Source organism: Myiozetetes cayanensis, unplaced genomic scaffold, assembly GCF_022539395.1.
Source record: "Myiozetetes cayanensis isolate MyiCay16 unplaced genomic scaffold, myiCay2020 scf5-8, whole genome shotgun sequence".
NCBI classification, from domain to species: Eukaryota; Metazoa; Chordata; class Aves; order Passeriformes; family Tyrannidae; genus Myiozetetes; species Myiozetetes cayanensis.
The window spans coordinates 38,206,652-39,165,336 of NW_026087742.1; the positions used below are offsets into that span (position 1 = coordinate 38,206,652).

The window sequence follows — 958,685 nt, forward strand, 5'->3', positions numbered from 1 at the left end:
GAAACAACTATTTACAAGTGGAGTTTAACTGAATGGAAAAATGAGGTGGACTTGATAATAATTTCTAAACATGAAATAATAGAATAATTTAGTTTTGAAAAGACCTCTAAGATCATTGAGTCCAACTGTTAACTCAGCACCACCATGTTCACCACTAAACCAACGTCCCTAAGTGCCACATTCACAAGTTTTTTAAAATTTCCAGGGATGGTGACTCCACTTCTACTCTGGACAGTCTGTTCCAACCCCTGACCACTCTTTTTCAGTGAAGAATTTTTTCCTGTTATCCAACCTAAACCTCCTCTGGCACAACTAGAGACCATTTCATCTGGTCCTGTCACTTGTTACGTGGGAGAAGAGGCTTACTCCCACCTTGCTACAACCTCGTTTCAGTTTTAGAGAGTGATAAGGTCCCCCCTCAGCCTCCTTTTCTTCAGAAATAGAATTATTTCAGACATATCAAATTTATTACAGAAGATAACTGCTTTTAAAATTGTCATGCTGAAAGAATTTTTACAGTTTCCTTGCACATTTAGCAAGTTTATTGTATAAATAAATAAATAAAACTTTTGTTTTAAGACGTATTGTCACAGTGGTAGAATAAGCTCATGGCAAAAGAAAGTTCTTTCTGTACTAGGATTTGCTATAGAATGCTTTATTTTGGGAGTTTAATGCAGTACACATGCATGTACCTATGCATATACATTTGAGTTCTTTGAATGTCTAGGACCTGGTTCCAGGAACCCTGAAAACAATAGAAACAATGATTTTGGTGGTGAACTCAAATAAGAGACCAAGTAAATCTCTGGTCGAGTAATCTATCCTCAAAATAATTTGGCTCAGAAATTACTGGAACCCTTTAGGAATACTGAGTCTCTTTTATTTCCTCAGAAATGACAAGGTGAGTAGGCATCTCTCTGAGCTTTCTAAAGATGAGTGGATCTAAAAAAGCTATTTCAGAGTGCAACATTTAAAGCTGACCTTCCTAGAACCCACTGGTGCCTTAAGGCTATAAAGGTTTAAAAAATCAAGTGTATATTTTAGTGGTAAAAGATTTTGCATTGAAATCAGGTATACCAAAGTTTTCATCTTTGAAACATTTTTCAAATATGAGCTAGTTAATACCTGTGGTGTTGTGCTAAAATGGATAAGTGGCACATTCAGCTTTATTTGAGAATGTGAATGTAAGGAAGAGAACTGATCCACCCAAGTCAAAATGTAAATCTGTGAAAGTCTAACTACGTATAAATTCAGACTAAGCTATCTCAGTGGTGTTTAATAGACTTAAACGTCTCAGGGTACTTTGCAATCATCACCTAGTCACACCAGAAAAATTTCAGCATCTGAGCATACAGTGGAAGAATAACCATGTTTTAAGTCTGTATGTTCAGTTTTATAATTTCCTTACAGCGACTGTACATTTTATCAATTCCTGGTGAGTTTTGGGGACTCACACATCTCAGAAAATATGTAATGTTTTCAAGGTCAAACTCTTCAAAGGCTGAAATTTGCCAGTGCAGATCATTGACTGACCACTCACATAAATATTTTAATGTACTGATTCTGTGTTAGATGAAAAAGTAGTAGATGAACAAGATATGGAGGCTGTAGAAGATGAGGCTGTTAGTGAGAGACACTAACAATAGAACTACAATATTTTATATAAACAGTAGGAAATACATGAGTGACAAGTTGGCCTTATTAAAATAAATGTAAATGTCTTCCTTCCTGAGAAGATACATACAGAAACATTTACCTTCTTTTATTTAACCAAGAAAAATATATGTATACACATTTCTTATTCATTTTTATGACAGAAGTTTATATTACTAAATGTTTCTTTCAGTGAAACAAGACATGTACAATTGGTTAAGCAATTTCATTATACAAGGAAAAGAAGCATAGTCATCCAAGGAAATTATCTCATTTGGAGATTTTACTTATGATGCTGTTTCAGTACATTAACATATAAAAGCAGCTTTTGCACTGTGTTGCTTAGAGTAAAAATGTTGGTCTTGTTTTTGGTCTCAATCTAAAAGTATTGGATTTTTTCACACACATAATTTAGAAAATTTCTATGAAGAAGCACAGTTCATCTCATAGTTGAGAAAGAAAGAGATGTGTGATAATAGCAATAACATAGAAAAACATGTCTCTAGGCTATAATAAAAAATTCACCATTTCTTTTTTTAAGATTTCATGATGTTTATATAAAATAATAGGTATTTTCCATGGTCATAACAACAAAAAAATTAAAATCCATGTCTCCTTTTCTAGAGACTTTTCAGTGTTTTTTAAATTATTATTCCTTCTGACTTTATATAGAGTATAATGCATTATCTAGTGCCTCTACATTCACCTTGTTGCAGTAATTGCGTGGGACTGACAGAGCTATAAACACAGATTCTTAGAATTCATATTATCGTCTCCTAGACCGCTTCTGAGAATTCAGATATTATTCTCCATGAATGATTAAAATAGATGAAAAGGGTCATGTTTGTAATCACTGTGACAAAAGATGTAGCATTCTTGATGCTTCAAACATATTGTCATGGGAAGTCATCTTAAAGAGAGGGAGGAAAAAAACCTTTCTGCATTATCACATATGCAGTAGACGTAAATATCAAACTGTACTTCAAAAGGCAAAACAGCAAAATACCCCACAACATGCTTAACATCTTTTTTTTCAATAATAGATTTAACAAGGATCCCAGGGGAAGGATTTTAGAGTCTGGGAAAAATGATGGTCATGCTTTCAATGCCTATGACAGCTGGGACTTGTTTTCATTTATGAAATAGGTTTTCGTAAATGTTGAAATTGAGAGAAATGTGGGTGGGGGTGGGGGGTGAGAAAAAGATGAAGAGCAGAAGGGACTTCAGAACAGAAGGGATGTCAGCATACAAAGCACATAACACTTATAAAAACTGGGTAGCAAGCAGGTCCTTATGCCAATCCTAAAATAGGAAACATGAAATTTCCCTTTACTATCCAGGTACTGGGCCAAAACAAGACATAACAAAAATTATTAAAATTGCTCCTTTAGATGTTCTTAAGAAATTACACCTTTTTTAATGTCCAGGAAAGTGTGTAGAGCATAAAAGAGATAATTGCTTAATAAAGTTTTCATAAGTGTAGGGGAAGCCCTAATACGCAAGATACAGACCTGTCATCTAGCAATTATAGTTTGATAACTTTATATTTGCTGTGCTATCTATGTCTATGTGACCCATTTGCTGCGCTATCTATGCTATCTGTATCTGGGCATTTAATCTATGACAAATGCAAGGAACATAATTTCTTCCAGCCCACAACAAAAAAAGTCTTGTAAGTTTGCCTTTGTATTTGCGTGCCTTATGTCCAAAGCATACACAAGGGCAGTTATCCGACAATGTAGTTTCTTTTCCACACTGCTTTGGTAATTTCACTGTAAAGCTGAGCCTTTAAACAAGGTTTTTGCAAAATGAAGCATCTTCTTTGTGTTTCAAAAGTTCAGGTTTTGCCCCATAATCAGAAATGTGGACAAACTGAGCCCTACCGACTCCTAACCCTTTCCCCCCACACTCCATCCCCTGAAGAGTAACAGAAAGAGATACAGAGTTATCAGAAAGATGAAATATACATTTAAAATTATCAAAAGGTAGTCATCTTCCCTGACAACTATAGCCTGAACTGTTTTCCTCAGTCAGCTATGAGGAACTTTTAACGTTCTTCAATGCTTTGTTTTTGAGTATCTATGTCCTCGAAAGCTATCTTGTCTCAGGTTGATTGCTTGTGTTAGACAGCATAGGATGGTTTTCCCAGAGCTATACATGCTCTTAAAGGCTTAGAATTAAAGTTTCTTCCTTTCCTGCATTTATGATAATCACCGTTATTCCTATTTGGTTTAATTTCTTTCCTAAGAATATAATTTCTTCTATCTAAAAGAGAGAATCTTTTTGAAAATCTTATCTCTTTGTAATTATATCATTATTGCTGAAATTGGTTTACATGTTCCCATAGTGTCCTGTAGTAAGACCATGAAACTGCTCAGGTACTATGTATTATGGCTAAAGAGTTCCAGTATTCCTCTTACATGCTAATTTAATTCATCAAAATAAATATATTCTAATCTAAATTTTGACATGCTCTGTGCTATGAACAGAGTCTCCACACCACATCTTGGAAGATCTGGGTTCAAGAAAGTCAGCTAATCTCCTGAGGCTAGATTCACAGTGGGAATTAAGGTTTACCATTCCAAAATTTAAGTTTTAGACTTCCTGTTGATTAAAGGTTTTCTTAACCCCAAGTATTAGCCCTGGATCTCATAAGGAATGTAAGAATTTTAACATACCTTCAGGCAAGTGTTCCCCAGGGTGTACTTCAAACCCCTAAACTAAGCAATTAAATTTTTTTACATTGTGCATGTTACAGAGATAGAATCCAAGGAATTGGACTTAGTACAATGACTGTAGACTTTATCTAACCTATCTTAAAAAAAAAGGAAGGCAGAAAATAAATATATCAAAGGAAAATGTGGTAGAAGTGGGATTTACATCCAAATATTCACTAGAACATTGTGACAAGAGAAATGAATTTAAAATTTTTCATAGACTTTGCTAGTATGATAGTTTAGCAAACAGTGAAATGGTACATCTAAACCCCTATGTCAATTATTTATATACATTGTTTAATTCAAAGATAGATTGGTGTATAAATTGTTCTTCTCTTCAATTTATTTTTATACCTGAAAAAGTTGAAAAAACAAACAAGTACCTGGCTACACCGAAGAGGGTTGGAAGACAGATTGTATTTGTTTGCAAGCTTGTCTGTTTTACCTAGCTGTGTCAATAGCCTAATAAAAGATACTTCCTTTATTATGAACCTAGCATGTTTATATCACTTGATCATCATGATTACAGCAGCTCTAAAAAGTTCAAATAGTTGTTATTAATGAGCAACACAGTCAAGTTCCAAAATTCCTTATTTTCTGTAACATAATTACAGAATTTATGCCATATACCAGATAAATTTTGTAAGATGCTGAACACTTTGGGAACAAAGATCATTCAGATTTCTGCAGCCTGACCTGATTAGAGAGACTTATCAGACATAAGTTATTATACTGTTACTTTAGTTTCTATGGTGCTGCATTTTCCCAACCATTTCAACTTTCTTATCTATTGACTTTATGCTTGTATTACCTTTGCATTGAATATTTCTCTTGGAAAAAGAAATTGAGTCATTATACTGGGTCTGTACAATGCTGGCACAGTAATGAGGTTTTCTTTTCCTAATTCTGCCCATAGTGAGTAGGCTGCTGGTGAACAGTGAGTTGGGAGGGGACACAGCCAAGATAGCTGACCTGAAACACTCACAGGGATGTGGTTGTACACTATGACATCCTATTCATCAGTAAAAGCCCAGGGAAATGAGGAGGAAGCAGGAGTATCTGTGGTTATGGTGTTTATCTTTCCAAGCTACTGTCAAGTGTGCTGAGGCCCTGATTTCCAGGAATTGGCTGGACTTCTGCCTGCCAATGGGAAATAAAAAGAAAAAAAAAATCCTCTTTTCACTTTGCTTATGTGCTCAGATTTTCTTCACTTATAAAACTTTATCTTGACCCATGAATTTTCAGTTTTCACTTCTTCAATTCTCTTCAGCACACCACAGTTGGGGAACAGAGCAAGCAGCTTGGTGGGTGATCAGCTTCCAGCCAGGGTCAACCCACCACAGTGATTCTTTAAAATTCTCAATAATAAAGAACTAAGTCATACATACATTCAATGTTAACTACATAGGAGCTAGAAAAAAAACAAAAATAACAACATGAACAAAAACCCCCACCAAAAATCAACCAATAAACCTTAAACAAAAAAACAAACCCTCCAAAAAACAACTGACCAAGGAAAAAAAAAAAACGAAAATGAAAACAAAACCAAAAAAACCCCCTCCAGGTCTGCATAAGAAAACCTTGTCAAAATCACTGGTAATGTCACAGATTCTATTAGGCAACAGGTAACTTCTCCTGCAGGATGGAAAAAGCCTGCTAGAGGATGATATAATATCACATGTAAATGCTACATGACTTTGAAAAGTTACGAGCAAGGACAGGTTCTAAAAACAATGGACAATTCAACTTGTTTAATCATTTGAGAACTTTATTGATTAAGGTACAAAGACAAGTCGGACACTTCTGAAGAAAAGTGACCCATATATTTGTACAGGTCTGTCGGATGCTGAGCTCTTTGCTTGTATTTATCTCATTCTATTGAAGACTCATAAATGATTCCCACTGTGTATGGCCAAAACCACTTGTCACAGACTTAGATTAGCTAAACAAATATAATCTAAAAGGTGTTTTTCATTTATGTGTTTGACTACATCAATAAATCCAAAATGCACTAGAACACTCCAGAGGTATTTAAATCACAGTATTTTTCCTTTCCTAAAGATATCTATCTCTAGAGGGTGATTTACCTCAACTTAAAATGACCATCTAGGATAGGTGGATTAAAGAGACCTCTAAAAATGTGAAAGTATAGACTTCTCTTTTGTGACTACAAGGGAGACTGCCAAAGGAGGAAACTAACTTCTCTGCTTTGTTTCTCCTGCTGTAAATAATTCCTGCAGGAAACATTTGAAGATTTCCCAAAGGACCATCCTCCAACCAAGTTTGTTGTTCCATAAGCATCGAAATTTCCTCCAGGAGTTTGATGATTTTGCTGAAATATGTATTGAAATTAAAAAAACAAAACAAAACCAATAAATGTTTCAAAAACAACAGCAAAGTTTCATTTCTTAATTGAAGGGGAACATTTTGATTTCTCATTTCTTCAAACCAAAACTTTGTGCTTTTCTTTCACATTATAAATTAGAGAATCATAGGATCACAGTATAATACAGGCTGGAAGGGACCTCAGGACATTTATAGAACAACCTTTTGTTCAACTGCTATCCCCAAGAGACCTGACCAAGTTTCTCACAGCTTCATATAGATAAGACCTAAAAACCTCCAGAGGTGGGGACTACACAGCCTCTCTGCGTTACCAGTGGCAGTGCTCAGCTGTCCTCGTGGGGAAAATATTTCTAGAGTTTATACCTCTATTGCTTCTTTTTCTACCCGTTGTCTCTTCTCCCCAGTGCTGTGAAGAGCTCAGCTACAGCTCCTAGAGAGCTTCCCCTCACTCACTGAGGGCTGCTTTTAGGTCCTTCCAAAACTGTCTCTGTTCTGGGCTGAACAAACCCAGCTTTCCCAGCTTGTCCTGACAAGTGTGCCTGTTCCCATCATCTTCATGTCCTCCACTGAACTCTCTCCAGTTTTATAGTGCCTTCTTTATAGTGCAGAACCCCATATTGGGCACTGTGTCTATGACCCAATAAGTGTGGGATAGAGAATAGTTCCTTCCCTGTATCTCCTGGCTCTGCACTGTTATTACAGTCCAGGTTGTTGCTAACTCCTTTGCTTCCAGGTGACCCTATGGGCCCATGTTCAGCCCGGATGCCCAGCAGGACCCTCAAAGGTTGTCCTGAACAGTTGCTTTCCAGGTAGTCAGTGGCCAGCCTGTGTTGTTGCAGGGGTTTGTCCTGCCCAGGTGAGAAACTCCTATTTTGTCTTTATTGATCTTCTTTAGGTTCCTGCTCTCTCACTCCTCCAGTAGGTCTTGGATCCTTTTGAATGGCACTGGAGCCCTGGAGTCCCTCTACTAGTCCTGCTAGAGCAATGTCATCTGCAAATTTGATGGGAATGCACTCTGATCCTTCACAAAGATATTAAATAGGATGTCCTAAGACAAAGCTCTGTGGTACTGCACCTGTTATCAAGCTCCAGGTAGAGAATGTCCCATTAATCACCAACCTCTGAACATGATCATAAAATAATTTTTTTAACTGATCAGACTGTAAAAGCACAAATTGGAAATAGGAATATTTTGGGATACACTATCGAATCACCTCCTTCTCCTTAATTTTTCCAGAAATCATAATATATACTTCAGAAGACAAAAACAGAAAGATTTTGACTTTTTCAAATAATAGTATTTTTCTACAGTTCAAAATGTTTCTATCTTTAAATTTCACGTAAAACTGACAATATTTGCACACTAAATTGGAAATCAATTCTAGGTTTCAACCAGACACACTTAATACTGATGTCTTTGCTGCTCTGTGGGACAGTTATAATTGCCCAGGTAACGTACACTGGGAAATCTTTATTTCTTTCTAACAATGTGTCATCAACAAAGCCCAGATTGCAATATTATTACTTGTAATGGAGTTTTACTCATATCAATGAATGGTTTGATTAATTTTATTGTTCCAATTTTTCATTTCTGAATTGCTGCCATTCTCAGTAAGATTGGGCATATCCGGGCTCTGACCACTAATTTCCTCTGCATTATAGATGAGGCAATAAATGGTGGGACTATAAAGTATTTAGGACGCTACCCCCCTTACTTGCCTTTCCATGTAAATTATTTACCATTTTACAGTGTGGTGGCAGATGCTCACGCACTCATGCTGTGTACCTTGCACATAGGAATAATTGCTATTTAGTAACTCTGCTGAGACCTGATGCCTTCTTTACAGAGCCTTCAAAACTTGTGTTTTGAAGAACACAAGTCCCTGCAGTGTAAATAGTTAAGGCTGGTGCTCTTGAAAGAGTAGTAGCCATTAGCCAGGCAGACTGTGGTTTATGACACAGAGCATTGATTATTAACATTACTAAAACTTTTTGTCAAGTATCTTAAAGGTTTCAAAGACACATAAAATCCTACAGACTTCAGGGTAAGTTGATATCTGTTTGAAATACCTGTGAAATAAGTAAATGTGTTAGCTATTCAATACAAGGTGGATGAGTTGAAGGAGTTGTACACAGATGAAGGTGCAGCCATGTCCACCCATAATGAAATGTGTGAAGTTGTTGAACCAAACACTGGTTGGAAAAAAAAAGCAAATATACTCCATGGCTGTACTGAACTTCAGGGCTGCCCTGGGGCAGACACTGGACCAAGAATTTCTCCACTGTCTAATATAACTTGAACTTCTTTTTTCACTTCTTCGTTTCACTAGTCACTAAATATTTAAATATTGTTTTAGCATAACAACAGCAGGAGATGGAGCACAGCTCAGAGAAGGCTGGTTTCAGAATCAGAGTTAGTAAAAGCACACTAGAGGAGTTCTGATGTTATTTAACCTTGCTGAGGGCCAGCACTGGATCACAGCTCGACTTTATCCTGTCTGGATCTCTCTGAGGATACAGGCCCCTCTATCCTCTATGTTTTGTGCTCTTGTGGAGTACTCCTTCAAGTGCAAGTTCAGGGATATGTTGCAGTGTGCACAGTATTCACAATAAGCAGCATCCTTTCAAACTAATTTATTAGGTTGGGGGAGCTGTTGTTTATCACTGGCCACTGCTGGCCTCTTGTTTGTAATTCAAAGGTGGCTGAGCTGATAGGTTGGTAAACTCTTTATTTCTCTGACTGATCTTGGTTCTGCAAAGGTCAAGACATAGTCTTTTTGTAGGCTCATATCACTTTACCTGCACTGGATAAAAGCAGATTGTACAACGATTCAAATACTGATTTGCCATCAAGTCATGTAGTTTCTGAAGATACTTGCTGTTTATTTAGTTTCTTCAAGTCAACAAATGGATCCTGTTAGGGAATGCAAATATCCTCACCTCTCAGGTATTCTTATCAGGGAAAAAAATATATATGTCTTACTCCTTTTAGAGTTCAGGTTCTTTAATTAGCATGTTTGTGGGACACCAAAACCCTTGAGTTCTGCCTAAACCCTGTGCTCCAAACTTTAGTGTTCTCTCTATGGGTTAAGGATAAATTTGATGAAAGCTCTGGTGAGTTCTGATCATCAGTGTTAGTGGGTCTGCAAAGGGATTTTACTTTTAGAAGTGAAGAATGTAACTTTGCACACTAGTGATATGCTCTGCTGATTTCTCATATTCCTCTTGTAATTTTCTTCCTAACAATGTTTACTTCCTTCTGAAGTTAAAGGCTTTGGGGAATTTTCTGAAACTGTGAAATCCCATTCTTTTGTCAGAAGCATTTCTTTTATAACGATAAACGTTATTTATCCATTGCTTCAATACATGTTTATTTCAGTTTTATCTGTTTGGACTATATTTTCTATTTATTAGACCAGACAATTAAATTAATGTAAATCCTTTTATAGTTAGATTAATAGTTAATTTCTTCTTCTCCAGTTCCTGCCTATTCAACACTGTCAGCACAATCTTGCTTTCACTTACAAGCTACTGACAAATATGCTAAGAACTGGCAATGCCACACTCAGCAGAACTAGCAGAGGAAAAGAAAAACATCAGAAAATTTCCTTGCAAGATTTACAAGTCACTAATTTCCCCCTAGGAAATAAACTTTACAAGGATATTCTTTTTTTTTTTTTTTTTTTTTTTGTCTTAGATTAAGCTGAGTTAAACTGTGTTTCCTAAATTTTTTAAAACTTTTACTTCTGGGAAAAAAATAAGAAAATATTTACCTCATAGATATGCCTCATAGACTTTCTGTAGAAAAGAGAAAAAGGAAATAGAAAGAAAAAGGGAAAATAAAAATATAAATAAATTTAAAAAGAAAAAAAGAGAAAGAAAAAGAAAAATATTTCCATAAACTATATGCAAAGCAGTTAATGGTTTACTTAACAAAGGAACATCCTGACTTCAAAAAAGCCTGAAATCTTGTGATTAGTGATTTAATCATCTTGGAAAATGAAAGATGTGGATTTAAGTTCTCTGGCCTTCTGTACAAGTGACACATAAAGATGTCTTTGTGAATATGATAGGACTTCAACTTCCTTTAAAACAAAACAAAACTTCCTTTAAAGAAAAACATTTTTCTAGAAAGGGCTTAACCAAATGGCCTTTTGGGACCTTTAGGCTTCTTGTCATTATCTGAGTTACAGCTAAGTCTAAAGGCTATATACAATCAAGTAAAGGTGTAGAGTTTCAGAGACAACTTGTTCTCAGCATTCCTTGTAGAAACATAGGTTAAATAACTCAGGCTCTGCCTGATGGACCACAGGCCCACCACAGTAGATTGTTTTTCTAGGAGATGAGAGATGGGTTAGCAACTTTACCATCAACATCACAGGAACACTGTACACCAGCCAAGTAATGTTTTTATGGCTTTTTCTACAACTTCAGAGATGCTTCACATCACAGGATGAGGCAAGAGCATCAGAGCCCAGGCCTGTCCTGACCATGGCTACTTATTTAACCCTTAAAAAAAGTCCTACTCATACTTCATGCTGTTGTTGCAAAGTATGACTGTTGAAATAACTAGCAGTGACCCAGATGTTCACAAAGATAAACAAGGGCAAGACTGACTGTCATCTATCATTCCTTGTGACTCCATGTTGGTTTTAAATTTTTTTGAGGATGCAGACATGACTAAGCAACTTTAATGAGTGTGATCAAATGTTTATTTTTTTTGCAGAAGTTAGTGGTTGTTTTTGAGTTGTTTCCTGGTTTGAATATTCTTTCTGCTTACTTTTTAATATCCGATTTAGGGGTCTAATTAGGATCTAACTGCCTCCTCTGAACACCCTTTATCATCTATAGGAAAAAAGTAGATGGCTCATCCTGGATTAATTCCATGTAACTAGGGCAGCTTAATTGCTGGATTTGCAATCTTTTGAACAGTGAGAGAGACAGAGCTAAGCTGTGCCTTCAGCAGGCTCTCTCTCTGGAAGTATCAATCTTCCTTTACTGAAGGACAAAAGGAGCTTGAGGGGACTGGCCTCTGAAGACACCTAAATTTGACTTTCCTTAATTTAGTCAATGTGATTAAATCTGATCATGTATGAGTTTTCTTTTCATTTGGACTTCTAGTACAACTTTTGTTTTATTTATTCAGAACTGGTTCCTTGGGAAAACATTTTGGTTTTGTGCTGTTTTGAACACTATGCTGTCCTAAAGCCTGCCCACCAAGGACTCCACACATTTACCTTTACCATTAACAGAGGTGCAAAAAGAGGGGTCAGAGCATCTCTGAGAGGTCCTGGGAGTGACAACCCAAACAGTTATCCTGGGCACAATCAAAAATTAAAATTTAGCACGGAGCTGGGCTGGGAGGACTATAACTTCTCCATCACTCTGTTAGAAATTGCTGTTCTTCACATAAATTGTTTTTGTCACGGAGTATTTCTGAAGTGCAGTTGGAATGCACATACAGTTGAATGCAATTACCTCAGAAGTCAAATACTTAAAAATTTATCCCTTGGGAAGATACTCCCAGACTTACCTGTTTATGATGAGAAGCTAGACCCTAATTCTCTCCATCCTTACACACACTCACACACATCTAGGTTAAAACTCCAGTTCTTTTGATGTCTACTGAAGGTCATTTTAGCAGTTTAGGTTGTTGATACAGCAGTCTTTACAGTCCCACTAATATCCTAAAACTCAACATCCAGCCCTGGTAGTCTGGAACTCCCCCCAAAAAACTGAGTTTTGGGGCAAAGCTTTCATTTCTGTTTGCAGCGAATGTAAACCAGACAAATTGTTCACTGCCATTATGGTGCAGAGAAATGTATTCAGGATAGCTGTGAGGAGCCATGTGCCTGTGTGGTGGCTGCTCTCATCAGATTCCCAGCACTGGTTTCTATACTATGTCACAGTCATAGGCAGCCTCCATCCTTCAGTCTGCTGTGTCCACCCACCAAATTTATCCCTCCTCTGTTTCATTTTCAGGGACAAACATGGAATGAATGTTAAGTGGATTTTGTAAGTGATGTCATCTTCCTTTGTACTTGTGAGAACATTTCTTCTCTACAGCTCAATTCAAATATGTTACTTTCAAGATCAAGGAGTGCCCTTATGTTTGGGGCACAGAAATGATCATCATTTCAAGAGCTGTTCAGAAAGGGAAATGATTGTACTGCCTTGGAAAAATTTTCAGCACGCAACATTTTCCCTTTAATTCTATCTTTCAACCTCCATCTTTACCTATATCTCTATCGCTAGCTCTGCCTCTATGTGTCTTTATGCCTTTGCCTCTTTACTTCTCTCAAGAAAATATATAGAAATGTATATGTATATTTGCCAACTGGTAATTAAAAGAAGATTCTAGATCAGGTGTAGTCATGCCACCAAATTCTTTAGTTATTTTTCTAGTTGTTTTTATAATCTATATTTTTTAAATGGGCTATGCATTTTGCAACTAAGAATTTTTTTGTTTTCAAAAATATTAAAAAAGATATTTGAAGGTTTTTTCGTTACTTAGAGGTTTTTTAACTGGAAATTTATCGAGTCCATTTATGACCTTAAAAATATTGTATTCAATGAAATGACAGTTTTCAACCAGAAAAAACTTTTCTCGAAAGTATCACCAGTAGTTCTATAGGTTTTTTTCAAGAAAAAGTTGTAGAAGACCCTGGTAGATTGGTCATGGTGTATCCTAGTAAATCTTCCAGAATATCTGCATAACCACAAATGTGACAAGAATAGGAATTTCTATTGCACCAGTCTTAGAGAAGCTGAGATTGCAACCCAGCTACTGATATGAGGGTGACACTTTTCTATCTAGATCTTCTTTCTTTTAAGGAGAATAAGCTGTATTTTTTGTCTTTGTTGTGTTTGTTTACTAAGACGAGGCTCTGTTGCATTAGTCTATTATCTGCAAATGGAAGAAAACTGTTTCTTCATATACATGATGTAAATATATTAGAGTTATTTTTTTTAGATGAAGAATATCGTGTGGCAAGTTTTGTATTGCTGTAATTGTTTTATAAATATGATAATAAAAAATAGTTTTAGATCAAATGAGGAAAATACCTCTCTTTCTGGTACAAACTGGAAGCAAGAAAGAAAAAATTACATGTTACTTGACAACTCTGGTCATAATGAGAACTAGTCTTGTATTAAAAGCTCATCATCTTGACTTAAATTTGATTTGCAGCTTTCATAATGCTTTCCTTTACTCATATCTTCATTCCTTTCCTTCTTCCCTTTTTTTTGTTTTATTTTTCTTCCCTGGGGATTTGCAGTTCTATATTACACTCTTGGGTTCTGTCATGCTGTTCCTAAGGCTTATCGTTGCAGACCTTCATCTTTCCTTCCTTTAACTTTTGCCTCTCTTAATACTAAGGAAGTTGCAGCTTGTTTATTAATTTTATCATGCATGTTGCCTAAATAGCTGTGGGGAAAAAAAGACTCCAAGCCAAATTAGGTAGGAGATAAGATAAGGATACAAAGGCTTTAATGAGCCCCCAGGCTTTCCGGAATATCCCCCAACACGCACCCCCAAATACAGGTGTTCACAGTTTTTATAATGATTTACACCCAATCCCCATCCAGCCACCACCCAGGTTCTGCCCCCACCACGCCTCTTGGGAATTGGGTCTGGGGATGTTTTGGGACCTCCTCTTCTTCATCTTCATCTTCCTCAGAGCACGTAATGTCCTTGGAGGTCTTCCAGAGTCCTAGGCCTGAAGGTTGTTGCATCTGTGGCTATATTTTCTTGCGTAGATTTTAGGGTGTTCTCTGCAATTCTACCTTGAAAATGAGACTAAACAGGTCAGTGGAACTTAGGGGAATTGATATGGGAATGGGTAACAGGGTTTGCTATGTGTGGTTGTTGTGTTAAAGGGTAAAGGGATAATATGCTGCTACTCTAAAATCTACATTTACTACATAACTACTTCTAAGATCTACAAAAATTAAAAAATCAAAACTCCAAAGTGTCATATAAAGACACTTCATCCAATCAGCACAAAGACTGAGTATCCTGTTGGAGAGGATAATATTTCTAAGAGAGGATACATAATCCCTCAAACATACAATACATTGTAAAAGAAATGTTCAGGGGGACAGCTAGAAGGAAGTATGTGGTGTTTCAGAGCTGCCCTGAAGAGTGGCTCTTCAGTGTACTCTGAACTCATGTTCTATGTCCAAGTTTTGGGAAAAGGTAAAGAAAGTGGTTAAATCTAATGTAATTGGAGGTTTGAACTCCAAATGGTCTCTGAAAAGAAGGGAAAAAGGAAACATACTGAGTTCTTTTTTATAGGAAGTGAACTGCTTTGCAGAAATAATCAAGCTGAGAGCTGTGTGGTTCAAAGGCAATTTTAGTCACTCATAAGCAATATTCTCTGTAGTAACTGAGTGATAGTGAAGAATGAACTTCTTAGTGTGTGGTCATGACAAGCAAAGTACACACAGGAAAAGAGAGTTAACGATAGCCAACTGATTAAGAAACCTATGTTTAATTAAAAAAAATTAACTCTTTGCTTGCTAAGTACTGAGGTAAACTGAGAGTATAGGAACATAACTTCAAAGAAAGTTCTGGGCATATTTTACTCAGTAAAGACAAGGTGTGTAACTTTTGTCTACCTTGTCCCATTGTAAGTCTTAGGTCAGTGAGGTTACACTGTTATAAATGTGGTAACATCAAGAGCTCTCTCCCTTGCATTTCCACATGACATTCTTATTAAAATCTAGATTTTATGATATAAGTTTCAGAAGCAAGGTGTTTTATGAGAACTGAATCTGATTTTATGCTGATTCTCACCTGTATAAGTCCTGAGATCCTCATAGTGTACCTGACTTTGTGTAACACCTGATGCTTAATAGGAAGAAAAGGAAAATCACATATAAATAACTCTGGATAGAGATGAATGGTCACCCTGAAATGGAGACTGATTCTTAGCAATTTAAACCCAGATATTTTTGCTGGCTATTGCTTCTGCCTGAAGATCCATGTCTCTATATCCTCATTTTACTTAATCAGGATAGAGAGGATATGAATACACTGCATTTATTCATTTAACTGTTTAGACACAGACATTCCTGAATTGTATTTGGATTTTAAACTGATCTGATTAGTTTTTTAATTACTTTATGCCTTCAGCATGGTGCTTAATCACAATGGTTCCAATCAAATGTTAAAGAAATTCCTGGAAGTTAACCTCTCTATTATTAGAAATACAAAATCATGATGTTAGGATGCACTTCAATCAGAAGTGAAGTCACAGCACAACGTTTCTATGAAAACAAAACATTTTGTGTAATAAATAAATAGAAACTTTCCTTTTATATTTACCAGTGGAGTTTAACCATGTAGATTTTAGGCACTGTTTTAAAAGGGAACTAACATCATATTTAAAAGGGATCTTAGAGCTACTCAATAATGTGACAGGTTGTGATGGATTTAACTACAAATTCAAGCTTTAGAACAATAAACTGCAAAGCTACCCATATTAGCTGGGAAGGGCATATGTATCCATGATGTGTTCATAATTACTCTAGACCTTCAATTTGTACTCATTTTCTTAGAACAGTGTTGTCCTTTCAGGTTTTTTACTAGGACATAAACAGAGGTGCCAAAACATCAGAAGAAACTTTATACCTGAATTCCAGATCTGATCTGCACTTGTGTTTTAAAATTGGCTTATAAACCTCCCTTATGCTACAAAGAGTCCTGTCTTTCCTGTGGGCTGATCACTAAAGTTTTGCAACTGCCTTTTCTTGACAATAATGGAAGATAATAAGGATGCTATTAGAAGAGTCCCTGAAGTTATAAATAGCAAAAAGCACGGAAGCCTGAAAAGATGGCAACATAAGCAATATAAAACAGTATTGTGGTGTGAATAGCCCTCAAATGTCAGACTGTGCGACTTTGTGCTGAAAACAACAAAATTCAAACTAGGAGAAATACTCCTTCTGCAGATATCACATCTTGAAAGGTTTTCCAATATCAGAAAACAAAAAAATCACAGTTAAGAGAAAAAGATGCTATATTTGTCTGTACTCTCAAGAATGTTCATTTAGGTAGATACATTTTGTTGCAGTGATGATAATCTTTGTGGCAGGTATTAAGCTACTATGGCCAGGTCTGTATTCAACAAAAAAAAAGAGATGAGGTCTTAATTTTTTTCAAAGTAACAGCACTAGCATCCAGGAAGCAGTAGTCATTGGGGCTGGTAATTCAAAGCCCAAGGGCACAGTCAAACATAACATAACTCCAGATGTGGCAAATAAAAAATAATTAAAAAATATATATCTGGACATAAGGGGTTCTTTTATCTCTTTGACTATCTGTTCACCAGATAAAGCTGAAACAGCAGTGTAAGGAGATTGTATACTACAAGAACCATAGAGGTGTTTTGTGATAAAACAGTGTTTCACTGGAAAATATGAATTGGATGAATTGGTGGAGCATAAAATATTTCACTGAAAACCTCCTGAGCTTTTAGTGAGCAAACGTTCACCAAAAGCACAGTAAAGCTCCACACAACTCTGTCCAGATTCCTGGTGTATTATTCCTTGTATAGCAGTTCTGGGACACCTAATACACTAATGCTAAGCACACTGCCTGTGTTCTCAACATTGCTGGCTCTACCTGGCATTAAACCTATTATGTTTGGGGAACAAACCCAATTCTGACAATAAAGTCAGTTCCTGTCATGGAACCTGAAAATATCCGATTTACAGTTTAGAGTTAGCCTGAACGCAAGTTTTCTTTCAAATTGTGGACCAGAAGAATTGTGGATACCTCTGTACCCTGTGTGATGCACGCTTCCTGAAGTGCAGGCTCAAGAGGATGACTTTCGGGACAGGCAGCCACTGCAAAGGGCAGAAACAGAAGTCCTGGGACTTGCAGCAATACCCAGATATCAATTATGGCCCTGTGGAAGGGATGCTCTGAAAAGACCAATGAAGCAACAGTAATTTAGGGTAAACAGTCCCTAAGGGTTTGTTATTTAGGACTAAGGCATTCAGCTTTGGCAGTATGACTGCATCTTGTAATAGTTCTCGGAGGTAGAGGGCTGGCTCCTCTGGAGAGCCATGAAGCTATTTGCCGGTGCTGGTTTAGGCTGGGATAGGGTTACTTTTCCTGACAGTAGCTAGTACATGGATGTGTTTTGGATTTGTGCTGGAAACAGTGTTGCTAATGCAGAGACCTTTCCTTACTGCTGAGCAGTGCTTACAGAGCATCAAGACCTTTTCTGCTCTTCACCCTACTCTATTGCAAGCAAGCTGGAGTTGCATGAGGAGTTGGGAGGGAGCACAGCTGACCCCAATTGACTCAAGGAATATTGCAGACCATATGGCATCATGATCAGCAATAAAAAGCTGGGCGAAGAGAGAGAAGGGAGGGATGTTGGGAATTAAGTCATTGGTCTTCCCAAGTAACATGTGATGGAGCCCTGCTTTCCTGGGGATGGCTAAACACCTGCCTGGGAAACAGTGAATTAATTCCTCGTTTTGCTTGACTTGTGCATGGAGCTTTTACTTTACCTATTAAACTGTCTTTATGTCAATCCAGGAATTTTCTCACTTTTACTTTTCAAGTTCTTTCTGCCGTTCCATCAGGGGCGGTGAGTGAGCAGGTGTGTGGGGCTGAGCAGCTGGCTGGGGTTAAATCCCATGAAAGCCCCTCATGTTCACATTTGTTTAACACTACGTCTAGTTGCTTACTTCTAACTGTATTCTTCAGCAGAATAAATAATGTTTGAGTTCCTCAGGTTAAAAAATAAAGCAAGCGGTTTTCCTGTCAACTACACTTGTCACATGTTTGCTATAGGGTAATAAGTATTCTTACATCTCAGACTCCATCTAGCACTCCTAGAAAAATACTTCACAAATATAAAATTCTTCTGGCAAACACAAGTTACAGGCACAGCTCTATCTTTCTCTGCCTTTGTCTATGCATGAGTTTTGTGCTGAGGTTGATTGCATAGAAACAGATCAGATTAAATCAGCTCAATCCTACTATCCTGAATGAAAAGGAGTTTTATTCTCGAAAACCAATCTATTACCTACCCTTATTATAAGTTTGATATCACCTAACTTCAGCTATTTAAAATAATGTGGCAGATGTAGTATAAACTTACTTTCTGGGGTCCATCTAGAGGTTATATTACAAGCTTAGGCTGGCCATTTTTTCTTTCAAACATTTTAGGCCTATCCTTAAGAACAGGCTTGTTGTCTTTGTTTTAAAATTTAATATCTCATGGAATATTCATGAGTTCATTGGACAGTCAAGAAGCAAAGCAGCATGCAGTACTAAGCAGAGGAGGACCATGTAGAGGAACTTGCTCCCACTAAGCTTTGTCTAAGCCCTGCTGTGTGGACTGGTGGGGAGCTTCCTCAGTGGGTCATCTTTGCATTATTACTCTGTCCAGGGCTGAGAACAATTCCTGGAGAATTTTCTGCTGAACACACAGCTGGAAATACAATTTTCATTCTGTACAAGTTTGCTTTTCCAAGGTATTTCATTAATTTTTTCTGTTGTTTTCTGCACTATCACCTCTCTGCAGCTTGTATCAATTATAGTGATTCACATGAAAAGCTTTGTGCAGTTCCAAGCAGGACATGTGCTCTTACAAGAGATTTAGAGCAGGGTTTCTCTGATAACTGTAGTTCCCTGTTGACATAATTGAGATTTAAAGTTAGATAGGAGTATACCAAGTGAATGATGAAAATTAATAGATTTGTTCAATAGCTTGCCTCTTATATCAAGAAATTAATAATATTTAATTTTTACTTGGAATTCTGTTTCAGCATAATTCTCCTGCAAAAGAACATATTCTTCAGCAAATATTGTGACCTGGGAATCTGAATATCAGCAAGTACTAAACAATGTATGATAGTGATCCCTTTTGCCTTCATTTTAGGTGCTATGCAAAAATATATGTAACACATAATAGAACAGGAAGTTGTTTATTTACTTTAAGGGTTCATTGTGGAGGGTTGCATTACACATCATAGAATCAATAACAGCCAGTTCTGCAGAGCTAAGCATGGTACGCAATTTAAGATAATCATACATGATCAAATGAAATATTCTTGTAGGCTATTTATATAAAATTTCCTTTATATAATGGAAAGGGACTTAAATGTTTGAAAGTTTTCCAAGAGCAGATAAATTATGTTTTTCTGGGATTAGGCAAAGTATCATTAAACCTCATAATCAATAATTCAATTTACCATTTCTCAGAATTAATCCTTTTCTTAATGGCTTTTTCCCCTTTGCAGTGATATGGAGTCTAGACTGCAAAGTCAAAGAAATATGTTGTTTCCATACTGTAAATGATAATGTGAAAATAATTCAGACTGACTGAAGTCAGAGCTGCTACCACAAACTGGGGCAGTCCTTGGCTACCTTAATTATTTTTAAATACTCTTTCTTTGGTGTCAGGGAACAAAGAGAGAGCACACCAGCAGTTAAATTTCCATACAGTGGTTTAGTGATCTTTTGATGAGGAAGAAATTCTGGATAAAACAGATTTGTTGGTTCTGCATGAGACTACTGAGAATTCTTACAGTTGAAAGTAAATCTATGTGCAAAGAAATTTATAGTCACTATCTCAATTTTGGTAAGACAGAGTAGGAAAGGGGTGTTTTGCCACATAAAAGCTTCAGAGAAGATCTGTATATTGGGCAGCATTAGTCCTTGCTTTGGAATCAGCTATCGGGTTCCTCAAAGCTCTGAGCACAGTGCTGGCATAGTTTGTGTTACACATCTAGAGATGAGATGAGCACTGAATGACAGTTGCCATGTAAGCACAGATAAATGGGTTGGTTTGTTTGGTGTCTTGTTTGTGGATTTTTTAGGATCTTCATAAAAGCAAGAAAAATATCAGGTACCTACATGGATCTAGATCATTGCTACTGAAAGTAACAAGAAACCCCAATAACAAAACCAGAAACAAACAAACAAAAAAACCCCAAACAAAAAACCCCCAAAAAACCTACCAAAAAAACCCCAAAGAATTAAACTCTCAATTCCCTGATAGGGGAGTACTACCTTGAAAAGCTCAGGGGAACAGAAAGACAGGAAAAAAAAAATCAAGATTTTTTTTTTTTATTTAACAGATATTTACAATATTAGTAGCTTAAAAAAAAAAAAAATAGAATCCTGCTTCTGTAAAGGCTCTTTGTCTTCTGTCCACAGAGACAGGTATATTTTTTAATTATTGGCAATTTGGTCCCCAAACTAATTTTAGAGTGATATAAATTACTAGGACATTTATGAGAAAAATGGGTTTTCAAATTTTGTAAATATACCTCTTTTTTTTTTTATTTTAATAACCAGAGTCCAAACATCTTATTCTGACAATTATAATACAATATTTTAAGTTTGTTTAGACATGTGATTTTTAAGTTTTTAAATTGAAAGAAAGCAATTTCCCACCATTTCCAAGACAAATGAATTAACAACTTCAGACTGATCCAGCAGCAGTTTATTTTTGCTTATTTTATTTCAGAATTATGTGAATAAACTACATTCCCCCACTCAAAATGATATATAAATTGCATTTCATTTTGAGCAAAGTCAATTTATTTTTTTGTGATATTTCAGCTACTGGAATTCTCAGGAATTGCTGCCTTGGCCCAGCGTCCCCTCACTTTTCAAGGTTCCAGACTGCAAAAAATGGAAGTACATTCCAGTGAAACACAGCTATTAGCTCAGCAGAAGTTTGCTGAACTTAAGTTGTTTTGAATTAATTTTATTTGGCAGGCAAAACTCTAATTTCACCACCTTTGGGACTACTCTTCGATACCAGTTTTTACAAGAGAAGGCTGCTTGTAAATCTTTCTGTCAGCAAAGGAAAAGTCTAGTATCATTTCCTTTTAAAATGTAGAGAATTTAAGTGTTGCTTTAAGTTAATCTTGCACACTTTTTTCCTCACTTTTTTAAAGGTATGATGGAACAACTCCTCCAAACAGCATTTCATGGATGAAAAATCAGCAGCACAAGAATCATTAGGTAATTAAGGGTAGAGAGATCTTTGACCCTTGCACAAAACCTGGCTATTTTTCATTAAAAATGAAAAGTAGTCAATGTTCTTTGCATGCTCTACCATGGAGCCTCTCCAAAGAAGTAATTAAGCCTCAGTGGTATTTTTGTCGAATCTTCCCCATTTATGACAGCTTGTTTTATGTATCTGGTTATAGGAAAAGGATTTTGTCTCACTTGCTTTAATGGACTTTTAGCATTTTTAAACACTAATGTATTTTTCCCATTGTGCACCAGTCCTTCCTAAGTAATGTGAGTACTATAGAAATGAAAGCGTATAATCATGTGGATGTTCATGAGCTAAAGTTTCACCAGCTGCTAGATTTGACGTATACTGTATTAGATAGCTGCCTGCTAATTAAGTTCGTTCATTGAGTGTGAGAAATCAGACAAAGCAAATAACTAAATTTTTCAGTGATTTATTTGACATCTTATATGGGTCGTTTTTACTGCTGGCATTCTCCCTGTTTATTTTGGTTTTCACACATCTGAGACAGTAAAGAAAACATTTAAAGTAAATCCAAAATAGAAGGTACAACTTAAACAGGAGTTCTTGCATCTGTAAACATGAGACATCTGGTAGTCTCACATTTAAGGTAAGACTGGGGTGGAAGAGATCTTGGCTTAGTTTCTATTTGCACCACAGGCTCTTATTGTATATGCCAGGTTTTCCCACTGCAGCCTTTCTGCTAGATTTTGATTGGCAGCAACAAACTTGAGGAGAATAATACAAAAACTCCTGAGTGAGTTATACTAAATTTCTTGGTGTCCTGGGAGATAATTTTTCGGACTCACAAAGGTGAATAAAGTAGATTAAAAAGCATTTTTAATTAAAGAGGTAAAGGAAACACAACATAGATGAACATGGTAATGTTATACAGTTCTTGAAGCATGATATTTGAAAGTGTCTTCTCTACAGGAACTCTTACATGGTTTAGTTTGCTCATCAGTCTTTTTTTTTCTCTTTCTCCTTTACTCCTCCAGATATCAACAGAATGATCTTTGCTTCCTGCACATCCCACCCCCAGATTTTTGGGTGAAGGCTTGTATCAGTTTCACTTTCTGTTTATGCTCAACATCAGCAGTATACACGCTCTTCTGCCTTAACCTTACACAGGTGGTTGATCTGGATACTTTGGTTGCCAACAAAACAGCTCAATTTTACTCAGAGTTGCTGGATTTCACTTGTTCTTTGTGAAGGAGAGTACAGTGATTTGAGTTTTTACATACAGTAAAGGGAGGAGGAGGAAAATCAATGGTGAGATGAGGCTACTCGTGAAGGGGTTTCATCCTTTAGATAGCTTGCTGTTTCTGAACTGTGGTATTGTTATTCATATTTCTCATTGACTACAATGAATGTACAATCAGCTTAGAACAAAATCAGATCTCCTCAGCTCCGGACCTTTTGCAAGACAGAGGCCATTGCTGATCAAACTTTAGTCTTCTTGCCATGGCATAGGGTTAAGGTATTTTGTTACTTTTCTAGGGAATCACTGTGGTGTTTTTTTTTTTAGGATAACTGCCAATAACTTCCTCATTCTCTTGTTCAGATAGGTTTTGATAACCATCTTTAGCATCCTGGATTTTTAAATTCTCAGAAAATGCAAGAACCAGGGCAATTTTACTGCTGAAAGAGTCTGGACTTGCCTAGTTCCAGCAGTCAGTTAGACAGGAAAGCAAAAGACCCTTTAAAACGAAGAGGCTCAGGATGTAACAGAGCCACAATTCTGGGAGGACTGGCACAGATGAAGCATAAGAAGAGTGGAGGGAGAAACTTTGTTATGAGTTTAGGAGAAGTACTGTGTTTAAAGAAAAATATTGAGCTTTGGGCTAATGGGTATTTTAAGTAGACTAGGGGAGTGGGATGGTTCAGCTCTTTCCACTATGCAGGGCAAAGATCTAAGAGCATACCTCAAGTTGTCCTACATCTCTCTTCATGAAGGGCCACGCACCTTCATTCTTCCTCATCTTCATTCAAAATCAGAAAAATGATTGCACCTTCAGGAATCGATTTCTCTACATCTTAATTCCACTTCTGTATTCCTCAGGGTTTCTGCCTGTTAACACTGCAGATGTTCTGGACAGAGCGTGATCCTTGTTATGTGATGTACAGAATTTTCATAATAACCAAGACTTCCATTGTTGCATTCCTATTTATTGCCAACAATCCAAGCGCTGGATTATGTCAACTATTTATTGCCAACCCAATTTAATGTTAGTTTGACCTGTGTATATGTTATTTTGTTCTACTTTTTGTTAATGAAATTCACCCTATTTTCAGATGTATTCTGACTCCAACTCTTAGACCTTTTATTTGTCTTATTCTCACTTTTATTTTTTCGGCCTTATGTGTTAAATATTTATGCATTTCATCTTTATGTATGATTCATAATAATCTATCAGTATTTCTCTGTGTGCTGAATTTAAATTAACCTGCATAAGTAATATATGGCAGTGGCAAAATCTAGAACTGTGACTTGACATCCAGTAGGAGAATGGACAAATGAAAAGTTACCATTCTAAACCTTCATTATCTCAATGAGTACATCCCAGATGAACCAAATAAAAAGAGCCTTAACTCCTTCATTTGTTGCAGCCCATCACTGACAGTATGGAAGGCCAGAAAATAAAAAAAAAAAATCTGCAAAATTTCAGAGGGTTTGTTGTTGTTTACATTTGTTTGTGGAAAGAAAACAAATGTAAACATTTGCTTAGATTTTGTGGGTTTGGGATTCGTTAAAATCAGAAATAAATGAGAATATTTTGTTTACAATTAGCTAACATATATAATCAGTGGTTGGGATTTCTATGGATCCTGAAAGGTCCATATTCATGTTCTTTCTGGTCTCTAATCATAGGAACTCTCTGAATGTATTCAAATGATAAAAGTAGAAAAATAACTAAAAATTGGTTTTACATATAAGGAAATGCCTTTTCTCACAGGAGGACTGAGCATTGTATAGCACACAAAACCTCCAGGTTCAAATCCCACAACAAAGTCAAAAGAACAAGAATTTAAATCTTATCTACTTAATGCTGAGAGAAACCCTCCACTATTGAGCTAGTTCTGCTTTTTGAAAAAAATATCTTTTGTTGTTTTCCAAGAAAAAAAAAGTACTTGGAACTGTTGTTACTTATTCAAAACTAGTTTATTATAAACAAACTGGTTTTATATTGTGTTAACCACCCAAGAAACATTAATAAATCTCAACGTGCTAAAAACAAGGAAAGGTTTTCTAGTTTTATCAGCTCTCAGACAGCTGCAATGGATATTGCAAACTACCTGCTGCTTGACTATATGGAAAGAAAATATCACTACCTTATTGATACAAGTCCCATTTCTGGGAAAACCAAAACTCTAATCCCAAACACAAATGTACTAGCAGCTGCCATTTTTATGATTTTCAACATAGAATAAGTTTTTAGAAGGAAACAATTCTTCCTTACTTCAAGGAAGATTTCTACCTAAAAAAATATAACCCCAGGATTTTTGACATGATATAAATAATGAGTACTTGATTTTCATCTAAGATAAGCTGATTAATGTTATCATAATTTTCAGAAGTGCATGTGCACGAATTGGACTGACAGAATTTATTTTATATACATTTTCATTAGTAGATGGTTTAATGTGTCATTAATGTAAAACAAGAGAAAGTTCCTGACACACTAAAAGTATAAATAAAAGAAAATATAAGATTAAAATGTATCTATGGCCTCATTACCACATTAAAAAAAATCTTCTCAACAGCATGCTGGATTATGTCAACTGAAAGCTATTTTCTAGTACCTGAAGAACAAAGTTATGATCTATGAAGATAATAATTACATCTGAAAAGATCTATAACAATTATCTTTTTGTTTGAAGTTATAAACAGAATTTAATCTTTCTTTGTTGCAGAAAAGAAACACTTTTATTGAGTGGGAAAATCTAAGGAATAAAATCCTTAGAAACAGGGTTATACAAAAAAGAAATATATTTCATCAGAAAAACATTATTTCATCTAAATCAGAATATTATATGGGTCAGAAACTTATCTGTATCAAGACTGAACTCTGAAACCTTTTTACTTGGAAGACTATTTATTGTGTATAAACTAGATTTGGATTTAGTTTATGTCTGAACAAATAATTTTTTCTGAACAAATCATTAATGTTGGCACTTAGGGTATGGTTTAGTGATGAACATGGCAGTAGTATTTGAGGTCTTTTCCAACCTTAACAATTCCATGATTGTATGCTTAAAAAACAGTATTGGATCAGGGATAATGTTTTGATTGAGCTTAAATGAAACAGTTTTAAAAAATTCCTTTGTTAGTATATTAAAATAAATAAATGTTCCAGTACACAGTGAAACAGTTTTTCCTGGAAAGTTGATGTCTCATAGTAAGTGTAAACTCTAATATTCAGCCAGTTCTTCTCCGTATATTTGCATAGGTGTCTACTTACAATCCAGCAATAAATATCACAGGATATGTAAGTGCTTGCAAATGATAGACTACAGCAGATGAAATGCACTCTACCTTTAGAGTGTAACCTCTTTGGATAAAGGGACACACCTCTTCTTATGCAGGGCAAGTAAAGCACTTGCTACTTCATAAAAACAACCTGATCCATCCCCATACTGAGCTGGAAAGAACCATCTGGAAGCACTAAACATGGGAAAGGGGTCTCTGTTTTCCTGTATATTCTCAGATGGGACAAACTTTTAAGGCTACAGAGATGCTTGAAGTCTTCTCAAGAGTGTAATGTCCAATTGCTTTGCATTAGGTAAGTGACTACTGTTACTCTCCTTATGAACTGTGTTTGAGTGGTGATAAGAAGGTCATGATTTTGAATTGGAGACATACTTGATTGAAAGAGCAACAAATTCTCCCAGTTTTCCTGATTTTTTTCTGGTGACTAGAATATTTGGTGTAGAAGAAGATAAGGATCTTAAACGTTTTTTAGTTGAAGGAAATCGGGAGTACAAGCTCGGGAGTACACAGGATGTGCTATGAAAATAGCCAGATCACTGAGCTAATGGTGAAGTGTTTAATATCCCAGTTTGGCTTCTCCTTTAGCAATCACCTCATTTGGAAAAAAAGGCCAAACCAGCCAACCAAGCATTAGCAACATCATAACCAAGGATGATCCTGTTATCACTTTCTTTGCTGAAGTTCAACAGACTTGTTAGAAGCTGTTTACCTTGTGAAAACACCAACTCACACTGACCACAAGAAGTACAGATTTGACTGGAAGGATAAAAAGAACATTTTGGAGGACTTCCCACAGAAGTAAAACATGCTGTGGAATAAATGGTGGGGATAGTTGAAAAATGTTACATTGCAATAATGTGTTGTTTCTTAATGATTAGATTTCCAATCTTGACACTCGACTTTCAACAATCTAATCTTTACAATATTGCTATTTTTAATTGTCTTTCACAGAACAAGTCTACTTTCATAAGGCAGACTACTTCTTACATGCATTTGTAAGTATACTCTTTAAATGGCAAACATACTTTTAATCGTTGTGGATTGGATATTGTCTGGTAAGAGAACAAAATGTATTTGAGAAGCTCTAGGCCAAGACACAGTTTGATTCAAAAATATATCTTTCTTTTCAGAAGAAACATAAAGGTTTCTTTTAATACATGATTTCTTTGTATGAATAATTCCTGTTACAGATCAGAAATTCACAGACACAAGATAAGAACACAATCTCCATTCAAAAGAATTTAATATCAAAATAGTGGCTTAGTAACTAAATCAGGTAATTACAGCTTATCAAGTTGCACATCTCTGTCTACATATTCCTTTTTTCTTCACAGAGTGGTGTAAAACAGACCTCAATTCCACCTCTTACACACACCTACCTGCTTTTACAAGCTAATTCAAAGGATCTATTAAAATTCAAAAAGTTAAGAAGCAGCTGTGTAAGTATTTGCAGGGTCAAGCCCTTGTAGTTTAAATTGTTACTACATGTGTATCCAGAACCTAGCAATGGGGGGCCTTGAAGGCTTATTTGCATCTCCTTGGCAGAAAGCTGAGAGCAATTCTTTTGCAATGCTCCAAACTCTACCTTAGAAACACTTTGAGGAAAAGAAAAAAAGAAGGGTACAAGCCTTCCTGGAAAGAGAACATTTTTACTGTTGAGCTATATGGAAACTATTTCAAAAGAGCTTTTCAAGTAGTAAGTCTTTTACACTCTACCATTCAAAATACATTTCTTAGTTTGGTATTCATAGGGAAATTTTGGATTCTCCGTGTATAAATTTTCCTTTAATTGATATGAACTCATTTAAGATGATATTTTTTCCTCTTATTTTTTACTATGTATTTGTAAGCCAAATTAATTTTGCTAGCAGATGACAGCATATTTACATTTCATTAGTATTTTTTATCACTGTATTTTACTAGAAATGTATCTACAGGATTGTAGGCTATGCAGAAACTAAGTAAATCCATGAAGATCCCCAAGAATCTGTGTGGAGGAGCAGCTGAGAAAAGGCTGGGGTTATGTACCAGTTGCAGGGACTCGGCTCTGAAAATATGTAATTTGGGAATTACTCAACTGCTGTCATTCAGAAATCTTTTCAATCAGAATTTTTTTTAAATGGATTTTTTTAACTGAATTTCCTTTCTTATCATTGATAGATAGACATTTGCCTTTTATTCTCTGGTATTTTAAACCTAAGTTATAGGTAGAAATAGGAAAAAGTGTATGTTTTTCCTTGTAGTAAATCTGACAATGCAACTTCTTCTCTCAATACAAAATCAAGATGAAAATTTTAACTGATGACTGTTTCACATAAATTTAGAAATTGACTCAGAAATATACTACTTTCTGTAGATATTTTAGAAGTAAATAAATTTTTTTCCCAAATCTGTAGTTCTTCTGACTCACGGTTAGGACATCATATGGGCTAGAGCAGCTCCCTGTGGACCAAGGTGACGACCCCAACCACAGTCATCAGGCATCTCCATGGGGACAGGAATAGGATAGGGCTCAGTCAGGACATCATCCCATGCATTGGCACCTGGAACAACAGAACCATCACAAGCCCCAGGCATGGCTGCATCATGATGGGGATTTTGCACTGGTGTGGTCTCCCATGCGCCGTCTACATGGTTGTGATCTCTCCAAAGAATGTTGAGAACCTCACAAGTGGTCACCAGGAGCTACTGCAGACTTGTGATGCATCTCACCTTGTCAATTATTGTAGGGACATCCTTGTAGTAAAGAAAGTTACTGTCTGTCTTCATGGTTTCCTATGTTCTACCTCAGCATGTATTTGGTCCATTCAATCCATCACTTTTTCAAACAATTTCCAGTCACCCCATGATACGTAAAATACCTCAGAGCTCACACTCAATAAAGAGTTTGCATGCAGCCTACCTTGGGAGTGAAAGAATTTGCTACTACAACTATGTGGATCTTTATTGGTTGTCCTCAATGCCCAGGAACAATCCTGGTCATAATTTATTTAATGGGCATGGGTGTAGTCCCTGAAACTTATGTTTGTTCTAAAAGCCCCCACTGGATCATGGGGGCAAGTGAGCATTACATTATGGGGAAATGCAATCTCTGAGGTTGTCTAGAATATGATGAAGGCACTAGGTATCTGCCATAAGGCAAGGCAGCAGTGGAGATAAGTAACGCAGTATTTTACTGAACTAATTCAATATGAACTATTTGACATTCTCAAAAAAAAAAAAAAAAAGATATTATACTTTGTATTGATTTTTGAATCCAGTTCTGGCTTGGAGCATGAACTTCAGAATTTACCAGTTACCTCTTATATCAGTGTTCAGGTAATTCTAACCTAAGACACATGGGTCTTTCGTTACAGCTCTTTTATTCTGTTTTAATAAACTATTTGTTTTAATATAGACTCATAGGCTGTGTTAAAGGTACTTCTCCAAATTCTCTTTAGTAATCATCAAGGCATAATAGCCCCAATAGACCCTGTTAAATGACATCACTCTTTATATTTTAATAGTAGTGGTAGTCATACCTTTCAGCAATATACAGTGTGGTATGTTTACATTGCTCAGCTTCTCATTTATATATTAATAACTCTCAAATGCATTTATTTGATTAGCATTTATTATTTTCTATTGAATTTAGGTAAGGTTACCTCATCAGATAATACCATTCTTTTATTTACTTCTGGTCAATCCTAGTAATGGTAATATTGTAATTAGGCATGTTGACAAAAAAAATTAGGGGAAAAAAAATTGAACTTGTTGAAGGTACATAATTGGTCCAGAGAGAAATCATAAAGTATATCAGAAGAACTGAATTATTGAAATACTAAAAGCTGTATGTGTGCTACAGTACCGAGTGTGAGATTATCTACTTGGGAACTAATAAGAAGAATTTCTGATACAAATGGTGATATCTTAGTTGGAAATTAGAAAAGAAGAAAATCATATGTTGGAATGAGTTAACCGTACATTGTATGTATAAATAGGGCACCAACAATCTCACCTGTGACATGGTCAGTAGAAGTTAAGAATTACTAAAGCTGTTGCATGAAGCACCACCAAATGTCATTTGCAGGATAGTTGTAGTTTTGATCCTATTCACTAAGCAGAAGTATTTGATCCCATTCACTAAGTAGAACAGATAAGGTCATTAGGAGGAGAAGACAAGTGGGGTGCCTCCTTTATGAGACAGAATGCAATTGATTTAGTTGTTTTGTTAAACTGAATGAGAAATGTGAAGAGGGTATTGTCAGTGTCTGTCAAGAAGGTGACTATGTGACAAGAGAAATAAATAAAACACCAATATTTCCAGAATTTACCATAGTTTCTCTGCCTTACTGTAACATTACTTGAGTACTACCAAGTCCTTCACTGGACAAATATTCTGTGATGACAATAAGGGAGATTTTTGAGTTATGTGACTTGTATTGACACTTTATACTACTCATTATGTGACATTTCGATGAGGGAGAGAAAGGAGAAAGATGGGAGTGACAAACAAAGGTGCAAGAAGAACCTGTTGAGAAATGAGGTGTGGTCACAGAGACCACAGGTCAGATCTTTTGCTAGGGATAAGTGTACGTGGTTATATGTGAAGATATGTATGGCGATGGCATGTTTGTCATACTTCAAATGCCTCTGTAATTAAACTGTGTGACTTCCACCAGAAGAAGAAAAAGAGTTGTTGTTCATACAACCTATAAGATGCAATTTTCAAAAAAACAAATACACACATAAATTCAGGCTAAAAATCTAAAGAAATTCTCTGGCCTCTCTAGAATTGAGAACCCAAACCTCTTCCCAGAGAAGCATGAGAGAAAAAGTATTTTCATAAAGAAATATACCAATTTATCAGAGGGATTATATAATATGTTTATCCTCAATAGCAGATGATGGGAGTGAGACTTGGGTATCCACTCTCTTGTTCTCTTCCATAATGCTTCAGGTTGCTATTAATCCATCTTTCTGTACCAAAAGGTCACATACCACATAATCTAATTACTTTAACAATCTTAATGCAAATGCTACTATTTAAAAAAAAAAAAAAAAAGGTAGAGTGACAAGGTATCACAAAGTGGCTGGGAGGTTCATAATGCAAAACTAAGCAGAAAAGAACAACATTTTCTACCCAAAAAGTGATATTCCTGAAGTTAAAAACATTCCATTATTCAAATAAGAATGCTTAAAGCTAACAAGTTCTGGTGGTTTCTGTGGAAACAGGGTCAAAAAGCTGTAGGTAGTCAGCGTGCTGCTATTAGCTGAGAAGGAGATCTCTCACTTGCAGATTTCAGGAGCTGCCTGCCTGCTGGGAAATATATACAAAAAATCAGGGTCCAAAAGTATTCTGCAGGGTTTCAGACTGGTGGAAAGAATGGAAAGGTTAAAAAAAAAGGAGGTAATAGTATAAAACCTATGAAAAATTATATACATATATAAAAATCTATATTAAAAGTATCAAATAATACTAAAATATAATAATTTTACTTTATAAAATGTAGAATTTTTAGCTTGCTGTGTTAATGAGTGGAGATTTCAGATAATTTGGTATTTTTGTGAGAAATTTAATTGTCACAGCTGCAACTTCGAAGGAATCTGCAGATAACTATACAAGCTGTAAACTAATCAGCTGTGGTGCTAATACAGAACTAGTCAGAGGCAAGATAAAAATTTAAAAAGAACCCATGGTGGGTTTTGGATACAGGGATTTCTTTAAGAGTTAATGAGAAGAGGGCTTTTATCCTATTTGTCTGCCTCACATACTCACTTGCTCACTCTCCTTGGTGCTGTGTTCACTAGGTCTCAACTTCCCCTCCCACAAGAGCATCACTGCTGGTCTGGGAGGGTCAGTCAGAAAGTCAAGTCAGTCCACACTCATCATTCAGTCACAAGGAGTCCTTGTCATCCTGTGCATCCATATTGTTCCTCTCCATGCATCTCCCACATCTCCAGGATCCCATTACTTCTAGGATCTTTCCTCTAAACAGCATCTTCACCTTTTTCTTTCCTTGTCCCTTTCCTCCTTTTAAGATCACTTTTTTTTTTGGGAATCCTTCTTTTCTACCATTAGTCCTTAGTTTTTCTCACCTAAGTAGTCTGGGTGCAGAAGCACAACATGTGATCAGTTGACTCTGTCTTACGTCTTTTCATCAACTGGAGGGTTCAGGACTTGCCACTTTTGTTCAGAGCAGGAATTGATAAAAGTTACAACTAACCCATATCAGCTGTTGCTAGCAAGTAGCAGGCTTCTGCTTCAGAGTTCAAAAGTTCAGATTTTTTATCACACAATATACACATAGACCCCAATTATCTTCTGGCATTCACAGTTTAAGTCATTTTTTCACCTACAGCAGTATCACAAACAACACATAGTAGCACATTCATTAATGCATATTCTCTCTAAGACAAATTCAAGTAAGAACTGATTTTGAGAAGACGTTGTCTTCATGTATGCTGTAAAACAAGTTAGGGGGTCAAAAAGAAAAGAACCTCCAAATTCTGCTGAATTTTTAAGAACTCAAAGGAGTGGAGGAAAATTAATAAAATGTCTGAAAAGGAAATTTAAAGTGAACAGTCAGCATCCCTTGACATTTCCCTCAGTTCATTGCATTTCCCACCTATCACATGTAGAAAAAAAGTTGGGTTTATTTTTTCTTTTTTTTCCCCAAATTGAAAACTCACACCAATGAAAACAGCTCTGAATGTTACAGCTGAGGTTAAAGGAAAAAACAAAACAAAACAAAAACAAACAAACAAAAAAGAAAATCAGAATTGCTTTGTCTTTTTCTTTCAGTGTTCACACTTTGGCATGGAGAAATTTCTCATGAAGGTGTTTGATGGGGTAGCATCAACTTTCTTGGTAAAATAAGGAAATGGAAAGCAATGACAGCAGACAGAAGAATTTTGTGGTGGGTCAGGACATAAGGATTTGCTCCCATATGATCTTTCACAGAAGGAAACTACTCTGTTCCTGCCTTGCAGCTTCTAGTTGAAGACACATTGGAAGCTCTCTAGGCATGTGAATGCAGTGATGGGCTCAAGAAAATGTGCTGTCCTTTAGAAAAGGAGAAACCAGCTTCCTTTGCAATTTTTTTAACCAATCCTGAACAAATCCTGTTTTGCTTTATAACCAATCCTGTTTTGCTTTATAACAAAACAATATTTTGATTTGCCCAGGTTTGAAAATGCAACAGTTGTAAGCAACATCTTCTTAAAACACTGTGTTCTTCTTTATTGCCTCCTTTCCTATCACTTGCTGTTCAAAGACCACTCTGATGCAGGAACTTGTCTAACTGATTGCTCTATGCTGCTCTATTTAAACTCTCCCTCTTTTTCTGTGACCTTTATTCCCGTGAGTATTTTTAATGTTGCTCTCCTCTGAGTCCTGGCCTCCTTGATATTCATCTTGAATACTAGTATCACTGCAGCTTTTCCTTGGCCTTTTACATAGTGAAAGGGGGAATGAATCACAAGAGGCCTGAAAATGAGAGATGCTAAAAGGTGTGATAAGCGCACAGAGAGAGCTCTCTTTTCCTTTTCACCCCTACTTATGTATTTTCTCTGTTCCTTGCAGGTTTTATGCAGGTATATTTTTCAGGGTAGTCAGACCTGCTGAGATGTAAAATAAAGCAGTGATAAAAGTAGAGAGATGCATAAAAAATGAGATGGTGACACTGTGTTTAAGGTGCTTCTGTCAGAAGCAGCTCTGTGAAGATTACCCTTTCAGCACTATTTGATGCCTAAGTGTTTTGTTTTTCCTTAAATCTCCCAGAATCCCATAATTACTAGGGAATTTAGTCATTAAAAAGAGATGCACGAGAATAAGAAGTAATTTTTTCATCCACATACCTGCTAAGAAGATCTTGTCGAATATAACCTCCTCTACAACCTTAAAAATGGATTGCATTTTGAAATATGTCAGGATTTTGTAGTCAATCTTTTTTTGTAGGTAGAATAAATTGCTGATCAGGAGTACCTGAAATGGAAAATCTCCTCACTAAAGAGTAGATAGCAATGAGTATCTCAGTGTGTCTTAGAAGTTTAAATGCTGTCCAGCTAGTCCAGGATTTTTTTTTTTTTTACAGTATAATATTTTATCTATCAGAAAAAAAGTTTATCAAGCTGCAGTGTTTTTAAAACATATAAGTGAAAATTTTTTTATTGAAGTATTCATGTAGAGATATTATTCTCAATAAAATGGAACATTCAGCCATGAAAATGGAGTTCTATTTTCAAATTGGGCAAAGAAGAGGCTTAGGTCAAGGGATTTTTTTCCATGGTCCCAACTTTGTTACTTGCTTCTTAATATGTTCATGTGGGGTTGATAAACTCTGAATGTTAGGAATTTCATTCTGATGAGTAGCACAACCCAAATATACAGGCTCCACAACGTTTCAAGTGCCTGGAACAGGAAGCTGAATGAGAAACTGTTGCTAAATACATTTCTCCAGTATCCAAGACAACATAAATGTTATCTTAAAACAGTTGCTTTTGCCCTGAACTTGCAATACTTCATCCAGTATATTAGCAACTTCTATATGACAAGTAAAATTGCACAGGGTACAAAATTTTTCCTTATTCCTCTTCACAATAGTCTTTTGTTTTGACTGGGGAAAAAGTTATTTCTCACTGTTACAACTATAAATTTCCTGATTTCCTAGTGATACTTTCAGAAAATACAATGCGAAATCCCATTCAGAATCTCGATACCTACTACAATCTAAGACAATAATTAAATTTGGTCTTCTAATTTTTGCAATTTCATTGTCTGATTCAGAAATTCCATCACTTTACATTATACAGAAATCACACAGTAGTTGTGTTGTGATGATTTTAAAATATGTGTGTTCTATTATATTTTGGATGTGTCAAGAATATAAATATCTCAGTACTTAGCAAAGTCAAAGCCTGGGAAATGCAAATCAAGCCAAGTTTGATATTTAAATGACCTTTGATAAATACATGTGACATTTTGGTAAAATAAATGATTTTGAATACATATGTCAGAGTTAGTAGGGGTTTAGTAAAAGGTTGTTTATACATGTCTATAGGCACACACATAGGCATATGCACACATAGCTATGCATATATACATAAAATTAAATAAAAGTACAGAAATTGTCGCTACTCTTAGGATTTCTGGCAACAACAAAACTTCAGAATTCTACCTGGAAGTATTCTGCTGTGCCATTACTAATAATATTAAACTCTGAGGAATTATGAATGACATCCACTAAGGAATAAATAAACTACCTTATGCTTGGCAGTAATCAAAACAATGAAAGCCACTAGGCCACAGTGAGGCTAAATGGAAATGTTAAGTTGAAGGCTTAAGAACATAACTTTGTGCAGCCTTATGACTTCATAATTGACCTAGAAGTGGGGAAAGACAAAAAGCTGACAAGAGTAACATTTGTTGTGTTACCTAAGTTGTTGGCAACTACCAGAGATAATTCAAGAGTTCTGACCAAAAAGATCATCTGGAATATATGAAGCAAAGGAGTATAATCTGACCCATATGCAAGCAGCGCCTTTGCAACTGCTGCTGAAGTTTCTTGTTCACACAGACGAGAGGCTCATTCTGTCTTCCTGCAATTTCCTCCCTCTATGCCACCCTTAAGTTTTCTTTTGATGAATAAACCCTGTGCAATAGGGCCACAAGCAGGTTTCAGGCATAGGAACAAGTAAATACTTCTGAATCTTCCACCAGGCATGCATCCACATTGCTCAGAGGAGCCGACCTCTTTCTACGTAGGTAATATGGCATCAACACACTTGCTATTGACATAATTTCATGTAATCTGCCTGTCATGTTATCTAATTGCTGACAAAGAGGGCAGGGAGAGGGAAGGGAAAGGACACGAAAAGAAAAAAGAAGCAATAATACCCTTAAAGCTACTGTGGAAAAACTGAACACAGTCGTGGGAGAAGGGATATAAATAGCAAAAAAGTTATTTTGTACCGTAGTTGATGCATTTTCTTATTTCTATTTAGCTAACCTTGTGGCAAAGATCAGCTAACTAAAGGTACGCACTAATCTTGCCACTCACTGCACAGCTTTCTTGCATATATTAAGCCCAATTTCAAGTCAAAAGACCATATTTGATACAGCAGTTTCTGGACTTAGAAACTGTTTGTTTCTAGTCAATAAAGCATAGAATGAGATCTGCCCTGTAAAAATATGTGTGGGATGAAGTGAAAAAGCTCACAGGATGTGACAAAGCCAAAGATGTGTAGAGTTTTCATCTGTAGCAGTCTAATGTGTTCTTTAACCTTTCAATGAATTTTGGGAAGAAAATATACTGTTATGTATCAGAAAGTTCCCTTCATTTCAGCTGCATTTAAAAAAAAAAAGATACCTCAATATTTATCAATTCCTAAATATCTTTTCAAAAATTGATACTTGCACTTGCAGAGGACCTTTGATCACAGATGATCAAAGAACTTTAGAAATGTTGCTGAGTTCACAGCTGAAATACCACTGTAAAGTAAAAAAAATTATTTTCTCACCTAACCCCCCCAAAAAAAGTAAAAAACCCACCCCCCCAAAAAACTAAAAAAACAACACAACCAAACAAACAAAATCCAAACAAACCAAACCACAAAAATGCCAGAAAAAAACACCACACTTTTGCAAATCATAAGACACATCTCACAAAACTGGGATTGGATCGGAATGCAATGAATTTCTTCCTCTGTTAATTGTGGACCAAATGTACTAACTAATTTTAAATTCTTCATCTCCATACAGACTTCTTCATTATATATATATACCTGAAAACTTGTCTTCTTTTTTTTTCTAGCCATGTACTTTGGTCAGATGAAATACCCTCCATGGTCTCTCAAACCTCACTGTGATCATATACCTTGCCTTACTTGATTACAGGACCTACAAATAACAGGTGTGTCATGTAAAAATTGTAAAACCACTATTAAGAAATTTTCATCAACCAGTGTGATTGGGACAGGTGCCTGCACATGGGAGGAAAGCAAACATCTGGTCTAAACTGCCATGATACACTTCTACAATCAAATTACTGGACTAGTAGATGCATGGATAGCAGTGATACTATCTATTTAGTTTACAGCAAGGGAGTCACTGTCTCCCTACGATCAACAGGGACAAGCTGTTGATGTATAGGCTGGATGAGAAGACAATGACATGAACTGAAAACTACCTGAATGGTTGGGCCGAGAGTGATGATCAGCAGTGCAAAGTCTGCTTGAAGGTCATTAACCAGCCTTGTATCCCATGGGTCAATACTAGGTCCACTCCTGTTTAACACCTTCATTAATAATTTGTACTATGGTGCACCCACATCAAATTTGTAGGTGACACAAAAGCAGGAGCAGCTGATACACCAGCAGGTCATGCTGTCATCCATGCAGACCTAAACAGGATCAGAGAATCAGAATGGTTTGGGCTGGAAGGGACTTTTAAAAGTCATCTAGTTCAACCCCCCTGCAATGATCAGGGAGAACCTTGACTAGAGCAAGTTGCTTAAAACCCTGCCCAACCTGACCTTTCCAGGGATGTGTCATCTACAGACTCGGTGTTTCACCACTCTTCTTTTAAAAGTTTTTACCTATGTCTACCCTGAATCAACTCTCCTTTAGTTTAAAATTATTATCCCTTGTCCAGTTGCCACAGGCCCTGTTAAATAGTCTGTGACCAACTTTCTTATAAACTCCCTTTAAGTATTGAAAAGCCTCAATTAGGTCTCTCCAGAGCCTTTTCTTCTCCAGGCAGAATACTCCTAACTCTGTCAACCTTTTCTTATAGGAGAGGTGCTCCATCCTTCTATCATTTTTGTACTTTCCTCTGTCATTCCTGTACTAGGGACTCCAAGAGCTGGAGTTACCTTACCTAGGAGGAAAGGCTAAGAGAGCTCAGACTGTTTAGCCTGGAGAAGTGAAGGGTCACGACAGATCTTATCAATATCTATAAATATCTGAAAGGAAGGTGTAAAGAAGATGCCCAGGAGGTGCAGAGTCTCTGTCCTTGGAGACCTTCAAAAGTTATCTTGACATAGTCCTGGACAACCAGCTCTAGGTGGTCTTGTTTGATCATGGGTGTTGAACAAGGTGACCTCCAGGGGTCCCTTCCAACCTCAGCCATTCTGTGATTCTTCAATTCTCTGATATGGTTTGAGTGCCATGGTAACAACCCTTCTGCAGCTCTAGATAGGACAGAGCTGAAAATCTATATTAAAACACAGACATCAGTGAAGAATTTTCGGTGTTTCATAATGTATAATCTTTATAATTCTTGTTAGTGCACTTAAAATGCCCTTAATTGTAAAAATAAAATGAACCTCTCAAGGAAACTACAACAACAACAAAAAAAAGTGTAAAAACCCCCAACAAAATGACAAACCTCTGAATACCTGCCCCTACAAAGGAAATTCTGTTGCTACAACTTCTCTAAGGATTCTGAGGGCACTAACAGGACTTAATGGTCCTGGTCTTCCTCACTGGGATCCCTTGCCCACATCTTGCCCATGGACTTAGGTCCCCTGATTCAGTGTAGGCCTTGGTAGACCTGTCTTGAGCCATGCTTTAGTTATGTCATCTCTGGTCCTGTCTCCTGCTGCACTGAGGGGGTTTCCTGTGAACATCCTGACTCCAATTCTCTTTGATAGGTAATTACAGGGCAACCAATACAAGACGTTAGCACACCAGCAGGTACCACACTTTGCTGCTGGGAGCTCCATCACTGGGGCTACTGCCCATGCAAGGGTCACTCTAGGCTCCTGGCTCTCCCTCACTCATGGGTAAGTACTACTTTACTGCTGGATAGCTGGGGAGCCTATATGATTTCTCTACTTTTCCTGTTACTGATGACATTCTTTCACTCTCTCAAGACAGATTTTTTTCCATAAACCTTTCTGTATCTTTGGATTTTTAACTATTTTCCCCTTTAGGGAGTAACTCATTTTTTAATTATTGCCATGTCTGATCAATACCCAAGCCAAGTCCTCATAAAATCTAGAATACTATTTTGTGTTCAGAATAAACTCTCTCTTATATGATACTCTTTAAAGAGCTTTTTATCTCTTACCACAAAGCTCTAAAACCTTGCTGCTGACATTTGCCCAGAATTAAAAATATAGTTGAAATGTTAAACATCTTTTTTTCCCAATTAGAAATGAGCAGAATAGTAAAAGAGATAAAGACATTGAATGTGTGCTACATAAAAAAGAAATTATACATGTTTCATGTATGTAACCCATGTATGTAATTATTTTTTGACATGAAAAAAAATCTGAGAGCAACGTAAGTATTGGTAGGAAGACCCAGATTCTGAGTCTGGAAAGAATGTGCAGTGTGAGTTACATCACACCTGTCTAGCTTCTATATATGTTTATATTGTTTATTGTTTGAGAATAATAGTAACAAAACTAAGCTAAACATAGTCACTGCTCATCATGGAACAGAATTATGAAAAGCCAAGATTTCAAGATTATATCCTATAACCATTTCTAGATAATAACAATATAGTGAACTATACCTAAACTGGGTATGTTTTAGAATATAGTGGGAACATGAGCCATTCATGAATCATAATCTCTTCATGCAGAAATCTTCCAGTGAAAACCCATTGAGATACAAGTAATCACAGCCAATAATACTTAATATTCTCCTTTGAGCAATTAATTTTCTGTATCCCAAAGTCAGAACACCATTCCTTTTCACCTGAGTTTCATTTCTTAAACACATTTCAAGAAATCCCCATTGAATTCCTCACAATGGATTCCCCACAAGCTTCGTAGAGATCAGTTGCTTTCTTCCTAATTTTTAACTGTTTAATCTGAAATACTTCCAATTTCATCCTTAGACAAAGAGCCAGTAAAAAAAAAAAAAAAAAAAAACAAACCAAAAAAATTTTCAATAATACAAGAGACACTTAAGATTAAGCGGTTTGAGTAGAATTGCACCTTGCCAAATATATAGCAACATGGTGTTTAATATTTTAATAGTAGAAACTGTTGGTTTGCCAGTTATTGATGGTGTTTGTGCTGCTCAGAAGAACAATTGCATTACCTTGTTCTTTAACTGATCAATAGGTTGCTTATAACAGAAAGATAAAATTTTCCTTATCAACTTCTCGTAAAGCTTCTGACCATATGATGCTACATATGAGAGTAACAGTGTGTTTTACATATATTCATAAATTATTTTTACAGTGAAAAGTAGCAGTTTGATATTAATCACGTCCAATTTTTACAGTGTTGCTTCTTTGCTAGAGTTGTCAACAGAATGAGAGCACTGAAGCAGAATTCAATTCCCCAGTATGATATAGAAAAGCAACTCTTTCCTGTACTTCTAGATTCTAATCCAATAATTACCTCTGCAAGGAACTACATCCATCAATTACATCCATTATATTACACGTGCCTTGGCAATGCTGGTGACTTATAACCATGTAATTCAGTTGCAGAACTCAGCTCACAATGAACTCAGGCTGTGCATCTTTTTATTAACCTTGGAAATCTAAGACTATCCCTGGTCACCAAATAACATCAGTGTATTACGCTAAATTTTTACACATATCTCAAAGCACACATTAAGCCTGTTCTGACAGACTGTGTGAGAAAGTGTGCAGAATTGAATACTTACAAATTTATCTCCTACCACAACCAAGAGTTTTTTACTTCTTAAAGGTAATCATTACTTAAATTAAAATGTAGAAACAAAAATTGCTAGGATAATAAGCATAGAATTTTGGAAATCATACTCTTCATGGGTAATGTAAAAGTAAATTTTTTATAAATAGTGAAACTTCTTGTTATTCTCTAACTCTTTTATCCTTTGTAATATAGTTAGAAAATTTAAATGAATAGAGGTATGAATAAATAGATGGTTATAATGTCATTATAAGACATCTATAAGCAGGACAGTAAATGAATGGATTTAACACCTCTTGGTAGGTACCTTCCCTAAAACTCCTTGTTATCTGTGAATAGAGAAATAAGACTGTATTATTATCGATATTGACTGCTATATTGAACTGATTATTAAAGTTGTTGTACTGTTATTACTGTTCTTTTAAAGAATCCATGAATGGTCGTTATAGTATTTTCTTCATGCTCTAGAGACCACTGAAGTTAATTTTGGGTACTAACCCATCTGGATTACAATCAGCATGCCCATACTCAAAACACTAAAACAGTTGCAGGATTTTCATGGAAAGTAAGTGTATAATTTGGCTATTTTTTTTTTATTTGTTGTTAAGATATTTAATGGTTTGAACATCATTTTACAACAATTTTAATACCATAGAAGTTTTGGTTTAATGTCTGTAACCATTTCTGTACCATGTCTGTAACCATGCTGTACCATTTCTGCCTAGGTGGCACTGACAACCTTCCCATAAGTTGTGCCTTAAGATGGGCAAAGGCCTGTGCTCTGAATACTGTTCAGTTTCTCATCAGCTCCATTAAAATTCTAATGCCAGAAACTCAACAAGTATAGATCAATCTAATTCCCTTGCATCAGCAGAGGATTGAATTAGCAATACACTTTCACAATACGCTTTCACTAGAACTGCACTAAGTGCATCAAAACCATATAATGTTATCTATAAATGCATCTGCTTTTTTTTTTTTATTTTTTATGTATATACCTGCCTTTGTTTTGTTTGTTTATTTGAGGTTTTTTTGGTTCTGGGTTTCAGGGATTTTTTTGGTAATTGAGTTTCATTACTATGTCTTTAATGCACACTTTTTCTAGTAAGTTATTCTGTTTCCTCTCTTTGGTTTTTTCATGATTCACATACACTTTCAGATTAAATGACACACACTACTATGGAACACAAGTGACGCAAACATACAAACAACACAGATGGATAACAGCACTGAATAAAGAAATCTTTTAACAGTTATTTTAATTTGCACCACATAAATTAGGTACAGAGATCTAAAAGTTAATTTAAAATGTTGAATGTTGAAACTAAGAGTAATAATTAAGCTATCTTTCATGGGTGGCCTAGTTAAGACATTTTGCTGAAATGATTTCCACTACTTTATGTGTAAAGATGTATTGTAGCATGCACATCACTTGAAAGCAAATGTTAGTGAACTGCAAAAATGAGGGTTATGTAATCCTTACTTTATAACTTTAAGATTTATAAGCACTATAGACAAGTATGACTATTTACTCAACCCACTAATAAACAGTTCTGAACTGTTATTATGCAAAGTGTGTTATGGTACCTTCAGCATTTTAAGAAAGAGAATATCTGCATTCTATCATAGAAAAAAAGGCAAAATTCTGTAATGTCCTATATACTTTCAAATGGTGATGAAATAATCACATTAATTAATAATACGGTGCCTGTCTTCAATGCCTCTGCTCTGCTTTGCTCAGTTCCAAGCTGTTTTTATTTTCAGAAGATATTATCACAAGGTAGACAAATATTTCCACATAAAGAACCCCTCCCCTTTTTTTTTTAATTTGGGCTTATGTTAAGAATATATTTCTCATTAAATTAGAGCTCTCAACTTATTAACAGCTATTATGAGCAACTTGTAGAATGTGCCAGAAGCACTGATTTTTCCCAAAGATGATTTTCATTTCTCCTTTTTCTTTAATTCTTTTTAGAACTAAATGTAGTATCTTCAAATTTTTGGATCAAGTCCGTAAAGTGTTAAGTAACCTGAGTGTTAACATGCAAAGTCTCTATAGAAAAACAACATCTCTGTAAAAAAAAAAAACCAACAAGTAATAATGAAACCAATCAATCAGAACCATAGAAATCTTAAGCCAACCTAGTGATCACACTATGTAATTAAAAAGAAATATCTACTATAAAATGTTGTACTCTGTTTAATTTAAATTCTGGGGTCTTGCAGAGTTTGTTATGCACCTTAATTAAAAGACCTTCAACCAAACTCCCTAATAGAAAAATGCAGATTTCAGACTATGTTTGGATCCTAATGGTCCAGCTGTGCTGATCGAAAATGATGAATTGTTTATCCAAGCATGACTCCTTTCTGAGAGTTAAAAAAATGTGGAGATATTTATTCCTTCTTTAAACACTTTTTAATGATGTGTGCCATGTTTCTCAAAGGCTTCCCTTTCCGTCTGCCCTGGAGCCAGGGAAAAATATCAAGTGTAATTCTTACAGGATTTACTACGATGACACATTCCCCATGACCAGCCTTATGAAAAAATATAAAGTTCCCTAGGTAAATCAGACTCACAGAAGGGTATACTCTCACCCTAGTAATCCTGTTTTGGCCAGAGTTCCTTCACATAATCCGCTTCTGCTGTAATTGTGCAAGCATGAATGAAATGCAGGTTTTGAATAGTCTAAAGAAAACTTATGTAATTTATGCAGCTTTGCTTCAGAAAGTGACAATCCCTTTTCTTTACATTTTCTTTTCTTCCCAAAATCTTAACAAAATAACTCTTACAATAACAAGGTGTCCAAGAAGATCATTTGTTTTGGAGTAATTTATAGGGTAAGACTAATACTGATAGGTTGTTATTTCTCCACAGTGTAAGAGTTAACTTGTTATTAGTACAATGCAGTGACAGATCCTGTTTAACTGGAGTATAAATGCAGAAATTTAAAGAACTAAAGCATCACTGAGTGCCATCCTTATTCAAACACATTAATTTGCTTGAGTAATTGTTACAGTATATAAGCAATCATTCACTGAATGAAATGTTTTGGCCTAAGAACAATGTGATTTACAAACGTGCTTATAATACAATATTTAAATGGCAAAGAAAAATTAAGCCAATAGGAGGCTAATTAAATTGAGACTATCAAGACGAGGTTTCAAAATGTGCTCAGTAAGTATCTGAAAGAGAAGATGAGGAGATTATATTAAAGAGTATTTTTGTCCTTCTGCAGCATCATCAAGTATCAGATTGTCAACTGATAGGACAATCCAGCCACTTAATTTTATTACTTCATATGATACACAGATCAGTTTCTTGAATTAGAAAATCATAAGAACATAGCATGGTTTGGCTTGGAAGGGACCTCAAAGATCATCTAGTTCCAACCCTCCTGCCCTGGGCAGGGATATTTTCCACTAGACCAGGTATCTCAAAGCTGCATCCACCCTGACATTCCAGGAATGGGGCATCCACAGCTTCTCTGGGCAACCTGTGTCAGTTTCTCAACATCTTCACAGTTAAGAATTTCTCTATTGGCCAAATCAGAGACAACATACCAGCAGACTTTGATCTCCAAATTTTACTCAAAAACATCTGAAAATAACAGACTGCAAACAACATAATTTGTTCTCTGCTAGGTTGCTGTTTAACTTTTTAATATACACAAACAGCAGACTAGTGGACAAAGCTTAGAAGCTTTCTGAAAGCGAAAATAGAGAGTGTTCTAGTCTGTAGTTTTCTCAAACGCTTTTTCCTTCCCCTCCACCTTGAAATAATTAATTAGCAAACCCTACTTTCAGAGAAGAACTTATATCCCCAGTGATGGGTCAGTGTTTTGAGTCTTGCATAATTAAATTGCTGTGAGGACTGACTATGAGTGTTTCAGATGTAGTTTCTCTCTTTGATTTAGGCAATATGAAAAATTTTGATGTGTATGAATGACAAAAATGGCAAAGTAGATGGATGTTCTGTGTTCTTTTAATGGTCAAGTACTAGACCTACCTCTTGTCCCAGTGAATTTAGATGAGAACCACTGAGAACAAAGTCTTACAGAAGTCTGAACTTAGTAAATAATAAGAAAAAAGGAAATACTTACTTTATCATAAAAAGTATAAATCTAAAAAAAAGTTATTTTCTTACTGTTATGCTAAATATCATTGAATCTAAAAGTACTTATAACTACAAGAGAAAAAAATTATCTTTGTCTAAGGTCACTGGATGTCATATTTTGCTATGGTTTCTTTCGTATTAGGTAAAAGAAAAAAAAAAAGAAAGCCTTGAACTTAAAGTTCTCACATAGCTAAGATTAAATAACACAGAATCAACACTATCTTATATAAAGAATACATAAATAAATAAGCCACTGGGTCTTCTTTACAAAACATACAGAATCAGTAAAGGGCTCATGCAAAGGAATTTTTCCCCTTTGAAGTTCACATTTAATGTATCCACTTTTCCAAACTTGTGTGTCCCTACTGTATTTAGCTATTTGATCTTGAAGAAAAAAATTCTATTCAGCACACAGATATTAGTCATGCCACAGAATGCTTCACTAGAAGTTTCTTGGATATTACTTAGTGAGTAGTGCAGTCACTAAGCTACATAAACTAAAATTAATTTTGATCTTTATAAACTGTCAACAAGAGTGCAGTTTTCTCCAGAGTATTCATTGCATAGTGATTTCAATGAAACAATATTTTTCACAGATAAAGCCAGTACATGGCTCTATGACTAACTGCTTGCTAGTTTTTTTTGTCTACAGTGCAGTAGCTTGTAGTAGATAGCTCAGAATACGTGATAAGACTTCCTGTCATAATGCAATCAAGGTTGCAGATAACTAAGTTGCACACTTCGAAAAGGTAAATTAGACAGGACATTGGTTCACACTAATTTTACTCATTTCCATACTAATTCTTCCACAACCATTGTGATCCCCTGTATATGTACAAAATACCTAGACAAACCTAACTGTTACAGTGTATATTGGTACTACTAATGCATTTGGAACTTTAAAGTTCATTCTGCTCCTGTAGTTCATACCACCATTGTGTCAAACCTTAGCTAGTTGAGGACAACTATTTCTTGTCACAAAGTAGACAAATATTTCCACATAAAGAACCCCCTGGAAAGTTTATTTTGCTTTTTCACTTCAATTAATAGTCTTATTTTTCCAGTTTACTGAGCTAAAAGCTGGTATGATATTAAAGACATCTCTTTTAAAGTTTGAAAGCTATAATGAACTTCGACTTCTAGCAGATATCAATTTTTCTTATCATATGTGCTAATAAGAATTCTTCCTTATGTTTAAGCATGTAAACAGCTTTTAGTGTACTTGTAACAACATGACACATTGTTAAGTGCATGGTTACTTTTGCCAATGAGCTGAGGAGGGTTCTAGAAAATAAAAATAAAATATCTCTAGAAAATTAAAAAAATCTAGGAAATAAAAATCTATCTAAAAATAGATAGAGTGTAAATATACACAAAAGTATGATGGACAATTTGATTCACCTAGAACATGTAAGATAACCTCAAATGGAATGGTTAATTGATGACATGTTATGTAGTGGAGATCCACCACAATCAATCTTTAATCAAAACTATGCTTGTAATCAAAACCCTATTCATCACTGAATAATTTTAATGGAGCTAAAACAAATGTAGTCATTAGGGGACATTTCAAATTTTCTTAAAACTGGTTCACTCAAAGGTAGCTAATTGAACTCATTTATAGAGTTATTTTCAGACTAACTCTTTGGTTTTAATCTGCCACTGTGAAATTTTTGTTAGTTTTGTTTTTCTTCATGTCCATTATCAATCTTCTCTGACACATATAACCTTGTAATGCCCTTGAAGACTTTCTTACAATCTTCTATATCAAACCAGTTTATTGTGACCGTATAACACTGTTAAATCCTAATGATTTTAATATTAAAAATTTATTTTCTGTTCCATTATTTTTTTACAAAAGGAAGGCAAGTTGTTTTTTTTTTTTTTTTCAGAAATATCAATCAAGTGGTACAGACAGTAAGTAGACAAAAACTGCAACTCTGTTTCTTCCTATCCCATCAAGACTTGGGTTGGTATACCTAACATCATAGAGTAGTAGATCTGAAACCTACTCAAGTACTAGAAATGAAATAGAAAGAAACTAAATTTAAAACGTCAAGCATGGAAATGTTAATTTTCTATCTAATGAACAAGAATACCTGTTAAAATATCTCTGTGGAGCTTACACCAAACCTGAATTTCCTGATTGTCAGGATTTTCTATACTCCAATGGGTCAATACACAATTTTTTTACCTTCAAAACCATCAGGTATTACTTTGGACTCTCTGGTGCTACTGAAATTGTTGCTTGCACCCATGAGCTGACTCATTTGAGAGGCTAAGAATGCAAAATGTTCCAGGGAAATAAACACATTTCCCCAGGAAAACATAGAGCAAAACTTAGTCATCTGGGCAGGGCTGTACTAGGGATCTTACATTTTCAATTATCCTACTGCCCTTGACTGATAGGCAAACAAAGAAGTTTGTTTAGTCCCCAGGTCAGCCAAATGACACCTTTCATATAACAAAAATATATTTTTTGTGAATACTGCTAAGTAGTGTTTTAAATCCATTTGTCTAGTGTAAGCAGTATCAGTTTAGAAATCAGATATTATTTCATTAAGAAATAAATGCACTTTAAATGCTCAGTTTTACTTAACTATAGATCATAACTTCTTTGTAAACACCACAATGGTAGCAGTTATTCCAGACTTTTCTTTGCTATGAAGAAGCAGCAAAACATTTTCATGCATCTATTTTATGACCCTCATGCAACAGAATGAAAAACCATTTTATCAATACTATGTTGACATAAGAATCCCCATAAAATCTTGAAATGCAGTAACAGGTCTAGTAAAAGTGAAAAATGTAACTGCATAGATGAGTCGTAATAAATCATGTTATGTGTTATATGCTGAGATGAGCTAATGGATTTCTGCATGTTTTGTGACCCATTAAAGTAAGCTGAAATTTTGTTGCCACTGTAGTGATGTTCACAGTAATTTTTTTTTACAAAGAAGTGCTATCTTCAAATTTTCTTGTTCAAGTTTACTTTGAGGATATTTCCTCATAAAATAATGTCAGACCTAGTCTAAAGATATTTTTTCATTTACTATAGAAACTTTTAAATTAATTGTATTATTCCTTTACATTTTATATATTTTTACTAGAAACTTTCCTTGAAAGAAAAATTTTAAGGGCTTTTTTAATCATGCTATTAAGTGTGAAAGTAAAGGTTATAACTCATTTTCTTTCTGAAGCCATTATATGTTACCCTCACAGAACTCAGTGTCTCTCGTTATATCATGGAATCATAGAACCATAAAATCGCTAAGGTTGGAAAAGGTCTCTAAGATCACCAAGTCCAACCATTAACCTCACACCATTGTGTTCCCAGATTATTTTAAACGTGAGAATGTAACAGAAAAATGTTATAATTTCTGAAAGTGTTTGTTTTGGGTCTTTGTTTGTGCGGTTTTTTCTTGGTTTGTATAGTTTTATTTTTTTTCAGAACTACCTGTCAATTTTTCTTGTCTACAGGGAAAGCAACATTGTATGGAATGAGCATTGGAAGAGCATTGACTGGCAGGCAGGAGGGCTGCCCCTGCTCTCACCCTGTCAGTTCCTTGCTGTAGAGGTCTGAGAGGATACCTACCACTCTCTTCTATCTTCCATACTTGTTTGTATTGTCTGTTGACATTTGGCTTTTTAGGGTGTGTAAAGGGTGAAAACTAGTTACATGACTCCAAACCAAGCTATCTGAAATCAGATTGCTGGCAGACACACTGTCGTGTTTAAAGTTATGTGAATCCTTGCAAGTTAAGTCTGAAAGAGCTATATGGCCTTCACTAGTGGATCTTACTGGTCTGAGCATCCTGTTTCCCCATCTAGGATACTGTTTATGCATCCACACTGCCCTACTCTTGACCAGGATTTCCTGCCACATCGAGTTACCTATCTCAGGTTACACCTTAAAGCATTCTTTAATGCCAACAAACAGTAGTCACAGTTGATAAAGTATTATACAACTGGGTAAAAGAATATGTCATATTCTGAGGTGATATTAAATAATTATATGAAAGTCCTTTTTGTTCTGGCTGTGAATAGATGCAACAGTATTAGTTTAGGTGAAGGAAGGATTGGTATAAAGGACACAATGGATGGCATGTAAAAATGTCAAAAGGCATAGTTACTCCATATGGGTTCAACAAAGGAAATATTTTTTTTCCCTCTCTTGTGTATACTTGATTTTCAGTTTTAGGTGAAGAGACAGTATAAATTCTCTTACTGATTCTTCATATAACTTGTATATGCATGGTTTCCTAATTCCATATAATGTTTATATTCAATTATATGACATAGAAAATTGACTGTGTTGTTTCATGTATTTTAACAGTGAAGTATTTACTGTTTGTGGTCAATATTTTTTTTTCCAACAGGGAATTATCTGAGTGTTAGCTAGAAAGATAGAATAAAATGGATATATTTTTTCTCATGTAAGAGGACTTTTAAATTTACTTCTTTGAATTTATGACATGCAAAGCCTAGAAATCACTAGCTGTGACCTCTTCCAGATACTTATTTTAAACACGGACACTATGTTCCCTTATTAACACTTTGCATTGCTCATGAATATCAATATCTTTTATTGAAAAACATTTCTTCTTCCTAATGTCATTTATTGAAGCCCTAACCACAGTGGTAGTGGATCAAGGGTTGGACTTGATGATCTCAGAGATCCTTTCCAACCTGGCTGATTCTGTGATTCTGTGATTTACAATGCCTCTATAGATAATTTATCAAATTTAACATTATGTTATCAAAATTTAGGAATAAGCAATTGACATATATACGATATTATTTATCTAGTTTCAATTTATCTACCTCAACATGGTCTGGTAACAAGTATCTGCATAACAATTATCAAATACAAAGCTTGCAACTCAGAAGTCTGTAACTCAGGCTAAAATTCTGACAACACTAAATTTATCAGTCATATATCTAACTGAAATAAAAAATATTTAAACATATCAACATATTTATTGTCTCTGACTGTTTCAGTTTACACATCCTTCACTTTTACTCTTCTTACTAGGAGTTTAAGCCCAATAAATGAGTTGGTCCTGAAATTAGTAAACTATTTGAAATAACTGGGAGAATAGCCATGACATTGAATAGAAGCTCAGAAATGCATACTGTGCAGAAGAACATTATTTCTGTGAATGGGGGTCATTCAAAACTGGAATTCAAAATGAGTGTTGCAATTCCCATGAATTCATATCAGTGATTATATCTTTCATATATTTAAAAAAATCATATCATTCAATATCTTTCATAGTAATGAGAACATACCACATGAAACTTGAAGTGGCTCCCAGACTTCTTCATGATACACCGGATCATCAGGATATAATCCAATATATTGCCCAGCAAGCAGTGGCAACAACATCTGATTGAGGCATGCTAGAAAGTCACCAAGTGAAGTTGCTACCAATATTTGGAAAATTATTTACTCACACTACTTCACATTTGTTGCACAATATTTTTGTGCTAAAAACCCATCTTTTTGAAAAAGCATCCAATTTGTGACTTGTGCACATGGAAGGCTGAACACAAAATAACCTAAAACCCATGAACAGTGACATGATAATTATTATCTGTATGGATATAACATTGGACATAACACCTGCAAATCTACGGCGAGTAGTTGTACTGTCATGGGTTACATCACATGCTGATAACTCAACATGTGGGTCAGACAACTGGAGTCACAGCACTCAAGATAATTAGTGTCGGAGCAAATATTTACTCATTCCTCATCTGGAAACGTGATGACTAGGGTGTCAGAAAAGGCCTTATTCTTCCTTGTGCATTATCTTCCTTCATACGTGCATTTCTCTGTGTCAATGTGTGCGTGTGCAGTTCCCAAAGTTAAAAAGAAATTATGATAGTAATAATTAGTGCTACATTGTAAAAACAAGCACATCCACCACTACAACAAATGTTCCTACTAATGCCAATGGAAGTAGAATTGAATAGCTAATCTCCATCAAATATTTATATTTCTTTAAAAATATGTCATACATTGCTAGCAATCCTAAACAGAGGGATAAATGTTGTCAAGATCATCATTATTATACTAATGCATGGCAATGTGACAACATGCATTGTTACAGCAAATCAAGTATGTTATATAACGTTACTTGAAGCACAAGTCTTACGAGAAGCAGCCGGGGAAGTTTGTTTAGCCTGGAGAAAAGGAAACGGAGGTGAGGCATTATGGCTCTCTACAACTACCTCACAGGAGGCTGTAGACAGGTGGGGGTCAGTCTTTTCTCCCATGTAACAAGCAATAGGACAAGAGGAAATGGTCTCAAGTCGTGCCAGGGGAACTTTAGATTGGACATTAGGAAAAATTTCTTCACTGAGAGGCTGGGCAAGTATTGGAACAGGCTACCCAGGGAAGTGTTGGAATTGCTGTCCCTGGAACTGGTCAAAAGGCATGTAGATGTGGTGCTTAGGGACATGGCTTACTGGTGGACCTGGCAGTGCTGGGTTAACAGTTGGGCTTGATGATCTTAGAGGTCTTTTCCAAGCTTAATGATTCTATTAATTTATGTCCATTCATTTGGTAAATACCAAATCCATTTAGCATGTTCTGCTACATATATAGATTATCTATCAAGACTACCTAGCTATCAGACTCTGAATTATAGTTGGCTGAGCATTTGTCTATAAGTAGCCTTAAGACAAATGTAGACATGCTACTTTATAAATGGTATATCACATATGGTTAGACAAATGCTTAACCCTTCCCAGTACACCATTACTAAATGCATTCAAACTGCAGCAGGGCTGGTTTAGTATGATCTAAATGTTTCTGCCTCTGTGTTATATAAAATTCTCTTTAACCCAGCACTATTAGAATCTATATCTTAACTACCTCCAACCCCCTACACCATAAAGAATGTGGTGAACAAGCTGCTACCTAAAACAATCTGCCCCTGTTTAAGCTGCTTTCTGAATGCTTCAGTATCTCAAGTTTCCCCACCTAACCTTTTCTTTCTCTACATTGAAGTGCTGGCCCTTCCATATGAAAAGCAATTTTCACACTGGGGAAAAAAAAAAAAACCAGAGAAAAAAAAGTCAGAAATGTTAACTTTTGCTTGAGTTTTTCTTGCTAGGGTACAGTGTAATTTTCTGAACAGGTTTCAGTATGTAAACACTTTCAAATATGTAGTATTTATAAGCATGTTGAACACTAGCTCCAATTTATAAGCATGTTGAACACTAGCTCTAATTAACTGCACCTAGAAATACAAGCTAAAAATTTTGTGCTGCAGATGTCAATTAGGATCAATTTACATTTACATTAAAAATAGTATTATTATTCTTCTCACTGATATATAGTGAGTCAGATGACCAAGGGGAAAAAAATTCTGGTAGGCAGATGTGAACATGAGCAGTCAAGAAAAAAAACAAACCAACACCACAAGTTTTTTTTTTTTTTAATGGGTAGCTACCCTTGTTAGCACCTGCTAAGTGATACTGTAGAGAGCAAATGATTTCCCCATCCTGGGAACTGAACTCTGCCAGTCAGAATAGAATCTTGTTGGTTTAGACACAAGGAACCAATTTTGTTATCCCTTATGGTGTTGCAAAAGATGCAAATGGAATTTCTAATGAAAGAAAAAAGCCCAACCCTAGTACACATGACTTTCCTAAAGATTAGATTCCTGTATCTTGATGTTAATAGGTTAATGATAAAACTAAGGTTCCTTGGAGCATGATGTTCCTTTTATCTATCTACGTGAATGGATTTGTGAACAAGGAGTTAAAAGTTTCTCCTTAGCAGAAAAACAGTGTATTTTTTTAATATCTCTACACATCTGTAATTCTTCTGGGGAGAGAACTGAAACCATTTCAGTATGAACATTAAAATCAGTAGGTTTTCATAGTTATGAGAAGAAACAGGCCTTGTTAAAACTTATCACATGAATGTCTCAGACAAAAAAAGAATATAAAGTGCATTTTTTGTATTAATTATTAAAGACAAAAAGAATTTTATTTTTTATTTTCTTAATTTCCCAATAAACAGTCATTCACTCCATTTCAGATCCACTTTGTGGAGAAATTAGCTATTTGAGTGATGTTTTGAAAGGTCTAAATCTTTTTACTGCAATGATAATAAAAAAGGTGTAAAAGCTGGAGTACAGTATGCTGAAATCTTCAGTGAAACATGTCTCTTACTTCCTTATCCTCAACAAACACTCATTTGCTTTTTTCCCATCTTTTCTTAACTATGTCTTAACACTGAGTTGTCTAACAGTGCCATTTTGTGGTACAATAACACAAAATAAGCATGAAATTTGTGTTTCCATTTCAAAAATGCCTTCTTAAAAATGAATTTGTGAACTTTGCATCTTACCAAATTCAAAGTTGATCAAATAAAACAGTAATAAATCCAAGCACTGACCTAAAAATAAATGTCCTGCCTGAGTGGTAGTAAAATGGACTTCATGGGAGTAGGACAGTAAAAAAATCAGATGATTGCTGTAATTCTCTTAGCTTTGTCTACATTAGGTTTACTAAAGCCCAATAAAAACCTACACTGGAAAGGAAAAAGTTTAATATGTGCCATGATTCTTTTTTTCTACTTTAGAGTTAGATTTTCCACTAGGCTGATTAGATGTTCATCATTTCTCTCTAGTCTTCCATCCTTCATCATTTATGAGGACTTCTTATAGATGATGTGAGAAAGAAGAAGGCTGGAGAGTAAAAAGTAAGTTCCAAAACAAAAATCAAACCAACTTCTGAACTTTTCTGCTACTTCACCTGTGTTAAAACAGAAAACAGATTTGGTTCCTGAGATGAAATTAAGAAGTTTGTCTATATACAGGTTATGAATTCTATGGTTTTGGATCAATTAAACTTGCCTTTGTGATGCAGTTGAAAATTAAATCATCTTGGTATAAAAAGTCTATTTGTAGATCATACATGTCAGCTGGTTTTCTAAGCTCCCAATGTAGTTATTGATGATTAACCATTACAGGTAATTTCTAAATGAGTTTGCCAGGCACTAAGTGTGGGAATCGTCTGCTTCATAATTACCTAGAAATAACTACCTGTGATATAACAGAGATCTAACTCCCAAACAAAAGCATTCGGAGGCTAATAGTTATTCTCCATAGCTAGATATTTACATTTTGGCATATTAATAATCCCTTTCTCAGTGTCTCATTTAATGTGGCCTGAAGTACTCTTGAGGCTCTACTGGCACTACAGACCAGAAATTAAATCCACTTTTCTCTACACAAATGTTTATTGTCACTTAAGACAGACTTGTTCAACTTGCAACTACTATTTCATAGGAGTACTGGTTGTCCCTAGGCTCTGTGCCATACCTTCTTGTTCTATGAGGAAGTCTTGGATAATTTAGAGCCTTTTTTGACTGTATTTTAATACCTTCTGCATTCTTTTTACACCAGGAAACAAAGGAAAGCCATCTATAAAACTACATTATTGCAAGGTGTTTGAGAAAAACTATAAACTACAGAATAAATCTGGAACACGCAGGTTTGTGGGGTAACTGAAGGGTGAAGCCTGGATATCATCTGATTTCTTTGATTTGTAAGTTTTATTGTAGAGAACTAGTGGAAGGGGGTGAAATATTCTCAAAAAGGGAGATCAAAGCACTTTTTTGATTATTACTACTAAACTTAACAGGTCCCTACAGGAAACACAAAGGTGTTGACATGAGGGGAAATGCCTTTTTTGTATCACAGAGGTCTGTGCAACCATTGCTGAGGAAATGAAAAAATAAAAGCATATGACTGAGAAAGACAGAAACCTGAACTCCAGAAACTACTTGCAGGAGAAAACGCATTCTAAGAAGCTTCAAGTTACAGTCTTTGCAACATGCTGTGTGCACTGAGGTAGGGAAATACATATCTTGGGTTATACACAAGATTTTATATAGCTTTATAAGTCTCATCAGCTGAAGTGAAAAACAGAAAAAGCTACCTAAAACTCACTGACACCCCCATCTGCTTATTCGCTTTTCATCCCCACAAGCCTGGGGCATCCACAAAGATAGAGGGCTGAGACAGGCATCAGCACCTGTTCTGTGGGATGAGGCCACCTGCTCCACATAATCATTTTTTTGGTGGCAAGAGAGCAAAAGCATATGTGATATGAATATGTCAGAAAAACTCCCAGACCAAGGGAAGCACAGGAACATGTGCATGTACAGTAGTAAGAGACAAATACAGCAGCCAACAGTGTCCAGCTGAGTGAGCAGTAGGGTAGTCTAGCAGGACTGTACTATAACTGCAGTAGTTCTGCAAGGTCTCTTTCAGTGTCTGCATAGATAATTGTTTAATTTGACTCATTGCCCTACTTATCACAGCATAATTTTCTCTGATGTGTGAACCTTTCATCTTTCTTTACAGATAAAATCTGTCTGATCTGAAGTGAGCTATCTTATTCTCAGGAAATAGGATTGGATTTCTTTGCTTGAATTTCAGTGTGGAGCCTATCAAGAACATGTTATTTTTATGAATAGTGTATAACAATCTGCTAACTTGAAGAGTGTGTTGTAGTTTTTTATATGGTTTTAATTTAATAGTTTTAATTGCTCTGGAGCCTGACTTGCCTATACAGAAAACAGGTAATCACTGTAATTCTTCTTCTGAAACTCTGTTGGAAGATTGATACTGACTCATATGCTGAAAAAATAGGGAGAGGTGAACTGTTTAGGGCTTGTGAGAGGTTAGAGTGCCTCTAAACATGATAAAATGACAGCCTGTGGAATTCATCAGGGAATTTTCAGTGATTTTTACAGATTCGGACATAGTTCAGCTGTACATTTGCTTTTCTACCTTCTTTCCCTGACAGATTCAGGCTTTAATGTTTCTGAATAAGCTTATATGTACCCTATGAAGCTCAAGTGCAATAATAATATATATATTGGCCTTCTGTGTTTTTAACCTTCCCTCTTTATCTTTGTTGTGAGAGGTATTTGGGGGGAGAGGTTGTTTTGGTTTGATTTGTGTTTTTTTTGTTTTTGTTGTTGTTGTGTTTGTTTGTTTGTTTGTTTTTGTTTGGTTTTTTGTTTTTTGGTGGGTTTTTTGGTGTTTTTGGTTTGGTTTGGCTCGGTTTTTTTGTTTTGTTTTTGTTTTTGTTTTGTTTTGTTTTGATTTGATTTTTTGGTGGTTTGTTTGTTTGTTTGTTTTTGTTTTTTTTTTTTAAGTGGGTCTTTTTATTGTTTAGTTGGTTTAGTGTTTGTTTTAATAGATTGTTCTCCTTCACAGGCCTTTTGCAGAATCCTGAGATGGCCAGTCCAAGTGATGGAAGAATCTGCTTCATCCTAGAGTAGAGGCAGAGCTGATAAGCTGGTACCATACAAGTGGTCTGGGAATACAGAGCATGAGGACGAACTGAAGAGCTTCACTTAAGAGAACTCTGGGGAAAAAATCTGTCATTTGGAAAGAGTTCCCATAACATCTCATTGCCATCCCAATGGATGATACAGGCTAATGAAAGGTGCAGACCAAAGAACAAACTGAGATTTCATAGTAAATGCTTACAAATGACGTCTGTGTGATGCTGATGCCTTGAAATCAAGGGATGACAAGGGAAGTCATATGAGAAAAAAACCAACACTCTTATTATGAAAAGATGGGTGGCTGCTGATGCTACAATGCCTGGAACAGGCACTGACACAGCAATACTGGGATGCTCAATTCACCCATCTGTATACTCTCTTACTGGAGAGGTAGATCCAGTGGCCAAATGCCCATCCCAAACACACTGAATGCAGATACAGGGTGAACCCTGTTTCAGGGTTCAGGCTAGAGGGCTTGTTTTCTTGTCCCAGTATAGGAACTGTGAGATAGAACAGCTCTCCCAGTAGGCCCTTCCATACACCACCCTCACAACAGTTCTGTACCTAAGAGGCCATTTCCCCTTCTTGGTCTTCCTTTTTACAATACTTGTATCTAACTTTCTCCTCTCAGTTTCCCCCAGGTAAACAGTTGAACCCATAATTTCTTTTCCCAGTTAGTACTAGTTTTGTTAACAAATATGTTATTTCTGATCCTGTTACCTAGGCAATCTTGGCGTTATATGGTATTACTGATGGTTATCTGGGTGCTATTTTCCTTAAAATATTACACTCCTGCAAAGGTTCCCAATACTCCCCTCTAATTAGCTGTGGAGCTTGGCATTTTCTCACATAACTCCCACTTAACCACCTGTGAGACTCAGCCATCTCTCACAACTCTGACTTTTGCTTGCTTCCCACACAGGTACTTACGCTCAGCAGCTTCTGGTGTCCTGTCCAGAAGATTTTCACTTCCTGCTCCATCATTTACTCTGAGTCAGATCCACAGTGCAGTCACTGTGCAGACACCCCACATGTGGGCTGTCCTGTTCTAGTCCATTTCCCATTGTTTGAAGAATACACCTAGTTGTGATGAGCTGGGATGGTGGCTTGCTGAAATCCTGCAGAAACTTTCTTCCATTTCAGCCCCCAGGTTAAGCATGCATCCTTGCAAAGAAGTTGATGATTGGAAATCCATCTCATCACCTCCTTAGTTTAAGAAAGCAATTGTAAAACAACTTTTTATATCAATGCGCTTATTAGTTCTTGACTTCTCAAAAGGTTGGTAGATGGGTTTGTAACCTTCATGTCTCCTGAAGGCTGGACTGCCACATTCATCTCCTTGTGATTGAAGCTGTGAAGTTCTGATATCCCCTGCAGTCATATACATCTTCAAGACAGAAAGACCACAATGCCTTCCACATATTTATGATGAACCTTAGTGAAAACCCTATCTGTTTGCAGAGGAAACAAAACAAGTGTGTAAAATACATAAGTTTAGTTCTATCCCTACTTTGCAGCAATAAGTAAAAAGGCAGAAGGTATGTATTTATGGCTGATATCAATGCAGTTACCAAAATAGGATATTTTTGTTTTAATTTAAAAATCCCTCTACACTTCCCACTCATTGCTTCTGGTTGCACAGGCCTCCTGTGAAATATAGTTAAACAACACTTATCACTGAGGCTAATATTCTCAGGTGAACACCTTTCAACAACTTGCATGCTCTTGAAACATATTTTTCCTTAATACTCCAGAAAATTGAGATAGCTAGTGAAAAGTACATTCTCCTTAACAGTTAAAAAAGGTCCATATAGAGAAATTAAAATTATGAAGTGACAAAAGCTGTACTTAATGGTGAAGGAGATCCTCCCAGATCTTTGGTATGGCCTTGTACTGTAGCAATGCTGGTAAGAAGCTGTGTAGCAAGTCAATGGCATGGGCATTTATACTGATTTCCCTTTACTAATTCAGATATCTGATACAATATTATAATTCTTTTTATCTCAGTAGTTTAATTTTTAAGGAACGATGGCTAAACAAACATTGCTGCATCCCTTATTCTCAGGCTTGTCTCTTCCTTGTCTCAGTGCACTGTTCTGTGCCTTAGATAAATATTCCAGCCTCTCTTGTATCCTTGTAAGACATAATATAAACACTCAGTAGAGATATCTCTGAATCTCCAGTGACGAATGTTGAAGGTGGATAGGGAAGGGGGGACCCCAGGCAAGGGGCTTTTCCTTTTACCCCTTGCTCCAGGGGGGAGTGGTGCTCCCTCCCTTCCCCCTACCCACGTGGAGTCCCATGGCCCCCAGAGAGACCACAGGACACCAACAGCTGGCAGGGAGAGCAGGCAGAGAGAGAGCTTTATTGTCCTGGTCACTGTTTTAATAGCTCTTGGGGGGATTACAGTGTAACCAGTGGGAGTCCAGAAGGTCTTACAAACCAACCAATTACAAGAAAGGGTTAACAACCAATAGATGAGCTTTCAGTTATCTCTCAGGACATTCCAAAGATACAGATAAGAGTGAGGAATCTTGGGAAGGAGAAAGGTTTGCACAAAGAGTTACAACACCATTTTGGAAGCACATTCACTTTAAACAACATTAAAACTTCTGCATTCTTTTATACACCAAAAGCATATTGCAACACTCCAGAGTATTCAAACATCTGGAATCAGGATGATTAATTCAAAGAGTGCTGTATCCTCAAGTCAAATCATGAAATCTGTCATTTTAGCCATTAAGCTCTTAGAGAGCATCCAAAGGAGGGCCATGAAGATGGTGAAGGGTCTGGAGGAGAAGCCTGAAGAGGAGTGGCTGAGGTAGCTTGGATTGTTCAGTCTGGAGAAGAAGAGGCTGAGAGGAGACCTTGCTGCTGTCTGCAACATCCTCACAAGGGGAAGTGCAGTGGCAAGTACCAATCTCTTCGCTCCTTTGACCAGTGACAGGACTTGAGAAAATGGCATGAAGCTGAGTCAAGGGAGGTTTAGGGCAGCTATCAGGAAGAGGTTTTTCACCCAGAGGGCAAACAGACACTGGAACAGGCTGTCTGAACCTGTCTGAGTTCGAGAAGTGTTTGGACAGTGCTCTCAGGCACATAGTGTGATTCTTGGGGTGTCCTATGCAGGGCCAGGAGTTGGACTTATGATCCTGGTGGGTCCCTTTCAACTCACCATATCTATGATTCTGTGATTCTATTAAAATGGCTCATGAATCATGTGAGAAAAACTGCATTAGTTATGCTAAAATTGTCTAACCCACAGACAGATTTTCAAAATTTCCCTCCCCCCCCCAAAAAAACCAAAACCCAACAAAAAAACCCATCCTCATCTGCCTGTCTTATCTGCCTTACACTGAACTCCACAAAGAACATGATATATGAAACTTCCCCTTCATCACTCACAGAACACTCCACACCCAACCTTCCTGGAGGGCTTGCTGGCCCTATGGCTTGACTTAAGCCCACATTTTCTTCTTCCCAGTTTTTTCTTCTGTATGGACACACAGTTCCGTGTGAGCAGTCAGAGAAATCTACACTTGTAAACTCTGTATCCTTCTTAACCTTTAAACACATCAGAAGAAGTGGCATAACAGAAATAAATAAATTGCTCCCTGTGCTCAGCAAAGATAGGGCAAAAAGCAATAGGGTTATAATACAGCAAAAGATATTTAAGATTCTGACAGGCTTGTGGAAGAAGATTAAAATCAGACATCTAGTTTTCATTTAGCTTAATATACTGAACTGAATGCTGTGATAAGTCAAGAGGTGATCACTTGTGCTATCAGGCATGCCTGCATTAATGGACAGGGAAAGAGACAAACACTTTAGAGTTTTAACAGCTTCATCTATCTGATTTTGTCTGCCAAGGCAAATCTACCACAGCCCCTAGTTTAACCATTAAAATAAGACTTGTTAGTATTAAGTGCAGTCCAACTTTGCAATAATTTGTGAAAAGATATTGGTAGAAAATATATTTTAAGCCTCTGTAAGAAATAGCTTAGGTAAACATCACTTAGGAGTCTTTGATCCTACGTGTGATACAGGCAGAGGAAGAAAGGGTTTGTCTCAATGAACTCATAGACTCCTTTCCCCTTCTGCTCCCTGCAGTTTTTTGAGCAAAACAAATAATTTTGAAAAATTATCATAAATGATCTGAGCCACCAGAGGTCTGTAGCACTTTGGGACCAACAGATAGCCAGTTAATTCTAGATGTCTTCTTACATAAAGGGAACTCTTCTGCTTTGCCTATTCACAATTACCAACATGTAACCAATGAAATGTTTGTCACACTTGTATATATACTATGTATAGTATATTTAGCTTAGTTCATAGTATTGTTTTGAAAAGTGTCAAGTTTTATTTTTTTAGCTGTTTAAGATGAATAGTGTAGGCAGAAGATAAGGGGTTTACCAAGCTGATACACTTCAACTCAGTGCATTCATTGCCAGTGCTACTAAAGCAAATAGTGCAGTACAAACTAAAACATTAGAAGCAATCTCTACATATATGCCCAAAATTCTGTAAAAAATATCACATAATTAATAATTATCCAAATGTACAATTTGTTTTGTGACTTATGCAAAATAGTTCTTCCTGACATTTCAGTTTATTGCTTCAGCCTGAATTTCTCTGCTGAAATTTGTGGTTGTATATCTCTATGGTAACCCTGGAGGAGGGAATGGAAGGATGCCCAGGGAAAAGAAAGGAAGGATGCTGCAAGAAGGAAAACAACATGAAACTGAGAAAAACACTCAATGGAAAAAAAAAAAAAAAGAAAAGAAAAAAAACCTAAACCAGAACCAAAAATCCCAATAAAAAATGAATTGCAACAGATTTTGTAGGGGACTAGACCCACACAACAAAGCACTCTGTGGCCAAATAAGAAAAATAAATTAAACACATATTTTGAATGAAAGCTCTGAAGACCCTTGTGCTGAAAAAGTCAATGAACATCTAATCTGGGGACAGTGGAAGGAAAAGAAGGAAAAGATGATGGGCTCATTAAGTAACCTAATATTTATATCTATGCTCCCTGTATAATTTACAGTGAATTAAAAGTTTTATCTGACTTTTTACAGCTGAGTAAAGACACCTAGGTTTTGAATATTGTCCTATATAGCTAAGAAAAATACTGTCAGCTTCAAAAAGTGGTTTCATCCTATCAGAGATGTGTCCATTTCTGACACTGACTGTAACAGGTGATTGACCCTTAATTCAGGTTTGTGAGAAAGACATTGAAAATTGACTTTTTTATTATTATTATTATTCTAGTGGGAAAATAATAATCCTGTGCCACTATCTGAATGAATCAGTTTGTTCCTAACATCTATCTACTATTTTAAGATAACTTAATCATCCAAACTTTTTATTATATGTTGATGTAATTTAGGGTGCAGAAAAATTAAAGAGAAAAGAAAGAAAATGTTTTGATGTAGATCAAGCTGTCCATTTGAGCACTGAAGAACTTAGGACATATTGTAGAATCTCAGCATGGTACCAGATAGTTAAAACTCACTGGTTGCTTCCAAAGGAAGGAGTATGTTGACAAAAGTGGGTTCCCTGTTTCAAACCTCTTTCTACACAGTTAGTGTCAAACAGGGGCTATGGCCCCGTTTGACACACTGTGACAAATTGAGATAATTTAACTTGTGCACTTTATAGGCCATCACAGCTCATCACCTCCACGTTATTTAACTGCTAGACGTTCATGAGGCATGAGGATAATAGAAGGCAAGTATTAGTCAACATCTTTAAAGTAGGGTAAGTAATTTAAAAAAAAAAAAGAATTTACATCTGTCCTGCTCTGATTAATTTTACCTTTTTCCTCCCATGACTATTATCTCAGTTTGGGTATCTGTATTTTTCTGCTAGATGTAGGAGATCATCAGGTGATGTCACACAAGAGGAATTCTAACAATAATGATACCTTCAAAAGTATCAGATACCCCTTTCTGATCCTCTATCATTTCAACTTTTTCGCAATGAATAATTTAAATGAATTTGTTTTTCCACTGTTAATTAAATTGACTGGTGATGTTTTACTTTTTAGAAAGACAGAACTTACAGTTTTGAGAACAATAAAGACTCTGGTAGCATCTGCCTTCTTCCTAATCTCAAAGTCATTGCTTATGTGAATAAATGCTACATTAAAATGTGTAAAGAGCTGGAACTAGGTCTTAAATCACTGTCATCCATCAACACCACTACCTGACTACTTGTTTTTTCATTATCTTGTGTATAAAATCCCAATGACTATGAGGTAGGGTGGAAGGGAGGAAGAGTGCATTAAACTTCTCTATATTACCCATTTCATGAGAAAACGAAAGTGGAAAATAGAGACAAATGAGTTCCAAAGTTATTTAGAACAGATTTCTCAATAAATAAAAAAAAAAAAATAAAAAGAATCCTGAAAGCAAGTTTTATACTTTAAGTGCCCATACTAATTATCTTTTGGTTCTTCATCAGACACAAAGGACATAGGCATATTTTCTGCTTGAATGCCTGACTTTGTAGTTTTATGGAAAAAAATTAAACAAGGTTTCCAAGACAATAGTACAGTTTGCACATCTCCTTTAAACAGATTAAAAAATGTCTACTAAATATGACTATATCTCACATCACCCACTAGCCCACAAAATCTGTATGGATCGTTGTGCACAAAAGCATTCAAGTGTGTTAAGAACACTTGGTCAGTAGAGTAAGAGAATGTACAAAACTATAGATGCCATCTTTCAAGTCAAGTTCTTAAGTAAAAAGGTCATCTATTCTCTTCTGTTCTTTTCATAAACATCTACAGGACAAAAACATACACAGAAAACCTGGTTGCTTATTTGTTATCATCAGGAAAGGAAAAGAAAAGCGGAAACCAAAGGCAGACATAATGGTATCAAATTACTGAAATATTTTTTTATTAAAAAAAAAAAATCATAGTCACATCAGTGGTTTAAGGTGAACATATGCAGGAATTCTTCCTAAAAATGCCAAGGCAGTGGAAGGATTGGAAAAAAAGGTTTATTTCTGATGCAAGGACCACTTTTTTAGGACGCAGTGCATCGGACCTGCAGGGGTAAAAAGGCAAGTTCCAGCCTCCTCAGGGCCCCTTTTAATCCTCTCTGTTTCTCCCACACCTTCCCAAGGCCTCTGTGCATGTCTGTTAGGGTTGCCTCTCTCCTCTCACATACCAGAGAGCAAAGCTAGGAACTTCTCTTGATATGCAGGGGGGAGAAAGCATTGAAACTGCCTTTGAGAAAGAGTTGCTATTTAGGCAGAAAGCCTTTGTAACGAAAACTAAGTTTCTAACTTTTCATTAAAAATTCTTCCAGAATCGTATCTATCCCTACAGTAGTACAGCCTACTTTTCTGTCACATCTCCACCTCTGTGGAGGAGAACTGCAGTGTTCTTTCATGTTCTCTTGCTCCCTTTCACATGTACTCTTGACCTCCTACAACCGCCAAGTTTCCAAGTAATTTACAGTACCTGTAAGAGAGAAGCAGAAACACATGGGTCAGGGTTTCCCAGTTGATGATCTCTCAGTCATTAATGGTCTGGTAGGTTGGGTAACTGGGCTTCCATATCACAGAATCAGAGCCTCAAAGGGAGCTCACTGGATGACATATTTCTGCTGCTATCCAGCATCAGTATCTTTGCCTTTCATTTCTGGAACGTGATGTTTGACGCATCATACATGTCAGTAGCAACAAAGTATCTGTAGACTTTGTATCTACTCTGCTATTTCTGTCATGAGCACTTTCATGTGAGTTACCAGAAAAATTTTTAATTAAATTTCAGTGACTAAGCCACCATACATACTCCTGTTATACCATTCTGCAATCTATACTCTTGTTCTTTTTAAAGTATATCCAATTTAAAAGGTATGTTTCTATCCCTCTAAAACAGTTAGCTTTTTTTGGATGCTTTCATGTTATGGAACTTTTTGTTTTCACTGATCATACTATACATTACTCACAAGGGCATAAGAGCAGTGCACAGAAAATATAAAGTAGAAAGTGACGGATGCAGTTCTGTTGATAACATTTTGATGGAATACCAACACTCAAAATAAAACACATACTCAGCTCAACAGTGACTCATACATTTGAAAGTGAATTGGAAATTTGGGTAGGCAGAAAGTAGTGATTAATGTGGGAATTTTACAGCAGGAAGAAACTTTATAGTCATACTTAAAGTCTGAAAAGGCTTTCAAAAGTTGTGGGAGTTGTGAAAGTAAATTATATTCTTCCACTTTTTCATTGTTAATAGAAAGGGAGGGTAATTAGCATCCTGTTGCTTTTATCCAGTTGCGGAAACTGACATTTTCATCAAGTGGCAAGATAGAAAGTACTAGCAGGAGAAACAGTAAATATATCATTGATTCCAAGACTGCGTCCAATCCTTGAATTTCTGATGGCCTATGTCATCATACAAACAGATCACAGGGCATCCAGAACATGATTAAAGAGGAGCTCGCAGTTGGTCAATCTCTGCACTGACTGTGGTTCAGAACAACAGCCTATGATCAACAGTATTGAGGTCATAACATATCAGAGGCCACTACACTGTGCTTTTACTTGGGTCCTGGCATGCCACTTAAGTTCACAGCATGCACTCCTCTTTTTCTCAAAATACATGATAATGATTGTTCAGAGGGGATTCTGCCCCTCTGCTCTGCTCTCATGAAGCCTCACCTGCAGTGCTGCATCCTGCTCTGGGGTCCTCAGCACAGGAAGGATGTGAACCTGTTGTAGTGAGTCCAGAGGATGGTCACAAAGATTTAAAAAAAGGGATAGAGCACCCTTTCTATGAAGGCAGTCTGAAAGAGTTGGGGTTGTTCAGCCTGGAGAAGAGGAGGTTCCAGGGAGACATTACAGAACCTGAAGAGTCTACAAGAAAGCTAGAGAGGGACTTTTGACAGGCCCCATCCCTGGAGGTGTTCAAAACCAGGTTGGATGAGACTTTGAGCCAGCTGGTCTAGTGGAAAATGTATGTCCCTGCCCATGGCAGGGGGGTAGGAACTAGATGATCTTAAAGGTCTCTTCCAATGTAAACCATTCTAGGATTCCAAAAAACCGCCACTCAAATCCAAAATCAAACAAATAAGAACTAAAAATAACAACAAACAAACAAACAAAAACCAACCTCACAAAACAACCCAGTAACCATTTCATTACACTGAAGATTCTAGATTTAAAATTCTTATTTCAAGCTTTGATAAGAAAATCAAAATATTTTGAAAACAGAATTTATGAGAATACTTTTCAAATGCAAATTAATCTAATAAACAAACTACTGATGTTTGACTATTTTTAGGTTTCACTCTCTGAGTTCAATGCATTGAAACATTTTCTAGCCTAATGATAAATTAAGAGGAGAGGTAAAAATATTTGCCATTTAAATTCATTTAGGGAAGTGGAGTCCCATCTGGTAAAATCTACATTAGGGAATAAAATTTCCTTGTGTATTTTTCACTTCCACAGAGTTTTTTTACTGGCATACAAAAATTCAGAGATTAGAGAAAGGACATGGGGAAGGCTTCTTCAATGCAACTGGGTTTAGATCTTGTCAAGCATGAAGATGTTCTAACATAAAAGTAAAGGAACTCTGGAAAATTAATGTTCAAAATGGGAATGAGACAGTGAGACTGCATCTCTCTGAATTCTTTTATCCTACCATAAAAATAAAAAGAAGAACAAAATAAAAGTGTTTACAAAACAAACTTCAGTAATGTTTTCTGCCTTTTTTAGTGGATAATTGTAGTCAGAGTTGTAACTGTCAGTAGAATACCCACAAAGTCTGATCAACATAGGTAGGCAAGGATAGAAGGATTTGTTTGGTCCTTTAATTCTCTTTTCATGAAATATTAACGATACAAAGAGAACTTTGTTATAAACTCAGTGGTGTAAGTCCCTGCAATAACAAGAAAATTATTTGCAATAAAAATCAAGATTTTTTTTTTTTCAACAGAACATCTAAGACAAAGGAAAAGCCTATGATGAGGACCTGCTAACAGAACTTCTGGGAATCATGTATTGTGTTTATATGTTATCTTGTAACAGATTTCTGAAGGTCACCTGGATTTTCTGAAGGTAACCTGATCCAGCCTCCCACTCAGAGATTGTAGGTCAACCTCCAATCTATATCTAGTTTCAGCTTTAGATCATGGTCAAGCGTTGAATGTTTCTGACCTCTCAGCAATTTGTTGCAGTCTTTGACCACTCACATCATGAATTTTTTTTCCTAAAATCTATTTACAATTTCCCTTGTTGCAGCTCATGTTCATGACCTCTAATATCTTCACTGTTCACCTCTGAGAAGAATCTGACTCTATCTTTTCTGCACTTGCCTTCTGGGTTCTTGAAAATATATTTTCATTTTGTCTTTTCCATACTGTCAAAATCAATTCCCTTTGTCTTTCCTCCTCTTTCCTTGAATATGTTGTGCTCCAGACCCCTAAACCCCTTGGTGGCCTTGCACTGACTAGTTCCTTAAAGTCAATGTTTCTTGAGTATGGGGAAGACCAAAACTGTCCATGATACTTTGGATGCTGCATTAGTGCCAAACAAGGAAGAATGACTGGCCTGCTGGCTGCACTCTTTCTCATATAGCCCAACAAGGAGTTATTCTTCATTTCTACAAGAACACGTTCCTGAATCAGGTTTGCCTTGTCCACTGGGATGTCTCAACCCCTTTTTGTTAAGCTGCTTGCTAGACAGTATGTCACCAACCTTTGTAGGATGTTGCATTCAGCTTTGTTCAACTTCATAAAATTTCTGCCAGCTTTCCCCAGTTTGATACCACCTGCATATGTCTGAAGGTACACTTCAACCCATTATACAGGCCAGCAACAATGACATTAAACAACATCAGCCTCAATATCAGCCCTTGAAAATGACTGAGATTCATTTATTTTACCAAACTTGAATATTACCATACCCCACATGTGGGATGAGGATATACTGTGACTGTGTTGGTGCTTCAAGATGAAAATAAAGATATGCACTGTAAAACTTATTATTTTATATGAAATCATTGAATATATGCAGAGCAGTTACTACTTTGGTCTCTAACTTGTACCTGCTATGTCAAATATAAATTTTCTTTGTACTATTAAAAATCCTACTACCAACAGGAAATTACTACCAACTCTCTTGCACTGTTTTCAGGAGATTGATGCTAAAGTGTTTTATATTCCTGTTTTTGACAAGGTTCAAGGACTCAGAACTACTCACTCTCTGGATTAGCCAATATACTCAACCAAGTGTAATAATTATCCTTTCATAAGAAATTTTACCATATGGAATATGGGAAGACAGTAGTCTGTGTTGTATTCATATTCCAAGAATAAATAAGCATCCTGTACCTTCAGTTTGTGCTGAAGAAAAGGCAGCAAAATGATAAGTCTGAGCTAATAAATATCCACTAATGGTGTTACAAAGGTTTGGGATATCTCAGTTTGAAGGTGGAGTACTTTTGGGGTTTTTTTAAGTTATGTATGTATGATTTTTACAGTCTAGACTGGTTAAACCATGGTCTTCATCTCGATTTCCATCTTTATGTATCATTTTCTAGACAAGCCATGACTTTGAGTATAGAATTTCTAATTAGAATTAGGAATGCTTCCTCATGTGGAAAATTACTGCAGTGTGTCAGAAAACACTCATGACAAAATTATGGTGTTGTTGGTAAAATAAAATGACTCCTCAGATGCAGAATAAGCTACATGTATGAAAATACACTTCATCAGTATGACTGGAATGTCACTAGAAACTTCTGCTGAATTAACTGTGTAAATTATAAGGAACAATGTAGGGTTGGCCTTAGAGACACATTTTAGCCTTATGTAACTTGCTGACTTTTTATGTTTGTGGGAACATATGTGAGTGTCTTATTCAGAGCAATATTGTATTGTTTAGTATTTGTGAATTAGAATAAGATTCTGAAAACAAAACTGTTAAATTAGAAAGTGCCTTCAGCATGGCCTATCATAGTCATAGCAATTACAAGTCCAGGTCAAGCATGGAAAATTCCCATAATTGCAGTATGTAACAAATTTTTAAGGTGAAGAATTTTTTAAAATTAATCTTAACTGATACTTAAGTAAGAAACTGTATTATAATTACAAAAATATAGAACCTTTTTCCCTCCTCCTTTTGTTCTCTGAACTCCAATTTGTTATATTTTGTGGCCTATTTCATTGCTGTGTCTGCTTACTTCAGTCATGTTTCATTACTCTATTGACATGGCAGAACATAATATTACTGATACAACTGAATGTGTCAGAACAAAAATATGGTGCAGTAGCCCAGGAAATTATGAAAGATTATTTTTTTTCTTTCATGTTCAAAAAAACTTCAAAAAAATTCAGTTAAAATTATATTTAAAACTTTAAAATTGTAATCTGCTATGGTTCATGTGTAAAACATTACGTATCTAGGTAAACACAGAGTAAATGTGCAGATTCTGCTTTGTTTTTAATAAGGGAAGTAGCCACACAGCAGTCTGGCACACTGCCCATTTTTGGGAATATGCAACTAAAATCTGCTCCATTCAACATCCACTAAGTCATGCAACTCCATGTGATTGCAAAGGGCAGAGAATTGCCACTTCACACAAAAATCTACCTCAGCTGCTCTGACTTTGAGGCAGATGTGCAGAATGAGCTGCATGCAAAATTTAAGGAAAATAAAGAAATTATGGCACTGTAGGGATATAATGATTTAAAATAATGCCCAAAATGGTAAATCTTTACTGCTGCCTATGTTGTGGAAGGTTCTTTGTCCTTTCTTATCTTCACAAAAAGTTGAAGAGCTGGAGAAACAGGGGAGATGGTTAATTACTTTCTTAATGGCAGCACAACAATGAATAAAATGGAAACTGTTTTATTAAGTACACAATATTTGGTTTTCATAGAAATGGATATTCAGGAGTTTTCTCTCTTTTCTTTCTGTCCAACTATTTTTAGATTTCTGAGAGATAAGTAAAAAGTATACTGATGACTGTGGAAGAAACACTTACTATAGTAAACCTCCAAGAGGAAAAATGTACCAAAGGTGGCAGAGTCACAGTAATACACGTTGCATTTTCTGGTGTGACTGTAAAGTGACCTTATACACGCGGAAGTTTAGATGGACAATACTACTGAAAAGCTGCTGTTGTTTCTATTTTCATTCTGTCTTCAACCTTTCATTGTCTTTCATTCATAAGTCTTCAACCTAAGGTGCATTTGACTTAAAAATTATATCTTAACAATGTTTTTACTATGTTTAAGATGCTATCCTAATCAGATCTTTTTGGTTAGCACTTTGGAAGCTAATGAAACAGCAGAAATTCATTCAGATTGTTTTCTCATTTCAATTGTACTTATTATACTTAGCTGACGTTAATGGTACTCTACTATTTGCAGTTTTTACTCCATCTTTTCTTTTGGAAACAAACAAACAAGCAACAACCCTCATATATTTTACCAAAGAGTGAACAAATTAATTTTTCTACTAAATACTCTGTGACAAGACTTGGTTTTCTTCTTCTGTTCTATAGTACAACCAATGCTGGAGTTACAACCAACACTGGTGTTTTGCTGAAGATTCCCCAGGAACAATACTTCTTCACAAGTTATTGACTTGTACTTGTGAGTAATTCTACCAATTCCAAGAGAGCTTATTGCCTGGGACTCCTCCTGTGGAGCTTACACTGTCAAAATTCTGGTTTAATATGGGTGTCATAAAAAATTAAAACTTTGAAGAATACGATTCTTTCATAAATGCCAAGGTAACATTACTTGAAAGATACTGGCTCTAAGATGTAATGACAGTCTAGAAGACTTTTGTCTCAATAAACTAATTATATCAGCCAAATGCTGTGAAAATAATGGGACAAAGTATTCTGAAAAGACAGAAAAAATGTACAACAGAGGCTGTTGTATGATTTGTCCATATGGCATTTTCAATAAAACTGTGAAACCTGGTCCAAAGTTGATACTAATTCATTTGTGTCCCATGGACAGAGATATTACCTTCGCTCTCCAAAATGTGCATTTATTGAGACTACAGTGGACAAGCATGTATAGTTACCAACTAAATACTGGTATTCTAACTATAATAAGAAGCTCCATTATAAAAATCACAAGGTTAATTGGATTTCCAGACCATTATTTTAAACTAATTTTTTTTTGTGCTCAGGTTATCTACAATCCAACTATGTTGGCAGATGGGTTAGGGGAAGGTAACTAAATTATAAAAATGGTGCTCTTTTAGCTAAGGAGTCAAATCTGGACCATTATTTGGCAACAATCTTCATGTTATCTAAAATATGTTACAAAGATATTGCTCAAGAGCAAGATTATATTGTTGACTACCTGTATATATCACTGCTTATGTTAAAAAATGGGATATAATAAACTTATAAAAAAACAAGTGAATAAACTGTTCTAGAAAGTCACATAAAGACTGTTGAGCTCAAAGTTGGTTTATGGTAAGTATACAGATGCAAAAGGCAATATCCTTTCATGAAATGACACTGGCCTGCTTGCGGTCAGCGAACAACAAAGGAACAAGAAATAAATTTTATCAGCAACTTCCACAAAAACTGTGCAGTCATCAGATCCAGAAGTAGAATATTAAGAAGCAATAGATCAGATGGGCTATGAAATGGGCTGAGCAAAGCCATACTGTGATTCATATCCAGGAGACAAGATAAAGCTAGGCAGCCTTGTGAAGCAGGTCTAGACCACAAAAGTGATAACACCCTCTGATCATGTCTAGGTTCCCCTGCTCTTTTCCATAAAATTTCCAAAATTGAACTACTAAAGTCTCTTCTGAAGTGAAACTTAAATTCTTATTATTTGCAGGTGAAATTTGGAAAGATTCGATCTAACTCAATTGAGGAACAAAATATTCTTTGTTTTTAAATCTGAGGGGTTTACTTTATATAAGCCTTTTTAAAAAAATTTACATTTTGGCACTCTTTTAATCTCAAGGATGACTGTGTTCACAGTAGTCTAGCACAATCCACAGTGAATTCAGTTCTTATTCCAGTACTCTCCCTCCCCTTATTAATGTAAGAAGTCCCCATTAGATGTATAGAGTATAAATGTTAGGTTGGATCACTCTTTTGTTCCTTGTGATTTATAAGAAAGTCTAACATCCTGATGTTACAACCTGGCTGTGGAGATGAGGGTTCTTAATAGGTCCCTTGGGGTGGATTAGAGTGAAATGACACTGAATGACTGGTGTTTACATATGTTTATATAGTTGGTTTATTTTAGAAAAACTTGGTTGCAATGGAAAGAAGGCATGTAGCCATTTTGGTTATTATCTATAGAAATATAGAAATATAATATAAAAATATTGCTTAAGAAAATATATAAACAAAAAGAGAAAGAGAAAAAAAGAGTAGATAGTGGAGAGGAAAGATATCATCCCCTGTTGATCCATCAATGAGACTTGATTGTTACAATTTAAACGTCTGTTGTTCAAAGTGGTAGTCACAGTCTTGATCCATCAGGGGTGGGGGAAGCCCACAAAACCCAGAGTTCAATATATGATCAGGTTGAGGTGAGAACACCCAGGTACCTCCCCTAGAGGGGGAGTTTAACACTGTCTTTTGCAACCATGTGTATCATGTTCAGGCCTCTGGTGGAAGGCCCCAGAAATAACTCTGGGAGAGGGCAGGAGGAACTTTACATCTTAGCCAGTTATATAAGGGAGGACATTGACATGACAAAACATATTATTCCATGTCCCCAGGACATGCTTCCGTTGGGGTTTTCCCCTTGCCTACCTAAAAACCCAGCTTGCTGCCAAACAAGGTCTGGTGGTGGGTGGACACTCAGTCTGTCATATTCAGATCAGAGGTTTGGCCACCACACACAAAAAACTCTCCTCCTCCCCTTTGGCTGGGGGATGCAAACCTGGCCTCCACAAAGTACCTGCTACTTTTTCAAATGGCAAATTGTTTGAGTCATTAAGCACTAGTATTTCAGTCTCTCACACCTGACAGACCTCAGAATAGAGTATACCCACTCAGTTTCAGTATGGTGATTATAGCTGGACACTGATTATAGCTGGGCACATACTGTGGACATGGCATATCCTACTCAACCATCTTCCATTTTTTTACTAAGAAACAGGAAATGAAACAGATTAAGGATAAACCGTGCCATAACAAGACTGCCATCCAACTCTCAGTAGGTACAAAAAGTTATTCAGAAACCATACACCAAAGAACTCTGTCCCTCCACTATCTCTTAAATAATTTTTCTACAATTAATTGACAGGTATTGCTTTATTATTTGAATTAATTTAGCTCATTATTCTTCAGTTAATTGGATATTCATCTGAAATCAATTTGGCTGGAAACAAAATACTTTTGCTAACAAAATAGTAGATAATTTATTATCTTGCATTAAAAAGTCTATAATGGATGACCCTGCTCATTACAGGCCAAGAAAAATTTTATAATCTGAGTTGGATGCAAGCCGTTCACCCTGTTGTTTCAAATTTAATTACAAATTAAATTACAAATTGGTCATGACAGCATTTTTGCTGTCATTTTTGCTCAGTCAATTTTGAATAGATAGTACAAGGGTGTGAATAAGCAAAGCTTGACTTTTCATCCACATATTGCCTATTTTAAAGTATTTTTCAGAAGTCTTAGCTGAAGGATTTCAAGGCTAGCTGAAGGATTTCAAGGCTATATATTGTTTGTAATGTGCTTTTGCGGATCAGTTGTGATATATACTGGTTACCTGTATGAGCTTCTTTTGTCCCTGCATTCTTCTCAGACAAATGATGCTTTTTAAACTATTAAATAATAAAAACAAATAAAATAGTAATACTCAGATTCTGCTCTTCAGAGAAGTCTGCAATAACAATAACCATATTGAGGAAGAAGAAAGTCCTAACATCTTTCCTGTCTTCATTGCTTAAAGCACTGAGATCTCCTTAGTTTTTGGGAAGCTGTGTCATTTCCCCACCTTGGCTTTTGTAGACCAGTATATTCATAAAAAGCGGAACATAGTATTTGCAGAATTTTATTGTGATTAATTTTAACTGCTTTCAATTTACAAAGCTCTTGATGTAAATATTGTTTAATTATTTTTGAAATTTACATGAACTTCTTCAAACCTAATTGACAAGGTAAAAACCTCACGAGCAGAAGAAACATCACATCAGGGTTTAAACAAGTGAATATGCAACCAGCCAAGAGACAGAAAGCAGCCACTTACGGAAAAGAACAAGGCATCAAACAGAGTGTTGAAGGTAACAAGTTACACAAGAGCTAAATCCACAGTAGAGATGCAGGGCAATCTCAGTGTGGTACAACTCAGTATGGCTACGTCGCTTTGTCAAAAGCCTTTAAGGGCTGCAAAGAGCAATGCCACTTAAGATGAGCCTAAAAAATATGAAGAGGAATTAAGGGGAATAATTTCTTGTCCTCTATCCCATCCTATGTAATGACAATCACAATGTTAAAATGTACATGTCTCATATTTTTGCATGTGAGTATGAAAATTGTGAGTGATGAAACAGTGAGTGAAAATTCAGTATTTTGTAAGATAAATATAATCTTATTCCTTCTATATTATCTTTAAATTTAGTTCATTATTTACACACACACACAGTATCAGATTGATAAACCTGAAGAGTTATGATTTTTTACATTGTCCTCACTGAGTTTTCAGATTCTCAATCAGATTCAATGATTGTCACATTCTCAGAGGAATTTACTTGTACTTTAACCGCACTAGAAAAAAAAAATGCATTCAGTCCTTGCTTATCTGGACTGTCAAGAGAGAAAAACAACTCCATGACAGGAAGAGGACAATGCTTAAAACACAGTTTCTCACCCCATGTAAGAAGATTTGATAGAAAAGTGGAGTTTTTTTACTTATAGTTTCAACTCAATACAGAACTCAAATGCCCATGTACAGTGACTAACTTAATAAACTGTTTATAATGGCTCTTAATTTTCTGAGTAATTCATTTTTCTATAATCAAAAGACATGTCTAAATATTAAATTTTTAAAGTTGTGTGCATTTAATTGTTTAGGGAAAAAATGAATCAAATCTAAAAGCTGTTTAACACTGAGAGGCCAGAGGACTTTTCCTTATAACATAAATTGTTCAATCAGATGATCTACAGAGGGTTTTAAGTGCTCTTTTTAAGCATCATCTGTAGGCTATGGTCAGAGAAAAAATACCATATTAGAAAGATCTCTGGTCTTTCAGGTAATGTAATTGTGTTTCATATGCTCTTTCTGTCTTGATATTTGGTACTATTTTTCCTCATACCAACAGCAATATCAGTGTTTCTCCTTTCAGGAAAGTTTACCTGTTTCTTATTCTGCAGTGATGCACCTTTCTGCTATGGAATTAATTCCTTAAAAATGTAAACCTACAAAACAGTTATTACATGAATCTTATAACTGATACAGGACTCCCAGGGAAAAAAAAAGATACTAAAGAACAGGAAAAAGCTCTGATGATATAAAGATGATCAGAAATAGAAATATCCATACTTACGAGTGTTTTTATATCTTTTTATGACTTTAACAGAAACTCACAGAGTGTTATGAATTACAGATTTAAAAAGCAGAGGAATCTCAGTTTACTGCCACAGATGATACATTAGTAAAAAATCCTCTGAAGAAGGTACATAGCTCAATTTTTCGGTATTTTCCAAGTTATTTGTGAAATTCTTACTCATTAAAGAACATATTTGACAAACAAAAATGACCTGGTCTACTTCAATAACACAGCAGCAAAGTCATTGGATCTGCATCCACATAATAAAGAATTTTGACCAAATATATTCATAAGATTTCTTATTCCTAAAAGTTCTGTCATCTTTTTTACAAAAATATGGTTAGTATCTTTATTTCATTATATTCATAGTAGTAATTTAAAAATGTGCAAGAATATTTCTTCAAGTATTGCTGCAATGGAGCTTTCACTCAATGTGTGATAAATAGCTTTATAAATCTCTCAACACACTCAAGGAAATAAAAGTTCTTCAGAGACCTTTTCTGACAAGCATTGCTGCCACATCTAGCAGGACAGCAATGGATGTTTGGTGTGACTCAACAAAATTTATATGACATCTCCTAACAGGAAGTGCATAAAACCACCTTTTGTGAATGACGAAGCTGAAAGTATTTAAGATATTGTCAGAACAGCAAGAGCTGTTTTTCACTGAAATTACATGAGATAAAACCTTACACAAAGTGGATCAGAACCTCTAGTGTCTGACACATCTTGATTCAAAGGCGCGATTCCAAGTTGGCAATATCATAAAATGAAAACAGCTATGAATAATGCAGACAACGAGTGAACAATTAACATGCATTTTATATTTATTAATCCCTGCTCTGACACATCTTTAGAGATACTACCAAGCTTTTATCTTTTGATTTTACAAAACCTTGCCAGAAAATGTGTTCCTTGGGAAGTTCTCATCTTGAGAATCTGCTTTTGGAACATCTACACAACCCATAATGCAAAATCAGCATCTCCTCCTCAGCCAGCTTTACTCTGAATATTCTTCAGGATTGGTACATCAGACCTTCTCATGTCATTCACCCCATCTCTCCCATTTAAGCTTCCAGTTTCTGTGGACTGGTGCATCCTCCTAAATGACCTATTTAATCCCTGCTGTTTCCTACCTTAGTCTACCTTCATTCCTATCTTTTAACGTCAGTCTATTATCACAGCATTACTTTTTTTTACAAAGTTTTTGCCGAGCTTCGGGTCTGTTCTACCTTCTGAACTGCTCTCTTCACCAGCACAACCACAAAGGCATTGGATGGCCTTTGATCTTCCTGCTTTGTAAAGATAATTTCAACATTAAGCGTATTTGTATTTTAAACCCACAAACTGAAAACTTATGAGATAACTGTACTGATTACAGTGGAATTTCTGCTAGCTTTTTTTAAGATGCACTTCCTCACAATGTTTAAAGTTCTCACCAAAATTCCTACTGAATTCATTATCAGAGGTTTTAAAGAATTTGACCTCATTTGACTGTTCCTAAAGAAATTAAAAGGAAATACTAATCCCTGAGAAAAATATTCAATATGTATCATATTCTGCAGAATGCATTTACTGTTACACATTTTTGATAAAAATATAAACCTGCTGTTAGTTCATCTGAAAGTCATCAGGATCAGTAATGCAAATGCTTCACAGTTCCTATAAATCTCTTGAAACGTGAGTAAGGCCTAAAGAATTAACTGAAATATCTTGCTCGGCTGAGAGACACCCCTCCATACCTGCTCTGCCTAAATTGCTAAAGAAAAATTTGTTCTGTTCCGTTCCTTGGACCTAATCTTAAGAGGAATGCTAGAAACATTATACAGTAGGTCTGTAGGCCATAAATTAAGGCAAAGTAAGCCAAGGTAGACATTTGAACAGGAGAAATAGGCCTTAAGCCAAGGCTTTTTCCAAGCTTCAGTGAGTGGGGCAAAAACAATAGAAGGGTAGAGAGGTCATATTGAGGAAGGCTACAGAGACCCCAGCCCCACAGGATGAAGGACCGGAGGTACCACCAAGAACGGGGACCAAGAAAGGGCTCTGCCCGGACTCCACCCAGACTCCTCCTGTTATCAATATGTATGATTAGATGTTGCAATCATATGAATATGTATGTTAAGATGTTGTAATCATAGAAGTTAGACTGTATAAATTACCCTCTTTTGCACCAAAACCTTTGAGCAAGAGCTCTGTGGTGCGAATCACGCTTGGTCCTGACACCAACAAATAAATACCTTCGCTGCTAAAAAGACCCAAAGGCTTCTGAGCGGTTTCTTTATCAGATTTCTTGGATTCACTTTAAGTTGCCAAGGGGCTTCTGCAATACACAGAAAACTTATTGACCCTCACAAAGCAAACACTTTACCAATCAGTTTCAAGTCACAACCTGTAAATATAGCCAAATATGTAGCTCTTATAATAATCAGTTTTAATATTTAAGCATTTAAAAATTTATGCCCAAAGAACAGAGTAAAGCTGACCAATAAAGCCGTTAATGTATGACAGAAAAGTACAAACCTACTGATAATGACACAAATATTCACATTATTCATCATATTCTTAGACAGACAAATTCTGACACTACACTTTCAGTTGTTTTAGCAAAGTCTCATGGATAGGAAGAGTAAAGTATAAGAAGGTAGTGACTGGAGAGAAAACTGTGGATGTACATCCACAAAAGAGAAAACTCTGAAAGGAAACAGTCCTCAGCCATAGTACTGCTCTGGACTGTGTGGTGTGTTCTGGGTCCTTGTCCTGCTGTCTGTCACAGCCTATCATCATTTCACTAGGATTTTTGTTGCATCCAACACTAGAGGAACATCTTTTCATCTGGTAGACTCCTTGTTTTTCAAGGAGAGCACAATGTGACTGAAGGTGGCTTCAGCTTTCTATTTCCTCTTAACAAGCATTATCTCCACACAACTTATACAGAATACTTTGGTATTTGATATCTTCTGTCACTGGAGCTACCTCTCTCTACACTGATATCGGGTTTTGTCCCCTGTCTTCTCTTTCAGCTATAATTCCTATATAATTTTCAACCCCTTCCACCTTTTTGCAGTATCTTTTGCAACTAATAGCAACCTACTCTAGTGGAAGGTTCCCTACCCATGGCAGTGGGATTGGAACTACATGATCTTTAAGGTCCCTTCCAACACAAAACATTCTATGATTCTATGATTTACATTTATGACAATTCCACAGAAATCTGTTTTGTTATTTTCAGAGACAGAGAGCTCAATTTTAGCAAGACATATAACTTTTGTTCAGATCAGTACTCAGGAGATCTATCAGAGACCATTGTGTGTTTATTCAGATTTCCTGCATTTTATGAGCTAGCACTTTATGATCTGGTCTTCTGAGATTGTCGTTAAAATAATAATGCTTTATTGATCCCATGATTACTTTATTTACCTTGCTGTTTCCTGTTTTTAATTACAACAATTGAGAAACCGTCTGAAGTGTTTTGTTTGTCAGACTAAATAATGCCAGCTGCTTGGAATTAAAACATGCAGGAGATAGGTGGATTAGACTACACTTAGATAAAAACTGTAGCCTAATGTTTTTCCACCAAATGTTTCCAGTAGATCAAGACCTTATATTGACAATTACTATTAAAAAAAACCAACACCAAACAAAACCTAAAGCAAAATAAATAAAATAAACCAGAAACCAAACAAACATCTAAATAATGCTTATGAAAGGAAACATGCAATATAATTTCAGAGGAACCATTTATGATTGAGCCATATTTTCCAGAGTACAGAGAGGGTAATCTGTACAGGCATTGGAATGGGCTGCCCAGGGAAGTGATGAATTCTCTGTCCCTGGAGGTATTTAAGAAGAGACTGGATGTGGCACTTAGTGCCATAGTCTAGTAACTGTGGTGGTAGTGGATCAAGGGTTAGGCTTGATGATCTCAGAGGTCCTTTCCAACCCATCTGATTCTGTGGTTCTATGATTCTATGATTCTATGATTCTATGATTCTATGATTCTATGATTCTATGATAGAATGCTATTTTTGTTTTCACCTTTCAGTGTGGCATCCTGACACTGCAATTTCTCCTGTTGCTGTCTCATTTCATGTCATTGCTTTTACTATGGCCTCTGGTGCGACTGTCACTTCTGCATTATAGGTGGTGATGAGGGTAGCAGCAATGGCACCTGCAAGAATAAGAAAAGAAATCAAGAGTAAAGGAACAACAGAGATTTCAGCAGGCATTGGATTAACCTCATTGCTTTTTCAGGCAAGAGTTTTTTTTGACAATGATCAATTATACACAAGAAATTATGATAAATCTGTCATCTCTTTTCCTTTCATTTCCCCCTTCTTCACTTCACAGTGACAGAAAACAGGGAGCTGCTTTAAACTTCAAGAGGGTGCAGCTGGCAGATAGCTGAATGAAATATTTCTGGAGAGTTGCTTATTTGCTGAACAATAGACTCAGGTCAACTGAAATTACTTACATTTATCTAAAAAAAAAGAGACTTTAAAAATTCCAAGATAATTAATTTGCAAAAATTCCAAATGGGTTGAAATAATGAAGAACTGTTGCAGTACTGTGTTCTGATAGTTCCCTTTTGAAATGTTCCTGAATTAAATTTGTAAGATGGGGTTGGGAGGGGGAGGGAAGAATTGATCTAAGTTATTTTTATTTATTTATTTAAACTGTAAAAGCATGCCATTTGATTTGGTTGGGTTTTATTTAAACAAATAACTGAATAATAATTATTCATTAGGCTCTATAATGGTTTGAGCAAAACCCATAGGAGTGAGGAGACATATGAGAGAGGGAAAAGCTGGCATTAAGTTGCTCCTGAGAAGAACCTACAGCTCACCAGGCCAGTAGTGAGCAAAGGAAAGGGTGTAAGGTGCTCAGAGAGGACTTAGCTACAGATGTTCTGTTCCCTGTGCTTTCAAAAACATCCCATATGACTTTGGGTAAATTGTCATGGAGCCAGTTTTTCCAAATTACTTCAGTGACAGAGTAAAATATTTGTCTTCAAAACCTTTGCAGTTGTAGTTTTAAAAACTGGTACCTAAGTTTGCTTTTTGTCTTATTATGTTTTTCTGTGCAATGGAGTCCCATAGGTTTTGGCACCCTGACACTGGTAGTTTTAGTCACAGGGGAACAACACAAACCCATTTCGTGCTGAGTCCTTTAATGTACTCAGCAAGGTATGCATTCATCTTGCACAATACATTCTTTTTTTCCTTAAAGTTGTTAAATATTCTTTTACCTCTCTGGAGAGTATCTTACTCATGGGGCTAGAGCCAGAAACTATTTTGGGTACACTGAACCATCCTACCAAAATTGACCCCCGATCATGGAATTCCTAAAGATTGACTAGGCTAAACAGAATTGCCAAAGACAACATGACTCTTGGTTCAGTAATCAGCACTTTCACTTAGATGGAAGAATCAGGGATTAATTGGCTAATCTAATGACTTTATCCGAGTATGGGAACCAGTTACTGCATCAACATTCCTTAGTGAAAAGCATGGAAATGGAGATCCTTCTCTTTTGGTAGGACACAAGAAACACTTGTCAGCCTTTTCAGTTGATTCTTATTTAACACAATATTTTTTTTAATCTCTCTCTGAGTAGTACTGTCCTTATAGCTCATGTTATAGGGAACACTGGTGTGTCACCCAGTACTGTGGATTCATCCAGGCAAGTAGGCTCCAATCAAACAGCTCTGACCTGTGCTATTGATCATGATAATGTTCCTCCTGTTAATTCAACGGTCTCCAAATGTTCACAGGTTTTTTATGCATTTATCTTATTTAATTGTGGTTTCTTCTAAGTGACTTAGGTCTACATAATTCCCACTGAAATAGATGCTCATAAAGGGTTCCCTTCAAACCAACTTTTTTTCTGAATCTGTTATCTATCAAAAAAAAAAGTGAAAGAGTTGTTTGAAAGTCAAGGCATTTGGGGGGGGGGAGGGGAAAGCTGATTAGTATGCAAAAAACCTAGTTTTTTCGTATGTAATTATTTGAAACAGTTAAAGTGCAAGAAAACATCTCAGTTACACCATGACGGATCTCTTCAACACGATTGTATGGTATTAGTCGCAGCATGGATCAACACTAAAAACTTGAAATCTTCTTTGTGCCTTCATTTCAGCCTTTATTATTTCTTATGAAAGGTAGACTCTCCCTAGACTCAACCCATTAAAGAAAATTATGCATGGATTTCCTCCATCCCTTTCAATCAACTATGCTGAAACATCAATGTTGAAACAGCAAATTAGTTTTATAGTACAAGGGTAATGATATGATAACTGTTATGAACATATAACCTCAAAAGTTACAATAATAGGGGAATCTCTGCGTTCCTAAAACTAATTTTATGTCACCTTTTTCCTGGCAAACGTTACTGTTATCCAATGTAGCACAATACTTCTTTTGTTGAAACATGTTTTCTCATACCATTAGCCGTAATGTCCTTAGTTCCCATGAAGATTTTCAGTTTATTGCAAGCTTTAAATTTATAATTCCCTCTGAATATTCAATAGGTTTTTTCTTGGAATGATATAAGCAAACTTTATATAAAATATTTTCATGCTTTTTCTTGGTTTATCTTTCCTTTAATCAATGCAACATATTATTTTTTTTTTAATTTATCCTTACATTTTAGAAAAGACACTGAATGGAAGTTAATTAATAACAAAGATGAACATTTGAACCACTTATTAGTCTACATATACCCTTTTTTCCCTGACAAATTAGATTTATGTATTTTGATCTAATGGTTTTTAAGCTACACATCTACACATTTAATCTGAATCTTAAAAGATATATTTTGGATTTCCAAAAGTAGGTAAATAAAATGTCTTTTTTTTTCTCAATACACCAAGCAACAACAGTATGGTTTTTAAAAAGAGGGGTGGAAAAAAGCCTGAGAAAAAAGCCTTTTTTAAATTTTTAAATGAAAAAAATATTGTTCCCATTTTTTACAATGTACAAAATTAATGTAGTCACAGTGTTTGGTAGAGTTACTACTCTTGCCTGTGAACAGGAGTGTAGCTACATAGGGGTAATGTTTTTTCATATAACTAAGTTCTATTCATATAACTAAGTTCTATTTGAGCCAGTCAGAATGAACCAACATGAAAGTGTTATAATTTGCATCTGTCTACTTTAGAATTTAATAATAATAAAAATAAAAGCCAAATCTGTAGTTCAGAAAATGCAGTTGTCTGTTCCTCAAATCTTCACAGAATCCTAGATAATTTAAATAACTCTGTTTGCTTATCCTTACTACATTATTAATCAGTTTGTCTCAAATCAAGAAGTATCAGTTGATGTTAAGTAAATTGTATATAACAGTATTTTTTATACACTGGATAATATCTTTAGTACTATTGAAATAGCATGACAGGATCCACGTCTCAAAATCAAAGAATTTCAGGAAAAAGAAGATGAGTTCTTCCTCAAACAGCAAAATACAGTGACATGTTAGTAACACAGGCAAAAAGAACAGCTGACACACTTAGTCCTCTATTACCAACCACTGACATTGTATGTTGAGTATCTTATTAAAAAACTTGGAAGACTCTAAAAGCAAAGAGAAAAAACAAAGCATTTTAAATATCCTCTCCTAGCTGTTGTTCTGTAGTCAAGACCATGTGAATAGTTTACCATGGGACAGTTGAACAGCGTAATGATGTTGTTTGCATTTGAACCTCAACAAATACAGAAAGTGAACTGCTGTGAATGATGAAACATTTAATAGGAAAAAAAAAAAAGAAAGCCAAAAAACAACCAAACAAGAAAACCCAAACAAAAACAAAAAAACCAACCAACCAAAAAAATCCAAAAACCCTAAAACAAAACCAAAAACTTTCCCTGTAGTACCTTTCTCAGATATAAGACTTCCATGACAGAAAAATAGAGGTTACTTCAGAAATCAATGAAGACTTGAGAAAGGGAGATCTCTATGATGAATAACTGCTTGTTTCAAAATAGTAATTATTTTTGAAAACTCTTTTTTTTGCAGTTCAGTTGGAGTTTTAAACAACTTTTGTCTTGCTTCAAAGAGCTTGTATTCAATTTTTTGTGTTATGCTTATCCATATTATAGAAAAATATTTTTTACTAGTATGTATTCAACAGAGAAAAAGAATACTCAAATCTATGCATTTTTAGCTTCTTTTTTAGTTTGTACTAAAGCACACAACATATTTAATACTCCTTAGAAAAGTCAGTTAACTCTTCAGTGCACTTCTGGAATCTTGATCAAATATGAAACTCACAATTATGCAGAAAATATGAAAATACTATTAGAATGACAACTGATAATGTCATCTACAAGTATTGATATTACTTATGTAACATTTCCATGTTGCATTTTAACAGTGCAAATACCATTTTAAATAACCAGAAGGATTCATGTATACCACAGAAGATGAACATCCTGTCTGCCTTTCTAATAGGAAAGGAACGTAAGATTTGACCTGTATCCTAAACAGGGAGCATATCTTTAATGCCATTAAAGAAAATATAATGAATACAAGTCTGGTGTCTATTTCTAGTAAAGTGTTAAATCAGATGAGCAAAGTAATCAAATATGCTCTAGGTATTCCCTAGAATGTTAGTACTGAATTTTTCAGCAGCTTATTGTGTGTGTTAATACTGAAATAATCAAGAAAGAGTTAATCAGGAATTCTTTGGAGATAATGCTTAGGGTTTAATCTTCTTTTATATCTACTAAGGAATAGAAAAAGATCTAAAGTCAAACTTCCACATCATCTACAGGTTTAGAGACACGGGATGAGGTAGAAAACTCCAGTTATTAGATTCCTAACAGATATCCATGTTCTGATTGGTGGAAATTTTCATTCATTACCAGGAATTAATTGATTTTCAAGTGTATATACTCCACTGTCCTTCATCTTCTAACATTTAAAAAAAAAAAATTCTTGCTGTATAAATCAAAATAGCAATAATTTTCTGAAAACTGTATTAACTATAATCAACTATTACATTGTTAAAGTATATATATAGAAATAAATACTATAGATATATAAATATTGCATTGCTAAAGTGAAAATGTGAGTTTAAAAAGTCAATAAGCAGTGATCAATTTACTTTATTTAGAAAGCTAAAGGTTAAATTTTCTTGAGTGTACTAAAACTAGTCAAAGACTGTATAGATGTATTTAGCATACAGAATACTCTCAGAGTATCTATTTTTCCTGCTGAAGGAAAAAGATCTTGCCACACCTCTTCATTGTTCAGTTTTATTAGTGATGCATAGATGGAAAGAAAATAAATCCAAGCCATTAAAAAATTGGTTGCATCTATATCATTCACAGAACACTACTCCAGTAGCCAACAAGGCAATGTAATTTTTGAAATCTTAGGCCAGGCATTTAGGTACTTGAGGATGGAGGAAGGATCCTACTACATTTTCGAGGAGCCCAAACATCAGTTTCCCACAAGTCAATGATATTTAGTATTTTTCATGGTTTTGAAATACTAGTATGTATTAATTTACATGTTTGAAAAAAACCCTGCTGGCCTATCATTCCTTCTTGAAGTAGAGAAGAGTAGCCTAATGTTATGGTCTCAGGCCCACAGGAAAAGTTATTCTAAAACAATGGAGATGGGCATACATGGTGTTTCAGTTATATTGTGCGAAATGCCAACATGAGACTTTTTACTCCACAGTCAATTGTGAAATATCTTAACACAGAGATGCCCATAAATCATTCTATATTCTCCATACACATGAACAGATGCTGAGAACTGCAGTGGGTAACAATTTTTATTAATTTTTTTTATTTTAATACTGAGTATTAGGGAGATTGGTTATAGACTATGTTAATAAACACAGCACTCAGCTTCAGACACGTAAAAAGCAGATTCAGGTATTAAATATAAGTTTATTGAATGACCACACTGTTCCATAAATAGCTCCAGGAAATCAAAAATAGCCCTTTTTACTCTTGATATAGAAAGACAGCAAAATCAAATCACATATGGTCTCCAAAGTGCTCGGTTTCTTCCTGCCCAATTTAATCTAGCCATTTAATACCTTTTTTCCTACCCTGTCTGTCTGATCACAAACAATGGTTGCACAGCATTCAAATGGAACTTCTGTGCAGCTGGGCAAATGGCATTTTAAAGGTAGTCTCAGTCCTCTGCTCCTTGCCTATAGGCAAAATCTTAAATTGCCATTCATTTCACTGCATTCCAGACATCTTCTAAAATATGATGCAATTGTCTTTCTTCCATGAAGAATTAGATGCTATGTGGAGAGTCAGATTGTAAAAGAGACTCTCCGGTAAAAAAAATCTCCTAGGAATCTTAAAATTCCTATTCTTCCATAAACTCGAAGTATTTTTTTTTTTCTGCGGCAAAATAATCCTGAAAGTGTAGTGAAAATATTTGGTATTCTAGTGGCATTTTATACTTTTTTTAATGGGTAGTAGTAGTGATAGGATGGAAATTAAAGCAAAAACTGAAAGGTGTAATAACCATATAGTTTATTTCCTAGATAATGTTTGTACTTGGATGTTCTAAAAAAAACCAAAACCAACCTATTAATAAGTAGCTCCATTTTCATATACAATACTCTTATAATACAGTCCATTTGCTTTTGTAAACATACCATGAAGTTTTGGATGACAGGTAATTCACAGCTTCAATATCCTACACTAATTGAACCCGGATGAAATAGGGAGAACACTAATCAGAACTGATTTCAAATGCTGCTCACTTGAAGGAGTGAAAATGGTATCTTCTCCCAAGAGGAAATGTTGATACTGCATTAAACAGACAAGCCCTGTGATATCCCATGTCTCTCAGGAGAAACAGGAGTCTAATAAACTGCAAAGTATTTCCCTATTGAGTTAGAACACCAGGAATAAGGAGAAAATTTTAATGAAACTACTTGACTGCAGATATGCAGGATGATGGCTACCTTCCCATAGCACTCAAGTCCATTCTCCAAAACTTATTTCTGTTCCCACTACAGAAAGGCTCGTTGTCCATATTTACTTAGTTTGATAAAGGCTGAGTTAGGTGCTTCCAGTCAGAGTCTATAAAAACAAGTCTCCAACTTTATTGCAGAGATATTTTTTTAGATCAGATCTTTCTTTGTTATAAAACTGTGACAGAGTCTTTAGGAGAACTTTTTATTTAGCAATAGAGGAGAACTGTATATTTATCAATACATAAATATATAAATATATAAATCATAGACATTATTATTTCTAGAATGACTGGAAAGGTATATTTACCAAGGAGCAGAATCTATTTGAAAGAACAGAGAGTAACAGTTCAAAGAGAGACAAAAGTGAAGATACTAATACATTTTTGGAGGCAGATGTAAAGAAGTGACAGTAAAGGTGAGGAACAAACCAGAGAGCAGTCAATGAGTTTGCAGCTTTGAGACTTCCGTTTGGAAGGCAGAGATGCATTCCACACCCAGAAAGAGTGAAAACTCTTGCAAAACAAACAAAAAGAAATGTGTCAATTGCAAAACATTATGTTTTTTTCACAAAAAAATGAATAAGATCGAGACGTAACATGAAGCCCTGAAATTTGTTCAGGAAGCAAAACCAAAAATAGTGAACTAACAGGAATAAAATAAAAAAATCTTTCTTTGGAGTTTTCTAGCTAAAAAAAAGGTCATCTCTTTCAGATAATTAGGAAAAATTCAACACATATCAGCAGATATTATGGCAAAATTGTAATAGTTCTTTATACATCAGTGGTGTGACTTCAGTGCTAGATAATAGCAGGTGGGATTCAGCCTGAGATTAACAGATTGAAACTGAACTGCTATTCCACTGAAGATTAAGATACTTAGACTTATTGTTCTTTAAAAATGACTCCATTGTGACTAAGGTACGTAAACTGTCTTCATAGCCAATGGACATCAAGGAAGGGTTCAGATCCATAAGTATTAATTTATTTTCTTTTCTCAAGATATCCAAGATGTTTACACGGGACTAGTATATAAACCCAGAATGGGATACTGGATCTGTGGAAGACCAGGATAACTTCTGGAATATTACATGAAGATCAAATTCCTTTGAGAAGTAAGTACTTGACTTCTGACCCCTAATCAGCAGTCACTAGAACTTAGATAAAGATCCAACTCAACAACAAATAATATGCTAATATGTTTTGTCTTTAGCTGAAAAGCTGTTGTCTCTGATAGCTTCTAAATTAATTTCACCAACCAGATACCTTGAATATCATGGTACAACCAAATCACCATTGAACACTGATGCTTAGAAGTTCATGAACTCAGCACAAGTTATCTTTCTATTTTAGAGACTGGAAATAATTTTCTGGACTCCATTGTTGTCTTTAACTTGATTTCCATGGACTATGCACTTAGTCCACATAATGGTATTTACATATTTCTACCTGAATTTGAGCATACTAATCTATAAATGTATTTTAGTCTACTGTCTTAGTAATGTCACTGCAGATGCTGAGCACTAGATAGAATTACTTTCACTATGTCAGTGGTAGATTATGTACAGCTTCATAAAGACAGAGCAAGTGAAAATGAAGACTAATCAGTGGAGCTACAGAGCTCTTCCTTTCTGGCACACTGCAATAGTGTTTGGAGACGTAACTCAATTAGTGGTCACATTTTCCATTTTATTTTTTTATGTAATAACAACATAGTTCTTTTAAATGGACCAAAAAACCCAAAAATACTCCAGAAAGTACTATGAAATTCTTTCAGTCAAATTGTCAACACTTTCAGCAGCCAAAGAAAGGTGAATTGTATCCCTATAAAATAAATTCCAAGAAAATATTATAATAAAATTAATCAAATTCTAATTACCCCTACATGCATTAGTTTAATTAACAAAATTAAAACACTATGTCTTACATTCCATTAACAATTTATCTTTAAAGAATGGTTTTGCTATGTTCCCTGACACTCATAACACTCTTCACAGTCACTCAGTTCAATATGCATTTTCTTTAGAAAGCTGACAAACAGTTTAAAAAGAGGTCTTGAATTTCATTCTTCTGTGAACACTGTTACCAAAAGAAACAGTTCATTCTTATTATTTATTATTATCAATAGATATTGTTAAGGTCTATAACTACTAGCTGTAATTTCATGGTATTTGGATACTTTAGCCTAAACAAGGAATGCACTGGCCTAGGCCAGGGCCTATTTCACATCATTGACCGTGGTGACAAAGTCAGATCTCGACGCTGACATTTCAAAAAAGTAAATGTCAGGAAATGTCTTTTCTGGGAATGAATATAAGGAAAGGTGTAAATTTCCTTAGAGAGACAGTTCATCTTAAACTTACAAGAGTCATTTCAATGATACTTCTCTCATTTATTTGTGATTTCTTTTTCTTATTATTTTAATTTCAACTTTTCTAATTGTATTGATATAGACTGACCTTGTTGTGTACAGCAAGGAAGAATCTGTTACTTTTGCATAATTTTGAAGACAATTGCCATTGCAACTCATAGATAAACTTTTTAAAAGTATTAAAGAGAAATGGTCACAAATGCTACACCACTTGTTTTTAGTCTGTAGTACACAAAGATAAACAGGGAATCTATCCATAGTCACCCGAAGTAAACAGTATACTATTTTGCTTTCTTCATGAGCTGACTGGAGTATCTGATGTGTACAAAGTAACAATGAAAATTTTTGGTTGCATAATTTCTTTTTCACTGAAGAGATAGTTTTGTTCTGGGCACTCATTAGAAGGCATTGAATTCATCTTTGAACAGTGACTTTTTGAGAAAAAAACCTTAGTTGTTCAGAGGATTTATTTACCAAAAAACTTTTTGTGCTTGGAAAGTTTTAGTATAGTCTTGCACTGACAGATTCTGAGAAGATTTACTGGTTGAAAATTGTATCAATCTTGGAAGTTTATGTAGAATACAAAACAAATAATTTGCTATTTATGTACTTCCTTTTAATTCACATGCATAGTTTAAAAAGTTCAGATCTACATGATAGGTATTCATAAGAAAATTGCAGTACTTATGCAATTCTTATTAATGACAGGACTAAAAATATCCACAAATGCCCTAAACCACCCTAAAATCCTTCCACAGACAATGGGAAATGTACTTCTCTACTGTCTGATGTAAGCTGCTTATTACAATAATTTCAGCAGCTGTGTAGGTTGTCAGGGCACAGACTGACTTCGTTCTACTTCCTTGAAGTTCTTAACATGAGATACTCTTATAAAGTAGAAATTATTATTACATTTTACATAATAGTAATAATAAAAATTACTTCTAAAATGAAACTTCATAGGAACTGTGGGGCATGTGACATTCAGAGAAGAGTAAATGATCTCAAAAACACCTGGACCAAGCCATTTGAGGACTCAGGATTGTTGGTTACGTGATCAAACCATCTTACTGACAAAATTGCTTCTCACCATGTTCTATTACATTCTTGTGTGCTTTTTTTCCCCTGCAGATGAATAGCATATCTCACTAAACACCCCTCTCTTGCTTTCACTTTCCAGGTATCTCAGCTTTTATAAATCTAATCTCGTTAACACAGAAGGAAATGTAAACAATTTTAAGGCAGTGTAAGTGCAGTAAGGCTAATTAAAGTAAGGCTAATTTATATCAATTTTATGCTACTTCTAAACTGGAATTCAGTATGTTATATGATACCTTGGAGTTTCCACTGGGCTCACTACTATTACACCAATGATCCATTTCTAAACCATGGTAATTTTTTTTCTCATTTTCTAATTTTCATTCCAAGTAGAGCAAATGGGAAATATTTGTACATCTGTCTTTGAGACTATCTTTACCGGCTGGATTCAAACTTTATACACAATCCAGAGAACGATGAGAAATATTCCAGGAGCAGCTCAGAAGTCACTGTAAGACAGAAAGAAAATACTTGCTGTGCCTGTTTTTTGTTTTCAGGGTGCTTGTTGGGGTAATAAATTAATTACAGCCTAATATAGCTTTCATTTTCTTAGGGGAAGACTTATCAAGCAAACATAGAATGTATTTTCTTTGCTCACAAAAGAAAAGTTCTTCACTTTTTGCATAGCACTGTTTTGATGGCACAACTAGATCCAAGACCAGAAAGTCTGTACAGTTGGGTGAACGCATTTCTTTCTTCTCTGAGAAGAAGTAGACAAATATTTCAACTCAGATCTCTGCCAGTTATTTCATCCCTGACATGCAATTATCATTATTTCCAGATCTGGACTTCAATTAAAAAAAAAAGGAAAAAAACCCACAAACCAAACAAACAAACAAACAAACCAAACGAACTAAACAAACAAAAAAAACCCCACAACAAAAAAAAAGTATGTAAGTCACCATGACCAGAAGAGATCTGATCTTCACAAAGTGTCAACAATTGTGTGATTTTGGCTCATATCAGTCAAATTTCTGCATTGGAACTCGGCCAAAGCCATGATACAAGAAAATTGCAAAAAGCAACATCGATAATACTGTAAGCTGATAATTTCAAGATAATACACTGCACTTGAAATCACAGATAATACAGTGATTTACCTGCCAAAATGATTCTCAAGAATGTTCACATTAATCTAGAATGGAGAAACAACTGAGCTTAAGCAGAAGTGTTTACAGCTGGGAAAGATTACTGGGTTTTTGTTGCTGTCTTCCATCACTTTGTTACCATGTTATTTCACTTATGAGTCATTTTATCTCAGGAGAATGAAATCCATGAAGAAATATGCCTAATCTCAGTAAAAGTCTGCAGAATCCAGTGAGGAAATTTATATCTATTTTTAAGGCATTCATGCAGGAGCAGAAATAAGTTTGGTAAATCAACCTTCACTGGTGTGAGAGACTGGAAAAAAGTTATTACTGGCTCGAAACATCTCTGTGTGTGTGGGAGGGGGCACCTTTAATAAATCTGTTGGGTGGGTTTTGAGGCCTTACATCTTTTTAGGGTAAAACCCCTTCAATGAGCTCTTGGGGCAAGCCTGGAGTCTTACATCTGGCCACCAGGTGCCCACCAAGGCTCTCCATCACTTCTCCTCCTCAGTGCAACAAGGGGAGAAAGTAAGATGAAAAAAACACATGGAGCAAGATAAGGACAGGGAGATGACTCACCAGTGGTTATAATGGGTAAAATAAGCTTGACTTTAGGGGAATTTATTTAATGTATTACCAATAAATAGCAGAGTAGGATAGTTAGAAATAAGAACAAAAGAAAAACCACCTTCCCTTCATTCCTCACTTCTTCCCAAGCTGAACTTCACTCATAATTCTTTTTCCCTGTCCCTCACCCATTGGTGTGCAGTCCTTCATGAATGGGCTCCACTGTGGGTCCCTCCTAGGACAGAGCTCCTGCTAGAAAATCTAGTTTTTGCATGAGCTCTTCCCCACAGGTTGCAAGGTTCTGCCAGGAGTCTGCTCCTATTTGAGCTCTGCTCCTTTTTGAGCTCTTCACAGGTCACAACTTCTTTCATGGCATGGCCACCTGCTGTGGTGTGTGATCCTCCATGGGCTACATGGGGGATATCTGAGACTGTGGTCTTCCATGGGCTAATGGAAGTGAGGAACCTCTGCTCTAGAGTCTGGCACGCCTCCTCCCTCTCTCTTTTTCTCTAACCTTGGTGTCTTCAGGGTTTTATTTCTCCACTATTTTTTTCAGTCCTCTCTCTCACAGGTGTTTCTCCATGTTTTTCACCCTTTCTTAAATATATTATCACAGAGGTCACCAACATCTCTTATGGGCTCAGCTTTGGGCAGTGGTGGGCCAGATATGGAGCCTGATGGAATTGGTTCTATCAGAACACGGGGGTTACCCCTTGTGTCTTCTCACAGAGGTCAACCCTACAGCGCTACCCAACTACCAAAATCTTGCTGAATAAAACACATCTCTCTTCAGTTTAATATTCCATTAATTTAAATAGCAAAGGGTTTTCAAATCTGACGTATTTCATTACTAGCAATGAATAAACAGATGAAGTCGATAATTTTCCTGGCAACCACATAGGTAAACCTGTTTTGAAGAGTAAAAGCCAAGTTTCTACCTCAGTTAGACCTGTTATTCTGCCCCATGAATTCTATTCCTGGATTTCCATTCTTGGCTTTTTATTTCTGTATGACCTTGAAGAAGTCACTTGTCTTCTCTCTGCTTAGTGCTTGACAGAAGTTCTTCTGAGGTTAAAAACATTAGTTAGTACACGCTAAGATCCTTATGTGGAAGGTCTCTGCATAAGAATCACAACAACAAAAGAGCTTCCAGTAGTTGTTTTTCCTCATTATTTTATACAAGTTTGCAGTTTGAAATGAAATTGAATTTTTCAATATTAAATAATACAATGAATATTATTTTATGCATGATTAAGAGAAAGTTATCTTGATATACTTGGCTGGTGGAGTAAAATTTGATGAAGCATTCCAGTGAAATATACAGATCCACATACATTCACCTGCTACCTGTTTCACTGTTAAAGAAGAAGCTTTTGCCAGAGAATTCTCATACTATTCAAGGAGTGACACACATACCATATGAATCTTTAACTTCTAGGACCAGAGTCCCTTCATAGCAGGTGACTCCAGTGAGTTCCAGTAAGCCAATGGATGTACCTTTCATCTCCTTGCTCACACACACATTCCACTCATGGTCATACTTCCTTCTTCTTTGAACTTGACCTTAGGCTTCCCATAGCACAGTTTCAGGTATTGGATTTATAAAAATAAATAATTAAATAGAGTGCTACAGGAGCAGGTCAGCTCAAGCTGGGTGCCTCCAGAGAGGAAGACAGAACAAAGAAATTCCCAGGCAATTATATCCTCATGAATTATGCACTCACCTCTCATGCACTCTTCACATGCCTTGTACACTTTTCTTGGTGCAATGGTGATTCTTGATCTGTTGTCTTCTAACAACTTCTTGGATTCTTTGTCTATGAAGGTAAGTTGTTCACTGTTCTTATGTTGTGGAGTTGCAGCTTCTGCTGATGGCTGTTGTCTCCTTATCTTCTTGTTTGCATTTCTGGTACACCTGCCCTCTGGTAAATAGGGGAAACAAAAAAATACCCGGACCTGGTATAAACACTACTTATCAACAACCAAACCATCAGTGTGCTATAAATATTATTCTCATACCAAATGCAACACTTTACTAACTATTAGGAAAATTACTATGAAAATTAATTCTATTGCAGACAAAACCATATCTAGGTATAAGTTCACAGCTTGCAGCCTAAGAAGGCTTCAGCAAACCCATCTACTAATGCTAAGGAAGCAAAACTATGACAAACAGCATGTTAAATCACACAGTATTTTAACTCCGTGCAACTCATTTTACATAAAATATGTTTGTTTAAACTAAGCAACTAATATGTCTCAACATTCACTACTTGATTTTTGCATATTCCTCTCATTCATTTCTCAATTAATCCATTGCAGCCAGTGAACAAATATCAGGTGACTTCAACAGAAAAGGGTTTTTGTTGTTTTTCTAGCACGTGAATGTGGTTTGCAGAGCTACAGCACATATCCTGGAATTTGCTTAGCCAGAAGGCTGGAACAGTCTGTCTACCTTTTCACTCTTAATTTAGAGCTTATCCATTTGCACACTGCCCCATAGTCACATAGTTTTACTGGACTAGCTGCGGTAGCATCACAGAATGCTTATGAGATAATATTTTGAAAGTTCTTAACTTGCTCTGAGCAAAATAGAGTTGATGATTTTTTTTTTTTTTTTTTCTGTGCATAGGAAGATGCACATTTGATTTGGCTTCCATTTCTAGCAAGCAGTATTTAGGAACAGGTGCATTAGGAACAGGAAAGATACCATGTGTTAGCTGTACATACTTTCATGTTTCTTTGGTTGTACATACTTTCAATGCAGTGGTAAGAATCATAAGAAAGCAGACTTTTACACAAACATGTTCAAAATAGAAGTCAAGACCAAAGGGCTGTAAGATAAATCCCATTCTTTGGAGTATGTTTGGAATAGTTTGTTCCACCAGTATATTAGCTTGAATGGATCTGAGGTGGTTTTGTTTATATGTGTCATTAATCCACCTATATTCAGGCTTCACTTCTCAGAGATATCCTTCACATTTCCCCGACTGCCCAACTTTTTTTGCTTGCAAACCTTAACATTGTTCTATTTATAACAGAGTTGATGTAAACTTAGTCACTGTATTCAATGGACTGCCAGCCCAAACATCACTGACCTCACTGCTGACATCAGAGGCTCAAACAGCTGCTCAGTTTCCTCACACCTCTTGTAAAATGGTGCATTTTGTTTACAGATTTAAGAGATACACACTACAGCCACATCACCTGCAATATTATACAGTTGGTTGTGTGATTGCTGCATTGTTCCAAATATGGATTTAGACTGGTGGTATTAAGGTTTGAAAAAATGCATTATCAGACATTATTTGCCAGAAGAGAGATATACAGGAGATTCCTACTATAAATCCTTTTTTGAGCTTGTATTGATTGTTATTGGAAGTAAAAAATTGGCTAGATTTACCTCCTTACTGCACCATCTGATGGGAAACTGCATCTTCACTTGCACAGATGCTAAAGGGAATAAACAAACAGCTGAGAGGCAGAAAGAGAGTCATGGCACTCAAAATGCAGATAGAAGACATAGCTGTTTAACTATGCATGACAATACTGTAAGACAGTTGTTGTAAGCATGGGTAGAGCGCCTCTCAAATCTCCGTTCGCAAAGCCTAGCCATGATGATGATGTTGACAAAAAGGAGAAAAATAAGAACACGAATAAAAAAGGGTAATTTAAATGTGTGAGGACAGGTTATCATTACTTGGGAAGGAATTTAATCAGAAGTCATTAGAATTTGTCAGTTTTTGCTAAAATTGTCACCATCTGTCAATAATACACTTGTTTAGGAACTTATTTTATTTACTCTTTTTATTATAAAGACAGTAGTAACTTTGGAGAAAACTGACCAGATGAAATCTTATCCTCACTGAGTTTTATGTGTATCTTTTCCTCTTCTGTACTAGGATTTCAGCTGTTGTGCCCTCTATTTGGAGGTCTTTCATTCGTGCACTAACCAGCTATTTCATTGGTGAGATCTAATGTAAGTTGTATCTGTACACTTCATTAAAGAAAAAAAATCTAATAGCCTAATAGTACCAGCAAAACTGTATAAGTCATCATTTCTTTAGTTATGGTATTCATGTGCCAGTAAAACTAACTTAAAATAAAAACAAGCCCTTTGTGTACCCTGGGTCGAGAGCCTAAAAATCAAAGTAATATACTGTCATCCAAATTTTCTTGCTGAATGAATAACGCATTGAAAAATAATTTTATATTGATTTAATTAAAAAATGAATTAAAAAAATCCACCTTCAATACTGAATTAGCAGCTGTCAGTCTTTTCCACTACCCCGTGTTGGTGTGGAGGTTCTAATGCAATATTGTTACCTACAGATCTAATACCCTCAAACCAGAGCAGAACCAGCCTGTTCAATGCTAAGAAGGCTGTAACCCCGAGGAAAGACTAATGAAGGTGACATTTGTTTTCATCTGTAGTGAAGGTTAAATTTGTTTTTGTGCACTGGGAGCATCTATTGAACAGAAACAATGACTTCAGGAAATAGATATGTAAACCCTTGGGTCAGCTGATGCAACACAGTAACTTACATGGCTTTAACTTTCAGTACAGCAAGGACATATATGTGTATGCTTGCTTCCTGAAGCAGTCCTCTGCAAAATGTCTCTTTCTATCCCAAATGTTAATCTACATTAATTTTTTCTATTCTAAAGAAGTATGTTTTTGGAAAAAGTTGCTGATTACATTACTTCTAATTATTTCATTCATATATATATATATATTGGAAAAGGATGACTAGAAAATATTACAGTAGCCTGAAGTCTGCAGTAGTTTATGAAGTAACTTATGTTTAAAATGAGTGATGTAAAAAATTGGGTTTTAATAACCTCTCCTCTAGGGAGACTTTTGAATTTTTGCAATGTATCTACATGACGAAGTAATGTAAATACCTGTGACGTGAGTAAAATTAATCTACTGGAGTTCAATATCAGAACTCAACTGTAACTAATAAAGATTGATGGCAAAGTGAAATTTTTTGATTCATCTAATGAGCTTATTGGTGCATTTAGAACTATTCATCTGGCAAGCCTTTTAACATTTACATTGGAATATTTCTATTTGCAAACAGCAATTTTGATGTTTACATTTGCAATTAAACATGTTTTAGATATATGGATTTTGTTCTGCAAGTTCTGTCATTTGATTAAAAGAGTCTGCTTGGTTTTCATTATGATTTTATTTTCTTTTTGCCTAAATTGTTGTTTACTTAAATAGGTGATGATAATGGTAAAACATATATTTAAAGACATAATTATTTTAGAAAACCCAAAAACTTTTCTGCTAACTTTATGTGATTTATTTTAGTATGTTACAGAGAAATTGAGATATGCCCTTTGCATGTTTAACTGAAGAACAGAGCATGAGTTGCACACCTATTGTTTTCTTATGCTTAAGTGTGATTGGACCCGAACATGCTCAATGGCAGCAGAAATATGCCTGTGTATACTGAGCTGGTAGATGTGGTAAACATCTTTATCATGTCAATATGTGATAAGATGTCAGGTATCTGGCAAAATCTGATTTTGATGGGTTTTTTTCTGAGCTGAAAGACAAGAATTTGTAGTAAAAACTTCTTTAGCAAACCATTAGTGTCAGGAGGACAGATGGAGGAGGGGGAAGCACTTAAGGAAATGACCAAAGATGGTAGGACTCTGAGGAGACAGAAGTTGCACCAGAGAATAGACATTTTAAGAACCAGACGTTAACACAAAAAAATAAAATAGGGATCAAAGCTCTTCTTGAAGCAGTAGTTGCCTACAGGTGAAAACTCCTGTTAAAGTCAATGGATATAAGACATGCAGAAGGCCTTAATTCATCTTATCAAATGTAAGGATTTAGTTCTTGTTCTCAAAGATAAGCAGCAGAGTATTTCAGACATCCTATGGTAACTGGGACATCTGCAGAGAGGTGGCAACTGTGACCCTGGTTTAAGCCTTCCAGGCTGGCAGCTGAAGGCCGGGCAGGCAAGGTAGTCTTGGCAAATAAGATGATCTCTCTCTGTCTAACCCAAAGTAATTTTTCCATTTTTTTTGCAAGTTTCAGATTCCTTCTACACATTAAAGCACAATGACTGTTTAAAAGTTGTTCTTTTACAAAAAAATCCTGTGAAATGCATGGGTTGCCCCTGGCTGGATGTCTGATGCCCACCAAAGCTGCTTCATCACTCCCCTCCCCAGCTGGGCAGAGGAGAGAAAATATAAAAAAGGGTTAGTAGATTGAGATAAGGAAAAGGAGAAATCCATTGGAGGAAAAATAGACTTGACTTGGGGAAATTAATTTAATTTCTTACAAATCAAATCAGAGTAGGATGAGAAATAAAACCAAGTCTTAAAATAACTTCTCCCCAACTCTCTCTCCTTCCTAAGCACAACTTTACTGTTGATTTCTCTACCTCCTCCCCTTGCCCAGAAGCTCAGGGGGACAGGAAATGGGGGCTGCAGTCAGCTGATAACATGCTGTCTCTCCTGCTCCTTTCTCCTCAAGAGAGGATTCCCCATACTTTTCCCCTGCTCCAGCCTGGGGTCCCTGCCTTGGGAAACAGTCCTCCAAGAACTTCAAAACTCAAGAATAAGTCCTTCCCGAAGGCAGTCCTCCCCCCAGTACTTCATGAAGTTCAAGAAGTACTTCACTGTAGGTCCACTCATGCAGTCACAAGTTAGGAACCTGCCCTAGGGTTTCCCACGAGGTCACAGCCTCCTTCTGGCATCTGCCTGCTTCAGTGTGGGGTCCTCTAGGGCCTTCAGGGTGACAGCCTGCCTCATCATGGTCTGTACCATGGCTTATGCTGGAACACCTCCTTCCCTCACTCCTTTTTCAATGACCTCGGTGTCTGTTTTCTGTCACTGACTTTGGCAGGGTTGTTTCTTTCACACATTCTCACTCCACTTTTCTGAGTGCTGTTACACAGTGTTGTTTTCCCACATTTTTAAATGCATTATCCCAGAGGCACTACTACTGTCACTGATGTGGTCAGCCTTGCCCAGTGGCGGGTCTATCCTGGAGCCAACTGGAATTGACTGTGTTAACATGGGGGAAGCTTCCAGCAGCTTCTCAGAGAAGCCACCCCTGTAGCCTGATCACTACCAAAACCTTGTCATGCAAACCTTGTCAGAACAGCCCTGAACTTTCACCAAGTTCAATTTTGTCATTTAGCCTTAAAATTATAAAATCAAATGTAATCTATAGACTACGAAATGATTTATTTCCATGTGAAAGCATAAATATAAGGTGTTTATAAAAGAATTCACAAATAATGAATTCTAGCTAATAAAGGAAATCTTACCTTTTTTTAATACTCCATTTAAAATTCACACAGTCATTTCAATTGCATAGACTTATGTTTATTACATTTGGAACTAATTCTGTTCAATCCCATATCTGTGCAGACAAAAAGCAGAACTCTGACAGCCAACAAGAACAGGCCTACAATATCACTGGCTTATTTGTATTCCCACATTACATCTCCATCTTGTCAACAGTGAAATCTGGCCCTGAATTTAAAATTAAAGCCAAAATAGTCAGAAGCTATCTTTTTTGTTATTCAGGGCTCAGATGTTTTTCATATTTTGAAACAATGCATTAAATTTTCAGGGTGCTTGGTGCCTTTGAAAAAATCTTTAAAGAGTAAGCTCTCACATGCAATTATTGAGCTTTCAATGTACAATAATTCAAACAATAATACAAAGTCATGACTATGAAAGCAAAGTTTTAAGCTTTAAAAGAATAGATGCTTCAGATGTATAGTTATCCACAAAAAATGTTTCAAAGAAATACTGTAAAAATAAAAATGTAATGTAAGGATTTTTTTTTTTAAGATGAGAGATGAGATCTCCCAGCTACATTTTCAAGGAACTAGAGAGAATAGAATTAGGTGAGAATCTTAGGAGAGAAGATTTAATGATCACATAACCAAGATTTGACAGCATCTTACTGTTATTAGTTTGTTCACCATCTATATCAGTAGTTTAAAAATAAGGATCAGGCTCAGATTTTTTTTTTTGTAAATGTAGAACTAAAAACATCCTCACAAAATACTTCAGCTGACTGATGACTGTCACTATTTTCTTTATTATTCTTCTGAAGTGGACTCAGAAATTATGTTTTCTTTTTCAACCTCACATCATGTGACATGTGATATGTTTTGACATGTTAGTAGAAAAACAGAACAAATAAAAATCCAGACTTAGCAATTCGCAAATTGAAAAGATCCTCTTGAAACTACTACTTGTTCTAAAAGGACTGCTTTCACTTGTTAAACATTTCTAGTTAGAATAAGGAAAGGAATAGTTTCTGTGTTGCTTTCATTGCAGATTCAGCAACAGTACAAAGCTGTGTATACAAAAGTATACATATATACACAGAAATGAGAGAGATTGATAGATGATAGATTAGATAGATAGATTAGATAGATAGACAGATAGATAATGTGTGTACATTTGTGCATTTCAATGCCTTACTCTCATCTCATTCCTATATTTCTCTTGACAATCAAACCTTAGAAGTGTTTCTTCCCCTTCATCCCACTACTTTAAGAAATATGTTCAGCATTTTACCTTGCACAATGGCAATGAAGAGTCATGAGCCTACTGTAATCAGAAATATGATTGCAGCAATGGGTAGCTGAATCCAAACTAGCTAAGGTACTAAGTGCATGATTGTATGGACTAACCCCAAACCTAACTACATTAGGGGTTATGCAGTCTGCAGGGACAATGTGGCCCATGCAGGTCATCACAGCTGCCATGTGGATTTAGCTGACCAAAGCTGGCTTGAGAACTTGTACAAAAACACAGAGGTACTACATCTCACCTGGCCAAAAGTTCTCCACGGCCTCTGGTTTGTTCTCTAATGCAGCAACGTGGAAAGAGAGCAATAGGTCCTAGACCAAAGCCATTGATGCTGCTCTTTCTTTCCACTGTTTTATCTGAAAGAAGAACCTTTACTTTGAAGAAAATATACTGTAGTGCATGTGGTGTTTACCTCCCTGTTTACCTCACTCACTTTCTCATTTCTTTAAATAAGAATTTGCATATAAATTGTTTGGAAAAATATATTAGCAACTAAGGATGGTGGAAAAAGAAATTTGAATGAACTGTAAATCCACATGAGTTTTTTTCCAGACTTGGAAGTTTATCTATCAAATTAAATCTCTCCACAAAACACAGTTCCTTTAAGTTGCCAGCACTACTGCTTTTGAAAGTTATGTCACCAAACTAAAATAAAATAAAAATACCACTGAAAGGAGCATAGTTAGTAAAACAGGAGAAGTTCTTCTCCTCATACCGACTTGGAAGTTCACTATTTATAAACATAGTAGTTACTGAAGGGTAAAGCAGATTGTTGCCATATTGATTCAGTTTTAAAAACTTCAGAGTGGAAAAGCAGTATGCAATGGCAAAATGTTGAGAAAAAAAATGAAATTAGGTTAAGAGAGAATCTAAGGAGAAATCTAAACTGAGGAAGCGCAGTCTGAGGGAAAGACAACCATTTTGAGGCAAATCTTTTCTGTTTTTCATATATATAAGGGCAAATCAAAATTGTTAAAAGAAATTTTAGATGGATATATAGAGTGAGACAGAGATAAAAACTTCCAGATAATTTTCCATAGTCTCTGTTCAGGCAATTGGTGAAGAAAGCCGTAGAAGTGACACATAGATTAGCAGCAGCGACAAAAAAATGCATGTTTTACAAAAAAACAGATGAAGAGAGGAGAAAGACATGTTTTATAAGGTCTTAATCTTTATTTCATATACTCATGTATTTGATTGACGTCTTAAAATATATATATAATATCTATAAAATATATTGACAATAGATGCTTTTTATTTATTTTTTAAAAGATATTACAAGATATGTCTATCTATATAAAAATAAATAGATACTTCCTAGCTTTCTTTGTTGCTTTTTTGCCTTTTTGATATTTGGGGATGCATTTGAAAATCCATAGTTGAGTACTGGTCCATTGGAAGACCTGGAACCCTTTCTTTAAATGAAATTCAAACATCTCCACTAATTATATATATCCACATGCTTAAAAATTAAATAGAAAAAACCCTTTTCATTGTGAAAAGCTGAATGAAAAGTGAGAATACGGAGTGTGTTCTATTTAATTAGAAGAAGACAAAGATGTGTTACCTGGATAATTACAGTCTTGTTAGCCAGCATTAATCAGAGGTCAATAGCCGACCTGGACCTGATTACTAAAGAAGTAAAGGAAACAAAAAACTAAAACCAAAACCAAACAAAAATAAGACAAACAAAACAAAACAAAACAAACAAAAAACCCCACAACACATGTAAAATGGATTATGACAAAATAGATTTATGTACTGCTTTCTCTTTCAACCTTTTTTGAAAGAGACTAAACATTGCTTGGAAAAGGTAATGGCGTTTACAAAATGTAGGAGGAACTGCAGGACGTTTGGTTTGGGACCACAAAATATTTTCGTTATATGGTGTATATTTCTAGTTACAATCATCATGCATAAAAATTATTTTTTTGACTAGAAATTCTTAAGCAAGAAGATCTCTAGTTGATCATTTCAGGGCCTGATTGTATTTGCCTGAGCATTTTTATACATATCTGGAAAAATCCCAGTACATGTATCAGTACAAAGAATCATGCCTTGGCAGCACTATGTTATTCCTGATGGGAAGTAGGTTTCCTTCACTGGAATGTAAAGAGGAAGGATAAATTTTACTGAATAATATCCTATGGGTAGGAATAAAGCACACCACTAACTCTATCTCTTCTCTTCAAGAAGGCTGAAGAGGGATTGTTTATGAGGCCATGCAGTGATAGGAGAAGGGGTAGTGGCTTTAAGCTGGTGGAGTGTAGGTTTAGACTAGATATTAGGAAGAAATTCTCTACTGTGGGTGGTGAGGCGCTGGCACAGGTAGCCTAGAAAAGTTGTAGATGTCCCATCCCTGGAGTAGTTCAAGACCATATTGGATGGTGCTCTGAGAAACCTGGTCTAATGAAAGGTGTCTCTGCCCATGGTAGGCAGTTAGAACTAGATGATCTTTAAGGTCCCTTGCAATCCAAACCAATCTATTATTTTAAGATTCACACTCTGGTCAATATGTTGGTATCATAAAGGAAAGCAAGCACAAATTCTTTTTGATTGGGGACTTCTCTAGTGGAATATCATTTATGGTAACCTTATTATCAAAAATGTGATCTTGATTTAGTACAGCATTCAACAGACAAGATCCGATTACTGAGGAGATCATAAATTGTATGGTTGACATGGCAAACACACTTGTAAATTTATCAAAGTTTGGAAAATTACAGAGTAAGTGTACATGTATTAAGTAGATCAGACAAAGAAAATAATCAAAAGGCAGCACTGAGTATGTTGAGATTAGATGGTTGTGAAGAGCAATCAACCAAAAGCTATGAAAATTCCTGTTGGAGATTGAGGATTTTCATTACGCTTTCTTTCTGTGAAGCAGTCCATTGTAGCAGGTAAGAATGTGGTAGTTCTACTGGTTACTTTTGAGATACTTTTTCTATTTGGTAAGACAATCAAAGATAAATTCAAAGAGAAAATAAGAAACAGTAGGAAATATAGAGGACATAAAAGAACATATGTATTTATGTTTATATCCTCAGACTACCAGGCTCTTTATGAGAGGTGGTCAACAGATTTCGCTTTTGTACTTTGGTTCCTCCTCCATTTTCTTCAATATGAGGTATTCTGTTTGGGCTTGTTTCTTTTATAGTGAGAAAGAGTCTATCTACTCCTGTGCTGCTGGTTAAACAAGCAGAATTTACTTTTTTTCTTAGTGAGGAAGAAAGAGAAGAACAGAAAAGGATTCACAAGTGGAGCAAGGGTATAGTAGATCTCACATGACTCTCAGCAGGGCTTCAATTAGTTCAGCACTGCTTTATGTTGCCCATTTTTACTCCTGCTAGAGCACCAAACTTGTGGTCATGGAGGTCGTTAAATCATAAAGTTAGAATCTGCAGAGAAAAGCAGAAACCTAATAACCTGCCTCCTCTCAGAAGCATTTTTCAAAAATTTTCTGTGCACATCTAACTGCCCTTTTATCAATCTCTTTAAGAGGTCAAGGATAGAGAAATCAACTCCATTACTATATTTTCCATTAACTGTACCTGATTTCAGAAGAACACTTTTTGTCTATTAAGTTCTGACCTTACTTTTTTTTAACCAGACATTAACCTCAAACTTCTATTATAGTTGTAGATTTGTGTCCTACAATTGTGCCAGCTGATGTAGTCCGTTACCTTTCTTTTGCATCTTCTCTACATCCTTTCATTGTTGCATTGTTGTCACAATTGTGTAGAACATTTTATATGAAAGAATTTATAATCTTTTGTTTAGTTTCTTCCTCTGTCCATATTAAATTAGTTTTTGGCATAGGCTCAGCCTCAATAAAAGGCATTTCTGTATTCTGTGCAAGAATAACTCTCTGGTTCTGAGAGTTACTCTTGTTGGACCTTGTTGGCAGGAAGGAAGAGACTTTCTGCACTGATGGGCTGCATGATCTCCTACATAATGAAAATGCAGCAAATGTGTTTGTAATGAAAGGAAATGAAGAATGACAATAGGGGTTCTGTTATGTAAAATCCTCAGCTTTTGAAATGTCACTTTTAGTTGTCATGATGAAACTCTGAATAAAGGAGGTAGTAAACAAAAGACCTCTAACAAGGGCTTACAGAAAAAATTACACATTTGGAGTGGGCCTCTGCAGAGTGTTGATGCCACGGTCCAGTATCAGAAGTTCAGTTGCACTGCTGGGAGGTGTTATCCTTCAGATAAGATATTAAAATGATGTCCCATCTGTTTATCTCTAACACTACTTTGAGCTGATAAAGATCTCATGATACAGGCTCAAGAGATATGATGATGGTGGTGTTTGGGAGGATAGGGAATAGAGAAAAACTTTGCTTCCAGCTGGAAATCACCCTTTGTTAAATATTATCATTACAAATGAATTGGCAATGCTACAAACATTCATGCATGCAAGATGTTATGCAAGGCTGACTGGTGACCATTCTGGTCTATCTAATAGTATTCACTAAAGCTGTTTTATTGTGCAGTTACCCATGAAAGTGAAAAAAAAAAAGTTGATATACTTGCAGAAGCAACTTTCATTAAGCACACTTCTGCTTGTTTTAACAACAAATTCTACATAAAATCAGATTAAGTTTAAGAAAAGAAAAAAAAAGTTTTGAAGACAAGGTGTGTATTTAAATTCCTAAGGGTGGACTTAATACCAGGCAGATATTTTGGTCATCTGCTTTTTTAATATATTTCACTAAAAAGATACCATTTCAACATTTGAGCTGTATCTCACAAGTATGAGGTGCAGTAACTGCAACAGAAATACAATGAATCACAGTTCCAAAAAAATTATTTCCATGGTTATGAATTTTATCTGCCATCTGTAGACACAGTCCAGTGGGTAGGTGGTGAGACAGCAAGGCAAAACTCCCCACAGTGTTGTTTAGGCACAGGCTCTGAGTCAGCAAGGGTACACCAATGTTTTGATTATTCTGCATGGAAAGGCATATGCTCCCTTTCAAAACCCAAGTCAAAAAAGCCCCATTCTCTGTCCCAAAGTTCAGGGGAGAGAAAGAGAGAAGAGGGAACATGCAGTAGACACCGTGAGAGGAGGAACCAGAATCAGATGACATGGAAGTACACAGGGAGGCTGTAATATGCAAAGGGAGACAGGAAGCAAGAACCAGTCATCATATGCTGGAAACAGGAGAGCAGCTAGAAGTTGCAACAGTGTAATAATTGCTAATTCATTATTTTCTTCTGTTGGAATTCAAGCAAGTGTTTCAAGTTAGTACTAATACTTTTTCTAATTCAGTTAACAGCTTCACTTTTAGTTTACTGCTTTTAAAAAACAAGAAAGTTAGAGAAAAGGTGCATTAAGCGTGTCCAAAGAAGAGAAGGTAGGTTGTTCAAATGTAATCTTTTACAGATTTTGATTGCTAAAGGAAGGTTTTTATGTTTTGATTTTGCATATTTGAGGTGAGTTTTAGTAATGTTGCTATTATATCAGTATATATATACCTGTATAGAGTATAAACACACACTTATACATTGTGTAGTGAAAACAATTAAAATCTAATTACACAGTGGTCTAAGTATTTATTAAAAATCATTGTTTTAAACTGTTGCCTATTATAACATCAGGTTATTAATTGTACTTACTAAATTTTGACAAATACAATTAGTTAGATATGATACATAATCCATAGCTGTATTAGTTTTAAAGGATATTCCTTGCAAATCACCAAAATAATCACATAAAATGAGTCCTTAGAGGTAAAAATATTCTTATTACTTCCATAAGAGTTTGTATGTTGATTGAACTACAACTTTATAAACTCTATTCATATTATCTTCCTTCATACTGTGAAAGATCCATGGGTAAGTTATTAATATGTTCCTCAAACAAATTATTTGAATAATTTAATTTCAGACTGTAAATGTAAATATTGGTTTGTAGGCCCATGAAATATAATGTTTATGTGACAGCCACTTTTTAAACAGTAAAAGCCTCAAAAATATTAATCAAAACATAGAACAAAACCAAAATTCACTACTTCTATAGATCTCAAGTGACCAATGAAGACTTTATCTTTAATCTCAGAAACATACAAGATTTAAGAGTTTATTCTAGTAAGTAAAGGGCATTGTTAGTTAAGGTAAGCATTTGAAGTAGAAGCTGATCTCCTACTAAACCCTTGAAAACCTGAATCAATATTTGAGAAAATGTATCAAATGAATAAAAGTGTTGATTCTATCTTTAACTAGATTCTGAAATACTCAGAGAGATAATTACCAGAATGCAAATAAAATTATTATCAAAAACCTGAAGATGTAAAATTTTCTGTGCATGCACAGAATCTGCAAGATTTAATATTCAAAATGTCACTGTTAGCCACGAAATATTAATAGCAGCTGAAACATGAATCTATCCAAATGTATGATTATGAAAGAAAGGATTCATAGGATCACAGAAGATCCAGAGTTGGAAGGGACTCAAGAGTTTTTAAATCCAACTCAGAACTCCACACAGGGAAACCTCAAAGTGAAAACTTATATCTGAGAGTGTTGTCCAAACACTTCTTGAAGAGTGACAGGCTAGGGGACATGACTACTTCCCTGGGTAGGTTTTTTTTTTTTCTGATGGTTGCCCATGCTTTCAGTGGAGAACGTTTTCTTAATTCCAATTTGAAGTTTTCCTGACACATTTTTCAGCCTTGTGACCTGTCACCAAACACCAGAGAGGAGAACAGCATCTCCCTTTCCACTCTCTTTCATGTTGTACTTATGTACAGCAAAGAGGTGACTCTCAGTTTTCTCTCTTCTAAACTGAACAAATCTGTATCCTCATCCACTCCTCATAAGTCAACCTTTAATTTAATCTTCATAGCACAGTAAATACCAGTAACAAGCCTTCTAAGTAAGAGTCCAAAACAATAAAGAATCTACCAACTGTTGAGAAAAAATGAGCATCTCTAATAGGACAGGGAAGGACTTTAGTCTCCTGTTAACCAGAAACAGTTTAGTGCTGTTAATTACCTAACGAGACTATTTTTGCAATTCATTGACCTCATAACATCATAAGTTTAATGTCTAACATGAACTTTTGGAGTAAATTAAAACTTAATTTATCCAGATTAAGTTGTAGGAATCATAGAACTTCATCTAGCAACCCCTACATTAAGCTCCTTATTTGAATGAACCCTAGATCTCTTGGAAAACCCACCCATATCACTTACAAAAGAGAGGGATTCTCTTATCACCAAATCACATTTAATTTTCAATAATGGTAGTGTTAAGTATGTACCTAAAAACTGCTTTTAATATCTAAACTAAGAAAAAAAAAAAAAAAAGGAAAATGGAGCCAGACTACATTAAGAGCTACACAGTTGAAAGATGAGAAGCAATGGCTTTAAGCTGCAGGAACTTTCAGTTGGACATAAGAACAAAAATTGCAGAGTAAATGGTTAAGGACTGGAACACACTGCATAACAAGACCGTGAAATCTCCATCCTCAGGGACTTTCAAATCTGAGTGTTCAGAGCCTTGTTCAAAGTGATCTAACTTTCAGGTTAGTACTGCTTTGAGCAGATTAGTCTAGATAACCTCTAGAGGTCCCTTCCAACCTAAATGATTACATGAATCCATGATTTTAAGAGGTGCTTCTTGTTTTTATGCTGAATTAGCATTTTAATGCATTCAGGCTCTGTCTCCTATAAAAATTGTTCTTTTTCCTTCATGAGCTTGTAGACAATGATTTCATAATCTTATTTTGTGTATACTTTGGTAGTTTCCAAAATCTTGAGCTGCCCTTGTAATTTTTTTCCATCATATTTTTAATATTCAATATCTTTTTTAAAGACAATCACCTAAAAATGCATATAGGGGCCCTAGTAAAAGTCTCTCAAGTGCTGCACACAAATACAGCCTCTTCACTCCTATTTAATATTTTCTACTTGTACATTTAAAAAATATTTTCACCTACTTAGCTATAGTATTGCTCAGGGAGCTCATGTTCACTTAATTAGCTACTATTTCCTCTACGTCCATCAGTGTCACTGAAGACCAGGACACCATTTCCCATCCTGCGAGTGTGACCTACATAGTTTGTTCCTTGAGGTATACCCTTTCATTTGGCTTTGTTAAAACATATGCTGTCCAAAGAAAAGTAATTTTCTTAAGAACATAATTTAGTTTAGTTGGTCTTTCCCCAATATTTATTACTCACTAGTTATCCATTATTAGCAAATTCTACCAGATCATTAATGAAGTGGTTGAAAAGGAAGAACTAACTTTTCAGAGTCATCTGGTTATACATCCTGTTGACACTGATACTTCATTTATAATTACTTTCTGAAACATTTCTCATAGATGATATTTAAGCTTCATTGATTTTGCATAGCAGTATTTTCATCAGAAAGAAGAAAGACAAGGATAACTGCTTTATAGGAGTTTGACTGCATTATGTCAATGCAATTATCTGCTGCAGTTATCAACTAAACTTGTGTAAAAAGATATCACATTTCTTTGACAAGGTATATTCTCCATAAATCCATGCTGAATGCCATTTTAATCTTCACATACAAAATCCCTTATCGCCCACCGTGTCATCACTGTGAAAAAAACCCCAGCTTAAAACCTATTTACCCTATGAATATTGCCAGACCAGGTATACAGTTTAAAAAGAAAAAAGCCATCTCAGGGACTGTTAACAAAGTTAAATAAGGAGACATTATTCTCATAAACATGAACTTTCTTTACATTCTTTTGATACTATGTAATATTTTTAAACTATGAATAAGCAAAAGAGCATTTTTTGTACTTCCTAAAATGTAGTGTCTTCATAAGCACGTCTGTAAGGGTGATCCTATTTATGTGTTTTGTCCTTTTTGTGTGTAGCTTTTGAGAAAAAAAAAAGGCTGAATTAAGAGTATAAACTGTTATTGATGCCCTTTTCAATAAGGGATAATTTGGATGAGTTGTTGAACTGGTGTACTAGGACACAACCAAACTGGATAGCAGCCAGCTGACCTCCTGAGAAGTCATGTAATAGTATACATTACTAAATGTATACTAAATGTAACTAAAACAGTTACCAGATATATTATCCCAAAGCCTCTTTAAGCTCTTAACACTGGGGCTGCTGAAAACATGTAGCCAAAAATCAGACTAGCATTGTCAGGAATCTACCTGGAATTTCAATTGAAATCTTGCTGGAGTGTTCCTGGTTCTTTATTCTTAAGTGTGTGTTGTTTTTTTGGTTTGGGTTGGTTTTTTTTTTTTTTTTTTTTCTGTTTTTGATTTTTTGTTTGTTGTTGTTGTTGTTGTTTTGTGTTTTGTTTGTTTGGTTTTAAATTTTATTGTTGTTGTTGTTATCTTTTATCTATATATATTATATTAGTCTAACCTCATAGAAAAGATGATACTGAAACTTTCTGGCCAACTTAGTAAACAACCAGCAAAAGGCAGTTATACTGGTAATTTGATAGCCAAGGGACAAAGAACATGTTAGAGTTCTGTTATTAATTTGTTTTATATGTGTTCAATACTGTATAAAACATGGTTCTACTTCAGAGATATTCATAATCTGAATAGACTAACATAGCAATCAAATCCAATGCCGTATTCCAAATTAGAGACCTTACTGGAGTTACTTCTGCGAATATGCCTTATTTGAAACAAACTAATAACACAGGGTCAGTGTCATGGTATAATCCCAGTAGGCAGCTGTCCTGATTTTAACTAAGATAGAGTTAGTTTTCTTCCTAGTAGCTGGTACAAAGTTATGTTTTGTATTTAGTATGAGAATAATGAGATAACACACTGATGTGTTGTTGCTGAACAATGCTTACCTGAAGTCAAGGACTTTTCAGTGCTCTGCCAGTGAGGACAGGAAGGTGGGAAGAAGCATGATCTTGACAACTGACCCAAACTGGCTAATGGGATATTCCACATCATAGAATGTCATGTTCAGTTTTTTAAACTGGAGGGAGTTGGCCAGGAGACACTGATCACTGTTGAGGATGGGTTGGACATCAGTCAGCAGGTGTTAAACAACTGTATTGTACATCACTCCATTTTCTTATGTTTTATTTATCTCTCCTTTTCATTGCAAATATTATTATTATTAATATTAGTATTATGGTATTTCACATTGTTTTAATTATTAAACTGTTCTTTGACTTTTTTCAACCTATGGCTTTTACTTTTTTCCCCTGATTCTCCTCTACATCCCACCAGAGAAGGGAAGAAGAGAGTAAGGAGCTGCATGGTTCTTAGTTCCCAACCGAGTGAAAACATGGCAGCACCTAACCCATACACAACCACTCACTTGCTCCCTCACAGACGGATGGGAGGAGAATTGGAAGGGTAAAAGTGAGAAAACGTGTGGTTTAAGATCATAAAGACAGTTAATTTTCTTTTTTTTTTTTTTTTAATGGAATGAAAAAAAGACAACAAAGAGAGGGGGAAGGGAGGAAACTACAAAGAAAATTGGTGATGCAAAAGAAAACAATTGCTCAGCACTGATCCATCAGACAGGCTCAGAGCAAGTCCGCTGGCAATGGCAGCCTTGGGCAACCTCCAGCCACCAGTTTTATTACTGAGCACAATGTCATACAGTATGGGACATCCCTTTGATAAACTGAAGTCAGCTGTGTCCCCTCCCAGCTCCTTGTGCACCCCTGGACTCCTCATCGGTGGGGTGGGGCGAGCAGAAGAAAAAGCTTTTAATCTGTGTGAGCCTTGCTCAGCAGGACTGAAAATATCCCTCTGTTATCAACAAACTGTTTCCAGCACAAATCATAGCTCCGTATCAGCTACAATTAATATACTTAACTGTGTTCCAGTCAAAACCAGCACAGTCACTAAGTAATTTAAAAGTGAAATACTATTTAGGTGTTCACTATTAGTAAGAACCATTATACTGATAGTTTCCAAGGAAGAATGCCAGCGATAATGAGATAAGAAAGAAAAGCTGTACTGAAATATGATTTTTTGTTGCATTAAAAAAAACCCCACAACACAGCTTGCTCAAGCAAGAGAAATTTTACCTTTTCGTTTCTAATCTACAAGCCAGGATTGTGATGCTCTACTATTAAATCCCACTCAGTTCAAACCTGTCTTCAGGAACTGCACATTTGTAATTAAAAGGAGATTAAGGTAATTTACTACTCTTGTCTGCTGCCCACTAATTTTCTTTCAAAAGGAATATCAGTGCACTTCAGGGATCCAAGCACACTAACCACTTAGAGGTAGTAAGACCCTAGTAAATAATATAAGTGGACATTATCACATCTTTCTGTACTAATCTAGTAATTGGATTGATCTGCTTCTTCTTAACAGTGACAAGGTAGTGAAAGCTTTCTGAGATTAGAGTTTCTCTGAGTTACCTTTTCAATCAATAAGAGGATCCAGATTGCCAATTCCATATTATTTTAAACAGGCACTTTTCATTTATTCGCAAAAAGTCTGGGATTCATCTGACGATATATGTCTGTATCTGAGCTGTGCCCTAAACTCATACCGCAGAGCAATAAGTATTTAAACAGGCAGTTCACTAGACAGAGCATAGCAATATAAATCATACCCTAATACATTTTTTGTCTTCTTTCTTCCATGAATAGTGAAACAGGATGACTAGCTCAAGTGCAGATGTCTACACTGTGGTCATCTAGATCAACATCAATAAGCTGATAGCTCTGTATGGCATGCAAGCTGCCTTAGGACACTTAAGGCATTTACATAAGGCTCACAAACATGATACAAGGTCTATGGGAGATTCACGTTATTCTCTAGTGATGGATGAAGGTTACAGGGGGAAGTGACCTTGACTTTGTATAAAACCCCCAACTGACTAAGTCTGGTAGTCAACTTCCACCCTTAGACGTGATGAATCCCAGAGAAGTGAATGAATGTGTCATATTCTGAGTAATTCTCCTCTCTCTTCAGTATTTCATGGCTCCTGCTACTCATTAAACCACAAAGCTGAAAGACACTGATTCAGTAATGGCCATAAGTAAATACTATGGATTAGGGGCTGGTATGGCATAGTAGCAGGATTGTTGTTTCACTTTTCAAAAAAATTAATTTTCTCATTCAAACAAACTGTTGAACTTTGAGGTTTATTCACTGTGAATTTGCTCAAAACAGTGTAACATTGTTACTATTTCTTCATCAGGAAGGTTGTATGTAATTTTGTGTGACACTGACAGAATCTGTGGGATAAATATTTTGCTTTTCCATTGGGATGTATCAGCTACTTAACAGCTGAAACAATAGGAAGTTCATGCTTATTGTTCAGCCTATTGGATAAATGAGTGTATCTCCTAAAACCTGTTAAAAAATTAATTACTTTTAGGATGCACAAGACAATACTAGCTTCAGTAATGCATGCATTTCTTTGGCATAGAATTACTGCATAATGTTTAAAGACAGCTGTTTCTCCAAAAGCCAGAGATGGTAGGACAGATGGATAGGCAGAGGGGTGGCCAATTCCTCAGAGGGCTTTCTCAACTGCTTGCCATATTCAAAAGGTGGAAGATAATGATTTACAGTGTAGCAGAGCTTAGTAACTGTAAATAGTTTGACTTGGTTTTTTAATACTTGCATTAATACACTTGCTGTTCCCTTCTGCTGAGGGAACTCATTTCAATATATATGCTTTGTAACGTCTGAAAAAAACTATTTCCAGGGCACCAGCCTTCTTGTCTACAATAAAAAGCAATCAAATAATCATTAAAAGCAATCCACATGACAGTACAAGACAATGTAAATAACAAAAATTCCATTTAATATCCTTTCATATCACTGCTATTGCTGCCCACATGTAAAATATTTTGAAATCTATCAGTTGCTATTTGTGCCATTATATGAAGTTGAAGAATGAATGGGCCAAGCTTTTGAAACCCCAAATGCTGGGGTTTCAATATAAAATTATAGTTTATGAACAAGAAAATATGCAAATGTGATACTCTGTAAAATCACCGACTATTTATTTGTGACATAAATTTAGTATTTTGCACCTTAATACAAAATAGGTACTTCTCTATTCACCGTCTCCTTATTAAAGCCACTCTATATGATCTCTCTCTTACTTAAACCATGATTCATGAAGTCACACTAGTTACTGCATAGAGGTAAATAAAGCTGTGCGCAGAGGATATAAACTGCAAAGCACACAAAAAGTATCCAAACAATAGAGTGTAAATGCACATTACCACATGACTGAGCTAGCACAGTGTCCCAGCACTCACAAGTGTTTAAAATAACTGTGGCTTTCTTTAAAAAGCAAGCTATTTGAGACTAAATATAGACCTTGCATGGTGCGATGCCAATTCAGTCTCAAAAAAACCATTCAGTTTTACTCAACATTTCCCTCAGCATTTACACCTAAGAACAGTTACCCAAGAAATATTTATATTCCTTAAAACATGGATAAAAAAACTCTATCATATTTTTAAAATTATTCAGTTACATGATTTCTTTAGAAATTGTGAGAGTTAAGATTTAGTTACTTGTCAGTTATTGATTCAGTGTTGCAGCTATCTAACCCATGTTCACTCCTGGGGTATTTGTGGCAGGATTTTCATTATATCCCTTCAAACAAAGGATCTGTAAATATGTTTTAAAATAAAAGCTAAGAATTCTCTTTCATTTAGATGATTCCAGGGACTAATGACTAAAAACTATGACAAGACTCCTCCTTTTGCAAGAATTATCAATATTGAGATAGGAAAATCTGACCTTGGGGCAGAAAGAAGAAACCTATGTATATTTTGAAATAGAGGTGCAAGAAGCAAGTATGAATGAAGATACTCTCCGAAAGGCTAAAAATAATTTTATTTTAAAGCCATTTCATACTTTTGGTGAATGTGAGAAGGAACTCAGAGTTCTTCAGCACTGGTAGTTGGCAGTTGCAGAGTACAGCTAAAAGATTCCAAATACCCTTTGAGACACAGAGCAGTTAATGTAGCTTGGAATGAGGACACAGAGTAAAAAGAAACACTAAGAAAGAGGAAAGAAGAACAACAGATGGCATAGCTGAAGTATAGTCAGCAGCATAAACTGTAAGGGAAACAAACAAATCCCAAAGGCTGCGAGTAATAAATTTGCACAGTGGGGAACACACTGTTCTGGAGAAACTTCAGTCAGAAAATAAACTGTGCATCAATCCAAAGCTTTCTGTTTAGTGCTAGTTGTTCTAGTTGATTTTCAACAAGCTTGAGGAATTTTTCCTCCTACAAGTCTGTTTTGAGATTGCAAGGACCTGCAGGAGAAAGAGACTTTCCCTGAAGCACCTGAGGTGCCCTTGCATAACTGTTCTAATGCTCTGCGGCCTGAAGAAGAAAGACCCACCACAACAGGAGAGACACTGGTGCTGAGTAAGGCAGCCCCATCTGCTCCCTGTAGAACACCAGTGTAAGGAGAAAAGGCAGCAGGTGATATTACCAACACACCCATTTGATGACCTGATGTGCCTTCTAGAAAAGTGAGCTGCTTACTGCGGACTCATATCAGGGATGTCATTGAGAGACTACCAAGCCTCCCACAGTCCATTGACTACTACCTGTAGCTGTTGTTTCACACGGACACCAGTGATACAGCCAGGAGTAGTGTCAGGAGTATCAAGAAGGATTACAGAGCAATGGGAGCAGTGGAAAAGGACTTGATTTTCATCAATCTTCTTTGTCAAAGGGAATAATTTTGAAAGGGCCAGTCAAATCTGATGAATCAACAAGTGTTTACAGGACTGGTGCCACAGGCAGGAATTTGGCTACTTAGACCATAGGACTTGCTTTAAAACCCGGATCCACCATGGGCCATTAGAGGCTGGGGGGAGAATGGAGGAGAGATCATGGTGTGTTGGTTGACAAGAAACTCAACATAACCCAGCAATGTGTGCTTATACAGCCCAGAAAACCAATTTTAACCTGGGTTGTACCAAAGCAAGGGTGGCCAGCAAGAAGGTGATTCTGCCCCTCTCCTCTGCTCTGGTGAGACCCCACCCAGAAAACTATATATAGCTCTGGAGACCTCAGCACAAGAAATACGTGGACCTGTTGAGTGAGTCCAGGGAAGTGCGACAAAGATATTTAGAAGGTTGGGGCATACGAAGGCAGACTGAGAAATTTGGGTTTGTTCAACCTGGAGAAGGACTATTCAAGGAAGACCTTAAAGAACCTTCTAGTATCTAAGAGGGGGCTACAAGAAAGACAGAAAGAGACTTTTTACAAGGACCTGTAGTGATAGGACAACGGGTAACTGCAAGTGACAGAGACATATTCACAGACAAAATTTAGGCCCTGATCGTGGAGCTACTGAATAAAATGACCACATCTCTGTCACCTCGTGCTCATAACATGATTAGGAAAGGTGCCTCAGAAATAAAAGAACATTGCTACTGAGGCATATATTATTTGGAGTTTGAGATCTCCCTTCTGAGGTTAACTAAAAGTATGCCTGGAGCATGACATAGCTCAGCTAGAAAAGAAACTAACCACTCAAAAGTCCTGCATTAATTTGGCTTCACTGAGCAGATTAATATAAACAAATCCAAAAATGTATTAAAAGGAAACAAAGAAGGAGTAAATGGCTAGGCCATTAAGAGACAAAGCACAGACTTGGGCAATGGAAACAAAAAGTTGGTATCATAACTAATTTTGGGCTCACAAATAAGACTAGAATTCATTTGTTTCCTTTCAGATAAACAATTTGCAGAAGAATAGCTTGGCTACATTGTCCTCCAGTAAGTACAGTGTGGATTTGCTAGACTATCCAATACACTTGCACAAGAGTTGCACTTTGAAGCACACGACCTGAAAGAGACCAGGAACTTCTGGATCAGCTTATGATGGTCAAATAAGATTCCCTAATGACTCTTCAATTTGCAGTACATGAATCTACTATTTGAGCCCAAATGTCTACTTCAAGGTGAGCTGAACCTCCACTCCAGCCTTTGTCATGTTATTTTAACTTCACCCCAGCTGATGGGTGCAGTTTAGACTATGTTACATACACACATCTGCAAGTAGAAACCTAGATATCTTAACATGGAACTGAAAACAGCCCTGTAGGAGATACTTACCTCATCTCAGAGACGTGAGTAGGAGTATGATTCAATTCTAACACATCCATCTAGGGCTGCTGAGGCATCACAGAGTAGTTGAGCCATTTGTAAGGTGGTTACATATGACAAAGTAGATGAGATTTGCACTGTTCTGGACTACCAGCTGCAGACCAGGCGAATGCCTTGGGACATCCCATTTGGTACTAGATACCTATTTGGATAACTAAATTGACTGTGAGGGTCTATGTCATTGAAACCTCTATCTCATCTAATCTGAAAGATTGCCCTTGTGAACCGATAGTAAACCAAGAGCCTGACACTTCTCAAATAAAATCCATTCTTCTGAAGCAGTGTCTAAATTAGGTCATTGTTGTGATCTATGAAGGTCTATACATTTCTACTGACTATAAAGTAAATTAAGATGATTTAATGTAAAAGTAGGTATTGAAAAAGAGATTAGCTGATTCATAAGTTTTTAACCCTGACTACAAACAACAGCCTTACTAAAACTTAAGAAGAAACGAGATATTTAGGGTCTGACTTCTGCATTGTTAAAACCAATAAAGTTTTGGACATTTACTTTAACGAGAACAAAACTAGAGTCTTATTTTAACTCAATAGGACAAGCTTCACCAAAACCACAAATAGTAAAACTGTTCTTTAAATGCAAACATATGTATATCAAGAAGATTATAACAAATAAATTGAGATTATTCACTTTTAATATCTTTGCAAAACAGGACTGAATAACAACAGCATGAGCTATGAGCTGAAATTTCTGACAGTAGATGACGTGTAAAAGCTCACTGACTGGCAGAAAAAGCCCTTAATAGCCACAAATAGCCAATGTACTGCAATTATCTAGAGATGAAAAAAACAAGCATAGTGGGAAACTACACGCTGTTTCACTTAGCTCCAAAAATTGCAGTAAATTACTTTTAGTGTTCAAGAGGATTTCTAGAAAATCTACACAGGAAAACACAAAAGGACCAAAGTACCACAACTTTGCAGAAAAATTGTCTTTCGTGAATAGGGAAGTGGAATATTCGCAGTTCCATCTGTCCAGGGGCATAGAATTGAGATATAGTAAATGCCATCCAGGTTAACTTTGCAGTAAGTATTTATATCAAATAGCATTATGTTGCATTTGGAACATCTCCATAAATAGGATATCTTATCTCAGAGGATATCAATCAACAATCAAAATACTCCTCAAAATAATTGATTCATGGACTTTCAATGCAAAAGTACTCTGTTAAAAATAGGTGACTTTTATACTTAGGAGTTCAGCACAAAGGTTATGTTTCCCGGTGCTGTGTGTACTCTTTGGAATAATTAACATTAAAGTTTTTCAACATTATATTTTGAAATCTTTCTAACTACTGGATCTCACTTCTTTAATGTATAGCCTCAATTTTAGTTTGTTTAATTGCACTTCTTTTTGCTCTTTGAATAATTTTCAAAAACCTGAATCAGAATAAAGTACTTTTCCTCTTGAATATAATGTTATATATTCCAGATAACTTGGAAGGATCTATAAAAAGTCTACCTCCAATTTAGAACTGAAGAACGTATCCAAAGCTAAGAGTATGATTTTGGCTAATCATCTGACAGTAAATATAGACTGATAATGAATGCTGTAGCAGTGAAGTGGACCAAACTGGAATAACTGTGTAATGACAGGAACCTGTTTTTCATTGTTTTTCATCCTGGAGTACTGTGTTGATCTCTGGGGCTTCCAACATAAGAAGTACATGGATCTCTTAGAGTGGGTCCAGAGGAGGGCCACAAAGATGATCAGAGGGATATAGCACCTCTCCTATGGAGACAGGCTGAGAGAGTTGATGTTATTCAGCCTGGAGAAGAAAAGGCTCAGGGGAGACTTTATAGCACCCTCCAGAACCTAATGGGAGGCTACAGGAAAGATGGAATGGAATTTTTACAAGGGCATGTAGTGACAGGACAAGGGGTAATAGCTTTAAACTGAAAGAGGGTAGGGTTAGATTAGATATTTGGAAGAAATTCTTTAATGTGAGTGTGATGAGGTACTGGAACAGGTTGTCCATAGAAGTTGTGTAAGCCCAATCCCTGGATGTGTTCAAGCCCAGGCTGAATGGGGGTTGGAGCAACTTGGTCTGGTGGAAGGTCTCCCTAGCTCTGTGTGTGTGTGTGGGTGGAACGAGTTAGTCTTTGAGGTCCCTTCCAACCCAAAATATTCTGTGATTCTATACTATTAAAGTTAATTTGTTTAAATTCAAGATCAACTAATCAAAAACCACAAATATATATAAAAGAGTATAGATATCATATGCCATTTAGAGCTGGTCCACCATTCTCCATTAAACCTTTTTTTGACTGAAATTAGAATTTTGACTAAAACAAAATAAATGCTCGAAAGTCTCTTTTTCCTTGAAATACTTAGGAAAACAAAATTATCAAAACTGTAATGTGGGATTCATCTCACTTAACTTTAAGTGTATAGCATAGACATTTTCACCAACGCTAACAGCCTTTGTCTTCCCTTTTAATAAATTTTAGACATCTGCTGTAGAAGGAGATGAAGTGTACCCAAGAAATACCTGTTTTTCTTTATTATTCAGTTAAAGGCAGCATATGGCAGGCTCAGATATAGAATTACACTGTTTATATATGCACCTGATAAAATTAATCCCATTCCAAACTTCTTAAAAACAAACAAACAAACAAAAGATAATCCTGAAACATTTTAAAACTCTGGTCCACTGGTCTCCCATGGTTCTATGTCTGACATTCCCTTATTAGGTTCCCTGCTTCTCTGTCTCTATGCAATCTCCAGATGTGCTGCTTCTCCTTTCCAAAAGGGAGAACAGAACTTACAATTGACAGTACAAAGTGACTTTCAAGACTGGTCTTTAAAGGGTAGAAGATAAAGAGGCAACTATTCTTCCCAAACTCCAAGGCCTGAACTGACAGTTGAGAATCTAGGCATTAATCTTTTTCTCCAATAACTCCACATTTTTCCCTTGGGAGGAACATATTTTCTGCCTCAGTTTAACTGCCCATGTTTCTGTTCAGAATTTTTCACTTTCTTAGCAGGATTTTGTATTTCTGTGTAATTCCATTGCTCAGTATGAGGAATAAAAAAAACCCAACTCCAAATCCTTCCTTCCTTGCATTCCTAAAATCGGAGCTATCCCTATTAGAAACATCCATTCTTGGAAGTGTTAGTGCTACTGCTGAGTTGCTTTTCAACACATAAAACAATTTGAGAGTGGAAAATGAGATCTTGAAAGGTACAGACCTTCCCTGAGTCACAAGAAGCAGAAATAGTTGTCTCTGAGATAAATATACTGAAACTTTCATGGAAGTGTCAGAAATTACTTTTTCTTCAGTCACTGTTGTTCAGTCAAAAGAAGGAGTCTGTATAAGACTCTGAAGAGAAACATACCCTATGGTCCCTTGGGATGTTGTGACATACGTGTATGGGAATGAGTAAAGGAGAGACAAACTTTTATAACAAATATGCCTATCATTTACAGATGTATTTTGACTTTCTCTTTGACTCCAGTCAAAATCTGGAGAAACCTGCAAAACTCATTTACAAACACGTAGCACCATCGCTATCTACTTTCTCACCATTAAATGGAACATCTGACAGCAGAGACACCATACTCCCAAGAATACAGTTAATTGTCAGAAGCTACTTCACATGCCTATTTCCACCATTAGACTTCTGTGTGTAAACAGCAGAGGAAAATAACTCTCTAACGCATATAAACACCTGTGCAGTAATGGTAAAAGTGGAAGGTAGTCTTTCTAAATGTGTACTGAAGAAATTTCTGATACCTTTTCTGAAGTGCACTTTTTCGTTTTCAAAAATACATGTTTGAATGCATTTTGTAGTTTAGAAAGGTACTGCCAATGAGCATTTCTCATAGGTATTCTTGGTGTCACTCATTTAATGATCTGAAATCTCAAACTGTTCAAATGAAAACTGTCTCTGGTATTGTAGAATTGTGCCAAGTAAATGGGCACTCTTTTTCTTTACTATCTGTCTATAGAATTTTGTATCTCCCATAATAATCTGGCCAAGTCACCTTAGTTAGCTGAAAATCTATGGCTTGATGTTAAAACGTAGGGACACAAGTAAAGTTTAAGAACTATAATTTCAAGGTAATATATAATTCAGATGCTATAGCAGTCTATAAAATTTTACCAAGGATTGAAAGTGACTGAAGGAAGCTAAAGTAAAGGCATTGCGATCTATTTACAGTTACAATCCTTGCTACTGGACTTAGAGTAATACCATTTCAGTCTTTTTTTCGTTTTTGAGCATGGTTAATTAGAATTAATTTATTAAATTTCACTAAAAAAACACAAAAAACCAAAAAATTACATCAATCAGCTGTTGGATATCACAAGAAGGAAAGCACTGAATGGAAGTTCATTTTTACAATTAATCAGACCGAAGTTGTGATGCTTTAGCAGCCTCTAGATTCAGATCTTACAAAAACTTACAACTGAGTTTGCAATATGAGTTCCTCTTCTTTTTAATTAAGCCTACTTTCAGGGATAAAAGGCTGTATCAAATACAGCAAAGAAGCATATTTATTAAATCAGTGTGTCTTAGAATTAACTGTTATGAATAACCTGACAGCGGTAATATGTGTATAATTTGTGATGTTACTATTGTTTTCCATTCAAAACTATAACATTTTAAACACTGAAAGCCAAAATATTCCACCGTATTGAAATGCAACTTCACAGAAAATAAATATTTTCCTAAACTAGCAAGAAAAAGAAAAAAACTCAAGAAAACATAAATAACCTTTAGCAACTGAAACTCCTTCCCAGAAACTCTGCAAACCCAGCTCCAAATTTAGCCCACCAACATTTGTTCTTAAAAGAAAAAACTATATGAAGACTGTAGTCACTTTATACTTCCTCTGTTGCTAAATCAAAGCAATTAAAACCTATCCATATATATAGAAGGCCTCCAGCAAGATCTTTCTCTTACCATAATGTCACGTTATAGGACTGCATTTCTAGTCGAGGCACCTTGTTACATGTTTAAATTTTGTTGGGATGAAATTAATGTTCAAAAGAGAGATTCTGCAGCAGATACTTTGGTCTGCATTATGCAGCTGTAAATTTGATTTTGAGATCCATTTACCTGTGTGGGTACATCACCCTTTCAGAGAACTCCCCATTTTTACCTTGCACTGTTGTGCATCAGGGAACTAAAATTTATTGTATATCATACAAGTTGTCTATTTTGGCCATGTCAATGAATGAACATGAGCAATGTGGCATCTCCCTTTCAGCACCCTGCAGGTAGGACCATAGAATATGATAAAATATCAGGTATTTCCTGATAAGGAGATACCATGAGACCAGTAAATGTTTCCCTGTAATGAAGCCTGTCCCCAGGTATAGGGAGAAGCAAGGCAGCACTGCTGGAAGGTTGATTGCAATGGGCTACACAGGAGCAGTGCTATGCAAGAAAGTAACAGAATCACTACGGAGTGTTTGATAACTCTCAGCTGTAAAATATGCAGTGATTTCTTCTCTTAACCTTTCTCAATGGATGCCTTGTAGATGCTGCCTACTGGAAGATGTTGGGGAGTGTTGTGCTCTTGTCACACAAGAGCCTGAGATTAACACTGATTGGAGAAAGTTCAAGCCTGCAGGGAGTATGGCAGTCCACTTGGCTTGACTGCACCAACTCACTGAAGTGCTAATTGGAGCATGTCTCTGTTAATCGTGTTTGGGTGGGAACGTATGAAAATCTTGTGCTGACATGGCCTACCCACCAATTGCTCATTTTACCAAACAGAACATTTCATTGTCATGTTATTTGGTGCTCTATTCCCTCCACTAGATCATGAAACTTAATGTTAACCTAGAAATAACTTAGACTTTTTTTGGTGGAATATTTACCATTATGCTCAGTGGTAGTGTAACCCAGAAAACATCTTGAATATCTGATAAATAGCAAACAGTCTATGCCTAGGACCATTTCCTTTTCTGTGCTAAATTAGGAAAAATATTTTTCCCCCTTCTTTTAAGAGAGATAATAAGGCCTATCCACTATAAAAGCTAAATACCCTCTTAAATACTCTGAGAGCTAAAAATTACTCATTGAAACTGTATTTCTTTGCTATCCCATAGGTAATATGAAAGATGAAAGGAAGAAGAATGAAAGAGGATGACTATTTAAATCTTACATCCTTCCCAAGGAGGAACTTAAAGTTAGGAAGAGCTTAAGTGCCATAAAATGGAAAAAACAATTGAGTGGGCATTTCAAACTCTGAAATGGGTTTATGTTCCTTTGAGACAGAGTAGTGAGTAGAGCAACTGAAGAGGAATAAGGAAGCCTGACTTCCCCACAAAAAAAGGCTGTATGCCTGTGAACATATAACTTTGGTTATAATAATACTTCTGTATGATTTCTTATATAATGAAGATAAAAATACTCCTCTACATTTTTCCAGTTGATCGGTGTAGAGTAAAAGACAGAAGACAAAGGATAAATTTTACTACAATTTTTATGAATATCTGTGAGTCTTTATGCATCTTTAAATATACTGTGTAGCTTTAGAAAGTGGATAGTTAACCCATACTAATAGGTGACAAGGTGAGACAAATACAAAAGGAATGTGGGACAAACTTGTAAATTGCATCCCAAATCTAGCAATGTTACTAAAAAATAAGTCCTGGAAGAATTTGATCATCTGCCTTTCAGTGGTAGAAGGTAAAGCACATCTACTAGGTTCAACTGTCATGAAAACAGCATTTACAATTATGAAAGATACTTAGATGTCCTCTACCACCTTGGATTTAATTTGTAAGACCAGAAAATTCAATTAATATTGTAGTGCCTTGGTTTACTATTCTGTAACCCTACATCTTCTTTTATATTGAAATTATATCACATATGACAATACAGTTATTTCTCTGAGAAAAACTCATACATTTGGCTAGTCAGCAGTGGATTTGGCCTGCACAGGTAATGAAGAAAGCTTTCACAGCTATTTGAAAAAGTGTACCAAGAAGAGCCCATTTATTTGAATTCATTAGACTGTAGCTCACCTTCTTTTGATCTCAAATTATCTCCAGCTAATTACATTTCATATTTTGGAGACCTGTAAAGTTCCATGATTTGCTGTTTCTGTTTCTTGAATCACCAATAATCTGAGCCTATTCTTTTCTTCCTGCTTGATGGTGGTCTAATTATGGTTTTAAAAGTGCGTTCATTTAGATGGAAGATTCCTTTGGATAAAACAAGATCTTTTTGTTCCTCTCAGAGGTTTTACAAACTTTTCATTATGCAGTAATAAAGAAATGAGTTTCTGTCTTGAGGGAGGTTTGAGAAATATTCACCTGTATCTATTACCAATGTTACTGGAGCATGGCCAGATAATTCTGTATTATTGTGGTTGAAAGATTAGTAACAAATTCAGAGTGTGTGATCTGAAATACGGATATGTTTTCCCACTTGAGACATATCCCTCATGGGCTAGATTCTGTGTAGAGTTGGATTAGCATTGACATTCCTTCTGGAGCAGTTTAAAGTCTGAGATATCTGATCATATTTGATCGGTCTAAATTCATGGAAATACAGATCTGCATTTACCCCAGCTCCTCAGCTGCGGTAAACGCTTCAGCAGGGCCACTGTACTCTCAGCACAGTCTTTCCAGTGTCCTTGAGTGGCTGGGATGAGTAGCAAGGCAACTCTAAAGCAAATGCAGCTCTATGTTTTGATTAGGATATGAGTCTTCGTGGTATTGTAGGACAAATTCAAATTGGCTTCAGTGGGAGTACTGTGTAGCAAAGGTAAACATTGCAGCCAAATAATGCTGCAGTGCTAGTAAATTCCTCACAGAAAGAACTGAAATGCAGCAAAACTGAGAAGTGGCCTTACTGATGCTCAGAGTTCTAGTGTGGAGGATGTTGTACCTCTTCAGTTCAGGGTCCATGTCCAGAGAAGCTGAAGCCTTTGCAAGGTGGGTTTCTAGAAGGAACACATAGAGTAGAGGTACACCAAGCAAAGCAAGTAAGCTCATGAGTCTGGTAAATTCTGACCTTTATCTTTTATTAAACTTAATGCTATGCTGGCTTAACATTTTCCTCTTAAAAATTTAATTGGAGATTAAATGTTCACAGTTGGAAATATTTCCTTATTCAACAGAACTTCAATCATTATTTATTTACTATATGTCTGACCCAGGCTGCAAAGTCTTGCTTTGAGTTTGGAGAGAATCAGCTGTAGCCTAGCAAAAATAATTGCTGCTTCATCATATTCTCTGGTCTTAAAGATTTTCTTTTCAGTTGTTTTAATATAGCTATGTTAAAATATTTGTCATGCTTCCAGTAGTGTGTGCTGTACTCCAAGGATTACTTAGGCATCATAAAAGTTGTCTTTTGTGTTTATTATTGAAATGAGGTTATGTTGACAACACGCTAAATCTTGGGTTTGAGTTATTCCACATGCACCACATGAGGAAAAAGATACTGACTTAAAAAACCTGAAACCATTACTTATATGTTAAATAGCACTTAATGTTTAAAAATGTTTTATGTGTATTTCTATTATGAAGTTACTAAGGAGTTTTTAGTGCATTAAGCTTGAGGTCATGACAAATTCTTAACTAGACTCTGTAGTATAAGCATATATAAAGAAATAATTAAGGACCAGAGAAAAAACCAGAAATGTAATAACAAAGGTCAGTCTGATACTACTGAATTTAGGTATTTAAGTTAAGCATAAATTCTTCCCGTGTATTATAGATGAAAAGCAAAGAGAGAGAGTACTTGTCCAGGACAATTCAAGCTCTTCCAGTGAATGGGGCAGCTTTCTGCACATCACTGTTTCTCTCCACCGTCACTAAAATGAGCTATAAGAATCAGACTCTGTTAGATGCTGAATGTCAAGTTTGGCAAATGTGGTTTGATGTCTCAAACTGTCATTTGGGAGAGAAGGGGGTAAAGTTGATATGAGAACTGGAGGAGTCCTCTAGAGCTTATGTTCTTTCTGCTGTTTCAGTTGGCTGCAGAAAACATAAATGGGTAGACTCCATCTTAACAATAGCTCATATTCTGTATGCCTACTTGTAGCTGTCAGAAAGCTATTCTGGACCTAACATCTGGTTGAAAAACATATCCTGATTTGGAGCCTAAATTCATTCAAGGATATTTAAACAAGCTTGTTCTTGTGCCAACAATGTCCTTTAGCTTAAACAGTTTGGTGTTTGTTTTTTTTTTTTTCTTCTTTGGCGTTTATCTCCCTCATATACTTCCAGCAAGCAATCATATGCCTCTTGACCTCTGTTTTGCTAGAACAAATAAATCAGATTCTTTTGGGACCTACCCACATCACAAATCACAGTGCAGTGCAGATCGCTGCACTTCCAGCAAACTGAGTAGCTCTGGGCCAGGAGACACATAGTACAGAACAATGTACACATAGTACCCAAGGCAATTATTCTGCTTCTTCCAGATCTGACTCAAATTACTACAATGCTACTGGAAACCACATAGGTTTTGTCATTTAGAAATGTCAGCTCATGCTATTACAGCACTCAAGCATGATGCTCCAAATAGTTTCACTTAAATTTTGTCATAAAATAGGGTCCCACTTGTCTGGCACATCTTTGTAGACCATCTTATACTTGTTCTACTGTGAATGGATCAGTGTTGAACAAATGCAATTAAAAGTTTTATATGTGGTTTGGGCATGATTAAATATTTGCTGTCATGTTCTTATGATTATTGATCTAGAATTGTAAGGCATCCTAATGTTAAAAATATTTTTCTCATGGGAAAAATAAGAAATAAACTTGAAGGGCATTATCACTTTTTGACTTTCTATTAAGAACTTCAATATCTGTAGTAAGAAATGTCTTCCAGCATCCCTGATTCCTGTTATTCATATCAGAAGTTCATTATAGATTTATGTGGTTTTTTCTGCTTCAGTTGAACAAAAAGGTTTAGACTGATTTGTCTAGTATTTCAAAATTACATGAAAATTACTCCACCTTTACTACATTTAGGAACATATATACATTCTTGTTAGGTATTGTAGTATAACTTCTCTATTTCAATGTATGGAAGTAACTATTTGTGTGTAATATTGTGTGAAGCACCAATATGCACACACACACATACACCCTGCCCAAACCAGTGATTTTCTCCAAGAATTAAAAGAAAAACCCAAAATGTAGCAATAAAAAGACCATGGCAACATAATCCTCTTAAAGTAACAAAGACTTAAAGATAGGAAAATGACACATTCTCAGCAGCAAGCACTGGAGACAATCTCAATCACAATGATTAAAATGTTTGATGCGAAAGAAGTGACCTCTTGCACTAATCTCTAGAGGAAGATGATTCTCTGTAGTTAAATGAATTAACTCTAGTGAATTTGAATTTGAGAAAGAGTGCATAGTGCACTGCGGCATTCAAACATAAATGGTTTTCTGACTACAGAGACAGTATATTATCAGCTCTACACCCTAAACAGGAGAAGCAAAATATTACACACAGTATATTATCAGCTCTACACCCTAAACAGGAGAAGCAAAATATTACACACAAGTAGTTACTTCCATACATTGAAATAGAGAAGTTATACTAGACAAATAAGATGCATATTTTAGTTACTAAGCAAAAATAAGCCACACCAGTTGAAGAGTATATTTCATTGTCTGTTAAAAAGTATAGATGGCTGATATGTGAAAGCATGCTTGCAGGGTTTTGTTTTGTCCACATATCTATTAATCTAAACAAGATCTTATGGCACTATTGATGCCAGAACTGCACCTCCAAAGCATGTTATTTCTAGAAGTGTAAAGCAGTCATTCAACCTATTCCCGAAACCCTAAAGCATTTTAAAAGTCTTCTTAAGCAGGACACTCCAGAAGCGGAGTAATTAAGAGCTATATTTGAAAATATAAGTTTAAATTCTTGCAGTTATGTTTTTTAATACTTTTATAGAAAAATTGGGACTGGGTTTGAAAAGGTGATGGCAGGTTGCCCAATGCTAAGATGTGTGCAAAGGGATGTCAGCATTTGCCAAGTTCCTCCATGGTTTGGGGGTTGAACCAAACCAGAGGAAGTGCCAAGACCTCAGCTGTTTTTGCCCTTCATACTCCTGGACTTTTGCACCACATTCTTACAGCTTTGCTGTCACTGAATTCAGCTAGGTATGTATTTTTTATTCTGTTGACACAAATATGCTACAATGTGACCTGCACATATGGTAGACACAGGAAGGTGCTTATGCTCTCAAAAAGAATAGGCACGTGAAGTTTAATATAAATGATTTCCAACTTTAAAAAAGTTGAATAGTAATTAACCCTAGATTTGAGAAGTTGAATAGAAACCTAAAGATCTTATAGCTAGCAGATATGTAAATAGCTTTAAAATGCTGCTAAAGATAAAATTTGGAAAGGTAAAATTTAAAAGTGAGTATCTAATCCAAATAGTTCTTACTTTATACTGGCAATAGCCCACTGAGATTTTAAAAGAAAAAGGGTCTTCTTGAAAAAAAAAAAAAAACCAAAAAAAATACCCCTTAACGTATGAAGAGCAAGCTTTCAGACTTGACAGGCAGTGATATCTGATATGCTAATACCTAAGCATGGCTACCACTGGCTCTGCACACAGTTCTTTGGCATGAGTAGGAGACCGCCAGATAGGCTATTACCAAACTCTGCAAAACTTCTTGAGCATAAAAAATTTCTGACTTCTTCCTGCTTGCCTACGGATTTCCTTCCTGTTAAATTAAAATAATGTTTAAACACAATATTGGTGTTCTAAGATTCCCAAGAACTTTAAACTTAAATATCAAGGAAACAACTGTTTGAGCATGTGGTAACACTAATTGGTACTATTATGCTTTATTCTTTTATTTGCCTCATCTAAAGTACTAGCAAAAGTAATAGGTGTTCATTCAGCCAGTTAAATTCAATAATATAATTTCTTTTTGAACAACAATTTTACTTTTAAAGAGAACATCTTGTTAATAGTCTTCACTGATACTATTTTATGAGTATTGTTAAGTTTATTTGGCTAGTGCCAATGTGTATTTTTGGCATTTAGGAATATCTTTAAAACTATATTATCATTAGAACACACCTATGTTTCTTACTTTAATTTTATTCTGCCATGAGAACAAATTGACAATGCATTAATTTAAGTATCCAATTTAAACCAGTTGAAAATTAATGTATTCAAACTAGTAAAAACAAAGACAACAACAGGCTTAATGATTATGGAAATTGAAATACTATAAAGCAATCTGAACAATTCTGGTGGTACTGCAGCTCTTTCTAAATATTCTGATTGCAACAATTAATTAATATTATTATTATTAGCATAGTAGATATTTCCTGCTTTGCTGATCACTAAAGAGCTATGTAAACTTTTAAGGACTTGGTTTAGAAGTGCATATTTACAGCTTCTCATTTTTGAATGAACAGTACATGTGATTTCAATAGCACTACAATACAATAATAAAGCTAAAGATGTAAAAGAAATTAAAAATGTCACATTTTATTCTGAATTGTGTATGTACTTCTCTTGAAAATAATTACCTAATAACAATATTTTACTTAGATTTTAGGAACTGTTGGGTGCTTCAAGTGACAACCCTTACAGAAAATTCAGAAAGAATTCAGAAAGATGCAGGGAGGGAGGTGGGAGTAGGGAAGCGTATGAGAAATATCTAGAATTCTCCTTTGGCACAAGAAAAGTAAGCAGATGTGGAGAGCAGCATACAATCAAGGGCAGGAAAACAACCACAAGCCTGCTGCCTAGTTTATTTATGCCAGAGTCCTGAAAACCCAGGATCTCAGAGACTGCTGCTAATGAGGCAAGAGCTCAGTCTCTGCACCTGTCACTATGGCAGGCAAGGGAGAGAGGTACGATGATGCTCCAGCACTGTTATTTTGGCTTACTATCCTAGTTTACCTCTCTCTCATGGTTAGGATAAAAATAATTTTTCTCAACATTTCTTAGGATGCTTAGAGTCCCCTACGATGCCCTCACCCTCAAAACATGGTGAAAAACTGATGTTTGCCCTATATTAGTACATTTATGATAGTAACATTTCCAGGGAGAAAAACAAACAAGCAAACCGGTAATCTTTTCTAATTTCTATTAAAGTGCAGTTAAAAAGGATATGTACAACTTTTTGAATGTCATACCCTTTCTCTTGTGCTCATCTTTCTTTTCTTTTTTTACACAAGGTTGTCACAATCCAAAGTCCCTCACTGGGAGTAGTATGATATTGAAGGTGATGGGTTCTTTCTCTTTGGATGCTGTTGGTGTTTTTATAAAATTTCAAATGATAAATTGCTAATTTTTGCTAATGCTTCTTTCCCAATTGTTCCTTACAGTCAGTTACCAGTAAACACTTTTTAGTTTGTATGAGTTTTAGGGTAAAACTTTGCAATTCCAAAAAAACCTAAAATAATACTAAAACAAATCACATATTTATCACCTCACAGGTAAAAAGTTATCTATTTCAGATAAGATGGTCTGTAATAAACTCAAGACCATATAAGTCCAGACAGGGATCAGCAATTTCTGAGACATGGATTGTTAAATTAATACATTTTCTTGTCACTAAAGTGATAACCATATATTTTGTGTATTTAAGGATTACATGTGAATCCTTACTTAACATGTGTAGCAACAAAATAGAATTTAGCAACATACAATTCATGAGAATAAAGAAATCATGTTCCTAAATCAAGTCAGAATTAACTAGAATTATAGTAACTACACGGATAAACTATAAAATCATATTTGTGACTGTTGAAGATTTTTTCATTATGGTCTTATTTTTTCAGAGGGAGATGTAAATATTATTTAAGAAGCTCACACATTATAAATAGATGCCAGCATCAGAAAGACTCACAATGAACAGAGTAGCAAGACTAATAACAGAAGTGAGTTATAGAAGATTTTTTTGTGGAGTATTGTGAATCTACATCACCTTTTCAAATTATTTTTTCACTGGACTATATAAGGGTTTGTGTTAAACTTGGGGAAGGAATTGGAAAAAAAAATATCCAAACATAGAGTTGTACTAAATTGTGTAACTTTGCTATGTTCTTCAGTTATTATAATTGTTCACTCACATTCATGTAAACAAAGTCTATGTTAAAAGGCAACAAATAGCAAAGATTTGCAGACATTTTAAATTTAAAAAGAGAAATAACAAAGCCCATTCCACATAAAATGCATTTTTTGATGGATATGACTAGTTAGGGATAGTAAAAGCAATCTGTGAGAGTTCTATGTGTCATTACCAGTAGTAACAGCTGATATTAAAGACAGAAAAAATACTATATTTGAAGAGAACTACTTACCAGTAATAGATTTAAAATTCAAAACTTTTCAAGGGAAATATTCAAACTCTGTCACTTGAGACATTTATAATGAGAATAGATAGCATACAAGAAATAGTGTAAATAACAATCCTGTGTTTGTCCCCAGCGTTTGAAATACATGAATTGATAGAACTTCTACAGTTATAATTCCTTTGATCTATGGTCAAGGGAGAAGTAAAAGGTGAATCAAACTCAAAAGACTGATATTTCTGATTTAGATGCAAAATAAAGGTATGATAACAAAAAATATGTATATATACATACACATACATATATAAAATTATTCATGTTTAATTATAAACATACACATTCTCACATACAATTTTTTTTTCTGAAATATTAAGCAGATATTCAAAACATTCATAAGAAGGAACTCATTGTGTAGACCCAGATAAAAAAAAAAACCAGTTCATATACAGAGATAATAAACTGAGTCAAAAGTTGTTAAAAGTTCTCTGTCATCCTGAAAGAACTGATAAACACTTTTACCCTCTGTTGTGGCTCAGAGAAAAGTATCAGTTGAGAAATTCCTAGATGATCCAGCATAGAAGCTTAAGGCTCACTCTACACATAAGGATAAAATCTTAAGTGCAATATTCTAGTTAGTTCACATCCACCTTGTTATTTAAAAAATTATTATACACTGATTTGCATGAATGAATCTGATCCAAAGCTTTTATTAGACATTTAATGAATTTTAAATTGTGTTATATATTTAAGCATTCCTTATAGTACTTATTCATATGTCTTAATGGACATATTTTTAGACATATAACTACAAATTTTTTTATAATTTATATATAAGGTAACTAGATGAAATTGATTGACATACAGAATGGAAAATGTAGACACAACTGTGAAAAATACAAATGTGCATTTCATTTAATATTTAGATAATAAAATGCATGTTGTATTTACATTAATATATTATTGTACTGATAGTAACTTCAAAAGGACATTAATGAAGACACTGGACTTTGCTAAAAGCAAGACCTAAGAGTTAGATTTCTTAGTGTCGTGACAATATTGTGTGTGGAGTACAGTGTTGTTGCTATGAAGTGGAAGTGATATTAGAAAAAGATATGCAGGTCTATTTCTTACACATAATTGACTTGATCATGACATCACACAAAAAGCTTTTATGTCATTATTTTAAGAAATAATCGAATAGAAAATCATCAGTGATATTCCTGTAAACACAAATCTGATTTTTTTTTATTTATATATTTTTTGAGACATTTCATTTATTTTCACTGTCCACTGAGACTGATCTATCCTAAACTCACTTTCAAAAGCACAAAAATCCAACCAGCACAAGAGAAGTGATCATTTTCTTGTATTCAGCCCTGGTGAGGCTACACCTTGAATCCTGTGTTCAGTTTTGGGTCTCTGACTTCAAGAAAGACTTCGAGGTCTTGAAGGGTGTCCAGAGAAGGGCAATGGAGATGAGGAAGGGTTTGGAGCACAAGTCTAATGAGGAGCAGCTGAGAGAACTAAGGTTGCTTAGTCTGGAAAAAAGGAGGCTTGGGGTAGATCTTATTACCTTCTACAACTACCTGAAAGGAGATTGTAGTGAGGTGGGTGTTTGTCTTTTCTCCCAGGTAACAAGTGACAGGACAAGAGGAAAGACAATTCCCACCTGGTGTTCTTCTCTTAGGACAAATCACACTGCCCATCAAAGACAATCAAAAGAGAGAGAAAGTGTGTATGAGGGGAAGGATGAACTTGAAGACCTGACTATCTTTCTTTGGAAATGGATGAGCTAATAAAACTTATATTTGAAAACACATCTGACACTCCAGCAGGAAACCCTGGAAGGTTTTACACTGATTTCTAGGTCCTTTGAGACAATAAGAAAGAAATGACTCATTTTAAGATTTGTTCTTCTCACATTAGCTCCCAATTTGCTTCCTAAATTTTATATGTATATTGGATGTCTTGACTGCACAGATGAATATTTTTAAAAAACCCCAAACTTCTGGCTTCTAGAATGAGCCTAAAGAAACCTTCTTCATGTAACCTGTGGAACCTGAAAATTCACATATGACTGTTGGAAGAAAGAATGGAAGACAGAGTGAACACATATAAGTCTGAATATAGATATTCAATATAATTGCAACTAATAACAAGATTATGGCAAAGACATTGCATCTTGATCTGGCAGTAAGACATTTCTTAGCTATTAGAGAACACGAATAGCCTTATTGCTGGGGCAAAACTCATATCTATCAGCTGGGAAGTCCTAATGTCTCTGCCAAACAGTGGAGGAAATTGAATTTTGGACTCATCCAGTTTGTGGCTCATAAGATTTACTAGGAAATTTAGAAAACCTTTTACTGTCAAACACAGGTACTACCAAGTTTTATCACTTTTGTATGAGTGAATACTAAAAAGAATTTCAGTTCTCACTTTAGTTTAATTATCATCATAATATTTGATATGACCAAGGAACTTGGCTGGCGCTCTGAGGATTACGTGATTAGAGAGATTAATGAAAAGGAAAATCTTCTTGATGAATACTTGATGATTCTTAATTCAACTTGTTAATTAGGTCAGTAGTATTTGAGTTGGGGATACAATTTAATCTACTGCAGTTTTAGTTTCACGTGTTTCTGAAATTTACTTCACATGCTAGAACACATCCTGCTATTATAAGCATGCATGAAAAGAATTTCTTTCAATGTCTTCATGGCAGAGTGAAAACAAAGAATTAGAGGGCATGTTAAGTTAGCTTGTATTCTTTTAGTGCACGTATTTTTAGTTCTATTCATTGAGAGAAGGAATACCTAAAAATCAGCAATTGCAATGCTCTCAGTTCCCTTTCAATTATTTAAAGTTGGAAACTAGGAGAGAAGCGCAAATCCACTTGTCTACCTTTCAAATTGTAGCACATTTTCTTGCCCTTATACCTCTACCTTCCTGTGTCTGATCAAAGATCGCATTATTACAAATGCAATTGAAATGTTATCTAGTATGTATATGTGGTTTTAAGAGAAGTTTTTGATTTATATACACTTGTAATGCATAAATTTTCTATGAGCAAGCCAATCTTCCTCTTCTATAAGCAAAGATATGTAAATAAAAATTACAAATAAAAATGCATGTTTCTGCCAAAAATATAATTATTGTGGCTTTATGTAATGACTGATTATATTATCAAATCAGGTTCACGACGCAGTAAGATGGTTCCCTGTAATACGCTCTCAATAATGCATTGTTCACCACTTCTACTAAGAAGTTTCTTCAAAGTTTAATATTAGGGGAAATCAGTTTGGACCCAACAGCTTGAAAGAGGTGAAGTGCACCAGCTCCTTGCCCTCAGGTTCAAGTAAAACTGAGCATGTATTCCAAGTAGTCACACAGAGAGAGAGAGAGAGAGCAGTTGTATCCACTACACACACTTATGTATATACATACATGTATACCCACATGTATATACACCCAGTTGGCCACACGGACTGCAGACAGAAAATAGTACTAAAAAAAAAGGAAACAGCACCAAAAACCTTATCCTTCTCCCTTCTCTGGTTGAGCAGGATGGAGGTACACTAGTAAACATGCGTATGTATATTCATATCTATAAGATATATACACATACGCACAATATGAATGCTTCCAGGCAGCCAGTTTGTCCAGTAACTGCCCCCAGCCCACTGTTGATGGTACCTGGGCATATGAGACTTGAGGGCCACAGCCCCACTCCAGCTGCAGGTGCTGACTGTCTTGGTTACACACAGAGAATTGGCCAGAACTCTTCTGACTCCACAGTGGGTGACTCCCCACTACAGGAGAAACATGGATAAGTTGGAGAGGTTTCAGCAGAGGCCTCTGAGATGGTGGGGACTAGAGTACTTACCCTGTGAGGAGAAGCTGGAGTAGCTGGGCTCAGTCAGTCTAGAGCAGAGATGGTTTTAGGGGGAAACTAACTGCAGCCGCAGTGCCAATGGGAGGTCACTGATGAGACAGAGTTGGACTCTGCACAGCTGTGCAGGGCACCAGAGAGGCAACAGGCACAAGCTGAAACAAGAGTTCAGATTGGATATAAGGATAAGGATTTTCCCCTATAAGGACAGTAGGGCAGTGGTACAGGTGGCCCAGATGTGTTGTACAGTCTGCATCCTTGGAGACTTTTGAGTGCTGACCCAATGCAAAGCTGAGAAACCTGGTACCATCACCTGTGTGACCCTGTTGGGAGCAGGAGATTGGACTTGTCTCAAGTTCCCCAAAGTCTCTTCCAAGGGAAACTATCCTGTGATCCTAAAAGCTTCTGTTTAATCAGGGCCTAGAATATTCACTGTTTCGTTGTTTCTCTCATGCCCCCACCCCCTGAATTTCATTTTGTTTAATTATAATACTAAATAAAAGTCAGACTATGTTTCTACTTCAAAGAAAAACCAACATGAATCCATTTAGAAAAAACAGGAATCGACTTAAAATTCCAGAAACTTTAGTAGACTCCACTGAATAGGCCCGTAATATACAACCTATTCTTCCATAAACTGAAGAATACAGGGCTTTCTGCATTCACCTGTGAAGGGTCAGACTATTCTGCTTAACCTATAACACATACACTGTCAGTAAAAATGGAAATCTAGTAAGATTTACAATTTCTTAATTTCTAATTTCTAGTTTCTAATTAAGAAGTTTTATGCATTTTCCAAAGCACACTACCACCCTAATATCTGAAAGGTCCCCAGGTTTAATTTTTTATTTAGGCCTCTGATTAATAATTTTGACCTTAGTACTGAAGGGGATAGGTTTCTGAAAACTGACACTCTCAGGGTTGTTCACAGGATAACAGTTATGTAAAGGTGACTGTACCATCAAGGAAAATGTCTAAAGATAGAGTGCTATCTCAATTCATGAAAATATTTGCATAATATGGTATTATTTTGTCAGAGCTAGAGAAGCAGAATCAAGTTCTGTCAACAGTGGACAAATGCATTCCCAGTTGACACAGGTGTGCCAGTGGAAGTGCTTACTTCCAGTTCTTCACTGTTTCCAGGAGAACAGCAAATGTCTTTCATTTGCTTCAGGCAAAAATCAGACAGGCTTCCCTAAACAGTGTATAATAGTGGTTCCAGCTTGTCTGAGTGCTATTGCCTGAAGCGTATTAAAAGATATACTTATGAACCAAGCTCCTGACAGATCAGTGGTGGCATTAATTTCCAGCAGAGAACTGGGAGATAGCAGCTAGAATAATGACTTACTTGAACAGCTTGGTCCAGAAGAAACCATCCTTGCATTGATTAGATTCTAAGTTAATGAATTAAAAATTTCCTTTTCTTGAAATGTGAGTTATTTTGTAATTTGGGTTTTTTCCTCCATAATATTCTCCTAGTTATGTTTTAATCCTTCAAATACTGTAGGGAAAGACTATCAGATTAATTTTTATTTTAAAGCTTCCTCTGGAATTGTTCCACACTGTAAAAAGTGAAAAAATCCCAACCTCCAAAGAACAATAGAAAACCCTTGTACATCTGCCTGGCTCACCTCACTTAACTCTTAAACCTCAAGAGTGTTACTGTCAGGAAAACTATTTTGTAAAGTTGTAAATTGTCTTCTAATGTTATCACTCGTCTAAATTCCCATGCTGATATCACTGCATGAACATCTATTCATCTGTGTCATCTTGGATTCCATTGTAATTTACTTTCTAAGATTAGATATTGCTTCCAAAATGTATAATCCCAAGATTGTTTTAATGATTCTTTGCTTATCTATTTGTAACATGGGCAAACTTTGTCAAATGTTTTGCTATCTCTCAGATAACAAAAAAACGCAAACCCAACCTGGTCTTTTTTTTTTTTTTTTTTTTTTTCCTTTTAGAACAGTATGTGAAAGCAAAAAGCAAAATTTTTAGACAGATATAGTCAAAAAAGCCTCAGAGAAGGAATTCACAAGTGTGTAGATTAGTCTGTTGTTTTGTGAAATACTCAATACCATTTTATAACTGAAGTAACTCTAGTCCTTCTTCATGACAAAGTATCAAGAGAGGACAAGAGATGCTGAGGGGCTGGTATAAGACACCCAAAAGATGGAGTCAGTAAAGAGAAAAATCTAAGCTGAGAGGGGTGAAAATGAACATCTAAGTACAGTGATTATGTCTTCCTGTGACTTCTGATCTTGCTTGGACCTGCAAAACACATATCTATTTTAAGTACAGGTTAAATCACACCAGTCTTAGATGCTGGAACAGTACTCCATGCAGCACAGCAGTGTTAAATATCATTACTAGGGGGGAGATCTTCATGCACAGTCAGATCCTCAGGCAAAAGTGTTACGCAGATTAAGACTACCAAATAGACTCTTTGAATTTGTTTTTAACTATTGTTGTGGTTTTGCCCAGAAAAATGTGACTACTTGCAAATTCTTGTTCTCTGGCCCTTCACTGTGATCGGGGTTCCCCATCTGAAGTGCTTGTCTGGATGATGCTGATGATGGTAATGTATTAAAGAGTATCTCGTGATGTATCTTTCTTAATCACTATAGACACTCCTTGAAGTAATGATTAGGTGCATTGCTAAGCTTATCCTTTTGTAATTCTTTGCTTATTTTGTAATTCTTTGCTGTTTTGCACTATAGTAAATTTATACACTTGTTCTTTAAAATTGGCATCTGTGTTTTCTTGTTCTGACCCTCATCCCCTGGCAAAACAGTCATAAATATTTTTTTTTTCAGCATTTTGACCAGTTAAGGAATTGGCAAGATCAGTAACTGCACATCTGGGATGTGGATTCTCTTTCTCCTGGTTTATTTTAACTCCTGGAATTTTTTCTACTTCATATGATTAAGCACAGGGTAGAGCAAACCCTGTATGTTTCCATCTCCCAGCTATTTGGGACTGACTTCATCATGAGATGAAAACTTCTGAAAAACTACATCTGGGAAAGGTGACCCAGAGAAAAATAAACTTGAATCAGACACCTAATTATTATCTAAAATGGAAATGTAAGCTGTTTCTAAAAGGTCTTGTCAGTTGTGACAAAACATATAGCTCTGATTCAGAAGATAAGAGAGCAATCCAGGGAGCTACAGAGCCAGGGAATGGTGTGATCTGAGCACTGACAAAGGAAAATTATTTTAGTGACAGTTGCTGGATGAAGGTGAGAGCTGCAATAACAGAAACAAAAGGTTAGAAAGTGGCTGCAGTAGTCAAGGTAACCAAATTCAACATGCCCAGAAATTTACCCAGCATACTGAAGCATCGTATTTACCCATAAAAGAGGAAAAAAAAAAAAAAAAAAAAAAAAAGGAAAAAAAAAAAAAAAAAAAGAGGTGTATGTCAGGGAAGAAAATCATAACCCAATCACTCATGGTAACCTTCCACCTGTATGTGTCTGTTAATCTCTGATAAAAGCTGTAGAGCTGGTACAATCTGGTCAGTCTTATAAAAAGCTTTTTATTCAGTACTGGTGAACTATTTCTAAAAGACTGAATGCTATGAGAATTAATGATTCTTGAAAGAACTAGTGTGGATCTCATTTGATAGACAGAAAATCTATTCTGACTAGGAACTTGTATCCAAATAATCTTCTGTCACAGCTATTAGAGAATTGCCTCTAATTCTCTCCTATAAATACTCCTGTTATTCCTCAGCACTCTCCAGCCAGCTAACCAGAAGGATAGCCAAAATAACTTTCATAACTAGTGGTGAATCCCGTTCCTATCTTTTCTTAAAAATAAACAAGAATTTCCCCTCTTCCATAAGAAAATTGTAAACCAAATACAGAAGTTAATTCAGTCAGACACCTAATGTGCTTTCCATAACAGCAAACCTGAAGTGGGTGCCTCTCGTATCAAATTCTACAGTATTTGATAACTGTAGTATACAACTTTTGAATATTCACAGAATAATGAGCTTTGAACTAAGGCTGTAGCTATCTTATGAAACTGAGGGGTTAGGTGAGACCAGAAAATGCTTGATCCACTATGGAACAGTATTATCTTTTATTGTCCCAAGCTCAGTTATTGCCTAAAGAAGACTCATAAGGGTTTAGGCTTCAAGACTCTTCAATATTTTTTTAAAGAGTAATTTCAGAACGATTTTAGAGAAGAAAAAAAGAAAAGGGTATGCTATTGATGTTATAATCATTATTTCTATAGTATCGACCAGCAAAAGACTTATACAGGCTTATATGAAGGTATCTCAAACCCCTATTCAATTAAAAAAAAAACCCAAACAGCTCTTAATTGCCTTTTTAATGTCAAGTTTGCATTCAAGCAGCTTGGATTCTTAAAAAAAAAGGTTTCACTTTTTCTTGAATCCATAGGCACCAGTGGTACCTACTGATATTTCATTTTTTCATATTTCAATATTCTGCTACCGTAGTATATAAAAAGCCTTTCCCATGTTATCAGATATTTCAGTGAAGTAGTGTTTCTTTCTCCACTCACCACATATTGGTCCAATTCTAAATGCAATTCACAACCTCCTCCTGTACAAACCTACCATATTTGTGCCAAGGGAGGGTTCTTGTGCTTGGTACATTACTTTCTAATACAGACATATTCTGTATTGCCATATCCCTGTGGCATGATTAAGGTGCAATTCACTAATCAAATCATGGTTTATTGTTGTTTCAAAGTATTCCAAAGTCAGCTTGCAAAGACAACCCAATCTCCTCAGGTGCTGGGCCAAGCCCATTTTGAAGTGTCATCAGCATTTAGATAACACCTGGTATCCAGGCTGGAACTGCATCTGCAACTATCACTGGTGGAAAATCTATGTGTGTAGAGGAGAAGGAACAAAGACAATAGGCCAAATGACTTATGATTTTTCATTTGCATGGTAAATCAGTTGAAGTTAATTTGATATTGTAAATTACAATCTATTTCTTAGCAATTCTTCCTATCACTGAAAATTCACTAATAGTTAGTGTAGAACAATTATGGTCCAAAATGCCTTTCTGGATAACCTGCAAGGATTATTCATGTATTCATGCAGAAGTAATAAGAGATGGATTCTGAGATACTTGAAGAAAGTCCAATCAACTCTTTTATAATTAACTGAGGCTTGATTTTTTACTCACTTGCCTGGTTCATGTTTAGCTTTTTTAATACTAGGCTTAATAACCTATCATTTCATCCAAGATGACAACCTCTGATATTGGGTTCTGTGAGCCCACGTAAGTTAAAGACTCCTCAGCAGTGATCAGACTGGCTGCTGTAACTCAAGTCTGGGATTTTTGGAGAAATTCACTGGGAGACTGAGCATATAGCAGCTGGCTCTTAAGAATACGCATCTGAAGAGGAAGAAAATAAAGTATACCAGATGGCAGTGGAGGCTCCACAGCCAGAGAGACAGAAAATGAATTTTGATGAGACAAGGACTTATCATTGCTCAGTTCCCTCTGTGACTGAAATAGAAACAATGTTTGTTTTCAGACAAATTCAAGATGCATAACTCCATTTTAATGCAATCCATAACTCTTTAGGAACCATTAGTTACTGCAGACCCATATTTATTTCCACCATAGCTGATACATATTAGGTACCAGACTCTGCAGAGTAAAACCTATTACTCTATTTAAAAGGAATATACATGCTGGTGTATCGATCTCTCCTTCAACTTTATCTTGGTGACAGCTCTCCAAAATGGTATCAAGGATCTGATCTCAATTTCTTTAAGTCTCATCTTTGCAGAGCATGGTGCAGTGACGTACGAGGTCACAAAGCACACTGCAATCCTCTGCAAGACACACCTCTAATGAAGAAAACACATGAGGAAGGAAATAGATTTAAGTTTCAACTTCATAAAAAAACTTTACACATCTAGATATAAATATAGGATATAAATTTGGATATAAAACAAGGTGAGAGAAAACCAAATAATGTAAGCTTATTGTATAAATCCTCGGATAAGTGTGGTCATAAAGCAACTTTGCTGTTTATGTTCTAGGTTCTATGTTATGGAAAGTAATAATTACTGATGGATTTCTATGAAGACATAGCTGAAGTACTCAGGGTTCTTGTCTAAATCATTTTGACAGCAGTGGAACACATAAGGATGAAATTCTGCCTTGTTCTTACCACTAACAAAGCCCCTATTCCATTGCAAAGTACATTTCATCTTGGATGTAAAATACTCCCTTAATTATCCATAATTTTACTTGGTAATTGAGCCCAGTTTCTAAATCAATCTAACATGTTTTCAATTAGCACCTTTTCAGTTACATAAAAACACTGTTGGTTGAATAATCAGCAGGTTTTTTCTCTATTTTTGCCATGAAAGCAGACCTTCTAAAAGTAAGTCTTATGTTTTTCTGTCAGTAACAGACACAGAGACTTAAATTTATTGACAGTAACTAAAAAATGACAGTAATAAATAGGTAATCAACAAAAGGTAACCAGACCTCTAAGGCAATGGGATCAATGTAATACTTGTCTGGTTTATAATACATCGGATAAATCTGGGTTAAATGCTTTTGGGTCAAAACATTTAAAAAACTGACAGCATTCCTTGTTGTTATTATTGTTCTAATTATTTTTTAAAGAGATCTGGCCCAGTGAAACATATTGTAAAAAATCCAAATCCATATGGTTGGGGTTTTGAAGACAGTTTATAAAGAAAAATGTACTCAGCCAGTACAAGCTGCTTTATGTGTTTTAGAAATGTTTTAATTTTAAGAAATGTTATATAGCTCAATGTTAATTACAAATGTGACAAATAAGCAAAGGAATTAAGGTTTGCATCTGCATATTTTGTGTTGTTTACTCCAACTTTTGAAATATCAACTGCCAGTTCTAATCTTATTAACCCTTTCAGAGTGCAAAATACACAACTTTGAAATTTTTGCTTTGTGTTTTTCATTCTGCCCTCCTTATTATCGTACAAACCAATCTGGGGATGAGACATCCCCAGACCATCCCTGGAGTCAGGTTGCCCTTGTTAAAAATATATACCATTGAGTCTAGACTGTACCTGTGTGCTTGCAGAACCCATGTTCACAACAGATATCATGGGATCCTATTTGCAGGTCAACTTCTGCTTGTGGGGAAGGATCCACCTTTCTATTTTTGTCAATGGCATGTCCGATCTCACTAGGAGGGCTTTGTAAGAATAACGGGCAGGTGGAGAGAGTAACCAGAAGTCCTGTGAAAGAGTGACAAACCAGATGATAGAATCACAGAGCAGCCCAGATTTCAAGGGACCTAGAAATATCATCTACTCCAACCTTTCATGGAAAATAAGTTTAGATGAGATTATTATCTAGCACCCTGTCCAGCTGTGTCTTGAAAAATCCCAAGTGATGGTGACTCTACCCCATACATGGGAAGGCTGTTCCAATGAATGACTGTTCTCGCTGTAAAATAAACTATTTCTTATATCAATATGAGCAAAGGGCAGGGGTAATATGATGGGATCTCTCAACAAAGAGTATGGAGGAATATGTCAGGAAGGGATGATATAATCAACAAAATGGAGTTTACATGCCAGCGAGGAAGTGTCTACAAGGAACCATTTGGGAGAAATTTGCCAAACCCTCTCCAGCAACTCAGTATACTGAGTGCTTCTCTAAGAGCCTGTACATCAATGCAGATGGGAATAAACACAATGAGTTAAGAGTTATGAGTGTGATGGCAGTGGTCAATCTAAAAGGGGTCATGGATAAATGGTGGGACGGTTCCCATGACTCAAGGGCTGCAGTGGAGGGCTACAGACTCAGGAACGACAGGAAGGGAAGTTGAGGTGGGGGAGTTGTCTTTTATGTGACAGAGCAGCTGGAGGTCACGAAGATCTGTGGATGGATGAGAAGTCAACAAACAGTTACGAGAGAGGATTAAAGAGAAGACAGATATTGGCAACTTTATAGGAAGTGTCTGCTATAGGCCATCTAACCAGGAAGAACAAGTGGATCAGGCCCTCTTCAGACAGATAGTAGCAGCCTCACATTCACAGACCCTCATCCTCATTTCAACCACACTGATATCTGCTGGAGAGACACAACAGGACATCCGGGTTGTTCCTGGAGTCCTTCAGTAACTTCCTCCTCTAAGTGGAAGAGGAACCAACAAGGAATAATGGTCTGCTTGACCTCATACACACCAAGGAAGGGCTTATTAGGGATATGAAAGTCAAAGGCAACCTTGGCTGCAGTGACCATGAGGTGGTGGATTTCAGAAATACGAAGGCTGGGAGGAGGGTGAAAACTAAGCACAAAAAGGAAATATAGAGAGGGGGGAAGCAAGGACAGGTGACTTGGGTGGAATATAGAAACATTGTTCAAGCATCCAGGGATGCAGTTAGGAAAGGTAAAGCCTAAATGGAATTGTGTCTGAGAAAAAATGAGGGGATTCTATTAGCATAGAGGCAGCAAATGGAGGAGTAGGTAAAATGTGGCCCCTTTGCTCAGTGAGACTGGGGACCTGCTTAAACAGGACATGGAAAAGGCTGATATACTGAATGCTGACTTTGCTTCCATCTTTATAGCAAGACCAGCCTTTGGCAATGTCAGATCCCAGAGATCAGAGAGCAAGGCTGAAGCAAAGAAGTTCTAACTTTAGTGGAAGAAGATCAAGTCTGGGAATACTTAGGAAAACTGTACATACATAAGTCCACAGGTGCTGATGGATCACAGAATAGTTTGTGTTGGAAGGGACATTTGAAAGAACTAGTCCAACCCCCTGCTAAGGACAGGGACATCTTTCCTTATATCAGGTTGCTCAAAGACCCAATCAAACTGACCTTGAACACTTCCAGAGATGGGACATTCACAACTTCTCTGGGCAACCAGATCACCATCTTTATTTTAATACCCCTCTAGGTAATGGAAGGCTGCAGCAAGGTCTTCCCAGAGCCTTCCTTTCCCCAGGTTACTCAGCCCCAACTCTCAGCATTTCTGGTCCAGGTTAGAACGGTGTGGAGGCATCAATGTTAGTGCCCTTCCATGATCCCCTAGGCATGCCTTTAACAACCTCAGTGTCCTAGAACCTTGATTTCCCCTAAGTGACTTCCTTCCCCTAAACCTTACCTTGTGGTTCAGATGTGGTAAGATCAATCGCCACTAGTAACTGAGACAGCAGGGCTGTTGAGTACCTCAGGCTTTGCCCTGTTGGTTGTCAATAGATCTCCTGTCTTATTTTTGAAGGGTGATGCAACCTCAAGTGCTGAAGGAACTGATTGATATCACTGTGGGGTCACTCCTGGTAATCTTTGATTGCTCATGGACACTGGGAGAAGTGATCATCAGAGACAAGCTGCTATGTATGGGTTGCATGAACAGATGATACTGAGGTAAATCGAAAACTGACTGAATAGCCACATCCAGAGAGTGGTGAGCAGTAAAAAATGTAGTTGGAGTTCAGTAATTAGCAGTGTGGCAGAGAGGTCTATGCAGGGTCTAGTCCTATTCAAGATCTTCCTCAGTGATCTGGATAATGGGGAAGTGTGTACCCTCAGTGAGACTGCAGAATGCATCAAACTGAGAAGAATGACTTATACACCAGAGGGTCACACTGGCATCCAGAAAGATCAGGTTTTTTATTCATTTGAAGATAGAATGTTATTTCACTTCGGTCTGTAGTCATAAAAATTCCTTCCTTTTATTGCCTTGCCTTAGAAATGCCAAGGTTTGTGACTTTGAGCCAGGCTAGACCGTCTGAGTATCCTCAGAGTGAAAACCATCAGCTGAATACATCTGTGCTCAGTAGATCTTTTTCCTAATAGATCTCAGAGCTTCCTTAATGATTAGCACAGTTTCTTTCCAGTTTTAAGCCCTTTCTATCATAGTTAGCAAGTTATGGAGTTGTCTGCTGGCACAGGGGAGTGTGTAGATTCCAGATGTTAGAAGGAGCGCCTGCTGTTTCAGGACTAAAAATCTATCTTGAAACAATGTAATTTTTCTGAACCATGTTTCACAGACATTTCCCCCCATGTTTCTGCTTTTTTTTTTTTTCCTGCATTTTACTTCATATTGGCACTTCAAAAGGCAAAGCAATGTTTTTCATGAATGGACACTTATTTTGATCTTCTGAACTTATCTGTGAACCCAACTGAAAAAAGAAACCAACCGAAAATGGATTATTTCAAGGATATTCCATGAGAAGAAATCACTAAAATTCAGTTTCTGTAAAGACTTTAACAAATTTTTACAGTGGGAAGCTTGGAGATGAATTATTTTTAAGCTTAAATCCTTCTGGAAACAACAGTAAGCTATACCAAGCCAGAAATATACTATCTTTGTATCCTTTAGCATGTTTTCTAAGGCAAAAAGTTTATATGATCACACTGACTATATCTCTCAGTCCTCCTATACTAGAACTCAAATCATCAGCCAGCTTTCATGTGCATTGATAACAGTAGATAAGGTCTTAAAGAGACAAAATTTCTTCAGGTTTCATGAATACCATTAGTGACGCATTGCCATTTCTTCAATCATCACTATCCGATAAAAGGATAAAAGCAGTTATAACTTATCCCCTCAGCTGCTCCAAGAGTTAGCAGCCATCCAGGCAAGCTAAGAGAGTACTTATTGTGAACCTTTAAATCAGCCAGGGCATATGCTGTTTCTGACCCAGGAAAATAAGGAGATTTGAGAAAGCAACAGGTGCTTTAATTATGGAGACATAGAAAGGAACTGAGAATGGGAGGATGGGAGTAAGCACAGAAGGGAACAAGACTAGTCACATATTGCTAGAAACAGTTCTGTGGGTAGCTAGTTACCATTAATTCTAATTATTTCAGGATCAACTTTATTGTGTTTTTCCCTGTATCTGTAGTTCTTAATCGCCATTAAAGAATAGTTCACCATGTCACTGTTTTTTCTCTATGCTTATTTTAATATGTTTTTATGATTGTAGCAACAAATATGTTGACTAGTTGCAAAGGATTTTTTGATAATATTTATATAAATAAATAATGTTTGAAAAGAGGAAAAACCCACAGTAATTCAGAAGTATGTTTGTCTGCAATTGTGTAGGAGATGAAAAAAGGAGGGAAAGAAAAAGAAGAAAGAAAATGCCTGATGTTTTTAAACTATGCTTAGCAGATGTATCTCTAAATCACTTAATCTTATTAAGTACCTTGTTATCCTCATTTTTTCCCAACATAAAAATCAGTGTCATGGCACCCCTGGTGCAAACCAGCTCCAAATCAAAGACTGACTGCTGAGCTCTGAATGCTGGGCTTTCATGAACAAAGCAGGGTTCTGTTTTCTTTCCTTTCTAAAGGGAAAAGGGATGAATAATATTCATTTTAGCTTCCCTTTACTGTTGGTTAGCTCTGAGTTTACACTGCATGGCACACACAAGCTAAGGCTTCTGAGAGAAACCTAATAGACCTCAGCTGTGTAGTGGAAAAATTCTTATTTTATCTTGCAACATTTGGGGGGAGAGAACTTCAGCTAACCTAAATAAGGAGAGAACCCTTTGAAAAAAAGATCTGCATTTATTATACAGGATGAAATTCAGGGCTGGATGTCTCGCTCTACAGGGGATTAGCATTGCCTACAAAAACTGTTATGATTTTCTTCAGCAAGAGGAGAGTTAAACCAATGTTAAGACCCCCAATGTTAGATACTTCTCCATTTGGCCTTAATCTCATAATATAGCTGACATTCTCAGAACAAAGTCTGTGTGCAGTGTCTGCTCTTCCTACCTGTCCTAGGATTTCGTGCTGCTCTCTATCAGAGTGGTGTGTATAAGGTCTTTACTCTAGTAATAGAAAAGTTTCTAATAGGTGACAAGGTCTCATGGAAGGAAGTGCATCAAAAATTGCACTAGCCAGTATTGTGTTATACCTATTCTGTGCATCAGTGTGTTTAGTGCCCATCAAGTAAAATGTGTTGATGCATCTGGGACATAGGGGATTCAATCTGAATAGAGGATTGGGTTGGAATTTCAAGGTAATAATTTCAGATTAGTAGGAAAAGGCAATAATGGGAGAGTATGTGTTGAAATTTATCTGTTTGCCATTCTCAGTTACCAAACCCTGAAAGATGTAAAAGTGTTCTCCTGCTTCCTTTCTTGAGCTGCATAGAGAACTAGGAAAGGAGAATTTATCCAGTGTGCAAATAAGCTACCTCCATTTTCATCAAACTCTTGATATGAGTATACAAAATTTTTTTTTTATTTCAAAATGCTAAATATTTGTCCAGCAGAAAAAAAATGTAGGATTAAATTAATTACTTTACTGCTGTTCTTCAAACCAGGCTCTTACTCAGTGATTTTACTGGAGGGAAGAAACAGTAGCACTTTTTTCCAACTCTATGTCTGGAAGATATCAGTGTCTTTTTCTTACAAAGAGAGATGGGAAAATTCCCACCTCAGAGCTTCATACTATTGCATTTAATAAGGATCAAGTTTCAAGGTTTTTCTTCTTTGCAATATAAAGAATATCTGAGATTGTGGAACATAACATTGTAATGTGGCCCCAGCTTAGATTCCTCTTAGTTGTATTTCAATTAACTATGAAGGTTATAGTAACCAAAGACTCATCTTATCACCTGCTGTGTTTCTTTAATCTTTTCAGTAAATTTCTGTGCATAAATTTCCTGTGAGAGGAAATGTAAAAAAATTTAGTGTTCCCATCAGTTCTTTAAATTAATTCTAACACTTATACATACACACTTATGAATGTTGTTCCCTTATATCTCTCTCAAGTGTAATGTTCTGTCAAACATTTTAGATTCTTTTGACTGGTGGTAACAGCGTGCAACCCAATGATTGGGTGTATAGATAATGATAATAATAATAATGATAATGATAATAATAATAATAGTAATAGCAGCAATAGTAATAATAACAATAGCTGTTATGTTATTATTACTACTATTAAAATATCCCAAACTGTAAAGATACTTGCTTTTGGACTGTACTTATGACTTATTTCAGCAACATTGTCTTGTCATTCACTAGTATCATATCAATCCAAATAGAAGGAAGAATAAGATTCAGTAGTACATACATAAGTATGGTACTTAGAAATTTACAGCATCAATGTGTGGGCTTTGACACTATTAAGTGTACCAGGTTATTAATATCTTAACATCTTTAGAGGTTTTTCATCTCAACTGTTAGATCCTTCTGAAGTCATATGCATGAGTGGTTTCAATCCTATGGGTTGTAAGTACGCATTTGAAAAATCTTGGCTTCAAAGAACTAAGAATATGTTGTGAGAAGACATTCTGTGTCTGGCAACATGCCATGGACAGTAGTAAGATCTTGCTGCTGGTTTTGGTGTTCTTATGAGTATACTACTACTTTATGCACAAACACCTTTTACTGGTACCTGTGGTTTGCTTGAAATTCCACCATGTCAGAGTTTGGTCTTATTTAGAAAAAATTTTCCAAAGAACAAATGCATATCTACGTTGCTAAATGCATCTATGACACACAATGGTCTTTGGTCCTTAGTGAACACAAGTAGCAGCACAGATCAACAGCCCATGGAACCAGATGCATTTGGGGCAGATGGCCCACAACCATATAGCAATTGTCCTTGGATCTGTGTCATGTGCAACGACCCCCAAATATTTTTTTTTTTTTTTTTATCCTGAGTGCATCTCTGATGTAATGAAAAATCTGTGCTTAGTCCCACTGTGGAGAGGCTTTCATAGCATGAGAATCAGAATGTCTGTTGCTTGCCCCAAGGCATGGCACATGAAGTTGTGCTAATTGTTAAGAATCAGGGTTCACCAGGTAGTGTTGGAGGATGCTACAAAGCAGAAAATACTAATCTAGTGCAGCCTTCATCTGCTCTTTCCATTGAAAACGATCTCTATAGAAAACTCTCTTCTTAAGAACAGATGGATTTTGTGTCATGGGGAACTGATTGATAGTACTCCAATGAAAGCTTAGAAACAAATTAACATTTATTCAGTGTTGAAGACCAAGGGTTCAGAGCTTGGGTTTTAACTTAGCAAGCCAGATTATTTGACAAGACAGACCTCAAGCTAAAACACTGATTTTCAGCCAAGATTATTTGTCAGATCAATACATGCTCTTGCCTAGATTTTGTATATTCACTCCAAATTCATGCAAAGGAGGATTGAAAGTATTCTACTTTGACCTTTGTAAATATTCTGTTTGCTCATGAAACATCTCTAGGAAAAATTTTAATCTTCCCAGGATTTTTTTCTTTTATCACTTTTTTTTCTTTATAAATATCTCCAATATCTGTGCATAAGAAGTATGGTATACATGTTATGTATTATAATAACTCTTCACATGAAAGTTGTCTGTAAAATTTATCTCTTCAGAAAAATATGTTTTGATGGGGGTGTATGTTTGTTTCTTTGCTTTGTATTTTATTTTAGTCCTTGCAATAAAATTGTGACATTCACACTCTAATAAAGATGTGAAATTACATAGGGTGGGGTAGTGGAGGAATGTGAGGGCAAGCCAATGTGAATGTATTTGCCAGACAAATATCTTCCACTAAATCTTTAATCTGCTTAATAATGTTATCAATTAGTGAAGAACATTGATTAGGCAAATCAACACAATTCTTGTTTAACAATCCAGATTTCTTCTCTGGCTATGCCTCAGATGCTGCTGGTATTAAGATGGTACTGACATTTGTTTTTCTAAGAGAATTTTCATTTTCTAAATTAAAAGAAGGGAAACAATGCATTAACATTTCTGATGATATATACTAAAACACTGTGTTTATGACTCATTTAGATATAAAAATATGCTAATCTCAGTCTTTCTCTTAACCTCCCTTTACATTAATTCCTTAATCATACAGAATAATATGTTTATTAGATAGATGTTTGAACAAAGTTGTTAGGTTTCTAGAATGGATGTTTTATTTCTGTTCAGTTGCAGTTTAGGGACACAAATATAAACATCTTTTACACCCTGTAACAATAGCAGGTGTTCAACTGTATGTGTGTGGAAATTATTAGACAACCACTAACTAGATATTCTTATTGTCAATGTTCTGTTCTGCAAGATTTCAGATGTTTCCTGTATAAAATACAAACACATTTTTAAATATTACCCTAGAGTCTTTATGCCTCACCCCAAATAGGGGATATTATTTTGGGGTTTGTTTGTTTGTTTTCCATTCACAAATGAATAAGAACTTGTATTTTCAAACCAAAACTTTTATTTGCAGAGGTCTGTTTTTATTTCTTGCAATAGCAAGGTGTTTATGTATTTTCTATTCCCAGCATTATTTGAAATTTAGTGTAATAGCAGGTGGGACTTTCATCAACTTACCATTTTGCTGTACATCCAAGACTGTCAAAGAGAGTAAGTTTTGTCATTCACTTCAGAGAGGCCAAAGCTGCATGTAAATTTATTAATGAAAATATTAAAATAGGACCTGATCAAACAAGGACCATTCCTCATCAAAACTTGAAACATTGTTTTACAGCCCTGCAGTTAGATCCTGTCATTATGAAAGAGTAATTTTCCCATTTGATTTTAATTAATGTTGAGAGTAAGATCATTTTCTAGCTTTGTAATAACATCAAAAAGCAATCAGACTTGCCTGGCAAGATTTAGTGCTTATAAACCTGTAGTGAAGTGCCTTGAATATTCTCTTACTCCAGGCAGCAGGGACAGGCACATTCTCCTTTTTCACAGTCAACAAGAGTGTTTGTTATGTGCCTTTTCTGGTGGAGTAAAATACTTTCTGTGCTGTGGGAGCTCAGGAGAGAAGTGTTAACAGAAGTCTTCGAGGGACTGACAGCAGAATATCATGGCCTTTCTTTGTCCCTCAAAAGAGGGGCAAATGAGATGGTAATGAAACATGTCAAATTTAAACCACACACTGCACTTCTGCGCAGAATCACGTATCCCTGTCAAGAGATAAATTAGACCTCTCAGAGAACATTATTTTCTGAAGGTTGAGGGAGGTGATCCTTTCCCCCAGCCCTGGTAAGGCCACACCTGGAATGCTGAGGTCTGAGCAAGCCAGACACCAGGTCTGAGCAAGCCAGAGGAAAAGATACATGGAAATTAAATACTTTGATGTAGAATACATTTACATTATTTGAGGTAATTTCAATATATGTCCACAAAATACAGGAAATGTCACTTAGATCCAAGTTAAGCACTTTTACTATGAGGTTGGTCAAACACTGGAACAGGTTACCCAGAGATTCGTCCTTACAGATATATAGAACCCAACAGTATATGGCGGTATTTGGACAGCTGGTGCTACTTGAGCAGCAGAGTTCATCCAGAAGATGTCCAGAGGTTCCTTCCCTTACCAGGCACTCTATGATTATGTTTTTCTGTGAGATGGACATTCACAGATTATGAAAGAAAATGCTGCACTTCTTGAACAAACAGAGTTAAGATATGAGTCATAACATTCATGTGGAAATTATATTTTGTTTTATGTCTTATATTGTGCAAATAATGCATTTCTTTATCAGCCTTTAGGCTGTGTCATTGTCTAAGCAATTGCTTGGCATTAAATACTATTACTGATTATGAAGAAACCATGAATGTCATTTGTTTAATAATATCCCCTTTGAAATCTCAAAAGAGTAGTAAGTGAGACTCCTAAGCACTAGAATGGGATTCTTACAAAGACATTCAGTGTCTTTGTTGTCTACAGTTGGCCACCCTGAACTTTGTTTACAGGATATGAAAAATTCAGGATATGAGTCCCCTGATTAATTTTAGAATGTTACTTTAGGACAAGATGAATTACTGCTTATAAGTGACTCAAGAGACTCCTAGATGCAAACAATCTACATTCTAAAATCATCATATTATCAATAGTACCAAGAGCTCTAGTTTTCAGTGCACAAAACTGAGATTCAGAAACAACACAAAGAATTGAGGTGCTGGTCTCCAGAAGTGTTTATGTATCTTTCATGATCATGATGAGTACATGAAGTTAGCCAAATACCCCTTAATCTCTAACCAAAATGTAATCAAGACTTTTAGATAACAGAAATATGTCAAGTTCTTTGAATTATTGGAGGAATACATATACATATATGTATATGTATATATATATATATGTAAAATCTGGCAATTATTTATTAGTGTCCGTATTTACATAAAATGTTCCAATGGTAATAACTAATCCATCATTTTTGTAGACAGAGATCATATCTTGCATTTTCTCCTTTTGATCTCCCAGATTACACTTCCCCTTTTGCCTACAAGTAATAAGTTTTATAAAATGAATCCTAGTTCTCAGAGTTTTGAATTCTGGTTTCTTTTCTCTTTATGAGTGACTTTTTTTTTTTTTTCTTCTTCATTAGATTCCCTCAGCAAAAGTCATGGTATTCCTTTGATTTCTGAACTCCAGTCTTGGCTTTACATTAGACCACCTCTTTTGAATAGTGTAGAAGGATTACACTTTCTGCTAGCAGAAGGAATTCATTGAAGGATTTGGATATTGCAATGCCTTAAAGTATCCTGAACTCTTGGGATGGAATTCTGAGTTAGGTGATTAGACTCCCTATAGTTTACATGAGGCCTGGGGGATGTTAAGGGAGAGAATAAAATTTTGTGGCACCCAGTGCTATGAGTGGAAGACAGAAATGTGTATTAGAACTCAGCTTTTCCTGAATCTCAAAATCAAACTTCAGGCTGTGGAAAGCCACCTAATATCTTCGTTTGGAATTTGCAGCTCTGAAACAAACTGTGTGATTAGATATGTGAATCTTTAAGAAATGGAAACAAGGATTTTGCTTCTCTTTGAAAACACTGGTATAGCTAGAGAAGGAAAATGGCCCTATGTTTTTAATTTAACAGTATTGCACTTGCTGTAAATGTGAGAGGCCTCGGTTCATCTCCTCTGTGTGAGGACTTTAAGTCACCTCCCTTTCCATCCGCCAAGTAGACAACTGCATTTCAAAGCTAAATGTTTGTGTAATAACAGCTTTAGAATTAAGGAGAGGATGCATTTCTCTTGTTCTAACTGTAATATTTTGTAGGAAGTGTTAAAGATTCATAGCATCAAAAGTAAAAAAGAGCAAGCCTGACTTGATAAGTGCATGTCAAAAGGAAGGAGAAAGGGAAGAGAGCAGCAGAAATGCGGAACTGGATTCCAACATCTCCTCCTAAAACTGTTTATTTATTTAATTTAATAAGCAGTTAATCAATTTCTAGAGTGTTGTAAGTGGTCTGTGTAACTGTAGCTGTGGTTAAGTCCAGTGGAAGATAAATTACTATCATGAGTATTAGTAAAGACTATAAAAGTCACTTATAAAAGTCACTCCTGAAATCAAGTATAGACAAACATAAAATAAAACAAACAAAAATACCAAACAAAACCTTATGTTACAAAACACTTCCTGTCCTTTTCAAAATAATAACTCTCTTTGCATTCAATTCAAGAAACAAAATTTGAGAGAATGTTTCTTCTTGAATGTTTCTGGAAACCTGTAACATTTGTGGAAGGTAAGGTCTCTGAAAGCTTCTGCTCTGCATGATTGCATCCTCACACTTCTGTCACCAAATTAATTGAGTAATCCATTCCTAGAGAAACTGGTCTTATTCTATGCCAGGGCTCTCTTGCAAATTCTATTTCCTTTTTCAAGATCTGCAACCTCAAAATCACCATCAATAGGAGCAGGAGGCTTCTGTCTTTGAGCTTTTGGCACTACCTCATCCTGGTACACAGAATGCAGGAAAAGAGAAATGCTGAAAGTGAGGTAGGAAAGTCAGCTTGAGCTATGGGCGAAAACAAGATGGAAAGAAGGCAGACTGCTCTTGGCAAAAATCTTCACAAAAGCATTATGTGAAAGAAAAGGATTTCCTGAAGTGCTACTTACATTTGTCAACTGCTGGTGTTATTGAATAGCACACTGATAAACAGAAAAGACTGATGGCCAGGACGAGGTTGTCTTCTGCAGACTCAGATCAATATGATGCAAGTAAAATAAAGGATATATATCTAGGAGGCATATATCTAAGTCAAATAAAATGCAACCAGTGAACTCCAAAGGCTCTAACATAATTTTCAACTAAAGAACTGGTACCAAATCCCTGGAAACTTTACACAATTTCCTTGGAAGAATTTAGCCTTGTATGAATAGAATCTATTTTTGTAAAGAAGGCTGTTCTGAGGTAAGACTTTATCCCTTCTAAGGCTTGAATGTAATGTTTTGTGTCTTTTGATGAGGGAAAAATTATATCTACTGGATACAGGCCACTTACTTATATCAAAGATGTTAAAGTTAGCACTTCATCATTTAATGAAAAGTGTTAAACAAAAAGGTTAACTAATCCTGAGTAGGTCATGGAGTTAATAACCTAAGAATACTCATTGAATTAGCTTTCCAAATTTATCATGTCATCCCTTGAGTAAAATTTCAAGTAAAGATAATGAGGCTGTGGGGAAGAATAACAGATGTGGAGTATTAGAAACTAGTAAATTGCATTTCATGCACTCATAGAGTTATAGTATAAAGGGAATATACCATAATACATAATGACTTCCAGATAGCTCTTTATTACAACTAACAACTTGAGGTAGACTACAATCTCAAAATGTTTTTTAAAAATATTCTTTTCTATCTTACAGGATACATGCACACTTGAAGCAACTTCGATTATAAACAAGCTTGTAAAATGGTCAACATCAAGTAGAAAACACCTAATCTTCATTTTACTCTCCTTAGGAATGGAATTTTTCTCATAAAAAGCAGGTTTAAAATTCTGTGGGTCTAAGTTTTGCATTTCTGAGGTAATACCTGTATAGTTATAAACGATGTACAAAAAACTTGCTTCTGAATTTTATTCAACTCTGAATTTCTTCTTTATATGTTCCTTCAGATACTCGTGCCTGAAAAGCATCTGGTGCTGAAAGCTTACAACCAAGGGAGGCCCTTCTATGGTTTTGGTAGATGGCAAAACTTTTATCACAATGAATGAAACTGGAAGATGTAAATTAGTGTAGGACAGCAGTATAGATGCTAACATTTATCATACCATCATAGATAATAACTGATCATAAGATTATAATAAGACTATAAAGCTTAAAAATTAAAGGAAAGACATGGAAGAAGGAAATATTTGATTGGCATGAAAGCTCAAAAACACAGTCCCAAATTACCTTTAAATTGCTGTATGCTTTAAATACAGACAGATAATTTCAGATACTGAATTGTGAGGTGGGACAGTATGAAGAGTAAGAGAAGAACATGTCAAGTAGCTAAGGGCACAAAGAAATGTCATACATACAGCAAAGATATGCAGGTTCAAGAAGGTGAAGACAAACACTGTAATTTAGACTTGATGCGAAAAACAGATAAATGTAAGGGAAAGAACAAGAGGAGCAGGTAAAAACTCATCCCCAGTGACAAAGAAGAAAGTTGGCTAGAATTGGATTGATATTAAAAACAAAGAGTTTTGTTTGTCAGTTTTATTAATTTTATATCATGTAAATGCGTTTTTAGCTTTATTTAGAAGCAACTTTTGTTTTCTATTTTTGTTGTTGGTTTTTTTTTTCCGAAAAGGAAGACATCTGAAACAAACTTGTCCCCAGCAGAAATGTATTTCCTGAACTGTCATGTAAAAAGTATGATTTCTCTGAGAAAACACTCCAGGAATAAAGCTGCAACATGAAAAATATACAGATAACATCTCATTTTCAGATTTGTTTGCTATTAGTAAATAGCTTGCAGTTCTAGCAGTGCTTTTATTATGCTAATTTTTCTTACATTTCTATTTGTCAAGGAAATTAATTTTTTTACTGATTTTTCTAAAATCTAAGACTATGTGAATATTCTTTAAGTCTTATTTAATGCAAGGAGAACATTTCTTCTGACCTTACATGATTTCTGCTTTTTACTACATACTAAAACCTGAGCTCTCTATACAGCCTGTTTCATTCAGAATTTTAAAAGGTGATTATCTAAGGCAGAATTATGCTTAGCAGTAAAAAGCAGAAACTCGAGTAAATTTAGTGAACTATTCTTTTTAGTCATTTGAGAGATGGACATAAATTTCTATCTGTTTATACAAAATGTTCAACTACGTGGCTAAAAAATGTTGGTGCTGGAGATATTGAGAGAAGCTTGTCCTAACTTCTCATATCATCTGAAAATGTCTCAGTTGGATTTTGCTTGAACTTTACAGTCATTTTATACTTTCTAAGGCTACTCTTGGATGGTCCCGGCTGACCCGTTAGGGGTGAACCTTGAGTAAAAAATCTCAAGTGGTCCCTTATAACATAATGATTCTGTGATTCTGTGAAATAGAACAAAAAAAGCATTGAACTGGACATATTCTTCTCATAGAAGTCTGGTAAGGGGAAAGGATTCTGGTGAAGGAAACAAGAGAAGCATCAAGAAAAAAAAAGTGGCAGTGGGGAAGGGTGAAAAGGGTAAATGAACCCAAAGCCAAGACTTTTGCCCAGCAGATGGTCCTTGGAGATTTAGGTTTGGCTTGTGACAATTTATTCCTAAAAGCTGAAGTGCCCCAAACCAACAACCATCACCAACAACAATACTGCAAATAACAGTAACATGGGAAATAAATATAAACTTGATACAAGGTTTTGCTGCTTACAGCACTGTGCCCTTTCACCTCTCAGTTTATATCATTAAGATAAGACTAAATGCCTCTAAATATTTTTTCAGGTCTTATCAATGTTCTTAAACAAGAGGTATTTCTTTCTGTTGAATATTTAAAGTGAGGCTCGTAAGGCACACATAGATTCACATGTTTTTATGGGAAGTAAGAAAAAAATATTATAAATTACAGTGAAACAGAAAATAAAACCCGTAATTTTAGTAAGAAAACACAATTCCCAAAGTAAATCATGTCAGGCCCCATTTTTGACAACTGTCCTCACTTTATTCTCTACAACAAATTGAGTGAGTGGAGAAGAACAAGTCTTTGGACTGCCATGACCACATAAAAATCTGATGAGTTTCTGTGAAGTAAATATTCCAGAGCAGAATAGAAATATATAATGTGCACCTCAAATCCACATGGTGAAAGGAAAAAAAAAAAGAAAAAGAAAAAAAGAAGAAAGGAAAAAATACTGAAGAAAGCATTTACATATGCAATCTCTTTGAAACTGAACAAAAGGTTTGAGTGAACTCCCTGCATTTCTGATGAAAAAATGCAGGCATACAAACCCTTTTCCAACAGTGATGAAAACCACATCTAATGTGGTCTAAAATACAATGAACCCTATTTTCACTTTGCTTTGTTCACTCCCTATATTGTTCAGATTCTTGCTTTTATGTAAAACCTTGCAGTACCTTCTTTGAAATGGTGAAGTATGCTCCTCTGTCAGACATAGATTTCCTTAAAAAATTAAAATTAAAGTATTAGTATTGAGGGATATTTTTTTTTTAATACCCTGGCATAATTTTCCCCTTTGTTTCTAAATTCAACTCCTTAACTTGCCATTTTTATAATGCACATTATTTGGCAGACAGGAACCCACACAGTTAAAAAAATCAAATAAATCCAATGTAAAGATCCAAATAATCAATGTGAACTGGTGCAAATGCCATAGCACTGTGCATATGTTTGAGAGAATCCTGGCATGCCAGTTTAAAATGTTACTTTCCTTAGCTGTCCTCCTTTTACCTCTACCAAATACAGGCACTATCCTGAAGTGGAGCTACAAAGGGAAGAATATGTCTGTCCTAATTAGTGGTTAAATGTATTGCCTTCTACTACCACTAATATAAGGAAGCTTTCTTTGCCTGCAGAAAATTTCCTAGAAAATATCTGTTAAGCTATTAGCTATTTAATCACACTCATTTATGGTAGCCACAGAGAGTTTCAGCCTTGTACCTGCCTCACTAATCACAAGGTTACCACAGGCAGGCTCTGTCTTGCTCAGACTGTCAGAGAGCAAGAGAAAAGGTCTTGACTACTCAAGAATCATCTACCAAGAATGTCAGACACATAAGACTAGAATCAGTTGTCTTAGGTCTCCCTTATATGAAAAGAAAGTATCTATCAGAAATCCATGAAGAAAAAAATTGCAAACAAATAATTTTATATTTGCAAACAAACAAAAAAAATATCTGTTTAACTCCTTGTACTGGAGGTATACACGTGCTGCTTGCACGTTAGCATACAAAGGACTCCTTGTAGTTTCCTTGTTGTCTCTTTAACCATTCAGTCTGGAGATTCTAAAACTTAAGTAATATGGAAGGGTACATGGAGAACAAATATTTGCAGTTTGCACATAAGCACATATCAGAAACAATATTACCAAGCCTGGAAATAAATTTTTTTAGGTTTTGGGGGTCTTTTTGGTGGCTTTCTTTTTTATTATTTTTAAGTTAGCAAGGTATATTTGCATTATTCAGGATTATTGACTATTATTTTTCTGTAAGGACTAACCAGATCAGCTTGAAAGTCTAAAGGAGGAGTTATAGACAACAGTTCACATTGTGAGCATCAAAAGAAATAGGAAAGCACATTTCCTCGAGTCTATAGGACATTACAGACACAGATGAAAAGAATTGCAAAAGATACAGGCAGGAACCTGAACTTCATGCAAGGAGATTTAGACACTACCTGAAGATGAGAAAGTAAGAGACAGACCATAAGGGGAACAGACAGCACCTCCCCAGGACCAGAGGTAACCAAGAAGATGTTTCTGATACTCAGTAATCTTGGTCAATCACGGAAAAAGGTCAGAAGTAAAAATTTGCCTTCCGTGACATAGTGAAAAAAAAGGGAATTTTCATTTGCTTATTTTAAAGTATATCTATACTCAAATGAAATCTGATTTGGTATTTTTTTGTGGTGGGTGTATTTAAAACACTTTGGGTTTTTTTGGAGAACAAAGAGGAGGTTCTAGAAACTTCTGTCTCAAAGCTATGCTGCTGACTCAGGGTCCTATCACAACATATGAATTTACTCTTCCTGTATTCAAAGATATTAATGATGGCATATGGTCCATTCTTCAGTACTATGACAGACTATTTTTCAGATTATGACTTTGCATCAAAGCATTACTTGCATGCTGAGTACAGTACTTGTTATTAACTCATTAATTTGTATAGCTCTGAAACTATCTAGTGCTTTGCATAGCTATTTAGGAAATCCAGCAGTATAATGGCCTTGCATACATCCATTTATTTCCCTTTATTCTGATTTTCAGAAGCACAAGGTAACATTTTCAATGTCTGACTCAAAAAAAAAGCAATCAATTTTTGAGAAAAATATTAGGCTTGTATACTTCCTTTTTCTTTTTTTCTTCCCTGATGAGATCTTACAGAAAAGATGTCATATGGCTCACTCCAGAATAGATCTGTTAAACATCTGAATTCATTGTCATTGCTGCAACACTCATCTACACTGAAAACCAGAACTTGTGTCTCCATCGTTCTTCTATTTCCCAAAAATTTCTTATTCCAGCAATTTTGGAATTTTTGGGGAAAAAAAGCCCAAAAACCAGAAGCTTAACAGCAGAAAAGTCTCAAGGAAGTATCATAAAATAATATAAAACAATATATTTCCGAAAAATGAGAGAAGTTTAAAGGAAGTTTTATGTCAGTGTTTTTACAATTGTGAAAACAATCATGCAAAGCAATAAAAGTTTTTCCTTACAGGGGATAGCAGGTAGTATTCTAAGACTGGTAAAACATGATTATTTCATTTTACAGATGGAATAAAATGTGGTTTTCCTCTTTTTCTTGTCAAATGTCTGAGAATTTCCCATTTAAAAACCATTAAGCACCACTTATTTCTGTCAGAGCTTCTTCTAGAATACAGATGTCCTAATTCCATCTTTGTTGAAAAGTTGGAGACCAAATACTTTGATACACAATTGTATATGATAATTTTTATAGCTACAGTTTTGACAAGTCTTTTTATTTTCATTTAGGCATTCCACCAAGTATTGAAATTAATGATGTGAACATTAAAGTCCTTGAAACAAATATGTCTGGAAGCAGATGTATTACTGATGAATATAAATAAAACTATTTTTCATAGGACTTCCCATCTGGAAAAGGCAATTATTGCATGTTCTATATTATGTCAACATCTACCACAGGCAGAATTTGCTACAAGATAGAGACACTATCTTGTATTAGCTCTTAACATTTCTTTGAGTTTGAGTGCATTATGATTTAAGAATCAATTATGTCCCAATCTGGAAAATCGCTGCACTTATATTACATCTACAGTAAGTTACATTGAAATCTATGGACACCATAAAAATTACTCCCAAAATTGAATCTTTCATTTCTGGCTCTGTCAAATGACAATTCAGAATGCAAAGAAGCTAAACTTTCTAAACACCTCGGAAGTTTATCTTGCTCATGACACTGAGCCTCCACAGACTTAGTGAAAGCATTCTACTTAGACAGATAAAGCAGACCGAACTGAGGTACTTCAGAGAATTGAATAGAGATGCCTTACTGTTCCCTAGTTTCATGACCACTGGAAAGCAGACCAGGTATAGAGTTCTGTATTATCAGGATTAGTAAATTCCTGTTGATATATTAACTTTTATTATAAAATAACTTTATTTTGGTGAGAATTTTTTGGTAATTTTTTCTTTAAATTTTCTGCACATACCATGCCACAGATACAAAGAAGAAAAATTTCTTATTATCTGAACTAACTTCTTGTGGAGATACTGTAACACTGATGGCGAATTATTGAAAATGAAAGGTTACACACTGATGAATTATGTTTTCTAACTCAGTTCAGTGGACTGGATACTTCAGTGATTTAAATTCATGTAGTTTTAGTAAAGTTAGTTTTCAAATGCCTATTTGAAACTTCCTGAATTTTTTATCCTTATTTCCTTGAAACCCACCTATAAGCTTCCCCCTAGTCAGCTCAGGATTTGGATCCATGTGTTTTCAAGATCTAAGGGACAGCTCTGATATAAAGCCGTTGCTTGGCCTTGGCAGCTGAGATAGTGGCTAACCCATGAGACAAAGTCATGTAAAGTCTACAGAAAGATAAAACATGGAAAATTAAGGATGGATAAAATGATGATGAGACAAGTATTTTTAGTGGCTCTGGATTCAAGATGGGAAATATAAACATGACAAAGTTTAAAATCTTAAAAGAAGGAAAAAAAGGAGTCTAGTGAAGATTGTAAGACCTTCAAGTTGAGCCGATTTTTCAGTGCTGATGGAGGATAAGAAGATGGCTGAGAAATCAGTAAAGCAAGCTATGAAGGTGAACTGTTCTTTCCACAAAGTTCTTGCTTGCCAGCCAAAGCCTTCAGGGTGATGAGCACATGGAGCCTAGCAGCTCGTTCAGTCCCAGCTACTCTCTCTGTCTATTAGATAATATGCAATTGATATACACATTTAAACTGACTACGTCCTGCTGGCAGATGTTCCTTACACACAGCTAGAGATTTCTGAACATTTTATGGTACATTGATACCTTTTACTTTGTTGTACCAAGCAAAGGCTCTGCATCATTTACCTCCTTGTCTGGATTAATACTGTACAATGTCTCAGTCAATAGAAAATTATTTTCTAGTCCCTTAGCAATTAACTGTTTTGTGTGTGAAGTACATTTCAACTTCACACCTTCAACTTCAGCATCCAGTCTGAAGCCAAAGTCACTCCGTTGACTATAAAACACATTGTTGCATTACTCTTTTTTATTGATGTCAAAACTCCAAAACTGATACAGAATAAATCCTTATTTCTGGGAGAATTAAAGGACTAACCAGAAAGTCTAAAAGGCTGATACAGAAATAGCAGTGTTGTTTTGGGAAAAGTCTTCTGACCAATGCTGCAATGAGCATATTGAAATTCTACACTAAAGAATACAGGGTGTCCCTGAAAGAATGATGGGGTACCAGATCCTCTTAATATTTCCCAATTAATATTTTAATTTTGTATTTAATGGACCTGAAGAGTCACCATAAAAATTCCAATGAGAGATGAGGGACAAATACCATATAATTAGAAAACTTCTCCAAAATATTATTCACAGATTGGAAAGTGCAGATTTTAAAAAATCATGTTTCTTTTTAAAGTAAAAAGATGTAACAGGGTATGTTAGCTGTTCCACAGCCAGCAAAAAGTTGCTCAGTTAAAAGAGGTAAGAAGATTCTTAGAGGAAGAATATGATAGTTAACCTGCAATTGAGCCTAATAAAATAATAATCCATTGGAATTGTCCATTTCTGCATATGAGATATTTTTCTTTGGGTTTCTTTCTTTCTTTATTTATTTTATTTTATTTCAAATTGCAGTCTAATGAAAGGGGTGGAAAATATGCAGCTGGAGGGAGACTGTTTCATTTGGCTTTGGTTTCCTCTGTGGGTTGTAACCTCCTAAATTACAGTGCCTGAGTTAAGACTTAAATGACAGAAAGCACATCAGCCAACATTGCATGTAGCCTCAGGACAGCTTCAATCCCAACTAATTCTTGAGATCTGTTTGGAAGGTACTTATTTTGTGGACACTAGTTAAAGGGTCCTTACATATTGATCTAACTGGGAATCTTGGAAACAAGAAGCATTTAAACATGCTCCTCCAAGTTTTTGGTGGTGGTCTCTCACTTTTCTCAGACACGTTTGTTTCATTTTCTGTGAAGTTTGTTCCTCTCTTCTGTCATTCCTTTGTTGTTCTCTTATCCTTGACATGTAGTTCTCTCCTGATAAGGTATACAAGTCTCTAGCTTTCTCCATCATGTTGGAATCTTCACTATCACTTTTCAGTACTCATTCACTTTCCCAGTTTTTTCCAGTCCCAAAGTTTCCATTTCCTCTCTGTTCTCTCCCACTGTAGACACTTTGATAATGTATTACTATTCCTGCCCTCTGATTCTTTACTGCCTTTAGCCTAATCAAATAATGTCTTTCCTTTTTTTTTCATGCTACACGGGTTCATGCCCAAGGTTTTCCTTAAAGCTTGATTTGAGCATCTAATGGAGAAATCATATTAACTCACACACTGTTTGTGATTACACTTACCTGGTACTTATATCAGATGATCGTGTTTATCCATAAAGGACAAAGTGTGTATGGGAGAAAGTCAATTTGACAAATTGCCTCTATTCACATCCGCTTTGTCTCCTGCTACATCCCTGTTCTATATTGATTCTTTGTTCACAGGTCAATTTCTTCATGCACTTCTTACTCTCTACTAGTTTTATGCCACTTCTCTCTACCCAGAGGTCTTACTGTCTACCAGTAATGCTTTCAAATATTAGGACCTTTAAAAGAAAAAAACCAAGAGGAAACAATCTGTGAGAATAGACTCTCATAAGCAGGTTAGTGAACCTTTAAATGCCTTTGTGGCTGATGATTTCATTTCTTTGTTTGGACTCATATACTGGCTTATTAGTAGTCCCATCAAAGCATAGGCAAGAACAGCAAACATTTCTAGTGTGAAATTGACAGGATTTTTTTTTTCTGGGCAGAAGCAATACTAGCAGCTTTTTAAACTGATAATGAGAGTGTACATAGTCAAAATATTGTACTTGGATTTTTCAGCAGCTTTTATCAGAACATTCTCTCAGACCTTCACAAGAGGACCATAAAGAAACCATGAATGACTGAAGAAAGGTATTTTGTAGGTCAATTAATGGCTAGAAAGAATAGAAATAAAGAATAGAAATTGATGCCCAATTTTCACAACATGTGAAGGCTTCTGGTAGGATACCATAGGCTCTGGAACATAGGGCGTTAAGTAAATGGTCTGGAAAAGGAGGTACATAATGATGTGATGAATTTTACAGATAATAAAAATTATAGTAAGCTTCAAGATTAAGGATAAACAAATTCTTCTCAAGCTTCTCTCAAAAAAGAGCACTTAAAAACATATTGGAATTGAGTTTAGAAAAGCTTCAGTGCCATTAAGTGTCCCCTGTCTCCCACTCACCTCAGTTTCAAATTTCTTTGGAAATCTCCCTGTATTTTTCTTTAAAAATATTCAATTACTATGATTTTTTACTATATGTAAATGCTAAAATGCACAACAAAGCTCATAATCAGTTGGGTTTACTTCATTAAAAATGTCAAAAGAAGTTTTCTACAGTGCTGCACCTCTGCTAAGAGTTTCAATAGTTATCCTCTGAATGCCTACATGTTAACATTGCTACTGAGATTTTAGGAACCAAAGACCAGTGTTATCATGCCCCATGTAGTTATCTTTTCTCGGGTAGATCAAAGGCAAATTGATGGCATAACACTGTGCTAAATAAAAATGTTTATAGAGTATTGCAGTTAAAACGACTGGGGTTGACGTGACACTTAAAGTTTATTTTCTTCATCTTCTGTTGTGTTTTTTGTTTAATGAAATGATACTAATGGAAAAGAGGAACTTCAATGCCATAAGGACTTTGCACTATCCCTCTGCCTCAGACTGACATGAGTGGAGAAAATACCAGCCAGAGTGGCTCCCACCCTCTCCACCAGGGAGGAAGCTTCGTTAGGCTGACATTGTACATGGGACCAGATGGCAGGTTGCAAGCTGAAGATTACAGGTCCTTAGAATTGAATGACAGGTTTTATTCCCAGTGCCACTACAGTTAAAGAGAGTTTTCAAAGTTCAAAAAGCAGAAGTCACATAACTCGTGACCTCATCTTGCCAATTAGGAGAGAAAACCTTTAAGGGTAATAAGTTTAGGCAGAAAAATGTAGACTTCCAAGGCTAATGGTGATCTTATTATAAAAATTGACATAATTCCCTTATTTTAATTTAAAAAAGAGTAAGTGTATGGTATGTTTTGTTCCCATTTTTTGTTATGAGACATTTCAGCAATATAATATACAAACTTATAATAACAAATGAAGGAAAAAGCAATCCTCCTCATTAAGCATATATTCTTCGTGGTGTCTATCAATGCTCTATAGCTGTAAAGTCACCCACAAAAAATATCTGTATCATGCAAACATTCTTTATGCAATCAGTAAAAAAAAAAAAAAAACAAATCAGAAATGGCTACATTATTTACAAAAATGACAAGGAAAATCAGGTGTATATTGTTTTAATGCAGGTTAATAACATGTTAATGTGCTACAGAAAATTCTGAGGATTTCTTGGATATGTGAAAATGTGGATTCTTTCCTTATACTAAATAGGAAAAAAAAAAGTAATTCACCTGCCTCGTGAAGTACTGCAATTATTACTCCCATGGATCTTTAAACCCTTAGCTGCTGTCACAGTTTTATTCAACCCATTCTGTCAGGATTATTATTTCTCTGTTTAAATCTCACACTGAGAATTTTTATAGTTTCCTTATTATCCTACTTTGGTTTTTACTTCTTTTTCCTAAAAAGACAAATAATTAGTCTGCCCTTTTCACTATAGTCATATGTTCTACCTACTGATATTGTTGACATACTACAGTGTTTATTTATTTGGATGTTTGTAGACTTCTCACAATTCCTTATTAGATATAGGTTTCTTTTTCCTGGCCCTGTAATGTGTCACAGTATTTTATTTTCAGTAGTATTTAGCTGTCTATCTTACTTTTCAGTAATAAGATCCCAGAGCTCACATCTGCATGAAAAATAACAGGTATAATGACCTGAAATGTAGACTTAAAGCTCATCCTTCTCTCTGAGGAATTTCTACAAAGAAAAACCAGTATTTCTATGTACTGCCAGCTTGTTTTTATATTAGATAGAAATAAATGTCATAACTTTTTAATAATAACTTCCTGACTCCTTCAAAATAATGAGAAAGTCTGTCTCTCTCTTTTTTTTTTTTTTTTTACCATTGTCTCAATTTGCTCCAGATGCGATTGTTCACCATGAATGAATTTTTTTCTTTAAACATGCCAAGCTGTTTTCTAAGAGAGGATGACCACTCACCATACCTCCACATCAGCTTGTTCTCTCTGCCCAAGTCTCGATTTGATCCTTGAAGTTGGTGAGAGGTTGTTCCTAGGTCTTCAAATTGAGTATAGAAATACACTCAAATTGGCTTGATGACGACCAAATATATTTGTCATATTTCTTGGTTTATTTTTATGAGTTCTGAACACAGTGTCTCCTATTACTTAATTTATTTCTCTGACCATCTTTATTTTTCTATATTTTTATATATCTTTCAGTAATAAGTCAAATCATGACTATAACAAGATACTTCTCCTTCCTTGGCTACATCAGTAAGTCCTGTAGATTACTAATTTTATGACTTTATACTGAAGTCATAAGCACCAGAAATTTTACTCTGTGTTCGTATTAGACTTTCTGAATACAAATAGAATATTACACTAGCGCAGCAATTTGAAGAGGTACTTATAGCATAGAAATACTATACAGTAATGAACATTCTTGCATTCCATATCCTGTAGTACATGTAAGCTATTCCTTAAAAATGTGTAAAAATTTAAAGATATAAATGGAGCTTACTCCACCATAATTGTATTATATAACTGACCCTCTTTAAGTAAACAAAACTGATTTTTTCTCATTACATTCTCTTCATAAATGGCAATACATATATATTAAAGATTATATTTTGTAAGTTCTATAAATAAGGAGATACCAAACTATCATGTTCATTAGGTTTTATTTTCCACATGGTACACGTGATTTTTGCATTTTTTTGTTTAATTTCTCACACAAAACACTTTTGTAGATTGTCTAAGTTAATTGTCCATACTGTACTAATTCACCATTATAATAGCTCATGCTTTGTTGCTTTGAGTTTGCCTCCTAAGTCACTTCAAAATTTGCATCTGCAGATAGTTCATGCTGAAAATTGCATACCTGAAGTGTAGTACTTTCTGTTCATTTAATAACATACAATTTGGGGAAGGAAAGAGGTGGGACAGTGGAAAATAGAAGTCATTAGAACAGAGCATACTGAATTAATGGCTACCTGGTGGCTGAGAGAAAGAGGGGAAGGAACATGGTGGAAAGGAAAGGAGGAAAAGTGTAAAAGACAGCTAAGTTATCACAGCTCTAGGAACTGGAGTTGCAAGAACAGAGAGGAGACTGAGGAGAGATGGATTGCAACACTTCTTTCACAAAGTCATTGAAACTTTGGCAATTAGTTTAATCAAACCAGCCTTGATTTCTTGTTTATCCAGCTCAGTATTATTATTGAGCTTTTAAATTACTGTTTTGAAGTCAGATTTTTCATTTTTTATTTATTGTTAGATTATTAGGTATCCTGCCATAATGCTCCCAGAATAGTAATTCCTCTGCTTGTTTACATTTTCTACCGAGTGAAACAAAAATTTTCTTTAACAATATTTTACAAAATGTTTGGCTATACCTTTGGTTTTATTATATTTCTCCACCACAGAATGATAAAGGTATAGCCTTATTCTCTGTTATTAAGTGATCAAACCATTCCATATTTCTGGTTCCTTTTCCACAAATGTGACTATTTAATCATATTAGTAATTCTATTTTTCCAGAATTTATTTGAGAGTTTTAAAAATAATGTTTACATTTGTGTTTGTGCTGTAGGGAGAATGTTATGGAATAGTCAGCTGTAAGATGCCACATGGTCACTGTTCTTCAAATTCTCTAACTTATGAGAACCAGCAGCTTAACTTTCAAAGGGATGAGTGTACACAGTGCTTCTTGCGTGCTGAAATCATTACTCCCACATAGCATTCCTACTGCATTCAAAGCAAAAATAATAACAGGAAAGCAAATGAGAAATGAAGTCATTGCTGGTTAATTCACTGAACTCGTTGATTGAATAAAAGGGTTGATTGCAGGTGAAATGCCTTAAAATCTCCTCCAGTTCTTGGTATCAATCCTACTCATGCTGTGTAAGAAAAAAAATACTACTCACTAACAAATTGTCAGATAAGAAGAAATTAACTGACATAATAAATGAGAAATTGTATTTTATGCCAAAATTGTAATTTGGCACATACTATAGGAAAACTTAAAGAAAGTACCTCCCCACATCTGGCATGCCAGCAGGTAGATATTGTTTAAAAATGCTAGTAGGGAATAAACCTGCAGCAGAAAAATCAGTGGCAGAGAATACTAACAAAGTCTGCAGGTTTCAGTGTCAGTCTTGGCATACACACACAGGCACAGCACTGTCAGTGCTGTGGGGTATCATGACCACAACTCACCTCTCTGCTAAAATAGAGCCAGGAGACAAAGAGAAGATTCTATGATTCTATGACTGATCCAGGACTGAAGAGGGTGTACCAGCAGGGCACTCAAAAGCTGCACCTTGACTCTTAGAATGTAAAGCTGTACATATCATGCACAGATCTACTTGTTCTAGAGAATAAAAAGCCTTACGAAGTCTCTGTTAATTTCTGCTGGTGCATTGCCAATGTGCGAAAAGCCTTGGAGAAAGATAGAAATTACCTTAATTGCTTCAACATGCTATCTTCATTGCCTGTCACCTTCAAATAGCTGGTTAGGAATGAAGAAAGATTTATATAAAATAATAGGACCGAGTAGACTTGTGCATCTTCCTCGGAAAGGAAAAAAAATATGGCAATTGTTGCCTTTAGAACAAATATGTCCATACAGCAAATAAGCACAGTAGTGCTTGCATTTATAAATTTTAATCAGCATGGTTGAATTTACAGAGCTGCTGTGGAGGACAATATTTTTAGAAATATACTATATACAAGTTCCAAAATGACTTCATTGAATTTGCACTGCTAGAGTTTTGATCTGTATAGCAAGAAAAGGATGGAGATAAACGTACTTGACTTATTGTCTAAATATAGAATAAAAATGGCAACTTCACAAGAAAAAGATCTTCAACGTCATGGTAGCATAGAGTGAAAAACCCTCAGTCAACTCCATTATGTTCAGTTTTCAAAGCAAGGACCACAAAGGGCCTGAGAACAAACTAAGTAAAAGAAATTTTCAGCTCCACATACTCATTGTCTTGTCAGTGTTTCCAGACATCAGAGAAGAAGCCCCACATGCCTCTCAAGAACATAACAACTAGAGCTTTAGAAGATGAAGAAATAGTGTCAAGAAAACAATAAGCTTTCTAAAAACCATTTTGAAGTATGTAATCTTAGCCAGAAAACCAGAGCCATGGTAAAAATCCACTTGCATGGATTTTTTTTTTCATGTTTAACCCCAGTGGGCAGCTCAGACCCACAGAGCTGTTCACTCATTGCCCATGGTTGGATGGGGAAGAAAATTGTAAGAGTAAAAGTAAAAAAAAACCCTCATGGGCTGAGATAAAGGCAGTTTAATAGGTAAAGTAAAAGTCGTGCATACAAGCAAGGAAAAAAAGGAATTCATTTTCCACTTCTCATGGGCAGGCAGGTGTTCAGACATCTCCAGGAAAGAAAGTGTCCATTAATAGTGTCTTGGGAAAACATAATTTCAAATGTCCCAAATTCATCCTTCTTTTCCCAGAATTTTTTGCTGAGCACAATGTCATAAGGTGTGGGGCTTCCGTGTGGTCAGTTGAGATCAGCTCTCCTGGCTGTGTCCCCTCCCAGCTCCTTGTGCACCCCAGTCTCCTCTCTGGTGGGCAAGACAGCAGCAGCAAAGACATCAACTCTCTGTAAGCACTGCTCATCAATAAATAAAACATCCCTATGTTATCAACACTGTTTCCAGCACAAATCCAAAACATGTCCTCATACCAGCTACTATAAGGACAATTAACTCTGTTCCAGAAAAGAACAGGTCAATGTGTGAGGATAAAAGTGGAAGGTCTGGTCAGTCAATGTCACATGAATGAAAAAATGTGGATCACAGAGAAAAAGATAATGAAAATACTCAGTGTGATTTACAGAGCTTGAAACAAAAGGTTTGGATTTTTTTTAGAAAATGCAGCTTAGAGACTGTTATGCATATACAGTACAATCACTACAGAAAGAGAACACTGTGTTTCATCAAATATGGTGCTGCTTTTTGCTGGGATAACTACGTCACTGATCCTTACTGATTTTTGTATTGTTAAAGGTCTTAATGTGTTCCATCCTGGAGACAGGAGAGCAATGTCATCATTCCCAACTTAATATCTTCTGCATAGAAGCCTCTGGATCCTAAACCCCTTATTTAAGCTAGAACCCTTAACATCATGTTGGAAAGTTCACTGTTTCTCTTTCTTCATCAAACATTTACATTCAGAGCACAGGCAATGCACTAACAGAAATTAGTACAAAAATATAATTGCCATGTTTTGTTAGAAAATATAATGACAGCATGAAAAAATGTGATACACTTTGATCAGGTGACAAAACAACTTGATAAAAGCAATTACTTCAAATAAATCAAAGTTTTTGACATAACACTATATAATACTGTATTCTGAAAGGGCAGGACTGATTATACTGTATATAATCAGTTGGTTGTATGATTTCCTTGGTATTCAAAGGTAGCAAATGCAGGTTAAGGTGGAAAAATCAGTGCTAGGGTCTATGATAGTTGGGAACACTGAGAGTTCTTCAGTTTCTGATAGTACTCAATGTTTTATTCAGTAATCATATTATGTGTATTTGGATGATCAAGTAAGATCTTTGTTGGTATGTTGTATAGGTCAGTGAAAGCATTTAACAGTGGGGAGAAGGTGTTTATCCACAGTGTTCCAGATCTCCCTAGTACAAGGTCATAATTCAGCAAAATACATTTCAGTACAGCACTGAGAGTGTAAATTTTCAAATGTGGTAAGCAGAAAAGACTTCAGCAGCAAAATGAGAGATTTCTTCTTGGAAAGCAGCAACTTGAGGAAAAAAACATTATCAGAGACAACAGTGTCAATGTGGAAGCTCAGTACAATGAGTAGTGAATGTTGTTGCTGAATGTATAAAAGAATATCAAGAAGGGAACCAGATATCCTCAGCATATAGCATTTGTAAGAATCTGAAGATTTCTTTGTCCTGTTTGAGGTCTTCACAGAAGGTTCTTGAGTATAATATATTGAATATATTCTTCAATAATCCTTGAATTCCTTGATTAAGGATTTCAGTCTCCTAGTTTGTTGAAGAGAAAGTGAAGTTACTTGATCATGCTGCATAGATACTTAGTGATAGAAATTATATATGATAGAAAAGGATGTCTTAACCTTGCAGATGAAGATCTATGATGATCTAGTGCATGGAAACTGAATTTACACTTAGTAAGATGCATTGGTGAAGCTAATTAACTATTTAAACATCTTGCCTGAAGCAGCCATGGATTTGCTATTGATTGGAGTCCTTAAAACAGATTAGATCGTTCTCTGAGAAACATATTTTAATCCAGTTTCTGGAAGAAATTCTGCAGCTTATAGAGGCAGAGCACAGGGCCAGATGGTCCTTGCAAAAGAGAGTGCTGGTCCCTTCTGTTCTCAGTGTCCTTGAGCAAGAAAAATGAATCTTTTATTGCTATGTTTTTCAGAGAAGCACTCAGAGTCAGCATTTCTAGGATTAGTGAGCTGGAGGATACTCCCTTGGCAGAGCTGCATTTCCAGTCTCATGCAGTGCCTAAACAGCAGGCAATAAAGTTATCTGCTTGCTCCCAGAAGACCACATTTTGCCTTCAGAACCTCCATTTTGGGAGATGAAGAGAAAAAAAAAGTAGGTTGTAATTTGGTTGCTAAGTCAAGGCCTATGTTGGGAGAAACACAACTTCTACTTTAAAAAAATTACCTTTAGATCGGACATATTTTATTCAGAATATATCAAGCCTTTGCACTGCGAAGGTCTAACAAAACCATTTGTCCAACATATTTTGAGTGGTAGTGTCTACACTTTTTTTACAACTTCCAGATAATTTTTGTTTACAATTTGTAGTATACCAAAGAAGTCACAACAAATATAGAGTTACAAAACTCAAATATACAAATACTCCAATAGCTTATTGACTATTCTTTAAATTATTAATTATTATTAATTGAGGTATTTGATTTTCTACTAAATCCCACATTTAAATTCTTTTTTTTTTTTTTAAATTGAACTGCCATGAGCTAAAAGGAACTCCTGCAGTGTTTCTTGCAGTATTGTGTGTGCCTTTTATCAGACTTCGTTCATCAGCACTGGCAGCACATTATTTAACTCAGCTGTGAATGACTCCCTGCTATTTTACTGGGTTTTCTAATTGTAAAATAAAATAAGGACCAAAAGAATAGATAAAACATTGCTTTTGCAGCTAATAGACAACAGGAAAGTTTTACTCTCATGACAGTCTTTTCAGTGATAGTCTCTCTGTGGATAGTCTCCATATTGTAAATTTTTTATGTCAGGCAGTGGTATCAGTTGGAAGGGGATGATATAAAGCAATACCACCTCATACAGACATAAAATCTCCTAAATGTTGGAAAGTAACCCATTGGTCTGTGATTATTCCCTTTTTGTACTCATCAAATGAAAATTGCTCTCAGAAGCCTGAAAAACAACTCTTAATGGAAGTGTAGCAGAAACTGTGTTGCTACTACTCTTGCCTTTCAATTATTACCATACTACTAAATCTATTTGCCCATGTCACAACACTGACCTATAGCTCAAAATGGAATCAAAGTGCCATCACTGTGGGTTAAGGATACACAAAAAACCCACCACCCTGGTAATCTCTAGGACTAAAAAAAAAGATTCTAAGGAAGTTTTTAAAAGATTTTAGAAAACACTTTGCCCTCTGCAATGCATATCATACTATGTAGTGAATTCTATCACATGTAAGTGAATTCTTAACAGTATCATCGTCGTGTTTTATGTTCTGAAACGCTAGAGTGTTCTCATTATTCTGAAAACTTCCCTCGACTTTTCTTTTTTAAGTTATCTTGCATTTCTTTTTTTACATTTCTTTGTATTTTCTCTCCCCTGTCCAGCTGGGAAGGGGAGTGGTAGAGTGGCTTTGTGGGCACCTGGTTTCCAAACAAAGTCAACCCACCACAAACCCCCATTCTCTGTCTCCCTGCGCCACACAGGGGGAGAGGGTAGATCTTGGGAAGGAGGAAGGTGTGGGGAGAAAGTGTTTTTAAGATTTGGTTTTGCTTCTCATTATTCTACTCTGATTCCGTTAGTAATAAATTCAGTTAACTTCCCCAATTCAAGTCTGTTTTGCCTGTGACAGTATTTGGTGAGTGATCTCTCCTGGTCTTTAACTCATGAACATTTCCTTGTATTTCCTCTCCCCTTTTCCAGTTGCAGAGGGGAATGACAGAGCAGCTATGGTGGGTGCCTGGCATGCAGCCAGGGGCAACCCACTACATATGACAAATTGAAATACCTGTGACTCAAAGATACAATATAAGTTGATGTAGGCAAGAAGCAGTCAAACTTCACAGCAGGAAAAGCTACATTTCTATATCTTAATATTGGTATAAACTGGTACTCTTGAAAAACCTTACAGTCCACAGGAGAAACTCCAGTAGCATCCTCCCCTCCTAAATCACTTGAAGTAGAATTTCACCTGTAAATCCAATCCACCTCTCATTTACTCTACTTTTAAACTGATACAAAAATGCTCTTGGCAATGCTAGCAATTCATCATAAAGAGACATGAAGTATTTTTGTTTGTTTTGGTTTCCACAGTCTTGAGAAGTACAAAAGCAGTTCAACCCACTTGTTTTTCCATTCACAAGTCTGTCATGCAGCATGAAATAGCAAAAAGAAGCTGAATGTGAAAAGTAGCAACTAATTCTCACTTTGCTATGCTGAAAATCTGCTAATTGCCTCACAAAGCTCAGTTATCTCACTTTATTTTTCAGTGAAAACTTGACAGCAGATAACAGGTTTCAGTAAATTAATTGTATTATATTAATTGGAATACTGAGGACTAATTAAACTCTTTGTCATTTTGCGTTGTTTTCCTCAGTGAAAGACAAAGAAATTCAGTATCATAGTTCATACATGGCAAACAGACACTTTTAAACGTAATTAGTTAGAGTCCATTGTACAATGGGAAGCTTAAGGAAAATGTAATCCTCTTGAGCCAATGCCGTTCCTTTAATAAATATGATAGTGAACGCTCACATTATATGTAGTTTCAAACTCTTGTAGGTAACATTTTAAGTTATCTAACATGAGGAATAGTCTTTTAACCCTAAGAATGTGACTTGGAGCTTGTGTATACAGCAATGTGTAAACATTCCAAGATACTTCACTAGGAGAGAATCCATTTAGTTGAAAACCATTTAGAAATAAGGCATATCTCTAACTGATCAACTACAACTTGATTAATCACTATCATTGGGGACATTAGGTCATCGGTTTTTCATATCTTTGCAGATTTTAATATAAGCAACTTACATGAAATAAGTCACATTTTGGTTCTCAGTGTCTGCCCACAGATAGTTGTCAAACTAGTGGGAAATTATTTAATGAATTAAAGATTAGAATAAATTTTTCCAGAATTTTTATATTTTCAGTAATCAGAAAAGGCCTAATTTCTTGAAGTAAGACTTTTTTTTTTTCCCTCAAGGTTTTGATTTAGCTAAGATTTTGATTTGATGCTGAGTGGGACATACTTGAAGTAGTTATTTTCCTTTCTATCATTTCACTTGCTGAGCCTGATGCAGTCAGTGTGCATTCAGACTACTTCAGCCTATACAGAACAAGAGGGGTATATGATCAGTTCCTTCACAAAGTATGTAGAGAGAAAAGACTCAGTCTTCGTCCTCCGAGACTGTTTGAACTTCTTTCTAACAAAGGCTCAGTTCTCATATGCCTGAGATTGAACTTATTTCTTGCGAACAAACTTAGATTGCTGCTCTTTATGGCATTCTAGAGGGAATCGATGAGGTACCTCTTGATCCCTTCTGAAGCAGTCGATCAATTTCACACTAGAAAGGTATGGAATACTTACTTCTAAAAGACTTGGAAAAGCCATCACTTAAGGCCTTCAATTTTGAGGAATCAGAGAATAAATCTTCCTTCCATCACCAGCTCAGAAGAATATTACATTATCAAATGAAAAATGGAATTTCTTCTGTGTTGAAGAGAGACTGAACACTATCATGAGCTGTAACTATCATGATAGTTAGGTCTCTCTCTTCTTTTAAAGAAATAAGTTCTGGTATATACAAATAAAGGAGAAATTTGAAACCAAATTTTATCAGCCATGAAGTAAAATAATTTTTTTGGAAGTATTACCTTTTCACTTTTTAAGATTTGAAGATTTTTTTTTTTAAATCTCGCATGAGAAATTTGGTTCTTTCTTAACTTCAGAATACTATAATTAAATTTATCTTTTGCCACTTATCTTATTGAGAGGCTGAAACCCAGATACACTCTTTTAAGAAGTTATTTTACAATTGTCTCAGTGGAATTGAGTTACCTGTGAATCTCAACTCCTAAGCTGTAATTGTGAGAGATCACTTTCCTCTTTCAAATTAAACTTTTGGCTTGTTTTGAAGCAAGAATACTGAATAGAGATAATCAAATAATTTCACAACTTTCAGAGTAAGTGGGCTAGTGTGCATATATGAAACAATAACACTTTTTTTTTTTTCTGATGGTTTCTTAAAAGTGTGAAAAAATAGCAGTTTTAGGCCTGCTGAAATTAATTTTGCTTTAAGCCAAATGTAGCTGTTACTAGTGAAGTCTAAGCATGGCTTACTGAAAAGAATCTTATGGGAGTTGACAGCCAAAGGACAAATTTCACCTACTGAAAAAGAATTCCTGAGCTGAATCATATCCATATTTTAATGAACCATCACATTTTCAGAGGAATATGTTTGGAGAAGGAGCCTGATGTGCAGAGATCAGTGAGATTATAAAGAGTATGTACATAGGGGGACAGGTGGGAATCGCAGATATATATGTAAATGTCTTTATTTCCATTTTATTCCTCTTTGACATGAAATAAGCAGGAAAAAAATTAGTTCACTGGTTAGTTGAGTGGGCTTTTTGCCACAGGAAAAATGAGAGATCAAAGGATAGGCAATCTGGAATTCCCACTAATTTACAGTATTGTGAAACAGGCTATGCTGAGAATATTACAAATCTGACAACACTGTTGATATTTCCTGTTGGTATTTCTCTCAGCACCCGTAGATACATTTCATTCTACCCATATGCATCATAGTCTTTGTGTTCACTTGCATCACACATATGTGCTGCACAAATATGAAGTAGAAATACTATAAAAGTGATGAGAACAAATGAGAAGCAGTATTTTTAGACCTGAACCTGCAATAATTTTACTGTGGAACTCTGTGTCATACGACAAACTGGGTGCAGTTAGTGTCAGAAATTACGTGGTTCAGGGTTATCACTAATTATCTTAGTTGTTTATCATGAAATACAAGTTATTCTTAAATGTGGTTTTGGGTGTGTTTGTTTAGTGTCTATAACCTTTCAAATGTTCTTTTTTTACATTGAAATTTTTGTTTCTATAAAGGTAATCTGAATAAAAATATTCACCTTAAGAACTATACTTTTGAAATTAAACACATAACTGGGAATCAGTGGTAAGTAATCTATAGTAAAGTCCTTAAGAGATCACCTTCTTGATTCTTTATGGGTTAATATTTTTATCAATAACTCAAACAGACAACATTAAATGGATCCTAACGGAGTTTCAGATGGTATCAAAACCGAAGGAAAAACAAGTAACAGAAAAATCAGGTCTGAATCAATTCATATTCATAATGTGGTAGATGGTAGATTAATGTGTTGTTGCAGAGAAATATAGATATTGCTAACCAATTATGTAGTCCAAAGCTGTAAGATTTTTAGGAACAAATGCCTAGAGAATAGATGATGGACAAGGATGGTTCTGAAGTATCCCAGTTATTAAATAACTGAACATGATATTCCAAGTGTATATTCTGAACAACAGGACTAATATATCATTTGGACATTCAAAGAGTATCTTTAAATATTTTTTTTTCTTTATTTGGTCCTACCTTGACATTCCTGAAATCCATAACCAGTTTTGATGTACATTTTGAAAGTTATTGAAAAATTGAAGTAAGCTCACAGTAGAACCAAAATACATAAGAGATTATAAAGTATACACTCCAATGAAATACTGAGGTAGTTCAGTCTATTACATTATCAAAGAAATGATTATGAATCATATTGTCTGTGAACGCCTTCACTTCCTAATAGAGCAACAACAGGCACTTGCTAATAAAAAGCTAACATTGCAGCTAACTTAAAAATTAAATAACTCCCTTTTTTATTTAAAAAGTTGACAGAATTGATTATTTAATGCGGTGATTCTCTGTTTTTAAATCAGGCCTTTTTTTTTTTTTTTAAGGCAAATAACAATAGATTTTGAACTTCTGACAGGACTTAACTCAGATAATTCTGATAGCATATAGTATTGTGGAGAACAGTGCAGCAACAAAATCTGTCCTTCATTAAGCTTTCCCAGATGGGAAGTTAAACTTGGCAATCAATGCATAGTAATTTAGTTTTCTCATTCTAGAAACCATTTCTAACTCATGATCTCCGGACATCCTCCAATAGCCTGTACATTATCCTAACTGATTCCCAGAAATATGGATTCCTTATAGATTAGAACATTATAAATTTGCTTAAGTCTTATGTCCCACCCTGGTTTTCAAGTGTTGTACTTATAAGTAAACTATATTGTTAGATAAGGATTAGTATTTTTTTTTTATTATGTATTATATCATTGAATAAATATAAATATTTTTTAAAAAAGCCACCAACCAGCAAACAGTATTACTTCCCAGAAGATTTCTATCCTAACCAGGATAATTCAGCATATAATGTCAGAGCTAAATAAAGCTTCTGAACCTCAGGGGACACCATCCATCTTTCTGCCTACCACGGACTATTTTGTCTCCAAAGTTTATGTTGTAAAGGCATTCTCGGTTGAAAGTCTATTCTTTTAACATGCACTGATTCTGCAAAAAGAGGCTTTTCTAGATGAATATTTTCCATGCATCATACAATGAGTTTTCTGTCTGTTTAACCCAGGTTTTTATAGTGTACTCACTCTCATCATATTTGAGGATTTTTATTTGGGTACTCATTCTCATGGTATTGGAAGATTTTAGTTTCTTAAATACAAGCAATAAAGTATAATTAGAGATATATAATATAGAGGTATCTTTAAAGTTACAAGTGAAGATATTTTTAAATACACTTTACTTAAATACGCAGTCAAACTTTGGAAGAACTGGAAATGTTTTCACCCAAATTGTTTCAAAAAGATCCATACAACACAAAAACATATTCTAATTTACCTGATCATTTGTGATTTGTTTTAATTTTTTATCTAAACAAAGAGTCACATTGGTTTTATACAAACACATTCACCTATCTTAAAATTTCCTTTAGAGAGAGAATTATTATTTCAAGGCAGTTCGAAAAAAACATTGTTGATATCCTTTAATATGTTTTATTTCACATATTCTTTTCCTTTTCTACATTGCTAGTATATCTGTCTTGTTCTTTTTCAATACCTCAAAAATTCTGGACAATTCAATTCCAGAACATCTGTTGTAGGTGTTATTTTTATTATAGCACTACCCTTCCCCCATTTTCTAACTTTTTCTAAATTCTCTTTCTTGAAATACAAATGCATTCACTCACATAAGTATCTGCATTCTTTCACCAACCATCTGTTAATCCATCACCAAACACCAAAAAACCCATCTCATTTGTTTTTTAAATTTCACATCCTTTCATGCAGCCTTGACTTTTTCAGAGAGCTGCCAATCTTGAGAAAAAGCCTGGAATACTGGTGAAATTTATCAGTGTAAGTTGTGTTTCTTAAAATATTTCCAGTTTGTCAAAACTTTATAAGAAAATAAAAAGTAGTTGTTTGTGACAACTTCAAAGAATGATAGGATTATACAAAGTTAGACTCACAGAAACATTTATATTTAAAGATCATCGAGTCTGCTCCTCCCTCCCCCAAGGGCAGGGACATCTTTTACTGCAAAAGGTTGCTCAGACTCCTGTCCATTCTCACCTTGAACACTTCCAGTGATGAGATATCCACAAGTCCTCTTGGCAACCTGTTCCAGTGCCTTATCATGCTCATGATAAATAAAATTATTTCTTATATCTCTCCTAAATCTACTTTTTTCAGTTTAAAACCATTGCCCTTAGTTCCATCAGTATAGGTCCTGGTAAAAAAGTCCTCATCATCTTTTTTTAAGTCCCCTTTAAGTATTGAATGGTCACAATAAGGTCTCAGAGCCTTCTCTTCTCCAGGCTGACAAGACCTAGATCTCTCTCACTCTGACTTTACAGGAAAGATACTTTGCCCCCTGATGATCTTTGCAACCTCCTCTGGACCTGCTCCAACAGGTCTATGTCTTGTGTTGAGCCCCCAAAACTGGATGCAGCATTTCAGCTGGGGTCTCACAAGAGTGAACTAGAGGGGGAGAATCACCTCCCTCATCATACTAAGCACACTTTTCTCATGCAATCCAGGATGGAGATGGCTTTCTGGACTTCAAATGCACATTGGCAGCTCCTGTCCAGCTTTTCATTTCTTTACAGGGCTTCCAACCATTTCACCCCTCAATTTGTACTGATACTGGAGCTTGCCCTGACCCATGTGCAGGACCTTGCAATTGGCCTTGTTGATATTGATGAGGTCCACATGTGTCCACTCCTCAAGCCTGTTAAGGTTTCTCTGAATGGCACCCCACTCATCTAGCAAACCAACTGCATTACTCATCCTGGTGTCATCTGCAAACTTGCTCAGAGCGCACTTGATCCCACTATCTGATGAAGATATTATACAGTACTGATTCCTGCTCAAACCCTTGAGGGACAGTACTTATTACTGGTTTCCACATATATGTGAGGCTGTTGACTGTAACTCTTTGGACATAGCCATTCAACCAGTTCCTAGCCCAGACAATATTTCACACATGTTGTGCTTTAACCAGAGCTGGCAATTAAGCACCACACAGCCACTTGCTATCTCCTCCACCAGTGGGATGGGGGAGGGAATTGAAAGGGTAAAAGTGAGAAAAGTCATAGACTGAGATAAGACAGCTTGATAGGTAAAGCAAAAGCCATGAACACAAGCAAAGCAAAACAAGGAATTCATTCAAGACTTCCCATTGGCCTGCAGGTGTTCAGCCATACCCAGGAAAGCAGGGCTTCATCGTGCATAATAGTGACTTGGGAAGACACCCCCACACTGAACATTACTCCCTTCCTCCTTCTTCTCCCCAACTTTATATACTGAGGTTGATGTCTCATGGTCTGAAATATCCCTTTGGCCAGTTGGTGTCACCTGTCCCACCTGTGTCTCCTCCCAGCTTCTTATGTACCCCCAGCCTCTTTGCTAGCGAGGCAGTACAAGGAGCAGAAAAGTCCTTCATGTTCATGCTGTAGCAATTGAACCATATTTAATTAAAACTGCAATTGTCATTAAAAATCAGTATTTTCAACATACTCATGCTTTTACTACCTGTCACTGTGTCTTATGGTGCAAAGTCAATATTTAATTTTATTTTTTTTCTTACCTTTCCACTATATACTGATTCATGTTTCAAAATTCTGTCATGGTAATTTACTATTTTTGGGTGGTCCTCTACTACGTTAATCGCTTGCTATGCTAATCAAACTTTGGATAATATCTTTCTAGTCATTGCCTATATCGAAGTACTCTAGAGGCAAGATCAGAGATGGAGCTTCATTGGGTTTGAAATGTTCTGAGGCCTGATCTCCCATTCAGGTACTAACCTTTCGAAGTTTTGTTTCATGTCAGAACAGTGCACCTGCTTCTGCTCAGGGGCACAGAGCGAATGAAGAACTTACAACCCCCCAGTGAAGCTCATCTACTTTATCAAGCAATCCTATCAGTTTTTCTGCAGAGTCCAACTTCTAGTTATACAATTCCTACATTTCATCTCTCTGGTTCACCAGTGGGTAAACTAATTTCCTACCTAATGGAAGGATTTGTGATAGCTTAAATGTGACATGAGGCTAATGAATTGAACTAGGCTTATTTCAAAACTCATTCCAACAAAAAAGACTTTGTGACCTACCAATTGTTTCCACAGCTACAAGTCATCTTTAAAAATGTATTTAGCTCAGCTCAGAAAAAGACTTTGAAGTGCCCTATCCAAGTCTGAAGTGACTATTTTTATTTTTTTATTCTCTCCCCATCCCTCCATCCTCACTCCCACTGATATCTGGACTGCCTTTCACTGGTTTCCTTTCACACTTTGCAAATATTGTCTTCTTCTGTGCTCCAGCTGGCAGGAATTCAGCAGCTCTCACTGTTCATATTTGGAATCTATCCTGAGAAGATGAGGGACTGGAGGCAAGGAAAGGAGAATTGGACTGTTTTCCCTACATGCTTCTGCAGCTGATCCCACACTTCTCAAACTAATTCAGTTCTTGATTTCTGAAAGTGTCATCGCTAAGTGTGATGACTACAGAGGTGCAAAGGCAGACCATGTGAGCATGTTTCACAATTCCAAGAGATGTCATGGAGGAAATGTTTTCATGGGGAAAATGTTTTCATGGAGAAAAATAGCTACTAGGAAAAACTGCATGTTTGCTCTTACCAAGGTGACAACTACTTTGCTGAGTTTAAGAATGGTGCAATAAAAGCTGTCTGTGAAATCATAATAAAGCTAATAAAAATACAGAACAGTATTAAATATTTCTTGCCAGATGCTCATCTAAAGTCATGTTAGTGTATGCTTTTTCTGTAAAATCACTTTCTGTGGAGAACAGACTAAAATAAAATATAATTACTATTCGTGATAGAAGTTAAATTAAGGATAGGATAAGACAAGGACTTGTCGAGATGCTGGCAGCTGGAGAATTATGGTCAATGGCTCTATGTTGGTGATGAGTGGTACTCCCTGGGGTTCTCTCTTGGAAATGGTGCTCTTTAATATCTTTTTCAATGTCACAGACAGTGGGATTGAGTGCACCCTCAGTAAATTTACAGATGACACAGAGCTGATTGATGAGTAGACACAACAGAAAGAAGAGATGCCATTCAGAGGTGTCTGGACAAGGTTTAAAAGTGAATTCATATGAACCTTATGAAGTTCAACAAGGCCAAGTGCAAGGTGCTACACCTGGGTTAGGGAAATCCCAGAGATGAGTACAGATGAGTACAGACTGAGTGATGAACCCATTGAGAGCAGCCCTGAGGAAAAGGACTTGAGGGTTCTGGTGAATGCAAAGCTGGACAAGATTCAACAGTGTGCACTTGTATCCCAGAAGGCCAGCTGCATCCTGGTCTGCATCAAAATAGGAGTGGACATTATTTCAAGGGAATTGATTCCCCTTCTCCCTTCTACCCTGGTCCTCAGCACAAGAAAGACTTGGACCTGCTGGAGTGGGTCCAGAGGAGGGCCAAAAAGATAATCAGAGGACTGGAGCACCTCTCCTGTAAAGACAGGCTGAGAGAACTGGGGTTGTTCAGTCTGGAGAAGAGAAAGCTCTGGTGACACCTCATTGCAGCCTTTCAGTACTTAAAGCGGCCTTATAAAAAAGATGGAGAGGAACTTTTTATATGGGCAGATAGTGATAGGAAAAGTAAGAATGGTTTTAAACTAAAAAAAAAAGATTTAGATTGGACGGTAGGAAGAAATTCTTTATCATGAAGATGGTGAGGCATTGAAATAGATTGGGCAGGGAAGTTGTGGATGCCCAATTTCTGGAAGTGTTCAAGGCCCTGTTGGATGATCGAGAGGATGGCATCCCTGCCCAGGGAGGGCAGAGGTGTTGGAACTAGATAGTCTTTAAGATCCCTTCCAACCAAAACATTCTATGATAGGGCAAGAAGTCTAAGACTGCAGTTGGTTGACCCCAGTGAGCAGCCAAGTGCCCACAGAGATGCTTGCTTTTTTCCCTCTCCTGAAGGTCAGTGAGAAAATGGAATGAAGGCAAGAAAACTCATGGATTGAGATAAAGGAAGTTTAATTGATGAAGCAGAAGCTATGTTCACAGGAAAAGAAAAAAAACCAATTTACTGCTTCCCATCAGCAGGCACATGTCCAAGCCATTTTTTGTCAAGTAGGACCTTGGCACATGCGACAATTGCTTGGAAAAACAAACAACATGTACCCCATGCCTCTTCCTCTTCCAGAGCTCTTATTGTGGAGACCAATGTCAGAATGTATGGGATATCCCCTTGGTCAGCTCAGGCCAGTTGTCTTGGCCATTCCTCCTTGCAATTTTTTGCTCACTCCCAGCCTACCAATCAGTGAGAAGGAGGATGTAGGGCAGAGTGAGCTAAAAGAAAAAAGTCTTTATGCTGTGCAAGCACTGAACAGCAATAGCTAAAACACTGCTACGTTCTCTGCACTGTTTTAGTCATAAATCTAAAGCACAGCACTTTTCAGGCTTGTATGCACCAAGTTAACTTGTTAACTTCATCCCAGTCAGTCCCAGTACTCAAAGTAAATTTGTTTAGTACTAGATGGGAAAAAAAACAAACAAACAAAAAAAAACATGGGAAAAAACCACTCTTCTGCTCTACTTACTCTACTTAAATTTCCATTGTGATATTAGCAACCTAATCCATTTATTACATACAGGTCTGACAGGTGTAACTACATAAAACTCTGTCACACATTACAAGCTCAATTCTACCCTTTTGGCTGCAATCCGAAGAAAGCACATACTTTACAGAGGATTAGCACATTCCCTCTGAGGTGAAATTCTGGCACAGTTCCCATTCAGTTTAACATATATGTCTGTATTATTTTTGCACCAGGACTTGAGCACTGCTTACTGAGCCAATGAGTGCATCTTGAACAGCATCCACAAAGCAAATGCTACCTCAAACAGATCATGTGCATTCATATTGTGTCCACTTTGACATGAAAGATATCCAGTTCTTCACGCTATGAATGTGAACAGCAAATCTGTCTCACACACACCAGTTGGATGGGATTCAGGCCTAGGTTCAGAAATGTAAAGTAAAATATGTCTATGTACTGAGTGTCTTAATTCCCAGTACAGCCAGTGGAGATTTAGGGATTTATTAATTTGCCTATGAGCATATTATAGGATCATATGAGATGACTACATGTATTTGAAATGCTCTAATGGGACAGGAAGATAAGGACCCAGACACTATGGGAGCTGCATCCTTTAGAGCTGGCAGATGGAGGTCAGCATGAAGCATCCTAGATGTCATGTTTAAGCCACTAAATCTAGTTCCTACCATCAATAGAGACAGGAGAGCTACTCAGTGGTATGGGAACTGATTCATTTCCAAAACATTCATGACTGGAATGCCATTTTTGGTACTCTGGGGTATCTGAAATATCTGGAGTGAGTTGACAGTTTTGACATACAGAGTGATAGATGCAGCAGATAGAATCAAATCTGTGGGAAACACAAGTGCTTCAGTAGCAGAGGCCATACAAAGCACAGAATATCAGATCACTACAGACTGCATCAGCAACTAAATCTAATGCCTGATATTTGTTCATTATATTCAAAATCTTGTAATATGAGAAATGAAACACACATGAAAGTTTACCCAGGACACAGTCAGGGAAGATTTGTAGCATATCAAGTGTGATTACCGGGTTCTCAGGATAATGGTCAAAGGCTTTGGGACTCAGGTGGTTTTTTTCCTTCAGTTGTGCTCGTGAGGGCGAAGGGCTTGACACAGAGCAGATGGAGCCTGATTGTCAACACTGGTGGTGAAAGTGGCACCAAAATCAAAGATTTAGTTCTTACAACCATAGGACCTCCTCTGAGCATTGAGGACTGTTAGGTAACAACAAGACCCTCTTGATCAGGAGGGGTAAAAGCTTCTTTGCAAACAGGGAGGTCAAACTGGTGAAGAGGACTTTAAAACAGGAGCAGTGGAGGAGGGAGATTATGACCCACAATCAAATGAGGAAGTGGTGACCTGAGTTGGAAAGCAAAGGACTTTGGGTAATGTGAATGAGAGAAAACTTGTAATCAAAAGAAGACCCATCTTGAGTGTGTGCAAAAATTTGGAAATGCCAAAAAACCATCATGATGGTGTAGGCACTCACTTTTTTTTTTTTTTTTCTGGGAAATGTGCATGACTATCTGTGTGTCTGTATCTATGTATCTGTATGTCTAAAACATAGATTGTGGGGACAATCAGGAGGAATTAGATGTTTGTTGGCATGGAATGTAGGAGCTCTGCTAGGGATGGATGCAGAACCAAAAAGAGATTTTATGGGTTAAGATTAATGTAACATATGATGGTTTTCACTACAGCTTACGTGATCAGGAAGAATAATCAAATTATATTTTCTTCAGCCAAATGAAAGAAATCTTATGTTTACAGGGACTGGGCTAGATGATCTCCACAAGTCCTTTCTAACATCTACATTTCCATGTTTCTGTGATTCTATGAAAGCAAGAACTTACTGTTAATATAGAAAAAGTCTTTAAAATCTCATCAACAAGCAACAGCTAGTTATCATTATTCTAATTACAGCAATACTAACGGTCCTATTCAAAATTATTTAATTTTTACAGAAAAGCTTTATTAATAATATAGTTAAATCAATGATACATAAAATGTCTTCGTATGTACCCTTTTCCTCTGGTGTTTTGTTCCTCACTCTAATATTTTCTAATTTGAGAGGTCAGTGGAGAGTTTTCTTCAAGAATAAGGGCTGGTGTTATGAAGAGGCACCAACAACTCCAGTCTTTTTCTAAAAGACCAATGATATATGTGATAAGGTGTTTCTTCTTCTCAGTTTACTTATGGATATTACTGTCATGCCCTGAACAAAAAATAATTATGTGGAAATCTCAGCCAGTCCTGGAATTCCTGCAATGCTACACATGCATGGAGTCTAATAGTACCTATACTACTGAGAGAATAAAATTAAAATAAAGCACATTTAAGTTTATATGAGCAGAAATGCATCTCTCTTGATGACTGCTTAGAAGCATTACACACCCTGCCAAAATAATGGATATATCCTTTTCACACATAACAGATCAATAACAAAAAAATATCCTTCCCTATCCTATCTTGCAACACAGATATAAAGCTTTAATCTCTCACATAATAGATAACCAGGTTGTCTTACTTTGAATGGTGTATCTCACTGAATAGACAGTTGTGTCTTTACTGTGTCCCTCTCTACTCCAAACCTGGAAGTCCCTGAGTCATCCCGCACTCTGTAGGGAGCTGCACCTCACCTATTTTTTTTTTTATTCAACCAGATCAGTTCCATTCAGTTTGCACAGGTTTGAAGCAAGCTACTTTTCTTCCTGTTTTGCAGCTGGGAAGTCACTTGTTTAGAGCTCATAATCAATTCAATTATCTATAACATGGGCAAAAAAGACCTGAAACTCTAGAGCAAAGTAAAAAGACATAAGCACCTCATAATAAACAAGCAGATAAGGAGATTAACATTTTATTTAAATTGAAACTTTACTTCAACACAGTATTACTTTTTATTTTGAGTGTTTTTCTACAGTGAGAGTTCTAAAAAGATAGCCATATCAATTGGTGCATACTTTAGGTCTGGTAGCCTAAACCTGGAAATTAACATAGATTGTGATACGTCTCCTGTTGGTTTATTTTTTATTCTTATTCCTCCAATTTTTTGAACATCATCTAAAATTATTCAAACACACCTAGCACTAACAGTCTGTATGTATATGAAGTATATTCTTTAAGTTTTCATCATACCACAAGAAACCTTATACTTACATTGGCCTGAATGAATGTTTGATTCAAATTTTCTGAAAGCTTTCTTTACTCAAAAAGAAAAAATAGTTGAAACTAAATAATTTTTGAAACAGAAAAGTGTGACACTTAGAGATTATTTGTCTTGACCTTTAAAAATTCCCCTTATCCCTCTCTCTATTTTTTTTTTAATCTTTCCAGTTGAAACTATTCCCCTAAGAAAAGACTTCTTGAGCTAACAGTAGATAATGAAGCCACTGCAGTGGAACTGGGAAATATCTTTATCTGACTGAATTACAAATGAAATGTAATTACTGGATAAATTCTTTCCAGTCTTTTTGTCATGAGCTTTCTTACACATAGATAAAAGAAGAATTTCCAGGATTTTGTCAAATCTAAACATGCAAGTTCTGAGATCTGCATTTAAGTCAGTAATTTTATGAATGTGATTTGACCCAAGAGGAAAAATAAACTATTTGTCCTCAGCTTAAGCTATTCTTCAAAATTTGAAGAAGGAACCTCTTTTCGGGGGGCTGAAAATTAAGCTTATAGGGTTTTAGTGTTGATATGCATTTTCACTGTTATTTTTAAGTATTTTGGGGGGGTTGTAGGAGTTGTCTTAATAAATAACTCTTACTATCTCAAACAGGAAATCTATTCAGAAAATGTTTTACTCTGGAGAAAATGAATTTTTAAACATTGAGACATTTGCTAGAAAATTTAAAAATATATTCAAACTAAGGATGGATGATGTTGTATGCAGTGCAAAGTCTGTAATCCCTATGCAGCTTAGGAAATGGAAAACCAAAATATCATGATTATTCTTGATCAGTATATTATTTATGTTGAAAGTTTGAATCAGATTATTCATGATCCAATAGAGTTATGCCGGTATGAGTAACATCTGGTCATTATCATTTAAGTAATTCATGGTACTATCATAAAAAAAAAGTCATGAACTATGTTAAATTTTCAGAGGGTCTTCTTCCTCAGACTGAGCCTGCCCTAAGCAGCTGCCATCACATGGTGGAAGTTTCTGCTTGTCTTGATATAGAGAGAAATTCCACTGATTAGGAAAAGAGGAAGGAAACATTATTTATCTCTAAGCACCTTTTCATTTACCATGGAAAATGGTAAGAACAAAAAGGCCCTGTACCAGTTTTTAAACTTGAGTGGAGTAGCAGAAATACAACAGTAAATCAGAACACAAGGCACAGTTCTACTATTGAAGCCATTCCCTTGTTTCAGAGCTACTGGTATTTAGCAGGGTTTTTTATCTACATTTAAGAATCATAATTTTCCCAAGATATAAGAACATTTCCAATCATTTTTATTTTAGATTATTTCACCTCCCACATACAGCTAACTCCTATCTCATTATTTAAAAGTTTGCAATATGTTCTCCTCCTCCCTCAGTAGCAAAATACTTCTACACCAAAAAGGATAAACTACTTCAGCTTCCTTCAACAATGACTTAGAATTTTCATGTGACTCACTTTACAGAGAGTCAATCATCAGGGAGTGTAGCAAGCGTGGGTAGAACCCTTCCCAAATCTTCGTTCGCTAAGCCTAGCCATGATGATGATGATGATTTAAGTCTGGCCTTAGTTCTAGACTCCAAAAATCCTGAGCTCTTCTTATAAATTCCATAAAAGCTTCATGTATAATTTCTGACTTACCAATTTTACCAATCCTTTATTTTCTCCAAAAATTATGTGACTATATCTGACATTAGTTAAACACTTCATAGCTCCTGTTTTGGTTTTTAAGGTTGTGGGATTTTGTGGGGTTTTGGTTTGGTTTGGTTTTTACCAATTCATTTCTGCTCTGCTCCTACTCTGGCACAAGCTAAAAGTACAAGGGTGGTCATAACTGTCCTTTACACAAAGAAAACAGTTTCCTGCCTTATCCATATTTCAGTGTCTTTTGTTTTTCTGTTTTGGTGCAGATGACATATTCTCCTTTAGAGGGAAAATTAGGCCTTTAGACTCATGTGATGAAACTTGGGGGAATTGTTAAGACATGTCACAGAGCAGATTAAGCCTTCTGTTTGATAAAAGTCAATCTAAAGGTCTTGCCTGCTCAGTCCACTTGGCTCATGATGCTTTGCACTCGTTTTATACTACCAAGAGGGATGCATTATGCTTCCTCAATTAAAGTCTTAATCAAGTGGCCATTTATGGTGTTCACATAATGTTTTAAATTATATCTTAGAAGTGCTTTGTGATCCTTTTTATTTATCTGAATTCCTTTAAGAATGAAAGATTTAAAATGAAAGAGCGAGTGAGGAAAGAAAACCGAGTATATTTTAGGAGTTTTATTCATGTACTAGTTCTCAGTAAAAACAGCTGGAATAATGAAGATACAAATATAAATGCAGATATGTAGGATTTCTTTAAAAAAAGCAATCCAGATGTAATCCATTTGTCTTTGACTTCTCCATTCTCTTTTCTGAAATCTTTTCTTGTTTTGTAAAATGAAAGCCACGCTAATTTGTTTCTTTTATAAATTTCATTACTGTTGGTTGAACAAAGAATAACAGTTCTAATACAGTTCTAATAACATAGACTCTGAAGAACCACAGTGTGAACATGTAGAACAAACAAGCACTGGATGAACAAACACTGGTTTGTAAAGGAGTTCAATTCTCTCCAGGATCTACAAGAATGTGCCATTTTTGCACAGGTACCATGAAAGTCAATAATTTTATGAAATAATAACTGCAGCTAATGAAGAGCAGCCATAACTATACAGAACAATCAGACATTTGTTTTCACTGCTGTTCCTTAACTAATGTCTACATGGAAAACGTTTTCAGTTCTCTTTAGGAAAATGAAATCCACAGAAGCAGTTGGGAACATCAAACATCCTTGAAACAAAAAGCTATAACACTATGGAGGGGACTTATTTTAGAAGTCTTATTAAGTTTCTTTGTCAAAGACTGATAAGATAGTCAGTGATCCTACACAACTTTTATGCCTTAGAAAAAAAAGTTATTACTATCCAAACTTCAGGATGGTGTGGGACATGGTAAGGCCATGGAGACACCTGAAGAATCTCTCGTCATGTCTTTATGTCCTCTCCCAGAAGAATCACCAAAAATCTATCCAATGCAAAGCCACAGCTTTAAATATTGCCTGGGAAAAACAGACTGTGTTGCTTTGAAGACAGCACTTTCAATGTTATCATACTTTCATTATTAGATATCGATTAAATTTTGTTAAATCAGAGGAAGTTTGAAGCTTCTTTTCAAGAAATTTCTCCAATTTCCCTTTTTGAGTTCATTTCTTCTTCAGCTACTGCAGCTAATTACCATGAATTCCTTTGGTATTCATTGTAATAGCACTAATTATAGCAGAATTGTTTGGTATTCCTTATAATATCACTGATCATAATGAAATTATTTGATGTTTACAAGGATGTCACATGTATTTGCTCAATATACAATCATAATTTAGCATCTGTAAGGTACTGGTGAATAGAAACACAGTTAAACTTCAGCTATACCTTGGAAGAACTAAATATGTGCCTACTACAACCAAAGGGGTGGAGGACTCAGTCCAGTTTTTTGGAAGGGATTTTTTTCCATAAACTTATTAAGCCTTAATAAGAAATTCAGACCAATTTTGATCTGTGTTTTGATATCTAGTAAAGGTTTTTATTGCAAAACTCAGATTTTCATAATTCCATGGTCCTCAATTTTCTTTGTACTGCACAAAAGCTGCAACTTTAGAGGCATAAGTTTAACGTATGAATTTAAAGAAGAGTCAGCTTTTTGTTGTTCACTAAGAATTCAGATTCAGGCATTGAAATAAGCCCTTTTAGATGTTTCGAAAGGAGGATTGATTGTGTATACAGAAAGATTTCACAGCTTTTATCTAACAAATGTATAGCAGTTTCAGATCTTTCAGATCTTTTACTTCCATCCAGCTGAAAGTCTCATCACTGAAACTACCAGAATAACATATCATCACTTTTCCATAGTAGTTAAGTGGTGCATATCAAGATAGTTATAATAATTTCTGTAGTAAAAGAGCAATACTAAAACCATATGTATTAATTGATATTGAAATATATTAACAGTACAAAATGCACTTAAATATAATTAAGAAAACCTTAAATATAATTAAGAAAACCTTCTTGATTGTGAGAATAGTCAAACACTGCAACAAGTTTCCCAGAGATGTTGTGATTTCTCCATCCTTAGTGATATTCAAAACCTCACTGGACCCGGACCTGCAAAAACAGCTTGACATGAAGCAGTTTTAGGTAGGCAGGTTAAACTAAAGGTTACAAGATTACTGGGATCCCTAGTAACCACTACAATTTTTATTTTTTTTTTCCAATATGTAGGGTACTGGTAACTTCTCCTGCACATTTTTTTTTTGTTTAATATGGAAATAAAAAGAAACAGGCCTCTTCCAAACTAATTAGCTAAATGAATTATCTGGAACATGCCACATAGTAAGTCATTGTTTTTCCTTTCATGCAAGTTCATGTTGCAAGTCTAGAATCAAGTGCATATTCCTCTCAGTTTGTTTACAGAAGGCAGTATTTTGAAAAGTATACTTATAAAATGATTGAAGGCCTGTTTTAGAGTACTTAATTGATCTTGGAGTATTTCAGAGGTACTCTTATAAGACTGAAGAGGGAAAGGGAATAACATATTGGCAAGGTGCTCACATGAACACCCTCTCATCATTCTTTATTGCGTATCATAGCCAAATATAATATCAGTAATCAGTAGTTCTTAAGGGACCTCAATGGAATAATTTTTACATGTGTAAACAAGGAAATTACTCAATACTCAGGATGTTTATGATGCTGGTAATACAGAAAACTCACACTACAATAACATTTTATGGAAAAACTGATTAGAAGTCATTGACCTATTGGATGAACTGAATATTATTCTAAATTTATCTAGAAAATGAGTGGACAATAATAAGTCTAATCACATATCTGTTTCAAGAAAAAAGAGAAAAAAAGCAAAGGCATCACTTTATCCACGGTGATTTATCTGATGATATTCCAACCTCTACAACAGGGGATGAAATCTGTCTTGTATCCCTGCTAGTATCCCAAGAAGCCTGTAATACTAAATATCAAATGAAACTCCAAAATAAGTTCTTCACCTTTTACATATAGCTCTTCACCTTCCCTGGGATACAGAAGTATCTGTATATTTAAAACCACCTTCAGCAAGCCTGACTTAATAAAAGCATTCAAAGAATCAATAATGGAAATGATGGTACAGTTGTTATTGAATAGTTGTTCTCTCTTAATAGTCAGCATATGATTTCACACAGTGTGACATCCATGTTTTTCATGAAACCATAAGAAAAGATTTTCAGTTCTGGGTTTTCAATGATCAGCTACCCTACCGCTGTCATCAGTGAATCATCGGGCTGAGTACAACCCCTGTTTATGAATTTTGGATGTCAAAAAGCCAGGCATAATCCATGACTCCAAGAAAAAATGTGATTGTCACACATATACTTGAATATTAATTATAATTTTTTTCTTTGCATGCACAAAGATCCCCATATTTCTAGAATATATGAAATCTGTTATGTACATAAAGATCATCTTTGAATATATAGAGGTTTTGAGAAAGCCTAAGGTCATTATTATATTTTCAAATATATTTTCACGTGCGTCTCAATATTAACTTTAGTAATACTGATTCATATGCTGTGCCTTACAGTTTCAACAGTTGAACAACTACAATGGTCACAAGACCATAATGGAGTCACAGTATCAACAAATTTCAATCCTCTAAGTTTTCTAACACATACTCTTTTCTTTTCATACCTGTAGTGGGTTGACTTTGATGGATACCAGTGTCCACTGAGCTGCTCTATCACTCCCCACCTCAGCAGGACAGGGAAGGCAGAAAAAACCCCTCATGGGATAAGATAAAGGCTGTTTAATGAAGCAAAGAAAAATGTCCCATGTAAAAGCAAAGGAAAACAAAAGATTTTATTCTCTACTTCCTATCAGCAGGTGATGTTGGTCACTTTCCAAGAAGCAGGGCTTCAGGACACATAGAGGTTACTCCAGAAGACAACATTGTAAGAACAAATGCCCAGGTTTTCTTCTCCTTTCTTATAGCTTTTATTGCTGAGCAGATGTCATTTGATATGGAATATCCCTTTGATCAAATTGGATCAACCATCCCGGCTATATGACCCCTCAGAGGGCTTTACCCACCCCCAGCCTACTGGTGAGGGGAATGTTGGAGAGACAGTGCTGATGTTGCACCAGCACTGCTCGGCAGCAGCAGCCAAAACACTGGTGTGTTATCAACAGCTTTCCAGGTACCAATGCAAAGCACAGGATTATGGGAGCTGCTATGAGGAAAATGAATTTCATCTCGGTCAGACCCAATACAATGCCCTCTGTTATTGATTTTTCCCTAGTGTTAGTAAGAAAGTGAAATAATCCACATATATGAAAGCAATGTAGTCAGCTATATAATGCTAAAAACAGCACAGGGAAAACAGGGTGCAATTAAAACACAGAATTCCCTGTGCACTGGCAAATGATTAAGAGCTGTGTTGTGGAAAGAACAAAGACAAAGGTATTCCTAAGAAAGAGAGCAAAAGATGATTCTGCATGTTACACTAGAAAATTTTTTATCTGTAAGTAAAGACTATCCTGCTAGTAACGCCATGCTAACAGGGTTGCCTGGTGTTTTTTTAAGCAGTTCCCTAGGAATTGATGTTAGATGTGTGCGATTACAAAAATATTGATCACCTGTCCAAGATTTTGTACTAAAATCTCAAGATGGTGTTTGTTTTTGGAAGGCTTCTTGTTGGCTAGTCAGAAATCAACCCTATTCATTGAAATGGTGTAGTTTTTCATTTAGGATGTGATTCTTGTGATTTGCTCTTAGTGCCTGAAACTCCAGTTTGACATTTAAATGAAAAAATCTGAAGTTAGACATCCAAATTCTCTCAAATATTCTGATTTAATAAATGTGAGCTGTTATGCAGTTCCCTCTTGGATGATGTTGAGGGAAAAGTCTAGCTTCAACCAAACCTTCTTCTATACATTACTATGACATGGAGCCAGACCAAAAGTATTGCTCAGGCATTGAGGTTTCTAACCACACCTGCCCAATTCTACCTTGAAATAAAAAGTTATCCCCCTTCTATGTTCATGTTATTTACTAAATAAAAGCCTAAAATTTATATCACTTAAGTGATTCTATTTTTTTGGCACTGTCTCAGCCTAAGGTTCCCCATAATGTAGATCACAAAGAAATAAACAACTCTCTATATTAACATGCAGTTAACAGTCTTAATATATCAGCTAATTCCTTTGTTAAAGCACAAAGATAAAACCAAACAAATACTTATATTAGAGCATAGTAATAGTAAAATCAGCACCTGAATTTGCAACAGAAAACAAAATGGAAGCCACCATGTAACATGACCATGGGTGAAATCTACACTTCATCCTTAAATTCCACTAAGCCAGCACAAAGCTAGCTATTGTGCACTGGTTAAAAAAATATGATGTGCTCATTGATGTGTACTATATATCTCAGCAATACACTCTGAATTTTCCAAAGGAGGGTATTACTTTCATGAAGTCCACATTTAAAAGAAAGGTCACTTGGATTAGGTGACTGCTTCCTTTGATGGTAGCTTTGAGGACCTCAACCTCATATTTCATAGCTTTTTTCATCTCTGTCATGGGGTCTGGCATACTTTCTAAAACAACAGGTTTCCTAAACATGGGGTTGTAAAATAAAAATATATAAAAAATAATTTTAAAAAGGACAATAGGAAAGAAACAAAATATAAAATTAAGAGAGGACAATGCTACAGTTCAAATCATTGTAAGCCTATCATCTCTGAAAGAATAACTACCACTTTTGCTCACTGCCTTTTCTCAGTGAAAAAGCTTTTTGCCCACTTGCAGTTTGATTACAGTCAGTTTTAGTCTGGGGGAAAAAACCCACTGCATCACAAATCAGGTGTACCTACATGATGCACTTTTAGGGTTTACCAATAATCTGCAGTGACTAAACACAGGTGCTGTAATCCTTACAAGATCTTATTTCAGACTGGCTTCACATATTCAAGCACTTGACAATAACCTAAGAACTTTGGCCGTAGTGATTCCAGTAGGCAACTGTGAAACCATACGAGCATTGACACCAGGCCACTTCTTAGCATAAGAATGAGGTCAACTGCACGTGGGTTTATATACTTAAACCCCCAAAACCCGAAAGTATAGAAATTTCTGTAATTTCAATTTGGATTAGTCCAGTAAAACGTGTCTCTTCAATCATCCTCCATCAGAAGAAAAAGGCTTCCAATATGGGTTGATTTCAGCAGTCTGGGACCTCTAACACCAAAACTGGATGAAGAAACAGCTGTTATGTTTGTATTTGTCACATTGCTAAACTTTTCAAAAACTAAGACATTTAATTATTAACCTTTCCTTCAGCTTATTCTTATGAAAGTTAGTTGAATAAAGGTGTCAATAGTTTAAATGAATCACATTTGGTTTGTGACAATTTGTGTTGTGACTTTGTCAGGCTTGTCATTTTTACACAACATCACAAGACAGCCTAAACTGATACACTTACTTCTTGAGTTTTCCACATTACAAAAGTCTACTCTTCCTTTATAGTCCTCATTTGGAACTAGAGCTAAACTAGAGATTATTTTCAAGTTTTCAATATCTAACATCCAAGGCTGCCCAGTAGCTCTTGTTACGTTAAATAGTGGATGCATCTTAGTGTGTTTTGAGAAATTGTACCTCATACTTTTGGAACATATTTTTTCTCTTCATGGTACCACTTAGATATGGAAAGATTGTCCATGGAACATAATTCTCATTAGCAATTTATTGTACTATATGCTTGATTCAGTTGTATAAGCAGAGAAGCTTCAAGCCTGCATACAAAGAACATTTTCCCAAATGACTCAGTTGCCTAAACCTGAGCAGCTTAGTGCCTTTCAGATGTATATGGATATACACATTCTTTAATTTCTGCAGACAGTTCAAAAGATTGTAGGTCTCCAGAAGATCTTCTCTCACATCTTCTTATGGGCCCCTTACGGGTATTTCTGTTCTAATCAAACATTGTATTTATATCAGAATATGGCAAAGGTAAAACAGAGAGAATTGGGCTTATATTTCATTTGATACTGAGTGGAAATAATACTCTTCCCTAGCATTTGGAATTTTCAGTGGTTTCATACAATAGATTATATATAAGATATCATGGTCAGGTATCATATTTGTGAGTTTTCCTGTCCATGCTTAACAACGCTGGAATATGCAGAGGGACATCAGGAGACAAATTAAGCTGACTGATTTCTGAAAGAGGGAATATACTATTACGAGCACTTGCTAATATTAAAATGACTGAGAAGGGCACTGAGGGAAGATGGGAAGGCAATAAATAATCATATCTACAACTGAAGGAAAAAATGCAATCTGTGTGGCTAGGAAATACAAGAAGAATTCTCAAAGAAAAATGGCATAGTTCCAGGTTTAGCAATATCTTCAACTTCTGTCTGTGTCTTTTTGAATATTCTTCCAAGTATCATGTCTGGCACCTGCATATCTTCAAATGGTATCACATATTCCATTCCATTTGTAGAAAATGTTTTGTATTTATAGCCTCTCTCTAAAAATTAGTTTCTTCAACCATTTGTTTTTGAAGCTCCTGGAAATTGCAAAGAGTATGAAAAGCAATACCTATAATGTTGGTTGTTTTTTTTTTTTTTCCTAAACTGTATTTATTTCACTATAAGAATATAGCAAATGGAAAGAAATGCTGAAATAAAACATCTACAAAATTGGTATGATTCATGTAGGCATAAGTATTTGAGGAATGCTTTTTATGTTTCCTTAAAATGAATAAATAAAGCATGCACTTTCTGGATATGATCTGTTTTATTTCAGTGTCTATAGTTAGATTAACTGAATGTCACAAACTCAAAACCTTGCACTGCCATGAGATCCCTAACGAGAGCTCACAGCAATACTCCACTTCTTTGCAAATAATATCTTTAATTATCCTTTTCAATCTTTTGTTTTACTTGATTCTATCAGCTACTTTGCCTTCTCAGAAAAGAAAAAAACACACACACATGCACAAAAAAAAGAGTACACATGCAAATAATTATCAGTGCAATAGAGCCTTTAAAAACAAAGTTTAAAAGTTTGCATAAATGACAATACAAATATTCCTAATGAAGGCAGAGTCTTACAGGGAGGTGAATTAATGAATGTAGAAGACTGACAATAAATAAAAGTTCATGTAGTCATTCTGATTTTTTAAGAAAATCCATCCCTTCATGTGGATTTTGAAAGTAGCTATTTAGGGCTTTCCAGATAGTAAATATTTTTAACAACTAAGTTATTTTTTTTACAATGCTATTTAGAAATAATCTTCATCTTTTGTACTGATTCAATGTTTGAACAGTTCATCAAGCATTGATATTTGCTATCGTCTTAGCATTTATAAATGTCTCCCTTTTTCAACTCTTTGTGGTTTATGTACTTCTCATAGGCAACAGTAGCATTCTCTGAAGCTATGATCTCCTCCATTTCTGTGCTCACATAATGGTACAACTGTGTGAAAACCTAAATCTGTTTGTTTTCTGTTGATATTATTATTAAGACTTTCTTAGGAAGGTTAGAATTCAGTAACCAAATAAGCTTTTCATCTAGATGTACACAAAGTATTTTTTGGAGGGAGAAATTTTAAAGTGCTTTCCATTAAAACTAGAAATGTCAAAATGCAATTTATATTTTAAAGTTAGATTTGGACAACCACAGAGCAACTCCATAAAGTAGCACTCTTGGCTTTTAGTCTTCCTGTTGCATACTTAATGCTCCTTCTGAAAGGAAGAGTCAGAGGAATCCAGTCACATATTCCTTGTTCTCAAAGCTTCTAACTTTCAGGTTTGCACTGTCATAATTACACCTAAATGGAACATGGGACTTCACTGAAATCAGAAATAATTTAGGCATTTATGACAGCTGTTTCCCCATAGATGTTGTTGTCCTTCTGCAATTTCCTATACATTGAAACTAGCACATACAAAAAACCCAAACCAAAACCAAAACCCCAAACAAACAAACAAACAAACAAAACCAAAACAAAATAAAACAAAAACAAACATACGAGATTTAGCATATGTCTGTTTATAAACATCCAGACTTTATACCAGATGTTTTACAATGGAATGCCTCAGACCTTATAATGAAATCAAGAAAACTTTACCAAGAAAAAAATAATTTAAATTATAATAACAATCTGGATCTTTATCTTTTCAATACTTTTTTCTCAAACATGGTTAAGCAGAAAAAAAATTGCCACTTATAACAATTAAGATCCAAACTAAGATTCAGTCCACATGAATACTGACATAAGGGAAAGATGATGTTTCTAACACTGCGCAAAACTTAGAAAAAACACAGAATTCAAATAATATTTTTGGCCTTATTGTAAAATATTTTTTTTCTTATGCCTGAAAAAACACAAAAATTATGTTTAGTGATGTATAGTCACATTATATTATGTACACAGACAATGTTCATGCATGAGAAAGGAAAGTTGGAAATGCAAAGCCTCTAAGAGTTGTTTCTTCTAGTATTGATGTGTATATAGTATTAATCAGATTTTGAATTTTCTTTTAATATTTAACAAGCCAGCAAAAGTCATTGAATTTGACACAATTTTGCCAAATTTAAACAAATGCATGAAAGCATCTTCTCTTGTTCTCTGTCATGTAGAAACTAAGAGTCATTTCAAGATTGATATCAAAGTTTTATTTCGAATTTCTTTCACCTATAGCACAAATCCATTATACACTATGGAATCAAAATAACCTAGACCTTGATGGAGATAAAAGAAAATGCAAGAAATTTCTACAAATATAGTTCAAGTTTGAATCATTCACTGCTGCCAATTATTCTGAGTAGGATATTTTGAAGAATAGTAAACTTGAATTCAGTAAGAATATTTAATGTACCCTTTCCACACTGTTTTTTTAGCTTTAGATACTGTGTACATAGCCTCACTTTTTCCATAAATCAATCTTGTTAATCATTATAAAATGGCAATAAAATGTATTATAAACATTCAAAGTTTCTAAGACAAATGAAGAAAACACATTCTCATTTTTCTTTCTAATTCATGAACAAAGTCAATTGCTTAACCAATGGTGTTTCCAAAAAAAAGTCTCTTTTTCCTCTCTTCCTTTTGTTTTTTTCACCTTGAGGTTACTATTTTTGAATAGGAGGCCTGAGAAGTCATGTATAAAATCTGATGCTTGGTTCTGAATTTCCTCAGTGGAGATAACTGAAACATGTACACCAAAGATTTTTTAGAACTTCTGTGAGCAATATTACAATAAAAATAGTGTGAATTTTTTATGACTTCTCCTAATAAGGGCACTCTTCTATAGTGTTGGTATACACAGAACATATTTCTGAGTAGATTTAATCTCTTTTTTTTTCTATTTCTTATAAACCAAGGAGTGAAAATCATCACAGGACTGTTTATTCAGTTCTGAATGGGGGACTCTGACTATGTATGAGTGGATACGTTTGAAGTTTCAGAAGACATAACAATTCTGATTTACGGATGTAACTGCCGTTTAAGGAAATGAAGCTGCTGTCCAAAGTAGGCAGACAAAAGTTTGGGTTCTGGGAAAAAAACAACAAATCATACACACTTCCTTAAATATATCCAATTTATTTTTTAAACTCATTGAAAATAAACCATTATTTTAAAAAATATATATACATATATCGTGAGTACTGGAATTTACTTCTGTAAATAAACTACAGAATTGCACTAAATTACACAATTTTTACTTTAATGAACGGAAGATGCGGACAACTAATTCTACCTGTCTGCCTTGAAGATGAAATGTCAACAATTTTAATGATGAATTTTACAGTTTTTTCCTTTTTGGGACTGAAATAATATCTTCCAAGCATTAACAAGTCTAGGCTATAATACTAGTAAATTTAACTCAAGCAATATGCTGCAAGTTTTAAATACAATGTATTGTAGATAAGACAAACATGATTAAATGTTCCTAGCAATCATTAAAAAGTAACCATTTTTTCAATGTATTGTCAACATCAAAGAAGTATTCTGAATTGTTATGGGTTTTTTTGTAGAATAGTGCAAGCAACTGGAATATTACATAAAAGATTCTAGTGTGACAGGTACATAGTGAATTAATTTTGTATTCTTAAAAATAATTTTACATCCGAATGTCATTCATAGAATTTTTTTCTTTCTGCTTAAATAAGCCACAGGAATCATCTTCATGTCCATGGTTAAGTGCAAGTAGCACACCTCACAGTTGGATCTAAAATTTAAGATAGACAACCTCCAGCAACAGATTTATTCTCTGAATCTTTTTCCGGTCAAGCTCAGTTGGGTCTTAAATATCTGGGAATGTGTAAACTATACATGAAGCAAAGCTCTAAAGTTTAGATTTAGATCAAGCTCTTCTAAATCAATCTCTGCTTGTATTTGTGGTTTTTCTTTCCCAGATCATTTGATGGAGAAGGAAATATGGTTTCAATGGAAATGTAGAATTCTACACAAGCTAGAAGGTTTGTTTCACCTCTTTCCATAGGATGAAAATAAAGACATGAAATATTAACATAAGAAATTAGCATGATTTTCTCTACCTTAAACAAAAAGAGGTACAGGAAAATTTGTGACTACCACAGGATGGAGCCTGCAAATTTAACACTAGCAAATACATTTTTAAATCAGGAATGTAAAAAAAAAAGTCACCTTGGATATGAAGATGTATTCATGATGATTAGAGTTGAGGTGCTTTAACAGCCCTGATGATTTGGATATGAGGTGGTCAAAAGCCCATTGGTTAGCAGCCCTACCATTAATGCTAGTAATGGTATCTGGTATGTATGCTACTTCTGTCCAGCACCATCTAAGAATTTCCTAAATATAAAGCATTCACCAGATATATGCTTTCTGTGAACAATTATAACACAGCATGAGCCCTCAGTCAGAATCTACTCTTGCTTAAAAATCAAAACAAATTAAAAAAAGACACCCTGCCCCACCAAAAAAAGCCAACAATGACCAAAAAGCCCACAGCAACCACCAAACAATTAACTAGGGGAAAGAGTGAATGAGAAATTTGGTGGATTTCTGTTCTTTGTCTAACTGCTACATGTCAAGAAGAATATTGCTTTCCTAAAGTTATTTGCTTTCTAGCTTCCATTTCCTATAAAGACCATTAAAGAAAGATAAATAATTTGCCTAAATAAAGATTCCCAATTCTATACTGGAATAGAAAGCCATAAGCCATTTCAGGAATTACAAGAAAAGATTAGAGCATTTTCTTGGAAACTCTATCATAAAGAAGTGTTCCTAAGTGTTACACATAAATTACTGCAGAATTATGCCAATGATAAAATGTATTTGTAAAAGTGCATGCAATAAGTACTGCATATCTAATGAAACAAATGCTGTTGCATGCAAGTTCTCTGCTTATGACAGTATATTTATTACTCTGCTTATGAAAGCTAAGTGTTCTGGGCATTGATCACTGCAGAGTTTCATTGTCTTGAACAGCTTTCCTCTAAAAACAATTCTGTTTCTTTAAAAGTAAGCATTAATAACAAATGCTAAATGCATGAACAGTCAATAACTGAATAAGACAGCATTGCATATTTGAGAGCAAAATGTTGGTGCAGCTTCTGACTTACAATTGCAACTTAGTAAGAACTATCCTTTTAAGACTTGCTGAAGAATCCTGTGCAAAACATTTCTATGGCAACACTAAGCTCACTTGGGAAAAAATGTGGTCTCACTCAGAGAAAAAAAAACGATTGAACATAATATTTTGTTTAACACAATACTGGCAAAGTATGCATCTCTATAATGAGCAGTTTGGGTTGGACAAGACCTTAAAGATCATCTAACTCCATATCACAGGTCTTTGGTATTAGTGTAAAATGATAAAAACTTGTAGGAAGTGTGTTTATATTGCTTGTAAGCAATAAGAGAAGCCATTTAATGATCAGTTCTGTGCTTATATTGTTATATCACAAATCTCATAAGTATCAGTTTCTGTTTAACTTTTTCTCTAGTTCCAGTTCAGAATTAGATACATGTCCACTGCTTACACAATGAATCCCCCCAAACAATCAAAGAAAATTTAAACCTGATATCTTATTTTCCCCCTGAACAGTATCTATTCTGTGATAATTTACAGTATTATAAGTTCTTTATCATGCATACTCAAAATTCAATGAACTCCTATAACAGTTCATAAATAAGTCTGATACAAATTTTCAACTTTTTACATTATGATTTTTATCAGCCAACTTAGGTAGAAGTATTTTTAATGGCCCACGTGAAATACACACAACCATGAAGAAGTTCATCATATCCAAATGAATAATTATATTTGGAGCCCCAGTATGACAATACATGATCACAAAATGATTCTCCAAAATTACTCTCCTTCTTTTTGTTACCAGTTTATTTCCCACTCAAGGTTAGTAGGACAGAACTCCCTCAGTACAAATATAGTCACTTCTATTGGAGAAAGCTTATGAACTCTGGTAACTTGTGCAAGCATGAACAGTCCTCCTTTAAGTCCAAAATGAGTAACACTTATTTTGGTATTCCTTCACTATGTTGCAAATGTAAGAAAAATAAAAACTTCACAAAGTTTCTTGGATCAGAAAGATTTAATGTCACTTGAAATGAAGAATGATCTAAAATGTTATTGTTTCTTATTTTCATAGTATAATGAGAATATAAAGTTTGCTAGAGGTGCTGCTCTTGCATATGATTAACTCAGTTCTTCCACAACGGTGATAGTAATTTCTTTAATCAGAATCAATCACAGAGTTCCATGCTTAGAAGTAGACATAAACGTCCTGTTTTTCATGTACTGAAATTCCTCAGAATTCAATGGATGTTATGGGTGTGACCTCTTTGAGTCAGGCAATGAAACACATACTTAAGTACCCAACAAAAGGTGACCTTACTCTCATAGGAGGCTGAGCACCCATATTGAAGTTAATGAAGCAGCAGTACTTACTGCATCTGAAAATTAGGTTAAATTTAGTTGCATAACTTTAAATTTAAAAACAAGTCAAATTCTGGTTAACACGGAGAAAATTTTCATCTTCTTGTCCTGTCATTACCCTCTATCTGTCATCCATCTGTCTGCTTTTTTCTCTCTCCTGGGAGTGGATCACAGGTGGTGGGGTGGGTGGGGCAGGTGTTTGTGGATTTTAGGTGTTTTGGGTTTTTTGTCCTTTAAACTTTTTCAGCCTTTCACACTTCTGTAATAGCTTGTCTTTCAGCCTTTTTTTTTTTTTTCTAATAATCCAGAAAGGCAAGTATATTCCTGGCTCCCTGAAATGACCTGGCAGTAGATTTAAACTTAAATTTGGAAAAAGATGGTACATATCACCTCTGATGAGAGTCTGGTCCAACTTTCTGTTTAAAGAAATGTTACCTAGACTAGGTTACTTGAAACTCAAGTTTTGAGTGTCTTTAACAACGGAGGCTCCACAACCATTCTGCACAACCTGTTCCAGTGTTCAATCCCCCTCCCAGATTTTTTTTTCTTTTGCTTATGTTTAAATGGAATATCTTGGATTTCAGTTTGTGCCAATTACATCTTATTTTGTCATTGGATATTTAATGTAAGCATGTTTAAAAATCTGTAAACCAAGGGTTCCATGGAGTATATCACACAATGGATCAAACAATACAAGCAGGTAAAGAAATTCCTGGAAAGATTTCTTAAACAAATGCTTCTAGAGAGCTGTACAAAGGAAAGAAGTTACTTTTGTTTTGAGCTGCTGCTGTGCTTGAGTACCTGAAGTCTCATATTGCGTGTACAAGTTTAAAAGAATTCTTTGATCCTTACCTATTAACTTATACTCATTTTCCCTTTGATCCTTTCCTATGTGATGATCTTAAGAAATCATATTTAAAACTCCACAGTTGACACAAAAAGAAGTGTCTCACCTAAATCTGTAGCTAGATCTTCTCCCTCATACACTATAGATTTATAAATGCTTTCTGGGTGAAGCTTTCCAGAAACATCTAACAGAATTCTGCAGAGTTTTGCTATTCTGTTATATCCCCAGTTTGTATTTTAGTATATTGGGACCACTGTCAAGCACCTAGTGTGTTGGGGTCTAAAGACTTTTCACATGAAATGAAAGCTATTTCTAAGTTAATGTTGATATTTAATTTTAAGAAAATCCATTTTGGGCAGAAAAATCATTTTTCTTTCCCTGTAGCTGTGAAGTTCCCATTTGACAATGAAAAACAGTGCAAAGCTTTCACATTTATTCTTCTGTCTTCCACTCTTTAACATCAATAAGACCTTTAAATTCTACTTCACCTTTTACAGTTAGAGTGTCCCTATGGACCTCCTTAGCCTGCAGAGGCACAGCTGCCTCACTGTGGTCTGCACCGTGGGCTGCAGGGGAATCTCTCCTTCAGTGCCTGGAGCACCTCCTCCCCCTCCTTCTTCACTGACCTGAGTGTCTGCAGGGCTGTTCCTCTCACATATTCTTGCTCCTCTCTTTGACTGCATTTGCAAGGTCTGGGTTTTTTGATTTTTTCCTTCTCTTAAATCTGTTACCTCAAAGGTGCTGCCACCATTTGTAACGGGCTCAGTCCTGGCCAGCAGCAGGTCCGTCTTGGAGCCAGCTGTGGCTCTGTTGAACATAGGGGAGGCTTCTGGCAGCTTCTCACAGAAGCCACCCCTGCAGCCCCTCCCACTACCAAAATCTTGCCATGGGAACCCAGCACATTGTACTTGTCATTTCTTGAATCACATATCTAAGAATTATCATTAAAACCCACATTTATCACACAATATTCATAATTTTTGCAAACTTCACACACATCAACAAAAATAATCTCTAACACCAAAATGAAAATAGCATCATCACAACACCAAGTGAAAGTGGGCAATTTATACACAATATATGCTTAATTTCTTCACTAGATTTACAAGAACCAAAATTTCCCATCATCATTCCGTTCTTCACTCTCTAGCTGTGTTCAGTCAACGTTTTACCCACTGGCTCTTCCAGTTACTATCCTTATCTCAAACTCCTCATGTGCTGCATGAAAAGGACTGTGGTGTACTGACTTCAGCTAGGCACTAGGTGCCCACCAAGCTGGTTTATCACTTTGCCTCCTCAAAAGAAGGAAAACAGAAAATAAGATGAAAAAACTTGTAGGTCAAGATAAAGGCAGTTTTAATAATGCAAAAACAAAGGCTGTTCACAGAATGGATGTTGACTGTAAAAGTAAATAAAGCTCTGTAGCACTCCTTTTCTACAGAATGCTGGAATTATTGTTTCAATTTAAATGTGGATACAACTTCTACAAGTGCTTTGACTCCCTAGGCTGAAGGCACTATACAAGTTAAAGAGTTCAAGGGCACCTGAACCAAATATGTTTCTTTGGTCTATTTTATACCAGAAGAAAATACACTTATCTTGACTTTGCATATATAGACCTGAGAAAGTTCCCTGAGAACATATTTCTCTGAATGTACAATTACCTATTTTCAACTGCAGAGAATAATGTCACATTTTAAATTATGTGTGTCTATATTGCAAGGGGCATAAAAAGGTCATAGCCTGTCCCTCAAGATAAGATGTTCTGTACTTGTGGTACAACCTAAGAAGTGTTATGCCTCTGTATTGTAATTCCACATTGGAGTATTTGCAAGGCAGTTTCCATATTGGCTCCTATGGCTTTTTCCAGTGTTGAATACATTGAAAGCAAGCATGATTTGTATGATATCACAAAGGTCCAAGTTCTCTGAGCATATTTAGTTCAATAATTGGTTTTTTTCTGGTGAAAAAGTTTGGCACCACTCACAACCACCAGTGTTTTTACCCTGTGCTGTCTTTATCATCTTTTATCAGTAAGCTACTGTGAAGGTGACAGCATTGGATCAGGTTTCCAAGAGATCTTGCAGAGTCTCCATATTCAAAAGCCATCTGGAGAGAGTCCTGAAAAACCTTTAGTAGGTTACTCTGCTCAGTCAGGGGGGCTGGACTAAAGATCTTCACATGTCCTTTCCAACGTCAAACATTCTGTGATACTGTGATTCTCTGCTGCTATTGAATTATGCTTCTATTTGCTCATTTGCTTAAGCCTATTGAGAATATGGAGGGCATGTCCATCTGCTCTGTTGTGGGGTCCTACTTGGGCTCAAATGCAAATATCTGCTCTGATATGGTCCTCCACAGGCTGCAGGAGGACAACCTCATCACCATAGTCTTCTCCACAGGATACAGAAGAATCTCTGCTCTTCTACCCAGAGCACCTCCTTCCTTCCTTTTTCAAGAACCTTGGGATCTGCAGGGCTGTTTCTCACATTTTTAGCTACTTCTTTCTCAGATCCTGCACAGCATTTTTCATCATTTCTTAAATATGTTGTCACAGAGAGGGCACTAGCATCACTAATGTGCTCAGCTTTGGTCAGTAGTGATTCTGTTTTGGAGGTATCTGAAAGTGTCTGTGTAGGGCACAGGACAGTCCCTGGTCTCTTCTCATAGAAACCACCTCTGCAGCCTCCTGGCTTTCAAAACTTTGTCACAAAAACCCAGTACAAGGGGGTTATTTTAAATCTACAGATGCTCTTCACTGTAAAAACAATGAGCTTATTTACTTGGACATCACAAGCAGTATCCTGGTTTCTGTCCTGTTTCTGGATATATTAAAGAATGCATAATGATGTGTTTTCCCATCTGATTTCAGTTACTGTTATCAGAAATGCATGTAAAGTCTCTATGCCTTAGGTTAGATAGATTTTAATCTTTTTACTATTTAACCTCTAGTTTATGTGCTAAGTAAAAAAATATTTTCTACTGGATGGCATTTGACCTTCAGTTGGCTCTCTTCTTCTTTGTTGTGGAGCCTGTGGTAGCATGACATTCATGATTTCGTGCAAAGCCTATTTGTTTCTTCAGTTTTGCTTTCACTGTGATGCCACCTAATTAATCTCTACCTTCAAGTCTTATGTGACTTGGGTTTTGTTTTGATTTGTTCCTAAGCAATTGGGCTGAATGCAGGTTCTTTTTTTTTTTTTTTTTTTTTTTTTGGTTATTCCAGATATTGTTTAAGTTTATACCTTGAAAAAATTTTTGCACAACACAAACATTTGGAGAGGGTACAATGAGAAAATTGAGACTTTTTCATATAGGAATGCCAGGGTTTTGAAGTTGTTAACTCACTTGTGTATCATTGGTTCCTGTGTCGCCATAGTTATTATATTGTCTCCTTGCATTGGCTAGCCGAATGGCCAATCCCTCCTTTCCCCAACAGCCCTTATAAACTGCGGGAGATTTGAATAATCTCTCTTCGCTGCTGGATTCCCTGCGTGCTGTGTGGTCTCTGTCTCCTGGCATAGGTGCCTCCACCGCCTGTCCCTGCCATGAGGGACGGGCGGGGGGGTTGATCTCAGCCCTGAAAACTTTCACAGGAGGCCGGTAGTGACCCTCCAGAAACCCCTAAAACTGCAACATAGGAAAGTTTACTATCTTTCAAATACAGCCATTAAAAATTCTCTGTGCAAAGATCTATATACTGTTACATAGGAAGGTGACAGAGTAAATAATTTTGGAAATTCTTTCCAAACATATTAAGGTCAAGAAGGTTGTTAGGAGTAGTTGGCATGGATTTATAAAAGAGAATGAAAGAGAAATTACATTCAACAAACCTGACAGTATTCTAGGATGAAATAAACAACTCAGTGGAAATCAATGCCTTTAGTTATTCTTCCATAACATTTCCACAGTCAAAATTATGAAGTACAGAGCAGATAAATGGAAAGTAATTTATTAGACAGTAGAGAACTGACAGTAGGTTGGACAGCTAAGAGCTGAAAACTGGCTGAATCATTGACTCTAAGGAAGTCAGAGACACAAAGTCCAGCTGGAGGCCAGTTACAAGTGCTTTGTCCCAAGGGTTGATGCTGTAGTCAGCAGCATTTAACATCTTCGCTGATGACCTGGATGATGGGACAGAGTGCACCTTCAGCATATTTGCAGATGATACAGAACTGTATCTTGCTGATGTACCAGAGCAGTATACTGACATTCGCTAGAACCTGCAAAGGTTAGAGACAGGGATCTCATTAAATTCAACAAACAGAAGTACATCTGAGGAAGATCAATTCCAAACACCAGGACAGGCTGGGGTCAATCAGCTGAAAAGCAACTTGGCAGGGAAAGACCTGGGCTGCCAGCAAACTAACCATGAGCCAGCAATGTACCCTTGCAGCAAAAAAAGGCCCTCAGCCCCCAGGGCTGCACCAGGCAGAATGTTGCCCTACCCCAATACTTTACTCAGCCCTGGTAAGAAACATCTGCAGTGCTACACCGAGTGCTGGATGTGATTCTGTGACTCAGTGAGTCACAGTGAGAATTCTGTGATTCTGTGACTTACTGATGTAAATCTAGCACAACACCAGAAAGATGACTAAGAGCTTGGAACATCTAACACACAAGGAAAAGATGAGAGAGCTGGGCATGTTCAAACTGGAGAAGAGAAGGCTAAGGGTGATCTTAGCATTGTGTGCAAATACTTGATGGCATTGGGGAATAAAGAAGATGGAATCAAGCATGTCTCAAAATACACAGTGACAGGGTCAGTGGGAACGGGCATAAACTGAAACATGGGAATTTGCATCTAAACATGAAGAAAAGTTTTTTTTCATGTGACAGTGATTGAGTACAGGAGCAGGTTTCCCAAAGGGGTTCTGGTGTCTCCATCCTTGGAGGTAATGGAAACCTGACTGGACAGGGCTCCAAGCAACCTGCTGTAGGTGACCCTGATTGCACAGGGTGGTTGGAACCAGATGGTCTCCAGAGGTATCTGACAACCTTAGCCATTCTGTGATTCTACACACAAATATTCCTAGTTGTCTAATATTTAGGGCATTGAAAACACTGTGATTGATAGACATTTCCTGTTTACTTTAAAACATCATATGTTCCAATATCTTTGATACAATAGGACTGTTTCCTTTATACAATTGCAAACCACCTTGCCTTACAGACCAGTGCTTTCCTTGAAAGACTGACTTATGCACTAGTATTTTGTTTTGACTTTTTTGATTTTTCAGTTAGCAAAAAACACAAAGGCTGTTATCATTTCACTTAACTCCAGTGTAAGATTTTATACTCTGTTGCTGTAGGCTGTTGCTGGAATAGAAGAACCACTCATAAACAAATAAGGTGAAAGACAAAATGAGAAATAATAATTATCAGTCCCAAGGACAGCCTTAGCTAGGAAAAAAAAATCATCTTTGACACAAACTCAGCAACAGGTCACAACTGATGTCACTATTTCTTCTAAAAGGATCCAGTACTTTTATTGTTAATCTTCTCAGCTCCTTGTTATTAATAATTTCGTCCAACTACTTAAGGCCTAATATCATCATCCTAATGCTGCAGATGTTGTTGATTCTTATTCATCTCTCAAGTTTAGCTACTTGTACAACTCATTTGCACAGAGGCAGCAAATTAGTAATGGTCCACTACAGTAGTTTATTGGAATTTAATGTACTAGTTCCTCTACATTGGTTTCGTGAAACTATTTCAGATAATGTTCAGCAATAGCTTTACTTTTGCAAGTATCAGTCCCTTTGCATCTGTTGTACTTTTCTGTATGGTGTTTCAATAGACATGATTTACTGAAGCTCCATAATGTTTTATTTAAAATCTACTGAAGCAACAATAATTTTCTTTGTGTTTTTGTTTTTTTTTTTTAACTAAATGGCTGTTGCGTTTAATCATACAAACTGACAGAGTTTGTGCTGATTGGTCCTGCACTAGAGCTCACAAGAGATGTTATGATGCCTAACGGCTAGAGAAGGACTGTGAATAAAAATCAAACTTACAGATTTAGACTGCTGAATACTCAGGCAACACTTTGTCTTGTCCAGCTTTTTATGTCCAAATAATTCAAATAATGCGGTATAACTTTATCCTTGACTTATGCTGAAATTAATCCATGACAAACGCTGGCACTTTACATCTTGATTACAGTAATGAACTGATCAGCAATTTTCCTTCAAATTCAATTCCTCGTGTCCCTTTCTTTGAAAGCATGACAAGCTTTTGCAGTTATGCTTGCTGTCAGTGTTGCTTGTTAGTAGATATATCATAGGGTGGATTAATCTCATGTAATATTAGAAATCTGCCACAGAAGCATCCTTATCTATGATTTTCCCTCTAGGCTCTCTTTATAATCAATGGAAAAAATAGTTACCATTTTTCAGAGTATGACTCATCTGACCTATTTTAGTTGTCTACTTTAGATTGAGATGAATCATGAGCTAGAAGTGCTTATTTTCTCATTACTGACCAAACTAGAAATGGAGATATGGATGGGATCAAATGAATTCTTGCAATGTGCTTCATTTAATTTAATTTCTCTTTTACCTGAAATTACTTTACTGCCACTTCGTGACGGTAGGACAATGCAAATCAAAAGATTTTTTTGTTAATGGAGAAGATAGTTCATGCTGGTCATACAACCTTGTGCACAGTCTGTACAGAAATCAGAAATTCCAGTTGAATGTTCAGGATGTATCAAAATCCAACATTTGATAGTTTTATTGTGTTAAACAAATAGTTAACACCTTGAATTTTACGATGGTGGATTTTTACAGTTTAAGAAAACTTCTGAGTTTGATTTTCTAATCATGGAGATCAGACTAGGAAGTTGAAATCTTTTCTCACTTAATTCAGGAAGATGCTATAAGTAGTGGATATTATCACATTTCCTGCTTCAGAGCAAGTTATTAGGAAAGAGAACATGGAGTTTTATTCAAGATGAGAAACAGACTGAGAATAACCCATCAGAGAAATACTGTGAAGAAATATTATATCTTTTAAAAATCCTCATTAATTAAAATACTTTCAAGTCAGTTTTTTCACACTTTTTTTCTGCTTCTACGTCTTAGAAAAACACGCACCTCCTTTTTATTTGAACACAGTCCTTCCCTTATAATGTGTTTTTTCTTGTTAATGATGTGTTTGGGTACAAAAGAACACACACTTCCCTCCCTACAAGATACAAAGAATTTAAAAACCAAATTCCTGTTTTTCTATGTATTTATTTTTTTTTTGTACTTCTCTTTGACAACTGTCTGTCTAAAATAACCTAGCTACCTCCAAACTAGTAACTAAATGTCTTACAATTCAAATATCTTCAAGTTCCTGATATTTACAAAAATATATGTATTTACTCACCTGTTTCCATATTGCACACATACATACACAGCTAAAATATCCCAAACAGAAGTTTACAAGTGATTTATTTTGTTTATTTGTTTTTCTGTGGAATCTGAACTCTCCACAAATAATGAAGTAAAAAAATATATTTGTAAATAAAACTAATCTACTTTGAAATCAGATAAAAAAAATCTGAGATGTGTTAAGAAATAGAATAAGTTCTTGGTATTCTGGCACTTTATCACGATTAAGAGACATATTCAGTTCCTTTCCAGAAGGAATATTAAACAGCATTTTTAAGAAGAATCTTGACTGTTACAGTAGGGATATACAACGGTATCCTTTTCCATTGCTATAGACACTTATCCATCTTAGTCCCAAAAAATCTACTTAAATAATAAAATATTGATGAAAATATTAAATTACTGTCAAAAGGAATATAACTGCATAAACTCTTAAAGGGAGGGAATGCAATTTAGAAATAAAATTGTTCTTAATGTCTGGGGGTAGGAAAGAGTAAATAAAAAAAAAGGGAAAAAGAAGGAAATGCTATCACAAATAAAACAACTAAAAGTTATCCTGATTCTAGTGGTTAGAGCAGTCGTCTGGGAAATTAAATGCTTGTGAACCATTCGTCTGAGTATGAATATTTTTCCAATGGATTTATGTTGAATCTGTGAGAAATTTGGGGTAACCAGATACACATTTTTCAGTGAATTAAGCATTTGTTTCTGACAGGTTTAATGATTGAGAAATCACATTTTATTATAAACTGAGGTATTATTTTTGCCTACATGAATTGAGAGGTTTTAAATTTTTCTGAACCTTAAACAAATAAATTTGTTGAACTTTGAGACCTATCTTCAAAAACTCTTGCCGTCCTCAATGTGAATATTTTTATGACACAGTAAAACACTTCAAGAATTTTTGTATGAATACAAGTTATTTTTGGTGGCTAACTTGAGGTCAAGTTGAATATAGAATTTAGTATAGCTACAATAAAAGTTATTGAAATATTTTTCCTTGTTAGTTCTATGTACAGTATATTTTGACTTTTGCAAAAAAAAAAAAAAAAAAAATCCACATTTTGCATGTTTAAAGAAAGATATCTTACAGTGTAGATTCATCACTATTGTGTCCCAAACAGTGACACCTCTTATTATTTTCTCTTTAAGAGAAGTAAGGTGCTTGGATAAGCATGTCAGAAGATGGCTTTTGAAAGACTGCATTTCCTAACTAAACTTTCTGTTTCAAGTCTTGATCTTCAGTGCAGGATGGGAACTTATGGAATGTGGCCTTAAATTCAATATTAAAGTAAAAATTATCACAAGGGCTTGGATAAATTAGATAATGAAATTTTACTTTTCTGTGAGAGACAGTTTCCCTTCTCAGCCTACATTGTATAGTAGAAAATCCTTCTAAACTACATTAAACATTTTCTCCATAATTAAATCTCACTCCTAACCCGCTTGTTATTAGTGATACATTGTATCTTTTCCAAATGGTTTTATGTAAGACATTTATCCTGAATTCATTGTTCTTTTTTCCTGTTTGTTTTTACAAGTCTGTTTTCCTCATACTTTGATTTTTCCTGAGGAATGAGTTTCAATTTTACTACTTTCAAAAATTCATGTATCTTTCACATCAAGTTAACTCTTTGGTACTTCTAGTTCACTCTTCATGGCTTTATTATTCTAAACTAGAAGATTGTATCTAAAAGTGTGTGAAATTTGTATTATTTTATTTTAGTAGTCCTTCTGTCAAACTCTTGTGTAATTTTAATAAGATTTTCCATGTAGAATTAAAAGAAATGTTGGTACAGGTTGTAATTTCATTCCCGTGTTTCAGATAAGTTTCAAGATGGAGGAGATCAGAGAGAACTCAGATTATATGATGGTTTTGGAGGGATATTCAAGTATTGTTTTCTCAGTGTCACAAGCTGAGTCATGCACTTCACTAGTATGAGAGAAGCAACAATATACTTCATTGTTATAAAAAAGCTCAGTGGTAAACATATGATGAGATTCAATGGCAAATTACACATGAGTATTTACTGGTTAGAGGACAAGATCAGACAGAACTCTGAGCAAGATCCTTCTGTTGAGTCATGAGGTTCAGAAAGGACCCACTTGTTTTAAAATTTCCTTCTCAGAGAAGAGTCTAGGTGCAGCTGGATGCACTCCCAGTTCTAGACTCGTAATGGTTTTTGTGTAAAGGATGATATATGCACAATCTTTCCCTTATATCACTTAGCTAAGATTTCAAAATTTCAGTGTGCTTATTCCCAATTCACTTACTGAGTATCTGATGCAGTAAGGAATCTATCATCTTGAAGGAATAACCTTGAGTGGTGTCCCTACTCAAGACAATATCCTGGCATGCAGCCTGCTGCCATGCAGGAGAGTTAAATGGGCCCTGGGCCCTTACTATTTATGTAATGAGATGATTGACTTATATTTGCATACCAACCATATTTTGTTTGGCACATGATCAAATTAGCCCTTGGTTATAGTGTTGTCATCTGTCTCTCCTGAATACACTTCAAGCGAGATGGAGCCGTCATGACCGGTCACATCCATTACAACTGCCACTGGTAGTAATTACTTGAGCAGGGTTATGGGAAATAAAGGTCAGTCTGGGGAGGGAGCACATCATCACACTCAAGAGGTGTACACTGCGTAAAAAGTCTTTCCAGACTCTGCGAGTCCTGGTCTCATCTTTGAGCCACATCTTCAAAGTGAAAAATGTTGAAGTTTATTTAATAGTTTCTGTAAGCCTTTGATTTACAGAATCTACTGTCACAGCATGACTGCTGAAGAAAAGAGCAAAATCCACCTCACAAGGCATTTCAAGCAAAGAAAAAACATTACCTTTTCCTAAGTTTCTGCACTTCTAAATGAAAAATTAGGTTTGTATCACAAGGAGGGAAAAAATCTCAATTTATTCTGATCTAAAAGAAAATTATAAAAATTGGAGTATGGAAAACAATGATATTTTTTTTCTGCTAAAATATATCTAAAGCAATTCTTTAGTTAAATATGCAAACATTTTTTTATGTAATACTCAAGCCCCCTAATTTTCTTATGGAGCTGTAATGTTTCATGTAGTGCAGATGTATTTTGTTATATCATTGATGTCTTTATAATATTCTCAGAAGGAACACAAAAAAGATACTGGAAAGAAACCATTTTCCTAAAAGTCTGCAGTTGGTTTCTCAGGGGATAAGAGTTGAAGAGAAGTGTAGAAATGGAAGAGACATATGTTTATTGGCTCCTTGTCTTCTCAACCTTGAGTCTTGAAGCAGAGAGCATCATATCCTGATGATTCTAATTTTAAACAACTGTGAGTTTGTTGTTTTTTTTTTTTTTTCTTTAATCTTGAGATTCTCAGTCAATTTTGGAAAAAAGGGTTAGAGAAAGACCTGCTTTGTCTTCTCCCTTTCTGGAGCTACACAGACTGCCTCCATATTCAAACACTGTGCATTATTCTTTATGAAGATTTAAGTATTCTTATAAATCAACTGAATTTTTTTGTTTGTTTTATTTTCTATTTTTAATGCTGATATTTTGCTCTGAAAATTCTCCAAAATCACACACAGAAGCACAAAAGGGAACCCATAGAGCAATAGATCTCTCTAAAATTTGTTTTTCATGGCCTAAAAGTAACAATTTTGGAAGTAAGACTAATTGAGAAATATTCTTTCTTTTAATATGTTGACAGATTCTAATTGGAAATTATTTTCATGTGCTTTTTGAAATGTATCTGCTCAATATTCATGATTGAAGGGAGTTTAAGAACGGTAAGGTTATTTCTTTTCAGAACTTTGTAACTATGTATCGAGTGACACAGGAATGCAAATAAAAGGTAAACTAAAGACTGATTTCCTAGCTTTAAAATCTAACATGCTTGCTACAAGCGCGCTGATGTCTAAAAAGGCCATTGCAAGATAGACAAGTCCAGTTGTAGAAGGTATAGCAGAAAGACTCCCCAGGTGATATCAACGAGACGCGAGCGTAGTAGCAAGCGTGTAGCAAGCGTGGGTAGAGCCCTTCTCAAATCTTCATTAGCGAAGCCTAGCCATGGTGATGATGATGATGAAAATCTAACAAGGAAACTGCTTCATCAAGAAAGATCTGGAACTAAACTAATAAAATCTGAAGAAGGAAGGCAAGGAGGAAACATTCAAAAATTGTCCTGATACATCCCTGAAAAATAAGTAAGTTTGATGATCTTAGTAACTCACAAATTCCTTCTGGATGCATATTGCTCCAGAAGAAAACACAGCAAAATTGAGAGGTAAACTCAAATTTTGAGTGTACTGAGTAGCCTCAAATATATGAAATATCTCACTTCATTGTCATTGTTTCAGGATTCCATTGGCAAAGCTTGGATCTATTGATGTCTCTGCTACCAATGCACTATGAGAAAGAAGGGCCTACAAAGGTATATAGTATCCTCATAACACTAAAAATATGAGAAGCAGTGAGAAATGAAAAGGGATTTTTGTTAAATCTAACCAACCCATTCCAAATTTAGTTAGCTGTGATATTACATTGTATATTTCTGAACTGTTTAGGCTATACATAATGTTCCAGGAGAAAAACAAGCAGGAAAGTGCTAATTAATATTGCAATCAAACAACTTGAAAAAAAAGGATGTAAAGAAGTGGTATAAGCCTCAGAAGCACTGTGGTGCAGCCCTGGACGTCACCGCAATATCCTATTGCAAAGCATCAATATCCAATAGAAGACAAAGGAGGGATGTTCTGGTGTAGCAAAGGTTAGATCCTTTACTCAGTGTCTTATGCAGCACCAGAAGAAGGAGAAAGAAGAAGAAAGCACCCACTGGAAAAAAAAAAAAAAAAAAAAGAAAAAAAAAAGAAAAAAAGGTTATTTTTAAGGTAGGACAGAAATACCTATAAAGAAAATACAAAGGGCTGTAATTTCAGACCTAATCTTATTTTCACTCTTTAGTAGCTTTGTCTCAAAGCTGAATAAGTGGAGGTTTTTTTGGTAGTCACTGATTTTGCTTTAAAGTAAAAACATATTTAAACACTATGTAACAGTAAAACTGACTCATTGAATGATGATCCAGAGATTTAGCATTTATCTTCTACTGATGTGACCAGTAAAATCTAACATACTGATATGTTCGTATGGGGACATTTCCTAAATAATTATATGCATTTCTACTTATGGTCCTGTATCAGTTAGTGACATGAGATAGTGACATGAGATCCTGAAAAGGGAAAAAGTAAAACCCAAAAAACCAAATTGTTTTATTTGTAAAGTGATGGCTACAGAACTTCCATAAAATTAACCAAATAAACTTTGGAAGACAAATCAGAGTGTAGCATTCGTGATAGAAAATGCGTAAGAGGGAGTGAAAAGGGAAAACAAAAGAAAAGGATACTGATGGCAAGAATATCACAACTAATAAAGTTGTTCAATTTTCCTTTTTCCATTTACTTCAGCTCTGCAAGTTAAACTTAAAAATTTAGTTTAAAGGCTTATTTAATTCTTTTTAGCACTGATCAATCTGACTTCATTGTTCCTAATTTTTTACTTGGTTCATAAATGTAAGTTTAATAAAATTCTGTGGTTTTTAAACACTTGTTATTGAGTGTATTACCATCCACTTAATTGTAAGGAAATGTGAAGAGACAGGTATACCAGAAGGTTTTATTAAAGTATCAAAAACCAGCAAGCTATCTACACAAGCCAATTAAATGGCACTGCGTGTCCCCGAAGTAGAAAGCACATAGAGTTACATGTAAGTTGATATTTTATCCAGCAAATAAGTCAACCCTTACACAACATACTCCATAAAGCTAATCAAGCGCAATACACTCCATATGGATTAACATCCCTTCACCTCAGGTATATTAAAAAGCATGTGGAAAGTTACTTTACCACTCTATAAACTAACAATGAAAGATGTTCCTTGGTATTTCCCAATCCAATAAACTGCGTGTACACTAGTAATCACTCACTGAAGCTACTGTGTAATGTACTCAAGCACTTCTTACTTTCCAAGCCTCCCTTGACCATGGATTCACATGATTTCACAGAACACTTTCCAGCTGTATCAATGGGTAAGACACTGATGGATCACATACTTCAACTTTATAGAGCACTGAAGAACACACGTATATTTCATTTCCATATAGACCTGACAAAAATACAGTTTTTATTACACAGGATTTAATTTTTAATTCCATTTTTGTCTATGAATTCTTTATTTTACATCAGATATCTTGCTTGTGAATGTAAACTCCTCCGAATGTCTTCAGGATTCCCAGGTACATAGGCTCTAGAGTGTCATTGGGAGTTCAGGCTGAGTCCTCCCCTTCTTTGGGCTTGGGGAAAGCTCTTGAAACACCAGATGCTTTGAAAGATATATATTGGATATAAAAAGCTAGTATTTTCTTTATCAGACTGTTGCATTCAAGTATATTGTCCAGTCTTATTATAATGAAAGCTATTTTGGTTGCAACTCCAGCTTCAACTGTCTAAATAACCCCTTCACCATCACTCTGCAGCTGGACAGAGGAGAATAGAGTTCTCTGTGGGGCTTTCCATACAGTTATTAGCCATATTAGATAAAGGGAAGAAGGATTCCTTCCTACAAGGAGGAAAACCAAAGATCACAGTAAAACTTTTTAAAGAAAAAATGTCAAAACAGAACATGAACATTCAAAATCTCAGAGCATGGTGATGATGTGTATTGTCAGCATTTTATTTCATTATCAAAAAAAGGGGGTCCACTGCCCCTTCCAACCAAGGAAGATTGATAAATATTCTATTTCTTCAGAGGCAAGAAGGTGCAGACAGATACTGGTTGACACAATGGTTGTAGCCCAGCTTGGAAACCTCACTCCACAAGACAGCATTGTCAGGACTCTGAGGGCACCAACCCTGACTGTCCTACCCTGACCTCTCCCTACCCTGGCCACTTCAGCCCAGTTCCTGGCCCAACCAGACTGTGGGATTTTGGTTCCCAGATCCCCACAGCCCTGTCCTTCCCAGGCAATGGGCCCCACTGTGCCCATCACCACCCCCTGGCTGCCTTGCTCTTGGCCTCTTCACATAGGTGTGCTGGCATCCCACTCACATTGGAGGCAGCATGGTCAAGGAAACCAAGCCTGCATGGACTTGTCAGCTCATGCAGAAGTTTTGGAGCACTGTTGGTCACTGCAAACTTGGCAAATAATATGATTCCATTTATTTATTATTCTGTTTCAGAAACTCTGGAGGTTTCATCAGAAGAGTCTGTTTAATATGCAACTTTGCATGCAGTGTCCTTAGATATTTCAGTAATGACCAGAGGGTCTTCTTTTGAAAAGGTTCACGCACCTCTTCGTACACCATTGACAGCAATGCTTCAGAAAAACAGTTCTTGTTCAATGCACTTGTTCAATTTGGTAGCTCTGATCACTGCTATAGACAAAAAAGTGAACCACAACAGGGGCCAGACAAGGTTCCTGCACTGGTAGGAGTTGAATCAGAGACTCTTTTCCAAGTGTTCTTTGTTTTGTGTGACATTAAAGAGGTCGATTTGCCTTCTTATGTCCTAACACTTGGGCTTGAATACCACTAAGGTCAGTGCAGGCACAGGTCAGCAACACTTGGAAGGTCTAACAGGCAATTTTCCTGCTGTGATTTGATGGGCTGAACTCCAGAGCATAAGGCTCCCTAATGGTACAGTAAATTACTCCCCTTGCCAACTTTTCTCCAGCCAGATTACTGCCTTTTACAGAACATCCTGCTCCAATGACTGAGATTTGCCAAATGTCCCTGCAGCAGAAAGAAAACAGCTTCAGGACACCACTCCATGTACTGACCCTGTATTTTTCCAAGACTGAACTCTTCCATATTTTAGACACAGAAATGCACCTGAAAAGACTAGAATATTCCCAGAACTAGAAGCAGGTAAAGTCAATGTAACAATAAAAGACTTATGCACTTGCATTTTTTCATTAGCCTCCCCTATACTTTGTTTTCATCTATTTTTTCTTAGTAATACACTTGTAGCTTCACCTGACTGAAGAAGGTGGTTGATTAATGGTTGTATTTATTTATATAAATGCAATGCCAAGAGGATGTAGGGCACACAAGGCAGTAGAAGATCAGTAGGCTGGCAGCTTTCGCAAATCATTCTGTCTAGAGTAAAAAACAGGCTTTGTTTCTTCCAGCCTTTAAAGACTGCAGCTTTTGACCATGAGGGTAGGCAGGACCTACTGAAACATGGAGTTTTACAGCAGGATTTACTTGTGCGCTTTGGCAATCACAGGAGCATTATAAAGGAACTGCTGGGATTAAAGCTATGAATACAAAAGAAGCAGATGTGAAGAAAAAAGCATGTAAATGTATGATGGTTCAAGAAATGATAACATGCCTGCATAGGTAAAGGTGCTATAGGAGAAGAAAAATAGTTTATCCTCTGCATGTATTACCCACACTGTGGTGAATTAATCATTCTGTGAGAGCAATGATGCTTCAAGAAACTTGCTTGGCTCTCAACTTGGGATTCCATTTTGGCATAGAAGTTTGAGATGAATATTTGCAAGGTAATTTATATAGACAAGATTGAGTTCCTTTCACTCAAAAACCCCTGCAACAAACCAGCATCTTCTGTACACAGGTTTTACTGCCTGAAAACATGAACAGGAATAAAAATAATACAAAAGTGTAAAAGTGCAGGTTTTTCAGGTTTTACCTAGTTTAGATACCTCATATGTAATTTGATAAACATGCAATGGTCATGCTACTTTAGTCGCTTAATGATAATTAACTTTGCTGAATTGTGTATGCTTCTGAGTTGATGATGTATTCAAACTTATAGTTTAAAACAATTCTTGCCCATCTGCCTAATGTTCAAAATACTCCAATGGATGAAAAAGGCCAGTTTAGGCTATTTCTCGTAATTTTCAGTCTTAGTTGAGCACTACAAATGCTGAGCTTTCTTAAACTACTCAACCTCCTGCATTAAAAATTGTTCTCTTTTTTCTCTCTGTGCTATTCTTTCTCAAACTTTAAAAAAATGGACAGCTGCTCTGTAGTCTAGGAATAAAAGGTTCTGTTTTCATTTCATTGCAGAAATTAGTGGTACCCCTCAAGAAGAGAAGCGAAATGCTTCTTGAGGCTAAGAGGTCTATATTTTATTTTTCTATGACTTATCAGTATGTTCTTATTTATATTGTTATATCAATGCTTCTTTAAAAGTTACAAATTTCAGTATTGCTTTAGCTTACCCAATACAACACTCTTTTCAAAGTGTAATGAGAGTGCCATTTATGTATAGTTGGCAACTCAGTGCTACTGTTTAACATGACATCTTTCTAGCTCTCTGAAAATTGTATGAAAAATAGAGTTGTAAAGATACAAAAAAAAAAAATCTTAGCTATTCCTCTTAGCTAATAATAAAATTTTTACATATTTTAACTTCTCAAGTTAAAAACTTTATTTTTTCCTAAAGAAATAAAATGAATAATAATAATAAATAATAATAGTAATTAATAATAAAAAAAAACTAGAGGAAGTAGAGAAAAAAGAGACTTATCTAGTACAAATGGATTGAATGGATCACAGCAGGATTTTCATGTCTCTCAGCCATGACAAGAATATAAGAAAAGGACCTGTAGAATCCAGGCCAATAATCCAGTGGAAACAGTTGAGGAAACAAATAAAATATCAATGTGTGATGGATCATACTAAGAAAATGTTGTTTTCAAGAGAACAAGGCAAAATAAGGTTCTGTAGGGAAGAAAAAACAACAACCACAATAACAGCAAAAAACCCTTGCTATTATTTCTTAAAATACACAGACACATAGATAGATTAATTATAGGAAAGACAGCAAGATCAAAGGTTTTGTTTAAAATATACTAGATGAAATGTGTTGTCATACAGCTAAAGGAGATGAAGCTTGGAATTTGAAAACAAAAGATAACTATGAAATGGAAAAACACTTAACATATAATTTAAAAAAAATAATCTTTTAGTAGCAGAATAGTTTAGCAGCCATGGTCTTGGGCTAGCTCTTGAAGAAGAGTTAAGTAGAAAGTTCTGCTAAGTTGTCTGCCCAAAACTTTCACGTCTGACTTTCATATTGCAGAACCACATAGTCCCTGACCAGATTTTGGAGTTAAGTTGAAAATAATGTAACTTACAGAAATCTACGTTTTAGGAGTTTATAATAGTCCAGGTAAAATGAAAGACTATTATATACAGTTGTTTACACTAAGCTCATATGTATGATCAGTTGCATTCAGATTAAGAGTTTTTCCTGGTATGACTATTTTGATGACAATAAGCCAATTTTAAATAACCTTTATAGGAATCACTTTTTTGTTACATTTATACTATAAAATACATTTATATTAATGGAATAAGGAATACATATTTCTGTCTGTGTTACTCTTTTTCTATTCTCTTACAGCATACAAATCCATACCACTACATGCTAAGGCTAGCAACTACTCTATACTTCTGAGTTAGTCCCGTTCATACCTTCTCAAAAAGCTTACTGTTTATTGTACAGTGCTTATTTATAAAAGAGATTTTATTGGGTTTTTTTTTTTTTCATTATCAAACTTAGTTCTGATTGAAATGCAGAACCCTGAAAAAGGAGGAACGATTAATAACTCTTTCTATAGTCCTTGTTCTTTTCAGGAATGTTAAATAAATTATGATATACTACAAAATTTAAAGCCCAGCAAGAATCCAAAGCCTTCTATGGTACTTTTAATGTTTCAGTTTAAAGGCAAACAGTTTTGTCTCCGTAGGCAACCCTTTTGAAGCTTCTCATATCAAAGAGAAATTAGCTTTTTAATAGAAAAGACAATTTGTATTATAATATTTTTATCAAACTGAAATAAAAGCAGAGCTTTACAAACTGGCCTCATGTCTGTGTATGCTTATGCTTGGGGAACTGAAAATACAAAACAAACGTAAAAGTTTTTTAAAAGGTAACCATTACATTCGAAGCATATAAGCAAAAATCCCATGACCTATATAATGAAGCTGTCCTGCAGGTCTTCTCTAATTGGGTAAAGGATCTTTTCTTGGGAGAGGGTGTTTTAGTCATGGTTATTTTTTTTTTTGCTGTGTTAGGACTCTAAAATAAAAACTTATGCTAATTACTGAGAACGCTACCATAAGATACAAATCTGTATATTCTTGTAATAGCTTGTGCAAAGAGATCTGGCATTACAGACACTTTCAAACAAAGCCTTTAACATATATTTATTAAGCCTGAAAATACCCTCGTGAAATAAGAAAGTATTCATTCAATTTTTCAAATCTAAAAATCGGAGGAGGAAGGTTTCCTGAAATATATAATCTGGGAGTTTTGTCTAAATCTCTGACCACTGGATACACCACCTAAGTGTAACCACACATAAGTGTTCAAAACATGTGTGGATGTCGGACTTGAGGACATGGTTTAGTGGTAACATGGTAGTGCTGGGATAATAGTTGGCATTTTCCATTTGCTGAACTCCATGACGTTCCTATCTGCTCATTTCCCCAGCCTGCCAATGTCTCTGTGAATATCAACCCTGTGGTACACAAGCCAATCCTCCCAGTTTTATCATCTGTAAATTTGCTGATGAACAACGAAAAGATTACACCCTACTAGTCACAGTATGTACCCTTGGGACAAACCAGGAACAACTGGACTCTAGCTGGACTTTATGTCTCTGATCATAACCATTTGAGTTAACACTTCACCTCACAGTTTTCTTATCTAGTCCATTCATTATTTTTTTCCATGTGGATATGATGGTTTCTCCCAGACACGTTCCTGTGATGTGAAGCTGACCAACCTGTAGTTCCCTAATCACCATTCTTGCCCTTCCTGAATACAGCAGTGATATTTGTTTACTTTCAGCTCCTCAGAGTCTCCCCACTACCTCCTCAACTTCCACTGCCATCACCTATCACTTAGTTATAAAATCTCCAAAATACTAAGAGCTTTTCAGTAAATATTAAAACAAAACAAAACAAACACAACCAAAAAAGAAACAACTCTGGAGTGATAGTTTGTGTAGAATATTTGTCATAAAGTTAAGTGTACTGAACTGTGTTTGATTAGAGTGTAACATATTTTGGAAGATAGAATATAACTGACTACTATTGTTTCCTAAAAGACACCTTAGCATTTAACTAGGATTTACTTAATATTACTTACTGTAAAGCAAACTAGGAGAAACATAAAATAAATCAGATAATGGTACAAAGTCAAGAATTCTGTACAGCAATAGTATGATGACACCAAGCTGTGTGGTGCAGTCAACACGCTGGAGGGAAGGGATGCCATCCAGATGGATGGAACAGTCTTGAGAGGTGGGTCTGTGTGAACCTTCTGAAGTTCAGCAAGGCCAAGTACAAGGTCCTGTACATGGTTTGGGGTAACCTGAAATACAAGTTAGACAGAGAATGGATTGAGAGCAACCCTGAGGAGAAGAATTTACCATTGTTGGACTTTGTCTCAGTAATATGTGCTTGCAGACCAGCAAGCCAGCTGTGTTCCTGGGCTGCATTAAAAGCAGCATGGCCAGCAGGTCGAGGGAGATGATTCTCTCCTTCTACTCTACTCTGGTGAGATCCCACTTGGAATACTGTGTCTAGCTGTGGGGTCCCCAACATAAGAAGGACATGGATCTTTTGGAGTGAGTCCAGAGGAGAGTCACAAAGGTGATCAGAGGGCTGGAGCACCTCTCTTATGAAGACTGGCTGAGACGGTTGAGGTTTTTCAGTTGGGAGAAGACAAGACTCCAGGGAGACCTTACAGAACCTTCCAGTGCCTGAGGGGAACCTACAAGGAAGCTAGAGAGGAACTTTTGACAAGGGCAGTAGTGATAGGACAGGGGGTGATGGCTTTAAATTGAAAGATATTGGGTCAGATATTAGGAAGAAATTCCTTACTGCAATGTTGGTGAAGCACTGGAACAGGTTTACCAGAGAATCTGGGGATGCCCCATCCCTGGAAGTGTTCAAGGCCAGGTTAGATAGGGCTTCAAAGCAACTTGGTTTAGTGGAATGTGTCCCTGCCCATGGCAGTGGGGTTGGAACTAAATGTCCCTTCCAACCCACATTATTCTGTGATTCCTCCAAGGAGATGAGAAGTACTGTAATATATAAAATATAACATAAAAATATATAAAACTGTACTTAAAATATAGAACAACTACTTGCCCAATATCTAAACTCATAGCATAGGGCAAGTCTTCCATTCTTATTCTATTTTAATTCACAAAACATCTTGGAAATACTTACAGGAAGAAAAATATTGAAGAAGGAAGATAAAATAAATTAAGAGTTGAATCATAGATGATTCAAAGTCCAATAATATAAAGGATATTAAACATTGAAAAGATCGTGAATAGGGAATAATATGAACAGAAGTAAAATCAGAGTCCAATGTATCACCTTTACTATGTGCCTACTGAATTTCATGTTTTTAGCTCAATTTTATATGTAAAAGAGAACATAGGGAATTACTACAAAAATCACCAAGAGCAGCTGCAGTTTCCTTGTAGCTTGAATTATTTAAAAATCTCCCCAAATGTGGTGGTTTTTTTTTTTTTTTTATTTATTCCAGTGATTCTTTTTTTCACATGTTGCAGAAGTCAGTAAAATAAATTAAATCTTTTCTTCTCCATGGGAGTGACATCACTAGCTGCATAAAATTTCCCAAGACTAGAAAAATTGTAAAGATCTGTCTCAATAATCTGTTTTTAACTCATAGATACAACATAGTTAAAACAGTTCCAAGAGAGCCATAAGCATGTGTAATATCATAGAAAATGGAGAACTACAACATTGTCAGTGGAGAAAATGAGAACACTGTTATGCAGAGGAGTCAGTGTTTAAGGAGAGACAATTACTTGCAAAGTCACTAATTTGAACTCTGAGTCTTCCTTTAATCCTACTTTAGGCAACCCTTGGATTCTAATGTATATTGAATGAAAATGCCCTTTCTACAATCAAATGACTCTAGTAACAATTATTTTGTGAATACTCTTCCTTATAATTTCTAGTATATCTTTTTCTTCCTGTCACTTGTATCAGGATTTGCAAGGACAGAGGTTATGGGACAAGCAGTTCTCCTTTGGATATTTTCTTCTGCTGGAGAGTCTGTAACTGAGGAGTTCAAGACTAATTCTTCTTCCTTAGAGTAGAATATAGAGTCAGATCTTTGGCTTTTGTGACCAATAGCATATGTGGCAACAAGGGACTGGAGTTTATAATTTCCAAATGTTTACTGCAATTTTATGTCCTTACATGATCACTAAACAATTACTGTCATCACAGTTCCTAATTTAGCTCTTCTCTTAAAGTCATAATGGACTTCCTAAATTTCTCTGGGTGTAGAGTTGCAAGTCCCAATCAATCTTATTTTGATAAAGCTAAAAAAGTAGAGTTTCAACCTTTTTGATGGTATACACTTATCTTATTTTGGTCCTCGATTCAGTTTATGTGACAAGAGAGGTTTACCATGACATGCTGCAAAGTTAACTTGCTAATTGGCCAAAGATTCTAAGTGTGTAAAAACCCCAACAAACAACATTTTGTATGTACATATGCCCCTGGCAAGTTCCATCCAGCTCAGAGACATCATGTTTTGGCCATGTGTCTCTGTTGCTTCTGAACTTAATCTTACACATTCTCACTGACACTTTGAGTAATTCCAGGTCTTTAACATCCTCTTTTATTCCAAACCTGAGTTTTCAGAGCAAGGAATTACGACATAGAGGAGGGAGTTGAACAGTTTTACCTCTCCTATATTACTGGTCCAGTTTCTTTCTCCCTGGGGAGCCTTGCATGTAACAGCTGGTTACATTTCCCTTTTAAAAGGCTCACCCTGATTGCATTTTGAAAATCGAGCATTCTAAACTGAAGCAACTTTGGGGTGTGTAAAAAGGAAAGAAAATGGGGCAGGGGAAGCAGAGATGAGGCAATGTAAAAAATAATGAAAATGTTTTAGCTTGGGGCAATAATGTTATGAAGACTTAGCATAGATTTTTCTGTGAATTTCTCAGGTTTATGGTGTGTGCAATTCACTGCTTAACTACTAAACTGATAGATATTACCTTACTGACACTGATTACCTAATAGTCATTAGCATGATTTATAAACTAACTGTAGTATAGGATTTTTAAGGTCCTAGTACAGTGAATAAGGACTGTGATCAAAATCACAATTTTAATGCTACTGATAATGATGCAGATACATTTAGTGGACTGTCAAATGGGGAAGAGCCTCTTATTTCTGTAGGATGTTATTATCACATTATTGTCTACCCCTGGAAAAGTTTTAATGGTATGTTAATCCTGCAGATCTGTTCCACTATTAAACTTAGATCTGAAAATCCTAACCACAGTTCTGAGGGGCTTCATAAAATGTAACTTCACTTTTTATAAAGAGAGATCATCCTAGGTTCATTAAAGACAGACAACTGACAGAGAGTGATGGAGTACTCCACTGCAGCAGCTCACAATATAAATCCTTGGCAATTTAATCTCAAGAAAGATGGGAGGTTGTTGATAAGTTCAAAGGGGGCAGTTTTTACCGTATGAGAAATAGACCCAAAATTTATGGAATAGATAGAAACTCTTTACTGCAATGTGTAGTGTGAATGAACGACTAGATCTAAACCATTTGCAGTTTTGTACCTCTTGTATCTCTTTGGAATGCAATTCTGCCGCCACAAGGGACTGTGAAAATGGAATAGCCACATGCTTAGTGCTTTATCACTGCATTTACAAGAATGTCAAGCAATGTTTTATTAGTCAATACGAAAATATCTGGTTTACTGAGGATCAGGTGTTAAGTTGATCAGGTCCTAAAGTGTTACGTTTCAAATTATTTTTTTTTTTACTTTTTAGACATTCCTTTGCTTTTCCACAAGGCTTTCAGTTTTGGGGGTTTTTTTTAATTTGTATAAAAAAATAGTTTGTTTCTGTTTTCTAAAAACCTATCCTAGATTTTCCACATTTTCAAACACTGTAATCAATAAATAGATTATTAATGTGCCTTGCAAGGACTTTCTTTTAAATACTAAAGCTTGAAAAAATACAGAAAAAACAACTCCTACATTTTCTGAAAAACAACAGTCACTTCAAATTCATTTGTCAATAAACATCCTTATAAATGTGATGAGAGTTTTAGCTTTTGCTAAAAAATTTCTATTGAAAAAGAAAAGAAAATACACAGAAATGTCAAAATCATCTGAAAGTGGAAATAGAAAGTATACAATAGCATGTCTTTTGATTATCACAGACAAAGTACTCAATATAAATAACATGTTTCCAAACCCAAGTGTAGCTAAAAAGGCTTACTATGTTCTTATTCTCAGATGCTGCTTGCAATCCTTGTGAAAGCTTGGTTCTGTGGCCTTGTCTTCTGCAGCTATGTAGCATGACTCAGTCCTCATCAGAGGTGCATTTGTTTTTAAGACAGAAATATATGTCAGGATAATGTGGCATGCTGCCATATATAATATCTTCAGGAACAATATTATCATACTGTAATTTGTAGTATAAATTGTCAGAAGCGGGAGATAAGCCTTCCCAATTCAACTGTGTAAGACTGTGGTGACAATGATATTTTACTTTTGTGATGAACTAATAAAAAAGATTTTAAAGGGCGTTTTTGAGGTTTTGGTTTGTTTTTTGGTTTTTTTTTTTTGTTTGTTTGTTTGTTTTTTATTTTTTTGTTTGTTTGTTTTTGACATTGTTAACAAACCTGCCACTACTTCAAAACATGAAATACAGAATCAAAAAATTGTTCAGGTTTGAAAAGACCTTTGAGATCATTGAACTGAACTAATACTACCAGGATGACCAATAAACCATGTCCCTAAGCACCACATCTGCAAGTCTTTTAAATTCTTCCAGGAGTGGTAACTTCACCATACTTCCCTGGGCAGCCTGTTTCCACATTTGACAACCCTTTTAGGAGAGAATTTTTTTCTAATATCTAGTCTAAAGCTCCGCTGGCACAACCTGAAGCCATTTCCTCTTGTCCTGTCACTTGGGACATGGGAAAAAAGACCAACCTACACCTGACTACAACTTCCTTTCAGATAGTTGTAGAGAGCAATAAGTTGCCTCTGAGCAACTTCAGCCTAAACTGACACAGCTTCCTCAGCTGTTCCTCATCAGACTTATGCTCCAAACCCTTCCCCAGTGACATTGCCCTTCTCTAGACTTACTCCAGCACCTCAATGTCTTTCTTGTAGTGAGGGGCCCAAAACTGAACACAGAATTTGAGGTGTGGCCTCACCAGTGCCAAGTACAGGGGGACAATCCTGCTGGCCACACTATTTCTGATACAGGCCAGGCTGCCATTGGCCTTCTTGGCCACCTGGGCTCATCCCTAGCTCATGTTCAGCCACTGTTGGCCAGAACCCCCAGGTCCTTTCTCGCCAGGCAGCTTTTCCAACCACTCTGCCCCCAGCCTGTAGTGCTGCGTGAAATTGTTTCGACCCAAGTGTGGAACCCAACTTTGCGTTGTTGAACCACACAGTTGGCCTCAGCCCATCAATCCAGCCTGTCCAGATCCCTCTGTAGAGACTTCCTGCTCTCCAGCAGATCAACAGTCCTGCCCAATTCGGTGTTGTCTCCAAACTGACTAAGGATGCCCTTGCTCCCCTTGTCCAGATCATTGATAAAGATATTAAACAGAACTGGTCTCCAGTACTCAGCACTGGAGAACATCACTATATAGTCTATAGCAAGGGAAGGTGTGTCCTACCTAATCTTATAGGTTATCTTACCTTTTCTTCACTTACCTCTTCTCTTCTGTCTGTGGAACTAAAAAAGTTCCTCTCCTTTCCTTTCAGCAGCTACCATCCAGCAATATTGAACCAGAGGGATCAACCTGAAGGTCAGCTGATTTCAGATTTTTCTACTTTTACAGGCATATTTACTCAAGTTAGTAATGTCAGAGTCTAGACCTCTTCCCTCTTTTACAAAGTAGAAGAGCATGCCTTAAAAGCTGCAGCATTTTAGTTTGAGCTTTTAAAACTGAAAATTTTTTGGTTTGGTTTGGATTTAGGTGTTTTAGTTTTTAAAGCATGAGTCTCTGGACATACATAGAGGTATTGTTCTAAACATGGACAGTAAGCCACCTCTGTCAATACACCCATATTAGAATACACAGGGCTAGGGATGTAAGTCTACCCTATCATTTAATTCTCCACAACCATCAGGTAGAAAGAACACAAACTGGTTCAACTATAGCAAAGGAAGTGTTCAAAAATATCAGCAGAGATTTGTTTGTAAACCAGGGAAAAAGCACAGTGTAATGACTCTGCCTTTAAATGCCATTTTTTTGTCTGAAAGGTTAAAAAGAAATCAAAATTGTTGGGCTTTCTTATTCTTTATCTGAATTAATTTTTTGACCGTTGGGTTATTGCTGTGATTTGCTGCTCTTAGACTGCACTGTATTCTCACACTAGGACTGCTGAGAAAATATCTCCTGTACACTTTAATGAACAGGCTCAGATTGTCCTGTAATATAATACTTATCATTACTTCCCCCTTTATCAACTGAAAGTGGGACCATTAATACATTTAAGATAGGATGAGGAGAACTGCTGGTAACCCAAATGCCTTTAGATCAAACCTCTTCCCCACATTGTATTATTACTGCACACAATATTATTACTGCAGATGAGTAAAATGAAGAACTGTTCTTGCCCTTATTACACGGCTATCTAGTGGTATTCAGTTCAAGGCCCACTGTACCACCCCTGTGAGATTTACAGACTAGGAATGAAACACACCTCAAGAAACAGTGGCTGAAGCTAAATTAATTCAAACTGGAAATGAGACATATATTTTTAATCAAAAGCTATCAGGAAAGACAGACTCCATGTATTACAGTCTTCCAAGAAGGCCCAGACCCTTTACAAAAGAGGTTACTGTTTATTTAAATACCAGTTGTTAGGATAAATGCAGGAATAAGGAATGAAATTTTATGCATACAAGAATATCATATATGATGAACTATTTGAGCCTCTGGCCTTAAAATGTCTGAATGGGAATTTCACTGTGTAGATAGTGGGCAGAAGGGTGAGATTATAATTTCTATTTTACAGATCAGGAAAAAAGACTAAGGAGTCATTGTGTTACAGATTTTTTATTACTTTTATTTTGAGCCAAATAAACTATTTTTCTTTCTTCTACATAATAGTACTTCAGTTAACCCTTTAAAATACATATATACAGCATCTGGGTGTATAAAGGTCACTTACATGTTCCCTTGAACAGTTTTTCATCTCTATGTTATTTGAACATGGCACCTGATAGTAAAGAAGTTGAACTACCACATCTGTGATTTAACCCTTGCTCTTTGTCTTCCCTGATATCTTGTTATTGGTGTTTATTGTCATATCATTACTGTCCGTCTTCTCCTTCCTGTTGCAATAGAATCTCATTTGTTTATGGATTTCACTTACACTGTAGTCAACAGACTTCCTGAGCTCATTCCTTCTTTTTTTTTTTTTTAAGAATTAGTGTCAACATTCCTCCTGGAAAAGAGGCATAATATTCATGTAGAATTGCTCCTGCTGTGCTGAAGATATGTTTACATTTGTTGGAGCCTTCAGCTTAGGAATTTAACAACCATGTGCCTATATTCTGGCCTAATTCCCATTGCCCCTGCCAACACAGTAAGTACAGTCAGCGTCTACAGGCTTACAGCTGTCCAGTAGATAGGATGACACCCTCTGGGTAGCTATTGCACAAGGGATATAACAAGCTGAAACCAGCATTTACAAATAGGTCAGGCAGCTAAAATTTTAGACTCATTCATATATTTTTCTTCCACTGTATTTTTTAAATTAATAAAAAGACCTAAGGTAGTCCTATTTTTCCTGCTACCACACCCTCTGCTGCTTCCCTGAATCATTTAGTGTATAGCTACCACTACTTCCTGAAGGTGTAAAACTGATCTACATTGACCCTTATTATCTTAGAAAGTCTAACAGGATTACAACATAATATCACCTAGCTATTTGCTTACGCTGTGTTAATATATTAGATTGTAGCACAGAACAAAAACTAATCAAGTGTAAGAATTTACTGTTTAACTACAGTAAAAAAAATACTATAAAGAAAGAGAACATCAATGCTAAATCTAATTTAAGACAAAGTCCCAGATGGATCCTTATTGACCTAATTAACAGAAAGACCTAATTTGTAAGCATGATTGCTGAAGGTGCTAGCTGTTTTCAGAGGACAAAGACAAGCATCTCTACTGTGGGTTGAGACCATCTTAATTCTGAATTATCCTGTGGAGGTGCCTTTCTCTCTCCTTAGCTATTAAGTATACTTACATTTCCAATCTAAGTACATCTGTGAGGTACATAAACATATATGAGAAGAAGCAGAGGGGAAAATCTGAATGCAAATAATTGTCTGAAGAACAAGAGCATATGACTATGGTTTCTTTTTTATATATAGTTGATCCTGAAGTTATTGATGATGCTTATCTGAGGTAAGAAATTTCCATTGGCCTCTTCACTGTGTCCTCACTGAGCTTGCTGTAACTATCCATGCAGCTGACTTTCAGGTATTTCAGCAAAACTGAGTCTTCAGTTGGACAGAGATTTTTGAATAAAGGTTTTTTTCCTTTTTTTTCAGACAATGTGAGAGACTGAAATATTAAAGGCTAATGATTCAACCAATGGGTCATTTGCAAAAGCAGCAGGGTGCTTTGCTGAGGCCAAGTTTGCACACCCCTCTAACTGAAGAGGAAGCAGAGAGTTTTTGGGTGTGGGTGGTGAGACCTCTGGTCTGCGTAAGAACAGTCCCGGTGTAGGGTAGAGGTGCACCCGCCACTGGAGGATGACCACAACAAGCCCACCTTTGCTTAGGATCATGATGATTTCTGAGCATACAAGGGAAAAGGCCAATAAGAAGCAGATTCTGCAAGGTGTGATCATGTTTTTATCATGTCAATGTCCTCCCTCCTGATAAAGCTCAGCTTCAAAACTCCCACTTGGAGGAGATATCGAGACATTCACACATATGCCTGAAGATATTTATCCCTTCTGATGAGGCATAACTGTCTCAACTACACAGGTGTGAGAAACAGCTGTCATGTCTTAGAAGGTGTCATAAACCATCAAAGACCTCCAAAGTGTCCCCAGACTCATTTTTGGGGCCTTCCACCACCAGACAACTGTGCATGGTGAAACAGAACGAGGCCCTGAAGGAGTTAACTCAGAATGCATACTTTGCGTAAAGAACTAAAGGAACCAGAATTCAAGGCTAGTGAAAGATAAGACCTGACCAAAGAATGCTAACACACTAGCACAAAGAACATAAAGTAAGAACACAGGGAAGAACACCAAAAATGCTAACACACATACCTAAATAGACATAAGGAAGTGTTCCTTATGGAATAAGTGGCAAAATAGGGGCATGAATCCAAAATCTTGCAAAATTCACCATCAGGAAGATAGCCAACTAAGAAAGTTGAAAAGTTCAAAGTGAGGAAGACTTCTGGAATGAGACCCCCTGAGGATGAAGAAACAGGAATGACCCCCGAAACAGCACCCCAAAAGGACAACTCCACCAGACTCCACCTGCTATGAATATTATAATGAAATGTTGCAATAATATGAATATGAATGTAAAAATGATGTAATCTCTTACAAAAACTGTATAAATACCTGACTTTACACTGATAACTTTGGGCTAGTTTTGTCCAGTGCGAGTTGGCTAGCCCCCAGTGTTGCCTAAAATAAATACCTTTTGCTGCTTAAAGACTCAAAACTGTCTCTGAGCAGTTTTCAATGCGCCTTTTCGGGCATCAATGGTCCCCAGTGTTGCATTGCACAGTACAAAACTCCCCCCACCCAGGGGAGATACCTGGGTATTTTCACCTGAACCTGAACATATACTGAATTTTTTTTGTTTGGTGGGCTCCCCCCCTGCCTGATGGGTCAAGACTGTGACCATCACATTGAACAACAGATGTTTAAATAGTAACAATCAAATCTAGTCCCTGGATCCATGGGTGGTGATGTCTTTCCTCTCTGCTATCCAGTCCTACCCTTTCTTTCCCTCTTTTCCTTATATATTTACTTAAGTGATATTTGTATACTTCTGTATTGTTATATAGATACAGATATAGATATATAGATAATAACCAAAACAGCTGCATACCTCCTTTCCAGTGCAACCAAATTGTTCCAAAATAAACCTGCCATGTATATATATGTTTGTATGCATATATGTGTACAAACCAGTCATTCAATGTCATTTCACTCTAATCTGCCCAAGAGATCTATTAATAAGAACCTCAGTTACCCCACTTCAGAGGTGGGTTGTAACAGAGAATGTACATCCTTTAGAACTGAAAATGCTGGACTTAAGGTTATTTTTGTTACATGGGCCAGTTCTTTGGCTACCCACACTGGGAAAATACAGATGAGGATAAGCCTCAAATTTTCACTTATATGCAGGTTTTCAGGCCTCAGAATTTATGTGTGAGAGAGAAACATCTGCATAACAGTTTGCTTTGGTTTAGGAAATCAGACAGGATTTAAAACAGAGGCCATGTCACACACCAGAAACTCAGCTGTTTACAGTGGCTAACCCATGCAGAGACTATCTTCCAAAAAGAGTATGAGACCGATAAAGAAGCCAACTGAAGATCATACTGTTTGGAGTCTAATAGGAATCCTGTTAAATAGGAAGGCAAGAAAAAAAAAAAAAAAAGAGAGCAAAGTTTCTAGATATGTGGGAATACTGAAACTATTTGAAGGACAAATATCTGTCACATAATATTGATTTTATACAGGTTGTTCGACTAACCTGGATTCCTTATGCTGTGCTCACACATTTTAGATCACAAATGGAGGAATTGTCCTAAGTGGTCCAAAGAGGCAAGTGTCACTTATGCTCCTGCCTGTGAAAACTGCTTTCACTTAACTACGAATTTAATGTTACTTAAACACTTTAATTTTAAGGTTGTTTGAACCTTTTGAGGACTGGTTTCATTTAACTGAAAATTAACTTTACACTTCTAGAAGTTCAAACTGGATAAATTACAGCATCTTAAAATAGCTGAAAATTGTTTCCTTGGAAAACATGCTTTCCTGATCTACCAGCTAACACTAGTGAGAAATTTGAGAAGTAACTAATTGTGAGCTACAGTGCTGAGAGTTGTTTTATGAGCTAACTACATATTAGAGGGAAAAGCCTTATTTTTAACTCAATGTTGGGAAGAGATCCAAGATACCTTTATCTTACATTCCTTCCCCCTTCTATGTTGGTCTGTGGAAGAAAACTCAGAACCATGAGGTAGTCCAAAAAAACCAGGATGCCTCTGAAAGCCTCTGCATAGCTATTTTGACAGGTTACACTGGGAGTCTTCCCTAACTATAGAGAGAATCTCATCACTCAGGTGAAATATGATTCTGGGTCTCCACACACTGGGTGGAAAGCTACTTAGAAGCAGACACTTCAATACATGAAATATAAGAAATGTGTCTGAATAGCTGGTTCAGCTGTCAAAGCTTTGTAGTAGATTCCTCTGACCTCTCAAACTGCAGTTTTCTTTTTTGGGGGTTGTATTTGTTGGTAAACAAATTTGCTGCTTTCCTTTTCATCACAAAGAAACAAATCTTTTTCTACAGGGTGCTTGTGCTTTGCCAAGTCTATTTTTCTGTCTGCCAAGAGCAGGTCCAAGACTACACTCAAGAGCAGAGCCTATAAACACAAAGAATATTATGGTACTATGTAATCAAACATGGGCCAATGATGTTTATTTAGTAAATGAGGTAAAAAACAAAAATCAAAAACTACTCACAAATTGACAAACAAAAAAACTCCAACCCACAGAATTTCAGCACCCTATCGTTTTCTGATTTGAAATAATTGACTCTACAACTTTAAAGTTCTTTCACTGTGTTCATATGTGTAGTGGGAAAGATGTTACATAAATATAGATTATTTTATAAACACACTAAATACAATAAACCAAATGCAAGTTCATGCAAAAGCATCTTTAGCAGAATGTTTTTGCAGTTCACGCAAAACACAAAACCCTATATTTGGATACAAAGCATGTTCTGCTGCAAGTTACACTGTAATTTAGGCAGAACGTAATTTTGTGATTTAGAATTAGGAAATCTATTATAGACTCAAGTACTGAATCTCAAAAATAAATTTTCAGCAATGAAATGCAAGTGATTTGACAGCATTGATCATGTGGTACAGAATGCATTCAGTTGGCTTTTAATAGGCAAAGATATAATTAAAGGAAATTATATACAATCTTTCTGTTTAATATATCTATACATGCACATACACAATAGGCAGTCTGATAACTCTTTAACTTCTAGCTATCTCTAGAAAATTATGGTGCAAACAACTTCCTATTTGCCATATAATGAGAAAAATTTGTGCTTATACAGTGATTTCAATTCCAAAACATTTCTAAACTGTGCCAGCCAGTGCCTCTATTTTAGATCCTTTGTCAAGGATTTTATAAGACACAGAAAGGCTTGAGGTAAGAAGCAAGTAAACACCCCAAAGAAATGTCAGAGGCTGTGACAGAGCCAAGGAGAAAGGAAGTAGTGAAGACATCATCAAGGCAAAGCAAACATCAAACATCTGTCTAGTCACATATGTCTATCAAACTTATAAAAACCTGTCCCCAACACACAGTAGTCTAACTCACTCTTAAATACCTCTAATGACAAGGACTCAACAGACTCCCTAGAAAGCCTTCCTTGTGCTTCCTTGTTCTATCAATTAATTAATTATTCAATCTATTAATTATAGTAACTTTTTCTAGTAATTTAGTAACTGGTTTTATATTATTGTTAATTATATTGCTTAATTTTACTGAAATATCCTTCAGATTTGATGGTCTCCATCAGGCAGTTCAGCTTTTCAAACCATTGTGTACCCTCCATGTGACAATTACTGCTGGGCTGTGTTTCTCTGGAGTTTATGTATGACAGTGCCAAATGGGACTGTGTGAAAATGCTTACTAATGTCAAGATATATCAAATCTTTTTAGCTTTTCCCTTGTCCACTAGGCAATTATCCCGCCACAGGAAGAACTTGGAGTGATTTGATATGACTTTTTTTTTTTTCTCTTGACAAATCCATGTCAGCTATTCCCTATCACCTTATCTGCAGGGTGCATCCAAACTAATTAACAAGCTGTTCCAGAATATTTCTGGTATTGAGGCTAAGCTGATGCACCTAGGTCTTCCCTCTTACCTCTTTTTCAAAAATAGGTGCAATGTCTGTCCTTCCTCATTCCTTAGGGAGTTCACCTCTTCTTCATATGTTTTTTAATCACCAATGTCTCCCAGATTTTGTCTGCTTCTTTGAGTATATAATATGATTGTATCTAACTTACCTTAATATGAATATATCTAACTTACCTTAATATCAGTATGTCTATAATCAGCATTTCCATATCTAGATTTTTTAAAAAACCTGAGTTCAGATATAAAAACCCCACATGTAAATTTTGTATAACAGCCAGAGCACATAGTATCTTTCACAAACCATTGAATGCTCTGGACACTCTCTTCAGCTTTCTTAGTGTTAAGGGAAGTCAGAGCTGGGGGACTTAAAGACCGTGGGCTAGTCCTGCTTGAGGTTCATTAGCAAATCACACACAATAGAGAACCATGTTATACAGAGCCAAGACAGAAACAGAACAGATTGCAACAAAAAGGTACATGGCTTGACCAGCGTAGGGTTTGTATGGCAGTGGTTTGGTAGTGTGGGGGCTGCAGTGGTGGCTCCTGTGAGAAGCTACTGGAAGCTTCCACCACGTCCAACTGAGCCAATGCCAGCCGGCTCCAAGAGGGACGCACTGCTGGCCAGGGCTCAGCCCATCAGTGACAGTGGTAGGGTCTCTGGGATAATGGAGTTAAGAAGGGGGAGAAAAGCATAACTTGCAGTAAGAAAATAGAGGAGCGTGAATCTGTCAAAAAAACATCCCTGCAGACACCCAGAGCAGTGTAGAAGGAGGGCAAGGAGGTGCTGCTGGTGCTGGAGCAGAGATTCCCCTGGAGCCTGGTGAGGCAGGCTGTCCCCTCGCAGGCCATGGAGGTCCATACACAGATCTTCCCACTCACTTTGATCTTTTAATTTCCCTATCTTCATCCCCTCCCCTAATCCTCCCACTGAAAGGTTTATGTTCCCTCAGTTTCCTTTGAATATTCCATAATTTTTATCTTGCCTGTGAACCTCATGATGATCTTGTTTCCTCAGTGTTATCAGCTTCTAGACTGTCCATGGCTGTGTTCCAGCAAACTCTTTACTCATCTGTGGGCTCTGGGATTTGTTATTGTCTCTGTTAACTCCCATTTGTTAAAGTTTCTGCATCTAAGCTATTTCATTTAGTCTTATTCTTCTCTGTGCTGGGGAAGTTAGTTTGTTTGTTTACACTGAATTGTTAAAGATACCCTCAAAAGCCATATGTCCTTCAATTTCAGATATTCATAAATCTTTTACCTTATAAATTTGTATTAATGTAATGCCAGAACTACTAATTCTTCAGGATCTTATTTTTTGGTTCCTCACTCTTTGATGTTTGTATGACCAGCTTTCTTTCTACAAGGACATAATTAGTTCTAGCAGTTAAGACTTTTTATAACTTTAATACGATTATATTAATTATTAAAGATCAGAAATAAATCAAAAATTATATTTGGAAGATTTGGAACAAGACAGCTTGTCTTTTTTTTTAATTAAAACTACATACCTACCTAATTTTACTTATTTTTTATGGTTTCTCCTATAGCTGTCACAGCTACTTTGTTAACTACCATCTTTAAGAGTTTTAAAACACTTTGGAAAACTTGATGTGGACTACCATTTTATTCCCTTCCTATTTATTTCACACTAAGAGTCCTATTCCTCCAGGAGATACCAGATCTCTATTTTGTGTAACTTTACCACAGAAATGGAAAATTTTCAAGCACTTGAAATGAGTAAAATAAATAGAGACAACAACATGTCAGAGCAGATCTGTGAGAAATGCTATTTATCACTAGGATATGGTTTCTCAGACTAAAGGAAGACTAATGATCAGCACTTACGTATGTAACTTCAGCCATCACAGTCAACTGAACAGATTCTATGCATGTCTCTTCAGCACTCTGTCCCTTGGGACATGCCAAAGTGTACTTCCATTATATTAGTTCTACTTGCAGCATATTTTTGGGTAATAAAACCATTTTATAAAGAAATTTTAGGGCCATGTGAAGACCTGTATAGGAGGAAGAATGCATATATGATAGTGTAGCACAGCTTTCTTCTCTCAGACAGAGTCATGCAGTTGAGATAGAGCCAACACCGGACAGAGTTAATGAGGTGCCATAAAAGGCTATAATCCCTATTAGGTATCTTCTTTAGCATCTCATTAGGCATCTTTGAGTTACCAGCTCTGGAGGTATTTAAAAGTCATGTATATATGGCACTTCAGGAAATGGTTTAGTGTGGACTTGGTAGAGTTAGGTTAATAAGTGGACTCAGTGATCTTAAGGGTCTTTTCCAAATGAATTTTTTTCTGTGATTCTATTCTTCCACTCAGAAAGCCTTTTTGAAATATAGTAGCTTTCTTTTAGATGAATAAAAAAAAAAAAATTATAGTCATTGAGGATTCACTACAAAGAAAACATTAATAGATTTGTGATTTCTGGTATCTACAACTGCTCTGATTCATTACATATTAGATACATGAGAGGGCCTGAAATGAGAGTCTTATGGAACTTTTTTGGAACTTCTAATTTCATGTTACTGATAGCTATTCTTTATAAAATTATAATAACCATTTTTACATATCCATACTGAGTGATTCACCCTTTTGATCCAACAGAACTCTGTGTTTAGAGTCAGTATCAAACCTCTGCAATTCGTTATAACTCAAAAAACTCTAGGGATCTTAGGGCAGGATTCAACTTAACTAACATTAACCATCCAGACATTAGGTATCACACCTAAGAGATTTGTTCAGGCTTTCTCAATTGCCAAGGGAAAAAGACAAGTGTGTCCTGAAGACATCTTTCCTATCTATCTCAGACAGAATCTTAGCAATTGATAAATTACTTTCTAGGGGTATCTCTCTCCCTGTATGGGCAGATGGAGTTTTGTCAACTAGCCTACACAAGAAGCTTAACTTTCAGAAGGTTATATTTAGGGAAAATCAATTCAGTCTCTGTGACTAGCAATCCAACATTTTTTTTTTACTGGATTACTTTATTCATTGTGAAATTTGAGGTAACAAGGAGGTTAATTTTAAAAAATATAAATAACCCAGGTAATTATTTTGTTTAATTTTATAACTGGAATGTTATCAAGTTCAGATATTGAAGATATAATAATTACTTTCAAATCTGACAAAATTTAAATGTTTAATATAATAAACCTCTATTACACTAGTTTACATTGTTTTCACAGTTGGGTGCATCATGCAATTAATATTAGTGGTGCTACTGAAAGTGTAAATGAGAACATAATTATTCATAATTTCAGTATCAGAGACAACCAAGGTAATTTTATTCTTGCTCCTTATACTGTCTACTTGGACACTTATTTCCTTATCCTCACTCTTTCCCACTCTTCATGCTTGTCATTCTCATGTGAAGAAACTTACAATTTTTCTCTCACTCAGAAATAAAGAAGAAATTAAGAAGAAATAAAGAAGATTGCAGGAAAAGAAGTTCACTGTTTTGTACTAAGATTTATTTGGTTGTAGTAACTATGACCTAATATTCTTCTCCATGGTCTTCCTTATGCCAAACTCTGTTCAACCCAGCACTGTGGTATTACCATGATATCAGCATTGGCATTTATTGAAGAAGCATCTGACAGTCAAAAGTTTCATTCCTCTGTCTGTGTGGATTTGTTTTAAATGAGAAAGGTATTGTCACTATTCATTCAGTTTGCATTCCTTCTCATCAATCATGGGTTGATTTGAACACATAAGGAGACAGATCAAAACACTTGTTAAATTTTTTTGATTATTCATATCATCACATATAATTTGTATAATTTTTTTGTTTCTATTACTTGGAAAAAATATGCAGAATTAGCTTGGAGGGAATTGTATGAATTTGCCTGATAAGAAACAAAACACACATTACCAGATTCTAAATCCAAGTTATTTGGTTATTCAGTGTTTTGTTAGGGTTGGAATACCTCCCAACTACCATTTTTATCCTTTTAAGAGTATCATGCCTGTTATAACAATCATTTTTCTACACCTTGCCATTGCACATTGCTTGTACTTGCAAATAATGAACCAAATCATCTTACAGTGTAAATGAGAGTGGCTCCACTGAAGTAGAAACATCATTTATAACCTTTAATAAGCATTTAAAGAGAGTTTATGGACTTACAGGACTGAAGTGTGTTCTTAGAGTTGACAAGGTGACTTTAAAAATCTGCTAATTTTCTGTTTCAAGATGGTATAATGTATGATTTTGATGTCATTAAATGATGGTGAAAGGGGATATTATGTATGGACAGTGAACATGTCCAGCCATTGATGGGTACTGGGACATGACTCAGAACTAAACATTACAAATTGTTGAATATTTATTACCAAATGGTCCTTTGGAAATCCTCCTGGGACTGTCTCACAGCAGTGGTCACACTCATCAAAATGAATAATTAATGACTCACCTGTTAGAAAACCTGCATGACTGATAGCCTTGTGAACGTTTTATTTGGGAAGAAAAACAGCCTGAAACTGCAGGCATAGGAAGAAGTACAGGATATCCTAATCAAGGGGGAAAAAACTGTATTAAGTATCTTGCATAATAGCATACAAAAAATGTTTAACTAAATGTTTGTTACTGCAGTTATTCAGAGGATGTTTACCCCTAAAAAACACCTGAGCTGAATCATGGTAGGCCTGAGCAGTTCCAAGTCTAATTCATGCTTTAGTCATATCCGAGTTCATATCCTAAATCTCTGCCTATGTCACCAGCAGGGTTAGTTTCTCTTGTCTTTCTCAGAGAATGCTCAATGTAGTTTGATTCCAGAAGAAAACACAGCTGGAAACATCCTGTCCCTTCCTTGATCAGCTTTTGTCTAGGAATACATGGAAAAAACATTCACCTCTGTTAGGGAGTTAGCTGTTCTGGTCCTGGAATATATGCATCCAAAGTCTGTGTGTTCCCTAATGGCAACACTGAGGTGGCTTCTACAGAAAGGAAGTGCTTTTGATTTTTTTTTTTTGTTTGTTTATCTCCTTAAACTAAAATCATTCCATTTTACATGGGCTTGATGCACATTCATTTAGCACAGAAGACAGAATAAGTGTGATTATAATGGTTGATAGATTCATCTGGGAGACAAAAATGACCAGGTGCTCCACTTTGTGAATACTTTAATATTCAGTATTGATTAGATTAATGAAGGGTCTGCAGGTCTCTCCTGTTCTTCCGAAAGACTTTAACTACTAGGCTCTAGAGTGAGGTTCAACTTTCCAGTTTATAAGTCAAAACAAGAAAGAATTTTAGCTACATGGAATGAGATAATTTCTGCTTCATCCTTCTAAATTCAAGAGTCTTGTGAATGACACATGCTGGTCTTCCAACCCTTATCAGCTAATGACAAATATAAAATTGTGACTTAACCTCTTGAGACAGTCCAGAAATAAGTGTGAATCCCAACTAAAGATGAAGCCCTGCTTCCAAAGATGAAACACTTGCACTTGCAGATGCAATTAAAGACATACTGCTGTTTTCAGGGCTAGCTGTGGTCTAGGTGCTGAGCCTGTTGACCTCCCCAGCATTCAGATGGCTAACTCACAGTATGAGCTTCCTCTGAGATACAAAGGTAGCCAAAACACCTAAATCTATGCTGTCACTAGACACTTGGCTTCAAAAGTAAGCACAACAATAATCAGAGCTGGCCTCTTGATTATCTACTCCAATTTGAACTTTTCAAACAAGGGAGAGGGAACTGTCTCCTGAATTTGATTATAGAATAGGATTTTTTTCTCCTCTTTCTAAATATTTAAGACTTTAATTAATATAAAATCCACTGAAGGCTGTCTTATGATAATCCAATATGTTTTTAAGGTCTCAATAAAAAGAATCACAAAGGAAGTATATCTGACAGGATATAGAAAGCTCAAAACATATTGTTATCAACAGCTATCTTTTCCTGAGCAAGACAGGAAAAGTTATTCCATTGAAAATAGTTTGCCAGATGTAAATTTCAGCTATATCAGCTATATCTTCTAGCAGTTAGATAAGCGAATGGAAAAGGATAATATCCTCAAATATTTGATTTTTACATGGGAAAACAATAATGTTCAGCTTGAGCCCTGAAGTAATTGACTGCAACAATACAAAACAACCACCAGGTGGAGGGAGACAGAACAGAATTACCTAGATGAGTCCTGATATAAAAACAAATTTAAGATTATACAGTATCCCCACTGGATTTTTGTTCTGAAGGAGGAGGCATTGGCTTAGTCAACAATTGTTACATGATGGTTATTGATTTGAATGGATGATTTTGTCTTAAGGCCAGCCTCTGTCAAAAACAAATGCATGGTCTGCTTAAAGAAACTGCTTGGAGCAGGCAATGGCAGCTAGAAATATGCTAACAGGCAGATTTAGCTAAAGAAATGATTAATGGAGACTGCAAAGACCTTGTAAGAAAATAACTTCTAGTTTTAGAAATTCAACAGTTCTTCAAAGAACAAAACAAGTGTCTGTCCTTTTCATTGTATCTAATTTTTCTTTCTTATATTCTTGAAGCACAGAAAATACGTCAAAGACCTTTTATTATTAGAGAAAGGCCAAAAGGTATAAGTTATATAGCTGACTCAGGGCAGTTTAGATCTTCCTTCATATTGGGGGATCTCAAATACAGACTCCTACCCATGCATACTACTGAAATTTTATAAAGCCATTGCCTGCCTCCCTCCCTGCCTCTCCATTTACTGATGCCTAAGAACATGCAGATCCTAATGGAAGTTTTAATTTATTTAATTTATAAACACAGTCAGATATAAGATACGGGTCCATAGAATGCAATGCTTCCTTAGTTCTGATAGCAGAACTTTTTGTTTAATACATGAGTTTGCTTTTCATTGCATATCACTTTGTCATGCTATTACAACGGCAGCTACCACTTAAGAATATCAAAACTATCATTAAACTATCATAGATTTCGCTAAAACCACATGGAATCAGGGTTTTGCAACAAGAAACTCACAGTCCAGCTAAGAAGAAAAGGTATTTAAAACAATATTTTAACACTGAACAAAAAGGAATATACAGAACATCCTAAACCGCTTCAAATGTTACCTTGACATGATCTGTAGGACAGCCACACCTGCATCCTGCATTGACTTTGTTATACTTTCTAATAGAAAGCTCTTTATCTGCCATTGTTGCGATAATAATTCCTTACAATGTTTTTCATTCATCTAAAGCTCAGAAGAACGGTCTTTAAACTAGATCATTGGAAGGAACTAGATCTTAGATTTTTTTCCTAATAAGGTATCACTTTCAATTGCTTGCTTTCTTCAAAAATAAGATCTTAGTAATTTTCAAAAAAATTTCAAAAAATGTTCATCAACTCAGTTACTCAGAGACTGATATCTTTTGAATTTTTACTGGGCAGTATTTGTTATCTGGAGAGTGCTTTCTCTCTTTCAGTGAATTGTATCTATTAGAAATACAAAAAGATTCTATCACCTTTTCAGCTGACCCTGAGAGGAGTGAATTGTTTGAATTTCACTCACGACCTTTTGAATCACTTTGTACAATTAAAATTTACAAATTAGACTGCCTTTGATACTTAGTTCAGTGTTCACTATTTCTAATTGCCAAGTCTTGAAATATACTTGGAGTGTCTTTCTATGTCTAATCACATTCTGGTTGATGTCTGTTTCTACCCAAAGGATATATACAATCATTCCTTTAAAAATCTATCAATATATGAGTGAGGAGAGGATAATGAAAAGTTTCAGGATAGATATTTTCAAACGATTCAGTCCCTCTCTCCTTTCTTTTCTCTTCTCCTTTCCTCCTTTCTCCCATATGTGCAAAGAGCTGTCAGGAAAATTACCTACGGCCAAACTTTTAAAAGCCTGCCATGCCACAGAAAGTGAGCTTGGGCTCCTCCAGGGAAAGAAAATGCTGTTGTTACAGATGTTTCCCTACATCCTTCTGCATTAGCTCTATACACTTTTTTACAGGATAGAACTCAAGGGAGAAGACAAGAAACAAGTTGCTCCCAAACTTGAGGGGTAAGATTGAACTAGGTAAGAAAACAACCTTTCACTTCTTCAACAAATGCTCTTCACATTATTGTCAAAGAGAAAAGAGAGAAAGGATTGGACACGCAGGAAAGACAGAAAGAAAAAGACAAAGGGTTGAGAACATTTTCTGTGCTTTCTCATATTGCTGTATCAAAATATTGATCCTGGGCCCACCACCAAACTAAGTACTAATTTTCTCAGAAAAAAAAGTTTGCAAAAAAGAAGAAAAAAATAAAAATGAAGATAGAGCTCATAACTAAGGTAAAATCCCAGTTTTCTTGGTCTATGCGAGCCTAGGCTTAGTCTTTTTGTAGTAGGGATTGACTCTTAAAGATGTCATGGACTTCTGAAAGATTTCCCTAATGAGCAGATTCCTGTTCTTCAGATAAATCAGATGTCTTCTTCCTAAACAAATGCAGATATACTTTAATGTGCTTTCATTGACTCCCCTTCCAAAGACATTCTAGTTTCAAATAAACCTTCCTTTTTCCAGAGGTTACAAAGTAAAAAGTTACTACTAATCTCATGTTAATGTGGTGTATTACCTAGATATATTTATGTTTAACCACTCACATTTGGAGGTATTTATTGTACCTTTTTTTAGTGTATTATGTGTGTCCATCTCATTACAGCCTTATAAAACTATAAAATGTATGAAACTTATGAAATTATTAATTTTGTTCTAGTCTAGAAACAGAACAAAAGGTTTTGTACCATGGAGGAGACATGATGCAAAAAAAAAAAAAAAGTAATTGAGTATAATCACTTACAGGTATATAACTGAATTACTATAGCACTTTTTATATGTTCACCACATTTAGAAACTAGCTGGTATGTGTCCTGGCAGCAGGGAGCTACTGCAGCAACAGCACATCAAAACAAGTTTCAAATGATTTCAAGATGCAACACAGATTATTTCACTCTAATCTTTCAATGGTTGCATCTGACTCTCTAGTCCTATGCCCCTGTAAAGCTCTCTGGTAAATTCATTGTTCTTTATTCTGTTTTAGATCACATATGTTCAGTATTGTTCTCTGAGCCTCCATTAAGTGAAGCTGTGAAAATTACAACAAAAACAAAAAAATTAAATTTTATTATTTTAATTTTTGTTGTTCAGAGAATGACAAAATCATGTGGACTATGTGCTTGCTTCTTTTACCTTCATGAAAGAGTGAATTTATGACAGTATGAAGAGTGGACTATTTTAGATTCTGTAATTTTTAATTGTTCATAGATGTAAAGCTAAATTGAATTGACATTTCGGGAAGATATTTATGTATGAAAGTGGTTGAACAGCATTCTTTGGTATTGGCATTTGTTAACCTGGATAGCAGGAAAATTCAATTTCCAGTGGCCTTTCCCATGTGTAGCCTTTAGAGACACTGAAGTCCATAAAGAAGAAATTATAGAGTAATTTGGAAATTCAGCTGCAATAGACCAGCTGAACTGGATGATATTTACCAAAGAGTCCAGAAGAAATGCAGAAACTGGTATTTACACAATATAATCTTAAAATCAGAAGTATCCCTAGATGTAGATAGGTCTTTCTAAGCTATCTCTTTCCTAGGAAAAGTAGTCCTAGGAAATGGTAAGGATGGAGGAGCAGAACCTGGATATTTTAGTGTTGTGTTTTCTTGCCTATGTAGATACTATGAGTTACGTGGTACCTGAAAAATCTACTTTCCAGTTATTGTTTAAATTACTCTTCAGTGTGTTCTCTAAATTTGGAGAAAGATACAAAACAATTAATTAGTTGATATTGAAGCAAAAAAAAGGAAAACACTTACTGTTTCCTGTAACTGTGATTTTGAAAATGTGATGATGGGATATGGAAGTGGAGGTCAGTGCATAGGATATATTAGCTGCCTTGCTCTGCACAGACCTGGTAAATAGAGAACCATGAAAAATGGGTAACTGAAGTCCCAACGGTATTTTGCAAAAACTGGACAAATTTAAAGGTAAATACGTAGTCACAATAGCAGAAACACACAGAAAGGTTATTCCACACTTATGCTACGTGGCTCATAGAGTTTTATCTGGATGTGTTTCTGAAAGTGCTTATGGAAACACTGGGGTATCCCAGGGTGGAAAAGGCCTATCTGCTGTAGGCACATTGTATCTGACCCATTAAAAAGCCAGGATACTCATTATCACCAGGGAAAAGATTTGCAGTTTCACTGACCTCTTTCATTTTTCATAGAATTTCACTGGCAAGTAGTTGTTAATATTGAGTGAATGAAGTTGTTCAAGTTGTTGTACTAAATCTTCAAGGCTTTCAGTACACTCTCCTACGGTTTGTAAAACTGCTATAATTCTAATTAGCATCATTGTTGGCACAACTTATCAATGGAGATGCCAGAGATAGACAGCTGGTTCTTACAGAAGACTGGTATAGCAAAGCATTTATATACATGCTTAATTTTAACCACCATAATTTTAACCCTGTGCATGAGTCAAGATCTGTACCAGGAGAAGCTTGCTGGATCAGAGAAAGATTACTAATAGGCTGAAAAATCTGGAAATCTTAATGATTTCAGAGATTTCTCCCTCAGAGAAGAACTCATTCTGATAAGCTATATACATCTGCAGGAAAACTTAAACATCATGTCTATGATTTTTTCTTTTAATTATTATTAGGTAGACCAGTGGTTGTAGAACTTAAGATCTCCTCTTGACTGTAATGGTATTTGGCTTATTTTCTTAAAACAGGTACTCACACTCCCAAGAGCCTCTGATTTGTACAACCACAGATTTATAGGACTTGTGGAGTAAAAGGAATTTTTTTGTTGCTCTTTGCCATTTAGACCACACAGCCTGGGACTGGTCCCATTGTATTGTATGGTTGCTACTGATCTCCTCAGACAGTGTCTGCAATGGCAGCATAACCTAAGGGAAGAATTTAAGTTTCTGATGGTTTATTTATAATTTTGATTGCCCTACCAAAGGCAAGATACCAAAATGCAAGGTTTTTTTTTTGTTCTATTCAGCAAAATCTTATTATTTTTTGATTTCACAAGTATGTGTGAGTGCGGATATTTTCTGAATATTACCACGCTGAAAACTTTCAAAAATAGTTTGATATTGAGAATTCTAATATTAAAGATAGTCTAAAACTGGTAAGATCATCTAAATCCTATAGTGTCTAGGAAGAAATATGTCTAAATTTACAGCCACAATTTTAACACTATTAAATCTAAACTGAAAATCTCATTCCAGGTAATTCTAATTCTTAACTCTAAATTCTAGTTTAAATCTAATTCAGACTTTCCTGATTCATCCATTCTAACATAACCTCTAGAAAGTAAAGAAATAATAAACATTAGTGGATTAATATTGAAAACCTATTAAGAGAGCTGGCTCACACTTAAAAAACAATTTAGTGTTTCATAACTGGAATTGGAATTAGTAATATTTGCCATTGGGAATGAGCTTTTGCTTCTTCAAATCTAATTTCAACATACAAAATATGCAACTCTTTCTATCGCAAATGCAAATAAGTTACACAATTTAAGCTCTGAATATAATGAAAAAGATATTTTGAAGTCTTAATTATAATTATATTCCAGAGCTGCAAATAAAGCTTTGTGCAAAACTTAGACTGATTTTCTGGTCATCAACACTGCTGTTTCTTCATGGGGGAGGGACTTTTTGCCTGTTTGTTTGTTTTACTTCAATATAAAACTCAAACAAGAAATAAATTTGACATTTTGTGTGAAGTCAAAAGTCACTTGAAATGAAAACTTCCTCTGGTTTCTGTTCAAAACAATCCTTCAGTTTATGAGCTTACCCTTCTTTCAAGTGAGACAATTTTGGAAACACAGGTAGTTAGTACTATAAATGCCTGGCCAGATACAGAGATTTGTAAGAAAAAAAACAGTCCACCATTTTCTGACATATTTCTGCTATAGTAGTCCCGTGAACTCACACATATTATTCATAACACATTAAGGCTTTTTAGTGGAGTCTATATTGGTGAGGATAAAGCTATTTTTCAGGCACCAAAGTGATCCCTAAATATTTGGTAGGAAAGCAACCAGGTAATAACTTTTTCTGGTAATTTTGTCTAAAGCTTTGTCTACAAACAAATTCCTGGAGATAAAATCTTGTTATTTTGTGGGGGTTTCTCACTGATTTTGTTTTATGGTTCTATTTTTACTCTTCTCGGATTCTATTTAATTTTAATCTAATGCTGCAGAACCATGGACTGGGACTGCTCTTTTCTACCTACAGGCATTGGCCACTAGGATTTTAGTCAGAATTTCACTCATTCTTTACCATTTCTTCCCTACATGTTATGTACTATATTGGGTTCAAGGCAAAGGAAAATTAGTCCTTGTATGATTTATGCTTGTACAGGGACAGATTGTCCTCTGCTGTAACTCTATGGTTACTGACAGAGAGATGCCAATTTAGCCTGCTGAGGATGTGACTTCCTGCAGTCAGCAAGGAGGTAACTGTAAGCAAGATGACTTTCAGGAAAAATTGTAAGCATTCATCATTTAAGAATGTCTTTGTGAGATTAAAACAGGAAGAATGTATCATTTTATGTTTATGTTTTCTTCAGTCTCTAATATCTGTACTTCTCAAGATTGTCTCTCTGCAAATAAACACCTACCCATGCATTCATATCCAAATATACCTATAAACAAATATCATGTCTGCAATGATCTAAAAATACTGACATGAGTGACAAGCCCAGAGGGAAAATAACAAAGAGACTGAAGAATTCTGTATCCTGAATTTCCATATAATCTCATTATAGTAACCTAGAAAACAGTGATGGAGCATTGTCTCCAGAGAATAAGAGCAGAGTATGAAATGGGCAGGTTATACAGTAAGTTTTTCACTTCTTTAGTGTGCTGCACTGTTTTGGCATCTACACGCTATTTTTCTGATGTGTTTCCTCAAGCAAGTGATTATGTAAAGAATCTATTTTAAAATATCAACAAATGTTGCAGACTATTCTGTATACTAACACAAAGCAACTCATCATTTTATATTACCTTTTACATGTGTAGGGAAAACAAGATGGCCTTAGAAATATGTCTTTTTCCTAATTGTGATTTTAGTTTTTCTCTTTTTTTTAATGCAAGTATTATACACAATAAGAGAGAGACCAAAGAAATTAATAATTTTGATAGCAAAAGAAAGATCAATCACTAGAAAAGGAAAGTTAGGAAAGAAAAAGAGTTTGATGAAGAGGGGTTAGCTCTTCATCTTTCTCTTTTTAGTCTCCATATGAAATAGAAAAAAGAATAAGTCCACTTAAAAGTTTAAATGAATAATTTAGCGACCAAAAAGTAAAATGGCAGAAAGTCTCAAAGTAAATTATAGTAATTGTAAAATGTTAAACAATCACTCTTTTCCTCAGTAAGAAAAAAGGTTTTAAAAAGTTGCAACTCTTTGAGGTATATATGCAAAGTTCCATGCTCAGATTAAATCACAGGATAATGTGAAAAAGTGTTTAATCATTTTAAACAAGTCTAGTAGGCATATGTCGCTTTCATAGAAGGCACACAATAGCTGGCATCCCTTGGTGATTTCTGCTCTGCTAAGAATGAGAACAGTTTGAATGCAGATGAAGATCAAATCAGCCTCACATCTCTAGAAGTGGTGGGTGAAGGTTAGAAAATGTAGACAGAGCAGTGCAGGAGAGCAACAAAGCTGTTGTACGTGCTGCCAGGCAAAGGTTTTATAAGCCCGGTGTGAGACTTATTGGTATTTACTTCACAAGCAAAGTTGTGAATTGCAAAAGAAAGCATGCCCCAGAGATGCTGTAGAGGAAAAATTTCAAACCAGAATATGCCTGGAAAAGAAAAAGTATGATTCAGTGGGAAAAGCACTAAGTTTGATATATCCTATCACAGTTCTGTGTTCAGTCACAGACTTTCTGCTTCATCAGATCAAATATAAGTAATAGATTCTTGAGACAGACATATTTAGATACAAAAATATGGAATCTGAGTATGAAACTTACATTATCCACGTCTCTAACTGGATGTGCATAATGCTGCCTAAATCCTTAGAAGAACTTTTGCATGACTTTGTACCAGCAAATTCTCAAAACTTTTTCCCAACTGGCCTTCATATTCCTCCTGTACCTCCACCCACTCCAAAACACCATCATAGAACACATCACCTTCATTGTCTCCCTGGAGGTCAGAATTTCAGTTTCTTGCTCCTTCCCTTCATGAATGGATGTTCTTTTGACTCTGAGTCGAATGCTTTAGCTAACAAACAGCCTTCTTGTAGCACTAGTGAGAAACCAACACTTATTATGAAGACAATGCTAGGAGTTAAAACACTTTGCTTTAAAAAGGAGATGGAGGAAAGGTGTAAGATTCTGGATGTGAGACAGACAGACTTGGGGTTAGTCTTCACCTTTTCCTGCTGACTCTTTTCCATTTTTAATACACCTCCTTAGAACCAAATAAAAACTTACGATAAGTCTTACATTCATACATTGAATTTTTTCACCTCTCGAAGTATCACTTAGAACTTATGAAGCTTACAACTCAGTTTCATCACAATTTCACTCTGAGGCCCTTCAGACCTTATGTCTCCTGTATATTTTACTCTGTTGTACCCACTAAAAATGTTGGTTTACAATCAAAAAGAAAAAGCAGGTTTCTTCCCACTAATTTTTGAGAGTTTTTTGGGTTTTTTTCCAGTAGGTCTACTGCTGAGATCCATGTGAAGATACCTATCACTATTTAACTTTACTATAGGAATTACTGGATTAGCATCCTTTTCTGAAGGATGTGCTCTCTTCCTGAATATCTCACTTCCTGAAATATCTGTGTGTCCATCAACACGAGTTTTTGTGATCTCAGTTGACATTGTTTTCTTTGGTGAATTTCTGGAATCTTCAAAGCAAGTTACGTCCTTAAATAACTGTGGTAAAGGAACACTTCTATCCAGTTTTTACACACAACTTTCTTGGTAATTGCTGAGTAGCACAGGTAGTGACTTTCTGTAACAACTGTATATGCATTAAATTTAAAATTTAGGGCTATCCAGCTGTGAAAATATATTCCAGAGTAATTCATGTGCACATTCTCCCATTACAGCATTGTAAATTGTACATGTTAAACTGATACTGTCTACAACTTCCTCTTGACGGGAAACTGAGGGGCAGTACAGATCTCTTCTCTTCATGAACTGCAACAGAACCTGGGAAACGGCATGAAGCTGAGTCAGGGGAGGTTCAGGTTAGAAGTAAGGGAAAGCTTTTTCACCCAGAGGGTGGTTGAGCTCTGGAACAGGCTGCCCAGGGAAGTGGTCACAGAACCAAGCCTGACAGAGTTCAAGAAGCACTTGGACAATGCTCTCAGCACATGGTGTGATTCTTGAGGCTGTTCTGTGCAGGGCCAGGAGTTGGGCTTTGATGATTCTAGTGGGTCTCATCCAACTCAGGATATTCTATGATTCTGTGATACAGTGGTACACTAGAATTCTTTTCTTAAAGCAAATACTTGAACTCTGTATGTACACATAATATTTGTAACATTGTGTTTCAATATATGGCAATATTATACTTCAAATCTACACCTGACTCTGCACGGCATTTGATAATTAATATTAAGAAGTTTTGATGTTCCATTGTTGCACTTTTGTTTGAGTTTTGTATCTTTTTTACAATCTCAGGGTTTTTATCAGTGTGTCAGTCTATCAGTTCACACGTAAAGATGTATTTTGTAAACCTATAAAATTGTGAACTAAACCTCTGAAGTTTTTTCAAATAATTTCAGGCTCTCACTCTTTTTTCTGCTTTGTATTAGCCCTATTTTGGTTTTTCATTTGACACTTTTCCCTTCAGTATTAGGGCACATAAAATTCCAACTTGCAATCCAGTTTTTACTCTGCAGTAATTCTGTGCATCGGTGCCCATATCACAAAAGTTTTAAGCATCCAAAGAGATGCAGTAATTATCTAAAGATAGTACACTTTACTAAAGGTCTTTATGCAACACGAAACTCTTATAAATGCAGAGAGCAGGATTTTCTATTACCAAAAAGGGTTTACAACTCTTTTTGTTGTAAAAAGTACCACTTTTGGTAAGGTGCCTACAGCCAGGGTCAGTCTAGGAAATTTTAGACTAAGTCTTCATTTCAGAATTTATACAAGCTGAGATAAGACTCAGTGATAAATCTTGGAATATTCTGGCATAAAAGGAGGGTCTAGACAGGGGAATATAACCATATAAGTAACTAGTCAGGCTGCTTGTAGATAAGCAGTTGCTCTTGACACTAAGCAGATTATAATAATTATGGAATACGTTTATCTCAGTTAAAGAATTTAATTCTGATTGTGCAAAAAAAGTCTATTCTAACTGCTTGCATAGCTTACAATTTCTGTTCAGCGTCTGAATATACTTTGCATCACGTGATTCAAGAATTTTGATTTGTTGCATTTGGTGGGTGTCACAAAGAGGAAGAGCAGTACTTTTCAACTGGAAAAAAACCTTCCCAGAAAAAGAAAAACCACCATGAAATGCTAGCTCTGGTATACGAACTCACCTGTGGAGGAACACCGTAAGGCATTTGAGCTTGCTATGACTGGAATTCAAATTCTCAGATGAAGGTTCTGAGTAATGAAAGGCAGAAGATGTTCTGTGAAAGAAAGAGAGAGCACATCCAGCAGCAAGCTAGGTTAGCTATGGTGCTTATATGGAAGCATCTAACCTAAGAGAGAGATGGATACGACCCAGCTAGAATTCTGGGATCAGGCAATAAGTGCACAGTAATAGCATTATTCCAGCTTTGAAGAACTGCACTGATAAAAATTTTTATGATAGCTATTTCATGTAGAGGCTCACCTAACAAAGCTTACTTACAATTAAGGTAAACTGGAAAAAGAAAATCTGTCAGCCTTTTCAGTCCTGAGTGATATTTAATAACAGAAAGTTGTTATTGCTTTGTGTAAATCTGTACTTCTTTTGTGCTGTCTCACTGGAAAATGAATGATTTTCTCAGTATTTTACCAGCTCTTGGATTTTTAAACTTTTTCTTGCTTCATGGTGCTCACATAATTAAACTATGAATCACACTATCTGCAGCCGTCTGGGATTCTGGGAGGCAATTAATGAAAAATTGAGCAGAGTTTGCGGAGGGTCTTCTGTGAGCTTATCTCCAAAACAATTGCTCTGCTGTCTGAAGCTTTTGGTCCAAGATGATGTGAACTTCCCCATGTCATAAGGGATAAGATTTTTACAAGGTTGGTAGTTCCAAAAATTTGATCCATTTGAGTTATCACAAAGGGGTAATGTTCAATAATATTATTTACAGGAAATAATGGAGAACTACTTCTTTCTTTCTACTATTTTTTTTCTTTTTTCTTTCAATATTTGGGATGTAAAAATTTGAGAACAGGAAATTAGATAATAGCAAAAATCCAGATTGTTATTCCTTAATCTCTTATCAAAATAGTCACATTGAAAGTGTGGGGAGGTTCCACCTCTTATGAAAACATGTCTCACTGAAAAATATCACAATTGAAATATGTCAACCAAATTTGAAAGGCACTGGCTTTTAATCGAACTTAAATTCTACCAGTAGAGACCAGGAGGTATGGAGAATATTAAAAAGCAGAAAAAAAATCAAAACAAAACAAAACAAAAAAGGTAGCTGCTATCACAGGATTAGGGCGCATTGTAATTTTTGAAATCAGAAAGTACTGTTTTAATGGTAATATAGAAATAAAATAAAATATAAGTATTTGGATCAATCTGTGGAGATGTAAACAAAGTTGAAGAAATTAAAATACATGAACAATGTCCTAGAAACATTGTACAAATTCCAGAGGAGTGAACTATCTCTAACACCCTTTGGATCAAAGCCACCTCTGCTATATTTTTGCAAGAGAACAGAAAAATCTGTAATTGAAAGTAATTAACTAGGAAAAATCTCTGCAATAGTCCCTGTTTTGGAGCAATTATGGTTAGCAGATCACTCAGGAAAGCAGGTGTAAACTTGAATTGGTAGGGGATATTTCAGAGTTTTCTTTTCTTGTTAATGAGCAAAAGCCATCACAAATATTTTAAAGGTTTTCAAGATCTAAGTGAAAAGATCCTTGTGATGAGCAGCCACTTCAATTAGACACAGTTGTTCTTTTTTAGTTCTTAATTAACAAAATAATATCTGAATACAGATTCCATTAAGAGAAGCACGTTTCTCACTTTTTAACAGAAACAAGCCAATAAGGCCTTAGAATATTTAGTCTTCCTGGAGGTTGTAATACAGAAAATTTAGGAGTTGTAAGGTTCACCAGTTAAACATGTAGAACATGTTTGTTGGGTTATAAAAATTACCTGATGACCAACTTGTGCTTTAAAATAATGATATTTATTTTTTTGATGTCAAAGCATTCTTGATAACAATTTGCAGACTGCTGCCTCCTGTGTTAAACATAAGAAAAAAATTACTTTGTAGGTAGACAATTATATTTATGACTATCTGTTAATAGACAAGCATTGCTTTAAGTTTTCTGGTGTTTTAAAGGAAGTGCATGTTTGTAAATGCTTTCAATAGTTTTTGTGATTATTCTGCATGTATTATAAATAATGTCACCACTGTATCTTGTACTCCTAAACAGCCGTTGTGACAAGATCAGTTCAAACACTTCCCAACTGCTTTGTATTCTGCCTGTCTGGACAGGGAGCCCAGCACAGCTGAAATGAATGTTTACATTAGTGTTACATTAGTCTGACTTGACTACACCACAAAGCACGGATCTCTTCATTGTCTTTTGTTATGGGCAAAGGTAAAAAGTATTGATTTTAGGTGCCGTGTGGATATTAAAAAACCTTAAACAACATATAAAAATGTTTATTTTAAAATGCTGCATTCAATATAAATTCCTTGGTAATTTGGATTATATTGATTTTTTTTTTCCCTAAAGAGAAGCCTAGTTTTGGCATGAACTTAAAAGCATAGGCAAAAGTAATTGTCTCAAAACCCAAACCTGCTGGATTATTTTTGAAACTACTAAATAGGAAATACACAACTTTCTTTAGTGTTTATTACAAAAAAAGTGGAGTTTGCACTACAGATTATTTAATGAACAAAATAAATTAAATATATTGATCTCGGAGAAGGAAAAGAGTGTATACATATTGTTTGTCAAATTATTATAATTGCCACTTGTTTTTTTACTGCAAATTACCCTTTTCAGAATATAAATAATGCTCTCACAGTTATTCTGACCATGGTAGCAATGTCCATAACGAATGCCAAATCAAGAGCAAATCATTAGATTAATGTTAATGTAAAAATGATACAATGCAAAATTGAACTAGCCGTTAAGTTGTTTATATTTAACACATTCCTAGGGGTAAAAAACCTTTTCTTTTCTTGTTATATCTGCTATGTATACCTCCTAGTTTTCTAGAAATAAAAAAACCCATAACTTTTTAAAATTTATTTTTATACCAAAGGTTAAACATCAACATTTCTGAACAATATAAAAAAAAATTACAAAGTGTTGGGAATTTCAACATTAAGTGCCTTTCATGAACTTAAATTTTGTTTATGTCATTCTCTTTTGTTTGTTTTGTGGGATAGCTTAGAGTAAGTATGAAACTGAACAATGAGGACTAGATAACTTTAGGAAACACTAGATAATTAAAATTATATTTTTCTTTCATGTAATCATACAGGTAAAATCACATTTGGAGAAAATGACTGCCCTCAAATCATGATAATTTCTAGTGTCCACCTAATTGCAATGTAAGGATCAAAAAAAATCAAAATTCAGCCTATAGGGTATATAATTATATTATTTGATCATATGAAGACAATATTCCCTTTCTTTAAATTTCTGTTTTATGTACTTTAAAAACTGGTAGCAAATACCTATCCCTTTTGTAAATTATAATTAATTTCCAAATAAATGGACTGTGATATGCCAAAAACGTCAGGAAATGGGTTGGAAGATTTTCAAGATATAATAAGAACTTTTAAGCCCTGGTTCTGCTGAAGGTAAATATTATGTTAGGCTCTCTGGAGAATACTAGGTATAACTGCATTCCTATGTCTCCACTTACTTATGCAGAGCTGAGTTTTTAAAGCAACTTAGATGAGAATCAGGTGAATTATGGTAGAGATATAGATCAAATATGTCAAATCTTATTTAAAACAAACAAACGAAACCAAAAAAACCTTGGCCACAAGTTTGAGATTTTTCATTGAAGGCTATGAAGGCAAGGTACCCATATAATCAGTGTTGGGTCCCCAGTATATAAAAAACATTGACAGACTGGAGGGAATTCAGGGGAGACCATGAAGACTGTGAGGTCTAGAACATTTTTCCATTGAGGAGAGGCTGGTGGAGCTGGGCTTGGTCAGCCCGGAGCAGGATGGCTTTAGGCAAGATAACAACAGCTCCCACTATACCTACAATGAGTAATCAAGATGTTGGATCCATGCTCTTCAGAAAAGGCAGTGGACACAAGTATACACATGACTGGTCCTGACTGGCTATACAGAGTAGATTGTTCCCCATGAACAGTGTCAAACCATGGCACAGAATGCCAAGAGAGGTAGTGTAGTGTCTCCATCCTTCAAGGTTTTCAGGACATGACTGAATACAAACTGGTCCAAGCTCAGAGCAGACCCTGCTGTGAGAAGGAACTTGAACCAGAGACTTTCTGAGAACCCTTCCGAGCCTGATTTATGCAGTGAGTTTACTGAGCAAACAGATATTTTTTGAATGTATAAAGTACTCTGAAGTGCAGGAAGAATACTGTAAATTAAATTGGCCAGGGTAATTCATGCAACAAAATACAAATAAAATATGTAGCTACTTCCTGCCTTTCTTGATCAAGTCCACAGGCTCTGAAAGACATTTGTCTTAAGAGATTTCAAAATAAGGCATGTCTCCATCTTTAACAGAAGAGGTGACCTTGAAAGGAGTATGCAATAGCCCTAGACATGACCCTTGCTCTGTTCAAGTTAATAACTCCCTGAAGCTATTCCTTTGGACAAGCAATTCCTGATGTCATTTACCATTATGTCTGTGGAATTAATTGAACAAAAAGACTTATGGCCTTGTTCAAAGCTGATTTTTTTTTTTTTTTTAACAGAGTGATATACTGTCATTATCAAGGGTAATGTAATGCAAATTGATTGATCTTTGCTGCAAAGAAAGAATTATGTGGGAATTTAAGGAAAAAAAACCAAAAACAATTTTGCTATTTTTATTCAATGAAGCATGAAAGGGAGCCTGAGAAAGAGCAGATGAATGTATGTTGCTACTGTCTGAAAGCAACAACTTCTATAAAGCTTACATCATGAATAACAGGTGTTATTTGGAAGAGGGAACAGTAGGTTAAGTTTGATACAAGCATGCTAATTACTCACAATAGTATTCAAATATAAACATTTTTAGTCTCCCTCTTTATCATAAAGGGAAAGGGTTTGATAAATGTCTGAACCATGGTATTCAGATAACTTATCTACTTACACTCCAGTCTCTCCATACTTTTTTTTTTCCATTCACCTTTCACCCTAGTGAATTCAGATCACAGAACACTTCGTCTTTTCATAAAGTCATAGAGTCATTGAATATGCTGAGTCATAAGAGGCCCACCAGGATCACTGAGTTGAATTCCTCACTCCACACAGGGCAACCCAAAACAAGCTATATGTCTAAGAGAATTGTCTAAATGCCTCTTGATGCATGTGAGGCCATGGGCCACTTCTTTGGAGAGTGTGTTCAAGTGCTAGACCACCTTCTTAGTGAAGAACTTTTTCCCAGTATCCAGTCTGGACTTCGGCTCACACAGCTTTTAGACACCACTTGTCTCCTGTCATGGGAAAGGAGAGCACCACCTCCATCTTCACTCCTCCTCATTAGCAAGTTGTAGACAGCAACCCATCACTTTCCTCTCGTGTAAGCTGAACAAACCAGTATCCTCAGCTGCTACTCCTAAGTCGGGCCTTCTAGTCCTCTCACCATCTTCCTTGTCCTCTTTTGGACATATACTAATATTTTTATATCTTTATATTATGGAGCCCCAGAGGGCACACAGTGCTGGAGTTGAGGCTAGCACTGCTGAGTGTAGTGGGGCAATCACTTCTTTCCACTAGGTAGCTACACTGTGCCCAATGCATCCCAGGATACTCCCAGCTTATTTGGCTACCAGGGCATATTGTTGTCTCATGTCGAATTTACCATCAACCAAATCTCCCAGATCTCTTCCTGCAGGGCTTCACTCCAGCCTCTCATCCCCCAGTCTGTATGTACATCCAGGATTACACCTTCCCAGGTGCAGAATCTGACATTTGTCCTTAATTTATACCATTGAAGGTATAGATATGTACATAATGTTAAACGCATGTGTAAACATTTTGTGGTGTCATGTACCAAAGAATTTTTTATCTGTTCCATTAAAGCTTTTCTTTGAAACAGATTTCACTCCAGTATCCTTTCATGGAGCTCGTCCCACTGAGTATCTTCTATGATTTTTGCCATTTTGCAAACCTAGTTTTCATTAGCAGCTGAAAGACAAAAAAATCACTATAATTAGTAAGGGACAGGGTTAGGAAATTATACCAAAAATATTGCATTGCAATTACACACACAAAAAATAAATATAGGTGAGTATTAACATTTTCTGTTATACAATTCTACTACAAGCAGCGGAACGTGAGAAAGGCATTAGAGCTTCTGCAGGAAGGAGTATTTGCCTATTTATTCAAAAAGGTAAAAAATACAGGGGAACATGACAAAGGTATAAAAACTGCAGATAGGCTATCAAAAGTAGTACAGTTATTTCTATTTACTCTTTCAAATGATGAGAAAGAAAGAAGCATTGCACTTAGTATAGATTTCTGGGTTTTTTTTCTCTTTCTTAATGCAGCCTATAATTAACAGGAAGATAAGTTTCTCCAATCAAGAGATCTTTGTAACAGTAAAACCTAAAATGTTAGTACCTATAAATTATTTAGGCATCACAATTTCAATCATGTATTGGTAACTGACAAGAACTGGGAAAAATGGAGTTTTCCAAATATGATAACACCAGACACCATTCTGGATAAGATGTGTGGTTTTATGTTGTCCATTACCTTGCTATATCACTCAGTAATTTCAGAAAATCCCTGTAACAGACAGTTAGAGGATAATCACCACTAGGAAGAGTCTCCTTTCTAACTCCAGTTCAGTTTTATTTCCTAAAGAGTCATGTTTCTCCTCCTTTCAAAAGCATTTATCACTGATATAGTTCTTCCAGTTCATGTACATTTCCCACCTTTTTTTGAATCCCACCTCTCTTGTCCTGTTGATATCCTATGGTAAGGAACTCCACAGCCATGTCTTATTTCTTCTGTCTTTTTTTTTTTTTTTCTATTTTCTTGTATACCTCCTCATTTCTGAACTTCACTTTAGGGCATTTTCCATTTCTTTAACAATGTATTACTTCATGTATTTGTCTCATTTATTTGTGCTCAATGGAGTAGCCTCAGAAAGCTAGCTATGAAAAGTCTTTAGAGTTCAACATTCTAATGTTTATATTGTAACAGCTTTCATACCGGTGTAGAATTTTACACTTTTGACAAACAAAACAAAGAGGAAAGCACACTTTGTGCAATCAAATATGTCTGATTAGAATAACACCTCAGCTTTTACCAAAAGAAAAACAATACAATATTATTCTAAAACACAATCTAATTCTCATTTTATATATATATATATAAATTTTTTGCATAGTTTCATTCTTTGGATGATTATCTCACATTTCAAACTGCAACTAAAGCAGAAACTTACCAGTACATGTTTAGGTTGTAGCACAATGGGCCTATACACTACTTAAATTTTCCAAAGACTCTGAAAATAGTAATTACTTGTTGCTCTGATTGGTCCCAGACCTTCACACTGTAAAATTAAAAATCTGAGAATGTAGAAGGTATAATCTCTGACAGCTTTGCTATACTGTAACAGACGGTACAGAGAACATGTTGAGGAAAGTGTGGCATTTTCTCCTAAAATCTTCAAGAAATAGTGATTAAAAAAAAAACCAACAAAAAACAATCAAGAGAAGTATGTGAGAAAAAAGGTGTTGTATATTGATGGAAGGCTTACTTCTGCCCAATAAATTGTAAAAAATGTTCAAGACCAGTTTCTCTTTGAAAAAATATGACCTCCTGTAACTGCTACAGTCAAATAGACCTTTAGTGAACTTCTGAGCAAATAATCATCATGTGAGTTGAAACTGCCTAAGGTTGGTTTTAACTGAAGCACCCAATTTCTCTACGATTTCAAGGGAGATTAAAAAAATAAATTCAGAACACAAATGCTGTAACTGACACATATCATCTAGTTCGTCTCTTTTTCTCTTTTTCCACCTCAACCTTCTCTCTGTCTCTTTATTCTTTTTCTTATTTTGTATATACATATTTAGGTTGCATAGTGGCAGGTTTCCAGGCAAAGAAGAAACTCAGGTTGAAGGGGAAATTTATTCTTCAATTAATTGCAGTAGAATACTATATAGTACCTGTTCTTAAATTCAAAGGCAAGAAAGTCGTTATCTCTGAAGAGAAAAAGCAAAAATATGCTGAGCATGCCTCTCCATGTTAATTATCTTGGTTACATCTACAACCTTGCACATTTGTATGCTCACCTTGTCATTCCATAGAATCTGAACCCCTGATATTGAACAGCAGGTGCATGGGAAAAGAACAAAAGAAAGTTAAATCAAAGATAGGATTGAGGGTCTTGTAGTGATGGCACTAGGAAAACAGGAGATCTAAAGTCAGTTCTTGATGTCACTGTGTGTGCAGGTGAAGAGTAAGTCACATTTCCTTCTGCTAATCTTTATCCATGAAACAAAAATGATATTTTACTGATGACATTCAATGATATTAAAACTTTTTTTTTTTTTTTGTCAGTTTGTCCTTTAGTCTACAAACTTTTAGCAGCGGGAGAGAGAGATGTGTCTTACTGGGGGCTTATGTGGAACTGAGCACAAAGGGACCTGTCAGTTGAGAATTCTCAGCTCTATCAGGATACTGGAAAGCAATAAAAGACAAAGCAGAATAAAGATGTTCTTATTTCGAGTAACAAGTACAGACAGGTATAATATTACTGAATTTAAATGGGCAACTGAAGGGAGAATAATAATCAACACAACAGTAACCACTTTCCATCTTTCAGGGACCTGTAAAACAGAGAAGGTGAGAGAAAGATCTTACAGCTATTACATAACTTCTGACTTTATTTCCTAAGCTTGAAAGCCAGTGCTTAATGAAATATGATTTGGTTGTATTTATGTGATGTACTTCTTATTTTCAAGTTTCTGGGTTTTACTTTCTTATCTATGTGTGTATATATATATACACAAATATATACAAATTTATATAATATATACATGGCATATACATATTTAATTCTGAAGTATGTTTCTATCTAGAACAAGAGGCTTTTCCTTTTAATTTCTTAATGAGGACTCATTAGATGTTATGGGATTAAACAGGTTGATCTGAACAGACTGTCTACAGTTGCTGAATGTGTTGAAAGGTCAGCAAATTCATAACTGCATTTGAGTTTTAATTTTGAGGTCTGTTAAATAGTTTCAGTGGGGTAAAGCTTTAGACTAACTCATTATGAAAGAAAGACATGGTGCATTAACAGTGGCCTGAAAAATACCAAATGCTGGCTTCCTTTATAGCTGATAAAAGTTAAAAGACAGAAACAAATTATCCAGGGTTTCTCCTAGAAAAGAAAAAAATATGCCAAGACAGTACTGCTGCATGACAAATTGTTATTCAATAGGCAGCATGATGAGGGCAGCTTCATAGGTAGCTCAGGGTTAATAATGTTTAATTTTTATAAAATTTTGTCAGGTACCTACAAAGTAATTTTGACATAAAAATAAATAACTCTTATAAAAACAATCTGTTAAAAATGGGTAAATTTAATTCCATGTTAAACTTACTGACATAGAAGTCTGAAACTTTCATATGAAAAGTGCATTGATTTTCTGTAATTCAATATTTGGAAGTCATAAGAGAATGACCCTATTAATCAAATTAATGTTGATTTGGCATCAGTTTTCTGATTGCCTTCTTACTTGACTTCTTTTTCTACTTCTTTTTCTGGTTCTAAGGAGACTAGGAATATGTTTGAGATAGAGCCAGGACTGAGCACAGAGAAGCCCCAGGTATTTTTAATTAGAAATCAGTGCCAGTGGTGGGACTGAGTCTGCAGTTTCCAGTTGTAGACTCTGATTGATTTTGGTCAGTCCCTTCAATGACTGCAGCTGAGAATACCCCAGTGTTGTAAAGAGTGTTCTATATGCTTAACATGGTACATGAGAATTCTGAACATGGTACATGAGAATTTTGTTTTATGCCAAGTTCAGCCTATTCAATATACTTTGAACAAATAAATCATTCAGATCAAAACAAAACAAAATATTCCATTTTTCCTAGTACTTTTTTACTTTATATAAAAATGGAAGGAAAAAAATGAAACAAAGATGTCTCTTTGAAAATTTGCAACATGTTGCTTTTTAAAAAACTTTTATCTTTTGCTTCCCCTGAATTTAAGCAGTTTTGCAAATAGACACATATTTCTAATTTTGTCGTTGTTGCTGTTGCCCGACCATTTATTTTCACTGGAGTTTTTCTTCAAGTCTAGAATTCTTGTGTTTTATTTTTACCAGGATGGAAATTTTTTCCTTAATGAACTTGAAATTCTCCTTCTGCTTCTCTTCCCAATTACATTAGTTTGGTTTTATAATAAAATTTTATTATATATACTCTGTGATTAGTATTATATTGAAAAAAGAAATATATTTACCTCCATAGTACTTTAGTCTTAATATTCTTCTCAAAAGCATCCATTTTTCCTGTTTAAAGACAGTGAAGGCTAGACTTTTAGATGAAGTAGATTTTGTACCCCAAAAAAGTAAAGCTTATGGTAACCACTTCAGCTCAGGTGATATTCTGGACTCTCCCATTGCAATCCCAGGTTCCAGTCCCCATTAACATTTTCTCCTTTTCCCCTTTTCTCCTGAATTACAGGACTTCAGCTCCAGCTGCCTCTCTGCAGTACCTGGAAAGAATATTAGCCAACCCCAACAGAGCAAGACAGGGACAATAAGGATTCTACAGAACAGCTGATTTATTAAAAATTATGTAATAAACCGAGGTCATCAACAAACTTGATGGTGCAGAAGTTTTAATAAATTGCAAAAACAGTCTCATCCCACAATACTTGATGTAACTCTATGCAAGTGTTACCCAGAGATCCCAAGACTGCAGAATTTGACATCTGTCAGTGAGAATTTCAAATACTGGAGTCTGGCAAGGTAACAATTTGAGGTACTGCTATCACACAAATAGGTTTGCATTGTGCTCTAGAAGGATTTTTTTTTTTTTTCCAAAATGTTGATCATCTCTTTTTCACACAAAGAGCACTGAGTTGAAAAACGATGATAGAAAGCCTAAAGAGAGTATGACAGTTTAACTGAAACCTTGGAAGAAAGTCACAGGATAATTTAATAGCTGTTTTCTTTAACAGACTATGTAGAAAATGTCTGTTATTTTATTTACATTTTAAACACTGAATGAGCCTTCTTTCTGCCTTGAAAGGCTCTGTCTGAGAACTGCCAAGGTTGAAATATTGCAAGGAGAAAAAGAATGCAGCTAATAGTAAACCTGAAAACTCCAGTATGTATCAAGGGTACTCTGTCTGCAAGATAAGACAAAGGTCTACAACAATATGTTCTGTTGAGCAGTTAAATCTGTCAATGCTAAAAATAACCAGAGGAAAACGTTTTTACAATTTCTGATGAAGAATTCACAGAAAGGTTCTGTGAATGTCTTCAATATTGCTTAACACAAAACAAACAAACAAAAAAAAGAAAAAAAATCAAACCAGAACAACAGCAACAAATGCACACACACAAAAAGGTAATATCTCAAAATTTAGGCATGTAAATCACCTTAACATGCAGTGATCACAAGAGCAAGGTATAAAATATTTATATTAGAACTAGATATGATATGTTTTTCCCTTCATCTGAAATCATTACAGACATGACATATTTGGTCATTGTGCAGAGGCTAGTGTGCAGAGCAGGGGTAGGATAGAAAACTGCAGATAAGTGAGGAGTGGAGAGGGAAGACTGTTCTACGATCCAAGCACCTACCATGGGAGATGTAGACAGCCTGCTTCAGAACAGAGGAGGACTGGAATGTGGGGTTTCCACATTCTAACTTAATAGCTCAAGCACTCAGATGTCTGTAATAGTAAAGCCAACTTGCCTTTTTCAAGTGACATAAAGTCTCTATAAACTCTAAATCTCCAAGTCTGAAAATATTATAAAAGGATGGTGGTTGGGTTTTGAGAGAGGGGGATGGGGTTGTTTGGTTTTTTCATTTCATTTTTCAAACACTGAATGAAGAGAGAATGTAAATAAAGGAGCTCCTGGAAGTCTTAAGCACCCACTGGAAAAAAAGAAGTCATAAAAATGTAAGGAAATAATTAAGTTTAACTGTTTCAGGTAATCGCTTTGTGTAGAAATCATAGATAGAGACAAGCCATCTCATCATCTCAGCTATGGACAGATCTCTAAGAACAATATCACAGTAGCACAATTTTAGGTAGTACTGTTCCACTTAAACACAACTGGTTTGTGCTGTGTTGAAAATGGAGCTTTTGCCCTGGCTGTGGCACAGCTGGAGAGGATAGGGAACAGCAGAGAGTTGCAGAAAGCAGGAGTAAACTGAGGAGAGGACTGGGACAGAACCAGAGCTCAGCGTGAGGTAACAATTGTTAAATGAAACCCAAATAGCTTGCTAAACTTTTACCTCAGCAATCAATTTAAGTCATTGTCTGGAAATGGAAAGGGAGTAGAGTGGGAGGGAGGAAGGTATAAAAGAAAGAAGAAAAAAGGCAAGTCTCTTCCTCCGTGGTTCCTGAGACCTTAACGGAGTCTTTTCTGCAGCCAAAAATTCAGGGACATGGCATTTACTACACCGGACCTAGGACCAGTCTGATAGCCTACATTAGAAAAGGACTAATTCTAAATGTTTTGTAGAAAGGCAATAGAGGATTAGGTTGTATCTCCAAAGGTCTCATTTTCTCTCCACAAATCTCTGTAGCAAAGCTATTTTCATTACTTAAAGCTAACATCCTCCCAGAAAAACAGAGAGGTTAAAAACTAAGATGGTAATAGCCAATGGTGTGAAGCAAGGCTGCGTTCTTGCACCAACTCTATTCACAGTCTTCTTCAGCATGATGCTCCAAAGGGCCACGGTAGACCTCGATGATGAAAACGGTGTCTACATTCGATATTGTACCGATGTGAGCCTATTCAACCTAAGGTGACTGAAGACCCACACTAAGACCTTAAACTGTCTTGTCCGTGAGCTGCTTTACGCTGATGATGCCGCCCTCGTCGCCCACACAGAAGTAGCTCTGCAGCGCCTAACATCCTGCTTTGCAGAGGCTGCTGAGGTCTTTGGACTGGAAGTCAGCTTGAAGAAAACAGAAGTTTTATATCAGCCTGCACCTCAGGAAGTCTCCCATCATCCCCATATCACCATTGGTGAAACAGAACTCAAATCAGTCCAGCAGTTTAGTTACCTGGGTAGCATCATCTCCTCAGACGGTAAGATTGATGCAGAAATAGACAACAGGTTAGCAAAGGCATACAGAGCTTTCGGTAAACTCCATAAAAGAGTGTGGCAAAACAAACACCTGAAGAAAAGTACAAAGATCAGTGTTTACAGAGCTGTTGTACTGTCTACTCTTTTGTATGGGTCCGAATCATGGGTCATTTACCGGCACCACTTGCGTCTCTTAGAACGCTTCCATCAGCGCTGCCTCTGTACAATCCTAAACATCCACTGGACTGACTATGTGACCAACATGTCTGTCCTTGAACAGGCAGCAGTCACGAGCATTGAGGCCATGCTGCTGAGAACACAGCTGCGCTGGGCAGGGCACGTCTCCAGGATGCAGGACTGCTGCCTCCCTAAGATCGTGCTCTATGGGGAACTTGCCACTGGCTGCCGCAAGAGAGGAGCCCCGAAGAGGAGGTACAAGGACTGCCTGAAACAATCCCTCACCCTTGGCCATATTGATCACCACCATTGGTCTACCCTGGCCTCCAGTCGGGAGGCCTGGAGACAGACACAGCATCTATAACGCTGCTGCTGCTTTTGAGAACACACGCAGGATCACTCTCGAGGAGAAAAGACAACGCAGAAAGAATCGCGTCTCGTCTGTATCACCTGGGGAGTCCTTCTGCTGTGCCTTCTGCAACCGGACTTGTCTATCTCGCATTGGCCTTTTTAGCCACCAGCGCGCTTGTAGCAAGCATGGGTAGAGCCCTTCTCAAATCTTCGTTCGCGAAGCCTAGCCATGATGATGATGATGAATATAAATTGGATTTTTATGCTGGGATTGCAACATGTATCAGAGTCATTATCAGCCTTTTTTAAGAGTGCTGATAATTTTCAGATAATGTACAATTATATGAACTGTGCCAGGAAAAACAAATCATTAAAAAATTAGTAATATGACTGCTGATAGGACTGAATACTCCACCATTCTGAAAAAGGGACATATGTTTCTCTTTAACATCCAGTCCTGTGAGCTAGTGGAGTGGTTAACAATGTCCATGTCACAACATTTTTTCAAACTCACTATAATTTTCTGTCATCCCATGGAGAGTTTCCCATGATGTCTTGGACGAATGCTCAGCCTGGTGCACTATTGTTTTATTCAGGCAGCATGTGAAAACATCTGTCTGAAGCTCCACTGTCATTTTTCAGTACCTACTTTTCTTGGAATATATTCTTATGTCTTTTGGAGTAGAAAATATGGGATTATCAATTCCTGAAAAGCATGATTTTAGAAAGCCAAAATCAGAGAGGTAGTCCAAAAATCTGTTAATAAAAGCCCCTGACCATTCTGCAAGAGAAAGAGGATGCAAAGCCTGATGGGTAATTTGTCAGCTAGAGGAATCCTGTTGAACCTCTGTTTAGGTTCTTGACTGGTAGGTTTTCCAAGGAAAGGATGCTCAGAGAAGCTCATTGACATTAATACAAGGCCCAATATCTTTAGAACAAATGCACTATGTCAGCAAAAAGCATCATTAACAGCGTTTTATATTCTTTAGCTTCAGTGATGGAGCAGAGAGTCCTTTGTACAACTGTCACCTGGGACAGATTAATCACAGATGTCCTTTGGATATTCAGCATATGTTGAGAACAGCCATGCTTCTATCCATGAGCACACACCCCTAAGACCGCATATTTCACATTCCACTGATATTTGCAAAAATGTTGCAGACACTGCATGTGACATCATGGCCTTGACAAAAATTCGTAGGGAAATGATATTTCCATCTGACAAAGCTGTTCCTCTGCAGAAAAAAAAAATGCCAAGACAAAGCTGCAGGCCTATTTTCCAAGTGTTTCCTAAGGCTAGCTTTCAGGTACAGTTGGGAAAGAGAGAGATGTTCCTGATTCTGAACATTTAAAATTGTTTTCTGACTACTTACTTCAACTTTATCCAAGAGCTTCTTTATGGCTATAACCAGTCTACAAGAGAAACATAAGGAGAAAGGAATGAAATCTTGATCGTTTTCCCTGGTAACTTCATACTTTAAATATGGTTGTCTCATAAGAAAATGTGAGCTATTTTTCTAAATTTTCTTTGCCATGGTGCCATTTTTTCAGGTAAATAAAAATCCCATGACTCTTTGTAGTTCTCTGGATTCTCTGTTTTGGACCATTACATCAAGTTTCTAGATTAAGTTTTTAGTTCCAGGTATTCTTCAATTCATAATGCATCTAGTTCTGCTTCTGCTCTATATCTTCGTTCCTGTTTTATTATATGTTAGAACCCCAGATTCTGAAGTAACTGGGCACTGGAAGACAGTAAACATTGTTTAATACCTGATTTTTAACTCAAGTTAATAAATAAATCAAATATTAAAGATTACATTTTAACTGGTAGAAAAACAAATAGTTTCACTGAGAATAGCCCTGGACTAATGTTAAGTGCAACCATGAATGTTTGTAAACCTTTCGTACCTGACCTCCCTTCAAACTAGAAGACCCACAGACTCTCTGTTTGACTCTTCAACTGATCCACCTATCTGCATCAATCTCTTTTATACTGACACACCTGAGATATTTTGTGTGTATGCTTTTTTGTCTGTTTAACAGGATAAATCAAAGCCTATCTTAAATAACATCTCTGCCCTTATTCACTTGGCACGTAGAGATGCTAAAATGTCACATGTTCTTTTAATGGTAGGGGTGCTAAAGAACATCTGACACTATGATATCAAGTTAAACAAGAGTAGGTAAGGGTTTTTCCATCCCTGGAAGATTCTGAAATTTCAAAACATTGAGTAGAGTGCAGTGGGAGGGCCCAGTTCACAAAGTTTCATGAAAAACAAAGCCTTCCAGAATAAAGTTGCAATTCCAGAATTTGACTTTTTGATAGATGCACAAGAATATACTCAGGTATGGATTCTACAAAACTGTTGAGGTGAAAGAGAAGAACACTGGAACAATTGATTCTTCCCACTTCTCTCCAGTGCAGTTTTGTTTGTTTGGTTTTGTGCTGATGTTGAAAGCTGTCAGATTGAAACAAGCAAAAAAAAAAATGCCAAACAAACAAACCAAACCAAAGTCAAACACTGAAACAAATTAGGGCAAAAAGGTCTGCATTGTAAAGCAAGAAGGTTTTCATTGTTTTAAATCTGAGAGAGAAAACTAAATGACCCAAAATGTATTTTAATGCCTTAAGCTTTTCTAACAAAAGAATCCACGCTCTAGAAGACTTAGTTTAGAACATAAATCTTTCTGAAAAAGGTGAAATAGTTTTCTACCAACTGATATTTTGAGGGCAAACTGTAAATGACCTTTGGAGCCTTAGTCAGCACCAAACCATTCAACACAGCAAGGACAAGCCAGCACCTGCAGTCCTCTCAGTCAGCTCTTCCTGTGACCACTTCTAAACTGACCTGCAGCTGTAGGCTGGAGTCTTTTTTCATCCCCAAAGCATAAAGATACAAGATCTGATAAACACCCATCCAACATACATGCCTGCGAAAATCACAGTATGGGGGGAAGGGAGAAGAGGACAACTACTGATATGTCACTGCTGGAGCCCCAGCTTTGTTAGGTACTATTTATGTACTCCTGAAAAGACCGATTTATATCTGGTGCCATAAATACAGGTAGTGAATGCACATGCACACAGAAAAAAAAGGATTTTCCTCCTAAATCACGTCTCTCATCTTTGGTCCAAATGTTAACACTAAATTGCAGCATTAAGTCTTTACTTTAGAATGAATCATACAAGAAAAAAAAAAAAAAAGAGAAAGAAAAGCAAGCGAAACGAAAAAAACCCAAACAAACTATTTTACTGTGAGGGTAGTCATACAAATGGACAGGCGTCCAGAGAAGCTGTGAAACCTTCATCCTTGGACTTCTTCAAAACATACCTGGATATAGCCTTGGGCATCCTGCACTGGAAGACCCTGCTTTGAACAAAGGATTGGTATGCAGCCCTTATCTGAAACAGATGCTTCAGGTATTCATTATCTTGTAGGATCAAGGCTTTTGATCTTCATTTTGCAATTGTGTTTCCTAAAATAAATGTAGAAGATAGATAGACTCATTTTCTTCCTCTGCTTTCTTTGCTGATGATAGTAACTTAGAAAGAAGTACTCCTGACAAACCTGAATGGAAAATACACATGCTGTGCACAAGGAACTATCAACAGTATTTCAAACATATATTGTTGGTAGAAAACAGGATAATTTGAGAACTAGTAATGGTTTTCCTTGATCAGGTATGGGGGAAAAAGGTAAAATTTTATGACAGACTACTGACTAAAGATTCCTGTTTTAAGCCAGCTTAAGTATTAAGCTTTGGTATCCATTGAAGCAGGAGTCAAATAAGAGAATGCAATTAAATGAAAAACTAAACCAAAGTGCACATGCCTCAGGTTAACTACTGGACCACTTTCAACTAATTCCACCTACTTGATTAGGATTAACATTGTGGTCTTTGTGCTCTATTTATTTCTTGGGATTTTTGATTTTTTTCTGTGTTCTGTTATATTTATTAGGACCATGAGCAATCCTTCTCCTGTCCTGAAGGATGCTGCTGACTTTCCACCAAATATTTAATAAAGCCAAACCAGAGAAAAGAGAATGTGCCAAATGTATATACTGCTGTACAGTCTATTTCTGAGGAACTGTGCTACTTAAATGTGAGAGTTAAGCTCTTTTTTATCATGCACATTCCAAGTTTTCTCATATGAACATGAAACTGTTGGAAAGGCATTGGGCACACTTACAAGTACCTACAGATCTGTCATGCATTCTGTCTCTCCAGTGTTCTTATATCAATTTAAAGCAGCACTTGCTTTCACTGCATTTCAAAGAAATCATCACAAGCTTAGTCTCTTCCAGATTTCTATCTCTAATTTGGAACACTGGAGGACTTGTTACCCTTTCGGTTTTCCAGACAATTCCTTAAAAGCTGCATTAATCTGAGAAGATGCAGAATGATCCTAGTAATAATTGCATGGTTTGCCTCTTTAATAGGTACGATAGAGAAACCTATAACCTTCAACACTTTTCATACCTTTGACCATTGAGCAAATAGTAAGATCCGTTTCGCTTTACCCCCTATAATGTTGGATACCTTAGTGCTATATCAATGAAGCTTGAAGTAATAGAGTCTTTTAGAAAGCCAGAGCTCTTTCTTGGAAGTGCTATAGAAATTATTCTCAATTGAAGTCAGAGGAAAAATTAGGAAAACTGTTCAAATCTAGGGGGAAAAATCCCTTGGCAACAGCCACAGGTACTGAAATCAGCAGTCTTTCAAACAAACCATGTAAACAGGCTTCAGATAAGTAGTGGGATCACACTAGCTGAAGCACAGAATTTCAAGTTGTCCAGAGACATAATTTAAAGTGTTTTGGTGTATTGAGCCTGGAAAACACTTTTTCTCAGAGAGGACACTTTTCTCCTGAAAGATTTTCTCTTATTGGTGGGAAACAGAAGGAAGAAAGGACAAGACTCATTGTAGAAGTTTTCCCTTACTATGATGACCTTTTCACTGAAAACAAAAGATGGATACCTGAATTATCCTTGCCTTTTCCAATGCAGTAACAGATACTTTTCTTTCAGCATTTCAGAAAAGATGAGGACACCCAAGAGGTACCATTTCACAGGTCTAAATTTAGAAATCTAAGTGTGTTCTCATGAGTGCCTCACTCGTATTCTTGCCTTCTTCTGCATGTCAACTTTATAAGAAGCTTCTTTTGCCTCAGGAAATAATACTATATGGTATCCATAACCTTTCCATACAACTACTGGAGAAAGAAGGAGGTTTCCAGGGTGTTTTGTCATTTTCTGGAATTTCTGATTACCTATCCTCTAAATAGAGGAACTAAGGAGACACAAGATTAAACTCAACACACAAATCTGGAGAATTTAGTGGAATAAATCCCTCTCTACACATGTATATATACTGTACACACATATATATATAGCCTGTGAGTAATCAGAGACCACCTAAAATATGTATATCAGTAAACGCTATATGGAGTGAAGGAAAGAATAAAACCTTTAGCAAAAGCAGGCCATTTCCAAAAGCAAAACAGCCTGTCACACCCACGCCACCATATTTTTCCTATGAGAGAATGAGTGGCACCAAGATGGGTCAGAATGGAAAAGGCCGTCCATGGTATAGTTACGCATTAAATTGGGTATTTTCAAGGGTTTCTGTCATTCTGAAAATGTCAATCTTATCAAACATAGAGAAATATAAAAATAAATTAAAAGCATTCACAGTAATTTAAAGTAATTTACTGTCACAGTAAATCCCTGTGACAACTTGGCTTGACAATTGATACCTTGCCTGTTTTTGCAGAAATCTGTCAGTACATGTTGCCTCATGTCTATATATAAGATTATTAAAAAAGTTAATCATCACGTCCCCTACCAAAAACCATAATCTTTTATTTGTGATTGAACAATTATTTAACATGGTAATAAATCATATTATTACAGTGTATTGTGAATCTAGGTGAGAAATAAGTGGAAAGAAATGGGATTTCTCAAAGGAAGAAAACAGCCTTTAAAGGTAAAAGGAAAGAAAGAGGAGGCATCTAGGAGGACTGAGAGAATGTAACCAGCATTGTTAGTTTTCTTCCACAAGTGTCACTGATTCATTTTTCTTGTACAGTCCTCTGAAATTTACCTGTTTGTCTTGTTCTTAATCCCACAAAAGGCTGAGATTCTAAGCACAGAACTTAGAGCCACAAAATCATATACAGAGGCCCTTGTACACATATTAATTTACTTATTCAGGTAGTCCCACGAAACATTCTGACACCATTGCTGCCTCATAAACATAAATTTAGAGGGAGAAATAAATCCTTGATTTATTTAATACATGACAGATATTTTACCAGTTGGCATAAATTCTCAGAGATGAAAATTTAAAAAACAAACTGTAGAGATCAATGTACCAAAGAAAATAGTCCTGTGTTAGGTACTTTCCCTCATGTGTGTCTTTTCATGTGTGTCTTTCAATTGTGTTGTGACTCAGGGGCTCATTGTAAGGTCTTTATTGAGGCAACTGGATTCTGGAGGTCCAGTTATTTTCAGGGTTCTGTTTTAGTTTAGTTTTTATTTTATGAGAGTAGGATGTTACTAAAGAGAATATTTTTGAAAACTACTAAATCCAAGTTGTTTTGTGTACTGAATTGATGAACATTAAAAACAAACAAAAAACCCACCCAGAAATGAAAAATCTGTTTAAAAAGATAACAAGCCAAGTCTAGAAGGGAGAGAGAAGGGGAATCAACTCATAGTGCAACACCTGCTTCAGGCTAAAATGGTAAAATTCAATTCATTTTCATACAGCATCTTTCAAACAAAGATTCTCAAAACGTTTTATAGTAAGAGATAAAGTGACAAGATAACTTGTTACAGAAGAGGTTATTGCAACTCTCACACAGAGAGCAAATGAAGGAAACTGTGCAGAAACAGACTGGTCCAGGGGAAAAAAATGGATGCAAATTTAAAGGAGAGAAAAAGTAATATCCTTGCACAATATAACAGAAAGAAGAGATGAATAATAATCATACAAATGAGGATGAGCATTTATATGAGGATGGGGATGAGGATAAGAAAGTTTCTCCTTGTATAAAAACTTATATCTACTATATTTATGTAGTAATTAAATTTCAGAGCCCTGCAGGATAGGTAAATTCATTTTGCAAATGGGAAAACCTATACATAAAAAAAATGCTCTAATAAGACTCTTCTGGGAATAGAGGCAGCTTCTTACTCACAGCAGCTGGAATATGAGAACTGAGACTGCCAGTGCTTACCAAGAAAAGAATACAAAAACTGTCTCTGTTACTTTTATCAAATGCAGTACTTTCTAGTTTTTGGTAGAACAGTGTATGGCATATTTCAGCAGGTCTATGAGTGCTTGAATTCCAGTCTAAATGCTTGAATTATTTATTGAAAGAAAAATTTTTGCATCTCTGAAAATCACAAAAGTCAAGTGTCAGGGACATGGATGTGACTCATGAACCATGCCCAGTGCTGAGCTCCAGGTGCCTGACAGATGGCACCAAAACACAGAAGAAAGGGACAAGGATAGAGACTGGTCTGGGAAAGCCAACTCCCATCCAGATTTGATCACACAATAGCATACAAGGACTGTTTGATGACATAACAATTCTCTGGGATTGAAAGCAAGAGAAAAGAATGCTGGTTTTAGAAAACTATTTTCACTGAAAAGGGAACAATATAGAAACTATGGAAAGGAAAATGAACTCAAAATGTTAGAAACAAAGCATCCTTTTTAAAAAAATTGTTTATGTGCTAAATAATTTTTGACAGACAGTTAGGCACCCTGTGTCTATGCAAGCTTAGGAGATTAGCACTATGTTTGTGTACTCTCTGCCTTTGAACAACTGGGAGAGTACAAATTCTTCATTTTAGTCAGTGTACTTTCCCAGATATTCAGCTTCCGTGGTTTCACTCTATTTTTTTCCTCACTCATTCATCTTGCTTGGTACCATAAGTAATGCATACATGGCTTGAGATCTAGTAATTTGTTGGCATCAGAGACATTCTTGCAAGAGTGTTAACTTCCACACATAGTTGTGCATTTTGAAGAAAATGGATATTTCCCTGTGATTGAGAAATATGGCAGTGCTGACAGGATATTCCCAGAACACGCTATACATGGCAGGGTGCTTGGATCACACCTGCCAAGGATGCAGGCTCAGCGCCAGCATACTGTATGCACTCACAACTTACTGAACTAATATAAACCACCATCCTCATCCTGCAGTTGGCAGCCCTGGGACAGTCTGATTCACCCAGTTACAATTCAGCTGTTTGTCCATATGTCACATCCGTTATGTGACAGACCTATGGTGGCAGGAATGAGACTGATGAGAACAGAGAGGCATTGACATCTAAATATTGTCCTTAAATATATTAGTATATTAACACAACAACATTGACAATAAAGAGTTCTTATTTTATTATATATATTCTTGTTTTATTATATGTGTTCTTTTTATTATATATGCTTACTAGTAAGCATATATAATATAAAATTAGATTTATTATTTGTTTGTTTTATGGCTTTAATATTTTTGTATACTAAAAAAACCCAGTAGATATTGTAAAATTTTACATTTTATTACACCATGTTTTCAGATAACAGAACAGATTACAGCTATGTAGAACTTAAGGTAACATATATTAGACTTTGTAATGTAAAACCACTACCTTGCTTGTTAGAAATGTATCATTATTATACATTTACATAATTATACTTTAAATGTAGTAAAAATATTTCAGTATTCTACTTTTTGTTTTCTGTAGTTTCCACTTGGAAGAAAATAATTATTTCATTTTAAAAGTTGTTTTCTTTTTTTTAAGGCATATTTTAGATAGACAGTAATTCTTTTCATCCTTTCTCTCCATAAAATGGTGATAGATTAGTGAGGTTGGTTTTAATCTACTATGTTTATTTTATTTTTCTATTAACTGCAAGGTGATTCTAAATATACTGTTTAAACTTTCTTGTAGGCTAAAAATTAAGGTTCATAATGCCTTGTGAGTTCATAGTATTTGTGTATTCAGTAGTAAGTCAAAGTGATATAATTGAAATGTCCTCTAGATATGCTCACTATACCCTGTGGTTTGTGTTACTTATATGTGGGAGTAGTAATAAAATAAACTCTAAGTCAGTGTAAATGAGAGTGACAAGAGAAATCCCTCATCGTTGTCTACAGGCCACCACCAGTAGGTATCATACAGGTAGCACTCTTCCAAACCTGAGGATGATAAACTATGTCATGACTAACTCTCTCACTCCTCACAAATGAATTGGGGAAAGGAAGCCTCAGGCAAAGGATATTCAGATTCCTGCAAAAGAAAAGTCTATAAAAAGGAAAACTTAACCTTCCAGATCCATTTATGTTTACTGGGGCTCATGCTGGTCTGTGCAACACACGTTCTCTGGGCTGTGAATAAAGGAACATTTCTGCTATATTTTCAACTGTTCTCAGACACACAATGCCAACCAAGCCTTGTGCCTCATCTGAAGTTGAACATTCCTTTTTCAAATCCCCAGTTTTTCCTTTCCTGACTGTAGAGGTGAAGATTTTTGAACACTTGGGGTTATTTAGTCTGGAGAAAAGAAGGCTCAGGGGAAACCTTATTGCTCTCTATTGCTACCTGAAAGAAGGTTGTAGACGGGGGGGGTGGGTCTCTTCTCCCAAGTAACAAGCAATAGGACAAGAGGAAACACCTTCAAGTTGCACCAGAGGAGGTTCAGATTCCATATTAGAAGAAATTTCTTCCCTAAAAGGGTTATCAAACATTGGAATGGGTTACCCAGGGAAGCAGCGGAGTGACCGTCTCTGGAGGGATTTAAAAGGTGTATAGATGTGATGTGAAGGAACACGGTTTAGTGGTGGACTTGGCAGAGTTGAGTTAATGGTTGGACTCAATGATCTTAAAGATCTTTTCCAACCTAAATTTGGTTGGATTGATTCTAAGATTCTATGTACTGGCCTCTAGGAAGAAAATTAGCTCTTGAAAGGAATCATGTGCCTAAGCCATTCTTTCCCAGCTAGTAGATTTTTGAAATGGCACTGACAGGATTTCTATGGCACCCATTGACAGTAAGGCATAAAGATGGCATCTAAGGAGGAGAAAGAATTGAAAGGCTGTACATTGTATATAAAATTTAGAGATGTTTTACTGTAATTTTCCACATTTTCCCAGCTAGCAGTACATTGTCTGTAGTTTAAACTCCTATTTCATGTTTTTTGTGTATAGTGCCTTCTTCTATCCCCTGCATGTTTTGTCATTGATTTTGAGTCTTATTTTACCAATCACAGCTGGGTGCCCCTGCAGAATGGGTTTAAAGGATACATACAGAGCTTCTACAAGCCCCAGTACTGGCAGATACTTCTGCAGCCACCATCAACCTATCCTAAATGCATGTTGACCAGGCACGTATCACCTTTAAAAATTTAAATGCAGACTTGTCAGCATCTTTCATTGTCCTTCCGGGGGTACAACTGACAGGTATATAAAGACATATTGATAATATATAAATATCAGTTATTTCAATATTAATTCCAGATTTCTCTTTGTGTTAGCATAGTCCATGCCTAACATTGACTTTAATCAGTCAACTTGCTCTATCATTGCAAGGTGACCATTCATGGAAAATAATGTCATGTTTAGCTTCCTTAATCACATACATCTAATTTTTCTGACATTGATTTTTACTTCAGGTTATCCATAGAAGGGTTTATACAGCACATATCTCTAACACCTTTCTGCCCAAGAGATGTTAACAAAGATAATTCAACTTCATTGCAATAATAGCATTCTCTTTACATGAATAAAAATAATGAGCTACATTTCAAGGAGACTTTTTGACTTGTGGTCTGAATGCAGGATTTGGTTTTTTTTTTTTTTTTTTTTAAAACTCTCTCGTGTATTGCAACACCTCAGAGAAACTTTTTAATTTCTCTGTCATGGCATTTCCCTCTGTAAACTTATGTACTGTATCTCACAGAAGTGTCAGGAGAATCAATCCTTGTAAAACTGTAGTGGGGATATCAGTAAAAGAGAAAGGTTTGGAATTCCAAGGGTTTTGGTGTGTTTGCATGGTTGTCTAGATGGACAGGACTGTGGGTTACCCAGACTCCCACAGTATATGCCATGGAGTGAAACCAAGGCACCTTAGGAGCATTCACAGCCACTGAAGTCCCTCATTCCTTCTGCATTACAGAAGGGGAAGAGAAGGAGTATGAAATTAAATTTATTTATTGTTGGCTTCACTCAATCTTCTGAAAACCAGAAAAGGTTCTTTCCCCACTTATCTATTCTTGCCAGAGTTTCTAGTGCCTAGACAAGACACTAAGATGGTAAAATAAATTGTGCACAGTAATTTGACTGGTGCCTGTGGGGGCAACAAAAAATAGTTCAGTCTTCCTCAGAGTCCTCTCCCCCTTTCGCCCCCCTCACACACACCCTCTTCTCTGCAGTTTCTAATGAGCAATTTGATTTGATCTAAAATAAGAACATCAGGGGGGAATTGCAGGAGGAGCTGTCTGTATGTTCACATAATAAATGCATTCTGGAGATGGGAGAGCTGAGATGATTGAGATTGACTTTGGCACACATTGGTCTTCAAAGGGTACAAAATACTGCAGGAGTACCACTGGAGATCAGTGGAACAAACTGATCTCCTGAGCCTGTAGGCAGCTTCCAAGTTGGTCCTCCGCTGGCAGGGAAGCATGCAGAGTGCATCCAGCCCAGAGAGAGGCAACACTCACTTTCGGACAGGAAAGTAAAATTACTAAGATCCAGTCACACATAGAGACAAAATCCTAAAGCAGCACCTTCATAGGTGCTTTGTAATTGCACATTCCGTTAGGTCAAGGACTGTAAAATAAGAAATTTCTAGCCAAACCTTCTTATATTATAACTCTTTAGACCTACTTATATGATATACTGCATAGGCAATATTTAGAAACTGTATTAGCAATAAATCTAATCATAATCATCCACAGTGCCAACATTAAATTTCTGAGAAAATAGGTAAGAACATTTAGATGAACGTACATACTTACACAGCTGTCACTTAATAAGACAACAAATGCTTCAAAAACACCTGAGAAGCAATAACTTGGCAACAAGACACTTCCACATACATTGATTTAGTTTCTGTGATGCAAGACACAAAGGCAGGTCAGGAATGCCACCGGAAAATGCCCAACTCTACTGACAGTCATACACAATTTAAAAAAAAACAGATAGTGGCATTCCTATCCAGTCTGCAGTCATTTAATGTATTTAGTGTTTCAAAAGTGGTGTGATATTGGTTTAATGATGCTATTAGTAATATCTGCAGAGAATGTATGAATATAAGCAATTACTTTTAGGATATTCTTTCTTGGTAGAAAAACATCTAATTCTACTAATTGCCTCTACTTCTGTTTCTGTTAACTGTACACTGTATACATTGCTTATCAGAAGCAATGAATTTTAATTAACATTCATGTTGAGAAATATAATTCAAAACAAACATATCCAATCAGTTTATTTTATTAAATTATTGCATAGTTATTTCCAGAGCTAAAGCATTATTCCTAGGTATGAATTAACAAAGAGATCTACAATTCGCCATGAAAGAAAGTTAAAAAAAACTGTACATGAAACAGACTACACACTATCCCTAACTAATGCCTGAAATCAGACTGTTACATTAAACACTACTATGAATACATAATAGGATTTATTACTACGTAGTCTTTCAACTCAGAAAATATACTGTAGATTCTGATAAATTTAGGAAAAGTATGAAGAACTGAAAAACCAAATCACTGGTCCAAGGCCATCCAAGGACTTTACAGCATGGCAAGAAATTGAATCCAGATCTCATGAAAACTGGTTCAGTACTTTTACTACCAGATGTTAGAGATACGACTGATCAGTCATTGGGATTTTATAGAGACTTGAAATGTGAAGCAGTTTCAGAGTGTAATTTCAGCTTCCTCCCTGCATAAACCCACAGAAACTGGAGGAAGTGGTTCACGGAATTTAGGGAATTAAAGCTATCCTGGAAATCTGAAGTTTCTCTTGTTTTAATTCTCTTAACACCTGTTTTTGTGACTAATACTGATATAAGGATAACAATACACAATTAAGTATTCCTTTGATGTTGTCGTATGTATAAATGTTTGAAAATATACCTGAATTTCACTAACTGATTTATAGGAAGATTGGAGGTTTTGTTTAAAAGCTAGTGACTTTAAGGAAATTCCAATAAGATCCTTGATATGTCCATCACCCATGTCTGTGTACCTGGCTGATTTCCACAATACCTTACATGCTTTTGGAAATGTAACATTCTTCTTTTCAGAACTATTCTTACTCTTCTTTGCAGGTTCTGGAGTAAATCACCCATGAAAGCTCTAGGTACTTCTCAAAACCCAATGTAAATGCCTAAAATTAACCGTCTCCCCATTTGAACCACTAGTGATGTTATATATATTCAAGACTGCATTTACTGTGATGGATTTCACTAAAGAATAAAACTAGATTCAGCACTACTATTTAAAAAAGAACACGAAGTCTCAGGTGTGACTATTTTCCCACTGTCTAGCAAAGGTTTGCTTTTATTGGCACCTTAGTATTCCTGATCAATGTCATTTAATTCCTGACCTGCACACAGCAAACAGAACCAACAATCCTATACATTTCTCTGCTCCTCTTACACATGCGTGAACATAAACTGACAGTGTGGATTCACTGTTGGAACCATGAAACTTCAGTCACACTGACACTCAGAAAGTTGTCATGAACCAGCATATGGAGACAATATGACATTTCTTAAGGTACAAGAGATGACACAAAGTGGCATGCTGCTATTAAATACATTTAACAGCCAAGACACACACCTTTCAGTCACTGTCAGTGTTGCAGTCATTTCAAGTGGGCAATGGCAGCTCTCATATATCATCAAGGAAATTGTCAGTAATCCCTGGAGACCATCTCCGTTATAATTGGCACTGGTAGAGAAGGAGGATGTGTCAGGTAGAAAGATATTCACACACCGTCCTGAGATGACAATAGGGGCAGTTAACACTCCTTCAGACTTTAAAAACTGCTGTGGAAGTCATAGCATTTTTTACAGCTGCTTCTCACAGTATCGTGACATTTAAAGTGTATGCTAAAATCTATCAAGCACATATAAAACATAATTATGCTGTAACATGCATTATAAACCTAATATGAACAGGATTAGTCTATCAGTGTCTTGAATTTGTAATGCAGACAATAGAATATAATGCCTTCAAAAATGCTATTTCTACGTTTATTATTCAATTAGCATGTATACTCTTAAGAAAATAAAACCTTTTGAGGGGCACAAAACATTTTTACTGCACATGTAGAGCATGCAATTTAGTTCTTAACAATTGCTTCTGCCTTTAAATTATGTTATTAGTATGCTAAGAATATTCTTACATGTTGTCATCACTCTTTAAATTTCACTAAAAGGTACTTGCTATACATCTGCCAAAATGTCTCTCACATGTAAAGGGTTTTACTTTCAGTCTGTTCAATTAAAACCAGAAATGTATTTATCTAAACCTTATTCTTATGCTAATACAGATTCTATAGAACAGATTTGAGTTAATTTTTGTAATACTATTACCAATCTTTCCTATGTTAAAGGATTTACACTAACTGGATGATGTTTCAGAACAATAACTGGAATCCTACTGAATACTTACACATCCTTTACCTAGTTTTTCAGACGTAGTTCGGTACTGTATAGAGGTTTTTTTGGTTTGGTTTGGTTTTTTTTGTTTGGTTTTTTGTTTGTTTGTTTGTTTTGATTTTTAAACAAATTTTCTGGGGCATAACCTTAAGATAGAGCTCTGAGGTGGATCTGTCTTCTTAATTCCTTATGTGCGCTCCTAAGACCAGAAGCTGATTTTTTATGGAATAGAAACTAAAAGATAGACTTTTTAAAATAATGGAACCTGACAACAAAATAAAAACAACAACAAAAATCTCTCCATTTACTGTTACGTTCTTACAGAGTGCTGCCTTTTCAACAACAAATCCCAGGCTGACTATAAAAGCTGGCTGCTGTGTCCCTGAGCCCCTTCCTGAGCTTGCTCTCAGAAGCCTGTACCACACTGCAGTTTCCATGCTATCTGTTTCTCTCTGTCCATCCCTTCCCCCACTTTTGACTTGAAGAGACAACTGAAACTTTGTTCATAGTCTTCTCTTCCCTGTCATTTCAATAGCCCCTGGAGACCGGCAGTTCTCCTCTTCAGAGGATCCTGTCTAATTCAGCCTCCAGGGGCAAGAAGCAAGGCAACTATCCATCTATCTGGGTGGCCATTCCTTGTTAAAGGAACATATACTACCGTGCATGAAAAAACTACAGTTATCCAACCTGTCACATCTTTTGCAAAGAAAACTAACATAAGACAGCTATTTTAAAGCCCTTGCATTACATCCTTTATGTTAACACTTTGAAAGGAAAACAGACAGATGCTTAATAATCACTTTCATTGCTAATAATACAACTGATAATTTAATGCAAAAAGATTTTATCATAGATGGAATTGTTAGTGTCTTTGGAGTTATTCTTCCTTACTACTTCTTATTAAAAGATTTCAACTGAAACTCCTTTAAACTTTGTCAAAATTGTACTTCTGGATTGAAATTTTCTCCACTGGGTGTCTGTCAGGGAGATGATTTACTTAGGGTTTTTTTTACAAATGTTTCAGCAAAAAAAGATTCAGTCATTTCTGCACAAAGCTAACACAAAGATACACTTTCACTGATCTTAAATTATAACGAATTCAGCAGTTGCTTTAAGAACATTTTGCAGCAAAGTCTTGACCTTTTAGCAGAATTTGTTTTTAAGCCAGAGGTGTTTCTGAAACCATTCCAGTGATAAAACTGCTTTTTTCCATTCTGGAAACCACTGAAAAATATCCTTCCACAGTAGCTTGGAAAGTTCTAAAGGTTTGACAAATATATTCGTCAGTTTCTGCCTTTCAACTCAGAGCTGTGACTTGTTTGAGCAAGTTTCACACCTGGAAAGTGATGGAGTCTGGTCCAGAACACAGTTACAAAGACCTAGGAAGACTCTTCCTGAATTTCAATGCCACTTAATGTGGTCCATGGGATGTGAACCTGTGAACTAATTAATAGTTTATTTTCCTAGAGTTTTAGGTTATTTCCTCTTTGGTGCTCAAGTGACATGGCAGTGCAGGAAATATGAAAAAAAGCACCACAACATCTGAGTCAAGGACAAAAAACAGATGGCAAGACACAACTGTTGAGGCAAGGAGCAGATTGGGACTAGGAACCTGAGGGAGTGCGAGAAGGTTGAAGATGGGGAAGAGAGTGTAATTAATAAGCAAAGAAATGGACTCTGAGAAGAGGAACATAAGGAACATGGGAATTAGTGCTGTGAAAGCTACACGAGTCATGAATTGTGATCAAAAGACAGGATGAGTCTGAAAGAACAAAATGAGGAAAAAAGGCAGAATAATAATACAAATGTAAGATTTGTCCTGAAAATCTGGAATAGTTATAGAGACAGAGTAGTCTCAACTGTGTAAGAATATAACAAACATTTATGGTAACAGATTGCAATACATGGGACACTGTTAGGTGATACTCAGAGAAGTAGATATAATAGATTAAGTTGACATCCCAATCCAAGGTCTGTAGGAAAACCCAACACTGAAAATACACTGCTGTATAAACGTAATGGAATCACACCTTTCTCGGGTACGATTTTATACACTGTTTGAATTTGTTATTCTTTGTGTGTTAGGAGAGTTTTTGAAGCAGATTTAAAAATCTAATACATTTTCTTTTATGTCTTTATGAATATATGATGGGATTTCTGTGTTTTTTTCTTTTTTTTTTTTTGCATGTGTGTTTCTTTTTTCTTTCTTGAAGATGGAAGTTGCACTTTGAAAAACAGGTTAAAATAACAGAATTGTAGTGTCAAAACACTGAAAACTAAGTGATAGCATAAAAGTTTCCTTCAGTCTCTTCACCCGTTTTTGCTCCAAAGATGAATTCTTGTTTGTTTGGACACATAAGAAGTTTGTGTTTAAGCATGAGAATCGGAAAGAAGCCACCAAGAATTTCTGTTTCTGATTTTCTAGCAAACACAGATGTGTTTAGGAAATTGTCTTGGAGCTTAGCTCATAGCCCTTAAAGTTCCCTCGAAATAGATCAATTCTCTTTAGTAGCATGTGTAAGCATATTGTAGTAGCTGTGATCACAATACTAGTAAGACATCATGTGCTTTAAAACCCAATAGTTTTGAATGTTGCAGATGGCATCAAGACATTAACAAAGTACGGTATGTTCCTTGGTATTGGTTATTGGTGCAGCTGTTAAGTTAATGAAGTCAGTACATATTCAGTTTCAATTGTAGACACATTTTATTTGAGCTTTCATAGAACAGCTGTGAAATAAGTGCTATAATTAATGTTCTGTGGTTTACACTGAAATGTGTATATATAATATATATATGTACAATATATGATAAACTCCATTCAATTTATTTAGTTTCTTGTCCCTAAGAAGAAAGATCATCAGATAATTGCACTTTCTTCAGAAAACATTTAGAAGTTTCAAAGTCATCTTCATTTGTGCTTTCACCTGCCAAGCCATCATCAATAAAATTTACTATTAGATGAAATCAATTTCCTTTATTAAATTAATGCCATCTTTACATACCTAGATTTATCATGTACTCAGCATGCTAATACAGGTTATTCTAGTTGTACTTGAAGAAATAACTTGATTCTAGCTTTCTTTTGTATTAAGTTCATATAGGGTGTTCCAAATTTACTACTCCTAGGAAACTGTCATATAAAGGATAAAGCTCAAAGGGAAAGTCAAATGTTGAATTTAATCCCTTCGCAGGGGCAAGCAGGTAGGTAGACTAGGGAATATTGGGTTTTTTGTTATTTTAATTGCAGCTACTAGAAACCCTCACTTTCAGGCATTCTTGGTCAAATGCTTTCTTCTGCGGGGTAGCATGGTACGGAACTTAACAAAGTAGAATTGTCAACTCTTTTGAGAGACTGAGACTGAGTATAATCTGAGATTTTCTCAGACTCAAGCAAGTGATTTATAGATGTAGTTTTTCTTCCCCTCTCCTTCTGCCCTTTTTCTGTTTTCATTTGGAAAAAGGGTTGTTTGGCTTTTTTGTTTTCAGATGAGTTTCCAAATTCAGTTATATATACTTCACCAAATAAAGACTTCATATTAGTGTCACTCAGGTTTCTTGGGGTTAACATTATTCAGCTTTACTTATGCATTACATTATTTATTGTATTGTCTTGTACATTTTTTTATATTCCATATTTCCCCTTTTCCTTTACATACCTCTTAAATGCTCAAGTGACTATTCCAGAAGGCAACGGAGGTCTGAAAACTACAGGAACTCTTGTCTTAGTATTTTCTTCACAGAGTCACAAATCTTCTGTAACAAAATAGAATGGCATTTCTGCAGGATACATAAGTTGCCTATGTCATAGGTTTCAGACTTTTGTTATTTTCCTCAACAGGAAAATCACCTAGGGATGAAAGCTCATTATTTAAAAATAACGAAAAACTTAATTCACTACTAGTGTAGTTACATGTGTTCTACACTCCTACGAAGGTTTTTAGTGGCAAGGATCCTTCCCACACCAAGCCTCCTCTTTTGGTATATTTCCATTGAACTTAGAGCCAGAGGGAGCTCGGGAAGAAAAAGACCAAACATTTTTTACTGCACACTGAGGACCATGGCAATTCTGCTTCTCTCTTTCTTCATTAACAGGAAAATAAGGACAAAATATTTTCTTTTTTCTTCTTTGGGAGGTACAATGTATCCAAATATTTTACAAAGTAGGTTGCAAAGCTCTGGTCTGTAAGGGTAGAATTATGTCTACCATTGTTAGATACTTAAACAAAAAAGTCTTTTTTTTTCTCTTAAGTAGTAACATAAATCAGAGGAACCAGGAATTGTTCAACACCTTTGAAAAAAATCAGGCCATTCATATTGAGGTATTGAAATATGAGTTAGGACACTAAATTTAGTATCTACCACTGTTTGCATTCAGTAGTCATGGACTATGACCATTCTGTAATTCAACAGAGGACACTCTTTTCATCCTTTTGTACTCATGGCTCTTTGGACATGAGTGTTAGGAAGATACTGTGTTTAATCTTTGTTACTATCGAGTTTTCATTGCTGTTGGAATATTCAGGTATAATTACGGGTTGATTTTTTCAATTCTATGGTCCTCAGAGAACCTCTTATTTCCCTTTTCTTTTCTCTACTTTGAAGATCATGAATCACCACTACCCCTTACTAGTTCTCTATTCAGAAGAGCTCATGATACCATGGGATGGCTGCAGCGGTAAGCAGATCTGGGTTTTTTTTTTCCCATTCTTTACCCCTTTGTGCATTTTGCTCCCATATTTGTAGAAGGTAAAATCAGTCTCCAGGGGACACTAGATCCTTCCTGTACATATGATGAAGATCAACCTGGAAGGAATAAGGAAAATTATGGGTTTGCTTTTTCATAGCATATTAACTAATAGTTGTATCACAACATCAAAAGCAATGCATTGTATCTCATAACAGGTGTTCCAGGCATGTCTCTTCTAAGGTTAGGAAAACCAGGAGAGAATATGAATCTGCAAATCCCTTCTGATCTTTATTCTGCCTCTGAAACTACAAAACTATATTGCACTTGCACAAAGCATGCACAGAAAAGAGGAACCCTCTCTAATGGTCAGTTTATCCTTGTTTCTGTCAGTAGCCAGAAGAGTGACTTTTAGGAACTTGTTCCTCTGGTTTCCTTTAGACCACTTCCTCACAACGCCAGTAGCACTCAGGGGAGCATTAATGTATAAATGGGTTTGGTATAAGGTTAAGATACATCTGTCACTTTCTCATGTCTCTCCCACTGCCAATGACTTCTGCAGAGACAAGGGAGAGTTCAGCCTGTCCCCTTCTGTTAATAATTGAATGCCACAGCATTACTAGTTAGCTCTTTGATGATTATTGTTTTGGTAGAAGTATATTGCCTATACCTGGATATATCAAACTATATAGTACCCAGCCCATTTTCTCTTCAACCAGGCAGCAGTGGAAATTTACACTGGTGGTATTTACCAAGCAGCAGAATGGCCTCATCACCCTTGTGATACTTGATGATCTGCAGTACTGCAGTACAGTTCTGTCATCCTCTCTTACTTAGATCATTGTTCACAGAAACAACACATTCAGTTTACAAGTTTCTCTTACAGAATCAAAAAGACCATTGTGGCAGGCTATAAACCTGTGATATGAAATGTGCTTCATTCTGCTGCTTCAAAACTTTTCCAAATAGGTTAATTTTCTCCCAGTCTTTATGTAGGACCAGATGTCATCTGTCAGCATTTCTGAAAATTTAGGAGTCTAAAGTCCCCAGAGGTTTTTTTTTTTTTAATGCACCAACTTCCTCCCATTGTTAATGTCTCCTGTTTGTTAATTATTTGCTATAACTGAAAGCTTTTATAGTAGGCTCTGAATCTTCTGCTGTTTGCCAAAGGCCTGAAGAATTATGTGTCATATTTATACATAATTCTGTTTCTGCCCCACAAAATTTTCCTATAACTCTAATTATACAGCCATGAGGAGTATATCCAGATGTTCTAGGGGAGGACAAAATATAGTGGTTGCCACTAAAATTATACAGCTATGTACTAAAACAGGGCCAATGTATACCTTTCAAGAGCTAGTGTTTTCAAAAACTGTTCTCCAGGTCCTTCAAAGAAATTCTCATAAATGGGAGGCAAAGAGTAAGAGAAGGTTTTATTATACTCTAAAGCTACACCCCAGTGCTGTTGTAGGCACAGAAGAGAAGGAGAAATTTGTGCAGCCAACTATTTCCTTCAAAATTCACTCTCTATCTTTTACTTATATTCTACAATTGATTAAGAAACAGCAGTGAAATATTCTCCAAAAAATGGTACTGCTCAGATAGCTCTGCATGTGGCAAAGAAAAAGAATATATTATGCTCTGCTTAAAAGAATGGGAGAGATTGAAAAGGAAAGAAGTACAAAACAAATAAGAGACGAGTTCATAAACAACTCGGACTCTGCAGATGTGCTGCATCTGTTTGTTTGTCCACTGGGGACACTGAGATAGAGAGATTAAGACATTTATTCAGAGATGGTTAGACAACTAGACCAGATATGCAAAATGCAGCTAAGTTGACTTAAAGTCCATAGCAATAATAGTACTATAACAAAGGGGTGAATATAATTCACTGTTGATGCATTAAACATGGAACATACATGCCATAAAACAGATCACAATCTTACAGTGGTGGAGTAAAGCAGGAACTCACCTTGCAAAGGATACCCACCATCAAATGAAATTTTAACCCATTTTAAATCTGTGAAAGATAAAATTGGTACTCATACAAATACAGCACCTTCCTAAATATTTTAAAGGAAAAGGTACAAATATCACCTGGTAGAAATATTGCTGATGTGAAGTTAAAAAGAAGGAAGCAAACATTAAAAGCTGTCATCCAAAAGAAATCAGTACTTTGACAATGACTAGTGAAAATGAGCCAAAAGCAAAAATAGTGTGTAACCCAATGGGTATAACATAGGGACCTTAGTATGGTCTTTAAAAATAAACCTAATCTATAAACTTTGTAAAGGAAGATAAAGGCCATAAACTCCAGTCTTTACAACTTAAAAAAAATTTTGTATTCTTTTAATTCTGTCTCTACCTGAAAAACAAGTAACCAATGAAAGTCACATCTTTGCAAGTAATTCCTCGCTATTGTCATAAATGGCTACAGTATGCAAAAAAATACATTTATTAGCAAAAATGCTTCTGGCTTTAATGTTCACTTTGGAAATATTGAGAAATGAAGCCTCATAATTTATTCATAAGATGAGAATTAATGCAGTCACTATTCCTGTCTTCTGATTAAGTGCTGTCTTGTAACCTAGTAGCACTGGAAATAATGACCAGATGATAATTTTCTGCAAATTGAGTCAATGAAGAGAATCTTTGATATGTGCAGTTACAACACTACTTGCCCAATAGAAATCACCTGGAGACCTATTTACAGCTGTGGAGACAATTTTCTTCTGTGTTTGTATGGGACAGTGCATACAGAAAGTCCATCTCTAATGTTGGGCTAATTCTCATTCTTCCACTGTGATAGTTAAGACAGTGGGAGATGGTGATGAAGGAACAAAAATCTACAACCTTAGAATAATGAAAAAAAGGAATTTAAGTTTTTTTCAGCTCATTCTCACTGATAATAGTGGGCAGAATTCATTGAACTGCTGAGCTGTAAATCCTCTGATGGACTTTCACATAGTATACAGGACAACAAAAGTGTATAAAAGTCTCATCACTGGTATCCTATCTTGCTAGAGGCTTCAATATAAAAGACAAGCCAAAGACACACTGGAAAAACTTCTATTACTATTGCCAGTTCAAGACTGGACTTGTGTAAGAACCCTCAGCAGATGAATCCAGAATGAATCCAGAATCCTTTATCATTAATCTAAGAAAAATGCAGGTCAGTTTCTAAAAGCTAGTCAGAAAGTATCTGGGATAGGAAAAATAAATAGGTACAAAGGTAAATTAGTAAAGAAAAATGCACAAACACATACATACATATATGTACAACACAGAGGTTCAGAAAGCATGCACAGTTGAAATGGAGTCACTGAAGCAAAGAAAAATCTCAGAGAATAGGAACTACACAATAGTTACTCAGTTAATGCATTCCACTACTTGTGGAAGGCGAAGGGGAAAAAAATGCAAGGAAGAAAAGCACAGAAGGACAGAAAAGTATTAAATGTTAAAGCAGAAAGTTGCCATTGCCACGGGGTGGGGGGAGAAAAAAAAAAGGGGGTTAGAATCAGCTTGAAACCTGAGGGTAGCCATTAGAGACAGGCAAAGAGTGGAAACCCACTACTTGTGCGGGTAGATGCGAAGCGGACCAGGAAGACGCGGCAGGTTGATGCGGAGCAGCGGCGCCGCCAGCCCTGCCCCGGGGCTCTGCCGGGCGGGTGCTGCGGGGGGCGGCGCTGCGGGGGCGGGCCCGGAGCGCGGGGCGCACCGCCGGGGCCGGGGCGAGGCGGGGCGCTGCCACGGGCTGGGCACAGGGATGCGCTGAACAGCGGGCGGATGATGGGGAAGGGAGCAGGGAGGGAAGGGGCTGCCGGAACCGCGGTGTTGCGGCTGCTGGCCTCGGGCTGGCTGCCCCGGGTGTGCCTCCAGCCAGAGCAGCCGCCGTGTGAAGACGGAGATCGTGCGGTGCGGTGCGGTGCGGTTCGGTTCGGGCAGCAGCCGCGGCTCCCGGCTCCCTGGCTTCGGCTTGCAGAGCGCGGGAGTAGGGAGGATCATCACCACTGGAGAGGAATAAAATGCATTACCAAAAAAAAAAAAAATCTTTAATAAACAATCTACTGGAAGGAGGATGGACAAGGGGATGACGAGAGGATGGGGTCAGAAAGTGGTGGATGGGAAAAACTGGTGGTTTGGATGAGGGGAGTAGGAGATCAGGGGACAGCACTCCCCAACGAATCCTCTTGCCTTCACGCTCCGGGGCAGAGGAGTGAAGAGGAGAAAATGAGGGAGGAAGGTGGAGAGGAGCAGGAGGAGGAGGAGGCAGGGGCGTACTTGCGCGCTTAGGGGTAGGGGCGAGCGGCAAGCAGCGGTGTGAGATGGCACTCGCATGAACACATATCCACATCATCTATACATCCACACGCGTCTGAGTAGGGGCGGGCAGAGCCTCCGCCGCCCCCCTGGGAGCAGCCGGGGGAGGCGCCTCGGTCCCCCCGCCGGGAGGGGGCACGGCAGGGCCGGGAGGGGCTCGCGGGAGCTGCCGGCGCGGATTCCTTCACCTGGGGCTCTCCATCAGTGAACGAGGATAGAAGAGGCGGTCGGGTCTGGAGAACTACCTCTGGATGGTTTAAAAAAAAAAAAAAGAAATAAAAAGAATAAGGAAAAAACCCAACTCTGCAATCCTCTGCTCCCCCAGGCTCAGCACCATAAGGGACTGCTATATTTGAGGCTGTCAGAAGGATGGGAGAGAGAGACTGAGAGTCAGGGCGAGAGAGACGGTGCCACAGCAGCGGTAAGTGTCTCTGCCGTTCCCCCAGCCAGGCAGTGATTTCCCTGGTTAGACTTTGGAGTGTGTGCAGATTATTCTTTTTAATATCATCGCGGCATCTCTGTGAGCAGTCTACTGTGAAGCCGGCAATGGTGAGAGATCCCGGTTTTGGGCTCCTACTGCAGGTTTATGTGTTTAGTGGTTTTTTGCTTTGAATTTTACGTTGAAATTGTTGTCATAATTGAGAAGAAAAGTTGAAGCAGAAATTACTGTGGTCTGCTCTGTGCTTCTTGTCATTTAACTAGCAAAACAGACTACGGCAGTGAATGAGTTGTGAAGAGAGATGTGAGGTTTTTGAAAAAAAATACATACTCCAGAGAATAAATGCCTGTTTCAATGTAGTATTTTTTTATGTTTGGGAGAGCTACCATACCAATGCTTGAGGTTGAATCAGGAAATAACCCAGCATATTGAGTTTATAGTGATTCACTTAAAGTTGTGTTGTTTTGGAGTTCAGAATGATACTTGGATTTGGCATAAACAATTATCTCTAGAATTAGAAAAGTATGGTGCCCGGACCATTATCCTTTGCTGACAGGCAGAAGAGATGAAATTATGTAAAGATGCACTGACTTTTCCTCTCTGATGTGAGGACAGTTGATAAAACTGTGTGGAATGTCCATGAACTGGCTAGAAGATGAACCGAGAGTTATTGGAACACAGAGCATGAAACTGTTTTTAAGATTTTTATATCAGGGAAAAAAAATCATCCATTACTGTATCTGTACTTTAGATGTTTAGTTTAATTCCTCTTGAGCACAGAAAATTCATACAACAGAAGTTACACAAGATAGTGTAATGTGAGGACTAAAGTTTTCTATGTGCTGCAATATTTCAGAAATGTAACAAAGTTTTTGCAAAGTAATTTTTTTTTTAAATTTTGAAAATAATTGTTTTACTTTCAGTTTTTTGGTGTTTGGTTTGTTTGGGGTTTTTTTTGGGTTTTGGTTGCTTTTTTTTTTTATTTATTTCAAATGAAGGACCTGGTGCTATTTTTTTTTCTGAGGAGTTATTCTTCTAGACTTCAGTGAGCTTTTGATGAGACCCTGAAGTTTGAAAGTACATATAAATTCCACACTCACTATTAACCAAAAGCTAAGGAGGGATTCTTGATAAGTAAAATTTCAGTGATATTTTCTAATTAATGAAAGTGCAATTAATTCTTGTAGAGTTATAGTACAACTCCTTCAGAAGTACTTTGTGGCAATCAATATTAACGCAAAATCAGTTCATCATTATTAATGTTGTTACAGTGGATATTGAAAGAATTAGCAATAACTGGACCATTACTTTAAAGAGCTATCAAATTATCTGTTAGAAATTCTAAAAGTATATTTAATAAATGTACTTTAATTATTATAGCACTTAGCTACAAAGTTTCAAAAACCCTTTCTCTCTCTTGTTGTAAGGGAAAACTCTTGTTTACTAATGTGAGGTATGCCAAAAGGAAGACAGAAAACTAAGATGTGAGCTATAGTAACTGAGGAATGTTTCATATACAGAGGCCCTCAGTGGTAATGTACTTTTAACTATGGCAGTGTTTAAGAGATGTGGTTAAGAAAACAAAGTCTAGGACAACAAGAAATATATTATGGAGGGTAAAGTGTTAAGAATCCTTGGAGGTGATAAAACTAAGTAGTTTTAGAAAGGGACTATTCAATATGTAATGCTTCTATTTCATATACTTACAGAGCAAATGCCCATGCAAAAAGTCAGAACTAGCAGAGCATGATATGAAACTGTGAAGATAGCTGTTGATAGTTGGGAGTATAAGAATGTAGATTTTAGTTTTATTGGTCAGTATGAAGCTGAAGGTCCTACTAGGTAAACATGTCAGGGGTAGGGATCTTAATTTCATTTTATAACGAGGGCAGATGTACTAAGAATGAAAACAGAAAATTAAAAAACCTGACTGGCTGAATCGTAGTTGAAAATTTGAAAGAAAGGAGCTTTGAAAACAAGTCTTAAGGAAAGATATCCTAGCAGGTAAGATAAAAGGTATGATTAAAAGCTCTGCTGTTAGGAAATAATAAAGAGCAACTTTAAGAAATGCGTAACTTGGAGGACTGTTAGCACAGATTTAATACAGGAAGGTCATGACTGGTAAATTTGCTTGAGTCCCCTGAATAAGTTGCTGACATGGTAAACTATTGGGGAATACGTGATATGATTTATGGGAGTTTCAGAAAATATCCAGTTCTGTGCTCCACAAAATATTGATTTGGAAAGTCAAATTTTTAAGGGATACTGGAATGAATTCAAACCTGACTTCGACATAGGGACCAGAGGGTGTCAGTAAAGGTAAAGAGCTCTGGATGGAAGGAGGAGGTTAAAAGTATGATGCTTTAAGTGACAGACTAAGATCCAGTTTTCCTTCTTGCTTGTTATAAACCAGGTATGTTCAAAAAGGGTAAATCTGATATGCTAGCAGTACAGAAAAATCTGTCCCACTAAACAGATTCAACACACTGGAAGTTTTCTGATTAGGTTAATGACAGGAATATTTATTTTAAATAATTAGTGCAAGTCTTTACAAAAGGCATCATAGAAAACTATATGTTAAATATATACATACCAAGGCATTGAGACCTCTGAGGTGGTTGGTTCATTGACATTGAAAAAAACCACAGTTCTTCAGAATGATTTTGTCTTTCTACACGTAGCCTGCAACACAGACCTTAGTTCCTCTGAATGCACTGCGTAATTTGCCACTGCTGGTCTGCTCCCTCCATATGCTCCTGCTAACTGCTTCTGCATTGCACTTTCTGTCAGTTTCAGAATAACCTCAATCATTTAAACATCTTCTTGTTCTCTAAAATACTAAACTGAAATCCATCGCAGTTTATACTGCATTTTTAATTTCCTGAGAATCAATGTCAAATAGATATTTGCTTGTTAATATTATATCAGTAGGTGCTTTACAGAATTTATTTTCCTCCTTCTGTGCATGGCTTCTCTGATGCTTTTTTCAGGGTCTGTTACACCCTGGATATCAACTTCTTAGCACTTTACAAGGGAAAAATACTCTTTCTAGAAGTGAGTCCCTACAGATTCTTATCTTCTGAGTGATTTTGATCAATCACACTATATTAGGGGATGGTGTCTTTTCAAAAATTATGAAGTTGTTAAAACTTGGTAAGAAATACTTTCTTATTTTACTTAAAGATTTAAAAGCCTCATACTGTGTATGTATGTATAGATGTGTTTATACACATGTATGAGAGCAATGATTCTGTGTCTTTGTAAGCTGGAATGGAAGCAACAGTAACATTATCTGATTAATGGAAGGAAATGTAATCTGTTTTTATAATTAATTTCTTGGGTGATTTATGAAAATATCATGAAGTGTGTGAACCTTTAGAAAATCTAATCTTTGCTTATGTGCTGCTGCTTTCTAAAAGGAAATTCAGGATGATTCACTGTACTTCATAAAGGCAACAAATCAATTCTAAGATGTTGCAAGTGGATATGTAATAAGGGAAATACAATGTCAGATTCTGTATGTTATGAATATAATAAAACACTAGAATTACCATCCATGATACAGCTGGTCTTCTTGATCACACATGCCTATACTTATTCTATATAGTCATCCACTTGGACTAGCTCCTAAGCTTACAGAGCCATGAGGTTATGTCAGAATAACAGAGTAATACATGCTGTCATGTGCTAGTTAAAACATCATAGCTCACCTCTTTACATCTCCTTCAGGACCAAACTTACACATCAGTCTTGGGAAAAATTGATAACTCCTCTCTGTTCCCATACCTAGAAATAGAAAATACATCAAACTCTTCTCATCCATCAGAAATCTCTTCTGGGAATTTCCTTTTTCAGCATGCTCTTAAAGGTTTTATTGTAAATGGTGTTAAAACATGATGTTATTGTTGGGGAACTTTCTGCTGCTGGAACTAAAAACAGACAAACTTTGATCATCGCAGTTCCTAAGAGGGGTAAAGGATGACAACTTTTCACTCAACATACAGGGACTGTGGCTTCAGCCTCCTTGTGAGTGAGAAACATTCACGTTTTAATAGTTAAAGATTTACTATATATTCAGTGGGACTCCGAGCCTTCAAATAATTTTGATCAAGACTAAAAAGATGACTTTGTAATTGATGTATCAGGCCAGTCTTTTAGGTGTCTTCCTTTACTAAATAGCATCACTTTACAAGAATTCATGAATCCCATTTTATTTTTATCAGTTTTATAGTCTTCATTAAGTACGCAAGGGACATTGTCCTGTGGCTGCAACATTCCTGCTCTAGGTTGTAACCAACTTGCTATAGCAAAGCATTCAACAAAGAAAAAATCAGAGTGTGTGTTTTACATCTTCTTCTGAGATAGTTCTCACAGAGAAAATTTTCCAAAAGTTAAGTATTGTAGACACTCCAAAAAATTGCTCTGGGCATGCTGAAACATTTGTATGATATTGAGCACTGTTGGTCTGATAGAATCATTCAGCTTTGTCAAATTCGTATTACTGGGATGTAATTGGGATTATTCATTTATCTTAATGTTTATTCTTGTGATGGCCTGGACAGAGGACAAAATGTACAGATGGAATCGATGAAATGGATAGAACAGAAAATACTGAAAATTTCATGAACTGTCTTGTTTCCTATACAGGAATTTTAGTATGTCTAGCACAGAAATTCATTTGAATTTCTGGATACAGAAACAAATTAAAATTCCCTTCAATTTGTTTTTCCTATGCTTACTAATATTTTTTCCACAAGCATATATTGCCTGGAGTATTATATTACAACCCGCTTTCTGGACCAAATTAATTATAGTAAACTTTGTATGTAAACTTTCAAAATTGGAATAAAACCATGTATAGTTCCATACCTACTACTTAGGTTACTTTGATGCACAGTTTACCAATTGCATATATAAACTGTAGAATTTCTTTTTTTGGCTTAACTTGTAGGTACATCTATTTACATATATTTAAAAAAAATGCAGATGCCACTTTAAAATGCTTTTGCCTCAGCTGTCCAATTCACATCATAAGTCCATACCAAATATATTTAGATTAGAACTCTGATTTCCATAGAAGATTTTTGGTCGTTGTTTTATGAGCAAGGTCCTTTATTCCATTATAAATCTTAACATCATTGTAGCAGAAGGCATAATAATCATAAATCAAGATTGCATTGTACTAGTGGCTTTAAACACAAAATGGTCCCTGACTCAAAGAACATATGGCTTAACTAAAAAAATTCCGTTTTTTACTATTATTTGTAACCTTTGAAAAGCTTATATCTAAGGGAAGACATCTGTGTTTCACAACCATGCTACCATGATCATGCACAGATTTCTTCAAGATCACCTCCCACACCAGAAAAAAAGCCCAAGATATGATCTGGAACACAATGACATGTGTAATGATCACACATACATGCTATAAAATGCCTTGCAAATTTGTCTGAAGACTCTACCAGCAGTTCACAATTACTTCTGAAATGTGTACTTTTTAGACCTGTTTTCTAAATTCTTATTCTTCAAGTTTCCAAAATCTCATGTAGATTAAATCTTAATAAAAAGAGGTAAATATAATTTCACAAGACATTCTTTTAAAGGTAAGTTCTCCTTATTAAAATTTTTTATTTGTTTTGGTCAATCAAAAAATCATGAATTTAAAAAACAAAACAGAACAAAACAAAAAATTTACTCACCCTTGTGCCATGGCCTTATTATTTGTTTGTTTTTTTTTTTTTTACTTTTGCACATCTTAGGTGATACAAGGTCTTGATTTCTCAACCTCATACTGTGCAAGAAGCTCAAAATATTCTTACTCCTCTGTAACACATGCAATGTCATGTATTGTTACCACTTACATAAAACTCAGCTCAGGGAATGTGGGAATAAAGCCATGACTTCTCTGATGTCATAAAGCCTCTCTGATGTGCTTATGCATATCTTCTCAACTGAAAACCAACTGTGTAGTATTTTCTCTGTCTGGACTTTGGAAGCTATTTCTTGGATATAGAAGTAGCTTCAGACTCAGGAAGACTGCCTTGTTACATGATTTTGATAAGAGGCATAATTGAAAACCTAGATCACATCAGATAACCAGGGAGGATAATTTATTAAGAGGACCATCAGCATACAGAGATAATTTGGAAAGCATGATATATAACTGAAATGTCTGCAGTCTTGTTTTCCCTCTTGCATATCACAATTGACTGATTGCTGAGATCTAAGTATTTATTTGCCTTATCAATCACTTTGTGCCTGAGTCATTCACTGATGGGCATAATCCTCTGTTTGTGACTTCAAAAGGCATCTCTGGAGGAAATTTGAATGTCATCAGCAACGAATTGAGACATTACTGAAAACATCAGGTAGGAGAGAGATGTTTGCACAAGGGGCATATTAATCAACAACTGGAGAAAATAAGCAGTGTCAAAGTAGTGTAATTCAGTTGAATTTGAATTAAATTCTTGCATATTTTCTGCAAAGTAGAAGCAAGACAGACAGATTGACATGCAAAAAGTAAAGCCCATTCCTAGAAAATAAATATAAATTGAGCAAATCAGGAAGCATTAAGTGGATGGGAGTACTAAAGATTCTACCCTTAAAAGGTCATTGTTTAATTTCTGTTATCTCTGTAAGTTTTCCTTAAGTATCCATAAATTGCTATGAAGATTCTTTCTCTGTCAATCTTTTCCAAATACTTCTTTTGAAACAGTATGACTTTAATTGTAAGGGAATGTAAAGGTATTTGCTAAGGATTTCTTTCAAAGCTTACAAAAATATGTTGAAATTATAAACAATATGGGTATTATGAGTATATAGGATTATAGGATTTGTAAACAAGAATAAGGTATGAGAGAGAAAGGAAACAATCATAGTTTTTTGTTATTTTGCTTCAACAGAAAATGATTAGTAGTTCCGTATGTGATATTCTGCATCTAGTAAAAGTTGGCATTTAAGAAAATACAGTCAGTTGAACACTTTTAATGTGTACTGAAGATAATGTCCATATCAACAACTCCATGCTAGTTTCCTGTGTGTTATCTAAGATTTCAGAAAATATAACAGGCTTTTTTTGACGATTGACTTAAAGTCAGAAGAATCTGGATTATGAGAAACCTCTCTAGAAACTGTAATGGACATGTTTGCTCCTTGTAGCTTATAGTAGACTAACCAAGAAGCTTAGGGGATCCGAAGAATTTATCTAAAAACTACCTGTAGAGGGTATAATAAGATCTGGAATTTTTTGCAGTGGAAGAAACAGACTGTAAATAGCTATATAGGAGGCAGTGATTTTGGAATTTTTGTTATTATTTCTGGGTTTATTTTAGTATTATGATGAGGTAACAGCAAACAAATACAAAGGTTTACCTAATTGGACCTAATCTTGTTCTTTGAATTGACTCAGAAAAAATCCATCCATTAACTTAAAAATAAAAATTAAACCAAATAAAATTAACTTCCAGGATCACGGACACTAAATATAGAGTTGTTTTACTTCTTTATAATATGGGACAGATTTTAAGGCACCTCAGAGATATAGGAAGAAATTGTTTTTCCTTGTTTAAGAAAACAGGCTAACTGTTCAGTAGAAGTTTTGGCACATTATAGAGAGAAGGTTCTATTGCAGGAGATGTTTAATGCTTTCTACTAATTTTTATTTTTAATTTATTAGTTATTAGTGTATAAAAATATTACTGGATTTGCTATCTTTAGTTATTATTATTTCCTCTTAGTGTATCCATTTTCATTGGATTTCTTCATCACCTGAGATTTTCCCACATGTTAGCTGTCATGAAATTGGGATTCTTAATTGGGATGCTTGGTTTGCCATTTCTGTAATTTGTATTTTATGGCTAATGTCAGACAAAGAAGAAGGAGATAAGGGGAGTATCAAGAACACAACCCTTCATCAGTTCCCATAGCCACATATAAAGGTAGCAAATAAATGTATTCTGTTTATGCAGTAAAGTCAGAGTCCTTGTGCCTTGAGATACATTAAAGAGACTCTCTAGCACTCCAAGGACTGCCAAATTAGATGATGCTGAGGGAAAAGAAAGAAAAAAGAAACATGAAAAAAGCACTTTCATATAAAATTCACACCTCATTTAACAAGTGTAAGAGAAAAACACTTATCCAAAGTGGAAAGCACAGGTCACTACAGCTTGAGTTTAAGAGCCAGGCTTTCCACTGAGTGGCTGAAAACTCAGGTCAGGTAGTACAGAAATGGTGAAGACCAAGCAGCGATGAATCCCTGTTTCTCTGCTCAGTACTAAGTGAGGGGAAGAAGGGGAAAGCCCACATAAATTATTCATCTACTGTGTCACAGACCTGCACCTGCAAATGGATAATGCCTCTATTAGGGTTGTGGAAGGTCACATAGCACATACATGAAACCCTGTTCTGGGTTATTGAGTTTTTTTGATATACTGGGTAGAAGCTGTCACCTGAGCACCATTGGGACTCAGGTATTGTGCCTACCATCCTGACAAGTTATAGTTTGTCCTAAAAATACCTTAGTTACCCTCACAATATGTTTTGGGTACAGAATAAATTTTTATAGGCATATTTCTTCTCACTCAAAGCATGCATTTAAACATTGTGTCTTTAAATTTAATGAAAGTAAGCACTTGAAGTCCACTGGCCACTAGCACCTGTGACTCCTGTTTTCCTTAACAGCTTGTTTATATCTCTCACACCTCTTCTAGTTCTCTTTTCTCATTGCCATGCTAGGGTCACATCTTTGCTTTATGCCTTGTAGTTGTGATAAGGCTTTTGTGGCTAATCTTTATCCATAAGAACTCAAAACCATCTAGAGCCAAATTCTCAGCTGGCATAAGCAAGTGCAGCAACACTAAATTTGGTGGGATCCTGTCTGCTCATTTTAGGATGGCTGCCCCACCTTGAATTTTCCTGCAATCCTTAACCTCTATCTACTCCCCTATGAAGCAAATTTTGCCACTGGCTGTGACTGACGAATTCTAGGCTGGATTTTAGATCCACTACCAAATGTATTCTGGTTATGCTAGCAACAAGCAAAGCTGCACAAAAATTACCCATTTTTGTTCTGTAAGTGTCCATCTGCAGCAATGATGGTTTTCTGCCTAAATATTTTATTCTTCTGTGAATGTGTAAAAAATGTGATTTTTTTTCCCTCCTGCCAGTTCTGCTGACAAGCAGAACTTTTTCATACAACTCTATAATTAGACTCCAGAGTCCTGTGGAGACACACAACAGAGTCATAGGCTTTATATTCTGCAACACTCAAAAGTTGCAGTTCACAGACATGTGCGCTTACATCTATCCTATCTCTTTGCATGCTATAACTAGCCTCTTACTTTCCCTTTAGGTCTGTCCCCCTGTGTCTAACAAAAATGAGAATTTTGAGTGTTTCTGGTCCAAAACTGCAAATCAGCACTCAACCACTGTGTGAAACTTTCGCAGAACGGAACAGAGTTTCAGGTCATCATTGAAAATACCAGCTCAGGAATCTTGTGTTGGTTCAGCTTATGTAATGAAACTATCAAACTTTGTCTCGAAATATATAACTCTTAGGGGTTTTAACACAGTTCTTTTCAGCATGAATGTGAATTTTTATTGTGGTTTCCATCACATTACAGTGTTCTTGATCACAAAACTCAGTGGTGATGTTCCTATGTGATGTTCCTACAGCAAATATATCTATGTAAGAAACAGATTACTGGTAGAAGTTGTACGTAGATTATTGTGTATTGATGTTGTATGGCCTGTGGGGAAACCATCCATTTTAAGATAACCTTCAAACTAATTTGTGTTAAAGTACCCTATTTTAGAGAACACAAGTCTTTGCTACTTGAGGCCACAGATAGCCACAAACCACCAGTAAATTAGTAACGTGAGTATTACCTCCTAAGGGTGATTAACATCTGAGATTTCACAACTAGTAAGCTTCTATCCAAACCATTTGGAAACACTGACTAATATGATTAGTTTAGTTTTGTATTGGCACAATTTGGAGAAAAATATTTTCATGTTATAATATAGTTAATGAGAACTGCAGCTTAATCTTTAGCACTGTTACCGGTAAGAAGAACATTTACTATCCCTAGCTCATTTTTACCGGTTTACTTAATAATGTAGGCAGTTGAGTCTGCCTGCTTGAACTAAAATAATTAACAGAGAGTAAACAACACTTTATGTTTCAGTTTACGAATGGTGTGATGCCACTTTAAATATTTAATGTTTTGATCTGAATGACCAATTCATGCAAAGTACCAGGTTACAACTACAGTCCAAGTAAGAAAGCTGAGTTTTGAGAAAAGGTGGCTCCTTTAACTGCTTCCAACTAGCAAGGGATACAGGAAAGGGAAGACCTAAAATCAAGGAGGGTATGAAAATGTAGAAGCTGTCAGAAAACATGGTAAAAACATGAGAGAGGAGTGGGAATGGATAGAAAGTTGTTCAATGCAGCTCAGTGACTGAATAGCCAAATGAGGTCTTACAGGAGACAAGCATCTCACACATTTGAATTTCAGGTGGTGACATTTTTTTGTATATTTGGGGCAAGAAAAACAAAAGGATATCCCTCTTAGTCAAATTTACTTGCTTTTCTCATGAATATTGATGGTCTAGGGAAGAGAAGACCCAGAGTGTGCCTGCAAAGTAGTCAAAGCTTAGGTGCTGAACTTGCCGAAACCAGCAGTGACTGTAGTTTTGACTTCAGGACCCATGTACGCATGTTCTGAGCAACTTCATGCACAATCTTAAACTAGGCATACACTTTACCAACTTTGAGTTCAATCTAGTTAATCTTAGGTGAAGTCCTGAACAATACCTTTAAGAAAGAAATAGCTATTTTGTATTTCTATTAGAAACATCTAAAAATATACTCCTTAACCTTAAAAATGTGTTTATTTTTGTAGATTATTATTTCTATATTTCTATTGGTTTTTTCTTTCTTATTTTCAATATTCCAAAAACATTGAATATCTGATAAACACATAACAAAAATTTTAAACAAGCTGTTTGATTCAGTCAAATGTAGTTCACTTTCAAAAGCATAAAATATTCAGAAAAACATGTTTCCACTTGGTTTTTTTTTTTTCTAGAGACTAGATGAAGATGCAGGCAGTGCCATGTAAGGCTAGGGAATAACATTATTTTCTGGCTGATGCACAACTCAAAAAAATGTCCACAAGGGCATTTCTTACTGTACCCACTTCAGTGAATTAGTTCTATTACTGCAGCCTACAATGAGGTTTCTGAGCTGTAACACACAACAGTTTTCCCCTCCAACTCTTTTATTAATCATGATCATACTTAGAAGAGAGCCTTGCCCACTTTTCACGTTTCATACTGAATTTACGGAGTTGACAGAAAACCCACAAAAATATTTGCTAACCTGTTGTGTTTGGTACAAAAACCACTGCACAGTGTTTAATATGGTTCCCTGGTGTGTCATTTGTGCATGGTTGTTTTCTAAAGAAAGATCAAGCTTTGGTTGTATTTTTCAGTAGAGTATGCTGCCTTCAACATTTTAAAGACAGTGCTGCAAGTCCTTCACCATTTGGGTGGGAGAAGTTTCCTGGAACTGTGCTCTGGAGTGGAGGGAGGTTTGATGGAGCACCGATACAGGCTCGTACATGTGGAAAACTGGCTCCATCTCATCCTTGTGCTAGGTTTGGAGGCTTTTCACCTGTCAGTGACACCAATACAGCATTACTGAAACATTAGATGTCTGTGTCACTGTCACTGTTTTTTTGTTTTTTTTTTTTCTCCTTTGGAAACAATCAACAAAACGTCACAGTCATCTGAGAAAAAAGGAGTCTTACAAGAGCTCCCTTATGAAGTGGGACTACTTTTTCTTTATTTATAATAAGCTTTGATGACAGCATTTGGGTGCTTATTTTTTAATGAAAATCCAAAGATAGATGTGAAAAAAAGAACATTTCATTTTGTTCAAATATTTGTTTCTTTCACATTTTATCTTCTCCAGACTAAAAATATTCTTTTGATATATTAAAAATAAAATTCCATTCCCAACTGGGATTTTAGTAGTGGTTGTCATAAAACTGAAAAATCTATTTTTAATCCAGTTCATCTATTAACTAGCACTTGTTCTGAGCAACCAAGGACTTAGTTTTCACACTGTATCTATTCTCCCATCTGTAGAAACTGATGCAAGCATAAGGGAAGAAGTCAGTTACTATTCATCCTCTCTTCATGGCTTTTCTGTGACAGAGAAAACTCTAAAACTGGCAGCAAAGAGCAGTTTGAACAGATCACTTAGTTGCCAAGGTAATAAAATCCATGAAACAAGAATAAGCAGATTTCTTGTATGATACTTAATGTTCATGGCTGACTAAGAAAAAAGGTAACAGCTTTTTGTAGCAGATATGGTGCACATCTTTTGGAATAGCAATTTGCAATATTTGTGCAGTTTGCAGGGCCCGTACTAGATGAGGTGTGAACCAAGACGAGGGAAAAGGGATATTTAACTGCCCAAAATGGCCAAGCCCAATGCATTTATATCCGAAACAGTTAATTCAAATGTATATCTGTATGAGTGTGCAGGGAAAGACGGTGTTGCTTTTTTTCAGAATTTCAAGAAACATTCAAAATATTGTGAATTGTGATTGTCACCTGTGATTTCTGAGATATGTCTTACTGTTCTCAGTAAGGAAGACTCTTCAGCTAGAAAACAGTCTGTTTGCAATCACTCCTCAGTCTCAGCTGGGATTTGGCTTGTGTTGTTTTTAACCTCTGCTACCAGTGTATAAAAATATGACTAAACTTTTGATTAATATGTTTTTTACCACACCATTAAGCTCGTGCAGTTTACTAGCAACATGGGGAAATTCACAAATATAACATTTTTTTCTCCTCTCCAAATACAAATAAAGTAGCTTGTGCAGGCGTCCTCAAGGACCTGTGTTCTCAAATACATTTATGGAAGTTAATGTTCAGAGGATATTTATGGGAAAATTGAAGTAAATCATGTTAAGGCTCATATTACCATTGTACTGAATTGGGGGGAAAAGAATTTATCTTTGCAGAGATAAAATATCCCTCCAACAAGAGAAAGAAGGTACTTCAGAGCTCTGGATTGAACCCACATGCCTTGCCATTCAGATCTCCATGGTTTGTAGCCTGTCCACTCTGGGCTTGTGAGTGAGTTTTCCCCTTGGAACAGAAGTTTTATGAGAGGAATTCACAGCACAGTAAATACTAATGATCTTTGCTAACCCTCATCTGCTTCATTTGTCAAGATGATGAATCTGTATATGCTCAAAGTTTTAAAAGATATGGTTTGCTGTTGGCTTTAATGGGGACTTTTTTTTAATAGCATGGAATTTTTCTGTTCAGAGTGATTTTGTTTCATTATGCTCATTTTTGGTGTAAACGGTGATCTGTTGCCATTTGGTCACATACATGCTGTTTTGCTACAGAAGCTGTTCATCAAAGTGTTGACATTTCATTTTAGGACACATCTGGAAAACAGATATTGCTGCTGGTGGTGATTGTTGTTGTTGCTTTGCTTTGACTTGGGAAATACCATATAGTGTATATGGAAGTTCTATGCACTTGGAGGAGTTTGCCTGAGCTCAAATTCCCAGACACTTTAGAAGGAAAATTAGCCACTTCACCTCAACCTTCTCTCACACCTAAAATGATGTAGGTAGAGTTGAAAACAAACTAAAGGGAGCGCTTCCTCACACAACATGAAGTCAACCTGAGAAGTATAGTCACATATTTCATAAATTTGATTCTTGAAAGGGCTGGATAATTTTATGACCAATAATAACATTTTTAGTATGCATACTAATTGGATTTCCTGCTTCATAGCATCAGCTACAGGGTCACTACATCACTACAGGGGCTGGGAAGGGATTTATTTACACACACACACATATGTTCACACCCATGAGCACTTCTCCTGTGTGCAGCAATGAATTTCAATGATGTGTAGTAGGGAAATTTCTGAATCAGCCAGTATAAGTCACTAGCTATGAATAGTTAAGGCCACATGTCAACAAGAACAGTGCAGAGGAACTGTAATAATTGCATGTGGAACATGCTAAAACTGTGGGCACTTTGTCCGTTTTCCAAATCTCAGCAAGTCTGGACGCAGCTGGGGAGGAATAGAATCTGTTTAAGCCTTAGCTTTAATATTCAAAAGATTTCTGGCAATATGAGAAGTAATGCAAACCTCAGTCAATACCAGTGTGCCACCTGTATACAAGTCACTAAAATGTGATTGAGAGTTTCATTAGCACATCCTTCACTCTCCCATCAGAAATTAACAGGAATAAAAAAGTAAGACAGCATAGCAGGGTTGCAACTTTAAAAGTATTACTGTTTTTTTTTAAATTAATACTATAGGTGAAAATTAAAAATTGATTTGAAAATTCGGAGGATAATTGCTGCAGAGAAAGTCAGGCTATGAGTATGACAAAGTAGCACACTAAGCCTCTTTTTATTTTACTATTTTTCCTAGCATGCTCTATGTTATCTACACTGGAACATGAACCTATGGAAGAATAGGCTAATTAGTAAGGTTACTAAAGTATCATATATCATTATCAGCACTTTCAGCTGGATCTTGAAACCCTTTCTATCACTGAGACTCACTGTGTAGAATAGGAGAAGCATTAGGCAGCAGTTAGAAGCCAAATAAAATCTGTATGTTCAGCATGCAGATGCCTAGAGCATGCCAAAGACAAGGAATGATGACAGGGCAGGTCCTGTATCTCACTGAGGCAGTCACAGTTTGACCTGGTCATTCACAATGCATGTCACCAAACCATTTCTTTAGAAAGTTATGCTTTTAAAATAAAAGTACAACACTCATTCTGTTAAAATGCAAGAGGATAAATTTAATTACTGGACTCTCTGTGGTTAAAGCCACTCCCCAAGTTTGAGTTATGGGCTTAGTTTTGTGAGGAACCAGGGAAGATACAAATGCACACGTACATTACCATAGCATGGTTTGTACTCCCTGATTGTGCAGAAAGGAATTAGCTGCTTGTTGCTGAATGGAGCACATGCTGGAGAATGCTGCTTCATTGCTGCTATTAATTGAATCACTGAGGAGTCCTCAATTCTGCTACCAGGAATGCATCTGCTAAATAGAAAATAATGAAAGAGCCAGCAGTAGATCCAAGCACTCCAACCTGAACCTAAAGTTTTTATGGTCTAACCTAGTTTGATTTAGTTTATCTCTGATTCCTGTTTCATTCCCTTTAGAACTAATACAGAAAGATGTGAACTGCAATTCAACTCTCTAACAAAATAGCCTCTTGAAGATCACCTCATCCCTAGCCAACCTGCTTACACTGTCTTGTAAAGTATGACTGTAAGTAGCACAGTCATAACTGGAAAACTGCAGGTAGAAGCATGCCCTTTTAGTTACAGTCTATCTCCTTAACACAGTCAGCAATTCGTTCATAATTTCACAGTAAACACTAACTACACCAGGAAGCTCAAAGTAATAAAGTACACGTGTTGGGGAGCCCAGCTGGTTCTGGGCTCTCAGTAAACTGAGATACTGCAGATGGAACTTCTTACACCTGACAGAGGGTTAACCACGGACAGTGGGGACTGTAACACAGAGTGGCTTTCCTGTTAGAACGTCAACCTATTGTGTTAGGACATGTGGCTGAATGTCCAATCATAAGTTGTTATGAAGTGGTAAACCAATGCTGTGTGTACATGTGTCACCCCAGAACTGCATAAAGGTAGCTGCACTGTTGCAATAAAAAAGCTGCTGGTATCCTGAAACCCATGTCGCCTCCCCGCCTCGACCGCGACATACACGTGATCTTACATACGCTCGATCTTGCTTAACAATATTAAAAATTCACAGAATCACATAATGGTAAGGTTAGAAGAGACCATAATCTGTCATCCGCTCCAGCCTCAAGAAAATGTAAATTACAAACTGGATCATGCAGGTGATATTTAAATTGTCTCAAAAGTGGTAGAGAAGCAAGGCAGAAGTATAATTATAGAAGAGCGAAAGAGAATTTTATTACCTTGATGAAAAGCAACACCGATAGATTTGACATCAATAATTATTTGACTATACTTTGTGAAACTATTAAAAGTATGTTAAATGGAGAGAAGTAGGTCAGTATATTATTATAATAAGAGAATACTAGGTGAGTCCAGAGGGCAGAGGAAATAAAAAGGGGAAATAATATCTGCGTAATTTTATCTGGGCAAATTCCTGACTACTCACACTGAAAGTGTTGGAGGGTCAAGAGAAAAGCCCTCCTTGTTCTATGAAAGGATACAGCAAAATTGGTCACTGTGTAGATATTTTTACTCATAGAATACAAATCACCTCAAAGAGCATGAAAAATATGGATATTTGTTGGGTAATCCAGAGGAAATTACAGGAAAAGTGAGTAGAAAATTTAATTTTTACCAAGATAGTAATTTTATTCCTTTTGTAGGATTCTGCATCAGGAAGCATGTTGAGGAAAGCGGTCACCATAGTCAAAAAACCCAAACAGACTGGAAAATATGTTGGGAGAATTACTGTGAGAAGACAAAAGGTTTAGATTGCATGCTTTTTATGACAGAAATACAAGGAATTGCATATAGTATTTCAGACTACATGGTCTGAATTCTGTTGAATTCTATTCTGTGTAATCCAGGACTCTCTATTCTTCTTAGAAAATTGGGCCTCCGAATTCAATGTTCTGTTTTCCCCAATTATTACTGAGAGCTAAAGATAAAGCAGAGCATCTGGGATGGTATTATGCAGATTCAAACAAACCGATGAGCTTTCATTCTATTTTAATTTCTGGAAAGACATTATTTAAATAGGAAGGATGAGAGTGGAAAAAACCAATAACATGGAGAAAGCAACAGAGTAATCTAATTTCTTACATTCCTTCAGTTGTAGCTATATACTAGTTTATGCCATCCAATATTTTCACTTATGAGCACTACTAACAGGGAAACAGGTAGTGTGTGTGTGTTTTTACTGGATGTCATTGTAGCAGTGTCATTTTCTGTGTACTGGTGGTCCCGAAGATGATGGCAAATGTGTTATGGAAAGGTTGTGCAACTCATCACAAAGGAAGGAGGAACTGTGTTTCTTTTGGAGACTTTCCTGAACATTTGTTTTTCTCCTCCTTCCTTGCTTTGCTCTTTTAACACTCCAAATGAAAGGTCATTTCAAGTAAAAAATATAAGTTTGTTCTTTGTGTATGGAAAGCATAATTAAATTACTGATACTTTAAAAGATTGAGTTTAGATCCTGTTAAGCAGATTTTTATTTGTATTGATGAATTCATTTGACATCTGTTTACTACCTAAAATATTGCTGCTATCATGTAATGACCAGACATTCTGGCTCCATTCACTAGAAGTGTCATTCAATAGCTGCTCTTTAGCACTAAATGTTGCATTACACAGAATTTATTATATTTTAATTATTTTTCTAATGTCAAGATTGAGTATTATGGAGCAGGTGTTCTAGTAAGAATCAAACAGTGCATTGTCTACAAAGCGGTTTTACTAAAACAGAAATGTTTGTGTCTGAAGTGTCTGAAAGCTTTAAAATTCATGTAGGGATAGTATCCTCTGCCCAGTTGTTTCTATTGAATATGAATTTATGTCGATTTTCATTTCCATGCACACAAGAATGTTTCAAGAGAATATGAGTGTTCCTTAGGTTTTTCTATTTAATTTGCAAACACTGTGCTTTAGCATTCTCTCTGACATTGCTGAATACTAAAAAAAAAATACTATAAATCAGTGGAAACACTGCCAGATGTTGGAATGGCATAAAGCACCACATCTTGCTGGACGCAACATTATTTTTGTGAGGTGTTGGGCAAATCACTGTGCACTGATTACACAGTAAATGAACTGGTCTGCAGATAAACTTCCACTTTTAGATTAAGGAGAAATATACTCAGCAGGAGTAACAGCAATAAATGACTCTTTAAATATGAGGTATACCGAGTTATTCACTAAGTAATTCTATTTGATTTGGGTGATCTAGTCTTTCTTCACATCAGTGTGAGAACATTCCCCTTGACCTTTTGCTTAGAAATGCAAATGACATTATCTTTCATGGAAGAAGGAGGCAAAATTACAACACCCTTACCTTTGAATCAAGGCAAAAGATGGTATCTTTTTCTTTAATGTGCATATGTATAGTGAAATGTTGGGTGGAAGGGAAGGAGGAACTTGGACAGTCCAGAAAAGTGAGGGGTGAGCCTCTGATAAAGATGCTGTCAGAGAACTGTGGGAAAAGGCAAGAGGCCTGAGGAGTGACAGAAGGCTTGCTTGCATATGACTTTGTCTTAGGTAAGTGGTTTCTAAGATTTTGCTTCAGCATTGGCACCATCAGATCTAGGCAAATCATGGAACATGGCACCACTCTTTGCACAATTATTGTAGGAAAGGACAGCAAATAAGGTAATAATATCCATTTTTTATAAATCATGTGGTAAAATAAAGGCAAATTATATAAATTGTTGGAGGAAATGGGAGGCATGTATTTTTCAATTGAATTTATTTAGGATTACTTTATCAAAGAAATTTCATAATTCTGAAAGGTTTAAGGATATTTGGTGAGAACGTATATCTAGGTTCCAAAACCCAAAATTTAGATACTGAATATAAGTGGACTGGCTTTCAGAAAGGTTAAGCTGCCAGTAGTTCCCTCTGTCTTGCTACAGTGGCAGATGATGTGTTTCTGGTTTATGATTTTAAAAGGGTTAGCTGATACAGCACCAAATAATGCACTTCTGAAAATCTAACTTAATTTATTACATCTTTATTATAGTATTTAATTTGACCTACAGCTTGAGAGGGGATGCTATGTCCCAGCATATGTCCTTCACCTAAATTTTATTTCTAAAAGTATAGGCAGGAAAGATACTGAATGAAAGCTATACTGGTCAGTTATGCTGGTGAGGATCTAGAAAATATTTACTTAACCAAACGTAGGCAATTACTATGTTGGTTTTGGTATTTCACCACAACAGCTGTAGCAATTTGCAAACAAATGATGTCTATTCTAGATGTCTTATGTATATCTTTTTTTCTATTAATGTTTCCCTTTAACACCTCATATCTATAGTAAACCCCAGCATGTGTATGTACTTTGCAGCTATCTCCATCAGCCCACTTGTTTGACCCCACACTCAGAAGGACCTCGTACTTCAGGTTAATTATTAATTACTTAAGAGTGGAATTTATACTTGCATAACAGATCTTTTACCAGTAGCCCAGGCTAACCGGGGAGGTCCCAGGTGACTGCAGGCTAGACAATACTACACCCATCTGCAAGAACGGCAGAAAGAGGATTTGAAGAACTACAACCCTGTCAGTCTGACCTCGGTTCTGTGGAAAGCCACGGAAGATCATCTTGAGTACAATCACATGGCATATGCAGGACGAGGGGATCAGGTCCAGACAGGGTGCGTTTATGAAAGGCGGGTCTTGTTTCACTGAACTGATCTCCTTCTATGACAAGGTGACCTACTTAGTGGATGAAGGAAAGGTTCTGGATATAGTCTACCCGGACACTGGAAAGCCTTTGACACCAGTTCCCACAGTGTTCTCCTGTCTACTCATGGCTTGGATGGATGTACTCTTTGTTAGGTAAAGAAGCAGCTGAACAGCCAGGCCCTGAGAGTGGTGGGGAATGGAGTTCCATTCAGCTGGTGGCTGGTCACAAGTGCTGTTCCCCAGGGTTAAGTGCTGAGGTCAGTCCTATTTAATATCTTTATTGACAACTTGAATGGGGGAATCAAAGGGACTCTCAGTTTGCAAATGGCACCAAGTTGAGCTGGGGTGTCAATGTGCTTACAGGCAGGACGGCTCTGCAGAGGGACCTGGACGGGCTGGATTGATGGGACAAGGTGAATTGTATGAGGTTCAACAAGGTCAAGTGGTGGGTTGTGCACTTGGGTCACAACAACCCCAGGCAGTGCTACAGTCTGGGGGCAGAGTGGCTGGAAAGCAGCCCAGCAGAAAAAGACCTGGGGTGCTGGCCAACAGCAGCTGAACATGAGCCAGCAGTGTGCCCAGGTGGCCAAGGCCAATGGCATCCTGGCCTGTATCAGAAATAGTGTGGCCAGCAGGACCAGGGTTACTGATTGTCCCCCTGTACTCAGCACTGGTGAGGCCACATCTTGAATCCTGTGTTTGATTTTCAGTCCCTCACTATAAGAAAGGCACTGAGATGCAGGAGCATGTCCTGAGAAGAGCAACAGAACTGGGAAAGGATCTGGAGCACAAGACTGATGAGGAGCAGCAGAGGGAGCTGGGGGTGTTTTGTCTGGAGAAAAGGAAGCTGAGGGGAGAAATTGCATCTCTCTACAATTACTTGAAAGGAAGTTTGTAGCAGGGAGATTGCCCAACTGAAACCAGTACACTCTTGAGAGTTCAGCAAAACAACATTTATTGCCAAGAAGTAGCAAACAAAACGAGAAACCAAGAGACAGAAAAGAGAAGGAAAACAAGCCTCGAAGACAACGCCCCGCTCACTCAGGCGTTACTTTCAAGGTTGTCTTACCAACCCCAGAATGCTTAGAATTCCCTGTAGCAGAAGCTGCATCCTCAGAATGTCAGCAACAAGATGCTTCCTTCAAGGACGAAGTTCTCCTTTATCAGTGCTTGTTTTTACATAACTTGGCAGGAAAAGAATAGGCTCTTGCAGGTGGCTGGGCCAAACACAAAACCAAAAAGTAACAGCGTCTAATTAAGCATGAATACAAGGTTGTAGCCAGGTGGGAGTCAGTCCCTTGATCCAGGTAACAAGTAGCAGGACAAGAGGAAATGCCCTCAAGTTGCACCAGAGAAGCTTTAGATTGAGTATTAGGAAAAATTTCTTCACCAAAAGTATTATCAAGCACTGGAGCGGGCTGCCCAGGGAGGGACCATGGAGTGACCATCCCTGGAGATATTTAAAAGATGTTTAGATGTGGTTCTCAGGAACATGATTTAGTGGTGGACTTAGAAGTGCTGGGATAACAGTTAGACTTGTGAGTCTTAATAACCTACTCAATTCTGTGATTCTATGATCTGTGGAAAGCAATTGAACAGGTCTTATCACTATTTATCCTCATTTTCTAGGAGGTTTCCTGACAAAGAAATACACATTAAATACTTTTCTCTAAGGTCAGAATAAATACTTTTCAGGAATTCCGCGGCCATTCCTTTTATTCTCAAACAGAGATTTTTTTTTTTTAATTACAGATTAATTTGTTAATTTTCCAATGTTACAGTGGAAACACGGTAGCAAGGGAAGAAGCACGCTACACAGACCAAAGAGAGACTGAGTCTGCAAGGCAGTCCCTGTGGGAATTTGTAAAGCCTCTGAGTCTTAGTCTCAGTACCTGTGAAACAGATATGATAGTTATCCATCTTTAAAATCTCCAGTGACTACAGCTTAAGGAAAGTTTGCATTACTGAACCTGAGCTGGTGATGTTCAAATGCAGGTAGTAACATTAGCTGCTTTCTCAGACAAGCCTAGTGAGATGCACACTAAAATGGACACCAAATGCTCACTGATCTCAATAGAAACCCTCCCAATGTGTTAATCAGGTTTTAATTCAAAATATTAATGCTGAATATTAACATGGGCTACATTTTTAACATTGGCAGTAACGCTGCTTTCTATTCATGAATTCATGTCGAGTGTTGCTTTGTTTGTCAAGGCAGTGCAGTGTTCTGTTTACAGATCAATTTTCTCAAAAGCAGTAAAAAAGTGTTTCACAAAAAGAGAGAATGTTCTGGTTTAAGGTGGTAAACCTTTTCCAATATATTGTTCACTGTATTTCTTTTGAAATTTTATGACATGGATTTCTGTGTTGATTCTAAAGGGTTGAATTCACTATTTGAAATGAAAATATGACTGGTTTGTGGGGTTTTTTTGTCCTGTTATATTTGATTTTGTATTTTACATTTTCAAGTGAATACTTTTACACTGTAAATCTTCCTAATTGAAATCTCGTGGGTTCTGAGATATTTGCAGGGAAAATACCCCCATAGGCAAACAAAAGCCAAATGAAAAATTTCAAATGAAAATGAAGTGAAAACATTTTTTTGCTTTAAAAATATTTTCTTTAGTTTTCATTATAACTACTAAGGGATTTGTTACTTAAATGTAAATGAAAAAGTTTAGGAAAAGAAAATATCACCTTTAAGTATTCAAATAACAGATCTTGACTCCCAGTTTACTTGTCATATGCAATAGAACTAAATCAGCATTTTATTTAAAATTTTAGATTTAGATTTCTAAAAGGTATATTTAGGAAGAATTTCTGTACAGGTTTTTGTGTGTGTGTGTGTATACATATTTATACACATAGTGATTTAGTATACATACACACATAAAAACATAGTCTTTATTTTTGCTTACAATGGTAGGCTCATGAATGACACAGGAATAAGCTGCCATATCTATAATTCAGGAGCATAATAAAATCATGCCTGTAAAGCAATGTTCAGAATAACTCTCTTCAAGTCTTTCATTTTGCCCAAAGCATTTTACAGTCAATGCACAGCTACAACTTGTACTTCCTAAGATGTCAGACTGTTTATACTGGTTCAGAGATTAAATGGGAGATGACCTAAACTACGAAAGGGACCAGATGCTGCAGTGAGTTCCACATATGTAATTTTTATTGTAATAATATGTATTTAACTAAACATGAATTTCAGAATCATGACTATGGGTTTGATATTTGGCCAAAATCCTAATTCAGTGTCTGAATCGTCATCCAGAGTAAGTCTTCCAGTAATGTCATTCCTTGATTAAGGATGTTAAATCTAGCAGAGTCTTGACCACTGGACATTATTTTTACAACTTTATAACATCTCTTATTTCTTCAAATGCCTTAATAAATAACAATCTCAATTATATTCTCTCAGACTTTCAACTGAGAAACAAATTACTGGATCTTGAAAATATTGTGCATCATAGTAAAATGTTTGAGTATTCTTTCATTATTTTGCTTTGTTGACTAAATAAGTAAACATCACATTTCTCAAACAGTAATACTAAAGCTTTGAAATCTTTTATTAGATCAACTTCTCTAATGAGAGAGCATAAAGTTTCTCATGCTCAGAAACATCTTTTCCTTTGTTAAATAATAACCAGCTATTTCCATTACTTCCATAATGTACCAGTGCTTTTTTAGTTACTGAGAGTTTTAAGACTGCACTACAGTTTGCCTTTCAAGATGTTCCATTTATATAACACATACATTATTTGCCTTTAAGAAGAGGAAGAGAGATGGTCAAATATCTTACACAAAAAATATGAAAATAATCATGCTTAAAATATTTAACAAAACTTACTTTAATAGATAAATAATTCTAGGAGTTCAGCAATACAGAATCCTTAAAGAGATAAATACGTATACTGTCAGTAATCAATTAATTACTTTTTCTTTATGAAACTCCGTGAATTCTGTAGCCTAAATTAATTCAAATTCCAATGTAGAATAATAATTAAGAAGAGTAATTAAAGGAATCTGTATGAAAAAAATACTATGCAAAAAACCTCCTAACCATATTAAACTCTTCTTCCATTGCAAACTGTGCAACAATATTCTGTAATTCTGTGATAACCATCTTCAACTGGGGATCTTTTACTATTTCAAATGTTTAACTTAGTGTTTCTAAACAGTCCCTGTTATCACCCTCCCCTTAAATCTGAGACAACACTGCATGCTGAAAAGAACATCAGATGGATGATGGTTTCCCCCTTTCTAGATGGATTTTCTTCCTCTGGCAGGTTATTTATAATGGTTGTTCTGCTTACAACTGACTTGGTAAGACTCCAAAGACCAAAAACCAGATCTTGACTTTTCTGAAGGATAAAGATACTCAATTTTTTCCTATAATAAGAAGTAGCAGTGATGAAATGTATATTCAAGAATATTTATTGAGTACTATGTTACAGAGCAGGCAAAATCAGTCTTATTTTCCTTTAAATGCTGAAGGCAGTACTGAACAAATGGTATAAATGTTAGTAATGAATGAAATCTACATTATATTAACAATTAGATTGTTGATGCTTAAAGCTCTTTTACTCAGTTTCTCTCAACTGACATTTTTTCTAATCAGTTTCAGATGACAAATACATTCTTTTAAAGTGTTTTAATTGGCAGAGCGATGTGTCTTTGCAGAAAAGTGGTTTAGGTAATCTAAATGCTTCCTTATATCTTGACAGATATATGCTTATTGTAATTGCTTGCTTTGTGTCCTGTACATGGAAAGACTCTGAATCTCAGAAATAAAGCACTATGTAATGAATTAACTCTGGTGATGACTACTCTTTTTATTATACAGCAGAGTAAACACCCATTAATTTAAAGCACGTAAATTGGAAAACTGAGAACCATATCACTAGCTGTAGTGGGACATATTCCTACAGAGCATGATTACTTCTATAATTCTTGAATATGTAAGAATTGCCGTGAAGCAGAACAGTCAGATATTCCCATCAAGAGGCATCAACTACTAGCTCATTAAGGGAAAAAAGAATCTGTGGTCATGAAAAGAATCTACAAGTCATTCCATTTCTAAATTAACATCTAAAATTGTTTGAGTATAATGGGAGTAAAGATAAAGGTTTGAAAGCTTATTGCTTCCTGTGAAGAAATAGCACAATCAACATATTTTTGAAAGGGTTGAAATATGACAAACCTCTGTATAGCTCACAAACAGTTGCATCTGACCTCTGAAAAATGGACATGCTTGTAATTGAAGGTAGTCTCTAAGAAAGGAAGGAAAAAAACCACCACCAAAATTGAAACCTGATTCAGTATGTCATAGAAGGATATATACAGTGAAAGAATGCATTTAAAGAGATATTCCTTTTTTCAGATCTTTAGGGTTATTCTAGAGCCTTATGCTATGGTTATCAGTAGCTACCAGTGGGTGTTATAACATTAGATGTTATTTGACTGAACCCAGAGGAATTCCAGGGAGCACAACTCTAAAATCTCTTTTCTTAAACTGTCTTCAGAGCAGTTGCCCACTCTCGGGGTTCTGATCTGTCCTCTGGAGAACTCTGGGGTTCTTCTTTCATTTAACTTCCTTATGAGAATTTTAGGATCCTGATTTAGGAAGTCAGGATTGTGCCACGGGAAAGAAACATCTCTTTTTTAGGTACCAGGATATCTAACTTAGGCAGTCTGTGTATGATCCTGAAAAGCTTCATGCATAGGTTTCATTATTTTCTTGAAAGACAGAGCATTTGCAAAGATTTACTAAGTTTTTTCTCTTTGCAAAACTGCAACTTTAAAAATTCTTTCCAGGTCACTGAAAAATATTTAGTTTTTTTCCTTTAAATTTATGAGCACAGATTATCATATAATATATACTAGTAAGACAAAATAAAACAGATGCAGTTATAGCCTATGTACTGTGCAGAGAAATTCACTTTTGTTAAGTTTAACTGTAGAGTCTGAATATCCCCCCCAAAAAAACAATGACATTTGATGAGACATACATCACATTAGGCAAGCTCTTTAACCAGTCAGTTTTGTTAGCGTAAAGTAATAGCTTGGAATAGCACACTGAAGGATGTAGCTTTAGTTTTGGACTAGCCATGTCGTCTCTCCTGGGTTTTCTCTTACTCTACTCCTTAAGTACGCAGTGCAATGCATTCATTTAAATTCAGTATTTGGTATTGGTCAGGATATAAAAGATGTTCAGTGAAGCTCATTATCAGTGAGGTTCAGTGAAGCTCATTATCAGAGGCTCTAGGATGCAGAGTCCCCTGCTAACTCTTTATTTTCAGGTCCCAGGTCCTGAATGGGTGCTGAAGATATGTCCATCCCAGCTAATTGTTAAGGTCTGAGCAATTCCTACCCTAAAGCTCTCTCCTTTCAAATTTACTGCTGGGGTCTGACCATTTTTTGCCTTCAGGCTCTATTCTTTCAGACTGATCATCAGGGTTTGAATGAATCTTGCCTCTGGGTTGTCTCTTTTCAGTTTCAATTTCTGAGTTGGAGCTCTTGCTGCCCTCAGATTTTCACCTTTCAGTTTCAGTATTTGGGTTTAAAGACCCACTGGCTATAAGAGACTTTCCATTTTAATATTTTCTTGTGTTAGATGTAGTTGCATTGCTCTTATTGATGATGCCTCCCTTTTCACATTTCCCAATATTCACTGAGTTGGTTTGCTCAGGATTTTTATTATTTTCACTTCTACTCTTCACTCTGTGTTGCAATATAGTAAGAATCTTCATTGATTATTTATTTAAGAATTTCTTTAAAACACTTGCAAGTTTTACTTGTGTTTGAACAAGCAAACTCTCATGGGTAGAGAGTATGCTTTCCCTTTTATGAAGAAATGTGTGCACTTACACATTTTAGAATGCCACATCAAACTTGATAGGATTTGTTCATCTCTTTGTGTAATCATACTTTCTCATTCTTTGTGAAGACTTGCATTTCAAAAAAGAAGTTTTCATTACTGAACTTTACATAACAGCACTGTAGTATCTAAATGTGCCTCTCTGTTGTCAAACACAGATTGCACACATGCAAATGTTTGGGATGATGCCTTTATAGTTTACCTGCACTCCCACACAGCAATGATTTCTTCTCAGAAGTTGTTCTTCTATGTTTCTTCTCATAGTTGTTTTCAGAGTGCTTGACTGGTTCAACCCTACTGATTTTCTAGAAAAAGAATTTATTTCTTCCACTGGCTCCTTATCCTTCAACATTCCATGTATACTGTACTCTTATCAAGGCCAAACAGTATGCTGGAGCTTTGGAGCAAGAGAAGCTGAGGTAAGATTATACTCGAGTAGTTCACAGAATCACAGAGAGGCTGAGCAGGGATGTTGTCTCTGGAAATCAACTGGTCCAATTCCCTGCTCAGAGCAGTCACCTACACCAGGATCCCCAACCTGCGTCCAGTTGTGATTTAAATATTTCCAAGGATGAAGACTCCACAGCCCTCTGGGGAACCTATTTTGGTGTTTGACCACCATCACAGTTTAAAAAGGTGAGTCTTTTAGGTTTAAATTCAATTTGTTGTATTTGAATTTGTGCCCATTGTCTCTGATCCTTCCACTGTGCTTTACATAATATTTGTGTTCAAAACACAGTCAATTGCATCTGCTGTGTTTCCCTGCAACACACAGAGAGAGTGCAAAGTACATTGCGCTTAAAGCCTTTCCTTGTCAGAGATGCACAAGCTCAATATTAAAACAGATCAAAAGACTGTCGTGGAAATAAACTAGTGTAAAGTGAATGTGGGCACACACAACCCTTTCAGAAGAATTCTTTTCTGTTTGTTTTTCTCCAGAAGTAATTTATGTATCTGAATACTTGAAGTTTAAATTGCAAAGATACTTGTCTTTGTTCGCCTGGACAAAGACTTGCTGTTTAGACTTTTGAATGTAGGTATCTAATATCAGAAGTTATTTAAATCAGGGCCTATATATTGGAACTATCAACAGCAGTCACAAGAAGCTCACTGTAACTGTTGAGCAAGTTTCAGAGGGACAAGGGTTTTGAAGAACCATATTTATCAAGTCAATAAACATGTTAATAGGATTCTAAACTGATTTAAGGAAATATTCCCTTATCACTTGCATAACTTTGTTTTTTCAAGCTGAGATTCAATAGCTGTAAGGACTGTATGTGACCAGCACAGGAGAATCAGGATGCAGAGAATGGTCCAGACACAGCTCTTTATTATTGTTTAAAATGGATATATGCATACTGCGTGTGTCAAACACACAAGTTCTTTCCGACTGTTTCTTTCATTTTTGTTTTGTTTTGTTTTGTTTTGTTTTTGTTGTTGTTGTTTTTGTTTTGTTTTGTTTTTTTTTTAAACTCTAGTAATATCTTTCTATAGGAGGCAATCTCAAGTGCGTATTTAACCATCTCCAGAATACTTTCATTCCATTCCCCTCTACATGTTTGACATGATAGCAATCCAAACTCTTTTAAATATAGTACTACATTCATATCCACCTTGCAGTAAGAGAATGTTTCTTTTGAGTTTAAGATCACTTGCAACAGCCTCTTGGTGTATTTTGATTAATAGGAGTTCATTGCTTTTATATCCTTTTGTTACAATCACTTTCTCGTACCTTCATTGAAGTAAGGAAGATCCAGGATTTTAACTTCCTTATCTGTTTAAAAAACACAGCCAACCAACCAATCAAAAACCCCTAGACTTGATAGATTTATTATTTATATTTGTTATGCTATTTATATTTTACTCTAGGTAGTTTAAAAGGGTCATGGGATGTGGGCATTCAAGAACTTGAGTTTTGACAAATAAGCAGTTACCAGATAGTAAGTAGTTATTATACATCATGCATTTCACAACAAGTTTCCATGGAAATATGATTTGTATTGCCCATTAAAAGTTCAGTGTCATTGCTCTTCTATTAAAGTAAGCTACATCACATTACATCACATATTGTGTGGGATGCTGTAGGAAAGGAAAGATACTTGGAAAGTAACAGTGAGTAGCTGAAATGCAGTTATTTGTTACCATACTAATATGCAAAAAAATCTTTTCATTCTCAAAAATAGAATTTAAACTCCAATTTATGTATGTGTAGAGGGAAATTCAAGATCTTGTTTATTGTCATTTTCAATAGAACTGAATGGTGCCACAGGAGAAAAAAACCCCAAACTTGAGGTATTCCTAAAATGAATAAATATGTATTTTTGTTGACATATATTAAGCATGTGATGCAATTTTCCTGATTTAGTACACAGCAAAATGCAAAGGTCATTTTTGCCAAAAATAGGTACAACAAGGTCATATGAATCACTTCCAAATTAAAACGAGACTAATTATTATTTCCACTTTGAAGTACAAATAATGTGCATTCAGCAACATGATGTTACCAGTATATAAAAAGATAAATATGAAAAGGCTTTTTTTGTTTGCTTTGTAGGTAAACTAATTTTACAAAAAATATTTTTAAAAGGAGTATGTCTGAAATGTTGATAGGTCTTTGAAAATTCTATTTTGTCTTGCTCAGGATCTGGAATTTGAGAATTCAGGGTTCATTTACGGAATTGCATTTAACCCTTGTTCATTTCTTTTGCACACCACCTTATGTTTATGCATGTTGGATTATGTTGTGTTTTTATTATATTCTTTGGAAATACCTAAATTACCGAGGTCTCCAGGCTTTGACCTCTCAATGAAACCACAGACCATTGTGCTTATTTGTGGTACCCATGTTTTGCAGGTAGTTCCGTACTAATGATCTCTATTCTGTCTTTTTATCAAACCTTTTGAATTTAAACTCCTTTCTACTGACTTTTACTTTATATTCAGTCCTTTTTAATGAAGAAAATACTATTTTGAAATGTTTTTTTGGACTAAGAGTAAATTTTGAGCATTTGATATTGTTTATCAGTGAACCTCTGTTTATCTATTTGTCTTGGTTTAGGAATGGTATTCTTCAGTTTAATAATGGTAAAATATGTGCCACTTCCTCCCACTCTCAGTTGAAGGCACAAAAGGCAAAGATTATAGTTGGAGATAAGAACAGTAATTTTTTAATTAACAATATTAATTAAAAATTTAATTAACAATATTAATTAAAAATATTTACACAGAAAGCCTCCTACTATAACATCTAGACCCTGGTCATGGTCCTTCCCAGCTACTGTAAAAACTTAACCCTTCCTGACTGCAGGCAGGATACTATGACACAACAGATACAATAGACCAATCTACTCTGACATATCAGATTTTATTTTACTTGTCACTATTACACTGGGGAAACACTATGTTAGGACACCAGACTGAAAATTGTTTTGAGTTACTGGCTCAAGATAAGTACTTCTTTGTGTTACAATGCAACTGTCTCATTTTATGGGCAGATCTTTATTTGATGAAAACCAACAAAAGAAAATTTAAATAAATTTTGTTAACAATTAGACAGGAAAATTTTCCACATCTGCCTTTTTTAATGACTAAGAAAGAACAGTTGGATAAAGGCACTCCTGAAGAAATTTATGCTAGAATATACACAACATCTGAGTAATCAAATAAAAGAAAAACAAATTAAAACCTCACTCTTATTAATGTCCCTCACTACTGCTAAATCCACTGATAAAATTCATGCATCAACTACAGAGAAATTAAATTGTTTTCTGTGGGAACAATACATACAGATTTTGACCTGTCGGATTTCATTTATGGCATGTAATTATGATTTGTTTATTTTTATAGTCAGAGCTCCAACAATAATACAATCTTTAATGTTTTATTGCTATTTAGATATGTTGCACTTAAGGATAACCTGTTATGAAATGGGATGAAATTCAATGTGTGGAGTAAGGAGGTGATGGTGTAACTTAAACTATGTTTTTAATATACATTGCTTCAGTAAGAATCCTGCAAAATATTTGTTCTCTTGGTGCATAAACTTACAGAAGAAAATCAAAGCCAGTCAATAGTAACAATGTACTCTCTTGTAATCTATTATTTACTGTTACTTTACACTTCTGAAAAATGATCGTTTTGAAGCTTTTTATCATTTACTTTCATTCTTACAGTAGAACAAATTTGAAAATGCTGCCTTTGTAGACTTCTTTGAATCATGTGGGTATGTTCATCCCTTCAGCAATGAATTATAAAGTCTGACAGTCTTCTCTTACACGTCAGGGGGAAATACTTGTAAGTTTTGTCTAGCACCAATCCAAACTAAGTTTTTGTGTATTACTACTGGGTAATTGGTGTTCATTGTTTTTGAAGCAAGGTACAATGCAACTGATAAAGGCAAGATGTTAAAGCTTATTCTTGGCTACACAAACCAGTACAGATATAGGTGGATATTTTATATGTATCTCAGAGGTAAAATTTTTCTTTTTCTTTTTTCTTTTTTTTTTTTTTTAATTTTATTTTCAGGAACGTCATATAATTTCACTCCATTCTTCTCAAATAGATGAGCCTTTACACTTTTTAAATTTAAATTTAAATTATAATAGAACACAACCTATTGCAGGCAGAAAGAGGATAGTTTATTTATACCTGCACCATTTCTAGGAAGAAAAAGCAATTTTATTTTTCACAGAAGTGACGTTTCTTAAGGAATAGACACTGGAACAAACATAGACTCTTCTCTAGTAAAGGGAGCTAGATTTAAAAATAGTAGATTTTGGTTACACCTGGCACAATCACTGAGATCTATGAGTGAACTTCTGCACTGTAAATATGAAAACTTCTGCATTATAAGTGATATAAAAAATAAATACATTCTTTTCTCAATACCTCATAAGAAAACAGCAGTTTTTCAAAGGTTTAGTACAACACATTGTGTGTTACATTTGCAAATGCTATCTGTGATGATATAGTAATAGAAAACTGAGGGAAAGACAAGTCCTGAATTAAAAGGTCATTTAGTTCTAGCCCTTTATTGCATGAGATCATAATATAAAGTTCAAACTCACAGACTCAAAACTTGTCAGTCTACTTAGTTTCAAAGTGGCATTGATTTCTCCCCATAGCACTTCCATTTTGTCCAACAGTTGTAAGAACCATAGACAAAGAAGATAACAGAAATGGGTAGTATGGAACATTTTTACCATGTAGTCTTGTTAAAAATAAATTAGAATTATCAGGAAGCACAAGCATATATAGTAAGAGTAGTAATGAACTGGTATTGAGCTAAACTTCTGACAAGACTATTTCCCTTTCGACCTCGTCACGAGACTGTGGTAGGAGAGGTAAGGATTTCCATTGTGTCCACTACCTAGAACTGATTCCCTCATTTCCGTGCAGAGTGAACACTGCTATCCTCAGAGGGCAGATTTGCAAGAGCCTTCATATTGAATACCCTAGACATTCTTCTCTCTTTTTTGTTGAAGTGTTTAAAACTTCCTTAGACTGCCATGCCTTCATCATCTGCAAAACAGATCATTCTTTTTTGTCTTTTGCCTTCTACCATAGCAGTTTATGTTATAATGCCTTTGGGAGAAGAGCTTTGCCTTGTTAATCTCACTACATTGTAATTTATCCTTGGAGGGGATGGACCCTATAAAATTAAAACCTGTATTAACTAGGAAAAAAAAATGCTTATCCTCTGAAAATATTGAGGATTAAAGAAACCATTTGAGTGCCAACTTGAAATGATTAGTCATAATAGAAAGCATGAAGAAAAATGAAGTAGGTTAAATGATCAGAATTTCAATACATTATATTTTTCAGACAACTTTAATAGAAATTATAGATTAATCTTTTAGAATGTGCTTTACTAAGCATGGGTTTTAAAAGAAAAAACCCTATTCTGAACAAAGAAAGGCCCATATTATCAATAAAATTATAGAAATATACTACTTGGACAGTTAGGTTTTTTTAAAATTAATTTTTCAAGGCAGTTTATTAATGCTTCATCACAAAGATGTTTGCTTTTTTTCATAATTAAGTGTTTTTCAGGAAACAAATAATTAAATGAAATTTTAAATTGCAAGACTAATAAACTAGTTGACCATAGTAGGATTACCCAGGATTTGTATATCACTAGAGATTGATATTGACTGGTATAGTGACCTTTTGATATATGATTCTGCCTACCTAGCTATGAAATTTCACCCCAAAATTCCCTTTCTGTGTCTGACTTCATGATCTTTTATCTGTGAAAGTGACAGAAGCACTACTTTTCTCCTCTTATTGTCAAACTTTTTGTTCATGAAAAATGCTTCCATATTCTCCTACACCAAATATAATATCATAGAAAACTTACTGTTAAAAAATATGTTTCTTGGTAATGTCATGCTGAAATGTGAACACCCCAAAACTATCTACTTTGAGTAGATATTCCTTCAGGTATTTAGAGTTAACTTCTGACAGTTCTGGGTTATGAATAATTCACATTTCAATCAGCATCTCCAGTAACATATCTACAAACTAAAGAGATTTAGTTTAAGTTTCTCCTATCTTTCATGAAAATCCTTCCTTCTTTGTGGCAATTAGGCAATCTCTAAAACATGTATATGTTTATAATTACATATTTTTGTTCCTTACATGTATGCATATATATTTATAATTTAAAAAAACAAAAACCAAAAACAAAAATTATAGTTGTCTTTACCAGATGGTGCAGCCTTGGAGAATATTTTTACAACAGACTTGAAATAATGTGCATATTTTAAAGTGTTAACATGCATTCTTTGTAGCCTAGAAAAAAAAAATCCAGATTTAACTACCCATCTCCTATGATACAACTTTCCAGTGAATGATCAGCAACTTTTCAATACTTATTAACACAACTGGAAGAAAAACATTTACTAAACTATCATATGGACTGTTGAAGTCTTAATAAGTCAGGAAGTATAACAATAACAAAAGATTAAGATCTATCACAAGGAAAATTAATACTGCTATTTATTTTTTATTTAATACAAAGAAACTCATTAGTATTTTACATAGTTGCTGTATATAAATCTAAAACTTTTCCTTATGCCACACCTGTCTGGTTTAGATATCACAAGAAATTGAGCACTCATCTTGGTGTGGTGTGTGATGGATATACCACATGGCAATTCCTAAAATCCCAGAACTGTGGGAATTCAGCCATTGCACTGATAGATATTCTGTCATCTTCATGCCTTATATCACCATGTTCAGTGCTGTTGAACTCTGAGAAACATGTATTTCATTAGTAAATGATTCAGCAAGCAGAGAGAAGTTTAGAAAGATTTTCTCTATACTGTGTTAGATATGCAGAAAAGCTGATGTGTTTTCTTCTTGAAGCATCTGAGCTTAACTCAGCTTTTCTATGAGCTATGCAGCCCTGGCATTCTTCCTGTGTGTATGCTCAGAGACAAAAAACACAGCCATACCTTTAATTTTTTAGCAAATCACTGCTGAGTTTCCTCTTGATTGTATTTGACCCAAAGGTGGGAGATAAAATGTTGTCTACAACAACATTTTAATTCAAATCAAGAGTGCACGTTTTAACTGAATCTCCTTATCATTCCCCTGACTCTGCTTTGAGTCACACCCCAGAGCAGGCTTGGAAAATACAAACTGATTCCTGTTGGATGAACTAAGCTTGTGCTCCAAGAGCACACCTAATATGGTGTAATAGCTAGGAGGCAATCATAAAGATGGATTTTCTCCCATATGTAACCTAATTTGTAAGAAGTTCTTAAAATTTCTCTCAAACTGTGATTTGTAGTGCAGAGGGCAACGCAAAAGCCGTGCCATAACTAGTAAGTGACACTGCTGCTGCCTATTAGTCCAGCTCTGTTTTCTAAGCCAGGTATTTATTTTTCCTAAAAAGGAAAAAAGCTCCCAGAATTAGAGGTCTTTTCCAACCATAACAATTTAGCATTGTGTTCCTTAAAGTAAGCATCCTCTTGGCCAGTTATTTTAAAGCTGCTGCTGACGATCTTTTCTTTGGGTCCTTACCCTTCCTCATATGCTTATGCTTTCTCCAGTATGCTTGTAATATCACTTATTAGTATCTTAAGAGCATGTCACTTCGTTCAAAAACAACACAATATTTCATTTTGTCAAATCCTTTACATTATTCTACATTTAAAAGAGGAATCAGAGAAATTGTAGAGTGAACTCAGTTGTATAATGAGTTTCATGGATGATCTACCAAGACTGGTGGTATTTGGAATTTTAATTTCATGGAAAAACGTGGCATTTTTATATGAGATAAAGTTCTCAGCAGATTTTTCCACAATTTGTGGAAAAGCTCCAGTGTGGAGCTTTTGATTTTTTTTTGTGTTTCAATAAAGTGATTTGGTATCAGATTACATTATAATATTTATGTAATCTGCATAGTATTGAATACAAGAATTTTTCAGCCATCTGTATTTGAGAGCAAAACTAACAAGAACAAGAAATTTTTTTCCAATTGATGACATAGACTTCACAGAAGCACAGAATATGCTGCATTGCAAGGGACCCACAAGGATTATTGAGTCCAACTCCTGATCCTGACCCTGCACAGGACCATCCCCAAGTGTCCCACCATGAGCCCAAGAGTATTGCCCAAACACTTCGTCCAAACACTTCGTGAACTCTGTCAGGCTTGGTGCTGTGACCACTTCCCTGGAGAACCTAAACATCTGGGTGAGGAAACTTTTTCTAATATCCAGTCTAAACCTCTCTTGAGACAGCTTTAGACCACTCTGTCAGGTCTTGTCACCAGTCACCACAGAGAAGAGATCAGTGCCTGTCCCTCCTCTGCCCCTCATGAGGAAGTTGTAGACTGCAATGAGGTCTCCTCTCAGTCTCCTCTTATCCAGGGTGAACAGACCAAGTGACCTCAACCGCTTCTCACATGGAGCCTCAAGGCCCTTCACCATCTTCATTACCCTTCTTTGGACACTCTCTAATAGCTTAATATTTTTCTGATATTGTCGTGCCCAAAAACTGCACACAAGGTGTGGCCGCACCTGTGCAAAACAGAGCAGGACAATCCCCTCCCTTGACCGCCTGGCGATGTTTTGCTTGATACCCCCAGAACACGGTTGGCCCTCCTGGTTGCCAGGACACTGGTGACTCATGTTCAACTTGCCATCAACCAGGACTCTCAGGTCCCTTTCCATGTCACTGCTTTCCAGCATCTCGTTTCCTAGTCTGTCCATGCATCCAGGGTTGCTCCATCTCAGGTTCAGAATCCAGCACTATCCCTTGTTGAACTTAATATGGTTGATTACTACCCAGTCCTCTAATTTGTCAAGGTCCCTCTGCAGATCCTCCCTGCCTTCAAGGGAGTCAACAGGTCTTCCCAGGTTTTATATCATTTGAATTAATTAATTTACCCCTAAACAAATCCTAGATTTTTACCATGAAATCCTACAGGATCTGTTACCTTGGCTATTTCTTGGTGCCATAGAGTATATCAGTTGTAACTTTATGTATTATTATGGAATTACACAGTGCTGAGTAGGTGAGCTCATAAAAGATGCAAAAGAGCAGGGTTTCTTCATCCTCATTTTCAAGAACTAATTTAGTTGCAATATCTTAATTACAGTTACTTGATGGTTGTACAAATGCCTTAAAAATGAAAACAAATATCCGTTCTACATGCACAGTCACAGTGCAACCAGCTGTGCATTTTAGAAGCTCAGGAAACCTTTTATCCTCTAATACAGTTCTTTACCTTATAAACATTCATCTTTTGTGTATTTTGTAGTTGCATTTTCTCTGCATTCTCAGGAGAAAGTTATCTCTTTTATTTATTTTCCTCTATTCCACAGATTCAGTTATTTTTATTTTTTTTACAGATGTTGCAAGTAAGAATTGAGTGATGCCTAGGCAGTTACAGAGCTACTTGTAACTTACTTTTGTTTCATACTCAGGAGACCTGACCATGAGTATCAGTAGTTTTTATCACATGAAACCAAGAGCTAGGATTTTATTTAGCTTAGAGCTAAGTGTTGAGTGCCTAAAGGTATATGCTAACACTTTGAAAGAGACCAAGATGGAGACTTTGTTGAAGTTTGAATTTTCATGTCATATATTTAACATAACAAAGGGCATGGAATTATAATAAAAGTGTGATGACATGATGCACTGTGGACATGATCCATATCCCACTGAAACTAGAAAGAGATTTGTGATTGATTTAACTGGAAACTAGAACTGGTCTTATCAGTCATCCGTAAGTAGGAGAATTGTACAAGCTTTTAGACGATGACGTTGATATATTTGGTGCTGAGGTGTTCTGCATATTAATGAAAATATGCTGTTGGTGCCATGTCTGCATATATTTTCTGTAACCTGCCTTTTTATTTATATAGAAAACTGTTTCTGAAATTTCCAAAACTTCCTTTTGTGTTGCCAGTCTGAAGAAATAAGCTTATCGTCTTGCATAAATTCCTGCATTCATTGGAATTTACACAATAGCCTGTTCTGAGGATCTTGACTCCTAGAAAAAGTGCATTTTGATTACATAGATAATCTCTTCTTTTTGGTTTTAGGGAGACCATCCATTTCTGATACACCTTACCTCTGGTATCACATCGCTAGTGTTGATAGATTCAATAACAGTTGTCCTAGACTAGTAGTCTGTGTACATGCAATCACAACACATCAGATTTTCCAGGTTGCTGCAAAATCAGAACTAGATCACTACTAAACAGAATTGTCTATCATACAAAGAGCTAAAGTTTGCAACGCTTACATGAGGAGCTCTCAGGAGTCTAACCATGCCACTGAAGGCCAAAATAAATTAACTTCTCCTGGAGCAGTCCTTGAGCTACTTGGAAAGGAGAAGGTGGTACAAAGCTTCACCCTACCTGGATTTCGTGGTATCTATCACTGCTGAGCTAAGAATATTTGAAAAAGTTCACAACAAGGACATGATTTGGATTTCTTCTCTGTCACTTCCTCCTGCTGGCTGTGAAAACACTGACTATATTGTATGCGTATACTGGAGCGAAAGAGGTGGAATGAGAGAAAACAGCACTGAATTCTATCTTATGTCATTAATGACAAATATCCAATGACTGAATAGAAAAAGATGATGCTACCCAGATGTTTTAATACTTTCATAATATTAATGAATGCACCTGAATACTTTTGCTGTTCCTATTGAATGGAAGAAAAAAATGTTATACTATCAAGAAAATTAAAGAAAATAAATCCCTCCACTAACAACAATGTTCTCCATTCCGTTAGTGTTTCCTACGAAGTGTAACACTTTAGAATTGCATGAAACAATAAACATGCTAATGTAACTGAAGGGAATCCTAGTTCAATTAGTGGAAACCAAAGGCATTGCTATAGTAAAGAGGATTTCTTCTTTCACGGTACAGATTTCAGACCATTCCCCAAAATAAATGTTGCTCTTCTTCTCAGTAAATGAGAGAAAAATGTCATCAAGAAAGGTAATGCGTTTTGAAGGAGTTTATTGGTATTGTTGGTATTATGAAGAAAAAAAGTAATTATAAGATCATAGGAGGGTAATAAAAGGCCTCAGGACATCATCTGTTCCAACTTAAATGTAGATATGTATGTATATTTCAAGACAATCTTTGTTGCTAACATCACCAACAGTTTCCGTAGAAGTAATATATAAAGTCTTATATGTTGACTCCCTCTGATACACCCTAAGATCATATATAGACAGCATCACTTGAATATATTTTGGTCTTGGACTATACTATCACTTGTGGGTTTTTACGCTTCACTGAGAAGAAAAACATTTGAATATTTGGTTCAGATTCAGAATCAGAGAAAAAACAGAACTTGTCTGTGAACTGCAATGAGATGAGTTTTCTTCTAGTTTGTCAACATAAAAACAATCTAAAAAATAAAATGCATTTAGAAAAGACTAAACAGTTTGATGCAACTTGAATTCTGTTAAACTCTACTAAAAAGAGAAGGACAGTAAGGAAATGTAGAAGATGAGATAAAAATTCCAAGTGTATTTTAAAAAAACCTATAGAATCATAGAATGGTTTGAGTTAAATATCATCTCATTTCAACCCTCCTGCCATGGGCAGGGAACCTTCCACTAGACCAGGTTACTCAAAGCCCCATCCTACCTGTCCTGGAACACTTCCAGGAATGTGGATATGAGACCATTTGCAGTTTACCAGGATTATTATACTTCTTGATCAGGGATATCTATTACAAAGGAAGAAGACATTTGTAACCAAGTACAAGTAATTTTGGAATCCTTACCCTTTAGCAAAAATGTTTCCAGTTAAAGTTTGCCAGGTGTTAGTTTTCTCAATTTTCTCTCATTCCCCAGTGAACACAATTCCCTTCACTATGCAAAATTATGTTACTGTCATGGATTATGTCAACTTTAACCTTTATTATACACTTTCAGTTATAAGCTTTCATGAATGGAACTGAAAACAAAAGTGGGAGAAAATCTCTGAGCAAGTGTGATAAAAGCCTAGTTATTAAATTGCTGCTTCTCATTCTGTTGAAGTCTCACTTTATTATATTTTCCTCTTTCCTTATTACACTGTATATTCTTTAGTGGCATTTTACAGATGACAAGTTTTGATTTCTAAAATTTTAGCTTTCACTGAAGGAATTTTAAATGCGATATTTTCTTTTTTTCTTTTTCCTTTTTTTTCCCCCCCAGTAAGTATGTCTTCATGGTCATGATCTGCAATATTAAAGCTGTGTGACTGTAGGCTGTAACACTACTGACATTTATTACGAATTTCCAACAAGGAAGTACAGATAAAACTATTGTACAGCGGCACTTTTTATGTGCCAATCCTTTTGACATGTCTTACAACCACAGAAAAGTGTCTGTAAAATGTGATTCAGAGAAAACTACATGAATTTGGCACATCTATCACTGTAAATATTAGATCTGTCTACACTTCCTTGGATTAAAAATGTTTTTAGTAATTGCAATGAATTAAGAACCTAGATTTTTGTAAATTTTATTACGGATAATTAATCTATCTCTTATGGATGTTGACAATATACTCACATTTGATTAATTGACATCTTCCTTGAACTACAGTTGCTTATTAAAACAGTTTTATAGGTAGAGAAAGGCTTCTATTTCTGAAAGGACACAAGGTTATATCTATGACCTCTAATGGTAAAAAAGTATGTTGAAAGGAATTCAATCTGTGCTACATTTCAGTTTTATGTTTCAGGTTACTTAAAGTTTGAAATAATTGATCTTAAATAACTTACTACCCTGTTTTCCTGGAAATATAAAGTGCCTTTGTTTTTGTGATTATATCAAAGAACTGGAACAAGAACAAAATATCACAATTTACTGAATTCACTGAACTTTTAAGTCCGGAAAATCTGCTCTCCATTTCTGCCTTTTTCCATGTCTGAAAATAGTTCCAAGTTTCACTCTTGACCTCCAGTATATGTAAAGGAAGGCCATCCTATGATATCGGTGAAATCATTCTACAGTCTATGACAGAGTCAATCTAATTTTTTTTTTTTTAAAGTAGGAATGACAGTAAGAAAGATACTGATGAATTTAATTCCTTTTTCAAACAAATGGGGACATCTTAAATACCACAAAATGATAATAGAAGAGAAGGATTTTCTACTTAGCAAAAATAACACTAACCTACAAAAGCTCAAAAAAATAATAGAAGCCAATAGTTGGAAACTGAAACTTAACTGATATAAGTAAGAAATGAAACACACATTTTTTGTGTGTAGTGTGTTTCCTTAGAATCTGCCTTACATAAATAGTTCAATACTACTCTCTTTGGAAGCAAGCAACATATTTCAACAGTAACAGCTATTGCTGTTACTATAAAACTGATTGTGCCAATTATCTGGTGTCCTTACTACAGCTATTGAGGGAATTTTACTTTGGACCAGATCTAGTGCAGCCCTGTGAACTGTGTTGGTACCTACCATTCTAAGTCTTCTCACCTGTAGCAAAAGTACCTGCTTGATATGAATGTCTTTGAGTGAAGTTCTTCGATCTGTGTAAAGTAAGAGGTCAGGCGATGCTGGAATTGCTTTCTGGTTCTGAAAACTGAAAATCTGGATCATGTGAATAACTTGTGTGAGTACAATTGGTCTCCTCATATGGGGGGAAGCTGCTGCCATGCCTTATTATTTGCAGGATTAAGACAGATAATAATTGTAAAGAGTAATGTCTTCACTGTAGTCATAGGTGTTTAAATACTTTTCATCATCACTGTAATTATAATATTTATAAATGGAATTGTTAGAAAAACGTGGAAAGCTATATGTGAATTATCACTTTGCAAATTAGTTAATAAAAGCAGAGTAACATGGAAATATTTAAAATTTTTGCAGATATGAAGTAATTTTATAAGCTCTTCCACTTTGAGATATCCCTATGAAACAAATTTCACTTCAAAATTTCTACTATCTTTTAGGAGTTCTCTTTTCCTATATAAAGTAGGAGCTTCAGGAATGTAATTAAATTGACAGCATACTATTGACAGATAAATTAAATGCAGAAGTGAAAGAGGAGGATACCATAACAGCTTGGAAAGACAGTTGTGACTAGCCAATAAGTGGTCAGAAATATGAGCAGATTTTTATTATCACAGTCTGAAGAAGGTAGATAGAAGGTGAGAATAGAGTAGAATAGAATAGAATAGAAGTGAAGTTCTGTTGGAAGGAGCCTACAACAAACTAGTCCTGTTTACAGGACAAAAATAGGAAAACTATAAATAATAAGGACTAAGGACAGATAATTTGAGGGACAAAAAAATCAAAATTGTAGAAAGATTACAATGCTTAGATGTAAAGGATACATCTGTATAGTTTGAAATACAAGGAGGAAGTCATGCAGCGGCATTTCCGCAGTTTAACAGTAGTGATGTTAATAATAAGCTAGTAATAATCTTACAAAGGGGTGCAAAGGAGTAGAGATTGATTTTGTATTACCTTCCTGGTCTTCAGCTAAATGCAATAGAACAAAATAAACAAATATTAAAAATGTCACTGGCAAAAATAAAAGCAAAGGTTCAGACGAGCTGTGACAAATATAGCTACAAAAGAGGTGTTACACCGAATGTAATGAGAGACTGGCTGGAGCAGAAATGTCAAAAATCTGAAGATTAAGAAATATTATCAGAATAGATATGGGATTTGCAGCAGGAAGGGAAGACAGCAGGATCCTGCTGTGCTGTTGTACAAAGAGAAATGGTCATGGGAACACTTAAAGCGTGATCAAAGTGGAAGGAAGAGCAGATGATCATATTAAAGCTGAGGAAAGACAAATAGTAATGTCAACACAAACACTGAGGTAAAAAAAATTAATTATGTTGAACAATGAATTATCCATGTGTTGCCAAATGTTAGTCTGTGTGTCAGTCAGAAAATCTGAGTAAACCAGCTGAATAAGGTGTGTATAAACACTGCTTTTATTTTTTTAAATCCTTCAGGCACTAAATAAAGTATTTTTTTTTCTAAGTCTTCCTCATCTCCTGCCCAGAAAGCTCTTTATATAATTTTGACTTTTTTAAAGCTGTTACTTGTAGGAGCCATGTATATTCAATGTTCCAGCTTTGCATCTGAATCTGTGCAATATGGAAAGTGGGTGAGCTTGCAGACTTAACTAGGAGAGTAAAATCAGAAAATCAAGCCAAAATTACAGGGTCTGGAGCACTTATCCTGTGAGGACAGGCTTGTGGGAGCTGGAATTGTTCAACCTGGAGCAGACACACCTCAGGGGAGGTATAACATCACTTAGCATTGCCCAAGCAAATACTGATCATCAAGGAGATGAAGCTGGGCTCTTCTTAGCTGTACAGGACAGGAAGATAAGAGATAATTGACAAACCCAGAAATTTGAGAGTCATACTGAGCCTAGAAAGAGAACCTTTTCCCCATAGGACAGTTGGGCAGCTGCACAGGTTGACCAGAGAGGTTGTGGTACCTTTGTTCTTGCAGCTTCAAAACCAGTCTGGAGAAAGCACAGTACAACCTGTTCAGACCTCATGGTCGACCCTGCACTGGACAAGAATGTGGACTCCAGCCAGCCCAGAGACCTTCTGAAGACCCTTTGGACCTGAATTATCTTGTATAATTAGTCTATGATTTAGGAAAAAACACACTTAGACTATTGCCAGTAACCAAGTAGTTGCTTGGAAAACTCTTTTCTCTGCCTCAGTGTGAGCTGAATGATTCTTACTACCTGCCTATTTTAAGAGACAATTTCAAGGTAACTGACAATTTTAGGAGTATATTTGAGAGCACTATAAATTTGACTATTACAGCTAGTAAATATGGATTTATTAAAATTACCTAATGTCTTCTATAGAGTAAGACATTAATGTAACACTAAGACATACAAAAATATAGTTGATTTTTTTTTTTTAATTTACATAATTTTCTAAAAGGATTTCCTTAAATTTAATATAACTTTCAGTGGTTTTGATGCAAAATCAATTATTTCTACATATAATATCTACTAATTTATTTTAATGTATCAGATTGTGAAATGAATAATGTGATTAAAAAACATCTTGATGTAAATTTAAGGGCATTGTTTTTGAAAAATAATTTGAGTTGGATAAAAGCCATCGGAATTAGGAAAAAAATGTTGCTTTGAATAAAAACCTGACAATTTCCATGCAAATATGTTGGGTTTTATACGAAGTAGCAGGGATGTGTATTCATTGAAAACATATGAAGTGTCTATTTCAGGCAAAAATGACCCCCAAATATTTAAACTTCTATTAAAAGTTAAGGAAAATGTTCAAACCTTCAACATTTTATTTTTTCAGTTGATTGAAATACTACAGTTAAATAATCTTCTGTTGTAAAATACAAGTTATGAGAAATAAAAATATTTTGTGCAAATGTATCACTTTAACTGAAAATTCATAATTAAAGATACTCATTACAACATTCTTGTTCATTTCCACTTGTTGCTCATTTGTAGAGTTTTCCTAAAAAAAAAAGTTTTTGTAGTATACCGAGTGTATTTTTTAGGAGTTAAAAATATATACATAATAGTAAATATATACATGGAATAAATGAGACTAATGAAGTCAAAAGAGAAGTCTTAGTTCCTTAAGTAGAGTTGATTGATTTGACTTATATTCTGAACTCTTGTCATATTAAATGAGGGTTAAATTCTCTAAAGACTGTGGATTTGAACAGGTGTAAACTGCTAGAGTATCCAACAAAATTTATTAATACCATTCCCAGAACAGATGATTCATATTCCATGTGCTGAACCCCAAATCCTATAAACCATGTGTCTTATTTTCATTCTCATATTCTGGTAATACAAAGAAGTTCTCTGGGGATATGTGTTGTATAACATCAGTTCAGAAAAGATAAAAGATACTGTACCTACTAGGGAGGAATTCTCAAGGAATCTGGAGTATGGTGATAAACAAAATCCATTTTGTGGGTATGGGGCCATGGTTTCTGTTTAATGTAATACTCTCATTGTTTTAAAATATTTTGAAGTTAGTCCATTCCACAGATGAAACAAAAGGTGAATCATTTCTTTCTTATTAGGTGTTCTTCATGAATTCTGAATGAACATCAGTGATTGAAGCTATGATATTTAAGTACAGATAATTTCAATAATTCAACTAGTTTTAAGGAACAGAATAAAAGAAGGTTCAGAGCAGAGCTTGCTAAGTACTATTGGCTGTATTAAAAAAATCTCATTTAATAATGAAAATTAGAAGTAGTATTGTGATTTCTCCAAACTCACAGTATTGTAATAAAAAAACCAGCTTGTAGTTCTTAAACATAAAACAGGAAGAGTATAATGCAAATGTTGGAGTGGTGAGATGTGTTCTACAACATCAAAAAATGAGATGGAGTGTTTTATATGAAAGTACGTGATAAGTGCTGGAGGAAAAGTGGGCGATACAGTACAGAAACAGTAAGCTCAGAGCTTCCACAGATGTTGACACCGCCACAGTCAGTTACATCCAGCTTGTAGGATACACTAGCTTTCCTTCAAATGATCCTCAATATTTGATATGCGACTGCAGTTCAGAAATTTCAAAGATGTAATATCATAGAATAATTGATTAGAATCATGCAACAATTTAGGTTAGAAAAGAATTTTGGAAATTATCTGGTCCAAACCCAAGTCAAAGCTCAGACATCTCCCCACTATGCTGTGAGAAAAATTGATCCTCCATACCTTTCTTCAGGGTTTTATATCTACTCTGTCAATGCACACCTGCAAAGTGCGGAAAGAGCTTTCACCAAACTTGCAAGCTTCTGGCTTTCCTCTTCCTGGTGTTCTGCATCCTCTACTTGTTCAGGGGAAGCTTCCACCTGACACTCCTTCCACATAATGTGGGATTCAGATTCTTCCAAAGGACCCATCAATTCCATATGCATCCTTTCTTAATAGTGTGGTTTGCTTACCTCTTCCTGCAGCCTCTTCAGCTGGTGCCTCAGTGTTTCAATCACAGCATCTCTCCCACAGAGAAAGTGGCTTTTGCCCCAGACTCAGGTAGTTCCACCAGGCACTGGGGAATGGAAGGTTGTACCAGGAGCCATCATTCAAACTGACTCTGCAATGTTGCCCCTGATGTGTCATCAGTACTGTCACACCAGACATGACAGTGTCATGCAATCTGTGGGCGTGTTACCTTCTTTTCTGCTCCCACACTCAGTCCCTCCTTGCTGTCCCTATTCTCTGAATTCTCTGGTTGCTGTTGCTCCAGATAATAAGATGAAGGGTCAAAGTTGAAAATATTGAAATGCACTCAGAAAATACTGTTGATCAGAAGAAGAGGATGTGTCCAGGAAACCACAGAGATGGAGTAAATCATTCCCACAAAAGGAGGAGCTGCTGCCATTGTTGTTCCAGACAGTGTTGAATATACATCAGCCACTAAGGATGCTGGCATCTAAATAATTTTAAAATTAAAAGGTTTAAAAAGCTGATAAATGACTAGAGACAATAATTAAGTCTGTAAGATGTCCTAAGTAAACCCAAGCTAGTACCAGAAATGCTAAATTTGCATTTTCATTTGTATATAGCAGTGGATATAGATATATGTCTATATTTATAACTGTAGATTGCACCAGAGACCAAATGTTTTGACTAGCACACACACTTTCTTGGAATAATTTCACTACTTAAATCTTGCATTGTAAATCTTTCCCTTTCTCATAAAATGTGACCACAGCTCCAAGCTTATCAGCATTTCTGAATATGGAAACATATGTTTTATCCAAAATTATCACATGCAGTAAATATGACCTCTGTGTACACCTTGTAAATGCCTCATAAAAACAACAAAAAAAAATAAAAACAAGATGAAATAGAGAAGAAGAACTTTCCTGTTTTGACAGCTCCTGCAAACTATGAATATGAGCATTCAGAAATATCTAAACATGTGTGTTGGGATCAGCATTTTTCTCCTTTCTTTGATGTTGGAGTTCTTGTTTTTTCAGTTTCTGCTTTAAAAAAAAAAAACCACACCAAGAAACCTAACGTACAGTATTGGTTTGTGTTTGATTTTTAACTCATTTTGAAGTTTCAGTCTCTCCTTAGGGTAATGTTTCTGCTTACTAAATGTAATGCTTATTCTCCTGAAGAGAAATGGAATTTCTGCTTTTTTTTAACTCTCATCCTCAACACTAAACTATGACACACAGAATATGACTCTTGTTTTTCCATTATTTTAACATTTGTGTCACTGATTGCACAAAAACTAGTAACCATTTTTTTAATTAGCTCTTCAGCAGTAACAGTATATTCACTTACATTTTTTTCTTTTCTCAGATCTTAAGGGTACAAGTTTTTCTAATGCACTTTGCCAGAAAGCAGTTGCAATGTTGTGTACTATGCTCTGTTCGTGCCTGCTGAAGTTGGTGTCTCATTTTTGTTAGATCTAAGTGAGGGTAGGAAGAAAAGAAGTGGTAAGATTTTTTTTTCTTCTTTGCTGATTTCTATAAAGAAGTTTATACACTAAGCTCAAAGGTAAAAATTGTCTTTCAACAACATGCTAACAACATTGTTAAGTGGAACACAGAACAATCTTTATGTAATTTTTCGTGTGAATTTGACAGTGGATTTTGTTATCTGCCTCTCAAAGGAGTTCCTGGGTTTTGTCTCTCTTATTACAATTTTAAGAAGATCCAACAATTTTGACTAAAGGAATAGAAAAGTTCTAGGAGTAGCATCCTCACATACAGAGTTATTATCTCTTCTAAATCCCTAGGTTTAAAAAAGTACTCTGCAGTAAAAGATAGGAATAGAAACCCTAGGAGAAAGGCTCTTCTTTTAAAATACAACACAGAAGATGTGCATTTTCAAAAGACCTCTTGAACCACTGCAGTAATGGGGAAAAATATAAAAGAGGAAAATGCCAGCTTTGATTTAAATTAAAAGAGTACCATAGATCAGTTCAAATGTTTTTGAAAACAGGCTTAAAACAGAGCATTAGCTGCAAATATCTGAACAGAATTTCAGTAAGATAAGGATAGAACAGTATGTTTTAATACCAGGGCAGGTAAAATGAAAATCCAAGCAATATACAGCATAATCATCCCATTCCTTTAAAGATGTTTAAATTTAGTACTCTGTCCTCAGTCTTTACATCACAACATTGTATTAATCAAGTAATAGTAGGATCATGTTTTCCCATGATTTCTTTGTTTAATTAAACTTTTATTTGGTTTAAACTTTCCCAGCACCAAAAGCCCCCACCATGCTAAAAAGCATTAACAGTATATGAATAAATATTTTCATGATATAGGGTTTGTCTCAGATTTTTTTCTCTAATACATAATTGCAAACAGGGACTGCACCCCTTTGCTCTGAGTCCAGGTATATTTTGATTTTAAAAATATGACAACACTATCATGGTGTCCAGATGTGAGAGAGTTTGCACTCATTCAAACTTAAGATTTCTGGGGCAGATTCCCTTGCTCAAATGATGAATTATAGTTACATCCCTGTTCTGCACACACTATTCCTATTCTATATATGTAACTACTGTTATGTGATTTTGACCATTGCCATGGACAAATGTAAAGAAGAGCTTCACATCAATCAGTTTTCCTTCTGATCAGAGTTTTTTCCCCCTCCTTTTTTTTTTTATTTCTACTTTTCTTCTAGTCTTCTGCTTCCTAAGATAGAAAGAAAAAGCTACATATCTGAAAGCATGTGTAAGCCTTGGTGGACGCTCTGAAATCCATATTTCCTCTCCCAGATTCCATCATTTTAGTTTCTCTGATTTGCTTCCAGTAGCTTTCCTTCACAGACAAAGGTGAATTGCTGTTTCTCTTTTACTGAGATGAAGGTGAGCTGTTGGCTTCACTTAAAATCCTTTAGGAAGACCACATAACACTGAACAACTCCTTTGAAACCCTGGGTTATGAACATGGAAACACAGCAATCTATTAAATGGTCAATAGAAATAAGACTTATTGAACATTGTGCTTTACCCAGAGCTTGGCAGAGAGCAGAAGAGCATCACTTCAGTGAACTCAGTGGTGATACACACCAGCTGAAGATGCTTACTGTGGCTCTCTGTGCTCATTACTCAGTGAGCAATCATTGTGAAGAGCCTAGACAGTAAATCAGTCATGTTTTTAATAGGTCAGCTCAAATACATTTTTCTATCAAAAAGAAAATTGCCTTGCTGATACACCAAATTTGCTACTTTTTTTTTTTTTTTCTGTACAAAGCCCTTACCATGAAATTTGCCTACAATTAAGTAACAACCAGAAAAAACACAGCGGTTTTTGTTATATTAGAGCTTGAAAATCTTGTAAATCCTGAAACAGATGTTGATATTCTCAAAATTTGAGCTAAATTAATCCAAACTCATTCAAATACTGTCAGTGCTGCAGTCACTTTTTAAAAAGCCTGGATTTGCTTGGGAAGATCCTGGTATTGTCTCATTACCATGTGATCTTTTATCATGGTACTGCACATCCTTTCTGAAAGATTATAAAAGGGAAGGGAGCGTTACCCTTCTGATTCAATTCCTTTTCACAGCTCTAACAGAGAGCTAATATTGGACAAGTTTGCCTTTTAATGCTTTCTCACATTTCCACAGTGGACAGAAATAGCCCTTTTGGGCTTTTATTTTAGGGGGGAAATGACCTTATTTGTGCTGCTGCATATCAGCTGATTCTCCTGGTCATCCTGTATAAGAAAAATGTGATGCAATTCCTAAACTGACGCACAACAATAATAGCAGTCATATTTTTATGTTAAATTAAAAATCTTTAAATCACATTGCTGTAACCACACTTCAGTCAAACAACAAACTAGGCATGATGCAGGTTCCACCATCCTTGTCTGTGTTTGACTGCTAATTTGAAATTTCTAATTGCATTCTTATGATCTTGCTTCCTGTCAGACAGACAGCTACATAACATGTAGGAGGAAAGCTGGATGGAAAGGCTAATTATGAACTAAGGCAGTCAGGAGGGAGAGAGAGAGAGAGAGAAGGATTATTTTACTTTTTAATCAATATTATATTTTCTCTTGCACCACCCCCAGTAGATTGTGTCTTAATGAGATTCAGTCCTAATCAATGCACATCTAGCCAAATTAAAGGTCAGATACTGCCTGTCTAGAGCATGTAAATCACGAGAAAGTCTTTGAGTTGCCTCCTCTATAGAACAGTAAAAGCCAGAAAAAAACAAAATTTCCCTTACTAGAATAGAAGACAGTGTGCTTTTTTTCCTAATTTCCTGAAATGCATATAATTCCAAGCAGTAGAAAGAAGACCAGCTGTGTTCCTTGTTCTGATTTTACTGTGGTTTGCTGACTACCACTTTATCAATATCTAAGGAACTATTCCATATGTTTCTGCTCTTAGCCATGCTCAGTGCATTGATCTTCCAACACAGTTCAACACTACTCACACTGCCCTCATATTTTCATATATTTTTGCATAACCTCCTATCTTACTCTAGGACATAAAACATATATTTAGCATCGTGCTATAGAAGAAATATTCTTGTGGCTCACAATTCATCCTTTGCTGTTCTGCAGACACTTTGAAAACATACATGTACAAAAAGCCCTGATGGTTACATCAGCAAGACTCCAGGAACACCATATGTGGGAGCAGAGTTTACCCAGGTCAGGTTCTATGCGGTAGATAGACCATCTGTTCTAGTGATACAATCCTTAAGAGACTAATACACATATTCTCCATGCAAACTGAATTACTTTATGAGAGAATCTTATTATACTTTACTTTAGGTTCTATATTAACCACACCATAGTAATATTTCATGAGGGTTGTGGGTTTTTGGGGGTTTTTTTTTTGGTTTTTTTTTTTATTTAAAAATTTCAGTAATTTTGAGTTTATAAGCACAAAAATTGAATTACTGGCATCTTGTGTGTTCTTCTGATTTAAAATTGTACACCATAACCTGATTTATCAGGTTCATCTTACTAGAAACCTGCACAACTTGTCCTGATGGTTATAATGAGGCTGGAAATAGGGATGGAGACACGGACTCACAAGTAGAGACAAAAAAGTTTAAGAGTTCTCCCAAACTAAGAATCTATGTAGAAAATGTGTTCAGAAGCAAGTGAGGTTTGTAGCAGAAAACAAATTGCAAAAGGGACAAGAAGTCCAAAGCAGGTGACAGAAATCACAGTTAAGCACACAAGAGAGAAAACTAAGGAAAAAACCACAATGGAACACAAAGTAGTCAATAATGATCCATGTAAGGGGCTTGTACATGCTGTTAAGGGTTTTCCTAGCCCATTTTCCTGATCAATATTGCACCATTTCTGCTGGCTCTATCAACACTTTTGTATCTCAGGTTGGCAGGAGTTTGAATAAGAGGAGGTGGTCCAAATGCACAGCCCCTTTGCTGAACCTACACCTAAAAAAGAACAAGTTTTTCGTTACTGACAATCGTTATATAAATACAATGATCTTTCATGGTTCATTTTTAAATTAGCAGTGAATGATATCAATAAGGCTAAGTTTGGATCCCAAAACAATAAGCTAAGTCTTTAACAGTACAAATCACTTGTTTATTTGGGTCATTCAGAAAATGGCTCCATTTTTATATCAGAAAAATGAGCTGCAGTCCAGTGTTTCCCTTCAGAATATTAAATGGTAAGTAGAAAATGGAAAATAATTCTACTAATATGAGTAAAAAATAAGGACAGTTTAGATGTGAGTTTTCTTGAACTTTAACTAATGAGACAGCTAATGACTACTGCCAGAAAGTGTGCTGAATTTGTTTACTGCAATTTTGCTTAAACTTAGGATCAAGTTCAGGTCTTGCTCAGGAAACAGCACATTAGCTGTGTATAGTGCAAATAGTTCCAGGCACAGGTTTCTATTTTTGTCTCCTATGTTTTTTAACACGTCCATTTGTTCACACTTTACTTATCTTCATTGCCACTTTCTCATCTCCTGAGATCATTCAACATCACAGTTTTGGTGGGACTACAGGGATCAAACAAGCCACAGAAATGAAAGGATGCTACTCCCCAGCCTGCTTTGCTGGATTCTCAGTTGTCTCTGGTTTCACCAGCCAGATACCCATCTGCCCAGACAGGAGTTAATTTACTGGCATCTAAAGTAGAAAGCAACCATCATTATTTCAGAGTTCTATTTAGGGACTGTGAGTACAATGATAAGGGAGCATTACTCCAAACTGGGCAGTGTTACAGATCTCTTCTGAGCAGATGGACTGCAAAACAGCAAACTTTGCATGGACCAGCTGCAGGCTTTCATAACAAATACAAGCTGCTGATAGCAGTCTAGACAGGCACAACAGCTAGAAAACACATTTCCATAATATAATAGCCTGTTGTAGAAATGAAGATTGCTCCTTGGCATTCTCACTTAAATTTATGTGCTTATTAATAGCGCTAGATTGCTATATACTTACATACACTCCTCTACCAGTTTGTGCTGGTTAACTCAGAAACAGATGTAAAATATAACCAAGGTAACTAGCTAGGAATTGAATATTACAAACAAATTTTTTTCTTTTTGCTTATTTGTTTACCCAAAGGAAGCTGCAGTTTTCTCGAATTCAAATTGTTAATGAGGAAAAAAGTCTGAAAAAAAAAAAGTCATACATCAGTCAGTTAAATCCAAGAACATTTAATGGTTTTTAAGTGGTGAAAGCATTTAATTCTGGAATATCAATAATTTTAAGACTGAATTTTCTTATCGGTGTTTTGTCTTATGAAAACTGTGAATCACTTGAAGTTTTGGAATGTTTTCAAATATTCTTTCATTGTTTTATTTTACTTCATATGGCCAGCAGAAATTCTGTATCTCTGAAGTAGAGTTCCTGCTGACAGAAATACAATTTCAGTCCCATTCCATGAGAAATACAACTCTGTATATATTAGCGAAGATGAAAAGTAAGGATATTAGAAATATCATTAGAGATATTTCTCTTACCAGTGTGATATTCAAAATATAGCTTAATAATAAATCTGATTTTAAATGAAATCAGGACAGTTTATTAATTTTGATTCAGAGAACTATGAAATGCTTCAAAGTATATAATGAAATGCTCTGCATCTTTTGAAGCAAGTTTATTCAAAATTACAATTTCTGGGAAAAAATTAACTAAAATTTTAGATTTTTACAGAGTTAGAATGAAAACCAACTTTAAGATTTGGAGTCTCAGAGTTTCACATTCTTGCTATATAAGTCTGATCTAGCAGATTTTTTTCACCCTCTGCAAATCTCTCAATCTCTCATCATGTGTAATTTACACCTAAAGAGAGAACTTACAAGGAGTTTGTATCTCTCTTACAAGTGATTTTTTATTCAGAGGAAAAGTCAACAGAGCTAACTCCTGTCCTGAATATTCTCCAGCACAGAAAAGAGATGTCATGGCTGAAAGAAATCATACCATGGTTGTATAGGAACATGGCTCCTATTTTCTCTAACTCTCTCTATATATATTCAGGTAGTTTGTATCTATTTGGTGATATTTCTGCTAATTGATTTAAGTATTTAAGTAATGCAGAATGACTTAATCATAAACTTCACAGAATCCATGTTTCTTGCATCTAGAAACTTCCCTCACAGCTGCTCATGCCTTTGACTTTGTGCAGTGTGCTGGCTGTGCTTTGTGGCCCCAAGTCATGCAGAGACTTTGGCGTGCGTGGCACAAGGTCAGGCATTTTGGGCTGAATTTCTACACCACCTCACCCTATGTGTTCTGTTCCCTCTCACCCCAGAGGGACAAACCATAATGGTCTGGACCAAAATGTACTTGTATTTCTAGATTTGCTTTACACTAAGATGCTATCTGTATGTACTAGATATGGCATTTGTTAATACAGCTGATCTTTAGTCCAAAGACTATGAAATACAAGAAAAATCAAAGCCTTTGAATCAAAACCTTAGCTCCTGTTTTTAAACTTCAGAGAATCAGTCATTAGTTTTAAGAGTTGAAAAGGCCTGTATATATATTTAGTGATAATATATTGTTATAATAATGAAGCAGCTAATTTTTTTTTTTTTTTTGGCAGAGTTTTCAGTCAAGTTTCAGTGAGTTGTTTTAAGATATTCGGTATTGAAGCACACACAATATAATTTTGTCCATTAAATCAAGGAAGGGAAAGGATAACCAAAAAAAACACAACCCCACATGATACAGTAACATCACCAGAATCTAGATTTCCTCCAGGTCCTATGATGCTGAGACTTAGGATATTTATAAAGCATATTATACAAAAATATTCAAACTTCCTCTCCAGATGTCTAGAAGAAAGAAAAGACTGCTGAGAAAAATACAGTGTGAAACACTGTTTTAAATATGCCAGAATAGAAAAGTAAGGTTGTGCAATCAAAAAGACTTAGCAGTTTTGTAAAATGAGGATAAAGAAATGTGACCAAAAACTGCATTAAAACAAACAAACAAAAACCTCCTATCATAAAGCAAAAGCTCATAAATATGTCACTTCTTTGTTCTCCTTTCTTCAGTAAGTGGTAGCTTTTAAGATTTCCTTCTTGAATTTTTTTTTTTTTTTGCATATAATATTTAACAGATCTGTTCCATGGCTAATAAACTGACAAGAAAAAAAGGACCCTGAAATAAGAAATAAAAAGAAAACTTTTGCAGTCTTTTAGTCTCTTTGGAAGTAAATTAACTGCTACAAAGATCACACAAACAACTTTACATGTAAATAATAAGTTAGTGTTCTGGTAAGGTTACTTGAGACCTGAGTTTTCCTTGTTTGTTTGGGGTTTTTGGTTTGTTTTGGGGTTTTGTTGGTTTTTGTTTGTATGTTTATGTTTTCATGGTTTTGTGTGTTTGTTTGAGGTTTTTATTTGTTTTTTTTTTTTTGCTTGCAGATGTTCTATTCAGATTAATGATTCAGACTAAAAATTATTTGCTGTATGAACTCAACATTATTTTTATTGAGCTTTCCTGTAACAAAGCAAGAATAGTCTTCTGGTACTTCCTAGTTACATAACCAGGGATGAAGTGTTAATTAGGATATAAGTACTTACAATCATTCAGACTTTCATAAGCAAATCTAATAACTCGGTGTTATTAAATATTCTTCTGAAGTGTTCTTCAGCATCAATCAGAGAGAAATAAAAGGGAGGAATATTACTTATTTCAACTTTTAACATTAATATAAATAATGCAATGCAAAGAGTGCAAATAGAAAGCCTCACATGTTCCCTGCCTCTTCCCTCTCCCTTATATAATTTTTTTTCCATATCTCAGCAGAGGAAACTGTCACAAAAAGGAAGTTTCTTACTTGTTTGGAAGCTCATTGAAGTCAAGGGAGAGGCTCCATTGTGACTCAGTGAATTAATTACTTACATGCTATGAGACTGATGTCTGACTTGCAGTTTACATCAGTGTACCTGAAGGAAGGAAAAATATTGTAACAGAAAGGAGAATGAACACCTAAAAAGTGAATTTCCCACCAACATGGGACTTTCAAAGCATGACTTGAACTTCATAATTCTCTCAGTTGGATATACTATCATACTGTAGTCTTTTTCCCATTTTAGATGAAACAACTTTCAGTAAAAGAAGAGAGGCAGAAGGATTCAGGGGAAACACGACTTTTTCCTATTCTGATATGGGCTTCTGTAGTAAAATCACAAGAATAACCACAACTGGCTCTCCAGGAAGGACTTAAATGCCTTTGTTTTGAGGCATTCTGTGTTTAAGTATCCATAGATGCCTTGCTATTATCAAAGCATGGAAAAATGCCTGGGAGTTACGTGACAAACACAGTTAACCTGCCCAAAGTGAATGATTCCTAAAACTCAGTGTAAAAATGAATGCCTTTTCCACTGCTTTGTTTTCTAACAGCTGCTGTTTTTTTAATTGTGTGCTTGACTCTACTTGCTTTAATTAGGCATAACTCTCCGAGTCCCCCAGGTCAGTGTTTTATAGCGAACATTTTTCTGTCATATTGTTGGTTTTCGGCCACTGATGTATCACAGTCAGTTTATTCACATGCAATGCTCATTTGCCATAAGGCAACAATTCAGTTTCATTAACAGATCTTACCCCTGACAAACTAACAGCTGTGGCACTCCTAGTCCTCAAAGCACCTGTGACTGGGTTTCTACATGCCTGGAAATGATTGTACATGTTTTTCCCTTTTAGCACTATAAATACAGTTCTGGCTGGCTATGAGAGTAGCAGCACTGACACATGCATGAATTCACTTGTTTGTAGGACAAGTGCACCATTCTAGGAATGTTTTTCTTGGAAATATGGTTAAGTGACTATGCATAACTATGTACCTTCCTACTCTGAAACATTTCCTGAAAACATACAACTGAATATTCATTTATCAGTTTTGGTATCTTATAAACCAAAAAATACTTTGATGTGCGATGTTTCCTGAATTGATTATGTGTGAGACCATTACAGAAGTCATAGAATCATAGAATGGTTTGGGTTGGAAACGACATTAAAGATTATCTAGTTCCAATCCCCCCTGCCATGGGCAGGGTCACCTTTCATTAGACCAGGTTGCTCAAAGTTTTATCCAACCTGGCCTTGAACGCTTCCAGGGATGGGGCATCCACAACTTTTCTGGGCAACCTGTTCCAGTGCCTCAACACTCTCACAGTAAAGAATTTATTTCTAGTATCTAATCTAAATCTACTCTTTTTCAGTTTATAGCCATTCCCTCTTGTCCTAACACTACATGCCCTTGGAAAAAGTCCCTCTCTAGCTCTCTGGTTAGTCCACTTTAGGTATTGGAAGGTCTCCCTGGAGCCTTCTCTTCCCGGGTTGAATAACGCCAACTCTCTCAGTCTGTCTTCATAAGAGAAATGCTCCAACCCTCTGATAATCTTTGTGGCCTCCTTTGGGCTCGCTCCAGCAGGTCCATGTCATATTTTGTTGAGGAACCCAGAGCTGGACGCAGTACTCCTGGTAGGTTCTCCCGAGAGTGGAGTAGAGAAGAACAGTCACCTTCCTCAACCTGCTGGTCACACTGCTTTTGATGCAGCCTCTTTTGATCCAAGTGTTTGTGACTGAGTGATAGTAGAGTAAATCAGAGGATATGAATCAAGTTGTTATGAGAATAGAAACAGGTGTCTTAGCATCGTGGTCTTTTGGGGGTAGGCTAAAGACTAGATATTTGCTTGAAAAAACAGGAAAAGAATAGTGTGGGAAAGAGGAGAGACAGATCTGTGATTCAGGGAGTGAAGAATATTAACACTAGTGAGACTCTTAGAACATATGAAAGGAAAGAGAAGTAAGAGAAAAGTTTCTGGAAGTTACTTAAGAAGTGATTTTGTATTTTTTGTCTGATTTGATTTAACCGGTAAATAAATATTTTAGATGAGTCAATATAGGATAATTAAAATGTGTCTTTTGAGGGAGCATATGACATTGATGGGTTTACTATAATAACAAAAATCAGTCTTGCACTCAGAAAGGATGTGGAGATGCTCAGTAACTATTGAACTGAAGCTATTCTGAGGTGGGTGGATACTAGTTTGTGATATATCTTAGTTAATAACTTTGTAGTTCTGGTGCCTGTCTGATGTTTAGTTCAGGAAAGAAAAGTCAATATCCTTCACCAGCAATGATGTTAGTCATACTCTTTATTGGTGGAGTTAGTGCTGTGTGGGAGTGGGACCTAAATGAATGTTTATATGTGGAAAAACAATTTTGTTGTTCAAACCTGAAATATGTGCTCTTTCAGATGTGCCAGTTAGAGATGGCATTTTAAAGTATTTTTGTTTTCTACACAAAGCCTCTATGAAACGACATTTATGTGTCAGAGATCATAAAATGGTACCATTTCATTGCAAACACTTTTTTTTCTTAACTATAAAAGCATAGGCCTTTTAGATCAAAGCTTTTAAGAGACACTGTGACAGATAACAGAGAACAAACTTTCTCCCTAATGTCCTATATTTAAAGACACTCCCTGTACAATTTCCTAAAAGACTCAGATTTTTGGGGAAAACTGATTAACTTCATCTTTATTAGACCAGCTTCTAAAGTTTTAAAGTTGAGGTTATAAAGTTGATGTAAATTATGTAAACAACATGAAGTATGCTGACAAAATTATCACCCTCCTCACTACTTGTTTGTCCTCCACAAATATCCAAATTCTATATATCAAGCTGTCTGCTACATCCAAGCACATCTACAATAATCACTTTTGTGAGCAATAAATTAAGGATCACTGCATGTTATACAAAACCTTGCTAATTTTACCTTTGTTTTACTTGTCACACAGTGGGGTTTTGTACAATAATTTTAAAATGTGAAAGAAAACTTCCGAATCTATGTAGTGGAAGGGTTGTAATTACTAGAGTTTACAGTTCTCAGGTTACTTCCATTTAAGAAGCAAGAGAGTTCTTTGGTTTGTTGATTGAATGAAAAGCTAGGCCTTGAAGCAGATACACTTCTATACAAAGTATGGATGACTGAAACAAGACTCTTGGAGAAAGGGATAGTGTACACATCTCTTCTAGAGCCAGTCTGTATGTGGAATGAATTGCAGATGAAGTTTATGATGACTCTACATAAAGGATTTCCTCTTCATTGGAAACTCAGCATTCAGCATATGATTCAAAAAATTAGCTTCTTGTTCAGATTAGAAAAGGCTAAGGGCAGGTCCTGAAGTTACTGTGTTCAGCATCCTTATGACGGATATAGATATGACAAAACCTCAGAGATGAAAGTAAATGGTCAAGAGACCATGGGCACTTGTTGCAACAAGAGAATTTCTGATTAGATGTAAAAGAAAATACTGTTCATAGTGTGAGGTGGTGGTTGAGCACTGAAAGATGTTCCTCAGAAAAGCTGCAGAATCTCTATAATTGAAAATACTTGACATGCATTTTTAACACTGAGAAATCTGCTCAAACTTTGAGGGTGGCACTTCTCTGAGTTGAAGGGTTGGACCAGGTGATGATCAGAGGTCCCTTTCAAATGAAATTTTCATACAAATCTAAAATATTAGGTCTGGGGTATCAGGGACAATTTTCACAGGACATGTTGCCAGTCCTCTCACTGCTAGAGAGGATAGACTATTATATTTATCTGATTCTTTCAACAAGCCATACCTGATTCCTCACTCTTGCAACCCACTGTGCAGAATTCCAGACCTTTAGCACCCAGGACAACCTTAAGAAATCTGACTGTGAACCAGGAACTGAGGAAGTTACTATCACAATCAAATCAGCACTTCCAGCCATACTTACAGCACCTTGGACCATAGCTCCTGACATCAGCCCTGGGAGTGTTCTGCTGTTTGTATCTCATTTGCTCTTGGGGCCATAAGCTGGGGTGCTGGAGAGCTACTGGCGGGAAACAGTAAGTGCCACAGTTATTTACTGCACCAGTGGCAGTCTACGACTCCAAATTTGTTGGAGTGCACTCACCACGTAAGAAAATATTGTCTTGTTTCCAGAAGTCACTGAAGATCACTTGTCCCTCTTTTTGCACAGGCAATCTCTGTCCTTTACTTCTTCACTGAATCCATACTTGTGGAGCCCCTCTCTTTCTCTGATAAGTTTTTCTGATTATTGTCTAAAAAGTATATTTTTCTGCTTTAGTTATCAAACCAACAGCCTGATATCACTAACTTTGCCTTACATATTGCATCTGCAATGAAGGATTCTTTATCTAGAAAGCACACAAAATAATCTTTTATTTCTTTTACTTTTCAGCATGAGTTTCTGTCAGGAGGTCTGATTGCTTAGGACTAGTAAGAGATGGGAAATGCACATGGTGGAAATGGTAATTTCCTGAGATAACATTAACTTTGTTGGGTATTAAATTCTCCAACAAAACCAAAAACCTTCCTGAAACAAGAACATCATTATAAATATATATATATTTTAGGCAGAAAATATTCTCTGACTTCCAGAGAGACTGCATTTAAAAAATGTTAAAGTTTCCTGTATTCTGAAGGGTTTCACATCATATTGAAATTTGGCTTTAGACACTGGAATTTGTTTTGCAGTATAGCTATAGCTTTATCTATCCATGTCTCTTTGGAATTCTGCTACTGCACTAGTTAAGTAACAGACAAGCACAAGAACTCTGTCTTGGCATTTTAGAGTTCACCATAGAGTTAGTCTTAATTGTTCATGAGATTTATTCTGTCCTTGCAAACATAACCTTCCCTGGCACTTTCTGGAGTTAGTACAGAGAAAACTCCCTGTTCTGACATCCTCCAGAGGAGCTTCTCTCTCCACTGATTACATTAAGAACTTGAGGAGATTATCCAGCCTTGGCTAATCTTAGCCTTTACAAACACCTCCATTTATATTCATAAATTAAATTATTCACAGACATCCATTTAAAGAAAAAAAAAAAAGGCAACACATTTTATTATCTCTTGTGACACTGAATAACACGGACTCTGCTAAGCATACGGAGTTGGTCCATACCTGGTTAGCACAGAATTTGCTTATGCATGAACTCGAGGATCTTGTCAAACACTGGGCATGGTGTGGATTGGATTAAAGAATTGTTTAGTTAGAAGATGTCCAGCAAATGGCATCGGGTCCTTGGCTGGGACTGTGAAGGTTAAGTTCAATTCTCTGTCACAGGCTTCATGTGAGAGAATGGTGAGACACAGAGCATGAACGTAGTTTATATCATTTAAGTCTTATAGTACTGAACTATGTAGGCTTCTAAGACTTTCTTTGATGGCTCAGATACTTAGAAGCTAATGTCTTGTTAAACCATTTTTTTAGTACATCTTAGAGGGCTTTATAAAGTTTTGGGCCTATCAAAACAGTAAAATTATTGGAAAAAATCTTAAGAAGATTTTGCTTGCCCAGTTAGTCATAGCATGAGGAATTTCCTATTTCTGTGACTAATGACAACTTACACTGTTAAGTATGGTGGCCTGAATTAGGACAACCATATTAAGAAAAGATAAAACTGTCAAGGTTATCATCAAGAAATATTTGTCTTTTCAGTTCTGTACACAAATATCCACAGCCTTGAAAACTGCTTATAGTTCCAATGGGGAATGCTGTTTACAGAGTTAGGTTTGTCTCTGGACTGTTGAGATGGAACTGACCTTTCTTGTGAAGTTAATATAGTGCAATTAATAAAACAAGAAATATAAGGGAAGGTAAGTAGGATCTGATGCAATAACAAGAAAAATAAGTTATAGGATAGGACAACTGGGGAGGAAGAAATGTCTGGTTTCTGAAGTGAGGAATCCTTCTCCATTTCCTAGGTCATTGCATTTCCCTATAAAAACACTCAATTAACAGTGCACACCTAAATTTTTCATGAATTTGTAAATAACTATTTTATGCTGAGAGCATGCAGGGAGAAATTTAAACACTCCATAATGGCAAATTAGGTAAAAGAAATCACCTTCCAGTGAGGTTTCTCCTTACTATTCAGAACTGCTGTACATCTGTTACTGCTGGCAATAAAATGTCAAGAATGAGAGAGAAACTTGAAAGATCTTTGATTCAATAGGAAAAAAAAGAATTTTTTTAAAAAAGACAATGCTCTGCAGTGTTATAGATCCTAATTATGAACAAACCAGACCTTAAATGAAAGCTGAGACTTTTATCTCACTGTTTGCAGAAGGCATGAGACTACGTTTGTTTTGAGAGATAATGAGTTTGACACAGAAAACTCAAACTGGATACCTTTGAACTCGACAGCATATGGTCTAAAACTCTACTAATGATGTGAAAGCTTAAACTCTCAATTTTATGAACGTGTATGTTCCATCCTTGGCGTAGTCTTGTTTATCCAGCCATCCATGAACACCACTCAACACTGTTGCATGTATCATGTCATTAACAGAGAATGGTAGAATAATTTAATTGAATTTTGAATAACAGACAACTACTAGTATTTTGCCAGTGTAGGAGAGATGTAAACATTCATGCCTATACAGGTTTTTGGCCTCACAAATCAGTTTTTATTTACTAGTCTTCCTCACATATCAACTTAAATATCCTTCTTTGTATGTCTATTTAAATATTACAGACAAATGTGAAGAATAATGGACTCAAAACCAAAATTGACAAATTCTGAATCTTAATCATTCTGATGGAAGAAATACTCTTATAGTCAAATATAAATGTTGAGGTTATAAAATCCTTTTTTTTGTTTGCTGTTTCAAGATAACACTTCATTAATTATTTTTAACATCACAACAGCACTTCATGAGGAAAGCTATGGGTTTATGCTATGCCATGGTTAGGATAATAAATAATCTTTTAGAGTAACGGTGTTGATTTAAATGGAAGCATAACAAAAACAGAATTAAAACTTGTCATAGTTTGTTTTATATTTCCTTTCAATCCTTTGGAGCCTGCACAGGGACTTCTGTGAGCTATACTGTAGTCTCCTGGATTTTCAACATACGATAGCAATGTGACTGTCAAGTCAGTTGAGTCAAATCAAAAAATTTAAGGTTGCCTCATTATCCAGCTAGAAAGAAGTTAATAGTGATTGATTTCTATCATAGTGGGATAATTAACCTTACCACTTACCATATGAAGTTATTCATTAAGAGCATCTCACACCAATTGCCAGAAATTATTAAGACAAACCTCATGATACTTGTAAAGAAAGAATAATTATCCCCACTTTGCAGGTGGAAAAGCTGATTACATACATAAATATGTAGACTATATAAGCTCACAAATACCTTGTATCCATGACATATAGATACTGTTACATAAAAAGAGGGATATATTTTCCTTCAGAAATTCATGTTTGCTTTTGAAAGCGTGAGAAGATGTGTAAAAAAAAACCACAAGAAAGTTCAACAGAACTCTGAATCAAATATTAGGTCTACTTATTTGAATATTGTAGCTGTGCGTTTTATTTTCTAAATGTTCAAGGTGTAGATTAAGGGACTTTGATTAGACATCATTAAGAGTCCAACACTGCCTATCTTTAAATTCTGTCACCTTTATCTTGATTTTCATTTATTTTGTTCATTACATTTTTAACATACGTTATTTCATTAAAAAAAAAAAAAACAAAAAAAAAAAAAAACACCAACAAAAAAACCAAACAACACAAATTTTTTGAGATCTAGTTTAATATCTGTTAATTTGTACAGGAACAGGGTGATGCTCACTACCAGTAGAAAGCAGAGAAGACATGGAGGTCATAGCTGTACTCCTCACTAGCAAAACTCTGTGTTCTCCAGTTCTTGCTGGGGACAGGGAAAAAGAAAACAAACATAGCCCAACCCTGAAAATCCATACCCAGCTGAATAATCATGAAAATCCCTCATCTACACAACTAAACCTTTATAAAGCCCATATGTTTGAAAAACATAATCACTCTCAGTTAAGCTAAGCATGGCAGAGTTCTTACGCACTGAGTGCTACTCTCCTGGTTCCTATAGAGTGAGCCAGGAGAAAACTAGTGAATCTAATTTAACCCAGTCTCCCTTGGCTGCAAATTTTATTCAGTTTTAAAATGGCTATGTTTTTTTGATGCTCGGCGTTTGTGGGGATACTTTGGTAAACTGAAGCAACAGATAAACAAAGAATAACCAGGGAAGAGGACCAGCATGCATATGAGATTTTTTTCTAACAAAAAAAAAAAAAAAAAAAAAAAAAAAAAAAAAAAAAAAAGAGATTTTGATTAACTTTTCAATATTTTTCAGTAATTTTCTATTCTCCCATCCAATTATTTGGCTTAGAAATGTACAGTATACAAAATATGATGTGAACTGAAGACAAGCAACTTGTGAAGAAAATATTTCTTAAGAATACACCCAGGGTCTACCTGATTTAATGATGTAGTGTATTAAATAGGATAGAAACCTTATTGAATATCAGGGCTTAAGTATATTTTCAAGTTCTGTTTGAAATAGTAAGGTATAGTGTGAAAGCAAAATGCTGTGAAGGTGATAGAACATAAAACTAATGATGTGAAGAAATGAAAATGGTCAAATATGGCCATTCTTACTTTTGCTGAGTAAATAGGTGCTTACTTGTCCTGCTGGGATTATTTGCAGAGCACAGTTTCTCAGTAAATAGGTGTGAGAATCATCTGTATTGTGAGTGAAAAAATGTCCTGAATGTGTCTATGAAAACCAAATTGTACTTTTCCTATCCAATCATTCCTTATGAGCTACAAAGTTAGGATCCCTGATTTTATTTGTGGACATCTTGTTATAAGACTTTGTACTGTCTGATGACTAGCAGGTACATCAGAATCACTGATCTCCTTCTCCATAAGGTAATTACAAAACCATTAATAAACAAGATGTCTGGTGTATCTTAAAGGTACCGAAAGTTGGAGGATTGACACATGGTCTCATTATGGCTAATTGGTATCACACTCCCTTGTAAGACCTTGCTTCTTTTAGTGAACCCCTCCCACCCTAGCAGAGGGATGGTTAGGAGCAGGTGAGGACATTAACCTTTTCTTCTATCGCTGCTGGGTCTGGATCTGCAGTTGTGCTCTGAGTACTGCAACCCAGGCTAGCCTGTTTCCAGCAGTAAGCTTTGGACTACCAATGTCACGTTTGGGAGTGGGACTGCAACTCACCTGAGCCTGGAAAGCAGGATGAGTTCCTGTTTGGATTCAGGTTTGACTCAGTACTTATTTTATCAATACTTGTTTGTTCCCATCCTAAAACATTAGCTCTTTCTCTGTGCTTGCGATAAAGTCAGTGTTGCCCTGGTGATTTCAGAGAGAAAGAGCAAAGCCATCAGAGGAGAGAAATGGTTTTGTTAATTGAGTCTGCTACCTCCTAGTCCTTATGTCAATATGAATTCAGTGGTTTGCCAAATTTTTCTAAGGAGATTAATGATTTTGGCTGCCTAATTTAAGAAACCTTTAAAGCCTCTTGAACTTTCGGAAGTGAAAGTTATGTTCCATTAAAGTGCTTCAGGCTGGCTATGTAAAAGCCAAAGCTCTGAAAGTGCACACAACCAAATATGCACATATGTACTTGTACATGCTCTTTTCTTTGCTGCAGTTGTGCGTTTGGCAGAGCATGAGCTTTCTACTTCCTCTCTTTGCTTTACTAAGATAGTCAGAATTGCTAGAAAACTGTATATTCATCCACAGCTTTTATGATTGAAATTAACTAACTTTATTTTTATCCTGTAATAAAAAAGATCCAAGAAGTACTGCCCATGGTAAAACAAATGAACAATCCACCTGCTTGATTTGATTTGGGAAACAAGAAAAATGCTGCAGTTCACATCAGCCCACATAGTTTCACAGATCTGGAAATTTGTACCTTTTTTAGAATTTTCCCTCCATGACAGTTTTCCGTTTTGAGAAGAATTCAGCTTAGAGTTTTTTACTTGCTCTGTAAGCTTTATTCTGTAAAAAAGGTTTATTGCCATTTTTGTTGTGTTTTTTTTTTCCCCCCAAGGTTTATTAAAAAATATTTTGTTTCAATTAAAAACTCAAATAAGAAAATATGTATTGATATTTACTTTCTAAAGCACTAAATACATTTTGTCCTAGATGTTTGCATGTGTAAGTTTTCATGATGTATTCTGATAAGACTGAAAAATTCTGCAAAATAATTTTTCATTATAATTAAAATATTTATTAGTATCATTATAGCTGCAAACAGATCAGTAAGTCTTCAAAGTAATTGAAAATTAAAATTTAGGTTCTCTATTGAGTTATTTGTAGACCAAAAAAATAAAATTGACCATTATTTTGGGTTAAGTATTCTTAATTAAAATAATCTCAATTTGCAAATTCTGTGATTTTTTTTCCTCATAAATTAGTGTCACAGGAAAATTATTCTATTTTGATTCTGTGAACACTTTAATTCTAGGTTTGTGTTAAATCCAATTTATTGTGACAGAACTATTTATGTTCTGCTATCTAGGCAGTGAAATAAGTGCTTGCAGTCAAAGGTCTCTGCAAATCAGTTAGATAAATATATTAATTAGTTAGAAGACAGTCCATAAGAGAGAAAAATCAATAACATGTGGAAGGTAACAAAGTGTCAGCTTTCAGCCATATGACTGACTATGCAAGTTGAAATTTTTCACATCCACTACTTGAGTTTTGAACATGAGCACTGCCTTTCTGTTAACATCTGTCCATAAAAAAATTAAATGCTTGAATAGCAACAGAACACAAATTCTAAATGGTATGAACCCTGTAAAATCAAATGCATTTAAAATATACTTTTATAATTATCCACGTACTCTCTGAGTTCTAATTATCTCTGTCTGAGTTAGGAGTTGCCATTATGATAACATCCCACTCACTGGGTTCAAGTGATTGACATACAACAGAAATATGACTATGTCTGTAAGTCATTATTTAAGCTTAGTTCTATGGAGAATGTAAAGTTTAGGACAGATAAATGCATGTTTATTCTAATACTATCATTCTTCTAATCTGCTATTCCAGCATTTGACTATGCATTACTTGATATTTTTGGTGATAACTTTTGAGACACCAAGTCTTTTGACTTGTTAAACTCTTTATCAATGACTTCTATATAATCAACTTTGTTTCTCCTTCTCAACCTTATTTACTTCTTAATTGGCAATCACCTTAATTTCATGATTTATACTAATGTCACAATGCCTTCTTCCAAACATTGATTATACAATTACTTTAACATTTCATCTAGCACACGCTTTTGGGATTCGACAGGAACTCAGAGTCAACTGACCATCCATGAAGTTGCACAGTTATTAGCCTATAATATAGAATAACCTCAAAATAATGAGATAATATTTAGAAAAATCTATTTGTAATATGCTGATGGAAGATTAACAGATAGGACTTCAGAGATACAAGCCCTATCAACAGAGAGGCTAAGAGGATGGTTGTTTGAATGTGCTACTTTGGCCAGAAAAATTATGCTTCTCTTGTGAGAATAAGTTTATTCAGAAAATCCCCAAACATCCTGCTCATCCCACTTGCATCTGAGGGAAAAAATATAAATATAAGGGGAGGGATCAAAAGAAAACCAAACCTCGTTCTTTTCTGAAAACAACTGCTTTGTCCCTTTAAAGAAATAATGAATAAGAGTGGTGAAAGCATGTGTTCTGCACCATTCTTTGCACTTTTGTCTCTATGTTAAGCCTCCCAAACCTCTTTTTTGTTTTGATTTCTGTGAAAAAATGGTTAAAGACTATGAAAATCTGGATCTCGGTCTGTTTTAAATCTTACATTTAGGAAACTGTCCTAGATCCTTCTGTTTATATATAGCCTGATTAACTTCTGTGGGGCTAAAGTACTGTGTTTTCTGCTTCCGTGCCTCTACTGATCGTGAATTTTCCTCTGCCTCTGCTAAGGCAAGGATGTAGCTTTCATCTTTCAGTGACTTAGACAAATCTTGGCTTCTGGTGTCAACACTGCTATGGAGAAGAGAAATGGCAGGGTGGCTTCTATGAATCAGTGCTTGGGTAGTGTTTATGTTATATTGTGTAATGTGCTAAAATACAAGTTTATATATCTATGTTAATATATATTTTTGTGTATGTGGGTGTATTAAGGATTGACAGACTTGATGATTTCTGCTAAGAAGAGATGGAATGTAGGATCAATATATCTATTTGCAGAGAAATGTCTAAATTGCAAAAATATCTTGGAGTGCCATGGTGAATGAATAATTTTAACTAAATACTTTCTTCAATGATACCACGCTGATTTAAAGGGATCTTGCCCTAAATGTCTTGGAAATCAAGAAAATAGTTGTACAAGAATTAACTACAGTTTTATAATTGCTTTTCATGTTTTCATCTAGGACTTTGTAGTATAATTCTTATATGGGTAATTTCAGCATTTGCTTAATTTTACGTATGAGCTCAAATCCAGTTGTCAGTGGACTGTTCTGCTGAAGATGGCTAGGTTTAAAAATTAAGTATGTGCCTTAGTACTTCATGGATGAATTCTGTAATCTTAGTAGATGCAAACCTCTCAAGAATTCAATTAAATGTCAATTAAGCTTTGATGAAAATTCAAACCTGTGTAAGCAGCTGGGGATCTAGACATCAGAAATTGAACAAGACCTACCCATCTGTTTTCCTCTGACAGTGTTCAGCACAGATTTGCTGTCAAAACTGTGAATACAACTCTTGCTATTTAGAACCCTGTTCAGTGAGATTATTTTCTAATGTCCTGTACACCAAATCTAAAAGTTGTTTTTTTTTTTTTTAAAGTATCATTAACAAGACTATAGACTATACAAAAGCTGAAAGTAGGATTCAAAATGTCTGTTAACTAGGTGGGAATGTATTAACCAAGTGGGAATATATAAGGATCTCAAAGTGTACCTATTTTCCTCAAAGGCAGAAGAAAATTGCCTGTATCCTTAGCTGGGTACTGAATCTCACATATCTGGGACAAAGGGAAAAGAGAACAATTCTGGTGTAGGTTGAAGCAATATTTGGCATCCTTCACATGGTCCTACTGTCTGGACTAATTCTGGATCTGTTGTGTCCTCTTTTATTCACACAGTCACAATTATTGTAACTTCACAGTCAACAAGAAAAGAGTCTAATCATTCCACACGAATCACTGTTGAATACTTTATTTCACCATGATATGCAATGTGTTTTGCTTAGGATATTTATGTTGTCAGTCTAGCTCTTCTGCTCGACCCCTCTGGTAGGACTGTGTGAATGGATAAAGAGTTACATGAGGTACATGTCACAAGTAGTTGGGAATGTTTTGTGAAATTGGCTTCTTAGGCTGAAACGTTTTGTAAGATCGAGTAGGATTTTAATTTTTGAGATTTTTTCTCGAGTAAAAGATGGATGTCCATGAGAGACATGAAAGAAAATACCGCACCGTGAGAACACAGTGTCTTTAACTTTTTCTTTCACACTATAGAGGAATACTTGTTACTTAACACATTTAAGTATTTTTTATTTGGAGGCTTAAAAGGTTAAATTTGGCCCCTCTCTATCTAAAGTGGGGTTAGCCACAAAGTTTGGATTACTTCTAATTTTCTCTGTCTCCCTCTCAAAGCCTGTTCCCCACTCACTCCCTAGATTAACTGTGAGAAAATACAAGGAAAAAAAAAAAAAAAAAAAAAAAAAACAAAACAACAGAAAAACCGAAACAGTGAAGCAATGAAAACATTCTTGTTATTTCATAAAACAGGAAAAACGTTTACAGTTCCTTCTTTGCAATTTTTGACCTTGACACTGTTTCCTCTTGTGATTCCTCCCAAACTTCTTTCTCTTTGCATAAAGTAATGATCAAAAAAATATTGCAAGTTTGGTTTTTGTATTGTTTTCTCATAAAGGAGAAGTAATGATAGAAAAGATAACTTGCCAGTTTTCTTAGACAGTGAGAGTTTGCATGGCTGTAGTATTAGACTTGGGAAGCAAATATCTATTCAGAGATCAATATATGGTTTGGATGACGCATGGTACAAAAGTAAAGGTCATACAGTGAGTGATGAGCATAAAGAAAAAGTGACCAGCTGTTCATTCCCTACATCCTTCTATCCACCACTTCATCTGTTGAATGAAGCAAGGTCTTATAGGAAAAGGGGCAAAAAGAAGCCCAACAACTGAACGGCGGTGTTGTTGAACAGAAGCGAAAATATAATTTGTTAATTCCAAAAATATTGCCTTTGCAACGCAAATGTTTTTTCTGTGATGACTGTCAGAGTTCTGTGCAATAACAAAATAAATGTTTACTGTACCTTTTAAACACTATTCACACATCTCAATGGTGAAACTTTCCTTGAAGAAAGTGAATGCTTTGCCCAATCCAGTTGAAAGGAGAGGTATACGAGTGCATCCTACAGATAAAAGCTCCCTGGGCTCTTCTATCCTTCCTCCCCTCCTGCCTACATTGCCAGCTCCTGGCAGTCACAGCACAAGACTTTGGTCATACTCACTTTTGAACAGAGTGGATATGACTATTTGTTATTTTTCTCCCATGTGCACAATATGGCTTAAAATGTAGCAAAGCAGAAGAAAGGGCAAAGTTTAAATAGTTTGCAACTCACCTGGACAGAAATACATCAGCCAAGAGAACCCATTTCTGTAGCCTAAGGACCAGATTTCATTATTCAGTTATTAGGCAACTTGGAACAAGACAAAAAGATTGCAAAGGTTTCTTGTAGCTACTACGTTTGCTTCTCAGTTTACTTTGCAATTACTGTAGCTTTAGTCTTGATTCCCACAGCAATTAACACATTAGCTCACTTTGACCATTTTTATTTGGGTCTTTTTTTTGGAATCTTTGAAGCAGTCTCAGCAGACAAAACACCCATTGACAAGTGTTTACACCTTTATGGGAATGGTATAATTTGGCTTTCTGTTTCTACAGGTTTTAACTCTTAGTAGTTCTTAGCTCCTTACACATCTGGCTCTTCCAATCTTCTAGCTCTCAGACTCTGCTGAGTTAGTGGGTCTGTGTAGATCATCCTTTAGATCATATGCTTCACAGAGCCAATACACATATATTTCCACTGCTGATTCACTCTGTGCATGTCTGATTTAATGTATTTTATGATTATTTTATTCAGAAGACTGCAGTGATGATTGCCATGTTAATGTTCTCATCCAGATAGTAATACAGCAGGTGACTACTGGTAATTTATCATCATACTCTTTATTCTTTTTATAACAGAGGAACTTTTCAATGCTGTGCAAGAGTCATAAGCTGCACAGCCACAAAATTTGGGAGGATTTGACAGAAATAGCCAAGCTTTTCTAGAAAATTATGTCAAATGTTGAAAGTCTGATCTTAAGAATTTATATGGTCTGAGTGTCCTATCAAGGGTTTTATAGATATAATTCAAAATAAAACTACAGAAAATGTCATGTCAAGGCCCATGCACAGTGGTGTGTCTCACTCTTGATAATTGCTACTCTCTCTTGCATGTAAGTTGCAGTCTTTCAGCTATGTAAACAGATGTTTTCTTTTGGAGGAACTCTGTAAAAGCAGCCATTTTTTACATCTGCGTCTTTAAAGGCCATTATTGCCTGTTCAACCAACGTTTCATAGCACTTAATAAGAGTATTAATGACACAGAGCAGACAGTAATGTCAAGCAGTCAATGTTTGGGCATCCAGCTAATATCTTCTAGTACGCACTGTATGATTAATTTACTATGACTGCAGTTAGGACAAAGTCACAATTACAGTTTTATTTTAAACTTTAGGTAATACAAAACATTTTAGAAATGGCATTTTGCTATGAGAAATTATTATGACTGTATATTGTAGTCAATAGAAACATCTAGAGTAGCTGTGTCTTCCAATACTGTGTCTTCCAATCATCATATTCGTCAATTTGTATTGGTAAAGGAGTCTGAAAGTCTACAGCATCTAAGTTGCTTCCAGAGAATACAGCATCAGGTAAAGTTCAGGATAGCCACTTGACACACCTAATCATTGTTTGCTAGACGTACTAAAGAAAAAAGATTTCTTTTGGGAATACTGAAAAATTAGTGATGATGTACATTTTCATGGTAAGACAATACGAGTTTTCAGTCTTTAAAAACAAAACAAGCAAACAAACAAATAAACATAACCCCCTCCCATTGTAATTGCTAGAAAAACATGTTTGTGCTGATTATGTAGCACATGCATGTTGCTATGCAAACAAGTATTCATATGGGCTTGCAAGGCAGTTTTTTTATCATCTTAAAATTATTTCTTGGAATAAACAATATATTTATTTTTCAACTAGAATACATGAGCTTTTTTTTTTAATTTGCATTTCTGTACTATATTAGAAAATGTAAGTATGTTATCATTAAATACATAATATTGTCTTTGTCCCACTCCTCACAGATTTTGTAGAACTGGTTTTGGTTACTCTTAGGACTGGGAAATTGTAGACACAGAAAAGAAAATTTCTCAGTTGAGCACATTTATCAGTTTACCTTGATGAGGATTGTAATCAGAAGGAAATCCATAGTTTTTATGGTTTTGGACCATTTGATCCTAGCAGATGCTGAGGACCTTGTGATATGGATAGGAATGGAAGTCGAGCTCTTAAGACTCTTATTTTCTTTGTGTCTGTGGTAGGGTTTGATTTACTTCCCTTTGGTTTTAAGGCTAATGAACTTCACTTGACTTTTCTGTGAGAATTTTTGCATGGGGAATCTCTATGGGGAAACTTGGTAGAAAGTTTGGCTAGAAAGTACCAAAGATTGCAGATAGACAGCTAATGAGATTTTCAAAAATGCCACAGCATCTAAATATATTGGAAAATCATACTATGATCCCTGCCTACATTTTAAACCACTTAAATACTTTAAAAGCTAATCTTTAACATCCATGGGTAAAATTAATCTCTCCTTACTTGAAACATTCTTCCTTAATATGGATGTATTCGTCTGAGCTAGATAACATGGTGACTTTTTATAGTCATGGAAGAGAAACAACCACTTGTGGGACATGATTCATCTTATCATGCCTTATAATAGTTCAGATGAACTCTAAAAATGCCTGTCTCCGCTCTCTGTAGGAGGATTCTAGGGTGACAGTCTGAGATAGCTCTGGCTATATTACTGACTTATAAAGTCAGACAGCTAAATGTCTGAAATGCTTTGATTTGGATCAATTTCTTAGAGCCAAACAACTTAAGCAAGTTGTGTCTAAACCTACTTTCCAGAGAAAATATCACATGTGAATCTCTCTCCTCTGCATGTGAGTTTCTGTCTTTGGAAAATGAGTAGATTCATTCCAGATTTCAGTGAGAACATGGAACAGGACATAGGGTACAGATGCATATATGCTTATGGGTTACAATGTGGATTCAAAGTAATGTGCATCACTTCTGTGCTTCAGTTCTAATTGGTGACCTAGATGTTGTAGTTCATTGCCTGTTGTCAGGGATAATGTAGAAATGTGCTAGGGATTGTGATTTATGTGCTGCAGGAAGAAGGTCTACTCTTTAAGGAGTCAAAGTACGGCCCCAGGTGTCAGTGGCATTGCGTAGAATTGTGCCCTACACATACCAGTGTTTTTTTCATGGTGTTTTCACTTGAAAAACTTACTTGAAAAAGTAAGAATTAATATTTCTATTGGTCCTTCTTTCTGACTTCTGGATCCAATAACCCTTGTCTGAAATAGAAAAAGGGTGGCATTTAATGCATGAGATCCTGAGCACTTTTCTCCTGCTTTGCAAGGAATGATATTTTATTTGTCAATTTCTGTAGGTATCAAACTGGGATTGTGATGAATCTTTTCACATTCTTATCTCCTCAATGTCAGTTTTGTTAAAAAAAAAAAAAAAAATTAGATGACATTAGTAGCTAATTGATAGAAAGACGATAATTTTCAAAGATTTGTACAATGTAGAACAGTTAATTTGTTTGAAAGAAAAAATATGGGTGGCTTTTTTTTTTTTCTTTTCTCTAGGTAGGGTAGTTATTTTGTATATTTTTATTGAGTGATGTGAAATCATTTGCCGAACTCCTTGCCAAAAAGACAAGTTGGTCAGTCCCTTGAGACAGACTGGTCTTGGGCCATTTAGTACTAATGCAGTTGTCAGGAAGAATCTGTTACAAACTCTGATGTTGTTCCAAAGTGTTTCTCTGGCTAAAGAAGAAAAAATAGAGATGGTTACCAAGAGAATGATGTGGACACTGGGGGACTAGATGAGGACAAAGTGTATTCAACAGCATAGAAAAATAAATGAGGTCTTAGAGCTGCAGAAACCTACTCTGTACCAAGGCCTTAAGACATCACCTTAAGGCAAATTCTAAGCATAAATATTTCACTCTGCTTATTATCTTCCCTGAACATAGGCTGTGTGCTCTGTGTTTGAAAGCATTAAAGGCAAGGTTTTTTTGAAAAGTGGCCTTGCAATTCAAGATTTATTAATGGCATATGAAAAAAATGCCACTTTGTTATTTTTCAGTCTCTTTCTCTGGACTGTTGAAATGTCTTTCTGTATCTTTGCAAAGGCTTTTACTTTCAGCTCAGTTCTTGCCTACAGATCATGCCGTTTCTTGCACCCACGGTGCAAACCACTTCTGTTTGTGTTACTGTCCTTGAAGAAACCACTTCAGACCTTCATATTTATATAAGTATAAAACACTTTGTTGAGCCACCTATCTTCCAGTAGATCTGCATGATCAGCAGTCTGATGTAGGTGGTATAGTCAGCAATACCAATTCCTATTCTTTGCTAGGATGTCTTCTAGAATGTAACAATTAGTTTATGGTTTTAAAACAGTTGAAAGATCCCAGACTATAATAATGCGTGAACAAACTGCATTATTGTCTTTCTCCTACATTATTTCAAATATGCTTTCTCTGCTGTTTCCTCTATTTAGGAATCTTGCTCAAGTCTTCAATGATCTGTAGATTCTGGCCATATTTATAATTTTCTATCTTATTATTACTTCCCAGTATTTCTGGGCCCATAAATACTTTTTACCTCAATGCCCTGCTGTTCCCTGACTTTCATGACATTACCCTCCCTGGTTCTACTTATTTACTGTGGTGGTTTTTTTTCTGGAGAGGACACTTTTATGTCTCCCAGGTTATTGATCTTTTCTCTAAAACCTACTCCATTATCTCTGTTTTCCACATACAGCATTTCCATTCCCTTGTTGCTAGGTTGTCAATTTTATTTTTCTTTTAATTTGTTTCTTTCGCATCTCCTGTTATCCAAACTGTGATAATATTCTATTGTTTCTTTTTCTCTCAATATTTTTCTATTCAGCACTGTTTTACTTGTCTCAGCTCAGATCAGGTCAAGATTTGATTTCTGCAATCTCAGTCTTGCAAACTCTCACAATTTCATGACAAGTCTTGTGCTATTTAATGTTTTACTTAAAGCTTCAGTTCCTGAAGGCAACTGAGAACAAGGAACTCTAAGCTTTTATCAAAATTACTAAGAGCTTAGCCTTCAGGATTACACAAAAAGCTTGAACACACAAAGGAGCATATTAAGGGCTCATACAAAAAGGCAAATAAAAACTCAGGCTATCCCTCTTTTAACATTTTACTCCTATTTCCATTCTAGCCTCATGCCTGAGAAAATAGCAGAAATCCTTTCTCAGCAATGTTACCAAACCAAATTTAGAGATATATTTACCTGTGGGCAAACAACCCAAACAAACAAACAAAAAACCAACCCGAACAAAAAAACCGCACCAGAAATACTGAAAGTTAACACTGATATAAGGAACTCCTTGCAACCACTTTCACTATAAACATAAAGAACAACAACAAAATGCAATTCTTTTCATATGGATCAGAAAGCATGGTTTACTTCAAAAATCAAATTAAGATTATTCTTAATTGAAGATGAGTGTCTTTATCACACAGGGTAATTTTACTCAAGTGTGTGAAGCTGCTCAGCAAGCCACCTCTAACTCCACACTGCAACTTGGGAAAATAATGTGGACACTGTGAGGCAGCAAAGAAGTTAACAGTATTTCTGCAGTTTTCTAAGAACTGTGTAAACTGGAATCAATTTGTGCATTTGCCTTTATTGATCCTACAAGCTTGTGAACACTGCTACGTATTTTCTTCTGCCAGTAGATGGTGATATTTATATTAACTATTTAAGTAAACAGGAAAATATATACTATTATTTATTTCACTATACATTCCTTATATGCCAGAAAAGTATTAATAACATGAGCTGATTTCAAGTACTTTGGATGTTCATAATAAGTGTAATGTATTGTGCAAACATATAATTGCACAGCTGACTTGGACACCATTGTGCTCACTTTCTTACTCTCATTATCGTATTTTCAACCAGAAGCATTAAACTAGTTCATACATTTGGATTGGCTGAATACTTCTCAGGGCTGTGTGTGAAACTGAAAAGAGCAAGCAGGATTTTGAGAGGCTCCGTTTTCTGTACCACAGACAGTTGCAAATGGAAGCTAATTGCTCATGTATTCAGTAGAGTTAGTTATTTTTTCTTTCTTGCAACTATGCCTGCCTATTTACCTGTAATGAAATTCTCAAAGCATTCTTAAAAGTATTGGAGTTAGAGTTCAAGGATAATTTACAATATATTAATGTATGCTTAAATTAAATTGCCCTTGGTCAGCTCTAACACTTTCCAAAGACAAACTATACATAATTCACTTCAGTACTTGCAAGCCCATCATGGAATATCTCAAAACTTGGGATGGCAGATTTTTTTTTCTCCATTTTTTCTCCATCAGGATGATTTTATTGCAGGTTGATATATTTGGTAAAGTCTTAATATTTTTAATATGCTAAAAAAACACCATATATGTAAGCCTTCATTTAACAAGATATTTTAGAATATATCTCAAATTGTAGCATGAATGTCCTGCTGACTTGAGGGGAATTGTCCACATGATAACATTTTAGCATATGCTTGTGTTTCTTACTTGACTATGATTTGGGATCAAGATTAAATTAAGTAGGTCTGTTATTTTGTTGTTTTAGTTTTTTTTTTCCTTACTAGCTAGATGACAGTGGCAGATATAAAATACAACCAAAATTGCAGTAATTTGAGTTTCCCAAGATACATCAGCATTGCAAGAATTTAACCCTCCAAGGTTGTTACTAAAATTGAAGCCTGGAACTTTTTCTGGAAGTAAGAATGACAAAATTTAGAGCATGAGAAATCATTATCTTTGGTATCAGTTTCCTAAAAACTTGATAGGACTGAAAGCAACAACAAAAGCCTTCTTTCATTTCTATTTCAGTAGTCTATATTGTACTTAAATGTTAAAAGGGAAATAAATATTCCGTTTCCTCAAGTGTCTCTATAATTGGTGTCCATTTTGTTTAAATACACTGTCTTAATAAAAAAATGTAATTAATTAAGGTTAGGTTTTTTTACCTACTTACATATAGCATACATAAAAGCATGTTGTTGGCTGCATTCAATTCCATGAAAACTTGGTTGCTTCAAATAGGCAAAAAGCACACACTATGGATTTAATTTAGCATCACATTTGGGTTTTTAAAACAATTTATAATAAGATTAATATGTCTTCAATGGCCTTGCTTTAGAATTTTTCTGCAAATCTCCTTTTTATTTTTGATTAATCCATACACTGAGTTCAAGAAAGCTTATAAAGCTGGGACTCCATTGAAAAGAAAAGAAATGTGTCCCTGTAGAAAAAAAACCAAAACACAATCAATTTTTTATGCAGATATGTCTAATCATGCAATGAGGAATAAGGAGCCCCAAATTATTAATTTAAATAATATAAATTCTGAAGGATTAAAAGGTTCTTCCTTGTACTAATTTCCTTCCAACTAACAAGCACCTCTGGTTTTCTCTCATGGAATCACCAAGTTAGAAATATAAAACATTATGTCAGTACTAAAAAATGTGATAAAATACATGAGATGGAAATAGTTAATTGCTTCCACATATATTTATCTTTCAGGATGGGCTTCATTAAAACTATTGCTCATCTAAAATGTATGCATCTAATGTACAGCAGTCATCTGGTTGTGTGAGAGAAATGGACTCCTGTTCTTTGACATTTAGTTTAGGATAAGAGCTCCTTAACTGCCCTTTGGTTAAAAGTGCTCAAGTCAGTCCTATTGTCTTGGGATATGCTAAGGACAATATCTGTAGAAGCATCCTTACTGATCAACACCTGATTGATCAGTAAGCCCAACAGACAGTACCTGCACAGCAATTCTCTGAGCATCTTTAGTTTTGTGTATGCTAAAAGGATTATTACAGTATACCACACAGCTCATTGCTGCCCAAACCATTACTTTTCAACTCACTTCACTTTGATACTGTAGGTTGCCAATGATTCATAACTCCTACCAGCTTCATATTAATTTGGGTTATTACTTTGCATAGTTAGCTCAGTAACTTGGGAGACTAAAGCTATCTGAGTTGGAGCTGTGAGAAAACCAATAGCATAAGCCATCAAACAACAGGACTTTGAAAGCAAATGTGTTACTTGGTCAAACTTATTGTTTCAGAAGAATCAGAAAACTGTGAAAAGGGTGAGGAAAAAAAATACTGATGTGACCCATTAGGCCAAGAAGGCAATATTGATTCTGATAAAGAAAGGAGGTAGGATGGTTATGGGAAGAGTGTTGGAAGAAAAGCAGGGCTTTTCATTATTTTTTTTCATTTGGGCAGGAAAATTTGCTCAGTATTCCTCACACTGTTGCAATTTCCTTTTTAATGAGCAGTAAGAAGAAACTGCAAGGTCTCTGAATAACTAGGAACTTTGGGTAACATATATGAAGTCAAAACACTCTTAGAATTTGTCTCCAGGCACAGAGAGAAACCTTAGTTTGGAGAAGGATGTAAACAGGCACCTATCGAACAGATCTAAGAGAGAAGTGTACTTCACGATAATCCAGACTTGATTAGTAAAGCTGTAGAGACAAAGGGGAAGTCAAGACCTGGGGAACTCCAGGCAACTCTTTCAGTTGTTTTGAATCATGATTTTAAGTGAGGGAAGAAAACTTCTGAGCAAAACTGAATGGTCAGCTGAAGAGTGTTTATCATAAACAGTAAATCATCTCTTGAATTTAAACCCTACAAACATATACTCTTTCTAGCCTGGTAAAACAATCCTAACTCAGTAGGTTAGGAAGTTATTGAAACAAAAAGGCAGATGATACTGCCTTTGTGTGATACTCCAAATCATGAAACTGAGTGCAATTGTACCTGAATCTTGTCTAAGATCTATGAAACAGCTGTGGTTTTTTACAGTGGTTGCTGACTCTTATTGACCAGTGAGGTTTTGCTAAACATAAAATAATGGGCACAGTAATACTGATTTAGAATTAAATATGTGGCATATTATCTGCACTTGACAATTGTGAAAATTCTTATTCGGAGATGAGATAGTGATTTTATGTTAAAGGACAAATGAAGAGCACAAGTGAAGTAAAGGAGATTGAATCTCAATAACTGAGGTGATAATCTATTTGGAGACCAATGACAATTGATGAGGAAAGCTTCAAGTGACTGGCTGAAACTTGATTTTTTTATGTAGGCCCAGCAAAGGACTGTAGTTTAGATTGACCAATTTATTGACTGGGACAAGAATGAAGTTCTTAAAAGTTAGAAAGCTTAAAAGGCAGACAAAGAAGAAGAATTTCATAAAGAAAAGGATAAATTTCTTTTTATTTTGTAGGGAAGTTTCCTCTAAGTTTTCTATCATAAGTACTCTTGATATTTTAGGTATAAGTAATATCTAGTAAAAGGTCATAAAAACCCACTTTCTCTGTGAGGATAATTGGAGAAGTTTGGTGTTGATAAAAGAAGTGTAGTCATTAGAAAACTCTATGAAACCTTTTTCTTAGTAGAAGTTCATAATAAATGCAAAGTATTCAAATGACATATCTTTTTTTTTTTTTTTCCTACAGTATTATGTATACTCACATAGAACTGAGATGTACTAATGGAGGTCAGGATCCTGTTCTATCAGAATTTTCACAATGAATTAATATTATTCCCTGCCCTGGAGAACTTAAATTCCAATTATGTAAGATAAATACTAATGAGAATGCAAGGTAAAAAGGCATCTCTTTAAAGTCATGAGCAATTTTGTCCATAACTTCCTGCATTTCTTTGGAGAAGATCCAGATCTCTTGCCTCCCACTTCAATTTGGTGCTTACTGAATGGTCATACAACTACATTTTTCAGAATCAGCAGGTTTTATTTACAGTTATAATATCATAATGCAGAACCTTTCCCCACCATATTAAAAGCAGTACCTGGCTGTCACTGTTTAAAAATGAATCTGAGTGATGTGGAAGATGTATCAACTGCATGTTTAAATTCCTTCATCTAGTTTGTAAGTCTCTTCTTCACTTCTTCTTCAGTTAAATATCTCTCTTGGAAAGACATAAAGATGTCTTCCTCGTTCACCCTCTCACAATTCCAGTCTTTATGGTACTTTGCATTATAGACATAGAAAAACTGTCTCTTAAACACTAAGGTAAGTCAATTTTTGCAGTATAATTCATGCAAAATAAGTGCATAAAATAATGTTAAATATTGCTACAGGTGTAACTTCTCAACTATTAAACAAAACAAATTCAATTAAACAAAAATTCTGAACTTAATATTTTTAAATCTAATCTATGTAAATTGTCTTTCTCAGTGTGAAAATGTTTAAATAATACTTTATGTAATAACTCCTGTATTTTAATCACCTTTCTATTTTATAAATTATTGGCTAAAATAAATAGTGATAAAAATGATGTTTGAATTGTTTTTCTATTTGTATCTTTAAGTCTTATTTTTATATTATATGGCACAGTGAGCAGGTCTGACTATTTACCTGTCTTGTAGTAATTTCTGAGATCCTAGTCAGTTAGTATTAACTTGTGTGGGATGTTGTGATCATTCATACCAAATGGTAGCTTTGCATAATTAGCATAGGCAAAAGCAGGAAGGGGATATTACTATCCCATTTCACAGAAAAATAAAGCAAGGAAAACCTTAAATTAGAATTAATCTCTTACCTCTTGATGCTTACAATGTAGACATACCTATCATTGTTATAACTATTTACTATTTTAATTCTTGAAAGAATTAAATTCTTGACTGGAGATATGTGAAAGGCATGATTTGAACCCCCACATTTAACATTATACATTAGAATGAGATGAACCTCTTACTAACAGTGTCTATTCACTTCTATTAACTGCAGTCCAAGGCTAAGGGGACGCTTCCTACATCTGGTCATTCACTATCACGTGAGATCAAATGAGAAACCTGGTAGATGAGGCAGATGTGAAAAAACACCAGCGTCTTTTAATTTCTAATCCAATATTCTCACTGTTGGCCCCTCCTTTTCCAAAAAGGGCATCGCTAAGGTCTCTTCTTCATGAATCGGAAAGTTTTCTCTTTTAGAAGCATTAACCATACAGCTCTTAGGTTTTTGAGCTCACTTAATGCTGCCTTTCATATCTCCTGGGCCTGCAGAAGGTAACTGGTCCTGAAAGAGACTCATTGCATCTTATGCTAAGGGATGTCTTGAAGAGAGGTACAATAAGGTGAATGATTTACATACAACTGTGCCAGTTGCTGGGCCTAAGTACTCAGGTAGAGGGCACTCATAAGTGGTTCCCTCAAAACACTGAATACATTCAATTTGTCCTTATTTTATCTACAGATTTCTCTGCTATGATAATCACCATGTTGATTTTGAGCACTACTATATATTAATTGACAGGCTTACCATCATAAGCTTTTTATGGTCCACATCTATGTCACATAGATTATAAAAAACAAAGCATATAAAAATATTTTTGAAGCACACTGAAAAATTTTACAAACATCCACACTTAGCATAATTGAATTTTTCGTCATGCAATGTAAATACATTCTGGCTTTACTGTTCTGTTTCTGTGACTCAGAGTTTCTTTTTCTGAAAAGAAATGTGTGTGTGTGTACATATATATATGTGTGTGTATGTATAAGTATCATCTTACATGTGTAGTGAATACATTACAGTACTAAGATGGATATACATAAATAGATAACAGAATGACCACTTAAAAGATCATTGAAGATGATCAACATGAGATCAATATATCCTTGAAGGTGAAGTGTATAATAGGCACAAGTACCCTTTGGACTACAACCATTGGAGGATGATGTTAATAGTCACCAGAGGTCACTACGAGCACACAGAATTTTCCAGGTCCAACCATTTCTCCTGGAGATGGCTGTGGTACCTTCATAAGCCACAAGACACAGGCATGGATCCACTACGCCTTCAATACAGAGTTCCTGTAAAACTCCCCACTGTGAATGGGATGCAGGCTTCAAAATATTTGATTCAGATCCTGTGAGGAAACTGGAATCTACCAGACCTTTTAGGTGGTTTTCTGCTCTTTGTTTTATTTCATTATATTCTTTCTCTCTTCATCCTCAGCATTTTATTCAGACTTCTTTCCTGATGCAGTTCCTTTCTTCAGCAATTTATCTGTCTTTTTTTCTGTATTAGGGTAAGTATAGAGGTTCCCTGATTACATTCGATCTCCTTCCTTCATTTTTTTTAAGTCTAGTTTCAGAACAGGTTCTTATTCTTAATTGAAATTCACATAAATATTTTTTATTATTTATTTATCTGCTCATTTCATGTTCTGGGCTAGGATTCATACCTGTTTTACAAACTTCTTCATTAGTTCATTCTTATAGACTTTAGAAGAATTATGTCTAAGAATAGAAAAATCTTAGAGAGTTGTAGGAAAAATAGAGTTGGAAATGAAAGAGTCCATATTGTATTATTAATATCCTAGGAGGTAAAGATTCATAGCAAATAGTCATTCAAATATTCAAGGTATTTTATGATATATTTTACAAGTGAAAGTAAGAGGGAAAATCTCTGAAATTTATGGAAGAAAACATTAAAATCCTTTGAACACATCAATAGAAATAGGCAAATGCAGCTTTGTGTTTCAATTATTCTAACTGCAGGTAATAAGGCAGATGTGACAGAGCAACTTGAATGCTGGGGTTTTAGGTAACCTTTTTCCTTGATACCTGAACACATTTCCAAACAACTCTGCAATGTAGTGTATACTTTGAAAATTAAAAGGATCTCACTGGAAAAATTAACACCAACAAGACAGAATGTCAAGGCTAGAGTAAGACAGACTAGTCTTGTAGAAGAAGTCAGTTTGCAGGTGAGTGAGAGGCTATCCTGGAGAGGAACCAAACAAACTTCCTGAACAACTGAAAGATGTAAGTGTGCCAGCAGCAACACTCGTGTACATCCTCAGCATCGCTAATATCCAAGATGAACTGTCATGTTCATTTATTTAAAAGTTGAAGCAAAAACATTCTTGGTTTCTATAAAATAAGATATTTTAAAACAAGTAAAACTACCCCAAATGTGTCTATTATCTATTGTGTTATACCTGTAAAGAACACAGTAGAATGTTTATTCACTTGACATATTTTAACCATTCAGAGAAAATAAACAAGTATAAGGATTGTCATCTTGAAGATAATAAAAACAAGACTGAAAAGTTGTTGGCTTTAAATTAGGACAGTATCAAGTCAGTTTTTCTGATTAAGCCACAAAGGCAGAATCTTGTAATGTGCAGTAGCATTGGCCACATGTGACATAGTTTAGTTTAACTTCAGAGTCAAAAATCAGGTACATTAATATTGTTTGCTTTTTCCATTATTACATGCAAAGCAGAGAGAATATGCTTGCAGTGAAACAGAAGAGCATTACTGATGAAAGAAATGTGCAAATCCAACTTCTGGTACAAATAGCCTTGGCATATTTAGTCTCTGCAGGTGGCTTTTTTCTTTTTTCTTTTTTTTTTTTTTTTGATATGGAAATTTAAACTAAAATTCTAATACTCTCCCCTTTTAATAGAACTCTCAGAAAAAAAAAATCAATATTTTCACTTCCTCTTTTCATTCGTGACAATCAATAGAGTATTAAAATTTCTAAACTGATTTTTTATTGTAGTCTGGATTACTCAGCATTTAGCTTTCATCTCAATTTTTATCACTTTTTGATGAATTAATATCTGTAGATTGCCCTGGAAACAATCAGGAATTTACTAGCAAACTAAAAACTGGGAGATCTGTACAAAGTCACTCAAATTTAGACTAATAAAATACAATTTGTAACCCACTTTTTACATTTAAAAAGCTCTGCTGTTATCTAATCCTTGAGTTTTCCAAGACCGGAACTTCTGCCTGTGTTTCCTCTATCAGTGAGGTTTCAAGATTCCTCTATAGCGGCTGACACCCACAGACCCAAAAAATGTTTCTCCATAAAGCTGGTAGCTTCTGGAGTTCAGTGAAATTCAAATTGCTACCCTTGTTTGAATTCAAAGCTCCTGGTTTGAATCCAGTCTCCTATGATAGTCCCTCAGCCACAGTCATGTATTCTGGCTCTGCTTCAAGGCTACATAATTAGTGCATTTCATGGACTATGTCAAGACAATGGTGGCTTTGTCTCCTCAGAAACTGGTTTTCAATATGTAATCAGTGAATATCATTCTTTCTTTAACCACTCATATTGACTAGCATAATGGCTTTTGTGAACCTCTTTCTCAAGTCCTAATTCTTATAAAATCCTCTACAACCATGTTTAGCATGTGAGGCTTGGATGTGACTTCTTCCAAATGAGCCGGACATGCCCATTGACCTTTACTTCATCTTTACTGTCTTAGTTCTACAATGGAATTAATGCTACTCCCTCAGAGATATATTCAAGATGATGAGGTGCTCAAACTCTGCAATGGTGAAATCATGACAATTTCTTAATGAAATTACGAAAGCTCTTTCACCAATTTGAAATATATGTCAATCAAACAACTTCTTAAAATTAAGGCTAACTTGAATCCACAACTGTAAATAATCCCACTGGTTGCACCAATTAGTTATTGTTTTTTTGCAGGGCATTTATCATGGACCTAAATTTAACTCATAATGAATTAGATTAAGTCTCTTTGGTGCTTAAGCACATTCTTGACTTCTTTGCTGAACAGAGGCTTAAAACTGAACAACAAGCAAGCTAAGTATACCCAGCAGGATCATTGGGCTGTTGTTTCATCAGACTGGAAAGCTGACTTTGGCATGAAGACCTGTTTACTTAATTAAATCTCTTAATAAGTAGACCTCCTTTATGACTTTTATATAACTAACAAGCTTAAGTACTACAGATGATTTTTCTTCAATATTATTGAGTAATTAACATTTAATTCTAATTAAATCCTATCATTTCCTGTTATGGTTAGCACAGAGACCCAGTTCCAGAATGCTTGGAGCAAGCTGTCTTGCTTCACTAAACAGGTACTGCAGAAAAGTAATGCTTCCCCAGAAGAATTCTCTGTATATTCAATTAGAATACAAAGTTGCTGACTAATTTACACAAGTAGATATATTTCATATAGAATAAATGAGTTTGGGTGGAACTAGTTATCTGTTTCAATACTTGTATTAAAGACAGAAGGACTAAATGAAGGTGGGGCTGTAATTCCTATTTCTCCTTCTTCACTGACAGTTTAAAATTTAGTAAAAATGTAGTATTTAAACAAAAATAATAAGGTTTCTTTTTATGTGTGATCTTTCACATTAAAAATGAAGATAATGTTTTTGTAACCTGAATTTCTACAACTATTGCTGTGTAAAATATAACATAAACAGATAAGTTTTCAATGAAAGCTACATCTACACTTTTGCTTAATTTATGAAGTGATTAACTGGACTCTAAGTAATCTAAAAGTAATGGATCATTAAGAGACTATTCAATTAGAATTCAACATCCTAATTCAACAGAAATTGGACAAGGTCTTATTTTCCTTATATCTTTCAGGTTTTGTGCAGAATTGATGGTACTTTGGTATTTCTGATATGCTGGCAAGCATTTTGTGAGCTTAGGTAAATGCAAACTAGCCAAGTTTTCAATGAGAAGTTGATAGGATTTGTTGGCAAGATTTGGGGCCAGAATACCTGAATGCTCTGGGCCTGAAGACCTGTAGAAAGTCTTTCCACTAAGAGCGATTCCACAATATAGAGATCCTCAACCTAGTCCTTTTTTCAAGTTCATGATGTAAGAAAACGTGTCTGCAGTGGTAATTTCCCAGGACTGCTGTGGTGGAAGCTCCAGAGTAACCAGCTCTAGAACATGTTACATTTCTTGCCATGAAGAGGCAAACTTTGAAGCCATCATTAATAGAGGTTCAAAATAGATCCAGTAGATCCTTATTTCCACTGCAGGAAATCCAGGTCCTCTAAACAAACTATATTCTTGGACCTTCCATATTCATATTTTGTCAAAAGCCATAGGGATTTGTGTTTGGAGACAGTTGTCAGTGCAGGGCTGTTGGAAGTCTTGGCACCATAGGCTTCAGAGCTACTATTGATGGTTGAGGAATTGAAACCAGTGGCAGTGGTACAACACAGCTGTGCTGTGTGGATGCTGCATTTCATTTCAGAATATTCTGCTCTGATGTACGTTGGCAGTGACATTGGGCACAGGGAAAAGTTATGAGATGTGTCCAGGTGCCCATCCACCCTGCTAGCCACGTGAGCTGCTCATCACAACACCCCCACAGTGCAGCACAGCTCCCAGGTTAGATATGATTACTTCTACCTCAGCAATGCTTTATACAATAGTGCTGATGATTCTTTACCAGAACTCATTAGCAAATACTTCATTAGAGTCCTCTTCTTTGCCTAACCATCCTACATTTTTCTCTTTTTTTCTTCTTTTTTTCCCCTTAAGATTACCTCATTTATTTTCTGAACAGTTGTTCTTGATATCTCTTTTATATCTGTTGCAAATTCTTTGAGACAGGCATTAGTCACTCAACATGTTTTGTAAAGTGATGTGTACACTTACACTTCTCTCTAAGCAAAAAACCCAAAAACAGTGAAAATAACATCTTGAAAAATTTATTGAATAAGGCAATTTCTTCAAAGAAGATAAAATAGTTAACAGTAAAATACTCATTTAATCTGACTAGATCATGGGATAATTCCCATAACTGTGAGATTACTGACACCACTGTGTATATTGCTGTTTTAATTGTTTGCTAATTAGCAGTTCACAGGGAAGACCAAATTGCTGCTTGGCATGCTGCATTGTGGCACAGTTTTGGCCCCCATGTTTCCTACACCCCATCTGTTCTTCCCTCTCCACTTCCACTAGCTGTGAGCAAGGGACTATGCTTACTCATGGACTCAGATGAGAAAGTAAATTTTGCCCAGAAGAAACCTTATTTGGTTTTTCTGGAAATTTAAAGCATAATTGAGGAAGGCTTTCCTCCTCCCCCCCACACCCCATCTTCCCTAAAATAGTATTGCACTAAAAAATAACAATAAAACCCTCTAATCCCTACCTTCAAAGCTTCAGATCAGAGATATATTCTAATAAGTAACATCATGAGAGAAAAAAAAAAAAAGAAAAAAGATTGAAACATCTGAATGTTTCAACTAACAGACTAATTTTCTTTTTTTTCTATAGCCACAAAACTGTATGTACATGAGAAAAAACAAAAATTGCAAAATGCAGACAGCAGCAACTTCTCTGAATAAACATGAAAGATCAATGACATGAAACCATTCCTTACTCCCATTTCATGTCAAGTCACTATTTGAAATGCTAGAATTTTATTTTGAGCTCACAGGTCCCATTATTATTCTCCAAAATCATACCAAAATCTGGCGTAAATGTGTGTATTATGCCTTATACCTCACCTTAAGACAGCATTTCTTAGAAAACTGTAAATAACTTGGCCTGTCAGAGGTGAAACTGTAAAATTAAATGCGTAAAAAGAAGAAAATTAACTCTATTCCAGTTGAAACGAGGACAGTCTCTAATTCAAGTCAATGGCCTTGTCATTAGCCTGACAAGAACCTCCCACTTAGTGAAGAATCATAGAGAAAGAACTGTACAGAGACCTGGAGTCACTCCTCATGCCTCTACAGTGAGCCTCTCAACTAGAGGTGTTACTCTTACGAGCCATGTGAGTTTCAGGTGAAGCTCATGTCTTCAAGGTAAGGCAGAAAGCTATCTTGGGAGGGCAAAAAAGATAATTCAGAATGTCTCTCTGGGTTCCTGGAGATGGAAGAAAACAAGGTGAGCTGTTCAAAAAGTACACCAGATGTAGAATATGATTATTGGATGGTTACGGTTTAATAGTTCCAGAAAAGTTTCAAAGTTGTTTAATAGTTTCTCTACTGTCCTCTATTTTCTCATTATTATCCCATTGAGTTACATCATGGGATCAAAACAAACACTTGGTTACAGATATGAAGCAGTGTAGCTGACATATAGCAGAAGAGGAGTTTACCATTTTATTGTGTTGTTGACTTTGGGAGATTCATACTTTACATAAAATAAAATATACTTTAGACAACCAAGTGGTTGTGACACCATCACTAATAAATTCAGACTGCTGAGTGAGAAATGTATACTTTGGGAAGATTTATTCTTTTGTTAGGGGTTTTGTTAAGTTTGTTTTGGTTTAAACTACAATTTTTTTGAGAATGATTTCACTTTTTCAGGAAGCTGAAACAGATGAGTAGACATGTAACTTAAAAGATGTTTTAGTACACTCTGAGAGCCAGTACAGACATTCTGCACTCACTGGAGCTGATGCTTTGGTAGCCTCTACTTTAATTGCAATGACAATGACAATAGTACCTACCTATCTCCTGCAGCACTTGGCTTATGCCACTTCCCACATTCATTTAATGTTTGATACAGATAGAGAGACATTCTATTTGAGAAATTATGTCTTCCTAGCCAAAGACAGAGAAAAGGTGTCCACACTGTTCCTCCTGCATGTATTCACTGTATGTAGCAATGTCTTCCATGGGATACTGCAATATTATATCAACTATTGAGTAGGATTTGAAAGAACGGATCATGCAAGATTATAGTCCTTTCTCTTAGATAAAACTCAGGTGTGACAATACTGTCAACAAGCAGAATCCTTTTTTTTCCCTGCAGGTGCAAAAGGATAGTGTTTTTTTCTCTTATCTGTTCAACATATGTGTTAAACCAGCAAGCAATATTATAAAATGCTACAGGCTTAAAAGCTTGACATATGCTGATGGTGTACAGCTGTACATATTGTTTTATCGGGGAACAGCAAACAGTGTCAAACAGATTCTCACTGCCTGCAAAAATAAAGCACCAGCCAAATACCAGTGACATAAACTTAATAGAAGGGAGATTAAGATAGAATGAATAGAAAATTTCTTCAAAGTTTCCATAGTTCTAAATGTCTTTCAAAGGCATGAATGCTTTGCATTGGGTAACAACTAGATGTACATAAGCAGTTGAAGGAAAGATGACATTTGAGCACTTCTACCTCACAGGAAACACTAAGTACAACCATGATATATAAAGAAATACTTAACATCGCTTGTCCATATTTTTGACCACTTACCTCTTTAGCTGAGGTGGGGAGGAATGGGGAAACTAGACAGATACAAAATGTTACTCTGACCAGAGATTTTATAATCATGTCTAGTTTGACCCCTAATAGGGCAGAATGACAAACACATCCTTTTTGTAGTTTACTTTCACCAGAGTGTTGATGCTTGGTGCTGAAAGTGGTGCCAAATTTAGTAGTAGTAGATTCAGGCTGCTCTGAGTAACAATGAGCTGCAACGCTTAAAAAAAATGAACAAAAATGTTAATCTTCAACTTATATCAAAGTTATTCAGGTCCTCTATAGTCAGAAGTAGCAAAAGTCCTAAACTGTACTTAGGATGGCTTGGCAGAACTATACATGCAGTTTTCACTAAAACCACTTTACAGTGCTGAGAACTAGGTTATGGATTTATTCAAACAGAAATCCAACAAAGGCTCTGCAGTTTCCCTCAGAGTTTACAGATCTCTTATTCACATTAACCTTTTTATCTGAGAAGACAAACATGCTTCATGAAACTCAAATAAGACCTTTATATCGATCAGAGAATTTAATTCTAACCATTTACCACAGATTAAGAATCGGATTAAGAATGTATTACTGACAATATCCATCTGGAAGGATGTATGTGCAAAACTGGGTCATATCAACAGCTTTGGCCAACGATTATGTAGATAAATGCGATAATCTAAACAAAATACCAGTGTGTAGGTCTTTCCTTAAAAGCTATATTTGGAATAATTGTAATATTGTTGCCTGTTTAATCAACTGTTGTAGCCACTCTGCTAGCCATCTGTCCTAAACACGTGCTGGATAACTGGTGCTTGGATTAGAGAATCTTTGAAGGCTCCAGATTTTACTAGTCTGTAAACAAAATGCATAGATAAAGACTTCATTGGCAACCAAAAGCTAGAATCTTGTTGATTCTGAAGAATCTTGCTTTTGAATACTTTGTGGTATTCAGGTGTTCTGAGCAATTTCAGTATCTCAAAACAAAATTATAATTCTCAGTAGATTTGACTATGTTTTTGCTCACAGACAAAATAGTCTTGACAATGGCTGCTTATTTTGTCCCAGTCAATCTACTTTGTAACTGAAGTGTTTTAAATTAGTTTGGAATTGGTAATATTTCTCAATGATGTTTTTCCTTGTTAATGGACAGCTTCTGATTGAAGACCAGCTTCTTGCAAATACTAAAGGACAGAGAATAGTCAGTCCTGCCTCAAAAAAAGTTGGCGGCTGGGTAACAGTACAGAATACATAAATATAGAATAATTTTCTCTACCAGAGGTCTGAGTACAATGTAGTCAGGAAAGGTAAAATAATATCTTGACTTAATAAAATAAGTTCAACTGTCAAATGTGGGGGAAAAAAAAAAGTTACACTGTCAGATGAAAATGTCCAATATCAATATGTCAACCTGTATAATCAAGTAATAATGTCCTTTTATCTAGAATGGTTTTAAAACTTATAATAGTTTTAAATAGTTTTAAATACTTTTAAAACTTATAAAAGCCCAGGGTTTCTTTTTTTCAGGGTCCCTCTTCGTAGGCACCTGGCTCAAGCTGTTATTTTGTTATTTATTTATTGCACAAAGTAATGGTCTTCATAGACTCAGCCAAACAGAGTAGAAAGAAGAAAAAAATTAGTCACACCATAGGAAATGAAATATTGTTTAATACTGAATAGCTTCTTCTTGCAACTCAGATTTTAAGACATTTACTGTATATGCTAATAATGCAGTCTTTCAGAGCGTCATTTAAAATGGTCTTTTCCATGTTTGTCTTACAGAATTCACTGTTGAGAATGTATGCACACCTTAAAGAGAATCTAAAGTGTTTACTTGCTGCACAATGGAAGATAATGACTCAAAATCGATTATTGGATTCAAATTGCAGTCAATTGTGAAGATTATTTAGGAAATAAAAAGTAAAAAGAAACGTTATAATGACTTATTCAGAGATTTTAAATGCTCCATCAAGAGCTGTAGTTTTATTACCATAAAACAGAAGATAAATTCCATTGCAAATGAAGAAAAAAATCACTCATTTTCTGAAAGAGGAAATAGAGAAAAGAGAGTGGCAGAATAAAGAATCTCTCCAGTGATGGTTATATAGTCAGTGAATCCAATCTGCTCATTTTGCTCACCTATGCAGCCTTTTCTTTAAGCTTTCCTGAGCCTTTCCTAGTTCTAGTCAGGAAGGCTTCTTCACTTTTTTACAAGGTGGCTGCCTAAGTGTTTGTGTTTTAGATTTCTTCACTTTTTCCTTCATAAAAAGTCTTAACTAACTAGCTACATTTTCAGTGCCATACAGATCAGACACACACACATTTGCAGCCCTCTGCTTTGCTGCCTGGATGTGGGAACATATGAGAAGTTTTTCTGAACTGGCTCTGTTACCTTTAGCGGCTGGGGGGGAACTCAGTTTCAGGAGGAAAATGGAGTGTTTCAAAGGATAAAATTATTTTTTTTCCCTACTGTTTTTTTTGTTGTTGTTGTTGTTGTTGGTTGGCTGTTTTTTTTTTGTTTGTGGTTTTTTTTGGAGGGGTTGTGTGTTGGTTTTTTGTTTGGTTGTTTTTTGGGTGGTTTTGGTGGGTTTTTTTAGTGCTTTTTATGTCATAGAGCTGAGAGAAGCAAGGTCTTACCCTGAAGGCATCTCAATTTACTGGAGTGTTAGTATACTATGAGGGATGCTATGAGGCATAAGATCAGGTTGGTTCAGTAACAAAAGTTCAAGTCTGAGTTCAGACTGAGTAGAAGACAGCTTGTTCACAGTACGGTCAACTTTAAGACTTGGTATACTGAAATAGGGCCATTTTCAGTACAATGATGTGAGCCACATGGGCTTAACTTGGACATCTGACTTGGATTGTTGAGGAATACATTCAGTGCAGGTAGCTCGCTGTGCAGCTGCAGTGCCGGCTGCAGACTGAGTTCTGGGTGGTGAAAGCCCTAGTCAAGAGGCGGTGACCTGCTGACCCTTTGCATAACCAAGGGCACAGGGACCTGTGTTGGCCAGAAACAGGTGACTGGACACTTAGAGACACGGCAGAAGTCGATGACCACTCACTTTCACACGTGTAGACTGTAAGGGTTCAAAACCCCAGGGTTTCCTTTTTTCAGGATCCCTCTTCGTAGGCACCCAGCCCGAGCTGTTATTTTGTTATTTATTTATTGCACAAAGATTAAATTATTTTAAGGATCAAGACATCTGAGACTGTGCTATGGGAAACTTGGGGTCAAGCCAGTAAGGAAACCTGATCTAACTGTGTGAATGTGGGGTGTGTAGCTGCAAAGGGACTTTCTGTCCCAGCCCAAGCGGTGTGAGAGTGGCTGCCTGATTGGCTGGTGGGTAGTCAGACAAGGAACTTTTCTTGACATGGAAACATGTATAAGTGGAATCAAAATCAGGTTTAGTTCTACCAAAACAACGAGAAAGACAGGAAGATTGTATAGTAACTCTGTAATTACCTGTCTGCTAGGTTCCTCATAATTCCTTTCTTTGTAATTGAGCAACTTTGGTGTTTTTAATCACTTTGGTGTTTTTGTCTTGTCTTCCTTTTCCCTTTTTAAAGGAGACTAGCTTCATCCATCCAGACTGTAAAATTACTTGGATTTTGTATCTCTGAGAATCTGGAAAGGGTAAGATTCTCTTACCAGACATAAACATACACATCTGATCTATTCACTGAAGTATTAACATCTATACATGGTCTAATAACTGTTTGTTCCCTTGATGGTCCCTTATAAGAAATAATCATTAGTAGATCACAATTCACCTCAATCTAGGATAAGATAAATTATATCCAAAAGGGATTTGGGTATTTATCCAAATGTTTATCTCTTGACTATAAGGGGAAACCAGCTGAGTAGCTCTTCTGTAGACAACTAGCCTGGGTATGTCTAGGAAAAGCTCATATAAATTTGTCCCACAACAATTGAAAAAGGCCATACCTTACTATCTAATGCTTGTAAGAACTTTAACACCTTTTACAGTTACATTGTGCTGATTAAAAAAGCAAATGGGAACCCTGTGGGGAGAGAGGAATAGATGAACAGGGAGAAAAATATGAGGATTTAGAAATATCTGGGGGTCAGAATTAACTACTCTGAATAAATCAGAAGAGAAAGTGATAGAGGAAATTAGTTAGAGGTCATGGCGGAGAAGTGGTATCTTTGTACCCCAGACAATTGAGTAGTCATTTACAGTACTCATTCATCATTTCTATTTAATCACAGCACCTGAAGCATAAAAGTAAATGTCAAAGCAAACTTTAAAGCTGAGTTAAATGCAGATGGCTACATGACCTGTCCCATCACACAGCCTGTGAGGCCAATTAGAACAGATATAAGTTTAATAGATCCATTTACTTAAATGTCTCTATTTAACATAATTCATTGAAAATTACAAGGAAACACTAAAATTCCATATTTTTCATTTTACCTAACAAAATCCTTGCTATCACTGATTTTTGTGCAGCTTTAACAAGAGATACATTCAAGTTAAGAGGGAAATATATTCTGTAAAAGATAGGACAGAAGCTTTTCTCTATGATACTGTTAATTTTTGATGGATAGGGCATTTAAGATTGTAGCTTTCATTTCCCATATTTTCAGTTCAGGTGTTGAAATTCACTGTGGGTACTTATTCAAACAGTTCTGTTGTTCATCACTATTACATTCATGTTAACAGTAACTGCAAATGCAAAGATAGAAATGGGAAGCAGAAGGGAAAATTAAGTTCTTAATGTGGAAGGAGCTATACAAGGGATTGGCATACAGCAAGTGGAAAAGCTGTCTATATGATATAGGGCAGTCTGCCAGTCCTGTAGGTTATCTGATAATCAGGTTCAAAAATTCATATTCAAAACTTAATAGGGCTTGGCAGTGATATTTTGTTCATTGAAATGTTGTGCCACACTGGAATTAGCTCATGAAGTAACTTGTTAACCAGTATCCTCAAGCAATAAACATGAAATTAAAAATGTTCAATAGTCTACATCAATCATAGGCTAAAATTTCTGAAAGAGCAGGCCTGTAAACAAATATAACAACTGTAGTCTAGAATACAGATAGGAAGTGCAAACATGAGGAAAAAGTAACCTTCAAGAGATAAAATATGAAGCAGTATGAAAAGAAAACATGGGAACATACTCATAACTCCTATTATTAAGTGAAGATCAGTGCTTTCAGTATTCAGGCCTGTTAAATTTATTAAAACGAGAAAAAACACATACAATGCTCTTACAAAGGACTGAATTATGAAATTATATTTTATATATTAGAACAGGACAGTAAGATATTCAAAGCCAGTCAGATTAGAAATAGTGAATGTGGTTACCCACTGGATTATTTTTGGTGGGAAAGCTTCAGTATTCCTGTGCACTCACCACGTGTATGCTCACTCACCTTCTCACGAGCAATCATTTCAATGCAGTTATATTGCCAGCTACAGATGTTCTATATACACTAACTCTGAATGAATTCAAGGTTACTAAGTCCCCTCCTCTCTCTCTCCCCAGAAAAGGTAGACAAGAGAGAGACTGCGATGGTCAGGATTTTCTTTGGCTGTTTCCAATGCCCCCCAATTTATATTATAATTACACATTTTGAGATTATTGAGTTGGTCCTAATGAGCCCTTTCACATTTTTTATTTTATTTGAATTCTGCTGCAAACAGATCCTTACCCAAAGCCACACCTTTTTAATGGCAACAAAACTAAACTATGTATGCAGTCAGATATGTGCTAGATCAGAGGTCAAAGATAGTAGTCTCATAGCTACTGGCCATGATCTTATCTTTTCTGGAAAAGTTCTCACTTCAGATGAAGGTACTCTATCACATGATCAAAAATGTGGTAGCTGTTGAGGGTGCAAACCACCATTTATTTAGATTTCTATTCCAAAATCATTTATGATCATAGTACTAATTTTTTTGCAGTTCCTTGATTGCCCAAAGTGCCATGTATCTCTTTTAATATCACTTCAGTTAGAACACTCTATAACTGACCCAACACAGTCTTTGTTGTCAGAGTAGGAGATATACAGTGTATTCACATATATTTTAAATAAATCTTCACTTAATTTTTTTGACGTTGTGAGTTCACTATGAAGTCTAAAAATATAATATCAGTCCAAATTTTTTGTATCACTGAGATAAAGTTATTAGTATTAATCTTGCTAATTAATAAATTATAGAGGTCCTTGATTATCTTTAACCTGTAATTTTAATAAATCATGACAGAAATTAGTGGTTTTGGTATCTTTATTGCTTCTATAGTCTATCACTAAGACTTTTTTTTTTTAATTAGAGAAAAACAAAACTACAAGCTGAGTGAATTAATTTACTCCAAATATTGGCATCTCATAGCATAGGTGAACAAATACCTAAACCCTGCATATTAGTGCTTTTCCTTTTGTAACTGAACTATACATTTTTGAAGGAAATAAGATTACTTTTAATTGGAAAATAACAATTTTGGATTACTTTTTTTTTCGAAAATGCAGTCCAACCTACAACAGATCTTTTGCTACCTGGGAAATAGCTATGTCTATAAGGAGATTCTTTTCTTAATGCAGTAATGTCATTTAGCTTATATCACAGAGGATATTAAAGCAAACAAGCAAGCAAGCAAGCAAGAAAAAAGGCTTTATCACAATTATATTTAAAACAAAAATAGTAATTTATCTTACTCTGTTTGATTTTCATGTATTTATAAAAGATTTATCCCCATCATTATATTGGTATACATGGTTAACTGTAGACAATGTTTCCCTTTGGCAGGGTAACCAGGACAATATGAAAGCAGACCTCAGTAGATTTCTTATTATTGAGAAAATGTCCTCAGCAAACATCTTTTTTTTCATATTATTTTGCATTTCAATAATTTTTTACATGTGTCAAAAATGATAGCTGACTCTTCTCATAAATAAAAAGCAAACTAAAGCAAAATAAACTATATTGCTTTCATTTCAGTCAGTTACTTTCATCTACCTTAGAATAACTATGACATTTAGAATATATGGAGACCATAAAGAAGAATTTTAGATATTTATTTATTTGAGAAGAAAGGTTATATCGAATTTCATGTTGTATTTTTTTCAGTGTGCTGGTTTGGATGATCATAGATTTGCCTTCCAGCCTCAAAATATATGATCTTCTGAGTTTCCTCTTCATCCTCTGTCTCCAGGGTCTTGAGAGAGAACAGATAGCTTATGATGTTATCGTGCTCTTTCAACTTTATTTCAGTACAGCCAAACACATCCTTCAAAGCTTCAGGAAAGAGTTTTATGATTGATTGGGTTTTTGTTGTTTTGAGGGGCCTTGGGGGGGTTGGTTTGTTTGGTTTGGTTTGGTTTGGTTTTGGTTTTTCTCAATGGATGCAAAATTTACTGTGTCTCCTAATTCCTAAAGCTTCTTTCTTCCAAAATAATAGAAGACATTCTTACCTACAAAGAATGAATATGAATTTAATACTCACAGAAAAGTGTGCCTGGATGCTTGTTTGCTGTATTTTGCTAACCTTTCCCAGAATATGGAAGTTTATCTTAGTTTACTCTGCTTAGGTTAAAATTTGCCTAGTAAGATCATCTAGGTTTATATCATCTAATCATCTCACTATTTAAGACTTCAGAGGTGTTTTTCATTTCTTTAGACTTCATAAAGATGCATCAGTGTGAAAGTAATGGCTGTGGAAACACTGGATAAATCTAAAAGATGCTCTCTGTTCTTAAAGGCTTGAACATCCTTATCAGTTTTCCTTTTGGAAGATAAGGAGCAAAGCTAAATGCATATGTGTAAGCTTGTAAGGGCTTCTAAAAGACTTTATTAAAGCAAATCTGAATTATTATACCTGAAAATGAAACATCTAAGTTAAAGCTCTTGCAGAAGACAGTTTTGCAGACAAAGTCCAGGAGCACTTGTTGTTTACATATCTAATTTATTTTTTAATAAATATGTGTGCACTGTGTTTATTATATCCTATTTTGTATTCAAACCTATCAGTTTATGAACTTTATGAAAATTAAAGAGTCTTCTTCTCCAGAAATCCATGGATTAGAGAAGTCAGTGAGTGAGCGTTATGGGATTCAACATATAGGTACAGATCCAGAGGACAGACCAGGCCCCTAAAAATCTTATCCCATGTCCCTGGCTCTGGGAAGGTATGACATGTACACTTCCAGATCAAACTGTGGTCAGCCATGCATCCATTCAGCAGGAGCACTTGAGCTTCACAGCACATGTTGTGTTTTTAGCCCAAGAGAAGATGGTGGTATTATCCTTGCCAAAAGCTTGCTCTGTATGTGTTTTGCAATTGAGATTTTCTGAGGTGCCCAAAATGGTAGCAGTGGATTCAGCATTAATAAATATTAGGTGGGGGGGGGGGAAGGGAAGCATTTTTAATATAAACAAATAAAAATGATCTTTTTTAGAAGTAATTTTTTTCATAGCATCTAGTGCTCCTGTACTAGAATAAGTTGGTGCCAGAAGCTGAAAATGCAATTGGTGACTATTAAACTTCAGTAAGAATGTCATCCCTGGTTACCATATAGCTTTGAAATTTCGATGAATTTTTATATTTATGAACAATTGATATTAGCATGATACTGCAGGAATATTAGTGTAAAAGCATTTTGAAGTAATTTCCCAATGACCTAAGAAAACGTGTGATGTAAATTGTTCCTGGCTTTGTTTCTCTTCCAGTCTTGAGTCTGTCTGTCTGTAGGTTAGGGAAGAAAGAAATCACTGGATATGTAAGACTGATTTTTCCTTTAAGTAGTTAAATATTAGTTAGTTAGTTAGTTAGTTTGTTTGGTTTTGTTTGGTTTTTTTTTACTTATTCACTGAATTAAAAGTCAATTAAAATGAGATTACTAAATTCCAGTTTACATGTGCAGTAAACAGTCAGCTTTATAGGATATAATTTTACTTTTGAAGAAATATTGAAAGAAAACATCTGGTTTTAACGTGAATTAGCACTTGTGGTATTTATACTTTGTATCAAGTAAGTTACTTATAAAATCAATGTCAGTCACAGCATAGTACTTTAGAGTACATATTAAAAAAATGCGCACTCTGGAAAGAAAATTACCTCAATACTATGAAATATGAAAAGGGGTAGTCTTGCTTATTGTCTCTTCCATCACAGATATACATTACAGAATTAAGTTAAAGGCAATATTACAGTGCACCTGTTTCAAACAGATGTATGGTTTTTATCATCAGCACAAAAAAGGAAACAGCAACAAAAATGACCATATCCATAAGCTACTGACACATATCTTTGTCACTTGTATAAGATAAATTATATTGAGTTAACAGGGCATTTTAAAAATAAATGGATTTCAGTTCATATTCTTTTGCTTAGTGTTGTTTTCTGTTTCGTTTCCCACTAATGGGAGTTCACTGCTCTCAAGTGGAAACAGAATTGGAAAAACATAGTAAACTTTTAAAAATTGTTCACTCTTGCAGAAAGTTAACTTTCTGTGTCCCTTTTAGGAGGCTTGGCTTGCAGTGTAGCAAACACTGCTCAATTATATGCACAGCCTGGACAGTCTACCCACTCGCTATGAGTCCTGTCTGTTGTAATGAGTTTGATCAGACTGTAAATTAGGTTTCTACAGTTTTATGCTGATTAAATTATTCCCCTGTGTAGGATTCATGATATAGTAAAACAAGGATTGAGGAAAAAATGCCAGTAACTTCTGCTATCAGTAGAAGTACCAAAGTATCAAATGCATCAAAAAATAACATCAAAAGTTGTTGATAACAGTATTTCCTCCATTCTGTGTCTCTGTTTTGCCTCACTTGGTGTTGGATATTGTCACAGAGTCTGTTTCTGTAGGGATTGATACATGCGCTGGTTTAAGAGTGCTAACACAAGAATAGTTTGCCTAAGGAGCTTGTAGGATTCAGACTGCTGAAGGGTTTTAACAACAGTTTAGATAAACTATTGATTGATACCACACAGCTATACCTAATTCTGCAGGGGGGTGGGGGAGGGGGGATGGAAAGTCAGCTACCTGCAAGACCTAGTTTTCTCTGGTCCTGTGATTCTATGTTTGTAAACTATTAATGGTAACAAAGTCATGGGCGTCCAGCTAAACCCTGCTGACCTCATAAAACTCACCACTCAGAGCCTGACTTTTCCTCCCTTTGTTTGAGCAAAGAGAAGATTCCACGGCTTCCTTGGGTCACTGCTTTCAGCATTTAACTATCTGGATAATTATATAAATTTTCCTAATATCAAACCTAATCTTCTCTGTTAAGCTCATTTATTCATGTCCTGTCCCTAGTGAACATGGAAAATAATTGCTCACAAATTAAAGCCTCCTTATATTAAAATAAGACAAAGTAACAGAATACGATTACTAACAGAGTCCATCTGATGCCCTCAGAGATCCTTCCAGTGGAACTTTCGTTGCAGATTTCATACATTTGGAGAAACACTGCTGTTATTATCAGAGGTGGAAACTCTGTAGTGATTACCTTGAGTGGAAATAGTAATCTTCGAGTGTTTGGGGTTTTTTTTTGCAATATATATTTGCTCCCACAGAATTCATGCTAATAAGATATAGATATGTATTTTATATACAGATACATTAAAAATATATACAATAATTTCCAGCTTGATAAAACTTAACTGTTCATTTTTTTCATGTTTTTATGTATATTGGCTGTCTCACTAAAATAGAGAAAGAATGCATGTTTTCAACACATATTCATATCTTAAAAATCTCTCAGTTTTTGCGAGATATATGCATTCACACACACCAATTGTTAATCTTTGCTTTGTTTTACATAATTTGCTCACTCCCAGTAAAATAGAGGATTCTTTTTTAATCCTTTGCTTGACAATATTTTATAAGTTGGAAGACTGTCTTTATGTCTTCCTGAATTTTCTAAAATAAAAAAAAATCAGTTTCTTCAAGCTTTTCTATTTGACACAGTCTAAACCTTCATTTAACATGCTTGTTTTTCTCTGTCCCTCTTTTCATTTTTTACATCTTAATAAAGTGTCCCCACAATCTAAAATAGTCTTAATTTTGAGGCCTTGCAAGAATCAACTAGAATTTTCATTATTATCTCCCTGCCTTATTATATAAGAAATTTCTATTAGGACAAACCAGATTGAGTTGGTTTTTTTCTGTAACTGTGGGACATTATTGACTCATTCAATTAATGATCCATCACAACTGCCACATCCTTTTGTATCATATAACTACTAACCAGTTATTCTTCCCTTTGCGCATTTTTTCTCCTTTATTTTTTCTTTATTGAATTTTGTATTCTTGGTTTTGAGTTTTTCTTCAATTTATCAAAATCATATTTAAATCTTTTAATGTCCTACAGAGCGCTTACAAGTTCTTATATCTCATATAATCTAAAATGCTCTTAGTGTACTTTAATCATTGCAGTCAATATTTTTTAATAAGTGCCTAGAACAGACAGATAATAGAGTTTCTCCATAAAACATGGATAATAATTCTTTGAAAAAAACAGCCTTTGAAGACAAGTAATGTTTACAAGTCTCAAAAAGGGTCAGTCACTCAGTAACAGAATATCTGTTGTTATCAAAGTTGTTTCTGTCTTGTGAGGAATTTATACTGTCATACTTTCAGATTTCAGCTGATTTCTAGTTACATCAGCTCAGAATGAGAGCTGTAATGTTACACCATTGCCTATCAAAGTCAGGGTTTTTTTCACTTTCTAGATCATTTACTCCTCTTCGCTGTTGAAGGAAGGATATCAAGCTTTATTACTCTTCTGTCTGATTCAGTACTGCAAAATCTAAAATAGAGCTCCACTAAATAAGAGCACAACCTGAGAAAGACAGCAATATAGTGCTGTAGGATTATAGATATCTAACTATGCACAAATCTTGCTTGATGTTAAGTAAATTTTTAGGGAATATTGAGGATTTGGATTGTTTTGTTTGGTTTTTTTTTCAGAGAGAGGTTATTTTGCTTGTAAATGGAGCAGAGCCAATTGGTGTATCATCGAGGGACAAGGGTGGACTACTGAGACACTCTTTGCTGGAGTTACTTTTCAGAAAAAAACTGGTCTCCAAAGCTTTTAGAGATTCTGCTATTGCAGAATATAGATGCTTTTGGAAGGCAAAAAAGTGAATCATGCTGACAGTATGTTAGTTAATGCAGATGTGTGCTGCAATAGTGTCAAGAGAAGTCATGTTTTGGAGGGAGAGAAAATCTCAAAACCACAGGCAACACAACCACTCATTTAATTCCTGCAGGACATTCATGTAACTTGGAATTCAAGAAGGAGCTCTTTCCTTTCTCTTCTCAAGTAAATTTTCAATTTTTCTACTGCTAGTTTGCTCCATTTGACCTCATTTATGATGTTAAAAGTCCCCACATCCCTGGCCTTGTGGAAGGCACATCAAAAAGTAGAAAGAGGAATTTGTTTCCAAGCTACAGAAATGGTCTATGAAACACTAATGAACAAATTACTTCACCCACTGTGTTTCAATTGCTTTTTTTATGTTGTAAAAAGATGAGGGAAGTGTAGACACTAATTCATTCTTAGCCCATTGAAGTGAAGCTCTACTGGCAAAATTGGAACTCCTGTCCTCAATTCAATTATACTAGAGATGGCAGAAGCAGTTGGACTACGAAGAACAGGGTTTACCAAGTAAGCTAAAACGTGACTCTACTGTAGTGAAAACACTTCAGAAGAGATATTTTTTTCCTTGTTGAGTTACTTTAGTTTTGGTTAACATCACGCGGTTTACCCATCAAGTAACTGTGCTATTTTCCATAGACTTAGGAACAACAAATTACTCTTAATACAGTCAGTTAGGAAGAAATCTAAATGCAACTTACCAATATTTAAAAATAACAAATGCTGTATGATGTTGCTAGTTAGGTCATCAGATCTGAGTTGTAAATTCCTGAGACCTATCAGGGTATATTTTCTGGGATTTAATTTCTCACAGCATACTCATGCATTTTCTGTATGGAGCTGACTCATGGCCAGCACTATATTCAAACAGAGAAATGGTACCTTAGAACAGACATAGTGAAACTCTTTCCAGGTTGGGCACTGAAACAACCTTTCTTTGTTAAATTCTTCTGATCACTATAACCATCAGTAGCTGCAAATAGCCCAACTGAAGTTTTCCTCACTTTAATGACCTGGAAGTAATTGAGGTGAATGGCAGTCTATTGGCAAAATTAACCAGCAAAACTTATACGTATATAGAGAAAGACAGAAGGAGTCTGTATGAAGTGATCTTAGAAAAAGTGACAAAATCAGTATAATAGAAAGTATCTGTACACACATCACAGTCATCCATAGCAGTAACTGCGTGCTTTGTACATGCTGTCCAGCAAATTTGTCCAGAATATACAGACATTGAAGGTTGAGATGAGTGTTTAAAATTGAACAGGAGAAAACTGCTTTGTATACTTTTTCCTTGCTTACCAATTAATTAACATATATTTTAAAATATTTTTCATGAGAAATTTTTTTAAGTAGAGATCAAAACCACTAAAAGTGCACATTTTTCCTTAAAAGTTCCAGTATTTCCCTCACACGCTGTGTATGTATATCTGTGGTTCTGCTCCCCTCAGGCTTGAAATCTGTAGTTAAATGATCATTAGTTTTTAATTTTAAAGAAATTGCCTAAAACAGTTTGCATCTACAGAACTTGAGATTGTTGCATTTAGGGAAATTATGTTGAAATCCTTATAAATGTTTTTCATATTCTTTCCACTGCCTTTATGGCCCATTCTTCCACCACTGCTATTTTTAATCCACTCACTGTAGTAAACTCATGAGCATTTGGACAGTCTGTACCTGGCATTCTGATAGGAAGCATGCTTAGAGACCTCCATCAAGCCAGTTAAAGAACAGGCCAACCCAGCGCAAACAATAATCTGTTATAGAACATGCTTGTAGCTTAGATCGTCCTGAAAATCCTTTCTAAAACAGGTATAGGTGTCCATCCTGGCCAGGGAAATTTTTTGTCAACATCATAATGTTCTGGTTAGTACATTTCTTTTGCTACAGTTTTAAAGGGGCCAAGGGATTGCAGTGAACGTCACAAGACACAATAGGAGTTGACTTGCATATTATGAAATATTTGTCCCATATGAATCAATGTAAGTTTATGAGAGCACTGTAGTAAAGATAATGCATTTTCATTCTCAAAGAGTCAGCCTTATATTAATTTCTTCCATGGATTTGAAATAGCGAAACTTTTGAAACATTTAGAGTTTGATAAGCATTAGAATATTTTGTTCTCATTGAAAGAGGTATATTTTTCCCATGGTGAAAGTGTACTTATTATTACTGGAGTCAGGTCGGTAAATAGTTATAAAACCTATGTTGTTAAGAGAAGTAACATTCAGTTTCTTTTTTTTTTTTCCCCCTTCCCTACTGTTCTATGCATGCAAACACAAGTTACACCAAAAATATATTGTTGAATCTCATTGAAATAAGTGGTTACTACTGTAGAATGCTTCAAAATTGAAAATATATGAGAATAAACTCTATAAAGGGGAAGGCATGGAAGAAGATAGTGTGCTCAGAACGAAAACCAGCTTTTAGGAACTTAATCTTATCATTTAGTTCCATCCACTATTTTGTGTTGGACATAAGCACATGAGATTCTTGAAAAGAGTTAGTCTCGTTTGCTTTGCTTCTGTAAGTAAAATTTTTATTGAATTTGGAGAACTGAATGTAACGTAAAGAGGAGTCCACTCTTGATGAAGCTGTAGTCAAAAAATTGTCAAAGCCACTGTATGCAAAAACAAGCAGGGTAGAGAGTAATGGAAGAATGGAGATGAAAATGAGGAAGATCAGACTGTATCCCAAAAATAGATGGTCTTAGAAGACAAGAGTGGACATAATGCTAGTGTATTATTGACTGAAACAGGAAGATGAGAGGTTTTGTTTTCCTTTCTTATTATGTGGGAACATGATAATGTTTTCAATTAAATTAGAATATTCAGTCACTGAAGGTCACTTGGTAAATTGGTGGGCTTTTAATCAGTTTTGAAACATGTAAGTCTCTGAGATACACTGCTTTTGAGTTTTGAGACCACAAATTGAAGATGATTCAACAGGTAAGTAAGTAATTGTATAAATATAAAGGTATCTAATAGAGTAATCATAATTATCACAACTTGGGAAGTATATTAAGGTTTGTATTTCAAAGTTTAAGGCAAACAGAGATCAAGAAGATACCCACAAAGGAACATACTCTGCCATACTCTGATTGTTTTATCTTATTCTGCTTCCTGCAACTAATGTCGCATACTAGATATTAGAATTTGCCAAATTGTGAATCTGAATATTTGTTTTCCTATTAGTTTTGTGAAACTAAATATTTTCACTTCTCTGTTTTCTCATCTGAGAACCTCACAAATCTTTGGAATATGCAGCATTCCTGAGTGTTACTGAAAGTTCTAGATATACAGATAACATTATATCTGTATTATATATACTATATATGTATAATATATATAATATATATATGTTGAGGCTTCAATTTTTGCATACAAAGAGATAAAATTGGAACCAAAATATTGATTAGACTGACTTAAACTTTCTAAATAACAGAAATGAATGAGTTGTCTTTCTGGTTAGGTTATATGCCTCTCTTCAGTCCCCTTAAGTAAATGGCCTGTGGCATATTTCATAGACATGACTGGTGGTATACACAGACTGTGATCTGGCACAACGGTGTTTGACTTTGTCTCATTTTGCTTCAGTATAAAAAGTCTGCTTCAATTTGTCACATAAGGCGTGTTTGAGGAATGTTCAGCCTTTTTTGTCTGAAGAGAGCATTCATTTATTTTAAACTGAGGGTTTGAAAATTACTAATCCAACAGTTAATTCTGTTCACAGCTAGGTATATGACTGACATACTGTAGTGTATTTACATGTACTGAGTGTATTTCAAGATGGATTTGAATTAAATAATCACATGGTTTTTATTATTACTTTTCCTTTAAATTGAGCATCAAATTTTGCTTAAATTTACTATACTTTAAGCATTATAAATTCTGATTCCAATCATAGCTTAAAGGCATTAAGAACTTTCTTTTTTCTTTTGAAAAACTTGAAGGGCAATTGCAGCAAAGCAGTATCTCTCAAGCATGAAAATGTTTTTTATGATTACTTAAGCTCCACCTCACTGTCTTGTAAGAGAAAGTTTGTAGCTGACCAGGCAGCCCTTTGTTGTTTCTATCATATAAGAGATCAGAATTTGGATTTGGCAGTCATTTTATTCAGTGAATATTGAGAAAAAATTAGTTTTAATGCCTTAAGGCCAGAGTTGCTTTTTTAGCAGCTTCTTAAACCAGTGTTTGAAATGGCAGTAATGTGAAATAGGGAGGGATACCAGTGCTTTTGAATCTTTCCAGAGGTGCAGGCTATGTATTGAAATGATACACAAATGAAAGAACCCTGAGGTGAAAGCAGAAACCAGGAATTTATCTCACCTCATCTTAGACATGTACATTGTAGAAATCAATGTCTGAGCCAAGGAGACACTGATAATCAGATTCCCTTTATAGTCAAGGGAGAGAAACAGTTGCTTTTATATCTGGATGCATTTGAAGGAATTTGGGTGTCTTGTTAAGGATGATACAATTCCCACCTAAGAAGTGTCTTTTTCTTTCCATTGACTAAGAAGGAATACAAAAATGACTAGCTTAGGTGCAGACATGTAGATAGCTGAGTTTGGTTAAACAAATGCCACTTTGAAATACTGCAAATGATGGCAAGAACAAATTGTTGACAGGTCTATTTATGACCTTTTTTTTTAATAATAGTCCAAAGTTACTGAAAAAAAAATGTTAAGGTACATCTGTAAATTGTAATTAAAACCTACAATTAGGAAAGGTTATTTCCCTAAACCATGCTTTGCTTTTAAAAAAGAAAATGCTATGCAGTCTTATTACTATCTGCTTTAAAAAATGCCCACAGATCAAAGGGGCTTCTTGCATTCATCAACACAACAATGTTCTGATCTGTAAAAGGAAGGAACAGCTCAGATGTACCATAAAGAACAAATAAGCAGCATTATCAAAAGCTTGTCAGCAGTGGGTAAACCTGAAGGAGCTAGTTTGCAACCTGAGAAGAAAGCAACACAAATCTTTCAAAGCGGTCAGACAAGAAGCTGTGAAATTCCATCCACGCTTATATATAAATCATAAATCATATGATTTATATAAGTCACTTACATAATCCTACAGTGACTTTCATTAATTCCATTCAGTGGTAATAACAGTAATAAGAACAGATGTGTAATTTCAACCAAAGTAATAATATTTATACATTATTTAATTACAATATAAGTATTCTATATTATCACAGTTCTTATCATATTGGTACTTCTATGTACTTCATAGGTACTTCTACTATCATATTGTGCAAGTGCTCTCTGCCTTTAGTTAGTCTCATCCACTTTTCTCTGTGTTCTCTTTCTTCTCTAAGAAGAGGGTCTTATGGCTACTTCAGGTACTATAACCAAATGAGTCTGCAGCATCGATTCATATAGAGATATTAATGTGCTCCATATTTCTCATCATCTTATTTATTTTAAAACATCTTATTCAGTGTCTTTTATTATTACTATTCATTGTTTGCAAAGAGATCTTAACTGCCTTTTCTAAATTGATGTTCAGGTCAATTTCTTCAGTTAAACACTTAGTCTGAAACATTTAGTTTGCCGATTTGCCAGTTTTGTGGAGATGTGAAATCTTTACCAGTTCTCTCAAAAGCTAAGTAATCCTTTCTCACTACAAAATTTCCCATCTTAATTCTCATTTAAGGTAATATAAATATGATCACTTAACATACTTTTTCTCAGACTTTAAGATGCGTACTTTTGACCTTTATCACTGGAAAAAATTATTGTTCAGTTGTAAACTTTGATATTTTTCTCACAGACAGTCTTTAATCCATGACCTTATCACCCAAGCTTAATTAACTCATTTAGTACTTTCTCTGGAAAGATCTTGACAAAGACCACCTGAAAATATTTCTTTTCTATTCTTCACTTTCCCCTTACATACAAAGAAATGTGGCATTGAAATAAGATACTGTAACAGAGAAGGAAATTTGTCAAATTCAAGGTTAACTTCATAGTCAGTAGGAAACATCCCTGCCTTTGAGTTTTCAGTTTTGGAAACCGAATTCATGTTGATTACTTTTACACCTGATTCATATTAATCCAAGTAGGTATAAATTGTTATGAAAAACTTTGACACTAGGATACCAACGGTGGTGGAATAAGTAGACTTTATTTACCAAAGTGGGATTTTATTTTCTTTTCAATTTTATTTTCAAAAAATAATATTAGAGCATTAGTACTTGTTGAGATAACCTGGTTCCAGATTTTTGCTTAAATGTTTTAAATTTTCTTTTCCTTCACAATACATGTTGATTAACCTGTACTTATATCTGCACATATAAAACCAGAATTGTGTTTGAATTTAGATATTTTAAAATATTTTAGAACTTTCTTTCAGGAAGATTTTTTGAAACAAGGATGATTCTTCCTAATTGAAATATAGCAAGACTTCAAAATAATTAAATTCTTCTCAAAGGGGGATCACTGTATTTTGCAGTATTTGAAAGCAATATAAAGTTCTTTCTCATTAGCTGATTGACTTGAAAATATCCTAAAATCTGTTTACTTGGAAAGATGCACAGAAAAATTTTACTGGTGGTGCCATATGGAAACTACAGTGACAGCCCTCAAAGGGGTAAAGCACTAGAATCTGTTTTGTACAGTCGGAGAAGTATATTAATACCCCAAGGATTAACTCACCAAAGTCTGAAGTAATCAGTAAGTGCAATAATTGTATCACAGACACTGAATTTTACCCAGCTAAGCTGTCACTGTCCTTCTGCCACACTGGATTGCTAATGGAATGCTGTCTGATAAGAAGGAGCTGGAACAGGTTAAACATTTGACCATATTCCAAGCGACCATGTTGACACAGGTATCTGATGAGCATAGTATTTTGTATATTTATGTATTGCTTTGTATCAGGCTTTTTGTGGACTTGTGATGAAAATCCTTGTAAGCCTGTGAATGCTTCATAATCTGTTATGACAAAATGAGTTTGTTTGTCATGTAATGGTTTGCCATATAAACACTGGTATTATTTAACCATTCATTTCGTGGTGATTTCAAGCAACGTTCCCAGTGAGTCTGAGGAAAGTAAGAAAACTTTGATCACCCTGTATATGCTAACACTTTGTAACAGAGCATTGTAGCATATGGCTTTGTAAATCCTCACTTTCTTAGGGAGCAACATGTGCTGAAACACATTTAAGCAAGGACAGTGTTCTACACTGCTAAATTCAAGGCTAAAAATAAGCTTGTTATAGCGAGTGTGGCTAGGGTTTTTTATTTATTTATTTATTTTTAATAGTAGGAATGGTCTTTTTAAGGTCATGAAACAATTTTAATTAAAGCTGAGAAAATGTTTGTAGCTAGTTAAGCAGATAGCTTTTTGAAACTTAATATGCAGTATGAAAATTTACATTTTAACAGGATATTGGACTGCAATTTTTAAAATACTGAGTATCAGAGACTATTTTAGTATGAAAATGAACTTTCTGTATGCACACAGAAATTTGCAGAATATATGACCTTGTATAAATAAACAGCAGAGCTAGAGAGCCTGTACTCTTCAAATGATGCAGATGATTCTCTTTCTTTATGTACTAAATGTACATTCTTATGCTATGTACTAGAGCAGTTGCAATAAAACCCTGTACTTACTTTTGCATCAACTAAGCTGCACTGTTTTGAAATAAAGCTATTTTTTGTCTATAGAGACCTTAATTTTGATAAGATATTAAATACAGTGAGATGAATACAGACACTCTGTCTGCTTTATGATAAAGCTAAATTAATACCCAAAAGATTAACCTTCAGTGTACAGTATACTGACTGTTGTTTTAGAAATTAATACTAATTTCGTTTTAAAACATGGCTCCACAAAAAAGGTTGTTAGTGCTGGGGAGGGCAGGAGAGGAGGAAAAACACTTCCAGCCTAACGTGAGTAAAATATTCAAAGTTGGCGTCTTCTTACCACTGCTATATCTGCTTTAACAATTTTGATAAAGTGTTGGAGTCTTTGTTGTTTGCTGTTTTTATCCTCATTTTCTGAAAGGATTTAGTTGCTATTCTCTAACTTTTATATTCTTCATCAGTGCTTTGTTAACAAAAGCAGAAGTCAAATTCTGGTGCCAACTGTACACTAAAAAGTAACATTCTGTAAAACATATCTATCTATCTAAAGAATTATAGTGCTTCAAAATGATCCTTAGTTCATTTAAGTCCTTGCTTTCTTGTCGATTGTTATAGGATGTGCTGACTTCTGCTGTGGTTATGAGCCTGCTGAAGTCAATGAGATGACATTGTGCTAATGTCCTTGGTACATTTAAGCAAGAAAGGACTGTTGGATTTGAGTAGTTTTCCTTGTAAACATATGATGTGCTATCTAAGGATGATTGTTAAATCACTAAGACCTCATTATTTATAAAAGGTCTTGAGCAAATCACAGAAGAACCTCATGACCTGTGCTGTAGACAATTCTAGACAGCCCTTTCTGATCCAATGTTGAAAAACAGTTGCTTAAAATGTGTACAAAACATGTCTTTAGTGAAAGATGATTATCTGAACTTAAAAAACAAATTAAAAAAGTCCTACAGCCTCTAAACTTGCAGAGAAAATATCACAGTCATAAGCCTTCAAATGTACTACATGTCATGTATAGTAAAAATAACCTTTTGCTCTGTACTTAATAAGGGGAATACTGCTAGATTGTTCATGCATCAGTGAAAAAGACTAAGATGGCTATTTCAACAAAGAACTGTTTTTACTGAGGGCCTGTACACAGATTTGAAACACCTGTTTGAAGCCCTCTTAATGTACAATCTGGCTCACAAGTACCTCACTTCTAGGTGAATATATGATAAACTCAAGAAATAATTAAAATGTGTTTACACATAGAAGATACTTTGCTAAACTGAATTACACTTTGGAAACCTAAGAAATGCAATCTATTAGTTATAAAATTTGCTCATACACATATATATTTTCCTTGGGTTTCTGGTCTCAAATAAGTCTGATGTAATTTCACCTTCCTACTTTGGCTTATTGTTTTTCATGTCGTAAAAAGATCTACCTGTACATTATGTACTTTGATAATGATGGCTTAAATTTAATGTAACCTATCTTTCAGGTTGGTCTGTGTGTTTTATTTAAGTATCTGTATGGAATAATTTGTTTTGTCTGATATACTCAAATCCACCATTGTTTTTGAACTGTAGCACCTGTTTTTTGAAAAACCTTAAACTTCAGAAAAAGCTTATATCCACTTCTTGATAAACTTTTCTACAAGTAAAGGGTACTTTGAAAATTCATGTACTGTGTACATGTAGTTCAGTATTTTATATGATATTATAAGCATTTTTTCTTTCTTTTCAGAACATTTTAGTTGTCCTAAGATGTATTGTGGAATCACTGTGGTCAGGGTTATTTGATTCTAATTTTGTCAAGCATCACATAAATTCTGATTATTCTTTATTTTTTCTTAATTTAATAAATCATGCTGACTTTTATACTTCTAGCAGAGAATCCAGTGCACTGGGGACAGTGTGCCTGTGCCATCCATGGGGCTGCTGGTGGCACTGCTCTTTGCTCCCTTTTGGCTGCACAAAGTGGCTATGCACTGACTCAGTAAGTTTGCCCTGACTCTCCTTGGAAGCAATTTAAAAATATACCTCAAAGGCAGTAAATGAAGAAGATTTTGCACATGTTCAAAGCAAAGCATGTGATTTATTTTTATTCTTTAATTCCAGAGCGCCTTATAAAATGCAGGCAAATTATGGGAATTAAAGATAGAAAGGAAATTGCTTAATACAAAGCTCTATACAAACATAGTGGTGTGGGTTTTTTTCCCCAAAGTGCAGAACTAAACTATGTATTATTTTTTAACTTTACCCCTTTCTCCAGAGAACAATTTTTTCAAAGGGACAAAATCTACTACTAGAAGATCTTCAGAATTTTTTTTTAAATCTCAACATTAGGATAAATACCATGTAATAGTATCTAAATATTTGAGAAAAACTTTGCACGGTAAATTTTCTGTACAACACATGTAAATTGTTGGCAAGTATGAACACAGCATGTAGGGACTAAAGCAATTTAATATGCCTCCTTTCTCACATATAATTTTTGTGAGTATCGCTGAGTATTTACAAAGCATGAACTCGCAGTAACTTCATAGCCAAATGCCTTCTAATCCATGTACTCTGCTATGTAGGTGAAAATTGTCCAAACAAAAATAGAGGCACTTGAATGACAATAAATCATGAAACCCAATATTTCTCCCTCATCCTTCTAGAAGTGGCTTTACCTTGGTCCATTCCACACCATTCACATAAAGAATCTCTGAAATGGTCCAGATTTCTTGGTGATCACTGTCAGCAGTGAATATGTAGAGCTTTCCACAGGAAAATAAAACCCACAAACAGATTTGCCAGAGCGGTGATGAAGAGACAGACAAGGAACTGACCTTCTGCCATCACTTCAGTAATTATAATTAGTTATTTTGCTTGTTTTTTAAACTTACCTCACCTGATGCATACCTGTATTTACATGAATCAATTTTCAATTAACTGAAAGCCATCTACACTTTATGAAAAAGCAGTAACCTTCATTAAAAAGAAAAAGAGAATGCTAAGAAATGTTATCACAGAGGATGGTAGCTTTTAAAACTGGATAAAAAGGGAGATAGGGATGAAAAGATAGTGGAGGATTAAAACCAGTAAGATGACTATCTTCTATTGACTTTATAGTTGCACTGGACACAAAAAAATATTACTAAATATCAATAATAGTCCAAAATAAATGAGATGATAAAACAATTACAAATAATGTTGTTTCAGTCTACTGTATCATCCAAGTCTATTTCTGTGTATTACCAAGAAACTATATGAAGGTTGAAAATTGCACTGTTCAAACATTAGGAAGCTAAACACAAAGGGTCTTATAGGGAATAAAAAACCACTTTATCATAAAATTAATAACTCCCATAATGCTTAGTAGAAAGGTATCCTATAAATCTCTTGGATAAAAATAACATTCAAGAAATGTTCTTCATACATTTCCTTTCTCTGTAATTAGGATCTTAAATCTTTGTACATATATACACTGCTAGTGCTCGCTGGTTGTCATAGTGCAACCAAAAACCCTCAGAATCTAACAGCTTAAATGAACAGAGGAGTTTAACTTAGAAAAACTGAAGACAGATAAAACATTAAAGCTAGGTTTGGTCCTTAGACATGAAAACAGACAGAGTATGTGGGATGGTCTCTGAAGAAGCAGGATAAATAAAGGTTTAACAAGAGGAGTTACAGTTTGGAACTATGCCAATGAAAAAAAAACCAACAGAATCTCCTACTTGAAAGATTTTAGATCACATTGCTTATGAAGTTTACGTGAGACCACGCCATACTGAAATGATTTGTGGGACCTATTGAGGAGCTGCATAGTTTTACAAAGTGCAAATGAATTATAGCCTATACGTTTGGCTTTCAGATATATGCTGTTGAGAGCTTTCACAGTTTTCTGGAAGAATTGTGTCATTTAAAGTAATTAGGACACCTAACAACTATGGATGAGAATTTTTTTTCCCTGTAAGTTATGAGCAAAACATAAAAATTTGGTGCAATGGATAAAAATAAAAGTACTTCAACACCGCAGACACAGAAATGGCTAAAGAATGCTATAGATGCGCTTCAGCTTGCTCTGAAGTGACTATTTCAGGTGTGATGGTCATCCCCAAAGACTAAAAAGACTGCAGCTGATGCTATAAAACCCAAGGGTAAATTTGACCCCTGTCAGCTCTGACACTTCAGGACTTCCATACCCCAGTGCAATGCAAAAGGAGAAGCTGATGCTGAATCTGCTGCTCTTGGGAGTGTTGTGGGCATCGATGTGCTCCTCTTAGTGCTCATTTCTCTCCTGAACCTGACATTCATGTAGTGCTGAGAGTTATTGAGCTGAATTCTGTGGGACACACACACTTTTCCAGGAGCTAGAACAAAGGAATTGTTAATGCTTTGTATGTGGTCCCAGAATTACTGAGTAGATATGTCTGTATTCATTTTGTTTTCAAAAACTCAACTAAATGGCAGTATAAGAATCTTAATGTTTCCAGGTAACAAAAGCTCTGATAGTGACCTCTACACTAATTTTATTTTCATGTGTTAAAATGAGTAAGTGATGTTTTTTGATTTTAATTTTTCCAATAATAATAATTTTCATAACACCACAGTGGGGTTGGGCAGGGATTTTTGTCTTACATGAGAAATAAAATATTTTAGGGAGATCATTCTTAGTAAAATTTCTAGTTTGTCTAAGAGAAAACTCAACGCTTCTCAAATGAAAAGAGTATGTCGAGGATTTAAAGAGACTGAAAAACACTCTTTATCATCAAAATATGTCTTAAATGTGTATTGTAGTATAGTAACTATCTTTGGAAAAACGGTCCAGGTGTAACTAACCACTTTTTCTGCTATTTTTCTATATGAATTCCCTTATATTCTTGCAATTATCTTTGTATGGCGCACACTGTATCAGTATCTGAATAGTCGGTCTATTATAATTCCTACAACAACAACAAAAAAATTTGAATTTCTATGCCCAGTAAACGAAAGCAAACAGGATGAGTTCACCAAAACACCTCTTGTGTTTTTTGATAAAAAAATTTCCCACTGCAACACGAGGTTTTGCAACCAAAACTTTTCAGGTTATATGTATTTTGAAACTACTGTATCAGAATACTTTACAGTTCTTTCTCAATATCTGAAATACCCCGTGCAATGTTCCCAGCCTTTACAGTAGACTGTACATGCCTTTAAAAGCTAATGTCAGGAGGTGTGCTATGCCTATTATTATCTGACTTTTTCACTTTAAGCTATTAGTCTCAATAATAAATGCTTTTTGGAAAATAAACAGTACCCCATATTGCTCTCCATGACACAACTGCATTTATTGTCACTTTTTTTTCCTGATTTGCAAAAATGTAACTTAGGAAATAATTACAACCTGCAGTAAATAAAAGGAAGGTGGAGGAGAGCTCTGGTCCTTGGAGGAGCACACTGAGGTTTGAGAATACAAAGGTGTCAAAGAACTGCTTGAAGAACAACATTTTTACCTCAAAAATGAATGTATAATCCCCATGAAATATGAAGCTGAAACTAATTAGGATATGGCAGACTTTGAAAGCTGCAAACAAAATTTACTACCTGGCTAGTGCTGGCAATAGTACTGGCTGTACTAAAACTTTATGACATTCTTTTAAAACTGAATCAAGACATTTTACATTCTGCTTATTTATTAGCTATTTGCATCAGTACAATGGTGAGTAGTTCAGTAGTTTGAAGGGGAATATGTAGCTGATTCAATAATTCATGGGTCTGAATGATAGAACTAATAGAGCAACCTCCTGAAATGTCAGCATGCAGTGAGAAGCCTATTAATAAAAGGTCCTCTTTTTCACAGGGAAGTTAATTATTACTAAGAACAATGGAGTACAAATCTAAACATTTGGAGACAGTCAAGAATTCTTGAAAGACTTTTCTTTTGGTACATCTTAGGAAAATTCATGTTTCCAGTTCAGCAAGTGTTTATCTTAACTCCAGACAATGAGGGGGTGAGATGAGAACCATGATGTCTCTTGTATTGCCATATGGAAACCAAGGGGAGTTGCTAATCATGGATTCTCAATTTCCACTTGGGTTATTAACTAGGAATCAGCAGACTTGGTTATGATCTCATACCTTCTGTTTACCTATGCCCAGGTATCACAAAGCAAAGTTAGTGCTCATGCCCATATCCTAGATACAGTTTTAAAAGAGCATATTTAATTTTGAAAGGATCATAAACCAGAACACTCATATACGTAATGTATATATTTTTGTAACAACTAAAAAAGCTAAAGATCAGGTTTTAGATTTTTTGCAGGTGAAATATGAAAGTAAGCTAGCAGTTGACTGTAACTCCACGAAAAAGTAATAATGGTCATGTTTTGCAAGTCTATTATGATAGACTTGCAAGTCTATCTATTATGATAGACTTGCAAAGTGGACAATAGCAATCGTGAAGCAGTAGAAGAAATGTCAAATAGGCATCTAATCAAGGTATCTCCCTTCGTAGTCTCCGTGGAGTGTTCACATTACCAGTTGTGAGATGGGGGAAATAAATTCTTAATCAGAAAAATGAATCATCTACTTTATGCCAGAAATGAAAATCCCAGTAAGTGTTTAAATTTTTCACAAATAAGTTTAAGTAGCAAATAGACTGTAACTGGCAACAGCTTCATATTCGAAAAGGTCAGATTCCCTGGTATGCTCAGGCTAATGAATCCATATGTGAGGTTTATGGCTGCTTTGAGTCACCAAAGCAGTGCTTTGCAACCAAAACACCTCAGTATCCCTTCCCTGATGCATGGGAAGTGATACTTATTTCACTCTTTTACTACTTGCATCTAATCATAGGCATTTTTTCCCCACATGACTCACGCACCCATTTAGATCACAGCTGCTTTAGCATACTGAATACATTCAGATACACAATTGTTCCAGGCTGAGTTCAACTGAATGTTGTTCCTAAGCTTCCTGAGCAAACTTAATTTTTTTTTTTTTTTTTTTTTTTAATCCTGATTTTGATACCTTTTCTGTTTGGAATCTGTTGTGTTGGGTCTGGTATTTTTTTTCCTAAACAAAAGTAGCTACACCACCTTTATGTAATGGCCTTACCTCGTGTTCTAAATTCCATGTTAATCAGTATAAAACATCTGGATTTGAAGCAGTGGGGTGTAATTCTGCAGATACACAGCATAAGACAGTGTCAGGAACACTTCCTAATAGCTGCTTAAGTGGTAGGAAAACAAAAATTGTTTAAGCAGAATAAGATACTTGATGTTATTTTAAGCACAGCAATAGTTCTTTAAATTGCCATCCATTAACTCCCTGCAAAGTCTAAATCATAATTTAATTGATTTCTCATAAAGCACATAAAATATTACAGTATGAACCAAATACCAAGTTCGTGAATAAGAAAACTCCATGTAAATGAAAAATAAACAAGTATCAACAGAAAAAAAAGTTACATAATTTTAAATACAAGACTTCTTGTTAACTTTTCAGAATATTTTTTTTTTTGCTCATGCAGTTATCTGCAAATCCATCTGGATATGTTTGGAGGATATGAATACTTGGGTGTTCCTATTCAAAATATACTGTAGCATTATGTACAGTACATTTTCATGTGAATTGTTATCCATTTTTAATATTTTCTGAGTAATTGTTAAAGTGTAGGAGATTACTCTCCTACTTCAAATCCTAATATCCATCCCTTCTTGGTTCTTTTAGTTAAATTTTACAATTTCAGGCTTAGTACTAATTAAAATTGGCTTTTTGTTTCTATCCCAAAAAGTTGTGGGTTATTCTTAGCCTAATAAATATAATGGCCAAGATAAATTGCCTCTAGCACCTCTGGCCCAACTCTCCTTCCTCCAGGCCAGGTTAGCCTATCAAGACTGGATGCTGGGACTGGGCTTTATCTTATAGTGCAATAATTGTGCAAATATAGCGAAAGGGTCACTATAAATGAAACCAGTATCCAGAAAATGGATAGATAAGCGAGCATTGCCAGCTCTAATAGTGTTTTTGCTAGGGGTGAGGGTTATGGCACCGATATCTGTCCGTTCTGTCCCACTCAGTTGGGTACTTGGGGTGCTCAGTGGATTTGTCTAAAGACCTCAAAGACAACTCATAGAAAACAAATTCGACAGGAAAGGAACACACAGGATGTGTAAAATCCCACATTTTTCAAGATTTTTGCTGGTCTCAGCCCTGAAGATGAACAAAAATGTGTTGGAGAATAAGTTCATCCTCTCAATGGTTTCCAAAATCTGACGGGCTTTCCGAACTGTCTGTGAAGACAGTCTGTGACTCATGTTCAGGAAACCATGAAAACCTACTAGTGAATTTTCAAACCTGACTTTAACAGTGATGATGCCGTCATGCACAATTAAACATGGAAATTACATTAACATTTTGAGGACTCAAACACATTTTTAAATAGGACTACATAAGATAGAATATTCTGTTATCTGGATATGTCTAAACTGGTAAAATCTTCTCAGATGCTTCAGATGCGTCATTTATCTCACCTAATTTTAGACATAGAGAGTGTAGAAATTTGAGTTCATCTAGACTTTTTCTTGGAGAACTGAAGAAAATAATTGAGAGTAGCACTTTTAGGAAACAAGTCACCTGACTTATTTTATACTTTGAAATAAAAATTTGAAATAATGTATCACTACAGGCATATAAACTAGAGAAATATAAAACCCAGCAAAGATATTAAGCATTTTGATTGATCATTGTACTTTACCTATACTATGCTTATTATAAATATTCCTTCTGAAAGACAGAAAAAGGAAAGGGAAGTGAAGAATAGACAAAGTTATGGAGAACATTTTGAAATATTCTTTTGATATTAAACCACTTCTCTTTTCAGTCAAGAGATTTTGACTGACTTTTCCAGTAATAATTGTGAAATCAATATTGGTTTTCACTGAAAATCTCCAGAAAATAGAAAGTTTTATACTTTTCCTAATTATCCTTCCTGTGCTGAGAATTTTATCCAGTACAATAAAAATTATTCTCATTTGTGATCAGGAAATTTCAATATTGCATTTGGGTTACTTTAACATAAAATAAGACCAAGTGCACAGCTAAATCATGTGGTTTTACTCTGCATTATTATGGATTTTCACTGTTGCTTTTGACAAAACTTGATTAAATGGACTGTATATGAAGAATAATGAGCCAAACCCCAACCTTACATTTTGAAGTTAAGCAGTTGATAAGTATTCCTCAGGTGCAATGAATTATAAATTCATCTGATTTCTAAACAGAATTTCTTCTAAATCCTAAAGAGAAACTATAAAACTAGTATTGATATGGGAAAAAAACCTCAGCAATACACTAATGATCTTGTAACACTGGCCTAATGCACATACAATTTTTGCTCCAGAGGACCTTAACTTCCAAAATGAAAACTTCCTTGCAAGGCAACTTCCAGCTTAATTTATTGATTGTAATAGATTTCCCAAAATGTTTGTGATGCACAATATGTTGTGGCAATACAGAATAAAGGAATGAATGATTTCAGACATAGAAGCTCCTTAAACAGTGTTATTTTTGATTCAGAAACAAAGATAGTCAATATGATTTTAATGCTTTAGTGTATCTAGTATTATTTAGTCTATAGTATGGACCTGACATATAATTTGCTTAAAATGCAAACCCAACTTCTGATTTTAATTAAAAGAGAAAAATACCTGTTATATATTATAAACCACCAGAGTCACGAATCATTATTAACTATGCACTACCAACAGGAAATCTGAGAAAATTAAAACAGTTGCAGCTGCAAATGCTTCTGGGTTTTGGTGGGTGGTGATTTTGTGGCTTTTTGTTTGGCTGGGTTTTTTTTACTCTTATTTATTTATTCAAAGTTTATATTACTGGAGAAAATATTTTGTTTATCTTTTATCATGGAGTAAAAGAATTAAAGTAAGAATTGCATAAACTAACAACATAGGCAGTGCTCAATTGTAAGAGTAATTCATATTGCAGCCAAAACCAATGGAAATGTGAGACAGGATTAAATTGTCTGTAATTTTTTAAGACCTTGGCAAATTTTTTGACAATGCAAGAGCATTGAGAAAGAAAAAAAGTAGATTACTCCTTCTGAAACTGTTACTACACATAGTAATTACTTGAACTGAAATAATTCAGAAAAAAAGTATTTTTTCTTTTACAAAACAAACATTAATTAAAATATTGATCTTAGAAATTTTATCACTAATAGTATATATATATAATGATATATATATATGTTCAAATATATACAAATGTACACATAGGTGTAGACATTATATTTATACAGCAACTCTACATTTTGCAAAAGCCTGCATTAAATAAATAAAACCTCTTATAGGTTGTTATCCTTTTTTTGTTGTTTTCAATGAAGACTTTTTTACAGAGAAATAGTATAGAACAGTTTTCTAAATTTAAAAATTTAGTTTTAACTAAGAGGGCAAAGAGAATTTTAGATTGACTACATTCAATTATCTAAATTGAAGTTTGCTTGATAGGTGTCATAGAAGCTTTTAGGACCTAGGAACTAGGTCCTTAACTACTCTTTGAAAAATGGTGTGTTTTAATTACCTGGATGGTTTAACAAGTCTTAATGCACATACTGTTAAAGCAATTTTCATCCAGTGAGGAGTTACATGAAAGGAACTAGTGTCATGGCTGTGTATTTTTTTTACAAAAGTAAAATCTAATTTTTCACAGTATTACAGAAAAGATTCATGATAGTATGAACATATCCTTCTTTTTGCTTTTTAGTGTTTTTCACCCTAAAGTCTTTACTAAAGTGAACCTTTAGTAAACCTAAATTTGGGTCTGTGAGATAAAGATGTAAATTCTTCTGAAGATGTTGACTTGATATGGTTTAATATCTTCTGCCAAATTTATACTGAAAAAGCCACTCCATGGCTCCCTGGAGTGAAATCTGCTGGCTTTAATGATCAAGGTTTAGTATAAAAGATATACTACAGTTTAGATTACAGGTCTATACATAAACCTTACTTCAGAAAGTTAATTATTTGTGACCAAAAGGTGATGTCTAAATGCCTTTTACGCAAGATGTCTATTTGTTGTATTAATCCACACCAGTCAACCCTGGGAATTGTTCCTGCATGGAATCATTGAGAATAGCTGTTGCTTTTGTTTTTATGCTATAGTTAAATATAGAGTATGAACCCTGATTTCACCCCAGAATGGGGCAACACTGATCTAATTTTTCTAAAATTATTATGTCATAAATATGTAAGCCATTGCCTTTTCCATTGTAGACATTCCAAAAATTGGATGGGAGGAGCCTGTGGAAATCCCAATTGAACAACTAGTAAATTTGGTAGATAATATGTGTCAAAGCCTAGTTTGTGGTTTTAACGTAGTGATGAGTATTCAGTAAATAAAGATATGTTTGAACTCACCCTGAGACAGTTTACAGAGTACTCTTTTCATATTTAGTATAACATCAAACAGATACCTGTTCTAAACTGCATCCATCACTGATGTCCCCTGGCTACAGCAAAAGTTGGCAAGGACTTGAGCTTTAGTAAGAAGTTGTCATGACATTATCCACCTACTTTCTTTCAGAAATTACACCACCATTAACAGCAAAGAGTGTCATTGGAGTTTATGTCATCCTCTACGACATCAGAGAGAAACATAGAAATTATATTGCTACTATTTTATACAGGCACTATGCACTAGTAAGGCATGACAAAATAACTGTTTTGTGTAAAATAGACCATCTGTTTTGAAATTCATTGCATCAAAAGAACACTGTCTCTTTCCTTAACAACTATGTATTTCAGTGTCTGAAATTCAGTGCCTGTATTTTAGGACAAAAATCTCAGGTAGAAAAAACAGGTACTTGAAAAGTTCCCCTTTCATTTAAAGAGGTGTGACCTTTGGCAGTTAGGCACAATCAAAACTATGTTTTTCTGTCAGTCACTGAGTCATGCAAATACAAAGAAATAAAGCCAGGACTTTGTTTTAAATTTTTTTTCTTGCCTCTGACGGGCAACAGATAGTCTCTACTTACCCTGAAGTGTTTTGAAAGGGGGAAGAAATGTTTACCAAAAGGGAAATAGATCCATGACAGTCTAGACTCAGCCTTTCCACCACTTACCTCTATCATAATTTCAAAATCCTAGTCCAGTAAGTCTTTCTATTAATAATAAAATGTAAGATTCATTTTAACGAATGGAAGCACCTACATTGTTAATGTCCAACATAAAAGAAATCTGTTCACTCAAGTGAGTACAACCTCAATCACTCACTCAAGTGAGTACAACCATACTATTTTAGATCTCATTCAGGGAGATAATAGAGCAGTTCTCTTCCTTACATCTGGTTTGAATATACCCTCTTTTAGTTTAAAACCATTACCTAATGTCTTTTGCATTTCTATGAGATACATTATACTCAACTTGAAGTACCTTTTGTTGTCTTCCTCTGAATTATCCCTAGGCAGAAAATACCTCCTTAAATATACCAAATAAATATATTTTCCAGAGAAAGGTAATATTTTTCCCCAGTGAAAATTATGTAATTTTGTGCTTCTAGTGTAATATGACCATTTCACAAGGAAACTAAAATAATAACACTTTTTCAAGAAATGGAAAAAGGAGGTTTTCTATTCAGAAAATAATATTTCTAAACCAAGAATTTTTTTGCTGACTGGACTGAATTTCTGTTTACAGAGTAATAAAGAGTTTCTTATTCCAGCGTTTCTTATCTCAGTATCTATAGTAGGTTTTACAGTTTATCTGCAAAACTGTTTAGACAGACATTTTTATTTTTTCAATGAACATCTCACTGCTTAGAAACATATTGGTAACATTTGGTAAAATATTCCTAAATTAAGTGTTACAAGTTTTGTTATAAATTTATTTTTTGCTTTGGTTTGAGGTTGGGTTTTTTTCAATTTTCTGAACAGAATAAAATGCTTCATTAACCACACCTTGAAGAAAGGTGCCATCCTTGGAAGCAGATAAAAGTAGTCAGATGAGTGTCCCTCTAATCTTGTTTCAGATTCAGAATATTAGGAAGCTGCAAGGATACTTCATTTTTCAAACACAGGTTCAATCTCTCCTGCTCTCCTTTTTATTAATGTTAATTGATTTTTACTGAACTACTGGAAAAACTCCAAGTCTCTAATAATTAAAAAGCTATTACAAATAAAAAACCCAGAAGACTTGCTTAGCATTTTTTCCAGACTCGAAATTTTACTACATAATACCTACTAGTATTGCAAAACTATTGAACAAAGGGAATTTGTTAAAAATGCATTCAACAACAATCTTTTCAGTGCAAAATTTCATTGTCTTGTATCCTGGTTATTCTGGAATTCAGAAGAAAAGAATGAAAGTCTTCAGGGACAGAGGACTAAGAGAAATAAATATATTTTTTAAAATTGTACAGCTTATGTGGTTTTTAAATTTTGTTTCCCAAATATGCATGGCTTCCTAATTGCCACTGATGACTATGTCTAGAACCCTCTGATTTTTAAAAGAATCTTTTCTTTACATACTACCAAAGAAACATTGGCTATTTCCAGAAATATAAGTGCCTGACAGACACTATTTGCTGAGGTTGCACAGGATTCTTCTTGCTCAGAACACAGTAACTGAGGAATAACTGTCCCTGGAACTGGCTGAGCTTCAAAAGTTAAGAATCTGAAGGAGACAAACAGAAGCTAGCCATACTTAGGCACAGAGACAAGATTTTTGTTGAATGTTGAATTAATAAATCATTTAATATGTTTGTTTGGTGATTCCCAGAAATAATAAATTGTAGATGATATTTGTTTTGACTGCAGCTGTAAACTGCTTCTTTTCTGTTTCCTAGAGGAACTAGAAGATATCTACAAGTGCTAAGTGAAAACTAAACATATCTAACACTAAGCGAAATCACAGTGCTTGCTTGCTTATTGATTTCTTTTACAATTTCAGAAAAGAATTTAAAAGTAACATCTGTGATGACAAAAATAATAAAGAATGCAATTTCAGGAAAAAGTTTATTTTAATTTGAATAAAATAGCACATTGATTGTAAACTTTTATATAAACTGGGTATTCCATATGCAGAATTTATTACATTAGCACTAAATATTGAAGTTTTTGGCTAATAGAGACAAAAATATTTTCTTATATGTAAAAACATTGATACAATAAAACTAGGAAAAGCAGTGTTGCTTGGAAATATTGGCATATATACTTGCTGACAAATTAAGCAGTGATCACTTTACCTCACCTCTAATACAATGGTTGTTTCTTGCTTCTCAGAAGAAAACACACCAAACACTCACTTCTGCATTTTTCTTAGCTTGATCTTGTATATGCTGAAGCTGAAGAAGCAAAGAAATCAAATTAAAGTTGAAGTAGCGCTTTGTGCTGTATTGATCATGATAGGAATCTGAGTGCCCCTCAAAGCTGCTCTATCCCTTCCCTCCTCTGCTGGACAGATGAGAGAAAATATAGTTAAAAATTTATGGGTTGTGATAAGGACAGGGAGAGATCACTCACCAGTTACTGCCATAGGCAAAACAGACTCAGTTTGGGAAATTAGCTTAATTTATTACCAATTAAATAGATTAGAGTAATGAGGGGAAAAAAAAAAAAAAACAACACTTAAAACACCTTCCCCTCACCCCTCCCTTCTTCCCAGGCTCAACTTCATTCCTCTGGAGGAGGTTTCTCTACCTCCTCCCCACCAGTGGCACAGGGGAATGGGAAATGAGGGCTGTGACAAGTTCATCACATGTTGTCTCTGCCACTCCTTCCTCCTCAGGGGGAGTACTCCTCTCAGTCTTCCCCTGCTGGGCTCCCTCCTATGGGAGACAGTGCTCCATGGACTTTTCTAACCCACACTTGGGGTGCATCTCTTCACAAACTGCTGCAGCGTGCGTCCCTTCTGTGGGATGCAGCTCTTCAGGAACAGGCTGCTTCAATGTGGGTCCCCCATGGGATCACAGGTCTTGCCAGCAAACCTCCTCCAGTGTGGGCTCCTCTCTCCTCTCTCCAGGACCAAAGGTCCTGCCAGGAGCCTGCTGCAGTGCAGGTTTCCCTTGGGGATTACAGACTCTTCTGGGCATACCATCTGATCTGGTTATGGGGTCCTCCACAGGCTGAAGGTGGATTTCTGCTGCACTGTACACTTCCATGGGCTGCAGAGGCACATCTGCCTTGCTTTGGTCTTTAATCACCATGGGCTACAGAGGAATCTCTGCTCTGGAACCTGGAGCACCTCCTCTCCCTCCTTCTTCACTTCTATTATCCCAGAAAAGCTACCACCATTGCTGATGGGTTCAACATTGGCCAGTGGTGGGTCTCTCTTGGAGCCAGCTGGCATTGGCTCCATCAGACATGGGGAAGCTTCTGGCAGCTTCTCGCAAAAGCCACCCCTGTTGCTCCCCCAATACCAAAACCTTGCCACCCAAACCCAATACACACTTCAGCAGTGCTTTGTTGTAACCATGCTGGCCCCAGCAGGTACAATGTTTGGACAATGAGGTAAAGTTTTTACTACATAAGTTTATAGAATTATACAATGGTTTGGTTTGGAAGGGACCTTGAAGATCTTTTAGTTCCAACCTCCCTGCCATGGGCAGCAATACCTTCCACTAGACCAGCTTGCTCAAAGCCTCAGATCCAATCTGGTCTTGAAGTCTTTTCCCCAATCTTCCTTTTATCACCAACATACCTGTAGAAGCTTTTCTTTTTGCCCTTGACATGTCTGGTCAGTCATAATTCTATCGGGGCTTTAGCTTTCCTAAACTGATCCAAGAAAAAGCACTTGGAGGTGCACTTGAGACAACTATCAAAATCCATTTATGAAATCAGGAGTGAAGGGACGTTATGTAGGAGGTCATCTTGCCACAGATGGCAATTGGACTGTGAAATGATGGAACATTTAAAAAAAAAAAAAAATTGAGATGTCCTGAGTGGTATTAATAGAAGTTTAACTATCCAAGAAAAGAGTGGAACATATAAATGAAAGGAAATAAGACTGAGGGTATGTGTGCAGATGTGGCACACAATTGATTTTTAACTGAATATGTGCATCAACTTAAAGGGAAGGAAATAATAATGGCTTTGGCATGAAGTAATACTGTCAAAGACATACAGTTAACTTTGTACTGCAAATGGATAAAGGGACAGAAATTCAAAGAGGAGAGTATTTGTTCATATTTTTTGTAACTTGAAAGGTAAGAATATCATCACAGTTTTAGGAAAAAAAAATGGAGAAAATTCATTGTTTGTAAGCAAAAATGTCAAGTGTTGACAGAGAGACTCTAGAGAAAAAGGGTAGGGAGGGAGAAACTTTAATGACACTTATCCCAAAATGCCTTCTTACAAAAAAAAAAGTCTGCAGAGTAGAAAACTTTCTTAAAAGCAATGATTCTCTAGTGTGCTTGGGAAGAGATCCCCTTTTTGAAACACTGGAGATCAGAAGCTCAGCCTTCACAAGTCTCCAAATTTGTTTCTGTCTTTCTATCAAAAAGGAGAGTTCCCTGACAGCCAGTAGCTGGTTTGCTCTTTGAGTGGGGAATTAACACTGAAGACCAGTCACTGTAGTACTTTACATTGAGTGAGTTGTTTATTCACTGTCTAGTATGTGTTAGTATATACCTTATTTTGTTCTATTAAGAAAGGTGTGTCTATGGAGAGGAAGGCCAGCTTCTACAAGGATCAAATGAAACCCAGCTATAGGAGACAGGAAATGCTCCTTCCCTGAAAGCATATCAAAATTCACGAGTTACTTGTGGGACTTCTCAAGGTCAAGGTGAGATGTGCAGGAAGAAAAGAGCACAGCAAAAATACAGAGTGAGCAGAGACAGACTGCATAGGCAGTCACAGGGTAACCTTCAAGAAGACTAGGGGGCAGATCTGCACTAAGGTCTTAGTGAGGAAGAAATAGGAAAGAATTCTAGGAATTTAAAGGAGTACAGTGTGGGAGATATGCTCATCCACCTTTTTTATTACTGTGTCACTCTGGAGATCTCATTTTTTCTATTCAGGAACTTTGCACTCCAGTTGTGTCACCATTATTCAATGGTAATGTGTAAGCAGATTCATTTCATCACTTTTTTCAACTGAAATTCCTATTGTACAACTCCTCATAGCATTTTGGGATAAGATTCTAATGAGTATGAATCGGTATATGAACTGAGCTACTGAGGTTGCCTCAAAGGATTTTTTTTGTGTCCATACATTCAAAGGCTCCATAATATTATTTGTCTAAAATATATGAAAGAAAAGTCTACAGGAAGAACCTGGCTATCAATCAATTAGAAGCTGAAAGTCCCTTGTTGCAATGGACTACTCAAAAGTTGACCAACACTGTTTTCTGAGTTTTGACCTTACAAATAGGTTGGATTCATGCCTCTTCATTAATGGATCTGAGAAGATGGTAGGACCACCTTAGTAATGGAGTCAGAATTTTTTTTTTTCTTTTTGTACTTCCACAGAAAGATCTTATCCATTGCACAAAACATTTTATTTGTTGAGGTCTGGGCAATCAAATTAGGTGTGCCTTAATCCAGATTGATTTTTTAAACATTGAGGACCAATGTCAGTTTAGATGACCTGTGACATCTACACATTTTCCTATCAGATGACTGCAGTGGTCATGAAAGTAGTCCATGAAAGTAGTCATGTAGCTATAAATTTATTGCGTGAATATATCTCCCTAACCAAAGGAAATCAAAAACCTCACAAGGACTAAGTTTTTAATACAAACACAGAGATTAAGGCTGAGATTTAAAGAAAAATATAGTAATTGAAATGTGATATTTCTTTAAGATTTTTTTCAGTGAAGTCCAAGACACAAAATTTGCAGGTTTGAGTAACTATCTGATTCTATAGCTCTGCTATTTCTGCTATAGCATTTGTTTAGTTACTTAAAGTTCTGCTACTGTAGATAAAGCAAGAATCTGGCAAGTTAGCTATTCTGCACATATTTCCTCCAAAGCTCATTCACAAATATGTTAGCTCTTAGGTCCTTTGATAGATGCAATATTTGTTATGAGGTCTTTATGTAAAGTTCTTTGAGAGGTCTTACATTCCTATCTCTTACTGGCATAATTAAGTTCACTATCTGACACAGCATCACTACAATATTTATTTATTTAAAGATAATAGAAAAGGCCAAGACATAGACTGTTTATATTTCACCTTAAGTCCAAAGGCAAAATCCCTAAACTACAAAATAAGACTTGAGACTTCAGGGTTTTCTTGAAAGGCAAAATAGCCTCTGAAAGTTTACTACTCCTAGGTTTAGGCACCTTCTTCATCTTTCCTTCAATCTTAAGCTCTGTATGAGAGGCAACAGAAGAGCCTGGAAGACAAAAGGAGGAAAAACAGCTGGAAGCTTGACTTACTAGCTAAGTGGCTAAGAGAGCCAGTTAGTAGACAGCAGACCAAAACATTGGTCTCAACATCAGCTCTTTTCTTTATCCGGTGATCTAATATAAAATGCACAGAGTCCTTGGAAGTTATGCCAGACCTTGGGTTGATTCCTATGGGATGCAAGCTCTGTTAAATAGAGTCAGGAACCATAAGCAGACAGATCACTCAAATGGGTTTTGGTGTTTTGTTTTCATGTGTTCCTTCATCTGTTTAGAGAGACACACAAGCAATTGAGAAAACCAAGACAGAAGACACCACTGACAACAGTTATATAATAAAAGGAATGTCTGCAGTCTGCAGCAAAACTTAATAGGAAATTTTCCCTTTCCCGGTCTCATACAGTACAAGCCAAATAAAAAGATGCATGCAACAATAGAAAATTTTTAAAAATCAAGCAGAAGAGACTTGTATATCAAGAGTGTTCCATTAAGCTGATTTAGTACCAACTATCATCAGTATATAATACTTATCTGTATCAGTTGTCACTTTCACCAAAATTTCACAGAAAATGTGAAACTTATAACTTGCTTTGAACAAGATGAAGCTTGAACCTTCTGTTCATTTGTACTTACTACTGAGGTAGTTAATATGTCCTGCTTAGAGGTAAGGCTCACATGGCTGCAGCCTAAGGTCCCTGCTCACTCATATTGGTTTAAAAAGGATTAATGTCAAGAGCAAGGCAAGAGCATAACAATTATTAAGTAGAGATTGATGTTACTCGCCCATACCAACAACTGTGGGCAAATCTTTCTCTAACCTTTGAGGATTAACCCTGAGTGGTGTCTCCCAACCAAAGGAGCACTCTCCCCCCCATATTCCAGATCCCACACTGTCACATGTCCTATGGCACTCTTACCATGTCTTATCCCTTCTCTTGTTTTCTTTTTCTTCTTCCTTGGGAACAATTTCAACAGAGCAGAAATTCTGACAGATCTCTTCTTCCACTTCTAAGCTGCAAGCTTTGCTGTTCTGTTTCGGGCACGTAGGTTAACTCATCCCCTGGGCCAGATCTAGACTTCTACTTGGACAGATGCACTATGCAGTCAGGTTTCATGAGTAGAACTTGGCTGAATGAGCAGAAGGAAATGATTAGGTTTGGCATCCCAGAAATTGTAATTTCAGCTTCTACCTTTCACTGCAGCACTAAAGATTCAGCTCAGCTCCCACGATAATCAAGCTGACTTAAATTGCAGCTATTATGGAATTCAAGCTAGCATTTTGGGGTGTGTTCGGGAACCAGATTAATGGCACTCTTGAGCAAAACTTTTAACTGAAACTTCAGAACAGACAGAATTTAGAGAAGAATAAAGAGATGATAAAAATAAAAGAAGTTACAAGCAAACAAGAAAAATTATTCACCACACCTTACTCATACAAAGATGCTGGGATATTTATTGAACTGGAGATAAACCCCATGCCTTCAAAGGGAATTCTGAGTCATCATAAGATTAAATATTCAATTTTATATGGATATTTCAAATAACTTGAGTGAGATTTCTAAATCCAGTGTCCATAAGAGATATTGAAATAAATGAAGACTATTTACAGCCTTGAGGTATTTATTCTTCTCCTTTATACTATGGCACGTAAGAATGTTGAGAGGCAATTAAATAAGAACCAGAGCAGTGCCCGACAGGTTTTGGAGTGTTGAACTAAGCCTGAATAGCGTTAGAGGTCATTAGTTGTAATGGGGTCATCAACCCAATACCCTCTGCAGAACTTATTTTCTGTTTAGCAATTGTGTTTTATGTAGAGTCTGTAATGATTACTAGTAATAACCAAATTATTTCCTTCTCTAAATATACTTTCACAGAAGTAATAATAGAGTCCACCAAGCCCTTTTCAAGGGATTTATTTTAACTCTTACTTGAGTGGATAAAATATTTCTGCCATTTTCTGGATGTTTCTCATTGCATGGCCCAAATGTAACGTTATTCTATGAAAATGCACTGCTTAATGTTTTTTAATGCTCTTCAGAGGGTGGAACTTGAAATATATAGGGTTGCTATTATTGACTTAATTCTGACTAGAAAGGCTTTATTTTCTACTTCAGGTCTGGGTAGAGGAAAATCATGGAACTAGTAGAGCAGAAGTAACAGATGCCATTAAATGCACAGAAAGGTTTCTGTTCCTCGGGAAATAGCTGTTTCAGTTGTTCCCAGAATTCTTACTGCACTGTTATCTGTTACTTTAATCCTATCCTGTGAAATAGTCTTCAATACTAAACAGCCTAATGTGAATATTTGTGACTCTTTGTCAGCCCTTGATTATTTCTACACAGTGTAAAGCACATTCTCAGCAGGAATCCCATCAGGGCATGGAGTATTGTACATGTAATTGCTAAATATTGCAATTACCCTCCAGCCATTGGTACCTTATCTAAATATTCACTACTATTCAGTCAAGCGCATTTGCCTCATGGACATGTTTGTCTATAGGGAAAGCATTATAATCAAATGAAATAAAGAAGAGCATAGGTGAAATGTCTATGTAATCAGTAATGTATTGGCACAAAATAATTATTTAATCAAATAAAAAAAAATCCTTAATATTATTAATCCAGTAATTTATTTCCTCACAGGGACTGAATTGTTGGAGTTTTTCTTCCAACCAAAAAGCTACAGATTTAATTTTAGCTGATAATACTAAAAATTTCTGTTCGTGTCAGAGAAGAATGTGCTTACAGAACATTCATGGCACAATTTGAAATGTAGGCACAATAACTCTTTTCTCACTGTGGCATATGATTAAACCTGTTTATACATCTATATTCATTGCATTTCCAACAGACTTTATTGTAGAAATTCCTTTCTTAAAATACCAGATGAGGGCTTACAGGAAAAAAAAAAAAAAAAAAAAAAAAAGCCTGGTAGTAGACTTATTTTGGAGTATCCTATGTCTTTCAATGACACTTTCGATACAAGTTGTACATGCACATTCTGTGTGTGGAGATCTGTATAGTTTATAAACAAATACCTAATGAATCCAGAAAATTATTTATTACAAGCCCTGAATCCATAATCCTAAATCACTATTTTCTAACTGCATTAACACAATTCGAACTACTCCCCACTGCTTGGTTATAATGTCAATTAAATTTTTGTTTGAAAAACTACAGTGTAATTTGAACCTTTTGGTCCAGGAGAGCCAAACCAACATCTGCAAGCCTGTAATTCAGCATGGAAACCTGACTTCAGATATCTCTCTGAAAGATAATAACTTGTTATTCAATTCAAAATGAACAATGGCATTTCATAAATATTTGAGATGGGCCTTTTAAAGTTAGGGAACTGGCACTACGTGCTGAACATGTACATTAAAAACCATATTGTTTTCCCATGGCTCAAGGCATCCATTACCACTAATGCAATACCCATAAGTTGTGAATCTAGGTTGCTTTCACAAAGGCATGACACTTTGAACATTGGTGCTAGAAAATGTTTCAGCCAGAAGTAAAATAAATAAATAAAATCAGATGTTTGCTGAATCATCAGATGTTAACATAGTAACTCACCTGGGGCATATACGTAATCAACTGATTAAAAGAACATCATGATGCAATCTAGTAAACTATCAAACTCAATGCTAATGATGGGGAAAAATCATATGTCATATGGTATCTGAGAAAAAGAGAAAACTATGTAAAATTAGTGCTTGAGCAGACCAATGGAGTAAGCAGACTGTGTTCTAGTTGATGTTGGAGGGGGAAAGAAATAGAGCGTTTGGTTTTTTTGTGATAGATTGTTGCTTTAATTAGAATATGCCATGCTGCAATGATCTTTTCCTAACTGAAGATGTGTAGCTAACCTTGCTAATCCCAGAAATGATACCCTATGAACTGGTTAATAAAGGCTGTATCCATGGAAAAGCAGTTTCAGATTCTTTTATGGTATCAGTTAGTTATGACAGAAAGTTCTACTACTTGCCAAGAAGCACTGACAAATAAATAATAATAATGGCCAGTCTTCACGAGTGAAGATCCGGGGAAGGTCTTTCCACCTTCCAGCCTGCGCATTGGATTTTAGGTGAGACACAGTGTGCGCGGAACTGAGCCCACCCTTTAATCCTAAGGTTCATCTGCTGGGGCCAAGCGAGCTTGGACGGTGGCAGCGAGGTCCTTAGGACGTAGATGGGTTGCCTTTAAGGGCTAACGAGCTCCACCTGCCCGGGAGTGGCCCTGACCGGGAATCGAACCCGGGTCTCGGCGGTGATAGCGCCGCGCCTTTACCACTAGACCACCAGGGGCTTACCACTGACAAATACATCAGTGTTTAATACAGAAAGCAAAAAGAAAAAAATCCAGGGTCTTTAAAAAATAGCCTCAAAAATGGCATAAGTAGCTCACTGGTTGGATTTCATGTAACACTTACATCCTGATTTTTTTCCTGCATTTAAAAGATTGAATCCATCAACTGTGTTGAAGCAACAGTCTATGGTCTTAGTTAACCTCAAATCTAAAAGTACTTAGGTTGACTCTACAGCCTCTCTTCTCAGAAAGGAAGCTGATATTTCCTTCAACCCTATTAAATATGTTTATTTTTTTAGAGGCTCTATAGATATCTGTCAAAATTATTCAATTGCTAAACTGGGAAACAGAACTCAGAAGACACAAATGAGAAGTGACCTGACACCAAGTGGGAAAAAGTTTTTTTAATAAGAATTCTTCTTCGCTGCTAGATCTATACTTGAAAAGTGTCTGCTTGAAATGGACACCTTCTTAATTCCCTAGTTCTCTGAGATCTCTCCCATGCATGAGGAAAGCAGTGCCTTGTCCCATAATACTCTTGTTAATCTTTGTGATGTCATCCTTGCCATGACAGCATCTTTCTGGCTAGCTCTGCCTGATGTGGCTGGCAACGTAATGTGAGTTATTGAAATGGAAGTAGCCGTCAAATAAAAGCATGAAATCCTAATCCTCCAACTACTAAAATAAGTTATGATTGCTCTAGAATAAGTGTAACATGATGTGAATTAAATGCTATGTCACAGAGCATTTATTAGCCAAACAGGTGTTTATCCTTGTAGCAGAACTTGTGTTAATAAGCATGTGTAAAAAGAAAAAAAACCTGTGCTCACCTGTACTGATCCTTGTAGGGGCCCTGACCCTTTCTAAAAGATAGCTGCAACTGGTGGAGCTGACTTTGTAGCTCTCTTATTTCCTTATTTTCAAAAGAAGGGTGTGAGAGGAAAAATATTCTGAAAACTAAAAATCAGAACAGGCAAAGATGCTTTGTATAGCGGAAAACCAAAGAAATTTCCTTTTTTCATGACTGACATCTTGTGACATTGCTGAGGGAAAATGAGAGTGTTTAGGCAGCTGTTATGCAAAAAAACCAAGACTTTCAAAATATTTTATTTTTCAGCATAAGTAAGAATTGCTATAGGAAGGAAACAATTTTCTATGATGTTATAGGATGAAGAAATGTTGGAATTATGTTAAAATAGCTACAGTTATGAACGTTTTTATTATGAGATAACACTAAAACATAATTTTTACCTTTTCTATACAGCAGATTTATGAAAAGCATATTTGGCAAGATGATCACAAGAGTGAGTGTTTTTATAGAATTAAAAGATGTACTACCTTGTTTAGTTTTTAATTTGTAGAGAGATATATATGTTCAAAACAATTCAGAACATTTTAAAAAATTGTGGAAAAACAACAGATTTAGTAATTTTTTTGCCCTTTGTTGACATTAACCTCGAATAAGGTTGGTTTTATACATTTATGATTAAATAATTAAAGATTGAAGGTAAAAAATATTATCTTGTCTAGAATGAACTATATGATACAAGCTCATTAACTCCTCCTTTTGGTCCATTATGTAGAATATAGACTAGAAAATGGAGAAACACAGGAGAATAGTGAGCTTTCTGTTAGAACAGACATTCTGATGTGTTTGTGCACTCTGGGGAAAATTAATAAAGGTACTAGTAAGCAGTTCAGTTCTGCATAAATCCTAAAGTGCCATGTTTTCCAAAACAGTTCATGATATATGTACAGCAATTTATTAATAAAATCAGAAAATCTTTCAAAAGGTGCAAAAGAAGCTGCTTGTCAACACAAAGGTGCTGTAGACAGAAAGAAGTGCTTCATCTTGGCTGTCATCTGCTGCTTGGTGAAGCAACCGGCAAGTTACTAATTCAAAAGTAGATATTCAGTTTGCCCAGAATTTGACTAAATCTGCTTAGGGCATGACAGATCATTCCTTCTGAAAATATGTTACAGACTACTTTATATAATTACTTCTTCTAGGTTTAAAACCCATGCCATAGCTTTTATGATAAGTGACAAAGCATTTAACTCTACATAAGAAAGTCAATAGCTCAGCAGGGTCTATGCAAGAGTTTATGAACTTTTTGTGGATCATGGCCCCTTGCAATACTGTGTTTTAGTAGCAGTTTTAGCTTCTCCACCAAATGGAACAAGTAGGTAACATGAGCTTTTACTCTTACATCCCATGCAGATAGTAATAAAAGGTAAGGAGAATCTTACTATTTGCAAATTTCAAAAAATCTGGATCAAAAATGCTGAGAAGCAACTTTTGTCTTCATAGCCTCCCCAAAAATTCAGTATAGTACACAAATTTCAAAGTAATTTAGTAATTTGTAAAGGGAATTTACATTAGTTTAGCATTATCATTGGTTCAGCATGAATACTCAACTAGTCCCATCAATGTTACATTGATATAACTTTGTGAACAGAGCTGGGATAAGCAATAAGTTTATTTTTGCAGGTTTTGTGGGTTTATTTATTTATTTATTTAGTTAGTTAGTTTATATTTTGTCTTTATATTGTTCCAGAAGCTTATTTACATGTTTTTTTGGAAACTGTAGAAGAATTATACCAGCATAATTTGAACAATTACCCACAGCTGTTGCAATCACCTAAAAATGTTTAGTAAATGTCATTTCTCTGTTGAAAATTTCAATATTTCAGAACTTTTAGATTTCTACTGTATAACAGAATAAAATGTGAAAACTTCAACTCAGCTATGAACCAAACATTTTGTTCATTGAAAAAAATGAACAAAAAACTTTGTTGATTAAATTTTTGATTCAGTTTAAATCATTTGCCTATATGAAATACCATATTGTATATAGTGATATAATATAAAACATTAAATACAAGATACACTTGCATGTGTGGTTTTTTTATCCAATCAACAAACTAACATGTTGATTTTGAAAACAATCCATTTAAAGGAACAAAAAATCTGTTACCCTGGAAAACAATGAATTATCTATTGAGAATTGTAATTTCCATCACAATTTAAAGAAAAAAAAGAAAATACAAAAAGAATCTTATTTTTGTGCTAATGTGTCCAGCACATTAAGAATAACCCTCTGATCTTTGAAAACTATTAATGTAAAAAGAAAACTTAGCACCATGCCTGGCCAATTGGAGGCACTCACTTACATAAGAGATTCTGTAGGTAAAACACATGTGAACTGAACCACTAAGCAATTAAGAAGAATATTTAAGCAGAGGAACCTGCTGATCACTTAGTATGTGGTTTAATTTGCTCAGAAAGGGCATATTTTAGAACAAGGATTTTGAAGATGATTTTTAGTAAATCGTTTTAATAGCTGTTTAGCAGAAAGTTATATAGATTTACCAATGTTAGAATTATTTTAGCCACTAGCAACAAGATGATAATATTGAAAGTTAATTTGGGACTCTGGATCTATTATTTGCTACTCTAATTATGTGCCTTAGTGAGCAAAGCAGCCTGAGGAAAATAAACTGGAATAGCATCACATCAGGAGACTGAAATGATAGAAGCTCCAGGCTAAGTGATCTGAGGTGTTACCACTTTCAGAAAGACTTTGTATTCTAGGTCTTTGCTTAAAGTGTATTTTCTCTTCTGAAGATTTTTTTTAATATCAAAGCCCTGTTTGATTTCATGACATCGTTTTCAATAATTTCCTAGGAATTAAGCTTTTTTTCCATCCCTTTGGCCTCCCTTCTCACCCAGTGATTCAGATTTGAAGAGGTAATAAGAAAAAAGGAAAACTCCCTTTGAAAATATCACTTGAACTGCTTTAATAACTCCTTTGCCCCAGAATGAATATTGAGTTGTGCTGCTCATATGCAGGGAGAAGGGTTCCACCAATTAAATGGAGCCCATTGTTATTCTGCAGTGTCTCATTTTTGTGCAATGATCTTCTAAAGAAATAGGCAAAGAGAGACTGTTTAGTACTAATGATGGTTTCTAAGGAAATAGAAGGATGTCCTTTTACATACTATGTCACTGAAATAGAAAAGATCATGCAGAACATTCCATTTTGTACCAATTCAAAAGAGAAACACATGCCATAATAAATGGGACCACTATGTGTAGCTTTATCTTGATGCGTAGTATGATATAAACTAAAATGTTAATGTATCTGCAGTTTAATTTATGATTTGCTCCTAAAACTGTGCTACAAATATACACAGTAAATACAAAGTAGTCTCTACATGCTCCTTGTCTTCCAGTGCCTTGCTTAAACTATAGAATGGAATTTAATTAAAGCCCCTACTTACTTCAATAAGAGAAGCCTTGTCAGTGTAATTGATTCTTGGTCAAAGTAATATTGATTGGATAAAAGCAAATCCATTTCTTTCCCAACAATTAAAACATTTAAATAGGCTCTGTCTCTCTCTTGATAAAAGGACAAGAAACCACTGTCATCTGTCCCTGTGACTGATGTTGATCATTAGTAAATGAGTTAATGTACATTTATATTAGTACCCATCTTGTTTTATTATAATATTCTACTACATTAATGTCGCTAATATCCATCTATTAAAATGTAGAGAGTCTTATAAAAAGTCCTTACTATATTCTGGTGTTAAAACTGTTTCAAATAAATGTTTTTATTTCTGTATCTGAGTCTATCCTGAGTCCTTTTAGTTCCCACAGTGACTATTAAACTCTGTGAAGGGTGTTGAGCACTTCAGAGTTACTGCTTAGCTAAACAGTTTAAAAATTATTCAAATACTATCTTTCAGAAATCTAATTTATTTGTGCAGAACTATTTTAGCAGTTTTAAAGTCTGAAAAACTTCCCTCTGAACCTTCCACTAAGTGTATCCCAATGAAACTAAGTCTTCTAAGTCTTCTGGAAAAAAACTCACTTTACCTAGCAGAATAAGATAAAAGTGGAGAGTATTACACCTAAGATCCATGTAAGTCTCTATTCTGTCTCCAGTAGCAGCCAATACACATTCAGAAGTGCAATGTAAGAAATAGCACATGTTGAGTGCTACTTCCCACTGCAATATTTTCTCAATGGTCTCTGTTGTGGTCCTCCATGGACTGCAGGGTTACAAACTGCTCCCTCTTTGACTTCTCCACAGGCTGCAGGGGGGTCTCTGCTCTGCTGCCTGGATTGCCTCCTCCTCATGCTTCTTCACCAATCTTGGTGTCTGCAGGGCTGTTTCTCTCATATTTTTCACTTATTTCTCACAGCTGCTGCACAGCATTTTTACTCTTTCTTGAATAAGTTATCACAGAAGTACCAGTGGTGTCCCACTTTAACCAGAGGTGGGTCTGTTGGAACCAGCTGTGTCTGACATGGGGAAAAACACCAGCTGGTGCCTTCTCACAGAGGCCACCTCTGCAGCCACCCCACTACCAAAACATTGCCATGTAAACCTAATATGGACAAATAATTACACCTGTAATTTTCTAATATCTACATGTGTTTGCAAAGCCCTTTCAAGGTAGTGGCACTGGGAGAGGGATACCACTGAAAATATATCCAGTCCTGGGGTTTCCTGCTTCTGGACATGGAAACAAACATATCTGCACTAAAAAGATATAACCACCTTATAACGAAAAACAAATCTGAGAGAAAGGATACCAGAAGCTCTGTAAAGCTCTTTGAGCCCTGTTGGCAGTAGCTTCTGACCCGAGACTGGAAGTTCTGCCAGACTAGAGTCTTCCTTTTGCTGTCAGTTATATATCCTTTAATTTGCTTCTACATCTCTCTGTCATGATATCAGTTTTTAAAACTATTACAGGGAGATAGTGGAATGAAAAAAGATCCTAATAAGAAATAAAAAGTATTTCAATACATTCTTTCTCGTAGTTGAGAACTTGTGACACACTGTTTACCTGCAGAAATACACTACAGTCAGCATGTTTGGGACTGCTGGAGAAAATGTGTCTTTTTCTTGCAGATTCTATTACAGAAAAAAAAAACAAAATGGAATACTTCTGTTTTCATGATTATATTTATGTTTATCCTCCTTCAGGTATGTGCAATCACAAGAAAGTGACTGGGAATGGCCATATCTGTGTGTAACAAAATTTCTGGACATAAACATCACATTGGCAATGTTGTAGAAACTACTAACTTTTTTGGGGTTTTGTTTGTTTGTTGCAATTTTCTGGGTTTTTTTCCTCATTTGTATTACCTTAGGATGATAAAGTAACTAATTTTATTTCTAGTTATCTGTCTGATTGTTATTACATAATAGTGTAATCATAAGGTTTGTGTAAAATAATGCTACAAGCCGTGGGAGAAAGCATGGGCTTGTATTTTAAGTTTACTTTGTATGGTCTAGTTACAATTGTCAGAGATATAAAATACATATTGTGCTTTGATAAAAGGAATCAGCCATTTTTTTCAGTGTTAACACTGGTGTGTTAAATGTCTAGGCTTTTAAAAATTGAAACTTCCTCAGCTACTGTAGTAAATTGTTTGTTCTCTCTAAACAGTTACCTCATCCTATTTGCCTGAATGTCATTGACTTTACAGCTCCATTAGGAATTCTAAAAAAAAAGAAAGCTCAAGTGTGATCATTTTGTTTGCTCTTTCTGATTTACACAACACTCAAGATGATTATATAAAATGAAAATAAAATTTCTTAATTCTAATTTTGTATTTAACATAAAAATTTTTCCTTTACTGTGTTGGTACAAACTACATCAGTTCAAATATTCCACAAATCCTGTACTTCAATCAGTCAGTTGGGATTTTTCTCAGCAAACGAGGTGAAATTGTCAAAAGCTTGGATACAATGGACTTTCATTTTCCATTGTCCTACTGAGTAAGTACAGATAACTCACAAGAAGGAAGTTATATGAAACTATTTTTTCTTAGAATAATTTTATTAATCCCTCCTAGATATTCATGAGTCTTCTAAATTTTAACATTTATGAAGAAAAGTTAAACAGGCCAAATAACTATTACATAGTAAGGTTTCCTAAATATTCCTGAAGTCTTCTAATTAAATCTTTGCTTTGTTTTTATTTCTCTTGGTGTTCTCAGCCTAAAGCAGATATGTCCAGGTCCAGCAGAGAGCAATAAAAAGACACTGTTCTCTGATAGGCAAGAAGTAGAGAATGTGCTAACGAGAATGGTAGGAGACAGTTTCATGATTTTCCCCAGAAATTTATCTGCTAATATTTCCTCATATGCCTAGCAGCCTCTGTTTTTGTTCTTCCAGGTTTGGGTTGTCAGGGCATGAGTCGAGTCAACAGGTTGCATTACTGTATATAGCCTTTTAATTGCTATTAAACTTAGAGCTTAATAAGCTTAGAATTTGTCTGAAATACTCATTGAAACTTGTGGCATTATATTTTTAAAAGCACTAAACAGGGAAAAAAATTATCAAAAGCAGTAATTATCAGTTAGTTAGATCTCTCCTTGCTACTTTTCCTGTAAATCATGGTTCCCTTCAAACCCTATAAAAACATTCAACTCCATTCCAGGACTCTTGACGAAATCAGCAATATGGCATGACCTCAAGGAAGCTCCTTCAAATATAACAAGCCTTTCCCTGTCTTTAACCACTTGAAGAGCTTTTAGGTTTTTTCTCTTTGGTATCTGACAGCTTCATCCTTCCGGAACTTCTGCTCCTGCTGTATAGCAAATAATAAACAGAAATAATAATTTTACCAATGAAAAGTAACTTCTTTCTCCTCCAGATCTTCTCTCCCCACCCCCAGCCTACCAGTGAGGTCTCAACAGCAGAAACATCCTTATCTTTGTTGTCACCATGAAGACAGGACAATTTTCATGAGGAGATAGAGGCAGGACTGTGCTGGAAATATTGTCATTGGAGTAGCAGAACTCTACCACTGGCCTAAATAGAATGGTTTTGGCACAGTGAAGATGTCATTCCAAATAACTGGACCGGTAGCAACACTGACAGTATCAATGGATATTTAAATCATGGGAGAGTAACAGAGTAACCTGATTTCCTTTCTTTATATGTCACTGCTCTCCTGAGAGTTAATTTATTTCCCATTCAGTATGAGGAGATTGGTGTGTATGTCTGTCTCCTGGGAACATCTGTCCACCCATCTGCATGTGTTTGCAACTGATACTTCTTTCTGAGAACTCCAGGCACACAGTGGAGCATGGTGATGTGAGAGGAGGTGGCAGGCTGCATTTCCTCATTTTTTTGTTAGTGTCACATTAAGACAAGGATAAAAGGTTACAGCATGTTCTTTCCTTTCTTACCTTTTAAAACTGTATTAACCTTCTTATGGAGGAAATAAAAGCTTAGCTGTACCATTACAGTCTGACCTGCCCTGTTAAAATTAGGCCTGCTGACACCTCCTGAAAAATATCTAAAAGTGCTCTATCTACTCAGTTTGGGCTGTATAATGTGTATTCTATTGTAGACATCTTCCTCAAAGGAACTGCTAGTTGAATATTTAATTTATCACTCGTCTTTATTTTCTTTTTCTGTTGACACCAATTGTACTTCAGCTCTATTTGTCTTCTGATCAGAGAAGACCAAGACTGAAATTTGGTCAACGATCAAAAAGCCTAAATTGTTACCTTTTATAACTGTATATTACATACGTGCCCTGCATTACAAACAATGCAAATCTAGATCATCACTGCCCACACATATGTGTCTACTATCATCTGACACACTCAGGCTACATATCTCAGACATCTCTGGGGCTGGCAGATATGATGCAGAAAATTGCACCCAAATGCCTGCTGGGAGAGGTGTCTGGAGAGAGAGTCTCTAGATGAAACCAGGTGACAAAAGGTGAGCAGCAGAAACATTCCCAAGGCAACAAAGTCAGTGCTTAGATGATGCTCAGGCACTTGGCTGACCAGTGCTGTCACCTGTTTGCAGAGGAGCTAAATCACTCTCGTTTCTACGCCGGCTGGTATTAGGAACCCAGCCATCTGTGCATGGAGATGCCTACATATACACACCTAAAGCTAGACCTGAATTCCACTGTCAGAGATGTAGAAGGGAACATGTGTTGTCACAGTGGAGATGTTTTAGGCACAGTAGGAAATCTCAAATAGCTGTAGATATTTCTGAGGACTGAATTGAAGCTGAGAGGATCTAAGGCAAAACAATGGTGCATGTGGGTGCTGTCTTACAATGGATTTCACCTAGGTAGTGGCAGCACTCTTTCTCTGTAGATCCACAAATAAGCTTAATACTACACCATAAATGAATGGGGAAAAAAATGTATCTTCATGGAATTGTGTAGTGGGAATCAACTGACAAAATGTCCTGATGGTTGTGTGTGGCAGAGTAGTAAAGAGAAGACTCTCAGTCAGGCATGAGAAACATAACACTGATTATGTGGATGATTACTATTAGATTTATTGCTAGTACAGTATCTAAATATTGCCAATGCATCACAGCTGCCCCTCCTACCCCCCATCCCCTCTCTGGAATGTGGGAATCCAGACAATTCCTCCAGCAATACCCACCTGGCATTCTTATCTTCGAACAAATCACATTGCCCATCAGAGACAGTAAAGGAGAGGGCTGCGCGTGTGGAGGAGTGTGTTGTGGAGAGGAGAGGACTCACAGGAAGACAGGACCATTTTTGTGGAAGTCACAATGTGTCTTCACTCCCACAGATGCTCAAGAGTGCTCATGGTCCACAGAAAGACAAAGGTTTAAATTTGATCTGAAGTTCTTCATTGTTGTGCTTTAACCCCAGCCAGCAACTAAGATTCACACAGCTGTTTGCTCACCCCTGTAGTGGAAGTACAAAATCCAAAACATTGGCTCATACCAAATAGCATGAAGAAAATTAACTCTTTCTCAGCCAAAACCAGCACAATCAGCAAAATTCTGTGATGCAAACCTTGGTCTAAAGATGCGTGTTCAGTGTTTTACTGAATGATTTATGTGTGGCTATGCAGAACAGATAAGTAGAACAGGATTTCAACCTTAAATCAAAGTGCAAGTTCAAGCAGAAATAGTTGAACTGTCAAAAAAAAAAAAAAAAAAAATCCAGTATAAGAAGACTTGTCTTTATACTAGAGATAAGACCTCAGAAATGATGCAGTCATTGGTGGTGCATCCTACTATAGACCTTCATAATTCAATGAAAGATCATTTTCTAAATCCTTTTATCACAGTGGTTCCAATAATCCAGACCTTTTAAAAATAGAGTGTTTCAGAAAATTCTCAGTGACTTTCATTCTTTTTTTGCTGCTCTAAATCTGACAGTAATTCCTAAACACCCTTTTCAATATAGACAACCACAGTCAACCATTTCTTTCTCTCACTCTTTATTACGCTTGTTTACATTTTCCCATTTTTCTGGTGCCCTGTCTCACAGTAATTAGAGTGGTTGCATCTGGTAGTAGACATATCTGCCATGAGTGTCCCTAATTCCTGCCATCACCTAACATCTGCTCAGTTGCATCCTACTCCTCAGTGTCTTAATCTCTAGCTCCATTTATCCTTGGGGTAAACATCTTCAACAAGGTTTCTTTGTCTGCTCTGTTCATATCAGAAGAGTGAATGCTTTTATTAACTATGATTTGATCTGACACATACAGCCAAATCCAACTGTTGTTCTGTGCAGCAGGAAGCATATTTCTTATTCAAGTGTGTTAATTCACTGTGGTGGTCTATATTATTCTTTCATTGAAGACATTTTGATAATGTCATTATAAATTGTGTGTGTCTAATAAGTTGTGCTCAGGGAAATTGCTATATTAAAATAATCCTTTTTAACCTGTACTACGCAATTTTTTTTGAGGAAAAACAGAGCACTGATGCTTTGGCTGGACTCTACTGTGTTTTATAATTTAGTCTATCACTGAGATTTGGTATCTGATATGAAATTATACCAGTCCAGTGAAGCAACTAAAGTTACACCAGTTCATTCTGAGCATACAGCCTTGACTTTTGATTGCAATATCAATAGGCCTTATGTGTCAATGCAGTAAAATTTAAAAGAAATGCATTTTGCCCTTAAAATCTACAGAGTAGAGTAAGACAGCAAAAGAGAAAACAAAAGCCTCCAGCAGCACTGTGTTTCTTCTACTTTCTGAAGACTGAATGAGAATTGTCACTGAGGTTTGTTAGAATAAGAAATACAGCTCATTAACACAAAACCCTGGTAGCTTCATAGCTATACCTTAATGATAATGATTGAGGGTACTGAAAGCTCTTTTGGCTTTGAGGACTTGGTTCAGATGATTGCAGTTATGTGCACAGTTTGAAAACCTAAATAGACTAGAATAAAAGACTGATCTGTAAAATAAAATTTAAAAGAGCCCAAACAGAAGATTTGAAGACCAGTGTTTGTAACCTAAACCCATTTCTTACAGAAACTATTCAGACTAATCTAATCCTGAATCATGGACTGGAACAAATGGAAATCGTAGGGTAAAAATTGACCTGCGCACGTGGAATAGAACCCTTCACAAAGGCAATTTTTTTTATTCTTACATAAGCTTCAAATACTCATAGCAGTCTTCCTGAAATTGTGCAAATACATTCTCTTGTGAAATTTGGCTATGATGGCTCAGAAATAAAAGCTTGACTCCTGACAGTGTTTGGTTTGAAAAATAATATTATATTTATTTTTATCTACATGTATACATGTATATATGTATATTTAAAAAAGGAAAACTTCTCAGGCCTAGGCCTCTATTAGGGGAAAAAGAAAGAAAACACAGTTTATAATTATTTTTACCTTTCAAAACTTAATATCTACATTAATCTGAATGATGGTTTTGCCATTCCAGTGTTCAGTCCTACTATGAAAGTTGGTTTTGTATAAGGAAGTTATGAGATGGTTATGTAATCAGTGAAATATTTGATTTCTATATAAAATTTGCTCACCTTCCTTTAAAAAAGTTAGCAGCTCCAAAGCAGCATAGATTTGGAAAGCAAAGTAACTCTCTTAGCAAGTGCTTCCTCACAAATTAAGGCCAAATTGTGTATTCTAATCCTTTTAGTGCTAATAGGAGCATACTATCAGGACTTGGGGAGGATGAAGATGTAGCAGAAGTGATAGTCTACCTTTACAAATTTACAAAAATCAACATTATCAGTGAGGCACAGACTGAAATCTTATACTACTTCTCATAACCTCTCCCTTAAATGTGTTTCACTGCCAAACAATGTATTGCAAAGACATAATCCAGACATCTAGCAGTATTTTTTTTCTTGTGGAGTCTGGGATTTTTTTCCTTTTTTTCTCCATTTTTCTGATAGATTATACTATGGGCAGTTGACATTGGCAAGCTGCTAAATCCCCACCCAGCCACTTTACCTTCCTCTCTACTATAGGATAGAGGAATGAAAATAAGAAAATAAATCTCTCATAGGTAGAGGCAAAGTCAGGGAAATCCCTTATCAATTACCACCATGGTAGAAACAGCACAGACTTGGAGAAAATGTAATTTATTTCCAATTAAAATAAGTTTGGATTGTAAGAATCAAAGACAAATTAATACTACACCTTCCCTCCACCTGCACTTCCCTTTCCCACAATCAAAATCACTCCTTTGTCTCTGACTCTCTCTACTTGCACTGAGCAGCATGGGGTGATGGGGAATGGGGGCTGCAGTCAATCCGTTCATACTTTTCCCCTGCTCCTCCATGGGCTACAGTTCATTCAATGAATATTCACTTGTTCTGATGTGGGGTTTTCCACAGGCACAGATATCTGCTCCAGAGGATGCAGGGGAATCTCTGCTCTGGTGCTTGGAGACCTCCTCTTTCTCTTCTCCTTCCCTCACCCTGCTCTCTGCAGAACAGTTTCTACCACTTTTTCTTTTCTCATTCCCCCCTCACACTGCTGTGTGGTGGTTTTGTCCTTGCTTAATTATATTGTCCCAGAGGCACTACGATGTTGGCTAAGGGGCTCAGCTGAGTCTGCTCAGGGATGGGTTCATTGGAACCAGCTTCTCAGACAGGAGGAGGTCCATTGGAACCTCTCAAAGGAGCTGCTTCTGCCTCCCTGCCCAGTGCGAGCATCTTGGCAGGGTCACACTTAAATGCAGTGGAAGAAGATAAAATTCAGGTCAGTCTGGAGAGGAGAAAGATTGAAGCAAGGCAGACTAGCACCCTTCGAGTACAAGTTAGACAAATGTTTGTCTGTGAGGGTTAAGGTTGGGTCACTTCAGCCCCAGAGTGTTCCCAGTGAGAATCATGGTGCAGCATCAGCTGTTGGTTTTGAACCATAACCATCATGGTTCACACTCTGAAATTCACAACTTATGAAAGCATGATGTACATTAGCCTATTTTCTATGAAGATTTGTGATTTTTGTGGATTTTTAGGTGAGTCATGAAAGTCATGATGATAAGTATACACCCCAAGTCAGAACTGATCTGGTGTTACAGCTTATGATTTATATATATATGTATTTATACCTTATGATTTTCACATGTGTTTTATAACTGTGATTATGTAAGGGTGGTGAGGCACTGGAGCAGGTTGCCCAGAGAAGTTGAGAGTTTCCCATCTCTGGAGGTGTTTAAGACCAGGAGTCTCTGAGTAACTTGGTCTAGTGGAAGGTATCCCTGCCCATAGCAGGGTGATTGGTTTCTTCCAACCCAAACCATTCCATGATTTCAGTTAGAGGAATGTAACAGTGAATAGTGCATTTTTTACTGTCAGCTGTTAATCAATTGGTCTTAACAAAGATTCTTTTTTTCCTATTCATTTAACAGGCTAATGACCTTATCCAATTACCTGCAATTTTCTTTATAAGAGAGTTTTGAGACGAAGATCTTCTTAACTATTGCCAGTGCAGTGGCCATCTGTATGGTCATCTGGACTTCATGACTTTATAGGGCGATCAAGGAGTAAATTAAATTTTGGGGAAATTAAATTTTTGCAGGGCAAGATTTCAGAGAACAGACTTCATGTTGTTTATTCAGTTGTACATGCTTTGTTGTCATGAGACTTGTCGTAGAACTGAGTGACATTTTATTCTCCCAATTCTCTGACCTATATGACTTTCCCTTTTCCAAGAATGTTGCCAGGTTTAGTAGGAAATAGTTCATATACCATTTGATACAGAAAATTAGAAATATATTTATTTGAAACAGTTATGGGATATGTTGTTTAGTTATAATGTAAAAGCCACCTTTTCTTTTTAATTCAAAACATGATTAATCCTGTCTAGAGTCTAAATGTATTTCAAACTGCTTTCCTTTCTATTACTCTTTCCCTCCCTGTCTACCTATTCATGAGGTTTCATTGACTGTTCAGTCAGTTTTCAGTTTTGCTTTTCCCTATTGTAAAAAATTACATGATAAACTCTACCCAAAATCAGCATCCTATTAGTCATATCTATCATATGTCCATAGCAATAGTGATTACTTGTGAAAATACTGGCTAAGAAGAACAAACAAAGAGCAATAAGATGGTGGGATGGTGGGGGTTTTTTGTTGTTTGTTTTGAGGGTTTTTTTGTGGGTTTGTCTGTTTGCTTGTTTGATTTGTGGATTTTGTTTTTTGTCTCTTTTTTTACTTTTCCTCCTTGCAAAAAAACAAGGCTACTAAAAAAAGGAGCTAATTCCCCATACTGTCACTGTAAAACAAAGCCATAAACTGTCAATTATGGGACACTCTACAAAGTAATGAACATTTAGTAGCTGGCCAGTACCTCACTCACAATCTGAATTTTTTTTTCTGATTTGCATATCTTCACTAGATACCTGATCAAGTCTAGCAGGACATGTGAACATCCTTAAAATTCAGTTGTAAACCAAATTTGCTAGAGCTTTCTGACAACCTCACACTTCTTTGTGACTTTTTCTACTTACTTTATTGTAGGAGTTATTTTACTTTTTAATTTCTCAGCTTATTTTAATGATAACAAAGATATTATATCTGTGATACTTTAATTTTACATTAAAAAATACACAATAAAATAAAGTACTTGTAAGTAGACCCAAAACCAGGATAGATGTGTCAGCATTCTTATGGTAAAAGAAGTTTTCTTTCTTGAATGAGACTGTTTCCTTGGATGGTAAAAATACTGATTCATCAGATTTTACTAGTTACTAGCCATGGCCCCTCCCAGCTACTGAAAAAAAATAACCCTGTCCTGACCAGAACCAGGACACACTGTATTTTGCCAGTACACTAAAATAGTTTGAAACCCCACACATCTGCCTTACATCTACATAATGTTCTGCTTGATTTTTCTGCTTTGCGTACTCCTACTGTGAGAGAGGAGCGAAGATATTTCCATAAATGTCATGCAGCTGCCAGTGTTACAGTAGAGCAGATATTCTAAATCAGAGGTGAATACTTACAGAGCATAATCCCCAAGTTATAAGCAAACCTTCATGTGTGCAACAGAGATAATAGTCACCTATCGTGATTTGTTTTTTCTTTGAATTTTCTTAGGCTCTTCATAAATAAGTCCATCCCCTTGGAGGGGATGCCCTACTCTCCCCTCCTTCCTCAAAGTTCCAGAGACAAAAGCATTTAAAGTCACTATGTTAATCTTATATAAATTATTAACTGTTGAATGATCAATACTTTGCACAGTGTCTAGTTCAGATCCTACTGTAATGGCCTCATTTTTTTCATATAAACTGTATAGTAATTCAGTGGTTCAGTATATCAGCTGTCTCTCTAATCATCTCTCTTTTCTAACCATGCGACTCTAAACTCTACCAGCTACATTTATATTACCTGAAAATTTTATGGTTTTCAATAAATCTTCAGAAACCTGATGCTATCCAACTTGACACAGAAGCTGCTTGTTTGACTCCTGTCTCATCTGAGGAATTGAAATCACCCAAAGTCCATCACAACTTCATATCTATAGTTCCCACATGTTGTTTGTCTCCTCTAGATTTCTACCTGGTATCTCAGTAGTTCTTCCAGAGATCTGGCTAGCTCTCCTGTTACAGTCTGTCTTTACAGTCTATCTTCTATCTCTTATGTGTCTAATGGTCTTTAAACAATGAACAATCTGACTTCAGAACTGCTAACAAACAAACAAACAATCAAAAGAGCCAAGTAATATATTTAAAGAAAACCAATTTCTATCACCAATGCCAAAAAGTTGTTTCTTGTATATTCTTTGATTCATCAGTGTTGATAACCTCACAGTGTTCACATCATGGCCTGTCTAGAGACCAAGCTCTGGCAGTTTCAAAATTTGAATTTGTAGTAAGAGGCCTTGTTTTGTTGGTTTTTATTCCCTAGACTTTCCAAGTTGAAAACTTCTTTCTTTCTTCTATGGATTAATAACATAGATTTATAATGTTCTATGTTTTAAAAGTCTAATTTTAAAAACTGAGTTCTTTACATGTGAAGTGAAGGCCAACTTTACAATGGTCACTTATTTGTTAATTAAATCATAAGGTATGTGTATTTAGAATGTCTGATCTCTACAACAGATTGGCTGAATACATATAGGTCATACGGATCAATAGCTACATAGAGATCTGTGTGTTTCAGGATAGATAAGAAAATTTTTTTTCTTAAAAGTAATGAAAATTTCTCCTCCTGTCTCAGATTACTTCAGGATTAGGAAGACATTGCCTAGCTAGACTCCTTGGCTAGATTCAGCTGTCTGAAATAACATACTTTTGTTCTATAGCCTGTTGTATGGAGCAACTAGAAAACTTTTTGAATCATATATAGGCTTTTCAAGTAGCTGGGGGGGATGGGGGCACGATGCACAAAAGTGTTTTAGCGATACTCAAGGTAATATTTTATTCTATTCTCATCTGAAGTTTCGGAAGTTCATCTACCATTTGCAAATGGGGCTCATTCAAAATTTGCGAAAGCAACAGAATATTACTGAAAAGAGGTTTACATGTTATTTTTCCATATGTCTCTGCTGTAGGATCTTAATATATTAATATCTTCCTTCACAGAGAGAAAAGATAGACACAGTCATATCTATAACTTCTAAAACCCACCCTGGAGTTTCCAATACATAGACTATAGAAAAAGTACCCTGTGAAGACTGGGGGCATTGTCTGCTTCTGCTAAACACACTGGTAAAAATAAACCAAAATCACATCTTGGGTTCACAGAACTATATTGTCAATTCCTTATTCTTTCCTCTGCATTTTTATTCCCTATACTCCATAGGAACAAAAGGTTCTGGAAAGCTTCTATGAGCACAGAAAATTCTTGATGGTTCAGTTTTAACAATATTTGCAGGCATCAAGGAGTTAATCTCAATATGAGACACAGGCTATCAGGGTATATAGCTCTACCTTATTGAAAAAAATTTTCTGGTGGTCAAAATTAGTCAAAGATTTTCCTTGGCAGGAAATTAATAAGGAGAATCCCTCAACTTGAGGCGTTCAAGTGGATTTTGTAATAAGCCCTAAATAACAAGGTCCACAAGCTCTCCTTATGAGCAGGATCTAAGTGCAGGTCAAGAAGGAAGAAGCTGATCCATTTTCTTAAGAGCATTCATTACCATACGTAAGGGGCCTGAAAACACACAGTGTGCCTGAATTACTAGTTCATATAATTTTTCAAATTACTTTTATTGAAATAATAGGCACTTGGAAACAGCAAACAATGATCTGTAGTATCTCTTATACAGAGAGGTTTTCCTTCACTCAAAAATCAGTGCATACTCTTCCTTTGGTGTTGTCCTCAGACGTAAGAGAATAAAGAGATAGTCCCTTGAACCTCTGCAAGAATTACTCTTTTGTAATTGCTTTTCTGACCTTTTTTCTTTTCATGTTTGTATTATTCACTATTGTTAATGTTTCCTTTTTACTTAACCAGCATCTATTTTTTCTTGATATAAGCAAATGAATTTTCAGTGACTCACAAGAGTCATTATAGAAAAAGTGGATTAAAAAACTCCACCAAACATCTTTTAGTTGATTTTAGGGACACTTTAAGTTATAGTATGTATTCTGCAGTCATTTTCTAGTCATTGTGCTTTGGATTATTCTTTTCTTGAATTACTGAACTGAAAATGATCACATCCTGACATCTTTGTTACATTTGTTACTTTGGTTGTTTCTTTACCATAAGGATATTTCAAATGTCTTTTACAGTAACAGCATACCTTCATCATTCTGAAGGAATTTATTTGACATGCTACACAGTGGAGCACATGGGTTTGTTTCTTTCATTAATAATGTTTTGGTTGCTTCTCTACTCATTTCCTTGTTAACATTTGACATTAACATCTATCTGAGATCTATAAATTATCCAGGTTTTTTAAAAAATCGTAATACCGAAGTAAGAAGTTCCACAGGGTGATTCAGAGAAGGTCCAGAGAAGGTACATTTTCTGGAGGTGGCAAACATGTTGATAGTGGTGTGACTAGCTTTCTAAATTATATTGTATGTATACCATTTTTCCATCATAATTATTCAATTAAGATATATAAAAAATGAAGTGTATTTTCAAGTTCCTTAATAAAAGCATGATTGGTGGAAACTGTACCTTTATGGTTGAAATCCCAGATGAAACATATCTTTCTATTTAAAAGCTAATGTAAAGTCATGAAGACATTTAACTATGCTTAGCTGAAAAGATGAAGTATATTTTTGAGGACACAATGTGAACACACGGTATAGAATCCAGTAAATGTTGACTTTCCTGTGTTAATTTCAACACTTCAAAAGCTGGCAAATAACTGAGAACAGAACAGAACCTATAACAAATAATGGAATGTACTGAAAAAATTATATGAGACTGTCCAGTGTTCAGCCGGATGTCTCGGAATCCTTCACAGATATTTTTATTTGAAAACCAATTCTGCCATAATCCACCTCATTTTAGACAATGAAGAATCTTTGACAGACTTCAGTTCGCAGTGAATTAGGTTTCTTATCTATTGTTAAAGTCATGGTAACTATCAGCTTTTTAACACAAGAAATTAGGATATAACGGAAGACTACAAAGTGAAGATCGGTTCAAAGGAAAGGTTCATTAGCACTATCAGCATGGAAATGTTTTAAACACGAGTCAGAATAGTTGTCAAAGTTATGCTCAATGATAGAGTAGAAGTAGAAAATCTGCTTTACTCTTCCACATTCTTATGGTATCTTACAGCTGTAGTATCGCATATTCTGGTGAAGTGAAAATCCATATGACTGATTGCTTTTATTTCCACTTTAGTTCCTAATTTCATTTCATTTTTGGTGATTTTATAGTTATTGCACGTGTTTTGAATGTGATAATATCTGTGCTGGGGTTGTATTTTATTATTATATACGAATATAAAAAAAAAAGAAAAGGTGTTATTGTAATGTGCTAATAGAAAAGGAAGAAAATATGGAAAAATTATATCTTTTGTAAAGACAGACATTTTGAAGTAAGTAGTGGAAAAAAGACTTAAGACCACATTTATGACACTGCAATGAGTAAATGCTGGATATTTAAAGATAACAGTAAATTAAATAAAATTAGGGACAGAATGTTACACCTGATAAATTTTAAGGTTTCCCCCAGCCTTGTGTCTTTGCAGTATATTTTAATGACAAGGAGGGCAACAATATCTGAAAAATCTCAGAAGTTCAGTTTTAACTATTGTTAGTTGAACTGACCTGGGGCTTGCTGAGAGGAGATTTTCACTCTCCCAAAATCTGTTGTTATGATTAACTTCTATGTACCTTCCCCATATACAGAAAAAACTTATTAAAAAAAACAAAACCAAAAAACAAACACCACTTTCCATTAAGTGAACACTAACTCTCTGTAATATTCCCTTCATATCCAGCAGATAAAAGTTTCCCCTCAATATAATAAAGTAGCTCTGCACGTAGAGTTCAGTAATATTAAAAGGATGGAGGGTGTAATAATTATAAAAGATTTATGTTTGAAATATCTACTTATTAATTAACAAATGGAGCAAATTTCTGAACATTTAATTCTGGATTTGTGGAAGTATATGTTAGTGCTTCAGAGTGCTGTGGTCATACCAATGATAACAGAACTGAACATTTCTGTCATTTGTACAAATTCCTGTTAAAATGAAAGCTTTGAAGATATGATTTTGTGAATGGCAAGCATGTAATAATTCCTCCTAATTGCAATTCCAGATGACATTGAATAAATTCCCAATTCTTTGTGCAGACTTTAATCTTCAGAAACTGTGCTAAAACAAAAAAACATCGAACAAAGCACTTCAATGTACTTATGACAGGACCTTTTATGTTTTTTCATTTATTTGAACTTGACAGAACATGCTTAAAAATAACAATCATATATATGGCCTCTGGTCTAATTTTGAAGCAGATCTCAGACTCTCATCAGTCATTATCAATCACAATAGGTCATTCTGTTCCTAGATAGAAGTCAAATCTTCAGTTTCATAAAAAATTATGAGCTTTTGTCATTTCTTTTTCTTCTGCTTGAAAACAAATGTTTTATTGATCTTTTGGTTTGGTTTTGTTTGTTTGTTTGTTTTATTTTTTCTCCAAATTAAATTTTAAAAATTGCTTATTGCTTCCTGCACTTTCAGCCAAAACCATAAATGATTGCAGTCCACATTCACCTTATTAGTCTCGGCGTCTTAACCTCAAATCTATTGACTCTTCTGAAGTAGGAATCTCTGGCTTTCATGGAAATATGATGACATGACAGTGTAGAACACACACAGAGCTAGCTAAACTCTCAGTTTATATCAAATCTAACTCTTTATTGAAAGTATTTTATATATACAGGAAGCTGACTTTTATCAGAAAGCTTTATTTTAAAGAAATCAAATCAAGATATCAATTTTCACACTGCTTCTGAGATACATTTCCATTACAACAGGATATGTGTGAGTTGAGTAAATTAATTGTATTATACTTATGAAATCATTACTTTTCATCTTCAGACTTTTATCAAAATTTTTGTCAATTATAAATTTCATTAATGTGTGTGCATATCTTTTTTTTTTTTGATCTATTTCTTTTTGAATGTATGGTGTCAGATACTTTTAATGGCAGTGAGTTCTTTCATGACATTTAGATAACACGCAGAGTCTAGATATCCTGCTGATAGCATACTGACTCAAAAAAAGAAAAACCTCTTTTATTCTAGATTTCAAATGCAAAGGAGAACATGAAGCATACTCACTACAGTGTTTGAAAAGTTTTTCCTATTAAATCTTTTCTTTATGCTGTTGCACAAATTTATCCCTAAGAAAATAATAGATAACTGTTTTTCTTCTTCCTTAAATACATTCTTTTTATAGCCAGATCATTAGAAGTGGCGAATTTGTGTCTTCCTTTTAGATTCCTCCTAACAGTATGAAAGCTACTTCCTCCTTTATCAGTTAGGGTTGTTCTTTCGTCATAAACTTGTTTGCTTTGTTTCCTGTATATTCATACTATATGAGATGCTTTCTTTGAACCTGTTCATCAAAACAGGTATTTCAACATGGCTGAGATTCTCCCTCTGCCCTCACTTTTTTTCAGTGAACATTCCACATCAGCCAGGGATAAAAAGTAGAGAAATCTACTGAAAATTGTTTTATTTAACTTTTCCATCTCCTTCTTAGCTATCATCACTTTTAAATAACATTACTCTTGTGAATTGTGTCTATGACATACCCTCAACTTTACGTGGATTCAAAAGCTGAATAAGTTATCAGATTTTATATACAAAAGAACCAACTAATTGAAAAGGTTGAGCTTGTTGTCATGCTTTGCATGAATTTATGTTTATGTAGTAAAATGAAAAACACTTTTTTGCAATGTATTCACACATATGGAAAAAGAGCATTAATATAATTATACAAAATATGAAAATTATTTAGCTTTATTTTATGTAGCATAGAATAATCATATTCTACACATAACTAAAATGTAAAAGTTAAAGGTAAGACATAGGAATGGATGTACAAAGAAGTAATAACAGGATATTTCTCAGCATAATAGGCAATCTTTATATTCCATTTTTATTTTGTCTTCTGAATGGGAAATTTCACTCCAGTATTTACTTTACTAACAACATATTTCAATTTAAAAATTAATGATTTAATAAAGAAAAGTCAGTTTCTTTTGTAGTATGGCTCTTGGACTGCTTGAGAAACACAAATATTGATCAGTTGGAAGTACCAATGAGAGCCTTATTTGAAACAAATAATAAAAAGTACATTCCTAACAAAATGTATAAAGTACAATAACAAAAGCCTACCAAAAAAAAAAGTACATTTTGTTTAAAATAAATAATACCATTGCTTCATGTATTTTTTGACAAATGTCTTTTCCTGCTCCCAGGAAGTTCAAGACTTGTTTCTGTGATTTTGGTAGCAATGATTAGTTGCTATGACTAGTTGGATGAAAGCGCTTGAAGCCACTGGCTTTATTTCTCCAATCAGCTGAGGAAATCACTTCTTTTATTCACAGTCAGCTTGGGGTCTCTTAATCAAAGTCTACCATCAATTTTTCCTCATTATATCTAGCACATGGAAATGTGTGGTTGATGATTTGGGCTAATTCTAAAACGTCTGGTTTGTAAACATGAGACCATTCCAGAGAGTGCTGTTTGGTTATGAATAATTCAGTACACCATGGTTTAGTCTGCACATTATCGAGGGATTTTTATAAAGAGAACTTTATAAATCCTAATAGTCAGTAGTCATTTGTAGAGATGAGCAGCAGTTTTTTCTGGAAAACCTTCTCTGGGATCAAACTCTCAAGCTGTTTAAATAAAAGGATCAATTTCAATATGTGCAGAGTCAGGTTAAAAACCATCATCAACAACAACAAGCAGCATTTAAGCAAACCGTAATGAAAGCATACTTATTCATCTAAATTCCACAATCAATAATTCTTTACTTTGCCATACAGCAATGTTGTACAGCATATTTTGCTCCATCATCATATATTTCTCAAAGGTGAGTATGAGAGTTTAATTCAAACTCTTGTAAGTGCAGCAGATATGAGATACAGCCCTTATACCACATAGGTCTATGTCAGGGTGAATCAGGAACTAAAAGACATCTTTGCAATACAAGTCTGGACTGAAATACAATTCCAATGTAGTATGAGAGCTAGAGACAAAAGGACTAAAAGGGGATTCCTAGTACAACAGCTTGTGACTGTGAAGTCCCCAGACATTTCACAATGACGCTTCACAGTGCATCATCTCATTGCTATCTCAGTTTTTGCTTCCTCCAAGAAAAGAAGAAAAAAAGAAACACTGAAAAAGTTGCTTTTGGTCTAGAATACAGTGGCTAAAGGGTAAATTAATTTAACTAGTAAACCTTGTGCTATCATTACTAGTGCTGTCTCCAGTCCCTAAGAATGTAAACTCAGGCCAGGAGTGAAAAGAAATTCCAAGAAAAAGTTGTAATTCTTTGAGCAGCAGGTCTATTTCCTCACAGACTTGAGTCCTGTACAAATTTATGCATGTCTATCTAGGTGTTAACTGAGACTGACAACTCCTCTTGCTTCTGAAACATTTGTAACATCATTGCACACACTGGATTATTTGAAGGACAGTCAAGAAAAACTCCATAACACATTTCCTCCATAGATTCTCTCATTAGGTTCACTGGCAGAGCCTCTGTCTTCTTTTCCCCTAAGGAATTCCAATTTTGACAATAATTGTGAGTTCTTACTAACATCAATATTTTTACTTACTTGTTTTATTTGGTAGATACTGACCATTGGATGGAGGGAAGATGAAACAGGTGTATGAATATGAAATAAACAGAGCCAAATGCAGAAATGCACAAGTGTAAACAATCATTGTATCTATGCAACTTTTAGTAAGAAAACCATACTGAATCTCCTCCCTGCGATACTCTCAGTTAAAATTAGCTTATAACTTGCTACAAGGCAACAGAAAAATAGTCTATGGTCAGCTGAAACTTCCACTAAATATCCTCTGCAGTTCTTTTCTTCTTTGTGAATCTGAGTATTTGAAATAAAATTGAGAATATTTTATATGTTATTTACATTCAAATTGTTTCAAATACTCATTTAATCAATTTCTAAACATAGATATGGACCTATAACTGATCTTCTGATGGTAGCAAAAATAAAAATTACCAAAGATATTTTGATGTTGATGCATATTCATTATACTGCTTCAATGTCGCTTAGACCTTTTGAACCCAAATTTTCTTGTATTGTTTTTAACCTGATTCCAGTTTCTGTAAATTCCATCCTTCCATCTCAAAATCTTCCATACAGAGAAAGGGGGTTATTTGAATGGATAGATGCAGATTTAATATTTTTTCTTTTGATATTTTTGCTGAAAATCTAAGTATTGTTATGTATGTGAGCCACATAATTATGGGCAATTAAGTGGTCAGATATCTGCAGGTAATGGTTCAATACTCATAAGCATTTTTTTGTAAGATTATATTACCACTGAACCACATTTATAGTGTATTAAATGTCTTAGTGAAATTTAGTCAAGCACATTCTTCAACATTTCCCATAGTCATGTTTTCATGGAGAGAAAATAATTAATACAAAAAGACTTTTTAATTTATCCTAGAAACAGTGCAATGAGACAATATCTGGAATTTAAATTCAAAGTAATTCCAATCATAAATATGGCATAACCCTTTAATAATTGATCAGATATCAGGAGTGATAGACTTCTCACCTCTGGAGGGAAAGTCTTGCTTCATAACAGCACAAGCTATTGAATTCACTGCAAGAGCAACTGGATTAAATTACAGTGCCTTGTTACAGATGAGGTCACACTTTATAATTTAATGGTTCTTAGTGGATTCAAAATGAAAACCTCTGTAACACTCAGATATTTTAAATGGTTTCAAACTGCAAAATAATACAGTGGTAGAATGTGTGTGGATACAATAAATAACAACTACCCATTTAATGCACAATAAAAGATCATTCCATTTGTATTCACTGTTTTGCTTAGATGTTTTCCCCATTGGTGTTTGCTCTGCAGAGGGGATACTGAATGCCTTTGTTATATCTTTTTGCCTCTTACAAGTGTAGCAATGTAATTTCTGTTAGTAGAATTAGAATACTGGGGGCTGTGGAAGCACAGCGCTTCAGTCCATGATTAATGCACCATGCTCATTACAATTCTTTTTTTTTTTTTTAGTTTGGGCTCCAGGACTGTCAAATCTCTCACTTTGATCTTCACTAAATTCACTTCAAAAGCTTTCTAAAAGTTCCATTAAAATATTTTTAGCCTATCACAAGAATTTTTTTCAGTAATTACATTAATCCTAGTCAGAATTTGTTTATGCTACTCCTAAATTCAGAAAGATGTCACTTGAAGAAAAATAAATAATTCCCATTTCATTATAATCTAGGTTGTGGGATACCAAAATGGTTAACCCTTAATGGGTGCAGTGAGTTTTTATAGGATATATTACTTAGCAAATCACAAAGCTCAAATGTTTGACCTCTGCACAAATGCACAATGCATCAAACCTAAAAAGATTCTGAAAGTAAGTTATGCAAATTTTTTATTCCCTTCTCTCTATGGCAAGGTAGGATAAGGATTCATCCCCAGGCCTTTTTACTCACAAGCTGTTCTTATAGTTTTTACTTACAAGTTATCTGTTGGTACTGTAGAAAGGTGTACTGTTTTTCAGAGTGCACATCAGTATCCAACAACATCAGCATCTACTGCTTCACTAACACACTATAATTTCTGGATGATATTGAGCTGGTGACTTGAATGGGGCATAAGTGAACTTAACTGTAAACAGAAAGTTGATTCTAAATAAAAAATACATTCTCCAGGTTAGTGTCTTACAATCTGAGAGAAATAATCTTAAAAAATAAATGCAAAGGATGAAAATTAAATTTGGCAGTTTGGAGATGTATTACAGATAAAGCAAAGACTACTATTCCAATCTTTTTGTTTGTTTATGCTATCCTTATATTTATTATTTTTTTAATCCACATTTTTATACTGTATGGATTGTTACATCATGAGTGCTAGTCAGAAATTTTAGTGAAAAATTAATATTACTTAGATCAATGGTGAAGGTACACCATTCATATTATGTATAGAAAGAAAGGATTGCAGAAACTATCTCAGTTCACTCTTGACTCTGTTAAGCTAGCAGGAAGTTTTAACACTTGAAAGTTTATCAGCCTCAGCTGCAGCTAAACACATTCATAAGCTACCATACATGAGTAAGATCTTTGACTAATAGTCTCACTGCATTTCAATAATGTTTCATCTTCAAGATCCGGCTGCTTTAAAATTAATGCTGTTCTCTGACCACAGGATATGAAATTCTAAGTGTGTGGTTTGTGTGTGCATAGCCTTCAAAGAAGTGAACATGATAATAACAAGCCATCTGTAATTAACTTTTGCAGTGAAGGATCTGCAGCGAAAAGGATCTAGTTCTATGCACTGAGTGAATAGTTTCCTTTCTGGTTGATTGTTTAATAATATGATTCAGCAATTCTAGCAGAATAGATTACCCAAACATAAAAGTGCTGTTTTGCTTTAGCAAATATATTTTGACTGAGTGTGGTGGGCTTACACTGAAAATGACAGTGCCTTTTATTGGTTAGGCTTTGCCATCTGTCCTAATGATTTATTCATACTAAGGAAGAGGCAGGTGAAACTACAGAATGGAGATAAATAGCAATAACTATGTGCTGAATTGGGATGTGATTGTGCAAGTAGGTTCAATGTTAACACTAATGTTCAGGCAATTGCTGTCATTCAAGTGACATCCTCACATGCTATTATGTGGTCTTGAGGTGCAAAATATTGAAGATATAATGCAGAAGATCTATTTTTAGACAAGTAATGATTTCCACTCTGCAGATATTCATCCCTTATTATGAATAATATTATAAAATATTTAGACATATTTGGTCTTTCAGACATAGCAAAAATTTAAGGACAAATTTTGATGAAAGATCTCTACATCAGAGATTTCTAGAAGATTTGATGATTTTGCAATAGGTTTACTTTGTTTATGAGTCTGTTGTATTCAGTCATTTTCCTCCAGCTTATTGAACTAGATAGAGCTTTGGCCTCAACCTGTGTATAGTGCTTCCTTGTGGAACTAAAAGTCCTAAAATCAAGGGATGGAACTTTTACGTGAAATTCAGTGTATCCAACTTCATGAATTTTATTTGATTATGCACTGGTTTGGGCTGGAATAGAATTTATATTGGACCGTGTTTTGGATTTGTGCTGAAAGCAGTGTTGATGTCACAGGGATGTCTTAGTTCCTGCTGAGCAGTGCTTACACAGAGTCAAGGCCTTTTCTGCTCCTCACCTCACCCTACCAGCGAGGAGACTGGGGGTGTACAAGGAGTTGTGTCCCAAGGGATATTCCAGACCACAGGGCAACATGTTCAACATAAAAGCTCTGGGAAAGAGGGAAGGGTGGGGCAGGAGAGGTAAGAGGAAGTTCAGAGTGATGGTGTTTATCTTCCCAAGTAAACATTATGAATGATGGAGCCCTGCTTTCCTGGGAATGACTAAATACTGTCTGCCCAGGGAAAGTAATATTGTTGTTGTTTTTACGGATGAATGTCACTGCATATACATAACAAAAGTTTAAAAAAAAAAAAAAAGACATGCAAAAATGAGTAGTCCATCAGTAACTATTCAGAAATTGAAATAACAATACATACTGAGATTTAAAAACTTTCCATGGTGATATTCTAACTCCAATTATAACATGTAAAAGGTAATATCTATTTCTGAGGTAAGGAAATCAAAACATAAGTTAAATATGTTACCTATTCTTTTTGAGGGTGGCATACTAATAAAATAAGCAGCTTGTTTAAAAGTTCTAGGACTCAGATTATATTTAAAAATTATGTTTTTGTGAGTTCATGCTTTCTGCTTAGCACCTGTGGGAGGTAGATGTACTGTCACAAATTGTGTAATGCTCTTCTTTTAAATCGTGATAAACTTTGGTGTCCCATGAGCTTTGGATTTGGAGTTCTTTATATAAGTGTGATATGAGGTAAAAATCAGTTCTATGTCTTCCCAAGAAAAATTACATTTTTAGCAAATATATTACAATCAAAACTTTGATGCATGTGAAAAGGGAAGAATCTTATATATGTAGATAAAAATTTATTTTTCATCTATCTAAAATTTTAATGATCTAACCATAATACAGAAATTAGAATTTTTATTTTTTCCTTTACAGTGATAAACCTTTGTAATTAGTAATATAGTTAAGACTAATACACTAAAACTTCCTAATATCTATCCCCTTTCTCAGATATAATGTTCACCCTCCTAATTTTGCTTTGCATTTTAAGTTTGACAGCTTCAGACTTCCTTAAAAAGGAACTTACAGCACCTCATCAGCATCTTGAGTTTCCATGTAAAGGAGCATGACACTTATAGATCATCTTCCTACAGATTCTTGATTCCTCTTATGTTGCTTTTTAATGCTTTTACAATATAAATTGCTTGTCTTGATCTCCCTTCTTTTACTTCCATCTTAAGTATGACTGTCTTCAGCCATTACCAGCTGAAGTTATATAAAAGACTTCCCCAGCACGGATTAACGTCAATGTAATTATGCTTCCCTGGGCTAAGTTCGTTATTCATTCATGACATGGGTTGGTTTTGGCTTTATTGTATGTGATCTTCACAATTAAAGAAATCAGACAATAGTCACCCGACTACTTGAAAATTGTTGTCCTAGCTAAGACAAGGTAAAATGATCTTAGCCAAAATCAGACAGACGGTTCCAAACTGCCAGGTCAGTTCAAAATCTGTGGGCTTTTATTGGTTACAATGAAATGGTGTTTAATGGGATACAGATGGCTTTTCTAACAAATAATCAACCATTTTTGAAGACTAATTAGTGCCCATAACAAAAGTAATGGGGATTAAATATGTATTAGCATTCCCAGAGATTTTCTTATGGTAATCCTCACCTATTAATATTAACCAGTATTTCAGAGTATGTTTATTAGCACATATTCACTGACAAATTTGTAAAATAGTTTTTAGATTTTTTTCTGGGGTTTGTGGCATTCAGAATGTAATGTTCAAATTCACTAGAATGAGTACATATTTAGTTTTTCAGGGTTTTTGATTGATTGAACCATAACTGTAGCATAATCATATATACTATTTTATACCTCTTCCCAGGAAAATGTAAATGACTCAACGAAACAGCATCTTTAACTTCCCATTAGATACTGATAAGTTGATAATGGATAATATTTAATTCTTGGAAAAATGTCTTCCCTAATAGTTAATGTGCATTTTTCTTTTCCTAAATTCATCTCTTCATCCTAGTTTTAGCTTCTCTCAAAACATACCAAATTAATTAATTATGAACATTTATCATCCTTGAGTATTTTTTATTGTAATTATTACTTCTGACCTATACATTAGTTGTAATTTAGCCACAGTATTAAAGTCACATGACTTGTCATTAATCTACCACATGCTGTAAGTAATAAATGAGAGACAGTAAGTTATGAAAGAAAAATCAAGATTCAAGTATTTCCAAATGTTTTCTCTCTAGATTTGGTCTTCATTTTTTGTTCATTTTAACTCCTTCTTCATTGTTTCTTCTTACTTGATGCTGAAGTGACACCTGTGTTGCTGACTGAAAGTCAACATCTTATTTTCCTTCGTTGTCACAGCTAGCTGAATTACATAAAAGGCAGAGAGGCAAACTTTTTGGGTAAGGAAAGAACTGGACTACTGAAGAAATGTGAGAGCTGATGAGAAAAAGACACCTGATTTACAAAATGAGTTATCCTCTGGAAAACAGACAAGTGACTAGAAAGAAGAAATGAAGAATAGTATCCAAGTAACAAAACTTTACACTTACCTTGAAAAATGTGCAGGATAACAGGAATTAAAAAGAGGGAAGTTAACTTCAGGGTTAAACTGCAGGCAGAAATAAGGTCTATCAAACAAGATCAGAACATAATCTACATGTTCCCAGTCATATTGTTACACACAGAAGAGAGGAAAAGAGAGTCAGGGTAACATTTTATTTGCCTTATTCTAAAACTTACACAGTCAGTGTCAAGAACTAGCAGAATATCATTCCATACTTGGCAGGAATTTCTATTGTTGTTTTTTTTTTTTTTAACCAGGATTGATCTTAAATTTGCCCAGTGCATGCACTGGCAATGTGTTCCAGTGATCAAAATGGAGCCCTGGATGAACATTCAAGGGCTGTGCCAGAAGAGGAGGAGGGGAATGAAGTGCTGTTTAGGCCAGCACTTCTATTGAATAAATTGTTAATCAAGTGCCATAGTTACTGGATTGGATAAAGATCAGTATAATGAAGGCCTGACGGCTGTTTCACCCTACAGGTACGAGGCAATAATATGCATTTTAAAAGAGTAATAGGTATAGAATGTAGAGAGAGAGGTGAGTGAAGACCTTGAATTGACAGTTTCATGTAGCAAAGCAAGAAGTAAATTCCACTAGAAGATAATTGACTCATCAGGGACCTTTATGTGTCAGATTCAATAGTTGCCTGGAAAATTCTGCTGCTTTTTTCAGGTGCAACCAAAAGAAACAGAGTGAAAGACAGATTCTTATAACATGTCCTTTTATTATGAAAAAAAAAAAAAAAATTCAGTAAGATTAAGCTATATTGAACCAGGTGTCCCAGTAGTTTCTCAATTCTCTGTGGCAAAACTAAAACACAAATTGCTGTTCATAACACATAGGACCTTGAGTTCCAGTAAAAGAGTATGGCTTATTAAACAAAGTAAATGCTAGAATAACATAAACAATCAACAACCATAGAGCTGTATTCCTGTACCTTGTCAGCATAATGAAAAAGTGGCAAAATAAAAAATAGACAAGGCAACACTAACTTCAGTATAGAGTTGAAAGTGTACTGAGGCTGCTTCTAAACTGCTGGTAAGATTATGGCACTTTGAGAGTAAAGGTTCCCTGTGAGTCTGTCCCACCATTAGTTTGAGCCCATGCTCGTGATTAGAGCATTGAAGAGCTTGCAGGAGTTTCCTCTGTTGACTGCAGTCTGCATGTAGGGACTGACAGGACTATACAACATGTATCACTCTGCCCCTCTGGGCCTTAAGTTCTGATGCTGTCAATACTTTGGACTCTGCAGGATACCAGGAGAAATTCACCTCTCTTTTTCTTCTACTCCTCTACTTATCTCTTTTATTGGTGCAGAACTTTTCATATCATAGCAAGTTCCAGCAAATAGCATTATTTTCCATTATTTTATAACACAGTTTGTTCTTCTATTTACAATTATTACAATTGCAAAATTAAACTATTATACATATTAATCACTTAAAAATATTAGCAAAGTATTTCCAAGCCCTTAAAAAGTTCAATTTGTCATAGCACAGGGAAATGAAGTTGGAAAAAACTACTCACTGCTGCGTTAACTAATTCCTCTTAAACTATTATAGTAAAACATAAAGAATAATTCCAAATGAAAATAGATCCTAAGAGACATTTCTGGGTTTTTTGAGGTTCTCTCTGACCCAGCAGAAACTTTTTTCCAAGCTCTTTCTGAAGCACTAAAGGTAAAAAATTATTTTCTAGGCTTTTGTAAAATATTTTGTTATTTACAAAAGGTTCAAAAATGATATTTTAAATTTCCCAATGAGTAGGAGTAAATGGCAGGGGTTTATTTGTTTAAAACTAATGTTTTGGGATGATATCTGACATTTTCAATTTGAGGAGGAGGCATTACAAGGTTATTGAAAAAAATAGAGGTCTTTTTTAAAGTGTCTTCCTTTTTTAAATTACATTGCATTGGGATAAATGTGTGGGAGAGAACCACTTTCACAGCAAGACTACCTTCATATAGGCTAAGAAAAACTTTGCAGTTTTGACCAGGTTGACAAAATGAGGCATACTTTTTTAATGGAATGTAAAAATCCTTCTCTTGAATCAGGTTCAACAATTTGCATTCTTTCAAACATGAATTCAATTTAGTCCACCTGAAAGTTCTTTCATGCCACCACCCCACTTCCCAGATGCCCTCTTTGGAAGCTCTGTAACAAGTCTTCCTACAGAGTCTAGGGTAATGGTGTTTCTGTGTTATTCATCTATCCCTTCTGAAATCAATGAAAGAAGCTTCTGTTTGTTGGCCAACAGCTGTAATGTCATTATTAAATTCTCTGCAGTACCCTATTTGAATCAATAAGGGGCCAAGAGGTCTTGACAAGATATATTTTTTCTAATATTGATCTTGATGACCAAGCTGGTGCCCTCAAGTCTAACCATTGATTCTAAGAGGCAGAACTGTCAAGCTGGAGGCCAAATTTGTACTATTAAACATATCAGAATTTGTAATTAAAGAAAATGTCACACTGTCATATTTTTCATAGCAAGCAAAAGGAATCTTTCCACATACATTAAGAATAACATGAAGTGTGCAGAAATACTGGAGATATGTACACTAAATTTAATTACTCTTTCTGTAGACTACATTCAGACCTGAATCAGATAGTCACTAACATTCCACTGCATATGGAAGCTGATGTCCTTCTATTTTCCCTTAATCTAAAAGTTTAAGAAAGTATTTTATTGTGGTTTTTTTTTCTCTTTTGTTCCCTGACCTTATTTGCAATTATATTTTTGGGACTCACAATCAGAATACATTTCTGAACAAATACAACCATTTCAGCCTCTGCTTTATCATTCAAGGGCTAGTGGTTGTTGATATTCCTCTACTCACTTCCTTGTAACATGAGTTAAAACATGCAAATGATGCTCAGAGCTGTTGACCAAAGCATGCGTATCTGAGACAGCAAAAGAATGAGTTACCTAAAACTCAAGAACATTTTTTTCTCACATATCTTGAAGCACTACAGATTTGTTCCCTAAATGGGCCAATATGAATGGCTCTAACTGGAAACCAGTAAAAGTCAGCTGTTGGCTCAGCAAACTTCTTGCTCAAATTTAGGGAGAAAACACAAGTAGGGAAAAGAGCCACAGAGATGTTTAGTAAAGAGTCATGTAAAAAATTAGGAATAAAGAGAGGTCATCTACTCCATTCTCCTCCTCAAATAAAGACTAACCTCAAAGCTGTACAGTTCCATTTTATGAATTAATAGAAAATGCCAGGTATTAATCCAATGAATCTTGAAGTCTGAAGACACAACATACCAGCATTACATGTTGTGCTCTCTGATTCAATAATCTAGCTGGAGAGGACAGGTCCATAGATGTCAGCCCTGTCTTAATTTGCCTGAGGTCACACAGGGCCTCCTTGACAGAACAGGAAATTTAAGATGCAATTCTTACCCCAAAGGTTTGTTTTCCAAAACTCATCATTTGCATTTCAAATTTCAGCTTTCCTTGGCTTAGCTTTAGTAGGAATTACACTGAAATATCTTTGTTTCAGAATTTAGTAGAATGCTTCTATTTCAAATATTTCTGAAGTGTTTTTTAATTACATTGTTTTACAATAGAATATCTTCAAGCTTTCCCTCAGCAGTATTTTGTCTGAAAAGACATATTACAGTGGTATTCTAGGTTATTTCTGAAAATATTAAAAGGAATTAAAGTTCCTTAGGAATCAGTTCATTAGCTGACTCCACAAAAACTTTTATGTTACATTCATTTTATTATGCAATGAATATTTGAGCGATAAAGAGAAAGAGGGAGAGAGGATAGGATAGATACCTATATAAAAGCATGCAAGAAATATACCTGGTTTGCTCTAAGGATTAGCATTACTACAGAAATGCACTGGGACTATATTTAGGTTTTCACAGTTCTCAGTTTTAAACACTGTTACTTTCTGCTTCTACTAGCATTTTCTTTGTCTTTGCAAATTCCTTTGACCTGCAAACTAGCACATTTACTGCCATAGGCAAAGTTTTTCAAAGTTTCAAGAAAATAGAAGAAAATAAGTATTATGAGTTATTAAGATTCTACCTAACTGAAAACCTGAAGTTAGTTAAAGTTCTATAATTTCTTGAAAATCAGAAATGATTTTTTAATTTAATTTTTATGTTTTCCATGGACTTAAACCTCAACATTTATGTTCCGGCATATACACTGAGGTGTCAGCATATAGAAATTGAGCCTGCTCTAAGAATGTTTCCATTTAAAGACTAAAAAGGATCCTACTATTGGTTTCTTCAGTGGTGATAGACTTGTCAGCATATGACACTGTCATCACCTTCAAGTGTATATTAATTTTTAAAATCTCTCATAAAAATCATCAAGTCTGGTTTTTTGGATAACTGGAAAATTAGTTTTTGAAGACTTACCCATTTTTTCTGAAGTGTTTTGAGACTGTACTGAAAAAATATGTAGCACATGTTTCAAACCATCCTTCTACTTAGTTAGTGATCAAAAAGAAGAACTAAGTGTTTACTATGAGTGGTTATGACTGAGGGGTTCAAAACTTAAGAGATTTTAAGTTCTTTTTCTTTACTTTTGACTTTACAAATCAAAAATGCATAAGATATAACTGTCTATATAAAAATGTTATTCAAAATGTATAGAGATGTAAAATTTCATCTCACATTCTTAATATTCTGTGATTAATTATGAAAATTATTACCTAAAAATCAAATAATCAGAAGATATTCTGAAAGAGGAAAAAAGCACAATATTGAATATGTAATGCATATTTCAAATGCTACTGTATGTATTCAACACCTCTCTCCACAATGAATCTAAGGAAGGAGAATTCGTATGAATTCAGACAATTTCATAGGGCAATTGACAGAGTGAAAGATGATCAATATATGTGACAAGACAAAACAAGCCTGCTTTCAAATTAGAACTGGCTTGGTCAAAACAAGATCCATGCTTCAAATCTTACACTTTCTCAGTTCGATCCACAGTTACAAATCGAAGGCTGAAAATGAATCATACCTAAATTAGTTCTATTTACACAAATATATATAATATTATCTCTACAGTAAGTAGAGAAAAAAGCAATTCTTCTAACATTACAAAGGTCACAGTAATCTTAATACAGATTTATGGAGGTAATTTTGACCAAGTCATGTTTTCATCCATTTGTGTTATATTCCACCCAAAGACAGCCCTAACACTGCTTCAGTTCCTGCCTAATCAAAGGATCTTAATTCAGGCAGGGTTAATAGAAGAGAGCAGTACAAAATTTAGATTGCTTTGAAAGGAGTAACAAAATCAATTCCCATTTTAGAATGTATTCAAAATTCTTAACTGCTTCCATTTACCTTCATATGTGCATGTTAAATTGTTGTTATTTGCTAAAATCCATAACCAAAATGTTTTCTTAAGACAAGAAAGAGGTCACCCCTTTATGAACATAGGAACATTCACTGAGTCAGCCCCTAGCTGTTCTTAGCTACCCTGTAACCTGAGTCATACTATAGTTTATGTACTGGTTATTACAATACTGAGAATTCATATAATACTGTGGGATTTTTATTTGTGATAATAAATAGCATATTTATTCAAACAAAAGTGATTTTAGAATAATGCTCATTAAAACAAAGAGTCATGGATACATTTGTTTACATGAAAAGTGTTCACAAAATCAGGTTCATTTTTTTCTGGTGATTAATGATTATTCTGAAGCTTGTAGAAAGACCTGTACAGAAAATCTTTTATTATAAATTTTTTCTTTGGTTTACTATTACTAATTTTCAGTTGAAAAATAGCTATAAGGTTTTTTTTTTAGTTTTGTAACTGCATGAGCATACACCTAAAAAACTTCTATATCTGTTCCCTTTGTAAAAGATATTATCTGTTTTCAACATAAATTCAAATTATTTTAATTTTTCATAAATTCCTTCTTCGTTTAGATACGAGTAAAAGAAATGTGTGCTCATTCTATACAACAACAAGGGATCAAGATCTTTTGAAAATTAAGGACAAGTATGAATATATGGAATAGTAATTTGCTAACATGGATTCCAACAACTCTGTCTAAGGACATTTGCATTCCAGTTTTACATGTCAAAATTAATATGCTGTAAATATTTATATTACTTACGTAATTTTTTTAATGATTCCATCTTTGAGTATTTTCATAAATTTTTTTTCTGCAGTATTTTCTCCAATGTTCTCATGCCAAATTTCAGTAGAAAGTTGCCCAAGAACAATAATCAAGTACATGAAAAGTCAGTTCCCCCACTCCACCCTCAAACACATTCAATACAAAATCTGACTTATTTCTCCATTCTCCTTCCTTATCAAAGGTAAAATAAAAATTTTGCTATTTTTGTGTTTCTGTAGTTAGAGTAACAGGATGACATTTTAAAAAGCAAGTGAGTCTGTCATTCAAAAAAGAGAAATTGATTAAAGACGCAAGTCTTTTCAAGAGGAATTCATCTCAAATTTTGAGTAGATGACCTACTGCTGCTGCTTCAATTCTTTCAACAAATATGTGGACTTTTCATTCCTGTCTGCTAATGAGTCAATTTGTTGCACATGAAAGTGTTATAAATATTGATGATAATTGTTAAACACAGTATAGTATTTCCATGTTAGCAGCTCAGTTACTCAGGAGATAATTCTCTTTCTTGGGAAATGTCAATCAATCATGAGAGGTCCCCTGTTGAGGAGAGGGGAAGGGAAAAGTAGGAGGGGAAATGGAAAACAAAGGGAAGAGGAAGGGAGAAGGAAGGGAACACATCAACATTTTGATTCAAAGGACTTATTCAGGTTTTATGTAAATACCTTGACCTTCCTTCTTCTCTGTGTCTATATTTGATTTACAGTGTGGTTTTGATACATACAAAACAGATTTCAAGAACATAAAATGGGAAATTCCTCTCCAGCAGTGCAGTAAAGGCTCTCCATCTCCTGAAACTAGTTTTATAGTGAGAGAGAGCAGGTTTAGAGTAACTGTTAAGACAAAATTCTTTACTCTGAAGGTGGTGAAACAATGGAACAAGTTGCCCAGAGAGCTGGTAGATGCCTCATCCCTGGAAGTGTTCAAGGCCAGGCTGGATGAGCTCTGAGCAACCTGATCTAGTGACTGGCATCCCTGCCCATGGCAAGGGGACCAGAACTAGATGATCTTTAAGGTCATTTCTAACCCAAACCATTCTATGATTCTATGACTGTTAAGTACAGATGAATCTACCCCATAGTAAACTCCATGGGTCAAATATAGCTACTTATAATTATGTAGGGAACTCATTTAACTCTGATATACTGATCTGGTCATACTCTGTGGAGTGAGTTCCTAATGTAAATTTCTCCCTACTTTGCCTTTGTTAATCATAGGGAAGCCTAAAAAAACTATACTGGGGTGTTGGTACTGCTTTTGGATTGGGATAGAATTAATTTTCTTCACTGTAGCCATTATTGGGCTGTATTTTGTATCTGTGGTGAAAACAGTGTTGATAACACAAGCATGTTTTACTTACTGCTGGGCAGTGCTAACACAGAGTGAAAGATTTTTCTGTTTCTTGTACGGTCTTGCTAGTGAGAAGGCTGGGGGTGCACAAAGAGTCAGGAGGGGACACAACCAGGATGGCTGACCCCAACTCACCACAGGGATATTCCAGACCATACAGCATCATGCTAGGTATATAAAACTGGGGGAAGAAGGAGGAAGGGGATGACATTCAGAGTGACGGTGTTTGCCTTACCAAGTCACCACTAAGCATGCTGGAGCCCTGCTTCCTGGAGATGGCCGAACACCTGCCTGCCCATGGGAAGTGGGGAATGAATTCCTTGTTTTGCTTTGTTTGTGAGCAAAACTTTTGCTTTACCTATTAAACTGCCTTTACCTCAACTCATTATTTTCCTCACTCCTACCCTTCAAATTCTCTCCCCTATCCCACTGGGAGGAGTGTGAGCAAGCAGCTGTGTGGAGCTTAGCTGTATATTGGGGTAAATCATTACATTGATGTTCTTAAGGTTAGATGGTATGGGTTACTCAATTTAGACTAAAAACTTGGCATTTTAATCTCACCTTTTTTTTTTTTTTTTTTTTTAACTGGTAACACAGGAATTGGTTCAGAAGTGAAAGAAATATTTTGCTATCAGTTTAATTTTATGAATATTTGAAGAAAATAATGTAGCATAGGCTAATTCTAAATAAATAATAACAAAATTAAATAATTTCAGAATGCTTGAGTTGGAGAGGATCTCTGGGCCACCTAGACTTGGCTGCCCAGGATCATGTACTGATGAGTTCTGAATTTCTGCAAGGTGGAAGACTCCACAACCTCTCTGGGCAACCTGTTCCACTGCTTAATCTACCTTACAGTAAAAAAGGTTTTACTCATGTTAAGAGGGAAAAGAGCCTGTTTCCATCCTCCTTGCACCCTTTAATCAGGTATTTTTATACATTAATAAAATCCTTCCTGAGCCTTCTCTTGTCTAGGCTAAATAGTCTCTGATCTCCCAACCTTTTCTCATGGGAAGAAAATCCCTTCATCATGTTCATGGCATTTTTGTGGACCCTCTCCAATATGTCCACGTCTTTCTTGCACTGCATATCCCAGAACTGGACACAATCCTTCAACCGTGGCCTCACCAGGGCTGAGTAGAGGGGCAGGATCACCTCCCTCTACCACTTGGCAATAGTTTGCCTAATTCAGTCCAGGACACTGTTGGCCTTCTTTGTGGGGTGTCTACCAGGACCCCCAGGTCCTTTTCTGCAGAACTGCCTTTTCAGTTCGGTGGCTTCCAGTATGTGTTGATGCAGGACTTTTGCACTTCTCCTTGTTGATCTTCATGAGCTTCCTGACAGCCGATTTCTCCAGCCTGTCTTGGTCCTTCTGTATGGCAGCACAACCCTCTGGTGTACAAGTCACTACTGATATTGTGTCTTTTGCAAACTTGCTGAGAATACCATCATAAAAATCATTAATGAAAATATTAAAATAGACTACATACAGTACTGACTCCCAGAGTACACCACCAGTTTCTGGCCTCCCATGAAATATTGCACCATTGATTACCACTGTCTGGGCATAACCATTCTGTCAGTTTTCCGTTCACCTTGACCTCTTTTCATCCAGCCCACACATCAGCAGTTTATCTACAAGGATCTGATGACACACAGTGTGAAATAGTCAGCTATGCTGACTATTCCTGATGAATTTGTGGTCTTTCATGTGCCTGGAAATAGTATCCAGCATTAGCTGTTCTATATCCTTCCCAGACAGGTGAGGCTGATCAGTCTGTAGTTCCCTGAGTAGGCTGTATGTTGTTAGAAGACTGATATTATAAATATTATTATGAATTGTGTCAAAAGATAAGCTGGAGAGATCTTACTTGATAATATTTCTCCATGCACCAGTAAGATGATGACTTTTTCAATAATATATCAAAGCAACACTCAACATTCAAGAGTGCTCCAACACTAATAGAAAGAGTATTATTGATTTGGGAACCATTGAGAGATTAAAATAGAAAAATGGTAAAGCACGAGAAACACATAGACTTGTTGGCATGTGATTGGCTAAGCCATGCAGCTTCATCTGAATCTATAAAGAATTCTTTCCAGATGTAGCAGTGTTCCGCCCTATTTTACTTAAGCCTTTGTCAGAGATGAACTTTTAATGTTAATGGAGAGAAGCAAGGGAAGGGGAGATGGAGGAAGGGATGGAGGGCAGAAAGGAAGGTATTCAGAACTCCAGGAATAGAAGAAAAAAAGGTCTAATGGGTTCTCTGGGACAGACAGTTGCACTAGCTGCAAACTAACTGGGATTTGAGGCACAGGGTAATGTGACAAAGGGAGAAAGAGGACAACTGTGGGCACTTAATAGTCTCAGGGTGATGGAGAGGGCTTCAGTCTTTAGCCCAGTCATTTGGACTCACATTAAGCAATAAAATGAATGTCAGTGTGCAGAGACCTGTGTATGTTGCAATAGCACTGCTAATGCAAGATAATGTCTTCAGTATTCATCCCTTAATAGTTCTAAATCTGGGATCTATTCCAAACCAGCACAGTTTGTCTATCACAATTTCAACATGGCTTTAACTAAACTGATATTTTTAGAAAAGAATTTTTGTATGTTTAAAGCATTCAAAGTACATATTTGCTGCCTGATCATCCCCTTTGTAAACAAAGACGTACTCTACTGATCTTTATTACATTCTTGTATGACTAGCCCTAAAATATATCTCTGATTTTTATCTTGTTTACTCCACTGATATTTTATTTCCATAGAATTGTGGTATCTATGTGTTATTTCCCAGTGTAACTTACTTTCACCATAACTTAGTAAGAAAATGCTCTGAAGAACAGCAAGGCTCTGAGACCACTATTTATCCACTGAGCTCCTTTGTCTGGATGAGAGAACAGTTCTGTTATCTTTTGTCCTCACTGGTTTTTTAGTTACAGGCACTGTGTATTCTCTGATCTTTAGTCCTGCATTACCTATTCTCTTGTAGTGACTTATTAAGTAATGCTATTTTCCTCTCAGCTTTAATAGACCACTCTTCTCTAATTGAAGGAACTCTGCTATCCAAGAAGCAGCATGTTTTCAAAGTAAAGTACAATGACAGGCAGGAGACCTAATTTCTTTTACTGTTTAGATAGTGACTCATTGTTTGACTTCCTGCAAATCACTTAGGAGGTCCAAATTTGCAAGTATCTGCACTAAATTTGGGTGTCTTCCTTTTGTTACCTACCACAGAGTTTTGCTCTGAGAAGTGCTCAATACAGAGAACAGCAGTTAAGGGTGGTGAGAGCTGCAGGTGCTTGATATATTCAACAATTAGAGTAGTATTAAAGCATTTCAAAGTCAACATCTTAAAAAAAAAAAGGCGATTTCAATTTTTTTTTTAATACTGCCTTGAAAAATATTGTTCCTTGTTTTCCCAATCTGCAAATAGAAAATCATAGTCTTCACAAGGCTGTTGATTGGAAATGTTTATAAAACTTTTTAGGATTGCTTATTGTTTCTGTTATATAATGAGACATTTACTCAGCCATGTTAGTATTATTAAGTTGCACATATTGGAAGCATTACAAAAAAGACCAGAGGGAAATAACCCAGCTGAAACTTAGACTCACTTTGTTAGACTGTGGCTGTTCGCCAGGTCCTCTGAAAAACAAGATTCAAGTCAGTCTTCACTGCACACTGATCCACATTATTGGGTGTATTATGAGTAAAAAAAAAAAACCCTTAGTATAATTTGTCTTTCCTCCTAGAAAGTGACATATATCCTTGAAAAATCATCTGTGGTTACAAAGGTGAAAGAAAGCATCACATTAAATAGACTTGAAAACAACCATTTTACCGTAATTAAAAGGAATACAAGCAAACAGATATAACAGAAGTTGAGCTAAGAGGAGTTTACCATGAGACGATTACTTGCACTGACAACCAGCAATGACAGTGGGCTGCTTTCCAAAGGGTATTATTTGACTAATAGTGATGCAGCAGCAGTGCTAGCAGAATCATATGTGTAGAAAGGTGTAGCAACAGGGCCCAATCTGTGAACATGAAGATCCAGTTGAAGTGGCATTTGATAACGGGTTTGGGCAATGAACTCACTCACAGTTTTCTTCCCCTGTCAAAATACCTATTCTTTACTGTGCTGGAACAAGTCTAGTTGCATGATAGGGCACTTGGAGGAGATTGCAGTATGACAAGGCAATATACATGAAAAAAAGGTGATATTAAACTCAATAACAAAGTGCCAGGACCTGTGTATGTGTTTACCATGTATGTACAGAGATTACCACGGTTGGTTTGTAGGATTCTGTAATGCACAAGGAGATGGAGGCTTTTTTCCTCAGAATTTCTCTACATTATTTAACAGTTTCAAAAATACTACAAAAATCACCCCTAGCAAGAATACTACCACAAATATTTTCACTGGCAAGTGTAAAAAGGATTAACAAAGTGAATATATATATGTACTATTAAAAATTACTATTATCAACCAATAATATATTATCAATCAATAGTATGGCAACAGACAATGTTAGGAACAATCAATCATATAACAACAATCGATATAACAACAAACAATAATTATCTATGTTACTGTGAATTTATCATTAGTGAAGGAACTTTTCACCAATATAACTGCAGATACGCTTACAATAGATGACTTATATGTATATAAAATACCAGTATTAATTGAATTAGATTTCAGAAAGGGCCAAACCATCCCACAGGGTAGGACCAGTCACCAAGAGAGACCCAGAGGTATTAAGGACAAACTGAACCAGCTCCAAAAGTGGGCTCAAAGTGGAGAAGGGAAGGGGACAAGGGGACAATGGGATAAGGGAAGGGGATATACCAATAAGATAAGAGACAGTCTCACTTTAAAATGACTGATGTCATGGAGTCCAGAGCCAGTTAGGCATTCCCAATGAGAGTCCAAGATCTCATAGAAAGTTTTTGCAGAATTCAAGTTATTTAGAAAAGTAAAAGTATGTGAAGCAGGTGAATTTCTCAGAGAGAGAGGCTTCATTTTGGATGAAAATTAAGCCCTTTTTTATATTGTAGGGGTATAAGAGGGCATAGGACACACTATTTTGAGCAGCCAGTAGATGTCTATATCTGTTCTATAGAATGTCTGTTCTTCAGCTGGAGTAGCCGGAAGATGAGGATGTTTCTTTTCTTTCAGCCCAAATTTATTTTCCTGAACTGCTTTCATTTTTTCAGATTGCCATTATAGTTTCTTGAGTTCTGAACTTACTGATGATATCTCAGGATATCTGTTTCTAGGTTCCCCTGTATTTTAAAGAGGTCAGCTGTAGTTTTTGAGGATGTTTCTGCTCCCAAGGCCCAGTTCCCAGGCTCACAGCTCCCAGACCTGCAGGAATTTTCTTTTGTTAGTACTTTAACTCTTTTTAAACTTTTTGGCTCCTTATATCAAAAAGTTATAGTATTAGTTATGACTTAGACTAAAATGCCAAACTAAGGCATGCAGCACTGCATACTTTCATCCTCTACAGGCATCTCCCCTGATGCTAGAGAAACAGCAAACAGGATCTAAATGTTATACCACTTACAAATATTTGCAACTTATCTTCTTTTGGAGCTGAATGTGTGTCCTCAAAGTTTCATATATAAGGCCATTCTCCTCCCATAGAATTTTGTTCTTTAAAAATCTATATCTAAGCAATTGAATTCTTCCACTACTGACCTCTATGATTTACTGGAAATGTTCACTAAAACCTTAAATTTTATTGACATTGCCTGATGGTGACTTTTCCCTTGCCAGTTCATGTCTCCCCAGTTTTCCTTCTGGAAAATGAACATTTACTTCTATTGTAAAAAAAAATCATGATACACTGCAGACACCACCAGCGCTAGGTGTTACAGATATTACAGACACAATTATTATTGTTATTATAATGCAGGTGGGGAAAGAAGGACTATTCTGGTATCATGTCTTCCTGTTTATGAAGCTGGTAGATGGAAGGTGTATGCCAGGAGGCAGTACAAAAATAATTGTGAATATCAATGCATCCTTTAAAGATGGACCTGTTGTTACAAATTTGAAGGCTTGAATAACACTCTCCACTTCTGTCTACCAGAATAAAAATACTGTTATAAGTATGCTCTGTGTAATCTTCACATGTGAAGACTTTATCATACCAGAAATAAACTGAAGCAGAGAAGTAGAAGAAAAAGATCCTGAATGAAAAACATTTCACTAAGAATTCAAAAGCAGGTTTAAAACACCCATCCACAGTGGGAATACTTGTTTTTTTTATAGCAAGCATATTCTTCAGTGTAACGTACAGCACAAGGCCTCCCAGAGGACATTTACGAACACAGCTGTCTTTGATCTTAACGGAAACTCTGCTGAGGATGGAGCTGTCTGCCTTGCAGTCACCAGGTAGCCTGATTGCACAGCAAGAACCTCTTGTCTGTAGTACAGACACAGATAGTGAGACCCACTTCATCTGCCTAAGGATGCCTGGAATTTCCTCTAGTTCAGTGTAGGAGGTATTGCATTTTTTAGAGAAGTTTCTTTCTTCCACACAGCTGATGTTGCCATGATACGTTTTTGAAGTAACTAGGGACTAGCCCATTTGACAGAGTAGGAAAGAGGCTAGACTGTGTGGGAGGAAGATCTGACTTGACCGCTTCAGAAAAAAAGTGAAATTACTGAAAAGACAGGTAAGAAAAAAGTAACTCTTTTTCTGAACCATGGTACATCAGAAACAGTAGACTTGTTTAATAAATGCAGAAGGGCAAGTCAATTGCTAGGATATTTTAATCAAAAAAGAAGGATTTGCCTTCATCCCAGAATGAAATTTTAACAGCGCATAACTCTCCTGTGGGAGGTCAAAAGCAGGAGAAAGATCTATATAACTCTCAAGCTCTTTCTAGCTAACTACAGAAGGTCTCAATCAAATGTCTCCCCAAACCTATTACCTCTCTATTTGGCTCTCCTACCTTGCCCTTCCACAATATTTAATAGTTTTATAACTGCTTCCCCTTTCTAACATATAAAAATCCACTGATTCTTAAATGGTCATTAATGAGAATGTAATCTGTCTTGTCTGAGGTTCACTGGGAGATGGTATAGCCCTACAGTGAGCTATTCTTTGCATCTGTCCTGCATAGCCTTTCTGTGGATACTGATTTTACACCTCTCTCCACTCTAATTTCCTGTTCACTCTATAGTATTTCATCTATTAGTCACAGAAAGTTGGAAAGTATAAGACTCTGCAGCTGAAGTACTCTGAGGCTTGCAAATAGCCATAGAAAGGTTCTAGACCTTTGGGTGTAATGGGCTGTAAAAGCAAAAGCTGTGATTTATTGTTTCTTCCAGTTACTGAAACCTAATGTTCAGTCCGCCTTCTGTGGAATTCAGTGGTCTGTAGATGTTTGTATTTAATAAAATGTTTGAATAAATTGTGATTATTTTCCTTTTAATGCACCATAATTCCATGTTAAAGTGCAAGCTTTTTTTACAATTATGTTTTAACATTCAGTTCAAAGCTGCAAATAATACAGATTTATTTTTATTTTTTAAATTATTTTTTAAAATGAAATCTGGACCATTATAGCGAAAACTCAGATGAATTATTCCTGTTACTTCATGTTAAATTAGTCTAAAATAAATATATTGGCATATATCTAAAATAATATATTGGCATTGTATATGGTAATAGGTATATTATACACATCCAGATCATGGATATATATCTCTGTAATTTATGCAAGAGAAAAAACCTCAAAGAAACATCAAAGTCAATTTCAAACTATAGCTAAGGTAAGAGATTTGGCAACATTTCAAAAGACAAGTTATACCTTTGTTTCTAATGTCCACTAAAAAATATAAACCTCAACAGTTACATATATATATATATATATATATATATATATATATGAAAAACCACATGATTCTTAGGGGAACATCTTCCTTTCTCAGGTGTGGCTGTAAACTTCGCAGGCAAATGATTGATCATCTTAATAATATCTAGGAATTAGTTTCAAAAGGTGCTGTGAAAAAGTGGAATTAATGTTCAAGATATTTTTATGGCCTAAAAAGAAACTCATGTTGTATATAAATTCAATAGTTTATTGTTAGTATAATTTAAATTCTGTCTACTTGAAGATTTATCAGATCAGTTCTTATTATTACAGAAAAAAAAAAGAAATAGAAAATAACAAAAATTATACTATCGCATAACAAGCTGAAATTTCCATACACACATTCCTGTTATTTAGTACTTTTATCCTATCAAATTTGATTTTCCAACTCCTAGATCTAAAGGTTGGCTTTGTCATGGGGAGAGAGTGCTGCTAGTTAATGCATCCTTAGTCCTCCACGGGTACTCATGGATATTTTATTCCTTTTCATCTAAGACTCACATAGGGACATTTTTCTATGTTTGCCAACTTACTCATAACTTGCTATCTGTTCACTGCTTTTCAAGTACATGCTTCTTCTGGTATTACTAGTTATGGCGTACTTTACATATGTTAGATACATGCTCTTTGTTCTCTTTGATGCCTGTAAAATTGATTTTACCAGGTTTTTGCCTCCTTTGCTGGCCATTAATGGGTTGTTTATAGCCATTGAGTCTCCATCATCAACCTATGTCCTGTTTCTTTTCATTGTGTATCTACCCCTCTCTACACTTCATCCTGTGTCTCACCATTCGAGGTCAGTTTTGTCATACCATAGCTATATTCCTCTGTGCTATATTGTTTGTTAAAGTCATAAATACTATATTTTATATGGAAAAGCTACATGTTACTACTACATAATGAAAATTTTACTGTAGAAAGATAAGCAGAAGCAAAATGAAATGGACCTAGTTTCTTGGTCATTTCAAAACTTTCTGTTACAGACCAAGCAGCTACAACAAAGTTTAGCTAGGTAAGACAAGTTCAGACAAAGTAAACCTGGCTGTCTTATAGCCTTGCAAAGTTAGTACAAAGATCATGACGTGCTAATAGCAGTGGCAATATCTTACTGTGCTACAAAATCCATTCTACTCAGAGAAGTATCTAGTGCCTTTTCTAACTTTTAGGTAAATGCTTCAATGGCTGAGGTCTGCAATATCCAGGTGCTGACTGGAGAAGCTCATATTTAGTTAATTGAAATGAAGAGTGGTTGTTTTGAAGTGCCTCTGTCAGAGATGGGAACTGAATCTGTGCCTTCTAAACATGAGTAATGGTTTACCTATTTCAATATATGTCTCTAAATGGTTGCTAACAAACTGGTGTTTAAAAGACAGGAGAGAAGTATGATGTAATTTACTAAAAGTGTCAAGGTTGTGCTATGACAGGCAATTCTGAGAGTTTAATAGGTCATGAACTTTTACTGCTTGGTGATTTGGGTAACAAATGGACCAGAGGAGAGTGTATTTGCAGGCTTACTCACATGGATATTTGCTCACACTGATCATTATTATCATTAGTAATTAAAAAACATACAAATACTGTAAGGGATCAGAAAGTCAGACCTAATTCTCTCTCTTCCATATGGTGGCTTCTGTAACTGCTTTTCTGTAATGTTTCTCTTCATAATCTTTATAAATTACCACTGTTTTCTGCGAGGTGAGCCAACTCTAAAAGAAGGATGAGCAGATTGCCTTCCTTTGCTTCACAAATCTAAATGGTTGCTGAACTGCAGACACAGCTTTGAATCATTCAAGCAGTATGGGGTAGAGCTGTAATATCACTTAGGTAAATTCTTATCCATTAGGCTGGGCTACAAAAAGTTAATGAGAACAGCCTCAGAATTTCTCCCTTTTGCTGATTTTTTTTTTTTTTTTAAATATGCAATGTAAGTGAAAGCCACCCTCCAGCCCCTGAATTTATTGCCTTTCCAAAGGCAGGGTCTAGGTAAAATTTTTAGTTCGAACTCTAAGGCTAATACAGTGAGGGAAGATTGTCTGTAATTCTCAAGTGCATTAGCTATGAAACTGGTAGTTAGTTCTACCACAGTGCTTTGGGTAGAATCTTGGACATTTAATACGGTTCCTATCCATGACATAGACAGGTCTGACTAGGACACTTAATTGACTTTTATTTGTTTGCTTCTGTTTGACTACATCCAAAACTATTTAATAGGTATAATTCCTAGCTGCTGACTGTTTTCCGGGAAAATGGGTGAAGTAGAAAGTTATTTGGAAATGAAGACATTCTCCTTATTCTTTTAGTCAGAATCAAAGATTGAGAAAGTCAAAGGAAGAAGTGTTTGAGAACCTTAGTCAGGTTGAGTAAAAGAAAATAAAAAAAAAGAAAAGCTTTAAGATGATATAACTGTGTTAACTGCATAGTAATAAAGACTTCTGTAGGATAAAGACTGGTTTTCAGTCTTCATGTGAAAATTAATCCTCAATTAGTCCTAAAGCTCATGTAACTTCACAGCAGTAGATTTTTGGGATTTTTTTTTTTTTTTAATAGGGGTGAAGTTGGGGGTTTTCTTTACTTTTCTAATTGAGGATGCTAACAATTGTTTGGATTTTTAAAAGTTATGTGATTTCTCCATTATTAATTTAATTTATTGATTGAGTAGTTGAAACAAGTATTACTTTAAGGAAATCTTATGCTGTATTTTTTAGGATAATAAGCTAAATGATGACACCTGCCTCTAGTGTAATAAGTAAATAAGTACTTTGAAAATGAAATATTCAACAAAGTTGTAATTGCATGTTATCTGGAAAAGGTCACTCTAAAAAAATAATACTGTAAGAAAGCATATTTAGAAAAATGCTCATGAGGTGGTTTAAATTCAACAACATATATTCCTCCCATTATAGATGAGTATACATAAACAAAAGAGGCTAATAATGTAAAACTGTAACTTTTCTATTTTTTCCCAGTACTATCCTTTCTTTAAAGGGTAGTAGATAAAAAAGAACTCTTAATTTCTCTTACTTTGTTTTTGTTGTTGTAAGAAATAGAATTTTTTTATGATCTTATGAACAGCAAAAACAAAACACTTTTGAATCCTGTATCCATTCTGGAGCAAGACAAGTATTTCAGATTAAATTCATAAAGCCAGCCAACACTACCATGTCATACAAAGTTCAAGGAATGAAACATAAAGAGCCAAATTATCATATGTCCACATAGAAGGTTTGAGATATCTAAGACTTCAAATACAGTTCTACATATACATGTAACTTCTTTTTTTCTTCACAGATTACTGAAGAGGAATCCTAATATATTGTGATTTACCTCAGCTCCTGAGCCCCATCTGTTTTCACTCATACAGACCTATTCTGTGGAGATCATTTCTGTTTTGAAAGACAACTTCTGTACAGCCAGTTTGGATAGCTGAGGTAGTGTATGTTTAAACTAAATTCCTTTTGGGATATGTTTGTGAACCTTATTGTCTGCCTTTATTAATTTATAGGGTTCAAATCAAACACAGATGCTCTCATCAGCAATTTAAACTGAATAAGCTTACAAGTGGAACACAGATTAAAAAAGTAAATCTAGTTTTATGGATAAAATAGTTGTGTTCTTCATCATAGGTTTATGGAAGGTTTTGTCTCAAAAGTGTCTATCATTCTTTGTGAATGTTTTAAAATAGTCACTGCAGTATATTCTTAACCTGAATGCACTGAATAACTGTTTAAAAATAATTTTTATCCCATGTTTAGTAGCATATAGTTAGCTCTGGAGATCTTTCCAGACAAGACACAAAGTCTATACTGCACTTCTAACCTCTCAGGTATTTCAGTGTGGCCTGGTCTAGGCCTTGAATATGGGGGTTTCTTGCAGGAATCTGAAACCACAGTCACAAGGCAAACCTCATGAAACTCAAGGATAAAGTCCCCTTTTAGAACTCAAAGTTTGTTCTCGACTTATATTAAGTGGTTTGTGTAACTCAGTACATGTTTTGCTAGAGTATTGGAATAAATACAAATCTGTTTTAATGAAACAGTTAAACAAGAAAAGCGGTGTGCTCGTTAAGAGCCTGTTGAGATAGAAACCACAGCAGCTCTAGGTATGAGTAATTTGAATGTGATATTCATTATACAGATGAATGATGGTTATTCACTTTAAATTTATCATGAGTATAGCCACAGATGAAAATAAGATGGAGTGAACGTCTGTGGTTATCTGTTAACTGGTGTGATCTATCATTTCATAGCTGAATGACTTATGATCATGTAGTTCAGAACACCTCTAATTAATTTTTGACTTGACTCTTTATTCTCAACCTCAAACTATGGTTTATTAATGGGTTAACATAAAGAGCTTGCTAAAGTGTAATGTGTGGCAGTAGCATATTTGGAAGCATTACTGGATGTCAGGTGTTTTACCTGCCTATCCAACTAATTAAGAATCATGTCAGAAAATCAGAAAGCCATTGTAATGAATGAGACAGACAGTGACCTCCAAACAGACATAACTGAATTAAAACCGATGAACTTGATACAAGTAGATTCACAGTGTCATTTTAAATATAAAACAGTTTAACTCATTATCTTGCTCCTGAAAATGTATTGCATTCACTAAAAGCATAGGAAAGATTGGCAGGTGATTTTTTTTTTCTTTACAAGCCTTATAAGAGTAGCAGATTTATTGAGGTATATTTCTTATATAAAAGATTTTGGCTCTGACTGCATGCAAAGCAGACATTCTGTAATCTAAGAGGTGTCTTCAATGTCTTGGAGGAGCAAGAGGTGATAGGAGGAGAGGAGAGGGTTTTTTCTCGAGCTATAAACAAAAAATCATTCCTTCTCTTTCTTGCCAAAAACCACAAAATATAAGTTTAAGCCATAATTTTGTTTGAGCATTTAATTTTCCACAGGTTTCTGTTTCTCAAAATAATAACTATTTTTAGTTAAATAATTGTGTATCCTGCATCAGAATTCTGGTTTAGTCTTTAGACTGGAGGCTTGTGCTATTCTAATTTTGACAAATTATCAGGCCCATTTACTCCATCACTCCAAAAGTTCCCCACTTCCTCCTTCCTCACAGCTTTATATGCTAAGTATGGTGCCCTGTGGTATGAAATAGCCCTTTGTCCGATTTGGGTCACCTGTCCTGACTTCTCTCAGTCTCCCACGTACCCCCAGGCCCCTTGACAGCATGGCAGTATTGAAAACAGAAAAGGCCTTGGCTCTGTGTAATTCCTGATGATCAACAATAAAAACAACTCTGTGTTATCAACCCTGTGTTCAGTATAAATTCAAAACACAGACCTATACTAGCCATGGTAAAGAAAATTAACTTTACCCCAGCTGAAACCAGCACAACTTCTATAAATAAGAAAGATGATTAGGTATAGTATTATGCCTAAGCAGGAGTTGCTTATTTAATGGAAAAGGATATGCCCTCAAAACAATATCTTTGGTAGTCCATACCCCCAGTGAAGAGGCTGAGTAAGTACAGAGTGTGAAATAAAGCAGATTTAGGGACAACACTGAGCTTCCATACCTAGAATCCCTTGAATTTTTTTCCTCATCTTTGAGGTCAAGGAATACTTTTATCTCTCATTTCCCAAAATGCAAAATATTTCTTCTTTTCCCGCCCCCCCCCTAAGATTCTGCTAATTTCCCTATTTCTATTTGTTCATTTCTGTGTATTTATCTTTAGTTGGATTTCCTAGGAATAAGGCTTAGATACAAAACTTTAATCAGAATAGCTTGTGCATGTCAAAGTCTCATTCCTCACTTTAAGTTAATCACTCAGGTAGGTGGAGAACAATGCAACAAAGCTTACATAAACAATAAAAATCTCTCTGATGCATATTTTTGAATAGGCTATGTCAGTCTCTTCATAGTATCTTTCTTTACCATGGACCTTGGCATAGTGATTAGATTTAATAGACCTGTTCAAAACTTCTCTTTCTTTTGAGTTTAAATGGAAAAGAATTGCACCAGTCAGGAAAAACAATTCCTAAAATGGGTTGTATGGGGAAGTTTGTATATTGTTATTTTAGACAATCTGAAATTCTGACTGTTGTAACAGTGATGGACAGGAATAAAAGTAGCAGTGATTTGCAAAAATACAAGTCTGCAATGCCTTCCAAATGTGAAGATTTCAATAAGCTGACATACTGAGAGAGTGGAAGGACCTGACACAAATTAGTAATTTTCTCTATGTATAGAATTTAACAATCCTTAAATGGCTCTTTCTAGATAAAAGAAAACTGGAAAAATGACCTTTATCTTTGTCACCACTGCAAATCTTACTGTTCCACTCTTCCAGTGATGCGTAGAGGGGGAGATAACGGAGATGAGTACAATAGACTTTTCCATAGACTGAGTTTTCCAGGTCATTTAATTCTCTCTAGTGTGTTCAGAACCTTTCCAACAGAGCTAATGATAACAGATTGCCACATTATCCCGCTCATGGTGACCTGTTTGGGTACCTGCCAGAAATTCTACTCACTCAAAACAATGGGTAAAAAAACGTGTTTGCTGAATTCACTTCTAATGGTTATTATAATTTATTCAGGGGAAAAAAAATGTTGTATTATTAAGTGCTTCATGTGTTAAGTAATGATTCAATTATTTTGAAAATTGATACTTTAGCTCTGGATTGCTGCTCTGCTGCAAGTGGTTTGGAATTTTCCTTATGGCCTCTGGCCTTCTGCCAGGTTATGTTCCATGGGGATAGTTCTCCCAGTCTAACAAGGTTGTTTTTTCAGCATACAGCCTGCTAAAGCTATCTGCACTCTCTCCTTGCTAAAAAAGAAAGGTGATGAATGTAACATTTTTCCCGGGATTTTTTTTTTGTGACTACTTTTGGGCTCTGTGGTCGTAGAAAAGTGCAAAGGAGACAGTCTCACCACCTGCACATATTGTGGTTTTCAACCTCTTTATAATTTCATGATTTTGATATGATTTTTTTGATCACAAAAACAATCATTTTATATTTTACCCTAATTGTTTGTATCTCTAGCTTTAACGTAATTTTCTGAGAACCAGGAAGCTTGAAGTCACCTACACCATGTGATTTTTACAACGAAAAAAAAAGAGCCTGAATTTAATTATTAGTTAAGAAATTTTGGCTACTTGAATTTCCAGTGTTTCTCCAATCCAATCAGAGCAAATAATTTTCTTAAAGAGATTTTTCCTGGGAGTTCTGCTTTTACATAACTTGCTCTTCGATGTTACCTACCTAATTTTGAAGAACTAAAGGGATCTAAAATTTGAAATGTTTACTGTTTATGCAAACTGATTTCTAGTCTTGTGTATTTGAAACAGATTTGAAAATAAATCTTTTATTTTGGATCGGGTTTTTTCAACTACATTTAAATTCCTTTAGAAATGCTGGAATCATCATAATTGTTCCATATCAATGCAAAAATCATGTTAAGACAATACCAAAGGTTACTTACTATACACCATGACTCAGATTTTCCATGTATAAGTATTTGTTTTCTAACTGAGAACTGTTGTTTAAGCTTTCATTAAGCATGTAAGTCACCTGCATAACTTTACATTGATTATAGAACTAAAATACTAGAGGTGGAAAATGCCATCAAAATTGTTTATATGTAGTTGTTCTTCAGAAAAGGTTTCTTCTGGAGTCTGTTTCACATATGAAGGGCTTAAATTTCAATAATGCATCAAAAGTTTTGCCTTCTGTTTGCAAAGTGTATCAGTTCAGTCACTGCTTTGCTAGCAGCTGAATCATCTCATATGAGTAACAATTTTCTTCTCAAGGTGGGGAGAGCAACATAGGCTAGATAATCATAAGTAATTGGGTTAATAGAATCACACCATTTAAAAAAATAAGGGTTGAAAGGTTTGAGGCTTATATGACTGATTCCTTGTTACCAATATGCTTGGCTGTGCTCTGAGAAAATTAATCTTTTCAAGGCCTGAAATGACTACATTGTTTCTCCCCTTTCCTATTTATGTGTCTGCAATAGAAATAACTAGAATAGCCAAGGCTTTAGAGATTGAACCTGTTTACTTTAAGATTTCAATTGTATATTTTTCCAAATTGATTATTTTAATTTTGTGATGAAGGCTTATATTTTGATGCTGTGTAACTTTACAAAGTTTAAAGCACTGCAAAATTGAGACTTGATGTTAATATATATTTTTTTTAAATATCTTCAGATTAATGTCTGAAGTTCTATTGGACTATAGTCCTGATATTAGTATAGTTTTCAACAATGTTGAGTACATAACTTAATGAATTAAATTGTGATATATATGTATACAGTTTACTATACACTACTGAGAATCTAATATGTAACATATTAATAGTGGTTCACTGCCATCCATTGTAGCAGAATAGGAAAAATAGAAACTAACTGCATGTATGCATGTTTCAGATCTGTTATAGATCTGTCTCCCTACAAGAAACCATTTTTTTATGCACCTCAGTGTGATCTAAAGGAGAAAAAAATTTATTCTAAGGTAGTTACTTTGGCTCAGTTTGGCATTACAGTGAAGCCTAACAAATGACAAATCATTGCAAAAGATGTGGTTCAGTTCTCTCCTTGCTTCCCTCTCCTCCCTGTAGCAGATCTACAGATTGTACAGTCAATACATAGTTGATTGATTCAGTGGAGAAGATTCACTTTTGGTTTGTTTCATTTCATTTTATTTTGGGGCTAAACCAATACACTATATGTGAGGGGAAATTTCAAGGGAGTAAGACTTCTACTTTCTGTGGCAGCTTGCTATCAGATTGGTTTTGCAATCACACTAAGCCACAAAACATACCTTAATTTTTGAAGCAAATAAGATTCCTGCACTGATATAATAGCATCAAAAATCCCAGCATGAAAAGAAGTGAACTGCATGCACAGCCACTCCACTGAGGGTGACACTTCCCCTGCTGAAGGATTAACTATTGCAAAACGAAGTGGGGTAGGGCCAACCCCCCACTTCTGTTCTGATTTGGGGAGGCACCATGCATGTCATGAAAGCAGCAGTGGGTCAAGCCTGTCAAAGCCATTGAGATCCAAGAAGATTTCACTGTTTGTTAAAAATAGGTCTAAAATTTCCATAAAGAACAAAATATGCATACTTTCCACGCGGTGAATATGGAACTCCAGTCTCAAACATGGCTGTGAGACTGTGTCCATTGCACTGCTGTCTCCTAGGAGCTAGGCTGCAAGGCAGCCACTCATTTGCATTGAGGATGGATATGGGAAGATGGAAGCTGGGGAAGTTATCACACAGATGCCCATCCTTTCCTAAGAAATGAGCAGGAGGAAGTCTAACATTGTTAGCCACATGTACTTCGTGAGGAGTGAATGCGAATGTGCAAAGTGACGAGCATCTGAATCATGAAGACAGCTCATTGACCGTGCCTTTCCAGATATTGTATAACTATCACCATCTTAGATGGAACTCAGATATTTGGTTGATAACCAGCTGTGGAAATCCCCAAACTAGAGGTAATTTTGGAAGATGCTTGTATTATTCATTATTTTTTTCAGCATAGAAAACTTAGAAAACTGTTGAATTGAAATTGATAATAAAAGGCCATTGAGAGAGCTAAAGTCTCATGTAGAATTTTCATTATATAATTTATACTGGCATGTTTCAGTATAACTACCTTCATATACCATGCATGTTTCTGTTTTTGTATTATGTTCATATACATTTCAAGTTTTCAGAAGTATTTCTAAAATATATGCCTATAATTTTTGTTCTAGCTCCCTAAATTTGAAAATAAACTTACTAAAATGCTGTAAAGATGCTGCCTTACACGTGACTAGAAGGAGCAATTAAGAGGCTGTCAACATACTTTGATTTTGTCTCATGTTTTCAAACCTGAATCCACATTCATATCTCAATCATAGTAGAGATATGTTGTAGAGAAGAGGTCTTATCAAATGAGATATATTTCTGTCTTTTGCAATGCTTTAAAAAATAGTACCAAAGCCATAGCGTCATACAAGAAGGAAAACTTTACATAGTATAACAGAGACAGTCTAATAATAAGCATAATTAAATATCCCAAATGTGCAGCACAACTCCTTTTTTAGCAGTATTGTTGGGGAAAATTATTACTTCTGTTTTGACAGGATGAGAAGAACCAAAGCTTTGTATTATTTGATGTCACTATACTAATTACTGGTATTTGTTCCTTATAGCAGGAGTATATTTCCTATTTAAATTCCTCAGAATGCAAGCTATTTTTATCTCTTATTCACATATTCAGTGACATTCCCAAAGAAGATTTGTAACTCATTCTTTCAAATTCATATGAACATTTTTATTGTCTTAATCTAATATTTGATACTGATAGAAATGAATGCAAAATATTTAATGACATTTTGCAAGCACTGTCTTATCAAGTTTGTCATTACCACCTGACACAAGCAATTTTAGAAGTCAACAGTCTCATTAGTTAATGAATTTGGCAGAACACACACAATTAGCTTTTACCTCGGTTTTCATGTCTTTTTATTACATTGTGTGGGAGCTCTTTGAAAGTATAGATTTCATATTTATTGACTGTGCAACTGTAGAATTATTTCTTGTAACTGATGTTTGCCGGTATTTTCTATCATATGAAATAAACTACATAATTAACAAATCTGGTAAACTGAAGTAGCTCTGTATAAAATGCAAAGTTCATAAAATCATGGTGTTCAGATAGGATAAGGACCTTGGACAGTCTCGAGTCCCATTTCTTGCTCATGGCAGGTCATCAGACCAAGCTGCTTATGTCTTCGTCCAATTGGGTCTTGAAAGCATCCAAGGATGGAAACTGTATAACCTTCGTTAGGCTGTGCCACTACCTGTCTGTTCTTATGGTGAAACAGCTTCTCCCTGTATTCAGATGACTCTCTCCCATTTCAATTTATCCGTCTTGTCTCTCATCTTTCCAGCATGTGTGGCTTTGAAGAGCCTGGCTATGTGTTCTCAGTAACTTCCCCATGGCACTGGGGTCTGCTGTTAGCTCTCCCCAAGGCCATCTCTGCTCTACACTGAAAAAGCCCAGCTCCTCCAGATTCTCCTCAAGGGGCAAGTGCTCCAGCCTCGCCATCTCGATGACATAGCTTGTATTCCCTCTAGTTAGTTGCTGTCTTTCTTGTACAGAGTGCTCAAAACTGGACACAGTATTCTAGATACGAAAGTTCTCAAAAAGTGGGAAATTGGGCATTTTTATCTTCATAAGAAAAGATTCAGAGAAAGTTTTCTTTCTGAGTTGAGACCAACTTTAATTTATGGGAGCATGAATCAGATGGTTGCTGATGTACCAAAAGCAGACATAGACATCCAAAGGGATACAAATTTTATTTTTTGAAAGAGGATATTATTTAACTTCTCTTAAAAATTCCTGAATTCACAAACATCAGAGGGAGATAAAAGATAAGGTAAGAACATCATTGATCTAATTTGTTTCTGTAGAATAATTCTTCAGTTGCTTCTTCTGGTGATATTTGCGCAGCAACAGTTTCCTCTAAACTTTACATTCTCTATTTGAGAGAGAGAGAGAGCAAAAGAAAACAACTTTCACTGATATGATATCCCTGTTTACTTGCTTTAATATTGGCGGGAACTCTTCCAGTTCCAACTCCAAAATGAAATAGCTAAATAGCTAAATGTTCTACTCATGCAGGTTGTCACCAGGTGCTCATGCACATCTCTGCTTTCCCAGGGAACCAGGCTTTGCTCAGACCAAGAACATGACAGTCACCAAAGTAGCAGCTTTTGAGACAAGGAACTTACTAAAGAATTCCTTAAAAAACTGATAGAAATTAACTTGCTGTGAGTGATTTGGCAAAAGGAAAACATAGTTTTACATATCACTCCCAAGTTAACTATATATTTTTTTTCCTTCTACACCTTTTGATTTTATCCATTTATCTCTCATATGACACATTTAATAATGTATAATTTATTTTTTATTTTTATTTTTGTTGTGCAAATTTTCCTGTTTGTTCACGGTTTTACCTCCTGTTTGATCATTGCATATGGTGGGGCTGTGCTTTCCTGCTTTTAGATTCTAAAAAGTATAGGAGTGTGGGCTGCTCACTGCACTCCTTTTAGTGGTAAGAACAAAAAAGGGTATATATACAGAGGAAAACCATGTATCATCCTAGTGGAAGTATCTGAGAAAGGGAAATATTTATAGGGTGATTTCTCTCAGGTTTATTTCTAGCCAGAAAGGGAGAACAGTGGTGCTTTACGAGAAACAAGTTACAGTCAATAGATCTTCTGAATAAGTGTCTACATTCTTTTTTATTATTATTTTTTAAGGAACTATAAAAGCTTGGACTGTCTCTTTTATGTTAAAAACATAGTGTGTAGTCTTTTTGATTTAAAGTTGAAAGTTTTAGTACACTAATTTTTAAATGAAAGCTGTACTTCACCATTTATTGCAAAGCAAAAAGAGGAAAAGTGAAGTTTTTTAGTACTTGTTTTCTTTTACTTTAAATTCTGTTCAATTAATTCTTAATTTAAAATGAAAGAGGGCCACAGCTTTCCTAAAATATTACTGGGAATTCTAGGATTTAAGTTCTTGAAACACAAAAAGTAAAATTTAATTTTAGTCCTACTACCACAAGCATGTTATAATTGAATATTCATTTAAATATCATCTCAGTTCAGATGCTACATTTAGTGATTTATTTGTTTGTAAATGGCAAGTGAAATTTGGAGTCTGCATTAATTTAAGAAAAAGACCAAGTAAATTGGTTATCACTCAGAATATTCTGGAATACATATGATAAAGAATTAACACCTAGTTAGATAAAAAAATGTTTTGACTACAAGATCTCAACATTAATGCTGAAAGAAATAACTGATTTATTTAATAAATAATGTAATGTGAAAGGAAGCATATAGGAAGGAAGAATAGTCTGGATGGAAATGTTATCTTGTGGGTTCAACAAGTTCTGGATTTCGGCAGAGATTTTCTGTGACTGAATGCAATTAAGTGCTATTCTTGAATGTTGTAAAACAAGGCTTTTGGTAGAGATTCTATCGCCATTGTTGCCAGACTTTTAAAGCCACTGTTCTTCAAGAAAACTCTTTCACAAATGGAAAATGAAAGTAAATCTGAGCATACCTTTTTCATACAGTAAGTGAATAAAAGTTATATGTTAACCTACTTAAAGTACAAGGAATCTTTTACAGAATTTATGCTTCAAAGTGTTTCTTCGGACTATGAAGGCAATGTAAAAATAAATTTAGGTAATCAACTATTTCTAGCAAATAAAATGCAGCAGCTAAACATCATAACAGTAATCCTAGTTAGTGTTTGAGGTGTTTTATGCAGCAAAATTTCATTTCCAGAATTAGGTACTAAAACTCCTTCATCCCAAGTTAGTTAGTTTAAGCTAAAACCTCTTTGTATATTTGTGCAAACATACAAAGTTTCAAGACACCTAAGTATAAGTAGAGGGAGAACAGAATAGTACTGTGAGCGTCAGCAGTTCCATAGCAAAATTTACTTTGAACTGAGAGAAAACTTTGTTTAGTTTTCTGTCTTGAAGGTGAAGCAAACACTTGTTTTATTTTTCCAAAGTGAAAGAAATCTTTTTTTTTTTTGAATTTAAGAAAAGAGAGGTGGTGGAACATCACAATTTCTATTTGTAAACTGGATGCCTGTTCAATAGCATAATTGACTGGACTCTGCAGCATGTGAAAATACATTCTTTTCATCCAAACTCCCTTACCTACTTTCCAATACGGATAACACCCTATTATGGAGAAGTTGCCAAAGATATAAATGGGGTGGATATAGCTCATTCTTCTTTAGGGAAATCTTCATTTTTACTCATAGTTATTCTGGAGATTTAGCAAAGACAAAATTGGCTACGTAGACTTCTGTAAATGTCTCTGAGCTCACTTTCAAGGGTACCCTCTGAGCATTTCTCTTGTACCTGCAGTACTTTGATGTACCTGTATTAGTCCCATCCCTCCGTAATTCATATGTATTCCTATACAAGTTCATTTATAAAATCATTTACTGCCTTTTTTTTTTTTTTTAATATCCTATGACATTTTTATAATTAACATGTACTTATTCAGTTAAAACTTCTTCAGTTTTCAATATATACTGATTCATAGATGCTAGTTAACTATTTTCTATATGAAAATTTTCAAATGTCCTATTATCCATGGATTAATAAAAAAGAATTGCCTTATTGCCTTCTTGAGTTAAAAAATTAAAACTAAGTTGATATTTGGGGTAGAGAATATTCAGTGTTATTTGTTTGATTCACTTTGCCCTTCACTGAACATTGCCATTGTTACTATAGTCAGGAATTGCTTAGTTCACAGACTTGGTGAAAAGTAATTCATAGTATTTATTAAGATAACTACACCAAGTCATAAAATAAAAATAAAATGGGTTTTAGTTAATTAAAAATTTATTTTACTCTCTAAATCATACACAAGAGAAATTTAGCTAACTCTGGGGAGGGGCGGGAAAGAGATTTAGTTCCTCTGAGGAGGACAATAATCCCTGTGCAGAATTCTCTGTTATTCATGTTATGCTATGTCCCATGAGTAGTATTGCTCATTGGAAATCCATATCTATTGCTGAAAAGAAACTCAGAAGATAGTAAGTAATATGGTAAAATAGTGCTATGCTTTTCTCATTAGAGTGTAGCTACAAACCTCTCTTTTAATTGATAAATCAACTGACCTAACTATCCTATTTCAATGACCTATCTGATAAAATGCTTATGAAGAATCTTAAATATTTTGCAGGCTAATTAGATAATTATTTGTAGACACAGAATCTTTGATTCAAACTGTTGGAATAAAAGGAAAGGTAGAACAGGCAATTCAGCTGAAAAATCTGAATCGCTAGTTCTCATGTTGTAAGAGACCTTGAAAGCAGAGTCTATAACTACCAGCTGAAAAACTAGTTCAAATTCCACTGTGGTTAATAGCAAGGCTTCCAGTAGTGCCAAGGGTTGCATATGTCCATGACATTTATAGAAATTTGAAGAGCAGCATACAGCCTGTCTGAGAAGTAGAATCCTATAAAAATTCTATATGTATATTCTTTTCAAAGACAAAATGTCTATTGCTATGAGAGGAAATTTGGAGTGAACACATTAACTTTCAGTAACAAAGCACAATTGTTTTCAAACTTAATTTGAACTGAGTAGAGATATGGATTAACAGAAAGCCAGAAAATGTGAGATAGCAATAAAGAAGGAGCAGTATATCCCTTGTGTTTCTATAGCAAATAAAGTAAACAAACAAATAAACAAACAAAAAACTTTTAAAATTCTACAGTGACTAATCAGTTTGGTAGCTCTTGAGGCATTTTCATGGTACCCCTCAAGGCAAATTAAACATGTTTGTGCATAAATACACATATTAGAAAAAACAATGAACAATACATTACATCGAGTCCTACTGCAATATGTGATTCTGCATGGAGTCTGCAAAGATGAATCACAAGCAGAATCCTTATTTACCTTTATGCCAGCACCAGTCCCAAGAGCATCTGTATGGGCCACTCTTGGGTCTATCCTCCAACCAAGCTACGCTGCCAAACATGACCTCTGACTTTCCTCACCCCAGGATGGCTAGAAGATAACGCTGAGGGTGTCCCTTACCTCAGCACTCAGGGACACTTCACTCGCACTTCACTCCCTTGCAAAGAGGTCTCCTGTCTCTTGTATCCCTGCTTCCAGACAGTAAAACACACTAGAATGGTGCAGGAGGAGCACAAAAGAAAAACAGAAATAGAACAAACAAAGCTGTTGGTTTCTTAAAATTTCATCAACTTATATAAAACCAAACAAACAGAACAAACAAACAAACAAAACCCCCCCAGTCAAACAAAAAAACAAAACCAAAACCAAACAAAAAGAACAAACCCAAACTGAGACACATCTGTAGGTAGACAACTCCAAGGGGCCAACATTGTCCAGTTTTCTGTTTTTAACAGCTAAATATAATCCATAGTATAGATGGTGGTAGTGTAACTGCTGACCAAATAACCATCTATGGATACAGGAAATTTAAGGGACTGTGGGAGAATTGGATTGGATTACTAGGAACTCGACCAACTGCCACTTCTGCCTCTGCTTTTCCTATGGAATATATATTTAAGGAATAGAAGGATAAGAGATTTTTAAAAACTGGTTTCATTACTTATTTTTATCTTCCCTTTTGTAGAAAGAAAAATGAACATATAGCATTATCCTACTGAGATTATATCAAGTCATCATCATTATTAAAACTCCCATGTGTAGATCATAATTTGTACAAGAAACTTGTTTGTGAACATACCAAAAGAGTAGTAATTCAACTGGGGATGAATAATTACTTCATTTTAAACTTAGATGTTTTTCTTTAATAATTTTGTACTTGTATGAAATCTATCAATATAATTTATTTTTGTCTGTATAGATTTTCATGATAAAAAGAAATAAAATATTAATAATTCATAAGAATTTAGTATAAGTAACTATAAAATGACCTTATATGAAAACATGGTAATTGTCATACATAAGTAATCAGTCATGTTTCTAAATTTAAAAATAATTTCGCTTAGATAGAAGAAATGTGTGTTTTTCACTCATAGTGCATTCATTTTCCATAACAAATTAGTGCCCACATAAATTCAGTCTTCCAGACAAATGAATGTTCAGCTATACAAGAATCTGGAATTTGCACATTAAAATAAATGCAACTGTACTGATCTTAGCAGCTGAATTAACAGATGCATACACAGTGGTGTCTCTTTAGCCGATAACATACACATTTTAAATGGTATAAAAAATACACTTTTTTACAAGTGAATGTGCATTTTTCAAATCCAGCTGTACAAGGTTAAGAATGTATGCATGAATTAGAGAGGAGTATGATTTATTTATCTTCAACTTTGCTTATAAAAAACTTGCCATTTGTAAAACAGCCAGTACAAGACAGTAATTTTTAAAAAGATAAACTAAAAAAAGAAGTCACTCTTCTTCCACACACTTTACTGTAGGCCTAAGGCACATTGGCTTTAAGCCTCATTGCTGAGTCTCTGTTTATGATCAGTGAAAAGAACTAACAGAATGTAATTCAGTTCAACCAACAACTAAATCATCCTCAGGGTATCTGTCAATAAAAGGAACCTGAGATGCCTAACTGGGATGAATTGGCCTGGTATTGCGTGTTAAACTTCATTTGGCAACACTCTACAGTGCCATGTTACAGAAGTCACCTCGTTAAGGTTTTTGCAAAACAGAGTATGCAGAGACTATATAATGAGGATTCAACCTGGGTTTAGTGCAAAATAGTATTATTTAGAGTATGTGCTGTTTGTGTTATGCATTCCACGCTTATGTCTTTTACGACATACTGAGCAAAACAGAACTTCGCACTTATTGTAAAAACGTTTTCATGTCACTTGTATTTTCTTCTAAGAGCAGTTGCTCTGAACTGACATACCTCAATCAACTGGCCAAAGCTGAATCCTGTTAGAGCTTTAACATACTTTAAGGGGCTATCCCTGCATGGTCAAGACTATAGTTACTTTCTGACTCAACCATAGTATATACCTATCAATACATAGTTATATTTGCCACTTCTACTGCAATATCCTGATTTCAACAACCTTTACTCAGTCCACTGTTGAAAGTTTCTGCATAGTATTAGGTTACGGAATGTGTTCTCTTTTCTGACTCCAGAATGTTCCTTCTCTGCCATATGTTTAGAGTTTGTTCAAAGACAATGTCAGACAGAAAAACTGCTCAGCTCATGGTGGTTTATATCAAATCTGGTTCAAAATGCTTTATTGATTTATTAATAACATGTAATTAACCAACAATCAATGAACCATATATTCAGGATCAGTATCCACAATATAGAAGAAAAAACACAATGCTGGACATACATAAAATTGTGAGAAACTCCTTCAATTTTCTAAAGAGCCTTTTATAACTAAGTCCCAGAAATGTGAATTTGACAAATTCATGTGCATGCCTGCATGCTCTGGCTTTGCCCGCACCCATATCAGCCCATCCACTGGTGAGACAGCTTCCATGGGTGTACACACAAGGTGTGGGTCTTGCTTTGGGCTCTGATGCATGCGACTCTCAGTGGCCCCAACGGTGAGGATGCTCTACTAGCCCTTAGACAGAGATTGCAAAGGCAACGGTGATTCTGGCATTCTCAAACTGCCATGGTCTTTTTGTACTTCTTTTCAAACTCACTTCCTTGGTAATTGCCCCGTTTACCATTTAATCTATCAGTCATTTGCATCTTCCCCTCTAAGGTTGTCAGCATTGTGGCAAACAGGATTTCGGACTGTGCGGGATAATACACACGACATACAGTCTCATTTCCACTTTTCCAGCTATTGTTACTTGTGGTAAGGGGAACATGCGGGCACCCTGCCTGAGGGCAATCCCACTTGCCTGTTATTGTCTTCTGCTCACACTGTACCAGATTTTACTTTCTAACCTGTAAGGGAGAGAGGAGCCCAGAAAGTCACTGGGCTGCAAGGTGTAGACAGGTTTGTTGGAGGGTTCTGAACCCGCTGGAAGCAAGTGTGGGGGTAATCAGAACACCATAGACAAAAAATAGGAAGCAGTGCATATTGATTTGGGTGCTACAGAATGTTTTAGAACCTCAGAGGAGAAGCTTAAAAGTCTGTTCTGTAAGTGTTTTGACTTAAAGTCAGTCTTAAGCAGCTATGTGTTCACTGGTTTAAGAACAAAGTAGACTGATGTGGATGATGTTATTTATATAAGACAGAGAATTCATTACAGCATATTTACCTTGCAATAACCAATTTGCATTTGTTTATCTTTCCTCTAATTTCTGTGTTCTTTATGCAATTCAGCTAGAGTGATTACCAATATTTGAATAAATGGCAGATTTACTACATCTTGTGAAAAAAATAATTTCTTTAAGTCACCGTGCTAATCAAATATATTTACTCTGGAATGGAATTGGTATTTAATGTAATTTGTGCTTTGAGATGTGAGAGAGCATTTTATTTGTTTTTTGTTTCTTTGTCAGCAATTTTTTTTCCTGTCAAATACTTGTGAAAGTAATTGGATGTAGCTCAAGAATAGACTAATAAATACCTAGCCAATGTTTTCTTTTGAATGATAATAAGTAAAGAATTTTGACCCAACAAGAAATTAAATATGATTCATTGTACAGTTCATTATACAGTTCATTATACAGTTACCAACATACATTTAAAAATTTAAATCCTTATATTTTCAAAGGGAGATTTTAATTTAATTAGAAGAAAAAAAAAAACAAAACAACAGACAATAGATACATGGTCAACTCTAATGGGTATACTAAATTGATACACAATGCTTGTACGTGTATACCTTTTTCAGTTTGTGAAATCTATTGTTTTTGTTTTTAAAAAAGTTCTTTAGCAGCTACAGACTTATAGCATCTTTAAAACACTGCAGATGACTAAAATTACTGTATGTGACTAATATAAACCTCCTTATATCTAAAAGTGCCTTTTAAAAATAAATAAAATATTAATTAAATTACTCTACTTCTGGTTTGAACTGCAAATTAAAACTGTAATAGGTTAATGTCACTAAGAGCACTGAAGAGCAAGTTATGTGTCCAGAGTTTTCTATATTGCTAGAGTTATGTATGAGCTTTTAATATGACAGTGTTTAAAAAAGCAAATGCTTATAAACTTTACTTAGTTTTAACGGTCTTTTATCTTTAGGAAATTTAAGGTCTAGTTGGACTTGTAGAAAGTATCTTTGCTTCATGTCACTCTGGCCTAAATTCTTCTTTAGATACATCAAATAATACCAACTCGGATTAAATAATTGCCAAGTAACATTTATTAAAAAACATTAGATTTTAATTTGGTTCCAGTGAATTTCAGGAGAAGATGAAATCGTGTTCTGGAAAAGAGAGTAAAAGCTTTCATTCCACACTCTGGATTTGTCTTGGTTTCAGAAAGACTTTTTGTATGATTTCTTACACTGATCTGTAAATAAATTGTTCACAACTGTTCTTTGAAGATTTCTTTGAAAAAAATTACATTTGAATTTTGTTAAAAAGAATGAGACAATTCTAACTACAAATTCAGAAAGACAATTTATTGCTTGTCCTTAGAAGATACAAGGATCCTTGTAATGCAAATCTCTCAGTGAAGTTTTACTCTGAGCTTTGGAAAGATCTTGGTAAATGCATATGATCATCATTTTCAGGATTTTTATGAAATCAGCTATCTCATATCTAACAGAGAAGCTGTTTATGTATGAAGCTCAAAAATTCCAGGTATCTGAAGCATGATATAAGCACAGTTGAGGAAAATAGAATGACAGAATGGTTTGGGTTGGAACTGAACCTTAGAAATCAACCCTCCTGCCATGGGCAGGGACAGCTTCCACTAGATCAGGTTGCTCAGTGCCCCATCCAATTTGGCCTTGAGGACTTCCAGGGACAGGGCAGCCACAGTTTCTCTAGGCAACCTATTTCAGTGTCTCACCATCCTCACAGTAAAGAATTTCTTCCTAGTAACTAATCTAATCTACTCTCTTTCAGTTTAAAGCCATTGCCCCTTACTCTATAGCTACAGACCCTTGATAAAACTTCCTCTCCAACCCTCTTGTAAGTCCCCTTTAGGTACTGGAAAGTGCTATAATGTCTCCTCGAAGCCTTCTCTTCTCCAAGCTGAACAACTCTGACTCTCTCATCCTGCCCTCATAGGAGAAGTGCTCCAACCCTGCTCTGGACTCATTTTCCCGTGCTGAAGGTCTCAGAGCAGGACGCAGTGCTTCAGACAGGGTCTCACAAAAACAGAGAGGGAGAGAATCACCTCCCCCAACCTGCCAGCCACACTGCTTTTGATGCAGCCCAGGATGTGGTTGTCTTTCTGGGCTGCAAGTGCACATTGCGCAGTCGTGTCCAGCTTCTCATCCCCCAAGTCCTTCTTCATAGGGCTGTTCTTTGTTTAGTTCACCTTTTCACTTCTAGTTAATCATGGAGTTCATTTCACTCAGTTTATTTAGTTAATGTTTACTTTTTTTCTCTAACATTCTAATTTTAGACAAACACACCACTTCTACTTCACCTCTCCACTCCTGTACACCTCAGAACTCAGAGTTTGGATGTTGTCCAATCTAGAAGACAAATATAGAACAATAACAAGAGTTATGGCCTGATGAAATGAAATGAAATGGTGCCTCCTTCAGGACCCTAACACTGAGTGGCAAAGTTAGACATTTCTGTAGGCTATTTGAATGCTTTATCTATTAAATGAAGACGAAATTCTCCCTACCATGATTGCATTAGTTAAACTAACACATAAAGAGCCTTGCTTTTGGTCAGAAACTGCAAAAGATGTCTCTGCTCTTTTTATGTAATGCATAAAAAGGCTTGGCTTCTGAGCTCTGATGCTATGAAAGTTCTGGGTAAGTGACAGGCATTTAAGTTACACTGATTTATTGCTGTTTTACTGCAAAAAGCAAAATATATGCCTGAGTCATAAGAGATGTTAGTTTACAAGAATGATTCCTCCAGTCCCTTTCTCTTCCTAAAGTAATCCATACATTTATTTCACTTCCTAGAATTAAACATACCTTGATTTATAATTCATCTTAGAAGAGTTTCAAAGGTAGAAGTTACCAGATATCAATTTATGTAGGTGGAAAAGGGAATTCACAGTCCTACATTAGTTCTGGTTGATAATTTTCCATTTCCTGTATTGCTATCTGTTCTGAACAGCTTTGTAACCCCTGCAACACGAGACTGTTTACCCTTGAATTCATGACCACTATTGATTATGTTGGTGAGAAGTAAAATTGCTAGGTATTTCTTGGCATTTGTCACCACAGCTGAGTTAGAGATGCAATATACATCTCTTTTGGGAGTCTTCTTTTTAACAAAACTAATTAAAAAATCATGATACTTTTATTTAAGAAGTTCCATTATTTAGTGCCTTTTGTGCATTTGTTAGAAGTTTAAAAATAAAAAAAGTCTATTTAATATAGTTTTCCAATTAGTTAGCATTGGGAAAATAGAAGTGCCTGGGAGAGCTTAAGATAATAGCTGTGTTTATTTTTAAAGCAAAACATATTGTAACTAACTTGATTTTCTCCTTTGCAAAGGTTAGAAAAATCAATGTGATGCATTTGCACCCACAAACCAGAATCAGCGTTGTGAGACAATAAAACTTGATTTTCACTCTAATGGTATTTTCACTTCTATTTGACGCATTCATGGTGACTGAGGTGTTGTTTGTTCATAGCTGCTACAGTTTCTATAAATCTCAGGTTTTCCATTACGTATATATCAGGTATATGTGACATGAGTAGACTGATCTGTGTCCATGAAGTCTTCTTCCTAGCATTAGAAGACTCCCTGAACTGATTCATCCCTCTGATTACTACCAACAGCAGTGACAAGGTTGAGGAGAGAAGTCCTAGGGCAATCAAAAAGGACTTCATGGTACTGGAATGACTAATTGGAGGCACAGGTGATATTTTCCACAATCACTTCAACAGCAAGGAAGAACGCTAAAAGGAACAGGAAAACCCACCTGATTAACATGTGGCTTAATCTGGTCCATCTGTGGAAATTTGGCTTTTTTGATCACGGAGCAGTTTACATACCACCAGGCCTGCTGGAGACATGAGATTCACTTGTCTAAAAGGGGGAAAAGGATTCTAACCTTTGAGTTGGCTGGGCTGATTGAGACAGTTTTCAACTCAGTTTGAAGGTGGAAGAGGATAAGACCAGGCTTGCTAGAGGTGAGCCACAGGGAGGCACGCCAGTGTTGGTGGTGAAACTATTAGTCCAGCTAAAGTGCATCTACACTAATGCATGCAGTATGGGCAATAAAGAGGAAGAGTTGGAACTCATTGTGCAGCAGGAAAGCTATGACACAATCGCCATCATGGAAATGTGGTGGGATGACTCACCCAAGGGGAAGGCCAGCATGGCAAACATGCAGGTGAGAGTCTGTTACAGACCACCCAACCAGGTTGAAGAGGCAGATAAAATATTCTGTAAGCTGCTGCCTGACATTTCATGATCACTAGCCCCTGTTCTTGTGGAAGATTTTAATTTCCCACATGCGTGTTAGAAACTCAACATATTAGACAGGAGGCACTGTAGGAGGTTCCAGGGGTGTGAAGAATATAACTTCCTTACACAGCTGGTAAGCAAGCCTACCAGAAGTAGTACCCCCCCAAGACCTGCTGTTTATGAACAGAGAAGGGCTGGTGAGAGATGTGGTGATCAGAGACCACCTTGGGCATAGTGACCACAAAATGGTAATTTTTGATTATTGGTGAAATAAGGAGTGGGGTCTACTAAACCTCTCCCTTGGACTTCCAGAGGGTGGACTTTGGCCTGTTCAGGACACTGGTTAAGAAGAGTCCCTTGGGCAATAGTCCTTAGTAGCAAAAGGGTCCAGGAAGGCCAAACATACTTTAAGAAGGAAAACTTGAAGGTGGAGGAGCAGGCCACTCTATATGCCAAAAGATGAGCTGGCAGGAAAGAAGACAGACCTGTATGAACAGGGAGATTTTTCTGTAACTTAGGGGAAAAAGAGAGTTTATCACCCTTTGAAGAAAGGGCAGGCAACTCAGGAAGAGTACAAGGTTGTTCTTGGTCATGTCGAGAGAAAATTAGAAAGGGAAAAGCTCAGCTAGAACTCAATCTGGCCACTGCTGTGACAGGTAGTAAAGAGTGTTTTTATAAGCTCACCAAGCCACTCTCCATCATTTAGCAATATTCCTGGTTAATCAGAGAGGTCTCAAATGACTGGAGTTTGGTCAATGTAGCTCCTACTCACAAGCAGGGTCAGAAGGAGGATCTGAGGAACTACAGGCCTATCATTCTGAACAGTGCTGGGATTATCTTGAGTGTGATCACACAGCAAATACAGGACAACCAGGAAATCAGGCTCAGAAAGTATAGTTTAGGAAATGCACGTCCTGCTTGACCAGCCTGATCTCTTTTTTATGACCAGATAACCTACCTATCAGATGCAGGAAAGGCTGTGGTTACCTTGACTTCAGTAAAGCTGTCTCCCACAACATTCTCCTGGAAAACTTGGTAGACCATGACTTGGACAAGTCCACTCTGCACTAAGTTAAAAACTGGCTGGTTTTTAAAAGTACCGTTTAAAAGCAAATGGTGCTACATCCGGCTGGAGGTGCATTACTAATGGTATTCCCCAGGGCTCAGTGTTGAGATCAGTCCTATTTAATATTGTCACTGATAACCTGGACAAGGGGATCAAGTGCCCCCTCAAACTGTTTGCAGGTGACACTAAGTTGAGTGAGAGCGTTGATCTGCTTGACCACCCTAAAGGTGACTGTTTGGCAAGGACACCCTCCTGCACTGCAGAACCCCAAAACTTTGCCTAAGGAAGTGTTTGTGAAAGTAATGTAGTAAACCTGCAGAATACTAATTTAACAAAATCAAGCAAAACAAGATCCTTAGATTACATGCAGTTGTCCCTAACAGACAAGTTGGTAGTAGTAACCAATTGTTGTTCCATGGCAATTACATATATGATATGATATGATATATGGTATGATATATAATATGATATATGATATAAGATATGATATGATATGCAACTTGTAGAGGCTGATATCCACTATTAAGTGAGGTTTATGTGATAATTCAGACATTTCAAAGTATTTTTGATATACGTATTCAAAAAGCATAGGTATCTCTTTTATATTTCTCTATACTAAAGTGAGACTTGATCAGTGGCATTTCCATAGAGAACATAGTCCATGTAAGAGATTCAACTTATTTTTGGCACTGTAGTTTGATTTTCTTCTTGGAGCAAGAATATTTAGATAGAAAGTGGACTAATAATTCATAGGTATTCTCTCTTAAAAACATGATTCTTCAATAGGCATTTGATTTTGCCCAACTTTTGTTTTTCTTTTAAATATTCGTTATTTTATGTGGGGGAAAAAAAATTAAAAAGATGCTCTACAATCTATTAGAAATGGATATTAACTTTGGGGTTTGATGCAAATGAGAAAAACAAACAAACAAACAAACCCTAAACATGAACTAGAATTAGGGTAGAAACTTTAATATTACTACCATGGTGAAAAACTCCTTTCTGCCCTATACTGAAGCCCATTACACAAAACACTGATGCTTTTGGTCTTTGAAAACAAAGTATTCTGTACACATGTGCATACTCTGGGACTAAATTTTAATATCTCATGCTGTCCTTGAGAGAAGTCACTTCCTTAACATTAAAGATGACAGACCTCCTGGGGAGATTCTGGTTGGACATGAGCAGATTTTTTTTTTTAACAATAAGAACAGTAAACCACAGAATAATCTCTCCAGGGAAGCGATGGATTCCCCAACCTTAAACCTTGGACATCTTAAAGATTCAGCTGGACAGAGTGCTAGGGTATCTTGTCTCAATCATGTTTTTGACAAGAAAGGTTGGACCAGGTGATCCTCGAGGTCCCTTCTGACTGCTATTCTAGGATTCTATGAAAATATTATGAACCATAGGTAACTTAGGTTTCATATCTGTACTGAGTTCACTAATAACTTGGAGACCCTATAATAATTTCATAACAGGACTTCCTAATAACATCATCTTGAAATTACCAAGAATGCCTAATGGACAATTACATGAAGAACAACAAAATTCTTGTTATTGTGGTTATCTTGACAGCTATAAATAATTCCTAATAAGATATAAAATAAACTTCTAATTTAAACTCATACAATTACAAGTATTTTCTATTACTTTCAGAAAATTAATGAGACACTATGTTAAGTAAAATTAATGAGGGGAATTTATTTATCTTTTCTTCTGATTTATGCTAATATGACTTCATCTCTAGTTTGAATTAGACTGTTTAATGCTGTTATGGCCAGGATTAGAATTACTCAAAGGCTTTACATTCTCACATGGTTGCCACTTCTCTTCTGCTATTTTCTCGCTGGTAGTTTTAGCCTGAATGTTAACACTAATTGGAGAACACTAAATAGTTCATTTTAATCTTTAATAAGTTTACATCTATTCAAATTAATGCTTGAAGTGTGAAATTTCTGTTGTCATTGCAGTTTTATGTCTTAGTGTCTCAGGAATTTGAAATGAAGTTTTTTCCTATTGTTTTAGAAGATGATTCAACAACTATTAATATTAGAAAAGACAATGCAATTTCCTTGAATTTAAACACAATTAAAGCTCATAATTTTAATATTAGTGTGTATCTGTGCTGACACTGACTGATTTTGGCAAACATGAGGAGCAGACAAAGTCCAGTGCAGTTTTGTAAATGTCAGTGGATGACATCACCATGGGGAGTTAGCATCCTTCTGTACTGACAGAACAGAGGCTGTAATTAGAAATGAATGACAAGGTGCTATTCATCTTTGATGAGAAAAGATCTTTGTGTCAAAATATCTCAGTGTAGGAACAATTTTTCTCCAAGCATTTCTCGTCCTGAACACATTTTGCATAATAATAGAGGGGGGAGGGCAAAGTTACTGCACGGTGTTGCTAAGTGACAAAATAGCAGATGTTCTGCATTTACAGATAACAAATGTTTGAATGTTATCATATTGTGATATTGACAGATACCACTTAGGCAGACATCATATTCACTATTTGGAAAAAAAAAAAAAAAAAGAAAATTAAGGATATTAAAGTTTTTGAGGCCTTACGTAGACAGCCTTTTAAAATTATTTTACAAAAATAAATATCGACTTCAGAAATGTGTTTTATGGATTTAATCACGTGATATGTAACCACTTAGGAAGACAAGTGACTTGAATTATGTTTTCTTGTTCTTTTAAATAGCAGAACACCTACCTGGTCAGTCTAGTGGAAGTGGTATCAAATGTTATCTGAATTTAGAATGCTTAATAATTGGCCAAGTAAATGGATTTATGGTGATTGCGTAAAAATTAGTATTTAAAGAAATGGTTGTGTTTGCATTACTTGAAGTTAACCATGATCTTTGAAGAACTATAGGAACACTGCAGAAGGCAATATGATGTTGTCAGAGAAGCATATAACTTTGGGAGTGTTATAATCTGAAAGGATGATGTAGGAAAGTAAGCTTAACTTTGATAGATGATTAATTCCTTAAATCTGTATGAAGTAGTCCTGCAGATTTGCAAGACAACTTTAACAGTTTCCAAAAGCTTAGAGAACACTTTCATTCCTCATAGCAAACATATCTGTTAAAAATTATTTAACATATAGGTTGTAACTTAACCTTTCAGAGTTGTAGCTTATTTCTACTGATATTTACCTAAAATGTACCATTAGATGAATGCACAGACAGTAGATACCTTTGCAATTCCTGTCCTCTCTACTTCAATTCTTCACAAATCTCAAAAATATGAAAACGAATTCCAATTCAAGCTATAGCATCTATGCAATTAAAAGAATCTTTCCTTGTATGAAGAAGTTTTCCATTTTAACACTCACATTGACTCTTAAAAAAAATAATGAAAAATGAAGCTTACAAATATTTAGGTCTGGTTAGAGAGCAGGAATGAGTTGAGTATGTGTGCAAATAAACATATAATTTACTAGAAGCAGGAAGAAATTATCAGTTCCCCCCTGCCCCTTGAAACTTCTTTACTGTGCTGCCAGTGGGATTTTTGACATGTTCTTGAATGAAAAAGTGTGAAGTTGCAGTCTCTGAAAACTGATGGTCACCTAATTTCTCTTTTTATCTAGACTCTGAACTTTATTCTCCTTTTCTCTGAAAAAGCCAAAATTTCAGAGAAATCCATGGAAGGTAATGGAACTACATCAATATAGAGATGATATAAATGTAGTGTGAAATTAGGTTATCTTCTGTGTAGATCTTTGCTAAAGAGATAAAATTTAGTTTCAATTTATTTATTAATACTCTTTCATTTTTGGAATTTAAATAAGCAATCTTCACAATGTGCTTGTAAAGCATAAGTACATTAATACAGTGAGTTTAGAATTCTAATATGATTTTCAATGTTTTTATTATCTTGATACAAAGGTGGAGAACATAGTTATGATATAGTGTAAAATCTGAATTATCATTTAAGAATCCCACAAATTATTTTAAAATCTGCATGTATTAAGCATTTGGCTGAAATGAATAAATGAAATTTACTGTCATTGCTTGAACTTGTTTTGGCTGTGTAAGAAGCATCTGCCTGGAAACCATGGGGAAGTTGTTGATCAGCTGTTATCACCATTCTGCCCACTTTAACAGATGGTGGAAATGACCAAATTACAGATAAAGAAGGGTGAGCAATAAAAAAATCTGAAAAAGCAGAGAGAAAATCATGTGAAAATCAAGGGGAGGTCACTTCATAGCATGGAGTCTTTCTATCTCAGTGCCAGATGGAGTGAGGAAAGACACTGGCTTTGTACCTCCACCTTCCTTCTTCATTATAATGCTTGCCAAAAACTTTACAAAGCTCATTGTCACATCCTCCTTCCCTCTCCTGCACTTTTAGGTGTTTTTAGAAGTGCTAAAAGTCTGACAGCGTGCTTTAGGCTTAAGAAATTATTTATTCTTCCTTGTCAGGCTCAAACTGTCAGAGGAATAGAGGAACCTTTTGCCATTCCTTTCATCTTTCTTATACCATCAAATAGGCAAAATTAATTTGAGAAGCAGTTAAACAACAGGTGTTAATGCTCAGATGTGTTTTTAGATGAGTTTTTAGGTTATTTGGAGTGAGTTCTGCCCTTCCCATGTATAGGCAAAGATAAACAAATGTGTTATGGCTTATATAATAGACACCCTGCAGCCTTTGCATTAGATGTAGCGGGAAACAATTTAAAAGCTGTGGTATACCTTTTTAAATCAATCTGATGTCTGTTCTACTGACTATGCCAAACAAAACTAGAGAATATTTCTCTTTGCATTTGCATAGATCACCTTGGCAAAAATGGCACTGGAAAACAGTTTAAGTTTTAGCTCCTCTAGAATTCTTTCTAGCTTTGTTGTAAAATTGGATGATTTATTATGTATTTAGAGCACATATAAGTTGAAAACAATGCTCATTTCCCCAGAAACAAAAACCAGACATTTTAATGCTTTTACCTCTGTATCTGAGCTACTAATTGGTACTGACAGGAAGGTTTGGTACATTGATTTTTTTGCCTTTTTTTCCCCCAAGTTAGAACTTAAGCATTTAGCCCCAAAGGCAAACAAAATATGTCTCTTATAGATACTGCCATACTGTTCCAAACAATACACACTCCAGAAGGCTGACTCCACTCAGACTATAAGGATGATAAGGCAGGAGACCAGTATTGGTCCAACTAAAATACAAGATGGAAATGCGTATGCTGTGGAAGCAGGGATGTATCCTAGGAAGAACATAGGGAAACTGCCTGAGAGTGTAGGGATGGAATCAGAAAAGCTATGGCACAGCTGGAGATAAATTGAAGGAAACTAGGAATCTGTATTTATACAGTCAGAAAAGGAGGACAAAATAAACTGTACCTTCTCAAGAAGTGAGACAGGCTACCTGGTGACAACAGATATGGAGAAGGATGAGGTACTTGTTTCTTTTCTTTTTTTTTCTTTTTTCTTTTTTTTTGCCTTAGCAATTTGTCTTCCCACCTCTCTTGAGTCCCTGAATCTCAAGGCAGGGAATGGGAGAATGAAGTCCCACCCATCATAGGAGAAAGATCAAGTTCTAGACCACCTAAGGAACCTGAACATACACAAGACATGGAAACCCATGAGATGCACCCCAGGGTCCTGATGGAACTGGCTGATACAGTTTCTAATCTACTCTCTAAGGTGTTTGAAAAGTCATAGAAGTCATGCAAAGTCCCAAGTGACTGGAAAAAGGGAAATATCATGGACATTTTAAAAAAAGGTAAAAAGGAGGAGCATGGGAACTACTCACTTGTCATCCTCACCTCTGTGCCTGGGAACATCATGGAATAGATCCTCCTAGAAGACATGTCAAGACATATGGATGAAAGGGACGTGATTAGAGACAAGCAACAAAGGATAAATTGTGCCTAATTTAGAGGTTGTCTACAATGGAGTGACTGCATCGGTGCATAAGAGAAAAGCAACTGATGCCATCTATCTCAGCTTCTGTAAGACTTTTGACATGGTCCCTCACAACCTCCTTGTAGGTAAAAACCCTCATCAAGTTTGCAAGTGACACAAAGCTGAGTGGTGCAGCTGATATGCTTCAGAGAAGGGGTGACATCTAGAGGGACCTCGGCAGGCTTGAGAAGTTGATCCATGTGAAACTCATGGAGCTTATCAAGGCCACATACAAGGTCCTGCATCTGGATCGTGGCAATCGCCAGTATGAATAGACTGGCTAATGAGTGAATTGACAGAAGGTCTCTGGAGAAGGACTTGGTGGATGTAAAATTGGACATGTGCCAGCAATGTGTGCTTGCAGCCCAGAAAGACAAATGCGTATTGAAGGAGGTGTAATGAGCAGGTCGAGGGACAAAATGGTCCTCTTCTACTGTGCCATTGTGAGGCCCCAGCTGTGGTACAGCATCCTATTTTGGTATCCCCATTAAAGGAAAAATGTGAACATGTTAGAGCAGGTCCAGAGAAGGGCCACAACCATGATCAGATGGAATAGCTCTCCTACGAAGAAAGGCTAAGGGAGCTGGGGTTTTTCAGCTTGGAGATGACTCCAGGAAGACCATATTGTGGCCTTTCAACACATCTAGGGGACATATCAGAAAGATGGAGACTTTCTACAAGGGCATGTATTAAGAATACAAGGGGTAATGACTTTAAACTGAGAGAGGGCAGGTTTAGATCAGACTTAAAAAATAAATTCTTTGCTACAGTGATACTCGGGAACAGGTTTCCCAAAGAAGTTGTGGATGCCCCATCACTGGAAGTGTTCAAGGTCAGATCCAATGGGCCTTTGAGAAAATCTATTCTAGTGGAATAGTGTCTAGTGTCCCTGTCCATGTCCCTGTTCATGTCGTCCCAGGGATGTTGGACTAGATGATCTTTAAAAGTCCTTCCAACACAAACCATTCTATGATTCTATGTTTCTGTGATACTGTCCTCAAGTACCTGAACAGTCAAAATTGTATCTATAGTGAAAAATTACTACTGTAACACGGACATGTGTTCAGCACTAAAACTGTGGTGGTGACTGTGTATTATAAACAGAAGGTGGCTAATGAAATTGCTTATATCTCTATCCAGGCGGTTGACTGCAGTCATTTCTACATAATGCTGAAACAGATTAATTTAGTATTTGTTTATGAGTGGGTTTTTGTTGTTTTGTTTTGGTTTTGGTTTTGTGGTTTTTGGTTTGGTTTGGTTTTGGGGGTTTGTTTGTTTTTTTTTTTTTTTTGTTTTTTTGGGTTTTTTTTTTAGTTATCGTTATTTATGTTCATTATTTGTAGAGTCTTATCTTGTCCTACCTGTTCTATACCAGTCCTGTCTAGTCCTGTCTATTCTATAACAAGCAAATCTTTAGCAAACAAAGAATGATTAGTTTTCATAAGAGCTTGACTCCAGAGTCCTTATTCAGAGAACTGTCATTGTTCCAGGCCGTCAGCAAATTTATCTTTACAATGGTTTTCTGAGGAGACATTATTATCCCCACTTCACTAGGGAATTTGGTCACAATTGTCCAAAAGCAGCATGTCTAAAAGTGCTGACCAGTTTTTATGCCTTACTCAAGAAACTAAGAAGAGGACTTTTTTTTCCCAGTTTTCTTAGCACTTTTACAGAAGTTTAATTCAGAGCAAAGCTCCCGCTGATTTCAGTTTCAACTATCAACACTTTGGAGCTCTGCAAATTGAACTTCAGCTGTCTGAAACATATAATCCTGTCTATTTCCAGTACACAGTACCTAAATGAGGCAGGGATCCTGTGGGAAATACTATGTGATCATGTAACTAAAAACTGTATCAGAATGGCTGCATATGGCAGGGTGATTATGGGTTACATATTGTCTGATACATTCCACCTTTTCTCTTTTTTTTTTTTTTTTTCTTTAAACCCTGACATACTTGTGATGCATTTTTGTTTGATTGGAGTTGGCCAGAAGCTGGAGTGGGGTGGACAGTGTTGTTTTTAAATAGTTGAAGATCTTGATTTTATTTTGACAGTAATTTCCTGTTACCTGTTAATTTCCTGTTCAAATTCTGACTGGGATTTCAGCTTGTGTCATATCAAACTCATCCCACTTTAATAGGAAGTGGCACATGAGATTCCTATATAGTAACTCCAATTATCATAAGAGGAAATAATTTCTTCTGAGTAGAATTTTATTAGAAAAACAAGGGGGAAATTTTTTCCATACAAAAATTAACATTCTCAAAATCAGTGATGTTTGCTTTTTGTCTTTCAATGACTCAGTCGATAGAGATGTCAAATTTAATTTACATCATCATTCATGTGCCACCTAGGGTTAGCAGAAGTCAGTCAACAACAGTGGGAGAGTTGATGAAGGTGAAGGGTATTCTGCAATACCAAATAAACAAAAAAGCCAAGACTTCAGAGACACAAAGTAAAACCGTTACATAATTGTTTTTTAATTTTGATGAAATCAGAGAGGGACAGAGAGAGAGAGAGAGAGGGTCCGCACGGATACTTCATTAAGATTGGTCTGAAATAGTTGGGAAGTTGATTGTCACCTCAGTCATAAAGGATAGCTCTGAAAGAGATATTTTGTGCACTTTGGCAGACTAAATCATTGCTGCAGAGCCAAAGAGGTCAATATATCAATTGCCTCAGACTACCATTACTGCTACAAGGCAATAGAAGTGAAATCTTTTGTATAAACTGAATTAGCATTGATATTAAACTTCCTTTAATTTGTAATGTGTTACAGAATAAGTGACATGGGTGTTAAGATGATACTGCCTTGACCATTTTGAAATTATATAGTCTTGTAGAGACTTGGATACATTGCCAAGGAAATATTAGGAAGAGAATGAGTATTTTCTATATTCTCTGTTTACTAATAGAGGAACTAAGTGTATTTCAGCAAATACTGATTCACCCTTGCATTTATGAATTTAAAGCCTGTTATTTTGTCCTGATTAAAAAAATACCAGAGGAACCATTCCCAAAGTTTGGCAAAATTAAGAGCTAGGAGGAATAACAAGAGTCTCTAGAATTCATTTTCACTCCTATGTGGAAACCAGTATCTTGTTAGGGTAAAATATTTTTGTCCACACATATGTTCCATAGATGGAAAAAAATGTTACCCAACCATCATGCTACTCCATAGTACTTAGTAATATTAACCTCAAAGAAAAATTTAATTAGAAGGTATTTTATTAATGATTCTGAGGTGAAATAATAAAAAATGACACTTCTTTTGATTTTTGTGGAGAAAAACTCTGGGTTTAGGAGGGAAAAAAAAAGTCATAGAAGTATTTTTTTCAAAACTAGAACTTCAGCATTTTGTCCAAAAAGACAAATTTAAAAAAACCATTCAGATTTAAAATAGCTTTGTAGTTAATAATAACTTCATTGTACCTCAAAATTTTCAAATGTGTTATGAAAAGTTTTTTTTTCCCCAATCTAAAGTATACATATCCATAATTTCCAAACAGTGTCATTGGCCCTGAATTCTTCTCATCTTACATGAGGCTGTGAAACGCTATATTCCACCACATTTCATTAGCATGTTGTTTTTGTACAGAAATGTGTGCACTCATGTCATTGGGCCAATGGTCTCAACTGACTAAGGGAAAATGTAGCATAAATATGGATAATTGCAAAACAATTAATTCACAGCATTACGTATAATTGTACCTATTTTGTGAAGATGAAAATACAGCTTTCCAAAGTTGATCCTGCAGTGCAGAATGAATGGATAGAATGAATTTAAATGATCGCAGCTCAGGGGATGATATCAGCAAAATATGCTGGCCCTTAATAGGTTGTGAAAGTGTAAAACAGATCAAGAAGTTCCACCCTGCTTTGAAGGTTTCTCTAGCTTTCTCTTAAGACATACTCAAAACTGATCTTGAACTGTTCCATACAATTATAATAATAATTTATTAGCATGTCAATTTAATGTTTGCTTTAAGAAACTCTGGCAATTCAAACAGTCTAAGTAGGAGCCTGTGGGGATTTTTTTCCATGTTAGAGATTTTGAAGACAGCAGATGCATATCATAGACCGGATCTTAAAATATATGTCAGATTGAAGTATGTCTTCCTGGTATGGCAGGACTTCAGGCAAAGCTTAATGCTTCCTGTACATTGAATGACTGGAAGACACTGGTCATATGTGACAGTTTTCCAAACATGCATTTTTTGGATCTTTGTACTCAATAGTGATGCTCTCAAGCCTCCATAGTATTTAAAAACCCATGAAAACCAACCAATCAAAAAACCCAACAACAAAAAACCTCCAAACAAACAAACAAAAACCCTCAAGCCCCCTCCCAAAATAAACCCCAACAACAACAACAAAAAAAATCAAAACAAAAACAAAAAACCAGAATACATTCCAAGACAATTTTACAGTTTTTTGAATTTGTGTGTAAAAGAGGGAAAAAATTATAAATGGCTCTTAAATGATGTTTGCAATTTCTTAAACTTGCAATTCCTTTCTTAAACTTGCCTATGGATCAGCAGTTTTAATAAAACCTCAAGCCAGTCAGTGGTGGAGTTTGTTCAGCAGAATTTATTCAAGTTAAGCATAAATGGTAAGGTTTACTCTTTCTCTCAGTACAATGAATGAGGCTGTAAGACCAGATGAAATTTTGATGAGAAAGTAAACTAAAACCAGCATCAATGCTATGTGCAGATAAGTTTTTTTGTTTAGTCCGCAAAATATTTGTATTCCATGGTGTAGAATATCATCAGGGAGACTTCTGTTTTTATATACGCACTCCACTGTTTCAGAGAAATGACCAGTGAGAACTAAATTTAAATAATAGTATTCTTAAGTAACACCAAAGATACTATTGTGATTACTTAGTTTGATCTCTCTAAATCAGGCAACAGAAATCATAAAATCTCTGAAACTGTAGTAAATACTTGAGGACTAAGAAATCAAGTTTTTAAACACATTTGTTGACATAGATGCTGCAAAAACTATGGTAAAGTTGGTCCTGTTCTTAATCTATTAGAGTATAAAATGTGCAATTATTTCAGCCTAAGAATTTCCGGCTTTAATTTTCAGTTTTAATTTTGTGACAACATGTTGTTAATACATAAGATGCTCTATTGACCGTTCTGTATTCTACAGGTTGTTTACTCCTGGTCAGGCCACTTTTAATGTTTCCATTAGCAAAAGGACTTGAGTTTTTCAGTGGAAGACGTAATTTCCACATTTTTAAATCAATAATGTTTTTCCGAAACTTCTCCAACTCCTTGACATCCACTATGAATTATAAACACAGTGTTGGAGTAGGAGTTGTGTAAGAGAACTGATGTATACACACAATGTTTATTAGTTTAGACACCAGAAATGTTGTTTATTATTATTATTATTGTTATTATTATTATTATTATTGGCATTGGCTTGTAGATATTTCATTTTTAGCTTTTTCAGTCTTTCATCCTAGAAATATGGCCCATGGTCTTGGTACTTAGCAGAGCTATTTTGCCTTTAGTGATATTGAAAAGCAAACAGAGGGTGGGGTCGTGTTGTTATTTTTCTGACCCTCAGGTAATCCAGGATTACTGGTCTGACTATGAGTCATTTAAAAATCTTATTTGTTAGGACTAGAGGTTTTTTAAGGTCACTTTTAGATTATGTGAAATAGTTATTAAGCATGACTAGGTATCTGGGACCCCAGTAGATAACCATCAAATTAATATAGAGTCCTTTTTCTTACATTATCAATTAACCACTGTTTCATTCATTTCAGTGTTCATGATACTTTACATTTTAAATAAAAATGAAAATAATTTAATATGAATAGTGTTGCATTTTTAAAATCTAAGCATACTGTATTGACATTATTGTTTTTATCAATCAAATTTATAACTGCATAAAAAAAAGAAAGATCCTTCCAAGATAGCTAAGATCTAATTAAGATCTACTTTCCATAATTCCATGCTGATTTGGATTAATGACCTTCCTTTAATTATTAAGTACACCATCAGCACTTCTGTATAATTCATGCCATTTAGCATGGCCTTGTCTTTTTTTAGTACTTAAGTCCTACCAGTTATTTTTCAACAGGTTGGCATGTGGTTGATAAATTGGTTATTACTAGGTTCAAACTTTTTACTGCTGCAGCATCAACTGTTTCATGGCCTTTGAGTTTCTAGTATTTCAAGGCTTGAAACAGGATATCAGTAGACCAGACTGCTCCATGGATAACTCTTTAAAAATTGCTGATTTAAAACTGCACATCATAATTACTTTTGTTTATCGATCTCCTTACTTTACAACTGTTGTGCCAAATATGTCTTCATGATCTAAGAAAGGTGAAATATTCATCTAACTTCCTGGAGTTTAAATCTTTCAAGTGTTTCTGATATCACAATTATTTTAACAAAATTTGTATTCCTGAGCAATTTATACAGATAAAAATTTTCCCTTAATGTTATGTCAATTGTAATTGGAAATGTAGTCCATTTTTTTCTCTAAACATTAGCCTCTGATATCTTGGTAAACAACATGATATTTAAGCTTGATCAAGAAATAAATATTGGAAAACTTACTGCAAAATATACAGGTAAAAAGTCCCTTTTCATTAGGTGAAAATATTTTATTTCCTGATACCTGACAGTTGATTTTTTATGGATTTGTTTTGGTTTTTTCTTCCTGAGTTTGTCTGCATATTGCCCTTACAGTCAAATATTACCCTATACTCAAGTATTCAATTCAGAATAGTAATACATTTATAAGATTATGAAAATAAAAAAAGTCAACATAATGTTATTGTACATGACTTCATAGGTGTAGATGACTCTGAAGAGTCGCAGAAGAATCTGCAGAAATCAAATTACTAATCTGCAAAGTAATGACCACATTCCTACTCTGTTCACTGCTGAGTGCTTCATAAGCAAGAAGATAGAAAGATCCTGCTCAAAAAATTGTAACATATTTATGTCATCCTCCTGTGAAAATAGAATCTGAGTGGTAAAAATTTTACATGCAGCTTTCTAAATGGGTGTATCCTTATCCTGTCACTGCTGTTATGACATTTTATGGATTTTTTTTTCACAGAAAACCTTCTCTGAAAAATGTTTCAGTCTCTGCTGCCAAAGGGGGTAAATTTTAGTTTCTGAATCTGCTCTTGAACAAGACTGACAGTTTGGAAGGAGATGTGTCTTCCCCTCTACTTCTTCCATGAGTTCCTCTCAAATGGAAACATCTGCAGTAGCATCTTTTGACAGATAATTTCCAAAGCTGTAAGAGAACATTCAATGGAACATTTTCCAAAAGGAAGCAGTTCCTGTGAAAGCATACCTAAATTACTGTGCTTGCAGGTTATCAGTGCAATCCAACAAATTTAAAATGCGAGACCATTTTTTACTTTTTTTTTTTTTCAGGTGATTTATAGAATTATTAGGCTACAAAACCAATAGAGTGTTCATTCTTGAAACTATGATGTTTCTCAGCAGTATGAATTAATTGGATCATTAGCCTATTTTTAAAACTGGAGGAATTACACAACAAAAACTGTCACATTTCATTTGTTAGATAGTCCTGTGTGTCATGGCTAATATGTTAAAGAAGTAACCTTTCCATCCTGTTATTGTCATGTCAGTCTATCCAGCCTGGACTGGAATTGGTAATGGTGACCCTTTAAAAGAGCATGTAACACTGCTAATGCCAAAATGACAGTCAATACACCAATGGCAATGAAGTAATTATATGGAATTACAGTTACCTCAGCTAGGAAATCAATGAATGTGAGTCTTTCTTAAAGGAAAAAAGAGTGTTTCAAGAGCACTGTGTTTAACGTCGCACACTTGTGAAAAAGTATTTTCTTCAAACATTATTTTAATTCTCTTTAATTGCTCAAATATTTAAGTCAGGATAGTTTAAAACACTAATTTTACTCAGGCAGGCGTTTTCAGATAATTTCTCGGCTTCAAGGCTGTATCTCCAGGAATGGTAAGTGTGATTCTGGAGACCCTGGAGACCTGTCTAAGTACCACAGTTCCCAGGTGTTGGAACTGACCCTTTATCATATATGCTAATTCCTTACATTAAAAACTGAAACACTTAAATTCATTCTTCAGGGAACAATATTATAAGAACAGAGGAGAACTTGGCTTTTTTCTATCAAGTTAATAGGATATTGCTGGATCACAGGTTGTTCCAAGTCATTCTTTCAGTCCCCTTGGCTGAAAAAACTATAAATAGATTAAATTGAGACAAGCTGTCCTTCTTACTCCTTCTTGGAACATTTTGTTTCCTTCTTTTTTATTCTGACATTGTTAGGTTTATTAAGATCTTCGTATGAGGAAAGATACTTCATCTTTGAGGTGAACATGTAATGATTAAATACAAGCATCCTTCTCATTTCTTGAAAAACTCCAGATGCATGTGGACATATTACTACAGAGTAAACAATCCTACTAAAGTAAATTTCAAATTCAGACCTAGAAAGAATTGGTGCATTGGTTTCACTGGTGATACCAAGTAAAATGTCCTCTGCTGAGGAGTTGTTCAGAACTTTTTGGAAAAATTGCCAAAAAACAAGCCTACACATCAAACCCTGTTTTACAGTTAAGAACAGGATTGCTTTTATAGCTGGTATCCTTAAAAGCTGACAAAATTAGGGTGGAGATAATTCATTCTGAGGCTGAAACCCTTCACAACACAGTGTGCTAAATGGATTTGCTCTGGATGAGTTTAGAGCCAGGATGTAGGGAAACATGTTCTGCCTCTGGATATCAACTTTAGTTTTACAGCATTTTGAGATGAGGTAAAAAGAGAGCAGTAAGGCATTATAGATCTGCTTGTGGCAATCTGATCTTAATAGGGAAATAGTTTGTTTGTGTTCAACTATTTTGGAACTGCTGAAAATGAAACAGGCAGTTTACTGAGTGGGAGTAACGAAGATTGCATTAGCAGAGACTGCCACATTCAAATCGTCCATGTTGATATCACCTTGACATAGATGTTCACAGAAATTCCTGAAAATAGAAGCTAAGTTTAGCTCCTTGAACACAGACAGCACTTGAATCAAACGTCAAAGGATTTAGGGGTGGGGTATTTAGAGATAAATCTGAAAAGCTATTTAACCACTCATTTACACAGAGATGAAAGGGTTATGAAGAACTTTAGTGTCATAACCTTGAATTTAAGTGGAAGAGGAGAGAAAAAGTATCCCATACAGCATGTTCTTTGATTTATTATTATTATTATTATTATGCCTTCTTTTGATTTGATTTGTTTTATTTTTCCTGCAGAATATTGCATTATTCTATCATTTTGACATAAGCTGAATGACACTAGGTGAAGAGATGGTGATGATTGTAAGGCATAGTGAAAGGTGTTTGTCCACTGCCTGTGTTTCTAGAATGGCTGGTAAATAAGAGTAAGCTAAAGGCCATTTTGACAATTTTCTAGCTTCAAACTTGTGATGAGTTTGATATGAGCAAGACACAAGATGAAATACCATTACTAAATACTACTATTTTAATATTATTTCATCATATTAACAGTCTCTTGACACTTCGTGATTATCTATCACTGTTCCTATTCTTGTTCTGATGAGTTTAGGCCAGCCTGTCCCATTTCATCTCTAAGGACACTATTTCTTTTTAAACTACGAAGACTTAAATCATAGAAATGTGGGAACTGAAAATGACAGCAAAAGACCACTGCAAATTCCAGTCAATAGACTGAAAGCTTAGTTCAGAAGATCTACAGAAGAATTAATGATGAATTCATTCATAAATAGCAATCAACCAAATACTTTATAAAACTGTATAAAGAATTGGGGAGATAAAGACCATCTTTTATGTGCTAGCAGAAAATTTGTTAGGTAAAGTTGCATATTGCACCTCTGCAAAAGCGATGAGGGTGGTCTCAACAAATCTGACATATGATGCTCATGGAAATATGTCACTTTAATGTTGGGCTTGTTGCCTGAGTAGTGGAGCCAATATCAGCATTAATTTACCAGCCATACATTGGTGAGAATGTGTAAGAAAGCCGAGAAAATCAGTGTTTTGAGATCTTACCCATCTTAAACAGAAATTATTGGCTTTCATCCTTGCCAGTCTTTCTTAACTTGAATTTTATGGCTATTTACCTTGAATATTCTTGTTGTCTGGTGTGATAATATTCCTCAATGAAGATGAAAAAAGTTTGTGCACATCCATGACTATTTATTTGATTAAATTCTAGCTTCTAGTTCCATTTGTAAGAAGCAAACATAATTGTTTCTGTGAAATACTCCCAAATATCTACAGAAAAAAAAACCTTCTGTCAGTCAAATGAGCATACTATAATCACCTGCTTGTGAAAAAACACAAAATGTTATCAAAACATAATTCATTATGAATTTAATGAAAAATATCATTTCAGTTAAGGGATTCTCAAAAAAAAATGCCAAAAAAGTTCTTTTGCATAAATATTTTTTTGAGTTTTTTAACATTTTTGCTAGCTCTATTGCTGATATAGATTAAAAAATATTTCTATAGACATATACTGAAGAATTTCGTATAATTTTAAGTAGTTAGATACCACTGGACAATAATCCTATAAGAACTTAGGTAAGTTTGGCAGATCTACTCTGGAATTTCCTTAATCTTCACTACTTATTTTCTGGCTGTAATCATAAAAATTTTGAATTATGTATCCAATTCTATAACAGCTTTGGCTAGTCCTTCTAAAAAAGCTCAAATACTTCAGAAGGACAAATTTAGTAATAATAATCATTAAACATAGTCACCCTTCATTCCATTAAATTATTACTCCCCTGGAAAGATCTGAAAAATCAGAAATGGGACATATTTAAAAAGAAGCTTGTAGAAGTAGAATGTTCTTCAATGATGTTAAAATGCAAGAAAATATAAATCACAAACTACTTTTTGCCCCTAGGGTTTTCTAAAGATTATGATTAGAAACTGAAATGACTTTTTGCCACTCGTGATGCATGTTCCATTTAGCAATTCCTTCATGATTGCTTAATTTAAAAAAATCACATTTATAAGAACAGTGCCATTCATTCCTTAATCTATCCCAAGAAATCCGATTATTTCTAAAATCAAACTACAGTTTAATTTCAGAAATATTTGGTATAATGTTGCTTAACCCCTAGTGAGTCAAGTTCAACTGATTATTTTTAATTTCAAAAGGCCTCTGAGCAAGGATCCTACTTGATAATTTATCAGGTGAGGAAATACCTGCAGCCAGCAATGACAGGGATATATGAAATTCATGAGAAAAAGCAAGTATCAGGTTTGACACCTTCTGGCAATTACTTTTACAAAATAAGAATCTTTATAGTTATATATTTTTATTATACTTGCAAAAACCTAAACTTAATCTTAAGTCTTGACCTGAGCTAACACTAGTGGATGAAAATTTCGGTAAAATGCTATATTTTATTTGTGTCAGGATACAATTCAAACAAAATTGCAGAAATCTCAGAAAGGTGAATTTTATTGAGGTTCACAGTTGCATTTGGCTACATGTTGATTAGTCCACGGAACTGCTTAAAACTATAGAATTTCCCAGTGGATCTTGTGAAACCACTATTTTATGACAGTTGGGTTTTTTCCCAGTATCAGATAGACAGTTTACATGAAAAGACGGTGTTGAATTGATTTTTCACAGGATTTCAAAATTCTTCTATTCAGGAAGAAAACTATTCAGGAAGAAAATAAAATCTGTAGAGTTCTCAAAAAGCTAAGCTAGTTGTTCTCCTGCAGATCTTCTTTACTTGTAATTGCTGCTTTACAATGTGTAATGAAAGAAATTTTGTACCTAGTAAAAATGACTGAACTTTTTCACAACCATATGCTCAGTGGGTGTAAACTCTCAGTGCACTATAAAATAAAGAAATGGAAAAGAAATTCTGCTGCAACTGTTTCTGAGTTATGTTTATCTTGCAGTAAGGTAGCCAGAAATTACTTTCTCTCTCATGCCTTTTAGCACATACCTGAAAGTTGTCAGTGATGGGTTTGGTTTTCTGTCATTTTTGTTGTTCTACTGCACATTCTTTTCCTAAACCTGTTTCTTAAGCTGGGCATGTGGTAATTCAAGTTAACCAGTAGATCACTGAGAGGTGCCATAGATTTCACATTTGAACACAATCTGATGATAATTAGATGATGTAAACACCTGTTTACATCATTTCTGTCTGAGCAGGTTGCTATGCTGAAGGACAGGACAATTGAAAGAGCACATTTTTGATTAATAATTTCCATTGCATAATTATTTCAGTAACATGATGTCTAAATGGGACATTCAGGATTATTTTTACTGTATTAGAAAGGATTGGTGTTAACAAAGATATACCAAAAAGAGCTAAAAATGTTTCAAAATGTCTAAAAACCTCATTTACAATATGTTAAGAATTTTTTAATTATTGTTTTCAAATTTTTAACATCCTACTATTTCTACACTATTTTATTAATTTTTAATTACCTTTTTTTGTTCTCATATTTAGTTCTGGAGAAAATAAATAAGAGAATAAATAGATGACTTTGAGGACACTTTGGTTTCATTGTGAATTTGTATTTTACTTTGTTTTATTATAATTCCTTTAAATAGACATATTCAATTTGCCCTGGAAATGGAGGGATTCTAATAATTTATTTGCTTGTTTGTTTTCCTCAAATATCTCATAAATTCTTAAAGAAAAAATATTTTAAAGAGTTTAGTTATTAAACACCACATTTCCCACAATGATAATTATGCACCTATGAGCACACAAAGACCTAAAATATTTAGAGAAACTTACAAAAAAAGGAAATAATAAAAAAATTAATATTACAATTTAAAAATGAAAATCTGATTATACAATAATTCATTATACTTTCTGTGAACTCTTTCACTGAATTTTTAATTTGATGCCATAGAATAAATAAAAACCACATAGTAACTTTCAGAATGTACACTCTGCAGATTAGAACACTTGAATAGGTTTCTTTTTCAGAATTATTCCCTGCAACAACATCAGCTAGGTGTCTTTGTCTATTATCCTTCCCATTTTTCATCTTGATTTTGATTGCCTTTCCTCTCTTCCACCTCCACAATCACTACAGAAACTGAAGATCTTCTTTTATTTTTATTTGTTCTATTTAAGAATGCAGGTAATTTTTCCCTTGTTTCACTCAGGGATGACATCTCTGTTAAAATTCAAAGACGTAAAAGTGTAGACAGGTGATACCTCATAGTAAAATAGTTCTGGCATCATATTTGTTTAGCCATTTTAATTTCTGAAATATTCAAAGATGATATGGACAGAAACCTGCCCATAGTGCTCTTTTCCTTTGGGCTAGAATATTGCAACAATCTCTCTTTAGAGCTGTCCTTGAAAGCCCTCAAAAATTTTAAAGGGTGAGGAGTGATGAGGCATAACTCCTTGAGGGCATGTCACTAAAAGAGCTGGAGACATCCATACCCCTCAGGCTTTGCTTGTTCTTCAGAATGACTCAACTTTAATGTAACAGAAGTAAGGAAATTTGCCTTATAGAACTTGGAATCAAGTATCCTGATTCTGGTTTGGTTTTGATATTTTTAATTATACTGTGAACCTTTTTGTAATAGTGATAAAATATTTTCTTTGCATAGATAATCAGCATTCTGTATTGTGCTGAAAGCTCAGGCTTTTATTTATTTACTTATTTTACATTGATATTAGAGATAGTATTTTTTGCATTCTTCTAGAATGTGTTGTAAAATCATTATTCTCTGAATGTATGTGTTTTATTGTCCAATACAAACAGCAACAACAACAGGGGGCTTGTGAAAACCTTGATGTTTTCCTGAGATGAGGCACATGGTCCTGCCAGAAAAAGTAAAGTGATATTTTTATAATTGCAGAGGTCTATTATTTGCTTTGTAGTGGCCTGGTGTAGATTAACACTCCTACATCAAAGAGAGAAAAATAGGTTCTCTACCTTGAGGGGCCTTAATACAGGAAATTGAAGTGATGAAATGAAGTGGGGCAGCAGATTACTAGAGAGGTATCGGCAAGGCCAAAGGGTGAGTTGGTAGAGGGACTCTGCTATAGCAGGTATTTAGAGTTCATGGACCAGAAGTCTACTATACCAGGTACAGCTGGAGAAAAAGGAGAAAAAAAAATTGTGAAAACAGGGAAAGTTTGTTAATGTTCATTGGCTTGATGTACAAAATACCCTACATCAGTAACAAAACATTTTCATTGTCAAGAAGAGCCTAAAACAGACTGTATTTCTCTCATGTTTAAATACATATGGTGAATTCAAAAGGTAGCTCTTTGTAAAATTGAAAATAATCTGTATAGTAAGGTTACAATCCTGCTTAATCAGACCATTGCTGTTTTGAGGCTGTTAAATGGCAGTTGCTATAATCCCTTAATGAAGGTGTTTCTATCTTTGAAAAAATTGTATTACAAGGATATGTGGATGGTAAAAGCTGTGTGGACACCTGAAATATAAGGACATCTGAGTTGTGATGATGTCTGGTTAATGTCAATTCAAGTTTAAAAATAATTATAAAAATCAGGACATTCAATTAAGAGTTAGCAAAGAGTTAAACATCTAGGTATGGAAACTTAAGTGATTAGGAAGTAACAGAAACACTACCAAAGACCAAGAGCCTGAAGAACACTGAAAGGATCAGCAGAGCAATGAAGCCTTGGGGAGCTTCAGCCAGAGCTTCACAACTGCTAAAATGGAGGAAACACAATCAGCAAGGATCTCAAGGGTGAGAGCAAACTCACTATGGCATATTTGAGAGGTTTGTAGGAAAAGCCCTGTTACAGGATGTTTTAAGGGGATTATAAAGAGGGGGATCAAATTGGCAAAATAGGGAGGAGAGGGGTAAAACTGACTGGTCCAGTGTAAGCATACTGCTGGTGCTTACTCTGGCCAAGCCAGGAGAAATTCCTTGGGTCTTGAAGTCCCTCACATTTGGCTTTTCTGCATATATATCACTTAAATGTTTCACTTAACAGGGTCCTCACTTTTCCGTATTATTTCAGTGCATTCCTGTTTATGATAAGCAGATTTAATGCAGACAGAGGTTGTTTACTTTCTTCTCTTTGTTTTCTCTCTGACAGGGAAAAAAGTAGTCTCTTGTTTTTCTTCCCAAATGTAACTGAAGGGTGAGAACCACAAAGAAACTTCATTATAGTGTGGAAAGGTATGACAGTAATATAGAAGACATATGGTAATATGTAGAAAGACAAAATGAATTTTGAGTTTTAGCAGCACTATTTGGAGAATTTCAACAAGACATAAGGTTTATGCAACTTAATCATTTATCTGTGAGGACGTATTCCATACCAGTAATAGCAGAACTCATTAGCCAACTCCAGAGAACTTTGGAAAAATACTCAACATTGCTGTTCATCAAAATTTAGTGAAAAATCTAAGCAGACAAAAAAAATGCTTTACTAGGAGAAATATTCTACATTCTGTTCAGTACATCTGGTGAGCAAACCACTATGTACAGTGATACAGTGAGTACAGAATATGCTTTCTCTTAACCCACACCAATATGTTTGGGATGCTGCAAGAATTGCAGAGGGTACTGTATTTTTGGACATATGGTTGTGAAGACAAAGATAACTAGGCTTTATTCAATTTTCTTCATTTAGAACAAAATTATTTTTTTAGAGATATAGTTTTCTTGGGTTTTGTGGGGTTTTTTACAGAATATTTAAGTGTGCTGTTTATAAGTAGTCTTTTGAATAGTGCTATTTAATTATTTTTTATAATTGCTTTCAATCCAGAAATATCTGTGCATTTTTTTTCTGTGTTGTTATGACTACAACTGACATTCTCTAAACCAGTTGTTATACAAGAAATGGGTATGAAATAAGTATTTTTGAGTTTGCACACAATTCTGCAGTTACATCAGTCTTTTTTTAATGGTGCCTGATGGAATATTTATTTCATTTACCACATCAAGTAAGCAGGTATTTGAAAAGAGAGGATATGCTGTTTATTCTGAATGCAGTTTCTATGTATGTGGATTCAAATATGATGTGGATCTTTTGTAATTTTTACAATACTTGTCAGTGAAAAAAAGGTTATGTCATCATAGAATTTGTAGAATGTCCTCTTTCCCTAAATAATGATATCTGTCCACAAAAATCACATAGTGTTTAAGGAGAAAGTGCACTTTACAATTTTGAAATGTACACAATGACAGATCAGAATTTTAGATATGGCAGTTCTGTACTTATCCTTGATTCCTACTGACTTCTCCGTGAAGAAATTCAAACTAAAAGATGTGAGTAAAACCTCTGTGATGGGAGATGACATCCAGGCATCTGTCTTAGAGGCATTATATATATTTTCCTTATCTTATTGTAAAATGTGAGCATTATCATGCCCTGATGCTGCATTTTCTTAGGCTGAATGTCCCTCAGTGTGGGTCACCCTGTGCTCCAGGCATGCTGAGTTTTCTAATATAATAACCCAGCTGTCTCTGCTGCTGACATCTAGCATACCCTATATCCATACTTTTGGTGACTGCCGTTGCTACACTAAGGTTATGTGGCAGGGAGTATTTTTGGGATCACTGCATATTTATCACTTCTTGCCAGAGACAAGATCCAACAGATGGATACTGGAAAGCACATTTGGGTGTTATAAGGGAGAGGGGAAACCCTAGAGAATATTAGCAGCCATGAGACCTATTAATTCATTAGTCATCGAAGTCTCTTTGGCCATGTAAATCTTAAGTTCATTTTCAGTGCAGCCATAGAAAAGTAAAGCGCCTTTTGTCCTACCTGTGTCCTCTCCTCTGCAGGTATATTGCACTGGAGCCTGGGGCTCCCTTGCAGCCTAAGCTCAGCTTCGAAATTCCTGCCATCCCTCCTCCTTTCCTGCTTATATGCAATATTTCCACCTCCCTTTCAACTCCTCAGCCTTTATCCTGAGGCATTTTAGCACACTAACCTTGCAGAAAACTGCACTTTCAGGTGTCTTTTCTCCATGTTAAGCAAAAGAATAAGATTACTAAAGTCAAATCAATACCAGAATTAATCCAACTGGAGAGGGCACAAACTGTTAAATCGTCCTGAATACATAATATTTGCAGGGAACAGGCTTTTTTTTTATTTTTAATCACACAAATTTGAAGTTGTGTCATTTTTTTAATAGTGTTTGGTAAAATATTTGCTTTGCATATGGGGTCAAAAAGTAGGTGTTTGGAGACAAGCAGAGAACCATACAGATGACAAAGATGAGGAGAGAGACGAGCTTGCCAGGCCATGGTCAGGTGGGCTGCAGGCTATGAGCTGCTCTACAGCTAAAGCCAGACTTCACTGGCTTTCTTAGCTGGCTTCAGAGCAAAAGAAAACAGATTAGTTATAAGCCATGAGTGGTATAAACCAGTGAATTACGTCTGGTAGTCAAATTCCGACTCTCTCCTTCCATTTAGTGCTCACTGCCTGTATTAGCTTCTTCAGATTTAAGCTGAGACTGAATTTGAAGATTAATCTCCTGCTACAGATGGTCTCCCTAGCAAGGAATTAGTGTATTTCTAAGAAGTGTGCTTTTTGTACTGTGCTCCTCCATAATTTCATAAAGGCTATCAGGTTTTAATGCTGGAAATAAAGCTAAAAAAATATGTTAGTTGGTCTTCTGTTTTTCCAAAAAGGGTTGCATGAAATCCCCTCCCTTAGTAAAAACCAGTAAAGTTTTTATTACTAGGAACTTTAAAATGTCTGTTGATCTGCAAAACAGAGCATGAGTGATGTGGACAATACTTATATAATTGGTTTTGTGCATACTACAATCACATACTGGTTTTAAAATATACCCCCTTAGTGTGTTCATTATATCCATCTCTCATCCACTTCTGCAATAGATATTTGCAGTCATTCATCATTGTTTATTATTAGAAAAGCAATGAATAGGGAGCAGCATTATGTATTTTAACAGACTCACATTGCAGTCACAGTATAGAGGGCATGGTCAAAAGTTCACATTTGTCCTATTAACTTCTTAACTTCTACAAACTAAATACATCTAAAATAGTATGTCTTCCTTTTTTGTTTGTTTGTTTTTTGTTTGCTTGTTTTGTCTTCTTTTCTCATCTCTTCTTGTCTCTTCTTGTTTAGAAAGGATCAGAAACAAAATCGTGATTCTTAAAATGTCTGGCTATGTCTGCCGATAATATGATTTATGATATAATTTTTGCTTCTTTTTATATTAACTTGTTCTCATTTATGAACTTTTATCATTTCTAGATGTATGTCTTTTAAGTATTCTACATTTTATATAGATCTTTAAAGGAATATTTAATTGTATAAACCTTTAAAGATTCAGATTAATCTCTTGTAAGGCATATCCGACGTGAGTGGCACCTCCATAATTTAAAGCTGTATATCACAACATGCCATAAAATTTTCTTATCTGCAGTTCAAGGTAATACAAAATTGATAAGTTTGGTGCTACCAGGTAACGTACTCTTTCCTGGAAGTCACCTTATTCTGATTTACCCTTAAACTAGTCTCTTCATGGAGCATGTTGTGCTCTGGACTTATTAATAAACTTTTTGGTGAATTAAAAGCAGTTCATCCATAACCATAATTACTAGAGAATGTTCATGACTAACTTAGTTGTTTAGATTACTCAAGACATCTTGATTACTGTTTGGCAGCAACAAACTGAATATTCAAGTTTATGAATCCATGCAGTATTGGATGCAGCAGCAGATATGTCCAGAGGCCCAGAGCACAACTTGTTTGCTCCAAACTGATAACCTCTTACTGCATTATTTCTCAAAGGGGTCATTTGCTACAGCAGCTCTTTCTATTACCTTTCTGATTGCAAACTAGCTTGCCTCAGTTTGTCAGAGTGATAAGGAAAGAGGAGATCCTCACTGGCAAACTGCAAGAGCTTAGTAGGGATTTGAATAAAAAGGCTATGTGTCATAACATGTTCTTAGGGCAGATGTTGCACACGCTATATATTAATCAGTGCAGACATGCAAGATTCCATCGAGAAGACACCTCACACAACAGCATTTGTGCTGTGGGTGTAATCACTCTGCACAGTCCAGTTAGTGGCAGGCTGCTGCCAAGAAGAATCATTCCACCCCTTTTGAACTTTCCCATGGACAGACAGACAAGTGTTGTCTCTATAATAATAATTTAGCCACATGCGGGTAAGTTCAACCAGCAGATTTTTCTGGAGAAGACCCATTTAACCCACTCAAAATGAAAGCTGCTTTTCAAGTCACCTTAGGTGTCACTTAGATATGCTCTTGGGAAAGCATAGTGAAGAAACTACTGTCCTGCTGCCATCACCAAAGGGCCTGAGTTCTGCTGCAATTTGTTTAAGGTCAAAATTCACCCTGACTTACCCAAACAGAAAGAGATGGGGAGTTTATACCTTTACTGTGTAAAGGAATGTGTAATTTGCCTGTCAAGTATAAGAACTGATCTGGCCTAAGAAGAAATGTGTATTTCTAAGGAAGTGAAAGAAAGCTTATTTGGAATCAGATGAATGGTCAGACTATCAACAGAATGAAGGAGAAGTAAACTGATTTTAGAAAAGCAGATGAAATCCCTCTAGACACATTGGAGGGTTCCAAAATGAAAATTAATTTTAAGCCTAAGTCTGCCTTTCCAAGACAAGATTTCCTTTCAGGGATAATACGTGGGGTACAAGGTAGGGGGAAAAATAAAATCTACAGATGCCAAAGTTCACATTTGTTGGATAAAGGGATTTTTTTATTTAATCATAGGGCAAGTAGATTAAATACTGTTTACCTCTGTTTTTTGTAACTGTACCAGATATTTTAGATGTTTTGAATACCTTAATCTTTTTTTGTGTTTTTTTTTAACCTAGCTTGAGATAAGAATGATTTTAAGATAACCCACTAACAACATGCTTCTCTCTGAAGACTAAGGCAAATCCAGAAATCTGGCCACTTCACCTCCCTAAGTGTGCAGTTCCCTCATGGTCCCTGAAATATCCAAAAGGGACTGGGGAGGTTTGTGAACAAAATCTGTATGACCCTGACAAGGAACTTTCATCTCATTGATCAAGACCAAATAGAAAAGTGTCTACCAGCAGACTATTTAACATCAAGCTAGATAGAGGAAAACATGCCTCAGTTTTTTAGGATCATTATATAGTAAACCAAAATATCTAGAAGAAGGTTTTCTATAGTTAAATCAGAAACTGACAATCATTTAAAAATGGACGGGCTGAAGTTTATTTAGCAACTTGCAAAATTTAATCACAGTAATTATTAAACTAAAGATAATCTGAATAGAAGTCATACATATATCAAAAGTTCTCCAGGTAGATAAATAGTTTTGATGTTTATTTTATTCATATCTGATGCACAAAACCTTTTAATAAAGCACTCTACAGTACATTTCTGCTATTCTCTTCATGGAAAAAGAAAAGTTATTTTATGTATGCACTGACATTGATCACTGAGAATTTCAAGATAGAAACCACTACACAGCTCTAAGTAGTGACAAAAAGCAAAGGGAAACACAAGCAGGACTTTTATGTTTAGTCAGCAGTAAAATAGACTTAAGGAAGGGAACTTTGACTGCACTTTAAACTTTTTGTAACATACAAAGAACAAGAAAGCAGAAAAACCTGTGTTGCAAGACCAAAGCCAGTTGAACTGCACAGTTCATTTTCAGCTATCATTTTCAGGCTGGAAACTCCGTTGTGTCTTTTACTTTGGAAAGTAAAAAATGAATTTTGCAATAGTCAGGGCAAATACTTGCCCCTTTCTGTTCTTACTTTTCTTTTTCCCCACACTTTACTCCCTTTTCCTTTCCCTTCTTTTATTTCAGTGGACTACAGAAAGAAGATGGAGATGATGGTGAAAATTTGAAGATGCTGAAAAAAAATATTTGATTCTTTTAGACTACAAGTTTAAAGAGACACTTTGGTGTGATACACTTGAGATAATAAGAATGCAAATGGTTTGAGAGACTTTAGTGTCCCAGAAGAAGGTTATAGAAAAAATGATAAATTTAAAACTAGTAGGTCAGTGGGACTTGATACTATGCTTCCAAGAATGAAGGGATATAAGATTACAATAGAAATTTCCCAATTTCTAAATTAATTATGCCATGTACGTACTTAATTAACACTATTTCGTGTGACCTTACTGCTGAGATTTATGATGGTCTATTAGCATTAGAATGGCAAGCTTTACATATCTCTCCTGCACTGAAAGGCAAGATTTACAGATGTAGCATATGCAGAACAATAACATTTAATAAAATGTAACAACAGGGTTTTGGCTGATTTTCTGTTAAGATTCCTTTTAATTCAGTGGTAAGTGAGTAAAATGCATTCCGATTCAGCATTCTTTGTTTTATACCTTTTAGGAGGTAGGCATTGCTATGGGAAATGGTCCTTTTTAACCCTTTTAAATCTACTGAATTTTTAATTTTTATATTAGAAATCACATTTATTAATCATATAACTCTGCCTAAAGAAGGTAGAATTTTAGCATGTACAGTGATTACAGTGATTAGAATTCTTACTCAAAATTTCCAGGCAAAGATCAGCATTTAAGATGTACCTTGTAAGTCTGAGGACTTATAAGTCCTCAATAGTCTTAAGGGCAGGCAAATTGTCAGCCTCTCTTAAAACTGGGACATTGTTGTAAGTATTGAAGTATAAATCTCTCATAATAATTTAAAGATTTTATATTCTTTCTCTTCTAGAATTAAACATTTTCCTGCTTAGGGTTGAAGATAAATGAGTTGACTAAACTTAATTTCATGCTGAGCTTCTCCATTTTTCTTTTACTAGTGTATATTTTCCCTATACTTGTGTCCCTACAGCAGGATTTTGGCATGCTTTGGCTGAAGTATCCGTGCTTGTGGCTCTGTCTGTGAATTATACAACTTATATCTATCTGGGGCTTAAATTCCCTTTCCTGGTTTTATGTCATATTCAGTTCTGAGCAGATGGTTGCATGCTGACAGTTGTCACTTATATATTAAAGTAACTTACGATTGACTGTTGCTCTTGCTTTAAAGGGAGTGTTGGATGAAATGGGAAAAGTAGTTGTTCTGCAAACAAATCAAGTTTTTTTGTCATAAATTTGACATACATCACAAATTAATAGAGGCAGTTTCTGTAGCAATAATGTAATCCAGGAAGAACTGCAGCTGTCTATTCAGGTGCATTCAATCTCTCCTTGATGGGAATAATTACCTTCCATCCTTGCTGGATAATTGCCTTTTGATTGAGGTCATCAGAGCAATCAAGACTGAGAAGCAGAAATTATTTCTAGGGTGAAAAAAGAAGGGGGCAGGAGGGTAGAGACAGAACAGATATTTTAGATGAGAGTATTAATAAAGAGAATTTACATGTATTTTACTTTTTTCTTTGTAGTGATATTTCAAATGATGTGATTATGTAAAATTAAATGGCTGCTAAATATGCTAAAGCCCATGTCTACTTACTATATTTTCATCCAAAAGAAGGTTGTTATTCTGTCTGTCCTTGAACACAGAATTTTTTAATTCCAAGCTTTGAAAATGACATCCCTTTGTGGATGTCTGTGTCTGTCTATTCTTATTTATTTATTTATTTTCCTTCACCTGTGTTTGTTAGTTGTTAAACCAATGCCATAGCTTGGATTTTTCCCTTAATCCTAGTGTTGGTCAGTATTGGAAATTGCTTTCACCTGTTTAAAGACTGAACAGCATTACAGATTAGAATGCCATTTATTATTCTAGTATACAACTTTCTAGTTGTTCTTTCAATCTGGCATTGCAATGAAGGCAAAAATTGTCTAGCCCATTAGCTGACAGTTTTAGCATTGTCCCCCTTAGTTGTTCTGAAAATGGATGTTTTACTTTGGTTTTAAAAATTATGGGGAAAGATCATAAGGTATTTATATGCAATTTTTCTTTTTCCTTATATAACAGTATTGAAGCAGACAGGGAAACACTCTGTTGCTTTAAAATATTTTGATGCTTTTCATCCTGAGTGCAAATATTAATGATTTCTGTACATAAAAAAAAGTTATTTTACTATCCAGGTGCACATTAACAAATTTCAGCAAAGGAGAAAGATCGGCAGAGTGATTCACGTTAATTGAGAAGAAACTGTTGCATTGTGTGGTATATAAAATGTATGTATTTTGAATTACAACCTTTGCATTAGTTTTTAAGTAAATCATGATATAGAATACAATGCTTTGACCTGAAAGGATCTTTAAAGGTCATCTAGTCCAATTCCCCTTCAATCAGCAGGGACACCTTTAACTAGAGCAGGTTACTCAGAGCTCCATCCAACTTTCCCTTGAAGTGTCCAGACATGGGGCATCTACCAGATCTATGGATATCCTGTTCCAGGGTGTCACCACCCTCATTGCTAAAGATTTTTCCACTGTATTTAGTCTAAATTTACCCTCTTTTGGTTTAAAAAAATTGCTTCTTGTCCTATCACAACAGACCCTGCTAAAAATCTCATCCCTGGTCTTATAAATCCCCTTTAAGTACTGAAAAGTCATAAAAAGGTCTGTCTCCCCAGAGCCTTCTCTTTTCTATTTTGAACAATTCAAACTCTCTCAGCCTTGAGAGCTTTCATAGGAAAGGTACTCCGTCCTTCTGGTCTTTTTTATGGCTCTCCTCTGGACCTGCTCCAGCAGGTTATAATCATGTCATTCTTGTGCTTAGGACCCCAGAACTAGATGCAACAGTCCAGGTGGGGTCTCATGAAGGTAAGCAGAGGAACAGAATCACCTCCATCAAACTGCTGGCCACACTGCTTTTGATGTGGCTCAGAATACGGTTGACTTTCTGGGCTGCAAGTGCACAATCCCAGGGGATGCCTAGCCTCTCATCCACAGCATCCACAAGCCTTCTCTGCATGGCTGCTCTGAATCCCTTCATCACTGAGCTTGTAATGATGTGAGTCAGGGCTTGTAGATAGGGGGTTGCCCTAACCCAAAACAACAGTTTGCACTTGGCCTTGTTAACTTCATGAGGATCCCATGGGCCCATTTCTCAAGCTTGTCTCAGTCTCTCTGGGTGGCATCCCTTCCCTCAGGCATGCTAACAGCACCACTAAGCTTTGTGTTTTCATACTTCCTGAGGATGCATTCAATCCCACTGTGTCACTGACGAAGATATTAAACAGTATAATATAGGTCTCAATATAGACCACTGAGGAACACCACTTTTCAGCAATATTCATCTGGACATCGAGCCATTGAAGCACTACCCTCTGTATGCTACCATCCAATCTAGTTCTCATCCAACAAACAGTTCACCTTCAAATTCGTATGACTCCAAGTGGGGGACCATGTTAAAGGCATTACAGAAGACCAGATAGATGACGTCCATAGGTCTTTCCTTGTCCAGTGATGCAGTCATTCCAACATAGGCTACTGGGTTGGTCAGACAGTATTTGCCTTACTTGCCTTCGGTGAAGCTGTACTGGCTGTCTTGAATCATCTCCATATCCTCCATGTGTCTTAGCATTGCTTCTATGAGGATCTGTTCCATGATCTTCCTAGACACAGAGGTGAGGCTGACCGGTGGGTAGTTCCCAAGGTCCTCCTTTCAATAATTTTTTAAAGTGAGGGCAATGTTTCTCTTTCCAGTTGTCAAGTGCTTCGACTGACTGCCATGACTTTTTGAATATCATGGCAAGTGGCTTGGCAGCTAGATCAGCCAATTCCGTCAAGACTCTGGGATGCATCTCATCAGGTCCCAGAGACTTATGTATGCTCAGGTGGTCATGAAGCTGATCTTCTCTTATGGTGGGAGGGATTTCGCTCCCCTAGTCCCTGTCTTGCCATACATCCACTCAAGAGGTGTGGGAAGAGTGATTACCATTGGAGACTGAGGACAAAAAATTTGTTAAGTACCTCAGCCTTCTCCTCATCTGCAGTTACCACTTTGCCAGCCCTGCTTATCACAGGTAGTAGACTTTCTTTGACCTTCCTTTTCTGACTGACATACCTGTAGAAGCTCTTCTTACTCTTTGCATCCTTTGCCATGTTCAGCTCCAGCTGTGCCATGCCTTGCCTGACCATGTTCCTACAGAGCTGGGCAGCATCCCTATACTCTGCCCAAGATATCTGTCCCTGCTTCCAAAGCCTGTGTATCTCATTCTTGCCCTTTAGTTTGACCAACAGGCATTGATTCATCCATGCTGGTCTCTTGCCTTCATTGCCTCTTTTTTTGCTCTTGGTGATTGAAAGCTCTTGTACTCTATGGATGGCATCTTCAAAGATCTGCCAGCCCAGGTCTGCTCCAATGTCCCTGGGGGCAGTTCCCCAAGGGGCCCTATTGACTAAATCCTTGAAGAGCTGGAATTCTGGTTTCCTAAAATTAAGGGTCCTGAATTTACTCTTCACAAATACAAATGAGAGATTTATATTCTGTGTAACCTGATGTCTTTATTTCTGACTACTGTAGAGGAAAACACAAATTCTGGCTGTGTTGTTATTTCCCTCATGCATTTAACAGGAATTTGTCCCACAGACAGTAAATGCTGCCCATTCTTTGGCAAATAAGCCTCTGAATATTTCAATTACCATGTATAATCAAGTCAGATAATTCATACTCAGGCTGGTAAATTAGTCGTTCAGTGAAGTTCAGAGGTTAGGGGTTTTTGTGCATAAGTGTATTACATCGCATTTTAAATTGCAAATAAAACTAAGCAATATATATAATGAGCTTGAATTTATAGTAAATATGGACACAGTTCAGAGAAGTTTTTTCTTATGTTGTTTCAGTATGACACTGCATGATAAAGTTTCATGAGCCTCTGTCATGGTTTAACCCCAGTCAGAAACCAAGCCCCATGCAGGCGCTCACTTACTCCCTTACCAGTAGGATCGAGGAGAAAATTGGAAGTTTAAAAGCTAGAAAACTCCTAGATTGGGATAAAGACAGTTTAATAGGGAAAGCAAAAGCCATTCACACAAGCAAAACAAAAAGAGGAATTAATTCACTGCTTCCCAGGCCAGGAAGGTGTTCTACCATCTCCGGGAGAGCAGGGCCCCATCACATGTATTGTTTACTTGGGAAGACAAATGCCATCATTCAAAAAGCTCCCCTCTTCATCCTTCTCCTTCCCACTTTATATATTGAGCTTTACATCATATGGTATGGAATATCCCTTTGGTCAGTTTGGGCCACCTGTCCTGGCTGGTTCTCCTCCCAGTGTCCCATGCACCTCCAACTCCCTTGCCAGCGTGACAGTATGAAAAGCAGAAAAAGCCTAAGCTCTGTGTAAGAACTACTCAGCAATAATAAAAATCTCAGTATTTTCAACCCTGTGTTCAGCACAAATCCAAAACACAGACCCGTACTAGCTACTGTGAAGAAAATTGACTCTACTTTAGCCAAAACCAGCACAGCCTGTTTCAAAGACATATCATGGAGCTTCAGACAAATACAGTGTTTTTGAACCAGTGTTGAATTTGTGTGAGCAGGTGATTTACCATTTCCAGTGACTTCTCAGGAATTGTTGAACAATCAAAATCTGCTTTTGGGAGAGTCATGAAGAAAAACTTGTGCAGCAGTATTTCCTTTGGGTTTAAATGTTCTTATATAAAATGGATATCTTAAGACTGAAAGGACACAGTATTTCAAATGGCGTCATTAGTGGCTACATATTTGTTGCATTAAGCTGCTCTGTTATTTGTAGTGATTCTACTATGCAAATTTTCCTCTTCTAATAGGAAAATTTTTGACTGAGTGATTTCTATTATTCTTACTGAAGAGATGATCTAAAATTTAGAGTCTAAATCTGCAATCCAACATGTTAAACATGTTCGAATATGTGCACTTTTTCACAGAAGAGATTAACAAAAGCTGTCTTAGTACTCATCAGAAAATAGAGTTAAAAGGAACATCACAGAATTGTATTGGTTTGCTGATAATCCTGCTGTATGAAACTAGAATACATATTTTCATTTGCTAATCCTATTTACAGGAGATAAAGTCCCATGCTCCAAAGCATTGCCAACCATGAACTGCTTGGTGTTTGGCACAATAATACTGCTGCCTGAGCAAGTGAAGCATTGTGCTTTGCTCCTTTAAGTAACCCAGTTAAATTGGCTCTGACTACTACATGGGATTATGGAACGCTTCACACTTTCGGGGTAAACACAGAATAATGATGGTGAGAAAATTTCAAGGTACTGCCCAAACTACTGGGAAAAACAGGTGTAAATGAGAGAAAGGCTCTTTGAAGAAGCAAGGTCTGGATTTTTTCTGAGATAGACAGAGCAAGACTGCTGGAGAAGCTATTGGATTTGTCAGAAAAACACAGAAGAGATCATGGTGAGTGACAGTGGGAAGAAAAAACTGTTTGGAAGTTAATGGTGTGGAAATAAGGTAGGTTCACCAAAGCTCTGCATGCAACTGAAAGGAAATTGTTGTTGGTAAACACTAACTGTGGCTGAGTGCACAGGATGCACAGTTGGCTGCAATAAGAGATTTCTTGCTGCTCCTTCAAGGCAGTTAGTGTTAGTTCCTTTTCATTCAAGTGGAGCAGCAACTCTTATAAGACCACCGCAGCATGTACATGGCTCTATCATGTACAAGTGGAAAAAATAAAGTTTTTAGAAATATGAAAGGAAAAATTTGTATTGATAGCTGTTTCATGGGACAGAAACAAATTTCTTTATTAGCCTCCTAAGGAAGATATTACTCCATGTCTCACTCCTATCTTTTACTTTGTCTTCAATAGCTGCTTGAGCTTAATTTATTGGTCTCCATCGGTCTCTCTTGTTGCTGTTTAATTTTCTTGTTTGAAATTAAACCGTGAGTTCTTTGGAACAGGTATGTGTGTGCTTGAACAGTGCCCAGCACAAGTGGTGTGATGTTCTTGTGAGAGTTCTACTGGAATATTAGTCAGAAGCTATACAGCTTTTGAGAAGACTTTGACTTAAGAGCCTCTGTATATCGGCAATATGACTGTAAACTGTATTCCTGTTTTTTGTTTTTGATTATTAAGGAATTAGTCTAGAAATTATATATGTACAGATATATTTTTCTTAACTTCTAGAAATACAGCTTTGATCATGAGATGAAAATGTATGTGAAAACTGTTTTGTCAGCACTTAAGCATAGAAAGAGATTGAAAATTTCAGACATGAAGCTGCCTTACCTCTTAATCCCTCACAGGATGAGGTGAATTACTTGATAGTCAGAGTGGCAGAAAATGTTATAATCCTTTGTCTTGAATTCAGGTAGAAAGTAACTAGGTAAAAAGGTTAACTATGGACATTTTATTCTGAGTCCTGACTGGTTAGCCATAACTGACAGAAATGAAATCTCAGAAATATGAAAAGAAATGTTAATGAAAGAGAATTTATATTTTTTAAGTCCTGAGCTTTACGAACTTATAAATATTTAATAAATCTAGATCAAATATAAATTTGCTCTTGTCTTTAGACTCCAGCTAAAACAAAGAATGAGAATGGAAGATGCAAATTATCATGGGTTTAGGCCTGAAAATTTTGTATGTAGGATATTGTTCAATGTACTTGTTTGTAAAGCAGTATTTCCTGGTTTTATTAGAAATACTGCATAATCGCGGCAGTTACTGTTATCTTGATAGAATCATTGAACTTTTAAATAGTTTCCACCATCTTCTATGCAAATATTTATCTTCAGTAGAAGCCTGAAACATGTTCTTTTTGTTCTTATTGGTAGTATGTGGTAAAATTGGATATTAAGAGCAGAGAACATAGGCATGCTGAAAATAACTCAGTTAATGAGAAGTGTAAAAAGATTCATTGTATGTTTGCATAAAACAGAATATATACCTGACTGCATAACTGAAAAACCTTGATTTTTTTTTTAATCGAACATAAAAAGAATCAGAGAATTATGCTTTTAAAGACCAGTTTAGTCCTATTAAACAGAATAAACTATCTCCTTGGCTTTTTCTGTTAAGAATTATACTAGGACAGGACTTGCTAAGATTTCTCATCCATAACTTTTCTTATTGCTAGGATAATATGTTAAAAGAAGCCTATGGTTTGTATGCTTCCTTCAGAGACTAGGAAGATGGAGGTAGGATGGGAAGAGTACTTGAAGCAAATGCTGAAAGAGGAGTTCTACTTTTACGTTAGAGTTCAGCATGTTCTTCTGTGTGCTTTGCCTGTTCTTGAACAGAGCCATTGATTAACTACATCCTTATGTAGACTATAGTGCATCTTATTAAGCTAAATTCTGCAATATAGGCCAAATTTGGAGACTCTATTGTTCATGATACATAATGGTGTTAGGAACTATAATAGGAATTAGGAATTATAATACATATCAGCATCAAATTCTAAAAATCAGTATTTTTTTCCACTAGAGGCAGTTGTCAGTTAAAAAAAAAAAAATTTGTTGAACTTCTGTTCTCTATTAGAGGCCTTTTTTGTTTTTTACCAGATATATAACAACAGAGCCAGAGAGGGCACCAGTGGAGTCATAAAAGAAAGAAATCTACTGTGCTTCCTAGAATACTATTTGGGAAAACACATTTGAACTATCTCTTACATATCCCAGATGAATATCTGAAACTCCAAAGGAGTAAAAGATGTTATTTAATATAGCTTGATTTGGGAGGTATTTTATAAACTGTAAACTCTTCAGAATTCTAAATCAGCTTCCCATTGAGATGCAGATCTTCAAGTGGGTGATGTCCATTAACCTCACATATAGCTGATGCAGAGATGGCCCAGACTCTACTGGAAGAAAGTTAGTTACATCTAACTTTGTATGAAACTAGGTATTGAGATGAAGTTCAACATCCAGATCAAGTTTTTGAGGATTACAAAATGATCAAGAGTCTGTTTCATTTTAATGCCTCCTGCAGCAATGTAACTTCTGGATACTCCTCATTAAACCAAAGTATTGCTGTGCAGGGATTTTCTTCTACCATGGTAGACCATAATCCATAGGTCCACATCAATTGAAAAACATTCCTTTGCAGGGTGCAATCTGAAAAGCTAGTAACAGTATTTGATATACTTAGGGCCTCCAGTAGTGAACCCTTTTGCTAAGAAGCTAACAATCTCCCTTAATTGAGACAGCTCCTGCAGATTTATCCAGAACCTCAGACAATTCCCTCTGTCAGTCTCTATTACCTCCCACTTGTCTAGCTTACACACATGTCAACTGTCTTTCAGGCATGTCTGAAGCCTCGCTAGACATTTAGAAACCATGGAAACAACACTGAATAGCTGTGTTGAAAAGCAGGTTTTTTGTTACTCCAGCAGGCTCCTCCCTCCAGAACTATTTCATGAAGGAAGAGTATAGTGGAATTCAAGATCTCCATAGTGCATTCAAGATCATGGAAGCATGATTTCTTGCTAACACTGATCTTTAGTCTTGGGCAGTGTTTTGATTGTTGTGACAATGTTATGGCGCATTGTATTACTACGAATAGTACTAAAGGCTGTTGAGGAGAAAAACTTCAAGTTAGAAGTTTTGCTAGAACTTCAGGTTAGTTCGTTGGTTTTGTTTTTTTCACAGACTTTCCTTTGCATGTAATATAAGTCTTTTCCTTCTTTGAGTCTAGAACTAAATAATTTTTCTCCTTTAGTAAGTTTTAAAAAAATACTAAATCCAGTATTTGATAAAACCCAATAATCCTTTTCTTCAACAGAAAACACCATTAGCTTCACTTAGAGTAGTGGTTCAGGATGTTATTGGAGTGAGCAAAAGATCAAGTGTGCTGTGTCATGAAAAATATTCCTCTATACATTGTCTCTAGCACTGACCAAAGAACATGCCTAGAGAAGGACTGGGACAAGACAGGTAGATATTTTTCCCTAAAATCTTTTAGCCAGAAATTACTTTTGGCTCAGAAATCACATTTATCCCAGAAATTTTGTTTTTATCTAGCAACTCTTTGCTCTCAGTTCTCTGCACTAGTGCCCAAAATAAACTTCTCAGATCTTCTACATCCTCTGGAAAACATAGGCAGACTGCCTGGATAAAACATTATCCTTTTTGACCTGGCTCCTGCCGGTTATATTTCATAACTTCTGGCCTATGTTTTTATATGTCTGTTTATGGCCTTCATGATTTTATACAGCATATCTTCTCTTGACCTTCTCTTTTTCAGACTGAATAGTCCTAGTTTACTTAGTCATTGTTCACAGGGAAGATTTTTAATACATCCTTGTTGATTTCCTTTGGATCATTTCCAAATATACTGTATTCTTTTTGAGCTAAAGCATTCATTCACAGACTAAATCTTAGGCGTGGGAAAAGCATGGGATTCTATGAGAGCTTTATGATGTTCTTGGTTCTGTTCTTTACACTGTTTCTATTAGCTAATGTTTGTTTTCCCTTTAGATTTCTGAGTACAGAGCAAATATCTTCAGTGGTCGATCTCAGCCACAAGAGCTCACTCCTGAGTGGTAATGTGGCCATCATATTATGTAGTTAGGATTTATTTTGTTTCTGTGCATCTTTTTATAGTTATATATGGAACAATTTTATCCTAAAAATATGGGGAAAATTTCTGACTCAGATCCTGTGTCTATTGGTGACAAGAGAAGGAACTGTATAGGAATTGCACAAGAGCCTGTCCATGCTGTAGGGTACTTTTTTAGTCTTAATGTAGTAGTTAATTTCTGTAATCCTTTTTTTTCTACTTCGTTATCATTTCTTTAAAGGTATTAAAACACACACCTGTAAACATACATTTTAATATCTATTGCTGGAGATGTTGTCCATTATTTTTTTCTAATTACTGCCTGAACCTGCTTGACATTTTCAGGTCTGGGGAATACCACTGCTGGCTCTTTTCCCCACTGAAAATTGAACTTTACTTCCATATCTTTTAAGGGGATTTCAGTGTGAAAAACGAACCTTCTGCCTAATCCTGTCACAATTTAGATTCTTGAACAGCCTCAGTATTCACATAGCCCAGTAGACTAAAGGTTAAGTAATACTATATTTGTCAATATATTTAAAGAAAAGAAACTCCTAGACTTATTTTACTTGGGTTCTAAAAATCTTTGGAATAAAGGTAACATTGCATGAAGAATTAAATTAGAAAAAGTAAATCTTCATCACAAGAAAAAACTCTGGAATAAATACTCACATTATTTTAAGCTCATGACAGGTAAGAAGGGAATGACTGCCTGCCAGTGGTATCAGTAAGAATAAATTTTGTCATACAAATCTAACTGTAGATTTTATAATCGTTATACAGAATAGTTAAATGTGCCCAGGGATAAAGAGGGAGCATATAGTACAGATTTTGGTTTTCTGCTTCAGTTTGGAATTTCTAAAGGAATCTAAAAAATATCTACATGGGTCCAGGCACTGAATGCAAAAACAGCTAGAAAACTATACTCAAAGAGTAGCTGCCAGCTATTACTAATTATGTAGAAAGAGTTCACTGAGTCTATATTGTTATAATTTGTATATTGTTATAACATGCTTATTCTACTTGCTGCTTTCATTAAGAATCTAATGATGGAACAGAGAACTCCATAGTATATTACAGATAACATCTACCTCACTGAGACTGAAACATATTGGAAGATGCAGTTTGAAATTATCTTGACAAACTAGAGCAATCAACTAAGGGAGAAAAATATATAAATCAACATGAATAAACTCAAAATACTATTTTACATAGGAACAATTAATACACAGTTTTGAGAACAACCTTACCTGCTTTGGTAAGGGCTACGTAGAAAGAGCTGATGAGATCAAAAGATGAAAATTAAGCATAAAAGCCATATTACTGCCCAAACAGGACTCTTCTGAAATGTAAAACCAGGTTTAGGAAGGGAAAGCATATAGTAAACCACTTAAAATAATTTTTATGGTAAACTCTACCATAAAAGAAAAACCTAATGCTCCGTGTGTGACTGATTAAGAAATATGTGCAGCTATAGTGAGTCCAGAGAAGAGCAATGAGAACAATCAGAGGCTAGTGAATTTATCTGTGAAAACAGATTAGCCTATTTAAGGCTGTTTACCTTGAAGAAGATAGAACTCGTATGGGACATAAAAACCTTCTAAAACATAAAAAGCTATAGGACAGAGAAGTAAACACCATTTTTTGATTTTTTGGATATGTAAAGTAGATGAGAAGTTGCAGCTCAAGTTCCAGAGATAAAGAAGTAGATAGTCCAATAAGGAACAGTGTCTAATTGCAGACTGAACAAATTGCAAAATGCAGTTGCAAAGTTTTTATTACCAATGACAGAGACAACAACACATAGGACAAATTATGGAGGTACAATTAATACTGTATTGAGGCAGGCTCTAGGGATTCACTCAGCTGTTTGATACTTTGATTAGAATCTTTAGATTTTAACACAAGGTAAATAGATATTAATAGTGAATAGATATTAATAGACAGATAAGTGAACTGAAAAAGAAATACTGAATAGCTTTCCTGAGGACAAATTAGGTATTTAAATTTAAACTATGAGAAATTTTGCCATTTTCTGTCTCTTAGTTGAAGTTTAGACAACTTAAAACCATTTGTTCTCTCAGATAGAACACAATAGAATAGAAATGTGCGTAATATTTCCGATAATCTTGCAGTCTCGCTGTGACAGCTACAAATCAGCTTAAATGCTGGGTAATTACTTCTTAAGATTATTTATCTTATTAAACAGTAATTCAGATTGAGGTTGAAAAACTACTTAATGTACCAGGAATGAAAATGAACCTACTTAAGAATGAGAAATGATCTATGACAATTGGTACAGAATGATTGCATCAGTAATGGTCTTGTAATTGAGCGTAAAAAAACCCCAGACTACCTCAGGAATCATGCTGGGTCTCAGGTGTTTATTCTGTGCAGAGGCTTTTCACAGTATAGAAATGAATTAGCCGAGCAGTGCCTTTGTTGAAGTAACCTGATGTTACTTCAACAAAGTAAAATCTGGTGATGTGGAGACCTTTAACTTGCCAATACAACCTTTTCTTATTTAGAATGATAGAGATTATAGGTGTGGCAGAAAAATATATGTTTTTATGAAATATTAATATTGTTTATTAACCTAATTTTCTTTGATCTTGCTTTCTGTTTGTTTGTTTTTAACCATGAAACACCATAGCTTTCAAGTTAATAGAGTTTCTAGAGATATAAAGGTTAGTGAAGTGTTATTTTATATGAAAAGCATGTATTTCTGCATCTAAATAATTGAAGCTGGTTTGTTTTGCTCTTTGAGGCTTAATCCCCTATTTCACTAATGTAAATCTTACATTCAATGAATCATACAATACGACCTTTGTTTTTTTCCCTGCTTTTTCATAATTTTTAATCTTTAACCTGAACCTAGGAGTATCAGTGTTCTTTATCTAGATTTCAACAGGCCTCGTGAAGCAATTTAATTTTTTAATTTAAAGGTATATGAAATAATGAATGGAGTGAAAAGATAAAAAATGAAGTATTTAATTTGGTTTTAAATATATTGTTCAGTTGCCACTCAGAACTTTTATGGTTGTAGTTGCTAACTGTGAACTGCGTGTTATCATGTATTTAATGTGAAACAGTTTTTTACTCATTTTTTATTTTATCTTCATTTTAGTAATTGCATCACTTTGAGTCAAACAACTAGTGCAAAATAATATTGATATGATTTATACTTAAACTGAGGAATATTTTTGCAACTTTCTAAGAAACTATATTGGTCTTGTTCTCTGCTGCCTTATTTCTGGCAAAGTTTAACTTGCAACAGATGAGGAGATGTGTCTGTTGGCATCCATATGTCAGTCTCATTTTAAAGTCAGAAGTGAGCATTCTGTACTAATCTGTTCACTGAAAACCAAAAAAGTTACTGACAATGTTCTGAGCCAGCCAATTCCTTGAGCACAGTAAATCTAAAGAGTACCCAACACAGCAAACCCATTATGTAATAAGGACTTGTACTTGCCTTAGATTATATTTTCATAGAACAAAGATTCTGTAAAGGATGCATTTCTGTAATAAGATTTATTTATCTAATGTCTTGCTGCTAGTTGATCATAGAATTTTTCATTGTCATCCTCTTTTTCTTTTTTTAAGTTTTTTATACCAATATCCTTTATTTTTGTTAATATCTGTTCTGAATCCCTAATCCCCTGAAGCAAGTAGTTGACAATTTGAGTTATATTATACAAAATCTAAATATTGGATATGCTTTGACTGAACTGAGTCAGAAATGAGTCAAGGTTAATAATAATTCTTTATTTGTCTAAAAAGTGCAAAAGTTGCACTTGTTTCAGTGCTCAGATGTCTACAGTAGGATCTCTGCTGGTTTAAAATCCACAAACTACTCTAAATTGAACTGGAAAACAGCTTTTATAGTATTGGCTAGTAAAATCAGAAGGATCTGAAATGCATTTTAAGATAGTGTAAGCTCCCATGAACTATTTATATTGTAGCTTTTGTGAACAATAGTCAAAAGTCCAGTTGTTCTTTGAACATCAGGGACAATTGACTTTCAAGTTCCTAATATTATCTAGTTTCAGGAAAGAGAGAACACCCAAGGGAAATAGTGAAGAGAATTATAGAAAGGCTTGTGTTGGAAGGGAGCTTAAAGATCATTTATTTCCAACCCCTTGCAACAGGCGGTGAACTTTCCACTGGAAAAGGTTGCTCAGAGCTCCATCCAGTTTGACCTTGAGCATTTCCAGGGATGGGGCATCCGCAGTTGCTGTGGGCAAACCATTCCCATGCCTTGCCACCCTCACCTTGAAGAATTTCTTCCTAATGTCTAATCTAAATCTACTCTTTTTCAGTTTAAAGCCATTCCCTCTTGTCCTATCGCTGCATGCACTTGTAAATAGTTTCTTTCTTGTAGCTCCCTTCACGTGCTGAAAGGCCACAATTAGATCATCCTGAAATCTTTTCTTTTCCAGGTTGAACAACCCAAATTCTCTCAGCCTTTTATTAAGGGGGAGGTGTTCCATCCCTCTAATCATCTTGGTGCCCTTCTCAGGACTCGCTCCAATTGGTTGATGTCCTTCCTTATGAATTTAGAGCTCAACCCTTGGAAACTAAAGAGGAAATTATCTGTATTAGTAATACACTGACTGGTTTGTGGGCTACCTGTGTGATGTGACTAGTATGATTTTATGTAGTAAGCAAAATATTTTCAGTAGCAATGATGAAATGTTAATGCAGTGTTGTCAGATGCTGTTAAAACCTTGTGTGGAATACTGTGTGTGAGTGGGTGTTTATGTTCAGGAAAGGAAGAGATACAAAGAGCACGTACCAGAGAAAGAAATACTTACGAGTATTTCAGAAAGAAAAAAATAAAAGAACCTGCCAAAACCAGCCAACTAACCAACCAACCAACCAGCAGAAAAAAACCAAAAAAGGATATATGCTATAAAATAACTAATGAGCTGAAACAGTCCTTAGCCGTTCAGGAATGGCAAGACTTTCCAAAAAAAGAAAACTTTGAAAAAAAAATCATATTTGAGAATTAGGCTTGTAAAGCTCAGGAAAATAATACAATAATTTGATTTTCCATAATATTGGGGGATTTAACTAGAATTCCTTTTCACTCTCACACATCGTGCTTTCTACAAAGAAAGTATAATTAAATCAGTGAAAATGGAAATTAAATTGAAATTACTTTCTTAAGAACTATTTAAGGAAAATCATAAGGTAGGTAATAAAGCAGTTCTAAAAAGAATAAAAATCTTCTAAGAAAAGGTACCTGCTAAAATCTTTAAATAATCTGATGAAGACAAAATTAAGTCAGAAATCATAAATTAAGCTGAACTTATGAATTTTGAACTATTTTATCTGACATAGCAGACATGTGTTTAAAATATATAATGTTTGTATTAATCTTAAATGGAAATATTAAAAATGCATTTTACATATTACAGTTATCTTTGGTGGTTAAAAGGATAAAGAATATTATATTAATGGAATTGTTGGAATTTGTTTTATTTGAAACATTTTCTGTCATGATTTTAAGCATGAGCTTCAAGAGACTTAGAATGACACATTTAATTTACCATTGTGACAAAGATCCTCTCTTAAAAATGAAGTCAGTTGCTATCCTTAAAACTGATTGTATTAAGTCTGCCCTTTTATGAATTTCTGCAGAGGAATACAGAGAAAGTTGGAGGACCAACAGAATATTTGAGTATTCTGATGAAAGATGTTTGTGTTTTGCTTTCATACCATCTTTGGCAAAACTGTGCAGTCTACATATTTCTCTGTAAAGATGATAAAAGAAGAAATTAACTATGTTTTTCATTTTACGTGGAAAAGAAGTAATCTAGAAATTATAAGGAACGTACAGCAGGACCAAGTTAATAGAAAACAAACAAATTCCTATGGAATGTATGGAATTTTTTTAATTCTGTTGCCTTGGAATGGCATCAATATTAGGGAAAATTACATGGTGAATGTCTAAATTGACAAATCATAGAATTGGTTATCAGTATGAAATTATTGAAAACTTAGTGCATAAATACATATACAGGGGTTTGTCTTGCATTTCAAAAGTGGTACCAGAATAGACACTGTGTATAAGCACACAATGTTTTCCATGGGAAATATCTTTTGGGAAAGTAAAATGTAATAATTTCTCAGACTCTAAAGAGACTTTTGTTTTAGGCTTTTATTTTCAGATGTACTAACACATTGGTCTGTATCTTGGTCATCCAGAAAACACTGTACATTCTTTGCCATCTTTTCTAAGAAGATTAAAAAATTATTTCCTTTCTTTCTCCTTATCAGTGCTGGCCACCCCTATAATACCAAATGCTTTGCATTTTGATACACATCCTCTAGTGAATCTTGCAAGACTGATGTGACACATCTCTCTCCAGCTCTCCTGCCTTTTCTGTAGCACAGTTTACTGCCTCTGTGGAGGAGGTGAGGAGAAGGAAACATGTTCTAGAATTTTCAGTTTGCATTCTGATGCGTTAAATTAAACAGGTAGCAAAAAGATGAGGTTTGTGTGGTTTTACGAGAACAGAATATGCAGTTCTCACTAAAAGGCTGAAAGCTTCTGGCATTAGACAGGACATTTGCTTTAAGTAATATGCTTAACTGCCCCTACAAGAGGACATTGGTCAGGATTCTTTCATTTTGCCCTGCATCCTTTCTTCTACATTTGCATATCTTCTGCATCTTGGCTAAGCTTGACAGGCTGTGACAGTACTTCTACCATTGAAATAGAACTTCACCGTCCAAGTAGTATGTCAGGAGTAATCTTCCATCCTCCTAAGGCATGTTTCCCTCCTACCAAGCTATTTTAAACTTTAGCCTATTTACTTATTAGGTTTTCATTTTCAGAAGTGCCAAAGATGGCATCATAATGAAAAATCCATTGCATGAAATCATGAGAAATTTTGTGCCCACTTCCAAGTATGTGGAATCTGCACACTTATTTTATTGGATTCCACAGTTCATTTGAAGTGATGATGCATGTCATTGATAGACCTTTAATTTCCCACAAGCCTCTAAGAAAATGCTATCTCAGCAGCATTTTTGCTTAGAATATGCCTTTCCAATTCCAGCTATAAGGCTAAAGTATTCTAAGCAGCAGATGCCATTTATATTTATTTTGTGAAAATTATTTTGCTACAGTTGCTGGTCATTTGCAAGTTTTTATTACACTATGGAAGCATGGTGAGATTCATGTTGATCAAAGTGCTGAGATAAGGAAGTGCTAACATTTCTAAGTGTCCTATCATCATAGATTTCACTATAAGAGAAAAATCTTCTGTTGGTAGAGCTAATAGCTTTTTGCTATGTCATCACTGTGAGGATATATAGTAGTTCAATTTTTCTTCCATAGTCTGTGTTAACGTTTTGTAAAATTTATTCGAAACTACGGAAAAAATACTATTAGTCTAATATTTGTGAGTCAGTCTCTTTTTTGATGAATTCTACATTAGAAAGATAAAACAGGCTATTATCTAAATAAGACTTTTTCTTGACAATACCATTAGATAAATCATTAGGTACTAGTAAGAGCACTTAACCCCCAAAAGAAGAATAAAGTTAGGATATTTAATTATCAACAACCTATTTTCAAAGTTTTAAATTAAACCATCTGTGAAATATTATGCTCACAGTGTATCGAGCTAATTTTTGTGTAAATAGTGTAAGCTTAGAACAAGTGAAGGTTGAACACTTGGTATGACTCTTAGTCAATACTTTTGCAATTTACCACCACATTCTCTCTCTCTCTCACACACACACACACACACACAAACACACTTGCACATGTATAAACATACATACACAGATTTATAGTCTATGATTCAAACACCATGTTTTACCCATCAGAAGGAACTACTATGTTTCTCCTTCATGAATGTAGCTCTAGTATTGGCTACAACTTATAGAACACAAACAAAATGCAGAGAAGTAGGTCTCTAATTGTAATAAGAATATAAAGTATTCAAATCTTATCTCAATATCAAATATTGAGACATGTCAAAAGTGAAACAAAACATTTTAAGTTATTTGAAAGAGTTTAAGAACAGACTTTATTATCACATCATACTTTTAACCATAGAGGAGCTGCTCTTATACAGAAAAAAAAAAAGATATTAAAAATGTCTGCTGCAATGTGAGATCTTGCTGTTGTTTACAACTAAGTTTACTGGTCAAGAGTCAAGAGGCTTCAGCTACATGTTTAGTTCCAATAGACGTCCAATTCCTTGATATTGGCTTTCTTTTCTGGGAGTTTATGCAATGTGGCTGCACAGATTTTGTAGCAGAGAAATTCAGAACTGAATATTTTTGCATATGGTTACAGAAGAAGTTTGTTTGGTTTTTTTATTTTTTGTAATCAAATGCAGATTTTTTGAAATGGATTTAAAAAATAAGTTTTAAACTATTAAAATCTTTATTGGTCTACCAATAACATAAGGTTCACACTGGTAAAATTGCTACATGGAAATGTCATCCAAATTAGACAAATTCATGTCATAAAATATCATTATCAGTTATGGTTAGTAAATCATGACCATGGGCAGAACAGATGACTTGACAGTTCATTAAGAAAGACAGTAATCAGAAAGCAAGACATTTTAATAATCAAAATAACTGATGTTCTAGACAAGTAGTCTTAATACACCAAGGAGGAGAGAGGAAAATCAGAGTTTACCCAACACTCTTGTAAAAGTTGCTACTACAAAAGATTCATTTGGTACACAGGAAGCTATTAGAAAACTTGAATTTATTGGTTGGTTTTTTTTTTTTTTTTTGAGAGAAATAACTGCCTATATTCATGCTGCTAGCACTTAACAGTACTCAAGATAATACATAGTATAAATCAGAACAATCAGGTAATTTCATTCTGAGGCAGAAAGTTGAGAATAAGACAAGACACAGCGATTGGTGGAGGCAGACAACCATTCCTAGCAGGAGGAATGGATGAGTCCTTTCAGCCCCATGAAAAACCTAACTGTTGCCATGCTTTCAGTAATCATGATTGTTTAAGAAGTTTGAGGAGTATTTTGAAAAAAAACAACAACAAAACAAAAAAGGTACAGATCAGATGTCTGTCAGGTATTTGTCCTAAGAATGAGCAACAACATGAGATAAGGCAACAGGCATTAATATCTGCTAGTTAAAATTGTAAGCCACAGATTTCCTCCTGTACTCGGCACTGATGTGGCCACACCTTGGATCCTGTGTTCAGTTTTGGTCTCTGCACTACAAGAAGAACATTGAGATGCTGGAGCATGTCCAGAGAAGAGCAACGGAGCTGGAGAAGGGTTTGGAGCTCTCCTTATGAGGAGCAGCTGAGGGAACTGGGAGTTAGTCTGGAGAAAAGGAGGCTGAGAGAAGAATTTATCACTCCCTATAACTACAGGAGTCTGTCTCTTTTCCCAAGTAACAAGTGACAGCACAAGAGGAAATGGCCTCAAATTGTGCCAGGGAAGGTTTAGATTGGATATTAGGAAAAAATTTCTTCACTCTAAGGGTGTTTAGTCTTTGGCACAGGCTGCCCAGGGAGGTGGTAAAGTCATCAGCCCTGGAAGTGTTAAAGAAATGTGTGGATGTGGCAACTGGGTACATGGTTTAATAGTGAACACAGTGGTCCTAGATTAATGGTTGGACTCATGATCATAGAGGTCTTGTCTAACCTAAAAATTATATAATTCCATTATTGTACTGTGAATCAGGGGTGGATATATTTTCAGTATTGAGATGATGCATGGAATAACAGTCACTGATTTCTGTAATTAAAAGAGGGAGACACAGAAAGGAATAAAAATGCAACTTCAAGTTTGAAAAGGAAAAGAAAATTTAATTGGAATAATATTACCTAGTCCTTCCAAGAAAAAAAAAAAAAAAGGATAGTATAGGATAGCTACGCCTAGTCATTTTCAGAAAAGAAGCTTCAGGTCCTTTTTGAGACACTTACCATACACAGAGCAGATGTTTTTCTTGATTATGCCGAATTACTTTCAGGCTTGTTTCTTTAATTGTTCTTTTAGGAATTTACATTCCATATGAGTAAGTGAAGCTGAACTTTTAAAGCAGGCATTATCTTGCATTTTTAATCACTAAATCTCATCTCCTTTTGTCAGCTCAAATTTAGATTATAAAAATTGGTTTTCTCTAAAATTTAGTTTTAAATCAATACACAAATAGCAGCTGACATATATACAGATGTTCTGTTTATGATTAAACATTCTACTCCATTAGTAACACTGAACACAAAAAAACAAATGGAGAACTTGTGATCTCTCTGCAGTGCTTTAGGATGAACATTGTAAAGCCCATGTTTTTTTGAGTGTAGGCTTCTCAGTACATTGCACCAAGTCTTCCTCATTTTTTACTAGAGACTCTAAAGTTATAACCTAGTTTGAATCTGTCTGTGAATCTATCTGTAAATCTCTCTATAAAGCTGAATCAGATTTGAAAGGTGAGCTTGAGAGGAATAATGAAATTTAGGGCTATTTCTGATTTTTTTTGTTTTATATAAATAATTCCTTCCAATCCTTCGAATTTGAATATATATTCTCTTGTTGACATCTTGGATTCAACTGAAAATAGGTAGTCTTTCATTCAGTGCATACCACAAGCTTTATGTTGGTTTACATATTCCTAAAAATGGAAGGATTAGGTTAATAATACCACTGGATACTGCAGTTATGCTATTTTAATAAAAGACTCTTCCTTTCATATCAGCTGAAGCCTCCATCATCCTTTGAAAGGAAAGGACTAGCCCCTGCTGTGTGCTGTCTTTAGACTGACCACAGGGTACATCTTCACTTTAGTGGAAAATTTCCCTTTTTATTAATACTTCTAGTTATTTTATAATTGCATCAAGGAAGAGATGTCTGATTTTTAAATAAGTTTAATGAGATTTGTTCTTTCAAGGATATATGTGGATGACATTTTAATGTCTTTTACTAGCCTTCACAACTCTAAGCAAGTACTTTTTTGTCCGTGCTTGGTAGGTGTCTATCTTAGTACTATTTCCCAAGGCAGAAGAAACACTCTAAAGCCTCATCTTTGTGGCTTCACTCTGATGAAGGGTCTCCCTGTTTATCTATTCTGACAGCCTGGGTCAAACACATAAAACTCATGGAGTGACCTAGCACTCTTTTTCTTCTGTCCTTCAGGACGAGCATTCTTGGTCCTTGTCAGACTAGTCTGAGTGAAATTTAATTGGGAAGTAACGTTCTCTTTATTCTAACAAGAAGAGAAGATATAAACTGGAAACTCATTACTAATACTGAGAAGAGATGCAAGTAATCGAAATTATTCAGGAAGTATTTGTTTTAGAATTACTAGCAATGTTTATTGCCAACAGACTTGATAACAAACATTGTCTCCTGGGCAATCTCCTCCCCTCATTGCCAGTCACTGTTATTCCCATTGAGTGATACTGCTCACCAGGGGGTTCCTAAAATTCTCAGCCTTCATAATTAATCAAATCAAATTATCATCCTGAAAGAACTTGCTAATGAAATACTGTCAGTGACAATATTGATTCTGGATATGCAAAGGTACTTTACAAACCTTGTCTCAAGGCATCCACAAACAGTTCTGGCAACTTCTTGATGAGTACACAAGTGCCAATGAATGTCTGCGTAAGTTGAAGTAAGTATATTTTCCATAAAGTATAATTCCAATACATCTCAAAAAACAAATATTTTTGCTGTAATAAGGAGCATGGCATATTAATTACTCCCATTTGGAGATTAAACTTGAAAAATAGTAAGGGGAATATATTTATAGGCTTGATGTGTCTGGATATCAGCTGACTATAAGTATGACACAGCAAAGCTGAGGAAGCCTCTTTAGGTAATAGAATAAGATATGGTATTTTAGGATAATAGAAGGTACCCTGAGACAAGGATGAAAGCAAAAGGTGTGAGAAAGACTATAGAGGAAAAAATGTAGAGATAAAGGGGAACTGGAAGTAACAGAGAAGGTGGAAATAAAATTAAGCAGAGACTAGGAAAAGCAAAATGTGAATGGGGGAGATTGTTTTGAGCTGTAGTGATAAGTTTTCTCATCTCACTGGTTTTATGGCACCACATAGATGTCACGGTTTGGTGACAGGGAAAAAGCAAGACCAGCAGGTCCGCAGTAGGACTGCAAGTGATCTTCGAGGTGGCAGAGCCTGCTATAGGTTTAAGCCTGAGCTCACACGCTCTGCCCCTCAGGGTCGAATGTGGTCTCACATAAGAGGGAGATAGCACGCTATTCCCAATAAGGAGACAAGAGACAAAGTGAACTGTAAGCCAGCCAAAGCTGATCTGCTTCATTAAACAAAATGGAGGGTTTATAAGGGACCGGCTAGGGAAGGATCTGGAAAATGGGTGGAGCATGGGAGGAGCATGCAAATCCTCAACAGTGGATAGGGTAGACAGGGGGATGACACAACCAGGGGGTGTAACTTAGCCATGAGGCAACTGGGGAAGAAATTGATTGGTAGCTACCTCATGGTATGCTAACCAATGACAAACTATTGCTATGCCTGTGAGGCAAGGTCCGTAAAAGAACATAACACAAAACAGTGGCTTTAACCTAGCATTAGGTTTCCACCACGAGGTTTGTAACATAGAGTCCATCAAGCAGTCTGGTGAGCTGTACCAGGGTCTTCACTTTCCTTACTAAATTTGTTTCTCCATTCTGTAAATGTGGTTTCCTCCTCAAGCCCATCTCCAACACATAGATGTCCAGTATCTGCTCTCCTATGACCGAGTTGGGTCTTCATTCCCTCTTCACCAAGACTTTTCACACATTTGCAGATGGAGATAGTGTGATGACGCTCTTGGATGGATTTGGCCCCCATGCAGAGAACTCCTTGGCTATTACTGTAAGATCCAGTGTACAAATTTATTCTTATCTACTTAACTTTACCATGAAAAAGTGTGCCTTGTAAAGCAGCATTCCAGAATGGTGGACAGGGAAGAGCCATAGTTTTTGAGCAAGGATGGTTGAGGGACAGATGTCCATAGAAAATAGGTTTATCACTTTGTGAGTTGGCAAAAGCACAGTAAAGCTCTGAGGACAGGAAAAAGTATGCTATCAACTACAAAATCTCACAGCAGGAGTAAGAATCCCTTTTATACACTAGATTCACTTTCTCTTCTGCCAATTTCTAAGTGTGGGTCACACAACCTTCTGTCTCTACAAAGGGAGAACATAGTGATCCATTGCATGGAAGTCAGGGCAAAAGGGAAAACTAAGATCAGTGGGTCATAGGATAGACCCTTTGAGAATAACTAAGCCTTGCCTGAGTCTGAAATAGATAGGAAAAACAAGACTTGAAGCCAGAAATCAAACCAGTAAATGAGACTGGGTAGCAAGCCAGTGCCAATCCTGTTAAAATAAAAATATTTCTGTTTCTGTAAGAAAATGAATGAACTAAAAATGTTATTGCACATAAAAAAAGGATCTATAAGGACAATGTGAAAACTTTTTTATCTCCAAACCATTTACTGTTGTTTACAGTATAAAGTAATTGCATTCTTCACAAGAACAAAGAAAAACAAAGGGGGAAAAACAATACAAAACAAACCTCCCCCTCCCCCCCCAATTATCTCTATCCAAAGATATTCCAATATCCAGTTATTCATAGCACAAAAACTTTGTCAGTTGGACTAAATTTGAATACAAACTGACATGGCTTAGTTTTTACGAGAGGTAATAGAACAAAACTAACTGCATTTTCACAGAGTAGTTACCTGTAAATTTACAAAAGAAATGTGTAAAAAAGTACAGCAGACTGAAAGTTTTCATTTTTGCAGTAGTACAATGCAAAATTCATGTTCTACCATATCAAATGTTAGGGGGCATATAACAAAACTGGATATTTTGTAAGAAATGTTAGGAAAAAAAGAACTCATTTTGCACCATTGCTTTTGTGAAAAGGTGTAAAGAGATAAAAAAGAAATTAAAGAAATATTTGGATTGATATTGAAATTTATAAAAAAACCTTTATCCTTAGAAAGCTCTATTTTAGCTATATAATTTGAGAGAGGAGAGAAAAAGCAGAATGATCTGTAGTGCAAGAACAGACTTCCTGCTGTAATGCCTATGTGGGGCTTATAGAATTTAAAGAACAATCTAGGTGTTTATATTCAAGAGCAAGTCAGAAAGCTTATTTGAAATGAAAAGGCATCACATACTGGACTTTTATATTCCTTTAGCATTTACCTTTCAGTTTCTATAGAATATAATTTAAGAAATGATTTGTCAAAGACCTAGGCTATGTATGCATCAAACTTTCGAAAGCTCATGGCTACAATCCTTTACAAAACAACTTTTAAGACCATAGTGGCATGTATTAAATATATATTTTGCTTTTAAGCTGCAAGTTTTCTCCTTTCTCTTCAGACAACTGTCTTTCATCATAACTCAGGTTTAGTCTTTACTCTGTTAGCATCTTGATATTCTCCCCTTCTGACATTAAACACAAACTGAACAGGATATCTTTTGTTATATTTTTTGATAGTGAGGAGGCAATTCCCTATTGCTGTACTGCAGAATACTACAAAATTTTTGTATCAAACATCCATTGAGTTCAACCCTGAAACAGTTCATAAACAAGGAACTGGAATGCAGAATTCTCACCACTAGAATGGTGGGAGAGATCAGTTCCTCCAATCAATTTTTCTCTGTGTCCAGTGTGATAATTTTGTGTTTCAAAACTGGCTTCAGCATCAGGAATGAGAATCATGTGTGTTATTTTGTGTTGTGGCAATTTAGGAACTGAAGACTGGGAAATATGGCATTGGGATTTTGTAACTGAACTAAGAAAGAATAACTTATTTCCTCTGACAATGTTTAACAATAAATGTAAACTCCAGACACTTTCATACCTTGATGCTCCTAAATAGCAGTGAGCTTTTGGGGGTTTCTACTTGGGATTCTTTCATTGGGAAAGTATTCAGTATCCTAAATTGCATGGATAGAGGCATAACCTTGAATGTCAGGAAAGAAAATCAAGCAAAATGAGAATTTAAAGTATCTCTCTACTTGATATTTCCTTTTGGTTAGCTCTAGGTGACTGTTCTTTGAACAACCATGGGACTGTACCTCCTTGCACGACCCTGACTTTCTATGAAACCCTGACATGCAGGAGTACCCTATCTCAACAGGATGTCTGGAGATGACATTTAGAATAGCAGCTGCTCTTTGCTGAACTATAGCTAATCTACAGAGTCAACAGAAAAGTTCTATCCCTTAAATATAAATTTATATATTGATAGTAATGGAAAAATGACATACCTTCTTCAAATTGGACTGAAATATATCCTTGCTGCTTGCTTGCTCTTTAAATATGTTTAAAAGCAACCACTCACATTTCCTAAGTACCTTCCTGAAAGAATGACTTGATTCAGGACTCCTAAAGATTATGATGAAAGCCATTTTACTCACATTTTTCCTAAATTGGTTTGCCTCAGATAGTCATGAATATAAACATAAGGAGATAAATGGAGTGAGTGTCTTATACCTAAATGCAGAAAGTCATAATTTCCACGTCTTTTCAAAAGCAATGGAGTCAGATGACATTCTGAAATCTCATTTTCATGATATTTAGCTTGCATATTATACTCTGTCAACAACAATAATAAACAGCTCCTTACTTCAAGGCTTTTATTTAAAACTTTTAAATTATTTGTTAGTTAATATATTCTTCTTTAGTTGTCATTTACCTATTCCATAAGTATCTATTTCCTTTTCTTTTGCCTCATTTCTTTCAAGAGGTTGATACTGCCTTGGAGTAGAATGATAATCAGGCTTTATCACTTTGTTGTTCCCTGAAGTAGAGCTACATGGAAACCATAAATGATGCAGGGACTGCAGCACTACAGTAGGAAACAATAAGAATACCAACAAAGTCATGGTAAAAGTAGGGACTGAGTTTGGCAATATTATGGAGCTGATAGTAGGTATACTGTCCAAAAAAGGCAGAGATAAAGGAAAAAATGAACTATATTCAGAATCCTTGCTTTGGAAGAAAATAAATGTGGGTGTGGAAGCCTAGTGGTAAGAAATAACATATGCAAACAATATTATTTTTTTTTTTTTTCCCTGAAGGAAGATACTTTATCATGTCTCAGTTAAAATAACTTATTTTTCCCACGGTAACAGAGTCACACTTTCTGAATAAAAGAGCGGCAAAGTTTAGTGTTATATTTATGCATTGATACAAGCACTTCCAGTGACAGAACAGTTCGTTGATGCGGCAAATGAATTCAAGCAGAGACAGAGTTTGTCCAGGCAGAACTAACTCCCTTACCCTCGTTGGGTCGTGGTTGTCAAAAACTCTCGTAACACATATTACGGCAGGGTCAGCATATATAGACAATGAAGAGTGAGGCTGCACACACCATGATTCAGGTTTCAGGATTCTCCACAGAGTTCTCTCTGCATTTCCCCTTTATTAGGGTTCTATGGTAAACAGCAATTGGTGTTGTCATTCAGTTAACTAGAATTCCCAGGATGTTTTTCAAACTCAGTGTTTTGATTCACACATTCCTTCTCAGCTCCAATGCCAAAGTACTTCCTTTTGATTTTAATTAACTGAATGAAGGTGCTGCTGGCTTAACTTTTTCCCACACATTGACAGACCTAGTGTAAATTAATTGGAAGATAACTTCAAAAGATGAGATATATAAAGCTTGCAGTGGGTTCATGTCAAGAATAGTTTTCCTTCTGTTAAAGTACAGGTGCTGACAATTATGAGGTTCTAATGCCTTCAACTGGGAAACTAAGATTGCAAATGGATGTAGGACTGAAGCTTGGCCATATTGTTAAGCCTGGAGAAAACTCTTGTAACATTTGATATATTTTATATGTATAGATTTTGAGCCTCTGAGCCATGAATGAGAGAGCTCTGAAGAAAGAGTAACAAAGATGGTAAAATGAACTGCTGAATGAGAATGCATCCTGAAGTTTTTTTGTACCCAATCAGAGTAGAATTAGATTTAAAAAAAATCACCTTAAGCATGATTTCCAAACTGACATGTCCATTTGGGATATGCACACCTGTGTGAGTGCAATTTTGATGTGCATGTGCATGTAAAAAAGATACTAACTCTTAAGGGAGGGTTATGAGAGGAGATGACAGCTTTGTAGAGGTGTTGGTGGAATAGCTATGCTTCTACTAAATGTAAAAACACACAAGAGAAGTCAGATCTCACTTGTGTCAGATCTTACTTCTGTCTGAAAATCAGGTCCTGGTAAACTAATGCTGGAGAGGCTAAAATTTTTGCAGATAGTAAGCAGACTAAGTATACAGTTGGAGAAATTCATAACAGTATATTTCATTGCCTTTTGGGATTGATTTGTTGTAGTGAATACTCATTATTATCATGAGGGTAAATCTGGCATTTTGTGGCATCAAAGTACATCATTTGTAGTGGGAAACAGATCCCTTCAGAGTGACATCTAATAAGTTTATGTTCTCCTCCACATAGCCAGTACACTGTAACAATTTTCAAGCTTTACACATGCATTGCTACTTTAAAGTACATGACTCCTACATGTAAAGGCTATTTCAGCTACATTAACAAAGTGGTTTTGCAAGCTAAATCTGACTATGAAAAGTAAGCTAAAGCTTTATCATTTTTGGGAGGGATTAGACTGAAAACACGAGTCGAGCTGTCTCTAGATGCATATTTTTAACATAGACCTTATATGTGGGGGATTTGGGGAATTTGGGTTTGGGTTTTTTTTTTTTTTTTTAATAGAATTAATTTTAGCCTGAAAATTCATGTCAGAAATTCTTGTTACGCACGTTTGTGAACTGATCCTTTCTTTTCTCTCACTAATTTATTTTCTTCTAGACAGTTATGCTTCCTGTACATTAAAATAAATTGATTTTGTAGTTGTGAAATCTTATATGCACTTTAAAATCAAAATATTGGAGTTAACCTCGATACTAGGGGTGTCCACAACATAGAATAAGTACCTAGGAAGGAACATCTAGAAAGGATCAACTAATGCTACAGGAACAAGCTCCTAAGAGCACTTACTCTGGAGATCAATAGAGATTAATTAATTTTCTTTACTTTTGAATATTCTCCTACTTCTGATATTTTGTCAGCAGTTCTGTTTTTCACCTGTGTCACATTCAAGTTAAATGTATTTTAGAGATTCTCCTTAGTCATCTAGTCTGATGCTTAGAAACATTAGTTCTGTTTGTTGCTTGCAGACCAGCATTGCCACTGTTCGCACCAGGTTACAGACCTCTCTTTCTATGCTCTGATCTTATGCCCTCCTTAAGCTTCCACTGGTTATTATTCTTTGGGATAAGAAACAGGAAAACTTTTGGGTGACACAAAGGTACAAAACTTTTAGTTTTTTCTAGTCCGTGTCTGCCCTAGTTTTGTCTTCATTCTTCATCCATGCTTGGATTTATTTATTTTAATTATTTTTAATTAAAGAAGTGATCATTCATAGGAATTTTGTAATATTAGTGGAGGAACACTATTGTTTTTTTTCCTTTAGGATTCATATTTATTTTCATATACATTTCATTTGCTAGTGTGATGCATTACCTTGTCTGGCCACCAGATGTCCATTAAAGCCGCACTATCATTCCTCATTCTCAACAAGATGTGGGGGAGAAAATAAAATTAAAATCAAAATCTTGAGATAAGGACAGGGAGATCACTTACCAATTACTGTCATGGGCAAGACAAACTCAACTTGGGAAAAATTAACTTCATTTATTGTTAATTAATAAGAAGGGTGATAAGAAATAAGAACAAATCTAAATGTACCTTCACTCTGCCCCTTCCTTCTTCCCAAACTTTGCTCCTGATTCTTCTATCTTCTCTCCTTCAAAGTGGCATAAGCAGACAGGGAGTGGCTGTTGTGGTGAGTTTATCACACACTGTTTCCACCACTCCCTCCTCCTCACACCTTCCCTTGCTCCAGAACGGGTTCCCTCCCACAGGAGACGGTCATCCATGAACTTCTCCAATGTGAGACCTTTCCACAGGCTGCAAGTTCTTCATGAACTGCTCCAGCATGTGTCCCTTCCACAGGCTGCAGTCCTTCAGAAAGAGGCTGCTCCAGTGTACGTCACCCGTGGGGTCACAGATCCTGCCACCAAACCTTCTCCAGCACGGGCTTCTCTCTCCACCAGCCACAGATTCTGCCAGAAACCTGCTCCAGTGTAGGCTTCCCAGGGGATCACAGCCTCCTGTGGGCATTCACCTGCTCTGTTATGGGGTTCTCTAGGGACAGTAGGTCAGTCTCTGCTCCTCTATGGACCTGTATGGGTTGCAGGGGCACAGCTGCCTCACCGCAGTCTGCACCACGGGCTTCAGGGAAATGTCTGCTCAGGTGCCTGGAGCACCTGCTCCCCCTCCTTCTGCACTGACACCTTGGGGTCTGCAGGGCTGTTTCTCTCACATATTCTCACTCCTCTCTCCCAGATTCTGTTGCACAGCTTTTTTTACCCTTTCTCAAATATGTTATCATGGAGATACCAACAGTGTCACTGATGGGCTCAGCTTTGGGCAGTGGTATATCCATCTTTGAACAGTCTGGAACTTGCTCTGTTCAACATGTAGACAGTATCTGGCATCTTCTAACAGAAGCCACCCCTGCAGCTCCTCCCCCACTCAACCAACCTCCTTGCCTTTTAAACCCAATACAGGTAGCATTCTGAAACGTGAGTAACCCATCAATGTATACTGCTGCCCAGCCCATGTGAATACCATTTCAAGAACTTTAAACAGCAATGCTCCAAGTTCATATGTGCTAAATTCAAAAGTATTTAGTCCCAATACATAGCACAAGACTTTCTTTAGTCTCACTAATGCAGAATCTCCACATCCATGGAAGCATATGTGCCACAATGGTTCATATCAGCAAGAATCATAACATCCACCTTTTGACATACCCCTGGGTAAATTCTTGCTAAGATAAACACATTCACATACGTTATAGACTATTAATTACATTCAGATTATTTGCTGTAAGTACTTACTATTTATTTACGTTCCTTTATTTACTTTTTTCCATAAGTGAAGAAGCAAGACTTGTACAGTTAGATCTGTTTTCTGGAACACTTCATGTGGTTCACTGAAAGAATTGTAGAAAGCTAATTTACAGTAAAAAAAATACTGAGGCCTTGATAAATAAAATATAAACAGGAATAGGAAGAACAATACTGCAGATCTAATTTGTTTTATTGATTTTGATTTGGCATTGATTTTGTCTTGGTATTGATCTTGTCTTATGTTTCTTTCTTTTCCAAGGCTCTGCCTCTGCAAATAAACTTCTTCATGACACATGTTTATATTGATAGCATAATATGGAGTGCAATATAAAAAAATAGGTTTGTGAGGGAAGTGGCAAGCTTTAACATCTGGATATGTAGACACTTATGTGGCACGGCCTATCTGAGAAGGGATTAGTTCATGTTATATATGATAACTGTCAGATACACTGGAAGAGAAAATTATTAACAGTTTCCATGTTTATATTTCTGCATTTAGTGACTCAGAGAACTAGGATTAAAATTTCCATAACCACTTTTCCTAGCTATGATGTCTTTCATAAAGATACTGCAGAGTTTTATACATCTCTCTGACATCTGAGGTGAGAAAACAACTTTTGAAATGAAAACTTTATTTTCAGACCAATACAATAAAAAAAATATAATACCAATACAATAACCTGCAGAGCTGGTTTCCTACATAATAATTTAAGATTCACAGAACCATCCACACTCTTTTTACCTGACTAGCTATGCTACCAGTAAAACAGAAATACCTACTCTGATCTTAACTTGTAGGTGTCACCTGTAATCCCACTTTTAATATACCTGTGGGTACTTTTAGATAAACACAAACTCGTGAATTGACTTTAGCCTAGAATCCATAACTTCATGCTAGTTTTCCGCTTGGCATAGACTAAATTCATGTCTATTATCACTTGTCTGTGTAGTCATAGTTCATGAAGAAGTGATGGTGTGTTTCTAGAGAGTTGTTTGACAGGTCTCTATTCAAGATATATTTCCTTAGTTTATGCTTATACCACATATCTAAAAGAAGTTCTTAGGCAATGGACACTTTTAGTTCACCACAGTAATAATTTCTTAGGTTAAATAATACTAATCAAATTTTCAACTATATTGAGAAAAAAGTAATTTCACTACAAATTCACTACAAAGCATTACAAAGCATGTCTTTGTTATCAGGTGCTATATAATTATTTTTTTTATTCTAATAATATTTGTATTTATCAGAAAGGAAGGTAATTTTTTCCCCATTCTTGAAGAGATTTAATATCTGAGAGGTGTGTAATATCATGTTTTAAAGAAAAACCTGTTCTACAGAAAGATGACAATCTACCATGTTAGTAACAAGGTGCTTCTTATCCTGCAATAAAAAGAAGATACATTCTGAACTTTCAGTTATAACTGTATTGTAAAATGTTTATTATGAAGCTCTGTCCTAGTTTTGGCTGGAATAGAGTTAATTCTCTTCCTAGTATGATAAAAATGTTGATAACACTGATGTTTTAGTTGTTGCTGAGCAGTGCTTACCCTAAGTCGAGGACTTTTCAGTGTCCAATGTTCTGCAAGTGAGCAAGTGCACAAGAAGCTGGTAGAGAGCATAGCTGGGACAGATGACTCAAATTGGCCAAAGGTGCCAATATATAAGCTGGGACAAGTAGGCCAGTAGGAGCCCATCCCTGCTGGACTACTGGATGGGCATCAGTCAGCAAATGATGAGCAATTGCATTGTGCATCACTTGTGGTTTTGTGAATTTTTTTTCCCTGTATCCCTTTTTTTTAGCTTCCATTTAATAATAATAATAATTAATAATAATAATTAATAATAATAATTATTATTCCCACTATTAACTGTTCCTAATCTTAATTTCAACCAATGGTTTTTACCTTTTTTAAGATTCTTCTCCCCATCCTTCCATGTGGGACAAAGGAGTAAGTGAGCAGCTACATGGTACTTAGCCACTGTCTGGGGTTAAACCACAATAGTTCTCATATCTAATTCTGTAAAATATATCTTTCTGAGGTATTCATGGTCTAACAGACAGAAATTACTCACCTTAAGTACTGCTTCTTTTGTAGTACATAACAATGCCTTTTTCTATTCTTGTTTGGAGAATGCCTGCTAGATTTTATTCATATGCACATATGAAATTTCTGTGTACTGAAAATCCTGTAATAAAAGAACCAAAATTTTTAATTAACAATTTAATGGTCCATCGTTCTAACATTTTTTCTCAGGTATGTACCTGAAAAGGGCATTTTATTGTGGTTGTTAAAGAACAGATTTCTTGTTTTCCTCTTATAGCACTGACCTCCTAGGTTTGTGACTCAAAGAAATCTCGAATCTTCTTTAAGGATAATGTATACTTTATTTGTTAGAGTTGTCTTTTATGTTTAAGGAAAGATTTATTCTCTGAAGCACTGCTCTGTAACAGTAAGGAAAGGAAATTAAGTATTTAAATAACAGTCAGATGGGCAGTTCTTTTTTGTCAGGCACTTGGTTTCAAAAGTTGTCAGGATTGATGTCATCTTTTTAGTCCTAACAGTAATTTCCCATTCCCACAAAGCAAGACTAAAAATCCTGAAACAGTGCATAAGACATGAATTTTGTATTATACTTTATTTCTTTGAGTTATTAAATAGATACCAAATGCTTTTTGCAGGTAACCGAAAATGTTAATCTTGATTTTCTTTCAGGTGCTTATTATGAAAATTGCTCTAGGTGATTGTTCTGTATTAGTAATCAAGTGTTTTGGTGAGGTTGTCTATCAGCCTATCTTTTATGAAAGGAAATCACTTCAACTTTCAGGAAGACGCTTTGGAAAAAAACAACCCATAAAGTTTTCATTTCCCAGTTCAATTATGTTCATTCATCATGAGAATACATATTTGATTCCTTTCAGAAATAATTTTTGATCCACAGGAAACTTTTCAAACACCATCAACTTCTTAGAAAACCTGAATATATTTAAGGGCCAAAATCAAACTTAGAAGAGCAGCGATATGCATACACTAGTGTACTTGTAAACTGAACAGTGCCAGCTTTCATTACAGCATGTAAAAATAAAACTGAATTCTGCAGGAGACAGATGTGAAAGAGAAAAAGTTCTTTTGTCTCTAGAGATGAAAGAAGTAGCAATGTAGTATTAACTTCTCTAAGGTTTGGTTAATTATTCTCTGTTCTTGGAAATGTTTCAATGATTTACTCTTTAGCTTTAATATTACTGGGACTTGGTACATATGGCATCAACTGATTTTCCAAGGCAGTTAATTCCAAGAGTCATCAGGAGTTAGGAAAGGGGCAGTAAATTAATGGGTTAACTAAGCAAGTAAAGTTATTTTCTTTCCACTTCTGCATTTCTGTTGGGCCAGATTGTAAAATACAAATGAAGACTAAAAAATGCTCTAAAAAAGACGAAGTTTTTTGTTTGGGTTTTTTTTCGACTGGTGCTTCTCCATTTTAATGTACTTCTTCATGCTAAATTCAAGTATTTGGAGATCTGCATGCCATAGAAAATCTAGGTACTCAGGACTATAAAACCCTTCTGAAGTTTCTGATATGGAAGTTTAACTTTTAAAATGACTCATCAGGCAATTTTACTATTATCATTATATATTAATAATATATAATGGGATAATCCCATTTTTCTATCCACAATTTTGCATCTAACAGTTGTTCAAGTACATGACTGACAGAGTAATCTCAAATGTTAACCGTTTATCCCTATGAAGTGCTAATGCTCAACATGTGTATGATGCCTTTAAGCCATTACAAAAATTCCCACCCAACATGGATGAAGAAATGGAGCAGTCAGGCAAAGAGCACTTCAAAATGTCTCAGTAAAACTGCTTTAGTAACTATATAAACATCATATTAAAGGGTGAAAAGTTTGGGGAATTTATGATCTGTAGCTTAAAGGCATCAACCAGGTCAGTTTAATGTATGTGCCTCAGTGTGTGTGCACCTATAAAAATATGCTCTTCATTTTGGCTGTAGAATGTTGTTTTTTTGTGACTTTCTGTGGCAGCAAGTTTCACTTCATGTTTGATAGATTGTTCAATACTGACTGTGGAAAAAATAGCAAGCATCATATGTGATTATACCCTCAATTCCTCTTAAGAGACAGGAAAGGGTAATGTTAAAATTGGCTGTATAGTATAATTATCTAAGATTTTTTTTTTTTATATGTGAAAGATAAAGTGACAAGATTTGGGGATTGGATATCAGTAAATATTGGGGGAGGTTTCACAGTGCACATACTTTAAAAAAAATTCTCAGCTCCAGAAACAAATGTAAAGAGAATGAATTTCTGTAGTGTTTTACCAACTTTTATCTCAGTACCCTTGTTTATCCAAAAATCAAAAACTGCAGGATGTGTTTTGTTTATTTAACCTATCACAAGCATGAAGTTATTTTCTGGAAATGATTAATAATATTTGGAACAGTGCCAGTGAGAAGGAATATTGTTTTCTGTCCACTCCCATGCAGAAAAATGAATTTGTGCTCGCACTTTTTAAGGCTGCTCACTAGCCAAGTGCAACTCAGAGAAACCTCTTGAATACAGCAGTGCCAGTTTAATTTAGACATTCTTCTTATCAATGCTTCTGCAGATGCTGTAGGCGGTAAGCCATGTGAGTCACTTACAGAACTTTCCAGATGGCTTTCCATGTCTCAGTGATGAGAGTGAAAGCATTCTTCATGGCCATAGCTCCTCCAAAGCCCTTTGCTGAGACAAGTATAGTTTGTTTTTGAAGCAGACCTATAATGTTACTACTTATAAACCCCAAAAAAGTTGTAGAGAACTCAAAGAAATTTGCTTCCTGCTGCAGTCTGATGGGTGAATAATAAATACCAAATCTGATCTTTACTCCAAGACTAAGATACAAAGTTTCACATCTGTGCCAATGCACAGATTCAGGGAAAAGCAATGAACAAAACTGGATCATTCCACATGTTTCTGCTTGGATTTTACTGTGTAAGAGCTTGAAAAAAGAAGCATGAGGAAATCCTATTTTCTGCCCACTGGAGTTTCCTTGAATTAACTATTGCCATACCATTTTGCTGCAATGACTTTCAGTGTTAGCTGTTAGAGACCCTTCAGTGGAGGACACTGTTTCTGCACAACCTCACATTAGCATTCACCTCAGTTCTTTTGCCCCAACTCACCTCCAGCCTTCTCTGAGCTACTGCAGAAAGGCAACTGAGAACTGATAACTGTAAATTGTAGAGAGATCTGAAAACTACAGGAAGAAGTCTCTCATATCTATTTTTTGACTTCTGTGTGATCTAAGCAATTTCGTTGCGAGGTCTCATTTTGGACAGCAAATTACAAGTAAAGAATACAATTTCATACAGTTTGAGGAAAGTACAATACTGGGTCTCATTTTAGAAATGGATCAATTGTTTCTCTGCAACTTTTACAGTCTAGACAGAAGGGGAGTATTTTTAACACAACCTAAAGATCTTCACACTTCTCTGGTACATGCAGAAAAATGGAAAGGTAGAAAAAAGAAGACCTTACAGCAAAGAAAATGACTAGTGTAACCTTCAAAGAAAGTAATTGTTTGAAGTGTTAGAAATTATTATAGAAATTTAAAGGTGTGTTTACAGCTGGACACTCATATAAACCTTAAAATAGTAGTAAAGCAAAAAAGATTTACCAGCACCACCACAGAGTTCAGAATGGATTGCTGCTTTGACCTAGGAGCATTTACTCAAGATCAAACCTAGATCAAATGTAGTTATGAAGAGTTTGCTTTAACAATATTCAGCTTTCAGTGTTTTAATTTGCTGGTCTGTATCATTGGAACACAGCGCAAATGCAAAATTATTGGCAGTCTATACAACCATCCATATGAGAAGTAATTAAAGGTTTAAAATATCAAAAGCAGTAATTTTTTTAAAATAATCAGATTTTTGATTAATTCTTTGTGACATTTTTCCTATATCCTTTAAAAGCACCATAGGAATCTTTCTTTATAAAAAAATTTTATTTGAAAGCACTATTGTGTCAAGCTTTTAAAATTGCTTTAGATGAAAGACCTGAAAATTGGAGTCTATAACTTTTAGGTCTTCTATATTCTTTTTTGACTTGCCAATTTATTAATTTTTTCATCATAGCTTTGTCTTAACTCTCTGCATGTATAGAACATGTCAAGAACATCTTTTCCTGGATTCTTTATAATTTGGAATCTCCTCTTTTTTTGAAACCTGAAATGGAAAATATATATACATCTAGTAATGAATTAGTTCATGGTTTTCCCTCCCTAAAGTAGAGTATGTAGTTTTAGAAATGGGCACATAGTCTATTCAAAGTGAATGCACTTTTTCGTTTTCCAGATAGTTAAAGAGAGGAGATGACCTGATGACAGTAAATGGAGAGGCAAGACTTACCTAGTTTTCAAGTTCATCCAGTGATGAGTTCTAGAAAATAGATGGAGAAGTAAAAAAGAATCACATAGAGGTTTTTTTAGACAATATTACTAGCAATATATAAATTGAGAATTCATGAGATTATCCTGGAACCCTGAGACCATCTATAAGATAAAAAAAAGAAAAAAATGCCATTTATTTGCAGCATTTCTGCTGGTCATAAGAATTAAGTAATCATCAAGGTGTCTAATCAAACTGAATTCAGTACTCTAAAAGCAATACAAAACTTTAAGTGAAATCTTTAATATTTTACCTCTTTATTCCTCTCAGAGTTAAAACATGTTACAGCTTAATCTGAATGCCTGCTCAAAGGGGCAGTAAAAAATAATCAATGTGTTGAAAAGCAGCAGTACTTTATTTTCACTCTTCAGAGCTGTTCCCAATCAGTCTGTAGATGTCTTCTGAAAAATACAAATATAATGCTTCTATGTATCAGAATGCATCTTCCACTTGAAAACCTGGTACATCATTCTTGTCAAGAAAAAAGAGAAAAAGGAAAGGGGAAATACTTTCATTTCGGCCTTTTCTTAAGGTGTATAAAATGTTTCAGAAGAATTTTAAGGTCAGAATGGAGCAGAATGCAGGTTAAATCGCAGCCAATGTCACAGAGCTTTCTCAAATACACTTATGTCTATCTTAAAACAAAACAATAAAAAGAAAAATTGATTAATCAATCACTCAATATAAATAAATATAAGGTGATATTTAGGGTCTTACAAGTTACAGACACAACAGCTGATGAGTTTTTTATTATAGAGACACTAAAGTCAGTTATATAGAGATTATTTATGGCCTCCAATAATCATGGAATGGCTTAATTTGGAAGGGACCTTAAAGATCATCTAGTTCCAACCCCAGGCAATTCTGGTGACAATTCCATGGAAGGATAAGCATACAGTTAAACCACAGCTGAGGCGACTACCTTGAGTGTCCAGCACTGGCATTTAGAGACATAGATACTCAACACCTAGCTGCCCTACTTTATCCAGAGTCTTTCAAATTCCACTTCTTTTCAAGGCTTAATTCACCTAGATTCAGAGGTTGACTCTACAGTTCCTTTTATTCAAAATGAAACACTACAGCAGCAAATTATGTTATCCACTTATGATAGGTAACACAGAGTGGGATCTCATCTTGTAGCAGCTGGAGTCCATGGGCACAAATTATTAATAATATTTATACTATTTGCATATTTTAATACTTATAGAGTTACACCCTATGTTCTCCTATGAAGTGTCACATCTTATTGGGCGTTACAAATTAGATAATCATGTTATTCCTTTGTTAAACACACATGCAAGCACCAATCATGGACTGCAATCTATTTAGTGCATGCTATGTACCTTGATATGCCATGTCTGAAAAATTTCTACACCTCATGGACAAAATAAAGGATTTATGTAGACATTGGTCAATCTTTTGATGTATGTTGTAATATAAAGTGCTTGTCAGTTGCACCCTACAGCTTTCTGTGGTTCCAATTCCTTCATGGCTACAGCACTTAAATTTGATGTTTCCAGGTCTGTGAAACACCATGATTGCCTGTAGCTGAAATAATCTTGAATGACATAAAACTTATGATTCAGACAATTCGTTTTATTGCTTGAAATGTCTTTGCTATCAGTCTACCTGGAATTTTAAATTCACTCCTTTCTCAGGGAACAATATGACTTTTGTGCAACATAAAAGCAGTGTGAAGGAACATAAATTAAATGTCTTTGTATAATTAGTTTTATATAGAAAAGTTTAAATAATTTAATAACCACTGAAAATAAAAACTGAAATTGGTTTAGAATGCAGTAGCAAAATATTCCATTTTACTCCAAACACTTTTTTTTAAAATTATTATTAGTTTGCAAATAAATTCAAAAGGCTTATTTTAATTTACAGTTCAACTGATCTTTTCAGTGACAGTCATTCCAAAAGGAAGTTCTGCACTGTCAAGTTCTCTTTTGGCAGCTCACATTTTTAACATTTACTGCTGAAAATTGTTGGCAAGGAGTATTTATATCAGTAATATGAAGTATTTCTTTTCCATAACATTTAACTCTCAGCAACAACAAAATAGCTATTTAGCACTCTCTCTGGGCATTTCCACATTTCAAATAATATTGAAAAGGACATGGACGTGTTGGAGTGAGGCCAAAAGAGGATGACAGAGACGATCAGAAGGCTGGAGCACCTCTTCTTTAATGACAGGTTGAGAGTTGGATTTGTTCAGCCTGGAGAGGAGATCTTACAGCACCTTCTAATATGTGAAGGGGGCTACAGGAAAGCTGGAGAGGGACTTTTTACAAGGGCATGTAGTGATAGGACATGGGGAAATGGCTTTAAACTGAAAGAGCCTAGTCTTAGATTAGATATTAGGAAGAAATTCTTTTCTGTGAGGGTGCTGAGGCGCTGGAACAGGTTTTTCAGTGAAGCTGTGGATGTTCCACCCCTGGAAGTGTTCAAGGCCAGGCTAGATGGTGCTCTGAGAATCCTGATCTAGTAGAAGGTGTCCCTGTCCACGGTAGGGGATTTGGAAATAGACGATCTTTAAGGTTCCTTCTAACCCAAACCATTCTCTTCTTTTTGATTAATTGACAGAAGATATGTAAAGTCCCAAACTTTTGTAATAACAATGTAATTATTTTGAATATCCTTCAACATTGACATTTTGAAGTGTTTTAATTGTATCATCTTTTTTTTCAGCTTTTCAGTAACTATGAACTTATTTTCTTTAGGAAAAGTAATATGAAAACACCATTGATCCAAATATAAATAAAAATGATTCCTTTTCCAGATGACTTTTAACTGTAGCAGGGTATTTGATGTCCCTGGCTTTAAATTTTCATGGGGCTTGGCTGTCTGTACTGTAAAAGCTCTCATAAAAACCATTCAGTTGCTGATTTTTTGATGTTGTTTTATTTTTCCAGTTAGATCTACAAACTTTTGGTATCATTTTGCTGTTTTGCCAGTTGTCAGTAACATCTATGTCAGCTGTATCCATAAAAAAGTTGTTTCACAAATGTCTTTATAAATCCCTCATATTTTATTGTAAAAAGGTAGGTCTGGCAGTACATTTTCTGAAATTGGACAGAACTGAAGTGCTCTGAGTATTGCAGTCTTCCACCATAATAATCTGGGTATTTCCTATGGCTGATAGAAATTTCACTGGTGTATTACTCAGCTTCTTACTGGCTTAAAAATAAGTACTAGAAAAGCCCTATTTGCACTGTCATTCATATAAACTCTTGATCTCTTTACTTAGTAATGAAAACACTATAGCACCCTCCAAGGGAATCTAGAATTTTGGTTAGCAATTCTATGGTTCACATATTCTATTTGATAATATAATCCACTCCTATGAAAAAGTGTTGGTTAGAACATATCCTATCTTCAACCACTTTTATTTTAATGGGTGCATGGATGTTTGCAGTGTTGTCCTGTACATTCACTTTTCCTACAGCTTTAATATGTGCTCTTATTTGTCCTGTGTAGGGCTAAGAGTTGGACTCGATGATCATTGTGGGTCCCTTCCAACTCAGCATATTCTGTGAAACTTTAAAAATAATTATAACCCTTTTAATATATTTTACTTTGGAAAACTGGAGTATCTTGATTTTAAAAAAGCAGAAGATTCATGTAAGTGAATTCTGTCATTCAAATCTTTTTACAATTATGACAATATTAAGTGACTAAATCTTCTTTGATCAAAAAAATTCTTGAAAATGTAATATTTTTGTTATTATAAGTGTATAAGTGTTCATGTTGATTATGAAAAGGAAAATACTATCTCCTATAAAGTACTGATACATTTTTAACACTTAGGGAGCGAGAAGAAATTTGTCTCAGTCTTCTTGAATCTCTGCAGACAAAATTCTAGTACATGAAAAGTTAATCCATCTGTTCCTACTTCTTTGAAAAACTACTTAATTTCTGTAATGTTATAGAGATGGCTGTTCACTTCTCTCTCCTAATAATCAGCAGAAAGAAGGCCATTAAATTTCTCCAGAATGCTTTAACAGCCTATTTTTCTCAGACTGAGATGTTGACTGGTCTGGTTTCCCACCTCTTCTGTTGTTCAAATACCAATTAACAGCAGAGGCCTATTACAAATTGGAGGCAGTAATTTGTCATATATCTTATTTCTTTAATAGGCCTTTTCAATAGATCTTCAGTTAAGTAATACAGTGAAATCTGTATTTATTTCTTTAATCTCGTAAAAAAAAAAAAACAGCAAGAAAATTAGTGTCACATACATTAACACAGTCATTATTGCAAAAATAAAGAACTTGGCTTTCCATTTAGAAATTTCTCCATTTAACACAGCTTTCAAGCTGTATTTTCCAGTGTATTATTTGAACAAAGTTCTGATAACAGTAAATAGCTAGTTGTCTTTACAGCTGGCTTTTTTAGTTGCAGTAGATATTTTGGCATTTGCAAATTATCCTCATCTGGTAATCTGCTTTCAGAACAAAATTTAATTTCTATAGATGGATACATCACTTAGGGATTAAATAGCATGTTTAGATTCTGGATCTGTGCTTTATATTTCATACTATAACAAAGATGCAATTCTCATTAGATTTTGCTGCTCTTTAAGGCTGCTGAGCAATATTTTTTGTTTCATGTCATGGTTTTCAGTAGTTTTTAACTTCCCCATAAACTGATGTTGAACTGCAGCTTCTCAAACTTGCTATCAGACAAATATACGTATAGCTTGAAGAAAATCCATACAACTATTTTAGACTCTTCAAAGAGAAAAGAATGTGTCTAATGAGTGCAGATGTATTAGACATATTCAGTTAAAGTATAACACTGTAAGATGTTTAAGAGTGAACTTCTGCAATGTTAATTAATTATTATTAATTATTTAACTAATTAATAATGTTGGATACATTTAGATAGGTGTTTGTTCAGTGTTCGTTCTCACAAATGGATTGTAAAATCCAGAATATTGGTGTCAAAGTGCAGCAAATAAATTATTTTACTTGTCCCTGTAACATGATATATAATACGTCCCTTTGAGGTAGACCCCACACAGAGATGATTTTCCCGGGTTAAAAATCAGCCCTCCACTGGAATTGTGTGAACCAAAGACAGAATCATTTGCAGTTCTGGTACAGGCAGTTAATGTGGCAGCATCAGAAGGTTTCCCAGAGTACATGTACAGCTCATGCCAGCTGCTGTTATGGGTGTTTGAAGTCCTGCAGTGAAAGGTGTGTAGAAGTATAGATATTCACAGATGGTATTGTGTGTGTGCACAGTTATGTAAACTCTTGCTGTCTGTGACTCAATGGTTCTGGACAGAATAGCTAAAGATTCATCATGTTAGGGTTTGTTTCCTTCCAGAAGCTATGTTTACAGCTGGTCTCCTTATGCTTTTTAGTGACAAAAACCCATATAAAGCTGTAGGCAAAAATGACATTTAAAGGTGCCTTATTTACTTTGAATACAGAATTTTCAGGTTTTCTTCTGTTTCTCATTTTTTCTCACTTAATGTGATTTTCATCTCTCTGTAGTTCTAATAAATTATTGCTGCAGGATTAGGAGAGGTTAAAAATCCAGGACAACAGTGAGCATGGATTACAAAACTCAGGTCCTGGTCAACATCAAATTAAATATGAGTCAGCAGTGCCCTCGCAGCCAGGAGGACCAACTGTGTCCTGGGGGGCATCAAACAGCCAGTCGAGAGAGGGGATTGTCCTGATCTGCTCTGCACTGGTGCAGCCTCACCTTGAATACTGTGTGCAGTTTTGGGCACCACAATATAAGTAAGATGTTAGGCTATTGGAAAGTGTCCAAAGGAAGGCAAACAAGTCTCAGGCATGTGGTGTGACTCTTAGGTTTGGTCTTGTGCAGGGCTAAGGTTGATACTCGGTGTTCCTTATGTGTCCCTTCCAACTCAGCCTATTCTGTGATTCTGTGAAAATCTATCTCTGAAACTCCATGACTGCTCTCAATTATGAAAAAAAATTAAAAACTTAATGTACAAATAAGAACAGAAGATAGGACAACATTATGATTTTATATTAATTGTTCTTTAATTTGTTTCTCTTTAGCTGTTCATGTTGAAGTACATGGTTTATGAAATGCTTTTCAAAGTAGGAGCTTGTGTATCAGTATCAGTTTTCTAAGATTTAAGAAACAGATAATTATAGATAACAGAGAAGGGGAGGTGTCCAAATTAGACTTGTTTCTGTTAAGTATGAGAAGATTTGGCCAGAGCAGCCAAAAAAACTGTAAGGTTTATTGCTTATCTATAATACTCCCTATTAAGATCAAAAATAAAGCCCAAATATTTGATAAAATGGAGACAGTTTTAGGGTCTGTAGAAAAGAAGTGGGAAAGATAGCAACCTGTCTAAAGAACAGTATATTCTAGAAAATAAAAATAATAATTTTTAAAGAAGGCTGGACTATTTTTAAGCAAGAGTTTGTTTTGACCTAATAAAAAGAAAAGCCTTGGTATTCTTAATAGAAAAGATATTCAGACAGGGTGATGTGAGTGGGTAGCTAAGATATTTTAAAAAGTTCCAGATCTCAGTCTCATGTTTTAAACATGTTTTAATGGCAGTTTGTCATCACTGTGTGTTAGTGAAGATAATCAATGCAATATGTTCTTCAAGATTATTATGACAGTTAATTCATGAATAAATAGATCATCTGCACAAGAAAGAAGGAGCAGTTTTGGAGCTGGCACCCAATAAAATATTTCATCTATTCTGTCATTTGGTTTTTTGATTGCTTTTTTCTTTTCTTTTTCTCTACTACACCAGAGGTTTTGTGTGATTTTTACAGGTACTTGGACTGTTTAGTGAAGTTATTTAGGTCATAATTTGTTTTATTTTGAACGCCTTATTTTATCACTTCTTTATAACAACTCCAGTAATTTTGTGGTCACTCTTCAGGAGTAATCAAAAAAGCTTGAAACCTAACAGAGAAATAAATAATTAGAAGTTCACCAAGTAATCACAATCTCTTCATGTTTTATTATAGGAAAAGTAAGCCCAGTTCAGCTTCTGGAAAGACTAAACACCTTGAAATCCTAAATGTTAATTGTGTGAGTTTGAATGAGAGCTCTGATGATTATCATGCTGATCACAAAACCTGACCATGATGTGGTCAAGCAGCCACATAGTTGCCAATTAAATTTAAGCTATATATGTCCTTGATTTCACTAAGCATTAGAGCTGCATTGTATATTTTACTGAGTTAATTAAATTGATTTTTAAACTACTCAGTTTGAAACACTTTATACTGCTTTGAGGATGCTCTTAAATGGGCAACTTTACTTGACCTATGTTGGATTCATTTATCTCAGGAAGCAACCAAGCTAGATTAACATTTTATTTTAAAGGGAAGAAATGTATATTTGCACACACAAGTTCGTACTAGCTGAAGAAATGATTCAAAGACTTTTTGTGGGTTTTTGTGCAAGTTCAATTTCTCTATCTGCATGCATTTAATTTATTATTAAACAGATCTTTTTATAGTCCATCCATACTCCCAGTAACTCCAACAAAAAAAAAAAATGTGGGCTCAGAGAAAAATCTATGTTTGAACAGATGCCTTTATTGTTAAACCTGAAAAATCAGACCGGCAATATTAATGTCTTTCATAGAAAGATCTCAACATTACAGTGAAGGTGGAAAATAGCAATAGTGTTTTATTGTTAGTGATAACAGCTGTCACAGGATACACCCAGAGAGTGATAAATATGTGCAGTGACTTTCTGTGGACTGTCTTTTGTAATCAAAATTCCTTCTGAAGAAGCGAGATGAATGATACATCGCTTTTACTCATTCTGTCTCATTTGTTTTCAAAAAGGTTGAATAAGTAGACAGAGGAATTTACTTTATGGAAGGTCATGACTGACAAGTTGAACCACTATTAAACACATTACATTCAAATTCAAGGAAATGTGTTTTAATTGCTTTCTCTTATAGACACAAATTTCCTGCTTTCCTACTTCTTATGACTGTATTTTCATACTAAAACCTTTCTGCTGTTTAGTCTGTCATTCCATATGCTAAAAACACTGATAAACAGCTAAATATTCAAATATATCATTTACCTCCAAGTTTGTCGTAATTGTTCTGATACTTTAGGTTTACATACCTATGTGAAAAGTTGATCTATAAAAAAGTAAAATGTTTAAGTAACTAGACGCAGGGGAAAATAAATATTTTTTTACTTGCATATGATGCTATCTGTTCTTTAATAAACAATTTTTGCTGTTCTGGATTGTTGGTAGAATGTGTTGCTTCAAATATCGATCTCAGAATCGATTTTTAGTAAAATAATTTCCAGAAAATCTTTTTATCAAAGAATTTTGAGAAATTAAATGCAATGTGCTTAATTTAAAAAATGAGATTTAAGTCTTGAAACTATTTTTGACATACCACACAAAAAATAGTATCAGCAGCTGTATTATCCATCAAATCCCTCTGATTAAAAACAAACAAACAAACAAACAAAACCAGACTCTTATTGTTTAGGTAAAACGGAAAACTAAACAAAAACCAAACTCAAAAACTCACCAAACCAAACAAACACACAAACAACCCCAAAACAAAAACAAAAACAAACAAAAAACCCCCACCAACACCCAACCCAAACTTAATGATATGTCTCAGCCAGAAAACTAACGTCTAATGAATTAGGAAAACTAAAGGGCTAAGTAATGTTGAAGGGTGAAAGAACTATGGATTTTATCTTCAGGAGGAGAAAGAGAAGGCAGGGAATGTCATGAATATTCCAGTGCCTGTAGGAGAGAGAGCCTGGTGCCAAAAATCTCTAGGGGTCTGTGGATTTTCTTAACTTATTCTTACATCATTTTAAACTACTCTCTATATATTAAGCACTAAAAAATGGCACATAATCCACTTGTATTTATTATTATACTACAATATAAGTCTGAAATACTGTTTACGTTTTCCATTGCACTGCCAAAAAAACTAAGCCTTTAAATTGTATGAACAATAAAGTCACCTCCTTTTTGTTTGAAAGAAAAGGGTTAAAAAAGAGCATTATTGTTTTTATAATTTTTTTATAATTATTGTTCAAAATGAAAATTGATTTTGTTAGCTTGGAAGTTGTTGCCAATGGCTGTTTGGAGTTGCTTTTAGTAAGCAGCAGCCAAGGGAAGTTGGCTGAAGGAGAGAATTTTAAGTCCTGTCCTTGATCATCTGAGAGAAAGCTCTGATACAAATACTCACAGAAAGGAGAGTGTGAATAGATTCTTTTTCTTTTTTCATTTCTTTCTGTCTTTTTGTATGGTATTTCTTCCTGACGGACTCTTGAAGGTGATAGGGAATGATAAAAATCAAGTGTTTACAGGGAAGAAAAGGATTTCTCCAAATTTTATATTTTCTTTGTGGAAGGGAAAAAAGCAGAGATACTAAACAGTGAGGCAAAAAATAGTGCATTAAACTTCCAGCATATTATATGCAAATAGGAAAGGGCAAAAACTGGCCTGTAGAGGCAGACAAACAAGGACAACTGGGGACAAGACATGCTGCAGCAGTGTATATAGGAAAAGGAGACACAGCAGATTTATTTTTGGATTTGTAGTTATCTTGTAATATTTAATCTGCTTGTGCTCTGAAAACAGAAGATATTTGGAGGTAGAATGTCATCTCAGTCAGTGATGGCAATATACAATTTACACTGTAAAAGAACAGCTGGGAAAAATTGGTAAATTAAAATTTAAAAAAAAAAAGAAGAGTGAAATTGAGCCAACTAATTCATATCTGAAGTTTATAAGTAAGAAAAGATACATTGGCTCTTCTCTGGTCCTTAGGTTGTTTTTCCTTCATAATGTTCCCCCTCCACTGAATTCAGATCATAGATTTGTTTTGTTTTTCTTATCCCCTACTTGGTCTGCAACTCTGAAGATACTGGATGATCATCCTTAAAACTGTGGCACCTTTACTATGTTTAGTGAGTCCTCAAATCATCAGGAGTACAGTGAGATTCCTCACCACTGTCCCCCATGTAAAATAATAATCAGACTAAATTTTGTGACATTGAATGGATAGATGTGAAGAAATGTCCATCTTCTGCCTTTTCAGGGATGTAAAACTCCAGCCCTGGGAGCTGTTGGCTGAGTTATATTTAATATAAAGACATAGGGGTCTTTAATACCTTAAGAAAGCAACAAGAGAATAAGCCACAGGATTGTTCCCGAGGAATTTCTTTATTGATTTAGAGTAAATAAAGGAACTTGGTTAAAGTTCAAAATTACACCACACAAGTGAGACAAAAATGATCCACCACCATACTGACTCAGCATATATTATTAACTGACAACACTTAAGGCAAAATCAGACCAATTCCACAACACTTAAATCAAGATTCAATCCCTCTAGCTCCAAACCACCCCAAGCATCAAGAAAGGAGCAAAGAAAAAGAAGCAGAGGGAGGAAGGACAGAGAGGAAGAAAGAGTGAGAGACAGCTTGTAGAGCTACCACCGAAGACTTGTAGAAGACCAGCTCTGACAAGTTCAGTGGCAGAGCTGCAACAGAAGGCAAACACACACCTGTGGTTTTGTTTGCTCTGGTCCTTATGGCCAGCCCCCTCAGGTGGGGTCCCTGACCCCCCAGCCACTCTGGGGTTCCAGACCAAGGTGAGGGGCAGTGTCCTCACTGTCCCTGCCAATCTGAGCTGGGTGAGGGGCTGCAGGAGGTGTGGTGTGTTTTAGTTTCCCTGGGCTGCTTGTGACTGACAGCTACTCCAGGGCTTTTCCCATGTGGGCTCCAGGGGCCTGCCATTAGGGATAGGATACCTGAAGTTCGACCCATCCCTTCCCACTCCGCACACACACAGTCCCCACAACTTAGTTCTGACCCAATAATAACTTATCTGGTGTCCAACAAGGAAAGCTCTAAATTTCTCATCAGCTGTCCCCTCTTGCTGTGTAATTTTACCCACCTCCCACTTCACCCTAATTTGTTTGGGAACAAGGAATTTAGTGAGTTACTTTATTAAATGGATTAACTGAATAAATTTCAGAAGAGATCTACACACATATGCATGAAGTGAGAAACTGAAATTGTTTTTAATTATTCTTCCACAAATTACATTTTCTGAACTACTAACAAGGTGAAATGTAGATGTGGCAAAACTAGTGTCTATATTTTCAAATCAAAGATTTTTCTGCTGGATGCGTCATGAAATCTTATTTACAGAAAATTTTAAATAATGATATAAGTAAGATGTTTGCCATCCATTTGGTTTGTGTTCTCTCAGGTCTTTTTAGTTTTGAAATTTCCTTAGCTGGGAGGTTATATTTTATTATACACTTTCAGTGGTGAAATGAAGGATCTACAGTTAGAGACTTTATCTATTAGTTTACCAGAATTAATCCAAGCTAATAGGACTGCTTTCCTGTATAATTATCTATGAAGGATTATAATATTTCCAATGTCCCTTTGTCCTTGTTTAAATTTATTAAATCAGTTTAACTTAAAATCAGATTATTTTATTTAACTGTTATATTTAATTAATTAATTTACTACTTTAATTAATAGAAAGGCTTGTCCCTTTAATACATAACTCTATGGCATCAAGGAGTCCCATAAATAGAAACAGAAAGACTTCAACTAATACACTCCTTACACTTTTAAACAATAAAAAAGCACAGACAATACCTGCCTCTCCATTTTCAGTAGTAGTCTACATAATCATATTTAATGACATCCTCATTCTTTTATTTTGAATAATTTTAAAATATTCTGACATAATGTGGATAATGGCAAGGCAAGAAGTGAACGTGCTAGGAGTTATTTTCTCTTTCCAATTGCTCAGATATTTTTGTGGTAAGACCTGTCACAATACTAAGTTGCACAGATAGATCTCAGTAATTTTTATAGATAAACTATTAAAACTAGATTCTAAGGGAACTCTCAAGATAAGAAGAATAGAAAGTATATCACATTTAACAGAAGGCATAATCAGACTAGTTTTGAGAACTTATTTTAAATAAGCCTGTGTCCTCTTGGCATCTTCTCTCCCTGTTTGCTGCTTTGCATGAAACCTGTAGTGCAGAGCAGGAAGGTGACAAGGCATCCTGAGAAAGCATTCATTTTCAGATATAAGTGTCATTCTATTAGCCATCCTGCTGTTCTTTTTTTGCAGCAGGGGTTAGAAATTGAATTGTAAAACACTTATGATTCGAACTAATTATCAGGGAGGGAAGAGAAGCACATACAATTCCTACCTCAATTCCACCTCAGTTCCCTTATAACCACTAATCAGGACTGTACCAAGGGGTTCCTGTCTCTTGGAAGGGAATGGCTGAACTTTTAATAAAAGCAGGCATCACTACACATATCTTCCAGAAGTACAAAAAAAAAAAATCATCTTAAGTAAGTGCAGTGCAGTAAGCCTGATACTTCATTCCTCGTCAAACAAATGTCTTTCATTGTGTCCCAATGAAACCTTTTCTGGATAATTAATAGGATTTGCAAGCACTTGTCCAGCACACACCAGTAACATGTGTGATGCACTAGAAGAATTTCAGCACACTAATTTATAATATTTAGGGAAATATGGGCACTTGCTAGGGAGTGCTAAAGCAGTTGATCTTCATAACTATAAATCCCATTTTAGGATGCCAACAATACAAAAATAATACTAAGACACTTCATCCACTTGACACAGAATGTAGAAATGGTAATAAAAAATGGGAAATAACTTGATCGTTGCAGACTTTCATACAGATCACATGGCAACAGTTTATGCAAAATTAACATTATACTGAATGTGTTGTGTGGGCTGGATAATTACCCAGAAATATGCTCCTATTTGGTCTGGATTATATTTGTGTACAAATATTGAATAGCACAGAGATCTTATATTCGTTAATGTAGTACTCTATGGCTGGAGCCTCTGGGCCTGATTCTGAGCCACTATATATTTCACAGCTTAATTCATGGCCATTGTATTACAGAAGTTTACAGAGGCAAGGAACCATCATAAGTTTTATTTTATTTTCTTTTTTTGATATGTAATGGTAACCTCCAAGGTGATAGTTAACCCAGAATCCTGGCTAAATTCCATTTACATGTGCACCAAACCAGCCTCTGCACTTTCTGGTTATGACATTCTTAATTTTTGAGCCTAAAACTGTCTATTCTGTTGATTCTTCAATACACTACATTTCAATACTCTAAAATGCATTAAAGGAAGGGCTACCAACTTACACAGAAATTTGTGCAAATTAATCTTCCATAAATAAAGGGCTTGCAACCATTATTAGCACACTTTCTTGTGCAAGGTAAAATTTAATTATCTTCCAAAGAATAAATGAATTAGAAAGTGTCAGCACCACCACCTACTAAGTGTTGTGCTAAGGATTGTTCTAGTGATTTCTAGAACTCAGAAATTACAAGGTGTCTGGATAGCACGTATGGGAAGATTTTACAGTAGATCATTTATTTGAATCTATAAAGAAACCTGAAAAGTTCTAGTTGTGAGCTACTGTGATTCTAAACATTTACTGGAGTTTTCCTATAAAGATCAGGAAAATAATCCCCATAAAATATAATGAAAGCAATACTAATATGGAGAGGACTATTTAAAAGACCCAGACAGGATGTCTGCCCTCACACTTTATCACTAATACTGCAGAAGGTTTTACATTGTGGTATCCTGGGCTTCAAATTAAAAGTCAAATTCAATTTGCCACTGAAAACATGAAGTGTGTGACTGCCCTTAGAGGGGTAACCTGACAGCACAATTTCATAATTGGTGTCTGCCCTAATGCTGAGTTAAAATATAAGAAGAGATGATATTTGACTGCAGTCATATCTTACTCTTTAAAAATAAACAATCCACCTCTAGATAGGCTAACATACATTTGGCTGAAATTGGAGTCCTTAGTAAAGTTCACTGGCTTTATTTAAAATCTGTGGGAAAATAATGTTGAATATCATATCATAACAAATAGAAACCTCCCTGATGGGATCATGCCAGCAGTTACCTCTTTATGACTCTGACATTTAGCTCGTAATAAAATGAGATTTGTGAAAGAAAATGAAGAGGTGCTTATTCCACTTAGAGTACTTTATTTTTTTCTTTCTATTCAGACAAGCTTGTGTTTTAATAATGAGATTTCTAATCCACTTTAATATCCTATCATTATATCTTAGTGAACTATCTGCCATATAAGTAATAATAATGACGTATGTTTAAATATAAAAATGCACCCTTAAGCATCTAGACACTTTTAGTACTGGTTGTAATTAGAGACTTAAGAAACATGTGCAATTAAATACACTCATTAAAAAAACAGATACATCTCGGTAGCACCAGTCAATTTGTTGCACCATTAATATTCTTCAGTATGGCAGTTAAAAAATGCACTGCAATGTTTCAAGTAGAAAATAGCTAAGAACAAAATTGTTAACATTTAAACCACCACAACTGTTTCAGAACAACAACTAAGTGTTTAAAGTATCTTCTCCAAACTAATATTGTTTTTACAGATGCATTTTCAAATTGTACATCTTTATCTGTCACTCTAACATCTAAGTTCCAAAGATAAGGTCTTTTACTGTATATTAAATAAACTCTTTATTGCCCTGCAATGTGGCCACTATTAATTATAATGAGATAGTCTATTGAAAACATTTAAATAAAACAAATAGTATTTCTTTCTTTTTTTTTTTTTTAATTAATTTGAATAGTTTGAGATTGAATTTAACTGTGGAGTTTTTAAAATACATTCAGCGTTAAGACTTGTTTTCAAAAGTGTCTAAAGTGACTTCTGCCTCTTAAGCCTAGGAACATTTAGCCTGTCTTGAACTGAAGATATAATCCTTTTGACCTGTTTCATTTTCTCAGAGCATCCTCTCACTTGAGCACATGAACAATAAAGCCTTTGTGCTTATGCAAAATTCTAGTAAAATGTCTTACCTCAGCTTGGAGAACACAAGCTTTATTGCTTCTCAAAAAGTAGTATAAAAATTATGGAAAGACAGCTCATATTTGAAAATCAGAAAAATGTTTTACTTAGAACAGGATGCTCAGGGAAGTACTCAAATGCTCAGTCACCATCCCTGATGGTATTTAGAAGATATGCATATTTGGTCCTTAGGGATAGCTTAGTGGTGGACCTGGTAGTGTTAGGTTTATGGTTGGACTCAATGACCTTAAAGGCTTTTTCATGGAATCACAGATTATAGAAATTTTTGAGCTGGAAGGGGCCTTAAAGATCATTTAGTTCCAACCCCCTGCCATGAACAGAGACACATTTCACTAGATGACATTTCTCAGAGCCCCATCCAACTTGGTCTTGAACACTTCAAGAGATGGGGCATCCACAACTTCTCTGGAAACCAAAATGTTTTCCAACCTAAATGTATCTGTGATTCTAGGATTCTATGATTAGATGGAACTTTTTAGCTAAAAATTTTGTATTTATTTAATCATTTACCATGTTAAAATAAAATATTTGACTGAAATTGGTCTTGTTACCTAAACCTGGGAGTTGAACTAATGCGAAATCTGCCACAATGACTAATCCAGAACTCAAGAATAAGATGTCAAGACAGGTTTTTTTATAGAACTGTCATTTTCCTAACTTATGGATTGGCACTGAGGTAGATGTGCACCACATATGCACCAACGGATTGTTCATGCATGATCTTTTAGCACACTAACCTCTCTTTGTGTCTCCCATCCACTCTACACATGAAACAGCCTCTTCCACTCACGGCATGCAGCCTACATCCTTTTTGGATGAACATCCTTCTGATAGGTTGGCAGCATCATATAAGGCCCATAGGCAGGAGTTGAGCAGGGTATTAAAGGATCTTATTTTTCTTTAACACACTTTTGGGACCCTGCTCTGCACCTGCCTTCTATAGTGAATAGGATCTCACATCCTAGGCACAGAAAATTTATGGATCCTTTTCAAGAGTAGTATTGAACACTCTGGTGCTCAATATACCCTGTTATGCCAGAGCTGATTTGTTTGGAAGTGAGCACAGAATTTGAAGGTCCACAGGGAGATTGTGACCACTCCTTTAGCACAGTGCACACAATCTGCAGGGAGATGAGTGGAGATGCTAGTGTGTGTTATTAAAATGTATAATATTATTAGTCTGGTGGTTACATTAACTGGAATATATATTTTGGCTGATATAATACCAGATGCAAGTGGCAGTCAAGGATATTTATTTAACTGCAGTCATCTTCCCTCTTGGCAGTAGTTGGCTGCTGCAAAAGAGAGGCCAAGATGAGCTGCTTCTCTTAACCTTTAGAGGTAGTTCTACCAAGTACAGATGAGAGACAAAACAAGAGTAGTGCCTTGCTGTTCTTATCATTGTCCTTAATCCACCTCCTTGGCAGAGAAAAGGCCATTTCCAGATGTGATTACACTGACACACCTTACGATCACCCAGAGAAATTTAGAAATAAACAAGCAGACTTGAAAAGACTAGCATGAGAATATGCCTTTTCCCCTGCAATTTTTGGTTGCAAATAAATCAAGTCTAATACAAACAATGCAGATTGAGGGTAGGTCTCCAGCATGACCCGCAATTCTACAGTTGTTTCTCCCTGAACTTCTCCAGTTATCTGAGGGCATCTGCAGGACTTATTATTAAGTTCTTGAATATATTTCCTGATTAATTAAAGCAAAATACTTAGAAATGTCCATCATAGATGAAGGCTGATTTTATTGCAATACCAATGAGATTAGGAGTTAAATGACCAGTTTAGTTCTTCATAGCTTGCTGAAACTTTCATACACACTTGAAAAAAAAAAAAAAGAACTGCTATCACTCAGCTTTAGCCATCTGAAACTTAACTGAATAATTTAGAATAGCTGTTTGGCTTCTGCTGCAATCAGATTTCCATCACAATTAGCAAAAAAAATAAAGTTGTTCATCTCACTCCAAAAGAGCTGTCAAAAATGTTTTGAATTAATTTTCCTTCAGGTTTTGTATTTCTCTTCATTTACTAGCAAGAGAACTTATATACCTAATTTCCAAAGTGTCCAATTATACATAATTTTCCTCTTTATTCTTTTTTCCTATTACACATGAATAATATTGGCAGAACTAAAAAAAATTTGAAGTGAGTGTAATGTCAGCTTGTGGGGCTTTAAGAAATAACTGTTCTTAAATTTCATACAACAAACCAAACAGCTTAACTATGGTACTTGTGAGTAAGTCTATTTTACCCCCAGTCCACACTTTAAGAAACTGGAAAATCACGCTGCTGAGGTGAATCTGTGTTTCAGCACTTATTCACATATCTAAAGTGAGAGAGCAAGGCTTTTTATACTGCTTTATCCCCAGCAGCTGCTTTTTCTCTGAAATGTGAGTTGAATTTTAGAAACTGTCAATCTGATTAGCAAATAGATGGGGAAAAAACGCATCAGAATTAATTCCACTGCTTTCCTTCTCAAAAGGCCTCATCCAACAGGTATTTGTTCACCAGTGAACCTGACCACACCTTGTAGTGGGAACAGCAGTGAAGTGCCTGCAAGTAACACCAGTACCTCAAGGTACATCTCAAATCACTTAGTTGCCTGAGGAGTACTCTAGTTATTTTGCGCATTTTTCAGGTGAATTTTGCCAAATAGCAGCACCTCACTATTGCAGGTTTAGAGAAGCTGAGAACTCTTTCTGCTGTCTTCTCCTTCACCTGAGCACACTGTTGACATTTTATGTGTGATTTACAGTAAGAATGCCTAAGAGAATCTAGCTCCTGTAGCAGGTAACATTGAATGATCCTTGGAATAATTTAGCATAAACCCAGCCTTCTTGGTCAAGTGATTTTGTTAATCTCCACTATACTTATTAATTTCGTTAAAAGAAGTACTATGAAAAACTGGTCAATTGTCTGAAATGTTGGAAAGGGAGACATTCTGCAGCTTATATACAAACACTCTATCTTAAAGATATATGTGCAAATATATTCAAATACAATTGAAAATAATCAATATTTAATACAATATTAATATTACCTTTTTATTTTATGGGTACTGTGCACAGTTTTCCAAACAACTTTAATTCATCTGAATAATTCAGAGTCTCTTGGACTCACAGGCATTTCAAAACACTTATTAAGCACTTGCAATCAAATATTTTTGTTTTTCAGAGCAGTAGTTCAGATTTTCATTTACCGGTATAGAAATTGTGATTGACCGTTATTTCAGAATTAGTCAATTTGATTATTTTGTAGAATAACATTTATGTTTCTTCCTAGAACTGGACTGGTGTCTTTGAAAGCTTTATCAGTATCACAAATTTAAAAACAAAACAAAACAAACAAACAAAAAAACACAAAAAAGCACAACAACAACAAAACCACCACAACAACAATAAACACAATCAACCTTATAAAATATTAACTTAGATATTCTAAGTCTTGGTTGCTTGCCAATAAGAACCTGACAAGGAAAGGTTCCACTGCAGAATATTAACACTATTAGTAAATTAAGTGTTCATAAAACAATTCAGAAGTTATTTTATTTAACTGCTAAAACTTCCCCTTTAATAAATTTTCTTTACAATAGTTTAAGCAATTATTAAAACTTGAAAATAAATTATTTTCCCTCGAGGTGATAATCAATCCTACAAGATGCCTTGCTGTTTACATTGGCTTAATATCATTTCACTTTCATTTGTCCTACAACAAATTCCACTGACAGTTCATTGTAAAAGTGTCTATGCTATGACTTTTATCAAATATTAACCTAATTTTTTTTATTAAATTTAAGCCATTTTGTAAATAGTATTGTCAAAAAGACTTTGGACTGAACAAATTAATTCTTTATTGAAAGCAAGCAGGGACATGAACTCAATCAAGGTTATTTATATTCTCTATAACCAGTGTCTGTAATAATCATGGCCTAATAGTTAACTTTATATGTAAATATATCATCAGGGAGCTCTCAACAGACAAGCTCTTTTCAAAATTTCCAGCCAAGCTACTTCCTCTGTTCATGATGAACTTTGAAATATCTGAGCTTCTGGTTTTCTAAGGCTTCTAATTCTCCATGAACTCATGGGAGCAGGAAGATAGACTGAATTACTGTCTGTGGCAATTCCATTCATATCTTTCAAACCCTGATTGAAGTAAGGACTGTGCAGAGAGGGACAGAAACTTTAGCATTGATTAGAAGGCTTTATTTCAGTATTTTAAATTGGAGCTTCAGTTAGATCTCTGTCTTTTTCCAAAAGTATAACAAGCCTTTTATAGAAAGCCTAGTCAGTGATACTTAGCTTGTTGCAGCTATTGATTTCATGGGTTTGCCACCTTAAGTCAGGAATATTACTAGCATTTACGTTGTACTTTAGGCTAATGTCCTCCACTTACTGAATGTAAAGAAAAGTATTTCCTAGAATACTATCTAAAATCATAAAAGTGTATTTGTTCTTCATATGATATGCTAATCTTTTTCTTTCCATTTGGATGTATGGGTGGCAGTAGCTCAATTTCTAACATTCTTCAGTTCCTGCTTTTCCAGATCCGTGTAGAACATCAGAATTACTTATCACTGTTATTATTCCTTCATTACCTGTGAGCATGCTCCTTTTCTGAAGGGAAAGGGAAAATGAAATAATTTGATATTTCCTCTAATATATTAATATAGGAAAATGAAATATTGCAGAGAAAACTTTTATTTTTTTTTTTTGGTGACAAGTCACATCTGTTCTTCTGAGCAGTATAGTTACTGTAGAGACAAAGATTTATGTTACATTGTTTTGAGAGAGGATGTGGATTTGAACAATCATTCTTTTCATGTTGGTACAGATAAATGGATAAATATGCATATGGTGGAAAAGGGAAATGAGGTAGTGGTAATGGAAGAAAGCACTTTGTTATCAACATCATGGTATCTATGCTAAAGGCTTCACTTCATAAGTTTTTTAATTAAAAAAAGGAACAAGTCCTTTCAGTCGCATTTAAATTTATTATAAGTGCCAGAAAACAAACACTAATGATAGTAAATGTTATTATTATGCTTAGAAAGACCACAGTTTTACTAAATCTAGTTCAAGCCTCTAGCACATTAATGTTGGCAACATTTCATTAGTACTCACACTCTCAGTATTCACAAATTCTAGTAGGAGTCAGAACTATAGGAAAGTATCCACCCTGTCACTACTAGCCAAAGCAATTCATTAAAACATACTAAATGGTGAGTGCTTTAATAAGTTTTCTACAATTAACACACAGAATTAAAACAAATTGCAAAAGTAATTTGGCAGAAATTCTGGGGAAAACAAAGGACTATGGGTAGTACCATCTGGAAATTGAAAATCTCACCTTCTAATTATTTGTGCTGAAATAGAAGTTAGATAAAGTACTTGCTGCACATTATACACATTGACTGTATTTTAGATCACTGTTTTTTTACAAATTGCTATGAGGGAAAATTCATGTCTTTGATTTTAAGGAAAAAAGTTTTCTGAAACTGCATGTATTACAAAAGAAACCAATATGAACAGGACAGCAAAAAAAAAAATCAACAAATGGCATCCTTAATTTAAAAACTAGACTGTAGAACTTTGTCAGTCATGCTATTATATAGAAGAATACAGTATATTCTGGACAACTTATTTTTCTTTTCTTACACTGAATTACCAATAAAGCCAAGAAAGTGTTCCAAACAAGCCAGTTGGATTTTTGTGACATTAAAATTTATATTTGGAAGGAAAATAAACATTCTTCAGTTGCAATGATTTTTAAGTCTTTTTGAGCAACATCTTCAGATGTATTCTCTTGCATTAGTAAGTGACCGTATATTCATTTTTACATTCTTAAGACTCCTCATTCTGGGATAGTAGGAGTGGGGAAAAAAACAAAACAGAAATTAATAAGATTTTCCAGCCAAGAATAACTGTATACTGCTTGTATATATGCCCTTAAATTACTTTTAAAATAAGCAAGTTTTAAATGGGAGATCTTTCTTATGAGATTTAAGAGAATATTCATTAACTTTTTTTACAGCAATAACGCCCTTTCTTTTTTTTTCTTTTTTTTTTAATAAGAAAGAAGATGCTCCTCTTAATGAATTTAGTGCAGCTTTGATCTTTTTGCTATAAGCATAAAGGAATTCTTCAATCACCCAAGTCTGTCTAAAAGTGAGAGCCTAGTCATCTAAAAGATCAGATGACAAGCACTGATACTAAATCTAGGAACACATCCCTTCATTAAATCTAGAGCAGAAATTAGACTATATGCCTATATTGTTAAATATAGCATTTTCATCCTCTTGCCCCTTTTATTTTCTTCAAAGTTCCTATGTCATTATCCCACATGCTACATGGTAGCTCAATAATGCCAGTATCAATGTCTTTGTATGAACTGTACTTCTCCATTCTTAGGTGTTCAATAACCCTACCGTGTTGTTATGCATTCCATTTATCCATGTGGCCAGTAATGTGTTTGCCAAATACCCTTGAAGAAACAAGAAATATGAAAAAAATAAGTAAAGATCCAAAATCCTTTCATTATGATAATAATCCAGATTTCTAGGTAGATTTTTTAAAAGCTATGAAGTGACATATTTTCCCCTTGCTTATTTTGCTAATAATTCTTCTACTGAGATAAGCCACCATATTTACATAATGAATATCCAAATAGGAAGGTAGTGTCCCACATTCATGACTTAAATCAGAGCATCTCCCTATCATTGCACTCTGTTTTACATTTTAATATACTTGTGTAACAGGTTTGAAATTTGCATTACGTTGATAGGATCAAGTTAGGTAGATCACAGTTTAGGGTTGTCATGTAAAAGCTGTTATAGATATTTAGCTATTGACTCCTTATCTAGCACCACTTGTCATAACTCTGTTGTCTTTAATGAAATGTTGATTAAAAATATCCTTTTTCATAGAAAGTTTAAAATCATCATGTTTCAAAATTTCTGAGAAAGCTTAAAATAGTCATGTTTCAAGAATGAAAGTATAAATATGTTTAAGGACATCTTTTATTTTGGTGTTCCCACTGTTTGGCTCCAGTTATTCTTCATCATGTTTCAGGTTTAACCTTAATATTTTTTTTTGATAGTCTTATCCAATAGGCACAATAATACCTAACAGTAATAACAACAATAATAATCTCACACTTTAATGCTGGAAAACTTGGTATATTTCTCCCTGTTCATGCAACAGATAAATCATCAAGTTAAAATAATTTCTGTGTTGCACCATTATAAAAGCAGCTGAAGAGAAGTGAGGAAAAGAGGAAGAAGAAAGAGTAATAAAGTTGCGGGGGGGGTGGGGCGGGAAGGAATCTGTGTTTTACTCTCTTAAACAGATATGGCCATAAGGGAAAAATTTAAATATTAATGAAAATGCTTATTTCCCAAAGGCCTGGCCAGCAAAGGATGCTGAATGAGATAATTCACCAACCAAAGGAACATAGTAACTGAAGAGCAGATTATCACTGAAGTGAAAAACAAAGGCAGCAGACATAAATAATTAACTGAGGATGTTTCCTGTGGAGGTTTAGATGAGCTTCAGGCACTATGTGGAAAGTCAGTTGACTACCAGATTGTTATGTTCTCTTTCAGCATTTCTTACATTAATTTGTACACCCAATATTAAGTTTCTGTGGTCTGAGTAACCTGAAAGGAAGTACAATCCTACATGGCATTTTTTATCTCTGTTGAAAACCATACCTGCTGTGCTCTTTAAATGAAAGCTGACAAGCTACACCTTTAGATTGTTGCAGGAGTAATTACTACCTACCTAAACAGATGTTGTCATCTTGTTCTCACACTGTGTGTCTCCCTATATATGAAGAAAAGACTGTCAAAACTGGTTACAACTAGAGATGCTCAGAGAGCAATTGAAATGGAATAATCTGACAGGAACCTACTATTACATTATGATTTATTTTTGTTTTTAAACTGTGTTGAGCTTTACCTCTGTACTCATAGTGTGAGGGTTCTAACATAAGGAATAGGATCCCCAAAACAGCAATTGTGGCATGTAACTAAACTGATTATAATCTGAAAGAATCATATTATCCCCAAAGTGGGTCTGATAAGGGATCAAAGAAAATTCTCCTTTGTCTCACTATTCTGTCCCCTGGGATTTCTCTTGTAGTTGTGGATCACAGCCTCTACAGACAGAAGATTCCTTGGGCTCCAGTAAGAGGATATCAAAAACTTACTGAAGAGATATGACTAATGAAGTGTAGGAAACTAGTTTTAGGTTTGCAACTTGATGTTTTTCAAGTCAAAGACTAGAAGTATACTCAAGTTCATACGTAAACCAGCTGAAACTTGTCATATGTTGGACTGATTTTTCAGTAATTTGAACGTAAAAACTCTCAAGTTTCATCGTATTAAAGCTACTGACATTGTTAAAGTGATAGCTAAGAAGACAGTGATCAAAGATTTGTAATGTGCCAACATGTATGTAGCAGTCATGAGAGAGATAGGAAACAAAAATCTGCATAGCGATAGAAGGAGATAGGTATGAAAAATATCGTTTGTATAAGTGGTGATTGTTTCAAATGTATTGATAGATTCTTTACACAGTGAGTAAACCTGAAGTAACTGGAATTTATTTCAACACAATTTGCAAGTAGTAAAAATGCCTGAAATTTCCCTAAAACAAATTATTATTTGGGGTGGTGTTAAAATATTGTATACCAAATATCAACATATTGCTTTCAGAAACAGAATCACAGAATCATCGAATGGTTGGGGGTGGAAGGGAAGTCTGGAGATATCTAGTTCAAAGTTTCTTCCAAAGCAGGTTCACCTGGAACAGGTTGCACAGGAGTGCATCTAGGAGGATTTTGAATATTTCCTGAGAAGACTCCACAACCTCTCTGGGCAGCCTGTTCCAGTGCTCTATCACCTCTCTCAGCCTTTTTTTGTAAGAGGGAGTACCCTAATTATCCCCCTCCGATCCCTTAGATTATCTTTTCAGCCCTCTGATCAACCTTCTCCAGTACTTCCTTGTGTTTCTTGGACTGGCAAGCCCAGCATGGGACACAGTACTCCAAATGCAGCCTCACTAGGGCTAAACTGAGGGGCAGGATCACTTCTCTGGACCTGCTGGCAATGTTTTTCCTAACACAACCCAGGATACCATTGGCCTTCCTGGCCATAAGGGCACACTGCTGACTCATGGACAACTTGTTGTCCACCAGAATCCCCAGGTCCTTTTCTGCAGGACTGCTTCCCAGCAGGTCAGCCTCCAGCCTGTGCTGGTATGTGGGGTTATTCTTCCTCAGGTGCAGGATCCTGCATTTGCCTTTGTTGAACTTCAGATGGTTCTTCTCTGCCCATCACTCCAATTTATTGAGGTCCTTCTGAAGGGTGGTACAGACCTCTGGGCTACTGACCGTTCCTCCCAGTTCTGTATCATCAGCAAACTTGCTGGGGGCACACTCTGTCCCTGCGTCCTAACCCCTGGGGAACACCACAAGCTACAGGACTCTAACTAGACTCTGCACTGCTGAGCACAACACTGAGCTCTGCCCTTCAGTGAATTCTCAATTCACCTCGCTGTCCACTGATCTAAGCCACACTTCCAATTGGGCTTTTTGAAATACTTTATACCAAAAATCAACATATTGCTTTCAGGAAAACAGGAACTCATGCCAAGATATGTGTTTTGCTGTAAAAAATATGTGTCTTATCTTCTAAGCTTACCTTTTTGGAAATTCAAGTTTTCAACATGGATATAGCTTGAGGGTGATATCCATATAAACATATGTACCCGAATATATATACCCAAAGCACTGACACAGACATTTGAGTTATTAACACAGGTAACTAGTACAACAAAATGCCTCTGAGTATCTGTCAGTATACCTGTCCCTGTCCATACAGAAATCTTTGGAACTAGAACTTTTAATTGCATTAGGACCAGGTTTGTCTCTTGATTTGTCATATTATTGAGAGATATTTTTAATTTTTCTAACAGAGACCTGTCTTTTCCCACTAGGCTAAGCTTTAATGAAGAAACGTCAGCATTATTAACAACTGCACAAAAAGGGACAGAAGACCTTTGTGACCAAGGATGTGGTTGTCATGGAAACTGTTGCTGTTTCTGTCACTCACTGGCTGTCTTTCAGGTAAATCAAAACAAAACCAAGAAAACTCTGCTTATCATTTCAAGGCTCTTAACCTCAAACAGAAATAGGAAGATGTAAACCCATGCCAGACAAGATCAACATCATTACGAAAATTATTTGCCCGAGTGTAACAACTCAATCTCAAACGGAAGGAAGCATTTAAGATTTGAAAATGTTCCTTGGTCGAAAGGAACAACAAAAGTCAGAGAGTCCGCAAACAATCGGAGAGTTTTATTAGTAAATTACACACTTGGCATGGAAATTGGTATGTTAGTCCCTGACCTACTATATAGGCACATGGTAGTGGTTTTTGGATAAAGTGCCAGGGTGAAGGGAAAAGAGAAATTAAAGAGGTTGATTAAAAAGGGAGAGATGAATTAAAGAAAGGAAAAAAGAGAGGGGAAAAAGGGATCACCAACCACCACTTCGGCATCGATCCAGCTGATGGGATGCCAATGCTGGTTTCAGCGTCAATCCAGCTGATAAGCAGCAATCCAGCTATGTCAGTCCAGCTGATGAGGTGTCCAGGGTCCAGGGGCACTGCCCAGGCCTAGAGGAGTACTTTTTTATGGACAGGTTTCCTTGCCCAAGGGACAAGCTTCTTGCTTTCTATGCTAATTAGTTATCATTCACAGTCCCTTCTTCTAGGCCTTTCTGTAAATGACTCGGAGGGCTTTGGGAATCTTTGGTGGTCCCAGTCCTACCTTATAGTCCACACCCACTTACTACCAATCATTTCTGTGCTTGTACTGTGCTTTGTTGTGGTTCTTTCCCATGGAAAAGTACTGCCCTATCTCCACCTGGCCCCCTTTTTCCAACCGAAACTTGATCTTTCGCATGATGTTTGAATACCAATAGTCCTTACTTATTCCCAACAATTCTCATCAGTTGTTACTTAATAGTCCTTGTTTGACTTCACAGCCATCTGATTACTGGTGTTTGAGACGTACACATCAGCCCCTTGTCTTCTGGGAACTGAAAGTTCAAAAGGATCTTACTTTGGACTCTTGTTTATAGATGTGTTAGAGAGTGGGCTTTAGTACATACCAACCCCTCATAACTGAGAGCTCGAGGGGTCTCAATATCACTGTTTATAGGGTTGCAAGCGAGTGGGCTTTAGTCATAGTAATTTTCCATCCTGGCCACAGTTTAACTCACTAACTGCCTTTGAAGTCTCAGCAACAGAAATATTATTCCCCTTGGTTTGTTACTCAGGCAAGAAAAATAAGTTTCCAAGGCCGTTCATTAAAAAACAGGTGCTCATTAGACAACAGTAGTTCTTGGGGATAGACAGTGTTTCTGATAAGCTGGAGAACAGCTTAGCCCAGGTGCAGTTTGTCAAGGCCAATGAGCACTTCTCAGACCATACTGTGGCTTTAAGGTGGGGATGTAACTAATGTCAGCTTTTCTGGCCTCTACACTGAGTGATGAGATTGTAAAAATTTAGATTCAGGTATTTACAAGTGATGTCCATATGTCATTAATTTGTACCTAAATCTGAATAATGTTTTAAAGAGAGGACAGCTGCACATCTCATTTGAAAAGACAATGACAACTTTTTGGCTAAAAGAACCCAAACTATCACATGTGTAGTAAGTGTATCTTTTTGCAGGTTTTTCATGTGGCATTACCTTAGTTGCTTTTTTTTTGCAAGTAATAAAATGAGTTAACTGATAATCATTTAAGCTTCTCATATGAGAATTTTTGTGATTTTATACCATATTGTCTCCAATCAATCTATTTTGGCTGCCCCATTTTCTTAATGTTGTTCCTTATAATGCCTCTCAACAGTTACTAAGCTATTCTTTTCACACATTCATACAAAACTTATTGGGTTTGTGTCATCACAAGATAAAATTTATTAAAAGCTAATGAAATAAAAATTTTTTGATTTGTAATAATACCGTGGTATTGGACACAGGAATTTAATACTGGAAAGTGCCTGTGGATATCAACATACATGCTTTGAATGCATACATGAAACAGTCTGATCTAATCTGGTATTTCTCATGTAGTTTCGTTATCTTGTGTTATCCAAATCCATTATTTTGAGACAGGGAATATTTTTTTATTTGTGTTGGATTATCAGCCACATTGTTAGTTTTGGTAGGATTTGTATTTTGGTTATTCTAGTAGTGGTACCTTACAACCAGCATTAATGGAATTTTAATTTTTTTTAATTGAAATTCATATTTTTATTGCTAAAAATTCCAAGAACTTTCATGTAAAATTCAAAAGCATTTCAGAAGTTTAAATCTAGAATTCCTTCTTAAGAATTATATCCATTTTGAAATCCTTGAGAGTTTAAAGTCAGTGTCTGGTAGAAGTCATTCGTCCTAGTTACAGGGATGGGAACCAGTTTATCACTTTGTGGGTATAAACAAAACTGTGTATTCTAAACTCTTTTTGTAGTTTTTGATGGACTGGTAATAATGGGTCTTTTGCTGCCTAGGGCACAACTGACACCTCAGGGTAAAAGCTGGGTGTTAAAGAAACCCTGCAAGGGGTGTTTCTTTGTCTTCATACCAATAAGTGTGATAACAGCTGTGATAACTCTCCTTTTGGGGAGGCATTAGCACCTTCACATCCAGCCTGAGGGGTCATCTCTGCTGGTGGGCCATACTGGACTGGTATAATAGGCAGCTGCAATCACCAAAGACCATCAAGGGCTGCAAAAATATCCCGTGACTCACAGAGTTAAATCACCCATTGTGAAACTCTCTGACCCGGGGCGGTACTTTACATTCCCACCTGAACCTGAGTACATATAATCTTGGGGTTTTGGGACTTCGGGTACCACTTCTGGGATCCAGGGGAGGACCAGAACTCCAACAGGACTGCAACTGCCACTCTCCACAAGACTGTGCCTGTTGCTTCAACAGGACTGTGACCATCATCTGGACCAACAGGTTTTCCTTTCCTTTTCCTTTGCACCCAGGGGGGGCACGTGGTGCTCATCACAGGGGTTGACAAACACCGTTCTCTTCTTGTTCCAGGGTGCGGGGTTATACATCTGTCTTTGTGGGTTAAAACCAATTTTTTCCTGTATCATTGTATTTATTGTAATCTTTTTAGTAAACTGAAACTCTGACTTGTAATCTCTCTTGAGCTGGGTTCATTTTTCCCACTGGTTTACTTTTAAACCAGCATAGTATTATACTGTGAAATTAATGTACCTGAGACTGTAGTTGGTTTCACATAGTTAATATCTCTTTAACCTCAACTGCTCTTAAAGAGAATACCTAATTGCTTCAAATAGATTTACCTAACTGTACAACACAACAATATACTGCAAAATCTGAGACACATTTCACATGCTTGCAATTCTGTATCCTAAAATTGCATATACAGGAATGAGTTTCATCTGTTTGTCAGGGAAACTTTTTAGATACATATATTAAAATATCATCTTTCAAAGACTTAAAAGCATTAGCAGTGACTAATACAGCATTAAAATGCATAACTACTTTGGAAGTTAAACTGAATGTCAGTACTTATAGAAGTATTTTATTTAAATAACGTAATATCCTTAAAACTCTTGCCAGTCTTTTGACACTATATTTAAAACCAACTATTCCTCTAATCTGCATATTTTTTCTCATATATGATGGTTTCTAAAACACTCTTTTCATATTTTGTTTCTAATTTGTGATTCTTTAGGATTCTGAAAGGTTTATTCCATATTATTGCAGCAGATTTAACTGTAAGAAATAATTTTTAACCTCAGTGTTTTTTTTCACATGTTGTCAAATGTAATGTGATAACACATACTTTTTGTGTCATGCACAAAGATTATTTTGTAATTTTTTTGTTAATAATAATTTTCCATTAGTAAATTTAATGTTATAAGAGCTATAAGAGCTGAAATTAACCAAATATAACAAAACTGGATTCAAAATTATTTTAAACAGATTATCGGTGTAACTAGAAATTTACTGCATTCATACCTTTCACATTTAATTACATCATCCTGCATTTGGAGATGGTTTTATATTACAACACTGATTAGAAGGTTTGCAACTGCTAAGATTTCATTCCCACAGCTGATGTAATTCAAGGTAGCCTAGTAAGTCTGAATGCAGTGTTCTTAACAATAGAGCAATAGATATTGATGGTGTTCCAGTAAGATAAAGTTCATTTGATTTCTGTTGGTTTAGGCTCTGCTAAAATTCTGTACTTCCTTATCCATTAAATCATCAGATCATGGGATCACTCTTAGCAGCAGGCAGTGTTTGGAAGAGAGTACTATGCTGTTGTATTGATTTTGCTGTGGTGAGGGAAATCATCTAAGAAGAGAAAATAGATGACCTCTCTAGTTTGTGTGATCCCGTTTTTATATCATTTTTATCTTAAAACTGACCCTGGTATTCTGGGTCTTGCTTATGCATGAATGTATGGAAATGTGCTTAAGCTATGAGGAAAATATTTGACTGGAAATAAAAATTATTATTTTCTGAACGCAAGACTGGGGACTGAATTTTGTTTCTTACTCAAGTTATTTTAGCATAAGGAGACGGGTCTGGGAATACAGTTCACAGTTATACAGTTAAATTCTCAAAAACTTCACATTTATGAAATCTTGGTAATTAGCAGATGAAAAGAAAGTTTTAAGATGGATAATATGTTCCTTCTTTTCTTATGGTGTAGTACTGCTCTTCAAGCCAAATTGGAGTTGAAGAAGAATTAAGCTGTCATTTTAGAACTAGGGACTAGTTCACTTCTGAACTGACAGTTGGAAAAAAAACTTGGGTTTTTTTTGAAGGGTTTTGGGTTTTACTTTTTTTTTCTTCTTCCTATGAAGCTTTCCTGTAGGAAAAGACATCAAGCTGTAAGAGGACAGATTACTATGGGAGAACTGTTAATCTGAAATTCAGAGCAGCTTCTAATTTGGTTACAATAATACCCAAAGTGAGTTCAGAGACACCCAGTTTAAATTTAATCCAAGTTCATCAGAATTTAATCTGGGGGGTTATTCCTAGGGTTTTAGTGTCCTGGTTCCACTTTACAGTCTGCTTTTATGTGTATATTAAAGGCTATTTATTTTTGGTTCTCACAAGGAACAGCTAAGCAGAGAACCTTTTCCTCGTTTAGTCTTGCTAAGGTTTTCTTGTACGGATTTCTCAGAGAAGCTGGAATTGAGTATTACTGAAAGACATTACTTTAAAACAGTACTCCCTAACCTTAGGATAAGATAAAAAGGTTTATATCTTTGTGTTTCAGAAAGAAAAGTGGTTTTGAAATGGAATGAAATTACATCAGATTATCAGCTTGTGGTAAATAAAAAAAAAAATTAGACTGTGGCTTTTATTTGCAGAGGTAAGACGTGAAAAAAAGCTAGCTTGAGACTAGGGCTCCTGTCATTCCTTTTAATAATTATTACTGCCTGTGAAACCATGCTTCAAAATTTAAATATATGCTAAAGATAGCATAATAGAGTGAATGGTATTTATAGAGTTCTAATTTTGTTTTAATCTAACACATATTCCATATGCCTTTTTGTTCCCCTGCCCATTTATCTACTTCTGTATTATTACCTGCTGCATGTTAATCGGGTCAAAGTGAAACTCATTTTCTCTGTAAAACTTTATAATTCACGGCATCAATGAAATTATGGATATAATGAAAGTAGTAAGGCTTTGCAAGATAGAGGCAGTACCTCTGAGACTCCACGGTCACTGTTCATAGCATTAAGTGGGTAAACATTTGTCCTTAAACCTCATCTCTATCTATCATTCGTTTCTTTTCACCTAAAATATTCTCACTAGTGAGCAGAAACTCCCTAAAACTGTGCTTTTCTCTGTATCCCTCAGTATGATGCTCAAAGTTAAAACCAGTACGACTTTTTCTGAAAAGTTGTTTGCTGGAATATGATATGAATGGAGACTTACAAAAACCATTCTTAAGTAAGAGAGCATATGTGGAACAAACACAAATGTTCTGTCTAGTTTTGACCTACAGCTGGCAATGATCTGAGGTTCTTCCTGTCTTTTATCATGTCCATCCCTCTCAATCTGGCTACGTGGAGGCTTTTAGGAATTGTCTTTATCATTTGCATTTATGGGCTTACAAAACACATCTCAAACCTGCTCAACATGTGATTTTCAGAATTACAGCAGCCAGTGCCAGGATTAAAATCCATAACCAAAGGTTCATAAACTCATTAACCAAACCATGTAAATATGCATACCACTCTGAGTGCCAAGACTATTTCATGTTTTTATTCTTTCCCTTTTCAGACAGTGTCCTTCCCAAATCAGAATGGAAATGTGGAAATGTGGAATATGAAATGTTGTTTCTCTGTCAAATGAATGATGAACCCATGAATTACCAGTGCTTATCACTGATAAGCACTCAATTACTCAGCATTTCCCCCACCCCCTGGCCATGTATGCTTAGTTATCACCTTTGATAACTAAGCATAAAAGTTTGGAGACAGAGCTGCAGATAAGTACTAGTGCCTGGGGGCTATCATGTTCTCAGTCTTCCAAGTGAAAATGGAAAACACACTTGAACCTTCCATTGTCCATCCTGAAGTACTGCATTTGCAGACAGTGCAAACCAAGAAAACAGGTAGCCACAGTCCTGAAATCCAAGGTAGATTGCTGGCCAGAGCCTCACTCCTGGATCTAGCGCTTACTTGAATCAGGGAAAAAAAACATTTATCTACTGCATTATGCAATTTCTATAATAGTTAATCCAGAAGAAGAATGGAAAGGTATTTTTTTTACTCCTCCCAGAATCCTGAAGCATGTTTGATGTTAAGTATTAAGGATGGAAAAAAGTTTTAGGCATGAAAAGAGACATTTTGAATATGGATATAAAAAAGAATGCTTTTTTGACTGTCTGTGGAGGGTTTTTTCCCTATGTTTAAGAATTTCTGGAATTAGTTATTTAGATTTTTATACCTTGATGGGGTTATTTAATTATAGTCTTATATGCTGTTAGATGGTACTTCAACTTTCAGAAGACCAAATATTAGGCAACCAGCAGATGCCTTTCTTTTAGCAGGTAAGGAATTACTGTGCTAGGCCTTTTCAGGGCTAGGACAATAGAAAATGTGACCAATGGTTAGAATCAGAACAAAAACATTGTCATGTATACAAGAATTAAACTAATGCTTGATATTTAATGAAATAACTGTTGTAACATATCCACTCATATCAGTGGCATACTGGAACATATTTTAATTTCCTATCTAAAATACTTTCTCAGTTTAATACACTTAAGTCTGTTCATTAAAATGTTCCTACCTCCTAACAAGTCTTATGAGTCTTAAATCTAGCAAACTGGTACTTAGATTATCTGCAGTTTGGAACTAGAATGACAAACCTTCTTTCTTCAGAAAAAAATTGTGATGTCCACTGAAAAATAAATGCCAGCCATTCTACTGTCACCACAAATCTAGAGAACCTTTAACCTGCATATCTGTCCTCATTTTTGTGTTCTATCTTATTTGGTGGATAAGTTATAACATGAAAAACTGTTTAGAATCATGAATCATCCTATTGCAGTCTGATGCCTTTATGATACTAAGCCATGTGTATGTTACTGATAAAATTGTAAAAAACTATGATGAAGCAATGTTTTTTGATTAGGATAATGATTTTACCCATCTCTCTGGGACTTCACACAGAAATATCTACTGACTTCAAAATTACACAATAAGATGATACCTCTACTACTTCTCTTCATATTTTTTGAATTATATGGAAGATGACATGCCGTTGGGATTCAATCCCAACATTATACTCCTGGAGTCTCATCTTGACCTGAAGTCAAAATGCCAGTCAGTATTACCACTATATGATGCTTTTGATTAAAGCTTTTGGTCACTCCTCTTGATCTTTGTGGTTAAAATATTAAAGACTAAATCTCTTTTAACTTCAAAACTCCCTCATTTGAGTCTAAGTATGTTCTATGTCTATAGCATTGATGTAACACTTAGCATTTGTATCAGAGTACAATAAGTAATTCTGTTTTACTTGAGGTTTTGTCTGATTTTTTAGTTCTTAGAGATTTCAGGCTGCCTGTGTACTTTTATGGGCTACTAGAATGATAATGGGCTAGTAATAAACCTATTTTGATAAAGCTACAAAAGCATATTTCAAAAGTCCTGCTAGTAGGGAGAAATCTGCTGTGAAGCAGTCACAAAGAGGTGGACAAAACAGCAACCATGCAGTCCCAGGTTCATCTTATCTAACTTGTATGTTTAAACTGAAATATCACAGTTAGGAAATAATTAGTTTCTTTCCTATACAGTCAATGGACAGAGATAGGCACTTGCAAAAGGCATCTGAATCTGCATCTGAATTACTCTCTGGAATTCTGCACTGAAACACACTGGTTTCTAACTTTAAGGATATGACCTCTTTCAATTTTTTTTTGTTATTAAGGAACACAGAGAGAAAGTACATTTCTGAACAGATATTAAATACTCATAACAATGGCAGATATGAAAGAAAAATCTTTCATCCTAAGGTGGTGGAATATACACTATACCTATAAAACTATCCCAGAATAGCAATGAAAGGTTTGACTGAGGAGAAGTTGACATTTCTGAGTGTTGGGACAGTGAGAAGTGCCCAGACTGTGCATAGACATGGATGCTACTTCATCAGGTCATTTCCTCGTACTGGCTGTGAGAAAGCTCAGCATGGTCAGACATATTAGGGAAAAGGCTCCCAGCATGGGGTAATGGGAAGAGAACCCTGACCCCAAGAGGCTTCCTGGCTTCAGGTGTCTTTAGCAATAACAGCAGGTGGTGAATTATGTTATTTGTTAGTGAGTATATTCAGGAACTTTATCTTTACATCCAGCACTTCCAGTCAGGTCCTCGATATGACAAGGCAGTAAATCTCTCTTGTTTCTAAAAGAGACTTGCACAGTTAATATTTAATAGAGCACTTTGGTTACTAGAACAATCAGCTTGTTCTGTTTGATAAATATTGCTTATTTATTTTTAACCCCAAGTAATATTAACACCTGTAGCCACTCTAAACAAGGTCAGAGAGTCTGTGTAGAAACTAACTTAGCATAATCAGTAGAACAAACAATGAAACCTGTCTCTCAGCTACATAGTAAATGTTTACCTTCGGCCAAAAGTTCAGCTGAATGGGACTGTGGGGGACAGCCTTTCAGCTCTTTCCATGTGCAGCACATAGAAAAATGACAGCTGCCCACTAAATGCTGCACTCAGGTTCCAGTGGTTTCAATCATAAAGCCTGCTTCCTATTGCCAGCCAACAAGGTGTTGAAAGTAGTCCTTACTACTTTTCCCTGATATTCCATGTCATACTTTTTCCAACTATTGCAGAGGGTGACACTTCACCTGAAGTCCTCATCCTTAGGAACCTCTGCTGCTATCATTCATATGACTGGGAATTCACCAATTGTGCTATGCGTTGCAATAGTGATAAGGTTTTTGTAGGACTATTTGTAATAGGTTTGGTAGCAAAAGTAATTCATTCTATGAAGTGGTTATCATTTTCCTTAAGTGTGCTTCTAGATCACCACTTCTCATGATCAGAAGAAATAAAAGCAGTAACACTTGGTCTTAATAAGCAACTGAGTCGGTTTTCCCTTTCTTCAAGTGCCAGACATGTACAAGGAGTTATTAGCTCATAATACAGAATAATTTTCAGTTTCAAAGCAGCAGTAACAATATAATAAGTACATAATAAAATAAGTTATTAACTTAATTTCAGAAAGTCATTAGTGGCTAGCAGAATGTTTCTTAAGAATTAGTCTGGTCTTTTCTAATAGGAATGCAATAAAAGACAGTGAAACCTTTGAAATTATGACAAATTCAGCTTTGAAAACAAATACAGTTTTCTAGTAATGAGGGTAAAACAATATTGGAGCAGCTCTACTAGGAGAGCTGGCAGACATGACAGTGCTTCAAGTCAGAAAACAAAATTAAATAACTTTAAAAAAATTAAAGTTTTATCAAGATTCTAATAGAAATTTTACTGAGAATGCGAGTCAATTTGTGTGTGTGTGTGTGTGTTTGTGTCCATACCTGTGCTGAAAGAGAGTAATACCGGATTGCATTAATCCCTATGTTTTCTGCACAAACACACCTCTGGTCTTCCCTTTGGGGATTCATTGAGAGCATAGCGAGCTCTCTAATGCTCACTTTCCTAGGAATCGTCACAAGTTTCTCAATGTGATACCAAATTATCAGGCTAGATGTGTACAGGAATTTTTCTGGCTTTACTGTTCTGCAAGCATAGCAAGATAGAAGAATATCCAAATTGTTGGTTCATGCCCAACCCTCAACATGCCCAACCCTCTTTCGAGGAATAGCACCTTAGCATTTAACCCAAGGAATACCACTCTGTATGTTAAGACGTTAGGAGAAAAAAAACAAACAAATAAAACAACAAACAAACAAAACAAACAAACAAAAAACCCCCAACACAGCAAAAATAACCAGCAACCAAATCCACCTGCAAGTGTATTGTATGCATTTATTTCTCATTCAATTCCAACATGAGATAGCAAACATTGGAAAAGTTCTCTTTGGAAAGACTTAGAGAGTTTACTTTTCTTTGGTTAGAAGTTCCAGTCAGGACTCTTCAAGTGGTATATTGCCAAGTGTTCATGAGGATCTCCTCTGTTTTTACTTAGTATGGTCACATATACTTGGTGGCAACAAGAGACTGAACTGACAAACCACAGATCAAACATTTGGGGGAAAGGAAACCTCCTTACCCTTTCAAATGCAAAATACTGATATAGTGAATAACATCACCAAAACTATATGAGAGAAATCAAATTACTACTATGGACTGAATAGAATTAGATAATAAAAGATGGAAGTAATTCTTTACTTTTGGAAAAAAAAAAACCCCGAATGTATAAAAAACACCTTCAGAAATTATCCAGGGAGCCAAACGCATTGCTGTGCTGGAATAAAAAGTCATATACTTATTAATGTCACAAACTTTCAGCAATTGTATGATTTTTCCTCCCACAGCTAAGGTCCATTGCTACTTTATATATCTGATAATTACCTGTGTTGGAGGTAGTGAAAAGATAGCCTCTTTTCTCTTCTAATTCCTAGGTGTTAACTATCTTTTTCTTTCAGACTTTCCCCTCAGACTAGTGGCAGTAGCTTAAACTCATAGCAATCTGAGCCAATATGAAGCTGATACTTGTTGCCTGTGTCACATTTGAAGAAGTCTTCGTGTGCTAAAAAAAATTATGTGGGTTTTCTTCTGTTTATTTGGTTTTTATCAGTTGATCATATAAAAGGATTTCTTACCGTTTGAAAACATGGCTCATTTTTGGAACCTCAAAAAAATAATTCTCATCCCCAGAGCTGGGAACCTGATTGTCATTTGGAAAAATTACTAAATTATATAAAAATAAAATCTGTCAGGTTCTCCACATAGGAGGCAAGCTGGTGATGTAAAGAGGTCACATATCTTATCAAATAAAGAATAAATACACTTTATATATATGTGACTTCATGACCATAAGTAGCTATGAGTCTCTCAGTGTTCCAGACTTTAAAGATGCACTTGTCAATTCTATATTGCCTTTGCTTAAATTGGTGCTAGCAGTTAAGTGAGAGTAATTTCTTAACTGTACTGTAACTAAATCTCTTTCCTAAACTGAATGAAAATAAAGTGTGAAAAATAAGTCTCTCTCCTGTCAGAAAGTGTGATACATACATACATTGTTTAGTGCTAAGGTGGTGGGAGGCAGCTTACTGAGCTCTGTACAGCACTGTGACTGTTTTGCTCAGTGGACTGCTTTGATAGGTAGCGTTTTCCCTATTAAGTGCAGCAGTGTGAAAATGTTGATAATACTGAAGAACACATCCTGCAATTTTGGCTTTTATTCATCATGGTTATCTGTACTATGTACTGAGGCCACTTCAGTAGTGGTTTTAGTTTACTTTGCTGGATTTATTAACCTTAATGTTAGATATTCAAGCAGAAGGGCTTTTATCTTTGTTAAATACTCCATCAGAGCTGGTTTTTAACTGAAATTTTTCTGTGGTTCTGTGTTGGGGGAGTGAGAAGGTTGTGCAGTTTTTTAATATTTTTATCTTAGCACCACTACACTTAACATAGTTCATGAGCTCAGCGGTTAAACAGTTCCTGTACCATTGATGTCCACTGGGTTGTGAGCCCTGTGGTGAGTGCACCATGGCCTGTGTTTCTAGTGTTTGCCCTTAATATGGTGTGCAACTGTGAAAAGGGAGTGTTGTAGTCATGGCACTTTAGGTAGTGTCAATTTAGCTCAGTACAAAGCTGTAGGTGGTTTGCTATGGCTCACCACACAGCCATTAAGAGTATCATCTTTGCTCAGCACAGAATTGCAAGTGATAGTATTTAAACTCCCTATACCACTGTGAATGATAGTGTTCTCATTTTGTCCAGGAAGAAATGTGAAGATAGGCATTCTGACTAAACCTGTGATTTAAGCAAGTTAGGTAAAAAAAGAATATAGTCTCATCACTTGCAAGAGGATGTGGCATCACTGAAACTTAGCATTGATTTTTAAAGTGATTAAAAAAGAACAATGGATCACAGAGTCAGCCAATTCCAAAAGAAAAAGATGAGCATATTCATAAATATCTCCTGACATTAGCATCACTCTAAGTTAGTAGTTCTGAGCCTCTCCCTTAAGATACTGCTTTTCTCTAAGTCCTGTGGAAACCACTCTTAAATGAGGTGCTTGATCTAGATGACTAAAGCAAGTGGCGTGAATATTGTTCTGTAACTCTTCAACTGCTGTTCACTTGTAATTGAAGCCCTATTCTGTTCAGAAAGTTAAAAGTGAAAAACCTCTCAAGAATTACTTTAGAATGCAAAACATAAAATGTAAAATGAAAATATGCTGAAATCGCAGAGTAGAGAAATGAGTGTTTTTTGCCTTATAGCTAATTTTTGCTAAGATATTACAAAAGTAAGGTTTGTGAATTCAAAGTAGCATATTTTTCTGGGTTTAATGTATTTTTTTCTTTGATGAATTCTTATTTTTTGATGGCCATAGAGTCAAAAAAAATATAGAATTTGTATTTTCCACTTGCTGGGCAGTTCTTAAAACTTCTTAACAGTGTTGGATGTATCACTTTGGTGCGTTTAACATTCATAACAATGGAAAAAATCTTATATAATGAACAATTTGGGCATATGAATGAACAAATATGGACATAGTGAAACGAACAAGAAACTATGACAGATTTTTCATTAAGATAATTTCATCATCAGTTTGCACATTGCATGAATCATTGAGTGAAATGGGGCCTAGTCCTGGACTTAGTGAGTTTAATGTATGATACAGTTGTATAAATTATGATATAGATTGTCTACAAGTAGATTAGCTTGTCTAACAGAACATAGTTCAAGGCAAACAAAAAATTTAAAAGCTGACCAGTTTGTACTTCTAGACTTCTACTGTATTCTTTAGCTTGATGATTGTATCATCATTGTTCAGAGCTTAAGAACTTTTAAACTGCAGTTTGTCAAGGATGTCAAAAGAAATTTTAAATACTTTGTTTGGCAAGAAAGCCTATGTGTGCTCCTTTGCATTTCAGAATTTCACATTAGATTAGATTTAGGAATGAAAAAAGTAATTCTGTTAACACCTGAAAGAAAACAAAATAAATGTCATCTAAAACTGTCTATGTCTTCTGTGTTCCGTTCAGTATGGCATTAAATAATGGTTATAATTTATACTATAATCTGTAGTAGTTAAATTTGCTTGTCTCCCAATTTGCACAGCAGGTTAATGTGTACTGTAGTGCAATCTGACAGTATAGTGGACGTGCCAGACTATTATAAGAAAAAATTAGGTAGGAGATCTAAAGCAAAATATAAGCCTTTTAATTTTGTGTGATATATGGAAAAAGTTTCATTTAGTTCAAACCCTTTCCAAGGAACCCACAAGGTCTTTTTTACTTTTATGTTTCTTCTGATCAGCTGTCCTTATATTTGTTGCTAAGGTATTAAAATACTTGTGATAAGAATCTTTATAACAAGCAAAATACTTTTACAATACAACCCTGATATGACTTAGGAAAATTATGATTTAAAAGTAAAATTGAGTCTCCACTTTGATAAGAAATATTTTGTAATAAATTATAGAGTTCTCTAATGAACTTTACTTAGTTATCCTCATTTTTACATTACTCATGTCAGTGAAAAAGTTCATTTTTAAATAGTAATTAATCTCCCAACTAGAGAGAAAGCATATGCCTTTCTAGAAAGGCTTCTCATTTACAACCTGAGTCTTCCTGGAACACTTTTAATATATCTGTTCTTGTGAACTCTTAAATAAATTTCTTCTTTCCCTCTTTCACTTACACAGTTCCATGAGTTTTCCTTCTAGAACAACTGGTATGGGGAAACCCCACAATATTTCATTCAGCTGCGCAGACAGTGCTTCATAATGTTCCAAAAAGCTCAAAATTCCTAAAATATTTGGAAGTATCAAACAGAGATATTATTCATCTCTGTAAAGGATATAAAGATTTAAGTGATTTATCAGACTGGCTCAAGGGAGAAGAGTCTTACTAAAGGCAGAATTAATCATAGTGGCTTTGGTATTTTCTTGATGTTTAAGAAATGAGAAATTATAAAATAAAAAAGCTAGCTCTAGTCCCAGCATGCTTTAATGAAGATCTTGTGGCATGAAATAAAAGTAAAGGATTAAAAATAGATCTGTGTCCTGTTTCTAAATCCACAAAGAATTTTAATGTATCTGCAGAGAAATTCATCAAAACTACTTTCCAGGGCTCTGATCACAATATTCTCATAATGAATTTCAAAGTAAATTTGTCTAGTATTTGCATAATTTGTCTAGGAGTAATCATTACAAAAGAATTAGTACCAAAAGTATCAGTTGATGAGTTTGCTTCTGGTTGGAAGCCCTGAAACTTACCTTTGCTCTAGTTGTGAAAGCATATCTGCAGTACATTGTGTCTGCCCAGGTTACTACAGTGCTGTAAAAGGATTACCAGATCTTTAAGAGTCTGGATTCTGGGAACTGGTTGGACATAATTTTAAAAGTTCTTGCAGTTGAACCCAGAGAACATGCTTTATTCCTTCCAGAGATATTTTTGTAGAAGTTGTTTTGTTCTTGTGTTCAGTGAAACATGACCACAGCTGGCAGTGATACCAATAGTTTTCCTCCACCCTAAATTTAAATTGCAAATGGATAAATACTCAACTTTGCTTTTAAGCTTTTTTTTATGAATTCCAAGAATCACACAGTTAGAGATGATTGGCCATATGCTACCTTAGATAAACAAACCCTTATGTTCTTGATGTAATACTATTGTAAGATTATAATTCAAATTTTACATTACAACATATTATTATGCCAGCAGGACAAGATTGCTTTAATTAGTTCACAATTAGTCCCTTTTATTTATAATCTCAGAATATTAGATATTGATGGAATTAATAGATAAATTAATAATTTTAATAAATTTAATGGTGTCAAACAGGTTAAAATGCAAATAGAGATTGCTTTAATGGGATTTATTGATTTATGTGCATATGGCTTTTATTCAATTTTGCACTTGACCTACACAATTGCTTTATATTTTAGTTCATGAAAGAAAATGCAGGGACCCCTGGTCATATCAGGAAATAATTAGTTGTTTAAAAACATCTCCACCATGTAACTTTTAGGATTTGTATGTAGACCTGTTTCTGTATGTCACTCATATTCTGCGACCCATTCTCCTAACAGCAAGTCAATATTACTTTATTTCTTGTTTCAAACTGAGGTTAGAAAAAGTAAATTTCAGGGACCATGTTGAAGTATTACGTGCTGAGAAGACTCAGTAAATGAGTATATTGTGCTACTTAGACTACTTAGATATGTTGGTATAACCTATTTCAAGACATCACCATTTACTTCCTAGGAAACATTTAAATGTCACAGATTAATGAATGTCAGAAATAGTTTTATTTGGACTTTTAAAATCAAGCCAGAGAATTTTGATCTGTATCTCCTGCAGCTGCAAAAAGTGTTAGTCAAATCAACCGTTCTGATCTCTGTATGTCCCCAGCCAGGCCCAAGGACCATCCCTGTAATTACCAGGTAGGGCCTGCCAGTGATATTATATCCTCCTTAGATAATGTAGAGGCAGGAGCATGTCTGATCTTCAATTTGCAGGAATATGAATCTCAGGTAACCCTTCTTATCCCTTAATAAAGAAAGAAAATTAAAAAGAGGAAAAACAAACAAACAAAAAGAAAAATAGTTGTTAAATAGATACTGGTCCTTTAGTGGAGTCTGCACTAGAGCTTGGATGAGCTGATTGGCCTTGTGAAAATAGCTCTCTATTGGTGATAGAGTGAGTTTAGTCATAAGTCAAGCATGTTCATTACAGTGTTCATGGTTTTTTTGCAAGATTAAATCAAATCGATCTTATACAAATGCCTTAATACAGATTTCTATAAGATAGATTTGTGCCAAATCACTGCTCAAATCTCATTTCTGTTGCCTCTTCCTGAGCTTTTTAAAACTATAATTTCCTCTCCTGCTGCTCCATCTGCCCTACCCCTTTTGACACCCCCAACTGGCGAGATACACCAAGTAAACCTGATCAAAGTACATTTGCAACTGCAGGAGTGAGAGTTTTTGTCTTGTTAATTTTGTTGGGTCATACATTCCAAACAGTTAAAAAAAAATTTACAACACCCTGCTGTCTTAACAATAAACTAGCTTGCAATGAATTTGCTGTAATGAAATTGAAACCATAGAGTATGACTGGAGAGTAAATCCTTTGGTATTTCCCTGAATTCATAACAGATACAAGTGTAAAAACCCATATAGATCATGTACAAATGTAGATTTTTCAAAACAGTATGGAAATATTTAAAATAGTATATTCTCAGTTAATCACCCAACTACAAAATTTTAATTATCTCATCTGTGAAGATATAGAGATTTCATTTCTAAAAGAAGTTTTGCAGATACATTGTAAGACTGTACTTCTACTATGTTTACTGTAGACAACCAAAGTGAATCAATCTTCCAAACAGAAAGCCTATTCAGAAATTATTCTGACATCTATAGGATTCGTTTACATTTGCTTTCTAACCAAGATGAAGAGACCTATGTTTTTGAGATTTAATTTTTAAAAGCATTGTTATGTCTAAAAAAAAGGATGTAGAGGTGATACAATATTTGTTGCTTCATAAGCCTGGTATACATATATTTGTTTTGCATACCATCTTTCTGCTCAAGAGTTTTGGAAGTATGTGGACATAATTTTACTTCCTATACTAGTAATCTAATTCAGGCACATTAAATAAGGAATCTATCCTCTAGGTATCATCAACAAAGACAGAAATAATACTCCTGAGAGATTATTTTGGACACAGGCTGGAAGCATAATTGATGACTATTTTGACCAATTGATTGTTTCCAAGCTGGATCACTAATCTACCGTGTAAGCGTAATTTGATCTCATCTATAGAATACCAGATTTTCTATATGACAACCACTTACCTATTGTAAAAACAGCCTTTCCAAATAAAAAGGTTTTATAAGTCTAAGGGATAGGTGTGTATCAAAAACTCTTTTTTTTTTTTAATTGTTATTTTCTATACCTTGTAGGTAGAACTAGCAACTGTCACAATGGCTACTTCTTATTTTGACTTCAGTTTAAATTAATAGAGAATGTCTACTTCTTGATTGTATAATTTCATTTATTGTGTTCAAATTTGTGTGTTTCCTTGTCCCAAATCCTTATTAATCTTTCTCACCAGTGTTCCTACAGTGCAGTGCAGTTCTTAGAGTGTATATTCTTCTATAAATCTCTTATTTTTATGGTTCTCACAGTCTTGTTGTACATCAAATAAGAAATTTAGAAACAATCACTTAAAATCAGACAATTTTTAGTCATGAAATATGAAATTTCTCATGTAATGGAAGTGTTAAGACCCTGAGAACACTTATCTAGGTTTTCCCACCTATTTCAATAAGAAAGTATCATCATACTTAAATTAATACAACTTTTTGTCTCTCAAAGCGCATTCCAATGCATATTTAATGCACTGATACTTCTACTTTATTTCATTGTCGAGGCTTAGATAAATAGCATTCTCCTCATCTGTCACTTCCTTTCTAGACAAAACAATAGAAATATTTCACCTCTTTCATTTGAAATTAATAAAAAAAAGAAACTAGAATAGAATTGATTCAACATATTTCTGACAGACAGAATTTAGATAATGGTTAATAAAACTAGAGTTATTAATAACACTTTGAATATACACCTGCTAAAGAATATTTCTCTATATTTTCTCTTGGTATTTTTTTCAAACATTGTAACAACCTTTCCTTATTTAAGAATAATGATGGTATTTACAGTGTTTTATGAGAGAAGGCAAAAACACCATTTCAAATTTTTGCAACTAAAGTTTCACAAGACTCTTTGGATAGATCAAGGATTCAAGTCACTATTCTTTGATAAGGCAGCAAACTAAATTATCTACCAGTGTGTTATAACAGACACTGCCACTCCCACTGTTATTTCACAGTTATTGAGGGTATTTAGGGAAAGCAGAGTATGGGATGTTAGTAGATGTATAGTTTCCAACTACTGTTTCACCTTGTTTCACAGGTTTATTTCTTCTTGTAATTTAGTTAATTCCTGCATTTCTTTTGACATCATCTCTGTAAGTACGAATCCCAAAGTAAGCAGCACAACTGTATGACAAGGACAGAATAAGCAAAGGCTGTTAAATGAGTTGTATTAATAGGAAGGGAGTCTTTCAATCAGATTTTAAGAATTAACTGAAGAGCTTAAAAGCAAGAGCACTCTTCCTTGACCCTTATATTATCATAGGATCATAGGATCATAGAGTCATAGAATCATAGAATGGTTTGGGTTGGAAGGGACTTTAAAGATCACCTAGTTCCAACCCCCCTGCCATGGTCAGGGACACCTTCAACTAGACCAAGTGGCTCAGGGCCCCATTCAACCTAGCCTTGAACACTTTCAAGGATTGGACATCCACATCTCTGCTAGCCCTGGTAAGGCCACACTTGGAGTGCTTTGTCCAGTTCTGGACTCCATAGCACTCTTCAGCCTGCAGAAGAGAAGGCTCAGGTGAATCTGAACAATGGTTACAAGAACGTGAAGGAGGGTGCAAAGAGGATGGAGCCAGGCTCTTTTTTTCCTAGTGCTCAGTGACAGAAGAGATGATGGGTACAAACTGAAACACAGGAGGTTCCCTCTGAACACTGGGAAACACTTTTTTACTTTGAGGATGACTAAGCACAGGTTGACCAGTAGGTTAGAGGTTGTGGGCTCTCTCTCTTTGGAGATATTCAAAAGCTTCCTGTACGTGGTCTTGTGCAACCAACCCTATGTGTCCTTGCTGTAGTATGGGGGTTGAACCAGATGACCTCTGGAAGTCTCCTCCAACCTTAACCTACCTGTGAATTAGTTAATCAGTACTGGAGCAGATTAAGACAGTCAATCTTCAAAAAACCAGTGTAGGCACTGGTGACTTTTCCCAAGAAGTAGAAATTGTATGTCAAAATTATTTTCCTTAACAGAAGGGTGCATGCAATAGACCTGTTTTTCTATGATTTATCTTTCCTTATCCCTCAGGTCTTCTGCTCTAAGAGAAGCCAGCAGATGTTGGGCATTAAGTTTGCTAGTTAGAGAGGCATTACTTCTGCCAAGCAGTGTGAAAACTATTTTCATTTTGTGAGTTGACCTTTAAATATATGGTAGACTAAGTTTATGAACTTTTTACCATTTTCTCCTCTCCTTCTCACTTTTTCCTGTCTTCTATTTTTCATACATTTTCTTCCCATCTCGTTATTAGACAAAACATGCTCCTAAAACTGCTTTACTAGACATTACATTAGTCTACCCATTTGACTTGTTGGTTTCAATGCTTGTAAAGTACCTTACTGACAGTCAAGCAGAATAGTAAAAAGCTTAGTAATTACACAGACTAGAGCTTTGTAGTTATGAATTTTATAATGTATGCCATGGTTATTTTTCCCTGGCTTGCTTTGCGGTCTCTAGGTACTTAGGTTGAGAAAGCAAAAAAGAATCATGTATGAATTTAAAAGTACTATTATGCAGAGTGTTTTAACTGAGGTTTACAACAGTTTGCCATTGTGAAAAAAAATCTTTGGAGATTTGTTGGCACTAAATACAACAGCAGAAATATCACCATCAACATGTTATTTACATTCCCAATGGAACCCTGAGGAACCCTGGCTGCTTTCCTTTCTCATTTACATTTATTTTCAACTTGTTCAGCAGAGTTCAGAAAGAAAAAAAAATTCAATTTGCATATATATCTATGCTGTTCTTGGACCTTTTCTGTAAGCATGGTAAAAATACATGTTGACACTTTGGACATTTTTTTTTTAGCAAAAGGAAATGGAAGGGAAATAAATTCTGTATCTATGGATTGACAAATGTTTATAATTTAGCCTTCTTTTATTCTGCAACCTTTTAAATAAGAAAAATGAGTTGTCATACATTAATCATTTTTTTGCTAGAATTTGAAAGTGTATTTGTGTGCATATGATTTAGTTGTTTTTATTCCATTTTTCTCCATGTTTTAGAGACAGACAAGAATTTCAAACAGTATGTTAAAATAAGAATTGAGCTGTCTCCCTTGTACTGGACCCATTGTACCTTCAGCAAGACAGTTTTTGCAGAACAAATGTCATGAAGTTATCAGGAGTCACACAGATTTATGTGGATGATTTATTGTGATGTTGTGTTTCACGCCCTCTGTAATGACATGATTACCCATCAAAAAGAGATGAAAGTATCAGTACAGTGACATTGCAATGTTACTATACTGATAGGTGTCATACAGTGTCATAACACCATGACAGAGTAATTTCTTGCTGCCAAGGAATTACAGATTTGGTCTTTAATTAATCCATTATTCCTAGTTATAAGAACAGTTTGGATATTTAATCCAGCCCTCTCTACTTAATATTTCCTAGTTGTTCTCTAAAAAAATCCCAACAGCAGTTTTAAAAGCTTTCTTTGACAGTGTTTGTACAAAAAGAAGACTATATTCTGGACTGTAATGCCTTTAGTAGTCTATAAAATATTCCTTAAATGAATGTGCTTGATAGTGCAAAGAATTTTTTCTTAGGAACCTACATAAATAAATAATAAGTTTGGTTTGAATTCCACTTCTTCTATAAGTGTCATTTGCTCTTAGAGTACAATAAAAACATAAATCAATATCATAACTGTTATATCAGTGCTGTACTGATCCATAATAGGTATTCAGAGTTTTCCCAAACCAGCAAGACAATGTGAAGTTTCATCTTACAGACCCTGGTATTTTCTAGATCTATTGCCAAAGGAATTTCCCCAGAATGAGCAGACATGACTATTTAAACCTCTGTGTAAATCCACTGAATATAATCAGTGAATGCACAGAAGCTTATGTTACCAAATGCTGCTCAATTTTAAATGGTAATGACTGAAAAGAAGTCTATATTATCTCCTTGACCTTGCACAATTTCTTAGAAAGTTACAGAGAGGGTTCTGGAGTCAAAATTCTAATCTATTCTAACCATGTTTTCTCTTCTGTTTTCATCCTTTCCAAAACACAGTTTTGCAGAAACAAATGCAATTCCCCTCATCAGGTGATTATCATAGGTCACTGCTAAATGCACGCCATAGAGCTGTGGCCACTTGGAGAACTGCCAGCACAAAGAAGGGCAGTTTTCAAAGTATGACCTCTATGTGACCTCCATTTTTCTGTGGTTTAATTATTTGAATATTGACACCATTAGACCAAGTAACATACTAAGTGTGAGAAAGTTGTTTAGTTACTTTGCCATTAAGTTGGGGGTTTTTTGGTGTAGTTTTTTTGTTTTTTAATTTTATATTACAGCTTACATTCTTTGCTGGCTGGTTGGTTTCTTTGATATCTTTTAAGAAGCTTGATAGTGAAAATGCAGACAGAATAAAACAGTAGAATCATAGAACAACTGAGATTGGATGGGACCTCTGGAGGTCAACTAGTCCACGAATCAGCTCAAATCAGCAGGGTTAATTATATCAAGATGCCTAGTCCAGATTATATGCATTATATTCATTGGAGTCCTGAAGAATTCCAAGTATAGACATCCACCAGTCTTCCTCAGAAACATATTTCAGTATTTGACCATTCTCATATTTGTTTTTTCATGTCTATCCAATACAAATTTCTTATGTTTCAACTTGTTTGTTGCCTCTCCTCCTACCAAGATCTAAAGTTAATGCAATGTCTGTTAATTAATGACTTTATTCGTGCTTTACATTAAGCTGCTTATAGGTGTGAAGAGATGTAACATGAGTGTAATGGTTAAAGTAAGAAAAAAAAGGAAAATTAACACTGTCTGGAGTGGGTGGAGCAATAAGATAATTCTGAGTTTTCAATTTGATGTAGGTGAACCTAGTACACCTGATTATACTCTATTTATTTGATTTTTAGAATAATTCAAAATATTTTGCATTTACAATGTAGGGTAAGTGACATTCTGAAAATCTATTATTGTTCTTCCCTAAAGTACATTACCTTATTTTTTTATGGCATGATTTTCGTTGCTATTGTGTTTATGATTTCATTAAAATGTAGCTTATCTCCAATAAAAATAAGTAGAGTTCGGGGAAACAATATTGGCATGTTATATGGAGGACTGGGTACTTTGCTTTTGCAGTTGGGAGGGAGATATTATTTGACTGAGTTGGAGCAGCCAGGTCTTGGTTTATTAAAAGCAAAGCTGGTTTTAGTGAAAATCATCGTACTTGCTTAAGGGATATTGTAGCTCAGTGAAATAAAAATATTTCTGTGTGAGTCTACTGTCTTCAACATTTCATCAAATGAAGGAAAATGTTCAGTATTTGTTAGGGAATAGCTTGTAAATACTTAATTATTACATGTAATTTTATCTTTTATGACTTAATTGGTCAGTTTAAGATGTTATTACCATATACATGACCTATTAAGGTATTATCTTTCTTTAGATTATTACACTGTTGGTTTTTCTATTTGAATTTATCAATTGAACCACTAAGACATAGTCCCCACGATACAGAGCCAAATTTAGATGATGTTGATGTAAAATTCCCTTCCTTTGGGGCTTGCTGTTACTTAATATTTAATGCTGTTGTGTTGAACTTGGCACTTGAGTCATTTCCTGTGTTACTGTACATTTCCTTTTCTGCAGGAGTACCCTTGAGGTCTTGTAATTTGCAGGCAATAGGGAGTTTCTATCAAGATTTTGACCAGTCTTTAATTATTTACTATGTCAAAGATTCTCTAATGTTTTTATTGCCCCCTCTTGGGCCATTTACTAAAAAGCAATTTGCTGTTTTGGAGATAAATTAGCTTTATTTTTGTTCGTTGTAATACACAGCAAAAGAGCTGTAAATGGGCTTTTTTTTCAGGTCATCAGAGATCCTATTAAATTCTACTGCCCTCATTTTTCACATTCTTTAAAGATCTATTTTTGGCCTTGTTAATAATAACAAACATCTTGACATTTTAATACTGCGGCTGGCTTTTCCTAAAACCAATAGATAAAACACAAGGTGAACTATTACAATTTGTTAGATTGTTAAGCAATTACAGACCTATAGTTTCTCTGAGAGCCAGGTCACAGCTGGACAAAACTGACTGTTGGACTGCCTGTGGCTAATGATCTGTACAACTTTATAACCCCTGTTTGGTCTACCACATGGGACCTGCATTGTGCCACAAAGGAGAAGGGCTTTTGTCTAGGCTAAATCCACAGATGTGGGAGGAAACCAGCTGGGAAAGCTTTTGAACCATGTCATGGGTCTTGTCTTGACATACTCAATGCAATTGCTTGCTGAAATGAGGTGGTGAGTTGTCATCACACAACTGGTCATCAGTGATGCATTACTTCCCTTTTTCACCTCTCCTACATAGTAAAAATCCTGTGAGCCTTATGAAGATTTTGATATGAAGGATCAGGTTTGGTTGCCTTGGCTTAGGCCTCAGTAAATAATGCTGTTCTCTAGAGTGTTTTCTTCTTTCACCTGACTTTAAAGAGAAACGGTAGTTGTCACATTTCTCAAGTGTATCAAGGGGCTGAAGTCAGGTAGGGTGAGTCTGGATAGTAGGACCAGACTGGAGTGCAAAGGAAAGTTGGTTCTAGAAAGTTCATTTAAAAAATTCTCAGTGCATTTACAAATCAAAAAAATAGTGTTGTTTCTGTTGGATTTTCTTCCCTTTACAGCCACCAGAATTAACTGCTTGAAAATCACCTGGAGACTTGCAAAACAAGGCTAGGCTATTCATAGTATTGTGCCTCTTTACCTCATTTTAAATTAGGAAGGTGTTTCATGTAAATGAAATGGAGCTGGTAGATAATTTACTTCTTGAGTCAGTTATTTCCAGTATACCTCTGTTTCAGTGTCACTGTTTGCAATATGTGCAAATATGTGTCTGTATTTATGTATACAAATCAACTCTTCCTTGCATCATGCATATTATGTAAAATAAACTACTTGTATGCAAGTAGATTTGTTTATGATACACAGTGATTAATTTCTTACTCTACTTCCCATGCCACTTTGCAGTTTATGGAATAACTTTGATACTGTCTAGATATTGGTATAAATTTACATTTATATAGGGCATTTCATGATAGAGCATTCTATATGTTGTTAGATACTCAACATGAATATATAAAAAGTACTCAGAGGAATCTTAATTCACTGCTGGAATGTAGCAGCTCTTCATACATACTTGGAATTTCAGTATCTAAGTGTATATATATATATATATATTTACATATACATATACACTCCTATCTTCTGTCTTTGGATGATTCCAACGGGATGAGTTTCAACAAGGCCAAGTGCCGGGTCCTGCACTTTGGCCACAACACCCCTGCAGTGCTACAGGCTGGGCACAGAGTGGCTGGAGAGCAGCCAGGTGGAAAGGGACCTGGGGGTGCTGATTGACAGGAGGCTGAACATGAGCCAGCAGTGTGCCCAGGTGGCCAAGAAGGCCAATGGCATCCTGGCCTGGATCAGGAATGGTGTGGCCAGCAGGACCAGGGAAATGATTCTCCCCCTGTACTCAGCACTGGTGAGGCCACACCTGGAGTGCTGTGTCCAGTTCTGGGCCCCTCAGTTCAGGAAGGATATTGAGGTGCTGGAGCAGGTCCAGAGAAGAGCAACCAGGCTGGTGAAGGGACTCAAGCACAAGTCCTATGAGGAGAGGCTGAGGGAGCTGGGATTGTTTAGCCTGGAGAAGAGGAGGCTCAGGGGTGACCTCATCACTCTCTACAACTCCCTGAGAGGAGGTTGTAGCCAGGTGGAGGTTGGTCTCTTCTCCCAGGCAACGAGAAGTAGGACAAGAGCTGAGCTCTGCCAGGGAAGGTTTAGGTTGGATATTAGGAAGAAATTAGGAAATTAGGAAGAAATTCTTTGCAGAGAGGGTAATCAGGCTTTGGAATGGACTGCCCAGGGAAGTGGTGGATTCTCCATCCCTGGAGGCTTTTAAGAAGAGATGGGATGTGGCACTTAGTGCCATAGTCTAGTAACCACGGTGGTAGTGCATCAAGGGTTGGACTTGATGATCTCAGAGGTCCTTTCCAACCCAGCTGATTCTGTGATTCTATGATTCTATGATTCTGTGATAACATCCTCCACAAACATTATGAAATAGGAGAGTGGAATTCACTTACTATTCTTGTTTTAGCTCATTTAACAAACTAGTTTAACCTTACTGTTTGAAAACCTATTTTCTGGCAAGAAAAAAGTTGTAAAAGGAGAAGAGTATGGAGCCAAAGCCAGCCTGAATAGGTTTCTCTTGTTCTCCAGGCAGCAATTTCCATAGACATTAATTGATAGCAGCCTCCCACCATAATAGACCAAAATCCTTTGGTATAGTTGTAAAAACAAGTATGGATAAATAGGAATTGCAACACGTACAGCATTGAATATAACTACTTGGAACTACTTTTAGAAGGTTTCAGGCAGAAAGTAAATACACATTTTGTTTCAAGAAACTAATTATATTATTTATATTCATATGAAATGTGACAATTCTCTCCTTAGACTCAGTCCTGAGCGTGATGTAGACAGAGAAAGGAATTACATTTAATTAAAATTACTAGTAACATATATTTACACATGCAATAAAATATTTAGAAGAAAGTCTCTATCTTTGTCTCTATAAGAATTTTCATTAGTGTCACCTTTTCAAGGCATGGAGATAAATGTAACAGCCAGCAAAACATAATTCTGAAACAGTCCTAATCACTCTAGATGCCAAATTTCCCTTTTAAAATGTATTTATCTAATCAGTATTTTAGTTCTCATCCATGTCATGATTACTGTGGCTTTTCACTTAAAAAATCAAGAATCATTGTATAACACAAAGAGACCTGAGGAATACATTGTTTTCAACTGAATTTTGCACCATAATTTTTCCTCAGTGGTTTGTTTTGTTTATTTTTTTTTCCACTTGAATACAACAGATGTACATCCTTCTATATGGGTTATATCTCTAGATGTGTTGTTCCTTTCCTTTAGCTGTTCAACCCTCATTTCTGTTGCATTCATTTCCAAACACTAAGCTATTATTAAAATGCTGTTTGGCAGATGATCAGAATGTCTAGAAAAAAGTAGGGGAAAAAGGCAATTATGATCTAGAAAGTAATGGGAAACATTAGTTGCAGCTGCCACACTTGAGCTGTACATTTCAATGCTAGAAGTGGGTATGTGAGGGAGAGGTGTTTTTACATAAGTATTTTGCAGTCTAGGAATGGCCCATTACAAAAAGAAAAGACTGCAAAGAAAACTGATAGGAATACTGGGTACTACAGTCATAGGAATATCATTAATATGTATTTCCTGGATTCTTTTTTTCCCAGAGATTTTGGGCATTCACAGAATTAAGAATATTCTGGGTTGGAAGGGACCTACAAATTCCAACTCCTGACCATCCACATAACAGCCCCAAGAATCACACCATTATCTGCTCTTATTCTTGAAAATTTCTGGGAGGGATTTGTACCTGTAGAGATTGCCAATTTCAAACTGAGGGTCTGAACAGTGAGACAAAAAAACATCCAAGAGTTTGCAGAGCTTGAAATTGGTGTAAGCAAGTAGATAATAAGGCACTAATTGTAAGGAAAATACATTTTTTCATCACTTGGGATTTTGAATATATAGCAATGATGATAAAGGCATGATTATGCCTGATGGTGTTGTTTAGAGGGTGTTTATAATTAGGAGGGCTTGTAGCAAGTGCGCTTGTAGCAAGTGTGGGTAGAGCCCTTCTCAAATCTTCATTTGCAAAGCCTAGCCATGATGTTTATAATTAGACAGAAATTCTTCCAGTGCTTTGTCCTGTCCAATTTGTTCATTTTGATGGAAGAATCAATAGTGCTAGCCACAATAATTGGGTAAATTAGTAGTAACTAATATAACAGAATATGCATGTCCTCCTTGTTATAACCGGTATTTAGGCACAGCCTTAACAGAATGGCAGCACATATGCAAGAGGCTGGAAAATCCACAAACTGACAGCTGTTAAGATTTTGATTATTCTTCAGTTTCAAATACATTCATTGTAGCTGGGAAAACAGATGAGGGGGCAGGGAAACTCTACAAAAGACAATACCTCTGATAAGGATAAATATCTCTGCTAACTGAAAGAATATGTGCATTACTTCTATGAATGCCAGTTTTGTTGTTCATCCCAAGCTGTTACTTACTGAACTGAAGATTTCACTTAACGGCATTCACTTGTACTGTTTAGAAGCACAAAAGCTACAGATGAAAAAATGTCTCAAATGAAAACCTGAAACCCCAAAACAATTTGTCTCTGTTTTGTTTGTATTTTATTTTAGAGAAAGAACTTTTGTTTTACTAGACAACATGAAAAAAAGAGAAATATCTTCAAGAAAATATGAAAAATTGAAACTAAAAATTATTTTTCCTCTTTCTACTTGCTTCTAATTTTAGAAAATAAATAAATGTTGTGGTGATACTGAAACAGGGAGGCATTTGTCTATGTTGACATGGGAGAACCCAAACACAAAAACATACCTAATCCATTAATCATTCCACTGCACAAAAGAATGAGAGGAAGATCTCTGAAGATCCTGCCATGTTATTCTTGTAATATAAATTATTTTTTCTGGAGCCATATACCTCAACATCTATTGATTCATGTGACCATTGCTTTGCTCCCAGCCCATCTAATCAATGAATGACTTTTTATTTTCCAAAGGACAATTTAAAAGGACTGAATGGCTTATCCTAAGTAAAACTTTGTTTCCAAAAGTATTAAGGCCTTAGTTTTTGTTATAAAGCTATGTCAAGGAACAGACAATTTACTGGTTCTTTTTTAGCATTGTCCTGGCATTTGGAGACATGGTGTGACAGAGCAAACAGGAGAGAGGGAACATAAGAACTAAAGACATATTCTGGTAATTCTTGGCCTGTTCTGCCAAAGAAACCAGTACAATATTTATCATATTTTCATGGTGTATTGCTCTATGAAAATTCATAACTGAAATCACTACAAAGGCTGTAGAGCAAGAGCAAGAATTAGAAAAAGTCCTGGAAGCTGCAATATGCACTGGAACTGGTCTAGAAAATTCTCAGAATCAAAAGCAAAAGCTTGATGGGTAACCTCATTCTAAGCTGTATTTCTAGATATTAATTGGGAATGAAATGGTGTATGAACTCCCTCTAGCATGGATTGGCTGAATTGCATCATAGAAGTGATAACAGTTACATAGAATCATGGAATGGTTTGGGCTGCAGGGGAGCTGAAAGATCATCTAGTTCCAAACCCCATGCCATGAGCAGAGACACCTTCTACCAGACCACATTGCTCAGGGCTCCATCCAGCTTGGCTTTGAACACTTCCAGGGATTAGGCACATACAGCTTCTCTGGGCAACTTGTTCCAGTGCCTTAGCAACCTCACAGTAAAGGATTTATTCCTGATATCTAATCTAAATCTACCTTCTTTCAGTTTAAGGCCATTACCCTTTGTTCTATAGCTATATGCCCTTGTGAAAAGTCCCTTTCCAGACTTCTTGTGGCTCTCTAGGTGTTAGAAGGTGTTATTAAGCCTGGAGCCTTCTCTTCTCCAGTCTCAACAACCCCAGCTCTCTTTGCCTGTCTCCATACAAGAGGCATTCCAGTCCTCTGATCATATTTGTGGCCCTTCCTCGGATGTGCTCCCACAGGTCCACATCTGTCTTAATGTGGGGCACCAGAGCTGGATACAGCACTCTGTCTCACAAGAGCTGAGTAGAGGGGCAGAATCACCTCCCTCAACCTGCTGGCCCCACTGCTTTTGATGCAACCCAGGATGTGGTTTGCATTCTGGGCTGGAAATGCACGTTGCTGGGTTATGTTGAGCTTCTTGTTCACCCACTTCCCCAAGACCTTCTCCCCAGGCCGGCTCTTAATCTCTTCTTCACCCAGCCTTATTTGTGTTTGGGGTTGTCCCTCCCATGTGTGGGACCTTGCATTTGGCCTTGTTGAGCTTCATGAGGCTTGCGCAGGGCCACCTCTCAAGCCTATCAAGGTCCCTTCCCTCCAGCATGTCAATGAATCACATGATGTGGTTCTCCTGATGATCAGATTTTGAAAGGAAATATTTTGCGGAATATAATGCTTGTATGCTTCTAAATATATCTTAATATAACAGACAGCACTTAGTGATACCTAGTTAATGGTATTATCTATCATAAGTTTTTAATGTTAAAACTAGTACTGTTATTTTTATTCTCAATTGTCATTACTTCTATAAACACTTCAGTGACATATTCATCTATTGTTTACTTTTCACAAAGGTCCAAGTTCTCCAGAGCATAAGGACTGAAGGAAGAAAAAAGATGTCCTTGGAAGGAGAGGGAATTCTCAGTTCTTTCTATCCATCAACACTATTTAGACTTGCAAATAATGTGAATAAGAATTAGCATCTACATTTGTGGCCATACATGTTAAAATTTTGAAGGAAAATAAATCAGCTGAAATGTCAGTCAGAAGCTGTTTAAGCTGTAGTCTTGAAGAGGATGAAAGAATCTGTTCTAATTTTAATTAAGGCTAGAGGGATAGAAAGCAAAATTTACATTAACATTCTGAGTAATCTTGAACATTCATTGCTTTTTGCCAGTCTTAGTCAGCAGCCTATTTGAATTAGTCAGTCTTAGAAAATTGTATTATGATATATTAGTTTGATCACTTTCCTGAATCTGGAATGCAGCCATCATTTGGTAAACTGCAGAACAAAAGCATCTAAAGTACTTCATAGGGGGGAAAAAAAGAGAGAAGAAAGAGTAAATAAAATATCCCAAAAATTTAAATTTCATAACTATAAGGCAGAAATATAAAGTCATGCCTGAGTGATCAAATGCGGTTTTCAAATTAATATTTGAAATAAGTCCTAAAAGTACCATATATTCTTTAATCCATCTTTGAACAGAAAGTATGTTTTATCATAATAATTAGAATGTACCCGGAAAACTTTATGTTGAGATTCACCTTGAAAGCTGAGTTAGCAAATTGTGTTAAAACATCATAAACAAAAGAAATCATAAGACTACACCTCTTCCCTTATGTATGATCTGATATCTTAAAGGGTTAAAAAGAGCAGAAGAAAAGTTTGCAGAGTAAGTCCAAGTCACTTGTACAATTAATTTGTTTTGCTGAGTCCATTTTTCAGTATTGATTTTTGATCTGTGCAAGACATTTCAAGGAGCTGGAATTTTTGCATCTAAAAGCAGTTGCTTTGTTTTGTTCATTCCAGCCTGGACAGTGTATATCTTCGTACAGTTATAATGTGTGGGTCATTTTTAAAAAGAGGAAGGGATGTGAAATACTTCAGGGTTCACTTCATAGTAGTTTGCTGGTATCCAAAATATAAAAAAAACCCCTGATAATCCCAGGTCAGTTTTTCCCCAGACTTAAACTCTAGTTGCATATAGTTTCTATTAGCTATTCCCCTGGTGTGTGAGTCTGTGCCAGTATATATGCCCTCAGCAACCCACAGTGTGAAACAGAGCAGTGGCATCACTTATTGACATCACAACACTATAAGGACGTCCCAGTGAAGCATTCCCTTGTCTGTGGAGCCAGAGCTGGAAGAGTTCAGACTTGCTTCCCAGACAGATACAGTGCCAGACTGACATGAAGCAGGAAAATTAAAGCTGTTACAATTAAAATTATTAGATAGACTAGAACTGAACTTTTTCCTGTAGTCCTTCCTCCCCAGAGTGATCCCCACCGACTAAACAAGTCAATAAGTGAAAATCCATGGTAGTTGGAGCACAGATTAAAATTTTTTCATTCTGAATGCTTTTTCTACACTGTTTAGGACAGCTCTGTCAGAGGTGATAGGTAAAAGTTCTTGTACTCCCAAAGTTAAAAAGAGATTTGAATAATTCCTAATGAATAAAAGACAGGAATCTATTTCATAAAAAAAATCTGTAAAAAGCTAGTTTTCTTGCAATTGACACAGAAATTTATGGAAAATCTTTAGTACCATTTAATCTAAATAAATTATTAGACTATATTTTATTATTCTATTTTGCTTGACAGCACAAAAGCCTCTATTACAAAGAGATTAAGGCAAAGCAACCAGGTTATTGGGAGAAGAAATAAAAATTTCAGTTTATAACCAATACCATCCATGAAATGGAACAACTCCTAACATCCTAATAGTTTTCAAATTATGGAGGGACAGGAGAAGGCCAAGTCAGAAACTTGGAACACACATCTGGGCTTCCCAAACTTGTGAAAACAGGTATTGTTTAACTTATATAATGGATTACTTTAATGGTGTGATTAGCTGCAGCACAGCCTGCAAAATGTTACTCATTATCTCGCACAGCTCCAAGAAACTCATTTCCCAAAGGAACAGTGACAATAAAACTTTGTCCTTATAGCACTTTGCATTTGTGAGTCTAGAAAAGATTTATAAAATTCACTAATTAAGCCTCACAAACCTCAAGAGAACAAGTAAAGCAATAGTTTACTAATTTTTATGGATGCTGCATACCCAACATGGCTTGCAAAAGGTCACACTAAGTCAGACAGAGACAGAAAGAGATCAAAAGATTGTGTTCTTTCCTAAGGGCCAACGGTATATGAGTGCCCAGCAAATATTTTTCTGTTGCAATTCAGATTGTTACATGCTTGTATCCATTAAAATGTGATGAGAAATCTATGCTACAGTTTTTATCCTCTTTTGCTCTATTTTTTACATTAAAAAAATAGTAACATTCTGTATATTAGCTATAATAAATTAGCCTTTTTGTAGGGTAGTTAGAATAAGTTTGAAATTCTTTAAATATTTGTTTGTATGTGTTTGTAGTGTTGTGAAAGAATATGTAGCTTATTAATCATAAAGAGAAAATAAAGGAAGACTCCATAAATAGAAATTTGTGAACTTAAAATGCATGCTATAGTAAGACAGACTCTTTTAAATAACAGGTATGTATGATACATTAAGAAATGCTTCACACCCCATTTCTACAATCAGGGAAATTTGTATTTTTATATAGCTGCTGGAACAATTTGGGGCATCTACCTGTGGATCACTGAAGAATGCTTGTTAACTCCTAAAATTGCCATGTTACTGAATGCCTCAAGAAGCACTAAGTCCACCACAAACTGATAAATTCTCTAACAGAAATCAATCTACTTGTCTGGATGAAGCTGCAGAACAAAGAGTATCAGCCATTAATCTGACATATTGGCTTTTGGCCAAACAACAGTTCAGCTACGGTGGCCACATGAACTGGGAAAACCTTTAGAGGTGAAAAGAGAGAGAGATCTGGGGTGGAAAATCACTCAGAAAAAAACATGTTTTTCAAGTTACTGGTTCTCAGTTATATCTATAATATATATAGATGGAGAAAAAATAGTGAAGAAAAGCAAAGGAAGGGTTCTGCTTGCTAAAGAGAAGTCCATCTCAATGGAAGTTCACTTAAAAACAACCTTGATGAAGGCATGAGATGTGTAATCCTTGATTTGAAAGAAAAGGCATGTGCAAAAGAATACCCTGAAATTCTAAGGAATGATCTGGCCTACATGTCCCAAACTCTCAAGAGTGTAAGAAGAAATTGATAGGTAAATAGAGACATGTCCATATGTTTGGATGACCATTTTTTGCTAAATAAGAAATTTATAATTTTCTCTAGTAAAAAGCTAAATGTATATTTTTCATTAATTAACTTGACACTTCTGTGACCTTAACACTGAAACTGTGGGAACAAGGTCTCACACTTGTGAAAGGACTAAAGGACAGCTTATGGCTTTTCTGTGATATCTAATTCAACCCATTCAGACAAATTCAAATTTGAGAATAAGTAGGCTGTAGGTCCTATTCCAAGGAAGTAGGCTTGAAAGCTATGTCTAAAATATTACATAAAAGTAAATCAAAGACCACTGGGAGGACAGATGTCAGCAAATGGTCATTTATCCAAAGGTAAATATGGTTAGAAATAGCTCTTTCACCAACATATTTGTTTACTCTGAGTTGGGTTGTCCAAAACCAAGGTAGGATATGAAGGTGTGTGCTCAGAACCTTGAAACTGTGAGCAGTTGAGCAGTGTGAATAATTTAGAAGTAAAAGGATCAAACTCATCTCTTAGTCCCTTTTTTTTTTTGTTTTTGATACATGATATACCCAGAGACAACCACTTGAAAAACATTAGTTCAGTGAGCTTTATCAAAGCTGTGACAACTGCCCCAAAAGATTTGCAGGAATGGGAAAGGAAGGGCTGGAAAGGGCTGGGAAGGGTAAATACACTGTGAATTTTTCAATGATTGCTTTTAATGGGCCAAATTCCTCAGCTTTTTCTCACAGTAAAAAGCACTAAATCACAAGGCCATGTCTCCTGAAGTAATCATCTCAGGATTATAGAAACTGGATTCTAAATTAGATATTGACCTTTTATCCTGATATTGAGAAGACATGTTATTTAGTGGTAGCAGGAAAATGAAAGCAATTTCCTAGCCTCAATCCCTCACTCTTTTCTGTATGTGAGTACACTCTCATATAAAGAATGCAAACCAAAATACTGTAAAGTGTCTGCAAAGTAATTAATCTTAGAGTGAAAAGATGAAAACATGAAGTACTATCAGTACTTTGCCATAAGTAGGTTAGACACTTCCAAATCTGAAATGCTACCTCAAAGGAAGAGAAGGCAAGTAGTCAGCCACTGTCTGTCAACACCAGTGGCTCTGCTGTCTGCTGTAGTATTTTCTGCTCCATCAAAATTATCTTGACATTTGTGCATAAACCAGTCATAAATTATGAATATCTGAGATTATTTATAAATTTTAGCATAGGGATTTTTTGTTTGTAGTTGGACTTGAATCTTTGATATCAAATATAAGCACTGAATTATTGTGTTATATTCAGCAAGACTCTTGATTTCTAGAGTAAAAAGATTTAATAATAATTTATGTAGCCTACTGTTCTAAGGCCTTGGTTTGCCTTCTAAATCACAGGTGCACATTGCCGTTATCTTGTAACATCAGCTCATTCGCATGTGTTAGCGATTTACATGTCCTCTAGATGATAGAACAGATACACCTGCATGCAGAAGAGCTGAGTAAAATCATTAGTCAAGGCTTATGTCAGGCTGCTTTGGGCCTTAATGCACCTTTTGATTGTAAGCACCTTGTTCTTTAGTTGCTTCTGCACTTCTGCTGCCTGAGTTATTCTGCCTCTTTCAGCACAACAACTTCCCTGGAGGGAAGCAGTCAGGTACAGTTTGCTAGGTCACCATCAAGTCAGACAGGAGTCATAAATACCTTTAGAGAAATGAGTATTTGTTCAATAACAGAGGCTTCTTCAGGAAATGAACTTGTCTTGGGGACTTCATTTAAAAACTCTGGCGTTGTCTTATACGCAGTCATAGCCTGGTGCTTCATTGGTGCAGGATAATAATATGCATTTAGTAAACAGTAAATAGATGTAATAATATGTATGTGTACATTAATTATTAATAGATTATAAACAAATATATTACATACTATATAATTTCTATAAATCTATTCATATAAGAATATTTAAATATAGTGTATGTATTTATATAAATATATATTATATTAATGCTAAATACATATTACGTATAATACATGTTTTATAGACACATGTATAATATATGTATTTAGTATGCAGTGAATTCTGGTGATTCTTTGTAGTTAATACATCTGCATTCCAAAAGGAGGCTTCAGAAGAAATATTATGCAGAAGTAGGATGTTAAAACAAGGATTCTCTCTCTCTGTTGTTTACAAAGGAAACAAAAAGTGACAAGAGAAGACATGCTAAATCTAAAATTTTGTCTGTGATAGTATTATGAGTAACACCTGGATATTCAAACAGACATTTTGAGTTTAAATTAAGTGCTGATCCATAAAATCCTCTCTAATAGCTCTGCCATACTAATCCCACTCTTTGTAGAAAGGACAGTGTTTCTGTATCTTCCTAAATTTCCTGTCCAGAAAACAATAATCCACTAACTCTAACCTTTGTTATTCATAGTGATCAGTGATGATGAAAAAAACCCGTAATTTATTATAAAACAACCTATCTTTTCATTATTTATTGAATTGAAAAAAGCTGATGAAAGAATTGATGGGAAAAGAGTTGTTTCTCACTGTCTTTTATTGATTTTAGGGTATTTGAGAGTGCATACATATATATATAAGCAAGATAAATTAAACAAAGGGAGTCTTGGCGAGCAAATTATAAAGAATTCTAAATGTTGCAAGCTTATTTTTACCTTTATTAAAAAGTAGAATAGAGTTTAACTTGTTTGGCATGTTTAGAAGGTACTTTTCCCTTGAGAAACTGTTATTTCAAAAAGTTACTTCCAAGATGCCTCACTCTGATGATGTCACTGCCATAATTGTGTGCCATACAAAGAGCTGAGGACATGCAGTGCAAAGCTGTCTGTCCTGAAAGATGGCTTTTGGAAATTTACTCTATGCAGTTTGATATATCTCACTAAATGTAACATGGAATATTCATGTCTCATTTTTCTAAGTCACATGTAAGAGCTTCCAGCTGCTAACATGCTGTGTTCAATGCAAAATACAAATCAGAGAGACCTAAAATAACTGCTCACACATGTGAACCTGAAGTCAGAACTGAATGTAATGATTTTTGTAGGATTTTTGATCTTTGTTTGAGAATAGTGGATATGAAATATCCTTGTGTCTCTCTATGTGATTTCTGTAGAAATGCATGTAGTATTGAACTGCTAGTTTATGGTCCCATGGAAGGGAGGAAATACTGATCCAGAAAAGCTTCATGCAGCTAACAGGAAGGAAGCTAAACTTTGCATTGCTTAGGAAGGACAGGTTTTGGAGAAGAGCGTAAGAATATGTTAAATGTGTACATTTATCCTATGCCAAAATATAATAGAGAAATAAATGCTAGACTCCTCAAAGTTGCATGCTTGTTCTATCAATCACTGTTTATTGCAAGAATGAGTAATGTGAGAGAAACATCTGTTCGACAGCAGGCAGGCTGTCTGCTCTCTCACCTCTAGAAAGTGTCCCCTTCAAGCTGAAGTATCCCAGGATTTTCAGAGAAGCCTGTGTATGTTAGTCTTGCACTAGCAGTTTAAAAAAAAAAAAAAAGAGCACAAATTAATGTTTTCGGGATATTTTGATATAAGGATAGCTACTGAAATCCTTAAGTCACTTAGCTTGTTTCAGACATCTCAAGATTTTCCACACACATAAAATGGTTCAAGAGCCATACCTAAGGCAAGCATTCCAGATAACAAACATAGTTTGGATACATGGAGCTATAACAGGGAATTTCAAAGAATATTTCTGATGGGCCACATAGAGAAAAAGGAAGCACTGAAAAATATGAAAACTTGAGGACTTAAATTGGGCTCTATCTTACAATGTATTTCAAATAGCTTAATGAAAGAGTAAAAACACTCTGAAAGAATAAAAATTGGTTATTTACTGAGAGAATTCAACTTTTTTGTGGAAAACGTTGCCTTCTTCTCTCTGATTTGTAAAGATGTCTTACTTCTTCAGCAGGCCAGAATGTAGCTACCTTGTAGATACCTTGCTTGGCTGTAACTGAGCTTCAGCTTCAGATAGCTGTTTTTACTTGGATTAGTATCTAAAACTGATATTACTTTTTTGTTTTTAATTTACGTCTGTACTTTCAAATATAGCACAAGATATAAAACCATAAATAGTCATCCAATGCTCACCACACATTTTTCTCTAGGAAGCGATGGTCTCTCTTGGATATCTCTATTCCTTTTGATTTATTTTGATGTCTGTAGGACTAATAACCTGGATCTTTCAGCTGAGGTGATATTTATAATAGTTTAAACTTAGATCACAGCAAGTTGATTTGTTTGTTGTATTAACACTCTATACATAGGATTTCCATGAATTACACAAGTGCATATTGCTAGTACTCAAACTACTCTCCAGGGGTTCAAGCATCACTTTCAAGAGTGGGAGGGATTCAAAAGCATTTTACACATCAAATTTTCTCTGAAATCCACTCAGCCATCTCTGTTTCATTGCTTTATCTTTATAGATGTGAAATGAATGATACAAATATTATTTCATTTGCTCATGTAGGCTCCCAGCAAGCCCTCAAAGATATGGTTGATTTTTATTGAGGTTTGTTCCAAATAATAGGGAAGGGAAATATCTCCTATTATAAATAGAATATAAATTATAGTCCCAATTGTCAGTCATAAGCAGCTCCTTGGTATTTGATGTATATCCTCTGGACACTTGTCTTCTTCCCATACCTCAAAGAATGCTATAGGGCCTGTGTTTATATCCTCACTTCTGCTTAAATCCTGATATGCTGATTACAGCACTCAGACATGATGCTTTTACTAAACCTGTAGCCTTTTTGAATGCCAAGTCTGTAGGAGAATAGAAAAATGGTTTTCTAATAATTTTGTCTTATGACCATCGTAAAAGGGCACGTAGCTTGGTGGTTAATTTATGATAGTATATCTGCTGAGCTACAGGAGCTTGGAAAATCTATCCTGCTAATGGTGTCCTAAACTAAAATTGTTATGCATTCATTAAGTTGCAATAAATAGAAGAAGAGCTAATGCATTAAAGTTAATAGGGCTGCTGGAGATATTTACAGTGAATAACAGTATGGAAAGCACTCAGATAGCTATTAATCTCCCTGGGAAATCCATTTTAGTGTAAAGCTTGTAAAAAGTGAAGATTGAGAAAGCAATGGATTGGTGCTCATGGTAGGCTACTGTAAAAATGTGTTATCTGACAATGAACTCATTTCTGGGTGCATCCATTACGTCTTAAAGCTATTTCTAGATATCTAATTACAGTATCTAATTACAGTATATGTTACTCATTCCTTGTGCTATTGTGCTATTTCTATCACATTTGACAAATCAAGTTTTTTGGTGATTTCGAAAAAAAAAAACCAACCCTAAAATGAAAGTAGTTAAAGATGTTCATAATTTTGTAACAAAGCTGTAGAATGTAATTGCTCTAAGTAATTAGCTTAAAATGGTAACAAAAAGCCCAAATAATGTGTCATCAGGCTTATTAAATGTTTTTTGGATTCTCTTTCACATGCAGTATTGAATGAGTCTCTAACAATAAATTTCTCATCAGTCTGAACTACAATTAATTGAAAGCACTAAGTTTTCAGTTGTTTTGCAGAAAGTGTTCACTAAGGACATATAGCACATTAATTAATCTTTGCACATATATCTTATTCACCTAACCAACCCTCAGCATTAAGAAATAGCTGCTTGTATATATCCCTGTTTTGGTTGTGTGAATTATTCTCTCTCACTCTCTAAGTATTATTAATATATCCATTACACTTTCAGTCCAAAAAAAATGCTTGATAAATAATGAATGCACCTTTCCCCCATCTTTCCATTCTAAATTTCATATCCATATGATTTACAGTACTTTGTTTTCCTCAACTATATCCAAAATACCTCAACATTTGAGATTTAAGATAAGGATTCTCTTATAATTTTCAGGGTTGAGGTAGGAAATGTAATGCACGTAAATGTTAATGCAATCATCCAGAATACCGATCTAACAGAAAACAGTTCTGACTGTAGGGATAAAATTGATAAGCAAGGAAGATTAAATTGAAAATAACAATCATCTTTGTCAGCAACATGGACAGTGAGATTGAGTGCCCTCTTACAAGTTTGATGATGACTCCAAAGTGTGAGGTCCAATTGATATGCTGGAGGGAAGGGATGTCATCCAGAGGGACCTGGATAGATCTGAGAGGCAGGCATGTGTGAGCCTCATGAAATTCAACAAGGGCTGGACCACCTCTCTTATGAAGATAGGCTGAGAAAGCTGGGATTGTTTAGCCTGGAGAAGAGGTGGCCTTGGACAGATCACCCAGCAGCCTTCCAGTATCTAAAGAGAGCCACAAGAAACCTGGAGAAAGACTTTTTACAAGGGCATGTAGTGATAGGACAAGGGGTAATGGCTTCAAACTGAAAGGAGATAAATATAGATCAGATATATGGGCACTGAATCTTTCCACTAGACCAGGTTACTCAGGGCCCCATTGAACCTGACCTTGAACACTTCTGGGGGTGAGACATCCATGATTTCTCTGGGCAAACTGTTCCAGTGTCTCACCACCCTCATCGTAAAAAATGTCTTCCTTTTACATTGTCTCAATCTATCCTCTTCTTGTTTAAAATCAGTACCCCTTGTACTATCTGGGCACTCTGTCAAATTGCTGATGATTTGTTGCTCTGGATTTTTGGGCACTTATACCATTTTTTCTCCTCAAAACTGAGGGCCAGTTTTCTTTTTTCCTCTTTAAGTTAGATGTCTCTGTATTTTGCAACTGAAGTGGTGAGCTTTAGCCCTTGTGACTTTTAACTGTCTAGTTTCTCATGTCACTGCCTACATTTATATCAGATTTTTTTAAAACATGAATTTCCAGTAAGCTGATAAAATACATATGTTCACTCAAACTGTGAATGAAAAAGATGGTGCACATACAATACTTGTACTACAGATCATAGTAGCATAAACTTTATAAAGCTCAAAACATCAACAGAAAGTATTGTGGTTACTTATAATACCTTAACTATAATTTGATCACCTTGCTTTGTCCATGAATATGCACACTTTTCAAAACTCACTTATTTAGCGAATAATGATTATTATTTTCTGGTTGAACATCGTTCTTTACCTTTTCTTCTCTGTCTCTACCAAAAAACCCCCACCAAAACCCCAAACCCTTTTTAGTGTGAAAGTTATCCTTAAGAAACAGACATATTTAATTTAAGTACTACCATCATTAAACCATTTCAACACATTGCTGTCAAGCAGCCCAGGCAAATAATTATCTCCCAAATTATCTCATTTATAATAAGCAGGATACCTGTTAACTGTGCATTAGTCTTTCTTTAAATTGAGATAATGCAATCTATTTTAAAGTCATATAAAGTAGACTTAATATTATAATACAGATCAATCCCTTTAAGATATCAGCTCTTTCTGAAGCTACTATCTTTAAGGAAGTAGAAACATCTCTAGAAATCCCCAAATCTGTTCCCTAAATGGAGGAAAATGCAGCTTTCCTTGCTTGTTTCTCCTCTATGGCACCTCAAAGTTCATAATTTGTGGAGTCCCAAAAATTTCTTTCTCTTAAGGGAAAGATAATTGTCCTTTTTTATTTTGGTCCCAGCCAGATCCATGAATTTCTTTGTGAGGCTGAACTAAGGTTTGCTGAATGGAAAGGCGCTCATGGCTCCCAACACTGCATGTCCTCCAGAGTTTTCTCAGCCAAACATGCAGAGAGTCTCTATCCTTTCTGTTGTATGATATTCCTTCAGTCATTAATCCTTGGTTTAAATGAGGAATATCCAAAAGAATGAAACAAGCTTACCACAGCTGTTTGTGCTGCTCCTTTAGTGGGAGTTCTGCACCGAGCGGGCACTGCATTGCAGCTGTGTTGTAGCCACAGCTGATTGAGATGGTGGTTGCAGGACTGCAGCACACCTGGGACATCTAGACTATTTGTTTTTTTTCCCCCCATGTTCCATTGCTAATAAATCAATATATATACATTTTCATAAAATGGTTCTGACAGAATACAGTGACAGGTGCTTTGATTACTGAAATTATATCAGTAAAGAACAGGAAATCAAACCCTAGTGAAGTGACTTGTATATTTTTTTCTTTCAAGTTTAATTTAGGTACCTTATAAAAATTTTAACCAAAGACCAAGTATTGTATGTGCACTAACTTTGATATTTGCCTTTTTTAGATTTGTTTCACAAGCTTAACATAGGCATGAGTTAAAACTCTTTGATTTCTAAGTCTTGTATATTCCAGTTGCATACAGAACTCCTCATTAATCTATTACTCCCTCTTTTTTTCATCCACACCTGCACTGATTCTATTTAGGGTTTTTTTATTAATCTTTAAATTTTCACTGGTATGTAAGACCACACTTCCTTTTCAGCCTTATTATTTTGTGCTATAAGAAGCACCTGAAGCAAGCATTATAAATTCATTGAATCTTCAGGATCCAGGCATATTTCAAATGAAATACCTGCAGTGTCATAATTTTCGATGGCTTGTTACTTTAATTCAAATATTTTCCCTTCTTTTGACCTAATCCAGAAAGTTCCAAAATTCCCATAGTTCCATGCAAATTTCAGCCAGCTCACACACATATGTGGCAAAGTAGCAGCAGTTTTGGAAGAAGCTGTGTGTGTGTGTGCACGTGTGTGTTTGTGTGTGTATCAGCTGGAAATTTGGAGAATAAAGAGAAACTGAGAGTAATAATAATGTTACAAGCTCAACTGGTGACTTGATTGATGTGACAGAGATTTGTGATGATTCTTATAATGGTAATATTGATACAGATTTATTCTTTTTTTTTTTTTTTTCAGTGGAGACACATAGAAAGAATGGAGAGGAAGTATTGCCCTACATGTCAAAAATGCATGCTGATGTTCTCACGTTTATAAAGTGTGCAGGAAAAGATATATGCTGAATGACTCTATCAAAATTACAGTAGATAAAAACAAAAATTTAATTGAAATGGGCTTCATTAGAGATATCTACCAGGAAGCTTAATGAGGGCTTTTGGTGACTACCTACTAGGACTCTTAGAAGCAAGAGACAATGATTATTATGGAAAAAAGGGGAAAGAACAACAAGCTAATGACAATCTAATGACTAATGACAGTGATCATCACTATGGCATCCTTCAATAAATCCAGAGTTCGAGTCTTAAGAGAAGCAAGTCTGAAGGACTTACAGTGAAGCAAATCCACAAAGACAAAATTATTCTTATGCAGAGAAATAACAGGATGTGCATTTAAACTGTCTTGCTGGCCTGTGAACTTTTCTTCATTGAACTCACACAAAGAGTGCAGAATGTGGAAATGGGCATACTACATTAAAATAAGTATAAAAATGTATATGTGGGGAGAATCAATAAGAATATTGCATAAAATCAGAAAAAAACTAGCAGTGAATAGCAAGTGAAAACAGAAGTAATTCCAAATGTATATAAGCATTAAGAGAAGGAACAAAGAAAATGGAAGTTTTCAATTCAGTGGACAGGAAAAGCAAACCACATTGCTCTATAAAATCTTAAGTGTTTATTATATTTTTTTCATTCAAATGAGAAAATAGAGGTTTCTGAATACTGCAACAAAAAGAGTCTTAAAATAATGAGGTTGGAACTGAACACAATCGGAAGGGGAAGTAGCAGGTATTCTTGTCTCAATTTTGCTCATACCTAGGTATCCATTAATACTGTTCGGATTGCGCTGTTGGATTGCCCTGTCCCTATGTGGCCTTTCCTCTAATAAAGTAGATGGTTGGGTAGGTGTAGGAGTCCTTCAGAAATTCCTTCAGAAAAATCGAAAACTGATCATGATAGTGTGACAGTTACTTGCTCTCATACATGTAGAGGCAGATAGTCCCCAAACTGCCAAGTGTGAGCACTAACACTGTTCGCTAGGTGGGAACTAAACCTTTGCTTCCTGTGTAAGGGTGGAAGATGTGTTGGTGTCAAACACTTTCAAGCACTGTCAGGAATGGTTAGAAGCAGATGAACTTGCTGCAGGGGTGGGGAACTAGCCTAGGTGGTTCACAGACCCCTTTTTTCTGATTATCTAAACAACTTCCATTTATGTAAATCTGTATGTTGTTTGCAATGTAAAGTGGGACTCTACAAAAATTATTCTACCTATGTAAGTATAAAGAGGTACAGCATATGCATGCTGACAAACCTTTACTACAGAAATTATATAAAGATTGTATCAGTTCCTTTTATGTAATTCTCTGACGAGAAAAAATGCAAGCAACAAACTGCTTAGATCAAATGAAGATATGATACAAGGTATTACTGTTTTCATACATGCCATCACTCACAGTACTCTAGTTGTGCTTCAGTTCATTACCATAGTTGTCTAAATAACATCTGAAGTGTCATAACTATTTCATAGTTTCCACGTACCTACTGCTAGACAGAGGGCTGTTCTGAAAAATCTTTAAGACTGATTCCACTCCATATGTGGTGTATTTTAATATTATTTTATATGGATTTATTGTTTTACTAGAAAATGTACATGAACAAAAAAAAGAACATTAAAAAATCTTGGCAGAAGCATTATTCTGCTGTTATTAAAAATGCAGTTAGAGTTCTAACTTTTATGTCTTGTAAGGGAAAAAAATTCTCCTTTACTGTATTTTTAAGCATACTGTAAAAGTCAAATGGTCAAACAGAAACAAAGTTTCTTCATACAAGATGAAGTCAAAACAGACCCACTTTAACAATAAAAAAAATCCCAAAGTTAATAAAGAGTAAGTCTTACTTATTCTTCCCCTTTCATTATTAATAGAATGAATAACTTCCTTTTCTGTTTTCACAGTTTATTGTTCAGAAACCATACTTATTATATTTAATACATTTTAATTCATTTTCATCATGTAATCAAGCATTTGGTTCTATGAATTAAATTATAATTACACATAAGAGAAAGCATAACTTAGACATAATTGCTTTATGATCTCTGTGTACCTTGTTCAGAGTTACTGTCAAAATACTATAAAGGATGGATATGATATCAGAAAAAATATATCTCAAAACGTTCAGTTAAATGTTTTTGGTTTGTTTTGTTTTGGTTTTTTTTTAAATATTAAACCTGGAATGTTAAATAAAATAATTATATTATTTATTTGCAGTATGCCTTCTCTAGAATTTAAAATGTGTGTGTTTTTACATACATATTTTTGTAAACGTGCACTCTTTTATATTATGTAGCTGAATTTTTTCCCTATCTTTAAATATCACTTTTATCCCAATGAAGAAACATACTCGAACCTGTAGACAAATTTAAAAATAAGAGGAGAGAAGAAGTTTTATACATGAGAGGGAAAATAAACCAGTCACTTTGCCACTGTTTCATTATTATTTTATGCAAAATTTAATGTCAGTAGTATCAAAAGACATTACTGGGAAGGTACTCCTACCATGCTCCCAAGAATGTTACTTCATGGGCAACACATCACCTTCATTATTCAAATCACATAGCAGTTGTATTTGCATAGGCTTATTTTCACTTTTTTTTTTTATTCAGATAGTTTCAAAGCTACTGGATTTGTCATGGGCATCCCTAAGAGCACAAGACTTAGATTTGATATACATGGAAAAATATAAACAAGGAAAAGACCCATGGGAGAGCTGTTATACATCAGAATATTTCTGAATTTCCTTTGAAAATCTGTGCAGATATCTGTATCTCTCTTATCTGCATGGAAAGAAGAAAAAATCATCTTCAAAAAGCATTATTAAGTGGAAAATATTTTAATATTTATTGTTAAGAAGTTTATCTCTTATTGTGGCAGAGGCCTGGCAACATTTTTACATATTAAACACTGAAATACTAGTTAGGTACTATGGAAGAATTTCTAATACTTTTTTATATCAGTGTCTGCATTAATGGAAAATAAAATTTTAAACTAAGCTATACAAAACATATAATTTATTTCACTAGTTGCATGTTTTTATATAAGCAAATTAGCTTGTGATATAGCATTTTTCTTCTGCAACAGATAATTGCAAAACACAGGAACTGCCACAGTATAATTTCAGGCTGACTCAAGGTATGAAACACTGGGTATTATCTAATGATGTTCTACAGACTTTCTAGAAAATAGACAGGAAATATCAATTGAAGTGAAGGATGTGTCATTTAGTCCTGCAAACCCAAAGCGTACGTTACTATTGATCAAATATTCAAATAATACTTTTAAGGGATGAAATGCAAACAAAATTATTTTTCCTTGTTTTGAATTAGCAATGTGCATGAAATGCTTGTATACTATACTTTCATTGACTGAAGCAATATTACAGCCTTCATTTTCCAAATGAACAATTTTTCAAGTTAATAAAACTTCACTAAAAAGACACTTAAATTGTCTACATATGATCTGCTGATGGATGAACTATTTTGTTTTAATTTTGAACATCCAGCTTTAAAAAATCATGCTGATATATGAAAAAAAATATCTGTCCATGAAACTTTTACTTACTGAGATGTTTCTGAGAATCCTGAGCTTTAATGTAAAGCAAAGACAGATTTGAAAAAATTACTTTGGATGAACGTTTACACAGAAGTCAAAATCAAACACTTGCTTGGAATGTCTACCTCATCAGTACAGCAGTTATTAGTTTGAGTAAAGGATTCATAGCCATATTGTCACTTTCTTCAAGTAATAGTAATACTTTCATAGAATTACAGATGAGTTGAGTTAGAAGGGACCTCCCCAGGTCATCTGGTCCAGCTCTTCTGCTACAGCAGGGCCATCTGGAGCCAGTTGCCCAAGACCATGTACAAGAGGTTTTGCATATCTCCAAGGTGGGAGACTCTACCACCTCCCTGGGTCACCTGTGCGAGTGCTCAGCCACACTCACAGTAAAAAAGTTTCCTGACGTTCAAAGGGAAACTCCTGTATCTCAGTTTGTGCCCATTGCCTCTGACACTGGGCACCATGAAAGAGTCTGCTTCCATCCTCTTTGCACCTCCCTTCCAGGTATTTACCATCATCAATGGGATCTCCCATGAGCCCTCTCCAGGCTGAACAGTCCGAACTGTTCCTTACAGGAGAAATACCCCAGACCCTTCACACCCTTCACCATTTTTCACGGCACTTTGTAGGATTCTCTCCAGTCTGTTCATGTCTCTCTTGTACAGAGCAGTCCAGAACTGAACACAGTCCTTCAGCTATGGTCTCCCTAGAGCTAAAGAGAGGAGAAGGATTACCTCCCTCTACATGCTGGCTAAGCTCTACCTAGTGCAGTCCAGGATGCCATTGACTCTCCTTGTGGTAAGGGTCCATTGCTGGCCCATGTTCAACCTCATGCTCACTAGGACACCCAGGTCTTTTTTCTTCCAAGCTACTTCCCAGCTGGTTGCCACCAACATATGGAAAAATGGTACTTTAATTGAAAGTCTACATTTCTCAGACCTTCTGAGAATTCAGTAAGGACACACTGACAGATATTAAAACTTAATCACAGAGTATGAACATGTATGCAGAATACTCTGCTTTCAAAGATCAAAAGCATCAGTGTTCTGTGTAATGGGATTTAATATTGGGTAGAAAGGAGTTTTTCACCGTGGTAGTAATATTTAAGTTTCTACCCTGATTCTACTGCATGCTTGTTTAAGTTTTTTTTTGTAATTGCACCAAAACCTAAAGTTAATATCCATTTCCAATAGGTTTTCTTTTCAGGAACAGTGCAATTTCCTGTACATCACACAAATTAATAAATACTTTTGCTGTAAAATCTATGGCAGTGACAGAATCCCTGAAGGACTTGGAGTTGGACTCGGTGATCCTTAAAGGTTCCTTCCAACTTGAGATATTTTACGATTCCATGACTTATACTGTGAACATTAAAACCTTACCAAAACTGGTATAGTCTAGTCCCATTTGATTAGTATGTCATACTGCATTATGTGTTGGTGATCAACTGTTTGTTGGTGTTCCAGGGTTCTGCTTTTTGCTCCTGGTCTCTAGTCATCAGCTGAAAATCAAATGAGAAGGGATGAAATTGGATCATTCTCCTTCATCCTTTCCCTGTTATTATCTGTTATCTGTGGCTATTGCTTCTCCTGATTTGCTTATATCAGCTTCCTTAGTGACCTTTAATGAGGAGAAGTATCCTGGAGAGCTTCAGGAGACATAGCTTAAGCAAGGCAAAACCAATAAAGCAGCACTGGAACCTGTGCTGTAGTACTGAATATCAGATGTGACACTGTAGAGAATTAAAAAATCTATGGTCAGCATGGTATAGCTGACAAACTGGATTAAAACTGATCATTTACTCTTCATGTTACTGCTCTAGTATTTCCCTGGGACATGTACATACACACATACTAGATTTTTCCTTATTCAGAAAATCCTTTAGCAGCAAAGTTATTGACTGATGTTCACATTACTAAAAGCTGAGCATTTTTTTACATTTAAGATAGGACATTTACTAGTAAGTTCCACATGTTCCCATTAATAGTTTAAGCTAAACCATACCTGTCGAAGTAAATGAATTCAGTACAATTCACACTACCTTATTCAGGTATTTCTTTTTTTTGTGTGTGTGTACTTCATTTCTGTTTCAGAAAACTGATCAACCTGTGTGAGGTTTGCTGTAGTTTAAGGGAATGAGCAGAAATATCTGTTATATGGCTCCAGAAGTTACTAGTTTTGCAGCTCGCCCAAGTACAAATTACAAAAATGAAAAACATGAAGAGAAAATCTACACTTTTACATACATTATTTTAAATGTTTTGTTCAGGACTTTGGTCATCTAAAATAATTACCAAATGTAAGCATGTGTTTTCTTTGAAAGAACTCTCTACATTTGGTACTCATATGGGTTTAAAAGTAAAGCAATACTATCTGAACACTCTTCAGTATCTCTGTTGGTTAATAATGACTTCACAGACACGAAAAATCAGGGAAGGAGTGAGTAGGTAAATTATCCAGATATACTGATAGCCTATTAAGGAAGGCCTTGAGCCCAGCCTGCACTGGTTTCTGCACATACCATCCTGTGCTTTCTGCTTCTGTATTACAAATTGGTGTTTTCAGCAATGAAGTAGTTTGGAATATACACTCATGGAACTGTATTAAATGGTACTGTATTAAATGGTTCTCCATTACCTAAAGTTTTCCTGACAGTGCCTCTCTAAAGGCAAACTGGTATCTCATGTAGTGTTGATCTCAATGTAATTTTAGACTCAACTGTAAAATAAAAAGAAAATCACCATTTAAAACCAGTACTGTCCTGAATGAGTATTGCCATGTTTAAACAAAAAAATAAATTTCATACCATCGATTTAAAATAATGACGATGACAGACATTTTAAATCTCATTCCTTATGTTTCTTTGCTCTGTCTGAACTACATAGGATTTTTTTTGTTGTTCTTGGTATTTTATTTTTCTGCTTACAAAATATTCAAATATTTTACTTTGATGATCTGTTCACTGGGCTCACTGACTTAAACAGTCTCCATTCTGACTCCTGTCACAGTAGAGTTTGTGATTTATCTGTTTTCATATCCATAAAGATACAGCCTTAACTAAGTGGTCTCTTGCATAATCAGACTGGCTTGGAATTCACTAAATGTAATCTTACACTGTGTATCTCAATTAATCTTGTAGACTGTGGCTAATCACATCCCCACCAGGCAGGCTCACATATCTCACCAAGCTGGATTATTAAAATCCATATTTCACGTTAACAGCCATGTGTGTGAGATTAGTTTCTAAGTAGTAATGCACCTGCCATAAATACCTCATATCTGGTATCTTCTGAAATACTGCTGCTGTCAAAGATGAAAAAGCATGATGTGCATTCAAAACTAGTTTACATTTCTTTTTTATGGGCAAGTGATTTTTTTCTTGAGTCCTTTGCTTTGTTCTGATACACCAGAAAATCTATAGAGCACAGAATACAATGAAGACAGAACTTGGTAAATTATATATTCTGGAAGGATTGATAGAAGAAACTTTATTCATTTTTTATAATTTCAAGTAAAAGCTTAAGTGAGAAAACCTGCATTAATTTAGGTTCATACCATTAGACATACATTAAGGGCTAAATTCCATTTTACAGTAAAACTTTTTAAATCTGGAGTGACTCCAGTAGGCTCAGTTGTCCTAGAAATTGCTTTAGCATTGTCATTTTGCTAATTACATCCTAAGATAAAACACTTTCCATCTGATCAGTAGTCTATTAGCAGATGATCCACCACTGAATCTTGGAGTTTCAAGTCTCTTGGGTCTGTAAAGGCAAGTGATGCTATTTTTCAAGCTCAATACTTTTAAAAGGCAGAATTATGTTTAACTCCCTGTATCCCTCAATGCAATTGCTGCAGTAATGCCTGGATTTTGCAGTAAAGACCAAGCAGAAATTTTTATCAGAACTTTGCTTAAAAGATGTCTTTGGTTTAATGGGCCATCAGAAGAGTTAAAAGTGTACAGCTAAAAACAAATAGGCTTTGCACAGAATTGCTGAATGTGATGATGCTTTACTTGAAGTACAAGAAATTAACATGTTTATTATTTTCCTAATGCACTGCTACTTAATTTAACTTCTCATTCCTATGGGAGTGTGTCAAGGTCTATCTGCATTCAAACAAGTAGTGATTGTCTCCTAGCCATCTGGTAGAGGCAATTCTGGTTGACTGGTGGGATTGATGGGCACAGGCTCTGCCCTTTCATAACTTTCCAGGCTTTCTGTCAGGTGAATGCTTGAAAAGGCCCTGCTTGGTGCTCACAGATTCTTGACAGATAAAACTGTTTTTCTGGTGATTTACAGCCTGATTGCTCCATCTTTGCTAATGAGCAAAAGCTGGTTTAGAGCAGCAACATTTCACTGGTATCTTCGTTGATCATTCAGCATTGGTTCGTGCTTCTTGGCATTGCAGTGCCCAGAGGAGGTAGTGAGGCAGTGGACAAGCAGAGGGACTAGATACTCCAAGCATAATCTACAGTTTTGTTAAGGACTATATAGTGAATTCATAACTCATTAAAACCATAGGCTGCATAAGTAGATCCTTCAAACTATATATTCAACAGCATAGTTTCAAGGGTACAGTTTAAATATACAGAAATAGTGGACATAAAGGAAAATCTATTAGGAAATGACACTTGCTTATGCATTACAAATTCCCTAGTCAGAAAAAGCAGCTAATTCTACCATATATTGCATATGTGACAGTTACAATTTTGAAGTTGCATTTCACAGTGCGTCTTCCCTGGCACATTGAATTCTGTATAGCAATAGTGCTCCATTTTAAATCTTCCTAGACACTGTTTTAGCTTTACATCACAAGTGCATCACAATCTGAAAGAGTTATTTGGATTTATTGTTGCTTATCTTTTGCAAACCTACATATGAAATCATAACAGTCACAAATTGCTGTTAATGTTCAAAAGCATATCACAGAAAGTGGCAAAATGCATCAAGACAAATCAGATACCATACAGCTGGATAACTGCTGAACACCCTCCAGCCCTCCAGAGACACACAAACAAGAATAAGAAATATGCTCTAAGTCCTGAGGTCAAATGCTTTACCTAAGAAGTACATTAGTCCCCTGGAGAAGTGCTGCTTCGAGAGTTTAATTTCTCTTCAGCAATAGAAATAAAGAAAACAAAAAACCAGCAGAAGCCATCCAGCTCTATGCATCCACTGACATAAAATACCAGGATGTTATAATATTGTCAATAATATAGCAGTGCCTAGGAACCTGTTAAGTTGGGCATTTCAGAACAAATAATTCCTGCAAGGAATTTATCACCCAAAAATCCATAGTCAGCAGGAGAGCAGACCAAATGCCTCATGTAATCAAGAATGAGAACTACACAGGATTTTCAGATCTGGTCATAAGAAACTGAAACCCCAGCTTTAAAAATTTTATACAAATTACTATGAAGTATGGATTTTATGGCCCTCCTAACTAGCTAGTCAGCCCTTCTCATTTATCTATACTATATCCATCAAATGATTATTTGATTGTTTTTTGTATTTAAAAAGTGAAATACTCTGTGGTGATGTTACGAGCTGTCAGGTCTCTGATCAGTGTTGGATTTCAGACTGATTAGGTCACAGCAAAGTAGCTGACCACCTCCAATCACCCAACCAAATATGTGCACATGGTGATATTTGCATAAAGAGCTAGACTGATATCAAGGCTAAACACATTCTTAATCTTAACTGTCATTATATATAATTGTACATAAAGGCGATCATGTTTCCTTTTCTAAAGTCTTTTGGCTGTTTGGTTGCTGAGAGCTGACCATGGCAATCCTTCCTCTAATTGACATCACTCTACCTGCAGAGCATGATAAATTATGTTATTAGTATCAAATCAGTGTTAACTACCATTGGAAGCAGGGACAAAAAGTGCTTTAAAGTTTTAAATTTTAAGAGTTTTAATTATTAAAGGTCTTTTCATACACTGACTTTCTTAATTTGCATGAAAAATGTGAAGACCTTCTAGCACTCACTTCAATTTACTGCATTCATTTACTTCAAATTATATATAAGGCAGCTTAACCAAACTAAACAATCTGCAGAACAATTATATTTCTAAATATATACTATTTAATTGTCAAGCAAACAGAATGCTACATAAGAGGGGACAGTAGTGCCTGGGGAAGAAAGGAATAAATTCAAAGACTGTTTCTTCACCAGCAAAATGCTTTTACTCACAGTATCTTCTGAATGCTTCATAAGTCACTTTCAAGTAACAGTTTTACTTTGGACTTTTAAAATAAAGATCGTCTGGCTTTAGCTGGAGATGGAGGAAAGATGATTTGGTGTACTAAATGTTTGCAACAAGTAAGCAGAAAGAAGTGTAGGGGTAGGCTCCAAAATCACCTACAGTACACTCAGAAACTACCACTCAAATATTTACAGAAAAATAGCTTGTAGCTTGTCCATCATTAGGGATCTTGCAAAGAGAATATAATAGTGCTTATTTTTTCTCTGAAACTTTTAATTTCTGTGAAGAAAAATAATTTCAGAGTTCCATGAATAAGTGAATAATGATGTTTTGAAAAGAATCTTGAGTCCTTCTTTTCCACATTAATGCCATTACCAAGAAGCTTTCTTTTATTTTCTTCTCTGCCTGAAGAATTCTCAGTTAATTAGCTAGAGAAGATTTGATCACAAAACCTGAGCGAACCAATCCTGAGAACAATCTGGGCCTCATGTCTAGGCTGTATGGTCAAATAGAAGGATCACTTTCCAGACTTGGATCTGAATCAGAAATGCAAGAAATTTTAAACTATTCATCATATTCACAGGTAGCTTTGGCTTCTCTCCCAACCCAGAATACTGCTTACCAAAAATTTTCTTAAAGTGTGCCACCAGCCCTGTCCTTTTCTTTACATCACTGCTATCTTAATAGAAGATAATTCAGGTTTTTTTGTAAACATGTTATCTGTTGTCCTTTCCATGTCAGCCTACTAACTACTAATACTGTTTAAAAAGCTGAGTCCATTGAACATGCACCTGCATGATTCCCACTGCTGATTTGCTGTGCCAGTTGTTCTCCTCTCCAGGGATTAAAATATCCAATGCCATGTTATTTTAATAAAAGCTGAGGTGACAAAGCAAGCACCTGTATTTTTATTCACTCCACCTGCTTGCCCTGGTGCTTTGCTGTTTTTTCTCACTGCAGCAGCAAAAGCCATGTGACCACCATTAGTGAAAGTACTGTCTGCTACATACAGCTTTAAATGTTATTCTTTAGTTGAGGAGGAAAAAAAAGTGTTTTCAAGAGCATTGAATCCAGACAGCTGCTTTTACAAATTATTGTTGTATCATAAACAATTTTATACTTGATCCTCCTCTTTCAGATCATGGAAGGATTCCCTACTGGTCTATAAAAAAATATGGTTCAATCTTCGTGACACCAGTAGAAATAACAGACTATAATTAACATAAAATTATTTGGAAAAAACCCAAACAACCCTGCCCCAAATCTCTGAAGACAATAGAATAATTGTTTCCTCCAACACCCTTAAGAACTTGGTTATTTTAAAGAAAGGTTGGAATAACTGCTTAAGAAATGCCCATGTGTAATTTCATCAGTGGCTGTAAATGAATGTGAACAGAAAGCAGATATGTTTCAAAGCATGACTGGTGTTACAGACAATACAGGTAAATATCATCAAATAATCACAGAATCATGGAACCCTTAAGACTGGAAGGGATCTCAGAAATTCTCCAGTTCAACCTCCTGCTCAAAGCAGGGTCAGCCATAGGGACAAACCAGGTTACTTGGGACATTTTATCCAGTCAGGTTTTCACAACCTTCACTGACAGTCACAACCTTGCACTGACTGCACAGCATTTTTGTGCAGCCTGTGTCACTGCTAGACCTTCATCATTGGGAAGAAATTTCTCTTTATATCCACTCTGAACCTCTGTCCTATCGATGTGTGTCTACTTTATTTCACCCTCACACCCTTCAACTCTGTGAAAAAAACAGACTCCATCTCCTCAAGTACCTCCCATAGGCACTTGGTCTCCTACTGGCTCACCCCAAAACCATCTCTGCCCCAGTCTGTAGAAGCCTTCTGTAGAAGCCCAGTTACCCCAGCCTCTATTCACAGGGCAAATGCTCTAACTCCTGTCTTAATACCCCTCTAATTGGTCAATGTCTCTCTTGTAGTGGAAGGTCCAAAACCAGACATAGTTTCTAAATGAATTCTTACAAGTGCCAAGTAGAGGGGGAAAACCACTTCCCTGAGTATCCTGGCTCTACCCCTTTTTCTATAGTCCATTCTGGTTTTGACACACAATTTCTTCCCAATGATGAAGGTCTAACACTGACACAGGCTGCACAAAAATACTGTGCAGTTACTCATTGAAGGTTGTGAAGATCTGACTGCATAAAATGTTCCGAGTAACCTGGTTTTTCCCTATATCTGACCCTACTGTGAGTAGAAGGTTGGACTGGAGAGTTTTTGAGATCCCTCCCAGTCCTAATGATTCCATGATTCTGTGATTATTTGATGATATCTAACTCTTTACTGTCAGGGCTCATTGAAGTCTCATGGTTACCTTGAGGGCTTGTACTGCAGAGCAGCTCCCCAGACTGCAGGTCTGCAGCAACAGCTCTTTTGTAACTAAGATATATCTGTGGAGACTTAAAGAAAAACCCAAAACCTGACTATTTTTTCTCTTCACTTGGAAGTAGAAGCAAGCATTTCAAATAGTAGACTAATAAGACAGTCCTAATTGAAAAAAGGCAAAAAATGCAATCCGTTTTTGTATAAATTGTGATAATAGCATGGTCTTGCTATTTCTGAAACAACTGTAACTCCAGAATATTCTTCTAACGTGACTAAACTTAAGTGTTAGTCTTTCAGTTATACACACTAACAACACAGGAGAATCTACAGACAAAAAATTGCGTGACTCAATTTAATACATGATTGTTAAGGCATGTAAAAGTATGTTTGCATTTAACCCAATATGACCTAAATATTTTAGATATATATGCAGGAATAATAAAGTAAACTCAGCAAGCTTCAATGGAATTACATACACAGAGGTGTCATCCATTTCCATGCCACCCTACATCATTCTTGCTGCGCTCCAGCTTCAAAGGCTTCTGTCACTCCTGCTAAGTGAAACAAAGTTGTCACCTTTTTCTCTCTCTGTGTTACCATTGCCACGCAGAACAATATTGTTCCCTACACTGGTCTTTGAATTCTGTACATTTGAAAAATAAGGTGCTCCTGAAAGACACATCAATAGGATGCAAGTGACCTATGATTCAGTGGAACCTCTCAGGACACTAAAACTTTCTCTCGATCAAGTGTACAACAGAAGTTTTACAAAGGCTATACTTAGGAGATATTGCAGTTTCAGTTAACTAAAGGAGAGCTCTTATCTTCACTGATAGTGTTACATATTATAAAAATAGTTTCACTTGTTTGTTCTGACAAATCTGTTTTTTTAAAGTTCTGTTATATTTTCTTCAGACAGAGCGTTAAAATATTTTGGTCATACAGCACTATGATCTTCCATGTTAAGGTGTATTACTCATGGTTGCAGCATCTAGCAGCTATATATCCCAGGAAGATTCCTGCTGTCTGGCTGCTGGAGCCCAGTCTGGTGCACATGGGAACCTGGGGATCTCTGTCCCACACCTATGGATACAGCTGCTACTTCTCTGCAGGTTCAACCAGTAGCAAGGCTGAACATGTATCACAGAGGCACACACAAACAACAAGGACACACAGAAGATGTTGACAGGGATGGTTACACAGGCTCAATGACATGCAGAAGGCAATGCCATGCAGAAGGCACTAACTTGTACTGCACCCTCATGTAACCTAACAGGACATACAGGGGATGTAAGCCAAGCACTCTTCTTCCTTTTCTGTTGGTCAGAATTGAAGTTCATTGGTGAAGGCACACACAGAGCACTGTAGATTCACAAGTACACACTCACTTGCAGATCCTCAAGTACTGGCATGGTCTTCCTGTCTGTCCAGTCCCTCTGCCCATACCCTGACACTTCTGATCTGCCACACTGGGCAAGTCACTTGCTAGTCCAGTTTGGGGCTTGCTAGCAAACAAGTCCTCATGTTCCTCTTGTTTACTCCTTCTTATCAGCTACAAAATCTAGGTGACCTTCTTCAAAGTTGTGTCCCTGACTGCACTTGTTCATTGCTTACCCCTTTAGATATTATCCTCTTCTGCCATGCAAGGTCCTTGATTGGATGACCTTAATGAAGTTTTCAACTTCCTGTACTATTACACTCTACATTTTACTATGAATACTAAATATGCTATTTGGTTTTATGTGTATTGAAGATATGTATATTTATATAATTATATGTATTTATTTATAAACATATATATATTTATATATATTTTTATATATATTTATAAACATATATATATGAAGTAACATGGCTTATATATTTGGTGCTGATGAACAAATGAGATCTGCTGTGTGCTTCAAGGAACCAAATTTTCAAAGTGTAATACTAGAGACATTTCTTAATCCCCAAAGACCATCTGAATATTTTCTTGTTTATATTTTTCCTGGTCTTTCAGGACCTGTCAAAATGATGTAGTATTATATTAGTCTTGTTATTCTATTGACTTTAATAAAATTCACACTAAGCTCTCCTTTTGCTTTTAAAAAGAACACAAAGTTTACCAAGTGTATTTTAACAAGTTATGCCAATAATATTTTTGATATAATAATTGTTCTGCTTTTTGGACATATCAGTTCTTATTGGTCCATATTAAGATTCTAATGCTGTATTCTCTGGAAACATCAAAATAGTGAGAACTAAAGCATTTTTTTTAATTGATGGAGAGGCAACTTCAGAACTTGCTTCCTTTTATTATCATGGCTAAGTGCATATAATCAGAACACCATAAACTTCACCAGCAGGAATTCTTTTATTAAATTAGAGATAATTATGCCAGTTTATAGAAAAATAAAAACTCAAAGTATTTTTAAAAATCATATCATAAAGACAATTTTAGCTTAGATACCATTTTGGAGCACAGTAGATGTTCTGGAAAAAAAAAGCTCATGTGTTGTTTCTCATTTTAAAACTAGATATATTATATGGGATTTATTTTACCCATCTTTAATTTTCCATTTCTGTACTAATCATCTTCAGTTCTGTTCATATCTTGGGAAAGAAAGGCACTTTAAGAATAGAATTCATCCATTTTAGTGGGAGATTAATTATACTCTTCACCCTAGATATATTTGTTTTCCTTCACTCACTATAAAATGTCTCTGAATGACTTGCATAATGTAGGCACCTGCATTTGATTGCATGAATCCTGTACCTTTTCAGTACAGGAGTGATGTGTTTTCAGTTCAAGTGTTTTTAATATTACTGGGTATGCACTGTTTATCATGTAATGCAGTTTTACGAATACCACACTTATCTATAATTTCCACATTGCAGGTAGTATTTACAGTTCCCTCAAAAGAAACAGATATGAAGATGTTTTTGAGGGTAGAATTTTGATCAAAGAAAATGGTAATGTAGAAAAGTTTGACACTTCCCCTTTTGGAGTTCTTTAATGGGTTTAAAATTAGGATCGCTAATTAGCTATTAGATTTTTCATTTGATAAGCTAATTTTAACTATCTACTTTCTAACCATGACAGTAAGAAAACCTTATGTCATAGCTATGCTTCTTATTTCCTCCCTTAGCTTTTTATAAGGTGAAATTTGAGAATTTTGTACATTTCTCTGGTATTCATATAAGTGGGGCAAGATTTACCAATACTCGATCTGCCATAACACCATAGGAAATCCACTATGTATTTTTACGGTAGCACATTTCTGGATCTGGTCTGGAGACATCATATTTCTGTTCAAACTGTGGTGTGCCAGCAAGTTACATGGTCACCGTACCAGGGCCTGGAACAAAAGACTAAGTAAGTCTGTATATTGATTTTTAAATATTATTGCTATAATTTCATTTATACATATGTACAAAAAATTATTAAAAGACTTTACAAATAAAAATGCTTGTACTGAATATTTTAGTTACCCGTTCAGTTCATCATAGTTACTAGCAAAAGTAAATGAATTAAGCTGTAGGGCAGGGGTTTTTTGACCCCTTTGGTGCTTTCTAATGTTTTCTGAACTGGTAATTAGCTAGAATTTGTTGTTATTTGAAGGTGATGAATTTGAAGGTGGAATCTGGGACCTATTTTCATAAACGGGAGGAAGACTGAAGTGAAGAATATTTTCAGTCTACACTAGGAGAAAAAGTTACTTTTAGAAAAGTGGCAATATGCCAGGTTCACTGATAATGCGTGGTAATTAACTGCTACAGCAGGCTACACACCTGCTTCAGAAGATCTAAGGGTGTAAATCATTATCCCCTGTACTCCCAAGATTTTAGTTTTAATTTTCCTGTTTGAGCCCCCAAAGTCAGCACCACAGGGACAGATGGCTTAGCAGGACTATTCTTCACCAGAGCAGAGTTCTGCAGCTTCTTTGAGAGAGGAAAACATCCCACTGTGAGATGAGGCCAGATTTTCCCCATAGGCCATAAGTTATTCTAAAGCTTATAATAATTGTGCTGATCAGGTCTTTAAGCTGATGTAATGAAAGTAAGCGTACTTCTACAATAAAACCCACTGCAACTCTTTGATATCTATGGAGTATACACAGTGGGTCAAAAATAACATTAAAAAGCCCCCACCTGTGATATAAATGACACTCTTAGCACCTCATTTAGAGCACTCTGTCAGTTTAATGTAAAGATATGTGAAGCTAAAAATTGATAGATATTTAAAAACTTCTGTATTTATGATTGAAATGAAGAGACTGTGTTTCACTCAGTGTTTAAACTGGTCTCAGTAGAGCCCAAAACAGACTAAGCTACATTGGTCTATTTGTGATATTTGTCATGAAGATTAAACATACATTTACTCTCAGTGTGGAAGATATATTTTACTTGTTTTTCCTTGGAGACTAATGGAGTTTAAGACATTTTCTTGTGAAAAACTTGAAGATTATCCCAATATTAAAAATGATGAACCTGAAGCAGAGAAAGACTGATGGATTTTCTTGTCTCTGGAATCAACCATGAAACCTAGTCATTATTTCAGTAGTCACTACCAATCACAGAGTGTATTTAAACAATTTTTTACGAAAACCATTGGCGCTGAAAATTGAAAAAAAGCCATGAAAATTTCTAGAAGGCCAACCTAGAACAATGTTTTGAGTTCTAGTGGGTAATTCTTAAGAAAAAGTTTAATGTTCCTCTGAAACTTATTGCATTTTCCTTTTTTTTAATTCCTCAAAAAAGTGAGGTTGCAGCCTCTTATACTGTTTCTTGTCCATACTCAAACAGTTTGTTAATATTGGGCTAGTATCTTTACCTCAAAAATGGAGAACTAAAGAAAAAAGACTTTAATGTAGTGTGACTAATTTTAGAAACTTTGAAACAAGTTTTGTTTCTTCCTGGTAGGTCTGGGTTATTTCTTCCTTGGATCCTTGGATATTCAAATTCAAAATATGGAGAAATGCGTGAATATGTCGAAGATCATTTATGCTGCTTCATATCTAAAATTAGTCAAATAAGATTTATGCATCTTGCCAAGTGTCTGAAGTTTGAGAAAAAAAGAGGTGCATACTTAGGTGATAAAGTACTGTATTTGGAGTTAAACGTCTTGTTTTTGTTTTGGTTTTGTTTTGTTTTTATTTTTATTAAATAGTCCAGGTTACTCTGTCTTTGTAAATCAGAAACGTTATTTCATGCAAAACACTAAGAAAGTGGAGCGCATAGTGATGCTAATTAAATATGACATAGATACTTGAATTATTCAATAAAATACTTCATTATTCAATAAAAACTTATACTGAAAAATTGAAGGCAAGCTATAAGGGTAATTTCAAAAGAGTCAGCACCTACTATACCCACATATTTAAAATTAATTAAATATAGAATTATATTTGTTGACTGAATACAATTTTAGATGGTTGTTTATTGATGCCCCTAAGCACTGGTAATAGGTATCTGAATAAATATTTAATAATAGTTGTAGTCAGTGTAACATTTTTAACAATTAGGGTGATAAGAAAGGCCTGATAAGAAAGGCTTTCTCACAGCAAGTCTACTTATTGAAAAAATAAATGCATTTCAAAAAAAAAATTATGTGTCTTAAAAATGTAGTTGCTTCCCCTAAAGTACAAAATTGCTTCTCTTGTTTTGCAATTGGCAGTGGCTAAAAAAAAGAAGTAATAAAGTTGGGTTTCATATACTATATGAGCTCATGGTTATTGACATTCTCACTTCTTTTCTCCAATTTCTTTTATTAGCACTTAAAATCCAGATTGATTACTTGCACAGAGAGCTTTTGAAAATCATGTGTATCTGGAAATGCACTTTCTGAACTGCATTCCTCCAGAAATTTCTACACCATTCATCACTGAATCACACCTCAGAACAACTCACTTTTTCTGCACAGTTAGAGATTTAATGAGATGTTCTAGACTTGCATAACCAATTTTCCCTTACATATTACATAACTCACAAATAAAAGTAAGCAGTCAGCTTCTTACAAAGCACTGAGTTCTTGAGAATGGTCATGGATCTCTATGTTCCAATCATAATAAAATAATAGGAAATGATAGCTGTTTTATAAATGCATCTACAGAGCCCCAGACACACTTTTGCATAATACATTATGCAAAAACTACTCAAGTTTTCACTGCAAATATAATGATGATGACTTTCGCAGTTACTTCAAAAGACCCTTTTGTTTTTTAATATGTGACAAGATTCATTATGTAATACTGAAACTTAACAAAACATTACCTTTTTATCTAAATGAAATACTGAAGCCTGCAAACTTGGCCCTGGGAAAATTCATAATAGTATGATGCTAAATAGTCCAGAAAGCAGAATTCTATCTCTATGAAGCACTGTCAAACTTCTGAAATTGTCTGTTTCTGAATCTAGCCAGGGAAAAGAAATATGTATGACTTACCTGATTAGGTCCAGATGAATTATCGCACCTAATGTTCCAAACCCAAAGACCAACGTAAAAAATTGCCTTCTCTTATTCATATTTAAAGAATAAAAAGATCTGAAAAACAAACATAAGAGAAACAATATTTTTTGCAAAGATATTCCAAGACAAAAAGAGGAGTTGCATTGCTCAGTTTAGCAGTGATCTAGGGCAAATTTTTAAACCTACCTATAATATTAGACATCAAATATTACATCAAGTGCAGTCATATTTTATGAAGATCAATCCAACTTTCTCTGCTGGAAAATCCTTGTAAGCCTAGTGGAAGAGTATTGACCCATGAAGAACTTACAAATTCATGAAATATTTCACACTTATGTTAGGTTTATTTTGCAGATTCTTAGTCAAAAAGTACAGTTACGATTTTGAACATAAGCTAGTAAGAAGACACTAATCTAGAGGAGTTATTAAAGAATAACACATCTTTCTTTGAAGTAAATTATATTTTGGACCTTTTTCTGAATAAAATATCAGAATTTACTTTGAAAAAGGTTCCAGGCTGAACAATCCCAGCTCTCCCAGCCTGTCTTCATAGAAGAGGAGCTCCAGTCTTCTGATCATCTTCATGGTCCTCATCTGGACTCACTCCAGAAAGTCCATGTCTTTCTTATATTGGGGTCCTCAGAACTGGATGCAGTACTCCAGATGGGGTCTCAGGAGAACAAAGGAGAAGGGTAGAATGAACCTGTTGGTCATCTTTCTTTTGATGCAATTCAGGATACAATTGGCTTTCTGGGCTGTGACTGCACATTGCTGTGTTACTGAGCTTTTTGTTTACCAACACCCTCAAGTCCTTCTTCAGGGCTGCTCTCAATGCATTCTCTGTCCAGTCTGTACTTGTGCTTGGGATTGCCCTGACCCATGGTGCAGGACCTTGCACTTGGCCTTGTTGAACTTCATGAGGTTCACACATGCCAACCTCTCAAACCTGTCCAGGTCCTTCTGGATGACATCTCTTCCATCCAGTGTGTTGATTGCACCACATAGCTTGGTGTCATCAGCAGACTCACTGAGGGTGCACTCAATCTCACCACCCATGTTGCCAAAAAAGATATTTAACACCACCAGTCCCAATACTGACCCCTGAAGAGTGTCAGTCGTCACTGGTCTCCACCTGGACACTGAGCTGTTGACCACAGGTCTTTGGGAACGACCATATAGCCAATTCCTTATCCACCAAGTGATCCATCCATCAAATCCATGTCTTTCCAGGTTAGAGACAAGAACAACATGTAAGTGTCAAATGTTTGCACAAGTCTAGATAGATGACATTAGAGTCACTCTTTCCACATCCACCACTTCTGTCATAGAAGCCCACTACATTTTTCAGACATTATTTGCCCTTAGCGAGTAATTTATCAAGAATTTGTTAAATCAAAATAGCATGGAAGGTGTTTATTGGCATCCAAAGAAGTGTAGTTGCCAGTTACCCTTGGAAATTAATAAGATTTATTTACTTAATCCTCTGACTAAACCTCTTTTGATATTTTTAGTGTAATCACACAGGTAAAGATCTTAAAGAATCATTGTTTTGGTTTGCAGACTGAAACAGAAATGTACTAGGGCATTTATGCAGTGTCACAGAAAAACAAAACAGTTCTAGACTTGAGAGTAGGTTTTAAGTTGTCCCTGGGTCTAAATTTATCTGGGTTTGCATTCTTATTCACTGTAAAATTTATTAAAAAAATTTCACATAAAAGAGACTCGCAAGTAAAATACAGGTGCTCAAAATGTTTTCTAGATGGATTCTTAGCAGATTTATTTACCTTTTTAAAATAACCACTGAATAATTTTAAACTGTCAGTGAGGAAAGTGACTATCACCTGATGAACAACTGCAATAATTCTAAAATCATCATATTTTTAACTTCCATATCCCTTCACTTGCCTACCTAGCCAAAATATGCTTTTTGACATAATCAAGTACTCTGAAAACAGTTATGAAATATATATATACATTTTTTGCCAGAAGATTCTTCTCTCAAATGCCAGTCTTTTGTCAAATTTACATGAAGAATATACTTTAAAGGCTGATAAAACCTATGTGGGAAGATGCCCATCTCTGTGTGATGTTTCAAATACAGAAGGCTATGCTTAGACAAAGAACCAATACATCTTTTACTTCCTGCCCTAGCATTTTGACATTAGTCCTGGTTTATGCTGCTTGGCTGTCATCACATTCCACTTCAAAGACAATCTCCATTCAGCACTTTCAAAACAAGATTTATCGTTGCATTTTTCAGAAGTGTTATAGAATATTCTTATATGAAGGAAATAATTATAAAAGATAAATAATTTCTAACATGGAGACAGACCACCTGAATCATGACCTGAAATGAAGTATGACATAAACCCACCAATAGACAACAGCTTTGTATTATGAGCTGGTATAGAAAGCCGGGGTTATATTCCCTCTTTCCCTTCCTCTTTCAGTAAGAATTACAGTACAGAAATCCACATTTCAGCGTGAACAGAACTGATTCAGATGAGCTGAGTGTTCAGACTGGTTCACTGAATTTGGCTTCTCCTTAGTTTGTATTGTGAGCATATCAACATGAGAGCTGTTACTGCTGGAAGCTCTGAGAGAGGTTAGGATGGACCCCACAGTTCTGGCAACTTTAATTGAGCTTTGGCTGCACAAGGTTCCTCCCTTACAATAGCAAACAGCAGCATTTCTGTAGTCCTCCCATGTCAATTATACTGCTGAAACAGAGAAGTTTACAAAATCATTTCAAGTCACAAAGGCTAGAAGAAATATATTTTCCTTACATGTAAATAAACGTGATTGAGTGCAATGAATTACTCTCTCTATATATTGTTAAAAGATTTCCCTCATCATTTGCTTATCATTTCATGTAGTGCCTTACAATTTGTATTTATAACATAATGAGCCACCTGGCCTAGGATATTCTTTTCTATTAAACTTATTTTTAAATATGAGTGTTTCTTTAAAACAAAGCATATTTCAAGATTTTATTCTGAAACAGCTCTGAAGTACCTAGTGTAAGATTAGAGTTAGTGGGAGAAATCTATTATAGTGCTAATTCAGCTGATGTTAGAAGGACCATTTCAGTGTAGGAGGATCGCTAGTAGGACAGAAAACAACACTGTGGCTTTATCTCTGCAACAGATACAAAGACGCTGCAAGATCATAAAGCACTAAGCTGAGTGAGGCCTGCTGGTTTTTTTGCATAACAAAGGATAGACTCACCCCAAAGACCTGTATCAAGGATCATTCAGGGACAACCAGCCTTTGTTTCACTGACTTTAAAATGGATTTGCATTTGCATCAGCAAACACTATTACTTGGCCTTCTAATTATAAAGCCTATTTTCAGTTTACACATTGGGATTACCTCTTTAGCGAAAGGTCAATTTCTGTCCTTTGGAACAGAAATTGGAACCCATTTGAAAAGTTGGATGTATTTCATTGTTTAAATAGTATCATGACATCCAATATTTTATCAAACAAATGACACATTGAAACCTAAAAACTCTTAGGCATCCAGCAAAAAGTATTTTCTATTCATACTGTGTGTAATATCAAGCTCTGATAATTGCACTAGGGAAACAGCGCTGCTATGCAATAGATCTCTCAGAAAGTCCTTTCTAAGTAGTTTGTCTATTTATGACATTTAAAATAGGCTACAGTGACTTCAGCACTATTTGTTTGACTTAATAGCACAGAGGTAAATGAGCCATAGGTGCCTCTAGTTATGATTTTGGAAGCTGAGAGAAGTAAATGATTTCCTTTCTTTTTCCAAGAACTGCAAAAATTTTCTGTTTTGAATTGGTTGATTAAAAATCATTAGAGACCTAAGTGCAACTGTGATGTGAAAATTATGTTATGTGAGCATATGATATAATACACTGTGTTGAATTGGGAAATAAGCATTATCTGAGACATTGAGAAAAGTACTTTTTTATAGAGCGGGCTGAAGAAGAAAAAGTGTAAAAAACCATCATAAACTGTATTTTCACAGTTACTACAGGGTGGTTTAGTGGTTATATGTGGTTAGCAGTTAGATGCTATTACCCCTATTGTAACATATCATTATCTTACAAAACCCATATATTTATGTTATTTACATATGTGTATACGATTGAAATTTACAATGATATAGTCAGTAGCACTCTTTATGTGAGATAAATATTTGCTTATTTACATTATATTTTCATTTATCTATATTTCTAAACTAAAATAGTTTAGCACATAACTAGAGTTTTCAAAATGTTCCTTTAAGACAGCATGTTTCAAATTCCTTCAGCTTATCTTTATGGCTGTTAAAACTTCTAGTTCTTGGTGGCTGGAGATTCCTCTTTGCCCTGCAGAGAACGTTATCAACCCAGGAGAGTCAGAAACATGCTGACACGACTCTGACTCTTCCAGAGTGGTGCCATAACCCAGCAGCCTATTATATGAGCTGCAGGCAGAAAAAAAATTACCACATTCAGAAAGCTCTGAAGGGGTTCAGAAGTTCACAGCATATATCCACCTGTTCCTGGTGGAAAGGAAATCACCTCTCCAAAAAAAAGGTACAGTTGGGTAAACACTAGCTTGGTCCTCACTGGGTGTGGATTTCATATACTCTACTACTGCCTATAAAATCTTATGCCACAGGATTATTGTGTAAACATGTACAGTAGCTGCTTGAGATATGATTATTTTCATCCTAAAGTGTGTGTCTGAGTGGAATAAATGCTTTCAGAGACCCTCATTTTGAGAAAGAATGGATTTAAACATTTCTTAGCCATTTTAATATTAAGATAAGAACATGAGCTACCTGACTCTGTTTATGAAAAGCAATCTGAATAAAACCAAGCTGGAAGTCCTGTCTGGTAATATTTGGTAACTCAGTGTTTAAAATGCACATTGAGGATGTGCCACTTAGATTCAGTTTGTGCTTTTCCAGAGTTTGATGGTCTGTCTTTCCAACAACACCAGAATAGTTTATAACTGGACTCTTGGTAGTCTTGGTGTTCCCATTACCTCTTCCATCTCCGTAAACAGCAAAATACAAATAGGAGCATGGCCTTTAACCAACGATTTTTACAGCACAAGGGAATGCTTTCTTCGTTGACCTCTAGAATCAGAATTTTTTATATGCTTAGTAAAGACTTATCTGAAAATTAAAAAGAACAGGATCATGAACGTGTATCTCTCACATCTTATATAAATACCAGATATAGTTAAGCTTCTGAGTATTCTGGGACGCTTTTCATTCTGATTATATCAGTATTTAAGAACTATTTCAGTAGAAAATATTTTCAAATTTATATATTTTTGCAATTTTTTTCACTTTGATGAATAGATATCTTCTAGGAAAGCAATAGTTTTAAAGAAAATAATAAAAAGCCCAGTAAAAACAGATAAACTGTTGGTGGAAAGCTGAGTAATGTGATACAAAAGGAAACTCTTTTTCTTCTAAATGGAACCTGTTATATCCTTTCTTAGGAACAGTTTCTACAGAAAAGTTGACCTCAGTTTTCTATTAACAACTCCTTATGTGATGACAGCCCTACCTGATACAATTCATATGCTGAAAGGAAAAGTTTTAAGATTTATTTACTTCAAGCTATTTTTTTCTTATTTTTTTCTTTTCAAACTTGAACTTTTATTGCCACAGCAAGTTCTTGATATTCTCTTTACAGCATCTAAAACATGACTTGCAGGAACAGTCCAGAGGAAACAAAAAAACACATCCCATAATCTATGAGTTGTTACTCTTCATGAACATTGGTCATACTGACAAACATATAACTTACTAAACCATGATTAATCTGGATTACTATGGATAGAACTGAAGATGTACAGCCTAATTGTAAAAGACAGTCTCTGGTTGCACTTGAACAGAAAAAAAAAAAAATTTAGTTATGTTGTCCTTTTAGCAGGAAGTTTTTCCTTTAACCCACTCAAACTTTAATAGCTATCAGCTGGAATTAACGATCTAAGAAGCTTGTAGTTTCAGAGCAATTAATGATGTCTTCAAATAACTCCTGCTAAAAATGGGACATCTTTCCATAGATTCCTTCCATGTCATCCTGACCCTCAACTATTGTCTGGGATCAGTGCCAAAATCTCCAGTAAAATTAGCACTGATTCTTGGTTCTTCTGGAAGTCTGAGACAGTCAATAATGTCAGGTGTGCATCTTTTTTGGGATCTGCCCATGTGATCAGAAATCCCTTCGGCCTTCTTTGCTCATCTTCTGCATCTAAAATCACAGGATAGTTTGGGTTGGGAGGGACTTTTAAAGCTCATCTACTTTCAATGCTTCTGTCACAGGGTTTCACTGATAAGTGATTTGATACAGAGAAAGGAGATGGCTGAACAAGAAGTGAGGAGAAGATTAGAGGGTTTTTTTGTAGGCTCTACAGAAATAAGTTCCCAGTAAAGGTCATTGTTGGTCATTTGTGCTCTCAGTCAAATCAGTAGCCATGTGGTGGACTTAATCTCATCTTTCTCAGTGTAACTGTAATCATAACCTGGTGCAAAAATCTTTGCAAAGAGATTTTTCAAAGAAAGTGATAGAAAATCTTGCTACAAACATAGAAGAGTACATAGGTAAGAGACTTTGCTTTTCTTCTGCAATCTCTATATGGAAGAATTGGTGTTGTCTTCTAAACAGACAGAAATTTCTGTTTTGAGACCTTTGAACATTTACACAGCCCATAGGTAAATTTCAGAATTGTCACCACAACCCTGTGTATTCAGATTTCAAAATTTTGCAAACTCTCCTAGAACAACGTTTTCACTCAAAGGTCAAGTAATGCTTTAAATTACTAAGCACAAGAGAGTTGGTGCTATTTTTTTAGTCTGAACCCTCTATTTTTAGAGGTTAAAGTAATAGCAGCAGCTGATATTTATTTTTGCTGTGTTAGTGAGTGCTCATCAATAACGTAGTGGGCAGATATGGTTCGACAAAAAACAGATGTTTTGGCCAAGTACCTCACAGTATAGCTGCTGGTGTAGAGTTTTGATAGTTTTTACAATTCTTTATCTCGTCTCTATTTATCGTCTGGGTGCAGTCTTGTCCATATGATCCTTTACTAACTCTAGCAATACTATGCTGGTGACTGTGTATTTTATTCCTGTGTCTGTTGTTACCAGTTATAGAAAAATTACAAATGGAACCAGACAGATTTTAATTGTTATTGCAACTATCAGAAATATATTGTGGTTCTCTTAACTTCTCTGCTTTCACTTTATCAGATTTTCTTATTCTCTTTACACCTTCAATATTCCCTTCTGCTCTACTCTGTTGGCAGGAATAAAGCGATTGTAAATTGCAGAGGTGAGAGACACAACTGAGTCAAATTCATTTTCTTTTTAAGTCTATGTATCTTCCATAACCTGAAATTTGACAGTTTCTCTCCTGTACTTATTTATTCTCTTTCTTTTCCTGATTCCTGTACTGTTTGGTGTCAGTCATCTGTGGGAAATGCAAGTGGATTAAAAAAATAAAAGTAATGTTGGAGTTTAAAATTCTGCAGAGGATTTGCCTTCATATATGGTTCCACTGGCTAATAAAGAACATAAATATAAGAAACTCTCCCATTTTAAAACATTGTGTTTTCAAACCCCTGAGTTTAGGCAGAGTCAAGAACAGTTTTAAGTTTCAAAGGGCTTTCTTGCTTTCTTTTCTTTCGAAGAAATAATGGAGATTGAAATAGTTGGGTAAATGCAGATCTCATTAAACAGCACATGAAATGGATGAACCTTGATTCTGCTGTCCACAACATCAGCCCACAAAGTTTATTCTCACTAACTTTTTGATTTGCAGAAGTTCACTGACAGAAGACAAAGAATGGAGAATGGAGAAATCCAGCATCAGAAGCCCTTCCCTGCTGCCACTTACCATAGCTTTCAGAAGCTCTTTTTGTATTCTATAGTGGCCACTAAAAAGCAGAAGCCTAGAAATATCTGATCCACACAGTTCCCATACAGCAGCGAGGATAAGAGCTTTTGGGAAGCCCCTGCCTCCTTTGAGAAAACCTGTTGGTGTTAAATTGGAAGAAAGGAGACAAAAAGGTCCAGCTTTGGGAAAAATGAGAGAGCCAGCTGTGTGGTCTAAAATATCTTGAGCCATTTCCTCACTTAAATTCCCTCCCTCTAGAGGAGATTACAAATATGTAAACAAATGCATAATAAAATTTCAGTGGTTTTGTTGCTCCTCCTCATGGGAGGCTGTAGGGAGATAATCCTCAGGACCTAGCTCTACTCATTTACACCTAAGGGATGTAAAATTAATACAAAAGACACGAGGAAAAAACATATTCTAATCCTTCCAGATGTGCCTTTATGATATTTCCCTGTAGGACAGGAGGGCCAGCAGCTCAAAAAGAGTTTAAGAATCAAATATTAAAACAGTAGCTGTCAAAAGTGTAAATGTCCTTCAGACAAGAATAGAATTTTGAAAGTATGCCTAGGAATTGTCTGTATGTCTGATGCAAGCCAACTTAGTAATTTAAAGCATTGCTTGACCTTTGAGTGAAAACCTTGTTCTAGGGGAGTTTGAAAATTTTCAAATCTGAGTACACAGAGTGATGGTGACAATTCTGAAATTTACCTATGGGCTGTGTAAATGTTCAAAGGTCTCAAAACAGAAATCCCTCTCTTCTTAGCAAACAACATAAATTCTAAATTACCCACATGTAAGAAGTATGCAGAAGAAACATAGGTTTTTCTTACTCAGATTAGGAGGCCAAAGTGTCAGAATACTGCCCTAGGTTACCACTGTATGCAATATGGTGTAGGTTCTATCATCACAGGTCTGTGGATTCCATTTTGAAGACAAATAAAATAGAGTTACATGAAGTTGACTTTCTTGAATAATGAGGTAAAATAATTCAATCTGCTTTGGAGATAAATAGAGATGGGATATGTTATTGCAAAGGTGAGTTTCCCTTATGCTTCAATAGTAGTTACTGTAGCTTTCCCCCCTCAAGATATTTTCCATCAAAACTGGAGAGAAATATTGTGGCTCTGGAAACCGTGTCTCTGGAAATATATCCCAAAATATGCCCTTCCTACTTGTGACTGATAGGTCTTGTCTGACTTTGTGCTACACCAGCTGAAACCTCTCAGAATAAGTTTCTATGGACTTTATTATTTCAAAGTAAGAGAAATTTCAGGTATGCAAAGAGATTTTCTCTATTATTATGATTGACATTCATTGTCGTTTAGTAATGCAAAACCATAGATGAGAACATAAAACCCTCAGAATGCAAATTTCCTTGAAATGACAAGGCTTATTGATTCAATATCTTTTCTTTATAGAGAGGATTTTGAAATGAAAGCTATAACCTCAGGCTTCAAAACAGTCACACTAACTGTGTTTACAGTAAAGTTCTATATACCAAATAGATGAATTAGAATAAATCTTTCTGTTCTCTGTTATTCATACTTAAAAATTTACCTACATGACAGCAGTAAATTACATTCTAGCAAAAATAACTATTATAAATTCTCCTGAAAAGGTATCTAAATTTTAGGCAGCCTTGATTGATTTCAAATTCTTCTTTATTAAAAAATTCCTGCTTTATTCCACAATATATATGTATTCCACACATTTACAACTACTTTTGAAATGGAAATCAGCAATAAAGCCAAAACAATTCAAGACATGACAAGCCTTTTTTTTTTTTTATTGTTGCCCATGTGTACTCCCATAAATACTTGATGAAATAATGCTACTTTGAAATGTAATTCTGATTGCTTTAGAAAAGTCCTTTGTGGCGACTTCTAAAATCAACTGTTCTGATTTTTCTCTGCTCTATTTTACATTTTCATTGCTTATTCACTTGATGTAAATGTGGAGGCCAAGTTTGTCTGTCATGGTGTTTTGGTGCTGCAATCCCATTACATCTGTTACAGTGACAATGCTTGCAGATGATTTGTTTTTCACATAGGTGTTTCTAATGAATTTACAGGTTTTATTAGAATTCTGCATGAAAATTTATAATGCTGTGTGCTGGGATAATTTTTAGACCTTTTGTTGCTATTAGTAGTATGAAAACATGCTTTTCTTCTACCTTTACAAATATCATATCATATATTTCTTATTGTTAATTCCTAATAATAATTATTCCAGATGACTTTATGAAAAGACAGAAAGGCAAAAAGCCAACTTTTTAAATATTTACCTTCTTGTCTGTTAACAACTCTTCTTAGTCCCTGGAAATTTATATAATACCTTGTCCAGTTTGCTCAAATAGGTTAATCTCTTCATACTATATGTAGAGAGATACATACATACATAAAATAAGTAACAATAATAATTACACATTACCTTTAATATGTATGGCATCTATATGCTATCGACATTTCTGACACCTCTAATATGGATCCTTCCATTTTCTGAAAGTTTTTGGAAAGGTAACGTTATCACAAATAGCCCTAAATCCATAAAACCTATTGCTGAACTTGAAAATTTGTCATTTTTGAAGTTCAGCAAACCAATAAGTAGCTAATTGTTAAACCGCACTTCTTACTTCTTCTGTGTGACAAAACAGTTGTGTTAGGGAACTATCTTAGTATTACCATTGTTATTATAGACTCACACTTTTTTGGAGATCTTATGTACTAAAGGACTGTATGAACAGCTCAAGTCTGGCTTTCCTTTGAATTTTCAAATACTTCATTGAGGGTGCCAGAGTCAACAACAGAGTAGGCTTAGAGCTGGAAATGAACACAGGCGGGCACCAGATCCTGTGGTTAAAACCAATCACTGTGAATGCAGAGTAGAAGAATTAAGAGCCACCTGAAGAGACTCTGGGATATTAGTAGCATGCAGATGTGTTTGTGTTATGGATTTACTCTATGCAAGTACAAATCCCTGCACAGTGCACTCCAATTTATTTCACTGCAAAGACTGGAAGAATTTTGGATGTTTTGAAAAGTTTGTGTCTTCATCTCTATTAGTGTATCTCAGACAAAGAAGACAAGCTTTGGCATGTACCTTTTCATGGTACTGTTGTTTCCAAGCAGGAGGACAGTGGCATAATATCCATCATAACAAGCTGGAGTTTTTTTTAATTCTTTTTTAGTTATTATTGCCTTGAAAACTGTTCAGAAGCAACATAAAATGTTACCTCCCTAATGGTCTGTAGACTTATGTGTCACTTTAAATATTAAAAAATAATTAAGAAATCTTAAGTGTATTTGTCCCGAGTATGAGAAAGAATTTCACTCTATGCGTATAAGAATTGTTTAATTGCTAACAAGAGTTGTTAGCATTTAAAGCACTAGATGTACTGACAGTACATCCAGTGATTAATTCATAGGATTCCTAAGGGAAGACTAAACCACACAAAGGTCTCAAAGAGGCAAGCCAGGGTGGAGAGTGCATTGTAAAATATTTAGCAAACACTAAAGCAAAGCACAGAGAACCACCAAAGGAGCCAAGGGTAGGGAAGAATATATTATCTGTCTCAAAAAAAAAATGCTTTGAACCTGGAGATAGATATTTTGAAAGGGATGAAAGACTGTCTACTTCCACTGAATGCATAAACACACTGAATTGGGATAATATGTAAGTATGTGTATCACAGGGAACAGAAACACATTATCCTAGGTAACCTTTATTTAACTTTGCAGTTCACAGAAAGCTTTACTTTAGCTGTAAATCATAAATGTGTCAGTGCTAATCAAAAGCTTATCTATAAACTTCTATGTTAAAGTAAAATTGATCCTTCTGAAATATTAATGGTATTTGACAAATGTAGTAGATTATTTTATTATTCTGATTAGGCACCATTACAATTTCTTGCTCTTTTACTAATTGCATTGAATGTTAATTTGATCTCTGTTTACTTACGCAGCTTCCAAACTGTGGACAATACCTTAAAATTGAAGAATGTTTTACAAAATTCCTTAAGCAATGTCATACCATGTACAGCTGTTATCCCTGCAAATTAATTTTTTTTTTTGTAGATTATGTGAAGTTTTCAAATTCTAGTTTTTCTGTCTTATTAATATGTGATCCCTCATCAGAAAGCTATATTTGTCTGTCATTACTCCAGGAAACCCTTTCAACTTTATTATTCCTGGTACTCCATACTTTATCCAAAAAATGCCACAGACTCTTTCATCCAAAGATGAAAAGATGTCTACATTTGTCACTATTTATAAAAAGCAATAATATATTCTTAAAATTATTTCCAGTAGTTTCTCTTAAATAAGTGGCTATTTTTTCTGAATTTCCATTTTTTCCATCCATGTAGGTTTGAAGACAGGATAGCTTTTTGTATAGTGATGTCTGGTGAAGTGAGCCTCAAGCAGTAGCCTCCTTTCTTTTCGAATGAACACAGTTTTCATTCCTATATGTAGACACTAATAACTTTTTCTAGGTTTAGTACTTTGTTAATAAATAGGCATTTTAACCTTTTAAAGACCTGATCAGAACAACCTCATGTAGCCCTGCAGGCAGAAAAGGACCTGGAAGAGCTTGTTGACAGCCGGCTAAATATGAGCCAGCAGTGCGCATAGGTGGCCAAGAAGACCAATGGCATCCTGTCTTGTATTGGCAGTGGTGTGGCCAGCAGGACCAGGGCAGTGATTGTCTCCCTGTACTCGGCACTGGTGAGGCTGCACCTTGAATCCTGTGTTCAGTTTTGGGCCCCTCATTACAAGAAAGACATTGAGGTGCTGGAGCATGTCCAGAGAAGGGCAATGGAGCTGGGTGCTTAGCCTGGAGAAAACAAGGCTCAGGAAGGACATTGTCGCTCTCTACAACTACCTGAAAGGAGGTTTTAAAGAGGTAGGGGTCAACCTCTTCTCTCAAGTAACAAGTGGCAGGACAAGATGAAATGCTCTCAAAGTTCACCAAGGCATATTAGGTTGGATATTAGAAAGACTTTCTTCACGGAAAATGTTGTCAAGCATTGGAAGAGGCTGCCCAGAGAAGTGGTGGAGTCACCATTCCTGGAAGGGTTTAAAGGATGTACTTGGGGACATGGTTTAGTGCTGGACTTGGTAGCGCTGGATTGACAGTTGGACTCAATGAACTTATAGGTCTTTTCCAACCTAAATGATTCTGTGATTCTAAGGTCATAGGCTGAATTGTACTTCTGTTTAGAACATATAAAACAGGAGTTATTTGTTGGGGAGCCCAGCTGGTTCTGGGCTCTCAGTAAGCTGAAATACTGCAGATGGAACTTCTTACACCTGGCAGAGGGTTAACCACGGACAGTAGGACTGTAACACAGAGTGGGTTTCCTGTTAGAATGTCAGTCTATTGTGTTAGGACATGTGGCTGAATGTCCAATCATAAGTTGTTATGAAGTGGTAAACCAATGCTGTGTGTACATGTGTCACCCCAGAACTGTATAAAGGTAGCTGCACTGTTGCAATAAAAAGAGAAAGCTGCTGGTATCCTGAAACCCATGTCGCCTCCCTGCCTCGACCGCGACAGTTATTGGCCAGGCTTGAACACAGCTCTCCCATTCTGCCCTGCAACCTGCCAGGCCTCCTCCTGTGCAAACTGAATCCTGCCACAACCCCAAGCTTCCCTGTATCAGTCCCTGTCCTAGTGTCCCTTAAAATAGCCCCATGTTATCCCTAGGCAACTAAACAGCTCCATAACAGATTCATGAGTCCATGTCCATGTCTGCACAGGGTGTGGGGCATACCTTGCTGGGAAGGGGATGGATACCATGGCTCCAAAAGCCCTGCTAGGTTTGAGTGACCCTGCTTGGACTCTCCAGGGCTTCCCCCCATCTGCCATGGCCCAGTGCCCCATTTTAGGTCAGTTACTGCCCCAGTGACACCATAAGGCACTGGTGTGGAGTCAGCACTGCTTCTGCTGGAATATGATCCATGGTTGTAGAGAGTCCTGGTTTTCTGACAGGTAAACATGAAAGCAAAGAAGCAGTTCTTGCTAATAAGATTACTGTGTAAAATAAAACAAAGAAGTCTAACAAGTACACAAGAAATTACAAAACAATAACAACTCCCACACCAGGTATTCATCTGACCTGGATGCACTGACATCACAAAAGCCCATGTTTTCAGGTATAGTTTTGTGGGAATACAATGAGATGGCAATAAAGTTGTCTATGGAAAGCGAATTCTTTTTTTGAGGGGTACAGGAGAAAGAACAAATGTGGCTTTTGAAAGCAAAATCTGGTAGTTTTGAGGCAGTATCAGATATTGCATTTGAGTACCAGAAGACCAACTAGTATTTTCAAATTAGTTTAGGATTTTTTAAAACCTTTCTGAAAAGTGAGCAACATCCTAGGTTGTGTTTATTCTGGCCAAGTAGCTATTTGATCTCTTAAAAAAGCCCATGGTTTTACAAAACAGCAGGTTGTTTCCTTAGCACAATGATTATTAAGATTTTGACTGCATGATTGTGGTGTTAATAATTTAATTCAGTGTTTTGTATTAACAATGTCAGTTACAAATTTCTCCTTTGCTGTAGATTGATCTATTATTTTTCACCTAACATTGATATGCATATTGTTGCAGGAAGGAAGGGATATAAATAAGGATTTCTATCCATCTAATTACTTTAATTGATTTGTGCTGAAATAGTTGACCTTTAGTACCTGGTTCTCCCTTCACATTCAGAATTGTCAGCTCACTCTGATGATCATCAACGAAGGGGAAAAGAAGTTAAGATTTCAATTAAAAGCATGCAGTGTAGGCTAATCTATGAATCTCACATTAGTAATGCTCCATGCTTTCCTGATAGAGAATACGTGTTATGTTTGAGCTAAAAATATTATATGAAAAGTACCTGAAGAAGTACTTCAATGAAGTATATCTAAAAATTTACAAATAAAACCCACTCAGGAATCTTAGAACACTTATTCGTATATGTCTACAAATTACGCCTAGTAAATAGAACCCCTCTTTCAGGCCGAAGATCACAAGATATGTAAAATAAGCTAATTGCTATATTGTCTTTCTTAGGTGGCATGAGAGTTTTGATGCCCTCAGCTACCTACATTGTTTGCACTAAGTGCTATTTTTAGAAAAAAAACTGGCCTAAAACTCCTTTTCATTAGACAAACAGGCAGAAAAATTCAACACATTGGTAAAGTGTCAGACATGCCTGTAGTCTTTAAGATTGCACAAAACAGAAGTAATAAGTGTTAAGCTAGATGAAGTATGGTAATTAATAATGTTATGTTGCTATTGTTTGGATTTAAATTTTCCTTTAGTAAGTTCATTAGAAGAGTTTTCAAAAAGTTTTATATTTTTTACGACTGAAAAGCAGTTTTCATTATGTGACTTCAGGGAATATGAAAACGGTGCAAAGCCCTCACTGAACATAACAACTGTGTTTCAAGCCAATGCTATGGCAGAAACATACCCTAACTGATTGCAATCTGTATATTACATTAGCATGTTTTCAAGGAGAAAACATTAAGTGTTTTGATAGAAAAAATATGACAATAATCTCAAAGCACTTTTCTCAATTCATAGTTACTTTACTTTGGACAAATGGTGGTCCATAATTGGAATAAATTATTACTTTTATTATTTGTGTTACTGCAGTTGGAAGCATTCTGTAACTGAAAGTGTTTTACTTTAAAGTACATTTCGGTTGCTGTGGTGTATGTTGTATGTTGGATGCAAAGTGGGAATAATTGAGCATATATAATAGTAAACTATTTGCTGAATTTCGAGTATGGAATGGAGGTAAGATGAAAAATGATTGTGTTTTTGAGTAGGAAGGGAAGCAATGACTAACTCTACAAAAATATTTTTCTATTATCCAAAGTAATTCCTCATAAAAATTCATGACATTTAAATTAACTCTAACAGTATATTGTTCCAAAGATGTTGGTTGATTGGCTAATAGCCACTGGAAACATTCTTTACTATCTCTCAGCCAATATTTTAAGTTTTCAAATCAACTTCCTCTTTGTTATTTTAAAGGAAAATAAAATACATTCCTAATTATTTTTCCATGTCTGTCTATAATATTCTATGTTCCTAGATTTGGTGCCTAGTATAAGAAAAAGACAAATTCTATAAAGTGAGAAGCTAGTACAGGTTTTCAAATTAAACGATTGTGTTTCTTGAATAGACTATGAAACAATTTTTGGATTGAAGGTTTACCTTTTTTGCCAAAGACCTGGCAAAAATATTTTCTTTTTCCCCAATGAAAGATCATCTTGCACAGATAAATTTTCTCCCTTTCCATGCTATCACATCTGAAATGAAAAAGGTTGATGAAGACCATCAGCATATTTTCCTTGTGAACTTCCAACCTCTAAATCATCCAGCTCTGCTTCTTTGAAAACAATTCAAATCTCTTGATCTTCACTCCTCCACAGAAGAACCAAAAATTTTGAGCATAAAAGACTCAAATGAAGCTTGACTGATTTATGATGAGAGAACTGGAGAAAGGGAGGGTCTGGGTGGACCTTATTTTTTTTTACATGAAAGGCAAGATAGGAGTCGGCCTCTTCTCCCAAACAACTAGTGATTGGACAAGAGACCATAGCCTTGAGCTGCACCAGGGGAGGTTCAGGTTGAACATAATTTCTGGTGGTTTAGCACTGGAACAGGCTGCCCAGGGAGGTGGTGAAATCACCATACCTGGAGATGTTCTAGAAATGACTGGATGTGGTACTTAATGCTGTGGTCTTGTTGACAAGGTGGTGGTCGATCAAAGGTTGGACTCAATGACCTTGGAGATCTTTTCCAACCTTTATGAGTCTATGATTCTCTGACTAAGACAATGGAGAAGTGAACAAGCTGAAATGATGACATATTAGCTATTCATATTACCTTCCTTTAAATTCTGTGGCAAAAGTAGCCATTTATTGAGCCTGTCCATCATATCTCATGCCATATTCCTCTTCCTTTCCACTAACTGTAAAGTGAACCCAGCCTCACTAGATCTCATCCAGATTCCAGACATTTAAAATGAGATTCCCATTGAGGATTCCATCTTGTGGTTTCGTTTGGTTTTGATGATTGCCCACATATGTTGTTGTTTTGTCTTTTGTTTTGAGTAATAATTGGGATATAACAGCATCTTTAGAATAACATAAATGACACATGAAATAAACCACCAGAGTGGGAAATGCACAAAGGAGGATCAGATACACTAACCAGTTGTTGAGAAATCTGCTGGGTTCCACTTTTTCCATTGTTTTTTTTTTTTTTTCTGGGTTTGGGGTGTTTGTGTGTATGTGTGTGTTTGATTGGTTGAGTTTTGGTTTTCTTTTATGGGGGTGTGTGTCTGTTTGTTTGTTTTCTTTTGTTTTGTTTTGGGGAGGTTGTTGCAGTTAATATAATTTCATAAGAAAAAACATAAATTGTTTTGCTGTGTTTTAGTAGTTCTCATAGGAGATGATCTGGATGGACACCTTATCAACACAGCTTCCTGCTGTTCTTGCATCTTTATCTCAGGTTATTGCCAAGCTATATGTCATCAAACAGTTTAAAAGGAAATTTATGCACATGCACAGAACAAGGCAGAAAGCATATTCCTATTTAAAAACTTCAGGAGCAACATTGATACAACCCAGTTTACAGAATGAATGCATGTATTTTCATAAACTTAGAAGAGTGAAAACTTCCACTGAAACAATGTAATTAAGAGTTACAATGAAAAAAATGGGTTCGCATTCTTAGTGACATTTGATTAAATGTGCTAGCTCACAAAAATATACAAATGAAGGTCACATTTGCAAGTATTATAAGACCGACTACATTTTAATTAAATAGCTGAGAAATGTCAATGAGTTAGTAACTGACCAGAAGTCACTTAAGGAAAAAAAAGGAACGAAGAAAACAAAACCTCACCCTAAGAGTCAGAATCCGTTACTCTCCATAGAGTTAAACACTACAAAGACAGTTTTCAAAGAAGTTTTGGGAATGGATTCAGTGACTTTGCCTTGTCACATTTCTCTGTTTAAAGAAAGAATGTATTTTTGATCAAATTACCATGTACTATTGCTTGAGCTATCTTGAACTGTGCCTTTTAAAACAAAACTGACTGATGAAATATAGCAAGGATAGAATTTGTGGTTTATATTTTTACACATAGACTGTACCTAAGGAACTTGTGGAAGCATTTACTGTCCTGTGGAGAAAGGTCCCCTTGCCCTCAGAGCTGGCTTAGTTCTCCCACAGCACACATGAAATGAAGTCAAAGCTATTACAAATTACAGGAATAAACTTCTTTCACTTTATTTTGAAATTCACATTTTTGTTTTTCCCAATAGCAAAACCCCCTCAGTAATCAGTAGAAAACAGTTTCTCATTTACCTGTGGCACTCTTTTTGCTTGTTGTCTTGAACCTGACCAATCTGGTTGAAGACCAATCTGAATTCAGCATGTGCTGGAAATAATAAAAGGTGCATGAATAATTTAATGAGGTGATTCAGATTCATTAAAAATTACCAAAAATATTTCATATCATTATTTACTATTGGAAATCCACTGAGAAAATATACACTGGGAATAAAAAAAAAGTCATCTACCTTAAAAGTGTCATACCACTGTTAAAATTTCTATAAATCTGGTAGTTCTAGTTCAAAGAACTATGAAGGCTAATCCAAGACACTGATTTTATTGTGATTGGTTTATAGTTGCTTAATAACTTTACCATTTGGGCCTATATATTCCCTATTTGTGTCTTCTTGCAGTTGAAGGAAGCTCTGTATATTTCATCCCAGATACTTAACTTATTTCTCAGAATGAGTTTAGGGAAAATATAATTTCATTGTGAAATTCAACAGCATTTTGAGAACTACCCATAGGTCTTTGATGAAATTTCTCAAGATTTTTGAGAGTAGACTGGTAAAGCTAAAAAACACATTAGAGAGTAATATCTACTCTCCAGTAGTTTAACTATGTATTTAAATAATGGAAAATATAAATTTATTCTCCCAAATCTCAGAAGTCTAATCCAAACCAAATTAAAGGAATAATTTTACTGTAAATAGTACTCCAATAAAAATATATTTTAATTAAGCCACTGTAACTAGGCAGTTCAGAAGTCTAAATCTCTGAAGGCAATCGCTTGGATTAGGAAGTAGGTTTTATTTTCAGGTAAGTGTGATTTCTGCTGTAGTTGTCAGTAGCGATCACAGGCTACAGACTTTCAGTAAACAAAACAAGAAATATTTGCTCATGTATAATTTATTAACCATTTCTAGTTATGTTTTACAAGAGAAACCTTACTCAGATACAGCATCCCCACAAGCATGACAGAGCAACTGGAGTCAGGGTGAAATTTCAGTTGAGCACTAATCCCTGCCAAACAAAGCAATCACACCATGAAAGGTCAGAAACCAGAATATATAATACTATCATTATTGCAGGACCTTTTCACCACATGGAGTGACTTTAGTGTCTTCTCTTTCTTCCCATGGCACTTTGCTTTCATGCTGTCTGAGATCTTGCTGATTCCTTCGTTCTTTCAAACCCTGGAGTTATGACTGCAGAAGTAGTTTTCCCCATTCAACTAGATAACAAAGAATTTTAAAAAATATATTTCTTTTTAAGTTGGAGAAGAATCACAGTCTTCTTAACTTGATGAGGTAGCACAGATCAAGTCCATTTCAACAAGCTGCCTACACAAACTATTTCAGAAAAAAAGAAATTGTCGAAACTATTTCAGGATTGTTCAATCCTATTTACTGGAGTAGCTCATTGTATTACATATACAAAAAACCAGGAGAGTCATAGCCTAAAAATGAAAAATGTTACTTTAACAAAAACTGCACTTTGATTCAAACTTCTGCAGAAAGGGAGTCTACATGCCACTGGAGATTTTAGTATGGCTTCTATTTACTTTTGTCTAGCAGACTGATATATTGGCAAAATTACTGGAGTGAGTCCATTGCATTTTCTATTTTTTCCAGTCACACTTCCTGTTTATCCCTCCATGTTTGTCTATCTTCTTCACTTCATGTTTCTGTTCCTACAAGCTGTTCCAGGCACTCACCCTAATGACATAAAGTCTGATCCCAAACTAGGACAGGAGTACTTGTTAGCTCAGAAATTAATAGGAGCTGTTATATGCCTCATCTTGCAAGTTGGCATGTCTTTCCAATTAAAAAGAGTAAAATGATAAAGTATTTCATAGCATAATTTTGAAGGGATTAAAGGTTATTTTTCTCTCCTATATGTGTATAGTGTGCAATTTGTCCTGGTGGTAAATGAATTAAGTGTAATGGAGGATACAATTTTTTATGTGTCTGTTTATAACTTCATATATGTGTACTACTTTTTGTGTTTCTTGCATGCCTGGACAGCAGGGAGGAAGGCTCTTTATGTGTTTAATTGTCTCAATTTGTTTGCTGGGTGATACATCTGGCAGAACCTGGTAGAAGGATGCAAGGTTGTCTGAGGGACCTTTATGGAAGCAGGTGGAGATGACAGAATAAGAGACAGCAAGAAGGAGAGCTGAGTTTCAGATTCACTAGAGGAGTAGGGACTTGTCTGCACTTTATTCTCAGCATGTCATTGTGCTGAAAAAACCAATAATGAAAACAAAAGGAAAAATTACAATATAATATGTTTATGTGGAAACAGGCAGAGTTCTGTGCTTGTTCCACCCACTTTCCAAGCTGACAGTGTGGGACTGTATTAAATAGTCTAAGAATCAGGATTATTAGTATTCAATTTCTTTTGGCTAATCTCCATTTATTTGTGAAGGAAACAATGTACTACTCAGACTAACATGCACAGGGAGCTTGTCTATCTACCCAGTCAAGGGAGACAGTTTCATAACTTTTCCGATGAAATTACACAGGAATAAATATTTGGATTCTCTCAAGGTTGAATAGCTGATATACTCAGAAACATCATCTGAGGAACTATATTGTGCTATCACCAAATGCACTACATAGTTTAAATGGTCTTCAGACATTAGAGTATTACTACTGTTATACATAGGACATATGGTACATTTAACAGCCTAATAATACCTTATTTCAGTATTTATCATTTGCTGAAAAAGTACAGATGTAAAGTTTTCAAATTCTGTGTCCTTTACCACAGGGTAAGTAAAATAATGCTATAATATCGTGCTGAAAAAAAGAAAAGTGTCTGTATCTGCTGAGAGTTCTCAAGAAAAAGTACATTCATTATATATATGTATATATATTTAAAACCTCATTCAGATTTGTTATATTGTGTTGTAAAGTAGGCACCAAAGGCAGATCTGCTTTTTTTTTTTTTTTAATTATAAATTCTATCCAATGTGTATTTCTTCTATGTTTGTGTGCACTCTGAAGGAATGTCTTCCTAACAGTGAACGCCAGTGTTCTCTTTTTTTTTTCCCACCACCTGTAGAAATGGATCCTGTAAAACAGAACATGTACCATTGTTACAACTAGTTTACTTCTCTGTTAAAATATAACCACGGATAGTTCTGTGACACCACACTTTTTAGTTTAACATTTTAACATCCTTGTAGATTAGAGATCATCTGCTCACTGTGAGTTATAGGCAGAAAGTGTATTAAAAAGACAGAGATGTGGTGTCTTTTCAGAACAAGAGTGCTTTGCGCAATACCTTGAGTTCTTGTTACCAGCTACAACCTCACCACATCCCAGATTCATGTGAGAAAAATGGGACCGTGTCCTAATCTGTTTCCAGATTTCCTGCAGCATTTCCATGGGGTGTATAAAAGAATCTGAGCTGTGAGGATCTGAGGAGCTCCACAGTGCCCAAATAATTATCTCTCCTGCCACCAGGACTGCTATGTTCACCACCAAGCATTGCCACCTTCTTATGTAGGCCATGTTAGATAGAGCCTTATCCCTTTCCTGTATCCATATTCCCCAGGGAATGTCTTCCTCCTCTGCTCATGAAGAAAATGTCCATTTTGCATTAAACATTTAATGTGATAAATTTAACCATGAAGATTTCTATTGTAGCTCATTTATCTGAAATTCCATTTGGAAGGATCATAAAATATTTTTGTTCATAAAGTAAATTTGCAGTTGTTGAAAAAAAAAGTAAAAAATATAGAAATTGTTTCAAGTAACCTTAATGACCATGAGAAATTGACCTCGAGGAAATTAGAATTAAAAAAAAAAGTTATTTTAATGAGGATAGATTTTAATATAAATTTTTAAAGTTTTTTTAAATATTCCCCTGGAATTCAAAACATTTTACTTTTCCCTATGGAAAGATTGTATTTACTAAGAACTAAAGTACATCAATGTTACAAAATATTGAAGACATGATCTTAAAAGACAGTCAAAGATATTGTTGTGAAATCATATTTATATTCTAATGATACTTTTTCAAGAGGACCATACTATGTCTTAATTTATCAGGATGGTATTCTATTTTCCTTCTCTTTGTGGGCCAGGAAAGTTGATATTATGCTTATGATATACAAAACAGCATAATGCACATTATAAAGATTATTTGGGAGATAAGGATGAAAAACAAGTTTATTTGTGTCTTTCCTATTTGATTGTCAAAACTTAAATCCAAAATTTGAATGTGATATGGCTTCACAAATACTATATATATTTTGAGTTTGCCTAGGTGAAAATGGTAATTTTAAAATACTGGTCATCATTTGCCAAATTTCAGCTTCTTCTGAGGGGTAAAAGAGGTAAACTTTTAACATCTGATCAGAGACAAATAATGTGCTGAGATGAGCTTTTCTAAAACCTTAAAGACTCTAAGCATGCTCTGTCACTATCTTCATAAAGTAAAATGCATATTTCTCTAATTTTAAACCATTTGGAACATAAAATAGTCCAAAATATACTTATGCTTAGAATAGTTTTGCACAAGCTCTCCACCAAGGCCATGATCTAGTATTTTAGAGATTTTATATCAATTGAGTGTGCTGCTTTTTTGAACACTCATGGTTTCTCATTATTCATGTTATGCCCGTGTGGAGGATGTCCAATTTTAAATATTTATCACCAAATGGAAAATTGATAGAACAATGATCTTTTTTATTCCAGCCACTTCCGCTCATCCTCCAAAAGATCAGTTCCCTCATAAGCACTTTATATGCAGTCTGAATTCCTTTGCTCATCTATATGAATATATTTTTAATTTTTTTTTTTTTCCACCTCCATAAGACTGCTGCATTTTCAGGACAACTGATTTCCATAGTCTGTAATATTCAGCATTACACAGGGACCAAAAACTTAGGTACTGTTCTTTATTTGTAAACACTGAAATTTTAAATACAGGCTGAAAAGGCAAAAAAAGGGAGTTACAGAGACAGAAGAGGAGGTTAATTTAGCATATATATGTTTTTGAGAGAGATATTTGTACACATACAGACTCCTGGCATGCTTAGCTAGCCCACTTGATTTGCAGAGTAGTGCTGAATTCGGGAGCATATTTAGTGGTTTTGCATTGCACATAAAAAGTAATGAAAGGCTGTGAAAGAACGATGATGGCTTGGAATACACATTTCTACTATGTAATAGAAATATAGGCCATAGAAATAGAACTAAAATCATTGAAAACTCAAGTTTCTATAAATAAGAAACTAAATAACCACCTAATTTTTATATTATGATGAAACTGAAGGGGAATTTTCTGATTTAGAGTTCTATGCTGCTACCCAGTAGAAGCTTAGTCCCTCATCAATTCTGGGTTGTTTCTGTCTCTCCTTGTATAGATAATTTGTTTTTACTTTTCTACTGAGTAATTAAATATTCTTTTGAAAAGTGAAGAATTTTGTTTTATTTCACTGTTCATTTCTTGTTGTTTTCTTAGCTTTGGTTCTTTTTTTTCCTCAGAATATTCAGAAGCTGTTCCTGGTCTCCCCACTTCATATGCTGCTATCCTAAGAATCAAATCTGGTAGTTCATCTTTAACTTCATTTAATTCAAAGAATAGACCACGATTAAGCAGTCCTTCATTAGGAAGTGTATCTTCACCAGGCTGGAGAGGAGCTGCACAACATTACCATTCCCCAACAAACCTCTATCACTTTTCAGACACCTTCAAACATGATGGTAAGTCTTATTTACCACTCTGAAACTTTGAAACATTTTTCAAAAACAGCACATTTTTATCAGCTTAATTCAATATTTCTCAGATGTTATTTTGAATTTTATTAAATATCACAAAATGGAAATGAACTTCTTTCCTTTAGGTTCTTCAGATTAGTTTTAGTCACCACTTAAAACATTCTTTCTTAAAAATTTCTGTGCAGAAGAGTTTTATACAAGTGTTGTTACCTGAAAATAACAAACTAATGTTTTGAAATTCCATTATAGCACAATTTCCTCTAGTAGTAAAATCTCAATCACTTTATATATATATTCTCTTTGGAATTTTTCTAATTTAATCATGAATGGTAGTAATGTAAATTAAACATGAAGAGTAAATCTCATAAAACTACTTTTCCCCTAAATTACCTACTCTGTGTAGTCAACTCTGTCTTGCATGCACATGGGCATGCATGCATAGAGAGACATACTGGTGTGATATGGTGTCATTAAGCTTTACATGAAATAATTCATTGTAACAACAGACATTTTCTCGTGTCTGGTTACATTTTAAAAAGCCATATTTCTGATACCATTTCTTTAGTGATAACATTTATCTGAATTACAGTCAAAAGAAGGTAGAAAAACATAAAGAAACAGAGGGAAGGAGAGGGAGGAAGGTAAGGGAAGGAAGGAAGGGAGGAAGGGAGGAAGAGGTTAGAGAGCGTATAAACATTTAGTCTAAGGAGGTAACAGAGAAAAGAATTGTGAGTAATAATATATAGTTCAACGACAGTCACACAGTATCATGAGTGTAATAACAGGTTACTGCTCCTTTCAGCAAAGTCTTTCTCACTGGAAAGTGTCTTGCGTGAATGGAAAGTTAATGGTGTGTGCATGTGGTTTAGTATAGAAAAATGGCTTATATACAGGCATAAATATGTTCCCTGAATTAAGATTGACCTAGAAAGGAAACAATTTGAATCAAGTAAGTAGATAAATTCTGTTTGGTAACATTTCTAGAATTGAGGTATGTTTCTACATTTGTCCTTTCTCTGCAATATTCTTTTAAACAGTGACTAGATTGAACTCAGTTATTGACCATTCACCAGACACTGTTAACTCCTCACAGAAAACCTGATCTGGACAGGTTAAAATCGAAGTCCAGTATTAGAACCATAATTTATTATCTTAATATTTTACAGCATGAATGTCTAGAGACTGAAGGAGAAAGCAAAAAATACAGACTATATGAATAATATAGTACAAGCTAGAACCAGAAATCCTTGGCATCTCCAGTAATCATGGTGAAATCATACCTCAGGTATGATCATCCTACCACAGGTAGGACCTATGATATATGTCAGCAATCATGACTCTTACAGTGTAGAGGCCACATTCCAACCCTGCAGTTGAACCTCTTCCATTTTTAGAAGGAAATGAAAAACCACTGGCTGGAGACAAAATTATAAAAGAGCCAACGAATAGAGTACTTGACTCAGAAGAGAGGAACCTATTTCTGCTCAAGGCTACATAAAATAGTCCTAGAAGAGTTATTCCACCACTTATAGGTCTTGGTACATCGAGCTGTGTAGACAGTTGCAGAAACAGGTAAACCCAAGTCACCTGAATAATGTTTTAAAAGCCCTTGATTATGTGAAGCAGCTGTGTGGCACAAGCAGTGATATGGAACAGGACTTAGAAAAGACCAGCATACTTCAGATGTGGCAGAAGTCCAGCTAGGATAATTTAATCATCTGAGAGGACAAGAATACATTTGCTGTGGCAGCTGAATGCAACTTATTTCTAAACCTCTTAGCTCTGTTAATACCTTTATATCTGAATTAATATCTTTGGTATTTAAAAACCAGAAATAAATCACTACCTCAAACATCTGGCATTACACTTATTTATACTGTTAAATTTCTTGATTTTGATTTGGTCTCAAGGTGTTGGCTTGGTTTTCTTTTAAGTTTTTAGAGTTCTTGAAGGAAAGATATTCTAGTTATTGTCCTACAACTGCTATGTGATGATAAAGTTAAGTGGTCACGTTTATGCACCAGAGCTTCCTAAATAAGGAAATGCTACAGCATCCTGTGCACGTATATGGTAATGAAAGATCACTGCTTCAAGTGAGAGGACATTTTTAGGAGGGAGGAAACATGTTATTACAAGAGAGAATTTGCATTATTAAAACATCTAATATATGGCATAAATTCAGGAGTCAAGTTTGCCAAAGAAAACCCCCAAAAATACTTTTATTAACTGCTTAATTATACAAGTTCTCAAGTGACTTCTCAATTGATTTCCCAGCAGACATACTCAGACACCTGTCAGGGCTTTTAAGAAAGGTTCTTTTATAATGACTTTATACTATTTTGTTTGCACTCTCGATTCAACATGTGTTTCCTGATATATTAAAAGACCTGTGCTTTGGCTCACTGCTGAATTTAAACTATCTTGGATTATTTGGCGTAAACATCCAGTTAAGGTAATGCAGCCTTTCTCTTTAAGCTATGTATCAATGTGTAAAGTCATGACTAAAAAGTGTGAATAGAAAGTATGAATTATTCATTAAACAGTCTTGAAGAATCATAAAACTGCAAACTCTTACATTTTCTTGCTGTTCCAAAAACTTATAGAATTGCTGGAATTGAACTTAACCTTGAACAAGGACTCTTTTTTTTTTTCCTTTCATCTCTGGTTTGATATATTTTAGAAGAAAATAAAAAGAGGGTTTGTGTCACATCTATGTTTGAATAAATGTACCCCAAGATATGTAAGGTCCAAATCTAATTTTTGTTGAATGAAAATTCCTGATTTGCTACTATCTGCCAGATTCAGCATTTACTGGTCTGAATCAAAACCACAAACTACTAAATTTTTTTCCATTGTTAAAAATATTTGGCAACATTAATTCATGTGGCATGAGGTTTATGTATTGTAAAGTAAGTTTAAAACAGATTTATTTGTTTCAGACCACAGAATAGAGAAAGCATTTCAAGCAACAGGAAAAACACATATTTTCTTGCTTAGTACACAAATAAAAATGTTTCAGAAAAGATAAAACTGAAAATACGAGAAAATAATTTAGTCTCCTTTGCAGTGTAAACTTAATTATGCATGTACTGTACACTACTGCAGCATGCAGCATACTAGAATCAATGTACATACCTTGAGGCATGTATATATGCCTGAACTTACTTCAAAAGGAGTCTCCTCAAAGTTTCTTAACTTTTAACTTACAGAAACATAGTTTAGAGATTAAAATGTATTTTTGAAATGCATACATTACAAATATATGTCTGCTTCTATGTATGCAAAACAATTATTGTAAATTTCAGCCACCTTTATTAATGTTAAAATTCATTAAACACAGAATAATCATTGGAACATATTTTGTCATGATGTATTCATGAGTTTCTTTTTCGTTATATTAAAGGAAACTTTATATTTTGACATATGATATTAAAATGTATAGTAATTATTTCTTAGGTGTTGAGTGAAGGATTATATTATAGAACCTAGTTGTAAAATAAATATTGGCACTGAAGTTAATACTTTTCTTTGGTGTTTGAAAAAAGATAGTTTCTAGCTTCTAGTTGAAGAAAGCAGTATGTTTTCTTTGAAATCAGGGTGACTATACATCTAAAATATTTTCTGAATATACTGAACAGGTTAAACTGTCTGTTTCCATGATAACAAAGGCTAATCAGAAGATCTGTTAGATCATGTGGAGTGCATACAACTCCACAGGCATAAATTGGAAACAAAGGTAAAAAAAGGAAATTCAAAAGCAAGATTGATAGTGAGTAGCACTAAAATGTGATGAACCTTTATCAAAAAGTTTCTTTCACTTTGTAGGACCAATTTGAGATAAAACAGCACTGGTTTACTTTAATTAATTCTTATTATATGCATATTTCAGCAGCGTATGTAGCCTTATCAATAACTCCTTCAACTTTCTTAATGTATCCAGTACCTATATATATATATATATATATATATATATATATATATAAAATACCTAGGAGTGACAGATCATTGGATTTGTTCTGTGACGTATCAAGTAGGTACTTTTCTGGGTAGGGCCTGTATGTAGAATCCATTGTGTATTTTAGGATGAAAGATCTGTTAATGATCCTTCATTTTAGGCTGCTTTAGAAGTTCTATCATTTTACATCATCTTTTGTAGCTTCTCTTTAGAAAATTCTTCCATCTCCACAAAATTCTTCCATCTACAATAAGCATTTGAAACGTAGTGGGAAAAAAAATAAAACAATAAGAAAACATTTTTTTCCTGATCCTGTAAAAACTTGTTTTGTTTTGTTTTGTTTTTTTTTCATTTTTCTGAGTTACTCTGCTTTCAAAGAAGAACTACTATCACCCTTGTTCCAACTGCTGTTTGGACATATTTTGTCAGTGTATCAGAATAACAGCTGAAAATAAGTGTTTGATCTGAAGATCTGTCTAGTCCACCTTCAAAGGGATTAGCAAAGTCACCTGCCATTACTATCACCAGCAGTAAAAAAGTGCTTCTAAAGAGACATGAGTAGATGAAGGTGAGAAGACCTGAAGGAATACTTCCTTCCCCCATATTCACAGGCTGCCTGAGCATATTCCTTCACATAACTTGTCCGCTGTTTCTTCCCACCGGTAGCTCAGACTGAGAAGATGGCACCAAAAAGACTATTTAGGCCAGTCATATGGCTTTAATGGTACTGTTGCATTGCAGACAGGGTTCAACTATAATAATGACATTTGATGCATGTGCCCAATGCAGTGTACAATTTGCTACACCTTCTCCTTCTGCAGACTATTATATTGTAGAAATATTATTTAAGAAAACATTTACAATAACCTCATTTCTTTTGTTCTTTAGAAGTACAACACATAGAATTATCAGACACTAAAAATAATACTGCCAATGCAGCTTCAGTGAAGGTGTTTGAACAGGGACATATTTCTTTCCTGCTCACCTCTGTGTTGCCAAGGTTCCAGGAATTAATTCCTTTTCATGCTGTATTTATTGACCTGGAATTATATCAAGAATGACAGCAAGAAAGCTGACTGTTGAGGAATGACATTATTTCAGTTGCTGTAGAATTGAAAGTATAGGAAACTTAATTCTCATCTGCATGCAGCTTGTTCTCATAGTATCAGTATTGCTCAGCAAGAACTAAAGAGCATCTGATTTTTTTTCCATCAGTAGTTGAGGGTGAGAAAAAAAAGTATGTCTGTAGGTAAGAGAGAGAAACCACATTTTGGCAACTGTCCAAATAGCAAGACACACAGATTCCAGTTTTCATTCCCATGAGGATTTAAATGCTTGATACTAAGAAGTCATATAATCCAGTATTTTTTAAGTAGGAAAGTGCTGTAAGTAGAACACTGGTACTAAAAGAATATTTGAGCCTTGCTTTCAATAATATTCTAGAATTTAAAAGAGAAGTTTTACTAATGTTCTGAATGTTTTCCTTATCCTTGCCTTTCTGGACAATACCAGTTTAAATGGTAAATCCTAACAACAGTGTGTAGTGCTTTTGATTGCCTAGATTGAAGATGGCAACTTAAGCCTTGTAAGGAGACCACAAACTAGGTATTCCACTGGTTGGTTGCAGTGTACACCAGTAATCCAAAGACTCACTGGTCTTAAATAAGAGAGCACTTAAAGCAACCGGTCTTCTGTATCTTATTTAATAAAAGCCTGTGTCAGGAAGAGAAATATTCCCCTTGAGAAGTTAAAATAGTAAATTGAAACATACATATGCTAATATGTATGTCAAATAGTCATATTGCGTTATGCTCTTGCTTAAGTTAGAAAGAAAAACCAAGATGTGGATCTCAAATCCTGCAAGGCACACTCACATAGGACTATGTGGTTTAAGAGCATGGGCCACAGTTAGCTAAAACATGGGTACAAAGAAACCTGATGCCTTTGGATCCTTGAAGGCATCAGAAAACATACATGTGTATTAAAATATATGTATGTGTGTAAGTATATGTATAGCTTATATATCCACATATACAATGATATATAAATTAAATAGAATAAGAAAATAAGGGCAATAAGGAGAAGGTCTGGGCTATTTCCCCTGAAAGACCATACAAAGCAGACGAACCAGTCAATGGTTCATGAATCAGAACATTTTATTTCAAGCTCAGACAGAGGGCTTGGGTGACTCCACTGTCCATGGTTTGAGGGAAGTTTCCAGCTGTCTGTGGGACCACCGTGTGTTGTAGACTGGGGCTGGATGTTCTTCCTGGTCTTTAGGTCAATGTCTTTGTCAAAAACTGCAAAAATCTCTGTCTGAGTGGCTGAGAAAGGGGACAAGAGTGTGCCATGGTTGGCTCCTGTCTTTGTGTGAGCTGTCTTATAGTACAATGTCCTATGGGTATTTGTGAAACTGGCAGACAGGACTCATTCATTATTATGTTACTTCAATTATTCTACTACTTATATTATTCCAAATAATCTCTGCCAGTATTTCACACTCCATTTGAAATACAGATAAGCAGCTAACTACATCTTTTAGAAACATGGCTTGCATGCACTGAACTTTCTCTGTTACCTTTTCCTTCACTGTAGGCAGAAGTAAAATCTGATCTTCTCAGTTCACACAGCACAAGCGTCCATTTGGCCACTACGATTAAGAACACAAGCTTCCATCTAAAGAGTTTAGAGTTTATTTTTTTAAAAGAAAAGTGGAATGCAGTACCACTGTTTCAAAACATACAGGTAGAAGTAACACCTGTACTGCTAGTAACACCATGATCTTTTCTTTTCAGTAGTCCTAGACTTTGATCTCCTCTCTCCTAGAGAGGAGATCAAATCATTAGTCTTCATTAATATATTCCCTATCTATATGCCTACTAATCTGCATGAATAACACTTAAATCTAAACCTGTGATTTAGATTTGCTATCATTAATTAAACCTTGGTTTTGCTAAGCTCTAGCTCGATGTAAATTCTGATTATTTACACCTATATTCATTAGTATTTTCTTTTGTGCAATGTAAGAAGCAGGTAGGCAAATTATAAGAAACAATTCATACAATGTTTTTGTATTCACATTTTCCTGGCTCTTAAAATAAGTTTTGCCAGCTACATCCATTGCCCCTGTGATATTTTCAACTGCACTGCTCAAAATTTAATAACTGAGTTAATCTCAACTTCAGTAATATAAGCACATATCAGAAATCACTTGTTGTGGTTGTTTTGATTTTTTAAAATAATGTAGATATTTTTTCCCGAAAATATATTTCTGCCAATAAACCCTACTGAAGTAATGTACCTACACGGTAATGTACATATGCAAAACAGCAATCCACACTTCTTAACACAGTCCTACAAATAAGGTTAATAAACTGGAAAACAGAAACTACTATTTGCTGCTGCTTTTATTTGCTGACTTCACAAACTGTCAGCCTAATTATTTGAATCTATTTCAGTAGAAGTATGCACACATGAAACTAAAGGTGTTTTGAAAATCTGCATTTGAATAGTAGTGTAAAAAGACAAGAACTAAGTGCATAATAAGTGTGTCATCACTAAAAAGAAAGGTTGAATAGCATAATGGGGTTTTATGTGGTCTTTTCTGTATTAGAAGACAATTGAGAAACCCCAAATGTAAGAATTTAAAGATGGAAATTTGCATCTCAAAATCAGCATACTATGACCAATGTTCCCCATGTTTCTCATCCTTTTTCAGACCTCAAGATTTTCTTCTCTGTACCAAGATTCATATTCTCTTTCCCTGTCTACCCAGCTTTTCTGAAAAAGTTAGCTGAACACAAAAAGTTTTAGTTCCCAAAACTGTGAAACCATAACATGTGGTTGAAGTTGTGTGGAGTTGGTATAACATTGCAGTAAATAATTTTTGTAAGTCAGTGACTAAAACCCCAAGTGTTCAGGTGTACCTTTTTTACTTCAGGCTGGTTGGAAAAATATAGCAAGATGTTATAAATTGTTTCATGTGTCATACTGTCCTCAGTATGAACTGGAGGACATCTATGACATGAACACATAAAACCAGAAAAATGACAGAGAAAACCCTGCTCCCTTATGTTTCAGTGCAAGTAGTAGGGAAATGTAACTTTCTCTCCATACTAAAATCACTTGGATAGTGCCCTAAATATGAAGAGCACTGTGGGATTAAATCATCCAAGAGTCTGGAGTAAGTCTAAAATTATTGAAATTCTACAGACTTCTGGTGCTTAGTGAGAATTTTCGTTATTCAGAACTATGTGATCAGGATTGCTCTGCTTGCAACCTTTCACTTTTCTGAAGATTTATACTTCTCACTTCACAATCAGAATGAATTGGAATCATAGATGGATTCTATGGGTCTATCCAGCATTTCTAGTTCAGAAATGTAAGTTCTTATCAAGATATAGGTACATGCCAAAATTAGGGAAGACAGTTGAGGAAAATTAAATGTCAGATTTAGCTATATATTATTTAATAATAGCCACCAGTTGCTGCCATTAATTTTCCAAGTGATTTTTCTTAGCAACTCCTTGACATAAAGGGAAAAAGTGTGTATTACTTTTCTGTGAGATAAGCTGCTACAAGCAGCAGGAAAATTTTTGTTTACCTTGCTCTCTATAAACAGAGTTAACTCCTCTTAATTCTCTTGAGCTTCTCACGAGACTGCAGACGTAATGAGAAAGCCATTCTAAGGCATAATAAACACTTAAACCATACTATGTATTTTATTTTTCACTTAATAGTATTTATTTTTTTTTCTTTTAAATATTGCTTTCTAATACAGCATCTAAAAAAATGGAATATCAGCCTCTTAAAAACAAACATAATTTTGGATACTTTAATCTCACACTATAAAAGCTATAATGTATTTATATGTTTTTCAGGTTTCCTAAACTGTAGTATTTCTTTTTTTCACAGAAAGTGTGGATTATGGGCCAGTGTTTGTACAAGAGCCAGATGATATTATTTTTCCAACTGATTCTGAAGAAAAGAAAGTGTCTCTCAATTGTCAAGCTCGTGGAAACCCTACTCCCACATACAGGTATCTGGTTTAGAAATTTTTTTTTAAATTATTTTTCAGAATGTTAGCCATTGCAATCCTGCTGTGAGAATCAGTGTACTTTGGAGAGCAACAGAACAGAAACAGCTCCTTGACAATGGTTTTCCTGATTGAACATTTTTTTTCTGATCCTGAATAAACAAGAAGCCCAAGTGGTAGTGATTAAAGACAAAGCAATACATGAAGTTTCAAATTATATGCTCTCTTCATCCTATCTATCCATGGGGAGGGACTCCTTTTGTCCACTTTATTGACTTGTGTCTGTACCAACTGACAAGATCAAAATCTTTAATTGTTTGTTGGAGTTTTTTTCCTAATCATCTATAAAGCTGCAAAATATTATCCCATTTTATAGGGAACGCAGCAAAGAACAGGTAGATTAAATGACATGATTATGCACTGCAAGATACTAAAACTGAGACAAATCTCATGTCTTTTCACTCACAAGCCTAGAATTTTATTCCTTTGTAACCATTGCCTGTTGCTTATTTTTCCTTACATACTCCTATCCCACACTTATCCTAGAAAGACCTGTTATGACACACCTGTGAGCCTAAGAGTCCAGTTTATTAATGGTGCCCCACTTACAGGTGGAAACACTATGTTGCAGATCACCTTATCCATTTGTTATATCTGACTCTGATTTGTATTTTATGCAAATTCCAATTGATGTAAGACGGTGGGGGGAACATATACTTGGCTATTTTTGTCCATATACCCTTTATCTTTTCTCATAGATTCATTCTTCAATTACGAAGGGAATAAAAGGACTCTTATTGTTGTGTTTTATCATAGGTGGCAACCATCAATTCACGCATTTTATCTTTTGCCTTTTACATTTATTTGACTTGTGGATTCTTCAGAGTTCTGGATGAATTCTCCTTAGAGTTATTTGAATCACAACACTTGTATTTCTGTAACTGGAAGAGATTCAAAAGCAGTACCATCCTTAAATATCCCCACCAAAACAGCACTCAGTCTGCCTGTTTACAACAGAAGTGACTCATTAAATGGATCTGATGCATGACACAACCTCCCCAAACAGCACAGTCATGACTAAAACATGTAACATGGGATTAGGAATGAGTGGCCAGAAATTCTTCAAATTGGAATAACATGAGTTCCTCACTACTACCTTGCACTCTTCTTTGTTGACATTCCTTGTGTAATTTTTATTACATGCTGGAGATTAGTTGATTAAAAAAAAAAAAAAATTAGTTCCACACACTGTAAAACAGTATCAGTCCATTAACACAGCATGTGACCACGGGGAAAAAGCTCAAATTCCCCCCCTGCCCCCAAGAGAGAGAAACCCTTTGTTCATGTCTCCCAGACAAACCCATTATTCTTGTAGAAATTTTGTCTTTGGAGAACCTATGTAATCAATCTCCTTTCTTTCTTCATCCAACCATTTTTTGCATTTTCCAAGCAGAATGCAATCAATAAATACAGAATTTTTGTCATATTTAAAGAGTGGCTACAAAGAGTGTAGGGGTTCTCTCTTCATAAAGAGACACACGGAGAAGATAAGGGGCAGCAAGGTTTCATACAAGAGAGGTTTCATCTCAGTTTAAGAAATAATTTTTTTACGTCCTCAGGGACACGGCAGAGTCCCCAATCACTGCAGGTTTCCAAGATGCAAATGAACAAGGTGTTTGATAATCTCATCTAGGCTCCATTTTCCATGAAAGCCTTGACCAAATGTTCTTTCAAGGTCCCTTACAACTAGGGCTGTTTTATGATTTTGTTATAATAATTTCTTCAGTTCTTCAGAGATTAATAGGTGTCAGCAGCCTCATAAACAAATTTTCCTGACAACTGTTCCTGCAAGGAGAGCTTTGACCTGAAAGGCCTAATTCAAACAGCACAGTTTAACTTCTCCCTCTGTTGCTGCCACTTGTCTGTACCACATTTGATGTGAACACTACCGTTCGGGGGAAGAGAAAAGAGATACGAATTACTCTGTGGGGAATATACTATTGTCTAGGACTGATGCAGAGAGAATTTAGCCTCAAAAGGTCTGTAGAGAGGCAAAGGTTTGTGTATGCCACTGCACAACTTTTGGTATATGAAATAGTGAGAAGAAGGGATATCTACGTATCACCAAAGACCCTGTTCAGCTACACTGGACAATGGAAATATTTATTGACATGGGCTGTGAGGCCTATGCTGCTAAGAATTACTTTCAGTCAAAAGGAAAGCACAGTATAAAGTTATTTATTTAAAGTTGTATTAAAGGAACATGCAAAGCACTCATAAAAATCAATATTAAGTTCTCTTTCCCTTTTTTTAACCAGTTTCCTCAGTCTGTATAATTTGAGGCATAGTGCTCATAGCCTATTTACAAATTTTTTATTTTTCTAGGACTTTTCTTCATTTTAACAGAATGGAGAATGCTCACATCATTTCAGATGCTGTTCTTCCTTGCAAAGAGCTTTGTTTCCCCTTGTCTAAGCTGTACCCTGAAATAACCATTCTTAATTTTTTCATTTTCAGCCATGAACTTATCTAGATGCACTGGTTTAGGGAATAACTCCCTCAGAAAACCTGATTGTGTTTGCATAGCATTTCTACAAGTCATACTTTAACATCACAAGTCCGGATCTGTACAAGAAAAAACATAACTGAGATCCCTTTGATGAGAAATACAGACATTGACATTTCAAGATCAGTTATTTTCGTATTTTTGTTTCACACATAACATACGAGAATATATGTATAAAAAGTCAGCTTTTATTATGATTTCATTTAAAATATTAAATAATAAATTGTTGAAGATTTGAAATTCCTTTACTTTTTAGCTCTTTATTGTATGAATCTGTTTAAAAATGTAGTGAATCCTACCAATATTTCCCTAATATTCTTTAAAACACAAAGAAATTGTCAATAGTTTTTAATTTCTTACTATAAATGAAGCAGAGATCCTCTGCAATCAGAAGACCAATCATGAAAAGACAGTACAAATAACAGTTTCACAGTTCATCTTAATGCTGACAATTCTGACCTTTGAATTAAGCAATATTCAGAGTTACTTCATCTGAATTCTGCTGTCTGTACCTCATTCACCATGAATGTTAACAAGATAGGGTGAATTGATAATCATTTTGCTTCATTAAAGTTACTTCATTCTGGAGTCTAAATGTTGCCAAGTTCTTCCAGCCTTTGGAAGTTCCTGGAAATTTCCTGAGACAACTTTAAAGTTGCAGAATCATCGTGAACTAGTAATGAAGGAAATACCTGTGCATTATAACTGTACCATGTCTGTTTACACTCTTTATCTCTTCTTTACAGTCTTCTAAGAATTTCATGTTCTATACAGTTTGACACAAAAGCAAATCTAAAAGTCTTCATATGTGGGTGTTATTCTTTAACTGAGATATTGCATACACACACACAAGGTTATTCCAGCCTGTTGGAGTCTATTAATCTACCACACAAGATTTTTACTCTTGCAGCCAACAGACTATTGTATGATTTACTTTTTCAGTCTTCAAGATGAATGAGAGGGGTCAGACTTTTTGCAGAGAATGTCTGGAACAGGAGGGAAACCTAACAAGTAAACCCATTTGCGCAACAAAAAATTATGAGACTCTTAGGTTACTTCTGAAGCCTCAGAAACATAGGTGTTTATTCTGGAATTATTCAAAGTTTTGGCTTGGTTGTGATACTTTCTGACATGTTTCCTACAATCTGGCTTTTTCCATCCTATCTTTACTCCCATTCTTGTCTTTACTGCTCAGGCTTCTTATTTCGCTCCCAAACACCTCCCAGACTCAGCATTCCCTCTGCAGACTCTTTTTTTGATCTTAGTTTCCATTTACCTAGTAGTTACTAGGAATTTTCCTTGGCCATCCACCAGCTAATTCCAGTCTCTTCTGTTCCAGTCTTTTCTGAATTTTGTGTATACTGATCCAGCGGATATTGTCTTTGTCCATTGCCAAAACTCCTTTTTTTCATAATGGCCTATGTACATCAATCTACCTCCCTCCTCTTCACAGGCCTTGCTCTACAGGCTTCTGTACTTATATGAGATTTCTCTGTTTCTTGGGACCAGAGGATCAAATGCTGAAAGAATGGGAAAAAAAGTTTCCCTGTTTTCATGCAGTGCAGACTCAGCTCTGTTAACTGTTAAACTCAGCTGGGCCTAGGGTTTTAATGATAGAATATGAATTGAAACTTTGATTATTGTAGGCACAGTCAACGCCCTATTTTTGACAGAAAGAATGCATCTGCTATTCAGTTTTCAAGTCTGAACCCTTTGTGGACATCAGTATTTTTGGGAGATAAAAAAGAGGGAAAAAAAGAAGACATTATTTTCATTCAGCATAGGCAAAACAAAGAATATCTTTTCTCTTCACAGCTGAAGATCTGGTTTTGCTTGTGTTTTTTTTCAGGAAAACTTAGTTTTTGTCAGACACGTGTTGTGGAATGTCTCCATCCAAAGTTTTGCCAGGGTATTGGTTTCCTGAGGAGGGTATCTTTAAGTAGCTGTCCCCATTACAACTGGACTGTAAATTTCTGTAGACTAAGCTTGATACCTTCATTTCACTATGGAATGCTCAGGTAATTATTTTTTTCTTTTTTCCTTAGATGGCTTCGAAATGGAACTGAAATCGACATTGAAAGTGATTATCGCTTCAGTTTAATAGAAGGAAGTTTGATCATCAACAACCCCAGTGAAATGAAGGATTCTGGACAGTATCAGTGTTTAACTACGAACACATTTGGCAGTATTCTTAGCAGAGAGGCTGTTCTTCAGTTTGCATGTAAGTAACACTTTTTATAACATTGATAAATCAGATGATTACACTACTTGATAAAGTTCTAAATTGTAATTTAACTATGTTATGCAAATCCACTGACTTTGGCCTAGGATCTCAAAATTAGAAACAAAACGCTTAGAGGAAAAGAGCGGTTTTCTGTGGAGTTACTTTTAAAAACGAATCAACTATCAGGGAAAGTAACTCTAGCCCATCTCAAATGCTGTACTTTAATGCTGTACTTGAATACTCTGCAGTGATATACTTCACTCATTGCTAGTTTCCTGAAACGTCTATCATTTTGGTGCACTATCTGAGCAGGAAAAAAAGAGCTGTAAACTTAGGAATAGAATGAAATAAAGTACCTATATATCTTTTGGATAGTCTGCATCTCTAACTATATATGTAAGAATAGTTTTTTATGTATATATGTATACAAATATATATGGTTTATGTCCATGCTTATGCATACATATCACATATACTTTCACACATTATGAAACTGAGGGGAATTTTTGTAGTTGTTAATGGAAACTGAAAACACCTTAGCTTTTGAAATTATTCACTACAATATACTCTCAGAAGCTATCCCCAATTCAAATAAATGCTATGGTCTATCTATAGCATGCTCTTTTTCAAACATACTATCAGGAAAAACAGGGCCAGAATTTCCCTCCAACCCAAGTTTCCCTTCAGCACTTTACAGGAAGATAACCAACATATTTTCAGTGGTTTGTCTAGATGAATCCTACCATGAGTGGTTTTTAAGAATCAGGGATGTAAAAAGAACTCCATCCTAATTTCTTAGATCTTGCTGAAAATAAGACATTACCATGAGACATGTTGCACACATAGCCAGGGCTGGAAAGCAGTGGGTTTAAGGATAGGTTGCCTATCTGCATGTCTACTAACACAGCTGGTGGTGTTGGGAACTCAGCAGATCTATTATGAGGTCTGAGACTCTCCCTTAATCTACACCTCCATTAGAGTCAGACCTCTTAAATCTATTGCTGTACTCTTATCCACTGCAGATCCTGTCAGGATGTTTGGAGATCATGGCACTATTCACCTATTTCTGAGGTGGGAGTAATAATCATATTTGGCAGTTTCCTCATGCCAGGGCAGCATGTTTAAAACACCTAAGCACCACAACTGTGGTCTTATCACAGTATTACTGAACCCCAGTTTTAAACGTAGTTTCTGAGAAAATTCTGCTATATTTTATCTTTGAGAAAAGAAATCTATCATAAAACAATCTCTTGGTTAATGAAACCAACAACTGGTAAATATAAATAGTTCCTGGGCTCTGAACCTGAAATTTCTGTTCCATCTCAGGAGTATGGCTAAAAGATGCCTATTTGACTTCCAGCTGAAAAAAAATACAGAGAAAGTGAGAGCCGAAGCTCAAATAACAGAAGGTCTATGAGGTTTCAGTAGCTACATCCACAGTTCATTCAGGACCTCATGTGCTTATAGTTACAATATCACCTCTTCTAATAAAACAAATTTAGATAAAGCTGTAAAAAACAGAAAAAAGAGACTGGATTTCATGGGTTTATTAGATTTTTAAGTTCATATTACCTTACACACCTGCTTTTGAAGGTATGAAAATTATTAGGTTATTATGTCTGGCATGTGATTCCTGTTCATTAAAGTATTTGGGAATTGTAATGAAAGTTTCTTATGAAAGTTTAATGGAGGAATGTTAGCTGGAAGTGCTGAGGTGTAGCAAATGATGCTGCAGAACTTGAAAGAGAGAAGAGGCTCTTATAAGGACATAGAAATCTTTTAAAAAGTATAGAGTAATGATCGGTTGAAGTTCTTTTAGAAGTTTGTGAGCAACTTTTTCACAGGTGATACCCAAAAAGGCAGATTAAAACTGTTTGGAGACAGAATTTTAAACCTTTAAGCAGTAAGGTATTTATTTGCGACATCGGGGTAGCTTCCAGCTCAGGCTGGACAAAAAGCTCCAAAGTGATTGAGTGAAAACAAACAATTTATACAGTTTCTAACTGTGATTACAACATAATTACATACATATTCATAATATTGCATCATTAGATTATAATGTTCATAGTAGGTGGATTCAGGGTGGAGTTTGAGGTGTGGTCTCTATTTTGAGGAATAAATTAGGGTAGTTCCGGTCTTACCTTCATCCTGGGGTCGCAAATCTACTCCTCATCGTCGGGTGACCTCAGGGACCTTCTGTTCTTTCCATTGTTCTATGTTCTGATCGTCCAGGCTTGAAGAAAACCTTGGCTTCAGGTCTATTTCACCTATTCAAATGTCTACCTTAGCCTATTTGGCTATAATTTATTACCTCTGGGCTCTTTGTGCAATGTATCTGTGGGTTAGGTCTACAGAATTTGTACAGAACAAAATCTCCTTAGAGCAATACAGAAACGGGGGGGGAGATAAGGGGTTCTTACAGTAAAAGTGTTTTCGATTAACTCTTCTAAAGCCTTGTCTTCCTTCACAAGAGCAATTTCAAGTTCAATGTGTATTTGTAGCTCAACTTCTATGTAGCATGACACTCTGTCTTACACTCTTGATTTAAAACTCCTTCAAATCCCTGATATTAAATGGCTGGCGTTGCTGTTGAAACAATGTTTGCATTATGCATCAACTAAACATTTAATATATGGTGTCACCATACTGTGAACTCATAGTAATGTGTTAGAAGTTTGTATCACTGAAAAGTTGTGGTAAGTCAGATCCTAGGGCAATCTTTTCCAGTACCTCACCACATTTATAATGAAGTATTGCTTGTTAACAGCTAGCTTGCATGTCTCCAGTTATTTCAGTCAGACAGAAACTAAAGTATTGGAAAAGATTCTTGTAAGGAAAGTTCCCAACCTTTAAGCAATTAAAGTAATTGGTGTTCTACAGTCTTAGGGGGCTGTAATGGCTTGAAGGGTGATCTATAATCACCAAGGCATTTCTGATTATGAAATACAGAGCTACACATTCCCTTTCCTTACTGAAAATTATGGGTTCCAAAAGCTTGGGAATCTATGACTTTCACAGAGAAAAAAACCCTAACAACCAGACTTAAGTTCATGGACTTGCTTGAATGTATGATTTGTACTGTTTTGGAAAATAGTTACATCTTTGTACCTTGAAGAAATGTTCTCCTAATTAAAGAAAGAAATGCCATACAGCTCAAAAAGAAACAGCAGCGACCATTAAACAAGGGCTTTGACACTATCTTATAGGAAAAAGTGTGTGCTGTGATCAACCTATGCAAAATACAATGAAATCTGAAAAAGGAGAGCATGCTTATTTGCACTGAGTCTTAGTTTTCTCAAAATTCCATGGCTATAAGCCCAGTTGCTATGGTTATTATCATGTAGTTCAGTATTGGTGATACATTGCAAATCTAAATGTTTATGTACTATATAATTTCCAATATGTGTGCACAGTTAAAATAGGACTTTGAAGTACTTATATGATGTCTTTGGATTTGAAAGAGAAAGAGATATAAAGCGAACATTACTCTCTATGTGTAGAGATATAACACTTGAAATAACCTCCTACATCACTGGTTATTTTTATGAAGCAAAATAGAAAGATCAGTTATGTGCAGTTAAAGTTCTGCTTAAAATTTTAAACTACCATAGCAAATATGTATAAATATTTAAACTGAATAAAAGTTCTCTTATTTTTTTAATCTTTGCATTTCCTGTAATGTCTCATGCCAAAGGTCACTCTGGTTTATGCTTTTTTTAGAAAGTAAACAAAAAAAGAAAACACAAGGAGGAGAAAAAATATCCCATGCTGTAAAAGAAATTAGCAGAAGTACACTTTGTCAATAAAAGCAAATATTAACAAGGAAATTATTTTGTCTTCTGTAGAATTTTATGTAGGGAAAAAAGTCTCCAGATAAAATTGACAAAATGTTATTAGAATTTACACTGACAAAAAAAAATCAGAATTCTTTATCAAAAAAATCATAAATTTAAAGTTGCCTTTCAGTTTTATCATAATGGGTTGTTAAAAAGATAAAAACTATCAATTTGCTACAGATTTAAATGCCATTTATACTCTCCAGTCACAAGGAATAGTTCATGTACAAAGTATTTTGTTTTCTTTATAATATTCTAATCAGGACATTAAAATGTAAGAGCATTATCCCATCTTAACGTTAATGAATTTTGTCATTCTGGGTGTGGCTAGCTCTATGGAAGAGTTATTTCAATCCCAAACAAATCTTTAAAGATTCTGCACTTAATGGAAATAATAATAATAATAAAAATAAAAAAAAAAAGGAAGGTTAGTTATTCCAGCCTAAATTTTAATTGTATTATAGGAAGTGTATATATGAAGGAAAAAAACATCAGGCAAGAAAAGTAACCATATTAAAATATAATTTGTGAAAGCAGAAACCTAACTTGTAATTTTAAATAAGTACATAACATCAAAAGTGTTTTGAGGATATGAAACTTAATAAAAAATAAAAGTTTTTTGAAAAAACTTATGCCCTAAACGTTCATACATTGTTAGATTGGTCTCTTATCTCCTCTCATTTCTGTTGTTAGAAATTTATATAACCTAAAGACAGGATTCAAGAATTAAACTTTAATAATAATTTCTCCATGTTGGTTACTTTTACCATGTGTACTTGAGTTAAAAAAGACTAAGTGACTTGAACCTGATGTCATAAAAAAAAATTGGTTTCCTTCATCTGTGGATTATTTAACCAATCAGAAGCCTACCATCTCTGTGATATTTGCAGCCTGGGCTAAAAAGATAAAGGAGTGATGGGGAAAACAACTTCTCACCTGTCATTTGTGGAACTCCTCCCTGCAATTTTATTAATTCAGTTGTCATTGACTTCTTTGTATGATTGTCCTTTTTTTTTTTTTTTTCCCATGAAATCTATTTTCTCCTTTAATCTACAGAGAAGGGTATTGATTAGATAAAATTTAAATGTCATTTTCCAGTGTATGATCTGCCACAACTGTCCAGTGGTGTACAGAATAAGAAGTCAGCCATGTTGCAGACATATAAGTCAATAGTTTCCTGGGGAGACAGCTTGTGTACTGCCCATTCCATCACAGCACACTTCTGTCAGCCTTTTTATTGAATTCACCTACTAAGAAATGAACTTAATGATCTATGTTTTCTTTCTTGCCATCAAGCTCCCTGTATGTCTTGATGGGTATATTTCATATTTTCCTAGTGTTAATTTTTAAAAAGTTGATTTAATTAAACCTTCTTGATGTGAGAAAAACCTTTGTTTCTCATGTTCATTCCAGAAAAACCAGCATAACAAAATGTTTGTTGACACCACAATATCAACATTTTCTTCCAAGACGTACCAAGCTAAACAGTTTTAGGTAATTTATAAAAGAAAGGTGACAACAAGCTGAAGTGGGAAAAGAAATCAAAATGTAACTAATAATACTTTCATTTTCAAAAATGTCCCTGATCATGCTGTAATACAGTGTAAGTTGGACATTGCTTTGCTCAGAAAACATCATATCATTGTGAAGAATGTTACTATGTTGGTTAAGTATAGGTACAGCTACAACAGTGATTTGCACTACAAAACTTTTGGATTATTTTCTGTATAATTTCAATATGCTCTTTTTAAGAAATACGTGGTGAAAAGACAGATGCAAACCATATATATATATGCAAAAAAAAAGTAAATTGTGTATATAACTGGATTAATTTTATTAATAAATACTTTATTAATTGAAGAATATAATTCAGTGAATTGAAATTAATGTGAATTTCCGTCACACTCTACTAACTCTTTCAGATAAATGAAGACTCAGGAAATTATATTATCTTACTGAAGGAAGGGATCTGACTTCTAGTTCAGATGTGATGACTGCTTCTTATCTTGTCAATTATTTATTTGTAGAAGGTGGGGCAATTTCACAAGGGAAGATAGTGAGATCATTCTTACAAACAAAATTTCACAGCTATTGTTTATATTTCTATTGTTTATAGAAATATTCAGCTCATATAACTAAGTTCAATACTGCAAGATGCTAAGAACTTTGGCCCTAGTCTAAAAAGTATTTTATCTTAAAATACTTGCATGATCTTTTAGAAGTTGATGTGCATAAAATTAAGCACATACATAAACTCTGTTGTTAAACATGAGGCTATCTAAAGCAAGGGTTGAAACAATCTGCATAGATTTGTCACTACAGTGTCATCATGACAGACACGATAGGTTTAATTAGGCCTTCTGTCATTTGTTTCTTGATCTTTTCTTCTTAAGGTGAATAAATACCTTAGAATAATAAACTAAATGACTTAAAATATCAGAAATCACTACAGCTCCTTTTAACTAACATTTCTCAAGGAAGTCTTCCTGTTGGAAAAGACTGATGTGGCTTCACCACTGTGGCTATGGTGAATTCTTGAGTAAAATCTGCCGTCATCCTTGCCATAGGTGAATATTTCATCTAAGTCTGAAAGCAAGTCTGGAGAAATGAATAAAATCAGCAGGTCACCTAAAACTCTGATGACAGACTCCATCCTTGCTAAAAGAATGGCAAGATTAATGGATCCTTATCTGTTTATCAAATTAAAAATAATTGTGTTGCCAGATAGTAATTCTTCTGGGAGTTCAACAGTATTCAGGAATAATATCCACCGAAAGCTTTGGGAAAAAAAATACACAACTTGTCTCCTGGAACTCCCACAGTATATCTTCAGAAATGGTCTCCTGACCCTCTTGACAGCGACCTGCCTACAGAGTAGCATAAGATCAGCTCTGGTAGATTTGCTGTGCGTTTCTGTCCCTTAAGTTCCACTTTTCAAGCTGTTTGAAAATTGCAGTCAGTTTCTATTTTTTCTGTTGTTACATCAACGTTTAAAAACCAACTGCCTTGCCTCTCCATTAGATCACTTTGAAGAGCAGAGGAAACCCAGTTGTTTCCTATATACAAAACCAAGAGCTTGCTTTCATGAAGGCAGAAGGAGGGTAAGGAAATTCTTTTACCTTCTCTCTGTTGCCTCAAATCAGTATCTTGTTAGTACCAGTAGGGGCTCTTTGTCTGTGCCAGTAAATAAAGAATTCCCAAGCACTGAGAAAAAATGATATGGAAAGGTCCACATACGTAATTCTAAAGTCTTCTGTCTTCCAAGACATGGAATACTTCTAAACTGTCTTTGAGAATGGCCCCTAGTCGATTCTGCAACCACCCAAAAGAAGACAAGAATTGTCTTGGAGAAGACTGTAGTCCCACCAAAGAATCCCATGGACTCTTCTAACACAGTGACAGTTAAAAAATCCAGTGCAGCAGATTATTTCTTGATACTTTTCACTATACTTGTATAGACAAAGTCTTTGTCTGTAAGGCAAAAATATTAGACTTTAGTTGTTCTCCCAAAAGAAATTGGTTGCTCTGTGTGTTTCCTTACAAACAATTCACTCACAAAAACTTCCTTCACTTCATCCATTTGACCTCTCAGCATAAGAGGGACATTTTGACAAAGCTGAGAACCAAAACTCAGGAAGCTCTAAAGCAGCAATTCTTTTATTCTTGATTCAAATTAATATTTATTCTTTTACATGATAGAACTAGAATGAAAACTACTTGAAAAATTGAGGTTACATCCCTGATTAAAGATTATACATCAATACAGTACAAATTTGATACTCATTAGAATAAGCACCTTCAGAAAAGGGTAGCAATTCTGAATGTACTCCATTGAGTAATATTTATTATCTCATTCCATTTGAATTTCACATTGACATAACTTCAGTCTCATTGATCCTCGTATCCATCAAACATCAAAAAAGTTATTATTATTTCCAAGTAGTCAAATGGAAATGAGATTTATTAATCTTGTCAAGTTCATTTGTTGCTACATAAGTTTTGATACCAAAAAAGTATTCTAAGGTTTAAGTTCTGCTTAGTCTTTTACTGTGAAAATGTACTTTAAACAATACATTCTGTATTTTGTGTTGTGTGGAAGAATTAATAGAAGTCAGTCATGTAGGGAGACACAGTTTGAAATGTAATTATAGTGATCATTTAAAGGTGCACAGTACATCTACTGGCTTCTCATTTTAACACTTTGCATTTCTCTGAATGACTGAAAGGCTGGTGTTTAACCCGTCTATAACCTACTCACCTGTATTTCACAATGTAATCTATCATGCTAATGAATCATTAGTCTTGGCATTTAAAAATAGATGACAGGAATTAAGAATAGCGTTAATAAATAGGAGAAATTTTACAAGGCTGAAAGAGAATTTTGTGCCAAGACCAGACAACACTTTCTAAATTTCCTTCACAATTTCTAGTTCAGATTTACTTTTGGCAATTGCCATGTCACCTGTCTATTTACACCTTACCAGGTGTGCCATATTGTGGTGGGCAGTGCTGTGCCTCCTTTCAAATGAAAGGTGTAGTTTTACTTGAAATTTCTGGTATGCTATCTCGATATCTGCACCACTACCATGACATGCCTGCCTTCATTTTGCTCCCGCTGTTATCCTGACACAGATATATTGTGGCTTTCCTGAGAAGCAGATCAGGCTTCTGATCTCATTGAAAAATAAGCTTGTCTGACAGGTCATCTTTTTGTTGATAAATGCAGGTGCACAGGTACTTGTGATAGTACAAAGGAAAGAGCAGCACAGGTCTGGGAGAGAAGAAGAGAGAGAGGACAAGGCATTTAAACTGACCTACTCAGGAACAACACTATATGAAATGCAGTCACTTTTGATAATACTTTGAAACTCAGGGAGCAAAACTTCTAGGAAATAGCTGAGTTCTAGCTAAGTTAGTAACACTTCAGAAGAGGTATAAGGTTTAAGAAAAGCATACAATAAATAAAAGAGATTGATCATCAAAGAACACAACATGTGGAAGGTTGTGAAACACATGGTTAAAGTGAGAATTAATAGAAGTCAAGCTGAGTTAGCTTAACAAAAGAAATGAAAAGAAATACAGATAAGCTTTTTAGCTAGATTACTAAAAAGTAAAAAGAAAAAATGATAAAATAGAATAAAGTTAATCGATGTATGACCTCAACTTCAGTGGTTACCTTTCTTTGGTTTTCTCTAAGGACAGAATAGCTTATACTTGTTACCATATGGAGCATGAGATACCAGAAACAGAAAGACAGGCATTCAGTTTGGGCATGGGAGAAGACAAGACTGCAAAAGTAAATACACACTTTAAAAGTACTAGTTCCCAAAAGCTGATACTTCTACAACATCCATGAGTTCTATTAATGAAATTTAGTACTTCAATGATATAACTTCAGAGCAGTGTGCAATTACAAGGCCAATTTATCCTTTGTCCTTCTTGGTATTTTCACTAGTGTTCAGAGCACAATAGTTAATTAAATTACCTAAACGTGCAAATAAGGGAAAAATTGTCAACACGTAAGTTGTATTCTCAACTGAATAATTATATATTTTATTTCTAATGTTTTACACTCAAAATCATGAACATGGTAATATAACTGTTGATTTACATGTCATTTCTTGTAATTATTTTGGGAATAAAATTGAAACAAGTTCCAAGAATAATTTCTCACCAGTGACTATGAAAGCATCAGAAGCATCTTTAGTTGACCACCATGCGATGGTAATGTCAAGTACCATAACATGATAGTCCTATATTCATCGAGGTTGGATAGAAAGTGTTATATCTGGCATCAGGCCCCAAAAGTTCATAGTTTCTTCTGTACTGGTTTTGAAAGTCAGATATTAGAAGCTGTTTTCATAGACATTGGTACATATATAAAGAGAAGCAAATCCTCTCTATAAAATGCATTGTAACTTGTCTCCATATGCAAACACACACACACACACACAGATAAACAAAAAATGCCCCAAACAAACCTTTTAATTAGGTTTCAGCCCTATATCTCATCAAGCACGGAAATATGTAAAAATGTCCTCAGGATTCTATAAATATGTAAATGCTGAGCCCACCCACCTACCCAACCCATACACCACACTAATTAAAAGAGAATGTATTAAGTTACATGGTCTGTGTCTAACTGCGCATTAAATGTTACAGTAAATTTTATTAGAGTTGCAAGGTCAAACATTCAAGCTACAGGATGAGGGATTTATCATTTTCTATGAAATCTGAATTTTTCCTTGGATGCAGGCATCCTAAAATACAGATTTGTCACACGATCTCTTTTTTTTTTTTACATTAGACCCACTAGACTCTCTCAGGTCACAGAACAATTACTGCTCACTTACTGAACAGTGTTTATTTCCTATTGTTCAGTGCACAGCCCCTTGCCTTCATTAATTCAGACTATTCAAAATCTACTCTGAAGACGAAATTAATTTCCTCAGAAGCTTTTTATGGTGCTCATCATTACAGCATCTAAGTGTTTCATGAACATTAATACATTTATTTTTATAATGTCCCTGTGAACTGCATAGTTATTACTATCTCCTTTTTATAAGTGGAAAACTAAGACATGAAAGATTAATGTAAAATATCCAGTAATGTGGGACAAGGAGTCACTTTTTGCTAGGACTTAGCAGAGCCAGAACTGATCACTTTCCTATTCATCACTCTAACCAATTATTTTCTCAGTCTTTTTATCAGTCATATCTCAATCCTGCATCTGGTTTCTGATCTCCTACTATCGATTAGGTTACTGATCCCATTTGCAGTTTCCTTATTTACTGAAAGCACCTGTTTGACTAAAAAGGATAGTAGCATCTTGCTGGCTCTGTTTTAGTCTCCATGTACTCATTTTGTTTAATTCCCTGCAGTTCCTCTGTCCCACATTTCCCGCTTCTAGACTCCTAAGCTCTCTTTCACTCCTGGCCCTTATTCAATACCTGCTATGGCATGGTTTCTCCTTCCATAACCTGCCACATCCTTAAGAGAGTAAATGGACATTTAGTTATTTTTTTAACTACATTTAGTTATTTTTTAACTAAAACTGGGAGTAACTGGAACAGGGTCTTCTAATTTAAAAATTTTGCCACCTTAATCACAGCAGTTGCTATCTGTTGTGTTTATAATATGGGATGGATTTCTTCACAGTACAAATATCCATTGGCAGAATGGACTTTTAAAATTAGAAAATTTTTATATATCTTCAGGCTAAATGCCTAAAATTGCTTTCCATTAGCTCTCATAAACAAAGTGGACCAAGTCTTTGAATGACAAACTGTTACCATATGTTGAGTAGGAACTTTTACTGATAATTCAGTGCTTCTCTTTTAAATTTTGCAATCATATACTGCAGAACACAGTATAATGAAACCGGTGCTCCTTGGATAAACTTCTGCCTGAAATGCCATTTACCAACATTTTCTTTACTGTCAGATTTCAAACATCTTCCTCACTCAATAATATAACAGATTGACTGTGACCTGTATTTTGGTTGGTGACTGCAAGATTTTGAGGTTTTAAGTCAGCCTTTATTCACTCATATCTTCTGAATTCCACTCTTTTTCTTGTCCTTGCCTACCATACTCCTTTACATTTTACAAATAAAAGACTATTACTCCATCAAAACTAGAGCATAAGAAATATGGAAAATCTTAGCATATGTTCATCACTAGCCATGACAAACCACAGATGTGAGTAAGAACTCTTTTAAGATTTTTCTTTTTTTCACTACTGTTTATATAAGGTCTGGTAACATGTAGTACTCCGATACTGAGAAGTTGAACCTCTATTAATTTTTGATTAAGTCTTAAAACAGTCATTACCTCATTAAAATCAGATCTGCTAAAAAAAAATGAAAGTATCATAGATAAAATCTGTAAGTGAATGTAAAGGTTGAGTAGGAATATTGGTAAGAAAATCATAGCTAGCCGAACAAAAGACACTAAGTATCCTCAATTCAAGATTGCCTTGTGGCAATCTCAGCAGAGGAGACAGTCCTTTAAGTACTTTATCCTGACAAACACAAATGCCAGCAGTTCATTCTAAGTCACTGGGACAGCATTCAGGATAACCATCTTTGCTGCATATTTTGGTCAAAGTTCTCTGAAATATACAGAGTTTTGTACTAGGTGAAATTATGCAGCTCATCTTTCTAAAACTAATTCTATTTTAAAATAATAATGATTCCTCACATCAGCTGTTTTGTACATCCAATAACTTGCTCTCAGACCTATCTAATAATCTTGCTTTGTAGTCCTTTCGCTTCCTACAACGTTTGAAGATCTGTAAAACACATAACAGTTTTGTTTGGTTTTTTGTTTGTTTTTAAATAACCAAGTTTCCAGATCAGTTACAAAGATTTCTTATCTTCAGACTTTATTAAAGTAGAGCCTAGCACTCTGTGGCAGTGCATTGCAATGAAGGCAGCAGTCTACTTCAGTTAGTCAGGGCTTCCAACTTTTATTCCTCTTTTTTTTATATATATATATTTTAATCTTTTTGAGTACCCTGAAATATGATGAGTTTTCTAGAACATTGCATAGGTGTTCTTGTTTATTCTTATCTCAGTTAATGAAAAACAGTCAAGGCAACTGAGTTAGCCACTGATGCATAAAACCCAAAGCAAGTGCTTTCTAAAAGCAAGAATTACTGTTTGTGATTTAGCAGCTGAAAAATCTGTAAATTATGTCTGCTGTACAGCTCCATGCTTTCACTATAGATACTCTTAAAATGCTTTCATCTACTTTAACTGATACTGTTCCCAGATAGTAATTATGATTGATGTCTTTTAATGAAAGACTACTGATATGTCTGTTGTTGCTATGAAAATGCATGTAAACTAGGTCACTGCTGCAATATGCTGAAAGGTAAGTCTTCATTTTGTAAATGTTTTAGATTCCAGAGGATTTACTTCTGGCTTTGCTCAAATCTACCTTAATACTGAAATGAAATATTTATACTAGAGTTAGTACAATCAGGCGGTAATTTTTTGACAAATTGGGTCACCTTTTAGGGAATTAACAATTTGTGAGCTGCAAACTCATGTGAGATAATGATACACTGCTCATTGTGAGCACCACAGTATTGGCACACATGGGCCAATATTATAACAAACTCACATAGAAGCTGAAAAGCACATTCTCCTGAAACAGAGAGTGTAAAATAGTAGTACTGGACTTTGATACTGAATTTTACTCTCTTCAATGTTAATAATTATTGTTCCCGTGTGAAGGAGAAAGCTGAAACCAGTGACATTGATTTTCAAGATGGAAACCAACAGGCAACATCTTGAAACCTGGTTCCCAAACTAAATTATTTGCAAGGAACTCACATCTCAGTGTGATCTATGTTATCACATCTATGGGACATGCAATCTTTAATTTGTATCCATGGGCTGTTTTGACAGTGGAAGAGTCTTATTAGCTGACTTCATATAAATTGTCTGACGTGCAAACACCAAGGCTGGGAAACATTTACATGGTATGATACTAAAATTGAGTTGAAAGTCATTATAAGAATGGTATTTTTCATATACTCTACAGACATAGCCTACAAATAAAGTACTTGCAGTGAGTAACATTACATTCACTGTTTGAACCTCTCTGATAGAAAAAGTTGCCATAACTAGAAATACCTTTTGTACATTAAGCATAGGCATTTTAAAAAAGGATACACTAAAAGGTTTACAAGTTTCAGTATTTGAATTATAGTGCCTGCAAAGATGATGTTTCCACATCAAATCTTTAAAATACTGCTTGAAATGGAATGCATTTAGGCACTTAAAGTTTGATTTATAAAATTTCTATTTACTTTTATGCACATTCTTTGTGTGGTTTACTTGGTAAAAGTAGAACAGTTTTAGTTTACATAAATCATATTGTTCTTTTCTTTTTTCATGGAAACACTTGTGGATGCTATCCTATTCTCATTTCAAGAATGCACATTAAGATAAAAGGGGGTTGAAAGTGTAAAAGAGCTGTGGTAATCTCAGACTTAATAAGTAGATTGCACTGAAAGATATTTTATTTAAAGACAAATGGTGGAAAAATTTTACAATCACATGCAGAAACTAGAGCTGCCTGGAGAAAGGTAAGACAGACAAAAAAATAGTTCCTCTTTGAAACGGTGTGCTTGGTCTGACCTGGCACTTTCAGGATATTTACTGAACTTCTTGTAGGGGATTCTTCTATCTTCTGTATATGCATTGCTAAACAAAATAGTGCTAAAGTACTACCCAGGACAACTTCTTAGCTGTCTTCTGGTTTTCCAGTGATTGTTACCTGTTAGAGTTTTGAGTAAAATAACAAGGGTCATTGTAGCCCTTTGTAGCATTTATAGCTGAAGTATAAGCAGACAACTGATTACCACTTACATAAGGGATCCCAAATTCTATCATGTTCTAGATTTGAGGCAGATGGAAGAAAATTATTTTATGTTACTATCTTTTCTGTAAGAATAGGCCAAATACAACAAACTGAGAGCCAACTGTTTGAGATAATGCATAAACATGGTAAATGAGACAGTGAATCTGGATCTGGTGAAGTTGGCATAGAGAAAGCTGAGGTTTTACACTGGTAATTTCTCTCATCTGTTGAGTACCTGAATATCTAGATAGGACTAGACATTCAAGGACCTTCACATCCTTCTTAAACTGTGGTATCCAAAACTGCACACAATACTCAAGGTGAAAGTACTGACCAGTATTTATACATCATCTTGATAATTATTTGCAATGTGGGTGAACCCTGAGTTCCTTTGAACTAATCTGATAGTGGTGTGATACCAGCATTCTGCTTTGTAGCCATAGAAAAGAGGAGTTATTCAGGTGTCTTTCTATGTTTTCAAAGTTACGTTATGTGCTGTTCTTGCAAAAATGCAATCCTATTCCTATTTTTTTTTCATCAAAACAAGAAATAGAGAAAAGAATATTGTTAAGGGGTGTTAAGAATGTGGCTGGTTCCTCCAGCTGCTCCAGCCCAGGGCCTTCATGCCCAACTGCTGGAGCCCAGCCTGGTTTCCAGACACACCCAGGACACAGACAAAATTGGTCACACAGGTCACTGCAGACAAGGGGTTGTCTTCAACTGCATCTACAGACAGAAATCACATAAAACAAACTCAGACAAGCAAGTCTTCATCCTCTTCTTCAGCAGGTAGAGGTGTTCACTAGTTCGCTAGTGCTGTCACACACATGATTGTGGTCAGTTTCCAAGCATACTCACATTTTCAGTTCCCCTAACTACCATTACAACCTCTCTGTCCACCCACTCCTGCCCAGATCTCAGACCCCCTTCCCCACTTCATGGGACCCCTACTAGCTATCTGGTTCAGCTTGACGCTCCCTGGCAAGCATGTAACCCTCATGCCCTCATCCCTTAGGCACTGGATACTCACAGTATGGAGTATCTGGGTGAACTGGGATGAACCCTCTGCCCAACAGAGACCCTGGTCCTGAACCAAACAGTCAAGCTTGAATTTTGCTACTGAATACACATTTACGCTCCACGCACATCAGGTTTGAAGAAGATAAAGATGTTTGCCTCCATAAGCCATCACCTGGGACATGGGCTGAGACCAGGATCCCACTTCAGCCACCAGTGCAGAGCCCTTCACTCACTTCATTTGCCACAGTTTCTCCAGCAGCTGGTTTTGGGAACATACACATCCACACCCCACTGCCTTCCCACACACCCTCCATTGCTGCCTCAGTGGCTGGATGTTAAAGACCCCACTGTTTCCAGTAGCTGGCACCAGTTTTCACTAACACACAGAGAGGTCTCACCAGTAGCTGAGAGAGTGAGAGACAGAGGTAGAGAGAGAGAGAGAGAGAGACATAGGGGTTACAGAGCAAGATAGCTATCAGGCACAGGGCTCAGCTAAACAAGCATATTGAGCAGGCATGTTTTATGTGTACCAACCTCTTTTATATCCTTTTCTGTTTACTTTCTCTTTGTTCAGCCCTGTTCCCCCTTCTGCTGCACACTCCCCATGGGTTTGTACAGCTCTATCCTTTCCTGCACCCCTTCCTGTCTGGGTTCTCCTGTTTTACAGTCTTACCTGTTGCAAAGTCCAGGTTGATCTTCCTGGAAGCGGTGCCTGTGGTTTCTTGGTAACCTGTCAATTAATGTAACTGCTGAGGTGTGTTTCCTCTCATTTTCTCCACATTTATTTAGTCAGATGTGTGTCTCTGTAGATGTTTTTTCTGGTTTTCCAGTTGACAAGGTCTGCTATCAGATAACCTTGAAGGAATAAATGTTCTCACAATCTCACTTGCCCTCATCAGTGAGTGTGACTGACCAGCTTTGGTTCTTATAACTGCCCTGTATGTTTTATTTATGATTTACTTCTCTTTTCATTATCCCTTTTTGCATTGATAAAGTTCCTTGACTCCTTAAAAAGCAGCCACTCTCCTTCCACATACTCTTACAAATATGACTAAAGTTGCATTATTTTTTCACCAAGTTATGATTCTTTCACATCTTCTATCATTCTTTTCACTCATATTCAGAAGCATCAGAAAATATAACAGGAAGCTTGAGGCAAAAATGTTTCTAATAACCCAAATAACAACAAAAGCACTATTCTTTCATATTTTTCAGCTGTTCATTCTATCAAGCAATGTCAGTTCAAAATGTGCTTTTCCCCAAGTGTTAAATAAATACAGCAGCATTGGGAGCATTAAAGTAACACTAGGCAGTCTCTTAATGTACTTTGCAGTAATTTTCCTTTCATCCTGAACTGCTATGCATTGTTGTCATAACTATCATGAGAAAGCTCTGCTAGTCATAAGGACTATGAATCCACATTCCATGTGCATGAATTTGCACAACATAATGTTTCGTGGGTTTATATGAGTCGATTTTTTTCCCTGATTTTGAGCTCCATATCTGACAAATTGTTGCTTAAAAGAAAGTAAGTGGATAGTAATCACCTCTCTGTAGTAAACATCTACATATATGTATAGATTTTAAATTTCTGAGTCAATCATTATTCCCAGACTTTTGTACTTAAAGCCACTCTATATAGAACTGGTTTATTTGCCATCTCTTTATGCTATTGAATGCCTCTCTATGTCCACTGGGCCATGTTTGCCCAAGGTTTTATAAGGCAACAGCTGAGCCAGATAATAGGGACAAAAGGTCTGAACCACAGAATTTGCAAAGCATTGTAATGGTCATTGTCTGCTGTTGGTCTCCAAATTTGCTTTTATTGACTTAAATGATTTGTCCTTCTCAAGAAATGTTTGAAGATTACATCTAGAAGTTACTCTGAACTTGCAAGGGACTAGTTCCTCCTACACAAATTTGACCACAAATTTCTTTATTGTCAGAAAATAAATCCTTGATTCTTTCAGAATCTAGACAGAAGAGATCTAAAATGTTATATTCAGTAGACTGTCTCCTGACAGGTTAAATATTATAAGGTCTTTTTTCTATTCCTGTGAGAAGAATGTCAGAAAAAAACACCTATTCTTGCTACACAACAATCTACTTGCTATGTGCCTGACATGATAACTGCTTTTGTTAAGTCTGCTGGAAAACTACAGAAATTACTAAGGAATTGGACTGAAATATATCTTCTACCACCCTACATTAATTCTAAAGGACACAGATCTTCCCAGGAAGTTCAGTTACTCACACAGAGCTCCTTTGGATTTAATAAAGCTAAAAGTTCATGAGAAAAAAATGTTTGTAAGTTTTCAGTAGAAATTTTTTTCTTTTCTATGTCCATCTGTAGTATTTCCCATCTGAGACTTAAAAGGGTCAGGATGTTTGATCTCTTTTGTCTGAAAGAATGAAAGGGATCTTGTATTATTGGCACCTGTTAGCTTGACGTTGCAGTACAGTGTTTCCTGGGGTGGTGGTCTTTGTTGCTCCTTCAAGGGTCACATTACCCTATGGTTCAGCCCTTTGTGACCGTCTGTGTCTCTGTGGCCATGGCACTTCTTTTCTAAGGGAATGATTCTTTTGAGTTATTCCAGATTCCATTTTATCAGAGTTCTTAATCAAAAATCAAAGTTATTCTTTCATATTGATAGTATGAAGATTCCTGGTCTTCCTCTCCATCCTGGAGAGTAAACCCTGAGGCGCAAAGTTAAAAAGGATGCTGATGAATGGGAGAGAATTTGGAGGATTGAGTAGAAAACTAGAATTTGTTCTAAAAATGAGCTGTTTTATTTAGTTCTACAAAGGAAAGTTACTGACACAATGATACACAAACAATAAAAATGCAATTTAGCAGGTGAAACAGCAACAAAATCCAGCATTTGAAACTTAAAGGTAGTGTTTGTTATTGGGAAAAAACAACCTCACAGGGAGCAAAAGTAAGAGGAGGAATAACTTGGCTAGAGTGCAAATTTTTCTTCTTTTTATTTATACATTTTTTAAGAATGTCTCTTTTAAACAATGAACTTAGAGGAATTCTATAGTTCACGTTACACTGGAGTTACAGTAGAAACTGGAACGATAATTTGTATGTTAACTACTTCTTAATATACCTGAAGATGTTTAAAAATGCATTCTGTATCTTTGACTCTTGCATTTCATGTTGGGAAGAACATGGCAGTTATTCATTTGCTGAATACTAGCTGAAGACAGTAAAGGTAAAACTTTCAAAATGATCCTTCATTAGGAGCACTCATGACAGCTTGATTTATTGATATACCTTAGGGTATGTAGTCTGATTAGTTGCTTGACTTTGACATCCCATCTTTTTCCTCACAGGATCTCTGAAATTTATTTTCGCACATTTTCTCTTCTCCAGTCAACTACATATGAGATACCTGATTTATTCTTTCTGACAATCACAGTACTAACCTTGCCATGTCTAACCATATAAAACAAATTCAGGCATTTAGACATGAACTGGTCATTAATGTAACCAAAGTTATTAGCAATTTAGTTTTATTTTCCCTATATTTTAGTACTAAATTCTCTGGCCCCGAGAGGCAGTTTGCTAACTCTATTCTTCTGGTAGAGAGTTTCCTCTCTGACAGAGCAGAACCCATGACACTTGGAGAAATTCCAGACTTGATAAGACATGACAACCTGATCAAGGCTGGTCTTACTTTTAGAAGAGGGTTGTAAATGATCTCCAGGGGTCCCTTCCAACCTAAATTATTCTATGACAGTTTTATGAAAGAGAAAAGAAAATTTTCTTGGCCTAAGTCAAACTCCACTTCCAAGTCTGAATTCAAGGTAATTTGCTATGAGTAGTAGGCTGGATACCTATGACTCAAATTTGGCCATCCACACCTACTGTACTCCAATGAGAAAAACAATGCAAAATATCTTTTTGCTGCATGGGATGTAATTTTTTTATTATGAGTATGAAATAATAAAACATGGAATTGGCTTGAGCTTTTCCTGATAGTTGTACATAGGCATACAGTGGTGAAAACCAGGAAAAAAAGTGATTATAAGTCCCTTTTCCACAGTGGATGGAAGACACTGGTTGGTAGTGTGCTATTTTTGTGAGCATGCAGTATGGAAGGTGGTGACATGTGCAGGGGGAAGCTGGAACCATGTCTTTGCACAAAGTAAAGCTCTTCTGCATTTCTGCCTTCCAAAGGAAAATCTGGAACTAGTGTGTCTTGCAGGTGCATACTGTGCAAAACAGAAACTCCTGAGCTGTTTTCCTCTGTGATGCTAATGCTGATTACATACATTACATACCCACATATTTTAAGCACTGCTCTTGCAACTGTTTCAGTAGAAAAAATTGAATTCCCAGAAATAATTTAGACCAAAAAAAGACAGTAAAATAAATGGATGACTGGCAGGAAGCATGATTTTTGAGGAGATAATATTGATAAAATCCTTGCTGTTATAAATGAGAAAGAGAATCTAAGCTTACAAAGATAGTGCCTTCCTGCCTCTAGTTGGGACCACACAATGACTAGATTAGATAATTTGTCTGATAAAAATTATCTTTTTCGCCCAAGTGTGTTGAATGTCACAGCTGTCCTCTGAGATCCTTATATCTGTAAACATTACAGGGTGCTCATTTAATCAAGTTGTAGAAGCTTGGGCTCGCAGCACTAAGAGATTCTGATTGACTGTCGTAGTACCTAAATTGCATTTTTTTATAAATATTGAGGCAAAGAATTACTTCTATTTCATTTTTTTCAATAATAATTTCAAGGGTTTTTAAAGGTTCTTTAAATAATTAATGTGGTAATATGGTAACATTTCAGAGATGGAAATTAAGAACCTGGATACTTAGCAGATTACAGTCCCTGCTGATAAAATCAATTTTTTCTGTGAGATGATGAATTGATGCTGTGTCCAGTTTCAGGCTGACTAGCAGTGACATTAACAAGCTGAGAAGAATTCAAGGGGAAACCTCCAAGGTGGTGGAGGCTAGAGCACTTGCTCTGTGAAGAGAAGCTGGGGAGCTGGGCTTGTTCATCCTGGGGCAGAGATGGTTTCATGGGATCTAGCCGTATCATCCCAGGGCCTACAGGGAGGTTCACAAGGAGATAGATCTAGACTTTTCAAAGTGGTTATTTCCAGGAGGAAAAGAGAAAACAGTAACAAACTGGAGTGAAAATCATAAGAAGAAATTTTTTTTTCATGAGGACAGCTAGGGAGTAGCACAGGTTCCCCGGAGAGGTTGTGCAATGTCTGGTCTTAGAGATTTTCAAGACCCAACCAGATGAAGTTCCAAGAAACCTGGTATAACCCTCTGGATGACCTTGCTTAAACAGGGGATGTGACCAGCAACCTCCTGAGGCCCCCTCCCCTCTGAATTATTCTCTGTTTCTATGTTTTTTCTGACTTCCAGATCTATGTGTCCCTCCTGCTGTTAAATAAGTTTAACTTTGGTATTGAAATAAATACCACATGTCTATGTTGTTACACTTAAGTGAAATATACTTCAGGGTAGGGCTGTGAAGTGCAGTATTTTCAGTTTATTCAGAAGGCGAATAAAGACATATATTTTCATTTTCTGTGAGACAGGACTGACAGAAAACACTTTGACACCATTTTAGATTACACAGAGAAACTGGAATAAAAAAAAATAGCACCTCTGTGTATTGAATGAAATATAGAAAATTCATTTAAGGATGCCTTAAGTTCTTTACTGTAAGAAGAAAATAAAATAGAATGTTAATCATCTAGCTTTTGATTTTTAAGTTTATTACTAAGAGAATTTTACTGTTAGTTTAGGAATTTCAGCAACTGATATTTGTTTAGGGGAGAAAGTCCAAATAAAACATGAGAACAGTAAGGGATTTTTTCCCCAGTTCTGTGAGCTTCTTGATATGACAAAGTTTATAAATGACAAGCTGTCTCTTCCAGTTCACAAAATTTGGCTGAATGTATAGTTAAGGGGTAGAAGACATAAAGTATCCTCAAGAAATATCAGCTTTAGTTTTAAAACAGTGGGTTTACATGTGCCCCGAAAAAATGAAAGACAGATTTTTAAACTTATATGATACAAGAAAAAGAAACATCTACAAAATGGGACTTGCATCATCTGGTTGTGTGGCACTGTGACATTTGAAGGTCAAATTGCAATGAAAGCTCTGGCTCCATCAGCCACAATTCCTTGTAGGGGGGGAAAAAAGACAAAAGCAGCTCTGCCACTCCATCTGTGCATCTTTTACTAACATAATGCTTACTAGTGGAGATACTGAAGGACATCAATATGACATCAAGTCTCAAGCAGTTATAGTCCTTCTGATTTTCCCCTTCTAAACCTTGATGTCTTTCACTAGGGAGAGCATGTTCTTCCCTGCTTAGCACCTGACCATCATTTCCACATTCCTGCACATGCCATCCTTCACATATGAAATAATATATTCATGTCACAGACAAGATTTGTGGCATTAGAGAACATAGAGGAGAACCTAAAAATAGTATTTGTCTAATGAATCTATTATTTCAGAAGTTAATTACATTAAGATTGTAAAGGAATTGCAAATCTTCCCCCTTTGATACTGTTTCTGTGAATCTACCAGTAACAGATGGTATACCTTTTGGAAACCTTATATGTTGTAATATAAGTGTAGGTAAATTTCTTTGCTGAAGATAGAGTATGGAGAAAATGGCAATTATTTTAGTCCACTGTAGTTAAACTGCTTTTCAAATTTACATTTGTATGCTCAACATGAGTTGCACCTACAGCAGATGTTGTGCTCTTCCTTCTTGACAAATGTTCTACATTCTGTCATTTTTTTGCTGTTCAGAGCTACACTTGAAATTTTTCTCTCAGATCTGAAGACATACTAAACTTGATCTTCCATGGCTAGCTAAGCAGTTAAAGTCCATATATGGGCTAGAATTCATCTGTAAAAAATCTACATTTGGAAGACTCTTGAGAAAGCTTCTGGAATATTATGCCACATAAAAATATTCAAATTGCACAAGCAAATGACTGCTGAATGACAGCTCCTGAGAGGTTGTTTGGCTACTTGCTTTCTGAATGACAGGTCATCATTCCATACTAAATATGTGTGCTGACCACTTATATACTGGAAGTGCACCAGGGATCTTCTCAAAATGCTTGCAAAAACTGTATGCATTCTCTTGTCATTGATATAAATGACTAACGTAGATCTTCATTGTGAAACAGACTGGGAATATATTCTCAAATACATACATATGTATATCCTTGAAGATATCACTTTTTGCTTTCATTTATTTACACAGAAACATAAAAACCAAGGACATGGTAAAGTCTGTGAATCTGCACTGAGAGTTTTCATATGTGAGATAAATAAAGGTGGATGCTTAGGACAAGACTAGCTGAGCAATAGACACTTGCATTTAACCAAAATCTATCCAAATATTGAAACATTTTTTCTCTTTTTTTTTCTTTCCTTTTCTTTCTTTTTTTTTTTTAATGTATACTGTTTTATTTTTCATAAAAGATGACATAAGTTAATGATCCTGGAGACCACATTTTATATTATATAAGAAAAAGGCAGGACAACAGCTCTTTACCAAGGAGTCATTGAGCAGTCTGCTGGAGGCAAGCAGAATTTGCATCCCCTTCATAGACAATGTATTGGACATGCCTTCTCTACAGGCACAGTGCCATGAGCATCTGTGCCAGCTCTGCTAAAAGGCAGTGTCTGTAAGATCTAACAAGACTGACCAGTCACTGCTTCTATCTACAAAATGCTTCAGGAAATGTTCACAAGTCTTCCAGAGAAATTCACTGCAGTAATATAAGACAAAATGACACTTAAGAAAAATTGTAATAGAAAAGAAAACTAGAATTTCATTTATTTTCCCAGTATTCCCAGTGACCAAGAACTCAACCACTAATTTAATTAGAAAACAATAGACTTCAATCAAGGTGGGGATAAACAAAAGTAATGACAAACTAATGAAAAAAATAATTGGTATAAATGGGTGTAGTTTTATTTCAGTGAATGTACTGTTTGTTTTGCTGAAGGACTTAGCCTTATTTATGTTGTGTTCAGATTAATTTTTTCAAGCTAAACTTTTTGAAAGAACTGATTTCTGTTCTCTGATGTCTGTTCTCTGATGTCACTGTGTTACATATTTTCCATTGTCATATTTAAAAATTTTTCCATTTATTTGGTCTTTGGTTTTTTGAATCTGCTGTTTGGTTGTTGGTTTGGTTGTGGGTTTTTTTAATTTTTATTTTAATATTAGTTTTTTCCAAACTTCAGAACATCATTTTTTTCTGTCTCTCAGAAGCTGAGGATCTCAGGACTGTTGGACAGAAATCGGTGTTTACTTCTTTACTTGACAAATGTCTAAAGTATCAGTTAAACAGTTTGGATATTCTTTATCATCTTGGTTGTTGTATCATACCTATTCACCTATTAATTCAAGGAGTAAAAGTGCAAACAGGGGAACAAAACCATTTATTTCTAACATCTGTTAGAATCAGCATTAAGAGTGAGAGAGATTTAAAACTGCTTAACAAGACATTGGAAACTTAAATAATACTACAGTGTAACCTCATGAATTAAATAATAAGATAGCTGAGATGAAATACAAGTGATATCCTTCCACATGCAATAGATTTTACATTATTTGTTTATGATAGGCATGTATATCAACAACTGCTGTTTTTGTAGTTTGATTATAGACACTGAAACGTATGAGTGTATTTACGTTTTCTAGGGTATGCCCAAAACTACTGATTGAATTACAATTCAATAGAGCATGACTATGAAAAATCACTTTGAGAATGTTGGACTTGCTTTTTTCTTCCATCACTCCACTATTTGTATGTTAGAAATTAGTCCTATGAGAAAAAATATTGATCATCCTCCTCCTTCCACTTTTAATTAGAAAACGTTTTTAGCCTTTGTACATATATCCCATCATATGAATCTAATAAGTTCCTTTTCAACTCTAAGAGAACTAAGAAACACTGAAATAACTTGAAAGTGTTTAAATAATGGTGGCATTAAAAAGGAAAAACATAGAAATACTTGAGCTGCATTTGTGAGGATGAGGAGCAGGTTTACATGATAGCAATAGTCTTTTGTGCTGTCTACTTAAAATTCATACCTACCCAAAGGTGTTGTTTCTCTGACATTACAGGTAATTTTAGAGAGGCAAATATTTTCTTAGACTCTTATAAAGTAAACACAATAAAATAGATATGTAACAAAAGCATGTCTTCCTTATTTTGAAAGCCTTTTGCTTCCACTGAAATTAAAAGCAATAAACAGGAAATGCTAGATATTTTAGTGCTTTCTGGATTAAAACTGTGAGTCGTGTTAAATGGACATTTATTACAGCATTATGGTGGTGCCAATTCCATTCCCCTCTTTTCTCCAGTAAGTGTCTTGCCAAGGTCTAGAAGGTCAGAATTTCTAAGTATCAATCAGGCTCAGCAGACTGAGTTGGGGTTTGTCCTGCATATCTATATTATTCAACAAACAGGTAGCCAGAAGATGGAGTCCCTCAAATTGTAAACCAATGTAAAATCCTCTAAAACTTCTAGGTTTTCTATACTGAAAAAAAATATGAAGCACATTAGGTATAAATCCAGGTTGTTTAACATTTGGAGCTGTCTTTGTCCTTCAGGAAGAGTACAATACAATTACTGCCACAATAAGAAAGTCTAGAGGTTAAGAGATGAATTTGCTTTAATTTGGAAATTATTGGAAAAATACTATGCTCATATCCTAATCTCCTATGTACCTTTAAAAAAATTAGTTCACTGCTATACTGACAAGAGTAAGAAACTGTTGCTTCACCTTTTCCTTACAAAGGGCAAACACAATTATGGAAATTTATACTCACTTTTTGTTACTTTTCTATATGTGTTACGTTTCTATATATGAAAGGAATCCTTTACCATCTTCTACTTAGTTTTATCAGGGATTTGTAGAAAAATAATTACATTAAGAAAAGAATCTGAAGATTAATGAAATAGTCGACTGCCTCTAAATGAACTTTATTCATTCTCCTTTAAAGTCAAATGTCTACAGTACAGACAGCTGCAACTGATCTAATTGTTTAAATTTCCTACTTAACCTGTTGTACTACTAAGACGCAATTCATTCATGTCAAGTTGACATCTAAAATAGGTCAACGGAATCAGGCCTTTGAAATGTCTATTTCTTTGCATTGTCTTAAAAGGAAGATTAGGATAACTAGCTCAGAATGTAGCTATCAGTCAACTGAACCCCACACTGAGATTAAAATTTAGCACAAACCAGTACTGCTTTTGTTATAAAGTATTAGAAGGAAAGAACTGATTCCAAGAACATGAATTAATCTCAAATAATAAGGGTAATAATTTAAAATGTTGGATTATTGCATGCAAAATAATTTGCATAAAACTCAATTTAAAAAAAGACTTTCTTAGCATCAACATAGTACTGTTATCTTTAAGTATAATCTTGAACTTCCTTGATTACTAGGATTACTTACTCACTCTACCATTCGTTCTAGATTTGTTTACATTTGATTCATATTTGGTAGACCGTAGACATTTATGATAGGACTACCTGAATCAGTAAGTGTAAATATTCTAACATGATGGTTTTACTTGTAATGAGCTCAATTGCAGGTAATTTTAATCTACAAACTATGCTTGTACTATTAGTTGGAAATACATAATATCTATTAGCAATTGACCTGGATAAAACTAATGTATACTACCACTGAAGTTGTTCTTGTCAATAATTTGCAATTGCACTGATAAAAATCCCATTCATCTCCTTAGAGTAGGAAACATATACAACAGGTTACAATTAATTAAACAAAATAATTTTCATTAAATTACACTGATAGCATGAATGCAATTTTTTCCTTAGGTATCTAGATACCAACTCCTTAAACATCAGTCCTTCAAATGACATTTCATCAATCAATTATCACAGTGATAGCACTGCAATAATCTGGTACCATTTTCCTACACTTTTCCACATCACTGAAAAGCCCTCGTTATTTTTTCTTATTTATCTTTTCTAACAGTATCTCTTAGTTTGTTATTTTTTATATAAAAAATTATGCATTAGATTTATGTTAAAAAACACATTCTACTGTATACAAACATTTATGCACATATTTAATCAGTTGAGTATACCTACTGAGTTCAAGAGGACCATTTCAAGGAGTGACCTCCAACTATCATATAATGTTTATTTGTAGGATCAGTTAAACTCACTAGGAGATTGATTCAGAAGCTCAGACATTTTCTTTCAAGAAAAGGAAATGGTGAAAAAGCTTTTTTTTCTTTTTCTCACCTTTGACTCCACCAGAATATTGAGGTTTTTTTTTTTGTTTAGGCTTTTATCACTGTAAGATGTTTTCTGTAAGGCAAATTAATCTCATAACTTTTCTCTAAAGCTTTTCAGATTTGTCAACCTCTTTTTACAAGTATGGCATTAGAAAACATATCATACTTATGGGACAGAGAGGTTCTCAAAGAACCTGATTTTCAGACAGCAAAATCTCAACACTTTTTGCTAAAAACAGCTACAACTTTCACTGGAGTTAGGGTAAACAAACTATTTTTATAATGCATAATGTTAATCATCTAGAAACCAAGCATTTGAAACTGCTTTAGCCATGATCTCATGAAATTATGAAACCTTCTAAGAAGGTTTAACTTTTCTAATATGATAAATAAATAGTGTGCCATTCATTTGCCACAAATTAGATCATTAAAGGAATGTTCAGACCACTTTCAACAGGCTATTAATTGATGTGCTCCAACTCACAGATTGAAAGGTTAGTGTACATAAACAGTAATTTATAGTTGCTCAGCTGACTAGCGACAATTTATTTATCTTTCATGATTCTTACTTGTTCAATTACAAGCTCAAAAATCCTAAACTATGATTTGCAGTGACTGGTATCACCTGGATATTAAGCAGAATAACATACTCCAATACAAACTGCCATACCAAAAACATTACCTAGCATCGTATGTAACAACCAGCTGCTACTTGGGAAATACTTTGTGTTTGTAAGGCCTTTATTTCCAGTTGAGCTATTCAGCTAAGATGAAGGTCTCACAAATTTACTCCTCGAATGTGTCCAAACACTTAGTTATTTTGTCACAATTGACTTGTAGGTTGTACTGGGCACTACAACTCTTAGAGAAAATCAAATAAGTATTTTCTGGGAGATTATGACCTTATATTTTTCTTTATGACACAGTGGAAATGAAGTATGGAGGCATTTATACTCATTAGTCTAGTGAAAAGTCAGCACTGTGAAGTGACTTGTCAAGAGAGGAGTCAGAATATGATATGCCATACCTCACAGATATGGTGTCTACAAGCCTCCAGCTGTTACTGGAACCTGAATAATCATGCCATTCTCCAAACTTTACATCTGAACAGGAGTTCTCAGATATATTTGTCCTAGTTCATTCATATAACTTGATACTCTGATTGCGAAAAAATGATGAAGTCAGGTAAAAAAAAACCAAAAACAACTGAAATATTATCAAACATCTTACATGTTATCTTCAGAACAGGGACTCTTGTAGAGCAGACTTCTATTTTCTGCAGATTCTTTGTATCACTCCAGCAAGATAGCCTCCAATGCAGAAGCTGTGGAAGTTGTAAAGTTTTTAATTTGGGTGAGCTCAGTGCTATCATTTCTGAACCTGGGAAAGTTTACTTCCTTTTGAGAATAATTTAATTTCTTAGTTCATTTGTACCCTTTCATCTGATAAATTCCAGATTTGGCAAACTCAGATTTGGAACTTAAGACTTGTAGGAAAAAGGTTTATAACATTTTCCTGAACATGTGGAAATGAAGCCATTATGTTATCTTTAGAACTAGAATCCATGAACTAAAATTATTAAATATATGTAAGTAATGTTTTACTTTCCAGTATGATTTTTTACCACACAGAGTGGTAAAAATCCTTTCTCTTTGTTACCATTACAGCCTCCTGTGAACCATAAGACCTATGCAGGGATTTCCAATAAACTATATGGAGGAGATTAGTTGCTGTTAATTTCATGTTACATCATATGATAGGAAACTGTACTGTGTTAGTCATTCCATATTTAATCATGTAAAATCCTAACTGGCTGTGATCTTTTGTCACTAATTAAAGGAAGGAAAAGTCACATCTAGTTGAAGAAAATGAAATGGTGTTTACAGTATGTCCTTGAATGTTTGAAATTAATTTAATTGAAAAAAATGACTCAAGGGGCAACCAAGAAAAAGGGAAGAAACACTCATAAGTAGAAAGGAAAAAATTAAGGATGTTGAATTATCATTATCATGTATACAGAATTTATACAAGTTAGTACACTACTCAGTGTCAGGAAGTTGTATGAAAAATGTTGGAAATGTAAAAGTGTGCTTCTCAACATGCAGGTTACATTATGTAATGCAATGTGTCTATTAAAAAATACATTGCATATATTATTCGAGTGAAAAAATATATTTGCTCACAAGCTCTGGAAATAGTATGATTTAGTGACCCACTTTACTTTGTGATTAAATGTTGGCTTCTGTATTTGAAAATATTTCATTTGTAACTTAAGATTGGTTGTTTATGTCTTTGGTTTTATTGTTTCTCCTGACAGATCACGAAGAGAATAAAAGGATGAAAACCCCTTAACAATAATATTTCCACTTGATTCTGTGTTTTGCCTTGATATTTCAGTATGCAGACGTGAAAGACAGCTGAGAAGTATGCTGAATTAATTCTTGTGAGAATAAATGAAACCTGACAGACACAGAATGATTGTGGTTAATTAATCATAACCATCAACAACTGCAACCACAAACATCCTAGTTATCATGCAATTAACATGCTAAGTTGAATCCTATAGCAGCTCTATAATTTTCAGCATAATCTTGTTATTTTACTCTACATGTAAATATTTCTTCTAATTCACTTGGCTCTAGTACTGCAGGATTTATGAGTGTAGAAAACCTACTGAAGTTCAGGGAGATTTTGGTACCTACAAATTCCCTTTCTTCTTCAAGGCTCTGAGAAGAGAATCAGAATAAGGTAAAACCCGTGGGTCAAGACTTGCTGACAGCTTAACAATTGAAATAAAATAATAAGAATAGCAAGAATAATACTTATGATACTAACAATAGTAATGTTAATTGTAATTAAAAGGGAGAAAACAAGAAAAGAGAGAAAAACAAAATGCAAGAGAAACAAGTGATGCAAAATACAACTGCCCACCACCCACTAACCAATGCCCAGTACATTTTCAGAGAGGAGTCCTAAAGCATTCTCCTATCCTCATTATCATCTTTTGTCAGCACTCCCTGAAAATATCTGTATAACCTGTTCCTTTGCTTAAAACTCTTCTATAATTCTGCAGATATACAGAGACATGAGGTGGTTGTTATGCAGGCTTGAAATAAATGATTTCTTCTCTATATTTTCTCTATTTCTGTTTTTACATAACTCCTTTGAGAAAAAAAATGACCGTTTTCAGGTCGTGTCAGACTGATGATCCCTGAAGGATTCAAAAGTTTTCTGGTAATAAATAATAACAGAAACAATGATAATAAGCATGATACATTCTAAAATATTTGAATCTTGCTCTTATTTTGTCACCTAAAAGTCATATGGTAATGTGGTTTTTGAAAATTCACGATGTATGCTTTTCATATTATCAGTGGTGAGATGATGATTCTGTCATGGCAGAAATCTTTTTGTCTGAGTTTCCCTTCACACCTTTTTTAGTTAATGTTTTAAATATTAAAAGTTATTCTTAGGTCCAATGAGTGACTGTAATAATACAACTCCACCTACTTAATCTGATACTCCTAGCAAATAGGTGTATGCCAATACAAAGTGATCTATCAATTTATTTGAACACTTGGTTATCCTGTGAGTATTATATTTAATTCATCCAATGTAAAAGTTCCCTATGCAATCACTCGTGATATCTTTACAGTACCTACCTTTTGTCCTTCTATAGCTTGTGTTTGTAGGCTATTAAACAGACCATGTACATTTTCCATTGTTTAGAGTGTACATTCAAACCATGTTTTTGATTTAGGTTATAATGGGATTTTGAAAAACATGTTTAAATGGAGTTCTTTTCCTTGTTCTTTTCCCTGTAAATCTTACAATTCCAGCTCAAGGTCTATTTCTTAGTCCTGGCTTTCAAATGCAAGGAGAGGAACACTACCCTCTGTTAGCAACAGTGCAATAAATAAGTTTGTCCTTGGCATGACAGAAGAATCTTACCTTGTGTAGAGCTATTTTTACCTTATTGGAAAGAATATTGCCTGTTTTATACTTATCTTGAGGTGTCTTCAGGATACGTCTTTAAATATTTTAATACATATCATATTATGTCTATTTTAAACTCCATAATAAATTTGCATATAAAATAGTTTAAACTCACAGAACTGAGCTGGCAGAGGACAATGTTCTGCACCAATCTAATTTCTACTTTAAAAGTGAATTGACTGGTTTAAGTCACTGAGAATAAAGCACAGAGCCTTCCACAGCTTCTGTATCAGGTTACCAAGCAGTAATTGCCTACAATAAAAACAAGGTCTGATTTTCACCTTTAATTTGATCCTAATTTCATAGAAATCATCAATGGACTGCTGTCTGGGTCACAAAAATCTGCCCTGTCCCTGTTGCCCCTATTAGCTGCAGCTAACTGATGAACACAGTGAATGAATGATCCCTCTTGTGCATACCTAAAAGGCAAACTACAGTGAAGGTGAATTGGAAGGCTATTAAGTGATAAAAACTGCCCCAATTTTTGTACAGGTCCTTCTGTCAATGGCAGAACATTTCTCTTTTTACTCAGATGTTCATTTTGTTGCTAGACCTACAAAGCTTTTCAGTTGCTTTGACTGCTTTAAGATTTTTCCTCTTTACTTCCTGTTACTCCCTTCACTTTCTGCAGAAGTGTTTTCTTTTCACTTGAGCCTTTTTTAAACTGATACTCTTGTGGTGGTGTCATTTTCCACAATGCCCATCAATACACATGTATGTATGCTGAAAGAAACCCATGCTTCAGCTCCTTTCCAAAGAGTGGGAATAGCCACTGCAGAGAGAGCCACACTACCTGTCAGCTGCTTTGGATAAGAGATCTGGATGGTTTTCTCTAGTTTATAACTTCTCTCAAAGACTTAACTAATTATACCTGCTGTGTAAATAGGACATCCAGAAAGGATTGCACCAAACCCATTGGCACCTACACTAACTCTGTAATTTCTCTACTATTTCCTTTTCACATGAAAGCCACTCCTGTGTCACAAGTTGTACTCTGGTGATTCTATATAAAATTTTTGAATTGAATATTTTTTTTCAGCAGTAAAGACAATTGTGCTACTCCTGCCACACAATCCAGCTAAATGTCCTTTGTAAGTTTTGCATATATATCTTTAATAATGAGTTACATTTGGCATGGTGACTGACACTTAGCTATTTATTTTCAAAGTGGTCAAGGATGTTTCTCATGTTAAAGAGTATGGAAGTTATGTAGCTAAACCCCAGGAACTGCTTTGAAAATAAGAGAGTAGGTGTTATCATCTTTGCCACTAGCACTGAGATAAGAGGAAATTAATCTTTCAGGGCAGAAGATGAACACCTAGGGAGCACAAGAAGGCATTTTCTTATCAGTCAACCATATGCATCATAATAAGATAAAGGACAGATTCATTCTGTGTGGGGCTATCTGACATGTTACATGTGTTACAGGTTTATACTTCAGCAATAATACTGAACCAATGGCCAGCACTACTGTGGGAGAGGTTACAGTTCCCACCTCTAATGTTGGATTCTGTCCATCCTTTCTTTTACTATCTACCTCTTTAGAGTTTTAAAGTAAAATGATAGGGTTTTGTATAAATTTTTAGTAGCTTTCTTCCTTTTTTCAATGGGGATACATATAAAATGGTTAGGATTTATAAGAAATTAATTAAATTTTCCCCCTTTTTTTTTAATTTTTCATTTTGGACTTTTTATTTTAATGTGGAGGAACTGCAAGCATGATCTTTCACCTTTCCTTCCTTTTAAGCTTTCCTACACTTATTTACTTTGCAGCTAAATCCCTTCTTTTATACCTGTTAATCTTTTTTCTTCTGTATGCTAACAAGAAATCCAATTCAGAACTGACAGACAAAAAGAGCTGAAATTCAAAGCCCTTGGTTACTGTCTTCCTTTAGTTTGAAACTAATTGGTTTGAACAAATAGAAACTTGAGTCCTATGTAGTAGTTTTATTTTTAAATAAAAAGAATATCCTTGGTTTTCATTTGGTGAAAAAAAAAATATGTATTTGTCCATCACCATGCACCTTCAAAGTAGGAAATGGAAAAAAAATATCCTGGTATTTCTATAGCTAATTGAAAAATAACATTTAATCACCTGAGGACTTAACTAACAATGGTTTTCATTGCAAGATGTTCTCCCATCCAAACCAACTATATGTAGGCAGGGATACACTAGCCCACCATTTTCTAAACATAAAATAACAATAATTGCTTTTCTGCAGAATATACTATCAAGTAACATGCATTAGGAGACACTTTTAAGTGAAATTACACTGGCACGTATTATAACTCATGCTGTGCTTATTTAAAAATGCAATAAAAATGTTTAATTTTAATTATCTCTTGATTAGCAACATTTTGCAATATATTTTTAATGTAGCCCTATTATTTGTTAAAATTCTACTGGACCCCACCTACCTTTTCTCTATTCAAACATGGTACCTATCGTTGAAATAAAAGCACTGACTTATTTAGGCCAAAGACAGCACAAATCTAGATACATTTAAATTTTAGACTTCTACCTGTGCCCAAGTCATCTGTAAGAAATGTGAAAAATCATTTCGAAAGTGTCTTTCTACTTAAAAATATGCACCTAGTCCCCATTATGAAATATATTAAAAAATGAACTCATATTACTTTTGAAAATCGTTGAACTTTGATTTTATGCTCTATTGGGCATGGAGCAGAATGTTGAGTTTCAGCATCTGACAGAGAACAGCCAACTGAGTGCAGTTAAGACAGCAATAATTCTGTTCTACCTGTTAAAATTGCTTGGTGCTTTCTGGCTTATCCCAGAACCCAAAGCTGTAAGCAGAAATTAAGAGGTTTGACTACAAGTCATTGAATGTTGATGAGATGTTGGCCCCATTGTTTCACATTTTCATTTAGTGCTTGCTGAAGCTTCTGCGTCCTTTTCAAACATATCTTTGGGTACCATTGTTGCTGCTCTCTTCACCCTGATCCACATCAGATAGAAATGTATATAGAAAATCCCTGAGTGAAGAGAGGCTTTAAACACCGTCAGTGGAGCTGAGGAATGGGTGAGACTGATGACAGTCTGATGGCAGAACTGAACTGTTATGTAACTTCTGCTACAAATAAGAATGCTATAGCATAGCTATCCACCCCAAATGTGAGTCCAGGTCCAGTGTTCTGTGTGGTAAATGGAATAATAAGATCTTCTGGTTGAGAGACTTTAAATAAATACAGTGAACTGCTTATAGCAGTACCCTTCAAACATTTTTGTTCCAAAAGTGAAATATTTCTTATTGCCTTTCTGGACAGAATGTTTTGGAGGGAAAAATATATTTACACACAACTGGATTGTGCATATAACACCAGAGAAATCAGAAGGCAAGTATTTAAAAGAGTAAACGTGCTCTTGAGCAGATTTGGGTTTAGAACCAATATGCTAATGATTTTCCCTTCTTGTCATCACAATGTGCTGTGTGCATTGTCCAGGTGATGTCTGCAACATCATCATTCTGGATTTTAGCCGAGGTGTTCTTTCAGTTGTATTTCTTTTCTCACTTCTACTGAGGGAAAAAAACCAAACATGATATGGTAAAAAGAAATAAAATCACTATTAAATGTTTTTGTGAATGCCAAATATATATATATATAGTGTGCTGCTTTTCCTTTGATAGTGCATCCAAGTTTACTAAAAAGAGTAATAAGGTGCTGATGAAACATGGAATTTTTTGTAATGGAAATAGATTTATTTTTCAGGCCCTCGTATTATAGATTAAACTATAAAAAAAGGAACAGTCAGCTTTGCAAGAGGAAATCAAATTTTAGTCACAGTAGCCATAAAATTTAAAACCTTTGGTATGTAACTAAAATGTTCTGTTCTTTTGATAGATTTGGGAAATTTCAGTGGCCGGACAAGAAGTGCTGTCTCTGTACGTGAAGGTCAAGGAGTTGTTCTGATGTGCTCTCCACCACTTCATTCTCCAGGTATAGTAGAAGGCTGAAGCTTGTATGCACCCTACTCCTTCACATTTTGCTCATTATTGAATGATTTTTTTTTAGAGTTTAGAAGCCTTCAGAAATTGCTCCAAATGCTGGTGTCCTGATACTTTTGTTGAATACAAATTGTCTTTTTTTTCAGTAGTCCAACCATGATTTTGGTTACTTCCTTTTGCTTGTATAGGAACCAGTTAAGGTTCTGCAGTGTGTCAAAATAATCACTGAAAGCTGAAAAATTACATTAATATGCAGAGTAAACATAAAATCATATGAATGGGAAGGGGACTTGGCCTCCCTTTCTTTTGTTTGTTATGTAATGCATGTAATGCATTTTTTCAACAAAAGGGTTGTCAATGAGTGGAACAGTCTGCTGAGGGAAGTAGTGAAGTCATCATCCCTGGAGGTATTTAAAAGGTGTGAAGATATGGCTCTTAAGGACATGGTTTACTGATAGACTTGGCAGTGCTGGGTTTATGGTTGGACTCGATGATCTTAGAGGTCTTTTCCAACCTAAATGACTCCATGATTCTATCACATGCAATTTCCTTCTAACTCCTTACTTATGAATTACTTGGGAGCTGTAGGTCCTTGTGGTGCTGCAATGGGACAAATACAAATGGTATGAGTACAATAACTGAAGTCTCCTGGAAAAGGGAAGAGCTATCTCCATTGGCCTGGTGATGTCTCAACAATAAATCATTCCACAAAGCTCTGATAATAAGGTACAAGACATTAGTGAAAATTGACCACCACATCGGAGTCCATTTGTGAAAAATAATTCTGGACAAAAGCTGATCTTTCAGGGGGAGTGTGTAGATTCAGTTCTGAATACGTCAGCAAATATGTAATTAATTTCCATGTAAAAAGATCTTTTGCAGAGCAGAGGTACTTCAAGGATTTGTGTGCAAGAACATCTGAAATATATATATATATATATATATATATATTTTTAAGCATTCAGTTTCTGGGTACTCGATTTTAGTTTCTGTCTCTGGTTTGTAAAGATTGTATTATCTTCTAAATAGTTCTTAGAAATTTTGACCCTTAAAATCACCTGAAAGACAAACTTTCAAGTGAATACTAAGATATTGTAGTGGTTATATGTAAGCTAAATATTATTTAAAGTGTGTTTGCAATGTGTGAACATCTAAAATTAACAAGACCGTGAGTTAAGGGAGTGATTTTGATAATAGAGAATTTTTTCTGGATGAACACTAGACACTTTGCTATATTGATTTATTCACATTGATCAGCACGTTTAGGAATAATTTTAACTTACTTATCACAGGAGATAAATCCATGATACAATATCAAGTCTAATAATTCTCCACATCCTTGTAAGCAATTCATCCTTCAATAGAATCCCATTCCTCAATCTCTAAAATCAATAACTACATATGCACTCACGTAAGAATTTCAAGATTGAGCCTTTTTAGAAAATGACATTATCATTGTAGGAAAACAAAGATGACAGTGAAAGAACACTGTATTAAAAGAAATATGGATTTTAACATGTTTTCAGAAAGAAGATAAGTAAACAATTCTAATTAAATAGTACCTACATTACCTTCTTACAGAATACAGTTCTAGAAAAGTCAGAAAGCCTTTACAAAGCACCACTGACTGAAAAAATACTACACTAATATCTTTTGACAAGAATTTAATCAGAAAACAGTTTTCATGTGTATAGCAGCTTGATTTTTGTTTATTTATTCTGTGAAATGTTATCAAGAGGTAATGCATTAAACAAACAAATGCATGCAAAGTTGTGATATATAGAGATTATTCATGTAGGCTTTCATTACATTGTTGTCCAAATATTTTACAGGGAGAATAAGAGGGAATGGAGGGTGGCAAGCACACTTGTAATAGATTCTGAATATTTGCAGCAGAGATTCCGAATTATCTTTTGAGTATAACAAATGAGCTTCTTAAGTTATTTTCATCTTTGCTGAGAACTAGCTAAGCAGCAAAATGAGGCAGTTTTTGGAGACATTATCCACTCTTTCAGAATGATGGAGGAAAATATGTTCAATGAAAAGGTTTTTATGTCGATTCCTTATGTCAAACAGTCACCAACAGATTCTCACCTCCTGCTTTTTCTGGACCATTTCTCCAAAAAAATGCTGCCTCTACCTGTGTTGGGAATCCTAAATCATTTTGATGTGTCTACTCCAGAAGCTTTCCCACCGGCTCTGTTGTAAATCCTTAACTTGTCCCTTGTGAAATATATTGAATGTGGACAACTTGATCATTCATAAACATAACACTTTGTCTTTTTTTTTTCTTCCCTAAACATATATCTGATTCTTCCCAATTAGTTTTTTTCTCCAAGATGAAATTCCTAGACAGTTAACTCTTGGGTGTCCTTGCAAAGTAAGAGGTTCATTAATCACCAACCGATTAAATAACAACCTTTGTTTGATGTTTCCAATTTAAAAGGCTTCCACTGTTTTCTTTCCATAAACAGGATTATGGTTTCCGTTGTGTTATTCTAAAGGATGTAAATATAGGGTTTTACTCAGTCATTTAATCATCTTAATTACAAGGTTTACTATAGCGAGATTAAAAATGAATGAAAGTTTTCATCCAGATTTACATGTTTCCCTCAGAATTAATACTTTCAGCTGAGCTTTTTAAGGCTTTTATTCAAGGCTTTCAGTATGAGCCTAATGGAGAACGACGACTCCCATTGTTAGAATGAGAACAGTGCTGATGCACGCAGGGGAAGGCAGATGTGTACTCCATCCTGCCTCAAAGGGATGCTGCCATCCGGAGGGAGCACTGCTACGTAATCTTTCCACAGCATGTAACATCTGTACCGATGCTAAACTATAATTTTTTTTTAATCTCTTTCTAAAGGACAAAGCTGATCTTACTCAGTTTGGAATCTGTGCTGTAAACTGCATCTTTTATGCCTCTCCCTTAGTGTTGCAAAACTGTACTTTTCATGAGAAATGTTTCACCAAAGATGATTAATGCCCAGTGCCATGGGGATTACAGTCCTTCTCTTGCATGTTTATTTGGGAAGATACCCATAGTTGTTGCTAAACTAGCAAGCTGCTAAAATAAAGCTCTTTCTGCCAAGGTCCAGGAGTTTTTGTCCTGTCTTTCTGTTATCTACACAGCTCTCCTAGACCTCATATTAATTGGAGAAACACACATCAAGTAATGTTTTTTTAAGTTGTTCTGAGCTCCTATTTGTGTGTACCTCAGACATACACAAAAAAACACTTTAAAAGTAAACACAAACCAATCATTTCTCCCTGCTTAGGGTCTGCAAAATGAATCTGATGGCTGCATTTGCATTAAAATTGCAACTTTGGGCTGCAACTTCACTACTAGTAGAAAAACAAGTCCAACTGAAGTACAATAGCTCTCTAAAACTCCCCTTGTTAGAGCCATACTACACAAATTGTACATAGAATTAACGAGGCAGGCTCTAAATTACTTCATTCATGTATAGAATTGCTGGTAGACTTCTTCAGGTAAATTAGTTATGATAACAAGATTGTTATAGGTGGGTTGGACTGCTCTCAGTATGCTCATTAGATTGTTTACAGGCAATTGGCTCAGGTATCTGCATGCAGGACATAGCAAATTCTATTCTGAAGGTGTTCATGCACCCTCTGGCTCTCCATTTACTAAATGGATTTTGGAAATTCAATTCACAAATGTCTACCTATATGTAGATGAAGGTCACAAGCTTATGATACACTTGAGGATTCAGTTCCAGGATTCAGACACCTAACAGTGGCATTTCAGTGGACAACACTGGAGTATTCTGCTCCTTATCTGCATCTAGAGTTTATCAGTTTCTTCAAAATCATAGGAAGCTTTAGCATAGAAAGCTATATAATTTGCTTCCAGGAGAAGCCAATATGTAGGTGAAAGTAATATTTTTCCTCTCACCTGTAGATCAAGAAGGACTGTTTTGCTAGTGCCTATCAAAGCACTGGTCACTCACAATATTAATAAAACAACAGCTGGATAGGTCATACCTCCAACCATGACTCTCCCATAAACTAAATAGAACTCATTAATCAGTCAGTACCTTCTATCAGGAGTTTTTAGAGGTCAATATATGAAGCTGCTGATGGCAAATAGAGCATTTCACATTCACTGAACATAATTATCAACTCCTCCTAACTGCTAGGCTTGCTGGAAAGGTAGAACTGTCCAGTCCCCCAGTATGTTTCTCCTTCTACTATGAAAAGTGAGATTAAGAGGAACACTGATGTTTGGGCTTTGATTTTTTGGATTGGTTTGTTTGTTTATTTCTCTCCTTAAAACTTGTATTTATGGAATAATGGAAGCCAAATCCTAGTATTTTAGACTTAAGCAATATGTGGCTTGTACTAGGGGGATCTATATGAACACATACAGAACACTCATCTTAACAGTTTGGTTTCTCTCATAATTCCATGCTGTATTTTGTTCTTCACTCATTTTAATCCTTAGTAGGAGCACGATGCTGGGTAACAGACACAGGTCACTTAAGTAACATTATTAGAAAATGATTGCTTATTACACGGGACAGGAAGGTTTATTTAAAAGACAAGATGGCACTTTATCTCTTCTTTACTTGTCTGTAACTTATAAATTATCATAATGTACATATGAAATATTTTGAAACCACTATTTTGAGAGCCACATGTATCAAGTGAATGAGTTAGTGATCATGAGTTGAAGGGTTCCTGCACTCCCTATAAGACTTTACTATAATCTTATGATTATATGACTTTTATGAAACTCTAATAAAGCTCAAATTTTGCTTTTAAAAATGGGAGAAGAAGAAAAAGTGTTAGAAGGCAGGTTCAAAGTCCTTTAAACTCTTTGTTCTTGTCCTAATTCTGGATTAATTTCATGATGTCATCTTGTCTCTTCACCTATCACAGTTTTCCCTGGATGAATTATAAAGCTGTTTCGCTCTTGCATTCCATACTTTGTCAGTTGTACTAGACTGCTTTTGAAACTTTCATGTCTAGTAGTGATAATTCCCGTGTGTGTTATTATTGAAGTGGATGTCCATGAGCCTTGTCAGTGCTCAGTATAGGAATCTGTGTTCTTTATTTGTGCAACTGATTGATGACTATGCCTGTAGTTTTCATTATGGAATGAACAAACACAATTAACTTTTTTTCTTCTATAGTCTTTTCATTACTCAATATATGACCAGTAATTTTGCTACTGACTTCCCTGGAGCACTTTTTAAGGTTTCCTTCCTCAATCTTGTTGAAGGCATGCATCTGAGTATATGAAATTTAGGAGATGGAGAATTATGGAATTTTCTGTAGGGTAGCATTTTAACAAGCTATGTTTACCAGTGAGGAGTTATCTCTAGTATGATGGCAGTGTGTTGATACTAGATTTTAATTACTTTTTAATAATCAAAATGTACCCCAAATTCTAAGCAATGTTTGTATAGTAGGTGTATGGATAAATAATTCTAGATTTTATCTCTTTTGTTTGTTTGGTTTGATTTGTTGTTTGGTTTTGGTTTGTTTGCTTGTTTGTTTGGGGGGGTTGTTTTGGGGTCTTTTTGGTTTGTGGGTTTTCTAAATTTGAAAAGTAATAAATGAACAGAAATTTATTACTGGTCCAACAGTAGTAAATTCTCCCAAGGAGCTCATAATTTGATAGTTTAAAAAAAAAAAAAAGTAGCAAAACAAAAAACACCAAAAAAAAAAAAAAACAACCAAAAAACCACAGCTAAACCAAACAAAAAAAAAATCCAACCAACCAAAAAAAAAATTTTTCCAAACATTACCACACTTGAAAAATCTTCTTCATTCCCTTAAAAACACTAACAATTCTTTCACTATCTTACAGAAGCAAGTGCAAGTTTAAGTCCCTAGACCCACTGGATCACTCATTGGAACTGTTTTTCCCCTCAGGGGCTATGAAAACGTAGTAATAAGATGGTTGACCTTGCCCAATTAAGGTAGCAGACAACCATGGATGAAGGGGCAGCCCTGGCAGGGCTCTGCTTAAGGGACGTGTGCTATAGGTTTGCAGTCACACTATTGTCAACAAATATTACCCCAGCTGCCAATTCAGGAGAAGAAAAGTGAAAGTGGATACTGAGAAAAGAGAGAGGAAGCATGAGAGATTAATTAATTTTAAAAATGCATTGAGTATGTTGGCCCTCAGGCTCAGGCTCTATTGCCTCTCAGGCGCCAGCTGTATGTGACTATTTGTCTGCAGCTTGACAAATGGGACAACAATGATGAAAAGTTGCTGCAGTGGGCAAGCTCTTCTTCCCTCGAGACAAGTTACTAGCCTGTTACTGAGATGTCCCAACAAATTAGACATAACTATCAGGAACCTCTTAGTCTGGGGATTAAATCAGACAACGCTGTCCTGCCAGGTTTAACAGAAATGGACGTTTATGGCATCACATTCACTTCTCTGCAGCTAGTATAGTCAAGTACCAATTAAAGTGTTGCAAAACCACTTTCTGTAGCACTGGTTACATAGTTTCTAAAACAGCGGCAACACAATGCTCATAGATTTAAGAATGCAGTAGTATACAGCAGTTACCATCTCAGAGGTACAGGCCTCTTGCAGAGTTGACCCTCTCATTATAACCTTTCCATTAGAATCTGTTTGTTATTTACTTCTGATGTTTTACTAAGCTGGTGTCTGGAAGAACACCATTTTGCAAATGTGCCACTTAGTTAAATGTCAGAAACATCTTTCTGTTTAAGACAGAAAATTCCTAATTAATCTCAATTACCTCTCTACTTCATATCACAAAAAAGAATAGAGTGTACATGTTAATGATTGTAACTAAGGAGAAGAGGCCAGAAATGCACTGCTGATCAGACAGCTGAAACAAAAGGAAACATGAGAAGGAGAAAGAGATGGGTCTGGATTCTAGGTTTTTCTCTCCGTTACCATTGTGATGAGATCATAAATGATGTTAAAAAAAAAAAAAAAGGATAAAATCTGTGGATTTTTCAAAAAAGCTATTCTTCCATTATTAACTGAATTCAATGCTGATTCTAGTAGTGACGACTCCTTTAAATGTTAGGAGGTCAGTTTTGATTCAGAAGGACAAGGCTTTGGACTGAACTGATCTGAGTTCTGTCAGATTCCATTAAAAAGTTTCCCTACATAATAAAGTCAGTTATTCCTTATTTTGTAAGTATGAAATGAAAGTGAACTTACAACCATTTGAGGTGATACAAAGCTTAATGAGACATAGATTTTCATACAGCCTGATTTAGTCAGTTCAGGAAGATTGTTCCTAAATAAATGAAGCAGTATGAAAACAATTCTTTTTTGGATATTTAGTTTGCATTTTTCTTTCCCAAAGTAGAAACTAGAATTGTTTAGAATTATATCTCTGTGTGTATCAATGGTTTTTATCCTACTAAATACAATTATAACTGGCATGAAGGTAGCTATAACTTAAGAGTAAATATATTAAAGGCAATTGCTTGAATTTTTCAAAGAGAAAATGACTGAATAGGTATAAGCATAATATTGTAAAGTTCAGATAAAAATCTGATTAGAGCTAATCTGAACCCCTGTGCAGAAGCATGTACATCCTTTATCTTCTGACAAAAAAAAAAAAAATGTTTTCCAAAACAATAAAAGTGAAAGAAAAAGTGACTTCTTTTTGACTCCACTTTTTAACTTAGCGTGAGAACACAAGAGACAGAAGTGGGTAATCAAATGACTATGTTTCAATAATTTTAAAATCATTGCTGTTCAGTTCATTAGCAAGTTGATATAATTCCTGTAGTGTTGATGTTACCTACCCTAGAGTGGAGAATCTGCAACCAGAAAATTTCACTTAATTTATTGGTTTATTAAAGCATTAATTTACATGGTATTTTCTTCTTTGTATAATTGCAAGAAAGAAGAAGCACTACCTATTTTACAGAGGATAACAAGAGGATGATCTATGAAGAAAATTTCAAGAAAAGACTAAAATTTCACTGATCTACAGTTCAGATCTTGTGACTTTACAATACCATGATTCATACCTAAATGAAAAAGGGCTTTGAAAAGCGGAATTCTGAAAACTGTGCTCATAGTCAGCACAAGAGGGAGTGAGATTGACTGTTGTTTGCCTTACTTAATTAAGTGTATTTCTTTTAGAATAAACAAACAAACAAAAAATCAGTGAGAGTTGGACAAATGCATTCTTTTTGTGATATGTATATATAATGTGACACATCACATGTATATATAATGTGTCATTTGTACTGCTATTGCTAAGAGTTCAAGGAGGGGAGATATAATCATAGGACATTAGGTTAAAAAAAAAGACAACAGAAGGCTATATATTTTCTCTAAATAACAATTATGTGACAAGTAGAAGATGGATGGAAGCAGCTCACTGGGTTTCCAGTAGTGCAAAGCAGTGTGCACAGGGACTCAACAGTGTATTGTCTGTATGTAGAAACAGGTAATAGCTATATTCTCTACATTGTTAAATTTTAAATGATTTATTGTTGCTGAGCTTATTTGTAGTGATTTATTCCTACAATGTGGTTGAACAGCAATATCAGCATTCTGGGGCAGTTTGCTAATGTGACATATTTCTTCCTCTTCATCTGCACTTTAAGTTATTTTTTAATTAGGGTGGAAAAAAAAATCATCTGTCACTGTCATTCTTATTATGTAAAAATTTTCTTTTGGGGACTATAAAACTGGTTTTATGCTATTCTGTGAAGTATATGTTCACATGTTCTATTGTGTTCAGAGAAATGTAAAGGAGGATCCATTCCTCAGTACATTTAAGCCTAGAAAATATACCAAAAATTAGCTGAGCACTAGACCTTTAGCATCTGGGGAATTATGTGATTTATACTACTATTTTTTTTACCATATTTGAAAATCAAATTCAGAGGGAGGTTGAGGGAGCACCTACCCATCTCCTCTGTTCATCCATACAGCTCCTAAGGATTCATTGACTATCACTCTGTGTGTGTGTGTTTTGGCATTTCTTATAGACATAGGAAGAGCTGGTGAGGACATGAGTGAATATTAAAAATTAAAAGAATTATGAATCAGTACACATATCCTTTTGACTATGGCTTGATTCATGACTGTTGGAAAGTCACTTCCTTCCATCTTCTTCAGTTTTCCCATATAAAACTGGTGATAATGGTAGTGCCCTTGATTTAGGATCTTAGGATAGCAAATACCATTGGAGTAAAGGAACAGGCCCAAGGAAGATTTATCAATCATATTTTGTTATGGCCACGGAGGAATTCACCAAACATTGACCTGCAGATAGACCCAGCATAAGTCTTTAAATTTATATAAAATACCTATCATCAAGAGAATATAAACCAGAGAGGCAGTGGGCTGAATCTTAAGTTCAGTTGTGTGCAGCCATATAAAAGCAACTCCACAGACTCCGAGTACCCAGTTTTTGACAATACAATTCCTATGACAGCAAGTGCATGTAAAGAGTGCTGAAGTCTGCTAGAAAAGAGTGTTTTGAAATATAAATTAGAACTGCAGTTGCCTTTTATTTTCATTTCTATAGCCAGAAGCCTGAAATTTAATCTTGTTAAAGAAACATTTCTGCTACTATTAATCCTTCCTGGCATTAGGAATCAAGGTGACTGAGGTATAAAGGGACAAATTTAAATTGCTTGCTTTCTTGGGAGTACAAAAAAACAAACTGAAACATACACATAAACTGAAAGACTGATACTGTCATAACTGAATTACGAGTGAATATTTCCAGCCAAATTACAGAATTTGCTTGGCAGAGCTTCTGCTAATAAATGATGAGTAGAGGAAAGTTAGGTATGCAGCTATTTTGCCTCTCTCAGATAAAAAAGGGTTAGTTTCATTTTTATACTTGACAAAGTGATATTCTACAAATTTGGATAATCATCATCCTAGTATTACTTTGGGGTTTTTTGTTTCAATGAATGTCCTAGTTATGCCTTCAAAATACATTTTCTATCGGTATCACTGCAGTAGTCATAAAATTAAATTTCTATGTAATGCAATAGCCCCTCCAAGGTGCAGGATTCTGGGGTTCACTCCACAGCTCTGGAGTCTGACTTTTCATTGTACTCACCACTGCAGCAGACTTGCAGAAGAAGTAGAGTGTCCTGAAGTAATTATCAAAAAAGTGCCAGTAAAGTGTAGAGAAAATCGAGTGTGTTAGCACACTCAGAGAACAAGAGAAATGTGAAGTAAGAAAAGGAAAAAAGGAAAAAAAAATTGCTTTTAATTCTGTTGAACATTATGCCAGAGAAAATAATGTCCACAGATATTTTATACAATAATGTGTTTTCCTGAGCATTAAACAACATACTTATTATTTTCTGGTGAGTGCCACACTTTTCATATTAGTACAATAGGTAGTTAACAATTATCACAGAACTCCTATTCATTCAAATTATTAAGAAAAAATCAACCTGCGTTGCTGGAGATTCAACACACTTCCATCATTCAAAAGGTTCTAATAATATTAAGCTGTCCAAATTAGAGTTTACTAGTGACTCTCTAGGCACATTTGCCTTTGCCAAGTTTTGTATTTCCTGTAGATCAGTGATTACAACTGCAAAGGTTTGTTTTTAACTGTTAAAATGGTCAACAGTAGAGGACAAAGAATTCCAGATCCGTTCCTTCTAATCATGCTCTGCGGTCAGTTTTTAATCCTTTCAATGCACAATACATTAATTTTGAGGTTATTCCAATTATTTTATTCAGCATGATCTTTTATAAAACATGAATTTGAATTCTAGGTACATTACAGAAACTTTACGTTCTTTGTCAATAAAAAGAACAATAAAAAACCACTGAGTTAGTTTGCCTAGATATATTTTCTTTCAATATTGTTAATTATATCCCACTTTTTGAACCGGATATTAATCAAGTCTCATATCAGTCACTGAACTATTTCATCTAAGATTGAACCTAATGAATTTATAATGATGTGCATCTTCCTGATTATCCTTTCTAATGCTAGACCAAAATTAACTCTAATTCTTGTCTTTCGAAATTACTAATCATAGAAACATTTACATTGGAAAGACTCTTAAGATTATCAAGTCCAACATTACTATGTGCCATGTCTTATAAGTCTTCTAAATAGCTCCAGGGTTAGTTTGAGGTTCAACCACTTCCCTGCACAGCCTGTTTCAATGCTTCACAACCCCTTTTGCTAAAGAAGTTTTTCCTAATATCCAATCCAAACCTCCCCTGGCACAACCTGAGACCATTTCCTCTCATCCTTTCATCTGTTGCTTGGGAAGAGACTGAAACCCACATTGCTACAACCTCATTTCGGGCAGTTGTAGAGAGCAAGAAGTTCTCCCCTGAGCCTCCTTTTCTCCAGCCCCCTCAACTGTTCCTCATCAGACTTGTGCTCCAGACTCTTTCCCATCTCTGTTGCCCATCTCTGGGGCTCTGTTGCCCACTCCTGCATCTCAATGTCTTTCTTGTAGTGAGAGGCCCAAAACTGAACAAAGGAATCAAGGTTCTGCTTTAACAGTGCTGAGTACAGGGGGGAAATCACTGCCCTATTCCTACTGGCCACAGATGTTTCACTAGTTTTGATAGTGATTCTGTCTTATTACTTATTTACACTCTTTATTGTTTTTCAACATACATTTTTGTTGTGCTTTTCACAGCAAATAGCATTGTGCAGCGACACCTGTATTACCTGGTATGTTATAAATCGTAAAGCAGCAACTTAGATGAAACATTCGGGAATTTTCCACATTAATATTGATTTCAATTCCTACATAATGATAGATGAGTATCAATAGTAGAGCTGTTGTTAAATATCTTCTAGTTGTTTTAAAAAAACTTTAAAACTTCTTATTTGTAGTTTGCTTGCCTTATGTTCAGGGATTTCTCTTCCCAGTGTTTATCTTCCTTAAAAACTATTTTCAATCATAATAAGAAATGTATTTGTTTCTCCCATAAGTTTTTTTTTCCAGAAATTTCTATTATTTAAACATTTTCTTTAATTATATAACACAACATCATTGACAAAATGGCCTTAAATTCTGAACTTATAACATCTAAACATTTCTTTACATGAAAAGGTTACTATGAATATAGCATCTCAAAAATTATTTCAAAGTATGTCAAGAAAATCAAATTGGATGTTCTTGTTTTGTTGCTGTTGACTTTTTGTTTCATTTTGTTTTGTTTTATTTCTTCCATTTTAATAAAGGAGGGCTCATAGTCAGACAGAACATGAGTTCTGCAAAGTTACAAAGTAAAGAAATATTAAACACTGACTTTGTAGGTAATAAGATGATAATGGGTGCTAATAAACACCCAATATGGATCTACCAAGAAGAAATCATATAAAATTTAATTTTATTTTTTGAAAGTGTTATGACTTAGCAGAAAGAAAGGCATATTTAACATTTGAGAATGACTCCTGCAAGAGGTTACAATCAGTGCAGAGCATGGAATGAAAATCCAAAAGGATCAGTGCACTGCAGAAATAATTTTTAATTAATAACGTAAAATTCACCAAAATGCAGATAACTCTATCTACTGAAGATTAAATATACAAATAGAATAAAGGGAAGTAATTAAAGAGTATAGAAAAATACCATCACCAAAAAATAATGGAATACTTAGTAGAATGGTAGAATTAGTAGAATAGTACAATTCTAGGACATAGTAACAGAACTGCTACCTATGAGTGATCATTGTTCCAATTATCAATGGTGGTAATGTCCAACTTTGGGTCCTAAATTATAAAATGTAGAAAAGCAGTAGAGATGAAAATAATAAAACTAAGCAGAGGATTCAAAATCAGGACTTCTAAAGAAAAGCCGAAGACATTTGGCTGAACTACCCTCAACCTTGCAGACAGAAACCTGACATGCACGGAGGTATCAGTTTTCCATTGTAGCTGTAAAAGTTTAATATAGCTCTTCAATAAAGTGTTTTCAGTACTTCCCATATGGTATTTTCTGTAAGTAAGAAACAGTATTAAAAATAAAAAGGAATTATGGGCAGATATTAAGGGAAACTGTCTAATTATCGCAACAAAGAAGAAGTTATTCTGATGATCTAACTTTAGGAATATAATTCACTGGACATTTTTTAAGACCGGGCTGAGAATATCTGATCTTGCCTGAGGGCAAAAGAAGGGCCTGAATAACATGTGGATTTGACAACTTTGTGATACTTTCTGGAACAGGCTTCTTTTTTAATAAAAATCATACCCCTGACAATCAAATATACATGATAATCTAACATCTTTTCAAAGCCACGTTTTTGTTGTATGCTATGTGGTCTCTTTAAAGAGCACTTGTATAAAAAGGACATTTCATCAGTCTTTATATGTTTCAATGACTGGCTACATTTCATGTATGGTAAAGCACAAATGAGACTATATATACACCAGTAATGACAATATAATATTTGTAACCTCCAGTACAAGATCTATCCTGACAGTACATTTACTTCTTCTAACATATTTTTAAGTTATTGGTGGTATGAATGGTTATAAGGGAGAAAATATTTGGAGATTCATCACTGTAATTGAATCTGAAGAAAGGCAAATATATGATTGGTAGAATTGTGTTTCAGGTAAATGAGCAGTAGATATAGAGTTCCTAGAGAAGGACATATGCAATTTCATTGTTAGCTGATAAATTGACAATATCTGTTTGCTTTATATAGATGCATTGTAATGCAACAAATAAAACACCTTCATTAAATATTTTCTTGGAGGATTAATGATTAGTGATAATAAACCACAGTAGCACAAAGAAATGCCCCAAAATTATTTATCTGGTTGTGGAGGGAGGCTGGAGGAACAACTCATTGTTATCATTGATGTTAGCTAAAAAGAAGCCTTTTCCTTTTGAAAGTGAAGTGTTTCCCATCATTAGAGATTGCGTTTTGCATCCTTATTCTGTGGCTAGTAAACAGAATATCCAAACAGCTACTGTGATGAGAAAGGTGAAAACTGGGCTTCATATAAAATAAGACTTTATATTTTCAACAGGAGAGATGCAGAACTATGCTTTCCCTGAAGATTTATTTCATTTAAACTGAATATTTCTAAATGTCATGCAAATTTCATGGTTTATAGCTATGTATAGTAAATTCAGACTGTAATCTTGAGTGTACTTTTTGCTGGTTTTCCTATCAATTTAAAAAAAAAAAAAAAAAAAAGAGGAAGCAACTCTTTCAGAGTTATTAAAACTCCCAGATTATCTGAGATTTTGTCTGTCATCAGACATCAGTACCATTTATTCATCAAGTACTGCCATCTTGTGGAATTAGAGTAATCAAAGGAAATCCTAAATAGAGAAAGAGAAATATATTTTTCTAAAAGGATCTCCCACTGCATCACAAAAAGAAAACTAAAACCAGACCTAATTCTTGTACAAACAAAATAACTCCATAGAAGTGCAATTATGGGATGGTGGCATTTTTTTCCCTTGAATATGCAAAATTAAATCATGTTATGAACTGTACATTTAGGATTTTTGGTGGCCTTAAAAGCCACCAATGAGACCTTTTAGTGACTTTTTGGTGACCTTCTTGATACGTCCTCACTTGCACCACTGATGAAAAGGCTGTCCAGAAGCCTTGTGTTGAAGGGATGAAACAAGCAATTTCTTATGAGAAAAACCCTGAAGCAAATCTGGGAAGCATTCAGGCACTAACAAATACTGGAGTGAATATTTGGTTCTATCTGAATGCTTCCAGCAAATCTCTCTTTGCAATACTTAAGGGGTTATTTCTTACTGACCCACAATGACAGAGAGACTTTTGCATTACCACAGTACTGACATTTTCTGCATCAGAATGATATCTCCAAAAGCACAGTACTGCACTAGCAAAAATGCTGATATGTCAGTATTCCAGCTTCATCCATTATGGGAAGTACATCAAATTGTGACACTTTAGGAGTTAGTGTTAACAGAGAAAATAGAACTGAAAAAATCATTTAAGAAAGATTTCACACTATAAATTAATTCCAGCAGGAAATAGATGCTCTCTTCTTACTACTTTATCACCAAGTGACCCAGATTTTCACATACATAACCTGTTAAAAACTGCTTAATAAAAAACAGAAACAAATTGGATATTGGGAAGGTTTTTCAAATGTTCTTCAGAAAAAAAGATACAAATCTCCTTAGAGACATTCTTCTGTAAACAAGGCTGGTTATTCATAAAAAGAAATATCAGTTTTGCAGTTACCAAAATTACTTATATAATTTTTCACCAAGACTTTGTATGTGACAGAATTTAGAAGCAGAAGAATCCTTCAGCCACAGGAGAACGTCAGTTTACAACTGTTCTATAATTCATAATTTCTCTGTGTTTTTACTCTCTGTTACTTTTGGTTTTGATGAATAGTATCTTTGTAAAAGTTTCTTTTGTGTTGGCAGTCAACTGCAATTTCCAGGAAGGGCTCTACATCATTTTTGTGGTTTTGGCATAGGTGTCACATTAAAATAAAATAGATAGGCATAAAGATAAAAAATAAACTCAGCATATATTCTATAGAAATACTCTAAACTTCTGTATTCTGCAGTATTCAGTTTTCTTCTGTCTCTTAAACTTTTTTTTTCCCTATTGAAAGCAAAATCAGTACAGCACAGAAAAACCATTTACTCAGTCTTTCCTCAAAAGTAGATGACTTCAGAAGGTCCATATCTAAAGTAATTACTTTCTGACTTTACAGTTTTAGTTTGGTTTATTTATATTTTTGTAGCACTGACTTTTGGATTCAAAATCTCTTGAAGGTCATCATTATTAACTTTTCAGGCTTGAGATGAATCTTTGGAGTTCAGCATCCTAATGAAAAGTTAATACCATGACAACTGTATTTGTGCTTAGCCAAATGACAGTTGTTCTAAAATCTTTAATATAAACCACTGTAGGAAAATTCAGGCTTGAAGTTCACTAAAAACTGCCATGAGTTGTGTACAAATAGACCTGGTGTTATCTGTCTAGTCTTAGGCTTCTTGTTCTGAAATTCAGAAGGTTTTACTCAGCACTTTACCACTTCGTAACAGTAGGATTTCAGATGATATTTAAATGCCTCTCTTCTTGTACTTTACATGTACTCCTGTGCTGAACTGCTGTTGGACTTGTGGCATGTAAATACATTCACTGTTGTTTCAGAATGTTTTATTGTTCATGTACTATAGATGACGGACTTGTCTGTAGAGAGACAGCAATGTTTTAAATATTGATTCTCCATTATTGTCTTTAAAAGTTATTTTTTAGATGTCTTTGCTACCATGTGGATATCCTCTTATGCACAATACTGCCAAAAGAAAAGCAAACCAACAAAAGAAAACAAAGCAAACCCTCAGTTTTTGTACCTGGCAAGCCTTTGCTAGCAATTCTGTATTTAATGAACCTTAAATTGTAATTTGGCTGGCATACAAAGTGTGAACAGTCAGATTCACAGAATATGAACACCAATGCTTGTTTCATCCTCTACTATGGCTGCAAGTTTAGAAGTGTGAGATATTTGCACAATGGATCAATGTCAAGGTACACACATTTTCCCTTAATTGCAGTCATTCTGTGAACACCTTTTTGTAAAATCACTTCTGTAAGATCATCCATCTATTTCTGTCAGCTAAAACCTCTGAGGTCCCCAGATCCCAAGCCAGCTGTGGTTGTTTCTGATTGGTCTGCACATCATATGTTAGAAATTGCATAATTTTCCTGAGATATTTCCACTGAAGCCTATGCATACTGTATGGATATAACCCTCAAATTTTATTTAAAAAACTGCTGAACTCATTAACCAGGTCTAACAGGAGAAAAAAAATTTCATAAAATGTGTAAGGGAGTTTTCACCTGCAAAGGAGTTCAAGAATTCCAGATAGATTCCAGATCTGAGCACATACAGATGCTCAGTCTTCGGGTATTTTAAGGTGTATCCCCAGGTTTTTGCTTTTTAGAAATAAAAGATAAGAGTAACCCTTTTAATGTCAATGGGCTGGCAATGATCAAGAAGTCAGCCACTAACACTTTTTTCCTGGGCTTTGGAATCTGAGCTTCTGGCTGGAATATAGATGCTAAAGGTATGCACAAAAAAGAGGCATTAACCACAGCTTTATAGCATAAATTCTTTGAGGTTTATATTTGGCAGTTCTGCTACTTTTTTTTTTTCCACAGGACCCTATCCAAGTACCCATTCATCCATCACTCCATTTTTAACAGCACAAATAATTAAGAAGGCGACAAAATGATGGTATCCCCCTGGATTCAGTACTGGCAAAGACTAAGTATTTATTTCCTTGGAGGCACTAAAATTTATTGTCTGAAATCTTTTACTCAGGATTAATTCTAATTAATAAATGAATAACTGTGTGTGGTTTTAGGCTATATATGGAGAAAATTCTATTCTACATGAACTGCCAATGAACCCACACTGATGACTATTTTGCATTTGGTTTGAACTACTTTTAAATCAGAGCAATTAGTGAGACTGATTGCTTTCCATTTGAATTAGTAACAGGTGTCTTTAGTTAAAGACTGTGCATTTTCCTTGAACTTGTGTATTCATTATCACTTTATAAAATTTTATGCTGCCATGAATCATTTCTTCCAGATAAGACTTCATGGTAAAGTGTGGCAATGAAATTTTCAGAGAAACATATTTGGGGTTAATTAGTATTTTACCTGAAACATAACAGAAGAGGAAGGAAAATTTGAACACTCAGAGAGCTCTCTGAGTGCTCTTAATTCCTCAGGGTCCTCTGTAACCACTCAGAATTACTATTATATCTGAAAGAGATTTTAAGCAAAACTCAATTAGTGCATTTTAATTTCCTATTTTGGCGTGTTCCCCTCCTGTTAGGTAAGTATATTCAGTCTTTTGACATAGCATTTTTTTACTGATACCATCAGTATTTCATGGGAAAATTTTCATCTGACTTTAAAACCAGATTAAACATCTTAAAAATTAATTCAGAAGACAGTGCATCTCTACAATACTGCTTGCATTGTTTGCCTATATTGGTTGAAAAAGCAGTTATCGTGCTTTTCTATTCTTTTCTCACCATCATGTCAGGGACAGTACAACACAAGGATAGAAAGGACAAGTTGGAATTTCTAATGCTTTCTGTAGTGTTATAGTCAAACTGCACACCAGGCTAGGATGTTAATGTATTTCACACTTCTTGTACCAAGAACAGCTGTATCAGTTCCTCTCTTATCATTAGTAGAAAAGCACACAGCAAAATTTAAATTTTCAGATGTTTTCTCTCAACCACTTGACCTATTAATTTTCCAACTAACTTTATATCAAGAAAACCTTTTGACTGTAGTGGGGATAAAAGTATAAGAGAAGCAGACTGACATACTTGAAATTGCTGTCTTCCTGTTGCTGCTGAAGCTGAGAGTAGTCAGCCAAGAAATTTTGGTCTGAAAGCTTGGAACTTGCTATACCAGTGGAGTAGTTTGCATTTTGGAACAGTAATAGGGACTTCATATACCTGGACTAATTTTGGCTTTTCTCATTTTGAAGCCAGTTCTTTGAAGACTATCAAGTGGAGAGATTACAGAAGAAATTGCATCATAGCCAGTGTGCCAGTTTAAGTAGAGAACAATATCTTTTTAAGGTGTGAAGACAGAATGAAACAATGGGAGATAAGACTGAAAGAACAGTGTGTAAAGAAGTATACATAAGGTTAGGGCTTTAAAGTCGGAATTGATGGAACTCCACATGAGTAATTCCCTGCAAGGAATATCCTGCTAAATCAGAATCTCATTAACTTTACTTCTAATATTGAGATATAAATTAACCTAGGTTTTTATTAAATAATGATACAATCTCATACAGAATAATGAAAATAGCCTTTTTTCTCAACCAGTTATTATAAGTATAAAGGGAAAATTATATCATTTTCAAGTAAATAGAATGATTCATGGAGTAAAAATAATATCCAAGGGCTGGATTTAATTGCCATTTTTAAAAACCACTGATTAGTAAGTAGCTTTGTTTTAAGGAATTATTCAATTTTAGGGACTTAAAATGCTTAAAGGAAGGGTTCAGAAATTCTTCACTGAACCATATATAAAAGGTAAAAGTTTAGGGCAGTAACATTGCCTGCAAGGTAGGCTAACGAGTTATTAGAATCTGGTGATTTTAAAAACAGACATTCAGAATAAAACCTGTTTATACACACATTTGCAGAAGTCAACCATAGCTCTACAGGGAGTATCCTGATACATTTCACTGCAAATCTGAACAAGTTGAGAAAAGAATACTTTGTATATTATTTTTGGATTGACCTGAAAGACTATAAAAGAGAATTATGTAATATTTTATTGCTGTTTTCTGAGTCTGATCTCAACTAAATCTGTCTTCCCAGGGAACTTGTGGCTGCAAAGTTTATACCATTTTCAAAATCCCAAGGATTGCAAAAAATTATTCACTTCAATTCTAAAACAACCAAACAAAAAATTTTGAAAATCTTTTGCTTTTTCTCTCTAAACTATTGAAATTAAGCTTGTGAATATTTATTTATTGTATCTGTTAACATGACACAGTATTGTTTCTGTAATTACTTTCTCTTATGTTCTCTCCCTGTTCTTTTAGAGATCATCTATAGCTGGGTATTTAATGAATTCCCATCTTTTGTGGCAGAAGACAGCAGACGCTTTATCTCTCAGGAGACAGGCAATCTCTACATCTCCAAGGTGCAAACATCCGATGTTGGCAGTTATATATGCCTGGTAAAAAACACGGTGACAAATGCCAGAGTTTTGAGTCCTCCTACCCTCTGACACTGAGAAATGATGGTAAGAAAAGCCTTATTTCTAGGTACTACATGAAAGCAAAAATACTGAGCCGAAAATACTCCAATTAAGTTAGGAACCATGATTTAATTGCTTTTCAGTGTATGCACTCATCTACTGTAGCAATTGGCAAAGAAAAGTTTTTCATGCAGGCAGTTTCTTTTAAAACATCCAACAGTTGTGAAAATTTTTAGAACTGTGAAGGCTGAGGTGCAAGCTGACATCTCCTGACGTATTTTGTTTAGAACAGTTACTCCACCTTGCTATTCTGGTGTTCTGCCACTGACGGAGAGAAGCACCATCTCCTTTCTCAGCAGTCTGTTTCCTTAGGGCTCAGTTCAGTTGCCTCCACCCAAGTGGCTGCTGCCACACTGAGATAACCTCAGGCACCTGAGGCATCCACAGGGCACTGGCAAATACCACATGGAGCATACAGGCCAGAAGCAGGATGCCAGGAGATCATTCGTGCATTTGACCACTGTGGTTAAATTAAAAAAAAGTTTATATAAATATACTGACAACAAAAGGAGAGCTAAGGAGGCTCTTCATCCTCTACTGGGTACAGAAGGTAGCAGAGTGTCAGGGGATGATGAAAAGGCTGAAGTACTTAATGTCTTCTTTACCTCAATCCTTAATACTAAAGCCAACTGTCATCAGGACACCCAACTCCCAGAGCTGTAAGATAGTTTTGTAGAGCTAAGTAAGGCCCAGACAATCCAGGAGGGAATGGCTAGTGACCTACTATGCCAATTTGACACCCGTAATTCTATGGACCTGGATGGGATGCACCCAACAGTAATGAGGGAGCTGACAAAAGAGCACACCAAGATACTTTCGATCTTTTAACAGAATCCTGGTTATCCAGAGAAGTCCCAGTTGACTGGAAATTAGCATATATAAGGCCCATGTACAAGAAGGGTTGGAAGGATGATCCAGGGAACCAGAGGCATGTGAGACTGACACACCTGGGAAAGTCATGGAGAAGATCATCCTGATGCCATCACACAGCATGCATAGGACAACCTGATACAAGGGTATCAGACCCAGCCAAAATGGATTTAGGAAAGGCAGGTCCTGCTTGACCAACCTGATCTCCTTCTATGACAAGGTGGCCCAGTTAGTAGATGAAGGAAAGGCTGTAGATGTAGCCTCCCCAGACTTTAGTGAAGTATTCGACACTATCTCCCATGGCATTCTCCTGGAGAAACTGGCAGCTCATATCTTGAATAGGGCATGCTGGGTGAAAATCTGTTTAGATGGTCAGATGCAGAGAGTTGTTGTGACTGGTGCTACCCTGAGTTGGCTGCCAGTCACTAGTGCAGTTTCCCAGGGTTCAGTACTGGGGTTGGTCCTTTTTAATATCTTTATCAATATTTTGGACAAGGCGATCAAGTGCACCCTCAGCCAATTTGCAGATGACACCAAGGTGGGTGGGAATGTTGATCTGCTGAAAGGCAGGAAGGTCCTAAAGAGAAATCTGAACAGGCTGGATATATGGGCTGAGGACATCTGCACAATGTTCAACAAGATCAAGTCCCGGGTTCTGCACTTGGGTCACAACTACCCCAGGCAGTGGTACAGGCTGGAGCAGAGTGGATTGAGAGTTTTCTCTGAAAGCGTGGTTAGACACTGGAATACATTGTCCAGGGAGGTCGTAGAGTCTCAGTCTCTAGAAGAGTTGAAGAAGAGTCTGGATGTGGCACTTGAGGGTATGGTTTAGAGTTGATTATGGTGGTGCTACGTTCAGTTGGACTAGATGATCCTGAAGGTCTCTTCCAACATGGATGATTCTGTGATTCTATGATCTCAGATGACACAAGGCACACATAGTTAGACAACTGAATGAAGGTTGTATTGCTTAAAACTTTACCTGTTGCTGGACTGAAGAGCTGCTATACTTCCAGGCTCCAATTCAACCCATTGATTAAGTACCACCAAGTACAATAGCTTTGACTACTATGATAGTTAGTTACCCAGGTAGTTTTGAATTTCATCAAGGCATATAACCACAGAATTATTTTCTGTAAATAAGTGCCTAAATCTTATTATAAAAAAAATTGGCAAAGGATTTTTTTCCCCAAAGATCAAAAGAAAAAAATTTTCCAATAATACTCTTTATGGAGCGCATGACATTGCAATATAAATGATATGTAGCTCTGATTCTATTGGTATATATCTGCTTATAGAGGCAATTCTGTCATTTGCGCTTTTGAAACAAAAAATATTGCAATTTTTTTACATTATAAATAATTTTTTCTTTTGTTCTCTCTAAAAAAAGTTATTTTGAGAATAATAATTCCATTGGTGCCCATATTTTCTTTTTTCCCAAGATGTTCCACGTTTATTTATGATTTCTGGTTCTTCACAGATACATGTTAACAGTTCAGCATATGTGAATCCATATCTACATAAATCAAAGAGACAAAGAGAAAAAATTTTGAGAGAGGGTGTTCTGTCTTGCTTATCTTTTTGTAGAACTAAGGCTAGTCCTATGCTGGAGACACATTCCAAAAGCTAGATTTAAACACAGATGACTTAGTTTAGTAAAGTGAATTAAAAGCATGTTCACTTAATTAGCATGAAAATAACTAAATGTTTATTAATTGTAGCAAATTTAAATTTTCATTTGCATAGCATGCAGCCTCTTCAGCAAAAAGTTGCATGTTTTACTGTATCACTTCCTATTTGCTTTTGCTGGTTTAATACCTCTCCTAGTTATTGATTTTCAGGTGTTTAATTTTACTGATTTAACATAGTGAACTTGATCTTTTTGATATCAACCTTTCAAAGTTAAAAAATCCAAACACTGACTACCTTTTTAAGCAGTTTGAACTCTGAGAAAAAAAAAATTGTTGTCATATTTATTATTCATATCTTACTCTATTTATTCTTTATGAAATTTCTTCATGCCTTTATTGGATTCTATTTTGTGCAGTAATTAAACAGATTAATTATCCATCTTGCACTAACAATCCATAGGCACACAATACAGTGTAAGAAATGGAGAGATTAAATAAAGATAAAGGCAGCAGTCTACATCACTGAGCTAAGAACCAAAATCTATGAAGGAAAACTGCAGATTTTCTTAAATGTCAAGTGGATAGTGTATACCAGCCTCCAGCAAATTTGTGTTTCATGGGTGGCTGTCACACCACTGTGATAATACAACCTTCTGAACTGTTCTGAAGTATTGGGGAAGCATTTGCACACAGATTAACAGCTCCTACACAATTTCCCCTGTTTCCTGATTCATTTTTTCACAGGAGGGATGGTCCTGTGGAGACCTAAGAATTGGACTAAACAATCCTTATGGATTCCTTCCAACTCAGTGTATTCCATGATTCTGTGAAGGAAGTGAGAAATTAAGAATGGTATTAATACAAACATCCCAGTATCTGAAAATACACGTTATATGATTTTGAATATGGCTTTTTAAGCTTTTTTGTTATAAAATTACTTGAATCATTTTGAACTTTTCAAATATTCACTTAGGTTTAAAAATTATACAGCTTTCTGAGTTCCAGTGGTTGGCATCAGAACTCACATTACCCTGTGCAGTCAGCACATTTACTAGAAACAGCAGGAAGAGCCTGTGGTTTCAAACAGCTTTTACAAATGGAGCTATATAAATAAAATTCTTTATATAGTCTGTATTCTCTAGACATATGCATCATTAACTCAAAAATATTTTAATTGATATATTTATCATAATTCTTGGATTTTGATGTATATACCCAGGGGACTAGACAGCTTGTGACAAAAACCACTCCAGTGACAACATTGATCTCCATTTATCTAGGAGTAAGAAACAGAATAATATTAAGGCATTATGTCAAACTCTGAAAGATTGTAAGAACTTCCTGGGATTTTATTAATCTTTTATTTCTTTTGTGATATGTCTCAAAGGGGAACTTAGCTCCTTGATATGAAGCAAATTAAATAAAAACATCAAGAAATCCTTCAATGGATTCTGAATAAAATGAATACCTCATTTGTTCAGATGTCCTTGACAATCAGTCATTTCATATAATTCAATTTCATATCAAGCTGTGTTATAAAGACACTCTAAAACTCCATCTGAGGAGATAAAAAGTTTTAGCAGGGAAAAAAATTATACATCATTTCATTAACTACCTTTTAATGCATTACAAACTTTGAGGAGTTATTTAATAACTGTTTACAAGTAATAAACAGCATTGTAAAAATGGATCTTTAACGGCTTGGATGCTGATTGGGAGCAGTAAATTATCTTGACTCATAAAAACAACATAAGTCTCTTCAAATTTAGGGAAGAGAAACCTAGGGAGTATAAAATAATTGATGCTTGATAGCATAAGATGCCAGGTTTTTTCCCTTTTTTAACTTCTTTATTTCTCTTGAAAATATGTTAACTTTATTACTGTACAAGAGAGAATTAAGTAATTCTTCATTTTATTTCTGTGTAGATACTATCTATTGGATTTGCTATGGTGACATTTCTAGAAAAAAAAATTTGAGAACCTGTACAATTTCAGACATCAGACGATGCTTTCTACTGTGTTCCAGTAGAGCAAATTAGTTTATCCTCAACAGAGGTCAGTATGTCTGACCAGATGTATTCTCATGTAACTGAATGCAGACCTTGACTTTAGCTTTTTTTTTCCATGTCATCATAGTCTTTGAATTGAATTTTGTCTGTCTTAATTCTATTGAATAATTCAATGTGATTGATAGTCTCCCATTATGATAGAACATATAGTTATCAAGGTATTAAGAATGTTCTTTTGCAATTTTCTGTGAGTAAATATGGTCTGCATATGCTTGTTGAGGTTAAACTCTGGGATATGTTATTTGAACATCACTGGGTTATCTAGCATTATTTTTCCCAGCATTAGGGAAGTTTGGAAGAATCCATAGTAAATTCCCAAAAACCAGAAATTAAGCAACAAAAATGACCAGTACAGAGCAATAAGGTAATAATTAAAGGTGGAACAAAATCAGCATTTTCACAGACATAGACTATGCCCATCCCTGGAGAATGCTGATAGTTGTTAATTAACTGATAATTAGAATTTTAAAAAATTGCTTAAAAATGATCCCTAAGGTTTCTGATCTGTTAGTCTCTCCCTTTCCCGTTTTTTTGGTTTTTTTCTTTTTCCTACTTCTGTTACTAGTTTTGTCTTCTAATGTGCTTATTCATATGGATCTGAATTCTAGAAGACAGCAAAGTATACCTGGATTGCAACAGGGGTTGAAAATACTTTTTCAGCTGTGACTTAATTGTGCCAGGTTTTCTGGAGTTTCTAACCTTGTAGGCTTCCTGTTTCATGTGGATTATACTGCAAGATGGTGCAGTCCCCTCTTGTATTTGAATTCTTCAAGTCCAGAAAAACTGCCTGGAAACTGGGAACTCTTCTTTACTACTCCAGGACAGAACTCAAACCTGAAATGATTCTACTTTGACTTTTTTTCAAGCAGAGCTAAACTGTCTAGGCAAAATCGAGTTTGTCCTTTAGTGGTGTACAAAGACAGATAGCACTGACAAAGACATCAGTGTATGCAAGGTTTGCTTCAGGGAAAGGCTGATAAAATGGCAATGTCCCTGGACAGCCATTACCCTGTAGTAAACATGTTGTTTCTCCCCTAAAATTGTAGTGAGATATTTTAATAATGGGTCACTATGAAAACTGAGAAGAAAAGACCTCCCATAATCTCTGCTTTCCTCTAGTAACAGTACATCCTTCATGAGTTACTGGTATTTTGTACTTTTTGTCTCTTTTATTCTGCTCTTGTGACAAGATCCCTCTACAATGTTGAAAAAAATGGTAGGATGAAAATCGGGGTTAAGAAACTTCAGTGTAGTCATATTTTAATTAACAAAAAAACAAAAACAAACAAAACCCTCACAAAACCCAAACAAACAACAAACCCCCAAACAAACCAAACAAAACAACAACAAAAACAAAAAACAAACAAAAAAAAAAAAAGAAAGAAAGAAAAGAAAAATACATGTGTATATCATGTGTATATAAAAGAATGAGGGAAGGCTGTTGGTTTGGTTGGTTTTTTTTTTTCCAAAAAATAGTAAGATTTCTTTCTATTTAGAAAAGCTGTTACAGTTCTTATCTATAGGTAGGAAAATCTATAAGTAGACAGAGAATTTTATAAAGGGCTCCTACACAATAAACCTTTTACAGAGTGTTTTGTAGGGATTGTAGCACAGTTAAGAACACTATCAAACAGCACACAAAAGTTAAACCACACTATATTGTAAAGGATTTAACCTAAAAAAAGGTATAGAGAAAACAACCTGGGATGGTCTTTTGACAATATAAAAGGGCTCAGCCCAGGAGAGTATTACAGGAAGAAAACTAGGGAAGGTTTGGAAAAGATTCCAGGATTCAATGTAGAGAAAGAACTCTTCCACTGTGAAAGTTTGCTTGAATTTAGTCTACTTGAAAGGAGTTTTAATTGCTAAGTTTTTCCACTAGTTTACAGAAACACTATCTGCTGGAAATGTAGTTCTTGATTTTATTAGCTAAAGTATTTCAAGATTCTAGACACGTATCACCTTGCACATCTGCACTCGTGTTTTTTCTTTCACTTCTCCTGATGATTTATGGAACTTGCACAAACAAAAGAGTTAATTGATCCATACACACAGTATATAAACCATAAAATAAATGAACTTGAGAAAAAATGTCCCTCTAAATTCAGCTCAGGATTAGGAAGGATGTTGCATCAAACTGTAACTTCAGATTTCAGACAGAAGTGTGTTGGTAATATTTTAATTAATGGTGACTGAATTCAAATTTGTGCAAATTGATAACAAAAATGACATTTGCACCTGTGAATGGTTTCAGATTACTAAGAATAGTCACAGTGAATGTTATTTATCTTACTGTCTCAAGATCAGTTTTGACACCTTTGGCATGTAGATGGAAAGGGGATATTTTGTTTTCATTCTGTAAAAGAACTATGCAGATTTCAAGGAAAAAATGAAGCTTAAGGTCATATTTGAAGTACCAGCAATTATGTCATCTATTATAGGAGAAATTAGGTTCTTCAAGAACTGTGAACATGCCATCAGGAAGATAATTAGAAACTCCATGAAAATTAGATCCTCCTAATCATTTAGTTAAATAACATTTCCCAGGTTTTTGAATATCTTTTGTGAGCTTTTCCTGGGTGAACATGAGGCAATTGGAAAAGAGGAAGAGTAAACATTGGCCAGTGATGCCTGAATGAAAGCGAAGCCACATATTTCTTTTTCCAAATTCAACACAAACTCCTTCCCTGTAAAACCAAACTGGAACAAAAAAACCCCAGTGGTAGTTCTTTGTTGACTTATATTCTTAGGCCTCTCAAGCAAATTCTTGTATTGTCTAGTGTAGTGAGTACTGTTTTTTCTTGATATGTATGGCTGCTCAGAAAAATTATCCATTTACACAATTGGTGAAAAAGTTTAGGTTCTCATGTTTCCATACAACTACATATGCACAAATCTTCATACTGGAATGTTGCATACCACCCATTCAGATGCCCTCACTCATCTCTGAATGCCCAAAGGGTGAGTTTGATTTTGTCTGATAGCCAGATGTGCTGGATTTAGAAGAAGAACTTAGATGCCACTTTACATCTGTATGGGAAATTTGATAGATTGTAGTTCAGGTTATGACTCAGTAAAGATTTTCTATGTAGACAAAGACAGCAGCCTTGGTCATAGTTGCTACTTCCAAACATTTTCAAATACAGGTAAACAGAGAACTCTGCAACCAAATCTGTACACCAGAAATTTTGGCCTCTCATTTGAAAAACTACAGAAAGTACCACTGTTTCCCTTTTTGCTTATTCTACTCTTGTGCCTTTAGGGTATGGCCACAGTTCTCATTATTTCAGCCATAACACACCCACTTTCAATTGCAAATGAAGTACTTTCAGTTTTATTCAATATTGAAGAGAGGTAGGAAGTTACTCTGCATGTATGACTTAAATACATGACATTTTATTAATTATAAATAATAAAATATGATTAAGATAGTAATGTTATTTCTAGAAAGGACTTTTTAAACACAGTTTAGAGTGTAACTGCTGAACTAGTGAAACAGAGTACAATTAAAATATGGATTTTAAAGAAGGAATAGAAAAGTTTTGTTTAAACTTCAGTTCATTTTTTTCCAGTTAGATGTGACCTTTTTTTTACCTTTATTGCTCTACAATTAAAAACACATGAACAGCCTATCCCCTAGTTTTAAATTAAAGTTTGTTCCCTTCTTCTGCTGCGTTCATTATGACTTTTGTTCCAGAAACTTAATTACTAAATTTTAGTTATTATTAGGATATATTCCAATAAAGACCTCTTTTCATCCATTGATGTGTGATAGGATTTGCTCTCTAATGTATGAAAACATTAGAGCCCTGTAGTATTCAATGCATTGCAGAATGCAATTTCACAGAGCTTTTTTAGGGCTTCTCAAGTGGTAAATTTATAGCTCAAAACTTGGCAAAGAAACCTCTAAGTGGAAGGAATGTTGTGGACAGTTATCTTAAAACAATCACTCCCACAGTAAATTTTTAGTGACTTACACCAGACACTGGGCCTTCCATTTAGAAAAAGATTAATAGCAGATGAGTCAATAAATTGTTCCCAGTGCATTGAAAATGTCTGCTGCATTCAGGATATAATGCTGGGTTTCATCATTATATTTGAATTAATTCAGTTTTGCTGTCAATTTACTGTCATTGTAAATGTGTGTGTGCAGGGGTCTCTTTCCAAATAAATATCTGGAGACATTTAATGGTGCAGGTCTTCAGGGAAAATGCTAAATATTCATTTGTCACAAAAGTTCCACAACATAGACAACTCTAGTTTTCATCACATATTATTGATGAGAGAAAAATTATATATGATCATTTCCACGGTGTTTTCTTAGCCAAAATTTTCTTGGGCTTCGATACATATTCACGCAACAGATCACTATTACAATCTGGTAGGAAACTCAGCTTCCGATCTGTAAAATTATTAGAAAACTCTTATGTAGCAGGACAAGTTCATCACTCCTGAAGAGGTTTCCCACAAATTGCTAGGAACATTCAGACTAGTAAGAATCCCAAATAATTTTGTTATTAGAACACTGTCCAGGCTGAAAAAAAACTAGATTAACTATTCTACACTATCTGATTAAGATCAGGGACTTCACCCAAAGCTCTCAAACACTCTTAATCACTGAATGGGGGGTGGTATCTTTTACTTATAAAATAATGGCAAGTATCAATCCATCACTAATCGTTCTCCTGAGTATAGGAATTATTTGAGTTTCATTTTATCCCTAGAACTCTGATGATGTTTAGCCAGGAATCTTATACCCTCTTCTAGCTACTGTCTTAAATGCCTAGCAGCCACTCATTCAAGTCTTTCATGTAACCTGTTCCATTGAAAATTAGGTTTCAAAGCAAGTTAAAGACCTATTACTTAAACAGTTTAAAACAAACCCAAACCATTTTAAATGAAATGATTTAAGGAGCCATCATGTTCTGGCAGATTCAAGAGGGTAGTTAAAATCTGAAAGATTAATGAAACAGAAGCATTAGCCTTTACACAGACAGAGTAAGATGACGTGTCGTGATTTCTCAGCAGTCTGATTTTTTTTTCCCCACGAAGGGAAAAATTCTTATCGTATAGATGAAATCATAGGCTCACATTTTTTCTATGGTCTTCATCTAAGGTTGTAAAAGTCACGGAGTGGCAGGCTAGTTGAAGAGGTAAAGTAGTCCTTTTCAAAGTGGTAGTGTCTGATATTCTGTTTGTAGCTCTTTCCCTTGTTCTTAGCTGAAGGTATGGAAAATCAGAAACTGATCTTACTACTTTATTCCATTCTGCATTTCTATTAAATGGTCCACAGGGGATAATATAAAGAATTTTAGCTGTAGTAATATCTGTAAATGTTTGAAAATTACATCTATTCTTGTGATATCTTGTGAGCATCTCACAATCAGCATTTATCACATTATTATGTCATCTCTATTTCTTTCATAGAAAAATGAACTGCAAACATATCTTAGGGTTCATAGGACACTGAGTAGCAGAGATTTGAACTCAGGTCACAGATTCACAGCAAAGTTAGAAGAACAACTTGTTAAATTAAACCACCTCTTAAAAATTAGATTTTCTGATTTTTTTTTTTTTTTACCTGAGTTGGAGAATAATTACTTTGTGATAACTGCATTCTTGTAAAAAATATCTGAAGGAGAGAATAGGAAAATCACCTCTTTTATAAATATTGGGGTCCTTTTCTGTCTGTGTGACTAACAAGCCACTGTTCCTTACAAGGTCAAATTATACTTTTTCCTAGGATATGTTCAGTCATTTGAACCAGTATTTTCTTTGATAATCGGAGACAGAACAGGAGGATTATTAATTTTTAAATCTCCCGTAGCCAAAGAAGACCCTGGCTGAAAGGGCAGAGACCCAGACACTGGGAAACGTTAGATGGAATGATGCATTTCAGAGCAAAGACCAGGGATAAGATTTACTTAAACAAACAAGAAAGTGTGGCTTTTAAACTGTTTTCTAATCCCAGACAAAACTTTAAGATCTGGTAAACTAGATCTATTTTGAGCCATGTGTTTTATACCAATCACAAATTCAGCACTTTCATACCCAGATCTGAACTTAGATGAAAGACACAGCTTCTGAAGTAGGGAGTCTGTAAGGTAAGTAATTAGCCCAAGAAATACTGAGTCTTGGAGGTCAGCTATCGGGAGCTATTTTCATGGGAAGGCAGAGCATGGCAGCACTGAGAATGGCATCCCACTGCTCTATAGTGCTCAGACCACGTGAGCTCCATGATTTGTTAGCCACTTGAAAACCGTGTATTATGTTTTTATTCTGTACTGATCAATTTTATTTATTGTTGTATTTCATGTTTGATAACTGGAAATAAAAAATGACTGAGAGGATTTTTTATGGCCTTACCCAAACCTCTGAAAGAGAGTCGTGTATATAAGCCTGAGAGAGATTGATTCTGCTGTGCATAACTCAAAGCCTCAATATTTCTTAGAAGTTCCTTTTAGCATCTGATACAAATTAACAAAAATCTTTATGAAAATGCAAATGTTGCTTGTTTTACCATTACTAACTCATAGTGACCAAAACAGACTCTGGTAAGACAAAGGCCCTGGAGGTACCACAGACATAGCAAAGCAATTATAGCGTAATGTGAGAAGTTGAGGCCTTGATAGTTCCCTTAATGGCTGTGCAACTGCAATGGCCTCCATAGCCTCAAAGATCATAAATCATAATGATGAAAAATATCCCTTTGCAATAATAGATTTTTGTTTCCTAATTTTCATAGTGACACCAAGGAATTGCTCTGTAACTTTTATACATTTTCTTCCAGTTGCTGCAGGCATGTCACATGCCATTGTAGCAATAACCCAGAAGAACAAGACATGGTATAAAGCATTAGTAGATCACCATTTCATTAAGAATAGGAAATGATGGCATGAATTGCAAAGAGCATTCAGTACACGTACAGATTACATTTACTGAAGGGAGTTAATGTAAATTAAAAATACAAGATCTGAAAGATAATATTGTCCCTCAGATGGGTACAGACATACTGTATTACTTTAAATGCAAGAACAATTTAATCCTATTTTAAGCTGCATATTTTTCAGTGTTTAAAAGGTCAAATGTTAAATAGGATATGACAACTCAACACAATTATTTTCCAGAAAAAAATCTCACACAAAATTAAAACCACCGCTTTTTAAATTAATTGAAGCACAAAACCTTCAGTGAGTATGGACAGTGAGCAGATGCCAGAGATTTAAAAGAAACACCTCAGAAACATAAGGCTGCATCATAAAACATAACTGAACTATTTTCAATAGTGTTCATTACAAGGGGACCTAGGGAGGTTCCCCTATCAAGACTGAAGTTCTCATAATTGAAGTTTTAATATTGACATTATGAATACTAACAAATCATGAAGGCCAGATTTCTGTATGGAAGGAAGCAGGATATATTATTTTCCATCACTGAGTCTCAGGACTAGGAAGAGGGGAAGTAGAAAAGGTCCTTTTGTTCGAAAAAGGGACTCCAAGGAACATCTGAGGAGCTTATTTAGTGAGTCAAAGAATACGTCTAACTTCTGTATCAAGTGTGTTGATAGAAAATACATAGAAAAGTACAATCAGTAGGATTATACTTATACAGTAGTCTTACTACACAGTCATATATCAAGGACAGAGCTTTTTAAAAGGGAAGTCATGCTTCAGTCTGTATACAACTTTCCTGAAGAGTCTGAGAGAATATGAATGGGAATGGTCAAGGTTCTACTGTGTATTTTCATTTCAAATAGTTCTTTACAGGTTACTCATCAAAGGCTGTCAAAGAAATCAACTATTCAGAGAGGCTGCAGGACAGCCCCATTTTTAATTAAAAATAGATAAAAAAATGCCTCTGTCGTAGGAGTATCTGAACAGTTTGGAGGACTGGGGGATTGTCAGTGAAGCCACAGAATACTTTTCTGGGATTTCACCATTCCACACCTAAACTATATAGAAACAAAATAAACTGAGAGGTAGAAAAGATTGTTGATATAAAATTGTTCAGAATAGTTAAAATAAAAAGTAATCCTGGAGAGCTGCAAAATGATATTGTGATAATAGAAAGAGTGAAGAAGCAATAAATATTGTCACTCACTACAAATTTATATAATACTTAAACCTAAAAATATACCTTTATTAGATATTATTAGTAAAGAGATTAGACTGCCATTGTGGATGAACATCAGTTCAAGTGCAAAATAGCAAATAGAGCTGAATTGTAAGGAAAGCAATAAGGAACAAGCAAGGAAGAAAATCCCAAGAAAAAAAAAAAGTGACAGAAAGATCTACAGCCTCACTATTGCTGTGCAGTTCTCAATTTCACATCTCTAAATGATGGAATGGAATTTTAAATGGTGCAACATGTGCACTAAAAATGCTTACAAGTTTATTAAAGATTCATTGTAAGGAAGGATTAACAGTCTGGGTTTTTTGGTCTGTAGAAGACACATCTAGAAGGGGATATGACATATATCTTATTAACCATGTAATTGGTCACAGAATCACAGACTATGCTGAGTTGGAAGGGACCCATAAGGATCATTGAGTCCAACCCTTAGGTCTGCATAGGAACATCAGCAAGAGTCACACCATGTGCCTGAGAGTATCATCCAAATGCCTCTTGAACTCTGGGGGCCTTGGTTCTGTGACCACTTCCCTGGGGAGCCTGTTCCAGTGCCCAGCCACCCTCTGGGTGAAGAGCCTTTCCTGATATCCAACCTAAACCTCCCCTGACATAACTTCAGGCCATTCCCTAGTAACTAGTATTTGTAATCATAAAAGGAATACATAAACCAGTAAAAGAAGTTACAAAGAGTGTAACTAAATTATGAAATTTAGGGACATGGTACAAGCAAGTGGTACAAGCAATCCATAACATTTTTATTACAGATTAGACTAGCAATCATTTTTCAGCCTAGGCTAAAGAAAATTTTAATTGAATACAATTTGGTTGATGCTATGAATTGATTTTAATAACCAGGACACAGATTTTAATTTCCTTTTTTTTCTAATCATAGAGTTGGTTCAAAATTTGCCTTTTCATACAAGGGACAGTATTTCTTCACAAGTCCATAAAGCAATGTCAAAACATTGATTTAATCATATTTTTGAGGAAAATGGGTCACTATTGCTAGCACATGTAATATTGCAGGATTACGTTTTTTAAAAAGAAGTCTGCTGCTACTTATAAAACCACATTATTTATGGAATCACATTATTTGAAATAAAAGCATTTTATGCTTTCTGCTTCTGTCATTTGATTCATATATCAGACACACTTGGATTTTCTTTCCAAATGTAACCCTCTAACAAAATGCTTAAATGCATATATGTTCAGACATTCTCTCAGAATCATGCTGTAGGAACCTGTGGAATAGGAAGAAAAAGGAGAGCACAGCCCCACAGGAAAATCCTGAGCCCCATAAGGAACATTTGAAGGGCTAGAAGTATCTGCTTTATCATTTTGGTCTTACATATTATTTTTTGCTTTTATAGGTTGTGGGTTGCTTTTCCATCTCTCTCTGTCTGCTTGGTCTTCTATCAACTGTAAATCTCATATTCCTCTACTGACATGTTCCTTCTTATGCTCCTTTCATTTCTCTTTCTTGCATAAGAAAGATGTCTCTTTCCTCTCCTTCCTTTTCATCTCTTGTTCCTATTTGCTTACTTTAGAATTATTTGGAGAATCTTGACTGATTTTTACAGATTTAGATTGGACTTGTCTTGTTGCTACTTTGTCAACAAGTCAGATTTTATTCACTTTTTCTAATCTAAAAACCTGAACAATTCTTTCTTTGTTTAATACAGCTTTTTGTTCCTGAGTATTGCCTACCCCCTTAACCCAACTTCTAACCAAACACAACTGTTATATTCTTCTCCTACCATGTTGATTATAACATTTGGTACAAGTTGCATCAAATAAAAACCTCTCACCTTGTCTTATAAAACATACCTCCATTTCCCTACTCATTTCTCATTTCCTAAAATCTTGTGATTCTCCAAAGCTTTCAGTTACTCCACAGCAAATTACAGATAATTCTATTGATTTTCATGTTTATATTTTGCAGACCCCTGAATGTTTTTCAAGTTGTACCTTACAGTACTTAGTGTGTTGTCCTGATAAAAAGAATCATCTCCCAAATTAAAAGGGTTGTTGAAAATGACGTAACTGAATTTTTAATATTTGCTTATCTGTGTTTGTATCTGTGTATACAAATCTTACATAATTTGAGGGGATTTTTTGCTGAACTTGAAAAGTCCTCAGTCAAACACAGCATGATACGTTAATTTATTTACCATAATTTCTATTGTGCTGGTAATAAAAGATTTGGTCTATGAAAATTCTCACTCTTCTTTTGATTGCCCACTTTAATCTTTCAAAACTTAAATATTAACCTGTGTTTGAAGAAAAATAAATCTTTTTTTTTTAAGTTCACTGTTTTACTGCTGGTAACTCTGAAGAGCATTTTGGAATATATATATATTAGACCTGAGCACAACATATCAGATCAAATGAGACTATCTCCATCGATTACCAGCTTTACTGTTGGGCAGATTCAATAGGAAGCCACAGGGTTTTCCTGTAATAGTGGAAAACTCATGTTATCTCATATTTTAAACATTCCTTATGTTCCAGGTGTCATGGGGGAATATGAACCAAAAATTGAAGTCCATTTTCCTTACACAGTTACAGCTGCAAAGGGATCTACTGTTAAGATGGAGTGTTTTGCACTTGGCAAGTAAGTACAGATTCTTTCATAATTAGACATCACTGTATTAAGATGAGACATGCCTAATCTGTGATTTCATTATTGTGCTGGATTTCATTTTCACAGACAGTCCTTACTGAACTCTCAAAACAACCAACTGACTAAGTAGCTAATTATGAACTCCCTGCCCAACCATTTCTGTGGACAGGAATTCATTCTAATTAAAAGACTCTCTGTCAAAATGAAAAGTACTGTTCTCATAAACAAAAAGAGGAAATTTTTTTTTGTTGCAAATTTTACCAGACTCACATCCCTTTATTCACTGTGATACTATAAATCAGTAAGTTAGAGTTTATTCTGTCAAAATGTCATATTTGGAGAATAAACAAAGATTAATAGAGTTGTCTTCCCTCCCCTCAAATGCAAAACTTATGTATGAAGCTAGAAGCTTAATGTCTTAAATACATCCTAACACACTTTGTGGAAGTGCTTATTCTCTAGCTTCTGCCTGAACTAATAGCACTACTAGAGAACAGGTGTTTACTATTTATGTCAAGGAGGTTTATATAGCTTTACTGATAAATGGGTTTGGGGAGAGACAAGTTTGAGAAACTGAAACTACTTCTATATAGTATTCAGATTACAGAATATAGGATGAAATTGATGATATTTCAGTTTTGTGGTGTTAGTTACTATTAGTTACTCAAGTTACTATTATTATTGTTCCCAAGAATAAGATCAGCAAGGGTAGTATATAGCCAGTATATTGCCTAGGAGGTAATTCTAGCCATTCAAGAAATGATTTTTTCTTCTTCACATATATATGTTGCTAACAGGTGTTCCATCAGTGATGTTTCTTTACAGACATATAAAAAATTGTAATGGGAAGGGTTCTTTCCAAAACACTCCATCAAATTCTGTGTGGTGTGTTGAAATAAATCTCACTGTATTGAATTCTTTTCAGTTCCTTTTTACAAAGGTGTTCCTTTTTGATATCTCACCCTCAGAAGTTATGCTGATAAATATCATATATCCATCTTGCTTTTATAGTTCATACCTTATCAAGACACATGTAGGTTTCTTACAGCCTGGCCTTGATTAAGAAATAGAGGAAGGGTTTGCATTTGCAACTCCTGTGAAGGAACTTCACAAAACAATTAATCTGAGATAATACTGTATTTTACATACCAATTCTTTTTACTTTGCCTAAGTAGGAACAAAACCAAAAAAGTTAGGAGTTCTTAGACAACAGTCCTTTTTCCTGAGAATGATGACTCCACTGTGCTTGGCAGGTTTGGTTTTCCAGACCAACCTTGCAAATCCCACCTCTACCACCTGAGAGGACTTTTTAAATGTTTTTCTAGTCATCTTGACCTTCATGTGTCACTGGTCACTGGATTTTTCTGTTTAGATTTTTCTCTTAACTGACTGGATGATGTATGTTTTCATCTCATTCTCTTCTTACCAGTTTTTCCTGTTTGACCAACATCCAGATGCTCTCAGTGAACAGGTCAACAGAACGTATACATATTTAATTACAGAGAAATTCTGACAAAGTATTTTAGTTGTATCTGTTTCGGTCCAGCGAAGTTGATGGAGAAAGAAGACATAGCCAAACAAGTCCAAAAAAACGCTGAGAGACCATAGCCTGCAGAAATGGAACCACTAGACAGTGACAGCAGCTTACAGAAGTTCATTCCCAACATAAATGTAAACTGTAGTTTAGAAAGCAAATGTGAAGCAAGAGGTTCTGTACAGTAAAACACAAATCTTATGTTTTATGCAATAAAGATAAGGAAAGAGATACATGAGAGAGAACAGAAAATGGAGAGATTCCCCAAAATGCTTAACTAAATGAGGAAAAGGGCTGTTCTGTAGAGACAGATGGCTCCAGACTCTCTCCTGTCAGAAACATTGCCAAGTCAATAGTTGGCAGTGAGGTCTTTTTAGACTCTTGGCTATGGCTGAAGCAATAACCAATGCATTACTTCTTATTTTTCTGATTTTGATGGAATTAAATTACAGTTGCTGACAGATTATGAGTCAGCTGTCACTTTGTAGTGAAAAAGAGGTATGACACATTGTCCTTTGCAACCATCAGTGGCAGGCAAGAAACAGCTATTGATACCTTCCATCTTCTGCACCCTGAGATTTAGTAAACTCTCTCAAAAAGAATCAGTCAAACAGGAAGGTGAAGGTTGGCAGGAAAGGCTTCAATTAGCTTATGTCCTCATTCATATTGGTTGTTAACCTTTAATAAACAAACAAAAAACAAACAACCCCCAAACTAAAACAAACAAAAAACAAACCAAACAAAGCAACCCCCCAAACATCTGAATGATCAAGGATTTTAAGGTTATCTAATAAGATAGTTGACCCCATTTGCTGCTATTGTAAGGGACAGCTGTTTTTACCATACACATTCCTTATCTTTGCCCAGCCATTAATGCACAATCAAATCAGCTGAATTGAAATTGCTTTCAACCTGATATGGTAATAATTACATGAATGACATTTCAGGCACCATTTGAAACCTGGAGGCTGAGGTGGGAGGTAAAAATGGATCAAATTTCCAATTAATTTTCATTTCTTGTCCCCATTTCTTATTCCTAATGGCTTGTAGGGGTCTTTTCTTGTTACACTGCCATTGGTCCCCATTACTAAACTGAATCAATAACTAATTATTTTCCTTCTTTATTTAGCGTTCTGAGACTTAGCATTTTGAATTCTTATTGTAAATAACACAGTAGTTATTACAGTCTCAAAACTAATGTGCTTCTGGTTTTCTCATGCTTTACTTTAGCTGTCTGAAATACTCACTCTGCTCTCTCTGCTGTAATTGTGAGAATGACAGGCATTCCAGTGAGATTTCCTGAAGTAGGCATTTGGCAACTATTCCAGAAAAAACCTAGTCTTTAGTTACAGATTAATGATTTATTAATAGTGTTTATTTAGAACTGCCAGTCACTACGGCTGTAAGAATTAAATAAACTGGAGCTATGCAGCTTTTGTCTCCAAACTAAAGTCAAATATCTTAATTGCTTGACAGACAGAAATTCTCTGAGCCGAATTTCATTCTGATCCAAGCAATATGTAGCTGATTCAGTTACAAGTGAAAATACTGTGTTACTAATGCCGCTTACAAACAGACTTTGTAGTTGCTAAAGAATTCAAAGCAATACATGAGTGAAATATCTCAAAATTATCTTACTTGTGTTAGATAATGCTGTTAATAATGAGCATTAGTCATTGCCTAAGAAATCACTGCATATATCAGTGATTTGTTGCTAAGGTATAACTATTTCAAAGTCAAACCTTAGATTTGTTATGCAAATCAGGAAGACAGATCATGACCTTGTTCTTTGGATAAGTTCTGGTGAAGAAGACATCATTTTCCTAGATGACACTCTTGCACAAATCGCAGCATTTCTGGCTTTTCCTGCACCAGAAATGTGATTTCTCAGATATAGTCTTCTGTGACATCAGGTTGCCATCTTAATTTTCCCCAAAATGTTACTGACTTTTCAGCCAAGAACATCTGGAGGCAACTAGTCCACTCCTTAGTTTCTTTCTTAATGTACTTTATTCAAGGAAATGATTCTCATGTCTTCATTTAGCTCCCCATTATAAAGAGATTAAATTAATGGTGCTGATGGGCAAAAGGACTCTAAATCCTGTCCTCATTACATGACATATTCATTAAAGAAGTACTTCAGTGGCAGCGATCCAAGCATTATTTTGCACTTTGAAGCATGCTTCTGTCAGTAGCAGTTTTAACACTATTGTTTTAACATGGCACTTGAAGGCAGGCATAGATGGAAATATACAGGGTTTTTTAAAGGCTCAAAATGAACACATTTTCATAGTTCAAACAAGGATATAGGACTGATTTGTCCAAACTGGTATGTAAAGCTGTATGTTACAATCCTCTTCAATGAACCCAGACACTTGGCCTCAGAGGAAAGCAAGTGAAAAACAAATGTCAGAAATACATCTCTTTTTTCTATTTATTCTTCTTTCTGATTTGTCTATTTGTTTCCATTTGAAATAATTTTATTCTCACTATTTCACACAGATGTTTAAATTTTAAATTGTGTATAATGCACACATCCTGGCCCTCACACTTCAGCCTAAATGCATTTTTGTTGTGCATCGACAAGCTTCTATTTTATTTTCCACATTAAACTCATATTTAAACAAAAAAAAAGAGTTTATATTGTGATAATGCCAGCAGATCATTTTGACTGCATAATAATATTTTATTTCTCATTAAAACAAATTAAAGGATTGCTTTACTAAAAGAAAATAAGTTTTATGCATCCTTTTTTTTTTACTGTGGTTATTTTTTAACTATATAGATCAACACATAGATACTTGAATCAAAAGAATCAATAGAGAACAGTGCTGACAATTTTTTCTTATGACCCATATATTTGTTTTTCTGTATATTTGAGAGACTGTTTTATACTTGTGCTATTTCTGTACAATAGTAACATCAATGTAATATATCAACATTCTCCCTAAATGCTATGTTATTTCACTTTGGTAATGCCTAAACTATGTTTTTGTTGTGAAATATCTTTAGTTAGTTATAAGAATAAATTAGAGATATTTACTTCCTTTTATTACTGAATTATGATGAGACTAGTATGATAGAAGCAGTGTTCATGTTGTTATATTTAATGTTGCTTTAATAATTCTATTGTTAACTTCACTTTGAAGAGATTTATAGTAACCATTCATCCCATCTGTAATATGTATTGCAAGAACACAGTTGATAGTCCGCTTTAAAAACTTGCTTTCTAAATGAAATAAAATAAAAATAAGGTGAAGCTACCTATATTTAGGTCACACAAGTTAACAAAATTCAGTGACTAAGAAATGTTCTGAAATGTTCTAAAATGTTCTCTTGAAACAGTGAACTCTGAATCAATGCTAATTAATAAATATCTCAACCTTTAAAATTCATGAAATATGGGATTTTATCTTCTTCACCTGATTTTCTTTTAACAGACTTTTCTAATTGTTCTTCAAACTTTCATTAAAAATGCCAATTTTTTTAATGTCATTATACACATTGTGGATGCCCTATTCCTGGAAGTGTTCAAAACCAGATTGGATGGGGCTCTGAGCGGCCTGGTCTAGTAGAAAACATCCCTACCCATGACAGTGGGGCAGGAACTAGATGATCTTTAAAATTCCTTGCAACCCAAACCATTCTATTCATCTATGTAGAGAGAGCTTACTTTACATTTTTCAATATGCAGAAATAAAAGCAGAATGTTTGGATAATTGAATATAATATCTAAGCAAAGATCAAGTGTGGTAAAATAAAAAATATTTGTGGTTTGGTGAAGGGCATCTGACTGTAACTGTTGTGAATCACATGAAGTTTCTGAAGAAGTTATTTTTGCTAGTGTGGCTTACTATGAATATGACACAGGGTAATGCCTATGAAGAATGTTTCTAGATATCACAAATCTTTGTGAAGGTTTAAAAAGATAGACTTTGCAAGGCCATGGGCTAAAGGGTTGTTTCAGTGAGGTGTGGTCAGTGCTTGGCAAAAAATATAACAACAAAGAGAATAATTTCAGAAAAGAAGGAAGATTAAAAGCACCTAGCAAGTGTACCTTTAGTCAGATGCTTCATAGTACCTGATTCCTTGCTTTTCTTCCTCTGCCATATGTGATTTTTGCCAAGAACACAAAATTCACAAACAGTAATCCTATAATGAGTCATAGGCCCAGGTTTGACACTTCTCTGCCTAACACATGCAGTTTTACACCTGATCTCTTCACACAGGTGAATAGAAGTTTCCAGCATTGCACCATATTTTTTTCCAAACAACTTCAAATGACAAAACTTCCCCCTCTGTGCTCTTCAAATCTGTAAAATATGGCTTTTTCTTTCAGACTGCCAGTTAAAGTCATTCCCCAAGTCTTCCATATATTTCTCTCTGACTTTTATCCTTCTGTTGACTGATCTTGGGAAAGTAATTATTACCTATTTTATACTGGTCTAGAATGTTTCAGAACTGGTATCCATGTGCTAGCTGTAGATGCCGTGATTCTTCCTGGCTTCAGACACAGCAGGAGGCATCTCCTGCTATAAACTGCTGAGACCAGATAAGAACTTCCTATAACCTCATCTCTTCTTGGTAACCTAATGTGCAAAAAAGGTCTTATGAGGATTTCTATTCTAAGATCAAGTTCTTTTCTAACCTAAAATCTCCTTAATACCAGCATGAATTCACCTCTCACTTCAGCCCTGGTGTAATGCCAAAGAGTAGCAGAGCTAATGCGCTGGTGACATTTTAAAACCAGCTTAAATTTAACCTATGCTAACTGCACTACACTGACTCCCAGGGGCACTGAGATGAGTAAGTGGTAAAGGTGGCAAGCAGCAGATGAGTATTACTGGGTGTAAACATGGGAATATAGCATAAATTTCACTGTTCAAAAAAAACTAAACCAAAATAAACCTCAAAAAAACCACTAACATCTATGATATAAATATATATATAATTGTTTTTAGGAGCAAGTATGACAGTTCTACTGGCCACTTATTTCATGTGTTTGGGATATATTAACAAGATCTTTACTTTTCTCCCATGAGTATAAGCTGTCATTTCCTTGGGGAACTGTGTGAAACTTCTCAGAGAGTGAGTGCCTCTTTGCTAAGGATACAGATAGCCCACAGAATGTCCATTCAGCTCTGGAAGTGTTCCTTTCTGGTATTGTCTTTCAGAAATGATTAAGCTCCTTGTACTTTTCCATGAAAACAAAGCAGTTCTTTCCTCTTCCCACAAAGGTGAAACATAGAAACACCTTTGATATTAAAGATACAGAAATACATGTTTCTAAGTTCCATAGGCCAAAAAATCAAGTTGTTCCATATCCCTTCACACCACTTCTCGCCATAGGAAAAATATTTTGTTAATCCTGTCAGATGCCAAACCTGAAAGTTGTGGAAGCTACTCTTAAAGTTCACTGATAACAAAACAGTCCCAAGAGGGAAATGAAAAGTCTCAGCAGAACATCATTTTTCAGTGTTATAGGTAGGGATGTCCTTTCCCCTAGAGCTAAGCTTGTGGTGAGAGGAAGAAACCTTTTTTAACATGAGCATGGCATCTTCAAGATGACTTTGTTTATATAAGACTCAAATAGATCCAGGATTCTTTTTTCTTTCCTTTTCTTTCCTTTCTTTTTTTTTTTTTTTTTTGTTTGATAACACATATTCTTTATGTCAAATTTTTCTAAGACTTTCATCAATCTAAAGTTCATTTTTAGCTCATACTGAATAAGTATTTATGTCATAAAGTGCTAGAACAGGATCAGATTTTGTTCCTGTTTTTCAGGCTGGATTGATTTCTGCCTTCCTCTAAGTGAACTAATTCTGACATAAACTTTATAATTCTGTAACAAATATTGAAATAATTCATAATAATTTAATAAAGAATGTAATAAAGATTCTTTGGTAAATCTCAAGTACCACTCCCAGGCCTCATTCTGCCTCACTCTGACTAAATGCTTCATATTTGTATTTAAAAAATTTTATTTGATTGCCTTTACCTTAAGGTAAAGCAAAGGGAAAGTAGGGGAAAACCCCTACCAAACTGCAACTCCCTATCAGTAAAATGTCACTCTTGAAGAAGCAATATTACCAATCCTTTTCCGTTCTCTCTCAGGACTATCAAAGAAAACTTGTAAACATCGCTAAAAACTGTGTTCAGTAATCTACACAGCCTTGCTTTTGGTTTAAAGATGGAGGATCATTTTTTCTTTTTGCATTCCAAACTTAAATGTATAGGCTTTCTCTCTGTGTCAGAGTCTGAGAGGATCACAGGAAACATATTGTAGCAATTGTCAATAGCAGGTCCCCAGAGTTACTACTGTAATTTTCTCTTGAGGAAAGAGAAAGTTCAGAAGTTTCTCTTCTCTTTTTCCCACAAAGAAATAAATGCATATAATACTGTGGCGCAAGAGCATTAAATCCAGCTCTTCTGGTCACTGTCTTCAAACTCTCTGGCTGATCAGCAGCTTCAAAGCTGTCTTGCACACCCCAGCCACACTGGATTTATGTTTACATTTACATCATGATTGATGTTAGGGTTGTTGTTCCTAGAATTTCTGGAGTCATTGTAACTAGTCTTCTGGAATGGATCTGTAAACATATACTGGCCATATCTGTACAGAAGAGTTAGTAAATCCTAGATCAATGTGCCAGCTACAGAAATTCTATCTGGACAAAGTTTGGAACAGAGAAAAATGACACAAGAGAAAGTTCAGTTACAAAAATGCTTTAACATGAGGCAAGTAAACACAATTGTACTGTGGTACTGTGGCCCTGAGGATCTGTATGAGCACCTACTAAAAATATGTCATCTTTTCAGGCAAATTTTCTGCTTCAAAACATTTTTCTCCTCTGACTTAAAATTACAGATTCTTCTTGTATTATCCCCTACACAAAAAGATCAGATGTCACAGGTTGCTTTGGATTCTGTTAACAGCTTTGATCAAGTCACAGGCTGAAGATAATTTACCTGTTGTTATGCCTTTAATACTTTTTAGAAAAATGTCCACTTATTTCAGAACACCTATGGCCAGCAAACTGAGGTAGGGTGTGATACATAGACTAGAAAAAGTGGTTACTGAATGGCTGAGATAAAAATAGAGCTTACTTCCATTCTTTTTTTAACAGGTACAATAGCTCAACATCTCCTTAATTCTACAACATGAATAGCATCTGCAATACTATGATGACAAAAGTATAACATGGAATTTTTCAATGTGGACAACAATGAATACACAGGAGGAGATGTTCAGCTCTTTTGAATTAAATTTTTCACATCTAGCTATGCTACTGTGATTTCATTAAGAGTAAACACCATTACCTAACTTTTAAATGCAGACACAAGTGGTTGTAGAATACCTTTTCTACTTTATTCATTATTTGTGAAACCAATACCTTGCCTACTGTGGTTCTTCTATTCTCTTGTTTTATCACACCTTAATCAGGTGACTCTTGTGGTCATCATTCACTTGAATTTAAAAATGTGGACATTTTTTAAAATCGCCAAAAGTGTCAGTTATGTTATCTAACTTTAGCTATGGAACAGCTAAGTTTCAAGACTGAGCCAACAGTTCAGGCTCTGCTCAACCAGCAAAAAGAAACTCTGGAGTACAACTCAGTGCTGTCCTTCCTCTGTACCACAAAGAGAAAGCCAGCAGTGATGGCAAAGCACATCCACATTAGTATATGACACTTATACATATACCAGACCTTTTCAGTACAGTCATGGATGTGTGTTGAAGTGATTTGTAGACCCGTCTTTGTTCCTGCACACAGGCTTCAAACTCATCACCGTTTAATTCTATTCTCTTTTCATTCCTAAATCAGCATGCTCAGTACTGCTATATTTTATGAGTACTAGCTACCTTTTAATAACCAAATGAAAGGAAAAGTGATTGTCCTGTCTCCTAAAACTCTGCAACCCAAACAGATTTATATGGGATATTTTAAAGGTAGAATCATGTGAATGGTTGATCGACATTTCTGGAAAGCATCAGACATAGAGAATTTCATTGTAGTCCTCAACATTTTAATCCTTTATAATTACCCTGTAATTCTAAGATATTTAACACAGTCGCAAGACTGGATGGCATAAGAAAAAAAGGATTTTTTTCTAGTCTCCACAGGCATGTAGTGGTTTTCAAGATATATTATGATGTGAACCCATGGGTTTGAAGGCACAGCTCAGAACAGTGATGCATGGTAAAGAAAAATAGTGTGGAGAGGAATTGAAATTATAGTAGAAGATAAAATATTTCAAAATATCACATCAATCTGCACCAACAGAATACAGATAAAGTAATCTATGTATTCCTATTTATGATATTATTGAAAAACTAGGAGCTGAGCTCCATGGCAAAAGTATTTTAAAATTCAGACATTACTCTATTTCCACCTCACTCCTTTCTTGAAATAAACATGTGCTATAGATAGATATGTAATGAAATACTTTCTCATATAAAATTGAAAGGAAAAAGAATTGCTTCCTATAATTTTTTCAAAACATATTTATTTCTATACTTTATAGAAACTTGTGAAGAATTCCCAAGAAATTCAACAGCACTGTCCCAAATAATAAACCACTGAAAACTGACTCCTATAATATCTTCCAAATGTAAATGTAAAATTTTTACTCATATTTTCTTCAAATTCAAACTGTACAAACCCACACTAATGTCTACTGCAGTCACCAGGGACCCTTTAGAATTTTTATTTCTTTTTAGATTAATGAGAAGTTTAATGATGGTATTTCTGAAATCAAGTAGTTTATTTTTCTTGGTGGTACGAAGGTTTACCCATAGTATTCAGCAGATTTTTTTCCAAAAGCAAGGAGAAATCCATTGTTTTAACTCAGCTGAAACTCAAATCAAGTTACTCATAGGAGCTGAATGTGAACAGGGTTATAATAAACAAGGAAACTGTATTCCCATAGATGTCAGCTGCAACCAAAATAAAAATGGATTATAATGCTTATAAGATTCAACAATTATGCATATTACATTAAACTCATATTAGTGATAGAGGTACTTCTGCATTTACTCCATTTTTTTAAAAACTGTGGATCATTTGAAAAGATGAAAAATATGCATATATCAGTTAACTTTTATAGTGGATTTTATGAGTTTTCTAGAACAGTCACACAATCTTATTCTTTCACCTACTCACTCTGATATATTTCATTTCCTTCTCACAGAAGTCACAGAGGAGAAATAGGTATAGATATATTTTTATTTCAGGTGTAAAAGTCATACTTTGTTTGTAAGTTATGCAAGGAAAATAAGCTTCATTAAACAGAGCTACAAGTTGTCCAGGAATACCAATTTGTAATATGGGAGTACTTTCTTTTGAAATCATTAAATCTGCACAGCTAGAGTAACTTTGTCTCCTTTGAAAAATTCCACTTATTATCTCATACTGATTGAGAAATCAGTACGTTGTTTCAAAATATGTTTCCTAATGACCCAAACAACAAGTTTCCTCTGTGATATCCATGTTATACACATTTGCTTGCTGCAGGATACACAAAAACAAATTTCAAAAAATTAGTTAAATGCAATTTAAAGGAAATTTTCTAAACACATGAATTTAAAAATAATCTCACAGCAACTAAATGAGACAATTTTCATGGTTTATAATCTCCTCACTCTTTCTCAGAAATATACACTAGCAAAAAAAATTCCTTTTACCAGTGCTATTCAGCAGAACCAGTTTTCTTCCATGACAATAGAGTGAAAGCATTTTTGTCATGGATTTTACTGGAAGCAGGGCTGAAGGCCAAATAACTAACAACAAGCAACAAGCATGGCACTCTTATGGTGCCAAATAAAGTGTATCAGCACATCTATTTTGCACTGTATCAACATAAAGTGTTCCTACTGTGGACCTATGTTGTAATTAATAACGAAATCTTTGTCTGGTCATGGTGACTGATTTGCAACCAGCAATCATGACACAATTATATTCCATATAGAAAGAGGATAGACTTACAAAATCTTCATGAAGTCACTCAAGAAAAAGTATAGGTTCGAATATCAAGGTGAATCATGCAATTAGAAATAAATTATGAGAGCTATTGAATGGGATTAAGATTGTTGTTTGTACTACATCTAATAAATATAAATAGCTATTAAAAATATGTAGCTAAGGACATGAAAGGAATATCATAACTGATGGTCTAAGACAAAGTTTTATTAGTACATCAGAAACAAAAAATATCTTATTTATCCTTTGTATTTAGAATTGAACCTCTTGAAGAACTTCAGTCAGATAAGAATGGGAAGTTCTTTTAATCTTCTAACTGAAAGTATGTAAAATAACTTCTAATAGGAAGCAAACTTTATAAATTAGAACCATACAAGTTGCAGAAAAGAGTCCTCAAAACAAACATACAGGACACCAAATTTGAAATCAGTCATCAAGAAAGTAATTTAGGATTAAAAATGAGAAAGCTATCAAGTTCTTATGATGACAGAGAAAAAATAAAGATAATATACAATCTACACCCATCATATGATCCACAAACATCTATAAAAAGAAAATTATATACATAATTGGGGAGCTGAAGAATAAGAGTTAAACCTGTTTTGTTTAGTAAGGAAAAAGAAAAATACTATTTAATTTTCACACAGGTGTTTCTTCTGGGGGGGACAGTGATAAAGGATCATTTTGCAAGAATAGAGAGCTTTTGTGAGGGCCATGTCTCAGAGATGAATACACACACGCTCATAATAAAGTACATTTTGTCAGGTTAAGTAATCAGTGCAGTGAACTGATAAGGGAAGTAATGATACATTCCATATGGGACTATATGTTGGTTTTGTGAAGGTAATTATGTTAACAGGCTCAATGAAATTCAGTGCGATGTGACATTCAGGACAGAAAACTAGAGAGATCTTCTGATATCCAACCACAAGTCTGGGAATTTTCTGAACCTCTATAAAGTACTAGAAATCAGAGCATCTTGTTTGCAAGTTTGAGTATGACTCCAGTAACTCACAGCCTGAGTCTAACTGGCTGAAGAATAACCAAACTTTAGTTGCCATGTCTGTGGTTTTTGTTTCTTAAATTGGACACCCTGAAATACTGAGGAAAATGTGATCTTTTTAATGCAGCTTCGTATAGTTGAAGCAAGTAGAAGTTTAGCAAATCATGGCAGTCATTCATAGCAGTTTTGAATTTGAATCTATATTAGGAAGTACTTTCCCCCTCCTGTCTGTACCCAAAAGCCCAATAGGTGCACAATGACTGATGAGTGTTTGGGCTAAAAAGAAAGCTTTATGAGCGCAACCAATATTTAATCCATTTCTTCCTTGAGTATGAACGTAAATGACCCAGTTTCCACATAGACCTGTGTGGAACAGCAAGCTACAGTGAAAAGCCCTTTTGCTCCTGCAAGCAAACATGTTCTATGAGCCAGAAGCAGCAAGGCCATTAATATATTCTTCTTACACAACTGGTTTTGCAACTTGAAGTATATTGTAACAAAAAAGGTCTCCAAACCTTTGGACACTTTTTAATTTATCCAAGAAAGAGTGGTATTGAAATCCCCCACCTAGACGGACATTATCACTGATCAATCTCCTGAACTGAATTTTCATTGTAGGAAAATTGGGATGTGTTGGAATTTGCTAAATTCACCCAGGTTTTGAAGTTGTTATTTTCTTTGGCCTATTGAGAGGAAGTGTTCAGGAGTAAAGCACAGAGTGCTAAAGAAATTCTAGAGAGAGTATTTTAAGTGATTTACTTGATCTCAATAAAAATTTAGCCTCCCTTGTGGATGAAATAGACACATCCCATGTAGCAATCCATTTATTAAGGGTTCCCTATAGAAAGCTGAGGTATATCAACCATTATATGAACCTTAATTGTGGTTATATTTTATTACTACTTAGATTATTAAGTGTTTAAACTACCAGATAACAGAATCTATATTCTGAGTACTAACAGTAATTTTGCTAAATATTTCAGCCCTGTTCCAACAATCTCTTGGAGGAAAGTTAATGGTCATAATCCAAGCAAAGCCCGCCTGAGAAAATCCCAAGCTGTGCTTGAAATACCAAATGTACAGCTAGAGGATGCGGGAATGTACGAATGTAAGGCTGAAAATTCTCGTGGAAGAAATGTCTTCAGAGGACAGCTACAAGTGTACAGTAAGTATAACTGCACATAATATTATGCAGTATTGCTTTGTCCACACTTTAAGGGTTTAACTACACATGAAGCATTCCAAGGTCCAGTAGAAACAAGATACCTTGATATCAGGTATCAATATACAAAAAACAGTATTGAATTAAGCTATGTATTTTTATTCCTTAGTATTGCATTAAAGTCTGAAATATATAAATAACATTGATTCCCTTAAAGAACTGACTTAAATACAAATTCATATTTGAATGACTATGGAATTTTTTTTATTAAAAACTGTAGCTATAATTTTAAAAGTCTGTTTCTTTTAGTCCTGATATAATAATGACATGCAACCTAAACATGATGCATCTGTTAGAAAACAATGTTAGAAATTTCTTAGGATTTTTATCACACTTTTATTAACATTTCACCTCTGTTGTGTTTGGGTGCTGAATTTTGTCAAGTTCATTGCATGGAGATCAGAGCTGGAGAAGTGTTTCTTTTTTGTAGAAAATTCTCAATCTAAAGATGCACAATTTCCAAAAGTTTTGATTTCAAAAAGTGTTCAACATTTTCTTAGATTAATATTTCTAAAAATTTTTTGAGTGAGCATAAAAAGAAAAAAAAACCCTGAAATTAAAAATAAATCCCATGAATTTTATATAATATTGTTGTTGCATCCTAGAGTCTAGAAACAAAAGCCTGTATAAAACATACTATGAATACTTAAAAGTCAAAATTTTGCATATGTCAAATGTAAGCTTGAGTCTCACCTACTTCTTTTCAGCTAAAGTTATACTGATTTCTATTATTCCATGAATGCTACAACCTTAAATACTTAGCAGGAACAGTCTTCTTCAGGAGATCATGCAACAAATCTTTCAGACTGAATTGTTTTCTGTCTTTAGATATCACAGTCAGTGGACTTCCAATCACTGAAGTTTAGATAGGTCCTTAAGCTAACAGATATGTCTAAGAAAGAGTTTCTTCTGTTCATCAATTTTATTTTCCTTTTCTTGATTTCAGCCCATAGCTCCTAATGCTTCCTCCCCATCACTAACTGTACAGAGCCCTCTGTCTTTGTTATGCACTTTCATCAGATAACTGTAGACTTTAGTTTATTTTCCGCACATGTCAATATTTCTAGGTCCATAATCAATTTGTCTGCCTCCTTCAGCTTTCCAATGCCTTTATCTTAGTTCTTTTCATTTTAGTGAGTATCAGCATATCTCTGGATGATGCTTTTCTTGCTTTTCATTCTCATCCCTCTAGAGCCCAGGGCAGGATTTTGTCTTCAGGTTTTTTTGTATATGCTGGAAAAATGATGTAGTGGTTAAGATGATAGTTTGAACTTTCCATTTCAGACTTGTCATCTAAACTGCACTTGCAGCAAAGTTTTTATAAGACTTTTACTGAAAGCAGCAGTCAAAGCCCAGGACCTACTCTGAGGCTCCTACTGTGCCAATACACCAGTGATATTTCTTTGGTATTACAAATTCTTACTGTAATTCACTTCCATGAAAGTATAGCACCTCCTGCAATGAACCTGAGGGCCAGAGATATTTAGTGGTTTGTCTTTTTCTACAATATCTCTTAAAACGTCTGAAATTAAAAAAAGAAAAAAAATCCTCTGAGCGATAAGGTGTCCCAAATCATACACTTCTAGCTGTTTTCTAGACCTGTGGAAGCACTAGATGCCAAAGTACCTTAGAAAGGTGTTATAATTATCTCCACTTCTCCTTTTCAGAGTTAAGGAAATATAAAAGATGCTATTCAAGAGAGAAATAAAGAAGTTGTAAATTGAAATGATTTGTTCAAGAGCACTGTGTAGATCTGTAACATTGATGTAGTGCTCTACACAACTCTTTCTCTCTCATGAGGTTTTTGCTTTGAGCAGAAATAAAACTGGTACTCAAATACATGGAATACATTTTCAATGTCAGTTTTGTTCTACTTTTCAGAGAGAAATACGAAATTTCACTATTGTCTAAATCATATTTTTAGTGTCACTGCCTTAATGAATAGGCCAATTTTTACTTATTGGTGTTTTTTGCAAAAATATTAGGACAACTTCTTTAACATTAGAGGAAGGGAGTCCACTTCAGATTGTCTTATTCCTCTGATTAAGAGATATGTGAGACTAGTATATTATCAAGTTTCACCTGTCTGCATTAGAAGGGAATGAGGTTACAGAGGGCTACCAGATGGAAAACACTGACAGTGACCTCCAGTACAGCAGGACAAGAAGTACAAACTTTTACTAGACCCTGAGAGTGCCTTTCCTTGGTCTTGACATAAAATACTCCCCATAGAGTCATTCACAGCCTCCAATGCTCCTGCAGACAGCATTAATGTCTCACTGGCCTACAAAACTTGACAACCCCTTCCAGGGGTATAAAAGAATTTGTGTGAGAAAGTTTTTAGAAGAACAAAGTTTAGCCAAGTGTTAATTTACAAAATTCTCACCTTTCTTTCCTAACAGGTGATTTGGCAGGATTTGGGGGATTATTTGAAATGGCATTTCCTGCTGTATGTTTTGTTCATAACAACAGTCAACATGAATTATTTACCTTTCAGCTCACTGTCTTTTCACTAACATCTTATTCCTCCAGGTGACAATTATTTTGGCTCAGAAATTCAGATGTGGGCAGTCATTCCTTACCAGAGGTTTCTTGTAAAATTTCAGAGCAGTCTGTAGGACCAGCTGTCGTACTGAGGTCTCAAAATTTGCATATCTCTGTAGGAACTCACTCACTGTCTGTTTGAATCTTCTTCATTTTGTCAGTTGCATCTGATCTGGGTCGCCACAGAATATTTTGGAGAAAGCCCAGAACACCCAGTCTACCTGCCTAGTCACATTTAATCACAAACTAGTGATTTTTCATTTCTTACCTGATGCTGCAATTCAGATATACCATGACTACCAGATACAGCTGACACTTTGGATGTTGTTCTGAAAGTAGTGTTTTGGATGCTGACAATTCTGTATTATCATAGTCTCAGCACTTAGTGGAAATTCAGTTGTAGGCATTAAAATGATAATTTTTAAAATGCGAGACATCCTCATACGCATTGCAACCTATTTTGGGAGGTGAGATTTTCCCCCAAGTGATCTGCTCATCCTCTAAGTTTCCATGAAATGTTATTGAAGCTCAAATTGATTAATAGAGGGGAGTACAAAAATCAAAATGTGTTGTGGATAATTTTGCCATTAACCTTTTTGTCCCTCCACAAATCCTGACTAGCAGCATTTCCCCAATGGTAAGCACTAGTCTGTGCAATTCCTGCTCCACTCTCACTCTGAGCCTCTTGGGTTTTCTTCTGTGTTACCTACTCACTACTGCCAGGCTCGGCAGGGGGTGGTGATGTGAAGCAGATTACAAAAACACTTTTCTAGCCATTTTTCTTTTGGTTGGATCAATTCCCTCATCCTGCTCACAGCAGTGCCCCATGACCAGCATATGAGGCTTGCCATAGCACAGGAGTGGAACAAACAGCTGAGTGCAGGAAGATTCTGTAATGCAGTGTAACAGACCATCTTGATTTTAAAAAACATTTCATTACTTCCTTATAAAAACTGTATGAAAAAAAAAAAAAGTTCGCTACAGGTAAGACCCATACAGTAAAACTGGGTAGATAAGAGGGGTTTTATTTCAAAACTGTACATTCACTTTAAATGTGCTATCTTGTCTTTCTCACTTATTTTTCTCACTATTCTTTTCCTAGTTTAATCTTCCCAATTGTTCTCATACTCAGGAAAATAATTTTTTCACTCCAAACTCTGAACTCATTCACATTTTAGGACATTATTTAAAGTCATTTCTCTATGCAAAATTTTGTCCTTAATTTTCTTTCAGTCAAAAAGTTGCTTAAAATTTGAGAAAGCTGTTTGAATTTTCTGTACTTTAATTTCATTTTGCACAGAGGATACAAAAACTGACCTGTAAACTTGCAGATTTATTGCCAATTGATGTTTGTAAAACATTTTGACATCCTTGAATAAACAGGTGCAGAAATGTAGCACAAAATAAATCAAGCTTTGGATAGTGATTTTAAAATCTCTGAAGCACTGTGTAAAGCTCTGGTACAATACTCATAAAGACTACTGAGCAATAAAACACATCTTTCTCTTCTTACAGTTACCCCAAAACTCTTCTCTGGACAAATAAAAAACAGGAAGACACCTGTTTTTCCAAGATGAATGTTGCATTTTTAAGCAGGAAAAAAGGACTTGCTAATTTTGAAATCTGTTTAAATGTTTCTTAGAATTTATATTTTGTAATTAAAATAAAGTCTGATTATGGAATTAAGTTTTCTTTGCATACATGTGTATCAGGGTGATGTTACCACACTTTTCCTAAAAAACCCAAAACCAGTACCTTGAATCAAAGGTTGTACATCCAGTTAAATGTTTTAATTTTTAAACTGTTAATAGGATTTTAGAGCAAGTATTATGATTTGATAGAGAGTCAGTCTTGCTAATGAACAGAAAGGGAATTCTCTGTGAAAAAGTAAGGAGTACACTGAGAGAGAAACAGCAGCCAAAAAGTGATGGAAGTATTCCTCTTAATCATGCGTTTAGTTTTATTCCAGCTACATCTACTTATTGTTTTGATACCTTCTTCTCAAAAGGGTGGGAATCTGTCATTGCCTGCACTGATGGCAAGTTCAACAGCTTGAAAAATATTACTCTAAAGGCCATTTAGGCTATGAGGAGAAAATTTAGGATTGAAATAACTAATGAAAAAAGAGTGTTCTTAGAATGAGTCATACCACTGTGGTTTGCAAGCTTGTATTTTTAGAAGAAAACCTGTGCCATGACTGTGTTATCAAGACAGCCACACAGAGAAAGCAGAGTGGCAGCTCTGAAGAGGACACCTTGCCCAGCCAGGCTTGGGGAGACAGTTTTGTTTCGGTGTAAAAATGTTCATCCTTTAATTCTGGTTGCTCTGCTTCATGATAAGCTCAAATTCAACTAAGAAAAATGGGACTAGATATGCTTTGGATCAAGTAATAGAATTCACAGAACAACAAGATAATTAAAATAATTAAATATAAATAGGAACAGATTAGCACCTCTTTGAAACTGCATGGTTTTGCGGTACCACTGTCTGTCTTTAATGACTTTTTAGTTACACATTAACTGTCTCATCTTCCAGAATCATGTTTATGTACTCATTTTCAAAGGAAACAATTGTTTCTCAGAATGATTCTTTCGTTCATACTGTAGCACTCAAAAAGAGAACAACAGTATCAACTATACAATGCAGTTGAATTATATTTTTAGGACAATTAGCAGACACCAAGTGAGCAGGGACTAATGCAAACTATTTCTTACTGAGGATTTTTGCAGAAACTCAAGAAAAAAGTGATTCAGCCAGTGGAGCAAATGTGGAGAATTTCATGTGTTACCTTCACTGTAATAAGAAGAATAAGGACACAGAGGTTTTTAGTTTTCATTTTGAGAGTGAGGTTGGGTCAATCTCTCTCTTTCTCCTCTACCAAAAAGGAAATGAGTGATTCTTCTTCTGATATGTTTCCAGCTTCTGACAACTGTCTGGTCAGGGACTCTGAAGCAGATTATTCCCTTCTTAGGAATGATAGACACCTCATTCACTTTCTTTATCATCCATGCACAGGATGTAAGCTACAAGCAGTTAGTCACCTGTCATGCCTTTTCATATCTTCTCACGTCTTTGATTGGTGGCCTGTCAAATGCCAGCTAGATTCGAAGATTTATTTTTAAACTCAATTCCCCATGTTTAAGTACATCATCAATTATCTGTCGTTTGAAGTCGAGACTGTTGTGACAGATCTGGACTTCTATTCATACCAAGTGGGAGAATTTTACATCCCTTTTGAGCTACTTATTCTTTGCAATTTGGAAAAAAACCCAAACAGTGGCAATAAAAAATAACAGTAAAAAAACACCTGAACAAAAACCAATCCAACATTTATTATCATTAATTTAGTTAATTTCATCTATCATCCTCTGTACCATACAAAATTATATGGCTACAGTGTCAACACCAAAAGTTGGCTTTTAAACACACTTTTTTTTTCTGCATATGAATGCTCAGTTCCTCACTAAATCATACAGTGTTTTCCAAATTATAAGATCCTATGTATAACTATGTGATTGATTACTGCTTTAAAGTTCTACTTTTCTGCAAAAAATATTCCTCACTTTTTAGTGGATTATTTAATGAAATTTACTACTGGTCACATATACACCTAACAATTGTCTGCCTTTAAAAAAAGACTGTTTTGACATTGACTTAGTGTGTAATTTATGTTCCTGATGAATGCTGGAAATCTCATGGGTTCTATGCCTAAAAAAATAAAAGGATTTTCTCCCTTGAAATATGAACTTAACTCAAGACATTTTAACAAAAATATGTGCAAGTACCTTACAAAATTCCCAGTTATTTCTAGCTAAATAAAAACGAGTCTATGACAATTAACCTCTTTACCACACTATGAATAGCTTAGTTCATGTAAATTAGTAAATGCTCTATTGCTACTACCAAACATGAATGCATTAATATATAGTACTGCAATTTAATCCATTGGACCTTACTAAATCAGGCAGATTTCTATTCTTCATCGTGCTACTGCTCATTACCAGTGCCATTACCACATTTCCTTTAAAGTTATGGAGTTTGGTTAGCTTTATTAATGTCTCTTTTTGTTTTGTCTCTTTGTTTAAATATGCTTTGTTTTGAGATTAGGGTAAGCTTAGTAAAAGCTAGAAATTTAAACTTTTTAATTGATTAGGTCTTCACACATCAGCTGGAGACTTAGGAGTTTGTATGCTTTGACTCTAACATGGTATTTTTTTCTTTTAGCCTACCCACACTGGGTGGAGAAACTTAATGATACACAATTAGACAGTGGAGATCAGCTCCGATGGGAATGTAAAGCCACTGGAAAGCCAAGGCCTACATATAGCTGGCTGAAAAATGGAGTTCCTCTCTGGCCACAGGTACAGTTGACAAGGAGTCACCTAGTGTGTTGAATGCTTCTCCTTTCATTATGATAAAATCAGTTAAAGCACTGAAAAGCACTGTTTTCTGTGTTAGTTTCTTAGGTGTTAGTATACAGTATAGACAGGTTTTTTATGCATGTCCCCTCTGAATCACCTCAAGCAATGTAAAACTTGATTCATGAATAGTAATTGTAGTTGAGAATTGTAGTTCAGAAATATTTGAAAGATAGGATCTACTGAGCTATGCCTGTGCTATAGTGTACATCTAAACAATCTCCAATGTGTTCATTTTTTTTGTTTAGATAGTGGTATCATGTTATTTGTATCTATTTTTCTTTCTGTATAAAAAGATGGTAAAAGCTCAGCTGTATTTGCTGAAACAAATTTCTTCATATTTCTCTCAACACTATACTATGCTGTTATGCTATTTAATACATTTAAAAAAAATAATCATGCTCTGCAAATCACTAGCAGGCTAATGTTAAAAGTACAATTACTATTACGTTTTCAACTTCATTTGTTCTCTGCAAGTTACAGAACTTGCCATCAAGACCATTAAAATGGTCCATGTAAGACTCCTAGAATGTAAAGTGTTTAACTACAGTCAGTTGATATATTTTAGAATTAGACATAAATAAGATTCTCTTTTTCTCTCACTGAATCATCAAAGTGTCAGCCCACATGATGCGGGTTTTTGCCTAACACCTTTCCATTTTTATAGTCTCAAATTATCTAGAGTAAAGAAAAGTTTTGTAAATTTATTTAATCTCTTTTTCCATATTAAAATAAAGCTGTTCAATTCTGTGAAAAAATGTCTCCATTTGCAAATGAATTCACAGAGACAATTTAGGAATATAAAAGATGTAATGTCTTTCTTTTCAGCGAATGTCACTTCTATCTGTGAATATCAACCAATTATGCAAACAATGAGAAAGGGAACATAAGCACAGTTTACTTTTGAAGCTGTGAGGCATTGAAAATAAGGTTATATGGCTTTACTTTACCCATTTCTGTCTTTTCAGATGGAACTATTAGTCCTGAAATTGAAACTATTTAAATATCTCTACTTTTTAGGTCTCTGTTTTTCCAAACCATTAGTTTCACCAGGCTCTGAAATTTCAAATTAAATTTCACTTTGAACTGGGTGGGGGCTTACAACAGAGAGAATTTTTATCACAGTTTCCTCTGCATTCCCAAACAACTTATTCCTTATCAATTTTAACCTACAACAAATATTATAACAAAACATAGAGTTGTTTTATAGCAGTTCAAATTATTCATAATAGAGCTTCATGAAGTACACATTTCTAAAAACAGCTATTAATACCCCTTCTTTTCCAGCTGAGGTAATTATTTTCTCCTAGTGGACCTTTGAAATAAGAAATTTGCGCTAATGATGAATGCAATTAGACCCTTTCATTCTTATTCATGCAACCAATCTTTCATATTTACTTATATGAAAATAATACCATGGCTGAAACCAAAATTTGCTAGAGATATGAAGATCATCAGGTATGTTAAACCCACAACTGACTTCTTGCTTTACTAAAATTCTCAGGATGAATTAACCTTACTGCTTTTAAAAAGTGCGTAAGGTTAATAACAAACAAACAAACAAACAAAAGCAAACTTTGGAAATGGTAAACTTGTGCTGACAAATATTTACCTTTAAATATTTTTGGACTTTTTGTTCTTGTGTTTCCTTATATGACAGGAAAAAAAGTAAACCCAAGGAAATTTGTTGCCTAGTTTTATTTCAGGTCTTTTTTTGTCCCTTTGCCTTAAAGTGCACAGCAATTTTCCAGTGCCTTTTTGCTTTTATAGAATGATTTTTAAACTTTTTTTAAATTCTATTACAGAGCAGGATTGAGATGGTTAATGGTGTTCTGATGATCCACAGTGTGAATCTCTCAGATGCTGGAATGTATCAGTGCTTAGCAGAAAATAAGTATGGCACCATTTATGCCAGCGCTGAGCTGAAAATTTTAGGTGAGTATGGAAAAACAACAGACTATTTCTTTTTCCGGCTTTGATAATTACATTTTTCTTAATCTGTTATGATAAAAAGCAGCTTCTACCAGTCTAAACAACAGAGAAGATAAAAATGGTTCCTTTCAATTCTTGTTATTTGTATGTGTGTCCTTTGTTGCTCCAGAGAGTATAGGGCCTTCTGTTAACTGAAAATTATCTTTTGTAAATAACTGACTCAATACATTTTGTACTATTTCTCATATAATGCTATTTCAGTTCAAATAAATGGAAAAATATCTTTGACTCTCTCAAGCATGTGTTCAAGACATGAAACTTAGAGAAAGTAAGTATACTTATTCAGTATTAAAATTAAACTATTATGCCTACATTGGCCGTTATTCAAAGGTAATTATGCATGATCTTAGCGTTAAAGCTATAAAAACTTCCTATGAAGTCACCAAAACTGACTGAACACTAGAAATTACATAACTGGGTGAATATCGCTCATAACAAAGAAATACACTACACAGTGTTACCTGGAAATACAGTAAAAATGTTATTATTCAAAAGCTGAAGTAGGCAATTAATGAAGAAAAACTTGAAGTATGTCTTTTCAACACTCTAGTGTTCCTTAAAGCAAACTCTGGTAACACACAGTGGGACAATAATGATAAGAGCCCATCCATGGGATTAAGTGAGACAGAATTGTAAAAGTCTTATCATCTTTATTAGAGTATGATGTAGTTCGAAGACAGGTGTCTGTCAAAATAATTCAGTGGTTATATCAGAGATTAGAGGCTTCTACACTGCTCAAACCTGGCAAATTTCAAAACCTACACCTGAGAATCAGTCCTGTAAACTCCCAGTCAAATGAATAAGAAAGCTGAAGTTACTGAAATAATTTACAAGGCTTCAGCCAAAATTTGGCTCTTTTGGAGAATAACCTATCTAGTACATCTCCACTATTTTCTTCCTGGAAGACATTAGAATTCCACTGGTAAGTCCTAAAAATATTTCTTTATAACCATAAAGTTAAAAACCAAGGTCAGTTATGGCTCCCTTTCCATCACTTGGCCATTTATGATTCAGTTAGCAAAGAGATCCCTATTGGTTACAACGTTCTTTTGCTCTGTAATGTCAGGTAATTGCACACTTTCTTTGATGTTCTTTAATATCAGAAATAACCACTGTATATTACTGCAGTAAGATTTAGCCTTTCATTTTGTCCCTTGTGAAATTGTACCCCTGATAAATTTTAACCATAACATTATATTAAAGAAGCAGTTGTGTTTAATTTTCTACCTTACTAAAGGGACAAAAATTGAATAAATTGTCCATATAAATATATCTCTTATTGGAAATTAACCAAAATAATGGTAGGAAGTTCCTACATAATTGAGGCAATGGAGTGTAAGTGTAGCTGAGATAGGGGGCTTCGGTTTTGCAAAACTAGTTTAAGAAAAAGACAAACCAATGAGATTACTTGAGAACAATTGTCCTTTCTTGTTATGAAATCACAGTAATTAGTGTCATTTTGTGATGCCTTTATTAGTTTAGCTATTGTTTGTAAGGAATGAGGCTGTTTGAAAAGTGAAATACCAAGAACAAGACCTGGTTAAATATCTTCTATTATGAAATTCTCGCTTTTCAATTCTCACTATTCAGACAAATATAAAAACCAGAAAGCAATATAATTTCTCTGACAGTAATACTTTTTGTGAGAATTAACTCTGGAGAGTGTGTTTTGGATAGTTGTGGAATTTAAACTTCTTTTAATTTTAAACTATTTACTTCTAGCAGGTTTTTCATGAAATTAAAAAAAAATTGGGGAAAGTGTAAAGTAAAACAACTGGATTAATTAACTTCAAAAGCTGTTGCATTTCACAAGCAATCTTACTCTAATATGCTGATGTGAAAGACTTCTCATTAATCCATAACTGGATTAAGTTATAGACCTATCATATAGTCCTGGTTGCTGATTTCAAATATTTTTTAAAATTTCATCTATGGAATAATAATTTCCAAGACACAAATTGAGATGTGATCCCCAAACCCAAATCTATTACTTTCTCCTTCTATTAGAGCGTAATGGAACAGGAAGCTGTGACTGTTTTCTGTAGAGTTAACATACTTCTTCTTAACAGCTTCAGCTCCCACTTTCCCACAAAATCAAATGAGGAAAACAATAATTGTTACCAAAGGTCAAGAAGTTGTCATTGAGTGCAAGCCACAAGCCTCTCCAAAGCCAACTATCACCTGGAAGAAAGGAGACAAAGCATTAAGGGAGAGTAAGAGGTCAGAAGTCTATTCATTAAACTAAATATTGTGTTTTCATGTTGGATTCTGTGATGTGATATGAACATGCAGCAAGTGACAAGAACATGCATATGTTAGCATGTGTATGACATAATTATTTTTTCATATGCTGATTTATTTGACAGTAGTGACTTTATTGGTTCTGCAATATTGAAATGAAAAATCTTTACATTGTTCAGAGATGCAGACAGATGAAAAGGTGTTACTATTTTGGGGAGGTTTGTCTCTGTTTTCTGTTATTAACTTCAAAAGGCTTTCATTTATACTGTAGAGATACTACATATTTAGTGTATGAGAACATCAAAGGCATGGAGGTTGAAGTGGTCAGAACCACATAAAATATCGAATGTGCTTATTCATTTGAAATAATTTTAATAAGGCAGATTTGTAGGTTGATCACAATGGAAGTCTATGTAAGAATAGCTTTAAAATGATTCAGAGAAGGAAAATGAAATTCCATTATAGGATTTAATTATACAAGTAATTTCTGTACTCACCAGCACATCTGTTTAACAGAATATGTTTGATTAAATAAGTGGCATCCAGCTCTGTACAGTAAAAGTAGTTTAAGTACTGCAGGTTAAATGCCAGATGTAATTACACTTTACAAGATTGCTTATCTGTACACGTGAATAGTTTTGTCGCTCTGCACATGGTCTTTAAGTACAAGGAGCAATCTTGTCCTCTTTCTGGTAATGTCTGTGAATGAACCACTTAAACTGACTTGTGTGGCATTAGTCAGGAAGATAAAAGCAAGGCCCTTTTTGTTCATTTCTGCAATACTGATGAGAGCAGGAGAGCGCATCTTTCCTCATTAGCTGCAAAAGCCATTCTATTCAGGTGTGCTGTATTTTCATCTCATGTCATTTGTTTAGTTCTGAGAAGGAAAAATGCCATATTGACTTTTTGAAGAGGGGAGAGCAAAACAGCATTATATACAACATTTTACTAACGTGTGTGAGTTGTATAGTATAAATTGACAATATGACAGCATGACATTACAAAGAAGCTGAATGTATCAAATATTGTGACACTGAAGTCTCCATACTGTACCTACACCATTAACACTTTTTACTGCATAACATTTTCCTCTCATCTCCACAAAACTCACTATGATTTCTCCACATGTAAATCACATTTTAATCCAAGATCAATTACTTCATGTCAGTCCAAACATAGACTAACTTTGAGGTCAAAATCCTATAAAAATAGATCTGGAGCTACATTTTGGTATTTTTATCTTTTGATATTTGCTTGTTTTGACAGAGGCTAGATTAGGAAATGATGAAAAGGAAAATAAAAAGCTAGTTGAACAATTTCAGATCTTTGAAAAAATAGAGTTGTGTACAACTTAATTTTTAGTCAGCTGTTCAGGGATTATATTGTGTCATTTAGAGCAGTTCCCCAGTATCTACTGTTTATAGAGGGATGGGGGTGAGAGGAATATAATTTTCGAGGGAAATCAGTTCTACCTCTGCATACAGTATACTTTAAACAACAATAATACAGTCTGTTTGAAGAGAAGGAGTGGAAGCCCACAGTGATTTGTGAAAGAAAGTCTAAGCCAGTGGAGGTAGTATGTGTGTTTCTTTTTTTTGGAGACTCTGAGAAGGAACCATTGGAAGAAACTCTCTAAAGCATTTTAAAAAAGGAATAAAATAACATAGTAAGCGTGTCCATAGCCATTAAAAATGGGTGTTCTTCATAGTCTGCTGATTTATCCCAGGAAAAAAACCAAAACAATTAGGAACTGTCATGTGATGATTTTGCATAGAGCATTAAGCCAATAGCTATTCAATAATAGTAATTTAAAAATTAAGTAATGAGGAAGGGCAAGGATAGATCAGTAGAATATATTTTCTTCTTTTCTGCCACAGGTTTTCTCCTTCTAAACTGCTTGTTTGAAGTGCACATTGTGGTTTAGTTTTGTGAAATCTGCAAATCCAGAAAAGAAATTTGATCCTTTTAGTCACATCAATAAAAAAAGACCTTCCTCTCTACAAAGAAGAAATTTGACTTGACTAGTGGGTCTGTTTTTATCTGTTCCACCTTTTCCAAGCTATGCTACCCCTTTAGGTGTTTTTTATACAACCAAAGGTGGGTTGACAGAAATATATTCTGTCATCTCAAGTGACATTTCCATTGGTCATTAAGTAGAAGGCTGTTTGTTCCTTTGGGACTCATGGGTACAGTTCTCACAGTGGTGTTTTTATTGATTATAAGCGGGTAAAAACTTTTTCATTAATTTTCTCTGAATTATATAAAAGAATTACAGAACAGTAACAAGTGTCATGGAGCTCTGGATATTAACGGGTCCAAATGTCCAGTCAGAGTAATGTCAGCTAGAACAGGTTGCTCAAGGTCTAGTCATGATTTTAGTATCTCCAAGGATGGAAATACTGCAGACTGTCTGGGATATTTGTTCCTATTCCAGTTAATCACTCCTACAGCAAAGAAAAAAAAAAAAAAGAAGAAGAAGAAGAAGAAGGAGAAAGTTTGGCTCTGTCCATTTTCTTCCTCCCTTCAGTGTGTGTGTTAATTGATCAGTGTGTCAATCAGCTGGGAGGCTCTGATCCATAATAAATATGGCTATATAATGAATTATTAACAATGCTTCTTCCATGACACATAAAATTCTCCATTCAGACCTGTCCCAAATCAACTAGTCCATCAAAATTAATAAAGTGGAGATGTTACTTACTTATACAAAACCTGCCCATTGTATATTGTCATGTTGCAAAGTTACTTTCTGCTTGGCATAGTCTTCATTTACCATGTGATTCATCCAAGGTCAATGGGACTGATTTGCAGCCATAGAGGAGCCTGTAGAAGCTGTACATTGAACAAAAAAGTACCAGATATCAGTCGAAAGTGCTCTGACAGTCAGTACTTTAATATGACAAATAAAATTAGTGGATACTGAAAAAGGGAAGCCATGTATATTTGTGCAGCTCTCAGACATTAAAACCAGGGAGAAATATTAATGAGGAAATTCTGTCTTCATAATAATACGGATATAAAATTCCAAGCCATACATTGACCTATGAAGAACAAGAAAACAATAAACAGTGCTCTTAAGTGAGAATCATCATTTATACATACTAAACTTAGAATAAAGCCACTGGAGGGGGCAAAGTATTCAAGTTGCATGGAACAATACATGAGGGAGTGAATTGAGGCTGTTGACATTTTGTATTTACCTAAGTTTGCACCGTTTTGTTTTCTTTCAGTTATGTTTCACTAACATTCAGCAGCAGAAGAAGTCAGAGAAAAGAAAGAGAAGAAAAGGGTCTTTTATGGGGACATTAAATTCAAAATGCCAATATTAGACAAAGACACAGGGAAGCCTGGTACTATTGATTTTTTCCTGCCTTCAAGTTAATACTGAAGTCTTTGACCTCCTAGAAGCAGTTGCTCTGTATGCCTAGGTCTGTAACACTTTGCTACGCAATTAGTGGAAACACATAGAGCTTAAATCTAAAAATATAATCATTCAAAAACTTAGAAATGGACATATTTTTATAGTCTAGTCTCTCAAACTTCTTCATTTTCAGTTTTGACAGGTTCTTACTACAGTTTTACTCTTCACTCTACTATGTCTAAGGATCTGTCAATGTTTCTATTGTAAGTTCCTATTTTAATAGCTTTTAAGTTTAATTACTATGAAAAAAAATCATAGAAGGAAAAGAAGGCTGTTTCAGAGCAGAAACGAAAAAAGAGTTCACAGGCAAGATTTGTATTCAATTTGTATTCAAAGGGCTTTAGTTAGAACATATGGTGTTATAGTTTTGAATATGAACATGCATTTTTGTGTAACATAGGTATATATTATATGCTTTCTTCATAATCATGGTGGTAGCTTTCCAAAAGAATTTCAGTTCCATCTAACTGTGGTATTCAACATTTGCTTAAACTGAAGACTGTGCACTGTGAAGGCAAAAGCAAGTATATTTATGTAAAATGGATGGAAATTTATGCTGAGACATATTATTATTTTTCAGTTTGCCTACTGGTCCCTGAATTGCACCAGGCTCAACTTGCACCTGACACAAACTTTCCTGCATCTGTGTGATCAACCACACAGATGGGACAGTAGCTCAGTCTGCTACCTTTTCACTTGTCAGTGAAAACATAATATTTTTTTTCCTGGTGTTAAAAAATTATCTTTGGAATTAACCCAACTTTAGGAGCAAATTATTAACCAGTTTGAAGATTTTATTCTGTGCCCCCCCAGTTAAATATCCAACAAAAATGGTCATTCATAAGTTTTAATTAGTTTAAAAGATAATATTTCCCACAATAAATTATGGGTTTATATCCAAGTAAATTGTTATCTACAAGATCCTACATGACTTCTCTAAACTGAAATGTCATTCTTTCTTCCCAGGAATGGTATTCAGGACAATATATATATTTTTTTTCTTCTTAATCCATTGCTTCATATACTCTGCTATAGAGCTACTTAGTCACTTGTTGACTCTTTTTAGGGAAATAAGACTTGGTTTAAATTAGAAGCATGTGTTTAGGTAACAATGCATTGCATTGAAATATGCATTATTTTAGAAAAACTGTCTCCACACATTGGATTGATGTTTGAAGTGTTTCACCACATCTTAGCAATTTTCATTTCAAATTGGATTTATTTGTGTGAAAACAGATACACAGTTCACTACAATAATCCCCACTGTCATCCAGCTTCTTTGGTAGCACAGTGCAAGTCTTGCATAATTACTCTGTAGTATCCATCAGGTATGGGTGTTTTGGATCTCTTCAGGTACCTACAGATTAGACACAAATACTTGGGAAGTTGAGTTCCACCCTGTATGTTCTTGTTTTTTGTTGTTTCCATACCATTTTAAGTTGTTAATAATGAAAGATATTTGATCTGCTGTCTGTACTTTGAATATCCGCTTACATAACTCAGCCAATTATCATTTGAGGAAACAGTTTGTGAATTCTGATTTTAACTATGATTCGTTTTTCTGCTTCTGCTATAAACAGCTGCCTGTTTGTGCACCACATAGGCAAAATATGACAAGTTGTCAGTGACCTAAAGGTATTTCTTTGCTTAAGGCTCTTCACACTATGACTTTCAGTGTAATTTGTCCTTAAAAGAAACTTAATTTAAAAATCTTGGGAACCTAAATTCATGCTAATAGCTGATCCACAGACTCCCAAGTGGCAATTTAATGATCAAAAAGTAGTGAAGAGAGAAAATGTTCAAGACATTAAGAAAGAGAAACTTCATGACAGAAACCCTAATCTTCCTGAGAGAGTTCTGCAAGTCACTTCTTTTAAATTTTTGCATAAATCATGGTCTAATTTAGCTCTGGCAGGCTCATAATGGGAATTAGAGAGCTGGTTATAAAGTAGAAAAGGGAAACAATGATAACCTTGACTAAATAGTAAAAACAAACGGCAAGATCATCCCTTCACAAAAAAGCATCTTTCTCCAAAGCAGCATTGTTTTACTAACTGACCATATTACATGAGTTTTGATAACACAGTGATTTTAGTCACACTCTTAAGCAACTCTCACTCTTCACTTATGTTCTCTTACAGAGAATATGATAAAGGAAACAGCCAGAATCTTTGGGCATTATTACTGAATTAGTTTTATAATCAATAATAACTTCTGTCTGCCTGCCACCATATAGCAATAAACTGTTTAAAGTCTGTAAGCACCAAGTCTATTTTCAAATTAGAAAGAAGTAAAATGTTGAAGAATAAATTCCCAAGGCATTGTGGGAAATTTGTGAAATGAACCCAGAAGATTTAGATTGAGAAATTCTGCCAGAGTCTAGAATATGGGAGTGTACTTCAACCATATCTTTTAATTTATAACATTTTAAAGGACTATCCTACTTTTTAAGTGATTTTCAATATTTTATTAGATCTACTAGTCAGCATCCATGGTCTGTGTGGAGACTACAAAGATCTACACATGGGCTGCCAGAATTCATTTTACACTAGAAAGCCTCCTTTCCAGGGAATATTCTTCCTTATCTGTCATAAATATGAATTAATTAGGCTGGCTTTTCAATGGTTTATCATCTATTGCATCAAGATTTAGTGACCTTTGTAGCTATTATGAAATTTATTATTAAGTTTCAAAATTTAAAACCAATTTGTGATGCTTTTCACATCATCTCTCATATTATATTCTGGTATTCCCCAGTCTGTCAATCTCAAAAATCGATGGACTGTCAGTATTTGTATGCTAATTGCTCCCAGAGAAGAAGAATAAGTCTAGGCATATTTTTAAAAAGCTGGACATGTTTTGAAGAAAATTAAATTGTGTGCAAAAACTTAAACAAGTGATTCATTATCTAGAAAAAGGAAGTATGATGGAGACTGGTTTTCTAATGGGATTAGTAAAATGAATAAAGAATTAAATTAGTCTAGAAAACGATGCTACAATTAATCCACAGAGTCATGATAAAAGATAATGACTCTCTCAAGACAAATGACTTTTTGGCATCTACCTAACTATGAACAGACTTCAATCCATAAATGACCACAAATTTACTATCCCATCAACACTCTCAGTGGTATATTTCTAAGCAATACAGGGCAATTGAACATTATCCAGCAAAAAGATACTTTAGGTCAGAACAAGGGATAACTGTCGTGTTTGCATTTTTGCATATTTTTGAGTACTGTAAAACCTCAGTCATTGCAGTTTTCAAGGGCCAGATTTGCTTCACTGTGAAAAATAGACACCATATTTCCTCATGAAAATTTTATGCCTTTTCTTTATAAGAAAGCCAAAGTATTCCTTTATTTAAGTAATATGGCAATAGTAACACAAATCAGTATCATACTGTTACTTATTACAGGTTATTTTCCTTGTCTTTAACACTATCAATCTCATGTTCTCGTTTGGGCTTGGGCTTAGTTTAAAAGAACTTTAAATGAAATGTTTCTCCCTAGTAAATCATAGAGAGAAGGCAAGGATTTAAAAATATTTATGAAAAAACAAACATTAGTGATCTACCACTGCTTACAAACTACAAATTCACTTACACTGTGAAAGAAACTATTTCTAATATGATCTAGTTGTGTATAACACAATTTTTACCATGGCATATTACCAGCATCAGTGAAAGTCATATTAATCTGATGTTAGTGACTTCCATGGAAGTAGATTTTCTACATATGTATCTGAGATTTCTGTATTTCTCATTTTCTTTTCAGTGGTTGCATACAGCTATTGTCTCTACAGCAAATAAATGAAAGTCAGAGGGAAAAGAATTGTAAATGTAATGCCCAGAGGGAGTTTAAAAATATGCCAAGACTTCCGTTTAGTAGTCTTGAAAAACAAAAAGCGTTCTAGCAAGAGAAAGCAATTGAGGCATTTGATATCTGTGAAGACTTCTAATGAACATTCCTCAACCTTGCCCTTTCCTTCCATTTTCCTCTTGCTAAATCCTTTTAACAAATAATTTCTTTTTTTTTCGAATTTAACAAGTAAGCGCTTCTAGGTTAATTACTATGCTACTTTATTCAGATTGTTAAAAAATATTTAGTAAAATTAGCACCACCTTTAATATCGGTAGCACTTCACTGGACCTAATATACTACTAGGCTTTTTTATTTCCCCTCCTACTGTCATGTCTGTACACTTTTTTTATTATGCTTATTGGCTATTATTTCTTTGCCTATGTTCACAGTAGACATAATCAGCCTAGGGGTGGGAAACATATAATTTAAATTTTACCACAGTGTCATTAAATTAACTGTGCTGAAACCATTCAAACATACTTAAAGAATTAAAAATTTTCAGTTTCTTGTTAAAAACTTGGGAGGATATATGAGAATAGTGTGTTATTTTCATGTGTGGCTTAAGGTTACATTGCATAAAATCCCCTCATTAAACAGTCTGAAAAGTGATTATATGGTATTGTACCAATATAAAAAGGTGATATGGTGTGATAGAAGCATGGTTATGTCAATATCACAACAGGCACATTCTGAAGCTGGTGTTTGATGTAGCTTCCATAAGCTTTCCAGTTTTACAAAAATCTCAAACCATTGAGCAGAAAGGTCTTTCGCTATCCTTTTCTTGTTCTTTTTGCAGGAATGACCTCTTTTAGTGTTCCCAGATCTATGCATTACTGGTCCTTGATAAGGACTACTACTGCTGTTCAAAGGAATCTCTCACACTTTTTATTGTTTCATAACTGTTAATTAATCTTGTCTTTTTATCCTTGTATTTTTGCAATTTCATATCCTTTTCCCTTTCATCCTCAAAATTTTCCTAACTGTTCAATATGTACAGCAGCTACATAACCCCAAGAATATCCTCTGGTGTAGTTCACTAGTCCAAGTGATATATATTTAGTGATTATATATATACATATATATTTAAAGAAACCCTTCTGTCCATGGAACATTGAGTCTTCATTGTTTTTCATTTTAGTACTGAAAAGGTGTTTTGTAGCTTGGCTGAAAAGTTATCACAATTCAAATCTAAGCAGTCTTTCTTTTTGTCTAGCAAATATCAAAAGACAGCTGTCCCCTCACTAAAAATTGTAAAAATAGGTTACAGACTAGAAAAAGCCCAAATAAAACTACAGATAATCTCACCCTATCTTGATAATTTTTAATCCCTCCTATATACAAAGATGAACTTTGCTGTGGTTTAACCCCAGCCAGCAGCCAAGCCCCACACACTCTCGTTCATTCCCCCACCTGTAGGATAGGGGAAAGAATCAGAGGAGTAAAAGCCAGAAAACTTGTGGATTGAGATAAAGAAATTTTAGTAGGGAAAGCAAATCCAAAACATAGGCCCATACTAGCCACTGTGAAGAGAATTAACTGTACTCCAACCAAAACCAGCATATCTGCAAATTTTTTGGACCCATTGACAACTTCTATTTTTCTGATACATTAAAACACAACTTTTAAACACATTTACTTTTTGTGGGTTTTTTGGTCAACAAAAGTTTGTCAGTAGTTTTTTCAAATACGTGAAGACCCTGCACTGCAACAACAGGGACATGCATCACCTTTTCATATACAACTTAATAATGAGTGACTCACTTGTGGTTGTGGTATGGGTCTGCTTATTCTTCTCCATCCCAAAATTTTCCTTTCTGCATAAAATTTACCTTTTCATGAATACCATTTTTGGATTCTAAAGGAATTGAATTGAAGAAATAAGGCCTTTCTTTGAAGGACTTTATTTTCTCTGCAGCACGAACCCTACTATGATTGTTTTAACAATCAAATAATGAATATAATTGATGTTAAAAAAACTTGGTTTTAGAAGCTGTACTGGATAACTCTATCTTTCTTTACAAAAGAAAGGCAGCCTACATTCTCATAGAAAAGTAAAACAAGGTGTAAAAGCCACATTTCTTTGCTGCTAAGAGCGGTATTGAAAGTAGCATACTGTTTTACTCAGACATATGCAGAAACCTCTACAACTCAGAAACTGAAATTGTTTATATTGTAAGCAAACTGTCCACTAAATAAAGCTTAAATATATATATATACATTAATGTACCTTCAATTTATCTTAGATCTTAAGTGGATTTAGGAGAAATTACGCTAAATGATTCAGACTTCATGACTGACATCTCTGTAGCTGCAGACTAATCTTTCTCAGCCTATCTCCTTGTTCTAGGATTTCACCTTATTCCCTTATTCTGATTTCATGCATCACTAAGCTCTGAAAAATCCCTGTCTTTGGAGCACAATATGCACTCATTTGGTCTGACAACCTTGCAATGGGAATTATAATACTAATACATTTTTTTCTAGGTAAAAACAAGGGAAGTAAAAGACCCTCTGTGCTAACATTTTCTGAGTTATATGACAACAGAGATGCTGGTTTTCACTGTTTTGGGTTTAATGGCAATTAGCTATAAACTGCACCATTTATTTTATCTCTGTACTGCATATACTTCAAATGAAAAGCAGTATTTGTGGGGACTTAAAATTCTTAGTACTTCAGGAGCTAAGTGCAGCATTCAGAAAGATAAATCAGTTGAAGTTTTTATCACCATATTCCTCTTAGTGGTGAATTTGTCTCGAATGAGTTTTTCAACACTTCCTCACTTTCTCATGCAAGGAACAGAGTATTGTAGTTGGGTTGTTGTGTTTTGTGTGGCATTTTTATTCTGTGCCTACACAATAGTTCTTTGTTGTCCACTGATTACCCACTCAGCAAAATCTTACATCCTCCTTGATATTCTGTTAATACACGGTGATTCTGAACTCTAAAGTCAGCTTAAAAGACTTGTGCAATTCAGACTGTTGAATTTAAGCACATATGCTTTTGCCTTTAAGACATGATTCCTGCTTGATGTTTGACTTCTGCATTATGGCTCAACTGCACTTTCATGTGACACTGAGATAAAAGCATATACCAGAAAGCATAATCCAGATTTTGTACTGAAGACAATCCCCTGTGTCTAATAAAAATGCCTATAAAAAGAAATACTTGCAACCGCAGCAGTAAATGAATTCCTATTTATTAAAATTCATTTATTCCTTAGCAAAGGACTTCCTGTTCCATTGAATGTGATTTACCCTACAATATTAATGAAAAAAATTGCCACTGTAAAAACATAATATTGAAATGAACTAATTCAGGCAGTTCCAACAGGACCCCAGAGTGTAGAGAACTGTGTAATAAAACTGACTTTACATTTGTTAGATAATAAAACTGGGAGCACTGTTCATTTGCAGGTCATATCCTCATTTTATATTTTAATTTTAATTCTGCAATTAATAAATTTTAATTTAACCCTTTTCTGTCTACTGCGTTTTGCTTATGAGTATGTTGACTTTTGTGTTGGGGTTTTTGGGTGTTTTTGTTTGGTTTTGATTTTTGGTTTTCGTTTGTTTTTGTTTTTTTTTTTTTTACTGTCATCCAGGAATGGGTTATAATTTTAGGAAATAAGATATATTAAAAAAAAAAAAAAAGACTTCTACCAAGTCACTGAAGTTAAACTCAGACATGGGAATTTTTTTAAGGTATTTATATGGCATTTACTTTACTCCCATTAATACAGATTTGTGAACAGATAAAAATCATATTGCCTATATTCATAAGTACTGAACTTGTGTTACCATATTTTCGCCCTGTCATCCATTTGGCCTGAAAATGCTTGATTGCACAAATGGCCTAGCAATAGGTAGCTCTACCTTGCTGGTAGTTCCTCTCCAGGTTAGTGCAGAGAACTCCTATTCTTTTCAGCTCACCAGTGTTATTTTGTAAATGAACTAAAAAAGATGTTTCTATTTACCTTGATGCATCACCTGAATTAATTTTCAGATGACCAGTCTTCAGTTGCTTTGCTCTTCAAGGACAATATATTTCTCTCCAAAGCCCAGGCGTGTTCCTTAGCAGTACATATGGCTACCTTCTCAGTGACGTGAGGGAAACTGAGTAAAACCGAAGGATAACTTTGGGTATTATCACGGGGTATCTATTCAGAGTAACACTCTTTTTATACTTTGTTTCATTCTGTTCATCCTTAACTTAAGAACATTAAGTGAGAAAGGACTGTAGTTTAGAGAGTTCATTTTGTTTCCTTTCAAATGACCCAAACAGCTGTTCATTCTCCCTGTTTTAAATCTCTATGTAAGACATCATTTGGTTTTCAGTGTGTAACAAAATGTGATTTATCTTTCTCTATATTATCTTTCCCTCCATCATAGCATCTTTTCCAATTTTTGTGATAATTTTCAAACTGTTTATTTATCTAGTTTAGTTTTGGAAACCCTTTCCCAGATGTAAGATTTTCCCCTTGCTTGAGAAACAAATTCCTTACAGTTTTTGTATTTTTGACAATAAAAATAATTTTCCCTACATTCCAACCCTTTGTCAAGTGAGTAGCTTCCCTAGGTTTCATCTGCATTCAAGTCACGGAGCTTCTGCCTTTTCTTCCTAGGTCCTGTATCCAGAATGACTATCCAGTGAAAAAATGTTGAAAAAAAAGTCAGCTGTGTATCACGTTCAGGAATAACTGTATTAACCGTGTTTACTATTTATTATTCAATCCACACTATAGTTTCCAACTGTGGCATATCTTAGGAGGCATTTTCTTCTTTAAATATAAAATCTAATATTTTCAGAACTTAAGTATTATTAGAACATAGCATTCACAGTTAAATTACTCTCTGTTTGGGCCTCCTCAGTAGTTCTTAAAGGATCAACTTTCACTATGTTGTGACTACAGTAACAAAGAATCAGACCTTATTCCAGTGAGGACTTCTGCAGGCAGACACTCTGCCCCATCATTCCCATCTGGGAAGTGCTTGGTTGAAAGAAGGGCTGGGGGACAGCTTGGAGAGGAATTTGAAGGGAAGGATACTCTGAAAACAGACAATTATGTCAAAATTCTGCCTAATTTTTATGTGGAAGCCAAAAGAAAATCAGGTAAATACTTTTCTAAGGTAGAGAAAAATATCAAAACTATGTAATTAATTGTACCTCAAAAGCATCTGAAAAAATAAAATTACAAAAGTGCTGTCATCTATTGAACTAGTGGAGCCTTTGCTTTACTCCAAAACTACCAGTTTAATTACAGAAGGAACTGAAACATTTCACTGTTAATATTACAAACATCAAGGTTTGTATTGACATTTCCAAAATACACATTTTAAGTAAAAAATAAGGAAAAGGTATAAGAATTTAGAGATTGGTCAAAAGCAGCTCATCTAACAAAAGAAGTGGCTCTTAGGTGAACACAAAGTGCAGGAAAATGTATTCAGCTTTAAAACTCTTGACTCTGGGCTTTAGAAGCATTTTCCTTTCTCCTTAAATATTGAGGACAGAAACTTCTTGTTGTAGATTGTGGTTTAATGTTCCTTAGTATAATGTTGAAACCTTGCTAGGAAAAAAAGAAATACCTGCCCTGGTTTTAATGCACATTTTGGAAGCTCAGAAATTTTTCTGCATCTGCTTTAATTCTCATAGCAGTGTGATTGAAAAAATGAACCTTGATGCCTCAGGTTCTTAACAACGCTCTGTGGAGCTCTGTGGTAGATTGCTCTGCAGAATTATTACCCATGTGCTGTTAAGTTGAATTTTGCACTTAGCAAGTGGAGAATTTTGTTCAATAGGAGGGATTCTACACAAGGGATTCTGGATAGGCATTAAACCTACCGAAGCAAATAAATGAAGTCTCAAGGAGTCTTGACAAATTACAAGCTGCTGCTCTTGTCACATTCTTAGCAGTAAACTGACTGTGAGCAAAGAACTGCATCAGAAATGGATAAAACGAGAAACTGTTAAAGCACTGCAAGATGGCACTTTTTTAATTTTGTAGGAAATATCAATTTCCCATTAAAAGACTCATAGGTTGAACCCAAAACGTGATGAAGAAACTGAAATTTGTGACTGAATATTATGCAAGATTATTATTTTTAGCATTTAGAACTATCCCAGGGGATTTTTATCCCATGTCTGTATATGTTATATTTCCACAAATGTAAATTATTCAAACTTGTGAGAGAAAGATCAAAGAAGGTGAAAAATTGAATTCAGGTAAAATCAGAGGATCACAAATGTTGAACAGTCACCTTGCTCATCATTTCATGGGTTCATTAGTTTTTAGCCAAAAGGCATTGAAAATAACCTGACTGAACTATATATAGTCCTTTAACTTCATCTGCTAGCATCTGAATTAAGATCAAAAAATTCATAATCCAAACAGAGGCAGAAAATTGAATGAAAGGAACAAATAAAATTGCATTTGTTCTTTCCCAAGTAATCATTTTTAGTTATAACAATTCAACTTTCAAAAATGTGTAAATAACACACTTAATATGAATGTTGTCTTAGCAGCCATTGTGTTAGACACTGCTCAATACGTGCAGTTCCCAAATGAGGATACAGGTTGGTGCAACCTATGATGCTTATGTAAGCAGGTTTCATTCTTTGTGGAAGGAATGCAATTCATTATTTAAAATTCAGAAGTCAAGATGAAAAGCCTATGTTTTCTGTGTAGAAAAGCTGGCACTGGCAGCTTTGTCCCAGGACACATTGCTAGTCATGAGACACAAACAGCGTAATAAGAAACTTTGATGTATTATTAGTGAGATCAGTGAGACTGATATTCAATGTGACACATGAAAGCAATAGTAATATTTTCTCTGATACATACCATAGCTCTCATCAGATCCTCCAAAAATACTGAGCACAGTTCATAAAAGAGTATAGGATTTGATATGACCTTTTTTGAGCGAGATAATATAAATGCATTTGTTGAGTAAATGTACAATTCAGAAAAAGTATATCTTAGTCTCTGTAAGTTATATTTTAATTTTCCACTGCAGGGAAAAAATAACTTCTCCTTGTTTATTAAGTGCAGCTTGAAAAACTGCAGTTACTGAAATGTCCATTGACTGATTTGATCATCCTGCAGTATCCTCATAGGTTGTGATTTATAGACAGGTAAAGGGTCATGCGAAACATCTAACAAATTAATAGCAATATGGTAGAAACTTTGACTTGGTGGACAAGATCTGAGGCCAAATTATGCCTGAGAAACAGATGGTGTATGAATGGGACTTGTGTGAGACAAACTAGTAGAAAAATGAAGCTGTACCACACTGAGACTGTGTGGCACCCAGAATTGAGTCATATAATGTTTCCTCTTTCAAACTAGAAACCTATAAGCAAATGAAATTCATAGATGTTTTACAGTACACAAACCACTAACTTAGCCAGTCATTTTGCTGGTCATAAGGTTTATAGTATTTTTTGTTTCCACTAAATCATTTCAGTGAGATTGCCTACTAGCTGGTATTTTATAATGTTGAGTTGTTGGTCTTTCCTTCCTCATCTCATTTACAGGTTTCTCACATTCTCAGTTGTCTTCCCCTTGTTTTACAAATGTATGTGGTTTTTCTTATGTTACTTGAAAAGGCAGTTCCTTAACTGGGCCTTGATTTTTAGCACAGTCAACTAAAGAAGTTCATTGCTAATAGCTTCCTGACTAACTGCTTTTGATAGCACTCTTTACTACGAATGCACTCTTTTCACCCCTTCTCCTCTTCAAGAGAACATAGGTAACTAAATTTATTGACACTTTTGTCATGACACTTCATGTCTAGTGTATCATGCAGGAAAAGCTGGAAGGAGTCTGCAAACCTATGACATCTCTACACGCAGTTCAGAAACATTTCAAGTTGCCAACACTGTTTTGACCTGCTTTCATGAGCACTGGAGCTGCTGCAGCTGGTGCCACCTCATTTTCCTTGACTCCAATGTCTTTTTCTCTCACCCTCTGCTCCTGCACACAATACAGATTTCCCTCCTCTCCTCTTCATGAAATTCTTTTGGAAACTGATATATTTGACCAAAATTTTTAGTTGGAGAAATCTCCCACTACAGTAAAAACAACATTGCTCTGACTTGTGTCAGGTACATGGCAAGTTCATTGTCCTTGGAATCCTGGGTGTAGAAGCTGACTTTGCCCCACCCTTTTTCTAAAATTTAGGAAAGCACAGAATGTTGTTTTCATTATTGGACTTCTAAAGTTTTGTAGGAATTGTTATCAGACAGTGATTTTCCTGACCTTTGAACTGTTTGATAGGTTTTAAAAATTAATATTTTTAATTACAAGGAGAGTAATACTGAAAAATGTTCGTACACATTTATATAGTATCAATTTTTATATACAGTTTCTAACATTTAGGATCCTTAAATATTTGTTCATACAATTTTTTTCTATGTACTTGCAAGTATAAATCAGTATTTACCTGCACTGAAGTTTTTGTCTGCGCAATACAGGAACAAGGTTATTTTAATGACTGTTAGCTATATTATCTCCAATCTTAAACAGAAAGTATAAATGTCTGATTCAACAAAGATATTTGGTATAAATCCCTTTCTAAAAATGAAGCTTACTTTACTTTGAGAAGAGACCTTCATAGATTTTTGATTTCAGAACTTTGTCCAAACAATGTACAAAATTAATTCTGACATTTATTTTCTGATATTTTTCAACATCTCACTATAAAAAAATATTTTTATTTTGACTTTCTTTCTGCTTTTCTTCACTTATGACAGATAACTAATGCCTGATTTATGGCAATTTATTTTAATTAATTCTGGACACCTGCAACGTGTAATTGATTTGGCACTGGTATAAATTTCCTGACTCAATTCATCTATTAAACTACTTTCAATCATATTCAACTTCTCCTTTAGATATGGTGATTTACCTTAGTATGGAATTAGTTAACTTTGTTGTTGTTGTTTTAGCTTCTTTTCATTTATATACTCTTTCTTTCATTGGTTCAAAGGGCTGTATATAACTACAATATAAAATTATGCTAAAATTTGCACAACCATTATCCTAGTTAATGGGAATTGAATATCTATAGATTGAAACTGGTATAAATGTGTTTATTTAAGGGTTCAGAATACTTCTAGGCACAGAGACAAGTTTATCAACAGAGTCATAAGCTGCTGGACTTCAAAAAAATCTTTTAGTTCAAAATATATTTGATTTTAATTGGTATTTTTTTATAAGGAGAATATTTTGATGGCCCTGCTACCCTCTTCCACTTATCTTCAAATTTCCTTCTGTTTTGCCAGTTTCAGGCTCAATATGTTTAATATCCTAAATTTTCTAAGTAGAATAGGATAGAAGTGTTTCTAAGATGTTGAGCTGTACAGTTCTGATCTTTAGTGTAGGCAACCAGTGATGTGATCCCCATGAGAGTAAGGTCTCTGTAAGATCACTGACCTCAACAATTACTGAAGGTACCTCTGTCAACCACATTCAGGAGAATGACCAAAAAATACAGAACTAATTAAAAGTGCCACAAAACTGTCTTCTAAGGAGTTTAATCTAATACTATATTTATAAGCAATGAAATATATTAAAATATAAAATAAAATATGCATACTAATTTAAATATTCTATGTATATACAGATGCTATGAGTCTAATCACAGGCTTTTATTTCTTGCTACTATAAAAGAGGAGATGTGTGTAAAATTTTTAGGTAAATACCATCAAGTTTTATTTATTCTTTTTTTTCTGTGTAGTTGAATGAGCAATAACACTGAGGATACAGAATAACTACCTGTTTCAGGCAATTCCATGGCTCTTTGCTTGTCTTTATGGTTTATTTTACACTGATTATAACAGCTCTTAAATGGAAACAAAAAACCAAGGTTAATAAAACATAGCTTAGATATTGGTGAAATGCCCCATGCCAATAAGAAAGCATCTACACATGGCAAGAATAACTGAGGTTAATGATATCATAAAGGAGGGGAGAAGGTGTGTACCCTTAAACTATTTTCAGGGATTCTGACACAAAGTCAGCTAAAATTCCAGCAGAATTCCAGCAAAAGAAAATGTCAACTAACTCTGTGTTTCTATGTCTCTCTGAATATTTTCAGGTTGTGGTTTTGGGGTTTTTTTGATGGCTTTGGTGGTTTTTTGTTGGCTTTGGTGGTTTTTTGTTGTGTGGGTTTTTGTGTGTTTTGGTTTGGTTTGATTTGGTTTGATTTTGGTTTTTTTGTTATTGGTTTGGTTTTTTGAACCTTGACATTGCTTATTGTTCAATACATATCATATTCCAAAGGCTTCGGGACAATCACCTGAAAGTCTTAAATTCTTTGAGTTTTATGTAAAACATTCTTAAAATATCAGTGTGTGTTGTTATCTCTCTGAAAGAACAGAGAGGAACTTTGGGGACTGAAATGTGACTTTAAAAAGGACTCCCATTACCCTAAGTCTTTGGACTCCTTATCTTTGACTGGTGTGATGGGAATAATGTTTCTAATTTATTCTGCAGAGACCTTCAGGGTTTATTACTCATATAATCAGAGATTGTAAGGGACTTGTCCTAATCCTGATCAAAGTTGAGTAAACACTGAATCAGACCAGTCTGCCATAATATTTTGGTGTATGTTTGAAAATTACCTTTCAATAACAAGTAATAGCAATCATTTTGTGGGGAAAAAAAAAAGTGTGTCTCAATATTGTGACAGTGCAATAAACTGAGTTAGGAGAGAGCATCATCACAATAAAACTCAATCTTATGTAGTCAGGGAAAAAGACATTCAACTTATCCAGGTGTTCTTGCAGAGTGGCTCTTCCTTCTGAAGTATTTGCTTCTCCACTCAGGTTTGTATCATTGGCAAACAAATCTGATCACAGTTATAGATCAAATCTGATTCAAACTGATGCTTTGATAACCATCATACTAAATGGAAACTAAACCATGACTATTGGAAACATCCTATCATACCAGTACTAATCATACTGTAGTTGCCAACAAAAGTCATCCCTCAAAAGAGTTAATATCACAGTGACCTACTAACTTTATCCTATCTGCATGTTGCCTAAAATTAAATTAAAATAGTATTGTAGGACTAAAGTTAATTTTACTTTATTTAAATAATCAGTTTATCTAAAATTGTGTGCACAAATGGGGTTTCACTTTGATTATGTTTATTACCTTAAAAGAATGTAATTCTTAGTGTCTTATTTTTCTTAGTGCTGCTAGTATCCTGCTTGTCTTCTGAAGTTATTTTCAAGTCAGTAACTGAGAACAGTGTCCTATACATTCTAACTTCCCTTTCCTTCTGTTTACTCTCTCCCTTACCTCTTGTACCAGTGATGATTTGCCCAAGATAACAATATGTATTTTCTTAGAAAAGGTGTATATATATCACATGATGGATACTACTAGACAATGAATGCAATGAAACAACATACAATAAATACAGATAACTGGAAAAGAGGACATGTTCATCCTGAAAATGAAAAATATCTTAATAACTTAAGGTTCCTTGTTGAACTTTGTTGAACAAACCATAAATTCTGCATTATACCAATGGAATCCTTCAAGTCAAATAAATATAGTACTTTCTAAAGGGTTGTTTCAGTGATGTTTGTTTGGGTTTTTTTCTTTTTATGTCAGTAACTTGCGATAGTATATATTGGCTTCTCATTGGTTTGAATTGTCAACAAGGTTAAAGTCTTTTGTTTTTAAAGTACCTTTGAAAAGTAAAGAAAACATTCAGTTGAACAGCTTTCTAGTGTTACGTCTCCTGTCTCTACACATTTTTGTTTCAGTCAGAAGATAACTGGTTCCACTGAGATGGGAATGAAATAAGCTCCATGAATACCTGAATGTATTCTGCCTTTCCTTTAGATGTTACATATGTTCCTACTACCTAAATGTAGAATCTTCCACAATGTCTGTAAGAAACAGGAATAGGCACAACTGTATTATCCTTCTATCAGTCAAAAAACTTGCAAGTGCTTAATCCTGTGGTATCAGACATTAACGTCCATGTCCAGGCCCAGTATAAATATAGCTCCAGTGTCTTCAGTTCCCTCACTCTAAACTCCACAGATTAACCTTCTGCTTTGTTGTTGATGTTGTTGTTGAAGTGACTCTGCTAGTTGTCAAATGTGATTTTCTTTTTCTATTTGTTTTTTGTATACAACCAAATATTACATAGACCATATTAGACTGGGGTGTAACAGCATGTTCAGCAAATTTTGGCATACTATAGGTTTATGAAAGCAGGCAAAACATGCTGACATCAAATCCAGTTACCATGTCGAGTATTACATTGTGATTTTACTGCAAAGATAAATAGAACAAAGAATTTCTATCAGCTCAATCCAAATGTGTTTTACTGGTAATTTGAAGCATTGAACAAATCTTACTGTACTCTACTTTGCAATATATCACAGAGCTATTTACTATACAGATAGATAGCAACTATCAAATCCAAGGTATTATAAATTCTGCTGTCTCAGGACAGGTTCTACAATAGCTTGATACATTCTGAATTGTAAATTCAGAGGCAATAGACAGGCAAGAGTGACCTTCCACATTAATGGAAACATGCAGGAAGCAACTTGTTTTTTAACATACTTTGCATTACTTCGAGGGGATGATCCACTGAGAACAAGAAACTGCATGGTTGGAATGATGTCCCCTTATCACTAAATGTTCTTAATTTTCTAGTCATGAAGTGTGTTGCTTGATGCCAAGCATATACTACTTTGTCAGTGCTAGTGAAAAGAACCAAAAAAGAACACAGTAGTCTGCTCTTCTACTCTATACCATGAAGAAATATTCTAAGGGGAAACCTCATCACAGTCTACAACTTCCCCTTGAGGAAAAAGGAGAGGGGCAGGGACTGATCTCTTCTCTGTGGTGCCCTCTGACAGCACCTGAGGGAATGGCCTGAAGTTGTCTCAGCGGAGATTTAGGTTGGATATTAGAAAGAGATTCACCCAGAAGGTGTTTGGGTGCTGGAACAGGCTCCCCAGGGAAGTAGTCACAACACCAAGACTGACAGAGATCAAGAAGTATCATTTGGATGATACTCTCAGGCACATGGTGTGACTCTTGGGGATGGTCCTGTGCAGAGCTAAGGGTTGGACTTGATGATCCTTATGAGTCCCTTCCAACTCAACATATTTTCCAAGTTTAGAACTGTAATAGGCAGCTAGATGATCTAACCTGGATTGCTTTACACTTCAGGTCCTCCTAATCCCCTGCCAAATAGCATGTTTCATTATAGTATGTCTTTTTATAAAAAGGAACCTAGATTTAATACAATTATAGAAAAAGATAGGGATTGAGTTCTTTCTATTGTTGTTCTGGGGATTTCCTTCCAGTAACTAATTTTCTTTTGTTTGTCTGTGGTTTCCTGCTATTTGCACTTCTAATCTCTTTCCCTTCCAGGTTATGACCTCCACCTTGCTATAGCCTCCTTTCAGGTAGTCCATTGAAAATTATTTAATGGTCAAGTTTTTACTTTTCTTGAATAGTATGCTCCTATAAAAAAAAACAAACCAACAAACCAAAACCAAAAAACCAACACTGAAAACACCCCTCCAAAATCAAACAAAACCTCCTGAAAACCACAGATCATACTGTCAAGTTGGGTACTATGTTCATATGTCTCTGTGTTTGTCTTAACCCTTGTCTAATAAGGGTGAAATAAGATACCAGTAAAATACATTAGCCATGCTCAGCCTCTGCACTGAATGATGGATCTCCAATATCAATCATAGGTAGCAGGGAAACCTCTCCACTCAGGCTCTAAAACACAACAGATGCTACTCTGACAGTTTTCATTATGCTAAAGTAGTGTATCAACAACACTGCTTCTGAATTTTTGAATTTGGTGTTATCAGTTTTCTTAGGAATAATAACCATTGCAGATTTATCTTTTGACATTGAAACATAGCACTGAACAGCCAGCACCTCTGCTATTCTTACATTTAATTGCAAAGTAAGCTAGGGAAAACAGCCTAAATTAAAAATTTAAGGCATTAGGATCTGTCTTACAAGTTGATAGTAAATAACTATTTACAAAACATTCAATAGCAGGGGCTTGAATGAAGTGTAAGCAGTTCTTAAGACTTTAATCTAATGTCCTCAGCTGTACAGTGTTAATGAATGTTTGTAATTACCATGAATTTTAACTACTACTCAGCTTTATTTTTTAATTGATTTGTTTACAAAATGCATGTGTTAGTCACATTAATGTCATATTTTATCATTTTCAAAACTACCTGATGGCAGTTGAGGAACTCTAGATGGAACAGGTTTTTTTCTGTCCTTTTGAATTGCATTATGAGAGGTGATACAGTGAAAAATTAAAGTTCTTATTAATTTGTTCTTCTGAAGAGAGTTCATAACGTATTTTAGCATAATATACTTTCTCAGACCCATCTCATTTCAGTATCTTATGACTGTCATTGAAATTATAACCCTGTAAGCCTTTTATTAAATGTTTCAGAAAGGAAGTTTTAGGCAATGAGCAATTAAGTCTGTTACAAAAAGTTAAATCTTGGCCCTAGGTATATTAAGGGTAATTAAACCACTGATTTCTGTGACTAAAGAAGGTTAGTCTTGAGTTCAGTACGGTAAAATGTGTATTAATATTGCTAACATATACTAAAAAAACTGTTATAATGATAAATATTGAGATTATTAGAAGCCTATTCCCAACATAATTCTTTTCTCGCATCTCTCATTACTTAATTACATAAGTGCATAATTATTTTTTATGTAATTGGCTCTGTTTTGATTCATAGCCCTCTGACACAGTGCAGATAAGGAGATGTCAGTGTGGTACCCTACGGAGCCCCAGTACTGTAGGCATGTAAAAAGGAGGACAAGATCAGGCAGGGTCTTCCAATTTTCTTCTATTATTTGCATGGCCCTTGTCCATGCAAAGCCAAAGCTGTAAAATTACTTTTAAGGGCATTTGCAGTAGTGGCATTTATTTTCAGGATTGTAGTGGTTTATGCAGAACCCACCAAGAGTGCACAATAATATGAGGTGTTGATTTTGCTGTTCAGTGCAACAACTTGGGGCAAAGAGGTAGGCTGAGCTCGGGCTACCTTCATGGGCACAATGGGCATCAGGCTGGCACTGAGACTAGTTAAAGAATTAGTCTAAGAAATAAGAAGACATTCAGAGCATCTTCAAAGCATACGGTTCTCCACCACCTGTTCAGCTGATGCAGCCAGTGAGGATAACATACACTAACACTGATGGAAGTGGAAGATACTGCCTGGTTCTGCTGTCTGAAGTGTTACTTTTTTGTTTTCATTGAGCTTGATTGCAAATCCCTGAGTCTATAATTGAGTTCCATTTAAATATGATTATATTAATCCTTTTACAGGTTTGCTCCTTTGTACCTCTGTGAAGGAATGACTTAATTTTGATAGAGCAGAAATGGAGCTGCTAGACACAGAGCCTGGATTACAAAGGAGTTGGAGCTCCTTTTCCCATAGTGTGCCTTACTTTTAACTGGGAGGTATTTTATGCAAAAGTACTATTCAGTTCTCTCCTCTGTAGACTGGAAGGGAGAAACTAGTGAAATGTTGCACAATCTTTGTCAATTAGTATGAGTGTGGAAGAGCTGGAATTGAGTGGCAGTTTCAGACAGCAAGACAGCACTGAAGCATGCTGCTTTTAAGTTCTCTCAATTCTTTACTTTGGATCAAAACCAAATTCCACTGCAGTCATCTGAGCCTTGGGAGTAGCTGATATCCTTACTAAATGAACTACATAAGCCTTTCTGAAGGTCTGACTCCATGCACCTGTCATTCTTCTGATTTTATTCATCAAGCAATTGCTGTGTTCCTGGAGCATGACAAACAGCAGCAAAATCCACTCCATGACCTTGATAACAAAAGTGGGAAAGTAGAGAAACCTTAAAAAATGCTGGGTTTAGCCATCAGTCTGTTTTAGCAGTTTAATAATTTAGTGTCTAGATAAAACTAACTAAATATGTTTCTTTTTAAGTTTTTGCTGAAAAATAAGGAAAAAATTTCATCTTTCAAAGCAAGAAGTGCATTTTGACTTTTTTTTTTTTATTTGTTTTACTATTGTATACATCTTGGATGAAAATGAATTCTTTCCCTCAGTGACTTATAGAACTGCTCTTAATATTTTATGTTGAAGGAGCAATCAAATTCATAAATAATAAATCTAAAATTTCTAGATGGAATACACAGGAATATAATGAGTTTCTGTGAGAAATCACAGATTTAATGCAATAATGTAGTATTTTAAAGTCAGCTATACTCATTTGCTACAACTGCATGAGAATAAATTATCAGTTATTAATGTATGCATTCAGACGAAGATAATTACTGTATTCTTCACTGATTTTTTTCTACATCACTTAGCAGGAATGCAAACTGTGGAGATCAAAAAATGAACAAGTGTACTGCAGGCAGTGGGGTCAAAATGAACGATGTATGATAAAAGATTTTGTATTATTTCATAAAATCCAATCAGTTAGATTTGAAAGCCAAAGCCATAACCACAGTTAAATAAAATGAGAGGAGCAATTTGATAAACAAATAAAAAATTATCTCAGAATAAAATATTGAAAATAAATGGGGAAAAAAACAGTCATAAAGGAACCAAGCTCAGTAGAAGGGTCTCAAAGGAAGGTGTGTGTAGAGCTCAAAAATAGATGTTTACTAGCACATTCAGGATGAGTTTCAGAAGATCTGAAACACTCTTGTCTTGCGTTGAACAGGGACTAAAAAAAAAGGAAAACATAGGTTCATCTATATCTGTATTCTGCCTGTGTTGTCTGCCTGTGTTCCAGAACTTGCAAAATCTATGGGGCTGAGCCATCCAGATCAAGGAAACAATCTCAAAAGCCAATACTATTTGAGCTCATTAAGACTTTCTGAGTGTGGGAAGAGAACTTTTGTGGCCCAGAGGTTGCTCATATGTTTGCAGCTTTTAAATTGGAGCCACCTTTTTCGCTCTCGCCTTCCTTCCTTAATATGGTGGATGATCTACTCACTTTCCTCACATGGACAGAACTACATTGTAATGAAGTTTAAAACCACAAGCAGACATCTGCAATGACTTTGACTTAAAAGATACCGGGCAAAGATCACTTGACTGAATTAAATAAGCAGGTACTCAAGAAGTCACTAAACATTTAGCTCAATGTTGATAATTTTTTACTTCAGCTGTCAGCTGCCTGGTACTCCTTTGTCAATTGGACTGAGCAGTAAGTGAGCACTAAGGTTTTCATACTTCCATTGTTATTATTTGTAGTGCCAAATTTTATGGATTATCCAGGTTTTTCTCTGAGGAATAGTTAATTACTCAATAAGAATTTTTTTTTTTCCAAAAATCTTACCTTAATTAAATAATGTCTATATCTAATCCCAGCCCAAATATAGATAGTACTTTTTTTTCTTTCAAGTTACAGCAGATCAGGTAGCTGAAGCCACTTCTTTTTTTTTTTTTATTGTCTATTTTGGTTATATTCTATGTACACAGCTCAAATCTAGCTTCAAAATTTTACAGGCTGAGGTGCTGATATATGTCTGGGGCCTAAGACCATCATCTTTTTCATGTTTTGTTGATATGTCACTGGGAAACAACTCAGTGAAGCTGGTACTTACCCCAAGTCTCAAGTCAAGAAATTAAATCCCAGTTTACTTTTGCACATCATGTACTCTTTCTAATGCCATTAGGAAAACAAAAAATAAAAGAGCAAAATTCAATGTCTTATGCAATCTTTTTCTTAGAACAGCAAAAAATATTATTTCTTTTTCTATTTTTTTCACGGAGAGGATTCACACCTTGATAGTACAACATTCATATAACCGTAAATGGCTGGTAAGGGAGGTAATAATACAGTTTGTTTTCTCTTTATCTTTCTTTCTCTATATCTTTCTTTGACTTATCAGAAGTCAAAGAAATTTTGAAGATGTGCCAACACTGAGGTAGTCACATTAGTTGCATGAATGAGCACCAAGTCTGGACATCTGTTCTCAGACTTCTCACGGAGGGCCCCAATCTTTTTTTCCTTTCTTCATATTTACAGGTACATATAGTATAGTACAAATACCAGTCTGCCCATCTGTCTGTCTAATTATCTGTGAACAGTCTTTGGCATGCTTCAAAATTCTTCATTTCAGCCCTTCACCCCTTCCTGAACATTAAACTGACCATTTCTCTCCCCTCTGAAATATTCTTCAACTTACTCCTTATGTTTAAGAAGCCAATACCCATGAATTCAGAGGAAGTGTTAAACCCCTCTAATGGCAGTCAAAAATTAAATAAGTATCAAAAGATTAAGAAGGAACAAACAATAAAGGAGTCAGATTTAGAAATTACTGAAAGTGAAGAAGAGAGAACAACTCTCATTTCTTAATGAACATTTTGTAAAGAGCTAATCTAGAATCAGTAGGTACCTTTTCCAGATGTTTCTGCACCTTTTACTTTCACAGCATGGTGTTCTTCAGCTTCAACCTTTTGAATTCCTGGTCATTTGTTTGGGTTTAGTTCAATTATGTCTAACATAATGACATCTCATCCACTTTGTTGGATATATTTCTTGATGTGCTCTAAGATTTAGTTTGTTCTTCATTACTGCTCAAGATTTATTTGATTTCAGTATGTGACTTATTTGTCATCATTATCTATGCAGTTACAAATACACTGCTCTGTGCCCACAGATTTCTCTGTTATTGAGTTAACTTTATAGAAACAATTTATTTAGTTTACTCAGATGAGTCTGGTAAAATCATCTATGTACCACTGCTGGGAATTTGAATTAGGTCTCTCAGTCTTTGAATATTACTTATATTTTATCTGAAAATAATAAATGAAGGTGACACTTCTATTTTCATGTTTAAGCCTACACTTTATCAATTTCTTAGAGTGACTTTTTTATTTCTTATGCAGTAGTAGAGATCTTACTTATCTGTATACTTCAGACATTAAAATTCTGGATTCTTTTCATCTTGAGCTTGAACTAGACAGCTGCTTTGGAATAAAAATACTTCAGTGCTTTATAAAGATAAAATATATGTTTAATAAATGTAGAAAGTTATTTCTATTTGTATAATCACATCCCATATATCTGCATTAATGACAAATATTTAAAGGTAGGAATGACAGGAAACCCCATCTGTATCTTACTTCTCCTTTTTATAATAAAGTGCAGAAGATTTTTGTTGCTTACAGGAGAAAACAGATGACTTTGTCTGCTACCCTTAATACACTAATTAAAATGAAGCTTTGTAAAAAACCCAATATATTTTTAACAAAGAGTTATGAAATTATTGTGGGGTATTCTTAGTTATTGCATGACTGAATTCTTAATCCAGAATTACTGCAAAATGAAGGTCTAAAGATAGACCCATAATACTGCAAGGGAAAGGATCTTTTTCTAGCAAAATAATACAGATGAAAATGAAAGTTTTGAGATTACTTTCTTCAGATGTTCTAAATCCATAGTCAGCTACTGCAAGAGTTAGATTCATGGGTCTCTGCACATTGATCAGCTGTTGAATTGTTTCAGATTAATAGTTATTACAAGAAGCAATGGTTAAATAGAACCAGCTGCTGCCATAGTTACCAAATGATGGATTACAAAAAATATTTGACTGACATTCACAGGATTCTCTATTTGGTAGAAAGACAGTAATGAACATGAAGATAATAATGTTTTTCCATCAGTAGCTCATTCCAGGCATATGTGCTGAGTTCAGGCTCAAATATCAAGACTGTTAAATAGATATACAATGCCATGCATATGGTCTGTGTGTTACAGATATAATCCTACCAATTTTGAGATAATGGGCAGGGTCAAAGGGGAAATATTTCACATGTGCTCCGAAGAGTGTCATCAAGGAATTTTCTTAGATACAAATTTAAAAAGGAATACTATAGGGGCTCAAGTAAAGATTTATGTAGTACCAAAAATAATCAAGTGTGTATGACAACAACCCAGAAACAGACTTTTATATTCATTAACAGAGTGATTGTCCAGTTCCAAGGAGAGCCACAGAGCAATTTATAGCACTCAGGTAAATGTGTTGCCATTGTGCTTCATTCTGAATGCAACTTCACTGTGCATATTACAGGTGTTTTGCATCTCAAACTTTAAGTTCTCAAAGACCTTATAGTTCTTTTAAAAGAGAACTATAATACTGAACTTGTACTAATGGTGAGAAACTGATGTTATACCAATGGTTTAATTGTCAGTCTTTCACCAGTTTGAAACAGAGGAAGTTTCTCTGTCACAGAAGGTAGGTGAAAGAAAAATTAGAAGCAGTTATTACATTCATGAACTAAAAGATATTTTAGCTATTACTGAGAAGACTTTTCTCCTAATCTTACATAAAATATGAAAAGCATACATTTGGGGAAAACTCCATTAGTATGTTAAACTTAAATATGTTTTTCCTTTTATGTTAAAGTATTGATTTTAAATAATACATGTATACATTCAAATTCCTGTGCTGTGATACAAGAGTAATTTCACTCCCTACATGCACTGAGATCAAATTTATTCTATTAAGATTAGAAAGTCTGTCAAATAGAGAAAGCTTCCCCTGTAGAAACACTGTGTTCTACACTGGTGAAATTTTGTTGCTTTGCAGAGGCTCCTGCTATGGCTGTGACTGACAAGACAGTAAATCCACTTTTAAATTGCTTGTTCTGAACCCAAATATGCTGATGCTATGTAAGAAAACACTGAAGCCAGCACAAAAGCTGATATGCTGATTCAGAACTGTTGGGTTTTTTAAACACAAATCAAGTCTCAGTAAACTTAGTGTGAATTAAGGATTCTGTCCTCCCTTGCCACTGGAAAGAAAGAAAGAAAGAAACAAACAAACAAAACACCAAACCAAAAATATAAGAATGTCATAAATTCTTTAAGTTTTGGCAAATTTGATGGAAATACCTATTCTTCATCTGTCTCAATTTTATGGTGAAAAATGACCAAAAATGATTGTGTAATTACAGAATAAGATCCGGTGACACTAGGAATTAGAAATTGTTGTTTCATCTGCTAAAAAAATACACAGCTCTTCCATAAGTTTCAGAGCTGAAAATAGTAACATTTGGATTAAATATGTCCTTGCTTTGCAAGACATTTTTAGCAATCCAACCTGTTTCCATCTTAAGCAGATCTGTTTTCCAGTGCATTTGTCTATGTCTGAGTTTCTTCAATCAGGTGTAGGAACCTTTAAATTGAATTTTTGCATTTCTGGTTTCATTTTAATGGTTTCATTTTAATAGTTTCATATTAATTAAATCAAATTAAATGAAATCTTATGGCTAGTGTTCCAACATGAAGATCAAGGACTAGTGTAATAACATACAATGAAATTCAAGTCATTACTTAATTGACAAGATATTAATTGTTTAAAAATGGTGATTAATTCATTTGGCATTTACAAAGATGAAAATGCTAATAAAATAATTGGAGAGAGACATATTGCCTTAAATGAAACAAGTCTCAATCTGTAAATCTCAAGGAACACAGGCTTAATTTAAATGGAAATATTTTAAATTCTTTTTATTTAATATTTTCTGATAAAGATGGTGATTTTTGCCCAACAGGCAGCCTTTTGCAAATGAAAATATTGCTCCGATAGCAATTCAGGATTTCTGTTCAAGCTGCAGTGATTTATTTAAACAAATTTTCATACATAAGAATATTGATGTGTAAAATAAGTTATACAGAGTAAAGGTTTGGTATAATTTATTTGGAAGTCAATTTTGTGACTTGCTACAAAGCTTAGTCAGACAAAACCTATCAAATTAATTTTTAAAATCCCTGTCTTTGATCCCAAACTTTATTCTTTTCCATTCATGCTGTCTCATAGTGAGTACTTTGACTGAATGGCTAAATTGTACTTTATTTCTTAGAATGATCCAGAACATAGATATTATACACGTTTTATATGACTAGTGATGTAAAAAGTTGAATATTAAAAACATTTTTTTGAAATATTCCAATCAAAATATGCTCATATTTTTTCAAAGCCCAGGGAATTCTGGAAATCTAGGGGAAGGAAAAATGACATCCTGAAGTAAATTTGAACCTTCCACAACCAAGGCTAACTCTATGGAGTTAGATACCAAAATATTACCTCTAGAATACCTGAATATCATCTAACCATTACTTATCTAGTACAAAATATTATCCTATAATATCACCTTTTTTTTATGTTCTGCAAATTGTCACACATATGGATAGGAAATAGGTATAACTTATATTTTAAACACACATTTGTACCATCACAGCTAAAAAAATGGTGCAAACCAGCATTACATCCAAGAATTTCTTGATGGCCTATATTTTTCTCTTGATTATGAAAAAGTGAGTAGTGGGCTACCAAATACTGATTGAGTTTGAAATTCAGGCAAGACTTCATCCAGTAATTTCCTTCAGAAGGTACCTATCCCTAAAAGGTGAACATAACACATCTCCAGTGGTCTGTTAGGCTTACGTGTTATAAAAAGCTTGAAAAATTTCTATAGTAAAGCAGAATAAAAGCAGAAGGAAAGCTTTTGTCATTGTAGTGTTCTAGCCTTCTCCAAGTATTCTTAGAGTTAAATTATTTCATCTTTAAAGAGAAAAAAATAGAATTACACTAAAGTCAACCTAAAAAAATAGAGAAAATAAAAAACTTGAGTGATCACACAGTTGTAAGAATTAAAGCATAACTGAGCTTAAGATCTCAAACACTGTGTCCTCAATCTCTCAGATGTGAAACCAGATCAGTAAAGTGTCTAACAGGATTAAACATATATCTTGACTCAAAGCCCCTTGCTTTTCTGGTGAGCTTCTGGCTTTGAGTTTACACTGATGTATAATATCAACAACATAAACATTCTCATTTTGAGATGAAAATACCCGTAGAAGATGTGATATTAGCTTGCAGCTATGAGGTTCCTTTATAGTCACAGTGAACATGAATCTTTCATCTCTCCCTTTGGGGTTTTTTTGGGGTTGTGTTCTTTTTTTTTTCTTTATGACAGCATTGCCTAAGGGCTTCAGCGTGTATTGCTTTATTCTTTTAACACTACCTAGCCTTCTTTACTAATTGTGACTTTTGAGTCACAGTGCCCATATTCCAGAGGAGTTCAGAAAAGAGCTGGAATTCCTCCTGAGGGAATAGAGGCTACAAAAAAACCTTAGACATTTTCTCAATCCCAATTTGTCCTTTCCCACTCTTCTCATATCTGTTGTCCTTCCTGTGCAAAACTCATGAAAGTTCTTGGTCCTTGCAAGAAATTACCTAGAAACTAGCAATACAGTTTTCTTGTATCATCACTGTTATTTGCATACCTTTGCAAGGATGGCAGTAATAACCCTCTTCATTCCTTTGTTTAAGAGTCATCAAGCCTGAGGCAAAACGTTCTTAGTAATTTAGACAATCATTATTTTGTTAATTAAATAAATCCAAATGTGGAGAAACAAATTATAAACACAACCAATTCCAGTCTGATGAAGAAAAGCTTCTAGATGCTTCTTTTCTATCCAATTAGGTAGAAAGAGTAGTCTGTGAAAGTTCAGTCAATGGACCATGGTTCATAAATGACTCAGAGGTCTCAAACTCTTAACACAGGTATAGTGATCACTAATGACCTCTTTGCAAGGATAATTACTTCAAATCCATACTTATTTCATGTTTGGCAGTAGGACCAACTGATTAACAAACTGATTTATCTACTGCTCACGTCACTGCTGAACAACCAAAGAGGCAGGCTGTTCATTTGTTCTGCTACAGACTACAGACAGAAAATGTGTCTTCCCTGCTTGGATTGCAAAAGTAGCTACACCCAAATTGCAGAGAAGTGATTCTGCATTCATTGCATCTCCTTTTGTATGAGGCATTGTTATTAATTTAAGTCTATTTTCTTCTTTTCCTCTAACTGTTTGTATTTTCATACATTCCTAGAATAGATTGGGTCTAAAGTGACCTTGAAAGGTCATCTAGTTGCCTCCCTGCAATGACCAGGTATCCCAGGTATCAACTAGAACAGGTTGCTCACAGCCACATGCAACCTGACCCTGAATGTTTCCACAGATGGGGTACCCACCACTTCTCCGGGCAACCTGTTCTTTTACCACCCACATTGTGAAAAATTTCTTCCTTATGTATAGTCCTAAACTAGCTTCTTTCAGTTTAAAACCACAGCATCTTGTCCTATCACTACAGGTCCTATTAAAAAATTTGTCTCCCTCTTTCTTCTAAGCCTGCTTTAAGTACTGAAAGGACACTTTTCTAAGTATGAGGGACAGCTGTGGAAGATTAGTGGTAAAGGACTCACAAAGGTAATGTTACTGCATTATAAAAATGTGCTAATTGACCCAATTTGATTTAGCTCAAATATCTCCTAAATCATACTATCAGTTTGTATTTGAGTCTCATTAGATGCAGTATTTGAAGTTATAAATCAGTGTATCTCCACAATGCAGATAAGCCCAGAGGTTAGAGTGCTTTATAAATGTCCACAAACAAAAGTCCCTCTATGAGCTTGAAACCTGTCAAGCAGCACATTGAATATGCACATTTTTCTCATATTAAACCTTATCAAGGTCAATCCCCACCCTTTATTGTTTAGGCTTTAAACTACACTCCACTCTCAAAGGGATGTTTTTACCTGATCCTTGTAACAAAGACTCTATCTCACTGTGTTTTCTTCCACAGCCCTACTGCTAAATGGTAGCTTAGGTTTCTGCTTTCAATAAAAACAGTAAATAAAATCATCATAAAGATCTTTGGTTTTGCTGACTATGCTATGAAATCTTGAATTAAAAGAAAGTTCATAATCCTATAATCATATCCAAGCAGCTGTGTTAAGAGCACTGCAAAGGTTCTGAGTTCAAACACTCAAAAACTAGGGAAAAAATTATGGTTGAGGTTAAAAGTGTAATCTCGGTTCAGCGGGAATGCAAGTAAGTGTGACAAGAGGATGACTCAAACAGAGTTTTGAGGATTTGTCTGCAATTTTCATCAAAGTGAGCACACTTAAAGCACCAAAAATCTTTGAACCACAGGAGCTATGTTTTCTTAGAAGTGAAATAAAATCAAGGAGCATTTTCCAAATGAAGAAAACTTGTTGACAGAAAGGTGAAGCTATAAACAGATTATCCCTGTCCGCCGTGTCCTTGGAAGGATCATCCTTCCCTTCAAGTTTGTTCTCAGCTCAGCAATCTTTCATCACGTTTCAGTAAACCTACATGTAGTCCTCTCTGTATTCCTAGGAAAAATATCTGTCTTTTCATTACCTTTGATCCCTGATGTGTCTTTTCCCAGACCTCTGAACAAAGAGAAAGAGAGATGCCAACAATTCAAATTGATGGGCAAAACTGCCATCTGTCACTATCTACTCTAAGGACACATTCAGGCTTCTACCTTACATAGCTTAGCCTTGCCAGGTCCCTGGGGAGTAGTCAACTGGTCTAATAGATTCAGAGTACACAAGTAAAGTTAACAAAAAGAAATCAAATTCTTTTAAATGACTAGAAAATAATTCTGTGTGCAAAACTGAGATGTGAATACATAGCAAGCGAAGAGGTCTCTGTCAATTCAGTAATCCTCTTTGTCATCCTGAGAAGGGAGCTTGCTACATCTTTATAAAGTGTGTTTTTATCTGATTATCTATATAATTATAGGACACAACTGATTGTCTGGCAGTGGGTTATCCCCAGTGACTCAGTAACTTTTTCATCCTATTTTCTTTACTCTGTGTTCCTACCTCCATGCCAACATCACTAATCATCCACTTCATACGTAAGGTTAGGGAAGAACAGAAGTGGTGCAACAGTTAAGAATGCCATAACATGCTCTTTTGTGCCAGAAAGGAGATTTAGGGAAGAAAGAATGAGGTGTAAAAAAAACGTTGAAGAAAACAAATAGAATTTATGAAAACAAGGAAGATTATGTCAATGAAGAAGGATTGTGTTCTTTTTTCTGTGCTGGTGAGAGAAGATACATATTTATTGAGCCTGTTGGTATGAAGTGAGACAGTAAGCTTGGATCTGTGTGCTATGTGAATACCCCAGTGCTACTTTGACTCTCAAATAGGGAGAAAGAGTCAGTTTTTAGCATTAGGGTTTCCCATTGCAATTACAACAGCAGAGACCTTTGAATGATTGCACAGCTGCCATGCCACCAGTCTGTAGGTGTGACACAGCTGATGCCACACGACAATTCACTTCTGCCTCTAGACCAATATGGGATCCTCTCCAATGCCTACTGTTAATTGGCCATGTGACACCATGAGGGTTTATATCTTGAAATTAACAATCTCCCACCAATCATCTGTATCATCTGCGAGTATGTGGTCTCACCAGTGGGATATAATGATATGTACCCAGACTTACCATGATAAATAAATATGAGCTCAGGGGTATTATATCGCATCAGAGAGCTTATGGCTGGCAGAAGCAAGATCGACCCAAGAGCCATCCAAATCCTTCAAATGATGGGGGCATCCAATATCACGATATTAACAATCTCATCTTCTCTCCAAGTTCTTCTTGCTGGTTCTTAATGTCTCCCTAGTCTTTCCAGAGCCTGTGACCATTGCAACTTTTCAACACTGCAAAAGCAATACAGACACTGAGAGACAGGATGTAGAGGCTCTGTGTGTGTGGTTTGTGCTTAAAGTAAAATGGGCTTGGCCTGAGGACCTTATTTTTCACATAGAATGTTTCTCTCAAAGAGGTCTAAGACCATTTCATTGTGCATGATGGAGCACCTGATTCTAAAACAAGAACCATCTTTGGAAGCAGCCTGGTGGAGTAGAGTAGATACAGTCACTGATTTTTTTTTTCTTTGCACCATTATTATGCTCTATTGCACATAATTTATGTCACTGCAGGAATTCCATCTGTTCTCTTCCATGCACAGCAATACAGCTGTAGATGGATATGTCAGTTTTAAAAGGAAGTTCTTCCTACTGAACTGTTATTTCAACTTGTAATCAAAATTTTTGAGTTGTGGTTGAAGTGCAAGTTATTCGAAAGTAAACTAGAGATTTTAAGGTTCCAACAACCCTAATCTATAAATTGTTTGTCTAACAACTTTTTACCCTTTTCACCCATAGTAGTAATGTGGTTCTCTGGAGGGAACATGTGTCTTTTTAACTGCCTTTTCTAGTTAATAGACTCTATTTCACCTTGTGACACTAGAATAAAATAGATCTTGTTTTACCTAGTTTTCCAGCCATAGTATCAGATTCCCTCCCAGAATGCAAAATTAACTCAACTGACCTGAAAAGTGGTGTCAGTAAGATCCTAGTCCATTTCGGTCAAAATCCCATTTACAATTTCTACAGTCTAGAGGTACTTTTGTGCTGAACCAATGCTTTTAAACTGTCTATCTGCTAAACTGCTTGTCTCTCCTTCCTGAAAGATGTCTGCATCCACAAGTCAGACTGGTTCTTTCACAAAATGTGAGAAAACTAATGTTGCTCAGTCAGCTTTACAGTTTCATTAGATATATTTTTCTAACCTCCCATAAAATTTTAGGCATTTCAAGACTCTGTAAGTACGATTATTAACTGTGGGTTTACTATCAAAAGAGAAAAGTAATTACAGAGAATTGTCTAATAGAAGAAAGGTAGTTTTCTAGAAAAGCTATCTTCCAGAACAAATGTCCCTGTGATGATTTTGTATGTGTTGCAGAAACAGTACAGCCTTTACTCTGCACTGCTATTTATAATGGAGGCTTCTGAATCCTCAGCTTGCACCAATATCTTGATAAACAATGACTTGTTTCTTTTGAACTTGAGTTTTGGGCACACCACTTGAGTATATAGTCAGGAAGTGTGTTGAATATAAATGATGCAGGAATCTAGATCTATAACACAGAGATGGATTAGGGCTGCATCATGAAACTATAGAGGAAAGGTTGTTCATTATGTGTGCATTTACTCCTCATATCTTTTGTGAAGTCTGTTCTATCCCACATATTTCTCCCTTAAAAGCTCCAGTCTCAAGTAGTGTGAAGTAGCCTGAAGTAAAAATGGAGCCATGAGAGAGCTTTTTTCCTCTATCCTTTGCTTTCTTTCTGGTTGTAGTGACAGATTATTTAGATCTTTCCTGATAGATTTAATTGTCAATGAAGATAAAAGAAAAAAGAAGTGCTGGAAATTCCAAAGGTGATGTCAGAAATATTACAGAACTGAATAAACTGCCCCTTATTGTTCACAGTATGGTAATCTCTGATTTGAATAACTAGAGAGCCAACAGGGACCTCTTACTACAAAGCAGGACCAGTAACACTATTTTGTCATATCTAGCACTATACTAATCTATGCCATTTTTGTTACATACAGTCTACCAAGTTTATCAACATTCAGAATTTCATAAACATCTCAGGAAGGTTATTTTGAGAGCTAAACCAATCTGTGTTTGAATTATTCTTTTCTGATTTTCAGAAGTCACTTTTGTACTTAAAAGTTCTTTTACTCTATCCCTTCTAAACCTGTATCTATTATGAAAACAGTGTGCCAGACTAGGCTGTAGTCCAGCTGAGACCTTATGTTTATTAGACAGGAAGAAAATACAATCATTTCACAGCAGCAACAGTTAGAAGACCAGTCGACCTGTGGAGCATTGCATCTTCTAATAGCATTTCTAAACAATTAGTAGAGAACTTGTAGCTATTGGTCCAGGCAAAATGTACATCATGCTAATGGAATCTCCCCACCAAAGAGTTTCTACGTGGACAAATAGGCAGTAAGTGCAGACTTTGCACACTCTTCCAGAGGCAGCATACTCATGAAAGCAATCACTCTTAATCTTTCAGGGTCTAGACCTACCATATGACAGAAACATAACTAGAGCTTCTCCAGTTGACAAGTGTCAGTTTGATGTGAGGATGGAGCAGACATTATCATATTCATCTCTTCTGTCTTTGAACTACAATTGAGATTACACATATGAGACGGTTGAACCCAAAATTTTGCAAAATACTGTCAAATTAAAAGTAACAAATTAACAGAATTATACATTATTAGCAGCATCAATCATCTATCACCATAAAAATTATTTCAGCCCTCCCATACCATGAGCAGATTAACCTTATTCTCCTGTCTATTTCTAGAAATGTCAGTAAAGAATATGCATATTTTGGGCTATTTTGATGTATTATATCAATGGAACACAGAAATCATGTATTTAAGCACTAATCCTTTTCAAACTTCAGTGCCAACCCTCTTCCTGATTTTATTTTCAACAGTCAACTTCCTTTACAATCATCCAGGTCATCCCTTTGACTGCTGGTCCTTTGCCATCTTACTTGGGATTATAGCATTCAGTTCCCAGTGACACTAATTAACTGATTGCCTATGTATGCCAGGGAGAGAACACCACAAAGTAGAAACCAGCTCTGTCAAGGTGGTCTTAAATAATGCATATTAATTTACTACAAATTACATGGGGGGGGCAGTTTGTTGGTTGGTTTTTTTCTTGAGAACAGGAGTCTAATGCAAAAGTGATTAATTGTTCTCTTCTACCCAACTCTTCTATTCACATGAAAGCAGTAACAGTATCTCTAACAATAATTTTTCAGAGAAGTGGAAAATATTAAATTTTATTGCTGTGTTACATAAAAATACAACTTGCAGTTAATATTCTGGTAGTGTTGTTATAGAACATGAATCAATATTGAAAACCAGGTTCCATCTGACTGGACATTATCAGAGAGCTTACAATAATACTATTAATAGTAGTAATAATGCTTTAGCTGGATGACTTCTGCCCTAGGCATATGAAAACTTCCCATGTAAACATCTAATTAAGAGTCTTCAATTTACAAGAATCTCATTAAATGAAATTAAAGTTTCTGCTGTTCACTTCAAGCATAGTGTAGTTTGGCTGTTTTGAGAGGTGTCTTTATCTAGTACAAGTCAAAATAGAACCATGTAGTTGAATGAAATTATGTTGGTTTACATTGGCTAAAGTTATGACCCCCTTTGAGCATCTGATCTGTTTGAATTTTACCTCTTGCATACCAAGTCTACCTTCAAGTACTATTGTTGCTTTCCTAGGTAACAAGTGAAACATGGAAATATCTTAAAGTAACTAAAGTTTTCCCATGTATTTTTCTTTTTCTGGGGAAACTATGCAGTCTTACAAGTGCTTTATTATTTCTAAAGCTTCTGAGGAAAATAGAATAAGTTAATAATTCATTGCTGTCACTTAGAAACATGGAAAAAATTATGATGATAAAGCTTTTCCTTGAAAAGTAGGAACGTTTTCTAAGTAACAGAATATTTCTGACATTGAAAGAGTGTGTAAAAAAAAGGAATACATTTAATTATTAAAAATATTAAAATATTAAAATAGATATTAAATTTAAATGGGTCAAGAGTATAATATGGATTTTTTTAAAAATAAAAGAATATTTTAATAATTTTAGAGTATTTTCAGCATGTTTAGAGATAAATTGTTCTAAACTCAATGTATTTTATAAATGCTTTTAAGGGAACTCTTGGACTATCATGCAGAGCTTAAAGACCTTAAATGACCTTTACTACCACTTTCTTGAAAGAGTGTTCCTGGAACACTTATTCTGACATATCTTTTGAGTAATACTCCCAGTTTACTTTGTTTGCACAAGATGAAACACATTTTGGGGTAAAATATTTGAGCATGATGGCAAAGTACAAATTGTCAATATGTACCAACAGTTACTTGAGTGTACCAGTAAAAACGTAGGATAATTTAAATGTCTTGTTTGTATAATTTCTGTAGATAATAGATTACTGATCTGAACTTCTGTTACATTTACAGTTAGACTCTGATTCCATTTAATATCTTACAAGATGTTTAAATTTTAGCAACTTTATATCATCCTTGACATTGATGCTATTAAGAGTCATTAAAGCAAACTATGAGTTTAAGTTTTGGTCTGAATAAAGTCACTGTTGAAACAAATGATGACCAGCTGATTCATACAAAGAAGAAAGCACTCCCAGAGACCATGTCAGTTCTGACACATCAGTGGTTTCCAGCCTTTACTGCTCATCAATGCTGCAGAAACCATATTTATTCCCTGTGCTTGAAACAGAAGCTAGGTTTGTAGCAAAAAATTACTTTTCATGTCATCCACTTGAAATTATATTTATATACTTGGACAACATTTGTACCAGTGAAAGCTGTGTATTTTCACAAACAGTGTTCCCGTGCAGCAAACAGCAAGGACAAAATGAGGGGCCTGGTTGTGGCTCCTTTGAAAGAAAATGCCCTAAGACACAATTTGCATAGATTAACTCAACTAGAGCTGGAATTAGTTTCTGGTATATTAATAATAAGTCTTAGCATATTCCAATCACCTGAGATATCACATACAGGAATTGCACCATTATAAATGTTTGAAAATCCAAAATAAAGAAAATTCAAATAATTTTGTGCTTTGCCAAGGGGTTGGGCCAGATATAGTTATGTTTCAATATGTCAACAATATTAAAATTACTCTATCTAGGGTGATATTATTAAAAAATGTATATAACATAGATGGCATTTTGCCTACCTAAGTGATTTTACTATAGCAATAACTCACATCCATTTTCTGTAAGCATTAGAGGCTTGTGCATCTATTATGAAGGAGCAAGAAAAAGCAAGGGGAAACGAGAGAACCCACAGCCATTCATGGAGAAATAAAGATTTCAACTATTTACAAATACTTGTCCTGACTTCTTGTAATCTACATTAAAGGATACTGACAGATCCCAAACCCAAGCTAATGTGAAATGACAGATTTCTCAGATCAAAACACTGTGAGGGGCCACAGGCTAAATGAGTCAGTGCAGCTTCTCTCCATTTGCATCTCTAAAGTCCTTATTTCCAACATGCACACAAACCAATTTCATACTCCTGGTTTTGGATCTCAATGTAAAATGCAGGGGACAACTTTCTAACCACTAATAATTTTCTTTTTCTTTAATCCAGTTACTAGGTTCTAAAGTTCGCAAAGGTTTTAACTAAATGCAGTTAGTTAAAACCAATTGCTGTGATTATTTCTCTAGAGTGCTGTAAAAACTTACCTTTTGACTATAAAGTCAAAAAATAATACCAAAAAATTAATCGAAAACAGAGAAAAATATAAGTGTGTATAGCCTAGTAAAACTGCTAATTGTTAATTCTTCCTCCCACCAAAAATGTCCACAGATTTGACTTCTATATTTTCTTACTCTGGAATTGTTATTTAACGAATATAAACCTTTGTGTATAAACTGCCTGACATTCACATCTATTAAGATCCAGACACTGTGTCCCTGTCTGCAAAAAGTCCTCAGTAAAACTCTGAAGGTTGTGTAGCCATGGTTATGTTTGCTGCCTCAACTGCTCAACTCCTTCAGCACCAAGAAACAATTTCTAGCCACAGTATCAAGACATCTGTTTATGAGAATCTGCTATGAATGATGCAACAGCATGAAAATTAGTTTCCTCTTCTCATTATCTTAATCTTGATGGAAGTCTCTGTTCACTGATTTTATATGTGATAAGGAGAACAAATGCACATCCTGGCCCGAGTGGGTCAAGGTAAAACTGTCCCTGGTGACAAAGAGAGAGGAAAATTTCTAACATCAATTTCCAACATACAACAGTATGTCCTCTACTAACAGGAAATAATATCTGAGAAATTCTATGGTGGGTGGTACGAGATATTAATGAATTAATATTTTTTTTCTGTAAGATAGTGAAACACTAAAAGTATCTACACTATTAATACATTTATTTTATACTCATGAATTAATCAAAGGGAAATTAATACCAACAATATGGTAGGCAGAATAGATCTCCTTTTTTTATACCAAAACAATGATGTCTGTGTTTCATATTTCTGACTCCTTCCCCTCAACATAAGACCAAAGATTATAGTCACTTTCACAAGTTTTCTGCAATTAAAGCATCAGGAAGGAAACAACTTTCTACTCTTTAATCAAAATATTGTAAAATAAAGTATATTTTTAAGAGAAAATCATACAAAACTCCCCATATGAGCAACTCACACATCATGTCCTGCTCACTCCCCTTCTCTAAATCACATCAAACCTAAAGGAACCTGAATTTTGTCATTCCCATTTGTAGGGACCTTCCATTCTGTTAATCTCCATCAGCCCTTTCTCTTACTCTGTCAGTCAGAAGTGATTAAGAGAAGGGATTTCAGATTGCTAAATAAGGGACTTCCAAAAACCATCTACAAGCAAAATCCAACATTTCCTGTGAGCCTAATGTCTATCCATCAGATTCTTAGCAGACAATTCATCTCAGAGAACAACTTTCTTATGCAAACAGCATGGAATTTCAGCCTTCCAGATAAAACAGCACATTCTTTATCAAAGGTCTTACTCCCACTGGTACATGCTTTGTTGGTTAAAGAAGAACAAATTGACAAAATGTCTAATCTGAATGAGCTAATGTATTTTTACCTAGACAAATGTACCAAGAATGTTTCCAGTCAAAAGTATTACTGTTGAGCATAAATATTGAATAGATTGTAAATATTTGTAAAGTGAAAATAGTAAATTGAAAATATTGCCTGAAAACTATAGTTATTGAGCATTTTGCAGCCTTCCAATGTTAAGTACAATCCTGAAGTCTTAAAGAAGGAAATTTACACTCTCACTTATGCTTCTATGGCTTTGTACCAGTTCTGAAGCTAGCTTACTGGATTTTGTTGCCATGAGCAAAATTGATATTATAGGAATGCTACTAATAAGTATGCCCAAACTTGCTGATTTTCTGGACAAGAACACCACAGGTGTTTTAAGATGAGCATCCAACAACTGCGCTACTTCTGATACAATCTGGAAAATTATGATATGCATAAATATAAGATAGACTTTGAAATTCACATTCAATTTCAATTTAGCTCTTTTAATTATTAATTTCTTGGAGACTTTTAGCTTCATGGGCAGTGAAGCTTGCAGTTAATTAATGTCTATGTCTGTGTCTAAGCACTTACATCCTTTCACAGGTCATCTGTCATATTTGTCAGCTCAGTGCAGATGTCTTATGGCTATGAGCAGGTAGCATGGATCAATATAAAAAGCAAAAGGTTGACACTATCCACACTGTCCACTGCCCAAAGTTTCTCTTTGAAAGAACTCTAGTCCCAGTCCACAGACAGATACATATTTATAGCTGAAAAGCAATTCACTCCTCAAGCATCCCTCCCAGTTCAGTATCAACTGAAATTCTTGTGCTCAGACTGTTTTATTTTACAAACCAAAGACACTCCCCCTAAAACTCTCCCTTAGAAAGGCTGATCCTGCTGCATTAAAGAACATATCTTTAATCACATTTTTAGCAGTTTTTTGTATTCTGGTAATTTTGAAAAATAAAATAATAGTACGAAACCCAATTTTTCTTTCAAAAAAAAAAGAAAATTCACTTCTGTTCAATGAATTTCTTTACAATCCTTCAACATATTTAATCAGTCATGAAAATCATGCTTGAAACCTATGGAAGATCAAACTTGAATTTATTTTCTCTAGAAAATATTTCTTATTAAATATCATAAAAATTAATCTCATTCAGTGTACTTTAGTTAAATCATGTTGAATTTTATCTCATAACTATTTGCTGTCATATCTTGATTATTATTTGCAAATAATTACTGCTAAAATATTTGTTGCAATTGATCTTAAGCCAACATGCTTTTTGATATCAAGACATTATCAATCATGTCTTTTTCTCTTCATGTTATTAGACAGAAAACTCTTTTCTACAGAGACACTAATTTCATGCGACACTCTTTTCAGAGTCCTTGTATGGATATCTGTCTCCTTTATGTGATTACAATTAGTAATCACATAATTTTTTCTTAAATACAATAATCTCCAAACTATCATCTTGATCTATCATCCATCCCTTCTCTATTGATTTGTCTATCATCATCTTTCCCTCAGTTCCTGATTAATTAATAATTCAGGGTTGTTTTTTTCCTGAATTATCCTTAACTCTACCCCAACCCCATTCTCCTCTCTTTGTTTCCCTTCTATTTATGAAGTTACAAAACTATTTGCTATGGTATTTTTTATTAAAATATGTAGACATACTACACAGGTGGTCTCTCCATGATTGAGAGATATTGGCAGGGAAGGAGGAGAAGTCTATGTTCCTGCTGTGTGCAGCAAGTGTTATGTGAATAAATAAAGCATTTCAGTTTTCATCGTAACCAGACCTCTGACTTTTTTCCAAAACAGAAAAAAAAAAAAGGAGGACAGATGATTGCTAGGCACTTTGAGGAAAGTATTAATTCCTGAACCAAATAACTCACCAGCAAATGTGTTTGCAATTCCTGTGATTGAACAATTACTCTTTTCCTCATGGAGGGCAACAGGTTTTAGCTAAATAGAAATGTAATCGATAATATACGTAAGATTCATTAGCTAATCTCTTATATGCATCTAACCCTCTTTTCTTCCAATCTCAGAATGAAAAACAGTTTTATATCAGGACTTAAGCTGTGTATAAGCTTTTATAATTTGCGAACACTAAAGGAATGTCCTTTCATTTGTCCGATCCTGACATTTTATTGATGAAAACTATTACTGTTCTGCAAAGCCTATTGTCATACTAATGATAAGATGTCCACAGAGCATTGAACGCCGAACATCTTGATAGGAAAACAAAACTTACACCAGGAGCAAATGAAGGAAACTAGCATTCCTGTCAGTTTCTAAAGCAAGTGTTTCTTCAAAGGTGTGACATATCATAAAATTTCAGGCCTTTTTATTGCTGGAAAAAAAAATCCAAACCCTCAAAACTATGATGCAGAGACATTTGTTAAATATAATTATATTTTCTATAAAATTACCTGTAGACAAATAATGTCACTCAAATAGTGATGTATATTTGTTTAGAGCAAGACAGGATGCATCCTCAGGTTGCACTAGGGAACCTGAGAGTTGACATGTCCTTCTGCTGTCCCATTCACTTTTGAAGCTATTATTTTCTTCTGTCTCTCTGCTGAGAGCAGTGAGTAGTTTCATATCTGAAGTGAACCAAAGCACATTTTTCACTGGAATGAAATTCTGATTTCTTCACCACGATGTTTATAAACCTCAGACGATAAACCACCAATTTTTCACAGAGTCAGAAAACAGGGGATATTATTCTTTTCATGAGGGAAAAAAGAAAAAGAAAAGAAACAAAAAAGAAAAAAGAAGATATGCTGTCTCATATTAGTGATTTAGTCTGAGCACATTACTGAATCTTAAGCCTTTGGTAAATCACTCCTAGTATAAATCAAAGGTAACTCAGCTTTGCACTTTAACACATCCAGCCTAGAAAGAGAAATCCTTCCCTTTCCCAGCTGCTGAAGAGTCCAACCCAGACGTGTTGAAAGAGCCAGGCTCCTGGTTTACTTCTGAAGAGTAAATCACAACTTTGTACCCTCAATGATTTTTGATCATAGACTCAACAGGGGACTCCCAGAAGAATGAGTCAGTCACTACTGAACCAGATAGAAAGTCTTCTCTGGGAAAGTATATCTAAAAAGCCAACCATCACTGGGGAGTAGCCACCCATCTACTTAGACTCTCTAACACAGAAGTCTTACCTTAGTTTTCAAATACAGAAGGAAGTACTCCATCTCCTCCTTCATTTCTATGGGATTTTTGAAAGCATTTACTAAGAATTATCTGTTTTCAGTGTCTGTGGCTCGTGGTGGGTTTCCACCTACATCTCTTAAGACCACTGAGAGAACCATAACCGCTACCTAACCTGGGAAGGGATACACGACACCTGCAAGGGCTTGGCTTAAATGCCATGGAAGAGGTTGTCATCTTCCTTTTAGGCTTGTAGTTCTCTGTCAGGAAAGGAACAATGATTATTTACTTCTCTTCCAGGTCTGCAGCTTTAAGATAGAATAAATTCAGGGTTTTTGTCATTTTAGAATAGCAAAAAAGTGTTAATTTTCACGCAGCTTAATGGACTTTATGATTAGTATTGTGTAAACAAAGCCAGAATTTGAAACTCCTAAATGAGAAAGGTTGAATATTTCTCATGAGTATGCTTCATTAGGGCTACTTGCCAAGAGGTGCAGTGGTGCTGCAATCATACAGACTCAAAGAAAAAAGTAAAAGCCAATCTATAAAAAAAAGAGATAAGCCCCTTTGCTGTATAACAATACCATAAATTATATTTTTAGCAGACACAATTAATTTAATGAGGTTTTTTTCTGACCCTCTTTAGCATTTTGCATTCCATTATTCTCAGATCTGTCTTCTAAGGTCATTTTTTTAATAAATTGAATAGCCTGTGCTTGATATTGAAATGGGATTTGACAATAATATAACGATGAAACTTGAAAGACAAATTATGGAGGATTACCTTTTTTAGCTTTTTACAAAAGTTTTATTAAAATTCATCACTAATAAGTGTCAAAGGATACTAATTCACTGATGCTTCCAAAATGAAAATTTTGAATTAAGGAAGGAGGAGTAAAATGGGTTTATTAAAATCTTTTGAAACAGAAGATAATCCAGTTATCATCTTCATCATGCCTTGCTACAGACGCAGCAGTCCTCAATTCAATTTATTATCTCTCAAAGATACCAGTATGGAATTTGGCTGCTAGGATGGGATATATATACGTATATATATATATTTATCTATTTATCCTTCTCAGGATAACTATTCTTCCACATGGGAGTCTACGAATCCTGAACGCTTCCAAGTCTGATGAAGGACGGTACTTATGCCAAGGTGTAAATGTATTTGGATCTGCAGAAATCATTGCATCAGTATCTGTTAAAGGTATGAAGAAATGATTTGATGATAATGATGATTTGTCTTGACTAATATTTAAATATTAATTAGAATCCCCCAGCCAATCCCCCAGCAACAGGATTGTAGAGGCAGAATAAAAAGGCATTTCCAACACGTTAGGGGGACAAAACTCCATCTGGTCAAAACATTGTATTCCCGCATCAAGTTGCATATTCAGCTGTTATATCATAGATGTGTCAGAAGAATTAGTATCTATATTAAATCACTCAAATTATAAATAATTCTATAAGTAAAGAATCAATATCCTATTTGACATTGTAGCTTTGGGAACTCACTTGTCCCTGCCTTTTTCTATAGGGGAACAAACCTTCAGATTTAAGTGATAATTGTTCTAATATAAAGTCTAAAGAAAGATAGTTCCTTAGAAGAGCAAAAATAATCAAAGCACTGAGTTCAGTCCATTTCTAGGCCTTTTTTAATTTTTTTTTTTCTGCTGAATTCATATACGATAGCAGATTTTGTTTGAAGAGTTTTCTTGTAGGTTTTTTTGACTTCATTTTTCAAGCTTCTTCCTATATTTTGTAATCCAGGAAACACCCTTTTTTATTTTATGTCACAAAACTGAAATTTTCATGTAATCGCAATATTCCAAGTGCTGCAACCTTACAAAAAATTAGTTGTTTTTCCTGAAAATAATGAAATGTATTAATTAATCCACCTCAGGTGTCCTATAGATTGTTGTTTAGGATTCTGCCTTATTGCTTCCATGAAACTGTTTGTACCTTCTGAACCCCACTGTCTCACATCAGTGCACACTAGGAATATAGTTCAGTATTTGTCAGTGTGTATTTGAAACAAGTAGTACTCATTTATATTATTTTGGTCTAGCACTGTAAGTAGACTTCCATTTAAATGCTCCTAATCCTTCTATATTTCAAGAACCTACAAGAATAGAGCTGACTCCTAAGAAGATAGAGTTAACGGTTGGGGAAAGCATTGTCCTCAGTTGCAAAGCCCTTCATGACAGCACACTTGATGTCACTTTCTACTGGACTCTCAATGGGCAGCCAATTGACTTTGAAAAAGAAGGTGGACACTTTGAAAGCATCAAGGCAGTAAGTGACCACGCACTTGTCATCTGTGTGCTGTGAACTGATAGAAATTTGCATGCTTTTATATGTCTCCCATTTAATAAATTCTGGCCAAATTGAAAGATCACTGGTTTCAGTAACACTGGAAAGAAATGTTAGCTAGAAGAGGTGCAAAATGCAGGTCACCAGAATTACTCCAAGTAATTTTTATCAAGGAGATATTAAATTTAAAGTTTTACATCCTAGTATTAGAGATGTATATGATAATATTTGTGAGGGAATCAAAAGGAGTTTTCATCAAATCCTACTTACATTCTTCTGCTGACTTTAATATAGAAAGGATGCTTCTATAAGCATTGATGTCTTTCTCACAGATAACATGGCTGTTGAAATGCTCTTACCTCTCAATGCTTTACTTGCCTAGTGTGTGTTTTAATATCTGAATAGTAAAGACCATATTTTATTTATCAACTCCCCTGTATGCAGTACATTCTAACTGTGCAACCATTATTTAAGTTGATAAGAATCATATGAAAAAATAGGCATACCAAGTTCAAATATTACCACTTGATTCAAAAAGAGTTTCATATAATCAAAGAGTATGATAAAGTAATTCAAACCTGTCTTGTGTAAAATGGTTTGAACTTTTCTTAGTAGAAAGAAATCTTTAATGTGAACAAGTTTGGAAATAAAATCTACAGTCATTTAACTCAGTCTTCTCACTGATGAAATGTAAATCAAATGTCCATGCTATGTTAACAGGGAAAAATGGAGTTCACAAAGGAAAGGTCAGGAAATTTTAAAACTTAATGTATCCAATTTGAGCACAATGTAGCAAAGTTAACTGCATTAAAAATCTTGTCAGCTACAATCAATTTATTCTTCTTCTTACCTTTATGGAAGTCATACTGTATTCTCTTGGTGGTGTGTCGGTTTTTTAAAATTTGACTTTACTCCAATAAGCCTTTTAATTGAACAACATTAGATGTATATCTTAGAGTGAAAGTTATTAGCATAGTTATCTTCATTTGAGGAATTAACAAACAAAATGCAGCACTAAATGTATGGGAAGGAAAACTATTTTTTAAATTGCATTAGTTGATCCTGAAAAAAATGCTTTTTAATGGAGTATGTTTAAGCAAAATAATAACCTTTGTGTGCATGAAGTCATACATCCATTTTTTCTTCACACAGATATTTTGTCAGGTTTGCTTGGGGTTTGTTTATTCATTTTAAAGCCTGACAAATTGAACATTATTTGAATCGGTTCCTGTTCATAACAAAACCACTGTAAACCTCTCATCACTGGTTGCATTACTCATGCTTTCACTGTGGCAGACGCAGGTGTTAAGTATGATGAGCATCCTCATGCTTAATGCAGTGTTATAAAAGCTATCACCAAAGTAACATTTATTTGGGCTGTAGATAAATTTTCGCTCAATAAAATTGCATACTCACTAGCAATTGCAATTAAAAGGAAAAGCTTCTCTTAAGAAATCCATATTACTTTGCTTGTTTTTAAATTATATCTGTAGCTTTTGTACCAAAAAGTAAGTGTTATCATTTTTCATACTGAGAAGTAATTTTTATACAAATTGAAAGTGTTTTTGCTGTTATTTACTGAGCTATCAAGGATTTAGTACCTGTAGCAATTTAGGTACTTCAAGGACTTACCTGGCAAAAAGATAAATGCGGTAAGGATGTCGAGTTGAACAAAGCTGTGCATGAAGGGAATCTTAAGGAAAAGGGATCAACTGAATTCAACTGGACTGACAGCTCAGACTGTAATCTAGGAAAGGAAATAATCCCAAATGTTGTGTATCCATAACTCCACAGTGTATTTGGTAGAAAAACAATAATGCAAGGGGTTGTATAAACCCAGCATCCTTTGGCATCATTAAAGTCTTACTTTTTCCAACAACAGACTCGATAACATTTTAGGCTTTATGAGGAATAATCTGTGTGTTTAATAGAAATTTTGCATGCAAGTCTGAATTTCCAAAATTTCCTTCTAGCAGTACAGTGAGTCCATGAGCACAGAAGATATGGACCTGTCTGTTTTTACTAGGATAACTTTCATTTTCTGTCCATTGTGCCAAATCTAGAGCTCCTGTTCAAAATCCTATTCATAATTTTCTTTTCTAAGATCTCCACTGACCTTAATTTTCTCATGGAGGTATCCATTTTTTGTTTAAAAACACCTGATTTTTTCAGTAGATTTTCATCCAACTATCATCTTTCCAACTCTGTGTTTGAAAGCCAATATTGTTTTTATGGGAGCCAAGTAAAATGATTTACTGTGGTTATTCACAGCCTGGTGAACAGTAGCTTTGCTCGTGTCCCTCACCTTCACCTGCACAAGTACTTTTCAGACTCGGGAAAGTGATTTAGTCTCAATATTTTCTTGGTCTTTGATCTTAACTGAAACTGCCACGATAGGAAGCAATAAGTTCAACTTCTCATGATATATTTTAGAGTGGTCATTTGTTCACATGGAAGTGAGTTGAAATATACTGTTTCATTTAAAGAAGGCCAGATAAAGATAGGACAATGCATTTAAGTACCACCTAGCACTGGAGACTTCAATCTTTTAAACTAGAACCTTTGAAAGTAAATAAATTTGCACCTCTCCTAATATTTTCAAGTCTCTTCTTGGTTTGTTGTAGTACTTTAAGCATATTTTAGAAGTTAAGATTAAAATTACCTAAGCATTTTCTAAAAAGGCAGCGCTAAGTTCTACACTACATGGAATCAATCATAACAGCAGGCTGTTAATAATAATTTCTTTCCTCTTTATCAGACCATAAACCCAAACAAGGCTAATTAAATAGGGGGTTTATTTAATAACCTCCTTCCTCCCCACATGAGAAAAACAGCAATAGTTGTCAGAAGTCTTGTAGAAGGCACGTGTCCTATGTACGGAGAATTTTGTTTAGCTTAGAGAAAAGGAGACTGAGGGAGGACCTTTTTGCCCTCTACAGCTACCTAAAAGGTGTTGTAGCACGGTGGGGATTGGTGTCTTCTACCAGCTCAGTGACAGGACAAGAGGAAATTACCAGGTTACACCAGGGGAGATTTAGATTATATATTAGGAAAAAATTTTTCACTGGAAGGGTGGTCAGGCATTGAAACAGGCTGCCCAAGGAAGCGGTGGAATCATCAATCCTAAAAGTGTTCAAAAGGAGTGTGGATGTTATAGTTGGGGATATAGTGTAGTGGTGAACATAGTGGTGCTGGGTTAATGGTTGGTGATCTCCAAAGTCTTTTTCAACCTTAAAAATTCTATGATGTCCTCTATTTAAGAGATAACCAATCATTTTGGAAAATGTTTGAAATGTTTGAAACATTCCTGAATACCAATTTCTATTAAAAATTATTATAATAAAGAGGTAATGAAATACAGCCAGATAATTTTTACACTGGTTTGTTCTTTTAAGGTATTTTGTACCTTTCCTTGTTTACAAAGAAATGTTCTAATGAAAAAATCTTGGGACAAATAACAGATATTTCATGACAGTCCATTCTTTCCCTGTTTACTTGCAGCTGATAGATCATTTAACTGTTTGCACAGTGTTATCCTGGGCTATAACAGCACAGAGGATTGTTTGAACAACTGATCAATATCAGCCTTCTTAATGCTACAGCCTTCCATTTACAGCTCTGCTACCTGTTTTACACTTGCAGCTCTGCAGCTTTTCTCCCCAGCTGCTGTGGTAGTGGTTTCTGGGGCTTTCCTGGCAGTATTTCTCCCTTGCCGTTCTTACACTGCTAATCCCCTGGTTTTGTTCTTGAGGCCTTGCACCTTCAAACTCCAATCATGTTGTTACAGAGTAGCATCATGAGAAGAAGCTCCCACTGTCCTGAAACTCACCCCTACCTCTCGACCCCTTTCTTTGTCTTTTGTTTTGTAAACCACGTCACAGCATGCAGCGAAGTAGATAATGGTCACATAAATACTTCACAAGTGTTATCCAACAATATATGCAGACAGAAGCTTAGCAATCAATCACTGCTCAACAACTGCTCTTCTTTAACATATTCCAATTTAATATTAACAAATAGGAAGTTTAAGCAGATCCCAAAGAAAAGATTTCAACACTAGGGGAAAAAAAAAAAGGGAAAAAAAGTAATCACCATCATCTCCCTCATTGACACCTACTGAACTGGAGGGAACCTCAAGAGGAGAATATTCCTTCTGGTTGGCCACCAGGAAGAGTCTTACATTTTCCTTTTTCCTTGCTCCTCAATGTGTTTTTTTTTTTAATTTCCCACCTAGTTGGCTTTCTTTGCTAAAGCTGGCATGTGCCACCATCTACAGACCCTGCTAATAAATTTCTGGCCATGTAAGGCTGTCATAACACTTTTTAATGTAGCAGATTAATGAAATCCCAATCACGTGTTTGCTTTTTGTGCTCCTTGTTTTGATGCCTTGTCAAAATAGCACACTTTTCCCATATGGGTTTTGCTTCCATTGATGTAATTTTCTTCATCACTATCACCACCTTTCCACTCCGAGCATATGTGTACCATGATGCTCTCTTTTTCTCCTCTTTCTGCATCTTTGAATAGAAGCTCAGGTACCACATACTATTAGGTCTTTTCTTCCTTTTTCCTCCTGGTAATAACATCTCAGATATAGAACATGGACTTAACAGCAGGAGTGTAGTGGGTCTCTCTGTCCTGAAGCTTGACATTTCATATTCCACCTCTTTTCTCATTCCTTCCCACTCTCAATGCTTTTTTCTGTGTTTTGTTTAATCCCTAGATTTCAAAAAACTACCCCAGTACATGACATACTACCTGAAAACTTATATTCATGTATCTGCATCTGTTTTTCTACCTTCTCTTGATAAAATTAATCACTCATTTTGCTAAATTCAAGCTGCACTTGAGATGCACTTGCAGCATTCTCCCTATCCACTCCCAACATCCCATCACTCTCTGACATCTGCTCAGCCACCAGTGCTCACCCAAAACAACTGTTTTAATAATGCTTGCCTTGTCTATGCAAACTGTTCAAAAATACTGCCACTGGAAAGGTCCAAACTTCCCCTGGATTCCACAATTCCTTATGGATTCACAAACCTGAAAACCATTTTTTTAACTTCTTATAGACAGGGAAAATGTAATTTGTGTTTTATCAGGTGTCCCTCAGTCAATGGTACTAAATAATAGTACCATTATTATGCTACCAAGTACCATTAATCACAACAAAACCAATAAAAATTATTTCATCTTCTTTGCTCCAAATGTGTTTATGATTAAAAGATAGAATTCAGAATATAATTTTCTATTATCACTATATCAACCAAGAAATCTGCTGCTTCTTTGCAGATTAAATTTGTAATCATCATAAGCAGTACACAGACAAGTGGTTGATGTGTTCAAACCTGAGAATTTGCATGAAGTGGCACTTAAATTGTCCTGAATGCGTTATGGACAGAATTTGGCTTGAAGCCAACAATCCATCATAATGTACATATAAATTGTCAGCATAATTTAAAAGGGCTTTATTCTATTGTGGTTTTTCCCTTACTATTAACGGTACAAAGATAACATTGCATGAGGTTATTCTGTAAGATCATTAGTTTCCTTCAGATAAATTCACAAAAAATAAACTTTGTTGCTATTCCAATACGGCAAAAAAATCAACTCTGAAATAATTTTTCAATTTAATCTAACAGAATTTCATTAATAAAGGCTGCCTTGCTTAACCAAATAATGCATGAGTCAGGCATTCACCTAACCCATGTGTTATATACAAAATCATCCATATATTTTAAATAATCATTTAAGTTGAATAAGATACCACTAACAATGCAGGTCATTCTTCTTTAGGATCAAATCTCAGTCCTGTTTGCTTACACGATATTGTTTTACTGCTCTCAGTTTATACAGAATATAACTTTTACAGGCTTTTTGTACCTCCCAAGCATTCTTCTGTATAGAGACCACTTTGTAGGAAACATCCTTACCTCCCACTGTCAAGAAATTTAAATGACAGCCAGCAAGCTTCAATAAACCCCTCTAGTCATAGTAAAGAAATGACTCAAACACCCCTCAGACTTTCATCATAAACTTTTTCCTGCAATGGCAATCAGTGTTTGTCCACTCTTTTTTTCCTGTTGATTTAAGCTTTTGTGGAATCATGATCACTTGTAATAGTCTCACTACTATTTTTAGGCATATTCTTCCTAAGCAAAGAAACAGTATGTTATCCAGGTGGAATTTCCAACCTAAATCCTCTGCACAATAATAGGCAAGACTTTCTTGCCCTCAGACCCTAACAGTGCAGAAGCTCAGTGTTGCAGGTCACCATGTCATCTCTGCTGACTATCCAGTATTATGAACTTCCTTGGCTTTTTGTCCCTCTTTCCAAGATAAATCAGAGCTACATGCAAAGAACTACAGTTGGAGTGTGGAAGGAAGGAATGATTTTCCACAATCAATGTGGAAAATAAGCAGCAAAATGAGCAAAATAAATAAAAGCTGGGATTGATACAATAACAAGAGATTGATAATTCATATGTATTTTCTACATACGGTTCTGTAGTTTGAACATACATGATAAACTGTAATAATCAACTCAAAGTGTAATTCTTCCATGCAAGAGGTAGGGAGAAGGGAACAAGAGACTAACTAAAAGTTAAGAAAGTACTCTAGAGTGTAACTGTGAGCTCCACTTCAAATGAAGGCAGATTAGAGATTGTGTGCAAAGCCTTTGAAAGAAAAGGTTGTATACTGAATGGACCACCTTGGTTTAGAGATGAAAACTCAGCAAATGAATGGACAGATTAACAGAGAGGTTTCCTAGAAACTGACATAGGACAATGAAATCACTCTTATAGGAAGAATAAGTTTAATTCTCTTCACTCGAAGAACTGTACGTAAATGTTCCTTTATTGCAAAGCCACTCCCAAACTCTCAGGGTTTATGAAATGGAAAGGAAAAAAATCCACATACAAATTCCTCTCTGTGGGGATGTGGGATGACTGAAGAAATATTAATTCCCCAACAGTAAATTGTCTGAAAGTGGACTTTTTTTCCTTAGCAAATCCCCAACATTAGGGCAATGGGTGCAAAAGACAAATCGAATGCGATTATTCTTATTGAGTAAGGTATGCATATTACATGTTCCTTGGGGACTTTTTGAGTTTGGGGAAGTATCTCCACATCAAAAGCAAACTTTAATGTATATGTGGCACCAGTTTTTGCAAAAAATTGTTTCAAGCAATACCTTACAGGGAAAGCTAGTTAGATATATTGCAGACATGACTATGACTTCAGATAACAGGCCACACTGGAGCAGAGAGAGCCATAGATTGATGCAACATTCAGCACTGAAGCTACCCAGAACCACATGAATGGGGTGGTTGGGAGCATAATATGAATGATACAATAATTTGTTGTCTTAGAGAGAAACACTGTTCATGACAGATAGCTTTGATATCTGTATTATTATTTATTTGCTGCTTAATGAATACCAGCAGTATGTTCAGTGTTACAGTAGGTCCATAGCTGATTCTGGCCTTGAAGATTACACTTAGCTCTCCTGAAAGTCACTGAAGATTGGTTGTTAAACTTATCTGTTTTCGTTTGTTTTAAGTTTTAGCTTTGGTAAAGTACAACATATATTTCACTGAAGTTTGTACTGAAAAAACGCAAGTACTTTTGGTGTTTGCTTAAATGGTTAATACATGATACTCAGAATACCAAGGAATATGCATTTTTCTAATAAAATACTACTTCTAAATAGTGCACTTCTTGCAAAATATTCCCTGTGACAGAAGAACAAAAAATTGATGAAATAAAAATCAACTTTTAAAAATGTACACCTAATAGGATCAAAATTTAGATGTGGACAAAGAAATTTAAACATCAATAATTTTAGCTTCAAATAAAATTTGGACCACGTGGTTGCTGATACATCAGGCTGTTCTAACTCATTTTAGTCCAGGTGAGAGATCTTTCTACACTGTTTACATCCATATCATGCAGTTTTTGTCTTCCCAAAGGGAAGGGTGTGTCTCTGCTTTTGCCTAAGCATGATGTCTTTTTCCACTGAGAGAAGACTAAAAGTAGACCTTAGATACTTTTCTTAATGGAGTCTCAGCTGCATTCCCACTTAGCAGGTTTTTTTAAAGTGAATTGTAATTGCTCAAGTTTAAGCACCACTGCAATGACAAGGTGCAGAGGTTTGCTCAAGATATAGAAGGCCAGCACATCAGCAGCTTCCTTCAGACCCTGCAACTACTGCCTATAACCTGCCATTACAGGATAAACTACTCAGGAAAACAATCTGTCTTTCAAGACTTGGAAGAGTCTGTAAAAGTAATAAAGACCACTTTATAAATGCCACTGAAGAGCAGTAATGTGGTATTTTTTTAGGGTCCTTGTCAAACATAGCTCCTACTCATCTAAATGTAAACTAAAATGCCTCATTATTTCCCGTGATCAAGAATCTAATGTCTGAGCATATATCTATCTGTATTAAACAAAGTAAGTTTAATATCTTTCCACTCACGCATCCTCAGCAATGCTGGCTGCACATCCTGTTATGCTGCAATAAAAGTGTTTCATGGGGATCTATTGTACTGCACTGCTCTCCACTTGGAGCAATGATTCTTTCAATTGCTGCTTGTCTGCCCAGTTACATAGGTATGCAGATGAAACACACATATTTTTCTTGATAAGAATATTAGGATTCACACTGTCATGAACTCTCTGAACCTAAAGTTAGAGTGACAGCCAAGATTTCTAACAGCTCCTGAGCAATGAAATCAGACATTTGCTATCCATTATGCTATTCCTGCCACTTAACAACAAAACAGACATTAAATGTAAGTTACCCTCAAGAGAGGACAAATGTGGACTGATTCTAGTCTTTTCCTTATAACTAAGGCTCTGTACAAAGATCACTTATTTGAATAGCTAGTATATACTGCTGTGTTATATGACTTAAAAAATATATCCTGAATTTGACTCCAGGTAGAAGGGTATTCTCTTCTTTTGCATTTTGATCTGTAGATAACTCAGATATTCTTCTCCACTGCTGTGATTTCTGATATGCCAGAGCAAGAATATAGGAATTGCATTATGGTCTGACTGGTCTGAGTATCTTCCCTCCAGCAACATCATTATCTAGGCCACTTCAGAAGGCAAAACATTCCCAAAGTAAACATAGATCTACAGGGTTATTAAGCTATAGATCATGCCTATATTCACTCTGGTCTCGGAGGCAGCCTTGATATCCCACCCCTCTTTTCTTTCTTTGCATGTGAATATCCCTCAGTAAAGATTTTACCTTAGTGCTTCATGGAATATTATGTCAATTTTAGTTCCTAAAATGCAAATGAAGTGAAGAATGGCTGAAGAAGTTATGCCAAGATGTGCTGAAAAGGAATTCTTCTGCCTAAGAAGAAAAAACTAAATTATAGAAAATTAAATCTTGAAATTAATTCTATTTACTTATGTCATTAATGACCTTGGCATAAGAGATAAAAGTATGCAAATGACAATTGTACGGTACAAAATTGGACGTCTTAGCAATACAGCAGATGATGAAAATAACAGATGGGAACAGATAAGAAATGTAATATTACAAAGCACAAGGTCATCCACACATGAATGACTGGTTATAAATTGGGAGCTCCTAACTTTCAAATGATTGAGAAGGATAAAGATTTGAGTGTATCTACATGAGCACAGAATAAGTATGTGCCAAAAAAAAAATCAAATATAAAACTAGGTCAGTGACAAATTTCCAACACAGCTAGAGAAGTATCAACACCAACATCCCTAGTAAAACTCTATTTTGAATGCAGGGTACAATTCTACTCATTCAGGATCAAAATTACTGAAATTAGAACCATTGCATGGGACAGAAACATATAATTCAAGGAAAGACTGTCAATCTCTGCTTGGTTAGCAACGTAAACAAAATCTGAAAAGGGAAATGCCTACATTCAATAAATGTTTCTTAGAGTGAAACACTGAGGAGGTGCATATAAACACTGGTATATAACATATCATCTACAATATTACATTATATTACATTGTATTAACTACATACTAAGCAATTCTAATGTGTAATATATAATGTCTAATATACAATATGTCATATATGGTAGTTATAAATCAATATAATAAATTTATTATATGCCTTAGTGTAATATGATTATTGCATTTTATCATATTATATTATTGCATAAAATTTTCTGTAAATGATGCAATATATTCTATACCTCTTCTATATAGACTATTACATAAACTCTAGATAATGTAGTAGTGGATAGTCAAATAATATGAGTGGTTTATATAATGCAATAAAACATATATTTGTATAATATAAATGAAATATTATTTTTATGTTATTATATACGAATTATTTATTATATATTGCAGATTGCATTGCTGTGATAAATATATATTATATATTACATAATTATATCCAAAACATTCATTATATGTAATCTATCAGGAATCTTATACAAACTCTACATTAATGTTGAAAAAACTTAACAAGTGAGGTTCATATATTGTACAAATTAGCAATGCTAAGATAATTTAGAAATATTTGCAAGACATTTTATCTATCCTTGGCTGATACATTAAAAGCATTTCCATTTAACTATTAAGACAAAAAAATTGCTTTAAAATGAACAAAAACACTTCTGCCAATTTGCCAAAATTGTTCATGCTTATATTAATTCGAAAACTTTCAAGGATTTTTAGGGCACATAATTGAGGAAGTAAACTGCAATTACTATAGTATGTGGTCAATGTGACTTTTTTTTTCCCTGAGTAGTAACTGTATTAATCAATAGTATATACGGACTTGGGTTCCCTAAATCTGATGGAGCAACACTCATTGTCTCCAGTAAGTTTGGATATAACAATTTGTTACTTTCAAAATCTCATATTATTGCTTGAATTTATGAAATAATACAGAGCTTTTTAGGAAAAGCCAGAAGTCCACTGTACTTTCATATTTTCTCTTTTCTGCTCATAATTTTGGGACATTGTAATTTGATAGAATTCTTAAAAGTAAATATTTGAACTGGTTCTCCCTTTATATTCTATAGATTTTTACATGTTTCAGATTTAAATACATACAGATTTCAACAGGAAGGATAAGAATCTCTTCATATTTTCTCAATCACATTTAGCATTAACTTCCTCCACATTAATAAAAATCAAACAATATTATCTTTAAAGTTATCTTTATTTCATAAGAGGAAGAAAGTTCTGAAATTCTAATAGGACTTTTTTAATACCAAGGATGGCATCCAAAATACTTCTGTTCATCTCGTTAATGAATTTCTTTGTACTAGTTTGGAATAATTCTCTTTGAATGTGTAAATATGCACAATGTGCTTTAAGGAAAGTCAAAGTTATTAGAAACCTGAAATCCCCTTCTTTAATCCCTATTAATAATTGTATAAATGCAGTGTTCTGATAATCCTCACAAGAGGGTATTAGGGCACATACATTTTGCAAGATGAAAGCTGCATTCAAGAGTTGCTCAAACCTTACAAAAACACCCTTGTGAACTACCTTGAACACAGATTTACTGAGTTTTAAACTGACACTTCATCCCTGTTTCAGCAAGCGTCCTCTGCAGATTTAATGATCAGGAACATCCTCCTGATGCACGCTGGGAGATACGGTTGCAGGGTCCAGACTGCAGCGGATACCGTGTCGGATGAGACGGAGCTGCTTGTCAGGGGTAAGTATGCTTGTGGTGCCCCTCTGAAAACATAATCACTGGACACAGTTGTACCAGGGAACTTAAATATGTGGGCTTCAGGGACACCTCTGCCTAGTCCTAAAATTTTATACTATTGAAGCCATTTGTGATTAACCTACTGCCTTTGAAAGCAATTTCATCTTAAACTGACCTGCAGACATTGCAAAGAGAAACAAAAGGCAGTTGGTTAATGGACATGGTTTTAAGAGAGATAACAGCACAGAAGGTATTCCAGATCAGCTAAAATGCAGACAATTAGCATTCACAGACCTGTGTAAGGTAGGTATAATGAGTTCTGTGCTTTTTTTGTGTGATATCTTTACATTTCATCTTATGGTCAAGCCATTCTCTCAGGTTTAGTGGTTAACAAATATTCATTTATTTTCTAAGAGGAGGGATGATACAACCTTTGGTAAAATTATCGATATGAAAAATGAAAGAAAAACCCATATTATGACAAGAATTTGGGGTTTTTTCACACATGGAATTGTAACCACCAACTGCTGACTTCTACTTTAAACCCAGTACTGTAATCTGTCAAATTGCTTTACCTCTCATTTAACATTCCTGATTATGCATAGGAACAGAGTCCTTTTCCTGCAGTATTGCAGATAATATCAAGGACACCAACTAGTTTAAAATAAAGCAGGGCACTAACACATATGTGCATTCCATTAAGCAGAGTATTTCTGCATTCTGGACCATTTGTGTCTCTGTGTGGGCTTGTGTGTGTTCACACACCACACACACAAGTATGTGCTCCGTGCCTGATGGGGTATGAGAACTCACAGTCCACTTACTGGCATTACAATTGGTGGGTCCTGTAATGTCAAGAGAGATAGATGCCTGCTAGGTAGCACAGCAGGGTAGCCTTACTGTGGATTATACATTTTTTGAAAGAATAAATCAAGGTAGATATTTTATTAATATTTTAAAGTATCCAGATAAAAAAATAAGCAGAACTATTTAGATATTATAATCTTTCAAAAATACTTATTCTATCACACTGCACAACATCTTTCGATTTGATGTGTTCCTATCCATCACTTTTAGGACAAATATATGCTTTAAATGATAAAGAATGTTTCTGGCTGACTGCAGGGCTTTTCACATTTTGATGAAAGTAATTGTTAAATATTTCCATAAAGACACTTTGAGAATTGTCAGATTTCTATGAGCTATGGCGCTATTGGGATGGTGGTATTCAGTTGACTCATCACAGACATGTAATACCATTTTAGCTGCCTTATGAAATCTGATTCATCCTTGTGGGTTATGCAAGACCTTATGTGTCACCTTTGGTCTGTCTCAGACAGGAGCTGGAGGCTCTATGGATAGGCAAGGCAATCTCAACTTTAATGCCAGTGAACTTCATAAGGACAAAAATCTCTTAGTCATTATCTAGGACGGACTGATCACAAAAATGTTTTTTAAGAATACTGGGTTTATAAATGATTTAATTGAATTTGCTCTACAAAGTCAAAGCTTCTCTGAGTAAGGGATTTGAGATATAAAAAAAAAAGGGCACTGTAAGCAATATCAGAATGTATTTATGTGTGTCTCATTACCATGTGACCATGCTGTTGAAATAAAAACAATAACTCCTTTGTAATGGAATTTAAATTCATATATAGTTTGCTTACAATTTTCTCCTTTTCTTGTTTCCATGATGGGATAATTACAGGATAGAGTAAGAAATGTTTACATCACTTTCACAAAATGATTTTTACTGTGTAACAGCTTTTGTCCTGATGTAAAATTCCGGTTTTATGAAATTATAGGATATGTTTGCTCTGCTGAAGTCATTAATTTCCTTAAGATATCTGTAAAATTTATGCAAATGAGGGTAATAAAGTCCTACAGTGTCAGTATTGCTTTCACCAAGAAATGTTTTGTTTTGTATTGCAGGAAAAGTTTAAAGCATATTCAGTGTAGAGTTGGTAATGATTAGTCCTTATAGACTTCAGTAGTTCAAAAATCCAAACTATTTATGAGAATCTAATCTATCTCTCCTTATACCTTTGCAGGAACTTCGTTTTCATTTCAGTATCTCTAATTCCTTTTTCTATCCCTTTCTCAGTCTATAGAGTGCACTCAGGGGTGAGCAATTTTGACACTGGTGATCCCAAACTGCAGCACCTTTCAAACTTCTTTAGGTTTAACTTTTGGTGATACCAGACATTGTTTAGGAGAAGATACCAGCAGATTTTTCAATAATTATTTCAGTAAACTGAAGAATTCCACCTGACAAACGAAGTCATCACCTATGAAGAAAATCCATTGCCACTATGCAGTAAAGTCTGTAATCCAAAGCTGTATTATTCTTTATATTCTGTATTGTCTCAAATTCAAATTTCATTCTGTGCATATTACAAAACATTCTTTTGCTTTAAATTGTACAGCCCGTGGCCAAACTGAAATAGCAGAAGCTTTGTTATGAACTTTTATACACACTGATGTAAGCAAACTTACAGCACATCCTTGTTCTGACCTTGCTCTCTCTCCTTTTCCCCCTGCAGAAAATGCCAGTGTTGAATACTGATAATATGATACCAGCATATAACAGCATTTCAATCATTACTTATATTGTAAGGTTCATCTGGTATTTTTAATATATCATTGTAATTCTTTCTTTAAAAATTTTTCTGCTTACAACATTTCTACAGGAAATAAATTGGACATACAGAATAAATTAGACTAAAATAATCTGATTTTCCCTCCTTTAGATATTTGTGAATATCAGACTTATGCTATTAGCAAACTGACCAAATTTATACTGAATTATGCATTCAACTGGTTCATTATTTTTAATCCAAGGACTGTTTTGCAGAACTTAATGACAAGTGACTTGTTGCAGTCTCCTCAGATAGAGGAAGGAGAAACAAACTCTTTTCAGACTTCTGTTGCTCGTAACTATCATTGTGATCTTAACAGACAGATGTTCGTCACTATATTTTTAAGCAAGTGCAATGTCTCAGTATCTTTTATTGTGGGGAAAGTATGGAGCATCCTTAAACCATATTTATCCTTTTTGAAACTATTTTTGCTAGTTACTCTATTGGAAGTTCCCCTGAATACATTCCAGGGCACTAACTGCGTCATTATTTTTGCCCTTGTTCTCCTCGGCTCTGCATTATACAATGGAAGTTAAATTACAAAAATACCATCCATGAAAGACTATATGGAGAACAGAGAATGAATAGTACCATGTAAATCTCAATTCCTTTGAGTCTAATTACGTACAAGAAGGCAATTAGTGGTGCAAGAAAATTTGTGGATTTACTACATATGTATGCATGTGTGTGTGTGTGCGTGCACACATGTAAGTGTGAAAAACAAATTAAGGTAAGACAGTACCAAGTTTCTGCTCTGCAACTTTCTACAATGTGTTACAAAATTTTTAAACCAAAATATAAATTTTCAAATTCACTACCCCACAGGTCTTGAATTTAGGTGAGTTGCAGTGAAATACATGCCTAATATTATTTCAATAACAATTTTTACCTAGTGAATCTCTTTCAGGAACATTACATGAGTATATGTGAAAAGATATTCTAGATCATGCTTGGACAAAATCAGGATTCAAGTCCCATCAGCACTTACTACTCAAATGTAAATACTTCTTTAAGTGCTTTGAAAATGTGATTAAACTATGTATATCAAAGTAAGAAAAACTTTTAGTATTCCCTAGCAATTTCTTTTTTCTAATGCTACCAATAATGTGAATTGTGGATTTCATTAAGAAGAGGTGTTCTGCTAGCAGCTGGGCCTGTCAGGTAGTACATTAGCTTTCCAGCTTAAATGTCTTGCATTTTAATCTTGGAGTGGGTTGTGAATGAGAAGTATTCTGGTACTCTCATGATAGTCAACAGTAACCTCCAAAGGTAGGCTATCACCTAAGTTGCAAAAGCATTTCCTCTCCAAAGTATAGCTCTGCAATTCATCATCACAAGTTGTTTTTATTATTAGGTACTTAAAAAAAATAAGGTATGATCTTTTATTCATCCATCTGAGATCCAGGATCCCCTCTAGATACACATATTGAATCTGTGGAGGTCTCCAGAGAGGTCCTTTACTCTCTGAATATGGGGAGGATGAGAGAGAGGATTTAGATCAAAGGTCAGAATTGATTTAAGGTAGAAGAGGCAATGCCAATCACTTACAACTTAGCTCAACTGCAATGGTCATCTACAAGGTAGGATACCTCTTTTATTGTGTCTCAAACTCGGACTTAAAATCACAATTTCTCCTTAAGAGCATGCTATACCTGCAGGTAATTGTTAGGTGGGATCAGAGTGTGTTCAAACTCTTTCTGAGGCAGAGGAGCCAGGAGCACAGAAATCAGGTGATAAACAAATGAGCACCTGTGTAGGGCATGTGTAGGATATGTAGGGCACAATTTAGAACATCTCCAGCAACCCAAATATTTGCTTCTTCCACTGAGTTTAGTCCTGTTCTAAAATTAAACAGAGATTTTCTCAGGGAAACCTGTCAATGGCTTCAGCCAACACACTGAACTGTGTACTGGAAAAAGTTAAATTAAAGGTATGCACCCTCTGCACCAGATTTGCCCTCCATCAGGGCAATGACACAGATAGTGTTAAAACCTTGAATGCCACTGCAGTATTTTTCTGGAAGACAATAATCAGAGCCATAACAGCAGAAGAAGGTATTTAAGCAGATACACCTCAAGGGCAACCAGAAGAGAGCACAGAGTCTGGTAACTATTCTGGCACCAGGCCTGTGCAAATGTGCTACTTCAATGCAGTCCTGTATCAAGAATTCTGTATGTCTGATGATCAAAGAAATAGTTTTAGTGGAAATGAATGAATACAACAAAAATCACAGCTGTGGACTTAGATTCCTGACACCTAAGTCATTTCCTGATTTCATTTAATTTATGTCTTCTGTTGTTTATTCACCCAAGGAAATTATCTGCACCATACCTGTTTGCCATGCAAACAAGGATGTTTATAGAAGAATATAGATACTCGCTACACAATCAACAAATGTTTTCCTCAGAACATGAAGTCAAAAGCTATTTAAGAAGCAGAAGTGATTTATGATTTTTATGAATGTCAACCCTGTCCTTGATATCAATCCAAGAATAGTTTTCTCATGTCATATGCTTTGTTTTGTCTGACTTCCAGCCCTTGCTTATCCACCCAGATCTTCAACTTGCAGTGAATATTAAGTAGCAGAGAAGCAGAATAGCAGAATGGTACAGCTTGGCTGGTTTTCTATCTATCATTGGCACACCAGTAAGCTGAGCTGTCTCCGTACTGATTCTTCACAAAAAAAGTGATTACCAAAGCAGAAGGCTCCAATACAGGATAAATATGCATGCCATGTTCTGACACTAATGACATGATCACAAATATGGTTATCAAACACCAAAGTACCAGCCAGGAGACTTGCCTCTCACAGATGTCTCAGGTGATCTTGTAGCCAGCAATGTGTCATCTTTCCTCAAGACAATACCTGCTTGGTGAATTAATTTGTTTTTTAAAGCATGTCTTCCAAAAAAGGACTTATTATATTCTTATTTCCTTACCTATTGAAATCTGAGGCTATCTGCGCTTTCATATTTTCACTACAGATGGAATGAATAGATATCTTCACAATCCTGTGTTTCCACCATGTTTCACTGTAAAGACATTGAGAACACCAAATACTTATATCATAAATAGGTTGACAACATGAAGAGGCTGACCCTTATTACTTGCATCAATCCAATTAGCTACATTTAAAAAGGTCAACAGTATTTTTCGGTTTGACTCATCAGTACAAAAGCTATTACTCATAGTCTGGGAGTTTTTAAAGAACACCAGCAAAAGACATAGAGATAGGAAAAGGTTACTTCTTGCCTATGACAAAGCAGAGCTTCAAATGAGTTCATTATAAACTGTGTGTTTTAAGAGCAAAAGATGGTTTTTTATATCTCTGAAAGCTACAGTGCCTCAATCAATGGCAACAAGATTCCAGTATTTTAATATTTATTTATTAAATGAAAGATTTTTATCACAATAAAATACTTGTTTGGGTAACATTCAATTGTCAAATTAATTCCATCAAGTGTCAACAAAGGTAGAAAAGGTTTACACTACAAGGTAACTAAGTCTAAGAGAGTGTAGCAAGTTTAGTCAAGTTTTGAATTTGAAAAGTTGACTAACAAAATGTGCCATTTTCTATAACAAAAAAAAGATTTCAAATAAGTAAAATATAGAGAAATTATTTATGCATGTTTCCTTCTATTCATCAGTCATCATGTTAAAGATCATTTCAGCACATCTAGTCCTTTTAATAATTTATATGTTTATATGTTTATATATATACACATACCACTCTTTATAACTACCTGAAAGGAGGCTATAGTAAGGTGGGGGTCAGTCTCTTCTCCCATGTAACAAGCATCTGGATGAGAGAAGATAGACTCAAGTTGTGTCAGGAGGTTTAGATTAGATATAAGGAAATATTTCTTTCCTGAAAGGGTGGTCAGGCATTGAAATAGTCTGCCCAGGGAAGAGAAGAAATCACAAGTCCTGGAAACATTAAAAAGCCATATGGATGTGGGATTTGAGGACATGGTTTGGTGGTGAACACAATGGTGTTAACAATTGGACTCAATGATATTAGAGGTCTTTTCAAACCTATATGATTCTGTAATTCTATTATTTTATAAAATTATTTTATGAAAACATTTTATATAATACATATCTATTATAAAATACTTTTTAGGAGAAACTGGAAGATAAACAATTTATTGGTGTCAGCTATATTACAAATACACCTGTACTCTCTAAGTATTAATACACTTAACTTTGTTTCCAGTACTATTTCATTCATCTACACTTAAGGATTCTAGTGGATTCAGATGCCATTTATTTTCTGGGTATCTTAGTAATAGTTTGTTCACTGTTGTTCACTTTATTGCCTTTTCACTCTTACTGCTCAAATTATTTTTTCTATTGTTATGGATGCCAACATTTTTCCAGAGGGGGGGAAAAAAAAAAAGTTCAGTCCTCTGAATTCTCTGCATCAGTGTTGTACACTCTTGGAAAGTTATTAGCATATACAAAGCTAATTAATACAATACAAATATTAGTACAAAAAAAAAACATGCAGGAAGATTCTTTAAAATTTAGTGGAAAATCAGCTTCCTTTTACAATATATAACATGTATTTGAAGACTGTGCCTTGGGAGCTAACTACATACACTATGCATACTTACTGTGAGTAAAATGAGCATTGAGATCAAACAACTACCTGAAGCTGTAAGATCTTGAAATGGAGCAGAGAGCAATCCTGTAGTGTGAAGGGATGAAAGTCTTTGTGACTACAATCTGTGGTATAAGAGTACACATTTTGTGGTCTACAAATAAAATAAAAAGGTTAAAGCTATTAATCTTGTAGACTGGCAAAACTACCAATCAAAGCAACAAATCCATCTCATGCTATATTTTTTTAGAAGCAATGTTTCCTCTGAACTCCACTGACCTGGAGCAAATATCACGCAGGAACTGCTGGTTAGTTTGACCACCCAGCCCCTTTCTGTTGTGATATTGCCAATAAAACTTAAAGACAAGCACTTGGGTTTAAAGGCCTTCAAACACAACATTATTAAATGGAACGTAAACAAGGTCAGCAGATTCTTCCTGGTCCTTGAAATTACATTTGAGCTGTAATAAAGGCCAGGAAGATGCCTTGAGCACAGACCCCATTAATTGGACTCACAGAATACGTCCACAATACAGAACTGCTCCCTGAGGCCAATGGGTACAACAGAGTTCCTATTCACACAGTTGCATTCCCAGTCCCCCCTCCTATCAGGAGAGCATGACAAATTGCCTGTTAGGATCTGCCCCAGTCCACAGTAATCCATTAATTGTGCCAAAGCATTGGTTGGAAAATCATAATTTCACAGGGTTGGCATTGTGATAGGGGCTGGCTGTTACCAGAAGACCGCATAGGATCAGGGCTAGAGCTCAGATCTGTACTTTGGCCCTCTTCAGTGCATCAGCTAAAACATTTACAGCATTGTAAGATAGTAAATTACTGTAATGGAAATAGTATATTACTGTAATGGAACATCAGCCCTTTAGCCCACAGATTCCAGATCAAAATATTTCCAGCAATTTGATCTTGTAACAAGACCCTTTTTTCTATAATATTTTTAATGGTATGAAAGGGAAAGAGATTCATATCTTCAAAACCTTTTTTTTTCAAGAGTTTAAAAAAGATCCTTTGTTCTAAGAAGCTTTTTAAAAACAACAACTTGATTCATACCTGTAACTTCAATGAAAAAACTGCCTGGAAACAAGTACTAAAATACAGATGAGATTTAGTGATGTTTATTAGCTCAGTGCTTGAAAGAGACACATGTAGTCCTGGGAGTGCTGGTACCCACACTAGACTGCAGAGAGTGAAGAAAATAGCCTGGACCAGAACTAGGAGAGCTGGCAAGGGATGCCCTATAGCTCTGAAGGTAGTCTATGCCAAGGAAAGAGACATTTCCAAAAATCAGTCTATTATTGTATTTGGGACCTTCTAGCAATGTCATTCATGATGCAATTCATAGCTTACTAGTGGTTTTACACCTTAAGTGAAATGTGAGTTCCCTGCACTGTCCATACATTTTGTGTCAAGTTACAACTGCCACTACACAAATATATAGCTCAGAGGTTATGGACAGCAGTCTGGAATCTGAGCTCACAACAATCAGCAGCCTCTCATGGTCGTTTCATCAAAATTCACTATTTTTAGGTTAGTGCAAGGCAGAGAATTTATCAGGGCAACGGAACACTGCATGACATAGGTACCACTAAAGAACTTCTCAGGCAGGACACCAGGGATTTCTCTTGACCCTCATCCCTGAAATGAGTTGAGACTATTCAGGCTGAAATAGTCAATCAACACCTTCTCTTTCTTACCTTCCCACCCTGAGTCTAACCTCCCTGTCCATCCTGATGTTGGCTGGGATACAACATCTCCATCTGCCCAGGACCCTTATGTACCTTACAGGAACCACTCAGGTACCCACACACAGAGGGACTGCAGTTATGGATGTATCCACTAAAACCATAGTGTCTATAGTATCTACTACACAACAAAATTTCTCTCCATCCTCTCATTCTCCATCATGTGCAAATACATCATCTGTCATAGCTGGGAATAGCAAAAGGAATTTCTGCTACTTTTATGCACTTCTTCTGCTATTCTGTAGTTACTGCCTCTTACCCTCTTTTTCTTGACCTCTTGTTTTCTTGATAACAAACCAGTGCACCTTGTCATTCAAAAAGCAAAATCTTCGGGTGTCAAGAAATCTGTGTTTGTGAACTGCTATGTATCAGGTTTCTTAGTTGTTTTGTAAAAGTAAGAATTATCCTGGTCAGGTAGCAATGGAGTATATCAGCACATATTCTAGGATTCACAGGAAAGAGCACTGCCTCACTGAATGACTACAGCTATTATTGGTAATTGTTTTTCAAGAACTCTCACATTAACATTGTACCATGGCAAGCAATCTAACAACCTCTCAGGATGATCATTCCAACAATAAAAAGATACATAAAACAAATTTCCAAAATGCAGTCATGCATGTCCTGAAATGAAGTACAATTTATGGAATTGCTCTGAATGGAGATAACTGACTAATGTCCTTGACACTGGGTTTCCAGTGCTCCTAAAGCTGCATAACAGCCTATCACAAATGTCTTCTTTATGAAGGTCAGCTGCACTATAGTGCATTTGTGACCAGTCATTTGCTGTGTAGTTTCCAGATAAGCATTTGAGCAGACCATGCATTTTTTCCTCAATTGGCTATTCTCAGCTAAAAAATTGTTTCAGAGATCCTGAGCAATAACATAGCCCTTGGGAGAAAAGCCTTTCTGTGTTAGCCATGTGACTGACACCATGAATGATTACATCCAAGCATCAGATTTAATGAGATTTCTACAAAAATGAGTGACATCTGCATAGCACTCATATCCTGGCTAACTGTCAAACGTTTGTCATCACTGAGGCTTCTGTCCTTTATTAATCTACTTTCAAAAATGCCTGCTGTTCGAAATGGAAATGTTTTTTAGCAGTCACTCTGCAGACTGTGTTAGGGCACACATCTCCGAAAGCATAATGACACATTGTCATGCCTAGGAATGCATTTTAAAGGCTTAAATAATATAAGAGAACTCTGACAACAAACTATATTGAGAATTTATCAGGCGATGTCTGCATAAACATATTTTACATCCTTTAATATGAGCAAGATTCTTGCTCTTTTTCTATAATACAGTGGTTAGAAACTCTTTAACAACATTCAGAGTGCATGGGAGAAATATTGTTGTAGAGGAAAAGTACTAAAATATTTCTCTTTAATTTTGTTTGTGTTTGGAACCATGATATAATTCTGGGCCTAGGGGTCCAATCCAGTAAAAGCATATGATTGTATCAAAATTCCAGCTTACGTCTCAACTTTCCCTCGTGGCTACAAATAAAAATTTCACTAATATTTTCCTACATCAACAGATAGCCTGAAACAGTAGAGGATAGATATTGAAGAATCACCCTATTTTATTAAATTAGCCCCAGGACTTTCTATTGAGACAAAGATCTGACCTGGTGCTTGCCATCAGAGAACAGGAAACACTTGGCAGGAAGGTAGGAGTGCACAGGACACATCTTTCTGCCATGTTTTCTCCCAGGAAGAAAACAAGACCTTTCCACTGCAAATGAAGATGGGACTCCAGAAGGCCAAGGGTTGCAAGGTGTCCAAGGGGTGGCTCCATCTTATTCCAGTCACTGCTTGCAACTCAATGAAAGACATTGACAGCAGCAAAGTCAAGCCTGGTGAGCAGGGAGAACAAGAGAATAGGAGAGTCCCTCAGCACTGAAGCTGCTCACCACCCATGGAAATGGAAGACACTCTTCTTCCTGTGGCCCAGAGCCATACCCCAGGGTCCTGTGGAGAAGACTGCAGAGCACTGTAGAGACAACATTCTTCCATTATACATCCATAGTACTAAACTTTACTGAATTAAGTAGCTCAAATTTCAAACATTTATTTCTCTCCCTTGTTCCTATTATTTCCAAATGTTATATATTTCCAACACTTTAATGTCAATTAGTTGCTTGTAGATCATTGCCAAGCAAATAGAGGCAAGTGAATAGCGTAAACTGCTTTCTCATTTATAGATTCAATGTCTCTTTCACTCTGAGGATATTGAGTCCAACTATTACAGAACTCTGATCCTACTCCTGTCATAGTCCATGTAAACGTGCTTTTGTTGAAGCCATATCTGAGGAAACATAAAGCTGTTTGCAGCTGCAAATGACAGAAAATCACAAAAACTAAAAATATTTCAGTAAATGGATTTTTTTAGCCTTTGATGTTCAGATAAATTTGTTTCTATTCATGGACTGAGGAATCTAGCCAGTAAAAGATTTGATTGCATGAAATAGCACTAAAATAAAATAATGCTGAGCTCAATAGTGCAGAAATCCTGGCTGCAACTTCCACTTCAAATGGAGGCACCAGACCCCAGTGTTTGCCGTCCTGATCTGCAGGTGCTGAGCTCTGACAGTTCAACAGTTGGGACCACACCACTCACCACAGTTCATGGGATGGAGGTATTCAAAAGTCTCACTCCACTACAGCTGATAATACATGCAAACAGCATTGGGCTCCCTCAAAGTGTAGCAGCAATGACTTTCTATTAATGGAGTTTTGTTTCCATCACCACCCTTCCCGCAGTTCTCTTTTGGGAGAACGGGTCCATTAGTGCATTTCTGATTTCACAGTCCTCCATCTGTGTAGGAGCAGAAGCAAAACATCAGCCTTCAACAACAAAAGGATGGAAAGAATTAGAAGCCTCTTAGATGCCAAAAAAATCAGATTTTTCATAAATAATTATAGATATTAATGATATGAATATTTTACACAAGTATTAAGTCCTATCCTTCAGGACTTATATAAGCTTTTAAGTATAAGAAACCATAAGAGAGCTGTTTGTTTTACATTTATTTGTGACAGAGACTCACACTTCCCCCTAAACTTCTGGTTAAAAGCAACTGTGGAAGAGGATCCTGAACCAGGACAAACTTGCCTCCAATTCAGTTTGGAAAGTGCAAATGAACCATGTTTTCAAACACCAGTAATATCAATTATCAAGTAGAATTAAATAAGAATATTATGGATGGGACTGGGATGTTATAGCCACATTTTTCTTTGCAAAGTCATGTTTGTTGCCAGAGACCTCCCTTATTGCAGCAGTCACATGGCTGATACAAATGATGATTAGCATATTCTCATTTGGTGCAGCGAAGTAGAATAAATAATCCTTTAATTTTCAAAGTAAGAAGTCACAGTGGGGTTTTTTGTTTGTTTGTTTTTAATGGTCCCACAGTAATTTTCAGCTTTCAAAACATTTGGGCTTGGGTTTTTATTTTGGTTTTAATAGTTTTTAATCAAACAGTTAATGGACTTGCAGTATGTTAGTAGCCCAGTCAGCTTCCCTGAATGAGTGAACTTGAGAAAAAGAATGAATGTTGTATTCTTGATTCAGTTATTAGTAATATTATTGTCTTCATGAAGCACGTGCACTTGTGCTTCCTTTTGCTTACTATCTATCTTTCCTGCTGACAAGTCTCACACAAAGAGAAGATGTGATTGTGACTGTTCAGTCTAGCCTGGATGCTTCTTAAAGTTGCCCTTTTTTCCCTCTAATTTTAGGTGCAGAATAATTATGGTGGTTTTGCGGTGTTTTTTAATCTGTTTCTATTTCTAGTTCTTCTGTTGTCACTCTGTCAACTTAATCGACGTTCACCCATGCAGCATTTAAAGCTAGCAACAATTGCAATTTGCCATCAGAAATCGTGGAAATGAGGTATCTCTATGATGTAGCACTGTGCATTGTAACTCTTGTATTTCATGGACATTGAACTCGGACTGGGTCCCCACAGAAAGCATCTCCTGTATTATTACTTCTCATCCATGATGATGGTGTAGTCTGTTTGATTATTCCGCTTTATTTCTAGGTCCTCCTGGTCCCCCAGGGGTTGTAATAGTGGAGGAAATTACAGACACCACAGCAACACTCTCCTGGAGTCCTGGGGCAGACAATCACAGCCCTATCTCCCTCTACAACCTGCAAGCACGCAGTCCATTTTCTCTTGGCTGGCAGAGCGTAAGAACAGGTGAGAGAAAGTTTAAAACAGCACAAGTAGACTGTTCAAAACTCCTGAACGTCACAATAATAACCACTGTCAACTACTGGAACAGATACTCATAAGAGAACAGTGACAAATTAAAAGCACTGATTTTTTGTGTTTTTTTTTTCCTTTTTCTCATTCCTTTCATGTTACTTAGCAACAGCTCTGAAAGGACAGCACAAAGACACCTGCCAAGATGCGTCTGTGAATAAGCAGAAAGCTCTCCCCTAAACTCTTCAATCTGTGTCTTTTCAGGAGTACTACAGTGCCAAAAACCTAGCTGCGATTTCTGACACATTAGATCCTTGATGTCAATCATTTCTAATGACCATGTTGTATCACAAAGTCCACTTACTATTGAGATCCTGCATGTGACCTTCAGATTTCTGAATGACCTTCGCATTTCTTTACTCTCTACAGTTCCAGACCTGATAAGTGGTGACATGGAGTCTGCTATGGCTGTGGAACTGAACCCTTGGGTGGAGTATGAGTTCAGAGTAGTAGCAATGAATAAAATTGGGACTGGAGACCCAAGTGCACCATCGCGAGTGATCAGAACAAATGAAGCAGGTAAGGAAAGGATAAAAAGGTTATTTTTACAGCACTATCAGAAACAAGGACTACTTTAATATAATAATATATCTAATCTCTTCCCACTGGTACACACCTGTGCACTCAGTCATCGCTGTCCCAGGGTGATATTATTTATAATGGGGATCCAGACTATTTTTTAACTTACAGAAATTTCAAATAAAACCATTTCCTGCAGTCTTATTGCATCTGGGCTGCCTTAGTTTTCATCTTCCACGTAAGCCACTGCTGCCTTCCCTCTGATAGACTTCCAGTGCTCTTCAGCTGGAGGCTGCTTGTGTCTTCAAACAACTGCTCCCAAGCAGCCTCTTCCCACACATTTTTCATAAAGGTGCATAGAATTGTTTTAGCATGATAGAAAAGTTATAAAAAGCTGCTTAATTTGAAATACCTTGTGTTCTAGGTGGTTTTTTTGTCATGCACACCATGAACAGTTATTACATTTAAATAAATTTCATTATATTTCTAGGATGGTAGCATGGGAGACCAGAAAAAACTGACATCCTGTTTGGGTCTCTTGAAAATTGCAATGGCCTCATAAGGTTTGCAATCACTGACAGTAACTTAGGCAGAATAAAGGGAGATAAAGAACTGGGAATCTGAGAAAAATCCCCAGGCAGCTAGAAAGACATGTTTTAATAGGCAGAAAGAGATAGAGATAGGATTTAGACAAAACCTCAGAAGAGAACTCCAAGTAAGAGCAACTTCAGATTATTCTTCATTCTGCTTCATTATTTAGGAGGTCTAGATAGATTTTTTTGTTTTGTTTTGTTTTGATGTTTCTTTAGTTGAATAATTTTTAAGTATCTTATTGGTCTTACAGAGTAGAAGAGAGCCAAATTCAAAGATTTACTTGACTTTGAAAGCATAACTGATTGTCTGGTTATAAATATTGTGGACAAATACAGCAATTGTGTTTCACTGAGACTTCATTTAAGGGGAATTATAAGAATTACAAAAATTACAAGTGACAATGCCTTTCTCATTCAGAAAGAAATTGTTACATTCTAAGATATGTTAATATTATACTTCAGCTCCATAGTTAGCCCCTCTGTGTTTATGCCTTCCATAAACATTCACAGAAAAATGTTCAGGCTGATTTTCTTAGACAGAACCACAGAATCAACTGAATCACTGTGGCTGAAGGGATCTTGGAGGTCTCTACTCCAGTCTTCTCCTCAGATCTGGGTAAATTGTCTTCAGAGCAAGCTGCTCAGAATTTTGGCCAGTTCAGTCTTCAAAATCTCCAAGAACAGAGATTACGCATCCTCCCTGGGCAACCTGTGCTGGCAGTTAACTAATCTCATTGTGATTTTTTTTTTCCAATATATACAGTCAGAACTCTTCCAATCTCAGTTTATGCTCATAAACTGTCTCTTGCCCTTCTGCCCTGAACCCCTATGAAGACCTCATCTCTGTCTCCTCAGTGACCTCCCTGCAGGCACTGAGAGCTGTTATTAGGCTTATTACATCTCTGCTCCAGGCTGAACAAGCCCAGCTCCTCCAGACTCTCCTCACAAGCCAAGTTCTCCAGCCCCAGTATCCCAGTGGCATTCCCTGAACTAGTTGATCAATGTCTGCCTCGTTGTGGCACCCAAAATGGGATGCACTATTTCAGATGAAGTCTAACAAACTTATTTTCAGTTCTAATAAGACTTTTTTTTTTTTCTGCTTTAAATGACTGTGTAGTTGCTAGCTGGTATTAAATCTCACTGTGCAACCACAGAACTGTACTGGAGTGATTTTATTCCCATTCTTGCATGTTGAAGGATGTTTCCTTTCCAACTCTCCCCCTCATATTCTTCAAGCTCCCCACAGTGTAAAACTTGATACCCTTATAGCAAAAGCTTCAGATGCTCCGTATTTTTTTCCATTCAGAAAAGGATGAAATGAAAATTAAATAAAAAGGACAAGCTACTTTCATCTCAAATGATTTTCAAAAAAATACGCCTTATTTTGCCACCATTATTCTTTCCTTGATTTTCACTGGCAGTGCAAATTCTGCTGGACTCTAATGTTTGAACAATTTCTCTATTTATTCAGATGATATGTATCAGAGAGGACAAAAAGATTCTGGAGAAAGTTTATCCTATAATAAATTGTACCCCTGGGATTATGCTCTTTCAGATTGACGAACATTTTTCCTGTTTTTGAAAGGATGGTTCAGTATTTTAATCAACCCAATGCATTTAAGCTGTGAACTAATGTTTTTCTGACAAGTTTGAAAATACTCAATTTCATCTAGCTGTCATGTTTTTAAGCTCCTTCTTCTTTCACAGTGTTTACAAAACAAAACCTGTATTTACTAAAGCATATTCTTATATCTCAAGTGAAAGTCTTCTTCATGCACTTCATTCATCCGTTTTCAATATTCCTTTAGACAATCACTGCTACTTTACCTCTGTAAAAATGAATTGATAAATCATGACGCTGATCAGTAAAAAACAAGACTGTGAGAAAGACAAAGCATACAGTGTGCAATGTATTTTCATCCAGTGCTTGGTGTTAATTTCTGGGTAACATTCCACTGTTATTGCCACAGGAAAGAACAGAATCTTTAACTCAGGTGGCAACGATCTGTACTCCAGTGCATGGGGCTCCTTCTGATAAAGAACTCTGGAGCTGATAATAATGCACATCTTCTTGAGCAATAAATTAGCAACGTACTAATTCAAATAATAAGAAGGCCATACTAGATGCTCACTTGCACTTTCACCTTTCCACTTAGGAATACCTTTTTCTGCTACAGCTTCACAAATGTCATGTTAGAAAAGAGTGTTTTGTAGCATGACACTGAAATCCAGATAGCTGCCAGTAAAACAACTGAACAGCTTTCAGAGAAATTGAAGTTGAATTTATTTGGTGTGCCCGCTTGTTATGGTGTAGCATAGCAGAAGCCTATTGCTATTACCTCAATTTTGAAAGATCTTTCTTAAAGAAAAAGTTTGGTTTCTGTTTCAGCTGCAAATGGTTTGGGGGTTTAGAGTGGGATGGGTAATAAAAAAAGATATATGTAGGTTCTGTTTTTTATTCTATAGAAGGAGTGAGGAGATAGAACAAGAAATAATTTTACAAATCATTACAAGCTTCATAGAGTTGTAAAGTTGGAAAAATAATACAATAGACTCTGCTTTAAACAAAGAACTAACTAAATAAAAAAAATCCCTATCTGTTACACATATAATTCTTTGAAATATGGCATGCCTGCTTATAATTTGTATGGCACTCTTGAAATGTCAGAGGCTTCATGATCTGCTTCATTCAGGCAGCCACTTTTTCTCATCTCCAGATATGCCTGAAGTCCCAACCCTGTTACATCTGTATTCTGAAATGCCTTTCACTGATTTTCTGAATTATTATCCTTGGTATAGTTTCCAGATGCTAAAGAGACAGGAAACTAATAATAGTTTTCATTAGGTTAAAACAGGTTACATACGGTTTTTCAAAGTAGTACCTTGTTTCCTATCTTAGTGAACCCAGTGACCCATTATTTTTTGGAATCTCTCTATTACTAACTTTTTACCTGAAATCTTCAGGGAAACTATTAACATGTCTATTAACATGATGTCTACTTCTAGTACCATAGTTCTCAGTTGTTAAAGGACATGTATGTTAAAGAAAATCATATTTCAGAAAGAACATGAAAGAACTCTCTTCTCATGACCCAGACAGAGTAACCTGGCTATTTGGAGTGATGGTAGATGTGGTCCACAAGTATAAGCAGGCAGGTTGCCCCTGCACTAGGTAGGAATGCAGAAATATCCATCTCCCAGCTGAGAAACGAACTGTGACTCCTGTTCACGTAAGAGTTGAGACTCACCAGGCTGAATGTGGATACCTAGATAATTCAAAGAGAGAGAAAATGTGGGATTCTGCTCCCGTTATTTCACACTTAAATAGAAATCTGCATTTGTAATTTAATGGCACCAGAAAATTCGACTGGAGACTAAAGTCTTCGTCTACCCCCACACCTGACCTATTTTATCACTTCTTCCCCAAGATAGTAGCAACATCTTCTATTAGTCCATTATCTAAAAATACCTATGGAAATAATACTTTGGATGGTGTAAAGAATTCAGCAGAATAATAATCAGGTTTCCACTTGTTTTAATTTTTTAATTAAACTAATCTTGTTACTTAGTTCATATTTAGTTAACATGATTGCTTTTCATAGCTACTTTCACTGGAATGGGTAATGCCACAATTTTCTGGCACATCTAACTTATAGCCAGCTGCTGCATCTCTTTCAGTTCTAGCCTTGATACATATTTTACAGGTCCACAAGGTGCAAAGAGCCAATAACACGAATTTAAACATGCCTGGCATTCCACTAAGACAGTCAGGGCATTTGAAGCTGGGGGGCAAAACATCAATTACATTATCTATTCATGGGGAAACATGGGGAGAGAGAAAATTGAGTAGAATCAAAGTTTGACCTGATAATCATGCATGCAAACTTGATTTTATGACATAACATTGTAATGCACTCTATTAGTAGCAGATTGTTTACAGGCTTTATTTGTAACAAGTCCTTATTTTCCATTAAGTTGCCCTTATTTTCAGCTAGAATTTCTTTCTAGCATAACAAGAAATGACTCTGTCTCAGGGAAAAATGTTACCTAGTTTAGACTGTTTTATTTTCAGGATTTTTTTAGTTTCAGTTTTTCCCATTATCATAACAATTTTTGCACAGGAAAAAAAAAAATTGGTATCCTGCTGTATTTGTGACATTTGCAGATGATGGCATGGGCTCCTAAAGCCTTTGTAGAAAATGTGGGTTTCCATGGAGAAAAACAAAAGAGAAAGTAGACTCTAATTATTGACTGCATTGAACACAGGCTACTCAAACATTGGAATGCTGGCTCAAATTAATATTGGCAAAGAATCCCAATGTGTGTGTTACTACAAGATGTATCAGAAAAGCTAATGCATTGGTTCTCTGGAATATATGTATGCCACAACATTTGAGATTTCAGTCCTTTATGTGGAGATTTAGAGACTAATCAGGACGAGACCCGCAGCCACATATGGTCCTCTTGTTAGTGAATAGAACTTAATTCTATCTCCTACATAATTAAAAATATTAATACAGAGGAAATGAGAACAACATTTCAGATCCTGAGACCAGTTGGGTCTCATCCTTGTTTTCCGATAGTTGAATATGTGTGTTGTCCATTTCTGAAGTGCTGGCATGTTTTACATTTCACTCCTGAACAGAGATGTGAGTTGTTTTTCTAGGAGGGTGAGAACTTCAGGGCTGGTCTTTCACACAATGAAAGTGTTTTCACTTAACTCCCTGTGTTTCCTGAAGGAGATATATACAGATACACACATACATACATATAATATATAGAGAGAGTAGAAAGCAACTGAGAATAAAAAAACTGCCAATTGTGTAATAACTTTGATCCTCAACTAAGAGGTTCTGCCAAGCTGAGGACAAACCCACTCTTCCCTACCCATACCTTTTCCACAGTTAAGAAATGCTTCTTTTCAATCTATATCTGTATCTAAAGATATAAAAAGATTTAAAAGAAATAAATAACTGGAACTCTACCTGGAGCAAAGTTACAGGTCCTTTCTTAAGGACTAAGGCCAAGTTTATTAATTTATCTCCCAGAAAAGTGTAGCAATATTCACATTTTGCTTCATTTGCTTTATTTGACAAATGTTTCAGAATTTATACAAAAAATATCCATGTGGAAATTATCTTAAAGAATATGGGATTCAAGCAGAGTAAGAAAGACCTTGTAAATAAAGTGTGGAATTGGGATTTTGGAAACCTGGAGTCAACTGCTTATAAGAAAACTGTAAATTTGGGCCGCTCAGATTAGCATCTCTTGCTCTAAAAACAGGACATTAGTAAGACTCTTATTTCTCTTGGTCTTCCCTAAATCTCACCTATTCCCTATTAAAGTATGGGGACTAAATGTAACTACAGATTTCTAATGCAATCAGTTATACTCAGTTATAATAAGTATAATTTTGGCTGGTAAATACTTTTGTTTTGCACAAAAATTAGGACACACTACAAAATTAAGAAACTGTCATTTCTCTTCATAATAAACAAAACACATAGAATTGAAACAAGACATTTCCTTGGAGAAAAACAAAACAAAACAAAACAAAACAAAAACCACAAACAAACAAACAAAACCCAAAACCAACAAAACAGAAACACTTTAAAATTATTAATTATTAATTTAATAAATTTTTTTTAAATTTCTTTACAAGACTGGAATGTCAAAAAGAACATGATCTGCTTTACAAGTACTTTTAGCTTTTCCAGGTTTGGTGTGATTTTTTTTTTTTCTTTCTATCAGGAAAGAAATCTAGAGCTAGTTTAAAAGGTTTTTTTAGTTCACTCACTGAATTAAAATAGGAACTTTGAAATGTTTTTTAAACAAAATTTTTATTGCTTTTATTTAGTAAAATAGAAGTAAAATAATAATTTTGGATTAAAATTAAAAATCTCTTCAACTCAAGTTGAAATACTCTCATTTGTCTTTCCTGTTTTAATTATTCTATTTTTAAATAAAACTGAAGCAAAATAAAAATTTTACATATTTTCAAAAACAAATGGCTGTGCTTCATTTGTTATATCAAAATGAAATATTTAATAATTTTCAATATTTATCCCAAAAGTGAGCACCAAAAATCTTTGAATAAGTTAATCTTTAAACTCCACCATTTTCATTAAAAAAAAACCAAAAACCAAAAAACATCCCCTCCCAAAAAAAACCAAAAAACCCAAACCAGAAAATCCATCCACCATGCAGACCAAAGAGAGTAGAATTTTAAAACTCTGATTTAACTTCAATTTAATCTTCTTAAAGCACAGAGTAGCCTTCAAAATTTTGGATACAGTCGAAGCCTAGAATGAAAGTGATCATCTACCCCATATGTTTGTGGTTTCATAGCTATGGTATTACCCTGCACTTCAAAAGCTTCTCCAAACTTTACATTTAAATACAGGTTAAAAATATACAGGTGACACTGTCAGCATTTTTCAGCACTTTATAACCACTGCTCCTATACACAAAATCCTCAGCTGCAACAATTCTGTACATACATTTTCTTCTAAATTGAATACCACAGCTTTTCATCCATAGCTTGTAATAAGATATACATGAATTATTAAACAATTGTCCATGGTTTCATGTATAAGCTTTACCTTTCCATATCACCTTTTCTTCATTTATATCTGAAGTATCCTGTCAAATTCTCCATAGGACTGCAAAGGACTACATTGTCCATGACTGCTCTTAGAGAAAATGTTAATGATTTTTTGTTTGGTTTAGAGGAGATGTTTAATTTCACTTTCATTTTCACCATATCACAGTAATTCCATGAAAATAGAAAAGCATAAGAAAAAAATCCTGCTGTTTGTTCAAACAAATCAAACTCCTAGCAAAGTCATTTAAAGATTTGTTTTGTTTGTGTTAAGTGGAGGTTGCAACATCAACTTGTGCTGGCATCCGGCCATTATTTACTGTGAGCTGCAGCTAGTCACCCTGTCTTTCAGAACACAGTTTTTAGTAGTATTTGTTGTTCACATTACCAGAATGATGGAGAGACCTGCCTTTTAACTTCTGACCTTACCAGTGGCTGAAAAAAAAAAAAAAAAAAAGAAGCTGACCTGATCCCAAAGAGCTTACAGTCAAAGGATAAAACAGGAGACAAGTGAAAATAGGTAGCTGGCAAAGGGGCTAATGAGAAGGCGTTGATCAGAATCACAGACATGACAACCAATTCAAGCATGGTCACATTTTATGACCCTGAGGACCAGTCTTAAGCCAAGGAATAATTCAATTTCCAGTAGGCGACATTCTCTCATCTTGCTGTTAAATGAGACACATTAACATAGCAAAGAACTCTTTGCTACTAGTTGGAGTGTATGTATTCAGAAGAAATAATACTGAAATTCTCAGCTTTGATAAACCCCCAAAAAGAGGTCCTAATGTCCTTGTCCCCTAGGTACATGTATCTGGTGTCCAGGAGCCAAGTTGAGGCTTCGTACTTGCGTATTTGGTGCAAGTGCATACCCATGAGTGTCACTGCTGAGAATTAACAACATAAAGATTGGGAAGTCATTAATTAGATGGCAATAAACCTAGGCCATGAGTGAGTAAATTCAGATATAACACCGATATAAAGGTGATGCTGATAAAAGGTTGTCTGATATATAACACCCCCCCCTTGGTACCTGGCAAAAAATGGGTGTTTTTTAATAGCTTTCTTCACTTAATAGTTAGTCATTTCAAAATGTCCCCCTCTCACTGTGTATGCTCTGCTTTTCTTCAGTACAGAGGAAATTTATTCTTTTGACACATTTATTCTTTTAATGGTTATTCATTTGAAAGAGTTTCAGTGTGTGAATGTACATTTTAGTTTGGTGCAAAAGAAATTCATCGTTTTGACAGTTTTATTCTTGTAACGTTTATTCATTTAAATAGGACTGCAGTCTGCAAAGCTGTTAACAAGGAAACTCTAGAAAGAGGACACTGCAGGTTAAATAACTCCATCATGCTGGATGATTCAAAGGAGTACAGCATACTCTTCTACCTCTAATGTGGCACCTACATGAGAACTTCATTTGTCTTTATAACTTATCCAAAAGTACCTTAAAAAAAAAAAAGGAAAGAAAAATGCATGCTAAAAAAGGTTTAAATATACCCTATTAGAGATGGCACCATAATTTTTGCATGGAAGATGATTCTTCATCTGCATTTTCTCATGGTAGAACATTCATCCCAATCTTGCACACTGACTGATTGCATTACTTTTTTCCTTTTCTTTTTTTTTTTTAATCCAGAGGGCAATTCCATTTATGAAAGAAAAACTTCATTATCTTTTTGACATGCAAAGATTAGTACATAATTTAAACACACTGATGTCTCTAGTCAGTAGAATCTCCCTAGTGTTTAGAAAGTTATCCATAGATGAGCTAAGCCCCCACAAAGTTCTGCACTACTGGAGAGGGAGCCCGGACTACAAGGTCAGCCTGATTATCTGGTTTCCCACTAGCTAAAGTTAACCTGCAAAACAATTCAATCATCTGATTATACAGAAATCAAGAGCTTTCAGCAGACAGTGACTACAAAAGACATCATTTTAGCATATGCAAAGGGAGAAGGAAGGAAGGAAAGGAAAGAAGGAAGGAAGGAAGGAAAGGAACGAAGGAAAGGAAGGAAGGAAAGGTACCATGTTTGCCAGATAAACACAGTTTTATTGGAGAGAAACAGATTAGAAATCTCCCTTATAGGTCTGTTAAGAACCACAGATAAAAGGGTTCTTACCTCATTTCCAGTGGTATAAATTAGAAATAAGTAACACACTTTGTAGGTTTGCATCGTTTATGAGGAAATACAGAATTTGGCTTATGTTCTTTAAAGGGAAGTTCAGGGTTCAAAAAGGAAAACAAAGGAATTCATTGAATTTAAATAATTAATTACCAACATAGAAGTGTGTACATTTATTTAAATGTATTTTTCTTTGTATAGTTCAAAGGCAAGTGCTACTGTGCAACTCAACAAATTAACTAAACAACATGCAATAAGGCCTAAACATATGAGTTAATGCCTCATAGTACATTTCTACCAACGACCTGTGTACTGCTGTAAGGAAGCAAAGAATAAGTTTAGAACATATTTAATCAAATAAAGAATGCAAACTTAACTACTTACAGTAAATAAATTCAAGACATTAGTCATTTTAGGAGCTTCATTAGAGGTACTAAGTAAGATAAAAGAAATTACACAATTCCAATGGAACAACTCATATTTCTGGTTTTACAAAATATGACAATCCTATTCACACTGATGATGATTTCTTTTAAAGAAATTAATCCGCTGTTCATATCCTTTAAACTCATAATGATGATCTCAATTTTTCAAGATCTATGGGTTGTACTGCTTCCAGTACTTTGAAGAAATTATGAGGGTTGTTTATGGTTGGTTATTTTAAAATTTCTGAAAACTGGCTCCCTGGTAGAGTAGATTTACAAAAAGTAAAACATTCTAAATCATTAATTACCTGACAAATAAAAGAAACATCATTGTCTATGTCCTAAGATTTGCCTGAAATATGTTTTCTGGCATTTCAAATTTTCTATTAAAAGAATATAAATGTTAACTAGATAATGCCTGTTTTATCTATCAGATGATCCATACTCTGAAATTTTGACTGATCTGTAGAAGGCATAGTGCTTAAGCAGTTTTTTATTCCAGTATTATTTTTATTCACAGCTTATGTTTTGTTTGAGTTTACCAGCTTGAGTGTGCAGTTGTCTGAAATGAAACTTGAGCAAATTTTCTTTATCACAAACTGTTATGTTTTTTATTTCTCTTCTGATTTAATATCTCATGTCTTCTGCAGCAACTTGTTACTATGGGGAAAACTTCAATAACTTGGACATTCTGTTTTATTTTGTCTTATTTTGTTTTTCCTTTTTGTTCACAGTTCCAAAGACACCTCCAGCTAATGTAAGTGGCAGAAGTGGAAGGCGACATGAATTAGTAATAGCATGGGAGGTAAGGGACTTTTCTGATTAAAAGTTTTGTTTCATGTTAACATCTTTGAGGACAAAGTAAAGAGTACTGTACTGGGGTTTCCTTACAGCATATCTTGTCAACACATGAACACAAAATACTGTTCTTAAATATGTTCAAAAATTTCAAAGTACTATGCATTTTCATGTGGTTTGAATAGACAACATTATGGCATCAGCTCCAAAGTTGTGCTAATTCATAAGACTTCCTGACCTACTGCTGGGTTGATTTGATTTTTTTTTTTTTTGATCTTATGTAAACATAAGACCAGATGAAATAGTAGGTAGGGAAAGAAAAGGAAAGCCTTACAACTTTTAACATCAATTTAGAAATAATTATTTTTAATTAAATCATAAAAATATGAAACTAAAAAGATTAAATAGACCTTTATTTTGACAAGATAATTGTGATGCAAGATACAACACAGATGTATGGTCATGCCAGTGGGCAGTTGGAGGAGTGGGAGTTGTGTTCTCTACTAATCATAAAAAACCCAGTAGAACAAAGATTTTTCTTGAGTTTTTAAAACTTCTAGATTCATCATGAAGAGTTTCAGATTCAGAAAATAAGTGTATATATACACATATATATATACCTACACATAAACTCAAGAATTCCATCAGACAAAGACACAGGGTTTTAATGAAAAAGGTCTTAGCTTAGGCAATTTAAAGAGACATTCAGATAGTAAGAGACACACAGAATTCTGATTATCTGTTTCAACTTGCAAATTCTAGGCCGTCTGAAGAGGCTGCTTTCTGTTGGCACATCTGTCTTCTCCAACACAAGCTACCTGAGACAGCTGTGACAGAGTTGATTTCAGTTTGCTTTGTCTATAACTATAAATAGCAGCATCTCTCCTATTCGGAGAGAATTTGTTGAATCCCAAACAAAAATATCACATGGCTAGAACTGTATCTGATATGAACTGGCCTAATCCCAGTCCCTTATATGATATCTTAATATGCAATATTCATGTTGAGTGTCTTTATAGTGTTTCCCATGTGACTGGGGTGGGGAACTACTGGAGTGTGTCATATCTTACTCTCTGTCAAGAGACAAAGTTTTCTTCCAAAAGAAACCACAGACACATGGGTGAGACTAGATTACAAAGTCTGTCTTATTTTTGCATCCTCTGCCCTCGGACTCATGATTTCTTTTTCCTTAGTTGGACAGTGCATAGCTTCAGAAGGATGGGTAGAAAATTGTGTCTGCAAGTGCCTGATGATGACACTAACATGCAATGGGGATGGGAGAGCATTTAGTGTCCCCTGGGCCTCTGCTCTGATTCATTAGCTACAAATCTATGAGGGGCACTTCAAGAGAGGGAGTTTAGGCACCCATTTTTGGACATTTCCCATAGGTGTAAATGCTGACAGCTGTTAAACCTAACCTAATCCCTGAACTAGTTCATTGACTTCATAATAAATGTAAGCTACTGCTAATTTACTAATTAGCACAAGAAGTTCCAATAATTGAGCTGGACATCTAAGTTTTAGCTTTTGCAGTGCTCAGACTCTAAAACAGATAAATCCCTTTTCTAACTGCCTGCTTATGGCAGATGTGTCCCAAATTAAGTGGCTAATTGTATAGGTATTCTGAGGAGAGAAAAGAAAATGAGAGGGGTTTTACACTAAAAAGAATGAAACAGCTGTTTGAGAGTTAAAACAAAGAGAATTATTATATTATATCCTAAGTTGAACCCTGGGTTAAATCCCTAAGATTTAACACCCCATTTGGATACAGGAATTAGATAGGCTGGCACTTACAAACCAAGGAAGTCCCACTGTAGTAGGTGGGACACGCACATCATGTTATTCACAATATGTTGCTCTTTATTTTCAACAAGGTCACTGGTAGAGGCTATTCCACCAATAGACAACAGATTAAAGAATTAACCACAAAGTTAATGAGCCCAAGAACTCATTCAGTCCGAGGACAATGACCTAACCATGGTGATTAGGTGAGAAAACTCTCACCTTCGGTTCTTCTTTGGAAGAAATTGTCCTTATGAGGACAATTTACTTACCAAGTATGGTAACTAAAATCCTATAATGCAACTGTGTCTGCTTTCTAAATTAGTAAAACCATGTCTGATCATTACCTGAACTTAATTTTTCAGCCGGTGTCAGAAGAGTTTCAGAGTGGAGAAGGATTTGGATATATTGTAGCCTTCAGGCCAAATGGAACTCGCGGCTGGAAGGAAAAAATGGTGACATCTTCAGATGCCTCAAAGTTCATCTACAGAGATGAAAGTGTGCCACCTCTGACTCCTTTTGAGGTGAAAGTTGGTGTTTACAACAACAAAGGAGATGGTCCATTCAGCCCTATTGTTGTCATCTGCTCAGCCGAAGGAGGTCAGTTCAACATGAAGTTTTTGCTCCACTTTTTGAATCAGCATTATCAAGTACTCATATTTTTATAAAAACAATTACATTTTAAAGTACAAAAATTGAACAGTACAACTTGGAAATTGTACAGTGGACTTCCCTGTTTCTAAATGTAAATGGATACTGTGAGACAAATGGTGATGTATTTATTTTTTAATGATTTCATATTCTCATCAGAAAGTTCATTGAAAATATGTTTTTGCAAAGGAAGAGGCAAAATCTTTATTTTATTCTCTTTTTAGTAGCAAAAGTTATTTTAGCAAAATCTGAGTGCTGATTAGTAATAAGTGGTCCTTTGCCTGTTATTTGGACAAGACTGGAAACAGAATAATCAGTAACACATAATTTTTTTTTTTCTGGAAATCAACTTTTCTGATTACAATTCAATTACTTGAAAGTACCTACCTGTTAACAGCTTTGCTAATTCAGTCTCTGTGTGTGTCTGCACATTAGACTTTTCCTTGGAAAGAGGAATTCTATGGGTCTAAATACTTTATAAGACATATTTCAGGAAAAATATGGTTTGCTCCGACATTACAGTGCTAAATTAATTTATAAAAAGCTTTTCTCCAGAATAACCCTGGGTGATAAAGTGAAAATTTAAAGGAGTAATGAAACAGTTTATTACAGATAAATTCTGGGCAATATGGAGATTGAGGACAATAGACGTTGCAGTTTGCTATAAAGTGGGAAACTGCTTTTGAAAGAGGTATGGACTGTCATGCTTAAGGAGCTAAAGAACTGAAGGCACCATTTTTCAAGGATTTCTACTGAAGAGTAAATATTAAATAACGATTGACGGTACAATATATTATGGTCTTGGGGCTGATCCAGCAAAACGTTAGCTTACTTGTATTTCATCACGCATTGTGTGCTTTCTGATTGACATTCAGAGCCCATTTGTGGTGGCTCTGAGTGGTTCTTAAACAAGCAGCTTGGCAGATGATGTTGAGCAAGTTCCCCTTAGTGAACACAACAAAATGCCCTCTGATTACATAAAGTGAATCTGACCAAAGCAAAAGGCTTAAAAACATTACCTTCTGAGTAAAAGGACACTGAAAACTTGAGCAAAACACAGCACTTTTTCAGGAGTAAATAGAGTGGCTAATGTTTTCATCTCTATTAATTTAGATCATATAATAGAATCATAGAATGGTTTAGGTTGGAAGGGACCTTAAAGATCATTGAGTTTTGATATACCCTGCCATGGGCAGAGAACCTTCAACTGGACTAGGTTGCTCAAGGCCCCATCTAGCCTAGCCCTGGACACTTTCTCGTATGAGGCATTCACAACATCTCTGGGCAACCTATTCCAGTGTCTCACTACCCTCACAGCAATTAATTTCTTTCTGACAACTAATCTAAATCTCTTCTATTTTAGTTGAAAATTCCCTCTTATCCTGTCACTATCTGCCCTGGTAAAATTGCTCACCGTTTTTTATAAGCTTCCTTTCAGTACTAGAAGACTGCTAGAGAGTCTCCCCAGAGCCTTCTCTTCTCCAGACTAAACAGCCCCAACTGTCACAGCCCATCTTTATAGGAGAGATGCTCCAGCCCTGCGATCAACTTCCTGGCCCTCCTCTGGACCTGCTTCAGCAGGTCCACATCTTTCTTATGCTGAGAACCCAAGAGCTGGATGGAGTACTTCAGGTGTGGTCTCATGAGGGTGCAGGGGGAGAATCCCCTCCCTTAACCTGCTGGCAACACTGTTTTTGATGCAACCCAGGATGTGGTTGCTTCTCTGCACTGCAAGTGCACATTGCTGGCTCATGTCCAGCTTTTCATTCATGAAAGCTCCCAATTTCTTCACCTCCGTGCTGCTCTCAATTAGTTATTTTAGCAGTCTTTATTTGTACTTGAGACTGTCCCAACTCAGGTGTAGGACCTTGCAGTAGATCTTGTTCAATCTCTTGAGGTTCCCATGGGCCCTCTTCTATAGCTTCTCCAGGTCTCTCTGGATGTCACCCCATCCTTCAGGTGTGTCAACTGCACCACTCAGCTTGGTTTCATCTGCAAACTTCCTGAGGGTGCACTTGATCTCTGACTGTTCATGTCATTAATAAAGATATTAAGACAGAGCTCTGAGGGACACCACTTGTCACCAACCTCCACTTGGACATAGAGCCAAAAGATATTTAGAAGACAACATAATGTCAATGGTTACTGAAGCATCAATGATGATGGTAACTGTAGGAAATGAAATGTATGCAGGTAACACCAAGATGACCATGATCCACAGCTGAAATGTAGAGAACAAATTTATACCATCATTTCAGGGACATACATGCATACACTAGCCAAGTCCAGCTTAGCAGGGGCAAAAACATGCCATGCAGGCCTGTGCTTTGTCTTACAAAAGACTGCCACAAGCTGTGTTTTCACAATTCTGAACTCTCTTCTCTCCCTTGCCCTCATGCCTGTGGGAAAGAATGCTTTTAAGTCTTGAACAACATTCTGTTATCTTCTTTGAGAGAATTTCACTTTCAAAAGACAGAACACAACTAAAAGGAAACTCAATATGTGAAATTTCCCCACACTGAAAATATCCTTAACATTTCCCAGCTGCAGAGTCACCTTGAGTGAAACAACAAAAAATATCTCCTCACCAATCTTCCATTTTCAACCCCTTCCTCCAAACAGTAGCCCAAAGCTGAAGAGGGAAGAAAACCTGACTGGTTATAGATGTTTTAAGACTTTTCTTCTCCTTCATCCATCTTTTGGCTTCACAGAAAACATCACCAGGATACAGTTCATGGGAAAGACTCTCCAAGAAGTAAAAGTGAAGATGAGTGTAAGGGAAGAATAGAGAATAGAAAGGAGGTTCAGACAAAAAGGTTGTACAAAACTAGACAGATAACCCATGGACAAAAAAAAGCAAATACATGTGACCCTCTGGAAAAGGTGTCTTAATGCAGTAGGAAAGTTTGAGAGAGGATTCTTTCCTGGAGATCTTAGGAAAGGAAGACAACAAGCAATCAAAGAGAGAAGAATTAAAATAGATGTCAAAGGTAGTGAAGGGAGCCAGGAAGCAGTTCTGGAGAGGGAATGAGGATAATGCACAGAAGACGAAGGATAGAAAAAAGATGCACAATTACCTTCAATAAGAAGGCAGAACAGAAGGACACAGTAAACATGTTCCACCCAGCACCAGGGGAAGACAAGCCTAAATTTTTCATAAAGGTAAACTTTATTAAGAGAAAGAGATATCAGAGCACATGGAGAGCACAGCAAATTAATCTACTTGCCAGGAGAAAGGTTGCAGTGTGTAGGCCTGAGGCTGAAGAGAATAATGATCAGAACAGGGAGAAATCTTCTGACCATACTTTCTGCCAGGAAAATAAGGTATTCATTAGAGAATATACTGAAACAGCACTGAAATTCAGTGCAGGCATAGATTATTTTGATCCACAGAGAAAAAAATTGTAAAGGCAGTAGACAATGAAATAAAACCATGAACAAAAGCGATGTTAGCAACATTTGTTTTAATATGTATGTATTCTTTTTTACTGATGACTACATTCCAGTTCATCCAATACTGAGGGACTAAGAATTCTAAGACTACTCATACAAGCTTTCAGGATAAGGGAAATCATATGCAATCTCTATATGTGGTTTTAATTCACTGGAAAGTAAAAACTGGGAAAATCATAAATATAGCAATGGAGAAGGAAGTAAGAGTGTAAAGGTATGATGGCAAGAAGATGGAAAAGGCTGTACCAGTAAGAGTGATGTCCAAGTTGGCTTTCTTTAACAAGCATGGCTAGACAAAATATGAGATGCACAGGAAAGACAAAAAAAAAGTAAAAGGTTGGATGCCATAACATGCTGATGACGTGATATATCAGAAATACAAAAGCAGTGTTTGGTTAAAACAGAATATCCTTGGTTTCGGTGTAATTTTAGAAAAGGGCAATTAAAGAAGCTGGAGATCAAACTAGAGATCAGTTGCTGATTACCATGATCAATTTGGACTCTGAGAAAGGCCTTCCTAATTGTTGATAAATAATACAGAATGTTGTTATTTATGAGAGAATTCAGTTGCTGAGAGTAGCTTGGACAGTAAAAACTAATTTGTAAGGACTAATGAACTTGTGTTCCAGCTGTGCTAATTAGCAGATTCTTTATCTAGTACTAAGTGAGAAGAAATAATGGTGCAACAGTCTTGTTCTGATGAATAATTAAGACACTGTAGAAAAGCTGATCATAACAACTAACAGTAGTACACATCACCATTAAAGAGTAGGGAATTATTTTATACACTAGAATTAATAGATGAGACTAGAAATGAAAGTGTTTTGAAATGTCTCTTGGCCAAAGTTATTAAATCTATTTGAACTTTATATTGAAAAAAATGGTACATTTTTAAGGCAGTACATCTGAGGATCTATAGATGTACTCACTAGAAAATATTTAGAATAAGTAAAAAGCAAAAAAGCATACATAATACAACCCAGATAATGAAAGTGATAAAAATAATACAAATATAGAAAAAAATTAAGGTTAGGGTTTTTTTAAGTTAAAGAAGTATATAAATCAGAAAAAAAGTGAATTAAACAAGGCATTTATATTAAAGATAATCAAGGAATGGACAACAATAATAAAATACTTTGTTGGTTATTTTAAATAAATAAGATGATATAGAGAGGATAACTAAAAGAATGTGAAAATGCAAATTTTTACATTTGTAATGAAAACTACTGGAATTGCATTTGTCAGAAATTCAACACTTTCCAAATTAAACGTTGCAGAATTTGCTGTTTAAATGTACTATAAATGAAATTTAATCTGTTTTTCTATTCCTGGTTGCCATGGTTGGTTGAGAGCTAGTCTCCAAGCTCAAGAACCTGAGGCAAGATCTTTCCCATCCCAAAATAATGAAGACAATGAACAGTTGGCAAAAATAAATTTTAGCTAAACATTCAAGAAAAAATTAAAAATATTTCTATGTAAGGGCAAAAAACCATACCTTTTACCACCTGACTTGTGAAAGGCTTAGAAGGCTGCTGGCAGAATTTCTTAAGGATCAGTCTTATATCATATGTATTTAATATTCATAATGCTAATAGAAGAACTGGTTATTAAATACAGGGAAGGATCTGACCAATATATAGAAAAATGTGAACTAGAGGACTAGAGGAAAAGCAAGGATATATAAATGCTAGGTCAAGTACATGAGGAGGAGTAATAAGCCAGTCTATTACAAAACTGGAACCTAATAAGTAAAACCTACACACAAGAAAAACTCAAATATTTTAAATTGTGTCACGGCATAATTCTGATAAAAATACCACAGTTTGGGGCAGCACTAATTGCCCTGAGTCAATACTTCACCACAGATTGTGTTAACAATGTAATGCTATGGACAGCTGTATGTCCATGCTCAGGTTGGTGCCTTGTCTCTCTGTCTCCACTTAATTTACAAGCGTAGATGCAGCCTAAAGGCACAAAATTAAATATAAATTAGAGTACTGTCCAGTACAGAAATAGGTGAGAATATACAAGGACATAGAAACAAACATCTGGGAGAAAAAAGTTTGATGGAACCCAAGCGGTTTCAAGATGAGTTAAGTCTTTTACAAAGGTTTTTTTATTAAAGATTGCCACAATGTGTGATAATGATCAGTTCTGTTCATTTCATTATCTAATTCCTCCTTCAGGCACCTGATGGAATCATCTTCACAACAACTGGCAGATCTATAATTTTGATAAACAGAGTAGTGAATACTAGTAAAAATTTCTATATATGACATAGAGAACCCTTAACGGTACAAAACCTGAAGACTCTAATACTCACAGTTTAAAACTTCCTGAGGGACCCCAGATGTGGTTCTGTAATACATACAAGGAACAATGATACTGCACAGAGCTTTTCTTCTTATCTGGTATGGATTTGTGGTATTCACTGAGCCAATGGAGATCCAAAGCTCTCAGTTGTCGGAAAGACAAAGGACTACACCACAGCCCTTGCAATTTTGTTTCTTCATAACTTTTAGGTGATTTGCATCAAGCCAGCTAGTGGATGATGTTATATTAAACAAGCCACTGCAGAGTGAAGGACTGTTCTGCTTATCCCTATCTCCTCTTGTTTTTTGGTGATAGCCCTTACTTAGACAAATTTAGAGCCTTTCCTTTTCATTTAGAGGGAACAATATCCAGTTACACACTTTTAAACACAGCCTTCATGTCTTTAATTAAAATCTTACTTTCATGAAGTAAAGTCCTATGAATCATTTCATAGCTAAAGTTGAGATACTTGGGTTTTAGATGAACATGAAGACTAATAAATTGGTAGATTATGTGTAAACTACAGAGGGTTATTTCCTGTTTCTGCCAGATGATTCATCTGGAGAGATTCTGTAAAAGTTCTAGAGCTGTCTTCAGTGATTTTTTTTTAAACAATCAAATTAAACCCTGACATGCAAGAGTTTATTAAGCAGTCTTCTGGTCAATGCCACTACTACCCATGGAAAGGCAGATGTGCAATCAATCTAATGAGCACATTCCCTCCTCAAATGCTGAAGATAACTCTGACTGCCATGTTAAAACAACATAAACTTGAGTAGGCTCTTGGACTTGTTTTTTAAGATAGACCATGTGGAAATCTTCAAGGATGACTACTATTTCAGAAAAACAGATCAGTTTTGCAAATCATAAACATAGGGGAAAAAACACAATGAGGGCAAGTAATTCTTCTTTCTTTACTTTCCAGTATCAAAATTCAAGATTCCCTCTCTGAACATCAGATCAATGCAATAAGTGTAAATCCATGTCCTGCTGTATTACAGACATCCCAAAGACCTATATATTGATCATGTTTCCTTAAAGCGTGATTGCAACACAAGGAAAGACAGTGTTTCATGGACATTTCACACATCTTTATGAGAATTTTTTGTGTAACAGCTTTAATTCAAAGAGGGAACATCAAAGGGACTATTAAAGCTGTTGGTCCTCTTTCTTTTTTCAAGAGGTATGACCTTAGGCAGACACCTATAGGTGTAGCATAATGACAAGATATGAAGAAAATAATATGATTATAACATCAGTGACCATAATAGAAAAAGCTAATGAACCTGTCAAACTTATCATTAGTTTTAGACACAGCAAATAAAGCATGACATTGGAGTGAACCACAGACTGTATTATATCACCAGAAATTATATGGTCCTCATCTTATCTGAATCAATAAAAAATCCTATTTAGTCTCCAAAAACTTTCAGACAGTCACAATACATCTTCTTCCCAAATATTTAATTTCTATTCTTTTGCTGAGCACTTCTATTCTCAATGTCTAATATCAGGGAAAGTGCAGTGAATTACTTCTAATATGTAAAAAATACATTTCTTCACATAAAAAAGAAATCCAAACTATTTCTGCTCCTTTTGTTGAAAACAATCTTTACAAATACCAGAAAATATTCTATGTTATTATTCCAAGCAATATATGAACCATTCCTAGTGAATGCTATGAAGGGGAAATGATACCTACATTTACAGAAAATGTAAAGGCTGTCAACCAACATTTTGTGTATATCTCAAATTATTTATCCCACTACAATCTTTTCTGACAACAAGGTAATTGCTTCAATAATACAAAAACTAGAAAATAGCTTTTGCCGCACAGATCTTAGTAGAACATAAAATAGAAAGCAGGATGTAACTGTTGAACAGGAAATCATAGTATGAGCAATATATTTCTTCAGAGCACTTCAAAATACTTTAAGTATTGAATTCAAAATATCATATCACTTATTTCTGGAGATTTTTTTCATTTTTTTTGTTACCTGAAAAGTTCCATACATATTTTATAGTTATTACTAATATTTATCATTGGCAAACACTATTTTGCATCACATCAGAATTACTTCTTTTCTTTAGAGGTAAATAAAAAAAAAAGACATCAAAAAAGATCCACAAACATTAAAATTCTGACATCAAAAAGGACAAAAAATATGTATAAGCCATGTCAGTGAAAAAGTGTAGGGCAGCAATGCCAGAAAAACGCCTGCAAATGATCAGAGAAAGGAGGGTAGCTAATGAATTGAGACTGATACTAGGTATCATACGTATTAGGCAGCTTGATCACTGAGAAAATTATATCATTTTAAATCAGGCTGTTCTGTAAGGAAACTCCTTTTCTGTAACCCTGTTAAACGAGTCTCACAAAAACATTTTTAGAAAGCTCTTTGCTGTATCTCCCTATAACATAAAAGTCAAGACCTCTACTTGCCCTTCAGGAGCAGATCAACTCATTAGAAATGTAATAAGGAACATTAGGCCAAGGAAGAAATCGCAGGCTCTGCGAATGCAGGGGAATGTAAATTCACATTTTTGCTGAGCAAGTGAACGACACCAGAAAGGTGAAGAAATGCTGCTACTGTGTGCTTCACCATCTGTGTTCAAGCCTTGTCTTCACAGCTTCTAGTAAGCAAATTTTCAGTAATATTTAGGTAATAAAGCAAAAGATTCAAACGACTTCTTTAAAGAAGTCTCAGTTTCATATGGAACAATTTTTGAACACTCATCACTCCAAGTGTGCTAATGGGTAGTATATTCAATAGCCTGTTATGGCAAATCTCTAGGGACATTTACCCGACTTCCCAGCCACTGAAAGAAGTTAGGTCTCTATAAAGTGTTCAATAATGTGAAACTCTGTTGAGCAGATATGGTATGTAAAGCATCTTACAGACCTACACCTCCAGTGACCACCCTGACCGTGTGCCAGCAGCACCAAAGGACACCCACCCTTTCTGGAGGGCAGGAAGGGTCCTCTGCTCCAGATAGTCAGGAGGCCAGGACACAGAGTGTCCTATGAATACCACAGAGATAGATGCATGGACAGAGGGCCAATGGTAACAACACAGATAATGAGGGGAACAAATCCTAGGTCTTGGTGCCTTTATAAAAATGTGCATCCCAGGCCTAAAACAGTAAATGCCTCACAGTAGAGAGAAGGTGGCACATCTCAAACACTGGTGCCTGTAACTTCAAGGATATAATAACATAATCCTAAAAAAAATTTCTTCTACATACCATTTCACTACAGCCCTGGGTATCACTTTTCACTCAGTATCACCCCGGGGCAGGACTGACTGAGCACCCCAGCAAGGTATTGTTCATTGTGAGCTGACAGAATGGCACTAAAAAACCACAAATAGAATGAATACTCCATCTACTGTTGAAGTAAGGGTGTGTGGAGGTGGGGGACTCACAGACAAATATTAAAGATTTTTTAAAAATCATAGAAAAGATTCTTTCACAGTTTGCTGCACCCATCATCACTGATGATGTATTGATGTAGCATGACACAAATAAAGAAATACAACAATAATAATCTCTTCATCTTGTTCAGTTTTTCATGTTCCCCCTAAGTGTCATACCTTCTTGTGAGTATTAAGGTAGAATAAAGGAACTAAATGACAGTTTCAGATGGAGTGTTTTTGATAAATAAAAGCTGTTACAGTGGAAGTTTATTGTTTCAATTTTTCTTAATACAGAACCCACTGCTGCTCCCATCGATGTCAAAGCTACGAGTTTGTCTGTATCAGAGATTCTTGTTGCGTGGAAACATATTAAAGAAAGTCTAGGAAGACCACAGGGATTTGAGGTATGAACACAGAATATCATAATGAGAAGTCTTGTTGCTTTTGCTAGCATTGCATTCTGTTAACATGTGCAGCAGTGAAACTTCAACAGAAATTATGCTCGTTTTAGCATACATATGACTAGCTGTAGAACAACGGTCACAGTTGTAGCACCAGAACATCTTTTATTTATTTGTGCTTGGAATCTATTCAACACCAGTTCTTATAACATCTCTTTGTCACTTCAGAAAGAGCTGAAAGAATTGCAAGTGACCCAGCATGCATCGTTCACAGGCTGGGAAAAATTAGGTATTGACAGTTTCCAGCTCTAAGCTACCAGTTCAAACCTGTTATTTACTGACAGCAATCAACACAGGGAAAGGAGAGAGCCTCTGTGTCCCTGTATTCTCATCCCACAGTGGCCAAGGGACATCTGATGGGCAGATCATAACAATGGGATGTCAGGAGGGGAAGTAACAGTTGCACCATCCATAAATTAAGTTCTGCTGAGAAACAGCCCTTCCTGACTTGGGAAAGTGAACAGGCCCTAGCAGTGGACCTTCTCCCACTTTTAGATACAATTTACAACCCAAACATCCAGGAACAGATCAGATCTAGATCTAGCAATAAACTTATTTTTCCCTTGGGCCACCATGACTCATCCTGACCCTGTGGATCAGTCTATGCTGACCCTCATGAAATAGTCCAGCTAAACCTAATGTACTTGTTTTGGTATGCAGGTTATTTGGCCTGCTTTAGACCTTCAGAGAGCATTGACTCATTCCTGATTCTCTACAGTAACACTGAAAAGTGAGTAAACATGTAAGTCTGAGGCAGACACCAATCATATGGGTGTCTTAAAACCTCTTGTGACCTACTAGCATAGAGTGTCTTCCTGGCAGCATGTCTGGACAAACCCAGGGACTGGTGACCATCACTAATAGCCTTAGGAATGACATGTAGGTGTCCAGATAGCACCATAGTCAACACATTCTCCATCTCAGCCTCAGGCTGGGCAGTGGTGACCAGGACAGCACATTTACCCCATAGCTTTGACACAACCATTTAACATTTTTTACCTTTTTGCTATGGCCTCTTGATATATCGAATAGCAATATCCATATTGCTATCCAGTGCAGTCCAAACAGGCTGTCACTTTGCCATGTCACCTCAGGTCTTGTATTGCTCAGGTTTCTTTTCTATCTACGTCTCCATGCTCAACCCTGCTAACCCTCTGTCGGTTCTCTTTCATTGTTCTTTATTCCCACTCCTTCATTATGTTAAATATATTTTTACCCCTTTGCACATGGCTTGCTTCAAGCAGCGAAATTTGACCATTTTATCTTTAGACCTGTTATCTATAAAGAGAACAAAACTGTATCTGATAGAGACTATAATCACCTTGCAAGTGCTATCCCTCTCTATGTAGCAAGTGTTCCACTTGCTAACCTAACTGAAATCTCAAGGCCAGTCTGAAATAACTTAATTGCTGCATCCTGTCTTTTTTCTCTTCAGAAAGGGGTTGTTCTGCTACCCTTTCTCAGCTATATTAACATTTTTAAATTATACCTAATGTCTTCACTCTTATTCTGTTGACCACTGATTCTCAAAATGTTCTATTATCTTTGCTTTACATACTTAAAAATATATAAAAAAATATTTTCTTTCTAAAATTGAAAATTATTTCCCTAGAAGTTTGTTCTTTCATAACTTGAATGTATTTTGCATTTACCTGCTTGTCACATAACACTTCCCTTATGTCTCCAGACATGTCCTAGCAATAGATGGTTATTACAGGTGAGCTCTGTATATCAGAGGTGGTCTTCCTCACTTGGAAAATGTTCAGACCTTTGTAGTTTAGTACACTCTGACCCAAAAAGTAATATTTGGCTGCTCTGGGTCTCTCATGGATGTCTCAGATATGAATTTGAAAATGGTTTTATTAATACTTTGGCTCCTCACTGTGCTCTACACCAATTTCAGGATTTTAGCATGAATATTGCAAGTAAATATTTTAGGCCAAGGTTCTACAGTTGACATAATAAAAAAATGGAATAAAAAAATACTTCAGTGCTCCCTTTCTCCATCCATAAAGGAATTAAAGGAGCCTTCTAAGTGATAGTGTCTTTTAAGATACTACATTTATCTGGGGAGAGGAGGGTGCTTTTTTCTCCCCATCCCACCTGTCCCTCACACTGCCTTTTCCCTGTTTGTTCATTTCATCAGAATTTCTCTGCTCATTTTCTGGCAGACAAACCTTTCAGGGAGTGGTTTGCTCTTTTTTGTCTTCTTTCCCAGGAATAATTATAATCAGAACAGCACTTTCTTAATAAACAGAAAAGCAAATGTCGCTCTCCTGCATAATTCAACAGGACAGAATACAATCTGCATATGGCATTGCTAAATCTTTTCAGTTCCATTTTTGGGAAGAATTTAATCATAATGATTTACAGGATCAGTGCAGTGAGTCAATGCATTATAGTATTCACTTTGGAACACTGAGTCCACACTATCAGCCCAGTTTTGCTAACTTACCAAGAATTTCTCTTTCAAGCATCCTCTCAGTGCAAAAAGGAAAGGAGTCTTTATAGCAAGACATTCCACTCCCAAAAAATCCCAAAAGTACAGAACAGCTTCATGCTTTCCATACAATTTTCTTTCTTAGACTTCTGTGAATACTCTTAATTTCAGAACTGATTCTGAAAGTTCATCATATGTACAATGCACTGTAAAACAAAGCCTGTAGTATTCCCTTAATCCACAAACAACAAATAGATAAATTACAGAAATCCAAATGTTAATGAAAGGATGAATGATTTATCTTTTTTTTAAAATCCACGATTATTTCCTAATGTAAAATTATTGTGAACTGCTAGTAAAATGCTGCCTTCAATTTAAATTGAACACAAAACTATCTGACTAGCCACTCTGTTTTCATGTCTCAATTCGTATTCTGCCTGTGGTCACAACGGCAGTGACAAGACTTCTTCATATTTCTGGCCTTTTAACAACAACATTATAAAAGGGGCAGCTATTTTCTTGACAGTTGAATGTTTGGGCTGTAATCAACAAAAGTGACGGGCTATTTACTACATACCGGCAAGTTCGCAGTGACCCACTTTCACTCTGCCCTGTTTGCACTAACTATGGCAAAGTAACTTGTCCAATATCACATCGTCATCCTTGAAAAGCAGTGTCAACCGCTATGTCACACAAGTTTTATGCAAGGTTTGCTGTACTCATTTGCATCTTCCAAAGCACATATTAGTCCTGACTTCGATACAGGTTTGTCGGCTCTCCACCCGACCCTATTAAATATACACCATCTACAGACTGATAAAGTAGAAGTAGCTTGAAAACTTTGTCAGAATTGTAGAAAAATATAGTGTGTCGTTCATACTTATTGTTTGGAATCCTTAACCTGAAGGTTATAAAATCTATTTGAGCCTTAGGCAATGTTTTCTTTATCATTCACTACTGGCAAGGAAGGGAAACAGACAGAATTACTGGCTGGAAGAAGAGATATTTTTGTTTTCCCTTTCCAGAAAGACAAGGTTAATACTTAAGTACAGATCACAAAGCTTATGTCTTTTTCACTGGGATTCCCCAAAGGGGTAGGAGTTTGACTAATGCAATTAAAAGAACAACTTGGAAAAAACCCAAAAAGGACAAAAAATAAAAAATCTTGAGTGCCTTCAGAGAGGATTCTTCAGAGGATCCTTCAGAGAGGATTACCTGACGTAATAACTTGTTTTTACCCTATTATGTCCTTTCAAAGAGAAATAATTAATATTTTACCATTTCTTAAGTGTAATTTATCTATTTATATAATAGAACAGAAAATTATATGTGCATGATACTGGAATTTATTTATTTATTTATTTATTTATTTAGTGATGTAATTTAGAAAGAGCATATGAATGTTTTAACCACAGCCTGGTAAAACAAGACAGAAAAAAAAAAAAAGAGTAATTGGTGGTCCACTAGCCTGAAGACCAATTTACCAGACTTTATGTTTGGAATTAATGAATTTTTCCATACATAAAATTAATGATTCAATTGTTTTATATATGAGTTAATTTTGCCTAGAAAGTCACTCCTATTCTGATTCAAACACCTCTAAAGTCCTGGAGACTAGAAGCAAGAGTTTATAGCAGAGCAGAACTACTGCTTTTCATGCCCTTGAAGTATGGATCACACAGTTGATTCCTCATCAGGGTCCCAAGAGAGCAATACTTTTTCTAATGTCCGTATCTTGAATATTTGTTACCATTATCAATGACTCATGAACTGTTTGGGGGGTTTATTACCTAAAATCAGAAACATAGGTAATTATTCATTTTTCAGGAGAAAATATAACTAGATACCTGATGGTCGTACTCAAGGTTGAGGTACAATATCAGTTTTCATCCCATGGGTCTGCTGTAGACCATGTGGAAGGAGAGTACCCGAGGAAAGAGGTGGAAGATGCAAGCTGCTCCAGAATATAGGAGTGCTGAACAGTTTTCTGTTTCTTCTTTTCAGTCTGCAGTTTTTCTGGTGAGAATGAAAGAATTGAGGCTGACTGACCTTTTTGCAGGAACCTCTCATCCAGTTCTGAAGCACAGTCACACCAATGCCTTAAATGATACAAAAAGCACCTCTTCTCTTGTGCTCACTTATAACATTGCACCAACATTTACATGGTTTTCACCTGTCAGTTCAAGTAACATACAGGTTTTCTGATAATGCTAATTAAAATACTTTTTATGAAATCTGAATCACTGTAAGAACCATTTTTTCAGGGCTAGCAGCAGTTTTTTCAGCTCACAGCTCTTTCTCCCCAAACACTTACCGTACTCTAAGATCTCTTCAAATACATTTTCAGTTACATCAATGCTGTTGATGATGATAAATGCTCAGAGTCCAGGAAAGTTTGTGTGTTTTGTCCACTTTGATTCATTCTACCTAATTTAGGCTCTTGATATGCCTAATTTGTAGCTTAGATTTTCTGGGATCAACAGAAAGAATATCCAGACAATAAATTTAGCAAAAAGGACATGCAATTAGATCAGATTAATTTATAGTAAAGAATGCACATCCTACAGACCAACTTGGAAAAACCAGTAATATTATTTAAAATATTTTTTAACCTAAAACTTCAAGGAAGTGGTCCGCCATTATAGACAGAAATAAATTTTAACATGAAGATTTACTTTTAACCATCGCTTAACCCACGATCAGGGCAAAGGAATTTCCATGTTCCTATATCTCCTCTACTCAGTTAGTTATTTGCTTTCTCCTTAGCTCAAAGAGATGGATTTCTGGGAATCAGGTATCAAAGCTTTCTTTAGCTAAACAAAAATCAATAGAAAGTCCAGCAATAATGTAAAACCTCTCAAACAAGGACACATTAATCAGATCAAATGCTTTCTTTCCCCCTTTTTCTTTCATTTTTCAAATATGGACTACTCTTTTGTGATTTATGCTTTATGCTATCGTCAATATCCAAAATTATCATTAATGAAAGCCTGCTCTGTTTTATAAATCCCCTCTTATAAATATAAATTAATGTTACAGAAAATAATAAGATTTTAAGGAGAACTAATGAATATATGGAAGTATAAATAAACAAACAAAACTTCTGTTTTAAAAAATATGTCCAGCACTTTTAAACATAAGTAGTTCATTTCAGCTCAAATCAATGTAAATTCCTGCACCATCTACCCTACTCAATGATCATTGAAATTCTCTTTTTTTTATAGCCATTTTTTTTTTGTTCTCTTGGTCATCAACAAATGAATGCACATGTTACCAAAAAAAGAAAAAAGAAAAGGAAATTTTGATATCAAAGTCCATACTCATCTGGCAATACTTTAAGGGTAATTTTAAAATCAGGGAACAAACACTTTGAAGTACAGAGGAAACTACCACAGAAGCATTGCTTAATTGCATTTCATGTTTCTGGTTTTTAATTCAGTATATTCATTCCCTCAAGAATATCCTTTTGCCGGGGGGAACACCTTTGCCACGTGTTGCTGCAGAACTGATAGGGAACATCATGATTATTTTTGCAGACTTAACAGGTACAAAATACAATTAGTATCCGAACTGATAATGCCATATAAACAGTGATGTAGAGTAACTCCAAACACATGAAAAATATCAAATAGGACAAACTATGCTCCTGTCTTTCTTGCACCAGATTACTATATCTATGTAGTCCTCACATCAGTGTTTTGAAAATGAGGTTTTCACAACTACTTTATGCTAAAAAAAGAAGATTCAGTGCAAAAGCTGGGGGCTATCTACTATCTTGAACTTTACATTAACATGAGACATAGTGTGTCCTGGGAAAAAATACTGAGACCTCTTGATCTACTTACAATTTTGCTCCCATCTGTCTAGAACAAGAATTTCACTACTTCAGTTGCATCTCCACACCTGCTACCTGCTACTGTCCACCTATGTAAGCTTGATCAAGTCACTTTTCCTTTCTGATGATCTTCATTTTGGATCCTACACTATCAGGTTCATAGCATCTTCCAGGACATGTGGTCTCTCTCACTACCTGTTCATACAGTCCTTAATACTGTGCAGTTCTCATCACTGTAGAGTCAAGTTTGGAGGGATGCATCACAGAGGAAATTAAAGGAATCTGATTGCCCAAGAGATAATAAGCATTGGAGGTTCAATACTAGTGTGTGAATAAATGGTTGTTGATGCTTTTCTTCTTTTCAAAAAAGATGTGACAAGGTGTTATTTCAGGCATCAATAGGTTTGGTCAAGCATTCAGATACCAAAATACCTGATGGTGACTGCAGCTAGTACTGTAGACTGAGATGTAGTTAATCTAAGAATTGAAGCAACAGTGTTTTAATATGAGATAATGCCAGCACACACACACATGTGCACACACAAAAAGACATTTACTTGAATTTTTACAATTGAAAGAATGGACTTTGACTTGGCCCTCAGTCAAAGTTAACAGAGCCACTTTGCTCAAGTGAAGACAGGACCTCAAATGTACATTTTTGCAACCAGATATTTTTTAGTTGTTTTTTTTTATGGCACTCCTGGTGCAATTATAAAAGGTCAGCACTGTATTCATTGGTCTTATTTTCCTATGAGCCCCTTGTTTTTTATAGTTTCTGGGATACATTCACAAAAGTGCTATACTGTCTGTGACCTTTTTCTCAGAGGAAAAATTATCCAGATATAATATGAATAACCTACTAAGAAATAACCAACTTCACATAAAAGGTCAAAACATGCAATAAATGCAAGTAGGTCTCAGTATAAATAACAGTAAGCCGAATATAGATCTTTGAAAGGCACATTAGTAACATGTCCTGTTAGGGAAAGCAGGGCCCCATGAGAATTACCTTACTTGTGTAGGTCACCTATATACATTAAAAAGAAACAGTGTTGCTTTTCTTGTTATGCCCCAAATACTTGGTCCCCAAGGAAAGAGACTGTTAAAATTCCCAGCTCTGCATTATAACCTCTTTGAGATTATGATAAACTTAGCACAGATACCAGAAATAAGAATTAAGAACACCAAAGATCATTTAGGAAATTTATGTCTGAAAAGGAAGGGCACAAACATACTATCAGAATTTCATTTACCAGAAACCTGTTTATATCCAAGAACTAAAACTGAATCCATTTCCTTCATTTTTTTCAGATAAGATTTTTCTGATGATGGAAAGATTTCTTTCATTGTTTTGTCATTACCTATTCATTGCACTGATAAGAAGTCTTGTGGCTCTGAGCTGCACTGGGCCAGGAAGGGCATGTTGTTCACATGTTTAACTGATGTGGCCAGAGTTTTCCAGAGTAAAAGTAAATATTCTGGTGACCTATCAGAGGATAAGCTTTCCTTGAATGTTCTCCTTCAGTGATGAGCTCTCTCTGACAAAGTTCACCTCTGTGAAGGTGCTCTTCTGTCTTGTAGTTACATTTTCTCATGCCAGTACACAGCGATTCAATGTGTTTCAGGTCATAACATGATATTCCAAATCTTAACATTTTGGAGAAGTGAGCACTGCATGGCTTGAGGTTAAGTAGCAAATCCCATATGCTTTATAGGGCTTGATGATCAGAAAAAGGTATAAATGGTAAAAAGACCCTCCGCAGGATAACAAGTACAAACATCTGGAAGCATGAGCTTGCTAGGTGCCTGTATTAAACCTTCATTTGGTCCCTTGTTGTCAGGTTGGATACTGGAAGGACATGGAGAAGGAAGAAGCAGCAGAAAAGGTCAAAACGGAGGGAAATGAGTCATCCATCCTCCTGACAGGACTAGAAGGAAACACGTTATATCATCTAACAGTGAGGGCGTACAACGCTGCAGGGTATGGACCACCTAGCACTGCTGTGCATGCAACAACCAAGAAGTCCCGTAAGTAATCTCAATGTCTTTGCTACAAGGGAGAAGTCAGAGAGCAACCTCTACCCTCTTGTGTTTTCATTTGAGTGTATAATAATCAGGAATCATGTATAGATTTGATTCATGGCTTTGCTTTGATATTTAGACATGAATTCATATGACTTTGCATTCATAATAAGTGTTATTTTCCTAGGAAAAAAAAAGAGATTTTTTACAAAGAAGGGAGAGAAAAGAGTTCAGTTTCATAGGCTTTGTGGAATTTATGGGATGGGATGGGATGGGATGGGATGGGATGGGATGGGATGGGATGGGATGGGATGGGATGGGATGGGATGGGATGGGATGGGATGGGATGGGATGGGATGGGATGGGGTGAATAAATACATAATAATCTACTAAATTACAATACTAGAAAAATCCTAGAAATTCAATCCAGAGTCGTGGGAGCCTGCTAACATAACTGGTTTTAAATGTAATGAAAGATTTAAATACTTTTCTTTTGATTTCAAAGAAACTACCTATAAAAATATATTTATGTTGATGTGGTTTTTTTTCTTCTTAGCTCCCAGCCAAGCTCCAGGCAACATTATGTGGATACAGGATGGCTCACATGTGTCTCTTGGGTGGGAGCCAGTTAGACCTCTAGCTAATGAATCTGATGTAATGGGATACAAGGTCGGTGCTTCCCCTTCCTTACTCACCTTTCTCTTTTCCAAACAACTCCTTCTCTTCTTTGCAGGCTTTTTTCCCTTTCTTGTTTCTCTGTGTAAGTAAAGCATTCTGTACAGAATGTCTCCAATCAGTTTTCACCACCAAAAGCAATAAATAAAATTAAAATGAGAAAAATGTCCCAACATATTTGTGTGTTGTGATTTTCAAATACTGATTATAAACTAAGCTCTATCTGAGGGGATCAGCTCATTATCTCTGAATCAGAAGTGGTTATTAATAGGACAAGCCTGCGATGAAATTCCTAATAACTCCTCAATTCAACTGTGTTTGCAGTAGGATTTAGAGAAATGCGGAATAATGAGGCACCATAAATTGACATTAAAATTAATATTTTTATGGAGCAGAAACACAAACACTTCAGTTTGTTTTATGATCATGTGGGTGATGTTCAACAGTCAGTGACAATAACATTTGGCATTAAAGTTTGAAGTTTTAAAGAGTAAAATACAGATTAACATTTAAATAGCAAGTCATAAAATCCCATAGAATTTACTCCAATATATTAAATCAAAGTAGAATGTTTCCAATGTTTTTACAGAGGTGTGGAGGTTTGGTTTTTTTTGAAGCCTGTATACAATTATTTCTATAGACTAAAATCTGATATTGCCTCTGATACATCAGGAAATATCACCAAGAAAGTGTAAAATGGTTCAAATAAGCCAGAAACTGTTCTAATCTTTATCAGATTAGATCATATTCTGAAATAGTTGAGTTGACTACTCTAGTTTTTTACACTTTTCTAACCCTTTCAATTTTGTCTGGGATCGGAAACTCTTATGCGGAAATATCAAAAAGAAAGCTACGCACTGACTTGCTTTTCCTCCCATAAATTTGTGCTGAATGTCACAGAAGGTGCAGGGACAGATCTCAGCTATTCTCAGTTATCCAGCTAAGGTAAACACAGTAAGGACATTTTCTTTACTTTTGAATTTCAGTTCTTGAGCCAAAAATGTGAATATCAGCACAAATTTGGGGATAAGAATTTGAATCAAAGGGAACTCAAATTGTGTTTTGAAATTTTGGAGGTAAAATTGTGCAACACCTAATGCTGGAGAGGGCAAATGTTCTATCTTTGCTCTGGATCATAATCTATGTTCTTTCACGTTCATTAATTGTTAGTATACTTTTCTATTCCTGTTTCAAAGCCACTGCAGGGAGGGAAGATTAAAAGCAGATGACCATTCAAATGTAATGTCACAAAATCCTTAATGAAAGCATGAAACAGTTAACACTGCAGTGACTGTGTTATCTACACAAAATGTCTGACATCCAGCTTGAATGAACTCTATGACCACTGTCTATTTTATTGACCATAGGTATTATTTCGGCAAGAAGGCCAGAGCAATAGTCAAGTTATAGAAACAGAGAAAACCTCTGCGGTGGTACTTCTTCCTGATGTTGGTGTCTACATCATTGAGGTCTGTGCAGTTAGTGAAGGAGGGGATGGGACTGCAAGTCCCCAGATCAGAGTTCCATCTTTTTCAGGTAAGGTTACACTATATTTGAAAGAGCAGTGATTATAGCAATGCTAATTAACTCTATTATTCTCCATCTGAAAAACAATATTGTCACAATTATTTAGCTATTAGATAAAATTATTAATCTGAGTCCTCAGTTCCATGATGAAACAAAGACATCTAGTGCCATTTGAGATTCTCAAGAGCATCTGAGGCAACCATGTGAGGCTGACAAAGGAGAAGATTTATAGGAAACCTTTCCCTTTCTAGGATGACATTTGAAAACCTGACTGAGCCATAGATGTTTATATGTGAACTAGGTGTCTCAAATAGCAATACAGTCAGCTGAGATGTAATCTATAGGGACCAAGAGTGGAGTCTTGACAGCAATTCAGCTGAATTTAAATACTCAGACCTAAGCCCATTGGGACACCTGATATGTTTTAAGGGATCCCAAACATTTACACATGGCAAATATTGGACTTAGAGGTTACACACATCATTCTGGACCACCAGCTGGAGGTGGTCTAACAAAGATAAAATGGCATGTATATAGGTAGCCGACTACAACTTCCTATGAGGGGAAAAGCAGGGGCAGCTATTGATCTCTTCTCTGTGGTGCCCACTGACAGGACCTGAGGGAATGACCTGATGTGTCAGGGGAGGTTTAGGTTGGATATTAGAAAAAGGTTTACCCAGAGGGTGGTTGGGCACTGGAACAGGCTCCCCAGGGAAGTAGTCACAGCACCAAACCTGACAGAGTTCAAGAAACATCTGGATGATGTTCTAGGGCACATAATGTGACTCTTGGAGATGGTCCTGTGCAGGGCCAGGACTTGGACTTGATGATCCTTATGGGTCCCTTCCAAATCAGCATACTCTGTGAATCTGTGAACCCTCTGTATCTGCCTGCCTTAGAGTAAGCTGAATTTCTCTGAAGATTCCAATGGTTCCCTTGAATAATTATTACTTTATTAAATTATTAACTTTTTACAGGATTAAAGTGTTATTAAAAGTAACTTAGGATGTCTAGATTCTATCTCCTCAGTTATTGTGAAAAGTTGAACAAATTTACAGTATCAATATTACATAGATAAGAAAGGGATGGAAGGATTATTGACAAGAAAAAACAGAAAATAACATTGACTTTTGCCTAAACACAACAAGGCATCTTAATTCTGACTTTCTGCTAACACTTTAAAGTTCTACTAAACATTGCTTTACACTGTTTAAGGAGTACTAACTAAAAGATGTGAGCCTGAAACTTCAGTCTAGGACTAAAATTTCAGCTTTAATCTAGTCACAAACCCACAGTGCTATCATCAGAATGCAGAAGACAACAATCCCTACACCACAGAATATTTGTTTCATGTATCCTTTGACCCATAACTCTAGGCTACCAAGTCTTTCATTCCCTCTCTCCTGATATTTGTAATTAGGCTATGCACATCACATTAGTTCCATTTAGGTCAACTGCTGTCCAAAGGAACCTAGACTGATTCCCTTCCCATTCTGTTGCCACTGACAGCCCAGAGAACAGTTCCCCTTAACATGGCCTTTTAAGGGACTGCTGTAATCTAAAATCATCACTGGACTACTGGGTAAAATATCACTTTTTCCTCTGGGCAAACACAGAGATCAAGGGCCAGCTTTAATCCTTTTTTCTGGGAAGATTTGTGACTATGGCTGGGACTCAGAGCAGCTTCTGCAGCCTAATTCTTTTTTGAGAATTAAGGCGCAAAACCACATACCCTTTTGGAATTTCCTATTAATCTGCAGACTGAATATAAGGTTCCAGCAGCTGAGTTGCTGTAGGTATCCTCATAAAATCCCATCTGTGTAAGGAGCCTATTTTCTGACTGCAGTTATCAGAAGCTAATCCATTCCTAAAGGTTAGGTTTTTGCTGAGGGTAATAGAATACAAGTTTTGGGCAAAATATAGTATCTAAATGTACTGACAACCATTTGCATCATTTGTTCCTTAATTACTTTGCTTTTCATTTCAGGAGGGAAAGTAACAAGTGCTCAATCCACCTTACATGTGTTGTCTACTTCCTCGTCCTCTGTAACATTGCTTTTGGCACTGATGGTACCTTCGACGTCATGGTGAAGGTTGCAGATTTTGTTGTTATTTCTTTGCTTTAACTTAATGACACCAAGGGGTGGAGTTTTATGTCTGTGGAGAAACTGGAAACGTGAGCTAATGCTTAAAGAACCATAGAAATGCCTGTGGTGCACTTAGAGGAGTGTTGGAGACACAGTCAATAATTCATCAGGTTTTTATCTCTTCTTTATTTGTAAAAGTCCTCTAGGGAGGAGACACTTCTTGGCCCAAAAATATGCAGATTGTATGTAATAAACTTTTGTAAGCAAAGGTAATTTCTGTCAAATGTATTTTCCTTTTTTAATACATTCCATTTTGGTGATCCCAGTCACGTGTCATCAGGTGTTTAAAAAGTGGTGTCTAGTACAGAACATCTGTTTGGTTTGGAAAAAAATTCCTTTTTAAAAATACAGAACATAGTTTGATGCAGCTTTGTCAAATACTTTGCTTGCATCCCCTATAACTGGTTGTTTCTACAAACAACTGAGAAAAAATATAATTTATCTACACAGTCCACTGCAAAAAGTAAAGAGAATTTGTTCTGAAAATGTATAATATGTATTTAATTAGCAAAAATAATTGCCAATAAAGTACTGGACAGTATACTCAGGATGTGGAAAAATGGAGCAGAAAAAGCATTTATTTTATTGCAAGGTAAATGAAAAATTGTTAAATACAAACTTAAGAGGAAACAAGTTTTTATTCATCAAATACAGTAAGATTTTATGTCCAATGAATCAGATATTTATTTTCAAAAGTAAGAAAGAAATCAATTCCTACTGCATATGACAATGAAAACTGCACCGGGCATTTAAATATTATATACATTGAGATCCTAGGTGGGCAAATAAAGCAATGCAAGGAGAGAAACCCACTGTTTTCCAACAGCTTCTGAGCTTTTTTTTCTCCGCTTTCTTTTTCCTCTGAGTCCATTTTTTAGTAACATTCTATGCTTTATATAGATGGTTATCAAGCTGAAGTATATATGAAAGCATATTATGGAGGGAATATTAACATTTTTCAGAATTTAATCATTCACATATATTCAAACTGCAGTACGATATATTTTGGAGGATTTAGTGTCTGAGAAAAAATACTTGGAGAAGTGCTACAGAGCATCAGTCCAATTATTGAGCTAATTGTTTCTATTTCTATATCTTACTGGACATTACTCTTGTAGGGACTGTGTGCTATCAGTTTTAATCCCCAATTTTTGCTGTACCAAACAATTTTTCATTCAATAGACAATTTGGGCAACTTTTCGGCATTGGAAGGCCTTTTCATGTATTGACACCTGAAGCAAAATAATTCCCAGAGTAAATGGTGTGCATGTTTGTACAATTACCGTGTGCACAGTGCTGTGACAAGGGTGTTTTACTTGATTCATATCTATGAATCAAGCATAGGATGAACATTCCCTCACCTGGGAAAAATCAGGTCAAAAATGTTTAACATGAAAGCCCTAACAGCACAGTTCTTCTAGTTGTCCATCCCTCTAAAAGGGTTTGATGAAAATCTATTTTAATTGATGGGTTCTGCAATCAAAATGCTATTATTTTGCCTATTCACTACCAAAATAATTTTTGGTATTTAGCTAAATGTGCTCTTTCTCAGCAGCTTTAAAGTTGTAGACAAGAAAGCACAACACAGATCAATTGCTTAGTAGGTAAAAAGCTGATTGATGACTAAATATTTTTTCTTTTTAATATTTTATCAGTAAAATTTTTCAGAGAAAGTTAAAGTCAAGTCTTTCTTACCCACTAATATTTTAAATAATTTTTTTTTTAAAATGGGGTTTAAATTTACTTAGTCACCATGTTGCTAGGAAAACGAAGGCAGGATAGCTAGCTAAGTATAGGCTGTAGATAGAAAGAGACCTTCTACATCTTTGCTTTCTGGAAAAGTCTCTGAGATCAAAGAAAGGAAGGTGTAACGTACCTTGCTGATAGAGCAAACTCACAGAAAATAACTACCTGCTGTCATTTGTAAAACAGCAGCATTGTTACTATGCAGAGAACCTGCATTAGCAATCCACCATCTTTCAAAAGGTTAAAATAAACAAGAATAAAATGATGAACCAAAAAAGCAAAATGGCTATTTTATAAATTAATTAAGCATAATTTCCTCTATTTTTTATACAGTCGTTTGCCAATGCAGTTTATTTCAGAGTATTCAGAAAGGCTACATTCACTGTGGTGGCATTTGCTGAATGGCAGTTAAAATTTCTGAATACGATAAATGGATATGCTTTATAAGAAGAATAAAAGCCTGATAAGGAGATAGAACTCCATCTTGATACATCTCGATCTCTAGTATGAAGATAAAGATAGAAATACTGAACATACCATCAGGTAATGTAGTTGTATTGCAGGGACAAAAAGGGGTATGTTTTATATTCAACATGAACAGAATATGTATTTTACATCTTAAATATATTAATAAACATGTTTTAAATGTTTAAGTACCTATATATTACCTATTTGTTACTTTGTAGAAGATGTTTCCTTATCATGACATTTTTTAGTTGCAAGGGAAAGCTTTTTCCTTTTTCGTGTAGAAGATTGTAATACTGCAGTCTGGCGTCACTGAGGAGACTGTATTTTTGTATACAGCCACAAGATCTGTTCAGAAAAAAAATTAATTAGAAAGAAATTTTGTTTCACAGACCAAAAGAAAGATACTGTCATGGCCCATATCACGATGTTAGATATATTGTACAATCTGTATATATGCTATATATAATGGTATATACAATGTGGAAGACACAGTAATATAATAGTTCCTGTGTACTGTTCTTGTAACATTAGATCTTTTTAATAAATTATTCTCTTTTTATTGGCTTTTATCTTATCTCCTGTCAGCTCCTCAGTTATGTTCATAGAGTACAGGGTTACACAAATATTTTGGTTTTCAGCAGCAAGAACCCTTTAATTACATGACTTTCAAAAAGAAAAGGATGAATCTGCAACAGTGACTGTGGACAATGCAACTATTAAAACCAAGGAATTTTTGTCATCATTCCAATTTCACCTAAGTGTTGGTTTCCCTGGGTAGGTATTTCTTTTACAACTAAATAACTGAAAGGTTCAAGAATTCTCAACATGAAACTATACTTAACAAAAACTGCAATGTAAGTCTGCAACTTAGCATCAGAGATAAAGGTTTTCTGCTTTAAAAAAAAAAAAAAAAAAAATCCTGAACAGAAGAGAGATTTAGATTAGATGTTAGGAATACATTCTTTACTGTGGAGGTGGTGAGGCACTGCCCAGAGAAGCTGTGGATGCCCCATCCCTGGAAATGTTCAAGACCAGGTTGGATGGGGCTTTGAGCAACCTGGTCTTGTGGAAGGTGTCTCTTCACGTGGACAGGGGTTTGGAACTAGGTGATCTCTAAGGTCCCTTCCAACCCAAACCATTCTACAATTTCTTTGAAAAGTGCTTTATAAGAAAGTCACCAAGGTCAATCCTCTATATACTGAAGTATATATAGCTTCTGGTACCTCTATGTCTTATATTTGAAATACTTTTTGTGATAAATCACAAAAGAATAGTTTTCAAAAACACACATAGGCTTTTGAGGAAAAAATTTAAAATAGAGTGACCCATTTATTTGAGCTTTTAATAATCCCCAATCAATTCTTTATGAAATGCATATTTACAATGGTAGATGACTTTGGAACACAGTACCAAGTCAAAAAGCCCATACTAGAAATAAAAATACATTGCCACAGTCATTTGAACTGAGACTTCAATTACAAAATGGGTACTGCTTAAATAGCATATTATATCAGGACTTCCATTTAAATTAGTTATGAATGTCACAGAAAACTGTAATTGACCTGCTTTTGCTGACATAGAGAACTGTACGTATTGAAAATCCATATCCTATCAGAACTTCTACTACACTGCAACCCACTCTTGCCCTTTTATGGCCATCATCCCAGCTCTTCTGAAAATGAAAGACAATTTCCTTCTTAATTACTTCTATGCTTTTGAGCAAAACAGTGTCAAGGATAAGAGACAATGAACAGCATCTTATTGCAATAAGTTAGTTGCCTTTAGGCTATTACAAACAGCCTCCCTAAGTATGCTGATACATAGGCTGCTTCTGAAAATACAGGTCCTCAGTTTGTTCTGAGACTTTTCTCTCAATTCTAGTAAAGATAGACCTGACTTTGCCTTTATTGGAGTTCTTATTTTTAATACTTTAAACAAGTTTACATGAACAAAAGCCTCACAAGCCTAAAGGAAAAATCTATGGATAATTGTACAGCTTCAGTATTTGCATTACTTATTGCAGGAGTCAGCTCTTTAAGCAAATTGGCACAAATATTTAAAAGCACAGCTATTCCTGCTTCCTGTGCTCCTTATCTGCTGTCAGATTATTAACTAAACACTCCAGCTTGTACAAGAAACCTACCCAGTCATCAGAAGAAACTGATAAGGAAATCCTGGAATGCTTCTTGATTCATCTTTTACTGTGATGAAATAGATGTGCCGGGCTAGAGAAAAATACACTCCCTTTCGATATGGTTTGGTAGCAGAATTTTTCACTTTCATGCTCAAAATCATCAATTTAAAAAAAACTATAGAGTAAAAACATGAGACTCTTCCTGAAAAATACAGTTATCAAGACAAATAGCAAAGGCAGGCACTAGATGTGTTAATCACAAAAAAAATTATTCAGTATGTTTTACTTTTTGTACAGAAAATAAGATCAGAAAATGCATCAATTTGCTTTCCATAACAGAAAACATGAACAAAAAGATACTGAAAGTAATTGAGGCATATCTGGGTCAAAGCTTTAGCAAGCACAATTTTACTTTAAGCTGCATTGCTCTGCTCCCTGGTTGAACAAGCATTTCTATTTCATAATGACACCATCTCGTATCTTCTACAAAAGAGCCTTTTTGACTTTTTAAGACAGGATAGTAAAACAGGGTAGTCCTCCTGATATTTCTTTAAAACTTTGCCATATGGAGCAACTGACTGACTCAGAAAAGAAACCTCAGTCTAATTTCTTGGCTTTTGTATAACTCATTCCCTTATTATTGAGGGATATATGCACCCAAATTTATCCTTCAGGAGAGAGTCATTCTAGGTGATGATGTTGCATATGTATGTTTGTTCTAATGAAGAAGTTTCACATGTGCTTTAGGTGAAAAAAGTGAATGTCCACCTTGTTGTGATCACTAGACTGTAGTACATGGGTAGGCAGATGATCAGTAGAAGTAACGCGCAAGCCTGGTATAAGTTCTGTTCTAACATGGAGAAGACTCAGAAGCAAATTGTTGATGTTTTCTAATTATACTACATTTATTTCAAGTCCCATTAGTAAAAAATCAAATTACTCACAGTACAGTAAGTGTCTTTTTTGCTCCTGTTACATAAAAGAAAAAGAAACACTTCACGCTGCCCTACAACTTCCCAGGCAGCCCCTTCCTCCTCCCCCTTTCCTGTCTTCAAAAGGGTACCTGTGTGTATGGAGAGGGTGGGGGGAGAAGGAAGAGGAAATCCATGGGCAGAGTCTCTCACATGGAGGACCTGAAGTTAACCCTGCCTCTTGACCTAGCAGGGTTTACCTTACAACAAACCATCTGAAAGGGTAAGTCTTTTACCTTCCAAACACGCAAAAGAGGAAGCATTTTTACCCATCCGAGAATGGCTGCCCTAGATTATCCAAAGCACTAGGCTGAGTTTCCACTGTGTTGTTATCTGTCAACACTTTCTGACTCTCCAAGTAGAACAGAAGCTAATCCCACAGCTTTTGAATGGGAAATGAAAGGAATTTCTTCAATACAATTTTTCACAAAAAAAGTTCTTGGATGCCCAGGGTACCCACAATAGGAAACATCAATCTTTAATGCTCTTCACAAGAGCTTTGGCCCTTTTAATGCGGGAGGTAATGCTGTCAGTTTGTTGACTGAATGTATTATTGCAGCATGATAAACAAGCTTGCAGTGGCAAAACTTTTGTCAGATTTCTAGACCATAAATTACTTGAATGTTGCTGGATCTCTGTAAGTTTGTTTTGCAGAATGGTAGCCCTTCCTTTCAGATCATTTTTTATTAGACCCAAACATTTCTTGAAAGTTTCTGATGTACTAAGAGCTACCACACTGAAAGTCCTTCAGCACAAAGAGATATGCAGGACCTTGGTGTTAAACCTTGGTGTGACAGCATATTGACAAACATACTCTTTGCTCAAGGCATGGCTACTTCCACAGTTCTTCCCTCCACTAAGAACTTATTTACCTTAATAAACTACAAGAAAGTGATGAGGCATTTCTTTTCTTAAATGGCTGCTGAACCTTTTCTTACTTCTAGTCAAAGAGTAAAACTATTAAGATACTGTAAGTATTTAAAAAAGGTGTAAAAAACATCGCGGAAATGCCCCAAAACCCAGAAGATCTGCTTGTATAGGCCAGGAAACAAACCCAAAATGAGACTGTGTTCCATTCAGATAATGAGAGCGAGATTAAAAAAAGCCCTTTTCTGCAAGACAAAACTTTGATTTTATCACAGTACTGGTACTGTGTGTAGTAGAGGTCTCTACAGCTCCAGAAAGTCTTAGAAGGAATAGCAAAGAGACAGACAATTGAAGTGATCAAGGGTGTTGCCTAGAACATCTGCCACTTGAGGAGAAGTTAAAAAGACTAGGGCCCCTCAGTTTGGCGACAGGTGAGCAACAGATAAGAAGCCATCATGCCTCAACTTTTTCTCTCCTGTTGTTTCTCTCCCTTGCAATAGACAAAGCACTACAAAGGCCTGTGAAAGACTGACTCTCAAACCTCCTCCTCTTCCTGTTTGGAAACCCTGCTTTAATTCAAAGTTGAAGATTGTACTTTATCTGTCCAATGAATATTGAACTATTCACACAGAAGATCCAACACTGAAAAGATGCTGTTTCAGAATAGCTCCTATCCGCAGGGCCAGAGCAATCAAATCTACTTGGAGTCCTAATACAAGCTAGAAAGAAAAGGTGTTTGAGATCTGTGAAATCCTCAGCTAGATCTTTAAATCATTTGCAGCAGACAGGGAAAAAAAAAAAAAAAGCATCTGCTTCTTTTTTACAAAAGGACATTCACAAGTATGCATGGGAAACTCCTGAACAGACCCAGGATGACAAAACAACCCCTCCCACATAGACCTAAAATGTAGGAGCTGAAACTGGATTTCCAGAATCAGTCTAGCGTTTCTACCAGTGATTGTCTTTAGGTCTTTATTGTTATTGTTCTAATTACTTCTGTTTAAGTTATGTCCTCATTGTGGTGCTTGCAGGCCATCTGTTACCTGCTAATAACTAATCAAATTAAGACTGTCAAAAATGAACTCAGGACTCTACTAAGTATCTTCCTATCCTTGCACCGTTTTTTAAGCTTAAGCCTGGAAGAGTTTCAGGAAAGGCAGCAGAGAAAAGCAAATATCTGTTCCTCCTCCTTTATGAGTTACAACATCACATTTACTGCCAGACCATGAGAGACATGGGGAAATAAAAATGCAGCATTTTTATTTTATCTTTTATACTAAATACACTAAGTGGAATGATTTGGTTATAATATAGTAAAGATGTCTGATTGATGTAGGTTATAATTTTAAATCTTAGTTTTCTGCTTCTGAGTACATGCATACTCACTAATTAACTTGAACAGCAGCTTATAAGACTGGTTTTGACTCTCCCCATTTAATGAACAAAATCCAATCTGTTAGCGTAAATGGAAAATACATGTCTGCAAGAATGATAAATAGCTGATTGCCATAGTGATTAGCATAACATGCCTCATGGAAAGCTATTTGGCATTCAGCTCCACTAGCACTTTTTAAGGATGGATACAAGCCTTTTGTACACTTTGCATTGGACGTGCAGCTGATTTAAATAGGAAGACATCTTTCTAGATCTAATGACTGATATTTTCATTTTAAACTTTTATATTTCTGTTTATAAGAAAACGAATCATATTTCTCAAACTGTTGTGGGTGTTTTCACATAAAATGTATGTTTGATTCATTCCATTAAAAAAATACATTTTTAGTTGACCCAGATGCTCCAAGCATTATAGCTGAGCTATACTAACCTCAGGAAAGCTATGCTAAGTCTGAAGACACTTAAGCAACCTAGTGACTTCAGAGGCTGTGTGCTCTACTCTGGAAGCTTTTAAAGCCATTGAAGTCTGAATATCTAGGCTGTATGTAGAGATATCCAAAAATTAGGTACGTCAGATGTTCCCCTGGATTAAAAAATAATAGATGACATTTTGAATACACTTGAGGTAAACCAAAACGCTGCTAACAGAAAACAGAATACCTATATTTGATAAACTGGCAATTCAGCTACTCTTTTTAGTTACTTAAGTTTCAATTAGGATGTACTTTAATATGTTTTTCCATATTTTTAACATATTACCTTGTTCAATATCAAACAAAATCCCCTTCAGATACAAAATAAATCTGGAAGGCTTTACAAGAGGTTGCCATGCCTGTCACAGAATTGACTAAACTCTTGGCAAAGGTCCCCCTGGACTGTAGGATCTTGTATCATCATCTCAGATTGGGTCAATAGAGCTGCATTGAGTGTTTTTTCCATCTTGCGAATGTATGGGTTCACTTCAGCGTGAGAGTTGAGTTGCAAATAAATTCTATTCTGCAACATAATATGAAAATCTTAAAGCAACTGATTAGGAAAAACAAACAACTCATATATTCAGCTTATCCTGCAAATTTAAAGGAGGCATAGTGGAAGCCAGGAGGAAGGGAAATAACCTCTCAAGCTACAGAAGAGATAAAAGCAAAAGGTTTAAACTGTTCCTTGAGATCCTAAGGACAGGCACTGAACTATCATTCCCAGGAAACAAAGTATATAAAGAAAAACATTGCACAGCATTTTCAAAATCTGGGCTATCTCCACAACAGCATTTAAATATAAATGTAAATTGTCAATTCAAGGAATATAGACATGAAACTGGGATCTAAATAATCATAGATATGGTGCAAACAAGAGTGAGAAATGAATGCATGAAGCTATAATATAAGAAACTTAAAAACCTCCACTCATCCAATGTACATAATTAGATCTTAGATATTGCATTGTACTAGCTGGAAAAAAAAGTTCCAGCAAAGCAGGAATTAACTTAAATTTCCCATCTGTCTGCTGAATTTGAAATGTCTCTGGGACATCCTACCATTACTAAATATTAATGGAAGACACACCAGATACCTCTAGGATCTTGCCTGAAAGCTTTCCTGCCCCTCTTGACCGTACATCTCACTCAAAACTGTTGGCTCTGGGAAGGAGAGGCCAATAAAAGGTTCCCTCTGCCTCTTTCATGCCCAAAGAGTGAAGACAACTCACCCACCAGTAATTCTGAACTGAGTGAAGACATAACCCTGACCTTCCTTCTGATCCTCAATACCAGCACCAACCTGAGAAACTGCTGAGGAGCAGTGCTTTTATTGCTGTATTGTTCCTGCACAGCCTTGCATGACCAACTTGGGGAAGAAAAATGCACACCCTGCTCCAAAGCACACTGTGGATATGGGCTTCAAAGGCTTGTGAATATCGAACCTGTTTTGAAGGGTTCACTTTTCATAATTCATAATACCTTGGAAGGTTTTACTTTCATCACAGCCCTGGGAAATAACTTCAGATGTGTTGGTTGAACAGTAGCATCCCTGACTGCCCACTCAGGATATCTCAGCACAGCCCATGTGTAGCCTAAATATATTCATGTTTATATTATGCATACATGCAAAAGAGAGATGTGTTACACTACTCCTCACTTAAGCAACATTTATAAAAGTGTCCAAGACAGTAAAAAGCAGCCACTGATTTTTTTTTCAGTTTTACTCATTCACCTAAATGATATTTTTTATTTGAATGTTTGTAAGGAACATAACAGAAGCGAGATGGAAAAGAAGTAATTATACCTGGTGAGTGGAAGAATCCTCCAGTGAGTGTCACCCTAAAGGGGAAAGTAAAGTACTGAGGGCAAAGCCATGAAAAAGGCAACATAACAGAACATTTCTTTGACAATGAAATCAATTAGTCATAAAACCAGTCTTCCAAGGTGATCTTCCCATACCAGTAAAATTCTGTAAACAAATTAAAAAAAAAATAAGCCCTATTGCAACATCACATAAAAAGGACAGTCTGATGCTCACACACAGAAATTTATGAAACCCTACAGATTTGAAAAAGAATAAAAGAGTCCTACAAAGTACAAGGCACCATATTTTCCAAAAAAAAAAAAAAAAAAAAAAAAAAAGACCATCTCTCTGCACATCTCTCTGCAGGGTCTTCAAAAATATTCTGTGTAGTTTTCGGAATAACTTGGAACGTTTCAGGTCAAACAAATTTTCCAAAGTAATATTACAGAATAGAGTCTGAATGCATGTGACTTCCTTTGTCCTTCATTTTCTTGAACCTGTATCTTTTATGACACTCATTGATTGAAACATAAATTGAAATAATTTCTTTTCTCCGATACACACTAATAATATCTGCAGACTGATGCTTATCTCTGGTACTCAAGTTCAAACTGGTCATACTTTCTACCATAATTTTCAGTTAAGCTGGACATTCTCTAGCTAAAAGGCGTTCTCCATTCAGTTTTCTGGTGTCTGTATTTCAGCTCAAGGTTTCCCCCATATTCTACAGCAGCAAAGTAGGAGTTTGAAACTTCTTTTTCTGTGATGTAGTGGTTGTGTCTACAATTCACATTGGTTGTCAAGCACATATGCAGGCATGTGCATGTGTCTCATGTACCTATATGTCAGTTGACATTGTTATGACAGTTTCTTATTTTTCCTTGAATTCCTTTAGAACCACATTGCTTAATGCCTGATATTAGAGTGCCTAATCAAGCAAGATGTGTTGAGGATAGATGGTGACCTTTTAGCAAGTGATTTTCTATACATAACATGCTGCATGAAAGAGGAAACTCTGGCCTCTGAATGAAACCTATCAAAAAGAAAGACTGTTCTCTTTTGTGCCATGCCATAGAGTGCCATGCAAATGACTAAGATCTTTAAGGAAAAAGTAAAATCATAGTGTGTGACATTTCATTTTCATAACCTTTTCAATCCATGAAAGTATGTTTTTAATGGTATAATCCTTGTAAATTAATAATGATTTTGCTGAAGGTGACAAAATTTATAAGGCGATATTCCCAGCATCATTTATAGGAATACATTATGTGTGCTGAAGGTATAGGGAGACAATTGTAGCAGAAAAGTGGATTAGTCAAAAAGATATGTAAAATAAGATGTGATCTGTGTATCACTGCACTGTGTTATTAATTTGAAAAATAGTTCTACTTCAGAGTAAATGTCAGTGAGCTTTGTAAAGTTTCCAAGTAAGACTCAATTCTGAGTAATAATGAACCTATCTTAGGCAGAGATGATTTTTCACACAGAAGAAAATTTTAAGTTATGTCATATACTTTGAGCATCTTTCACATGGACCTTGTTAAGATCCTATATATATATCCTTTAATTGGACAAAAAGGCTTCTGATGCATAGGTAACAACAAACAGGTTTCAAGCATACAACAAATGTTTTCTGGTTTTACATAAAATGGTAAAGTTTATTTCCATTTTAAAAAAAAATTCCTCTTTGCTAATTATTCAAGCTCCACTGCTTTGTTTTATTGCTGGGAGGTTTAAGAGAGTGAAGGGCCATCACCAGTGGTGATGAGTTAAAAATTATTCTGATTAAGGTAGAAGCCTGGAAATTCACTGCACACAGATTTATTTCCTCTTCTTTTTGTACTTTTACAGCATGTAGCTTTCCGTAACATCAAATTCTGGTGGCACAGGGAGAAGGCACAGAGTATAGAAATTATATTATTCTATAAATCAAACATGAGAGTGTAAATTTATGAAAAAATTACGAGAAATCCATCCTGGCATGTCCTTGGTTGTTATAGTTCTCTATTTCTAAATTAATATCCTAGGAAGATTAACTTACTTCTTCTTGAGTGAAGTGATCATCTCAGTGTTGACCAAGTTAGACAAGTTTACCTTCAATTGTTTCCCAGAGAAAGATAAACTCTTATAGTAATATTCTCCACAAGAACAGACACAAGAATGGAGGATTGGAGAGAAAATACTTTCAGGTAGTCACAGCAAAATGTAAAAGTATTCCTCTAGAACTCTGTCATGAAAATGGGGGGGCAAATAGCATTTTATCAGTGACCTAGCCAAATATGACTATAACACAGTCTGTGTAAAAGACAGCATTTTACCTTGTAAGACTCTATGACATTGGGATCACAATCAACTCTTAAGAATCCCAGAGACAATATTAAATGAATAAAAAATGGTCTTCTTAAAAATTGACATAGTATTCTGGACATCCTTTTAGCAAAAAAATGAAGTATTTATTTGTAATGCAGATTGAGAGATTTTGATTGAAAGCCTAAAGTACAGTTATTCATTCCCACAAGTATGACTGACTTTTTAATATTCACATCAGAACCTGATGCTCATTAGATCTTAGATGCCTTGAAAAAAGTCCTGCCACCGTCATGCCATTTAATTTAGATGTACAGACATATTTTCAGTTTTTTAATTCCATGGCTTTATGCTTATTCAAATATTTTATTTAATTTTTGCTGCAATTACTTTTCAACTTAAAACAAATAGTTCAATCTTGTACAAAGCCAAGGTTTTTTTCAGAAACATAGCTCTTTAAAACTTACAGTTAAGTCAATTCACAGCTCAAAGTAAACTAGATTCAGTAATGATCCTATTTTAAAGTTAAATTGCTTTCCAGACACCTGGTATAATGAAATGGAAAGATGCATTATAGTCCTTTAAAAATCATTTGAAAATTGTAGCAGTTTTACACCAAGGCAAGGTGAGAGTAGTGACTGAGCACTGGCTTCAGTTAGCACTAGGAGAGAAAAGGGGACAAATAACAGACGAACTTTTCATTCAACTTAAAATCTTTATAAATTAAGAGAGAACATCAAGACATTCTGTTCTTTCACATCAACATTACCTCTAATGTGGAAAAGAAGATTGTTCTGTTTTAATTATACTACCAGCAGCAGGTTGCTAAAACCTTTGTGGTCAGTGTTCTTTCATTATGCTGTCCTCATTATGCGGTAGATTGCTTCCTGCATAATTAAACTCTGCCTTGAGAAGATGACTTCTGCTCTTCCTCTCTGATTTGGAGCTGTGGTACCGTGATATCAGGGAATATAGACTTTATAAAGAGATTCTTCCCAGAAAGGAGGATCATACCATTTGCCCAGATACAGATGGACACCTTCTGGAAATTTATACTATTGATTTTCCTTCCTTTCAAACACACATTCTGATTCTTGTGTATATGGCCTTTGCTTGTGAACTTCCTCATGGTTGTGAAGTTAACAAATTCAAATCATGAGGAGATCTAATTTTTGCACAGACTTTTTTCCCTTCTGATCATGTAGACATAAAAGGTTGTCATTTGCTCTGCATAAATTGTACTAACAGTGAGATATTTTTACAAGGGAATTAAACTATTTTTGCGGGACTCTCAATGCTAACAGTTCAGATAAGAAGAATTAAGCCCTGATATTAGGCCAGTAGTCAACAGTCTATTAAATCAAGTGTTTATGATAGGAGGAACTGAAACTGATATCCCAGATATTCTAAGTATTTTAGCTCATAGTCATTCCTGCTCCCTGGTAATAAGGTCACTTCTCTTTGACCTTGGTATAGTTTTTGGTATAGTCACTAGAACAGAAGAGTACATCCTTTTAGTAACTTATGCTTACACAAGGATGAGGTAAAAATTCGGTTTCATCCTCATTGACATTGTAGTATGTTAAGTACAGGGGGACCTGAGAGGAAGTGCAATTTGTGATATTAGACAAAACAGGCAAGAACATAAAACTATTCAGTGTTTGGAAACTGAAGTTAAACAAAATCAGATTAGGAGCAAGATGCAACACACACGTTTCTAACAGCAAGAATAAACACCAGATCTATTACTGTCTTACGAACTCTCTACTAGAGAAAATAAGCTTGTTTAAAAGCCTACCACTAGGTACTCAGTTACAGCCAGAAGTTAAGGTTTCTATGCAGAAAATTCATTTCTTCATAGAAAATTAGGATTAAATGGACAGGGTATTCTCATATGTTTTGACAACATGTAATCAATGTCAGCCAAAAAAAGCTGCAAAAGCTCTATTTCCACATGCAGAGCTCTGAAGTGAGAGGAGCCCAGCATGTCTCACCACAGACCTGCCTCACCAGCAGAAACAGCAGAGCTGTACTGCACTAGGCAGAGCTTTTGAAAGTACAGCTTTCATTGTTTCAGCATTTAAGACTGACTTTAATGTTTTCCAATAAATTTTACCACGTAAACAGAGTAGAAGTGTTCTAGTTTTTATAAGCAGTATGTGTTAATTAATTGGGGAATTTCCCAAAATACTAGAGCATATGCTACGTCCAAGGTTCACCATTTAAGGGATGAAAAATAGGTTTCTCACTAATTAGAACAGCAAGGGAGTAACAAAAATTTTATCTCTGGACAGAAAGTAGGAGAAAAATAGCCAGGCATTTTACCCTTCAGAAAGATTTGCTTAAGCATTTCAAGCCATTTCAGTGCTAACAGGTCTCATTTCCCTGATGTAATTAGTAAAGGAAACAACAATTACCTGCAGGTTCGTTAAATAAATCAGCACTGTTGCTCATTGTGAAGTTAATGATCAGTGGTGCAGATGATTGTTAAGGCCACGGTTACTACAGTTGATATTCAGCAGCAGTACTTTACTAAAGATACTGTTACTCTGCTTTTAAATTTTGACATTCAAACAAATGTCCTCTGCTTTTTCACTTAATAACTGAAAATTATTCTAACTGGAATTCAGTTCTGCAGCCTAATTAAGATAAAGATTTTTCAGTGCAATAAATTAGCTGTCTTGTATCTGTTTCTATAAAACAGTTTTTGCCTGGAATCCTGTTATGTAACTCAGACTCACCAGCACCATAATGCTGGAACTTATTGTTGTGAAACTCCCAATTTAATATCACTTAAGGAAATCTGGACCCACCAGAATATTAGTTTTCTTTGCCAGGAGATAGCCTCTCACAGAGCAATTTCCATTAAAAGCGGGCTGTGAATCTCTGGTTTCCAGCTTTGTAATGTTCCACCTGGACTGCAATAAAGTAATATACATAGACATGAAAGCCTCTACCCTTTGAGGAACACATCCAAACTGTTCTTACACTTCTATACTAAGTTCACCCAGAATCTTAGGTTCACTTTAATGCTTTCAGTCTTTATCTTCAAGAAGATTAATCACACAGGTCCACTGTGTGCATGTATATATTTGTATTAAAAAAGTAATCCAAGACTTCTAAGGAAAAATAGCAGTGAGAAGCTCTATTTCTCAGAGGGGAAAAAAAAAAAAAAAAGCCACACAAAAACAATCGAACATTTCTACCATAAAAGCAGAATTCATTGGTTATAACAGATATCCTCTGAGAATTTCCTGAAACAGGAATTGAAATTCTACAGGGTAGAATAGAGCACAAATAGAGCACAGGTAACTTCATCATCTCTGTTCTAATGTCATATTTCTTGCTTGTTTCCAGAAGAATAAACCCAGAGCAGCTTGGTATATACAAACTTCTATCACTCTAAGGTATCAGCATGCCATATTTTTCTTAATATTCTATTCCCAGGGAATGTGATACACTGATGGATAATAAGTACTGGCATGAGTTTTATAACACAGTAGTACTGCCATTACCCTTTCAGCAGTCTTTCAACTATCCAAGCAAGAATGATTCTCCAAATTCCATCTCTAAGGGGTTTTTACACATTTTATAGCTTCCTCCCATGTTATAAAAATTGTTTAATGTTAAAAATTAATTAGTGGCAGTTACTGCATTTAATAATGATGTTTTAATCATCACTTTTTCTCTCGAACCAGAATTTACCAGGATTTTGTAGCAGTGAAACATTGCCTTTGCCACGTTTATCTGGAATGCAGCAACAGACAGGCTTTATCTTGCCCTTCCAGGAGACAGAAAACCAAGCAAAACCAGTTGACAAAAGTCTGGGAGTTAGAGGGAACCTCTCCCTTAAACTGATCTGTTTTGTAATTATTTATTTTTGTTATGCAAGTGTCAAAGAGCAATCAAAGCTAAGGTTTCATTTTACAGGGCCTTTGTGTGTCCAAAAAGCTTGGAAATCAAACAAGAGTTCATACTGCCAATTACTGTGTTTCAAAATATGGAGGTATTTTCTTTTAGATCTGGCCTCTAGGTAATGTAAATATCAATTTCATGTAAATTATTAGAAAGTAGGGAAAGAAAATAAAGGTAGAGCATCAGTGTAATATAAACAGTTTTCTCTGAAGTGAATGGCTTCAGGTATGAAGATCTGTTTGAAAAACAAACATAAATCACAAAAAAATAAGAAAAAAATTAAATTGGGTTTCAGAATTTTTCTCAGTATACTGAGCTGCAAAGTGGCAGGACATCTCAATATAAGTAAACAAATTGCACTGCACATCAAAATAATAACACATCATTTTAAAACTCACTCTTTATTCAGCAGAAGCCCACTTGCAAGATTTATGAAAAGGAATATTTCACAAACCCCATTCAGCAAATATTAGTTACTCTATTTATTCCTACTGCAATTTAAGGTTATTCAGCTGGCAGTTGCTAAGGGAACAGCCTTCGTATATTTCAAGTCTTACTAGAACTAGAACACCACTCTGAAAGAGATAAGTCTGCAAAAAAGCAACTTTGAATCTAAATAAATGAGCAAAATATATATGTATGTGTGTATGTGCATATACAGGCTCAGTGGTAAGAGATAGATGGCATTAGATCAAATGAGTTTAAACAGCCTGAATTTTAACTATCAGATTTTCTCATCTGTCTCTTACAGGAAATGTATGAGAATAATCTCAAAGAATTCTCAACCTTTTCTATATTATCACCCACAAACAATTACATGTTAGGCCACTGCTGGAATAGAGGTTCCTTTTTATAAAGAAAGCATTTCACCTAAACAACTTTTGCAAATCAAGAGGTGATAATGACGTGGCACACACTCAAAAGGTAGCCCAGGAAAGCTAAGCTTTAGAAGTATGAGTTTGCCAACATCAGCAAGAGAGAGTCAAACCTCCCACATGTCCCACTGTTGTTAAGCGGAAAAAATGTTATTCCTCAAGTCAGGAAAAAAAAAACTTTAAATCATGTTCAGACAATATCCTTTGCTTTCCTCTCTGGAAGTCTTGAATTAAATTAAAATACTTGAATTCTCTTGGGATCCTTTACATCTTTTCCTGGGACCTGGCATCCCACAGGCAGTGAGGATTACTATCAAAGTAGCTTCTATAAGCAATTGTTTTGATGAGTAAACTAAGCAAAAGAATGATTCCTGAAGGCTCACAGAAATCACTGTAGAGAAAAATTTCCCTCTTGAAACACTGGCTGCCTAAATCTACCAGGGAAAACAAGAGCTCAGACAAACCATGTGGACAAACTAAACCCAGCAGGGTAAGTGATAGGACTGTGCTATTCCACAGCGTGCTGGTGTCTTCTAGTCATTTTATTTCGGGGAAGAGTTGTCATAAGCAAAGATGACAGCCATAGCTTTTCTCCCAGTGTACATCATATAAAAATGCACTAAAGCTGATACAAAGCAGCCTATAGTACCCATTTGTTCTCTAAATCCCTCTGTCCTCTCCTAAGCTCGGAAAAGAGCAGTTTTGCAGCAGGCCCAAGACAAAGTAGCAGCTAAATGTTACCAATATGCCCAAGGGTAAGCTCTGCCCTTCAGAAGATTTCCTTCAGCTGAAGTGCACAAAGCTGTGAGGTTTCTTTTACACTGCAGTCCAAATCCCAAGATCTTTACCCAGAGGCTCTCTGTTTCTGCTAACACTGGACTGGAGTCCTATACAGGTTTTCTGGAACAACAGTTTGTGTAACAGTGGAAAACACATAGCATATAAAAAAATATTGCATTATTATTTGTTCTTCAAGAAAAATATAAGGATAGAACTTCTGGGATCCAAAACGCACTTCTAAGAAGTACTCTCCAAGAACAGTCCTGTCAGGACCAATCTTGTTCTTCTCATTTTGGACTTCGATTTATTTTTCTTACAAAAAAATAAAATGAAATTGCTGTTTCTAAAGTCTTTTCACCACTTTTCAGTGCAATTAATAATCCTTCCTCTTCACTTATAATGGACATGAAAGAGACTAAAGAAAAAAAAAAGACCTGCACATCTGTCAGAGCAGACTGCTATGGAATTGACAGAAGGAAAAATGACTGTGGCATCCCTACACTGTGCTTTGCTTGCACTGTGCAGAATACTCCATCAATTTTAGAAAATACTTTAAATTTCACTGAAAGATAGGAACACCATAGCTAGTCCTCAGCTGATGTATTGTAAATGTGTTTCCTTAAGTTTAAAAATCCTGCCAGGAATTTTAAGACCTCTGCCTCCATACATAAAACATCAGGAGGAGCATTATGCAGGTACCTTCATATTTACAGTTTGTTTTGAGATATTTCTATGAAGTAGATTGGAGTGAAGAAAGCAACACAAAATAATCCTTCTCTAAAATTCACAAAAAGCACAATATAGGAAATAATCTATGTATGTATAAATATGTCAAGGATGGGGTGAAAAAAAGAATTTCATAAAGTCTGGTATGCGTAAACCCTATTAGCCTGAAGCAATTTGTCTGCCACTCTGGCAAAATTTACATTGTTTTGTACAATACCATTACATTACTCATTAAATGGCAGCATTAAATTAACAACTTGAAACATCATGGGACCTTTGCACGCACACGGAATTACTGCATTAGCGAGGGCAGAATAAAAGTCTTGAATTCTCTACTTTTAAATCGAGCTACCTCCTTGTCTTTTATGAGTGTGATTTATTGAATGATCACCAGTGCACAGAAGCTTTGCTTGTATTGCCTTCCGTGCTTCATTAGGAAATCCTCTATAGGCAAGACAGATTTTATTATCACTGACAAGGAACGTGATAGCACAAAGATTGCCAGATAAATTCTAGAGGCACAGAAGATGCTGTATACCTGAAATGCACCACTGAGAGAGCGGGGAGGGGTTGCCCAGTGAGCACCTGCCCCCACCACATCACAGATGTTGTGTGTAAGATAAGGCTGTCCATGGCCTTCTAATGCAGCAGTAGAAAAAAACTGCACTTTATTGTATTCTCTCAGTCACTTCAGTTGCTGAAAATTCTAGAAACACAGTGACAGGGCTACAGATCCAATGACACAAACTGGTTTTAGGTGCTATGTGTACCCTGCACAAGGTCAGGATGGGAGAAAGGCATGAACATAAGAACTGTCACAATGACTTGAGCACAGTGAAAAATGACTGTAATGGTTTGGGCTGGGGTAGTTAATTCTCTTCATATTAGCTGTTATGGGGCTGCATTTTGGACCTGTGCTGCAAACAGTGCTGGTAACACAGGGGTGTTTTAGTTACTGCTGAGCTTACGCAAGAGTCAAGGCCTTTTCTGTTCCTCACCCCACCCTAGCAGAGAGGAGGCCAGAGATACACAAGGAGTAAGGTGGGAACAAAGACAGGATATCTGACTGTGGCATCATACTCAGCATATAAAACGGGGGGAAGGAGAAGGAAGGAAGGAAATGAGGGAAGTTTGAGGTGATGGCATTTGTCTTCCCAAGCCACTGTTACGCATGATGGAGCCTTGCTTTCCTGGAGATGGCTTAACACCTGCCTGCCCATGGGAAGTGGTGACTGAATGCCTTGTTTTTCTTTGCTTGCATGTACAGCTTTTTCTTTACCTCAACCTGTGTTTTTCACTTCTGCCCTTCCAATTCTTTCCCCCGTGGACAGTGAGCAAGTGTATGTGTGGGGCTGAGCTGCCATCTGGGATTAAACCACAACATCTACAAAAGCTGAGCAGATAAAGCGAAATAGACATACATAACAAAGAATTAAGTCATTTAATTTCAGTCCTTTTTAAATATAAAAATTCATTTTTTCATTGCAAGATTTTGGAAATCAGTTTTAGTGTTTATAGATTTGGGGAAAGATTAAATGAAATTACTTTTCATATAACAAAACACTTTAATCTCATTAGGAAGGTAAAAGTATGAATTTTGCACAGGCCCCAAAATATTTTTTATTCGGCTAACCAATATAAAAATCAGTTATTGGCATAGCACCCTCTTTCCTTTCCAATCTTAAACTTTTATAGTCTTATGGAATACTGTTAAACAGCTGCGGAATGTCATGCCAGAGGCTTTAATTTTAGTGCAGTTGAAATTGCAGAACAGGAGGAGTCACTTTCACAGTATGACATTTATCTATGAACCCTATTAGTGACACTGTATACTCTAAACTGATAGATGTTGACATAATTTCTCATATTTATACCTATAATAATGCAATTCTTCTTTTAGTGTAGTTCCCTTAGAGATTATACATACCATTCTACACATAGGATACAGATGTACATAAATAAGAATTTTAAAATATGAAATTATCAAAGACAAATACTAACAAAGATGTAGTAATATTTACTTATTTGTAATTTAAAATGTTAAATATTTGATCATTTAAAAAAAACACCAAAATGTTCCTATTATGGAGACATTACTATTCCTATCTTGAGGTATGGAAAATTATAGCAAAGAGTTTATTCAAGAGTTAGAGACAAAATCTGCCTCTGTATTTGAAGTTATGCCCTTTACCACCCTTCATCAAAGAAAGTCTCTTTTCTTAAAAAATGATAGCAGAAAATAGTCCCTAGAGTCAAGGTTAGAAAGGTCACCAAGCAATTATTAGCCAGGTGGTCTCTGGCCTGGAAAATTAATTTAAACTTTATATAAAGTTAAATTGAGGAGATTCCATCTGGCAGAGAGTCATATATATTTAAATAATGGTAAATATTATGCTTAATGTTTCTTTATCTGTGGTTAACTGTAATTAAATACTTGCCTGTAAGTCGCCATGCATCGGAGAAAATTCTGTTGTAGTATTATAAGTGAGAGTTTTCCCCTTCTTTGTCTGATTCCACTTTTAAATTATATTATCATTCATACCTAAGATAAAGTCAAGTGCTATTACTTAACTCAAACTAAAAAATCTTCCATCTTATTATGTTTTGCTCAAAGGATACCCCAGCTTCATCTTCCTGTAGGGAGTTCAGCAAAGAAAGCAGGGACCGTAGAATACAAATTCAAGCAAAGAATTGGAAAATGCCAATATACTATAACTCTGTTTCATGACATTAAGCCCTGGCTCAGTAAATATATTGTTCTTGTCCTCAACAATAACCCGTAGTCTATTTATGTTCAACTTTTTCTATGCAGTGTAAATTGCCTTGGTGTCAGATATTAATTAGGTCTACTGTCCAAGCAGACAATCATCTAAATCAATCATACAAGGCAAATATGTCCCCTGCAGTAGTAAAGAGTAAACAAACTAGGAAAAAAAAAGACAGAAATCATTACAAATATAGACTAACCCTTTCTCACAGGAGCCAGAACTGAACAATGATTATGTCAAATACAGGCATAGTAATACAAAATGCACTCAAATTTTACAGTTCTTATACTTCTGATATCAATAAGATGTAATTCCAAGAGAGTAATTCTGTAAAAAGACAAGTTAGTAGCATTCCCATGCTTTGCTGTACTAGGTGTTGTATATACATATGTACTGTAAAATTTAATTCATTGATCTTCTAGTTCCATTTAAATTTCTCAGATTAATATAATTTTGCTAATCCAGAGCTTTCAGGGCAGAACTGTATATAAAATATAAAATATTGGAAAAATATGAAAATGTGATTACAATTAACAATATGGAAAAAGCTGTTGAGAGCCACTTTTGTGGGTATATTGTGGGTTCTTGAGATTCTCTTTCTCATCCATGCAAATAAAAAATGGCAAATCCAGAAAATCTCTAATGAAGTTAATTCTTTTCCACTTAAAAATTATGAACTGAGCAAATAAGTGACATGAAAGTAGAACTAAAATAGAAAGCAGAGATTTTCTTACCATTCAAATTAACTGCTGTTAATTTTCTCTCTGACATGACTGACCTCTTGCTCCATGTTTGTGGCTGTTCTTTGAGAGGTAGGTCTTTATTCACTATTAAAAAGACTGAAAACACCAACTTCAATTCTTCAGGCAGATGAATAAGCATCAGATATTGATGTCTGCTTGGCCAAATTACAGTTCTGTTTTTCACAATCTGGATTCTATTTGCAATACTGTAATTTAAATAATCCATATTAAACTTTTTTTTTGTTTTTATTATTGAGACTTGACATTTCATTTTCTCTGAGGCTTCCTTTGGGGTTAGAGTTATATTCTGCTTCATAGTATCAAAGCAGAGATAAAGGCATATCTTCAAATCCAGACTGTCTATGCTTCATGCATGATATCGGCACTGTAACCAATAGAAGTTATCCACCAGCTTGACAACCCACGCTACCTTATTTAGGAGTTTAAGGATACATCTACATTGCCATTTTAATCTGGATTGGGAGTGCACTTCTGAACTGAATCTCCTGATCATGTTAATTTAATGCTCTTATTTCTCACCTTGAAGCAGTATCAAAGCTCACAAATTAAACTCCCTTCAGATTTAACTAATTCAGAATTTGCACTCAGAATTAACCCAAATATGTTCCCTACCCTAACACATAAACGCACCATGTGGCCAGACTAAGGTTAGTGCAAATCAAAAAATGTGTAACCTTAAGTTTTCTACCGGCTGATATTTGCCCTGTGATTTCATCCATCAGAATCAACTTCCCCTTTCCTTGCTTTTTCATTAGGCTTCCAGGACTAACACTCCTGTTTTTACGGTTATTTCAAGAGGCATAAAGAGCTGTTATTTACTACATCCCATTGAATCAGAGCCAGGTTCCTCTCTATAAGGGATGGATCAAAGCCCTTCCCTTTCCAAGCAAGCATTCTCGGTGTCCATTGGTAACATTTTCCACGACACCCTGACAAGGTTTTATGGGTTCAGGTCTTATAACTTAAGATAAAGAACTGAACCTGGCTCACAGTACAAACATCTGGGAAACAGTCAATAAAGAAATACGGTGAAATGTAACATGCTTTGAGGAGTTATTCCAGTGTACGTGTAAGGGAAAACAAGTAAAATGGGTATGTCACAAGGGTGTTACTGAACTCAGAATTAAAGCGAGAGAATCTAATTCCCATACATATGAGCAACATAAACAATATATGTAGAGTCACATTTCAATTAATCTTTCCCAAATGGTGAATATAGGTCTAAAATTAATTAATCTGGTTGTGTGTTTTTCTGACAGTCTTCTGCTGTAATTTCCTATTTTCTATCTTAATGTTTTCTTTTTTATCTTCATAGAAAACAAAGTGAAACCAACTGCTGTCATTGTAAAGAACATTAAACATTCAGCACCATTACTGTGGTTTGTGAAGATGCATTTCCAAATCCTATATAATAGCTCCATGGAAATAATGCCTTATCAGATGTAGCAAATGCCACAGAGACTAGAGGGGATGAGTACAAAAATTCTGAGACAGACAAAAGAAACCAAGACTCTCCAGGGAGAGATGAAACAAGAACTGAAACAGTAAGTCAGGAGGGCATGCAGAAGCATCCAGGGGGACAAGCTAGCACACAGGAGTGTGAAATTAAAGACACTGACTTAGCAGACTTTGGAAGTATCAAAAAAAGCAGGTACAGCCTCATACGGCTGAAATACCAAAGAATTGATCAGCTAGACAAAGATAAATATGTGACAATGAAAAGAAACTCAGACACACAGAGGTACACAGACATAGACAGACACACGCACACAGACAAAAGAATAAAAAAAGCTATTGTTTCATATTTAAAGCCAGGATGTCCTTAAAACACACTGATGTTTGTGAAGTCCTGATGTGAATCCTTTGAAAGCATGATCCCCATGGGATACCACCATCTTACAGATATGGGGGCTTTTATTCTAATATTTGAACTTGTAATTTTGAACTGAAGGTATAGGTTCAGTCTAAATTAATAACTATCACATGAATGCTTCAGCTATTCATGGGTAAAATGATTGAATCTTTAACCTTAGTTCTATTTCACAGGTGTGTGTTACCACAGTTGTTTTTCAGATGTCAAAGGTCATAATAAATGGCAACTTTTTTTTAAAGATGTTTTTGTACAGCCTTTAAACAGTCATTACCCATTCTCCAACACAAAATACCACATACATAGTAAAGAAAAAAAAAAAAAAAGAAAGGATAGGTGAAAATTGGAACAAAGGTGTCACCCTTTTAACAGAGCGACCCAATGTAACTATGCTTAAAGCAGAAATTAAGAATTACCATAGAGAATTATATAGAGAAACTTTAGGTCCATCACATTAATGCTCATCTCCCCGTGCTGTGGAGCATGGGACTCCAATCGGTTCTTTGCTCAGGAAACCTTTAGTAATTGTGGCAGATAAAACAATCGCACACACAATTTTTTTCAGACACATGGAAAAGATGAGTAAACCTGGCTTGGGTTCATCTGTTAAAGATAATCCCAGTGTGTACTGTCTGCCCTAGACACTCAAGTTGTCAGAGCAGTCTGCCAGGGATTTTATCGTTTCCCCATTTCTCTCACGTAATTTGTATCAAAGAAAACAACTTCTTGTTTACTTCTAGCACCAGATAGAGGCCTGATTTTTTGTAGTATTAACAGGGCAAACCTAAGAGCACAAGACTACACTGCGGTTAGGATATTTAGCAACGCTGCTCCAGAGAAAATCCTTCAAAAAATCATCTTATTGAGAACTCAGTTTGGCAGTTTCTCTAATAAATAAATAATGGATCCTGGGTGAGTGTTGCAGGCAGGGTGGACTTCACTGGACAGTAACTCAAACTCAGCTATTTAAGATTGACTTTGTTCCTGTTTCTTTCAAGATATGAGGTTCTTACTGTATTGTTCTGATTTCTCTCCTGAAAAGTGTTGTATGCTCAACATCCTAGAACAATATAAACAATTACCAGACACAATTAATGATGCAATAATTAAAAAAAAAACTCAGAAAGAGAGAGGGGGGGCATGTGCATGTGTGAGCTTAAACAGAAGACATAAATGGAGGAGACAAAAACAACACTGTAAAGACGGAAAGAGGTAATTGAACTTAAAGGAGACTGGGGAAGAAACACTGATTCTGTATACAAAGAAATCACACTGGCTGTATTAGGACATTACTATGATACCAGATAAGCTGGAAACGTAAGAGATGTTATGCCTCTGAGTGGCATAATTTTAGTCCTTTCATTTATATGTCTCTCAATTCCTCCCACACTTAATCGTGGGGGACTCATCCTCCACTTAACATTTGTGCAGTTGTGCAATGAATTAAGGTTTCTCTTGCTCATTCCTTATTATCATTAGAAAATTAAATGAAAATGTATATTTCCAAAACTTGTAGGTGGTCATTTCCTAACACTTTAATTCAAGAGAGCAATCTCCTGCTTCTCATTTGTAAACAGGCCAATCACTTTCACAAACTGAACAGCAGATCTATAATAAAAAAAACTTCTATGCTTCACACCATTTGCACAACATAACTAGTAGTTAAAACTATGGGCAGAGAAATAAATTTACACAAGTCAGACTGCAGAAAAATGGAAAATAGACATTAAAGACATTAACAGTCATAAAAAAATTTCATGAAATAAAATGTCAAGAGTTTAATGGGGGTTAAAATTGGGAGCTTTATCATAAAAATGTTTATTATTTGATTCTCATCCACTGTATTTTAGTTTCTCATCTGATGTCATTATATGAAAGTAAGTTCTGGGTATTGGGTTTGTGTAGCAAGGTGTTGGTAGTGCAGGTCTGCAGAGATGCTCTTTGGAGAAGACATTAGGAGCTGCCTCCATGTCAGGAACAGACGTTGTGCATGTCCCATCCGTAGAAGTGTTCCAGGCCAGGTTGGACAGAACTTTGAGCAATCTGGTCTAGTGGGTAGCATCTCCAACTATTACAAGGGTGTTGGAACTACATGATGTCTAAAGTCCTTTCACACCCAAGTCTTCCTATGCTTCTATGATTCTGTATCTGACAGAACCAGTCCCAGACAGCTTCAAGCTGGACCTGCCACTGCCCAAAGTGAGCCCATCAGCAACCATGATGGTGCCTCTGTGATAACATATTTAAGAAAGAGTAAAATCTGCTGTGCAGCAGCTGGGAGAGAAAAGGGAGATTATGTGTCGCCCCACAGACACCAAGGCCAATGAAGAATTAGGGGGAAGAGGTGTTCCACCTTCCATAGCAGAGATTTCCCTGCAATAGGAGAAGAACATGGCATGGAGGTCCATGGTGCAGCAGATGTCCACACTGCACCCCATGCTGAAGTAGGTGGACACACCCTGAAGAATTTTCAACCTGTGTAGATCCCAGGCAGGGGCTGTGTCAGGAACTGCAGCCCATGGAGAAGAAGCCTCATAGGAAAAATCCATTCCTGATGGACTGCACCCCGTGGAAAGAAGCCATTGCTGGAGCATTTCTTGAAGAACTGCAGCCCATGAGAAGGACCCATGTTGAAGGAGTTCATTAAAGACTGTATGCTGTGGGAGACACCCCGTGCTGGAGCAGGAGAACAGGAGGACGGAGAGGCACAACTGACCACAAACCCCATTTCGCATCCCCTTGCAGCACTCAGGGCAAAAAGGTAGGAGAGTCAGGAGTAAAACTGAGCCTGTGAAGAAGTAGGGGGGTAGATGGGAAGGTGTTTTTATTTTATTGTATTTTTCATTATCCTACTCTATTATTGACAATAAATGAAATTAATTTCAAAAAATACTCTCTTTTGCCCATGACTGTAACTGGTTAGTGGCTTCCCTTTCCTTTTCTCAACTCCTGAGCTTTTCCATTGCATTTTCTTTCCCTGTGCTGTTAAGGAGGGAGAGTGATAGCGCAGCTTGGTGGACACCTAGCTGCCAGCTAAGGTCAACTACCACAGTGCTGCTATACCAGTACAAAATTGGGGCAAGTTAAAAAAAAAAGTGCATTTTTTATTAAAAAACAAATAGTTGAAGTTAGATATAGCTCAGCTTTTTTATAGAGGCATTCTACGATTTGAACTTCAGAGTTTTACAAGCTCTAGAACTTCAACAAGGTATACACTCCAAAGCACTTCAGTGTCACTGAGGTTGAATGTTTTTCAACATTTTTCTTACATGTGCTTAATCTGAACAATATGTAGAGGAGCCTGCACAGAAATACTACACTCCAAAGTTAAAAATACAGAGCTGAACACATAAAGTAGATGTCGTGAGCCCATCTGGAGTGACTCAGCTCTGCAAAAAAGGCAGACTCATTACATCCCAGGCAGAACTGCAAAGTGGAGCATATTCTGTCTTCAGGGCCAGAATATTGCCAGAGTAGGTAGAGAGGATGATTATACATTTTTTCCATTCACTATAGAAAATTCACTGATGAAGGTCAGAATTTTCATCATTTTCCTCCAGAGACTATTAATGACATTGTGGCTAATGAGAGCCTACTTTGTTGCTTCTGAAAGAAAAGAAATTGAACCACAGTTTGGCTTTGCCATGAGTGACTGCAACAGCCACTGAGCACTGACTCCTACAGAGGATGTGAGTGACTGATGACAGCACTACAAGAGCTGCTTAAAACCAGAACAGAGGAGGAATTGTCATACGCTTGCCCTCAGCTTTCCTTTTTTAGTTTGGTTAGATTAAGCTCCATCCCACCTAGTACACTGATTTAAAGTAGTTCCCTTAATCTTCTCTGCACCTGACTTTAAACCAATTTCCTATAGAAAGCCCATTTACACATTATAAATAAGTGCTAGCTGCTTACAGTTACATACCTCTGAATGGAGAGATGAAAAACTGAAGTCCTTTGAAATTTAAATGCTAGGAAGTTATCACTGAGGGTGATGCCCTAATTACAATCACATTTTGTAGCATTTCCTACTACTCACCTTCTTCCATTTGTGAGGTCCAACATATGTCTGGTCAACTTAGAATACTTTACTAATTAACATGTCCTCTCTCTTTACACTGATTCTGGTAGTTACATCTGAGTACTTCTTACATGTTTGATAAAAATATAATTCCAATTCATTGTAAAGTGATTCTAATGAGGGTTACACTTCATGGCCCAGAACAGCTGATGGGCATTCAGAAAACTGAATTAAATATACCATGTTCACAATATATCACACTCACACTATATGAGAATTTCTCAGGGCGACTTTCAGACAAGAAAGAAGAGCTTTCTGAGCAAAGCCAGAAATCCTGTGAGAGCTAACCACTTCACACCTGCTGTGTGCCTCTGAACATGTTTTGAGAATTTCCTAAGAATCTAAATTCAGCCTTGATGAAAATGCCTGAAGCACTGCCTCCTCGAGACTGTTAGCACTAAGGTGAGTTTGTTCAGTGGTTTGAAAACTAAACAAACAAAAATCAGCTTCTTCATCTTTAAAATAATACTGTAGATTTTAGACAGTAAACAGTATGAAGGTGCAGCAAACCTCCGTTGCCTCAGGGGCCTGAAGAGATTACATTTCAGGGAAGCATGCTTTTTCTTCAAACTTATTTGTAAAAAAGTGATCTCTGGTATTCTCTACAGGCACTGATGCCTCCAAGCTCCTCTGTCTCCTGAGGAACAGTTTCATAAACATAAAAGGAACAGACTCTCCACCCCACTGAACAAAGTGTGAAGATTGTAACATTTTTCCATGAAACCTTCATCCATATTCTGCACTTCTCAAAAATATGCAACTGCAAATAAAACCATTCATGTGCCTCATCTAGATAGATATCCAGGCAGGCATCTCAGTTTCAGTGATATACATCGATATGAATTTGCATCAACTGCAAAACAACTTTTGCAGAAGAGACATTACTGCCAGAAAAGCACCATCTTCTGGAAGAAGCTATTTTCTAAAAGTCATACAGACAAACATAGGGGAAACCAGCCCACAGATTTCCAAATAAAATCCAATCCTCAGCTCTCATAGCTCCGGCATCCTCCCAGATACAGACAGCACTTTGAAAAGAAACAACATGATCTGTGTGGGCATTACTCAACTGCCTTATTTTACAGAAGTCAAAATTCAAGAGGAAAATTTTGATTCCTTCCCTGTTGTCTCAGGATATAATGAAATGAGGAGGCAAGATTGTTGTTTTCTTCAGAGAGGTAGTTGTTTTGTGTTAAGGTCTAGGGAGTGTGATGCCTTTTCTGTGGTGCTGTGAAATGCACAGATGCTTACAAAGGAATGTGCACACTGGCAGGCCCTGCATTTTTCATTGCGGTAGAGGAAGAATGTAGGCAGAGGAGAATGTAAGTATAGAAGGAATAATGAAGTATGCCTTAGAGCTATGCACACTGTACAAAATCTTGTACAAAATTCTCCTGGTGCTGGACTTAAAAGTGAGAAAGTAATATTTTCTCTTCTTGACCCTGATAAAATCCTTGTATTCCAGAGAACAACCTTTAAACTGAACACATCACTCACAAGCTTTTCCAGATGAAATGAAAGCACATGATATGGAAATGTGGTCAGGGTTCACATCAGTTTAACACTTGCAAACAAGCTGGGTTTACTGGGATTATGGTTACTAGGTCAGTTCATTGCATTCTTGAGAAGCCTAAGAATTCAGATATAGCTCATAAGACTCCACAAACTGCACTACATCATGTGCCATATGATAGGAAGTATCCCAGAATAGAAAAAACATATTAATGTGATATTTTCCAAAGTAACTTTCTATCAAAATAGAAATATCACAGCATACATTTACTGTAATCAAAATTGAAAATTTGTTACTTGGGGAACAAATTCCTTAGCGATAATTTGATTTTAAGCTAAGCTTATGACTTTCAATAGCATATATTGAATCAAAGCTTTAATTCATACTGAATGCAGCATTAAATTGGTTTATACTATTGCGTGACCTGGAATACAATACATACTTCCATGAGAAAAATAATCATAGATCTCAAACTTGAACAATCCAACAATATCAACAAATTACCAACTCAACCAACAATATCAACTCTTCCACTGTAAAAATGTGGAGTTCTTATGTCAAGAACTGTAAAGAATGAATGGCAAAATATTTTTTTAACTTTCTCTTTGCCTATTAAAATTCAAAAAAGAAAAGGTTAAGTAAGTCACGTATATGCAAGGATGTGACCTAAGAGCTGTTATTCCTGAATAAGCATAAATTACTACAAAGTATTGATAATTAATCAACACACTTGGAGATGATCAAGTTATAAACACTTAATTAAACAGAGACTTATTAAATGTGCACATGGTATTAGGCTTCCTCTCTTAAGAGCCAAAAATACACAAATTGAAAGAAAAAGTTTTGTTCACAAATATACTGAAAATTGAACCTTCTTAATTCTTAATTGAAAGTTAACCACAACATATGAGATTTAGAGAGATGGAAAATCAGAAACATGGAGACTGTGAACAAGGGGACCCTGGAATAAACTTTGTTTTATTATGTCTTGGCATACAAAGATTCCCATTGCTGCTGAATGACAAGTCTTTTTATTATTAACTTGCAGGCTGTACACATGCAATATGTGATAACCCTTCTTTTACATTAAAAAATGATGGCAGGGTGTGAGAAATGATGTTGTGAAAAAGATATGAAAAATAGATAGCTTTCAGGCAGCAGGATGACATCATGTTTGCCACAGCGAACTACTATAGATGACGTGCTTAAGTATATCAGCAGCTCCTCAAGTCTGTTTCTGAAGATAACTTTGTGTTTTAAACAGAAGTTCATTTTCCTAATCTAGAGCATTACCAAAGAAACTGAGCACCACTCAACAGGTTTGATGCTATGAGAAAACAAATAGGATAATGCAGATTTTCACCAGTTTTTGCGAGAGAGAAAATCAGTAAAGTATGTCAGTCTGCAGGTTATACAAACAGCCGCTATGTCACCAAAGCAAGCAAATTTCACAATCCAGCCACATTTGATAATTCAGAGATATTTCTCTGCATAGAAAGAGGGCTTTCTGTACTATTCCTGTCAATATGGTTAATCATCTTTCTGAACAATCTCCTTGTTCTAAGTAAATCAACCGGATTAATTAGGAATGACCCTGGTTGTCTGTCTGAGACTCTAGCTTCAAGCAAGGACACAAAAGCAAGAATATTATAACTATGTGATGTAGATATGCCTATGAGCCCATATCTGCCAGACTGATCTGCTGCAGTTTGGCCTGTCAGACAACTTTTTTCAGAAAGACAGTTTATTTTATATTTTATAACCTGAAAGATATGAATCAATCATACTGTAAGAGAATTAGAGTATCCAGAATGTATTTGGAGAGAGATTTAAGGATAATTTGTCTGTGCTTATTTTGAAGACACTGGTCAAAGAAAATTAATACATTTATCTTAATTTTGCTGCCCAGAAATATGGGGATTTAGTAGCACATTGTTTTGCGTTGCAGGAGCCCCTGGTGGTCTAGTGGTAAGGGCGCGGCGCTGTCACCGCCGAGACCCGGGTTCGATTCCCGGTCAGGGCCACTCCCGGGCAGGTGGGGCTCGTTAGCCCTTAAAGGCAACCCACCTACGTCCTAAGGACCTCGCTGCCACCGTCCAAGCTCGCTTGGCCCCGGCAGATGAACCTTAGGATTAAAGGGTGGGCTCAGTTCCGCGCACACTGTGTCTCACCTAAAAAATCCAATGCGCAGGCTGGAAGGTGGAAAGACCTTCCCCGGATCTTCGCTCGCGAAGACTGGCCATTATTATTTATTGTTTTGCGTTATTTTTAAAGTTCATAGTAAACACTACATAATTTTTTTCCCTGTAAGGAATTGTTTTACTATAAGATTAATTGTTAAACTAGACTGATTCAAGTATAGTGCTTAGTAGATCTTAAATACGTCATGTTGGAAGCACTAATATTTTAGCACCCCAATCATAAAAGTTCTTCTGGTGTTCCAAATTTATGCCTGCTACATCTCCACTGAAGTCAGTGCATGAGATGTCTTCCTGCCAGGAATCCTACAGGACTGCTTCGCAGAGAAATTAATTCTTAATGTTTTGCTATCACTGATCATGTCACTTTCACTCTTCCACAAAGCCAAACTGATGCTGATTTTTCTCATGATATTTGAGGCAAAATTCTCATGCTCTGACTCATAAGACCTAGCAGACTTCAGCAGGTGAAGCTGGTTGGTGTTCAGGTGCTAAGAGCATGAATTGAAAAAGCTGAATTCATTCCGTTTTATGCCCTGCTGTGTAGGTAGTCTCCTCTGGCAGAAAAGCAAAGCTGAACAACTATAGTGGTAACATCTTAAATCACCACGCTTATATATGTTCAAGATCAGTTATCAGAGATCCCATTACTGCCTTGAAAAAGTTGCTGAGACACAGATGTCAGAATGTTAATAAAAGCAAAATCTGGGAGTTTATAGAGAATTAAGGTTATGTCTTTAAAATATTACTATTACTCAATTTTTGAATGGAGGAAGTAGCTCTTTCTTTCATAGCTCTGGTTCTGTATCCATTAGAGGTTTAAGAAATTATTGTTTTCTCCTTTATATGGGTATATCACAGTATTAAAAACCAACTGCTTATTTTGGGAACTGTAGACCTTTTGGCAGACCTCATTTCCTCCTGAGAACAGAGAAATGGCATGGGTTGGGGTGAAAGGATTAGAAGCATCACATACTTTGGACCTCTGAAGAGGACTGGCCAACCTCTTACTTAGCCTGTTGCAGAATATTAAAAAATCTCTGAATTGCAATGAAATAGGAGATCCGAAGGAAATTCTGATGGGCAATGCCTAACAGATAGGGGACGTACAAAACAGGCTGCAAAGCAGGGAGATGTTGAGCAAGGAGGCAAAGACCAGAGGCCGTTTTAAAGAATGCAGTTGTAGGAGCACTTGAGTTGCCATGGTTCAGTGGTAACTGTGTGGGAACTTATAGGAACATAATGAGCTGTAAACATGAGAATATGAAATCTCAGTTATATCTGGGACAGACCTTGCATCTTGTTTTCACAGTCAAATATATCCACACTTTCTTACTTGTTGGACTGCGTACTATGCAAGGTACAAGCTCAAACACTGAGGAGAAAGAGGAAGCCTGTTGCCTGTTCCTACAGTACAGAAGGGATAGCACAGGGTAGTAAAATAGTTACTTAATTGTTCCTGGGAAATCAGCTATATATAAGAAAGCAGACAAAGAATGTCATTAAGAACCAACTGGTGATGAGGCTGTGACCTGTCTTTCACATCAACAAGGTCAGTTACCAGACAGTAGCTTACTAAAATAACATTGCCATTTGGCCTGAAGAACTGCAGCAGACATTTTGCTGTAATAAAAACCCTAAAATATTCTTTTCATTAGAAAGTCACATTGATGTATATTATGGTTCCACTTAAATGATTGGAATAATTCTATGCATGATCAGATCTATCTTTTGGACATATTTCACACTTTGTATCACTGCATTTTTCACAGTCCTTTCATGAGTTTTAATGGATGTAACCTAATGGATAACCTAAAATAACAAAATCCAGAATTGCTTTTAGAATGATTGCCAGCTATGTTTCAGAGTAGTGAAGTTGTTCAGGCCTATTCCAGTGTTACTCCACTGTTTTGCTCAACAGGCTGTTCTAGAAAAGGTAATCATGACCAAGTAGGTGAGTTAACCAGGGCCAGTCCAGTGGGACAGGGCAGTAACCAGCACTAGGGCAGTGAAATTGGTATGATTTGTATGATATGGCTCTCTGTCCATCTGTGTTTACATATCTGTTCTATATGATTCAAAACAGTTTAGAAATATTACTGAAAATAGCCTTCATGTTTATCTTGTGTTATAAGTATTACTATTACTGTTGTTATTACTATCATTACTATATAATTTTTCACCTAATGAAAGTGAAGCACAGAGATCTAAAGCTAATAATTTAAAACTGACACACATATGCATATTTAGGCATTGTTTAAGTAGTCTTTTCATTTATATTGCCAAATTTCCCACTGAGTTTGGGAGAAAGAAACACATCTTAAGGTCTGTCTTTTATTTAGGCAAAAGTTATTTACATAAGGTAAATTCACAGTAGAGCAAAGAGTAAACCCATGTTTTCAAGTGCTGCTCTTTAAATAGAAGATCTAGTCTGCTGCAGTCCACAAGGTAAATATCTAGGTCTCACAAATAATCACTGCATAACCAGCCTTCCATTCACACATAGAAATATATGCAGATGCATTTGCAGTGTAGATACTTGACTTTTTCTGCTTCTTTGTATTTAACACAGAAGAGGTGGACACAATAGGTTATTTTTCCCTTTATTTATAGCCCTCAAGAACAGCCAAAGTCCAAAACTATTGTGCTCATGCCCTATCAATCTTACTGAAAGGTACAGAGTGTATGCTAGATTTAAGAAAGCAGTGATGCAGTATATTGACTAATTTGAGATTGTGTGTCTCAAGAGACTTCCACCAGTCTTTTAGAAAGTAAAGATGGAATACTAATAGAAATAAGAAGACAAGTTGAACAACCTCCTGCCAGTTCACTGATTAGAAAGAGATAATTAAAGTGTGTTTTTGCCATAGATTTGGCCTTGTAGGAATCAGCAGACCAAGTGCCAAATTGATCTCCAATCAATGGAGGAAAAAGACACCATGAAGGATAAGGAAACAATTAGAAATTTACTTTCTGTGGTAGATTGACAGAAATGAGGTAGTATCCATAGTTTAGAGGACAGCCAGGTCTGGTCAGACTTGTTGCTCATTCAACAAATTCTGTGATACAGAAAAGTTGTTTCAGCTAGTTTAAGCAGTCTCATTTACAGTATGGCATTGTTTTCATTAGAGATGGTTCTTTTCTTTTAAATTCAGTGCAGTGTTATACTTGGGATTTTTTTCATGGCTATATCTTTTCTTCCTTCTTTGCTGACAACATCTTCCTATCCAGTGTCCCATCTTTTGACATAACAAGAGGGGTAATTCTCTGTTTTGTCACAATCAGTATTGTTCCTTCCTATTGCAGAATTTTGAACACCTTGATACGAGTTCTGGGTCTCCTATGCCTGGAATACAACATGAACCTTGTACCAAACAGGTTCTTTCCTTCAGCTTATCCAAAAAATCTTGCCTGTTTAATTGTTATATCATATTCAAATGCATAAGCATTTCTTCTCTGTGTAGGGTTAAAATTGGCTAAGAGCCAAATGTCCACTCAGCTGCTCACTCATTCCCCTTCCTCAAAGGATGGGTTAAAAAATGGGATGAAAAAGCTGAAGGATCGAGCTAAATACAAGGAAATTGCTTATCATCTACATAGGCCAAACTGATTCAGCTTGGGAAAAACTAATGTTATTTATTGCCAGTTATAATAGATCTGGGTTAGGAAAAGCAAAGATTAAGTTAAAACAACACCTTCCCACTCCTTTTTCTCAGGCTCAACTTCACTCTTTCACTCCTGTGTACTCAACACCCACTACTCCCAGAAGCACAGGGGGATAGAAGATGAGGGGTTGGGGTCAGTCCATAACAGCCCCTTATCTGTCTCTACATTCTTATACCTTCCCCTTGTTCTGGTGTGGGGTCCTCCAGGAGCTACAGTGTGAATATCTGCCTTATCATGGTCTTCCCCATGGGCTGCAGGGAAATCTCTTCTCTGGTGCCTGGAGCACCCCCTCCCCTTCTTTCATTGACCTTGGTGTCTGCAATGTTGTTTCTCATTTTTTGCTCACTCCTTATACCACCATGAAGACTTTTTCCATTTCCTAAATATTTTTTTCCCAAAGGCACCATCATCTTGGCTGAGGGGCTGCTCCACTGTGTCCTGTAGTAGGGCTGTTGGGGTCAGACAGCAACAGCTCTCCTCACAGAGGACCCCACAGACCATCTCTGCCAGTATCTTGCCATGGACATCTGGTAAAGTTATTCTAAACAAAAGCAGAGCTAAGATCTAGAACCATAAAAGATGCTATTTCATCCAAAATAACACAATAGGTAATAAAACAAAAAGCAACTGAAGAACACTCATAATTTTCTTTGCTTACAGATCACTATCAAACAATATTATATCTATAAAGATCTAATTTTAAACCCCTCTTTGTAATAAGGGGGATGCATCTGAAAGTAGCATTTCTCAGATGCAATGATCAAAATTCATGTCACCAAACTTTATACTTTTATACTGTAGATATTTAAAGCTCTGAGAATTTTCTAGACTTCACTTACAGTCAGTGGAGAGAAAAGGGAGGATACAATCACAGAATGGTTTGTGTTGGAAGGGATCTAAAGATCATCTAGTTCCAACCACTGTGCTGTAGGCAGGGACATCTTTCACTACAACAGGTTGCTCAAAGCCCCATCCAGCCTGGCCTTGAACACTTCCAGGAATGGGACATCCACAGCTTCTCTAGGCAACCTGTTTCAGTGCCTCACCACTCTCACAACAAAGAATTTCTTTTAAATATTTAATCTGAATACAGCTTCTTTCAGTTTAAAGCCATTCCCCCTTGTCCTATTACTACATGCTCTTGTAAAATGTCTCTCTCCAGCTTTCTTGTAGGCCCCTTTCAGGTAATGGAAGGCTGGCTACTATCTCCTGCTACAGTAGATGAGTAAAATTTGCCAGTTACTTTGTCTCTTTAAGGATGCTTATATCTTTCTTTTCGATATAGTGTCTGAACAACCAATTCAGATGCAGATGTTTAGACTTTAGATAGATGTTTGTGCTGAGCTTACAGATATGAACCTCACTGATTCTTCCTCCACAAAATGATACCTTTGTTTCAGACTTGATAAACCATTTGTTAAAGTTACAATTAAAGGGAAAGACAATATGTTTTGCTTTGTAAGGAAACAAATGAACTATTTGTGACTAAATAACAAAAGAATATGTTAAAGGTGAAAAGAAGGTGATGATCTGATGTTTGAAAATTCAGATAAAATGAGAGCACGAGTAATGTGTAGTGTAGCTTCCTAATGGAAGCTAATTCATGTTAGTAGATCTTTGCCCCTAGTTTAAGAGTTACTGCAGCTGAAATAAATGAGCCATGCTAGTGCTCACTCCCTTAAAATTAGGTTGGTTCCTTGGGTCAGGTATGAGTGATGGATTCCTAATACTGAACCTGAATATTCCAAATCTCAGTGTTCCGAGTCTCAAGAAAAGGTTTTCACTGTTCATAGGCAAATCAAGAATAATACACTTTCAGATTCTGAAATAATTTTAAGTGACTTGGGAATGTTTATCATGAATCTTCTACTAAATTTATTATACAAAATATGCATTGTTACTTAAGGGTTCTGAATGTGACTCAGGACTATTCAAAAAACATGCCTTTCAGCAAAGGGAATTTACTTTTTGTGTCAAGGGAATGTCTTTCTGTTCTGTCCCTTGTATAGTGAGCTCAGGCTAGCAACATGCACATACCCTTGGAATGGAATTGATTTGTATAAGTTAAGCTAAAAATATCTTCTCATCAGTTTTAGCACTAGAAAAGTAGAATAGGTGACTGTAAATATCAAATAATCAGTATGATCAAAGTACTGGCTTCTTTTTCCTCCCAAGGAATGAACTTTTAAGTAGAGTTACAACAGTTCACTTTACGAGCAAAATTTTTTTTGTGTAAATTTGTCCTCTGTTTTTCTAAAACCTCCTTTAAAATTGCTATTTCAAACTGCTTAGCAATAAGTATGACTTTCTGCAGGAGAAATTCAACTTTATTAATACCACAAACAAGAGGCCATACCTGGAACATCAACATTCAGATGTTTAGAAGCTTGTATAAAATTAAATCGTTAATGAATTCCTAGTCAAAATTTGCAGTGAACTGATATTAAAAAATTGAAAAGTTACAGTGGTTTTAAAACTCTCAAATTCATATTTTTAATATATTTAGTCACTTTTCCTGTAAATGCAAATAGCTTAAAAAGGAAAAAGCCCTACAACGACTGACTGTCTAGAGAGATCATCCAAAGCAGCTTGTTTCTTCCTTGGAGTATTTCAGTGCGTGAGTTCTGTCATCCAACTGTCACTATGACGGGTTCAGAGCTGATGTCCAAAAGCAGCTGTGCACTCAGGCGCATCCCATTAAAGTCACTAACATGCTGTGCATCTTCTGACTCTATGGGAATGCACGTGCCCATACAATCAGAGCCTACCCATTGATCTGATGCTCATTATTGCTACATCTGAGCATGTAACTGACTTTCATGTGTCAAAGTTCACTTTATGAGCGTGGACAATACTGTTAATCCATTTTACAGATGAGGAACAGGCAGACATACCCAAAAGTAGAGCTCGATTCAAAAACTTGCAGGATTATAGCTATTCCAGGGCAGCTTTCACTGATATCTTTTTGGTTTGCCTGTGGCTCCATGTTGATATAAAGATGGAGATGCTGTGAGAATTGCTACAAGATGATTGCAAACAAAAAATCTTTCTGCTATGAATGCTGTTACAGAATTGTTTATAAACATCATGCAGATCTTTAAATGGCAAAAATTACTCCTGTGTTTAGGCGATACTGTACAAATCTTTTCAGTGAAACATGAAAGCATAACTCTGCATTTAAAATTACACTGAAGAGGATATTAGATTATATGTCAGAATAATATACATAGAATAAAATGATATTGTATTGATAGGTTTTTTCCATTTCCAGATGTCTTGGTTACTATCCAATTTTGCTGTCAGTTTCTCATTTCTTTGACCCTCTTTCCTGCCCTCCTCCCCTTTGATTCCTGTATCTCTCTCTTCTATTACTATTTCTCAGTAACTTCAGTGACATCTTTCCCACCATTTCAGTGTAGCTGTAATAATAATAATAATATAATAATGGCCAGTCTTTGCGAGCGAATATCCGGGGAAGGTCTTTACACCTTCCAGCCTGCGCATTGGATTTTTTAGGTGAGACACAGTGTGCACGGAACTGAGCCCACCCTTTAATCCCCTAAAAACCTGGATTATAAAAGAAATGTCTGTGCTTATTATAAATGAAAAGCAACTATTACTGACTTTCAAAAGAGTGCCACCAGCACAAAAGATAAGAGCACCCAAACTTTGCAGATCCTATTAACAGCTTGCAAGCGTCCAAGGCCAAGGTCCTGACCAAACTGATCTAGTTAGTGGCATCCCTGCCCATGGCAGGAGGGTAGGAACTGATGATCTTGAAGGTCCTTTTCGCCCTAAACCATTCTATGGTTCTATGATAAAGGCAAGAACCATATACAATGGCAAAATTTCTTTATTTGAATGCTTATTTGAACCCAAGAACACAGAATCACAGAGAATGCTGAGTTGGGAGGGACCCACAAGGATCATCAAGTCCAACTCTTAAGTGAATGGCTGGTGTGGGGATCAAACCCACAACCCTGTCATTGTTAGCACCATGCTCTAACCAACTGAGCTAATCTTCATTTCATGCAATTTAATAGTCTATTTCATTGTATGAAATATTGGAAATATGCCAGTTATGGGGAACACTGACACAAGCAAGAACCAGACATGTTTCTCTTCTGTTTTTACCCATGCTGCCATCCTTTGCCTATCTTTGTGACATCCTGAAAGCATCCTAATGTTGGATTCACAAAAGAACTTCATATAATTTGCCCTACAATTCTCAGAAGCCCACTGTATTCTTTCTTTCATGCTGTTCCAACCTTTAATAACACAACTCTGCTTACTCCATGTGCCCAAACATTGTTATAAGACCCAATGGCTAAAAAGATTGCATTGTGGCTGTTAACCTGAGCTAAGACTACGTTAGCCTGTAAGATATCTGATTATACAACAGTCACGTAGAACAGCAATTCAATAGCCTATCAGCATAGATGGTTAATTGCACCTGAATAATGTGTTAGAGTGTAGTAGGCACATTACCATTATGATCCTAGTATACCATCTATTATTGGGAAGCTGAGTGTGCAATCAGGAACACGACATATAAAACATGTATTTATTCTAAGTGTGAGTCACAATGCAGAAAAAAGGCAAACAAAAAGCAATTCACAAGATGCATGTAAACTCAGGAGTTTAACATCTTTCCAAAAGGAAGGGTTTTTTTATTTCTGTTTTAAAAGGAAGATATGTTACTCTACTATATGCTAATAATGACTTGAAATATTGGATTTGGTTAGAAAAAGAGCATTTGTATGGCTTTCATTCTAACTTAAGTACTTTTTAAAATTAAAATTTTAATAGCTTTGCCCCAGTAGGGAAATTCAGGCTACTGAAAATAGCTTCGGTGATAATGTATAGAATCTGAAGGTTTTTCTGAAAACCAGAAGGAGGTGATCCAGTCTGCCTTAGGTTTTTCTCTTCATTTGCCATCTACTTCTAGAACAAGTTCAGTATCTACAGCTTTCAGCAGTAAAGAGCATACAGCCTGACAAGTCTATAAACTGTTATATGGAATGGGAAAACAGGCAGCCTACATAGAGATCCAGGCATAGTCAGTTTTCATCTAGCTATTATCTAAGCAAAACTTCCCTGGACTGCATTTATCTATACCAGAATCTGCGAATTGCCATGCATTCAAAGAAAGTGTTAAACCCATAGAATGTTCCACATATGTCCAAACATATTTAGCTTGAGGGCTATTGCTAGGTGATGAACTAAGGAAGACTCTCTTAAATTTAACTCCTAGCAAGATAACCTGTAGAGCGGTGCCCCCATCGTTGTTTTCATTATCAACTCTTACATGAGCACTCTTTATGCAAAACAATTTTTGAACTATGCAATAGAACACAATCAAAGTCTACATCAATGTTAAACTATTTCTAACTAAGAAAACCCTTTTATTATTATTTACTTATATTTTTAGAGCTTTAAGACTTAATAATGTTATCTCACATTTTAGTACAATGCTTATCTTGCATGTTTATTATGAAATTCTGATGCATAATGCATAATCAAGGTCTTCCAAGTGAATAATGTGACACAGGTTCATGAATGTAATTAACCTGCTTTTAAAAGGCAGAGAAATCAGGATTGGGTATATGTAAAAAAATAACTCCGAGTCATTTAGTAGCAGATTTACAAGGAAGACCAATATTTTAAAACAATACTTTAATCTCAATGTTGGCAGAAGATAAAATTAAGCAGGTGATTCATTTTTACCTTATACATGTTCCTAACATCTATAAAATGTATGCACTCTTGAACTGCTATATAAATCCAATCCCATTCTTATAGCTCAGACATAGTAATACTTGTTTCAGATTTTTACAGCTACCTTCATATAAGAGAACTATTGTCACAGCACCTACAATATACATTTCACACTCTAGTCATGGCAATTCCTAGTCAACAATATCTGAGTAGATTCTATTCTTTTGCATATAAAAGTCATCATCAGTACTGATTACTCTAGCTTTTATTTCCACTAGTATAGGACTATCATTCTTTTGAAGTACAGCCTAATAATTATATTCAGCAAGTTGAGGTATACACACTCAATGCAATTTATATGATGTTTCTTCTACACTGAACCTGAGAGATACAAAAAAATAAAAACACCATGGAAAAATACGTGTGATGTTTGCCAACAAAAGTAGAAGGTACATATTTTTAATGTTCTCAAATCTACATTTCTAAGTGTTATAATGGTTAACAGCCTTTATTTTAAAATTTGGAGACAATATAATTAGCACTGTTGTTAGCAGTTCTAATTCAGGCCATTTATGGACATGCATTATTTTGGCACAGACTTCCATACAGCTCTTTTTTTCCTTCCAACCTTATGATTACCTAATGAATTGTTCGTGAATAATTTGTGTATTTAAACTGCCTTTCCATATTACTGTAGATGATTGAAGCCTAACTCTGGAAAGAAACCATATCTTTTTCAAATGCTTCTACAGTCCCTAATAGTAGTGCATAGAGTTATTTATTAATACAACTACATTTTCATCATGTCATTTGAAGAGAGTAAAAGGAATTACTCTGTAAACAGAGATATTGGGCATGGCAAAGGCTCTACTTGTGGAATTTTATCACATGACTCATCTCTTAGCAAAAAATACATTAGACTGAGTTAAGATGCTGAAGGAACAGTTATCTATTTGTAGGTATAAGAGGTTTTGTTCAAATAGTCATAAGGTAGTATAGCTGGGCAGCGAGAAAACAAGTCAGTCAAGTAGTATGAGAAGAGGATGAAGTACCTTCTAATATAATGTTAAAAAGTCTGGGGAAACAGTCAAAATCAGATGTAAAAAAATGTCAGTGACTTCTCTCTGACCCTGCCAGTGATGCTAGTCTGGGTATATCACATTTGCCCTCACAACTCCTCTGAACCTTTCATGGAGTTCCTGCAACCAGAAGACATTTTTATTGTGGAGGAGTGGATGGGAGCATGTCAATTCAAAATATCTGAAATTATGTTCAGGTTGTGTGGCAAGGGATCAAATGAATATTTCTATAAGGTGAAAGTGATACTATGTACTGATTACAGTGGAGTATGGCACAAGGGCAGTCAAGACAGCCTAGGAACACACAACACAATCCTGATGGGATTGAGGGTTACATAGAGCAGAAAAAACTACATCTGGGTCAGTCATGCCCATGATGTCTCCCAGAACCAGTCCCTAGCACACACACTATTTCAGTGATTAGGAACTCATTCAGATGTTTTATCTACACTGCTCAGGTTAAGAGTCAATCCCCATGACCAGGTGGCATCAGTGAGCTCAGGCTCCTGATGGTCAACCTGTTCCACTGCTCCATCAATCTCCTAGTGATTTAATTTTTTTCCCCCTAGAGTTCATTATGAACTTCTTAAGCCACAATTTATTTTAGGTTGTTATATCATCTGGCCCTACAAGGCAAAGTTTTTCTCTGTCAACCTTGTAGCTATCATTCCAATAGTTGTAGGCAGATCATTTACTTTTAAGCTGCCTTTTCATCACTGTAAAGAGGTATAGATCCTGCAAACTCTTTTCATAGTAATGCTCTAGGCCCAAGCCATCTTTTCATCTGTGTGCTGGACCTCTTCAGTTTCTTCCCATTTCTTTTGAAACATGAGTCCAGAAGTGGACTTAGCACTGAGAATAACTGTATTTGGTATAACAATTTTCAGTTGGCTGAACTTGTCTGTTTTTAATGTAGATCAAGTAAATTTGCATTATTTGCAAGGAGTGCACCATGCAACTATGCATGGATTTTTCCAGTGCATGCCCACAGTTTGGACTGGTCCCATCTAGAGCAGAATTGTCTCAGAGTGTGCTAGTCTTGAGTAGATTTAACTAGTTAATTGGCAATTTGATCTCACTTGGGAGATAACTCCAGAGAAAAGGAAGAGATTGAGAGGAGACATCTTTGCAATCTACAACTTCCTCCTGAAGAAAAGAGGAGGGTCAGGCACTGATCTCTTCCCTGTGATGGCCAGTGATAGGACTCGAGGCAATGGTCTGAAGTTGTGTCAGGAGAGGATTAGGTTGGATGTTAAAAAAGAGGTTCTTCACCCAGAGAGTGGTTGGGCACTGGAACAGGCTTCCCTGGGAAGTGGTCACAGCACCAAGCCTGACAGAGTTCAAGAAGCATTTGGATGATACTCTCAGGCACATTATGTGACTCTTGGGTAGGGTCCTGCACAAGGCTGAGTTGGACTCAATGATCCCTGTGGCTCCCTTCCAACTCACCATATTCAGTGATTCCATGAGTCTGTATTTATAAAAATGAACAGTTCCTCACGGACATAGCAAAAAAGAAAGTCTCTGAGAACTTTATTCTTATTAATACACCTAAAGAACAGAATTATTTTTAATAATATCAGCAGCTCCTCTTATTTTCAAAGGGGAGTACTGAGTAGGTATGTATTTACTTCTAACCACAGTTTATTATACTTCTACTCCCAACTGTATTTGTTCTGAGTATTTCTGAAATTCTGAGATATTCACAAGTCTGTTACTCTATTTGTGGGCCCTTTTGAAATGGTAGGTTTAGGTTATGAGATTAAATCATATATTTCTGAATTTTAAATCCTACTACTTAATACTGTTTAAAATATGCTGATTAATCAATTCCCACTGATGTCTCATTCTTCAGTATTCTTCTCTGATGTTTGGCTGAGTGTTTAGTACCACTATATATATGCAACAGGTTGTTACTTTGAAAGTTTTACCTATAATAGAAAAGACTTAGTTTTTACTCTTCATTATTTTCACTATGTTAAAAAGGCTTTTTATCTTTGTACCATCATAAAAAAAAGTAAGGAAAAAATATCTTTTTAGATTAAAACTTACTCTCACACTGGGCTTAATAGAACAATATATCTATTTGTTTCTAGTACCCTGAATACATTTTTATGTGTTGTGTTGTCATGCATGAAAAATGCTGCAACTTCAAACCAGAAAATAGTACAGTTATCTCACTGTGGTTTATGTTACATAATTGATCTAAACACAAAAGCACTGGTTTTTTTGTGTTTTGGGGCTTTTTTTTCACAGAAATAGACAAATGATTTAACTTTTTAATTAAAGTTTAAAGCTTTTAATTAAATGCCTAAATTGCAGAGAACTATTTTAGAGTAAATTGTCTTTAGATTGCTGGATATGTAGTTTCCTATTGCATCCCTTCTGACCTGGAAAGTAACAAAGAGCAATAACTCACATTCTCACTTCTTAATTGGTACAATTAACACTTCTTTAATTATCCAGGCAGACAAGGTGTGATTGTGCAAGTGCTGCAGGTGAAACAGAAATTGATGTTTTTAAACCCAGTTCTGTCACTAATGTATTTCAAATGCTTTTAAAGAATCCACTAGCAGAATAACTTCATTTTCTTGTTTCTCACACTACTGGTGTTCTATATTTCCAGTGCATTTCCAAGGAAAACAACATACTCCAGCAGTTAAAGCAAAACTTTAGCAAATTCTGTAGCCTTTTCATCTGACTTTAATTTGAGGTGACATTGAGGAAAGAGCTTTCAGTCTTTACATACTGGACACTTCTGTATCTTCTGTATTAAAACAATCAAAAAATCAAATATCCAAGATATACACACAATTTCTTTTCTGCTTTGAATCTCGGCTATGAAGGACACCATCTTTCCATGGAATAACAATTTTCTTTTTGTATCTTATGATGTTGCTCTGTTCACTGGTACCATGGACTAACAGAGCTCTGTTAAGAGTGCTTATGTTACCTAAGCACTATGCCATGGTGTCAGATGTCTGTCCCCCAAATGGGGATTGGGTGGATGATGGTGGCAAGGGGAAGCAGTAGCAGGGTTGCTCCCTGAAGGACAGTAACACAAGAGCCAAGATCTGTGTTCTCACTGACCAGGACACAGTCCCACAAGGCCCAAGCAGGGCCATCTAGTGATAATGAGAGATTTCTTCATCAGTGCAATGCTCTTCAGGCATGATCAAGCAGTAAAGGTGGTTTAGGGTTCATCCAGAAAGTGCCATCATAAAAAGCAGCAGACTGGGCTAGAGAAAGACAAGGTTATGACAAATGTTCAAGGTCCATGCAGCAAACAGGGCTGCCAACAGACTGCCTGTGCCACAGGACTGAAGTCTGTGCAGGGCACTGGGTCTGTGCAGGACACAGCATCAGGCCAAGACCTCTCCCAAAGAGCAGCCACTCTCTCTGAGGACATATGGGATCCTCACTTTGCAGTTTATAAATTGCAATCCCATTCCTTTCAAAGTTTTCCATCATAAATACCTGCTGCAGCTGGTGCCCAAGAAAATAAAGGACTTCAGGAAAACTGAGTAATGTATCTTAATTCTCTTCTATCTCAGTAAAGGCTTGGCAATGTTGTCTGGGCGTACTTCATCTCAGATACCAGAGCTGGAATTAAACCAACACTGTAAAATCTCTATCTAGCAGGAGCCTGTTCAGCACTGGGTGTCTGAATCAATCATTGAGGTTCCCTTTCTATTTTACACAATGATCTTGTCCTTTCAATGAAGTAATAAATATGTCAATCCATTGGAAATAAAAAATACAGTAGGAGCAGAGACATGCTAGTGGACACAATTAAAATTGGTTTGTTTTCTTTATGAGCAATGAAGTATAGCTATAAAGCTAAAAGGGAATTGGTGAACTTTTTTATGTGCAGCACCTAATACAGTGTAAACTTTCCTTTCTTCAAGTATATCCTTGAGGAAGCTGCCAGAAGGTGTCACTTGTCAGATTAAGAGCAAAGCAAAAGAAATTATTACAGTTTCTCATTCTCTTTCTCTGCCCTTTATCTGTGGAGACTTAAAAAGTTCTGCTTTTCATCTCCTAACACTAAATGTCAGCTAAGTATAAAAGATGTCAACTTGTTACAGGTCTTACTTCATATTTATTAAATCAATGGAGATATATAACTAACACTTGCTGTTAAATCAGGGTATCACCTAAGAACCTTGAAAAGTAATGCATCCTAAAATTCAAGCTTATGTAACTGTAGCAAAATAATTACCATACATTTCTTATCACACTCTCAAGTTTGCTTTTTTAATGTGATAACAGGGGCTTTATGGTACTCGACTATTTATTTGAAAAATAAGATCAGATTAAAGCTCATTATAAAGAAAAATAAATTATTTAGATAAGACGAAAGTCTATCAAAGATAAAACTTACCTTTTTATTCTGGTACTTTAGGGGTGGTTTGTATATCATTAACAATTTGATGTTACATTTACTCTGCTAAATAATTCTATCACATAATACTGGCACAAGTTACCCAGTTTTAAGGGGAAAGAGGACATGACAGGTTTTCGAACTATGGAATATCAAAACAGATAATGAAGGTTTACACTTCATCAGTATTGACTTTCTGATGAAGAATACCATGCATTCATACTTGAATTTATATATACAAAATTCACATTTTTACTCTAGCCTAGAAAATTACTGTCCTTATATAAGAACAAAACTGTAATCAGCTTGAGTGATTAATCTGATATGTAATCAAGGTTTCACGCAACTTTAATTTTATACTTTGGACTTGATGTGCAAAACACCTCGTAAGGAAAGAATATTGGTCATTGTAATATGCTTAATAAATGCATTAAACCTGAGAAGTTAAAGCATTTGCTGAGCTGGTTTAAAATAACAGTCCACAGTGCTTTGAGAAAAATATTTAGATAAGAACTGTTCTTCTGAAGATGCTTCACAAAATTTGCACAGAGTTATGAAAACACAAATTGCAGCAACTTAAAATATGAAAAGAAAAAATATGAGAAAACAAGCAATATAAATATATGGTTTTAGAATATTTTTAATGTGAAATTCTAATTATAGAATATATCCATCTACATTTGATTGCATTTTTAGCAAGTTTGCCAATGACATCCACCCTCTGTGGTACAGTTGACACACTGAAGGAAAGGGATGCCATGCAAAGGGACCTGGACAGTCTTGAGGTGTGGGTCTGTGTGAACCTTGTGAAGTGCAGCAAGGCCAAGTGCAAGATCCTGCACATGAGCTGAGGCAATCCCCAATACCAATACAGTCTAGAGAATGAATGCATTGAGTGCAGCCTTGCAAAGGACTGGGGGCTATTGGTGGAGGAAAAATTAGATATGAGCCAGCAATGTGCACCTGCAGCACAGTAATTCAACGAACTGTGCTGCATCAAAAGAAATGTGACCAGAAGGTCAAAGGAGGAGATTCTGCTCCACCACTCTGCCCTCATGAGACCCCACACAGAGTACTGTGTCTAGGCCTTGGATTCCCCAACAAAAGAAGGATGAGGACCCGTTGGAGAGTGTCCAAAGAAGGGCCACAGAGATGATCAGAGGGCTGGAGCGCCTCTTGTATGAAGACAGGCTAAGAGAGCTGGGTTTGTTCAAACTGGGGAAGAAAAGGTTGCTGAGAGACGTTATTGTGGCCCTTCAGTATGTAAGGGAGGCTTACAATAAAGCTGGAAAGAGATTTTTTCACCAAGGACTGAAATGACAAGATAATGTCACTGAATGTAATGGTATAATATAATATAATATAATATAATATAATATAATATAATATAATAATATAATATAATATAATATAATATAATATAATATAATATAATATAATATAATATAATATAATATAATATAATATAATATAATATAATATAATAAATATCTCCTGACTACTTAAGTGGGAAACACAAAGATCACAGAAATTACAATGATAAAGTCATGCACTTGCACATCTATGTGCAAGGATCTCAAGTTTTCAAGCCCAAACAAAATCGCAAGTGCCATTTATCCATAGTGTAAATTCAGTTCCATCTCAGATTGTGAAAACAGACATCCAAAACAGGGAAGACCAGCTTTACAAACAGAAGAAGAGTTGGTTTATACCTCAACAGGCAACACAGGCTTGATCTTGAGGCTGCTATTCACATCTACCTTTTTTTTTCCCGGGATTACTGTTCTAGGCCCCATATTTGTTCTTCAGAAACTTCTCTGCATCATGTAACATCTTCCATTTTGTGGGAATAAAGAGAAAAAAACAACACCCAGAAACACAATTCTTTTGCTAACCAAATCCCTGAACAATTCTTTTTTTTTTTTTTTTTAAGGAATACCAGTTTTGATCCAATTCAAGTAAATCTAAGAAAGAAGGAAGGATGTAAAAGAGGTGGGAACAGTTTGCAAAATTTCTGGTAATATTGCTTCTACTTCTTTCTTAACTATTATTGCTCTCCTTTTTTAATGGAGTAAAGAAAGATTAAAAGGATCAGTCCTATTCATAAGGCAGTCAGTTTGACATAGTTTCTTTGTGGTTTTTAATCAACATTCTGTACGTGTAAGAATCAAAAAGCAAGACTATTGTTATGAACCTATATAATCTTAGAATAGTGAATATATTCGTATTTTTAAAAACAGTTGACTATAAGCCAGTCAAAAAGCGTGTTTATTTCAAATGCAAGGAAATGCATACTTGCGAACAGGTCTGGCACATATTAGCATTCTTCTTGGAACATGGGAATCTAAAGTATGTGGCAAAGATATTTGGACAATCTACCATTAGAACTTTTCCTGAAGAAATATATAAACCACAGTTTGGAGCAGTTTTGAAGGATGAATTATTGAAACAAACTATGATTGTTGGCTAATTAAACATAGGAGAACAATGATAATCAAGGCTGATCTAGGGAAACAATTTGTTCTGATTAGTTTTGGAAAGCTAGGAAAAAACATTTTCAGAAAAAGGATATAGAAAGTTTTAGCGTTCAGAACTTTGTAGGCTGCTAGAGAAAAGGACAGAGAGAGTTTAAAAAAGGAAAAAGGAAAGTGATTCATTCAATAAAGACTATTTTCATGTTGTAGGGAGATGGACATTAATATTTGAATTCCCCAGTAATATAATCATGATCATTTAGGTTCCTGCTGTGAATGTTTTGAAACGTTACCCTTGCCAATGCTAATAAAAAGGTCAGTTCTATTTCTGCTTTGTTGTGGCTCTATGCACTGCAGGTACTTTTACTGCAGAGTAAATATCTTGGTAATAATCTTTGCATGGATTCTGATTCCCTTAACCTTTAATGGAACACAACTGCAGATTGAGAACAATGATCTGCTCTTTACAGTTTTGCTAACTTAATCAAAATAACTAGAATAAAACTGAACTTCTGTATGAATAACATTAGATTCAAGTAAAATACCATGAAGTCATTCCATCCATTAGGTCATAGCCTAATGGCAAAGTCTAACGGAGGAAGATCAGATCCTGAACAATGGTTTGAATGAATTTGCTGATTTACTCCATCCCAAGACATTTACATTAATCAGGGCCAAATTACACCTTAGTGAATATTGATGGGCCTCAATCTTTTCTTTGCATATTATATTGCTAGATGAGATTGAACCGTTTCTTCAACCATACAGCAACCAGCACGTTCATAGCAAGTAGAATTTTAGGAAATGATTCTGTCTGTAGGTTACATTCACAGATATCCTGAGACTTATATGCCTTTGAGAAAGAACACAGATTTTTGACATGAAGATTTTAGAGGCTTATGTTCTGCAGATCAAATAGGCTTGTTGTTCAGTTGTTGGCAGTAAATAGTAAAGTTCTTTAATTACAAGTACTAGTTAATTGGGGTCTTTTGCATTAATTGTTCCCATTTCACCTACAATGAATATCTTCTTTCCGTTTTAAAAAACAATTATGCAAATTAAATCTATACTTTTTTATTCGTAATTAGATTCCTGTCAAAGAAATCTGACTGTTGGAGACTACTGTTCTATGTTCTGGCAATTTAGTTGTTAAAATTTGCTTCACTGAGGATACCAGAGAAAGGGATTCTGGTCAGTCAGTACTTCAACAAAGCTTTCAAAACGTGTAAACTGATGACGACCTTGGATCTCTTCAAGGATCCCTGATGTGAGAAGTCTTTTTAGTTTTCCTTGCCATGAGGACTTCTACTGTAATGTCAGACTTGTCTTCTTGACATCCAATACAAATCAATTAGAAGAACAAGACACAGCACAGAGAATCTTTTCAAAACTCTTTCAGCATGGGTAGATTTGAGAAGCCTACGTAGAAGCAGCACTTTTACAACACATCAAGCTATGGCTCCTCACACCCCACTGTCCTATCTTTTCATAAGCAAGAGCATTTGTTTGGAATGTACACAAACATTATTACTCTGTCCATTTTTAAATACAATATCCACTCCTCTAAATAATTCTATAGGCAATTAAGTTCTTCAAGATAGTTACACACATTAGACACTGCATATGTTAGATTCTATGAAGTAAATTCAGCTAGCTATTTCAGCAAGTAATTAGAGTGCTTAATATTATGCAAAAGATAATTAGGAAAACCAACTACAAATGGATTAAAATGGTAAACATCCCAAGTCAACAGCACTCAGAATGTATATACTTTATTCATGGTGTCTTTTCTACTGCTGCTAATACACATTTAAATTAATCATGTCAGTAGATGCCCCTAGATCAGAAGTGATTAACCCCCCTAACTGCTGCAGACTTCAAAGTTTTTCAGGAAGGATGTAATTTGTTATAAAATAGATGGAGGGCTCTTTTATCCATAAGGTTCTCTACTTTTATTTCATTTTGTTTGTGTGCATATGCAGATGCTATATGCTCAGTCTTTTTGAGTCATGTTTCTTCCTAAAAATTGCTAAATAGGTAGTTCTTATTTCCATTCTTCATATAATCAGTCACTAAACTAAAATAACAAAAAGGGAGATGAGTGAAATGGGTATTTTTCAAATAAGTTAAACTAACAGAAACCATTAAAAGTTTATAATTAAATAAACAAAATGCCTAAACTAGCTATCCACCTTTTTATGATCTTACCTGCTTTGAAGGGCTTTTGTAAGTGTTCTCCTTATTGATTGATTTGTCCCCAAGAACAGAGCAATAAAACTACTTTGCCAGTATGAACATTTTAGCACCACAAAATATAAAGTTATGTATCTCATAAGGACTCAGTCTTTTAAAATGTTGACATTTTTATTTCTGTTTCACCATTTGGGTTGTCTAATCTGAGACAGGAATGAGCAAAATGGAAAATGCTTGTGAAATGGGGGTTTTATGAATGCTGGTGGCCAAGAGGAAAAAAAAGCCTTTATTGAACTCCCATTTTACATTATTTTCAAACCATCAGGATATGAATTTGCTTCCACTCAAATACTACAAGAAAGCAGTAAATCAATTAAAATTAATGAACTTTAGATGCTTCCATTTTAGGCCCCTTTTTCTCACAGCTCAATGCAGGAACTATCTGAGGTTCCAAATACGATGTGTGGAATCAGAGAAGCTGAATTGTTAAGGGAAGGAGTGTGAACTCTGTGTTTAGGCCAGATGACAAACACATGAGCTTGTAGGTACATGCATGTCATTATATAAATCCAAATAGCTCATATGTCATATGGCCTGTTTCAGGTTACTGTTCTTGGCATACAGATCCAGCAGGCAAAATGGGATACTAAAGTTGTACAAAACGTGTAAAATAAGGAGGTGAATTGCTGACAGCCAACATGACTTCACCAGGGGAAAATTGGGTCTGACAAATCTGGTGGCCTTCTATAATGGGGTTACTGCAATGGAGGATAAGGGAAGAGCAAGTGACATCCTCTAACTGGACTTGAGCCAACAGTGTGTGCAGCCCACTACAGCCCAAAAGTAAAAAAAAAGAAATTATTGAAATATAGCAAGGTACTCCTTAAAAATAAGGTATATCAAGCAACCTACTCTTGGCAAGCATTGCTGATTGGAACGCCAGGGCTCTAAAAAGCTCTTTATTGAGGTGTAACAAACTGTGAAAGTTGACTTTTGGAACAGCAACTGCAACTGCATACAATACAATGTTGCTGCTAAAAGAACTGGATGAATGTAATTCTAAATAAGTGTAATAAGCATATGTCAATGGCCAGGAACAGACAAAAAGCAATTTAAGAATAAAAACAGAGCCATAAATTCTTCAAGGAGGCCAGAGGATTAGCACTGATAGCAAGTAATATTAATTATGACTTCTAAAGCAGAAAAAATTGCTGATAGAGCAAACGTCAATTAACAGTAATTGCTCTGAGCCAGGTTTTAAACATATTACATGAAAACTGTAATTAAATAAAGTTATAAAGTAGGAGATGACACAAAGTTGAGATCAAAGGTTAAACCCACTATTGCCTACAAACTTAGACTGACAGAAATCCCAAGAACATTAAGACCAGCAATAAGGGACTTTTATCAAGACAGATAAATATAAAGAGAAGGAAAAATGGACCAACATTTTCAAAAATCAACATAGTAGAGTGCTAATGAAATTGTGGTTAGCATGAGGCTTACAGGTAGAAGAGCATTCTTCCCACACATTTACCCCAAAATATTCAGAAATCTCAAGAAAAGCAATAATTTCTAGGCACTTGAAGGAAACTTAAATCTGCCCCTCAGAAGATCTGGAGGTGATATTATTTTATGTGCAATATGGTTGAAAATCTAAGAAAAAGAAATTTTCTACTAGGATAAAAACCTGGTACAAAGCAAAAAAAAAATCTGGTACAAAGTAAGTAAAGCATAATTCACAGAGATATAGCATATGGATTTGAAGAAATCACCATTTACATGATATGGATTATTTTCTGCATTATATTAACATATATCATAACAATTGTAATAGTGTTCTGAACATGACAATCTAAAACTTAAGAGAATCTAACAATCTATAACTAAGAGAAGACAGAAACTTGCCAAGCATCTTCTACTTTTTCCTTTTTAACTTAATGTTGAGAAATAATAGGGAAATGAAAAAACTATAAAATCGATATGATATAAGGATTCATCAGTAAACAAGTTTAAGTCAATCTCAAAATCTCTTTTCACCAAAATCTTGGAAAGCTTTCTTCAGCTCAAATAATAAAGAGAGTAGCAACTGAAGAACACTTAAACAATCTTGGAAAGACCATTATCACAAGAAAAGCTAAAAATCATAAATTAATTGCACAAATATGACACCAGCATATCCAGGATAATACAAACAAAGGGACAACATAGTTGCAAACATAACACAGAGGATATTTACAGATAACAAAATGGCCACTGCCTACCTAGATCTGAAAAATGGTCTCTTAAAAAACATATTTTTCAATAAATTATGAAGGAAGAAATTTTGGCTTAGTAATGAATAACATACCTTTAATTTAAGAAAAAAAAATTCAAACCAATCTGAACAGTGATAAACTAATAAACATTAACAATGAGTTTTACTGATGAAGTGTACTGACATTTTATATTATTGAAACACAAAAAGGTCAGGCTGAAGCTGTGGGAGCTGAAGTAGCAGGCAGTGATTCTACCCATAAGACCATACATTTACCAGATATCAATCCTAAGCACAAATACTAAGGAGTGGAGAAAATAGCAAAAGCTCTTACTATCAACTCATTAGTTTTGAAAATGCCTGCCATTGTCTTTATTTCAATTCATTGCAGAGCAGAGTGAAATATACGCCTATAAATAACTAACATCAACAAGAATTTGGATCATACACCCAGTTAAGATTGCATGTTCAAACTAAGCTCAGGCTTAAGCAAATAGATTAACATAATGTAAAGTGGTGTCAAGAATACATCTTCTCAGATTGACGTTACTACTCAATTTTACAAAAAATCCTACTTAGACACAACAACATTGCTTACTGCACAGAACGTGCACAGAAGGTGTAATTGTGGGTAATAAAATAGCTCTTGGAAGTAATAGATTCAATTAATATGCAAGCAAGGAACAAAAATATTAGACCATCCCAAAACAAAATTAAACCACAGAAGTCTAATGAGAACTTCTTCAAATCAAAACTGAACATAACCTGAGAAGACAAGGAACATGGCAATTAAATGAATTTACTTACTTTGACTGTAACATAGGGCAAGCACAAGGGACATAAACAAGTTTGAATATTAATAGTTAATAACAGTTTTACTTAAAAAAATTTTAAAGACCAAACTTCTTATATTCAATTCAAATTTAATTTTTGCTATTAGCATTTAGATTTGAAAGCTGAAAATCTTTCAGAAGAATAAATAGTGTTTAAAAGCCTCTGAAAGAAAGCATCTGAGAAAATTTGTAGATATAAATTAAAAAAATTAAGAACTTTCCCAGACACCTTCCACTCATTCAAAAATTCAAAGAAAACAGGAACATGAGAAGGTTGAAAGCAGGTAAACCCAAATCACCTTCTGTGACAGGTGTTGGATACTACTAAAGTGTTGGAAATTTCAGATAGAGTGACTTTACCAGCACAAATAACCACAAAGGTCATCCAAGGATGTTAGAGCTTCCCTTATGCCCATGTTACTTCTAGTTTTCTTGGAAAAATTGTCTGTACATTGTTCTGATATTATTTCATAGAATATACAGATTTTTCTCCTTGCAGCTCACCATGAATTTTTCAGCATTGCTAATCTGGATTTTAATCTAATCCAATTGATTTATTAGTTAGCGTAAATTTGATAAACTAAGGAGAGTCGTTATCTCCTTCCCCTTCTGTATCTATTAAAAATCTAAGCTCTGTTTCTAAACAGAGTGTGAACTTTACCGAAAGCTTCTTCATCATACTCCTGCACTGACAGGTAAGGTAGAAAGATCCATTCATTCCAATTTGGAGGTTTAAATCTCAACTAGGCACAGCAGGTTCCTTCTGTAGGCCACCAAAAGAAACAGGCACCATCAGAGGGTGATTCACATCACAGCATAATCTCTCTCTCTGGTCTCAGTAGACCAGATGAGACATTCTCTGAAGGCATCTATCAGTTTCCCCTGACTGCAAAGGCAACTGAGGTGACAAGTACCGGTTTAAACATAATCTTTCACATATTTAAATCTGGCTCAGGTAAATCTCTACACTGCTGGCGTTGGAGTCTTCTAAATATTATGATTGGAATTGGCTGCATTAATGGGTATTTGAACCTGTCTCTCAACACAAATATAGGAATCCAAATCACGTCTAATTGAACAAAAATTTCAGGCTGTGCATATTTAACTCTATATATCGTGAGCTTGTGCTCTTTTCATTCCTTTATTTTGTATTTGATCTTGAACATGTTATCAAATCTTTTCCCCATAAAGCCAAGTATGAACATAGAAAACTACCATATTTTAATATATGTTGTTCTTTGTAGATGTTTAGTCTGCTTTCAGCCACATTTTAGCCTCATGCCTTCTAGAAAGTATTCAGCAAAATCATTAGTATCGGTTATGAAAGGTTTATTACTCCTGTCTTCTATGCAGGAAAAACTCAGTAAGGTGTGCACAATTGTTTCATTCTGGTGTGTTTTCTCATACTGTATTGTAGCTTCATTAAAATTTAGTATATAGAACTTTTAGAAAGTTTCTTTCTTTTGTTGATCAGTGCTTAAATAACCTTAAATATCACAGAAATGAGAAGGAAAACCAGTTATTTGCTTTTGTACTGTATAAAGAACAAAAGGGAGATAAAATAAAACATCCACTCTTTCCTCATTAAATGCAGAGAGATATTTGGACTAGTTACCAATGGTCTTCTTGTTCTTGTCATTGGGTTTATGGAGCACAATATAGAACTCTGTGCTGAATATATCACAAGTTAATGAAATTTACTTGCAGTGGGTAGTTTGGTGAGAGGGTCTCATCATAAGATAAACTGTGATTTTAGACAGATAGATTAGAGAGACAGTTATATACACTGTATGTGTTTTTATTAAAGAAACAGCTAATGAAATTTATTTGCAAATTGAAGTGCATCTTCACAGTGTTCAGCTCAAACTCTTCCTGAAATGGAAAGATACTCATTGCACTGCTACTTTTGTATTCTACTCCTTATTTCCTAAATATTCCATTGATTCTCCATTATATTTTCATACACACTGTTTTTCATAAATTACTGCAATTTTACTTCTAATGTTTTGCTATTGGAGGGTAAGGAAGGAAACCCCAGTGCTGCAATTTTAAAAGCCAGTAAAAAAATGAAAATTCAATAATCAGCTCCAACTATATTTCATTTGCTAGATTTTAGTTGCTTTCTCTTAACTGTTTTTTCTTTTGTTTTTGTAATGTAAAATAAAGTAATTGTATTCATGTCACGGTAGCTGAACCAAAGTTGGTGATATAGGATGTGTTTTGCCAGCTCTGCGATACCAATTTATTAGCACTCTTTAACTTTACAAATCACCTTGTATTTGAATAAACGATTTAAGAACGCTGACTTAGGTATATTTACCTAACAAATTACTTCTGGACTTAACAAGGAATTCAAGCAGTTTCCCTGGGGTTTCTCATTTGGAATTTGATTTATCCTGTTTATCCCTGAAATAGAAAAAAGTAGAAGTCTCTTGAAGTTCTGAGATATCAACGCATACATGCTTAATTTCAAAATACAACTGGTCTAGTAAAATATCATTAGAGAGGGGTTCAGCAGTCCTGACTGCTGGACCATTGCATGTGGAACAATCGTGTACATGCAGGACCAACACAGCCCTCAGGTCAGGGCTGCACGAATTTTGGCTGCAGGACAAACACAATCAGCTGATTTTAAGAGGAGTCTGAGACAGCTCCTACTCGAGACCGGCAGTTCCATTGCCTGCCCTGCCTCGCCTCGTCTAACTGTGCAGCTACAAGTTGTCACACAAACATCCCTCCTGTCTGACAATAGAAATTATGAATAGAGCTCTTTCCACGTAAGAAAAAAGGAGTAGCTCAAAGGACCAGAAGGGGATCTCTTCTATGGACGGGGTCTGCACGATGTGCCACATGGGGGTTGAAGGGCCATTCAGTGCTATACCACTTGGGGTTTCAAGCATCTAAAGGGACATGAAGATTACCTATATTGTTCTCTTCTTGCCTGTAGTGTTAACTCTAATAAATACCTTTTATTGAAACTTTACAGAGTGGCTTTCTTACTGGGATCATAATGGGCCAGCAAGGACCTCCAGATACTTGACTTGAAGATATACTTTCACATTTCCATGAAACATATTTTGCTAATGCAAAGGTTGAAAATAAGTACACATGCGTCAGTAGCTAATTAAATGTCCACTGTAAAAGTTTTCCTTGAACTAAATGAAAATTGCATTAAATCTAGGAGATTAGCATTTATTTCAAAACCAAAACTGAGCACATTTTTTTTCTTGTCTGTATTTTAAGAGCTAAATAAAGCAATATATAAGAGCAAGACCTAGGATCAATAGAAATTAAGATAACATACCTGGTCATCCTAGAATTCCAGGTTTAACCCCAAGTTTATTTAAACTGATGGACTGAAATACAAGTCTTCAAAATGAATCTTTGCTTTGAATGAAAATAGTATAAACCAAGTATTTAGGTAAACAACGTATATCCTCCCTCAATTTTGTAATGTGCAAGTCCTTGAGAATAGAAGGCCTCTAAACATACATGCATAAGGTTGAAAGCTACATCTATAAAATCAAAGAATTCCATTTTTCATCTTCAAAGGACCTAATTAGCATAATTAGTCCCCAGGTAGCTGTGGTAAATTATAGGTGAAAAAAACTGTTGCCCTCCCAGTTTGACAGTGAGCAAGAGAGGAACAGTAAGACTCCCCAACAATTTTCTATTGACAATTCAGGATAATTTTCCCTGGGTGAGATCTTTAAAGAGCATTAGGATGCAATGCAAGTGGTCCACAGAAATGCTTCTAAATTTGGTTTTGGTAGAAGCAGTGGGTCCTTTAAATAACCTGCTGTAGAGGAATGCATAATCTGGGGATATGCTTTGATTTTTATTTTCCATGTTTGCGTAGTGTGCAGAGTATCCCTGAGCAGAAGAAAGACTTGCTATTAGTTTTACAATTAAAGCAAGGGACATATTTCTAATGAAAGAAAACCTTTACAAAGCAAAGGGAAGGGAAGGGTAAAGCAATTGAAATAGGCCTCTTGCTGTCTCTCTTTCCTAACCTACCAAGGAAGACTTCTGGCTGAGGCTGGATGTACTTTCTGTGCAAAGAACCATGCAGAGAAAAGATGAAAAGTTCATCTTTTCTGTTAAAAGGAGTAATGCAAGTGTAACTGGTTGCTTATACTGGCTCAGTGCCCAGCATGATTAATGATGCTTTCAAAATGGTTTTAGAGGAGCACTTAAACTTGCCTTTATGAATCTCATGTCTGTCAGTTTTTCAGTGCTTGGCCTGTTTATTTGACTGCCCTGTTGCTGAGAGCAAATCAGCACACGAGAACAGAAGAATTTTCAGTTTACTAGCCTATATGTTGTTAGATGGAAAAATTCCTGCCAAAACTCATATGAGAAAGAAAAAATGTGAACCTTGGACTGGGAAATTAGCATCAGTAGTGATAAAATATGTTTATTTGGCGACCAAGTATTAGCTGTATTGATCAACATGTTCATGGTATACACTAAGTTTGAGAGTAAAACTTCCTTCCTTGGTTTCATCATGTGCAGGAAAAACTGGAGATTGTGGAAAGGTGGACCAACCAGGAGTTAAAAGAGTGCATGTGCTTATCTTTGGGACTGAATGGGTCCATACTTTTGAAAACCAGACTGTAGTACTTAGTTCAATTCAGGTTCTTCATAACATGATAAGGTACACAGTACTGACAATCCAAACAATAATTACCATTTGAACTTAGGTAAAATTATTTGAAATTAGTAGTTCTGCATAAAAAGAGGAGGCAGATAAAAGCATACCATACATTTTAATTAACATCGTTTAAAAGACAATTTGCCCTGGACATAGGAGGACATTACCACTGGAGGAAATCTGTTTGTGTAAGCAATCCACTTCCACATCTAGTCAGCCTCTCCCACAAACCTGGGCACTGGTTAACAGCTAGATGCCCCAGAGTGCAATCCATTCTTTATGTAAGCTCTTTTAGTCTTAGTGTATTGAAAATGCTTCCAAATCAGTCTGAAATGCACAAATTTTATTTTAAACTAAGAAGCAAACTTGTTCTCGATCTGTGTTTCCAGAATTCTTGAGGATTATAATGGCAACTTTCCCACCAGTTCTTTTAATTATATAGGACCTGATAAATTCTCAGTTATTTCAAAGACTGAGATGTAGAGATGATCAACACATTATGTTATGCAATAGTCACATTTCAAATACAAAAAGGAAAAAATTCAATAAAATCATTGCAATTATAGTTCTCCATAAAAACTTCATGACTTTAGTTTGGTCAAAAAAATTTTATTGATTGCTACTTTGAATATGTAATTCAAAAAATAAAATAATTTCAAATGAAAACCCAAAATATTTTTGTTCCATTACATCCTTAATGGACATCTCCACTTTTTTCTTTTTAAAATTTTTCAAAATTTTCACCTTTTACTAAAAATGTTAAGATTCATAAATCCCAGGTACACAGTAAAAAGAAAATAATTAGCTGCAATAAAAGTACTATTCAGCAGTGACATCCTTTGGTTTGAACAACTTGTTCCAGTGAGCTCCCTAAACTATCAAAGCAGATGATATATACGCTGGCAGCAAATATTTTTCACTTATTAACAGCTAATTAACAAATTCCTTCACTTGCTCCAGTTCTACTGGGATTAATCTGAAGAATTTATATTGGAGAATTTATATTGAAAGAAAATCTTGTTTCACTGATTTATATTCTGAAGTTTTGGAAGAAATAACTTGCTGTTTCTGAGGGAGAGAAAAGAAAAAAAGAAAAAAACCACAGAGATAAAAAAGAGAGAGATTCTTCTCTAATATTCACTGATCTTCTAACATATTTATGGCAGATATTCCAGCATCAGAGAGAGGAAAATATCAATACTAGTCTCTCCAAACACTAAGGATGAGACTGGAACTGGACAGTATTAAGCCCAGCATTTTCTTAGCAAGTTGGTAAATAAAAATGAGGTAATAAATCAAGAAAACAAACAAACTCTCAATTTCATCATAGAAAAAAAAAACCACAATGAAAAACAATGAAAATAAGACAATTTAAAGAACACAGACTCTGTACTGATAGACCTGTGGAAAAAAAAAAGTCAGAGAACTTTCATATGTAAGGTCTTTCCTCGGGCAAAACAATTTAGAGGAAAAGTGCAAAAATACATAAAAAGCAAAACAACATATCAAAGTATTGATCCCTTGTACTTTCACTGAAAGGACAAGAAGAATTTCTCCCTGAAGACCTTACTTTGGGAAGAAAGTGTTAACTTCCTTTGAAACAGGAAGGATATTGAAAAAAAGAGCACTATTTCTGAAAATATAAACTTTGCAAGATCAATCCAAGAATAGATTGTCTAAAAGCAGCAATGCCCATAAATTCACTACCAACTGCACAGTTTATAAATCAAGTTGAAAATTAGATGTCTAGGTCTCCAAACTTGCAAAAGACAGATGCAATGGAAAGACTATCTATTGCTTTTAGGCCTCCACTGAAGAACATATATCCAGAGGAAAAGAAATAACTCTGATGGAAAAAAAAAGAAAACAACACAAACTTTTTATTGTATGTATCATGTAAGGACGAGGCAGGGTTCCAATCTATAACCCAGATATATATAAATTATATTAAAAAAAATAAAGATCATTCAAAAAAGAAATTAGATGCCAGTAATTTATGGAATCCGTTCAAGGAAAAGAGAGTGGGTTTGCCTTTCCAGAGAAAAATGCTACTGAAATAATGAGGATTTCCTACCTTTACAGTCAAAGTTCAAACATGCAAAGAAAGTTGTTGCAAATATTAACAGATCTTTTTTAAAAAGGACAGGAATTTGCCAAACAAGTCCATGCAGTAGACACTAATATAAGAGCTTTCAGTTTCATACTGCTGACTTACTGCTATGCAAACCCCACCAATTTTCCCAAAACATTAACAAATCAGTCATTTTATGTGCCTCAAAATAAGAAATTTAGTAACAGGAGAAAGACTTTGTACTCCATTTTCTATGGCTTTCAAACTTCTAATCTCTACCCAAATGGTAAAACAAAATCTTCTGTCTTCAGAGAGAGAAAAACAGAAAAAAAATCAGATATAGCATTTATCCCTATGCCAAGTATTTCTGGAGTCCTAGTTAAGGAAGGTTCCAAAACATTCACCATTTCAAGTGAAAACAGAAATGTAACTCAACTTAGGAAAAAATATATATATGAGAAGAGATGTGAAAAAAGTAATTTTACAACCATTAATGTGGGAAACAAAGTAATAAAATCAATTCGTTTCAACTAGGCAAAAAAGTCACTCTCAGTCTTAACATTATTTATGTGATGCACATGCTTCTATCAGTGCAAACAGGAAATAATATCTTCATTAGAAACTGTATTTTTGAGGATAAAATAGCAGTACTTTCTTAAAACAACACACGTTGAAGAGGGGTGTTACAGAAGAGCTACAGAATGGTACAATAGACAATGGAAATATATCCCAAAAAGCATGGCTGACTGGGACAACATGCAGGAGACCATGCATGGCCTCATCTTCTTTGTAAATGGATAAGCTAAGTCACAAGGTGTTTGGGGCAGATTTAGCAGATGAGGAGGTCTCTGAGCAGACTCAGAGGTTTTCCTTGTACAATACCAAGAAGGAATCACAAGAAATTGAAAGACAGACATGTCAGCGTAATGAACTTCGAGTCTCACCAGCATTCCGGTGCGAAGAGAGATTTCATTTTCCTCCTTCCTTGCTTTATAAAAATAATGTTTTTTCTTTTATTGCTCTAAATCAAGTAGCATATTGTAGCAAACAAGATACCAAATGCTATTGTATAACATGATAATTAGACAACCATACTTCCCTGGAAGTGTTCAAAACCAGGCTGGATGGTGCTTTCAGCAACCTGGTCTAGGGGAAGGTGTCCCTGCCCACCACAAGGGGGTTGGAACTAGATGATCTTTAATGCCCTTTCCAACCCAAGCCATTCTGTGTTTCTATCATTCTTTGGGCAACCTGTTCCAGTGCCTCACTAGCCTCCAAGTAAAGCTAATTATGGCTTACAGGGACTGTCTCAGTTCAAAAGCAATAAAAGTGAAAACAACAGTTCCTATCAAGGGACATCCAAAGATAACCATGACTGTACAAAAAGCTGGAAGAGACACATGTAGGTGACAGGCCAGTAGCTGGCACTTGGGCACACTCATAGATTGGAATGAATGTCCTGTTTCCTCAAAACCATGGTGCCAGATCCACCTGGAACAGAGGGGTAAGGAGGGAGAGATGTCTGTTATACCCAGACCACTTAAAAAAGTTTTAGAGTTTACTTCACTGAATGGTGTGGTTCTTGCCATTAACCCACTTTAAATTCACACAAAATGGTTCTCTATTTGGTCACCACACCCCTGTTACCAGCATTACTCAAGTTTCCTCGGAGAAGAAAGATTATTATGGTCAAAAAATGAAATATGTTTCTAAGAACTATTCAGTGATGGTGTTGGCTGCAGAACAATATTAAAGATGTACTAGTCCTCCAGCTGGAGGTGGGTTTTTCTTCTTCTTCTTGTGCTTCTTTTTGGATTTTGGGAGGTTTGGTTAGAAGCTTGCATAACTGTATGGGACAAAACAGATAATTGTTCTAAGTGAGACCTTAGGTTAAAACATTAACAAACATAGCACAAATCCATGCATCTAAACTCACTAGAATACGTTAAGTGATTTCTTACTAGCACTGCATTGCCATATAAACATACTTACAGTCCTCTTTTTCTGAACCAATGATGACATTTTCTGGATAGCAAACTGTTTTTTATTTGTGAACAATTTATAACAAAAGTCTAGACCACATTCAGTATCTATTCACCAGCTTGAAGAAATACAGGCAACAAAAATTTAAGCTCAGCACTCATCGGTCTAGGTTAAATTTTTACCTGCTTTCATTTTACTTGGGCACAGTTTAAAAATCAACCAAAAGGGTAATATGGTTTTGGAGATAATATAACAGTATTGTCTCCAAGATAGTTAAAGTATCTTTTAATTGTAAATCATCCATGTATTCAGATTTATGACAAGGCAGATAAAAATATTAATTAATATGTCCTCACTTTTGTATTTCAGAGGGATCTTTTCCTCAAGTTTAAAAAACAGTCTTGAATTCTGTGTCTCAGTGTGGGAGCCAATATGAGTAAAATAAGACACAGAAGCATAAACACTGCTGGAAACAGCATCCCCAAAAGGTCTCTCTCTGTGTCCATATAAGCTATTATGATAATGGAGTTCTATATTTAAAAGAAATTCTTTTACCGACTGAAAAGACCTAGAACACCAGTATTTTCACTTGTTCCTTCTGTTTTTCTCCTCCCATTTTCTCCCTCCACATATATGACAATTAGTCACCACTGTTGCCATATATGCCTGACAGTGCATAGAACTCTCCTTAGTAGAGTCTCCCCCCCAAGGTATTTTTTCACCACTCTGAAAATGCCATCTCTTCTCACATTCACAAAGTAGTATTTCAGCACTCCTGAAGTTTTAGTCTTATTTATTTCCTTCAAATTGAACCATAAGAGAAACACATATTCTTTCAAGGAAATTGAAAGTGTAGTAGCTGATCAATAGCTCTGGATCCTGAAATCTCTGGAGATTCAGACAAGTACAGAAGTTCATGCTATTAGTTATCCACAGTAACAGAACTATAAATTAAGTCTCTTATGATTATAGATGCTGTCAAATTTAACTGACAGAATTTATCCTTCAAAAATGCCAGTAACCACACAATAACCACATTAGAATGCATGAGACTGGAATAAATCACTAAAATTGGTATGCTGGAAATGAGACTTAACTGGGGGACAACTTAATGTGAGAATAGAATTCTCCTCAATACAGCTATCTGTTAGTTCTTTCAGGTTTATAAATTTCACTATTGATATAAGGGGCCTATACGATAGGGGCTCCGTCATCACATCTGCAAAGATAGGTACCACTGTGTCAAAAAGAAACAACCAGAACAAAACACCAAGGTACTTACTTGACACTGTCATGGTAGAAGCTGAAACTTAATTGGTGCTATATTGCAGTTCAAAGATGAGTTTGTAGTTCTACAGACATCAGTGAGGCTTACAGAACTGACATATAACAAAGTCAGATGAAATCATCACACAAACACATAAAGCAGAAATGTATCTAAAGGCAGTATTTGAAAAATCTGATGACAGTACAAGTTTATCAGATGGCAGTGCTGCTAAATGTGCTCTCCCAGAGTCATTGTTGTTCTGTTGAACAACAGAAATGGAAAATTTCCAAAAATGCTGTTCATGTGTTTAATTCTTTGAATAATTTTGTCTTCTCTTAGAAGATGCAGGATCTTCCTCTGGTAATTCTTACCATCAGAATATCTTCAGCCTGTCTGAATATTTTCTTTAACAAGGAAAGTTTGACTTTGTTCTGACTATCTATAAGACTATCAAGGAAAAGATTCTCATATATATGAGTTCATATATTTTAAACATAAGGACTTTGACAAAATAAAGTTGTATTATTTCACACTTCAAATATATCAATCACTTTCCGTGATCAAGACTTCAAAAAGTTCAGACATATTTCATGGTGATCCCTTTTCTCACTACTAATCAATATACCATGCCTGGATGCATGTTCCAGAGCCACACACTTAACTGTATCACACACTGACCTGATCACATTAATATTCTTTACACTCTGAGGCCATTAATCATTACAACACAACACAATTGAGATCTCCCCCTCCTACTTATACATTATCATTAGACTGAGTAAGGCAAGGCAGCTTTGACAGATCGGTGAACACCTGTAATGAAACCCTTTACTCTCCTTTAGCTATAATTTTGTGTAAGAACTGTGGCTTCTCCTTGCCCCCCAGTTTTAGAATATCTATGTTAGAATTTATCTTTTCTTTTTCAACACACCTATTAGCTTCAGCTACATAATACTGTTTGTGTCCAGGAGTGGGGGAAAAAGATTATGTGAACCAAAAGTGGTTTAATTCCAGTTCAAGAATATTTTTTTTTCTTTAGAAACATATTTAAGTCTGACTACTAGTAGTTATTTTTATTCCTTTTTAAAATTGTTCCATATCACACAGTCATAAGCTTTAAATAACTTTAATAAGAAAGTCCTTCAAAATCTAGACACTGTGCTGGATGATGTGACTCCCGTTATGACATCAGTTTTCCTAACCTTAAAGCCTCTTGCATCCTGGCTACTGCCAGTGCCCAGCAGAGGGCATTTTAGGACTGAGCTATGTGAATACAAAATGAAGAGACCGGCTTTTCGATCACAGTAGTTTGCTTACGTTGGAGGAGTACAGGTTTGGGAAGCTTAATAAACATTTGAGTATAAACTGCAGTGCTTTCAACACAAATATCAGATCCATAGTATTTAAGCAAAATACCACGAGACAACTATTTTGTTAAGAGCTATGTTTTCAAACTTGCACTTGTTTATTCTGCATATACTGCACTTCTGTAAAACTGATATTCAGACAGTTAAATGTATGGGCATTTTAAGACTTTAGTAAAATACACTTCCAAAGCAGAAAGAACAATCAGCACAGAAGTCAATGGCTGAAAGAGTTCATTCTAGCAAGCAAAATGCTTCTTTCAGCAATATTAACATTTCAATTACATGTTCTTTATATAAATAATCTCACTATATAGGCATCAAGTTAAAACTAGTTTTATATATTAGCTGAATAAAACCACATCATAAGTTTATATTTTCTTAAATTACACAATTCTTCAATAAAATTGTGTGACTTTCAGATGTGGTTCTTCAAAATGACCTGAAAATCTGACTTGAATAAATATTATAATGTTTAACTGCCTAGTTCCTACAAGTTAGCACAAATTGGAACAAGTGTTAAAAGTGCAGCCTTACTGGATGGCTTCAAAAGATGCACACCCAAATCTGTTTGCCTAAGTATGTGCTCAATTACACCAGCTGGGCTTTTCAGACACAGATATTCAGTTACATGCCTTGATTTCAGCTTATAATTCTACTAATGGTGCTTATGCAACTTTATACAGCCTGCTTGGAGTCTCAGGCTACAGACTCAGCAGCGTCAGCCACAACTGTGCCCTGATTAACTTCTTTCTAAGGTTACAGAGTTTCAGTTTATAAGGCTGAATGACAGATTCCTCTGCAGTTTCCACAAGCTCAGACTGAGGACAAAGGAGGGACTTATTAGTAATACGACACATGTGATCTCAGTGTCCAAGGATGTTGTCTACTAGGCCCTGGGACAAGGTTTCAGTGTGGAAGAAGAGATCCATCATATCTCTTCATTAGCCATCTAAGAAGCCATCTGCTTCTCTGAGACTGATCCTCCACTGCATGAGCCTCCTTCTCAGAAGCATATATTCAGGATCATTGACACTTTAAGCAATGGTACTAAATACAAATTCTCACACACAAAGTATTACTTAGGCAAAGAAGAGAATTCAAGTCGCAAGAAAATATTTCAAGATTTCATCGTAACAGTCATTGAAACAACTATTTAATATCAGATATGCAGTGCTGATATTAAAAAGGTAAAAGGCTCTGGAACCACAAGGACTACATGCTGGCCACAGTCATTGCTTGCACTGCTAGCTGGCAATTATTTGAGGGGCAGAAAGTAGCTATGTGAAACAAGAAAAGTTTGTGACCTTGATGAGATTTTACAGAAAAGTGCAGTGTTCCGATTTACATATTTCCACATAGTTTACCACCAAGAACCTGAAAAACCTGCTCTCATGTAAATGTGTCATAAAATAATACTACTTCTGGCAAGGCACAATTCTGGGGGAAATTCCCAGTCAAATGAGCTGAGCGATAACAATCTAATGAAAAGAAAACTTAATAATGACAGAAAAAAAAATAGAAAAAAAAGATGGCTACTCAAAGGTATGCATACCTTAATTTGGGAGATAGGTGAAAAGAGGGAAGAGAAAAAAACATACACACAAAAAACCCCAACCAAACAAAAAAAACCCCAATCAGGCTCTTCTCCCACTGTGATCTGACTAAATGAAGAACCTGTTTAGGGTCACCTCAAATTCCACCTAAATATTTGAAAGCATTTTCAAAGCTATGCCTACACTGTGTCCTTAAATCACCAGCACAGGAAACTCAAAATGAATTCTCAGTCACTTCAAGTGACAAGAAACCATGAAGTTCAAAGCACTGCATGGTTCAAAATACTGGTTTTCTTAAGTAAAACCCTGGAAAAGTGATTAGGGATGGACAAAAATCTCTCAGGTGTAAGCTCACCTCACATTCAGTGCAAGTTAACTCCTGGTTGCCAGTGAGAAGGAGTGTTTCACTCTTCTGCCCATAGCTGGCTGTGCTTCCTTTAGATCTATCTGGTGACCATGATGCCAGGAGGTGAGCTGCAGCCACCCCTCACTGGCAGGGAGCAGCAAGAACAGGCTGCTCCCTCCCGTGAGGGAGGATAAACAGGAGCCAAGTATACCACAGCACAAGTGCAGTATCCTCATCAAGCAGAATATAGTCCTGCTGCACCTGCGTAATAGTATCACACACAGATAGCCCAGACAGAAGTAGCAGAGCCAAGACTAAAAGACAGGGCTCAAGTCCATCCAGAAGAGAGCACTGGAGACAATCAATATTAAACATCAGTCTGAATCTGCTCAGGAGACAAGGCTGCAACCTACAACACAACTCAGACGAGAACTAGCTTCCCAGGCATGAGCTTAAGATGAGCTCCCTCACCAGTGTGCTGCAGCTATGGGTGAAGGTCCCAGGTGGGACTGGTCAGGGCAGTTAAAGTATATTAGTTCTCTGAAGGAACTCATTTGTATCATGAAAAAACAAAGTACTAAAGAAGGTTGCACTATCCCTAGGAACACTTGACAATATAAGGACAAGTTACTTGTGTCTAGTCTCTTCAGTGTATGCACCAAAACCACTTTGACTTATAAATTTAAAGATCATTAAAAGAACTAAACTAATTAGCTTTCTATTGTGGAAAACAGTAGCTAATATTGATGCCTTCACTCCCTCCCACTCAGGTTTTAGGTAATGATACACTAGGGAAATAATGGCAATACGTACTGCTTTATCTATGTACCTCTTATCTACTGGCAGATCTTGCCAACTGGAATTCTGCATTAGTGTCTCACATGAGTAGTTGGAAAACATGATGAGGCATTTACAGCTGGCCTTTACCCCATGGTTAGTAAAAGAATAACAGATGCCCGCTTTGTTAAATCTGAAGAGTATGAGGCTGAGGGGATCTGAGCAATTGCCACAAAGTCACAAGTTCAAAACAGTGCAGGCAGAGAACTTTGGCATAAAGCTCTTCTGGGAGAGTCCATGTGTGTGTCTGCCAATGTGTTTTTAGGGGAAGAAACGTTTTTCTAAACTGAGAAGGGAATAGACAATAGGTGACTGGACCACAGTTTAGATTTCTGGATATAAGTAAAATTTTTGAAGAAGACAGGGTAAAAGTAGAAGAACAGAGGGGTTTGGAATATCATAGCTAGGCTAATGAACTTATATTGTATTTCACTGGTTCTTTATTTTCAGCCAAACAACTTCAGGAAGGAGACTAGGAACCATGAATAACTAAGAAGAAAATGAGTACATACAATTTCCACAGGGATGAAAAAGGAGGTTGAAAGAGTGCAAGGTCTGCCATACACACAACTTTAACTTCAGCTTCAAGGAACTTTGCTCTTGAAATAGCAGGAACTATTCTAAATTGGATGTCTAATTCTCTCCATGTAATGGATAGGGCATGTTTTTGAAAGGCATTCACAGCAATCAGTATCCTGGGTATAGTAGTGACTAAGCTAGGGATGGATACTAGAATTTGACCAAAGATCCATTTCCTTATTACTTTTTCTCCAGCATCTTACCATAGAGAGAGAGAAGGACTGAAGCTTGAGAATAAAGCGAGCAGGCCCTTTGTGGCCCTGCTGGAGACTGGCCTCTATCCAGCTCAACCACTAGTCAGGCATTCACAGGGTTGCAATTCTTTTTCCAAGCTGTGGGGCCAGAAGGTAGCTGAGGTCACCAAGTCCTGACAAATCACCTGATGTATCTCAGGACTGAGTTATTGCTATTGTTGATTCAAAGGCTTTAATACCAGGATGTACCAGTTCTTCCAGCAGGCATTTGCCTTCCTTGGCAGTTTGGATCCTCACAAGGGCCTAGTCCTGGATAGAGATTTTATCAAAACCTGGGTGTACAGCAGTACAGGGACAGGACAGGTATCTGCACACAGAGCATGTCCTCAAGAAAATCAGACCATCACTTCCTCCAAGAAATTCAGCACAACTTCCAACTGATACCACTTCCTTCACCTACATCTGGATAGAAAAGATCAAGCCCTTTAGATCACATCTGCATTTTCTTCCAAATATCTCATGGCTCACAGCTCTAATAACACACCAGCTTTCTTCCCGGACTATCTACTAGTAGTCAGAGTCATCCTTCCTGGCTTTGTAATTACAGACTGTGGGAGGACTTGGATCCCATAGCAGCCTTCAGAGTGCTTTGGTGTGAGAGGAGAGGTATGTCTTCCCATCAGCTCAAAGGGCAGGGGATGTAAGGAAGTTCTACACCAGACTCTGGTTTTGATTATATGTAAGGAAGAAGGGAAGCATCGACTAGGAACACGTGGTAAAAATAATTGGAGCTGGAGGTCTTAGATTCGGCAAGGCACACGACTGCCTGACTCTGTAGGGAGTATTGGGAGATGTGGGATGAACTCTGGACTTTGGAGGACTGTCAGGGTACTTTGGTGCAGTTGTGCACTCAAATCTTTTGGGGACTTGACTGTAGAAGATACTTAATTGAGATGTTAAATGTATTTAATAAAACACAATAAAAGGGGAAAGCTTAAAATCACCAAAGATGTCAAACTACTCTGTGTAAAGGGTATGTACCCCAAGAGGATGCAATCAATGAGATCTTATTTCTCAGGAAGCCATGCCAAGGAAGCAGAGGAATAAAACCAGAGAGGAATATCCACTCTTTGTTTGTTGTGGGGAAATACATAAATTGGAAATAAAAGCTGGAAAAGTCTGAAGATATTACAGTAATAGAAGCCTTAAAAAAACAATCTGAAAAGTCCTGCATGAGTCAGACTTCCTGGCAGCCTCCCATGTGAGTGGTGAGGCCCAAGACTGTTTACCTCATAAGATAGCAAGCAGATAAGACTGCGTAAGTGATGATTAAAGATATGAAGTGCCCAACATGCTGTGGGAACAAGGGCCAGTCCAAAGCAGCAGTCTCAGTGTAATGAAAATGTAAGGCAAATAGCCCATGCAGACAATGAGTACACAGATGTTCAAGGACTGAGAGTGTCAAACTGGCAGTGGTACTTCAGATCTGTAGAAACAGAGAGAAGTCTAGTTGGACTCTGTTTCTCTGTGTGTAGGAATACTTTTTTACATTAAACATAGCATTGGGATACCAAAGAAAACAAAAAATGTTAAGCATGTAAACCAAAAGCAGCAAAATCATGCCAGCACAGCAGCAATTTCATATACAATTACTGCAGCATATTACAGGTTTGCTAGCTGAACCAGCAGAGCTTTCAGAATGAAAACCCATGAAATGTAAATCTGTGTAAGGATTATTTGCTACCCCACATGCCTTATTTTCTAGAACTACAAAAAATCTGTTAGTAAAGACATCTGAAAGAAAGACATGTTGTTAGACACAGGGTTTTGATTCATGATGTGCTTTAATTTTATGGTTCCAACTTTTTGGTTTTCCATGGTAAAGATCAAAAGAGCAATACACTAAAAAAACTTCTTTCTTTTTTTCTGGTGGCCTGTTTTCCCTGAATCATCTGATATTTTTCCAAAAATGAGAAAAACATGTATTTTTCTGGTAGATGGTATAGACCTTCATGGAAAAATCACATTGTTTGTTAACATCTCAAGAAGGTGTGGCATTCACTATATTAATGTAGCTATTGTTAGATGTACTATTTCAAACCATTTACAAATGTCCATTAAAAAAAAACAAACAAACACATAAATACTGTAATTTCTCGTTATAAAGACCAGGGAATGCTTACTAGTAGACAGAGAAAATTTTTCTCCTCAATGTAAACTATTACTTGTTCATAAACTTGCTCTAAAAAAGCCAGAGAATACATGTTCAAATAAATTAACATGAAAATGCAGGGGGTTTAATGTAAAATAAAAAAATAAATCAACCAGAAACTGAAGATTACAGCCTGAAATAAAGTAAACAAAATAAACAAAAAATCCCTACAGCAAAACACCAGAAAAACAAGAAACAAACATGAATTGAGCTTTAACTAAGCAGCTTCAGCTGTTATGGTTCATTCCAATAGAAATAAGATATCATTGCAGCTGATATATGTAAGGCTTAAATGAACAAGGTTCCTCAATGGACCCTGCTCAACGAATAAGCAGAAGCAGTCACGTTCCTAGTTTGTCTTGGCCAAGGATCATCTTTTATATTTCTTTGAGTCAAAAAATCATTATTTTCTTTCTAAGTCGTGTGAACTGTTGTCTGTATTCACCTGCTATATTTTTCTGATGGTGAAAATTGGTTTGATACAGGCTGGTCAAACTGATTCACTTTCAGAACTGTCTCATTAAATTTAAGGAAGTTGAGAAAAAGCCAACAGCTGTAATAAAAGGATTACCTGAAACACTGAATCTAATTTAACAGAATTGGTTTTCCCCCTGGATTTCACAGATAACTTTCAAAATAGCAATGGCACTAAAACTAGTTTCAGGCATGGCAGTTTTTTATAGTTATGCCTGACTGTTATGGCTAAAGAAGAAGCAAACGTCACAGAGTTATAAAGGCATGATTCTTCAAGAGCAACTTGCATTTTTTACTAAAGTATTATTTTTTATATAACAGAAGCCCAAACTAACTTGACTTGATTTTTCTATGTAAACTATCCTTGGTGTATATTCATCATATTTTCCATGTTGGGTTTTGTTTATTTGTTTGTTTTTCACAACAGAAAGCAATATAGTATCTGACCTAAATAATTTAGGATACGTTAAATGAATTACAAACATTAAAACCATAAAGACATTTTAAGTAAGCTTTCTTAAAACTGCCTGAAAAATTAGGTGATTTATTTCTACTGTCAATACAGTGACACTTCCCCAGGGAAGTGGAAGAATCACTATCCCTGAAAGTGCTCAAAAGGCACATGGATTTGGCATTTGGGGATACAGTTTAGTGGTGAACACTCTGGTGTTAGGTAAATAGTTGGACTAGGTGATCTTAGAGGTATATTTCAATCCTAATGAGTCTATGACTTGATGATGAAAGGAGAGCTCATAACCACAGCCTAATTTCCAGAAACTGTGAGTAGCAGGAAAAAAATGGAGGTACCTGTACATGAAATTTTAGGAAACCTGAACTAAAGGCTTAAATGATTCTTAATGCAAGAAGCATATATATTTTACCAGTGAAGTTCCCTATGGTCCTAAACTAAGAAGACACCCAACAAAGTATTCTGATGTACAAATCCTGTAACTCAGTCCACAAGCTCTTGACTTAATCAGCCCAGAAGTTTCTTTCAATAACATTTTCCATGTCTCTCTGGCTTGGATTCTGCACAGATCCAGACTATTGATTGGCTTGATGTTGTCATTTAACCCTGGTTAACTCACGGTTCTTCACTAGCAACTATGAAGAAAAATAACCCTACCCCAGTCCAAAACAAGCACACAGGTCTATAGTTGCTTCTGTGCTAACCCTTGCAGAAATAGTGTCACGTGTTTTTTAACACCACAGATGATGGTTCAAACAAGCCAATGCAATAGAGTAGCCCAATTTTTTTTTCATTTATGCCATTTCCTGGCACTATTAACATTTTTGTAGGGTTACTTCTGTGTTAGTATGTCTGATGCCCTGGGCTCATACAAAGACAAGGGCAAAATAAAGGGCAGAATCTCACAGCTATGAACAGGGAAGTGCACTGAACCGCTCACGGAACTGCATTTCAGCTCAGGTGACACATTAACTATACCTGTGTATTGGGCTGTGGGGCTGTGTAACCGTTACATACCAAATCAAGTGCTGTACCAACACAGTAAAACAAGTCCTTTCATTAACAAAAATAAGCCAAGACTCTAGTCAGTTTGCTTTTTTTCATTTCGTAGGCAATGTCAATTCAAACTGACAGAGTATTTTCTGAAAAGTAAAGGTATCCAGACCTCCTGAACTTAAAAGAGCTTTAAACTTTTAACCTCTCTCTTCCTAATGCAACCCCCTCATCTTCCTGAAGATGTGTACAACCCCACAGCATACACCACACAGCTTCAGACATCCTGCACAAGGGGATTTGATCTACATATCTACACTCCATGGAGTTCTGTATGTTGCTTTCAGGACCACTATAGCAAATTTGTTTGTTTGTTTTTAACATGTGGTGCATGAAGCAGACTCAAAAACAGTCTGTACACTTCATAAAGGAGGAATACTTCAAACACTCCATTTTGCTTAACCCCAGGAATGTCTAAGGGGCTTTTTCAGTATGAAAGCTTTAGAAAAATGATACGGGGACATTTGTGTACACTTATGTTTCATAATTTTTGTAGAAAATGCTACCCTGAACATAAGTAGGTATTTCTGAATTTTAAATACTAATTTCAGTTTGAATCAGTAAAAAATTTATCCTTCATGGGATGAACAGTAGCACAATCAAAGCAACTCCAGAAGAATTAGTTGTTTTGTAAATATATGATAAAGGAGATAAGTTAAATCCAGAGTTGTTGTTTGCTTGTATTGTTGTAGTGCTTACAACCATTCTCCTGTAACAGACATCCCACACACATCTTGCAATAAGGAGACAATCCTTGACTGAAACAGTTTATGTCTATCATTACATTGGATACATGAGAATAGAGAGATTACAGGCAAGTGATATAAACGATATTGAAACAGAAGTCTCAGTTGTTTACCTATGGAAAGCTGAAGATCTACTCTGAAGTAAAAGTAGATACAAGTATTACAAATATGTGAATGAAACCACTCTTGAGGCACAAATCCACATGGAATAAGAACATCCACCAAGGCTAAAGATCCAGTTGTGAAATTAGGTGAATAGGAGAGAGGAAAGTGATACTTGAAGAAGTGGAGTAAGATTAGAAAGGTAATAGCTTGAAAGCAAGAGATCTGCAGGTGTGTAAAGATACTCCTGACTCAGCATTTTACTCCCCTTACTATTAAGGCCTCCTATCCAGAGACTGAATCCTAACAAAATCTACAACATGATAGAGATCCCACTTCAGGAAAGGATGTTTAAGTATAATAAAAGCAGCTGTTTGCAGGAGGGGAGGGAAAATTTCCAGCATGAAGTAGATGAGGTAACCTACTTCTACCTACAAAGTTCCCAACCAACATTTTCTGTTCCACATCACGTAGCACCAGAGACCAAATCCAGGGTATCTCCTCACTGTTAGAACCCACAGACAATACTTCTCTTTGGACTAAGTGGGGAAGACAGCCTGCTGACAGAAGCACTGCAGATTGGCACACTTCCTCTTGATTTCTGGATGAGAAATACTGTTCCTTTGGCGTATATCCATCTCTGGTTCTGTTTAGACTCTATTCTCTCTCTATGCCTCAGCAATCTGAAGTCACAAGGCTACTCTTTCTTTTGAGAAGACCTAAACTATGTGGTTGGAAGGTTCTGCTAATGCCTGGAGGATGTTGTATCATTATGGGTATTACTGTTTCACTTAGTCCTCAAACTGGTTTTCCATGTTTCTGTTATTACAAAACTGCATGATTATGGTTCTTTTCATTTGCTTCAAGCAATCATGTTTCTCATAAAATAGGATCGGTTCTCCATTAAAAGGGGACTGCATCAGTTTATTTAAGCAGATGGGTGAGAAATGTTCAATTTATCTCTAATACTAATCTCTTTACACAGTTCACACAACCACTAGCTTTACCGAAATGCCCACCAGAGCAAGAGAAAATCATGATTGTAAAGCTGTAACTCTAATCCTGAACTGAAAAGACATGAGTTAGCTCCATGCTCCATCACAGGTTTCCACTAAAACCTTGAACAAATCATTTAAGTCATTTGTCTCGAGTTTCTTTCAGAATGGTACCCTACTTTCTCACAGCACTGATAAGGCAAAGTGGTGTCTGTGTAACCTGACTACCTACTACAGTCACTCTGTTTTTTTTCTAATATGCTTCATGATAGAGATTATCAAAGCACAGCTGTTCAGCTTTCAAAATAGAGCCGCTAAACTGTACAATCTTCATAAAAGACATCTGAACTTATGACACAGTAGCTTCTAGGAGATTTCCAGACATGAGCCTAGGATAAAAGAACTATTAAAAATATTTGTGTTGTAAAAGTTAAAGGCACACTGTTAATTACACTAGAAGTTTGCAAGTGCACAGACTAAAAAATTAAATTATTAAAACTATTTAAAATCTCTACTGCTAGATACATGCACAATAGGGAAGAGTTAAGTTACATATGTGAGTGTAGCTTTAAAATTTCCTAATCTTCCAAATACATAGATATTGGTAATGCTTCAAAATGTTTTCTTGAAAAGACAGACATAATTTTCTATTGTGGAACTCCCGGGCTGCATAAGATCCTACCACTCTTCTCATGAACTGTAAACACAACTCAAAGCTCAGGAGGATTTCTTCTAAATCAGAGTTCCGTCTCGTTTGCATCAGATTGAGATGTAAAAATCACGAAAAACTAAACAGCATTTTTTTTTCAAGCACACTGAGTGCACATCTGACTTCAATGTGGCAAGGGGTGTAGGAAGTTGAAACATACTTGTTTGTCCTAGACACATAAGGTTAAATGCTCACTTTGAGAAATCAGTGAAAACCTCCCTTCTGCAACAGCAACAAACCACCCTCACTGAGTTTCAAGCCACAGAAAATTCTTTATCTACAGAAACTTAAGGACTGGAAGAAAGCATTTGAGATATTTTCTCAACAGAAACTTAAATTCTTGAAAGAAATATTGAAAAAAACCTTAATATGTAAGAAAAAATTTCTTATTCTAGTAAACCAGAGACTTCAGAAAAAAAATTACAAACTAAGGTATTCTTGGACAACAGGTTACTCAATGAGTATTTGGGGTTAGAATGACAAGACCAAAGTAACAGATGTTTAACAAAGCTAAAAATTTTAGATTCAAAGCCCACTGAAAACAGTGAGAACTTCCCTTGACTTCAATAGGCTTTCAGTTAAGCTTAGTCTTTGAAAAGATAGATAAATTGTGGATGGCTAGGACTTTACAGTCTTGCAAGACAAATATTAGGATTTCAATTATGTTTTCAGTTTTCAGGGAATCTGATTAATTTCCCATGACTAGGATCTATCAGTAGGAGACAAAATGGGACAATATGGAGAGATCTGAGCAGATGTAATGTGGTATAAAGGGTTATATAAAAAAGTTCTAGACTTAAGAGGTAACAAGAAGAGAAAGAGAATAGTGAGGACATTTTCGAGAAAAAGAAAAGATGCTAAGGAAATGAAAATGCCTAGTAGCTCCCTGTCCTGCTGAGAGAACTTCGCACAATTCCAAAAGAGATATTTCCAAATTTCAATTTTCATTTACTCATGATGAAATAGAAAATACTGTTGGTGAAAGGATAAGAATTTAAAAGAGTTTTGACAAATCAGTAAAATAGCCAGGTTTATCTTACTGGGTTTGGAACAAATAAAATAACAAAACAATGTGCAACAGTGAGAAAATAAAATACAGAATACACAAAATACAGAATGAGAAATATTTAGCTAGATAGTGGAGACAGAAATGGGCTATAGTTACAATGGTTTATACAGTGATGTCCTTTCAAAGAGCCATGTCCTTCTAGAATGCAATAATGAGAATGATAACTAAGACCACAAATTCAGGTTTGCTGAGTCCTCCCAAGAAATTGTGTGTCTGGTTTAGGAACTGCATGTCTAGCAAGAAACTTGACAGAATTCAGAAAAAGGACAATAATTGTTCTTTGATGTCCAAGGGAAAAAAAAAAAAAAAAAAAAAGAAGAAATACTATTGACAGTAAAGGTTAATGCTGGACAAGCTTTTCAGCAGGCTGGTGAAAACCAGAAAATACCATCTGAAAAAACTGAGAAAATATCAAGAACATTAATAGGCAGTGAAGTTCTTTCTCAGGGATGGTTTAGGTACAGTGGCTTAAGCCTTGGAGGGGAAATTCATACTGTATGCTCTCTTTGATCTTCTCTTATGTTTCTATATTTTCAAAAATGGAGGGAAGAGGATGAAGGGAGAGTCATTACAACTCACCGATTACACAATATTCGTTATGGGAGGAGAGAGCAACAAAATATATAATTTTTAGCATATTCTAATTTAATTTTAGAATTCCAGATGAGGAGCATCTGCTTTTTAAAATATCCGTCTTCAGCCAGTATCATTTGCATAATTATCATGCTAGACAAGGACCACACAGAAGTGACTCTACACTGAATAGCAAAACAGACTTGAATAGCAACTTGAATAGCAGCTTGACTTCCCATGGCTCTGATCAACACCTGGAAGTTTTATGGGCCATGTGTAAAATAACTTGAGGACATTTAAACAGGTATATTTTCTCCCTCTTCTCCCAAATGTGGGTTTATCATTGGGTAATACACAATTTAAAGTTACTGATAATAAAAATTAAATAGGATTGTTTTACATCATAGAAAACTTAATTTCAGCACTTCCAAACTATTTTCCATTCTGAGACTTTATCAACTGCATGAAGAACTACCCAGGTTGGCTATAACAGCCTTATTTAATAGCTCTTTAGGTGTGTGATATGTATATTTTTAAATGTATTTGTAATATATCTGATGTGATTATAAATACATTTCTGGTTATGCACTCTATGAAGCTGTTACTAAGAAAACACAGCTACAAAAAAAAGGGTAGGGTTTTGTTTTGTTTTGTTTTAAAGAAATGCAAAACTGACAGGGCTTTAACTCAAATAAAAGAAGTTATTCTGAGGATTATAGTAAAAGGAAAGATAGCTATTCCACTATCTACAGGAGGTCTACCCTGTTGTTCCTTTTATGTAATGAAAACATTATGAATTAAACAAAAAATGAAACACTGATGAGAAGAGGACAGAGTTCAAAGAAAGTGCATATTTCCCTTGTTCACATGAAGATCTATTGTGCATTCATAGATGGAGCCATGGAAAAACAGACTTCACTTTCTATTTGATTTGGTTTTACACTAGAACAAGAAGCACTTTCCTACTTTGGGCAATAAAGACTTCAATATCTTGGAAATTACAATGTAGCTCACATATTTTAGAGGACAAAGGGAAAACCCCACATCATAGCAGTTATCAGTTACACACTAAATGGAAAAAAAAATCCTAAAAACAGAGTTCCCATATAAAGAAAGAACACTTAGCTAAAATATTCCTGAGAAATTTAATGTTGTACTATATGTCTTTTATACATTTTGAGATTTACTGAGATAGTTATCCCTAATTTATTCTAGTATCACCATTTTGCTCTAAATCCTCAAAGGGATGCTGCTATTCTACGACAGGTATTTTAGTAAACTTCCAAGTGTGGACAAGTTTATGGAAGTGACTTGCTTCTGCATTATCAATCTGTGTCCACTTCCCTGTAAAAAGAAAAATATATTTTATTGTATGTATTTTGTTCTAAATCTGACCCTAGACACCTGGAATCATAGCCTGTGTCTTTCACCCTAGGACTGCTACTCAATGATTCTCACATAAATTGCTTGACTAGTTTTTAGAGAAGAATAGGATTAGAAAATCTCCTATAGGCTTTAATGAGTGAGCACAGATATTATTCTTTCCTTCTATTCCATAAAGAATATCTTTTTCTGGATTCAAGCAGAAGTCATAAACTCAAAACTACTTAGCCCTATCAAGACCTAGGCAACTCTGACCATGCACAAAAGCAGAACTTTATGTAACACAGAGAATCAGAAGAGCGTTCAGGTAAACAGATTGATTTTGTTTCTGGCTTATCTACTTCCATAAACACATAATTAGATCAATGAAAAAATACTTAAAGATTTACTTCAAAATGGCATTTGTTCAGTATTTTCTCTCACTGGAATTGCATTACTTTATGAGTAAACTTTTCTATAATTAAATTTAGTTTTCAGAGTAGGGATTGCTTTCAGTAAACTGGTAGTACATGTGTTATCCAGCATTTCTATCACAGTATTTAACTTGGCCAAGTCCAGATTTATGTTTCGTAACTGAATCTAGCCTTTTACTTGGCAAAATGCTCTCATTGCTTTATGATTGCCAAGAGGCTTGCATGACTTGCCCTTTGGATGGGTATTTCAACTGTGTTCTGCCTACACAGTGAAGTATTAGAAATAGGCCAACCCTGCCTGTTACAAGTGCCCATTGTCAAGAGTTGCTACTGGAGCCCCTTCAATTCTCACAGATGCTCTGCTAAGACAGACCTAGCAGATCTCAACACACTCAGAAAAAAATTAGATGACTATATCATAAAAAGACTTCCTGATCTTCTTTGCCCAGTTTTCTACTCAGTCAATCTAAATGCAGATTACATGCTAGAGAGAACTGAATTCTAAAGACTTCAGTCTTCCAGTGAACAGTAACTAATGTGAGCTTCCAGGACCTCTTGGTCCTACTGACTTTTGTATCATATCTTACAGAGACACAGCAAGGAAAAGCTAGTATCTTCTCCTGCTGAGTGCACAAAATGCAGGTTACAATTACTACTTCAAATTTACAAATAATGAGCTATGAAGATTAGTCAGAAATTAATAGTGATCTTTCCTTTAAAGACCTTACACACCTTCAAATCATACTGTTAAACTACTGGCTGTAGAAAATGATGCCATCTCACTGCCCTGTATTTGTAGATCTGGTTGTGCCCCTGAAAACCCAAGAAGCATAGCAAAGACTTTATCTGTGGCTCTCTTACCAGTTGCTGCCTCCATGTCTGTTTCCACTATAAAGTATGGCTGCAATTGGCATCTATCTAGTTTCCATGCAGTAGAGAGACGTATAATAAAGAAGACAGCAGAGTTGTCTGTCCATTTTCCCTCTCTTGCTAAGCTTTCTGTGGAATCTGTTCTACCACAATCTTCCAAAATGACTGAGCTTCCTTCAGGTACCTTCTGTTATTCCTGTTTCTCGATGTTTATACAGTCTGCAGTAACCAAACATCCCCTTTGACCCAAACATTGTGCAAAGGTGTAGCACAGAGCTGAGCTGAACATACCCTGCCTTTTAGCCCATCTATCATCCACGTAATCACCCAGCTCTTATCGGTGCAAATTTGCAGTCAGCTGACTAAGGGCATGACCAGAATTTGCTTTCATCTATTATAGCCTGTTTCTCCTTTCATGTTCAACATGACACAAATGACAAGCCTAGTAAGGAAGGTATCCACTTAAGAACTCAGATTCTGCATATGAAAGAATAAATTTGCATAATGATGTTAAAATTGAGTTTCTTGCTCTTCAACTTGATGATGATTTTGAGAATCCCATTGTTTACCTATATCAAATTACAGTAAATAAAGTATCAAAGTTACTTTCAGGGAAATACAGACAAAAGGCTATAAGAGAATCTCATAAAAGAATACATAAATCAAATTCCAGTTAAGATGCTACATCTGCTACCTTTCAAATGGTTTGGTCCCAGAGTGAAAATTAAAGTGTGGAGGTAACTTCTCTATAGTATACAGACTTGGAGAGTGATCCAAACATTTTTTATGCTGATTGGAGCTCCCAAATGCAGTCAAGAAGAAAGTGAGGCAAGGTGTGGTCTGAACTTTCCCCCTTCTAGAAATGAACACTGTGAACCAAGACTACATTTAGTAGTACCTAACATTTAGCTTTCTCAGTCTGTAGGCTAGTGCTTTAGTTACTAAGATATATAAAGCAGTCCTCATTACCCTGTTGTGATTTTTAAGCTGCCACTACTTCCCATAGAATCCTGAGAGGCCTTCATCTGCTCAGTCACTTGTACTATATCAATCCCATCTGGGATTTGGGAGCAGCTTGTCTCAGTGTCAGTAACTCACATGGTGTCAGGCATCTACTTCTTGAGGTAAATGCTATTTTGAGCATACCAGAAGGCAGAACCACAGCCAGTTAGGGAATATTCAGATTCAACATAGAAGTACCCGGGAGGCTTAAGCAAACATAGTATAAGAGTTACTAAATATTATTTTTAATTTCAGCTTTGAACTTTGCTGTTTGAAGCTTCTCCAAACCACTTGGAGCTAACTCATGTATTAAAAACACTACTTTTTTTTTTTTTTTTGAGAAATGTTACCAATCTGTAATTATTGATGACAATCTGAACTTTGATAGGAATGCACATGTGAGTCGACCTTTGTGCACAGAGACCAATATATCAGTATAAAGTGATCTGTACACACTAAATTACACGGTTTGGTTTCCAAACTATAATTTTGTCTAGCTACTCTCCTCTTCTGACAATGTTAGCTTGCAATGAAAAACTCAAAACAACAAAACAAACAGAACACATTGGCAGCTGTATCATTTAACAATCAGTTAACAACATGGAGATTGTATTCCAGACAGACAGAATAGTATCACTTTCAGTTTATACATGCAAGGAATTACAAAACTTAGGCCTACTTTCCTCATTAATTTTTATTTATTTTCATTTTTTTTAATTTATCACTGCTAGCCAATACAAGCTTAGCATCTAATATCTTAATTTAATAAGGAGAAACTGAAAACTTTTAATAGAATTTATCCAAGCAAGTTACTGGGAATCCTGGCAATTCCCATGAAGAAACCAATGGGAAACTTGGATAAAGCAAGATCTTTAGAGAGCTAAAATAAATTAAA

The 958,685-nt window shown here is 35.5% G+C and overlaps 1 protein-coding gene and 1 long non-coding RNA gene across 2 annotated transcripts; one reads left to right on the forward strand and one right to left on the reverse strand.

Annotated features, from left to right (window-relative positions):
* Positions 1-268,243: 268,243 nt before the first annotated feature.
* LOC126649622 (uncharacterized) lies at positions 268,244-287,851 on the reverse strand. Its single transcript, XR_007631092.1, has 4 exons — positions 287,798-287,851; positions 283,199-283,295; positions 278,716-278,826; positions 268,244-268,325 (listed from the first exon to the last, which is right to left on the reverse strand). It is a non-coding gene; the product is annotated as an uncharacterized LOC126649622 (long non-coding RNA).
* A 797-nt stretch (positions 287,852-288,648) lies between these two features.
* Positions 288,649-879,391, forward strand: CNTN5 (contactin 5). Its single transcript, XM_050333940.1, is given in 25 exon segments — positions 288,649-288,967; positions 576,745-576,874; positions 661,179-661,397; positions 670,282-670,405; positions 675,014-675,189; positions 709,581-709,676; positions 729,232-729,408; positions 729,411-729,434; positions 744,661-744,763; positions 758,273-758,454; positions 765,280-765,416; positions 767,279-767,408; positions 769,535-769,685; positions 814,624-814,751; positions 815,664-815,839; positions 827,423-827,543; positions 840,597-840,755; positions 841,191-841,340; positions 851,823-851,893; positions 854,034-854,268; positions 863,796-863,905; positions 872,079-872,265; positions 872,816-872,928; positions 874,302-874,470; positions 876,449-879,391. Coding segments are annotated over 24 exon segments (3,297 nt in total). The 5' UTR covers positions 288,649-288,967; positions 576,745-576,819; the 3' UTR covers positions 876,553-879,391.
* The last annotated feature ends 79,294 nt before the right edge of the window (positions 879,392-958,685 follow it).